We start from the raw sequence: 1141074 nt of genomic DNA on the forward strand, positions 1-1141074 counted from the left end.
TTGTAGACTTTTCGGCGATGGCCATTTTTTTTTGTCTTTTTGCCATTTCTTGGGCCACTCCCGTGGCATATGGAGGTTCCCAGGCTAGGGGTTGAATCGGAGCCGTAGCCACCAGCCTACGCCAGAGCCACAGCAACACGGGATCCTCGCCGCGTCTGCAACCTACACCACAGCTCACGGCAACGCCGGATCGTTAACCCACTGAGCAAGGGCAGGGACCGAACCCGCAACCTCACGGTTCCTAGTCGGATTCGTTAACCACTGCGCCACAACAGGAACTCCGGCGATGGCCATTCTGATCAGAGTGAGGTGATACCTCGTTGTAGTTTTGATTTGCATCCCTCTAATAACCAGAGATGTTGGACATCTTTCCACGTGCTCTTCAGCCGTCCCTAGTTCTCCTTTAGGGGTCTTGGAAAGAACATCAGAAGGAAGCTCTCTTCTCCTGTGGGTTTGTTTCTATCCTGTGTGAGATTTACTGATTTATCAACTTATGGGCTGCTGACCTTCACCGACTTTCACCAACTGAATGTTGGCAGCAGAGAGACGGTGCCCGTTCCAGGTCCAGGCCCTAGGTGGCATCGCATGTCTCTGCTTACCCCTCTTGGGCTAACACGCTGGCCCAAGGTGCCTGAGGGACCCAGAGGGCAGACCTGAACCCAACCTGCAGCTCAGAGCCACGGCCCTCTGAGCCCCACCTAAATCAATGTCCTACAGATGCACGAGCAAGAATGAAATGATCATAGTTTTCGTCCATCGAGTGTTCGGTGTGCTTTTCTATTTGCATCAGCTGGCCGATACAGAGTACAACCTCTCACGGGTCCCTCTTCCTCCATCTCCAGCAGTTCTGCCGGGACCCGGGTGCCCACCTACTCCTCCCAGATGACAGGGATCCCCCTCCATCCCTCCACCTTCTTTCCCCCCCTCCCCGTGAGCCAAGTCTAGAAATAGCGCCCCCGGAGGGCCAGCACCGAGCACACTTCTGTTCCTCTGGGCAGCGTGATGAGATCTATACGGAATATCTCAGCAGAAAAATGTTCTCTGTAGAGAGGAGAATTACAAGAAGATAAACAAAGCAATCCCCCGAGAAATCTTTCCGCTCTGCGGGAACCGACGTATGTGATCTATGCAATTAGCACGTCCTTATCACGCAGCAAAATCACCGCAGGTCCTTCAATCCAAGACAAATCAAGTTTTATTTGACAATAATGTTAAATTCCATTTTGGGTCCTAGGACGACCTTACCACACACACAAAAACGTTGAGGGTATATTGCAAACCCCTCCCTGGGGCCTGGAGTGGCACAGGGTGGGAACTGGCACGGTCCGCGTCTCTCGAGTCCTGAGTACCCTGCGCTGGGCACCACGGGCTGCTAAAGCCCAGACCCTTTGAAGCAGGTGAAGCAAGAGCAGGAGGGGAGGGGCGGGGAGGTCTGTGCGGGATACAACTGTCTGCTTCTCTGGTTACCTCCCCAGCCTCTCCTAGTCCAAATCCCGGCCCCAAGCCCTGCCCTCTCCCTACCACCCTAGTCCGCGTGTGCGGCCGGCTTCTCCGACCACTGCAACCTGGAGTTTTAAATCTTTCGGCGCTCATGTTCCATCACCCATTTTCCCCATCAGACCCCAAGCTCCTCGAGGACAGCTCTGCATCCTCCATCCTCTGCGAGCCGACCCAGGGGCCATGGCACCAGTGAACTGTGGGGCTGGAGGACTGTGCCCGTGATGTGCGCCAGCCCAAGGAGTGAGATGGGAGTGGGAGGCACAGGGGCCAACCTGGGAGAGGAGGAGGGGGCGGCTGGGGGCGCCTGGGCGACCCTCCTCTTACTCTGATCAAGGCACTTCCTCCTTCAAAGGGTAGAACTGCGTGCTCCCTCACCCCCTCAGTCTGGGTCCTGCCTCATCAGTGAATTGGAAGGAGGGAATGACAGCATCACGGGGGCAGGGCATCCTTTTAGCCTCCCGCCACACGGGGGAGTCGGCGCCCAGAGGGTGAGGCCGCACCTGCTACCTACCAGCCGGCCACTGGGCCAGGCACTTTGCAGACGACATCACCCCAACCCTTTAAGGCGGCCTTATTCTCCCCATCTTAGTGCCCAGGTAGGGGAGCCTCGGAGGAGCCAATTCACCTCCTTCTGCTCATTTCGCTAGAAGGTAACTGAGCCACCACCGAACCTAAGCTTGTCCTGTCTCCCAAGGCTCTCGATCCAGGGAGCATCTGTTCCAAGTGCTGACACAGGCAGGTCAAGTGTTAGTGCTGTTTCACGGAAGACCCAGGGAACTTGACAGAGAGAAGGTGTGTGTGTATATGTGTGTGTGTGTGTGTGTGTGTGTGTGTGTGTGTGAGTGAGAGGGTGAGGTGGGGGCGGGGATGGCACCAACGTCAGAAAAGTCGAATCCATATTTCCACTGCTTGAACCCCCAGACACAGAGGATCCCCAAGTCTCTGACAAAGTAACGGGGTGGCCTGGCCCAGGGCTGGGAGGAGAGGCCTACACCACACCCCAGAGCACCAGCGCCTCAGATCTTTCTTCCAGAAAGGATCCTGGACCCCACTGGAGGCCAGGGCCTTGAGGTCAGCTCACCCATCCCTCTCTCCGCTACTGTGAGGAAGCTGAGGGCCATGGGGCCAGGCCCTCTCCCTAATGCCTGCTTCTCGCCCAAACAGAGCCCTGAGGCCCCAGCAGCCCCCGCTCTTGCTGCTGCAGGGCCCACAGTGGGACCCTGACCCAGCACACGGCCCCTCCGTTCTCCACAGGGAGCACGACCCTCTCAGCCGCCAGTCTTCTGGGGAGGGGGCTCCGAGGAGGCTGCCCCCCGGCTCCCTGTCCAGGCTGGTGCAGGGTGGTGGCTAGGGCAGAGCTCCGCTGAAAGTCATGATGGGCAGGCAGAGCAGGGAGCAGAGGTCAGGCGCGGCCGGCGCTGGCGGGTAGGAGGGCCTCTGGGGTGGGGGGCAGAGGCTGCTCTTCTCAGGCTTGTAGCAGGGCGAGACCTCGCACCTGGGGGGCACGGCGGTGTCAGGCCAGGCTGCCCCTCCCTCCAGCTCCTTCCAGGCCCCCCCCCCATCTCTCCAGATCCTTCCGGATCCCTCCAGCTCCTTCCAGGCCCCCCCCCCATCCCTCCAGCTCTCCCAGGCTGGGTCTGGGGGCCCTCCCTTTCCTACCTGATCACACTCTGCAGGATCTTCCTCTCGTCCTGGTCCAGACACACGGCAAAGGGGCAGCTGTTAGAGCCGATAATCTGCACCTTGTCCACTTTGATCTGCGACGTGCTGATCTGGAAGGAAGGCCCAGATCAGCCCTGGAGCCCTGGCCCCAGAGCTGGGCCAGATTTTGGCGGCTTCTTCCCTCAGAACCACCCAGCTGGGTCCAGGGCGTGGGGCTGGCGTGGGGCTGCCAGCGCTCAGGGCCCGCGGGCGCCCAGGGGGCCTCCTCTCTGACCTTTCTTGGGTCTGGAAGGAGCCAGTGTCTCGGGAGGAGAAACCACATCGGGACAGCCCTGGGTTCCCTGACACGGAGCCCGCTGGACCTCGGACTTGGGGCTCCCCTGCGTCCACCACGGACCCTTCCCACAGTTCTAAGGGGGCTCCTCCTCCCCGACCCCCAACAGTGTGCACCCCACCCCACCCTCTCCTGCCTCCCCTCCCACCGGCCAGGCCCAGCACAGCCGCCTGACACCCGCACACACGCACCCCAAGTTTCCCAGCAGGTGGCAAGGAGAGGGACGCCCTTACCTGGTTAAAGCCCTTCTTGGATTTAGGGGTCTGTCTTTTCACCACTTCTGTCAGGTTTAGCGTCAGGGCCTCCGTGCTGGAGTCTGAAGGGCAGGGCAGCTCAGGCCAGGCTCAGGACCCGCAGGCAGGGCGCGCCACCCGCCAAGCCCCGGCCACCGCCCCCCACCCCCCACCCCCGGCAGCCCCGGCCCCGCCGCGCCCTCACCTAGCTCCTCCTGCTGCCGGCAGGCCTTGCTGAGGTTGACAGAGGTGCAGACCTTTTCCATGTTGCTCCAGCGACTCCGGCCGCTGATGGCCCCCTGGAGAGGCAGCAACGCCAGACCCTCTCAGCCACAGGCCCCGGGGCCCGCTGCCTTCCCCGCGAAGTCCCCCGGGCCCTGCAGAGACCTCCCTGGCTCCAGAGAGGGGCGTGGGTCCGGGTGTGGTCCGCGGGTCAACCTTGTGACCAGGGTGAAGGGGGCGATGGCTGGGAGCCCCGCCAGGGGGCGCCGGGAGGCTCTTCGGAGCCCCGACGGGGGAAGAGACAGGCCCCACGGCAGGGGGTCCGGGGCAGAGCCAGGCCACAGCCCCCCTCTCTGGGTCCTTGTCTACAGGTCCCTTTCAGCCGGGGCCTCCACATTGCCAGACCCACACGCATGTCTCAGGCCTCAGCTTACTGGCCTCCAGGAGAATTTCATGCTGTCCACGCCTCCTCTCCAGGGCTCCAGGTTTGCTCAGCGCCAGGCTGGCTCGGGCTCGCTTTGCGCCTCTGCCCTCATCCCAGAAGGCAGGTCTCGGCCCGTCCCCTGGGGCCTCTGCTCTCTCAGGCCCACTTTCTCCCCTGGGGAACCTCCCTCACTCAGGCCCTTCTTCCCTGACCACCCACAGCCCTGTCCTCACACTTGACCTCGGAGCCAGGCCCACGCTCCCCTGCCTGCTCTGACTCCTGCCTCCGGCTCAAGGGCGCCTCGAACCCCGCCTCCGTGTCTCCCTCCCGCTGGGACTGGGCTGCTTCCGAGGAAGGGGTCCTGCCAGGGGCAGACGGCAGGAATCCCCTGGGTTGGGCCTCTCCTTTTCTTTCTTTTTTTCATCAGTTTTACTGACGTATAGCTGATTTACCATGTTGTGTAAATTTCTGCCGCACAGCAAAGGGATTTGGTTAGTGTGTATGTATTCTTTTCCATAGTCTTTCCCGTTATGGTTGAGCACAGGTTAAATTAACGAAGAGTTCCCTGCCCTCTACAGTAGAACCTTGTTGTTTATGGCATATATATAATATAATATATATATAACATATATATAATATGGCATTATACACACACACACAGAGATATATGATAGTATGCCTCTGCTAAGCCCAAATTCCCAATTCTTCCCTTCCCTAAACCCCCTGACAACTACGACTCGGTTCTCTTCCGTATGTGCGTCAGTTTCTGTTTCATAGATAAGTTCACTTGTGTCATGTTTTTGCGAATGACACGAGCAGCAGGGCTTAGGGGTGGGGTTGATCCCTGGCCTCGCTCATACAAGGGATATCATGTTGTGTTTGTCTTTCTCTTTCTGATGTATTTTCTTAGTATGATAATTTCTAGGAGTTCCCTGGTGGCCTACTGGTAAACGATTTGGCATGTCACCGCTATGGCTCAGGTTCAGTCCCTGGCCGGGGAACTTCTACATGCTCTGGACGTGACCAAAAAAAAGGGGAGGGGGTAAGTTCTAGGCCCTTCCCTGTTGCTGCAAATGGCATTATTTCCTTCTTTCTTATGGCTGAGTGATATTATTATCTTTTCAAATTAGAGCTTTATCCAGATAGATGCCCAGGAGAGTGAACGGTGGATCACCCCGTAATTCTGTATTTAGTTTTCTTAGGAATCTCCCTTCCTTTTCCCAAAGTGCTTGTAGCAACTAACATTCCCTCCAACAGGGTAGGAGGGTTTCCTTTTCTCCACACCCTCTCCAGCACTGGTTATTTGTAGACTTTTTCATGATGGGGCCCCTCCTTTTCTTTTTCTTTTCTTTCTTTTTTTTTTTTTTGGTCTATTTAGGGCCGCGCCCGTGACACATGGAGCTTCCCAGTCTAGGGGTCTAATGGGAGCTCCAGCTGCTGGTCTACACCACAGCCACAGCAACGAGGGATCTGAGCCACATCTGTGACCCATACCACAGCTCACAGCAACGCTGGATCCTTAACCCGCTGAGCGAGGCCAGGGATCCAATCCGCGTCCTCATGGATACTAGTCGAGTTCAGCTCTTCCCAAGGAAGGCTTCCAACTTCCCTAACTGCCTCTGAGCAGCAACGGGAACCCCTCCTTTTCTAACCCGCCCCTGAGCCCCGCTGCTCATGTCATTGGCACAGAGCTCCCAGTTCTCTCCACCCGGTGCAGGCTGCCCACGCTTCTCCCCTGGACAAGCCCAGGAGCCTCCAACTTGGCCTTCCTACACCCCCTGGGCACCCCTCCAATATTCTACACATAGCTGCCACAGGGAGTTTCCAGGCCTCAAAGCTGACCATGTCACACATATCCCCAGCCCGACCCCAAACAGAAGCCCCTTTGTAGGAGACCCACTGCTCCCTCCTGGGAGGTAGGTCAGTGGGAACCAGGCCCCAGCACTTCATGGAAAGGCTGAGTACATTCAGGAGCAGGGAGACCCCGGGGCCGTGGGCGGGGGGGTGCTTTGGAGGCAGAGGGGGAGGGAAAGGTCCGCTTCCTCCCCTTCCCCTCCTCTCAGTACCCCCAAGGGCCTGGGGAGCCCAGAGAGCCTTCCAGGCTGGCGGGGGCGGCATGGGGGGCAGCTCTCGAGGGGCTGGGCAGCAGCAGTCTCACCTTGCTGTAAATTATCTGTAGTGTTAGAGGGACGGCCTCCCGGTCACCATCGATGCCCAGCCGCTTGCTGCCAGGACCTGTGTCACACACAGACAGACAGACCCTTTGCTCCTTCTCCCTTGCAGTGTCCTCACAGACCCTGGCTCTGCCTCCCTGCCCCCTTCTTGTCCCTCCTGCCCCACCTCCCCAGGACCCCTCCTCTCCCGGGCCCACCTCCCTCCAGCTCTGCCCCCAGGGGCCCCACCTCCGGGGCGCACCCCCACCCCCAGCCCCGCTGCCGGGGCTCCGACAGCACCCACCCGAAGCCTTGATGGCGCGTGTGGCAGCAGAGTGGCCCAGCTCCAGGGAGTGGATGAAGATCTCCGTCGTCTTCTCCCCGGTGATGAAGGTCAGCTGGAGCGGGCAGGAGCGTGGGCTCAGTGGGGACCTCCCAGAGGGGCCCCCAGGCTCCTCCCGCACAGGCCTGGGGCCCGGCAGCGAGTCCGGGGCAGAGGCGGCGGGGCGGGCCTTACCTCGGTCTGATAGACCTGCAGCAGCACCGGCCGGGCAGCGAAGCGGCAGTAGTAGAGCAGCATGTCCGCCAGGATGGGCAGCTGGGCAGGGGAGCCCTCCAGGGGCCGGGGCTCAGCCTTCAGGGACTGCTGGGGGTGGGGGTGGGGAGCCCAAGGGACAGGCGGGCAGAGAGCGAGACAGAAAGGGTGGATGAGAGGAAGAGCGGCAGAGGTGCAGACACCGAGGAGAGAGATCCAGCGGCAGGCAGGGCCAGGGAAGGGGATGGTGAGACGGGAGCAGGAAAGCCCGTGGTCAGGGAGGGTCCCACGGCCTGCCCTCTAGCTCCGTCACTGGCACACCAGCCTCCTGGGAGGCCCCTGGCCAAGCTGGGAGTTGAGGAAGGGGCTGGAGCCTAAGATGCCCGGACCCTACTGGGGCCCCTCCCAGTAGCGTGGTGATCCAGCCCTGCTCCGCCCCCCGCCCCCGACCCCCCCCCCCCCCCCCCCCCGAGCCCTGGGTTCAGCTCAGCCCTGCTTCCACCCACCCTCTGTGCCCGACTCCATGTGAGCCCTGCTCCTCCAAGGGGGCCTCGAGCAGGACCCCCAAACTAGGGGCTTGGAGGTGAGGCTGGGTGCCTGCAGCCAGGGGGCCTCTCCCTGCACCTACCTGGCACAGGACTTCAGGAGGCAGGTGCATGAGGCCCAGGACGTTTCGCTCGTACCAGGGGTCGAGCATGCCGAGGTAGTGGGAGATGTCATTGGTGCTCTCCTCCCAGGGGGTGGCGCCCAGCTCCTGGGGCAACGGGTGAGAGTCACTCCCTGCCACCTGGGACAACTGCCCCCCTAGCTCCGCAGCCCTGGATGGCACCTGCAGCCCCGCCCTGAGCTTCTCCCTGCCCTTGGAGAGGTCTGACCGCTTTCAGACCATGTCACAGAGCAAAATGCACCCCTCCTCCCCACTGTGCAGGGCAGGGACGGCTCCTCAGAGCTGGACGAGGTGCCCCCTGAACAGGGGTGGCTGCCAGGGGTGACATCTGACCAGCCCCTTCAGGCAACTGCTCTCATCTCCTGGCCTTTGCCACCCACTGCGCCCAGGGCTGGAGACGTACTGCAGGGCCCGGGTGCCTCGGGGCGTCTGTGGGGAGGGGGGGCGTCTGGCTCCGAGGGGCTGGGCTGGTGGGGGTGCCTGTCCCACGGCTCCGCTTGACAGGCACGTAGAAGAACTGTAGCTTGAAGAACCGCGTGAGGAGAGGACGGTTGTTCTCCAGCCGCCTGCTAAGAAGAAGGTGGTGAGAAGGGAGCCCTTGGTCCCCCTGGGACCCCGGTCCTCAAGCCCAGATGCCACCAGCGCCACCAGCCTGGTGCCCAGGGCAGAGGCTCTTACCGCAGGTTGCTGTAAGCCCGGGCCACCTTCCCCGAGATCCGATCCGAGCCGAAGACCACGACACGCAGCGTGGAAGCCTTGGGGTCCTCGTCCCCGCTCAGGAAGGGGCGGCGGCGCTGGTGGCGGGAGGCGGGGGCCAGGAGCCAGCCGGGCAGCTGGGGGCCGAGCTTGGGCTGGGGCAGCGAGCGGGAGCGCTGGGCCCGGGACGGGGGCAGGGTCGGGCTGTCCAGGGGGCTGCAGAGGCTGCCGGCCCGACGCAGGGGCAGGGAGCTGTCCGGGCTGCCCTCCAGGCTGCGCGAGTCCCTCCGCAGCACCATCTGGCTGGTGCTCTTGAAGAGTTTATAGATCCTGTTGAACTTCTGCCCAGGCCGGCGGTGGCCCCGGCGCTCGTGGCCGCCAGGCCTCCGGGGCCGCTCGTAGGCGCTCTCCTCGATGTCCTCCACGTAGCCGCTGTCCATGCCATCCGAGAGGCCAGAGACGAAGGAGGTCAGCAACTGGCGGGAGAGCGTGGGCCCCGAGGCCTGGGACGAGGCCAGGGACAGCGTGGAGGCGTGGGAGGCCGCCGAGCCGGTGGAGAGCACGGAGTCCCTCTCCGCGCAGTGGCCGTCGGCGTCCAAGTCCTCTTCCTCGTCCTCCTCGTCCTCGTCCTCCTCGTCGTCCAGGATCTCTGGCTGGAGCAGCTCCTGCTCCTTGAGCAGGATTTCCTGCAGGATGTCTGCAGCGAAGCAAAGGGAGGCATCTTCTGGGTGTCCGGACACTGGGAACGCCTTCCGGGCACCCTTGGGAGGGGAGACGGGCTCCAGCAGAAGGACCTTGGGGAGAAGAGGGCCGAGGGCCAGCCCGGGACTCGGAGCCCCGCCCCCTGCTCAGCTCTGAGCCTGCGCAGTGGGAGGGCGGGGGGCGGGGCCGAGGTCGAGGGCGGGGTCGGGGGCGGGGCAGGCAGCTGCCCCGGCCTAGAGCCCCGGCCCTTTGGGGTGGCCCCAGCGGGCTGCTTACCGAAGCTGTCCTGGTTCCAGCTGTAGGTGTAGCACCTGGCGACCGGGATGGGGATGGTGCGGAGCTTGCCAGGTTTTGCGGTGTCTGGAGGAACGAGGGAGGGAAAGGCCTTGAGACGGGCCAGCCCAGGCCCCTCGTATTGGAAAGGCCGGAGCTGGGAGAGGACCAGCCCTGGACATGCAGCCGGGTGGGCCGAGGCCGAGTTGGAAGCTGGGCTGCCTGGCTCGCAGCCAGAGGGCTTCCTTCAAGCGCGCCCTGTAGATGCCACGCCCTTTTGTGAGCTGTGTGAATGGGGCCAAGGCAGCCTCTGTGCTCCGGTTCCAACCGGTAAACAATGCGCAGCATCTCATCAGGTTCCCTTCCTCTAGAACAGACTTGCAGAAGGGACCTTTCCTGGACCCGTCCGGCAAGGTGGGCCATGTGACTAAGGTGGCTCCAAGGGGTACCTGCACTTCTGCGTCATCTTCATTGTGAAGGCAAAGCCCCACTCTCTTTTGTCCTCTTCCCACAAGCCTCCCCAGTGGCCATGGGGCAGCCCAACCCTAACCCTGCAGACAGGAACCACGCCCTCGGGGGACGACGGAACAAGGAGCTGCCAAAGACGTGGGTCCCTGTGTGGAGCAGAACCACCAGGCTGACTTACCTGGGGAGCTGGAATGGGGGGTGGGGAGGATGGGGACGGGGATGGGGATGGGGGTGGGCCCCAAGCCCGGAGCCTCACCTAAGACACCAGGGAAGCCGGCCTTCTCTCCCACCGCCTGCAGCTTGGTCCTGAGCCACTGCCGGGCCTCAGCTGCATTCCCGATGCCCGAGGCCAGCTCCTGTGCCTCGGCTGTCTCCGTGAAGATGGCCTCGAGCTCTGCCAGGGTCTTGGACTGAAAGCCCAGGGGGAGGCAGGCTGACTTGCCATCCGACTTCTCCGGCTCCCACGGACCAGTCCCTCCCCGCCCGCCTCCACCCACTGCTGACCAGGGAGCCAGGCCTCCTGCTCAGCCCCTGTGCTCCAGAAATGGTCAGAAAGAAAGGCCCAGAGCTCACCTCTGTGGCCCAGAGGGGAGGGGGCTGCCCAAGGCCATGCAGCTGAACTGTCAGAGCTCAGACTGGACCCCAGGGCTTCCAGCTTGTCTAAAACCTGTTCCTCTACCACCCAGCCCATGGGTCCTCGGAGGCCACTGTCTAGGGTGCCATCCCCCCTGGACTGGGACTTAGCATAACAGGAACCTCCCGTGACTGGCCGGCCATGTCACTCAGGGTGAGGGAGGCCAGTGTACCGGGCTTCAGAGAGGCGCTCTGCCAGAGGGGGGCGATGTTGAGCCCAGGGCCCCAGGCACGTACCTGCAGCCTGCGGTGCAGACCAGAGAGGTCACAGTGGGCCCCAAAGGTGGCCTGGAAGGCATGCAGGAGCAGGGTGATGTAGGCGCTGTGCGGCGAGGGCCCTGGTGTGCTCAGCTTGTCGGCCACGTCAAGGAACTCAGCCTGCACCTCCACGGGGTTCAGCAAGAGCACCGTGCTGGGGACACAGAGGACCAGCTGTGGGCACTGGGGTGGAGGGCAGCCACACTGAGGCTGGGGGAGAGGGGTCAAGGGTCCTAGTTCCAAGGGGAAAGCTTACGATCTGCTTTTGAGTGGCTTTCAGCTGGCGCTTTCAAGGACCTTTTAAAAATTAAACTTAGTTTTCACAAATAAATTCTACCTTAATTTTTGTCTTTTTTTTTAGGGCCAGCCACACCCATAGGACATGGAAGTTCCCAGGCCAGGGGTCGACTAGGAGCTGTAGCCGCCTAGTAGGAGCTGCTACACCACAGCCACAGCAACACCGAATCCAAGCTGCGTCTGCGACCTACACCACAGCTTACGGAAACGCCAGATTCTTAACCCACTGAGCAAACCCAAATCCTCGTGGATACTAGTCAGGTTCTTAACCGAAAGAGCCACAACAGGAACTTGGTACCTTAATTTTTATATGACACATTTTTTTTTCCTATAGGACATCTGATCAGATGAAAGATTATGCAAAAAAGGATTGCATTTTAGGTGAGGTGACTTGAAGCCAGGTGGTCATTTTGGGGAGGGGACAGCAGGGCAGCCATGTGCCTTTGTGCAGTGAGGCCTGGAATTTCAGTGAGGCAGTGTCTGCCTGGAGGCCAAGGAGCCAAGTCAGGGCTGTACCTGATTCCTCTGCTCACAGGGGATGCCCTTTCTAACTTGCCAAAGCTATCATACAAGCTGGTGTCCGGCTGGGGGAGGGCGTGTGCATCCAGCCACCCCCACCTCTTCCCATTGGGCCCTGGGCTCTCTCTTTTCTTTTTCTTTTTTTCTTTTTTGGCCTCCTGCAACATATGGATTTCCTGGGCCCGGGATCAGATCCGAATCCCAGTCGTGACCCAAGCCACACTTGTGGCAACGCCAGATCCCCCAACCTTCTGTGCCAGGCCAGGGATCGAACCTGCATCCCAGTGCTTCCAAGATGCACCTCCCATCCAGTTGCGGCACAGTGGGAACTCCCCTGGGCTCCCTCTTTATGCTAGTGTTTAGGGGTCTTCATTACAGAAAATTTCAGACATGAAATTTGTAAGAGAATCGTGAACCCCGAAGTGTCAATCACTCAGTTAACAGTTTACACCTGGCTGCTCTCTCGTCACCCACGCCAACCTCGTCACTGCATTTTCTCAAAGGCATCGTGGTATCCTGCCTGCGAAGGCTTCAGTACAAACTGCTCACACCTGCTTCCCCTCTCTCTCAAAAATCCGCATTGTGTTTATTTTTTTATTTTTATTTTATTTTATTTTTTGTCTTTTTGCCATTTCTAGGGCCGGTCTCGCGGCATATGGAGGTTCCCAGGCTAGGGGTCTGATCTGAGCTGTAGCCGCCAGCCTACACCAGAGCCACAGCAACGCGGGATCCGAGCCGCGTCTGCGACCTACACCACAGCTCATGGCAACACCGGATCGTTAACCCACTGAGCAAGGCCAGGGATAGAACCGGAAACCTCATGGTTCCTAGTCGGATTCGTCAACCACTGAGCCATGGTGGGAACTCCAACCCGCATTGTGTTTAAAAGCACACAAAGACGCCCCAGGCAGGGGGCCTTCCTGCTGGTCCCTGGGGGGTGGCTGTCCTAATGTTGGCCCTCGGTCCAGGCTCACGGATAGGACCAGGCTCTGTCAGAGCCCCCCGGGTTTGGGGGAAACTCATTTTGGCTTCTCTGTTTGTAAGCAAAGGGGAGTGGGCTTGTGTAAGCGGTCCCTCTCTGAGCCCCCTTCATTCCCTCATGGACACACATTGAGCGCCACTGTGTACAGGGCCAGGCCAGCCACCCCCATGCCCTCACCACCTCCACCTCCTCTGCACGCTTGTTCCCAGCGGACCCGTAACCAGAGTGAGAGCGTCTCTCGGCTCTAAGCTCCTGTGAGTCTCTCTGTGCCTCAGTCCCATCTAAAAAGTACCTTTCTTTCAGGGCTCGCAGGACCGGCTGATGGAGGAATAGTTTCAACGGTGCCCGGGGCTCAGGAAGCGCCACAAAGGTGTTGGCATCACCCTCCATCCACCCGCCTCAGCCCCTAGTGGGGTCCCACTCACCTACTAAAGCAACAGCACGAGACATTTTTTATGCTCTTTTTGTTTCTCTCAAAATCTGCCCCGGGCTCTTTAGCTTGTCTTTACTGAGACGAAACTCCACAAATGTTTGCTCAGTGAATGTGCTGTGAGTTCCTGGGGCTGAGGAAGTGGAGGGGCTGGGGTGACGGGAGCTTCCGAGCTGGTGGAGGCTGTGGTCTCTGGGCCCCCACGTGCTTGGAGGCCTGCAGCAGGGCCTCAGAATGGAGGCTTCCTCTCTAATGCTGTTCCAAACGCAAGCAGGGACCCAGGAATGGGTAACGAAATCAATTCCTGGAGTCACAACCAGAATTGCCTTTTTTTTTTTTTTTTTTTGGCTATGCCCACGTCAGGTGGAAGTTCCAGGGCCAAGGGTCAAACCTATGCCACAGCAGCAGCAAAGCCAGATCCTTAACCCACTGAGTCACTGGGGAACTCCCCAGAACAGCCTTTTAAATGAAATAGACCAGAATAGGTCAGAGCTCATCCTTGGGAGAGGGTGAGTTTCACTTCCTGAAACTTGTCTCAGCTGTGTGTGTGTGTGTGTGCGTGTGTGTATGCCAGGCTTTCCTATAAAATGCATTTTTTAAAAATTTTCCCACTGTACAGCAAGGGGCTCAAGTTATCCTTACATGTATACATTACAATTACATAAAATGCATGTTTTAAATTGTAGGTCCTGGTCAAAACAGTTTGGAAAACAGGCAGAAAGATATTATGGAAAAATCCTGGGCTTTTGAGTAAGACTAAGGTTCAAATCCTGGCTCAGACATTTACTAGCTATGTGACCTTGGGGAAGTTGCTTGGCCTCTCTGATCCTCAGTTGCCTCATCTGAAAAGTTGGGGTTAAGTTAGGTAATGCGTCCTCAATACTTGGTACAATCAAGGCAGGTGGTTTTAACTTTTTTTTTTTTTAAGTCTCAGACTCATTTAGGAATCTGATGGAAGATCCTTAGCCCAGAAAAATGAGCTGATGCCCCAGATATCTCACACACACCCCCATTCCTCCCTCCCCAAGAGCACTCACACGGTGGAGCTGCGGTGACTCCTTGTGGACAGGCCCTGCTCCGCCCTCACCAGTCGCTGGTAGGAGATTCCTGTGGCCACAAAAAGACAAACAAAAAGAAACAGGTTACAGGTGTATCTGCTCCTTCGGCAGCCATGGTCCTGCACCTGGCAGGAGCCCAGCACTGGAGAATCAGGGTGGGGGTTTGGAAAGAGGATCAAAACTAGGGGCAGATCAGAGCTGGGAGTCTGACTCCCAGGCCCCAGCTCGGCTCCACCTGCCCCGCAAAGCTTCACTCTTCAGAGACGGTGGGGCCAGGCACCCTGGGAGGAGGGCAGGGCCTTGAAGCGGTCGTGTCTCCTGCTGTCTAGCTGGTTCTGGTTCCTGTCACCGTGGCCCCTTCCTGGTGTCAGGCACCCCTAAGCCCAGCCCCGGCCCCAGCCAGCCCCCCCCTCCCCTCAGCATCCCGGTCTCGCCTCCCACACACCCTCAGGGGATCTCAGCTGTGCCACCTTGTCCCTCCCTAAGGCTGAGCCCCTGCCCCGCAGACCCCCGCCCAGCCTTCCCCTCTGGCCTCATCCACCTCTCATCTCCTCTGCTGCCAACGTGCTGAGAAGGAACGAACCCAAGTTTTCCCTTTTTTCCTGCACCCAGATATGCAGTTCTGTAGCTGGAAAAGAGACCCTTCGCAGTATGGATTCAGTTCTGTGTCACTGGCGGTGAAGACATCAGACAGCAGTTCCCTCGCCTCGCTGATGGGGCTGGGACTCAGGGGGGCAGGCAGCCTCCCTGGCAGGGCTTGGACATCTTCACGGGGGGCCCTGCTGGCTGTGAACTGGGTGTGGGCTGGGGGCGGGAAGGCCAGCTCCTCAGGGAAGAACAAAGCCCAGCCTGCGGTTACAGACTGCTGCAAACAGAAGGGCCGTGACTTGTAAACGGCTGAAAAGCCCCAGTGGATGCTCTTCCAACTTTGGATCAAATTGCTTTGATGTGGGGCCTTCTATTTGCTGTGTCTTGTAGGTAATGACCACGTGTTTACATGTTAATTGTATGCCGATTTTGACTGGAAAGCCCCGGAAACAGTGGTGACTATTAGGACTCACGACACCACCTGGTGGCCACTCACAGGCATGACAGAGACAAGCCCCCTCGTTGCCCCTTGAACCCGCAACAAAGTGCTGGAGGAGTTGGTACCCCGCCCGCCCAGGCCCCCCAGTCCCCCTGCCCCCAAGTCCCAGACAAATACATAGCAAAGCCTTCTTCTGGCCCGTCCTCACTTTCCTTTTACCATGTAATGCATTTAATTGTAACCTACACCCCGCTGACCCGTCCCTACTCCCACTTCTGCCCCCGTTGACGCAGGCCAGGCCCAGATTCCAGCAGTTCCCAAGTGGATCCTAGAGCCTCAGATGAAACTCTCGACCCCTCCCCCAAAGACACCCATCAACCCCCCTCCCTGGCTTGTCTTCATAATGATCCTGCATTTCTCTGGGAGCAGCGGGACGGGGAGGATGGGCACTTCTCCCTTTGACCTTCACCCCCTGCCCTGGGCACCTCAGCAGGTGGGAACAGCTTTCTGCGACTGGATTTCTTTCTAGATCAAGGCTGCCCCAAGGGGCTGAAGAAACACATGCCTAGGTGATTCGGTGTCAGGTACTAACCTGCAGCAAATCGAAAGGGCCGCCTCATACAGGCAAGGTCACGGCCGGTGGGGGCCGGTGGCAGGTGGCCACATGAAGTTCAAAAGCCACCTGAACCCTTCCCAGTGGAGCCTTGTTTACCCACATGAGCTTCCCTTCTGAATTTTTAGATTTTAGGAGTTCCCGTCGTGGCTCAGTTGTTAACGAATCCAACTAGGAACTGCGAGGTGGCGGGTTCGATCCCTGGCCTCGCTCAATGGGTTAAGGATCCAGTGATGCTGTGAACCGTGGTGTAGGTCGCAGACACAGCTCAGATCCCGCGTTGTTGTGGCTGTGGTGTAGGCCAGCAGCTACAGCTCCAATTCGACCCCTGGCCTGGGAACCTCTATATGCCACAGGAGCGGCCCAAGAAATGGCAAAAAGACCAAAAGAGGAAAAAAAAGAAAAGAAAAGGCAAAAAGATTAAAAAAATAAAAAAACAATAAAATAAAATTTATTTTACCTATTTTATCTTATTTTTTATTTTTTGTCTTTTTCTAATTTTAATTTAATTTAATTTTATTTTATTTTTTAGGGCTGAACCCACGGCATATGGAGGTTCCAGGCTAGGGGTCTAATCAAAGCCAGGGCCACAGCCACCAGATCCGAGCCGCATCTGCAACCTATACCACAGCTCATGGCAATTCTGGATCCTTAAACCACTGAGCAGGGCCAGAGATTGAACCTGCATCCTCAGGGCTACTAGCTGGGTTCATTACCACTGAACCACAACAGGAACTCCCCCAATGATTTTATTTTGATTGAAGCATAGTTGATTTACAATGTGTTAGCTGCAGGTATAAGGCAAAGTGACTCAGTTATATGCACAAATATATATATATATACATATATATATATACATATATATATATACACACACCTCTTCTTTTTCAGATTCTTTTCCATTTGAGGTTATTACAAGATATTGCGGATTGTTCCCTGTGCTATACAGTAGAACCTTGGTGTTTATTTTATATACAAATAGTGTGTATATGCTAACCCCAAACTCCAAATCTATCCCTCACTTTCCCTCTTTTTCAAAGTCATGACCAGAAATGGCCTTTCTGCACAAGACAGCCGACTATGAAGACACAGGATGTGTGACAATCACCACCAGTATCACCGAGCACGGGTACCACCTTAATGACACCCTTGCAGAATGTCACGCTGAGGACACGGCGGAGAGGGGGGGCCTGGGCATCCGTGAGGTGGCAGCAAGAACAGTGTCCCGGTTCGCCTGATGTTTTCCCCTAAGCGCCACGATGCCACAGAGTCCCCGGTGCTAACGCGGCAGGGGAGGGGCAGCCTTAGCTGCATCCCAGTCCCTGCAGGAGAGCACGCCGAGTTCCTCTTCCGGCGTCTGCAGGGACCGGCAACTCCCGTGTGATAGAGCCTGACCCACCTGGTACCCTGATGCCAACACTCCCAGCCGTTGGCTGTCTCTTAGCTTTCCTCCTTTCTGGGGTCCCTGAGCAGCGGCTCCCTGCCCCTGTCTCTGGGGGCCTGGGTTCTAGGAAGTCCGAGGGAACTGGGGTCTCGGGCCATAAGGCCTCCGCAGGCCCTGGGCGGGAAGGGGAGGCACAGCCTTGGGTGGGGGTGGGGTGGGGTGGGGAGGGGGTCAGGCCTGCGCCAGGTCAGGATGGCGAGAAGGAGGAGAGCGGAAGGAGAGCACTGCGCAGAAGGCCACACTGGCACAGGGGTTATGGTTCTGGGAATAAATGGGCCAAGGTGAAAAACAGACATGCTGCTCTGAACAAGTGCAGCGACCTCCAGAGGTGCCTGTGGGTTGGGTGGAGTCTCACTTTGCAGAGCCTCCAGGCCTGGGAGTTAGACACGCCACCCCAGCATCTAGTCACCTCAACAGGGCCAGTCCGGGTCTTCCAGGCCCCTCTCACCATAAGTCATACAGGGCTTACTAGGCACCTGCCTCTTCTTTACCAATGAGACCCTGGGCAATTGCCGAGTCATCTTTTTCAACGTCCCTTGCAGAAAGAGGTGGGTGGGGCCTCTGGAAGACCCCTTTTTAACACCCCCCGCTTCCTCCTTTTTGTTAACTGGAACGGGGACGCGATGGCCAGAGCTCCAGCAGCCATCTTAGGCCACGAAGTGACCTTGAGGACAACGTTTCCTGCTAAGGATGGCGGAGCAGAAAGATGGGAGAAGTCTGGGCCAGAATGTTCACGGGACCATTGTGTCAACCCTGGACTGCCGCCTTCCAGATCTGTTTCGTGTAAGAAGAAGAAACAAACCCCCATGAGTTTAAGCCCCTGTTACTTGGGGTTTTCTGTTATAGGCAGCTGGCTCGGTCCTAACGGATCACTCTGATTTCTGGAAGAGCTGCCTGCCATTCCTTCCCTCAAATCTCCCCCGGGACATTGTGATATGATGAATATATGCATGGTCTTTAGCCCCGTTCCTCCGACGGAGGAGCGTTTCCTGTTATTCACAGCAAAAGCCCCTCTTAACCCAGACCTGCGTTTATGTCCTGAGCTTCTGGTCGGGGGCTGGTTGTGATTAGAGGGTTGGAACTTTTGGCCTGCACCCCCCGCCCCCGCCTCCAGGGAGGGCTGGGGATTGAGTTAAGTTTTGTGGGGTTTTTTTTTTTTTTTTGTCTTTTTAGGGCCGAATCCATGGCATATGGAGGTTCCCAGGCTAGGGGCTGAATCAGAGCTGCAGCCGCCAGGCACAGCCACAGCCACAGCCACAGCCACACCAGATCTGAGCTGCAGCTGTGACCCACACCACAGCTTGAGCAACGCCAGATCTTTAACCCACTGAGCGAGGCCAAGGATGGAACTCTCGTCCTCGTGGCTCTCAGTCAGGTTTGTTACCGCTGAGCCACAATGGGAACTCCCCGAGTTAAGATTTAATCAATCACGCCTACATGATAGAACCTCCATGAAACCTCAACTGTGGGGTTAGGAGAGCTTCCAGGGTGGAGAGTGCACCCACGTGCCATGCGGGTCAGGCACCCCAACACCACAGGGCCAGGAGATCCCACACACGGGACCCTTCCGGACCTGGCCCTCTGTACCCCATCATCTGGCTGTTCATTTGTATCCCTTCTGATAGACTTTATAACAAATCAATACGTCAAGTGTTTCCCCGAGTTCTATGAGCCATTCGAGCAAATTGGAGAACCTGAGGAAGAGGTTAAGGGAACCCCCAGATTTAGAGCTGGACCATCCGAAGTAAAGGAGGCCCGGACTTGGCATCTGAAGTGGGGCAGCCTGTGGGACTGAGCCCTTAGCCCGTGGGGTCTGCCAAACTCCAGGGAATTTGGGTCAGCGCCGACCTGAAGCGCCGGACACCCAGCTGGTGCCAGGCAACCTGGAGAACAGTTTGGTGCGGGGTCGGGGTTGGGGGGCGCAGCATGTTTATTCGGCACAGCCCCCTACCTCCAGCCCATGATGTGTGACTTCCCTCTCGTTCCACAATCACTTTTTGATGAAAAGTGTCAAATGCAGATTCTTTGATCCGTAACGTCCCAGAGAAACGTACGGCCACTGGAGGATATTAGAATTCACCTGCCACCAGTGCAAAGACAGCAGTGACTCATCCAGGTTTGTCCTGCTCTGAAAGCTCCCAGGGTGGGCAGGAGCTCAGGGAAAGGAGAAGGGGCAGGAGGCGCGGTGGCCCGAGGGTGGAGAGCGCTGGCTGCAGGACCCCCCGGGAGGTTTCATCGCGTACACACACACACACAGCCCAGGCCTCTTGGTAGAAACACAGCCTCATGCAAACCTGAGACGGTGGTGTTGAGAGTCTAAGAACATGGTTTGTGGGGTCCAGCAGGCATGGGCTCAGGTGGCAGAGGTCTTGGGAGCCATGTGACCGTTGGCGGCTACCGAACCGTCTGGCCTCCAGTTTCATCACCCGCAAGGTGGGAGTCATGGTAACGAGCCCGGGGCCAGTTCTGAGGAGCAAGATGCTGCCCCTCTGCAGTGCCAAGGGCACCAGCAGCACCAGGGAGGCAACCACCGCCATCCCTGCCGTCACCACCGGCATCCCTGGCAATGCCAGTCCTGCTTCAGCAATTAAAAGGCACTAGAGTCCCCACTGCGGCGCAACAGAAATGAATCCGACTGGGAACCATGAGGCTGCAGGTGTGATCCCTGGCCTCGCTCAGTGGGTTAAGGATCCAGCATAGCTCGAGCTGTGGTGTGTAGGTCACAGACAGGGCTCGGGTTTGGCATTGTTGTGGCTGGGGTGTAGACCAGTGGCTACAGCTCTAATTCGACCCCCACCCCCAGCCTGGGAATCTCCATATGCTGCAGATGCGGCCCTAAAAAGCGGAAAAAAAAATTAAAAAATTAAAATATAGTCGACATGTAATGTTGTGTTCATTTCAGATGTACAGCCAAGTGATTCCCTTATATATATACATATATTCTTCTTCAGATCTTTTCAGATTCTAGGTTATTATAAGATACTGAATACAGGTCCCCGTGCTATACAGTAGGTCCTTGCTGGTTATCTATTTTCTATATAGCAGTGTATGTCTGCTCATCCCAAACTCCTAATTTATCCCGCCCCCTGTCCCCTTTGGTAACTGTAATTTTGTTTTCTATGTCCGTGAGTCTGCTTCTGTTTTGTCAGTAAGTTCATTTGTGTCCTTTTTTAAGATTCCACACACAAGTGATATCATATGATGTTTGTCTTTGGCTTCTTTCACTTCGTATGATAATCTCTAGGGCCGTCCATGTTGCTGCCAAGGCACTATTTCATTCTTTTTTATGGCTCCACCTTCTTTATCCAGTCCTCCACTGATGGACACCTAGGTTGCTTCCTTGTCTTGGCTGTGGTCAAGGGGGCTGCTGTGTACACAGTCCTGCTTTTTTCTTTTTTTTTTTTTTGTCATTTTAGGGCCGCACCTGCAGCATATGGAGGTACCCAGGGTAGGGGTCCAATCGGAGCTACAGCTGCCAGCCTACACCACAGCTCACGGCAACGCAAGATCCTTAATCCACTGAGCGAGGCCAGGGATCGAACCTGAAACCTCATGGTTCCTGGTCGGATTCGTTTCTGCTGCACCGCAACAGGAATGCCTACACAGTCCTGCTTTTGACAAGAAGGCCCAGAGAGCTTCTGTAACCTGCCTAAGGACTTCAGCTAATAAGTGAAAAAGGAGGTCTTTGCCACCGCCAAGCCCACGTTTCTTCTCTCACACTTGACTCTACAGCTTCAGCAAGATCATCGAACTTTCCCGAGTCTTGGCTGTCTCCTGCACAAAATGGGAGAGATGCAGCTGTTCCCCCTTACTCCGTAGCGCTGTGGTCTGGATGAGATGCTGCCACGGAACTTGAGATGCTCTGAAAGCTGCAGAGTGACTGACACACAGGAGGGCCCAGGGCAGCCTCTCAGGATGACAGACCAACTCTCTGCAGGCAAGCCCTGCGGGCTGCACAGCCAACAGGCCGGCCGGGTGCAGAGTAAATACTCAACAAACGTGTGGGCTGAACCCGAGAGGGCTGCGGTGGGTGGGACCTGGTAGCATGAGGTTTCCTGCCACCCCCAGACGGAGGCAGTAGGCGACCCTGTTGGGGGTGGAGTCAGGAAGAAGGGGGAGGCCCGCATGCTTGATAACCTGCCCACTTCCTCTGCCACCCAGCCACATCAAAGTGGGAGAAACTGTTTCACTTATCTCCATGGCAACTGTCTCCCTGAGCCTCCCGGGGTAGAGGGTCCTGCACCCTAGCTCCCTTGCCATGGTTGCTCTGTGGCCTTGCCAGGATCCATCTAGCAAACTAAGACCACCCCAAACTGTACTGCCCCCCAGCAATGGGAAATCAATGGAGGCCAGCATTCATCCTCACAAACCGCTCTGAGAGGGAGACCCGTTCTTAGACGCCCGTTTTACAGATGAGGAAACGGAGGCTCCAATGACGTCAAACGTCTTCCCAAAGGCCCCACAGCCCCAGAATTTGAAACCACGATGGTCTAGTACCAAGTACCAGTAACCACCAAGGGATTCAGCCTCAGCCTCAGCCTCAGCCTCAGCCTCTGCTCGCTGGCCTCCCGTCTAGTCCCTCCCCCTTCCTCCTCTGCCTCCCTCCGCGGGGGTTCCTGGGGGTGGAGCCTCCCAGCAACCAGGCGAGATGAGTACCAGATGCCTTTACAAAATCACCCCAAAGCACTTCCTCACTAGTCCACTTCAGGGTTACGCTGAAGAAGGTACTTTGGTTTAATTGACTACGTGCTATTAATCAAGGCGCAGGTTCTGTGGAATTGGATGTTCATTTGCAGGTGTGAGATGAGTAATTTTTATCCACTACAAGATAACTTTAAAGGTTTTTTTTGTTTCCCCATGTGATGTTAACTCAGATGAACTAATCTAAATGTTAGCTGGGGTTACTGGGGGGTAAATGTTAGATTAGTTAACTAATCTTCATCTAATTCTGCAATCTTATTGTGGTTTATGTGAGAACTTCATTTCAGTTTCTCATACTCTGTTATTCTTATCATTATTTTGGGCTGTACGGTCAGCATGCAGAAGTTCCCGGGCCAGGGATCAAACCTGTGCCACTGCAGTGACAACACGGGATCCTTAACCCACTGCATCACCAGGGAACTCACCTCCCACTCTTCTTGAAACTGGCTCGCCCACCGTGCTGGTTGCCTCAGTAACAAGCAGAAGGCATCTTTTTTTTGGTCTTTTTTTGCCATTTTTTGGGCCGCTCCTGAGGTATGTGGAGGTTCCCAGGCTAGGGGTCCAGTCGGAGCTGTAGCCACCGGCCTACACCACAGCCACAGCAACGCGGGATCTGAGCCGCATCTGCGACCTACACCACAGCTCACGGTAACGCTGGATCCTTAACCCACTGAACAAGGGCAGGGATCGAACCCGCAACCTCATGGTTCCCAGTCAGATTCGTTAACCACTGCGCCACGACGGGAACTCCAGAAGGCATCTTTGACACAGGCTCACCAGACATTTGTATCAGGGCTGTTTTTTTAAGTGTTTAGAAATGACTCTCTCTAAGGGTTTCCTATTTCAGTTCTGCTTTCCCTGGAAGAGGAGGCGTTCCTAGCCCAGGGCGGCCTGGCCTGAGCATTCCACTCCAGGCACCTGCTTTGGTCCCCAGCATACCTGAGGTCCCACATGGTCCCAGGGACAAGGTCCGGGGGGAAGCCTGAGCAGTGACTAGGGTTCCAGAAGTCCTCCCTGCTCTGAGTCCCAGGACCTTCATTCCATCTCCAGTTGCCACTCTGCCTGGCTCTTGCCCCCCCCCCCCAAGCTTAGGACCCACGTCCCAGAGTCTGGGCCTCCCCACAGCCCGCCCCTGGGCTCCACATCTGCTCCCTGGGTTGTTCAGAGCTGGGTTCCTGCTCAGCTGCCCACAAAAAACATCTCAAGGCATAGCGTGCATGCGGCTGAGGAGAGCCAGCTGGTTTCACTTAAATTGGGAAGTGGTCTCCCTGAACGCAGGGGACAGCCCTCCCTCAATCCCGCCTCTCCCTTACCCATTTCAGAGTAAGGTCATTTAGCTCATTGATATAGACTGAAGGTCCTGCCAAAGGCTTTGAATTTTTTTTTTTAATTACTCAGTGAATTGTATTCCATTTATAGTTGTGCAACCAACTTTGTAGCATTTAGGCTTTGAATTTTGAATCCTATCAGTCTCATTAGAGAAAGGAAGAAAAGCTTTGCACTCGTGTTAAAGGAATTGTCTGGTCACTAGCAAGAAGCCCAGAGGTGATCTGGATCTATTTGTTGGGGTGGGGGTGGGGGCAGTAGGGAGGAAGGGAATGAAAGAGATTACATTGGTTTGTTCCTTTAGGGTGCCTTGGAAAGCTAGGTTGGCTGACATGTCTATTCATCATGTGCCTGTGCACCTTCCCGAGTCCAAGCCCTTCTCCCGAGGGCCTTCCTGACTTCTCAGTTCTCTCACCCAAGTCTCTACCAGGTGAGACCCATGCAACGGGTAGACTTTGGTGGATGGCCAACCCTAGCCCCTGTTCAGCTCCATTGTAACAACAGGCAGCTGATTGGTTGGGAGGGGAGAAGACAGATCAGCTGATTGGTCAGGCAAACAGATCAGCTGATTGGTTGGAAGAAGACAGATCAGCTGATTGGTTGGGGGAAAGACAAGAACAGCTGATTGGTAGGAGGAAGACAGATCCACTAACTGGTTGGAGGAAGACAGATCAGCTGATGGGTTGAGGGCAGACAAATCAGATGATCTGTTGGGGCAGGAAGTCATAAACACTTCCAAAGGAATTTTCACACAAAGCTTCAGTCCTGAGCTTTCCAAGGTCTATGAATTATTGGGGGATAAGATTTGGTACTTCTGCCCTACCTGCATTTAATGCACACGATGAGAGTTAGTCACTCTCAGTACTAAAGAGGGCCTGGAGCATATACAGACTTAAAAGAAAAAAATGTACATAGCATTTAGGATTGCAACAGACATATAGAGTTTCCTGGCCAAGGATCAGATCCAAGCCACAGCTGCAACTTATGCCATAGCTGCGGCAATGCTGGATCCTTTAACCTACCGTGCCAGGGATCGCACCTGTGTCGTGGCTCTGTGGAGACTCGCTGATCCCTTTGTGCCACAGTGGGAACTCCTGGTATTTTTGTTCTTTCTTTAGATTTACCAATTTGATGGGGGATTAAAAAAAATCTCTCACTGTTTAATACTACTTGTTCTTTCTTTCCTTCCTTCTTTCTTTGGTCTTTTTAGGGCTGCACCTGTGGCATACGGAGGTTCCCAGGCTAGGGGTCGAATCGGAGCTACAGCTGTCAGCCTTCACCACAGCCACAGCAACGCAGGATTCAAACCACATCTGTGACCTACACCACAGCTCACAGCAATGCCGGATCCTTAACCCACTGAGTGAGGCCAGGAATGGAACCTGAATCCTCATGGATACTAGTCAGGTTCTTAACCCACTGAGCCACGACAGGAACTCCTAGTTCTACATTTTCTTTATTACTAGTGGGTGAATATTTTGAGGGGTGTTGCTCAGTTGTTTATGGTTCTTTTCTGATGTGCCTGAGTCATATCCTTTGTTCCTACTTCCAATGGTGTGTTTGTTCGTTTTTTTCAATTAGCTCAAAAGAAATCTTCCAAGGGTTGAATATATTAATTTTTGCTGCAAATATTTTTCTTAGTTGGTCCTTTACTTTTCACTTATGGTGGGTTTTGCCATAGAGAAGCTTTAATTTCATGCTTCCAAATCTGTCAGCCTTTTATTATTTTTGCCTTGGGTGGACATGTTTGGCATCTGTTCCCAGGCTCCACTCTAGGCTCCTGTAACCTATTTTTATTCTATTACTTTTATGGTTTTGTTTTCCACACTTAAGTAGTTAATCCATCTGAAAGTTATTTTTATGTTTGCACTAGAATTCAAATTTTTTTTTTTGAGAGAATTTTCACCCCTTTTTTTGGGTCTGTCAGTTATGCTGGATATTAAATGACACACTTTTTTTTTCTTTTCTTTTTAGGGCCGCACCTGCGGCATATGGAGGTTCCCAGGCTAGGGGTCTCATCAGAGCTATAGCTGCTGGCCTACACCATAGCCACAGCAACGCCAGATCTGAGCTGCATCTTTGACCTATACCATAGCTCATGGCAACGCCGATCCTTAACCCACTGAACGAGGCCAGGGATCGAACCTGCGTCTTCCTGGTTCCTAGTCGGAGTTGTTTCCACTGCACCATGACAGGAACTCCAATAATGTACTATTTTAATATCTATAGCCATATAGTATTTTTAAAGACTTAATAGGAAAGTATCTCATTCTTACTCTTCTTAAAGAATACATAAATACATACATAATAAATATTACCATAGAACACTTATTCCATGCAATAGACTTAATCTTGTTAAATTTTAGGGGATATTATTGGTATGTTTGGTTGCAGTTACATTAATTTCCATGACACTCGATGTTATTATAATATTGATTCAATTCAGCAACGTGTCTCTGAAATTCTTTATCCTTCAGTAAATTTTGTTTTCTGTACGTAGGTTTTTCACGTTTCTTTCTTTATTTTATAGTTTTTGTTGCTATTGTAAATTGGGTTTTTCTCCCCCCCATTATGTTTTCTTTCTGGTTACTGCTATTCTATGAGAAAGCTCTTAGCTACCTGATTACCAGTCTGACAGTTCTTTGGGTGCGTCTCTTAGTCTTGACAGAAAAGCAATTGTTTGATCTCTACGTCATTAAAATGTCAACTTCTCCGGAAGAGGAAATATTCCTTTTTTTTTTTTGTCTCTTTGCATAGGCAAAATCTCTATAAGGATGAAGAGGAAGGTGACTGACCTAATAATACAAATGCTTCCAGTGGTTCACTGTGGGCTCTTACCTTATTTATTTATTGACTTCATTTTTGGCTGCCCCAAAGCATATGGAGCTCCCAGGCCAGGGCATTTGCTAAACTTCTTCTTTTTTTGGGGGGGAGGGGGCTCTTTCCTTATTAAAGGCCCTTTCAGATATTAATAGTTTCCACGTATTAGAGGGGCTTTGAACATCAGGAATTCTTTATTTCTTTTTTTTAATGTTAAATATTTTTATTTGGGGTGGATGTTGAATTTTATCAAATGTTTCAGAAGCCTCTGCTGGGATGTTTATGTGACTTCATTCCTTTGAGCCACTGATGTGATGAATTACTCCAATGTGGGGCCACCTCCTAGCAAATCACACTTTTTTTTTTTTTGCTCTATAATAGTTTTGTTAGACTTCACTTTCATGTCTGTGACAACACCTGCAGTTTCCCAAGAACTCCTACTTTTCAGAATCCACGTACGAAACGTGGGCAGTACCCGGCCCTTGTCCACACCTGTCACAGGGCCCAGCTACCTCTCCGTTCCCAGCACCAGCCACCTTCCCCGGTCAGGACTGAGTCCAGGCACTCATGCATTCCTCTGCTTGCGCCTGGGGTAAAGAGAACAGGGGTCTCCTGTTTGTACTGCGGGGGCTTCTCTGTCTGACCTGCGCAGACTCGGAGACCCCTTGGCTAACTAGAGCAGAGGCACAGGCGGGGTCTCCTTGCCCTGAACCCTTGCCCAGGTTACCCTAGAATTCCTCCTTGAGTTATCACCTGTGTTCACTGCCCTCAGCCATCTGATGCTGATGAACTGTGGTGCACCCAGCACCGTGAAGAGGGGACTCCGAGGTTGTGAAGCAGGTGGAGGACAGAGGTGAGCTGAGGGATGGGGGGGCAAGAAGGGCCACAGCCAAAGCCTAGTTTCGAAAGAGCTGGAAACCTCCTGACCGTGTGGCCCCTGGCCCACGTGCGGGCTGCCTCCGCACTTACCTGGGGCCTTCAGTTCAGCATCGATGAAGGTGAGCAGTTCCTGGCAGATGCTGCAGTACGGAACCGGCCAGGTCAGGAATCGGTGGTAGGTTCTGGCTGCTTTCAGAAGGAGATCTGAGTCTGGCGGGAAGTGTGGCGTCTGGGGTGGGGAGGGAGCGGCAAGCAGAGAGGGCTGGGTGAGAGAAGGCTCACTGATAATCCAGAACAGATCCTGCTCCTTCCTGGAATGTTCCACGAAGGGCACACACTTCCTGGCGGCAGGATGAGGGTAGGCAGAATTGAAAGCCACCGACAGGAAGTGGGTTACAGATGGGCAAACTGGTGCCCAGGAGGTCTCTACCATAGGGCCTTGTTTTTAGCCAAACCCAAGAGTGTACCAAATACATGAGACCGCCTCTCTGAACAGCTGTCACCTTGAGGTCATCTTAAATGGGATCCTTTGCTGCCCCTCATCTCGGGGAATGGTCTTCGATGCCTAAACTACCTTTATTGAAATATCCTCACAAGAGGCAAAACTTTATTCTTTGAAGTGGATTGACTCTGGGTACATGCGGTCATTTGGTGCCACCAGTCTGGTGAAGGGGGGGGGGGTGACTGCATTGGGCGAAGCTGCCCGCTAGATACCAAAGGAGGCGGGCATCCACTCTCTTAGCAGACTCTCCTTTGTGGCCTGTGAACAGGCTGTGACCAGGTTTCCTCTATGGGCGCCAGACACTCCAGGCACAGTGGCGTCCACATGGGCGCCTCTCAGACGGCTCATCTGAAGCCCTCGGAGGGTTGACACCCACGTCCAGTGTCCCTGGGGACAGTTTCCACCCGTGTATTTACGGGCAGAGCTGTGCAGGCTACGTCCCCTTCACGGGGGCTGTCCTTCCCTCTGGACCCCGCCATCCCCAGCCAGGCCCGCGCTGGAACTTACACAGAGGACAGTAGAATAGAAGAGCAGGGCCAGGGGTGCGAGGAGGTCATAGGTGCCTTTCTCTTGGACCTGCGGCAAGGACAGGAGAGGGGTGAGGCTCACTCACAGCGTGCACAACACAGCAGAGCTTCCTCTCTGTTCCTTTTGGGCCTTTCTCTCCTCCCTCCGTGCATCCCTTGCTCCCCCGCCTTCCTCCCTCCCTCCCTTCCTTCCTTCCTTGGTCACAGCACACAGCAGCTTGATGTGGGATTTCAGTTCCCAGACCAGGGATGGAACCTGGGGCCACAGCGGTGCAAGCACTGCATCCTAACCATCCGACCACCTGGAAACTCCCTTTTCCTTTCCTTTTTTAAGTGAAAAGTAATGTAATCACCGGACAAAAACTGTAGAAAAACAGAAGTTTAAAAAACCCACAATATTCCCCCTTCCAAACGCAGCCACGAGTCCTGTTTTAATGGATATTCCTCCTCACGCCATTTCTCTGTGCATTTTGCTCCGCAAAGTTGTAATCATCGGGTACGTGTGTTCAGGCTTAATGTCTTGTACCTGTCATATTATAAATGGGTTTCCCTTTTGCTACATCATCTCTAAAACCACATCTTCCCCCTTCCTAGCTATACTTTTATCTATTATTTGTGTTGTAAATATGGTTTCCAGTTTTTTGGAGGTTTTTTTTTTTGCTTTTTTTCAGGGCTGCATCCACGGCATATGGAGGTTCCCGGGCGAGGGGTCTAATCGGAGCTACAGCCACCGGCCTTTGCCACAGCCACAGCCACAGCCACAGCAAGGCCAGATCCAAGCCATGTCAGTGACCCACACCACAGCTCACGGCCGCGCTGGATCCTTAACCCACTGAGCGAGGCCAGGGATGGAACCCACCACCTCATGGGTCCTAGTCAGATTCATTTCCGCCACGCCACAATGGGAACTCCTATGTTTTCCAGCTTTGGTGTTGCTGTTTCAATTTTACGGATTTCTGGGTGTACCTGAATGACTAGTGTTAGCTTTTTCCTTTACGGATTTTTGCTTTTGCATGCAAAAATGATGCAAATATTCCTATGTAGTCTCGTCTTTTCTTGGGAGCTTCATTTTCTTAAATTTAAATCTTTAACCCATCTACGCTTTCATCTGCTGAGTAATGTGATTGGGACTCTCCCTATGTTTTGAAATATTTCATCAATTTTCCCTAAACCATTTAATAAATTTTACTGATGCAATTTTTTCAATATCTTAAATTTTGTTTCTACCCTTGGAGAATATCCATCATTTTTTATGAGCTGTATAATGCTCTTTCTGGTAGATCTCCATAAGTTATTAGCTTTATTTTAGACACTTGGGATTATTTTTATTTTAAGTACTTGTGCAGTGAAAACTTTTGGGTACACTCCTTTTTCCACGATGTGGATTATTTATCTAGGATAGAACCCAAGTAGTGGAATTAATGGATCAAAGGCTATAAACATATTTACGGTCCTTGAAACGTACTGCCAAAGTGCTTTTCCAAAAGAATTTCGCCATTTATAATACCTTGTATATGTGAAAGTATCAGTTTCACCACACTCTTGCTTCTACTGGTTATTATAATGTTTTTGCAAATTTGCTAGGCAAACGCTATGTCATCATGGTTTTCATTTGCATTTATTTTATTATGACTGAGGCAATGTTTTCCATAGTGTTTACAAGTTCTATTCTTTTGTGAATCATCTCTTTTTTTTTTTCCTTTCTTTGCTCTTTTTTTTTGGGGGGGGGAGCAGCACGTCCACAGTGTTTGGAAGTTCCCAGGCCAGGGATCAAACCTATGTCACAGCAGTGACCTGAGCCGCGCAGTGACAACGTCAGATCCGTCACCTGCTGGGTTTAGGGAACTCCAAACACACTCTTTTTAAAGAGTCATAACAGCCTACTTACTGAACTGTTAGTTTTCTCCAGCCTGTTTTCTCTCGTGTCTTTGTCCTTATGGGTCTTTTTGAGGAAAGGAATTCAGTCGGGCTTTCTCTACCATTCCAGCCGATACCTTGACTTCCAAGCAACATCTGTCTTAAGAAGCAGCTTCAACTCAGGAGCCTGGCTTACTTATCACAGGTTCTTATTGAAAGGCCCGTATCTCAGAGTTCCCGTTGCGGCTCAGTGGTAATGAACCCGACCAGCATCCATGAGGACAAGGACATGAGTTGGATCCCTGGCCTCGATCAGTGGGTTAAGGATCCGGCATTGCCATGAGCTGTGGTGTAGGTCACAGATGCGGCTTGGACCCTGAGTTGCTGTGGTGTGGGCTGGCAGCTGCAGCTCCAATTCCACCCCTAGATCCGAGCCACAGCTGCGACATGCTGGCTCCTTGGGAACCTCCACATGCCACACTCCATCCACAAGCAGCGCTGAAGCAGAGAACTCACAGGCTTCCAGCGCCTTCACCAAGCCCCTTGGTGGCCCAGGCACCTCAGAAGTGACACTCTGCGGGGATCTGTTTCTTCTTAACTCAGTGAGGCTGATCCCAGCACCACCCTTCGAGCCCTGTCCGGCCCTTACCTCTCGGGTTTTCTGCAGGATCTGCTCAAGGAGGATAAGGAAGTGGCCCGGATCCCTGCTGACCAGCTCCTGCAGGCTCCAACAGTTTAGACACAGCCCAGCTGGAAAGGGAGAAAGAGGCCAGGGGTCATTGGTGTTTGGAGGGCAGTGGGAATTCCTGGGGCTGCATTTGGGCATTCCCTTCGAAAGTAAGAGTCTCAGGAGTTCCCGCTGTGGTGAGACAGGATCGGCAGTGTTTTGGGAGTAGGGGAATGCAGATTTGATCCACGGCCCAGCACAGCGGGTCAAGGATCCAGCATGTCACAATGGTGGCTCAATAAAAAAGAAAATTATGGTGTTCCCGTCATGGCGCAGTGGTTAATGAATCCGACTAGGAACCATGAGGTTGCGGGTTCGATCCCTGCCCTTGCTCAGTGGGTTAACGATCCGGCATTGCCGTGAGCTGTGGTGTAGGTTGCAGACGCGGCTCGGATCCCGCGTTGCTGTGGCTCTGGCGTAGGCCGGTGGCTACAGCTCCGATTGGACCCCTAGCCTGGGAACCTCCATATGCCGCGGGAGCGGCCCAAGAAATAGCAACAACAACAACAACAACAACAACAAAAAGACAAAAGACAAAAAAAAAAAGAAAATTATGCTAAAGTAAGAATCTCAGAAAATTCTGGATCAGTATGCTCAACTCCATCCCACCCCATCAGGACCTAACATCCACAGGCTCTGAAAATGCAGAGAGGGGCTGGGATCCCCCTTCGAGAAACAGCCATGATTCTGCTGCCTGGGGCCTCTAGGGCGGGAATCTCCAAGTGGCAGGGAAAGGGACAGAAGCAGAGGTGGCTGGCAGGATGAAAGGGGCCCCGGGAAACTCCAGCTCAGGACGCGAGGCGGAGTCTGCGACAGCCAGGGATCTCCCAGGACTGCCCGGCCAGGGGTACCTGGGAAGGGGAAGCGCCATTCATTTATATTTTGAAAACTCTGATGAGCACTTTGACACCCTGTAACTTCCCCAGACTTTCTTATTTTGTCAATTTCTGCTTCCCTGCAGTCCGCAAGGGTAAATCCCCCCTTTTAAAGGGGCAGGTCACAGAGGTGTGGGCGTGGGGGTGGGGAGTGATGGCCACGGGGGCAGAAGTGGCCCCTGGATGTGCAGCAGATCCTCCCAAGGTCTTGAAGGTCCCCAACAATGTGTTCCTTCAGTCACAGGTTTTTGTAAAATTTGCAAAAATCAGGTATTTTTGTATGCTTTGACTTAAGAATGGCCTCTCAATTCTAGAAGCTTAGTCTTTTAAAAGCTGGGTAGGAGTTCCCGTTGTGGCGCAGGGGTTAACAAATCCGACTAGGAATCACGAGGTTGCGGTGCGATCCCTGGCCTTGCTCTGTGGGTTAAGGATCCGGCATTGCCGTGAGCTGTGGTGTAGGTTGCAGATGCGGCTCGGATCTCGCGTTGCTGTGGCTGCGGTGTAGGCCGGCGGCTACAGCTCCAATTGGACCCCTGGCCTGGGAACCTCCATATATGCTGCGGGAGCGGCCCAAGAAATGGCAAAAAGACAAAAAAAAAAAAAAAGCTGGGTAGGAGGCCACAAGGAAGAAAGTTGTCACTGACTGACCCCTCTTGTGTGCCTCCATGGTGCCAGGCCTTTCGCAAATTGCCTCCACTGAGTCACTCATTCTCCCCTGGGGGAAGGTGATTCCTGCTGTCATTATTCCCACTTTACAGACAGGGTTGGAACCAGAACCTGCCACTTCCTGGTCTGGTGCTCGATGCTGCCCCTGAGGCTTCCTGGGGTCCCAGCTGCGCCACCCCGGCTCCCTGAGACCTACCTGACCAGGAGGTGGAGCGGCGGCTGAGGCTGAGCCCGTGCAAGCAGCGCTCCAGGGCGTGCTGGATGCGGTCCTCCGTGCACGTCGTGGCCCCTGGCTGCATCCTGAGTCATCGCCTGCAAGGGGGGGAGGAGGGACAGATGCTGGTCAGCCTGGAGACCCCCAGGCCCAAGAAGCCCAGTGCCGCCAGCCGGGCCACAACTTGGCTGCTGTGGCCACAGGACCAGGGGCTGACGGCTGCCTCCAGGGCTGGAGTGGCTCGTGGGCTCCTGGAGGGGCTGCTTGGAGCGGCAGGACAGGGCACTCCTGAGGCCCAACAGCACAGGCCTCGGGAAGCTGGGGCGGGGGGAGCAGAGAGATGTGGGTCCCACCGGCCAGTGGCGAGTGACTCCAAGGGCCCGGGGAGGGGGGCGCTGCCCAGGATGGGGCCAGACCATCGTGCTGCGCGGGAGGACCTCACAGGAAAAATCAGGATCCCTTGGAGGACTTTTCCTGAGTTTCCAGGCTGGAGTCTCCCAGCCCCCCGGGGCTAGACAGGGATGCTGGTCCTGATGACAAGGCCCCAGAGAGTCCCCTCTGTGTGCTGGGTGCTCGGAGGCTGAGTCCGGGTGGGTGGACACTTCATGTGTCCCGGACCCCACCCAGCCACACCGTCAGCGGGGTGCCCAGCCCACAGGCACCCGGTCCTTTTCTGCCTCACCTCCACTTTGGGCATTTTCCTTTGCTTTCTTAGAGGCTTAGCAAAGTCGCCAGTTATCCACAGACCTGGCTTGGCTTGGTCTTCCAAGAACCCCTCCCTTGCCCCACGGAGGGTGCTGTGTGCGGGCTGGAGGCTGAGGTGGGGAACTGTGCCAATGGCCACATTCGGAGAGCCTGCAGCAGGGCCAGCCCAGCTTCACAGCGATGTGTGTGGGCTCCTGGGTCCCTTGGGAAGCTGGGCCAGGAAGTTTAGCACAGTGAATAAGCCTGGCCCTTGGCAGCCACAGACCCGGACCCAAATCTCAACTCTAGTTTTTGCTGGTCATGCAACTGGGCAATTTCTTTGACTCTTCTGAACCTCGGTTTGCTTGTCTGTAAAATGGGGCTGACGACGGTACTCACCCCACAGGGCTGTTGGGAAGATTACATGCCGCAGGGATGCACTGAGCAAGCTTTCAGGACACGGAACTCTCCTGCTATCGTCTCTGCCACAATCCCTGTCTCTCTCAGGAATTTCACTGCATTCACCCCATCCAAGCAGACCCTGAAGCTGGCTGCTCGGGCCAGGTCATAGAGGGAAGCTGAGCAGGCCGTGGTCCAGCTGTGTGGACCTGGAGATGGACCAGGAAACCACAAGCAGAAGTAGAGAGCGCAGAGCTGAGCCATGCAAATGACATGCAAAGAGCTAGGAAGTCCTGCCGTGGACGCTGCTGGCAGCTCACAGAAGCCCCAGTAGGCAAATCCTCCTACTTCCCCAGCCGGGGAGGAACCAGGCACCGAGGGAGACAAGCCCTCTGTGAGCGGCCCAGCGCGCATGCGTTCATCCTTCCGCGGATTTACCAGCCCCCCTACTATGTGCCAGGCACTGAGGATACAGCAGCGAACCCAGTAGCCGTGCCGCGCGGCGGGAGGCAGAGATGGGAACAACTTAGCACAGAAAGATGTCATGGCAGAGGGGGACACACACCAAGAAAAAAGTAATGGCACTGGGAGGCGGCCGAAGGGGGGCCTCTCAGAAGTGAGATTTTAGCTGGATGAGGAGTGCAGGAGAGAAGTGAGAGGAAAGAATGTTCCAGAAAGAGGAGGCAGTATGTGCCAAGGTCTGGACACAGGAACGAGCCTGCCAGGAGCTGAGACCTGGAGCACAGGGCCCAGGACGGACCAGCCCCCCAGGTCACCCATCTTCCCGCAGCTGAGGGGCCGGACCGAGTTCGGAAACACTCTCATCCGTCAGCCAGGACCGCACATCTTGGGTGTGTTTCCACGAGTGCTACCTAGATGTCCAAAGACGACCTTGGGCCCTTCCTGGTCAACTTTTCGCGTCATCTTTGGGCCTTTTGTGTGCTGACTCCTAGGGGAGACCAGGCAGGGAGTCGACTGACCCTGAGCCACACCACGTGCACTAGGGTTTGAGGCCCCTCCTCCCTGGATGCGCGGGCACCCAGCACGGCTGTGTGTCCCCGGAAGGAAACCTTGGCCTGCGCCTCGCTCTTCTGCCTGCGGTGGCCGCCCAAGTACAAGACCCTCTTAAGCGCCGCCCGCTGCGGGCCCAGGGCTGACTGGCGCCCCCTAGAGGAGCCAGAGGGCCAGGCACCTTCGAAAGGATGAGTCTGGCGCATGAATGGCCGCCTCGGTTGGCATCCGCAGGGCTTTGTCCTCACAGGTTGATTTCTCCCCATTAGGCAGGAGCCGGGAGGAGACGCTGAGACCCCGCGAGGAGGAGGGCAGCCTGGGGTGGGGGCGGAGCTGGGGGCATCACGCCGCAATACAAAGACCGGGATCTAACGTAGGGCTTGTGAAACCCCAAACTGCAGCTGAGGCCCAACTCGAAGCACAGAAGGTGCTCAGAGACCTTGCTGCTGAGGCGCCAGGAGTCACAGTGAGCTCCCGGGGAGGGGCAGCAGCTGTGCTGGGGGGGGGCCTGCCGGCAGGGATCCGTCCAGACCTGGCACGGCTGCCCACCTTCCCTCAGCCAATCCAAGAGGGCTGGAAAGAGAGAAGGGTCCTGCCTTCTCCCCGCAAGGCCAAGAGCAGAGGGGCTTAAAGAGAATCCCTTATTCAGACCGGACGCCTGCCAGGAGGGGAGGCTGCCGCTGTGCTCACAGCTCCCTCTCCCTTCAGCCAGCACACTGGCTGCCCTGCTACTTGGGAGCCGCGGGCGGGCTGCGAGGTGGAGCAGAAGGGGCCACGGCCAGGTCCCTGCTGGGGCAGGCAAAGTCATGAGCTCCTTGCGTGTGTATCGGGGGGCGTGGGGGGTGGATACTAGGATGAAAAGCTGACTTTTGCTTTGTTGATTCTTCACTAGAGGGCCCCCAGCAGGGTGAGGGAAACTCAGCAGTGAGAGGCCGATCCCCCGTGGGAGAAGCTGGAGCCAGCGGGATGAAGCGATGGGCGCTCTGTGGCACAGAGATGTTCAACAACTTGCCTAAGGTCACACAGCTAGGAGGTGGCAACCCAGGGAGTCTGGCTCTGGACCACTGCAGTCCGCTGCCCCTCGGCACAGTCAGATGCAGTTATTGGAAGAAAAATAAAACGAATGCACGTTTCCACCCCTGCAAATACCGACTCAGTTACCTGTAACATGATCTTGCTTTAGGCGACCTACCTTCCCTGTGGCTGGGAATCTTGAGCCCACATGTCTGTCTATACCAGCTGCCCACTGCAGCCCAGCCTCCTCCAGAGAGAAGACAAGGGCTCACCGCAGCAACACTCTAGGCTGGACCCGGTGATGGCCCGGGGGGGGCTCGAGGGGCTCAGGTGTTCTTTCGCTCAGAGTGAGGGCTGAACCCCGCGGACTAGGTTTAAAGGTCCCTCCACCGAGTCCCTGCTGCGATAGACATGTTGGCTGTGTCACGAGGCAGGAATGAGTCACCCTGCCCCACTGTGACCCAGTGCAGCGGATGCAAAGGCCAGGTGCAAATGAACATCCTCAGCCGACATCACCTCCGCTGCAGCCCTATCCTTAGAGCAGCGTCCTGGGGTGGCTGCGAGCAGCCTGCACAGGGGCTCGGAATGCCCCCCGGCAGCACCCCCCCCCCCAAGGCCTCAGGGTCCATGCGTCCTCCCTTCTCTGGGCCTTGTCCTCAGGGCACTGGGCAGAGTTCCCGGTGTGCCAGCCTCTCTGACATCCTGAGGCCATCCAGATCTTGCCCCGGCTCTTCAGAGGCAGGACTTGCCCGGAGCCGAGGGATGCGAGCCCGGCCAGCAGAGGAGCCTCAGCTGATTCCACAGGGATTCATGCAGCACACGAGAGTCGCTGCCTGGCCCTCGGGCACCCTCATTTCCCTTTGATGAGTCAGTCGCGAGTGGTTCTAGGTTCTGGTGACTTGTCAGCAGAAGCCCACTGGCTCTGGGCGCGGAGATGACGGGGGGCGGGGGGAGAGGTGGCTGCTCTCCTTCCCCAAGGATGATGCCTTTCGTCAAAGGCTTGGCTGGCAAGGCCTGGCTTCCCCTGGCATCATCCTCCCACCCACCCTGGCACCTCCGTAAGAGCAGCTCGAGTTGTGAAATTCCAGCGGCTGCCCGGAATAGGAATGCTCCCCCCCCTACACACACACCCCCATGCCACTCACAGGAGGTGGTGTTGAAACATTCAACAGCAGGGCCTGCTGTCACCTCCAAGTTCCTCTTTTGAGCCAGTCAGGATGAGTCCTTTAGTACTGAGGACCCTAAACACTGAGGCCTGGAGCCGGAGTGGGGGTGGGGGGCAGCGGGCAGGGGGAGGCGGCCTCTTCACATGTTGACGTGACCTCATGATGCAAGACAGGGGTCATCTCTCCTCTTGACTAGTGACCTCAGGACTAGTCAGAGGGGCAGGGTCTGCCTGGACCCACACCCGGACGCTCTACCCGGGGCAGGGAAGACAGCTTCTTTTCTTGGGAGGGCTCCCCATCGCAGAAGGACAGAATTGGAGGGGCCATACCTTCTAGGGAGAGAAGCAGGGGCCCCAGGCTCTGGCCACACCCCGCACTGCTTCCCTGGGGTTCTGGAATACTCCAGGCCCATGCTTTGAAGACTCAGCCCCACAGATGGACGTAAGAAGCATCAAGGCATGTGGTCCTGCGATGACCCCGCCCACTTCAGTCCTGGCCCCTCCTCCTTCCCTTCCTTCCCAAGGTCCTCCTCGGCTTGACACCCCCCCACCCTGTCACCACGCTCATCCTCGTGACTCCTAGGAAGGCAGAATTTCTTCTGCAAACTAATTTAAAGCTGTGGCCACTCCCATTAGGGCTCAGTAGATTTGGCGTTGCTGTGGCTGTGGTGGAAGCTGCAGATGCGGCTTGGATCCTGCATTGCTGTGGCTGTGGTGTAGGCCAGCAGCTGCAGCTCCCATTCGACCCCTGGCCTGCAAACTTCCATATGCCGCGGGTGCGGCCCTAACATATAAATAAATCAATATAAAACAAAAAATCGTTCATTTCCAATATAGGTACACCGGAAACCAAAGAGAATGGGGGTGAGAGAGGGGCTGAAGGAGGAGGGCGTGAGATGGCAGTTAAGGAGGAGCTACGCTTCTCTGGGGAGACCTCAGACAAGGCTTTGCCTCCTGGACACCACAGCAATACTTTTACATGCCCTCAATCAAAGAAACTTCGGGATATGGGGGGAGGGGACAAAAATGGGACACAAACAATAACAAATCAACCTAACTGTGCTAGAAATGAGTCACATGACCACTCGAAAAGAAACGGGGAACGCAAGAGCTACGTTGAGTAACTTTGGAAAATAGTATTTTGATTGGATACCGTAAGGCTCCAGACCAAAAGAACCGTATACAAATACGATGTTCTAGTTACTAAACCTGTTTCTCATGAGGATGGGGGTTAAACCCCCCCCGAAATTTCTTCCTAGCTATGCCAGGAGTGAACAAATAAGCGAACAAACCTCAGATAATGAGAGCGGGTTTCTTACTGATGGAGAGAGAAGTTACAGATAAGGAAAGGGAGACGGGGAGTTCCCGTCGTGGCTCAGTGGTTAATGAATCAGACTAGGAACCATGAGGTTGCGGGTTCGATCCCTGGCCTTGCTCAGTGGGTTAACGATCCGGCGTTGCCGTGGGCTGTCGTGTAGGTCCCAGACGCGGCTCGGATTCTGAGTTGCTGTGGCTCTGGTGTTAGGCTGGCGGCTACAGCTCCGATTCGACCCCTAGCCTGGGAACCTCCATATGCCCCGGGAGCAGCCAAGAAATGGCAAAAAGAAAAAAAAAACTTTAAAAAGTAAATAAATAAAGGGAGATGTCTAGAATGAACTACCCTGGGGGTTGGAGTGGAATCGGAGAAATCAGTACAAGCTCTTAGGTTTGTTCGCTTTTCTTTTCCACCTGCACCAGTGGCATATGGAAACTCCCAGGCCAGGGATCGAATCCAAGCCAGAGCTGCAACCTCCTCCACCGCTGCAGCATCACCGGATTCTTAACCCACCACACCGGGCTGGGGACAGAACCAGCGCCTCCACAGAAACAAGCTGATCATTAACCCACTGTGCCACAGTGCATCTCCTGAACTCATAGTTTTTAATGTAGGTACAGGTAGATAGATAGAGAAGTGAAAAAAAGATGTGCGTACGCTCGGATTAATGTATACCTCTCAATTTTCTAGCTCCGTCTGCCGAGAGAGCCTAGGAACAATGAGCCCACCTAGTACCCAGACCTTGGTTTCTCAATATTCTCCAATCAAAGGAACCGGGGCTCCTTAGAGAAGTGGCTGAATCTAGGACTGGGCAGGAAATATAGAAGATAAATCTGGAACATTTTGTAGAGCCAGAAAACAAGCCAATCCTTGAAAAAGGATGAGGGGTGTCAAAAGGACATGGAAGCCAGCTTAAAGGAGCCCTCGATGGCCCAAGCCAGGGCCATCTGAACAGCTAAATAGTGAACAGTGTTGGGTTACAATTCATAGGATGAAACAAATGCCCATATGTCTACACTAATGTCAGAAATAATAAAGTTAAAAGGAAAAAATGGAGGAGAAGGGACAAGTCTTCATTACAAAAGAATTCCAACTCATAAACGCGGGAGGAATGAAATACAAAATGACCAGCACACAAACACCATGGTAATAATTATTACAAGGAAGATCCACTAACGGATGCTAAAATCTGCAGGTGAACATCTGAGAGGAAGCAAGATATCTACCCAGTCTCAGAGTATTTCCCCCAAGAAGTGGATCAATTACAAAGAGAAAACAATGACTTCCCAGTGGAGAGATCCAGCCCTGCCTGAACTTCACGACCAAACTGAGCATCGACACCATCCGTCCCCAGATACGGGGTCCTCAGGGGGATGTAGCATCACTTCTTGGGGGATTCTTGCCCAATATTCATAACCACACAGCCTAACCATGAGAGATGATTCCAAACCCAATGGAGAAAAAAATTCTATAAAATAACTCACCAGACCCAAAGTCATAAAGTCCAAGGCAAGACCGAGGAACTGTCAAAGCCTGGAAGAGATGAAGGAGGCAAAAACGACGAAATGCAATGTGGGATCCTGGGCTGGATTTTGGAACTGAAAGGGGATGTTGGAGGAAAGAGGCTAAAATCCAAATAAGGGTTTGGACCAATGCCCTCTTCCTGGTTTGGATGGCTATACCGTGCCATGTAAGTTGCTAACATTAGGGGGAAGCTTGGTGACGGGGATCGGGGACCATGTAACCCTTTCTATAGTTACATGGCCTCACACACCCTCTATCTGTCTTTCCTGGTGGTTTTCAAAAAGCCTCACTGTCCTTCATGAACTTGATTAAACTGCTATTTAAGGAAGAGTCGCAGTTCCTAATTACTGGGAGGTGGACCAGTGCGGAGCTGGCTGCCTCAAAATCCCCTAACCCCACGTTCCTAAACTGGGGTTGAGCCTCTCTGGAGGCTCTTAGAGGCAAATTTTCCTTTCGATGGCAATAGTTAGTCATTCGTATCGTTCATATATTCTGGAATATCTTGATGAGGCCATGACCAAATGCCACCATGAGATGCCGATGCACTTGTGTCTATCATCGAATTGTTGTCCCCTAAAAGGACAGGGCATGCCAGGTGTGTTCTTGGGGTCCGCGAGAGCTCAAGTTTGAGCCTAAGCGTTAAAATACAGAAAATGTTTAGAATAGTGCCTAGCACATAATAAGCATTCCATAAATGCTATTGATTAGCTATTAGGGAGCTTTCTTTCTTTCTTTCTTTGGCTGCCCTATGGCATAAGGGCCAGAGATCAAATAGGAGCCGCAATTGTGGCAACACAAGATCCTTAACCCACTGTGCCGGGCTGAGGATTGAACCTGTGTCCCAGCATTGCAGAGACACCACCAACCTGGTTGTTTCACAGCGGGAGCTTTCTTAGCATACACATTTCTGCTGCCCAACTCCAGGTGGCTTTGAGATAAGGCCAAGAAATAAAACATTCCCTGGAAGACTTTGCTTCACAGTAATGGTTTCCGTTTTACAAATACATACACACCCACCTCCTCACCAAACACACGACTACAAGACTGGGAAGGCACCTTAGAGGCCAGCTAGTATGACTCTCCCATTCTACAGGTAGGAAAATGGAGGCTCTGAGCAATGAAGAGCCTGGCTCAGATGAGAAAGGGGCAAATCTGTAACTAGAATCTGAGTCTAGAACCCCGGACAGTCATGGCATCCTCTGGCTTGGATAGGAATCAGATACTGGTGCCCAGCAGTGAGTGACCTCAGCTCCTCTCCTCACGGTTAATTTTAGAATTCTTTTTCAAATTTCTTCCAGAGTTTCAGGGCATTCAATTACTTCACGTGTCAACTCTGTAAATGTAGGTTTCCTGACAATAACATTCATTCGAGTCAGATTTAAAAATGCATTAGCAATGATCTGGCTCTAGAAGTCCTATATATTTTAAAATACATACATTTCTTTTTTATTGAAGTATAGTTGATTTACAATGTCGTGGCAATTTCTACTGTACAGCAAAGTGACTCAGTTATATATACATACATAAACATTCTTTTTTTTTTTTGCCTTTTTCTAGGGCCACACCCGCAGCATATGGAGGTTCCCAGGCCAGGGGTCTAATTGGAGCTGTAGCCACCGGCCTACACCACAGCCACAGCAACGTGGGATCTGAGCCACGTCTGTGACCTGCACCTTAGCTCATGGCAATGCCGGATCCTTAACTCACTGAGCAAGGCCAGGGATCGAACCTGCAACCTCAGGGTTCCTAGTTGGATTCGTTTACCACCGAGCCATGATGGGAACCCCCTACATTCTTCGTTATATTGTTTTCTATTACGGTTTATCTCAGGATATTGAATACACTTCCCTGTGCTATAGAGCAGGACTTTGTTGTTTATCCATTCCTGTGTAATAGTTCGCATCTGCTAACCCTAAACTCCCAGTCCATCCCCCCCGCCCCCCCGCCGCCCCCGCTTCTCCCCCTTGTCAAGTCTGCTCTCTGTAACTGTGAGTCTGTCTTTGTTTCATAGATAGGTTCATTTGTCTCTCTCTCTCTCTCTCTCTTTTTTTTTTTTTTTTTTTGTGTGTGTGTGGCTGCTCTGTGGCCTGTGGAGTTCCCGGGCTAAGGGATCAGATCTAAGCTGCAATTGCAACACTGAAGCAATGCCAGGTCATTTAATGCACTGTACTGGGGATCAAACCGGCCGCCTGGTGCTGCAGAGATGGTGCCGTTCCCATTGCACCACAGCAGGAACTCCTGTGTCATATTTTAGATCCCACATATAAGGGATATCATTTTGTATTTGGACATACTTCACTTAGTATGATAATCTCTAGTTCTACCCATGTTGTGCTGCAAGTATCATTCTTTTTTTTTTATGGCTGAGTAGTATTCCGTTATATATAGATGTCCTATATACTTTTAAAAATTATTTTTGAATCTGTGATTTTAGCCGCCTCTTAATCGTAGTGTTATAACGTTATGGTTTCTTTTACAATACCCATCCATATTTGCATTAAATATGTTTGCACATCACAATTCCTTAAACGATTATTTTTGAAATTTGTAATACATATAATAACCATAATAGTTTTTTCTCGACAGTAGCTTTAAGTTTGATTTGCTTTGTTTCATACCAGGCCATCCCTACTCATGAGTTCTTTAATCTTAATTCATTTCGTGCTCAGCTGGGGTATTTCGAGTGCCCTCTGTAAGAATGTGTGGGTGAGGTACTTTCTGAGACTCCATGAATGTCATATGTCATTCATGGAGGCTCACTATATAAACTGTAGCTTTGCTGATTATGGAAGTGGCACGAGTTATAATTTTTTCACCCTCCAAATGTTCATAGAAAGCCAACATAATCAACTGAAAGATGGCTCTCACAAGGAAGAGCACTAGGCAAGGTGACTGGGTACAAATTAAAATAGAAATTAATATCATTCAATCAAGCAAATGAAGAACAGAATTGTGCCAGAAAAAAAAGACCCACGTCTATGCAACAAAAAGACTAAAATGACAGAAAATAAACTTCTAAAACACACAGGATTTTGATGAAATAAGACTTCTGAGGGACACAAAAGAAGACAATAAATGGAAATGCACACCCTGTCTAGATAGGAAGATTCAAGGGCATAAAGAATCAATTCAAAATGATTCAGAGACCTAACTGGAAAGAGCCTAAACTACAAAACTCAGAAGAAAACAGGAAGAAAGCTTCAGCACATTAGATCTGTCAATGATTTCTTGGAAAAGACACCAAAGCACAAGCAACAAAAGAAAAAAAAAAGAAAAAAGAGAGATAAACTCGACAACATCAAAATTTAAAACTGTACATCAAAGGAAAAAATTAACAGAGTGAAAGGGCAACTTACAAAAAGGGAGAAAATATCTGCACATCAGATACAAAAAAAATAGTAATAAAAAATGGACAAAGGGCTCAAAAAATATTTCTCCAAAGATATACCATTGGCCAATAAGCACACAAAAGGATGCTCAACATCGCTAATCATTAGGGAAATTCAAATAAAAACCACGATGAGACACCACTGCAAACCCATTGGTATGGTTATTGGGAAAAAACAAAATAAAACAAAACTAAGTGTTAGGAGGATGTGGAGAAACTGGGACTTTTGTGCACTGCCGGTGGGAAGGTAAAGGGGGCAGCCACTATGGAAAACAGCACAGTGATTCCTTGAAACATTAAAAATAGAATCAGCATATGACCCAGCAACTCCACTTCTTGGCATATACCCAAAAGAACTGAAAGCAGAGACCTGAACATATGCGTGTCCCCCTGTGTTCACTGCAGCATTAGTCACAACAGCCGAAATGCAGGATAGCCCATTGTATGTATGAATGGCTACACGGACAGACGAATGGGTAAATAAAAAGGGGTCCATACATACAATGGGCTCTGATCCCCTAAAAAGGAAGGAAGTCCTGTCACAGGCTCCAGCATGGCTGGATCTTGAGGACATGACTGGAGGTGAAATAGACCAACCGCTGAAAAAGACGAATACTGTATGTTTCCACCTCTGTGAGGTCCCTGGAGTAGTGACATTCACAGAGACAGAAAGCTGAATGGTGGTTACCAGGTGCTGGGGGAGAGGGGGAGGAGTTGTTCCACGAGTATAGTTGTAGTTTTACAAGGAGAAAAGAGTCCTGTAGGTTAGCTGCACGTCAATGTGAGGAAACTTAACACAACTGGACGGTACAATTAAAAACAAAGCCATATGCATTTTGCCTCAACTTTTCAAGAGAGGGGAAAAAGAAGAATTAATTGACTTCTTTGTGATGTGACATAGGAAAGCCAAGGCTCTCTGAGTTTCAGCCTAGGGAACAGGCGGGAAGGAGAGAGGGCGGACTGCCTGTTACAGAGCAGCTGTTCCATGTCGGGTACCCGTGCTGGGTGCTTCCACTTGACTGTCCAGCTTAATGATCATAAGCACCCCCCGGACACCCCGCTTCCTACAGTTCAGGGAGGGTGAGTCATGGATTTGGCCCAAGTCCTGTGGCCACAGTTCCTACGGCCTGAGCTGGAAGCACATCCAAAGTGGGCCGGTTCCCAAAGCTCACGTTCTCTCCTACGCCAGCTTCACGCCAGCTTCACCGGAAGTTATCCCCTCTGCGTTCGAGGCGCCCCAAGGGCTGAGGACAGGGTTTTGCATCTGCCTCACAACTGGAGGCTTCCCGGGAAGCCTTCTTGCACATGAATTGCCTCAAACCGCATGGTCTGTGATTCATTCTCCACGGGGGTAGGGGTGGCTCACTTCCTCGGTCCTAGCTTCTTTTTCAAGAGCTAAGATTCCTGAAGGGACATTTAGCTGAGAAACGGGCCTGTGACATGGGGGTGGGGGTGGGGGGGTAGAGGAACGACTCTGGGGCCAGGAGAGGGAGGACATGTGAAAAGGTTGGTGGCGATGGCATCGGAGGGCAGGGCGCGGAGCATGCAGAAGTGTGCAAAAGGGAAGACGCTGCTGAAGAGTGGGTGCGATCCCGGGCCCGGGGACGTCCGCGTGCCCCTGGTGCGGCAAAAATACATAAATAAATAAAGGTCAGGGAGAACAGCTAAAGGAGCCGAGATAAGCCTTTGCCTGCTTCTCACCTTTGCTCAGCCTCCGCTTTACTAAGGAAAGGACAGAGAGATGCTCAGGAAGACAAAGCTAGTTAAGAGCCAGGAGAGACGCGGGGAGGGGGAAAGATGCTACCATGTTAGGCGGGTTAGACCCTGACTCCGCGCCAGGGACGGTGCTTAGGGCTTGAAGCACTGATCTCATTTACTCAGAATGATCCCATGAAACTCTGAACATACCAGGATGGCCAGCCACCAACTCCTGGGGGCTAACAGACCTGCCCAAAGTCATACGACTAGCAAGTAGCAGAGGCAGAATTTGCCCCCCAGTCTATCTGACTCCCTCCTACCCAGGAGATCATCTGGAAGAAGAATGAAGGTGAATGGCTGCATCCTGGTGCCTTTGGGTACAGTTATAATAGTAGCAGCAGGAACACGGATTGAGGGCTTGCCATGTGCCCGCGCACAGCAGTGCTTTCTATGAATTCACCCGTAGACTCTGTAAGAGGCAGACACTCTCATTGCCATTTTCCCATTTTACAGATGGGGACACGAGGCACAGAGCATTCTCTCAGCTGGTAAGTGAGGCGTGTCCTTTCTTGGCATGACCGAGGCAACTGAGCTGTTCTGTGTGCACAAAGGAAGCCGTACCCCAGCCGGGGATGGGCAAACGGAAACTACTGCCAAGATGGGGAACCACAGAAAGACTAGAAGAATTTACCAAGGTATCGACTCCAGGCAGCAACCAAACTCTGTGGGCTCCTGAGCACTGAGACTGTTTAATCCTGCTGCCTTTCACGTTGAGAGCCCGTCTCCTTTGCCAGCCAGCACTCACGGAGCAATAAAGCAGCAAGAGTGCAAATGCAAAAACGCAGAGGGGCCAATTACACATGCACTGGCAGTCTTCTGATTTTTTTTTTTTTTGGATGTGGAAAGATTGTGGTTGTGACAAATTGCATTCATTACAGCTGCTCCCTCTCTGCAGCATCACTTCCAGTTTATAGGAGTTAGTTCGATGTGTGTGAAGATTTCATAGTCTGAGGCAAAGCAGATTTTATGGAGCACTGAGACTTCCAGATGCTTTGCCACTGGGATCCAATTGGGACAGACCGTCTAATTCATTATCTCTTTCCCCTGACCATCTTTTCTGCCCTCCTAGAGTGAAAACCATTTCCCACCCCATCGTCTCTCCATTAATCCACCAGCGGGTAATTGCTCTCGGATGCCAGCTTATCCATCTTCTTTAGTCTCCTGTTCCCTCTCAACGCTGGTCCAATTATATAAGAAAAATCTCTTGCCTTCTCTCTCTATCCCATTCGTGAATATGGTTTATTCGTGTGAGAGAAACTTCTCTAACAAGAAAAGAAATCGTCAAGGGATGTGGACCGAGCTAGCATCAGACATTCCTCCTGATACTTGTTCAGGGTTTTTTGTTTTTTTTTTTCTTTGTCTTTTCTAGGGCCACATCCTCGGCATATGGAGGTTCCCAGGCTAGGGGTTGAATCGGAGCTGTAGCCACCGGCCTACGCCAGAGCCACAGCAACGCGGGATCCGAGCCGCGTCTGCAACCTACACCACAGCTCACGGCAACGCCAGATCGTTAACCCACTGAGCAAGGGCAGGGACCGAACCCGCAACCTCATGGTTCCTAGTCGGATTCGTTAACCACTGCGCCACAACGGGAACTCCCAGGGGTTGTTTGTATACCGTTTTACGAAACTAGTCTACAGTCCCATTCAGTCTAGTCTAGAATTCCCTCGGACTCTTAAAAGGCTATTTACCAAGACATTTAGGACAGCAGGCACCAGTGCTATCCTTCCCAGCTTCCTACCAACGATACCCAGGAAGACACACACAAAAGGAAGACATATGGACACAAAGCAAAAAGAAAACCCATGCTGACAGGCTGGAGTCAGGCACTGACATTCTATCTAAATCAGATGGAAATGGATTAAGGAAACCCAGGTTTCAGCTCAGGCCAGAATCTCTGAGGATGGAAGGTGGTGCTTGCAACACGGCTGATAAAAGCTTAGCCTCCCAAGTGGATGTGCACACTTTTTGTATATTTGATCCCTTTCTGATTGCCCCGTCCATGACATTGGGCGGGGGGGGGGGGTGTCACATTCTCGCTGAGATGGGGAAGTTTGGGAAGAGGACAATTTTGAAGGGGGAAGAGTTTTGTTTTTTCCAAATTATTGCCCATTTTGAACCAATGGAGAGAGAGGGGGCTTGGCTGCAGCTCTCGATGTGGGGGTTCAAAGAGAGTAGGGTGCTCCCTGAGGCCAGAAACTGTACAGCAAGAAAGTGAGGAGCTTAGAATCCTAGCCCTAGCTTTTCAAGTGAAGAGGTGACATGGGAAGAGTCAGCAGAATGACACTGAGAAGGTGAAACTCACAAAGTGAGAGGAGAACATGATGTCGCAGGAATCCAAAACAAGGACATTTCAGGAGTTCCTGTTGTGGTGCAGCAGAAACGAACCCCACTAGTATCCATGAGGATGCAGGTTCGATCCCTGGCCTTGCTCAGTGGGTCAGGGATCTGGCGTTGCTGTGAGCGGTGGTGTAGGTTGCAGACATGGCTCGGATCCTGCGTTGCGGTGGCCGTGGTGTAGGCTGGCAGCTGCAGCTCTGATTCAACCTCTAGTCTGGGAACTTCCACATGCTGCAAGTGCAGCCCTAAAAAGCAAACAGACCAACCAAAAGAGCATTTTAGAGTGGTGCAGTGGGTTAAGGATCCGGAATTGCTTCAGCTGTGGCACAGGTCACAGCTGAAGCTCTGGCCTGGGACCTTCCATGTAGTGTGGGTACAGCCAAAACAAAAAAACAAACCGAGTGTTTCAAGGAGGGATCATGGAGTGTGGCTGAAAATCCGTAAAATGAGGGCAGATCCATAAAGAGAGGGCCTGGTAACAGGACAGTGGTGTGTGACATTGGAAGAGTAAGGAGGGCAAGTCAGCAACTCAAAGATTTGCTGAGAAGTGCTGGGTTTTGTGAGATGCCCCACTATCCTTCTGCTAACTTTCTTCTCTTTCTTTATCTAGCAACATTCATTTGTGACCTAAAGGATCCTAATTATGTTTTTCCAAGATCTGTATATACATCTAAAAAGAACCACCTATATGATTACCTGTCAAAGTGTTAACAGTGGTTCTCGTGAAGGCAATATTAGATATAATTTTTTCCTATAAAATGTTATAGTAATACACATCTTTTGTATTTTTTTCACATAAACAATAACTATTTTAAAAATAGACAGTGGTTCTGGGGAAATGGAGTAGATGCGCTTTTCTCTATTCCTCCCGCTAAGTACAACTATAAAACCTGGGTATTATATAATCAACTGACATAGAGTGTCTGAAAGGGGGAGAGAAGGCAGACTTGGAGACCTTGGGAACAAGAAGCCATATGGTGGTGAGTTCCCTGGGTTTTTTGTTGTTGTTGTTGCTGGGTTTGTTTTTTGTGTTTTTTTGTTTGTTTGTTTGTTTGCTTGCTTAATATATCCCAGACTTGGAGCTGAAGAGCCAGCAACTTGGAAATGCTAATAGGTAGAAACCAAAAAAAAAAAAAAATGGTGGGGAGGTGGGGGGAGAGGGGAAACCTACTTTCTTTACCCAAAGGACCAGGAAAGAGGCAGGTTATAAGTCAGAAAACTTTTAGACAGTAACTGCTCTACTCCAGTCAAAACACCATAGAAAAAAAACACAGAGTCATCTTCACTAGCAAAGGCCACAGACTTCACTCCAGCCAGGCTATAATGGAGTGCCCCAACCCCTCTCCCAACCATAGGTGGTATCTGAGAAAGCCAAGGGAGCCAGGCCTTCCATCCACACTTCCTTCTGCCCCTCAATCTCAGTGGGGACCACTGGGAAGCCTGGATTTCCAGCCCAACCAGACAGTAAAGAGCACCCCTCCCCGTTCTGGGGCATGTCAGAGGAAGCCTAGTGAAGGAGTCAGGACTTTCACTACTGCCCGGCAGGCATGAGGTCATTTCCTCTACCCCACAGTGTCAATGGAGTAATGACGAGGCCCTCCTGTCCCTCCCAGCCAGGGAGATCAGTGGAGGCCTAGTGGGAAGCCAGGATTCCCACTCCACCAGCACTAATGAGCATCTCCCCGGTGTCAATGGAAGCTGAGAACGGAACATGGGTTTTCACCTTCACCTGGCAGTAAAAAGGTGGTTCCCCCCACCCGGCCCCTATTACCCTTTCAGGGACATGTCAGAGAAAGCCAGCAAGGCAGAGGTTAAAATAAGATCCAGAGGCTCATAACTTGTAAGGAAAAATACCCAAAAGGACCAGGTTTCAATCAAAAATAACTAGTCTCTCAAGAATAAGAAAACTCTTAAACTAAATGAAAAAAAAGGCAATCAATAGATGCCAGCATCAAAACGATAGATGTTAAAAATATCTGACAAAAACTTTAAAGCAACCATCATTAAAAATGCTTCAATGAATGATTATAAACATATGAAAACTTGAGAAGTCTCAGCAAAGAGATAAATAAGCACCAAGTGAAAATTTTAGAACTGAAAAATATAATAACTGAAATTAAAAAAAAAAACTCAGTGGATGAGTTCAAGAGCAGAATGGAAGGGACAGAGGAAAGAATCAATGAATTTGAATACAGAATAATAACATGATCCAATCTGAACAACAGAGAGAAAATCAACTGAAGAAAAATGAACACCATCTCAAGGAAATGTAGGCCTATAACAAATAAGTCTTAACATTCATGTCATCTGAGTCCCAGAGTAGAGGACAGAGCTAAAAAGGTACTCAAATAAATAAAAGCTGAAAACTTGTCAAATTTGGCACAATACATAAAACTACATATTCAAGAAGTTGTATGAATACCAAATGAAATAAATCCAAGAAATACACACCAAGATACACCATCGTCAAACTTCTAAAAATTAAAGACAAACGAAATATCTTGAAAGCAGCAAGGAAAAACAATTCAAATGGCAGTGGTTTCTTATCAGAAGTCATGAAAGCCAAAAGGAATGGGACATTTTTCCAAATGCTAAAAGAAAAGAATTGTCAACCTCGAATTCTATATGCAGTGGAAATATCTTCCAGGAGTGAAGGGGAAACCAAAACATTCTCAGATGGAAAAACAAAAAACAAAAAACAAAAACCTAAGAGAATTTGTTGCCAGCACACCTACTCTAAAAGAATGGCTAAAGGAAATTCTCTAAACGGAAAAAAAAAAAAGATGATAAAAGAAAAATAGCTTGGAACATCAGGAATGCAGAAAGAACACAGCAAGCAAAAATATGGGTAAATAATAGACTTCCCTTCTCCTTTTAAGGTTTCTAAATTATGTTTGATGGTTGAATTAAAAATTGTAACACTGTCTGATGTGGTTCTAGATGTATTCAGAGTAAATATTTAAGACAATTATATAGTAATTGGGGAAAAGTAAAGAGGCCTAAAAAATGGTAAGGCTTCTACACTTCATTAGAACTGGTGAAATTATGACATAATTAAATTGTGACAAGTTATGCATATAAAATGTAATATCTAGAGCGACCACTAAAAAAAGCTATATATGAGAGATACATATAAAAACAGTATGGATAAATCAAACTGATTTCTAAAAAAAAGCTTAAGTAATCCATAGGAATCCAGGGCAAAAACCAACAAAAACACAGGGAAAAACCCCAGAAAACAAATAATAAAATAGATTTAAGCCCTAACATAATGATAATTACATTAAGTTTAATTGGGCTAAATATACCAATTAAAAGACAGAGATTGGCCATGGGTTACAAATCATGACCCAACTATTTGCTGTCTATAAGAAACTTACTTCCAACATAATGATAAAGAAAATAAATTGAAAGTAGTACATAGGTAAAGATACAGCATATAAACATTTATCAAAAAGAAAAAGAAGTGGCTATATTAATATCAGATAGACTTCAAAGAAAATTATAGAGAGATATTATATAACAACAAAAAGGCCAATCCACCAAGGAGACATAGCAATCCCAAACATGCTTCCATCAAACGACAGTTATAAAAATATGTGAACTAAAAAAAATAATAAAATGGAAAGGAGCGATAGACAAACCCATGTAGTTACAGATTTCAACATCCCTCTGTAGACAACTGATAGAATAGTCATATAGAAAGTCAATGATATCTATCCAGCAACACCATGGGTACTTCTTTTCAAGTCCCCGTGGAACATGTACCAAGATAGGTCATATCCAGGACCGTAAAACCAACCTCAACACATTTAAGAGAACTGAAATAACACAGCATAGCTTCTGTGACTACAGTAAAATCAAACTCGAAAGCAATAACAGAACCACACCAGGAAAATCACCAAACACTTGGAAACTAAACACACATCTAAATAATTCATGGGTCAGAGAGGAAGTCTCAAGGGAAATCCAACAATTCATTGAAGCGAATGAAAATGGACACAGGGCATATCGAATTTTACAGAACACGGCTAAAGCAGTTCTAAAAGGAAAAATCATAGCAGTAAATACATACATTAGAACCAACATATGGCCTAATAGCTGTACTCCTGGGCATTTATTCTCAGAGAAATGAAAACTTATGTTCACATAAAAACCTGTACATGAATGTTTATAGCAGCTTTGCTCACAATTATCTCCGAACTAGAAACAATCCAGATGTCCTTTAGGGAGTGAGTAAACAAATGATGTACATCTATACCAAGGACTACTATGCAGCAATAAAAAAAGAAACAATTACTGAAACACACAACAACCTGAATGAATTGCCGGAAAGTTACGCTGAATCAAAAAGCCAATCCCAAAAGATTACTTACTTCATGACTCCACTTATATAATATTTAAGAACAGACACTTCACAAAAGATATCCATCCAAATGGTCAATGAACACATGAAAATATGCTCATCATCATTAGTCATCCGGCAGGAAAATGCAGATTTAAAATCACAACCAGATCACACTGCAGTAGAATACCTAAAAGTCAAATGATGACCAATGCCAAACTGGCGAGGCCAGAGGGCAACCATACATTATTGGTGGAACAGCTTTGAAAATCAGCTTGGCGGTTTTATGAAGTGAATGAATAGCCATCATTTGGACCCAATAATTCCACTTTTTACCCCCAAATAAGTGAAAATACATAGCAACCAAAAAACCTTGTGTAAAAATGTTTATGGAAGCTTTACTCATAAGAGCCTCAAACAGAAAACGACCCGATCCATCCATAGGAAAATGGATAAACCTGTTCGGTAAATTCATATAATCTCTTACTAACTTGGTGATGGAATGAATTAAAGAGAGAAAACTACGAATGAGTGTGACAGCAGGAATGAACATCAAAAACATGTGCAAAGCAGCCGGACACACACATGCAAACGAGACACCCTACGGTTTCACTGAAGAGAAGTTCTAGAACAGCTGAAACTAACGAATGGTGAAATAACTCAAAATGGTAGTTGTCTCTGGAAGATACGAGGAGAGATGACCAGGAATGGGCCTGAGAGAACTTTCTAGGATGATAGAAATATTCTGCACCGTGATGGGAGTACAGGTTACACGGGCATACGTACATATTTCCTGTAACACCTCAAACTAAAAGAAAATGTGTGCATTTCACTGTATGTAAGCCATACCCCAATAAAAATGGTTTTTTTAAAAAGACTCACGCATACTTAAGTGTATGAAAAAAAAAAAAATCTAAGTTTTTCCTACCTGCTCTGGACTCTCCCTTTCAAACACACTCTCTGGCTCAGTTTGGCCTGTTAACCCTCCGGATTTTTTAAAGCATTGATATGCCTACTTACCATACCCGTCCCTACGCGTGCATCTTCTTACATAAACAGGAGCATAGCACAGATGCTGGTCTATGCCGAACTGTCTACAGAAAAAGCACACCTGATTGTCTTTCTCTCCCTGCCACTTAGTACCTTTTTTTTTCTTTTGTCTTTTTAGGGCCACACCCTTAGCATATGGAGGTTCCCAGTTAGGGGGTCCAATCAGAGCTGTAGCCACCGGCCTACACCACAGCCATAGCAACGTGGGATCGGAGCCATGTCTGCGACCTACACCACAGCTCCCAGCACTGCTAGATCGTTAACCCATGGAGCGAAGCCAGGGATGGAACCCGAGTCCTCACGGATGCTAGTTGGGTGCGTTAACCCCCACTTAGTGCTTTCTAATGGTTTTCTGTTGCCTTAGGACAAAGTCTCACTCCCTAACCCTGCTTATGAGACCCCCCCAAAGATCTGAGCCCTTCCCCCCTGACCAGGGTCACCCCCTACCTCCCCTAAGGAACTTTATTTTCCCTGTGTTCCCTCCGCCTGGCTCTATTTTCCCCTAGAGATTATTTTTTTAATAGAAGTTTAGTTGATTTATAATGTTCTGTTAGCTTCAGGTGTACAGCAAAGTGACTCAGTTTTATATGTGTGTGGGAGGTGTGTGTGTGTGTGTGTGTGTGTGTGTGTTCTTTTTTGGACTCCTTTCCATCACAAGGAGGCTCTTAATATACATTCTTCTGCCACCCTGACAAGGTTCCTTCTTCAGGGGAGGCCTCCTGACCCCTAGGATGAGCTGGGTATCCAGCCTCCGTCTCTGCTTCCTCTCTGCCTGTGTTGTAACCATTTCCTCCACTGGACTTTTGGCTCTGACGACAGTGGCTTGTCCACCACGCACGTGGTTCTCACCCCAGCGCCTGCGCAAGACCTGGGCCACATCTCCCTGGACAGTTAGGTGAGTATGCAAATGTGCTACAAACCCAAAGCCCCACCCAAATATATCATTGTGATGCTGTGACCCTATGAGCAACAGGGGGGTATTTCTCAGGCCTCGAGGGGAAATCACGTCTCTTGTAACTTCCCAGTGAGTCAGTCCTGGGGGGAGGTGGGGATGCAGTCATTCTGGCCACCCACGGTGTGGGCAGGCCCCTCAGAGACCTGCTTCTTCCTGTATTCCTCTGCCAGAGTCCCAAGGGAGAGATTCAGGTCAGAAGCCAAGCCTTCTAGGAGCTGTTGTTCCTCAGGCCCCAGGGTATCATACAGGACAATTTATGATGCTTTTAATAATTTCTTTCTGGACATTGTTCCTTCCCCAGGCTCTGTCCCCACCCTAATAAGGCAACCACTTTGGGGAGGGTCTGTGGCAGGAACAGTGTGAAACTCTGAGCTCCTGGACAGCTCCTGGCAGGATGGGTGGGGCTCCGAGGTGGAGTTCAGTTGATATAAGGAGATAAAGAAATCATTTTTTAAAAAATCCTTTTTTATCAACTTGGAGCAGTTTTAGGCTTACAGAAAAACTGAACAGAAAGGAGAGAGTTCCCATACACTCCCTCTGCCCCCCTACCTCCCTTCTGCCCTGGGGTAACCCATTAGTGTGGTTATTTGTTGCAATGGATGAACCTATATTGATAAGAGTATTAACTAAAGCCCGCAGTTTACATTAGGGTTCACTCTTTGTGTTGAGCCTTCTATGGATTTTGCCAAACACAAAATGTCATGCATCCCCCATTACAATAGCAGACAGAACCGTTTCATTGCCCTAGAAATCCCCCGTGCTCTCATCTCTTCCCCTCTCTCCAAGCCCTGGCAACCACAGATCATTTACTGTCTCTATGGTTAGTTTTGCCTTTTCCAGAATGTTATACAGTTGGCATCTGACATTACACAGATGTTTCGGGCTGACCTCTTTCACACAGTAATAGGCATTTGAGGTTCCACCAGGTCTTTCTCCTGGCTTCATAGCTCATTTCTCTCTATTGCTAAATGATAGTCTAGTCTATGAATTTACCCTGGTTTGTCTATCCATTCACCTACTGAAGGACCTCTTGGCAGCTTCCAGTTTTGGCAATCAGAATAAAGCCATCAGGAGCATTCATATGCAGGTGTTTGTGTCGACATAATTTCCAACTCATTTGGGTAAACCTCTGGAAGCAAGGTTGCTAGATCACACGGCAAGACTTCCCAATCTGCATGGATTTTATTTCCTTTTTCTTGGGGTGGTCTTATTGCACTAGCTGTGATTTCTAGTACAATGGTGCATAAGAGGAATACGAGGGAACAGCCTTTCCTCATTCCTAATCGTAGGGTGAAAGCATCTAGTTTTTCACCATTAAGTGTAATATGAGCTGTAGGGTTTTTGCTGATATTCTTTACCTCCTTGATGATGTTCCCTCTCTATTCCTAGTTTGCTAACAGATTTTTATCATGAATGGGTGTTAGATTTTGTCAAATACTTTTTCTGTGTTTATTGACGATCATCTAATTTTTCTTCTTTAGCCTCATTGTAATGGGTTATATTAACGGATCTTCATGTGAATCAGCCTGTATACCCGGAATAAATCCCACTTAGTCATTATATATAATTTATATAACATAAAGTGTATCATTTTTAAAGGGCACACTTCAGGAGTTCCTGTCATGGTTCAGGGGAAATGAATCTGACTAGCATCCATGAGGATGCAGGTTTGATCCCTGGCCTTGCTCGGTGGGTTAAGGATCCAGCATTGCCATGAGCCGTGGTGTAGGTTGCAGACATGGCTCAGATCCTGAGTTGCTGTGGCTGTGGCGTAGGCCAGTGGCTACAGCTCTGATTCAACCCCTAGCATGGGAAGCTCCATGTGCTAAAAAGACCAAAAAAAAAAAAAAAAAGAAAAGAAAAAGAAAAAGAAAAGATCTGGCATTACCACAGCTGTGGCTTAGGTTGCAACTGCAGCTTGGATCTGACCTTGGCCCAGGAACTCCATAAGCCACCAGGCGGCCAAAAAATAAAAATAATAAAATAAAATAAAGGGCACACTTCAGTGGTTTTCAGCACAGTCACGAAGTTGTGCCACCGTCAACACGGTCTAAATCAAGAGCATTTCTAACATCTCAAAAAGAAACCTCACACCTATTAGCAGACATTCCCCATTCTCCTTCCCTTTATCGTCTGACAACTGCTAATCTATTCTCTGTTTCTGTGAGTTTCCGTATTCTAGACATTTCATTTAAATGTGATCATACAATATGTAGTCTTTGGCATCTGGCTTTTTTCACTTAGCATGTTCTCTAGGCATAGCCATGTTGCAGCATGTACCAGTACTTAACTCCTTTTTATGGCTGAATACTATTCCATTATAAGGACGTACCACAGGTATTTCTTAAATACTTCCATTTATGGACCAAGATGAATATTGGCTATAGTGGGGGGCTAGCTGCTCCCAGTCCAGAACAAAAGAAAAAGATGAGAAGCATTATCCAGGTGTACAGTTTTCCTTTCTGTATGAGGGAGAGTAAGAAATTAACCTAGCCTGGAGTTTCCTCTGTAATAAAAAAGAATCCTGCTCGCGTCTCTTGAATAAACCACTGCCATTGCCCCCAGCCAGGCAGTGGACGAACAGGCACTTTGCACATGGAACAGTCCTTCAAGGAAGACCTTCCTTTATCTCCATCTACACGGAAGGAAACGACTCTCTGAGAGATAAAGCCATTTGCTCAGGGTCTGCAGCAAGGACCCCAACTCAGTTGTGCCTAACACCAAAGCCCTCCTTAGCTGTCAGGTCCCACCTAGAATTTTCTACCTAAATGCTCTGGTAGTGGGCATTCCTATAGTCGTTATGCCCCAGACCCATTTGGCAATCTGGAAAAGTCTACAGAAAGTCCATCCCCGCCCCTTCAGAATAATGTTTTACACGCATGAAATGAAATACGCAGGACCGCCAAGGAAGTGAATTACACTGAAATATAATTATCAACAGTTTTTAGTCATCAGACTTGTGATACGGTAATGTTTGTTTTTCTCCTTACACATTAAATAACAGTGCGTCTCATCACTATTACCACTTCGAAGTAGTAAAAAAAAAAAGCATAAATGATGTTTGTGGTAGCTATAGCAACTGCAAAAAAGATATGCAAAGATCTGGATTTCTGCTGGTGACCCAGTGACAGGCACTCCTAATGTGACTCTGGTTTGTTGCTTACAGTCATCATGGCAGGAAACCCTCAGCTTCAGTTAGAGGTGGGTGACCAGCAAGAGGTCACATCTTTCCCATCAGAGTTCACAGACCCCTGGCTGAGAGTCTCCGCCCCCCAGAAGCTGCGGGTGGGGGGTGGGGGGAGGAGCTTGGGAAGGTTGGGGGGAGGGGGGAGGGCCCCCCTCCTACTCCCTCCCTCCCCCTCTCAGACCCTGCGTGCTAGGAGGGGGTCGCCTTCCTGCCCACTCTCCCTTCCCAGCCCAGAAGTCCTCAAATCCACTTCTTTTCTGGGAACCTCCCTAAAGAGTGTTTGGGTTTCTCAGGCCGGCTCCCATCTCAGCCTCTGCCTTCCCTTCTTCTCTCCCTGGACAGTTTGGTGCCTTTTTCAACAACAGCCCAGAGAGGGTTGGGGAGTTTCTAATCTCTCATAACAGGCTTCTCATATGACTTCAGAAGGGCAGCCCCTAAGGGCAGTTCCCCCGGGCAGAAGGGGAGGCCCCCTGCTGAAGGTGTGGTACAGAGGCACCGAGAACCCAGCGAGGGGGGCCTTCCTGTGCGGAGGGCCACTGGCCTCGCCTCGTGGGGCTGCCTGGGGAGCAGAGGGCAGTGGCTGAGCCACGTCACCTGTCTGGACCCCATCCACAGAATGGGGGATGGGCCTCTCCATAGGGGCACACTGCAGGGCGGGGAATGGACAGCAAGAAGGTTCCAGGACACCCTGAACCCATCCCCAGACATGCTCAGAGTTCGTCCCCAACAAGATGAGACCCAGGAAACACTCGCCAAGCGACGCCAGGAAGCAGCGGTGCTTTCCGGGGCTTTATTAAAGGTTCCATGCACAAAATGACCACAGCCCCGGTCCCCGCCTTTCTGAGACACAGCCAGGGAGAGAATAATTTGGGGACAGGGCCAGAGCTGGACCGGACCTCCTACCCCTTCCTGTTCCTGCTCTTTAATCAACCTGGGGCCCTTGAAGAGTCTGCCTCCTCTCCTGGCCTCAGTGTCTTCAGAGACAAAGTGACTTCTGAGGCTACCCCCTCCCCACTCTGGTCTGACCCAGCAGGGATGAAGGACTTCCCAGCCCAGCCATCAGCCCCGTTTGTCAGCAGCAAGACAGCTGCTCCAGCTGGGGCAGGTCCCACACTGTTTTCTGCGCACCCACCGTGATACAGGCGGGGGCGGGGCAGGAGCAGAAGGGCAGGTGCAGGGACACCGGACTCCCCAGAAGCACGTGCCCAAGTTCCAGGCATCGCGAAGATGCGGCACCTGCAGCCCCAATTTCCCGGGCCTGCCCCCTCCCTGCAGCAGTGATGGGGGGCGGGGACGGCAGAAGGCAAGACCGAGGGAGAGAGAGGATGCGCAGGGCGGGGAGGCATGTCCAGGAGGAGGTGTGAAGGGCAGAAATACCCTAAAACAGGCCTGACACTGAGACGGATGAAAGAGGTTCGAAAACAAAAACAAAAAAAGGCAGAATGTACACCAGCAGCCCCAATGTTTCCTGTTTTTCTAACAAATCACCAATGATTTCCAAGAAAAGCAAGCTCTGCTGTGCTCGGCCCTAGGCACGGCCGCAGAATTTGCACATCTGGCCTGTGCTTCGAGAGCGGTACCCGGGCACAGGATGTGGCAGCGCCGCCCGAAAAGTTTGAAAGGTCTGCAGATGCGCAGAGGCAGGGAGATCCGCGGGGCGCGAAGGACCCTTTCGGAGGAGGCGCGCGGATGGGCTGGCCCCCTGAATCCCCCCGGCTGAATTCCCGAGAATTTCCTGTCCCGTCAGGGGTCAGGGACATGTGGGGGCTCCAGAGAGCAGAGGGCTCAAGGAGGGCGGGATGCCCTGTGACGTCTCACTAGTGGGTGCAGTCCCCGCCCCACCCCCCACCCCCAACCCCCTCTCAGCGCCTCACTTTCATGCTGCCGTGGGTCCTGGGCTCTTTCTTTCAAAAGCCCTGGAGGAGATCAGTCCGCTCCTGCCAACTCACCTCGGCCCCCTGCTTCTCTCCAGCCCTCCCCAGGAACCAGACCCGCCCCTTGCCTTCCCCGGCCCCCTCCAGGAATACACAGATGCCCCAGAGAGCCCCCCTCTGCTCCCCTCTTCTTCCATCCATAACCAAAGCCTCCTCAGGAATTCCTTGCCCCACTCTTGCTGCCTCCCACATCCTGGGGCCCCAGGCCCTGAGAAAAGATGTCACTTTCCCTGCTGGCCTTTCCAGTGGGGGAGCCAGCGGTCTGTCCGCGCAGAAAATTGACCAACCTCACCTCACCTCGCTGGTTCAGGCTGCGGCCATTCAGACCTGCACAGACCCAGCCTGCAGAGCTCGGGTTGAGCCCCACCAGCCACTTCCCCCAGGGAGGGCTGGGAGGGAGGCTGCAGGTCGCGGCTGTGGATGGAGGAAGGGAGACAGAGATGCCCCAGCCTCCATCTGCTTCAGCCTTATTCCTGCTCGGCTACTACCCCAGGGGGCAGACCCGAGCCTCGGCTGGACACCTTACACACTGCCTTTTGCCCACCCGCTGCAAAGTCAGCTGCAGGCTGCAGACATCAGGGCAAGTCGCTCCTCAATACCGGACTGGACCACATTAAACACAAGCAAGCATCAGCAAGTTCATACGGCTCAATCTAATATATCAGCACGCACCCCGCGAGGACAAGGACACTCTCAACCTGAGACCATGATCACACTGAGCAAAAGAATGACAGTGGCACAGTGTCATCTGCTCTGCCCCGGGGGTGTGTACACTCCTGCAGGGCACCTGCTCTGTGCCGGGCCACCCACCATCCCTGCGCCTCAGAGACTCATCCATACAGGTGCCAAGCAGGGGAGGAGGGGGTGGGCGCTGGTCCTGGCAGCTCTCTAAACACTGGGAGCTTACACTGGATAGGGTATAAAGCAGACATCTGAGCAGCCACCATTGCCCAGGAGTGACACAAAAGGAGACTTCCGCCCCAAGGGAATAGAAGGTACATCACGAGGTTGTCTTTTCCAAAGACACTCATACGTCTCCCGTCCCACGGGCTCCTCTACCCTGCGGCCTCGCCACTTGCCCATCAAGAGGTGGAATCTGATTCCTTTCCTTTAAACTTGAGTGGGCTTGGCGACTGCTTCAACGGATAGATGACAGCAGAGGGGACGCTGTGTGGCTTCCCAAGGTGATACAGCCACGGCCTCATCTGCTCAAAGACTTGCGCTTGGAGCTCTGGGTCATCGCACAGGACATCTGACTCGCCACCTGAAGGACACCATGACACGAGGAAGCCCAAGCCACATGGAGAGGCTCTTTGATTTACAATTCCAATCCCTAGCTGCTCAAATCTTCCCAGACACCAGTGCACGCTGGCCAGCCAGCCCATCGCGCACTGCCAGATTCCCGGCCCCCAGAATCCATGAGTGTTCTAAAATGGTTAGAGCCTGCTGCCACTACGTTTGGGGTAGTTTGTTACACAGCAGTATCATCAGGAACATACATATCCAGTGTGGGTCCTACACCCTGACAGACACCAGGCCACATGGCCAGAAGCCACTGGACCATGTGTTCGGAAGAGCCCAGATGGGACAATGACTCAGACACGGGTGCCACCCATTAGGCAGCTAAGAGAGTCACAGCAATTCAGAGGCGAAAGGACCCTTAGTGGGGTCCAGCCTAAGTTCATTTTCTCAAATTAAAACCTTTTCTTATCCAGTGCCTATGACCACGAGACACCTTGCTGGATGCTGTAGCTGATAAAAAACAAACAAACAAACAAACAACTGATACACTGTCCTTCACTTCAGCTATGGAGCTTGGCTGATGCCAGCATGGAGGCTGCCACATTCTGCGAACGAGAATGGCCACGGCAACACACCAGGCCTGCTCCTGCCGCAGGACTCCCTCTGCCTGGAGTGCTCTGCTCGGCTAACCCCTGCTCTTTGCAGTCTTTAGGGTATGCTCTTAGTGCAGCCTTCTGGTAAACCCCACCTCTGGCCACGTGCTGCTTTATTTTTCCACCTCTCTTATCACCAGCTGACATACTATGCATGTTACATATTAGTGTTTTTGGTTCTTTGCTTTGGAGCAGAGAAAGGCTTATTGCAGGGCCAAGTGAGGGGGAACAGGTGGCTCATGCTCGAAAACCTCAAACTCCCATGTTACTTATTATTTATCACGTTTGTGGTGTGTCTCTCGCCTCCAGCCCCACCGGGATGTCCTCCACGAGGGCCTGGAAGAGGGTCTGGCACATACTTGCTGGATGAACAGATGAATAATGGCTGAAGAAGCGGGCGATAAAGAGGTTTGATAGCAGGAGAGAGGAGAGCGTGGGATCAAACATGTCCAGGCGACTGAGATGGGGAGGCCGCTCTCTTCGTATATGCATCACAGAACTGAGCCTGGGCAAGGCCAGGGAGGGCCACACGCCTTGCCTGGACAGCAGCTGGACATCTCCTTGGGTTAAAACCAGGCCATCGGAGAAAGCCTTGGAATGTCAAGGCAACAAGGAGGAAAACAACTGTTCTATTTTGTGTCTTTAATTCTGACCCTGAATATATAACGGGAGGTTTGTGAAATAGGAGTGAGAAGAAAACAGGAAGAAAAATGACCACATCACCTCAATGGCTGGACCAGTCGTGGAAGAAAATGCTAGACAGTCCGACCCACATCTTAGACGTGAAGGAAGCAGACATCCAAGAAGCCAAGAATCAGAGAGGGTGATTTACAAGGGAAAGAAAACTCTGCCAATTAAATTCTGGAGGCGAGCCCCAGCTTTGTCTCAGGATAGAGAGAAGAAGGGAATGGCAGGCGCCGGCGTGCAATTTCCTGGGACATGAGTAAAAGAAGGAAGTGAGGTCCCCAAGTGAGAATGAATGCAAGAGTGAGAATGAGCACGTCCCAAAAGGAAGGCTTGCGAAGAACACTGACGATATCCAAAAGGGCCCATGGAGTCATTCAGAGCCTAGGAGAGATGAGGTTAGCCACTCGGGACAGATGCTAGAGAGAAGGCAGAACTGCTCCATGGCTCGTTCCCCCACGTCTTTTCTTAAGGAGGATGGTCATTCTACTGGAAGGTATGGATCAAAGACGGTTTATTTAGTCAGCAGCGAACATGTATGGAGCATCTATTATTTGAGGGTCTTACTAGGCCCTGGGGGTTCAGAAATCTCAAGGGGCTCATGGTCAGAGGGACAATGATAGGCTTCTGAAAGTCACCAGGCAATGCAGTAGGACTACCAACAAGGAAAAAAAAAAAAAAAACGGAGTTCCCATTGTGGCGCAGTGGTTAACGAATCCGACTAGGAACCATGAGGTTGCGGGTTCGGTCCTTGCCCTTGCTCAGTGGGTCAAGGATCTGGCATTGCCGAGAGCTGTGATGTAGGTTGCAGACGCGGCTCGGATCCCGCGTTGCTGTGGCCCTGGCGTAGGCCGGAGGCTACACCTCTGATTGGACCCCTAGCCTGGGAACCTCCATATGCCGCGGGAGGGGCCCGAGAAATAGCAAAAAAGACAAAAAAAAAGAAAAGAAAAAAGAAAAAAAAACAAACCAAAACACAAAAAAGACCGATAACCTGGGAGTTCCCACTGTGGTGCAGTGGGTTAAGAACATGACTGCAGCAGTTCGGTTTCCTGTAGAGGTATGGGTTTGATCCCCAGCCTGGTGCAGTGGGTTAAAGGATCCGGCACTGCCACAGCTGCAGTATAGGTTGTAGCTGTGGCTCGGATTCAATCCCTGGCCCAGGAACTTGCATGTGTCATGGGTGCAGCCATTAAAACAAACAAACAAACAAACAAAAAAACAGACAAATAGCCTGATAGAAAAACGGACAAAAAGCTTGAACAGACCATTCACAAAAGAGGATCTCCAAATGGCCAATAAACACGCTAAGATGCACGATGTCATTAGTCACCAGGGAAATGCAAATTCAAACCATGATGCAATAATACCACGAGACACCCACTGCGGTGACTACAATGAGAAAAAGATGGAGAAGCCTGTTTGTGAGCAGGTGAAGCACCCGAACCCTCACGACTGCGGGCGGGAGTGTGAACTGGTCCAGCCACCTGCCAAGTGGAACACCGCTCAGTGTTACCCACCAGAGCGCAGCCTGCGCCTGCCCCGTGACACAGCAGTTCCCTCTCCGGGCACAACCTCGAAAGACAAGCACCAGAAAGTTCAGAGCTGCACCTTTCAAAATAACCTCCAACTCAACCCTCCCCAGTGGGCGAGGCATCCTGATGGGGTTCAGGAGGGACAGGTGCAACGGAGGCGGGACAAGGTCAATGAGCAAAACTTCTCCAAGAAGGTAACCCCTGAGATGGGTTTGCAGGAAGGAGAAGCTGCTCTGGATGCAGGCGTGGTGGTGGGAGTGACACAGCATGGTTCCTGCAGGGAACAGGCAGGCGTTCAGAACTCCTGGAGGATAAAGTCTGACTCGGGCGCACTGGAAGAGGAAGGTGCCCTGGCTGGGAGATGGCGGACTATGAATGGTCTTAGATGCCATGTGAAGTGTGTCAGGGTTTACTCGTGGGCCACATGGAGCTATTGCCAAACTTTCAATGGGCAAATGTCACATCAGCCTGGGGATTCAGAGGACCACAATGGCAAGGGAGTGAGGGGGAGCCTGGGAGAAGGGGCTGACAACCAAGGGCTGACACCAAGGGCTGACAACCAGGGAGCTTGCCGCTTAAGAAGAATTGAGGGTTGCAGATGGGTATAAATACCTCTCAGAGTCATAAAGAAACTTGAGGTTGTGAAAGGGAACTGCCACCGCTCATCTTTGATGGATCAGAGAAAACGAAAGATGCATAAGGGAAAGAAGACAGAGAGTGAGACAGACGGAGAAAGATGGGGAAAGACAGGGACAGTCACTGGAAAAGGTTGCCCCAATTGTGGAGAATGTTAAAAAAAAAAAAAAAAAGGTAGAATCCTGGAAGCTACAGTCTCTAAGCCTGCAAGCGCCACCCCCCCGCCCAGCCACGTTCTCAGCACGATGGGAAGAGGCAGTGTGTGAAGAGTCTTCGGCAAAGGATCCAGGGACCACCAGGGGCTGGAATGGACTCACTACCTAAGCCAGTAATACAAGACAAAGCACGAAAACAGCAGATCAGGAGTCCAGCCATTGGCTCAGGACATCAGAAAAAAATGTGAGCAGAATGGTAACAGATAAGCAGATTCGCCACTGGCTTGAGAACCTCACCCAAGAGCCCTGGGGGCCTTCTTCTGCGGGGTCTTCTCTCCTAAAAGGCCAGAGAACTCAGCTTTGGCTCCTTTAGAGCATGCCATGGGAAAAAAAAATTTGATAAAATAGAAGTAACATCAATTTTACTGTTTTAACCATTTTTAAGGCTACAGCACAGCAGCCTTAAGTACGTTCACAAAATTGTGTGATCATCACACCATCATCTCCAGAACTTTTTCATCTTCCCAAGCGGAAATTCGGGACCCTTTCAACGCTAATTCCCCCTTCCGCTCTTCCCCTGCCTCTGGTAGCCACCCTTCCATTTCTCTAGGAGCTGGATTACTCTTGGGACCTCAGGGACGTGGAATCAGACAATATTCGTCCTTTTGTGATGGGCTTATGTCAGCATAACATCCTCAAGCTTCATCCATATCGTAGCATGTATCAGGATGTCCTTCCTTTTTGAGATATTGTACATAACATCTCATTATAGGTATGTATAGATCACATTTTGTTTACCCACCCATCTGTAGATAGACATTTGGGTGGGTTCCACCTTTTGGTATAGTACGGCCTTTTTGTTTTCTTTTTCTTTCTTTTTTTTTTTTTTAGGGCCACACCTGCAGCATATGGAGGTTCCCAGGCTAGGGGTCTAATCGGAGCTACATGTGGCAGCCTATGCTGCAGCCACAGCCATGCCAGATCCAAGCTGCATCAGTGAGCTACACCACCTCTTGTGGCAATGCTGGATCCTTAATCCACTGAGCGAGGCCAGGGATCAAACCCGCATCCTGAGAGGCTACATCAGCTTCTTAACCTGCTGAGCCACAACAGGAACTGGAGCATGCCATTTTTATGAATGGTTTTCAATAGAGCTTGGAAGGTGGGCTCCAGAACAGTAAAGGGATAAAGAACGTTGACATGACAGTGAAGATTCAGAAAGATCTCAAGCTAATAGAGTTCAAATGGGGGTGAGAGTCATAATTGTCTTTGCATACCCATTCTCCTCCCTTCTATACAGTAACACCGTTTTTTAGAAAATTTAGATTACATTTCCCAGATTCTCTCGTAGCTAAGTGGTCACTGGACTACATTCTTGCCCATGGATTTTAAGCAGACACTGATGAGGGCAATTTCCAAATCACCCTTTTAAAAGGAACAGGCATGCCTTCTTCTCCCTCTTCCCTCCTCTTGCTAGCTGGAATGTAGATGTGATGGCAATCGCAAGAGCAGCCACCATGCACCATGAGATGAAAGCTGCATGGGGAGTAAGACAAAGCAACAGGATAGAAGGAGCATAGGTTCCTGACCTACCAGCCTGTCATATAAAGTCTGGACCACTTTATGCTCAGACATGAAGGAGGAATAAAGCTTTCTCTTGCTTAAGCCACTACCGTTTTGGGTCCCTGCAAAATAACAAACAGACCAATATACTAACTAGTATTTCAGTGACTGCTGATTTATCTGAGAAGCAAAATTATGTTTTTATTTGTCCATGACTGTGTCATTTAGATACAGCTGGCGGGATTTTCCCCAAATGTGTATGTATGGTCTGACCTTAAATAGAGACCACGTGGTGTACCCAAAATTCCCTTGTAAAAGGACACCTCATAAAAGCTGAAGTCATCCTGCAGAGAAGCAGCATGCATTTCCCACCTCTGTGTATCCCACTCTGGGGGAGCAGCAGGGATCGAGCTCTTGGAAGGTCAGACGTTTTTAGGAGCAAGCCGGGTTCACTGGCTGTCACTGAAGCAGTTCCAGTTGAGAGGGTATTATTTTGGCAAGTGAATTAGAGATAATGTCTTCCTACTTGATAAGAAGGTACCATGAGACTAAGGTAGGGGGTATGACAAAACTTTTTCTCCCTAGACAAGATCAAACAGGTTGGCGAAAAATTAGGTCCCCTGAACAAAAGTAACAAAAAGATCTAATATGTCTGGAGGGAGTGGGAGGGGAAAAGATGAACAGATGAGGCACAGAGGACTTTTACGGCACGGATGATACTCTCTGTAGGATATTATAACGGTAGATGTATGTCATTATACATTTATAAAACCCATCGGATGTAAAGCACCAAGAATGAACCCTTAAGGGAAACTACAGACTTTAGGTGATTATGATGAGTCAACGTAGATTCATCCTTGGTTTAAAAAAAAAAAAAAAAATCCCTCATCTAGTGAGTGAGGTTGACAATGCAAGAGGCTCTGCATGTGTAGGGCAGGGGCATGAGGAAAAGCCCCACACCTTCCTCTCAATTTTGTTGTAACCCTAAAATTGCTCTAAAAAATTTGGTCTTTATTTAAAACGTCATGTCCCCACCTCCACCTACTGAGCAGGTCTTAGGAGCCACGCAGTCGATGGGAAATACTCCCATCTTCAAAAGTCAGCTGGTTGGATCGGGGGGCGGTGGAACCAGACTCTCTAAGAGGACTGAGTCTGGACTCAACCACGGCGCCAACCCCGTCCCTTCGACTTTCACCCTACAGGAGCCTTGGCAGGAGTCCGGGAGGGTTGAGGCTTGGCCCAAGAAGAGGCGGTCTCAGCCACCTCCATCTCAGGGAGAAGGCTGGACCAGGATTGCACCTGGGCCAGAGAGGGAGACTAAGGGGAATGGGAAGTTGGTGGCATCGCCTGCATCCCTGGCATCCAGTGCTTGGCCCAGTATGGAAGGCTTGCTTCTACCAATTCCCACACGTCCCCACCATCTTGTTTTTCTAGCAGAATCAGGTGCCTTCTAGAACGACCCCCTCTCCCGACTCCCAAACAGCTCACCTGCCTCGGTCCTGAGCTCCGTGGCCTCACTCGTCCAGAAACGTGTTATCTGGATGCCACACAAGGCTAGCCCTTGCTCAACTCAGCTTCTCACCTCCCTCCTCGACCCCACCCCTCAGGCCAGCCTCTGCCACTTTCAAGTAGGAGGTCTGACGATCAGATGCTTTAAAGGGCCAAGCCCTTAGTTGTCCTTCCTCCACGCTTTAGAGCAAACCTCTCTACACAAACCAGTATTATCACACCGTGACCCGCAGGCTAATGTCTCGGTGGCACAGGGGGGCCCTTGGGCCTCTGCCCTGCAGGAGGGCAGCTCAGGCTCTCTGATGGGTTCAGAGAAAGACTTCACCCCAGGAAACAACGTCAGGTCATCAGAAGCCACGTGATGAGGTGGAGGCCAAAGATGGTCTCCCACTCGCTGGGAAGAAGACATGGATTAGTCCCGTCCCCGGGCCCCAGAGAGCCTGAGGAACCGTCTCAGACCTTCCTGGATGCTTGTGTTGGAGCCCAGAGATAGGCAGGGGCCCCGGACACAGGGCTGGGTTCTTGCGGGTGCTGTGGCGGTGGGCCCAGGCTGGTGGGTGGGCGCCCCCAGGCTGCCACCGCCCTCAGAGGAGGCAGGGAGGCCAGTCTCGGCCCCCTCGGCCCATTTCTCAGGGGGGCATGGAGAGGGGCGTCGCTCTCTGTCTTGGATGAAGCATCTCTCTCCTGGGGAGGCCTTTCCACTCCTCTCCCCACACCCAGAAAGCCTTCACTCCTCCCCAAAGCATAACTCCCCTTCCAAAAAAAAAAAAAGAGAGAAGCAGCAGCTCATCCCTGCTCCGTAGTGAGTGAGGGGAGTCTCTCTTTGCTCTGAAAGCATCCCCACATTAGACCAACGGGGCCACGTTTGCAAACAACGCTTTCGAAGCTGAAATGTACAAGTTCTTTTTTTTTTTTTTTTTTTTGTCTTTTTGCCATATCTTGGGCCGCTCCTGCGGCATATGGAGGTTCCCGGGCTAGGGGTCCAATCGGAGCTGTAGCTGCCAGCTTACGCCAGAGCCACAGCAATGCAGGATCCAAGCCGCGTCTGCAACCTACACCACAGCTCACGGCAACGCCAGAACCTTGACCCACTGAGCAAGGGCAGGGATCGAACCCGCAACCTCATGGTTCCTAGTCGGATTTGTTAACCACTGCGCCACGACGGGAACTCCTGTGCAAGTTCTCAACAACGACCCGTCGTGCTTAAATTTCTCCCAATTTAAAACTTGAATTCCAACAACTCAAATGTCCATCAACAGATGATTGGATTCGGAAGATGTGGTATATATACACAATGGAATACTACTCAGCCATAAAAAAGAATGACATAATGCCATTTGCAGCAACATGGATGGAACTAGAGACTCATACTGAGTGAAATGAGTCAGAAAGACAAAGACAAATACCATATGATATCACTTATAACTGGAATCTAATATCCAGCACAAATGAACATCTCCTCAGAAAAGAAAATCATGGACTTGGAGAAGAGACTTGTGGCTGCCTGATGGGAGGGGGAGGGAGTGGGAGGGATCGGGAGCTTGGGCTTATCAGACACAACTTAGAATAGATTTACAAGGAGATCCTGCTGAATAGCATTGAGAACTATGTCTAGATACTCATATTGCAACAGAACAAAGGGTGGGGGAAAAATGAATACGTGTAAGGATAACTTTATCCCCTTGCTGTACAGTGGGAAAAAAACAAAAAACAAAAAAAACCCTTGAATTCCACATCTCCCTCCAAGGTCAGCCTGGCCAGGCCACCCCAGGGATGGCTGAAGAACCCCCAGAAATCATCCAAGCATTTCTTTGCCCCACTCTCCCTGAAAACAGCCCTGTGGATTGCCCCACAGCCTGCCAGGCAGGCAGCGAGCAGGCGGGCGGGGCAGGAAGCCCCTCTGCCTTGTAAACACCATGTCGCAAACAGACACTTCCCCAGGCTCCTGTCAAGGCGGGGTCACCAGCCTGGGAGTGGTTTGTCTGGGGGCCGTTTCCAGCTTTCAGACCTAACAGAGCGGCTGTCTTAGATCTCAGTCACCTGGCGGGCGGGGTGAAGATGGAGTCGGGTCTTAGCAGCTGGAGTTTGCCAGGGGCTCCGGGATCTGAAGCAGCCCAGAGAAGGACATCGGCTTTGTCCCGCCTGTGCTGGAGTGTCAAGATGCCTGGTTTTTCCCCTTAGATGCCCACAGAATCCCTTAGATGCCTGAACCCCACAAAGATCTCAGATATGGGGGGCAGCCCAATCCGCCAGAGCATCAACCTGCACGGCTGAGCCAGCCTCCTCTGGGCTGCTTCACCCAGGCAGTCATTCACTCCGCACACACCCACCCAGCACCATCACCCCCTGGCCCTGTGCTGCGGGGTGGGTGCCAAACAGGCCGGGCGGGAAGTTTTCCTCACCAGGAGGGGGATAGGAGAGGCCAGAACACCCGTTAGGTCCGGGGGGGCTGAGTCAGGCGGTCTGGCCGGAGGGAGGCTGAGGATTCATGGGGAAGACCTGGTCCTTGACTTGGAAACCCGAGACCGTGGACTCTGGACTTGGCCCCGGAGGCAGGTGGCACCGAAGGCTTGACAAAGGCGTTTTCATGAGAAGAGTCTCCTGGGGAAGCAAGGGAGAGCGTGGGGCCCCAAAGGCCCCCGAGCGGGCATAGGGGACAGTGATGAAAGCAGAGTTTAGTGGCAGGAGGACAATGGGGAAGTAAGAAGAAGCAAGAACCTTCGGGGAAAGGAAGCACCCGCCAGAGGCGGCTGGATGACAGACGCCAGGGACAGGGAGGGAGGACCAAGCCGTGGATGACTGCGTCTCCAGCCCGGGAGTCTGGTTTCACCAGATGCCCCAAATAGGGAAATCTATAGAGGAGGCACGCCGTGCCAGTGAGGAGCTGGCTCTGGACCCAGGTTCCAGTTGAAATGGTGACAATGACCAACATTGGAGAGAAGGGTTTGGGTGACAGAGACAAGCCTGGGCAGAGATGGGGAGTTCCCGCTGTGGCTCAGTGGTAATGAACTCGACTAGGATCCATGAGGACGTGGGTTGGATCCCTGGCCTCGCTCAGTGGGTTACAGATCTGGTGTTGCCATGAGCTCTGGTGTAGGTCACAGATGTGGCTCGGATTCCACGTGACTATGGCTGTGGCATAGGCTGGCAGCTGCAGCTCCAGTTCGACCCCTAGCCTGGGAACTTCCATATGCTGCAGGTGCAACCCTAGAAAGAAAAAAAAAAAAAAAGCGTATCCATGGATGGCAGGAAGAGGCATGTACAGAGGGGTGCCAGGGGGTATATATGGGGAAACAGGCTCTGGGTTGGGCTGCCGGGCATCAAATGCTATAGAGGTTTCAAAGGGAGATGCAGATTGGGAAGAGGCCATTGGAATCTGCCATTACAAAGCCACCAGTGACCCTAGAGGAAGCCACCTGGTAGGGGAGCCTGGCTAGAGAGAGGCACGGTGCCACTGTGATCAGAAGGACGTGCGTCCCTGGGAGTCCTGCCCTAACATGAGGGAAGGAGCAGGTCTCCTCACTGCTCAGCCCACCAGAGCGGCCCCTGCAAGTGCACTCTGGGAGAGCAGCCTTTGAAAACCCTCGGATGTCAGAATATTGAGCCCACTGACCCCAGAGGGAGCAAGCTCAGAGCGATGAGGAGGTTGGTGGGGCCAGCAAGGACCACAGCTTTCATCTGTTCCCATCCTGTCATCTGGACACCACCCCCACAGCCCCCGGTGTTCTCATCAGCACAATAACAGGCCAAGCAGAGCTCTCAGCTTTGGGTTTTCTCAAAATGAAACTCCCAAGATGGCAGTACAGAAGTGAATGCAAAATGCAAACGAAACGCTGGCTCGGAAACCCCAACAAGAGGCCATTCATTCCCAGTGCAACCTGGAGGCTGGGCAGGTGAGCTCTGAGAGCTTACCTGGGACAGCCACTGGGAAGGGGTGCCTGCGCTGGTCCATTTCACCAGGTGTCGGGAGGAGCCAAAAACAAGAGACTCCCCCCCACCCCTGGACGTCCCGTCAATGGCTCAGTGGTAATGAATCCGACTACTGTCCATGAGGATGCGGGTTCGATCCCTGGCCCCACTTGGTGTGTTGGGAATCCAGCATTGCCGTGAGCTCTGGTGTAGGTCACAGATGCAGCTCAGATCCCACGTTGCTGTGGCTGTGGTGTAAGCTGGCAGCAGCTGCGGTTCCAACTTGACCCCTGGCCTGGGAACTTCCATGTGCCTCAGGTGTGAGCCTAAAAAGCAAAAAAAGAAAAAGAAAAGAGAGAGAGACCCCCCACCCCACCCCGCCACCAAACCCCCGAAAGTCCATCCTTCAGCACGGGATGTGGGCAAGCATCCCTGTGTCCAGAGGTGGCTCCAGGGTCTCACCACAGACACCTCGGGCTCTTGAACCACCACTGTGCTCAAGAGGAGGGGAGGGGGCAGGGGGATTTGTGAGGGAACTGCCCAGCTTTGGGATTTGTTTACTCAAGGCCACCGAATTTCCTAAATTCAAATTATGTTCTCAGAACAACCAACTTTTACACTGTCAGTAAGTGGCAGCCACTGAGATTTGGAGAACTAGAGACTCCGGAGTGAAGTGCTCTCGGTGTCCAGCCTCGTGGCTTTCGTTTCTACAAGCGACAGGCATTTTCCCTGAACGCTTCTGCCGACGGGGAACTTACTACCACAAGTTCCACTGGCCATCTGCTCTGAATTTCTCTGACACCTTCCTGGCAGCGAGCTGAGGTCTGTTTCCTTCACTGGCCCTTTGCCTTCTTGGAGAATGAGCTCCCCACGGCAGGTCCTAACCTTTTCCAAAGATGCTGCCCCTTCCAATGCCTGAAGATAAATATTATTTCTCCCCGTGTCCCCTTCTTAGAGGGACAACATCTCTGCTTCTGTGGTCATTGGTACTATGCCATCGCTACCTGGGTTGGCTTCCTCTGGCCATAAGGTGGTGCTTTATCAGCATTCCCACTAAATGCAGCCCCCGCACGGATCGGCTTTCCGAGCCTGGATGGAAGCATCTTAGCGTGAAAATGGGCCTTCGCTCAGGGGAAGGGGAGAGAAAATAAAGACTCAAGGGAATTAGGGGCTGACGGTTGGACGCCCGAGAATCAAAGATGATTCTCAGGTTCCGGTTTGGGAGCGCAGAGGTGACAAGTGTGTACCTGGGAGGACAGGGGCTGGGGGGGGGTGGCGGGGGTGGGGGGATGGAAGGAACCAAGAATCCAGCCGTGGAAGACCTAAAGGCCAGAGCTGCTCTCCCGACTTCCGAGCAACAGATCATTCATTCCCTGCACTACAAGCTGTCCCCTGGGAGCAGAAGGACACGAAATATGCCTCTGAAGTCACTTGGCAAAACCAGCCCCGCACAGCCTGACAACAGCAGCACAGAAAAGGAAAATATAGGCCGACCTGACTCAGAAGCATAGATGCAAAAATCTTAAAGGGAATCACAGCACGTCGGCACTGGATTGAAAGAATTCGACCCCTCGACCCAGTAGTTTATTCCAGAAGCGCAAGGAGGTTGAACAGAAGGAAGTTAATGATCAGACACGTCAGGCAAATCGATCTCGAAAAATACAAGGCTTTCCCCGGCAGGTGCTTCAGGTCGTGACCGACAAACCCAACTTCCATTCATGCTTTTTCAAAGCCTCCGAAATGAGGAATTGAAGAAAACTTCCTTCGCGAGTGGCACTTGACTTTAAGGCCTTGGCACTAAAGAGCTGTGACCACATGAGAGAAACAAAGCCTCAGGCTCGTGCCCGTCCCTGGGGACGCGGGCGGCCGTGAGAACGTTTGCGGCAACAGCCCCGGCCGCCTCTCTGTTCCGGGACCACCTCCATCAGTGCTGACAGCCACCAGCACGCACCGCCTCTGCCTCTCCTTTCTGCCCTTAAATCTAGCTCCCTCTTTGGTGGGGTTGGGTGGGGGTGGGGGGTCAGGGCAGAGGGCTTCTTTTAGGGACACCACTAGCCAAAGGAGCGCTCTGGAATCATCTTGGAAACAGGCCGAAATCACGACTTGATGGCAAACCCAGGAAGCGTGTCCATGGCGACGGCTCGGGAGTGGTCAGGGGCTCAGCCTCGGGCACCGCAGCCCCAGATCTCCCCCGCGAGGCACCAGCGGCCTCCTCCAAGGTCCGCAGGTGTCCATTGCCCATCATCACCCCCACTTTGTCCTGCGTGGAGCTGTGCTGAGGGTCAGTCAAAGAAATCTCTGTAGGGCAACTCCTGTTTTGGGGAAGCATCGCTTCCAATCCTGGGCCCCTTGGTGGACGGCAGAGATCTGAGAAGACGGGAGGCTTTTTTTTTTCTTTTTTTTTTTTTAGGGTTGCACCTGAAGCATGTGGAAGTTCCCAGGCTAGGGGTCGAATGTGAGCAGTAGCCACTGGCCTATGCCCCAGCCAGAGCAAATACCAGATCGCAGCCGCATCTGACACCCACACGGCAGCGGGCACCGAGGTGAGGGTTCGAACTGCATCCTCAGGCACACTAGTCAGGTGCTTCACCTGTTGGGCCACAATGGGAACGCCAAGACCCTGAGGCTTGAGGCAAAACTGTGAAAGCTGTGTGCTTTCGTGCGGGGGTGGGGTGGGGTGGGGTGGGGGCAATGAGAAGTTGATTTAACACCTCAAACCCCTCCGGGAAGAGCTGTAGGGGCAGATGTGATTGAACCCGAAGGTGCACCGAGGAGGTGAAGGGGCCTCAGCCAGGCTGCGTGGAAGTGGCTGTGGGAAGAAGGGGCCGGGGGAAGAAATGCCTGATTAAGAATCAAATTAAGAATCCGTAGAGATCTCGTGCTTCTGGGAAGAAAACGGGATGAAGAAGAAGGATGTGGGGGCTGAACGGGGGACGACGTCTTAGAGAACAGAGAAGATAAGGGTTGCTTAATCCTGCAAGAACAGCAGCTCCGGAGAAGGAGGACGGGGCGATCGCCCAGCAGACAGCGCGGTGGTTTTCTGCGGACCGAGACCCTCCGCTGTGGGTGGTCAACGTGAAGGCACAAATGCCAGAACTCCTTCCAGAAGCCCCGGCAGCAGCAACGAAGCACGCGCTGGGGTGATGACCAGTGCAGAGGAAAAGGGAGGTGCCGCCTAATCGTATTTATAGCTGTTATGTCAAGAAGCCAGACCTTGGTGTATGGGGGAGGGGCAAGGAAGGCGGCAGTGGGGTGCAAGGGGGGAGCCTCCAGCCTGGGCCCGAGTTTTCTCACCTGGTTCTCACAGAAGAGGAGGGCCCCACACCCCACACACATTGGGAAGGAACACCAGAGAGGGGGCAGCCAGAGGGTGCTCACTCTGGTCTGCTCAGTGTTAGGGATTATTTTTATTAGCATTGTTCTTTTCTTTTCTTTTTTCTTTCTTTCTTTTTTTTTTTCTTTTTAGGGCCACACCTGCAGCATATGGAAGTTCCCAGGCTAGGGGCCAAATCCGAGTTGCAGCTGCAGGCCTACACGACGGCCACAGCAACGCCAGACTCTTAACCCACTAAGTGCAGCCAGGAATCGAACCTGCAGCCTCATGGATACTAGGCGGAATCTTAAGCCACTGAGCCACAAGGAGAACTCCCTATTTTCTTCTGTTTTTTCTCAAGTCTCAACCCGCATGTGACTTTTCAGGCAGCCTCTTCTTAACCCCCATACTATCCTCAACAGTCTCCCAGGACCCCACCATTCTCACGATGGTGACTACATGGTATGCGTCTAGGGGCTTATTTCCACCAGGGTGGGACCATTATCTGTCTCCTCCAGGAGCCCCAGATCCTGGCACATGGCTGGCACGTGGAAGGAGCTCGGTGCAGAGGGGCTGCCCCAGTGTATGGAATGTTGGGAGTGAAGAAGGGGCTGCGGAAAGCATCTCATGCACATTTCCAGGGAGATGGGGAACCGGTACCCACACACGTCTGTGGATTCACCCAGGGTCCCCAGGGCTGGGAGTGGAGAGGTCCTGGGGGTGGGGGGGGAACAGTCACACGGCCCCCTGACTCCAAGGGAGGCAGAGGCTTGTGGCTGTCACACCCCAGCCCTGCCCCCCACAAGGAAACCACACAGACCCATTTGCCTAGGTCAACAACAACAGCAGCCAGACTCCAGGACACGAAAATGAAAAGCGCACCACTCCCTCCCAGCCCCACCCTCTGCCCCCCACACCACCCTGCCCTCGGCAGCCTCCACGGTTGCTGTGTGTGGATTTCTCGCCTAGGAGATCCTGGGGGGTTTCATGGGGAGAGCTGAACAGTCGTGCTGGGCAGCAGGAGGCTCTGGGGAGCAAGCCACCAAGTCACTGGTCAGACCCTGCAGGCTGGAGTGGCCGGCTAGCTCTCGTAGGACATGAAAGGCACAGTGAGGATGGAAGGATGGGGTGGCCAGCGCTGTGGGGTGAGGTGGGGGTTGGGAGAGACTGCAGAGATGATGAGGTTGGAGCTGGGCAGCCAAGGATGATTTCACAGTCCACCAGGCAGGTTGAGGAAGGGAAGGGCAATGTGGAGAGAAGGAACAGCATGTGCAAAGGTGCAGGGTTTGCTTGAACCTCAAAAAATGAAGCAGGGAGCTTGGACCAGGGCTGGGGGATGGGAGGCCTTACGAGCCACGCGAAGAGGTACAGACCTTCTCCAGAAGGCAAGGGCAGCTCTGAAAGGTGTGCAGTTGGCAATCCACTCACATCACCATGGCAACAGAAGAGAGGCTGCCCTGGGAACTGGGGAAGGCTGGAGGCTAGATGCTGGAGGCCAGACTCTAAAGCTCAAAGCCTAGGACCCCAGCTGGGAGACCCAGTAGATTCAAAGGTGTTACCCACGTCTTCCCACTCATCAGCCCCCGCCCTCCCGGATCGTGGGCACATCGCTACAGCTTTCTCTCACTTATCCGGAAATCAAGGGGCTGAGAACCCCGCCTATCCAGAACCCCCCAGCCACTAGCCTGGAAGCAAACCGAAAAGACCTAATCGGTGGCCACCACTCAGGCCCCCAAAGCCATGCCCTACAAGCCACGCTCTCCACACCCACGGACACAGGCAGGCGGCCAGTTGGGCTGGGTCTTCTCTGGTCTAGAGCAGACGCCAGAGTCAGCCCAGATCTGGCACCTCCAAGTAGTGCGGTCTCGGCCCTGAGTTTCCTCCTGCATGAAGTGTGGATAATAGTTGAGGCGACCTCAGAGTGTGGCTGTGAGGATGAAAGGAAACAAAGAAGTACTCAGCCTACCGCCCGACACCATGAACTTACAGCTAACGAGGAAAAGGACGAAAAGCAAGACAGGAGAAATTTTGTCCAGAGCGGGTCCAGGGTACAAAACAGCAGGCAGATGTGCTGTGTTTTTAAAGGCCAGAAACCTACTTCCCAAAGATTTCCTTTAAAACTGGATGCAATGAAAAGCTTTGGCATTTAGGAGCTAGAGCTCCTGGAAAAAAAGGTGACGTGTACAAACTTACTGAGGATGACGAGATTCTGTGTGTACCCCCCCCACACACACCGTATTTGTAAAAGACACGTCGTCTTTAACAGAAGCAAATAAGAGGTCATCAATTGTAAGATGCACCATGACTTTGTCACCAAGGAAGAAATACTGCCACCTATTATAATGGTAAGAGGCCACAGACAGAGAGATGCATCTTGATTTCAGAGTCGTTAAAATGTGAAAACAGGTACATCTTCAAATTGGCAGACTATCTATCCTATTATGTATGTATGTTTGCTATGGAAATGTCTCGTTTTCCCTTCGGGCAGAGGTCAGATGGAGTCTTTCCTCCCCCCTCCCCCCAATCTGTGCCAGGGGCTCAAAACTCAAAACTCAACACCTCTCCCTTGAGCTGCTGGTAATCACTCTATCGTGCCCTTCCAAAAGCTTCCTCTCTTAAGAAGCTGATCTAAGCTTGCAGCTCACCCACAGCTGAGCCAAACACATCTTCTTTTGCAGATGGTCCCACAGGGCTGGCCAGCTCCATCCCTTAAGGTGACTCTCTATAAACGGAGACCAACTCAGCAGCACTTGGGTGCTTGGCTGAACCCAAGCTGGAGCCTGGAGGGCTGGGCGTCTGGCTCTCCTTTTCCTACTTCTCAGCCAGCAAATCCATGACCCATGACGAACCTGGGACCATGGAGCAGCCTCCAAGGGCGGGCCTCCTCCGCAGCCTCTACTGTGGGGCCTCCCTGTCCTTACCCTCCAGTAACCCCCAGATGCTTTTCACCCACTTAGCTTCCACTTGCTTCTTCTTGGAAGAGAAAACAAGGGGGGCCTGGGAAGGAGAGGGGGCGAGGAGGCAGAAGCTTCCACGGCAGCTGGTCATCCCTCCCCTGAGAGATTAGCGAGGGGTCTTAACCCCCCCCCCCCGCCCCCCGCAAGGCCCAGCATGCAAAGGCCCCAGCGCCCTCTGAGCTACTCTCCAAAAGGCAGGGGTGGGTATCCTGAAGCGGGCAGAGAGAACTGGGCCATTCAGAACGCTCTTTTCTGTCTTCCTGGACCCACCCTGCGGTGGCCACGCTGAGGAAGCAGGTAAGCCCGAGACGCCCACTCTTCTGTTCTGCAAACGCCCAGGGAGCAGCTAGCTCGCGTGCAGCCGCCCTCCTCCCGCTTCAGTCGGTTCTCCCGCGGCCCGGCAAGGTCGCTTTTAGGACCCATTTCACAGACGGGGAAGCGGGCTCGGAGCAGGGCACTGCCACGCTCACGGTCACGCAGCTGGTCCGGGCTGGAACCCAGGCCTCGTTCCACATCACGCTGGGCTCCCAGGGCCCCACCCCAGCCTGGTCACTTAAAGAGCTTACTCGAATTTGAGAAAAATACAGATTCCAGACCCCACCCTTGGAACGCGGTGCTGTAGGGGGTGTCTGGAGACGGTGCATTTAAACAGGCGCTGGGAACCAGGGCCCCACTGGGTGGTCCCAGGCCTGGAGGAAGGAAGATAGAAGCAGCCACGCAGGGAGGGGAGAGAAGGGGATCCCGAAGGGACCCTGGGAGCAGACCTGGCCTACTTCTGGCGCGCACTTCGCCTAAACCCACCCCTTCTCTGCAGGAGGCTTGTAACTCGCTTGATACCACATCCTGCTGCTTTCATCTCGCCTTCCTTTTCCCTCTGAAAATCTCCTTCCTCCTACCGACCTGAACTGCTCGCTTATTTACCCCCAGGGGTGGGATGGGCCAGCGCGCACGCGCACGCACATGCACACACGCACCCGGAGTCACGCACGGGCACCCGCGGTGTAAACACTGGTCCTCCGACAGCGCCAAGAGCGCGGCGGCGCTCGAGAGGAGCAGCCACTGCGTGGGGGCCCACGCTCGCTAGAGGTCCTCACGGCTAAGGACCCCTGATGCCAACGCTCCCTGAGAGAGCTCCCAGGCCAGAGCTCAGACTCCTTGACCCCACGACACCAGGCAGCCTTGAAAGAGGCAGCAGGAAGCTGTGGCCACACTCGGACCGCACAGAGGCGTCCAGCAGTGGCTACGTCGATGAGGAGGGACGGTCGCCCGGACCCCGTTCCGCCTCTGGGATTCCTGGGCACACGTGTGTGCGGCCCCCGTCCCTGGCGGTGGGCCCCATCCGCGGAGCTGGCAGACAGCAGGGCCTGTCCAGCCCACCCGCTGCAGCCGCGGCTGTCAGGGCGCTCTGCTCCCCGACGGTCGGCGGGCAGCTCTGGCTCTGCCTCGAGCCCCCATGCCTGCCCCTCGCACGCCCGCCACACACCTGCAGTCCCCGCCGGGCGCCGAGCCCCTCTCCAGCGGCGACCCCCTGCGATTCCGGATACGGTCAGGACCACCGCGCCGGAGCTAGAGACGCGCGGAACAAGTCCCAGCATCTATACCGACTCGGCTCCGACCGAGCCGGGCCACCCGGGGCGGGGCCTGCTCGGGGCGGGGCCTGGGCGGGGGCGGGGCCTGGGCGGGGCCGGCCGCCCAGCCTGCCGCTCACGCCACCTGGTGGCCGGGCGGCGGCGGCGAGGCGCGAACCTGGCCCAAGCATCCTCGGAGTCTGGCCCCAGCCCCGCAGCACGTCTGAGAAGACCGTCCAGCTCTGAGCCCGTCTGCCCACGGAAGGAACAGACCCTGGCCGGCGGCGGCCAAGGCCGGAGGGACGCCAGCGCTGGGCACCAGCGGACCCCCCCCCCCCCCCACAGGAGTAAGGTGCGGCCCAGCCAGGGGAGCGGAAGCGCGGCTTTGGCCCAGCGGGAGATGGGTGGGCGGAGCAGGAGGGAGGCCTGGGGTGGGGGCTTCGGGGAAGAAGGAGAAAGGGGAACCTCCCGCGAGCTGCTTCCTTCTCTCACTGCTACCCAGCGCTCCACTTCCTCCTCCTACTTCTATTTTCTTCGGGTGCCCTTAACCTCTAAAATGTCGGCACCCCTGCTGTGCAGACTAGCGCTGGGACCCTCCTCATCCTTCAGCAGAAGCCTTTCTAGAATTACCAAGCCAATCCAGACTTCCAGCCTCTGGCCCGACTTTCTCACCTTCCGGCACCAGTGGCTGCGACGTCAGCCATTTCTCAGCTCCTGAAGCTGGGAGGAGGGGTCGTCTGCAGAGGCCAGGCCCCCTTCTTGCCGCCCCCTTTCTCCCCACAGGCCACGCGGCCGATGTCATTTTACCCACAGCTGAAAGAACTCTTTGAGGAATCCTGCACTTCCCCGTCCCTCCGTTTCCTCATGACAAAGTGGGGATCATTTGCCAGGCAGCCCCGACATTGAGAAAGAGTAACAGTTCATTTCACAGCTCACAAAGAGCGAGGCTGGAATTTCCATTTCCACTTTAGAATGGAGCTTGGTGTCACAATATCTGTCCCAGTGGTTCCGCGCAGCCCACAAGGTCAGCCGTTATTGGTGGTCAGAAGCCACAGCCCTACCTGAGGCTTTGAGACATGTGGAGGCCAGTGAGTTTTTTCTTGGCTCGCTAAATACCAAGAAAAAGCAACTTCCCCCAAGGCACAGAAACAGAAATTACCCTGGAGGAACGCAGAGGACTGGTTCCAGCGCAGAGGCAGAGATGGAAAGGTGCTCAGAACCGTCCAGTGCCTCTGCCCCTCACCCACCTCGCAGGCCCCCGCCCCCACTGTTTTACAGATAAAGAGCCAGAGCCACAAAGGCGGTGAGAGGACAGGCCTGATGACAGGTGCAGGCCCTGCGACTTGAGGACAGAGGGCAAGGACTCTGGTCTCCCAAGTCTCTGCTTTTCCCACGACAAAGCAGAGAAGGGGGACCCTGGAGACAGCCCAGGGCTGGCCAGATAGGGAGGAAGGGGTTGGACGGCCCTAGGAGCCGGAACTGAGGAGCACAAATAACAGGTGCGTGCCCGATGGCCAGGGCGGAATCTGAGAGCGCTTTGAAAGCTGAAGGAAGTGCTGGAGGAGTTGTGAGATCCTTGCCGTCTTCCCTGTTCTTGGTGTTCCTAACACTGAAGGTGGAGGAAAGCGGGAACGTTGCCCGTTAGAGTCCATGACCAAGAAGCTGGGCATCCCATCAAGCCCTCTTGGTCTCCTCCCGCATCCTTTCAAACGTGAGCGAGCTCGTTCTCCATCGCCAGGTGTGACCCCGGTGTTAGTCGTGCCTGGCGTTCACCCGGCCCCCAGCTCCACCTGCGTCTCCCTGTCCAAGAGGGCAGACCGACCAGGAGGTCTGGTCAGCACCTGACACCTAGTGGCCAGACCTAGAACTACAACCTTGTTCCACCCCCTTCAACTCCCACCTCTCCCAAGCTGCTGGTAGGATTCCAGGTGCCTCTGTCACTCACGTGTGTGCTGCTTTCGACACCTCTGTGGTTGCTTCACCGAAAAATGTATGTCTATTCGGATTCTCTCGCCTTTCGTTCACTGCCTAATGGTTTCAAAGAGGAGCCTACCCCTTTCTCCACTTCCTCCTCTGACCTTTACTCCTCGGTGCTCTGAAAAAGGCACCAAGGAAACCCCAAATGACAAATCGAGTTGTCTCATCCCATCAATGTGGATGAAACATTGTATAGGAAGTTCAAGAACCAGCAAACTAATCTGTAGTGATCAGCGTGGGAATGGTACTTAGAGTGGGGGAGGGGAGCAGGGTCAGTGGAAAGAGGACGTGAGTGAACTTCCTGGGGTGAGAGGTATGTTTTCTATCTTTATTTGGGGGGTGGTCGTCGTGTGTACACATGAAAAAGTTATGGAGACGTTGGCTTAAAAATTGCACGTTCCGGAGTTCCCGTTGTGGCTCAGCAGAAACAAATCTGAACTGGTAACCATGAGAATGCAGGTTTGATCCCTGGCCTCGCTCAGTGGGTTAAGGATCTGGTGTTGCCATGAGCTGTGGTGTAGGTGGCAGCTGTGGCTAGATTCTGCGTTGCTGTGGCTGTGGTGTAGGCTGGCGACTACAGCACCAGTTCGACCCCTGGCCTGGGAACCTCCATATGCTGCAGGTGGGGCCCTAAAAAGCAAAAAAAAAAAATTGCATATTCCACTTTTCGTAAATTATATTTCAGTACCTAAAATGTGGGAAAAGAAGGTCGGTGTCAGGCTTTCTGCCTCCGTGGGCCTCTTCTCTCTGCTCTCCGAGGGGAATGCCTCTTTCCGCTTCCTCCCTGACTGATGCCTTGTGTGGGTTTATGACTCCCACTGACAAAGATGAGAAAACAGCAAAATCAAAGGTATGAAACCCACAAGATTCAGGATTCAAAAGGACAGGCTCCTCATGAGAAAACATTAGGTGAACCCCAATTGAGGGACGGTCTGTAAAATCTCCAACAGCAGGAAGGTGAGAGGCCACAAAGAAAAACGGGGGACTGTCAGAGATGGTCGCAGTGAAAGTCAGTGAGGAATCTGGATGGGATCCTGGACCAGGAAAAGGTCTTTGATGGGACACCTGGAAATTTTTGAATAAAGTCTGGAGATTTGATTATAATATAGTATTGATATTAATTTCATGATTTCAGTCATCACACATATGGTGTATGATGCTAATATGTGGAAAGGTTTGTGGAAACTCTAGGTTTACAACTTAAAAAAATTTTATTGAGGTATAGTTGACTTACAGTGTTGTGTTAATTTCTTCTGTACAGCAAAGTGATTCAGATATAAATATACAAAGGAGTTCCCTTCGTGGCTCAGCAGTTAATGAACCCGACTAGGATCCATGAGGATGCAGGTTCCATCCCTGGCCTCGCTCAGTGGGTTAAGGATCCGGCATTGCTGTGAGCTGTGGTGTAGGTCACAGACATGGCTTGGATCCTGCGTGGCTGTGGCTGTGGCTGTGGCCAACAGCTGTAGCTCCGATTCGACCCCTAGCCTGGGAATGTCCATATGCCGCAGGTGTGGCCCTAAAAAGCAAAATAAATAAATATATATATGTGTGTGTCCATATATATTCTTTTTCAATTTTTTTCATTATGGTTAGTTGCAGGATATTGAATATAGTTCCTCGTGCAATACAGTAGGACCCTGTTATTTATCCATCTTTATACAATGGTTTGCCTCTGTTAATCCCAAACTCCCAATCATTCCTTCCCCTACCACCTCGCCTTTGACAACCACAGCTCTGCTCTCTGTATCTTTGAGTCTGTTTTTGTTTTGTAGATATATTGATTTATATCTTTTTTCTTTCTTTCTTTCTTTTTTTTTTGTCTTTCTGTCTTTTCTAGTGCCGCACCCTCGGCATGTGGAGGTTTCCGGTCTAATTGGAGCTGCAGCCACCAGCCTACGTCAGAGCCACAGCAACACCAGATCTGAGCCACGTCTGCAATCTACACCACAGCTCACAGCAACGCCGGATCCTTAACCCACCGAGCAAGGCCAGGGATCGAACCCGCAACCTCGTGGTTTATAGTCAGATTCATTAACCACTGAGCCATGACGGGAACTTTGATTTATATCATGTTTTAAATTTCACATATAAGTGATGCCAAATGATATTTGAACTTCTTTTTCTGTCTCACTTCACTCAGTATGATAATCTCTGGGTCCATCCATGCTGCTGCAAAATGGTGTTATTTCATTCTTTTTCATGGCTGAGTAATATTCCATGGCATTCAAGTATCACATCTTCTTTATCCAGTCCTCTGTTGATGGAAATTTAGGTTGCTTCCAGGTCTTGGATATTGTAAATAGTGCTGCAGTGACCATTGGGGTGCATATATCTTTTCAAATTGCAGTTTTGCCTGGCTGTATGCCCAGGAGTGGGATTGCTGGATCCTATGGCAAGTAAATTTTTAGTTTTTTGAGGAACCTCCATAGTGTTTTCCATAGTGGCTGCACCAATTTATATTCCCACCAGCAGTGTAGGAGGGTTCCCTTTCCTCCACACCCTCTCCAGCATGTGTTATTTGTCGACTTTCTAATGATGGATATTCTGTCTGGTGTGAGGTGGTCCCTCATGGTACTTTTGATTTGCATTTCTTTAATAGTTAGTGATGTTGAGCATCTTTTCATGTGCCTGTTGGCCATCCGTATGTCTTTGGAGAAATGTCTATTTAGGTCTTCTGCCCATTTTTTGATTGGGTTGTTTGGTTTGTTGTGGTCAAGTTATATGAGTTGTTTGTATATTTTGGAGATTACACTCTTGTCAGTTGCATTGTTTGCAGTTATTTTCCGCCATTCTGGAGGTTGTCTTTTTGTTTTGTTTATGGTTTCCTTTGCTGTGCAAAAGCCCATAAGTTTGATTAGGTCTCATGTGTTTGTTTTTGTTTTTATTTCTATTGCATTGGGAGACGGACCTAAGAAAACACTGATATGATTTCTAGGAGTTCCCGTTGTGGCTCAGTGGTTAACGAATCCGACTAGGAGCCATGAGGTTGCGAGTTTGATCCCTGGCCTTGCTCAATGGGTTAAGAATCCGGTGTTGCCGTGAGCTATAGGGTAGGTCGCAGATGCGTCTCGGATCCCGCGTTGCTGTGGCTGTGGTGTAGGCCGGCGGCTACAGCTCCGATTCGACCCCTAGCCTGGGAACCTCCATATGCCATGGGAGCATCCCTAGAAAAAGGCAAAAAGACAAAAAGAAAGAAAGAAAGAAAACACTGGTATGATTTCTATGTTTTGCCTGTGATCTCTTTTAGAAAGTTTATGGTGCCGTATCTTAACGCTTTGCAACTTTAAAAAATATAATTCCAAAACTACTTCAACATACGATCTTTAAAAAGAAAAAAAATACCATAAATCCCACAAACTTTTGAAAAACTTCCCCTTTCATTTTCTCTGTTACTACAACTTATAAAGAAAACTACATACCACACTCTTCTCTATGACATGGATTTAAAAACTTGACATAAGATCAGCACTAATTATACCCAAGCTTGAATTAAGACGGTGATATGCTCTGACAAGGTAGAGTTTATTCAAGGGATTGCAGATCATGGGTGAGCCTAAAGGGACTCAGACCTAGTCAGTGCCTCCAGCTGGACTGGTTGCCCACACGCGTACCTGGTGAAAAGTCAGGGCCCAGAGTTCCCACGGTGGTTCAGTGGGTTAAGAACCTAACTAATGTTCATGCAGACTCAATCCCTGGCCTCCCTCAGTGGGTTAAGGATCTGGCGTGGCTGTGAGCAGTGGTGTAGGTCTCAGAGGTGGCCCGGATCTGGCATGGCTGTGGCTGTGGCTGTGGCGTCGGCCCACAGCGGCAGCTCCAATTCAGCCCCTAGCCTGGGAACTTCCGTATGCCACGGGTGCAGCTCTAACAAAAAGAAAAAGAAAAAAAAAAGGAGAGAAAAAAGTCAGGGGCCTGAGAGAAGGATTCAAGGGTGGGCCTTGGGTTCCAAGATAAGGAATGGCCTTTAATGGAAGCTCCAGAAGGTCAACATAGGAGAGGCCTAGGGTCTGACCGATCCATCACCATTCTAGAATTCCGATTGTATGTTGGGAGAGGAGCTGATGGGCCACCCCCACCCCCACCCTGCCCAAGCCCTTAGTGTCGTTACGGGTGGAGTGTGACCTCTGTCCCCGGTCAGCCTCACAGGTCAGCATCGGGACCTCCTGGACAAAGAGCTTCAGGCAGAAGCCATGAGGGACTGTTCCCGTCAGGACCTTGGAGATCCAGGGCACAGCAGTGAACAAGCAGGTGAGAGGGGCGGGCGGGGTTGGGGTGCACGGGAGCCCCCCTTGAAGGCAGCTTTGCCGGAGGGCTGGAGCAGGAGTCAGGCACTCAGACGTCTCCAGAAGCCGGACAGCTCCGACTCACAGACAGAAGCGGGGAGGCGGTGTTAATTCACTAGATCCCGGCGCTTCATGGTAGCATCGCCAACGCTCTGGGCCTCCTGAAACAAACGCTATTGCAATTTCACTCCTTTTTTTTTTTTTTCCAGTTAAGTAAGGTTTTCTTTCCCTTACACATGTCTTCTGTTGTCTTCCTATGAGTTTCGTGGCTGGCGGCATCTCACATGTATCCTTTCAATAGGCCCACTCTGTGGGTTAAACACATAGGCATAGGAGTTCCGTCGTGGTGCAGCGGAAACCAATCCGACTAGGAACCACGAGGTTGCGAGTTCGATCCCTGACCTTGATCAGTGGGTTAAGGAGCCGGGGTTGCCGAGAGCTGTGGTGTAGGTCGCAGACGTGGCTCGGATCCTGTGTCACTGTGGCTGTGGTGTAGGCCGGCAGCCGTGGCTCCGACCGGACCCCTAGCCTGGGAACCTCCATATGCTGCGGATGTGGCCGTAAAAAGCAAAAAAAAGCAAACAACAATAAAAGCCATGGAGGAATACTCTTCCCTTGCACTGAGAAACATGTGCGCTCCCATTTCCCCCAGAACACATTTCCCTCTTGGCCCCTTTTGTTTTTCCACCTTTGCTGGAGGCATGATTACAGGACGTTTCACTTTAACCTCTTTCCACTGTGAGGCAAACAACCGCACAGATAGAAAAAAAGGGGAACTGACCCTTGACCCTGAGGCCTGGGAACAATGTGGTAGGGAGACAGTAGCGTGGCGAGGATGCAGATGAGGAGCCCTCTAAAGCACCCCCACCCAGGGGCAGCTTCAGCCCACTGTGACCCTGTGGCAACGCAGGACAGATGTGGTCAGATCGGATCACTGGTGAAGAGAAACCAAAAATCAGAACTCTTCATCTGAAATCGCCTGATTTTTTTTTTTTCAGAAGTGCTGGGAATGCATTTGAAACAGTATGTTACCCCCCCCAGCAGGCCACACCAGACGCGACCTCCCGCCGTTCAGTGTGTGACATCTGGTCCATGTTATAGCCGTGGGGGTTGGACCAGTGAGACCTGAGTTATTCCTGTCAATGGGAGCTCATTTGTTCCCACTGGCTCCGGAGACACAGTTTACACAAGGGGCGGGCTTCAGTGTTAAGGGTTTATTAATATAGTTCATCGTAGGAACAGGACACAGGAGAGAGACCCATATAATTATCCTAATAGGATGCGCCCTGGTGAACACTCTGGGTGACAGAGGACAGAAAGACCTTGTCGAGATGATAAATGTCTTGGTCTCAGTCCATCCGACAAAGTGATGCCTGCTGATGACCTGGGATGGCTCATAATAGAGCCACCATGCGGATAATATAGTCCTTCATGACAAAGGCCCTCCTATGACAACAAGGAGCAAACCAAGGGTGGCACACGCGGCAGAGTGTCGACCATATTCTGAAATTCAAGGGGAAACCCTGAGAAGAAAACCCATCGAGACACAAATTGGGGGCGGAAGCGTCAAGCTTATCATTACCTGCCGAACATATGATTGACTGCCTGGGAAACCCTGGCCAATGGGCAGAGGAATTTTTAGGCCTTAGGAGAGAGCGCAGGGAAGTAGCTGGACCAAAAAAGGAAATCTGTGGCTCTGAGTAGCTTCCTCTACACAGCAGGGACCAAAGAGAAAAGAGAGCTCGTTCATCCAACAACAAAAAGGCCTAAGAAAAGGAAAATCAGGAGACCCGAAGTAGCCAAAACTGTCTTGAAAAAGAAGAGCAAAGTTGGAGGACTCGGGAGTGCCCTGATTTCAAAACTTACCACAAAGCTACAGACAGATGCGTGGTGGAGAGGCCAGAAATAAACTCTGACATTTGCAATTGATTGTTGGTGAGGGTGTGCCAAGACAGTTCAAAGGGGCAGAGACTTGTTTTTCAAAAATGATGCTAAGAAAATTGGATACCCTGATCCAAAAACAAAAGGGGGGGGGGAGAAAGAAAAAGAAAAGGAGTCCCTACTTCACCCTATACACAAAAATTAACACAAAAGGAATTGAAGACCTAAATGTAAGAGTTAAAACTATACAAGTCTTAGAAGAAAACATGGGAGTAGGTCTTCATGACCTTGGCCCGTGCAGTGGTTGTTAAGATAAGACCTCAGAAGCACCAACAACCAAAGGGGCAGCGGCGGGGAAACAGATGAGGTGGACGTCATAAGAATTGAAAACTTTTGTGCTTCAAGGACACCATCGAGAAACAATAAGTGGAGTTCCCGTCGTGGTGCAGTGGCAAGGAATCCGACTAGGAACCATGAGGTTTCAGGTTCGATCCCCGGCCTTGCTCAGTGGGTTAAGGATCCGGCGTTGCCGTGAGCTGTGGTGTAGCTCGCAGACACAGCTCGGATCCCACGTTGCTGTGGCTCTGGCGTAGGCCAGTGGTTATGGCTCCAATTCGACCCTTAGCCTGGGAACCTCCATATGCCGTGGGAGCAGCCCCAGAAATGGCAAAAAGACCAAAAAAAAAAAAAAAAAAAACCAAACAAAAAAAAAACTCCTATAGGTCAATAACAAAAAACCAAGCCAACTGAAAAATGGGAAAAGGAGGACTTCCCATAGAAGCTCGGTGGTTAATGAATCTGAGTAGCATCTCTGGTGATGCAGGTTTGATCCCTGGCCTCACTCAGTGGGTTAAGGATCTGGCGTTGCCATGAGTTGTGTTGTAGGTCACAGATGCAGTTCTGATCCCAAGTTGCTTTGGCTGTGGTGTAGGTCAGTGTATCCATGAGGTTGCGGGTTCAATCCATGGCCTTGCTCAGTGGGTTAAGGATCAGGTGTTGCCGTGGGCTGTGGTGTAGGTCACAGACTCGGATCAGATCTGGTGCTGCTCTGGCTGTGGCGTAGGCCAGTGGCTACAGCTCTGATTCGACCTCTAGACTGGGAAGCTCCACATGCTGCAGGTGCAGCCCGAAAAAGACAAAAAGACAAAAACAAAAAACACTGTAGTACTGGTGTAGGCAGTGACGAGATCGTTAGGGCTAAATTGATCTGTCAGAAGCAAGTCCAAGTGGGTGTCCCGTGGTGGGGCAGCGGGTTAAGAATCCACCATTGCCGCAGCTATGGCACAGATGGCAGCTGTGGCTCAGGTTTGATCCCTGACCTAGGAACTCCCATATGCCTCTGGTGAGGCCGAGGAAAAAGCACAAGAAACACAAGTGTCTGGATTAATTTAATGTATGATAAAGAAGATAACATCAATTATCCAATAAATGGCCTAGAACAACTAATTAACCATTAGGAGAAAAGAGACCTGTGGTTTCTGCCTCAAATCTCATAGCTCCCCAAGTCCCAACTAGTTAAAGACCCACACGTAAAAGTGAAAACAAGGCAAGTCCAGAATTCCCTTTTGGTGCAGTGGGTTAAGGATCCGGTGTTGTTACTGCAAGTGGCTCAGGTCACTGCTGTGCCACGGATTTGACCCCTTGCCCAGGAACTCCACATGCTGCAGGCATGACCCAAAAGTAAAACAAGGGGAGTCCAGGAAAAAAAAAAAGGAAATGCGTATGTCATACGGGAATTGGAGCAGTTCGTTTAAAGCATGACACCAAAATCAGAAATAACGAAGGAAAAAAAAGATTGATTTGCATGTAGAAAAGTAAAATAGGAGTTCCTGTTGTGGTTAAGAACCCAACATCGTGTCCATGAGGATGCAGGTTTGATCCCTGGCCTCTCTCAGTGGGTTAAGGATCCAGCGTTGCTGCAGCTGCAGCATAGGTGGCAGATGTGGCTCAGATTTGGCATTGCTGTGGCTCCGGTGTAGGCTAGCAGCTGCAGCTCCCATTCAGCCCCTAGCCTGGGAACTTCCATATGCTGCAGGTGCAGCCCTAAAAAGAAAAAAAAAAGAGTAAAATAACTTCTATACATGGAAAATCACCATAAATATTAAATTAAAAAGCAAATGGGGAGTTCCCATCGTGGCACAGTGGTTAACGAATCCGACTAGGAACCATGAGGTTGCAGGTTCGGTCCCTGCCCTTGCTCAGTGGGTTAACAATCCAGCATTGCCGTGAGCTGTGGGGTAGGTCGCAGATGCGACTCGGGTTCCGAGTTGCTGTGGCTCTGGTGTAGGCCGGTGGCTACAGCTCTGATTCGACCCCTAGCCTGGGAACCTCCATATGCCGAGGGAACGGCCCAAAGAAACAGCAAAAAAAAAAAAAAAAAAAAGCAAATGGTATACTAGGGCAAAGTATCTAAAATGAAAAATAAAGAATACCATCCTTAATGTAAAATGTATTTTTACATGAAAAATATTGCATAACCCCAAGAAAAGTGCTTTGCACTGTTAGGTACACAATTCGCCCAAGATAGACACGTAGTCATGAGTATGTGGGAAAACCTTTAACTTTATAAGGAAAAAATACAAAGTTAAGCAACGAGATATAAACTTTATAAACAAACATAAAAGAAATTTTATTACCCAGAGTTTTCTAACACCTGGAGACTCAAAATTCTCCTAAACTCTCACTGTAAGGATAAATTGGTATGTGTATGGGGACCCACTGCACGGGGGTGGGGGCCGAACCTGCATCCCAGCACTTATAAGATGTCACTGATCCCACTGGGCCACAGTGGGAAACTCCTAAGAAAAACGTGGCGGCACTCGTTGCATTTGGAAAAAATAAAATCTGATTACTTGCCGTTTACATCTCCAATATGAAGACACCAAGGTTGAAAATAAAAGGAGAAGGAAAGAAGTACCAGGCATATACCAACCAAAATAAAAGTGGTCAGTTGTCGTCTCTAAAAATGTTTTATTGGAGTTCCCGTCGTGGCGCAGTGGTTAACGAATCCGACTAGGAACCATGAGGTTGCGGGTTCGGTCCCTGCCCTTGCTCAGTGGGTTAACGATCCGGCGTTGCCATGAGCTGTGGTGTAGGTTGCAGATGGGGCTCGGATCCTGCGTTGCTGTGGCTCCGGCGTAGGCCGGTGGCTACAGCTCCGATTCGACCCCTAGCCTGGGAACCTCCATATGCCGCGGGAGCGGCCCAAGAAATAGCAAAAAGACAAAAAAAAAATGTTTTATTAACGTGTAGTTGACCATGTTGTGCCAATTTCTGCTGTACAGCAGAGTGACTCAGTCAGATGTATACATACATTTTTGGGTATTATTTTCCATCATGGTCTGTCCCAGGAGATTGGATATAGTCCCTTGTGCTGTATGGTAGGACCGTATTGTCTTATCCATTCTACATGGAATGGTTTGCATCTACTAAGCCCAAACTCCCTGTCCATCCTCCTCCGTCCTCCCTCCCCCTTGGCAACCACAAGTCTGTTGTCTATGTCTGTGAGTCAGTTTCTGTTTTGTAAACAGGTTCATTTGTGCCATAATCTAGATTCCACATATAAGTGATATCATTTGGTATTTGTCTTTCTGACTGACGTCACTTAGTATTAGATCTCTAGTTGCACCCATGTTCCTGAGAGTGGCATTGTTTCATTCTTTTTAATGGCTGAGTAGTATTCCATTACATATATGTACCACATCTTCTTAATCTGTTCATCTGTCAGTGGGCATTGAGGTTGTTTCCATATCTTGGCTATTGTGAACATAGGGGTGCATGTATCTTTTTGAATTGTAGCTTTGTCCATATACATGCCCAGGAGTGGGATTGCTGGATCAAATATGGTAATTCTTTGTTTAGTCTTCTGAGGAACCTCCATAATGTTTTCCATAGCAGTTTTACCAGTTTACATTCTAGGTGGTTAGTTGTCTTATTCTCATATTAAAATAGACTTAAGTATTACTAGAGGTGGTTTCATCAAACAACAGATAAAACAGATCTAAACCTGTACAAAACTAATCTTAAAAATCTAAACAGTAGGAATTCCCATCGTGGCTCAGTGGTTAACGAATCTGACTAGGAACCATGAGGTTGCAGGTTCAATCCCTGGCCTTGCTCAGTGGGTTAAGGATCCGGCATTGCCACGAGCTATGGTGTAGGTTGCAGATGCTGCTCGGAACCTGCATTGCTGTGGCTCTGGCATAGGCTGGCATCTACAGCTCCAATTCGACCCCTAGCCTAGGAACCTCCATATGCCACGGGAGCGGCCCAAGAAATGGCAAAAAGACCAAAAAAAAAAAAAAATCTAAACAATAGATAAAGAAATAATTGCTTGAACTGCATGGAGAAATTGAGAAAGGCACCATCATTATGGAAGATTTCAACAAGTCTCTCTAAGTTATTACTACTTCATGAGCTAAAATGAATATAGTAGTAGAAGATCTGATCAAAACCAAATTGGATTTGATGAACACAGAACCCTGCACCCAATAATTTTAAAATCACATTCTTTTAAAAAAATGGAGTTCCCCGGTGGCTCAGCAGGTTAAAGATTCAGTGTTGTCACAGCAATGGCTCAGGTCACCGCTGTGGCATAGGTTTGATCCCTGGCCTGGGAATTTCTGCATGCCCCGGGGTGGCCAAAAAGTAAGAAATAAAATAAAAATCACATTCTTCTCAAGCACACATGCAGTAGTCACCGCAATGATCACATGCAAGACCACAAAGCAAGTCTTCACAAATTTCAAAGAATCGATGTCATGCAGACCACATTCCCAGACCACAGTGTCATTAAGTTGGATGTCAACAACCAAGACAGTTTAAAAATTACCATAAGATTTGACATTTCTGAATGGCCCCTGGGTCAGAAAGAAAATTGCAATGGAAATTTTTTTTTTTTTAAATATTTAGAACTGGAATTCCCATTGTGGCTCAGTGGTTAACGAGCCCAACTAGCATCCATGAGGACGTGGGTTTGACCCCCTGCCTTGCTCCATGGGTTAAGGATCCAGCGTTGCCATGAGCTGTGGTGTAAGTTGCAGACGCAGCCCAGATTCCATGTGACTGTGGCTGTGGCGTAGGCCAGCGGCTCCAGCTCCAATTTGACCCCAGCTTGGGAACCTCCATATGCCACAGTGAGGCCCCCAAAAGACAAAGAAAGATAAATATTTAGAACTGAATGATAATACAAATATCACATATCAAAACTCATGCAATACAGTAAAAGCGGCAAAGAAGATACTTTACAGCTTTTTCAATGCCAGTGTGAATGTGCATAAATACACGTGCCCACACATGCATGTGTTGCTAACTGCACAGAAATGGGTTGGGAAGGAAATAGTATATCAAATCATTAACAGTGGTTATCTCTGCATAAGGAGAGGAGTAATATGGAAAAGGAATACAACAAGAGCAAATGCCGCTTTTCTCCTCTATGTATGTGTAAGTGTTTGCATTTTGATAATGACTGTGTTTTCATTTAGGGAAAAAATTACATTATTACAATAAAACTATTCAAAAAAAAATAAACGCCAGTGTGAAAAGAAGAAAGGCTGAAATTAATTAGCTAAGCTTCTAAGAAGTTAGAAAAAGGAGAGCAGAATAAGTCCTCACCCTGGCCCCCCAAAAGAGGATAATAAAAATAAAAGCCTAAATCAGAGTTCCCTTGTGGTGCAGTAAGTTAAGGATCCAGCATTGTCACTGCAGGGGCCCAGGCCCCTGCTGTGGTATGGGTTCTGTCCCTGGCTTAGGAATTTCTATATGCCATGGATATAGCCAAAAAAAATTTTTTTTGAGTCAAATCAAATAGAAAACAAATACTCAACATAGGAAACCAAATAAAATTAAAAGATGGTCTTTGAAAAGACAAATGCATTTCTGGCCAAATAGATAAGAAATAGAACAAATAAATAATATTAGGGATGAGGAGCTCCCATTGTGGCTTAGCAAGCTAAGAACCCAGCTAGTATCTATGAGGATGCGGGTTCAATTTCTGGCTTTGCTCAGTGGGTTAAGGATCCTGCGTTGCCACAAGCTGTGGGAAGACTGCAGATGCAGCTTGGATCTGGTGTTGCTGTGGCTGTGACGTAGGCCAGCAGCTGCAGCTCCAGTTCGACCCCTAGCCTGGGAACTTCTGTATGCTGCAGGTGTAGCCTTAAAAAAAAAAAAAAAAAAAAAAGGAGTTCCCGTCGTGGCGCAGTGGTTAACGAATCCAACTAGGAACCATGAGGTTGCGGGTTCGGTCCCTGCCCTTGCTCAGTGGGTTAACGATCCGGCGTTGCCGTGAGCTGTGGTGTAGGTTGCAGACGCAGCTCGGACCCCGCGTTGCTGTGGCTCTGGCGTAGGCCAGTGGCTATAGCTCCGATTCGACCCCTAGCCTGGGAACCTCCATATGCCGTGGGAGCAGCCCAAGAAATAGCAAAAAGACAAAAAAAAAAGGAAAGAAAGAAAAGAAAAATAAATAAATTTAAAAAATAATATTAGGGATGAAAAAAGATTAACTGCTGATACAGTGAATGTTATGAAAATGATAATATACGATTCTTCAACAACTTTATGCTAATGCATTAAAAAACTTATATGATATGGGGATTTTTTCCTCTAGAAAAAAATAATAACACCAACTGAAGAAGAAATAGAGGAGTTTACTGCTGTGGCTCAGTGTAACGAACCCAGCTAGTAACCCTGAGGATGTGGATTCGATCCCTGGCCTCGCTCGGTGGGTTAAGGATCCGGCGTTACTGTGAACTGTGGCGTAGGTCACAGACACGGCTCAGATCCTGCGTTGCTGTGACTGTGGTGTAGGCGGGCAGCTATAGCTCTGACTCGACCCCTCGCCTGGGAACTTCCATATGCTACAAGTGTGGCCCTAAATAAAAAAGGAAGAGGAAGAAATAGAATGCCTCCAATTTCATAACTTATTCAAACACTGAAGCAATAACTTAAGATCTTTTCACAAAGATAGCCCCAGACCCAGGCCATTTGACAGGGGGTTCTAGCAAACTTCCAAGGAACAGTTCTTGATTGGAAAGAAACTAACCATTTCAGACAATGGGAAAAGAAGGACTTGTCCCCAAGTCATTTTAAAAGGACCCTGTAACCTTGATATCCAAACTGGATAAAGAGAGTAGACAGGAGGAAAATACAGATCCAGCGTATTCGTGAGTCTAGACGCAGAGCTCTTCGGAGGCTGAAGATGACCAGGTGTTGGGACCACTGGGGTGTATCCCAGGAATGCGGGGCACCTTGGCATGAGGAGACTCTGCAGTGCCGTTCGTCATATTTACAACGTAAGAGGAGAAACCTTGAACTTCTCGGGTTGGATGTCGAGAAAGCATTTGGTAGAGTCCTCACTGTGCGATAGAACAAGGAAACCTCTGAGAAAACCAGGAACAGAATTTCCTTCACCTGCCATAGGACATCTCAGTACCTATAACAAACAAACCGTTTGAATAAGAAAGTATTAGACGCATCCTCTCTAAAATCAGGCACGAGCCATTCTAAGGGAAAGAAGCCATCGACACAGGACCCCAGGTGATGCCTGCGCAGCTCTGAACATACTAAACACCCCTGATTTGTTCTCTTTAAATATGTGGATTTGAAGAGCATGCAAATGATAGTCTCAATAAAGCTGGGGTTGTGGTATGGGTGGTTTATTTATTTATTTATCTGTCTATCTTTTTAGGGGCACACCTGTGACATATGGAAGTTCCCAGGCCAGGGGTCGAATGGGAGCTACAGCTGCCAGCCGACACCACAGCTCACGGACTCGCCAGATTCTTAACCCACTGAGCAAAGCCAGGGATTGAATCTTCATCCTCATGGATACGAATCGGGTTCCTTAACTGCTGAGCCAAGGCGGGAACTCCAATGAAGCTGTTTTTTAAAACACAAACAAACAGAAAACCCCCAAAGACCCCATGGTGTGTGACCCTATTTTATATGAAGTATTCAGAGTAGGCAGACTCAGAGTCAGACAAGAGTGAATTGGTGACCAATAGTAGATGAGGATGGCTGGAAAAACAGGGAGTGACTGCTGATGGGTATGGGGTGTCTTTTTTGGGGGGGATGATGAAAATGTCTAATAATGGTTGTGCCTCTTTGAATATACGAAAAACCATTTAACTGTGTGCTATAAATAGGTGCGTTCTCTAGCACGTGAGCTTTCTCTTAATAATGCTGTTTTTGAAAGAGCAGGTGCTAGGTTGTGGGATGTTGCTAAGAGCAGTGAATTTGGAATAAAAACATCTGGCTTCCCAAAAAGAATCACGTAGCGATAAGCCGCAAGAGTACACAGTTAGATTATACCCAGTTATACCCAGACGCGTTATCTCATTTACATGTTGCAGAGTTTGATTTGCTAATGTTCCGCATCCAGATTCATGACAGAAGTTTTCCTGTCATTTTTCTCTTCTTAAAATGTCTTTGTGGAATTCCCATCATGGCGCAGCGGAGATGAATCCGACTAGGAACCATGAGGTGGCGGGTTCAATCCCTGGCCTCGCTCAGTGGGCTAAGGATCCGGTGTTGCTGTGAGCTGTGGTGTAGGTCACAGATGTGGCTTAGATCTGGCGTTGCTGTGGCTGTGGCGTAGGCCAGCGGCTACAGCTCCAATTAGACCCCTAGCCTGGGAACTTCCATATGCCGCAGGTGCAGACCTAAAAAGCAAAAAAAAAAAAAATCTTTGTCTGGTTTTGCTATCAGTGTATAATGGCCTCATGAAAGGAGTTAGGAAGTATTTCCTCTTCCTCTATACCATGAACGAATTTATGTAAAGTGGCATTAAGTCCTCCTTAAATGTTTGAAATAATTTATCTGGAGTTCCTGCTGCGGCTCAGTGGTAATGAACCCAACTAGTATTTATAAGGACACAGGTTGGATCCCTGGCCATGCTCAGTGGGTCAAGGATCTGCCGTTGCCGTGAGCTTCGGTGTAGGTAGCAGACGCGGCTTGGATCCTGCATTGTTGTGGCTGTGGTGTAGGCTGGCAGCTGTAGCTCCCATTGGACCCCTAGCCTGGGAACTTCCATTTGCCACATGTGTGGCCCTAAAAAGACAAAAATATGTAAATAAATAAACCACCCACAACCCCAGCTTTATTGAGACTATCATTTGCATGCTCTTCAAATTTACATATTTAAAGAGAACAAGTCAGGGGTATTTTGTGTGTTCAGAGCTGCACAGGCATCACCTGGGGTCCTGTGTCAATGGCTTCTTTCCCTTAGAATGGCTTGTGCCTGATTTTAAAGAGCTGTGTATGTAGCTCACAGACGAAGCTCGGATCTGGAGCTGCTGTGGCTGTGATGTAGGCTGGCAGCTGCAGCTTAGTTTCCATCCTTGCCTGGGAACTTCCATATGCCACAAGTCCAGCCCTAAAAAAAAAAAAAAAAGTCAGTAATGCCATTTGGGCCTAGAGTTGTCTTTGTGGGATTAAAAAATTTTTTTTCACAGCTTTGTTGAGGTATGACTGATATACAGTAAAATATACATATGCATGTAAAGAGTACGACTTGAGAAGTTCTATGTATAGATTCACAAAAATACATCACACAATCAGGATACAAGCGTTTCTATCTCTTCCTAAATGTCCTTGTGCCCCGGTTTAGTCCCTTCCTTCCAAGCACTCGCTGCCTCCAGTCCACCACTGAGCTACTTTCTGTCGCTATATAGATTAGCTTTCACTTTTTAGAGTTTTAATAACTAGAATCATACAGTATGTACTCTTTGAAAAAAAAAAATCTAGGAGTTCCCTTCATGGCTTAGCGGTTGACAAATCCAACTAGGATCCATGAAGGTGCAGGTTCGATCCCTGGCCTCGATTGGTGGGTTAAGGATCCGGCATTGCTGTAAGCTGTGGTGTAGGTCACAGATGTGGCTCGGATCCTGTGTTGCTGTGGCTGTAGTGTGGTGTGGGTCGGCAACTGTAGCTCCAATTAGACCCCTAGCCCGGGAACTTCCAAATGCCGCTGGTGTGGCCCTAAAAAGACCAAAAAAAAAAAAAAATCAGAGTGTTTTTTCCAACACCAATAACCCATTCTTGAATTCTCTGGACACCAGATGGGTGTTTGGTAATTCAGTCCAATTCTGACACTAGCTCCCTGGTGTTTCTGCAGAGCACACAGCTCAAGGGCTCAGTCCCACCAGATGGGCCCCCCCACTTCAGATGTCAGTCCCACGTCCCAGGGCTCCGGTTCGTCCAACCAACCAGCTAGAAATTGAGAGTTCCCCCAACTTCCTCCGAAGGTTCAGTAATTTGCTACAGCTCAGAAAGGCCCCTTATGTGTGTTACAAGGATGCAGCTCCGGAATAAACAGAAGAGAGGCACAGGACAGTGTGCGGGGGAGGAGGGCTCAGAGCGCCATGCCTTCTGCAGGTGCACCACCCTGCCAGCATCCATTCACCAGCCCGGAAGCTCAGCAAATCCCATTGCTCATGAGTTTTTCATAGAATTCATTTCTAGCCTCCCTTCTATTCTTTTTTTTTTTTTTTTTTTAGGGCCAAACCTGCGGCATATGGAAGTTCTCAGGCTAGGGGTCCAATCAGAGCTACAGCTGCCAGCCTACACCACAGCCACAGCAACGCTAGATCTGAGCCACGTCTGCAACCTACACCACAGCTCACGGCAACACCGGATCCTTAACCCACTGAGCAAGGCCTGGGATCGAACCTGTAACCTGTGTCCTTGTGGATACTAGTCAGATTCATTTCCGCTGAGCCATGATGGGAACTGCCCCCCTCCTATTGTTGAAGGTTGGAGGGTGCGGCTGAATGTGTCATCTGTCTAATCACGTGGGCTTTCTGGTGACCAGCCCCATCCTGAGACTGTCCAGGGGCCCCACCTCAAATCATCCTATTAACATAAACTCACAGGTGATCACAACGGGCTCCTTGTGAATAACAAAAGTTACTCCTCCCACTCAGGAAGTTCCAAGTGTAGTGGGAGCTCTGTGCCAGGAACCATGACAGAAACAAAATGTATTTCTTATTTGGCAATGGTCTGGATTTTTTTCACTCAGTATAATAATTTTGAGACTCATCCATGCTGCTGGGTATCAAAAGTTTATCCCTTTTTGGAGTTCCTGTTGTGGCACAGTGGTTAACAAATCCAACTAGGAACCATGAGATTGGGGGTTCGATCCCTGCCCTTGCTCAGTGGGTTAAGGATCCAGCATTGCCGTGAGCTGTGGTGTAGGTCGCAGACACGGCTCGGATCCCGCGTTGCTGTGGCTGTGGCGTAGGCCGGCAGCTACAGCTCCGATTAGACCCCTAGCCTGGGAACCTCTATATGCTGCAGGAGCGGCCCTAGAAAAGGCAAAAAGACAAAAAAAAAAAAAAAAAGGTTTATCCTTTTTTATTGCTACATAATATTCCATGGTCTGACTTGCCACAGTTTCTCCATTTACCTTTGATGGACATTTGGGCTTTTTCCAGTTTGGGCCAATTGCAACTAAATCTTCCTTGGACATTCACATGTAAGTCTCTGCATGTACAGATGCTTTCATACCCTTTGGGCAAGGACCTAGGAAGGACTGGCTGACACATATGGTTTCCCCTGGTGCTGCAGCAGGTTAAAGATCCAGCACTGTCCCTGCTGTGGCGCAGGTTCAATCCCTGGCCTAGTAATGTTCACGTGCCAAGGGTGGGCCCCCCCCAAAAAGAAAGAAACTGCCGAAACTGTCTTCCAAATTGGTTGTATTATTTTACACTTCCCGCCCCAGTAGGTACGAATTCTAATTGTTCCACATCCTTCCCAACATTGAATATTGTTTAAAATTTTTAAATCCATTCTAATGTGTGTATAGTAATATCTAAAAAGGATTTATTCTGCATTTCTTCAGTGGCTAATAGTTTTGGACATCTTTTCATGGGCTTATTGTCCATCTGTGTATCTTTTTTTGGAAATTGTTCTAATATTTTTTCATTCTGAGAGTGTGTGTGTGTTTGATTTCTTATCATTGTATTTTGAGGGTTCTATATTAAATATGATTCCTTTTTTTTTTGTCTTTTTGCCATTTCTTGGGTCACCCCTGCGGCATATGGAGGTTCCCAGGCTAGGGGTCCCATCGGAGCTGTAGTTGCCAGCCTATGCCAGAGCCAGAGCAACGCAGGATCCAAGCCGCGTCTGCAACCTACACCACAGCTCACAGCAACGCCGGATCATTAACCCACTGAGCAAAGGCTGGGACCGAACCCGCAACCTCATGGTTCCTAGTTGGATTTGTTAACCACTGCGCCACGACGTGAACTCCTAAATATGATTCCTTTACCAGATATGTGGTGTGCAATATTTTCCCCCAGTCTATAGCTTTTCATTTTCTTATTAGTATCTTTCAAAATACAGAAGTTGTAAATTTTGATGAAGTCCAACTTATTAATTTTTCTTTTTACGGGATTGTGCTTTGGTGCCATACCTAAGAAATCTTTGTTTAACCTGAGCTTTCAAAGATTTTTCTTTCTTTTCTTCTAGAAGTTTTAAAGTTTGAGGCTTTAAGTCTGGGTACTTAGTGCTACATTAGTGTTCCTTTCTGTGATTTTTGTAAGGTATAGATCTAAGTTCTGGGATTTTATTAGGTTTTTTGGGGTTGTTTTGTTTTGCTTTGCTACATGTGGCTATCCAGTTGTTCTAGCGCAATTGCCTCTTAGTCAAAAATCAATTGGCCATTGGAGTTCCCATCGTGGCTCAGTGGTTAACGAATCCAACTAGGAACCATGAGGTTGTGGGTTCGATCCCTCGCCTTGATCAGTGGGTTAACGATCCAGCGTTGCCGTGAGCTGTGGTGTAGGTTGCAGACGCGGCTCGGATCCCGCGTTGCTGTGGCTCTGGTGTAGGCTGGCGGCTACAGCTCAGATCAGACCCCTAGCCTAAGAACCTCCATATGCCGCTGGAGCGGTCCAAGAAATTGCAAAAAGACAAAAAAAAAAATCCATTGGCCATTCATGTGTGGGGCTTTTTCTTCACTCTCTTTTCTGCTTCATTGATCTATTTGTATGTCTTCGTGCCAGTACCACCCCGGCTGGATTACTAGAGTTTTGCAATGTCTTCAACAGGTAATATACGTCCTCCAACTTTAAAGCTGCATGATTTTCAGATAAATTTTAGGATCACTTGGACAATTTATACCAAAAAGGTGTCTACTGGAATTTCGATGGAGATTTCATAGATCAACTTGGACAGAATGGAAAGCTTACAAGTATTGCGTCTTTTGATTGATGAGCATGGTATATTTCTCCACTTATTTAGGTCTTCTCTAATTTCTCTCAGCAATATATTTTATAGCTTTCAGTATACAGATCTGTGATATTATTGTTGGATTTATCTATAGGTATTTTATATTTTTTGCTGCTGCTGTAAAAGGTACTGTTTTTAATGTCAATTTCCAATTGTTGCTAGTCCATAGAAATACAATGGATTTTGGCATGTTGATCTTATATCCTGAGACACTACTAAACTTAGTTGTTGGGAGCTAGTAGCTTTGTGTAGCTTCTTTGGAATTTCTGCATAGATAGTCATGTTGTCTGATAGTCATGTTGTCTTCTTCTTTTCCTTTCTTTTTTTTCCTTCTGTGCTGTAGTTGTCTATTTTCTCTTGAACTGAATTTGAGGTTACCAGTCCTGTGTCCTGCTTTTAAACCCATGCATTCTTCACTTCATGTATCATATGTCTTAGCTCTAGACTGTCCAGGTGATTCATTTTAGATCTAGTTCTCCATGGAGATTCTCCATTTTTTCATCCATTGTATCTTGTTTTCTTCTTCTATTTCATTTATAGTACCTCTAATAGTTTTAAGAAATCCTTGTCTGCTCACTTCAACATCTAGATCACCTGCAAGTCTACTTCTGTTGTTTGTTTTTTCTCTTGATTATTGGTATGTTTTCCTGCCTCCATACATGTCGCTCACATTCATTTTGGTTGTATGTTGGACAATGGTTCTAAAAGAACCATGGAGACCGAAGTCTCCCAGTGAGAGTGTGTCCTTCCCTCTGTTAGGCACGTAGAGTGAGGAGTTGACATCTCAGTCCAGTCAGAAATGAGCTAGTTGTGGGAGGGGTCCAAGCTTTAGTTCCGCTCAGTCCATTTCTGCCCTCAAATCTCCCCATGGCGAGCCCTGCCACGTGTGTGTCATACGCACTGCTCTCCAGCCGGATTTCGGTTTTTGAGCACTGCAAGACTGCAGGAGATTTCATGTACCTTTCTAACCCAGCTCCCCAGCCCACCAGCCACCCCAGCACTCAGCACGTATCCCACGGGGAAAATCAGCTTTCCGTTGGAGGCCCCTCTAGATTCCAGGCCCTCCTGCCAGCCCACGCAGTCTCTAAAAGCACTGCTGTTTTCTCCGGCTGCTATTAGACCCTCTCCCGTGGCAAACCTGATCCTCAGTCTGTGCTCAGGTTCAAGAGATATCCTTTGGAACACAAAGGTTGTTCATCTCGGCCCAACTAAGAAGGGTTCTTCTTTTTCTGAAATTTTAGTTAATCAAATTCTCTTTGCTTCCACAACGCTTTGATGTGTAAAAAAAAAAAAATATATATATATATATATATATATATTTTTTTTTTTGGTTATTTATCCAGTTGTTCTTAGTTTTTGCAACAGAAGCTTATCAGCACTTACTACATTCTTCTTGGATGTAAAAGTTCCCTAAATGGGTCAAACCCTTAAATGTGGAAAACAGACCATTAGGACTCTGGGAAAAAAATGTAGGGGAATATCTTTCTGACCGTGGGTTAAGGAAGAGCTCTTAAACATGATACAAGAGTCTGCATTATAATGGAAGAGTAAAGTATTGACACCATCTTGAAACTAATCCTTTCTGTTCATTGAAAGACTGTAAAGAAAGTGAAAAGACAGACCTCAGACTTGGAGAATATAATTTCCAACACGTAGAACCGACATTTAACATCCAACACAAGCGCGCGCGCACACACACACACACACACACACACACACACACACACACATTCACTCCGATAAACCAATAAGTTAAAGAAAACATCTGTGTAGAAAGTAGGCAAAAAACATAAACTTGCATCTCCTAGAAAAAGAGCATAGCCAATAAACATGGGAGAAGATGCACCGTCTTACTGAGAATCAGCAAATTAAAATCATGAAAGTGGGGAGAGTGGTCACGAGGGAAGAGAGAGGCTCATGATCAGAGAGAAGCTCGTGACAGGCTCCTGGGACGTGGGGACCATATTTTACGTCTTGGCAGTGGTTCACACATTTTATAATTATTTATTAAACTGTGCACGTATGCTGTATGCCCTTTCCTGATCTGTGCTGCGTTCCACAATAAAAAACGTTGTTAACGATCTTTAAAGGCAGACATCTTTGGGAGCTCCCATCGTGGCGCAGTGGTTAACGAATCCCACTAGGAACCATGAGGTGGCAGGTTCGATCCCTGCCCTCGCTCAGTGGGTTAAGGATCTGGCGTTGCCAAGAGCTGTGGTGTAGGTTGCAGACGCGGCTCAGATCCCGAGTTGCTGTGGCTCTGGTGTAGGCCAGTGGCTATAGCTCTGATTCGACCCCTAGCCTGGGAACCTCCATAGGCCACAGAAGCGGCCCAAGAAAATGGCAAAAAGACCAAAAAAAAAAAAAAAAGTAGACGTCTTTTGTCTTTCTATCTCCAAACGTGGCGGTTTATACCCTTCAATCTGGAAGCCTTCTTCTCTCCATAAGGCAAGTCTGCCTAGTTCTGTGAGACTCAACTCTGGCTCCTGGTTTTGTCATGGGTTTGTCTAAGAAGACGACATCATTGTCGGTGTTGGCTGGCACCCCCGCCATGCACTCACATCAGCAGGATTTGGAGAGTCCCCATGTTGACGTCTGGACTCAAGCCGCTGTGTCAGAGGGGCGTCAGTCTAAGGCAGAGCACGGGGGGGGGGTGTACCTCTCGTCCCCACTTCCCACCTCCGACCCCCTCTCTCCTCGATCCTGGCGGTTCTGAATCCTGTCCTTACACCGCGGTCCGCAGCCCCTCCCTCGGCCGCAGGAGAGGATCTGATTAAACCAGCTCCTTCTAAAGCCAGGGTCCTTAACCATTTTTATGGCATGGGCCCCTTTGGCAGTCCAACGAAGCCTATGGACCCTATTTCAGAAGACCGTTTTAACTTCAAAAAATAAAACACATCGGACCCAAAAGAAAACAACGGTTTTGTATTACAGCTTTAACATAAATAAAAATAAATTGGAAAGCTGGTAACATATGTGCTTCTTTGTTAATGTGCTAAATAACATGCTCCCAGGCAGAGCTAATAGCTGGCATAATTTCTAGTCAGTGATAAACGTAACTGATATTTCTATTATCAGCAACAACTATAGTGTGATCTAAAAATGCCTGTTAATGTACTGCTGATAAAGTCACAGGTTCTGTTTGTTGGCACCCCTGTGGTTGGGCACATATGTCTGTGATTAGAAGAAACACTCTGAGTTCCCGCTGTGGTGCAATGGGATCTGCATCTCTGTAGCGGCAGGACGCAGGTTCGGTCCCCTTCCCGGCACAGTGGGTTAAAGGATCCGGCATTGCTGCAGGTGCAGCATAGATCGAACCTTGACTCGGATCTGATCACTGGCCGGGGAACTCCATATGCCATGGGGCAACCAAAAAAGAAGACAAAAAGAAAATAAATGCCCAATTTCCACTGAAAGTGAGTAAAAATGAAGACGTCTATTTTTCTCCTCTAAACGGAACAATCCAGGTGAAGAACTCTGGGATGTGACTGGAGACTTACTCCCACTAGGGGGCGCTGGTATTTTAGAAAGAGGCAAACCGGCCTCTAGTTGAGGGCGGGCGAGCTACCCAGGACGGAATGTCCTGCGCTTTTCTCTGGCAGGGCAGGGATCTCACAGGCTCAGACCATCACCAGCCCGCCTTCCACCCACCCTTCCACCACCTCCGAACCCTCACAGGCACACTCCAATGACAGTGGAGGTAGAACTCTTGGCGTAATTGTCTGCAACCTACACAGAGGTTTCCTGGGCACAAACCACCTGCCAACCAGCACTCAGAAGGGTTTGCCAACCCAGTGGGTGCCATTCAAGGCTGTCCAGGTCCAGGTTCTTGGCTGTAACGAGAGTTCTGACTCCAGGCCAGCAGGGCCGGAAAGAGCCCATAGGAAGATCACAGGCTCTGGTTCCAGTGCCAGCTGCTCTGGCTCTGCCATCCTTCCTTCTGTGGCTGGTGGGAAGCCAGGCCTCACAGGGGCAGCTTCTGATGAAATCTAAGGAGGGCCAGTGGCCTTCCAAGTGCTTTCTGTGTAACATGTCATTTAATCCATGTAATGACCTTGAAAAGTCAGTGCTGTTATTATCTCCATTTTGGGGATGAGGAAATAGAGGCCCAGGGCCGCAATAACTTGCCTAAATTTACATGTTAAGTACGTGGTGGGGCCAGGGTTTCTAAAGCAGGTTGTCTGGGGCCTGCCCCTTCACTACTCACTGCCTCTCAAATGATTTCAAAGCTGATAAAGGCCATATAAAGACGTTCCCCCAAAAAACAAAAACTTGGGGGTTCATCACCCCTAGATCTGCTTTATAAGAAATGCTAAAAAGAATTCTTGGAGTTCCCCTTGTGCCTCAGCGGTAACAAATCCAACTAATATCCATGAGGATGCAGGTTCAATCCCTGGCCCTGCTCCGTGGGTGAAGGATCCGGTGTTGCCGTGAGCTGTGGTGTAGGTCGCAGATGCAGCTGGGATCTGGCGTGGCTGTGGCTGTGGCGTAGGCTGGCGGCTACAGCTCTGATTTGACTCCTGGCCTGGGAACTTCCATATGCCGTGGGTATGACTCTAAAAAGAAAAAAAGAAAAAAAAAAATCGGAATTCTTTAAGATGAAACAAAAGGACACTAATTGGTAACATGAGAAGATGTGAAAATATGTAACACACTGGTAAAAGAAAGTATGTAGTCAGATTTGGGACCCTCTAATACTGTAGTGCAGTGGTGTACTAACCACTTAACTCTAGTATAAGGGCTAAAAGTATTTACAATAGCTATAGTTACCATAATTTGTTGATGAATATGCAATATTGCAAGATTTAAACTATGACAGCAAAAACATAAAAAAGGGGGGAGTAAAAGGTAGACTTTTTGTATGCCCTCGAAGGTAAGTTGTTATCACCTTAAAATAGACTGTTATCTCCGTAAGATGTTTCAAAAAAGCCTCGAGGTAACCACAAGACCAAATCCTATTATAGACACATGCAAGATGAAGAGAAAGGAATCAAAGTGAACTGCCACAGAAAATCCTCTCTTCTAAAGGAAGACTGCAAGAGAGGAAGAAGAGCAAAAGACCTCAAAACAGCCAGAAAGCAATTAATGAGCTGGCAAGTGTGAGTCCTTATATCAATAATTACTCTAAATAGAAATGGATTAAATTCCCTGCTCAAAAAGAGTAGAGTGGCTGAATGGGTTTAAAAGGAAGGAAGGAAGAGAGAGAGAGAGAGAAGAAAGAAAGAAAGAAAGAAAGAAAGAAAGAAAGAAAGAAAGAAAGAAAGAAAGGAAGGAAGGAAGGAAGGAAGGAGGAAGAAGGAGGAAGGAAGGAAGGAGGAAAAGGAAGAAGGAAAAAAAAAGAAAGAAAGAAAGAAAGAAAGAAAGAAAGGAAAGAAAGAAAAGAAGGAAGGAAAAAGAAAGAAGGAAGGAAAGACAGACAGACCCAACTATATGCTGCCTACAGGGGACTCACTTCTGCTCCAAGGACACACATTGGTGAAGGTGAGGGAGTGGGGAAAGGTATTTCATGCAAATGGAAACCAAGAGAGAGCACAGGTAGTCCTATCAGACAACAACGACTTGAAGGCAAAAACTGCAACAGGAGACAAAGAACGTCATTATATAACCATAGAGAAGTCAGTTCAGGAGTTCCCGTCGTGGCGCAGTGGTTAATGAATCCGACTAGGAACCATGAGGTTGCGGGTTCGGTCCCTGCCCTTGCTCCGTGGGTTAAGGATCCGGCGCTGCCGTGAGCTGTGGTGTAGGTTGCAGACTCGGCTCGGATCCCGCGTTGCTGTGGCTCTGGCATAGGCCGGTGGCTGCAGCTCTGATTCAACCCCTAGCCTGGGAACCTCCATATGCCGAGGGAGCGGCCCAAGAAATAGCAACAACAACAACAAAGACAAAAGACAAAAAAAAAAAAAGAAGAAGTCAGTTCATCAAGAGGATTTAACAACTGTAAATACAGGTGCCCTCAACATCAGGGCATCTAAATATGTGAAGTAAAATGTAACAAATCTGGAAGGAGTAATAGGAAACAATACAAGAATACTAGGGGACCTCAGAACCCCACTTTCAACAATGGCTAGATCGTCTAGACAGAAAATCAGTAAGGGACTATTGGGCTTGAGCTCTGCTTTAGGCTGACTAGACCTAAAGTCATATACAGAGCATTCTATCCAACAGAAGCCGAATACAAATTCTTCTCAAGTACATATGGGACATTCTTCAGGATAGATGACATGTTATGTCACAAAACACATCTTAGAAAAATTTAGAAGACTGATATCGTACCAAGGATCTTTTCCGAACAAAATGGTGTGAAACTAAGAAGAAAAACTGGAAAATTCACAAATATGTGGAAATTAAACAACACACTCCTGATCCATGGCGTGTCATGATGAAACCAAAAGAGAGATAAAAAAAAATATCCTGAAATAAATGAAAACGGAAACACAACCTACCAAATCTGATGGGGTGCAGCAAAATCAGTGCTGAGAGGGAAGTTTATAGTAATAAACACCTGCATTTTAAAAAAGTCTCAACTGAACAGTCTAACTGGACAAACTAAGCCCAAAATTAGCTGAAGAAAGGTGACAAGAAAAATCAGAATAGAGATTTTTAAAAAAAAGCAAGAAAACAAAACCGAAAGTTTTCTTTTTTCTTTTTTGGCTGCCCCTTGGCATATGGAGTTCCCTGGCCAGGAACCAGATCTGAGCCATAGCTGTGACCTAAGTTGCAGCTGTGGCAATGCTAGATCTACCCACTGTGTGGGGCCAGGGATCGAACCTGCATCCCAGGGCTGCAAAGACACTGCCAGTCCCATTGCACCACAGCAGTAACTCCTAAAAGTTGTTTTTTTTTTTTTTTAAGAGATAAACAAGACTGCTTAGCTATACTTACCAAGAAAAAAAGCAGACTCAAATAAGTAAAATTAAAATTGAAAGCTGAGACACTACAATGGATACTACAAAAATACAAAGGCTCATAAGAACCTGCTATGAACACCTATAAACTGGACCACCTATAAGACATGAATAAATTTCTACCAAGTCTGAATCATGAAGAACTAGAAAATCTCAACAGACCAATAACTAATAAGGAGAATGAAGCAGTAATTAAAAATCTCCCAACCAAGAAAAGCCTGGGACCAGGCGGCTTCATGGGTGAATTTTACCAAACATTTAAGGAAGAATTAATGCCAATCCCTCTCGAACTCTTTCAAAAAATTGAAGAAGTGGGAACACTCCCAAACTGATTTTACAAGGCCAGCATTACCTTAATGTCAAAGTCAGATAGAGATGCTACAGAAGAGAAAACTATAGGTCAATATCCCCGATGAATATAGGTGCGAGCATTCTTAACAAGATCCTAGCAAACCAAATTCACAGCACAGAAAAACAAAGATCATACACCATGATCAAATGGGCTTAATCCCTGCAATGCAAAGATAGTTCAACCAATGTTAGATCACATTAACAGAATGAAAGACAGAAACCACCTGATCATCTCAATAGATGCAGGAACAGCATTTGCCAAAATTCAACATCGTTTCATGATTTAAAAAAAAAAAAAAAAAACTCTCAACAAATTGGATATAAAAGGAAGATGCTCCAACACCATAAAGGCCTTATAGGACAAACCCACAGTGTAACCTCATACGCATCCGTAAGAGGTCGAAAGCTTTCTCTCTGAGATCAGGAATGAGACCAAGGTGTCCACTCTTATCATTCCTGTTTAACATGATACTAGAAGTCCCAGCCAGAGCATCTATACAGTTAGGAGGCAGTAAAGGACATCTCACTCAGAAAGGAAGAAGTAAAATGGTTTGTTGACGGCATGATGTTGTATATAGAAAATCCTGAAGACTGCCGAAAACCTGTTAGAACTAATAAATGAAGTTAGTAAAGATTCAGAATACAGAATTAATATACAAAAATCAGTTGTGTTCCAGAGTTCCCATCGTGGCACACTGGTTAATAAATCCAACTAGGAACCATGAGGTTGCGGGTTTGATCCCTGGCCTCGCTCAGTGGGTTAAGGATCCAGCATTGCTGTGAGCTGTGGTGTAGGTCGCAGACATGGCTCTGATCCCGCATTGCTGTGGCTCTGGCGTAGGCTGGTGGCTACAGCTCCGATTTGACCTCTAGCTTGGGAACCTCCATGTGCCGTGGGAAAGACCAAAAAAAAAAAACAAAAACAAAACAGTTGTGTTCCTATTGTTAACAAACTCAACCCCATTTACAACAGCACCAAAAGTAATAACTTAGGATACATTTAACCAAGGACGTGAAAGATCTATACACCACAAACTTTAAAATATTGATAACAGATACTGAAGAAAACACAAATAAATGGGAAGCTATCCTATGTCCATGGATCAGAATGCTTAATACTGTTTAAATATCCATGATACCCAAAGCCATCTCTTGAGTCACTGCAATGCTTATCAAAAGTCCAATGGCCCTTTACACAGAAATAGTAAAAACAATAGTTGATGATTGTTGCACAACTATAAATGTAATAAAACTCATTGAGTAATAAAAAAAATACTAAAATCCTTATGGACCCACATAATGCAATTATGAGAAAGAAGAATGAAGCTGGAGGTATCACACTTCCTGTTCTCAAACTGTATTACAAAGCTGTAGTAATCAAAACAGTATGGTCCTGGCATAAAAACAGACACAGGGATGAATGGACAGGCTAGAGGGCCCAGAAATAAACACACACATATATGGTCAACTAATGTTTGACAAGGGAGCCAAGATTAATAAGAAAGGCTAAATAAATAGTGTTGGGGGGTTCCCGTCATGGCGCAAGGGAAACGAATCTGACTAGGAACCTCGAGGTTGCAGGTTCAGTCCCCGGCCTTGCTCAGTGGGTTAAGGATCCGGTGTTGCCGTGAGCTGTGGTGTAGGTCGCAGACATGGCTCAGATTTGGCATTGCTGTGGCTGTGGCGTAGGCCAGCAGCTGTAGTTCTGATAAGACCCCTAGCCTGGGAATCTCCATATGCTGCACTGTGGGTGCAGCCCTAAAAAAAGACCAAAAAAAAAAAGTAGTGCTGGGAAAACTGGATATTCATATGCAAAAGAATGAAACTAGGCGCCTATCTTTACACTAAGCACAAACATTAACTCCAAGTGGATTCAGGCCTTAAACAGAAGACCTGAAACCATACAACTCCTAGAAAAATGCATAAGGGAAGAGCTCCTTGACAACAATTTTGAATTTCTAGAAAGTTTTGAATGATTTTTAATTTTTCAATTTGTATTTATTTATTTTTGGCCACTGCACATGGCATGTGGAAGTACCCAGGCCAGAGATCAAACCCGTGCCACAACAACGACACAAGCCACTGCAGTGACAATGCTGCAATGGTGTGCCACCAGGCAACCCCATGGATAACTTTTTTAGATATGACGTTAAAAGCGCAAACCACAAAAGCCAAAACCAAGTAGGACAACATCAAACTGAAAAGCCCAGCAAAAGAAACAACAACAAAAAATAAAGGGCAACCTACAAAATGGGAAAAAATACTGGCAAACTACCCATCTGAAAAGGGGCTGATGTCCAAAATACATGAGGAACTCATACAACTCAATAGCAAAAACAAGCAATCAGATTTTCTTAAATGGACAGAAGACTCGAATAGACATTTCTCCAAAGAAGACATATAAATGGCCAACAGGTCCATGAAAAGATGCTCAGCATCACTAATCATCAGTGAAACGCAAACTTGCGGCACAGGAGGTGGTCACGGGATGTGTGTGCACTGGATAAGCCGTGTGGGCTTACGGCTGCAGGTGTGTGGATGCCTCGGTGAGGAGCCATCTGGTCTGTTGTCTGCAGAGCAGAAATATCCAGAGTCACAGGCTTCTGACCCATTTGTTTGATGACAGGAAGCCTCCTGGGCCCTTCAGCTGCCCTTTTTTTGGACCAGAGAGTCTGGGAGGGAATTCTTGCGGCATCCAAACCTGTGTCAGAGATGACCAGCTGGCCCTGAGACATCAATTGGCAGGAGCCATGGAATGTGTACCAAAAGATGCAGCTGCCCGGGCTCAGGGGAGCTCCCGCCTTGCTTTGCGAAACCAGCTAAATTCCAGGAATACCAGCAGGGGGGTGGGGGTGGGGGCGGGGGTCGGGTCGTGTCCTACCTGCCTCTCAAGCCAGACGAGCTGAAAGTTGGGGTGGGGAGTCAGGAGGGGGGTGTGCGCGCTGGTGCCATAGCCGCCGAGAGAAAGGAAGGGCCAGATGCGAGGACCGGAAAGAGCCGTGTAGCAGGTGGAGGTGAACGTAATTAATGGAGCCAGCAAGCAAGCCTGAACATGCCAGTGTGTCAGAACCTTGTCCCCAGGAGCCCTGGTCTCGCTGGCCCCATTCCTGAGAACGCAGCGCAAGAATAGCCTGAGATTGACATGCCAAGCGAATGTACAGCAGGAAATTCTCATAAGCCAGGGGTTTGCTCAGAGGCCCTGGCCCCTGTGGCTAAAATCAGGATTATGTCTGTGCTGATTTGCTTCCCAGCTGGGTTTTAGGAAAAGCCTCAAACAGACCACTGGGTTGTGCCCGAGATTGGCAGGCAAGACCAGCCTCCCTCCTGAGGCCTCCCCTTCCCGGACAAAGAGCTAACACCAAGAGAGATGCTTAGAGGCCAAGGCCCCTCCCACAGCCTCCCTCTCTCTGGAACCCCCTTCCAATCCGGGCTCTAGTTCCAGACAAGTGTATTTGTGTAGAGGAGAAAAAAGCCAGTGCCTTTTACAAGTTGAGCCCTAAGCAGACCCAGTGCCAGCTTTGCTAGAAATGCCCCCAAACAGTTTAGACCCTGGTTCTCAGCAGAGCTGCTGTTGTTCTATTGAAAATGTGTGGTGAAGAGGTTTTCGGCTGTCACAGTGATGGGGGTCACACCCCTGCTATTTAGGGGTCAGGAATCAGAGGGGCCAGGCCTCTGCAGGGCACATGGGGACAGTCACAACCCAACTTCCTGTACAACTTTTAAATGTCCCAATAGATGTTCAAAACACATACACACACACACAAAAAAAAAAAAAATCTGCGCCCAGGGTTTTAATTGTATTTTGTCTATGAACACAAAGACTTTGTTTTGTTTTGTCTTGATTCCCAGTTTTCACACACACTAATATTTCCGGGAAGGCACCTTGATCCAGAACTGTGTTGACCCCTTTTGGAAAATCATGGTGCCCGGGGCAGCGCCACTCAAGATGTGTGAAAGCCCCAAAGCAACACACCCTCTCAAAGACCATTTGCTGCTGGCGTCTTCTCGGTAATTCTCCTCAGGTGTGCGAGCATTCAGCTGTTTCTTTGTGCCATCTAATGTCGTCGTGCCCAAGCATTTGCATATTGAAATGCAGTTATTTTACCACCCAGAAGTTTCTTTTTATGTCTTCCTTATATTACTCTCAGGGCACTGTACGGGCATGGGGGAGAAATTATGTGTGTCGGAGAACTACGCCGCCTATAAATTTCATTTCGGGATGGAGACGGGAGGGTGTTACCAATCTTTGTAATAAAAAGGAGGACGCGGTGGGAAAACTCGCCGCTGTGGGTCGGGGGTAATGCATGAGCTGGTAGGGACCAGGCTTTTTTATTAACACAGATGCACTGGTTTCTCTGGATTGCAAAGAACTTTTTTTCCAGTGAGTGGCACTGATTAAAGACGTTTACCGCATAAGAGGTGATATTACTATATACGGTTCACAGGTGGAACCGCAACCGCAGCGCATTTGCATGGTTTCGCCAAGTCCAGGGTTAACTGTTCACGGGACCCAGGGGCCATTTTCGTTGCCCGAAGTGGTGCGATTGCGCCACCTAGTGGCACATGGGAAAATAGCAGGTCTGTGCTTTAATTGGCAGATGCCTAACGATAATAAGGTAATATATCAAGAGCTAACATTTATGGAGTGCCTAACCCTTATGGGGTGCCTACCACGGGCTATCACTTTTCCTAGATTAACCCATTTAATCCTGACATAATCCTTATGAAATAGGCACTGTTGTCCCCATTTTGCATACGGGGAAACCGAGGAACGGAGAGGGTAAGGGACTTGACTTTGTCACAGGGGCAGCTAGTGAGAGGCAGGACTGGGATTTGAAACCTGGAGGCCTGGCTCTACAGTTGCTACTCTTAGCAACTGTGCTATGGCCTTGCTGTCTTGGGAGACCTTATCCCGATAGCCAGACTAGTAAGGCCTGCAGCCCTGTGGAGCATTTCCAAAAGAGAGGAAAAAGAGTAGAAAGTTCATACGTAAGTATTAGGACATGGTAAGATCCGGAAGAGTCTTGCCTTTGTATGCACCGTGGAAACCTTTGTGCCGAAGCGTGAAGAGGGTGCTTGATTCCTTGGGCGATTCAGAGGCCTTGAAATGGCTAATTCCCCAATTATCCTCTAAGCTTCACGAGAGGAGAGACACAGTTGGTATTTTTTCATATAATATCTGTATTGTGATACAATTCACATGCCATACGATCCATCCATTTAAGCTGTACTACGCTTTTGGTAGAGTCACCGAGTTGCGGTGTAATCATGACCGCAATCAATTTCTACCAACCTCAAAAGAAAGCCCACTCGCGTTAGCATTCAGTCCGCATTGCCCCCAACCCCCAGCCCCAGCCCTAGGCCACCACACATCTATTTTCTGCCTCTACAGATTTGCGTTCCCTGGACATTTCATATTAAATGGCACCATGCAATCTGTGACTGTCGGTGACTTTTTCACTGTCTTCTAGGTCCATCCACCTTGGAGCATATGTATTAGTCTTCATTCCTCCTTCTGGCTGAATAATGTGGCTTTATATGGATAGACCCCATTGTAATGGTCTAGCCATCAGTTGATGGACATTCGGGTTGGTTCTACTTTTTGAGACTATTATGAATAACGCTCCTACGAACATTTGCGTGCACGTGTCTGTGTGGGCATATGTTTTCGTTTCTCTCGGGTACCTACCTAGGAGTGGAATTCCTGGATCATAGGTGACTGCACGTGTAACCTTTTGAGCAACGGCCAGACTTTTCCAATTTGTTTCCATTCCCACCAGGCGTGGAGGAAGCCTCCAAGTTCTCCACAGCCTTGCCCACACTTGTTATTATCTGTCTGTTCTATTATATCCGTCCTCGTTGGTATGAAATAGTGTGTTACCGTGGCGGGGGGGGGGTTACTTTTTAGATTCCCAGACTGTTGGAGCCGGATGGGACCACAGCGATCTTGTAGCCCAGCGTGTTCATTTTCCAGGAGAAGCAGAGAAGGGGACAAGAGAAGGGACGAACCCAAGGGCACAATTAGTAGAGGAGGCAACTCCAGCCAGATGGCCCCCAAAAGATGGAAAGGTCTGAATGAGGCTCTTCTCTAAAACCGAGGAGACATTTCTGCAACCATCAAAATCAGAACACGATGAATTAATAACGCCTAGTCACAAAGAGTCACTTCATGGCCCCTCTGAATCATGCATCACAGATCAACGTAAGCTCTTTCTGCCCATTTCCCTGTTTTATGCTAACCACACCCCTGTCTGGCAGAGCCGGAAGGGTTGTGGATTCTCTGTCCTATGGGATCTAATGTCTAACTAGGGTCTGTGTAGGTTAATAGAGAGGCATTCTCGGCCGTACTCAAAAAGTGCCCTCTCTGCCCTTCCCCCAAGCGTTTCAGTTGTGTGAGAAATTAATTAAAATAAGGAACTCGGAATGAGGAAGACGTTTATATCAAAGAAGTCTCAGTGAACACTGAAGACAGAAAAGCTGAGTTAAGCATTCACGCAGTTGGAATTCTCAACAAGCGTCAAAAAATTTTTTTTTGAACCAGAAGACACATGCTGGAAAATTCGAACAATGGCCTGAAGCTAGAACCCTGGTTTACGCTCGCAAACGTGTGCCCTGCGGGGTGGGGAGCTGGGCGGAGGGTCCCCAGGTGCGGGCCGCGCGCCTCAACTCCCCCTCCGCAGCTTGGAGGAGGCGCCCGGCAGCGAGGGTTGCTCTCTGCGCGTCCCCGGCTGACTCCTGCAGCTCAGAAGGGTCCTCCCCTCGGGTCCTCTGAAAGTTTTGTTTCAGGAGGGTGACGGGTACATTTCCCTAGTTTTAAGTGGCGACACTTCTCTCTTTCATCCCTCCAGTCGTTTCAGCGGTGGCCGGGGGAGGCGTGTCACTCGCCATCTTGGATCAAGGGAGAGGGGACCAGTTTCGCGGGGACTTGAAGGCGCGTCCTAGGGTGATGACAGTGGGGGCATAATCGCACGTCCTAGACAAGCCTTCTCAATCCTCGCCTCTTCCCCCTCCCCCACTCCAGCCTCCAGCCCAAGAGAGATTCCTCCATCCACCAAAGCTAGAGGGGTAGGATGGGTGCCTTTCTCGCGAGCATCCGCGGATCCCAAATTATACCCATCCTATCCTCCGGTGCTTCGGGCTCCACTTCGCTGGAGTGGGCGCGGCGGGGCGCCGAGTGGGAGCGAGTGGCTGGGTGCTGCCCCGCCGGGCGGGGAAGCAGGGTGGCCGCGGGGGTGCGGAGCCGCCAGGGCCCGGCCGGCCTGACACCACCTGGCGGAGTCTTGGGGAAGAGTCTTAAAGGCGCGCGCTCCCCGCGCCCGGCGCACTCCAGCGGGAGCCGCCGAGAGCTCGCCTCCCTCTCCCGCCCGGCACCTCGGGAGGTAAGTGCCGTCCGCCGAGCCGCAGTCGGGGCGCGGTGGGGCAGCGCCGGGCGGCCCCGCGCTCGGGAAGCTCGGGTCGGGGCCGCGGTAGCCCGGCGGAGCCCAAGTTATTGGAAGGCCTCGGAGGGCAGCTGGAGCGGCGAGCGCCCGGGCGGGGACGGCGGCGCTGCCGCGGGGCCAGGGCCGTCTGGGGGTGGCCGTCCCCCGCGGGGAAGCCGAGGAGGCACCGGCGCTCGGCGCACGCTCCGGACTCGGCCCCGCGCCCCGCGCCCTTGGCGCGCTCCGGCCGCGCCTCCGGCGAGCCTAGCCCGCGGGAGCCGCCACCCTTGCTCCGCGCATTGCCGCCGGCCGGGGGCCCCCGGCAGCCCGCTTGCCCCGCGGTCGCGTCCGGTCACGCCGGCAGGTCGCGCTCGGCGGCCGGCCAAGCCCGCCCCAGCCGCGCCGCGCCGCGCCCGCGCCCGCGCCCCGGGCCACCCCGCCCGGCCTCTCGGCGCTGCGCCCCTCGCCTTCCCCAGCTCCAGTCGCTCGCTATTTTCACACCTCCCAGTGCCCCGGCCCCGGCGCCTGATTCAGTGCTTAGTAATTAATTTGGCGTTTCAGAATGGTCAGCGGGCTGGATAATGGGCGCATTCATCCCCCGGGCTAATCTGAACAGAGGTGGGAAGAAAGGCTTTCACAGACAGAAAATGCCATTCGCTGAGCGCTCAAAGGGGCTGTCACTCCCAGAATAAATCGCCGCCGCGCCCGCCGGCTCCTCTGGCCATTTCCATACAGCCCGGCCCGCGCCGCGGACCCGCCGGCCTCGGCCGCGGCTCCCGGGAATCACTCACTCGACTGCCTTCGACGGGAAAGTCGGGCGAGAGCGAGACCCAGGCGGGGCCCGAGGGGAAACGGAGAAGCAGGGGGCTCGGGTTAAGGCCACAGGGGACAAAGAGCTTGATTAGAAAAGCAAATGCTAAACTAAGACGGAGGCGCAGCTAATTCCAGGCGCGGACCTTGGAGCTGGGCTGGGGGAACATCCGTCCCACATCCCGCGGTTCGCCAAAGAGGAGGACGCGCGGCCCAGAGCCGTCCGCAGCAGCCCGAGGTCACACAGCAAGCGTCTGGATCTCCAAATTGTAAATGGAATCCAGGGCACAAGCATTGATCCTAGAGGCAAGGCTTGCCTGACCCTCGACCGAAAGTTTAATCCCGGGTTCACTGCGACATCAGCTCTTTGCCCGCGGGGCTGGGAAGGTGACACAGTGCCCTCCGCGGCCTCCAGCTCTTACTCCTGCGTGGACCCTGGGGTCTGCCCCTGGGGTATCATTTGAGTGGGTGACGGCGCTTTATCTTCTCACCTCGGGTCACCCCAAGGGATAGGCACAGGCTCTGAAAGCTGGGGCCTCTCCCTGGTGGCGGCACCTGCCCTCTGGGGAAGGGGGATCGTACGCTGCAGCCGCGGCCCCAACCGCGAGGACCGCGCCCAGACAGCGCCCCCAGCCCGGCTGTGAAGCCGCGGGTTGGGCAGGGCCAGCTTGGCTCTCTCCCGGTGAAGCTCCAGGCCCTTGATTTTTCCTGCCTTGGGGGCTCACCGCGCGTCCACCTGGCCAGGGCGGATTTGGCCCTGGGCCCTTCTGCCCGGTGGGCCCCTCCCCTCGGGGGAAAAAGCAGCAGCTCCGGTCCCAACGTCCACCCGCAGCTGGGCGGAGGGGCTGGAAAGACAAGGGCGGAAGGGACTTCCGGAACGGCCGTCGGTGTCTCAGTGTGTGGGGGATCAAATCCAGCGCCCCTCGCCAGCTTCTGAGGGAAGCCACTCCTGAGTCTCAGTTTCCCTGTCTGCAAAGGAGTGAGGATGGAATGAGGTCTCGTTTGGCTCAAGCATGGGGCTCTGGGTGAAAGAGCCACTGAGCAGCACCCCCCCCACCCCCGCATCTCCCCAAGTCTTCACCCACACCTCTCCTCCCAGTATAAGGATTCTCTCCATTTTTTTTTTTCCTGGCACTGTTTCCACCTGGGCTCTGGTAGCCAGCTCTCCACACATTCTAAGAGCTGGGAGGGGCCTTTTGAAGAGGCTGAAGTCATTTTACCGGCAGTGATACTGAGCCCCAGAGTGGCCTGTGGTGTCATCCAGCCAGTTGGTCAGAGGACTGGAGCTGGAGAGGATTTCATGCAGAGAAGTGAAGCTCAAACCCTGAGTATCAACTCCTCCTGCGCCACCCCCTCCAACCCCCAGGCCTAGGGAGGGACCCAGAAATCTGCATTTTAAACAGGCCGCCCAAGGCCTTTCGGTTTGGGTGGGGTAGAAAGTATATTTAGGGCCACCAAGCTGAGCCGGAGCTGGGCTCTTTCCCCAGCAGCCCCTTCCCTCCCAGGCCACAAGCCCGGCTTGCTTTCGGTGACTCTCATTTGATGGGCAGAACAATCTTTGCCAGCTCCCACCCCAGTGGAGGCCCCTAGTCAGGGGTAGGGGGGAACACTTCTAGGAGATGTGAACACTTAGGCTGAATGTCAGCCTAAGAGGGAGCAGCTGATGGGAGAGCCGAGCACCCCGCCAGATGAGAAGTGGCCTAAGTGCACTCCAGGCTGACTGGATGTTGCACCCCCAAACCTAGGGGCCTCCTCTTACCAACAGGCTTTCACAGCTGGACCTAACTCTGCACTGCAGGCCCCACACAGGCAGTAGAAAGGTGCCCGGCGGCCCCCCTTAGCCCGGCGAACCCTGCCCAGCCAGAGGCAGAGCAGTCTGCCCGAGGGGACCCGTGCCAGCAATAACCCAGGTGCGCCCTGCGGCCCGGAAGGCTGGACACCTGCGCCCTCACTGGGCTGGGGCTCAGAGGAGAGGTGGGGGCGGCACATGGGGAAGGCCTGGAGGAGCAGAGGAAAGCCAAGGCAGGGGGAGCTGTTAGGAACAGAGGGGGGCGAGGGGAGGGGCTGCGTCCCTATTTCTGTAAGCCGTTTGTAGCTGTGGATTGTAAAACTGGGCAGGATTCTCTGGAGTAATTCATAGTGTTTGGACAAGACAAACATTGTTCTGCTTTAAACAAACCTCCAGAAAGGTCAGGCTGGTTCATCCCTTTGCTGCGAGTGGCTGAGACTATCCAGATGATGAGAAAATCAGATCCTCGCTGAGGGGGCCCAGGCAGGAGGCAGCTGCCTCTTGAGTCCTTGGATCCAGGGTGAGGGCACCCAGCCCAGGGAGGGTCCTTGGCTCCTGTCGAAAAGGGCTGGCTCTCACCCTGCAGCCAGGAGACGTGGTGTGTGTGTGTGTGTGTGTGTGTGTGTGTGTGTGTGTGTGTGTGAATGGTGCCAGGATCATCCGAGTTCTCGGGCAAGGCCCGCATGACCTGCAAGGTGTCTTCTTCATGTGGGTGAAGAGTTAATGGGAGTTCTCGCTGTGGCTCAGCGGTAATGAAGGAGGCAGCATCCCTGAGGACGTGGGTTCGATCCCTGGCCTCGCTCAGTGGGTTAAGGATCTGGCGTTGCTGTGGCTGTGGTGTAGGTCCCAGATGTAGCTTGGATCCCGTGTTGCTGTGGCTGTGGTGTAGGCCGGCAGCTGCAGTTCTGATTTGACCCCTAGCCTGGGAACCTCCATACACCACTGGTGTGGCCAAAAAAAACCCAGAAAGATGTTGCCCTCAGACCAGGGCCCCACAGTCTGCCTTACCCTCCCCCTCCCCGTTGGGAAAGAGAAACTTCTCGCAATTTCCCTTCTGGCCTCCTCACCACCACCGTGGCCTCAGCAAGCTCTCTGGCTGAGACTTACCCTCCCAGTTCCCAGGCTGGGCCTGGGAGCGAGTCGGGGGTTCTGTAAGTGTGAGCTGCCACGATGATGGTGCTCGTGGCTGTGGTGGTGACCATGGCCGTGACCGTGATGATGGCCGTGGCCGTGACTATGGCCGTGATTACAGCCGTGGCTGCTATTTTGGGACTTGGGTCTGGAGGGATCGACCTGACCCCAAGCTGAAGTGGATCCTGGTGGGGGTTTTTTGTTTTGGTTTTTGGTATTTTGGGGCTGCCCCGTGGCATATGGAGTCCCTGGGCCAGGGATCAGATCCAAGCCGCAGTTGCGACCTATGCCACAGCTGCAGCCGGGCCGGATCCTTTAACCCACTGTGCTGGGCCAGGGCTTGAACCTTCGTCCTGGCCCTGCAGAGACACTGCCGATCTGTTGCACCACAGCAGGAACTCCTGAAGTGGAAAGTTTGCATTGCTGCTTATTATTCACGCTTCTTGACTTATTATTCATAGCAACTGATAATTAGTAAAGTATGGCGGATGCTCATGAATGCTGGAGTCCAGTCCTTCTGTCGTGCTAGTTGTCACTGTCTGTACAGGAGCTCCTGTGGCCCCGGGGCACTTTCTCCTGCTCTCAAGTGGTTTAGAAGCCATGGTGACGGAGTGGCACTGGGTTAGCTGGTTTCACACGACTTTATACAAATTATATTTGTTTAGGGCTTTTGACACATCAGGGTCTTTTTTATATGTTCGGGTTTACTCAGGACTCCTGATATCTATGGAAGAGAAGGAAGGAAGGAAGGAAGGAAAGGAGGAGAAAGGAGGGAGGGAGACGAATGCTGTCACTATTTTCAGGAGAGGAGGTCGATGCTCAGAGAGGCGAAATGACTTGCCCACTGTCAGGCTGCGAAACGGGACACCACAGACTGGGTGGCCTGAGCCACACGTGTTCAACCCTCACAGCTCTGGAGGCCGGGAAGTCCAAGATCAAGGTGCCGGCCTGTGCAGTTGCCAGCGAGAGCTCTCTTCCTGCTTTGCAGGTGGCTGCCTTCTTGCTGTGTCCTCACATGGTGGAGCGAGGGATTGTTTCTCTCGTGTCTCTTCCTCTCTTACAAAGTTTCATTAGCGGGAGTTCCCATCGTGGCTCAGCGGTGGCGACCCCGACGGGGATTCATGGGGGCGTGGGTTGGACCCCTGGCCTCGCTCAGTGGGTTAAGGACTCGGTGTTGCCGCACGCTGCGGTGTAGGTGGCAGATGTGGCTTAGATCCCGCGTTGCTGGGACTGTGGCGCAGGCCACCAGCTTAGCTCTCATTCGACCCCTAGCCCAGGAACTGCCATATGCTGAATGTGCGGCCCTAAGAAGAACATAAAAATGAAAATTTCGAATGTAGATACATATAATTGACATATAACTTGTTGGTTTCATGTCTCTTTTATAAAGATACCAATGCTAGCATGAGGGCTCTACCTTCATAAGCTAATCACCTCTCAAAGGCCTCACCTCCACATAGGATCGCACTGGGAACCAGGGCTTCAGTGGACTGGGGGAAGGATGCAGTCGTTTGGTCCCTAGCACCCACTGTCAAGGTCAGGAAGTAAAATCCAAGCCTGCTCCTGCCAGACGGGGCTGGGAACCTGGGATCCTGGGAGACCCCACAAGCCAGGTGCGCAGCCAGGGGTGTGGCAGTTGTTCCCCAGGCCAGGGCGCGTCCATCCAGCCTTGGGTTTAGTTTCTGGTGTCCTTCTGGGGGCAGGCATGGGTGGCCTGATTGTGGTATCAGTGAGGGAGCGGTCCCCCATCCCCCCCCCCCACCCCCTGCCCATCCAACTTTCCCTTAATACCTTGTTCGAGCTGAATAACTCACGCGCTTACGCAATCTGTTTGGAATCGATGGCCCATGTCTATTTTCATCCTGTACCACCTCTTGGAATTAGTCCCCTAAGTTTTCTCCCCATGCGACATGCAGACCAGCAATGCCTCATGTTACCGACATTGGGGAAAAATAAGGCGTTCCACGTAATTGATTTTCGCAGTTAGCGGACGCTTACTCCTTTAAGCACAGGAACATTTTAGGTCAGCGTTTACCCCTCCCCCCCAAAAATCATGATTCCCCCCCCCCCACCTAAGTCAGCAGAATCGAGACTGGCCCGTGCTTCCGAGGTGTGGTTGGTTGAGTGGGTGACCAGCAACCCATTCCAGCCGGTCATTCTCAAGCCGTCTTTCCGAACCTCAGCTCCTGGGCGATTCGCTCGGCCTTCCTGCCTCCATTTCCTTCCCCGTAATCAGGCGACCGCCGGATGGACGCTCTCTAAGGGCCGCTCTCAGGCTTTCCGAACTCTGCTGGGCCCTCGGGAAGGTGGGTGGTGGCAAGACCTGCCCTGGTCCCCTGGCGGTGGCCATGGCGGCTTCTCCTTTCCCCTGTCCCTGCTCAGGGTGTCAGGGGTCCCCAGCCACCCACTCCCCAAGGATCCTGATCCATGGTTCTCTGTGACCCTTGGGAAAACAGAAAATGCCTGACCTCATCTTAGAACCCCGGCCTCCCCGCGGACTGAAATCCCCAGAGAGCACGGCGGCGACTCTTAAAGGCCCGGGAGACTAGGAGTTACTTCTGGACTGGGTTCTGAATTGCAAAGGATGCTGCGACCCCAACCTCCAGGAAAAGGGGGTTTATGCTACGTGAATGCAAACAGCAAGCTCTTGGCGGGAGTATGTTGGAGGCGCTGAACTCAGCACTGTGGGAGGCAGAGAGCAAGGAGATATGGTCACCCAGACCCTCAGAAGAAGGAGCCTTTCAAAACCAGAGCGCCCTCTTTTCGTTCCTTTCCTTTACGCCAAGGTCACCACGCTTTGCAGGGTTGCAGGAGACCCTCTGAATCCTAGCATTTCTAGGATCTGGTGGTATGTGAGTTCCCTATGGCCGCTGTACCAGAAGGCTTCACCCTGGTGGCTTAAAGCAACAGAACTCATGGGTCTGGAGGCTAGAAGTTCAAAATCAGTATCGCTGGATTAAAATCAGGGGCTCTGGGAGTTCTCTGGTGGCTCAGCAGGTTAAGCGTCTGCTGTTGTCCCTGCTGTGGCTCTGGCTACATCTGCGCCATGGGTTCGATCCCTGGCCTGGAAACTTCTGCATGCTATGGGCACAGCCAAAAAAAAAAAAAAAAAAAAAAAAAAAAATCAACGGCGGTTCCTCCAGAGTCTCTGGAGGAGAATCAGTTCCTTGGCTCTTTCAGCTTCTTGAAGCTGCCAGTGTTCCTCAGCTTTCAGCCACACCGCTCTGATTTCCGCCTCTGTCTACACCCGGCCAGCTCCTCTTCAGTCTCGTCGGAGCTCCCTCTTCCTCGGTCTCATCAGGACACTGAGCACCCACTCTGATGATCCACCGCCACCTGCCCATCTCAGGATCCTTCGCTTCATTACATCAGCAAAGACCCTTTGTTGCCATCGAAGGTCACACTCAGAGGTTTCAGGAATTAAGATCTGGCTCTCTCGGGGGTGGGGGGGGGAACAGGTGCCAGCCTAGCACAGCTGGTCACATCAGTGGCCCATAATTTCGGGCTTTAACTTTCATGACTTTGTAGAGCACACCCATTCTGCGCCAGGCAGGCTGTTGAACCCTGGGGTTTGAAAGGGAAATGATACAGTTCTTCCCTCAAGAAGCTCATGGATTAGTCAGAGGAACAATATATTAAGAGCAAAGCGGGGAGTTCCCGCTGTGGCACAGTGGGGTCAGCGGCGTCTTTGGAGCCCTGGGATGCGGGTTCAATCCCGGCCCTACACAGCATGTTAGGAGTCTGGTGTTGCTGCAGCTGTGGCTTGGGTCGCAACTGCGGCTCGGGTCTGCTCCTTGGCCTGGGAACTCCACGTGCCTCAGGGTGGCCTCCCCAAAAAAAGTGTGAAGGGAAAAGCAACTCCAAGGCCTTGGAGGTCCCCGGGATGCCTTCTGAAGAGTTCAGGGTCCTTGTCAAAGCATTCAGGCCCTGCGGCCTCTGGCTTGTACCTGCCTCTGACCTCGCCGCCCGCCGCTGCCCCTCCCGCTCCCCAAGCCCCCCACCCAGCTGGCCCTGTTCCCCCACCTCCTGCAGCTCCCTTCCTCTCCTAACTCTGCTCTACTGGATCCTTTGCAGAGAAGCCCCTCCCCAAGGGCCTCGTCTAAAATCCGCTTCCCCTCCAGGCGCTGTTCCCTCTGAGGCTTTATTCATGTCCTAGGACTTAGCAAGTCAAGCTGCCCTTCCCGAGGCCCTCACCGTCTCTACAAGCATTTTTTTGTTTTGCTTTGTTTTGGTTTCGGGGTATTTTGGCCATGCCCATGGCAGGACATTCCCCCAGCCTGGGACTGAACCCTCACCACAGCAGCAACCTGAGCCACAGCAGTGACAACACCTGGTCCTTGACCTGCTGCACCACCAGGGGCCTCTGCTGCAAGCATGTTGAAGTGTGATGACTCTCAGTTCCCAGAAAAGCCTAAACCCAAATGCATCCTGCGTTTTTTGGTGTGTTTTGTTTGTTTTGTTTTGTTTTGTTTCTTTTTCGGCTTTGGCATGCATCGACTTGATACGGGATCTCAGTTCCCAGATCAGGGACGGAACCAAGGCCGCAGTGGTGAAAGCACTGAATCCTAACCACTAGGCCACCAGGAAACTCCCAACGCATCCTGTTTTTATTGCCAGTTCTCTTCCTTTTTTAGCCTTAATAACACATTGAGTGAAATATCAAGAGGATCAGAATGGGGTGGGGTGGGGGGTGGGGCCTTCTAGGGGGAATTTGTGAGGAGTCATTTTTCACTTGTGATGTGTGTGTGTGTGAGAGAGAGAGTGACCTAGTGGCATTTAGTGGACAGGAATCAGGGATGCTCAGTGTCCTGTGGTGGACAGGACTGTCCTGCTCAGTGAGTGAAGAACTGTCTGGCCCCAAATACCAGCAGCACCTCTGGGGAGAAACTAGCTTAAGGAAACAGTTCGTGCTGGACTCCTAAAATAGTCTTTTCCAATGGTAACTGATAGCCTTTCACCCTATAAGAGTATTTCAAGTTATTTCTCCCCTCATCTGCCACCTTCTGCCAAACCCGTGCCCTGTGAACCATTCGGACAACTGCGAGAGAGCCTCCAGTTCAGCCCCTTCCTCTTGAGGTCACGCCAGCGTCACGTCTCCATTCGGTGGTTTCACGAGGGGACGCCCTCCTTCAGATTTGGGGTACGTGCTCGGTGAGCGGAGCCCCAGCTCTGGCTCCGAGGCCCCCGGTCTCCCCGTCCAGGGAACCAGCCTCTGCTCTGCACCCTTTCCCTTTGTTTTCTTCCGCCGAGGCCAGTTTTCCACCCGCGACAAAGCTTCCCCGGATGGGGACCCGTTTTCTTTCTTTTACTAGTGTTCAGAACGGGACCTTGTCAAAAGCTTTTTGCAAATGAAAATAAATTACATCTGCCAGTTCCCCTTATCCACAGGCGTCTTTCACCCCTTCAAAGAGCTCTGGTAGATTAAAGGATTTGGTGGATTTGGGGTTTGTATGGGTTTCTCTGCCCAACTCTGGAATCCCCAGCCAAGACGCTGGCCGTGGGGAAGGGCCTGAGCTGAAGACACACATACACAACAGCAAGGCGACTGGTAAACCTCCAGGAAGCCCCACACCACACACGCCGGCTCCTCCGTGCTCGAAAGCCTTTTCCAGCACAATCGCATCTCCCGACTGACCAGGGGCCTGGGCTCCCCTGAGCAATTTCCACGAGGCTGATCGGGTGAGCTGGAGCCCTAAAGAGGCCCCTCAATTCTTCCAAGGTGAACGATCTGAGGATTACGAGTGGTCCAAAAACCCCCAAACCCCAAGCCCCCTAAACTGTCATACGTCGAGCAGCTCCTCGGCCAGCTTCTCCCTCTCGGGTTCATCGTTTTTAAATCACCCTCACCCGCCTCTCAGGTAAGTGCAAGGACCCCCATTTCTCTGTGAGAAAACTGATAGGTTTTCCTACACGATGGGTGAAGCAACTCGCTCAGGGTGACACAGTGACACTCGGAATGGGGAATCCAGGTTTGTCCAAGTTCTTTCTGTTTGCGAGAGCAGCACGATGACCCTGCCGAGGAGCCCGGGTCCCGGCCTCAGCGTCCTCTGCTGCTGCAATGTCCAGTCTTGTGTTGGGAACCCTTTCATTTAACGTATGTTCTCGGAGTTCCTGCTGTGGCGCAGTGGGATGCGCTGTGCCTCTGCAGCCCCAGGACGCAGGTTCGATCCTCAGCCTGGCACGGTGGGTTAAAGGATCTGGCAATGCAGCAGCTGCAGCTCGGATTCAATCCCTGGCCTGGGAACTTATATATGCGGTGGGTGAGGCCATAAAAAAATTTTTTTTTTTCAAGTGTGTTCTCCTAACTGCACCAGACCTGCTCAGAAGCACAGTCCAGCTGGGTCACAGCTCATGCTCTGGTAACCTGGATCCCCTCTCCTAGAGGTGTGTCAGCTGACATCCCCCAAGCCTGGCAGCCTAAGAGCTCCGAGCACTGGAACCGGGTCACTTTAGTTCACAGCCCCACCCCTCTGTTTGTCAGCGATCTGAGCTGCAGCAGCTTGACTTTCCTGAGCCTCAGTTTCCTCCTCTGGAAAATGGAGCTAGTAGTGTAACTTTCTCATAAGGTTCTCATAAGGACTTTGAGTTCATGACTGCTAAAGCGTTTTGTAGAGGGCTTGGCACTCCGTAAGCCTTGTGTAAATGAATGTTTGATTTCAAAAGGAAAACCCTTAGTCGTGCCCAAGGTGAAGGTCCCTCAGGTCATCTCATTGCTCCGAAGCCCTGACTCTTTTCCTGCTCTGCTTCCTTGCCAACCGTGAGCCTCTGCCACCTGCTGTGCCCCTCGTCATGGGACATTCCCAACCCTGCATCCTCACCCTGTTCACCTGTTCACTGGTTGCGCCCCCTCAAGCCTGGACCCGCACCCACACTCTTTGCGGGGCTGTCCTTCTCCCACGCCACACACACCCAATGCCCAGGCAGGGGGAGCTGTTGTCCTCCTCAACCCCCGCTGTTTTTCCGTTTTGAAAACCGTGGCGATGCCTCCTTCCCCCACCCCCCTGCCATCCCCTCCCCCCGGAAGTCACTCTCCCCCCCCCTTTTTTTGGTCTTTTTACCTTTTCTAGGGCCGATCCCGTGGCCTATGGAGATTCCCAGGCTAGGGGTCTAATCGGAGCTGTAGCCACCGGCCTACACCACAGCCACCGCAACACCACATCGGAGCCACATCTGCAACCTACACCACAGCTCACGGCAACGCCGCATCCTCAACCCACTGAGCAAGGCCAGGAATCAAACCCGCAACCTCATGGTTTCCAGTCGGATTCGTTAACCACTGCGCCACGACGGGAACTCCACTCTTCCCCTTTTTTGAAGACACCAGCACTGGGGCCGGTGAGCCCTGATGCTGGTCCCGGGGACCTTTCATACCCAGGTGTTCAGCCCTTCTGGTCGGCCTCCTTAGCGCTGCTTCTCCCCTGCTCCCCCCAGCAGAGACCCCCTGCCCCTTGCCCGTGATGGGCCCTGTCACCACCCCGTGCTGTCCACCTCTGGATCCCCCCGGGCCGACGTCCACGTTCAGACTGGGGTCCCCTCCGTCATTCCTGTCTCGCCTCCTCGTCTATCCTCCTGAACCTCTAGACCAGCTCTGTCCGATAGAACTTTCTGTGACTTGGGAATGTTCTTTCTTGCCATGACGCAACTTCTTTCTTGCATTCATTCATTTAGCTGGCCACACCCGTGGCATGCAGAAGTTCCTGGGCCAGGGACTAGACTTGTGTCACAGCAGGAGCCAGAGCCACAGCAGTGATAACGCTGGATCCTTCACCACTAGGCCACCGGGGAACTTCCCTGAGCTTTCCCCTGTACTTTTAGCTCATTCAAGCTGCAGCTGAATGAGCAACACGTGGTTCCTGGCTGCTGTCTGGAACAGCCGGGCTCTGGACCCCTGGCCTCTGCTTCCTCTCCCGCCACTGGCCTGTCTTCACGTCCTTCCCCCTTGAGCCTTGTCTCTGTGGTTCATGGCCTCAGCCACCCTCTTCCCCTTGCCTCTCTGTCCCACCTCCTGAAAAACACCTTCACCTCTGGCTTAATCCAATGGTTCTGCTTTCTCAAGGTCTACATGGGGCTGCTGAGCACTGCCAGGGGGCACGACTTTGCCGGGTGGCATTCTTTCTCATAGACAAAGGTGACCAACCTCAACAGGACCTTGACTTCTGCCCCGCAGGCGTTATCTTCTTCCCTGTAAGGACCCAGTCGAGAGACGTCCTGCTTTTCCAAACCAGCCCCCTGCTCTCAGCGGGTGGTGTCACTTCCTATTCCACTGGAACCAGAGTGGCTTTCAGGCCACCTGATGACCCATTGTACAAGGCTGGCTTTATCTGTCTTCGCCTCCTCCTTCTGCTCCTTCCTATCAAGATGTAGGCAGTTCAAACAGCCTTATCTTATAAACAACAATAAAAAATCCCGACCTGCCCTCGGTCCTTTGTCACCTTCCGAGCACCCTATCTCTCTTTCCTGCCACTTGTTTTCTCACTTCTTGAAAGTTGTCTACACTGCTTGTCTCCCCTTTCTCACCTCTCATTCAGTCTACGGCCGTCTGGCTTCTGTCCCCACCACTCCTCTGCCACTGCCAGTCAAGGTCGCCCGTGACTTCCTTGTAGTGTAATCCAAAGGCCTCTTCCAGATCTTATCTTGACCTTGGAGGCAGGTGACACCGCTCTCAGCCCCACCCCCCTTGAAACTTGCCCCTCGGGTTCTAGGACACCTGAGTCCCCTGCTTTTCTTCCTACTGCTCTGGTATTGCTAAGTTTTCTTGAAACTGCCACATTCCCGTCTTCCTAGAGTGATCCTTGGACTTCACAGGTAAGGCGGGGTGCCAGGAACAGGGCCCCACCGCCACCCCCAAGGCTGCATGCCTTGCTGAAACACCTGGCAATGTTCTTTCTCACCCAAGAGCCTCACTGTTGTGTTTTGCCACCAGTTGGTGCTGTGACTCCTGCCGCTCAGAGCCTGACACGCCTTTTTGGGTGTGTATTTATAACCCCCCCTTTGAGAAGCTCTCACAACACTTGGACATCTGTTTTTTTCATTTGTCCCCTCGAAAGTCAGTAAGCTCTAGGGACACTGACAAATTAGAGGGCATGGGGGAGGCTGCAGATTGGTCAGAAGAAAAGCGTCCCGTGAGAACTCACGAAAAGAACTGGGAACATGGGAGTTCCCTGATGGCTCAGTGGGTTAAGGATCCGGCCTTGTCATTGCTGGGGTGCAGGTCCGATCCCTGGTGTGGGAACTTCTGCATGCTGTGGGCGCGGCCAACACACACACACACACACACACACACAAAACTGGTAACATTTTGCCTAGAAGAGATAAACCTAAGGGATGACAGAAGGCTGATTTCAAAAATTCGAAGAGGTCAAGCCTTGTTCTAGGTTGCTCTGCGGAAGTGGAATTGAACCAACTGTGCACGTGACAGGGAGATGGGTTTTCCTACAGTGCTGTGGGCCTCTGGGCTGCAAGGTGACAGGCCTGTCCACCAGGAATACTACAGAAGACAAACTCGGACCTGAGGGATCACAATAAAAATGGAAAATGCCCTCCCCCGCGACACACGTCCTTCCTGAAGACCGCTGGCCGAAGCTCAGCTGGCGAGGGGCACCCCAGGGAATGTGATTTCAAACTTGCTGCCACGCGACATCCATCACAAGCTCTGGGACAGAAACGACACAGCAGGAGGAAGGCTGGAGAGCGCTGGGCGAGCTGGTCTTGCAGATGCCCCCAAGCAGACCAAGTAGGGTGGGCGGTGAGCGGGGTACCCCGAGGTGCCTCTTTCAGACGAATCCTTGGAAGAGCGTCTCCCTGACTTGTGGTTTGGTGCCATGCCATCAGCGAACATTGAGGACATCCCGTCTCCGTGGGGTTTCGGGATGCTGAAGATGTTGGCTCATGACTTCATCCTCTTTTCTCCTTATCAGGCCTCCCAGGAGAAATTCCTGTCTTATTTTAGTACCCAGAATCGTGCGAATGCTCTTGAGTAATAGGTCTGTTTTTATCTCGTGGACACTGGGACTCGTGCAACTGACAAGGTCTCCTTTTCACTTTGGCTGCAGGAAAGCTTAGCGCCGCATCGGTGGCCCACCCCCAGGCGGTGAAAAGGACATCCCAGGGGGCATGCTACCTTTCTTCCTGCGTCTCTACTTTGTCTCCCCTCTTGGTTTTTCTTTCTTCTCGTAGCCCTTCTTATTTCGATATGCACCATCAAGAACAAACAAAAATCAACAAAAACCACCTGTCACCTCACTATCCAGAGACAGCCACTGATCACGTTGTCTTTCTGTGCATATTAAAAACCAAAAAGGAGCGAATACTGTGCCTGGTGTTTTTTTTTGGGGGGGAGGGACACAGTGTTTTGTAACTTGCTTTTTTCATTTCATAATGTCATGAACATCTTACCATGTCATTAAATGTCCTTTAAATCATTTTGAAATTCTACGAGCGATTTTAATACCAACAACTAACCTTCTGCATCCACTTCCTGCGTGCCTGGCCTTACGTCCGTTCACGGAGACCTGACACGGAAGTAGGCTCGTGTCGACGAGCCAAGAATGATATGTATGTTTACATGCGTGAACGCATTTGATGCCCACAATCCTATGAGATAAAGATGCCTGTCTTCCTTTTACAGATGAGGAAACCGAGGCCAGGAAAGACGTAAAACTTGCCAAGGTCACACTCCGGTTCCAAGGCAGGTGCTCCTAACTGCTGTTGCCTTTCCGTACCCCACTGGGACTGCAGAGTCCACATGGTTAAACACACAAAAAAAGGAAATGTCTGGAGTTCCTGTCACGGCTCAGCGGGGTTAAGAACCCGAGATAGTATCCGTGAGGATGAGGGTTCGATTCCTTGCCTTGCTCAGTGGGTTACGGGTCTGGCGTTGCCATGAGCTGTGGTGTAGGTCACAGACAAGGCTTGGGATACAGTGTTGCTGTGGCTGTGGTGGAGGCTGGCAGCTGCGGCTCCAAGCAGACCCCTGGCCTGGGAACTTCCCTGTGCCGAAGGGTGCAGCCCTGAACAGACAAAAAGGGAAAAAAGAAAAAAGAAACAAATGTTTATCTCCTTCCACCTCACTTTCTAATTTATGTTATTTTGCCTTGTTTTAAGTACCCTGTAAGTCACCTGAAATCCCCTCTGCCACAGGGCGAGGCATACATAAACAACAGAAAGTGGTACATGGCACAAGAAGGCAAAGTGAAAATGTTAGCCCTCAGGGGAGAGGCTGAGTCCAGGCTGCCCTGCGATGGAGTGGATTTGTGTCCTTGGGCTGCGGGAAGAGCTGGCTTGGGTGGCCGTCCCTCAGGGAGGCTGGCGAAGGCAGTCCTCCAAAGAGACTGAGCTGGACCAGACTAGCCCTGAGACCCCTTCTTAGATTCGCAGAGTTTATGAAAATACCAATGAGACAAAATGAGGCACTCGATGCAGTTAACGCAGCTAGTCAGCTGTTGGGCCAGACCAGGACCCTGGGCTTTCAAGCCAGGCCTGTTACTAGCTCACTCATCTAAAAGCAGCAACAGCAATTCAGTCCCAAACTCAGCCCAGCCTATTCTTTCCCCAAAGTGCTCTGGCTGTGGCTGCAAGATGGTCAAAGGATGCTGTCACTGTCCTCAGTCCTTTTGTTAGGGTGGCAGAGAAGAAGGCGAGGAGAAGTCGGGGGAGGGGGGGGGGCCTGCGGCCGCCCCGGGGGAGACTAGAATCCAGTGAGATTGTCCCTTTGCCAGATGTGAGGAGAGGAAGAAGCCAGTCTCTGTTCCCAGATGGGATGCTGACTGGCTTGCAGATCTTGGGCAAGCTTTTTCACTTCCTCAGGCCTCAGTTTCCTCATCTGCAAAATGGGGTCTAAAAACTATAAAGCTGCTGAGAGCTCCCACGAGATGGTATGGGCTAGAAAGACTGAGCCCTTAAGTACCTACAGGGCTGCCTCTGCCTCTCCAGAGGGCTAGGCTGCCCCCAGCCCGCGGCCTGGCAGAGCCTTCTGGGGGGAGCTTTGGCCGGGGCCCAGGTGCTGTCCGGCTTTCTCCCGCTTCAGCCTCCAGCCCACCACAGCTCCCGGGCAGGAAAGGGGCCGCCTGATGACAACCGGAGGTGGCAGGGAGTTGGGGAACAGGTCCTACTCCCCAGACCCTCCCCCCTCCAGGGGCCTCGGGCAGAAGGGGTGAGCCTGCAGAGGTTCCTTCCTCCTCCTCTTCCTCACGATGCCCGGCTGTCTGCCCACGGGGCACGGCCCTGTACGCGGTGCCGCCCGGGCCATCAGGCTGGGTGAAACGAAGGCCCGACCTCGGCGCAGCCAAGAAAACAAACACAGATGTGTTTGCCTGGGACCGGGAGGGCGAACGTCGCCCCTTCCCCCCGCCCGCGCGCTCCTCGGGGCGCGGGGCCGGCGGAAACCTGCGGGGCTCTCGGGGCCGCTCGGGGCCGGGGAGCCCGGGAGCGTCCGGGAGCGTCCGCGGCCGGCCCCTCCTCCCCCGGCGGGGTGTGCGCCGGGCCCAGCCCCCTCTCCGGGGTTTCCCCGGGCGCTCTCCGCGCTTTCCCTTTGTCTCCGCTTCTCCTCCTCGGGCGCCCCGGTTCCCACCCTCTCGCGGCTCTCGCGCTCTCCGCGCCCCGGGCCGCCGCTTCCCTTTAACTTTCTTCTTTCCCGGGGTGAAAACTTTGCTCGCGAGCAGGCGGCTGCTCGCCGACGTTATTGGCCGGCGCCCCGCCCGGCGGCCCCGCCCCCCGCCCCCGCGCTCCCCTCCGCCCCCCACTCCCAGCGCGAGCGGCGGCGGCGGCGGCGGCGGCGGAGCCTTCGGGGGCGTGCGTGCGTGTGTGAGTGCGCGCCAGCCAGCGGGAGTGTGTGTGTGTGTGCGCCCCGGGCGCGGGCTGGGCGGCACTCGCACCGCGGCGGGAGCGGCGGGAGCCGGGCGGCCGCGTCGTCACTCAGGCGGGAGAGGCGGCGGCGGCGGCGGCGGCGGCGGCCGGGCCGGGCCGGGGCTGGGGCAGCGGCGGCCGCGCGGGGCATGGAGCTGGCAAGCCCGCGCTGAGGCAGGACGCGCCTGCTAGCAGCCAGCGAGAGGCTCTCGGCCGCCCGGCGCGCGGGCTCCCCGGCCGAGCCGGGCAAACTTTTCTTTCTCTTTTGCCCTCTCCAGAGGTAAAGTCCCGAACGCGGACTCGCCGCCGGTGGTGCGATCTGGGGCAGCTGAGCCGGACCCCAGGCTGCGGGAAGAGGGGGCGCGGGCTGTGCGGGCTCGGGGGGCCCGCGAGCTTTCCCGTGCCCGAGATTTGGGGTGCTGCTGGGCCAGCCGCGGACGGGCAGACAGGCGGGCATGACCCTCGGCGGCGTGGAGGCGGCGGCGGCGGCAGCGGGGAAGCTAAGAGAACTCCCGCGGCCCCGGCTCGCCGCGGGCCGGGAAGTAGAGGCGCGGGCGGTGCGGACTTGGGGGCCCCGGGATTCGCCTGCCCCCGGGACCCGGGGGGGCGAGGCGGGCGTTCGGCCGCGGGCTTGGTGCCGGGGAAGCCGGGCATTCGCCGGCGCCCCCGCTCACCGCCCGGCTGGAGGGTGGAGGGCGCGGGGCGGGCTGGCTGAGCGCGGCTCCCCTCTCTCCGCAGGCGCCTTCTGCGGCGGGCGGACCGACTCCTCGGCGCGGCGGGGCCGGGGCAGGCTGGACGCAGCATGATGCGCGCAGTGTGGGAGGCGCTGGCGGCGCTGGCGGCGGTGTCGTGCCTGGTGGGCGCGGTGCGCGGAGGGCCGGGACTCAGCATGTTCGCCGGCCAGGCGGCGCAGCCCGACCCCTGCTCGGACGAGAACGGCCACCCGCGCCGCTGCATCCCCGACTTTGTCAACGCGGCCTTCGGCAAGGACGTGCGCGTGTCTAGCACCTGCGGCCGGCCCCCGGCGCGCTACTGCGTGGTGAGCGAGCGCGGCGAGGAGCGGCTGCGCTCCTGCCACCTCTGCAACGCGTCGGACCCCAAGAAGGCGCACCCACCCGCTTTCCTCACCGATCTCAACAACCCGCACAACCTGACGTGCTGGCAGTCCGAGAACTACCTGCAGTTCCCGCACAACGTCACACTCACACTGTCACTCGGCAAGAAGTTCGAGGTGACCTACGTGAGCCTGCAGTTCTGCTCGCCACGGCCCGAGTCCATGGCCATCTACAAGTCTATGGACTACGGGCGCACGTGGGTTCCCTTCCAGTTCTACTCCACGCAGTGCCGCAAGATGTACAACCGGCCGCACCGCGCGCCCATCACCAAGCAGAACGAGCAGGAGGCCGTGTGCACCGACTCGCACACCGACATGCGTCCGCTCTCGGGTGGCCTCATCGCCTTCAGCACGCTGGACGGGCGGCCCTCGGCGCACGACTTCGACAACTCGCCCGTGCTGCAGGACTGGGTCACGGCCACCGACATCCGCGTGGCCTTCAGCCGCCTGCACACGTTCGGCGACGAGAACGAGGACGACTCGGAGCTGGCGCGCGACTCGTACTTCTACGCCGTGTCCGACCTGCAGGTGGGCGGCCGCTGCAAGTGCAACGGCCACGCGGCGCGCTGCGTGCGCGACCGCGACGACAGCCTGGTGTGTGACTGCAGGCACAACACCGCCGGCCCGGAGTGCGACCGCTGCAAGCCCTTCCACTACGACCGGCCCTGGCAGCGCGCCACCGCCCGCGAGGCCAACGAATGCGTGGGTGAGTGGGGCGCCGCGGGGACGCGGGAGGCGGGGGGGGGACCTGGGCGGCTGATCCCGGGCCTCGCGACGGTAGGTTCCCGGAGCGCCGGCGGCGGCCACCCTAGAGGATCACCCTCTGCGTGGATGTGATGGGAATGGTGGGAGGCGCGTTCCAGCAAGTCCTGGACCCGGCAGGGCAGAGAGCCGGTCCACTCTCGCGCCTGACGCTGGCGGTGGACGCTCGGGGTTGCGTCCAGTGCGCTGTGCAAAGCCAATTAGAAGCAGGGGAAATGCTGCGGGGAGAGGGCTTTGCAGAAAATTTGCCAATCGCCCCCCCCCCCCCCAGCCCCAGATCCAAAGGCAAACACTTAAATTACCTTCCGCTCGGTTTGGCGGGACCCGGAGATCCATCTCCGCCCCACCCCCCTCTCCGAGGGCTCCAGCTGGGCGCGCAGTTGGGGACCCCGGCCCGGTTCCCAGGCAGTTGCAGCTCTACGACCACAAATCCCTTGGGATGTGGCAAATCCTTCCGTACCTGACAAATGTCACTCCTGCGTCCTCCATTTGTCTTTTACGGTTTGAAAAATATATTTTTCTTTTGGATGGCCTGTTTGTGTTAGCAAAAGAATGATGCGATTTCAATTAGTTGCTATTTATAGATTTCAAAAGAAACTTCACTACTTTTTTTAAACTAATTCAATCCTTGTCCAAAAAAGTCTAGCGGATTTTTTTCTTTTTTTTTTTTTCTTTTGCTCACATCAGGGTTTGGTGAAATTAAACAGTTCCGAATTAACCCAAGGGCCCAGATTTTCGATTCAATGGGGTTTCAGTTCTTGAAAGAGAAACCTGACAAAACCGGCACCGTGGGTAAGAAATGAGGCTTAAAAGAGGGATCCATTCTCTTTCCGAATTCTGCAGCGTTGCTGCGGTAGAAACTCTGAGGCATCAGTTTCTCCCCAGGAGGAAAAAAAGAAAAAAGGGGGGGCGGGAGGTAGCCAGAGGGCATTCTGCTTTTCCAGTATGAGATGTAACTTTCCACATGGCAGATTTTACTTGCGAGGATTATTTCGCTGGCCCGTGGGCCGTCGGGGTGCTCATCTTTTGTGAAGTGTGGATGGGTCCTGCCCCTCCCCCAGCCCCACGCAGCCCGCCTGCGGCTCCTCAGTTGCTTCAGCCTCGGAGGCGCATTGCAAAGTTTGCTGGTCCCCACAAACACACGTTTTGAGGTCTGGTTCTGATTAATTGTGTCATGTTGTTGTCGAATACTTTGTGCCTCATGACTGTGGATGCAGACTCTTGGAATGGAAAACATGTTTGGGACAGGCCGGGCGGGCGGCCCTGAGGCCCAGGCGGGCGGCCTGGTCTGCAGAGGGCTCTGTCTCCACTGCCTGCCGGGGCCTCCGTGCTGCACTCCCCGTGTCCCGCTCCTGCAGACCCAGTTGTTCTTCCCCCTCCTTTAAGGGGTGGAACCAGTTTGAAAAGACGTTTTAGGATTCATTCGGCGGGCGGGATGGTGGTGGTAGCCGGACTTAGGGGTCTTTGAGAATACAGTGCCTTTGATCTGCTCAGTTCCTTCCGAAATGTTGGTTTTTCCCATCTCTTCTCTTTCTTTCTCTCCTTTCCTCTTTTCTTTTCTTCCCTTTGTGCATAAAAACCCTTTCTTGACATTTAAAAGGCCTCCCAGGGTTTTGCTATCAGTTTTAGTTTGTATGTGCATATGAAAGATAACTTCTCATTGTCACCAGCAGGGTCTGATTGGCAGAGCCCCAGCGAAAGCTTTGAGGCAGACACACTGGGTAGGAGGGTAACGTTTTACCGGCGGAAGGTTTGTCTTCGTAGCGCTGGTGTTGTGAGGATACCCCGCACCCTCATCTTTCCTGTCGCTTTGAATGTGGAGACATAACCCGCAACTGCTGTGACAATGGCCGTGCACTTGAAATAATCTCTAGAGTCGAGGATTTTGTCTTTTGACCAAAGCACTAACTCTGTGCTCAAATTGGATTGACTGGTTTTTTTTTTTTTTTTTAAAGCCAAACGGAGCAATCAACATATTAACTAATGTAATTAGTAAGCCTTTTTTTGTTCAAAAAGTTTAATTAGGCCTAATAAGTACGTAATCTGCATGACAAATAATCGGCGAACAATATTTTCTGGGTTTTACTGAAGTTATTTTAATTCTCAGTAGTTAAAGTATCTTTAAATCTTGCCAATTACTCAGTCATCTCATAAAAGCCAAGCCAATTCAACTGATGTTAAAGTTATTTATAGTTTCCTTTTTGAATAGCTGTTCTGATACCTTGTAGATGTAGCCCCGGGAATGTCAGGTTGAAGTTCCCATAAAGTCTTAATTGAAGCCTTAGTGATTTTTCCATCATTCCGCAAAAGAGAAAGCCACAGCAACGACAGTGTAGAAGTAATTTACAGTTAAAGGTGGAGCTTTTTTATGAAAAGGCCCTGAGGTGGAGATATGCGACTGAATTAGTATTTGACAGGTGTTCTGAGACACTCTAGGGCACTGGGCTAGGAAAAAGCATTAATAAATCCTTCAAACCCTAACTTTTGTACTATCAGAGGCTCAGATTTTTTTCCCCAACATAATCCCATCTTGTGAATTTCACACGGTTGCCATATCAAGTCAAGCCACCCAGATTATTTATAACTAACGCAAAGGAAAGAAGTGTAGTTTTTTGGTCTTCTGAACATGAGTCTTGATACAGAGAAATGAAGCACTGTCACTGCTATTTTGTCTTTGCCTTGCTAAAATAATGAGACGATTTGTAATAGACGAAAGTGGCTTCCTTCCCTAGGTTGACTCCCTCCCACCCCCTCCGCCCCCCCCATCCAAAAAACTTAAAGAAAAAAAAAAAAATCAGTGTTATCGCTTGCCTAAACGGTCTTGTGTAGGGCCAAGGTGCTTTCAGATCACGAAGAAATGCCCAAACCCTATAGGTTTTCTTTCGCCCTGCTTTCATTTCAGTGTTGTTTCAAGGTTACGTTGTTTGTGGAATAAATGTGAACTTTTGTTAAGGCCCGATTTTATTTTCAACGCAATTTTGGACTTCTTCCGGAAAGAAAGAAAGAAAGAAAGGAAAAAAACAATACGAAGGACAAGGCTCCGTATAACGTTACAGCTTCGACAGCTCTCCGTGGAATAACGAAATACTTTCTTCCGCCCATATGTATCAGCAATGTTCACATGCTCTCACACACATGTGCATTTATATTCATTGTGTAAAGAAGCATCCATGCACAGTGGGGGGGGGTGCATTCAAGAGAAAGGCATGAACAGTTTTAAACCACCTGGCTTGCTAGGCCCTCCCCGCCTTTCCTTTTTTTTTTTTTTTAAAAAGAGCATCTGAAGACCATATTGTGTTTCATAAATTATTGGCATCAGTTCTCATCCGTGTCCCCCTGACGTCGGAGCTGTGTTAGTATTTAGTGCCTGACGAAGCATGCTGTTTAATCTTACGGCGGGGATGTCAGCCTGAACCCCTGCCTGGTTTGTGACAAGGCGAGCTTAGGAAAACTCGTTTTGCCACTCACTCTATGGCTTTGCATTGCCCACCTGAAACCCAAAACCCGCAACAAAAGACATCTCTGCAAGATGAGCACGGTGCTGGGCTGGCCCCCTCTGGTCACGGGTGCCTGCAGCATAATGCTCGTAATTGTTTAAACATGGCCTTGGGAGGGGGCTGTAAATGGCTCGGGGCGCTTGGGCCCACCAGCAGGAAAGGGAGGTGATAGGGGAGGTGTCGGCCTGAGAAATCGAATGCCCTGCTAAAGACTTGCAAAATCAGAAGGCTAAAAGGATGCTGTTTAGTTCAGGATCTGGTACGTAGCTGTAGGTGAGCGAAGGTTTTTGTAGTCATAGTTGTTATTATAATTATTGTCATTATTATAATTAACCCTTGAGGGCTTGGTGTTTTTGCATTAACACGCGCCTGACTTTGGTCATTGAATCATCGGGACTATGCTGATAACAGGCCCTATTAGTGTGCTTACTTTGCGGATGAGGAAACCATAGCCTAGAGATACCAAAGGGTTTACGCAAAGCCATGAAGCTCGTAGGTGATGGAGCGAGGGCTCCAGTCTGACTTTCGTTTTGTGTTCCTGCATCCCTGGTGCTGCCTTCGCACAGAAGGGCTGGATGGAGGAGTGAGTGGTGGTTACATATCCACGTGCAGGCCAACCTCAGAGAGGTCGTGGGTTCAGGTCCAGATCGTGGCATGTGTTGCAATGAAGCAAGTCCGTTTCCCAGCGCCCATAAAAGTTGTTTACACTGTACTGTAGTCTGTGAGGTGTGCAGTAGCATTATGTCTGAAAAAACAATGTACGCACCTTAATTAAAAAACACTTCATTGCTAAAAAATGCTGACCGTCGTCTCAGCCTTCCGCCAGGCACAGAAGTAACATCAGAAATCACTGATGACATTTTATCTCTGCCGCCTGGGTTCAGTCCCTGGTCTGGAAACTTAGATCCCACACCAAACTGGTGCACGCTTTGGCCAAAAAAAAGGGTCACTGTTGACAGATCACCATAACCCGTGTCGTAGTAACGGAAAAGCTTGAAATATTGCAAAGAAGCACCCAAATGACACAGAAGAGTGACATGAGCAAATGCTGTTGGTACAATGGTGCCAACAGACCCGATCAAGGCAGGGTTGTCACAAACCTTTAATTTGTAGAAAAAGCAGTATCTATGAAGCTCAGTCCAGCAATGTGCCTTAAAACGAGGTCTGCCGTAGAGGAGAAAAGTCAGAACAGCCTGTTAGCTCTTGCTAGCGTTGACCGAGATTCCCTCATTGTGTTCTGTTACGTGACATTGAGTCGCGTGTCACATTTATGATATTCATATGTACTTAAATATGAAATTGTATGTAAAAATCGTATGATTTTAGCCATCAGGCCTGGTGGGAGCTGGGAGTTTTCAGGAATGCGGGTGAAGAGGGTGGACCTGCACCTTCGTGTGGGGTCTCGGCCTGCACAGGTGTTGCTGATGGCCAAGGCTTTGCTTGATTTCAGGGCCTGTGATCTCTCACAGGTGGTGGGACAGAGTTTGTAATCAGAAAATTTTTTTTTTTTTTAAGGGCTGCACCTGTGACACGTGGACGTTCCCAGGCCAGGGGTCCAATCGGAGCTGCAGCTGCCGGCCTACCCCACAGCCACAGCCACACAGGATCCGAGCCGCGTCTGTGACCTACACCTCATCTCCCGGCAACGCCGGATCCTTAACCCACTGAGCGAGGCCAGGGATGGATAACAGTCAGGTTCTTAACTGACTGAGCCACAATGGGAACTCCATAAAATCTTTTTTAGTAAGGCCTCCTTTCTTCTTAATACGCAGCCTCCCCTTGCTTCTCCAGAACATGCTGAAAAAAGTCTGGGGAGGGGTGGAGAAGTCTTGTTAGAGAGGCGAGTTGAGAGCCACATCCTGGTCCCTGGCGTGATGGGGGGCTGGGAGGGGCAGGGCGTGCGCATCAGCGGTGCCCTGCTGTCCTTTACCTCTGTTGGCCCCGTGGCAGCTGGAGTGAGGGTCTCTGCTGGGGTCCCTCATTAGCACATGGTGGGCCAGGAGGCTGCGCCCCACTCAACCCAGAGCGGCGAGACAGAGCTGCGTCACGGGAAAACTTCGGGGGTGGGGTGGGGTGGGGTGGGGGTGCGCCTGTGCCTTTCCTGGCTTTGCCAGTCTCTCCTTTGGCCCTGCCCAGACTCCTCCCTGACCTCCTCCTCCTGGAGAAAAATGAGATCCTCGGAAAAGTATTTGAGACTTTATGTCCAGAGTAAATATTGGAAAGGCAGTGGGTTGAAATTCACATGTTCCCTGGAAGGAATCCCCTCATTTTCTGCTCACAGCTGGTATCGATATTTCCTTCTCGAGATGAGTTGTGCTTTTCATTAAGTAAATTTTTTGTCTTGGGATTAAACCAACATTGTATTCTTAATAGACTTTTATGTTTACACTTCAAAAGTCCATTGGGTTGTTATTCGTGTTATCTCGATGGCTTCCACAGCGTCTACTATGCATGCTGGCCTCACCAAAATAAATGGCCCTCCGGGGAACTGGATTATGAAACGGTCTTATCTGTCGATGCACTGGGACGGGTGTTTGTGAGCCAGAATTTTTTTTTTCTTCTTCCTTTCGGAAGTGATAATCATACCTTGGGTTTCTGTATTGCCTTTCATTAGGGGGAGACTGCAGGTCTCAGAGGGCTTTTGAAATGCTCAGGATTTAAGCCTAATACTTGCAGAGTGGCCCAGAGCATTTTGCCTGTTGTCTGGAAAGACACGCAGCAGCCCTTGTGGTCTCTGCAGCCTCGGAAGGTGTGGCATTGGTTTGGGTGGCCAGGGAGTTTAGGATGCTGGTCCGGGGGGCAGGGGGAGTGGGGGGGGGGGTGTCGGGTTGCATCCTGAAGACAGACCGCAAACCCCTACTAAGTGTCAGGCATTGTCCTGGGCGCTTTACATGTGCGTTGCTTCTGTGGATCAGATCGCCACCGGGACTCCAGGAGCGGAAGCCTTTCGCAACCCCACGTCCCTGCCACCGAAGGGCAGCTGTTACACAAACAAAACTGAGTGTGGACAGGGCATGTCTTGGCTTCTCCAGGGACGCTGTTACACAGGGAGCAGGGGCCATCAGTGACGCTTGTATCGGAGGCTGATCACATAGAAGCCACGTCCTGTTGTAACCAGCCTCCAGGGATGGTTCTGAACAGCGCCTGCAATAAGCCAGCTGCCTGGGACGGTCCTCAGACACCCTGCTGGCCTTCTGCTGGCTTGAGATTTGATTCGGATAACACAACATGGGGAGTTCAGTGTCGCCTTTCTGTCCTTTTTTTTTTTTTTTTTTTTTTTTTTAAAGAGGCGGCTTCCCTGGCACGTGGAGGTTCCCAGGCTAGGGGTCCACTCGGAGCTGTAGCCGCCGGCCCACACCACAGCAACGCCGGATCCAAGCCGCATCTGTGACCTCCACCACAGCTCACGGCAGTGCCAGGTCCTTAACCCGCTGATCGAGGCCAGGGATCCAACCAGCACCTCGTGGATGCTAGTCAGATTCATTTCTCCTGAGCCACGATGGGAACTCTGCCTTTTTGTACTCTGTACTCTTATTCCAAAAATGTAGCCCTCTTATAAACTTGGGGTTAGATTTTAAACTTGATTTAGTTATTGACTTTTTTCAATTGCCCGCGTGGCATGTGGAAGTTCCTGGGCCAGGGCTCAAACTGGCGCCCTGGTGGTGACTTGCTCCATAACTGCGGCAGCGCTGGATCCTCAATCCGCTGCACCCCCCGGGACTTCAACGTGAAGTTAGCATTTAATTTGCCTTTGGGATGTTGTAAAATTTATGTAACTTTTGTGGGTCCCCCCCCCCCCGCCCCCGCTGCCCTGCCCCTGTCAGAAAGCAGAGACCCGTTCCAGTTGTCATTCTTTACCTGTAGAGATAATGCTTTCCTTCCCGTCCCCAGCTCCCGGGAGGCCCTGGCCAGGTGTGTTCATCTCTGACTATATTATTTTGTGCCACATCTGCCCTCTGACGGAAAGGGACTGTGGGCGTGGGATGGGCCAGGAGTGAAATGCCTCTCACCCGAGCCTTTTTCTTCCAAACACTTAAGCGCCCACCCCAAGCCTCCTTTGGGATGGATGCAAAGGAGCATCGGTGGCACCTGCATCTGCTGGCCCTCAGAGACCGAGGGAAGATGTCCTCGAGGGGGACAGCTGCACCCGTGGTTGAGGGGTACTGCCGAGGCGTGGAGTGTGCCCTGTGGGGGTCATTCTTGGAGCTTTCTGCTGTTGGGGTCAGTGTATGAGCTGGAGCTAAGCTGGAATCAGGCCGCAGTGCCTTTATGCACAGAAAGAAGATCCAGAGAAAGATGCTTCTGTACGGGGGGCTTCCGGGTTATTTAAAGGGGAGGAGGTGTTTCAGAAATCCAAGTAAGTTTGTTGGCTGAGAACCGTAAAAGGCCGAAAATAGCACAAAGAGGAACAGAACGTTCACCACATCGGCTAAGAGCCAGTGAATCCTCCCAACTCAGCCTGGAAGGAGGCACGAGAGGTCTGTCTCTGTGGAGGCGTCAGGACTCGTCTAGGCCAGGTCCAGGTTCAGTTGAGGGCTCATTCATGGCCCCTCCCGACTGGTGCTATTGCTAGATTTTCCCCACTTCTTTTCTGCCTACGGAAAAGAGAGATTATTGGTTGTCGTGTCCAGTTTTCCATACATTCCAGAGGCTCCACACCTAAGTTAGACAACCTATAGGACCACAGGAATGAGTCTTCGATAACAAGGAAATGATGTAAATCTCCTTTAGTTTCCCTGGTGTCTGTGTGGTGCGTGTTTGATGGATTATCCCAAAGGGGACGAATGCTTCCTGCTGCCTGAATACGGTTGTCAGGGCTTCTGATTTCATCTGTTCCTTCTTGGAATGGCTGTAGTGAGTATTTATCAAACATGCCACCAACCCCCAATTCTGAAACCAGGGCAGACATGACTAATCCATCACAGCACTCTTTTCTCCTAACTCCAGAACTGGTCTTAAGGTATTAGATTCCTTTTCTTTTTTTAAAAAAAAATTTTTCTTTTTATGGCTGCACCTGCGGCATATGGGAATTTCCAGGCTAGGGGTGGAATCAGAGCTGCAGCTGCCGGCCTACACCACAGCCACAGCAATGCTGGATCTGAGCCACATTGTGGCAAAGCCGGATCCTTAACCCATTGAGCGAGGGTAGGGATTGAACCCACATCCTTACGGACACTATGTCAGGTTTCTTAACCCACTGGGCCACATAGAGAATGTCTCAATATGATGCCATTACTCAGAACCAGTCTAGGGGATAAAAACTCTGTGACACTTCTGGTCCCCAAAGACCTCCCCCTGCTTCCCCAGCCTGCAGACGAAGAAGCCCTTCGGGACGTTCCCGGAGCTGTCAGTGGTCAGGTGGTGCTACCTGGTCTGGGGACTTAAAGAAGCGTGAAGTGACGCCCCCTGCAGGTGGGGTACACTCTCAACGGGGAGGGCCTGCACGTGAGCGGTGACCACCTGTTCTGAGCATAAACTCAGGTGGACTTTGCTCCGTGCTCGGGGCAGGGGAGGTGCTGAGGGTCTTGAGAAGAAGCAGGTTTCGGGTTTGGCTCCGGTGCCGGGGAGGGACTGCAGCGTGGTCCCCTTCACGTTTTCCTCTGGCCTCTGCTCTTAGTGCTTGTTTTCATCAGTATGAGAGACCGCGGGCCCCTGAAAAGAGGGGGCTCTGCAGGAGAGTCCGCGCTGAAGTCCCCGTGCAGGGTCCCTTGGACGGGGAAAGCTCTAGAACTGCCCCCAGCTGGGGCGGAAAGGACACCCCCGCCTGGCTCAGGGCCTGGGGCTCTTCCCACCCCAGAAGTCAGGCCCCGGCCCCCCAAACCACATGGATGTGGCACCGGGAGACCGGATTCGGCACAGGTGCGCACTCTGCTTCCCTTTGGGCCGACGCAGAAGGTGCCAGGCAATCACAGCTCCAACCTCGGCATGAAAAAAGAAACACATTCTGTTTACAGATACAGAATTTGGCCTCGGAACCATGAAAGTACCTTTGGGTCGGGCGCCCCAGGGCAGGGCTGTTGGACAGCGGGCCCCCTGCTCTGAGTCCCGCGGCCAACGCGTTTCCTCTCCCCGCAGCCAGACCTCAGAGGTGGGCAGGTCCATCTCCGCCAGCTCTTTATTCCCAGAGCCAGCCCTGTCTCACTCCTCGGCTCAGACCTGGGAGAACTCGCTGTGAGAATGCACTCGGCCTTCCCAGCTGCCATGAGGGAGGAAATTGCTTCTGCCTCGGATCCACAGAAACTGAGGGGGCCTCAAGCGTATTCGCAGGGAGATGTGCCATCCCCTGTCTTTCTCACCCTGGTGTGTTGTTGGGACCAAGGGAGGGAACTGTGTGCTGGTTTTAATCCAAGATGTCTGCAGAAGACCCACGTGTAAGTGAAAAGCAAGTGCTGATTTTCCTGCTGTGTAGAAATGATTTAGTTCTCAAGTCAAGATCAGAGGAGTTCCCATTGTGGCTCAGCGGGTTAAGAACCTGACTAGTATCCATGAGGATGCAGGTTGGATCCCTGGCCTCACTCAGTGGGTTAAGAATCTGGTGCTGCCGTGAGCTGTGGTGTAGGTCATAGTCAAGGCTTGGACCTGATGTTGCTGTGGCTGTCGTGTAGGCCGGCAGCTGCAGCTCTGATTCGACCTCTAGCCTGGGAACTTCCATATGCTGTGGGGGTGGCCCTAAAAAGACACACACACACATACACACACACACACACACAAAGTCAAGTTCCAAGAGCACAGTGTTCTATTTAATAATGGCTGAGGAGTTCCCTGGTGGTCTAGTGGTTAAGGACTCAGTGTTGTCATTGCAATAGCACAGGTTCTATCCCTGGGAATTTCTGCATTCTGTGGGCTTGGCAAAAAAAAAAAGAAAGAAAGAAAAAAAGTCCGAAACACCAAAATGTGTGTGCTAGGGGTTATCGTTGAGAGAACCCATCTGCAGCTTCAGACTGCCTGGGTTCAAGTCCTGACTCCACCCAGTCCACGGTGTGACCTTGGACTTATTACTTAAGTGCCTTACTACTCTGTGCCTTCAAGGCCTTGATGTCCAGGGGCCTCCACTCAAGACCACCTTGGCGTATGGGGTAGGGTGGGGTGTGAGAGGGGCCCTTGCGTTGTGCCAAGGAGGGGGCTCAGACCAGGGGCATACAAAGGAGACCCCGAGGCAGTGGGCTGCTCCTCCATTGGAAGCTTATTTTCCCTTTTTCTTTAAGAATTTTTTACGGGAGTTCCTGTCGTGGCTCAGTGGAAACGAATCTGACTAGCATACATGAGGACACAAGTTTGATCCCTGGCCTTGCTCAGTGGGTGAAGGATCTGGCGTTGCCGTGAGCTGTGGTGTAGGTTGCAGATGTGGCTTGGATCTCAAGTTGCTGTGGCTGTGGCGTAGGCCAGTGGCTACAGCTCCGATTTGACCCCTAGCCTAGGAACCTCCATATGCTGCCAAAAAAGCAAAAAAAAAAAAAAAAAAAAGAGGCAGAGTTGCTGTGCTGTATTATATGTTACAGGTATGCAGCATAGTGATGCGCAGTTTGTAAAGATTATCCTCCCTTCGTAGTTATAAAATATTGACTATATTCTCTATGTTGTACAATCTATTTTTGTAACTTGTTTTATTTTATTTTTGGCTGTGCCGTCAGCATGCATAAATTCCCTGGACCAGTTATAGAACCCGAGCCACAGCAGTGACAATGCTGAGTCCTTAACTACTAGGCTACCAAGAAACTTCCCCTTGAGGCTTATTTTATACTTAATAATTCGTGCCTCTTAATCCCTTGCTTCTATATTGCCCCTCGCCCCTTTTCTCTCCCCACAGGTGACTGTTAGCCTGTATCCACGAATCTGCTTTGTGGTTGTTGTTATGTTCACTCGTTGGCTATGTTTTTTGGATGCTGCATATAAGTGATATCATATAGCATTTGTCTCTGGGTTACTTCGCGTGATCATCTCAGGGTCCATCCGTGTTGCTGCAAATGGCATCATTTCATTCTTTTCTATGGCTGAGTAATTGTAGACACAAACCGTGTCTTCTTTATCTCTTCAGCTGTGGATGGTTGTCTCCATATCTTGGCCATTGTAAATAATGCTGCTATCTTTCCAAAATCAGTATATCGTAAATAATATATTGTAAAAAATTAGTATGTTAGTAGTATATTATAAATAATACTCATGTCTTTTCAAATTAGTGTTTTTTTTTTTTTTTTCAGATACGTACCCAGATGTGGAATTGCTGGGTCATATGGTAGTTCTGTTTTTAGTTTTTTTGAGAAACCTCCATGCTGCTTTCCTCAGTGGCAGCACCAATTTACATTCCCACCAACGCTGTGTTGAGGGTTCCCTTTTCTCTGCATCCTCGCCAGCATCTGTTGTTTGTGTTCTTTTTGGAAAACATCTGTGCTCACCACTATACCACCAGTGCCGCTATTTGTGGGTTTTTTTTTTTTTTTTGCTTTTTAGGGCCACACTCTTGGCGAATGGAGGTTCCCAGGCCAAGGGTTGAATCAGAGCTACGGCTGCTGGCCTGCAGCCACAGCCACAGCCAATGCCAGATCCAAGCCATGTATGCAACCCACACCACCGCTCGCAGCAACACCAGATCCTTAACCCACTGATCGAGGCCAGCGATCTCAAACCCGCAACCTCATGGATCCTCGTCGAATTTGTTTCCGTTGTGCCACAACGGGAACTCCTATTTGTGTTCTTGTTTGATGATGGCCATTCTGACAGGTGAAGATGCTGTCTCATTGTGGTTTTGACTTGCATTTTCCTGATGCCTAGTGATTCTGAGCATCTGTTCATGTGCCTGTGGACCAGCTGCATTTACTCTTTGGAAAAATTAAAGACGTGGGGGTTTTTATCAGTACACATTTCAGTCACCCTCACTACTGCCTAAACACTTTACAAAGATGACCTTATTTAATCCTCGTAACACCCTGATGAGGTGGGCTGTGCTGATGCTTGTCAGTTTCTTTATTGCAGTGTAACATACATACAGAACAGCATACCAATGCTCGGTGCCCAGCTCAAAGACTTGTCACAGTGGAGATACCCTGGCATAACCAGCACCCCAGAAGCTGTCTCCAGGCACCATGCCCCTTCCCCCCACGCATTGGTTTAGACTGTTTTTGAACTTCATGTAAACGGAATCAGAGTCTGGCTGCTTCTGCTCAGTAGTGCAGTTGCGGTATTTCTCTGCGGGTAGTAGCAGTTTCATTTGTTCTCATTGCTTTGACAACATCTGTTCCCTTTATGGTGGATATTCGGGTTGTTTCCAGATGTTAGGTATTAACAATAATGCGGCCGTGGCCCTGCTTGTCCCTGACTTTCGATGCACGTTCGAATACATTTCTGTGGGGTTGTGTCTAGAAGTGGAATCGAGGCTTCTAGGGTAGGTGTCCACTCAGCTCTAGTGCATCGTGGTGGTTCTGTATTTTGCAGAAAGCGGGTTGGCGACGTTTCCATTTATACACCACGTGACGGGGGATGGACCCGAGCCACGCGGGAGGCACACGCCTTGCCCAGAGCGCCCCCTGCCCGCAGGGGAGGAGCAGGCTTGGGAGCAGGCGCTGTGGCTCTGGAGCCTCGCTCTCCACCGCTGCTCCCGGCCGCCTGTCAGCTTCCATCTGTTCGGACCCCGTCGAGGCAGAGGGTTAAGACTGGGGGCAAAGGTGACTTTGGGCGAGTCCCTTTCCTCTGTGGGCCTCGGCTTTCTCGTCTTCGAAGTGACGGGTTGGGTGGCGAGACCACCACGAGCGCTGGGGGTGTGTGACCCCCTCCTTTTGCTGAGGACTCGGCTCCTCGCCCCTCGCCACCCCTCCCTTCCCATCGCCACCAGAGGCAGCTCTGCGGCGTGAACCGCGTTATTTCCCAGCCCCTCATTTCCGTGGGGGCTCTGATTGGAGGGGCGTTTCGCTGTCTGGCACCCACCGCCTGGGGCGGGGAGACACGGGGCATCGCACCTTCTTTGCCCTCTGCCGTGTCAGCTGCTCAGTCTTCTCTCTTCAGTCCTGCGTGTTCAGCTGGATGAAAGGTCACACAGTCAACTCACCTGTGTCACTAGCTCCGCTCTCAGCTCTTTCGGGAAGGCCTCCTGTGCCTTTCACGTCGCACCCCACTGTGCGGCCACTGTCCTGGCTTCTAACACCATAGCCTGCCTTTTGCTCGTGCGTGAACTTAATATCCATGAAATCAGACTTCGTGTTCTTTTCCATACCTGGCTTCTTTTGCTCTGCAATAGTTCCTTGTAAGTAGTCTCTCTCTTTTTTTTGGCCTTTTTTTTTAGGGCCACACCCACAGCATATGGAGGTTCCCAGGGTAGGGATCGAATCGGAGTTGTAGCCTCTGGCCTACACCACAGCCACAGCCACGCCCAATCCAAGCTTCGTTTGCAACCTACACCACAGCTCACAGCAATGCTGGATCCTTAACCCACGGAGTGAGGCCAGGGATCAAACCCACATTCTCATGGATCCCAGTCAAGTTCGTTAATGGCTGAGCCACAAAGGGAACTCCAGTTCCTTGTAGATAGTGCAGGATTTGGCTACCTGGATTACTGATCCTGTTGGGTCTCCCTGTCTTTATCCTTGTCCCCCAACCTCCCAGTCTGTGCTTCCTGGTAGTTCCCTCTGTCCAGATATGTGAGTGGCTGGCCTCCTCGGCTCCTTCACGCCTTTGAACAGCTGTCAGTTCTCATTGCAGCCTGCCCTGACTGTCCTATTTGATAGCATCTTTTTTTTTTTTTTTTGTCTTTTTAGGGCTGCACCCGCAGCATATGGAGGTTCCCAGGCTAGGGGTTGAATTGGAGCTACAGCTGCTGGCCTACACCGCAGCCACAGTGACTCGGGATCTGAGCTGTGTCTGCAGCCCACCCCACAGCTCATGGCAACGCTGGATCCTTAACCCACTGATCGAGGCCAGGGATCGAACCTGCAACCTCATGGATGCCAGTCAGGTTCGTTAACCACTGGGCCACTGCAGGAACTCCGTATTTGATAGCATCTTGAAACAGCCCCTCATCTGCGTCTGTCTCTTTCTGATAGGCGTACATACTCACACTTTGCTTCTGCTCCACTTTCTCCTTTCCCCCCATAACACTTGGTACCTTCCGACACACTATTTAATTTACTTCTTGACCATCTTCTCATCCTGCCACTTACTCCATTCTAATGCGTGTACATTTTCGTAAAGGCAGGAATCCTTGTCTGTTTTGTTCACAGGGAGTCTGGCATATGGTACGTGCTCATTAACTTTCTAACTCCTGGCCTTGTGAGACCCGGGGTCTCATCTCATGCGCGTGTGCAGGTGCTAAAACCCGCAGCCCTGAGGCCGTCTCCAGTCCGTCTCCCCTCTTTCCTCCCTCCCTTCCCTCCTCACTCACACACCCCGTGGTCTTCGTGGTCTCAGGGTTTCTTAATACTTTGGCTTTCACACTCTTATTTCCTCCAGCACCTGGGAGTTCCCTTTTATTGCTTGTGAGATCTGCTGTGCATTACATATTCTTTTTGTCTTTTTTTTGTCTTTTTGCCTTTTCTAGGGCTGCTCCCGCGGCACATGGAGGTTCCCAAGCTAAGGGGTCTAATCGGCAGCTACAGCTGCCTACGCCACAGCCACAGCCACTCCAGATCCGAGCCATGTCTGTGACCTACACCACAGCTCACGGCGATGCTGGATCCTTAACCCACTGAGCGAGGCCAGGGCTCAAACCTCATGGTTCCTAGTTGGATTCCTTTCAACTCCTCATTGATTCTTTGCGGCTATTCTCATTGCTATTCTTGTGTGCATACATGTGCGTACATAGGCTTCAGATAATTTTCTCAAGGTTTAATGCCAAGGTCATTGGTAATATGATGGTACTGTAGTTAAAATGAAGTCGATGATATTTAACTTGACATTTAAAAAATTCAACTCTAATTAACACAACTGTTGTACTTAATGGTTTCATTATAAATATCCTTTTATAATTTTTTTTTGTCTTTTTGCTATTTCTTGGGCCGCTCCCACGGCATATGGAGGTTCCCAGGCTAGGGGTCTAATCGGAGCCGCAGCCACCGGCCTACGCCAGAGCCACAGCAACACAGGATCCGAGCCTCATCTGCAACCTACACCATAGCTCACGGCAACGCCGGATCGTTAACCCACTGAGCAAGGGCAGGGACCGAACCCGCAACCTCATGGTTCCTAGTCGGATTCGTTAACCACTGCGCCACGACGGGAACTCCCCTTTTATAATTTTTAAGATATGACAAGGGTCGGATGTGAGCCTGAATAAAATCTTAAATTGGCTCTATTTGGTTCTTCCAGATAAAATTTTAAAACAGTTTTATCGAGGTATTAATTAAAATTCAAGGAAGTGCTTTTATTTAAATAATCTAATTTGGAAAGTTTGACATATGTATCTACTTATGAAGCTATATCCATCATGGTGTTCCCTGGTGACCTCGTGGTTAAGGATCCAGGGTTGTCACTGCTGTGGCATGGGTTCCCTCCCTGGCCCCTGGACCTTCTGGGTGTGGTCAAACAAACAAACAAACAAAAAGAGCATATTCATCAGCCTCAAGTATTGCCTAATGCTCTTGGGTAATTCCTTCTGGACGTCCTGCTATTTCCAGCCTTGTGCTTCTTCTTTGATTTTCTATTCATTTGCCTTTTCTAGGGTTTTATATACGTGGACACGTGTGGTGTATATTCTTTTTTGTCTGGTTTTCTTCAGCTTTTGTGATTGTTGAGACTTCTCCAGGGTGTTTTTATGTGCATCAATATTCTGTTCCTTTTTATCAGTAGGGAGTATTCCATTGGATGGATATGCTGAAACCCATCCATCCAGCTTTTAATAGACATGTGGGTTGTTGCCCGTTTTTGGCTGTTACAGACAAAGCAGCTGTGAACATTCTTGCATCCACTTTTGCATGGACATATGCTTTCATCTCTCTTGGGTAAATATCGAGGAATGGAATGCCTGTGTTATATGGTAGGTATATGTTTAGCTTTTCAAGAAACTTCCGAACTGCCTTCCCACATGGTTGTACCGTTTTACGGTCATCGCAGCAGTGAAGGAGCCTTGCCGTTTCTCCAGGGCCAGTTCCTCCCCAGCGTTTGCTGTGTCTTCTTGTTAATTCTGGCTCTTCCAGTGGGTGCCTGGTAGATAACCTTTAGCATCTTCAGCCCTACGATCCAGAAGCCTTGAAAGTTTCCATTTATTCATATCTTCTTTTATGCCTTTCTGTAGCGTATGTGTATTTCTTTATATTAGACTTACACTTTTTTACAGAAAATTTATTTCTATGTATTTATAATGTTGATTACTATTGGGAGATGTTTTTTTCCTTCTCGTTTTATTTTCCAACTGGACCTGGTTGACATATAGAAAATTGTTGATTTTTTTTTCTTTTTACCACTGCACCTGCAGCATATGGAATTTCCTGGGCTAGGGGTCGAATTGGGGCTGCAGCTGCAGAATATGACACCACAGCCACAGCCACACCAGAGCCGAGCCGCGTCTGCAACCTACACCTCAGCTTTGTGGCAACACCAAATTCTTAACCCACTGAGCAAGGCCAGGGGTCCAGCCCGCACCCTTGTGGACTCTGTGTTCTCCTGAGCCCCAACGAGAACTCCTAAAATTGTTGATTTTTATGTATGTGTTTTGCAACTGAAACTTGACTGAACTCTTTTAAAATTAATTTTCATAGTGTTTCAGTTCATTTTTCTTCTCTCAAATTTTTTTCGTATTCAGTTATAATCCAAAAATCGTAAATATTTTAGCTCTTCTTTTCTAATGCTTGGAGTTTTATTTTTCTTGTCCTACTGCATTGGGTAGATCTTCAAAGTAATGGTATATAATAATGGGAAGATACACCCTTGTGTTGATTCTGACTCGCGTGAGAATGTTTCTAGGGTCTTATCATTAAGTATCTTGCTTGTTACTAATTTCAGATAGATATTCTCTATTGTGCTCAAAGGAATGACCTCTATTCTTGGTTTACTAAAAAGTTTGTTCCCTTTTGCTGTACCTGTGGCATATGCAAGTTTTCAGGCTAGGGGTCCAATCACCGCTACAGCTGCCAGCCTATGCTACAGCCACACCAATGCCAGATCCAAGCCCTGTCTGTAAACTACACCATAGCTCATGGCAACACCAGATCCTTAACCCACTGAGTGGGGCCAGATATTGAAGCCGGATCCTTGTGGATACTAGTCGGGTTTGTTATCACTGAGCAACAGTGGGAACTCCCTTGCTGTTTTTTTTTTAAATTTTAATGTTTTTTGTTTTTTTTGGCCACACCTGTGGCATATGGAAGTTCCTGGCCAGGGGTGCTGGATCCTTAACCCACTGTGCCGGGTCAGGGATCAAACTGGTGTCACTGCAGAGACAGTGCTGGATCCTTAACCTCTGGGCTTAAATGAAGAATATGTGGAATGTTGGAGTTTCTGCCGTGGTGCAGTAGGTTAAGAATCTGACTGCAGGGGCTCAGGTTGCTGCAGAGGTGTGGGTTCGATCCCCAGCCTGGTGCAGTGGGTTAAAGGACTTGGTGTTGCCCCAGCTGTGACTCGGATTCAGTCCCTGGCCTGGGAACTTTCATATGCCATGAGTGTGGCCATTAATAAAAAAAAAAATATGTAGAGTGTTAATCTTTTAGGTATCAATCAAAATGATCATACAATACTTCTGCTTTGACTATTAATGCAATTAATTACATTAATTGATTTTATAAAATTTTTAATAGCTGTATTGAAATATAACTCACATACTATGCAATTTTCCCAGTGAAAGCATGCGATTCAGTGGTTTTTAGTATGTTTATAGAGTGATGTAACCATCACCAAAATTCATCTCAGAACATTTTTGTTAGCACCAGAAGAAACCTCGTACCCATGAGCAGTCATTTCTTATTTCCTCCCACCTCTCACTGTCCCAGCCCTAGGCAGCCACTAATCTACTTTCGATCTCTGTGGATCTGTCTAGTCTGTACATTTTATAGGAATAGAATCATACAATATGCGGCCTTTTCTTTCAGCAGAATGTTCTCATGGTTCATCCGTGTTATAGCGTGTGTCCATACTTCATTCCTTTTTTATGGCTGAATAATATTTCATCGCACGGATAGGCCACATTTTATTTATTCGTTCTTTAGTGGGTGGACATGTGGATGATTTCCACTCTCTGGCTCTTAGGAATAATGCTCCTATGAACATAAATGTACAGGCTTCGTCATGGTTTTGTGTTTTCATTCTCTTGGGTGTATGCCTCGGAGTGGAATTGCTGGGTCTTATGGTAACTCTGTATTTATCTTTTTGAGAAACTGCCAGACTGTTTACCAAAGCAGCGGTCCCATTTTTCATTCTTACCTGAAATGTATGAAGATCCCAATTTCTCCACATCCTCATCAGTGTTTATATGCTTTCTTTTCGATTATGGCCATTCTGGTGAATGTGAAGTGGCGTGTCAGTGTGGTTTTGTCATTTCCTCAGTGTGAACTGTTCTAGCATTCTTGGAATAAAGTTTCTTTGGTTATGTATTATTCTCTGCTAATATTTTATTTTTGATTTTTGCATCTATTAAAAAGTGTAATCTGACCTTTTTTTTATTTATATTGCTTTTTGTATCAGGGCTGTTCTCACTTTATAAAATGAAAGTGAGAGTTTTCTGTTCTTTTCTATGCTTTAGAATAATTTAAGCAGCATGAGAAATAACTGTACCTTGAAGACTTGCTAGAATTAGCCCATCTGGGCCCTGTGCCATTTTTGGAAGGAGTTATTTGATAACCATTTCAATTTCTTCCATGCTTATATGTTTATTCAGGAATTTTTCAACTGCTTTCTGAGTCAAATCTGGTACTTTATTTTCCAAGAAAATAATGGTTTACCCAGATTTTCATTTTTAAGCATAGTTGTACATAGTAATCACGAAAAGTGTTTTTAAAAACTTTCGTATGCGGCTCTGCCACCTTTCTAATTTCTAATAATGAATATTTATCCTCACTCCCTCTTTGCCTAGGTTTGTTTGATATTTTTGAAAGTAAGAGTAATATCGCCTTATAATATCTGTTGAAGACGCACTGTGTACCAGGCCCTGTGCTGAGTACTTTGTATGCACTAATTTTTAGAGTCTTTACAGCTCTGTGAATTGAGTAGTAGTACTCCCATTTGCAGATGGTCGAGAAGTTCAGGCATTTCCCTTGCCTGATGTCACACAGCTGCAAAGCCCAGAGTTATAATTCAGACAGGATCTCTCTGCTCTCAGAACCAGAGCTCTGCTCTACTATTTTGCATCTGCCATTTATTTTTGAGTGTTTTAAAATGTTATTCTAGTTTTCTAATTTCTCTTTTCTCTCTCTCTCTTTTTTTTTTCTTTTTTTTCTGTCTTTTTGCCTTTTCTAGGGCCGCTCCTGCAGCATATGGAAGTTCCCAGGCTAGGGGTTGAATCGGAGCTGTAGCCAGCCGGCCTATGCCAGAAGCACAGCAACGCCAGATCCGAGCCGCATCTGCGACCTGCACCACAGCTCATAGCAATGCCGGATCCTTAACCCACTGAGCAAGGCCAGGGATCGAACCCTAACCTCATGATTCCTAGTTGGATTTGTGAACCACTGAGCCATGATGGGTCTCTTTTATCTTTATTGATTTCTTATTTAGGTTTTTGTGGTCCTGCCAATATTATTACTTGCATTCTCAGTTCATCTAATACCATGGTTTTGTTATTCCTGTTCAGCAGTACAACCATTTAAGGCAGTGACTTTTCCTTCGTGGAGTAGCTTTGACCACTTCCCCTTAGTTTTGATTTGCATTGCTCTCACCATTACTGTTTTTCCAATGGTGGTGTCCTTGTGGTTTTGATACTCTTTTTGTTTCTGGAGTCATTTTGGAATTGGATTTTCATTTCCAGAGTGTTAAGTCCCGAAAAACATTTTGTTATTAATATCCAATTTATTATTATCACATCTAGTACAGTTCTTGTTTTGTTTTTAAATAATCTTGTGTGTGTGTGTGTGTGTGTGTATGTGTGTGTGTGTGTGTCTGTGTGTGTAAGGTCATGTCTGTTGCTATTCCATGGGAACTGAAAGAAGACCCTGTTTTTAGGGCACAGAGTTCAATATATTTATCAAAATCAATCATACTGATTATATTCTGCAAATACTCTGTATCTCTTTTTTTTTTTTTTTGCCTACTTGGAGCAAAAAGACTATATTTTTTGATGCACTTAAAAAAATTAAAGTATAGTTGATTTACAATGTTGTGCTGGATAGCAGAGTGATCCAGTCAAACATGTATATTCATTTCTTTTTCTCATATTGTCCCAAGAGATTGGATATAGTTCCCTGGGCCTTATAGCAGGACCCCATTGCTTATCCATTCTAAATGTAATAATTTGCATCTACTAACCCCAAACTCCTAGCCCATCCCACTCCCTCCCCCTTCCACCTTGGTAACCACAAGTCTGTTGTCTGTGGTTGTGAGTCTGTTTCTGTTTCGTAGACAGGTTCATTTGTGCCATATTTTATTTATTTATTATTTTTTTGGGTCTTTTTTGCCATTTCTTGGGCCGCTCCCGTGGCATATGGAGGTTCCCAGGCTAGGGGTCCAATCGGACCTGTAGCCGCCGGCCTACACCAGAACCACAGCAACTCGGGATTGGAGCCTCGTCTGCTACCTACACCACAGCTCACGGCAACACCAGGTCCTTAACCCACTGAGCAAGCCTAGGGATCGAACCCACAACCTCATGGTTCCTAGTCGGATTTGTTAACCACTGCGCCACGACGGGAACTCCAGTGTGCCATATTTTAGATTCCACACATAATTGATATCATATGGTATTTGTATTTCTCTTAACTTCACTTAATATGAAAATCTCTAGTTCCATCCACGTGGCTGCAAATGGCATTATTGCGGTCTTTTTTAGGGCTGAGTGGTATTCCCATTGTGCATAGGCGCCACATTTTCTTAATCCATTAATCTGTCGATGGACATTTAGGTAGTTTCCATGTCTTGGCTACTGTGAATAGTGCTGCTGTGACAAATAGACCGAGTTCATGGGAGTCTCTAACAACATCATTTTCAGTGTTTAACCAATTAAGTGACATTCCTCTAAGCTTTTAAAAAGTAAGAGATGTGATAAACCATATACAGCAAGTGAACACAAAGCCAAAGCAGGGCTTACAGAATGGCATCTGAAATGTAGAGTTCAGCGCAGAACATGATATAGGGCCAAGCCGGTGGTTTGATACTGATGTCAGGAAAAAAATGCACTGTGTCATGAACTTGAACGGAAGCCACCTGAGCCTGGGTATCCTCTGGGGCCAAAAGAGGGAGTTTGCAGATGAGTCCCCGTCCGTTTCGGTACTCCCATTCCACGGGGATGGGTCTGGGGTTCTCCACTCAGGGATGCCAGGAAGGGAATTCACCGAGAGTAGGGCCTAGAAGCAAAGAAAAGGACAGGATGCTTCCTAGTTGAAACGGGAGCAGTTTGAGCTGACAGCTGGGGCCGGGTTTATTGCTTTGGCTCATTCCTATCTTTACGGGAGCATCTGCCTTATTGCCTCTTGGCCTGGCAAAGGAGACGTGCTGAAATAGCACGCAGTCTGCAAGGACAAGATGGTGAGGCCACCAGGATTCCCTGACATGGGGTGCCACCTCCTGGAATGAAATATGACCCCGATGGCTGGGTTTGGCTCTGGAATAAGCCCCCAGGAGCTCTGGGCTCTCCAAAAGAGCATTTCCATAGGCAGCTACCTATGGGAATGGGTGGGTTACCGCTTCCACGCCTGCCTCTGTGTGCTCTCAGTCTTTTGCCAAGGTGTGATTAATCCATCGAAGGAAAAGGCGATGCTGAAGAGAGGCATGTGTTTCACAGGATACCAGAGCCATGAGAAAGGCTGAAAATTAATGAGCTAAGTATCTAATTTAGGAAGTTGGAAAAAAATGAACGGAATACGCCAGAACAAATCGGGCGTCGGGTGGGGGTGGGGGGAGGGAGATCAAAATAAGAACGGAAGTCAGTGAACTAGAAAACAGATATTCAACGGAGATGATCAACCAAAGCCAAAAGTTGGTTGTTTGGGAAGATGGATACAGGAAACAAATATCTGGAAAAATGAGTCGAGGAGAAAACGGAGAAGGCACCAGTAAAGAACATGAGGAATGAGAAAGAGACGTGACTGGAGATCTGGCAGAGAGGATATGGTCGAGAGATGGTGAACAATTTTTTACTAATAAAATTTAAAAGTGTAAAGTAGCATCTTGATCAGCCTATTGGAGTATGTCTGTAGACAGCCTACATCGCAGTTTTCTGTAGAACTAAAGAAAAAACAAATGCAGGGGACTTCATCCAAATTTAAAACTTGTACTTTGAAGGATAAGACCAAGGAAGTGAAAAGATAACCCACAGAACAAGAGAAAACATTTGCAACTCAAGTATCTGCTAAGGGTCCAGACTAGATAAAGAATATAATATATAAAGAAATCTTACAACTCGACAACAAAAAGGCAAAATAAAGTTGAAAGCAGGCAAAGGACCTGAACCTACATTCTCCAAAGATGATAGACATATGGCCAGTAAGCACACAAAACCATGTCAGCATCCTAAGCCATCAGAGAAATGTCATCATATCACAGTGAGATAACACTGCACACCCCCTAGGGTGGCTGGAATCCAGAAGATAATAAGGGGTGAAAAGAATGTGGAGACAGTGGAACTTTCATCCCTCCACTGCTGGTGGGAATGTGAAGTGATGTAGTCACTAGAAAATCATTCCCCGGAGTTCCCATCGTGGCTCAGTGGTTAACGAATCCGACTAGGAACCATGAGGTTGCAGGTTCGATCCCTGACCTTGCTCAGTGGGTTAAGGATCCGGCGTTGCCGTGAGCCTTGGTGTAGGTCGCAGATGCGGCTCGGATCTGGCGTTGCTGTGGCTGTGGTGTAGGCCGGTGGCTACAGCTCCTGTTAGACCCTGGCCTGGGAACCTCCATCTGTGGCAGGTGTGGCCCTAGAAAAGACAAAAAAAAAAAGGTAAAAAATAGAAAATTAGTATCAAAATTTCTCTCCAGAATTTTAAAAGTGGAAACACAGTGCCTTTATAGTGAAGAAGCCGTGTAGGCATCACCTTAACCAAGTTATCAGAACTAAGAGAACCAGTATTGGGCTGTCCTGACATCGTGTGTCACCTGCTGAGTACTGAGGGGTCTGTGGGATCTTGCTGAAAACATGTAACCTAAATTTCATCATAAAGAAACATCAGATAATCCCAGACAAGGAACATTCTACAAAACAACTGGCCAGTACTCTTCCAGAGTATCCAGGACAAATAAAGACTGGGGGGTTGTCACAGCCTAGAGGAGAAAAAAAAGACAAGAGACCTAAATGCAGTGTCAGGTGCTGGATCGGCTCCATCCTGGACCAGAAGAGGACATTAGTGGGACAGTTGGTGACATTTGAATAAGGCTTGTGGTTAGATGCAGTTTCCTGTTTTGATCACCGTGGGATGGGTATGGAAGACATTATCATCTGGGAATGTGGAGGAGTTTCCTGGTGGCTCAGTGGTCCTGCATTGTCACTGCTGTGGCGCAGGTTCAGTCCTTGGCCCAGCAACTTCTGCATATCAAGGGCCCCCACCCACCTCAAAAAAAAATTGGGCAAAGTGGAATAAAGGGGACACAGGAATTCTTTGCATTGTTTTGCAACTTTTTTGTGAGTCTAAAATTATTTGAAACTGAAAAATTCATGTGACGTCGCCACCCTATAGTGTCATGATTCTCCCAACTTGAAAGCTATTGGTGGAGCAGAAACATTGCTGGTTTTGGGATGGGACCGGCCTCTGCTGGACACCTCCAGCCATCGCCTGCCATCCAGATCCGGAGCCTCTCAGCCTCAGCTCATCATCTGAGAAATGGGATTGAGCGGGGCCGTGCCCGCAGATCGTTGGAGGCTAAATTTTCAAAAGGATGAACACAGAGCACTGAGTCCAGCGCCTGCATGTAGCAGCTGCTCAGGAAATGCCAGCCCTCCCCCGCGGCTCAGGGGGGGGCTCTCCCACTCATCAGCCTCAGGTCCCCTCTCCGGCCCTGGGAGCGAGAGAACCGTTCCTCTGGGCTGGGCTGTTTGGCCTGGCAGGGAGCCGGCTCAGCACCCTGGGCGGCAGCTGAGAAAAGGTGCATCTCGGGAGAAGGCGGGGGTTTGACCGAGGCTGAGATGGGGAAAGCGTCTGGCCTGGGGAGCTTTCTCACAGGCTCTCCTTGGCAGGCCGCTTAGAGTTACACCAACTTCAAACAAAAAGGGTTTTCAGACACAAAGGAAGGCTCAACCTGGCCAGGGCCAGGCTGGGCTTGGCATTTGAATTCAGAAATCCAAGTCCTCAGACCGTCCCTGTAGCTCTGCACACCCCCCCCCCCACTCCAGGAATGCCAAGAACCTTCAGGAGAGCTCCCCTCCCAGGCCTGCTCCCGTCATTGACCCTGGGTCCAAATTAATTAGCGTTCAGTAAGAGCCAGCTCCCTCTAGGCGTTTATTCTGCTGACAGCGGAGACCGGGCCACAGGCCCAACGGTGGTGCTCCTTCCACCTGCCGCCCCGCCTCCCCCTCCCCCGTTTGCAGCCCGTGGGCGGATGCGCTGGGTGGTTTCTTAATGGATTATTTTAAAATAAAACAAAGCAGTTAGTGTTTGCTTCCCATCGGGTCAGGCACTTTAGGTGGTTTTCCAGTCCCTGTGTTTACCCAGATCCCTCCGTGTTCTGTCGCTTGGGTTCCCCGTGGGGCCAGAGGGACGCAAGAGGGTGAGCCAGAGCTCAAGGCGTAATCGGGACATTCGAAGCGTTGAGTGTCTTTTAAATGAGTTTTCCCCGTGACCCAGGAGTTCCGCCTCTCGGTGCCCACCCTGGAGAAACGCACAGGTGCCCAGGAAGGTACCAGCAAGTGCTCGTCCCAGATCTCCATCTATTTACCTATCATCTATCTATCTACCTGTCTCCCTGTCTGTCCTGTCTATCTGTCTGTCTGTCTACCTGCCTGCCTGCCTGTCTGTCTATCTGTGTGTCTGTCATCATTTTCATTTTTAGCTCTGGGTGTCTGTTGCGTATGTCCGGTCTTTACATACTGTATCTATATCGCTGTATCTGTAGCTCTACAGCCATGTCTATGTCTACATACACCCAAAGAGAGAGACAGAGAACACAGCCTGAGCGTCTTATCAGTAAGGAGATGGTGAAACAACCTGGTCTGTTCTCGCCTTAGACTCTGGTGCTGCAGGTAAAGCCACAAACGCCGGTGTGCGCCCGTATCCTGCCTCACCCATCACCGAGGTCGGGGTACCTCTTCCTGCCCCTCACCTCCCTCTGGCCCTGCCGTGGCTCTGGCACTTTTGGAGCAGCATCGGTTTCAGGAAATTGGTGACTTCACTGAGTTTGTTGTTAATTATGTGGATTATTAGTTCGATTGGTTCGATTAACGAGAGCCAGGCCCGGAGGTGACCCTCTCTGTCCGGGGCTGAACTGGACAATGGCATTGGCAAACTGCAGCCTGTGGGCCCGCTTCTGCCTGTTGCCTGTTGTGTCCAGAAACCCTCGCTGGAACGCAGCCACGCCTGTCGTTTCGGGGCTGGGCGAGGCTGCTTCGCGCACAGCAGCGGAGCCGAGCAGTTGGAGCCGAGCAGTTGCGGCCAAGAACCTGTGGGCTGCCAAGCCTCCAGGAGTTAGTGTCAGGCCCTTCCACAGAAGGAGTTTGTTGAACCTTCTCCTAAACCTTCTCCCAGACCAGCCCCATTTCTTCCAGTCCCTGGGGGATGGTGACAGGAGTGGGCCCTTCCCACCGCCGCTGCCGGGTAGCTCAGTGAGGTTTGGAAGAGCTGTTTGTAAAAGCCGAGATGGACGACTACTGTACGATGAATTAAGCGTTTCAAAAAAAGTCCCTGTGTCGCCTCACCTCCCCAGCACACACAGCCCTGCAGCAGTGCCCTGTCCAGGGCAGGTCTCGTGTCAGCTCTAGGACCTCTGCGGGCCCTGTTTCCTAAGTAGCCCCCGAAGCAGATGGGAGTCCCCCCAAGGACGGTCCTTTGGCCATTATCTTTGTGTCCTCAGGGCCCAGCAGGACACTGGCACATAGCAGGTGCTTAATAAATACTCCAGTGAGGAGTTCCCATCGTGGCTCAGTGGGTTAAGAGCCTGACCTACTGTCCGTAAGGATGCAGGTTTAATCCCTGGCTTCACTCAGTGGGTCAGGGATCCGGTGGTATGGCAAGCTGAGGTGCAGGTTGCGGATGTGGCTCGAATCCAGCGTTGCCGTGGCTGCAGGCCCCAGCTGCAGCTCTGATTCAACCCGGCCTGAGAACTTCCATATGTCACAGGTGTGGCTGTAAAAAAAAGAAGAAAAGCAAAGTAAATTTAAAAAATACAGCAATGAAAAGTATTTAAAACGAATAGAGGAGCTCCCTGGGGAGAGAGAGAGGTAGGGAGAACCTTGGAAACTGGAGGATGAGAGGACCTGCTGGTATCTGAACCCAGAGGACCAGGGGAGGTGGGGGGGGGGGAGGGGGGGAGTGCCAAGTGGCAGGGGACTCCAGGCCCGGGGGCAGCGCTCACAGCCCCTCCACCAGGACCCACCTCCCCCCGCAGCACAGGCCCTTTGGGCTGTCATGGCCTTTAGGGAAGCCGAACAGAGCGTTTCTGTCCATAGAGAAAACAAGGGGAGAAGAAAGAAACTATAGCTGTGAGGTTTCCTTAAGTCGAGGACAAAGCCATGAAGCTTCAGATGGACAGTGAGAATCTGACTGTGGTACAAAAAAGAAGAACCAAACGCACGTCTCCTTGGCAGCACCTTGGGCAGGTGGATCATGGAGGTCGGACCCCGGTTTGCTGGGTGTCAGCCCCCTGCCGCGGGCCGAGGGCAGGTTGAGCTGAGGGTCACTGGGTGGATCTGAAGCCCTTCTCCCTGCCTCGCTGCACTCCTGCATCCAGGCGCCCAACCATGCCCACCGTCATCCAGCCCATCCATTCACTTCCTCGTTTTCTCAGGCGTTCACGCCTTCATTTGTGCAGCGGGCAGTTAGGCACAGGACCCCACTCTGTCCAGGCCGTTTCGAAGGCTGTAAGCACCACGGCAGACAGGCAGGGTCTCTGCTTCACGAAGTGGATGTTCTGGTTGGGGTGTATGGGGGGGGGGACAGCTGTTCCGGAAGGAAATGATGGGTGATGATTGCAGGGCGTGCATGGAGGGGGCATTAGCCGGGAGCCAGGGGGGCTTCCTGAGCAGGTGCATTGAGCTGAGACCTGAGTGCGAGAAGGAGGCAGTCTTGCAGAGGTCGGAGGTGAGAGCCTGCAAGGTCAAAAGAACAAGATGCGGGAAGGGATTTCCTGGGTTTGAGGGATGGCGAAAAGCGCGGTGGGTGGGAGGGGCGGTGGAGAGGAGGCAGCAGGACAGCCGTCGGGACGGGCTTTGCGGTCAGAAATTGGACTTGATGCTGAGGACCCTGGGGGAGCCCTTGGAGGGTTTCAGGTAGGCTGATGGCCCGTCTGGCTGCTGGTGGAGGATGGGGCAAAGGAGAAGCAGGGAAGGGACCTGGGCTGGACGGTGCCCAGCTTGAGGTGGAGTGTGTGGGTACACACGTATAAGGGAATATTATTCAGTCACCAAAAAAAAGAAGGAAGTCTTTCTGACACCTGCTACAATGTGGATGAACCACAGAAACATTCTGTTAAGTGAAAGAAACCAGATACAGTGTGTCACATATTACATGATTACGTTGGGGTGAAATATCCTTAGACACAGTAAGGAGATTAGTGGTTGCCAGGAGCTGGAGGGAGGGAGGGGGAAATGGGAAGTGACTGCTTAATGGGTAGGGGGTCTCCTTGGGGAGGCTGATGAAAAGGGGTCAGTGTGTGCGTGCATGTTTATATCTCATAATAGCCATTATGATTAGGGTAGGAACAGAGATGTCGTGGTCTGTGCACAAGGGTCAGAAGAAGAAATCCTGGGTGAAAAGAAAGAAGAGTTTATTGAAAATAGAAATGCCGCTGGCTCAGCAGGTGAGCGTGTGGGCCTGTCTGTTTTTATAGCCCAGGGAGAGCAGAGGTCTCGCGATACACCTGCTGATCTGCTGATTGGTTGGGGAAAGAGGGGTCTTAACGATACACTTGCTGGTTGGTTGGGGGCATATAAGGCCTCTAGAGAGGTGGGGTGAGGAGTGGGCCACATACCTTTCCTAGTCGGGGGCAGGAAGGCGTCAGCCAGTTGGCTCAAGGAGGGGGAGGGTATATTACAATCCGATGGGTGGGGCCAGGATAAGGGTCTGGGAATTCTTGTCTTGGCCGGAGGCTTCGAGGTCTGTCTCCTTGAAGAGGCCTTGAAACCCAGCAAGAGACAGACTCCCAGACTTTGAAAACAAACTTATGATTACCAAAGGGGACAGGAGGGTGGGGAGTGGACTGGGGCTTTGGGACTGGCCTCTGTGCACTGAGGTCCATGGAATGAATGGCCAACTGGGACCAGAGAACTCCACCCAATATTCTGTCTATAATCTGTGCCGGAAAAGAATCTGAAAGAGAATGAATGTGGGGACATTATAACTGAATGCCTTTGTTGTATAGAGATGATCGCAACATAGTAAATCAATGAAACTTTAAAGAAAAAAAAATGATTAGAGTTGGACGGATAAGGAAAAACGACATGTTGCGAAAGAAGATGTTGTTGACTAAAAATTAAAAGCACAACCTACTGGTACAGCCACTATGGAGAACAGTTTGGAGATACCTTAGAAATCTATACATAGAACTTCCATATGACCCCGCAATCACACTCTTGGGCATCTATCTGGACAAAACTCTCCTTAAAAGAGACACGTGCACCCGCATGTTCATTGCAGCCCTATTCACTATAGCCAAGACGTGGAAACAACCCAAATGTCCATCGACAGATGAGTGGATTCGGAAGATGTGGTATATATACACAATGGAATACTACTCAGCCATAAAAAAGAATGACATAATGCCATTTGCAGCAACATGGATGGAACTAGAGAATCTCATCCTGAGTGAAATGAGCCAGAAAGACAAAGACAAATACCATATGATATCACTTATAACTGGAATCTAATATCCAGCACAAATGAACATCTCCTCAGAAAAGAAAATCATGGACTTGGAGAAGAGACTTGTGGCTGCCTGATGGGAGGGGGAAGGAGTGGGAGGGATCGGGAGCTTGGGCTTATCAGACACAACTTAGAATAGATTTACAAGGAGATCCTGCTGAATAGCATTGAGAACTTTGTCTAGATACTCCTGTTGCAACAGAAGAAAGGCTGGGGGAAAAATGTAATTGTAATGTATACATGTAAGGATAACCTGACCCCCTTGCTGTACAGTGGGAAAAATAAATAAATAAATAAAAAATAAAAGCACAACCTAAAAGTTGGGAATGGTTTGATTCAGGGGACTTTCTGAGGACTTAAGACCAGGAGACAGCCTCAAAGGTGGCTCTGAGGGACTGTTCCAAAGAGCAAAGGGAGAAGCCAGGATATATAAGAGTTTTTGCAAAAACAAAAAACCAGGTAGACGGAATCGCAGGAGATAACTGCTCGTGAAAGAGAAACCTGACATCTCAAGTTAGTGAATTTCGTGCTTTTCTCTGAATGGGGAGATGCAAGGGTCCCGGCTCACTGAGGTCATTCCAGGGGCGGACAGACACCCTAACTCCCCAGCCGGTGGCTGTTCTCCTGCTGAATCGGCTCCGGGTGCACAGTCGGGGGTAGGGGTGGGGCGGCCGCAGGGGCTGATGTCTCCGTAGCCACAACGTCCTTTGTGTACTGATGTGGTGGCCTTACATGCTTTGCCCGAAGTGTGTTAACTGCCAAGTGAATGGTACCGCAGTGGCTTTGGGGACACGTGAGGTCGACAGCATCAGATGTCACAGCGCTCTTTGCGGAAGACCAGGTTGTTTACAACTGTTTTGTCATTAGCAAGGCAGCCTTCCGGGGGATGGCATGGTGCCGGCAACAAAGGTTTAGGAGATAGCATCAAATTGAGGCTGTTACTTTGCAGCTCCTCTGCTGCAGTTACCTTAATTGAGTCATCTTAGGTGGCTTGCTTCGCACCGAGGAAAGATGCCACGTTCAGTGGCAGTGATGGGACTCGCTGGCCAAGCCAGAGAGCCCCACGGTTCCCAGGGCCGTGGAGCGGGCCTGGCAGAAGCCCTGGGAGGGCTCAGTCGGGGTTACCGGGCTCCCTTTCCTGGAAAACGGAAGCCTGGAGTGGCGGTGGGAGGAAGGGAGGAGGAAGGTGACAGGTTCTAGGCAAGGGAGGACCGTGAATGACGGTGGCCCAAAGGGAGAGGGTGGAGCTGGTCTTCTCAGGGGCCATGCGGTCAGTGACAGCAGTAGGAATGGAGCACAGCAATGGCACGGGCAAGACGGCACGAGACAGTGGCCCGGGTAAGGGGTGCAGGGTTTACCTAGGCAGGTAGTTGTCCCGTGTCAGCAGGCCGCAGAGTCACAGAGGGCCGGGGCCCACCTCCTGGGATCTAGTTGGTCTGGGTGGGGGCCCCAGAAATCGCACTGCTAATAAGCTTCCAGGTGATGCTGATGCTGCTGGTCTGCGACCCCCACTTACAGACCCACCATAAGAGTCGTGGAACCAGGACCTGTCTTTAGAAGGGGACAAGTCTGGGAACGGTGTAACAGGTGGCCACTGGGTGTGGCTGGGAGAGCAGTCACTCATTAAATCAGGCGGCTTTCTCCTCAGTCAGTCTTAAATCTCAGTAGACCTTTGGCCTGGGATGTTTAGCCTACTAACGAAAAAGTCATTGAGGCCATTGTTATATATATGCATATATTTTTTTCTTTTTCTTCTTCTTTTGTCTTTTTAGGGCCGCACCTGGGGCACATGGAGGTTCCCAGGGGCTAGGGGTCCATTGGAGCTGTGGCTGCTGGCCTACACTACAGCCACAGCAGCGTGGGATCTGAGCCACAGCTGCAGCTCATGGCAACGCCAGATCCTTAACCCACTGAGCAAGGCCAGGGATCGCAGCTGCATCCTTATGGATGCTAGTCTGGTTCGTTAACCACGGAGCCACGACGGGAACTCCCATTGTTTTATTTTGAGGACCACAGACTTTCTCGGTATGAAGGTCTCCCCGGCTCCACATTAAAGGCAGTAGACTTTTATGCCCCTTCCAGGGCTAGAGAAGCAATCCGGGAAAACATCATTTCTGTGCCTCAAGTGTTGAGACATTTAGGATGTTTTGATGGGTTAAAGGGCCTTTGGGCAGAATGTTTAAACTCAGATCCTTTCTGGAAATGTCAGGCTGTATGATTATTGAGCCAGAATGTTTCTCCAGCTGCTGGACACATTTTTTGAGTCTCCCCCCCGTCCCCCATCCAGTGTCCACCTACAGAAATCAGGCTTCTCCAGGTGTGCATTTAGCAACTTCCTTCTTAGCAGCCAGCCGAGTCAGTAGTGAAGGGAAAAAGCCCTCCTACCCTTGGTTTCAAAAGGTTTTGAAATGCTAATTCCTAGCCCTGAGATCTTCTGACAGCCTGCAGTGTTATTCGGGCAATCAGGCACCTTGATTTCTTACAGAAGTATGAAAGGTAAATTGCTGCTACCCAAGAAGTCACCCTGCTTTTCATGAGAAAGCTCAGGAGAACAGCATATGAAATTATGCTCAGGCATTACATTGTACCGATCACGTGATGCGGAGTGCTGACACCCGGTGTATCTGCCCGTGTCAACTCAGAGTAGAAATCTGATAGACCTGGCAGCCTTGCCCTTCTGTTACAAAAAAGATACAGGGTTGTGGCAAACATCTTCCGGATTTGTTACATGCCTACCTAAAATCTGAAAGCACATCTTTTGAAATTTCTACTTTTCCATTTCCATGGAAAAATCCTTTTCCAGAGATGACACTATCAATGCCTTTTTTTTTTTTAAAGGAAAGACTCTAATTTTCATACATCCTGTTGTCTTTTAGAGATACCACTAATGACTTTTAAAGCTTTGTGATTTTTTTTAATGATGATTTTTGTTTTTTCCATTATAGCTGGTTTACACTATAAACAGCTTTCTGACGATTTTCTACCGTACAGCAAGGTGACCCAGTCACACTTAGGTGTATACCTTCATTTTTCTCACATTATCAGGCTCCGTCATAAGGGACTCGTGCTTTACAGCAGGATCTCCTTGCTTATCCATTCCAAAGGCAATAGTGTGCATCCATTCACCCCAAATTCCCAGTCCATCCCACTCCCTCCCCCTCCCTCTTGGCCACCACAAGTCTGTTCTCCATGTCCCCGAGTTTCTTTTCTGTGGAAAGGTTCATGTGCGCCATATGTTAGATCCCAGCTAAAAGCAATATCATAGGGTATTTGTCTTTCTCTTTCGAGAGTCTCTGGTTCCAGCCATGTTGCTGCAAAAGCCATGATTTTGTCCTTTTTTATGACTGAGTAGTATTCCATGTGTATATACACCACACCTTCTTACTCCAGTCATCCCGCAATGGACATTTATTTATTTATTTATTTATTTGTCTTTTTGCTATTTCTTTGGGCCGCTCCCGCGGCATATGGAGGTTCCCAGGCTAGGGGTCGAATCGGAGCTGTAGCCACTGGCCTACACCAGAGCCACAGCAACGTGGGATCCAAGCTGCGTCTGCAACCTACACCACAGCTCACGGCAACGCCGGATCGTCAACCCACCGAGCAAGGGCAGGGACCGAACCCGCAACCTTATGGTTTCTAGTTGGATTCGCCAACCACTGCGCCACGATGGGGACTCCTCAATGGACATTTAGATTGTTTCCATGTCTTGACTATTGTGAATAGTGCTGCAGTGAACATACGGGTGCATGTGTCTTTTTCAAGGAAAGCTTTGTTCGGATATATGCCCCAGAGTGGGATTGCTGGGTCAAATGGTAGTTCTATGAATAGTTTTCCAAGGCACCTCCATACTGTTTTCCATAGTGGTTGTACCAGCTTACATTCCCACCAACAGTGCAGGAGGGTTCCCTTTTCTCCACACCTTCTCCAGCATTTGTTACATGTGGACTTATGAGTGATGGCCATTCTGACTGGTGGGAGGTGTTACCTCATAGGAGTTTTGATTTGCATTTCTCTAACAATCAGTGATGTTGAGCATTTTTTTCATGTGCTCGTTGCTGTCTGTATATCTTCTTTGGAGAAATGTCTATTCAGGTCTCTTGCGCATTTTTCCAGTGGGTTGTTGGCTTTTTTGCTGTTGAGTTGTGTAAGTTGTTTGTATATTTTAGAGATTAAGCCCTCGTCAACTGCATTGTTTGAAATTATTTTCTCCCATTCTGTAAGTTGTCTTTTTTTTTTATAATGGTTCTCTTTGCTGTGCAAAAGCTTGTCAGTTTGATGAGCTCCCATTGGTTTACTTTTGCTTTTATTTCTGTCGTAAAGCTTTGTGATTTTTTTATTAATGATTTTTATTTTTTCCCATTATAGTTGGTTTACAGTTCCATCAATTTCCACTGTATAGCGAAGTGACCCAGTCACACATAACGCTTTGTGATTTTTTTTTTTTTGCCACCATAAAAACAAAATGCTGTTTCTCTGTGGTCTGAGTGCAGAGGCAGAATTTAGTCCATAATCCAAAGGTGTCATACCTTTAGCATCCTTCTTTGGGTTTCCAGTCCAGGGATCAGATTCCAGCAGCTGCGACCTGTGCTGGATCCCTCAACCCACTGTGTTGGGCCTGGGATTGAAGCTGTGTCCTGGTGCTGCAGAAACGCTGTTGATCCCGTTGTGTCACAGCGGGATCTCCTACAAGATTCTTTTTTAGCCAAGACTGATGCAAAGCTCGAGGAAGAAGCCGTGGTCATAGCCCAGTGCTTATGGAACTGAGAGAAATGCTTCTGATCCCTTTGCCCAGGGTTTTCCAATATGATTTGCATATTTTTTCAATCATTAATTGGATTACTACAGAGCATCCTAGTTACTAGTCCCTTATTTGGCTATTTCTTATTCAAGATCTGGTGCGTGGGAGTTCCCCTTGTGGCTCAGCGGAAACGAATCCGACTAGTATCCGTGAGGATGCAGGTTTGATCCCTGGCCTCCCTCAGTGGGTCGGGGATCCACTGTCGTGGCCGTGAGCTGTGGAGTAGGCCGGCTGCTGTGGCTCTGATTTGACCCCTAGCCTGGGAACTTCCATATGCTGCAGGCATGGCCCTAAAAAGTAGAAGGAAGGAAAAAAAAAAAAAAAAGATCTAGTGTGTAGTTGAATCTGTTGCTGTCCTCCGAGGAATAGGATAGAGAAGTTATATTGTCTTGTGAGGATGTAGGTTCCAAGTCAGTGGAGAGGAGAATGGGTGTGTTGAGTAAATAGTCCTGTTTACGTTGCTGATTATGTAATTGTTTGCATATAAATCCACACATCCATGCATCCGAGAATCCTAGCTTACCTGCGCTTCCTGCCCAGTCTCCTCTCCGGGGCTGCTTCTCCTCCAACCGACCTTCCCCCGTCTTGGAGCTCACCCCAGAACTCTCTCCTCCCTTGGTGCTGTGCATTCCTTCTTCAGGGGATCTCACCCTTTCTCTTGGCTCTGCAGAAAGCCCTGCAGAGCCGCTCCCTTTGACTTTGCTGTTTGACTCCCCTGGCCTGGCCTCTCTTCTGAGCTCCAACCCCCAGCGGCCCACTTTTTCTCAGGCTGCTCAGACTAAATAGGAGAGTTAGCCTGGATTCCTTTTGCTCTCTCACCTCTCGAGCCCCCAGTCCCTTCATCCCTGAGTCTGATCAGTATGAGCACAAATGTCTCCTCCTCCTTCTTTTTTTCTTTTCTGGCTCCCCTGTGGCATGTGGAGTTCCCAGGCCAGGGGTCAGATCCTGGCTACAGCTGCAACCTACCCTGAAGCTTCGGCAACACTGGGTCCTTTAGCCCACAGTGCAGGGCCGGGGATTGAACCTCCATCCTGGTGCTGCTGAGATGTCGCCGATCCTGTTGCACCACGGTGGGGACTCCATCCACAAATTTGTGATCAGTCTATTTCGCATCATCCCTCCGGCTCCCACCGAAGCCTCTTCTCTGCTCTCCTGCTTTTCTTTTTTCTGCCCTGATTTGATCTGTGTCCAGTGGCAGCAGGGGAAACTCGGAGCCCCTGCTTTCAAGCCTGGGGGCCTTGTGGTGCACTACCATTCAGATGCCTTTCCTGCTGGTGTGATGCCAGCCTGGCCGGTGGGTGCTGTCCCCACACCGTGGCTGCGCCAGGCTCCCATCCTCAGACCCGTTCACCTCCGACCTGCCACTTCTCTCTCTGTCTTTGGCTGGTTTTTTGGGTTTGTTTTTTCCTTACTCCTAGGATTTCAGCTCAAGTGTGTTCCTCAGAGAGGCCTTCCTGACCACTGGGTCTGAAATAGGGACCCCCTCACACCCGTATGGTCAGGGTGTCTTGTGGCCACCCTCTGAAGTGATCGCGTTGTCATATTTGGTCATGTGATGCTCGTCTCCTGGCAGAGACTGTAAGTGCCCTCAGGGTAGCCGTCGAGTCTGCGGAGGTCCCTGTGCCCTCGTCCTGGGACCAAGCCTGGGTGCCGCATGTGAGCTCAGTAAAAAGCTGTTGAAGGAAGGCAGGAAGGTGTGGCCGGCCGCAGACAGGACCCGTGCTGGGGATCTCACCGTGGGCACTGTGGTCTGGAGCAGGGGCAGCGTGTAGGCGTTGAAGCACCTGGCCTTTTACTGACGAGCTCCAAGGAAGGAGGGAAGGTTGATTTTTTAAAATTAATTACTGTCTTTTTTTTTTTTTTATGGCCGTTCCTGTGGCATATAGCAGTTCCCAGGCTAGGAGTCCAGTCGGAGCTGTAGCTGCCAGCCTATACACCACAGCTCACAGCAACGATAACATATTGCTGGCCCAGTGATCAAGGCTGGGGATCGAACCTGTATCCTCAGGGATGCTGGTTCAATCCCTGGCCTTGCTCAGTGGGTTAAGGATCTGGCTTGGCCATGAGCTGTCATATAGGTCACAAACATGGCTTGGATCTGGCTTTACTGTGGCTGTGGTGCGGCCGGCAGCTACAGCTCAGTTTGGACTCCTAGCCTGGGAACCTCCATATGCTGCAGATGCGGCCTTAAAAAGAAAAAAAAAATTAGATAATTTTATTTAGTTTTATTTTATGATGATTTTTATTTTTCCATTATAGCTGGTTTACAGTGCTCTGTACAGCAAGGTGACCCAGTCACACTTAGGTGTATACCTTCATTTTTCTCACATTATCAGGCTCCGTCATAAGGGACTCTTGCTTTACAGAAGGATCTCCTTGCTTATCCATTCCAAAGGCAATAGTGTGCATCCATTCACCCCAAATTCCCAGTCCATCCCACTCCCTCCCCCTCCCTCTTGGCCACCACAAGTCTGTTCTCCATGTCCCCGAGTTTCTTTTCTGTGGAAAGGTTCATGTGCGCCATATGTTAGATTCCAGCTAAAAGCAATATCATAGGGTATTTGTCTTTCTCTTTCGAGAGTCTCTGGTTCCAGCCATGTTGCTGCAAAAGCCATGATTTTGTTCTTTTTTTTATGACTGAGTAGTATTCCATGTGTATATACACCACACCTTCTTACTCCAGTCATCCTGCAATGGGCATTTAGATTGTTTCCATGTCTTGGCTCTTGTGAATAGTGCTGCAGTGAACATGTGAACATGTGCTGCATGTGTCTTTTTCAAGGAAAGCTTTGTTCGGATATATGCCCCAGAGTGGGATTGCTGGGTCAAATGGTAGTTCTATGAATAGTTTTCCAAGGCACCTCCATACTGTTTTCCATAGTGGTTGTACCAGCTTACATTCCCACCAACAGTGCAGGAGGGTTCCCTTTTCTCCACACCTTCTCCAGCATTTGTTACATGTGGACTTATGAGTGATGGCCATTCTGACTGGTGGGAGGTTTTTCAGATTCTTCACCTGGGTTGTTATAGAACCTTGAGTGGAGTTCCCTGTGCTGTACGGCAGGTCCTCATTGCTTGTCTATTTTATATATAGTAGCATGTCTGTGTTAATAGATTATCTCCGTTTAGCCTGAGATTATGTATGTTTGTCTGTGTTTGGAGGAAGCTAGAAAATACCCACCTGGAGGGAAATGCAGTGGAATGGACACGTCCCTGTGGATGTAAGCATGAGCCCTTAAAAACGGGAAAAGTGCCGTAGTGGGTTTTATTGTCTGATAACAAACATCACTCGTTGTCTTAAAGGCATCGTAGGCTTGCGTTGGTGTCGGCTGCCTTCTGCGTGGGTGAAACATGACCTTCGGTTGCAGATATGCAGGTCGGGCGAATGTAACCCATGGATGGTCAGTAAATCGTCTGGAGAGTGGAGTGTGGGTTGTGGATGGATGCATGGACATGGCAGTGACTCTCACGGTCTCCCTCGTAATAAACACGTTCGTCAGTGGCGTAGGGCGCCTTCGACTGGCCCGAGTGCTGCACGCGTGCATTCCCATGCCCCCCAAATGACTTTACTCGGTGATTCTGCTTCTCACGCCCCATCTCTTACAGAATCAAGCCCCAACTCCCGTGCATGGAATTGGAGGCCTTTTCCGTCCGTCCCAAATGCCCATCCCTCTAACGTCTTCAGCTGCCTTCTGGGTCCCTATAGGCTTGTGCTGACCAAGCCCCCTTGGGCCTGGGTCTGCAGTTCTTCCAGGCGGCTCTGCCTGGCGAGGTGGGAGAGGGGCTCCAGGCTTGGGGGTGGGGGGCGAAGGGGGGATGAAGGCAAAGTCCGTGGCTTTTCAGCCTGGACGCTCCTGCGCAGGTGCTGGGTGCTCCAGGGCAAACCCACACGCCTGCTTCTGCAGCTCAGATTGTGTCTCCTGGCGCAAAGCCTTAGCGTCTCATCCGAGACCCGTAATAAAGACATATTGGTTGCGTAGATGGCCACGCTAAAGAGGGACTGATGAGCTCGGAAGTACCTCTTTGGTGTGGATGGAGTCAGATTATGTTCCCTAGTTAAGACCTGCTTTCTTTCTGTATAAGCCCTTTCTCCCTTTAGACCCGTGGGGGGGGGAACGGTGGGTGCATCAGCCTCAAGTTTCCAGCGGGACATCTGCGATGGGGCGGGGGTGGGGGGGTGGAGGTTGGGGGCTGCTTTCGGGCTCAGGGGCAGCGGTACAGACAGACCCCAGCTCCCTTCCTGGCTGGTGTCCTGCCTGCATGTAGCACCTGCATGTGTCCCCACCCCTGCGGGGCTGTAGGAGTGACTCGTGCAGTGACTCGTGCTCCTTTCCGAGTGGGATGCTGACTTTTCCTCGCTCCACACGCAGACTCTGGTTTTCCAGTCTGGCCCCTTCCGCCCCAAGTGAAGACCAAGTGCCAAGGGCCCCCGTTGAGGGATTTCACCGTCTCAGGGGGACCACGGGCTGCTAGATGCTTTTCTCAACTGTTACATTTGAACTTCTCAGACACTAAGATCTCACTTCCTCTCCCGGGAATTTTCCTATTAAGACATTTGAAAGAGGTATTCAGCTCGTTTAGAGTTATGGGAATTTTTTTTTGGAAAAGAAAAAAAGAGTGGAAATTAAGTTTGAGGGACATTTCTTTCTAGTCTTCTTGAAAGATCAGTTTAATTCCCACTTTCCTGGCTCATTGTTATTCCAAAGCAGACGAGTGAACATTCTTTTTCTTTCATATTTCATAATTAAAAAGCCCTCAGCAGACTCTGTGTATAAACTATTTTGGTTTGAGTGTGGATTAATCACTTTCACTTTGCTAAAAACAAAATAATGGAGCCAAGGAGGTCATTTCCTTTTCGAGAAGAGTTTGAGTCTTCTGCGTGGCTTCCTTCCTGAAATTTCCACATTCTCCACGGTGGAGGTCTGGCCTTGCCTTCGTCTCAGGAACCGAGCTTCTTGTCACCAAATGGGACATGGGGCCAGACGGGCCAGGAGGCATCTTGAAGCAAGAATGTCTGTAATGGAAAAGAATCTGAAAAGAATATGTAATATGAATATAACATGTGTATAAATCGCTCTGCTTGGCTCTTGAAACTAACACAGCATTGTAAATTAACTGTACTTCGGTTTAAAAAAATCACAAATTTTTAGGACTTCCCATTGTGTCTCGGTGGGTTAGGAGCCCAGCTAGTATCCATGAGGATGCAGCTTCCATCCGTGACCTTGCTCAGTGGGTTAAGGATCCGTTGTTGCTGCAAGCTGTGGCGCAGTTCTCAGATTTGGTTTGGATCCTGTGTCGCTGTGGCTGTGGTGTAGGTTGGCAGCTGCAGCTCCAATTTCACCCCTAGCCTGGGAGCTTCCATATGCCACAAGTGCAGCCAAAAAAAAAAAAAATTAAAAAAAATTAAAAAGTATGAAATAAAAAAAAATTGTTAAAGTACTATTTTTTCCCCCCACACTCACGACATGCATAAGTTCCCTGGCCAGGGATCAAACTTGTGCCACAGCAGCGACCCAAGCCGCTGCAGTGACAACACCAGATGCTTAACCCTCTCTGCGCCATGAGAGAGCCCTATATGCTTAATTCCTAGCATGAATTCAAACCACCTCCCCTCCAACTATTAAGGATAGTGACAAAAAAAGTCTTATTTAGTAGTGAGGCATGATGTGTTGCTCATAACAGATGGACATTGATCCTTTTTTCTTTTGCGGAATATTGATAAACACATTAACGGAAAACAAAATGAATAAATGCGTGAACTGTGGAAAAGCCAAAATAACTAAGGCGCCTAAGGTGGAACAGTTTGTAAAAATGCCAGTACCTGCAAGAAAAAGGTAAGCCTCAGATAGGAACAAGAGGTTGAATATTTTGGTTTTCTTTACCTACGGTCTTTAAGAAATTACTTAACACGGGAAATAAAAATGTCGAAGAATCCAAGCAGAAGTTTTGCGCGGGACTCCCAGTTACTCCCAAGGAAGAAAGGTTGGCACAGCGGTCACCCACATTAGGAAAGTGTTGGAAGTTTGCCCTCCTATTTGTGGCTCTGGTATGTGCCACTTTTGCCTCCCTGCGTGAATGAACCAAGACCCAGTCATGCCACAGGCTAGATGAGCTACCCATGGAGCCTCCTCCTGGGAGAAGGTTGGTGGGTCACCCAGATACGAGTAGGCAGCCTCTTGGGAGAAAAACTGTGAGCTAGTCTAGCTGTGTTCCCAGCCATAAGGCCGAGAGCTTTTATGGCCAGAGCACGTTGGGAATGTTCGACTTGTGTCTCCTTAAGAGGCTTTGTGGTTTCTCGGGCTTGGAGGTAGGGCTTCTAGAACTGCCTGAATGTCTAGGCTCAGACCTCACTTCTGTCGTGTACTAACTTTGTGATGTGGGGCTGGGGTCTCGGCCTCGTCGGGGCTCAGGTTCTCCTTCCAGCTCTTGGGGGTGGTGGTGATGACTGCTCAGCATTAAGTGAGTGAGTTCAGGCGCCCGGGACAGTATTAGGTTCACAGGGAGTGCTCCACAAATGATAGCCTTCAGCTCTCTGGGCGGATTTTGCTTAAGCTGCTAGTTAGGACACTCAGGAAATTTCTCTTTCCTTCCTCCCTCCCTCCCTGCCTCCCGTCTTTTATTTCTTTTGCTTTTCAGGGCGGAACCTATGTTGCTGCTGGTCTACACCGCAGCCACAGCAATGCTGGATCCTTAACCCACTGAGCGAGGCCAGGGATCGAACCTGCGTCCTTGTGGATACGAGGCGGGTTCTTAACCTGCTGAGCTACAATGGGAACTCCAGAAAATTTCATCTGTGGTTGTTTCCCCTCTTTGAGAAAGGTTTTGTGTGAACGCACTTCAGTATTTAGAGAGGGCATAGAGAGGGGGGTTGACCCGGAGCCGTCCTGGCCCCCGTCGCCTGACCAGCCCTGAGAGGCTTTGGGAAAGTGCAGCGTGGTGAAAACTGGAACGAGACCCTAAAGCTGTTACCTCCTGGTCCAGCGCATCTTCCACCACCACCATCTCCGCTGCCACTGATGTGGAGCTCACGTGAAAGACAAAAGCGCTTTGTGTCTCGCTTGATGGGGGCAGGACCCCCAGCTGAGGCTTCCCAGCGTCGGGGATGCTGCGGCCATGGATGACGGCCACGGTGCTCCCTGCGAGAGCGTCCCATGGTCCCCAGCTCACCCCCCACGCCCTGAAGACCTCAGTGCCTCCAACCTCGTGGAACTTTCCAGATGGAGAGAGTCACCACAAACCACTAAGGCTGTAAGGGCTCAGGGACCCAGTGCTTTTCCACCACCGTCAGCTGCCTTGAAGGAGTCAGCTCTCTCTGGGGACGGACTGACTGAGCACCGATACCCTGGGACAGAGGGATTTTCTTGAGTGTTTCTCAGGCATGCCGTGGGCCGTCTCTGGATCCGCCGCGTTAAGCTCCGAACCTGGTCCTCGGCTTGCTCTAAGCCTGTTTTGATCACTTTTCTAATATAATGATACCTTTTCACATCCTCACTAATTAGACCTTGTAATCCCTCTGTTCTACCCTGTTTGACCTTTATCTTAAATTAAAATTTTTGTTCAGGGGGGGAAAACAAGGTCCCCAAAACGTGCTCACAAAGACAGAAATGTATAGGAGTTCTTGTCTGTGGCTCTGATTAGTATCCATGAGGATGTGGGTTCGATCTCTGGCCTCGCTCAGTGGGTGAAGGATCTGGCGTTGCTGTGAGCTGTGGTGTAGACCGGCAGGTGCTGCTCTGATTCGACCCCTAGCCTGGGAACCTCCTCATGCCACAGGTGAGGCCCTAAAAAGGAAAAAAAAAAAAAAAGACAAAAAGACAAAAATATATTTAAAATGAAGGGTGGTTTCTGCGTCCAGCACTGTCACGCCTCACAGAGGCCGAGGACTTCATTTACACCCTGACCCTGACCCTGACCCTGACGCTGGGGATGCGTCCACCTGCTTGTCCGGGAGGAGGGAGACGCCCCTCCCTCTCTACGGCCACGCCCGCCCTCAGCCAGGAGCCTGGAACGAGGGTCTGGGGGCAACGTGACCGTCACATGGGGGCCGATTTCACTTGTGTTGTTTTCCCTACATTCTTGAAAGGAACTTAAACTGCAAACATATGTCCCTGAAGTCACATCCGGGGCTTGTTTCCCTCCAGAATTCCTAAGACACTGAGTCCCGGCTTCAGACCTGAATGGTTCCTTGGGTCTGACCAGGCGATGGGGTGTGGGAAGTTGCATTGTGAGTCCCTCGGTGTCACAGCCCCCAGAAGACTCTGTCTGCCCTTTGAGCCTCGGGGTGGGGGTGGGGGTGGGGGTCAGGGAAGCCGGGGGGCAGGGGGGGGTGGAGGGGGCTGGCGTCTGAGCAGACAGGCAACCCTGAGAGAGGGGAGGGGACCAGGGCGGACCCCGGAGCTGTCTGCCCTTCACCAAGCCCTCGGCCCCAGGGGCAGCACCCTCCTGCGTCACTTCCTGGGTGTCTGCACCCTCACGCCAGCTTTGCAGCTCCTCCTCGTCGCACTAGCCCTCTCCCGGTGGCCCTGGAGCCTGGGTTATTTGCTGTTTTTTCAAGCTAGCACCACACCCTTGGACTGTCTGCCAAGAAGGACCATTGTTCGTGAGAATTCCTCGCGGGTTCCAGCTAACCCTGAGACGCACTGTTCGGGGGCTGGGCCCTGAATGGGTCCTTGCCTTTTTCTAAGCCCCCCTCTCCCTGACTTACTCTCGCCTTCTGGCAGCCAGGCCGGCTCATCAAGCCTCCTTTTGTTGTCCGCACAGCTTTGAGAGGGGGGCGCGGGGGGTGGGGTGGAGGTGAAGCCCCTCAGGGAAACCTAAGCTGGACCTGGTCTCCGCTGCATGCCAGCCTCAGGGGAGGCAGGGAGGCCCGCGCTCAGGCGCAGAAGGATGTCAGGCCATTGGGGGGGGGGGATGGAGGGAGGGGGTGGGGGGAGGGTGGGAATAGCAGGAAGGCGAAGGAGTGAAAACCAATCTCTCCCCCCCACCCCCCAGAACTGAGCTGATTAACCTGTAGCGATGGAGGCCCTGCCAAGCCCAACTTCCTTGTTTCCAGAAACCTTGGCACCGGGGCCCGTTTCTGGCAGAGCCGGTCCTGGTCAGGGGCCCGGCGGCGGCGCGGGCGCTCCTTCTCCTCTCCTTCCTCGCGGGCCGCTGACTCTCCTCTCCCCCTTCGCCTCCCCACCCTCCCGGAGCAGGGAGTTGGTTCTGGTTAATGTTGAAGATCATAACATGATTACCCCAAAGTCTCATGAAATTAAATCACTTTTCTTCAAAGAGAAAGGGGTGGGGGGACCGTCTGGCTGGTAGGCCAGCGAGGGACGAACGGATATTGAAAGCAGGCTGGCAGCGGCGCTTCGCTCAGGGGGCCGGGCGAGGAGGAGGCCCGCACAGGGCCCGGCCCTGCAAACGGTGGCCCCGGAGAGAGGAGCCGGTCTCCCTCCTGGGCCCCAGGCACCTGCCTCCGGGGGGCGGGAGAAACGGGAGGTGCCTGCAGGGTAGAGCTGAACCCGAGGGTGCATCGTCTGGGAAGAAGTGGACCTCTTACAGCCAGTCCCCGGGAGAGGTCCCCGCACCTCCTGCCCCGTGAGTTCTTAGGTCAGGGCGCCAGGCTGAGGGCAGCTCTCCCACTGGAACAGCCTGGGATGGAAATCCCGATCTTCCCGAGGCAGGCGGTGATGTCGCTGGTAGGCTGGGGCACGTGTGTGTCTTTCCTGGTGTTAGATTGTCACAGATTCGAGACACTTTTGGTTGAGAGGATGCTAGAGGTGATCCAGCGTCTGACTTCGCACTCAGTGCGCGAACCCCCTTTGCATTGAACCCTGACAACGAACGCCTTAATTTTGCCCCCTTCCATGGCGGTATCTGCTCTCTGCCGGGGCCAGTTCTTGGAGAGAGAGATTCTGGGAATTGCACCTGTTGATTCAGGTGTGGGGTGTGCCTTTCGGGAACGCGGGGAAGCCATGGCCCCGCGTGATCAGAGACTGGCAGCAAGGAGGTGCTTGTCCTGAGCGTGACCTTGGCTTTCTCTTCTGTGTGTCAGCCCGATGGGGTTCAGTGTTTTCTTTGGTGCACTGGGTCCGGCTTCCCCACCCTGGGTGTTTTCCTGAACTAGTTCCTCACCATTTTTCTTTCTCTTTCTTGCTTGCTTGCTTACTTGCTTGCTTCTGCTTTTTAGGGCCGCACGTGCGGCATTTGGAGGTTTCCAGACTAGGGGTCCAATCGGAGCTACAGCTGCCAGCCTACCCCACAGCCACAGCAACGCCAGATCCTTAACCCACTGAGCAAGGCCAGGGATCGACTCCATGTCCTCATCGATACGAGTTGGGTTCATAACCCGCTGAGCCACAACGGGAACTCCCCCCACCAATTTTCAATGGTCTTGCAAGGGAAACCGGAAAGGGGACCTGGAAGATGCCTGATTCTTGTTGCCAGGGGCCTGGCACCCTGAGCTCTTTGGGAACAGTGACCAGCCCCAGAGGCCCAGGAATTGGTGGAAATGTTGAGTGAAAACATCAAGGGGTTGCTCTGCTGGCGCCAGGAGCCAGCGGGCAGCGCTTAGGCACCGCAGGGAGCATCAGCGAGAAGGCAGCCGGGCTGGCCGCTGGTGCCATTGAAATTGACCCAGCGCAGGAAGGGAGGAGGCTGGCAAGGGTGGCGGCGTGTAGGGTCGGCCGTTGCATCTTTCAGAGGGATTCGGGCGGGGGCCTGGCCAGCTCCCCGCGGTTGGAGCGCTGGGCTGTGACTCATTCTCATCTAGGGTCATGGAGCGTCTCTCTCTGCACGCGGCCTTGGGCTGACCCCTCACCTGGCCGGCCTTCTCGAAAATGTGTGTCATTCCTTATGAGGCCGAGCTGTGGAGCGGGCGAGCGGGTGTGCACATCCGTGGAAATTCATCTCCAGCGTCGGAAAAACAACTCCAAGTTCATGATGACTCGTTGGTCTCTGAGGTGTGACTGTCCAGCAGAGAGCCGACTTTTTTGTTTTTCACCGAACAGACCCGAGCTGTCAGGTCCAGGGGAGTGTCCTGGCCGCTGGACGCCTCCCCCGCTCCCCCGGGCGGAGGAGATGCACTTCTTCCACTGGCCCTGGAGCCGCTTACCAGCCCCACCGGGCAAAGCCGGTTTTGTTACTTGGGAGTCACAGCGCGTTTTCATCCAACAGCAACATCGCCCAGCCTTGCTGCCTGAGCCTGTTCACCAGCTTTGACCCCCAGAGCTTGGGGCTGGATGTGAAAGTGCCGTCCTGGTCCAGCGGCTGAAGCTGCCGCCACCTGGGACGTTCAGAAGCCCCTAGGGCAGGTCCCTGAGAGTTGGGATAAGTGAGCAGTCCTACACTGCCTTCCCCAATGCACAGGGTGCGGAACCGATGTTCTGGCTTGCCCAGAAGGCCGCTCCACGTTGTGGTCAGACCCAGCTGGTTCGTGTACCGGGACTCTCTTTGAGGAGTTCCCGTTGTGGCTCAGCGGGTTAAGAACCTGACTGGTCTCCACGAGGATGGGAGTTCGATCCCTGGCCTTGCTCATCGGGTGAAGGATCTGCGTTGCTGTGACCGTGACATAGGCTGGCAGCTGCAGCTCCAATTCGACCCCTAAACGTTCATACACTGCAGGTGCGGCCCTAAAAAAGAAAAAAAAAAGTCTCTTGGAGAGGCAGTAGCCCAGCGATTAAGGACTCCAGAGCTGGTCCGCCCGTGTTCAGATCCCAGCCCCGTCGCTTGATGATGATCGTGACCTTGGGCAGGTCACCCCCGCCCTCTGGGCCTCGCGTTGTCCATCATATAAAACGAGGCTCTGTGAGAGTCTTCTCCGGTCGGTATTAGGAGGAATTGCCCTTGGTGGGGACTCACCGTTCCTCGGGTTGAGTGAAGGAGGCCCCACACGCTGGGCCACCCCTCGACCCCAGAGTAGCCGTCACGGTGGGGCCCCTGGAGGTATGTTAGAAGCTGCTGGTCAGAGAGGTGAAACGGTTCCCAGGGTCCCTCTCGGGAGCCGATGGGCGAGCCCAGCCCCGGGGAGGACGCCTGACCTCACCGTGTGCTTCCATCCTCACAACCGCCACCACCTCCCCAAACAGAAGGGGGCCCCGTGTCACAGGGGAGAGGGACCAGCCTAAGGGAGGGGCGTGCAGAGCCCCGCACCCCCACCCCACACGCGCGTGTGCACACACACACACACACACGCACGCACGCACGCACGCCTTGGCCACGGCTGGGATTCCTTCCAGGCAGAACAGTGGGAACGCTCACACGTGTCCCCCCCGTTTCGCCTTCTTCAGCCACACAGAGTCCAAGTGAACACTCAGCACCACGCGTTTTGCACTCACATCGGTGATTCACGGGATTTTTAAGGGTATTTTGACTGTCAGTGATGTTCACCTCCTGTGCGACTGTCTTAACCACCTGTCCCTAAGCTGGGGCTCAGGTGTCTCCTGGCTTCACATTGTTGGAGGTGCTTCCTTGCTGGGGGGAGGCGTCTTTGGAGCGGAGACCCTGGCCGCACTGCTGCCTCCCGCCCTCCCTCTTTCCTGGACGTGCGCCCTGCCCTCCTGTGCCGCAGGTGACAGTTGGGCGAACCTAGCATTGGCCCTGTTATCATTTTCTTTCCTGTTCTGGGCATCTCGGAATTAACAAAGGAAGAGACAAGAGGAAAGAACTGATACCAGCCGGAGATCAAATGTCTCCGAAATGTGGGAAACCAGCCCCACCACGCCCATTGGAAATGGAAAAAATTAAAAAAGAAAAGAGAAGAAAAGAATAGAAGTGGAAGAAATGATGTAGGTTTTGGCCAGGAAGTGGGGCAGAGTTTGGGCTACATGTTGTTTGAGGAGCAGGCCCAGGAGAACAGAAGTTCGCATGCAGTGGAGGTGACAGGGAGGCCGTCCAGAGGCAACAGGATATTGGAGGTGGAGCCCTGGGCGGGGGTCAGAAGACTCGGTTTCTGATGCAGGCCCTTCCATCAGCTCATTTTAGCATTTCGAGCAAGTGCCTTCAGCTTGCTGAGCGATGGTAACGCCTCGCTCCGTCACGGGGGAGAAGGCCAGAGGCGCTAAGGCGAAGATGACATGCTTCATCTCTAAGGTATTATGTGAAGAATAATAGCAATAATAACAATAACAATAATAATAACGATCATACATGCGGCAGAAACACAGTGGGAAAAGGCTGGGAAAGAGGAGCCTCGGCTGCTAGGAAGATACCCCAGAAGATTGGCAGATGGCGGCGGGGTCCCTGGGGAGACTCTAAGGCAGAAGAAGTGATGCCTAAACCGCCCCGTTTGGGAGTTCCCTGGTGGTCTAGTGGTTAGGACTCAGCACTTTCACTGCTGCGGCCGGGGTTCGAGCCCCAGTCTGGGAACTGAGATCCCACGTTAAGCCGCTGCACACAGAGGCCAAAAAAATAAGAATTAAAAAGAAAAAAAGAACCACCCATTTTCCTGATCTTAGCCGAGGCATCGGCAGCCTCGGCCAGCCGGCCGGGAGAGCGGCGTGGCGGGGGCTGCAGCCCGGCCGCGGTGGGTGGGTGGGTGGGTCCTCAGCGTTTTGGAGGCTCTCGGGCTCCGTGTTGGGAGTGGGAAGGTCGCCCGTCCCCGGGAAGATGTTTTGCGCGGCAGGTTTTATTGTCCTTGCTGGGCTCCGCGTCCCCGTTCCCAGCCAGCGGTTAGGCTCTCGTTGTCAGCACTCAGGGTTCTGTTTGTTCTCGGCCTCCCCGCCCGCCCTCCCTTCCTGTTTTCCTGTGAACCCTTCTGGGGGTTCGTAGACACGGCCTGCGGAGGTCTGGGGTACATCCGGCTGCAAGGCAGTCGCATGTCTGGGCGTGCTCCTCACGGCCCCCTGGCGTCCCCCGTGCACCCCCCACCCCGGGCCAGGCCCCGGGAGAGGAGAGAAGCAGCCCCCAGACTCCCTTGTGCAGCAAAGGCCTCCCCGCAGGGCCCTGCACCCTGGGTGGGGGATTGGGGGCAGCGGGGTGGAGGGGGGGAGGAGTGGGGGGGCACTGGTGGCTGTGCTCTGCCCCCAACCCTGGCTGCCTTCTCCGTATCTGAGATGCTTCTTCCAGGGCTTTGGCTTTGTCCCAGCGCCTCTGAGGGGTGTCCTGCAGGCCGGGGAAGCCGGGGAGCGTGGCCTGGCCCCGCCACAGCGGTTCTTTCTCCGTGACCATCATCCCCTTCCCCTGACACCTTCTAGCCGCACAGGGCTGGTTCCCCCAGGCAGCTGTGACTCCTGGTGACCTCGACGCCTAAAGACTAAATGTGGTGGCCCTGCCTGGCCTCTCCCACCCCGTTGAAGCTCTCTGCCCTTGGCACATGACCGCGGTCTCTCCCCGCGCCCCTGCACAGGCCTGTCCCCTTGGCCGCCCTCCTCCTCTGGCCCCCAGACGTGAGGTGAGCCCTCCGTGCTGGTCTCAGAGACTCTCCTTGGAGATAAACACAGTTCCCAACCATCCACCCATCTCTGTCCTCTCTCGAAACAGAAGATCTGGGTACCTCGAACGTAGAACACTGGAGCTCTCCTCCACAAACCCAAGTGTGCTTCTTCTGTGGAATTCCCTGTTCATGCCTACGAGGGTCACCCCAGGAGCCCCCTCTTGGTCTTTGACCCCTCAAACAATCCCCCCATCTTGTTGATGATCTCTTTGTAATATCCCATTTGCTTTTTTGTTTATTTTATTTTATTTTTTTGTTTTTTAGGGCCACGCCCGCGGCATTTGGAGGTTCCCAGGCGGGGGGTCGAATTGGAGCTGTAGCCGCCGGCCTTCACCGGAGCCACAGCAACGACAGATCCTTAACCCCCTGAGCATGGCCAGGGATCGAACCCACAACCTCATGGTTCCTAGTCGGATTCGTTTCCGCTGCGCCACGACGGGATGTCCATGCTTTTTAATTTTTTTAAGGTTTTATTGAATTCTGGTTGATTTCCAAGGAGGTGATTGTTTCTGCTGGACCACGGCGTGATGTCATCACGCATATACACACACCCATTCTCCTTCAGAATCTTCTCCCACATAGATGATCCCGGAATCCTGGGCAGAGCTCTCGGCACTGTGCAGCAGGTCCCCGACGGCCAGTCATTGCACAGGCCTCGGGGTGCCCATGCCAGTCCCTTTGCCCGTTCCTTTCCCCTCGCGCTGCCAACTCCCAAGCTCCGTGCCCCTGAAGCTGTGACCGCGCCCTCCCCCAGCTGGTCTCTTTACCTGCCCCCCCTCCCCCCAAAGCCCACCTGCCCCACGTCCACCCTGGCTGTTAGAAAGCACCTCCCTCCATCAGGACACGTCAGCGAGGAAACAGACCTGCTGGCACAGAGGTCTGGGCTTAGCCCGCCTTTCCCGGCGTCGCTGAGGAGAAGATTGATGCCAGGCCGGCAAAGTTCTGAATGGCAGGAAGCTGGGGCGTGGGGGGTGGGCTGGCCATCGGGGAGGCCCTTTAATGTCCACCCCGCAAGAGGCAGTAGTTGGCTGGAAAATCAATAACACAGATAAACATTCACATATTTGATTTAGACTTAAGACGTGGACATGCATTTGCCAAGCTTTTGATGCCGGGCCAAGACATTTTCTTTGAGTGCGAGTCTGCTGCTTGGGTTCTGGGTTCTTTTTTGTGTAAAGCTTGCCTGCGGTCCCTGATCCCGTTTCATTAGAGTGAAGGGATTCTTCAGAGACGCTTGTGAAGTTATCTGCGTCCAGCATCTGTCTCTCTCGTCTTGTCCAGAGAGCTCCTCCACAGCTCCGTGGGGAGCACTCCGTTTGCAAGGGGAGCGGCTTAGTTCCGTTCAGCCTTTCCAGTTGAGTTTTCATAGAAACAGCCGCCCTTCTCAGGGGCCGGGAACGTGCACCACTGGCCGGTGAGAGCCTCGGAGCCATGAGCCGCCCTTGCTCGCCCAGGACGGAGGTGGTTGGAGCTTTTGCGCAGAGAGGTGCAAAATGTAGGCAGTGCAGTGAGTAGAGGTGGGTCCTGAGAGGTTTCCTGTGTTCCGTGTGGATGACAGTCTCGACCCAGACAGCCTAACCAGGTGGAGAACCTGGGGCCTAAATCTAAAGTCTTTGGCACGGCTCCAAAAAGGAATGGCACCGGGACCCTGGGAGGCCTCCTGGTATGAGGAGGACTTGAGCCGAAGGGAAGGTTTAGATGAGTCGCCCGTGGGCGTGGCTTCCCAGGGAAGCGGCTGTCATCTCCTGTCACTGATCATCCCCCCAAGCTCGGTGCTTCCCTCCTTTTCTCTGTCTGGCCTTTGGCCCTGGGAGATGGTCTGTGATCCATCCCATGCATTCCGGATGACGCGATCCTTCTTGCTACATGATTCATCCATCAACACCCAGCATTTCTTTGCCTACAGGAATTGGCTCAGGAATATGCATGCGGCCCAGTTTGGTCTCAGCAGGTACGAGAGGCCATTGGCCGGAGGCATTTGTAAACCTCCTGTAAAGAAATCGAGGCACTCCTTATTCTCTCATCCTCTTCTGGGAGATTGGGGAAGCCAGCCCTCTTTCTTCCCTGGGATGGTGTGGTGCATGGATGCCTGGAACTGCTGCATCCTTTTTGCCACCACGAGGGAAAGCTACCTGAGGATGATACGGATACCACAGAGGCCAGGAGAACAGACAGAGGGAAACAGTGCTTGACGGCCCCCCTAAGCGAAACCAGCCCTGCCTTCTGCCTTCTCAGTTACCCTGAGCCCATAACATCTTGAGTTGAGCTTTCTGTTACTTGGATGTGGAGGATCTCAGTTGCCGCAGAGGTGAGAGCCATCGCCTCCTCCGGGGGTGGACCCGTGTGTGTGGAATATTGCATTTGCTTCTGGGCCCTGGTCCTTTAGAGGCGCCCGGAGGAGCTGTGGGGTAGCTGATGGAGAAAGAGCTCTGGGTGGGGGAAAGGATATGGAATGCAGGTTTAAAGAGCGTCGCCAGTGGGGGCGACGAGCCACTTTTACGTGTAGATTCCCAGCAGCAGCACCTCTTTAAATGGACAGCTCAGCACACACATTTTTGGAAAGGATGAGGTTTGGTAGCTGCGCGGGGCGGCTCGCTCTTCAGGAGCACGCGTGTCGCATGAGCTCAGCTGTACCTGTGGCCCCCGTGAACACGCTGGGAACAGCAAGAGAAGATTGCCACAAAGGCGCAGGGCAGCCAGAATGACACGAAGCCATCTCGTCCGTCTAGTCATTTTGTGGGAGGGAGACCCAGACCCCAAGCTGTCATCATTCCAGTGTAGAAACAGCCACCGGAGTGTGGCTTTCAAAAGATGCTGCCACAGGCTGGCCCTTGGGGGAGCAGAGAGTGTTCTGGAGATTTCCCTTTGGGGAGCAGCATCCTTTGACCACTGGCTCCTCTTTCCTGCCGTGTTCCTGAGCGTTGGTGGACGGAGACGCCTGAACCGTGTGCAGCTCATTCCCCGGGCTTCCTGTGGGCCTCCGTTTCTTTGCTCTTGGTCTTGCCGCTTTGACGCTTCCTTCTGACACTTGGAGCAGCGTGGCTTCCTGTACCAGGGTGCTGTGGGGACACTCGCGGGCAATGAGCCGTGTGACCCGGGCAGGGACCTCCTGGTCTGCTGGAGGCTTGGTTTCTTCAGCAGAGTCCTCAACGCACCCTGACTCAAGCAGCGTGGGTGTTTATTTCTCTTTCCCTGAATTGCTCGGACATAGGGGCTCTGCCAGGCCAAGCAGACAGCTCTGCTCCACGACGTCATCCAGGACAGGATGCAGCCCTCCTTCTCGGGGCTCCACCTCCCTCTGGGCTGATGCCCTCACCTTCGTGGGGGAAGCTGGTCCCCCAGCACTTGTCTTCGCTCAGGGCCCCCTGAAGAGCAGAGAAAGAGCTGTGGCTTAAGGGCGTGACATACCATTTCCACTCATGTGCCATCTCTTCAGACTTTGTCATGTGGCCACACCCAGAAGAAGGGTCTCTAGCTGGGTGGTCCTGTGTCCCCATGACTAAAAGGAAGGGGCAAACTGGGTCCTGGGGGCAGTGGGCGTCTCTGCTGCATCGGCAGGACCCACGGGATCGTTCACTGTCCCCCTGGCCCTCCCCGCAACCCCTCGGAGCCTCATGGTGGCGGGGCGGGTTGGGGGTGGGACTTCACCCAGCGCCTCCGCAGAGCTGGGCACTCAGAAGGGAGCTGCCATCACGGCTGTTTTCCTCTGGCCCGTCAGCCAGTAGGTCTGGAGTGCCTGCTCTGTGGTCAGGGTGCTGGCGCTTCCGCAGGGAGCAGACCAGACAGAAGCCCAGTCCCGGGGACCTCACATTCTCGTCGGGGGACAGCGGCGCCCACTCGGGGAGGATTGGCAGCTCTTCCGACCGCTCCCCTTCCCGGCTCTCGCTGTTCCCACACCTGGGGAACCGAGGCAGGGCTTCTTGGCAGCGTCTTCCCGGGGGTCTTGGCTGTTAGTGATAGAGCCTAAGTGAGCTGCCTTTCTGCGGATAACTTACTAAAGCCGTTTCATAAAAGCCAGGGAGCAACCCATTTGCATTCATTTAAAACAAAAAAGCACTCTTTTCCTCATTCTTTTTAGGAGGCTCTTTTTGTTTTTTAAGAGCAGCAAGTAAAAGTAGGTGTAGGGAGATGAGCGGTCATGCTGTCTCCATAAATACAAGCAAACGGATGTGAAAATCATTCAGTTGCCATTTCTGAAGCATCCGTCTCACGCTAGGCTCCGCGCTAAGTGGTGGAAAGACGGTGGAGACCAGCAGCCGGCTCCTGCCCCCCAGGCAGTCACCCTCCAGAGGGGCGTGCACACCAGCAGTGACAGTGGAGGGTGGCATGTGTCACAGGAGGGGTTAGGACAGGCGCTGTGGACATGGGGCGAGGAGGCACCTGGGCCAGGTGTGGGGCAGGATCAGGGGAGGCTTCCTGTGGGGAGTGACAGCGTCGTGAGACAGCTCCTCACCCTCATTGTCACCACTGTTATCACCATCCTTGCACTCGTCACTGTCGTCACCACCATCACACTCACCCCTGCCACTGCCATCGTCATCATCGCCATCCCCACCATCCCCCCATCACCACCCCCATGGTCACCGCCCCCGTCCTCCCCGTCCTCACACTCCCTGTCATCCCCACCAGCATCCCCATCACCACTGTCCCCATCACCACTGTCCCCGTCCCCATCCCCACCCTCCCCCTCCCCGTCATCCTCCCCGTCGCCACAGCAGTGAGCATCCCTGGAGCAGCTTCTGTGTGCGTGGCACTGTGCTCTTTGCCTGCCTCGTCTCATTTCCTGTTCACCACGACCCTGGGAAGTTAGTAGTCTCCCTTTAGAGCTGAGGAAAACGAGGCCCGAACAGGTTAAGCAGCTTGACCCAGCTCACACGGTGGGTTTATCAGTGTCAGACTCAGGACTCGAGCCCAGGCTGTTTGTTCCAGAGCCTTATTTTACCCTCCGTGCCAGGAAGGTGAGTGGGAGTTGGCCAGGAGGGTTGGGGTCAGGACCCTTCCAGGGAGAGGGCGTCACAGACACGGGGCGCAGAGGTGACCCATCGCTGGGGACACTTGAGGACCCACAGACGCTGTGTGGCTAGACGTGAGATGAGGCTGGACAAGGGGGCAGGGCCCATTCCGCACGAGTCTGGCATGTGGACTTTATCTGCGGGTGCCAGGAGGAAGGGATTGAAAAATTCTAAACGAGAGGGGTCACGGCTGGATGTGCGCTATGGAAGGACCACCCTGTCCCCACGGTGGACGGGGGGCTGAGGGGGGAGACGGGCAGGGGAGTGTTTGAGGTCAACTCCCTCCCACGTACGAAAGTCCTGGGGGTGAAGGGGGGGGCGCCCCTCTACGTAGGCCGTCACCTTCAGAGTTCTGTCCAGGTGTCCTTCCCTTCGAGGTGGAGGCCGCATCACCATCTCCTCTCTCAGGACAGTGGCCCGTCCCCTTGGGGACGGGGCTCCGGCCTGGGCCCATTTGCATGAGAAGCTTTCCAGTGAATTCAGCATCTGATGCAGAAGGCTAGGGCTCTGCCTTTTCCTTTTTTGCTCATCCTGCAGCACATGGAGCTGCTGGAAGATCAGATCTGAACAACGGTTGCCACCTAAGCAGCAGCTGTGTCAACTCTGGATCCTTATCCCCCTGTGCCCGGGGTGGGGATTGAACCTGTGTCCTGGCGCTCCCAAGATGCCGCTGATCCCCTTGTGCCACAGTGGGAGCTCCCAGAGCTCTGCCTTTTGTAGAACGTCCTGTTCAAAGGCTGAGGAAAGGTTCACGTTAAGCCAAACTTGTGCTTCCTCAAGAGGTGACCGTCTGGAGAACGGGACCTTGTAGAACATGAGGTCAGGGGTTTCGATCCCGGGGCTGCTCTGCTGCTCTCGTGCTCTGGTCCCTTGACCCTCGAACCTGGTCCCAGGTCCAAGGAAGGGGCAGGGCATCTGAGACATTTCTCTCAAGGCTGAGAGCCAGCCTGGAAGGTCAAGGCCTAGGAGTCCCCAAAGTCCCAGGTAGTAACAGAGGCTCCTTGGGCCTCCTGACCCAGGAAGCTCCCCCTCTGCCCGGAAGCAGATGTAGCTACACCCGCTGCACTGGGAGGCTGCAGGAAGCCACTTTGTCCCTTGCTCCCCGCCACTGTCCCCTCCTTCCTGGAGGCTGCAGCACGGCTTTGGCTGACTCTGCCGGAGGACGGGGGCTGCTGCGTCCAGAGCTGAGGGCCGCACAGCCACGCTGGCTCAGTGAGCAGGACCCCAGCCTCACCCAGCTGGCCTGGAGGGTGGGCAGGCAGCCCCAGCGGGAGGCCGGGGGTAGGGGGAACAGCTGAAGGCCATGCTGAGAGGGTCCCGCAGGCACCCAGGTGGGTGTCCTCTAGAGCTGCCTGTTCTGTGACTTGAAATTTCCCATCATCCTGCTCTCGAAGATTTAGAGGGACCCTAGGGAGTTGAGGTCCGGAGGTCTGGGCCCTGGGCCTGGCTGTGTCCCGACTCCCCAGTAACATGGGCCAATCTTCCGCTCTGTGGGCCTCAGCCTCCTTTTTGAAAAACAAGAAGTCCTTTCTGACTCGACGCCTGGCTTCCCAGGGACCTCCCTAGGTGTGTGCCCTGGGCAGATGGGTGAGCGGTCCCCATCGGACCCCTCTACCACTCCCGGGTGGGGGTGCATTAGAGGCCCAAGACCTCAGGGCGGCCCCGGAAGCCTGGACCACGTTCAAACGTCGCAGATGGAGGCTTTTTCTGCTTCAGTGACCCTCTTTGCAGGTTTGGGGTTTTCAGACGGGGCTAGCAGCTTGGCTGAGCCATGGTAACTGTTTCTGAGCTGGCTGGGAGCACGCGTGGAGGACCTCAGGCTTGCAAATCTGTTCTTCTCCTTCCAGAATCAAGAGTTTGAACGATTTCAAATCTGGAGAGACCCCCCACTCTCCGGGTTCTGTGTGGCCAGCCACCACGCAGCCCTCCCTGGCACCTGTTCACCCTGCCAAGCTTGATGTGTCTGAATTATTTGAAACGGTCGGGTTTGCTGATGAATTTTTCTGCAGCCCCATGCCTGGACCTTGGGTGGCTGCCATCGGAACGGTGGTGACGAGGGTGGAGCCAGGGCCTGCAGCCCAGGGATGGGTCGGGGACGACTACAAAAACCACCAAGCTCGAGGAACCTGATTCGCAGTCTTTCGCACTGAATTAATGCGCATATTCTGGTTACCCTCCAATTTCTACTTTTTGATGCCTTCATAAACACATGGCAGCAACCAGCTCTGATGATAATTCCTTGCTGAAAATTTGTAATGAAAAGAATGAACGTTTTGCCTAAGCCTTCCCCAGGCTCCTCCTTCCTGGTCCCTGGTGGGTTGTAGGCTATTGCTCGACTCTACGTGTTAATTGTCCCCTCTGAGAAACCTGCTGTGTCACCCCTGTGCCTGGGTGACCCCAGCCACGCTTGGCCCCTGTCTCTCTGCTCACCCCACCCCAAATGCCTCAAGCTGCTTGCTCTCTCTCTCTTTTTTTTTTTTTTCCCCAGTTGGAGGTTTCATCTCCTTTTTGGAACCTGGCTGCCGCCACCAGCCTCCTGCAGTTTCTGGCGAACACTTGTTAGAGGGCCAAACGGAGTCTTTTTAACACTAACAAAGCTATCTGGACACAGCCACTCACGACAAAGTGAAATGCACCCCGCTCCCTTCTGTGCCGGGAAGTCCTGAAGCCCAGGCGCCCGCCCAGCCTTTTGAGGCTCAGTGGGGAGATGGGCGTTTGAGGACACAGGAGGGACAGGCCGAGGCCACAGAACTGGCCACGGTGACCTGAGCATCGGGTGGTGGTCACATCTGCCTCTCCCATCTTTGGGCGCTGATTCCTCTTCTCTCAGGAACCAGGGGCCGCTGCCCCAGGCTGACTTGGTGTCCCTCCCTTTCCCAAGCAGGGAGGAGCACACTCTGGGATCCTGAGCCAGGAAGTCACTTAATGTCCCGGCCGATGCTGAGCAGGACGACGGGCCTGTCTGTGCGGGTTTCAGAAGCCCGATGGTGTGAGAGGCAGCTGCTCTCGGGAGCCTGCTGGGGCTGGCTTCTTGCTGCCTGCCTTCTCCGGCCATCTCTGCCCGGGGACAGAAACCAGGCCAAGTGCCTGGGGAACATTTAGCTTTTTGTTGTGAGGAGAGGAGAATTAGAAAGTCAAATGCTCCTACGGACTGGGAGCCAAGAGAAGGGGGCAGGGAGGCTGGCAAGGCTGTTGGAGGCTGGGCCACACGGGGGTCGGGGTAGGGGGGTAGAGGGGATTGGGGGGGTGTGCGGGCTTGGCCATCCCGAAGCTGCTGCACCGAGGGACAGGAAGCCCTGCTCCATAGTGGGACCTCAGAGCCCTAGACCGGGGGTGGGGGGTGCTGACGCAAGGGAGATGGGTTGAAAAAATGCCAGCTCGAGCAGGGCACTGGAGGCCAGGCGGAGTCGTCATGGGTGCCAAATGCAAGGTCTCTGACGTGTTGCTTGTGTCTCTCTGTCTATAACAACACCTCCTTTATTTGGCATCGTCAGAGCGGGCGCTCTTCTTCCCAAGTGCCTTTCCGAAAGAACGCAGGCACCTCCCCCAAACTTTGAAAATGGAGCTCTTGGGTGTGTCGACCTGTTTTTAAAAAACCGTGATACAGTCCTCATCACGTCGTATTTCCCGTCCTCACGGGTTTTCGGTCCGCAGTGGAGCGAGGTTCCGTGAGTGCGTGTTGCTCTCCAGCACTTTTCTCGTCTTTGAACCGAAATGCTGCGCCCGTCCCTCCGCCAGCCTCTGGCAGTCACCGCTCTGCCTTCTATCTGTGCATTTGATCGCTTTTAAGTGGGAATCATACAGTGTGTGTCCTTTCGTGACTGGCTTATTTTACTTGGTATAATGTCCTCCAGGTTCGTCTGTGTTGCAGCAGGTGTCAGACGCTCCTTCCTGTTGAAGGCTGAATAATATCCTATTGTGTGTATGGACCGCATTTTGTGTATCCATCCATCCATCCATGGACACTTGGGTCATTTCCACCTTTTGGCTACTGTACTCGTGCTGCTGTGAATGCGGTGTATTCAAGCTTTCTCTTACAAATAACTATTTTTTTTTTTTTTTGCTTTTTAGAGCCACACCTGTGTCATATGGAGGCTCCCAAGCTAGGGGTCATATGGGAGCTGTAGCTGCCTGATGCCACAGCCACAGCCACGCAGGGTCCGAGCTGCATCTGTGACCGACACCACAGCTCACAGGCAATGCCAGATCCTTAACCCACTGAGCGAGGCCAGGGATCGAACCCGTATCCACACCCATCTTAGTCATATTTGTTACCGCTGAGCCACGAAGGGAACGCCCTCTTACAAATAACTTTAGTAAAAACCTTTCTCCTTCTTTCAGAAGTATAATCATTAAAAAAAAAATTTTTTTAAGATAGACATGGTAAAAGAAAAAAAGTCACCCATAACTTCATAATCCAGAGAAACTGTTGGTATATATGTGTGCATTTTGGTGTGCGTACTTCTGTCTCACTTTTTATTTTATTATTATTGTTATTATTCTTTTTTATCTTTTAGGGCCACAGGTGTGCCATATGGAGGTTCCCGGGCTAGGAGTCGAATCGGAGCTGCAGCTGCCGGCGTACACCACAGCCCCAGCAACACGGGATCCAAGCTGTGTCTGCGACCTACACCACAGCTCACGGCGACGCAGGATCCTTAACCCACTGAGCGAGGCCAGGGATTGAACCTGCGTCCTCATGGATGCTAGTCGGATTCATTTCCACTGCGCCACAGCGGCAACTCCTTATAGCACATCTTCTTAATGCGTTCATTCATCTGTCCATAGACATTAAGGTTGTTTCCTGTCCTGGCTATTGTGCATAGTGCGGCAGAGAACCTAGGGGTGCATGTGTCTTTCTGAACTATAGTTTGGTCTGGATACATGCCCAGGAGTGGAACTGCCGGATCGTGTCGTAGTTCTATATTTAGTTTTCTGAGGAACCTCCATACTGTCTTCCAGAGTGGCTGTGTCAGTTTACATTCCCACCAGCAGTGTAAGGGGTTCCCTTTTCTCCACACCCTCTCCAGCATTTGTTATTTGTGGACTTATTAATGGCCATTCTGACCGGCATGAGGTGGTACCTCATTGTATAAAACTTACTGCTATCTTGGAGTTCCCGTCGTGGCTCAGTGGTTAATGAATCCGACTAGGAACCATGAGGTTGCGGGTTCGATCCCTGCCCTTGCTCAGTGGGTTAAGGATCCAGCATTGCCGTGAGCTGTGGTGTAGGTTGCAGACGCCGCTCGGATCCTGTGTTGCTGTGGCTGTGGCGTAGGCTGGTGGCTGCAGCTCCTATTCGACCCCTAGCCTGGGAACTTCCATATGCCGCAGAATCGGCCCTGGAAAAGGCAAAAAGAGACCAAAAAAAAAAAAAAAGGAGTTCCCATCGTGGCACAGTGGTTAACGAATCCGACTAGGAACCACGAGGTTGCGGGTTCGGTCCCTGCCCTTGCTCAGTGGGTTAACGATCCGGCGTTGCCGTGAGCTGTGGTGTAGGTCGCAGACGCGGCTCAGATCCTGCGTTGCTGTGGCTGTGGTGTACGCCGGCAGCTACAGCTCTGATTCGACCCCTAGCCTGGGAACCTCCATATGCCGTGGGAGCGGCCCAAGAAATGGCAAAAAGACAAGAAAAAACCAACTACTGCTATCTTGATTCTGTGGCGACAGCATCATTTTCAGGATTGCTCAGCATTTTGGGGCATGAATGTCCCGCACATTCCAACCAGCTTCCCCCTGCTGCTTTGCCCGTTCTTCCCTGTTACCCACTGCTTGTGAAGTGCATCTTTGAGCTAGACCTTTGTACTCCGGGCGAGTGCTTTCTTTGGTGTAGGTTCTTATAACCACAGTCGGTGGGTTAGAGAGTGTGCACATTTCTCCAGTCTTTGGAGTCTTTCACATGCCAATCACTTGTCAGATGAGTTTGCTTATTTGTATTTTCATCAGCAGCATTGAGGAGTCATGGTTTCCCCATAGGCCCTCCCTGACGCTAAGTGTTGTCATTAAGAAAAAAAAAAAATCAGTTTGAATGGTAAAAAAAACAGACGCTTAGTTGAAAAAGTATGCCTTTCTTTGAACATTTTTTATTTCTGTGTCTGTGAGCCATTTGTGTTCTTTCTTTTGAGCGTTGATTACTCATGGCCTTTGTGTAGTTTTTTTTCCTCCATGGGGAATTCATATTTTCTTATTAATTTATAAGGATCTTTGTATATCCAGCATGTAAACTGTTTGTTATATCAGTTGCAAACAATTTTCCTCCAGTTTGCGCTTTACCCCGCTAAGTTTTGCTTTTAGTGCCTTTTTTTTTTTTTTTTTTTTTTGCTTTTTCAGGCCGCACGGCATATGGAGGTTCCCAGCTGGGGGTCTCATGGGAGCTGTAGCTGCCGGCCTGCACCACAGCCACACCCACGCCAGATCCGAGCTGCGGTCCCGTTAACGAACCCGACTAGCATCCATGAGGACATGGGTTTGATCCCTGGCCTCCATCAGTGGGTCGGGGATCCAGTGTTGCCGTGAGCTGTGGCGTAGGCCTGCAGCTACAGCTCCGATGAGACCCCTAGCCTGGGAACCTCCATATGCCACGGATGTGGCCCAAAAAAGACCAAAAAAAAAAAGCTTTTTATTTTCATGTAAAGACACATCTAAGGGGTTTTCTTTTAACTTCTGTCTTTGGTGTCATTCTGAGCAACCTAAGATATTGCAGATACTCATCTACATTTTAGGTTATCCTAGCCCTTGCATGGCTTAATTTTTCACACTTAAATCTTGAATCCCTTCCGAAAATGATCTGCTGTCTAACATGAGGTAAGAAATCCAGTCTTACATTTTCCTAACACTGTCTTTTTCCTCCTGGTTCCAAAGGCTACCTTGTCGTGTGTTAATTCTCACATATTCTTGGTTCCGTTTCTGGAGTTCTTTCTGGCCAATGATAGGCGTCTATGTTCTTTTGCCAGTTCCATGCTGTTTTAATATTTTAATTATTTCAGGGCCCGACTCGCTTGATTACAAAATTTCTTGGCTGGTCTCTTGCATTTTATTTCCAAGTGAACTTTAGAATGATTTGGTCAACTTGGAAAAAAATTCCTCTGTGATTCTGATTGAAAATGCATTGCATTTATAGGTGAATGCGGAGGGCGTTGGAGTCTTTATCACTTAGGCTCTTCTCATCTGGAACCTCAGTTTGTTCATCAGCTGTTCATATGGTTCTCTCCTGTAGGTTCCTGCCCATTTCTTAAGTTTAGTCTTGAGTATTTTGAACTGTTTGCAGGAAAGGTAAATGGCATCCCTTCCAGTTATTTTCCAATTGTTTGCTGATGGTATATATCAAGGAAATGAATTTTCGCATTTGTATGTCACAGTTGGCCTGTTCGCTGAACTGAGGGTCTCTCTTCCTGGGTTTTTTGGGTAGGTCATCATAGCATCTTGATAGCATCTTTTGTCTTTCTTTCCAGCATTTATGCTGTTTGTTCTTTTTTCTTGTCTTGTTGCATTGGCTGCACCATCCAGAACAGCTTTAAATAGTCAGGCTGATAGCAGCCATCCTTGTCTTAATTCATGACATAAATGGGAATGTCACTGGTGTTTCAGATTGATCTGTCTAAAGAGAGTTAAATGCAACCGGGTCTTATTTTGATGTTTCAGGGGCATTGTTAGCACACAGCTAAAAGTCATCTTTTGACACAGTAATGTCGCTTGGGATCAGGGGCTCTTGCACTCTCCTCGACTGGTAGGCTTCAAACTTCTGTTTTGCTCTCACCTCCATGCTCTTTCCTGTGCTTTCTGGACTGGCTGACACTTTCCTTGCATCTCTTCTCTCGTTCCCAAGCTGTCTGTTCTCAATTATGTCTGCGCTCACCGGGTCTCCTTCCAAGAGTTATCCCTCTTTCCTTCTTTCTTTTTTTAAACCACTGTTTTAATTGAAGTCATAATCCACGAGTGTGGAAAACATTTCAAACCCTACAAAAGTAAAAAGCTAAACCGAAAAATTTAAACACTGCAGTAAAAAGTGTCTCCCACACCAAATGCTTGCTCACTCCAAAAAAGGCAATGTTTTATATCCTTGCAGATATATGTTGTATGTTATATGTCGTATGTTCATTTGATGCACATACCAGGGTGTATATGAATATATATTTTTGTTTTGCTTTTTTGGCCGTGCCCACAGCATGTGGAAATCCCGGGCGAGGGAATGAACCTGCACCACAGCAGTGACAGTGCGGGATCCTTAACCTGCTAGGCCACCAGGGAACCTCATATAGTTTTGCATTTTTTAAAATTGTTGTTTTCTTTAGCTTTGTTTTCCTTTTTTTTTTTTTGGTCTTTTTGAGGGCTGTACTTGTGGCATATGGAGGTGCCCAGGCTAGGGGTCCAATCGGAGCTGTAGCTGCCGGCCTACACCACAGCCACAGCAGCGCAGGATTCTTAACCTACTGAGCAAAGCCAGGAATCAAACCCGCCACCTCATGGTTCCTAGTCGGATTTGTTTCTGCTGCGTCACGACGGAAACTCCAGTTTTGTTTTCCTTTTTCGGCCACATTCACAGCATGTGGAAGTTCCTGGGCAGGGATTGAATCTGAGCCACATCTGATATGTGTGCAGCCTATGCCAGAGCTGCAGCAACGCCAGATCCTTAACCCACTGTACCTGGCTGGGGACCGAACCCTCAGCACCACAGAGACACCCAGATCATTAGCCCGCGGCACCACAGTGGGAACTCCCATTTTTTGCATTTTTAATACAAATAGACACACACTATTTATGTAATCCAGCACCCTTTTCGCCCTTAATATGTTGTGACAGTATTTCTAAATCAGGACATATGGACCCTTTATCCTGCCATTGAATGCAGGTGATATAATTTACATTGCCCTGGTGTTACCTAGGTTTTCCTGGTCTTCTGTTATAACAAAAATGGCAACAGTGAACATCTGTATAAATAGAAGCCTTTTCTCTCCTGATTTTCTGTTCCTAATCAACGTACTCTGACACCCCCCCCCCCAAGAAAAGAAACAGGTGAACAATTCAACACCGAAAGGAAACTGATAGAATAGATAGGTGCTGAGAGTCTGATGATTCTGTTGAGCAAAGTGGACAGATTTTAGTCAAGGACTTTGTGTCGTTTATTGTGACTGCGAAGTGGATGTTTTGTGTTTCTTTGTTGTCACCTGGTGTTACTTACTTCTGAGTTTTTCAGTTAAATGATACCTTCCAGATCTCTCCCACTCTCCTCCGCAAAAGATGAGGTTGATGCCACCTGACCCAACTAGGACGTGACTTGCACCCACCATAGTTGTCATTCATTCTCAGTTTCATCAGCATCGTGTATGGGCAAGGTGAACCTTACCTAGTCATGAAGCATCCCTGACGATGCAGCTGGCTGTCCTGGGAGGCACCTGTGCAGTTTGGAAGGTTGCTTGTCACAATGAGCTGAGCCTCGAGCAGCGGGGGGATGAAGGGGAACCTGAGGAGGGGGTCTTGAAGGATGCGGGAGCGTCACTGCAGAGTATCCCAAGTGATGCAGCAGGTGCAGAGAGACTCTGGTGGAGCCAGAGCATCAGGGAGGAACCTCATCTGCAAGGGCCACATGGCAGAAAGATGTCTTTCTGGGGCCTGGGCTGGAGCAGGTCCTGAGATGATGCTAGGTGTTTCCAGCCACACCTGCATGAGAAGAGAGTAAGCGCTGTCTATCACCAGGTGAGGCCCAGGGAGGTTAGTGAGCTGCTGCTGTGCTAGGTTGTGGGGAAGATGAGGGTTTTCAGATTGATGAGCAATTTTTCTCTCACATTTTCCTCAGGCAGGATAGCTTTTGTTATCTTGGGTTCAGTACCACTGAGCCACAGTGGGAACTCCTAGAGAGCAAATTTAAATTTAAAATATGTTTATTCTTTGACCCAGAAATTTCACCTCTAGGAATTTATTATAAGGAACTTGGGAATTTACACAAATATACATCTAGGACATTCGCTGTAGAAGTTTTTTAACAGGAAGGAAAGGAGAGGGGGAAGAGAGGGAGGAGAGGGGAAAGTGGAAGTTTCTAGCAACAAGGACCTGGTTTTAAATAACTCATCCTTTAATAATTTGTATAAAGTGCGATTGTATGCGACTAGTATCCACGAAGATGCGGGTTCGATCCCAGGCCTCACTCAGTGGGTTAAGGATCTTGTGTTGCTGTGGCTGTGGTAGGCCGGCAGCGACAGCTCCAATTCGACCCCCAGCCTGGGACCTTCCATACGCTGCAGGTGCGGCCCTGGGGGAGAAAAACATTACTCTCCAAAGGGTATGAAAAGCAGTCATGTTTCTACCAGAACCATGTGAGAATGCCTTAAACTCTTGCTCGTCAGAATTGTTACTTAACAAATATCTTGGCCTATGTGTTTGGCAAAATAATGATCGGATATTATAAAAGTGGAATTGCTTTTTTTCTGAATTTAAAATAATCTGTATTACTTTTAGAAAATACACAACGTAGAAGAAATATGAGGAAGAAAAATTTACCGAGTAATCCTTTTTCTACCTGGAAATAATCACCGCTGACATTTTGAGGACAGTGCGTCTCGCCGTGTGTAATTTTGCCTGCGTTTACTCCGCGTCTTTTAGGAACTTGCTTTTTCTGCCCAGCAACAGGTCATGAAAGTCTGAACTGGTCAGAAAGTACTGAAAGCTCTACCTCATCATTTTAGTGGCTTATCATGTGAATTGTCAGAATTCATGTAAATGACTCCCTTGGTTTACCTTCGGATGCAAGATAAACCTTATTTTTTCCTAGTGTAGTATTTGCCTTTTAATTATGTTTGTGGGGTTTTTTTTTAAACAGAGGTTCATTTTTTTTTTTTTTAATGGCTGCGCCTGTGGCATGTGGCAGTTCCCAGGCCAGGCATCAAACCCGAGCCACAGCAGTGACCAGAACCACTGCAGTGACAACGCCAGATCTTTAACCTGCTGAACCACCAGGGAACTCCTACAGAGGTTAATTTTTATGTCCTATCAGTATCTTTTTAACATGAGTTTTGCCTTTGTCATTCTGCTGCCAAACTAAAACTTTAGCCAGCCTCTCTACCTCAAAGTCTTAGTTCTAGTTCATGCTGCCCCCCCCTCCAGAGGACCCTCTTTACCAATTTCCAGCTGTTGGGATACCTGCCTGTGGTGCAGAGTCTGTCCCAAGCTCCTCTTTCTCCATGACGCCTCCTTGATTCTCTATAACCAGACATTTTCTGTCCACTAAATTCTTCATGTCCGGCCTGCATTATGTGCACACCTTACTTAGGGCCTTTATCACATTCTGCCTTAAGTTATGTTCTTGTGCACTGTGGACCCTCTTCCATGTCCCAAGCCTAGCCTCCTTCATCTCGGTGCTTGGCACATGGTTGTGCCTCAATACCTACTTACCAGATTGAATCATATTGAGTTCGGGTGGACCAGCAAAGCAGGTTTGTGGGCATGACTCTTAAGCAAGACCAGACATGGGTTACTTTTGTTCCTTTACTGATTGCAGAATTCTCCATGTTTGTGGTGTGCCTTTCCAAAAGGAACGCACTGTTCTTAAGAATTGCACATGTATACTTGGCCTTTTGCATTCGCCAGCGCCGACCCAGTGACATCTGGCACTTTTGGCAAGAGGCCTGGCCCTTGGGACACTGTCGTGAGCAAACAGGGACTGAGCCATAGGCTGGCCCAGGGTCCATGCCAGCGACCTGGCCAGGTGTGTGGAGAACTTAGCCTCGCCTTACGTGACATAGATGAAGCCTGGATTTCATGGTGTGCCCTGGGTAGACGGGAGGCTTGGAGATGCAGCCATGTAGGTGCTGAGTTCCCCCTGTGTCTTCTCGTAAGAGAGAATAAGAAATATGACAAGGTGCTTAACTTCAGTAGTCATCAGGGAAATGCAGAATGACAGCCACAAGGCACTGCCACTGCCTTCCCACCAGAATGGCTAAAAGGAAGAAGAGAGTCCGACGTACTGGTGACATAACCCTGCTAGCAGAAGTGTACGCTGCTCCAGCCGTTTTGGAAAACTGGCTTTTCCTACTAAAGCTGATAATGGGGACACCCCGTGACTCAGCAATTCCGCTTCTAGGTATAGACCCATCAGAAATGTGTGCATGTGGAGTTCCTGTTGTGGCTCAGAGGGTTTCAAGGACCCAACGCTGTCTCTGTGAGGATGCAGGTTTGATCCCCAGCCTAGCTCAGTGGGTTAAGAATCCAGTGTTGCCGTGAGCTGCAGTGTAGGTTGCAGCTGCAGCTTGGATCTTGCGTGGCTGCGGCTGCGGCTGTGGCTGTGGCTGGGAGCTGCAGCTCCGATTCGACCCCTAGCCTGGGAACTTCCATATGCCACGGGTGTGGCCTTTAAAAGAAGAAAAACAACCAAGCAAAGAACTGTGTCCTTATGCTTCTGAGAGATGGGTGTGAGAATGTATAGCAGCAGTGTCTGTGATAATCCCAAACCGGACACTAGCCATCTAGCCGTAAACCCCCATCACCAAAGGAACAGAAAATCAGTTGTGACATTTCATACAGTGAAATACGGTACGAGAGTGCGTGTGATTAACTCACAGCTACATGCAGCCATAACCCAGACACTGGGCGGAGTGAGGGAAGTCATACCACCCGTGTCAAGTGAAACGAAAACAACGCAGGCAAAACCCATGTATTTTGCCGTTGGAAGTCAGGACACTGGTTGCCCTGCTTGGGAGGGGGAGGTGGCAACATGAGGGGGCTTCTGGGGGGGAGGGGTGGTGTGCCGCTTCCTCACCTGGGTGCTGAGGACACGGCGTTTTCAGTTTGTGACCATTCCACGAGCAGGACGCTTCTCCGAGCAATTTCCTGCCACATGGTGTCTGTCGGGAACGCGTTCAGAAGGAATCGACAGGGTGTGAGGCCCCCAAGCATTCGAAGCAGGGGCTCGGATAGGTATTTGTACCCCTGGGCCCCTAGCAGTGTTATTCGCAGTAGCCAAACCGCAGATGCCAGCCCCGGGCCCGTCCGTGGACGGATGGATGAACAAAATGTGGTCTCGCTCCAGAAGCGGCCGCTGCTCGGGCTTCAAGAAGGACGCGGTGCTGCTACCGCTTGGAGGAACCTTGACGCCGTTACGCTTAGTAGTAAAATGAGTCCGACCCAAGGGGACAGAGGCTGGACTTCTCCGAGGCCCTTGGTGTCATCACATGCATGGAGTCACAAGGTGGCCTGGTGGTTGCCAAGGGCTGGGGAGCGGGGTTTGGGGGTCACCGTTTTGTGCCGGTCGAATTTCAGTTTGGGAAGGCGAAGCGGCTCTGGCAAGAGCCGGCTGGTGATGATTGCGCGGCACGAAGGTATTTCGTGCCGCCGAACGGCGATCAGAGGTGGTCAGGGCGGGAACTGGCTTGCAGGGTGTGTTTTACCGAAGGAAAAAAACAGCCGGACGCAAGCACTGATCGGCAGACCAGAGTCCCTGTGCGGAGAGATGCAAGCAAGGCCTGGGAGGGGACGTCAAGTGTGCAGGGCTCTGGGGACCCCTCCTGGGGTGGGGAGGGCCTGACGTGACCTTGGAGGTGGCCGTGGGGGCAGAGCCGCCCGGCAAACAGGCTGACGTGTCGAAACTGGCACGCTTGGGGGGTGCTCGTGCCAGCCCCAGGGCAGCTGCTCTCTGGCTGGCACCCCAGGGTCCAGCCTTGGCCTCTTCAGCGCCCGGGCCTGGCCGTGTGCTGACCTTGCTGCAGCATTCCCGGCAGGGCCTGGAGACCAGGAGACCTCAGAGCAGGTGACCGGCCCCTGGCAGGGCAGGGTTTCCCACATGGGCCTTATTCTGCGGAGTGGTGAGAAGTTGGAACCGCAGTTCGGACTTGACAGCCAGGGCCTGCTGCCCGCGGGACATTGCAGTCAGAGTCAAGTTCCTGCACCCGAGGGCTGGACCCTGCCAGGTTCAGGCCCCTGGCACAGCCAACGCCTCCAAGTGGGGCAGGGCTGGGTGACCCGCCACTGGGGGAACAGAGGCCCTGCTGACTGTGTGGGCGGCAAGGGATCCAGCCCCCAGGGGCCTGGGGAGGCAGCCTGTGCTCAGGGCCCCCTGGGGGCAGAGCTCCCGCTTCCTGTTTGGGCCAGAACCCTGGGGAGCTGTGGGCAGGTGTTCTGTTTTGAGCGTCTGCTTTGGCATGGGGAGGCGTGGTGATAACTCTTTTACCAGCAGGGACAGACTTCCCAGAAAGGCCGTGTCCTGACACCTAGATTTCTAGGGCCAGCCTGGCCGGTCAGCCCCGGCCATTCTGCTCATCCCAGGTTGGCCGCCTCTTCGGGGCTTTTTCTGGGGCGTCTCTGGAGCCTGAAGCAGGGAAATGGTGGCCTGGGAGACACACAGACATTTCTAGACTAGAAAAGAATGCTCTCAGGAGTTCCTGTTGTGGCTCAGCGGTGACAAATCCGACTAGTATCCATGAGGACGCAGGTTTGATCCCTGGCCTCGCTCACTGGGTTAAGGATCTGACGTTGCTGCAAGCTGCGGCATAGGTCTCAGACACGGCTCAGGTCTGGTGTTGCTGTGGCTGTGGCGTGGGTCACAGGTGCAGCTGCAATTCGACCCCAAGCCTAGGGACTTTCATATGCCGCAGGTGTGGCTGTAAAAAGAAAGAAGGCTCTCAGAGTTCCCCGGTGGCTCAGCGGGTTAAGGACCTGGCCTTGTCACTGCTGTGGTTTGGGGTCACTGCTGTGGCGCAGGTTCCATCCCTGGTCCAGGAACGTCCATATGCTGCAGGTGTGCCCCCCCCCCAAAGGAAAAGAACGCTCTCAGCTGGCAGGTGGATGGATGTAGGAGGCATTAATCCAGGATAATTCTTCCTGCTGAGACAGTTCTGTTATAACTCTCCGGAGACGTGAGCGGTCTGTGTGCTCGTGGTATTACCCCTGGCCTCTGCATGGAGAGCAGGGGGTCGGGGGAGGGCTCCGAGTTAAGGAGGAACCTCAAAGATTTTTTTTTTGGTTCCTTGGGATCTGGTAGCTCTCCTTCTTTGTCTCTCTCTTGCTGTTTGTGCTGTTGATAGAGGACAGATAATCTGTCTCTGGTTTGTTAGCAGCGGTGGGAATCCTCCCCTTGCCCCCAAACCCATGGGTGGGGTAGCAGCCCAAAGATGGAGGGGAGTGGGTTGAAGAGAAGGACAAAGCAAAGGATGAGTGGGGAGCAGGTGGGCCCTTGCGTTCTGATCAGAGCTTTGCTAGTCTGGGGCTGGGGGACCAAGAAATCCTCCGGGCTGTTGTTTCCCAAAGTGTGGGCTCTGGCTGCAAGAGCAGCACCTGGGAACTTGTTTCCAGTGCCAAGGATGGAGCCCCACCTCAGACCCACTGAATCAGAACTTGCTTTTTTTTTTTTTTTTTTTTGTCTTTTTTCACCTTTTCTTGAGCTGCTCCCGCGGCATATGGAGGTTCCCGGCTAGGGGTCCCATCGGAGCTGTAACCACCGGCCTACACCACAGCCACAGCAACACAGGATCCGAGCCACGTCTGTGACCTACACCACAGCTCATGGCAACGCCAGATCCTTAACCCACTGAGCAAGGCCAGGGATCGAACCCGCAACCCCATGGTTCCTAGTCGGATTCGTTAACCACTGTGCCACCACGGGAACTCCAGAACTCGCATTTGAACAAGATTCTCCAGGTGACTCGTGTGCCCCTTGAAGTCTGGGGAGCGCTAAATGGGTCACACTTCCCGGCCCAGAGATGTGCAGTGGCTTGCCTGTGATCCCACAGGTGGTTCGTCCCGGGGTGGGACCTCTTCCTGCTGTGGAGGTGAGGTGGGCGGTACGGTCTGATGTTTGGTACTAGGATTCGTGCCTGGATGCATCCTGTGCATTTTATGTCTTGGGGACAAAAGTTTTGACATTGGAGATCTGCTTCTGAGTGAACACACAGAGCTGACCGCCCTAAGTGCAGCGGGCTTGATTTGTCATCCGGTCCCTGTCACTTCAGAACATACTTTGTTGGGTCACCACCACCCCCCACCACCACCACCATCACCATCACAGCACTGACCCTTTATCAAGCACCTCCTGGGATCCATGCCCCGTGCTTGACACACAGGCTCTCTCACCTGTCACCCCAACCGCATGCTAATCTCATTTCAAAACGGAGGCTCGGAAAGCTAAGCAGGTAATACGCGCACGATCACCCCTCCGGAGAGCAGAGGAGATGGAATTTGTCCTGGGGCCCATGTGACTCCAACATAACACTTATTTACACTGGGGCGGTTAGGTAACACTGCAGTATGTTTTGTATTTGTGACGTACTCCAAATTCTGTGATTCTAGGGCAGAAGTTAGCCTGCGAGTGCCAAATTTGTTTGGTTATTATTACCATACATTTTACAATATAAACACAAATGTCTGTGTCAGTTTAAGTTTCCATATGCATTTTAATTGTATTTTAATTATAGACTGAAATGGAAATTCTGCCTATCTCAGCCAGTTGAGAGAAAAGAATCCCAAATGCTCAAATAAAATGTGATTTATGCTGTTGCAAAAAAATTAAAAAAATCTGAAGGGCCTGTGAGTGCTCTCTCCCTAGTTGCGACTATTTCCAGATCATGCATTTTAAGAGAAAGTCGGGGGTCAAGGGGGCAGGAGTGGAGGAGGCCCTGTGAACACGGAGACGTTAGATTAGATTTACGTACAACTCATTCAGATGGACCGAGAGACCTAGGGCATGGCTGACTTTGCCCAACGTCTGATTGGTTTATTATATTCTTGGCCTGTGGTGAGAGGTGGTTGGCAAACCAAGGCCTGTAGGCTTGATACCAAGAAGCACTGGCGAACTTGCATTGATCAAGGTTCTTGGCTGCAAATAGCAGAATCCACTCCGGAAGCGCCCAGGGATTCTTTAGAGTTTAGATAACTCTTGGTGTCGGTGGCTGAAGAAGGGACTCTAAGTGGACTTCTAGGAACAAAGACCCCAGACCTCTCACCGAACAAGCCACCAGGGTTCGGGTTAACCCTAACCCCAACCTCTGGCATAATCAGAAAGTTGCAGAACCAGGCCGTGGAGCCGCTGCTGCCAGCTCCAGAACCACACCTCCCTGGCACTTCCCACCCCACGGATTCACAAAGAAGCCAAGCTGGTAGAGCCCAGATCACACAGGCTGGCTGCAGGGGCGTCAGGGGAGCCGGATCAGATCACATACAGCCGTCACCTTGGTAGCTTTGCCTTGAAAGATAAAGTGTCCACGTCCACTTTTTATTTTAAAATTTGAGAACGAAAGGCCTTGTTCAGCAAACACAGCGAGTAGCTTGACCCAGAGTGGCCAAGAGAGCAGGCCTCGGGGGGTCGGAAGGGCATTCTCGGACCCATCTCTCAACCCCAACCACGCGTCTGTCAAGGCTCTGTGCCACCTCCTCCGGGAAGCCTTCCTCGCAAAGTGGAGTCCTCTCCCCTCTGCGCCCTGCGAACCCCCTCTGCCCACTGTCCAGGAAGTTAGGGTAGCCTCTTTGGTTTGGCAGTAGTGTGTTTCTCAGTCTGCTCCTCTAGATCTTTCTTTCTGACTTTCTCTTAGAGAAGAGAAGGTTGTCGGTGCCCTGAAGTCCTTTCCGTCTCCATTTAGCTCCGTTCAACTCCCTTCCTCCCAGAGACACAGGACCGTCAGGTCATCTCTCCGTATGGTTTCGGCGTCTGCGACCTGTGGGCACCGATGCGGGGTACAGAGTGTTGGTCTGGGACTCGAGGAGGGTATCGAAACGCCCCAGGTGTATCACTTTATAACGTGCTGTGTTTTTGAGACGGATCCGTGTTGCTTCAGAGGGTTCTGCTTCATTCATTTGGAGGGTTTTGTATGATAGGACATTGTATAAACAAGCCGCAGTTCCTCATTTACTCGTTGCCCACTGATGGCCATTCAGCCTTTCCTCCGGTTTTTTTTTCTTATTACCAATATTGCTGCAAGAGGCAGCTTTGTCTGCCCTCCCCGGGGTCCCGCGTGGGCTTTTTCTAGGATGGACAGAAACCCCATAATTGTGTGGCTCCTTCCAGTCCTCCTCGATGCTGCCTGACGGCTGTCCAAGGCGCATGCATGAGTTTCCGCCGGCTCTTCAGGGGGGATTTCATTGCGCCTTGCCTCACACTCGGCCTTGTCAGACGTGTCTGTTTGTGCCAGTCCAGTGGGCGTATTGTTTTAACGTGCATTTGCATTGTTGTGTGATCTGCACGTGTCTGTCTATCAGTGATGTGTATGTTTATTGGCTGTTCAGATTTCCTTTTCTGTAACTTGCACATTCATAGCTAGTGTGTGTGTGTGTGGGTGTGGGTGTGTGTGTGGGTGTGTGTATGAGATCTATTGGTTTGAGTCTTTTTATTTATTTGTTGAGTTCTTTACATATTCCGGACACCAACCCCTTGCTCTTCGGGCTGCCGTCATTCCCCTCTGTCTGTCGTCGTCCTTTCCTCTTCTGTCCTTTGTATCCTCCCATGTGGTTTCGCCTCCTTCGAAAGCTTGAATGAGAACAGCCGACGGCCCCCCACCGGCTGCTGCCTGACTCAGACCCTCTTCGTCTCTCAGGGAGAAAACGGGGCTGCCCCGCGACGGGAGCAGAAAACCTTTCCCTTGGTCCCGCCGCCTATCTCTTGATCTAGGCGCATTTGTTTTCCGGGGCTGCCCTCACAGATCACCACATCTTGGTGGCTTAAAACAGCCCAAATGTATTTTCTCAGAGTTCAGGAGCCAGACGTCGTGAAATCAAGGTGTTGGTGGGGTTGGTTCCTCCTGGAAGTGCTGAGGGAGAATTCGGTTCAGGACTCTGCTAGTGGCTTCTGGTGGCAGCTGGCAGCCTTAGGGTCCCTGACTGTAGACACATCATGCTGGGCTCTGCCTTCACATGGCTTCCCTTCTGTGTATCTCCGTGTCTTCTTTTCTGTTACTTTTCATTTTCTTTTAGTCTTTTTGCCTTTTCTCGGGCCGCTCCCGTGGCATATGGAGGTTCCCAGGCTAGGGGTCTGATCAGAGCTATAGCCACCGGCCTACGCCAGAGCCACAGCAACGCGGGATCTGAGCCACGTCTGCGACCCACACCACAGCTCACGGCAACGCCGGATCCGTAACCCACTGCGTAAGGCTAGGGATCGAACCCGCAACCTCATGGTTCCTAGTCAGATTCACGAACCACTGCACCACGACGGGAACTCCAACCCACCACATTAATCTCAGAGAACAACTAGGTTAAGACCCAGGTGTGTGTGTGTGTGTGTGTGTGTGTGTGTGTGTAACAGGGGGCAGAGTCAGGAGGACACAGAAGAGGAGCAGCCCTTCTGTTCTGTGAGGAGAGGCTGTCCAGGCCGGACATTGTGCTCTGTCCCATTTTCCATCTGCTCAGGGTCTCAGAGAAGAGGCAATAGGTGTAAAGGAAGATGCCCCCTGGCCGAGCGTCGACCCGACCGCCCGCGGAACTGAGCAGGTGACCGCACCCCTACAGAAGTGCGCCCAGATGGGACAGAGTGTGGGTGACTCCGCCTGTCTGTTGACAGATATTGAACTCGTACAGATCCAGCCCTTTGGAAGATAAGGGAAAGCAAACAGGACCCACAGGAAAAACAGCAGAACCAAGGAAAAAAAATAGTACCGTGGATCAACCCTTCTTGGTGAATTCCCTGGTAGCAAAGTTATATACGCAGGAGGATTTGTTTGTCCCCCCCAGAAACAGCCCTCGTGGCCTCTCACCGTCCCCCCCGGGGTGAGCAGGCGAGTGGGGGGCAATCTGAGTCACCTCAAGTGCACACTCCCACGTGAGGTGGCAGGGCCACGCACAGCCTTTCTGTTTCAGCTCACACTGTAAACAGGTGTCCTTTTTGTGGTCCACTTGGTGTCACATTTTTTGGATTATTGTGCTTTTAATTGATGATTTCACTGTTTAAAGTGGCCCCCAAGGAGTTCCCGCTGTGGCTCAGTGGAAACGAAGCCAACCAGTATCCAAGAAGCTGAAGCCGCGGGTTTGATCCCTGGCCTCGCTCAGTGGGTTAAGGATCCGGCGTTGCCATGAGCTGTGGTGCAGGTCGCAGACACAGCTCGGATCTGGCATGGCTGTGGCTGTGGTGTAGGCTGGCAGCTACGGCTCCAATTCCACCCCTAGCCTGGGAACTTCCATGTGCCAAGGGTGCGGCCCTAAAGAAATAAAGACAAACATAAATAAATCAAATAAAATGGTCCCCGAGTGTAGGGCTGAAGTACCGTCTAGCGAAACTAAATGCAGGGAGACTGTGATGAGCCTCGCAGAGAAAAATCTGTGTTAGATAAGCTTCCTTTAGGCATGCGTTGCGGGGCTGTTGGCCACGAGTTCCAGGCTGACGAGTCAACTGTATATTAAGTAAGGTGCCTTTAAACAGACACACTCATGCACCAAGGTCAAGTATTGCTCTGTCTGCGACCGCACTGCAGCCAGGGGCTCGTAGGAGCGTCACACCGAGTTTCCCTTTGGGGCAGTGGCTGCTCTTTGAGTGTTCCTGAAACCTCAAAGAGTGTGACCGCGCAGAAGAGGGTCAGTTGCATCTGCAAGAGTCTGCCTCTGAAAAGGATCACACGTCAAGATCCAGGAGCACATGTCAGGAAGTTGGCCCCGTCGGTGGGAATACGATCTCCTCCCTGCAGCCGAGCCCAGCCGTCCTGTCGTGGACAGTCCGAGATTCAAAGGCAGCAGGATAAGCTGGATGTAGCGATAGAATGTTGGAATATAAAGAAAGAGTACAAGAAATCTGAAGCAGTCATTGCAGAATCAAAAATCCATTTAGCTGGAGTTCCCTCTGGGGTGCAATGGGATCGGCGATGCCTCTGCAGCGCCAGGACGATGGTTTGATCCTCGGCCCAGCCCAGTGGGTTAAAGGATTCAGTGTTGCTGCAGCTGAGGCATAGGTCACAGCTGTGGCTCAGATCTGATCCCTGGCCTGAGAACCTCCATGTGCTGTGGGGCAACCTAAAAAGAGAAAAAAAACCAAAAAACAAACAAAAAAAAACTGGCTTGCAGTCAGGAGCAAAAGATGGGTCCAACAATAGATTTGTCTAAAAAACCTCTCATGTGGCTACAAAGTGAAATGTGTGTGATTCAGCTCTTAAGGTGTTGTTTCTATAATATGTATAATATACCTATATTACCTTATATCATATTTATTAACAAAAGGAATAAAGGAAAATGTAGTATTTAAAATAATAGGAGCGTAGGATAAGTTTCTAATTTCTTTTTTTTTTAATGGCCACACCCACTGCTCAGGCAATGCTGGATCCTTTACCCCACGGCACCGGGCTGGGGATCGAACTTGCGCCTCTGCAGTGATCTGAGCTGCTGCGGTCAGATTCTTAACCTGTTGCACCATAACGGGAATTCCTTAGTTTGCTTTCTTTTAAGAAATGTGTATGTGCTTACTTAGGAAGGTTTGGTGGATTATATTAAGGTATTTAGGGTGGGATAAAAGTTACTCTGAGTGTATAACATGCATGTGTTTCTATAGTGTTTGATTTTTTTGCAAAAATATTGATGTATTGCTTGGGTTAAAGAATTAAAGTGGGGGGAGTTCCCTGTTGGCACAGTGGGTTAAGGAGCCAGTGTTGTCACTGCTGTGGCATGGGTTCCCTCTCTGGTCCAGGAACTTCCTCGAGCCATGGGCACGGCCAAAACACAATTCAAGTGGGGATAAAGAGGAAAAGGCATCACAGTGTAAAGTGTTGAGAAGCACTGCCTCTGCCTCTCTTTGCTCCTGGCTCCTGGTTCCCACCACTGGCAGCATTTATCCCATGGCACAACCATCTGCATCTGTGCCCATCTCCCGCTTTAGACTGTGAGCCTCCTGAGCGCAGGCTTTGTATTCCTAGAAGCCCACACAGTGGGCGGCTCGTGTGAGATGCTAGGAGAATCTTGGGGAGGGTGTGGCCTGTGTGAGCATATCCTTCTGGTCCCCCGGGCTGCCTCGGCCTCGACAGCCCTCCCCACCTCCTGCCTGAGCTTCTTCCAAGTGGGAGCCCTGGGGAGGGGCTGGTGAAAGTGGGAGCACGAAGAACTAATGCTTTCGAGCTCATTGCTTCTGGTGCCCAGAAGGGGTGTTGAGGCTGATTCAAGGCTTTTGAGCAAACCCTTGGAGGGTGGGATGGAGTGGGGGAGCTGGAGGCAGGTCAGTGAGATTCTTCAAAGGCCTAGGGCAGGCATCAGCTCAGCAGCCTCCCTGGTACCCAGGCATCCGCTCGCTAGCCCCAGAGCTTCCGTGAGGGAGAGAGAGAGAGCCAAGACTGCTGCAAGGAGGCTCTTGTCCACAGAGGCTCCTGGAGCTGGACAGATCCCGCTGCAAACCCGGAGAAGGTTTCGATGAAAGCTATAAACGCTCCCACTCGTGTGTGCTGGAGTTCGTTTCAAGACCAGCTTCACAAACACAATCAGGAGGCCTCCGAGGGGAAGAAGGCAGGCAGAGCGAGGTCTGCGTGCTGACTCATCTTCCCCCGGGGCGGTGACACACGGCTCTGACATTTCCCGCGGCCGCAGCCCCCAGAGACGGGCGGCTCTGAGGTCCGGGACCAGCCTCCCGTAGGGCGATGGAGCCGCGGAGTGGGGGCGAGGTCCCCGCCAGCTCCGAAACCGTGGGGGGACCTCCTCTCCCCCCTCCGCTGGACAACTGGCGAATTTTCCTCTCCTAAACAAAACAAATAGGCTGACAGGCGGAGGCCCCAGGAGCAGGCTGGGTGGCCGTCTTTTCAGCCTCTGCATTTGTTTCTCCAGGGAGCAGATTGGGGAGGCTTCTCGGAGGCCCCATCAGCTTATTTGGTTAACCAAGCGCCATGGCCTCTCGGTGCAGGCGAGGGCCCTGTTGTTCTTGGGGAAGAGGGCGCGGGCCTTTCAGGCCGTTGTCTGCACAGGCAGGCGGCCCTGCCAGGCACAGGGCGAGGGAGCAGGTGCTCCTTGGTGGCGGTGGTGGCCAGGGCAGGCAGCGCGGTGTGGCGGGCAGAGCCCCCCACGGGGTCTGGAAGCAGAGTTGTGACCCGCCCCGCAGCTACCTGTGTGGCCTCTGCGGTCCCCACTTTTCCTCCAGGAGGTCAAACTGGATGATCTCTGCACTGGACGCTCTGCTGGCTCTCTGCAGGGACCTGAGTGGTTGCAGGGACCGCTGTGACGGTGGGGGCTTCCTCCTGAGGTCCCCCCTTCTCTAATCCATCTCTCCGACGTCCCCCTATTTTACTTCTCAAGCTGAAACCCCAGGCTGTTCTGTGGAGGCAAGGAAGACGCTGCTTGCCTCAGCGTGAAAGCCGAGGCCAGAAAACACTCCCATCCATCACCTTCTCATTGTCGCTTTGGAAGGTCCCAGAAGGTCAGCTTCCAATCGCCCTCAGTCCAGTCTTATTTGTATGGCCTGGGGGACTGCCTTTCACAGAACGCGTGGAAAAATACCCCCTGTCGTCCCCAGCAGAGGTGAGAAGAGATGAATTATTTTGAAGCTAGACAGGGAGTGGAAGGTGGGAGAACGTTCCAGTGTGTTGCAGTGTGGGCACTAAGTATTCTAAAGTGTTGAGTGCATCCTGTTTATTTCTTGTTGATCCAGGATATCTTGTCTGCTTTCAGGAAGGATTTGTGGCCGAGGTACAAGGGGTGGCTTTTGATATGAAAATGGGCATTGTGACTCCCTGAATGGGGCGGGGGAGGGGCCGGGTGGCAGAGGAGGGGCCTGGTCCAGCCCAGCCCGGGCGCCGCTGGGGAAGCTGCAGGGCGTGAAAGGGTGCTTTTAGGAAAGTCTGGATCAGACATGATGTTATAGGAAAAAATGCAGCGTCTGAGGAAACAGCGCGTGAATAGAGAGAAAGCGGGGGACAGGGCAGGGAGGCAGAAAGGACACGAAGCAGATTGTCGCCAGAGCCGGGGGGAGGGGCTGCCTGGCGGCAGGGGCCCTGCCGCTGCCTGGAGGGAAAATGGCAAAGGCCGCTCTGCTCCCCGAGGGGAGGCCCGGCGTCGGGTGGAGCAGTTGCGGAGGGGCTGGCGATGCCAGGAGTCAGGCCGCGCATTTCTTAAGCGTGAGGCCGGGCAGAGCCTCAGCCCACTGGCCTTTGGTCTGTGCCCAGAGGAGTGGCTGTGGCCTCAGGAAGCCTCCCTTTGCAGGGCTCGTGCCCGCCCTTGACCCCAAACCTTTGGGGTGGGGGACAGGGTCCGAGGCAGGGGGAGAGGCGCCATGGACCCCCCCACCCCATGCCCTCCACGTTGCAAGTGCAGGGGCAGGTGTCGCGTCGAGGGCTGCAGGCAGCTTCCAGCTGTGCTTGGGAGTGAGAGCCACCGATCACGCCCCTTGGCTCTGTGGTTTGCCAAGTGACTGCGGGTAGGTTAAGCTTCGTGCCTCAGTTTCCCCACCTGTACAAGGGGATTAATATTAGTGCCTATTTCAAAGGGATTTGAGACTTAAGTTCGGTCTTTTTAATTAAAACATAGTAAAAAAATCTTTATTGAGGTTTAGTCGATTTTTACTGTGTGTTCATTTCTGCTGTACAGCAAAGTGATTCAGGTATGCAGATACATAGCTTCTTTTTTAAAATATTCTTTTCCATGATGGTTTGTTATAGGGTATCGAATATGGTTCCCTGTGCTCTACGGTAGAACCTGGTTGTCCATCCGTCCTATACATTATAGTTTGCATCTGCTTCCCAACCTCCTGCTTCCTGCACCCTCAACCCCTCCCCCTTGGCAACCAGACTCTGTTCTCTATGCCAGCGACTCTGTTTCTGTTTCATAGATAGGTTCATTTGTGTCATATTTTAGATCCCGCATGTAAGGGATATCATACGGTATTTTTCCTTCTGACATCACTTAGTATGGGAACCTGTAGTTGCAACCATGTTGCTGCAAAAGGCATTATTTCATTCTTTTTATGGCTGGGTAATATTCCACTGTATATATGTACCACATCTCCTTAATCCATTCGTCTGTCAGTGGATATTTAGGTGGTTTCCACGTCTTGGCTATTGTGAATAGCGCTGCTATAAACATAAGGGGTGCAGATATCTTTTTGAATGACAGTTTTGTCTGGATATACGTCCAGGAGTGGGATTGCTGGATCATACGGTAGGTAATTCTGTGTTTAGCTTTCCTCAGAACCACCATACTTTTGTCCACAGTGGTTGTACCAATGTACATTCCCACCAACAGTGTAGGAGGGTTGGCTTTTCTCCACACCCTCTCCTGCATTTATTTGTGGACTTTCTGATGATGGCCATTCTGACCAGTGCGAGGTGGTACCTCACTGTAGTTTTGCTGTGCATTTCCGGAGTTAATTCTGCTTTAAGAACAGCCTTACTGAGGCGTAACTCACAGACCGTAGAGTGCGCCCATTTGAAGATGTAGTGCAGTGACTTTCAGTATATTCAGAATTGGGCAACCATCACCAAAGTCAACTTTCATCACCCTGCAAAAGAAATACCGTACGTTACCCCGCAGTCACTCCTCTTTTTCTCCCATCCACCCACCCCCTTTCCCAGCCCTAGGCAACCGCTCGTCTCCTTGTCTATAGTTTTGCCTACACTGGACGTTTTGTAAAAATGGAAGTATACACCAAGTGGTCTTTTGTGACCGGCCTCTTTCACTTCCCGTCCTCATTTCCAGGTTCATCCATGTGGTAGCATGTATCAGAACTGCATCTCTTTTTATGATCCGGTAATAGTCCATGGTGTGGATACGCCGTATTTCATTTATCTGTTCAGCGGTCGATGGGCATTCTGGGTTGTTTCCACTTGTTTTGTGAATAATGCTGCCATGGACATGTGCACACAGGCTTTTATGTGGATGTGTGTCTTCACTCTCCCGGGGTATACACCCAGAAGTGGAATTGCTGGGTCACGTGGTAACCCCTTGTTTAACTGTTTTCCAAAGTGGCTGCCTTCCCGCCAGGAGAAGGGCATGAGGTTCCACGTTCTCGTATCCTCGCCAGCGCTTGCTAATTGCCTCTTCCAGGTGGGTATGCAGTGGTTCTCGTTGTGGTTTTGGTTTGCCTTTCCCTGATGGCTTGTAAGGTTAAGCCTCTTTTCCTGTGCTCGTTGTTCATTTATACATTTGCTTTGGCGAAGTGTCTATTGAGATCCTTTGCCCATTTTCACTGGTGAGTTCTTAGATGGCGCTTGGCGGAATGCCTTGTACGAGGGAAGCTTTTGGAAGGTACTTTTAAGGAGAGTCCCCAGGATGTGGCATGCTGGACTTCTCACCTACCTGAGCGCGGGATTGAGGGACGGGGGTGGGGTGGCGCTGCGTAAATGGCCAGACTTGCGGAATTGAGTGGCTTTCCCTCGTCTTCAAATATTCCCACACTCAGGGAGAGGCTGGAACATTTGCAACTCGCCTCGGTCCAAATGCCCACCTGACCCTTGACCGTTTGGTTTTTCCCACATCCCCCTGGCAGGGCACCTGGCTGCCCACAGCTGCTGCCTTGGGCAGTGACTTCGTTGCTGCTCAGGTTTGGGATTTTGTTCATCCACAGGCCCCTAGGAGGCTGCTGGTGGGGGTGTTGGCAGTGATGGGGATGCCATCGAGATGCCCCCAGTCCTGCCCCATCCCCCACCACGGCGTCTCAGCGAAGGTTCAGTGGCCACCTCTTATACCTTGGCCACAAATCCTTCCTGAAGGCACGTCATCCCTGCGCTGTTCTGTACCAGCTGCGGGCTGCACAGGTGACCACTGGGCTCGGTGTAAGCTCTCCTTTTCCTTTAGGTCTGGCTTAAAAATACTCAGGCTTTTCCAGGAGTTAGTGAGTCCTTGGTGATGAGGGAGGTGAGGTTCGGTTTGACCTCAGCACTGTCAAACATGTCTTCCACTGTCCCTGGAGGCCTGTGTGAGGGAGGGCACCTGCGGGGACCTTAAGGATTCAGTCGCAGCTCTGGGTCATCCCAGGAGGTGGGACTTGGAGGGAGGTCGGCCCTGTTTCAGTACAGAGCCACGTGGGGCCAGGAAAAATCGGGACGCAAATGGTCCAGATGGACACATCGGGCAGATAGCTGGATGTCATAATTAAGATTCCCAGGAGAGAACGGGCGTCCCCACAGCCAGCTCGTTAATGACCCCGCTGGTGATAAAACTCCTGTCTGCTCCAAGGGATGCTTCTCTCCTTCTTTGCCTAGGGCCCATTTATATTCAGATTGGGGTTCCCTGTGGCTTTCAGCCCTTTCCCCCTGAACTAGCAACCCCCACCCCCACCAGCCACTCCCTCCCTTCGCTGTGGGGAGGAGGGGGGATCTTTTACTTGGGCGCAGTATAGTATCTGGCAGTTGGGCCTCATCCTGTGTTTGGTTTCCTCCCCGTCTTCTCTGCTCATCCGCGCCCGCCCGCGCGGGCCTCAGTGGACTCCGGGCTCCGTCCAGGCACTCGTTCTTTCCCTGGGATCGCTCGGCATTTTTTCGATTATTGTCACGCGGGCACCAGGCTCATCGCGCCTGCTCCGTGCGCTCCGCGGAGGCTCCGCCGCCCCGCCCCCCGCCCTGCGTGACTCCGCCCCCCGCGCCCCCCGCCGCGCTCTGAGAACGCGGGCCGCCGCGGGGTCCCGCTCCGTCAGCCGTGGGCTTGGCAGCTCCGGCCAGGACGGTGTCCCCAGGACCCCCCCAGAACCGCTGCTGCCTCCCACTGTTCTCAGCGCGGCCTCCCCGCTGCCCCAGTCTTATCTCCCTCAGGCTGTCACAGCTGCTTCCTCCAGCCAGTCCTCCTGCGTGTGACCATTTCCAGACCTCTCATCCTCTCGGTCACCTCCCCTGACACCTTCTAGTGTGTCAGTGCCCCTCTTGATAGGGCAGAGCTGGAATAGGACCCTTGGTCAGGGGCAAGGGCGCGCTGTCTTTCTTGGTCTGTATGCATGTGGGGTTCTAAGGAGTTAAGTTTCGAATTACATTCTTTTAGCAGCAACACTCCCCACACCCCCAAAGTCCTCCCAAATTTGGTTCATAACTATAGTGACTTTGATGGGAGGCTTCGGGTTTGGGGCAGTGGCTTTTATTTCTCAGAGTCCTCCTGGCCAGACTACAAGGAGGCCATGACATTTGATGTAGAGCAGGCGAGGGGGTCTGGGGGAGCCTTCCACACCAAGGTGTAACCCCGGACCCCCCCCCACCCCTTGTGCTGTTGTTTCTGATTAAACTGTCCTATTGTTTGATTAAACTGTCCTATTGTTTAAACTGTCCCTCTTTGGGGGTTGGGGGGAGCACTCCCATGGCATGTGGAGGTTCCCAAGCCAAGGATTGCACTCTTATTGCAACAGTGACAATGCTGAATCCTTAACCTGCCGGGCCACCAGAGAACTCCTTATCACTTTACTTTTCATGAATAAAGGTAATGCTGCTTCATTGTAGAAAACTGGTGGCTCAACGGGGTAAAAACCTAACATAGTATCCGTAAGGATTCGGGTTCGATCCCTGGCCTCGCCCAGTGGGTTAAGGGTCTGGCATTGCTGCAAGCTGCAACATAGGCCACAGATGCAGCTCGGACTCCCGCATTGCTCTGGCTGTGTCATAGGCCTGTACCTGCAGCTGTGATTCAACCCCTAGCCTGGGAACTTCCATGTGCTGCAGGTGCGGCCCTAGAAAGAAAGAAAAAGAAAAAGGAAAACTTGGAAGACAGACTAGGAATAAAAGAAGAAAATGCAAGTACCAGTTAATCCCACGAGCCCAAGGGACTGTGTTAACACCTTACAGTATCTGTCACCTTGTAGATCTTCTTCTGTGTGTGTATGTTTCTGTAACACACACACTGCTTTTTACTTACTGAGTTGTCGCTGTCTTTCTATGTGTTGGAATGGTCTTCTACTCTATGGTTTTGTGGGGCTGCAAAGTATTGTATCTGTGGATGTACCATGACTTATTTAATCAGGCATTGAAGTTGGGCATGTGGGCTTTTGGGCTATTTACAGATTTTTTGCACTCTGAGCTTCACAGTATTGAGTATCCGTCTCAATGGGTCTTTATGCCACTCTGTTTCCTTACGGTAAAGTCCCGGATGTGGAACTGCCGGTCCAAAGAGTAAGCACATGTTGAAAACTCTTAATATGTGTGGGTCACTGCTCTCTCCCCAATCACCCCAGTTTACGGCACGTGGACTGCTTGTCTGTATTTCCTCATGGGTATTGGGCACTAGTTACTCTAAAAAATGTTAACCAACCTGGAAGACGAAAAGTTGTATTTGATTGTTTTAATTTGTACACCTTTGAGAACTTACAATAGAGGTAGAACATTTTTCCTAAGTTTATATTTTGTGGATTATCCATTGGGACATTCATACATTTTTCTAGTAAGAGTTCATCTTTTTTTTGGCTTTTTTTTTTTTTTTTGGTCTTTTTAGGGCCACACCTGCAGCATGTGGAGGTGCCCAGGCCAGGGGTCTAATCGGAGCTGTTGCTGCCGGCCTACACCAGAGCCACAGCAACTCCAGATCCGAGCCACGTCTGCGACCTACACCACAGCTCGTGGCAACGCTGGATCCTTAACCCACTGAGTGAGGCCAGAGATCAAACCCGCAACCTCATGGTTCCTAGTTGGATTTGTTTCCACTGCGCCATGACAGGAACTCTCATCTTTTTTCTTTAATGAACTCTTTATATGAAAGATGTAACTTTTGGTCCCTCTTCTGTCTTAGGGATATTTTTCTCAGGTTGTTATTGCTTTTACTGAAATTTTAAAATTGTGGTACTTTTTGACATATCAAGTTTAAAATTGTCATATAGGAGTTTCCTGGTAGCCTAGCAGTTAAGGACTTGGTGTTGTCACTGCTGTGATCCCTGGCCCAGGAACTTAAGCATACTGTGAGCACAGCCAAGAAGTAAATAAAATAAAATAAGTCATAAGTCAAATACATGTTTTACAGTGTTTGCTTTTGGTGTCATCCTTTTGAAAAGCGATTTTTGACCCCAGGATTATATAACTACTTACCTTTTCTTCCAATAATTTTTGCAGCCTCATTTCTTACATGTAAACTTTTCTTTTTCTTCCTCTCTTTCTTCCTTTTTTTTTGGTGTTTTTAGGACTGCACCTGTGGCATGTGACAGTTCCCAGGTTAGGGTTCAAATTGGAACTGTAGCCAGCGGCCTACACCACAGCCACAGCAACACAGGATCCTGAACCTTGTCTGCTATCTACGCCACAGTTCATGGCAAAGCCAGATCCTTAACCCACTGAGCGAGGCCAGGGCTTGAACCTGAGTCCTCATTGATGCTAGTCAGGTTTGTTACTGCTGAGGCACGATGAAAACTTCCTCACATGTAGACTTTTTTTTTTTTTTTTTTGTCTTTTGGGGGCTGCACTCGAGGCATATGGAGGTTCCCAGGCTTGGGGTCTAATCAGAGATATTGCTGCCAGCCTACACCAGAGCCACAGCAATGCAGGATCCAAGCCGAGTCTGCGACCTACACCACAGCTCATGGCAACCCCAGATCCTTAACCCACTGAGCAAGGCCAGGGATCGAACCCACAACCTCATGGTTCCTAGTTGGATTCGTTTCTGCTGCACCACAGCGGGAACCCCATGCAAACTGTCCGGGATTTCTAGATGGAAGGAGTGGGAGTAGAGTGTAGCTATTGTGCTTCCCGATGGTCAGCCCGTCTCAATACCACTAATCACCTCACCTATCTTTTTTTTTTTTTGCCTCAACTTTCCCCCTATTTTTAGGATATAAACAGGTCTTATTTTGGAATTTCTATCTGATTAGGTGCTGTCTCTATTCTTAGGCCAGTTCATTAGCATTTTGACTCTTGGGGCTCATGATAAGACTTCGGGCGGCTTCACGGTCTGTACCCCAGCAGCAAGTCTTAGAATCTGCTTATAATTGCCGTCCTTCCTGATGAGAGCTAACCATCTGTAGCTCTGGAGAGCTTGTCCCCAGGGACCCTGAGCACAGCGACTTTGTCTTTTGAACCAATGAGAGCTGAGATCTGCGGGCAGCCTGTGGCTTGTCCCCTGCCCCTCAGCCTCGCTCGCATGGCGCCTGATCCCCAGGAGAGGCGAGTCCCTCTGTTCCTACATCTCATCATCACATCCGTTTTTCTTAAAGATCAGCAGCCCCCCTCTGCTGACTCATGTTCTCTGACTCTCGGATGCTTTTCTTCCGTAATTGGGTGTGCCGGGCACCATCCTTGCTTTTTCCTTCCCAAGGTGGGGACCTCAGGGTGGAAAGTGGAGGCGGACACGGAGCTCCAGGGAGCGCGGGTTGCCCCTTCCCCCTCCCCTCCCTGGGCTGTTGCCCTGACAGTGGGTAGGACAGACCATGCTGGGTGCCCTCCCCCGACTCCACTTCCTGAGCTGCAGGGCACTTGCGGGTGGAAGCCTGCTGGGGGGTCTGCCCAGACTCCCGGGAGCCCCACGGCCACAGCTTGTGCAGGACCTAATATGGGCCCCGGCCACACTCAGCCCACGCTCAGCCCTGCCTTCTTTGCCAACCATGATGCCGACCGTGACAGTGACCGTGTTGAGGGCCAGGTGGTCACCGGACGAGGAAAAGGAAGTCCTGCTGAGGCCTCCTGTTCACTCATTGGTCTCATGGCTGGGCATCCACAGTGGGAGATGCTGTGGGGAGTTAAAAGAAGCCGGCTTTACTGTCCCCGGGCCTGTTGGCTCGAGCAAGGGGGGTGAGTCTCCGGCTCCGGGACCTGACTGCCTTGGCTTGAACTCTGATGCTGCCTCTCCTTTGATGCTTGGAAGAATGACTTCACTTTCCTGTGCCTCAGTCTCCTTGTCTGTAAACTGGGAGTGTGGAACAGGGTTCTGTGCGGATGAAACGGCCTGGTCTATGCGGACATTTCCCCGTGCCTGGCACATGCTTCCTGTTTGCAGTCAGTGTGGTCGTTGTTGGGTGTGTATGGCTTTCCTACACGTCCAGCTACGGCAAGCTCTGTGAGAGCCCTCTGTCCTTTTTAATTTTTTTTTTAATTTAATTTTATTTTTGGCCACGCCCAGCGCATGTGGACGATCCTGGGCCAGGGATGGACCCTGCTCCACAGCAGTGACCCGAGCCCCAGCAGTGACAGCACGGGGCTCTTAACCCACCGTGCCACCAGGGAACTCCCCTTTGTTCTCTTTGGTATTTGCCGTCGCACAACCTGCCTGCAGAGTGGACGCTCATTAAATATCTATTAATGATAATATCGATACAATTATGTCACCCCTTATTGTGCTGGGCTGGTGAGCACATGATCTGGTCTAATCTGCACAGAGGGTTTTTTAAAAGCGTTTTTTATTAGAGTTGATTTATAATGTTCTGTCAATTTCTGCTGTAGAGCCACGTGACTCAGTGATACACTTATGTACATTCTTTTTTCACACTGTCCTCCATCATGTTGCATCCCAAGTGATTGGATATAGTTCCCTGTGCTACACAGCAGGATCTCATTGCTTATCCACTCCAAAAGCAATAGTTTGCACTTATTAACCCCCGACTCGCAGTCCGTCCCCCTCCCACTCCATCCTTCTCCCCCTCGGCACCCACAAGTCTGTTCTCCAAGTCCATGAGTTTGTTTCTTTTCTGTAGATAAGTTCATTTGTGCCATATATTAGATTCCAGATATAAGTGATATCATACGATAATTGTCTTTCTCTTTCTGACTTCACTTAGTGTGAAAGACTCTGCTTCCATCCCTGTTGCCTCAAATGGCATTATTTTATTCTTTTTTGGTGGCTGAGTAGTATTCCCTTGTGTTATGTACCACATTTTCTTAATCCGTTCATCTCGATGGACATTTAGGTTGTTTCCATGTCTTGGCTATTGTGAATAGTGCTGCAATGAACATACGGGTGCATGTATCTCTTTTAGTGAAAGTTTTATCTGGATATGTGCCCAGGAATGGATTGCTGGGTCATATGTAGTTCTATATTTAGTTTTCTGAGGTACCTCCGTACTGTTCTCCATAGTGATTGTACATTCCCACCAACCAGGGGGAGGGGGCTGTTCCCTTTTCTCCATACCCTCTCCAGCATTTGTCATTCGTGGACTTGTTCGTGATGGCCATTCTGACTGGTGTGAGGTGGTACCTCACTGTGGTTTTGATTTGCATGTCTCTAATAATTAGTGATGCTGAACATTTTTTTCATATGCCCGTTGGCCACCCGTATGTCTTCTCAGGAGAAATGTGAGTACCACAAAGGGTTGAAATTAGGTGTTACATCTTTTTTACAGATGAGCAGCCTGACGCCCAAAGCTTGGGGTGGGGGGTGTCGGTCTAAGTCATTGGCCAGCGAGTGTCCAGGTGACAAGTGGCGGGGCCAGCAGTCATCTGCCATCAGCCTGGCTCCTGAGCAGAGTCAGACTGAATGGGTAGGTGACCACGGGGTGCGGGGGGCAGGAGGGAAGGCAGAGGGGCACTGAAAGAAGTAGAGAGTGAGGTTCCCTGAAAGAACCCGGTAGGATCTCGTGCAGCGGTGTCATGCGCGGAGGGCTGGCGGGGTGTCAGGAGGGCGGCGGGCGGAAAGGACCAGCTGCGGATGTGGAAGGAGCTGGAGAGTCACTCCGGCCCCGCTTGGGCTCACCTGGCTTGGGGGCCAGGGGCCGTGAGGGATGCGGACGGGGATGGGGGACAGCTCGGATGGCTGGCAGGAGGTCTGTGGCCGGAGGGGAAGGGGGAGCCACAGGAGACAAGCACGCGTCGGGGGCGGGGGGACATGAGGACTCCCGGCCCGTGAGTTCACCCTGCAGAGGGCCACTGCTGCCAGCTAGGGGAGGGGGCTTGTGCTTAGGGTGGGCGGCCAGCGCGTGCGGCCCGGAGGAGCTGCTTTTCCCCTGGGGGGCCGGCGCCGTGTAGCAGGCTGCCGCGTGTCCCGTGTCCCCCCCCCCCCCTTGGCCGAGCTGGAGAAGACAGCGTGGAGCAGCAGGTGGAAGGAGGGGAGGCAGGGAGACAGGTCCGATGGTGGGTGGGGGCCAGGCGGTGGGAGGCCAGAGAAGGCGTCTGGGTTTTATTCCCAGTGCGAAGGCAGCTCCAGGGTGTGTGTTGAGCTGAGATGTGAGAGAATCCTGTTTCCGTTTCAGAAGATCACCTGGCTGCTCTGGAGGGGGCAGCAGGGAAGCCTTGGGGGTTTCTAGGTGAGAGATGGAGGCCTGGGTGCGGAAGGAATGATGGAGAGAAGCGGGCACCTGTGGGGTCTGTGGGGGCGGGCGTGTCACCAGGACTTGGTGGGTGGCTTGTGGGGATGAAAGGGCGGAGAGAGGGACCTGCTCAGCATCTGTCTCCCTGACTCTCCAGGGACTCCGGGGCTTCGGTGCCCGAGTCCTCTATGCTGTCAGCTCCCGCGTGGCGTGTCTGGGTGCTCGCATGCAGCCGGTGACTGTTGAGCCACCACTCTTGCCTGGTGGCTCCAGAGACGCCAAAACATAGAAGAGTGTGAGGGGTGCACAGAAGCCCGGGTCCCGCCTGAGCTCGAGGCCGTGACTTCACTGGACCAGCGATGGTGTCTGTACCCCCTCCAGTGACCCCGGTCCCTGGGCCTTGGTTCTAGAAGCAGGTGCCTTGTTTGTGAGCAGGTTCAGGGGCCGGGGGAAGTCATGTCTTTGTGCCTTAGAGCCATCGGTGGGGGGGGGGGGTTGCAACACCCTTGGTGGGTGCCTGGGGACCCCCAGGTCAGGCTGGGCGATGCTGTCTCTGTTGTTCCCCGACGTAGTCAGGATTTGTCACCTCTGGAAGGCAGGGGATGGGGTGGGAAAGGCAGAGGCTTCAGAGTGGGGCAGACATGGATTTCCTCCCGCCTTGTGTTCCCACGGGTCACCTGTCCATGTGCTTGTCCCCTGGGCTCTAGGACAGAGGTAACCCTGAGCCCTAAGGGAGGTGGCAGGTAGGCGTGCACCTTGCTCACAGGTAATAGCTGGCCACGTGTAGCCTTCCCTTCCTTTCCCAGGCGCCAGGGGAGCCGAGGAAAGCTGAGGCAGGTGGCCCAGTGCTGGTCCTCCAGGAGTTTCTGATCTTGCTTGGAGACCCCGCCCCTGTCCCCCAGAAGCGTAGCTGGAGTGGCCACCTGCGTCCTGGGCAGCCTGCGCACCAGCTGCCCCTCCAACGCAACCACCAGAGCTGAATCCATCTGCGCCCCTCAGCCCTGCCCCAACTCTGGGTTTGTCCCTTTGGTCCCTGACACCTCTTGGACCCTAAAGACCTCAGGGCATCCCAGATGCCTCCCGCTCTTCCTGCGCTGGCGTCCACCCCCAGGTTTGCCTCACCCCCTTCCAGTGGGTGTCCTTCCCCTCATCCCCAACATCCCACCTGCCTCAGGCCCCCAGCCCACAGCCTGCCACCCAAGTTTGCGGGACCCTGTAGCACAGTGGTCGTCTGACCTACTGTGAGTGTGGCCCGATTATCTTAGGGTCTCTCCTCACTCCCATAATCCTTGTATCTAATCCTAAAAGGATCTTTTAAGAAATACTGATTCATCCTACTGTATAGCACAGGGACCTATACCCAGTCTCTTGTGATAGAACCCGATGGAAGATAATGTGGGGAAAACATTACTTATATGACTAGGTCACTTTGCTCTACAGCAGAAATGGACACAGCATTGTAAATGAACTCTAATACAAATTTATTTTTAAAAAGATACTACGTGTCACAAAGCAACCAAAAAGTATATATATATATATATATATATATATATATATATATATATATATATACTGATTCAAAACACTTGAATTTCAGGGAGTTCCTGTTGTGGCTCCAAATAGACTCTGCCATTGTTTCCATGCGGTTATGGGTTCGATCCCTGGCCTCGCTCAGTGGATTAAGTATCTGGCATTGCCGCGAACTGCGGTGTAGGGGGCAGATTTGGCTCTGATTTTGACCCCTAGCCTGGGAACTTCCAGGTGCCACCGAAAATTTGAGTTTCCAGCCATTCCTTTCTGTTCATCTTACTTTCATTTGTTATCTGCGAATTCAAATAAAACTACAGTCCTGTTTCATGAAAAATGTTTTTCAAAGCTTTCTCTCTGGCCTCTGAGTGCGTACATACATAGAAAGATAAAGGGATATGTTCACTTAATGTGATGATTGTTTGGGGTAACGAGATTGGAAATGACTTCTGTCACTTTCTGTTCTGCACTTTTTTGAATTGCTTAAATTCTTTTTTTTTTTTTCAAATGGCCACACTGGCCGTTAAAATTCAGTCCTGGGCCAGGGATTGAATCCGAGCCACAGCTGTGACCTACTCCGCAGCTTCAGCAACGGTGGATGCTTTAACCCACGGCACCAGGCTGGGGAGCGAACCCACACCTCTGAAGCCACCTGAGCTGCTGCAAGTCAGGTTCTTACCCCGCAGTGCTGCAGGGGGAACTCCATTAAATTCTTTTTTTTAATTAAAGTGTCATTGATTCACAGGGTTGTGCCGGCCTCTGCTGCGCAGCACCTTTGCATCTCGAACACTTTATTTTCTCAGTAATATTGAGTCTAGATTCACCTCCACTGGGGAGGCGTTTCCATCGTCTCTCTGCCTGGGGCTGGGCTGAGTTCCTCTCCTGTGTCTCTGCCCTGATCCCCTGTTTGTCTTCCAAGGGTGGCCTTCTTGCCGTCCTGCAAATGTCCAGGCACACTGCTGCCTCAGGGCCTTTTTTTTTTTTTTTCTTCTTAGGGTCGCACCTGCAGCATATGGAGGGTCCCAGGCTAGGGGTCCAATCAGAGCTATGGCTGCTGGCCTACACCACAGCCACAGCAACCCAGATCCTTAACCCACTGAGCGAGGCCAGGGATCGTACCCGCATCCTCATGGATCCTAGTCAGGTTTATTCCCGCTGAGCCCCAGCGGGAGCTCCCTTCAGGGCTTTGGCCCTGGCTGCTGCTTCTCCTGGACTGCGCTTCCCCCGGGCAGCTCTGCAGCTCACACAGCTCTTGTTGTTGTTTCCACGCAGCTGTTAGAAGGTCTGACTTCCCGTGTCACCTGCGGGCAGGGCGAGGCCTCCGGTCCCTCCTCTGTAAAGTCACGGCATCCCTCTCCGACCCCCTGGCCGCCTTTCCTGCTTCTTTTTCCGTCATCAACGCTGCATCCCTTTCCCACGCCCTGCTTCTCCTCATGTGCCCGGGGACCGGGCGTCTCTCCTCCGTCACTGGCAGCTGGGATTTTGTCTGCTCGTGGCTGAATCCCCTGTGCCTGGCGCGGTGCCTGGCACGTGGGCTTTCAATAAATATTTGCTGAAATGAATGAATGACGTGCATTTAGCCCATTTTTAAATGGTCCATTTTGGCCTCTCTACCAGACCCCGGCCTCCTGGAGGGCAGGGCCTTGTTCTGTTTGTTTTGGCCATCGTATCTCCTCGATTCCTTTTTGATGAATGAACGCTCAGCCCGGCCTCCTCCGACTTCTCTCTCTCAATAGAATTCGGCGTGTGTCACTTAGGTCTTTGAAAGGCTAGCTTTTGGGGTGGTTTCTGTGTCCTCATCCAACCCCGTCCCCCAGTCCCTTGTCCCCCAGCCTCGGCTGGGTTCCTGCTCCCCACCCCCCATGCTCACACTGTGGGCTCATCGTGGCCTCACTGTGTCGGCTCAGAAGCCATGTGCTTCCGTTAAACATTTCCAGCTCCAAGCCTTAGCTCCTGCTGTTCCACCTGCTGGGAACGCCCTTCCCCTTGGCCTCCCGGCAAACTTCTATGCATCCCTCACTTGCGTCGAATGCTTCTTTCTAGACCGTCCCTCCCCTCTAGCAGGGGCCGCTCCCGAGAGCACACCGCCCTCCTTTGCTGGAGGATGAACTTGTCAAGCTGGCGACCACACCCGGCACCTCTTTGTGCCCCCCGCCCTGGGCCTGGCGCAGTGCCTGGCACGAGGCTGACCTGCATGTCTCGTGAGTCAGCGTAGAAATGGATGAGGCGGCCACACTGATAACACGAAGCTCCGGGGGACGAGGGCAGCATGGGTGTGGCCAGCCTGACTCCTGGCGTTTTCTGGGTGTCCCTGGTTCGAGGAATCTGGCCGCATCCTTGCACAGATTGTAAACGCTCACAGCCCGAGGGGAGTCCTCCCTCCCCTGAAACTGCTGCCCACACTTCACCCCTAAGAGGGGTGCCAGCTTCTCCCAAGCCCTGGACAACTGTTTAGTCCCCTTCGTGTCTGCCTGCCCTGGGGTCTCTGAGACTGTACCTCTCCAGTGGGAGGTTGGGGTCCAAGGACGCAGCTAATTGCGTCCTCTGGGGGCGTCCGAGAAGGCGAGTGAGGACCCTGAGCTGGCAGCTCAGGTGTCTCTGTGCCGACTCAGCCTCTGGGGAGGTGGCCGGGGTACAGTGCTCCCTGGGCCTGTTGAGTCACGGCCGGAGGTCAGGGCTGCCTGAGGACCTGGCGCAGAAGGCCCCCGGCAGCGCGGCAGGGGCAGAGCTGTCCCTGCTGGCTCCCAGGCCTTTGGCTGTGTCTGGCCCGGGGCCTTAGGTCGGCCCTACAGATTTTCTCTGGACTGGGGGCCTGGCTTCCTAGTGAGTGTTTCAGAGTCCCCCCAGTCCCAGAAAGGGGCATCTCCCTCAAAGACTTTGCCAGGACCTCCTATCAGTCCTCCTATCAATCCTGGGGCTGGGAAGAGCTTTCCTCTGTCCTGCAAATGACTGGTTGCCGGCCAGTCTCTCCCTAGAGATCACGGGAGCCCCCACCCTTCCCGCTTCCTGTGTGTCCTGTGCAGCCAGCTCTCCCTCAGGCCCAGGGTCCCGGGACTGCATTTGAAAAACAAATTGGAAGTTCCCATTGTGGCTCAGCGGTAAAAAACAAACCCAACTAGTATCCATGAGGGTGTGGGTTCGATCCCTGGCCTCACTCCATGGGTTAAGGATCTGGCGTTGCTGAGAGCGTCTGTGTAGGTCACAGATGTGGTTCAGATCTGGTGTTGCTGTGGCTGTGGCTGTGGGGTAGCCTGGCGGGTGTAGCTCTGATTGGACCCCTAGCCTGGAAACTAGAGGTGAGGCCCTAAGAAGACAAAGAAAGAAAGAAAGAGAGAGAAAGGGAGAAAGAAAAGAAAGAAAGGGAGAAAGAAAAGGAAGGAAGGAAGGAAAGAGGAAAAGAGAAACTAAGTGGGGTGGATGCAGACTATTCCGTTGGGAATGGACAAGCAGGGAGGCCCTGCTGTGCAGCGTGGGAAGCTTTGCCCGCTCTCGTGGGACAGGCCCTGAGGAGGGTGCTGTGCGAAAGGGCATGTGTGTGTGTGTGTGTGTGTGTGTGTGTAGGACTGGACCCCCTTGTTGTACCATGAAATGGACACGACATTGTAAATCAGCGATCCTCTAATAAAAACAAAATTTAAAAACTTTTTAAAAGATGGTTAAAATAGATATTATAAACAATTTCATCCATGCATTTTGTAAAAAGAAAAGAAATCAGGTTGGCTGATGGGGTCTCCCTCTTTGTATGTTATAACCACCTGGGACCTTTTTTAAAAACTACCCAGGCCAGGGCCACACTTGGACTAATTCATCAGAGTCTTGCGGGGGGTAGGGGGGACCACCACACTCTGAAAAAAAAAAAAAAACCTTTCCAGGTGAGTCTCCTATGCAGCAGGACTGGAGAACCATCTGGATGGATGATGCCTCCCATCTGAAACCCGGCTCTTCGTTCCGTGCAGCCCGGTGCTGTCAGGGGCCCCGTTCAGCACACGGCGGCTGCTCACGACCCCTGCCCTGCCCGGCCGGTTCCAGTGCAAGGGGAGGGTGCAGACCAGTCTCTGCCTCACGACGCCCCGAGTTGGAGCTGAGGCCTGGGGTCTTTTTCATGGTGTCTGTCTTGCTGGGTGTTTGCAGACCTGAAATGCACCTCGCCGGGACTGATTGATGCTGGGTCACGAGGGGAGAAAACTTGGTCTGAGACGTGACAGTCTCGTGTGGGAGGTTCCAGGCCCAGGGGATGCCGTCTGTGGAATGGGCACCCCACCCCCACCATCCCACCCCCACCTTCCGCCTCCAACCCCAAGCCCCGACCCAAACCCTCTGAGTTCTCTACCTGGCCTCTCTTCCACTATGGGGACCCACTCCTGACTCCCTGGTCTCTCCTCTCCACCCCCATTCCTTTAGCTCAGGTCTTCGTGGCGGCTCACCTTTGCCAGATCTTTTGCGTCTCCACCTTTATCACCCACGTGATCTGCCCCTCCCCCCCCCCGTTATGGTTTATCACAGGATACTGAGTGGAGTTCCCATGCTGCAGAGAAGAACCTTGCTGTTTATCCAGCCTGTTTATAATCATTTGCATCCGCTAACCCCCAGCTCCCACTCCATGCCTTCTCCCTCCCTCCTCCCCCTTGGGAACCACACATCTGTTCTCTATGTCAGTGAGTCTGTTCCTGTTTCGTAGATAAGTTCATTTGTGTTGTATTTTAGATTCCGTACCTGAGTGGTATCACATGGTGTCTGTCTTTCTCTTCCTGACTTACCTCCCTTAGTATCATCTGTAGATCTATCCACGCTGCTGCAAATGGCGTTATTTCATTCATTTTTTACGGCTGAGTAGTATTCCATTGTCTGTCAGTGGACATTTAGGTGGTTTCCAGGTCTTGGCTCTTGTAAATAGTTGTCTGCTTCCTGCCTCTGAGCCTTTGCACATCTGCTCCCACTGCCCCCTTGGAAGACTCAGCCTGTCTCTTGCTCCCAGCAGTGGTTAATTCATTAGCAACTCGGGGACCAACTTCACAGTCCTTCCCGACAACCGTCCAATGCCCTTCTGACCCCTGAAACGGGGAATACTTTGGAGCCCATCAGCTTCCTCCCGAGTGGTAGAGCCCCTGGCACTCTGGGGTTAGATGGGGTTCATGGAGCCCATTCTTTCTGCAGAGACCAGACTGATTTGTTCTGGCGCCATCACTGCATCGAGAAGTCATGGTCCTGCAGCTCCCGGGGGTATTTGTGTGGAGTCCTTGCCCAGAGTTGGCACCCCGGCCATCTGATTGGGCTTCCAGAGTCGACAAGGACGTGTGCATGGCACCCCTCTCCTCTTCGCTCCTCCCGCAGGCTCCGAACCTGTCTCCCCACATTTTCCTGATGCTCTGTCCCCTGTTGCTTGCTGGAATCTTCCTCAAGTCATCCCCTCAACCCCACCCCCGAGGAGAGGTTGTTGCAGACCTGGAAGGGACAGCCCACCGTGCAAGGAGGGGCGGGAAGCTGTGCAGGTCCAGACCCTGGCTTAGGTCAGCGGAAGGACCACTCGCCTCTGTGCTTCAGTCATTACAGAACTAAACCCGCCCAGCTGAAACGTGTTCTATTCTGAAATAGTTAGGGAAAGAGGATACGTGGTCAGTGCCTCTGTGCCCGCCCTCCAGCTTTATCAAATTGCAACATTAATTTTTTTTGCTTTATCTTTTTTTTTATTTTTATTTTTTTAAGAACTTGGTCTTTATGGAGCCCCCAGCTTCATCCTCTACTCCAGTCTCGCCAGCTGGGGGGCATCCTGTGGTGTGAGGGTGAGGACACCCACAACCAACGGGCACACCCTCCCTTCCACTCCCGTCACGCTCTCCTTGATGCAATTTAGGGTTTTCTGAGCTCCCGTTGTGGCTCAGTGGCTTAAGGACCTGATGGCGTCTCTGTGAGGATGCTGGTTTAATCCCTGGCCTCGCTTGGTGGGTTAAGGATCCGGCGTTGCTGTGAGCTGTGGTGTAGGTCACAGATGCGGCTCGGATCTGGCGTTGCTGTGGCTGCGGCGTAGGCTGGCAGCTGCAGCTCTGATTCAACCCCTGGCCTGGGAACTTCCATATGCCACAGGTGTAGCTGTAAAAAACAAGAATTTCGGGTCCTCCTGCCATGGGACCCCTGGCTCCTAACCCTTCCTTCCCAGCTCGTCCCTGCCCCGATCCTCATTTGTGCTCAGAAAGCGAGCAGAGTGAAGGCACGGGGAGACCCTGATCTTTTAGCATCCAAATAGGAGTGTACATGGAAAGCCAGGAGAAAATAAATGACTCCTCACTCTGGCTGATTCTTCAGGGATCAGGAGGGAGGCTGATGGTCCAGGACTCCCCGTGGTGGTTTATGTTTTTCTCGTACTGGTTTCTCTGCCTGGAGAGCTTCCTCCCAGAATTTCCCTCCCCTTCCCCGAACACCCAGCTCCTATCCATGCCGTAAGACCTTGCTCTGAGGACACCTCCTCCAGGAAGACTCCTCCACCGGCCCCCTCAGAAATCATCTCTAAATCCTCCCTGCCTGTTATCGGTGCCTAGAAGTTGAGTTTCATCCGTGCTTTGTCCCCTCCCTGCCAGAATGTAAGCTTCCAGAGGCCAGAGACAGTGTCTCTTGTTCACTTTTTTTTATTATTATTTATGCACCTCATCCCCCCGCCCTGACATTGCCCAGGTCCATTATGACATGAAGCTGGAGTACAGGGGAAGTTTGCTGATTGAATATTTGTTTCCTACCGTGTCCCTAGTACTGAGGGCATACCCTGCACAGGGTGGGCACTGCCTGAAGATTTGTTGAGTGAATGGATGGATGGATGGATGAATGAATATCCAGAGCGCCCTGTCCCTGGGGTGGGCTTGCCTCCACGAGGTCAGAGATGGTAGGTGCTTCGAGTGTCCCGGGCTGGACCGGGAGCTTTCCCCGAGTCTGCTTCTAGAGAGACGTGGGTGTTGTAGGATGCTTGGGCCAGGGGCTGGTCCCTGCAGTGTGCTCACAACAGCCCCCTGAGGTCCTGCTCCACATCCTGGCCTCCCCGGCCTCCCCCACGCCCCTCGGCAAGGCCAGCGGTCCCCTGCTGCCACAGGGCCTGCTGGTTTGCAGGAATCCCGGTGTGTTTTTTCCCAGCGAGTGACTTTCAATCGTCTTTAAAATGATTGCTCAACTCACAAACCCCTGCAGGCGGGTGTCTGGGGTGGTTTGGATCCTGCTCAGCATTTCATTCCTTTCCCCAAATTGCTCATTATTTCATTTGCATAAATTTTAGTGGTGAGATATTGCCCCAGGCCTAGGAAGCTCAAACAGACCTCATAATGGGGCAGCAGACACGGGTGGCAGGGCCTGTCTGGCCCAGGCGCGTGTCTGCGATTTTCTCGGGCTGGTCCCAGGCACCAGCTCCTGCAAAGGCGGCCGTGGCAGGAGGCTCAACGCCGGACTCCAGCCCCGCCTGCCTCTGACCTCAGCCCGCCCCCCTCTCTCTCTGCACGTTGTCACCCAAGGCCCTGCCCAGACGCACCCTCGCTCCCACCTGGGCTCTGGCATCCTCTCCCCATCAGTCAATCCATCGGCACCGCCTTATTGAGAGCGGTCCTACTGACAGCCAGCCGCTGGGGACCGCCTCGGGGAGACGGCGGAGCGAAAGACGCAGGAAGATAAGGCCCTTGTGCAGGGGGCGGTGTGGACAAGACAGGGCAGCCTGTTAGGTTCAAGGCCAGAGCCCGGGCAGTCGGAGCCTCGAGGGGCCTGGGAAGTTGGGGGGAGAACTTGGGACCTGAAGGCTAAGGATGGGGCTTGATGAGGGGGCTCGTTGAAGAGCCAGGAACCCTCTAGGGCTGAGTTCCCCAGCAGGGGTGCCCCAGATGGGCGGGGTTGGAGCCCCCAGCCGGCCCCCGGCGGTGGGCACAAGAGGCCGTGGAACCCTTCATGTACCTGACTGTCCTATTTCTTCCCGAGGCAGGTGGTGGGGGTGGAGGCGGGGGTGGCTGCTCTGGGTCAATTCTGTGGCTGTCACAGAGGAGGGGGTTTAGTCAGAGGGGTCTTGGTCGGGGGGTAGGTGGGTGGGGCTGGAGCCCAGCTTGTAGTGAAGCGGAGGGCGTTGGCGGGGTGACACTGGCACAGGGGTTGGGGGGGGCAAGGAGCTTTGAATGCCGAGCCAAGAAATCTAGCCGTGTCCTTGAGAGTCCGTGGAGCCAGGCAGATTTCTGATCACACAGGGGCCTGATAAAAAAGCCACTTTAGACCTGTTGCCGGGCAGTGGCAGGGGTGCAGGAGGAATGGGGGGCAGGGCCGCGGGCCCCGTGGGTGGGACGTGGGCAGAGTGAGGGCAGCCCTGACTTCTCAGATCTGCCACTTTTCCCACTTTTATCATCCTCCCCTGAAGCAGTGCCTTGAGGAAAACCAGTTTTCACGGAGCCCTGCCTTTAGGTTCTGAAGTGAGGCTGTTGCAAGGACAGATGCGGCCTCACCTGGCAAGGTCCAGGGACAGGGCTTGCTAAGACCAAACGGATTCCAGCTCCAGAGGAAGGGCTCGTGTTCCAACCTCCCGGCGTCGGTTTCCCGGTGATCCCCCTCACTCGCTCCAGAAACAGAGTCCATTCCGGGTCACCCCGTGTTTGCCAGGACCCGCCGGTGAGCCTGGCAGGCTTCCTGTCGGCGAGAAACAGGGAGGAGGGCAGACGCGGGCCTCGTCCTCAAGGACGGAGCACAACCAGGGCGCTGGAATTGAAAAGGAAACATTTTTCAACCGTGACACACAGTAAAAATACATTCACTATATGAATCATGACCCAGTACTTCTATCCATCCGCCCATCCGTCCAGACTAAAACTTTAATAGACCTTCGCTATGAGTGGTCCACCCTGATGTTTTCTGTTCTCTAAGGGTTTTTTTTTTTTCTTCTTTTTTCTCTTTTTGTCTTTTTAGGGCCACACCCATGGCCTGTGGAAGTTCCCAGGCTAGGGGTTCAATCGGAGCTACAGCTGCCAGCCTACACCACAGCCACAGCAACACAGGATCTGAGCCACATCTGCAACCTACACCTACAGCTCATGGCAACTCCGGATCCTTAGCCCACTGAGCGAGGCCAGGGATCAAACCCGCATCCTCATGGTTCCTAGTGGGGTTCATTACCACTGAGCCACAATGGGAACTCCCTGTTTGTTTTGTTTTTTGTTTTTCCCCAACACTAGCCCTCAACCCACTGAGCCCATCTTGCAACCTGCTTAACAGATAGTTGCCTTGGTTTGTTAAGTGCTGGCTGCACTGGGGAGCAAAGCCAACACACTCATTACCGCAAGTTAGCAGGTGGCCAGGAGGGCTGTGTGGCTCTTAAAGGGTTGTGCCTGGTGGTGCGGGCAGTGTGTGCTCTGGGTCAGGAGAGGGCAGGTCCTTGCCGGGTCCTCTGAAGGTTGGTGGCCCCTAATCCAGCAGCCTATCTGCGTTGCATATGGAGGAACGGACGCCTCTGAAGGCAACGGTAACAAGTACAGGACGGAGTGTTTTTTAAAGGAACAGACAGTATGCTTTAAAAAAATAAATAAATAGAGAATATTGTGTGCAAGGAAAAAAAAAAAAAAAGGAACAGACCAAAACACAAACTTAGGAAAAAATGCATCACTAAGTTGGCTAGAGAAAAAGGCATGTACTGAGGCCTGCAGAGTGGAAGTGGAATCATGGGGCTGCCTCTGGACGGGAGGGTACCAACCCTTGTGACCTGGAGCCTGGGCTCATTGGGACCCGGGGCCAGAGGTGCAGGCAGGGAGCCCGACAGGGGATGGGTGTCAAGTTGAGACCCTGCAGGGCGACTCTCTCAGGGTACGGCCCGTGAGCTGTGAGCCTGCTGTGCAGGAGAGAGCCACGAAGACAGCCAGTTTTGACCTCATTGGCTGCAGGGGGAAGAGGATCAGCCCTCAGGTGGGTTTAAAGCCCGAGTTCGTGAGCCCTGGGCAGGTCACGGAGCATGGCAACTGGCACTAAGGGAAGAAGCAGAGGGACCTGGGGGAGATGGGGGAATTCAGAAGTAACCAGGACTTGGTCATGGGTTGAAGAAGCGGAAGTGACAAAGGTGCCTCCTCCGTGTCCCACTTGCCCCTGGGGGTCAATGATGGCGTTGTGCCTTGCGAGACACCTGCCTTTGAGAGGGAGCAGGATGCCTTTGAAGCACCTTTGAGAGATCCAAGATGTGGGGTTGGTGGTCGGATATATACAAGAGTCTGCAGCTCAGAAAGTTCTGGATCAAGAACCGTGGGTCTGGGAGTCTGCTCTCTCCGAGAAGATGATGGATGAGTCGGGTGAGATTATCAAGGGAGACAGAACAGTCAGGTAAGAGGAAGCAGGCTCACTTGCCCGGCCAGAGCTCCAGCTGTGACTCCGGGCAAGCCTGGGAGGCAGGTCGTGGGAGGGAGGCCTGAGCATCAAAGAGGGAGAGGAAGAAGAAAGAGAGGAAGGAGCGAACGCTGTCAGAACTGCTGGGGGCCCACGAGGAGATCTGGCAGCCTCCGTTGACCTGCAGTATCGTGGCTGTGGGTGGCCCTAGCTGGGTGTTCCCAGCGGAAGAAGGCAGAGTGGAGAGTGGGGCGGGGGGGGGCTGGGGAGCTGAGCTGGGAGGGGCAGAGGGAGGGCGGCAGCGGGGAGATGGGGGCTGGAGGGAGGGCTTTCCCAGAGCGGGAGCCAGGAGGATGAGAGGATGTCCCAGTCCCTGCTCCAGACCAGGCACTGTGTTCTAGGCCCTGCAGATACATCAGGGAACAAGAACGAGGACAGTCTGTGCCCTCATGGAGCTTATGTTGTAGACGGGGGAGCACAGTAAGTGGATGAGTGTGTGAAGTAGGTACACGCTGGAAGATAATAAGAAGGATCAGGGAGTTCCCGTCGTGGCCCAGTGGTTAACGAATCCAACTAGGAACCATGAGGTTGCGGGTTCGATCCCTGCCCTTGCTCAGTGGGTTCAGGATCCGGTGTTGCTGTGAGCTGTGGTGTAGGTTGCAGACGCGGCTCGGATCCTGCGTTGCTGTGGCTCTGGCATAGGCCAGTGGCTACAGCTCCGATTGGACCCCTAGCCTGGGAACCTCCATATGCCGCGGAAGCGGCCCAAAGAAATAGCAAAAAGATTAAAAAAAAGAAGAAGAAGAAGGATCATCCTCCGAGGGATGTGACTGTGGGCAGGAGTGTAATTTGGGGCAGCCACTACGGAAAATAGTATGGAGGTTCCTTAAAAGCTAACCATAGTGCTGCCATGGGATCCTGCAGCCCCCCTCGTGGATTGTACAGCTGAGAAGACTTCATTTGAAAAGATACAATGCACCCTGCTGTTCGTAGCAGCGCTATTTACAGTAACCAAGACACAGAAACAACCTGAACATCCAGGGACAGAGAAATGGATACAGAAGCTGTGGCATAGACATACAGTGGAAGGTTACTCGGCCGTTAAAAATAATGACATAATGCTCCTGGCAGCAACATGATGGACCTAGAGATTCAGACTAAGTGACGTAAGTTAGAGAAAGGTAAATACCAGATGGTGTTACTTCTATGTGGAATCGAAAAAAATGATACAAAGGAACTTATTTACAAAACAAACAGACTGAGACATAGAAAACAAATTTGTGATTACCAAAGGGGGGATAAATTAGGAGTTTGGGATGAGCAGATGTAACCCACCATGTGTAAAATAGATAAACGACAAGGTCCCACCGTATCGGACAGGGAACTGTATTCAATGTCCTGTAATGAACTGTCATGGAAAAGAAGATGAGAAATATATTTACGTATATATCTGAATCACGTTGCTGTACACCTGAAACTAACACAACATTATAACCAGGGTGGCGGCCAGAGTGGGTGTCCCTGAGAAGGGCCAGGAGAGCCAAGACCTGAAGGTTGTGACAGAGTGAGACATGGCTGTCTGGGGTGACTGGGGGTCGTGGATTTATGGACGTGTCCACCTCTCCTGTGGGGTGACTTTCTCCAAAAGGGCTGGGCAGGGGGATGAAAGCAGAGGGCAGAGGGAGAAAGTCGTGATGATGAAGGGGCCGTGGACCAAGAGCCTAGGGCCTTATTTCTTCAAGAGGAGGCAGGTGTGACCCCAGGTGGTGATAGGGTGTGGAGAGAAAGCAGAGGTGTGACCAGGTGACCGGGGGGGGGGGGGTGGGTGGGCCTGAGCTCAGACGGGGATCCCCCAGGAGCTCAGGGTCCTTCAGCTGGGATGTGGGGGTGGAGGCATCGGCTCTGAGTGCCACCTGCCCCCTCTGTGGGCATCATCCACTATAATTTCCTGCAGCAGAGACCTGTGAGGGGTGGGGCGCTGCCCCCGTCCTGTTGCCCCCACACTTCACGCTGCCCGGGTTCTCACCTCGCCTGTTCTGTCTTCCAGCCCCTGTGCAGCTGGTCCCCCTTCTTCTTGCTGTGTTAGCATTCTTGTGAATGGAGAGCGAGGAGGAGCTGGACCGGGGGTCTCCTGGGACTACAGAGCATCCGTCTAGTGGAGACGAGTGGTCGCCACCGTTTGGGCTGCTCAGAGATTGCTCGTCCTTTTGTATTGTTCTTGACTCTGTTCTAGATGCTTTGGGGGGGAGTTCCCATCGTGGCTCAGTGGTAACGAACCCGCCTAGGATCCATGAGGATGCAGGTTTGATCCCTGGCCATGTTCGGCGGGTTAAGGATCCGGCATTGCCGTGAGCTGCAGTGTCGGTTGCAGACGTGGCGGCTCCAGCTCTGATTCAACCCTGAGCCTGGCAACTTCCATATGCCACAGGTGCAGCCCTAAAAAGAAAAAACAAAAACAAAAACCCAAAATGCAACATATAGATGGTTTCGGTTCTGGAGAGGAAAGACGGTCATGGTGAGAATCCCTTAAAACCTTTGGGCCTGAACCATGTCAGGCCGCTGCTAGAAGGGTCGCCTGTGAAACCGCGAAGGCCTGTGGAGGAGAGCCGGTCTTGCCTCCCCAGGGTCACAGCCTCCTAGGAGGGGACCCTCTTTGTCATTTTGTTTCTTTCTGCCCCGAGGAACCCATCCAGGGCAACCGAGCGTCACTGAGTCTCGGGTCCCCGCGTCCCGCTCTTCCACGGGTTCCCGGAACTGCATTGTCACATCGATCATGGAAACCGCGGTGCCTGGGCTCCTGGCTGAGCTGCTGCTCACAGGCGGCCACCGTTATTGTCCTCACCCCCAGGTAGGGAACCTGAGACACAGCTTCACAGACACGCCCAAGGTCCGGTACAACGTGTGGGCATGTGACAGAAGGCATTTGACCTCATGCGGCCAAGCTCCCGGCTCACTCCCGTCACTGTGCTTCTGACCTTATCTCATCGGATCAGGCGGGGGCTTGTAATGACTCTGCATCCCAGACGGGCAAAGCTGGCCGGGAGGGAGGCAGGTGCCTGGCCCAGGTGGCCCAGGTGGCAGATTCGAGCAGGCCCTGAATCTCTTCTTCAGTGCCCCCGGCTCCCACCTCCTGCGCGCTGATGAGACAGACGGATGCAACGCAGTCTCGACTCCAGCCTAATGCGTTCTGGCCTGGCAGCTTGTTTGCATTTGTTCAGCTAATTCGTTCTCCAGACAGAACCACAGACCAGTTGTCCCTGCCTCCCTGCCAGTGTGCCCGCCCCGGGGGCCTGAGGGCCACCCCGAGCCCCCAGGCTCGGCCAAGGAAGGACAAGGGCCGCTGGCCAGGACGAGAGGCCTGCGTGAGGACAGCGGCCTCCCCCCCGGGCCGGCAGGGCGCCCGGCTCCCCGGCGGGGGCAGGCGCATGAAATCTGAACTCTGGAGGGAAATTTACTGCACAATAAAGGAAGAATGGCCCGCTTTGGGGACAATTAGAGCCACATTACTGTGGAATTACAGAGGACGCCCAGGGAATTAGCCAGACCTAGAGCAGCCAGAAGCACCAGGGCCAAGAAATGTGGGGCGTTCACATGTGGCACTCCACCCCCACCCCCCCCGCCCCGCCTGTTCAAGGAACCTGTCTGGTTCCCAAAACTCCTAATATTAAGGCAAGAAAAACCATCCAAAGACTTCACCTGAGGGGAACTACTGTCACTAAACCACACTCGCCCAGCTCAGTCCACCTTGTACCTCAAATGGTTCCAGTTACGAAGCCCATCGGGTCACCGGTGGAGATCCGGGGGGCAGGGCTAAACCCCATCATCTGAGCTGGAGCCAAGCAGGGTTCCATCTGTGTCTCCCTCTGCGAGCCTCGGAGGCTTTGCCTGGGGCCTCGACCTCCCGACCTGTAAAATGGGCGTGATCTTTGTGAGCTCTTGGTGGGTGACGTGTGTAAGATGAGAGCCCTCGTCCGCCGCCTTTTTGACTGTACGGCTTCCTTTGCTGAGCTGAAGATGCGTGTTTTAATTGGCCGGGGGCATTTGGGAGAGCAGGTGTGTTTGTGTTAGTGTCCATCCGTGCCCCTGGGCAGAGGAAGCGGGAAAAGGAGGTGGTATCTGAAGTCTCCCATTGGGTAGCTTGGGCTGTCCAGGGTTAAGGACCCTTCTAGAAGTTTCTGTACCTTTGCATGAGCATCCCTCACCTTGACAACATGCCTTGAGGCAGGTGATGCTGCTTCAGGGGTGGAGAAGCCAGGGGATGCAGCCCAGTAAGGTGCCGCAAGGGGCCTGGCGAGCCCTGCCTCGGGCCAGGTTGGGAAGAGGCGTGACGCTTGGTTCTGGCGCTACCGTGGTGCCTAGAGATGGCTCCGGGCAGCTCCCCTGTCACTGTCGTAGTGGCTGAAGTGCGTCTCGAGTGGAAGCCGCTCCATCTTTAAGGACTGCCCTCTGCCCCCCTGTGCCTGCCCGCCTGCCCGCCCCATCCTCCAGGCCGTGGCCTGGCATTTGTCCTCTTGGCGCTCCTGGGGTGGGGTGGGGGGGGCTGTAAGCACCAATGTTCTGCCCACTTGGTGGTGAGGCCTCAAGGAGGGGACAGTCCTGAGGCCAGCAGCAAAGGACAGTGCAGTCCCTCCCTGCCTCCCGTATCCCACTGGTTAGTGGCGCCCGAGACCCCACGGAGCTTTGGGAGACCCTCCAGCAGCCGTGCCCTCTGGGTGCTGAGCCAGAGCAGTGCAGCCCAGTCTCTGGGCACTGCTGGCACTCCACACAGTCTGGAGGAGGAGGGTGAAGAGCTCACTCAGCGCAGGACCCTCTTGTTGCCGGGGGCCATTCTCGCATGTGATTCCTGCCGGAGCTTCAGCAACACAGAGCCGGCAACCCCTGGGATGGCCTGTTCCGGAATGCAGGGGAGATGCGTAAAATGCTCAGCGAGCAGTCCTTCCTGGCACCAGCCATCACAGAGATGCCAGCTGCATGCAGCTGCACGGGTGCATTTCTGCAGGCCTTTAACACCCCGAAAGAGTGGCTGGGTTCCTAGCAGAGCCATCGCTGACCTGCTGTTGCTGCGCTGATCTGAGAGTCTTTGGGAAAATGCTCAGCTGCAGAGTCACCATCTGTCCATGAGGGCGAGGTGGCCGGGGGTCCCCAGGCCATTTTCCCTAGCCGCGGCCGATCACGGGGGATGTCATTCCAGGGGACCATTTAGAGTCTTTTCCTGCAAATAAACCCCCACGTTTGCCCACAGAGAAGTTTTTCTGCTGTTTCCTTCTGACTCGGGGTCATTTATAACCTGGGGAATTTCTCAGGACACCCTTTCCACTAATTCATGTGTCAGGATGTTAACGAGGCCAGTCGGAGGCTCAAACTTGGATCCTCCAGCCTGGAGGTGGAACCGGGTCTCCTCCGAGGCTTGCTGAGTTGGAAGAGACTTAATCTGTCCGGTTCCCCTCCTCCTCAAAGCCAAAATCTCCTGTGCTGTGTCCCTCTCCTTGATTGCCTCCAGAGACGGCACGATCACTCTCCCGGGGGCAGCCCATTCCAGGTCAGCTGGAATCTGCTGTTCCCTGTCACTCCCTCCGCCTCGTGGTAGGCTCCCTACCTCCTCCAGTGACATGGCATTTGACGTCTTTTGGGATTTCCTCCACACTTGACTGCTAGCTAAATAAATTACGCCTACTGGTGTGATGCAAATAACTGGCTTCAGAATTGGCTTTCTGAGTTTCATCAGTTCTGCCACAAAGCCTGTCCTGGTGAAAACCTTGCTTGGGTCAAGAGTTTGGGCCGTTCTGATCACAACTGCCTTCCTCCTCCTGTTTCTCCCCGGACGGTGGTGCGATTCCACGTGGGATCTTGGCCTGTGAAATGGGGGACCCCCGGAGCGCCTGGTGGGGACAGAGCCTGTCTGCTCGGCGCTGGCGGTGGTGTCTACCAAGATGTGGGGGTCACCAGATGGACGGGGTCTTTTCCTTCTCTCGTGTCGCACGGGGTCTCGGGCAGCCGATGTCTGTTCTCACGGAGCTGATGGAGCAAAGGGAGTGTTTCAGGCAGGCTGGGCTGGTGCGGCCACACCAGGAACCTTGGAGTTCTGAAAAGCCCCAGCATTGAGGGGCCCTCTGAACCTTTTCTGGGATTTTTGGGTGCGGCGAAGATCGGCGCTACCTTTAACAGAAGCTATGATGCCAAGTCGCAGGTCTTGGGCAGAGCACAAGTTTGATGGGGAGCCGGAAGGGGACGGTGATGAGACCACCCTGCGATCCTTGGCAGAGACGTTGGTCCAAAAGGGCTTGTGGAAATTCCAAGTGAACTGGGCGTCCTGTGTGTTCATTTGCCGAATCTGGCAGCCCTCCTTGGAGAGTGAACTCGAAGGCACATTGGTGTTGACCTGGAGCGGCCCACGGGGACCCTGGGTTCAGCCTGTCCCCATCCACAAGCAGGAACCTCCATCTCTTGCGCTCATGTGACCCAGCGGGCAGTGCCATGTGCTGGGAGCAAGTGGAGGCCTCAGCCGAGGCTCGTGTCCGGGGCTTCAGTGCGAGGCACAGTTCACTGCAGAGCTGAATTAAAGGACTGGTCCAGCAGAGAAGCCCGGGGCTGGGGCACGGCGGGGAAGGAAGTGGGAGAGGTGTCCGGGGAGTCGCGTGTTTTCCTGCTGGTGTCAGGGGAACAGAATCGGCTGCAAGTCATTAAACTGCCTCCCTGCCAGCCTCTCCCACTGCCGCTGGAGTCTGCAGCCTGGCATATGCCAGCCTCAGTGATGAGACCCATTACAGATGGGAAATGGCTCTGGGGAGCAGGGGCAGATCAGCCCTCCTGTGTCTATGTCATACAGCCCGGGGGGGGGGGGGGATGTACACTGCCTTCGGGGAACACGGGTTGGAAGCCCCCGTGCTGCTGGACAGGCATCTGGGCGGGATGGAGAGGCTGCAAGGAGAGGAGCTCATGGCAAAAGCAGAGCTGTGGGGAGAGTTCTGCCCCAGGCAACCTCTCTGCCTTTGAAAGTTCTCGGCCTTTAGGAATGAATTCCAGCGACCACAGAGTTTATCACGCTACTTTCCGCCACGGCCTCGGCCACCTCCGGCGCTGGAGGTCTCGCAAGAGCTTCCTAACGAGCTCCAGGTCCTTGGCAAGGTCCCCCTGCCTGTCAGGGCCTCGTTTTTCTTGTCGCTTCTGCGACAAGAGGGTACACTAGGAAGCCCCGGAACCCCCACCAGCCTCAGGGTCCCGTCGGCCTGCGAGGATGCCACCCTCTTTCTGTCTTTGGCTGACGGACCTTGGACGTGGCTGGGGGTGGGGCGGGGATGCCCCCGCAAGGACCTGTTACGAGGAAGAAGCAAGACTCCTGATCTCTGCCCCTTTCCTTTGAAACCAGGGCCCTTGAGGGCAGGGATGTTTGCCTGTTATAGTCAGTGGGGCCGCCTTGGAAGGTTCTGGAACAGGGTAGGGACACATGAAGAGGAGGGTTGGGAGAGGGAGTTGGGGCGGGACTTGGGGGGCCGGGAAGGGAGGTTCTGAAGCCCTGGGACAAAGAACTGTCCTCTCTGGCTCACCAGAGCCACGCAGAGCAGCAGAAGGCCTGGGAGACAGTAGGAGGGAGCGTTTCGAAGGCTTCGGGGGAGGCGCCGCAGCCGAAAAAGGGCACCGGGGAGAGAAAAGGCTGCGATGTTTACAGAGAAGAAAAGTCAGTGGAAAAAATGACGCGGAGGTCAAGCCGATGGGGGGGGGATGGCCCCGCAGGGTCCCCTGGGAGGGGCCGATCGCCAGCACAGACCTCCTGGGACAGAGAGAGCCACCGGGCCTCTCACCCCGCAGCCACCCTGCATCCTGCCGCGGGCTCAGCCCGCCCCCCCCCCCCAGTGTCCCCTCCAGTCCCCTGGCCGTCCGCCTGTGTGCCGGGACCCTGTCAATCTGCCGTCTCCCTGCCTGGCTGGAGTTCACATCTCTGCTTGCAGGCCTCAGAGCTGTCCCCCCTCCCGCCCCCGGTCCCCGCTCCAGAAGCCCTGGAGGGTCTGGCCGGGTGGGGGCCCGCGCTCTTCTGTCTGCTCCCCGGACAAAGGGCCCGCCGTTCCCAAGCCCCACAGGTGTGAAGAGCCTGTTACCCTCTGTTTGTTCAGCCCGATTAGTGGCCTGAAGGACTGTTGACAGAGGCCGCTTTGTGTGCGGCCTCGGCGAAAGCTCCCTAAGCCCTCGACAAACACAGGCCACTTCTCTCCTGGGACTTTGTCAGGGACCATCGCGAAGCCCGAGCGGCGGCTGGGAACTCCAGCCTCCTGGACAGACACGGGGAACCGGCCTTGGAGCGCATTTGCCAGTTTTGGTTTGGTTTTTTTCCTTTTTCCTACCACCTTGATCCACTTCTTAGCCTCTCTGTTTCTGAGAGCAGAGATGACGCCCAGATCTGGGGGTCAGAGGGTTTGTTTTCAAGTTGGAGCTTTACCAAAAAATGTTATGGGGAGCTCAGTGGGTTAAGAACCTGATCCATGAGAACATGGGTTCCAACCCTGGCCTCGCTCAGTGGGTTAAGGATCGGGTGTTGCCGTGAGCTGTGGTGTAGGTTGAAGACGTGGCTCGGATCCTGCGTTGCTGTGGCTGTGACATAGATAGGCTGGTGGCTACAGCTCTGATTGGACACCTCGCCTGGGAACCTCCACATGCCGCAGTGTGGCCCTAAAAAGCTAAAAAAAAAAAAAAAAAAACAACAACAACAGCAGCAACAAAAAAAGAACACCTTACACCTTCGTAGGCCCTCCGTCTCCCAAGAGGGGGCACTGTCAGAAGAACTTCCAGAGAGGTCAGTGGACCCCTCCCTGTGAGAACTTGGCTTCAGAAGGCTCTCGGGAGGGAGGTTTCCTAACTGCCCTCCTGGAAAGCCTTTCACCAAGGTCACCCCCACGGACGCCCTCCCCTACCCATGTGCCCCGACGTGGACCACCTCCTCCCTCTGAATGGTTTCCTCCGCCCAGTACCCGGGAGAGTCAGTCCTTCTGAACCAGATGGTCCCCAGTGCTGTCAGCTACTTCCCTGCTGAGTTTGTGGGAGTCTGCAGGATGCCCCACTCAGTCTCACCCCTGAGGCGTGTTTGCAGCTGAAGCACACTCATCCTGAACTCCCAATAGCTTCCCTGCCGGCTGGAATCCACCCCTTACCTCCAGGAGTTTTGGTGTCACGCAGCCACAGACTTCTAGGGCCAGGAAAGAACTCAGATCCTCATGCTCAGTGCCCTCAGTGAGAACCTGGAGGCTCAGAGAGGCCAAGTGAGCTTTCCAGGGGTGCACTGCTGGGTGAGCTGCAAAACCAAGACGAGGGCTCAGGTTCTGGGTCTCCCAAATCAGGTCCAGTTCTCTTGCCCCTCGTCCTGGCAGCCTTGTGATGCTGTATCGGTTGTGTGCCATTTGTGTTCACTTGATCAAAGCTACACTCACATGTGAGCTCCAGGTTCTCGTCTTTAGATGTCTTTTTTCTTCTCTGCACGTTCTGGGCCAGTGGTCCTTGCAGTGTGGCCCTGGACGGGCAGCACCCGCATCTCCTGGGAACTTGTGAGCAGTGCAGCTGCTCAGGCCCCACTTCCAACCTACCGAATCAGAAACCCCTGTTGTGGGGGCCTAGCTCTGTGGAGCAGACCCGGCAGTTGTGCACACCCACATTCCAGAACCATCCATGTTGGGGTCTTGGGAGGGCATTAGTGGTTATGCGAATTGAAAACCAGAACTTGGAGTTCCTTATGGCCAAGCAGTTAAGGGTTCAGCATAGTAGTCACTGCTGTGGTGTGGGTTCAGTTCCTGGCCTCACTCAGTGGGTTAAGGATCTGGCATTGCCGTGAGCTGTGGTGTAGGTTGGATCCCACGTGGCTGTGGCTGTGGTGTAGGCCGGCGGCTGTAGCTCTGATTCGACCTTTAGCCTGGGACCTTCCACATGCTGCAGGTGCGGCCCTAAAAGGCAGAAAAAAGCAAACCAGAACTCCGAGTTCCCTGATGGCCTCGCGGTTAAGGATTCAGGGTAGTAGTCACTGCTCTGGTGTGGGTTTGATTCCTGGCCCCGGAATCTCTGCATACCATGGGTGCGGCCAAAAAAAGGAAGGAAGGAAGGAAACCAGAACTCTAGAGAAGGAAGAGGGGGCAGAGACTTGAACGAGCGAAGTGCATTGGTGTCAGCCCGGTACCAGCTGTGGTCCCTGACTCAGCAGCCGGCACATCGAAAGGGTTCCGTTAATATTTGTTGACTGAGGACCTGAACTTCTGCTTTGCGAGAAGCGTGCAGTGTCCTGGGCGTCGTTGGTGACTCTGTGTCATGTCTTAAGGTGTCGCATCTTCCCCCCTCGTATTCTGTGTTTGTGTCCTCACCTGGACACCGTCACCCCCAGCGTGGACTCTTCCTGACTCTCCTTCCAGACGAGCCTGTGGCCTGGTGTCCTGGCCACGTCCCAGGGGTGCGTGCCAGCCGTGTTTCAGGTTGACGTTGACACCAGGCACCCTGCGGATGACGGCAAGCCTTCGCGCCTCGGCTGGAACCACACGGCTCCTGTGAGCTGCTTCTCCTGTGAGCGGCTGCGCCGTCTCTTTGGTTCACCCCTGCGGGTCACCGCTGCGGTGGCTTGGCCAGTTGACAGGGTCTAAGCCCTGTGTTTAGGGGGAAAGGGTAGTCCTTGGAGTGGGGTGACAGTGACAACTGCATTAAGCAGACATTTTCATACCAGGAGTTTGCAAAGACTCTGAGAGGGCGGGGACTACACCTGCCCGTGGGTCTATCCTGACACCTGGCCTGGAGCTTAGACCGTAGTAGGTGCTCAATACATATCTGCGCACCTATGATGAGTGAATAAATAAACCACGAGCTACCAGTTTTGCCGTTAGTAGAACCAAACCTACAGTCTGGGATTTGATTGTTTATCTACCTGCGCCGTCTTTTCTCTTATGCCCAGCTCACCTGCAGACAAGAAAGCCTGTGGCTCCAGAGATGCTCGGGCCGGGCCTGCCTCAGCCCCTTTTCCCAAAGGAGCCCTTTGAGAGCCCAGCTCAGTGTCCCCAGGGGCTGGCGGGAGCCAGGTATGTGGGGAGCGGTGACTGCTCAGCCTGGTCATCTCAGGAGAAGCCGACACTGGGCTCAGACAGCACCCCTGGGGGCAGAATACTTCACATTTATAATCATGGGGCAAACAATTTCTAAATAAACACCATACCAAGTAGCGCAGCAAAATAATAAATAAAAAGAAATCCAAACTACCCCACACTCTTAAAAATAACTCTCAAATATTTTTGTTATTCTGAGCCAGTCCTTTAAGAAGTGTCTTTTGAAACCAGACCTCTCCCCGCGGCTCCGTCGCAGACACCCCGCCATAAACTGTCCCTGTTACCTTTCCCCGGGCTCTTTGTCTCTGCAGAGTGGTTTCTGTTCCAGCTGATTTCTTTTCATTTTAGTTCCTGTCCACAAACCTTCACTGCTGGTCTGTGGACCAGCAGCAGCAGCAGCAGCAACAGCTCCTGCCCGAAATGCAGGCTCCCAGGCCCCGCCCCAGCCGCTCAGAATCAGAACCTGCCTTTGAACAGCGGTCCCATCTGCACCTTGCAGCAGCCCCTGCGGGAATACACGTGCTCTGACTCTCTTCTCAGGCCCTGCCCTCGGACCCCTGTCCTGGCAGAAAGGCCAACCCCCGCTGTCATCCCTTCCCCACAGGGCACAGTGGGAATTTCCAGGTCTGCTGTGCACTTGCCAGACTTCTGTTCATCTCTCTTCTGAGCCAGAAGCGCCCTGAGGGCAGGTCCCTGTCTTGTCAGCCGCTGTCTCCCCTGCCCACACACCGGGATCGGGTCCTTTTCAAGGCTTCTCATTTGGTGTTTGTTGAAGGAGCAAATGTCAGTCACTTCCTGGACAGTGTCATTTACTCCCAGAGGCCACAGCCAAGGCTGTGACGCTTCACCTACCCGGCGGGTAGGGGATTCGAGAGCTCGCTAACCTAGGGTTTCGAAGACGCGGCACTATTAACATTTCAAGCAGGGTAACAGTGTCATGGGGGCTGTTCTCTGCCTGGTAGGATGTTTAGCAGCTTCGCTGATCTCTGCGACACCCCACAATGTCTGTAGACATTGTCATAAATGCCTGCTGGGGGGCGGGGCGGGGGAGGCGCAGAATCGCTCTAACTCTCCACCTGGGAAGTGATGAAGATTTTGTGTTTGGTTGAGTAGGTCTTGGGATCCTTACCAGCAGTCACAGACAAAATCAGCAAAGGGCAGGGAAGCAGCACCGCCCCCCCCCCCACCCGACCCCCGCTGGTTCCCCAGGCACCCAGGCAGCCCAAGGCTGGGGACTGCTTTCTTGCATACACAGCCCCCAGCCTGCGGAGGAAGCTTACAAAGGCTGTTATTTGGGGCAGTTCAGCTGCCGATACAGAAGCCCGAAGTTCCAGCTGTGCTGCAGAACTCGCCTGGGCAGCCTCAGAAGAATTGGCCTGGAAGGAAGGGGAGACTTGTTAGGAGTGGTCCTGGGGGTGGGGAGGTGGAGGAGGACCCTGCACTGAGCCCAGAACTCCAAGGAGACCCATTGCCGAAGGGCCATCCTGTTCCGCTAGCACCCCGGAGCCAGATGAAGTTGAGGGGGGCCAGGGCCAGGGCCAGAGTTGCTGAGAGGCTGGGCCAGGATACAGCTTAGCAACGTCTGTTCCATCCTTTCTGGGCCTGGGGGAGCCCTAGTGGGGGCGGGAGTTAGCACATCAGACCTTTCAAGAGAGGCCCAATGGCTGTGTCTGATCACCTGATCAAAGCAGCAGATGTGGATTCAGCCCCCATGGTGTGCGAAGCCATGACATCCGGGGGGAGTCCTACGGTGGGTTCTCCTCCTTAAATCAGTGCATTCAGCCTGAGCAGCCAGAAGCTAAGTCGATGAGTTAAAGCAAGCAAGACAAGTTCAAAGTAGTTCAAAGTAACAAGAAATGTCACAAATGCCACAAGGCTGTGCCTAGGTGTCATCCAGGCAGATTGCATAGTCCACCATCTGGCTTACTTTTCTACCTACCTACCTGACCTACCCACCCACCAGCCACCCAGCCATCCATCCACCCACCCACCCATCTATCCATCCACCCACCCACCCATCCATCCATCCACCCACCCACCCATCTATCCATCCACCCACCCACCCATCCATCCATCCACCCACCACCCAGCCATCTGTCCATTCATCCATCCATCCATCCAACCATCCAACCACCCACCCATCCATCCTTCCATCTGTCCACCCCCCCACCCATCCATCCATCCCTCCCTCCATCCATCCACCCACCACCATCCATCCACCTACTTATCATCCACCCCCTCTCTTGCTTGCTTGCTTTTGCTCTCTCAACAGAAACACAGTGAGGGGTGCTCTGGGCTGGAAAGTATAAGGGCAGACACTGCCCCTGTCCTTCAGGAATCAGCACCCCTGAAGGGAACATTTATCCCACTTTATCAAAGAGCTCACGGCCAAGAGCACTGGTTGTGTCCCCCCTGCCGAGCCCCGAGCCCCACGATAGTTGAGAGTTCGTCGTCCCAGCTCCCTCATGGCCTGTGGCACAGGGCCTGGCATGAAGCTGAAGCACCCGAATGTGTGTTGGATTGAACTGCCTGCGGGAAGGGGGTTGGACAGTCCAGGTTGCTGGAAGAGGTTCCAAGAAGTTTAAGGAGTGGGGGTGACATGCATATGTTAAAATAGGATTTAGGGGACCTTTCAGTGGGAGAGGAAAATGGGACCACATTTCTGGTTGTGAGTCCGGGCCGTCCCCCTGCGCTCACCCCACATTATCCCCCTGGGTCTGAAATGCAGCCACGAGTGATGTGTCCTAGGTGGGCCCCACGTGACAGTTGAAGGAGGGCAGAACTTGGGGTCTAGACCAGACCAGCTCCCTCTGCGTAGCCGGGGCACCCCAGCACAGGACGCAGTGCCCCTTGGGGCCCCTGCCCAGCCCACGCACAAGCAGTACTGCCCTCTGCCCTCCCGCCTCTCACAGGCTGACCTCTCCGTTCTCCCAAAGCTGCCCCTTCCTTGCCGCCTTGAAATCGGATAATGAAATGAATACCCCCTATTTTTGCCTCTGAGAGAGGCAGGAGATAAACAGGAAGGCGTGAGGGATTAAGGTGTCTTTCCAAGGACGGGGCAGGGGACAGGCCGGGAGCTGAGCGACACCTCTGTGTGGAGCCAAGGGATCCAGATGTGAGCGGCTTTGCCCAGCGTATGTTTCCATTTGTGCAGAGAAAATAAAACAAAGGGAAAAGAAAACAAGCCGTAAAATACTTTGCAGAAGGCTGAGCGTGGGCAATTGCCACTGATGTCCCCTGACAGCTCCAGGAAGAGGGGGACAGGGCAGGGGGGCAGGGGGAGCCCTGCCTTTTGATGTTTGGCCGCCGCGCCTTCTTTTGTGTGACCCGTTGTTCAGGAAGATGCTTTGTTGGTGCAAGGTGCACGTGGAGGAGAGAGACCAGCCAGAGTCCCCCTTGGGCTGGGGGGGAAGGGGGTCTGAGCCCCGAGGAGCAGATGGGGGGCAGCTGGAGCTGAGAACAGACGTGGACGCAGGCTTAGCATCTGCCTCTGAGAAGGACCAGAAGATTCTGAGGCCTTTCTTGTACACGAGAGGCCTGAGGAGGTGACACCCCCGTGATCCCTCCTGGTCCCTGTCCCTGAGCTGTGCCAGGCCGTGTGACTTGTGTGCTGGTAGGAAGGATCTGGATTCCCAGCTGTCGTCTAGACCCAGCTGCTTCTCCCAGTGATGTGGATTCCCTCCTCTGGGGCTGTGGGCCGGAAGCCAGAAGACCTGGGTTCTAGTCCTGGGCCCGCATTTACTGGCTCGGTTGTGGTCAGTCACTCAAGCCCTCCGAGCAGCCCCCATCACCCTTGTGTGGCTGAGCGCACAGGGACAATGAACTTGAGTATACACGTCCTTCCCTGTGCTGGTGGTTAGGGCTCAGCGGAGGAATTTTCTTCGCATCTGGTTGAACTCAGTCCCAAGGGCTGGAGGGGACGAGGAGATAATTGTAAATCTCTCGGGAGTCGTTCTCTGGCCTAATTTGGCTTCTGGATGCTTCCTCTAGCCCTCAGGCATAAGCTCAGTTCTTTGATACACACAGCACCTCCTCTAAAGGCCTTGTCCCTCTCTGCTTGTAAATGGTGTGTGACTGGGAGGGGGTGACTCTGGGAAGACTATTTAAAGAAGCTTATTAACATCGGAGAGAAAAACTCAAGAGACAGACTTTTTTTTTTAAATCACAAAAGCAATCGGTGAATACGAAAATGGTGCAAAACGTGGGCGGCTCCTGTGTCAAAAAGAAAACAGTTTTTTAATCCATCCTATGTCAGAGCATTAGCCATCAGGAGGGAAAACCCCAGCTTATTTGAAAACTGGGCAAATGGCATGAACAGGCAATGCCTACACACAGAAAAGAAATGGAAATAAGAAAACAAGCCCATGGAGAAATGTCCAGCTTCACTGGTGATCAAAGACATGCAAATTAGAATCGTGTGTGTATGTGCGTTTTCCAGACGAATTGGCAACGGTTAAAAACAGAGAAGACGCCCGTGCAAAACGTGTCGCGTTGTTCTTCTCCGGGGTCTGGGGAAACAGGCGCTCTCACATCCTGCTGGGGGGAGAGTAAACCAGGTCAGCCTTTCTTGAGGGCCATTTGGCAATTGGGATCCCGACTTAAAACCACCAGCATTTCACCTGGCAAATCTGCCTGGGGACATTTACCGTATGACAGTGATCAGAGCAAAGTACACACATGCATGTTCAAAGGTTGTGACCACTTTGTTTATTTCTTTTGGCCTCATCCGTGTGGCATGTAGAAGTTCTCCAGGCCAGGGATCGAACCTGCGCCCCAGCAGCGACCCGAGCCGCTGCAGTGACCACAGTAGGTCCTTAACCTGCTGTGCCACCAGGGAACTCCCCATTGAGTTGTTTGTAATGAGGAACAACTGGAAATAAATTCACCCCCACCCCCGCCCCCCGGAAGGCCCTGCTTTTCACTGTATCCGCTTCTGGCTCCAGGGAGCCCATTTCATGTATCCGTACAGCAGAGGACCCCACGACCTTTCAAAATCAGGAAGGACATTATCTGACAGTAAAAGGTGTCTATCATTACATGCAACAAAGGCTAGAGAGCGAGAGGTATCTGGAGGAAAGAATTAAAGAGCTGCACAGCTGAGCAAATGTTAATTAAAGTTGGAAGCAAAGCCCCGTATTAACAGCAGTTGGTGGAAATTTGAGTGCGGTTTTTTTTTTTTTTTTTTTACACCTTTCTGCTTTTGTTTTTCACGGGTCTGTATGAAACATGCCTTTCTTCAGCAACCACATAAAATGCCACTTAAAACAAGCTCAGCACAAAAGCAAGGGCACATCAGGTTGCAGAATGAGCAAGATTAGGCCAGATTGAAGCTGGAGATATCCTGGTGTTAGAAGCCTAAAGAAGAAGCAGGTGGCCGTAGGAGGAGGAGGGCTGGGGTGGGGGCCGGACTACGTGCCTGGGGAGCCCAGAGCACCTGAGCGGGAGCAGGGCTGGCGGGAGGTGGAGGTGGGCCTGGGAGGGACATGGAAACCAACCCAGGAGATGAGAAGGATGCAGGCAGATGAGAAGGGGGCTTGAGAGCAGAGGGTCCTAGGAGGCAAGGCACAGCAGATGCAAAGCCAGAGGGGACCTCCACGTGGCATGCTCTAGAATCTGAAAAAGTGTGATAGCCATTGAAATGTAAGGGGGGGAGGGGTGATGAGCTGAGCTCCGATGGGAGGGAAGAGCAGGACATTTATTCACAGCCCAGGAAGGCCCTTAAGTGATGCAGGCTTTTTCAGTGGGGAGCTACTGCAAGATTTTAAGTAGGTACCAGACCTCCTCAGCTAGGTGCTCGGAACTCCTGCTGTCTACAGTGTTGGGAGCTTGCAGGGCTCAGCGCAGGTGACAGAGGGCCGGAGGCCTGATGGGTGCAGAGCAGCAAGTGGGTTTGGGGGAAGTGCCCCTGGGTCCCCTCGGAGACCCCAAAGCAGAAGCTGGAAATGCTGCTTTCAGAATGAGGAGCACAGAGGGCGTCAGTGCCATGAGGGGGGAGCAAGGCAGGCCCAAGAGAGCATCCTAGTGGAGGGAGTCCTGAGGGGCGTGTGGGGAACAGGCACGGGGAAGGCAAGGGAGGGGGATGCTGAGGACCTGTCCAGAGGATCCAGCGGCCAGGTGTGTGGGTGGGAGGGAAGACACCGCGGCAGGGCCCTGAGCCCTCTGTGGCAGGAGGCGGCGTGGGAAAAGGAGAGCGTCCATTCCAGCGGCCAGAGCACAAGGAAGTGGGGGGAGTGCGGCGGGGTTGGAGGGGGGCATAGAGGTGAAGCAGTGCGTGTGTCTGCTCCCGCTACTGTGGCAAAATACCACCCACCTCGAGCTTAACCAGCACCCCTTGATTTCTCACGACTGGGGGGCCGGAGTCCAGATCGGGGTGTGGGCAGGCTTGTTTTCTCCGGAGGCCTCTCTCCTCCGCGTGCAGGCGGCCGCCTGCCTGCGTCGTCCTGTGGTCTTTTCTAACCCAGCGTGTGCACCCCTGCCGTCTCTGTGTGTGTCCAGACTTAATCTTTATAAAAAGAGGACACTAGTCAGACTGGACTCGGGCCCATCCTAATGGCCTCACTTAAATGTAATCCTCTCCTCCAAGGCCCCATCTCCAAGCTGGGTCTTCTTTCAAGATGAGTCCAAATACAGGCACCTTTGGAGGTTTTGGGGTTAGGGCTTCGGCACAGGCAAGGGGGGAACACAGCTCATCCCCTAACAAGCAGCACTGGGGCACGCGGAGGATGCCAGTGGCACCTCCCAACTCCGTGGGGGTGGGGGGTGGGGGGTGGCGGTTGCGTTCTTCGAGGGAAAAGAAGGTTCTCTACCTGGGAGGGAAGCAGGCGCCTGGCCATGAAGGTTCAGGTCCTGCCAGGCGGTCAGTACGTTCGGATGGATGCAAACAGGAGGGCCCAGGAAAAGCTCCCGAGCAGAGGCTGCCTCGCGGTGGGGCAGCGGAGGAGGGGAGCCGGGTGGGGGGCGGACGGGGTCTCCCACGCCCCTGCCTGATCGGTGTCCTGCTTCCCGCAGCCTGTAACTGCAACCTGCACGCTCGCCGCTGCCGCTTCAACATGGAGCTTTACAAGCTGTCGGGGCGCAAGAGCGGGGGTGTCTGCCTCAACTGCCGCCACAACACGGCCGGCCGCCACTGCCACTACTGCAAGGAGGGCTACTTCCGCGACCTGGGCAAGCCCATCACCCACCGCAAGGCCTGCAAAGGTAGGCGGGGCGGGGCCGGGCCGGGGGCCGGCCCCCCCCCTTCTCCCTCCCCCCCTCCTCCATCCCCTCCTCCCCCCTCCCCCCTCCTCTCTCCTCTCTCCCTCTCCCCCCCATCCTCCTCCTCCTCGATTTCTTTTTCCCGTCCCCATGGCACGCACGCACGCACGCCTCGCAGGTATTTGGAGGTGCAGGGAGGAACAAAGGGGCGGCGGAGGAGCGGCCCGGGAGAAGAAAGGAGGTGTGAGCCCCGCGAGGGTGCAGCCTGGGCCCCGCCCCCTCCGCGCGCACAGGTGCGCCGCATACCACAGGGCGAGGGTCATGTTCACCCAGCTTACAAAGGACCCTCTTTCACCAAACCCCGCACAGATGCATGTGGGGGGATGTGTGCGCGCCCCCACAGACGCGCACCTTCGAGGCGGCGAGGTCGGCCGCATGGGGAGGGGCGAGGGGGGAGGGGCTCAGAGGAGCGCTTTAATCCACCTGCAAATAGTTTCACGTCTCAGGACAAAAAAAAAAACCTACAGGGAGACGGAGGACTCTATTTTCGCTCACCGAAGCAAGCAGTAATGTTTTAACTTTTCGCCTGTTTGTTTTCTCCCACTGACAAAAATGAAGCAATGGTCAGATGACTCAGAGGAGCTGATGAAGTGCCAGGGGATTTAGTGACCATGGGGGAGGGGAAAGTGCCCGCCCCCTTCCCTCCCCCCAACATTTGCTTTTGGGAATTCCAGGAACCAGGGCTCTCCGGGTCCAAAACTTGGGGCCTGGAGCCAGGGCTTGCTGTGAGCATGGCTTCCGGAGGAGAAAGTGGTCTCCGAGGGCTCCTGGGCCCCAAGCCAGCATGGATGGGGGTCCTCCCAGGGACCCGTAAAGACCCTGACGCGGGGCGGACCCGGGCCAGGCAGACACAGGCCCAGATGATGGGCTGCAGCAGAGAAACCCTTCTGTGGCCACTGCTTAGCCTTGGATGCAGCCAAAGTATCATCTTCTTAACAGGAAATCCACCAGATGTCGGGCACTTGTGTGCTGGACTGATTACATAATTCACAGGCTCCAGTGCAAAATGAAAACCCCTGGGGCTTCGTGTTCAGGAATTGCTAAGAATTTCAAAATGGCCAGTAGAGTTTCGACCAAGCATGTACCCTTCTGAGTGCAGGGCTCCCGAGGCTGGCCCTGCTCTTGCAGAGTGCTTTTCTCCAAAAAGCAGGTTCCTGTCTCTTTGCTCCAGGAGAAACCCTTGGATTCCAAGTGAGCGGGGGATGGATAGGGTGGCTCCCAGCACACAAGTACACTCTACTTCCAGATCTGTGGACTTAAGGCTGCCTCTGGTGGTTGCTGAGAGAAATTTAAGCATAAAGGTAGCTGGGCTATTTCCACATTAAAAACAACAAAGAAACAAAACCCCAAAAAACAAACTGATCCAGGTGAGAATCCCCTGGAAGCTTTGCACTGGAACTGAGAAGATGACCTGGGCAAAGGGATCCAGGAAATGCCTCTGGTGGCAGCAAGGTAGGGGCACCAGGGAAGGAGGGCTTTGGGTTTTCAGAGAATGGAGTTGGAAGGGAGCCAGTGCCTTGTGCCCACGTGTTTATTGTCTTTTTTCTACAGAAGAAATTGGAGTCAGGGTCTTGTAAACAAACTGCTTGCGCATAGATTTCTTGGGGATTTGGCCAAGAAATTTTAGTCAACGAGAGCCACTCAGGTGGGCAGCCCTGTGCTGGTGGGTGCAAAGGTCTGGTCTCTGCCTGAAAGGGCAGTGGTCATTTCCTGTGGTGCCAGTTTCTGCTGTCAGAGCAGGGAAGGCATGTCACCTGGAGAGTCAGGAAGGAGCAGGGCCTTGGTCATCTTGCCATCTGCCTCCCCTCCCTTTCCTCTGCTGCTGTGGGGAGGGATGAAGGCTGTGTGTGGCTTCTCACTGCTGGGAGTGAGGTGTCGGGAGGCCACAGGGTCGTGGGAACCCGCAGATCATTCTCCCAGGCTCTGCCACTCTGGTTAAGGATGCTGGCTTCCTTTGCTGGTTTCCAGGAGGGACAGATGCAGGCAGATGAAGGTGTGATCCTGTCTTAGTTCAAATACTGTGGCCAGCCTGGGTGGCTGTGTCTTTCCTCCCAACCCTTGACAGCAAGTGCTGTGGTGGTAACCTGGGAGAAGAACCCGTCCATGGAAGAGGAGAAACACAAGGATGGACTCTGCTCAGCACAACACCTGCTTATCCTGCTGGGGAAACGTCTCAGGAAAGGGGGGGAGGGGACTCTCAGTGCCTCCTGACTGGTGGAGAAAGCCTTCAAGGATCCTGCCTCCTGATTGGTGAGGAAAAGCATTGCCTTAAGTGCCCTGTTTCGTGATTGGTGAGAAAAGACAACGCCTGAAAGATCTGCTTTCTGATTGGTGAGAAGAATGTGATCGGAAAGGGCCTGCCATTTCATTGGTGGCATGCCTTGAAAGTTCCGGATCTCCCCCCTCAGCTCTTTTCCTGGTGTCACCGCCTGGGGGGCTGTGGGAACGTTGAATCAGCAGTTCCGTCACAGAACACTTCCTACCAAAGAAAGACGCTGGGATCTTGGCATAAACGCTGTGGGAGTTCAGACACCGGCAGGGGATGTGTTCCCCGGAGATCTTCAGACAGGGGTGTCTCCATCACACAGGCACGCGCGCGCGCGCACCGTGGCGTCCACTGTCCTGAGGATGGTTTAAGGAAACGGCTTCCTCGGTTGAACCATTTGGTCCCGGCATTTTGATTTCGGATGGTTTGCTCTCAGAGGCTTCCAGAATCGCGTAGGTGTGGAGTCACCCCCAGCCCTGGCCCTGTGGGAGATCTTGGTGCCAAGGCTGCACTTCTCTGCTCTGTTTCAGATGCATTTTCTGGGGTCCTCTTGACTCCGATTGGCCATTGGCCTGAGGGTGCTTGGGAATAACCCTGCGGGGGGCGGTGGTGGTGGGGCTTTTCCCCCTGACCTCCCAGGGCCTGGGAGGAGCCCTGGGCAGGGGGCTGAGGCCACCCATACACTGCTGGTGATTGGCTGCCTCCCAGCCTTGTTCAGTTGAGAGCAGGGGTGGAACCCAGACAAGAACAGCTTGGAGCAAGGGCACTCCATCCCAAACAGCATTGCGCCGACCCCCATTGGGGAAGTTTCATAGCAACAAATTTGTTGGGTTCTTTCTGCCCTCCCCTAGTTTAGAACCAGACCGGGGCTGGCAGGGCTGGTGCATACAAAGGACTGTAATCAACATGCCCAGGGGACAGGCGGCTGCACTCTCCCCCTATTCAGCGCAATTTCACAGCCCTGGGAAGGGCTCATTATGGCGCAGGCTGTTGTCCTGCACAAAGTCAGGCCAGATGAATCTCTCCCTTTTCTCGCAGAATGCTGTGTGAATGATACTCGTCCTGGAATCTGTCAGAAGATAGGCGGTTTTGTTTACCATTTGTCTTCTTTATGGACTTGCGGGCTCTTTCTCTTTAGAGGCAGCAAAGAAGACTTACCATTTAACCATTTCAGCCATGCCTCCATTTAAACGATATTAATTTATCATCTCCCCAAACCATCTGTGATGGATAAAGACATTCCAGGGGGCTCCCGTGAACCGAATTGTGATGAGAAGGGGACGTTGCCCACCGCATCTAGCATCCCCGCTCAGAGCTGCCTGTTTCTCTTGCCCGTTCAAGTCCAGTCAGCAGGGCTGAGCGCTGCCTGGCCGCTAAGAAGGGGCGGGCGGTGTGAGCAGAAACCCGTACTGGGTCCACACCGTCTTCACCAGGACTTGCTCGCTGCCCCCATCCCCCGCTGTTTCTTCCAGCAGCTGTGCCAAGGGTTGGGGAGGAAGCTGGTGCCTGGGGCCACCCCCTGGGCTCCTTGACCCCTCGGGCGTTGTAGCCAAGGCTGAGAAGCGGGACAGTAAGGAGAATGAGAAATCAGTACGGAGACTTGCTCCTGTGTCGAGCAAGCGACGACTCAGAGGGGGCCTAGGATTTCTTCCTTAGAGGGGAGAGACTTACCATCCATAAGTTTCAGTGTTTTGATGGCGTCTTGATGAAAACTGGGTGGAGGGGGATGTGTCTTTACAATTGTAAAAGTTTGCATCGTACTGGTAAGTCTGGGAGCTTAGTGGTACAGTCTGATGCTCTAGTGTCCAGATGAAAGATGGGATGGAATAATCATCACTGCTACATAGTGTGTGTGTGTGAGAGAGAGAGAAAGTCTAGCTCTGGTCATCTGAGGGTTTAGTGGCAGCACAGCTAGGAACCTGAGACCCCTGTCCCTTCCGGGCTGCAGGGTTATGTCCGTGCAGCCTGTAAAAGCCTAGAAACCAGAGACGCCCTTGCATTTTGTGGGCTCCTTGTCACCGTTCCTCTTCTGTCATCTTGGCGGCTGCAGGGCAAGGGGTTGGTCGTCTTGGGTGGAAGGTACTCAGTGGCTGGAGCGGCTCCCAGCTCAGAGGATAGAGACCACAACCGCAGGGTCCAGTCGAGGCCAGCACCCGTGGGGTGCGAGCCCGTCAGAGGAGAGGCGAGCCCCTGGGGACGAGCTCAGCTCCACCTGTGGCCCGTGCTCCCCGGGGAGCGCAGGGGTCAGAGTCCTGATCTCCAGCTTGGCTCCAGTCTCAAGGCCCGGCGAGCAGCACACGAGTCACGGGCCCTCCCTAGCCCGTGGTCTCCGCATCCGTGACGTCGCATCCAGATGTACCGTCTCTCGTCCCTCGAGGCCCCTCCAGCTTTGATGTTCCACATCCCTCTTTGAAAAACCTTTAATTAAAAAAACTCAAAAGTCTATCATTTAAAAATGATCCAGTAGAACAATGTCTCGTGTCGCTGAAGTTTGTGCCTTGGGGGCTCAGAGAAGCTGACAGAGCCGGGACATCAGGTGCAGGTGGTGGCGTCCCCGTCTTTGCAGATGAAGAGTCGCCCATCTTGTGGCCCGGCCCTCGAGGTCCCCTGCTCTTCTGAAGCAGGATCTTTCAGGCCCAGCCCTCCATCTCATTCTGCTGGGCACCCCTGGCCAGTTTCGTCACCTCCCTGGGTGTCAGTCCCCTTGCCTCTGAAGGCTGCTCTCGTCCTGATTCCATATGGACATTCCTGGAGAGTCCCCAGGGGCCCGGGGCCGGGCAGAAAAGCCCCCGATCCTCACACCCCGCTAGTTAACAGGTGCATTTTACTTGGGAAATCGCATTTGCTGCCAGGGAGCAGCAGGTAGGCCCCAGCCACAGGCTTGGGATGAAGAGCTTTTAAAGGCACGGAGCTTGGATTTATTGAGACCGGGGTTCGAGTTCCACCTCAGGGCGAAGTGGTCACTCTTTGGTGCTCCTGTTTTCTCATCTGAAAATGGGAATAACAGTCCCTTCTAGGGTTTCGATGTAGATTAAATGAGAAGATGCAGAGCCTCTGCGTGCCTGCCCGAGCCAGTGCATGCCCTGCGGCCCACACCCACCCACACCCACACCCTCGGGCACACTCTGGGAACCATCTGTAGGACCTGTGCCTTTCGCCTCAGCTGTAAATCAGGTAGGCGCAGGAAGCCCGGAGTTAACGAGATCACGGAGGGTCCGATAACCAGTTTGGGGTTACAGGGCTCCCCCTTCCACTCCCTGCCGTCTTGCTGCAAAAGCGGTGGGGGAAAGAGAAGCCATGCGACTTGAAACATTTACTCTTTTGTGCCTTCCTAGCCACCACTGGGAGAAAGAAAAGCAGAGCCTCGGAGGAGGTGAGAAGAAGCCGGCGGATTATCTGTGGCTTTAAATTCTCCTCGCTCCCTCATGAGCACGGAGAGTCTAGGAGCGGGCAGTGTGCGTGGGCGAGGTCGCCCGTGGTCTAGGATGTGACAGGAGGAGCTTTCCTGCGGGTCCCTCCTCCTCTCCTCCAGATTCACAGGGGCCACGAAACGGCCTCTTCCCCACAGGGAGGGCGAGGGCAGCAGATTGGCCCCGAGTGTTTGCACTGATCCAACACGTGCTTAGGAGCAGCTGCTCCACGTGGGAGCTGGGGTACAGCGGGGCCCAGGCCAGACACGTTCCCTGGAGCCCGTTGCCTTTCAGCAACCTCTCTCCTCCTCCCTGACCCTCACAACAGCCAGAGCTCAGCCTGGCCCATGTGGCAGGGCCCGCCCGCTCCTGCTTGCTTTGTGGGAGGCGTCCGAGGACACAGAGAGCCTCACTCCTGGCGAGAAGGGGTTTCCACCCTAACCCAGCGCCTCAGGCAGAGGTAGACCTTGGAGTCCCGGGGCCCCCTGCCTGGCTCTAGGCAGCTGCCACCTTCACCGACAGCAGCACCCCGGCTTCAGGGCAGGGTGGTTTCTCTCCCTAACGCTCCCCTCTGGGCCTTGGAGGCCCAGTGGGCCCTGGACGGGGTGTGTCTTCCGGACCTTGGCTGGGCAGGGCTGCCCCCAGTACCTGGGGTTTGGCCCTTTCTTGAAAGACCGGCACAGAAGGCTCCCAGCACAGGGCTGCCCGTGGGCAGGGTCCCCAGAGAAGCAGTTGGTGCAGGCCTTGCCCCCGACCCCGCGCCAGCCTCCTGTTCAGCCTGGACCCCCAGCGCAGTCCCCGCCTGAGGCCCCGTGGGCCACCTCTTGGAAACAGCCCTCAGGTCGATGCATCGGTGAGGACTGCTGTGGGGTACATGCTGGGGGACCCGAGTGGTCACAGAGGCTCTGACGACGACTGCTCCCTCTGCGTGTGTCTGTGTCCTCTTGTCTTAGGAGGACACCAGTCGTGTTGCTTGGGGCCCAGCCTGGTGGCTGCATTTTACCTTCATCCGCTCTTTAAAGAGCCTGCCTCCAGGTGCAGTCGCATCCTGAGACACTGGAGTCAGGATGTCAGCGTTTGAATTCTGGGAACACTAATTCAGAGCTTGAGGCCAGTGCTCCACGCCTGGCGTGGCCACGGGAAGGACGTCTAAAGAGAGGCCCGGTGCCGTGGTGGCGCTCTCTTCTCTCCTGCGTGGGGCTGCTCCCCTCCCCTCCACAAGCACGTGTCCTGGGGTCGCTGCGTGGAGCCAGTCCCCACAGGAGCCCAGGATGGATTTCCACAGCTGTGGCGTGAGCTGCCATGGAGAGAGGGCCAGCCCAGAGGGCGCACCACCCCGACGGAGGCCACAGGCCTCCAGGGCAGCCTTGTCAGAGGGAGCAGGAGGGGCTCGGGACAAGCCTCCGGGATCGGGGCGCCCTTCTCAGAGCTGACAAACCACATCTCAGAGAGGAGGTTCAGCCCAGTGCAGCGGGGGGTGGTGTCGGGCCCCTGGGTGTGGAGGGAAGGCCTGGCCGCAGGAGCGGTTTTCCGGTGCCCTGGGCCAGGACACTGTGCTGGACTGTGGCTGTGCGGGTGATGGCCCCGGGGGGCAGGCCGTGCTGCCTTGGATCCTTGGAGCCGTGTGGAAGCCAAGCCCTCGCCTGTTGAGCCGGAAGCGACTCTAGGGCAAGTATGGACTCTGTCCTTAGTGGGGAGCCGTCAGAGGCTCAGAGAGAGCGAGGCGCTGATCCAGGGTCGCACAGCATTAGTGGCAGGGCAGGGTCAGACCGGAATCTCCTGACGCCCATCTGAAACATCTGTGTGTCCTGAGCTGGCTGTTCCCGGCTGATGACCTGGAGCAAGGACAGTCTGGTTCTCCTCTGAGCTGGGAGGCCCTCCAGCCCGCATGGTTGTGAGAAACTGAACCCTGCTGCCTTCTCAGGCCCCGGGGCTTCCGCCTGCTCTCACCTTCCTCTTTGTGGAAAAACGAGTAGGTTGTGCCCCAAGCCCAGGTGCTGCCTGCTGCGTGCAGAGGGGTGACTTCTCAGGGACCGGCCTGACCTCTGCCCCAAGTGGCTGACTTCCAGGGAAACAGGAGTCACCCAGCAGCTTCCTGTGGCGGAAGATGTTCTGACCCAGGCCTGGTTCTCGGAAGAGTCAGGGCGGCCCTGCGCTCCCCTGCCGGCTGTGGCGCTGTGTGTGCAGGAGCGTCTGTGGCATCTCCACGTGTCTGGGTGTCTCGGGGTGTGGGGCTACAGCAGGATCCCTTTGGCTTTCTCTCCCTAAGGACCAGGGCCGGCGTCTCCTTGGTAACCAGTGGGTGGCTCAGACCTGCTTCCTGTGATGCAGCTGGCCAAGTCCCTTGTCCAAGGCATTCGAGGACCCACTGCAGGCTGTGGTCACCCGGCAGTGCTCCCCACACCTTGAAGCTCACCCTTCTTTGCACAGAGGGTATAACTTAGGCTTTCCTTATTCATGGGCTTTGGGGAAGCGGCCTTCCTTTGGGACCACGTAGCTTGGAATTGAGAAGGAGCACAATGAAAGTCTCTCTTGGGACCGCATTTGGCTGTACGTAACGGAGATTCCACCTGGCCTCGATGTCACTAGGGATGCGTGTATGTCTCCTGGCAGAACAAGAAGCCTGGGGGCAGTTCGGGGGGGGCGAGGGCCCTGGCGATGCACTCAGAAATCAGGCCTTTCCATCTCCCAGCGCTGCTCCCTCTGCCTGCAGTTCTGTTCAGTCCGTGGGCTCCTCTGTACGGTCATGCCAAGTTCATAGCTGGTGGGAGGACCAGAGGGTGATGGAGGAGGGTGTGGATGTGCCCGGGTGTTGCCAGGTGTCTGGGTGGCTGTGCTGCGCTGCAGGAGGGCTCCACCGTTGGGGGTGGTTCCACCCCTTTGTGTCGTGGTCTGTGCACATGGGTCAGAAAGAAGAATTTTCCAGCGTGGCGAGGTGAAAAGAAAGAAGAGTTTGAGATATGAGATGGATGCTGCTAGCGCAGCAGGATGACTTCCTGATGATCTAGGAGAGCTGCTGCCCAACATGTAGTCATGTCTGTTTTTATAGCCCTGGGAGAGCAGCGGTCACATGATGCACCTGCTGACCTGCTGATTGGTTGAGGGCAGAGGGGTCCTACGATACACTTGCTGGTTGGTTGAGGGCATATAAGGCCTCTAGAGAGGTGGGGTGAGGAGTGGGCCACATACCTTTCCTAGTCGGGGGCAGGAAGGCATCTGCCAGGTGGCTCAAGGAGGGGGAGGGTATATTACAATCCGATGGGTGGGGCCAGGATAAGGGTCTGGGAATTCTTGTCTTGGCCAGAGGCTTCGAGGTCTGTCTCCTTGAAGGGGCCTTGAAGCCCACCTCCCTGGAGGTGCCCTAAGCAGCCTCCAGAGCCCCCGCCCTCTGGGACCCGGCCAGCTTCTCTTGGGGAGCAGTAATTTGCATGGCAGCCCAGCCTGCTGTCTCTGGGAATCCAGGCAAAAGGGCCTGGCAGAACCTTGGGAGAAAGATTCGGAAGCCACACAGCAAAGCACCCTCTCTTTTAATCAAAGATGGGCCTAAGGATGTGCCTGCTCCACAAAGTGGCACAGCTGCCCTGCATCAGTGAGGATGGCCCTCAGCTCTGCCCACCCCAGCTGGCAGCACGCCAGCCGTGCCATCGAGGGTCCTCCTGCTTCCTGGAGCCGCGGGTGAGGGCGCTGCACACCCCTTCACACCAGGCTCTGCACTGGGCCAGCTCCAGCCTCGGCAAAGATGACCTGGACCTGGGGGTGAGTGGGCTCTGACCCTCCAGTAACCAGGTAACCTTCGGTGACCTCTCTCTGGCCAAGTCCAAGGCCCCGAAGTTACTGGCACACAGCTGCGTTCCGTCAGCACGGCATGGAGGGCGTCTTGGCATGGCTTTCCGGATTACCAGCAGGCCTGTGAAGCAGCCACGGGAGGTCAGCTGGCAGCAGCCTCGGCAGTCCACGGCCACCCGATGCCCACGCCCACGTCACGGGCTCGGGCGCCCGGTCCCATGCTGGGCCCTCTGCTCTCATGAGGCTTGCTCAGAGATGCTCCTCGGGCTCCATCGCCCTTCCCATCACAGGGACGGATCTGAGAGGCTGGAGGGGAAGGTCAGAGGTCACCTCCCCGCCTCCCATGACCATCCATAGCACGCATCCAGGCTGGGGGGCGGGGGGGGGGGGAGAAGAGGAGGAAGAGGAAGAAAAAACCAAAAGGGAATGAACTTGAATTCGTAGATTTAAGATGAGTTTCTAACACTGCTCTGTACAGGGGAGGGGTGGGACAGTGCCCTGTCCTCCCCAGGTCTGCGTCCCCGGCCCTCCTCTAACCCGACACGGAACCCCCTCTAACCCAACACGGAACCCCCGTGGCCTGGACCCCCACTCCCAGGGCTTCCAGAAGCGCTCTCGTGTCCACAGCTTCACAAACCGTTCCTGACCTTCCTCTGCTTCCTGCCGCCGCCTCCCTCCTCCTTCCTCTGCCTCCTGCTCCTCCGCAGCCACTCCTGGGCCCGAGGCCGAGGCCGGTGGGGGCGGCTGGATCTTCCCCCAGAGCCTCGGGCCTCACGCTGAGCAGCGTCGCTGCGGGGAAGAGCTAATTCGGCTCTTTGGGGAGCTCCGCTCTCACTTATTCCCATGGAGACTTTTTCCATTTGGGGTAGAAACAGAGCAGCTCTGGCACCAAGTGAAATTCCTGCAGGCTGTCTTCCTACAGACAACTCCCTACCCTCTCCAGGATTCCCTGGGGAGGGCGAGGTGGGCCCGGGGGAGGTGGGGACAGGCCAAAGGCTGGCCTCCTTCATCCTGCCTCCCCTTCGCTTCCCGCACTCTGGGTCCACTGCCTGCATCCAGGGAGGCAGGGGACTCTATCTGCAGGTACCGCAGATCTTGCTCAAGCATCACAGAGTTAGGGGGTGTCTTAGTCCACTCGGGCTGTGCTAGCAAAACGACCAGAGGAGTGCCTGTTGTGGTTTAGTGGGTTAAGGTCCCAGCGTTGTCTCTCTGAAGATGCAGGTCCTATCCCCGGCCTTGCTCAGGGGGTTAAGGATCTGGCCTTACTGTGACTGTGGCATAGGCTGCAGCTGCAGCTCCAATTCAACTCCTCCCCCGGGAACTTCCATATGCCGCAGGTACAGTGGTCAAACAAAACCAAACAAAACCAAAAAACCCGCCATGGTCTGGGTGACTTAGACAACAGCTACGTCTCGGTTTTGGAGGCCGGGAATCCAAGAGGAAGGTACCTTCGGACTCAGTGTCTGCTGGAGGCTGCCTCCTGCTCCGCAGACTGTGGCCTCGCCGTGCGCTTGTAGAGAGATCCTTCTTAGTTCCTCCTCCCATAAGGGCGCTAAGCCCACCGCGAGGGTCCCACCTCATGACCTCCGTCAAACTGAATTACCCCCCAAGGGCCTCACCTCCTAATGTGGGGGGTGAGGGCTTCAGCATATGAATTTGCAGAGAGTTCGCTGTAGTGGGGATGTCCCCTCAAACTCCTCTGGCCATTTCATGGCTGGGATCGGGTCCTTGGAACACAGGGAGGGAGCCTCAGGGCACAGTGTGACAAGGGGGGGCAACCCTAGCGCTCTGGCCTGTTCTGAATTGGGAGGAGGGGTGTGGGATGTGCAGCCAAGGACCCGAGAATCAGGGCTTCGTGGCCCCTCGCACCTTGGTCTGCCCCTTTCTGCGAGGCCCTGGAGCCACTCTTTGCATCTGGACATCAGCGATCCCCGTGACGCTTCCTAGTGCTGCACCTGCTGCGTCTCGTGTTCCGAAGCCTGAGTCTCAGAATGCTGGCTGCGCGTCACCGTGGGTGGACAGAGCAGAGTGGGGATGGCAGCCTAGGAGGGGTGTCACACCTCCCTGCTGACTCCCTCTGACCTGGCAATCCTCAGCGCTCCATCAGGCCCCTCCCCCCGGGGGGGGGACGTCCAAAGCCTGGGGGCCAGAAGCTGACTGGGGGCAGAGGAGCCAGAGGGCACGCACCAGCCTGTCCAGGGCAGGGGTACCCCCAGTTCCGCCTCCTGCACACGCTATAACCCCACAGCGTGTGTCGGCCTTCTTCCCAGGGTTCCATAAGGGCCTCTGGACATTCCTGCTGCCCATACACTCCTTTCAAGGCCGTCAGTTCTCATTCTCTTCCCCCGCTTCCAGGTAGGCAGGTGGTCCATCATCAGAGCTTCTGGAACGTGCGGGCTTGCCAGCCCCAGCCTCGCTCTTCCGCTGGGCTGGGGTCCAGGGCACTGTTGGCTGGGGAGGGCCCCCCCAGGGGTGTGTGTGTGTTCTGGCCACTCCTGCCCTCTGACCCCATGTTGTGTGTTCTCTACAGCCTGTGATTGTCACCCGGTGGGCGCCGCTGGCAAGACCTGCAACCAGACCACGGGCCAGTGTCCCTGCAAGGATGGCGTGACCGGCGTCACCTGCAACCGCTGCGCCAAGGGCTACCAGCAGAGCCGCTCCCCCATCGCCCCCTGCATAAGTACGCGGGAGCCGCCTTCTGGAGGCGGGGCTTGGGCGGGGGGCGGGGCTTTCCGGAGGCTGGTCTCCCCGCCCCCATCCAGTGGGGGTAGTGCTGATTCCCGTGGATCTCTGCGCTCAGAGGGGCCCCATGAGACCTCCCCAAGCCCATCTGTGTCTCTCTGTTCTGACAAAGATGAAATTTCCTGCTCCCCCAAGGGAATCAGGCTCCTCCCCTTTCCCCGGGTCCTGCTCCCATATTCCACCTTGAGCCTGGGCCTGCGGGGAGTGGGGGACCTGAACCAGGGGCGGCCACTACTGCTGCTGCGGGCATGCCAGGAGCCCCCACCTCTGGCAGACTCGGAACAGAAAGGACAGAGTCCACAAGGCCTTGGAGAGAAGCCCAGCAGGGCTCCCATGCAGGCCTCCACCCTTAGGAAGGATGGCAGCCTCCCTGAGGTCCTAGAGGCACTGGCAGGCCAGCTGTCAGCCCCTGGGGAGGGGGACGAGCAAGGTGGCAGGGGCCACTCAGGGGCTTTGCGGTAAGAGTTGAAACATCTCACAACTGGTAGGATCACTCAGGTGTTCCAGGTGGAGGGGCTGCCCTGGGTGGAAGTCAGACCTGGCTGGGCACTGGTGGCCTTGACCGCCTCGATTCCTTGTGCAGGGCTGAGCCCAGAAAGGGAAATGAAGGAGGAGCAAATCCAGCCTACTTGGCAGACCCCAGAAATAAGTCTGCCTCTCAGGAGCAGGGGTGTGCACCCCGCCTGGGGATTTGACCCACAGTCTGTTTTTGTGTGGCTTGATGGTTTCTTGCTTTTTGTTTATTTATTTGTTTTTTTAAAAATGCTTTTTAGGAGTTCCCATCGTGGCGCAGTGGTTAACGAATCCGACTAGGAACCATGAGGTTGCGGGTTCGGTCCCTGCCCTTGCTCAGTGGGTTAAGGATCCGGCGTTGCCGTGAGCTGTGGTGTAGGTTGCAGACACGGCTCGGATCCCGCGTTGCTGTGGCTCTGGCGTAGGCCGGTGGCTACAGCTCCGATTAGACCCCTAGCCTGGGAAACTCCATATGCCGCGGGAGCGGCCCAAGAAATAGGAACAACAACAACAACAACAACAACAACAAAAAGACAAAAGACAAAAAAAAAAAAAAGCTTTTTAAAATGAAACAAAAACGCAAAGACTAATAATTGATGACCTGTGAAGATGGTATGAAATGAAGAGTTTTGTGTCCGTAAAGTTTTACGGGACCCAGCCATGCCTCTTTGTTCCTCTGCTGCCCGTGGCTGCTTTGGGGCTGTAAGGGCAGAATCGAGTAGTTGCAGGACACACCCGCCAACCCCGGCTTTAGGTTTTCAGTGCCTGGAGCTCCGGCTGGGTACCAGCTTCTCAGGACAAGTTGGAGGAGCTTGGAACAAAGAGCCTGAGGCAGGAGTTCCTGTCGTGGCTCAGTGGTTATCAAACCAGACTAGCATCCATGAGGACGTGGGTTCGACCCCTGGCCTCACTTCGTGGGTTAAGGATCTTGCGTTGCTGTGGCTGTGGTGTAGGCCGGCAGCTATAGCTCCAACTGGATCCCTAGCCTGGGAACCTCCATATGCCATGCATGTGGCCCTAAAAAGCCAAAACAAACAAACAAACAAACAAACAAAACAGCCTGAGGCAGAAGCAGGAGGCTGGGGGGCCCCCTCAGCCCGGCAGCCTCTTAGGGTCCTCGGAGTGGCCCCCACAGACCTTGCAGGGAATCCCCCCACACCAGGGGGGAGGCTGAGATACGCCTCATCCGTCTGACTTGGGTGTGGCCTCACATCCAGGACACATTGGCTGCATGGTTCCAGCAGCTGTTCTGACCACTTGCACCATCGGGAGGTGTTTCGTGTTGGCAGGGGTCCAGTAATAGCGGATAGCCCGAACCCCAGCCCCAGAAGGTTGAGCTTGTAGCCTCCATCGAGGGCAGAGCAAGTTGAAACGGTTTTCACGTCTAATTGTCAGGGTCTCAAGGCTCACCGGGCTCTTTGCCGTCCAACCAAAAAGCTGCAAAGTGAACGTGATTAGAAAGAAAGCTGGAGAACACCAGCACTGCCGTCTGGGCTTCTGAAAACATGGGGCAAACAGATGAGGTCGCCCTTTAAAGGGAGTCAGGAGCCGTCAAGTGTCCCAGGAAAGGCTGGAACCAGCATTTCTCATCCCCAAGGGGACAAGCCTTGCAATGGAGCTGATGTTTCAGAGTCACAGGCAGAAACCTTGGGAGGCGGGAACTCCCGCTTTCGGACACACTCTGTCCCTCCCCCCTTGCTCTGGGAAAGGCTGGGTTGGTGCTGAGGGCGGGCCTTCCCGCCAGCACCCTACAGACCCTGGCTCCATCCTGAGGCTTCTGTGAGCTCCCCCTGCCAGCACCGGGCCACAGGCACCCTGACAGTGCCTAAGATGCTTGTGTCTGTTTCGCCACAGCCCTGGGAGCCCCGGGGCCAGGTAGCTCATGTGGGCTCAGAGAGGGCCAGGTATGAGGCCTGGCGTCTTAAGGAGCTGCTGACAGCGCACCTGTGGCTCGGTGTTGCTGAGAAAGTCACCCGAGGGCAAGGTTTGACTCCAAAGCCAGGGCTGGTCCTCTGCCTGTCCTTTCTGAAGGTGCAGAGGCCAGCTTGCGTGGGTGGCTCAGGTTGCTCCAGGCCTGAGTAGTCCATCCCGATGCCCCAAGCCTCAGGTGCCAGCCCATCTAGAGACCACGGGTCCGAGGGAGGTCTTCCCCTCACAGTCAGGTGTTTGGTCAGAATCACACTGCAGGGACCGCTGGTCACATGGTCACTCACCAGGTGAGGTGAGTCTTTGCCTCTCAGGGACTGTCTGTGGTTTGGCCTCAGCTGGAGAGCAGCGAGGAGTTCCCGTTGTGGCGGTGTCTTGGGAGCGCCGGGACAAAGGTTCAAGCCCTGGCCCGGCACAGTGGCTTAAGGATCTGGCCTTGCCATGGCTGTGGCTTAGGTGGCAGCCGTAACTCGGATCTGATCCCTGGCCTGGGAACGGCATGTGCCGCAGGGCAGTCGAAAGAGAGCCTTGAAGCCTGGGTCTCTTGCAGAGGCGGGCTGGCCCTCCCGTCCTTTGCCGAGCACAGGCGTTTGTGGGAAGTAGTTGCCATTTTAGGTGGAAAAGGAATGGTGCCGGTAAAACTTTGGTCAGGCCCTTCCATCTTCCATGTGGTCAGCCGGTTCTGCCCACTGAGGAGACACCTTAGCTTGTGAGGTGGGAGCCCGTGGGAGCCTAGCTGGGTGATGCAGGCTTCTCTCCGCACGTGGGAGACCCGTCCCAGCCCCCCACATGCCACCCCGGCCACGGACCCCTTCCCCTCCACCGAGCCCAGGTCAGAGGTGAGCCGGGCCACACAGCTTGGTGGCGATGGTCACAGGGCCTGGGGACCCCACCTTCTGCCCCAGGGGCCGAGGCGAGTCCGTGACACACACAGACAGCAGAGGGGGCAGGGTCCTGCCTTGCCCTCCCTCCCGTGCCCGCCGGGTGGAGGGTCAGCTCAGCGGGAGAACAGGCAGTGTGCCCGGCTCCCCCGGCCGGCCTTCCCCTCCTCCCTGACCATCGGCTCCTGGGAGAGGCCTGGGCCCGGGAGGGAGGGCCCAGCAAGGGGCGGGGGAGCCGGAGCCGGGTTCCCGCTCCTCCTCGAGGCCCACAGCAACGTGTTCTTACCCTCTTTCCTCTTCCGCCCGCCCGGAACCTCACAAAGAGATCCCCGTGGCGCCGCCGACCACCGCCGCCAGCAGTGTGGAGGAGCCCGAAGGTAAGCCTGCCTCCCGCTCGCTTTCGCCCTGGGCTGGGGTGGGGGCCGGGGGCGGGGGTTAGAGGCGGTGCTGGTCCGTGTGAGCGGTACCGGTAGCCCTGGGCGGGACTGAGGAGGATGGAGCCACCGGGCGTTTGTCTGCAACATCCCTCCAAGAGCAAAAGGGAAGAGGGTTTACGGTTGCCCACTAGTCTGTCCCCAAGACCTGGGACCCTCAAAGCCTTGATCCTCAAAGCCAGCAACGACGACACTGCCTCCCCACCCAGCGCCATTCCAGCTGCGGGTCTGCAACTCCTCCTGGGGGCTGCAGAGAAGGAAGGAGACGGGTGGTGGGGCTGCAAAAAGGCACCCAGAGCACCGGGGTCCCCAGACAGAATCCGGGGAGCCCATGAATGGGGACGGGAGGAGGTCAGCCCCCGCTGTTCCCTCCCCTCTACCTGAAGTTCCCTCCATGGCCGAGGCAGGCCACATACCACAGTGGCGTCTAGAGCCCCGGTGATCTGGCCACCATCAGAAATCACAGCCGTTTGCACATCAGGTTAGCGCTGGCGCGGCTCTCGTGAAATACTGCTTGTGCTCGCTCACTGCTTCAGAGTGATGGAAGGTACCAGACCGGCCGCTAGATCCTGATTTATAATCATTAATAAAGAAATACATACATTACCTAACTGTATCATAAATCTGGGGTTTTGAAAATATTTGGGTAAGTGTATTTCAGTATTTATTAATTTCTTACACAGTCCTCTGTGTTCTACTTTTGCATTTGAAAATATGACAGTGAGAAAGGGTCTGTGGACCCCACCAGTCCTCGATACAAAAAGGGTCACCTGGCCCTGGTGTGGGGCACAGAGAGGGCTCGGAGCCTGGCTGGAGGGGGCACCAGGTGGAGAGCAGGTCAGGCTGCACCCAGCACCCTAGGCCTAGGGCCACACAGGGCTTTTGTATACTGGTACTTGGAACAGGAGTGGGAACGGGGCCGGGGGGCGGGGGGGGGGCAGAAATGGTGGCAGTGGGGCCAAGCATGGACAGTGGTGTCTGCTCTGGGGACCCCTCGCTCCTCTCCAGATCAGCTTGTGGGAGAGGCCTGCACACCCATGTGGTTGCCCGAATACTGGAGAATAGACTGGATGTTTTGAGTATTGGCCATGCCCTGGGAACTTGAGAGAAAAGAGATGCGGAACTTGGCTATTGGATGTGCACAGGCACCAGACAGCCCTCCTATAGGAAAAGACAGAAAATTTCAGGGAGCACCAGAGGCCACGCCAGGGGGAACCAAAGGTATTCTGGTCCCGGATTGTTGGGGAGAGTCTCAAGAGCGTCGTCAGTCACCTTTGGCTGAGCCACGGAGCTACTTAGCAGAGGACTCATGCTAGGAAGGGGTTGGAGGGGCCTGGGAGGTGGGATGAGGACGGCCTTTGGTAAAAACACCAATCAGAGGAACGTCCCCCAGGTAGTTCAGCTCTCGGGTAGAGCAGTTTGGAAGCGAGAAGACGCTTCGATTTAATGGAATTTTTTTTTTTTTTTCCTAAGAGCTCAGCGTTTTATTATTGAATGTGTTATATAGAAGGCTAGTCAGGAGACCAAAGCCCCTGTCATCATCAGCCTCCTCAGATTCTTCCTTCTTCGCTTCTACTTTCTTCTCCTCAGCTGGGGCAGCAGTGGGGGCTGGGGCAGGACTTCCTGCTGGTGCAGTGTCAGCTGCTGGGGCAGGGCCACCAGCCCCCACATTGCAGATGAGGCTCCCCATGTGGACACGGGCCAGAGCCTTTGCAAACACGCGTGGCCAGAATGGCTGAACATGCACACCTGCTGCTTTAACGCGGGCCTTGATCTCCTCCTCCGTGACGGTCACCTCATCGTCATGCAGGAGGAGGGCAGAGGAGCTGCAGGCGACCGCCGAGACAGAGGCCATGGTGCGAACGAATGCTCGGTGGGCGCTGCTGGGCGCAGTGCTAGTCGCTGGACGAGGTGAGGGCCTCGCCCCAGTGCTGCCTGAGCTTCCTCGGAAGGTCGGAGCCCCTTCGCGGCCGCTGAGGAAAGTGATTTAATGGAGTCTTGATTCTTGCCTCCTGCATGAGTCCCACGGAGATCAGCTCTTTGGGCTGAGTACATAGCTGATCACAAGGGCAAGGCAGATCATTCTCCCGCTTCCCATCTTTCTGGTCCTCGAAAGCTTGACTTGAGGTTTCTTGCAGTGGTTTTTGGCTTTTTCTTCCAAGTTAGAAATGGGCTGGAGTTCCCTGGTGGCCCAGCATATTGAGGATGCAGTGTTGTCACTGCTGTGGCTCTGGTTGCTGCTGTGGCCCGGGTTCCATCCCTAGCTTGGGAACGTCCGCATGCCATGAGTGCGGCCAAAAAGAAAAGGAAAAAAAAAAGAGAGCAAGAGATGGGCAAATGGAAAAAAAAAAAAATAGAGCAGAAAAAAAGAATTCATGTGATTTCTGTACAAGCCATGAGAAGTTGTAAAGCATGCAGTGACTGTCACTCAACCAACCAAGAAAGGCTTTTAGCATCTTCCTTTGAAAAGTCTGTACCAGCTCTCAGTTAACTTGGGGGACTCCTTTTGAATTTGTCACTGTTTATTTCCATTCTTCCTCTGGACTTTTTTTCCCTTTTGTTTGCGCCCGAGGCACGTGGAAATTCCTGGGCCAGGGATCGGACCTGTGCCACAGCAGTGACCCAAGCCATAGCAGTGACAACACTGCATCCTAAACTGCTAGGCCACCAGGGAACTCCTCCTTCTGGACCTTTAAAAGCATGATTTAAGTGGAAGCAAACAGTCAGTGGACACCGACAGAGCGCTTTCTTCCCGGTGGGGCTGAGTGAGCAGGTGTGCTGCTTGTTGGGGTGCTGTGTCCTTGGCCAGACCTTTTGTAGCCTTACCTGGGTCTCTGGATGCCCAGGATCTCTGATGCTGTCTCTGGAGATCTTGGGCCATGCCCAGACTGCCGGCGCTGGGACTCTGGGGTCTGCCACCCCAGAGAGGCCCCGTTCACCTTGTCTCAGCAGGAGGGACTTTTGGGCAGGAGGCCAAGGGGCCCCCCAGGGAAGCAGGGCCTGGGAGCTAAGTGCTTCCAAGCCCGTCGATTCGCGCAGTGTTTGAATAGGGAAGGTCTTGGCTGCCTGAGAAAAGCTTGTTTACTTTTGCCTGCAGAACGGAGAATTAATAAACGGAGCCGAATTTGTTCTGAAGGCTGATGGGCATAACCTCACCCTGAACCCATCCTCTTGAAGGGCCAGCCTACCCCAGGGAATACTGTCCGCCTGCTCGCTGGGCCGGCCAGTACCCCGTCTTGGGGCAGGGAGGGGAGGAATGCTATGCCCATGGCGCTGGGGGGCGCCGGGAGGCGGGGCGGGGGTGTGGTGGGAGAGGGAAACAGGCTGGGAGGAAGACAGGGGCAGCCCACTCCCAACCCACCTGCTTAGGGCTGTAGAGGCCTCCGTGGTAGCTGCTGATCTGCATGTTTGGTTTGCGGAGGCTCTGAGTTCAGTGGAAGGAGCACTGTCTTGGAGTCTGGAGACCTGGGCTTGACTCCTCTCTGGCCGTGGGGCCTTGGACAGAGCAAAGACCTCTCTTTTCTGCCTCATGAAGGATGCAGAGGTGGTCCTGGGCCCTTTCCGCCCTGCTTTTCCTGGTAGGAATGAACTTCTCTTTTTTTGCTCTTTTTCTTTTTGTCTTTTAGGGCCGCAACGGTGGCATATGGAGGTTCCCAGGCTCGGGGTCTAATCCGAGCTGCAGCTGCCGGCCTACGCCACAGCCACAGAAACTGGGGACCTGAGCCACGTCTGCGACCTCCACCACAGCTCGCAGGCACGCCAGGTCCTTAACCCCACTGAGGGCTCGAACCCGTGTCCTCATGGGTGCTCGTCGGGTTCCTTAACCACTGAGCCACAAGGGGAACTCTACGTAATGAACTTCTGCTAAGCCTTCTTCCGCCCCTCCTCATGATCAGCTTCTTCTGTGCGGGTCTGTAGGCGGAGGCCGCAGGTAAATAGTTACCACCTGGCTGGGGCGGGGCCTGCTTGGCAGCCTTTGCTGCTTTTCCTGGGTGGAAAAGCCTCCGTCCCCCATCCTCCGAGCCCACGTGAGTCTCCACCGGAAGTGGCCTGTCGACGCCGGAAATGGGCTGTGGGCGTGGTCTCGGCCACGCTGGAAGCTGATGGCCCCCGGCTGGCCGCCGGTGTTTGAAGGCGCCTGGCTGTCTTCCCAGCGGAAGCTGGACCCAGAAGGGAGGTGTGACAGCCAACGGCCAACCCCTGGGCTCCCCCCACCTCGCAACCGGGTCCTGGGCGCCCCTCCAGCCCAGGTGCACTCACCTGTCTGCCAGCTGCACAAGCGCCCAGCCTGGGGGTGAGTGCGGAGGCCAAGGCCCCCCCTGGGAGCCCTTCAGGGGAGCCGGCGCTGAACCTGCATGAGCAGCCCCCCGAGGTATGTGTGCGGTGGGGGTGGGGGGGCTTAGAGGTGTCGTATCTGGTGGTCTTGCAGCCCCTCCGTTTTCTCATGGAAGAAAATTGGGTTTTCATAGGCCTGCCGCTGGATACGCTTGGGTTATTCTCACTTTAGACCTTGGTTTTCCAAGGTGGGGAGGAGGTTGGGCGAGTGGGGGAAGGAGCTGGTAGCTTGGACCCAGCGTTGGCCGATTGTAGGGGAGCGGGATGGGGGGGCACGGAGTGGGGAGTTGTGCCGCGTCTTGTTTTCTCGTCTGTGGAGACGGGGGATGAGAACCTTGCCCCGGACGGTTGTTGTGGGGATTAAATGAGATGATCTGGGTAAAGCCTTTGATTCCGTGGCAGGCTTATCATAAGTGGCTGAGGGAAAACAGTGGAACGCCATGGAAGATACCGACAGCCCAGCGTGCGGAGGGGTGGGCTGAGCTCTGGTCTCCCAGCTCCTCCCCAGGAATGTGGGTTTGCAAGAGGCCAGGTGTGGAGAGTCAGCCTGAGGGCAGGCTCTTGAGAGAAACTTGATCCGAGCAGGTGGCGCTGCCCAAGGCAGAGGAAGGACAGCTGAGGGAACTCCCCCCACATTGTAAAATCCTGTTAAAGACTGGGAGTTAATTAAGGGTCAAGGGTTTGCCTTCACAGTAGCCAAAATGGGGAAACAGCCCAGATGTCGACCCGTGGCAGAGTGGACAAACTCCATGCGGCATATCCACATAGGGGAATATCATGCAGCTATGAAAAAGAATAAATACCAACACACGCTACACAGTTGGGATGAACCTTGAAATTATTTCGCTGAGTGCACAAAACCAGACACAAAAGGCCACAGAGTGTATGATTCCATTTATATGAAATGCCAGAATAAGCAAATCTGGAGACAGAAAGATTGGCAGTCACCATGGACCGGGAGGAGGGAGGAACGGGGAGTGACTGATGGGTGCAGGCTTTCCTGTTGAGGTGATGGAAGATTCTGGAACTAGCGAGTGGTGATGGGTAACATTGTGAATATACTTAATGCCACTGAATTTTATGTTTGAACATGGTTAAAATGGTAAATTTTATGTTATGTCTGTTTTGCCACAATTTCAAAAAAAGAGTTGAGTTTTGGAGATCAGAGTTCAAGGGTGCAGTGAATCTGGTTTGTTTGGGGGGGGCTGAGTGAGAGTGGGAACCTTGGGGACAGGGCGCTGGGTCTTGGGCTGCAGTGGGGGACACGCTTGCCTTCCTGAGCCCTGCCTCACTGGGGGACTTTTCAAGGTGTGGGTGGGGGGTCTCTTAGCCCCACTTTGTCGCCAAGCAGAAATAGCTAGGCCGATACAGGGACGTGGCAGACGTCTTCTGTTGTCTTCCAGTGTTGCCCAGCGTCATGGCTGTACAGCCTGCATCCTCTTGCGCTTTTAGAGTCATCTGAGAAGGACATGGTGCCCTGGGTCTTAAGCGAGCCGTTGGTGCTCCTGGTCAGGAGGAAGGGGCCTGTGGGTCCCAGGGTGGAATTCTGCTCAGCGCTGAGGTCACTGACCATGGGTCCATGGGGGGGAATTCTGCTCAGAACTGGGATCACTGACCATGGGTCCATGGGGGGCATTCCGCTCGGAGCTGAGATCACTGACCATGGGTCCATGGGGGGGGATTCTGCTCGGAACTGGGATCACTGACCATGGGTCCATGGGGGGCATTCTGCTGGGAGCTGGGATCTCTGACCATGGGTTTGTGGGAGGAATACTGCTGGGAGCTGGGATCACGGCTCCTGATCACTTGTAAGAAGGAGGTCTGTTAATTGACTGAGGACCTGCTTTTCAAAGGATGGTGTGAAATAGGATCAGCTGTGGGGGGTAAATGGCCATCAGATAAGTATCCGGAGAAGAGACTGGGCCAGACCCCCGAGTGATGGTAGACAGACTCTGGCTGAATGAAGGAGGAGGAGACGACATGTGTCTTGCTTTCTGCCAGAAAAGCTTCTCGGTTCTTAGCCACCTCATCATCTCCACCCAGGTGAGGTCAATACTGTTATGACCCCATTTCACATGGGAGAAACCGAGGCACTGAGGTGACAGTGCGCTGGGCTTCGCATCGAGGCTGCCTGGCTGTGGGTCTGTGATGGGCCTTAACCTGATTCTGCCTCTTAGTCGCTGCTGGTTGGTCGATTTAGAGTAGTAAGGTATATCTACCTGACCGTGTGGTGACATCCTTCCAAGAGAGAAGACAAACTTGGGTCCCCAGGGGACCTGAAACCAAGGTGGAGATGGAGCCAGTTAGAAGCCACCATTTTCCACAGGTGCCAGTGAAAGCGACCCTTGGGAGTGTGGTTGGTTGGGGTGGGGGGGGGGGGTGGAGCTGATGTGGCTGCATATTCTGGGCTTGGGAGAACCAGTCAGCAGGGACGTGTCCCAGCGGTCCCCAGGCAGCTGAGGGAGACAGGGCGTATGAATCAGCTTATACCTAAGAATGGGCGGGAGGTGGCAAACAGGTAGGGTCTCGGTGCCTTCCTTGCAGCCCTTGTGTTCGAAAACGTACCTGTGGGGTCAGATGAAAATGGTTAAAACTGAATTCCCCAGGGAGGCCATTACAGAATTAACATACAGGAGTTCCCTTGTGGCTCTGCAGGTTAGGGATCCGGCCTTATCGCTGCTGTGGCTTGGGTTCGATCCCTGGCCAAGGAACTTTTGCATGCTGTGGGTTTGGCCAAAAAAAAAAAAAAAGAAAGAAAAACCCAGCAACAAAAATAACACACAAAGACACAAAGGTTAGTAATTTTTCTTATATATCTCACTATAAGAGATTACAAAACCTTGTCATCCCGAGTGAAAAGTATTTAATAGGATATCTGGCCTTTAGTAAGTTTTCGAGGAATATACTTTTTTTTTTTTTTTTTTTGATAATGGAAAAAAACTCCCAATTAGGATAGCAACAAAAATATCAAATACATACAAATAAATGTAGCAGTTAAAGTTCAGAAATAGGAGTTCCCCTCATGGCTCAGCAGTTAATGAATCTGACTGGGAACCTGGGGTTGTGGGTTCGATCCCTGGCCTTGCTCAGGGGGTTAGGGAATCTGATGTTGCCGTGAGCTGTGGTGTGGGTCGAGGATACTGCTTGTATCCGGAGTTGCTGTGGCTCTGGTGTAGGCCGGCAGCTACAGTTCTGATTAGATCTCTAGCCTGGGAACCTCCATGTGCCGTGGGTGCGGCCCTAGAAAAGACAAAAGGACAAAAGATTAAAAAAGAAAGAAAAGGCAAAAAGACACAAAAGTTCAGAATTATGTATTTTTATATAAGGATAAAATTTCCCCAAGGTACACTAAAGAAAAACAGTGGAAGGTCTTACCATGTTCTGGGCGGACAAGACTAAAATTGTGAAATGTCAGTTCTGTCTGGAATCTATAAATTGAGCATAATTCTCGTTAAAATCCCAATTGGAAAGAACACAGTTCTTAAGTTCAGCTAGAAAAATAAATGACTGAAAATAAATAGCCGAGAATGTTTTTTGAAAGAAGAGTGATGAAGGGTAGCTTGCCCTACCAGATTTTAAAAATATCGCAAACAGGATATTTTCATTAGTGCGATATTGGCTATTGGCATAGGAATAGAGGAATCACCGAAGCTGAGTAGAAAGTCTAGAAATAGATGTGAATGTAAACATTAGAACTTGTATGTGATAAGGCTGCGATTATAAATCAGGAAAAGGATGAATCAGTAAGTGGTGCTGGGAAAACTGCCTCTTTATTTAAAATAAGAAAATTTCTACTTCGTGCTGCAAGCCCACATAAATCCCAATGGGTTAAATAGACATTTTAAGTGAATTCTTTAAAAAGTTCTAAAATAAAGCATATCAGTGTCAATATGTTCCCATTGTGGCTCAGTAGGTTAAGAGCTCAACTCGTATCCATGCGGACACAAGTTCCATCCCTGGCCTCCCTCCCTGGGTTAAGGATCCAGCATGACCACGAGCAGCGGCTTAGGTCACAGATGCAGCTTGGATCTGGTATTGCTGTGACATAGGCCAGTAGCTGCAGCTCTGAATTGATCCCTAGCCGGGAACTTCTATATGCCACAGGTGCCGGCTGTAAAAAAAAATATGTGTGTGTGTGTGTGTACACACATTGGGGTAGAGAAGACTTTCTAGGATACTAAAGTCAAGTCATAAAGGGAAAGGTTTTAAGTGGATAAAACATCTGTACTTTGAAACTCTTATTATAAGCAATATAAGGCAAACAAAAAGCTGAGAGAGATACATTTTTGACCTGGTTCATCAAAGAGTAGTAGCCTCAGTAAATAACTTTTACAGTTCACTGAAAAAGAGATCCTGATACAAAATCGAGGTGAGAAAAGGAGCTAGAAAGTCAGAGACTTTGTATACATGGCAATAAGCATCTAAAGCATTATGCTTCCTGGTGATAAAGACATAGTAATAGCGAGAATGTCATCGTTAAAAACCTCATTTGGAAAACCAAAAGTAATCCTAGGATTGAAAGGGTTAAGGAAACAGGCCCGACGCGCTCTGGTCATGGGAGGGTAAGGGGCACCACTTTTAGCAGGGTGGTTTGGCGTCATGTCTCAGAAACGTGCCTTCGATCCCATCTCTTCACGTCTAGGAATTTAGCCTAAGGAAGGAGTGGAGTGTGGCAAGACTTAGCTCAGGTTGCTTATTGCAGCAGTGTTTGCAATAACGAAAGAGAGACACAACCCCGTGTCCGTGGTAGTTTTACTCAGTGTGGGAACATCCGTAGAAGGATGTCGTGGGGGAGTATTTAAGGAGGAAGTGGAAAGACATGATGTGTTGCCAGAGCACAATCGCCAGTTACACGCAGAGGGTCAACTTTGGTGAAAAGGCAAGCTCCCAGAGCATTTCAAGTAAGTTCCTTCCTTGGGCTCTTGTATTCCTGTGGTTCTCAGCCTGGGGCCGTTCTGCCCTCAGGGGACCCAGGGCCATTTCTGGAGGGGTCTTGGGTTGGTACAGCTGGGGCGAGAGTGCTCCTGGCATCGAGTGGCATGAGGCCAGGGACGTTGCTCCCCGCCCTGCGTGGCAGAGGACAGCCCCCACCTCAGTGGGGTGAGTGGCAGGCGAGGTTGAGAAGCCCTGGTGCGTTGTTGAGCGTGCCCTCCGCGTGCTCTCTGGGCGTGTGTTAAGGAGGGTTACCCGCTCCTCAGAAGGGCATTGAACGGAGGTGGGTGCAGCTGAGGGATTTGAAAGGAGAGTTTCTAAAGTCAGCAAGTGTTTCCTAAGTGACCAAGGGAAATGCTGTGTTCACATTGCCAAGTATTTGTGTCCTTTTTCCAGGTGAATTTTAGCCCAATTAATAGGAAAATTATCCAGAGTTCTGAGCTTGACTGTTTTATCACCATATTTTTTTTCCCCCATACTCCTGTGACATAAGCACCTTCCGGGGGCCAGGGGTTGAAGCTGCATCACAGTTGTAACCAGAGCCACAGCAGTGACAACACTGGGTCCTTAACCAGCTGAGCCATGAAGGAACTCCCAAAATCACGTTTTTTTCAGCCAGAACCATGACATGTGGAAGTTCCCAGGCCAGGGATGGAACCGGTGCCGCAGTCAGTCTGTGCCACAGCTGCGGCAATGCCGGTTCCTTAAGCCACTGCGCCACACGGGAACTTCCTGTCACTGTATTTTGATTTAATGTAATTCAACTGATTAACATTTTTATGATGAAAAATCTCAGGGGTGAGAACAGCTTGGTTGGCTCCCACCTGCCTGTCCCCTTGATTTCATGTTGTGTCCTGTTTGCTTCAGCAAATTTCTTTTTTTTTGGCTGAAGTATTTTCCAGGAAAAGCTTAGACTTTATGACATTTCAGAATCAATATTTCAGAATCCCTTTTCTGAAAAAGAACATTTCCTGCATCTTCTCAACAGCATTGTCACTCCTAACCAATCCAAACCAACCAAATGTCTTGAATATCATCCGACGCCTGGTCTGTCCTCCAGCTTTCCGCGTTGTCCCCAAACGCTTGTCTTTCACAGCTGGCTTACTCAGTGGTTTAATTATTAACACAGCATGCAACTATGTGCTCCACAAAGCATTATATTTTTATTTCTTTTTTTAAAATTTACTGCCACACCCGTGGCATATGGAAGTTCCCAGGCTAGGGGTCTAATTGGAGCTGTAGCCTCTGGCCTACACCACAGCCATAGCCACGCCCGATCCAAGCCGTGTCTGTGACCTGCACCACAGCTCAAGGCAACGCCAGATTCTCAACCCACTGAGCAAGGTCAGGGATCGAACCCGCATCCTCAAGGACACTGTTTGGGGTTCTCAACCTGCTGAGCCACAACGGGAACTCCAAAGCATGGTGTTGGAAGTGCGTCTGGGTCCTGCTTCTGGGGAGACTGCATGGGAAGTGGCGTGTCCGGTGAGAAGTCGTCACATGTTGTCGTTGTCATCAACTTTGTGCTCTGAAGGAAGAGGCACGGCCCTGTCCGGCCTGAACTTTGGACTTTCCTCGGGGGCACGTCCCCGAGGAAAGGGCACCTCCACAGCAGAGGGGACAAGGGAGCCAGTCACCATCATGAGTGCCTGCCACCTCCCTCTGTGGCGGGATCAGAGGGTGTGGTGACTTCGGTGCCATCATGGGGACAGATCAGCGGGGCTGGAGAGCTCTCTGTGTTTCCAGTGGTGCTGCATCCTTGCCCAGGGGACCAGTTGTGATAGCCAGCTGTGCCCTGGGGGCAAAACAGCCTCTGGGTGAGAATCCGGATTTCCTGACATGAGCTCCATTCCCTGGAAGCCTCCAGGAGGGGAACCAGAGGCTGAGCGGGGATGGGGAGGGGGCGGCAGGCAGATACTTGGGCTCTTCCCTTGAGCGGGACCTGCCCGATCCCCTCCCCCGCCCGGGCTGGAGGCCACACCGATCTGTGTGTGTGAGGTTGGGCCACATGGAATCATCTTTTTTTTTTTTTTTTCCCCTGGTCTTTTCTAGGGCTGCACCCGCGGCATATGGAGGTTCCCAGGCTAGGAGTCTAATTGGAGCTGTAGCTGCCGGCCTATGCCAGAGCCACAGCAACACCAGATCCAAGCTCACGGCAATGCTGGATCCCCAACCCACTGAGTGAGGCCAGGGATCCAACCTGCAATCTCATGGTTCCTAGTCGGATTCGTTAACCACTGAGCCATGACAGGACCTCCTGGAATCATCATTTTATTTGACCATTTGTGACCCTCCCAAAATGGCCCATGGTCCGACCTACCGTTTCCATCGCTTAGGCCAGGAGACCTGCTGTGGGCAGCCTGCCTGAAGCTCTGCTTCCTCTGTGGGTCTGTCTTTCTGATTTTCTAGACTGTCCGTCTCTGCCTCTTTCCCCTGCCTCTCTCCCTGTTCCCCTTCCCCACCTTCCTGATTCCCTCCCCCTCCCCCACCTCCTCCCCCTCCCCTTCCTCTCTCTCCTATTTGGGGCTGTACAAAGGGCCGGGGCAGAGGTCAGGCTGGGGTGAGCAGGGCCGTCCCCACCCCGCCACCAGGGGCCTGGGTCACCCCAGGAGCACAAAGGGAGCCATTTGCATTGGGGGTTTTGGGACCCCCATTGTTCCCCCGAGGCTGGGCTTTGCAGGTGGGGCTGCCACCAGCCTTGGAGGAGGATAAAGGGATGAGCTTGGCGGCCAGAGGGGCAAGTGGGGTGGAATATTTAGCCTCTCTCCCCACTGGGGACTCCAGGGGGATGGTTGGTGCGAATGGGACAAGTGACAGGTGGCAGCGAGAAAGAGGATTGGAATCCCCAGGGCCCGCCCCCATGTCACGCGGCTGTCACAAGGTCCTTGTTGGCAGAGGCTGGGGGTTGGGTGGTGTGCAGGCTGCAGGGTTGGGCTGAGGCAGGGTGGACGCTGCATGGTTAGACTGAGGCAGGGGTCCACCCCCCCCCCCCACCGCCCCCACAGGGCTCTGCTTGGAACCTCCCTGGGGGTTCCTGTCGAGGTCGTGGGGTGGGCGTTGGTGGGAGGGATTGCACAGTAACCTGCTGTGCCAGGTGCCCCCTGAGGCCCTGGGCCATCCGTCAGTCCCCTCCCTGGATTGCCGCCGGGCTCGGCCCCTGCAGAACGTCCTTTCCACTGAAGCTAGTAAAGCCCCCGACCCCAGAGGTGGTTTCTCAAATGCCCTGTCAGATTGAAAATCACTCCCAACTTAAGTCCCAGTAATAGAGGTGGTCTGTTCGGGTGCTCGGGCTGCTCTGATGAAACACTGTGGGCTGTGTGGCTTAACAGAAGCTCTGCAGGCTGGAAGTTCAAGATCAGGGCACGGGCACGTTGGGGTTTGGTGCAGGCCCCTTCCTGGCTTGCCGACTGCCGATTTCTCGGCGTGTTCTCCCCGGCAGAAGGTGTCTCTTTTCAGGGCCCTCGGCCCACTCGCATGGGTGTCACCCCCATGACCTCATCGAACCCTGATGACCCCCCACAATCCCCACCTCTGAATCCCTTCACTTCGAGAGGTGGTGGGACCCTATGCAGTCCTTGGCAAGGGGTGAGGGCAACAGGCTTAAATGCAGTCACTTACTTAACAGCATGGATTGTGACTCTTTTTTTTGGGGGGGGGGCCTATTTGCCATTTCTTGGGCTGCTCCTGCAGCATATGGAGGTTCCCAGGCTAGGGGTCGAATCGGAGCTGTGGTCACCGGCCTACACCAGAGCCACAGCAACGCAGGATCCGAGCCGCGTCTGCGACCTACACCACAGCTCACAGCAACACCGAGTCCTTAACCCACGGAGGGAGGCCAGGGATCGAACCCGCAACCTCATGGTTCCTAGTCGGACCCTTAACCACTGAGCCACGATGGGAACTCCGGATTGTGACATTTTGTGACCCTCTTCCTACCCCACTTCAAAGGCCCCGCCGGCGGTTTTGACAGCTTTGGGCTCAGTTTTTGGTCGAGATGAAGGTGTTAGGCCGAGGGTCTGTGTGGCCCCCTCCCACTCCGTGTTTCTGGTCCCGGCTGGTTGGGAGACTAGTCACGGGGCCTGCTGGTCACAGAGCCCAGGTGGCTGCCTGGGGGCGGTCGTCCAGGGCTGTGTGGAGGCGACCCTGGGGGATCTGGACCAGGGAGGGTGGGAGGGAAGAGGAGGAAGGCCCAGGGACATTGTCTGCCACTAGCCGGGCGCCCTCCATGCTGTGTACGTTGCCCTTCCGTGTCGGAAGGACCATCACGGCCCTGCGGTGGGGGCAGTTCCTGCCGTCCGGTACCCTGCACAGGCTACTGCCCCCCCGCCCCACGTCCCAGTGAGCAGGACTCTCTGCCACCGCGTGTCCCTCTGCTCCTAAAGCCATGTGAGCGGCCTGTGAACCTAGCCCCAGCTCTGCCCATGGGAGAGGTCCGCTTCTCCCCAGGGAAGGCAGTGGCCAGTGTGATTTGCACTGTCTTGTGGGCCCTGCTCAGGAGTAAAGTGTGTTGTAGGATTGAGGTTAGAAACAAAGCGGGGTCTGAAATGAATTTATTTTGCTCAAATAAATAAGTTTTTTTTTTATAGCTCAAAATCGGTGGCGTGCTGGAGCCAGCACCCACCTGCTTGCAGGAACCGACTGTCTCATCTCTTCCCGACTCTGCATTCAGGGCATCAGGCTGGTGATTTGAAACTGGCCGTGGTGGGAATATTTACACCTTTGAAATTGGCACAAGCTGTGAATCAAGGCTTTTTCTCCCTGGAGAGCTGGTGGTCACATGTTTCTCAGCAGTTCTCCTGAAAGGCATTCCAGGAGTGGGATTTTGTCTCTTGATTCCAGTAGGGAACCTGGAGAGGGATGATGCGACCCAGGCTCGCGTTTGGCAGAGGGGAAGGCAGGCCCAGAAGACAGCACGCTCGCTGAGGTGACGCAGTGGGTTGGTGGCAGGACCTAGGTCTCCCAGCTTCCCATTTACCATCACGCCTCAAACCAGCACCCTCTCAGGCGGTTCACGTGGAGGGAATGAGACGTGGGGACTTGGCAGGCTCCTCATGCTGAGGAGAGGTGAGAAATTGCTGCATGGTGGGACAGCAGGTTTAGTGAAAGCCGCTTTCAGATTCCCTTCCAGCCCGGCTGCGCTGGTTACACGGCCGCTTCTTGCCATCATCCCCTCCCCCAGCAGGCGGGACATAAGCCCCTGTTTCCCCGCCAAGCGTTCCTTCTGTCCCATGAGGCCACTCCTTTGGTCCTGGGTTGGGAAGTCATACTTCAGCATCTAAAACCTCCCTGCGCGCTCGGCGTCTTCACCTGCTGGAGGGACCCCTGAGAAGGTGGCGACCCTTTTAGGCCCGATAGTCCAGGGTTGTCCCGGTCCTGGACTTGGTCCCTGTCTTTGTGATGAGTGTGCTGCTGTGGATGGAAGAGGTGCAGGGCCAGCTGTTCACTTGGGTTGACAGGGTCCCCAAGATGGGTTCTCGTGCAGGTGACTTATTGAGGGGATGGCCTCAGAGAGTGAGGGGAGCCCGAGAGGGCAGAGAAGGAAGCTCAGAAACGTGTGGATTCAGGAGAAGTCCAGCCTCAGCTTGTTCCCACTGGAGCTCTGAACGGTGAATTGTCCGAAGTTACCCTACTTAAAAGCAGGAGGGCCGGGGGGTTATACCTGCCCATGAAGCCGGCCTTTGGCTGGGGGCTGCTCACCGGGATGGAGTGTGTGGATGTTTCCAAGCAGAGCCGTTTCCGTCAGCCAAGGGCAAGCCTTCAGAGAAAGTGCAAGTGAGCCGAGCGCTGCCAGCAGCCATGGCAGCCAGAGGTGGGCATGCAGGTCCAGAAGAGGGGCCTGGGCAGGGCACCCACCACGTCTGCCATACTTGATAAGTTATGGGCAGGGAAGGCACATTTTACTGGGGCTTCGGGGACCATCTGTGGACTTTGGTTTTCACTCTCTAACAGGCCTGTTCTGTGGAAAGGCTGGTGGTTATTCCCTTCCCCTGATACCCAGCTGGTCACTCAGTAAAGGCTGTCTTAGGAGCACGCATCTCTCTTCGCTGCCCTGCACACACGGCTGCTTCTGTCCTAATTCAGACTCTCTTCACTTCTTTTTTTTTTTTTTTTTGTCTTTTTGCTATTTCTTGGGCCGCTCCCGTGGCATATGGAGGTTCCCAGGCTAGGGGTCGAATCGGAGCTGTAGCCACCGGCCTACGCCAGAGCCACAGCAACGTGGGATCTGAGCCGCGTCTGCAACCTACACCACAGCTCACAGCAACGCCGGATCCTTAACCCACTGAGCAAGGGCAGGGACCGAACCCACAACCTCATGGTTCCTAGTCGGATTCGTTAACCACTGCGCCACGACGGGAACTCCATTTTTTTTTTTTTCCTTCACTTCTCACCAGTGCTGGATCAGTCAGGGTGGGCTCCATGCTGCATAATAAGCAGCCCCAGCAGTCCCTGGCAGGTGTTTCTAGGCTGCTCCCTTCCAAGCAGTGAGTCGGGGTCCCAGACTCCTTCTGTCATTTGGTTCTACCACCCCCTTGGCCTTGGCATCACTGGTTTGGAAAGAGAGCACCTAGGGGAGCACATGGGAGACTTTTCCAGGCTAGGCCTGAAAGCGGCTGTCTCACTTCTGCGCATGGGTGGACTCAGTCACATGACCACACCTAGCCACAAGGGCGGCTGGGTAATGTAGTCTCTAAGCCCAGGAGGAAACCAGAACAGTGTTTGGAAACTGTGCACAGCCTTTGCCATAAATTTTTCTGTTCACTCTGCTGACTTCAGGGGCATCCGTGGCCACTTGTCATTATGGTACCTCAGTTACTGACTTCAGAAAAGGATAATGAGCTTGGAGGGCCTTTTCTCTGTATAGGAAGCAGTTTAGCCCAGTCTTAGCCGAGGGTGGACATCCCGCCGGCAGCTGCCCAGGGTGGGGTATGGGCCACCCGGGGAACTCGGCAAAGGTGTGGCCTCGTTGGCAGTGGCCTAACCCGCTGGGCACACCAGCCTGCCAGCCAGCGGGGCAGACGCTGCAGGGCCACAAGCTCCCCTCGCTTTCACAACCTTCCCAGGAGCCGGGCTGGGCCTCCCTCCCCTTCAGGGCTGACGACAGCGCCAGGCTGTGTCCACCGCTGGCTCTCGCTGGAGAAGCGAATCCACAGCCAACTGGATCCCCGTCGGGACAGCTTTGTTTCCCCTGCCGAACACAAAATCCCCTGTTCACTCGGAGAGCCGACAAGGAGGCCCCGTGGGGCCGGCCCTGTGGGAGCAGATAGCCGTGAATGCAGCGCCCCGATGGCTCCGGCTTATTAGAGGCGAATACACAGGCTAACCCTGCCCTCCGAGCGGGGACAGAAAGGAGGCACAGAGCTGTTACAGCGGATTAGCGGTCGCAGACTGACGGAGGCAGGTGCAGCCTTTTCTGCAATTTGGAAGGGTTTATGAAATACTGATCCTGCGCTCTATAAATCCTTCCCTTGGCCTCATCCAGGCTATAGCCCAAAATGGGGATTTCTTGTTCAGCCAGGCTTGGGAGTGGCTTTCAGTACCGCCCCCGCCCCCCCCCCACAACTCCCAGCATCCCTCGGGGCTTCCCATCTGAGGATTTGTATCTTGACCATTTGTTAATTTTCTTTTCATTCATTCTTCAGATGCACATTTACTGAGGGCCTGTGTGAGGGGCTGGGGTTACAGAATTGATGGGACATGGAGCCCCAAGTTCAAGGGTCTGAGGTTTGCTCTGAGAAGGAGGCACAAATCGATGCACCTGAGTCAGACTCTTACCTCCTAGAGCAGAGCCCCATGGGTGCATGTCAGCAGATACCCACGTGGCCGTCTCTGGGCCTCCCAGTATCAGGCTTTGCCAGGAGCCAGCTGGCTCTGTTGTTTGTGCTCCTTCACAGCCTCGAGTCCCAGGTGGCTCGTCACCCCTCCAGGTGGGCTGCTGTTTCCTGATGGCATCCATGACAGGTGAGGAGAGCCAGTGGAAAGTTTGGGGTCTTCAAGCAAAGCCTCTGGAAAGCCCACCTTGCATGGCGGAATTTGCATCTTAGAAAAAGCCTAGGTGGCTGTGTTTCTCTGGCTCTGATACCGACTTGGTTTCCACGTCTCTTATGGAGATGGGGACGCTGCCCCCGTCAGCCAGCCCTCCTCCAGCTCGCACAGATCTGTGCTGCTCACCACGGGCAAGCATTTGGCTCCTTGACTCTGACAAAAGATGCTGGAACGTGTTCTGTGGCTCAGGGCATGTTAAGGTGGGGAGGGGAGGGAAGGAGGTGCTCGGGACCTCAGGGCTCCCGCGAAGCCTCACCTCCATCGGCAGAGGCACGTGAAGCCTGAAGGCCCCGAGTTAACTTGTCTCAGCCGCCCAGGCAGTTGTCTCCTGGCTTCCGACAGGAGCTGACGCTTGTGGGCGCCGGGAACAGTCCGATCGGGCCTCCCACACATATGGCCTGGCCACCAGCATTGTCCAGTGGTGGGTCAGGGCAGCTCTTGGGGCATCTATGGGACCCACAGCCATGCCCGGGCCCCTGAGACACGCCATTCTCTGCTTCCCGGTCCCTTTGGTCTGTGGATGGTGGGTGGGAGTGCGCAGCAGGGCTGGGAGGGCGCCGTCTAAAAGGGCCAGACAGGTGTGGCGCTCGGGCTGGGAAGGCCGCATCCGAGGGGCTCCTGCAGACGGAAGAGGGAGGTTAGAAACAGAAGCCGGGTGTAAAAGACGGTCTTGGTTGTCTTGCTGAAGGCAGTGGGGAGGGCAGGGGTGAAGTCCACTGGCTTCTTGGGACCATAGTCTTCTAGACCCTGTGGTGGCTCTTGGGGAGGACAGCTGTGCCCGTGCCGGGAACGCGAAGACTCCAGCACCTTCCACGGGGGGCGCGGGGTCTCTGGTGACCCGGAGTGTATCCAGAATTCTTTCTTGCCCAGAGCACACGGTGCCTTCGTTCTCCCCTTGACCAGGCAGCGGAGTCTGGTCTTAACGGCCGATTTCAGGATCTGCCAGGGTTCTTGCGTTTTTGTGGACTAAGCAGCCCCCACAAATACGGTTTTCACACACCTACAGAATAATTTATTGAAATGTCATGTAATTTTTTGAAACATCTTGGATGGAAGTCTTTCCCAAATGCATCGCCAACTTTCCTGCCATATGAAGCAATGCACATTGAACAGGATTGAACCTTTCAGGACGGCCCAACCATTGCAAAAAGGAATTAGACTGGAGGGAAGCTTTTGCAGCCTTTAGGGCCTTTGGCCTCTATTCAAATGGCCCTTGGATTTTCTACATCTGCTTTTCGTAGTTGGAGAGTTTGCTGCCTCTTGCTCTTTGTTTGCTAGCCATTTCATCTTCCTGCCAAGGGCCACGTCTCTGGAGGGTCACCCTGCCCTTTAAATATGTAGATAAATGCATAGACCCTAACTGCTCTGTTCTGGGAATGGCAGCAATGACATTTATTATCAGTGTTTGTAAATAAAGGATAGTTAAGCCGTGAATGAAGCTCTAACAGGATTCCCTTCACAGCAGGCATTCTGTTCCTTCCATCTCGTCTTTCCTGGTTCTCACCTGTGTCCCAGAGAACTGAGAACAGGTGGCCTCCGGGTAGGTGGAGGCAGTGCCACACTCAACTACTAGATGTCCGTAAAGTAGAGAGCAGGGCTTTTCGGTTCTCCCGTCAGAGAACTGAGGAGCAGAGAGGTTAAGAAGTGGGACTAGCAGAAGTTCCCTTGTGGCACAGTGGGTTAAGGATCCAGCATTGCTGTAGCTGTGTGCAGGTCGCAACTGCAATACAGGTTTGATCCCCAGCGCAGGAACTTGCATGTGCTGTGGGCGCAGCCAAAGAAAAAAGTGGGACTGGCATGATGGGGGTTCTTTTTTTTTTTTTTTTTTGCTTTTGAGGGCCACTCCTGTGGTGTATGGAGGTTCCCAGGCTAGGGGTCGGTCCAATCAGAGCTGTAGCCACTGGCCTACGCCATGGCCACAGCAACGTAGGATCTGAGCCACATCTGCGACCTACACCACAGTTCACAGCAATGCCAGATCCTTAACCCACTGAACGAGGCCAGGGATCGAACCTGCAACCCCATGGTTCCTAGTCAGATCATTTCCGCTGCACCACGACGGGAACTCCATGAAGGGGGTTCTGAAAGCCATGTCCTCAAAGTTTGAAGGAGCCAAGAAGCTTGGGAGGGAGGGGCACTTGCCTGGAAAGTCTTGAGCGCTGGTCTGTGGTGAAGAGGTGGTGGGTGCGCGTGTGCTGGGCTGGGCAGAATTAAGGACGTCTGGGGGAAGCTGCAGAAATAGGTGAGGCTCAGCTGGTGGACCTCCCATCCAAGCCTGGAGTTGGTGGTGAGGCTGATTCAGACAGTGGGATGATAATAGGAGGTGCAGGGATCAACCGACTTAAGATTCCTTTCAGCTCCCAAAAGGATTTCGTGACCTGTGTCCGGTCTGTCAGTTGTTGGCAGATGACAGAATAAACCAGGGATGGCAAGAGTGTGTCAGCGCTCCCACTGAGCAACGAGAAGCACCTTGTTGAGTTCCGGGCCCCTTGGGTGCTGAGGTTGATTAGTTATGTCTGCCATGAGGTTGGTTGGGAAACGGCGTGTGTGTGCTGCCTGTGTGCTTTTCCTGCCTCCACGCTTGTTCCCGATCAGGCCTTTCAAACTAGGACTCCCAAGCGTCAATCCTGCTTTCCTTTTGCTGTCTCCTCTGCCTGAGCTCTCAGGGCCAGGAGCTCATCTGCTCTGCAGGGAGAGAAGTCTCTTCCTGGGGTGCAGCAGCTTCCTGACCATGGGGCACCTGCTCCTGCCTCTCCCTGGCGCTTGTGATCACAGCCACATCTCCGGAGGGCATGGCTGGCGGGAGGAAGGACAGGGGCAGCGTGGTGGAGGCTGACTGTTTGGAAAGGGATGGGAGGGTGGCCGAGGGTGTGGGCAGTTACACAGCAGTTGTCCCTCAGGGTGGGAGCCGAGAAGATGGTCCCTTGAGAAGGGGCGTCCCCTGCACTGGGATGGGCAGAGGTGAAGGGTCGCTGCTCAGTCATCAGGTTCCCTATGGCTCCCGGGACAAAGACCCCCCTGGGTGGCCCTGACCTGATGTGAGGAGCTGTTGGTGATAGGGAGTGTGTGTGTGTGTGTGGAGCTGTTGGTGATAGGGAGTGTGTGTGTGTGTGTGTGTGTGGAGCTGTTGGTGATAGGGAGAGTGTGTGTGTGTGGAGCTGTTGGTGATAGGGAGTGTGTGTGTGTGTGTGTGGAGCTGTTGGTGATAGGGAGTGTGTGTGTGTGTGTGTGTAGCTGTTGGTGATAGGGAGAGTGTGTGTGTGTGGAGCTGTTGGTGATAGGGAGTGTGTGTGTGTGTGGAGCTGTTGGTGATAGGGAGTGTGTGTGTGTGTGTGTGTGGAGCTGTTGGTGATAGGGAGTGTGTGTGTGTGTGTAGCTGTTGGTGATAGGGAGTGTGTGTGTGTGGGGGGGGTGAGTGAAGGACGTGGCAGTCCCAGTGCCCCAACCCGGCCTCCTTAGGGAGTGTGGGAGTGTGGTGCTGCTCAGATAAGGTCGTGGGTGGGAAGCACTTTGACGGGGGCTGCCCAGGTGCAGACTTGTCGCTGTCATGGTCCCAGGTGTTCACGATGAGTTCGGTGGGGGCTCGTGGACTGGACACCGCTGCCCTCTGAGGCGCACCTGCAGGCAGCAAAGAGGGGGACCCCGGGCCTGTGGGGCTGATGGCAGAGGGGGGCCCTGGGACTGTCTCGGCAGTGGCGTTAATCCCTTCAGCATGGCTGGCCCCAGCTGGGAAGGACCGATGATGGGCCAGAGAAGATTCTGGGTGTCCAGGCACTGGTTGAGCCCACCGAGGTCTCCCGCCTCCAGCCAGGAGGGCTTCTGCAGTCCCCAAGGCTCTGGGCAAGAGGCTTTAATCTAATTACATGCTTTATTTGAGCCAATTTGTTTTCCAATCCATCTTGTTCAGGAAGAAGAAAGAGCATGCTGGGGACTCCTGGCCCCCTCTTGCTCCAGGTGGGGAGAGGGGCTGCTCCCCGCCTCATGTGGCCAGTGCAGCCCGCGGCCCAGCCCCCCACTCCCCAAACCAGGCTGCAGGGAGCGGGCCAGGGCGGTCAGCCCCCTGCACCAGCTCTGGGATGGGGAAGATGCCTGCCTGGCTGGTGCCCTCCCGCCAGCCGAGGCCTGAGAGGGGCCTGCTCCTTGTTCCAGGTCACCCAGCCCCTCCTGCGGGGCCGCCCTCCAAATCCCAGGCCCAGCGTGTTCACTTTGCAAATATATTTGCGTAATAAGGCAGCGGATTTCCAATCTCTGTAGATAAAGTCCAAACAAGACACCGAAGCCCTGCGCAGGGCCCGGGAAGGGCAGGGTCGCGCTCCCCAGGCGAGGGCTGCTCTGGCCACGCTGCAGCTTTTGCGGGTCTCTGAGTTTTCCAACGGCGTGTCTTCCTGCTCTTCAGCTTCCTGCTTCAGGCCTCTGCTCTCTTGCTGTTCACACGGATGCCCCCGCCACCCCGCGGCACTCCCTGCAGGCCCGGTGGTGGCTTTGCTCTTGGACTTGGGGGCTGGGTGTGGCAATTCCTGGGGCCCTGGGTCACGTTGCTATGTGGTGGGGGCAGCCAAGTCCTCCTTTCATTTGACAAACATTTATCAAGAGCCTGGAAGTGTCCTGGGCCCCGGGCAGAGCAGGGGACCGGGCCGTGGCCCTGCGTTCATAGAGGGAGACAGACAGTGAACAAAGCAGGCTGAGAAAATGTGAGCTGCGTGGTGGTGACGAGAGCTGGGCAGGAACCGCGTCCCGGAGGTGGGTCTCCTTTCTGAACCAGCCGAGGCGGTCAGTACGTGCAGTAAATACATTGATGGAGAAACTGGAAAAAAAACATTGCTTTACTTGGTGTGCCAGGATATAGTGAGGTTGAATTTCTTGTCATGGCTCCTGAATTATTGTAAGAATAATGAGCTGACATGTTTTAAAACTTGTCACGCTTCCTCAGTAGAATTTCAAAGGACTCGTGCTCTTACCCTGTTTGATAAATGAGGACTCTGAGGTTCAGAGACGGGCGGTCACTAGCCCAAGGACACACAGCTGGCAAGTTGAAAAGCTACCGTTTTGAGCGCCCCCCACCCCCCACCAGCCTACCTGCGGCCCACAGCCCTGGAGCCCACCTGTGCCTGGGATGGTACCCCGGGTCCAGGTGGAGACGGTTTGTCCTACAAACACACCACCCCCGCGAGAGAAGGCTGAGAACCACTGACAAGCTCCAGAGCTCAGGGCGCGGCTTCCTGACCCCTCTGTCTGTCCCAGCACCCCTGACTTCTGTGCCACTCCAGCCTTCTCCTTGTCCTCTGTGTTGTCACAGAGCTTAGCAGATTTAAAAGAGGCCCGAGCGCTCTACCCAGGCTTTCTCATGGGTCACCAGAATAATCGCGAAGGAAGCCGACTGTGTCTTTTGTCTGGGGAGCCCGATTTGTGGGTTTGTCTGTCCGAGCGGTCTTGGCATCTCACAGGGGCAGCCGCATTCACCTTGGTTCACACTGCGTGTGTGGGCACGGGGGGCACCCAGAGTTCACGTTCCAGCGTGTTTGGCGGGCATTCAGGGGTGAGCCACCCGGCGCCAGGTGCTGGGACCAGGTCCGGTTCCCCAGGGGGAGGGGGCACACATAATTCTAGACCATGACGTGGGAGCTGAGCGCGCCCAGCTGGGCTCGGGGGGGCGGGGGGGAGAGCGGAAGGCCACACAGGGAAGTGACCGGGAGTGCGGTCCGAGGAAGCTAGCCGAGGGGGACTAGGACAAGGCCAAGGCGTGGTGGCTGAACCTTGAGAGCCTGTGGCTTCTCCAGCCTCTGTGGGGTTAGGTTCCCCCTTTCCAGATACTCTGTGCATCGGCAGACTTGTCCCCCTCATTCACATAGAGACGACGTGAGGTGGGCAGAGGAAACGTCTCCAGACCGCCAACCTCGGGCGGAAACGAGGGCTCTCCATCTGGTCGGGGGCGGGGGCCACCTTCTCTCGGCCTGCTGCCAGCTCTGGGTCCACAGCGTAGCCCAGGAGTGGGTCTTGGAGGCAGACGTGCTCCTGTTGGGAGACGGAGTCCATCACCCAGATCCGGGCCAGTGTGATAGCCTCTGCCGAGGACCAGAGCCGGGTCACTCCGGCTCGGATCCAAGCTCTCCCCCTCGCCTCGTGGGGCCCAGCCTTTCCCCTACTCTCCGTCCTCTCCCCATCACGCGGCTGGGGGGAGGGGGGCCCTCCGAGGCCGCCTGGAGCCCAGCACCCCTAGTTGGCAGCACCTCCTGATCTTCAGGTTCCAGCTGAAAGGTCTTCTCCTGGGGAGACCCCCCCCCCCGTGTCTGGGCACCCCTTATCTCTCACTGCACGTGGTTGTTTCCAAGTCGTGCCGATGGGTAGGGCAGTTATTATCAATACCGCTAACCCATTTCACTGATGGGGAAACTGATGCTCAGAGTGGTTAAGGGCCCCAGGTCAGGGGGCGGGTGCTGCGATCCCTCGTCACAAGACATAACTGTTTTCCCTGGAGCGCTTCCTAGGCGACTTCCACTTACACCCTTGGGGCCAGAAATGGGGCCAGGACCCTGGTGAGCTGCAGAGGAGTCTGTGAAGAAGGGTATTTGAAGTTGGAGGCTTTGGGGTTTGCTGTCTGGGGAGGAAGGAGAATGGGTATTGGGGAGGCCACAGCACATCTGTCAGAGCCAGGCCTGCTGATGTGGCCGTCAGAGTGGGGCTCTTGAGAAAGTACTGGAGCGTGGGGGGGGGCCTCCTTGCCGCCCTTCAGGAGCCTGTCTCCCAGTGGCGCAGCAAGAGAGCCACATGGGAAGCTGGAAGCTGGAGGGAAGGCGACGCAAGGGAAGGAGCAGGAGGAAGGGGCGGGGCTTCCCCGGGGAGGCCCCGCCCCATCCTGGTGGTGGCTCCGCCCCATCCTGGCAGTGGCTCATTAGTGGAAGGCATGGTACCCAGGCTGCTTCCCAGGGATGCTTGCTTGTCCTGGGGAAAGAATGAGCTGGTGCAGCGGAAGCACAGTCAGGTTTCTCAGGTTGTAGGGACAATACAGAGGTCGTGCTTCAGTGAGGGCTGGGGCCAGGCAGCCCAGAAGACCCAGCCTGATGGTGAGAGCCGAAAGCCTCGGGCAGCTAAGGGCTCCTCAGTCCCCGCAGCCCCAGGCCTGGCTGGAACCCCTGGTGGCCTTGCATTACATTTAAAACAGCATCCAAACCAAACCCAGCCCCACCTGTCCTGTGTGGCTGGTGTGACTTTGCATCTCGGCTCCTCCCCTCAGCTCTGCCAGGCTCGATCCTGCCTTGGGGCCTTTGCACAGGCTCTTCTTCCTGCTGGGAACCCTCTTCCCTTCTTGCTCCTGCCTCCCTCGCACATTTAGGTCTCCGTCTTGTGTTACCTCCTCAGGGAGCTTTCCCAGACCACCCTTGAGAGCAGCAATGTCCCTACTCCCAGACACACACACACCCCCGCTTGCTCTCCCTCCCTCCCTCAGGAAGACGTAGTAGCACTTCCTAGCATTAGAAGCCAGTGGATTTGGAATACAAAAGCCACCTCACTGAGTAGAAATATCACCTAACTACAAGATTCCCCCCATAAGTGGTCCCCGTCCTCATTGGAGAACAGACTTCAGAGTATTTCTGGTGTTTTTCTCCTTTTAGTATGAGAATGGTGTACTCACTATAGTAAAATTAAACACACAGATAAGACAAAGCAAGAGTATAAAAACCAGGGAGTTCTGTTGTTGTGCAGTGGGTTAAGGATCCAGCGTTGGCATTGCAGTGGCTCTGGTTGCTGCTGAGGCAAGGGTTCCATCCCTTGCCCAGGAGCTTCCATGTGCCAAGGGTGTAGCAAAAAAAAAAAAAAAGTATAAAAACCAGCCAGTCCCTCTCCACCCCACATTTCAGTGCACAGTATATTTTTCTGGAATAAAATTCAACCCCCTCCTGTGGTTGATGAGCCCCCAGGGGTCCCCTACGGACCAGGCAGCCGGACCTCTGGCCGTCCCTCCCCCTCCCAGCTCCAGGTCCCCCTTCTGCTGGTTCCTCACACCTGCCTCACCCTTTCCTGCCCTGGCCACCTTGAGAGCTGCCTCCTTGTCCTCTCAATGTCACCTCCTCAGACTGGCCTTCGTACCCAAGAAGGTCTCCACCTGCACCCCCATCCCCGTCCTCACCCTCTGTCAACGCACGCTGGGTGTTGGCTTCTTTTCTGAGTGTCGCTCTTGGATGAGTGGTGCTCACACTCATGATGTTGACATGTCCCTCCGGTTATTAGGCCACCCTGACTGTTCCGTGAGCCCCAGGGTGCACCCAGTGACACCCAGAGCCAGCCACGGGGAAATCTCTTAGTCACACTTTTAAGTGGATGAAGGGATGCTAAGTTCCTAGGAGTGGGGGTGCCGAATCTAAGGGTGCACATTCCCCAGAGTTCTGACCTTCGTGCCATTTGCGCCCAGAAAAGTGGGTAGTGACTTGTGCTCCAGCCACATTGTCTGAGTGTGTGTGTGTGCTTTCCCACTCTGCCCTGCAAAAGCCCCCCTTCCTGTTGATTTCATTTGCATTCATTTGATTGAGATTGAACATTGTTGCATCTCTTTCTCCCCCTTATGAATTGCTTGTTCCTCCACTTTGAATATTAGGTTACTTGTCTTTTTTATTGATTTGGAAGAGCTCTTTATGTATTAAAGACACCCACCCTTTGTTCTCTCTGTTGCAAACACTTTTGGCTTTGCTCCCAAAGGTTTTGGAAGGCCTTTTGCCCATCTCCTCTGCCAGCCCATTGCTTGTGGCTACCTCATTTTGGGGGTCCTTGACCTTTCTGCCCCAGAGCCGAAAGCTCGATGGGCTTGATGCTTGGAGGCGAGTAGGACTGGGAGGTGACAGAGTGGGCAGGTGGGACCAGCACAGGCCTGGAGAGATGCTCGGCTGCTCAGGAGCCACCTCTGGGCCCTGGCTCCCTCCTGGGCAAAGTGCTTGTGGTGGGGGTGCTGAGAAGGTGGCCTCATCAGGGGAGTCGTAAGCCACCTGCAGCCTGGGACCAAGAGCTGAGAGCTGGCTTTGCGGGGGGGTGTCTCCTCCGTCCTCGCCGTGGCCTCATGAAACCCGTGGATGCCCGGATGCATGGAAAGCCCGTCTCCCTGGCCCGAGGAGTTCCAGGTGGCTTTGTGGATCCAGGTCAGGCAGAGCCAAAGCTCCCTGAGCCGACTGGCCTCACCTGTCTTTTGTCACCTGCTGTTGGGCAGAGTGGCCAGGCTGAAAGAGACGGAGCCAGCTGGGTGTCCTTCCTAGCTCTTCACCCCCACAGGGTCGGGGTGGGGGGTTCCGGGAGCCCCTGCCCTGCGGCCAGCCAGTGGCATCTGAAAGTTCCCCAGCTCCAGGTCTCTGCCCTGGGCTGGACCTCGGTGGCCGGGTGTCCCTTGCTCTTTATCCCCACCGTCCACCTTCCCGAGCCGACAGCCCAGGAGCAGAGGCCAGGGTGCTGCTGGGAGCGAGACCCTGGCCAGCTCCCCGCCCTGCTCCCGGGGAGGCACCAGATGCAGCGCCCCTGGCTCCAACCGGCGATGCTGGGCCCCGCCTGCCATATGCTCGGAGCTGAGCCTCGATCCGGTGAGCAGGCCTGCCCAGCAGGACTTTTGGCACCTGGGGCACAGGAGGCAGAGCAGAGGGCGAGCTACCCAAGGTGGAGGAAGAGGAGGGAGGGTCTCGGCCACTGGGATGGGGCCTGCGGGGGTGGGGGGGCTCTCGGCTCTTGGCTGCGGGTCAGTTAGGGGAGCAGGTGGGGGGATAAAGGAAGGGTTGGCGGCTCCCAGGAGGAGTCAGGATGCCAGCCGGCCAGGATGGGCCTGCTGCGAGCTGCAGATGGCGGCCTCGGGCCTCAGCCCTCTCCCCAGGACAGAGCACGTCCGGGTGGCAAGCAGAGTCCGTCCCTGGCAGCTCCTGTCTCGCTGGGGAGGAGGGCGGGGATGGGGGCCTGGTGCAGGGCCCCTGGCGGATCTTCCAGTATCACCTGCACTTAAGGGTCCACCGAGAGAGTGGGGGCCGCCAGCTTCCAGGCTCCCTTACTCCTGTGTGGAGCGGGGCCCTGGGTGCCAGGAGGATGGGGCCCCGTGGGGCATAAAATACTGGACCCGATTAGTCAGTGCAGCCGGCCAACTGTTCTGCAGGGTCTGTGCGTCTAAGCTCACGCCAGTTCTTATTTAGGGTCAAACCGTAGGACATTGCTTTTCTCTCTTAAAGCTGAAGAATGGTCGATTTTAGGCCCTTTCATGTGGTTCGTCCTCCCTTCTTTTTCTGTTTTCTAACTGGATCAAGTAGCACGAAAAGGGTGTGTCCTTTCAGTGTTTACACGGAGTCAGCCTCTGAAAGCATCTGGATCCAGAAATTGCTTCAGGTTCTCTCTCTTCAGATTTGATCTGCCTTCGGTCCCTGGTGTCTCCCTCACAGGCGATGCATTTCATTCGCATGTCCAAGACCTCAGCCTGAAGCTGTAGCCAATAGCCTTGTAATTTATAAAATGCTCTTTAGATTGTGGTTATACCCCTTTCTCATTAACTTCCTAATAGGTCTGTTTCCTCTCTTTTCATCATAATTAGACATGACAGTGTTTTGTCTGTTTTGTGTGTGTATGCGCGCATGCATGCGTGTGTTTCAGTTTGTTGGTTTGGAAGCTTTGCTGAGAATCAGTTCTTGGGTGTATTTATAACTTTTGAGTTTGTTCCGTGTCCTAATTTATTAATTTTTACTCCTGTTGTTAGTTCTTTTCTCTAGCTTTCTTCAGGTTTTATTTCCCTTATTTTCTAACTCCTAGAACTGAATGCACTTCATTTATTTTCATCCTTGTTTGTTTAATAATAAGTAATATTTATTATATTGTGGTCGGGAAATGTGGCCAGTGCAATTTCAGCTCCTTGGAATTAATTTAACCTTCTCTTCCTAGTTATGTGTTTCTGTCTGTTCTTTTTTGTATGTCTCACCATTTTTGCATGCTTCAATACGATGTTACTGGACACAAATTTCTCTGTTACTCTTGAACTTCTTTGTCTCCTAGTGACAAAACTTCTTTAAAAGTTGTAAGCTTTTAAAAAATGTGTTTCATTTAGTTATGTCTCTCTTAAGCAGTCATTTAATATTTTTAGGATCAGTTTTCAGTAGAGTTGATTCCATTTACATTCAGCGTTTTGTTTTTAGAAAGGTGTTCTTCTGTGATCCAAATTGATCATAATTGCCTTTTATAGTTTCCATTCCGTATCTTCGTGGCGTATTACCTATAACCTATTTATTAACTCCTCTGGTGTTTGTGTTTATCTTTGGGTTTTTCAGAAGCACTATTTGATCTAATAGTTCTTACTTACCAAAGTCAAGTATGAAATAGCATCTTTTGCATTCTACTTGAGACAAAAAGTTGTGTTCCCCACCTCATTCTTAAGTTTTTGTTAATCAAAAGTTTCAGCCTAAATTTTTAGTTATTTATACATACGAATACATTTTCTGAGGCTCCCTTTCAAACATTTTAAAATTATTTTGATCTTTACCCTCACTTTTAGAACCCAAGTGAGGACCTCTGTTTGCTGTTCACTGCAAAATACACCAGTGTATTCATTCCAGGACTTTCCTTTCTTAAGCTCTTATTTTGATTTATTTCTTAGTTGGTTGGAAAGCATTCTCAATTATTCCTCTCAAAAAGGAGACATGGTTGGAACCTTGCATACCTGAGAATGTCTTTGGTTCATTGTGGCCTGCATACATAGAAGACAGTCTAGCTAGGTATAAAAGTATCGCATCTCAAACATTTCCCTCCTCACAGCCTTTAGACATTGCTCCATGGTCATCTGGCCAGCTTCGTGTCGATTTTAAATCCACAGACTTTTTTTTCCCTTATCCTGGTATTTATATATATTTAAACACACACGCACACATATATTTATATATTTATATATTTGACTTTTTTTAGGGCTGCACCCATGACATATGGAAGTTTCCAGGCTAGGGGTCAAATCAGAGCTGTAGCCCCTGGCCTACGCCACAGCCATAAAGCAATGCCAGATCCAAGCCGTGTCTGTGACCTATGCCACAGCTCATGGCAATGCTGGATCCTTAACCCACTGAGCCAGGCCAGGGATCAAAACTGTGTCCTCATGGGTGCTAGTTGGGTTCATTACTGCTGGGCCACGATGGCAACTCCCTCATCCTGGTATTTCATGTTTTGCAAATGTGTATGTGGTCGTGTTGGTCTCTTTTCCTTATTTCCAGAAATGCAGTGTGTCTCTCCTTGTGCCTGTGTAGGTCGCCCTTAGCTCAGGAACCCTGCCTTGGGTGCTCCCTGCTGTTGAATTTGGTCTCTGCTGCAGTTTCCTCCCAATCACAGACCCTCTCTCCGCTTTGCCTCTCAGATCCCTGTCATTTGCTCTTGCACAGGTGCTATGTCTTGATCCTTTTCCTCCAAATCTTGGGAGAATCTCTAATTTATCCTCCATGTTTCTGAATCCTTTTTCTACATTTCTATCAACTGCTTCCAAAGTCTGTTTCAGTTGTGCTCCTGGTCTCATGGGTTTTGGTTTCGACAGCTCTTCTTTCTCTCATGCATCCACCCCTTTCTGTGTCATTACAGCCCTTTTCAGCTCAGCCTCGTGTTCCCCAACGGCTTTTTACTCCTATCTCACAGAGGCCCTTTCATTGATTTTCCTCTGATACACACATGCAGTTACATATCATCTACGGCCGTTTTCAGCTGCAACAGTGATATGAATACTGTGGCAGAGACCCTCTGGCCTGGAAAGCCTAAACTGTTCATTGTTTGGCACTTGGCAAAAAAAACCAAAAACAAACCTTGCAGATTCCTGTCCTGGCGTGACAGCTGGATTCCCGTTCCAGCCACGCTGGACGGCAGGGCGCTGCGTCCCGCTCCCTCTCCACGTCCCAGTCCCCACCAGCCTTTTCCTCCATTTGCTTCTGGTCTTGGAGGTGTTGTTCCTCCATCTCCCCTGCCTGACGTTCTCCTTCTCTGACCAGTGATGGAGATGAAACTGCACGTGCACACGCGTGCGCTGCCAACACCATCCTCCCCGTCCCTCCCCTTCCTTAAGCGTCCCCTCGCCGGACGGGGGCACCATCGCCAGGCCCCCACCCACTTCCTGCCCATTTGTTTTCTGGTTGTCATCTCCCCATCATGTTCCCCCTCTGCAGGATTTCTCTGTTCATCAGACAAAGAGCTGTGTCCTGAGGTAAAAGCTGGACAGGTTTTGCCTGTTCCACCACCATCTGCCTTTAATTAATAGCGATTGCTCCCAGATTCCAGCACTGGGTCATCTATCAGTTTAGTTTTTGGCATGAGTGTGAATTTTCATTTTTTTTTTCATTGTCTTTATAGCTATTTTGGAACAAAACAGAGGAGAGGCCACATGGGTAGCTGCCAAGTAGATGCCATTTTGAAGGAGTCCAAGATGCATTTTCAAGCAGTGTTTAGTCCACCTAGAAGCAGTCTCTGTAGCTTTATGTGTTTGGAGAAAAGAAAATGCAGGAACATGTTCCTTGTCCAGGGACCACTTGTCCAGTGACTTCAGTTCTCTGGAGTAGAGCCAGCCAGAGTCCACAGGCAGTCAGGCGCTGCCACGGAGTCCGTGCTCTGGGGTCGTTGGCTTCACCCGCAAGAGAGTGGTTCAGCCTCGCGTTCCAGGCCTCCCGACCCATGCTTGACGCACAATTCCAGCAAGTGGGGTCTTGCTCTTTTCCTAGCTCACAACTCAGTTGGAGTCAGCACATGGGGCAGGACCAGGGGACACTTGACGATAACAAGCACACTGACCCGATGAGAATTTCTGACCAAGAGACATGAGAGCCACACAATAAAACACAACACCGAAAACCAGGTACAGCTACACATCTACACGTGCTGAGGCTGGCACCATCTCCTGCAAGGACACGCGGCTTGGGGTTGCCCTGTGACTCTACTTTGAGGGGACAGCCACCTGTCTGGGCCCTTCCTCTGCCAGCCTGGGTCCTCCGTGCAAGTCTTGGGTGCAGAGACCCTGTTCCCACCTCCCACAGCGACGGCTGGCTCAGTGGTTCCATCCCTGGCTGCTCTTTGGACTCACTGGGCAACTTTAAAAATCTAGACACGCAGGCTGCCTCTTAAGCATTTAAGTCAGGATGTCTGCGAACGTGACCCAGGCATCCGTGCTTTCCTGAAGCTTCTGGATTATTCCACCGTAGAGCCTGGGCTGGGAGCCAGACTGCCTTGTCTGTGTAATGGGCTGCTTGGCAGACTTGAGGGCAGTGCCTCGCTAGTGCCCGGCTGTCGTCACGGAGGGGCAGACCCCTGACGTCTGTGGGGCGACTGTGATTTGTCAGGCGGGTCTGGAGCTGGATCAAGTGGGTGGTGATGGGTGCCCGCATCCGAGGATGCACCTGTCCCAGGTGGCTTCTTAGCTCTGAAGAGAAGAGCTGTAGGTGCTGCTAGAGGGTGATGGCGGGGAGAGTGGGCGGAGGTGCAGGGGCAGGTGGGCCTGGGCACTGCCTCCCCCTCCCCCACCATGCAGGGGTGCTCGGGCCGGCACCCTGCACCCTTGCTGAGCCCTGCTGTCCTGTGCAGACATGGGGATCCCGGTGTCTCCCTCGCAGGGCTGCCTTGAGGCTTGGAGGAGCTGAGGAGCTGATGTCCCATCAGGGGCTGCCTCCAGGGCTGAGATGGGAAGGTGGGGGGAATGGCTCGACCCCACAGGAGGCAGGGCAGGCAGCTGATCAAAACGCAGGTACCAGGGTGGGCCAAAAACATAGCGAGTCAGTGACGAGAGTGGGTTCAGGGCTGTCCCTGCAGTGACGTCATTGGCACCACTGTTGCTCCAGTCCTTTCCCGAGTGGAAAGAGCAGGCAGGGATTCCTGCCAGCTCACTGGGGACACAAGGACCCACACATGGCCTGGGTTCAGCCCCAGCAGTGGCTTTGCCATGAGCATCATCTGCTCCTGAGCTGGCAGAGATGTGACCTGGAGCGGCTGTTCCCAGCAGTGATGGGTGGTGCCATTGGGGGGTGCCAGTGCCACTGACTGTGTGTGGGGCCCACTGTCACCTCTCTCCTGACCTCTTTGGCTGGGCCCCAGTGGAACGCAGCACTCCCTGGATGCCCTGGTCCCTGCCTTCCAAGAGGTCCTGACCCCAGTAACCAGCTAGCCATCCAGCTGGCAGGAGGGGCTGGCGCTGTGGGCTCTGGTGCCCCAGGGCATGGCGTCCTGGCGGGGGTGGGGGTGGGGGGTCCAAGTTGGACCCCTGGGAGCAGGAAGAGGGGCTGTTTTTCTTTTTACCTGAGGCTGGTTCCTAACAGGATGCTCCAGGAAGCTGGCTCAGGGGGCGTCTACGGGCTGCCAGGCAGCAGGACGGAGCTGTTTCAGCTTTAATTAGGACCTCAATGGAGGCAGCCACCTCCTACGGGGCCAGGGGCTGACTCTGGGGTGATCTCTGAGTGTCCTCTGCAGGTCTCAGTGATGGTTTTGGGGGTGGGGGGGGCGGGTGGCCTGGCCTCTGCCCTGGCTTTGTCCTGGGCTCCCGTGCTTGCACACAGGTTACTCCTTACCCCGGCCGGGCTTCGATTTTCCTCTTGGCTGGATGAGGGGGGTGTGTGTCTGTCTGTGTGTCTCCGTCCTCCTGACCAGGATGCAACACCCAGCCTGTTTGCATTGCTGCTCCTGGAACAGGCTGAGCTCTCTGCAGCCCCGGGGCAGGCCTGGCTGCTCCTCGCTGCCAGTGTCTGGGAGTTGCTGGCATGGCCTGCCTGCCCTGAGGGAGAGCCTGTTGGTGTTTACTGAGACTCAGCATGGTGAAACCATGAGTACGGTGATTTTGCCATCTCAGACCCGAGTCAAGGCGCAGCCTTGGAGTTCCCTGGTGGCCTAGTGGACAAGCACATAGTGTTGTCACTGCTGTGGCTCGGGTTTGATCCCTGGCCCAGGAACTATTGCATGCTGCAGATGGGGAGAGGGGGGAGGCTCGGCTTTGCCCCTTGCTAGCTGTCTGAGATACATCGGGCAGGCGGCCTCTGTTTCCTTATCACAGCGTAGGAATAACACCCACAGATCAAGACATGGTGGCGAGAATTCAGCAGGAGCCAGCACAGGGGGCTCTGTGAGTGGTGGCCCAGGGTGTGCTGTAGCCATTGATTGGGCCTCTGCAGCGGGCCGGCCGTCGTGCCAGAAGCTGACGTGTGAACACAGACTTGGCAGAGGCACGGCATCACCTTGTCTGCAGAGCAGAAACAGCTGGCAGGGAGGGGGCACCCGGGGGCTGGTGTTGGAGGCTTGTGTCTGGTGGCCGACACAGGCCACCCCCAGGAGAAGCAGGCTGGGCCACAGGCAGGTCCCGGGGCCCCCACACCTCCTGCCCCGCTCCGGCTCGGCTCTGGGGCGTCCCCAAGGTGATACCCGGCTGTCGCGGGCCCCGCGGCCCTGCCTCTCGGCAGTAGGGCCCATTAGAACTGAGCCCTCCCTCACGGGGCATTTTATTTGCACACTCCAGTAGAGGGGACACCAAAGGGGTTTTCTAATGCTTCATGGGCTGCTAATTTCCTCCGTGACCTCTTTTGTTGGGACCTGACCCCAGCCAGAGGCTGCTCACCATGGAAGCCAGCGCCTGACACAGACCCGGGGCGCGGGGTGACAATGAGGCCTCTATCGGCTTTAATCAGGCTCCAGTTGCGTCTTAAGAACAGGGGAATTTGTGTGGTGCTCAGAAGCCCTGGGTGGCACAATACGGGAGCCCCCAGAGTCCCTCTCGGAGGCCAAGGGGGCCGAGGGGGTGGGTCGAGCAGGGGCCCTTTGTCCCCAGCACCTCTCGAGAAGGCCCGCCCGCGCGCGCGGCCTGGCCCATGGGTATCCCAGGCCTCTGGCTGTGCGGGAGGTGGCCTCCGCCCGGCCCGGGCCTATTCTGCAGCAGCCTAATTAGGTTGTGTCTGTGCTCCCCCCTCTCCTGCAGACTGTGACTCCTACTGCAAGGCCTCCAAGGGGAAGCTGAAGATTAACATGAAGAAATACTGCAAGAAGGACTATGGTGAGTGAACGGCCCCTAGTCTGCCGGGCGGGCTCTCGTGACCACGAGGGGCTTGGGGTTGGGGCGCAGGTGGCCCTGCGTGGGTGCTGGTCACAGAGCCCCTGTGACCAGCCAGGTGTGGCGGCTGGTTCTCCCCTGGCCTTGCAGGGGGTGTCGCGGCTAGTGGGGCCCCAAGGGCCTGGGGCTCCCAGGCTTCACTCTGCCCCCGGGCGGCTCTGTGGGCACCCTTGAGCATTCAGCCTCTGTAGCTCAAAGAGAGGTCCTCCAGGCATCAGAAAAAAACCATCCCCTTTGGTGTTTCAAAGGCCGATTCCAGAAGCGAGGGTTGACTCTGAGGACTGAGCAGGGTTGGGAATCTGCATTGAAGCAGCTTGCCAGTAATTCTGAAGTACCAGAAGATGGGGGGCAGCTTCGGGGGTCTCTGAGGGCCTTGCCAGCTGGGAGCTGGCCTCAGGCTCCCTTCCTGGAAAGAGGGGGTCAGGCCCCCATCTCTCCACGCACCATCCACTCCAGTACTGGGCAGCCCCGTGCCCCTTCTCCGTCGGGCTCTCTGCTGCCTCCGTAAGCTCTGGCTGAGGATCTGCTCACGCCAGTCCTCCCCAGGGGAGGTGGGGAGCCGGCCCCGTGGTTTCTTGTCCCGGGTAGGTCCGAGCTGGCTGGAGGCCTGGGCTGGCCAGACACCATGTGATTTGGGGTCAGGGCCTAACTGCACAGTGGCTGGGAGGCGGTCAGGGAGCCTGCAGGAGGAGGGGAGCCCTTTGTAGCCCAGGGGCAGGTGTGTGCAGATAGCCGAGGGGGCACTTCCGAGCGGGAGACGCAAACAGAAATCCCCAGGAGATGGTCCCACCACAGGCTGGGGAGTGGGGAAGGCCAGGTGTGGAGACCAGGGCGTCCGTCACCCAGCCAGGACACCAGCCCAGGGGCTCTGAACCCAGGCCTGGCTCTCTGCACTCTGGGCCCCTCCTTGTGACCTGCTGGGCTGGGCTGATTCCAGCTGAGGCTGGGGCGCCTTTTCTCAGACCCCAGAAGTCCACGCCGCCTGTCTCCCTCTGCCCACCACCCGACTCCAGCGGGATGTTCCCTGGTCTTGCCCGTCCCTCCTCCATCTGGTCCCTGGAGGTGCGTCCCCGCAAGAGGCCTTGGTGGCCCTGCCGTCTCCAGCACCCCAGCGCCTCTGGGGAGCTGCGTGGTGTGTTTTCTGCACAGCTCTCCTAGCCGGCCTCTCGCGGGCCCTGGGCGAGTCCGATTGCTTCTCTGAGCCGCTGTTTCTGTGGTGTTTGTAACAAAGGGGCGAGGACCCTACTGTGTTAAGCAGAAGCACCCAGCACGGGGCCAGTGCCTCCTGGGTTCCCAGCAAAATGACTTCGGTTGGTCCCCTGGAAGCCAGGTTGAGGGGTGGGGGGAGAAGTGGAGTTGCGGCGGGGGCGGGGGTGTTTCCCCTGTGGTAGGTACAGTGGCTTAAGAATCTGACTGCAGCGGCTCGGGTCGCCCTGGGGGCGTGAGTTCAGTCCTCTGCCCAGCACAGTGGGTTAAGGGATCCAGCTTTGCCGCAGTGTTGGCATAGGTTGCATCTGGGGCTCAGACTCAGTCCCTGGCCTGGGGACTTCCACGTGCTGTGGGTGCAGCCTTAAGCAGAGGCGGGGTGGGATGGGAACTGTGAGTGGCGCCAAGGCCTCATTGTCCAGAACCCGAGTGGCACCCTTACCGGACCACTGGCATGCGGTGGCCCAGCCTGGGGTGCCCGCTGTTGGCACCAAACATAAGGTGCTCTTCTTTAACAAGGACCAGGGTCAGGATCGTTTAGCGTCACGAAGTGAAAGATGAGGCCGACAGAATATCGAGGCACTTCCTCGCTCTACCGTGAGAGTGTGTGCCCATGCCCAGCTGCACGCGGCACCCGCCGCCCACTCGGAAGCCCAGCCACGCTCCCAGTAGAATGAGGCGGGAGGTGCGGTTCTGAAGTGACTGGGCCTCGGGTCCACATCGAATTCTTACAAAGCCCCTTTAAGTGCTTTCATCCTGAGGTGGTGCAGCAGTTGCGACTTTCCAGGAAAACGGACCTGGATTTTGAACACCAGCTTTGAGGTGGCTTAACGGTAAAGCAAGTGCTGTCTCCAGCCCAGAGTGACAGCAGCCACTGGGGGCCACCTGGTGGTTTGGGATGAGGCTTGTGTGGCCCCGGGCGGTCAGCAGCTGCTGGGGACAGCGAGGGGGGACCCCTGTGGGCGGGGCCTCGGGCAGGAGGGCCCAAGTGTTCTGCAGTGTCCCGGGCTTAGGGCGTGAGGGCCGAGCGCTGCCCCAGGCCCAGACAGCCGGGGTCACTCTGCCACACCCGCCTCGCTTCCTCCTAGGACGGGGCGGGGGGCGGGGGGAGCAACGGGTGGCCGCCTGGGGAGGACGCTTTCGCTCGGTCTTGGAGCATCCTTAGCAGACACTGGGAGAGGGCTGGGCGGAGGGGGAGCCGCGCAGACTTGCTGTGAGTGTGGGCCACAGCCGGCGTTCTGTTCTTCCTGTGACAAAGGAAACACCGGGCTTTGGTTTAGAAGTTACCTAAATGGAGTCTGTCTTCCTCTTGGTTCTTTGGTCTCCTTTTCTTCTTTTCTGACTCCTTTTCCTCCAGGGGCTTCTGCCTCCCCGATCCCTGATAACGCAGCCCCCCCCCCCCCCCCCCAGCTCTCCTCCCTCCATCAGCAGGCAGGTCCTTCCCTTGCCGAAGGCACCTGGCTCTCTCTTGTTACAGACCCACGGGGCCCTCCCTGAGCCCTGCCTGCTGGGGCACCCTGGGCAGCAAGAGGGGTGGTCGAATTGGGCCTCTGGGCTCCTCTGCTTCCTGACTCGGCCCTCCCTTCCCTGCACCTGACTGCCTCGAGATTATCCCGGAAAAGCTGGGGCTTCGGTTCCCTCATGTCACAGGTGGGGGCCTTGGCCCGCTGGCTGAGGTGACCTGCCCAGCAGAGGCCCAGCCTTTCCACCCCCCCCCCATCACATTTAGCTCCAGGGCCCCACCTGTTCTCAAACCAAGAGGGGTGAGGTTGCCAGCATGCCTACCTTCCCAGCCGTCATGGCAGCCACCCCGGCTCCCAGCCCCGCACTGCCAGGGGCAGCGCCCAGCAGCCAGTGGTTTGCTGCAGGGCACGAGTGGAGAAGGAGCGGACATGGGAGGGAAGTGGCAGGCTCCGCAGGACACTGACAAGGTCCGGAACAGTTGTGCCGTCAGCTCTAATGTTCCCCCAGCCTGTTGCCCTGAGGCCAGGACTGGCCCTGCCCCTGCGCATCCCCTGAAGACTCTTGGAGGCGGGGGTTCTGGTCCCCAAGACTGTCCATGATACTTTCGGGGTTACCTGAAAGTCGGGGAGCACCCCCACCTCAGCTTTGTAGCCAGATCTGTGTGCAGGACAGAAGTGTCTGGGGTTCTCAAGGTGGGGGCAGGCAGGGAGGGGTGTCAGGGAAGGAGCGAGTGTCACCCATGGCGGCTGGGCAGGGGCCCCTGAGGGCAGCAGGGCATCAGCCCGCAGCAGCTGCGGTCCTTGCTCTGAGGCCAGGGGCCAGGTCCCCACGGGGCTCTGCAGACCTTGTGAGGAATCTTCCCTGCATCCCGCTGGGCCCCTGAACCCCAGCACCCCTGGATGAGGTGTGAGTGGAGGTGTCCCTTCCACACCCGCGCAGAGCTGGACGTGCCCAGGGCAGGTGAGCTGGAAGGAGGAGGGCGGGAAGGGAGCTGGCTGGCCTGGGAGGGGAGGCGGCGAAGCCAGCCAGAGCCTCGGGGAGGGTCGGGTCGGGGAGGGAGGCTTGGAGGGGCTGCGTAATCCCTGCTCTCTGACTGACACCCCGGCAGGGAGCCAATTAGGAAACACATTTTCTTCACTTGGGCACTTGGATGTTCCAGAAGCTGCTAATTAGAACCTCGGGTTGGCCGCCCCTGCCGGGCGAGGAGCAGGCCAGTTCCGGAGGGTCTGGACCCTGTGTGGCTGGAGAGCACGGATTCGGGTCTCTGCCGACCTGGGCGGTGTCCGTGGGAGCATCGAGAGGCGACCCGGGCTGCCCGTGTTCCCAGTGAGAGACGGCCCAGCAGGGGGTGGGGGGCGGCGGGGAGGGAAGGAAGGAGCTGGGCTGGGAAGGCCTCACTCGGGACCTGGAGAGACGCCAGGCCAGGGTGGCCAATCCATTCCCAGCTGGAGGGAGGGGCGCTGTCCCCAGAATCTGGAGGCCGCGTCTGTGTTTGCAGAGTGACTGTGACCGTGGTCCAGGCTGGGCCCCAGTTTCCTCATCTGTCCGGTGGTGGCGTGATCAAGGGAGTGTGACGTCTTTGGCCCTGTGACAAGGATGGCGGCTCCCCTGCGCCCTCTCCAAGGGGCAGGGTCCCCTGGGGCCGCCTCAGCCCTCTGTTGCCCTCTAGGGGGATCCAGCTCCCCTTTCAAAGGCTGAACAGGCGCCCGCGGGAGGCTCAGTGTGGGCCAGGTATGCACGGAAGACGCTTTTTACCAGTTTCAAGTATTTGCACTTGCTGCCGCCGTCTCAGGAAGACCCAGGTGCCCTTCCTTTGTGTAAATGCTCCCACTGAGTGTGTACATGAGTGTATGTGGGTGCATGTGTGTCCGCACATGTGCCTCTGGGAGTGTGCACGTGTGCAAGCGTCCCTGTTGGAGTCGCCGCCTCTGCGGTGCATTGACCTGGGAGCCCAGGCTGCAGGACCTGGACCTGCAGTCAGGCGACGAGCAGACCCAGTGACACTGTCCAGGGCACTTACTGTGGGGATGTTAGGCCGGCCAGGTCAAGGCCTGGCATTGGCTTCAGGCTGAGACACCCCTGGGCTGGTGTGGGAAATGGACCTTCTGGCCTCCTGACTGTGGTGGAAGTGCGGCCTGCCCGCCCCTTCGAGGCCTGTGCGCCTTGAGAGCCGCCGGCATCTGGCCCTCAGCTCCTCGGTTTGCACTGCCTCCCGGCACTGCCCTGTCGCCGACGGCCACTATGCGGGCCCTGCCCCCACATCCCAGGAGTCCTGCTCCCTCACACGCCGTCGCCACCCCAGCCAGTCCCCCTCAGACACTGAGCACCTGCCGCGTACCTTGTCCCGTCCCAGGCACTGGGTGGGCAGATGGAGGAGACATAGGCTCAGTCCTCCAGGAGCTTCGGGTCCCAGCGGGGAGACCGCGCACACATGATAGCATGAGGAGGGGTCTGTGTGGCCGGGGTCCAGCCTGGGTGGGCATGAGCGGGGCGTGGACCATCCTCCGAAGGGGGTGTGGAGGGAGGGCTTCCTGAAGGAGGGAGCCCAAGGAGCCAGTGCTCCCTGGGCAAAGCAGGGCTCCCAGGCAGAGGGCGGAAAGTGTCTCAGCTCAGGGGGAAAAACAGGCTGGGCAAGTGGGCAAAGAGGGCGTGCGGGGCGGAGGCCAGGGGAGAGGCCAGTGGGTCTCCGCAGCCAGGTCCACCTCTGCGTGCAGAAGCCGCTCGGCCGCCACCAAGAGCCGGCCTGGCTTAGCTGGCACAGGGGTGCTGCTGCCCTGGGGTTCGGAAGCCATGGGGGGAGGAGGACAGACAGCTTGAGTTCTGAAAGGTGAAATCATCTCGTTTTTGCCAGTTCTTGGAAAAATGATTCGTTCCCAGAAATGTTTATTAGTCACCCCTTTTGTTGAAAGACATCTTGGCACCACCGGATGGAAAAATCAGAATGCTTTTCCTAAGATGATTGGCCCCGAGCAATCCTCTCGAGAGCCCTCCAGGGTGGTTTCTGAGGATCCAGCTCAGAGCAGGAGCTCTGTGGGCATGTGTGGGGCGAAGCTGGGTTTGTCAGGCTGAGTGTGTGCATGTGTGTGTGCACGCGTGTGCTCTCCTGGGGTCCCTGGCAGAGGTGGGCCTGGGGACTGCAGCGCAGTTGTGCTTTACAGTGGTACCCCCACCAAGTACCTTGTGCTCTCAGGGCAGCAGAACCCCTAGTGCAGAGGCCGTGCCAGGCCCTGGACGGCACCTCCCAGCCTCCGCTCACCCTTAGTGAAGCCCCAGAACCACCGGCGAGGGAGGGCTTTTTCTTCCTGCCGATGGAATGCTGCGACTCCACATGGTCAAGAACATGCCAGAGACCAGGGCCGCCAAAGCCTGAGAGCCCTCCTCCCACCCCACCGCCCATGCCAGGCGCTGAGCCTCTGGCAGCAGAGGGGGCACGGTCTTCCTCAGAAGCCTCAAGGACCAACTCCCCCACAGGACCCTGGGCTCCCAGCTCCTGATAAGCCCCAAGGAGACCTCCTAGGGGAGGAGCAGGGGTGGCCACGTGACTGTCGCGGTGGCGGGGCTGTCCGAGGTGGTGGAGCCAAGATGGTAGATGGGGTGCAGGTGATGCCCCAGAGGCGGGCTGACTGGGAGCAGGGGGAGGCAGGTCACGGAAGGTCCATGATGGAGGGTGGGGAGACCCAGCCGGCAGGGAGGTGGGTGCGGAGGAGGTGGAGCTGGCGCTGGAGCCACTGCAGGTTCCCGTGGAGCTGCTGTAGATTCTCGGGCGCGGCGGTCTGCCGGCTCCCGTCTAGCTGCTCAGGCCGGGATCTGATGCGCTGGGTGGCAGGGAGAGTCTTACAGCTCAGGCCTCGGCAAATGATGGCTTTGCCCGTCTTGACACCCCCTGCCCTTCCTTTTTTCGACCTCGGGGTCAGTAGCTCTTCCGGATCAGGATCAGCCCTTGCCCGTGCGCAGCACAGGGCAGGCTCCTGCGTCTCCAGGAGGTTGTGACTTTAGGCCTTGGGGTGAGTGGGGTGCAGATGTTGGAGGAGCCCCCTGAGGGCTGTCCCCCAAGGGCCAGCTGGCTGGGGAGCCAGGCACTTGGCATGGTCATGGGCTGAGCTGGGAGGCAGCTGGTCATGGTGGCTGCGAGTGGCAACCAGCCAGCGGCACACGGCGTGGTGGTTCAGCGGCTCACTGACCCTTCCCCAGGGGTCACCGGCCCCCTGGGGATCCTCTGATTTCCCCAGCCAGATGTGACCTCCCCCCCTTAGAGTGCCAGCCCCATATGGAAGCCAGATGTGGAGCTGGGGCAGCCTGAGTCAGCCTGAGGTCGCAGAATGCGATGACCACCACGTCGGGCAGGGGGGGCCAGCACGCCTGTGATAGCTCGACAAGAGCCCCTGAGCCCGCAGACCGCTGCACGGACCAGGGCGTCCTGCCACGGGCGGGGGGTGGGCTGTGCTGCAGGGCCTCCCCATGCCCACAGACAGGGGAGCGTGGAGCCCGGATTTCTCCTCTCGAGCGCCCCAGCAGCTGTGGGGTGCTGGGCTCCACAGGGGCCTGCCCTGGGGTCTGGGCAGCTCCAGGCCCCACCTGTCCCCATCCCTGGAGCTTCCTCTCCTCTGACGTCCCGCTTTTAGGAAGGAGGTGTGGGTAGGGAAGGCCATGTGATGAAAGGTGCCTCCTCCCATTTCACAGACGGGGACACTGAGGCTCCGAGTGGGGGTTTGGGGGAAGCAGGGATCTGTCCAGGGTGCCCGGGACCCCAGGCTGTTCCCCTGCGGCCAGGCAGCACTTGGCTTCTCCCCGCTTACCAGCGCCTTGGCTTGGGGATCCCAGAGAGCTTCTCCCAGGCGCTGCGGCTGCCGTCCTTCCCCAGCGGGGTGCATTTCGTCGGTCCTGTCACCTGCTCCCCAGGGGTTAGCACCTTTGGCACAAGGACCCCAGCACCGTCACTCTGCCTGAGGTCTTCCCACAAACACATCTGCCACTCAACCTGCCAGTGGGGGTCTCAGGCGGGGATGGGAGGTGAGGGCAGGCGTGCCCTGAGGTCAGAACGCCTTTCAGAGGCTCCCTGCTGCTGGATTGATTCCTCAGAGGGCATGTGCTGGCGGCCGACTGCGGGGCATCCCTGGGACAGGTGCCTCCCCCGCAGGGATCTGGCCTGGGTTCCTGCTTTGGTCCCTGTTTCAGGGCTCGAGACCCTTTCTCTGGCTGTCCTTGGAGAAGCAGGTTCCATCCGTGGAGGGTGGTTGGACTTTGAGGGGCTGGGCAAGTGTGGTGTGGGTGAGCCTCAGCCATCCTGCAGGGTGACGCTCTGACAACTGGAGACAGGGACATGCCCCATATTAGAGGAGTCGGCCAGGCCGGTTCAGCTCCTGACTGGAGGGAGGCAGCTTGAGGCTTCCTGCCCTCGGCCCCAGGCTCTCGCTCCCTTGGGCCGATTGCCTGGGAGAGCCCAGCCTCCGTGATGCGGGCCTCTGGCTGGGACCTGGGAGGTCCGCCCTCCTGCCTGAGCCTCTCAGGCCTGTTGCCTGAGTTCTTCTCGCCTGCAAGCTGGGGGCGCAGGGGGCCAGGGCAAACCATACCCGTCTCCCAGGGAGCAGGGCTGATCCCCAGTTCTCTTGTCATCCCCTCCTCGAGGGAGCCCCCGGCCCTCAGACCGTCCCAGGCGCCTCACCCCCCTGCTCCCCTCCACCTCCTAAGAACAGAGCCTAAGCACTGGAACCCGGCAGGGGAAACCGAGGCCACTTCCACGCCGCTGCTGGGCTGGGGCGGGGGGCATGCCTCCTTTGGCAGAGGAGGGACGAGGCGGGAGCCTTCACTAGCCCCAGGTTGGGTGTCCCCACTTTATTCAAGGTCTGAGGTGGGGTTTCGGTGGGTGTGGCAGGAGGTGGCAGCCCCAGGGTTCCTGAGGCCTCAGACTCGGAGGGGTCTGACCATGGTGAGCCCCCAGCCCTCCGCCCCCTTGGGTGAAAGCTGGGCGGAGCTGCCAGGACTCCCCACCAGCTGCACAGCCCCAGGTCAGCATCCCCGCGCACGAGGCTCAGCGTCCTGACCTTCACGGGGCCACAAAACATGTGGTCAGAGCCGCGCTTTATGAAAGCAGCTGCAGCTCATGACACGCTTTCCGTCCTGGGAGATTTATGCGCCGCGTGGTTTTAATGGTTTCTGTGGGGTGAGCTCTCTCCCCCATTCATCCCGGCCGCCGTCTCAGAGGCAGCTGGGTGTCGCGCCTTCCCTGGCTGGACTGGCTGACAGGAAGGTAGGGCTGGGCGGGGGCGGCCAGGGCTGACCACCCAAGCCTCCTCGGGAGGGGAGGGGCGGGGTGGGGCGGGGAGCCCCTGGGGACCCTCCCTGAGCAGCCCATAAATCTAAGAGACCTCCCCGAGCCCGGAAGCCTCGATGCCCAGGTGTCCCAAGCTTGTGGGGAGAGGAGGACAGCCCTTCCCGCCCAGGCAGCCAGGCCACCGCCCCTGTGCCCCAGGCCCTGCCCAGCAGGTCACCATGGCAGGCCGGGCTGGCAGACCGAATATGCAGGAACTGCTCCTTGATGACCTAGTAGCTTTCTTAGAATCTGTCCTGAGCCAGGAGTTTTGATCCCAGCAGGACGTCCCCCAACCCCCAAACCTGCGAGCCGGGGATGTGTCAGCCTCCTGCCACTGACCGTCCAGTCCGAGGTGGTGGCAAGGCCAGGTTCTTGAAGGGCCCAGAGCTGACCCTTCTCGGTCTCTTGGGCCAGGGCTGGAGCTGTGGAGGAAGGGGGGCTTTGAATGAGCGGGGGCTCTGGACTGTGATGCCTGTCCCCCCATTCCCCCCTCTGGAGGAATGCAGGCTCAGACGTGTGACTCCCCACTTCTCAGGTTACTTTGCCTTGGACGGTCTGGTACCTCACTGGGGCTGGGACACTGTGGAGGCTGAGGAGCCCTGGGAGGATGGCCGGGGTCTGTGCACATGGAAGGACATGTGGGTGCCTCGTGCCACAGCCAGGAATGCAGCTCAGAGGGCCCTCAGCCTGCCTCCTACCCCTGCCCACAACCAGCCCAGCGTGGGCACAGGCTGTCTCCCTGCCTCTGGCCACCGTGGGGGGCGGGGCTTAGTCCCCTCCTCTCCCCCTGGGGAGTCACAGCCAGGCCTCCAGAGTCAGGTGCAGGCTTCCGCCAAGGGTCAGAAGGTGTGTGCCTCCTTCAGCCTGAGCGGGCAGGGGAAATCACTCTTCGTTGCCCTGCCCTGGTGGCTGATGCAGGTCTTGGCACAGAAGGCCTTCCCACGAGCTCCGGAACTGCTGGGGAGGGGGCGGTGCTGGCATCGCCCTGCTTGCAGCAGGGAAGGATGCTTTCCTGCAGATTCAGGCAGCCCAGGGCCAGGAGACAGTGCCACCTGGGACCCGGGACCTGGACGTTCACCTCCTCTCTGGAGGCTGTGCCCTCCCCAGCCGTTCCCTGGGTGCCTGCTGCATCCTACAGAGGCTTCCCCAGGGCACCCCGGGGGCTCATCCCCGCACCCAGGGTCTGCCCTCTGCACCCGAGCAGAGCCCCGCCTGCAGCGTGGGCCAGCCTGCACCTCATTGTCGGGGTGAGCAGTGCTCAGAGGTGTGGTACGGACCCTGAAGGGGGCACTTCCCCTACATCCAGGCACCAGCGGGGGGGTGGGGGGGGGGTACGCCCTGCTGCCTCTTCCTGCAGACCGGGGGTCTCTGCTCGCCTCTTAGCACCCCGGCTGACCTCGCTGTCTTCCTTTTCACGGGTCATCTCCTTTGCCTTGTTTCTGAATAAGGGGATGGGGGAGCCCCCCCATCCCAGGCCTCCAAGTTCTGGCCCCATTGAGGCTGGTTTAGGGGTCTCAGGCATCCCAAGAGCTGAGGTTCGTTGGCCTGGAGTGAGCGGCACGTGGAGATAAGGGGCGCCTTTCAGGGCCCACGGAGGCCAGAGCTGCCCCCTGGCTGCCACGCCCCTTCCCAGAGGAGCCCAGTCAGGCCGGGCTCCCAGCCAGCAGGGCGTCAGAGGTGGCGGCAGCCCCACTCGCTGCCTAGCCCAGCATGCTCCCCAAGGGTCTGGGGTAGGTCTGCCTGAGGTCAGCGCTGCAGTGTGTGTTTTGAATACTTCGAGCCGTGTGCACTGCGGGGACTTGGCCTGCGCACTGCGTGTGCAGCTCATACTTGGTGGGCTGTGTAATATGCAGAGGCGTTGCCAAGGGCAGCGGAAATGTGGATTTTTTCCAGCATAATCACATGAATCCTACCACCCCCCCCCCCGCCCCTGCCCTGTCCCACCCTGCAGCCAGGGAGCTGCTGGGGTAGAAGGACACGGGCCAGTGCTTTGTCCCGGTTGACCTGTGTCCGCTGCTTTGGTCCCCGGAATCTTGAGGACGGCAAGGTGTGCAGGGCCAGGTCTGCCTCCAGGCTGTGTCCTGGGTGATGGGTGGGTCCCCTTCAGGGGCGGGGGCTGCTCTGAATGCCCTGCCTGGGAGAGGGGGAGCTCCAGGCCTCCTGCTGTGAAGGACCACATTCCCGAAGGGCCCCTGGAGGGCCTGCCCTTGTCCAGCTGGCTCTCTGTGGCCTCTTGTCCACACAGCGGCGGGATATCTCACCAGCTCTGCCTCCCGCCTGTCTCTGAGCTGAGGTCCAGGATCCTGAGTCTCTGCTCCAACTGCCTGAGTTTTCGCCCGCTGCCGGAACAGAGCACCGCAGCCCGAGGGGCTTAAACCGCAGAAACGCCTGGCCTCCCAGTCCTGGAGGCTGGAGGCCGGGATCAAGGTGTGGTCGGCCTCGGCTTCTCCGACTTTCTCCCTGGCTGCGGGCGGCTGTCTTCTCCATCCTTGCGTGTCTGTGTCCTCATCTCGTGGTAGGAGGATGCCAGTCACGGTGGGTCAGGGTCCACCCGGTAACTTCCTCTGAACGTCATTAACGCTTCCAGACTCTCCAAATTGTCGCGTTCTGAGAGAACCGGGGTTGGGACGTCACTGTGTTCATGTGCTGTCAGGATGTGGGGGTGGGGGTGCACAGTTCAGCTCTTCACCCCAGCAGATGGTCAAAGCCGCGTTGTCCGGGGGCCCCAGCCAGAGGTGCCTTGTGCAGCATCCTCAGCACCCCCCCCACTGCTGAGCCAGAGGGCTGAGGTCCCATGCAGGAAGAGAGCCACAGCGTGGGGCATGTTCATTCTGTATTCAGCTCAGCCACCAGGAGGAGAGGAAACCGGGGCTCTCGGGGATGCTGGGGGCGGCTCCCCCTTTGCTTAGCTGAGGGGCACGCAGTTGCCACGGTGACCCCCGTCTGCACAGTCAAACACACACAGCCCAGCCACTTCTCCAGGCTGAAGGACCTCCCCCCCCCCCCAGAGTTCACACTGAGTGTTGAGTCCCTTGGTGACAAAAACATGGAAACGGTTGCCATGGCAGCCTTTCTTTGGAGCCCTCAGACTGGAGTGCAAAGTTCAGGATGCCCAGGAACAGCTGAAGTGAAAATATGGGAAAATCCGCCACTTCCTCACCCCAGAAGGGTGAGTTGGATGGCGTTTGATGGCGCGCCCAGCCATGCCTGCCTCTTCCCATCGTGCTGAGCCAAGCCTGGGCACGGGAGGGGACGGGAGGGGCCCCCAGAGACCTTGAGAGAAGCCAGCCAGCATGGGAGGCCAGGACAAATGGTGGGTGGGCCGAGAGCTAAGCGGGCAGGTGCTGACCACTCAGCCTTCCCTGGGGACGTGTCCTCATGGCTGCTGAAGCCACTGAGTCCACCTGTATCACATCTTCTTCACCTGCAGTCGGGACAGACAAGCTTCTTTCTTGGGAGAGCTCCGGGCCAGGCAGCCGCCGGGGGTGTAGGGTATGGGCCCAAGGAGAAGGTGCTGTGTTCTGACCGTGGGGAGGGAGGAAGGCCACGTTTACCTTGAGTGAAGACTAGTGCAGTAGAGACCTCTGCACTTACTCCCCGAAATGACAGTGTGCCCACTCCCCCCCGCCCCAAAATTCCCCCAGGTAGGTCCCAGGGGCCTCTGCTGATTTGAGATGCACCAGCTAGAGGGTCCTGTAGTGAGTTGTTAGGAAACCAGTCCGCAGGCATGCGCACACACCCACAATTTGTAGATGAAAGGATCGGAAAAGGCCTCCAATAAGGAGACTTCTTGACCGAGTGTTTCACATATTTTAGCAACCCCCCCCCCCTTTTTGTTAAAGCATGTCCTTCTTTTGAAAAAAATACCTCTTAATATCCTGCAGAAATAACATCTGTTAACATTTACTAAGGCAGGGATTCTCGAAGTGTGTTCCCTGGGTGGGAAACGGGGGTGAGGCCTAGCAGTGCGTGTTTGACAAGCCCTCCAGGGGATTCTGATACCTGCTCCAGTTTGGGAGCCCCTGCACTCAGGGGAATAGTAGAATAGAGTGGGGTGGGGGGGGCAGTGACCTGGGGACTTGGAGAGGGTCAGGAGGATAGGGCGAGGCAGCCTGGCAGGTGGGCAGCACAAGGATCCTGGACTCTGGAGGGGATGCTGTGGCCCCCTTGAAGGGCACTGCACCTGGGCAAGGAGACCCCATTCTGGCTTTCTGAGATTGGGTCAAGGGCAAGGGTTGTGTATCTGGAAGTGTCATAAAACTTGATGTTAAGTGACTGGGGGCAGGTGTGCCAGCTGAAGAGGTTCCCCTCAGCTTGTGCCAAGGGGCCAGCACTGTGCTGGTGAAGGGCACCTGCCTGGCAGCTGCAGTCTGCCCAGAGCGCTGGGGGCGTGGTCCCTTCCTCCAGGCTTCTTCTGGCCTTCCCCGACCCTGGGGGAGGTTGTCCCCAAAGGCGATGCTTGGGTGACACCTTCAGCACAGGCAGGCAGGGAGAGTTCTTGGAGCAGTGGCCCTGGCGCCCTCTCAGCAGGCAAGGTTCCAGGGTCGGCTTTGCCACCACGCAGGCATGCCCCGGTGGGGTCTCCCAGCTCCGGGTGGTCTCTTTCTTCTCCGTGCAACAGGCAGTCCCATCCCCGGCCCTCCTGACCGCAGGAGCTGGGGACCCAGGCGGCAGCTGCGGCCCACTCCCCTGTGTGCTTCCTTGCAGCCGTCCAGATCCACATCCTGAAGGCCGACAGGGCGGGGGACTGGTGGAAGTTCACGGTCAACATCATCTCCGTGTACAAGCAGGGCGCCAGCCGCATCCGCCGCGGTGACCAGAACCTGTGGATCCGCTCGCGGGACATCGCCTGCAAGTGCCCCAAAATCAAGCCCCTCAAGAAGTACCTGCTGCTGGGCAACGCGGAGGACTCGCCCGACCAGAGCGGCATCGTGGCGGACAAGAGCAGCCTGGTGATCCAGTGGCGGGACACGTGGGCGCGGCGGCTGCGCAAGTTTCAGCAGCGCGAGAAGAAGGGCAAGTGCAAGAAGGCCTAGCGCGGAGGCAGCGGCGCGCCGGGGCGGGCGGGCAGGCGGGGCCGGGGCGCGGGGAGCGGGAGCGGGCGGCCCGCCACCGCGGCCGGCCCGGCTTGTGTGGACTTGGCCCGCGAGGGCGTTCCCAGCTGGGGGGCGGGGCGGGGCCGCGGCCGGCGCGGGGGCGGGGTCCACGGTGGCCCCGCCCCCGCCCCGCCCCACGGGACCCCTCCCCCGCGGCCAGGCCCCCCGGAGCAAGGAGGGCGAGACTCAGCTACCTCACGGCCTCCCTCCGGAGCCGCGATGTGCTCCCCCGGGGCCGGGAGGGGGGCCCGGGCGGGCGCAGGACCGCGCAGGTGGGCCACAGCGAGGGCTCGAGAAGGGCGGCTGAGGAGAACTGTGAACTCCCAGGCCCGCCGCCAAACCATCACCCCAAACACACAGGACCGAAGAATCCCTTCCCCTTCCTCCCAGCCTTCGTTGGGAATTCCCACAGGGATCTTGGCGGCGACACCTTGGGCGAGGGGCATTTGAGGGAGGCCTAAGTAGTCTGTCCAGCCCGCCCTCCACCTGCCGCCTCTGTCCCCCCGGGTGGGGGTGGTTTACAATCTGTGCAGCCAGGGCAGTGAAGCTCCTGCTGGTCCTGCTCCCCGCCCAGCTGGGAGGTGGATGCTGGACCAGGATTCTGGCCCAGATCGAGGGCAGTGGGCCCAAGGACACCCCCGAGAGGCCCGAGCCGGGTGGTCGTGGTCGGCCACCGCGCCTGCTGGCGCTTTGGGTTGGAGGCGGCCCTGCAAATGCAAACCCTCCGTTTCCTTTTTGGAAAGTTGGAAGCAGCCCCTTTATGACATTTTCCAGGGGAGGGGGAAGGGGCGCTGGCTGGGTTTACGGCAGTGACACTGTTTGTGTAATGACATCAGCTCCCACAAGGCCCCTCAGCGGTGTCAACAGCTGGGGAGGGCCTGGAACATAGGCTAAGGCGCTTGGATGGCTGGGGGAAGTGGGGACTGCCGTGCCTTGAGGTGCCTGAGCACCTGCGCTGTGGGCTGGCAGGGGCAGGACCACTGGGTTTCTGGGTACCAAGGAAGCAGTCGCCACCTCCTGGAGCAGGGCCCGAGGCTGCTAGGCTAAGAAAGCCTGCTACAGCCCCTCCAGGCCGGGCTGCCTCCGCAGCTGTCCTGGTAAGGCCTAGGCTGCACCTGGCCACGCTCCACGGCAGCTGCCTCCTTGGTGGACGCCTCCTCGCCCCCGAGGACAGCCAGGCATCCTTTCTAAAGCTTCCTAGAGATACTGTCCCCAAGCAGGCAGCCCTGGTCCACGGGGTCTGATGTCCTCACACAGGCTTATGCCCCTGCCCAGCCACCTGCCTGAGCCCGCTGCACTGCCCCGGGGCCCCCCAGACCTGCCCGCACACTGAAAGTCAAGGCCTGGCTCTTCTTAGGAAATTGGTTTCATCTTCCCTGCTGGAGTTTGGCAGCCCAAAAGGGTCGTAGCCCAGCAGGAAGCTTGGGCCCTCCTGGTCTGGGTTCCCTCTGCCTCCCTGCTTCGGCCCGTGTCGCAGCTGCCGTGTACTGGGCACCTGCTCTGTGCCAGGCACTTTACTCCTGCGACCTCATGTTATCTTCACACCAACCCTGTGAGACAGGGGTTCTCACCCCCACTGACACGGAGTGAAATGAAGCCCAAGGTCACTGGGCAGGAAAGTGGGAGAACTGGATTCAGACTGGAGCTGGGCTCTCAGACCACAGGCCTCGTTGCACGCAAGCTCTGCGGCCCCTCTCGGGCTGCAGGGGAATACTGCCAGGTGAGTCACCACTGAGGTTGGGCACAGTGTCATCTTCAGAAGTGGCAGCCAGGCTGGTGGGCAAGTCTCTGGAAGCCTGGCCTCAGCTAATCCTGAGGCTGTTTGGCTGCCTGGAGGTGTTTGGGGGCATTTCAGAGACGCCCCCAGAGACAGGGAGAGGACAGAACAGCCCTGGGAAGGCGGACTGGTCTCAGCGGGATCCAGGACCAAGGCTGAGAGCCAAGGCGCTTTTCCAAGCAGGCAGCAGCCCTCCAACGCCCCGTGTGGTGTGCGTGCGTTTTGTCGGCCCGGCCCTTGCGAGGCACTGCCCTGCTCAGACAGTCGTCCTGCTTCCGTTCACACCAGCCCGGCTGCTCTGCTCTGCCTGGAAGGGCTGTGGCAGCCCCGCCCCCTCCGGCCCGGGGCCGGAGTCTCCCCGCCACGTCCCCGAGGGGCTCGCACTGCTGGTGTCCCAGGCGCCCCTGCTCTGGAGCCAGCGGCCTGCCCAGCAGCAGGGCACTGTGCTTCCTGGTCAGCCAGGTCCAGCCTCGCCCTCCTGCTCAGCACCCCAAGGACAAAGGGGCCTGGCCTCTGCGGACGGTCAAGGTGGCAGCTCGGCCAGGTTGGCATTTGTCCACACGGGCTGTCTACCCCGCGTCACAGGCTCAGCCCGAACCCCGGCCACCTCTGAACCCAGCCCCGCAGGCAGCAGTGAGGACCTAGCCTCGGGAAGCGTCTCTCTTCCTCCCCCGCCCCCCACCCCGGGAGATGGAACCAGGAGGTGAGGTGTTGCAGTTTGTACAGTTAGGAAAGGGTGTGCAGTGGCGCTAGCGTTCGAAGAGTGTATTAACCAGACTTGTGATGTGTAGGTGCTTGAAGAAAAACATACCAGGTTAGTGTTTAAAAGAAAAAGATTCCCAGTTGTCCTTGTCCTTACCTGCTGGGTGGCGCGGGGTCCCTGCTTTTCTGCCACACGGTAACGCTGAAGGTTGGGGTGGAGGTGAGGGGACAGATGGGGGGCTGCCCCCTGGACCTGCCTGCAGGCTGAGGCTTCTGTGCCGAGCGAGCGAGCCAGCGGCGCAGGGACAGCATCCTCAGGTCCCACAGCTGCCAGGGAGGGAGGGAGGGAGGGAGGGACCTCTGCGGCCCAAGCGGGGGAGGCCGGGAGCTGCCCACTGGGGCTCTGCCTCTGCAGGAGCCGCAGGAACAGGCACAGACCGCCTTGAGTTGCCCGGGCTGCGCCGCGATAGAAATCACGGAGACCCCGAGGGATCAGGAGCTGGTCCCTTTAGGTAACTGAAAAATGTCAGGGTCTCCGTGTTCAAAGGCAGGCTGGAGAGTGGAGCAACCGCAGTGGGGTTACCGGGCCCAGACCCGGACCACAGCCAGGCCGCACGCTAGGGTATCCAGACCAAGCCAGCCCCCCTCCCCTCCTGCTCCCCAGCGCCTCCCACCCTCCCCGACTCCCTCCTGCCTTTCGGAGTTCTGTTCACTCAGAATTGTAAATGTTTAGTTGTGACCATGACATATTGTTTGGGTCAATGTTCCTTTCCAATGCATACTAATATATTACAGTTATTATATATGAATATATTTAATGACATGAAAAAGTTGTGGATTTTTTTAAGGTTTTTTTTTCTTTTTTTTTTTGGTTAGAATTGTAATGGACCCAGATGGAACTTGTAACTTGGGCCCCACATGATAGAACTAAATTCCGATATCAATTAAATAAACTCTTGTACACTGTTCTCCATCTCCCGGTCTTTATTGGAGGCCTGAGCTGCGGGTGGTCGGTGTGCAGAGGAAAGGATGGCAGTTTTCAGGCCATTTAAGGCGGGTGGCTTCTGGTCTGAGAACGCACCGGTGTGACAGAGCCCAAAGACCCCTGCCAGACAGACAGGAGAGGGCAGCTTTCCTTGGAAGGCCCCAGGGGCTGACTAGCTCCGAATGTGCTTGTGAGCTAAGAGGCCCTCAAATGGGACAGCCCCAAAGAGGCCATCCCTGGGATCCATCCCGGCCGCTTCCTAGGGCTCCGGGTCAGGGGGCCCCAGGGGACAGGGCAGAGCCACCCTTGCAACCTCCCCATCTGACCCCAAACCTGCAAGGAGTGTCCGGGTCTTTCCGCCACCAGTCTTCTGTCTGCAGCCAAGGGGAGATGCGCTAAAAAGACACCAGGGCTGGTGACGTGCAGAGAGGTTCTCCTCGCTAAGGCTTCACGGGGCGCGGGGGCCTGGGCCAGGGTCAGCGCCACGCAGCCCCCAGGGGCTGAGCTCACTGGGTTTCGGGGGAGCGCTGTTTAAACCTCCACTTGGCTGTGATTGCTCTATTAAATAAACAATTCAGTTATTAGGGACATGTTGGGTGGCCATGCCAAGTGGAGCCGATCGTCACCAGGAAGCTGTAATTTCTGCTCCCAGCTGTTTCGAAGACAAGTCTAAGCGACGCAGGTTCATCTGGCCCCGGAAGGCACATCCCTGCTGCGCGGAAAGCTGGCCGAGGCGCCCTTAGCTTCCGCTCGGAAAGGAACAGGGCCAGCCCAACCTGCGCCAGGAGTCTGGCTCTAGGAACCAGGGGTCCACGCCAGGGTGGGGAGACGCAGGGGGAGTCCCGGGTCCACGTCCCAGCTGGAATGGCAGTGCCTGACACCAGGCCGGCAGGGACAGGATGCGGGTCTCGGGCGAGACCTTCCTGCAGCCACAGGCTCCTCCCAGAGCCAGTTCAGACCCCGCTGGACCAGGTGCAGGACTTAAGACATCTGCCGCGTTCAGGGCAGCCAGTCCCCTAAGCGGCTGCTAATTCCTGATGCAAGGGGGTTGGATAGGTCCACTTTAGAGCCCCGAACGCCAAGGCAAGAGCCGGCGGAGGGGTTGCTGAGGGGCCAGCGTGGTCCAGTCCAAAGCCCAGACCCTCCTGGGGGTCAGAGAGCTCCCCAGGGTCTGGCCGGCTCCCGTGGAGGCTCACGCCTTTGTAAAGCCCTCCCCGCTGGCCCAAGACAGCGTCTTGGGGCGGGCACTGCCCGCTCATGGCAGAGACGCACCTAGGTTTCCGATTCTGTTGAGTGGAGCACGCCGTGCTTTTTTAAGACTAAATAAAGACGTAAGAAATATGCCAGGAATAACTCGGCGTGAAAGGCCGAATGGAGCCAGCGCGAGAGGAACGAGTTCATCGGTTCAAGTCCTGTATCAAACTGGAGACACTACAGGACCGCGAGTCGCTGCAGGAAAGAGGGGGTGTGCTTCCTGTTACTGGTGCGTAGTTGGAAGGCAAGCTGGAGCCGTGGGAAGCGATCAGAGGAAGGCTGAGTCTTGGCCGCTTTGTTAAATCAAGGGGTGGGGGACCTACTTACCTTCAGCAGGGCTGGAGAAGCCCCAACTAGATAAAGGACCATCTCTAACTAGTGTAGGCAGAAAGCTCTGCTGTCTGCAAGGCAAAATGCAGCGCCAGGCGGGCTGGCCGTTCCGAGGACGGGTCCAGAGAGAACCTGATGGTTCTCGAAGCAGAGGGGCAGGCAGAAATCCTGCAGCAGCCCCTCGGAAGGAGGGGCCAGGGCCCGGCTGGAGCCTGGGGGGTCTGAGCGAGCAGATGGTCCGGGGGCTAATGAAAACTAAGGTTTAATTACAGTTATTAATAATAAGGACGCTTCAACGGAACAGAAGTACCAGGTGGAACAAGGTATCTGGATTTCTTTATATGGTATCCAGACATAAAATGCTTATAATTAATAATCAGTTAAGTTCAACAGTACTTGGGCTGTTATTTTAATAAAGTTTCCTTTCCTCGGAGACGCAGCCACGGTGATGGGTCTTGCGTCACTTGCCTAGGGTAAGTTCTTCCTGCTCAACCCCTTGATTCAGACCCGGCCAGCCACCGGGACCGTGGTCCCGCCACCTTGGAAAGGGGGGCAACCAGGCCTGGCCAAAGCCAGCTGACTCCAGGGTGGCTCCCGATGAAACAGATCCCCAGACTGGCCCAGCTCGGCCTATTCTGGGTCCCCCTGGGATCAGAGTGGGGTGGGTGTTTCGTAAGAAGCCCTCTTCGAGGAAGCTGAGGAAAGGGGGTGCCTCCCTGCCTGGCACTGCCCCGGGCCTGGAGGGCAGGTCCTCACCATCTAACCTGACCAGCTTCTCATGCCGTCCCCTGCCTGCGGGTCCAGAGAAGTGAAGCCACTGGTCCAGGTTACCCAGCCCGCAGCGCTGGGCCCGGGCCTCGAGCCCACTCAGCCAGGAGAACAGAAGCTGCTGTGTGCAGACGTCGGCTCGGCGTTTGGCTTGGAGAGGCCTCTGTGTGCGGCTGAGCCAGGCCGCCGTGGCTCTGGTTCAGAGATGCCCCGTGCGTTGCCGGGGCTCCGTGCTGAGCAAGTCAAGAGGAGGTGAGAAAGTCAAACAGACCCTCAGGGCCGCCTCCCGTGAGCCCCAAAGTGGGGGGCTCCAAGGAGACGCTATTTATACAGATTTGGGGTTTTGTGCGACAAGCCTGCAAGATGTGCTCCGTGGATTCCTGACCTTCCGTCAGGGGATCCGTTAGCAACCGTCCCACCCCCGCCCACAAGGAACACCCGTCCCGGGGGCCTTGCCGCTGCCCCTCCCCGTCCAGCCCGGCCCCTCGCCTCCAGGAGCACGCCCGTCCTGAACCAGGCCTGCCTCTGTGTCCTCTCCTTTGCTTCCCAATCCCGTTCCCCAACCGCGTGGCTCAAGCTCACGGCTGCCCGGCTCCCTGCTCCACCCGCGAGCCACCGCCCGTGTGAACCGCTCCCAGGGCCTGGCCTTGCTCTGCACGTGCTGGTCCCCGGGGTCCAGACAGACGGAGCTCCTGCTCTGCCGGGGCCCACGTGTCACATCCTCACAAGGGTTTGCTCTGTCGCCCCGGGTCAGAGGCCTGGGTCTCCTGGTGTGGCCCACCAGGCCCACTGGGTGTAGACTTGGGTCAGAGGGAGGATCCTATCATCTGAGCCACAGGGGGTCTCTGCGCTTCCAAGCGCTCACTCACCTAGTCCTGGCGGCAGCCCCAGGCAAAAGGCCGTCTCCTCTCCATTTTCCAGAGGAGGAAACGAAGCACAGAGCAGGTCCCTTGCCTGCGGTTGTCACTGGGGCCTGTCCACCCAGTTCAGGCTCTAGGGCACTTCTGGTCCCCTTGCTGAGCAGGGCAGGTGGCGGTCCCAGCCAGTGAGCTGTGAGCAGAGCGCTGGCTTCACTTCCGGGCCGAGGGTCCCGCTGCTGACGTGAGGGTCTCCAGAGTCCCCCTCCTTCTGCGGGAGCCCACGTGCAGCTGTCCCACCCACCAGGGCCTGGAGCCCGGAGCTGAGCTGCACGGACAGGCGACCAAGGGAGGCGCTGACCCTTGGGACGGTCCTGGGTTTGGGTGGCTGTGAACACAGCCCTGTCCCGGTCGACGTGGATGGAGCCCAAGTGTGACCCCAGGCAGGCCACGTCCAGGGCTAGACTACCTCCCAATGAGGGCCGTGTGCCACCGCCACACATGCCCCAGGAGGAAGCAGACTGCTCGGGTGGCCTGGGAGTGACCGGCCCCCCCAGGGAAGAGCTGCCAGGAAGAGGGTCACCCACACTCTGCAGGGACTCACGACAGGCCAAGTGCGGAGATGTGACTCCCTCTGACGGGGGGGCCGGAGCACTGGACCCTCAGGTCTGGGGTCCCTGGAGTCCACGCTGCGCCCAGCTGTCCGTGGTCCCCTTGTGCTTGTCTTAGTCCTGGGGGTTGGGGATCACGAGGTCAGGTCACGCCCTCTGGAGCGCAGCTGCCTGTAGTCTCTAGAAAATCCATACGAGACCCCCCCAGGACTCCGCTGCCTGCTCTCTCCTCTTCCTCGGGGGAGCCCTGTGCCGGGAGCGCCCCATCACCAGCCCTGACCCTCTCCCCTCGAGCACGGCTGGCGGGGCTGGGGGCACGACACTTGGCCCTCTCCCCTCACCCGCTCTCACCGCCGCTTCCTCGCGCCTGGCGCCCTTCGCGGGCCTGGCCCACCCGTGTGCCCCCGTCATCCACACACGCGTCCACTCACACACCCTCGAGGTTGTCGGCCTGGTTTAGGAGCCAAATAAAGGCACCATAGTCCCGATGCCACCCTCCACCTTTCTTTGAGGCCTGGTCAGTTCCATGCCCGCAGCTGATGCCCTGCACTCACCACGATGCTCGGGGCTGGAAAACAGGCTCCCCACACCCAGCGAAGAAAAAGAACACGCTCCTACAGCTGAAGGGGGCTCCCCAGGTGGAGTCCGGAGATACGTCCCCACTAGGACTGGCGACCACGGTGGGGGACCTGGGCGGGGCGGCGGGTGGCAGTCACACAGAGTCATACGCTGTGTCACAGCCCTCACGTCACTCCTTCTTCGCCACCTGGACGCCCGTGGCCCTGGCTGCTCACTTGTTTCCCACATGGGCACACGACTTCCCCAGAGGCCACCGACTGCCTCTGAACGCAGCACTGTCCCCCAGGAGACCCAGCACACGGAGGGGGGTGGGGGGGGAAGGGGGTCACGAGGGAGCACCCCAAAGACCAAGGCAGGACCCCAAAGGGCCACGCTGCCCGATACCCAGGCAGCTCTCTGGAGCCACCGTGCCGTTTGCCTTTGCTGAAGCAACACACGCCACGAGTTGAGAGCTTTGGGGGCATTTATTGAGAGCAGCTTTCGTGTACCAAGAGGATGCTGAGTTTTCTCCATCACTGACAGGTGTCATGCCGGTGGTCCCCCAACTGCCACTAGTTGGTAGGCCAGACTGCCACGACCACGATAGCCACGAGCAGCAACACGATCACCAGTATCATCCCTGAAAAACAGAAGCACACAAAGGCGTCTTGGAACCACTCACACCAGAGAGCCCTCTTAGCAAGTGTCCCCCGAGAGGACTGGGCATACAGTTCTCGGGGCGGGGGGGGGGGAGGCGCTGTTGCTATCAGCAGCTGCTGACTTTGGACAGGGTCCGGGGACCCCACAGCATTCCCACCTTGCCAACTCGAGAGCTGTGCCCCCAAAGTGCCCGCACTCCTGACGAAGTAGAGCCTCCTGGTGCAGCCCCTCACCCGGCACTGTTTGCGGTTTGCATGGACGAAGCCCCAATAAACCTAAAGGCTCTAGAATTCATGGAGAAGTACTGATTCCAGAACGCATTCTCACCCCGACCCACATGGCTTTGCCCTTTTCTTTCTTCTTTTTTTGGGGGGTGGGGGGACACACGCCTGCAGCATGTGGAAGTTCCCAGACCGTGGATCAAAGCCCCACCACAGCAGCGACCCCAGCTGCTGCAGTAACAATGCTGGATCCTCAACCCGCTGCACCACCAGGGAATTCCCAGCCTGGCCTTTTCTTCTTGAGCCCAAGATACTTAAGACACCCATCTGTACAAAGTCCGAGAGAGGGAATTTTTCTTTAAAAGTTTTGTTTCTGTTTGGGCTTGTGTTTTCACTGTGCCTGCGGCACATGGAAGTTCCCGGGCCAGAGAGTGAACCTGTGCCACAGCTGTGACAACACTGGATCTTTAACCCACGGAGCCACCAGGGAACTCCTTTAAATTTCTTTTATAGTGACATCTTCTAGTTTTAGTTTCTCTTTTTTGTCGACGAAGGAGCACGCCAGCCCCGCCCCAGCCCCAGCTCCCCATCAGCACCTACTCCTGCCCATTCACTCAACACCGATGAAGAGGGAGGCCCAGGACTCAGCCCCTCCGCTCCCCGAGCTTCCCGTCTCCCATCCCAACTCACCCAGCAGGTAATGAGTGCTTCCCAGAGACCGGGCGAGGCCACGACGAAGTGTTCACATGCTAAGCAAAGGCTCCCTGAGCTACTGAGGCCCCCCAGACAGCAGACACAGCAGGTGAAAACACTCCATGGGAGTTGCCGTCATGGCTCTGCAGTAACAAACCCAACCAGCATCCCTGAGGACACAGGTTCCATCCCTGGCCTCGCTCAGTGGGTTAAGGATCCCATGTTGCCATGACTGTGGTGTAGGTCAAAGATGCGGCTCAGATCTGGCATGGCTGTGGCTCTGGCGCAGGCCGGTGGCCCCAGCTCCGATTTGACCCCTAGCCCGGGAACGTCCATATGCCGCGGGTGCGGCCCTAAAAAGCAAAAAAGAAACACACTCTATGAAGTGACAGGTGAGTCGGATCACGTGGTTGTGTGGCCCCAGGACAGCCCACCTCAGACTGGGGAGCTGCTTCGGTGAAGGTCAGGGTCCCAAGAGCGGAGCAACCTCTTCTCTTACAGGGAGTGGCTCACACATCACAGACCTTATTAGCCAGATAACCACTGGCCACATCTGGCTTCAGGAGCTTAAGAGCCCCCTGTGGCCACTGGCTACCATCTTGGACAAAGACAGTAAGGAACTTATCCATCACCCTAGAATGCTCTCCGGGACGGAACGGACAAAGTGGGGCCTTCTGGTTATTTACTGCTGCATCCCCAGCATCTGCAACAGTGCCTGGTGTGGAGACGCAACGCACAAGTGCTGAATCAATGAATGGCTGCTCAACGTGTTTTCAACACTCACTCCACACTTGGAGAGCGTCCCACGCTGGGAATTCTGCTTTCCCTTCTCCTTGACTTGGTTTTGTTAAATTACGGTTTTCTGGGAAATTGCCCATTTTCTCGGAGTTTCCAAAAGCACTGGCATAAAACTGTTCATTATATCCCCCCATAGTTTAAAGACTGCCCCATTTCTGTCCTTCTCTTCATTTCTCACACCACCTGTTCATGCACTTTTTTTTTCCAGCCTTGCCACAAGCTTGCCTTTTTATTAATCTTTTCCAAGAACAAGTTTTTGAGTCTGTTGATCACATCTCATTTATTAATTTCTGCATTTATTTTTCTTAATTCTATTCATACACGTTCTTTGGATACACTTTGTTTTTTCTCTAACTCCTTGGCGTGAAAGTTAACTCCTTTGTTTTCCACGCTCTTCTAAACATTACCCTTCTAAAACCTGCAAGTTTTGATACAAAATACTTTCACTGTTGTTAGTTTCTAAATTCTAAATATTTTAACATCTTCAACAATATCTTCTTTGGCCTGATAATTATTCAGAAGTGTGTTTCAAGATTTCTGGTTATGGAGTTCCCGTCGTGGCTCAGTGGTTAACGAATCCGACTAGGAACCATGAGGTTGCGGGTTTGCTCCCTGGCCTCGCTCAGTGGGTTAAGGATCCGGCGTTGCCGTGAGCTGTGGTGTAGGTTGCAGACACGACTCAGATCCTGCCTTGCTGTGGCTGTCGTGTAGGCCAGCAGCTACAACTCTGATTTGACCCCTAGCCTGGGAATCTCCACATAAGCCGTGGGGAGCGGCCCTAGAAAAGGCAAAAAGACAAAAAATTTAAAAAGATTTCCAGTTATATGGAAACATGCTTATCGAAATAGATATTTGTAAAATTCTGAGATAATCACACATGTACTATATTTTGATGTGAAACTAATTTCTACATGACAAAGTCACAGGCACTATCAGTATTAACGTGTTTTGCTGCCTGCCTTCTTTTTTTAAATATGGTTTTATTTTGTGAGTTCAACACTTTTTTCTTTTTTGGGGGGGAGGGGGTCGTGCCCATAGCACACAGGCGTTCCTGGGCCGGGGACTGAACCTGCACCACAGCAGTGACAACATCGGATCCTTAACCCCTAGGCTACCAGGGAACTCCTCTGCCTCCCTTCTTTTTTTTTTTTTTTTTGTCTTTTGTTGTTGTTGCTATTTCTTGGGCCGCACCCGAGGCATATGGAGGTTCCCAGGCTAGGGGTCGAATCGGAGCTGTAGCCACCGGCCTACACCAGAGCCACAGCAACGAGGGATCCGAGCCGCGTCTGCAACCTACACCACAGCTCACGGCAACGCCGGATCGTTAACCCACTGAGCAAGGGCAGGGACCGAACCCGCAACCTCATGGTTCCTAGTCGGATTCGTTAACCACTGCGCCACGACGGGAACTCCCTCTGCCTCCCTTCTTAACTGAAGGAACTGCTAAGCCTCACTTAGAGGCTGGGAAAAAGAAGAATGCCATTAGCTTTCTCATCTGAGTTCACCGACTCCCTGAGTTCCATCCTCAGGTCCCCAGGATTCAACATAGGTCAGGCCAGGTCAATTTTAAGCCCAACCCATGTAAGCACAGCACATCCATGGTTTTAAACACTGAGAAACCTGTACAAACTACAGGGCAAGCTTCCGCATCATCTCCCCGTGACGGTGTGTGGATTTTTTCTAACACCCCTTCTGTGCCGATGACCCAGTCTTTCGAGCACGCCCCCTCTTGGGGACCTCAGACTTCGCCTGCCTCCATCCACGGGAGCCCCGGCCTCTCCATGGGGCGTCTTCAAACTTCCTATCTGGCGTGTGGTCTGCTTCTGTACAACTCATGAGCTCGGAGTGGTTTTTATACATTCAAAGGGTTGTCGGAAGAGAAAAAGACGACGTGACATGCTGTCTGGGGTCTGCAAAGCCTGCCGCGTCTACCGGCTGCGGACGCTGCCACATGTCGCCGTGACCGACCTCGGCGCTGGGCTCCCACCCTCTCTCCAGCTCTTCCTCGGGGACGTTGCTTTCTTCCTTGTAAAGGCAGCCCTGTGTTCACATTTTAGAGGGTGTTGTAATATTTCATCCAGCATTTCAAGATGCTTACAGTAAGAGAGGTGTGTGGGGGTGTGTGTGTCTCCATCTTCTTGCCAGAACCAAAAGCACACATCTTCTCATTCATTGCTGCCTCCAGAATCACCTTCAGGTTGACCAAAAGCTACACCGGGGCAGGAATCCCGCCGCTACCCGGCTGGGGGGCAGGCTTTATATTGTGCAACAAATTTCCTTCAAAAATACTGGAAATGAGGCACGCGGACAGACCAGGCGAAGCGCCGGAGCAACTGCCGGCGGCCCGGAGCACAGGATCGACCTTAGATCAGCCGTTTCTAAGGAAAGAGGCGCTGACAAGACGAGGGTGGGAGCTGAGGGCACGTGAAGCCGAGAGGCACGGGTTCTGGACCAGGGGCTGCGGCGGCCCCCAGGGGAGGTGGACAAAGGCGACCCTGGATTTTCTCTTCTATTTTTGGTCACTGCCTCAGCATATGGAAGTCCCTGGGCCAGAGCGCAAACCGGGGCCACAGCAGGGACAATGCCGAATCCTCACTGCTATAGGGCACCAGGGAGCTCCCGGCCCCGAATTTTCAACGGAGGGTGATTCGGAGAGACGCAGAGCAAGTGATGAGGACTGAGAAAGAGGAGCAGTAACCGGCCAGGAAGGCGAAACCACACATCTGGTTTGAGTTTCCTCACATGAAGCCCCCGCTCCAAGGCAAGAGGCCTCGAGCGCCAGGGTCACCACCGCCTCCCGCCCGGGCCACTGCGGGGACCAACCTGCCGCTCGCTTTCCCCAACCCTCTTCCTCACAGTCGAGCTGGGATGGAAATGTGATCCGGTTACTTCCTGGCTTCAAACTCCCCCATGGCTTCAAATCCACACTCTTCACGGTGCCTGAAGGCCCTGTGCCATCGGGCCCCCTGCGGCCCCTGCAAGCACAGGCTGTACCTGGGCTGGAGCCGTCCTGCCTCCTGGCCAGTACCCTTGCCGTCCTTCCCGCCCAGGGGGCGCTGGCCCCTCTTGGCTGAGCTAATCCTCACGCATCCTCCCAAACTCAGCATCAGCTCCCCGTCCTCAGGGAACTCCTTCTGGACCTGCAATGGGCCGTGTCCTCTGTCTCTGCTGTGACCCTTCTGAAACCACGATTTAGGTCCTCAGTTAGGTACCACCTGCCTCCGCCCCCGGCGGGGGAGTGTCCACGGCAGGAACTGTGCCCATCGGGTTTGCCCGCACCCGCAGTGCCCGGGGTGGAGCCTGGCACGCCAAAGAGGCACAAGACATTCCTTTTTCTATAAATGAATAAATGCATCGAGCTTCTGGAAGGAACAAGAAGAGCCAGTAAAGAAGACAGAAAGGGACAGAAACCCGGGAGAGGCGAGCTGGGAAGATGCGTCCAGGAGGCCAAGAAAAGAGAAACTTCAAAAAGGGGTCGGTCCCAAGCTCCAAGGCCTGCAGAGACGCCAGGAGGAGAGGGGGCCGGGCCGGGGCCGGGCGGGGAAAGCGCTGGAACTGCTGTTAACACAGCGGTTCCTCCTAAGTCTTCTATCCCCGAAACCCTGAGCTCTACAAATTGTGCCACAGGAAGGGACCACAGGGTCCACAATGCCTGCGACAATCGACACTGCACCTCACCCACTGACACCACGGAGGGCAGCGGGATAGCAGGCGATCAGCCGGCTTCTCTTCCAAAGATGAAGAGGAGCCTTCGGGGCCACGACCAAGATGGCCTGGCCATTTCAAACCCTGCGCCGAGCACACAGGGGGCCTCTGGGTGGGAGGTCCTCGGCAGGCTTAAGTAAACTGGGCTGCAACGGGGTCAGTTAAGGACGTCATTCTAAGGTGGCCAGTGACAAGGATAAGCCCGAGCCAGCTGCGCTTCTTTCGGGTCAGAGGTCAGCATTTACACACCGTCTCACCGCAATCCTCTCCCTCGAGACCTGTGGCTTTTCTGGAATGTGAGCCCAGCTCTGGCACCTGTCTTGAATGGAGTCTCTCGCCTCTGCAGGATCTTTCAGAAAGAGGATCCAAGGACCTTTTCGAAGCCAGGGAGAGCCGGGCCACGGCTCGTGCGCGTGGCCCATGCACACATGCCAGGTTGTACAGAGTGTGATGGAGGAATGGCCTCGCCTGCGGCTCAGCAAGACCGAACGCTCGTCTCGGTCTCTGGCGAGGGAGCTGAGCTTCTGGAAGGTTGACCTTCTCTACCAGCCCCATAGCCGGTAAGAGGAAGAGCTGGAACTGGAATCCAGCCGGGACGGACCCCTCAGCCACTCTCTCACCCCTTCTCTGCACCAGTGGGGCCCATCCAGGGGGGTCCCGACTTCCAACCCAGTGCGGGGGTCTTCCGGGAGGGAGGCCCAGATGTCTTTGGGCTGAAACACTGAGACAGAGGGCCCCTTCTTCGTTGTTTTTTCCTCTTCCCTTTTCTTCCCTCTTCCTTCCTTCCTGTTACTTTATATGTTGGGAAAGTCGAAAGAAACACAAAAGTAGAAGCAGAGTCTAAGGAACCGTGATGAACCCACTGCTCGGCCTGAACAAGGATGGATTCAGGGCTGATCTCATTTCATCTGCACCCTCACCCGCTCCCTGTCCCCAGACAATTGTCTTGAAGCAACTCCCAGGCACGCATCCTCTGCAAATACTTCACGAAGTACCATCGAAAGGCATCATCACAAAACCCACCACCACCACGTGTAACACGGAGAGGCTGCTGTTCTGTTTTTGCTTTTGCTTTTTTTTTAGGGCCACACCTGCGGCATGTGGAGGTTCCCAGGCTAGGGGTTGAATTGGAGCTGCAGCTGCCGGCCTACACCACGGCCACAGCAGATCCGAGCCGCGTCTGCAACCTACACCACAGCCCCAGCAACACTGGATCCTTAACCTACTGGGCGAGGCCAGGGATCAAACCCACGTCCTCATGGATCCTAGTGGGGCTCGTGGGAGCCCTCGTGGATCCATGATGGGAACTCCGAGACAGGCAGAAGAGGGACTCAGCACTTCAGCTGTAAGAAAGTGGTCCCAGCCTGAGGACGCGGGGGACGGAGCCCCCGACGGCCACGGGCAGACGGTGAAAGTACCTGGTCTCATGCAGCAGAGAAGTGCTCTCTCTGGCCTCAGAGGAGGGCTTAAACCCCGGGGCAGGGGCGGGGGGGAGTGAGGCATCCACCCCCCTACACACTAAGAGGGAAGTGTGTGACATTTCAGAACGCGGAAAGACAGTGGAACTTCTGGGAACCTGCCAACTCCGTAAACAAAGAGCCCTCTCTGCCCCCGACAGGGGCACAAGCACACCTGCGAGGCTGTGGACTGGGGCCTTTCCCACGCAGGGCTCTGCGGCCAGGCCCGAGGCACCGGGCAAGGCTGCCTCCCCTTCCGGCCCCCCAGGGCCCCTCTCGGGGGCAGGCCCGGGATGCCAGGGCTCCAGGGGTGGAAAAAGAGCGTCCGTTTCCTTTGGTTAGTTGACCAGAAGCGCCTCCCTCAGCCGCGTATGATATTTACAAGCCTGGCTCCGGGCAATTTACAAAAAGATGCAAGAAAGCAAACTCCTTCGCAAACGGGGGAAAGGATGTGAAACACGGCCTCTCAGGAACAGCGCTGTGTGTTTGCTGAAGATTGTTCACTTAACGGTCCATATTTTTTTCCAGTCAAACACTGGAAACCAGCAAATTAAGGAGCCTGGGCGGCCAACACCTCTGCCACAGCGCGGTTCCTGGTACTTAGTGAGGAGAAGCGGGGGGCGGGAGGGAGTCTGGCTTGGCCTGAGAGAGTGAAGCCGGCATCTGCATGGGCCAGTTCTTAGCAAACTGGTTAAAGTGGGGAGAAGGCTGGTGGGGGAGCGGGGATGGAGGAGCCAGGGAACAGGAGGTGAGAGGACAGGCTGATGTCATCTGCAAGTCTTTTTGTCTGGTTTTACTTATCACAAGGAAAGCCACCCTGGCCGCCTGCTGGGGTCAGTGGCTTCGAACCCCCAAAATCTCCTATTGTCTGCTTTGTCCTTCACACCAGCAAGGTTGGGGCCAAAAACCAGCTCTCAAGCAGCCTCTAAAGAGCCGCAGAAGACGTTTATGAAAGACTGTCGTTGGTTGGTATTCCCCCCACCGCCCCGAGTTGTGCTCACCCATAGGTGACATTTGCCGATGTATTAACCAGGGGGTTGGCATGGATCAAGCAGACTTTTTTTTTTTTTTTTTTTGCAGCAGGCTCCTGAGTTGAGATGGGGACGAAGCAGGAGAAGAGACAAAACTGGAATATTTGTTTTCCAAAGTTCATGTAAATGTTGCCTTTAATCCCACTGCTGGCCAAACAAGCTAAGAAAAAAGAGTAGCCGCCGTGCAGAGAAGGTGAACATACACTTCCATTCTGACTTTCAGATTAAAGGGCAGAAGAATCGCACCTGCCTGCAGATCAGCCCTCGGGCTGGCCACCCCGCTCGGGAGCCCTGTTGGCTTTGCTGGCCGGCCGCGGGCCAGGGGGGCCTGGGTGGTGGGGAGACAGGCTCCAGCATTCATTTCACGTGTGACTCCTCCCCAAAGCGAGCTCTTCACCAAAACACGGTGCCCAAGTCATCTCGGTTTTGCTGCGCTTGGTTTTGTTCTTCCCGGGCATTCACCCCACCCCGCCAGGCTGCCCCTGTCGCTGGGTAAATGTCCTCCAGGAGCTCCGGCGGGCCCCCCCCCATCTCCCCATCAGATCGGCCGTCCGTCCCCCTGCCCCCGCTGCTTGTACCCTCAGCCCCTTCTCGCCCCCGTGACCACAGGGCTGAGGGGCTGACCGCTCAGAGTCCACTTCCTCCGTGAAGTCCTCTCAGGCCATAAAGACCCCGCCTCCCTGGAGTCAGAGAACTCACAGCCAGGCCCCTGCTCCTCAATGCCCAGCCTTTCAGTGTTTTTTTTTTCCCCCCCTATGTGACAGCCCTGTGGCATATGGAGTTCCCTGGCCAGGGAAGGGATCCCAGCTGCAGTTGCGACCCAAGCTGCAGCTGCAACAATGCTGGATCCTTAATCCACTGCACCAGCTGGGTATTGAACCTGCATCCTGGTGCTGCAGAGGTGCCGTGAATCCCACTGTGCCACAGTGGGAACTCCACCACCTGGCCTTTTAATTCTTATCGATTAATGAGTCTCTTCTTGGTTCACAGCAAGTCCACAAGCAGGGACGGTGCTGTCTGGCGTGGTGGAAGGGGCACTGGCCTGGGGAGTTGGGGAGAGCTCACTTCAATGCCCACCTGCCAGGAACACTTGGGAAAGTTCCTTAACTCCAAGTTTGGTTCCACCATCTGTAGAGCAAGCTTAAAAATATTGACTTCATAGGCTTGTTGTGAGGATTCAATAAAATGAAGTATATAAAACTTCTAGGTCATAACTGGCACTCCATAAATGGCAGCTACGAGGACAATAATTATAACTTCTTGCACAACCAGCTGCCCAACAACGGTGCCGTGTGTGCGGCAGAGGAGAGCCGTCCTCCTGTCTTAACAACAGAAACAAAATGCCATTCATTCTGGAGGGGCGGGGTGGGGGGGAGCAGGAACAGAGAGACACCTGGGTGGCATTTAGCTGAGAAACAGAGAGCCTGATTCTAGCTGAGGCCCAGCGGCAATGACGGGTGTCCAGGAAAGGTTGGAAGCTCTGAATGGAATATCTGGCAGCATCCGTGTAGGTTATTAGCCACAGGAAGGGCAGCTGTGCTGGGCAAAACGCCGGCTGAAGTCAGAAGGCAAGCAGAGCACAGCCAGGTGGACATCAGGTGAGAGAGGCCGGGAAAAACTGAAATGTAAAAGGCCTTTGCGGGAGGGAAGGTCAGGGCAGGGGCACGCCAAGGCCAGGGTTGCAGGCAGGAAGGGGGGGACGGTGAAAGCAAACCCAAAAGGGGATCCAGAAGGTGTGTGGGGGCCTGAGGGAGCTCCAAAGGTGTGCCCGGCACTGCAATGTCCATCCACATGGGGTGATGGGCAGAGCTAGACTCAAGGTCGGAGAAGCCGGGCACTCTAGCTTTAACAGCATGAATGACGATAACAATTCGAGAAGCACAAAAGTGAGAGCAAGAATTCTGCCACAAGGTATGTGTGTTCTGAAAGCTTTCAATTCAAAATTTTAAAATACCAATGTTATTCCCACACAACCATATAAATCCTATGGGATGCAGCCAAAGCGGTTCTTAGAGGGAAGTTCATAGCAATACTGGCCTTCCTCAAAAAACAAGAAAATCTCGAATAAACAACCTATCCTACCACCCAATATTATCCTCACCATCAGGTCCTGAGGGAGCAGAGCAATAATCTCCCCCAATTCACGGGGGACAAAGTGAAGGCTCAGGGGTGACCCACCCCACGTGGTCCTTACCTGCAGAGCCTGTGAGGGTGGGAGCAGCCACAGGGGTGGCTGGGATGGAACATCAGGTTGGGAGGAGGCAACCTGGGGCCCGAGGAGGTCCTGCCGGGTGAAGGTGGAAAGCCAGGATTTGTGACCCAGCAGGGACTGTGAAGCTCCTCAAAGAAGTACCCCAGAAAGCAAAGAGGGGGCCTGGGATGTGCCTGTTTTTGTTCTAAGTGAAAACAAAGAAAATCTGAATTCAACAGATAACGTTCCAGTGGCTTTAAGTCCCACTGACTGAATATGTCTATCATTGCATTTATGTCTCTGCCTTTCAACAAGGTCACAGCCTAGGGGCATGGCACATGGGGTGGGACAGGGCTTGTCAACCCTAGCCTGGCCCCTTGCTGGCCTGTGTGAGCTAGTACCTGATGCCCCTGTGTCTGCAGGATGGGTGGTGACACACGTGTCCCAGGCCGCGAGAAGGTTATGTGGTGAGTTCACCGGCTGAGGGCCTGTGTGTGCTGGTGATGACTGAACAGTGGCTCCACCCTGAAGGTGAGAGCTGGCGTCTTCTCTGAAGTGACAAGCTCAGTGCCCCCAAGGGTGTCAGGGCTGGTGATGCCGAGGGGAGAAGAAGGGTCCTCCAGTGCCAGTCCTAAGGCCCAGGCTGACACCCCACTTCAATATGCACAGGAAGTGATGCTCGGTGTAAAGAGAAAAACCCGACAAGAGGCAGCTCTGAAAAGTAGGAAGCACCTTGCAGATGCCATGCAGGGAGAGGCATCTGGGGAGTGGGGGGCAGAGGAGAGCCATGCAGGGAGAGGCATCTGGGGGCGGAGAGAGCGAGCGAGCGCTCTCAGCAGGAAGCAGGGAGGTGACCGAGAGGAGTGGGCGTGGGGCCAGGAAGAAAGGACTGGCCTAGAATCAGGAGATACAAAGGAATTAAGACTACAAGACTATGAGGTACCACCTCATACCAGTCAGAATGGCCATCATTAATAAGTCCACAAATAACAACGCTAGAGAGGGTGTGGAGAAAAGGGAACCCTCCTGCACTGTTGGTACAACCACTATGGAAAACAGTATGGAGGTACCTTAGAAAACTATACATAGAACTACCATATGACCCAGCAATCCCACTCTTGGGCATATATCTGGACAAAAATTTCCCTGAAAAAGACACATGTACCCATATGTTCCCTGCAGCACTATTCACAAGAGCCAAGACACAGAAACAACCTAAATGTCCGTTGACAGATGAATGGATTAAGAAGATATGGTGTATATACACTACGGAATACTACTCAGCCATAAAAAAGAAAAGTCATGCCATCTGCAACAACATGGCTGGAACTAGAGACTCTCAAACTAAGTGAAGTATGTCAGAAAAAGAAAAACAAATACCATATGATATCACTTATATCTGGAATCTAATATATGGCACAAACGAAACTTTCCAAAGAAAACAAACTCATGGACTTGGAGAACAGACCTGTGGTGGCCAAGAGCGGGGGAGTAGGATGGACTTGGGAGTCTGGTGTTAATAGATGCAAACTATTGCCTTTAGAATGGATAAGCCATGGGATCCTGCTATCCAGCACTCGGAACTATATCGAGTCACTTATGATGGAGGATAATGTGAGAAAAAGAACTTGTATATGTGTGTGTGACTGGGTCTCTCCGCTGTACTGTAGAAAATTGACAAAACACTGTAAACCAGCTATAATGGAAAAAATAAAAATCATTTAAAAAATAAATCTATTTCATTACACTTAAAAAAAAAGAAAAGACAAGACAAGACTGCCAGAGGTGGGGCAGAGGAGCTGGACAGAAGCCTGGTGGGAGGCAGACTCCCAGGGTCTGGGCTCTGGGCTCCAGGAACGAGGGTCTTACTGGGCATCAGGTGGCCCTGTGACAGCCACCAGCACGGTGAGGCTGACACTTGGTCCGCGGAGACCTGACGTGGGGATGTGACCACTCATCTCACTGGCCCAGGGCAAACCAGGTCTCCACGAAGGGGTCAGACTTGTGGGTCACGTGCCCTGACCAAGCTCACTGTCCTGGCTGAGATTTGCCAAAGAGAGTTAGAGTTAGCTGTGGCAGAACCAGACTCGACAAAATCGAATGTGTGCCCACTGTGGGCCAAGTCCACTGGGGCCAAGATACACGTTGTCTCTTTACAGCCTCTTCTGGGTCTCTTTACGGGCCTCCCAGTTTCCTGAGGCAGAAAAACAGCATCCCCCCGCCCCCCACCAACCCCACGGGCGATACCGTTCCTTGGAGGGAGTTTGTGAAAACGCAGCCCTTATTGCTGCTTCCTGCACAGAACGTGCTGACGAGGTTGGGGCCCCATCTGTGTTCTGAAGTGTTCTTCATTTCCCTTCCCTGAAATAAGTTCAGCCCGGCCATCACCACAATTCCACAAGGGGATTCAACTGTAAACAGATAATCCCTCATATCAGCAATCAAAAGCAGCTTATTAGGAGCTGTCACGGCAATAATTTAATGCCGATCAGTATCTGCTAAGAAGTAGCCCCTCGCTGCGCTGCGTTACCCCTGGGAACGTGCATCTGGCTGGAGTCTGGCAGAAATTCAAGTGTCTCTGAAAAGGTGGTCAGCATCCCGCTTACGGATGTCTTGTTTTGACAAGTCCCTCCTGACGAAGGGTCAGAAGGTATCTGGAGGGCTCCAGTCCTCTGTGCCGTGTGGACTGGGAGCCATCACCTGGCATCAATGAGGGACGGCGGGCAAGGTGACCGGAAGGCACTGCCACCAGAGTCCTAACTCAGGTGGCAAAGGGCGGCCGTCGGGGAAGGCGTTCTCAACGAGCCAAAGGCTCGCCCATCTGTTTGGCTGGGTTGAAAGCAAACCGCCTGATCAAGATGCAAAAGGCGACTGGCTGGTCGATCTGACCTGCGTCTCTCAAACCTCCAAAGAACGTACCATTGGCAGGGGAGGAGGGAGTGGCCACGTCTGCTCAACCTGATCTGGCCCTTGGAGACACAGCTGGCGGGTCTAGTGGCGGAGCCCAAGCGAGGCCAACCAGACTGGCTTCTCCAGGGACCTTGGACTCAGTCACAGTCAAGGGGACACGCCAGAGGGTTCCCTCACAGACCCAGCTGGGTGCCGACCCTTCCCGACCTGCCTGGCTTGGTCATCCGTTAGATGCTTGCAAGTTAACCCACTGTCATTCAATTAAATTACCTGTTCTTTAACCTAAACAAGATCATCGAAAAACATTTCGAAAAATATCAGAGTCACATGAGCACCATTGGGCTTGACTGGGTTTAGCGCTGGAGGGACCGTTCGAAGGTATGGCTCCTGGGAGCACAGTCTTGGGTTGCACTGAGCACCTGACTCTGAATGGGCCAAGGTCCCACTTGAAAGCTGTCACCATTAAGAGGCCTTTTCAGAGACCACAATTCTTTTTTTTTTACCGTCACATACCCTACTATCTTACAAGTATTCTTTGATTTGCTGGACGCATCCTGAAGAGTCGCCGTGAAGAAAAGATACACTCATGGAATTCCCGTCATGGCGCGGTGGAAACGAATCCAACTACGAAGCATGAGGTTGCAGGTTCGATCCCTGGCCTTGCTCAGTGGGTTAAGGATCCAGCATTGCCACAAGATGCAGTGTAGGTTGCAGACGCGGTGGATCTGGCGTGGCTGTGGCGTAGGCTGGCATCTGCAGCTCCGATTAGACCCTTAGTCTGGGACCCTTCATATGCTGTGGGTGTGGCCCTGAAAAAAAAAAAAGCCAAAAGCCAAAAGCAAAAAAAAAAAAAAAAGAAGAAGAAGAAAAGATATACTCGAGCTCTCAGGCAGGAGGAATATGGAGCAAAGATCCAGGCAGGCCAGTCCCCCTGTAAACAAGGCGAACAGGACCACCTTGGATGGAATGAACCAGGTGTTCGGGGCCTCTCCCCTGGGGTCCCCTCCTCCCCAGAACCCGTCGGGCGTCTGGGTCAAGCAGGTCCCAGGGGAACCCGCACGGTCCCTGCCATCACGGTTCTCCTGACAAAAGCCACACGTGCTGCCAGCGTGGCTGGGCACTTAGGTACTTCATATACATTATATATGTTGCGCTGCTTGATCAACATTTAAGCCACAGATGAAACAGAAGCTCCCCACGGCACGTGGCCAGGAGAGCAGAGACCACACCCACGTGCTCTGGCTTCTTTAGCTCTTCTGGCTTCTGATTTGTTCAACAGACACTGATGGAACCAGGACCAGGTGGCAGGCACCACTCCAGAATTGGGGATACAGCAATGAACAAAACAGGCAGAAACCCCTCCCCTCCCCGAGCCGCTCTGTGCGGGTGTGGGTGTGTGTGTGGGTGTGTGTGTGTGTGTGCGCGCGTGCGCGCGAGCGCGCTGGGTGGGTGCAGCGGGTGAAGACAAAACCACAATCAGCGAGTGAGTTGTGGGCTAGGAGGGGCAAGTGCTATAAAGAGAAACACAGCCTGTCCCTCTGCACTGCGCTCTAGGTAGGAGCTCACCTCCTCTCCTCTCCCTCAGGTGCCCAGAGCACAGGGGGCGGGAGCTCTAATACTTTCCAGAAACCGGCCAGCCCGCACTGGGATCTGGACACAGATTGCGCGTGAGGTTGGGGCGCCTTCCTCCATGGCACTGGGAAACCGCCTTCCTTGAATGTTCATAATATGTAAGCCTAGAAATAACACGTGACGCAAGCTTGCTGGAATGAAGGGTGACGTAATGACAAGTGGAAACAGAAAGGGGACTTATTATGGAGCGGAGGCAAGGTGAGTGGGGGAAGGACTTGCCAATGGATGCTGGCGGGGACCCCGGCCAGCGCACTCTGTCACCGCCTGGTCTGCGGGGACGTGGGGTCCAGGCGACAAGGCAGTGCACCGATTCCTGGACCGCAGCAGGCCCTCGGGTGGCCTGTTTTGAGAGTCCCACACCCCAGTGAAAAGCGTCCTTCGTAAACCAGTGGCTATCGCCTTGAGCAGGGGTGCTTTGCTTTGGGCAGTGCTGGCTGGGAGCTGCAGGGGGCTGGCCTCCAGCTGGTGGCTGATGTTGAGAGGAAGGTGGGGGGTGGCAGCAGGAGTCCGATGACAGTGGGTGCAAGATGTCACCCAAAGCTTGGAAGGATCTGGGTAAATGCTTTGAGGTTGCAGGGGGGACGGTCCCTGTGCTTTGGGTGGAGCGTGACTCTGTCCTCCTGGAGGCCGGCTCAGCCCCCCACCTAACCTCAGCATGCCTTTGGCCTCCGAGGTGACAGGGACCATATATTACCAAAAGCCACAGTGGGGAGGGCAGAAGAAAGATGACTGCTAGGAGCCGTGGGAGAAAAGAAAAATAAAGAGCTGGGGAGACAGCCAGGCGGGGTCCTTCCCCTCGAAGAGCCGAGCCCTTTACCAAATAACCAGAACATATGTCATGGTCGCTCTGTGTGGCTGCGAAGCCTGTCCCCCTCGTCAAGGTGGAAAAACGAGCCTTCCTGGGATCACCTCTGCTTTCAAGCGGTCACGGTGAAGCAATCGAAAGCACCCTGTCCCATTACCTCCCAGCGCCAAGTGTGTCACTCTCCAACCGAGCAGGAAGAGGCTGGAGAAGCGTGTGCCCACGTGCACGCGAACGCACGCCTTCCCTCCACGGGAGGCCGCGGGGCCCAACAAGCCGCCGAAGGCTGGGACGCCAGATGGCCCACGTTCAAATCACAGCTCTGTCGTCCGCGGAAGGAACCCAATCCTGAGCCTAAAATCAGAAGAACGCTAACCCTGAGCTCCCAGTTGCCATGGAGACGAAACGAGGTAACGCTTCGTGCAGAGCACATGACCAGTCACGTGGCATGGTCTCAACAGACACTGGTGGCTACCGTGACCCGCTGGAAACTGCTTCTGCTACCAACGAGGCACTCACGGTCATCAAGCCCTGCGTGCGGACGTTCGGATCTGCCTTCAGCCTCCATCACCTCAAGTCTCCGATGCTGCCCGCACCCCCGGCTGCACGCACAGGACACCAGCGCCACAGGAGAAAGGGGCCTCTGAGGAGCATCTGGCCGGCCCCACCCGGGGTCGTGACCACTCCACGCAACCCAAAGACGGCTGCCACTGTTCTCGAAAGCCTTCTCTACATCTCTCCAAGGACTCCACCAGGAAAAGATTTTGAAATGAAATGTATGCTCATGCAAAATTCTCTAATAGCCCATAGGCACAGAAATAAAAATACCTTTTTTTTTTTTTTGGTCTTTTGTCTTTTTAGGGCTGCACCCGAGGTACATGGAGGTTTCTAGGCTAGGGGTCTAATCACAGCTACAGCTGCCAGCCTACACCACAGCCACGGCAACGCCGGATTCTTAACCCACTGAGCGAGGCCAGGGATTGAACCCGCAACCTCATGATTCCTAGTTGGATTCACTTCCTCTGTGCCATGACGGGAACTCCCAAAATACCCGTATTAACGTATACTATGGTAGGAGCACTCCATCAGAAGGGAGTGCCACTGCTTCTACCCAGAGTGTCCCAGGGCCTCCTTTTCTGGCTTCAGGATGTGAATTTGACAATGTCGCTGTGACGAGATGCTTGGTTACAGGGGTGCAGTGAAAACCAGCCAGCACGCCCATCAGCTGCCAGCTTTCTGTGAGTAGCCGGAAGAGTCGTGAGGCCATGGGCCTCCCCAAGACGGGGCGGGTGAGGACAACGAAGAGGCTGAGAAGCTGCTCTGCGCAGGGTCACGGGCAAGGACCAAAGCAGCATGGGGCTCGCAGTTCAAAACATGCTGGAGCAAGCAGGCTGCAGAGCCGGCTCCTGAGGCGCGGTCCACGCTGTGGGGTGAAGGCGCTTTGCCTGCCATCCTGGGACCTCCGCAAGGACGGTTCTCTCACACGCTTCATCCTTAAAGACATCCTTCTACCAGCTGTCATCCAAGGACCCGTCAGCCTCGAGCTTCACGGGGGAAAGGTGCCACTCCCAGCAGTGCGACGGTCAGGGAGGCAGCGAGCCGTGGGCTCCTGTGTGGACACTTGGGGTGGACACGGCTGCCCTCCGAGCCCTGGGCAGCTCTGACAGGTGCTCTGGGTCCATGCCATCCCCCCTGAGCCGACCGGAAAAAACCAAACAGATAAGATCCCCAAGCCGTACGTTCTAGAACACAGCCTGAAAACTGTTGAGCGAGGATTCCATCAGCAAGAAGCAGGAACAGAAGTATCTGAGGCCCAGGATTCACTGTGGCAGAGCTGGGGGACTAGGAACATGCATCTGAAGAACTGCCTGGAATGCTGGCCAGGACACGTGGCTTGAGGGACTGTCCAGGACAGGGCAACCCAGGAACCCATGTCCAAGGCCCTGTCCTTCCTCTGAAGGTGGTCGGTGTGGAAGGGGCACAGAGAGACCTCAGAAATACAGTCACAGAAACACACTGATGACCGCAGAGTATCACAGGTCACACACTCAATGCAAGCCGCGGCTGAGTGTCTGCCTCTCACACATACTGTACACACACACACACAGGGTATCGGCCTTTCAGGTGTATGGTACGAGGGCAGATGATAAGAGGTGTCTGAGGATAACACTCAAATGACATCATCAAGCGCTTCTCTAGGCTCTGAGAAAAAAACGCAGGAAGAGACAATTTAAACGTCAGATTTGGCTTTGAGATGTTTGTTGGCTCACAAAGAAACATGGTGTGTCAGATATTTCAGAAACCATTTCAAAGCAAAATAAAAAAGTGGAATTATGACGCCTTCCCAAAGAAATGATCCAGTTTTCCCACCCTAGCCTCCTGCTCAACATGCCGCGTGCGCTCACACCTTGGCTCCTTGGCAGGGAATGTTCGCGCTGCATCGGAGCCCTCTGCCTGCGTCTACACCACCAGCGCCGACCCTGGCCTTGGGCCTCAGCTCAGAAATGTCCCCCCCCCCCCCAAAAGGGACACCTTTTTTCCCGGGCCCCAAGGGGATCTCTGGACGGCCCTTCCTGGGCTGCGCTGCAAACTGAACATGTGCGCTAAGAAACTGACTTCATACTCAGGGAAATTAACAAATGATTGGGTTCGTGGTTTACCCCCCCGAGAGTCTGAAAAAATCCTTGGAGAGGACAGACTGTGTTTCCATGTCCGTGTCCCCGGCATGTGATCCATAGGTAACTGGACAGGTGTCACTGAACACGTGCTCTGCAGGTGTGTATTTCTGTTTTGCATGATTGGGTTGCAGCTCCTCATTTAGACTCAAAGATTGCTTGGGACATTAAGAGCCGGCAGTATGGGTGTCAAGTGCGTGTTTACTTAGCAACAGTCAATGTGGATATTTTAGAAGCTAGAACAGTACTTGGCACATAGTAAGATCTCAATAAATATGTGCTGGGGGAAAAAAAAAGGATGAGAGAGTGAATGGATGGAGGAGGAGTATAAACTCAAGAAAATAGGCTATTCTGGAATCGCGGTTCTAAAAAACAATACGCGGGTACAAGGTAAGTACGGCTGGTACTGCCAAACTCACAATCAATAGATTGTCCCTTAGTGGCTGGTGACATGAATATAAAATTCTAGCAGAGCATATATTCTAGATGGATCTTTCCAGTAACGAACAGAGTTACACTGCAGGGAAATGCTGGGATTTTTAACCAGATGCTCAAGAGTGTCTTTCTAACACAGATGACTTAGGCTCAGAATTTTCAGCCAGCAGACCCTTTTTGGATTGAATCAAATAGTCCGGTTTTACATTTTCCCTCATTCCCTGGAACTTGTGTTCAGCGGCACCCACAGATATTCCAGAGAAGGGTCTGACCAGAAATCACGCAGTGCTAGAAATGCTACGTTGCTGGTCACGGCGTGAACTCGGGAGTGTCCCTGGGGGCTGGTTAGACATCCAGCTTCGAGGGCCCTGCCTTGCTCCCACTGCGTCTGGGTCTCCGGGGGCAGGCAGACCAGGAAGCTGGGTGTTAACAAGCCCCGCCCATGAATCTTCTGGGGCTCACGTTTGAGGCCCAGTGGGTTAGAGGTCAGGCCCATTCTCTGCCCCATGAAATCAAACATCATCCTGCCAACAGGACGGAAGAGCTGCACCTTCCTCTGGGTACCACCAAGATGATGGGTAGGGGTCCCCAGCTGGGAGGAGGGCCCCAGCTCCGCTGACGACACACATCCTTGCGTGGAGGGGGAGCAGCCTGGGATGTATTTGATGCTCAGAACTCAACTGCTATCGCAAATCGCCCCCGTCGCAAACCAATATTACCTATTACTTTGGCCACATGGCCAGACTTTTTCAACCAGCATCAGGCTGACCCAGACAGCCTGAGCCAAGCCTGAGCCACTACGGAGCTCCGACCCTTCTTCCTCCTCGCAGGAAAGAAAAGCCTGGTATGATTTCAGCTTCACTTGTGATCAAGGGATGCAAATGGGCCAACGTGACATTTATTTCCCGCGTCGGGGGTCCTGATCTCGGAAAACACGTGTCTTTCTAGTGCACCTGGAGAACAAAGAACGGAGATTCGGAATGCTAAAGCCCAGGGTGCTAAGTCGGGCAGAGGTGGCGCTTTCTCCAGCGCACACGGCTAGCCCTGGCTGCCGCCACCCTAGAGGGTACCCCGAAGAGGGTCGGGGAGCTAGTCATAAAGTGCGGCAGCGGCCGCTCCATCGACAGCCTCCGTGGAGCACCGCGGGTGAGGAAATGAGAGGGGGCCTGTCTAATGATTAGTTCCGTATGGCCCTGGCGTTCCCGAAGTATATTCTCTACACCCGCTGGAACACTTCTGCATTCTTCACAGCCGGGCTGCAATACACAAGCCTTCTTTTCAGAGCACAGTCTTTTATCGACAGCCTCGGAGCAAGATCGGCCCATCGGCCTCCCCTCCCTCCTCATGCCCCTCCTTCCCCACGGCCACACTCTCCACGCCGTTCCCCCGTGCTCTTTCTAAGAATGCAATAAACATTTCAGCACCATCTTTTCAATCCACATTATTTATAATATTCCGAACATCCATCGAGCCTGGCTAGAACGCTAAGTAATAAATCAAAGTTAACAACAACAGAGAAAGGAAGGGGGAGAAGAAACCGCCCTTTGGCTGGGCTGAAGCCTGAGATGTTTCATTCCCTGAAGGGTTTAGTTATGTTAGGAAAAGTGAGATGGGGATGAGACTCCGGGTTTAGAATGACATGGACTCAGGGACTGGGATCTACGGGCAGAATCACAACCGCGGAAAAATCTTAAACAAACTTACTTCTCAGGGGTGTCAGGAGGATAGACGAGATACGTGGGAAGTGCTCAGAGGGCCTCGAATCAAGGCCACTGGAGCGCAGCTCCCCTTTCTGGGTCCAAAAGTTCCCTAGCAGCGCCCCCTCCAGTCCTGAGCTCCAGCCTCCACTCGTTAGCATCCCCCGGCCAGGTTCAAATGTGCTGGGGGGTGAGCTTTGACGCGGGGCCAGGGCAGGCCATGTGATTAGGGCAGCCCAGCCGCTCACGGGATCCCAGCCCCTGCGGCCACCCTCGGGGTGACACCCCCCTGCCAAGGCCAGTGAGGACGGCGCCAGGCCACACACAGCCAGAGGTCTCTCTACAAATGCTGCTGTTCTGCTGGGTGGGGGGCGTGGGACTTGTCCGAGGACCATCCTGCGTGGCGCTGGGCGGGTTTATACAGTCTGACTTGCTCCTCGCAGACAGACCCTGGCTCAAGAGCTCTCGGATGACTTCAACTTTTATCTAAACAAGCGCGGAGGCCAGCAGAGGCTCTTGGCTAATTGCATGATTGGCCTGGGGCCTTTGGGCTTCGACGAGGGGGCCCCCCCACATCTCGCATCCTGTGCTGGACACCTCAGCGGCTCCTCCTCGCCGTGGAGCCCTGGGTTCCCTGGGCCGGGCCTCAAGGTGGCCACCGCCCCGATCTGCTCTAAGTGGTCCCTCTGGGTGGTTTTTCTGGAAACGACGTACCTGAATTCAGGTAACCCACATAAGGCACGAGCAACTGCATCACAGCCCACACGTTCATCATGCCATTTCACGCTGGTTCTGGGGAAATGACCCTAAGGGGTTGCTCCTGAGATGTTTCTCCAAGAAAGTCAGGCCCGAAAGTAACTTTTCTCATTAAGGTTGCCAAGCCTGCCGGGGGGCTCTCGCTTCGCCACACCACCGCTTCGCCTAACTGGGTCCCGTCACAGGTGGTGGAGCTGCCTTCCTGTTCAGACGTGTCACCTGCTTGCTGGATGGGGGTGGGGGTGGCACGACCTTCCTGACCAGGGCTCCAGAAGGGATCTGACACCAGCTTGGCTGTGTCCATCACATCGACCAGCAAGTGTCCAACCAAACCAAACCAAACAGAACAAATTTATGGATGCCATCCACACTTGTTTAAACAGAGGCTTCGAAAGGATGACAATTTATTTAGAACGTCCCTAGGTCAGGAAGCACCCAACTCCCGACGATCACGTGACTATTATGGTCAAGGGTCTGTTTACCACGGCCCCCACTTCAGCGTCTGGTGATCAGGCGTCCTTGCTGCTCGGGCGGATCCGGGCTGAGGGGTCCGGTCGGGCCTCCCGGGTCTCTGCAGAGCCCGCTCTCCCCTTGGCTCTGACCTCCCAGGCCCAACTCTCCCCTGCTCGCTGCTTAGTGGGGGCCTGGCCCCTGATGCGGGGGCTGCCCTGCTCTCTGCTTCTGGGTCGAGCACCCTCTGCCTGACCACCCCGCCTTCCCTGGGTCCGTGCCCCTTCTCCTTGTCATTGCCCACAGCGTCAGTGACGCGTACAGAATGGTTGGGCCCATGGCTCTAGGGCTGCACTGCCTGGGTTCAGGTCCTGGCCACTCCCTTCCCCATCTGTGTGACTATGGGCAAGCTACTTAACCTCTCTGGGCCTCCTGACGTGGAGATAACTGCTGCAGACATAACACCCCGGGGATGACATCTGCTACGTGGAAAGCGTACAATAAACAGGCACTTTTCTTATTCAGGCTTTTTTCTTTTTTTTTTTTGTCTTTTTGCTATTTCTTTGGGCCACTCCCACGGCATACGGAGGTTCCCAGGCTAGGGGTCGAATCGGAGCTGTAGCCACCAGCCTACGCCAGAGCCACAGCAACGCGGGATCCGAGCCGCGTCTGCAACCTACACCACAGCTCACGGCAATGCCGGATTGTTAACCCACTGAGCAAGGGCAGGGACCGAACCCACAACCTCATGGTTCCTAGTCAGATTCATTAACCACCGCGCCACGACGGGAACTCCTTTTCCTTCTTTGTATTTTTCTAGGGCATATGGAGTTTCCCAAGCTAGGGGTCTAATCAGAGCTGTAGATGCCGGCCTACACCACAGCCACAGAAACACAGGATCGGAACTGCATCTGAGACCCACACCACAGCCCACAGCAACGCCGGATCCCAAACCCACTGAGTGAGGTCAGGGATCGAACCCGCAACCTCATGGTGCTTAGTCAGATTCGTTAACCACTGCGCCACAACGGGAACTCCTCTTATTCAGGTTTTACCAGACAAGTGCACTGGCCGATCTGTTTAGACCAACGCCCTTGGGAGTTGGGGCGGGGGGGAGTGAGCTAAGGCATACCCCACGACCTCGCCCGTCTAGCCACGGTGACACGGGGGTACAGAGAGGTCAAGCAACCCCTGGCTGGCCACTAGCCCGTCTGTAGCCAGTGTAGCCCAGACTCAAAGCCGAGGTGGGCGAGCAGCGTCTTTTCTCTGGACTTGAACTAGGACATCGGGAGCAACCCCGGCCTACCTTGCTTCTTAACACGGTACCCCGGGTCCTGATGGCAAACACAACTGGGTTTATCACTGTGAGGACAGGAGTGAGTCTGTGTTCCTCTCCCCAATCCAAAGACCCCCCCGAAGGTCACAGGTTTAATTATCCGTATCTCCTGCACAGGTGGAAACGGAGGACTCAGCCTGAGGGAACACATTTCTAGCTGCAATATTTCATCACCCGCGTGACGGCTGGAAGGCATCCTGCCACTTTTGACATCAGACGTTTTAGGCCAGCAGCGAGAAAACTAAGACAAGAACAAAACTGGCTTTAGTCAGAGTCGCCTTTTAAAACACCCACCCCCGGGAGTTTCTGTCATGGGTCAGTGGAAATGAATCTGACTAGGAACCATGAGGATGCGGGTTCGATCCCTGGCCTTGCTCAGTGGGTCAGGATCCGGCATTGCTGTGAGCTGTGGAGTAGGTTGCAGTCGCAGCTTGGATCTGGCATGGCTGTGGCTGTGGCGTAGGCTGGCATCTACGGCTCCAACTGGACCCCTAGCCTGGGAACTTTCATAGGCTGCAGGCGCAGCCCTAAAATTAAAACACCCACCCCCAGGTCCAGATTTTCAGCATCGGTCGGTCTCATAAGGACAAAAGTCTCCGTGACTTAAGGGGAGTGAAGGGGGAACTCCTTTCTGGGGAACTTCCCTGTCTCTCTGGGGAATGTCCCCGGGCACTGCTTCTCCAATGAGCAATCCTGGAGCTTTCTAGAGCGCAGGGTGAAGGCGGGGCTGGAAATGAGAGCTGGTGGAAGGCCACACGGTTCCCCATGGGGTCCAGGCTGAGCAGAGGGAAGGGCAGCTCTCATCCTCAAGCCATCATTAACCTGCTCCGTGCCAGGTACCATGTCAGATGCTGGGAACACGACAGCGGTCACAGTGGATGGCATATACCTCACCCCACGGAACCGACACGCTGAAGGGGGAGGCAGAGCCAAGTAATCACATGAGACAACGACGGATGGCGGCGATGGGCTAAGGAAACCAACAAGGCACTAGGATCAGGACCCCTTGAAAGAAGCATCTCCTGCCGAGGCGGCGCTAAGTTGGGGCCTAAACGTTACAGCCACAGGCGAAGCTGGGCAAAGCCCATTCCGGCGGCAGGGGAGTGAGCAGAAAGCTTGGGGACCTCATGAGCTGGAAAGAGTGTCCTTGTGGCTGGAATGGCCAGAGAGAAGGAGAGGACCCAAGATGAGTACCCTGCGAGCCAAGGGCTAAGCTCTGCAGGGCCCTGGAGGCCGTGGCCAGGAGCTGGGGTTTAGAGCAAAGCCACCACTGGGTTTAAGCAGGGAGGAGCCTCCTCTTATTTACATTATGCAGTTACTTATGCCACCGTGTGGACACTGGACTGGAGGGCCAGTCTCCGGGGACAAGTAACGCCAACAAGCCCTTACTGAGAGCACGATCACAGCATCCAGGCGAGAGGGTGAGGCGGGACGGGGCGGCGGCGGTGGAGGTGGAAGGACCTGAGATCTATTTTCGCCGAGAATTACCAGGGCTTCCTTCTGGATGAGAGAGAGGAGGCTTTAGTGACAGAAGCAGAGGAAACAGGATTTCTGCTGAGGAATCTGGACCGAGGGATCGAGGGAGCAGTCGGATGCACAGTACGAGCCTGGGCTCAGGAGACGGGTCTCGGCTGGCGAGGTGGCAATGCTTATGGGTTCAGAGGTCAAAGGGGAGCTGAGAGAGGAGAGATCAGGGGAGGTGCAGGGCTGGAGCAGCAGGAGGAGGTTAGGGCTGGGGGGAGAGGGGGGACCTCCAAGTTTAGGGACTCTGGAGACTAGCCCTCCCTCCCCCCCCGCCCAGGGGAGGGGCGGAAGGGAAGTCCTTGGCTCTGCCACTATCTGACAAGGATGGAGCAGCAGCAGAGATGTGAGCACTGGCGGGGGGTGGGGTCCGCTGTGCGCCAGGCCCCATGCTCGCTGTCTTCTGTATGTCACCTGTGAGCCCTGTCACAACCTTGCAAACTGCTGTTATTGTCACCATGACGACAATGACAAAGACAGAACCGGCAGCTCAGCAAAACGAAGCAATTTATCCACGGTTTCAAAGCGCTTCGGTGTTGGTCCTTGGAATGTGAACTGACTCCAAGAGTTCCAATCAAGAGTCTGCAATAATGTTAAGACTGGACCATTTCTCTGTAGATCTAGAACTTTTCAAATATGAAAAGTTTATTGTTTAAAAAAAAAGGCTGGACAGAATTACAAAGAGACCTAAGAAGACCAACAGCACCGCTTCCACCACCTTCTCTGCGTCCACAGCCAGGTGCCCGATTCAAAGGGAACCCGCCAGGGACCTGGAACCTGTCATACTAAGTGCAGTCAGTCACAGTGAAAGACAGACATCATATCACATCACCTATATACAGACTCTTTAAAAAACCCCAAAAGAACACAAATGAACTGACTTGCAGAACAGAAACAGACTCAGGCTTTGAAAAACGTCATGTTACCGAAGGGGACAGGTGGGGGCCGGCGGGAGGGGGGGTGGACTCGGGGTTGGGACTGGCACACACTGAGGTCTATGGAATGAGCCGCCAACAGGGACCCGCTGTACAGCACAGAGCGCTCCCCCCAGTGTTGTGTGATGATCTGTGTGGGAAAAGAATCGGAGAGAAAATGGGCATGCAGATAGATATGTATGACTGGGTCCCTTTGCGGCACAGCAGAAATGATCACACCTTGCAAATTAACCGTACTTCTGCAAAACCTTAAAAAAAAAAAAGGAACCCACTGTGGACTCCTCACTGTCTTCCGCATCCAGACCCACCCAGGGTCAACAGCCGCCCTCTGCTGCCCAGTCAGCCCTCCTCTCAAGTGTGGACTCCAAGCCCAACCATGTGTATTCCTGTTTTCCTGCAAGAACTAAAGGAGACAGACAGAGAGTTCTTACCTGCAGACGATGAGAAAGCCTAACCTGCAAATAACTAAAGAGGTGACAGAAAACCTATCTGAACTAAAGCACAAAGCGCTTGGTTAACAGACAGAGGGACACACCCCCTCTCTTGTGAACGGGTCACCATCCATCACAAAGGACAAGAAAAGAAAAGATTCGTAACTAAGCTCCTACACACAGAACAAGGAAGTAAAAATGGACATAAAGGAATATTCTAATGGAGAGAGAGCCCCCTCCTGATCCTGGAAGGCTGGATTCCTGACCAGGTGCATGGATCAATCAATATCAACATTTAAATCAGCAAAAATAAAGACTGCGATGGATGTTTCAGGGACGATGGAGAGGCCGCCGGGACCACCCTACTTTCGCGGATAAGGAAGCCAGGGCTTAGAGAGGGGAATACAAAGAGCAGGTATGAGCCCAGCCCTGGGAAGGCGCGAGCATCGGCTGACCTTTGCTGCTGCAGAACAGGGGGCGGCCGGGGGACTGGGCAGGAGATGAGACGGCGAGCAGGTCACAGAGGGCCCTGCGCCTTGTCACCAGGAATCTGGGCAGGAGGGGGGGGGGGGGCCTGAAAGGCTTCAGCAGAGAGAAGTGGTGCCCATGGGAGGGGGCTGATAAGAGCGAACGCACCCTGGCTTCCGAGAGGGAGCAGGACTGGAGACAGGACGATGGGCGAGGAGGCAGCGGGACGGATCCGGAAGACGGCAGGCATCTGCGGGAAACCGTGCAAGCGGCTTTTCTGAGGACGCGGAGCCGGGGGACCGACGGGGACGCCGGGCCTCTCGGCGCGAGGCGGGAGCCAGGCATGACTCCCGAGCGCTTGGCTGGGAAACCTGAGTGCTTGGTGGTCTTGCTCATCAAACGAGAAAACGGAGAAAGAAGAGCGGGGCTGGAGAAGATCACGAGCCCAGTTCTGGACGGCCTGGGGATTATTCTGAGCACGTTTTGACAGCATACCATTTGCTTTTCTTCCACTGGGATTAAATAAAATTTGTCTGTGGGCCCAGCAAGCCATTGGGGGAAAGGTTCCTACTTTGGTGGGGGGTTTGGAGGCAGACCTCGTCTACGCGAAGAATCCTAAATACAAAGCAGATACAGGAGTGATTGGAACAGGGGTAGAGGCTCAGGTGCGGGTGGAGCACCCATGGCTGGGAGAGGCCTCCCACCGAGAAGGTCTCCCCATGCCCCCGTCCCATTTTCTCCCTCCACCCCAAGGCTCCCAGACACTCATTCCATGCTTTTGTACTTTGGGGAATGTTCTGATTGGCACATGCTGATACCTTCTTACTGTAACATCCCAGGCTAAGCGCAGCTCTTCATTATACTCCTTCAGACAGAACCTCGGTTGAAAGTGGGGAACAACGTTTGCCACGGGAAGACGTGTTCCGAAGCCACCTCTGAAAATCAGTGAAGCCCACGGTCTGCAGGGGTCGCCTTTCTTAACTTCTAAGGCTCCGCCGCCTCCCCCTGTTCCTTAGACTAAGCTGGTGATCAGCCTGGAAGGAAAGGGCAGCCAAAGGCAAGCTGGCTGTCTTCTCTGTTCCGCGTTCCTCTGGCCAACCTCTCGGGCCAAGGAGAGCAGAGCCGAGGGGTCCCCCGTGCTCACCTGCGGCAGCGTCCCCGACTCAGTGTGTCTCAGAGGAAATATCTGGGCAAGAGCGGAACCTGCCAATCTCCATACGTGAAATGAGAGAGTAGTTGTTTTTTTTTTTTCCTTTTTTGGCCGCCCCGAGGCACATGCAGCTCCCAGACCAGGGATCAGATCCGAGCCACAGTCACAACCAAAGCCACAGCTGCGGTAACACTGGATCCTTTACCCACTGTGCCGGGCCAGGGATCGAACCTGCATCTCGGTGCTCCAGAGAGGCCGCCGATCCCGCTGCGCCCCAGCGGGAACTCAGAGAGAGTCGCTTCAGGGGGATGAACTTGTCTTCCTTTAGCCAAACTGAAGAACCGTGTGTACCTTGGGGAGAATGAAGACGCCAGCCGGCGCAGGAGGAAGCAAGAGCGGGTCAGGGATTTGCTGTAGGACCCGGTTAGGCGCGCAGGGGGTCAGGCCGTCCGGGAAGGCAGACGGGTACCTCGACAGGAAAGAGGGGTTCACAGCCACAGACTCCCAAACAGAATGTGACCTTGGGGGAGGAGCAAATGAGAGGCTGTGCTTTATGAAACTCACAGGACTTGCGTTGTGGTGACGTCAGAACCCTCTGGCGACAAATTCCATCTTTTACTCCGCAATCAAGATGTGGACAAGTTAAGAACACTGTTCTTACATGAAGGTGGTTTTTTCCCTGTTGAGAAACTAGTCACCCCTGGCTGTTTGAAAGAGAATGCTCAGACTTTTCATTTCGTGGGATTAAAGAATACATTTAAGATAAGTCCGCACCACACCGACTTGAAATGAAATGGAGAATTCTTGCCAGAGATGGGAGATGCGATTTTCACTTCCTAAGCTTAAACGGACTCTTTTTTTTTTTTTTTTTGAACAGCCGCGTCTGCAGCATACGGACATTCCTGGGCTAGGGGTCGAATCGGAGAGGCAGCTGCCAGCCTACACCACAGCCACGCCAGGTCTGTGACCTACACCACCGCTCATGGCAGCGCCAGATCCTGAGCCCCCTGAGCAAGGCCAGAAATTCAACCTGCATCCTCATCAGCACTGTGTCCGGTTCCTCACCTGCTGAGCCGCAGCGAGAATTCCTGGACATGTCATTTAACATTAAAAACAACCTTCGTGAGCAACAAAATGTTTCCTACAACTTTGGTCCGCAGGGGTTACAGTTCCTTTTATTTCTGGAATTGTTAATCAAACATAAAATTATCATCATCTATTCAAGAAAATCAGATGGCAACGAACCCGAGTAACGTTCGAGGATTTTTCTTTTGAGGCCGAGAGCCAGCAATGACGGCGCTGGAAAAGGCTATTTCACTCTGGGGCATTTCCTCAGCAGGGGAAATGATTTTTGAGAATACTGAAGCCTTTTTTATTCTAAAGCAGGCTAGCGACACCTGTACACAATCTTTCTAGACGACAATAAGACTTTTCTGAGGTTTCATGTCATGACCATTTAATTTAATAGCTCTGAGAGTTTAAACAGGACACTAATACCTCAGTGAACTGGCACGATTGGTGAATTGGGGATTCCAGTTAACTTAATTTTTCCATCAACTAATAGAAACCCATTTATGCAAGGAAATTTCCTCGGCAGGATACAGGGGATCTGGACATCCCTTTGCAGGTACGGACAATTGTAGGTTTTGTCCCTCGGTTTTACATTTTTTTTTTTTTTAAAAGAAAAGGCTGGCATTTGCCTCTCATAAATCTTCAAATTAATAAGCCAATAACCAACCGCATGTCCCATGTCTCACCCCCAAAATAGGTAAAGTTTAACTGGGAGAGTCTTAGTTAGAGAAAATAACTTCACCGAGGAAAATAAAATATATCCCTCGCATCCATGGAATAGGCTGGGCGCCGATCTGTACCCAAAGGCTACAGAGATAAACGCTGTGTGTTTTTTGTGCCTTAGAAGCTCAGGGTTTACATAGAAATGAAGTTGAAAACTTCAGAAGCTGGGGAGTTCCCGTCGTGGCGCAGTGGTTAACGAATCCGACTAGGAACCATGAGGTTGCGGGTTCGGTCCCTGCCCTCGCTCAGTGGGTTAATGATCCGGCGTTGCCGTGAGCTGTGGTGTAGGTTGCAGACGCGGCTCGGATCCCGCGTTGCTGTGGCTCTGGCGTAGGCCGACGGCTACAGCTCCGATTCAACCCCTAGCCTGGGAACCTCCATGTGCCGCAGGAGCGGCCCAAGAAATAGCAACAACAACAATAATAATAACAACAACAACAACAAAAAAGACAAAAAAAAAAAACCCTTCAGAAGCTGGGAGAAACGACAGGTGTGGAAAAATTTCTTTCTTTAAAAAGCAGAAAACGTGACCCTTGCATTTGAAAAATCAAGCCCAACGAAATGTACTTTTGGAGATAATTACTGAAAAGAAAATACATTCAAAGGTTGCCTCGAACCTTTAAACCAGCAGCATAAGGACAGAGTTTATATCCTGATTTCAACTTAGCAGAATTAGAAAGCTTCCGAAGTTCTTAGAGGGGGACAGGTAGATGAGTGAAAAGCTAGGAAACTTTCTGATGGGACCTGCCTGGGCCCAAAGGCCCTGGGGGCGTCCTCAGCCTTTCGCTGGTTTTTTGTTTCAATTAACAGACGCAAAGTCGTTCAAAGGCACGGCCTGGGCCTTGGTTCCTTCCCTCTGATGGTTTCCAGCAGGCAACCTTGGCCTTGGCATCTGAAGTGTCCTGGAGTGCTAGGTTCCACTACTCCCTGCTCCCCGGGCCTCAGCCCACTGGTGACTCTGAGTCAGTGGTTCCAGGATGGGGCCCCGGAATTTGCATTTTTAGTCAGAACATCATGGAATCCTTGTCACGGAGGACACTGGAAAATTCGGCCCTGGATAATGGGCCTTTGCCGAAGGATGGGGGTGGGGGTGGCGGGAGCTGGGAGGGGGAAGGTACATGCCCAGGCCCTGGGGTCAGCAAATCCTGGGGCTGGCCCCGGAATCTGCATTCTCTTATAAGGCCCCAGGCAACATCTGGTCAGCAGAAACTTGCCTCTGGCTGCCAAGGTGCCATCTCTACTCTGCCAACGCCGGACATGGAGCAGCCAGAATCAAGAGAAGCTCAAGCTGTTGTGATCCCAGGTGGAGCATCCTGGACTTCCTGGTCGGCTCGGGTCCAGGCTGCTACCTGCAGCTCCCGGTCTCCCCTGGATGAGCCGTTTTTCCAAGGCCTGCCTCCAGGAGCCGGGGTTCAGCCCAAAGCCTTCCAGACCACGGGGAGCCCGCCTGGCCCTACTCGGGGCAGATGGAGGCCTCCACTGGTGTGACTCTGAAGCAGTCATCACCTGAGGGCAACAGGAGGAGTGGCAGAAGGGCTCGTGGAAAGGTCACGGCCTGGTTCAATCATGCCTGGAAACTGCCACGGAGACGATGACACGAACCATCGCCTGGCCGTAAACAGACACACTGTTTACCACCAATCCTGCGGAAATAAACCTGTCTGCACACACAGTTGCTACGGTAGGCGCGCTCAGAAAAACAAACAACTTTCAACACAAACAATACCTTCACACATTTTCCCTTCGCAAGAGAGTAATGCACTCTATACCGAGAGGCTGCGACGGACGTCTTCTGGAATTCCCACATTACGGGCATTGTGCTTGCCAAAAACTCTACAGCCCTCCCGAGAAGGCCAAGGGAAATGCCAGACCTGGTGGGGCTGGAAGAAAGGCAAACTGGGGCGCGAGCACGAAGGGATGGAACACTCGCCTCGACTGCTTCCCGCATTTCATCCCCAAGGGTTCAACTCCAAAAGCGGCTCTTGATTTCAAACCTCGGCCCACATGGCTCAAATGTGCAACTTCCATATTCGGTATGAAAACAAAGTTATTTAACTGTTAGCACAGATTCTTCTCCGAGAGAGACAAGGCGAGGCACATGTTCCGGCCCACACACACACACACACACCCACACACACTCACACACACTGATCTTTGACTCTAAATATTGATCTATGACATGCAATTATTTTGGCTTTGGAAGACTAGGCTGTCTGCTGTGTTGGGGTGGGGTGGGCAGTTACCCAAAAAAATTGTCTTGAACACCGCCAGGGCTGAACATTTTTGTGTGTAAGCTGGAGGTTTTTTTTCTTTTTCTTTTTTAAATGCATGTGTAATACAAATAGTTCTTTTTCATTTGGGAAAGAAAAAAGCACTTAAAAAAAAAAAAAAAAAAGGTTTGGTGGGGAGGCTTTGCAGCGGTATTTCACCTCAATACATCTTTCAACTTTGATGGCTCGTAAGCTCACGGCTTGGTTCTCGTCTTCAACCTTCAGACAAACTCTAAGCTGTCCGCAGCAGCTGCAGAGGCCGGGTCTTTAAATGAAATAAAGAAATAATTGCTTCGGGGAACAAAGGGAAGGGGGGAAAAAAAGGCCTGTTAGCTGCACTAGGCGGCCCCTCGGGATCGTGTGTGGTATGTGCGCCTGATGGATGCTGCTCGGTGTGGTCAGAGGGAAGCCTGAGCAATCCCGGAGACTCAGAACAAGCGTGATGCGGGCGAAAGAGCGCAGGTTTCAGGGGCACACCTGGGCTCAAACCTCGGCTCCGCTACCGAGAGCTCCGTGACCTTGGCAGAGGGCCTCTGCCTTGGGGCGGTCTGCCTTCCTCATCTGCAGGATGGGATGACGTGACATCAGAGAGGGGCCCGCATGGGTGCTGCGCTGCTCCCGGCGAACACGGCAAATCGAACACCCACGGTTACCCCCACCCCAAAACGCCACCTCCCGTGGGAGAAACGGTATGAACCCATAACCCAAAGAACACAGCAGAAAGTGACATCCAATCAGACACATCAATACAGTGTTGGGGAGTTCCCTTTGTGTGTGGCTCAGCGGGTTAAGAACCTGACATAGTGTCCATGAGGATGTGGGTTCGATCCCTGGCTTCGCTCTGTGGGTTAAGTATCTGGCGTGGCCAAAAGCTGCAGCATAGGCTGAAGATGCAGCTTGGGTTTGACGTGGCTGTGGCCGTGGCAAAAGCCAGCAGCTGCAGCTCCAATTCAACCCCTGGCCCAGGAACTTCCATATGCCACAGGTGCAGCCCTAAAAAAAAAAAAGTAAAAATACAGTGTTGGAAGACAGACAGCCCATGGACAAGGGATGGATGACTTAGAAGATGAAACAAACAATCGAGTAGGAGTTGGGGGGTGGGGGGTAGGGACCAAAAGAGCAGTTGGCTGTTGACCCCTGGCAAGGCTCAGGGATGGGAGGCACCAGGTACTTCTGAAGGCAGAGCTAACAACAGGGGGCTGGCTGAGGACTACACGAGGACCAAGGACAGCCCAGGTCCCCCCCAGCATCCCCACAAGCAGCCAAGCTGCCTCTGCACCATCCTCTGGGGAAGAGGTTCAGTGGAGGACCTGGAGACAGAGGAGTTCTGATCAATACAGGGCAACAGGTGCAGGAGGAGGAAGGGATAAGGCGAGGGGCTACATGTCGGCACTTCAGCACACGTCTTAATGGGGAATGGTGAGCTCTCGTCCCCTCCCCATTATCAGACTCCCGGATGCTAACAGCTAAGCCTCTATGCATCAGGCAGGAGCTCACAGGGCTCCACTCAGCAGAAAGGCACTCGCCAAAAAGAAAAGACCCACAGACACCAGCATCTGGGGTCCGCAGTGAGACGACTAGGTCCTTCCATGTCTGGTAATCGCTTATGAAACCTACAATTCAACACATCCCACCCAAGCACAGAGTACGTTCTGTGGCTCCTTAGTGCTTCAGTCTTAAACAGTCATGCGTAGCCAAGCATCAGCAGACATTTGAGCAAAGAAAAGAAAGAAAAAAGAACCCAATTATCCCCACTCCCCCCCCAAAAAAAAACAGAAAAAAGAATTCAGTGAAAAGATACAATGCAAAGAATCAAAAGCTACAAAGAGATGATAATGAATACGCTCAGAGAGAGAAAACGTTTTGTATCTATAAAACCACAACAGAGTAACATTTAAAAATTGGAGGAGTTCCCATCGTGGCTCAGTGGTTAACGAATCCGATTAGGAACCATGAGGTTTCGGGTTTGATCCCTGGCCTCGCTCAGGGGGTTAAGGATCCGGTGTTACCGTGAGCTGTGGTGTAGGTTGCAGACGCAGCTTGGATCCCATGTTGCTGTGGCTCTGGCGTGGGCTGGGTGGCTACAGCTCCGATTAGACCCCTAGTCTGGGACCCTCCATGTGCCACAGGAGCGGCCCAAGAAATGGCAAAAAAACAAAAATAAAATAAAATAAAAATAAAAATTGGAAAATTTGTGTGTTTAAAAGGACAGCAACAACAAAGAAATTCCATAGGAGGCTTTGAAGATGTCACTGCATCCCCCAAATGAACACAAAGACAAAGAAAGGAACCACAAGAGAGAAAATAACAAGGAAAGGAGACTAAGCCAGAAAAGCCCCATTTCCCGCCAAAGAACATACCGGCAGGAAAGCAAAGAAAAAACTGAGGGCGTCATTATCAAAGCGGCAATAAATGGGAAAATGCCCGCAACTCAAAGACCTGAATTCCAGGTTGAAGTATCCACCCAGCACCCAACACAAGAGTACAGGGCAAGGGAAGAAGCTCCCAGAGGCCTGCGTGGAATTTAGACTGCTGAGGCTCAAGGCAAGCTCTCCAAAGCCAGACAGGACAGGTGACCCAGTCCAGAAATCAAGACGGCCCTGGAGTCCTCAACAGCAACAAGGAAAAGGCCAGAAGACAACGGAGACGGCCTTCGAAATGCTCGTCCCCTGGGGTTTCCCACCTAAGATTCTCTAGATGCCGTCTCTCACGCCACTGCAAAGTGCAGGAGAAAGGTATCGTTCAACTCCAGGAGGGCTGACCCCCTCCAGGGGAAATATCAAAAAGAGAGATGATCTGACGGGCCAAGCGATTTAGGGCAAGAATTACGATCAGCGAAGGGGGGGGGGGAATGACAAATTTAGGGAGAACAAGTATTGTGTAAGAAAGGAAATCTAATTATAGTAAGCTACATGGCTCAGCCAAAAATACTGAGACTGTCTAAATGAAAAGGCGGAATAATTCCCTAACAATTGCGCGTTAACTGCGTTGGTGGCAGAGCCAGAGACACGGAAGCGCCTCTTCTTCCACTGCAGGAGGGTAGCAGCCAACATCCCCAACCGCAACCACATCAAGTCACATTAGCACAAGCACAGGATTTAGAAAGAAGAAAGTAAGATCCAGAAGAAACAGGGGAAAGGGCCAAAGGACCTTTTTCCTCTGAAGCGTGGGAAGGCAGGTGGAGGCGGGCAATTGTTGCTTTCTGCGTCCTGCTGTGAAACATCCCCCGAACTGTTTGTCTTTGTAAACTACGCTCAGGCAGTCACCAGGCCAGGTGAACCTCTGTGGCTTGGCCTGGGGATCGGCAGCAGGTGTGGCTGGAACAGGAGTGAGTGTCACCTGCGCCAGTACCACATGGAGTAAGCAGGTGCCGGGGGGCAGGGGAGGAGAGAAACTCAGGTCCATGACAGCCTCCCCTTGGCTGCCCAGCTGGCACACGTGGGCCTGTGCACACAAATACACACACACACACACACACAAAATCGCAAGAATCTAACAATTCATGTATCATCATGCGTCGCCCCCATGGGCAACCCGACCTACATTCCCTTCCTTCCCAAAGGGAGAAAAACCTCAAATCACCTCTTGTTACTGTACCCAGAGGAAGGGTCATGAAGCCCTATTCTAGGGCCCCAGGTCTCTGATTGATGGGCATCTTCTCAACCCAGGGCATAGACAGTTCCCCATGTTATTATTATATTAATTATCATTTGCTTTTTAGGGTTAGGGCTGCACCTGCAGCACATGGAGACTCCCAGGCTAGGGGTCGAATCAGAGCTGTAGCTGCCGGCCTGCATCACAGTCACAGCCACACAGGATCCAAGCTGTGTCTTCGACCTACCCCACAGCTCACGGCATCGCCGGATCCTTAACCCACTGAGCGAGGCCAGGGATCGAACCCACATTCTCATGGATACTAGTCGGGTTCATCCCTGTCCTCTGCTGGGGAGCCTGGGCGGCGGGGAGGTGTCCCCCACTTTACCTAACAGCAGCTTTAAGAAAGGGGGAACACAGAAACAAATTCTGGGGAAGACGAGAGAATCTCATCAGACCTAAACATAGGCCTCAAGCCAAACTCACGCCGCTCTCAACCCCATGGAAGGGCGCCTGTGCGTTCTGTACAGTTCCTGGTGAATTATGTGATTCCTTCCTGTTAGACGCTGCCCTTGGATAACACACCCCACAGCCCTTTCTGGCTTGGCTTCCCGGGATTCTATTCTTGGTGCTGACGCTGAGCTTGAACGTGGTGTTAGTTTACTGATGGGATCTCTCCTATTTATGTTCTCGTCTCCATTCAAACATCTTTAATTTATTCTTAGCAGCTTTTACAGCCACGCACCCCCCACTGTAAACCCCTGCACATCTTCTTTGGAACACAAAGCTTACACATGACAAATAAAATCGAGCCTGGGAGAAGCTGGGCCGTCTTTCTTGGAGTTTGCTCGACGAGACTCGTAGATCCCCAGGTGGGGAAGAACCTCAGCCTGGGACTGTCTGGAAGCCTGCCTGGCAGCTCCCACTGCTCACTGTGTCGCTCTTTTACCCTTACGTCTTGGTCTGCAGCCTGGGCTCTGTGAACTTATCCATCTATCTATGCTGTTGTGCAGACTTTGCTGTTGTTTCCAAGGAAAAGTTTTTTCCGATGCTCCAGCCGTGCCTTAGTTGAAGGAAGGGGAAGCAGGATTGTTTTTCTTGCATGTCTATGTGTTCCCGAGTGGCTAGGTAATTGGACCAGAACCGGAATCCAGGAGAGAACCTTAGAGTTGGGGCAGAGACAACGTGAGTCCAGGAGTATTGGGAGCAGGCCAGCAGGGGATGGAGGCTGCCCTTGCCCACTGGCAACTCCTCTAGTGGTCAGAGGAAAACCTAAAATAAATGGACCCTGAACATGAATGTTATAAGCATCAGGGCAAAGGCATCTGGAAAGCTGGTGCCACCCTCTCAAGCTTGATGCCAGGCGGGGGGGGGACTTCAGCATTAGCTGGCTTTGGGACCCACCCCGGCAGGTTAGATGTCACCACCGTGTGGTGGAAGAGAGTAACAGGCACAGGATGGGGTGCGGGGGGTGGGGGTGGGGGGGTCCTGGTCCAGAGATGGAGAGCGCTTATCCAAGCCATGGCTCCGGACGAAAATAGAATCTGTTTATTCAACTTGTCTCTCTCCTAACACAACACAGACTTCAGAAAGATAATCACACCGCAGACAAAATAAAGAGGAAGCACACCCCTTCCCCGAGCTACCTGCACAGAGCTAAGCTCCAGCCGGCTTTCTTCTGAGGCCTACGGGAAGCAGCCTCCCCCCTCCCCCCCAACTAAAAAAGAGATACCCCCCTCCGCCGGCCGCTTCTGCACTTGGCCATGGAACCCCTTCAGAGCACAGCGCTCTCCGCTGGCTCCGGCTGACCAGGCCTTGCAAAATCATCTCGCTTCATTACCCCAAGCTGGTCTGGAAAAAGGCAGAATTCCCTTCTGGGCCAAAGAAGCCTCCCCTCTGGCTCTTTAAGAATTGGCTCTTCAACTCATGGGGAGGGAGTTTGGGGTTAGCAGATGCAAACTACTGCATTTGCAGTGGCCTCGCAATGAGGTCCTGCTGCACAGCACAGGGAACTATATCCAGTCACTTGTGATGGAACAGGATGGAAAATATTATAAGAGAAAGAATGTGTGTATACGGATGGCTGGGTCACTTTGCTGTAGGGCAGAAAGTGAAAGAACACTGTAAATCAACTATAATAATATATATATATATATTTTTTTTGGGGTAAAGAATTTGCTCTTCAGTCCCTGTGCCCCAGTGCTGGCACACTGCTGGGTATTCATCCACATGCCAGGCCCCCAGCCCTCTCTGCCAGCACGTGGCCTTACATCTGTCCAGCAAGCCACGTCTGTGGAGGCTATTTTTTTTTCCTTTTTTTTTTTTTTTGTCTTTTTAGGGCCGCACCCATGGCATATGGAGGTTCCCAGGCTAGGGGTCGAATCAGAGCCACAGCTGCTGGCCTACCCCACAGCCACAACACCAGATCCTTAACCCACTGAGCGAGGCCAGGTATCGAACCTGCATCCTCACGGATCCTAGTCAGATTCGTTTCCGCTGCGCCACAACGGGAACTCCTGTGGAGGCTATTTTCAATTCAGATTAAAGGGATCTGACAGGAAATGGAACCACACATCAAGGTCTGATAGCGTTCCCACCCGGCACAGGTGGGTTAAGCCAGTTTAAATGCAATTCCCCAACAGGATTGGATTGTGTCAAATCCCTCAACAACGCTCGAGGGACGGGAGCCACAGGCCCCGTGCCTGCTGGCAGAAGTGAGGGGGGAGGGACAGCAAGGGACAGTGAGCACCTGCTGTGTGACCGGCCTTGTCCCGAAGGCTCTACGTGTGAAACTCAGGTGCTCCCCAAGGACCTGCCCACAGGACGGCAAGCTCATTAATACCCTCGGTTTCCAGGGAGGGAACGGAAGGCAGGGATATGGCAGGGTCCAGAGCGGGGCTCCAACCTGGGAGGAGACCACACAGCTCTCACCCAAGACCGCCGCGGTGCGTGGCCCCCTGGGGAGGGCACCCCACGACTCCTTACTCAGGGTGGGGAGGCTGCACGGGAGGCCTGGGACTGTCGGGACACTGGGAAAACACAGGCACATGGAGACCTGGGCCCGGGGACAGGGTGGCTCAGGGTTCTGGGGCCGCTTTGGGGCATTCGCAGAGACCTCGGATGCACCTACAGTGAGCCAAGAGTTGTGACAAGGTCCGATGAGCCACCCCCAAAAATGTTCTCGCAAAAGCAAAACACGAGGATTCACTTTGACGTGAATCCTGCCCTGTGCGTGTCGCCTCTATTAGCCTCTAAGCTCTGCGGTCTCTCCAGGACGTCGGCTGTAACTATCTTTTGTCCCAGTCTCTCGTCGCAAGTCTTTTGTCCATCTGGCAGGGGGAGCGGCTGGCGCGGGTCACGTGGCCGAGCTCGGAGGTGGCCCAGGGTTTGGGCTTTTGACACCTGTCCCGGCGCTGCTGGCTGCGGCGGCTCGTGGCCCTGACCCCCGGGGCCAGCGAAGAACTATTCGTGAGGGGCTGGCCCGACCCAAGAAGCAGGAGGCAGGAGCTCCAACAAGAGGGCCTGCGGGGGCCAGGGGAGGAGACGTCACAGGCTTTCGTCCTGTACAAACTCTCTGCTGGGCCCTGGGGCTCAGGACACAGAAGGCCTGAAAGAGGGGGCTTCTGGGTGGAAGGCGCTCCTCTGTCACTATCAGCTCTGGGTAACTGTGGGACATCTGACCCCTCCCCTCATGTTTTATCACTAAGCGTTTGGGCTTTTTGTTTTGTTGCATCTGTGGCAAGCGGAAGTTCCCAGGCCAGGGATCGAACCTGCACCACGGCAGTAACAACGCCCGATCCTTAACCCGCTGAGCCACCAGGAAACTCCTATCAGCAAGAGGTTTGGCAGGTTCATGCTCTGTAGAACAGAGGACCAGGGGCAGACTGGGGGTGCTGAACTGCTACCTAGACTTCTTGGGGCGGGCAGGATGCATAGGAAGGGATGCCTATGAGGCACGGGGAGAGAGATTCTGGGGGACCTCGGTGATAAGACATCGGGGGGAATTAGGGGTCCGGGGAATGCCTGGATATTGGTGTTACGACTGAGTTGTATGCCCCCACCCCTGCAAACTCCTGTTCATACATTGAAACCCTAAGCCCCCATGGGACGGTATTTGGAGACGGGGCCAAACCAAGAAGGTAATTAAAGTCATAAGGCAGGGGGTCCTAATCCGACAGAGCTGATGTCCTCAGCAGAGGACTTGTCTCTGTCCACAGCCTCAGAGGACAGGCCACCTGAGGACACAGTGAGGAGGCAACCGTTGGCCACTCAAGGAGAGAGGTCCCGCCAGAATCCACATCTGCTGGCGCCCTGACCTTGGACTTCCCGTCTCCAGAACCGTAAGACAACACAGTTTCCTTGTCGCCTGGGCCACCCGGTCTGCTTGTTATGGCAGCTGAGTGCACTGATACAGAGGGCCTTGACCTGCCACCCCGGCCCTCAGCAGCGCTGACCACCCTTGAAAACTCAGCCTTACCTCTCCGGGGAGGGCGTTCTCAGCCCTCCTAGACACGTCCTCCTCCTCCTAGATGCTCCCACTCCCTGAAGGTTTCAATGGAGAACCCGTAACACTGGGGGTTTTCTGGCAGCACCTGCGGCATGCAGAAAGTCCCAGGCCAGGAATGGAACCTGCACCACATCAGTGACCCAAGCTACAGCAATGACAATGCCAGATCCTTAACTGCCAGGCCACCAGGGAACTCCCCGATAACACTTTGCCTTTTTTTTTTTTTTAAAAAAACAAAAGTCTGTCTACCCCTACTAGACGAGGAACCTCTTGAAAGAAGAGGCATTTCTTAGTTGACGAGGAAACGATAAAATGAAGGGCCAGCTGTGCACGAGCATGCAAATATCAGTTATTTGTGTCAACGACTCACTATGGGGCATGGCTACAACCTACAGGGAAACGTGAAGGCAGAGGGTTGGAGCTGCGTAGGCTCCAAGGTGAAACAGATGTGGTGGCTGAACCCTGCTAACACCAGCAAGTGACCCTGTCGAAGGGACGTCACTTCTCTGGGCTACAATGGCCTCATTTTTTTTTTAAAAAAAAACATAAATTTTCCCGAGGTATAGCACACATTCAGAAAAGCGCACAAGTTATTAAGGATGCAATGAATCTTCTAGTTGTCCTAGCTCATCAGCACGGATAACAACAGTATCTGCCATGCAAGGTGGGTATGAGGGTTTGGTGACAAAATACTCCTGGGGCACGTAGCTGGTGCCAGGACACTGTGAGCCTCCATGAACGCGGGCTCTCCTTCCGTCACTGCGCCTCACTGAACCGTAGTTCAGAGGTGTTCAAACCTGCACCCTTTCCCATATAGCCTGGAAGTACATACCCGGACCTACGAGGGGAAAGTGAATACTGCTCCCAATACCCTAACAGAGAAATACACCGTGAGACCTGGGCAGCAGGGTCTCACAACGGCCACCTCTCCTGCCCCTCCAGCTTCATGGAGGTATCCTTCACCTTCTTAAAATGCCAAAGCAAGAGGAGCGTTACCCACGGGGCTCCAGAAGGCGATGGGACAGGCTGGGAACGTCTTCCTTGGTTGGTACAGGAAAAGAAAAGGGAAAAAAACTTTTCGATTTCAGCACATGCGACTTCTCAACCAGAGGAAGCAGGGACCCGTTGCCAGGCCACCGCAGGTACTGTCACACGCCTGAGCAGGGACGCCATCAGGCACTTGCTGAAGGCAGGACCATTTGGGACCCCCCCCCCCCACCGTCATATTAAGTGGCATCCCTCTAAACCAAGCCACCTCCACGCCCCTCATAAGGCCAGAACAAAGGGTCACCTGACTGGGGACAACCTGATGGGTCCCAACTTTCTCCTCAGCACAGGTCAGGGTGCCCGAAATGCCATTACTGGGGGGTCCTTGTTTATGTCAAGCTCATTCTCTTACTCTTCTCCCATACGAACCAGAACAATACTTTCCCCAGGAACTGGGCATGCATCAGCTCCGGGGAGTCCTCTGCTCCGGGGCAGCAGATGCTGGACCGCTCGGAGGCTGAAGGGCAGCGTCTGCAGGTGGGCGGCAGAGCTGGTGGAGCAGGGGCTGTGGGGAGAGGCTGGAGGCAGGAGAGGGCCGTCCCGCCTCTGGTCTTGGCCAGCCCTGGAGCCCACGTCCACAGGAGAGGATCTGGCCCTGGTAAGGCTGATGGAGCAAGGAGACCGGCTTTTCCTAAGTGCCCTCCCAACACCTCCTCACCCCCGCTCCTTTTTTTCCTCTCTGTGCCTTTTCTTCTCTGTGAGCAGGCATATTTCTGTTGATCAATTTAAAAAAAAGACAAAAAGCCTCCCAAACCTGAGTGGCACCCATCCCTGCAGACACCCCCTTGCCACCCCTCCAAAGATCCAGGTCCTTCTGAGGAGCAAGGGCAGATGTGGCTTAAAAGAAAGATGCTTGTGGGGAATTTACAGCCTGTGACCAATGAGCCAGATGCGCTCGCCTCGCCACCTGGTTTTTCTCCGTGGCTCTGTGTTTCGTGAGCTCACCCTCACTTTCCTTTGCTCCCCACCAGCCGATGGAGGTCACTTCCCTTTGGCCTGGGGGCTCACTGTCTGAGGCCACCTTGGGTTCCCCTGCGCCCTGGGGCTTCAGGTGGCCTGGCGGCCGGGAAGAGCCTCCTCCAACATCCGAAGTGTTAGCACGGGCACCAGGCACTGTGACCTCTTCTCCTGGATTCAATCTCACTGTGGTTGTCTGCGTTTTCCTGCGCTCCGACTTCAGCTGGGGCTAATGCGGTTACACGATAAATTCCAAACATATGCTCCACAGACATGCAGAATCTCACCGTATCTGCCCTTGCTTTGCAAAGCCAACCGAGGGAGGGGGAGGGAGCCTGCCTGCCTGTTGTCGCCCCTCATTCTTTACACTATTTAACTCCGCTTATATGACTTCTGCTTCTAGGCGGCGGCGGAGCTGGGGTACTTCTCTTTCTGGAAGCCCTCCTTTCAAGCACTTTGTTGACTCCGAATGCAGTGCAAACCCCTTGTAAGTTCAGGTTTGCCTCCATCAATGAACCTGGCCAACACCTGGAGATGAAGCGAACTTGACCTGGTCCCCTAGCTGAGATCTTTGAACTACGCATGGTGTGAACATAAATCACAGAAGATAAACATTTATCTCACTCCCCCTTTTCTTTTCTTTTCTTTTTTTTTACATTTCCAGAGTTGAAAAGTCCCCGACTGTTTCAACAGCCAAGAGAAATGAGACATGACATGTATTTACGAAGGCATTTTCATGCATCACACATCCGCCTTCCTTTTCAATCCCGGGTTTACTTTCCCAAGGAGAGTGCCATTTGCAAACACAAACCGAAATCACAAATGTCAGTTTTGCTGACCAGCATTTATTTCCCAGGCAAACACTTTTTTTTTTTTTTTTTGGTCTTTAGTCTTTTTAGGGCTGCACCCTCGGCATACGGAGGTTCCCAGGCTAGGGGTCCAATCGGAGCTGAAGCTACTGGCCTACACCACAGCCACACGGGATCCAAGCCACATCTGCAACCTACACCACAGCTCAAAGCAATGCCAGATCCTTAACCCACTGAGCGAGGGCAGGGATAGAACCTGAAACCTCACGGTTCCTGGTTGGATTTGTTTCTGCTATGCCACAAGGGGAACTCCTCCCAGGCAAGTGCTTTTTGAACTGACATTTCCTCTCCAGCTTTTTGGCTTGGGTGTTGCTCAAGTCAACTCCACATCTCTGAACATTTGGTGCAATGTCAGGGTTTTACTACTATTCCACAAATTCCACAAATACCCTTATATTTAAAACCTATGTGGTCCACCCCCACCCAAGAGCGTGCAGACGCTAAAGCCCTTTACCAAACAACACCAGAATCCTTTTGCATACTTGGGAGTTTGAATCGGATCTTTGTGCATCTTCTTTCTCCTCCTTTCATTTTGGCAAACTTATTCCCTGAATCATAGGTAAGAATGACAAACCTAAAATGTCTACTACCCATCTCTAGTTGGAAAAGGCTAATGTAAGGGGTGATGGCTGGGAAGCAGGTGTGTCTTCCACTTTTAATGAAACCACACAGCATCTCATACATAGATGAGATATTAGATATTCAAAATAATCTGAAGGATGTCCGATATTAGATCTCTGGATACCTAAATCAGAATTCCCTGGTTTATATAAAATTTGTTAAGGGAGAAAAGCTTTAAAAATTTTGGTGTCAACCCTGGGTCATATTTTAAGGCCAGGATAGATGATAAAATAATGAAAACATACCAGTTAAGGTCATTCCCTTTCCCTGGGCAGAGTTTTCCCAACTATTCCCAGCAGGTATGTCTGTTTTTCCAGATGAACTTTAGAATCATGATGTTACATAGTCCCCAAACTCCCTTTGGAATTCTGAATCAGAGTCTGTGAAATTTACATACTAACATGGGGGGGGGGGAGTACATCTCTGTGATTTAATTTAAGCCAATTGATCTAAGACTATGGCATATTCCTACATTTATTCACATCTGTCTACAGCTATAATTTTCCCTGCCTAGCAGTCATCACCTAACCAACCTTCATACCCTCCTGAGAAAAGAACATGCCTGTGCCCCGGACCATGGGCTAGGCTGAACGCAGTAACGCTTGTGTTGGGGACAGACAGAAGACCCATCAAGAAGAAACCTTCCCCGGGACTCTCTAATTGTTGTCAGGAAGGAACCCTTCCACAGAGGAAGGAGGACTTGAGTGTGGGCTGCGGTGGTCACAGCCTCCACCACGATGAGAAGGGCCATCTGTGGCAGGAACAATGAAGCCAAAGCAGAGACAGCGGCGGGATGGAATGCAGCCTCACCAACAATGGCAGCTCTGTGCACATTAGAAACAAGTGCTCCTTCCTGTGACAACACACCCTAAATCTGCTGTCCTAACGGGATCTACAGTGACTATGCCTGTGAACGGCAAGCCCCGAGGTTCAGACTTGCTCAGTACACGCTCTGAACAACTGAACCATGCAGTCCTAATGGAAAGAGTCCTGGGAGCTTTGAGAACCATGAGCTCCTGCTGTTGCCTAAGGCCTCAGAGCTGCCCTGACTCCTGCAGTCCGTTCCTTTGACATGTGACTTTCCCCATTATAATCATAATAACCCCCCTTTAGCTTAAGCTGGTTAGAATTGGATGGGGTTTTTTGGGAGGGTTGGGTGGGGGGGAGTGCCAGTGGCATGTGGACGTTCCTGAGCCAGGGATTGAACCCACACCACAGGAGTACTGGAGCCACTACCGTGACAATGCCAGATCCTTAACCTGCTGTGCCGCCAGGGAGCTCCAGGAGTTGGGTTTTGAATCTCAGTAAGGTTTTATAGTTTGCTTCAGAGGTCCCGCTTCTTGTTCAGTTTGTGTTGGTATTGCTAATGTGACCTTTCCTCTGTCTTCTGAGACATCTAACTGGTTATGAGCGCTGTAAGAGAAAATAGCTCTTATATTTTTATTTTATAATGGGTCAAGGGCTCAGCTTTCTTTTTAGTGTTCCAGTTCATTCTCTTGTACATTCCCAGTAGAACACTGTAAATATTTATAAACATGGTGATCACTGGGAGTCCCTGTTGTGGCTCAGCAGTAACAAACCTGAGTAGTATCCATGAGGACATGTGTTCAATCCCTGGCCTCACTCAGGGGGTTAAGGATCCAGCACTGCTGGAAGCTGCAATGTGGGTCACAGACACGGCTAGGATCTCGCGTTGCTGTGGCTGTGGTGTAGGCCAGCAGCTCCAATTTGACCCTTAGCCTGGGAACTTCCATGTGCCATGGGTGTGGGCCCCAGAAGACAAAAAACACACACACACCAAAAACCCCCCCAAAAACCCCATGGTGATCATTTTAATTTCTCCTTATTAATTTGCATACTGAGAGGTTAGATCTTCAAAATTAATGATGTGTGTGAGCAGTGAGAGGTGATGTTCTGAGTTTATCTCTGATCTGGTCTTCTGATGTTTTACACTCAAGCAAAAGGACAGCTTTTGACCTGTGATAGTTATTTTTTAGCAGAATAATGAAGTACCCTTTATTTAATCCATAGTTTGAGAAAGTGCTTTTTAAAAAAATCTAAGAACAGACACTGAATTCTATTAAATGCCTTTTTAGCATCTACTAAGGTGACCGCATGGCTTTTTCTCATTTATTAATGTGATGAATCACGTTAATACATTTCTAAACACTAATCTCTCTCCAAATTCTTTGTAGCTGCTAGACTACACCACAGCCACAGCCACATCAGATCCAAGCCACATCTGCGATCTACAACACAGCTCACAGCAATGCTGGATCCTCAACTCACCGAGTGAAGCCAGACATTGAACCTGCGTCCTCACGGATCCTAGTCAGATTCGTTTCTGCTGAGCCACAATGGGAACTCCCCACTCTGCATCCTTGAGATTAATTTCACTTGGGCACAGTGCTTTGCGCTTTTAATAGAGAGCTGGATTCAATTTGCTAGTGGATACATTTATTTATTTAGGATTTTTTTTTTAGGATTTTTTAATTTTTAATTTCTAATTTTTATTTTATTTAGGATTTTTCTTTTCGGGATAATTATATTCACAAGCAAGCCTGACCTTCAGATTCGTGAGTATATGACATCTTTGTTGAGCTTCAATATCAGTTATTCTGAATTCATAAAATCAGTCAGGAAGCTTTCCTTCTTTTCCATACTCTCAAAACAGGTTCTATGACATGGAAATTATTTTTTCCGGGAAATTTGAAAGAATTGGCTCATAAAAGTGCATAGTGTCTTTGGGGAGACTGGCTTTTTCTGTTTTGCAAGGACACTTGACATCTTTTATCTATTGAATTCACCTTTTCAAATAGACAAGTTGGTATTTGTTATTAAATTCACTATTTATGTTTTCTAACGCACTGAATGGTCATCCTTCTTAAAAGCTATCAATTAGCCTTTTCTGATTCAGGATTATTACATTTCTGTTCTCTGTGTTATGTCTCATCTGACCCAATTTTTTTTTTGTCTTTTGTCTTTTGTTGTTGTTGTTGTTGCTATTTCTTGGGCCGCTCCCGCGGCATATGGAGGTTCCCAGGCTAGGGGTCAAATCGGAGCTGTAGCCACCGGCCTACACCAGAGCCACAGCAACGTGGGATCCGAGCCGCGTCTGCAACCTACACCACAGCTCATGGCAACGCCGGATCATTAACCCACTGAGCAAGGGCAGGGACCGAACCCGCAACCTCATGGTTCCTAGTCGGATTCGTTAACCACTGCGCCACGACGGGAACTCCCAATTTTTTTTTTTTTTTCCCTTCTGACCGCCCTGTGGCTGCAACTTATGCTAACCTGCTGTGCTGGGCTGGGGATTGAACCTGCATCCTGGCGCTGCAGAGACGCCACCAATCCAATTGCGCCAGAGCGGAACCTCCTGCCGTATTTTTTTTTTTTTTTTTGGCCACGCCCACAGCATGTGGAAGTTCCTGGGGCCAGGGATCAAACCTGTGCCAGAGCAGTAATGATGCCAGATCCCTAACTTGCTGAGCCACCAGGAACTCCCTCATCTGACCTACTCTAATACGAATGTCTAAGCAAAAAGACTTGGCAAATACCGGATCCTGTCTGCCTTCGCCCATTCCTTCCTGCGTTTATACCACGCTGTCCATAGTCAATATCCCTCTGTCCATAACAACAGTGTGGGCAACGCTGCTTTCTGTGCTATTCATAACATTTCCTTCTATGTCTGATTTCACAGGCCTGCTTTTTAAGGAATTTAGTCACATTCACCCGACTTTATCCTGAAAATTAGGTGGTAGAAGATTACTTAACAGTCTTTTATTAAAATAACTATAATAATACCTCTTTGTATGTTTTAAGATCATGTGCACATAGTTGTAAAAAGAGATAAATGCTTATACATAAGTTGTTACCTTTTAGCAACCTATTGAAAAGAAATGAGCTCATTCGAGAAGTGACCAGTTTCTGAGCAGAGACAGTCTAGAAAACTGGTTGGAAAAGCCAAGTACCACTACACCTCCAACAGCAGATGAGCCTGGGGGTGTCCAGGCCCCTTCTTTCCCATGAAGCCAATGAAAGAGGTCCAGCCCCAGGACGGAGATGAGGTTCTGAAATCGATCATTTCAGGGAACCCCAAAGCAGCTGCCCTGGAAATGGGGAAAACTGTGTGAGTCTAGTTGGAAGTCAGAAAATCAGCCAGAACCATGTACAGAAGGGGAGCTTGGATGCGGTTCCTGGCACCCAGAGCCAGAGTCCCGTAAGTTTTTAAAGAAACCATAATCCTGGGGAGGCGAGGGGAGGGGGAGAGTCAAACAGCTCGTCTTTTGGTTTTGAGGTCACTAGACCCCGGGGAGCCACCTCGGAACTCTTTGGAGAAGACTTTCTGTCACTCGGCAGTCCTGGCCTTTGAGTGGGATGGAGCGGGCTGGGGTTGTCTCCCTTGGGGACGGGGTGTGTTCTCTGTGTGGACAGCAGATGGCTGTGGACATGTGGGTGGCCAGGCGGCAGGGGGACGACCGCCAGATCAACTCGGCAGAAGTCACCGTCCTTCACTTCCGCAGTAACAGAAGACATTTCTTAGCGACGTGGGCATCGGCTAAATTCTCACTCACAGAAACCCAGCAGAAGGGATGCGTGCCATTTCCAGGTCCGAAACCAGCAATGCACATTAATGCTCTTTTCTTTTGTCTTTTTAGGGTGGTATCCTCGGCCTATGGAGGTTCCCAGGCTAGGGGTCTCAAAACTGGAGCTGTAGCCCCCAGCCTACGCCACGCCAGATCTGAGCCAAGCATACACCACAGCTCACAGCAACATGGGATCCTTCACCCACTGAGTGAGGCCAGGGATGGAGCCTGAATCCTCACAGATGCTCATCAGATCCGTTTCCCCTGAGCCACCATGGGAATGCCAGTGGTCTTGCTTTCTCTGGACGTGTAACACGGTGTGCCCGTGATGAGGATCCAAACAGCACGGGGGGAGACAAGACAGTGTACCAAGAATGACCCCACAAAGACAGAATTCAGATCAGGGACTGCCAGGCACCTGGAGTGGGGTGGGAGGCAAATACGTGATATTTTGGATTGTGATGGTGGCTACACAATAATATTATGTTTGTCAAAACTCAGTGAACCGGTCACATAAGAATGTTTAATTTTGTTGCCAATGCCCACGGACGGCATGCACAAGATTCTGGGCCAGGGACGGAACCTGAGTCACAGCAGTGACAACTCTGAATGCTTAACTGCTAGGCCACCAGGGAACTCCAAGGATGTTTAATTTTAATGTAGGTAAGTTAAGACTCGATATACTTGACTTAAAAAAAGAATGACCCAGAGTTCCCGTCGTGGCGCAGTGGTTAACGAATCCGACTAGGAACCATGAGGTTGCGGGTTCAATCCCTGGCGTTGCTCAGTGGGTTAAGGATCCAGCGTTGCCGTGAGCTGTGGTGTAGGTTGCAGACGCAGCTCGGATCCCGCGTTGCTGTGGCTCTGGCGTAGGCCAGAGGCTACAGCTCCAATTCGACCCCTAGCCTGGGAACCTCCATATGCTGCGGGAGCGGCCCAAGAAATGGCAAAAAGACAAAAAATAAATAAAATAAAATAAAATAAGAAAGAATGACCCAATGGACCCCCCCCCCCTTTCTAACTGCTCACTTGGGGCTGTTTCATGAAACATAAATACAGTCCCATGTTGTATAACCCACCATACTGTTTTGAAGTGGTTGTTTTAGCAGATTATTCTTTTTCTTTTTCTTTTTTTGTCTTTTTGCCACATTTCTTGGGCCGCTCCTGCAGCATATGGAGGTTCCCAGGCTAAGGGTCGAATCAGAGCTGTAGCTGCCGGCCTACACCAGAGCCACAATAACACGGGATCTGAGCCGCATCTGCGACCTACACCACAGTTCACAGCAACATTGGATCCTTAACCCACTGAGCAAGGCCAGGGATCGAACCCACAACCTCATGGTTCCTAGTCGGATTCGTTAACCACTGAGCCACGACGGGAACTCCTTAGCAGATTATTCTTTACTTAATATGTGTGTGTGTGTGTGTGTGCGTATGTGTATCTGTGTGTCATACATATAAAAATATGAACATTCATAAATAATGGGGTTATTTCATTTTCTAACTCTGAGGATAAACTCTTAACAAATCAAAAATTTAGGACTTCCCTGTGGCTCAGAGGGTTAAGGATCCGGCATTGCTACCGCTACATCGTGGGTTCAACCCCTGGCCAGGAAACTTTTACATGCCATGGGTACAGCCAAAAAAATTTTTTAATCCAAAAAACAAAACCTTTAAAGTTCTAGGAAAAAATCCAATCTCCTTACGTCCTTGGGGTGAAGATGATCTTACCAAGACTCAAAATCTGAATTTCATTAAAAACATTGGTAATTACAATTACATAAAATGAGAAACTTTTAGTGGCAAAAAAAAAAAATCACAAAGTAGAAAGTGACACATAAATTAGGAAACAAGACATATGAAATGCATTATCATATCATCATAAGAGATTATTCTTCCTAACACATAAAGTGGTCCTTAAAATTGATAATAAAAAGAGCAGTTGAGTTCCCATCATGGCTCAGTGGTTAGCGAATCCAACTAAGAAGCATGAGGTTGTGGGTTTGATCCCTGGTCTCGCTCAGTGAGTTAAGGATCTGGCGTTGCCATGAGCTGTGGTGTAGGTTGCAGACGCGGCTCAGATCCTGCATTGCTGTGGCTGTGGTGTAGGCTGGCAGCTGTAGCTCTGATTAGACCCCTAGCCTGGGAACCTTCATATGCTGCGGGGGAAGCCCTGAAAAGACCCCCCCCCCCCAAAAAAAAAAAAAAAGTTAGGAAGCAAAATTGCAGGTAGGTATTTGAAAAAATGGACTTTTTTTTTTGTCTTTTGTCTTTACAGGGCTGAATCCGTGGCATATGGAGGTTCCCAGGCTAGGGGTCCAATCAGAGCTGTGGCTGCCAGCCTACACCACAGCCACAGCAACACCAGATCCGAGCCGTGTCTGTGACCTACACCACAGCTCACGGCAACGCTGAATCCTTAACCCACTGAGTGAGGCCATGGATCGAACCCTCAACCTCATGGTTCCTAGTCGGATTCGTTAATCACTGTGCCACGACGGGAACTCCCAAAAATGGACCTTTTAAAAACAACTCATTCACTCCGCAAGGACCTGCTGTAGAGCACAGGATCTCTGCTCGACATTCCCTAATAGCCTGGAGGAGAAAAGAAATCTGAGAAAGAATGGATTTGTGGACACGTACAACAGCTTCACTTTGCTGTACACCTGAAACACTGTCAATTAACGACATTCCAATATAAAACAGAAATGAAACACAAAAGCCAAAAAACCCGCCCCCCAAAATCTGCCGCAGGTCCTTAATAACCCACATCGCTGTATTTTTCTAGGTTCTTACAAAGGTCTTTACCAACATGAACAGGAAGTCGGGAGCCGAAATTCCCTCACTGGGCTGGTTACCCTCCCTTGGCCTCTCGGGGACGCCCCCACCCCCCGACTTCTCTGCACGCTGGCCTGGGGCTGCCGACAGACATCGGGGGCAGGGGCGGGGGCTGATCTCCACCACGAGCATCGCCGGGCTCTCCCTCCACCCAGCTTCCTGTGGGGCTTGGCCAACAGAGGCCTTGGCTGCAGCCTAAGTCAGAAGGAGAGGCTGGCCCACTTCTCCCGTTTTCCTCTTGGTTCAGCACTGCGGTTCTGGCAGCGGCTGTACCCCCCAGAAGCACACTTCCCGTCGGCCGCCCTCTTCTCTGGTTCCAGCTTTCACCAAATTTCACGAATGGCCTTTTTTTCCCCTTGCTCCTTTGGGTTGGGAGTGGCCCGTCATTGGTTTCTTAGAAAGACCACGCACAATCCACAATCCGTTTTTTCTCTTTGATCTCCCAAGGCCAGTTATTCATAGAATAGGAGACAGACAGACAGACAGACACACCCACATTTTTGCTCCCAAGCATCTTTACTCTTCAGGGGTTTGTGATTCTTCTCTTCCCCGTAACGAGCTTCTTAAATTCAATTCCTCCTGGACGGTCAGCAGGTAACCCAGGAACTCACCCTGATATCCTTTACTGGACTACTTCTAATGATTGTTCTCACAACAAGCCACTTTTTTTTTTTTTTTAGAGCCGTACCCACAGCATAGGGAGGTTCCCAGGCTAGGGATCAAATCAAAGCTGCAGCTGCCGGCCTACACCCACCACAGGTCACGGCAACGCCGGATCCTTCACCCACTGAGTGAGGCCAGGGATCCAACCTGCATCCTCATGGACACAAGTCAGGTTCATTAACCACTGAGCCACGACGGGAACTCCTCAACAAGCTATCTGTGCAGCAGCTATCTTCTGAGAATTTAGATACTGAGTTTATAACAGTATGTAAAAGGCAGGGTCCTTATGGACTCATGGGAGGTTAAAGAAACAGATAATAATTTGACCACACGAAAAATGGACAATTACAACTGTTGAAATGATATAAAGGAAAGATATGAGTGTATAAAGCTCGCCGGTCTGGGATTAGAAAGGGCTTCCTGGAGGAAGGGATCCTTGAGGAGAGATATGAAGGGTGGGAAGTCGCTGACCAAGCAGAGCAGGTGCACAGAGAGCACCCAACAAGTATTTCTAGTTCTTCCTTCTTCCAGGGCTTACCTTCCAACAGGAACTTCTCCCTACGCTTTCTGGAGTTAGGCAGTTTTAGTAATGTGGAATTTATGCAATGTACATAAAAACACAGCTTATGTAATGTGGAAAAGGCAGTATCTTTGTTCTGGCCCATCTTTGAGCCGGTCTCATCACCCTTCCAGACCTTCGGAAAGATGCCACACAACTTTCTCTGTCTGCTAAGGATAGTGGGGAGAAGCTGAGTCCTTCCTTTCAAAGCAAGCTGTATTGTAACATTTTTCCTAGACAGAAAATCTGTTTTGGGAGTTCCCATTGTGGTGCAGGGGTAACGAATCTGACGAGTATACATGAGGATGTGGGTTCCATCCCTGGCCTTGCTCAGAGGCTTAAGGATCCAGCATTGCGGTGAGCTGTGGTGAAGGTTGCAGACACACCCTGGATCCTGCATTGCTGTGGCTGTGGCGTGGGCCGGCAGCTGCAGCTGCGATTTGACCCCTAGGCTGGGAACTTCCATATGTTGCAGGTGTAGCCCTAAAAAAAAAAAAAAAAAATCCATTTTGTACTTGATGTATTAGTACTAAAAATTTCAAGGATAAATAAACCTTAAAAAGCACAATCAGAATATAGGAAGAAAAAAAGGAAAATAGAAAGCATATTTTATTTTTTTGCCAAGTGATTATTCTTTTAGATGTTTGCTTGCCACAAGTGGCTTATTCTTCAATTCTGATTTAACTAAAAAAAAAAAAGGAGGGGAGGGCACATTAGCGTGATCCCTTGGAAAAACAAAAACAAACCCCTCCCCCTAACCCCTCCAAGTAGCCAACATCCAGAGCTATTTGCCAAACTGCTCGTCCCATCTCTGGACGGGCATTTTTCTCACCCATTTCCTTTGCGAGGGGAACGATCTTCCACGAAGCCTACATTTTTAAAGATTTCAGCTTTTCGCTTTTCGAATGCATGGTACTTGTGAGAAAGGGTGTTTTCAAGCCCTCTTCTTCACTTAACCTGCCAACTCACATGGGAAACCATTAGCTCGGGCTGCTACAATTAACTCAGGGCTGCTTCTTGAAAGGCTCACACAATTCCCAGCTACTTATCATGCAAACAACCTGGGAGACTCATTTTCCTTGCCATGCGGTAGGAGGGGTAAATTACTGAGATAAGTAGATTATTGGGGAAAAAGTCACACTCAGGGGCCTTATGAAATGATTAAACCCTGGGAAATTCTTCCCCCTGAAATCCCTGGCCCCTGACAGTACACATTCATTACTGGGTCCTAGATAATTTGCAATGAGGCACCTTCTGTGGAAGCATTAAATACCCCCACTCCGCTGCATTTTCATTTAACTTTCCAAACAGCGAGTTCTTTAGCTTTGATGGGTGAGGTTTACCATATAATTGACACAAATGAACAGAAAGGGGGAAGGTTATCAGATTTACAAGATTTCTTTTTTTAATTTCTAAAACAGAGGTATAGACACCAAAGCCAATAAAATGACCAGTCTAGGAAAACCTGGTCTCCCTGACCATGACGCATTAACTTCATAAACTCCATTTTGATAAGAAATGATTTTGTATACATCAAGCATCCATGAATAACCAGGTTCAAGTCTATCGTGGCATAAAAATTTCTTCCCTGCTGGAAGTACTCATTGTAGCTCATGCTCATCAATCATCAGGTTGACTATTATTAGGCAAGTTGAGGAAGGGCTGAAAGGACGTTTTGGGAAAAAAAAAAAGTCCAGGGAAGTAAATAAATGTAACCATGAGCTGGAGAGAGAAAATGAACCCTCAAGTTTCTGGCAGGGGGAAAACCAACCAAGAAAGAAGCTGACTGGGACCTCTACTGACCAAAATCTAAATAAAAGAACTTGATGGAGGCTGTTAATATCAGTGTTGATTTTCTGCTTCCAGCAACTGAATTGCGAATAGCCGGTCTAAATAAGCATGACACCCTCCCTTTGAGGAGTACAGCGGCAACCGGAGGAGGTCCAAAAGAGAGCCCGCACTCATGCATCTCGGTCAAAGCACTAGGAACGCCCCACGTCAGGCTTAGAGTGAAATCATTTAATAGAGTGAAATACTTCTGCTGCTTCTCTTATAAATGAATATTCGTTGACTCCCCAAGAACTCAGGCTTCCTCCCACCTGTCTGATAAAAGCAGCGGAACTGCCAAGATCCAGTCTGTACCCAGCTGGGCCAGGAGGGTGGGGACCACGGAGCCAAAGGGAGGTTCGGGGAAAGAGCAATGAATGATCAAGCAGAGCCTCTGGGTTTTTTTTGTTTTTTTTTTTTCTTTTTTTAGGGAAGATCTGCTTCATGGAATACAGTGTAACCTGTTCCTCTGTCTTGATATGAAACCTTCAAGTTCTATATTTTATCACAATTCTTGAAGCTGTCATGTGCATGTGTAATGATTATGTACTTGTTTTGGGGAGGACATTGGCAGTGATGCACTGGAATTAACTGTGTGGCCCAGGGGGAGGGGTTGGGGGGGTGTCCAATGGTGATGGGTTCACGTGACATTCAAAATAACCTTTTTTTTTTTTTTAGTTTTCTTTTTGTGGTTCACATTATTTTATTTGTTCTTTTTCTTATTCTTTCTCATTACAGTTTATCACAGCATACTGAAGAGAGTTCCCTGTGCTATATGGTAGGATCTTGTTCACCCATTCTATATATGTCATCGTTTGCACCTGCTAACCCCAAACTCCCAGTCCATCCCCCTGCCCCGTCCCCCCACCCCCTTGGCAACCACGAGTCTGTTCTCTGTGTCTGTGAGTCTGTTTGTCTGTTGTAGATAAGTTCATTTGTGTTGTATCTGAGATTCCATATTATAAGTGATATCATCCGGTGTCTGTCTTGGTTCACTTAGTGTGATAATTTCTAGGTCTATCCCTGTTGTTGCAAATGGCATTATTTCCTTCTTTTTTTATGGCTGAGTAATATCACATTGTGTGTATGTATGTATGCATACACACCCACACACACCCCCATCTTCATCCAATCATCTGTTGATGGACATTTAGGTTGTTTCCATGTTCCGGCTATTGTGAACAGTGCTGCTATGAACATAGGGGTGGCATGTACCTGTTTGAATGAGCGTGTTCTCTGGACATGTGCCCAGGAGTGGGACTGCTGGATCATACGGCAACTCTGTGTTTAGTTTTTTGAGGAACCTCCATACTGTTTTCCACAGCAGCTACACCAACTTCCGTTCCCACCAACAGTGAAGGAGGGTTCCCTTTTCTCCACACCCTCTCTGGCATTTGTAATCTGATGGCTACCCCCATTTTTACACATGAAATGCTTGGACCTTAGAGGGGTTAAGCGATTGGCCCAAGGTCTCAATGCTTGAGCTGGGATTCCCCACGGTCAGAGAGCCCTCAGCCCCCACTGTCTGATTTTGGAACCCAAAGACTAATCCTACCACACTAGACTTACCCTGGAAGACAGGAGAGGAAAGAGGTACCAACTGATACCCCAAGTTGCTACACTTTATTTATAAAAGAATATGCATTACTGGGTGCAACAGGACGGAAATTCTGAAAGAAGAAGAGTCATATCGAAAATCTATCACCCAAGCGATTCGACAGTTGCCTAAACAAACATTCATCTACAAGAGTAAGCCACTACACTTCTCAACCAAGTTGAGACGCAGAATGTACAGCGAGGAAATGCCATGGGAGAAGAGAAGGAAAATTTTTCATTAAAGAAAACTGGCAGATATATTAATGGAATGCAGCTTGTAGAAACCACAACTTATGATATTAACATTGAGATAGTAATCACATTTACGGCTAAACAGGAAAAAAATGTTTTTAATACCCATGTAAAGATGCACAGATAGCAGAGTTCCCATCGAGGCTCAGTGGAAACAAATCTGACCAGTATCCACGAGGCCTCAGGTTTGATGCCTGGCCTCACTCAGTGGGTTAAAGAGCTGGCGTTGCCGTGAGCTGTGGTGTGGGTCACAGACGCGGTTCAGATCTGGCATTGCTGTGGCTGTGGTGTAGGCCAGTGGCTACAGTTCAGATTCCACCCCTAGCCTGTAGCCTGGCAACCTCCATATGCTGCAGGTGCGGCTCTAAAAGGACCAAAAAAAAAAAAAAAAAAAAAAGATGCACAGATATCTTGGAATCCTTTAAAATAGACTAAAGGAATGCAAATAGAATATGGTTATCAGCAATGCAGACAGTGTGAACCCCGGCTCAACCATTTACTAGCTGTGTGGCCTTCTGCAAAGTACTTAACTCTCCCACGATTCAGTATCTTCATTTGTAAACGTGGACATTCAATGTCCCCATTTCCTTGGACTGTTGTGAGGGTTCAACAAATTAATCCGTTAAAATGCTGGGAACAGTGCCCGGGACCCTCGTAAGCACGTTATAATCATTAACTAATACAACAGTCTTATTATGAAATATACAGTGGAGGGCCTCTGCCAGCATGGTATATATATATATTTTTTTTTGTCTTTTTTTGCCTTTTCTATGGCCGCTTCCACAGCATATGGAGGATCCCAGTCTAGGGGTCGAATCGGAGCTGTAACCACTGGCCTACTTCAGAGCCACAGCAACTCGGGAACCGAGCCGAGTCTGCGACCTACACGACAGCTCACGGCAATGCCGGATCCTTAACCCACTGAGCAAGGCCAGGGATCGAACCCACAACCTCATGGTCCCTAGTCGGATTTGTTAGCCACTGAGCCACGACGGGAACTCCCAGCACGGTGTATTTTAAAGGTATCATCCGACTCAGTAAGTGCACAGGGAGGCCTAAAGGGCGAGGAAACTCAGCGTTGGTAAGAGTGTAGTGGGAATGAATACCCGCTGGGGCAGGACTTACAGGGAAAGGAAGCTGGGCTGATGTGTTAGGAGAGAGAAGGATTATGAGACTGAAGGTCACTCCGAGGTTCAAGAGCAGGTCTGAGTGGGAGAGCGGGATGAGACAAGGCTGGAGTCAGAGAGAGGATCTTTTTTTTTTTTTTTTTTTGTCTTTTTAGGGCTGCACCCATAGCATATGGAAGTTCCCAGGCTAGGGGTCAAATTGAAGCTGCAGCTTCACCACAGCCACAGCAACGCCGGATCTGAGCCATGTCTGTGACCTACATATACAACAGCTCATGCCAGTGCTGGATCCTTAACCCACTGAGGGAGGCCAGGGATTGAACCTGAGTCCTCTTGGTTACTAGTCAGGTTCATTACTGCTAAGCCCCAACAGGAACTCCAGAGGGAACCTCTGAGAGGTGACACAGCTCCAGAGAGACGAACTCCAGGCTGTAGCCATGGAAACAGAAAGGATGAAGGTAGGCTGTTGGACGGATCAGGAGGCAGTCTTTCATCTCCTAGCAGGATGGCAGGAAGCCGAGCGAGAGGTAACTGGGAATCGAGTGTCCAAATCCCCAAGGAACACAGTTGGGTGACTGAAGAGTGAAACACGTCACATCGGCTGGGGCTTTCGTTGTTGATGACAACATCCACTCTGGCTAGTTTAGGCAACAGGGGATTTTTAAGGATCCTGGGAGGTTACCGTATGTTCAGCACAATCGGAACATGGGATCTGGAGGCTATACAACCAGTAGGCCACCCATCATTCAAGAGGACACTGCGTACCACTGCTGCAGGGACTGGCACGTGTCACACGGGACGAAAGGGACCAGGCACTACAATCTTTGCTGGGCTCCCCACAGACAGCTAAATGCTCCCAACCCCCACACCCAGCAAAAAACCTGATCTCCCAGGGCTTCGCAAACACCTCACACGGGTCACCTCTACTCCGAAGTCCCGTCAGGAAGAAGCCAGGCCGCGTGGGGCACCTTGGTGACAAGGACTCTGAGAAAGGTACCCTTTAACTGTGCAACCTCGGTAACTCACGGAGGAAAGTGAGAAAGGGCTCGAGTGGGTGGTGAGGACGCCGATCAAAAGGAGTGACGGCTGGAAAGGAGACGCCGACTTGACATGGTGTGGCCGTCCCTGGGTGGAGTGACAGGAGCATGGGGGCCATGGAGTCATGCTTTATGGCTCTGAGATACGAAGCCCATGGAAGAATAAATGCCTTTCGCTGAACAAGGTATTGCCACAGGAATCTATGCTTCCATTAAGCCAGTGCTAGAAGCAAGGCTCTAGGACAGGGGTATTCCTTCCTGGTGATACAGTATAAGCAGCTCTGAAATTCTGGCTCCAGGGGAGATGAGGTTCTTCTTGTACCCTAGACTCATCTGAGTAACTCCCTCTCTTCCCCTTCATCTCTATTTGTCTAAATTCACTCCTTCAGTGAGCATTTTTCAAAGAGCCTATTTTACTTTCCTTTACTCTCCATGTACATTTGCAGAAAGTAATCTATTTATTTAGGGCCGCACCCATCACATGTGGAAGTTCTGTGGCCAGAGATCAAACCTGTGCCACAGCAGTGACCTGAGCCACAGCAGTGACAACACCAGATCCCTAACCCGCTGAGCCACCAGGGAACTCCTCTCCCTTCAAAGTCCTACAACATTCTAGCTGGATTCCTCTTATACCATCTCTCATTTCACCTTGTATTGAAGTTAGTTAGATACGTGTCTCATCTTCTCTACTGAACTATTTATGTATTTATTTTTTGTCTTTTTGCCATTTCTTGGGCCGCTGCCCTGGCATATGGAGGTTCCCAGACTAGGGGTCTAATCGGAGCCATAGCCACCGGCCTACACCAGAGCCACAGCAATGCAGGATCCGAGCCACATCTGCGACCTACACCACAGCTCATGGCAATGCTGGATCCTTAACCCACTGAGCAAGGCCGGGGATCGAACCTGCAACCTCATGGTTCCTCGTTAACCACCGGGCCACGACGGGAACTCCTCTACTGAACTATTTAGATTCCTGTCTTATCTCTCTTTGAGGCCAGGTGTATGTATGATGAAATTCCGTGTTCTTCTCAGCTTCCCAAGCCCTGGAGGAAGTGGTGTCTTAGAAGACACATGAGGAGGAGCCAGAACTGAAGAGGATGCTAACTTGCTAGGTAAGACTCCTGAGAGACAGCAAGCAAGAGCGTGCAGAATGGACTGAAAACAGGACTCACTGCAGATCTGCATAGGGGCCCTCCCTTATCAATCGACAAAACCATCAGCAGCCCAGTGTTTACAGCTCCATAAACAGGTGAAGTGTTTCCTCTACAGAGACCAAGCAAATTGCCTGTGGGGCACTACAGTTGTTAACATGGGTGTTGCTGTCCTCAAGTGGAATTATCTGCTTTTTGGCATATTATGCGGGGGTGGGGTGTGTCCCCAAGCAACCTGGCTATGAGGCCTCAAAAATCCAGCCAATTACATGGCACTTCCCATCAGCCTTTCTACTTCTAGATTCATATATACAAACTCATCCCTAAGATCATGAAGCACTTGAGCAAAGTCCACAGCATGACACAGAAAGCACAGATAAACAAATAGAAAAACTGACACCCAAGGATACAGAGGTAATTCTGATAAAAGAAGAGAACTTGGAAAAACAAAACATGACATGACAGAAGACTCTAGCTGGTACTCTTGAAAAGATTTGGGGAAAATATTGCACCCATAAAAGCAAGAACAGAATCTAACAAAAAAAGGAACACTCAAGAAATAATAAAGAGCTTGGATTGGAAGAGTCAGTATTATCAAAATGACTCTACTACCCAAGGCAATCTACAGATTCAATGAAATCCCTGTCAAATTACCAACGACATTTTTCACAGAACTGGAACAAAATATTTTAAAGTTTGTTTGGAAGCACAAAAGACCCAGAATGGCCAAAGACATCCTGAAAAAGAAAAATGGAGCTAGAGGAATCAGGTTGCCTGACTTCAGACTAGGCTACAAAGCTGCAGTCATCCAAAATCGTATGGTACTGGCACAAAGACAGAAATATAGATCAGTGGAAAGAAAGCCCAGAAATAAATCCACGCACCTAGAGTCAACTAATTTATGACCAAGGAGGTAAGAACATACAATCAAGAAAAGACAGCCCCTTCAATAAGTGGTTCTGGGAAAACTGGACAGCCACATGGAAAAGAATGAAATTAGAACACTTCCTAACACCATACACAAAAATAAACTCAAAATGGATTAAAGACCTAGATATAAGACCAGATATTATAAAACTCTTAGACGTAAACATAGGCCAAACACGCTCTGACATAAACAACAGCAACATCTTCTCAGATCCACCTCTTAGAGTAATGACAGTAAAAACAAAAATAAACAAATGGGACTTAATGAAACTTAAAAGTTTCTGCACAGCAAAGGAAACCCTAAACAAAATGAAAAGGCAACCCACAGAATGGGAGAAAATCTTTGCAAATGAATCGACGGACAAGGGATTAATCTCCAAAATCTATAAATACCTTCTGCACCTCAATAACAAAAAAAAAACAAAAAACAAAACAATCCCATCAAAAAAACAGGCAGAAGATCTTAAAAGAAATAACAAAAAAAAAAAAAACAAAAAAACAATCCCATCAAAAAAACAGGCAGAAGATCTTAAAAGACAATTCTCCAAAGACATACAGGTGGCCAAAAACACATGAAAAGATGTTAAACATCACTCATTATTAGAGAAATGCAAATCAAAACCACTATGAGATACCTCCTTACACCAGCCAGAATGGCCATCATCCAAAAGTCTACAAACAATAAGCGCTGGAGAGGGTGTGGAGAAAAAGGAACCCTATTACACTGTTGGTGGGAATGTACATTGGTGCAACCACTGTGGAAAACAGTATGGAGATGCCTCAGAAAACTAAAAATAGAATTACCATTTGATCCAGCAATCCCACCCCTGGGCATCTATCCAGAGAAAACCATGACTCGAAAAGACACATGTACTCCAATGTTCATTGCAGCACTCTATATGATATTTAAGACATGGAGGAGTTCCTGTTGTGGCTCAGTGGTTAACAAATCCAACCAGGAACCATGAGGTTGCAGGTTCAATCCCTGGCCTTGCTCAGTGGGTTAAGGATCTGGCATTGCCATGAGCTGTGGTGTAGGTTGCAGATGCAGCTCGGATCCCGTGTTGCTGTGGCTCTGGCATAGGCTGGCAGCTATAGCTCCAATTTGACCCCTAGCTTGGGAATCTCCACATGCCGTGGGAGTGGCCGAAGAAAGGGCAAAAAGACAAAAAAAAAAAAAAAGACATGGAAACAACCTAAATGTCCATTGACAGAGGAGTGGATAAAAAAGATGTACATATACACAATGGAATATTACTCAGCCATTAAAAGGAAAGAAGGAATGGCATTTTTAGCAACATGTATAGACCTAGAAATTACCATGCTAAGTGAACTCAGTCAGACAATGAGACACCAGCATCATATGCTATCACTTACATGTGGAATCTAAAAAAAGGACACAATGAAATTCTTTGCAGAACAGGTACAGACTCACAGACTTTGAAAAACTTACAGTTTCCAAATGAGGTTGTGGGGTGGGGGGGGATGCACTGAGAGTTTGGAATGGAAATGCTATGAAATTTGGTTGTGTTGATTGTTGTACAACTATAAATCTAATAACATTCATTGAGTAAGTAAAAGAAAGAGCTTTTATAGTTAAAAGACCCACAATCAGAGACAGCGTTCTGTTGTTCTGACAGCAACAATAAAAGACAGACCCCCAAAAGCTTCCTGAGGTTAAAAACAAAAAACCCCCAAAACAAAACAAAACAAAAAAAACCACTGTCAATGACAAGATTAAAAAAAAAAAAAAAGGTCACAAACAAAGGAACAAGAATCAGATTGGGGTGGACTTCTCATCAGCAACACTGGATATTACTAGATATTAAGGCAAATTCTGCAGGAAGGTAATTTAGGATTTAGAATGCTACACCCAGACAAGCTACCATGAAAATGGAATAATGTATTTTTACACGTGAGAATTCATAAGGCATACCACTCCTGCGCCTTTTCTTAGAAAGCCGGACATCGTTCAGGAAAAGTTTTTGAGAGACAGCAGAGAAACAAAATAAGCACACGGAATAACAAATAGAAACAATCATGATAATCAACAGGGCAAAAAAGTCCAGGACAAAACCAAAAATAACCTAGTTTAGGAGGAAGCAGAAAGGGGTCTCTAAGAACAACCTCCAGGAAAACCAGCAAACAATAAACAAACCAAAAGAGAAATAAAAACCTTGAGAGGTAATTCAATATGTTTTCCCATGTGGAAATTAGCATTGTGAGACATTTTATTTTTATTTTGAGGGCCACGCTCACAGAATATGTAGGTTCCCAGGCTAGGGGTTGAATCAGAGCTGTAATTGCCAGCCTACACCACAGCCTCAGCAACTTAGGATCCAAGCCACATCTATGAACTACACCACAGCTCACGGCAACGCCGGATCCTTAACCTACTGAGCAAGTCCAGGGGTCGAACCCACATCCTCATGGATACTAGTTGGGTTCATTGCCACTGAGCCATGATGGGAACTCCAGAACTGTGAGGCATGTTAAAGAGATGTTGATACATTGGGAACAATTATCCATCAGTGCATTGAAAACTGAACAAAAAAGGGAATTACCAACCATCTGGAAAATCAAAAAGTTATGCAAAATAGAAAAAAGAACAGTGTCATAGCACATGATTCAGCCGACAACCCTATGTACAGAGGCATAATCCCATCCAGATTGCAAGATGAAGCCTGAGGGCTTGAGAATCTAGGTTTCCAGGGGAAAAAAAAGGAGATTCGGTTTAGAAGAACTTCAAGACAAAATAAAGGAATTTAAAGAAAAAAGAAAGGCAGTCAGAAACTCCAGGGAATACAAAAGACAGGATAAATTTTGGGGTTTAAGAAAGAAGTAATTTAAAATAAGCCAATTAAAACAGTAAATTGGTGAACTTGTGTAAGAATGGAATGGCTTCAAAACATATCAGGAGTCCGGTGAAAAAGACATGTTTCTCCCAAGAAGAAAAAAGAAAAAAAACAAAAACCCCTAAGAACTGTAAAAACAGCAGCAGCAACAACAAAAAAAATCGGAAACAAGTTTTAGCAAACTAAGGTGTGGCATTTTAAACCAATGATGGAATGCAAGAAAAGAGAATAGATGTGAATATTCTCCTGTGACTAACAGAAGGATTATGAGTTAGAAAGCATAGAAGTGGAAATATCATCACCCACAGTACACTTCTTGGTTTATCAGTGCTTAGTGTTCACACAGATATAACAATCTGAAAGCTATTAACTGGCTCTTAACTTATTTTTTGAGCACAACTTTGGCATGTGCAAGTTCCTGAGCCAGGGTTCAAACCCGTGCTGCAGCAACAACCAGAACCTCTGCATTGATAGTGCAAGATCCATAACCCGCTGCACAACAAGAGAAAGCCATGGCTTTGAACTTGGCAATGACCTTCAACCACAGTGGAGAAATCTTAATTGTGGTCAAAATGGATCACAATGTATCCACACCCGACAGAAGTGAAGGGCAGCGAGCTAAGATATTGACAAAAGGCCAGTCAACTTTGCTGTCTATAACCCAGGGAACCAGAGGCAGAGATCAAGCTTACTGCTGAAGGTTACAATAGTAACACACAGAGGAATGAAAACCTTGACATTCAAAACAGAAGAGGTATGCACAGAGTGAGTGAAACCTTACAGATCAGGTCAGGAAATAGGTAAATAACCGTGTGTATCAAAACGTCATTCAGTTACATGAAAAATGGTTCAAAGTGACTGACTTTTGGGGTCCAGACAGAAGATAAGGATGGATGAGGCAGGGTACTGTTGTTTTTAGACTGTGTATATGCAATAGCTTCTTTTTTTGTTTCTTTCTGGTTTTTGTTTGCTTGTTTGTTTTCTTTTTTTTTTTTTTTTTTTTTTGCTGTACCCAAGGCATATGGAAGTTCCTGGCCAAAGGGCTGAACCCGTGCCATAGCAGCAACCTGAGCCACAGCGGTGACAATGCCAGACCCCTCAACGGCAGAGCTACCAGGGAACTCCTAATTCTTTTCAAAAGAATTACCTACTCGAGAAGCTGAATATCTTGGCTCATGGCTGCTAAGAAAATGCCCTTTGACGTGCACTCGGACACACTCAGTTCCACCGGCACAGCTCCTGTGTGGGGATCCAGACACCGGCCAGCAGTACCCAAGTCCTCGGGGGAACAGAACACAGCTGGCATCCCACGGGGCAGGATGTGAAGGAGGTGGGCAGTACCAGCTGTGGGTTGCTGGTCGTCCTCGGGAATTTCGAGTCATTACAAAGAGGAAGATCTTCCCCAGGCTTGCTGCCCGAATAACCCTGGGTCTTACCAGACTTCCAATGCTCCTGCTGGACAGAATAAGTAAAATGTCTGATATTTTCCTTTTGAAAGCACTAGGAACAGCTCGAGGATTTGCAGGGCGGAATGAAAGAGGAGCTGTCACGGAGTTCCTTAGGACTCACAGCTTGAAAGGAAAGAGGAGGCCCACAGGGGGCCTGCAGACCAAGCCCAGCAGGGGAGACAGAGCACTTCCACAGCCCAGGGGGTGGGACCAGAGCCCTTAAAGCCACAGATCTCCTCTGTGGGCACAGAGACCCTCGCAGCAGGAATCCATTCACACCAGTCACCCTTGGAGACTGCTATTTATGCTAAAGAAATGTATCCCACTCCATTGTATGTTTCTTGTCCCGGGTTCTCTTGGATCCCTTGTTTACGGCCTTGGTCCCATATTGTGAGCGGTGGCATGGACAGGGCATTTGAGAGGGCAGGGATGGCTAATGATGGGTCTGTTAGCCCTGCAGTCAGTCTTTCCTTTGTGAGCCAAAACCAATTTGGGTGCATTTGCTTAAAAAAAAAAAAAAAAGCTAAACCCCATTTGAGGGTGAAGAAATGCTAGTTGTGTTCCGTTCCCTTTGACTAGGGGGATAAAAAATCCCTCTGGAAGAAACTCAAAACTTTCTCCTATTTGTTTATAATCCATTCTTTGCATTGAAATACATATCCAATTATCTCAGGTATAGGTGCAAATGCCACAGCTGTGGCATCTTAAGATGGGAAGGAGCTTAAAAAAACAGGGAGCCTTTTCATCACTAGAGAGATGCTAATTTTATCTCGCAGAAAGTAAGGGGAAGCCCCTTCTGAAATGTTTTCTTTTGAGGCAGAACTTAAACGTACGCTCCCGCTTTCATGAATGCTGTGAGCCGAATCCTTATAAATCCTTTGAGTTGACAGATCAATTATTCCTTCTAACAGCTAATGAACTAATAACCCTTGGAAATTTCTCCTTCCCTGGGCTTAAAATGGGGGGGGGGGGCATTAAGGGGGGAAAAAGGAATCAATTAAAGACTACATACCACTAAAAAAGTTAAATTCATAATAGCTTTTTTAAAAAGAGCTGCGTTTTGTTGGAGAGCCGTGATTTTTAAATTACAAACATGTCAAGTCATCTTGTATTTTAAAATATCATAAATATCCTTTAAAAAAAAAAAAAAGCCTTCATTTCAGAGTGTGTCCAGAGAAGGGAACTGAGGAAGTAGAAAAACACAGACGAGGAGAAACAGTGGAGAAAACATACGTGAGAACGATGGAGTCACGAGCCCCTGCTCGGCAGAAGGCACTGAGGTGGGCACGCGGGGAACGGAGACGGGGGGCAGGACATACGGAACAGGAGAGAACGGGAGAGGGCAGAGGAAGGCGGAAGCGACTGTGCCGCGGAGGATGCTCCAGGCCAGGACCAGGGACAAAGGAAGTGGGTACCGAGCCCTGTGCTGATGGAAGGGGTGCTGGGAGGAGCTGGCCGTGAGCACAGGCTGGGCAACCAAGGGGTGAGGCCTAAGGGGAACACGGAGGGCCAGGGCAGGTGGCAGAAGGGGAGCTGGAAGAGCAGGAACGCACACGGGCCCTGGAGCGTGTGCTGGTCCCCAGAATGAGATGTGCCTGCTGGGCCAGCAAGACGGGGAGGCAGCAACCCCACATGGGGAGAGAAGGTCGGGGAGTTTCAGCGAGGAGAAGACCGGAGCCCCGGGAAGCTGAGCGAGTAGCTTGCTCCAGGTCCTATGGTATCTTGCACACGCCAGTGTACCTCTGTGTGACACAAAGTCTGTGTGTGGGGCTTTTGTTTGTTTTTTCCCCCAGGGATGCACCTGCAGCATGTGGAAGTTTCCAGGCTAGGGGTCAAATCAGATCTGCAGCTGCCAGCCTACACCACAGCCACGCCAGACTTGAGCTGCCTCTGCAACCTAGGCCGCAGCATGGGGGAACACCAGATCCTTGACCCTCTGAGCGAGGCCAGGGATCCGACCTGCATCCTCTGGACACCATGTCAGGCTCTTAACCCGCTGAGCCACGATGGGAACTCCCCATGTGTTTTGTTTTGAATTAAGGAACTAGAGCCCAGGGGTGGTCTGGCTAGTGGCTGGGGGAGCACACGCTCCTTCCTTCCTGTAATGTGTTCCTGAAGGTCAAAGCCAACAGCTTATTTTCACATTGAGTCAGCAGTCTTTTTTCCACATCCACGGTTCTGGAGATGCTGCCCTGAGAGCGGGGGTTCCAGGGGAGGCCACACAGCTCTTCTCCTGGAAGCGCCTGGTACAGAGGCAGTGGAACTCAAGAGTCACAAGACCTGACCACACAGCTGCCCTGTTCCCCGGGCCCTACCCTGCTGTCAAACGGGGGATCACGACCCCACCTCCAGTGGTGGGAAGGAAAGGCAATCACACCGACAAATCTGAATCCACTCACAAATCCTCGCACAGGCCCCAGGACGCAACCATGGACCCATGGCCCTGCTCAGGTAAAGACAGGGCTGGCTCCCCAGGCAGGTGACCCGGGCAGTGACACAGGGCTCCATGTTTACAAAGGCCCCCTGTTGTTGCCATCCTGCTATTCCTAGTAATTTCTAAACAAGGGACCCTGCATTTTTGTTGTTCACTGGGCCCCACGCTTTACGTGGCTCCTCTCAGGTCAATCTCGGTGTTTCACCTGGAGGCGTCCGGGGGGAGAGGACGTCGCCGGCAAATAACCCGCAGTGGAGCTGCGGCGAGTCTGCAGCGGACACTAGTTAGTTTCTCAGCTGCTGTGCTTCTGAACACTTTTATTTTTTTTTCCCAAACAAGGGAGGAATCCTTAGCCATCTGAGTCTTGGTAGGCGCCAAGGCCGGAAGGGCCACTGCTGGCCTTCCCTGGCCATCCCGGGAGTCCCAGGCGCTGGGGCCAAGGAGAGGGAGCATGGAGAACGCATTTGGGTAGAGGGGGCAGCAACATCAATGCTCCCGCATGGGAGAGGCAGCCCTCCTGGCTACAGGCCCGGTGGCCAGCGCGGGCGGTGCCCGCTAACGGCAGGCATGGCAAGGAGACCCTCTCCTGCACGGCTCTGTGGTGGGGTTGCGCTGACGGTCCCAGCCCCTGTGGTTTCTCCCCACGAACTGGCCTGCCACTCCAGCCTTCCCCAGGGCTGATTTTTCAAACTACTCAGTGTCCTTTTAATAAATTCCTTTTATACTTCAGTAAACAGAGCTTACAGCTAAGAGCTTTTTCTTTTTCCTTGTTCTTTTTTGGCCACTCTGGGACATATAGAGGTCCCGGGCCAGGGATCAGAGCTGAGCCGAAGCTGCAACCTACACCGCAGCTGCAGCAACGCTGAATCCTTTAAACCCACTGTTCTGAGCCAGGGATCCCACCTTTGTCCTGGCACTGCAGAGATGCTACCCATCCTTAGTACCACAGCAGGAACTCCCAAGAGCTTTTTCCTGATAGAAAGCTGGACTCTGGTGGCAGAGCCTCCTCACCTGCCCGCTTCTCTCACAAGCATCCTATCTGAAGAAATCAATGTCTTACCCCGTCAAAAAAATAAATAAAGCTGGACTCCGTTATGGAGTCTACCCTGAAACTCCCTCAGCTGACAGAGAGCACATGAGTCCTAGGTCAGATGTCGCCAGGACACAAGCCCCCAGGGAGGACAGGAGTCCCCCCCATGGAAGGGACCTGGCAGGTCATGGGGTCCACACTCCTTCTGAAAGCAGGAATCCTTCCAGAATAATTCAAAGTCAAAGAAAGATACAAATACAGATCCTCCTGATACCCAGAGGATATGCAATGCAAAAAGCCATTACCCTGGGTGACAAAGCTCAAGACTGGCCACCTCCCAGTTATACCTTTCCAGGTCACTGGTCATCTCGGGCTTGCAAGGGTATCCTTACCTGTCATCACGCTGTCAGGGATGGAGTTCAGGGAAATTCCTTATCACTCATGGACCAAAGACGAAATGTCACTCAGAGTATATCATTAGGGTGGCCGCTGAGTTCCTACAGGATTTCTAGAGCACGAAGGGGCTCAAGGGCTCTGGTATTCTGAAAACCGAGGACCCGGTTTCCAAAGACTCCACACAAATGTAACGGCCACAGCAAAAACCCAGAAGCGTGGAACACGGAGATGCCGCTCCGGCAGGCGGTCAGGGGTGCCCCAGGTCATTCCTCTCCGCCTTGCCAGGCGTGTTCTATCAATGGCAACAAAACTCGACATTTTGCCAAGGGTTGGGAGAGGAGGTGGAAAGAAAGCTCTGACAAGCTCATTTCCCAACACTTGAACTGAACTCCTGGCTGAAACAGAAATCACTAGATTGTTGGCATTACAGCTCTATTTCGACGGTGCCACTTGGCTGGCTGGGTGATTTTCCAGTCACTGGGTGAGTGACACTGGTTCCATTAGCCTGTAATAGCTGAGAGGCCCAATTATGAGGAGCCGTGCTGCAAAGCCCAAGATGCAGCCCACCCAACTCTAAGGGCAGGCGTGGGAGCAGCGGCAGAGAGGCACGGGGACGACGATGGGGGCGATGCTGAGCTGCTTCCGGGCCCCGCAGGCCCCTCAGGCAGTCACAAAGCGGGGCTTTGGGAAAGACATTTAAGGCCAAAGTAACAACGAGGGTCCCTCCCATCCCGGCCAAGCAAGTGGCAACTGGACAGGGTAGCGAAAGGCTGCCAGATATCACCCATCAGGAGAGGCCAAGGGTGCAGCTAAGGCAGCTGTCATGCATTCGGGAGAGAAGAGACTGGCGGTCCTCCAGCTGAACGGGTGTGGGAGAGCGCGGGGGGCACAGGGCATCCAGGAAACAAGGGCCGGGGCTGGGGCCCCAAGGGAGCCCGCTGCTGGTGAAGGTCCCGCTCACTTGGAGGGGGTTGCAGGGGTGCGGGTACAGGAACCCCGGGAGGTCCTACAGCTTCAAAGGGGGAGGGAGGAGATGGGCAGGAAGAGGGGGACGGCGGGGGGGGGGGGGGGCGGGGGGGCGCCGCTGGCAGGCCGGCTGGGCAGGCTTTCCAGGGCGAGGAAAGGACTCACACCCAGGGCTTTATGTGAATTGATCACCTCTTATTAGTGTCTTTTGAAATGCGAATTAGCTGATTAACCACTGCTCACAGCCTTCCCACTGTTCTTTATCCCCCAGCATTCAGCAACTTTGTTCTAAATAGGCAAGGCCACAGTAGCCCACCAGGGGGAAATTATTCTCAAGGTTACAAGAACAGTGACCAGACAAACCCTCTCCCCGGGCTGGGTGGAAGCGAAGCGGGGGCGAGACGGTGCCCGGAGCCCGGCCCGAGCCCTGGCTCCCAGGGCCGCCCGCCTCGTGGGTCAGCCGTCCAACCCATCCCAGATGCTCTCCTAGCCTCAACCCCCTTTCTGCTTACTAGAGGAACTTGCTAAAAGGTCCATGAGTCCCAGGTCCCCCAGGGATGCCCGTGTACTGCGGTCACTCTGTTTGGGGCCGGGGGCAACAAGGGGTGACCCCTGGCAGAGCCCTGTCCCCACTTGCTCCGGCCTCCAGTTTGGCAACACGGCACAAAGGCGGTGTGGCATGTATACACTTTCCAGGCTGAGCCCCTATTCAGAGGGGGCTGCAGCTTGCGCGTAATGGGCCCCCTACAGACAAAGCCAGCAAGTTTCTTAATTAAGTCCGAGTGAAAGACAGATCCTGCTCACATCTTCAGAGGACCTTCCTACGGGACTTCAAAACCACCCTGCCCTGCCTATCAAACCCGGGGCGCGAAGAACCGGCGGACCATCCCCCCCCCCCTTTTAAATCTAGAAAGCCCCATCTCCGGCGCCCACCCTCCGGCCGCTCTCGCTCTCCCTGCAATTGTACACATGCCTCTGGTTTATAAGATGGGAAACAAAGGGACTTCTTGTGTGCGGGAGAAGCCCTCGGAGGGTCTGCATTTCATTCGGCCTTCCCCAAAGCATGGCTGTCTAAAGAGCCCTTTAACTGGTTTCGTCTCGTTTACATTTCCATGAGCTATCAAAGGGAGGGCTACAAACCCAGCCCGGGAGCACCGAAGGACTGTCCTGGTGTCGCAGGATATGACCAAAAATTCATCATTAGCTAATTGCCTTTGCAATATACGCGATTTTCACAGCCCTCCCCACTCGGCACTTTCTATCCCGGCCCCGTAAACCCTCTCTCAGACAAATCTTTCTGTTTTCTGGGCGTTGACGGGGAGAATGTTCTTTGCAAACAGAAACCAATTACCCTGCAGCAGTAAGTCACCGGGAGTCCGAATTGCTTTAAATTCCGCCCCCCACCCCCACTTTTAGCAGCTGCCCGGGGTGGGTGAGCGAGGTGGCTGCAATAATGAAGCTGCCGTGAATACTTAAAGCAGCACCGAGGCCGGGGGTCCTGCGGGGAAAATGATGCTCAGAAATCAAAGTGGGTTTTTGTTGCGCAAGGCTGAGCCATTTCCCAAACCGCGCGCTCTGCTCCGCCTCGGCCTCGCCGCCCCGGTTCTCCCCCACGAGTCCCCGGCACCTGACTAGCTTGTAAAAGTGTCACCTCGCTGTTAAAAGTGCGAAACACGCCCCGTGTTTCCTCGCCTGTTTTCTTCTCCCTACACCGCGCCCCCGCCCCTTGCCTTTTTCCTTCTGCGATTCTTTGCTTTCTCATTAGAAATGCCCAGCAACGTCTGGCAGACAAAGACACGACCGACAAAGTGTATGGAAAGGGGAAAAAAATTAAAAAGGAAAAAAGTGCGGAGGACTGCCCCATTCACTGATCTCCCGAATACATTAATATCTGAAACTGTTGGCACAGCCTACAATAGTTGGGCGCCTAACAATGCAAGCAATGATTCGAAGTCTGGGATCTTCAAATAAACCCCGGGGCTGTCATGGCCACCAGGAAGGAGAATAATGGCCATGTGAGCTGACCTTCATTTTGCTGTTGCTTCAGACCTGACGGCTGGACCTCTGTGTTTGCTTGTTACTAGGATTTCGTGGCTAAAAAAATGTCAGCATTTCCCAGGCAATACAAGAGCCAGTTTATTAGGTAAATAAACCAGACCTTCAGCCGTCTTTTCTGCTTCATAATGGACACGGGGTGAGTCGGAATGAGGGCTGGGCTGGCGTCGAGGAGAGCGACGGAGAAGCAGCAACCTCCTCGTTTCTCCTTCCTCCAAAGCACCCTGGACAATGAGACCTGGTTGTAAACGTCGTCTGTTCAAGGCGCCGGCTCTGGGGACCTTAAGCAACATCCTCCACGAGCGGAGGCGAAGGCCCCCCAAGTCTAGAACAAAAATCTTCGCTTTCCTCCGCTCCAGATCTAGATCTCCGATGACACGTCATTCATCCCATGGTGATGAGGAACCAGAGAGCAGTTTACTTTATGGTGTATTATTTTTTTTAGGGCCACACCTGCAGCATGTGGAGGTTCCCAGGCTAGGGGTCCCATCGGAGGTGCAGCTGCTGGCAACGCCCGATCCTTAACCCACTGGGCGAGGCCAGTGATGGAACCTGCGTCCTCATGGTTACTAGTCAGATGCATTACCGCTGAGCCATGATGGGAACTCCTGCGGAGGGGTGGGGTTAATAACACATTCAAAGGGAGCTAATGGCATTCGATTTCATTCATCTGTGCTAATTACCTCAACGCGCTGACCCTAACCACTCTCTGGGGACGACTTAGCGATATTATAAAAGAAGTAATGCAGAACCGGGTCCTTTTTCAGAGCATCTCCATCCAGAGGGCCTTCTGCCCAGACCATCACGACCGGTAGTTCTTACAGTTACGTGTTTGTTGACTGTACGCCATCTCTTCCGCCACTCCGCCCCCACCCCCAGCACAGGGGTAACTTCCTCTCTTGTCTCACCCAGTCCAGCACCCAGAACCCCAGACACGCCTGCAGAAAGGGGGTGATGTTATTTTTTGCCTGCCTTTGGGAAAATGCGCAGCTGCCACTCCCCAAAGGCATGAGATGCAGAACTTTGCGAGTGTCGTGTCCCTCCATGAGCATGAAATGTAAGAGTTTCTTGAGGTTCCCAAATTCCCAATGAAAATAGATCTTATAATAAATACCAACCTTATCAATATAACAGATAATAATTTAAATGCTAGAAAGGTTTAGTCTTGCTTAAAGCAGGGGGTGATGTAAAAAGATATTAAAGACACACTTTTTCAAAACATTAAACAGCCGGGTAGCTCTGATTCAACTCCTAGCCTGGGAACTTCCATATGTTGTGTGTGTGGCCCTAAAAAAAGACAATGACAACAGAAAAGTTATACAGCCACTAGTCATTGTCTTGGAAACTACGTAAAGACAGAGACATTTTTCAGATTCTGGGGAGTGAGAAAAGCGAGTTACATGGTATGTAATATATAATCGCAAAGGACCTACCAAAGTCATACATGTAGACATGCAATAGGTAGGCACCCAAAAAAAAGACTGGAAAGATACACCTAAAAGGTTAATAATGATTTTTTTGTATGTAGTAGGTTTTTATTTTGCTTATAGTTCTTTGACCATTTTACTCCAGGAAATCTATTCTATTTAAAGCTTTATTTAAAAAAAAAAAGATACGTAGGAGTTCCTGTTGTGGCTCAGCAGAAACGAATCTGACGCGTATCCATGAGGATGCGGGTTCAATCCCTGGCTTTGTTCAGGGGGTTAAGGATCCGGCGTTGTCATGAGCTGTCACGTAGGTTACAGACAAGGCTGGGATCCCAGGTTGTAGTGGGTGTGGTGAAGGCTGGGAGCTGCAACTCTGATCCAACCCTGAGCCTGGGAACGTCCATATGCCTCAGGTGCAGCCCTAAAAAAACCCCCAAAAAACAGATAACTAAATTGCACAGCAAAAGAAACCATTAAAAAAAAATTTGCAAATGAATTATAAATTAATACAGCAGGGACCCAAGCGGTGTGTCTTACACACACACACACACACTCCCTAGATATACATGCCTAAAGCTGTACAGAAACATGGGAGTGGGGGGATCCTATGGCTATTTATTTATTTATTTTCCAATTTATTGAGACGAAACTGCTTTTAGAGTCTGCAGGAAGTTTCCTCTCTCAGCTTGAAGCAACCTAGTGTCACATTTCTGGGTTTTGAAGGAGATTTTATTCAAGGATGCTCAATTACTCTGAATAGGTGTGACATTCCAGGCTGACGGGTATTCATACCTGTCAACAGCTGTGCATTAGCATTTCAAAACCCTGCGAACTTTCTCAGTGCGAGGATTCCGCGGGTTGCAGAAAAGCCTAGGCTGAGGGCAAACTGGGGTGAAAGCCCTTTCTGTTAGGGAGTGGCAACCCAATGGGGTGTCAAAGACCCAGCTGCCAAATGCGACTTCACAGACCGGTGGGTCCAATACCACCAGGTGACGGAGTAGGAAGAACAGGGCTTTAAAGGCTCAATGGGACACTGAGAGGGGCAGGAACCATACCTGTTACTGCCATCCTGCGAAATGGGATATCTGACCTTACTGGCTCATCTAGGTTTCTCCCTCAGTACCGAGGTTTGTTCCTGTCCACGCCTTCCTACCAGGCCACGCCTAGAAAAGGGAGGTGGGGAGATGAAGTCCAGAACCAGGAAATGCCTGCTGGAAATCAGCGCCCCCCCACCTTTCTTTCCATTTTTCTTGCCCCTCCCTTCTCCTCATTCAATAAACACTTACGCTAACGGCGCACTCCAGGCACTGCGCCCAAAGATGCTTCTCTTTCTGCACTGCTGAGTCTCTGTTTTGTATCTCTGGTACCCTGTTCAGTGTAGAGCTTAGAACAGAGGCACTGTGAGCCCTTCCTGAACCGACTGGATTGGACCAACGCCTCAACCAATGACACGGCCCCTGCTCTGGCAGCTCCGAGTCCAGAGAGGGACATACGGCCAGCAGGTGGGAGACTGGGGACCAAGGTGCTGAGGGGTCCGTCATAACCCAGACCTGGGAGTCAGGCAAGAGGCCCACCGCTTCTCCACTGGAACGTGAGAATCCTCTGGCAAACCTAAAGTCCTAATGTACTATATTCCAGAGCAATTAAATCACCATTTATAGGGAAGGGGAATCCAGGCACTGGGAGTTTTATGCTGGTAGAGGCAGCGATATACGCAAAGCCACTGAAATAAAGGCCTCAAGAGGATGGCAGCTCTGTTGGGAAGGTTCTTCTTAGCTGGGGGCAGGGGTGGGGAGGGAGGGTAGCAGGAGGGGGAGGGGGGAGAGTGAGTGAGTGTGTGTGTGTGTGTGTGTGTGTGTGTGAAGGGGAGGTGTGGGTAAAAGCCTGGGACCAGATCTGTCAGGCTATGGCAGCCATGCTCTGGAGTCTGGACTTGACCCTGGAGGCCCAGGTGCCACTGGACTTTGGAAGCTGGGGAGAGACTTGATGGGGTCCCCTCAGGACCCACTGCTCTCAACCCCCCAGCTGCCCACTGTTCCGCCCATTCTACTCCCTGAGCTTGAAGCTCCTTACTCATTTCAAGCCCTCAGAGCCCCACCCATCTTGCCCGGCCTGCACCCGAATGCCTCCCCGGGCTGGAAACGAGCTCTCCCCGCAGCTCAACGTGCTCAACGTGCATGGCACTTGGGACGGACCACCACCTGGCCCCCACCACAACGGCTCCATTTCCGCAATTCCATTTTGTCTACCGTCTTTTCTGCCGTGTAGCCCAAAGCTTTTCAAAGAACCCTTCTCAAGGATCACCTATTTCAGGACCTCGGGGGTGCTTGCTCGCGAATGACAGGATGTGCTGAACTGGGTGGGCGGAGGGGACACTGCAGGTGAGAACCAAAGCCAGAGAATCAGGGGACAAGATGACAGTCCCCTGGAGAGACGGGCCCTGGTGAAGCCTAACACCTGACGCTGCATGCCCGCGTACAACCTTGGCACGCCGAGAAGCATCTTCACTTCCTCCCTCTGCTCATCCACCACGCACTAACAAATCAAGGTGCTTCAGAGGCAGAACTTGAACTCAGGGGGTCAGTGGAGGAGCATGGGCTGTGATGCATTCTTTGAGATGGCCTTTGATGAACATTTGTGGCTTAAGGGCTCCAGGAAGTAACATCCCCACGGGCCTTGTTTACTATAGGGAGTGAACCTACGCCCAGATGGACAGTAATCCCTAATCCCCTGTGACTCAGTTTACCGGAAGAAAAGGACAAAGAAACTATGAGATTTATGGGACAGTTCCACCCCTAAGGCCCTACTGGACAAGGACTGATATGGGTCACTGAGCAAGGCCAATGGGAGAGAAAAACCACATCTTTCTGAACCCCACGTTGGTAACCGCCCCCCCAGCTTTAAGGAATAAAACCCCCTATAGGACAATAGAGAAAGGGGGATCTTCTCCCCCCTCCCAGCAGCCCTGGGAGCTCTCTGCTTTCCTTTAATAAAGACTGTGCTTGCTTGCTGCCTGGGTGCTCACGGAGTTCATTCTGCAACTGCTGTGAACACGAACCCGGATTTCAGTATCATCTTTCCAGTATCACTTCCATCAACAAACCAAAAAAATTTACAGGAACTTAATTAAATACAGTAGAGGAGTTCCCTTGCGGTGCAGTGGGTTAAGGACCCGGCGTTGTCACTGTTGTGGCCTGAGTCACGGCTGCGGCAAGGGTTTGATCCCTGGCCAGGGAACGTCCACATGCCGCACCATGGTCCGAAAAAAAAAAAAAAAAGAGAGGCCGAGAGAAATTTAAACATAGTAGAAAGATACTTTCTCATTCCTGATTTGTACTGTCTATTGATCAATGCTCAGAAAGGGCTTTTTCCGCAACAGCCAGGAATGCATCTGGTTTCCATCACGGATCTAAGAGAGATGAGCATAGAATCAAAGTTGCCCACAGAGGTGATGTAAGGTGTGGAAGAGATATTATGTATCTTTGAAAGCAGTGTGCAAACGTCTTCCTCTTATTCCTAATTAACCTTTTTTTTTTTTTTTTTTTGGCTGCGTTCACGGCATGCAAAAGTTCCTAGGGCAGGGACTCAACCTGTGCCACAGCATTGACAATGCCAGATCCGGGTCCTTCACCCTCTAAGCCACCAGGGAACTCCACTATTAACTTCTTAAATTGGTCATTTAGGAAATCAGAAACACTCGTCACATTCTCTCTTGTGCTTCTGGGGCTGTGACGTATCTTCCTGTCTCCCACTAGGCTTGAAACAACTCCAAGGCAGGACTACAGCTGAGGCATCTTGGGATCCTCCTTGTAGCTGGGCATCGCTGAAGGGACTCAATTAAAATGGGATGGAGAGATGAAGAGATGGCTGTGCCACAGAAGCCCAAATACAATAAACAATAGTTCATGGGGAACCTGTACCTGTGTGGGAATTTGCCAAACACCTGCCAAGGAGGCAGCTACTCTGGTTTTCTCCATTTATCAGAGGGCAAACTGCTTCATCCCCGCCCTGACCTTCTCTTATTCACATAACCTGGAAAGGGCTGTGATTCTTCCCAACGTGCGGGAAGCACTGAGTGCCAAGGACCAGGTTCAATCCCTGGTCAGGAAACAGATCCCACATCAAGCTGCTGCACGCCAGGAATGCATCTGGCGTGCAAAAAAAAAAAAAAAAAAAGTTATTCTGAAAGGTAACAAAGTCTGTGACCTCCTCTTATTCCCCCACCTCCCACCATATCCAGCCTTTGTACATTAGCTATTTGTTAACTTAAAGCACTGGTCTTAATTTCACAGCCAGGGAATCATGTCCAGTTTGCAGTTACGTTTTGATCTGAACAGCAGTTGTAAAAACTGGCACGTTTTGAATAAAATCAGGTTTCTCTTTTTCTTCAAAAAAAAAAAAAAAAAGGCAGCCAGCCAGTCTGGCAGCCCTGAGACCCTCGTTCCAGGTGGCACCAAGTTCCAGGGGCTGAAAGGCCAGCACGCTGCCTAGATGGGCACACGCGCTCTAGCTCAAGGGGTACCCGTCTTTCCCAACCGTCATGTGTCTGATCTGCAACTCTCATTTTCTTGACCTGACTGCCGTTTGGACTGGGGATGCCAGGCCTACATGGCTCTCTAAAGGATGGCACCACTAAATAAAGGGTTTCATCACACAAGTGGGGAGAAGAAATATTGTGAGGGCTGGGTGTTTCCTAGCCTTCTGCTACAGAGCTAGCCATCTGCAATACCGAAACCAAGCTTCCCTATTTTCCACATTTATAATCGATTCAGGAACTTGAGAAACAAGTGGTGGCTCCGACACTTTCTTAAAAATGTATCTTACTGAAGGAGAGCTGACTGACAATGTTGTGTCAACTTCTGCTGAACAGCAAAGTGATTCAGTTACACAGAATTACATCTTTTCCATGATGGTTTATCCCGGGATATTGAACAGGGCTGGACCTTGCTGTTTCTCCATCCTGTATATGGCAGTTGCATCTGCTACCCCCAAACTCCCCATCCATCCCCCCCACCCTCTAGTGCCTCCACTATGAAGACCAAAAAGGAATCAGAGTCGGGAGGCAGATTCCAAAGGGCAAGGCAGGAGGCGCTGCCTGGGGAGCTTGCTTTCTGCTGTGACGTTCCCTGCCCTCCTCCCTCTCCGTCTGTCCCTCTCATCTCTTCAACTGCCCTTCTGTCACCCGTCCCTCGACCCTGCCCCCTCCCATCTCTCTCTCCTCAGAGGAGCGTGCCTCTGCCTGCCGTCCACCCATCCATCCCCTCAACCTTAACCGCAACCCTCTGGCGCATCATGGCAAGCGAAAACCTAGCGACAGGTGCAACAGAAAGACAAAGTTTCGCAAGTGCTGACCGCAAACCACCAACGCTGGCCACGTTCCATCACTGTTCTTAACAAAACCCAACAACTTCTAGCACACGCGCCACAGGGGGCCTTCGACCACATGCAAGTCTAAGGGTTGACTGCACAGGCATCCAGATGCAGTATTTTAGGAAATAAACTCAGAAAAAGCAAAACCAAGAGGCCAGGAAGTGGACAGGCTCCCTGGAGCCTCTAACTTGCTGACAACAGCGACATCATAGGACCGGCCTCACTGGGTCGGATCCAGCATCCCATCCTCGCTGCTTTTATGACTGAAGAACTTGCTTGGAAAGAATCTCTCTCCTCACAGCAGCTTCAAAAGTTCAATGAGCCTCTGATTAAATAATAACCTATTGTCATTCTATATAAAACCAGGAGACCCCCAGCCTCCCCAGATTGTCTGTGCTGCTTGAAACCAAAGGATCCTAGAGAGAGGACTCCTTATTTTTAACAGTTTTCCTTTTTTAAAAAATGGTGGTAAAAGACACTTCACATAAAGTTGACCACTGTAACCTGTGTATTCAACGGCATTCACAACATTGCACAAGCTCCTACCACCACTGCCGCTGTCTTGTTCCAGGACTTTTCCATTGCCCCATAAGGAAACCTCTCCCCGCTTCTTCCCAAACCCCTAACCCCTGGCAAGCACGAATCTGCTGTGTGTCTCTGGATAACTTGCCTCTTCTAGACTTTACATATAAATGGTCTTTGAGGGCTGCCTTCTTCCTCTTAACCTCAAGTTCACCCACAGTGTAGTATGTATCAGAATTTCATTCCTGTTTCTAGTTGAATAACACCCCACTGCATGGTTTGGGGGGAGCATCTGCAAAAGGGACGGTGGTGGCCAGTTATCATGGGGGTTAAAGGTCAGGAATTGCCCTATGTGACGGATGGCATTTCTTTTGAATATTGGAGGCCATGAGGAGCAAATCCGAGTGACCCCTAGCCATGCCATCCATGATGAAATCAACTTTCTAGACCTACTCAGATTCCATTTTTCCAGACTGACAAGTCCTTAAAAAAAGCTGCAAGATTCAGAAAATTGGAGTTCCCGTCATGGCGCAGTGGTTAATGAACCTGACTAGCATCCATGAGGATGCAGGTTCAATCCCTGGCCTCCCTCAGAGGGTTAAGGATCTGGCATTGCTGTGAGCTGCGGTGTAGGTTGTAGACGTGGCTTGGGTCCCGTGTTGCTGTGGCTGTGATGTAGGCCAGCAGCTGTAGCTCCAGTTAGACCCCTAGCCTGGGAACCTCCATATGCTGAGAGTGCGGCCCTACAAAGACAAAAAAAAAAAAAAGATTCAGAAAATCGTCATCCAAGATACAAACTACTACATAAAAAAGAGATAAAATGATAAGGTCCTACCGTATAGCCCAGGGAACTATATGCAATATCCTGTAATAAAACCTAATGGAAAAGAATATGAGAAAGAATATAGGTACCCCTGAATCACTTTGCCATACACCAGAAACAAACCCAACACTGTAAACCAACTATCCTTCAATCAAAAGAGATTAAAAAGACAGAAAATCCTCACCCACATGACTTCCGCTGCCTTTCAATAAATCCCATTCAAAGTCAATCATTTTGCTAGTTGCTGGGACTCAGAACTGAAAGGGGACAGTCGAAAGACACCAGGAAGCCCAAGGTCTAATGCGAAAATAAACATCCAATTTCACGGCTGTGTGACGACTTGGAGGGATGGCAATCTATGCTGTGATGGGTCAAGTTCACCAAGTGTTCCAGCTGAATCCTGAATCCTTGAGTAGGTAATACGGAAGTTTTTGGTTTTGTTTTTTGTCTTTTTAGGGCCACATCCAAGGCATATGGAAGTTCCCAGGCTAGGGGTCAAATCAGAGCTGCAGCTGCTGGCCTACATCACAGCCACAGCCACACCAGATGCAAGCCTTGTCTGCGACCTACACCGGAGCTCAAGGCCATGCCAGATCCTTAACCTACCAACTGAGACCAAGGATCGAGCCCACATCCTCATGGATACTGGTCGGGTTCATTACTGCTGAGCCACAGTGGGAACTCCCAGTTTTACTTCCTACCTTCTTGATGGCCCCTCTTCAGAGAAAAGCCATGACGAGACCAGTGTGCCTTCCCCGCATGGCTGGAACCACAGGGTCGTATACGTGCAGCACCAGTCACGTCTGCCTAATGCACCATCTCGCTCCCACTAAGGTGCCCTCGTCTTTCCAGATCTTCCTACAGTTTTACACCGGATTGGAAAGAGCTTCCTCAGGGCACAGGAGCCAGACACCAGGTTTTCATTCCCTCCTTAGACGTCGGATTAAAACGTGAGTGAAGTCATAACTCACGGGAGGAAAGTTCACTATTTTTCCTGTTTCCTCCCTCCCCAACTGTTTACTTGGAAAGATTTAACACCTACAGAAAAGTAGGGCAAACACAGCCCTCGTTAGCCCATTCACATCCTTATTGCGGTGTGTGTTCCCATCCAGATTCCCACCAAAAGCACAGCCTGCCTGCAGCGGTCACGTTTCTTCAGCAGCTCTCCCCCCTCTTCTTCCTTCTTCCGTGACACTTTCAAAGGGCCCAGGACGTTGTCTTCGAGACCCGCCATCAGCCTGAGCTGCTCTGTTTCTCTCCGTGAGATCTGGCGGGGACGCCGCGGCACTGGACATTGCAGACTATGCTGCTAGGTTGTCCCTCGTGCTGCTGGTGCTACAGGGACCCCTTTGCTCACATTTCCTTCCTCCTCTGTAGTGAATAATTGGAAATTTTAAGACGTGACTATCCTGCCTCCCATGATCTTCTGCCCAACAGTTTCACACCCGTGGATGATTTGGGAGGGACGATACTGTGGTTGCAAAATGATGGTTTTATAATTTTATCATGCGTCTACACTGACGGGCAAGGCGACCCTGTCCTCAGCCTCGCCACTGCCTTGTTTGACTATCAATGTGGACTTGTGAATGCATTTTTTTAAAATCCAGTATTTATCATCATCGTCATTTGTACTGCTTCAACGGCCCCAAATCTGACCAGTGAGAGTCCCTTTGAACCAGCTCCCATGTTCTTTAGCTGTGTGTGCCCTCACCACTGTGAGTGCACTTCCCTGACTTTTTTTTTTTTTTTCGGGGTTGCACTTCCCTGACCTCTGACACTGGAAGTTCTAGACTTGTTTTCTATTTCCCTGCCCCAGACCTGGAATTTGCTGTTTCTGCAAGAAACCTTGGTTCCTTTTTGTGATGAAGAGTATTTAGCACCTAAAATCTGGGTGCTAACTGTGCTCAAATACTGGAATATCATTGCTTCTGGTTCTTTCAATCATTAAACGTAAGAGATCTATTATTTTCTCAATCATGAGTCTATGATGATACTTTTTTGAAAAGATTTTAATTTTTTTCATCATAGCTTGTTTACAGTGTTCTGTCAATTATCTACTGTACAGCAAGGTGACCCACTCACACATAAATAGACACATTCTTTTTTTAAAATAGGGCCATACCTATGGCATATGGAAGTTCCAGGGCTAGGGGCTGAATCAGAGCTGCAGTTGTGGGTCGACGCTGTAGCTCATGACAATGCCAGATACTCAACCCAGTGAGCAAGGCCATGGATCAAACCCACATCTTCCTGGACACTAGTCAGGTTCTTAACTGCTGAGCCACAATGGGAACTCCTACAATGATACTTCTAATGGAAATCTAAGGCCATAAAGTTTGTTCTCCCTTTTCCCATTTGCTCTATCTCCTTGGTTCCTAAGAATATCAGTACGCTTACTCGCTTACTCCCTCCTCCTAACACATGCAGAAGACTTAGAATTGTTCTACTCGTGTCACTCCTGACCACAAACCTATTTAGTAGAGTTGGAGATTTCTGCCACTCCATCATCGAGGGAATATATCCAATTTAGGGCATACAAAGAACTCCATTTAAAAGTTACTTGAATTCTTTTTATGGAATAAACTTGGTACTATTTTTAATAAATAGATTTTTTTGTGTGTGTTTACTATTTAGAAGCTTATGCCTCAGGTTATAACAGAACCTACACATCTAAAGATCTCAAATTCTTTTGTTTTTTGCATATCCTGGAGGTTCCCAGGCTAGGGGTCTAATCGGAGCTATAGCCGCTGGCCTGCATCACGGCCACAGCAATGCCAGATCTGAGCTGCATCTGCGACCTACACCACCGTTCATGGCAAAACGGGATCCTTTTGTTTTTGCTTTTGTTTTTTGTCTTTTTTAGGGCCATACCCGCGGCATAGGGAGGTTCCCGGGCTAGGAGTCTAACTGGAGCTACAGCTGCTGGCCTACACCACAGCCACAGCAACACCAGATCCGAGCTGTGTCTGCGACCTACACCACAGCTCACAGCAGTGCCAGATCCTTAACCCACTGAGCGAGGCCAGGGATCGAACCCGCAACCTCATGCCTAGTCAGATTCATTAACCACTGAGCCACCATGGGAACTCCTAAAGACCTCAACATTATAGAAAATATTGGATCAAGATGATTCAAGCAGAAATAAAATTTTAAATAATTCTACAAAGATTTATAATAAGGATGATAATAAAAATAAAACTAGCCATCTCTGCCTCCTCCATCATTATCCTCCACACTGTGAAATGACTTGCTTATACTATAATCTCTAAATTCCATCAGTTTGAGATAAATAGTCATTTCCTCTTTCATTATAGGGGGATTTAGCCTTTTTACACCCCATCTGTTCCCGCTCCCCCCCATCTTCCTCACCGTTAAATCACATAGTCTGGTTAATATTAACAACTAACGTCTACATTATCATGGCCATGGACATACTCAGTAATGCATCATAATGATGTTTCCTTTTTGGCATGACTTTTAGTTTTCCTGGAGATAATGGTCGCCTTTTTTTCCTCCATGGCTTAGACGCCCTCCTACTAAATCTCACACACTCCAACAGCCTCTCAGTGCAGTTCTTCATGCAGGCAAGACGACCTTCTGTTTTCTCCCGTAACCTCCAGCTCTATTCTGCACCGGTGCTTCCCTTGCTCTGTTGCACAAGTGACATCCTGGGTCTTCCCATTGCTATCATCCAGGGAATTCTCTTTAGTTCTCTCATTTCGGGCATCACACATCTCTTTTTCTAGAGGTACTTTCCCTCTTTGGCAGTCCCAGAACCAGGACGGCAGCCCTCCTCTGGACTGGTGACGTCGGTATGTGGTCGAAGCACCAGTCCAGGGGACACATCCCCGCTGCCCCGGCAGTCTGAGCCGTCATCCCAGGAGTACAGCAGTGAGTACACGTGGGCTCTGGAACACACTTCCGCCCCTTCCTTCCCTCAGTCCATGGGAGGGAGCTGCTTCACACAGTTACTCATCCCTGCAATACTCCGGCTTCTCCTTTTTATCCTCTGGGTCCTTCCAACAGAATCGTAACAAGTTCTCTGCCCTAGGTCTCTTTTGGGTGAAATACCCAGTACGCTCACTCCTCTTCCTAACTGGCCCCTGGCTGACAGAGCCTCCCTGAAGGATAAAAAAGAAAATGTATAAAGTCTCTAGAAGTCCTAGTTATCAGAAGAGATAAGGGTACAAGGCCTCATCTATGGTTATGATGCAAAAGTATCATCTGGGGAGTTCCCATTGTGGCACAGCAGAAATGAATCCAGCTAGTGTTCACGAGGATGCGGGTTTGATCTCCGGTGTTGCTCAGCAGGTTGGGGATCCAGTGTTGTTGGGAGCTGGGGTATAGGTCGAAGAAACTGCTTGGATTTGGTGTTGCTGTGGCTGTGGTGTATGCCGGCAGCTATAGCTCTGATTTGACCACTAGCCTGGGAACTTCCATATGCTGCAGGTGCAGCCCTAAAAAGAAAAAAATTAAGAAGTGAAAAAAAAGTATCATCTAACTTTTACTGGTAAAATCAGACATCTGTGGAAGATGGCAAAATTATCCTAATGCAAAATCTTAAATTAAAGGATTTAATCTCCAAACTAAGTAGGTGAGTGTAGGCAGACTCATATTCAAAAGTTTGATTCATAATGGTTTGCATCCTGTTAAGGTGACCAAACAACAATGAAAAGCTCTCTTTTTTTAATTTTTTCTGGCTGTCCCTGTAGAATACGGAAATTCCTGGGCCAGGGATCAAGTGCCTGACACAGCAGTGACAACACCCGATCCTTAACCTGCTGAGCCACCAGGGAACTCCCAAAAAATCTTTTAATGAACACATGAAACTGAGCTGGGATACGCCTGCTACAGTCTTCAGTTCTTCAAAACACAGTCATGCTACATCCCTCAGCCACGAGTTCACTCTCTTCAATACCCTTTTTTGCTACACCTGCGGCATATTGAAGCTCCGGGCCAGGGATGGAATCTGAGCCACGGCTGTCACCTACACCACAGCTGTGGCAACACCAGATCCTTAACCCACTGCACCACAGTGGGAGCGCCTCGTCAATACACTTTAAAATGAGTAACTTAAGTGGCAAGAAAATACATACAACAGATTTTTTAAAAAAGTAATTTGCAGAGTATATCACAAAGATATGATACAGCAGCACTAAAAAAAAAAAAAAACGCACTTCTTGGACTATTCCTATTTTCTTTTATATTCTATAACACATTTCCAGATGGTTTCATGCTCTGTGACACATCAGGGAGGGCAAGCAAATGGATGTGGCAGACAGACCCAGAGGGTGGGACGAGGCGGAGGAGTGAGGCTGCTGAAAGGTAGATTCTTGACTGAGATGATGAATAGAGAAGAGCAGTGGGGAGAGGAGGCAGGAACTGAGAAAACAAAGAAAAAAGACGAGAAAGAGAAAAGGGGTGGGGGAGATAAGAGGGAGCGCATAGGGAAGACAGAACCCAGCACCCCAGGGTCGGAGACCCGGCTTCAAGCGGGTGAGTTAAGGCCCCACCTGATTGGCTGCCGTCGGGGTCCAGAGCCTATCAGAGTGAGGCCCTGGCGGAGGTGGGAAGGGCGGGCTGCTGCACTCCCCGGCCTTCTGCTCAGAGAAACCCGCTTAAGATTAGGTACAGCATCCTCGCTCTGGAGCTAGGGAGCTTGATCGTGACTTTGAGCGAGCGTTCATTTGGAGGAGGAGAGGCATTACTGTCTAGAGGAGTTAGCACCCTCCAAATCAACGCATCAGCCCTGGGAGGAAGGGCTGGAGAGGGAGCCTCAAAGCCCTTGAACAGAAATTCCCCAACGGGCTCCTCATTCCTCTTCATCACCTGCAAACTGAACAGTCGGCCAGGTATTCGGCGATAACCACAGACCCCTGAACTGGAGGGGGTGGGGGGCTTCTGTGAAATGAGTGTTATATAAACCAGTCTGCGTGTCACCTGGGCCAGAAAAGCTTGCACAGGACAACTACTGTGTTCATTCTGAGGGTCACTATTGGAAGAGTCAGTAGTCATTTGACAACCCCCCCCCCGCCCCGTCCCCCCCCCAAACACATATACGCCTTTAACAGATGATACGGCTCTAATTTGCAAGGATAAGTTATGTTAAAGTCAGCATGGAAAGGATGAGAAGAAGCAGTCACAGGATACAGGGGAGTTCCTTCCTGTTGCCCACCCCTCCCCCCTCCCCCCTCCCCGCTTCTTTTAGATGAAATTAGATCACAATCATTGTCTCCACTTTGCAAAGTGCCTAGAAACACATGTATTTAGTACTGAGAGCTAACATGGCCTTTTGGTCTGAAAAAAGCTGCTAAAGGTCTGGCAGGCACGTTCTGCCCACTCTCTTGATGGGAGCCGTCGCATGTCATCAAAAATAGATGTGGCGCCTAAAAGGTACTTCTCTGTAAGGAGGAAAACCCCAAGAAGCAGTCCCAGATCACATTTTAAAAAGGAAAAAGAAAGAAAAGCAGGGTTGAAAAAACAGGCGAAAGAGACGTAAATGTGGCTCCCCAAGAGGGTAATCCTTTTTTTGGAAGGACTGGGAGTTCAGCCTTTCTAAGGAAGAGAAAGCATAGAACAAATCCAATGTCACCGGAAGATGTGCCTGTTATCTACCCAAATTGATGAGCATGTCCCCTATAGGGACTCCTACAGGCTTCATTACCTACAAACAAAATGGAAATTGAACGAAAAAAATGGATGCAAAGGGCCCCCTGATTCCATGGTTGTAAAGAATAAGCTAAGAGAGTAGACATTACTGAAGTTACCCAAAAAGTATAGTGTCTCTGCAAATCAAATGCTCCAGGCATGAAACTTTTCCTTCCAGGTTTCAGATACCAATTGCTAATATTTTGGATGTAGGAATGTAGCCATCACCAGTTAACTGTGCTTTAGTAATATGAAAAGAATCAGAAATAGCAACCATAAGGCTATATTTATATTCATTTTCTGAGATGTCCTTTAGTTGTTTTTTTTTTTATCTTTTTCTTTTTAGGGCTGCACCTGCAGCATATGGAAGTTTCCAGGCTAGGGGTCAAATCATAGCTGCAACTGGGGTCTACGCCACAGCAACACCAGATCCAAGCCACATCTGCAACCTATGTCACAGCTTTCGGCAACACCAGATCCTTAACCCACTGAGAGGCCAGGGATCAAACCTGCATCCTCAGACACTACGTTGGGTTCTCAACCTATTGAGCCACAATGGGAACTTCCGTCCGCTAGATTTTGAACCCACTTTTGTTCCTATTTCTATTTTGCTTCAGCAAATCTATAGAAATGTAATTAAGATTCGGTTACCACATCAAATAAAAAATACTTGTATGGAACAGAAGTTTACAAAGATGCCAAGGAATTTTACAAACTGTATTATTCTAACTTTGTCATAATTTCATGGAATGAACCAAGTATTTACACATTTTTTTCTTTTTTTTTTAGGGCCCCACTGAAGGCATATGGACGTTCCCAGGCTAGTTGTCGAATCGGAGTTAACAGCTGCCAGCCTACGGCACAGCCACACGGGCGGGATCCGAGCCATGTCTGCAACCTACACCACAGCTCATGGCGGCATCGGATCCTTAACCCACTGAGTGAGGCCAGGGATCGAACCCACATCCTCATGGATCCTAGTCGGTTTCGTTACCGCTGAGCTACAAAGGGAACTACCTGCACATTTTTAAGTAGAAAAATATTTTTCTTGTGGTAAATACCCATGAAACTTACCACCCTTAACTGGTTTTAGGTCTGCAGTTCAGCGGCATCAAGGAGATTCACACTGTTGTGTTGTTACCACTACCGCATTGATTCATTTTTCAAAATGGCCATTTTCAGTTTTCTCTGTTTTCAGATAAGTTCAATTGAACGCCAACATGATGAGAAATCCCTATTTGTCAAACATTTTTAAAATAAGTCTTTTCATCAGAAATCCAAAAGTCATTTTGAAAGGAATGGCCACTCCGAGGGCCAAGAGAGAGAGAATCAACTTGTGGGGTGGGGGGGAAGCCGGTCAGCAGACACCTGCCCCGGCGAGGCCACCGAGACGCATCCTCCGGCTGCCTTCGGCTCGACGCAGCGGACCTGAGATGCAGGCGCGCCCCGGGTGCTGGGCATGCGCAGAGGCCCGCGTCACGGACCACCGAAGCCCCAGACCCATACAAAGATCATTTTGCGGCTAATGCGGAGAAATCGATCTCAGTGCTCACACTCCCAGGCAGACAAAAGCCAAGGCTGATTTCAAATGAGCTCCAAATCAATTTTTCTTAGGAGTTTAACGCTGGTTCAGTGACTGAAAATTGTCTGCTCGGCCCTGAGACAGAAAGGGCGGGGCAACAACTGCCGCCCGTGGGGTTCTGTGGGAGCGGATGGATCCCCGGGGCTGATAAAAAGTTTCACAAAAGCAACAAGGTCGAGACTTTAGAAAATTAGTGTCCTCCCCCTGGAGTGCAAGCGCAACCCTGCCATGGAGCTGCTTTTGACGTGGTGCCACCGGAAGCACGCGGCCCTGAGAGCAGAGGTAGGGGCTGGGGTGTACCCTAAGCCAGAGCGGCAGGTGGGGCTGCCAGGATGCTTTGTACCCTGAGCAATGATTGCCGCCAGGTATTAATTATTATGGTAATTATTATGAGAGCTCTTTTCATTTGGCTGTTTCCTGTTCACCTTCCTCAGTGGCTCTTAGTTCTAATAAGCATGCGCACTGGACATCACAGCTAATGCTGAAGTAAAATCATCTTTTTCCTTTGAACACACCAGCAACTGGCCAGGGCTAGGAGACCCTTAGGGAAGTTCTCCCGCCAGGGATCAAACCCAAGCCGCGGCAGTGACCCACACCACAGGTGCGGCAACGCTGAATCCTTAACCAACTGCACCAGATTGGGGACTGAACCTGCGCCACCAGTGACAATGCCAGGTCCTTAACCTGCCGGGCCACAGCAGGAATCCTCCTAGGGAGCCTCATAAATAAGGCGGCAGGCACTAGAAAGTCAGGAAGACCATCTGATATTTCCATTTCCTTTTTGATAATACACAGAGAAGGCGATGCACTTGTGAACCCGTGACCTCAATAAACTTAAACCAGCTACTTCAGCCCACTACGACAATTTTTAAGCAGTGAGAGGCAGCAACACCTATACTGAAAACTTAAATTTTAGGGACTGCTTTTAAAAAAAATACAGTTCAGGGAGTTCCTGTTGTGGCACAGCAGATATGAATCCGACTAGGAACCATGAGGTTGCAGGTTCAATCCCTTGCCTCGCTCTGTGGTTTAAGGATCTGGCACTGCTGTGAGCTGTGGTGTAGGTCAAGGATGCAGCCTGGATCTGGCGTTGCTATGGCTGTGGTGTAGGCCAGCAGCTGTAGCTCCAATCAGACCCCCAGCCTGGGAACCTCCATATGCCCCGGGTGTGGCCCAAAAATGACCAAAAAAAAAAAAAAATACAGCTCACTTTTAAAAAATTTTAACTAATTAACTAAAAATATCCCTAAAGCTACTAACACCAGCTTAAGAGAAAAGTGGAAGGCGTCACTACCAACCCCTTCTGAACACAGAACCCAGGGCTTCTGCTCAATAACCCCTTTCTCTATTTTCCTACACAGGTACTAATAACAGCCAAGGCGCTTTCTCTGCATCTCCCATTCAACAGTTTGGCCATCTTTCATCTTCTGTTCTGATGAGAAAAAATATATGTTTGTTAAAAAAAAATTTTTTTTTTCCAGTCCATACAGGAAGACCTAACATTGAAGGTCAAAGGCTCTGTTCAGGTAGATTTAACTCCGCAAGGATCTAACCTGCCACCACCCAGCACATGCGAACTGAGATCAGCCAAGTTCTGGCCTAGAGCGCTGACTCATGTCTGATGTATATGTGTGTGTGTTTAGAGTGGAGCAAAGTGTCTGATTCTCTTCAAAGGGGTACGGAAAGAGAACGACAGTCGGATGGAACCTCAAAGAACACGTAGTCTCCGCCACTGACCTTCTATGTATAAAAGACAACTACCTTCACGCCTAAGCTTACCTGGTGCAGGTTGTTTTGGTCACAGCTAGAATCCAATTCTTCATTTCCCTTCAATTTACAAATATAAAATAAAAATTAGTGTATGAATGAGAAGCACTTGGGCACCATGGTGAACTCTTGAAAATTCGGGCTGGGTGGGCAAAAATACCTGGAGGCGTTGGGGCTTTCTTCCTCCCCTAAGTAGTGGCATAATAGAGGTGAAATCTACTGAGTGTGCAAAACCCGTTCCGACATCCCAGGCCCGCTGACATCCCCCTAAACCCAGCCAGTACCTGCTGGTCCCAGAGAGCTGGTCCAAAGCGGACGGATTCACCGGTGAACACGCATCACCAGAAAACACGCACCAACACGTACGAGGGCGGCGGCGTCAGCCCAGCCCGCGCGGCCTAATTATTACTCCCTCACAGCAGAAGCCGCTCTTGGAAATCACACCTTATCTTTCCAAACCACACTGAGCAAAAACAATCATCAGAAACTGATTCTACTCTGTGATCATTTCTGACCCCTTGATGATAGCAAAGTCACTGCCTCGTAACAGATTAGAGCAGCGGGGGCGGCTGCGGAGGCGGTCATGGTGGTAGTTCTGAGGCTGTCAGCCCTTATCAATCACCTCCCATTAAGTCGAGGTTTTCCAATTTGGCGCTTCTCTCAAAGGCTGCATTTTGCCTGGATTAAGCCGAAGCATCAGCATTGGAACCTACTGCTCTTAGACGGGCTCCCCACATAAATGCTGTCAGCGGCGAGGCCGGCTTTTCCACGGTAGGAACTCAAAACCAAAGCAGGCAACGGGGATGTGGGCACATAGCGAAGACATCTGACCAGGCCCCCACGTCCCCCGCGCACCCTGCAACCTTCACGGGCACCCTGCAACCTTCACAGGCACCCTCGGGTCCGGGGAGGGGAGTACTCAGGCCTGCGAGGACGTTTTAGCTCCTGAAATTACTGAGCAATTCCAATATATTCGCTGGAGCCCGCCAGGCTGCGCTTGGATTTCAGAGGCGGGTCTCCCTCCCAAGAATTTTACGCTCTGCGGCTTCACTACATGGTATCTGTTATCTCCGTGGCGGAGAAAAGTCATTTCTCTGAAATAGCCGATCTGTCTCGAGAGGGAAACAGTGTTCAATCGACTGAGAAGGGGCACGTTTACAAAAGAAGGGACCCCTAAGCAGAGGGCCTCACCTTGTTAACCGTGGCCCTGGTAGCTGGGTGGACGGTTGCTGCGTCCAGACACTGAACCCACCACATGGGGGGCCCACGGCTTCTATCAATATGCTCAAAGTCACCCTCGTGCACGCTTTCCTGTGCCAAGAAACAGACTTCTTTGCTACTATTTTTAAGGGCTACAGAAATGGGACAAGAACCAGCAATGGAGCAGGGAGAACACAAAGTGACGAAGGGAAGAGACAGAGATTTCAGAGTTATTCTCCAACAGGCCCAGGGGTTGACCAGAGAGACAGAGGTCAAAGAGAGGCCTGCACGGGTAGGCCCTTGCCATGTGTTTCATTTGGTCCACGTGGAATTGTTTTAACGGTTCGTTTATTGTCGACACTGAAATATTGGGAGATTTCACTGAAAGATCCAGGTTTCAGGCTTCTCACAAAAATAAACAGAGACGATCTGGCATGGCATTCCCACGTGGGAAAATGCTGTTTACGCTTTCATTTGCCAGTGAAGAGCAGCACGGCAGCCCACTTCCTGGCTGTTCAGATCCAAGCCCCATTCTGAGGGAACACCCATCATGTGAAGCCTAACACGCCCAGACGCTTCCCGGGCCCACCCTGGGCAGCCAGGCACTCCTCCGCTGACCGAGAGAGGCAGGGATGGTCAGAGGCAGTGGCCTCGCTCAGCAGCTCTGGTGCGGCATCCTGACCTCGCTCTCCTGGCCCAGGCTGGCTGCTCTGCTCCCCTGGTCGTTCTTCAGCCCCTCCGTCCCTTTTCTGAGCCTCAACCAACCTGCCAATCAGGGTCCTGCTGATATAAGTAAGGCAGCCAGAGCCTACCTCTGATTTTGACCCTGGAAGCATCCGAATGCTGGTTACCTGCCCGGCAGAAAAAAAAATCCAAAATGCGGAAAAAAGGCTTTCTGGACACAATACTTAGCATAGCGTTACTCATACAGGAAAATGGGGCAGTAAAAAAGCCCCCCAGCAAGAGTACCCAAGTAAATGATGGTACATCTATTTGACAGGATGGTACTAATGGTACTGCAAGAAAACTAGGTTTATAATAAGACATTAACTATTATGGAAAATAATCTAAATATCTATGTGTAACCTGAATCACTTAGCCGCACACCTGAAAAGTCTCTATTCTTCAAATAAACATTTTAAAATATGTAATGAAACATTCAAAAGGGCTAAAAATACAGGACTAACCTAATCTTGTCAAAATACTATTTATGAAAAAAACAAACAAACTAGAAGTACCAAAATATTAGTAGAGGTCTACCTTGCTTAGAATGTTAATTCTTAGATTACCAAAGTAATACAGGCTTAAAAACAAGTTACACAGGCTTATGATAAAAAAAAATTCTAGGAGTTCCCGTCGTGCCGCAGTGGTTAACGAATCCGACTAGGAACCATGAGGTTGTGGGTTCGGTCTCTGCCCTTGCTCAGTGTGTTAACGATCCTGCATTGCCATGAGCTGTGGTGTAGGTTGCAGACGCGGCTCGGATCCCACGTTGCTGTGGCTCTGGCGTAGGCCGGTGGCTACAGCTCCGATTAGATCCCTAGCCTGGAAACCTCCATAAGCCGCGGAAGCGGCCCAAAGAAATAGCAAAAAAAAGACTAAAAAAAAAAAAAAATTCTAAAGCTACAGAAAAAATTCTAAAACTACATGAACACTGAAATGCTCCTGCCACCCAGCCCCAAGCACCCCCCCTGCCCCCCGCCATCTGCAGTAAGGGACACTGACCGCACCTGCCCGACTGCGTGGTCCTCACGCTCTAACCAACGCTGCTACGCGGCACTTAGTGGATTCTTCTGTTTCCCTCTCACCCCCTCTCATTCAAACGGCATCACAGCCTATACAGCCTGCTTAGTTGGGTTCTTCACGTGACCAGACCCAGGCAAAGTATCTCCGCCTTAGTCCTCAGCTTCCGCTCGTGTGTCACGTCCTCCTGGAAGCCTTGGGGTCCCTGGGCGGATGGAGATCCTTTGCTGGCCGACCGCGTTACCGCAGTCCCTGGGGATTTATGCCGTGTGTCCCCATCTTGTGCTCTGAGGTCCCCAAGGGCAGAAACTGGCCCCAGGTACCTTTCGGCTCCACAATGAGCCCAGTGCCCGGTACACACATGATGCCCAGTGACTGTGTGGCATGGAGGAAGAATGAATGAATGAACGAATGGGAAAGGCAGTGATCAGCTTAAGGGCAAGAGGACTTGGAGGTGGACGTGCATTAGCGGAGGACCGGACGTTCCTCCACAGACTAAATGAAAGATGACATGGGTATGGGGACAGGCACTCGTGTATGTCAAGAAATAAGAAAGCTGGGGGAGTTCCCATCGTGGCTCAGTGGTTAACGAATCCAACTAGGAACCATGAGGTTGCGGGTTCGGTCCCTGCCCTTGCTCAGTGGGTTAACGATCCGGCGTTGCCGAGAGCCGTGGTGTAGGTTGCGGACGCGGCTCGGATCCTGCGTTGCTGTGGCTCTGGCGTAGGCCGGTGGCTACAGATCGGATTAGACCCCTAGCCTGGGAACCTCCATATGCCATGGGAGCGGCCCAAGAAATAGCAACAACAACAACAACAACAAAAAGACAAAAAAAAAAAAAGAAATAAGCTGGGGAATTCACCTAGCTTACCTCAACAAGGAAGGGTAGGAGAAAGAAGGACGAACCAAGAGCCCAAGAGTATTCCTTTTTTTTTTTTGGCCATGCCCACAGCACGCAGAAGTTCTCAGGCCAGGGGTCCAACCCAAGTCGGCTCAGTGACAATGCTGGAGCCTTAACCTGAACTCTCTTTTTGCTTCAGATGAATTGCTTGTGCTTGTGGTAGGGTTTTAAAAATGATTCCTGGAGCTCCCATCGTGGTTGTAGCGGAAATGAATCCGACTAGGAACAATGAGGTTGCAGGTTCGATCCCTGGTCTCGCTCAGTGGGTTAAGGATCTGGCATTGTCATGAGCTGTGTAGAGGTCTTAGACATGGCATGGATCCTGTGTTACTGTGGCTCTGGTGTAGCCTGGCAGCTGTAGCTCCAATTCGACCCCTAGCTTGGGAACCTACATATGTAACAGGTACGGCCCTAAAAAAAAAAAAAGATTCCTTGAAAGATTAAACTATCTCTAAGGTCAGTTAAATAAACAAGACCACTCCGAATTCAGTTTCTTACCTATTTTGTGTCATGTTCAAAAGACCTAATGGAGTTCCCACTGTGGCACAGTGGGTTAAGAATCTGACTGCAGTGGCTCAGGTTGCTGTGGAGGCTTGGGTTTGATCTCAGCCCAGTGCACTGGGTTAAGGATCCAGTGATGCCTCAGCTGTGGTGTAGGTTGAAACTGGGGCTCAGATTCCCTCTCTGGCTTAGGAATGTCCATGTGCTGCAGGTGCGGCTGGAAAGAAGAAGAAGAAAAAAAAGAGCTAATTTAAGAAAAAGTCAGTTTCATGCTTGACAGAAAAAGCAGCGCAGCGGCACCACCACCCGCATATGCACTGGCTTTTTACTAACTTCATGACTGGTAACAGCTTTGGCCACAAAATTATAAATTTCAGTTTATTTGATTAAAAAAAAAAAAAAAACTCCATTCTGAGTAAATGATGCTGTAAGCGTTTCAGGCCCACAATATCCCTGCCTCACTTACCGAATCATCACTGTCTCCTTAAAGACCTTTCTACGCTGGCTTCAGAGAGAGGTGAGCCCCCCGAGTCTCCTTTACGAAGGCCCTCTCGACCACCCATTTAAAGCCACATGTCAACACTGCTGGTGTGTACTGAGGAGTCACTCGCACCAGTCAGGGCGCTGCCCAACCTGCTCCCATTTAGTCTGCGAACAACCACGTCCCCCTCATTCTGAGGGACTTGGCTTTCCCGGTCGCCAGGTTGTCAGTGGCAGAGCCAAAACCGTGACCCTGGCCTGCTCGGCGCCACACGCACGCTGCATGGTCCCATCCCAACCACGGGATGCTCTGCATTGCGAGGAAGGGAAGCGAAGCCAGAGGCTCTAGATGGAGATCTTGTGACCGCAAAGCCCCTTGGGCTCCTTTCTAACCACAGCACTGAGCCGCCGCGAAAAAAACCACAATCCACGTGCCTCGGTAACATGACGTCATAGGCTAGATGCTGAGGGGCGACACTGTCTCTCAGCCGCAGTCATTCAGAACTGGGAGTCTGGCCTTTCACAGTTGGCTGTGTCCGGCAGACTCAGACGAGGCTTTATTTTGGATTCTAATGAGGACGAGGCACAATGAATATTTAAACTGCAATTACAAAGATCCCGCTTTTATGTAGCTGTTCTTAACACAAACGACAGATCTCAGGGTACAGACAGATACCAAGGGGAAAGGATCATTCTAATTTGCCTTCAGAAGCTGGACAGAGACAAGACTGTTTTCCCCTCGACGCGATTACTGGGGTGGGGGAAGCAAAGGGAGGAAAAACCAAGCAAAGATCCCAGTAAAAAAGTACAGGCCGGGCTCCCCGAGTGAAAGGTTCACAAAGAGGTACTTGCATCCTTTGTTAACCACAGACCAAACAGATGCATCTGCGGGCCCTTCTGCGCTGCGCGGCCCCCTTGCAGTCAGGTGTGTCCTTATAATGAGAAATGCTCTCATGCCGAAAACATCTATGACGGACGGTGTAGCAGGTCAGCAAGGAAGACAGGCTGACGGTCGGAAAACGAGACGGGGTCACGGTTCACAGCCTATTCCTGTGCCACCTTCGGTACAAGGACCATGCGCGGCTTCGATCCTCAGTTCGCTCAAGTCCCCGAGTCAAAGAGTCGTTTGTGAAGAGGAACCCAGGTGCCCTGAGTGAGCTGATGAATTCTCACCACCCTCCCCAAAGTTAAAACTCACCCTGCCCACAGTTTCCTGTACTGTGTCTATGGGTTTATGTATCGGTGATCAGCCTGGCGGAGCTCCCGCTGTGGTGCAATGGGGGTTAGAGATCCTCGGTGGAGGTGTGGGTTCGAGGCCCAGCCTGGTGCAGGGGGTTAAGGATCTGGTGTTGCTGCAGCTCAGATTCCATCCATGGCCTGGGAACTTCCATATGCCTCAGGTATGGTAAAAAGAAGAAAGGAGAGGGGAGGGGAGGGGAGAGGAGGGGAGAGGAGAGGAAAAAGAAAGGAAAAAGGAAAGGAAAAAGGAAAGGAAAAAGGAAAGGAAAAAGGAAAGGAAAAAGGAAAGGAAAGGAAAGGAAGGGAAAGGAAGGGAAAGGAAAGGAAGAAAGAAAGGAAAAAAGATCAACCTAGCCTTGCATTTGGAAGAACAAGTGATTAACTCTCTGCTCTGTCTTGCAGCTCTTAGGTCAAAAGCCCTTGCCCACCCCCACCCCCGTGCCTTTCTTATGAAGACTGTAATTTAACTTCTATGGCATTTGGACAACCTTTTAGAGAAAGGGCATTTCTTTTCTTTTTTCTTACCCATCCACTGCTTGAGCCTCTCTTTTGCTAGTATCAAATATGCCCACTGAGTCTTGAAATTCAGTTACTTTTTATTTCTAGAAATTCTATTCGCTCTCCTTTCAACTGTTTCACATTAATTTTTATAGCTTCCTATTCTCTGAAGACACTTTCAAACTTATGACCTTCTTTAGATGCAATTGTATGTGATTTTATCATCTCGTCTGATGATTCTAATGCCGCAAGCCTGCACCGATTGCTTTCTGCGGCTGGTCTTTGCTTGTGTTCTGCTGCTCCCATGGTTATCTTTGACTGTGTGCTGGTCATGGCCCTGAAAATCTTATTTCTAGTTGATCCCTGGAGACCAAGGGCAAACACTCCAGAAGCATTTCATGGTTGTTACCAGCCACCGGGAGCTGGAACAGGTGAGTACGACCCAGGGCGCAAAGGCACAGAGGGCCTTTCTGTGACTGTGACTTGTGAGAACCATAGTTCTCCTTTTCTGGTTCTCTTACCTGTTCAGTGTCAAGGCTGCCTTCTGCACAATCCCCAAGGGCAAGTTTAGTTCTATACTCTTTTACCTGAGGGTGTAGCTCTTTGGGGCCCCACTTTAATGGCGGGAGGTCTCCTATTACATTTCCCAATGAGGCGGGGGGGCCAGGACCTCACCTTCCACCCCTCCGGCTGGCCCTGTTGGGCTGTGCAAGTCCCTGAGTCCCGCCTGCAAGTGGGCTTTATCCGATTAAAAAAAGAAACTGCTAGAAAGTACCTAAGAGTTTCAAGGCTGGAAGCAAAATAAAAGGTCGGGTTATTAGGGTGGTTCCTCCAACCCCAAGAATTTCACAGTGCATGGCAATTTGATTCCACTACTCCACGTCCGGTTCGATGCAGACAAAAGCAGGGGCTTGAACTGACACGTGTACACTCGTGTTCCTAGTGGCGTTATTCACAGCGGCCAGAAGGTGGACACAACCCAAGAGTCCACTGGCAGATACATGGATCAACAAGACGTGGTACAGACACACAGTGGGGTATGCGTCACGCCAAAAAAAAGAAGGAATTCCTGACCCACGGTACAACACAGACGAATACTCTAGACCTCATCTAGGGGAAATAAACCAGATACGAAAGGACAAGGAGTATATGGTTCCACTTATCCGAGGGACCTGGAGGAGTCATTTTTGTAGACAGGAAGTAGAATGTTGGCGGACAAGGGCAGCTAGGCCAGGAATGGGGAGTTCGTGTTCCATGGGTACAGCACTTCAGTCTGGGAAGATGGAGAGTTCTGGAAACGGATGGTGGTAATGAGGGCTCTACAACAAGGTGAACGTACTTCATGCCACTGCACTGCATGCTTAAAAGTAGGTACGATGGTCAATGTTATGTTAGGAATATTTTACCAAAACGAAACCACTTTATTTTTATCTTTTGTCTTTTTAGGGCCACACCTGAGGCACTTGGAGGTTTCCAGGCTAGGAGGTTGAATCAGAGCTAGAGCTGCCAGCCTACACCACAGCCACAGGGGATCCGAGCCATCACTACAGCTCGTGGCAACACTGGATCCTTAACCCACTGATCGAGGTCAGGGATCGCACCCTCGTCTTCATGGATCCTAGACAGGTTCATGAACCACTGAGCCACAACGGGAACTCCACTTTTTAAAAGGCTACTTTTGCCCAGGGCTGCTAAGACCGGTAAATTGCACAGTAGACCTCGTGTTCCCAGACTTAATACCGATCAGGGAAAGACCCAGAAGTTCATTGCTGGGGGTCCTAAATACACGTCGAACCTCCCTAGAGCCTTGGAGGCTATAGGCTGAACCTCCAGCAATACGCAAAACGAGCACTGCTCGTCAAGAAACACATACACAATTGCAAAGGTCCCTTGAAAACATATAAATGCGCATTTTCTGTTCAAGTTACCCGGGCCAGTTATTTGGTGTTGATATACTACTGATGGAACACCGTGAAATAAATATTGGGGGAAAATTTGAAGGGATAAAAGAAGGAATTCTCTCTAAAGCTATTTCCATGGAAAAAAATCTGAAGAAATACCTTCTTTCAGCATCGTTTGTTGTACTTCTGTGGCCTCCCCTTCTGAATGCCTGCTGCATGTAATCTATTTCGGATGATACATGTAAGGCAAATACGAATGGGACATGAGATAAATTTATACTTTGCACACTTGAAGATACCAATGCATGTTTGACAAAACAAACAAACAACAAAACAAAACAAATCAGGAGTTCCTGTCGTGGCTCAGTGCTTAGCGAATCTGACTAGGAACCATGAGGTTGTGGGTTTGATCCGTGGCCTCGCTCAGTGGGTTAAGGAGCCCCCGTTGCCATGAGCTGTGGTGTAGATCGCAGACGTGGCTCAGATCCCGAGTTGCTGTGGCTGTGGCGCAGGCCGACGGCTATAGTTCCAATTCGACCCCTATCCTGGGAACCTCCATATGCCACGGGCGGGGCCCTAGAAAGAGGCAAAAAGACAAAACAAAAAACATGCATTTGAGTCATTCTGGGAGTCTCTAAATTTTCAACAACAAAAAAATTAAACAGCTCTGCTCAGAAGATTTTATGAACATTTCTGAGCATAAATACCAATACTAGGGTAAAACCATAGAATAAAAAATCGGCAAGAGCAGAACCACTATTCTTCACTATGACATGACGGGCTTGTGCTGAAGGCCACTATGTTGCAAACAGAAAATCTTCCTGTTTCTTTGTGTTCGTTCCGAATTAGTAAAAACCTGATTGCTTAGCACATGCAAAAGACCTCAGGACGGTTGCCACTTAATTGGGAAGGCTTTCCCAATTAGACATGTAAAGATAATAGCTAATAGTTGCTCACTCCTTACTCTGGGCTGAACACTGGTCCAAGTGTTATATAATATCTCCGCCTCTACCTACCTACCCACGGATCTATCGCGACATCATCCACATCTTTATCTGCATTAACTCATTCATCCCTTACAACAACACTCTCGGGTAGATACCATTACTATTCCCATTTCACAGATGGAAAAATCGAGGCAAAGCGGTGATGTGAGTTCGGGCTCTGGAGTCGACACTTTTTTTTTTTTTTCTTTTTAGGGCTGCTCTGATGGCATGTGGAAATTCCCAGGCTAAGGATGGAATCAGCACTGCAGCTGCCAGCCTTTGCCACTCACTGCCACAGCCACGCCAGGTCTGGGCTGCATCTATAACCTACACCACAGCTCGAGGCAACACTGGATCCTTAACCCACTAGCAAGGCCAGGATCAAATCCGCATCCTCTATGTTGGGTCCTTAACCCTTGAGCCACAACGGAACCCTGCCCCACCCCACCCCCCATTTTTTTGCCCTCACCTGCGGCACGCAGAGGTTTCCAAGCCAGGGATCGAACCCTAGCCACAGCAGTGTCAATGCCGAGTCTTTAACCGCTAGGCCACCAGGGAACTCCCTATGCAATTTCATTTTGATAACCAGGTCATCAACATTTTGCAGCTGAGAAGACTAAGGCTCAGAAAGTTTAAGTTTATGTAAGAATAAAGTGGAGGTGGGAGTGAACCCATTTTTCTGTTGACAAGGTTTCAGGATCTAGTACAAAGAACAAAGTCTCTGTGGTCAGAAGTTTCGAGAAGGCTGGTAAAGCCAAGTCAAGGAGGCTTTGCTCTGGGCAGGAAGCAGAAAGAAACACACGCCTACAGGAGCAGAAGCAGGGAGCGGCTTGGTGTCTGGCGGGTGAGAACTGCCTGGTTGAGGGGGAGCAGACACGTGCTCAAAGGGAAGTAGCTGATGCCCCCAAGCTCCACTTCCTCTGAGATTCCCGAGTCCACAGCTGCCTGGTCTTCCATCAGCCTGTTGTTCTGGATTTCTGTTTAACCACAAACACAGGCAAGGAAGCTACGCAGCCCAGGGGGACCCTCACAGAGAGGTCCTTGTTCCAAGACTGGATGGGTCAGAGGCGTCCATTAGACTTTTCACATTGAAAGAGCTCAAGTCAGGCAAAACATGGGCTCAGATCGATGGTGTTTTTGGTTGGGTTTGGTTTTTTATTTCGTTTTCTTCTAGTGCTCTTGCAAGTCTATTTATAAGAAAGGCATTAGCTTTATAAACGTGGTGCACCTTTGTGAGACGAAGCACAGAGTAACCACCGCTGTGATTACAACCACAGCCCACACCGTTCGTAGGCACTTACCTGTGGGCAAGGCACTGTGCCCGGGCACGACAGCACTGAGCCCCCACAAACACTGGCATCAGAACTTCTGCAGAAGGGCAAGGACCTGCACCAGGACTGCGTGGCAGGCTTGTTAAACAACGAACGCTCTCCAGCGCCAACCTAGTGCCACTCAATCAGAAGCTTGAGGGAGGCCAGGGAATCGCATTTTATGAATCACCCCCAGGGATTCTTATCTTGGCCTGGGAACCTCAATTTACATACACACGGTGTTAGGAAGTAAAGCGACTGCCAAAGATAACATCATTAAACAGAGGATTTGAACTTGGTTGGACTTGACAGTCAGATCTCTTCGCTGCTCTGCGGCTCAAGCTTCCACCATGAAGCTTGGGGCCAAAACAAGGCACAAAATAAGCAAGATCGCTTTTAAAACCCAAGAGTTCTACCACCGCCCATCTGCATCATGTCACACAATTTCCCCAAACTATTATGCTCTGTAAGCAAACAGGAAGGTTTACTTGTTTTAAATAAAAAAAAATAATAATAACAATGTGTAATACTTGCCCTGCACTTGAGAGCATTCATTTCATTTTAACAAGAGTCTTGGATTTTCTGGCCATTTCAGCGCTTCATCAAAAAAAAAACAAAAACCTGCCTGTATTCAGCTGAGCAACCAAATCCCTGTGGTACCATTCGACCATCGTGGGAACCTTAGCTGCCAGCGATGGGAGAGGCAGAACCGGAAGCCGGCCCCCCTCTTACCGCAGGACGTGGACTTCCTGTCCACCAGGGTCACGCGCCTGGTTTCCGTGCGGAGCTTCTCGTTGGTGTTCTCCACCAGGTTGGCAAGGTCATCAATTATCTCTAGAAAGGAAAGCAGAGAGGCGAGGTTAATACCCCCAGAATGCCTTGGCTCACATCCCCGGTGTCATCGCTGTGCTGGCCCATCCCTGTGACAGTTCTCTCGAGCCCAGTGAGTGAGAGGGCTTGAGAGAACTCATGGGGACCCTTTGAAAGCTGCAGTTCTGACCCCCTAAGGGTGGGAGGGGGAGGGAAGGGAGTACAGAAACAACCCAGCTTAACACCATTTCAGGACCCAGAGGAGAGCTGTCAAAAGTTCAGGGGAAAGAAAGCATGACCCAACACATTTATGCCCCGCCAAGGTGTCACGTGAGTATAAAGGTGACCGACAGACAGCATAGAGGACTTCAGGGACCACGCGGGTCCTTCTTAAGAAAACTCAGTGATGACATGTAGCCAACCAAGAGGTGAATAAAACAAACAAACAAACAAACAAAAGACAACCCAACACACAGAACTCTGGGCTGGGGAAGTCAAAGGCCATGGCATAAGAAATGCTGACAGTGAGAATGGATCCCATTGAAATACCGAGCTGAGAACCTACAAAGGTATGGATTACAGAAAAGCAGACAAACGTTATCAACAGGGATGCTGTGATTGGAAGCGAAGCATCGGGAAGCAGCTGGGGGAGGGGAGGAGAAAGGCGAACGAAGTTAAGGTGTCCCTTTCCTCGTCACTCGCAGCAGAGTCCTCTCGAGCTGCGGAAAAGTCAAACTTTACGACTTTATAAAGATCCGAGCTTCCACGAGTCATCTCACTTTTTGGCTACCCTTAGATCTCTCAGCAATTACTGCCTCTCCTAACGAATTCTTTATGGGAAGGCTATCTTTCTTATGCTAATCTTTTAAAAGCGGAAAGCACTTAACATGAAAATGTAATTAGACTATGATCCTAATGAAGTAAGAGCTAGCCCTCTCCCTCCTTTTGTACACACAAATCTATGAGGACTGACTCAGAAGATGTTATCCTGAGGTTAATAATGGGATCCTGGGTGACCTTTCTTTTATTTCCTGCGTTGTTTGAATGTCTTAGCATATCGAGCTAGCTCATCCTATTTTTTTTTTTTTTCAATTTTGGTTCTTTCTCCCTTCCCCCCCCCCCTTTTTTTTAGTGATTACTTCACAGTTACATTTTCCAAACGTTACCTTTTTTCTTAAAGAATGAAATAAAATAAGGAAGTCCAAGAATGTTTTCAGAATGATGTCTGAGCTGAGTTTTGAAGGCCGTGTGGGCGAGGAAGCAGGAAGAGGGCGATTCCTGCCAAAAGCATCGCCTGTGACAGGCACAGGAGAGTTGGGGGGTGGGGGAGTCTTTCTTCTAGTTCATACAGCGCTTCCTACAGCCTCTTTCTACCTAGAGACCCCTATTTGTGTATCCTAATTATCTGCTCATCTTTCTTTTACAGAAAGAGCACAACAAACACTGTTCATTTCGATGGTCTCCCATCCCTAGGAGAGTGCCTATGTGTTTGTTTTTATTTTATTTTGCTGTGTATCAGCAAGATATATACTAGAAAACAATCAATGAATGGGTGTAAAAGATAAAAAGTTCTGAGTAATTTCAAAGTGGTGAATAATTTGCTCCTTCTTAGAAAACTGAATCCAAGCCCAATTTGTCAAATATTATTTACACAACACCTGCCTAGAAAAATGTTTCATGATTATTTAACAATCGATTCCTAACTCTCTACTCTCTTGTATTCAGCCGCATAGTCTCTGCTGGGTTTCCTTTCACCGGATGTATGAGCTTTGTCTAGAGTCTCCTCTTCCTCTTAAATGTTGGTGATACCCAGAGTTTCAGATGTTTTTACTCCATTTTATATATGCATTTTAGTTTACTGATTTTTAAATTTAAAAGCCTGAACATTTTCTGTTCGGCATAGCTCTCTCAAATCCTTCACTCATATAGCCAACGGCTTAACTACGTATCTCTACCTCCTTGACATTCCTACAAACATTTGACTCTTAAGGTCTCTAAAATCTTCATCTTGCCCCAAAGGTGACTCCGCTCCCACGTTCCCTGCCTTAGCACTGTCACGCCCTGGCTTGCCCACGATGGACACCTTTGCAGTCCCACGCCTTCTCCCTTCTTCCCCTGATATCCCATCTGTCAGCAACTCTAGTTGATTCTTCCTCCCCAGCATCTTTCAATCCTACCATTTCTCTTAAACTCTGCTACTAATAACTCACAAAATTTTTCCAGTGTTTCTAAAATAATGTCCTAACTTACCTTCTTGTTTATACTCCTGAATCCCTTCAATCCATTCTCCATACTATTAGCCAGGGACATATTCTTTCATATTTCAATTAATTTAAGCAGCCATACATGACTAGTGACGATTCTACTAAACAACATAGTTCAAAAGCAATCACTTTTTTAAAAAAATAAAATCAAACACACACCCACCACCACCATACAACGACCACCAAGAGAGGTATAGCTTTAAAAAAAAATCATTATAGGAGATAAAACTGAATACTAAATATGCACAATTCACCCAAAAGAAGGCAAGAAAGGAAGCACAGAGAAACAAAGAACAGACTGGACGAAAGACCATAAATACCTAGATGGCAGACTTAAACCCAACCATATCATATTAAATATAAATGGACTAACTCCTCAATTGAAAGACAAAGAATGTCGGCCAAGATTAAAAACATACAACAAAACTACATGCTTTCACAAGAAACTAACTTCAAATAAAAAGCACAGAAGATTTTTGCATGAGAGTTGACATAACGATAGCAGTATCAGACCAGATAGATTTTAAGCCAAAGAGTATGATCAGAGATAAAACGAAAGCTTTCATCATGATGAAAGGACACGTGACAAAAATGGAAAAATCCCCATTATTTGAATATTAAGGAAACCATCCCTAAGTAACCCAGGGAACAAAAACGAAATCCCAAATTGGAAAGCAGTTGTCTATGGGGTGGGGGGTGGGGGTGGTGTGGGGTGGGTACTGACCGGAAAGGGACACAGGAGAATTCCACGATGGGAATTCCCAGGGAAATGCAAATTTAAACCATAATAAGATACTGCTTCACACCCACTATGATGCTAAAATTACAGAGTGAGGATACTAACCATAGGGAAATATTAATTAATACTGAAGGCAACTGCAGAGATATAGACCTGTTTGTCACTTCTATTCTAGTTAACCACAGTTAACCACAGCTACTCTATGACCTACAAATGTCACACCTCGGAATTTACCAAACAGGAATAAAAACATATTTCTCATAAAGACCTGTACAAAAATATACACAGCAGCCTCACTCATTAGAACTCAAACTAGAGGAGTTCCCGTCGTGGCGCAGTGGTTAACAAATCCGACTAGGAACCATGAGGTTGCGGGTTCGGTCCCTGCCCTTGCTCAGTGGGTTAAGGATCCGGCGTTGCCGTGAGCTGTGGTGTAGGTTGCAGACGCGGCTCGGATCCCGCGTTGCTGTGGTTCTGGCGTAGGCCGGTGGCTACAGCTCCGATTAGACCCCTAGCCTGGGAACTTCCATATGCCGCGGGAGCGGCCCAAGAAATAGCAAAAAGACAAAAAAAATATAAAAAAAGAACTCAAACTAGAAACCACCTAATACCCATCCACAGGAGAATGGATAAGCCAAGGGTGGTATGACAATACAGTGGAATACGGTTCAGACAGAAAAGCAAAGAGCATCTTTTAAACACAATGACCATATAAATCTCAAAAGCATTCTGTCGGCAAAATAATAATATGCAGTTCATCCTTCCATTTATATGAAGTATAAAAGGACAAACCTAACCTATTGGACAGATATTGGAAAGCAGTTGCCTCTGGGGTGGGAGTGGGATGGGTACTGATTGGAAACGGACACAGAAGAATTTTCTGGGAGGATGGAAATGTTTCAAATAGTCACAAATACATGCAGCTGTCAAAATGCATAGAAGTGAATGCTAAAGATCTCTGCACTTTGCTGTATGTAAATTATACCTCAATGAACAATGTAAATCGAAACAAGGAGAAGTTCGTGTTGTGGCTCAGGGGGTTAAGGATCTGGTGTTGCCATAAACTGCAAGGTCAAAGATGTGGTTTGGATCCGGTGTTGCTCTGGTTGTGCCATAGGCTGGCAGGTGCAGCTCAGGTTGGATCCCTAGCCTGGGAACTTCCATAGGCTGTAAGTGCAGCCATTAAAAAATAAATAAATTAAAAAAATAACAGAAAGAAAGGGAGGAAGGAAGGGAGAAAGAAAGAATAGGGACCTATTGTATGATATAGGGAACTATATGCAATGTTTTGTAATAACCTAGAATGGAAAAGAATATGTAGGTATATATAACTGAATCACTTTGCTGTATACGGGAAATACAACACTGTAAGTCAACTATACTACCATTAAAAAGTTGTTTGTTTTGAAATGTGTGTGCATGTCAGAAAAAGAAAAAAATTCAAGTTTAAAAGATCATGATGCTTCTTTGATTTTCCAGAAAGGAAGGAAGGACAGGCTGAAAGGGGTTTGGTGGTCAGGGAGACCTACATTTATGTCTGCTGGGAGGACAAAATATATGACTTAGAATAACAAAATTTTGAGCGGCAAGCTCCTTCCCTTCAGAGTGCATCCCCCAGCGGCATCTACAACCTACACCACAGCTCATGGCAATGTCGGATCCTTAACCCACTGAGCGAGGCCAGGAATTGAACCCACAACCTCATGGATGCTAGTCAGATTTGTTTCTGCTGTGCCATGACGGCAACTCCAGGATGGATAGCCTTTTACTCAACACCCACAGGGCTGGGTAACCTGGAAGCTCATGTCCCATGGCTGAGCTGGAGGGCGACCGTGGTCATTATAAGGGTCTGTATTTTGAGCTGAAAATCTGCCTGCTTTTAACATCCACCTTCTATGCTAGAACGACACAATGCCAGCGTTCTTCCTTCCACAAGACAATTCTCCTCACATAACTCCTTTGCCTTGTCTCCACCTGCAGACACCTAGCTTGGACGGTTGACAGAGCCTCGGAGGAGGTGACACCTGGCTCTTGCGACATCGCTGTGTGCTGAACCTGGATCCATCTGCTCAGGTTTGGATTAGTCAACACAAAACACGCTGAGTTTAGATATAGCAGCAGATATAAAAGCAAGTAGTTTGATGTGCCACTCCACATGGCTCTTCAGACTACCCCATGGTGACAGCTAAGCTCCCCAGAGCTGCTCAGTATGTTGTTGTCATGCAAATAATCACACTCGGGATTGCATGATATGTCTTAATGCCACACATGTAATCTAAAATTCAGACTTAATGAGCTTCTAGCACTGTAAGAAAGTGCAAAATATCCCTTGTCGGGTACGAAATAAATATGTCTGCTGTTACCTGTTAACTGGGATTCTAGATGGAGCTCTCATTAAATTTGTAAATATTTATAACTTAGAGGTAAAGAAAAAAATTGAAGCAGATTAGCTAAGCAAAAATCAGTAGTCAACGCTGAAGGGGTTAATATGTTTTGTTTTGTTTTCTTTTTAGGGCTGCACCTGTGGCATATGATAAATTCCTAGGCTAGGGGTTCAATCAGAGCTGCAGCCGCCAGCCTAGGCCACAGCCACAGCCACCCCAGATCCGAGCCACACCTGCGACCTGTGCCACAGCCTTTGGCAAGGCCTCATCCTTAATCCACTGAGTGAGGCCGGGGATTGAACCCAAATCCTCATGGATACTGGCAGGGTTCTTAAGCCGCTGAGCCACAACAGGAATTCAGAAGGGGTTAATGTTTTCATCTCAGCCTAAACACAAAGTTTTTCATCTTGATTGGTAAATCCCATCTGATTACTAGTTTATTTGTTTTGAAGGAAAAAACAAAACTATTTTTAAGTGATAAAAATGATTTAACAGCAGTTTATAAGTGAGAGGGAACAAAAGTCTAAGATTATCCACACACCCCAGGAGTCACATCCATGGACTCCTTTCTAAGATTTTGACATCAACATATATATTTTTTATGTAATTGCAATATATGAGCCTTTTGCCCCCTGTTAACGTATCATTTGTACTCTTTCATGTTGCTACAAAGTCTTTAGAGTTATAATTTCTAATGGTTACAAAATATTCATTGCATTAAATAAACATTCATTAAAAATAGCCCACTGTGGGAAGCTTAGGCTCTTTCCCTATGTCTCCATAATGAGTCAATGAATTCTTTCCTCCATTTCATCTTCCTTCGCATGTATCATTTCCTGAAGTTAACTAAATGTGTTGATGACTGCCCCATGGATGGTGCAAGATGCTGCCACATCGGTTTTTACAAGGTTGTGCTGCCACTGCTGGCTGGCTTGACAGAATTCATGCTGCCACATCGGTTTTTTACAAGGTTTGTGCTGCCACTGCTGGCTGGCTTGACAGAATTCACCCCACTGGGCAGCATGACCCTCACAGGGCAGTTCCCAAGGGTGGGGAGCCTGGGGGAATTCCCACCTTGCAGCCTGGTAGCTTCTAAGGGGGGAATTTCCCCAGCCACTGTCTATTAGGAGCAAATTAAACACAGGTTTCAGACTACAGGGCAAGAAAGCACCACTGACTTGTTCAGATTCCTGACAGTACAGCCTCCAAAGAGCAACTGCTATTTTGCTTCCCGGTAACTATTTGCATCGAGAAAGCTTATGTTTCTATCATACGTTAACTTGAGATACCAAGTGCCAATCCAACACAGAATGGGGAAAATGGACCACGTAACGTGGGACAAGAAACTGAGAGGACCAAAAGAAGAAAGATATATTTTCCAGATCAAAATAATACATCTGAATCTAATTGTGTTTAAGTTTTTCCTCTGTTCAATTACAGCTTTAGGACAGCCTATCTAAGAGCAGAAAGCATGCTGCACATTTTCAGCTAAGTTTGGTGCCTTTTTGCATTCCTAGTGGAAGCTGGCACTCCCAAAGTCATTATGTTATTATGCCTTTCCCTTATATCACTAATGATATGTGAAGACAAACACTGAAAAGACTCAAACACTCTGGAGGTCCCTTGTGGCTCAGTGGGTTAAAGACCCAGTTCTGTCACTTTTGTGGCTCAGGTTGCTGCTGTGGCGTGGGTTCGATCCCTGGCCCAGGAACTTCTGCATGCCTCAGGTGTGGCCATAAATAAATAAATAAATAAATTTAAAAACAAAAACAAGGAATAAAGACCTTTTCTTGAGGGCATTAGTTTAACTCCTGTTATTCCCCACAATGGAAACTAAACATGGAGCAGATGACAATACGCTTCTCTGCACACTAGGGAACCAGGGACAGAAAGAAGGGCAATCTGTGACTCAGCAGAGGAAGAGGAACATCTCAGCCACAGTGCCCTGTGACAGGGCAGCTGGCGGGGGGTCCCTGCACCCCCAGACAGAGCCTCTGGGAAGCACTTGAGCTTTGGAGGCCTAGGCCTACTCGCGTCTTAAGCAGGGACAGGTGGGCCAGGCTGGGCAGAAAGCACAGGCAAATTTCCTTCTTCACCCACCATTAGGCCCGTGGTCCCTCAGTCTTCCATCACTGGGGTGAAACATATAACAGAGGCCAATGTGACGGTTGAACTCTTCTCACCTTCTAACCACAGACTCACTGACCTCTGTGTGTGAAGAGGAGCAACAAGCTAATGGGATTAATAAAGAGCAAGCATTCCAGGGAAAAACCTCACTTCCACCCTAGAAAATACAATTCCTTCTAGAAAAGGAGGCACCTTGAGAAAGTGGTTTCTTTTTAAAAAACAAGATTCAAGAGGTCACAAAATTGGTATAACAGAATAGAGCCACAATGAGGAACCAACTAAGTTTTAAGAAAGAGTACTAAGAAACACTTTGTCAAAAACCACAGTGTAGGGAGCTAAAGACTGGAATCTAAATAAAAGATTTAATTAGAAAACAAACTGGAATAATCTCCTGGAAGTCACAGAAAAAGGTTAAAGAGGACGAAATATGGGAGGGAAAAAAAAAAAAGAAACAGATCTGGATAGAGATCTAGGAAAAGAGAAAAGGCAAGAGTAACCGAAGAGATAATAAATTTTCTTCTTAAACAAGAACCAGAATCTCATAATAATCAAAACTTCCAAGATCCAATCCAAAACTAGGCAGCATAAGAAGCACCAGAAAAGCTCAAGATGCAAGAGAAAAGGACAATCAGCAAATGCCAATGCTAAGATGACACAGTTGCTGGAATTAACTGACAAAGACTGTAAAGCAGCTGTAATAAAAATGCCTCAACAAGCAAAGGTGAACACTCTTGAAACAATAGACAGTTTCAGTAAACCAACCAACCAGAAAATAAAGAACCAAATGTCAATCACAAAACTGAAAAATATAAGAACTAAATTAGACACACCCACTGGATGGGCTCAGTAGCAGTACAGAAATGACAGAGGAAAGAGGCAGTGAACCGGAAGGCAGGTCAGTAGACATGATCAAATCTGAACAATTACGAGAAAAGGCAGGGGATGACCATAGCCTCAGGGATCTACAGGACAATGGCGAAAGGTTAAACATTCATGCACGTCATGAGAGTCCCAGAATGAGAGGAAAAGCGTGTGGGGCAGCAAAAATATTTGAAGAAATATGACTGAAATTTTCTTAAGTTTTGCAAAAAACATAAACCTATACCTTCAGAAGCTCAGAAAACCCCCTGAAAGATAAACACAGAGAAACCCATTCTTGGACACATCAAACCCCAACTGCTGAACACTAAAAACAAAGGAAAAAAAAAAAACAACAAACCTTGAAAATGACCTACCACAATGACATATTCCTTCCAGGGGAATAAAGATTGGAAAAGAATGTGGATTTCACACCAGAAATCATGGAGCCCAGAAGAAAGGGTAACATTTTTTAAATGCTGAAAACTGTCCACACGGAATTTTACATCCAGCAAAAATATCCTTCAGGAACAAAGGTGAAAGATATTCTCACATGAAGAAGTTAGAAGACAATTTGTCGGCAGAAGGGAAATCGCCCCAGCAGAAAATCTGGAATGTCAGAAACGAAGGAAGAGCAGAGAGAGAACTTCATCTTATTAACAAATAGAGAACAGAATCTTCTCCGATTAAGTTCTCTGTTTGAAAGCAAAACTCATGATGTCTGGTTTTCAATGCACAGAAGTATCTTACATACTTATGAGAAGGAAGGGTAAACGGGCTGGAGAGCTAAGGTTTCTATACCTCATCTGACAAGACAAAATACTGATTCTATGTAGACTGCAGAAAGTATAGGTATTGCCACCTCTAGGAACCACAAATACAATCTGTACAAAGATACATAGCAAAAAACACAGCAGAAAAATTAAAACTGGGTTACTCTACAAGTTCCTCTGTATGATCCCATTTATATGAGAGTCTCCAAAAAACAAAACCACGCTGATGGAGAACAGCTCGGCTGGTGGTCACGGAGGGCAAAAGAACAGCACGGGGTAGGTTTCTGGACCAGTGGAGCTGTTCTGTGTCCTGGGTGTGGTAGTGGTTACCCAAATCTACATGTGTGTTCAAATTCACAGCACTACACAAACACGCACACAGTCAAGTGTTCAGGGAAAAAGAACCCTAGAAGGGAATGTGCTGCAGGAAAGAGGGTGGCGCGTACCATGGCTCTGGGTTGGCAGCTGGGCTTCGGGTGCGGGAGAGACGGGAGGAACGGCGCCCTGTGTTTGAGCTGCAGGGCTGACCATGCGCCAGAGCGTGGGGAAGGGAAGGCGGCCAGACCATACCAGTGTGTTACTGAAAGATCATGCTACATAACATGCTACATACCCAAACAACTACTGCTAATATTCACTGAAAACTTGCTACATACTAAAGTTACTGCTTTTTTTGTTTGTTTTTGGCCTCGCCTACAGAAGTTCCTAAGCCAGGGCTCAAACTTGCACCATAGCAGTGACAAGGTGGGATCCTTAACTAATAGGCCACCAGGGAACTCCTAAGTTGGTGTTTTCTAATATTGAGTTGTATACAGTTAGTTATAAGGTTTAAAATATTCTCTATAATGCTCAGTATTAATGTCATTGTATTTAATTAAATATAAACCTCGATGTAGGTATATATTCTTTATGTTGACAGCTCTTTTTCATAGTTCTAAAAGTACATATTCGTATTAAAATAAAAACTAAAATTCTATTTAACAACAGTAATTTCATGCTGACAGGTGAAGCTTGTTTTGTGAAGAGTAAATTGCTACTCGAAGCAGGAATATGATGCAGGCTGATGTACAGGTCCTTTGGGTTTGTCCTGCTTTTCTCTATTCCACCGGGGAGACCTTCCTTCGTACAGTGCAGAGTGACAGCCTTTGGCCTTCTCTTGGAAGCAAATATACCATCACGTATTAAGAACACCTCCTTTTCTCATCGGCCAAGGACTACTGGGACCTAAGACAATTACAAATACAAATGGCTAGAACTGCATGACAAGCCACAATTCAGTGGGCATCCTGATACTCCACAATATTCTTTATTGTTTACATGTTATCAATAGTAAAGAGAAAAAAAATTTCCGAAGTTATTTGAAAAAAAAAAAACCAAAAGAACAAAAAAAACCCCACAGAGCTCAAAGACGACACCATCAATCCTAATTTAAAGACAATGCTGGAATTCCCACTGTGGCTCAGTGGAAGCGAATCTGACTAGTATCATGAGGACACAGGTTCGATCCCTGACCTTGCTCAGGGGGTTAAGGATCCAGCGTGGCCGTGAGCTGTGGTGTAGGTCACAGACGCAGCTTGGATTAAGCATTGCTGTGGCTCAGGTGTGGGCTGCAGCTACAGCTCCGATTCAACCCCTAGTCTGGGAACCTCCATATGCTGCAGGTGCGGCCCTAAAAAGACAAAAATAAAGACAATGCTAAATGCGTTGACATAGATCACCTTAATTTAGGCAATTAACCAACTCTACAATTGCGATAAACCTGCTGACCTCAGCAGTCTTCCTAGTCCTTCAATAAAAAGTTCACTAAAAAAAAAAAATGTAAGCCATATCAGAACGCTTGCTAAATAAGGTAATAATAAAAATACACTTGCCGTTACTTTAGAAAACTGGAATCCTGGTGATTAAGTGCTCAGCTCTGACTGAATGATTTAAAGATAATCAACAGGTTTCTTAGCACCTCTCATGGCGTAAAAAGGCTACATACCGTTTGAGTCCAATTACATGGCTTTATGGAAAAGGCATAATTATAGAGAGGATACAATGACCAGTGTGTGCCAGGAGTCTGGGAGGGAGAAGCGTGGGATGGACAGGTGAAGCGGAGGGGATTTTAGGGTGGTAAAAAAAAATCCTGTGCCACACGGTAATGGTAGATACGTGACATTAAGCATCTGTCAAAACCCGTCGCACGGGACCGCACAGAGAGCGAACCTTAATGAATGTTAATTTTAAAAGAAGTCACTTAGGAGGCTGGGGATTCCAGGAAGGAACACAGACTGGGACACGCACACCCAGCTGTGGTATAAATGTATGACGCAACCTCCCTGCAAAGGGTGGGAAGAAAAGGGGATGAGCGAAACCCTCTGGAAATGCGGGGAGTCTGTAAGACTAAAGGCAAAGGCACCTGCATGTAAGCACTGGACCCCAGGTTGATAAAGGGGTTTTCCAGGGGGTACGAGTTAAAACTCCAACGGTCTGAGTGAAGTAAGTCAAAGAGAAAGACAAATACCATATGATAGCACCTATATCTGGAATCAAATACATGGCACAAAGGAACCTTTCCACAGAAAAGAAACTCATGGACTTGCAGAATAGACATGTGGTTGCCAAGGGGGAGGGGGAGGGAGTGGGGTGGTTGGGGAGCTTGGGGTTCACAGATGCAAACTACTTGCCTTTGGGATGGACTAGCAATGCGATCCTGCTGTGTAGCCCTGGGAACTATGTGTAGTCCCTTATGATGGAGCCTGATAATGTGCAAAAAATAGAATGTGTACATGTATGTGTAACTGGGTCACCATGCTGTACAGCAGAAAAAAAAAACTGTATTGGAGAAATAACTATTAAAAAAATAATAATGAAAAAAAATTCCAACAGTGCTTATGCATGTATATGGAAGTGCATAGTTAAGAAAATGGAGGGTGGATGGTGAGAGCCGAATTCTCACTGTTGGAGTGAAATTTACAGGTAAGCAAGCAGAGGAGGCTGGGACAATCCATGGGGTCATGAAAGAGACCTGGACATGAACTTCCATCTGCCTTGAGACAAAGGCAGACATGAACTTCCATCTGCCCTGTGTGTATACTGTGGATACACGTATACACACAGGGCAGCACATATACATGCATTTCTACGCTTTGTCAGCTGAAAAGGCATGAAAAACAAAATACCCCCAGGAGCAACCAGCACATTCAGTACCCAGATCTTGGTTTTACCCCTGTCCAGTAAAAAGAACAGATGGCTGTTGGATTCAGGCAGGAAATACACAAGCTAAGCTTCAAGTATGTGGTAGGACCAGAGACCAAGGAAGTGCTTTAAAAAACAACCAAGAGCAGTGTGTGTGTGGGGGGGTTCTGTTGTGGCTTAGTGGAAACACATCTAAGATCCATGAGGACACAGGTTCAATCCCTGGCCTTGCTCAGTGGATTAAGGATCCATTGTTGCCATGAGCTGTGGTGTGGGTTGCAGATACGGCTTGGATCTGGCGTTGCTGTGGCTGTGGTGTAGGCCATTGGCTACAGCTCTGATTTGACCCCTAGCCTGGGAACCTCCCTATCTTCGGGTGGGGCCCTAAAAAGCAAAAAAAAAAAAACATCGGTGGTGCTCGGGGGGTGGGGGCATGTCAAAGGAGCATGGGGCCCACCGACAGAGCCCCCACAGCCAAGACTGGAAGCCTCTGAGCCACGAAATAAAGTAGCCAGAAGCTTATCCAAGACACCCAGCCATTTGTTTTATAAAATCATGCGTTCCTATCTGATTTACGCACTGATATAAACACTTGACTGGATGTGTCCATAAATGGGGGAGAAAGACTCCTCCCAGGAGGAATCCCATGGCTTCTGCACACAGTCCGTCTGCAAGGGGGAGGGTGGACCTCTTCCCCCCTCAGTGCAGGCTGCAGGTACCAACTTCTTTCCAAGTCACAGAGTGTGAAATAAAGGGGAGGGAGTGGCCTTACAGGGGAGAAGCCTGGCAGACACCACCCCAGCCAGGTGACCAAGGCTAATATGAAGGGTCACAGGTCATGTGGGTGGTACATCCCCTTGACACAGCAGGATGCACATGGCACTTCACCCCTGTGGGCTTCCTCCTAACAACTCGTGACTCTGGCCTTATCCTGAGGCATGTGTCACAGTCTAGCTGTGTCGTAGCTTACAAAACACCTGCCTAGCATCCCTGAGAACTGTCAACGTTATCAAAAACAAAGGGTCAGAGAAACTGTCCCGGCCAAGAGGAGGCTAAAGAGACGGGACAGTGAGATGGGACAGGGTACCCTGGATAAGACCCTGCAACAGAGAAAGGACATTGGGTAAAAACTAAGGAACTCAGGAGTTTCCTGGTGGCTCAGTGGGTTAAGGAGCTGGTGCTATCATGGCTGTGGATCAGGTCGCTGCTGTGGTGCGGTTCCAATCCCTGGCCAGGGAACTATAGCATGCTGAGGGCTTGGCCAAAAATAAAATAAAATAAAATAAAACCTAAGGAACTCTGAATAAACTAAGGACTTCACTACATAGCGATGCTGGTTCATTAAAAGTAAAACATATGAGCATATTCCACACTAATGCAAGGTGTAGGGAGACCAGGTGCAAGGATCTATGGAACCCTCGTGGATTATCGTCTCATTTTTTCTGTTAATCTTAAAACTGTCCTAGAGAATAAAGTCTTATTAAACAACAACAACAAACAGCTAACGTCATATTTAAAGAGGATACATTAAGGGAGTTCCCGTCATGGCTCAGTGGAAACGAATTCTGACTAGTATCTATGAGGATGCGGGTTCGATCCTTGGCCTTGCTTGGTGGGTTAAGGATCCAGCGATGCCATGAGCTGTGGTGCAGGTCACAGACGTGGCTTGGATCTGGCGTGGCTGTGGCTGGGGTGTAGGCCGGCAGCTGTAGCTCTGATTCGACCCCTAGCCTGGGAACCTCCACATGCCATGAGAGAGGCCCTAAAAAAGGCAAAAAAAAAAAAAAAGTACCCATTAACTGTTTTCCCCTGCAATCAGGAAGAAGGCAAAGATGCCTATTAGGCAAACAAGTCTAATCAATGTTTTCCAGGGGTGTGTGTGTGGGGGGGGAGCCAGAGCTGGAAAAGTCATACAATCTGATTTCACATCGGTTTGTATGGATAAAAGCTCCAGGGAACAGAAAAGAGTCCAGATACGGATTCTTGGCCAAAAATAAAATAAAATAAAAATAAAACCTAAGGAATTGTGAATAAACTAAGGACTTCACTACATAGCGATGCTGGTTCATTAAAAGTAAAACATATGGAGTTCCCGTCGTGGCGCAGTGGTTAACGAATCCGACTAGGAACCATGAGGTTGCGGGTTCGGTCCCTGCCCTTGCTCAGTGGGTTAACGATCCGGCGTTGCTGTGAGCTGTGGTGTAGGTTGCAGACACGGCTCGGATCCCACGTTGCTGTGGCTCTGGCGTAGGCCGGTGGCTACAGCTCTGATTCGACCCCTAGGCCTGGGAACCTCCATATTGCCGCGGGAGCGGCCCAAGAAATAGCAACAACAACAACAACAAGACAAAAAAAAAGTAAAACATATGAGCATATTCCACACTAAGGCAAGACCGCAGGCCCTGTGAGAACGTCAGCAGGCCCATTTTTGGCAAGTCCTCTTAGGATCTCTGCTCATGCACAAGAGTGAGCACGTGTTAAGGGGACACAGGAATTCTCCAAGGGGCTCCTGAGGACAGGCACTAGCCCTGGTGATTCACGGGGCAACCTCCCAAGGCAGGGGCTCCCGCAGGAGAAGCTCCAAGAGGTTAAGGGACACGTCCGACGTTACGCAGCTGCTAAGTGGCAAAGCCCGTCTGAACTGCCACCTGTCTGATTCCAGAGGATTCTTCCCAACATTCAGAAAGGAAAAGGCGGACGTCGGATCAAACGCCGAGACTGCCGCGTTTGTCTCTTTTGCTTTGTTCGAAGACGAGATCATTCAAGTTTTCCTTATAAAGACCTTCTAAACTATTGCTAATGTTTACTATTTAGTATAGTGAAACTATGAGTCCTGAGCCAAAGCCATGATCCGGTTGAGTGCTTCTTTATGCTGTATATGGACATTGCAGTGACTTAGCGCTTTTTGTACCGTCAGTGGATTTAGGTGCTGTGAAACTAAAAATGCAACCTTATTTGTAACTGTTATAAAAATGTAGTTCTTACATGTTGCGATGCTCTATGTTGTTGGTCATAATCATGATCAAATAACGTCATGGGACTTTGGTCAAGGACATAACCTCCAAGTGTGAGTCAAGGTCACTGCCAACATGTCCCCCCCTCACAAGCAACTAGAGAAAGTCCTGCACAATTTTCACACAACTCCATTTTATCACTTAAGCATCTAGACCGTCTCTCAGGAAATGCCGAGATCCAAACTATTACACTTTTGCTTCCTTTGAGAAATTGCCTACATCTCAAACCCAACAGGATCTGCCTAATTACTCTTCCCCTGGGACTCAAAAAAGGCTAACAGGAGCCCAGTCTCACATTTCCGTATCTGCCCCAGCTACTGAAAATTTAGAGCATGTCCCAACTCTTAGAACACCACAGATCACCATACTTTAATAAATTTTTAAAAATGATACAAGTACTCTGGGCAGTGGGGCGGGGTTGTAACAAAAAGAAAACATTAGGTATGGAGAGCATCTTAAACAACGAATTCTGGGTTCTTCCTCTTCGAGCACAAGAGAGACTCGCTTCTGACGAAATCCATAAAATGGCATGATTTCTACGTGAGGGCTTTACAGTCCCTGTTTCAGTCTGATTTCACATAAATAAAGAGTTTTAAAAATACGTACAACGACGGTAATGCAGTTTTAAAGCACTGTAACCACTGATTATCTCATCTGATCCTGACAATCCTGAGAGAGAGATGGGGCAACTATGAAGATGTCAAAACAGCCCCACGCGGATGACGTCCTGTGTTTAAGTCACCGCACACGACGCAGTAGGGCACAAAGACAGGTCACTGGATTTCAATGCAAAAGCTTTGCTTGGTAGCTCCTGTACCTCTTCGGTCTGGAATTTCAGGTCCATGTCGACCCTCCAGACTAAACAGAGTCTGCATTTTTCTCCATTCCATCGGACCATCGCCTAGATCTCTCCCCCACGTCCCTTTCTAGTGGAAGATGTCTGATGAAGCCCAGAGTGTGGGTCGAGACACAGGTTCAGACAGACGTGTGGTTGCGGGGGGGGGGGGGGGGAGGGGGGAGGGAGGGGGATGGACGGGGAGGGAGGGGTGGGGAGATGCAAACTATTCCACTAAGAGAGGATAAGCGAGGAGGTCCTACTGGTTAGCAGAGGGAACTCTAGCCAGTCTCTTGGGAGATCATCTAAGAAAGGGAATGTATGTATGTATGTCTGGATCACTCTGCTGTAGGGCAGAAATGGGGGCAACACTGTACGTCAATTATACCTTAATAAAAACATAAAGGGGATAAAAAGACATAGGTTCGGAGGTCTGGTACCAGGACATCAACCAGTCAGAAAGCTGCAGTCAAGCACGTGCTCCTGTTTTACAAAAATAACGTGAAGAAGAAAACATTCTCCAGCTCAGAACATTCCTCCTCTGCAGAAAAGCGACCTCCCTTTATTCCAACCAGTTTCCAACTCTAGACCTACCTGAGGTGTCCCCATTCTTAAAAGGGCGAGGAAAAGACCAAGGAGGTATCCACAGAGAGGAGAGGTCTCCTGGAGCTACGGTTCAACCCGTGGACCTTCGCTGATTATACACGCATTTTTCTATTACAGTTGATGGACAGTGTTCTGTCAATCTCTGCTGTTCAGCAAAGTGACTCAGTCGTACATCGTATGTATACACACACGCGCACACACGCATTCTTTTTCTCACGCCACCCTCTACCACGTTCCATCTGATTACACATGTACTTTAAAAATCCTGGTGTTTTACTTTCCATGTACTTTTTTGGCTGTGCCCTCAGCATGCGAAAGTCACTGGGCCAGAAGGTAAACCCATGCCACAGGTGTAACCAGCGCCACAGCAGTGACAACACCGGATCCTTAACCCGTTGAGCCACGAGGTAACTCTGCTTTCTATGAATGTGTAAACTCTCCAAGTAGAGAAGAGACATCCAAATGCAAAATACTCTATGAAGCACAGACCGGCGGAGAAATGGGAGAGAGGAGGAGGGAGGTCTCATTAGTTAAAGAACTGCTGAAAATTGAAAATGTCCCTATTTTAGCAAATGTAGCAATAGGCTGATATCCTGGGCTGAACCCTAAGCACCTCTCCTCTGCAGTGACTGTGATGCTAATTTAAGCCAGATCAGTAGAGGGCGCTGGAGGGACAAAGCTAGAGGAAAGGGCCTCTCCAGGTTGGGGTGCTGGGGTTCCTTCTCCCTCCTGTTGCTGCACTGGTCCCAGTGACGATGGATACGGACAACATCCAGGGGTGCTGGGTCCCAGCTGTGAGCTCAGAGCCTGGCCTCCAGATGTGGACACCACACCCCATCTTGCCCAAGAGTCACTCCCAAGGCCTGACCCCCACTGCGTGTCCACAGCAGCCTCCGTCTGCCTTCAGCCTCTAGAAGTCTAACTGCTCACCCAGCCCCATGGTGGCACCTTCCTCCACTGGCCTCAAGAGTAGTGTTTTCCGTGGACCAGCCTGGGCAACCCGTGGGCTCTCTCTGCCACCCAGCAGGCTGTGGAGAAGCCCACACCTTGTCCAGGGAGGTCTGAACCCCATCTGGGCAGCTCTGTGCCGGGGATGCGGGCACTGCTGAGCAAGTGGGTGTGTAGTCAAAAGAGGAGTGGTAGGTGCAAGTGTGAGATCTGAGACCCCGCGCAGCACCCCTCTTCCCTGAATCCCTCCTTAGTCAGCATCCGGAGCTCGGCTGCAAAGAGCACCTAAGAGGAGGCTGGAGGCGCATTTTCCAGAAACGGACTAGCCCAAGAGAAAAGATGGAAATACTCTGATATTTCATGATAATGAAACGGTTGGGTCCTTCTTGCACTGCCTGGAAGTGAGTCTAGCCGGTTACGCTTCAGCCAGCACAGTCTTCCCAACCAACCTTTGGTGCCTCACCTTAAATCTGAGCATTTAGAAGCAAAAGACATCTGAAAAGATTCCAACCTTCTTTTGGAGTAAAGAAACATGCACGCGCCTCCTTAGAGAGATGAGAAAAGACAATGTGTCCACAAAACTATAGTGTAAGACAGGAACCTTCAGAAAACAAGAAAGACTTCTCAGAAATGAGGACAGCAGGAATAGTTCTGATGCTTGGCTGCGGTCATGGCTACGCGAATCTATACGTGTGATACAACCATCTAGAACTAGACACACACTGTTCCAATGTCCAGCTCCTGCTTGTGATACTGTCCAGCCATCACATAGGCTGTAACCGTTGAGAGAAAACTGGGCGAAGGGGACATGTGGCCTCTGTGTTATACCTTTACAACTTCCTGTGCATCTGTAATTACTTCAAAATGAAAAGTTAAATTTTTTTTTTTTTTTTAGGATAAGATAGTGAGAGAGGAAAAGGGAATGAATTAGAAGGAAGGCAAGAGCTGAGAACATCATGGATGAACTCAAGCAAGATCAAGGAATGAAAAATGAAAGTAAAAAATTAAATGGAGGATTATTTCTTGAGGCCCAACACTGACAACAGGAATGAGAAAGAGGAGAGAAATCACGTGGAGGGAATAACACAGTAAGGCAAGACAGTTTCCCAGAATCGAAGGACACGTTTCCAGATGAAAAGTGGTCCCACATGCTCAAAGCAATGATTTGGGGAGGGAGGGGGTCACATGTGTATCGCCATGAAATTTCAGAACACTGCAGAAGATTCTAAAAGCTTTCAGACAGAGAAGAGAGGAAAGAAAACCCAGCTCGCATATAACAGACATCACAGTGGGAGACCCTTCCAAGCAACACCTAAGGCTGGAGGCTAGTGGAGGGATGCCTCCAAAGGGCTGAAAACAGGGAGCTCCCTGGTGGTGCAGCAGGTGAAGGATCTACCATTGTCACTGCAGTGGCTCAAGTTGCAGCTGTGGCTCGGGTTCAATCCCTGGCTGGGAAACTTTGACCAAAAAAATGCTGAGAGGACACCACCAACCCAGGGGCAGTCACTCTTCCAGTCAGACACGAAGGGAGGATGCAGGGCTCTTGAAGTACGAAGTCTTAGATGTTGCTTAACTCCCATGCACTCTTTCTTGGAAGTTTCTGAAGAATGAGCTCCACCAGAAAAGGGGGAAGGGGAAGAAAAAGGAAGACTTGAGATCCAGAAAACAGGGAGCACACATCACATATCAAAGGGAGGCAGAGGGCACTGCGGTCCCAGTGTGGAGGTGCACAGACCCCCCCACCCCCACCCCCCGAAACAGCACCCTGAGTGCAGTCAGCTCAGTGCAGGGCAGGGAGACAAAGGACTCTGATCAGAAGATGAAACGGGCAGGCCCCTGCTCCAAGGGGAAGGGCCGTGTCCCCCTCCGCCCCACACAGTCAAACGCTGAAGTCCTAAGCCCCATGGGGCTGGTACTGGGAGCGGAGACCTTTGGCGATGCTTAAGTCATAGGGCTGGAACCTCCTGATGAGATCAGTGCCGAATGAGAGGGGCCCCACCCAGCTCCCTGGGCCCTTCTGCCACGTGAGGACAGAAAGCCAAGTCTGCGACCCGGGGGAGGGCCTCCCGCCATCCTGATGACACCCCGATCTCAGATGTCCAGCCTCCAGAATGGTGACAAATACATTTCTGGTGCCGATAAGCCTCCCAGTCTGTGCTATTTTGTTACAGCAGCTGGAGCAGACAAAGACAGCTGCCAACAGAGTCTGTCTAGATTGAAAAGAAATTCAGAGTTCTTCCAGACACATGGGGTGGGGGGGGTGGGGTGCTGGTGGGGGTGGGGGGCCTGGAAAAGGATCAACAAAGACAAGAGCAAACTAAAAAACGAGAAAGAGGCAATTAGCGACTTTAGAGGAAAATGGTGTAATGAAATAGATTCTAGTTCCAGTGCCCACTGTGGCTCAGTCATGACCGTGACTTTACAGAGTCATAATTCCATCAGCACGGATTTGACTCAAACGTGTGAGCAACACAGGCCGGAGGTGGTGTGTATGCACAGGACTGCTGTGGGGTAAATTCACATCTTCCTCTGGAGGAAGTCAACAGAGGCTAAGACCAAAAAAACATTACGAAACAGGAGCACATTATTTTGAAATATAGATATTGTACTACAGATGCTGACACATAAACCACCGAAAGAATGAGAAACACCGCTCCTGGGGTCGAGAACTTCGAGAGGAGGCTGCTTCTCCTAAGCTTTCTAATTCTGATTTTGTAATCAACATTTATTATTTTTTTATTTTTTGTTTCCTTCCGGGCCGCACCTGTGGTGTATGGAAGTTCCTAGGTTAGGGGTCGAATCAGAGCGACAGCTGCAGGCCTACACCACAGCCACAGCAAAGAGGGATCTGCAACCTACAGCACAGCTCACGGCAATGACGGATCCTTAACCCACGGAGCAAGGCCAGGGATCGAACCCGCAACCTCAGGGTTCCTAGTCGGATTCGTTCGTGCTGAACCACAACAGGAAGTCCTCGACATTTACTATTTTGATAAAATAAATATAATTTAAAAAATTAAGCCCAAAGAAGAAGTGTACATGAATAACAGAGCAGGTGAACATGACAAACTTCCTTCCTGAAGGTCTTGGAGACGTTGCTTGGGTGATGAAGAGCCACCAAAGGGTTTTAGCAAGCCAGTGAACAGAACTGTATTTTACAAAGAAAATGATCGAGATAGAAAAAAAAAATAAAGGATAGACTGAAAGAGGGAAATTTAAAAAAGAAAAGTGCGACATTTCCAGGGGACCCCACCCTGACTGTGGCAGGAAGATCAGAGGGTCTACGGGGTGGCCACTCCAAGGATGTCTCCATCCTTTTCTATCTGATAGTTCTGACTATAAAGTAGTATGTAAAACAAGGAAGACAAGGAGTTCCCGTGGTGGTGCAGTGGTTCACGGATCTGACTAGGAACCATGAGGCTGCTGGTTCGATCCCCGGCCTCGTTCAGTGGGTTAAGGATCCGGTGTTTGCCGTGAGCTGTGGTGTAGGTCGCAGACACGGCTCGGATCCCACGTTGCTGTGGCTCTGGTGTAGGCCGGTGGCTACAGCTCTGATTTGACCCCTAGCCTGGGAATCTCCATAAGCCGCGGGAGCGGCTCAAGAAAAGGCAAAAAAAAAAAAAAAAAAAAAAAAACAAGGAAGGCAAGAGACGGTCCAGGCGACATAAATATTGTCATCTCTCTCATAGAACCTCCTCTCAATATAAATAAACACCCTGGGTTATGAATCAGGCTTTTAAGAGGTTTCACCTAGGGTGGGTTTTAACCACGTCCCCATCAGACCACCCTTGAAAGCTGACCATCAAAAGCCCTGGACCTCCGATGGAGGGGCCGAACCTTGTAAGGGATGCTGCTTGGTTACAAACCACGAAGCCACACTTACTCACACTCCTTCACTCACCAGGGTTCTGGCCAACACGTCTAGCAACAGACACTAAGGAACACCAGGTTAGCTTTATCCGCCCCCCCCCCATATTGAAATATAGTTGATTTACGACTTTGCGTTAAATTTCTGCTGTACAACAAAGGGATTCAGTTATACATGTACGTATGCGTACAATATTTTAAAAAAGAGTATATGTATAACACACACACTCTTTTGCAAAATATTCTTTTCCATTCTGGTTTATCCTGGGACAACTGAAGAGCGTTCTCGGTGCTACATCATAGGACTTTGTGGATTATCCAGGTTAGCTTTTTTTCCCTTCTTCCTTATAACAAGGCTTCAAAAAGATGGACTAGAGAAAACAGGTAGACAAGGCATCTGGATTTCAGGAGGACTCGGGACAAGAACTGAAGCCCTTCTCCTGCGGTTCATCAATCAGAAAAGGGTCCTATTTCACAAAACAGACCAAGGGGCGGGGCCGGGAAGGGGGCTCCTGGGAAGGGCCAAGAGAATCAGGGATTCGGAGAAGGAAGTAAGGACATGCCCGGAAGAAGAGTCAGAGTCATACCTACCCGGACGCACGCAGGGCCAAGCCACACGTGAGAAATCCCGGTTCCGTCCAGTGTGCCACCCCTGGTACCCTGGTTACTCGAAGCATGGTCACTGGGCCCCTGGGAGCTCGGTAGACATGCGGCATCTCAGGCCCCATCTCAGCACTAATGAATCAAAATCCGCATTTTAACAGGACCCCAGGTGATACCTGTGCCCATTTAAAGTTCGAGAAAGAAGCAGAGAGAAAAAGAGTCCTTCCGGCTCTGTGTTCCCCGTGGTTCCCCAGCGGGTGCTGGACGGGTGGCAATGTGACAACCGCCCTGTGCTAAATCTTCCCTGGGCAGCAAGGGAGGCGTGGGTATGGCGTGAGAGTGGCACAGAGGACCCGGCCACTGTGCCCCCCCCTTCTAGAAACTGCACCAACCCCGGGGAGCTCCATTATTTCTTCCGAGCTGGGTTTTGGGCTCCAGCAAGAGCACGGACCGCAGATCTCCCTTTCGAGCGGCCTCTTTTATTTAAATAAAAAACGCTCAACGTGAATTTCAGTTGCACTTAATTGAATAATTTCTCGGGGGAATGGTTCAGGGAGAGTTTAAAACGGCCTGTTTCCAAAAGCCATTACAAATTGGCATATACCGTAATGTCACCGCGCCAACCCAAACAGTGCACTTCAATGCCCCTGGGGCCGCCTTCGCTCCAGATGTGCTCGGAACTCCGAGGAACAGAGCAAAAGCCATATTTACACGAAGCAGTATCTTGAATATCCTTTTCCAATTATCTGCAATGAGATAATAGATCCCTAACTGGAACCACTGGGTTGGGGGTGGGTGGGAGGTGGGTCGAGGAATCAGGTCTGGGGGTTCTCTCTAGTGAACGCTTTTATTGGTAAAAACAGAGCAAGTCTGTACATGCGGCAAAGGCAGTCTCCTTTGCCGCATTTAATCTGGACATCTACAGACCGGGACACTGTCCCGTGATCCCCCTTTTTTAACGAGCTGAGTTGTAAAAGACTGATCTTGTCGTTTCCTATGAAATGTAAATTGGGGCTGGGGGAGAAAGAGTGAAGAGAAGCCAAAAATTGCTTTGGCCAGAGAACAGACCCAAGCAGTGGGTGTGCAGGTGTTCTTCCCATGGCCACCCCCCACCCCAAACACCTGCAGTTCTGTTCAGGCTCGCATGACTGGCACAGACTCTGAACTTCCCTATTGTTTCTGACCAGTGAGGGTCATACCAGCCCTGCCAGGTAAGCCATCATTGCCTATTACTGATTTGCTAACCCTGTTCCAATTCCAGTCTATGAAGAAGGAGTCATCTTTTTATTCTCCAGTTTAAGCCTGGGTAAACAAAAGTTAAGAACGCCTTGCTAGGACCGCAGTTGCCACCCTTGCGCTGATGCAATAAATGTCACCTTGGAATTCAGGTGTAAGTCAAGGGCGTATTTTTGCACGAACCAGTACACTGTCCAGCCACGGCGGGGCTCTGGCCCCCATACGTCATAAAACACTGTTACGTGCCATGCAATCATGGTAAGCTTCGTTTCCGAAGTTGTCTATTTTTACAGATGTTACAGAGAAGCCATTTGAAAATTATGCATAAATGCAGCTGTTCTTGGCTGTTCGCAAGATACACTTGCAAACCCTGTTCCCTAAAATGTTCAAAATTGGAGAGGGCTTTCTAAATATAAATTAATTACCAAATTCCATGTGTTGACAAGCAAACACGCGAATGTTTATGCTTCGACTTGACAAGGGAAATTTAGGCATGTTACCCAGAAACCTCTAAAGGAAACAAAATCCATGTATGGCATTGACTTCATTACAGAGTTTTTTTCCTACAATGTTTAAAAATATTTTTGTCATGAGATGCAACAGGCAGAGAGAAAAGCAACTGTCTTACTCGCACAGTTGAACCAGCAGTTTCAAAGCAGAAACTGTACCATCTCCACGTGCTTGCCCACCTCGGTATTATGACATGATACCAGCCAACTTTGTACTCATCTCAACTGATCCACTCAACCAGGCAACTGACAAACTATATGCCAGCCACTGTAACGTGCAAACGTCAACACTTGAGCTAGGATGACTTGCTAGCCTATTTCTTTCAGTAACTACTGCGAAGTCCTTAATGGCAACCTAACTGAGTTTCAAAGAAAATAAATACATAACTTTATCACATCGACAAGGACCATTTCCCCCAATAAATCTCCGCCTAAGGCTTCTGCTCTTGGGATGCTTACCATCTATCACTTCTGAAAGGACCACAAGAAAGGGCTTGGTGGGAACACCCAGATGTGAACTTTTCCCTCTGACCTGCACCAGCCATGAAGGATGATGCTCCCTCGTCCTGCGGATTAACCTCTGAAGTTGGGCCCCTTCCTCCAGGACAAAGGCCTCCTCGCTTGGGAGTTACTTAGAACTTGCCCAAGCACCTTGCAAAGAGCCTTATTTTTCATACTGTGTGTGGATCTGAAAAAAGCATTTGTTCCACTATAAAGACCCTGAAACCCCTGCTTCTAAGATGAATATTCTCTTAACCCTAAGACAAGTTGAAGCCAGAGCTTTAAGAGCAAACAGTTCTACCTTATTCACCACAAAGCTCCCAAGGAACCCCAGTTGGTGCAGTTCTCAGAAGCAGTTCATCTGTTTCCCAACTGCACATCAGAAAATTCCAACATTACAGAGTTCCGGATAATCCATGTTAAAACAACACACAGACAATCATCGAGTTCTCGCCGGGTTTCCTTTCTGTCGGGAGAGGAGGAATTTCAGCCAGGACCGTAATTTAGGCTAATAACCTACAAATCAGGGTGCACAAGATGATTCACTAGCATGTAGCAAGGGGAGCTCCCACTGTGGTGCAGCAGGTTAAGGATCCTGAGTTGTCCCTGCTGTGGTGAAGGTTCGATCCCTGGCCTGGCCTTGTGGGTTAAGGACACAGTGTTGCCACAGCTGTGGGGAGGTCGAAGGTGTGGCTCAGATTCAGTTGCTGGTCCCCAGGCATGTAGAAAGGAAAACTAAAACTTCTATTAATGTGGATTTATTTTTTTAATCTCAGCTTTTTCTGATTTCTCATTTTAGCAGCCACATGTTTGGAGAACAGAAGTACAATTTTATAAATGCAGCTATTGAAAAATTCTAGACAGTTGCTCATAATTTTTACTAATGTGTTGCAGGATCTAAAAATGTTAATAGGAGTTCCCTGGTGGCCTAGTGGTTAAAGGATCTGGCACTGGCCCTGCTGTGGAGTGGGTTTGAACCCTTGCCCAGGAACTTCTGCCTGCCACAAGTGCGGCCAAAATAAAAGTTGGTAAAACTTAATACATCTTTGTCTTATTCAAAACAACATTAAACAAGTTCTGGAGTTCCCGTCGTGGCTCAGTGGTTAACAAATCTGACTAGGAACCAAGAGGTTTCGGGTTCCATCCCTGGCCTCACTCAGTGGGTTAGGGATCCGGCATTGCCGTGAGCTGTGGTGTAGGTCGCAGAGGCGGCTTGGATCCGGCGTTGATGTGGCTGCGGTGCAGGCCGGCGGCTACAGCTCCGATTCGACCCCTAGCCTGGGAACCTCCATATGCTGCTAGTGCCACCCTGGAAAAGACAAAAAAAAAGAAAAAAAATTAAACGAGTTCAAACAGTGGTGACTGAGCAGTCACTGAACTTGCGTTAAAAACCATGCAAACGCAGTCTGAGGAATGTTACGTTAGACAAAGCGGAACGAGGACTATAAGGAAACTCTCTGCGTTATGTCTACAATTTTCGGATCAACCGAAAGTCAGTGGAAGACAAAACTACTTAAGATTGGTTTGTAACTCAGCATGGCACCAAAAAACTGCAAATGATTTTAAATAAAGCCGAGCGGACGTCAGCCCCGAAGCGGCCCCCTCTGCTACCTCACCTGCCTCTTCTATGCCACGGTCGCTGGCACTGCTGCATCCTTGACAGGGGCACTTAGGTCCTAGCCTGTGCTCCACCTGCCTGCAGCATCTGCAGAGCTTTTGTCGAAAAGTGTTTGCAGTTTGTTTGCGGGGTGCTCTCTACGCCTAAGCAGGAATGCTCTGGTGTTCTGAGAGACGATGCTGAAAGGGGTCGAGTCCAGACTACGGGGCAGAGGACGAAAAGCCAACAGGGGGCTCCTGCTGTGGCGCAGTGGGTTAAGAATCCAACGGCAGTGGCTCGGGTTCAAGGCCCAGCCCCATCAGTGGGTTTAAGGATCTGGCACTGATGCAGCTGTGGCTCAAATTCAATCCCTGGAACTTCCATGTGCCGTGGGTGCGGCCATACAATTTTTTTAAAAAATGACAAGACAACCAATCGTGCCTGAACAACAAATAGGGGTTGAACACCATCGACATGTCTGACGAGGGCCTGAGGTCTAGGAATACAAGGGGGACGGAGGCAGACACAGCCTGCCCTCAGGAAGCTCGCCGTCTACCCTGGGGGGGCAGCGGGCAGGGAGGAGGCTGAGCAGGGACCCCGGGAAGGAACAGGAGCTGAACCGGCCTGAGATGGGGGAGAGGGGAACAGAGGGGGCTCCACGTGTCACCATGAGAAGAAAGCCTCTGCTCATAGGCAGACTGACGAGGGCAAGGAGACCTTTCCCCAGAGACGTGGGACGGTAGCACAAAGCCCGATACTGTCTGTGCGTCTGCTGGGGAGCACTGTCCGAGGAGCAGCTGGGGGCCGATGAGGTGCGGGGCTGTGACCGAGGGGGCACAGCTGGGGCTGGCCTGGCCTGAGACCTGCTCCCACAGACCTGGAGGTCGCTCCAGTCTGAGCACCCAGGACGGGGTGCCGGAACCTCGGGCTGTGAGTCCACGAGCGGGGCTGAGGGCTTGGAAGGGTAGCCTTGCCTCTCCACTGCTTTCCTGACGGTTCTTATCCATCTCGGCCAGGGCAGCCCTCAAGCCCAACGAGCCTCCGCCCTAGAGGAACCACCACCCACTTGCCAATGTCTCAAACTCCCCAACACATCTGTCTACTCATGGTGTGTCTGTGGGATGAGGCGGTGGATACAAAGCAGCCCCAGGACCAGCACACCTGGGAGGGCGGCTGCGGGCCGCTGTGGGACGGGACTGTCCCTGTGAACAGAGGGCCATGCCTGCCCCCTTCCCTAGAGGGTCAGAGGCCGCGTACCTGCGTTTCCTTCCTTTCCTTCCTCCCATCCATTCATCCTTCCTCCCACCTATCCATCCATCCATGAAAGCAAACACCAACATCCAAGAAGCGGGGAAAATCCGGCACAGCCTCCTAGAGATAAGTGATAGCCACAGAGTTTCCAGAAGAGGGGCTGAGAGCATTAGTCGGACTGGAGGGGAAGGGCTTGAAGTCTACTTTTCAAACTCCCTGTGGTACAGCGTGTTTTGATTTTTTCCTGCTTTTTTTTTTTTTTGGCTGTGCCCGCAACATGCACAAGTTCCCAGGCCAGGGATTGAACCTGAGCCACAACAGCAACCTAAGCCAAAACCGTGACAAGGCGGGCTCCTTAACCCATGAGGCCATCAGGAAACTCCGGATTTTTACATTTTTAAATTTCTGATCTGTCGCAGACCAATGCTTTTACAAAATACAATAAAAATGAACCATGAGGAAAATGACGTTTTTAAAAATCCATAGAACGCGAGCCCGCTCCTGGAGCAGTTGGAGGTCATGGCGATGGAAAAATGCTGTTTAAGAGTCTGAGTTCTTCCCGCACTCGCCTCGTCGTGCCCTGGGCACGAACGGTTCAGGGACAGGCTCTGGTCCCATAACGGAGGCCACTTTTACACAGAAAATACACTATTTGAACTGCAGCTGACCTGGTGGCATCGTGGGGCCAGACAGCTCTAAGCCTGGTCACCTGTGAGAACCGGGGAGGCACAAGTATGTGTCCCCGTCTCTTTCAGACCCTCCCCCGTCACAGGACGCAGCTCTTGACGCTTGTGCTGTCACCTGACTTCTGCACCCGCCCCCTCCCACAGGCTGAGGAAGGACTTGGGGACAAGGCTGGTGACTAGAGCGCCTCCCTTCTTCCCCTTTCCCTGGGCACCCCCATCCTGCTCTGGCCTGAAGACACCCCCTCCTGGGTCCGTCTCCTGTGTCTTCACCTTGGGATAAACAAACCCTCAAGATCTTCCCTTGCATCCTCTCCTGCCCTGGTGGGCACCTTCCTTTCACCAAGAGGTTCCTGGCACCTGGGACACGTGCAGCTTCATACAAGGGACCAAATGCAGCTCCTGCCCCAACACGCTTTAGGGAAAGTGGCCGCTCGTCCACCCCCTGGAGATACAGCTATGACCAGAGCAGTGGCTCCTCTTCTTCCTCAGCTTACCAGCCTCTCCATGGCTCCTCAGTCAGGCTGCCCACCTCTCCTCTACGAAGCCCGTGAAAACCCGCCACCTGTTTACTCTGCCTTAGACGCTAATGTCTATGCTGGCACCATCTCTTCCTTTGGGGTCTCTCCAGGGCTTCTTCCTGGGCCCCTCTTGTCTGCAGTGATAACCTGACAATCACCCCCAAGTGGACAACTCGAGGCAGTCACCTCCCTCAAGCTCTGGCTCCTCCTCCTCACGTCACCGCAGAGCCACATCCATGGGACAGACCGTCGCCACCTGACACATCCTTCCTGGGCTCGGCTGCCCTGGAGAGGCACCTGGGGCTCTCTGAAGGCGAAAGGTCCCTGGGCCTCACAGTCAGAGACTGACTTCATTGGACGGGAGGTGGGGTTAAGGCTTTTCTTTAAGCATTTACAACTGCCGTCCGAGAACCATGCATCTCAAACTTGGCTGCAAGCGCTGGAAGCATCAGGGGGAGCTTTAAAAATAAAGATGCCTGGTTCCTACTCCCATAAATTCTGATTGAATTAGCTGTAGTGTAATAAAAAATACATGTGGTTCTTGTCCCCGGTTTCTGGCCCAAGGTGCCTAAAACCCTTGGGATTTCCTTGGCGATAGGCGTCTCCTTCAGTATTCATACCAGGACGCTTTCGACCACATCTGAGTTTCTGCTAAGGAGGTGGCTCCTGGTGGTCTCTGGGGATCTTCAGGATGGGGGCTGGCGGCCAGAAGGAACCATGTGATTAGCGGCTTAAACTTTCAGTCCCACCCCGGGAAGGAGGAGATGGGGCTGGAGATGGAGCTGAATTACCAATGGCCAATGATTTCATCAATCATGCTTGTGAAATGGAACCTCCATAAAAGCCCCGGAACAGTGGAATGCAGAGAGCTTCCAGACGGGCGAATGCACCCACCTGCCAGGGCAGTGATGCATCCCAACTCCACAGGGACAGAGGCTGGTGCTCTTGGGAGCCTAGGAACCTCTTTCATCTGGCTGCCACCTGTCTCCCTGATGATAACTCTAAGAGTAACTACAGCATTCTCCCGAGCTGAGTTCTCCTAGCAGATGATCACGCCCGAGGGGGAGGGGGTCACGGGAATCCCCGAATTTGAAATCGAGCTGGACAGAAGCGGTCCCCTCGGGACCCGCTACTTGCAATTGGTGGCTCAAGTGAGGACAGCCTTGTGAGACCGATCTCCTAAGCCTGCCGGGTCCGAGGCTAATTAGGGTTGGACTTGAACTGAAGTAGAGGCTACCCAGTTGGTGTCAGGTCAGAGGATCCGAGGACGGACGCTGGGAAAGACGCCACGTGTTTAGCGTCAGAAGGAAAAAAACCCTCTGCTTGGTATTAGGTGCAGCCTGGACACGGAATTTTCACACTCCCCAGGTGATTCTAATAGGCAACAAGAGTTGAGAACCGCTCCCTGGATCAAGTGCTACATCTGAAGATGGGCTAGATTTCCCTCTTAGCCTCAAGGCTATCTTAGCTTCCCAATCACAGTAAACTTTTTAAAAATTTTATGGGCACATCCATGGTATACGGAAGTTGCCAGGTCAGGGACTGAATACAAGCCACAGCAGTGACCTATATGCCACAGCTGCGGCAACGTCAGATCCTTTAACCCACTGCTCTGGGCCAGGGATTGAATCCACGCCATTAGAGCAACCCGAGCCACTACAGTCAGATTCTTAACCTGCTGCGCCACATTGGAAACTCTGCGAACTTTTTTTTTTGGGGGGGGGGGGCGCTTTTTGGGGCATATGGAAGTTCTCAGGCTAGGGGTAGAATCGGAGCTACTACAGCTGCTGGCCTACACCACAGCCACAGCCACGCAGGATCCTTCACCGAGCAAGGCCAGGGATAGAACCTGTATCCTCATGGATACTAGTAGGATTCGTTCCTGCTGCGCCACAAGGGGAACTCCGCGTGACCTTGTTTTTTAAGTTCATGTACCAACACGACTTTGCGCTTTGATCTACAGCCCGGTGGTCTGTGCGGATTGTTTCATGGGTACTAGTCGTCCCTCCTGGGCTGCAACACAAGCCTTCTGAAGATCTGACCTTGCTTTATAATTCTCTCCCAACACCCACACTGTCAACTACCCTGCAAGACATACAGCAGGTACTCAGCACACGCTGCCAAATGCAAATTCCTTTCTGGTAGCAGCTGAATCTAACCCCCAAGTTCCTCACTATGTGAAGGTTTCTGCTGCTGGAAGCAATTGAGTAGAAGCCTTCTTTTTCTGTGACAGCTAGTGTGTTGCTTTGCATCTCTTACGCTAAATCCAGGTTTATTAACTAAGAGGGAGTGCCCAGCATGACTCAGCGGTAACGAACCCGACTTGTAACCATGAGGATGCGGGTTCGATCCCTGGCCTTGCTCCGTGAGTTAGGGACCCAGCATTGCCGTGAGCTGTGGTGTAGGTCACAGACGTGGCTTGGATCCTGTGTTGCTGTGGCTGTGGCGTAGGCCGGTGGCTATAGGTCCGATTAGACCCCTAGTCTGGGAACCTCCATATGCCATGGAAAGTGGCCCTAGAAAAGGCAAAAAGACAAAAATAAAAATAAATAATAAAAAATAAGGAAGTGAATCAATATTACGAACAGAAAGAAAGCACTAAAAAAAAAAAAAAAAGGCCAAATCCCCAGGAGGAGATGGTTTTGGAGTTATACCAGGAAAGACAAATCCAAGAGGATTTATTTCAGAAATTAAACAACGGGTTATTTTCTCTAGGCTTGGCCATTTACCACGCTCTGCCTAGTTTTCTGGAAAACCGAGAAAACATTTTGAGAACTGTCCTGCGTGTTAACAGCGTCTAGCTTGCTTTACAAAAGCCTGTTAAGTCACCTTTCTAACAAGGAGGGGGCACTGTGGGCTCCAGGAAACACGTGGCATCCGCTGGGACCGTTCACAGGAGTGAGGTGGGAGAACACTCAATTCCAGCAGCAACGGGGCCGGCAAACGGGGGACAGATTTTCGGCATCACCCCCCTATCTAGTGCCAAAGCCCTTCCATCACCCCAGCAGGAAACCCCACCCCTGCTGAGCAGCTGCTACCCCTGCTGAGCAGCTGCTTCCCCTGCCTCCTCTCCCCAGCTCCCGGCAACCATCGATCTGAGCTGTCTCCACGTACCTGCCTACAAGAAGCATTTCATACAAAGGGAATCACGCCACGTGTCGTCTCTCACTTGGCCTGACGTTTTGGGGCCCGTTCATGTGACAGCATGTATCCGTACTTCATGCCTTTTTATGGCTGAGTAATACTCCACTGCACACACCACAATCTGTTTATCCAACGAGACATGCTTTTGCGCTGCAAGTGCAGATGTGAGTAGCTGTGAAAGAGACTGTCTAGCCCACTGCAAAGCCGAAAATACCTATGTATTTTTGGGGGGCCACACACTTGGCATGTGGAAGATCCCAGGCTAGACTGCGCATTGGAGCTGCAGGTGCTGGCCTAACGCCACAGCCACATGAGTCCGAGCCACGACTATGACTTACACCACAGCTCATGGCAATGCCGGATCCTTAACCCACTAAGCAAGGCCAGGGCTCGAACCCGCTTCCTCATGGATGTTACTTGGGTTTGTCACCACTGAGCCACGACGGGAACTCCACAGCGCTGAAAGTATTTACTGTCTGGCTCTTGATTGAGAAAAATTTGCCAACCCCTGGACGATACCCGCCCTGACCTGCAGAAGCAAAGATTTTTGTTAATGGTCACGGCAGCACTGTTGGCAGAAAAATACTGCAAACAATGTCTATCATCAGAGGACAGGTGTAATTACGGTAAATCCATCCTATATAATACCATGCACCTTCTCAGAAGAATCAGGTAGATGCTGATATGCTGATAGGGAAAGATCTCTGGGTTTAAGTCAAAAAGCGAAGAATTATAACATGGCTAGCATATATTCCGCTTTTCTTCAAAATAACTCATAAAGGAGTTCCCATCATGGCATAGCGGAAACGAATCTGACTAGGAACCATGAGATTGCAGGTTTGATCCACTGGCCTCGCTCAGTGGATTAAGGATCCAGTGTTGCCATGAGCTGTGGTGTAGGTCGCAGACGCGGCTTGTATCTGGCGTTGCTGTGGCGTAGGCTGGCGGCTTGGGAACCTCCATATGCCACATGTTTGGCCCTAAAAAGAAAAACAACAACAACAACAAAAAAAAAACCCTCATAAGTACACATTAACATATTTGCATAATACCTCCCCAAGATGGAGTTCCTGCTGTTGCTCAGTGGGTTAAGAACTGACTAGTATCCATGAGGATGCAAGTTCTATCCCTGGCCTCGCTCAGTGGGTTAATGATCTGGCATTGCCACAAGCTGTGGTATAGGTCACAGGTGTGGCTTGGATCTGGTGTTGCTGTGGCTGTGGTGTAGGCCAGCAGCTGCAGCTCTGATTCCACCCCTAGCCTGGGAACTTCCATGTGCCGTAGGTGTGGCCCTAAAGGGGGGGGGGGGAAAACCTTCCCCGAAAATCACAAGACACTTTCTCTTAATATATTGTATCTTCCTGGACTGAAATCTCTAACCTTTTATATGCATTTATTATCACAGTTAAAAGATTTAGCTAAATGAGGAAATTATGGTCCATTTCTTTTATTATTATTAATTTTGGCCAGGTCCATTCATGTGGAATTTCCTGGGCCAGGGATCAAACCTGTGCCACAGCAGTGACTATGCTGGATCCTTAAACACCAGGGCACCAAGAAACCCCAAACACATGCTTTTAAAGAGGAAAATTTTTAAAAATCAAAACAAAATGCCAGGTTAAAACTTTATATGAGGGGTTTTTTTTGTTTTTGTTTTTTATGTGATTTCACTTTTTCCCTTTCCCTTGCCGGTCAGTGACCCTGCAAAGAAAAAAGAAAAATCCCCAACCATAGGGCAAGGTTTTATCTGCCAGAAAGCTAAACACTGCACCAGATGATCTTTTCAGATGCTGTCCCTGTCAGTCACGGACTAGATTCCATCCCAGTTTTCCGCCAATTATTATTGAAAAGCATACCGTTAAGTGTCAGGCACAGGATGCCACAAATCTCCCAGCGCCCCAGAGCGCGGCATGGCGGTGCCCTGGGCTGCAGCACACAAGCCAGCCCCGACAGGTGGGTTGGCAGGGTTTATCCATGGATGCTGATGGGCCCGAAACACTTTCCAGATGTGCTGACCTCATAAGACTGCCACCCGCCAAGGCGGTGGAAGCCCTGCCCGGAGTCTGAATCTTTCCCAGCCCTCAACCCCTCTGGGCTCCTGGGCTGGGTAACCCCTGAAGTTCTGAAGCCGGCCGGGCGCCAGTCCTGAGCCTGGATGAGAAGGCAAGCAGCAGAGCAGCTCGGCGGCCGGGCATTTCTGCACCTCCCAGGCCCCTGCTGTTTGTGCCCCCGGGGCTGAGAGCCTGCCTGATCCTTGTCCCCTGGGACGTGAGCTTCTGCTCTGTTTGGGGTCCCCACCAGACAGAGGCTCGGCCTGGTTTCCCAACCAGTCTGCCCCCTTTGGCCAGGTCCCCACAACTTGCTGCTGAAGCTCCCGGTCAACTATCAGCCCATCACAGATGCCCAGAGAGACCAACGCTCCCCAGGCCTCCTGGCAGGCCTGCTTCAAGCAGAGCGGCTGGTCCTCCTGCCACGGCCTGCAGCTGGGACCCCCTTTCTCCCCGCCCCGGGAGACTCTGGCTTGCGGGACCCTGACTCCTCCTCCCTGTGGCTCAGGCCTGGCCTGTTAAGGCTCAAGCCCGCATTACAGCATCCGCTTGCTCGAAGCGGCATTCTGGGCAGGTCACGAGGGCACGACGGATGTTTGGGGTGTGGTTCCCTCAAAGCTACAAACAAGATGAACGGAGGAAGCAGCCCCAGACTGAAAAGACTCTCTTTCTTGAGGTCGCCTGTGTCTGGGGGACTCCGTATTCTCTTCCGAACACGACAGTCCTCTTTCCTGAAGGACCTGGACATCCAGCAGAAGGGGGGAGAGGGGAAGGAATTCAGAAATAACTATAAATAACCCAACACAAAGGCTACTCCCGGTCACAAGAGAAGGACCAAGTGGCACGGAGCGCAGGGCACGACGTGACCAGCCTCGGCGGCTGATACTGATTAGCGCTCAGGGTTTCCACGGGCCGGGACGCAGGGCACAGTTTCTGATGGAGAAACTGTGGGCCACAGACTAGGGCAAAGCCTCTCTTTCAAACCCTGGGTATAAGGAATGAGCAACTCGGGTCACTTGTCATTAGCTTCTTTCTCATCGGCGGGCTTTTTGTCTGAAATGCTCCATCATCCGCGACTGGGCAGAGAAAAAATACTGTCTAAGGCGTCACCACTCAAGCCTCTCCGAAACCTCGGACACTTTAATCGCGTCTCCCCCTGTCTGGGTCTGCTCTTTCCAACAGCCTAATTAACCGTATTTCATCGAGTCACTGTGTTTTTAAATTATGTACACTATTAATATCTGTAAGACAAATGACACAAATCCTCTGTCATTAAAACAAAGACGTGCGCCTGAACCGGGGGTGTGGGTGGGACTGTACATTTTAATAACCACACTTAGTAACGCTAATAAACTACCAGCCATGCGGCACTGCGGGGACTCCCACCCAAAGGTTTTCTCACTGTGAAAAGTAAACCGTCTTTTTTTTTTTTTGGCTTTTTTTGCTATTTCTTTGGGCCACTCCCGTGGCATATGGAGGTTCCCAGGCTAGGGGTCGAATCGGAGCTGCAGCCCCCGGCCTACGCCAGAGCCACAGCAACTCGGGATCCGAGCCGCGTCTGCAGCCTACACCACAGCTCACAGCAACGCCGGATCCTTAACCCACTGAGCAAGGGCAGGGACCGAACCCGCAACCTCATGGTTCCTAGTCGGATTCGTTAACCACTGTGCCACTACGGGAACTCCCGTAAACCATCTTTTTAAACGCCATTACCATCCATTATGACCCAAATGTCAATTTACTGAGCTGTCACCTTCAGCAATACTCGCCAAAGAACGCAGGACAGATTTCATTTTTGCCTCTGGTTAAGTGAGAGGTAGATGGGACAGCTTCCCGAGCTCCACTAGGCCTGGAGGAGTCCCTGAGATGATGTGGACATGTGGGCTCAGCCCCCAGTGTCGCGGGGCCGTGGTGGTCCAGCCCCCGGAGGAAATGCTCTGCACAAACCCCTCTGTACACACGTCCATGGACGAGACAGTCCCAGCCTTTGCCTTTCTTGCGTGCGCGCACACGCACACACACACACACACACACACACACACAGCAGGAATCTGACTTCAAGGTCACAGGCTTTATCCTGTACCACTTGTTCCCGCTCTTCTCAAGTGAGACCAGTCAGCCACTGAAATCCACCCTAAGCAGAAGCCAGACCAGCTGTCACTTGAGTGGATCAAGAGCCCAAGCGTCCCAAATCCTGCATTTTGACATTCTGGAGGATTTCTCCTATGTCAATCAAGAATTGGGCTGGAAAAATCTACTCTCTAAAGATTTTTGGAGGTACTGACCTCAGAAAACCAAAGTAACTCAATGTAAGTTATGTCTCAGTGTATTTATACGCATGTGTGTGTGTATATATATATATATTTAGGGCTGTACCCATGGCATGTGGAAGTTCCCAGGCTAGGGATCGAATCGGAGCTGCAGCTGCCAGCCTACACCACAGCCAGAGCAACACCAGATCCAAGCTGCATCTGCTACACCACAGCTCATGGCATCGCCAGATCCTTAACCCGCTGAGTGAGGCCAGGGATCAAACCTGCATCCTCATGGCTACCAGTCGGATTCTTAACCTGCTGCGCCACAGCAGGAACTTCCTTGCTGTATCTATTCGTTAGGAGATGGGAGGGTATTCTGAAATTCCCGTTTGATCACTAATTACCTTCTAAGTTCTACGACTGTCACGACCCCTTCCAGCTTCCCAAAGTTCCCATGTCCCATTTTCTCCTTACTCAGTGGTTGTTGTCTAAAGGTTTACGGGCATTTGCCAATTTGCAAAGAGAATGAATGCCCAAAGTGCATCAGCAAGTTGGTAGCTTAGAAGTCAGGAAGGCCGGGACACACCTTCCCCTAGAAATAATTCTGTGTGTGTGGGAGACTGGTTCCCAGGGTGCCCACAGACTACCTCCTCCTCATCTTAGGTCATGGCACTAACCCCGCCACACTTGATCACCATGTACAACGGTCTCAGCTTGAGTCTACTGTGAAATGCCAGGCACACGCCCTCCCGGGGTGGCAGGCACCTGGAATCCTGAGACCCGTCTACCAAAGGAGCAGATGAAGTTCATGCGGCTCTTTCTGTGATGATGGGTACATGCTTTCCAGAAAAGCCTCACTTCCTGCAAAATCACATGCTAATAGGGTTGATGGTGGCTAACACCACGATGAGCAGACCCCTTGAAACCCATGTCACCTTGGTTTTCTTTTTTTTAAGGGCCACACCCGCAGCATATGGAGGTTCCCAGGCTAGGGGTCAAATTGGAGCTATGGGCACCAGCCTACGCCATAGCCACTGCAATGCCAGATCTGAGCCACATCTGCGACCTACACGGAGGCTTGTAGCAATGCCGGATCTTCAACCCACTGAGCGAGGCCAAGGATCAAACCTGCATCCTCGGGGATGCTAGTCAGATTCGCTTCCGCTGAGCCACAGCAGGAACTCCCCATGTCACTTTGCAGCCAGAGCAGTCACCAAAGGAAGACTGCCCACCCAGGGAGATGACTCGGGCAGCCCAGGCAAGTAGCTCAGCATGGCCATGGCCACCTCGGGACACACAGCAGGACAACAGAGCGGCAAGGTTGGCTTGAGCACACAGTGAGACTAGAGCCAGGGGGCCACTCGCTGGTAAGGGGGATGTGGTGGGTGGGTACCCCTGTCAGGAGCCCAGAGTCCTATAGGGCTGGGTGTCCTCCCTGGGGAGAGAGCCCTGAGTGCAGGCGCTTGTTCTTTGTCTTCCTAAAATAGAGGTGAGAGGCGCCTGCAACCTGGGAGGGCTCTTTCCCTTCCTGTCGAGGGCTGAGGTTCCACCGCTATTCCTGCTCCTCTTGCCAAACGAAACCTGCCTCTGAACCAATCCAACCTCCAGGGTCTCCTGACATCATTCCTTGACTTTTTTTTTTTTTTTTGGCTTTTTAGAGTCACACCCACGGCACATGGAGGTTCCCTGGCTAGGGGGTGAATCGGAGCTACAGCTGCCAGCCTATGTCACAGCCACAGCAACGCAGAATCTGAGCCGCCATCTGCAACCTACACCACAGCTCACAGCAACGCCAGATCCTCAACCCACTGAGCAAGGCCAGGGATCGAACCTGCAACCTCATGGAGATCAGTCGGATTTGTTTCCGCTGCGGCACAACAGAACTCCCCATTCCTCGACTTGTCAACTGCACGAACCTGTGCTGGAACAGGTCAACTCATGACTGGGGACTCGCTGACCCCCAGGGCACACCTCCTGCTGGAGAAGGACCTTTCCCAGGTCTGCCATTTCCAGAACCTCTGGAGGAGGAGATGCAGAGGCGGCTCTACTTGGGGCGTAAATTCCCTCGACACCCAGGCCAATTTGGGGAATTCTTTTGTGTTCTGCTTATTCATCAGAAGCAATTCTTTATCTCAAAGCATGGGAATCCCAGTGTGGGTAGGTCTGATTTCCAGACCCGCCTGTTCCATCGAAATGTATTAGGAGCCACCCAGGCGATTCAAAAATTGTTGGCAGTCACACTTTAAAAAGTAAGACGGAGTTGCCAGTGGCCTAGCAGTTCAGGACCGGGCCTTGCGACTTGCTGTGGTGTGGGTTTGACCCCTGGCCTGGGAACTTCGGCATGCAGAGGGCTCAGCCAAAAAAAAAAAAAAAAGTAAAGAAAAAAAAACGCAGCAATATATTGAATAGTGTATTTTATACATCCTAATAGATCCAAAATACTATCATTTCAACATGTAGCCAACACAAGAATTATTCACAAGACAGCGCACACTCTTTTCATGGTACCACATTTTCGAAATCCCCTGTCATTTTGCACACATCGCACCTCTCAATTCAGACCAGCCTCGTTCGTGTCAAGTGCTCAGGGGCCACAGGTAGCCCTGGCCGATCTGCTGGACGACACCGATCTAGAACGATGGCTGACAGCAAAGTGGCACATTGCTAAAGTTCATGAAGAGGATATTCTAAAGAAAGAGAAAAAAGGATACTCAACTCACAAAAAATGTTGTGTATGTCTGCTCAAATGCTCCTTAATTATCTAGGACACGCAGGTGGTTCTGTTTGTTTTTTTCAGGGCCGAACCCATCGAGGTTCCCAGGCTAGGGGTCCAATGAGAACTGCAGCCCCAGGTCTACGCCACAGGCACAGCCACGCCAGATCCGAGCCGCATCTGCGACCGACACATCTGCGGCTCACGGCAATGCCGGAGCCTTAACCCACAGAGCAGGGCCAGGGGTCCCACCCGCAACCTTATGGTGACGAGTCAGGTTTGCTTCCACTGAGCCGTGAAGGGAACTCCAAAATCAAACATTTTAAAGCGGTCCTTACTGTCCAGCGTGAAAGGAATCCAACTCCACCCTAATGTTAAGATAAAAACAAAGATTTGAAGAGAGCAAAGTCTAACGCGGATGCTTTTCTGCAACATGTGCTGCCAGGAAGAAAACACTGCTTTACAGATTCTTTCCTTACCAACTTTTTTTTTTTTTTTAAGTTTTCAAGGAAAAAGAGAGAGGTTCCAATTGATTTTTATAAGTTTTATTACGGTAAAGCAAGACGCGGAGAAAACATGTCAAGTACCAAACAGAGGTAATTAATTCCAGTATAACCTCCTCGCAGAAGGCCAGCGCCTGCAAACAGATGTGCTGGCTACATGTGTCAGGTCAATCTCGGCACATTACTGCAAGTAACCTCCCATTCCTCAGAAGAGTCTGGCACGCAGCTTGCAATTGACGGCAAACAGCTTGGACACATGGAAAAGCGGAATCCACCCTCTCCCGATTCCCACTCTGCATTTATTTCCAAGCCTTTGCATCAAAATGGGGAGGGAGGGCGCAGGCCCGCACATCCTCCTTGGCAAGTATGAGCCACTAAAACACAAGACGAGGAAGCAATTTTAAACCCAGTTAACCACAAATGTGTTTGGGGAACTTTCACCTTGTTTCTCATAAACTAAAAAGTGTACCTCGTGTTCCTTTTGATTTCTAATGACCAGTGCATTTTAAACTATTGACATTTCATTTCCAACACGTGTCCCTTTCAGAGCGAGCAGCTGGACTATTTATTTGGCTAGCTGGTGATAGAATTAAATACAGAGTCTTTGAAAAGAGTTACAAGCTTTCCCTCTAACCTTCGGTGTACTTTCCAAATTAGGCTACTTTGATTTTTATTAGCTAAAGGTTTACATACTGCGATAGGAACCCTGTTGCCTTCAGGATAAATTGTTTATAGCTCAGGTGTGGTGTAAAAAACGGTGGAATACTCTTAGAGATGGGGAATGAACATTGAACTGGTTCACTGTGGATCAACCATTTTCCTCTGGGAGTCAAACAATAGTGGGGCCACACAGACATAGATGCAGTCAGGGAAGCCACTTGCTCAAACAGCTCCAGTGCTTTACAAAACCACAGGCACCCTTCTCCAGCTCCTGATGCTTTATAACCTCAGAGGCGACATCCTCGCGGAGGGCTCAGGGCTGTGCTCCTGAGACTTATCCCTTCACAACTGCATTTGGTCGCCGGAAGACATGGTGTGAGCTCGGACCCCAGACCAGCCTGGGTCAGAATCATGACGCCTTTGCTTTTTGGCTACGCAGTCTTAACCAAATTGTTTAACCTGAGTTTTTGTTTCCAGCTCTGCCAAGTGGAAATGCTTTTGCAGAAATTATTCCTGCCTGATCCTTCGCCTCTGAGCTCTCGCACTGAGCAGATGCTCAATTTGCGATTCTAGATGGAGTCAAGGAACCTCCTCCCAAAGCCCTGCCCACAAGCTAACTCATGACATCCTTGTTCCCCGAGTTGCATACACTCCATTGACTCTCCTGGCAAGGAAAAGATAAGTCAATGGAATCGCTTCTCCCGAGGGTCCTGCAGAGTGCCTCGTGGGGGGGGGGGTTGCAGATATTCAAAGGAGGGGGAAATCCATAACAGGGACTTCAGTGGCTGCAGGGACATCTCAGGGGCCCAAAGTTGACAATGGGGGACAGTTTTACGGAGAAGATGACATTTGAACTGTGACTGTGTCCTTTAGCTCAAAAAGGCAGGAAGCGCATCACGGGCAGAGGGAACAATGTGAGCAGAGCAATGTGAGTGTGAAAAGGACTGGAGTCCGCGTGTCTTCCTACAGATGGAGCCGTTCAGGGGCCAAGGGTGGCTTTAAGGTGCCAGCCTCTTAAGGGTGCTGTTTTATCCCCACTGTGATAAGGAAGCACTAGGAATTTTTTAGCATGAAAATAACACGTAGGAGTTCCCTGGTGGCCTATTAGTTAAAGGGTCTGGTGTGGTCACTGCTGCGACTTGGGTCACTGCTGTGGCATGGGTTCGAGCCCTGGTCTGGGAACTTCCATGTGTCAAGGGCAAGGCCAAAAAAGAAAAAAGAAAACACTCAGATGTATTTGTAAGAAGCTAATTCTGGCAGCAGGGGGATGGCAGACTGGGGACAGGGCAACTTGCTGGGCCCCGTCACCATTCTCAAAGGGAGGAGACAGGCCTTCGACGAAGGCAGAGGTGGTTCTGGCGGAACCAAAGATGTAAGAGACTGTTTCAGAGGCAGATGGACTAACTGCAGTGACTGGCTGCAAATGCCTGACCTTGAAGATTAGCTGGATGGTGACACCAACAAGCGAGGCGGAATGTGAGGAATGGAACAGGTTTGTGGGGGATGAAAATAAACTGCGTTTCAGACAAGCTGCTTCAGAGGGACCTCTCTCGGTGAAGATGCTGGGCGAGGCTGGAGATAGAGAGAGATGGACGGGTGCTCAGCACCCAGACAAGACTGAAGCCACAGGCACGGATGCGGGGATGGGATCAGCCAATCGTAACAAGAGACGGCCTGGATAAGGGCATGCAGAGTGGCAGAAACCACAGACAGGGCTCTGAAGAGGCCGCGATTTAAGCCATGCCTACCTGTATGTTGCCTTTTATCCTTATTTATGGGTGTTGGGAAAACATACCGTCTCCCCAAATAGATCCAAAACATAATGCTTTATACCTACTGCTTACACAGCACCGAGAACAGCAATGCATGTAAGAGACACATGTGGAATTGAAGAGAAGAAACTTACATGGAGTAGAGGAAAATTAGGGTTGGGTTAAAGAAGCCCCTGAATACTGATAGTGTCATCTGTCAGATAAGAAAACAAAGCTTTGTGGGTATGGAAGTCATGCAACAAAAACAGTAGCTTTACAAGATTTATGAACGGGTGGTCTGTAGGGTGGAAGGAAAAATAGAGATTCTGCAGCAAAGGGACCCATTAGGCATTAACTGTGGGAATTGAGCCATTGGTCCTAGGGGACACTATAGCCAAAAGGGATATAACCCATATCCAGTTAACTGAACGGAACAACAATGCATGGGGCCCCAGAATGGTTTTCTTAGAACATCCCCTCGTCTCTGACTTGCCAAAAAAGAAGAGAACCGTAAGAAACCCAAGGACTGCATGAAAGGCGAACAAGAACGGGAAGAAGAGGCCAGGACATCTCTCTAGTTGTAAAAGTGGGCAGAGACCTCGTATACAGAGAGAAGAGGAAGAGGTGCTGGGTATCTAAAACGACTATGATTTTGAAACTTAGCAATACACACACATGCGCACACACCTGTCGAGGGTAAGATCGTGAACATGCCTAGGATAGAATCTAGAGTCTTTGTGCTATGCTATATTAATCATCAGCATAACAAGCGTGGTCAGAACGGCCACCTAAAAAAAAAAAAAGCCTAAAACAATAAATGCTGGAGAGGGTGTGAAGAACAGGGAACCCTTCCACACTGTTGGTGGGAATGTGAACTGGTGCAACTGCTACGGAGAACAGTATGGAGGCTCCTTAAAAAATGAAATACGGAATTACCACCTGATCCAGCAATCCCACTCCTGGGCATATATCCAGAAAAACAAAATAATGTGAAAAGATACAGGCACCCCAGTGTTCACTGAAGCACCATTTACAAGAGCCAAGCCATGAAAGCAACCTAAATGTCCATTAAGAGATGAATGGATAAAGAAGATATGGTACATATATACAATGGAATACTACTCAGTCATAAAAAAGAATCAAATGCCAGCAACATGGATGCAACTAGGGATTAGCACAGTAAGTGAACTCAGAAAGATAGACAAATACCATATGATATCACTTATACGTGGACTCTAAAGTATGGCACAGATGAACCTATCTACAAAACAGGAAACAGACTCACAGACAGAGAAAAGCCTCGTGGTTGCCAGCGGGGAGAGGGAGTGCGATGGAGTGAGAGTTTGGGGTTAACAGATGCAAACTATTACATTTAGGACGGATGAGTAATGAGGTCCTACTGTACAGCACAGGGACTTATATCCAATCTTGAGATAGACCAGGATGGAAAATAATATAAGAAAAGGAGTATTTACATGTATGACTGGGCCACAGTGCTGTGCAGCCAAAACGGGCACAACACTGTAAATCAACTATACTTCAATAAAATTTTAAAAACTCATTATGGTGGCGATGAACATCATACGGTGGATGATGAAGAACTGTCTGAAAAGTCTGAGAGCTGAAAGATGCCTGGCCTGCAGCTCCGAGGCTGAGCTCTGGGATTGGGGATACAGGGGATTTGTGCAAGAAAAAAGCAGCATTGTGTGTACGCTGCCTCCGGCCACCTGCTCCTCCCCTAGGTTAGCAGAAGGAAACGCATTCTCTGGGCAAGATATTGATGCACATTTTTCAAGCGCTGACTCCTGGTTTGGATAGAGAGCTGAGGTCAGAACTTGTGTGTCCTTTTCCAGCCAAACCGATTTTAGGACAGGCGAGCGAGCACAGAACGCTCTTCCGTGCAATAAATATACAAAAATACTTCACCTCCCTGGGGCATTAGGAAGCATAAATCATGTCTCTAAAGGCCCGTGACAAGCTGAAATGAAAGCGTTCAAAGTTGAAGAACACAAGGAGGCCGCCAAGACAGCCCTGCATGGAATTTGGGGCAGAGTTGTCCTGTTAACTTAATGAGTTTTGTGGTCTTGAAGGTAGTTGTCGATAGTTAAATATCAAGTTGCTTAAATACTCCGTGGCTCACTCATCGGTCTAAATGTGCTACAGACGCCAACATTTATCGGCTGGCTCAAAATACCTAGTTTCTTCTTCTTCTTCTTCTTTTTTTTTTAAAGTACTTCTTAGAGGAGCCATTAACACAAGGATTCACTCTTCAGGGCCTCAAATGACTTGCAGCTGGGAGAGCCAACTGCAGGCATGGATTCATTCATAAAGTACTAGAGGTTTCAGGGGAGTGACGTGGGGAGACATGGGCCCAAGCAGAGAGTAAGAAAGGCAGGGATTACCTTTTAATTGCTTCCTACGTGTACAAAGAAAACTGTCCCGTGCCTGACAGCATCAGCCTATTCAGGGCACACTGGGGCAGACTGAGTCATACTCAGCACAAATTATAAAAATCACAGCTGAACATCTGCCCTCCATGAGTTTAATGTTAGGCCTTGACAGTTACTCCAGTTACACCAGGAAATGAGCTATTGTGCCACCTAAAGAGATTAATCCCACTAAAGCCACACCTATTCAGACCAGGCCTCGGATCTAGGAGCAGCTCTGTTCTGTCTTCCCAATTCCACATTCTCTGTCTACTTGTTCACTGTCAGTCAAAGCTGGAAGAGATCTCAATCGCCGCTTTCTGACTTGGGCAAAGTCCAGCCACGGGCCCAACCTAGGAATCTTCCCTCTCTCTCTTTTTTTTTTTTTAATGTCCTTATTTTCGGGCTGCACCTGAGGCAAATGGAAGTTCCTGGGCTAGGGGTCAAATTGGACCTGTAGCTGCCGGCCTAAACCACAGCCACAGCCACACCAGATCCAAGCCACATCTGTGACCTCTGCCACAGCTTGTGGCAACGTGCGGTCCTAAACCCACTGAGCGAGGCCAGGGATTCAAACCTGCATCCTTCGTGGACACTGGTTGGGTTCTTAACGCACTGAGCCACATTGGGAACTCCAGGAATCTTATCTCACATTCTCCCATCTTGCTCTTCACTTGCAGCCACTGAGATAACCTTTGCTAATTAGCGCCTCCTAAAGTAAAAGCCAAAGCTGGTACCCACGGGTCCTAGCCTTTAGCCTCTGAAGTCAATTCAACTAAGCCTATTTCTACTTTACAACACACTTTTTCTTCCCCTTTCCTTCAATACCTGGGCCCTTGGCAGATCAAACTGGGATCCAAGGACCAGTCCTTCCGGCATCTTCTGGAAGCTTGTATGAGATGCAGACTCTCAGACCCCACCCCAGACTTCCTGACTCAGAATCTGAATTTTAACAAGGTTCTCGGGCAATTCATGTGCATGTTAAGGTTTGGGAAACACTGCCTCAGCCCAGGAGTTGGTCAGCATATTCTGCACTGGGCCAGATGGTAAATATTTTCGGCTTTGCAGGCCATATGTCTCTGTCGGAACTACTCAACTCCGCTGCTAGAGCGTAAAAGCAACCACAGACCATGTGTCATCAAACAAGGGAGGCTGTATTCAAAAAAACCTTTCAGAGGCACCGAAATTTGAATTTCACGTAATTTTCACCTGTCACAAAATCGTATTCTGCGCTTGGGTCTTCACAACCATTGGAATATGTACAAACCTATATTCCGCACAGAAGTGGGCAGTGGACCGTTTGCGGAGCCCTGCTCTGTGCCCTGGGGCTCCACGCGGACATTATCTGCCAGTGCTGCCGGGCTTGGGCCCCACCTCTAGGTAATGCATTTCGATTCCTTCACGTGGCCACGTGTAGCTGAATCAAATACTACGGAGGACTCCTCCGAGGATCCTACTCTCTAGCCCTGGGCAGTGCGTCCCATCTCTTGGGACAGAACACGATGGGGAATGATGTGAAAATACGTGTATATATACGTGTGACTGGGTCACTCTGCTGTACAGCAGAAATGGCACAACACTGTACATCAACCATAATTTTAATAAAAAAAAAATACAGAGTGGAGCAAGACTGCAATATCTTCTAACATCGTATTACTTTGAACGTAAACCTAAGGCTTGACCCAACACTCACTTTAACGCAGCAGTATCAAACACAGCCGGATGATCAAGGCTTTTTATAATTCTGCAAGATGCACTTTTCGGGTTGTGCCCGTGGCATACACAAATTCCTGGGCCAGGGATCAAACCAGGGCCACAGCAGCGACAAGGCCGGATCCTTAACCTGCTGGGCCATGATGGAACTCCAAACACGGCTCTTCTTTCAGCACAGCAGCACACAACACGGCTGGATGATCAAGGCTCTTAATATTTTGCAAAATGCACCTTTAGCTGTATCTTATTCACACTGTAATAACTAATGGCTACTATCACTACTATACTTTCCTCAGCGTAAATTCTGTAATTTCTATCGGGGAAAGCTCCGTCTTCTTTCTGATGGGCTGAGAGAGTGCTCTGGAGCGGGAATGTACTGCCATAAAACCCCTTACCATTGTGTTGTGATGATCGCTGTACACCTACAAATGTAATAAAACTCATTTTAAAAAATAAAAATAAAAATCCTTACCAAAACGTCCCCACGCATCCATGAAAAAGGAAAAAAGACACATGGCAAAGGACCATCTTGCTATTAAGTTCCACCACACATGGGATTTTTCCAGCCTTGGTCGGGATGGATAGGGGAAAGCTGGAGGCTAAGTGTGGTGATGACAGAAACTAGCCCTGGAGAAATCTCGCGAGGAAAGGGACAGAGAGAGGGACCTCGGCCAGAAAAGAGGGGACAGCTCCTTTCACAGTCTAAAGGCTTCCAACTTGAGTTGCTCTGTTAGATCCTATATGGGCAAACCTTGGATTAGTTGATTGCAAAGGTATTTTCTTTTGAGGGCCACACCCGCAGCATACAGAGTTTCCCAATCGGAGCCGCAGCTGCTGGCCTACACCACAGCCACAGCAACTTGCAGTCCGAGCCGCATCTGTGACCTACACCACAGCTCACGGCAATGCCAGATCCGTAACCCACTGAGCAAGGACGGGGGTCGAACCTGCGTCCTCCTGGATTCTAGCCGGGTTCGTTTCTGCCGAGCCACGATGGGAACTCCAAGATATTTTCTAACTCAGAACCACACAGCCTGGACACTGGTACCGTTGCTGATCTCGCTACCGGGGCTCAGAGGCGGGGGTCGTCTCTCATGCCCCTTCGCCTTCAGACGTCCCTTCGGACCCATCACCAAAGCTTGCAGCGTCCTCCTTCCTCTCTCAAAGGCACCCTTCTCTCCACTCTTACTGCGGCCACCCTGGTTAATGCATCACCCCAAACCTGCTGCACGTGTCTCCCATTGAACACTGGCGTCCGTCATATTTCACGTCGCTGCCCCGTTAAATCCACAACCAGCCTCCTCGCCAAAACTGGTACTGGCTTTGAATCAGTCGTGGGCAGTTTCCGATCCTTAGAGCACCCCACATCCTTGGTGCTCTCCAGTCTTGCCAAGGCCATCAGCCACCCTCCCTCCCGTCACAGAGACCGGCCCCCTCCTGGTCTCCAACACCCGGGGCGGGGTTCCTTCCCGCACGTCACCCCTTCTCATTTGCTTCCCTCGCCTCCGAGCTGGGCTCAACATTCCCTCCATTGGGTCCAAGAGGAAGCGTGACGAAATACTCGGATAATTACCAGTCCTGCTGAGGGAAAGGCCGATGCTAATAGGGGCGAAGAGATTAAAATGAGAGAAGACCATAGGAATGCCATCAAAATGCCATTTGACCTTGATAGGGGCCTTCTGACTTTCCCGACCCCTCTGGCCACTGTTGCACACCATCTTCCAAACGCTAACGGTGACCCCAGAACCCGGCCCACGGCTCTGTGTTCGGTACCATGACTTTGATCACCATCCACACTCTGACCTCCAGACGTCAAGTTTCAAGGTCATACTTTTTCCCTTGAGCTCCGAACTCAAAAGCAGCATATGCTTTCCGATGCCCCCACCTTCCAAGAGGGACTCAAGCACCTTCTTGGAACTCAAGGTCTTCTCATTCCACCCCCATGAAACATCCTCTTCCTGGGTGCCCTGGATCCGAATACATGCTATCGATTTTATGCCACTGCACAAGCCAGAAGCTAGTCAATCATGAAGTCCTACTGATGTGGGGTGGGGTTTTTTTTTGGGGGGGGGGAGAAGATTTGGCTGCACCCATGACATGTGAAAGTTCCAGGGCCAGGGAACAAACCTGTGCCTCAGGAGCAACCAGAGCCACAGCAGTGACAATGCCAGGTCCTTAACCTGCTGAACCACCAGGGAACTCCAGTCCTACTGATTTTATCTCCTCTCACCATCAGTCCACTTCTCTCCACCTCTTCCCCCCAACCCTCATTCCCGCAGGCTGGCCCAACCATCATCTCATGATTAAACGACTGCAAACCATCCCGTGACTGCTTTCCCTTCATTTAATCCTGACCCTCTGAGCCTGTCACCCATGTTACCCCGAAGTCGTCTTTCCTTTGTGCAAATGTAATTGGTCCTCTTGGAACAAGAGAGGGGACAGAAAGTCCTGCCGGGGGAGGGGAGCACTGGCTCCAAGGAGGAAAGGCAGGTGGCGGTGGCGGTGTATCTGCAGCTCAGATTCCTGAGATCTTATGAGAGATCCTCTTGGGATTCACCAAAACATTGAAAGACAGGAGAGAGACTGGGACACTGAAGTCCATAGAGCCTCCGTGGGCATTAACGTCCATGTAAATTCATTTATACTCACAAGCTGGTGAAACTGGGACATGTGCTGGCTACAGCCGGATACTTCTTTAGAAAATTCCATCCGTGAAAGAGCCATGGGGGATATGGAGAGTTGCTTAGACGTTTGCTGAGATACTAACAACCAGGGCAGTTCCTACTGAAAAACAGGCCCCTCTGTAATCCTTGTCCATGACCTTCCAAGGCAGGCTCAGGGGGCTGGGAGGGTCACCTGTCCAATCGCAAGGGCAACACTACTCTCCTTATGAGTTAGAAGAATTCATGTTTGAATAGGAAAGTCAACTACTGAAAGCAGCTGTAGAGTTTTCAGCCTCTTTCTCTTTGCCAGATACTCGAGGCTGATGCAGGCATGGATCAAGCATACACTGGGCACCTGCTATGTGTACACAAGGATGGATCACCCACGGTCTCTACCCCAAAGGAACCTGAAATCCAGCAACGTGGTACAGTCCACTTCAGTTTCCTGTGTCATATGATACTGGAAGGTACCACTAAGCTCATCTAAAACACCTGCTGGAGTTCCCGTCGTGGCGCAGTGGTTAACGAATCCGACTAGGAACCATGAGGTTGCGGGTTCGGTCCCTGCCCTTGCTCAGTGGGTTAACGATCCGGCGTTGCCGTGAGCTGTGGTGTAGGTTGCAGATGCGGCTCGGATCCCGCGTTGCTGTGGCTCTGGCGTAGGCCGGTGGCTACAGCTCCGATTTGACCCCTAGCCTGGGAACCTCCATATGCCGCGGGAGTGACCCAAAGAAATAGCAAAAAAAAAAAAAAAAGAAGACAAAAAATAAATAAATAAAAAAAACACCTGCTACCTAAACCAGAAATCCCTTCCATGGCTCAAGGACAAAGGCTCAGCAGAACAGCAATTGGAGGTCAAAGTCTTTCTAGACTTTCCTTCCTCCTAGTCCCTCCCCTTTTTTGGCCACACCCGCAGCATACGGAAGTTCCCCAGCCAAGGATCAAACCTTCGCCTCAGCAGTAACCTGAGCCACTGCAGAGACAACACTGGATCCTTAACCCACTTCGCCACAGCGGGAACTCCGCATTTACCTTATGCTTACGACCTCCTCCTTGGGTCTGGAGCGTCCTAAGGAGAAATGAGGTACCCCGCCCATCCCGACCACGCTGCCAAGAAAATCCCATTGGTTCTTTACACTTCTCTACTAAATGACAACCGATTCCGTTTATCCGGTGGGCTGACGTGATCAGAGACAAGCAAGAACAATTTGTGTTTCTACAGCTCCCCCAAATGATAGACGGCTTTTCTGACACTTGTTCCAAGTTTTCCACTTTGTGTTCCCAGCCCGGCTCACGTCTTCACTCTCGTTATCATTCACTCCCTCGCAGCTTCCCCAAGGAGACGGCAGCACTCGTACAGCCAGTCGACCCCGCAACATCTTCCCAACACTTGTGCTCCCCACCCACGGGCCCTCCTCACCCCGTTCCTCGCTCCCATCACCTTGTAGGCAACTTCGTTACTCCTTCAGTTCGACCGGCTCAAAGCCCTTCCGCTCTGCCATGGTTTCTGAGCCCCAGAGGCCCCTGTCTGCCCACGTGAACCTCGCCAAAGCACTCCTGACACTTCACACCTACTCATGCACATTGTGTGTTTCCAGGAGCACGCAGGCAGTGGCGCGATTTCCAGCCTAGACCTAGACAGTCCACCTCTATTCATCATAGTAAACCTCAACCCAAAGTTGTGCCGCAGTTTTCCCAGCATCGTCGCGAGGCTGGCCTCACCTGCAACTTGGGGGAGGTACAGTCAACATCTTAAAGCCCAGGATCTCTTTAGACCCAAGTGAGAAATCTCCAGAGGTAATATACCAAATACCATGAGCACATACTTTTGACAAAAGAAAAACAAAGATATTGATTACGTTTGTGTGTGAACACACACATACACACACATGTTCTTTTTTCAGGGCAACTTCCTGACCTCTCCACGCACTTTCCTTAGGATACCGGCTGCGGAGATTTGCATGGATTGGTCCATCGCCGGCTGTGTGAAGAGAGGCAGGCTTTTTGTCTTCACCTCCAAAAAGAATGGAAACAGACTCTTTCTTTCACGAGTTGGCAGAGGTAGGTGGCAGAGGGGTCCAGCTCATTTGTACAGGCAAACATGCTGCCGCCCAACACAGATTGATCACCAGCTGGGAAGCAAGTCCTTCTGCTGCAGGTTCACAAAAAACACTGGCTCTGTGCTGCTCCGCTGACCATCAGCGACAGATTGATGCGGAGCTTTCTGAGCGGAGAGGCCGGCTGCAGAGGACAACGCGGGGAGGCTAGGCAGGTCGCGAGGGTATGATTCATGCACGCCCTGCCTGGAAAAACACAAGGGCCCACCTTTCTGACCTGAGTTTGGAGACCCCTTAGGGACCGAGTTTGCTTTGTGACTGGGAAGGCTGCTTGCGGCTTTCCACGGCAACACCAAAAATGAACATCCATTGGCACTTTCCAACAAAGCGCCAAAACCCACAAAGAGAAAGGACCAAGGGGACTTTTTTTTTTTTTTCCCCTTTTTCCCACAGTGAGTGAGAAAGAGGAGACAGGATATTTCATGTCATGGCTGAAGAGTTGATTTTGCAAAAACAAACGAAGCTTGTTACACCCTTTGTAGCGAGATGGTCCAGGGTCTCGGAAAAAGAACAGCCCGTTGCTGGGATGGCTTTAGGATGCAGAGGGGAGCTCAAGGCCCCAAACGAAGAGCTCTGAAACGCAGATACAAGCAGGCAGGGCACAGGTACTTAAAGAACTTGGTACTCAAGTGACAAACTAGAGAAAGACATCAGCCTGCTGATGTGGTTTAGTTTGTGTGAGTTTGATTCCAATAAAGGACATTTATAACCAAAGACATGAGGAAAGGAAAATGCTATCATTACATGGGTAGGAACTGCCTTGTTCTCCAGGGTCCCTGAAGCCTAGAACACCTGGCGTGTCCTGGATCCTCACTACCTACTTGCCGACTGACTATTCACTGGGCACCAACGTGGCCAGCACTTCTACTCGCTCATCAAAGGATCACTGACAACATGTCATCATTGAGTCCCCCCCAAATACGAGAAACCACTTCAAGGAAGCAACCCCATCAGGACTGTACCATTTCTGGTACCACTTGGTCCGCCATTGAAACTATAAAAATTAAAGCTGATTATAAAGACGACATTGAGCCCTTGGGATTAATTCCTGCAAAGCTAGGGAGGGGGAGGAAGCAAACTACTGTTTTCCTTTTCAGGGGAGTGCTGCGTGGGTTTTACTCTCTGCAAAGATAGAAAGGAATCAAAATGCAGTCGTTAACGGCAGGGAGAAGCAGCAGCTTTTTGGCAGGAGTACAAAGCCAGGAAATTTAGCAGTTTCCAGAGAGTTGCATATGCTTTTCAGCGAAAAGGTTTGTGATAGCACTTCCTAATGAAATGCCAAAATCCACACTGCGAAGGACCGAGTAGCCATTTTTTTTCCCCCTTTTCCCACCGAGAGCGAGATGGAAGATGCAGGATGTTTCATGTTGCCGCCAAAGAGTTTGTTTTGTAACAATATATGAAGGGAGACAGCGTGTTACACCACCTGTGCTATACTATTTGTTAGCGTTTTAATAGGTGATTAATCTTGATTTGATCGGCTTTAAGATTCTTATTTTCTGGCACATATGCTCAAGCTATTATGTTATAAATCTCAGACATTTCAGCAAATGTCATCCTGATTGTTCCCTACTGCATAGAACACGACCAGTGAAATATTCAGGGTCAGGAACTTGGATTCTTTACCCACCGTATTCAGGAAAACCAATTTATTGTTCTGCCTCGTCAAGACGGGCCATTTCTTGGGGGCCTCTATCATGTTGGCAGTCAATCTAGAAAACTTATAATTACTTTTCGGCAATGAGGGTTTTTGTTAAGTGCATCAATCTGTCTCCGTGAATTTAAACACATACCCTGTCGCTATTACTGTGATCAAATTCAGAGGTGAACATTTTATATTACTTTCCAGGAATGAAGTGTGTGCTCGGTATGTCTGAATGGTCCATCAAGCCTTCTGACATAAATCAAGAGGACGCCCTCCGCGATGGGGGTGAAATCTGTGGCAGGTCGTGAGGTGTCCGTAAAACAGCCTTCGGTGCGGAGGGGTCCTGGTTGGGCCGGTTAATTTTCTGAGTGATGCACTGATTAAATTATTAAATAATTATGTTTCGCTCTGCATCAAGTTCCTACGAATCACTATTTAAAGGGAACTCAGTTTAAGCCCTTTCAAAGAGAATAAAAATATAGTGGAATCTGCCCACGTGCTAAAATTTATTGATAACCCCCCAAAACAACACGCGGGGCACATCTCCGGTCAGTCCTGGACAGGCGCAGCTCGAACCATTTGAGGCACCCGACGTGCGTGTCCCCAGCTGAGGTGCAAGGAGACGGTCTCCCGCCTTCTTGTTTCAGCTCTCACCCCGGAGACAAGCATCTGCATCCTGGTCCACCGAGTGACTCGCTTTCCACATTTTCGTGCTTTTGTGTTGGCGACTGTGCTCCTTTGGAATGTCCTCCCCACCCCCTGAGCCTGGGCTTGTAATGCGCCTCATGGAGAAAACGCATGGGTTAGACTAGCTTTGTTCAGGCGAATCGACAAAATATCTTAAATGACATGTCTTCAAACAGAAACACACTGAAGATGAGACTGCATATTGATCAGCTGAGAAAACTGGAGCCCAGAGGCACGGGGGAGCCTTACCTGGTATTTCCCCTGGGGCAATGGTTCTGTATTCATTATTCGGTGAATTCCGTGGTAGCTTTGCCGACCACAGGCACCGTCAATAATGAGAAAAGACTCAATTACTTTTGTTCATGACCTTAATGCAAACTGTTCACTCCTCAGAGAAAGACAGTTCGCTTTTCAAGGTTAAGTGCTCTACATCAGAAAACGTTATTAACAAAACTAACTTTTAGAGAGATAGCAAAAATGGTTAAAATTTTTGTAAAGCGACAGTACCAAGCACTGGCAAGAATGAGGTGCTCCTGAAATTCTCATACACTGCAGGATGGGAACGCAATGTTACGGTCACTTTGGAAGACAGTTTATCAGTTTCTCTGAAAACTAAACATACGCTCATCAAATACACCAGAACGCCTATTCCTAGGTATTTACACAGGAGAAGTGAAACATTTATTCCCACGAAGACCTAAATGCACATGTTTGCAGCGCCTTGACTCTAAGTTGCCAAATCAAGCCAATTCACCCCCTGGTGAATGAAGAAACAAAGTTCACACTCACAGCAGCACTATTTCCAAGAGACGGGACATGGAAGCAACTGAAGTGGCCATTGATAGATGAGTGGATAAAGAAGTTAAGGGGATATACATACAATGGAATATTACTCAGCCATAAAAAAGAACGAAATAGTGCCATTAGCAGCAATGGATGGACCTAGAGATTATATACTAAGTGAAGCCACACAGACAAATGTCACATATTACCTATATGCAGAATCTAAAAAAAAAAAAAAAAAAAGATACAAATGAACCTATTTACAAAACACAGACATAGAAAAACAAGTGTGTGGCTAAAAGAGGAAGGAAGGGATAAATTAGGAGTTTGGGATTAACAGATATACACTACTGTATGTAAAATAGACAACCTGCGAGGACCTATTATATAGCACAGAAAACTGTATCTGATATCTTATAATAACCTGTAATGGAAAAGAATCTAAAAAAGAATATGTATACACTACATACATATACACCCATCTATATGTGTAACAGAATCTCTTTGCTGTATACCTGAAGCTAACACATTGTTGTTAACTATATTTCAATATAAATAAAAATTTGAAAGAAACAAATTGCCATTCAGTGGAACATTCTTTAGGAGTAAAAGGGAGCGAACTACTGACACAAGCAACAGTAGGGATGGAGCCGAAATGCCTTTGTGCTCAGTGCCAGGAGCCAGATAACAGAAGCTACATACCCCACGATTCCACGCTACACTTTATTTTGGAAAAGGCAACACCATAAAAGGCAGAAAACACACCAGTGATGCCCAGAGGCTGGGAGGGAGGGAGGAACTGACTACAAAGGGCACAAGAGAACATTCCGTGGTGATGGACTTGATCCATACCATGACTGCACGAGCCTACCAAAACTTAAGGAACTGTTGCCCCCAAAGGACAAATGTACTACACGTAAATTATTGCTCAATAAACCTAACACGCACAAAAAGGTAACAAAAGACAGTAAAGCTCTAACACTGGCGATTCCTTCCAATCCTCCTCTCATGTGTACCACTGTTCACAGGCATCACATCATTGCATGACTTTTGTTTGTTTGTTTTAAATCAGATGCATTTTGCCACTCCAACCAAAGACCAGCAAAATGGTTTGGCACAGCACGACCCAGTCCTCAGCCTCAAATCAGCATCTTTTTAAGCTCATACGGCAACAGTTCTCATGAAGCCCTTTTCTTTCTTGGTGGTCTTCTCAGGAGTCTGTATTTGCTCCTAACTGCCGAGGGAGGAATTGCAGCCGACATCCTGAAACAAGCCCTCTCCGTGGCCTTCTTGCATAAGAACCTTCCCCCAGCGTCCAACACCCCAGTGAACGTTGCGAAGAAGAGGCTGCGGGCCGGGCCCGGGCTCAGCACGGAGGACACAGCGGGAACCAGACAAGCTGCCTTCCTCACTTCCTCCGTCCTCAAGTCATGCTGACCTTTACCCCGCGACACTTCCAGCCTGTGTTCGATTCTAGAAATCTCGCCTTTGTTTACACCGTCTCTCCCGGCATCCATCCTCTGAATTATTCACTTTGCTGGATCGAATTCTCCCTGTAAGCCCCCTAACTTGTTAAAGTTTCAGAGTAGTCTGGGCGGAGGCAGCTTAAATCCATCTCCTTGTGGAGGAAAAAAAAAAAAAGAAAAGAGTCGCACAAGCCAAGGTCATCTCATCCGTTCATCTCACACTGTCACCAAGTGCGCTTATCTCTGGAGATAGACAGTCCCCGTTTGAGAACTTACATAAGGCATAATGTCAACCATTGATGGACTCTTCCCAACTAAGCACTAATTCCCTTTGGGTACAAGGGGTTTCATAATTTTTCTAAAGAAAACGGTACCTCTGACACAGATCTGGCTCCCACCAGAGTTCACGGTTTTGAGTGGCTTGCAGAGCTTAAAATATTATATACTTTGTGTCAGGTAAAAGGCACAAGAATCCCTATGCCAAGAGTCATCATTTGGTTCCCACAATACTTCTGCCCAAATTACGTTTAGAATTCAATAAACAAACTCATCTCTAAGTTCTCCTTTCCATGAAAAATGAGTATTTAAGGAAGAATGGAAAAACACTGGAGGTGCTGGCTTCTTCCCCCCAACGAGCACTGACTTTTGATTACTTCATAAGAAACAAATGCGTAATAGAAATATACAAATATCTACACGCACTGACACATCCACACATGGTCCCAGGATTCTTAGAAAACGGACCAAAAGTTTCACTGCTTAGAAAATGTGAGTCTGACAGTTTGCTTCCTTGGTTTGATTCAAGCTGTATCTGATGTATGCTTTCTTCTTAACCCAGTTAAGTCGCCTGAATGATCTACCTTGAAAATACAGAAGCATTTACTGCAACTCTGTCTTAACATAAGGGGCATTAATTATTCTACTGGGGTCGAAAGATAAATAAGCAACCAAAAGATATGTCCCGATGGCAATTTCATCCTTACGATGAACCAGGCTGGTATGCGACTCAAATTCTACCCAGCAGTGACTAGAACATAATCTGGTATCTTTGGTGTTTTATTCTAAGGATCTTAATTCATTTTTACCCCAGACACTCCCATACCTGAGAGCTGCCTGGTGGAGCCTTTGTCCGGCCTAGAAATACCTGAAACGATTAGCTCTATTTTCCCTGCTTTCAAACACAAGAGTGCTTGTGGGCAAGAAAACTGATGCTGGAGAAAGGTGGGGGTAAGAGGGGAAAAAAAATTCTCTTCAATCTTGAATGGAATTCAGGTACCAAATACGGAAGAAAAAAAAATTCTTGGCACAACTAGAAGTTAAACATAAATGTTTCTATTTTTCTTTTTTTTGGGGGGGGGGGGGGCGGTGCGTGCAGAGCACATGGAAGTTCCCGGGCCAGGGCTCGAATTGGAGCTGCAGCCCAGCCTAGGTACCACAGCCACGACAGATCCGAGCCGTTGAGGCCGTCCAGGCGAACATCCACTTGGGAACGCTCAGATCCCTACGTTTGCCAGCGGGATGGGCTGGACCTTGTTTCTAGGGCCCAAGGTGGCTAGAAACTGGGGTGAGAGGCCCAAAGGTTCATTTCCGAGGCCCTGAAACACATTGATACTGGCTCATAGCTCATCCAATCCACTGTAAAACTTGGGGACAGCCAAGAAAGCTAACAATTAACCAGCTTGATTGCCACAGCTACAGTCAAAATGTAGAGAAAAAATACGGAGAAAAATACTCTTATTAACAACACTGACGAGGCCGTAACGGTCACACAGACGGTGAAAAACACACACGTTCGGATCTGAATCCAACAGGAAGACAAGCACTGTGCAGAGCCTTCAAACAGCACTTGGTAGCTCCTATTATCCACCTTTCTTATAAAATATCATGACTCCCTGTTCCCAGCGCTGCCTTCGCCACTAGAATATAAATCCCTTGGAGGAGGCTGTGGGAAGAAGGGCAGAGGAACCCGTTCCAGTTTACCTCTGTACGCAGCCCTTAGCCCTGTGCGACCGAGGGTGCTGGAAAAAGGTTTGCTGAGTCAAGAAAGAAAATGTGCCATGCGGCTGCTGCTTTCCTGAAGGTCTTACTGTTAAGACCCTCCTGCCCCAACTAGGAGGGCAACAGGGAAGTGGGAATTGTGCTGAAGAAGAGAGAGGGATCAGCTGGGAGATGCTGCTCTACTGTGGTTTTTGGAGACAAAAACGCTGTTATCAAAGATGCAATGGAGGGAGTTCCCACTGCGGCTCAGCACTTACAAACCCAACTAGTACCCATGAAGGCACAGGTTTGATCCCTGGCCCGGCTCAGTGCGTTAAGGACCTGGCCTTGCTGCAAGGTGCAGCGTAGGTCGCAGCCATGGCTTGGATCTCGCGGGGCTGTGGCTGTGGCGTAGGCCGGCAGCTGTAGCTCCGGTGCGACCCCTAGCCTGGGCACCTCCATATGCCACGGGCGTGGCCCTAAAAAGCCAAAACAAATAAGTAAATCAATAAAGACGCAGTGGAGGAGTCTGAATGAGACGATTTCATAAAATTAATGTGGGAAAGGCTACAGTGCTAGCTGTGTTTCCAAGTTGTTTTAAATATATGTCATTACCCATTTTATAAGGAGACAATTGATTGTTTCAACTATAGCCCTAAAAGAATATATAGTTCAAGGTGGGCAAGAAATTCGGTGGTAGGATGGGGTCTTCTCTTTGGAAATGCAGGAATTATCTATTTTCAGGTATGCATGTTTATAAGCAAGGATAACTAATAGCGAAAGCCCTGGGGGAATGCCAGAGAAGGCGCAGCAAGGGAAATACGTTGGCATGCTGGTACGGAAAAAAGCGCCAACAAAAGAATTGCGATGCAGCAAGTCATCACGACAGCAGGTGAAGGAGAACCAGGATGATTTTGATGGTGGTCTCAGGAGAGGAAGAAAAGGGAAGGAGGAACCCCATACCGACAAGAACACAGACACTGGAGTAACGCTTTCCAGATGGCACATTTCACCGTGTCCACCAAGCGGGCTAACGCTCCACACAGAGTCTTTTACCCAAGACGCTCTTAAAATTATTCACACAACTTTACAGCCTGCAACTCCAAGCGCACGTCTCTGAGCAGTGAGTCTCACTAGGGCTCTGACCATTTCTCACATGAAACACTGGGTCAAGAATCCCCGGCGGTCCACCGCCCCATCCTCCCCTCCGGGACTGGGGGGTACCGTTGACTGTCCCCGGGACACCCTCCCCACCACCCTAACACCACAACTGCAGCTGGATCTGCAGGATCTGGATGCTGGGAAGGACAGGTTCACGGATGTTCCGTATATTAAACACACAACCTTTAGAGGAGGCCTTCGCTACACAGGCAGGGCGGGATGCCACGACACAAGCTGTGTTTTTCCCTGGACGGGAGATTTATCTACCCTGGAAAAAAACGGTTCTCTGGTGGAAGGGGGAGGAGGGGGCAGCGAGACTGAGCATGTTTATCCGGGGGGTGGGGGGTGGAGCGAGTACAGAGGGTCGCGGGTCTCAGGGTTGGTGAGCAGCGATTACAAACACTAATTTGAAACCCAGAAGTGGTGGAGCAAGGGCTTGGCAACCAACCGAAATAGCATTTGATCTTTGGCCTCTCTGATCTTAAACTGGGCTGAGCCTCCAGCTGAGTTCACCGGGGCCATTGAACAGCTGTCCGATGATAACCGCTTTCATAGTTGTCAGCAGCGTTTGGTTCAGGCCAGGACTGGGGCTGTTCCCACTCTGCGGAGATGGAAAAAGAGTCTATGCTTCCCTTCATTTCTACCTCTGCTGGACCGATCCGAAATTAGGAAGTCATCTGGATTTGTAAAAATAATCACGTCTTGGCATGGTCGCTGGGTCTGTTGAAATGTTATTTCGGAAAAGAGAATGCGGATGCCTGGAGGTCACAATAGGAAATGAATCTGGCAATTTGAAAGTGCACCTGCTGAAGTTCCAGGCCGTCTCAGCGTTCAAATAATTTATCCATCCTTCCAAACATCTTTTGCATCTTTTATTTAAAAAAAAAAAAAAAAAGAGCTCTAAGTTATTACACTTAGTATGACTCAGAAAACAGCCCCGCTTCTTTAGATGTGGGTTCTGGGGCTTTTCTCCAACATTTTCTCACAGTTCAACAAATGCTCACTTCGAGTCCATTCTGCAAAGCTTGTATATGTCAAGCTGGACAGCTTAGGCAGCAAGAAGCAGAAAATCAGCCTCGACTGGCTTAAAGAACACAGAAACCTGTCTCCTGTGATGAGAAATTCAAGAGTCAGCTGTCCAGAGTTAGCTGGTTGGAGGTTCAGCAACGTTCTGAAATAACCAGATTCCTTCTACCTCTGTATTAGTTAAGTTTCCCATCTCTGCTGTAACAAATTACTACAGACTCAGTGGCTTCAAGCAACACAAACTTACAGATCTGGAGCTCAGGAGTCAGACCTGGGTCTGACTAGGTTAAAAATCAACATGTCTGAGTTCCCGTCGTGGCTCAGCGGTTAACAAGCCCAACTAGCGTCCATGAGGACACAGGTTCGATCCCTGGCCTCACCCAGTGGGTTAAGGATCGGCGTTGCCGTGAACCGTGGTGTACGTTGCAGACGAAGCTCGGATCCTGCATTGCTGTGGCATAGGCCAGCAGCTATAGCTCCGATCTGATGCCTAGCCCGGGAACCTCCATATGCTGCAGGTGTGGCCCTAAAAACAAAACAAAACAAAAAAATCAATGTGGCAGCAGGGCTGCAATCCTTCCTGGAACTCTAGGGAGGAGCCCATTTGCTGGCCTTGCCAACAGAGGCTGCCTGCATCCGTGGCTTGGGGCCCCTTCCATCCTCGATCCAGCAGCAGCTGGGGGCCCTTCTCACATTACAGCTCCCTGACACAGGCCCGCCTGCCTCCTTCCGCTTTTAAGGACCCCTGGAATTACAATGGGCCCATGCAGATCATCCGAAATGGTCTCATCTCCAAGCCCCCCTTTCTGTGTAAAGAAACAGAGTCATAGGTTTCAGGAGCTAGCAAGTGGATCTTTTTGTCTTTTTGCCTTTGCTAGGGCCACTCCCGCGGCACATGGAGGTTCCCAGGCCAGGAGTCGAATCGGAACCACAGCTGCCGGCCTACGCCAGAGCCACAGCAACACGGGATCCCAGCCACATCTGCAACACACACCATAACTCATGGCAACGCCGGATCCCCAACCCACCGAGCAAGGCCAGGGATCGAACCCACAACCTCATGGTTCCTAGTCGGATTCGTCAACCACTGAGCCACGACGGGAACGCCAGCACATGGATCTTTGAGGCCACCACTCAGCCTGCCACAATCTCAGCCAGGGCTTTGACCTCAAGCTGCTTCCCCTGAGAGTCACACGATGATAATTAAAGTAGTTCCAAGCATCACAACCAGACACACCTTCTAGAGGAAGCAAAAGCCAAGCTGTCTTTCTTGCGCCTCTTTCTTAGAAGGGAGAGAACCTTTGCCAGGGGCCCTAGCCATGCCTCTCCTTCGTGTCTGAGATGCGTCACCTGCCCATTATCAACCCAACTTTGGACAAGGAGAATGGTTCCTGGTCGCTGACACGGACTGTTGACTTGCGGTGGCCGTCAGAGCCAGCCGTCACATTCAGTCCAGCGTGGGAGACGCCGAGAAGGAAGTACTTCTGGACCACTTAACACCTGAAGGTCCAGCTCCTCGCCGGATGAGCGGCATCACATCTTGCTTAATCTCACCTCAACCCTGTAGGGCAGGCGTTAGGTCATCGTCACCAGGAAAACTGAAGCTCAGCTGGAAGTTGACTATTTCTTCCAGTTCAAGCTATTTCTGTTCATACTATTTGATGCCAAGATGTAGATATGGGGTCCATGAAGGACAGGAAAGTTGAGATCTGCTGTTGTCTACCCTAGAGCACCCTTTGCTACCCCTGACAGGGCCATCAGAAGGCATCAGGACTTTGAGCAGCTCCCCCCAGTGGCTTGCTAGAAAACAGACCCCAAGTCCCAACTTCAAGCGTGTCCTCAAGGCAGGCTGTCAACACGCCAGCCTCTCCAAGGCAGAGTGAGCCTGCCTTCGAAGCTGCTTACGGAGCGTCCCTCCCAGAGGAAGACGATGGCACATGATGAAATGAAGCTCAGCCAAGCACCACAAGTCTGAGTTCTACGGCTGTGTCAGTCAGGGTCCAATCAGGAGACAGACACCAACTGGCTATTTTAATAGAGAGAATTTAGTACAGAGAACTGTTAACTAAGCTAGAAAAGTTGTGACCTACGCACTTGAAAGGGTGAAGACACTCTACGATATCATGGAAGTAGTACTGGTAGCAAAAGGAATACGTTAAGATTATTAAAATTAAGAGCCTAGAGGTGGGCTCTACGGAAATGAAACTCGAAGTTCGGAGGAGGAGCTGCCACTCAGTGGGGGCTGAAGTCTGGAGGGCACTTGAAGCGGCTGATTCTGCGGCTGCTGGAAAAGTGCCAACTGCATGGGGCTGCAGAGCATGGCTGGTGGGCTTCAAGCAGGGAGAAAGCAAAGGGGAGGTGCCCGCCCCTTCTTGTGCTCCACCCTTGCAGCATCCTTCCGGCACTCCCTGCTGGCACACCTTAACGAGAAGCCGGCTGGCAGTGCAGGATGTGGCTGGCAGGGTGCCAGCTCCAGCACTGCCATCCGGGGCACAGGAGGGTGTGTTTGGAGCGTAAGAGAAAATGGCTTATGAAGAGCACAAGCAGCAGTGCTCATGTGATGCCAGGGGCAAAACGCCTTCTTCTGTAGTTGAGCAGGAAGTCTCTGGGAAAGACGAGGAGACAAGCAGGTTTCAGAGGACAATGTGATTGATTGGTTGGTTGATTGATTGATTTTTTTAAAGCAGTGTTCAGCAGAGTTCCCGTCGTGCCTCAGTGGTTAATGAATTCGACTAGGAACCATGAAGATGCGGCCTTGAGCCCTGGCCCCCCTCAGTGGGTTGAGGATCCGGTGTTGCCGTGACCTGTGGTGTGGGTCACAGATGGGGCTCGGATCCCGCGCTGCTGTGGCTGTGGTACAGGCCGGTGGCTACAGCTCCGATTCAACTCCTAGCCTGGGAAGCTCCATGTGCCGAGGGTGCAGCCCTAAAAAGACAAAAGACAAAAAAATAATAAACTGCAGTGTTCACGTTTGGGAGCTGCCAATCTACCTTCACGGACTGCAGTCTTTTCCTCCTCTCCGCGCCCATCCCGCCGCTCACCGCTGCACTAATCAGACCCATTATCACTGCCATTCCTTCCGAGGGGTGGGAAGCAGACAAGAAGAGTCATCTTTGTATTACAAGCAGCCCTTTAAAAGAATTACTAAATTCCCGGCGATGTTTTTTGTCATGTAGGGAGGCAGTAAATACACACAGTGGTTAAAAGCATGTTATTTGTCATCGGACAGACGTGGGCTCCAACCCTGGTTTTGACGCTTCATGGCTGTATGACCACTTATTTCAACCGCCTGAGCCTCACTTCCCCCAGCTGTTACGTGGGGATGGTGATGCGACTTACCTCACAAGGTTGTTGTGGCCATTTAATTAATAAGTGACCATCAGAGAACTTGGGAAGTTGGCCATCAACTTTTTTTGTTGTTGCCTCCCGTGAATTTATAACGTAGGAAAGAAAACTGCTGTCCATCCTCACTTTTGAGAAAATTGCTTTGTAGCCTTTCCACAGCGTTCCTACCTCTAGGACAATGCTGATCTCAATGTATTACTTTTACATTTATTTTTTATGGTCTTTTTAGGGCCACACCCACAGCACATGGAGGTTCCGAGGCCAGGGGTCGAATCAGAGCTGCAGCTGCCAGCCTACGTCACAGCCACAGCCACGCCAGATCCGAGCCGCATCTGCAACCTACACCACAACTCACGCCAACAGTGGATCCTTAACCCACCGAGCGAGGCCAGGGCTTGAACCGGCAACCTCATGGATATACTATCTGGTTGTTTACTGCTGAGCCACAGCAGAAACTCCTTTTTATTTTTAAAATAACTAATCCCTCCAACTAAAATCGGAGTTCCTTGAGAGTAAAACTGCCTCTTTTCCACCATGTACACAGCTTCTTAAAAAAAAAAAAAAAAAAAAAAAAGGTTATCTTCCCTGACCGATCTGAACGGTGGACCCATCCAAACGACAAACTACACACAGACTCTCACCCTGGGAAGGGTAGAGACAGGCGGGTCAGGGCGGAGAGGGTGATTTGGGATGGGGAGGGGCTGTGTGTCAGCATCACCCAGAGCTTTTTCTAAGGGCACACCCCCTCTGCCTCCCATCACCCTAGATTCAGGCTCAGCCCCTTAGGAAATCGTTAACACATCGTTCCTTTGGGAGCGGAGAGAGACACAGACGCTAACAGAAAGTAAGGAAGAGAAAGCTCTTCCATCCCAGCCGGACGGACGCGCAACGAGCCACAGCAAAGCCAGGTGTCCGGACCCAAACTCGAGGTGCGAGAGTGACTTTAGACCCTCAGGGTCGTGCTGGTGGGGCCGGACGGGGGTGAGGGCGTCGGGAGGAACAAGGCCACGTGGCCAGCTCCAGCGGAGGAGGGGCACGAAGCCAGCCCAGGGCAGAGGCCTTCGCAGGAGGGGCCCGGAGGGGCTTCGTGAAGGCGACCAGCCCAGCAGCGTCAGTACAGTTTTAAGCAAAACCACAGCAGAGACCAGTGGGGACTCAACAGAGAACAAAACCTTACTCCAACCCCGAGTCCTTTTTCCTTTCAAGGATTTCTACCGGGGGGAAAAAACGAAACAAAACGACCCCTGTGAAAGGATAAAAAGGGACAAGCAAACCCTAAGGAGCCATCGCTGGGGACGCCGCACCTTCCGATACAGTCAGTCTGCACAGGGAGGGACCTTCTTGATTCCTCTGCCCTGGGGCGACAGGAGCAGCGGAGGAGAGTCAGAGGAGGAGCTTAAGAAACGCACCAGCCGAGGGGCCGGTCCCACTCCCCAGGCACCCAGAAGATGGGGACCCGGAACCTAGGCCACAGCCTACCAAGTCCAAGGAAGAAGCAGCCGTTCAACCTGGGCCCTAAAGGTCACGAAGCGAGACCTCCAGGCCTTGTGCGTAGAAGGCACGGCATCGCCGAGAGGAGTCAAGTCAAGGAATCCTCACTGCAGGGCACACCCCTGTGCCTCGCTGGCCTACGGGCATAGAGCCTGAGAGGGCACTGCCATTTACTGCTGCCTTCGATTCCCTCAGGGGTGGTTTTCTCATCTCTGAGATGGGACGAGCATTAAACCCCGTCCTTTACGGAATCCAGGAAGAACGGTGCCTAGAACAGAGCAGGCCCCCAAGTCACAGCAGCAACTCGATGTGTTCTCCCTACTACCGAACTGCCGATAATAAAAGACATCACGAGAACCGCTTTCATTAGGAGACTTCCTGTATTGAGGTCTTTCCTCCAAATCCAAAGAATGCGAACCCTCCCAAGTTCCATATTTGATTTATCAGAGGGCTGAAATAATTTTAGGCGAGAGTTAGCCCACATGCTCTATGGCTTTCTTCCACCTGATTCTTACAAAAATTAGCAGCTGCAAGAGGCAATTATCAGAAAGAGCAGAAAATCTTTTTCTGCAGCAAGGAAGCTGATCCTATAAATAGAACGGTATGCCGAGGGATTTAAATCATGATCCGCAATTATGATCTTGCAATTATGACGTGCAGTTATTTTAGGAACACAAGGCCCATGGTGACCCTGGTGAGTCGGTTGCTCGGCGTAACCCTTAAAGCAATTCTCAGTCGGGCATGCCGGTCGCAGAGCAGGCGGGGTAAGGGACAGCTGAGCAACCTTCCTTTGAGATCGACAGGGCAGCACAACGAGGAAAGCAAAGCACCTACATGTGAAATTCGACCATGATCTCCGGTCTCCTGAGCTTCCCCAGGACGACACCGCGATTCTTGAAAAATCTCAAGGGCATTTCTTAGTGTCACGTGCGCAGAGCGTCAGAAGTGGGTGCACAGTGAAAGCTCAAACGCCGCGAGGGGGCCGGACACAGGGTCCAGGGCTGGAACCTACGTGCCCGCCGATGCCCATCGCGGCCTCTTAAATTACACACACCCGGGCACGCCTCTGGGCGTTACGGGCCATAATGTATTCTCCACCACGAAGCGCTTCAGCATCGGCCTTCTCCCCTAAGTCCTGCAATCTTCTCTCTCCTTTCCCACCAAGACACTTCCTCAGGAACAGGCAGGGGATTATTTCTTCTGGTCGTTTTTGTGTGTGTGCGGTTTTTTTTTTTTTTTTTTTTTGAACTGTAGAAATGTCAGGCGTGTTATTTCCAGAGTGATTTAAACAGCGCTAGTGTTATAACGAAACAGAAAGAACAAAGATGCTAAAAGATTAATCATCCTGCGCGGCTGTCCGCCGGGAGTGGCCGAAAACGGCACCATGCGCCGGCTCCGGGCCGCGTGTCTCCGCGGCCGCCCGCGCGGCTCGCAAACACTCCCTTTTCCGGACCATATGGTGCGATCTCGGGGAGGAATGTGCCTCGGTGAACCCTGACTCGGCCAATCAAAACCAGAAGGCTCCAAGATCAGTGACTAATGCCGGGGCCGCACGGTGCGTGGTGAAAAGGAACATTCTGTGCGCTGGGGAGATTTATACCCTGAGAGCAGCCGTATCACAGGTGTGCGGCATCACCTGCAGAAACGGAACGTTCAAGGAGGCGAGTTCAAACATTTCTTCAGGCAGCACGCCTGTCATCACTGGGATGAAAAACGGAACTGTGCTCGGGGGGCATCGGAGCGCGGCTGGGCCACAGGGCCGCCCTGGACCGGGGACTTCGGCTTGGGGCCGTCGCGGGCCTGAGGCGGGATCCTACTTAGTTGAATCCTCACAGCCCGTCAGGTAGGTGTTACCATCCCGGCTCTGTATATGGGGGGACGGAGCTTGGAAGGATTAGGAAAACTGTTCTTGGTTCCACAGCTGGAAAATGGGGGGGGGGGGGGTCCCCGGGTCCCCTCTCCAATTCCAAAGCCTTTGTTCTTAACCACTGTTCTCTTTAACAGTCCTTCCCCCTTTCTCACGCCCCCAAGGTTGCAATAAAGGCACGGCAGACACCTGGGCAAACAAACCTGGGCCACGTAGTTTGACCTATGCTTTCTTACTCTACAGACCGAACAATTTTCAGATACCTAAAGAAGAAATACTAAACCCCGGATAGGCGGGGGTTTGACTTGATGGTCTCGGAAAATCGCGGGAAGCACCTATTTCCACAGGACGGATGAAACACATTCGTTAGCTTGGGCAGTCAATTAAGTGCTCTCCCCGACAGCAAAGACAGCCTGGCCGCTGAGAGGGGCTGACAGTGACCTTTCAATGGAGAGCGTGGAGAGGAGCATCGCAGAGGCACTTGCTGGCGCTTCCAAATCCTAAGTGAGACAGTGAACACTCGAGAAGGGTGTTACAGATCCCCAGCCAGTCTCAACGTGACAAAGGGTTGGGATTCAACCCCCACACTTGCTTCCAATGACAAAGTGACATCGACCGGTGTCCACCCCGCCCTCATCCCGTCTCCCTCTGCCCGATGGAGTGAGGGGGACAGTGGGGTGGCCCAGTGGCTCCGTGAGAACCTGCAGAATCTCAATTCAACAAACCTTCACTGATCACCTGCAAAGCACGAGGCACCATGCTGACAGGCACGAGGGGCAGCTCTGAGAATGCCGCGCAGTGCGCCTGTCACATGTTTTATCCTGTTTAACCCCCACCAAAACCCTGTTGGGTGGGCACTAGTTTTCCTGCTTTCAAAACAAGCTGACGGACAGAGAAGTTAACTAAATTGCCCGAGTCGCAGACCGAGTCCCTCACCCAGATGACACAGCAGGCTCTACGAAGTGAAACCCAGATGCTACGATCCCGCAAAGATCAAGATACACGTTCTGCTCCCTTCTGCTTCCCTGAAACGCAGGACACCCCTCCCCCTGAGACGGGGAAAAGCTGGGGTGCTCACCCCATCTCTGGGGGGGGGGGCGCTCCGGGCGTGGGAAGGCTCCGGAAGGACCTCCAGGTTGCAGAGCCTGCTCTGACCCTTGCAGCTGTCCCAGCCACGGTCGTTACCACTCCTTGTAATTTTAACCAGAGTGAATTCAGAATGGAGCCTGAGCTGACGTGACAAAGAGAAACACCTCTTGGAAGGAGAGGTTACTTTGTTCTACTGTACAAGGCAGAGAGAGCATACAAGCGAATCCCCCAAGAAAAGCCCCTTATTTCCCACTGAACTCACAGAACGGGGGTGCCTCTACGTGGTCTCCGTCCCCACCGGGAAATCCGCCTGTTTCATTTTCCTCTTAATTATTTAGTTCATAGTGAAAATTACCCATGCAGTGTGAAATTTTTAAAAAAATAAAACTATCAAGTCTGGAACTGCTTTTTTGTTTGTTTTGTTTTTTGTCTTTTTGTCTTTTCTAGGGCTGCACCCGAGGCATATGGAGGTTCCCAGGCCAGGGGTCTAATCAGAGCTGTAGCCGCCGGCCTACACCACAGCCACAGCAACGCAGGATCCGAGCTGCATCTGTGACCCACACCACAGCTCACGGCAATGCCAGATCCTTCACCCACTGAGCGAGGCCAGGGATAGAACCCGCAACCTCATGGTTCCTAGTCGGATTCATTATCCACTGAGCCACGACGGAACTCGAGTTTTCTTTTTTTTAAAATAAAAGAAGGATGATGCTGAAGAGCTGGTTAGTAGGACACTGGTGCACAGAGAACAAGGCAAATAAGTATTTCTACTGGGTTGGGGTTTTTTATTCTGATTTCCCAAGTTCCCGAAGAGAACCCTTTCTACCTGCTGACAGATTCCAGTTAGTTTTGAACAAGCTCTGAGTAACAGCTTTTAAAGACAGAAGGCCCTAAAATACAGACCGCTCCTGTAATGATACACATTTAACTCGAAAAGGTGAAAAGACACGAGGCTCCATAGTTTTATCCTAACTACTAACAAAACTATGCTTAAAAATAGGCTAGAACAACATGCTGGGTTAACTCCAAAGACTTAAGAGCATCTTCTGAAGGCGCTGGGTACGGGTCCATCATTTCCAGAGACCTGCGTTCCAGGTTCCTCGTGTCCCATTTGACCTATGACTTCTTACTCGACACCTAACAATTTTCAGATGTTTAAAACTGATCCAGCGGGGGGTGGGGGGACCCACAGAGATGTACCAGCGAGGCCCTCCTTCAAGGAAAGGCTCGGAGCCCCAGCTGCCGGGAGCGCTTTCGGTAGACGGCCTTGGTCATCAGCAAAGGCATGGAGCTGTCTTTGCCCAAGGTCATGGTCTTCGCAGGGCGTCCCCACCCAGAGGCTCATCACGTTGAGGGTCTCAAGGCCCAGCCGTGTGAATTCAACACAGGTCAAACCTGTCGGGCCATTTTGGCTCCAAAGCTTCCCATGGGGCTTGGCAGACACTGCCTTTGAGCTCAGCTTCTCCCTCTGCCCCTCCTGCTTCCACAGCCTCCTCCCACAGGTGTTGATGCCAGAGGTACAACCTGATAAACAGCCTGCATGCTCGACTCCCTCCGGAGTCTGCTCCCAACCTGAGACTCAGTGCCTCTGCGGAAAAGAAGCAGATACTCAATTTTCAAGCTAAGGGACACAAGTTAAGAGAGGAGGCAAGAAAAAAGCTTTCCTAATTATCATGGGACTTTTCCTCCTCTCCTACAACCTGCACTCCATGGGCCTTTCCAACACAACTTAGGAGGTCCCTGGTGGCTCAGCGGGTTAAGGATCTGGCGTTGTCATTGCTGTGGTGTGGATTTGATCCCCAGCTCAGAAACTTCTGTGGTCGAAAAAAAAATTACAATAATAAAAAAGTGCAACTCAACCGAGAAGAAGACTGAGCAGCTCCTCCTGGGTTGGTCTTTGCATCATTCCAGTCAAACAATTGGAGGACAAGAGAATTCCCACTGAGCCAAGCTGAGGCACCCGTAGGCCCACACACTCCCCCGAGCAGGTGCGCAGAAGTGCCACCCGGGACATGATGGGTTGTGAGCTCCTAGACCGTCAGAGGTGGTCCTAGGCAAATCTGAGTCTAAGCCCACATGTGTCTTTCTCCGTCTCTCTTGTACACACACACACACACATACACTCTCAGGTTATTCCCTCCCTTCACCTGGAAAACTGAGGCCTGACTAGTGGTGTTAGGTTACACGCACATAAGTGACCTAAAACCAATACCGTTGCCTCATTCATTTCCATGCCGACCACGACTTCAAGCCCCATCTCTCCACGAGCCCACCCAAAACATCTCCCCCACAATCCCAGCTACTTCCTACCTCCCAGACGTTCTGCCCGTTTCCGCCAAGAAGTACAAGAGAAAGTACTTCTTTTTTAAAACAAAGCAAAACCAAAGTGGCTACTCGCATGCTCTCTGATTGGATGACGACATCAGACAGTAAACGCACCCTGGCCTCCCCCGACCCCACGCCTGGCCAAGCCTGCAATGAGGTTAGCGGCATAAATCCCACAGGAGCCAAGCGTGAATCCAGAAGCAGAAGGGAGGGTCCCTTCTGCAAGCAGGGCCTCACATGATCCTACTCAAATGTCCCCGAGGGCACAGAAACACCCAGGGGTCTCCAGTTCACTTATTCGTGGGTACACAGCACGTACCACTGAAACACACTCACAGGCTGGTGGTTAATGCTTCAGGACACAATATTAAAAAAATTTTTTTTTTCTTAAAGCTGTGTTTGTGGATTTCAAACGAACAAACTGGTTGACAGAACTACTGGACGACAACCCAGTTTCTAAACTACTGTTTAAAATGGCCACAACAATTGTAATGACAATAAAACCGGGAGAAAAGGTCTTTGCCGCTGCCTTCTCCACGTTTTCTCTGAGAGTCTTCCCTCCTGGGGGGACCGTCCAGGTGGAAAGACAACATCGTGTCCCCCCCCCCCCCCCCCCCCCCCCGCCCCAGACACGGTCCAGCCCCACCACCTCTGTGCTCTGGCTCCTTTAAGGACCCTGAGCCACCTGAGAGCACCGCTCAGCAACTGGGGCTCCCCCCAACCGCCCCGGCCCCACACTTGGTTCTAATCAGACCACTTCCTTCCTGCTGCTTTGGTTTTTATGACCCAAGCGCTTCAATCCTTTTCACCACCCCAGATGCGGAGCAAGTGCCACTTTGAACAGTGCACGTCCTCCGAGCTCCTGCAGGGAGGCCAAGCTCAGCGGAAGGTCGGCGATGACACGCTCCGGGTGAGACGAGGAGCGGAGTGGGGCTGGGTCCTGGTGGCTCCCACCTCCTCCCTGCACCCCTTCCCTTCTGAGGGGCACAGGTCTCCTCGCTGCTGGGACGCAGCATCCTCAGTCGGCCGTAGACTCTCCCATCACAGAGAAGTGGAGCCATAGGATAAACCGGGCTGGAAAGGCCTCCGCGCAGAGAGTCAACCCCCCAGGCCTGGGTGCTTCCATCGTCGGCTGCCGTCGGGGAACTTTTGGGGAAGGTTCCCACCACTCGCTGGTCCTCAACTGCAGGAAAGGTAGGGCTCGTGCGGAAAGCCTGCTTTCCTTCTGGAACCTGGGAATGTGCCAGGCAGAGGGTGCCTTCGTGACCCAGTCCCTCAGAAAAGCGCTGGGCCCTGAGGCTCTCCTGGTTGGCAACACCTCGTAGGTGGTGTCCCAATAGCAGTTGGGGGCTGTAAGCACATCTGGTGTGGCTCCGGCCCCTGGATGCCCCCTGGATGTCTCCCTGCCTTTTCCCTAATTGTGCTTTGGGCTCACTGAAATCACTCCTCATCACCGTGAGTCCAACGAGAGTCGAATCTTCTTATTCATGGTACGTCTGTTCTATAAAGTCACTGTGAACACGGAATTTGCAAATATAGAATCACTGTTTCTAAAAGAAATGCATATGCATATAAATGCACACACACACCATGGATTATATCTTAAATCCGAAACAACTCATCCGGGTATCCTGGAAGCATGTGTCTATTTTTCAAAAGAGAAGAGGCGGTCCAGAAGCGTTCAGGACTTGCCCGAGGCTGTCCTCCCTACCAGGGGCCAGGGTTGGGGTTCAAACCCTGTCCGACAGGCCCCCGCGCTGAAGTCCCCATCCTTTGGCCACCTCTGTGTGTGAATGAACACAGCACGGCAGCCTGTCGCCTGGTTTGACCTTGGCTTGGCAGGTGCTCTTGGCGGACCTCAGAGTGTGCGTCTCTTTACAGGTGAATGACTGCAAAAGCACAGAGAGTCCTGAGGGGTGCACAGAAATGCCCATCAGTGGCCAGGTGGCTGCTGGCTCCTGGGAGTCCTTCTAGCAAAGCACCAAACCTGGGGGTGGCTCTGGAGACCCCCGACATGACCTCCAGGGAGAGCTCCCGACTGCCCCTTCCTGCAAAGGCACCGAGGAAGACAAGCAGCATCACCCCTGGGTCAACGTGGCAGAAGGCAGCGCTCCGGGGTGACGGGCTCCTGCGTCTTCGGCCGCTCCGTCCCTCCCGGGGAGATTCTCGTCGGGCTCTCATGTTGGCTCTTCTGTCCTCCATCCTCCACTCCGGCTGCTGCCGTCGGCCTGACAACCTCCCCTTGGCAGTCGGCTGGGAACTGTGGTGAAGCCAGGGCAAGGAAGCCTGGGGAGCGGGGCCTGCTGCCCAAGGGCCTGAGGATCAATGGCCTTTTCCCTGACAACTGTGTCCACAGCTTTCCCTTTGGAAAACCCCCTCTCTCATCCGATGACCTCCCAGACGAGCCTGGGGGCCAGGGTAAAGATCGAGACACTGGCTTAGAAGAAAGGGGTGAAGGAGCTGCCAGAGCAGAGGGCCAAGGACGTCCTTGGGACCTAAATCGGGCCCGACCCAGTTCACCCACAGGGGTGAAGCCAGTGACGGCAGATGCTTGTGTCCGAGGATCTTTTCGGCAGAGCCGGCACACGCAGAGTCTGGGTTCTTCACGCGGCCCAAGGTTTCACCCACCTCTCCTGTTCTGGCAAAGCCTCGAAGACAACCCTTGAACAACGAGGTTCAGGGAGCCTCTGGACTGGTGCAGACATGGAGACCCCAGGAGGCTGATGTGCCTGCAGAGGGCATGGAAGCTTGCGGCCCCCCCACCCCAAGACGCTGCCCTCTGCACCCCTTCCACTGGCTTTCCCGATCCTGAAGTGGGGGGCGGGGGTGGGGTCATGAGGACACTGCATTTGTAGTTGATGGAGCAGAAGGGCTTCCGGATCCTCAGGACTTCCGGCGGGAATCGGAAGTGAGGGCAGTCCCGGGGTCGGAACCCCAACGCCCTCGGCGGCGTCAACAGTGTACAAGTGGAATTCAATCACTGGACGCCCAGCTGGTGCCGGACAATTGCGGGGACGACATACTTGCTCTCATGCGCTCGCTCGCTCCCTCTCTCCCCCCCCCACTAGCCCCTTCACTATAAACCAGGCCCTGCCTAGAAATGAATAATGAACACTCTGATCAAGGACTGATTTCACATTCACGGAGTATTCAATCCCCTAAGGTCCAGGAAAAGCATCACCTTCTTCCAAACCTCTCTCATTGTCTTACCTTCAGGCAAAGTCATCTGTAAACACATCAGATGTGACCTTGGGGGTATCCCTCAAATTAATGAAGCCCTAGAAAACAACCTTCCTGGACTAGATGAAAAACTTGTTTGACTGAAGCTTCCAGAGCACTGACTGCTTCAGGAAAACGATGTCTATAGATGCTGAGCCCTCGTTAAGAAATATAAAGAGAGACTTTGAGCTCAGGACAGTAGAGCAAGTATACACGGCTGCCCCCTTCCTTCCCGAGAGCTCAATGAAAGGCCAGTAAAATCGTGTTTGAAAGAATAAAACCATGGAGGCCCTGAAACACGAAGGAACACCATCAATGAAACACCATCAATGAGCAAGTCATGCGAAAGGTTTTCTTTATCTAAAAAAAAATTTAAAAAAAGATAGTTGGGACTGTACTGACAAATAAACCAAAACTGAAAAGAAAAAGAAAAACTCCAACTTGAAATACATGAGCAGAGCTACAGATAGGAGCTCTTTCTTCCCGGTGGAACCCTGGAGAAGCTCCAAGCCTGGAGTCAATGGCCCTTGGGAGCCAAAGAATGGCCTGCAGAGAAGAGGCTGGGAGGCAGGAGGCAGGGCATCTGCGCGGAGAGCTGTCTCGAGAGCAGCTGAGCGCCTGGCCCTCGCGCCTGCCCAGCGGGCACTGGGGTCGGCAGCACCGGCTCCCAGCTGGAGGCCCCGGAAGAGCTTCTTCAGAGGAAGGGCGGCCTGGGGAGTGCTTGGCGCAAGTGACTCCAAGAAGAGCCTCTGGGACAGGCCCAGAGGTGAAAAGAAAGAAAGCCTATAAAAAGATGTCACCCCGAGGTTACACTTCTCCTTCCCTTTGTGATTTTGGGGTGAGGCTTGCAGCCAAGGGTCCTGAGTCTGCAGTGTCCTCTTCTACCCCAACCACACACCCTAAGGGGAAAGCTGCCTGCCAGTACACCTGCCCGTCCATACAGACTCCATCCCAGAAAGACAACTTGGGGGTAAACAAACCCACTGACATACCAAGCAAGCCACCTACACTGCTCAACCCGGTCCTTGACTCGTGGACCTGCCTCCAAATACCAAGATCAGGTGGCTTCAGTGACATTTATTTTCTCACAATCCTGGAGGCCAGAAATATGAGATCAAGGTGTCAGCAGAACTGCTTTCTCCGAGGCCCCCTCTCCGTGACCTGCCGACGGCCGGCCTCTTGCTGTGTCCTCACACCGTCTTTCCCTGCATGTGTGTCCACGTCTTCATCCCCTCTTCTTTTTATGCCTCACCCGCAGCATGTGGAGGTTCCCAGGCTTGGGGTCAAATCAGAGCTGCAGTGATGGCCTACCCCACAGCCATGCCAGATCCGAGCCACACTGGCAACCTATGCCTGGTGTAGCTCGCGGCATCGACGGATCCTTAACCCACTGAGCGAGGCCAGGGATGGAACCCGCATCCTCACAGACACTATGTCGGGTTCTCAACCTGCTGAGCCACAACGGAATTCCTCATTTCTTCTTCGAAGGACACCAGTCACGTTGGATTAGGGCTCAACCTACTGACTTCATTTTAACTTCGTCACCTCATTAAAAGCTTATCTCCAAGTCAAGTCACATTCTGAGGTTCTGGGAGACAGGACCTCAAGCTATGAGTTTTGAGGGGACAGAACTCAGCCTTTAAAAGCATGAGAGAGAAAAACTGAGATGAGGAGGTCCCGTCGTGGCGCAGCGAAAATGAATCCAAGTAGGAACCATGAGGTTAAAGGTTCGATCCCTGGCCTCACTCAGTGGGTTAAGGATCCGGTGTTGCTGTGAGCTGTGGTATAGGTCGCAGATGCGGCTCGGATCTGGTGTGGCTGTGGCTGAGGCGTAGGCCAGCAGCAACAGTATCAATTAGACCCCTAACCTAGGGATCTCCAATACGCCACGGGTGCGGCCCTAAAAAGACAAAAATGCAACAACAAAAAAACTGAGATGAATAAACCAAAACCTACCCGGAGCACAGAAACACCGGGAGGAGAAGGAACGTGCCAAGCTGTGACTAGCACCATTCAAAAGTTTGAAAAGTTTTACAATCCTGAAAACGTACATCTGTAGGGGGGTGAAACAACTGTGAGCATGAGAGCTTTTTGGTGTTTAAAAGCCCAGTTCTCAAAACTTAAAAAAAAAAAAAAATCAATTAAAAGAGCTGAGTAATAGAATGGATACAACAATGCAACAGCAATCAGTAAAACTTGCTGGTAAATCTAAATCAAATACTTACTGCAGGGGGAAAAAAAGAGAGGGGGCTTCCGTTTAAAACAACATGAAAGAGGAGGAGTTTGAAAGAAAGTTTAAGAAGTCTAAACTTGATTTATTCAGAGGGATTTATTTGCTTTAGACTTTGTTAGAAAAATGTAAACTTAAGCATACATTTTAAACTTAAGTATACATGTTAAAAATGTAAGAGTGGCTGTGGCCCAAGGTGGGTGGCCTAGCTGAGCAGCTCGTTCTTGGGTTGGGATGGGGGAAACTCGTTTCCCATAAAATTGTCATGTCTCAGCTCCTGGCTTTGTACGGAGAGCCTGCTTTCAGGCCCTCCCAAAATACACAGGGACTACAGCCTCAACTCCCATCTCGGCATGGGTGTTAAAACTCTAGCCCCCAAGGAGTTCCTGTCGTGGCGCAGTGGTTAACGAATCCGACTAAGAACCATGAGGTTGCGGGTTCGATCCCTGGCCTTGCTCAGTGGGTTAAGGATCCCGCATTGCCGTGAGCTGTGGTGTAGGTGGCAGACTCGGCTCAGATCCTGTGTTGCTGTGGCTCTGGCGTAGGCTGGTGGCTATGGCTCTGACTAGACCCCTAGCCTGGGAACCTCCATATGCTGTGGGAGCAGCCCAAGAAATGGCAAAAAAAAAAAGAAAGAAAAAGAAAAAACAGAAACAAAACAAAAACCACTAGCCTCCGATGTACGGAGCTGTTCAGTTCCCTGCAAGGGCCTTGAGGCTTCCATCCCACTCACCGCTGTGGGTTAGAGCCTTCCTTCAACCCTGCCACCTGGGGAGCTCTCTTTCTTGCTTTCAAGCTCAGCTGTGCAGTAGACATCAATTTTTTAAAATGTTTTCGGAGCTCCCTGGTGGCTTAGCGGTTAAGGATCCAATGTTGCTACTGCTGTGGCATGGGTTTGATACCTGGCTCAGGAACTTCTGCATCCCATGGTCAAAAAAAAAAAAAGGGGGGGGTTCATCAAATATTTCTGTGTGTTTGGAAAAGGAACTGAGGGGACTGCCCATCAGCTCAGCAGTCTGTACTGCAAACAGTCAACAAGAGCAGACACTCATAGGTGGCTTACAAAGTATAAGGCAGGATTCTCGAACTTCACACTCAGCCACTCATTTCATCTTCCTAACAACACCACAGGCACTAAAATCCCCACGTTCTAGACGAGAAAAATGGACAGAAAAACACTGAAGTCCCATGACTAGTGAGCATCAGAGGCAGTTTGGCTCCTAAGGGCTGAAAACTGCCCCTGTGACAGTCATCTGTGTCACTCCAGCAGGGGCTTCTATCACACGTTGAAACATGCAGCCATTACAGTGTAAACTCTCTCTCTTCGTTTTTCTTCGAATCACCTTGCCTGCCGGACTGAGGGAGGTCCTGACGCCGGATATTCCACAAAGAGATTCCTTCACCAAAATGCCCTCCCACCTTTTCACCAGGACAAGACTAAATTCTGGATGGACACATGATTGGATTAAGAAGATGTGGTGTATATATACACAATGGAATACTACTCAGCCATAAAAAAGAATAAAACCGTGCCATTTGCAGCAACATGGATGACACTAGAGACTCTGGTACTAAGTGACATAAGTCAGAAAGGGAAAGAAAAAAACCATATGCTATCACTTATATCTGGAATCTAACATATGGCACCAATGAACCTTTCCACAGAAAAGAAAATCATGGACATGGAGAACAGACTTGTGGTTGCCAAGGGGGAAGGGGAGGGAGTGGGGTGGACCGGGAATTTGGGATGATAGATGCAAACTATTGCCTTTGGAATGGATAAGCAATGCGATCCTGCTGTATAGCACTGGGAACTATATCTAGTCACTTATGATGGAGCATGATGGAGGATAATGTGAGAAAAAGAATATATACATTTACGTGTGACTGGGTCATTTTGCCGTACGGTAGAAAATTGACAGAACACTGTAAGGCAGCTATAATGAAAACAAAATCATGATTAATAAAATTAAATCGGTCGATTAAAAAAGGAAAAAAGAAAAAAAAAAACTAAAAATATAAATTGTTCTCAAAGTGCCCCACAGTTTGAGAGGCTTCCAGCAGAGGCTGACGAGGGCACCAGAGCCAACTTCCTACTGCAGAGCCTGCAAAGAAAGCTCAAGAAAAAAGAGCGGCTGCAGACATGCGAAGGATTCAATCAACTCTTTCCAGTTTAGAAGTGGTTAACCTGAATTCACGGACAATTGAGAAAAGGATAATCATTGTCTCTCAGTTTCCTGCGGCTGTTCCAACAAACGATCACAAACTTAAAACCACACGCGCACTCCCTTATAGTTTTGGGATCAAACGTCTGAAACCCAGGCGTCCCTCCAGAGGCTCTAGGGGAGAGAATCCACTCCCCGGCCTTTTCTAGCTTCCAGAGCTGCCTTTCCTGCCCCCCTGGGCCCCTGGCTCTTCCTTCACGTGTGAAGTCAGTTCCAGAGCCTCTTGTTTCGGTCACCGCTGGCTGCCTTCCTGTCACATCTCTCCCAGCCTCCCTTCGATGAGGACACCTGTCTACAACATTTCGGCCCCAAGCACAACACCCAGGATGAGCGCTCCGCCTCACTGTCGTTAAGGGAGTAACACACCTGCAAAGCCCCGTTGGTCGTAGAAGGTGACATTCGGATTCCAGAGATCAGGATGTGGGTACCTCTGGGGGCTATCACACAGCCAGGTCCTTAACCTGCACAGTCGTGGATACTAATCGGGTTCTTAACCCGTTGAGCCACAATGGGAACTCCAATCCCATTCATTTTGTTTTAGTTTTTAAATTTTAGGGAAGTATCGCTGACTTAAAATGTGTGTTAGTTTCAGGTGTACAGCGAAGCCAATTGGTTATACACACACCCATTCTCTTTCACATTATTATTTTTCGGCTGCATTCGTGGCATGTGGAAGTTCCCGGGCCCGGGATGGAACTGGCACAGTTATGATCTGTGCCACAGCTGTGGCAATGCCCAATCCTTGACCAGCTGTGCCACGGGGCAACCTCTCTTTCTCAGATTCTTTTCCCACGTAGGTTATTACAGAGGATCAAGCTGAGCGCCCCGTGCTGTCCAGCAGGCCCTAGTGACTTTCCTACTTTATACACAGCAGCAGCGCACATACGTTGATCCCCAAGTCCTAGCTTATCCCCCCGCACGCTTCCCCTCTGGTAACCTTCAGTTTGATTTTGAAATCTTTGCGTCTGTTTCAAAAGCACGTTCTTTTGGATGACTGAGCAGATTCCACATCTGAGTGCCATCCGATGACATCTGTCTTTCTCCACTTCATATGGAGGGCTCCTTCCAAAAGGCCCATCCCTCTGAAGCATGAACTTTATAGGATTTTTCAGTAAAACGGTCCCTCAGCTTGCCTCTAGGACAGCCGCCTGGTCGGCCCGACAGGAGCCCTTGGAGCCCAGCCATTCCAGTGTGCCACGATCGGTGTGGTCGGGCCCTCCGTCCCCTCTCCCGCCAGCCCCCACCCCCACTAGATATTCGGGTCACCCGTCCTGGGCATTTTCTCTGAGCTGCCAGTCCTCCTCCTCCTGAGGCCTGGTGGCTGGCTTGGGGACAGGGTCATTACCGGGATGGGCCAGGCCCTTTTTAACTCTGAGAGGACTGGAAGCGGAATTCCTCAACTGATGATAATTCGACCCTTCGGCTTTGTGGTTATGTACTCAGTCCTGTGTATTTTGTCAGTATGGTTTCAATGCTTGATTCCAAAATGGCCTGGCTGGCCCTTGAGCTCAGCCTATTGTTTCTCTCGCTTCCTGGAGTCATCCCGTAGGTCGATCAACCAACGAGAGATACTGACATCCAAAGGGGCAACTTCTCCAAGGTCCCCGATGCCTCGGGGGGCACACTCGGGTCACCCGAGAAATCCCGAGGGGCCTGCCGCCCTGTTCTCAACACCTCTGGATAGAACGGCCTTTCTGACTTTGACAAAAGGAATCAAGGCTGATTACAGTCCTCGCAGGGTTATAATTTTTTACCCTCAGAGAGCCTCTCCGAGCCAATGAAAGAAAATGGCTGACTCTGCCCTATTTCTGCGGAGCAAATGCGCACATCCGACAACCACCAGCAGCGCTGCCGGCTCCCTGGGAGGCCTCCGCAGAGAAAACCGAGCTTATTCTGGCAGCTCGTGCAAAAATACATCCTGTTTGTCTACATACACACGGATGCATCCGGGCCTGGAACGGACACAAGGACCAGGGGGCCCAGAGAGAGAGGTCAGAGGGTGGGTGTAGCACATGTAACGCGATGCACGCATCTGCACCGCGAGGGCCACGTGTACGTAGGTAACCACGTGACTGCCGGATCTGTCCCGTGCGCGGCGAAGAGCAGAGCACTCAACAGTCTCAGCACACTTCCCAAGGGCACTGGTGCTCACACTTGGCAGCGCGTTAAAATCGTCCGGGGAGTTTTAAAAACTACTGATGCATGGGGCTCACCCTGGAGGTTCTGATTGTCCGGCATCAAGTACTCCCGCAGCGGAAGTGAGACCCCCCCAGAGCCCTGTCTCCTGGGACCTGGAGACAGGCTGGGTTTCAGGACCAGAGAGCATTTAGGGTGTGGACGGGTTCAGGCTGCTAAGGCAGCTGACCTTAAATAGGAAAAGTGTTCCGGATTATCTGGGTGGGCCCAAGGGAATCACCCCGGCCCTTGAAAGTGGACGAGGGAGGCAGAAGTTGGACGTCAGAGGGATGCAATGTGAGGACTCCATCCACCACTGCTGGCTTTGAGGATGGAGGAGGGGCCCCAAGGCCCGGAGTGCAGGCAGCCTGCAGACCTGGACCAGGTGAGAAATGCCTCCTCCCCTCCCAGAGCCTCCAGGAAGCAACGCAGCCCTGCCGACACTGCTCCTAGCCCAGGGAGACTCGAGTTGGAAGCCTCAACTCCAGAATTTTTTTGCTTTGTCTTTTTTTTTTTTTTTTTAGGGCCACACTTGTAGCATACTGAAGTTCCCAGGCTATGGATTGAATCAGAGCTGCAGCTGCCAGCCTGCACTGCAGCAATGCAGGTTCCAAGCTGTGTCTTCAACCTACACCACAGCTCACAGCAACGCTGGATCCTTAAACCCACTGAGCGAGGCGGTAGATACTGGTCCGGTTTGTTACCATGGAGCCACAATGGGAACTTTTTTTTTTTGGTCTTTTTTGCCTTTTCTAGGGCCACTCCCACGGCATATGGAGATTCCCAGGCTAGGGGTCTAATCTGAGCCATAGCCACTGGCCTACGCCAGAGCCACAGCAACGCACGATCCGAGCTGCGTCTGCAACCTACACCACAGCTCACGGCCACACCGGATTGTTAACCCACTGAGCAAGGGCAGGGACCGAACCCGCAACCTCATGGTTCCTAGTCGGATTCGTTAAGCACTCTGCCACGACGGGAACTCCTGAACTCACTTTTCATAGAGATCAGGAAAAGAGGAGCCTGTACAATCTGACAGGTGCAGCACCCCCTTCAGGGCGAGCAATGCCCACTCCCAGGGCGCCAATGCCCGCTCAAATCAGGATCCCTGTTCTTGAAAGCCACTCCATCGTGAGCCTCCACGATCCTGGGACCAAAAGTTAAAACCTTAGAACCTTTTACTTTTCTCTCCCTATGTTGTCTCCATTCGAGAGGAAGTTGGGTAGCAGCAAAAGCAGCCACAGGAGGATTAGAAAGCCTGCGTTGAAGTTTCAGTCCTGTCCCTTATAGGTGAAGTGATGGGGGGGCGGTCCCTCAGCAACGCTGGGCTTCACCCCTAACCAAGAGCGGTAACAGTGCCTTCACAATGCTGTGCACTGATGAAATGAAAAGACACAGACTCCATTCACTTGCTTCAATGAATGCCGGCCTCACTGAAACTCACCTCTTCCTACGCTCCTTGCCATCCATCACCTAAGCCGACGCGTCTCCCACCTCCCCATCACCTGAGCTGATGCTTCTCCCACCTCCCCGCTTGGTCCTATCTTCTCACCCAGCTCCCGTACCCTATCTCCCACTGTCCACTCGACACTGTGACTTGGCTCTAACGGGACACGTCCAAACTGGACTTAGGCTCTCCACTCACAGACCAGGGACCTCCCCGCAATTTCCCTGACCAGGTCCACGCAGTCAAGGCACCATCAGTCCCCCAACTCCATCCTGTCTTCTCCACGCCTACACCCACATCCTCCGTTCAGGCTCCTGTCCCCGACACCGCACGCCTCAAAGCACAGGAGCCTTTCCGGGAGGCTCAGGACTTAAAGCTCTGTCTCTCCCAAGCCACCCTGCCTGTGGCTTTGCAAATGTGTCTTTCTCCAGCCAGATGTATCACATCAAGCCCTGGATAAAAAAGTTTCGAGTACCCTTTTGCCCTGCAGCTTGGTACAGAAGGGGAGCCCTCTCCCCCGGGTGTGCAAAAGACCTGGTCCCCACAGTCTTGGGGACCCTGTGTCAGCACACGGAGCACGGAGCCGCTTCACCACATGACGGCAGGAGGCGCGCTCACGGGATAAACAGATCATAAGACAAAGTATTTTTAAAAGCAGCTACAGAAAACGGGAAATTCTGCTATCGAATTTCTTTACATAGTGTTTAGTAACTACCATCTCAACGTGCTGCAGTCCTCCCTCGGGTCCATTAAACCCTCGTCATCCACTGATGCCAAACTCCTGCATGCCTTTGGTAACATTAAAATCACTTAACAAATACTCAAGCCGTGAGCGTTATACCAAACGGCAAAGCCGGTCAAACGCAAACGTGTCCTTACCGTTTTGTTCGTCCAGTTCATTCCCAATTTCCTGCCCCATTTGTTTCTGGCGACTTATGATCGAGGAAAGGGCATCCAGGCCTGCATCCTGTTCTAAAAAGAAAAGTAGGACAATTAACGAACTAAAAACCAAAGGAAAATAGACCCGGGCCGGCAACACAATTCAGTATGTGATCCAAGGAACACTTGATCACTCAGGAAAAGACCGACAACCACACCAGAACAAAATAAAGAAAAAAATTAAACACCTACACCTCAGACCATAGGCCATGGGCGTGGCCATTAAATAAAAATAATTTTTTAAAAAGTTCATGATTTGTAAGAAAAAAAATTTATAAAATATAAAACAATGGACAAATACCATTTTTGTTCTTTTTCTAGATTTTGCAAATGTAAAGAGAAAACAACTCAAGTGACTCGAGATCCTTTAACATTTGATTTTTTGGAGATCCTGGGTGGCCTAGCAGTTAAAAACTCAGCATTGTTATTGCTGTGACTCGGGTTTGATCCCTGGCCTGGGACTGTCCACATGCCATAGGCACAGCCCAATTTTTAAAATTCATTTATTTTTTTAACTAGGCAGTTTCCATCTCTTTGCAAGTACGTTTTTCCTTTGCTTTCAGGTGCGTCGGAAAGAACATTCCGAGGCTGGTCTAATGACTTTCTACCAAGCTCTCGGCCAGATGAGGGTAACGCGCTCATGTGGCTTTGCTTGTTGATGGGTTTTTTCCAAGGATCTGTCTCACAGGAAGGCCTATCTAAAGCACAAAGGTCTTCTTACCCAAGATCATATTAACACGTCCTTATTATATTTTTTCCTGGTCTTTTTATGGAATTAAGCCATTACACTTGACTTGTTAATTCATCTGGAATTTATTTAAACCAAGGGCGTGTGGTAAGGACCCCTTAGTGACATTTTTTGACACCACATGCTTTTTTACCTCGTACACATGACCTGCTGTCTCTAGGGATCATTCCAAGGGACCATTTTATGGCAAGATCACTTTATAATGAGGTCCTTTTGGTCTTCATTAACCACCTTTTGGATGGACTCCAAGCAAAATCTATCATCCACTTAGTGCTGCTATAGGATAACCGATGTTACAGTAAAATTCCAGATGCATCCCCCCAGTCATCTACACCTAACACTGAAGGTCAAGTGTCAAGGTGGGTTAAAGGTCAAACAATATAAAAAGAGCCAAGGAGAGTCCTCTATGGTTTCAACTACAGAAAAAAAAAAAAAAAAAAAAACTCACTCGACTCCTCATGTTGCTTTACCTGGCAGAGACACAGACTGCGAATGCAAAATACCTGCCTTCCTCTCTTTTCGCTCAACCTTGACTCATGGTCAGACTTAACTACCTAGAGGTTATCTTGCGAACGGGAAGCAGGGAGAGGGCTCAACATTCTGCTCCACTCGAGTCCTTTCTCCAAGAATTTAGTACCTCTTCTCCATGTTTAAACGCTACCGTAACATCTCATCCAATAACTCAAAACGCGGACGGTCCAGAGGACGGAGATGCCGTGTGGAGAATGACCGTCATGCTGAGGACCTGAGCGTCTACAGGTCGGAGCAGCATTTCCAAGGGGAGGAAGTGATCCAGAGGCACGCGCGATTACTGTGACGTCAGAGCGACAGCTCATCCCCATCGTCTGCCCTCTACCCTGCTGGCTACGCAAGTCCTTAGGACATGAGCACGGATCATGCGCCAGATGCCACGTGCTATCAGTCAGTCTTCAGTTTTGCAATTTTAAAGGTGTTAACCTTTAAAAATGGATGACCACTGTGCTACAGGGAATAATGGCCCCCTCAAGGTGTCTTCATCCTAATCCTGGGATTCTGTGAATATACGACCTTACATGGCCCACCCAACTTTGCAGACGTGATTCAGGTTAAGGAATCCAAGAGGGAGATCATTCTGGATTATCCAGGTAGGCCCAATGTAATCACATGAGTCCTTAAAAACAGATTCTTTCTCAGCTCTGGTCAGAGGGAGATATCAAGAGAGTCTGAGAGAGGCAACCTGCTGGCCCTAAAGAAAGCACCCATGAGCCAAGGGATGTGAGCGGCCTGTAAAAGCTGGAGACGACCAGGGACTCAAATCTCCCCTGGAGCCTCACCTTGATCTTAGCCCAGTAAAACATACATTGAACTCTGACCTCCAGAACTGAAAGATAACATATTCCTTTTTTTTCCCCCCCAGGGCCACGATATACGGTGGTTCCCAGGCTAGGGGTCGAATCAGAGCTACAACTGCTGGCCCATGCCCCAGCTCACAGCAACGCCAGATCCCTGACCCGCTGAGCGAGGGCAGGGATGGAACCCACATCCTCATGGATACTAATCGGATTTGTTTCCGATGTGCCACAAAGCGAACTCTTAAATTCGTGTTTTAAGGCACTAAGTCTGTGCTAACTTATCTTAGCAGCAAGAGCAAACTAATACCACGATTCTGTCTGCAAATCCCTTCAGAACGGTTAGGTGTTTGAATACTTCCCTTCTTAAGACATGCAGAAGAACCATCTTCTAACTCAATATCCTGTGACTGTGGGAGGATGATCTGGTGGCTGTAGATTAAAAATAAAGGGACAGTCATCACAGCGTACGCTTGCCAAAAATAACCAACTTGATGCTGATCAAGCCACCAAATCTAACTACCAGTTTACAGAAAATATGTGGGACAGAGAAATATGTTAATGTGTAGAGACACAAATAGCACGTCTAGCTGGTGGGAGAACACAGGGCCAAGGACCTTGTTTCTTCAGCAAAGAAGCTGCACACATAAGTAAGAGGTGGCAAAGGTACCCATCTATTAAACAAACTTAAGGGACCTAGCAATCAGCTGCAATGTATACACCGCATTCAGATCCTGAACTCAGCAAGCTAAAAAAAAAACCCCTCATGGGACAATCAGGGAAATCCGAACACTGACTGGACATCTCATTCTGTAAAGGAATTACTGTTAACTTATTAAGGGTGATGATGGCATCGTGGTCTTTTTTTTTTTTTGCTTTTTTTTTTTTACGGCTGCACCTGCGGCATATGGAAGTTACCGGCTAGGGGTGGAATCAGAGCTGTAGCTGCCAGCCTACACCGCAGCCACGCCAGATCCAAGCCACATCTACAACCTACGCCACAAGCTTGCTGCAATGGTGGATCCTAACCCACTGAGCGAGGCCAGGGATGGAACCCACATACTTCCTCAGAGAGACTATGCCAGGTTCTTAACCCGCTGAGCGACAATAGGAACGCCCTGCTTTTGTTTTCTAAAAACAGTCTTTATCCCTCACAGACAGACTTTAGAGAGATATTCTGGGATATTCACTAGTGACATGGTCTAATATCTAGGATTTGTTTTAAGAATAATCTAGGAGATGGGTGGGTGGGGAGACATAGATGAAAGCTTGACACTACGGGTTGCCAATCACTGAAACAAATGACGGATACGATGCAGTTATCTTTCTCCACCTTCGCATCTTTGCACCTGCCAACAGCAAGCAGTTACCCACATTTCAACAAGTCAATCAAACCAAGGGAGATTCCTAAGAACTTGACCCCCGAGCCCCAAGGGCTGGGACTATGTCTTCTTCTCCTGTGTTTTCACCCCAGGTCTGAACCTAAATGATGGTACAGAGCAAGAACCTCATAGGTTTAAAGCAAAGCGTGACTCATAAGGCCCTCTAGGTTTGTGGAAGAAAGAAATACAGTCTCTGCTATATGTTTATATGTATATATATGGGCTCCTAGTCCCTAGGAGGCAGCCCTCTGCATTGAGGAAATAGAAAAATGAAGCCAATGCCCAGAGAGAAGCAATGGAAATTCCCCCATGTGACACCCAGGAGCTGCCCCTGGAGCGGGGGCAGGAACGAATGGGCAAAGGCTGAGGTCAAGCTGGGTGAAGTTAATCACCACACTGGAAAGACTCGGCCCAAGTTCTAAGAACAGATGTTTTCAAGATTTGTGGGGGGGAGGAATCCTGGTCGAGGTGGCAGCTCCAAGAAAGGGCATCTTGAAAGAGAAAGGTGAAGTTATGACCTCGAGGGACCAAAGATGCGCTGCCAAGATGTACCAGGGTCCGAGGCAGACTGGCCGGCCACCCTCCCCACTGCTATTTCAATGAAAATATTTAGAGACCTAAGAACACGGAAACCCTGAACTAATCAACAGCTTTCTGCTAGAATCCAGAAAGAATGTCTATAGCCTATGGTAAGAATAGAAGGAGCTAATTAAGATGCCGCAGTCACAGAGACCTCGAGGGAAAAGGCACACGAGGCACGTTCTCCAAGGACAGCATCCACCACCCAGTGCAGAGGCAGGGGACTGTACTGACCCAGAAGGCACCGGCCCTTATTTTCCCTCGGGGGTTTTTGAGGGGATCCAGCTATTGTCGTCATCTCACCCATCTCCTCCCGAAAGGCCATTTGTGCCTCAAATTATGGCCTGAGGAGCAGAGAAGCTGAGGCCGGCCAGCTGGCTACACGGAGGCCGAGCTCCCAGGTCAGCAAAGGAAGACATTCGCTGCCCCAAGTCTAAGCGCAACGAACAGACCCTTACTTGAGGGTGATTTTCCAAGTGTTTTCTAAGGGCCAGTGCTAAGTACAGAAAGGCTAACAGATTCCACAGGCAAAAGGAAGTGAGACATGGCCTTTCATGGGTCTGCATATTTTTTTTTCCTAGTACAGGACCTGGCCATGAAGCAAAGCCAGAGCAACCTTGGCACAGCACCAAGGCTCCCGAGGCGGAGCCAAGATGCATGAGGGTTTCAGGAAAAGATGACTTCCATGTCTGTGCTTATCCTTGAAAACACAGCCTGCTGGGACAGCCAGGGCAGGTGGGGGCTGGGGTGGGGGGTGGGGGGAGCATTTCAAAACACAGAGAGTCAAAAACCATCCTGGCCTCTAAGAGGGGCCGCTACTCGCCTCCGTTCCCTCACTCCCCGCCCCCGCCCCATCCCCCAAAGGCCAGCCGGCTTCCAAAGGTCATGCCTCTCAGGAACGATGCTCTGGATTTTGGAGGCTCCATGAGAACCCTCGCACACGGCAGCCTCTCATGCCTGGCCCACAGCCGCCTCAGATTGAGACACCTTCTGGGGGGCAGGGCTGCTTTTCCTGACTGACAACCACTTTTCTTGGCAAATGCAGCAATGCCAGAAAATTCATCGGCGCTAGCGAGCAAGGTATTCCCGTCAGGAACCGTGAATCCTGGCGGATAAAGCGCTGCAAGCAAATGCCGGGGCCACGTGTGAGGCTGTACTGCTCTGCGCTTCTTCTCTTTGCTTCAGACATGCTCACGCCTGAAAGACGGAGAACTGAAGATCTATGGGGCGTTCCTGCTGTGGCTCAATGGGCTCAGAACCCAACCCTGTCTCTGTGAGGGTGTGGGTTCCATCCCTGGCCACACTCAGTGGGTTAAGAACCCAGGGTGGCCACAAACTGTGGCGTAGGTTGCAGCTGCAGCTCCAATTCGACCCCTAGCCTGGGAACTTCCATGTGCTGCAGGTGTGGCTGTAAAAGGGGAGGGGGAGGGAGAGATGGGAGGCACGGAGTTTTCTAGACTGTTTCACTGTAAGGAGGGAGGTCTGAATAGAGTTAGACCTCTGTGTCTGGCCAGGATGGACTGACAGGGACCAGATTTACTTCTGGCCTTCCCAACAACCGGAAAACAAAACAAAACACAAAACCACAGGCAAAATATACAAAACAACAGTTTCAAGATGTGGACGTCGGGAAAGGAAGGACAGTGATCCCCGAGAGACGGGAAACAAATGACACAAGCTCTCTGCCCCAGATCTTGCCTGGATAGAACTCCCAGGTCATCGTGTGGGGGAGGGGGGTGCCAGGTGGAGCCCAGCCATCTCCCTGACTTGAGAATAGGTCAAGGTGGCTGGGATATGTTGGGCACAGTACCAGAGAGCTGCAGAGAGAGCACACTCTGCAGATTTGCTCAGGGTCCATCTTGAGACTTCAGCTGAGTGTTGATCAGGGCAGGCCTGTGAGGAAAAGAACCCGAGATTGGGGACAGAACCACTCGAAAGGGTTAGAAAAAAATCATCCTCTGAGCTCAAAGAAGAGGGACACAGGTCCTATTCCCACCAAGCACGTCTCCTCGGAATTCCCAGGACATCGGCTAAGAGTCACACAGAATGGCTCTGGCTCAGAGTGAGGGGAATTACCTCTAGACTGGAGTCGGCCAGCATTTTCCATAAAGGGCTAGAGAGCAAATATTTTAGGGTTTTTATGGTCTCTAGTGCAGCTACACAACCCTATTGTTGTCACAGGAAAGCATCCTTAACTAATCCACAAATAAATGAGCAATGGTTGTGTTCCTATAGAACTTTATTTATGCACTAAACTTAGAATGTTAGACAATTTTTACAAGCCATGAAATACTCTTCTTTCAACTATTTTCAACCATTCAAGAATGGAAAAACCATTTTTAGCTTGCAGACCACTACAAAAACAGGTGGTGGGCCAGATGTAGCCCATGGGTCATGGTGTGCTGACCTCTGCTCTAAAGCAAACACTACTCTGGTCTACTTAACAAAGCAAGACTCAAATACTTCTATCCCAGGAAAAAAAAAAAAAAGAATATTTTTAAAGGACAAAAATACCCAGTACCAAGCAAAGAAAAACATCTGTCTTTGAAATGACTATTTCCTCCATAAGATTAGCAACAAGACAGGGTATCCGCTCTCATCATTCCAACATTACACTGGAGGTTGTAGCAAGTGTAATAAGGCAAGAAAGAAAAATAAAAGGCACCCAGATTGAAATGAACTAATACAATTACTCCAAAAGACAGACTCTGAGAGTGGCTCAAAAAACAAGAGTCAACTACATGTTGTCTATAAGAACTTCACTTTACAGACATATATAGATTAAAATTAAATAGATAAAAACATACCATACTAACCATTATCAAAAGACAGCAGGAGTTGCTATATTAATTACAGACAGAGCAGACTTCAAAGCCAAGTAAAGTTATCAAGGATCAATTAGAAGTTAAAATTATAAGGGGGTCAATGCTCCAACAACATAACAATCCTTAACATGTATGCACCTAACAACAGAGGATCAAACTACATGAGGCAAAAAAAAAAAAAAAAAAAAGATAGAACAGGAAGGAGAAATAGATAAATCCACTCTGATAGTCAGAGACATCAATGCTCCTCTGTCAGAAATGAACAGATCCAGCAGACATACCACTAAACTCACACCACTGTTGATCAACTGGACACAATGAACATCTATAGAAAATTTTATCCAACAACAGCAGGATGCATTTTCTCAAGCTCATATGGAACATTTACCAAGACAGACCACATTCTGGGCCATAAAACATACCTTAATAAATTCAAAAGAACAGAAATCATACCCTGTCCGCTCTCAGAATACAATGGAATTGAACTAAAATCGGTACCAGAAAGACAGCTGGAAAATCCCCAAATACCTAGGCACTAAATGACATACTTCTAAATAAGACATAATCAAAGAAGTCTCAAGAGAACTTTAAAAATATTTTGAACTAAACAAAAATGAAAACACAACTTAAAAATGTATGGGATACAGCAAAAGCAGTGCTCTGAGAATTTTCAGCATCGAATGCATATATTAGAAAAGAAGAGCTAACCTAAGATCAATAGTCTTAAGTTTCCACCTCAGCAAACTAGGAGGAGCAAATTAAATCCAAAATAAGCAGAAGAAATAAAAATTAGAGCAGAAATCAATGACACTGGAAACGGGAAATCAACCGAGAAAAATCAATGAAAGCAAAGCTGGTTCTTCAGGAGGAAAAAAAAAAAAAATCAATACAGTTGTTAAGCCTCTAACCAGGCTAACTATATAAAAATAAATAAATAAATAAATAAAAGAGCACACGAATGACCAGTATCAGAAATGAAAAAATGGACATCACTACAGATCTCATGGACATTAAAAAATAAAGGAACTATGATGGACTTTTTGCTAACAAATTTGATAACTTAGATGACCAATGCCGTAAAAGACACATGCTGCAAAAATTCACACAAGAACAAATAGACAGACCACATGGGCCTCTATCAAAGAAATTATTTAAAGTTTCCCAAACAGAAAACACCAGGTCCAGTAGGTTCACGGATGAATTCTACCATTTAAGGAAGAAATTACACCAATTCTTTATAATTTCTCTCAAAGAAGAGAAGCAGAGAAAATATTTGCTAATTCATTCTATGAGGCCAACATGATCCTAATACCAAAACCAGACAAAGATATTACAAGAAAAACTACAGACCAAAATCACTGATGAACACAGATGGGAAAATCCTCAAAGAAAAATTAGCAAACAGAATCCAACAATATATATTAAAAAAATTGTATCCAGTAACAAAAGGAGATTTGTGTAAGGTATGCGAGCCTGGATCAACATTCAATAATTACTTAACATTTAGCCTGTAGAGGTGTGTGATTACAGGAAAAATAGCATGATCACATCACCAGATGCAGGAAACGTATTGAATGTCCACTTATGATAAAAACTAGGTAAACGAGGAATAGAGAGGAAGCTCAACTTGATAAAGAGTATCTACAAAAACTCCACAGCTAACATCATACTTGATGTGAAACTCAAAGCTTTCCCACTAAGGTTAGGTACCAGGCATTCCTTTCCCACCATTCCTTTCCAACACGGTACTGGACGTTCTAGCTAACACAATCCAACCAGAGTAAGAAAAGGCATACAGATTGGGAAGAAAGAAGACTTTGCAGATGACGTGATTATTGATGTAGAAAATCCAAAAGAACTGGCAAAAACAAAAACAAAAACACCTCCTGGAACCAATATGTATAGCCGGGTTTCAGGAAACAAAGGCCATGTACAAAGGTCGATCTCTTCCCCGTTTACCAGAAATGAATGGGTAGAATTTGAAATGAAAAACAATTACCATTTACATTCCCACCTCCCCAAATGAATTCCTTAGGTAAAAATCTAACAAAATATGTACACGATCTAAATGAAAAAAAAAAAAAAAAAACCTACAAAAATGATGACTGGAATCAAAGAAGAACTGAATAAATCAAGAGCTATCCCATGTTCATGGATAAAAAGATTCAGTATTGTCAGGAGATCAGTTCTCACTCATTTGATCGATAGAGTCAATACGATTTTGATCAAAAACTCAGAAAGTTATTTTGCGGATATCAACAAAACAGATTCTAAAATTTATACAGAGGGGCCAAAGGCCCAGGACAGCCCACATAATACTGAAGGAGAACAAAGTGAGAAGACTGACGCAACATTACTCGACTTCAAGGTTTACTACGAAGTCACAGTCATCAAGAGAGTGCGGGTTCAATCCCTGGCCTTGCTCAGCAGGTTAAGGATCTGGCATTGCCCGGAGCGGTGGCACAGGTTGCAGACGCAGCTCAGATCCCACGTTGCTGTGGCTCTGGCGTAGGCCGACAGCTGTAGCTCTGATTAGACCCCCTAGCCTGGGAACCTCCGTATGGCGTGGGAGCGGCCCTAGAAAAGGCCAAAAAGAAAAAAAAAGAAAAAGAAAAAGACACTGTGGTCCTGGTGAAAGAGCAAGCAGATCAGAAGAAAAAAGGTATTAATCCAGATTATGCAAAAACGTTTAATCCAGATACTCCGCCCTTCACAAAAATCAACAAAAGACCTCTCCAGGGCACAAGCAGATACAGCTAAGGGTTACACATAGGGTCCCCCCCACCCCAGCAACTCAACAAAGGGAACAGCGGTGGCTCCTGCTTAGTCTCCGGAGTCAATCAAGAGGCTCAGGTGTACGTGGGGAAAATCCAAAAAGCCAAGTCCATCAGAGGAGGAGGCTGCAGAGCGAGGCGGCGTCCCACCCGCCCAGATGTCAGAGTGAGCTGGGCCTGGCCTCCCCGGAGGCCTGTACACACAGACTGCCCCAATCCTGCTCAGCAGGCAGCCCTCTCCCGGAAGGTGCGCTCCCCGATAGAGAAGTGGACCAGGCTGGTTTCTGAGCTGCTCTCATCACCACCAGGCCCTCAGCATCACTAGCCAGAAAAGGTTTGTGCTGGAGCACGGCAGGTGCGTGTCCCAGCTTGGCAAGGGGCTCGTCGGCTCCTGGGACGCAGAGGGCCAAGTGTCCACACTGGGAGTCTACACTGCCCACAGCACCCAGCTGACATGCCTTACGCGCTAAAGAAATTCAATAAAGGTTCAGTGAACCATATGAATGGATGAATAAATGAATGAATGAATGAGGCCTTTCTGAACAGCTTCCTCAAACAATTCAGAAGCCTGGTTTCTTACTAAACTAAGCATTTTTATCATGTGATCCAGCAATGGCACCCAAAGAGTTGCAAACCTGGTATTTACCCAAAAAATTGGAGACTTGTGTGCACACAAATGTGAACAGCAGCTTTTTCCTAATTGCCAAAACATGCCCACAGGAGTTCCCGTCCTGCTCAGTGGAAACGAATCCGACTAGCATCCATGAGGACACAGGTTCGATCTCTGGCCTTGCTCAGTGGGTTAAGGATCTGGGGTTGCCATGAGCTGTGGTGTAGATCACAGACTTAGAGAGCTCAGATCCCATGTTGCTGTGGCTGTGGTGTAGGCTGGCAGCTGTAGCTCCAATTCCAACCTTAGCCTGGGAGCCTCCATATATGCCTTGAGTGCGGCCCTAAAAAAGCAAAAAAAAAAAAAAAAAGTTTTACAAAGAGAGGTAAAGAAAAAAACTGTTGGAGATGCACAGCAAACAGACTTGTGGTTGCCAGGGGGAGGTGGCGGAGGGGAGGGATGGTGGAGAGTGTGAGGTCAGCAGATGCAAATTCTATGTATAGACCGAAGAAACAAGGTCCTACTGTATAGCACAGGGAACCACTTTCAGTGATATGAAAAAGAATATGTATATAACTGAATCGCTTTGCTCTACAGCAGAAATTAATGCAACACTGTGAATCAATTATATGTCAATCAACTTTTAAAAGAAAAATACTGGGAGCAATGATTGTGTTGATTATTTCGACTGTAGTAATGGTTTCACAGGTGTATACATTGTGTCAAAACGTACTGAAGTTCCCCGTTGTGGCTCAGAAGCTAATCTGACTGATAACCACGAGGATGCAGGTTGAATCCCTGGCCTCGCTCCGTGGGTAAGGATCTGGCATTGCCATGAGCTGCGGTGTGGGTTGCAGATGCGGCTTGGATCTGGTGTGGCTGTGGCACAGGCCGGCTGCTACAGCTCTGATTCGACCCCAGCGTCTGTAGGCCGCACGTGCGGCTCTAAAAAAAAAACCAAAAAAACAAAAAAACACCTTACTGAATCATTTATATATGTGCTATTTATGATATCAACTATGCCTCCAGAAAGTAGTTTAAAATGTAGAATTAGAGTAATATTTTTAAGACTGACATAAATAAGGTCTATGACACACAGCGAGTAAAAAGAAATAGCTGTGCAAAGGCAACTGTCACAAAAGGAAAAGGCAACCATAGAATGGGAGAAAATATTTGCAAATGAAGCAGCCAACAAGGGATTCAAGTCCTAAATATATAAACAACTCATGCAGCTCCGTATGAAAAAAAAGGACCCAATCAACAAACAGAAAGAAGATCTAAATAGACATTTCTCCAAAGAAGACTTATAGATGGCCAAAAAACACATGCAAACATGCTCAGCATCACGAATTAGAAAAATGACAATCAAAACCACAATGAGGTATCTTACCTCATACCAGTCAGCATGGCCATCGTCAAAAAGCCTACAAACAATAAACGCTGCAGAGGGGGTGAAGAAAATGGAACCGCCCTCAAGTGTTGGTGGGACTGTACATTGGTACAACCACGGTGGAGAAGAGCAGGCAAGGTCCTGAAAAAGCTAAAAACAGAACCACCATGCCATCCAGCAATCCCACTCCTGGGCACCTACCTGGAGAAAACCATAATTCAAAAAGATACCTGCACCCCATTGCTCATTGCAGCGCTATTGACAAGAGCCAAGACATGCAGGCAACCTGAATGTCCATTAACAGAGGACTAGATAAAGAAAACGTGGTACATAATATAACTCCCCCCCCCCCCCCGCACACACAATGGAGTGTTATTCAGGCATGAAAAACCAATGAAATAATGCTACTTGCAGCAACATGGATGGACTCAGATTATCATACTAAATCAGAGAAAGACACATCATACGGTATCACTTATATGTGGAATCTAAAAAAAAATGATACCAGACAGACTTCAAAAACAAAATTCTGGGAAGTTCCCGTCGTGGCGCAGTGGTTAACGAATCCAACTAGGAACCATGAGGTTGCGGGTTCGGTCCCTGGCCTCGCTCAGTGGGTTAACGATCCGGCGTTGCCGTGAGCTGTGGTGCAGGTTGCAGACGCGGCTCGGATCCCGCGTTGCTATGGCTCTGGCGTAGGCCGGTGGCTACAGCTCCAATTCAACCCCTAGCCTGGGAATCTCCATATGCCGTGGGAGCGGCCCAAGAAATAGCAAAAAGACCAAAAAAAAAAAAAAAAAAATTCTGGTTACCAAGGGGAGGGGTGAGGGGAACAAGGGCTGGGGGTTTGGGACTGGCACGTGCACACGACTACACATGGAACAGACGGTCAACAGACACCCGCTGCACAGATGGGAAACTCTACCCAGTGTTCGGTGATAACCTGTACGGGCGAAGAATCTGACCCCAAATGGCTCAGTATCGAACTAAATCACTGCGTCATACAGCGGAAATTATGACAACATTGTGAATCAGCCGTACTTCAATAAAACTTTAAAACACTGGAATTACCGACCTCATGATCCCATTTGTGGAAAATATATGTGTGTCTATACTCAATATACAGTACATACGTATATGTATAGGGGAAAAAAAAAGCCTGAGGAAATATATATTGTTATCTGTTTACAGCTTGAGTGGAGAAAACAAGATGGTAACTTGCCATATGTTACATATCCCTATACTGCTGCAACTTTGTGTAACAATCACGCCTTACTTCTGAAATTCACAGAGAGAAGAAATCAACAGGTTTAAAAGCCATGGGCAAGACAAACTCCAAGGCAAAAGCCAAACTGAGGTATTGTAATATGGGAAAACCAGGGAGTCTCTTTTTGCAGAATGATCCCCCATCGTGGGGAAAAGGAAGAGGGCGCATGCCTCTGAGTCACCTGCGCTGGTCCCAGGTGGGTTCTCTACTTCCGGGAACTGCTGGAGGGACGACAGCACAGTACCCTGAGGCACAAAATCACCCGTAACGGCTAAACATCAGCAGTTTCCCTCCCTCTTCGGTGGATGAAGAAACATCCACGGCCGTGGTAAAATCGGACTGGGTTTCTCAGCGCACACTCTTGGGGGTGTTCAGTACCTTGGATGATTTTCTGCTGCTGTTGCCGGATTTCGTCAAAGCCTAAGCCTCTGGTCTCCTCCGGCTCCTCGAAGAGCCAAGGGTTGGGTACTGCCCGCTTGGCCCCTCCTGTCATCAGGCTGGACCTAGGAACAAGATGAAATGCGTTCACATGACTCCAAAACCAGAGCCCCGCTGCAAATCACTCCCACAAAGCGCAGAGGTGGCCAGCCTTGCCTGCTTTGAAAATTTAATTCGACCACAATTTATTGCATCCTTAGTTTATGCCAGCAACCGTGTTCAGGGCTGGAAGAGATACGAGGATGAATAAGACATAGGCCTGGCCCCCCGGGAGAATTATGGCCTGTTAAGGAGACCGCGGCAGCACGTAATACGCTTACTAATCCTCCAACATACATTTGAGTCAATGATCAGAAAGGAGAGTCTTAAATTACGAAAACACAAGGCCAAATGCAAGTGGCCTTTCTGTTAGGACGAAGCTTGTCTCACAGGCTACAGAGCCCTAAAGGCACAGAGATTATTCCTCAAGAAGCCAGAATATTGCAACTACAGGTTATAGTATTTTAAAATGACCGTTTCTTATTAGAGGGTATTTGGTTGCTCATAGAAACACGCGCAGGGGCTCGACACCAATTTTATGAATATAATGCAGCATTTGCAACCGATTTGGAATTATCCACCTTCCTCTTTACTCCCTCTCGTAACCCACACGCCTCTTTTGCACCAGACACAAGGGGGCTCCTTGCTGGCTGTGGAACACGGAACACACACTTCCAGCCTCAGGTCCACGTTCATAGGATCCTTCTCAGCCTGGTGTCTCCTCCCCCCATCTCCACCTGCCCACATTCCGTCCAAGCTGCAAGGACCATCTTGCTGCAAAAACCATCTCCAGACACTTCCTCCCAGACATGAATAGTCACTCACTTCAGAGTATATTTCACAGGATTCATTTTAAAATGATGGTCAAAGTATGGAGGTTCCTTAAAAAAATGAAAAACGGGAGTTCCCATCGTGGCGCAGTGGTTAACGAATTCGACTAGGAACCATGAGGTGGCAGGTTCGATCCCTGGCCTCGCTCAGTGGGTTAAGGATCCAGCGTTGCCGTGAGCTGTGGAGTAGGTCGCAGACATGGCTCAGATCCTGCATGGCTGTGGCTGTAGCATAGGCCAGTAGCTATAGCTCCGATTCGACCCCTCGCCTGGGAACCTCCATGTGCCGTGCGTATGGCTCTAAGAAGACAAAAGACCAAAAAAAAAAAAAAACAAAAAATGTGGTGTAGATACATAATGGAATATTACTCAGCCATAAAAATAATGCCATTTGTAGTAACATCAATGGACTGTAGAGATTATTACACTAAGTCAAGTAAGCTACACGGAGAGAGACAAATATATGATATAGCTTACATGTGGAATCTAAAAAGGAAAAAAAAAAGATACGAATGAATGTATCTCCAAAACAGCAAGAGACACGTAGAAAACAAATTTATGGATACAAAAGGAAAGGGGTGGGGGGTAAATTAGGAGGTTGAGATTAAAAGACACACACTACTATACATAAAATAAATCAACAAGGGCCTCCCGTAGAGCATGGGGAACTATGTTCAGTATTTTGTAATAACCTATAAGGGAAAAGAGTCTGAAAAACACATATATACATACATGTAACTGCATCACTGTGCTGCTACTGTAAATCACCTACAGTTCAAATTAAAAAAATGACAGTGTGACGACGGCGACCTTGCCGTAGCACTTAATCCTGAATAGGCAGCAAGCATCTCCGTGTGCCAGGCAGCTCCGGGCGGTTTATACATATTCACGCGCATCTCCATTTTCAGGTCGTTCTTCTAGCCCTTTCTGTATCTCTATTTTCTTAAAAATTGCCATCCTACTGTTTATCCTTTTACAAAGATGAGCCTCGCGCCTACCGCGTCTACCGAGTAGAAGGCAGGAACCGACATCACCCTGGCCTGGCCTCTGCTCGCCAACGGGAGCGAGCTGCTGTCAACAGGAGCTCAAATCCTGGCTCCTGCACCTGCCAGCAACATATGGATAGTCACTGCTACCTCTGAGGGCTGCTGGGATTAAAGAAAAGAATCATTTGCTCAAAAAACACTGACTTTTGTGTTTTCTTGTGAGCAGGCATTGTTCTCACCGATGAAGATGAGAAAACAACAGAACAGAAAAATCTCTGCCCTCACCAAGTAGGAATTTCTGGTTATGGGGGCTGCTTCCCCTTCTGGTCGGGGGACAGTGTGTGAAATGCCCACTCCGCCCTGTGTGGGAGAAAATAATGAGTGATATAACCATGATCATTTGCCCCGTTGATACAGTGAGTGCCCAGGAAGCACTGGAATATTTAACAAGTCCCCCAAAAGGCTCTACTAATTTCATTTTGAGCGGAGCACCGTAGAACCTTTGGAAGGATATGGTATGGATCAAGAAACAAGCCCAGGAGTCCCCTGGTGGCCAAGTGGTTAAGGATCTGGCATGGCCACTGCTGTGGCTCGGGTTCGACCCTGGGCCAGGAACTTCCGCATGCCAAGGGAGCAGCCAAAAAAAAGAAGAAGGAAAAAACCAACCAACCAACCCACCCACCCTGCCAAAACTGGGAGAAAAATCTTTGATTCCCTAGACTACAATTTTAAGCATCGAGCTGGTCTCTCTACTCGGGTGTGCTAAACAAGGGCCACCTTCTGCCACTTCATTGGCCCCAATCACCTAGGATGTCGAGATTTCAGACTGAGTCCTTACAATAATCACTCAGTGTCACCAAGCACTGAAGACGGGGGAAAGAAAACGATGGAAAAAGGAAACGAAGAAGGCAGTTGATGACCCAAGTCCGCCCCCCAAGCTCTACCCCATCTTCCAGGGCCGGCTCTTGATCCAGGAGGAGCCGTGAGGTGCACCATTACAAAAGTGAGGGCTACACCCTCGTATAGTGGGGCGGAGGTACACACGGTGACCTTGAAAGGGCGTCTATCACCAGCCACGGGCATCCGTTCCCATCAGCACGTTGCACCGGAGCCAAGAGGGACCTCCTCCAAAGTTAATGCCACCATGTCCCATGGGCAGTTCTTGCCACACGTAGAAATCATTTTAAGTTATTCAAGGGAAAAAAACATGGAAGGAAGTTGTTTTAGTTCTAATTGTAAAATTAGGGCTACAGTCTAACAGATATTTTTTAAACAGGTATTAGAGGATAAAAGTACAGCACAGGCACAATTCCACGTACCAACCACCAGACGCACAGGCAAGCTCCCCCAGGACTGAATTCGGCGCTATGGAGATCCTGAAAGGACTCTTCTGATCTCACTCGCTCACAGTTCAATATAAAAGCAATGGTAGGCATTCCCACTGCAGCACAGTGGGAACGGAAACGAATCTGACCAGTATCCACAAGGATGCGGTTCGATCCCCGGCCTCGCTCACTGGGTTAAGGATCTGGCGTTGCCATGAGCTGTGGTGTAGGTCAAAGACGCGGCTTGGATCCCACGTTGCTGTGGCTGTGGTGTAGGCCAGTGGCTACAGCTCCAACTTGACCCCTAGCCTGGGAATCTCCGTATTGCCCTGGGTGTGGCCCTAAAAAACAAAACAAACAAACAAAAAAGGTAAACCACGATGCAGTTTGCCAAAGTAAATGTTATCCTCTGATGCCTTCTTTCTGGGCTGATTTCCAATTTCTGGTTAAGCTCCTCAAGGCTGAAGCATCATCTCCCTCCCCTCCCCTTTTCTCTCCCCTTATCCCCCACCCCCTCTTTGGTGTCTCTACTTTCCTGATGTCTCAGTTCTACTGGGAAATTCAATGATGGATATGCCTTTACTAGTAAGAGCAGCTAAGACCATAGGTGCCAGTGCAGGCAAGACTTTTGTTTTTCTTGCTTTTAAGGGCCACACCTGTGGCACATGGAAGTTCCCAGCCTAGGGGTCAAATCAAAGCTACAGCTGCTGGCCTACACCACAGCAACACAGGATCCAAGCCGCGTCTTCGACCTACACCACCACTCACGGCCACGCTGGATCCTTAACCCCCTGAGCAAGGTCGAGGACCGAACCCGCGTCCTCATGGATGCTAGTCGGGTTAACTGCTGAGGCAAGACGGGGATTCCCGAGAAGGAATTCGTAACTGAAATGAGACAACAGCGACATGGATGGACCCAGACATTATCATACCAAGAAAGTCACACAAAGACAACGCATCTGATACAAATTTCAGGTGGAACCTAATAAAATGATACAAAAGCAGTTATTTCTCAAACAGAAACAAACTCACAGATTTTGAAGTCAAATTGAAGGTTACCATAGGGGTTCAATTAGGAGGAAGGGAGTAACAAATACACACAGCCACATATAAAACAGCTACCTTACAAGGACCCACTGCAGAGCACAGGGAGACCTACTCACTGTTCCGGAATAACCTACACAGGAGAAGAGAACGGACAGATGCACAACCGACTCACTTCACCTGAAACGAACTGGACCCTGTGTGTGCATCACCTCTCCTCCCGTCAATGTTCACAGACATTAAAAAATTAAACAAGAGAGCAGCCGGCTTTGGATTCCCGGGCCATGCCGACAACCTCTTCAGCCCTGGTTTTCTCACCCATCAAACGAGTCAAGCACGTAGGCCAATGGTTCGCAACATTCACTCGGGCCCCGAAATGGAGGGGCACGATGCCCTCGTCAAGGGTGGGGCTGGCAGGGGAGGGCGAGACGTATCTTCATGGGAGAGGCAGGTATTCTGGGCCACCCTGCACAAGCTGATCTTCTCTCACTGAAGTCACTGAATTCGACGATCTTTTCCGATCCTCTGAAGTCCTCCCCCCCCCCGCCGCCGCTTTTTAGGGCTGCACCCCGCGGCATATGGAGGTTCCCAGGCTAGGGGTCGAATCGGAGCTATAGGCGCCGGCCTACACCACAGCCGAAGCAACATGGGATCCGAGCAGCGTCTGCAACCTACACCACAGCTCACGGCAACATCGGACCCCTAACTCACGGAGCGAGGCCAGGGATCGAACCTGAGTCCTCAGGGATCCTAGCTGGGATCGTTAACCACTGAACCACAAAGGGAACTCCCTAAGAACCTCGAAAGTTGTAATGCAAGCTTTTCACATTAAGGACTAAATTCCATCAGTAAGAGAAAAAAAAAAAAAAAAAGGACACACTCCCCACAAAACCCATTCTCCCCTCCCCCAGGCTTCCCAGTTTGAGTTCAAGTCCACCAGTCAGCCATCAGCTCGGGCCCATGCCCTTGGAATCAACCTGGACTTTTTCATGCCCCACAGCATCTGGTCCAGCAGCAAAGCCTTCAAAACACACCTAAGATCTGACCATCTCTGTTCTATTGCTTCCGCCCTGACACTCCTTCCTCCTGCTCTAGCTCTCACCCTCGGCAAGCTACTCCCCAGCGATCATTGTGGAAATGTTTCCTCGGCTCAAACCTTCCAGTGTCCTGCCAACACCCTTAGCATAAAATACTATACTTAAGTATATCTCACAAGCCACACCAGCCTCCTTGCTGTTTCTAGAACACCCTGAGCGCCTTCCTGCCTCAGGACCTTGGCACCTGCCGCCTCCCCCTCATGGCTGAGGGTCTCGACCCCAGACGGGCACTCGGTTCATATGCCATCTCCCCAGAAACGCTGCCCTGATCAGCTGCTCTGTCAAACAGTACCCTTCGGAGTTCCCACTGTGATGCTGTGGGTTAAGGATCTGGCATTGTCACAGCTGTGGCACAGGGTGCAGCTGCGGCTTGGATTCAGTCCCTGGCCTGGGAATTTCCATATGCTGCTGGTACAGCCAAAAAAAAAGGACAGAAAAAGAAAACTGACCCTTCCCTGTAACTTCTGAGCTCTCCTCCTTCATAGCCCGCCTTCTTTTTATCACACTTGAACAACCAGCCATTATGGGTTATACATTCTTTTTTCTGTCTCCCACTCTAGAGCATTAGCTCCACAAGGGTGGGCACTGCCTTATTCATCATTATATCCTCAGCGCCTGGCAGAACAGACACTGGAAAAAAAGTGGAACGAGTTAATTTATTCAGCAAAGCCCACAGCTGAAGGAATGAAATTAGGAAGAAGAGCAGGGAGGAAGCTGCTGTCTGACGCAGGGCTGCTGTGCCGTCGTTTCAAAGGCATTTCACAAACATGACCTCATGCGACTCGTGTAGAAGCCTGCGTCTGAGTCAGAGCAGGTGTGACTGACAGGAGCATCAAGGCGGGCGAGACATCAAGTGACCTTCCCAAGGTCAGGTACGTAGCGGCAGAGCTAAAGGTTCAACCCCGTCTTCTGACCCTTAACCCAACGCCCCTTCTTTCTAGCCTCTCAGAGGGGGCTTCACTCAGGTAGGGAGATTCAGGACCGCCTTGAAGAGCAGGCGAGGTCCAGCTACGCGAGCAAAGATGGAAAGACATCATTCGCAGGGATAAAAACAGGAGCGCTGGAGCGCCCGCTGTGGCTCAGCAGTAACAAACCCAACGAGTATCCCTGAGGACATCGGTTCAATCCCTGGCCCTGCTCAGAGGGTTAAGGATCCGGTGTTGCCCCGAGCTGTGGTGTGGGTCTCAGATGCAGCTCAGATCTGCAGTGTAGGCCTGAGGCGAAGGCTCCGATTTGACCTCTACCCTGGCAACTTCCATGTGCTGCACATGCAGCCCTAAAAAGACAAAAATAAAAAAATAAAAAAAAATTAAAATTTCGAAGCAACGGTTTGCGAATTCTTGGTGTTTCTTAGGATGTTGAATGTTTTGCCGTCATATAATTGACTTACGATGCTATTTGGTTATTCTTGGGGAGACTGTTCTATAAGCAACAATCAGGACAAGCTGCTGGACAGCGATGAACAAAATCTCAGATGCCCCAATTACTCCGTCCGCATTTCCTAGTGGTTGGGAAGAAAGGTGTCCTTAAGTCTTAAACTGATGAGAGTAATTAAACTTACATTGTGGAGTCGATCCATCCGCACAGACTGTGCTCACCAGCTCTAGCCCCCTGGCCCCCCCCGGGCTCCCCCTGCAACTCCTCTCCCCCTCTCCCCACGGTTAGTTTCCTCTCTGGAATTTGCAGGTACCTCTTCCTCCATCTGCCCTTTAAATACGGGCGTCTCTCAGGGATGCTATGTACATCTTTTTCTTCTCATTGCACTGTCTCTCCCGGGCCATTTTTATCTGGTTTCGGACTCAGAACAGATGCTAGCAGGGCGTAGACCCTTTTCACGCCCCATCAAAATCTGAAACAGGCCATGTTCTTGAGTCATCATGGGGGTGGATTTTTTTTTTATTATTATTAAAGTATGGCTGATTTACAGTGTTGTGTCAATTACAGCCCTAGTGACCCAGTCTCTCTCTCACACACATATATATACATTTTTTTCTCATATTCTCTTCCATCATGTTCTGTCCCAAGAGACTGGATAGAGTGCCCTGTGCTGTACAGCCGGACCTCTCCGCTTATCCATCCTAAGTGAAATGGTTTGCATCTACCAACCCCAAATGCATCTGGGGGCCCCCCACCCTAGCAGGGCACTATCAGAATCTGGGGCTGAGATAAATGGCCCACAAGCAGTTAAAAAGAAGTCCTACAAATCAAAATCCAGGCGAGGCCTGTCCTCCCGCCCCCTCATCCTGATTGAAAAACCACTGACTTTCAATTTTATCTCTACCTGCGACATCTGCCTACAGGCTCTTTCTCTGCATGTGTGGGTTTGTTTTTTTGGGGTGTTTTTCTTTTTCTTTTTTTAAACCAATCCCCAGCTGGGAACCCCACTCCAAACTCAACACATCCCAAATCAAATTCGTTACTCCCCCCCCCCCCATAAGCCGTGTCTCCTCCCATCCTGTTCTGGCTCACAGCATCGCCGCATTCCCGAGGCACTCAAACCTGGTCTCCTTTCTCTGCGCCACCCTCACCCCAGCTCAGGAGGGACCGAGGTGACTCTCCCACCCAGGCTCCATGTCCGTCCACCCCAGCCTGGTGGCTGCCTCGGCTCAGAACCTCATCGCCTTCCGTGTAGGAGACGGTCATGGCCTCGGACTGGTCCCCTTGGTCCCCGCCACCCCCCCACCCCCCGCCCCGTCTAACCATCATATATCCTCTGCTGGATAAGAACCATATTTCCAAAAACAGAGACCTCCTGTATTTTAAAGCTCCAGATCCAGTTTAAGCTTTACGACATGGCCCCAGGGCCGGCCGGCCGCAGCATCTCCCCACACCCTACTCTTCCTCGGCCCCAGCGGCTGCTCCCCACTTCTCAGACAAAGGCACCAGCATTCACTCTCTCCTGTTTTCGTAGGTGTCTGGAGGGGCCCCGCCCCCAGCCCACCGTCCATCTGGCAAAATTCTACTCGGCCCCTAAGGCTCCACTCAAATGTCACTTCTGCTGTTTAGTCCTTCCCGAGTCCCAGCCCCACCGGCTTCCCCTGAATCCATCACTCCCGGAGCAGAGCCTCCGGCGGGGCATTCATCAGGCAGGATCCGAGTTCGTTATTTACGCACCCGTCCCTCTTCCTGAGTTACGAGCACTGGAAGCCAAGTGGCCCCGTGACACTCAGGTTTATGCCCCCCCCGTGCCAGAGAAGCGGTTCCTCCGAGTACGCCGCAGAGTAAGCCTGCAGCACGTGTTTATGAACCTGAACTGGGAAAACCAAGGAGCTTTTTAAGCCAAAGAGACAGAACGAGAGGGCCGACGTCTCACTGCCATCAACTGCGACCTCCAAGAGCTGAGCGCCAAAGACGGGCGGCCAAGCCGATGGAAAGACTCGTACTTGAAAGGGATCCGTCGCGGCAACAGCCTGCAGCTCAAGACTGCTGTTGGAAGGACAATGAAGGAGGGCTTCTCCTTTGGGAAAAAAAAATAAGTTAAAGAAAGGAAACGCTCAATTCTATGCTTCTGAGGTTAGGGCAGACTTGCCACCTCTTTAAAAATCCATCCGTCATTTGCACCCATACTCTTTCAAGACGGAACTGAGCTGGGAGTTCGCGGTGCAGCACAATGGAAGCGAATCTGACTAGGATCCAGAAGGATGCGGGTTCGATCCCTGGCTTTGCTCAGTGGGTGAAGGATCTGGCGTGGCGGTGGCTGTGGTGTAGGCTGGCAGCTATAGCTCCGATTTCGACCCCTGGCCTGGGACCCTCCATATGCTGCGGGTGGCGGTGGGGTGGGGTGGGGGGGGGGTGAACCTCAGCTAATGAATGGAACTGACCAAATAAATGCCACAGTACCAAATAGGTGAGATCTCTGTCTTCAAGATTTTACCAAAAAGTTTCAGAGTCCCTTTTGATGCTTTAGAAATATTTCATTTTCATCCCCCAGAGCAAACAAGGCATATTATCAAATTATCCTAATATGGGGGGCAGGGGGCAGAACACCCATGTTTTTGTACAGCTGGCAACTGTACAAAGCTGAAGCCTGTTGGCGTTCACAGGGCGGGTGTTCTTATCAACTGAACAGAGGATTGAAAAAGCAGTGAATTCCAAGAAGTCGCTTTTCTTCGCATTTCAAAAAGATGTCAAAGGGACTATAGAAAATGTTTGTTTTGTCTGAAAAAACCATCCGTGTTGAGTGTTCACAGACCACAGAGAGGCTTGCAGTTAGGACTAGGAGAAATGGTATTTCCAGGGCGTCCGTGAACTGAATCGAGTCTGCACAGCTTTGGAGCCGGACTTGCCTGTGGGTGTGAAGATGCCTGGATGGTGTGAGGAGCACAATTCTCTTCCCTACAATTTCTCAGGTAGCTTCTTCACATGAAGACAGAGACGCACAGAGGCTCCGATTTCTGTCAGAAATAGTTTCTTTGACGTCAGGAGGTGGCCCCGAAGGCCAGTGGCAATCAGGCCGAAGGTGCTGGGGGTCTGGGAAGGGAACTGACAGGCAGGGACAGCCGGGAGGGGACAACTCCCGCTGCAATTCACAGAAAGCCCCGCAGGTAGCTGCTGAGTAGGATGGAAACGGTGGACAAAGATTTCCAGTTGGGTGACTTGGAGACCCGACACGACTCGGTGAAATTTTTACTGCCTTTCAGGAATTTTTCAAATTTCGACATTAATTCCCAGTGCCAACCCCGAGGTAAAATTGCTCTGCCTCGATCACCATCTACGGACCCACAGCTACGTGGAGCCGTATTTGCCAGACGGCTAACTCCCTGCAGTCTGGTACTCTGCCCAACTCTCTCCGCTTCCCATGCACCTACTCGCCCGTCCCCTTGCTTCCGACACACATGGAGGTCTCCTCTATGTGCCAGCATGAATCCAGGGACTTGCAAGAGAACAAGCGACAGACACCTGACCTCCGGGAGCTGGTACTCCAGGGACAATCAATGCCGAACACCACGCCTCTCGCAAAGGAAATACTCAGTTAAATTTAAAACTTGAAACCGTTCACAGAAGAACACCAACAGCCTGAGTTTGAGAAACCTCTATGAGCTGTCCAAGCCATCCAAGCAATCTAAAAGCAAGCAAGTAAGACCCAAGGCAACAATTTTTTTTTTTTTTTTTTGGTCTTTTTAGGGCCGCACCCGTGGCATATGGAGGTTCCCAAGCTAGGGGTCGAATCTGAGCTACGGCTGCTGGCCTACACCGCAGCCACAGCAACGTGGGATCTGAACTGCATCTGCGACCTACACCACAGCTCACAGCAACACCATATCCTTAACCCACTGAGCAAGGACAGGGACGGAAGCCGCCACCTCATGGTTCCTAGTCAGATTCATTTCCACTGTGCCACGACAGGAACTCCCAAAGGGAACAGTTCTTTTAAGTGTGACTGTCATGGTATCTGAAAAACAGAGGGACAAAAGGGGTGATGCAGAAAAATTTGAGAATTCTGAGATCAATTAGCTGCTGGGCCAAATTTATGGTGACTGAGCGCCACCTGCTGGTGAGCAATTGAAGTTCAACTACAAAATGTTCAAGGTATTAATTTCCACTTAGAAGCAGTTCCTTCAGTACAACCTTGAAAACACATTTCGAAACAGAAAGCGTGGACGTCAACAATACGCTTCCATATTATGAGGGAGTTTCTGCTGTGCCTTTTGGACACAATTTTCAGCAACAACTGCTCTACATCTTCCACTTTAATCTTCGAGACCAAACACAGTTAAAAGGACAAAAGCGGCGAGAGCTCAAATGAGACTGACGATGCGCATTTAGGCCCGAGGCATGCCCAGTGATTTCCATCTGTCTCAACCTCACTATTTCTGCCCCCCCCCCACCTTTTTTGGCAGCGCCACTGGCATGCAAAAGTTCCCAGGCCAGGGATCAACCCTGCACCACGGCAGTGACAATGCCAGATCCTTAACCTGCGGAGCCACCGGCAAACTCCCATATCCCCCTTATTATATATTTGATTCCGTTCTCATTCATTATAAAATAAAGATAAAATGCACTAAAACAACTGTGCAAATTAACAGTTCTCTGGACAAAGATACAAGTCCAGTAAAATGAAATCGTGGCAGGGAGTAAAATTCAACACGACAAAGCTTAAGCTCTACAGTGTGAAGAAGTCTACGGTAGAGGAATGTTTGTCAGCTGCAGCACCAAAATCCCAATCTGGCATTCCAAGACTGGTGAAGGCATCACCGAATCATGTATTCGCACAAAAGATGCACACGAGCCAAGGACCGCCTGTACCAACGTCATTTCCACCTCTGCCACCTCGCTTCCGTACCAGTTACTCTAATTCGTAACTGAAAACTCAGATTCATGACACGGGCACCCAAGCTCTTAACTACGGCACTTGCTCCCTCAGGGGGCAGGGCTCAGGAAGCTGCAGCCTCCCTCAGGTGATCTGCTGCAACCAAGGAGGCACCAATACGCCGATGGGCTTGGAAAGGACAGGTCTGGGAAGAGTTAGGGTTACAGAAAGAGGGGCACCGTGAGGACAAATCTTATTCGCTCCATAAGGGCCATCTCAAGTCTCTTTCCTTCCAGGGAATTCTCACCTCCCCCCTGATGCTGCCCACCCCACCGCCCCCAACAGAGCTCGCTCTTTTCTTTCCAGCTCTCAGACCATTTACAGCCCATGTCCCACAGCTCAGTACTTACTTATAAACCACCATGTCCTGTGCCTGTCTTGGGCAGGACAGGAACACATGCCACCTCTGAATCCCCCCTCGGCTAAGAGCAGTGACACCAAGTCACACAGCACCTCACAGAGCCATAAATACACACCCTCACATACCCGAGTCTCATCGGAACCTCCCGACGTTGGGGAGTCATAACTACCGTCATCTTACAGAAAGTGAAATGGAGTCAAGATTCGGAGTGCCTGGGGCTCAGTGGTTAATGAACCCGACTAGCATCCACGAGGACGCAGGTTCGATCCCTGGCCTCGCTCAGTGGGGGTAAGGATCTGGCGCTGCCCTGAGCTGTGGCGTAGGTCGCAGGTGTGGCTTGGAGCCCACGTTGCTGTGGTGTAGGCCGGCAGCTGTAGCTCTGATTTGACCCCTAGCCTGGGAACCTCCATATGCCGCGAGTGCAGTCCTAAAAAGAAAAAAAAAAAAAAGAAAAAAAAATTCATACCCAGGTTTTCTAACCCTAAACCCTTTGTTCCTTCCATTGATTTACAGTCCTGGGCGGGCATCTACAAAGCGGAGAGCCCAGTACTCAGAGCTGGCAGGAGGGCACAGATGCGGGTCCCTGCAAGGGACCCAGGGCAGAACATCACAACTCAGGGCAAGGCCGGGAAAAAGCCCACAGCAAAGGACGAGAAAGATGAGCTCCCGTCTCCTCCTGCCGTTAATCCACCTCGGGCACCAAGACAATCTCATCTGTGAACCAAAAAAGGCATCCTTTCTCTGCTGACCTTGAAGAGCATGATGAAGGTCAAATAAAATAACATCAAAGTGCTTGGTAAACAGAAGAGAGGGAGGGAGAAAGAGAACACTTTTCTCTTTCATCAGCAAGGAAATCCTTTTTCAGTTTCTTTACAATTTTCACTTCTAAAACACACACGTTGCAAAGTATTATAGAAGCTTAAAAAAAAAAATCAACTAACTTAACAACAGTGGTGTACAGGTTTCTCCTTCCTTCTCTTTCTCCTTCCTTCTTCACAGCCTGGACTTTTCTTCCTTTTTCAATTCCCAAATGATTTAAAATTCCAATTGAAAATTAGTGCACGCAGAGGTAGGAAATCTTTTTATTTCCCACATCAAAAGTCACAACGATACCACCAGTTAAGGACTGCAGGTCAGGACAAGGTACCGTTTTTCACCATGTGTGAAAACCCAACCAGTGTGTGCAGGGAAGTAGGCTCTTCCATGTACTATCAGAAGCAGCGCAAAGCACCACAACGTTTAAAAAACAGACATGGCAGTACCTATGCCTGCTGGCCATTCATGCTTTTTGTCCCTGTAACTCCACTTAGGGCCGCTATCCTATTGAAGTAAAAATCTTTTTTTTTTTTTTGGATGGCTACACCCGCAGCATATGAAAATTCCCTGGCCAGGGACTGAACCTGAGCCCCAACTGTGGCAACATCAGATGCTTTAACCCACCGTACCAAGCCGGGGATCGAACTCACGTCTCCGCAGTGACCTGAGCCACTGAAATCAACTTCTTAACCCACTGCGCCACAGCAGGAACTCTAGAAGCCACATTCTTGATGGGTATTTACTGCAGTATTGTTTGCAATGGCAAAAAACTAAACCATCCATTATCTATCCATGGCAGGGGCGGGTTGATTGGAAAAACATTGCCGGTTTCTACTGGGGAAAAATGCAGTTATTGAAAAGAATTTTGTGAGATCTACTGATTTGGAGGAACGCCCAAATTTAAATGAAAAAGGAGTAAATTATAGAGTATTATGTATAGCAAATTTTTTTCATAAAAAAGCAGGAACACTCCTATTTCACATAACTATATTTGTAAACACTTGTCCCAGCACAGATAAATGTGGGGAGCTAAGCAAAGGGCACGTCAGGAGAATGTCACGGGGCATGGGGGGAAGGGGCGGGGGAGGGTATTAACTTTGGCTCAGACCTCAGTGTGGTTTCACTTGCCATACTCAACATGTCTCATTTTGATTATCTGTTTTAAATCTAATTAAATATCAGTCATTTCCCCATAGGGAGAGGGAATGGGGGCAGGGGCAGATGAGGCAGCAAAGACCCACAAAAGTAAAGACACCTGAAGTGGAGACTCTTGGACATATTTTAAGCATTACTCTTCTTTCAAAGTGAACAATGGGAAGCAAAACTAAAATCAAGAAATGCTCAGAAGACTAAAAAGAGAATTAGCATATATCCAGACAAAACTGTAATTTAAAAAGAGAACGCACCCCTATGCTCATAGCAGCACTATTCACAATAGCCAAGACAAGGAAACTACCTAAATGTCCATCAGCAGAAGAACAGACAAAAAAGATTTGGTACATTCATACAACGGAATACTACTTTGCCATGAAAAAGGAAAGGCCATTTGAGACAACATGGATAGACTTAGAGATTATACTAAGTGAAGCCAGAAAAAGACCGACAAATATCTTATCACTGATATGTGGAATCTAAAATCCGGCATAAATGAATCTATCTACAAAACAGAAACAGACTCACAGACCAGAGAACAGACTTGTGGTTGCCAAGGGGGAGGGAGTGAAGAAAGACTGGAAGTTGAGGGTTAGTAGACGCCAACTATTCCATTTAGAATGGATAAGTGAGGAGGTCCTATTGTTCAGCACAGAGAACTCTATCCAGTTTCTTGGGATAGACCATGATGAATAATATAAGGGAATGCATATACCTGTATGGCTGGGTCCCTTTGCTGTGCAGCAGAAATCGGTACTACTTGGTAAATCAACCATGCTTCAATAAAGAAAAAAAAAAAAAGTAAATTATTAAAAAAAGAGCTGAGGAGTTCCTGTCGTGGCTCAGTGAATCCGACTAGGAACCATGAGGTTGCGGGTTCGGTCCCTGGCCTTGCTCAGTGGGTTAAGGATCTGGCGTTGCCGTGAGCTGAGGTGTAGGTGGCAGATGCGGCTCGGATCCTGCGTTGCGGTGGCTCTGGCGTAGGCCGGTGGCTACAGCTCTGATTGGACCCCTAGCCTGGGAACCTCCATATGCCACGGGAGCGGCCCAGGAAATGGCAAAAAGACAAAAAAGAGCTGAGACCAGACATCTTTTTCCAGGGGGAAAAGTAATGGAAGAGAAAGATGTGACAGGCAAAAGCAAGGCAGGACGACGAAAGATGGGCAAAGAAACAAGAAATAGACAGCTCATGGCGGGATGGGGCAGAAGCCGACGGAGAGGCATGGAGGAGGAGCTGAAACGCGACCATCGGGTTTGCAGCGACACAGAGGAACAGGAGAGGATCAGAGAGAAAGAAAAGCCTGCAATTCCTCATCCAGGGGGGCAGTCCTCACCGTCTCAACCCTCCCTCCTCACTTTCTGGGGGCGGGGGGACCCTAACTTCCCCAAATCTAGAAACTGGGAAGGTCCACGCAGTCTCCCCTTTCGGTGGTCTGTTCAGGACACAGTTGCGTGTGTGCGCGCGTGTGCATCCACACACACCTATGTACCTACGCGTGGATGGCTATGTGTCTAGGTGTACACATGTGTGCATACTTATATATAAAAGCATACATGCTTATATACACACCGTTACAGATTACACAGAGAAAGCAGACCGAAGTATACAGCTGTGGTCTGAGCCACAGATGCAGCTCAGATTCGATCCCTTGCCTGGGAACTTCCATATGCCACAGGTACAGCTGAAAAAGGGGAAAAAAAAAAAGGATCCATGTATGTATGACACACATACGCATAGTCTATGTGCATAGCACACATATACACATTTATAAATACATGTGTGCATATGTAAGTGTATCCCTGTATACAAGTGGATAACATACGTGTGTGTATACATGTGTACTTAGGTATTCGAAAATTCGAGAAGAACATATAAACGACACCAACAACAAAAAAAAAAAGTGCAGAGCTCAAAGATAACTCACAAAGTGAACACCGCCAGGGCAGGAACCCGGGACCCTCCCCACGCCCCGTCCTAGTCCCTTCTTCCTCCAAAGGGAGCCACCTGTGTGACTCCCTAACACCATACGCAAGGCCTGCCTTTACAGGGGGGGATCACCCAGGACACCCCCTTCTGTCTGGTTTGGGTCCCCCCGTGTTCTGAGCGATGCGCCCTGGGTGTGGGGAGGCTGGAGGGCGCTCCCTCATTAGCTGCGTAGCATCCCCGTACGGACGCACCATCGTGGACTCACCCCTACGGGGTGGACATTCCATGGGAAGTTTCCGGTCGGACTATTTAGAAGGATGCTGTAAGCATGGCCGTGCCTCTAGGACAGCTTGGCTTGAGGAGACGGTTTTTCAGAGCCGTGTGCTGACAGCCTGGCCTGCAGGATGTGAGACCTCCAGCGGCTCCAGCCCTAGCAGCAGGGACGTGTCATTTTCATGTCAGCCAGTCTGGCGGGTGTGAGGGTGTGACAGCATGATTTGAGTCCGCAATTTCCTGATGGTGAGGAAGCCGAGCACCTTTTCAGACGTCCATCGGCCACGGGACATCCTCTCCGAAGTACAATGTCAACTCTGCCGCCTTTTTTTCTCTAAGGAGCTGTCTGCCTTCTTGATTTATAGAAATCTTTATAAACTCCGGATACAACTTTCGTGTCAGCAAGACTCACGGCAGATCTAGACTCGCCTTCTGTGGCTTGGCATGCTCTCTCTGTGCTATCTTTCAATACCCAGAATTTCTTATTTTCATAAAACCCAACTTGCCACGTGGTCCGTGTTCCGTCTTTGTGTGTCCTGTTTAAGAAGGCTTTTTCCATTCCCAAGGGCATAAAGACATCTTCCCACGTTTTCTTTTAGAAGCTTTCTTACTGTACCTTTCACATGTAAGTCTAGAATCCTTTTGAGGTTGCTTTTCATGGAGGGCGGACAGCAGAGGCTTAGGTTTGGGGTTTTTTTTTTCCATTGGGGCTTTCAGCTGACCCAACACTATTTGCTGAACACATCACCTGTGCTCCACTGCACCGCAGTGACGCCTCTGTCGCAAATCAAGTGGCAATACGTGTGTGGGACAGTTACTGGGCTCTCTAGCGTGACCCTCTGGTTTCTCTGCCTGTCCTTGTACCAACACCACACTGTGGCTTTAGCTACGTGTTGAGAATGGCTCATGAGAACGCCCACCTCTGCTCTTCAAAATTCTGCTCTTCAGGAGTTCCCGTCGTGGCGCAGTGGTTAACGAATCCGACTAGGAACCATGAGGTTGCGGGTTCGGTCCCTGCCCTTGCTCAGTGGGTTAATGATCCGGCGTTGCCGTGAGCTGCGGTGTAGGTTGCAGACGCGGCTCGGATCCCGCGTTGCTGTGGCTCTGGCTGAGGCCGGTGGCTACAGCTCCGATTGGACCCCTAGCCTGGGAACCTCCATATGCCGCGGGAGCGGCCCAAGAAATAGCAGCAACAACAACAAAAAAAGACAAAAAAAAAAAAAAAATTCTGCTCTTCAAATTGCCGCATCACACTTTCTTTTTCCGTTTCTTCAGGCTGCACCTGAGGCATATGGAAGTGCCCCAGCTAGGGGTTGAGTCAGAGCTGCAGCTGCTAGCCTACGCCACAGCCACACGGGACCTGAGCCACATCTGCAACCTACACCAAAGCTTGTGGCAACACCAGATCCCTGAGCCAGGCCAGGGGTTGAACCCACGTCCCTGAGGACATTCTTGGGTTCTTAACCTGCTGAGCCACAACAGGAACCCCATTTCAGATTTATATTTAAGATCCCCCCCCCCGCAAAGCAAGTTTCCCACTCACTCCCATTAACCACTGGAAGATCCCTCAGCGTCACCACTTGGGCCTAACGCCATCAACTCAACTCTTTCAGAAAAGAAGTCATAAGAAATCCTTTGCCACATGACATACCGATTTTTCTCCCCAAGAAAACATGATTCCCACATACTCTGCATGGCCAGCATTAGACCGGTAAGGAATACGGGCCAAAAAAATGGACTAAGGCAACACATATTCCAGATTTTTCACACTGGTCCGTCTTCCAAATACTCCCTCTTGTCATGCTAAGTTTCAGCCCATGCAGCACATTGACCGATGACATCTCCCCAGAACATGGAGACCAAGTCAGAAGCTATTCTCTCCCCCAAATGCACTGGCGAGGAACACAAGATGCGCAGGATGACCTGTCTGCAGAGGACAAGCCAGTCGAGGAAGCTGATCGACGTGTGGTTCTTACGCCTGGGGCGTGCTTTGAAAAGCACTCCTGAGCCCCTCCAGGAAGGCAGCCAAGGGTCAACAGCCCAGCGTCTTCAAAAAGTGAACGGGAGGCTTAAAGCAATTCTCTAAGTTCCACTTGGACCTAAATAAAACCACCCAGAAGGCCAGTGAGCTCCCACGTCCCCAGGATTTCAAGAACAGAGGACAGAGCAGTGAGGAACCTTGAGTCTCTGGTGTCAGAAGAGAAGCCCAGGTGAAGAGTCACTGTCGCCAAGGCGATGCGGTGAAGAGTTGATCCACTGTCCCACCCCACACTGTCACGTCCCTTCTCCCTTGTCAGCACAACTTGATTTTGGTTCAAGGTCCCGCTGCTCAGGGAACATAAGCCTGTCCTCAGTCTCTGTTCAGGGAGGTGTCTTACCCTGAATAAGCCAGCACTGACGGTCAGGGCAACTCCAGCCCCTCGTGGGTTTTGGTACACCATGGCATGCGATAACAATCCAAGCCTACTTCTATTTTGAGCCAAAATTTACCATGAAAGGTTCCAGGAGGGGTTTCTTTCCCTCTTAGGAAACAAGTAACTCAAAAACACAGAAAAACTGGAGTTCCCGTCATGACTCAGTGGTTAATGAATCCGACTGGGAACCATGAGGTTGCAGGTTCAATCCCTGGCCTCTCTCAGTGGGTTAAGGGTCAGGTGTTGCCATGAGCTGTGGTGTAGGTCACAGATGCAGCTCGGATCTGGTGTGGCTGTGGCTGTGGTGTAGGCCAGCAGCTGTAGCTCCGATTGGCCCCCTAGCCTGAGAACCTCCATATGCTGCAGGTGCAGCCCTAAAAAGACAAAAAAAAAAAACAGAAAAACTACTAAGGACAATCAGAGAATTCAGAAAGTGTTTACGTATAATGATGGCAGACATGAGATGTCTACAGTTCTCATGTAAATAATCAAAAAGCATGATGAAATGAAAAACCGAATTTAAAACCACCACCAGTTCTCGTCGGGGCGCAGTGGAAACAAATCCGACTAGGAACCATGAGGTTGCGGGTTCTATCCCTGGCCTCGCTCAGTGGGTTAAGGATCCGACGTTGCCATGAGCTGTGGTGTAGGTCCCAGATGCGGCTGGGATCTGGCGTTGCTGTGGCTGTGGTGTAGGCCGGCAGCTACAGCTCGGGACCTGACCCCTAGCCTGGGAACCTCCATATGCCACGGGTGGGGCCCTCAAAAAGACAAAAGACAATAATAATAATAAAAATGTAGTCAGTCACGAAAAGAGTCAAGCAGGGGGGAAGTGGGAGCCATACTCCTCACCAAACTAAATGCCCAGTCAATCAAATATTTAACAAACATTAAACAAATTTAACAAGAATTGAGCAAATACTATAACTGCCTTCACAGAGGAGACTGGAATAGGATCCGCAAGTTCAATAACACGCTCTTAATAACTCTATAGAAACAGACACTCGCTTCAACTGCCAGCACCAGTCCAAACCGCTTTCATGAAAACTAGTAAATGCCCATAGCCTTTGACCCAGCCATCCTTCTAAGAATTTACCTAGGGGTGGACTTTTACACATAGGAAACCCCTTACATGTGAGGTTCTTCACCGCTATGTTCTCCTAATAGAGAAAGATACATGTATTAAATATGGACACAGATGCAACGTAACAGAGTGGAAAACAATACACCAAGTAACACGGTAGCGGTAGCACACACAATGAAACATGCTAAGGCTCTAGAAACTCAAGACAAAACCTCACGTGGTTTGGGAAGATCTCCAACACGTTCAGATGACAAAAGCAGGTTGTGGCATGATGTGTGTCACACGCTACCATGTGCATTAAAGAGGGAGGGAAATAAGAAAACACGTGCCTACTTGCTAGCATAAACCTAAGAGAACCCTGGAGGGAGGGACCCAGCGGGAGGAAAGCTCGTCACTGAACACTGTTCAGCGCTTTTAACGTGCCGCAGCCACGTGGTGAAGACATTACCTCTGCGACCGTATTATTATTTATCACCTCCTGCTGTTTGGAGGGTGTTTGGGAACTGTCTGCGGGTATTCTCAATCACGAGGCACAGGGGAAACTTGTGACATCACTGGCTGAAGAATTAACCATCCCTCTCAGTTCTCGACTTGGAGCTTCTTATGTGGAGGTACCTTTCCTCATGCCAGCGGCTTACCTGTTCCCTGCAGCTCAGGGTGTCCTAACCGCTGTACAGGTGGGTCAGCTAAACCAGGCACCCCCTTGGTTAAGAATAAACTCTGTCTTCCTCTAGACCTGTGAGGGGCTTTACTGGGTCATCCTCCTCTGACGGCTGCAGACACAACCTCCTTGCTCGTCTGCATTGTACACACCTAACTGCACTCTCTCTTGTGTTGACATTTCTCTTGCCTGACTGGACTCTAAGAATGAGCATCCCAGAAGGAGAACAAACCCCACCAGGATCACCCCTCAGCCCATCTCACGTGCCTCTATTAACTTCAGATTCTAATGTCTGCTAAGCAAGGTAGGCCGACTATGGACCAAAGTTACTTCCCTTTCCATCGAACTACCCAAGATAATCAGTGAGGCAGAGACAAAGCTGTGTGTTGCACAAAGTCCCATTTCATTTTTCTCTTCCTGAGCACAAAGACTACATTTCCCAGTCTCCCCTGCAGTTAGGTTGGAGCCATGTGACTGGCTGCAGCCAATGGGCTGTTATCTATGAAATGCCAGGTGACAGCATATAAGAGAGGTGCCAGACCTCCACACTCCCTCTCTTCTCTGACCATGGAAACCTTGTGTCGAGACTGCACAGCCATAAGATGAGAAAACCTGAGTCATTATTTGACGGGAACTGTCCCAGAGAACCACCAGACTTTCTACGAGGCAGGCAAAAAAGAATTTAAGTGGTAAACCCCTAAGGGTCCCAGGTTTGTTTAGTTATCAGGACCTGATCACATCCTGACTCAGTCAACCTTTGAATCAATCAAAATCTGCTGAGTGCTTCCTATATACCAAATTCTCCTAGGTGTTAAAAGATAGAAGGGGAAAAAAATTTTTTTTTTCATTCAGTGAACAGTATCTATTAAGCATTGTGCCAGGTTTTGGTCCCTATCCTCAAGGTACTTAAAATTTAGATGGAGAGACAACACTTTCAGAACAAATATTAAACCACGTGGCCTCCCTAGCTCCATCAGCTCCCTACGACTATTCTCTCAGAGCACCACAGGTTTTTCTTATCTGGATGAATCTTTAATTCATGTCTGTCTCTCTCTCTGAACGATAAAGAGCTCAAATGGAAAAACTAGATTTTTTTGTTGTTGGTTGTTGTTTTTTGTCACCATACTCCCGTTACCAGTGCTTGGCACATAGAATCTGTCAAAAGACAGACAGATTCCATTTGCTACATTTTTTGGATTAATGGTATTTCATTACCAGAAATTTAACATTCTTGACTACATTCAGTACCACCTTGGTTCCACTATCTTTGGGCTCAATGAGAGAGAGAAAAAAGCTCCCTTTACTGATTTCAGAGCATCCTTTGCCCATGAGGTGACCCAGAGCGTGAGTGTAGTTCTGGGAACAGAAGTAAAAAAGTAATGGCTGAGTGCACGTCTATGCTCCTCAGGCACCTTCTACTTGGGCAAGAGTCGCTTTATCAATTCAAGCAACATCAAGTATAAACTAATTTTTCTTAGGAAATCCCAGGACCAGCAGATAAAAAAATCACCCTTCGTAGACATCATCCTTCTTACAAACCAAGCTGTAAACTGAAAACAAGCATTGGAGGAACTGAAATGGTGGCACAGGGGCAATACTTTTTTTAATGCACTCCTCAGTGTAAATTTTTCCTCTGCCTTGTTTGGCTGCCAACAATGAGCTGCAAGACATCAATTCCAGGTATCACATTTTATTTTTGAGCAGCTCATAGAAAACATATCTCAAGTTAAATGGAAAAAGCACATCCTCTAAGAAAATGGGACCATCGCCTTTTGATCTGAGCCGTTGTTCTGCTTGGAAATACAGCCTTGCTCACACACAACCACCACCTCGGCCTCTCAATCACTTCCTATGTCCTACAATCCTCAGTATATGGGTGGTGTGAAGATTAAAGCTTAGCCAATTAGCCACCCACGACAGCCAAGTTAATCACATAATCTTTGAGACGGTCACAGAGCAGTGAGGATGCAATGACTTTTTTTTCTTTTTCCTCTTTACGAAGATTTAACTAATTGTGAGACTTAGCAACGCTCTCAAATCGCAAGAGCAGTAGGGCTTGAAATCAGAAGCTGTGTCACTGCTTTTCTAAGTTACCGCTTATCTTCTAAGAGACATTGTTCCCCAGATTTCTCTAACGAGTTTCCAAATGCCCTCAATTAGTCAACCATGGCTCATTCAGACCCAGGTCTGCCAGCAAGGCTTGCTGCTTTGGAAGAATCATCCGTAATCCCTGAGGTGCCACTCCCGTGTCCTCACATGACAGCTCCACATTCAATGATGGGAGAGCCACGCTCAGGTCTGCTTAAAGGAACCGCTAATCCAAACTGAGGTCTGACAATACTTTCCTCTCCTTAATAAGGCCGCATACGAGGGGGAAGCAACAACAGGAGGACGGGGAGGGGCGGCAGGATGCGAGGGAAGGAGGGATGGGCAAGAGAGACAGAGACAGAGCAAAATCCGGGGCAGGGAAAAGAGGTGGAGGAGGACACGGAGCAAACGGGAATGGAGGACAGAGGTGCCACAGGGCGTGCTGGTGGGTCAATGGGTCTTGCGGTGCTGCTGCCAGTTATCACTGGGCTTCGAACTGCTGAGCCACAGATCAAGCCCAGTCCTCCCGCAGTGAGGGAGGTGTTTCTGTGGGTGGTGACCTAAGGGAAAGACTGTGCCCCCCCCAGCCCTGTCCCCTCCCCAGTGACAAGGTAACCCACGTTGGTATCAAGAATGACAGAAGCCGACAAAAGTGCTGGAGGAATCCAGAGATGAGAGAGGCCAACAAGTGCCAGAGGAGCCCAGGACAAGCAACTGACCAACGGAGGACAGGAGAAGTCGCAGGCTACGAGCTACCAGCGGGAGGGGAGGGAAGGAGGCTTCTCCAGAGACAGACCTGGATGGTCCCTCATGGGGGTCTCAGAAATGACGGAGCAGCCTGGCATCAGGAGGGCGACAGCTCACCGTGGACCCCAGCTGGTCATGCGTCTACGACTGAATGCAGGTCCTCAGGAGGCCAGGCCAAGCCCGAAATTTACCAGGGGATGGGAAGCAGGAGATGGAAGGGGGGGGGACCTCCAGGGCGGGGTTCGTGAGAACAAAGGCAAAAGGGATGGGACGTGGGCAGGCGAGTGAAACCCAAGCCAGGAAACTGACCTCAGCTCTTAGCCCGTCTCGTCTGGCCAACTGCCCGACCTCACCTGTGTTCATGCTTGCCGCCCACCTCCCTGCAGGGCTGGGGTCGGGCCATGCCACCTGTGTGTTCAGTTCACGGCCCTTGAGATTTCCCAGGGATTCTTCCGCATATTTTAGAATGGTTGTCCCTAGTATACACTTCATATATATGTTTTGTTTGTTTTAGCTGCCCTCAGGCATATGGAGTTCCTGGGGCCAGGGATCGGCTCAGAGCCACACTTGTAACCTATGCTGCAGCTGCGGCAACTCCAGATCCTTGACCCACGCCGCTGGGCTGGGGATCGAACCTGCGTCCCAGGGCTGCAGAGACGCCACCGATCCCGACGCACCACAGCGGGAACGCCTGCTTTTCCTTAATGATCAGATTCTCCTGGAATGTCTCGGGGACTTGCACTTTTTTTGGACAGTTATGGATTGAACTGTGTCCCCACAAAAACTCGTTTGGCAAAATCTTAACCCCCAAGTAATTCAGAATGAAAGGGGATTTGGAGAAGGATTCTTTAGAGAGGCAGTTAAACCAAGGTCAGGAGCGTGGCCCTAGTTCAATGACGTCTTTCTATGAAAATGAAGCGCGGACACAGACGAACGACGGAGGAGAGACAGGGAGGAGACGGCTGTGGACATGCCAAGGCCGAGAGGCCTGGAACAGCTCCTTCTGCCCTGGATCCTGTTGTCCTCAGAAGGGACCAACTCCGATGCCAACCCCTCAATCCCGGCCCTCCAGCCTCCCGAACTGGAAGAACACACATTTCTGTTGTCCAAGCCACCCCGTCTGTGGGACTGTGACAGTAGCTCTAGCGCACTGATCCAGAAGGTACACACAGACACGGGTCCAGGGAGGTCCGAGCCATCCCGGCCACCGAGGAATCACCAGGGATCCACCTTCCAGGCCGCCTACCGTTCCCTTTCTTCTGTTCGTCCACGACTGACCGGCCGTCTTCACAGGGAGCAGCATCTCTCGGCCACACTGGTTTCTCGCCCTTGGCTAGACACCTGCTGCCTGGAACGGGCTGTCACGGCCTGTGCTCTCCATATTAGTTCTTCCAATCACTCCTTGGGAGTCATGTCTCTATAGTGCTTATGTACTTGTAAGGACAACTCCCTGGAAGAATATTCTGGACTACCTTAGACTTCTGTGCCTGAATGAAAATGATCGAGCCATATATATGGTCCCTGCGCAGTTTCACCTCGAGAGCATGTGTGAATAACCCCGGCTGATTAGCAGCATGATTTCAAACCCTCAGGACTCCGTTATCTCTGCTTCACAGCCTCCCCCATCACCAATAAGGAACACCCGCAGGCCCACCATGCAGATCAGCCTTCAATTAAACCCAGGAGGAGCAGGGGGCGTCCCCGGGATAGGACCTTCAGAGGAAACACCTGTGCGGCTAACCGGCCACATTCCCGAAAGTTCTCCCACCACTTAATTTTTTTTTTTTTTTTAATTGAAGGAGGCTTCAGGGAAGTCGCTGCCAGCCATGGATTCCATTGCTAGAATACACGTGCAGCTGTCTGCCATCAGGAAAACAAGCAGCAAGCTGGCACGGAGGAAAGGCACACAGGACGAGGGCTGAGCGGCGAGAGCCAGAAGGTAGAGGGTCAGGGAAGCCAGGTCCCCCTCGAGCACTCAGGGGGAGGGGTGGGGGGGGGGTCCCCAGCAAACAAAGGGGGCAACAGGAGTTCCCTCCCAGCCTGAAGGACACCTTGCCTCAGGAAAGTCTTTCGAGTTTACCCAGCCCCTCGGGTAACCATCAGCTCAAAGGGTTCAAACAATGAACAAGAGGCCAAAGACAGGCCCCCATTTGAAGGTCCATGGGTTTTGAAGCCCAGAGGGCAGACTAGGAAGCAACAGAGCCGTGTTCTTCTAACTGCTGGTTCTGCTCTTCTTACAGCTCAATAGTTAGGAGGGCACATCTCACAATAAATATAATCAACAGCCATTTAAAAAAAGTTCACAACTATGGACACACAGCTGCAGAGAAATCCCAACGCGGAGATGGACCAGCCTCACCATCCTGGGCGAGCTCCTGGACCCTCGGAGCCGCAGGTTCTCTTGTGTAAAAGGTGAGGTGATGAAGCTTTCCAGAGCCCCGGAAAACCCGAGCCAAGAGAGCCGGGCACGTAGAAAACACGCAACAGATGGAAGCTATGAGCTCTCATCACTCGGACCCCGTGACGGAAAGCAGTGGTTCTAACCTCACCACCTGTCAGAACCACCCAAGGAGGGGTCCCTGCCCCGTGCTGCCCATGTCAGGGCTACCCGAGAGCCTCTTGGGTGCTTCTGATGCAGACCGCCACAGTGAAGTGATGCAAGACAGAATTTCGCAAGCTGTAAGGATCCTGTTAGAAGGCAGATTTGATTCACGTGGGCTGGGGTCTAAGACCCCATTTTTTTAAAAAGGTTTTGTTGAAGGACAGTTGATTTACTGCATTGTGTTCATTTCTGCTGCACAGCAAAATGATTCCGTTATACAAATATCTTCATATTCTTTTCCATTATAGTTTATCACAGGATACCGAATAAAGTTCCCTGTGCTCTATTACATAGCAGGACCTTGTTTAGCCAGCCTACACATCAGAGTTTGCATCCGCTCAGCCCGGACTCCTACCCAGCCCTCCCCCACCTGCGCTCCAACCTTGGCAGCCACCAGTCTGTCGACAACTCCTTTCTAGCCTGTTCCCAAGGTGCCACTGACCCTGCTCGGGAACGAGCTGTGCTTTAAACAGCAAAGAAACAGATTCTCATAGGAGAGAGGGGTGACCAGAAGAACTGGGGTGACAAGTGAGAGGATACCCAAAAGCCACAACCCCCCCGCCAAGTCCTAATGCCCAGGTTGGCCCCTTCAACGTCATGAAACAACGAGGAGGAGCAGCAGAGCCGGACACACAAGAGGCTCTGCAACATCACTGTCCCTCCTGGTCAGAACGGCCACCTCCACGACAACGTGGGAGGATGTCCAGGCTTCCCCCCCTGCCACAGGCACCTGTGTGGCCCCCCTCCCCACCCCCAACTATACCTTTGCTCCATTTCTGGATTTCAAAGCAAAGGCTCTCCCCAACAGATCGTACCCTCTCCTCCCCCTGGGTCCCCCTGTTCTTTTTCACCAGCCCTGCACCTCCGCCTTCATCCTCCGCCTCGACTCCCGCCTCGGCCGGGCCTGCATCCACCAGAGGAGCGCTGGGCACCACCACGGCTCAGCCGTCTGGAGGCCCCGGCGTCCTTACCAATCCCGCCCGGATACAACCAGCCCCTCCGTGCCGGACTCCTCGCTTTTACTCTCTCCACAGAAACAACTCAGGATTCCACCCGGCTTCCTGAAGGCCATCAGCTCCTCCTACACACCTTGGATCACACGCTCCTGAGAAGACCGGAACCCACAGGAAGCTGCTCCCATCAGCTCGCCCTGGCGCAGTGGTTTTCAAGCCTGCGCATCCCAGGATCACGGCGACCCCCTCTAGGGCCACGCCCCCCTCCACGCCCCTGGGTTTAATTGCCTCGGGCAGAGCCTGGGTGAAAAACACCGCGGCCCTTGGGAAACCCTATTATTCCTAAGCGGCCCTTGGGAAACCCTATTATTCCTAAGCTTCCAGCAAGCCGGAAGGAGCTGCCGCCCATAATGAAGGCAGCATCTCTTGTGGGGAAGGCGGGGCGGGGCGGGGCGGGGCGGGGCGGGGCGGGGCGGGGGGGGGGGACACAGGTTTCCCTCATCTCTTTCGGGATGGCTCCCACCATGAGTTAACAGAGTTCTAGAAGCAGCAGAGAGGTCAAGCCTAAAGATGTCACCCTGTATCATTCCCTAACCTCACCTTGGGAAGCCAACGCCCTGCTCCTCTAATTCCGTGAGCCAGGGGCTACGGACTTCAGGATGCGTTTGGATAACAAGCCAATTTGTTAAAAAATCATTTTCCAACACAGATAAGGACAGGACTTCTGGAGTTTAAAAGGCAGCTAACACAGCAGAAAGCTCAACCAAAGGGTGAAAGGCCGGCTTCTGAGTGGAAGGGGGGAGGGGGTGGGATCGCCGGGGAGTCTGGGGTTCGCAGATGCAAACTATTCCATTTGGAAGGAGCAGACAACGAGGCCCCGCTGTATAGCAAAGGGCACCACAGCCAATGTCCTGGGAGAGAACATGATGGAAAATAATACATGCTTTTCTGCAAAGTAAAAAAAAACAACAAATTTTTAAAAAGAGACACTTAGTGACTTCATCTGTATTCTACCTAAACAGTCTTCCTCCAAGATGGAATGCAGCTGAACACACCTGGTTTACTGAGAAATTTAACAAAAAATGAACTTGAATAGAAAATGAGAGTCAAACCGTAGAAATGAACAGACGGTATTTTGCTGTTTAAAGAAATCAAGCCATTCAGGAAGCAGCGGCAATCGCCGCCCACGCATCTGCCCCGCCGCGTGATCCCTGCAAAGAAAAGCATCGCATCGTACCTGATGGGTTCCGGCTCTGCGCCCTCCTTCTTAAAGGAGGCCAGAAGGAGTCTCTCTCGAGTTACAAGATCGTCCAATAGGTTCTGTCTTCGGTCTCCTTCGAGCTGCGTTCTGCGGGCATCTCGTTAAGGTCCAACAGGGGGTGAACGACGTCCTTGACCTCTGATGTCATTAATTGAGCTCCCCCAGCCACAGGCTAATCCGGCCCACCCAGGAGAGGCCCCGGCCAGCCTCCTCCTCCTCCTGCTCCTGCTCTCATCTCGGACTTGACAAATCCTTCCAGAAAAGGACCCTGCCGGAACCTTGAGGGGCCTCGAGCCCGGACACAGATCCGCCCCACGAGGTCCCTCACTGAGACATGCAGATGCAGATTCCATGTCCCTCCCGGGGACCGACCCTGGGATGGTGTTCCTTTGGCTCAGGGAGTCGTTAGGTTTGACGCTGGAGGCCCCAGGGGTCAAGGGTGTTTTGCTAGATGTGAATACCCTAGGCTACTCTGTTAGAAAAGGAAAAGGGAGAGGGAACCATTTTCTCTGCTGCCCTCCTTTGCCATGGGAATACCTAGGAGCCCACCTGGAATCGATTTCGTAAAGAGCTGCTCTAGAAGTTGCTACCATCGGCTCATTAAATGCACTGCATGATCTTTAAACAAAATTACACAGAAAGAATCATATGTTCCTGCCTTCATCTACTAAACGTGCTGGATTAGGCGTCCAAAGGCCCACTGGTCCTGCGCTGACCACTATTTATGACCCGGAACCAGGTACCTGACGGGCTGTTTCCTTGTGTGTGACCCTACATAAGCTTTCACAGCTTTTCCAGCACCATCCATGGCCACACTGTTCCCGGTTCAACAAAAGGCTCAAACCACTGCTTTAGATTTCGAGATACTTTCCCGTCTAAGAGGGAACATCAAACAGGGCATTGGAGCCCCAACAGATGCTGAGAAACTGGCAGCAGCAGGTCGTTTCCTTGGTTGGGAAAACCATGGCCCAGTGAATCTACTTGTGTTGATGATTTTGAGGAAGAAAGAGCTGGCCAGCTAGCAAAAACAGCAAATAACCCCAGAAAAAATTTTCCCTAGTAACAGAGATTAGTGAGAAAAATCATAACTCCTTCCCCCCACCCACCCACACCAATGTAACCAAGCGTTAGTGACTTTGGGTACGTAACAAAAACGGAAAGGTTCAGTTTTCCCAACATTCCAGAAGGCCACACTTTCCAGAGAAAACTGACGACTCTTGCTTTTCCGTTTCCTGCCTGACTCCAGCCGCTAAGAACCCATCTTGGAAACCCTGAAGAAGGAGCTGTAACTAAGAAACAGTGAGCCCGAATCCTTCCTCTCTCTTTTTTTTTTTTTTTTTGTCTTTTTGCCATTTTCTAGGGCCGCTCCCGCAGCATATGGAGGTTCCCAGGCTAGGGGTCTAATCGGAGCTGTAGCCACCAGCCTACGCCAGAGCCATAGCAACGTGGGATCTGAGCCGCTTCTGCAACCTACACCACAGCTCACGGCAACGCCGGATCCTTAACCCACTGAGCAAGGGCAGGGACCGAACCGGCAACCTCATGGTTCCTAGTCGGATTCATTAACCACTGCGCCACGATGGGAACTCCCCCTTCCTCTTTTAAAGAGGCCAAATATTAGCCTTTTCATCAAGGCAGCATCCAGTTTACATATCCAGGAGTTCCTGTCATGGCTCAGCAGTTAATGAACTACTATCCACGAGGACACAGGTTTGCTCCCTGGCCTCGCTCAGTGGGCTAAGGATCCGGTGTTGCCATGAGCTGTGGTCGAGGCCTGCGGCTACAGCTCTGATCAGACCCCTAGCCTGGGAACCTCCATATGCCGCAGGTGCAGCCTTTTATCTTTTAAAGCCAAAAAAAAAAAGAATAAATATCAATCAAAGTGTTTCAAATCACTGATAAACTGTCAATAAAGCAGAAGGCTCTTCTTTTATCTAAAAGAAACTCCTGGGGAGGCGGGAGACAGAAGTTGTGACGTGAATAATTCAGGACAAAATAGGACTTTTTTTTTCTCTTTTTGGCCACGCCTGCAGCTAGCAGCAGTTCCCGGGCCAGGGATCAAACCGGGGCCACCAAAAGATGGAGCCGCAGTCATGCCAAGGCCGGGTCCTTAACCCACTGAGCCACAGAGGAACTCCCCAAACAGGAATGTTAAATTCTGGAAACTATTACTTATATCACAGTGCTGACTGGCCATGTCTTCTGCTCTGTGTTTAGCCTACTCTAGCAGCCTGTGGTTTGTTGGGCTCTTAGTACCCAGCCACCCGAGCAAGCACAAGCAATGATAATCCAATTTCACAATTAAGCACAGGTCTGACTGGCTCAGGGATTTAAACATAAGAAGTCAAATTACAAACCTATCAGTAGAAGATGACTCCGGAGAACTTTCTAATAATCTTAGAGTAAAAAAAAATACCTTTCTGGTCAAGAATGAAAACCCAGAGGCTATGAAGGAAACAGTAAATCCGACAGTATAAAAATAGTCCACAGCTGCAAAAGAAAATTACAAGTGACAAATTGTGGCAAATTTTAAGACAGGCAAAGGATATAATGGCACAGATAAAAGAAATACTGACGACACGAGTCAAATGAAAAAAACAACGTGCAGTTTCACATCAGTAAAGGAAACGCACAGTGGAAACCTCGTGCCACTTCCACCCACCAGATAACAACCCCTGACAGGGCAGGTCTGGAAGGAGCCAAGAAATCAAGCATGCCCCAGACATCCTTAGTGAGAAACGGGGCCAACTAACGGCCATATTGCCTTCCATACACTTACCAAACTGTTTTTTGTTTGTCTTTTTAGGGCCGCACATTCAGCATATGGAAGTTCCCAGGCTAGGGTTTGAACAGGAGCTGCAGCTGCCGGCCTGCAGCACAGCCACAGCCACGCCAGATCTGAGCCACGTCTGCGACCTGCACCAGGGCTCAAGGCAACACTGGATCCTTAACACGCTGAGCGAGGTCAAGGCTCGAACCCGCAACCTCCTGGATTCTAGGCCGGTGGTTCGTTATGGCTGAGCCACAGTGGGACGTCCTTACACCCACCCAACTTTAAAAGGCACGTTCTCTCACTGGGAATTTCTCCTCCGGATATGTTCACGCAGAGGGAGACACAAAGATGTTACTGCAGCCTTATTTATACTGGCCCCATACTCCCTTATCGGTCGAAGGCCCAATAAGGAAGGAGGGCATCTCTGCAAGGGCATGCAGCTACCACCCCCCAAACAAACAGAGGGAACAGGAAGTCCCTCAGGTACTGGTGACAACAATAAGTAACATTTCCGAGCGCACACTCAGCGCTACATAAAACATTTCATGAGGAATAATCTCCGAAGCACCGTGAAATACAAAACAAAAAGCAGCAGTAAAGAGCCAAACAGTGAAGAGTATGCTCCCACTGCATGCATTTTTTTTTTTTTTAAATCAGAGAGACATATGTGTTTGTTTGTATATACACAGAAAATTTCTGGAAGGACACACAACTGCCTCTAAGGAAAGAGGACTGGGGATTCCGGGTGTGAGGAAGCCTTGCCTTCCAAAAAATATTGTTTTAGACTGTTTGATGCTATATCATATGACGCTATCATATGCTAATAAAAAGTTTCAGAAACACGGGTATAGCATGATCCCTATTTCCTCAAAAGCATTTCGTATTTACGTGTATGTTTATTTCTTTATGTCTGAGAAAGTCTGTGAGGACAGGTACCAACCACCCCCAACACTATGAACTAGGAAGCATGAGCTGCAAAAGGATGGGGCTGAAGAAGAGAGAGAATCCCTGGTAAAAAAGAGTAAAAAGTATACAGGTAGGAAGTACTTTTCTAATAAAAACGAAAGGCAAGTTTGAAAAATTAGCAGACACTAGATCTGAACTAGTTGAGAATAAACTAACAGGTAAAGAGCATCCATTTGATGGAGTTCCCACTGTGCTGCAGTGGGTGAAAAATCCAGCCACAGCCGTGTAGGTCACAGGGGTGGCTCGGATTCAATGCTTGAATGGAAGGATTAGGCCTGGGAACTTCCATATGCCACCGGTGCGAAAGAAAGAAAGGGAAGGAAGGAAGGAGAAAAATCAATTTTAAGAGCAGTAGAAGTTGGTGATTATGTTTTGAAGACGAGTAACGGAAGAAGAGAATCACCGACGGCTGACGCTAGAAGGGGCCTCGGGCATCCCAAATCTGCTTCTCTTCTTCTCCCCACTCAGGACACCAGGGCCCCACGTGGCTGGCAGTGGCCGTAATGGACGAGAGCTCAGCCCTTTCTGAACTAGGTCAGGGCTTTCCCGCCAGCTCCGGGGGCTTCTCCACCCTGAGGCCCCCAGGACGGCGGGCTTACCTCTGCCACTTCTTAGCATCCTGCTAGAAACCATCTACTGAGAGAGCACAGCACAAAGAGAAGGAGGGGAGGGGGCACCAAAGAGAAGAAACAGACGCACAGCCCTTCACGCTGGCCACGCAGAGGCTGTTCACGAGACGTCAAGGAACCATCCGGATCTTTGGATCCAAGGATCGCACTGCAGGGATGCGGACTTGCAAGGACAAGGGGGGGTAAGGACAGGGGAAGAGAGGACGGGAAAACCGGGCACACAGCCGGTGGCCTCCTCTTCCACCAACCTGGTGCGAGACCAAGGAGGAAGGTCAGAGAACAAATAAAAGGAACATCAAAGTGCCACAGAAATTTGTCATCGGCGAGGCTAATTTTACACGTAACTATAACCGATTCATGGCTGGTGCAACTGGATCCTGATGTGTCTTACCTATCACCAGGGTGCTTCAGCCCAGCGCCTCTGCTCTGACCTGGGAAGCAGTTTCAGCCTGCGATGGAGTGGGGTGAGGGTGGTGCTGGGTGCGGGAGATGGCCCACCCCCATGCCAGCTCTCGGAGCTTCTCCTTGTTTAGGCAAGTCTAGAGTTCCCTGGTGGCTCGGCCGGTTAAGGAGCCGGCACGGTCCCTGCAGTGGCTGCGGTCACCACTATGGCAGGGGTTCAATCCCTGGCCCAGGCCCTTCTGCATATCGCAGGCAAGGCCAAAAAAAAAAAAATAATAATAATAATTAAAAATTTTTTGAAAAAGAATGTAGGCAAGTCTTACGTGCAAATTAACTGCTCTGGAGAAGGATCCTTCCTTCCCAGGGCCGCATGAAGAACTGTTTAAGGTCCTAGAAGCCAGAAGGTTTTTCTTGCTCACGGGACGCTTTACATCTTTTATCTTCTGTTAACAAACTCTACGGAACACCTATAACGTACCAAGCCAGGTGTTTATCTTAAAGCTCGGATGACATTCGGCAAGTAGTGGCTTTTGTTTTTGTTTGTTTGTCTTTTCTAGGGCCGCTCCCACAGCATATGGAGGTTCCCAGGCTAGGGGTCCAATCGGAGCTGTAGCCGCCGGCCTACGCCAGAGCCACAGCAACGTAGGATCTGAGCCGCGTCTGCAACCTACACCACAGCTCACAGCAATGACAGATCCTCGACCCACTGAGCAAGGCCAGGGATCGAACCTGCAACCTCATGGTTCCTAGTCGGGTTCGTTAACCACCGAGCCATGACGGGAACTCCCAGCAAGTAGTGTTTTAATACTACCAATATCTGTGTATTTTGATATGGCCCCCTTACGTGGTAATAAACTCCATAGAAGGACCACCTATAAATTCTCCAGGACGGCTGCTGTGCTCGCAATGATAAAAGAGTTCGTAGCAGCCAATCCCCGGGGAGGACCGACTCCATGCCAAGCCCCTTCTATGCCTCTAATGTAACCCCATCAGCCAGGGGTACTTTATGATTCCTGTTTCGCAAATGAGGAAACGAGGCACGAAGTAGTGAAGTAACCTGCCCACCCAGGGTTGATAACGATTCAACACCCACGCCTGTGGGGGGCTGGTCCTGTGAGATACTTTAAAGGTATTTTCTTGAATGTTCGAGATCACCTGCAAAGCAAGTAGGATTATTCCTGCGCTAGAGGCAATGAAACTAACATCGAGAGAGGCGAAACGGCTCTCTGGCAATTATTATTTTTCTCACCAGAGCAACACAGCAGTCACAACAGTCATAGCCAGGTCGTGTGTGAGAGTCCCTTTACTCCACTGGAGACGCCAGGGGCTAACTCTAAAATCTCTCCAGTTGGCCTCTCCACACCTACCTGCAGCCAGGTCTGTTATCTACCCAGCCACCTGCCCGTCTGTCTACCCATCTTTTTTTTCCCCAAAATCCAAAGTGGAGCAGAGTTATTTACAGACTTTAAAAAATTATCTCTGGAGCTCCCGCTGTGGCTCAGCAGGTTAAGAACCCGATTAGTATCCGTGAGGGTGGGGGTTCCATCCCTGGCCTCGCCCAGGGGGTTAAGCATCTGGCATTGCCCACAAGCTGCGGTGTGGGGCCCAGAGGTGGCTTGGATCTGGCGTTGCGGTGGCTGTGCTGTAGGCCAGTGGCTGCAGCTCCGACTGAACCCCTTGCCTGGGAACTTCCCTGTCACAGGTGTGGCCATGAAAAGAAAAACAAGTATATCTACAGGTCCTCTTCCAAGAGACCAAAACACTTTCGATACGGAACCCCTTTGTAAAGAGGTCCTTTCATGCCCTTTAAAGGACTAAAAGTGCTGCCTTTGAAAAACCACCAACAAAAAGACCAGCTTCCTGTAAAGCTGATTCTAAGCATAATTTCGGTGCCACCTGAAATGCCTGCGCGGCCTCCTGCAATCCACATCTTTTCTCAGCTGGGGAGGCTGTTATAATCCTGGTCTCCAAGAAGCACTGAGAATAGAAGTTCATAGGCTTTTTCTTTTTCTTTTTTCTTCTTCTTCAGCAATTTTCAACTCTCTGGCTGCAGGACTTTGGATTCTGCACTGCAAGCTAACGGATTCAAAAGCATGCCACTTTCATTTTCATTTCGCATTTATTCTTGTCACAGAAAAATACTTTTTCAGGCAAGAGCAATGACATCTCATGCCTAACCTCCTGGAATTTAATTGTATAGAAGGCATTTTCATAGGACTTATCTTCCTGGCAACTCCTAGTGTTCTTTGGAAAAGCTTCACGAATGCAGAAAGGCGTAAATTTATCAAGTGAAGTACCATAAACTCTCAACTACCCGACACAGTGAGGAAACGTGGCATTCAAATAGTCCCATTAAAAAAGTCACCCAACATGAATTACGCCTCAAACAAGGATGAAAAAGTCATTCTACTGGTGATTTATGGACAAAAACTTTTCTAAGAATTACAACATCATAAAGTCTACCTAATAAACCACAGTGAACACTGTTTAATCTTTCTTTCTTACTTTTTTTTTCTTTGCCTTTTCTAGGGCCGCACCCTTGGCATATGGAGGTTCCCAGGCTAGGGGTCGAATCGGAGCTGTAGTCACTGGCCTACACCAGAGCCACAGCAACTTGGGAAACGAGCCTCATCTGCAACCTACACCATAGCTCACGGCAACGCCGGATCCTTAACCCATTGAGTGAGGCCAGGGAAGGAACCCACAACCTCATGGTTTCTAGTCGGATTTGTTAACCACTGAGCCATGCGGGGAACTCCAGCACTGTTTAATCTTTCTGATGATTAAGAACGGTCTGGAGGATTTGCACTATAAACAGGATTTGTCTTGGCATTGCAGCAGCACGCCAGGTAACAGGGAATTCTAGCCGAAGATGCGCCAGATGACAGTGGACCGTTTTCTGATAAAGTAGAATTCGGCTTCTCAACAACTGGCTTAGGGTTCAGACAGCCCCGCATCAGAATCCTGGTTTTCCACTTAGCTGTGAGGTCCGAGGGCACGTTACATAAGCTCTTGAAGGTTCTTCTCCTCGGTGTAAAAAATATTCCTCTGCTGGAATGTTCTACTCTCTTTCCAACTCCATCGGTGACTTGAGGTGCAAGTTCGACTTGGCCTCAATACTTTTTTTGTAAAGAAGGAAAAAGCCACCAAAACCGTTTAATAATAGGTTTCTAGGCCTGACAAAGTGCTATCAAATACATCTTAAATCTGGAGGATAACTGCCAAAGGATTATTTTAAATGTTTGCAAAGTGGGAGCTCAGGGAAAGGGAAGATGTGAGGAAGAAGAGGAGATTTGAATGGAGGCCTTTGTAGTGCAGATGCAACCTCCTTCCCCTTCTATCAAAAGAAAGGGTCTCCCTGACGATGCAGAGGTTTGTGAGCGCCCCCATGTGGTGGATTATCTGAATTTCATCCCTAAGACTGGCTGTAGTTCGGGTAGAAACAGACCCGATTATTTGGGGGGAGAAAAACAAAACAAAACAGAATTTTAAAGAAAGCTGTCATTTTCTAGTCAAGTTTTTGATTTCTCCTAGAAAATTCTAAAGTATTCACATGAAGGTCCTTAAATATCGTCATACTGTATTTAATAACTGCCTGGTGTTTTTAAATGCCGAGTGCTTAATCAGCAAACCCTGAGATCACCACCAAACGAGAGTCTACGTACAAGATTTCAAAATATGGTCAGACTGCAAGCATTAAGAAGCACAAAGTCAATTATTACTGCAGCGTCCTCGGGAGGCCCTATAATTAATAACTAGCAGAGATTATTAATAGAAAAAAGTAAAAGTTATTCCTTTACATCTTCTTAGCCCTATAGGTTAAGATGAATCATAATGCTATCTTTCGCAAATACAGTTATTAATAATATATCATGAAACAATATTTAGCTACGTTTCTAATACAGGTGATTTAGGTAACATTAAAATGAGTTTGCATAGCTTGACCCCAATATGCAGACTTCCTAGTACTTGAATGGAGAAAAAGCTCTGCCAACTGAAACCACTTGAGGTCTATATAGTAAGACTGGCGGCTCCTGATAAAATAAAATTAAAAAACTTTTTTTTTTTTTTTTGGTCTTTTTGCCTTTTCTAGGGCCGCTCCCGTGGTATATGGAGGTTCCCAGGCTAGGGGTCTAATCGGAGCTGTAGCCACAGGCCTACACCACAGCCACAGCAACGCGGGATCTGAGCTGCGTCTGCAACCTATACAACAGCTCACAGCAACACCGGATCCTTAACCCACTGAGCAAGGCCAGGGATCGAACCCGCAACTTCATGGTTCCTAGTCGGATTTGTTAATCCCTGAGCCACGACGGGAACTCCTAAAAACTTATATAACAGACCAACTGTGCAGTAACAAATGATGCCAGACAGAGAGGGTAAAGTTACAAATTACACGTATCAAAATATTCCAACTCTGTTACAAATAAGGCCCTCATTGTTTACCGAAATTAAAGTTTGTTTGAAACCTGAGTGGGTTGATAACTGACTATCAGAAATCAGGCAACTAATCTAAACCAACCTCCCTGGTGACATAAAGAGGTGATACTTGGAGAAAACTGTTTTTTTAAAAAACCATCTCACATTGTTTTATCTAAACACCTACACTCCTACATTTTCCCACATTTAAGATCAGGCATGGAGTTCCCTGGTGACCTCCCGGTTAAGGACTGGGCAATTGTCACTGCTGTGGTTCAGGTTCGATCCCTGGCCCAGGAACTTCCACAGTGCCGTGGGCCCGGCCAAAATAACATAATATCGGGCAGCAGAAAACACTTCCTGAGATACCAAAGTTCAGATCTTTGGTATGAACAATGGCCAATGGAAAGGGAGGGTAAGAGAGGACCGGTTTGGGGTCAGTTTTAAGCTCAGATGTAAAGGATCAGCTTACGTACGCGGTCACCAGTGTTTTCCTAAATTGATCAGATTAGGAATGTCTTATTAATTCTCGACATTGTGGTGAGGGGCTTGAGGGTGAGGTCCCAGTCTGCTTCAGGCCAGTGCCTCCCACACCCCCCAAAAATCCCCTCAAAGCCGGAGGAGTGTCTGCACCTCTAGAAAAGTAAGGCCAAAGAAGTCGGATCTCAATAATCGACTTGATTGGGGTGGGGGATGTATTCTTTCGCCTGCAACTGGCCCCTCGGAAAACAAAATGAATCGTTCTGCAGACGCAGAATCCCAGCTCTGGAATATCTGGGAAGTTTTCCGGCTGGAGCAGAGGCTAAGCACCTTCCAGGCCGTCTAGACAGGGAGCACGGCGGGGCTCCGTGGAAATACAGCACTGACACAAAGCATGAGCTTCCTGCACTGTCACGGGTGACACCCAACTAAGTGAATTCCTGCAGCGTGTCTTGCCTCGCCAGCATATTCGCTGCAAAACATGGAACGGACACTTAAAATAGAAATCGAGATGACAGGCAATATTTTGGAAACCAGGTCTTCCGCAAGCTGTGGAAAAATCTGGGTGGCCCAGATTCCTTCCTCTCTTAAAATAAGACTGCTTTTCCTCCCACCCTAGAAAGAGGTGGAAATGTTTACATGGATACATCTGATGTGTTGACACAGCTCTTAGCAATAAGTCCTTCAAAAGGGCGATCTTTTCCTTCAGTTTCTGCAACAAAGCTCTGATTGTCACCGTAAGCTGAAAAGAAAAGAACACAGCCTCAGTATGCCAGTCTGGAGGTGGCGGGGCCCCTGAATATATCATGTAACCTCTGCTTTACAAACTGTGCTCCAATCAGGGCCAGGCTGGCAGAGGCGCTGAGAGCCTCAGGGTCTCCCGGGCCGGCCACCCACCTGACGCTTGTACCCAACTCTGCAACCTGACCAGGTGGTGAGCCGGTCCTTTCCGAACCCTGACATCGACCGGACGCGGTCACTTTGCTGTCATCATCAGCTGAACTCTCTCCCCTGAGTACCCACCCTCTGCTCCAGTCTGTCTCCCTCGGAGCCCGGCAGGAAACTGGGTGTCCCCAGGTTAAGATCACCGGCGAAAATCTCATGGTTCCCTCAACCGCACTTCAAAGGACAAGGCATCAAGTCCCACTGCCATCCCGGCCAGTCTTCCCTAAACACACTGGTATACTCACAAGCCAGTAAAAGCGTTACTGCAGTGAGTCCTTTGCCGAGGAGGGTGGGAACTCTCTGCAATTCACAAGCCCAGAGGACATGTTTTGTTTCTGACTCTTAAGTGCTGCCTTCAAGGACTGCCCAGGAGGGCTGGGGAGAAAGCCCCTCAGGAACTTGAAAATATGGAAAATGAACTAGCCAACCATGGAGAGAGTCAGAGATGGGTTTAAAGAGACAGACTATCGCAGATTTCACGTGCTACCTCGTTAAAAGGGGGGCTCACACAACTGCGGCGGGAGCAGCAGCTCTCTCCCCGGAGCAGGGTCACACTAAGGAACACAGGGCTGAACACCAGAGGCTGGCCAAGGGCTACACACATCCAGCGACCCTCCAGGGTGGCAGCAGCCAAGACACGTCTGCCCTTAACTATTCTAATACCCCTGGGGACCACAGGAAAACCACCCACAATGTTTATGGGGCAACGCCAAGGAAAGCAGATCCCCCTTCACTCAAAAAGCAGAAAGCCAAACAAATAAAGAACAAAACACACACTCACACACACACACACATCCCCCAGGTCTCAGAAGACTCTACAAAATTAAATGTCAAGAGCATTCAATGGATCAAAGAGTATGTAGCTATTAAAAAGTAGGACTGAAATCTCAACTTGTTAACACAGAAAGCTATCCATAAATATGTATTAAAAGATATCAAGTTGTAAAATGAAATGTCACCCACAGAGAGGAAAAAAGCAACCCGGGAACTAAAGACAGCAAAACATCAAGCGGGGTTATCTTTAAGTAGTGGGATTTCTTAATATTTTATTAGAAAATGACTACATTCATAACCAGGAAAAATTTCCGTTATGATCATTTAACAGAAGCGTTCCAAAGCTTAGAAAAGGATGGAAAGGCAAAGCCATATTTTAAGCTAACACAGCCCTGGCAACAAGCACTGACAGAAAGATTAGAAAAAAATAAATCATTTGCCAATCCCCCCCCCCAAGGATTGTAAATGCAAAAGTCTTTTTTAAAATATTAGCAAAGCAAATTCAGAATGACATTAAAAAGGACACTACACCACCACCAGGTAGAACTTATCCGAGTAATTTAAGAATAGTTTGGTGTTAGGAAATCTGATAATAAAGCTCAGAGTGTGACTCACTAGAAAGAGACTAAAACATAGGATGAACACAGCATGGAAGAAGTTAATTAAAAATAAAACGGAGGAAGAAAATTAAGAATGGATCAGTACGGCCTTAACTGCAGTATCATTTAACTCTGGTCCAGAAGTTCTAACCAATGCAATATGAGAAGTTAACGAAAGACACAAGAGCTAAAAAGCAGGAAATGAAATTATCATCTGCAGGTTGATAACAGTCTACTTGGTAAAGTTAAGAGGACCAATCGAGGAGTTCCCATCGTGGCTCAATGGTTAATGAACCTGACTAGCATCCATGAGGATGTGGCTTCGATCCCTGGCCTCACGCAGGGATGCAGCGATTTTAAGGATCCAGCGCTGCCGTGAGCTGTGGTGCAGGTCTCGACACCGCGTGGATCCCGAGCTGCTGTGGCTGTGGTGTAGGCCAGCAGCTACAGCTCCGATTGGACCCCTCATCTGGGAACCTCCATAAGACACAGGTGTGGCTCTAAAAAGACAAAAAGGTCAAAAAAAAAAAGAGGACCAATTGAAAGATGACTAGAAACAGGATAAGAATTCAGGATGCTGAATTTTTTTCAGAAAATGAAGACATTTCAGGGCATTCCTAGATTCAAGTAATAGCTAGGGAGAATTTTTTTATTATTATTATTTTAAAACATTAACAATACCAACAAAATATCTAGCACAGTGCCTGGCATATTAGTAACGGCAGAAAATACTGCTGAGTAAAAGAAAACACTCAATACTGCAAGAATGTAAATGCTACCCAAATGAATCTACAGATAGACTACACGCCTATTCAAAATCCCATTTGAAGTCCTTTTATTGGAGAAGAGGTGGTAATTGAGGCACAGCACAATTTTTTTTTCTTTTTGGCTTTTTAGGGCCACAGGTGTGGCTTATGCAAGTTCCCAGGCTAGGGGTCAAATGGGAGCTACAGCTGAGCTGCCAGCCTGTGCCACATCCACGGCAATGCAGGATCCATGCCACATCTTCCACCTACACCACAGCTCATGGCAACGCTGGATCCTTAACCCACTGAATGGGGCCAGGGATCGAACCCCAGTCCTCATGGATACTAGTTGGGTTCATTGACCACTGCGCCAAGACGGGAACACCACAAAATTCTTTTTAATAAAGCTAAGCAGAATTACCCTACATGGAGAATAAGCAAAGGGAAATATAGAACGATCACAGATATGAGTAGCAAAGGAAGCCTTCAACAATCAGATGTTAATTAAATCTTTACAAAAAGCTACAGGAGTATGACGCTGGCAGTTGCCAATGGCTTCATTAGTGCAACAGAACAGAAGGTCCAGAAACAGGGCAACTGTATACAACTTCGGGGCATGAAATATGGAAGGCATCCTACCTTGGTGGGGAAAGGGAATTAATAATTTAGCAAATGGGGAAAAAAATTAGATGTCTACAAACACAAAATAAATTTCAGATTTATAAAAATGTGTGTTAAAAAATGAAAAATGAAAAAAGCTTAAAGAAAATGTAGATAATTAGGCAAAATATTTCTATAATCTCTGCCTGTGAAAGGCCTTTCTAGGCATTATCTCCTGTAAGAGAAAGTCATAAATAAAGATAATGATAATTTCAAATAAAATTTTAGAACAAATTTATGTTTTATTTTTTAATTTTTATGGGTTTTTTTTTGTCTTTTTAGGACAGCACCTGTAGCATATGAAAGTTCCCAGGCTAGGGGTCAAATCAGAGCTGCAGCCGCCAGCCTATACCACAACCACTGCCTCACGGGATCTGAGCCATGTCTGTGACCTACACCACGGCTCACAGCAATGCCAGATCTTTAACCTACTGAGCGAGGCCAGGGATTGAACCTGCGTCCTCATGCACACTAGTCAAGGTCATTAACCACTGAGCCACAACAGGAACCCCAAATTTAAAATGTTTTTAAAATGTCATTTACAAAATCAAAATCCAAATTAATAGAAAAATATATGTGCCAAATATGCCAGATCAACACTTAACATATATATATACATATATATAGAGAGAAAACACTTTGAAACTAATAAATTAGGTTAAGGACATATATATAACAGGCAATTCCAAAAGGAAGAAATAAAAACATCCAGCAGTTCCTGCTGCTGCACAGCAGAAGTGACAGCATCTCTGCAGCACAGGAATTCAGGTTCCATCCCCCGCCCAGCACAGTGGGTTGAGGATCCAGAATTGCCACACCTGTGGCATAGGTTGCACCTGTGGCTCAGATCGGATCCCTAGCCTGGGGACTTAATACGCAAAAAAAGAAAAAAGAAATACAAACATCCAATTAATATATGAAAAGATGTTTCATGGCATAAGTGATTTTTAAAAATGCATTTTAAACTATTGTATACTTTCACCTAAGAGAGTGAGATTTTTAAAGATAATCAGAATTGGTGTAGAAATGTAATTCTGAGCCGTTTTTAGGATGCTTAAAATTTTAAACAGCCTACATCCAGAAGGCCTACACTGAGGACTTTAATCTGGGCAATAATTAAGTCACACTCAAAACTCACTTACAGTTAAAAATAATCTAATGGTCCAGGAAGCCGGTACTGCCTAAATGCATCAGGATCTAAACTTAAAAAATGAAACCATGCATTTGCTAGAAGAAAACAGGAATAAATTCCTTTATAACCTACAAATAGCACATAAGTGAAAATACAGCAGCAACTATAAAATTGGGTGGTGATGATCACTGGGCAACTGTAAATGTAATAAAATTCATTGGGCTAAAAAAAGGAAAAGAGGGAGTTCCCGTCGTGGCGCAGTGGTTAACGACTCCCACTAGGAACCATGAGGTTGCGGGTTCGGTCCCTGGCCTTGCTCAGTGGGTTAAGGATCCGGTGTTGCCATGAGCTGTAGTGTAGGTCACAGATGCGGCTCGGATCCCGAGTTGCTGTGGCTCTGGTGTAGGCCGGTGGCTACAGCTCCGATTCGACCCCTAGCCTGGGAACCTCCATATGCCGCGGGAGCGGCCCAAGAAATAGCAACAACAACAACAATAAAAGACAAAAAAAGACAAAAAGAAAAGGAAAAGAAAATACATCAGCAATTAAAAGCTGATAGTCAACTTCATTAAAACAAAAACAAAAACAAAAAAACAGCAAACGTTCTCGGGGCAGAAGATACCATGAGCAAAGGCAAACAATAAAAGATAAAGGCGAGGAGATAATGACAACATATCACAAAGAGCTAATCTTCCCAATACACAGGGAGCTCTTAAACATTAGAAAGACCAACAAGCTGCGAGGAAGCAGGTGGTGCAGCAGGCTGAAGATCCAGTGTTGTAACTGCTGTGGTGAGGGTTCCACCCCCGCCTGGGGAGTCCCCCGTGCCCTGGTGCAGCCAAACAGAAGGGAGTTCCCGTTGTGGCTCAGTGGTTATAAACCCGACCAGTATCCAGGAGGACTCAGTTCGATCCCTGGCCCTGCTCAGTGGGTTAAGGATGACGCGTTGCTTCGAGCCTCAGTGCAGATTGCGGATGAGGCTCAGATCTGGCATTGCTGTGGCTGTGGTGTAGGCCGGCAGCTGCAGCTCCGATTCAACCCCTACCCTGGGAACTTTCATATGCTGGAGGAGCAGCCAAAAAAAAAAAAAAAAAGCAAGAAAATAAATTTAAAAAAGACCAACGATCCAATAGAAAAATGGGTCAAAGACAAAATTTAGTTCATAGAATATGTATATATATATACACATATAGACATATTTGTATTTGCATAGTGCTAATGCATGTGAAAACTTCACTTGATTCATAACACGAAAAATGCAAAATTAAAACTTCACTGGAAGGTGAGGGAGCTTAAGAGGTACAAATTTATAAAGTAAATAAATTAAAGGGATGCAAGGTACAGCATAGGAAACATAATAACATGAGATAACTTTATACGGTGACAGATGGGAACGAGGCTTATCTGGTGATCATTCTGTAATGTGCAAAAATACCCAATCACTATGTTGTATGTCTGAAGCTAATATAATACTTCAAGTCAATTATACTTCAATTAAAACATAAAATACAACTACACTAAAATGTTTTATCTCAATTACCAGGTTGGCAAAAATTCAGAAGACCGACGACAACACCCTGTGCCGCCCAGGCTGTGAAGCCAACCCTCTGGAGGGGAACTTGGCAACAGGCAAAAAAAAAAAACCCCAAAAAACCCCACATATGCCTTGTTCTGAGAATTCACCTTTAAGAGACCCTCCATACAAATACAACATTTTCAGGCAAAGATACTCCAATAAATTTTTTTAAAAAAATAATAAAAGAACCTCTATAAATTAAAAAAATTGCAAAGCTATTTATTGCAGACTGATTTATAACAGCAGAAGACCAGAAACAATTTAAATGCTCATTCTTAGGAGACAGGTTAACAAACTATAGGACAAACAATGGAGTACTATACAGCCCTAAAGAAAAATCAAGAAAATCTCAGTGAATTAACATGGAGGGATTTCTATAATATATTATTGAGTGAAAAAAGCAAGATACAGAAGAGTAATTTTTGTGTTAAAAGAAGAGAAATGAGAATACACACACATACACACACACAGATGCTTATTTCTGCAAAAAGAAACACAGGAAGAATAAGTGAGAAATTAATTTAAAAAATTAATTTAAAAGGTTACTAAGAAGTAGGTGAAGAAGGAATGGAAAAGAGTGAGATGGGAACAAAATGTTGAATATACCTTCGTATATAATGGTGCGTTTTGAACTATGTAAACATTTAACATATTTACAATTAAATCAGCAGGGTTAGGGAAAAAAGCAAAACTTAAAAATGAATATAAACAGATACAAAGGAGAGCATAAGACCAAAAAAAAAAAAAAAGAATCAGTTCTAATAAATTTAGAATAGAATAACCTCAGTATCTTCAGGGGGAGATTCTAAATTAAAAAAAGAAAAAAAGACACAAACTCAAACTTTACTTAGTCTTGTATAATAATTCTAAAACTATTTTCTAGAAACTCTAACAGAGACTGACTAAATGAGCAAAAACATATCCATACTTTTGGAAACCTGGGTTCTCACTGCAGGAGAAGGAAAATACTAATTTGGAATGGGGAAGCTACAAGGAAACCTGTGATGCTGGATTAGAATCAAAGGTACTGGCATGGACTCATGCTTTTCTTAAAAACATATTTCCTCGCCCAATCCCACCACTGATCTTTTTACAGCCCGCAAGCTATGGACGATTTTTACACTCTGAACTGTCCCATGTAAAAAAGACTGTTATCCTTTTGTCAAGGTGAGAACTTGGCCTCTGGTCCTGCAAAGCCTCAAAGATTTACCACCTGGGGAAAGGGTACCAACCCTTGAACTGGATTATAAAAGCGTTAGAAACTTTTCAGGAAAGCTCGGAGAAATGAAATAGATGTCACATTTCATTTAGTCTCGGTGATTAAATTAGCCATTAACAGACGGATTGCAACACCAATTCGACGTGTGTAAACATATAGGTCACTACACACACACACACACACACACACACACACACACTCAGAAAGGGAGGGCCTTCAGACCTCAGCGCTCAAATAAATCATCGGAAGAACCGATCCTCCCTGGGTCTTACCTTGGTTGTATTTTCACCATTTCTTTCATACTGATTCCGTTGTTGAATTTTCTCAGCAATCTCTTGTGCAATTTGGCAGGTAGAATCGTACGTGGAGAACCTGTGTCAAGGTCATAAAGGGAGAAAAAATGCTGAAGGTGCTTTCCGGGAAACTTTTGCACCATCTAGTTTCAGGGTTTCTTTGTTTGTTTGTTTGTTTGTTTTTGTCTTTTCACCATTTCTAGGGCCGCTCCCGCAGCATATGGAGGTTCCCAGGCTAGGGGGCGAATCGGAGCTGTAGCCGCCAGCCTACACCACAGCCACAGCATCGCGGGATCCAATCCACGTCTGCAACATACACCATAGCTCACGGCAACGCGGATCCTTAACCCACGGAGCAAGGCCAGGGATCGAACCCGCAACCTCATGGTTCCTAGTCGGATTTGTTAACCACTGAGCCATGACGGGAACTCCTAGGTTTCAGTTTTTAATTCCAGTTGCAAATTCAAACAGGAAGGAAGGATGAGAACTGCAGCAGTAATGAATGGCAACGCAGGTTGAAAGGTACTTAACAAGAGCCAGGCTCCATCTGAGCGCTTCATGTGTACTAACTCACTTATCCACCCAAGAACGCTGGGAGGGGGGTTACCATCCTCATGGAACACTCGAGAATATAAGGCACAGAGATAGAGCGACTGGCCCTGGTGATACCACCAGCTGCAAACCAAGGCTGCCTGGCTCAGCCTGCGCTGCTCACCACTGTGCGATCCTGCCTCTGATCAGCCTCTGTATTTGTCCATTCGCAAGACATCCCACAAACACGTCTGGAGGGCTGCCTCTGTGCTGAGCACGGCTCCAGGCACCGGAGGATCCAGCAGTGAACAAAATGGACAAAGTCCCTGCTTTCAAGGATTCAGTGAAGGGCAAACGGCATAAAACAAACCACAACATAGGATGTCAGGTGTTGCTATGTGCAGAGAAGTGAGGCAGGATAAAAGGATGGAGAGTGACAGGTGAGGGAGCTAGCCAGGCAGCTGCTTGGAAGAGCTACAGAGGACAGGCAGGTAACACAATGCTCTGGGGACAAAGGACACACACCCACCTGCCATCTAAACTGACGAGAATTTTCTCAAAGCATGTCCTGAGCTTCTGTTATCCAACAGCGTGGGAGCTTTGAAGGATTCACAATGAAGCCCCAATCGTGCCTATTTTTTTCCCTTTGCTTACAGCCTTTTGACTTATTATCTGTTTTACAGAAAATACTTAGGTATTTTCTTTAAATGCGTACTGAAAATACCCATTTCATCTCTCCTAAAGTGCGGGGATTATGCATAGACAATAAATGTATTTTCCAGGAAGGTCCCAATAAAATATACTAAAATCTGCTGTTTGACCTAATGTTCCAATTTTTGCTTAAAAAAATACACAACTCATTTCTGAAACTCTCTGAACTCCCAAATCTCTGAACACTGAGGGAACTTGGCAAATGCCTCTTTGAGTGAAGGAAAAAAAACAATCTCCAATCAGTTCCCTTAGGAATCTTACTACAGTAATTATAGCTGCGGCGAGTAACTGAGCACCTGATCTGGGCCAGGTGCTGGGAGGCTTTACATGTTTTAAAGATGTATTTATTTATTTTATTAAAGCATAGTCGATTTACAAAGTTGTGCCAATTTCTGCTGTAAGAGCTTTACATTTTTAAATTTAATAAGGATCCAATGGGGTAGTATAACCAAGTAAGACCCTATGAGACCTTCCTGGAAAAGACTCCCCCCCACCTGCCCGGCCATGTCCTCCGCTTGTCTCTTGTCTGTAGAAAAGCTTTAGGCTCCTAGGCCCTCCCAGAGCTCCAAAGAGTCAATTTAGTTGGAGTCACAGTGAGAAAATGCAGAAAGGAAGGAAAACGGTGGAGCAAAAAGACAAAATAAGAGTTAGCCATTCAACACAGTCAAAGACCTTTAGGGAGGGATGGACTGGGGCGCTGGGATTGGCATGTGGAAGATGCCACGGGGGTGCATGGAATAGTTGGCCAAGGGGGGGGGGGTCCTGCTGTACAGCACAGGGAACTCTACCCAACATTCCGTGATGCTCTACATGGGAAAAGAATCCGAAAAAGAACTGATGTGGGTACATGCTGGTTCACATACAACCGAATCGCTCTGCTGTACAGCAGAAATTATCACAACCCTGTAAATCAACTCTACTTCCATGAGACTTTAAAAAATGAAAAAAAAAAAAAAAAAAAAAAGGCAAAGACCTGTAGTTCCTCCCTCCAGGGCTAGAGATAACATCCTGAGCCACATCCTTGGAGCTGTTTTGCAGCTACTGAAGCCCCCACCACGGGGAAGAGGCTAACTGCGTGCTGCCCACAAGCACGCAGACCCCAGAGCCGCTGAAACCAGAAGGGTGATGATGTCGAGTCCCAATGACCTCATCGCCAACCAATCAGAAGAATGTCTACAAGCTGATCCCGCAGCCCACAAGCCCCTCCACCCCCCACCCCCCACCCCCGTCTTTAAAAACCCTTCCCTGGGGTTGGCCACTGGGGAGTCCAGGCCTTTTGAACACTAGCTGCCTGGACTCCTTGCTTGGTGATCTGTAATAAAGGCTGCATTTTCCTGCACCACAACCCAGCGTCAGTAGACTGGCTTTAGTGGGCGCAGGTGAGAGGACCCAGATCCTTAGCAACTCACCACTATAAAGCAGCATCATTCGAATATGCGTGATTTAGGCATACCATACAGGAACATACAACATTCATGATTCGTGAATATGCACCTATCTGTTCACGCACACTCACGACAGCAGGTGATACAGACCACACATGATAAAGAACAGACGAGGGAGGCTGGGTAGGAAAAGTGGGTCCTGGGCCCAGCTTTGCCACATTCCTCCTTTTTCCCTCCATATCATCATCACCTATGGAAGAAGGTTTAGGTCTGGCTCTGTGCTTCCAGACCACACACATGAAAATCACTAAGAAGGTACAACGTGGAGGGGAAACGGCAAGTGCCCACGTCCCGCGTGAAATCGCTATTGGCTGAGACACTTAGACCTGATGAGGCTGGGCCGAGAGCTTACACCTTGCCCTGAACCACAAGGGCAAAGCAGGCCTCTTACTCCGACACGAAGAAGGAGGAGCATCTTCTAGGAGGTGAAAGGCCCCGGGGACAGGCAAAGATTAAAGGCAGGATATGAGCCCGGTGTGGACGGCCGAGGGACCCTCTGGGCAGCAGGGTCAAGTACAAAATGACAGACATGCGTCAAAGCTTTTCCTGCAGAGCCCTGAAGAGCAGAATAACAAGGTTCGACTTTGAGAAGTGAATCTGGGAGCTGGAGGGGGTACTTTTACCCAGCGAGTGAGGACTGGCAGAGGTTATATGAAATGCCGACAGTCAGAAGCCCAGATGTCTTGCGCCCAGTCCTCATGTTCTCGCTTCAGCTCTAAAAACCAGTTCTGGGAGTTCCCGTTGTGGCTCAGTGGGTTAAGAACCCAACACAGCATGTCCGGGTTCGACCTGGACATGAGGAGCTGTAAAGCCCCCCAGGACATTCCAATCTGCAGCAAAGCTTGAGAACCATTGGCCTAGGGGTATTAGGCAACCTCTTCATGGAATCAGGCACCCAGGTGCCTAAAGCACTAGTTTAAGGAAAGTAACCTGAACTCCCCAAGCATAAATAATCGGGCATGAGACGAGAGTGAAAAGAGACCTCTCTAGCTATTCAACTCCGTAACCAGTCACCACTAGTTATTCTGTAAGGCATGAGGCTATAAAGGATTGGACTATGGCAAAAAGAAAAAAACAATGGAGATTAATGATTAGGCCTGAAAGAAAGTTGACAAAATTTTTAGGCCAACGTGATTAAGAAGATGGTGATGGCATGACAGAGGCAGAGGAACTAGAAAGGAGAGAATAAAAGAAAAGTTTCCAGACTAATAACTGGGCTTCTTTTCCATCACAGACACACTGCATATACAGTTAAATTGATATAAGATTTATTTACGATACACTCGGGGGGAGAAAAAAAGGTGTGGAGAGCGGAGATGAAACAAGAATGCCAGAATGCTGATAACGACAGAAACTGGGTGAGGAGTATAAAGGGGCTCATTATACTACTCCACTTTGCATATTTTCCACCTCCCATAATAACATGTTTAAAGTAAAGAGATCTCCCCCAAAAAAGCCTAACCCAAATGCACAACTATTAAGGGTTAAGCATCATTTTTCAAGAAACGATATAGCATCCGTACATAAGTGGTCCTAGTGCTAAAGCTGCTTAACTTCAGCAAAGTTCAGAGACAGCAACTACTTCCTATTTCTATTACACAGTGAGCTCACCACTTGCTCTGACATGCCATTAAAACAGTAACGGCATGGAGTTCCCGTCATGGCGCAGTGGAAACAAATCCCACTAGGAACCATGAGGTTGTGGGTTCGATCCCTGGCCTTGCTCCGTGGGTTAAGGATCCGGCGTTGCCATGAGCTGTGGTGCAGGTTGCAGCCGAGGATCGGATCTGGTGTTGCTGTGGCTGTGGCGTAGTCCAGTGGCTACAGCTCCAATTAGACCCCTAGCCTGGGAACCTCCATATGCCAAGGGAGTGGCCCTAGAAAATAAAATTAATAAAACCAGTAACAGCTATATTCCATTTCTAAACATTAGACCACTACTCAGGAGGAAAGCATCTCTAGTGTACAATTTTTCAACAGAACAAGGGCAAAGCTGTGGTCAAGTCTGTTTCTAAGGATTTTCAAAGTCCGATTCCATACTCCTTTCTGCTCTCCTGATCAGCAACCAGCAGAGCGCCCCGCTGTTTCACTTGCAATAGAAAGAGAGCTAAGTCAAACCACTTGAGAGTAACAGGGAAAATTACAAATGCTTTTTCACTATTAAGAGGCTTGCTTCCACTGACTTAAATGCATAGCCTGGGGCCTCTCCCTTCTTTCTGAGCTTTATTCTACCTTCTGGGTGACATGAGGGAGTTAGTGTCCAGGGGGTGGAAGGCAACTTAGCCGTGTGCACCAAGGGCCTTAAAGATGTTCATACCCTTGGACCCAGTAGGTCCACTTCTAGGGAGTCAGCCAAGGAAATAAGAGATGGAACAAACGGGGTCTTTGCAATTTTAAAAACCAAAAACCAAAAAGCCATAATATTTATTTATTTATTTATTTGCCTTTTCTAGGGCCGCTCCTGGGGCATATGGAGGTTCCCAGGCTAGAGGTCCAATCCGAGCTGTTGCTGCCAGCCTAGGCCAGAGCCACAGCAACGCGGGATCTGAGCCGAGTCTGCGACCTACACCACAGCTCATGGCAATGCCAGATCCTTAACCCCCTGAGTGAGGTCAGGGCCAGGGATTGAACCCGCAACCTCATGGTTCCTAGTTGGATTTGTTAACCACCGCACCACGACGGGAACTCCTTTTTTATTTTTTATTTTTTTTCAAAAAACCATGATATTAAAAAAAGGTACAGGAGTTCCCATCATGGCGCAGCAGAAACGCATCTTATTAGTATCCGTGAGGATGTGGGTTCGATACCCGGCCTCCCTCCGTGGGATAAGGCTCCAGCATTGTTGTGAGCTATGCTGTAGGTCGAAGACATGATTCAGATCCCACATAGCTGTGGCTGTGGCATAGGCCGGCAGCTGTAGCTCTGATTCGACCCCTAGCTGGGAACCTCCATATGGGGCAGGTGCGTCCCTAAAAAGCAAATAAATAAATAATTAATTAACTAAAAAGGTACAAAGAAGGGAAAGATTAAATCCTTAGTGCCTCATGGTAATTCATACGCTGCACCATCAAGCTGTATAAAAGCTGTTTTCAGGAGTTCCCGTCGTGGCGCAGTGGTTAACGAATCCGACTAGGAACCATGAGGTTGCGGGTTCGGTCCCTGCCCTTGCTCAGTGGGTTAACGATCCGGCGTTGCCGTGAGCTGTGATGTAGGTTGCAGACGCGGCTCGGATCCCGAGTTGCTGTGGCTCTGGCGTAGGCCGGTGGCTACAGCTCTGATTTGACCCCTAGCCTGGGAACCTCCATATGCCGCAGGAGCAGCCCAAAGAAATAGCAAAAAAAAAAAGACCAAAAAAAAAAAACCTGTTTTCAGTGAATATTCAGTGATACAGAGAAATGTTCCTTGTTTTGTGAAATATGTAAGGTGTACAGCCTGTGTGCACATACATACACATACATGATACAAAGCAATACATTCATTTTAAAAACAGCAGACGTGAGAGTTCCCGTCGTGGCGCAGTGGTTAATGAATCCGACTAGGAACCATGAGGTTGTGGGTTTGATCCCTGGCCTTTGGGTTAAGGATCCGGCGTTGCCATGAGCTGTGGTGTAGGTTGCAGACGCGGCTCGGATCCCGCGTTGCTGTGGCTCTGGCATAGGCCGGTGGCTACAGCTCTGATTGGACCCCTAGCCTGGGAACCTCCATAGGCCCCAGAAGCAGCTCTAGAAAAGGCAAAAAGACAAAAAAAAAAAAAAAAAACAGCAGTAGCCATTATTCCAAATAACAGATGGTTTTTTTTTTTTTTCTCTACAAATATTCAGTATTTTCTAAATTTTCTATCAAGGTGTTAAAATTGGGTGGGAAAAAAATTAATGCTGAATCAATTAAGCCATTGGCCCAGATAATGTAGATCCCAGGCAGTGGAAACTTTGATCTTGAAAAGTTAATCTCTTAATAACTAGACTGTCTGCAAGGTAAACAATTATAAACTGTGTTAGAAGTAGCATGAGATATGTTCTCTAACAAGAGCTCTGTAAAGCTATAGTGCTTTTAATTAGTAAACAAAAAACTCAAGTTCAAAATCCTATAGCAATATATTCCTTGAGTTCTTGTGTCTTTCATTCAGTCCTTGGGACCTAATTGCTGAATCAAGATCTTTGTTTTACTGCAGAAGTTGCTGCCGTAGAAAGTCTCCAGGACATGAACACAGATAAAGGTGATCTCATCGACCTTATCAGCAAACGCACAATTTTCCTCCCAGATTCCTTTAAGTTTTTTGAAAGGCCCACAAGACCGAGATCCTAGCGCCAACCGGTTACTGACTAGCTAGTGACCATGGATTCTGAACCTCGGTCTCTCTACCTGGGAAATACGGAGGTTCACCAGACGGACTGGCATTCTACACAAAGGTTACTTCGACTTCACTTCTGCAGGAGTCCAGGGGCCTCTGCATCTGCCAGCTCCACAAACAGGATAGGCGGGAAACCCTGGAGATGCAGCCAAGAAGGGCTAAAGGAATGCTCAGAGATTCGGACTGGAACTTAGCTCCCCGACGGGTCTCCCGCCTCGGCCACCCCTGCCGGATCCGAGGGTGGAGGGATGCGACAGAGCCCATCCTCTCAACTACCCCCGCCCCTGACAGCAGGGGCCGGATGGGTCCTCGCTCCCCTACCCCTCATCCCGAAAGCCCTCGGGCCCCAATGCCTAGCGATCGCCCGCTCCCCGGAAGCCCGGCCTCCCCCGGGACCGTCCGCGCGCGGCCGCCCTCACCCGGGGCTCACCAGGGGTCCGGGGCCATGGTGCAATCTCCGCCTGCTTCTCGGACACTTCCTGCTCGCAGCAGCTGACTACGGCGGCCCGCGCGGCTCACACCCCGCGGCTCGACCCGTGCGCGACCGGAACCTGCAGTTTGCAAAGTGCATATAAGCCAGGGCCTCAAAATTAGGATGAGGAAAGAAAAGCGCTCCCCCGGGGAACTGTAGGTTGGAGCCATCTGTTCCCATTAAGTAAGGGACGCGAACTGCTGGGCGCAATTAAAGTGAAATTCATTTTTAAATAAAATCTAAGCATTTCCCCAGGAACGTGGGAGCCCCTCAAGACCTCTAGCAGTTACTTAACATCGTATCCCTGCTGAAAACAAAAATAAACAAAAAACTGGATTATGGCGATAATTGCACAACCGTATAAATTTACTAAAACTCACTTTAAGCATATCTTATACGTAAATTATACTTCAATATAACTTAAAAAAATTATTTTTATCCTATTTCAATCAAGGGACCCAAAGAAATATCATTTATATATTACAGCAGCCCTCCCATCGGAGGCAGTCCTTTATGTTTAATTTTTAGATGTCATTAGGTGCTTGATTATAATGTCACAGATTCTTTACACGGGGGAGGAGGGAATTAGTTCTGTATATTTACTGCCCCTTCAATTTCCAGAGAAGTACCTCAGAGCAAAAAGAAGCCTTCTCTCCATTTGCAAAAGGGCAAAAGAAGAGGAAACCCCGCAGGCTGGGGGGAGGGGGGGGGTCTGCGCATCGTGGATCTGCGCATGCGCAGTCCGTTACCATAACAACCGGAAAGACGCCGCACCTCCGGAGGCCGACTGTGAGCGTAGTCTCTGGGTGATGGAGAACCAAATTCAGCCCAAGGCCGAGGTGGCCGAGCTGGAACTTGAGGCCGTGATCGGATTCAACGGTGAGCCCTCAAGCATGTCTGGGCTGGGTGGTTTAGGAACCCCGGGGACGTGTAGTGAAAACAGGGAGAGTGAGACACCCGCGGGCTGACAGGCAGCTTGGGGCAGGAGTAGGAGCCTCGGTCAGGGCCAAGCACTGAGGGACCAGATAGCCCCTCCTGCCCAAAGGCCTTAGAGAGTCACATACTCGCTCCAAGCCTCAAAGAACGGGATGGGTCTTGCCGGCACCTAAAAGGAACCAAATCCCTCCTCACCGGACCGAAAGGGTAAGTAAGTGTAGTTTGAAACCGGCTCCCACTGTCAGCTTGTCCCCGGATCTAAGCCCCAGGCAGCCGGCAAAGCTGCCCGCCGCTCAGTAACCACCGGCCTAGAGAATCCGTGCAGGCCCCTGGGACCAATTAACTTGGAAAATCCCAGCGGATGTACTAATGAGAAGGGGGGGGGTGTTTGTGCAACTACTTTAGGGGAATGATGATTGGTTCTCTAACCAGAAGGAAGGATTCCTACAGTGAGGATTTCAGACCACAATAAAAGGCGAAGAGGCCGCCAGGGGGGGCTGGAAGGGCGAGACTCTCAGGTTGGAACATGCTGGGTTGTTTTGCTCAAGTCTGACTTAGGACCGCCTGCTGTTTGGAACATTAAGGGGTGGGGGATGCTGTCGAGTTTTTGAAGGACAAAAACAAGCAATGGGTACATTTTAGAAAAAGCAAACTTTTAAAAATTGGGTTGTGACGCCTGAAAGCTTTCAAACTGGTGATGTAGATGCAGACCAAGCAATGACTAAAGTTTTAGCACATTCTAGAACTTGACTCCTGAGTCTTCTCGTCCTTTAATAGACTCTGATAGAAAGTGGGCAGTTAGGAGTTCCCGTCATGGCCATCGGTAAACGAATCTGATTAGTATCCATGAGGAAGCAGGTTTGATCCCCGGCCTCACTCAGTAGGTTAAGGATCTGGTGTTGCCTTAAGCTGTGGTGTAGGTCGTAGATGCAGCTCCGATCCCACGTTGCTGTGACTGTGGTGTAGGCTGTCAGCTGTAGCTCCCATTTGACCCCTAGCCTGGGAACCTCCATATGCCTTGGATGGGGCCCTAAAAACAACAACAACAACAAAATTGTCTGTGATAGAAAGTGGGCAGTTAGTTCATGTGAGATATTGGCCATGTTTAGAGCTGGTTACCAGATTATTGGTAAAGGAAGTGACTGACATGCTATGAGAGCAAAGGGCCACACTGGTGACCAGAGCAGAGCCCTGCTAAAGAGTTCATGCCTGTTTGTAGAACTCAAACAGTAAATATAGGGTCAGTTATACCCCAGTGTTTCCCACAGCAAGTATCTTGGCCTTTTAAAACTGAATAAAATTAACTGAATTGTTTTTAACCTTGTTGGTTTTGTGACAATGCATATTCTTTCATCTAGTCAAATATGCATTTCTCTAGAACTGCTACATGCCAAACAGGATGCTATGCACTGAGAATACAGGGATAACTCCAGAGCCATATTTAAGGACGGGAGTTGAGAAAACTGGAAAAGCAGTGAAACGAAAAGAAAAATCAGCCATCATTACATTTCCCAAAGATAAGACTGTTCTATTCTAGGTTTGAGCAGAGTCAAGGAAGGGCTCATTCAAGTAGTCCTTAAAATTAGGCAGGGAGTTCCTGCTGTGGCACAGTGAGTTAAGGATCCGGTATTGCTACAGCTGTGGCATCGTTTGCAGCTGCAGCTCAGATTTGATCCTGGCCTGGGAACTTCTGCATGCCATGGGAGGCCAAAAATTTTAAAAAGCTTTTAAAATCAAAAGTCAGATAAAATTAGGCAGAAGTAAGTGAGTCACGATTGAGGGGTAGAAGTGAATTCATGTTCTCCCTGTGCTTCTCAGGATTACAAAAACTGGACCTGGGTCCAAAGTGAGGTTCCTGGACCAGCATCAGCATCACTTGGGAGCTTGTCAGAAATGTAGAATCTTGGCCCTACCACAGACCTCAAATCAGAATCTGCATTTGAGGGAGTTCCCGTTGTGGCTCAGTGGGTTACAAACCTGACTAGTATCCATGAGGATGCGAGTTCAATCCCTGGCCTCACACAGTGGGTTAGAGGATCTAGCGTTGCCGGGAGCTGTGATCTACATTGCAGATGTGGCTCAGATCTGGTGTTGCTGTGGCTGTGACAAAGGCCAGCAGCTGCAGCTCCGATTTGACCCCTAGCCTGGGAATGTCCATATGCTGCAAGCGTGGCCCAAAAAAAAAAAAAAAAATGGAATCTGCATTTTAACTAGAGCCCCTGGGGGTTTTTATGAACATTAAAGTTTGAGGAGCTTCTATATTAGACCTGCTACCCCCACCCCCTTCCACACACACTTATTTCATTGAACTAAAAGCATTCTCTTTTATGCTCAGTTTAAAAAAAAAAAAAAATCACCAGCCACGTCTGCACCTGACTATGACAATTTTTAATCTTTCCTTCAGGACATGTGCCCACTGGTCTAAAATGCCATCCTGACCAGGAACATCTGATTTACCCTCTGGGTTGCACCGTCCTCATTCAGGCAATAAAAACTCAGGAACAGAATTTCCTACATGGGCACAGCAACAACATCTCCTGTGTGACCATCTCCAAAAGCGGCGTTTACATTGCCTCCGGACAAGTCACATTCATGGGCTTCAAGGTGAATAAACCAAAAAAAAAAAAAATCATTCACTGCGAATTGATTTAGAGGTGCCTCCAAGAAAAACTGCCCCGCTTCTGAATAGCTCTGCGCTGCCCTGTTTATATCCTTCCTCTTCTTCTTTTGTCATCTCTTGAGACTCACTTGCATTCCATCAGGCTGCACCTGAAGGAACCTGGTGGGTTTATACCCGATGTTGCAGCTTGCGACGGGTAATATGCTCAGAAACAAAAGTCCCTTCTCATAACTGTTTCCATTTTGCTGCTGTTCTGTTGGTGAGAGGTACTCTAATTTCTAAAAAAGTGAGGAGTGATTATTTTTCACGCAGAAGGGTAGCTATCTCCTCCGATTCTTTTGTTTTGTTTTGTTTTTGTCTTTCTAGGGGGGCACCCATGGCACATGGAAGTTCCCAGGCTAGGGGTCTAGTCGGAGCTACAGCTGCTGGCCTACACCAGAGCCACGGCCATGCCAGATCTGAGCCGCATCTGTGACCTACACCACAGCTCATGGCAACGCCGGATCCCCAACCCACTGAGCGAGGCCAGGGATTGAACCCGCAACCTCATGGTTCCTAGACGAATTCGTTTCCTGCTATGCCACGACCCGGAACTCCTCCTCTGATTCTCTGAAAGCCTGTCAAGGACCTGACTGTGTATTCTTGCCCCCAGGCAGATATCATTTTGTGGGACTATAAGAAAAGGGAGCTGATGGCTCGGCTGTCGCTTCACAAAGGCAAAATTGAAGCTCTGGCCTTTTCACCAAATGATTTGTACTTGGTATCGCTAGGAGGCCCAGATGATGGAAGGTAATGAATTAAGCATATTTGCTTGTTTTTCCACCAGGCATATTTCCAGTGTTAAGTAGCCTCTCCTTTCTAACAGTCTCTGTTGGCCTGCTTGTATTTGAGGAAAGCAGTTCTCAAGCCCGCCCCTGCACTGGCATCAACTGGGAACTTCAGAAAATTCTAATGGTTGGCTCCACCTTTGGAGAGTTTGATCAGTTGGCTTTGGCTTCAGAAGTTAGAAAGAGGAGTTCCTGTCATGGCACAGCAGAAATGAATCTGACTAGCATCCGTGGGTATGCAGGTTCGATCCCTGGCCTCGCTCAGTGGGTTAAAGATCCAGCGTTACCATGAGCTGTGGCATAGGTCACAGACACGGCTCGGATCCCGCATTGCCATGGCTCTGGTGTAGGCTGGTGGCTACAGCTCCGATTGGACCCCTAGCCTGAGAACCTCCATATGCCACGGGTGTGGCCCTAAAAAGACCAAAAAAAAAAAAAAGTTAGAAAGACCTCCCAGGGGATTCTAAGGGGCAGCTAAAACAAGAACCATTGCTGTAAAAGATGACATCATCCTTGTCATCCTCATAGTCCCCAACAGCTTTTTTTTTTTTTTTCCTTTGACCACTTCCTGTGGGACATGTGTGTGCTGGGCATTTTAACTATCCTTTAAGCCTCATGACAACTCTATGGGGTGGGAGTTCTTGGGGCCACATGACAGATGACAATCTAAGGTTACCAGCAGCTAAGTTGCAGAGCTGGGGGGCTAACCCTGGCAGTGTGACTCCAGAGGTGGCATTTTTTTTGGGGGGGGGGGACTGCCTGTGGCATGCGGAAGTTCCCAGGCCAGGGATCAAATCCACGCCACAGCTGTGACCCAAGTCAGGAGCAGTGATAATGCTAGGTCCTTAACTCCCTGGGCCACCAGGGAACTCCCAGAAGTGGCATTTTTAACTTGCCTTGCCAAGACATGATCTTTGCCCTCAAGAAGCTCACAATCAAGTGTAGTAGGCAGAGGATACATACAAATGAGATTGGGGGGGGGGAGGATTTAAAAGTGTTCTGCTAGGAAGAACATCAGTGCAGTGCGTATCCCTATATAAATGCTAAAGGAAGGTGGATACCCCTATATAAACGCTAGAGAAGAAAAATAATAACAACTGGGGTTTGTGTAGGATTTATTTGTTTGTTTATTTATTTTTGTCTTTGTGCCTTTTCTTAAGCCACTCCCGCGGCATATGGAGGTTCCCAGGCTAGAGGTCGAATCGGAGCTGTAGCCACCAGCCTACGCCAGAGCCACAGCAACGTGGGATCTGAGCCACGTCTGCGACCTACACCACAGCTCACGGCAATGCCGGATCATTAACCCACTGAGCAAGGGCAGGGACCGAACCCGCAACCTCATGGTTCCTAGTCGGATTCGCCAACCACTGCGCCACGACGGGAACTCCCCCCCGCCCCCCGCCCTTTATTTTTTTAGGATTTAATACTTAGGTGCACATCTACAGGTATTTTCTCGTTTGAGCTCCACAAGTTAAATACAATGAAAATATGGGGAATATAGGTCGGCATGTTTTTACATCAACAAGGTTTGTATTATCTGCATGTAATAGGTATATTATTGAGAAATCTCTTTATAGCAAATCCACAAAATCGTCATGAGATTTCCTCCTTTCATAGTCATTCTCTGGCCATGGAAATAGTCCCACTTCCCTGGCCCATCCCCATTTGACAGGTTTTTGTTGTTGTTGTTGTTGTTGTTTTCATAAGAAAGGCATCCAAGAGTTTCCTGGTAGCACAAAAAGTTAAGGATCTGGCGGTGTCACTGCTGCAGGGCGGGTCTGATCCCTGGCCCAGGCACTTCTTTATGCCGCAGGCATGGCCGACAAGAAAGAAATGCATCCACAAATCATCCATTAACAGTCTTAGCTCAACTGAGGGCGGCTGTTCTCAATCCTGGGTGCACCCTGGAATCAGCCGAGGAAATAAGACCACGGATGCCGGGCGCCCGGCCCCAGAGATCCTTCAAGCTCAGCAGTTGGCACCCCCATCCCTACCCCTTGCCAAAAAGTTGCCAAGGCTAGGCCTTGGGGGAGGAAAAATGGCCCCTTAACCAAGATTAATCTGCAACGTCATTCATTTCCTCTGTAATTTTAAGCTTGATTTTTGGCTATCTAAAATTTGTTTGCAGAAAATCAGGGAATGTTGAGACAAACATTCTAAAAGAAAAACAAACTTTGCTCTGCTAGGAAAATGCAATATGCCCATCCCTGAACAGCCACGGTCTGAGGACCACGGGGTCCTGGGGACAGGTTTCGGACAGTCACGGGTCAACCCTGCCGTGTGGAGGGGCCATTCTCCCCAAAGCCCCTGGGGTCTCCACAAAGGGGGAGAAGCAGAAGGGATGCTGGGAACTCGAGTGGACATTCTAAATTTGCATATGCAGGAGTTCCCATCATGGCTCAGTGGTTAACGAACCTGACTGGCATCCATGAGGACGAAGGTTCGATCCCTGGCCTCGCTCAGTAATCCAGCATTGCTGTGAGCTGCTGTGTAGGTAGCAGACACGGCTCGGCTCCCGAGTTGCTACAGCTGTGAGGCTACAGCTCCAATTGGACCCCTTGCCTGGGAACCTCCTTATGCCACGGATGTGGCCCTAAAAAGACCAAAAAAAAAAAAAATGTGCATATGAGTACATATAAAATATTTTGTAACCTATCTATGAATTTTTTGCATGAATGTTGTACTGACAATGTTGTAATACAACCTACTTTGGCTAATTTTATATTAAGAACATCATCTGTATTATTATCTACCTATATGTCTATATATAAAAATATAAAGTACACATATATACACGTATATATCCCTCTCTGCAATGACTGTATGCTATTCAACTGTACGGATATGCTGGGATTTATTTGGCCAAGTATCTATGTTGGTTTCTTGTATTTATTTTTAGATCTTGAACTTATTTTTGAAAAATCAAAGCTATAGCTGCTCACAGTTTATTAAGAAAGTGCGTTGTCCTACTAACACACTAAATGAAGTAACATAAAATAAAATGTGCATATGCTAAATCTTTAAGCAGAAAGATTTAAAATTCATATCCCCTCCACCATACAGAGTTCTACTCTCTGGAGGCACCAGGATTCTTTTTTTTTTTTTTTTTTTTTACAGGCTTATTGAGAGTCACTTCACATACCATAAAATCCATCCATTCAGGATGTACCATAGAGTGGTTTTTAGTGGAGGGTTCGTTGAGTGCGGGTGTGTGTGTGTGTGTGTGTTTTGGCCAGAATACTTCCCCAAGGACATTTTCACAGTTGTATAACTGTCACCACAATCACTTCTGGAACACTTTCCACACCTCAAAGTGAAACCCCGTAGCCATTGGCAGTCACTCCCCATTCCCGCTCCACGGCTGTCCCCCGGCCCCAGGCAACCTTCCGTCTCTATAGACCTGCCTGCTCTGGATGCTTCGCATACGTGGAATCATGCGCTGTGCGGCTTTTGGTGCCTGTTTTCTCATTATATGGATCCGCCGCATTTTTCCTGTCCATGACTTTTAGGTCGCCTCCACTTTTAGGCTAGTATGACAATGCTGTCGTGAACATTCCCGTACTAGATTTGGCCTGGAGGTCCATCTTTATTTCTCTTGGGCATGATGTTTTAATGGTCTTTTTTATTTTGGCTCATCCAGGTTTTACCCCTTTCAAGAGATATGCCTCTCGAATGTTCCACATTAGATGGTATCTATCAACTTCCTACTGAGAAAAATGCCTTTACAGCTCTTGTACTACCCCCTCCCTCCCGGTTCCTGGCGATCTTGGTTATACCTTGATTGCAGACTGCCTGCGATAATACATTCTACTGGTAGAAAATGTGAGAAATGTAGGTGGGCAATTTGTTTGTTTGTTTGTTTATGGGTGGTTTTTTTTTTTTGCTTTGTTTTGTTTTTGTCTTTTTAGGGCTGCACCCGTGGCATGTGGAAGTTCCCAGGCTAGGGGTCGAATCGGAGCTGCAGGTGCTGGCCTACACCATAGCCGCAGCCATGCCAGACCTGAGCTGTGTCTGTGACCTACACCACAGCTCACGGCAACGCTGGATCCTTAACCCACTGAGCGAGGCCAGGGATCGAACCTGCATCCTCACCGATACTAGTCAGATTCCTTACCGCTGAGCCACGACAGGAACTCCGGTCGGCATGTTTTTCCATCCACGAGGTTTGTACCATCCTCATTCTTTTCTCTTGAATACTTTGATTCCAGTGTCTAATGTAACACCCCCCCCCACATACCTTTGCTATATTATTCACCAAACGCTACTCAGTTTAGGGCTAAATTGTTTGAACTCAGAAAGATAGAAATATCTCCCAAAACAGTGCTTCTCAAAGTATGGTCCCCAAATCAGCAGTATCAGCATCACCTGAGACATTTTAGAAAAACTGTTTCTCAGGCTCCACCCCAGACCTACTGAATCTGAAAGTCTGGGAATAGGTCCTAGAACTTTCTGGGCTCGCAAGCCCTCCAGGTGAAGCAGATACATGTTCAAGTTTGAAAACACGCCTTTCTTTCGTCCTTTTCTTGCTTTTAATTAATGAAGTAATTTCTTCTTTTGCCGGAGTACATCCCCAGGGGAAATTTTTTATCAGAGGGCAATGAGGGGGGAGTTCCCGTCGTGGCGCAGTGGTTAACGAATCCGACTAGGAACCATGAGGTTGCGGGTTCGGTCCCTGCCCTTGCTCAGTGGGTTAACGATCCGGCGTTGCTGTGAGCTGTGGTGTAGGTCGCAGACGCGGCTCGGATCCCGCGTTGCTGTGGCTGTGGTGTAGGCCGGTGGCTACAGCTCCGATTCGACCCCTAGCCTGGGAACCTCCATATGCCGCGGGAGCGGCCCAAGAAATAGCAACAACAACAACAACAAAAGACAAAAAAGACCAAAAAAAAAAAAAAAGAAAGAAAGAAAGAGGGCAATGAGGGGTAAAGGTTTATGCCCTGCAGGTCTGAAAAGTCTTTCTTTTAGCCTCAGACTTGATTGATAGGCTCATGGATTTCCAGCCTCATAATTCTTCTCCTTCCAAACTTTTTCAAGGTCTCCCATTTGTCTTTTAACACCCAGGGTGATTGAGGAGACATCTGGAGGGGGGCTGTGTGGTGAGAGTAATTCTTTTGTTCTTTTGTAAGTAACTGCTTTTATTTTTTCCTTCTAGAACCACTAAAAGAGCCGATTCTTATTTTGAAAGCCCGTTTCTGACTCTCTTTGTCCTTTGGTCTGGGCAGTGTGGTGGTGTGGAGCATAGCCAAGACAGAGGCCTTCTGTGGCAGCCCAGCGGCCGGCCTCAACGTGGGCAACGCCACCTCGGTCATCTTCTCCCAATGCCATGATGAGATGTTTGTCACCGCCGGAAAGTAAGCATCTGCAGTCAGGGTTTTCGGAACTCATGAATCACTTGACTGGTCATCCCACTGCAGGGAGACGTGGGTTTTTTCCTGGAAGAAGACCCCCCATCATGATTTTCATGATTTGGGAGTCATTAAAAATTCTTCTGGAGTTCCCATCATGGCTCAGTGGTTCACGAATCTGACTAGCATCCATGAGGACGCAGGTTTGATCCCTGGCCTCGCTTAGGGGGTAAAGGATCTGGCGTTGCCATGAGCTGTGGTGTAGGTCGCAACATGGCTTGGATCCTGTGTTGCTATGGCTGTGGTGTAGGCTGGTGGCTACAGCTCTGATTGGACCCCTAGCCTGGGAACCCCATATACCTTGGGAGCGGCCCTAAAAAGACAAAAAAAAAAAATTCTTTTAGGGAGCTCCCGCCGTGGCGCGTCAGGATCGATGGCATCTTGGAAGTGCTGCGACACAGGTTTGATGCCCCACCCTGACACAGTGGGTTAAGGATCCAGCATTGCTGCGGCTTCAGTTGCAACTGGGGCTAGGATCTGACCCCTGGCCTGGGAACTCCATATAGCACGAGGCAGCCAAAACAAGGAAATAAAAAAAATCCTTTGAGGCGAAAGTCTTTTTAAATACGGTTATTTGAACACATTCCGTGCTTCCTACTGAAAAGGTTCTGCTGATCTGCTAAACCCACTGCAGACTCTGGTCTGTCTGTTACTGATGACACATTGCCCGCCATCCCCGCTCACAGGGTAATTTGCCCGGTTGCACCGATTCGCTTCCTGGTGGATCTTCCCACCTGCTCTTCATTTAGGTCTCACACAATGAGAGTTTGCAAAGGAAGCACTCCAGGAAGTTTCAAGTGTTTGACCGTCAGCCATGCGAGATCCTTTCTGGTAGGGTCGGCTCCAAGCCACAGAGAAGGGGGGCACCAAGCTGAAGGTCTGAACAGAGGCCAGCATCTGACCACCGGAAGAAATCAATTTACAGATCTACCCATCAGAGCCCTGTTGGGAGCGTGACGTGAAAGTTAAACCTGTGTCAAAGCATTTTGTGTCACGTATCAGTTCAAAGGTCAGAGATCCGTGAATGCACAGCCGACGCCTCTGCTGGGTGGCACTCTCCTTTTCAACCCGCCGGTGGTCTCCCGTGAAAGTCGCACATTGTTAGTTACTTTTCCAGCCAGAGGAAAGAATTCCTGCTCCTCCCATCTCTGCTGTTTCCTGTCCCACTACCTGTGACACCAGGAATGCAACCGTTCCATGGCTAATTACGAAGCAGGATTTATTCAGAGACCCTAAAACTAACTGGCTGGCATGAAAACCTACTTGAATTTATGTTTAAAAAAAAAGTGTTTAGGACAATCTTTATTCTCGGTCTGCTTTAATTTCATGTGACACTGGTAATGGAGAAAAAGCTGACAGCTGACATCCTTTTTTTTTTTTTTTTAAGGTCACACCCACGACATATGGAGGTTCCCAGGCTAGGGGTTGAATGGGAGCTATAGCCGCCAGCCTACACCACAGGATCCAAGCTGCATCTGTGACCTACACCACAGCTCGTGGCAACGCCGGATCCTTAACCCACTGAGCGAGGCCAGGGATCGAACCAACAACCTCATGGTTCCTAGTCAGATTCGTTTCTGCTGTGCCACAACGGTAACTCCAAAGCTGGCATTCTTAAGTATGGTACCCATGTACCCTGGGTTCTCCACAATGGCTTCAGTTTCTCGTGTTCCATTGTATTGTCCCCCATCAGACGTGCTGCAGACTCCAGTGTTTCAGCATACAAATGACATCTACCCAAGAGGCCAAGGAAAAGCTGATTGTCTTTAGTTTGGAAAGTACATTCACAATACTGTGGAGCACTATGTGCCTAACGCTGGGGCTTCGAAAAAAAGGAAAATGAAATTGATGAACGTATTTTTATTTTTGAATGTATTTTTAGATTAATTTTTTCTATTTAAGACATTAGCTGAAGTCTTGGTGATGTTTGCCTCGATATTTTTATACAACTATTAATTCAGCGTATAATGATGAAATAGCAACTATGGGCCAAGTCCCAGGTTAGGGGCTGATTTTGTTTAACTCTTAGTTGTTTAGTCTCATTTCTCCTTAAGACCGGACATTCCATAATGATGCCTTCCCTTTAAAAAACTTCCTCATGGAGTTCCCATCGTGGCTCAGCAGGTTAAGGGCCTGACCTTGTCTCTGTGAGGATGCAGGTTCCATCCCCAGCCTCCCTCAGTGGGTTAAGAATCAATGCGGCCCAAGTCAAGCGTGGGGGGGCAGGAGCCGCAGGAATCTGGCGTTGCTGTGGCTGTGGTGTAGACCGCAGTTGCAGGTCCAATTCTGCCCCTAGCCTAGGAACTTCCATATGCAGTGGGTGTGGCCATAAAACAAACAGCACCCCCCCAAACTGCCTCACGACCCCGTACTTTGAATGAAACACACTTGATGAATTCCGGTTTGCTTTGCTTATCTGTTTGTACGTTTGTTTTTGCTCGGGGATGGAGTATTCGCTTCAAAGTGAGACAGCTGGATGTGAATCCTTGCTCCTCTGTGTGGAGGTTCTGCATTTTCTCATTTGGAGCGTGGGCGGTTGTGAGTTTCGAATGGAGTACAATTGGACCTCCGTTTCCCTGGTTCCTCTTCCGCAGATTCAACCAACCATGGGTCATGTACGGGCATTTAGGATCCGCAGGTAGTAGAATCTGCGAGTGCAGAATCGCAGATGCAGAACCAGCGAACACGGAGGAGGACCCCCCCCCACCAGGGCCCCTGAGCATGCGTGGATGCTGGTGTCCGAGGTGGGGCCTGGGACCCATCTCCCTGGACGCTAAGGGACGACTTTATCTTAGGTAGATCACCAGTACACAACAAATCCTCAAACATAGCCAGTTCTCGTCCTTTCAGCTTCTCCTTCAAGGGACTAGAGAAAACAGAGAAGAGGTGGAGTGTGTATCAAATGGGCATCCATTTGATGATGAGTTTCTCTTCCGTAGTGGGACAATTCGAGTGTGGGAACTGGATCTCCCAAACCGAAAGATCTGGCCAACCGAGTGCCAGACAGGACAGATGAAAAGAATAGTCATGAGCATCTCAGTAAGTATTGCTCTAAGTCTTATTTTAGGTAACTGTTAGTACAAGTTCCTCTTAACAGTACTGCCCAAGATAGGTGTGTGTGTGTTTGTGTGTGTGTGTGTGTTATACATGTGTGTACTTACATGCCCCTTGAGTTGGGGGTCGGGAGGTGAGGTCTGGACATAAGGGCCGTTGATGGAGGAGTCACAGGTGAGCAAGTCTCAGTTCAGGAGCTCCTGTGGGAAGCTGTCTAGCCAGCTGGGAAGTGACCTGTGTCTGCCGTCAGACCGCAGAAACCTGCCTGCCCTGGAGGAAGCAGTGTAGCCAGAAGATGCTCAGAGCCCGCAGCACATCCCCGTGGAAATTTTACGCTATTTCTGCACCGCAAAGGAAGTTCCTAACAAGTTTCTCCTTGCTGAAATGCAGTCACCTCCATAAAGAGGAATTATGCATATGGTTTTTGTTTTGTTGTTTGTTTGCTTGCTGGCTTGGTAGGGCCACACCCATGGCATATGAAAGTTCCCATGCTAGGAGTCGAATTGGAGCTATAGCTGCCAGCCTGCACCACAGCCATGGCGACGTGGGATCCAAGCCTCGGCTGCAGCCCATACCACAGCTCACCGCAGCACCAGATACCAACCCACTGAGCAAGGCCAGGGATCAAACCTGCACCCTCCTGGATACTAGTCAGAGTCATTTCCTCTGTGCCACAACAGGCACTCCCTATTCATATGTTTTTAATGTGGATTCAAATATTCAGACATATAGCCCCGTTCTCCATTGACTTGTTCCTCTTGTTTAATGTGGGCTCATTTTTTGCATGTAGACTCTGGGAAGCAGGAGATAAAGCAAATGCACATTCTCTCTGGAGGAGCACTCCTTCATCCTAGGAGCCATTCGAGGGTGACTCATGATGTGTCCGCTAACTGCAGGCGCAGGCTGACCTCCGGTGAAATGCACCGACTGACTGAGTCTAGCATTTCCTCCAGTTCTGAGTATGGCCCTGACTCTGCTCCCCCCTAAAGCTGTTCTTACCCATCTTTGGGTCTCCGGAAACGGAAGTCACCATGGATGCCTTGGCAGGTCTTTGTGGAGTTCAGAGAAAGCTCATCCCATATCTTGTCAGTGGCTCATGGCATCGCTGGGGACAACTAGGTTCTCAGGGTTCCTTTTCTCTCTGATCCCCAGATGGCCGGTGACGATAGCTTTTTCTACCTTGGCACCACAACTGGAGATATTCTAAAGATGAACCCTAGGACCAAGCTGCTGGCAGACACTGGGCCCGCTAAGGGCAAATTCAGCCTGGTGAGTAGCGACCGTGGAAATCTGGTCTGCTCTGCTGTTTTCTAGTGATTTCTTCCCTCCACGAGCAGCACAGGCTTCTGGCAAGAGTCCGGAAAGAAAATGACAAGTCTGGAGTTCCTGTCATGGCTCCGTGGTTAACTAATCTGACTAGGAGCCATGAGGTTGCGGGTTCTTCTATCCCTGGCCTTGCTCTGTGGGTTAAGGATCTGGCATTGCCGTGAACTGTGGTGTAGGTCGCAGATGCGGCTTGGATCCCGAGTTGCTGTGGCTCTGGCGTAGGCCGGCGGCTACAGCTCTGATTCACCCCCTAGCCTGGGAATCTCCGTATGCCACGGGAGCAGCCCTTAGAAAAGGCAAGACAAAAAAGGAAAGAAAGAAAAAGAAAATGACAAGTCTAAAAGGTAACCATTCGTACAAGTTCCTGTTATATTAACAAAGCTGCACCTGAATTTGCAAGGTGTGTCGGCTCGCTCTTTCAAGCCCTCATCGCTTGTTTATCTTTAGGACAGAGGTATTCCTTGGAATTCTCAACTAGGAATTAGTTTTCACATCTTCAAAGCTTAGGGTCTGTGGATTTGTGATTTGCAACAGAAATGGTTCCAGCATTTGGGCAGCCCCATTGCCGTGTGTAAGAGACACAGGTTCTTTGATTTATAAGACTATGTATCATTTTTTTCTAATCTAACAACCAGATCTTAGATTTTTGGCCTCCGCTGACATTTTGAGTCATCAGCAAGACCTTGAAATTGTTTGTTGTTTATATTTGCAGAATCCCTAGCAATTCTGGTTAAAAGTTCAGTGAGAGGCTTTGATATTTAAACCAAATGAAAAGCCTGCCATCAAAGGGTAATTGGACAGAATAAGTCCTGCTATTTCCAGGGCCCCAGAAAGTTCTAAGTGCTGTTTCCACAAAACTTTTGACTCTGAAAGCCTCTACCAGACTCTGCACCTGCCTATCTCCTGTCTGATAACAGAGCAGATGGTTCTGGGAGTTCCTTGGTGATCTAGTGGTTAGGATTCAGCACTTTCACTTCTGCGGGCCCGGCGTTCAGTCTCTGGCCTGGGAACTGAGATCCCACATCAAGCTGCCGCACACAGTTTGAACAGATGGTTCTAATGAAGGTTAGATACTTGTCATAGTCCCAAGCAGCTTTGAAATATTGTACCAGGTTCCTGGGATGATGTCAGAGTTTTCTCGATCATAGTAGCTTTTTTTTTTTTTTTTTTTTTGGTCTTTCTGCCTTTTCTAGGGCCGCTCCCGCAGCATATGGAGGTTCCCAGTCTAATCGGAGCTGTAGCCGCTGGCCTACGCCAGAGCCACAGCAATGTGGGATCCAAGCCGCGTCTGCGACCTATGCCACAGCTCACAGCAACACCGGATCCTTAACCCACTGAGCAACGCCAGGGATCGAACCCGCAACCTCATGGTTCCTAGTCAGATTCGTTAACCATTGCGGCCACAACGGGAACTCCTCGATCATATTAGCATTTAATAGTCAATCTTTTAAGGAAATGCATGAGGATGGGAGAAAGCTATAGCACAGGTAGAGAAGAGTTTAGGAATAACCCCACGGGAGAGCCAGGTGCCCTCCAAATCGGTGTTTTCCAAATTATTTTTTAGGGGAGGGATTCCAATATGTTAAATAGACAAAAGCAAAGCAGGTCAGGTTAAAGAAGGACGAGGCTCAGAGCCCTGCCAGTTCCGACTCCTGGGACACCTCCAAAGGGCCCCATAAAACACAATATGAAAATTCTGATCTGGATATTTTTGCCTCCGTAGCACTTGGAACATAAGTGCCTCTCCAGAAAAGATGCTGAGTCTTCTTAGGGTTCCTCAAACCTTGGACGCTTCAGCTTCCTGGGGATGCTTTAATACCTAATTTGAGTTCGATGGTAAATCCCCTCAGGCAGTGTTTCCGAGATGCCTTTGACACAAGTGGAAAGAAAGTCATTCTTTGGGCATAAAGGGATGGGCAGTATCACCGAAGCCTTTTGGTTTTGAACATCAAGGAACCTCGGGCAGTTACCCGTTTTGAATCGCTCCTGAAATGTTGGCTCTAGTTGTTGTAGGTCAATTATACTTCAATAAAAAAAATAAACAACCCCCCCCCAAACTTAAAACGAACAAAAACGTTTGCTCTGTGGTTAGAAAGATAAAGAACTGGAATGGTTTCAAATGCACCTGTTAGGCATTGAGCCCTGAAACAAAGACGACGACGGCGACGATCGGGAGTCCCCTCCGTGGCTCAGCGGTTCACAAATCTGACTCGCATCCATGAGGACGCAGGCTCGATCCCTGGCCTCGCTCAGTGGGTTAAGGATCCGGCGTTGCCGTGAGCTGTGGTGTCGGCCGCAGACGCGGTTCGGATCCCGCGTTGCTGTGGCTGTGGTGTAGGCCGGGAGCTGCAGCTCACATTCGACCCCTAGCCCAGGGAGTCTCCGTATGCTGCAGGTTCGGCCCAAAAAAGCAAAAAAAAAAAAAAAAAAAGAAGAAAAAAGACCATGATCATCATAATTTTAAAACCATTACCTGCTCAGTAAGTGTCGATGGGGTCAGACATGGAGCGTCGCTCCCTCCGTGAACGATCTCCTTGGATCCTCACCATAATCTGATGAGACCTAAGGACCATTTCATCCTGCTTTACAGATGAGGAAACTGAGGACTGTACCTTTCACATCTCTTGGCCGGCAAGTAGGAGAACTGGTGTTGGGTCCCAGGCAGACTGTGAACTTGAACAATACCTGTAGTTTCAAAAACATTTATTTAAAAATTACATGTATGAGGAGTTCCCGTCATGGCTCAGTGGTTAACGAATCCGACTAGGAACCATGAGGTTGCAGGTTCGATCCCTGGCCTCACTCAGTGGGTTAAGGATCCGGCTTTGCCGTGAGCTGTGGTGTCGGCCGCAGACGCGGCTCAGATCTGGCATTGCTGTGGCTCTGGCGTAGGCCAGTGGCTGCAGCTCTGATTTGACGCCTAGCCTGGGAACCTCCATATGCCAAGGGAGTGGCCCAAGAAATGGCAAAAAAAAAAAAAAAAAAAAGACAAAAAAAAATTACATGTATGAAAACTTTAAAGCTCTGTGGAATTCTTTATCCCCTGCTTCCCCGAGCCCCGAACAGATGCTAAAAATATCTGGTCTTCAGGCTTGTTTCCTTATGGGCCAGACATTCACCCCATGGTCCTGCAGCCGTGCTTTTGGAGTGGGGGTGGGGTGGGGTGCAGGAGAGGGCAGCGTGCGGTGCTGGTTCTGGCTTTCATAGTCTCCAGCTTTGGGTTTCTTTTCTCAAACATCATAGGGTGCCTTTTGAGCCAGAAGAGGTGACATTCAATGTAAAGTAATTTGAGGGGACATTATATTTGTTTTATGATAGTCAAGCTTCATTAAGATACAAACCGATAAAGTCACTAGCTATATTCCTATTGATTGTTTTAAAATAAGATATTGGTCATGCACATTTTAAAATAAAGACTTCCTAGCGGGTGCTATGCAATGGCCATCATTCATCCCCAAACGTTGAAGATGGCCTTACATTGGAATAGGTTTCCTTTTATTGGCAAGTTGATTGCTGCATTTAGTTCAGAAAATATGGTCTCTTTGCAAGATAAGGATGGAGTTCTGATGAAGATACTGGCAATGGAGAAACTGATGTCGCTGTGGCTGGGCTTCTACCTTTTGCTCTAACTGCATGAGTGCGTATAAAGTGTTGATTTTTAATGTATTCAGCATTCACAGGTGGTTTTAAAGGCTCGAGGTTTGGTGAAGCATGTTCGCTTCCTGCAAGACCAGGAGGGCTACTTCCTGGCCCAGGAGCTCAAGGTTGGCACCGACGTCTCTTCGCCAGCCCAGGGGTCCTCACAGGCAGTAGCTTCCTTAGCGTCATCCAAACAACAGGGCCCTGGCCATGCCCTCTGTGTCAGATCAGGCATAGATTCCTAATGATGAAACCATTTGGGCCATTTTCTTTTTTTTTAATTTTTTCTTTTTTGTCTTTTTGCCTTTTCTAGGGCCACTCCTGCGGCACATGGAGGTTCCCAGGCTAGGGGTCTAATCAGAGCCATAGCCACTGGCCTATGCCAGAGCCCCAGCAATGCAGGATCCGAGCTGCGTCTGTGACCTACACCGCAGCTCATGGCAACGCCAGATCCTTAACCCACTGAGCAAGGGCAGGAATTGAACCCGCAACCTCATGGTTCCTAGTTGGATTCGTTAACCACTGAGCCACAGCAGGAACTCCAGTTGGGCCATTTCTTAATGCTCTTTTGTCCCCTAGGGAGTATCGGCAATCAAGTGCCTGAAGACGGGGGGTTTATTGGTGGGCTCTGGAGCCGGATTGCTGGTCTTCTGTAGAAGCCCCAACTACAAACCCATCAAGTAAGTTCCAGACCCCACAGGGTTTGGATTTGGAGAAACCCTCTAGAGGGAAGTTTGCTTAAAGCCAGCAACCAAGTGATATTGGCTAAGTGCTATTTGGTTAATGAAGCTCATTCTGCTATTAAAATGAGTGGTGGGGGAGTTCCCGTCGTGGCACAGTGGTTAAGGAATCCGACTAGGAACCATGAGGTTGCGGGTTCGGTCCCTGCCCTTGCTCAGTGGGTTAATGATCCGGCGTTGCCGTGAGCTGTGGTGTAGGTCGCAGACACGGCTCAGATCCTGCGTTGCTGTGGCTCTGGCGTAGGCCGGCGGCTACAGCTCCGATTAGACCCCCAGCCTGGGAACCTCCATATGCCGCAGGAGTGGCCCAAGAAATAGCAAAAAAAAAAAAAAAAAAAAGACAAAAATAAATAAATAAATAAAATGAGTGGTGGGCATCACAATAGATGGCGGATTTTGGCAATGAAAAGACAGCGGCTTATGTTGAATCAAGTCAGAGCAATGCAGTGTTACCCAGGGGGATACTGCCCTTCTAATAAACACGTAAATTATTATTTAGCCAGTATGCTAGTCAGACAAGAGGAAACTTACCCAACCAATAACCTCAAATTTCAACCTTTCAAAATTGGTTTATTCAAGGACATTTATTATGCAAGTTAATTTTTTTTTCTTTCTTTTTAGGGCTGCACCCGGGGCACATGGAAGTTCCCAGGCTAGGGGTCAAATCAGAGCCGTAGCTGCCAGCCTACACCACAGCCACAGCAACACCAGATTCTTAAGCCACTGAGCAAGGCCCGGCATGGAACCTGCATCCTCAAGGATTCTAGTCAGATTCGTTACCACTGAGCCGTGGCAGGAACTCCTGTTTTTTTTTAATTAATGAAGACATCATAAATACTTCCAGTATCACTACATAATCTTTTTAAAATTATGGTGGTAAAGCATATATACTCCATAACCTTTTAAATATGGCTAGGCACATTCTTTTTGAAGCTGCTTCTCCATAGAGCATTTAAGCATTCCATCACAATTGGGTATTTAGGTTGTTTCCAACTTTTTACTCTTTTAAATAAGGTTATAATAAAACCCTTTGACATAAAGGCTTTTTCCCTCTGATTTTAGGATCATTTCCCAGAAATGGAGTTAATAAAGTGTTGGGGTTTTTTGGATTTTTTTTTTTTTTTGGCTTTTTTGGTTGGGGGAGGCTGCACCTATAGCATATGGAAGCTTCCAGGCTAGGGGTCACATCATAGCTACAGCTGCTGGCCTACACCACAGCCACGGCAACTCAGGATCCGAGCCTCACTTGTGACCTGTACCACATCTCACAACAACACCAGATCCTTTAACCCACTGAGCAGGGCCAGGGATCGAACCCAGGTCCTCATGGATCCTAGTCGAGTTCGTTTCCACTGAGCCACAGTGGGAACCCCTAATAAAGTGTTCAATTGCCAAAGTCGTTTGTGCCCATTTGCTTGCCTGGAATGTTCCCTCTCTCTAAATCGCATGTTATATGACCCATTTCAGACTGACAAGCTCTCCTGACGATTGTAAGCCATGCTGGCCTCTCCCTTTGCTGACCACGGGCACTTGATATTGTAATTCCTGTCTTTCCAGTGTGTCACCTCCTTGAAGGAAGGTCCCAGGTCATATGCCTCATTGTCTTCTCTCTAATGCTTAGTGGTTAATGAATCTTCATTGATTGAGTAAATCTTCTTCCCCTTTTGCTTCTCCTTAAAGGAAAATCCAGTTACAAGGTGGCATCACTTCCATCACACTTCGAGGGGAAGGACACCAGTTCTTCGTAGGAACAGAAGAATCGCACATTTATCGTGTCAGCTTCACAGATTTCAAGGAGACTCTTGTTACAACGTGTCACTTTGAAGCTGTTGAGGACGTTGTCTTTCCTTTGTGAGTAGAAGGGAGTACAAATGGTAAGAATGTGGACATTCTATGTCGTACGCAAGGAAATTTAATTTTATTAATGCATTTTTCACTGCCTATTAACCTAGTCAATCATGATAAACCATAATAGATTATTATTTTTCTCCCCTTAAATTTTCCTCTTGTAGTGAACTGTTTCACTAGATTTTCTATTGGCTTTGCCAAGCAGCTACATTGGTTTTATGATTCAAATTTGGGCCTCTTTAGAATGCTGTCTTTGCTAGGGTGAAAAGACTGGGAACACTTTTTTTCTGTTTTCCCAATGCTGTCTGGAGAAAGGCTTAGTGAGGACTTTTTAAAAATGTCTTTCAAGTCATTCGTTTGCACGTCTTGGGTCTTCCAGAGTTGGCATGCTCGACGGCAGTGGGCATAAGATTGAGTTCTTTTGGATCTAGTTGCTCTCTATCTTGGTAAATCCCTCACTAAACCAGTGGAACAGAAAAACTATCAACCGTTTTAATGTTAAAATGAGCAGTAGTCACGGTTTACCAGTATCTGATTTTGAAACTTGTTTTGTCTTTGGTGAGATTTGTTCTGTGAGGTTGGTCACCGTTCTTGTTCCGAACTTCCTCAGTATTCGGCTTAATTTGCAAAACTTAAAATCAGTGTCATAAAGGTAGCAAGACTCACTTTGAGAACTTGGAGAACTTGGTCTTTAAGATTACAAAATATAGTTTGGGTTCCCTAAGTCTTTGTGATTAGGTTCTTCCAAATATTTCTAACAGTTAAAATGCCTGGTGCCTTTTTATCAGGTGAATCTTTATTTGAAAATTGGGTATTTCCTTTCTCTATCACTTTTCCTCTCTTTTTCTAAGAAGCTTGGTAAACTCAGTGTATAAAATCATTTGGTCCTGGTGCCTTACATAAGGGTAAGTTTTTAACTACCTTTTCAATTTCTTACATAGTTATTAATCTATTCAAGATTTATACCTCTTTTTTTCTTGAAAATAGCTCTATTGATATATAATTTACATATCATGAAGTTCACCCATTAGAGTATACAATTCAATGGTTTTCTTAGTGGCATATTTACAGAGTTACACAACCATCGCCAAAATCTAATTTTAGGATATTTTATATCCCCAAAAGAAACATATCAGCAGTCACCACCCATTCCCTCTTTGGTCCCCCTCTCTGCCCTCTGCTGAGTTGTGGAGGCAGTTGAACTCAGAGGAAAAACATGGAGAGAATGAGTATCATGTACAGGACTTCATGCTTCCTTTTCTTTGCTAATTTAGTCATGATCATGCATTTTGTTTTCAGCTGCTATTACTTGGTATACCAACACATTAATATAGGGAGAAATATGTATGAAACCAATGCAGCTTCTCCAATATTCTGTCATCATTTTCCTGTTTACTGATTACACATGAGCTAATATACATTCTGGAAGTATGCATTTTAGCAAAAGAATCTGTATGCCTTTTTCCAACTCTTTATTTTTAGCCCATTAATAATGCTTAGTCTTTGATAAGTCTTGGTGTTTTCATAAAATTTAACCCATTCATACTTATTACGTTAAAAAAATTTTTTTTTTTTTAGGAAGTTTCTACCGTGGCTCAGCAGTTAACAAAGCCGACTAGCATCCATGAGGACATGGGTTCAATCCCTGGCCTTGCTCGGTGGGTTAAGGACCTGGTGTTGCCATGAGCTGTGGTTGTAGGTGGCAGACATGTCTCAGATCCCACGTTACTGCTACAGCAGCTATAGCTCTGATTCGACCCCTAGCCTGAGAACCTCCATATGCTGCGTGTGAGGCCCTAAAGAGACAAAAAGACAAAAAATTAAAAAAATAAAATTTTTTTTTGCTTGCCTCTTGGCATATGGAGTCTAGGCCAGGGATCTTATCCAAGCCACAGTTGTGACCTATGCCACAGCTGTGGCACTGCTGGATCTTTAACCCACTACACTGGGCTGGGGATCTAACCTGCCTCCCAGTGTCCCAGAGATGCTGTCAGTTCTGTTGTGCCACAATGGGAACTCCGTGCTTGCTACATTTTTAAAGCTTCGCTTTCACAGAATAGTTGTTTCGCTGCTTGTGGAATTCCTGGCTGATGTTTTCTATTCATTCATTAGTTTGAACACATCATTCCTATGCCTTCTGGTTTCCCTTGTTTCTAGTGAGAAGTCAGTCTATAGTCTTATCATTGTTTCCTTCTTTTGTAATGTGCCATTTTTCTCTATTTCTAAGATTTTCACTTTGGTTTTCATCAGTTTGACTATGACACGTCTTGACATGGTTTTGTTTGTGTTTATCCTGCATAGAAATTTTTTAGGATTTTTGGATCTGCAAACTCATGTTTTCCACCAAACTGGAAAATTTTCAGCCATTATTTCTTCAAAAATGTCTCTCTCCTCCTGAGAGTCAAATTACATATGTGTTGAATAATATGAGAGAATAATCTCTGCTAGGGCTTTTGGGCTGTGTTTTTCTCTAATTTTGTTTCCCCACAAATCTGATCCGGCTGATTTCTCTCTCTCTCTTTTTAAATTTTTTAATTATTTATTTATTTATTTCGTCTTTTTGCCATTTCTGGGACCGCTCCCGTGGCATATGGAGGTTCCCAGGCTAGGGGTCGAATCGGAGCTGCAGCCGCCGGTCTACACCACAGCCACAGCCATGCAGGATCCGAGCCATGTGTGTGACCTATACCACAGCTCACGGCAACGCCAGATCCTTAACCCACTGAGCAAGGCCAGGGATCAAACCCGCAACCTCATGGTTCCTAGTCGGATTCGTTAATCACTGAGCCACAACGGGAACTCCGGGCTGGCTGATTTCTCTTTATCCTAAATGTTTCTGGCCTTTTTGATCATATTTCCTGCTTTAACGTATTGTTAAGGAAACAACATGTGTATCTGTATCCACCTCTAGCTTACTCATTCTCTGTCTTTCTCTCTCCACCTCTGTCATCCCTATCTCTATCTTTTTTCACAGGATTTGATTTTATTTTTAACAATGCATGTGATAGGTTTTTAAAATTTATTATTTATTTACTTATTTAAGTCTAATTAATTTAATCCCATGGCATATGGAGGTTCCTGGGCTAGGGGTCTAATTAATTTACTGTTGTGTTAGTTTCAGGAGTACAGCAAAGTGATTCAGTTATACACATATATTTTTGGATTCTTTTCCATTATAAGTTATTTCAGGATGTTGAGTATAATTTCCTGAGCTGTACAGTAGGTCTTTATTGTTTGTCTGTTTTATATATGGTAGTGTGAAGTATAAACTTACTTCACTTAATGTGATAATCTCTAGGTCCATCCATGTCACTGCCAATGACATTATTCATTCCTTTTTACGGCTGAGTAATATTCCATTGTGTATATATAACACATCTTTATCCATTCATCTGTTGATGGACACTTAGGTTGTTTCCGTGTCTTGGCTATTGTGAATATTGCCGTGATGAACACTGGAGTGCAGATATCTTTTCGAATTATGGTTTTCCCTCAATAGATGCCCAGGAGTTAGATTTTAGGTGGGAGGGGATGGCATATACTTAGTGTGCCATCTCAATCCAAGCAACTTGGAACTTAATCTCTCAGATCTTAACCTAAGGACACTTATGGACTAGGCTTAACTCCTGAGGAAGTGGATTGTCCATCAGGGGTAGGGAAAATTTAGAAAGTTTTCTAGGTACCTTTATTCCATAACATTTGATTTTCATGGAAGTCTGTATATGTCCTTAAGAGCTCGTCTTCCCCCAAGGAGGCTCTCATTCACCGAAGGCAGTGTCTGATATAAAACATGTCTTATTTCAAATAAATATTAACACTTTCATGTTGGCTTGATTTGATCTCTCTTGATCAGGACTGTCTGGCAAGAGGCTCCTGCTGTCTTGTTCTAGCACTTGCTGATTGTGAGTGACGGATCCAGCATCATAATTTCATCTCAGCCCGAAAGCTGTATATGTGGAAAAGATCCACTTATTTTTCCATTCATTCCAACATGAGTAGATCTTAAAACAAAGAGAGCGGGATTCTCTTTTTATGAATGTACTTATGCTGATAGATAGGAATTTCTTTTTTCTTCGCTTTGCTTTTTAGAGCCATACCCACGGCACATGGAGGTTTCTGGGCTAGGGGTCTGATTGGAGCTACAGCTGCCAGCCTACACCACAGCCACAGCAATGCAGGATCCTTAACCCACTGAGCGAGGCCAGGGATGGAACCCACATCTTCATGGTGACTAGTTGGGTTTGTTACCACTGAGCCACAATGGGAACTCCTAGATAGGAATTAGAGAAGTTTTGAGGGGGGGTTGTTTGTTTTTCATGGGGTTTTTTTGGTTGTTGTTGTTTTTGCTTTTTAGGGCAACACCCGCAGCACATGGAGGTTTCCAGGCTAGGGGTCTAGTTGGAATTACAGCTGCTGGCCTACACCACAGCCACAGCCATGCCAGATCCAAGCCAAGTCTATGACCTCTAGCACAACCCACAGCAACGCCGGATCCTTAACCCACTGAGCAAGGCCAGGGTTCGAACCCGAAACCTCATGGTTCCTAGTCGGATTTGTTTCCACTGCGCCACGACAGGAACTCCTCGAGAAGTTATTATATCTAAAAAGTATAGTCCCACAGAGACAGTAGTTAGGAATATCTATGTAGAGCAGGTGGTCTTTATTATGCCCTTGAATGACTCTATTTTCTCATCCAAATTGGAATCATCTTTATTTTTGTTTTGACACATTGACATTTTTCATTTTATTTACAATTTGTCCCTTGTTTTTTTCTTGGCCGTGACGTGCAGTGGCTTGATATGAGATCTCCGTTCTTAGACCAGGGATTGAACCCAAGCTACAGCGGTGACAGTACTGAGAGTCCTAACCTCTAGGCCACCAGGGAACTCCCCTATAAGTTGTCCTTTTTTTAAAAAAAAAAAACAACAGACCAGCTACTCTGGGCTTCTCTTCCTCGTCCACAATCTCACATGTTTTCGTAACTAAGCAGAGAAGTGTTTGGGGTTATCTGCAAACGTGAATTCTGGTACCCTTGTCATTTTTTTTTTTTTTTGTCCTTTGTTGTTGTTGTTGTTGTTGTTGCTATTTCTTGGGCCGCTCCCGCGGCATATGGAGGTTCCCAGGCTAGGGGTCTAATCGGAGCTGTAGCCACCGGCCTACACCACAGCCACAGCAACGCGGGATCCGAGCCGTGTCTGCAACCTACACCACAGCTCACGGCAACGCCGGATCCTTAACCCACTGAGCAAGGGCAGGGACCGAACCCACAACCTCATGGTTCCTAGTCGGATTCGTTAACCACTGCGCCACGACGGGAACTCCTCATTTTCTTTTTTGAAACTTTATCGAGGTGGTCTCCTTTACAGGAAAAGGCTTGTTTAGTCTCTTTTAATGTAAATATTCCACAGATGCATGTCATCTCACATGTTACTTGCCATCCTCCAGTCAACCAGACATTGAAAGGTTTGTAAATTGACATTTTCCATTTGAGCAACTGTGTCCCAACCCTTCCTAGGAGAAAAGACTGTGAAAGATTGTCCACAGGTGGTTTGAGGGCATTCGATGGCCTCTTACACAAGAAAGCTGTAAGGCCACTGTGCCGGAGATAATAGGTGTCTAAGAGGCATCCTCCTGGAGTTCCCGTCATGGCTCAGCGTTGACGAACCCAACTGGTATCCCTGAGGATGCAGGTTCAATCCCTGGCCTCGCTCAGTGGGCTAAGGATCCGGCATTGCCGTGGTATAGATCACAGATGCGGCTCGGATCTGGCGTGGCTGTGGCTGTGGTGTAGGCTGGCGGCTACAGCTCCAATTCAGCCCCTGGCCTGGGAACCTCCATATGCCACAAGTGCGGCCCTAAAAAGACAATAAATACGTAAATAAATACAAGGCATCCTTCCCTCCATCCTCGTGAAACCCATTTCAGTGTCAAACATGCATCTCAGAATTGCTGTGTGTCCCTTACGGCTGCCCCTCTCATCCCCTTGGTGGCTTCTTTGCAGCGGCACCGCTGAGCTGTTTGCCACCTGTGCCAAGAAGGACATCCGGGTGTGGCACACGCTCTCCAACAGGGAGCTGCTTCGGATCACGGTGCCCAACATGACCTGCCACGGCATCGACTTCATGCGGGACGGCAAGAGCCTCGTTTCCGGTAACGCCGGCGGCGGTCCAGGGTTTGGCTTCAGGCTCCGGCTGGGGCTTTGGTTCTTATCACTCCCATCCTTCCGGTCTCGACATGGGGATGACCTGGAACAGCCTCCCGGGGTCCACCTGTTTCTCAACGAGTCCTCTTTGGAATTCCCTTCCGGGTGGGATACTGTCGGAGCCAGGAATTCCCGAATGGCAATGCTTCTTCCTCCAGATTGTTGCCTGTAGTATGTTGCTCTCTCGAGAGGAAGGAACTGGAGTGATTCCTTTACAAGATGGATCTGAGGCCTTAGTGAGTACAGGGCACTTATTCGAGAACCCCTTTTGTTGTTTAAGAGATTAAAAACCTGGAGTTCTCGTCGTGGCGCAGCGGAAACGAATCTGATTAGGAGCCATGAGGTGGCAGGTTCGATCCCTGGCCTCACTCAGTGGGTTACGGATCCGGTGTTGCTGTGAGCTGTGGTGTAGGTCACAGACGTGGCTGAGATCTGGCATTGCGTCGGCCGGCAGTTGCAGCTTTGACTGGACCCCTAGCCTGGGAACCTCCATATGCCGAGGGTGCAGCCCTAAAAAGACAAAAAAAACAAAAAAGATTAAAAACCTGACTTGAGGTTGTGTCTCCCAAGGGAATTCACCTTTAATTCAGTTGGTTATATTCCACCAAAACGTTTTAACATAAATTGCAGACGCCATGATCTTCTCCCTCTAAACACTTCAGTACACATTGCTGAAAAGACTTGCCTATGAAATAGCAATTTCCCGGTATTGCCTGAGTTCAAATCCGTATTATGAATTTTCCCAGGGGCCAAAAGCAGACACACTGGTTCACACCCACGGAAGGTCAGGCGGGGCTCGGGGGCAGCTGTTAGGGTGGTGACATCAGGAGCCCACCGCGTCTTCCTCTTTCCCCGGCTCTGTCTTCTGCGTTGGCGTCACCCGCGGGGCCTGTTGTCGCCACAGACTGGCCTCCAGGAGCTCTTGGCTTACGTGACCCTTAGAGCTGACAAACCTGGGCTCGAAAACCTTGGCATCACCGCCGCCTCTTTTCCTCTCCCGTCCCCCCTCCATCTGCCCCAAGGGCCCCCCTTCAGGATCCCGTCTCGAGGCGTCATCTTCTCCCTCATCTCAGCTACCACATCTCTCTCCTAGATGGTTCTAGTAGCTTCCTGCCAGGACTCCATGCCTCTGCCCTTGCCTGTGACCCTGCTCCCCTGATTTGTCCTCAATACAGAAGCCAGAAAATGCTGTAAAGTGTGAGTCAGGTGGTGCCATTTCTAGGGCTCAAAGTTCTTGTCCTTTCTTTTCTTTTCTTTTCTTTTTTTTTTGTCTTTTTTGGGCATATGGAGGTTCCCAGGCGAGGGGTCGAATTGGAGCTGCAGCTCCCGGCCTACACCACAGCCACAGCGATGCCAGATCCGAGCCGCATCTGCGACCCACACCACAGCTCATGGCAATGCCGGATCCTTAACCCACTGAGCAAGGCCAGGGATCGAACCCACATCCTCATGGATCCTTCATTAACCACTGCGGCACGAAGGGAACTCCAGACAGTCTCCGAAATTGCCCACAAGGTCCCAGGTGATCTCCCTCCTCCCCACCCCCACCCTCTTACCTCTGACTCTGCCTCTTGCTGCTCAGCCCCTGGAGCCATACTTGCTTCTTTGCTGTTCCTAAGCCAGCCTTAGGACCTTTGCTCTAGCTGTTCGGTCTGCCTGGAATGTACTTTCCCCGACAGCCCCATGACTCACTTCCTCACCACCTCACATCCTCGGGTCTTTGCCCACATGGGATCTACCTGGAGCATCCTGTTTGAAATTGCTAAGGTCAGGAGGTGAGACTAGAGGTGATGGGAAGCCAGGCAGGCGAAGACCTGGGTGAAGAGCCTAAGAGGACGAGGGAACAGCGAGTGCAAAGGCCCTGAGGTGGGAAATCACTCAGTGTGTTTGAGGGACGGAAAGAGGGCCAGCGTGTCCGAAGCTTAGAGGGTCAGGTTGGGGTCAGGGTCAGGGTCAGGGTTCAAGGAGAACGGTATTAGAGGAAGTTGAAGAGGTCAGGTAGGGAGCAGGGACTGGTTACTGTGGAGAATAAAGGAGATGGATTTTCATTGTAAGAGCAGTGGGAGGGCTTTTTGAAAATTCTTGAAAGAATTAAACTTGAAGCGTCTTGATCAAGGGAGTGCCATGATTTTAAGACGTTCGCCTTGGCCTCTGCATGAAAATTGATTGTAGGAGAGCAAGCATCTGAGCTGAGGGAGGAAGCTAGGCTCATATTCTGGGAGAGAGATGCCGGTGGCCTGGACCAGGGTGGCCCCCGGGGAGGGGTTGAGCCGTAGCCAGGCTCATTATGTTTTTAGCTGATGGGGCTTGTGATGGATTGCAGGTTGGGGTGGGTTGGGCGGCTGCAATGGAGAGGAATCTAGGATGACTCTGAGGTTCCTGGCTTGGGCAGTGCGATGGATGGTGGCAGCTTTTATTGTGTTGGGGAAGAGGGCGCGAGTGGGGGAAGGAGCATCAGGTTTAAAGTGGGGTGAGGGGTGGGAAGCCAGCATGCACTGGGAGATGTTAAGTTCTGCAGCCCAGATGCCATGTCAGCTAATTAGCTGAACGTGCAAGTTTTGAGGCTCATGGAGAGGTGGGAGCTCCAGCTCCCCAACTTATCTCTCCTGGAGTGGGGTGCACCTGGAGGTGGCTCCAGCCAAGGCAAGCCTCTCATGTCCCTCTGCCAGATGTGGCCAGTTTGGAGAACCAGGGAAAAAGGGGACATGATTCCAGGCAGTTGTTGGGGGACCTGCCTCTGCCTCCCGTAACCACCACTGTCCCCCAGTCCTGCCTCTTACTTACGATTTCGGGGTGCCCCCATCGGCAGACAGTGTGAGCACTGATCCCGCACACCTTTTGTCTCCCCTTTATGCCAGCGTGGGATGACGGTAAAATCCGAGCCTTCGCCCCGGAGACCGGCCGGCTGATGTATGTCATTAGCAACGCCCACAGGATCGGAGTGACAGCCATCGCCACCACCAGTGACTGCACCCGGGTCATTAGCGGCGGTGGGGAAGGGGAGGTAATGCTCTCGAAGGCAGAATCTTTTTTTTTTTTTTTGTCTTTTTTCTAGGGCCGTACCCGTGGCACATGGAAGTTCCCAGGCTAGGGGTCTAGGCCAGGGATGGAACCCGCAACTTCTTGGTTCCTAGTTGGATTCGTTAACCACTGAGCCACCACAGAAACTCCCCAGAATCTTTTCTAAATAGCCCTTGAGGTAGAGCAGCTGCCTCCATCAGGCACTAATTCGATTTTTTTCCGACTGTACAAGGAGCCATGCAGGACCAAATTAAGATTTTGATGAAATGTTCCCATTGTGGCTCAGCAGTAACAAACCTGATCCAACAAGGATCCATGAGGTTGTGGGTTTGATCCCTGGCCTCATTCAGTGGGTTCAGGATCCAGCGTTGCCGTAAGCTGTGGAGTAGGTTGCAGACTCCACTCGGATCCAGTGTTGCTGTGGCCGTGGCTGTGGCTGGCAGCTGCAGCTCCAGTCCGACCCCTAGTCTGGGAACTTCCATATGCCATGGGTGTGGCCCTAAAAAGCCAAAAAAAAGAAAAAGAAAAGATTTTGATGAAACTCTGAAGTACATCAGAAAACAGAGTTCTAATAACATACACGCATAAATATATTTGTTCACAGAAAGGACATTACAGATCTGAAAGCGTTCCAAATGGAATTGAGCTAGGAATCCACGTTGGTGTTTGACCAGACTTCGTTTTTTTCAAAAACCATAGTTTTAGGGAGTTCCCCAGTGGCATCACACATTAAGGATCTGGCATTGTCCCTGCGGTGGCTCGGGTCACTGCTGTGGCAAGGGTTTGATCCCTGGCTCCGGAACTTCTGCATGCCGCAGGGGCCGTCAAAAAACCTGAAACAAAACAAACAACAAAAAAGAAGCTGTAAGCATCTGGCTGCATTATTGGGTTTTCTGGTAGAGTTGTGACAAAGCGTTTATCCGGTGTAGGACCTGCTCTAATAACCAAATACCTTTCCTTTTACTGATTCCTTTTCTGACAGTTAGGGCGTCCTGCTGACAGTGTGGAAATTGTGTGTTGACGTGGTTCTATCACCTATGCATCTCATTTCAAGGTAGCAAAGGACCGTTGGTACTTTTAATGAAAGTGTATATTGGCTTCGATGGGCTTGAGAACCACTGATTGTATTTTTTATTTTGTTAATATTATTATTATTATTATTTTGCTTTTTAGGGCCGCACCCATGTCATATGGAGGTTCCCAGGCTAGGGGTCGAATGGGAGCTGCAGCCTCTGGCCTACACCACAGCCACAGCAACACCAGATCCGAGCCGCGTCTGCAACCTACACCACAGCTCCCGGCAACGCCGGATCCTTAATCCACTGAGCAAGGCCAGGGATCAAACCCACAACCTTATGGATCCTTGTTGGATTCATTTCTGCTGCACCACAATGGAACTACTTTTTAAAAAAATTTTTAATTTTTAAATTTATTATTTTTTATTTACATTTTATTTATATATTTATTTATTTTGCTTTTTAGTGCCACACCCGTGGCATATGGAAGTTCCCAGGCTAGGGGTCAAATCAGAGCTACAGCCGCTAGCCTACACCAGAGCCACAGCAACAAAGGATCCGAGCTGCATCTGTGACCTACACCACAGCTCACTGCAACGCCAGATCCTTAACCCACTGAGCGAGGCCAGAGATCGAACCTGCATCCTCATGGATACTAGTTGGATTCGTTTCCGTTGAGACACGACGGGAACTCCTTTTTTTTTTTTTTTTAAACCCTTTTTAAAAGTCCCAAGTTGGAATCGAGAGCCTGTGCTTTGTGGCTTCCAGGTGAGAGTGTGGCAGATAGGCCACCAGACCCAGAAGCTGGAGGAGGCGCTGAAGGAGCACAAGTCCTCCGTGTCCTGCATCAGGGTCAAGAAGAACAACGAGGAGTGCGTCACGGCCAGCACGGACGGGACCTGCATCATCTGGGACCTCGTGTGGGTACCAGCGGTGGGAGGACGGAGCTGCCCGGATCTCAGCAGTTCTAGCATTTGACTGAGCTTGCGGGACCACTCAAAGGGAGGAAACCTTATTTCAGGCAACAGTAAAGGGCTGTTCCTCTGAAGCCTTTCGTCTCCAGGACCGTTCAGGGCTTGCAGATACGGGTAGGAAGGGTAGAGGTCCAGGAAGAGCTGGATGTTAGGAATTTCTGGGCAGGTACGGAAGTGGCTTTCTGCATACACAGGGTGAGGCCAGTTTGATTTGCACGAATGCAACTCTAAGAATTCCCCCCAGAGGGGAGAAAGGCATGATGTAAGGGGTGCAGGCAGTTCCTCTGGTCACCCCTGCAGTCCAGTCAGGCCCGGAATGAGCCCGGCCCTAGGGGTGGGAGTGGGGCAGTGGCGCCCACGGGCCATGTGCTTGGGGACCAGTTATACTGTGAGTGCTGTTACCCTGTAGGGTGCTTGACCCTAAGCTAACTGGACCAAAGCAGGTGAATTTGACTGTTGGAGTAATTCATAGGATTTTCAAGGATGCTTTTTTTTTCTGGCTATAAGCGTGTTTGTTCTGTGTGTTTTGTTTAGAATTTTATGCTATTCTTCTAACCCCTGTCCTGGGCAAGCACCCCTCTACCACTAAGATGCCTCACTTCCATATATAACTGCATCAGAAAGACTTGAATAAGTACAGAGATGGGGGAAAAAAGAGAGAGTTGTGTAGATAGATAGCTAGGCAGACAGATGGATAGGTTTGCCATAAAGAGATACTGCAGAAAGAATATGAAATTTTCTTCTTCTTCTTCTTCTTTTTTTTTTTTTTGGTCTTTTTTAGGGCTGCACTTACGGCACGTGGAGGCTCTCAGGCTAGGGGTCCAATTGGAGCTGCAACTGCCAGCCTACAGCTACAGCAATGCCAGATCCTTAACCCACTGAGTGAGGCCAGCGACCAAACCTGCATCCTCATGGATACTAGTCAGATTCATTTCTGCTCAACCATAACGGGAACTTTTTTTTTTTTGTCTTTTGTCTTTTTAGGGCCGAACCCGCGGCTTGTGGAGGTTCCCAGGCTAGGGGTCTAATTGGAGCTGTAGCCGCTGGCCTACACCAGAGCCATCGAAACGTGGGATCTGAGCCGCGTCTGCAACCTACACCACACCTCACAGCAACGCCAGATCCTTAACCCGCTGATCAAGGCCAGGGATCGAACCTGCCACCTCACGGTTCCTAGTCGGATTCATTTCCGCTACGCCACGATAGGTACTCCTGAAATGTTCTTGACTGTAGAGAAGAGAGTGGAATTAAAGACAGAGGCAGGACACTTGTTATTTAATACATTAAAAAAAACCAGGAGTTCGCTTGTGGCACAGTGGGTTAAGGATCCGGCATTGCCACAGCTGTGGCAATTGCAGTGTGGATTCAGTCCTTGGCCTGGGAACTTCCACATGCTGTGGGTGCAGCAAAAAAAAAAAAAAAAGAAAAAGAAAGAAAAGAAACAACCAAAGCAAAAGCAAATCCCTGTCTCCGGGCTCTGTGTGTCTCTAACTTTGCCATGCACGCCGGTCAGCTGGGGATCTAACTAATATGTCGATCTTGATTGAGTAGGTCTAGTGCTGTGCCTGAGATTCCGCATTTCTGACAAGTGGCCCTGGTGCTGGTCCCAGGACCACCCTTGCAGCAGGTGTTCAACCTGCACCCGAACTTCCCACGGGGAAACTCCATCGCTAGAAGGATAGGTCAGAACTTGCTTCTGTGGATGGTTCGGGACCGACTCAAAGCCTTAAATCCTCCCCGTTGTGCAGCAGGAATATTTGGTTAATGTCTGCATTTCAAAATCTTCTAAAAATGCTTAGCTCAGGCACCCTATTTGAAAACTTCCGCAATAAGAAGAAACTGTTCAGAAGGTGGTTTTTGTTTTTGTATTTTTTGAAAAGTCCAGTGCACTATGCATGGCACTGGGAAGCCCTCCTGTGTGTTTTGTTTTTGTTTTTGTCTTATTTTGTTTTTAGCCAGTAGAGCCTGACCTGTGAAATGGCCACCCAGCCACATGGTCTATAGAAAGAAAAGTGATATTTACTTATTTTTCAGTATCGTATCCAAAGCAGTGGTTTTCAACGTACTGTGCCCGGGACAATCAATGGGATGCTGATGAAAATGCAGAACTATTGGCCCGATCCCTTCCTACTGAGTCCAGATCCCTAGAGAAAAGGCCCAACCATACCCATTTTTAAAAATCCTTCCCCTGCAACTTCCTCTCTGCTCATAGGGCCCTTCACTCCAGAGTGGTGGCCTCGGGAAGAAAGTCCCATGTGTGGAAGACGGCAGGTTGGCCCTGAGTTGAGGCTCTGCTGCTTCCGTCTCACCGGACCTTGAGGCGTCCTGTTGGGTTCTGCGCTTTGTCTTTAGAAAAGGGCCTGATGCTGAGTGGGGTGGGCGGAGTAACAGGAAGTCTATCTGGGATAAATCACCCAACCCAAATCTAAGCTTTACCAAGTTGCGTTTCAGAGCTTTGGGATCTATTTTTCAGTCGTCTTAGGAGGAATCAGATGATCCTGGCCAACACCTTATTCCAGTGTGTCTGTTACCACCCGGAAGAGTTCCAGGTCATCACCAGCGGGACAGACAGAAAGGTAAGAGTCAAGATCTTGCTGGTACAAGAGAAAAGCAGAGACGCATCGTGGCTCTGGAGTCAAGCCGCACCAGTTCAAAGGACAGGTTAGCTGGTGACTCGCCGTGTGACCCACCGGGTCACTTTGGAAAAGCGATGTAAGTTTTTGGGGCACCCTTGCTGCCTTATCTGCAGAATGGAGGGGATGATACCGCTGACCTCACGGAGACGCTGGGAGGATTAACGTCAGGCTGACTGTACAGCAGGGACCTGGCGCACAGCGGGTACGCCGTGAGTGTTGGTTTTGCTTATGAGGAAACATCTAAGGCTGGAAGGGACTCACTGAACCCAAACCAGTTGTCACTTTGATCAAATTCAAACTGAATGACAGTAGAGCCCTTCATCGCTCATCACCCTATCATCTCATCTCTTGGGGTTCCCTGGTGGCTCCGCAGGTTAAGGATCGGGCATTGTCACTGCTGTGGTTCAGGTCATGGCTGTGGCACAGGTTTGATCCCTGGCCCAGGAACCTCGGCATGCCGAGGTGCAGCCTCTTTAACTGGGCTGGCCGTGTCCTTGGTGAAAGCTGGCCGTTCTTTTGGGGGGAATGTTCCCCTTAGAGCGAGTGAGAGGCCTCAGGAGAGAGGCCTGTGGAGGGGCAGAGAGGCGGGGGTGTCTCCCACCTGCCAGCTGTGTAGATCAGCCAGATCTCAGCCTAATTACCTGCACATCCAATTACTGAGTCTGAATTCCCCTAATTTAGACTTTGAGATGACTTTGAGATAACGGAGGAGGAAGGAGGTTGCGCATGTGCCTTTTTGCCAGCTACGGGCTAAGTTGATGGAGTTAAAATTATAAAAATGTTGTGGGAAAAATACTAGAAGTGCCTTGCTCCCCCCCGCAACCCCCCAAACTAGCATCTAGGAGCGGGATGGGACTTCTTCCTGTTTAAGCTTCCCGGGGGGGCTGGGAATTCCTGCCGAAAGACACTCTGTCATAAAAATCCAAGGAATGCTGCCTGGTCCAACCAGGATTTGCCTGATGCAGACAGAATGTTCTGGGAGGGTGTAGAAGGCTGCCTCCCCTAGAGTCTCTGTACCTTGTTAGTGTCTTTGCGTCTCATCCGCCTGAATGAGCCTACCCCCAACCATGTTTGTGGTCTAAATGGGCTTCCTCTTGGAACTGGGGTGGGAGGGGTATCAGGGAGTTCGCCACACATCACAATAGATGCTTTGACATGCAGCTTACAGCATTTCTAAATCAGCCTGTGACATCTGTCATATTCTAGGTGTCAGCCAATGGGACTTGCAGCAGACTGTTCCCCTCTTATTTGAATTTTGACCATAAATCGGTCAGCCTGCTCTGAGTGCTGGGCCATGACGGTGTCCCTGCTGTCATGGAGCTCACTTTATGCATTAATTGTGGGGGGCGGGTGTGGAACTGGACAGTATGCATGTAAGTGAACCCATAAATACACAAGATAGTACTAGACAGTGAAAGGTTCTAAAATATACAGAGCAAGTTACAGAGTAATGGCCGGGAGAAGGAAGTGGCTTTAGACAGGATGCTCGGCAGGTCTCCTTAAAGAGGTGACATTTGAGCCCCAGGAGGGCCTCTCCATGCTTTGATCTTGGAGAAGCCCATCCCTGGCAGAGGGCCCTTGGAAAAGCCCAGGAGAGGCTCACTTTGGCTTCTTTGGCCAAGAACGCTGGTAGCCAAGCACCATGACCTCTATGGATGCAACTCCTGAGGAGCTAGGATTCTGCCCTGCTTTTAGACTCCTCTGTGCTTTTACTATGAAAACAGAACATTGTGTTAATGTGTCCAGTAGCAGTAGAAATTATAAAGAAAAAATAATTAAAGAAAAACTTAAATAGCGTGCAGTCTCTAGCTAAATTCAGAGGAATACAGACTCTTGGCGTTGTGACTGGGACCCAGCAAAGCTTCCATCAACATGACATAGGAGTTCCCGTCCGTGGCTCAGCGGAAACGAATCTGACTTGCATCCATGAGGACGCAGCTCCGATCCCTGGCCTTGCTCCATGGGTTAAGGATCCAGCGTTACCATGAGCTGTGGTGTAGGTCACAGACGTGGCTCAGATCTGGCATTGCTGTGGCTCTGGTGTAGGCTGGCAGTTGCAGCTTCGACTGGACCCCTAGCCTGGGAACCTCCATATGCTGAGGGTGCAGCCCTAAAAAGACAAAAAAAAAAAACCAACAAAGAGAAAGTTCTGGGTGACATGATACCCAAGTTGTCACTCCCCATTCCTGGTCAAGTGCTCTTTGTGTAGAAAGAAGTTGTCTTTTTGAATCGGTTGTACATTTATGAGGTTCAGTGTTCAAAACGTAGACAGGCAGTCTATGCAGAGGAAAATCTTCCTTAAGCCCCGTCTCCTTTCCACTCCTCACCTAGTTCCCTGGCCGGGGAGAAGGGGTGGGGGGGGGGGTGGCGATATTATCAGTTTCTGTTTCAGCCTGGCCCTGAGGACTGTCCCTTTGCTCTGAGGCAGACGAGAAGGTTGGGACGAGGGGAGGGATGAGGACGACAGAGGGCCAGCCACAGGGAGAAGGGACCTGCTAAGGCTCGGCCCCCGGAGCTCTCAGCGCTGCTCATCCCCCAAGCCCAAGGAAGGGACAGCTTTCCCCTCCCACCAGGCCTGCAGGGAGCCTCACCCTCCTCCTTTCCGTCCCTGGGTGGGAAAGTAGGTGCAGGGCTGTTGGCGTCTTTCCTTTCAGCTTTGCCTCAGGCTCAGGCTGCTTGGTGGAACCCAATGCACTTTCTGTCGCCATCCGGTTCACCAGCATATCAGCAGCTCCTGAAATAGAATGCAAATGTAAAAACCACTACTAAAAATATTAAAATGATTTCTCCAGCCCCTGCTTTAGTCTATTTATAATTTCCGCCCGCTCTATCATCCCGGGATGTATTCTGCTGCCTGCTATATAAAGGAGAACCCTCTTTTGTTAGCATGTGTGTGGATGATTCCACTGAGCTGAACCCTGTCTCCATGCATCTTCCCCGAATTCCAGATTGCTTACTGGGAAGTATTTGATGGGTCAGGAATCAGAGAGTTGGATGGTTCCCTGTCCGGCTCGATCAATGGCATGGATATCACGCTGGAAGGAGTGCACTTTGTCACAGGTGAGTCCTGGGGGAAGAAAAGAAAGCCAAGCCCGGCTTATTTAAATGGGGCCATGGACCCTGCAGGCGGGAGGCTGCTGGAAATAAGCACAGCAGGGTCTAAAGGCCATGTGGTTAGATTCCACCTGGACGCTGCAGCAGAAGTAGCTGGGAAAGAAAGAGGCACAAGTCACATTTCATTGAGAGGGAACTTTGCACCCATGAGCCTTGGAGTCACAAATAAAAGCTAAGCTTCCACTGCTTTTTTTTTTTTTTTTTTTGTGGTGGGCAGCAGTGATAGAAAAGGGCCTTTAGGAGTTCCCGTCGTGGCTCAGTGGAAACGAATCTGACGGGCATCCATGAGGACATAGGTTCGATCCCTGGCCTTGCTCAGGGGGTTAATGATCTGGCGTTGCTGTGGCTGTGGTGTAGACCAGCAGCTACAGCTCCGATTCGACCCCTAGCTTGGGAACCTCCAAACGCCTCAGGTATGGCCCTAAAAATACAAAAAAAGAAACAAAACAAAACAAAAAAACAACAAAAAGAAAGAAAGAAAAAAAAATGAGCCTTTAAATAGGCCAGGCTCAGGAGCTCTCTTGTGTCACAGTAGGTTAAGGGTCTGACATTGTCACTGCAGCAGCTTGGGTCGCTGCTGTGGTGCAGGTTCAGTCCCTGGCCCAGGAACTTCATATGCTGCGGGTGCAGCCAAAAAAAAAATTTTTTTTTTTTTGGTCTTTTTGCTATTTCTTGGGCCTCTCCCGCGGCATATGGAGGTTCCAAGGCTAGGGGTCGAATCAGAGCTGCAGCCACCGGCCTACGCCAGAGCCACAGCAACGCGGGATCCGAGCTGCGTCTGCAACCTACACCACAGCTTACGGCGATACCGGATCGTTAACCCACTGAGCAAAGGCAGGGACCGAACCCGCAACCTCATGGTTCCTAGTCGGATTCGTTAACCACTGCGCCACGACGGGAACTCCAAAAAAAATTTTTAATAGATAGGCAGATAGATAGGTAGATAGATAGGCTGGGCTGTCCAGCCTCCCTTGCTCTGCTGTCTTCTACCAGGAGCCTTAAATGCCAAGCTCTTCAATCAGCCTCTCCGGGGCACTTCCCACACAGCGTGTCTACTGGAAGCGCATCAGTCTCATTTCTTGTCAGCCTCTTGGACCCTTTAGGACATGAACAAGTTTATGTTCCAGCCAGTTAAAGGTTCACAAATACATGACTTCAAGCGTGGTATAACATCAGAGACAGGCTCCTCTCCCTCACGCATGCAGACGCATCGTCTGTGTAACTTACAGTGAAAAGACCCAAAGGAACTACACCAAGATGTTACTACTGGTGACCTCGGGAGGTCAACTCTTTATATTGTCTCCAACACTTACTGCAACAGACCTAGATGTTTTTGAGGATTAACGAAAAGAAGTCTTATACAGATAGGTGTTTCTTTAAAAGTGGCATATGGGAAATGTATTGAAAACGATCCAGTTATTTAAAATCGGGACTGTTGGGCTTTTCTCTCTTGCAGCAGTGCCACACAACTGATGGTCTTTTGCAGGGGGGAACGACCATCTGGTCAAAGTATGGGATTACAATGAGGGCGAAGTGACCCACGTTGGGGTGGGACACAGCGGCAACATCACCCGTGTCCGGATAAGTCCAGGAAATCAGTACATCGTTAGCGTGAGTGCCGACGGGGCCATTTTGAGGTGGAAGTACCCGTTTCCCTCGTGAAGCAGCAGCGACCTCCTGGCTTTGCAGCATCGCGTGTGGCCCTGCTGAAGACTGAGCTTAAAGAACTCCAAAACTAGTCTTGGTTTCTCACGTCTGTGTTTTTGTCCTTTGGTCAAAATGTTCTATCTATGAATCTCTCCTTCCCTTTACAGCATGCATTTTACGTTCTTAAATTGTACATTAAACTTGAAATGTGTTCAAGAATAATTAGTCCAGACTGTAATTCAAAGTTTGTTTTGTTTTGTTTTTTGTTTTTTGTTTTTCAGGGCTGCACCTGCGGCACATGGAGATTCCCAGGCCAGGGGTCTAATCAGAGCTGTAGCTGCCAGCCTGTGCCAGAGCCACAACAACGTGGGACCCGAGCCGCGTCTGCGACCTACACCACAGCTCACGGCAATGCTGGATCCTCAACCCACTGAGTGAGGCCAGGGATCGAACCCGCAACCTCACGGTTCCTAGTCGTATTCATTTCCGCTGCGCCATGATGGGAACTTGCAAAGGTTTTTTTTTAGTGATAAGTCCCCCTGTCTTTGGTTCCCTGTCATAATCGCTATTCTCTGACTCTGCAAACCCCTCAGCCCTTCCTCAGAATTTGTCCACAGATAAGCATTGCTGCTACTCTAAAAATAAGGAAGGCGAATTTACCTTCTTAATCAGCATTTCATTGGTCAAGCTGCCTGGGGCAAGACTGTGGGTTTGAAACCAGATCTTGGGTGGATTTCGTTTTGTTTTAATTTTCTAATACTCCGCTTTTTCCTTTGTAAAGCAGGAATACCTGCTCTGAAAGTTAATGTGAGAATTAAGTGAAATAATCTATTAAAGGATCAGCAGAATTCATGACACAGAGTAAAAGTGAAATATGAATTATGGTGCTTTTTAAAAGAAAATGTGTAGGAGTTCCCGTCGTGGCTCAGTGGTTAAGGAATCTGACTAGGAACCATGAGGTTGCGGGTTCGATCCCTGGCCGTGCTCAATGGGTTAAGGATCCGGTGTTGCCGTGAGCTGTGGTGTAGGTCGCAGATGCGGCACGGATTCCACATTGCTGTGGCTCTGGCATAGGCCTGGCAGCTACAGCTCCAAATTAGACCCCTAGCCTGGGAACCTCCATGGGAGGGCCATGGGAGCGGCCCTAGAAAAGACAAAAAGACAAAAAAAAAAAAAAAAGAAAAGAAAATGTGTATTGGGGGTGCTTATCAAAGATAAAATTTCACAGATGCTTTTCCGGAGTTGGCCATTAGATCTTTCTCCTTGGCTTACCTTTCGAAGGGCAAGGGAGTGGACCTTTTGGGTATTGACCATCCAACCAGGTACCCTTTTCCAGGGAGAGTAAATCATGGCATTTTCCAGAAACACTTCAAGTCGCAATTCACAGTACCGTCTTTTGTTCTGGGTATATTCTTTAACTAATGCTGCTAGCTATTTATTTACTTATTTATTTATTTATTGCATCAAGTAACCACCCTGCTCTATATGACACAGCAAGGTGGATATTTAATAAATGACGACTGCTTATCAAATAATAAGTCACATTTCAGGGCGATAATAATGCATCCTGCTGATCTCTTGCTGAACTAGAAATTGATGAGAAATTCACTTTTCAGGACTTTTCCTGTTTAATTATAAACCTGACCTTTACAGGATAAAGTGAGCGGAGGCCCCCGGGATTACCAGGGAGTCAAGGGCGGGGCGATGCCACGCCAATTCTTATTGGGCAACATTTCAGCCCGGATTTTGCGTTCAGGAGTGAAATCAAGACTGCGTAGGGGGCGCGCCCGGGAGAAGGCAAACTTCCTGCTAAGCAAATACTGAGGTTGGAAAGAGCCGAGCTGCGAGCTGCGGGGTTGGCAGGCCGCACGCAGATTCGGGCTGAGTTCCGGTTTCTCTGCTTAAGGGTCTGTGGCCTCAGCCCGCTGCGTTGACCTCTCTGAGCCCGTTTCTCCAACCAAAGCGGGAATAATCAAGTCTCGCTGGCAAGTCCTTGTGAACTCTACCCTAGTCTGTAATGTAAGCAAGCAAACCACAACCGTTTCGGATGTTTCTTCAGGGGGCCCTACGGAGATTGCCAGTTCTGGTTCCCGGCAAAGGCTCCGTCTCACCCGCCGGCCAGACGGGCTGGGAGGAGGTGGCGCCACCTGTCCGCCCGCACCTGAGTCTGGCGAGCAACCGGCGCTGCAGAAGCCGTCCCCACCCCCTGCACCGCTCCCTGCGCCCGAGGCTGCGCTTTGGGGATTCTTCCTTGCCCTTCCCTTCGCGTTCGCCTGGGCGAAATTACAAGAAACTTGGAAAGAGCCAAGGTTTTGCAATTTACGAGGGCGTTCATATTTACCATGCCTTTATTATTTTCACAGCCGGAAGGCTGGGAGGGGAACAGGAGCAGAGGTTAAATTCAGGTCGGTAGGTTTGCCCGAGGTGAGGAAGGGGGAGAGAGAACCTGAGCTCGGCGCCCCCGGGCTTTTATTCCGGCTCGGCGCGGCGGGGGCGGGACCCGGCGGGGTGCGGCGGGGCGCTGCCGGGGGCCGGGCCTGCGGCCGGATTCCCGCGTGGGGCGGGGCCGGCCCCGCCCTTGGCTCCGCCTCCGCCCCCGCCCCGCCCGGTCCGGTACACCTGGCCCGCAGGTAGCCGGCGCCCTGGTGCCTCTCGGAGCCTGGAAGGGCCTGGTGACCGCTCCTCCGCCCGCGGCTCAGGGACTGGCCACTCCGCTCCGGGAGGGGCGCCAGAGGGAGCCATGGACCCGGGCGCGGGGGCCGCGGCCGCGGAGGGGCCGCCCGCGCCCCGGCCCAGACGCCGCCGCTCCCTGCGCCGCCTCTTCAGCCGCTTCCTGCTGGCGCTGGGCAGCCGCTCCCGCCCCGGGGACTCACCGTCCCGGCCCCGGTCCCAGCCTCCTCCGGGACACGACGATGGCGACGGGGAAGGGGGCTTCGCGAGCGCCCCAGGAGCGGATCCAGCCGCGCACGGAAGCCCCGGGGAGGAGCGCCCGCCGCGACCCCAGCCCCAGCTTCCCGCCGGCGATGGGGCGCGGCCCCGGGAGCGCAGGGCTTGAAGAACCACGGCAACACCTGTTTCATGAACGCCGTGGTGCAGTGTCTCAGCAATACCGACCTGCTGGCCGAGTTCCTGGCGCTGGGGCGCTACCGGGCGGCGCCGGGCCGCGCCGAGGTCACCGAGCAGCTGGCGGCGCTGGTGCGCGCGCTCTGGACGCGCGAATACACGCCCCAACTTTCAGCCGAGTTCAAGGTAGGCAGCGCCCAGCGGCCTCCAGCTTTCGCCGCCCGGCGGCAGCCGCGTTCCGGCCCTTCTGGTTTCCCTTCTGAAACATGTGTGCTCCATCAGGAAAGGTTCTCGGGGACTTCTTTCGATGTCATTTACCCGTTTAGCCTCAGGTGATCGCTTTTGTTTGGGGTCGATTAGTGTGTTACCGCTTGAGAGGGGTAAGTGCAAAGAGCTAGTAGATTTGAGTGTGTTCAGCGTTTTTGCGTTCAACACACATTAGCTGAAGCAGGGATGTAGTCGTAACGCCAGGGATGGAGTTTCCAGTCTAGAGGGGTGCAATGCGAGGGGTTGGACATCGAAAGCTAAGCCGTGGGAGGAAGGAGGTGAATGATGAGAAGGACGCAGCCAGGTCAGGATGGAGGAATGACCTGGGGAGATGAAGCAGTTAGGTACAAGGGCCAGAGGGCTGAAGGAGCTGAGAATTGGAGGCTGGAAAGAACGAGGGTGGCTGTTGCCCAGAGGAGTGGAATGGGGTGTAGATGAGGATGGCCAGACCGTATAAGGTTTTGGAGACAGCGGTGAGGGGGTTGGATTTTATTCTAAGCCCTGTGGAAGCTGAGAACCTGTGTGCCAGGTCCTGCACTGAGTGCCGCAGGGGAGAGGTAACGGGTGTGCCCTGTCAGAGATGGCATCCTTTTATTTAGTGTGAATTAAATCCCCTAAGTTTGTATCCTTGGATCACAATCTACTTACTGGGGATGCTGCAGGGTCATGAGGCTTTGGAAGTTGGGAGTATCACTTCACCCAGGATTAAAGCCAGGTGTTTGTTTGGGGTCTCAGCTGGATCAAAGCGTCCTGATAATTGACGTGCGTGGCTGGCTTCCTGCTAAAAAACCACAGTTCTGTGCCAAGAGCTGAAGCTCCCCGGAGACTAGGGATTGTTGTTCTCGGGGGGAGGGCGAACTTGTCAGTGTTCATTCCACAAGCATCACCGCTCTTGGGTTTCAGCCTGAGAAAGCAGTCCTTGCCACGTGACCCACCAGGGTGCCAACCCTCACCCTCCTCTCTCCTGCTTCCACTAGGGAAGTGCTGTTCTGCAAGAGTCAGCGGGTCACATGGATGTCAGTGGGTCAGATCTTTTGGCATCATTCACTTTTTAAATGTGAGAGACAGTATCCTCTAGCGGTTAAGGGCAAGGTCTTTGTGACCTTGAGCAAATTACTAAAATCAGCTGTGCCTCAACTTTCCTCGTCTGTTCCCATGGGGCTCCAGTGGTACCTACCTTCTGATGGGGTTGCTGAGAGCATAAGATATGTTAATTATACCTCCTCACCTGCTGGGCGCCTTTTCTTACTGGATACACTCTCAAATTAGTAGTCACCCTCCCCGACTCACCTGGATTTCCTGTCCCTCTCCTGCCCTCACATCTCTAGGGCCAAGAAGCTCCCTGCGAGCCTTGGGAATTGAAAAACAATCCAATTATTAATATGTTAATGAAGGTGATGTGGTCCAGGGGTACCTGGGATGTTGCAGGAAGGCAGCCTTGGAGAGAGTCCAGAAGGATGGCGGAATCTGGGCTTTTAAACCCTGTGGGTTGAAATCCACCTGGGCTCCTCTTCTTTTACAGATGAGAAAACATTCATTCAACACATGTTGAGTGTCCAGACACTGCACAGGAGCATGGAATACCTGTGGGGTGATGAGTATAAAACCTGTTCCTGGGACTCCTCTCCAGCAGCTTATAGGCCAGCGGGGAGAAATGGATGTTAGTGAAATAATGCCACAGGCACATGATAAGAACTGGTGACAGGTGCTTCGAAATAAAGATGCTAGACAGAATGGCAGTTCTGGTAGGAAGATGTGATTGTTTGGGGGAGGTGGGGTGAGGGGGGGGGCAGGCAGGCTCCCCAGGAGAGGTGACCATCGAGTTGAGTTTTGAAGGATGAAGGGGGGAACTCAGGACATGGGAGGGTGGCCATGCCAATTACTGAGGGGCCTTCCAGGCTGGGCAGAATAAATGAATGATAAAATGAATTAATGAATGGATGTAACACAGAGATCGTTGTTACTAAGTGAAGTAAGTCAGAAAGAGAAAGTCAAATACCGTATGAGATCACTCATATGTGGAATGTAAAATATGGCACAGATGTACCTATCTACAAAACGGAAACCGACTCACAGACCTGGAGAGCAGACGGGTGGTTGTTGCCAAGGGGGAGAGGGAGGGAGTGGGATGGCCGGGGAGTTTGGGGTTAGTAGGTGCCAACTGTTACATTTAGGATGGATAAGCAATGAGGTCCTGCTGCACAGCACAGGGAACTATGTCCAGTCACTCGTGATGGAACATGACGGAGGATAATGTGAGAAAAAGAAGGAATATATATGTACGGCTAGGTCACTTTGCTGTGTAGCAGAGATTGACAGATCGTGGTAAATCAACTGTACTTTAATAAAACATGTTTAAAATGAATTAATGAAAGCCTGTGTGGCTGGGGGTAGGACTGGAGGATTGGTTGGGGACAAACCTCAGAAGGTAGTGGAGACGAGTTTGGTCTTTTTTTGTCTTTTGTCTTTTGTCTTTTTAGGCTGCACCTGCGGCATATGGAGGTTCCCAAGCTAGGGGTCGAATGGGAGCTGTAGCTGCTGGCCTACGCCAGAGCCACAGCAATACCAGATCCAAGCCGCATCTGCGATCTACAGCACAGCTCATGGCAACGCCAGATCCTTAACCCACTGAGCGAGGCCGGGGATGGAACCTGTAATCTCATGGTTCCTAGTCGGATTCGTTCCTGCAGGGAACGCTGAGTTTGGTCTTTAAGAGGGATGGTTAGCTTCAGAGCGAGGAAGGGAGTGAGTTGAGAGGGCGCTGGCATGCTGGAGTGAGTTACCCAGCCCAGCCACGCAAATCGGGGGGTGGGGGGATGGGGTTGTGGTGCTGCCCCTTCCTGAGCCCTGAGTCACCCAGCCTCCCACAGACAGCGGGGACCACTCTTTGTTTTAACAGCCAACGAATAAATACATTTTAAAAAATCCCACCCATGGTATCATTCATAATACTTTGCTTTTCAAATGATTTAATTAGATATGTATAAATGTAAAAAATTGAAAAGTGCTAAAATGTAAAGAAAAAAAAAGAAGATCTTTGGAGTTCCTGTCGTGGCTCAGTGGTTAACAAATCCGACTAGGAACCATGAGGTTGCGGGTTCGATCCCTGTCCTCGCTCAGCAGATTAAGGATCTGGCGTTGCTGTGAGCTGCGGTGTAGGTCGAAGACATGGCTCGGATCCCATGTCGCTACAGCCTCTGATTAGACCCCTAACCTGGGAACCTCCATGTGCCGCAGGAGCGGCCCCAGAAAAGACAAAAAAAAAAAAAGAAAGAAAGAAAAATTAAAAAAAATAATAATAATAAGACCTGGAAAGCCCCCCCTCTCAAAGCAACCCTCATAAACATGTTTGATGTGCTTTAAATCCTATATGAATAGTTGGAAATCCTAGTTTTGTATTCTGCTTTTTCCATGTACGTATTATCATCAGACTGTCTCCTGGTCATTAAAATATTCTATAAAACTGGTGATGATTGGATAATGTTTCATGAAGTGAACCAATCCCTAGGGAGCCAGTTAGAGACGGACGGTACACCTTTCCAGCTCTCACACTGCAGTGGAAACTCTTGTATCCGTATCAGAGTCCTCAGCTCTGGTCCTTTCCTTATGCTTAATTCCTGGCAGTGAAATTACATGATCCAAGCAAAGACGACTCTTTTGTTCTTTTTAATGTTTCTTGCTTTCCATTTGTTTTTGTTGTTGTTATTTCTGTTTCTTTTAAAATCAACTCTTTTTTTGAGGTATACATTATGGACTGCGAAATGCACCCATGTAAAAAAATCGAGTTATATTTGCGATACAACATGGTGGATGGTACACAACATATCAGTGTGGTGGATTTGTGTCTGCAATATGATTGATAGTCATCCGTAGCATCAGTGAACACCTCTATCTCATCACGGAATTAGCGTCTCTTCCAGTGTGGGAGACAATTACGATCTAGTCTCTAGGCAGGCTTAATAGCATAAGACAGTTCTGTCGTCTGCATCCACTCGACAGGTGCACCTCCTTTTACTGCCCTCTCTTTACCAACTGCAGGTCTGTGGCAAGCCCGAGATGGGCCAGCCTGTGTGTGCCAATTTTCCCCACAGCGTTTGCTCACTTTGTGTCTCTGTGTCACCTTTTCAGACTCTGTCATGGTTGGCATATTTGTTATAGTGATCTGTGACATTACCATGGTCATTGTTTGGGGGCTCTGTGAACTGCGCCCCTGGAAGGCGGTGAACTTAATAAATGCTGAGTGTTCTGACAGCTCCACCGACTGGCCACGTCCCCGTCTCTCGCCTTCTCCTTCTCCTGGGGCTTCGCGCTTCCAACACGCACAGTATTGAAACTAGACCAGTTAATAACCCTACAGTGCCCTCTGAGGGTCCCAGGGAAAGAAAGTCGGGCGATGTGGCACATGTCATTACTTTAAGAAATGGACAACCTCCTGCAGCCACCCCCCTGATCAGTCAGCAGCCGTCGACATTGAGGCTAGACCCAGCACCAGCAAAAGATTGGACTCCCTGAAAGCCCAGCTGATGGTTAGCATTTTTTAGCAGTACATTATTTTTCATAGTTTTTTTTAAAGACATAATGCTGTTGCGTACTTAAAAGAGTACAGTATAGTGTAAGTGTAACTTTTTTTTTTGTCTTTTTAGGGCTGCACCTGCAGCACATGGAAGTTTTCAGGCTACAGGTCGAGTCAGAGCTACAGCTGCCGGCTTACACCACAGCCACAGCAACACCAGGTCCAAGCCACGTCTTCAAGCTGCACCCCAGTTCACGGCAACACCGGATCCCCAACCCACAGAGCAAGGCCAGGGATCGAACCCGCATCCTCATGGATACTAGTCAGATTCATTTCCACTGCGCCACAATGGGAACTCCCTAAATGTAGCTTTTATGTGCACTGCAACCCCCCAAAATTTGTGAGACTTGCTTTGTGGCGATGTTTGCTTTATCCCGTGGTCCGGAACCAAACCCACAATACCTCTGGGTTCTGCCTGTGCTGTGTATTAGTCTCCAGGACTTATTTATCCGCTGGTCGCAGGGATACCCCCTGCGACAACATCTCTCCCATTTCCCCACCCTCGGCTCCTGATACCCACTCTTTTACTTTCTGCTTTTCCGATTTCGCTTTTTTCAGATTCGTCCGCTCTTTGTAGTCCTCTGTCTATTGCACGTAGCATAATGTTCTCATGGTCCAGCTCATGTTGTTGCAAATGCAGCATTTCTTTTCTCAGGGCTAAGAAAAAAATGTAAGTGTACAACCTGAAGAGTTTCGACATGTGGCTGTGTCATCACCATGCCAATTTTAAGTATTTATTGTTTTTTAGTTTTTAGATCAACGTTATTGGGCTTCTTTTTTGACTGTGACTGCAACATACAGAAAGTCTCGGGCCAGGGATCGAACCCATGCCACAGCAGCAACCTGAGCCACAGCAGTGACACCACCAGATTTTTAACTTGCTGCAAGGCCAGAGAATTCGTTGGCTTTCATTCTTTTTAATACCCACACTGACAAATTTCTTTCCAAATAATTATATTGTATCAAGTTTTAGATACACCAGCAACCATATTTTCCTAAGTATAGGAGAGTCGCTCTTATTAGTTTATTAAACCAAAAGAAGTAGCATCTGGGTCCTTTGGTGTGTGGCTTTGATAAGGAGGGAGGTGTTGGATCATTCCATGCTTTCGTACTTGTTGTAAGACTGCTCTTGGCATTGTCGCTTCTTGTGCTTTGTCTGTCCATTCTGCCTTGTCTTACTGTTCTTTTTTTCTTGTTTCTAGAAGTTCCTCCACCCTCGGCATATTTGCTGCCACTGTTTTCTCCCAACTCTCTCCTTCTCCCTACTGAAAGTTTTAGATTTGTTTATTTCATGCCTGTTGATAAACATTCTATGTCCTTCTAGTTTTTCTGTGGCTATATTAAGGATTTCAGCCATCTGGAATTTATCTTAGCTCATGTGCTTGAAGATCCGTTTTAGACCAGGAATTTTTTTTTTTTTTTTTGTCTTTTTGCCATTTTTTCCGGCCACTCCTGTGGCATATGGAGGTTTCCAGGCTAGGGGTCGAATTGGAGCTGTAGCTGCCAACCTATACCACAGCCACAGCAACGTGGGATCCGAGTTGCATCTGCAACCTACACCATAGCTCACGGCATCTCGGATCCTTAACTCACGGAGCAAGGCCAAGGATCAAACCTGCAACCTCATGGTTCCTAGTCGGATTCGTTAACCACTGCGCCACAATGGGAACTCCTAGACCAGGAATTTTAGACACACATGATGCCTGAGTGATACACTGGAGGTGCTGCTTTTTTAAAAACAAGGGCATCTTCATTACGTATATGTTTTGGAAGTTCTGGACAAAACAGTAAGATCCAAAATGGAAATGAAGTAAAAAATATTGAACAGAAGGAAAATTATGAAACGGTTTTAGAAATCCACATTTTAGAATTACAGCTGTTGCTAATGGAGTCAGGTACAAGGTAGAAAAAGTCAAAACCTGACCCATATAGAAACATATACAAATGAGATTTCATTCCTAAGAATAAGCAGATATGTGAAATAATTAGGAATACTTCTTAAAACAAATATGTTATAAATTGTCAGTGGTGAGAGGAAGACACACAAGCACGCACACATACACATAGATAGAGCCATATCATATTGCAGAGTAGAAATACCAAATATTGCCATTCATCCTTCCCAAGTTAGGCTTTAGCTTTTTTTTTTTTTTCCTTGTCTTTTTGCTTTTTCTGGGGCTGCCCCCGCGGCATGTGGATCCCTGGCCCCACTCAGTGGGTTAAGGACCTGGCGTTGCTGTGGCTGTGATGTAGGCTGGCAGCTGTAGCTCCGATTCATCCCCTAGCCTGGGAACTTCCATATGCCGTGGGTGTGGCCCTAAAAAGACAAAAGATAAAATAAAATAAAATAAAATAGGAATGAAGGACTGGCTCAAACATTTGGTGGTCTGAGCACTGAAAGAGAGGTCTCTGTTTCCCAAATTTCATTCATGTTAGGAAGAGGAACTGAAGGAATGATGTTTATGGCATTTAAGGAAGGGATCAGATCCGAACTGCAGTTGCAACCCAATGCCAGATCCTTTAACCCACTCTGCTGGGCTGGGGATCGAACCTGCATCCCCGCGCTCCAGAGATGCCGCTGATACTGTTGCATCACAGTGGGAGCTCCGACCCTGTGGGTGTTCCAATGACAGGATATATATTGCCAGTTGTTCTGGAACAAATGATACCTCCTCCTATACAGAGAACCTTCAGCTTTGGGGGACATTCCCCCCCCCACCCCCCGCCCCCGCACAAAGGACAGACTGCAGCAGGAAGGAGCAAATCTCAACCCACCTTGTTTCTGAGTTGCCATCCCGCCGGTTGGGGCTGGATCCCCACCTTGTGTGGGCTGGGTGCTTCTAGGCCCTTACTTGGATGCTTAAAAGGCCAAAGTGGCTTTCTTGTTCCTTTCAGAATGCTGTCTCCAAGTACGGCTCTCAGTTCCAAGGCAACTCTCAGCACGACGCCCTGGAGTTCCTGCTCTGGCTGCTGGACCGTGTGCACGAGGACTTGGAGGGCTCGGCCCGGGGCCCGGCCAACGACAAGGTCAGTCACCCTCCAGACCCTGCACTGTGTTTGATTTCCGTTTTTTTTTCCCTGGACGACGCACTCGAGTCTCAAAACGCAGTCTTGGAATTCAGATTTGCGTGTTCTGGTTCTGGCACACGAACTACTGTTCCCTGCTCCCCCTCTTAGTCCCGTTTGTTTTAGAGAAGCGTTTCCTCCCCCTACAGTCACGCAGCCTCTTTAGTCCCAGTGATGGAGCGAGCAGGCTTTCTGTTCAGTTTAAAGTTTGAAAAATATATCCTTTTTGTCACTATTCTGTGCCTTAGTCTCATCATCTGAGGCCCCGAGGGCGTGGCTTACTATTTTCAGGTGTTACCATTTTAATTCCACCCTTATCTTCACACTTATCCTACAGATCAAGCGATCCCCAATCTTTTTTTTTTTTTTTCCAGGCACAGATCCCCAATCTTTTACATGTGTGCACTCAGCATTCCTAGATTTGGAGTTCCCCTTGCAGCTCAGCCAGTTAAGAACACCTCGACTAGTGTCCGTGAGGATGCAGGTTCAATCTCTGGCTTTGCTCAGTGGGTTAAGGACCCAGCGGTGCCGTGTGCCGTGAGCTGTGGTGTAGGTCAGCAGCTCCAGCTCTGATTTAACCCCTAGCCTGGGAACTTCCATAAGCCACGGGTGTGGTCCTCAAAAGCAAAAAAGTTAAAAAAGCATTCCCAGATTTGGATGAAACCTCAGATCTTTGGAAGTAAGAAAACCCTTCCTATCCCTTCGGAAGTAATAGCCCCAATTGATTGATACATCAGCTGTGTTCTCTACGGCTTTGCTAAATATCGCTCAAGGGTGGGCTCTGCTCTCAGGCTGTCCTTTCAGCTCCCACTTGAGAAAGCACAAGTGAGTGACGTTATTATGCCATGAGCAACGTTACTATGACATCATCCATGAAGGATCTGCCGTAATTTAAAAAACGTTTCACAAGCTTTGGTAATTGATCAGATGCACGTTGCTTCGGCTGTGTCTTGAAACTGATCCAGATGCAGCTGTAAGAACTGCTTTCCTTGTCTTTTTGTTTATGTGTTTGAAATCTGGACATTTTATTCCCATTCCTCTTGTGAATCAATTAAAAAGCCCCTTGGAAGTGTCTTTCCACCGTCACCTTCCCACCCTTACCTTATCTGCTCAGAGATCATTATTCTAGAGTACTCAAGATGGAATGGCAAAATACGGCACAAATGAACATATCTATGAAACAGAAACAGACAGGCATAGACAACAGACTTGTGGTTGCCTTGGGCGGGGGTGGGGAAGGGATGGGTTGGGAGTTAGGGCTTAGCAGATGCAAGGTGGTGTTTATAGGACGGATAAACAGCAAGGGGTCCTGCTGAACAGTGCAGGGAGCTATATGCAATATCCCATGATAAACCGTAGTGGGAAAGGATATTAAAAAAAAGAGTATATTTATATGCCGAATCACTTTGCTGGACCCCGGAAAGTAAAACACACAGCACTGTAGATCAACTATACATCAATAAAATAGTTTTTAAAAAATAAAATACAAAAATAAATAGGGGCGATCGAATGGCAGTCCGAGTTCTGTAGGATGAATGACTCTAGATACCTAGAGATTATAGTTAATAACCCTGTATTTCGTGCTGGAAATCTGCTAGGAGAGCAGGTGTTAGGTGCTGTCACCACACACAAAAAAGGCGAACGATGTGTGGAGATGGCTGTGTTGATTGGCTGGACTAAAGCCACCATTTCACTGCGTAGCTGTACGTCACATCATCATCTTGCACCCCTTAACTATTTTGCAATTCCGTTTTTATTTTTATTTTTGCTCTTTAGGACCACACCTGCAACATATGGAGGTTCCCAGCCTATGCCACAGCCACATCAGATCCAAGCCCTGTCTGGGACCTGCACCACCGCTCATGGCCACACAGGGTCCTGAACCCCCTGAGCGAGACCAGGCCTCGAACTCAAAAACCTCATGGTTCCTAGTCAGATTTGTTTCCGCTCTACCTCGATGGGAACTTCTGCAATTCTTATTTAAAATGAAATGGCTCGGGAAGCTGAGTCATTTTTTTCCCCCTTAACTTGTCCAGGTAGCCAACTGTTACCTTTTTTTTCTTTCTCTTTTAAAATGATGAGTTGCCACTTTAAGAAAGGGAGCACAAAAAAAAAAAAAAAAAAGAAAGGGAGCACATAGCCATTTATGTCTTGAGTAAGAATAGACCTATTTTAAACAGCAATATAATGTGGACGCTAAGAGCTTGACAGAGTTGCAAAATCAGCTCTGGGGTCTGAGACAGCAGATTGCCAGTGCATGGAACAGGGAAAATGCTGTGTGTCCTCAGAGCACATCTTATAGGGTTCCATGCAGTATGAGGAGCTGCTGTCATTTGTGGGGTGTTGCCAGAGTTATGGTCCCCATTTTATATATGAGTAAACCAAGAAGCAGAGGGGGGGTCACCTTCCCAAAGCAGCACAGCTTAAGAAGAATCAGGGTCAAAATTCAAGTTCAGGGGGTCTGGCTTGCAAGACTGTTTTCTTATTTTATTTTATTTTATTTTATTTATTTTGTCTTTTTGGCATTTCTTGGGCCCCTCCCACGGCATATGGAGGTTCCCAGGCTAGGGGTTGAATCGGAGCTGTAGCCGCTGGCCTACACCAGAGCTACAGCAATACGGGATCCGAGCCCTGCCTGCAACCTACACCGTAGCTAACGGCAACGCCAGATCCTTAACCCACTGAGCAAGGCCAGGGATCGAACCCGAAACCTCATGGTTCCTAGTCAGATTCGTTAACCACTGTGTCACGACGGGAACTCCTGCTTTCTTATTTTAAAAAAACCACCCCATTCACCCCCGAAACACACAGATGAAACAAAGCAAAAACATCACCAGGCAGAACCTGGGAAGACTCAGCATTCCGAGGTTAAGGTGGTTTCTCTGGGTCGTGGGATTAAGAGTGATTTTCCTTATGTGTGCAGTGATTTTTCTGTTTCTCTAATTCAGACCCTGTTAGTTGTAGGTGACAGAAATTAAACTGGGTCCAACTTTAGGAGAGGGCATTTATTGGCTTTTAGAACTTAGAAGTCTGAGGGTAGATCCGGCTTCAGCTAAGACTGGCTCCAAGGACTCAAATGATGTCACTAGGTCTTAGGCCCTCTCCTTTATCTCTTGTCTCTCTCTTCATTTTCAGATTGGCTCTACCCATATAGTGCTATGCTCATATAGTCTTTTTTACTTGGGATTCCAGAAAAAGCCCAGGAAGGAATCTGTCTTATTTAGCTTGGCTCACATGTCCGTTCCTGGGCAGGTATCCAGTAGGATGGACTATTCTGATTGGGCACTTGGGGTCCCACGCCTGTGGGATGAACTCCCCCAAATCACAGGGCCAAGGAAGGATTCTATAGAATTGGAACAGGTTGCTTCTCCCGAGAAAAGCCAAACAGATAAACATGTTATGATCTTAGCATGAACGCATTTTGAAATCAGAATGATGTCTTAGAAAAGAGAGAGACTGTTTTTTGAAATTCGGTATGTGCGGGGTGTCTCACGTGATGCTTTTCCTGGCTTATTTCACTACTGACACGTAGGAGACCCTTCATAAGCGCTTGAATGGTTGAATAAATTAAGTAGCTCTCATGCTTTAAGATGAAGAGATAACACGGGTTACAGTTAATGGAAATTTTGGTGAAGTTGTCCAAGGTCCCTCGATTTCTACCTTGGAAAGAGAATCGACCCCAAGTCTGTCTATTTCAAAGCCAGTGTGCTGGATCCTTTTCCTTCTCATGATTCCCCCACCAGGGGAAAGAGGAGACCCGGGTGCCTTGTCCTTCTGGCTGCGTCTAGAAACGGCTCCTTGACCTGTTTTCCCCTCCTCCCCACTCCCTGACTGCCAGGCAGCTCATTCTACCTGGAAAGTAGGAGGGATAAACAGCCTTCTCAGTTCCTTTCAGTCTTCCTCTCTTGTCCCTTTGTGGCAGGAAAAAGGCATTGGGCTTATGGGTGGGGAAGAGCACAGAGAGGTGACGTAACTTGCCCCAGGTCACACAGCAAGTAAGAGGGTGAGCCAGGATCCAGATCTAGAAAATGCGAATCTAGTCCAGGGCTTCTTAGCCTCAACCCTTTTGTCACTGGGGCCCAGGTAATTCTCTGTTGGGGGTGGGGGGCGTCCTGTGCACTGCAGCATGGGTGGCCTCCCTCTACTTAATGAGATCCCGGTGGCACCCCAATTGTGCTTGACAACCAAAAATGTCTCCAGATGTGGCCAGATGTGCCCTGGGGGGCCAAAGCGTTCCCCAGTTGAGAACTTCTGCTCGGGGGCGGGGGGGCCCTTTGCTCCCCTCCACAGCACAGCACCCCCAAACCTTTCTTTAAGATGATGTTGAGCTTATTTAAGCCAATAATTCTTCGCAACTTCAAGACCCATGTAAAAGCAGCTCTAATTGGGCTTCCACTTTCCAGGGGGCCCTCTGCTACATGTGCTTCACGCCACGGCCACAGGGGTCTTTTCAGAAAAGAAATAAGATCTGGGTCACTCTCCCACTGAAATTCTCTCTCCCCCTAACCCGCGGCTTCCTATTGCACTTACAGCAGAATCCGGACTCCTATGCAGCCGACGGGGCCCTACCTGACTTGGCCCACCACACACTCTGCCTGGTCTCAGGTCCCTCTGCCCCTTGCTCATTGTCCTTGGTCACACTGGCTGCTCTCTGTTCCTTCAGTGGCCGAGTGCATCAGGAGGGCTCCAAGACCCAGCAAGAACCCGGGTAGAAAGAGGCGCTTGCCCGGCTCTTCATTTGACCCAATTGAAACCAGAGAAGATCTTTCCCTGTGTCTGGGGTCAAAGCCTCTCCTGAAATTGGCTCTTAGAAAACTGGGCTGCCTGTGGCGCCCTGGCTGTGAACCCTTGATGGCAAACGAGCAGAGCTGTTGGGCTCTTTGGCACAAAGTTCATTTTCTGTGTCCAAGACAGAAAGGGACTGTCCTCTGGGTGACTCTGAAGCATTTTTCTTTCTGAGGTTATTTCTGTTTCAAAACATATAAAAGTCATGTAGCTGGATTTATGTGAAACTAGAATAGAAAACCTAAGGTCCACTTTCTTCTCTGTTAATGTAATGATAAATGTTTTCATCTGGTGAAAAGGCCGTCTCTTTACTCTCCTAAAGACACCATGACACCAGCAATCTTTCTGGTAGTTTATCCTACAGAAAATGCCACTCTCGCAGAATTAAGAAAGGGATGAGGCTGGGGAAAGGACCCGGAAGCCAACATTTATTAAGCACCTACTGTGTACCCCAGCAAGATAGCCACATCTTTTATGATTTAAATGATGGCTCCGTGGGAGCTCCCGTCGTGGCTCAGCAGTTAACGAACCCGACCTGAAGACACAGATTCAATCCCTGGCCTTGCTCAGTGGGTTAAGGATCCGGCGTTGCCATGAGCTGTGGTGTAGGTCGCAGACATGGCTTGGATCTGGCGTTTCTGTGGCTGTGGTGTAGGCCGGCAGCTACAGCTCCGATTCGACCCCTAGCCTAGGAACTTCCATATGCTGCACGTGTGGCCCTAAAAAGACAAAATAATAATAATAATAATAGTGGCTCCATGAGGTGGATTTGAAACTCCTATTGCTTTCATTTTTATTTTATTTATTATTTTTTTCTTTTTAGGGCCATACCTGGGGCATATGGAAGTCCCCAGGCTAGAGGCTGAATCAGAGTTGCAGCTGCCAGCCTACACCACAGCCCCAGCAATGCTGGATCTGAGCTGCACCCACAACCTATAATGCAGGTTGCAGCAATGCCAGATCCTTAAGCCACTGAGCGAGGCCAGGGATCGAAGCCCCATCCTCCCAAAGACTGTGTCGGATTCTTAACCCACTCATCCACAGTGGGAACTCCTCCTCTTGCTGTTAGACAAGGCTCCGGGAGATCTCGGGGTCACTCGGCAGCCTGGTCTGACCTCACAGACCATGCTTGGTGAGTGCCCTTCTGCTGCCGCTCACCCCAGCCTGGTCCGGATTTTCTCTTCCCCTCCCCATCCTCGGATGGTCCCGTCCACACCCTCTGCCAGCGCGTGCTGTCTTATGACCCCGATGAGAAGCAGCCTGTGTCATCGTGAGGTCTTTGGTTAGGAGGAATAGCGGCCAATTCAGGTGACACCAACAAGAAGGGCGTTAGTTAGAAAAGCAAGGGGGCGCATGCGGAAGTGAAGGGAAGGCTGAGGACCAGGCTGTCCAGAACCAGACAGCTCTGGGCATGGGCGTCCCAGAGGCAGGAAGGGCTCGATCCTCCGGCCCAGACACTCCTGCTTGAGTCCCTGTTTGCAGCCCTTGGTCCCTCTGCCCGTGATGAATGCTCAGGACAGGGACATGTCATCTGCCTAGCTTGGGTCATGACCCAACCCTCTGGGGAAGGGATGAAAGAGCTGTCCCCCCCCCCCCATGGACTGGAGTCAGTGTCCCCAAAGTGGGGGCCCTTCCAAAGGAGAGGAGTCAACCCTGGAGTCCCCTCATGCCGGGCTCCACTCTGCATCCAAGGGCTGTCTCCCCTGAGCCCTTTCTCTGCTCGCCGTTAGGTTTTCTGCTTGGGTGTGGGTCACCCCCAAACTCGGGGTCCCAGACCCGCCCTGACTCCTGTCTCCTTTTGCCTTTCCATCTTCTGTTAATGCCACATGGGTTCTTCAGGCACCAGACTGGAAGCTTGGAGCTTCCTGCCTCTGTCCCCGCCTCGTCCCCACGGGTGCTTGCTTACGAGCTCTGCATTCAGGGTGTCCTGATTGGGTCCTTCCTTCCTTTTTATTTTAGTTTGTTTTCATTATGTCATTTCACTTCACTTTATTTCATTTTAAAATTTCATTTCAGTTCACTTCCTTTCATTTATTAATTTTTTTTTTTTTATTTTAAAGAAAGAGAGAGAGAAAGAAAGAAAGAAACGGAAAGAGAGAAAGACACAAGAAATGGAATTTACTCTCCTTTCAGTTTTGGTATTAGATCCAGTCTGGCATCAAAGAATGAGTTGGAAACCATTCCCCCTGCTAATATTCTGAAACAGACTTCTCCAAACGGGTGCATTGTTTTCCTAATGTATTTCGTAGAATTCACCAGTGACATCTAGGCCTGGTGCTTTTTGTTTTAGAAAATTATGAGTTAATGATTCAGTTTTTTAAATTTGTTATTATAGTTGATTTACAGTGTTCTGTCCGTTTCTGCTGTACAGCAGAGTGACCAGTCATACATAGATATTCACGTTCTTTTTCTCGCATGATTCTCCGTCATGTTCCGTCACAAGTGATTAGGTATAGTTCCCTGTGCTATACAGCAGGATCTCCTCAGTTCCTTTTGTTTTATTCCACTTCATTTTAATTCATTTCATTTCATCTCTCGCTTCGCTTCATTTTGCTTCCCTTTGTTTTCATCCCTTCTGCTCTAGGTCACCCCGTTGTGAGCTGGGCCCTCGAGCCTCCTAATCTGTGTCCTAACTCCAGCCTCCCCCTCCTTCATCCTGTGCCCTCCTGTCAAGTTACAGCGGGTCTCCACCCCTGGAGCCACCACTTGGGCTCAAAGCCTCTCGGATACTCCCCATCCTGTAACCACCCCCACAACAAACACGTACGCGGTGCGTGCTGTGTGCCAGGCACTGAGTGAGTGTTTTATGCATATTAACTCTTTTCATCTCAAAATATCCCTTTCGGGTGGGAATTGGTTCCTATCATCCATTCCGCCTTTATTCCAGGTGGGAAACCGTGGAACAAAGAAATTAAGTCATTTATCTAGCTGGATCAGAGGTGGAGTATCTGTCCCAGCTAAGCGCTGCTGCGGGGATCTGAACCCCAGCAGCCTGACTCCAGGGTCTAATCCTTCACTCTGGTGCTACGCTGTTTATTGAACCGGAGGTCCTCCTTGGGATGTTGATGGCTCCACCCCACATGGTACCAGGCTCACTAGCCCTTTGGCACATCCTGTGTTCTGGCCACACTGGGCTTAATGAATTAGGGTAAGGCAGCGTGGAAGGTCCTGGTGCTGCAGGTCTAGGCCCAGAGAGGGATGCTGTAGGCCCCGGAGGAGGCCGAAGACTTCCTGGTCTGGAAGCCGTGCAGTGATGGAAGATGCAGCTAACCTCGCTTCCTCTCTTTGCAGCTTCTCCCCGAAGCCAGGAAGACCTCTGAGAACCCCCCGTCGCCATCAGCTCAGCTCTCGCTAGGCCAAAGCTTTGTCCAAAGCCACTTCCAAGCACAATATAGGTAAGGCTGGGGTGCGTTTAGAATGGGTCAGTTCAGGGCGCAGCAAACTGGTGGCCAGCCTCCCGTGGCCAGGTTTATCCTGAGATTACAAAACAGCAGAAAAACCATAAACACCCTTCTCTTCCGCCTTGACAAATTTCAGTCAACCACTGGCTCCTATTGTCTCTGAGCCTCGCCATTTCTTTTCCTTCTTGCTGGCTCCTGGGCTTTCCATCCCCCCTTGGAGGAGGGGGGATGCGAGGTGGTCCTACAGACTATGAATGTGGAAGCCAGGGTCTCCCCAGCAGCCACATCGCTGAGACGGGGATGCTCTTTCTTATTTGTTCTGTATTGCCAGAGAGCTGAGTTTAACACACTGAGTTCAAGATTTCCCAGCATTATGGAGGATCTAAAACGTACATGATTCCGGATTTCCTACTGTAGCACAGTGGGTTAAGGATCCAGGGGTGTTACAGGTGCGGCTTGAATTTGATTCCTGGCCTGGGAACTTCCATATGCCATGGGTGCAGCCATTTATTAAAAATATATGCATATTTATAAGAGCTTAGGGAAGGATCACCATAATTGCCTCTAGGTACCGCTTCGTGGTGTCCTTGTGTAATAAATCCACTTTCTTCTCTCTACTCGTTTCCCGTCTTGTCCATGACCCCCGCTTCCTTTCCTTCTTTGACACACTTGAGTGTCTGATATCATGCTTGGTCCAGTGGCCACGAGGAGGAGGGTAACTCCTTGCCCACAGGAGACAATTGCTAACCAAATAGATGCACGTATTCTCTGGGTTTTGAATTCCTGCCTGCTACGTGCCAGGTTCTCTTCTGGGTGCTGGAGTTGAGCTGTGAACAAAACCCAGCCCCTGTTCTCAAGGAGCTCGCGTTCTCTTGGGGGGAGGTGTTAGACTCTACACACGCCACAGTTTGTGATAACCCTGGGTGAGATGAAGGCCTGGGAGGGGGGGAGGCAGCCAGCCTTAGATAAGGTGGTCAGGCCAGGTTTCTTTTCAGAGGGGACATTTGAGCTGAGAGCGGAGTGACAAGGAGCCAGCCATGCACATACTTGGGGACAGGGTATGCCAGGCAGGAAGAAGAGCAGAGGGCCTGGGGCGGGAATGACCAAGGCAAGTTCAAGGAACAGAGAGCTGCCAAGCAGTGAGGGTGCGGGGTAGGGTGGGGAAGCTGGAGTCATGGTCAGGCACCTGGTAGTGTGGGGGCTGTAGCCCAAGTGGCACGGGAAGTCCCTGCAGACTTGAAAGCGGGGTGTGGGCAGTTATGCTTTTAAGAGACTGGCTCAATGTTTTGGTGATGGAGGCAGGCAGGTGTCGAAGTGGGAGTGGCAGCTGATGTGCTGGCTTCCCAGTGGGAGAGCGATGGTGGCTGGACCCCGAAGTGGTGGTGGAGATGGAGAGAGGCGGGTGGGTGGGGAACAAGTTTGGGATGTGGAGTTGACTGGACTTGGCGGCAGATTTAAGGGAATACGGCAGGGGGACTGGAGAAGAGTGAGCATCTAGAGTGACTCCCGGGTTTTTCTCTTTTTCTTTTTTGGCCACACCCACAACACGCCAAAGTTCCTTGGGCCAGGGATCGAATCCACGCCACAGCAGTGACAACGCCAGGTCCTTAACTGCTAGGCCGCCAGGGAACTCCCAGGGTTTTTCAGTAGTGGTGTGACTGGTGAGTGCTTTGAAGGCAAAATTGAGGGAGCATGGATGTGCCTGTTACAAGCGTGAAAGAGGAAGAAAACTCTGGTTTCCCCCTGCATTACTCCTGACCACTGCTGCACTCACAGCACTTCTGGCCCCCCATGTGTGGGTGTTTTGCCCGCACCAGGTGCTCCTGCAGTTCTCCCTGGACGCCAACTGAGTGTCACACAGTTTAACTCCGTTCTGTCTACTTAAGACAGAACCGCAGGTTAAGGGCTCAGTCCCACAAGACCACCCCCTCCCCCAACACCCATCACAAGTCCCAGGTCCTCGCCTGTGCCCTGACCCACTGGCTATAACTTGGAGCTTTCCATCAGTGCCTCCTCAAGTTCACTGATGTGCTGGACCAGCTCATAGACCTGAAGAAAGCAGCATACTTACCTGATGACCCGGTTTATTTGAGAAGGATGTGGCTCAGGAATAGCATGATGGGAGATGCCTAGAGCGAGGTATGTGGGAAGGGGCGCAGAGCTTCCACACCCCTTTCGGGGTGCACCACCCTCCCAGGACCTCCACACACAGGGTCACCAACCTGGACGCTTCCCCAACCCCTTCTGCTTGGGTTTTACGGAGGTGCCATGATGTGGGCATGACGGATGCACTTATTGGCCATAGGTGATTGACTCAACCTCTGGCCCCCTTCTTTTTCCAAGAGGTGCGGATGGAGCTGCGAGTTCCAGCCCCCTCATCCCTCGGTTGGTGCCTCTGGCAACCAGCCCCCATCCTGTGGTTTTGTCTGGGGGCTTTCCAGATACCACTTCGTTATCATACACTCGGCTGTGGCTGTGTGGGGTTTGTCGTGAATAGCACAGGATGCTCCTTTGATCTTTATTCTTGCTCGGATCACTCAGGAAATTCCAAGGGTTGGGGGAGCTGTGCCAGGAGCAGGTGTTGGAGGCCAAATGTATATTTCTCATCATAAATCACAATAGCACAAGGTGTGCGAGTTGAGTCAGGCGAGGAGGATTCCTGAAGACATGACCTTTGAGCTGAGCAGATACTAAGGGCCGCGAGTACCCTTTGGTAGGCTGATGGATAAGGAGCAAGATATTCGTGCTACGCAAGAAATGACTGGTGACAGCTAAAAAGAGCTGCTTTGTGCCTGCGAGCCCATAGTAAAGAAAAAATATGGTTAGGGGTGTCCGTCTAGGCTGGGGCTCTTGAGGGCTGCGAGGTGATTTTCTGCAGCAGTCAGTGGGGGCCAGCTCCACCCTGAGGGTGGTATTTGCTGCTGGGACTCTTTTCCTGGGGGAGGCTTGTCTGGGATGGAGGGTCGCCCTCGTATCAGCCTTCCTTTTGCAACTGAAAGCTGGAAGTGTTACGGGTTATTTCAGAGGCCCCTGTTCACTCAGGTTCTCTCTTCTGACTGTCCTTGTCCCCCTTTTTGGGGGCTGAGCTTTTGCCTTTGGCTGGAGGAGAGAAGGAAGAAGAGTATATACAATTACATAGTATAAGTATATTGTATTACATTTGCATACAATTGTATATATTGTGTATATAATGTATATGCAGATAATGTATACAGTTGTATACATGGTTGTATTATATCATGTATAATATAGTATAGTATATATTTATATATTCTACAGTCTATGCTAGTTATTATAGTGTAAGTTATAATATATACTGTTATATAATATATAACTTCTATAGGTTATAGACTAGAGACAAATAATTTGTGATTCTGTATGATTATAACCACAGCCTGAAAACATTTGCAAGTTTAATAGCCAAGGGTTGTTGCTCTGTTGGAGTTTTGGGATTGTGTGTGTGTGTGTGTGTGTGTGTGTGTGTTCATCCGTTCGTGGCTTTCGTAGCTTTTGTCCCCAGAAAGCCTAATCTGGTCCCCGTGATGGGCAGCATTCCCTTTTGGGTGGAGTGTGTTTGCGAAGGCCTCCTCAGACCAGATCCTGGAGTGGTGACTTCTTACGTTATCGTAATTACCGTGGCCGGCGTGGCCGTCTGTCTCCCCGGCCAGCGAGCAGGTGTAGCTGGCCAGGTTCAAGGTGGACGACGTGTATGCAGCAGCAGAGAGAGGCCAGCAGTGTCATCGTGGGACCTTTGTCACCAGTGGAGAGCAAAGGGCGGCAGGTGGGAGGCTGGCTTTGGAGCAGAAGGGGAACTGCGCTAGGGAGGGGGGCCAGGGAACACCGAAGGGGGCCAGGTGCCTTTCTGTCACTTTCCCCGGGAGCGCCTGGGGGACAGTAAGTCAGCACTGTGAGTGCTCTGGAGGGATGGTGAGGACGCAAGGACAGCCAGGCCACATTTGAGGTGTAGATGGAGCCTGGGAATGCCTGGAGCTTTCTGGAAAGTGACACTGTTCTTTCTCCCAACCCCCAGATCTGTTGGTCCCACTCTCTGTCCTCATTTCTCAGCCTTTGAGGAACAGGGCACTTCACGTCCTCTCTGTAGTTTGTCAGGAAAACAATACGTTTTCTTTCTTTTTTTTTGCCTTTTCTAGGGCTGCTCCTGTGGCATATGGAGGTTCCCAGGCTAGGGGTCAAATCGGAGCTATAGCCACTGGCCTACACCAGAGCCACAGTAACTCGGGATCTGAGCTGCGTCTGCAACCTACCCCACAGCTCATGGCAACGCCGGATCCTTAACCCACTGAGCGAGGCCAGGGATCGAACCCGAAACCTCTGGTTCCTAGTCGGATTCCTTAACCACTGCGCCACGACGGGAACTCCTGGAAAACAATACGTTTTCTTCCTCCTCCTCCTCTTCCTTTTTCTTTCTTCTTTTTTTTTTCTCTCTCTCTCTTTCATTTTTGGCTGCCCCACAGCATATGGAGCTCCCAGGCTAGGAATCAGATCCGAGCCGCAGTCATGACTTAAGCTGTGTGTCCCCAAGCAAGTGACCTAACCTCTCTGTGCTTTAGTTTTTTCCTTCTGTAAAGTGAGATTAATCCGAGCGGTTATGGGCAACACAGGGCTTAATAGGTGCCCAATGCCTGGTTCTTAGTAAATTCTCTTTCATTGTTAGCTCTTAGCTGCTATTTTGGTCGAGGGGGCACACCCCTGGCATGTGGAAGTTCCTGGGCCAGGGATCAGTCCTGCTCCACAGCAGCAACCTGAGCCACTGCGGGACAATGCTGGATCCTTAACCTGCTGAGCTACCAGGGAACTCCTGTTAGCAGCTCTCTTCTGAGCTTTGTTTTCTTTAGCCGTAGGCAATAAGGCGGGTGGATGGCATCAGTGGTTCTTCTGATCCAGGAGTGTTTGGGTGCTGTGGGTGCAGCGAAAAAAAACCAAAAAGGAATTAAGGAGTTCCTGCTGTCATACAGTGGGGTAGGCAGCATCTCTGGATGCAGGGGGTTTTGGTGTTTTTTTGTTTTCTTTTCTTTTTTAGGGCCACACCTGCGGCATATGGAAGTTCCCAGGCTAGGGGTGGAATTGGAGCTACAACTGCCAGCCTACACCACAGCCACAGCAATACAGGATCCAAGCTGCATCTGCGACCTACACCACAGCTCATGGCAACGCCAGATCATTAACCCACTGAGCAAGGCCAGGGATTGAACCTGAGTCCTCATGGATCCTAGGTGGGCTCTTTACCCGCTGAGCCACGACGGGAACTCCTGGATGCAGGTTTGATTCCCCGGCCCAGGGAGGTGGGTTAAGGATCCCGTGTTGCCTCAGGTGCAAATAGGTTACAATTGCGGCTCACATCTGATCCCTGGCCTGTGAACTCCATCTGCCTCGGAGCAGCCTAAAAAGAAAAAAAAAAAAAGAACTGAGGTGTAAGTCACATAAAATTAACCTTTTTTTTCTCAGGCTAGGGATCAAGCCTGAGCCATAGCAGAGACAACACCAGATCCTTAACCCACTGAGCCACTAGGGAACTCCCTAAAATTAACCATTTTAAAGCATGCAATTCAGTGGCATGAACATCCACCATGTTGTGCAAGCCCCCCTTGTTTCTGGTTCCTAAGCATTTTCATCGCCCCCCCCCCCAAAAAAAAGAAAACTTGGTCCCCATTAAACAATCGCTCAGCCCCTGGAAACCACCAATCTGCTTTCTGTCTCTGTGGTTTTACCCACTCTGGCTCTTCCATAGAAATGGAGTCATAAAATATGTGGCCTTTCGTGTCTGGCTTCTTGTAGTTTCGTGATGTTTTTGAGGTTCGTTCTTGTAGCAAGCATCCCGACTTCGTAGCTGCACAATAATCCATTGCGTGTCTGTGCTGTGTCTCGTTGACCCATTTGTCCACTAAGGGACACTTGGGATGTGTCTGTCCTCCCATTGGCTCTTGTGGGTAGCGGTGCCGTGAACTTCTGGGTACAAGGATTTGCACCTGTTTTCAATTCTTTGGGGTCTAGGTTTTCAATTCTCTTTGGCTTTTTTTTTTTTTTTTTCCCATTCCGGGTGTGATTGCAGTGCGGATTCTAGTTCTTGAGAAACAGCCAAACTGTTCCAGTGTGATGCAGCTTCCGTGTGTATCTTCTGCCCTCACAGATCTTCCTTGACCTGCCCCCACTGCCTGAAACAGAGCAACACCTTCGACCCTTTCCTGTGTGTGTCGCTGCCGATCCCCTTGCGCCAGACGAGGTACGTGAGCATCATGCCTGTGAATTGATTTCTGTCCCGTGAACTTGGCTTCCGTCCTGTGAACTTGGCTTCCGTCCTGTGAACGTGGCTTCCGTCCTTGGTTCCCTGGGAACCTTTTGTTCTCAGCCTTGTTTTTTGGTCCAGAAACCAGCCCTGTAGCTGAGGGACACGTAGTTGTGAAACGGGACCATTAACGTGAAAGGTTACAGTGTCCCTTCTGTAGCTGAAGAAGGAATTATAAACATGCTTTTATTTATCAGCCCCGTGGCCAAGCTTCCGTCCTTGGCCCATTCAGACGCCGGCCTGGGCCAGTTGGTACCACTCGGTCGGACAGGGTCGAAGCGGAGAAAATCTCTCACCATCTGCTTTCCCCTGCTTTATGGCCAAATCCTTTCTCCTCTTGGTGAAGGTATAGAAAAAGGTTTATTTAAGGAGCAAAGAAAAAGGAAAAGGGTTGTTAGGAGATATGAGAAAAAAGACAGGAGGAGGCAGGCTTCGGGAGGAGGCGTGGTGAGGCTGGGCTCTATCAAAGGAGGAGGCACACAGCACAGGCGTCCCTGGAGCCCTGGTCTAGCAGTGACTGTTAGGGTGACGGGCCAGTGTCCACCTCGTGGAAGTTTAGTGAGCTCTTATATGGGCACCTTTACTGGCATTGAAGGTGGCCGTTCTTCCCCGGTTTGGTTTGTAAAAACCATTTCCCTGGCCCTCTGTCTGCTGACCCCTTCCATCTTTAGGGCGCAGTGGAGACCTACCATTTTCGTGAAGCCTTTCCTGGCAACTCAGTCGTCCCTCTGCTCTGAGTTCCTACCTGTGGGTTTTCTGTGCCACCGTACAGCCCTGGCTTGTGCTCCCATCAGATGATGTCTCCTGAGATGTGAGCTGTGCTGCCTGGCCTGATGCAGCACAGCGTGGTGGTTAGGGCCGCTGACTCTGGGGCGGATGGCCTGGGTTCAAGTCCCAGCTCTGCTAACTAGCTGCGTGATACAGGATAATTAATCGCGTGGAGAGCAGGGGAAACAGGAGCTGACGGGGTGAGCCCTGGTGTGCTGCTGGGGTTGGGAGGAAGTGGGACCAGAGACAGTGTCCAGAGAGGATGGGGGCTAGGAGGGCTGTGTCCTGTGACCAAGGGGGGGACCTCCATAGGGAAAGGAGAGCCTCATCCCTGGTTTGGAGCTATACTGGAAGATGAAGCTTGACTGCTCTGTTTCTCAAATTTCAATGTTCCTTTGGGGGCTTAAGATCATCTGTGTGGCAAATAGAACCTTGAGGCCATGGATCTCTACAGATGGTCCCTGACTCACAGTGGTTCGATTTACAGTTTTTTTGATTTTATGATAGTGCAAAAGTGGTGCACGTTCAGTAGAAGCTGTGCTTTGCATTTTGACGTTAGATCTTTTCTCAGCCTAGTGATGTGGGTACAATCCTCTCGTGCTGGGCAGGGCAGTGCCACACCTCCCAGTCAGCCTGGCACCCACGAGGGACCACAACTGATACCCTTACAATCACTCTGTTTTTCACTTTCAGTGTAGTATTCCATAAATTACATGAGTGATTACCTCATCTTAGTATCACATAGGCTTTGTGTTAGGTGATTTTGCCCAACTGCAGGGTAATCTAAGTGTTCTGAGCGTATTTAAGGTAGGTGAGGCATAGAAGCGACGTTTGGGAGTTTCGGTGTATTAAATGCGTTTTCACCTTGCAATGAATGGGTTTATGGAGACTTAATCCCATCATAAATTGAAGAAGATCTGTATTGTGTTTTTTAATTATGTATCTTTTTAATTTGCTGGCAAAATACACTCAGCAGAGACCCTTGGAGATTTGGCTCCCCACTGCCACCTGGTGACAGTGTGCCTGAAGTACAATAGTCTGACTGGGCAGGAGAGATTTGCCTGCGTGCTGCCCTTGATCCAGTGCCAGTGATGTTGGCGACAGTTCCCGTCAGTCCTTTGAGGATGTGGTCTCCTTCCTATTTTCCAGATTCTTGAGCGTCACCTTGGTCTTCCTCTCTCAGAGCCAGCGGTTCCTGCGGGTTGGCCTGGCTGTGCCCATCCTCAGCACGGTGGCAGCCCTGAGGAAGATGGTCGCAGAGGAAGGCGGCATTCCTGCGGCTGAGGTGTGATGGAATTGCACGGGAGGCCACGGGATGATGGATGCGAACTGGGCCAGCTGTCTAGACTGGGATGTGGGCATGAGAGAGGCGATTTGGGGGAGAGGAGGATGGGTGTTCTCTATTCTCCATCTTGGTAAAAAGTTTGGATTCACTGTGACTTTGGAGGACCCCCTTGAAAGGACAGGGTAGAGGTGATGGTGGTGAAAAGCAATGCAGTATGAGGGCAGGGGCCCGGGATGGGGTTCTAACTGTGACTCAGTCACTCTCTAGTTTTTTGACCTTGGACAAAGTAATTGGTCCTCTGTTTCTTTAACTGTAAAAGGGGAGTTTTACACTTCCCTGGTGACTTTATGGATTATTTTTCTAGTTAAAGAGTATTTTTAGGAGTCCCCTGGTGGCTCAATAGGCTAAAGACCTAGTGTTGTCATTGCTGTGGTTTGGGTTGCTCCTGTGGCATGGGTTTGATCCCAGGCCTGGGAACGTCAGCATGCTGCACATGTGGGCAAAAATAGTAACAATAATAATACAATACAGTAAATAAGCACTCTTTTGAAAGGAGAATATTTTTAACTTCTTTATTAAGGAGTAACATAGACACAATAAAGGGTCCACGCCTTCTTTTTTTAAGGCTGCACCTGTGCCATATGGAAGTTCCCAGGCTAGGGGTAGATTTGGAACTGCAGTTGCCAGCCTATCCCATAGCCACAGCCACGCCAAATCCAAGCCACATCTGTGACTTACACCACAGCTCATGGCAACTCTGGATCATTAATCCCCTGAGTGAGGCCGGTATCCATTCTCACGGATACTAGTCAGGTTGGTAACCTGTGGAGCTACAATGAAACTCCTTGCTTAAACCTTTTTGATTTAGATATTATTACAGATGGGCATCATTATCCAGTATTTGCATCTCTCCTCCCCTTTCTCACAGGTTGTGTTAGTAGGAATAGTTGTTATATTACAGGTTTATATAGTCAATGTGTATTTACACCTACCTGTGTTTTCATCGTCTCACCTTACAATTCAACGTTTCCTTCTGAGTTCAGTTTGTTTGTTTTAATCCTGAAAGGTATCTTTTGCAAGAGAATTTCTCAGCCAGAGTGCCTTGAATGAGTTATCTGTGCTGAGTTGTTGATTCCTTCTGCCTTGAGAGGACAGCCAGGGCCCTCAAGGCATTCACCTCTCTCCTCCACTACAAAACCAGCTTCTTCTGCTTGCCTCAGTGTTCCATAAAAATGTTTTCCACTTATGATATAATGTGAAAAAAAAGTTGGCACTACTATTTAGAAGTTCTTTAAGTGGAGCTCTGTTAGTGATAAACACTCTCATGGTTTGTTTGTCCAAAGTCTTCATTGTGGGCTCAGTCTCGTGTGGTAGTCCAGCTGGGTATAAAAGTTTAGCTTTCTCAATTTTCTTCTCCTCACTCTTCCGTCAGCACTTTGATATTCTGTAGTTGTGGTTGGGAGAGCCTGTGGTCCATCTATTTGTTGCACTTACTGTGTTTTATTATGGAAAATAAGTAACGACTTAGAAAGACAGAAAGAGTGAAAGAGAGGTTTCAGACTGTCAGTCACTTTTAGACTTCTTAAGTTCCCTTTAAAAAACAAGAGGAAAAATGATCCTTCTCATTTCAGGTGATCTTGGTTGAACTGTATCCCAATGGGCTGCAGCGGTCTTTCTTTGATGAAGAGGACCTGAATACTATTGCAGAAGGAGATAATGTGTATGCCTTCCAAGCCCCTCCATCACCTGGCCAGGAGATGCTCTCAGGTACAAGAGTGCTTTGAATAAGTTTATTTGGATATTATGAGTTACAGGTTTGAGAGGTATTCATTGGGATCTAAGGCATAAGACATTTAATTTTAGTACTTGGAAATATCAGGCTTATTTTCTCGGATAGTTGTACAGAGGGTTGATTATTAAAAATTAATCAGCTAATACATGGATTCTTAAAGCCTTAGTATCAGAGTCACATGGAGGGTTTGTTGAAGCAGATTTCTGAGCCTTTCCCACAGAGTTTCTGGCTCAGTAGACCAGGGGTGCAGGCCTGAGAAACTGCATATCCAGCAAGTTCCCAGGTGAGGCTGATGTGGCCAGTCCAAGGACCACATTTTGAGAACCACTCTTCAGAAAAGGTGTTGGGGTGATCTGTGTCTTTAGGGCTCTTATGGTTCAAGGCCAGTGCGTTGACGTAAAATTTACAGAGCGGAGCAGTAAATGGTCGAAGAGGTTATGAAATGACTTTTTGGTAACAGTCCCGTGTCTCTGTGCTTGCTTCTCCTAATCTTTGGACTGGCAAAGATGGTCAGTTTCTGACCTACTCTTGTAGGTCAAGCACACACGCTGGTCCAATTAGCTAGTCCAGAAGGCCCGTATTTAGAGGACCTTATGCCAGTGTGACCCTTACCCCAGATGAATCCTGTGCCCCAGCCCGTATCCTTGGCCAGTCTGGGTGGCAGGTAGGCTGTGGGAACCAGGTGTCTGCAGCTGCCCTGAGTCAACAGAGAGAATCTGGGCTCGGAATCTAGAACAGGACATCGAGTGGCCCTGAGAGTGTTATAACTCAGTAAAATAAGCCCCCCCATTTCAATCTCAGTCACAGGTGACACATCTGTGCCTTACAAGTAACATTTCTGAAGTGCTCGGCAATGGAGGATGGTTCCCCCTACTTCCTTAACGATGACGATTTTTACCTTCTCTCTGTGCTGCCTTCGTTCGCTTTCCTGGGGGGAAGCTACTCTGCCGCTCTCTGGTCAAAGCACACAAGCAACCAGAATCACCTCGGAGTCTTTTTCAGATTGACTTTGGAGAGCGTTCGTTAAAACCCCTGCTACACACACGGCAAATTCATTACCACGTGTATCATCTTCTTAATGCCAGGGGCCCAACCGCATGGGTTCCATGAACCTAATATCACTTTCCCTGAAGCCCTCCGGTGTCTCCCAAGGGTGACTGATAGATGCTCAAAGAGAAGAGGAGCTAGACGCCCGGGTTCTGACCCAGTGCAGTAACTGCTTTAAGAACCCGAATGTCATTCTCTCTTCAGCTTGTCCACCTGGCCTGCCCGTCTCCCCGCGCTTGGCTGCCCGCGAGGGTCAGAGACTATCTCGGCCCGTCCTCGGCGAGAACAAGGTGCTAATCCTTTTCTGTAACTTGGTGGGCTCAGGGCAGCAGGCCAGCAGGTATGTTTAACCTCTTCCTTCTTTTCCATGATATCTGGGCTGTGTGGACATGTCCTTGGAATTTGGCCTAGAATAATTCTAATTTGCAAAAAATTAAATATCCATTCTCACGCTTGGTTGATCAATGAAGAATCGGCGTTGGTACCTCCTGATCAAGAGGATCAAAAATCATTGCTTAGGAGTTCCCGTCGTGGCTCCGTGGTTAACAAATCCGACTAGGAACCATGAGATTGCAGGTTCAATCCCTGGGCTCGCTCAGTGGGTTGAGGATCCAGCATCCAGTGGGTGTAGGTCGCAGACGTGGCTCGGATCCCGCGTTGCTGTGGCTCTGGCGTAGGTCGGCGGCTACAGCTCTGATTCGACCCTTAGCCTGAGAACCTCCATATGCCACGGGAGTGGCCCAAGAAATGGTGATAAGACGAAAAAAAAAAAAAAAAAGAGTCACTGCTTAAAAGTGGTTGGTTAACACGATCCTTAACAATTAAGCATCTGAAGTTTTCTTCTTGGGTTGGGTTTTTTTTTTTTTTGTCCTTCTTCTTTTTAAAATTTTTTTGGCCACGCCCACAGCATGTGGAAGTTCCCAGGCTGGGGATCAAACCCGAGCCACAGCAGTGACCATGCCGGATCCTTAACCCACTGTGCCATCAGGGAACTCCTTTTTTTTTAAATTGAAGAATAGGTAATTCACAATGGCTGTGTTAGTTCCAAGTATGGTTTTCCGACTGGTTCTAGGAAAGGTTGTTACTGCTGTCACCGCTGTTATTTTACACATTGTAAAACCCACGCAGTGCAGTAAGACAGGGGAAAAAGAAACTGCTCATAGGAACAAGGAGCTAAAGTTACCATTATTTGCAGATTATATTATTGTCTGCCTAGAAAACCAAGAACTCAGGAGTCATTAGCGCAAATGCAAGAGTTCAGGAAAGTGACTGGTCCCATCACAAATATACAAAACCAGAGTGTTTTCTTATAGAATGCAGATGAAATGTTTAAAAGGTATCACTCCAATGAAAAATGTTTAGAATGATGAAATGTTTGTAAAATTTATCTGGAAGAACAGATTTATAAGAAAAAATCCAGAAAATATTGGGGGAGGGAGAAAGAAGGAAGAGGGAATGTTCTCTTAAAATAAGGTTTTAATTATTAAAATATTGTGATATAGGCAGAAGAATGTACATTTAAGTCAATGACACAGAACAGGCCACATATATATTTAAGAATTTCTTAGTAGGGATAAAAACAGCATCTTTCGTATTAATAAGGAGTGAATGAATTATTCAATATACAATGCTGGGCTAATTGATTTCTTTTTCTCTTTATTTTAAATAATCAATGTTTTACTCCCACCGTAAATTCACATGTATGAATTGATTGGAGAGGTAATTACAGAAAAAGGAACCATATAATCACTTGAAGGGAATGCAGAAGAATATTTATGTCTTTGGGTTGGGGGCAATTTTAACACCTGAGGTAGGAGGCTATTCTGGAAAAGCCTAGTTCATGTTTTAAATACATTTAAATGGGAGTTCCCGTTGTGGCTCAGTGGTTAACAAACCCGACTAGGATCCATGAGGACGTGGGTTTGATCCCTGGCCTCGATCCCTGGCCTCGCTCAGTGGGTTAAGGATCCAGCGTTGCTATGAGCTGTGGTATAGATTGCAGACTCGGCTTGGATCCAGCATTGCTGTGGCTGTGGTGTAGGCCAGTGGCTGTGGTGTAGGCTGGCAGCTGCAGCTCCAATTTGACCCCTAGCCTGGGAACTTCCATATGCCGCGGGTGTGGCCCTAAAAAGGCAAAAAAAAAAAAAAAAAGAAAAAAATTAAATGTGTTAATGTTTCAAACACACTTTTAAACACATTCTGTTAAATACATTTGCAATTTTAAGCTAAAGGCAAATTTGAAAGGCAATGCACAAATGAAAAATATTTATGTGGCAGCCAAAAGATGCAAACGCATCATATAAAACCTAGTTGTCAGATTATTGAGAGAAATACTCTTGTAAAAAGAGCCACAGAGATTAACGTTAATTTACGGAAGAAATACAAGCACAGGTTAAATACTCAGCTTTGTTAGTAGTAGAAGAAATTCTGATGGCAGTAACAAGATGCTATACCAACCTTTCAAATTATTAAAGAAGCTTAAAAAATTGATAACGCTCATCTTTGGCAAATGTCAGGGGAAAGGGGCAAGTTCCTCCCTGGTAAATTGGTGCGGATTTTCTGGAGGGCATCTTAGGAATACGTAGCTTTGGTTTCCCATTTCCACTTCTGGAACTTTATCCCGAGGAAGCAATTGGTCATGTGCACCAGGAGGCATATGCAAAAAAAAAAAAAAAAAAAAAAGAAAGAAAAAAGTGTATAGCTCCTGCCAAAGCAAGCATTGCTTCAATAAGAAATTGGAGGAGTTCCCTTGTGGCTCAGTTGGCTAAGGATCCAGCATCATCACTGCTGTGGCTCTGGTTACAGCTGTGGCACAGGTTGGGTCCCTGGCCTGGGAACTTATGCGTGCCCCCCACCTCCCAAAGGAAACAACCTGAATGCCTAGTAATAGAAGTTAAGGTTAATCAACCCATCTGTCCATATAGCAACTGACACCCAGTGCATTTGCCTGTCCAGACACACTAGTTCCTAGTTGAGCCGTATTTTACTGAAGCTAATTCAACAGCAGCACATTCTCACCCCATTGGATCTCCAGGCAACCTGACCCGGCGAGGGCAGGGAACAGGCAGTGGTCAGCGATTTGCCCAGAGGCTCCAGGGCAGAGCTGGGGCTGACAGGGACCCTTTGGGCATGACAAGCTCATGGCTGTGTGTTCATCAGACTGGGAGAGGAAAACATTCCCACTTCTTTTTTTTTTTTATCATTTATATGTATATATATTTTTCTCTACTGTACAGCATGGTGACCCAGTTACACTTACATGTATATGTTCTTTTTTCTCACATTACGAGCTCCGTCATAAGCGACTAGACAGAGTTCCCAGGGCTACACAGCAGGATCCCGCTGCTAATCCATCCCGAAGGCAACATTCTGCATCTGTTTACCCCAAGCCTCCAGTCCCTTCCACTCCCTCCCCTTCCCCCTTGGCAACCACAACTCTGTTCTCCAGGTCCGTGATTTTCTTTTCTGTGGAAAGGTTCCTTTGTGCCGTATATTAGATTCCAGATATAAGTGATAGCATATGGTATTTGCCTTTCTCTTTCTTTTTTCACTCAGGGTGAGAGTCTCTAGTTTCATCCATGTTGCTGCAAATGGCATGATTTTATTCTTTTTTATGGCCGAGTAGTATTCCGTTGTGTATATATACACCTCATCTTCCTAATGCAATCATCTATCAGTGAACATTTGGGTTGATTCCACGTCTCGGCTACATTCCCAGTTCTGAGGACTTTCCTGGTACCCTGAGACATCACGGTGTCCTCTGGATGGCTCTGCCTGACTTCCCTCTGGGTCCCTGTTCCCTCCGTCTACTCTTTCTCTGGGGAGGAGGGTTTCCCAGCCGGCCGACCATTGGGAGCCATCTGTTTACACCACAGTGTCTCTCTTTGGTTTTGCAGCTCTGGCCTCTGTTATTCTGCAATGGTTCCATTTGTAGGGAGGGTCTCTGGTGGGCAATTTTGTATTGTATTTGGTGCTCTCATCCAGTGGAGAGAAGCCAACGCGTGGAGCAAACGCTCTTGACTCTGAGGTACGGTTGGTTTTTCTTGTGCTGAAATAACCTCATTTCCTTGGATGTCCAGATTTGGGCCACCTTTCCTGATAAGAGAGGACAGGGCCATCTCGTGGGCCCAGCTCCAGCAGTCCATTCTCAACAAGGTCCGGTATCTCATGAAGGGCGAGGCGCCCGTACAGGTCAGTGTGCGTGTGCGTGTGCGTGTGCGTGTGCATGTGTGTTGTGGGGGATGGGGGGGTAGGAATCTACAGGTAGCTCAGGAGAGATAAGAATTTGCTGCCAATGAGAATGTTCACATTGTCATATAAAACAATTTTGATTGTTAGGCGAGAAAATAACCATTCTCCTGGCCATGCTGTTTTTCTCTTTGTGGTATTACAAAATATCTTTCATGGACAGAGCTTTTGCTCATTAAATTTTTCTTTTTTTCTTTTTTTTTTGGACTGCACCTGCGGCCTATGGACGTTTCCCGCCTAGGGGTTGAATCTGAATCTGAACCTCAGCTTTGACCTCTGCCGCAGCTGCGGCAACACTGGCTCCTTAACCTGCTGTGCCACAGCAGGAACTCCTTGTTAAATCTTTCAAAACACCACTGGAATAAAGAGTAGGATTTATGGAGTTCCCGTCGTGGCGCAGTGGTTAACGAATCTGACTAGGAACCATGAGGTTGCAGGTTCGATCCCTGGCCTTGCTCAGTGGGTTAACGATCCGGCGTGGCTGTGGTGTAGGCCAGCAGCTGTAGCTCTGATTGGACCCCTAGCCTGAGAACCCCCATATGCCTCGGTGCGGCCCTAAAAAGACAAAAGAAAAAAAAAAGCAGGATTTACATCATTCCTTTCAATTTTGTATATTTATGGCTTCCATAGTTCTTCCTGGAGGGGAGCTTATTGTAATAAACTGTACCTTATACATTTGGATCAAAAATATCAAGGGATTTGAAGTAGAACATCTGTGAAGAATTAAAATTAAAATCGATGTTTATGAAAAAAAATCGATGTTTATGTCCAAAGATAAAAACCTAGGTATTAAAATAATTTTGTCCAGTTTTTGAAGAACAGATAAAAACTCAAGGGGAACACGTTTTTGCCTTTTTCATTTATTTATTCCAAATAGAAATGATACGTACTAGAACTATTCCTTTTAGTCCCTGTGGTATCAGAACCTGTTCTGATGGCTGCTTGGCACAGAAGACAGTGCCTTTTTTTTGATTTTTGTCTTTTTAGGGCCACACCTGCAGCACATGGAGGTTCCCAGACTAGGGGTCAAATCAGAGCTCCATCTGCCGGCCTACACCACAGCCACAGCCACGCGGGATCTGAGCCACGTCTGCGACCTACACCACAGCTCATGGCAATGCTGGATCCTTAACCCACGGAGTAAGGCCAGGGATCAAACTTGCGTCCTCATGGATACTAATGACAGTGACATTTTTAGGGACGGGTCAGATGCTTCAGAGTTTTGTTTTTTCCCCAGCCTTTCAACTGGGGGACACATCAGCCGTCTCAGAGGGAATCCTTCATAATTCATATTCCTTCCTCCTCCGGGAAAACTGTACATTTGATTCAAGAATTACACCGAATATCACTTTTCTACTTTCATACCATATCTGTGTCTCCAAAGGATTTTGCTCCATGAACTGCCCAGCCGATCTGCCCGTGGCGCCCAAATTAGAAGCTCTAACTTCTCTCTAAGTAGGTCAGGATATCTCGGAATAGCTTTGACCTTCCCCAAACCCTGAGCTCCTGACAGTGAAAGTGGATGAAACCCCTTTTCATGCGAATGTTGAGCTCAGCTGTCCTTAGCGCCCCTCCACCGTCCCCCGCTCACCCACGTCCGTTTGCCTCTATACCTCTGCAGGCATGTTGATTTTAGAAACCCATCAAGCAGCCAGTGTGGCCAGCAAAATTCTGATACAGGCAACCTCCAACTCAGCTCTGGACACTTTCCCATGGATGCGTTGGTGGATGCGTGGATGGGCATGATTTTCTGTAGGAAGAGTATGTTTTTTGTTTTTTATTTTTATTTTTATTTTTGTCTTTTTAGGGCCGCACTCGTGGCATATGGAGGTTCCCAGGCTAGAGGTGAAATTGGAGCTGTAGCTGCTGGCCTCCACCCCAGCCACAGCAATGCCAGTTCGGGGTCGCATCTGTGACCTATAGCACAGCTCATGGCAACACTGGATCCTTAACCCACTGAGTGAGGCCAGGGATCGAACCTCCATCCTCATGGATACTAGTCAGATTTGTTTCCACTGAGTCACGACGCGAACTCTGTAGGAAGATTGTTTAAAAAAATTTGGAGGGGGCCACACCTGCAGCATGTGGAAATTCCTGGGCCAGGGATTGAACCCACACCTCACAGCAACCCAAGCCACCAGAGAGACAATGCCAGATGCTTAAACTGCTGAGCTCAGGTGGGAATTCCAGGAATATTGTGTTTTAAATGGTTTCGAGGCTCCCCGGCTAGCCTACCCCTCCCAGGCTAGCCTTAGTACCCATGAGGCTTTTTGTACAGTATTTTGAAGACTTTGAGGAGAACTAGAAAAGAATTGATAATTGGTGATAATTTGAAAAGAATTCTTTCCACCTTCTCACCATGAACGGAAGTGATTAAAAGTAGTGAATGGATATTGAAGGTTCCAAAATGAATTTCCCTGGCCCAGAACAGAGGGCAGGAAAATGTTTCTTATGAAGAAAAGAAGCAGTTTGCTGGTTGGGATTCATTTGCATGCATTATTGAAAAGGCATTTCATCATTGCCAAGACATGTTTCTGGGCACTTCATGAATTTTCTTTGTGCACAGGCAGGGTGAGCTGCCTCCATAACAGTGTCGGCACCTTGGTTATGTTATCATTCAACCTGCAAGGCTCAATGAGGGGTGCCAGGAAGGAGAGTTCCCCCCCCCCAGATTTAACTAACTTCTCCTTGGGAAGTCACCTCTCACACGGCGTTCCCTGAACCCAAGACCCCAAAGTCAGCTTGCTTCCGGCCATCAGTTTTGTGTTTGCTGAAGCTGCGGGCCAACTAGAGTGTGCGTTGAGTCCAGCTAGGTGTACACACTCCCCAGATGTCACAGTCATGGCCCCCTGCACACGGCAGGGGCCGCAGCCCAGGAGGTAACAGCTCTCTGAGTTTTGGGTCACACAGTCTTTCCGCAGCCTGTTCCTCTTTTTTTTTTTTTCGTAGCCATGCCTTTGGCGTGTGGAAGTTCCTGGGCCAGAGTTCACACCCAAGCCACAGCCGTGACGATGCTGGATCCTTAACTGCTAGACCATCTGAGAACTCCAGCCCTGGTCTTTCTTTGCACTGCAATGTTTTCTCTCTCTTCTCTTGTCCATTCAACCTGTATTTCACCAGTGTTTGTAGCAGAGATTTTGGCCTCGTGTATCTGCCAGAGTTTGTAGGAACATTTTTATTTTTTTTCTAGTTGTGGCCAAGGTCACCAGGGACCATTTTAAGAACTAAATTTCCATGGCTTAATGAGTCCATTGATTTTTTTTTTTTAATTGTGGTAGAATGTACCTAACATTTACTTTAACCATTCACAAGTGTACATTCATTTTATTCACAGGGCTGTGTAACCATCGCCACTATACCCACCCCCCCAATTTTCATCATTCCCGCAAAAACTATACCCATTAAATAAACCTCCCCATTCCCCTAACCCCTAGCTCACAGGAACGTCCATTCTACTTTCTGTCTTTATAAATTTGACCACTCTAGGTACCTCATATAAACAGAATCATACAATATTTGCTGTTCCATGTCTGGCTTATTTCACAAAGCAAAATATTTTCAAGGTCCACTCATGTTGTAGCATGCATCAGAATTTTCTTCTTTTTAAAGGCTGAGTAATATTCCATTGCATATGTACACCACGTGTTGTTTATCCACCCATCTGTTGATGGGTACTTGGGTCCTTCCACCTGGTGACTATTGTGAATAAGTCTGTTTAAGGCTCACTTCAATTTTAGAAAAGTTGGAACATGGAAAAAAAGTACATCTTAGAATAAAGACATAGGCAGTGTTTCTTTTATGTGGGTTGTTTTGATTGTATAAATACTTAGCATTTGATATATAAGATATACACTAACTTGCTTTTAGTTAATTGCCTCATTTTGGTAATTTGGTGATAATAATCTTAATAAAGGAAATTAAATTGCCTATTAATAATTAATGCACACCAGAGAAAACCATGACTCGAAAAGATATATGTACTCCAGTGTTCATTGCAGCACTCTATACAATAGCCAAGACATGAAAACAACCTAAACGCCCATTGAAAGAGGAGTGGATCAAGAAGATGTGGTGCATATACACAATGGAATATTACTCAGCCATTAAAAGGAAGGAAATAATGGCATTTGCAGCAACATGGATGGACCTAGAAATTATCATGCTAAGTGAGGTCAGTCAGGTAGTGAGGTACCAACATCAAAGGCTATCACTTACATGTGGAATCTAAAAAAAGAACACAGGGAGTTCCCATCGTGGCTCAGTGGTTAACGAATCCGACTAGGAACCATGAGGTTGTGGGTTCGACCCCTGGCCTTGCTCAGTGGGTTAAGGATCTGGCGTTGCCGTGAGCCGTGGTGAAGGTCGCAGACGCGGCTTGGATTCCATGTTGCTGTGGCTCTGGAGTAGGCTGGCAGCTACAGCTCCGATAAGACCCCTAGCCTGGGAACCTCCAGATGCTGCGGGAGCAGCCCAAGAAAACACACACACAAAAAAGTAAAAAATAAATAAATAAATAAATAAAAAAGAACACAATGAACTCTTTTGCAGAACAGATACTGAGGCACAGACTTTGAAAAAACTTAATGGTTTCCAGATGAGACAGGCTGAGGGTGGGGGGATGCACTGGGGGTTTGGGATGGAAATGCTGTAAAATTGGGTTGTGATGATTGTTGTACAACTATAAATGTAATAAAATTCATTGAGTAAGAAAAAAGAAAGGAAAGAGGAAGAGAAAAAAGAAAGGAAAAAAAAAATTAATGCACTGAATGGGCTCCGTTTCCTCTGAACTGTGCCCATAGTTGCTCTAATTAAACATGGGTTATTTAATTTTATTTATTTATTTTTTTAAAAACATGGGTTATTTTAAATCATTGTGTTTATTGTTTTGGAAAATTTAACGTGTCATATGGTGTTCACTCACTCTGAAAAGGAGTAGTCTTAAAAAAGCAGAGCGTTTATGTGTCTAGGTCAGGAATACTCATTATTAAGGGCGTATTCAAAATACGCCATAAGCAGAAGGTTGCATTTTGGGAGGCGCTTCTTTGCACTTAACCGTTGATTTCCAGCAACGTGCGTGATGATCTGCTGCTTCCGGTTCTTGGTTTGGCAGAACCCGGGGTCGCTGTTCTCCATCCGGGTTGTGGGGCTCTCCCTGGCCTGCAGCTACTTGTCCCCACAGGACAGTCGGCCCCTCTGCCACTGGGCAGTTGACAGGTAAGGGGACATGCCCGATGTGGTCAGAGAATGAAGGCATTCTTATGTGACCAGACTCCCCCGAGCCTGTGTATCCATCACGTTGGTTACAGCTTAGCTGCCCTTGGTCTCCGGCACCAGCAACTGGCTCGGGTCCTTATCCACACCCTGGGCTTTCAACCCTATGTCTAGAGCGGGACCAGTGGCTGCTTCAGAGAAGAGGAGACACGGAGGTCCCCAGAGATTAACTTGCTCAGGCTCCCATGGCATTTGTGAAGTTGAACCCGGGTTCTTCGGGCTGAAAAACATCCCAAATCCTTCAGTTAGGTTCTGTTACCAAACTCAACCCGAATGGTGGCTCTAGGGGAGGGGAGAGCCCCCACTGGGATCATTGGCCCAAACTGTAGAGGCTTGTGGATCGGGGCTGGGGTCCAACAGAAAGAGAGGAGTTCCCGTCGTGGCGCAGTGGTTAACGAATCCGACTAGGAACCATGAGGTTGCAGGTTCGGTCCCTGCCCTTGCTCAGTGGGTTAAGGATCCGGCGTTGCCGTGAGCTGTGGTGTAGGTTGCAGATGTGGCTCGGATCCCGCGTTGCTGTGGCTCTGGCGTAGGCCGGCGGCTACAGCTCCGATTGGACCCCTAGCCTGGGAACCTCCATATGCCACACGGGAGTGGCCCTAGAAATAGCAAAAAGACAAAAAAAAAAAAAAACAAACAGAAAGAGGGAGCATGAGGTGGGGGCCTTTGAGAAGGGAAAAGAGCCGTGCCCTCACGGGAGCTCCAGTTTGGTGGTGCCAGCCTATACGCTGAGTGTCCCCTGTCCTGACAAGAACTTGGGAGGAAGTACTGAGAGACGTCAAAGCACTATGACAGAGGAATATGAAGTATACCGAGTATCACAAAGGTTTAACGATTGAACTTACACTCTGTCTGTCTCCTCTCATTACTCTTTGTTTTTTGGTTTTGTTTTCGTCTTTGTTTTTTTGGCTTTTTAGGGTCACACCTGTGGCATATGGAAGTTCCCAGGCTAGGGGTCGAATGGGAGCTGCAGCTGCCGGTCTACACCACAGCCACAGCAATGTGGGAACCTACACCACAGCTCATGGCAACACTGGATGCTTAACCCACTGAGCGAGGTCAGGAATCGAACCCGTGTCCTCATGGATATTACTCGGTTTCATTGCCGCCGAGCCAGGACGGGAACTCCAACCCGCACATCTCTTCGTTTTTCAAAACTAGCACTTGATACCCGTGACCACTCTGGGGACTGCACACAAGCGGTCTCCTGCAGTGTTCGTTCTTCTGTGGTTTGCTTACCGTTGGGAACAGCGGTCGGGGTGGGGGTGGAGGAGAGCAGGGGGAGGAGGTCCTTGCTTGAAGCTCCCAGTTCTGTCCTCAGGGCTCTGCACCTCAGGAGGCCGGGAGGCCCCTCGCACGTCAAACTGGCCGTGGAGTGGGACAGCGGCACCCAGGAGCGGTGAGTCCAGCAGAGTCCGACCCCTGGCAGACGAGGCCCGGCCTGTGTGTGCAAACAGGCCTTCCTGGGCCTGTTCCCCTGATGTGACTGTGGGGTGTCTGAGGCCTCCTGGACGCCGTTGACCCCTTCCTCCGGAAGCCCCAGTGACAATTGTTTGTATATAAACAACAGTGACAGGATTAGTGGTCACGATGGTAGTGGGTGGTGCCAGTGGCGCTAATGGTCATACTTGTCAACGGTTAGGGGACACCCACTGTCCCCGTGCCAGTCACTGCTCCCAGCGCTTTACACTCACGCAGTTGATTTCATGCATCACAGTGTTCAGGGGGCCGAACCCTAATCCACACGGTCAGATGTGGAAACCCCGGCACAGGGAGGCCCCAGGCTTTGCGTCGGAGCTCTGAATTACTCAGCCCATGGCCATGGCTCTCACACCCAGGGCACCTGCCCGACTTTGGGGAAGGACATTTATTAATCACCTGCAGCACGCCAGGCCCTGCGTCACGGCATGAGACAAGGATGAGTGATCCCAGGGCGCAGTCCCTCTCGGAGCTGGCGAGGGAGACTGAGAATTCTAGGAAAGGAGAGTGGGCGATCCCCGGGAGCTGGAGGAAGGGGCCTCGGCCTCCCCGGCAGGTGCCGGGCACGCTGTTAGCTGGGAGTGGGGACTGGGGAAAACCCGCCGAGGGGGATGAGCCACACGGCCTGTCGGCTCTCGCGCAGCCTGTTCGGGAGCGTCCAGGAGGAGCGGGTCCAAGACGCGGACAGCGTGTGGCAGCAGCAGCAGGCGCACCAGCAGCACAGCTGCACCCTGGACGAGTGTTTCCAGTTCTACACGAAGGAGGAGCAGGTCCCGCCCCGCGGGGGGCGGGGCAGGGCGGGGCCTCTCGCTGGGCGGGCGGGGCCCTTGGGTGGGTGGAGTCTCACGGTCCCGTGGCTTCCTTTGCAGCTGGCCCAGGATGACGCGTGGAGGTGCCCGCACTGCCAGGCCCTCCAGCAGGGCGTGGTGAAGCTGAGCTTGTGGACGCTGCCCGACATCCTCATCATCCACCTCAAAAGGTTCTGTCAGGTGGGCGAGAGGAGAAACAAGCTCTCCACGCTGGTGAAGTTCCCGCTCTCCGGGCTCGACATGGCTCCCCACGTGGCCCAGAGAAGCACCGGCCCCAAGGGCGCGCCGGGCCCCTGGCCCTCCTGGAAGCAGCCGGCCTGCCTGCCCACCAGCTACCCGCCGGACTTCCTGTACGACCTGTACGCCGTCTGCAACCACCAGGGCAGTTTGCAAGGTGGGCATTACACAGGTGAGACTGCTTCTCGGCCCGTGGCTGCTGCGGCCACGCCTGTGGCTGTGGCCTTGGCCTCCACATGCCCCGGGGACAGCCACCCCTGGGATGCTGAGCTCACTCGGGCCCTCTGCCCCAGCTGTCCCCTCACCCGCTGCACACCAGGCACCTGCCAGAGGGCAGACATAGGGTGGAGTCAGGTTGGCGGTGGGAATGGAAAGCCAGTTACGCCCGAGTTCTCGACCCATATCAGATATCGGAGGGTGATCGTTGGGATCTGGGGAGAACGTCCATCCTCATCTGTGATGCAACCCAAGGCCTTCTCCTTATCAGATCTGGTCTTTTTTCATTCTCCCGGGGACCTGCGGTGGGGACTGACAGTTAAACTTGGAGGAACTTGGAGAGAGTGAAGGACGGAAGAGCAGAAACAAAGACCAGGGGCGACCCATCCCATCGTTCAAAAGCATATACTTTGGTCTGTTCTAGACTAATATAAATTAGGTCATTTTTGAAAAAAAATGCTTGAAAATCTTTTGACCTTTGAAAACTGCGCTATTCCTATGTGCTAATGAACCTGCAGTTTGGAAAACACAGGGCTGTATAAAAATCCAGGATTGTCACTCCTTCATTCATGGAACGAATATTTATGAAGTCCCCGTTCTATGTGCAGACCCTGGGCTTGGTGCTGGAGCCTTGGTGACCAACACACAGACAAGAGTCTTGCCCTCATGGGGCTGATTTCGGACACAGAGGCTGCCTGTCCCTTCAGCACTTTCACTGTGGGCTACCGTGAGAAGGTGATTGGTTGATGTGTCTGAGATACAGATAAGGCCTCTCTGAGGATGTCACCTTTAGGCTGAGAGCTGCAGGCTGAGGTGGCCCTAGCTTTGTGAATCATAAGAGGAAAAAACTGTGGGCAGAGCTGCTAGCGTATGCAAAGGCCTTGAGGCAGAAAGAGTTGGCTGTGTTTAGGGACCGGTAGAAGGCCGCGGTGGCTGATGTGATGCAGGATAGAGTCACACAAGACGGGGCTGGATCAGAAGGCCCTGTAGACCACGGGTGAGAGTTGGCCTTTTTCCAAAGGGTGATGGGAAGCCATCGAAAGGCTTTTAGGCAAAGGAGTAAAGGCATAGTCTAGATCACAAATTGAGGTCATTGCTCTATGGAGTAGTGGGTGCAAGGGAGCAAGAGTGGACGTTGGAGTCCCAGTGAGGAGGGTGTTTGTTGGGCCCGAGTGAGAGATGGTGTTGGCTGGGACTCGGGTGGTGACAGGGTAGTCAAGACTCACTGTGGAAACAGAATCAGTGAGGCTGGCTTTTGGATCCAGCGTCGGGTGGAAGGGAAAGGGAAGAGCAAAGATGAACTCTCCATGCCGGCACAGTGGGCTCTTGGGCTAAATCCAGTCTGGCACCTGTTACAAGTAGTTTTTACATTTTATTTTATTTTATTTTAACCTTATATTATCTTATTTTATTTTATTGTCTTTTTAGGGCCATACCAGCAGCATATGGAGGTTCCCAGGCTAGGAGCTGAATTGGAGCTAGAGCTGTTGGCCTACACCACAGCCACAGCAACTGGGGATTCAAGCAACATCTTCGACCTATAACCCCAGCTCACGGCAACGCGGGATCCTTAACCCACTGAGTGAGGCCAGGGCTCAAATCTTTGTCCTTGTGGATACTAGTCGGGTTTGTTACCGCCGAGCCATGAAGGGAACTCTGGTTTTTACACCTTAAAAAGTAGTAAAAGGAGTTCCTCCCGTGGCGCAAGGGGATCAGTTGTGTCTCGGGGGAGCTGGGGCCCAGGTGTGATCCCTGGCCTGGCACAGTGGGTTACACATCTATCATTGCCGCAGCCACAGCCTAGGTCACAACTGCAGCTTGCATCTGATCCCTGGCCTGGGATCTCCGTATGCCTCAGGGCAGCCAGAAAAGAAAGAAAAAAAAGTGGTTAAAAAAACAAAACCAGCAAGAATACCTGGCAGAGAACGTCTGTGGCCATAGGCGACCTGCAGAGCCTAAAACGTTGGCTATTTTTATTTTTTATTTTTTGGCCATCCCTGGAGCATGTGGACATTCCCAGACCAGCGACTGACCCTGCGCCACAGCAGTGACCTGTGCCGTGGTGGTGACCACACCAGATCCTTAACCCACTGAGCCACCAAGGAACTCCAAAACGTTGGCTCTTTGGCCTATTACTGAACATAAGTTGGCTGACTCCCAGGTTAATATGTTATGGTGCATTTACTGAGATGTGCACGGAAAGGAATATTTCTTACACTTGTTCGGAAGAGGATCTTTTAGGTCACAAAGAAGCATCCCAGGAGTTCCCGAAGCAGTCTTGGTGAGGATTTGGGTTCGATCCCCGGCCTTGCTCCGTGGGTTAAGGATCCAGTGTTGCCGTGAGCTGTGGGAGGCATACATGGCAGATGTGGCTCAGATCCACTGTTGGCTGGAGTTGTGGCATAGGTCTCAGCTGCAGCTCCAATTCAGCCCTTAGCCTGGGAACCTTCCTATGCTGCAGGTGCAGCTGTAAAAAGAAAAAAGAAAAAGAAAGGCAGCGCACCATTGCCCCAACTGCCGGTATTCATTGCCTCCTGAATCAGACACCCGCACTTGGGAGCGTCTCAGAAGAACCGGGGTGGACGTTGGCATTGTTACCCGGAACTCCCAGAGATAACTTGGGAATCCCTTTTGTTGGAGTTTTTGCCCGAGCAAGCGCCACAAGATAAGGATTCGGCTTGTGTTGTAACAGCCCACTTTTCCAGGGAGCCTCTGGGAGTGTAACTGATGGATCTTTTCTGATTCCACCAAAGTCGTTTCTGGCTAAAAATGGACTGATGTTTCTCGTTCCATTACAAACCTCTATTTTTTCAGCCACGCCAGCAGGAAATGTCTTCCTGCTTTGGGGGTCTCCAATAACAGGGACTTGGGGTTTGGACTTTGCAGCCTACTGCCGGAACTCTCTGGACGGCCAGTGGTACAGTTACGATGACAGCACAGTGGAACCGCTTCTAGAAGATGAGGTCAATACGCGAGGGGCTTATATCCTGTTTTATCAGAAGAGAAACAGCATTCCTCCCTGGTCAGCCAGCAGCTCCATGAGAGGTGGGTGCTTTTCCTCTTACAGGACAGGTGAGGGTTGAGAACAAGAAAGATGCCCAGTCGAGCGATATGGACTAGGAGGCGTCGGCAGGATCTACACGCAGAAGCCCTGCCTGGTCCTATGGAGCGTGTAGATCTCTGTGGACTAGTGTCCCATTCGTAAGCATGTGGGATGGACCCGCTGAAATCCAAGAAAGGGAAAAAGAATAATATTTTGCATCTGTGGCAGGTGGCTCTTGGGAGCATGGGATCCCATATTCCCAGTCTCACTCATAACTGAGCCAGATTTTATTTTATTTTACTTGATGTTTTTGCCAAGCCTGCGGCATGCAGAAGTTCCCAGGGCAGGAATCGAACCTGTGCCACAGCATTGACGTAAGCTACAGCAGTGACAATGTGGGATCCTTAACCCACTAGGCCACCCGGAAAGTCCTTGAGTCAGATTTTAATTAAGCTCGTGCGGTATTACCTTGCGTTAGTCCCATTACAAGGGAGAGGCAATTATAATGGATGGGGGTCTTATAGGAAGTAACTACTTAACCAACCCCAGAGATGCATTTATTAGACAACCTCAAACTTGCTTGGCAGTTGGGGGGAAAACGGGGTCAAAAAGGACCTTTTTGGGTGCCTCAGTTCACTCTGCAAACTGGCCATCTTTATCCTTGAGGCGAAAGAGCATTTTGTAAAAAATTACTTGAATTTTCTCCCCTCTCCCATGCCTCAATTGTTGGAAAATGGCCAAATAAACCCAGACGCCCCAGCAGGTCTAAATCCACCCTTTTACAAAATCCACCTCCTTTTCACAGAAGGTAGACCTGGAAAGAATGAGGAAACATGCCTAGTTTGGAGTTGGCGACTGTTAATTTCATGAGAAGGATTTTAGCACACATCGTCACACGGCCCTTTCTGGGCCCAGATCCCCCAGATCTGTTGGCATTTCCGGGATTCTGCTCTGGTTCTGTAGTTCCGGGCTCTGGGGGTGGGAATCTGGCATCCTGGGGACCCGGAGGGAGGGAGCCAGGTCCAGCCTGACCTCTTCGTGCTCCTCTGCAGGTTCCACCAGCTCCTCCTTGTCTGACCACTGGCTCCTCCGGCTTGGGAGCAATGATGGCAGCACGAGGGGCAGCCTGTTGTCCTGGAGCTCTGCCCCCGGCCCCGCCCTGCCCCGCGGACCTGAGCCCGCCTTCGCCACCAGCAGCCTGCCCCGGCAGGAAAAGGGTACGTACGTCTGATTGTGTTGGTTAAATTGGCTCATCTTGTTTTCCTTTTCTGGGATGGCCGCTGCTCCTCAGCTTCATCAAGGTGCTGGCACCTCATGGCCTGGAGTGGGTATAGAGCCCCTTGTAACGACTGGTTTAGTCACCTCTCAAATCAGATCTCCTGGACCCAGCCCAGCCCCGGTCCACTGCCCTCCAGCGAGGTGCCTTCTTTCTCTGCTCCCTGGAGCCCACCATTTAAAGGGGGAGATGACCCATCAATGAGTGAATGAATATTCTGATGTGATAGAAAGCAGGAATGCGGGCAGAGAGATAAACCATCAGAGGGAGAAGGTGTCTCGGCTGGAGGGTGGGAAGAGGGATGCAGAGGGCGGGTGGGGGAGGCCTTCCAGGAGGGGCGTTTGGAGCAGTTATCTGAGTGCCGGTGAGTCATGTCAGGTCTGGGCACGTGCTCCAGACAAGGAGCTATGAAGGCAAAGCCTGGTGGGTGGGACTGAGCCTGATGGCGAAGAAGATGGTGGACCTACATCCCAAAGAACCAAGGCAGAATTCAGGCTTCTCTTATAATAAAAAAGGAGGGGGGTTGGCTGGTTGTTGCAGACTTCTTGGTGTCAGAATCCTTTGTTCTTGCAGCTCTCCGCCAACTTTCTTTTACAAAGGTACAGAGTTGGCATGACTAAGCTCTGGCAACAGAGCCCAGGGGTTAGAGCCAAAGGACTAGATTCAACATGGAATCAGATTTGTTCTTCTCTGTTAGAAGTTCTCTGCACAGAAGTTTAACTGTGCATATGAGAGAGAGGGAGAGAGATTGTTGTCTGGTAATGTTGACCATCATTGTCAGTAAAAAAGCAAAAGCAAGGATTTTGAAAAGAAATCTTGATGAGTGGGATTCATGGATGGGCTGGAATCAATCTTAGAGACTGACCTGGAGAAGTTTGGCTTGATCACCAGGGGAAGCACCTTGGGTGAGAATAGATGTGTGGATTCTTGAGTTATTTATGAATTCTCCAGAAATCCACATTTTTGCAGTTGGATATGATGGACGTGATGGGTTGTCTTTGGGAAATGCCTGCTGGTGTCTGCCCATGGCATCTGGGTCCGGGTGGGTTGCTCCTCTTGCCTCATCAAAACCTCCCGCATTATAGAAAGAGATTATATTTTGTTTATGTCTTCTGTTGTGGTTGGATATTGGGCTTGTTTCCATTTGGGGCTTTTACCAGTAGTATGGCTGTGACCATTTTTATTCGCGCCTTTTTGCTGTACATACCTATGTCTGCATTTCTGTCGGGTATGTTCCTAAGAGCGGAATTGCTGGGATGTTTGTGTGTTTATTCATCCGCTGCCTATTTCTTTATACTTTCTGTTGCTATTGTATAAAAGTAGCCACCATCATTCCTGGTGTGTCCCAGGCTCTTGTTACTTATTTGCAAGGGAATAAATGTGATGATAGAATCTTAAAACTGTAGATGCCTTTAGATCACCAGGATTCCAGCCCTCCGGTTATTATGGTTTATGTAGCAAAGTTTGGTTGATTATTCCCCCATGTTCAGCATTTTGGCTCCAGTATTTCACTATTGGACAGAATACCCATGGGCCCACCTCCACCTGCAGGTCACACTGGTCTGATTTCCTCAGAATCCAATCTGTATAGGAGGGCAATTTAATGCATTATATTCTGACTCACCCTGTCTGGGCAGTTCTTTTCCCTTCATGTTTTTAGGAATGCACATTTCGAGTGAACAAAAAAGGCATTCTATCCCAAGCTGGTCCACTCCCCCATCAGCATGAGCCTCTGACAAGCTCATAAATTCATCTCAGTCCTGTCCGGAGGTGTGGAACCTCGGGCCATTTTGCAGTTCTCCCCAGAAGAACTGTGTTTTACACCTCTTAAGGAAGCACCTTCAGAAGGTGGCCGATTTTTCAACATTGGTCCTCAGACAGGGGTCAGGCACAGCTCCCCAAAACTCCCCAGAGAGACAGAGAGAGCTGGGGTGGGAGAAGTAATCACAGGAGAACTGCCCTTTAGACTCTTGTGGGCATTTTGCTCACCTGCTCATCCAGATCTCTGGCAGAGAGGAAATGAGGGTCCTTTCACAAAGGAGAAAGCCGAGCCTGGGAAGCAGCTCAGCTGCTAATAGACCCACTCCCTGGGCTCCCTCTGGCCACCAGAGTCCTGGCTCTGTGGCTCTTAGGTGTAAATTCCAAATTCAAGTTTATTCTCTTTGGACACTGCAAGAGCCTTGCTTCCAAAGGGAGCGTTCCCTCTTGGAGTTTGAATATGGTGATGATGGATTTGAAACCTACTCGGGAAGCTCCGAGATGGTTGAAAATCCAGTCTCTTTTTCCTGTCAGTACTAAGCCAGGGCAAGATCAAAATACATCACATAGGTTTTTAACCTCCTCTCCCCATGGGTATATGGGAGAATTTTTTTTACTGTCAAAATGAGGAGAGGGGACGACTGGCACTAGTCCCCAGGGGGCGAGGATGATAAACGTCTTGCAATGTGCGGGGATGGTAACATGTCGTATAGACTTGTCCCTCCCAAATACCAATGGTCCCTTGTAGGCAAATACCGATAACTTGGCAGCTTCATCCTTCTATTAGCTCTGGTTATGGGACCTCATAATAAAGAAGACATTTGAGGAGTTCTCATCATGGCTCAGTGATTAACAAATCTGACGAGGGACCACGAGGTTGCCGGTTCGATCCCTGGCCTTGCTCAGTGGGTTAAGGATCCGGTGTTGCCGTGAGCTGTGCTGTAGGTTGCAGATGCGGCTCGGATCTGGCTGTGGCGTAGGCTAGTGGCTACAGCTCTGATTAGACCCCTAGCCTGGGAACCTCCATATGCCTCAGGTGCGGCCCTAGAAAAGACAAAAAAAATAAATAAATAAATACAAACAGAAATAAATAAGGCATTTGAAACAAAAATGAACAGATCCAAGTTTTGTGAGATCTGCAACTTACACAACTGGGGACAGGTATTGGGAGAGGCTCTATTTAAAAAGGGACATAGAAACACCTTACTTTTGCAATTGTTATGAAAATATGACCACGAGGGGGAAAAAAAAAAGCTAAGTTCCTTTGCTGAAGAGGGGCCCTGGGACTGCAGTGTTTCAGTGTTGGTGGCTCCTGATGGTAAATTTCCTCTCTGGCTTTTATTGAGCCTCAAAGGTTTCATTCTCTCTTTTCCAGTGCTTTCCAAATAGGATGTTATTTCAGTTTGGATTTCTCCTTTGATCTCAAGGTTCTCTGGATGTTCCAAGTATTTAAGAGGTTTTGGCCACCCTTTTATTCTTTGTGTCTAATTTTACGGCTTATGATCCAAGGATGTGGTTTTCGAAAATTATCCCCGTTTTGTGATCAAGTACATACGTGATGGTTATTTTATCAGTGTCTGTTTACACACAAAATACTGTACATTGTCTGTTTGAGGGATGTGCACTTTACACCTTAACTGTTAAATTAGGTGAGTTTATTGTTGTATTCAATTTCCCCATCTCCCTTTTTAAATTGAAGTATAGTTGATTTATCATGTTGTGTTAGCTTCTTGTGTACAAAAAAGTAACTCAGTTTTATATATATATATATATAATATAATACATGTATATTTTAAGAATATATATATTCTTTTCCATTATTTGTTATTGAGATATTGAAAATAATTCAATTCCCTTTGCTATACAGTAGGACTTTATTGTTTAGGGGTTTTATATATAGTAGTTTGTATCTTCTAATCCCAAACTCCTAATTTATCCCCCATCCCTTTCCCCTTCAGTAACCTTAAATTTGTTTTCGACGTCTGTAAGTCTATTTCTGTTTTGTAAATAAGTTCACTGGTATCATATTTTAGATTCCATGGGTATCATATTTTAGACTCCACATTTAAGTGATATCATATGATATTTCTCTTTCTCTGACTTATTTCGCCTAGGATGATAATCTCTAGGTCAATCCATGTTGCTGCAAATGGCGTTAGTTCCTTTTTAATGGCTTGGTAATATTCCATTGTTTTTATATACCACATCTTCTTTATCCATTCATCTTTCAATGGACATTTAGGTTGCTTCCATGTCTTGGCTGTTGTAAATAGTGCTGCAGTGACCATTGGGGTACATGTATCTTTTCTAATTAGAGTTTTCATCTTTTCCGGATATATGTCCAGGAGTGGAATTGCTGGATGATGTGGTAGTTCTGTTTTTATTTATTTTATTTTATTTTTTACTTTATTTTGGTCTTTTTGTCTTTTTAGGGCTGCACCCGTGCCATATGGAGGTTCCCAGGCCAGGAGTCTAATTGGAGCTACTGCTGCTGGCCTACACCACAGCCACAGCAACGCCAGATCCGAGCTGCATATGCGGCCTACACCACAGCTCACTGGATCCTTAACCTACTGAGAGAGGCCAGGGATCAAACCCACAACCTCAAGTTTCCTAGTCAGATTTGTTTCTGCTGCGCCAAAATGGGAACTAAGGTAGTACTGTTTTGAGTTTTTAAAGGCATCTCCATACGGTTTTCCATAGCGGCTGCACCAATTTACATTCCCACCAACAGTGCAGGAGGGTTCCTTTTTCTCCACACCCTCTCCAGTGTTTATTATCTGTAGACTTTTTTTTTTCTTTTTTGATTGCAACCTGCAGCATATGGAAGTTCCCCGGCCCGGGATCATATCTGAACCACAGCTGCAACAACACTGGATCCTTAACCCACTGAGCCACAGCAGAGGCAATACTGGATCCTTAATCCTCTGAGCCACAGTGGGAACGCCTAGACTTTTTAATGACGGCTATTCTGCCTGGTAGGAGGTGATACCTCTGTAGTTTTGATTTTCATTTCTCTGATAATTAATGACATTGAGCATCTTTTCATGTGCACACTGGACATCTGTGGTCCCCATGACCTTCAATTGACCTTACTTAGGGCTGACTGGCTAGGAAAGAAGTCTATGGAGGCATATGCTATGTATGCCTGTATTTTTATTATTTTATTTTCATTTCATTTATATTTATTTTTGGCTGCACCCGTGGCCTGTGGAAGTGTCTGGGCCAGGGATCGAACCCAAGCCATAGCAGTGACAATGCCGGATCCTTAACCCGCCGAGCCACAAGAGAACTCCCTGTATGCCTGCAGTTTTAATTAAGTACTCCCAGAAATGTAATAATTTTTGCTTTGGATTGTCAGCTGCTTCATTAATAGGTGTCCATAAGCTGATGACCATTAGGTCGTCTTTACGAATGGTCTTTGTCATTACAACGTGGCTCTGTGGCCTGTTCGTGCTTTGTTATCCTCAATTCTGCCTTGTTTGCGATGCAGAATTCCCCTCCTTCCTCCTTTATTGTGCTTGCATTTGCCTGGCGTCCTTTCCTTTCTCTTTTGTTTCCTAAACCTTTCTCTTTGAGTGGCTGTACGTAGTGTCTGAAAAATAGCATGTTGCTGGTTGGTTTGTTTTTTGTAACGTAAACAATTCAGAGCCTGTCTTACAAAGGGAAAGTGCAGTCTGTTCATACTTGATGTAACAACTACAAAACTTGATTTTTTTTTTTTTTCTTGGCACATGGAGTTCGGATAGAGATCTTTTTTTAAAAAATGGAAGTGTAGTTGATTGAGCATATAGTATTTCACGTAGACAGCAGTGATACAGCTATACATGCTCTTCTTTTTCAGATTCTTTTCCCCTATAAGTTATTACGAAACATCAATATAGTTCTCCGTGCTGTACAACAGGTCCTTGTCGCTTATCTATTTGACGTATAGCCGTGTGTATGCGTTCATTTCCTTTAAATGTGTTTCTGTGACTGCTCTTCTTTCTTATTTTTACCGATGTGCTCTGTGTTCCCTCTTCTCCCACTTGTTCACTGGGCAGCTCGGCTCTTTTCCTGTTACTGTCTGCTTCCCATTGTTTATATTCAAATGCACTGTCCCGTTAGTATGTGGCTATGAGAAGCCTGCTCTTTCCTGCCAGTCCTTCTGTTTCCTCCCCACCTCCCCCACCCCCAACTCCGGTGAGACCTATACGCTGCTTCCAGGTCATTCCCCCGAGCTGAGAGCCTGGAGCTGATGTCTCCCATGCCCGGTGGTCTGTTTCGGGAACTCCCCGTGCCAACCCGCAGCTCCTGGATTCTGCTGAGATGGTTTCCTGCTCTGTTCCAGACTGGAGTCAGAGTTCCTCTTGCGGGTCCTTTTCTGTCCCAAACACGCTAACTTAACCTTCTGCAGCGCATCCCCAGACCACGTGTCACGCAGGGGGTGGGAGGTCCATGATCGCAGGTCCATTGGGCACCACCGTCTGTCGTCTTTTCATCACCCTCTCTCTTGGGGTCTGGGTGCTGACTTTCAGTGTTTGTGGAGAGTTCTCTCAGGAAGGCATGATGCCCTCTCTCACTCGCGGCCCAGGTATTTCTTTTCCCCGGAGAGCGGAGGGCAGCTCAGCTGGGGAGGGGCTCTTAGGTTGCAACCCCTTCCCTCAGGCATCTGGGGACATTTTCCCACGGTCTGCCGATCTCAGGGTTGCAGGTGAGAAATTCTTCTTTTTCATGTGAGAGTCACTTGTTCTTTCTGGCTGACAGCTTTGAAGATGCTGTCTTTGACCTTAAGAGGCTAGAAATTCTGCCAGAATCTGCCTGGGCCTGTATTCATTCCTCAACCCTGCCTGCAACCTGACGAGGCCTCTCCCTCTGCAGAAGCAGAGCTTTCTTTAGGGAAATGCTCTTTTTGGCAAATTATCGTCCTGCCTGCTTTTCAAATGCCGGTTATTTGCCTGTCACGCCTCTTGCTCTGTCGTCCAAGTCTCCCAGTGTTTCTCTGCGATTGCTGTCTTTGTCATTTTGCTCCGTGACGGGGCACGCTGCTCTCACAATGAGAAAAATTTGTGAAATTTACCAAATGTCATACATTTCCAGACCATCTCCAGGCACTTATTTGAGGCTTAGCAGTGACCCTGCATGCCTTCAATTCATGGACTGAATTTTTAAACCCGAGAGGCTCACATTTTCAGTCCCTGTTGTTCTATATTTGAGCCAAAGAGCTTTTCCTTTGTTTTCTCTGATGGCCTGGACGGGCCTTGTTCTGTTGGTTCTGTTTATTTTCATTCTCTGACTCCTTAGGTGGGCTGGCATTCTGTTTCTGCCCATCGGGGCTTCCCTCCACCCTCTCCCGGGCGGGGGTGGTTCTTGGAGTGAGGAACGGGGCGGTGGCCTTGGCCACCCCTGAGGTCGCCGTTCCCCTTTTCAGCCTGGTCCCGCAGGCTCAGTCTCAGAGGTGGACAAGCTCAGCCGCTCTGTGCAGCATCTCCTTACCTTCTGTGGGACCAGAGGAAAGATCAGGAGTCAAGCTTGCCCCAGGTTGCACCGCACAACCAGAGACAGAAGTGTCTCCATATGCAGACTGGGGCTTAGAAGATGGAGACCCCTAGTGGGGGCTCTCTTCTCCCTTGGTTACAGCCACGGAGGTCCTTTTGCTGCTTCCCTGACCCTCCCAGCTTGCCTGTGCCTCAGGGCCTTTGCCCCTGCTCCTCCCCCTGCCTGGCACCCGATAACCCCGGGTCTCCATGTGGCTTCCTCCCTTCACTCAGGTCTCTGCTCACTCCGCACTCACTCACCGATGCCCTGCTAGTCCCCCTGCCTCATCCTCCATCAGAGCTCTCATCACCACATCCAGCGAGATCTAGTTTGGCTTTTTGTCGGACCCTGTCAGGAACAGGCACTCTGTGCTCCTTTCACTGCCGTATCCCCAGCACTGAAAATGGTCCTCGGCACCCAGGAGGCTCTCATTAAATATTTGCTGAACACAGAAGTCGAGGCCGCCCTTGGAGAGACCGAAAGCACGGGACAGGGGAAAGTCGTCCTGTCGCAGGTGGGCTGGGGGCTGGCGAGAAGAGGCCCTGCCCCCTGGTGCCCTGCACTCGTCCCTGAGGCCTGATTTCATTAGCCGAGGAGAACGTCACAGAGGAACAGATGTGGCCTTTCCCATCGTAGCATCCGCCGGCTCCAGGGCCACTGTGTGTGGTGGGGGCCACACCCTTGGGCTGACGCAGGCGCCATCTGTGTGACGGGCTCTTGGGGACCTGGCAAGCTCGTTCTGTGTGCTCTGGGGCTTCTCTGGCCTTCAGGAGGCACTTAACCATTCAGGTCCTCGACGTAGCTTCAGACCGTAGACCCTTCCTGCTTCTCAAGCCAGCCTGGGCGTGAGCAAGGCCACAAGCGCCAGGGTGAGAAGGAAGCATCACGCGGGGGTCTCCGAGGTGCACCTCTGCCTCTGGCTCCCAGCATCCAGGGGAGGAGCAGGGGACTTACCCTCCCCACCTTCCTCCTTTTGCCCCTCCCCGCTTCTCGCCGCGGCAAAGTACTTGCTGCATCCACGAGGGCGTGTTCCCAGTCATTTTTCCATTTAGCTAAAGCCCTGGCTCCCTCTCAGATCCAGTAAACAATGAAATAAAATAAGGACAGTGATGGTCCTTTCTCTCTCCATCTTGAGAAAGAGGAGCCGGGCCCCCTGTGGCCCCCTGAGGTTCCAGAGACATGAAATGAGCCGCCCCCCGCAAGCTGGGGTGCCATCTGCCACCTGCCGGGCTGCAGGCTGGGCCTCTCATTTGGAAAGGTTGAAAGTCACCGCTGTGTGACTCCTCGTACAGAGCTTCTCTTTCCACCCTTTCCCACGGCTGCAGACAGGCAACAGACCCTTCCCACACAGCTCAGCCCCCAGAACAGTCTTTTTTTTTTTTCCTTCCGAGGTGTGGGAGTTGAATGATGGAGCAACAGCAGTCAATCAGGACTGAAATTTCAAAGTATTAGGGGTGAGACTGTCTGTTGCTGGCTAATCTAAAGAAGGGCTTTGAAAGGCCAAAGATTATCTGTGAAAAACCTGAAAGGCAGGATCCACAGAACCTCTGAGAAGCTGCCAGATGCCTGACAGGTGATGGGCTCTCTGCTCCCTGATGTCTAGGTGCTGTCCCTGCCTGAGGCACGGCTACCCCTGGTACCAGCTTCTTGGACCTCCTGAGCCCCTGTCTGTGCCTCTGAGGACCCCTGGTCCCTCTCCATACAGCGCGGAGGTTATCTTTGGTGGGTGTAGTCCCGGCTCACTTGGGGAGCTGACTTCCACTCCAGGATGAGCAGTGGACGGCTGTGGGCGAGATGCGGGTGCGCTTGACCCAGGATCTTTCTGTCGTCGCATGACTGGCCTTGTGCCACGTGTGCTTCAGTTGAGGATTTCTTTCTCAGTGGTTGCAGGCATCTTGTAAATCAAGGCATCTTAGTGGTGCAAGGACTGATGACTTTGAAACTTTTTTTTTATTGTGTTGAAATACACATAACACACGTTACCATCTCAAGTGTACAGTCAGTGGTATTAAGCACATTCATGGTTGTTGTGTGGCCGCCACCACCATCCATCCCTATAACGCTTCTCTTGTAAATCTGAAACTCCATACCTGGTAAACACCAACTCCCTGCCCGCCACCCTCACCCCCAGCCCCTGGCAACCACCTTCGTAGTTTCTGTCTCTCTGATTTTGGCTGCTCAGAGTACCTCATAGGGTGGAATCGTACAGTCTGTGTCTTTTTGATGATTGGCTATTTGGGTCCTTTGAGATTTCCTATGAATTTTAGGATGAGTTTTTCTCTTTCAAAACCACTGGGATGGCATGGAATCCGTGGATCGCTTTGGGTGGTATTGACATTTAAACACTATTAAATCTTCCTAACCATGATCATGAGATGTGTTTCCATTTATTTCTGTCGTCTTTAGTTTCTTTGGCAACATTTTCTAGTTTTCAGTGTACAAGTCACCTCCTTGGTTAAGTCAATGCCTAAGTGGTTGATTCGCTTTGATGCTATCATAAGTGGAATATTTCCGTAACCGGTCGGCTGTTTCCTAAGACAAACTACACACCTTGTGTCTATGTATGTTCCCTTTAGAAATGCTGAGATTTAGGAAAGACTTGAGAAGAAAATCAGTCAGTCTTACACAGCACCCTCTCGGTTCCCTCCACACCATGTCACTCTAGTATTTATTTCTCCATACTTCTTTGTATGAGTTCACATGAACAAATCCTAAACACACACATACACACACACACACACACAGTGTATATATTTTTTCAGGTTGGATGCCTGTGTTTTTCTAAACTCTTTCTCGCTTAACAGTATATATCAAAAACATCTTTCTAATATATGCAGGTGCAGCAAAACACACAATGGAGGCATATCTGGCAATCTGATAAAATTAAGCGCATGATTCTTTTCCTTTTTCTCTTCCTTTCTTCCTTTTCCTTCCTCCCTCCCTCCCTCTTTCTCTTTCTTTCTCCCAAGGTAGACTATCTGACATTCATGCATTTGAAAGGGACAAGCACCTACTTAGACCTGGAAAAGCAAGATTTCATGGTCATATTTTTTTTATATATGTAAGTTTTTTTTTTCCGTTATAGCTGGTTTTCAGTGTTCTGTCAATTTTCTACTGTACAGCATGGTGACCCAGTTACACATGCATGTATACATTCTTTTTTCTCACATTATCAGGCTCCATCATAAGTGACTAGACATAGTTCCCAGTGCTACACAGCAGGATCTCATTGCTCATCCATTCCAAAGGCAATAGTCTGCATCTATGAACCCCAAGCTCCCCATCCATCCCACTGCCTCCCCCTCCCGCTTGGCAACCACAGGTCTATTCTCCGAGTCCATGATTTTCTTTTCTGTGGAAAGGTTCATTTATGCATGACCATATTTAAAGAGGAATGAAAATAGCTTTCTCTTGTGGCTCAGCAGGTTAAGGATCCAGCGCTGTCACTGCTGTGTCACGACTTTCCATCTCTGGCCTGGGAACTTCCACATGCCACAGGTGCAGCCAAAAATAAATAAGTAAATAGTTAAAATTAAAAAAAAAAAAGAGGCATGAAAATGCTGTTAAACTTTAGGCGAGCTGCCTCGGACACTGAGCTTTCTTAGGAGTCCGCACTGCCTGATGTAGCTGCCTTCGGGAGTTGGCACTGGCTTCAGATGCATAAGTGGATGCTGTGGAATAGTGAGTGAAACCACTGATGCCACCGAGGGCAGGAACCACAGTGCCTTGTTCCGCGCTGTGTCCCCGATGCGGGGACTGGCCGGGACCATCAGAGGTGCTGAGCCAGTGCTCCTTAGAGTCCGCCCTTGCTGCTGCGTCTGCCGCGGAAGGCTACTCGGGCACTGATGCTCTCGGTGTCTCTTTCAGGAGGCTCGGAGTCCAGGCCTCTGGCCCGGGGTGTGCAAGGCCGAAGCATCAGCATGAAGGGCCGTGCCCCTCCCCGAGCCAAGCAGGGGGCCTTCAAGACCATGCCCCTTCGGTGGTCTTTTGGGACCCGGGAGAAACCCCTGGGTGCATCTGTCGAGCTGGTGGAATACTTAGAGTCCAGAAGGAGACCTCGATCCACGAGCCAGTCCATCGTGCCGCTGCTGACCGCGGCGGCCGGCGGGGACGAGAAGTCCAATGCCACCCTTTCCGCCGCGAGTGTCGATGGAGGGCCCACCGGTGACAGAGTGCTGGCTGGAGCGCCCTGCCCCTCGGGACACCCCAGCCACTGTGCCGTCCCGGTCAACTCGGATGGGCCAGATGCAGCCAGGAAACTCAAGGAAAATGCAAGTCAGGATATCAGGCTGCCCAGGCAGTTTGACCTGCCCCTCCCGGTGATGTCCTCAGCGGAGAACGGGAGACGAGCCCGGCCGGGGGACAGCAGCCAAGCACCGTCCCCCAAGGATGCTCCGAGCACTGCGGCGCTATCTAGAAACAGTGCCGGTGGTGGCAGAAATACTTTGGACAAGATGAGGGCGGGTGCGGAGAGAAAGGACTCCGAGGCAGACAGGTTCCCGCAGGGGACCCTCACCCTCCTGAGGTCCGTGTTCTGGAAGAAGGAGAACAGGAAGAGCGACAGGGAGGAGGCGGCCCCCCCGGCGGCCCCCGGCTCCCTAGGGAACGGCAGGCTGAGCCCCGCTGTGGGTGAGCAGGCCCGAGGCTCCCCTCCATCTCTCAGGATCCGAGAGAGCCTGGCCAGGGGTCCAGCAGGCCCCCTGGAAAGGGATGTCCGGTCAGCCCCCAGCTCTCTGCACCTCCCTCGCAAGGCTGGCAGGCCCCCGCGGGCCAGTGCCCTGGGCACATCACAGAGGATTGCTCCCGGAGAACAGACTTCTTTGGGCGCCTTGCCAAAGGTGAAGTACCACACGCTCTCCTTACGTCGGAAGAAAACGTTGCCCGAGTCCAGCCTCTGATGGTGGGTGTGTCCCGGTGATGTGTGGACCTGGCCTATTCTCTCGACTCTGCACTGAGCACCTACCTGTGTTGGTAATGAGACTTGGGGGAGCCAGTTGTCTTGTGACCTCTGAAAATAGTAAGAATTAAAAAAAAAAAATTCTTTGGTTTCTGCATCTAGATTTCCACCACCGAACTTCCAAAAATACCTACCTGTATTGTTGGCTGCTTTTATACTTCAAGACCACCAGAGGGCACTGGTGGGTCAGCATAATCATTTCAGGGCAAGAAATGCTGTTTTGTTCAAACAGTTCCCGGGTCTAAGTATTTGTACTAAGGGTGAATGGATGGGGGCAAAACATAGAGCGTAACTCTGTGAAGAAGGCTAATGAATAAGAATCTTCAGTATCAAATAAAATACTGTCATTGGCTTCCCCTATTTAGTTATTATTTTTTTCAATAGTGGACTTAAAGGGAAAATCTTCTTTTCCTCTTCATATTTCTCTGGGACAAAGCATGAAGGATGCAAAGAAAGGTGGTAGTGACAGTAAAGCAGGATTCTAAAAGAACTGAGATAGCAAGAGAAATGACAGATTTTAGGAGAGTATTTAATATGTAACACAGGGAGTTCCCGTCGTGGCGCAGTGATTAACGAATCCGACTAGGAACCATGAGGTTGCGGGTTCGGTCCCTGCCCTTGCTCAGTGGGTTAACGATCCGGCGTTGCCGTGAGCTGTGGTGTAGGTTGCAGACGCGGCTCGGATCCCGCGTTGCTGTGGCTCTGGCGTGGGCGGTGGCTATAGCTCCCATTGGACCCCTAGCCTGGGAACCTCCATATGCCGAGGGAGCGGCCCAAGAAATAGCAAAAAGACAAAAAAAAATGTAACACAATAATTGTATTAAACTTTTCCAAGGTATTTAAAGAAGATAACTATTTTGATACTAAGGAAAAAGGGAAGTTTTTTTTTTTTTTAAATGTAATTATGAGATCTATGTACAATTTTAATAAAAGCTCACTGGTGAAATGTACAAATGGCTCTCTGAATTATTCAAGTTAGACAAATTATTTTGTTTCTGCTGCATAAACTTAGCTCCCTGCATGTTTTAAATATGTGTTCTTTTTTGGCTTCTTTTCCCTTCTAGGTTATTAAAAAAGACTGAGTGCTGTGATATACGGTAGGTTCTTGTTGATTATCTAAGCTCCTTGCTGTTGATCTCAGAAAAGCCATGGATTGAGTTGGTTCTGAAAATTTCAAGTGCTTTTAATTAAAATGACTCGCTGTTCTCTGAGGAAATGGAAGTCTCCCCAGTTTCTCTCTGGCGGGCATGTGCTTTCAAGGACCAGCATCTGAGCCTGTCTTAATGGACCATCACTTTGTCACCGGCCAGAGTCCTTAGACTCTTTATCCAGTAGAAATCGATGAGAGGCCAGATGAGGAAACCAGACAAGGGACTTTATTGGGCCTCATGGTACAGCAGGCGGAAGTGAAAATGAAAATGGTTACCAGGTGCCCTTGCCTGCTCATGGGGGTGGGGCGACCTAGTCCGTTAAATGGGGAGGGGGGCGCGGATGGGTGGGTCTGGCGGGATCTGCCCACCTCCTTGGCGGTGCCGTGGGCAGGGATCATGCCCAGGACCCTGCTTTTGCTCCCAGGACCTCAGAAGTGGCAGCTGGGCTTTGACCTCTTTGTATCGTGTTCATAATTGGCCCCTGCTGGGCACGTGCGCCGTTATTCTTGGTCCCCTATGGTTTCTCAGTACCTGCTGCTGGAGGAGATGTTTGTCCAGGGGCAAGCTCCTGGGTAAAGGGTCCCAGGTCCCAGGTGGCAGCCTGCCTCCGGTTGACTATCCTGTGTCTCCGAGAGCTTTGCCCACTGCTCAGTGGCTGTTCTAACACCTGTCCCCCCCGCTCCTTACTGGGGAGCGGCTAAGCCTGATCCCAGGTCGGGGGCTTGTTATTTGAAGTTACTGGCGAGTCTGTGAGTCCACTTTAACCATCCGTTTTCTAGAAATACTTCCTTTCTGCTGGGCACCGTTTGTGAAAGACCCCTGACTCCAAAAATTACGTTTTTCCTCATACGCATGGCCTGACTCACGGGTGAGTCTCTGCTGCCACTTTTTTCTCTTAAGGAAGAAGGAGATTCTTTTTACTCCCCGCCCCCCAGGGAAAGACACTGTCCTTTCGCGCCACGGTTCCAAGACAGAGAGAACCGAGATCATAGAAGGAGAAAGCAGGGGACCGGCCACCTGACCCAGAGGGACTGCGGTTCCGGTCCCGAGACCTGTGGGTTTACGTTTCCAAAGAGGTCTCTGCGCTCCTCAAGTCCTGACCCCTCCCGCGGCGAGGGAGGCGGGGCCGCCCGTGCCCCCGCCCCTCCCGGTGACCGGATCTAGGTGTCCCTCCGCTCGCTCTAGTTCTTTCCCCTCTGCTGACCTTCGGTTGTCATTTCTCGATCCCTTGACCTTCCCAAGCCTGGTCTCAATGGCTTTGGCCTTCAAAGGATGGGGCCGTGACTCGGGCCTGCACCCCCAGGCGTCTCCCTAAAAACCCTTGCGTATCCTGAACAAGTCCCCGTTGTTAGCAGTTTCCTCTGTGACACCCCGTAAATTGGGGCATTTGCCTTAGGCTCTGACGTTGGGACAGAAAGAGGCAATTACACCTGGTCCCTGGTTGTTCTGGCTGCCACCCCGGGTCTTCAGCGAGGAAGCTTGAGGCCCCTTGGTCTCTGTTCCCCTGAGGTTGCTTCTCCTTCCAGAGGCACCCGGTCGGGAAGGCGGGGAGGACAGAGCATGGGAAAGGATTCCGCCCAAACTGGAGGCACTGTCCCACCCCTGACCGTGCATCTGAGCGTGCACAGCTGGCGTCTGGTCAAGGGCGTTTAAGGAGGACGCGCGGCAGAAGTACCGGGTTGCTTTTTTCAAATCACAAAGCTGCCCCCTCGAGATGGGAGTGCGAGGCGGGTTGAAAGCCGTGGAGCCAGATGCAAAGCGGCCTGTGACTGAGCTCGCTCGGCGTGCCGTCAAGGGCCTCCCACCCTCCTCTGCGAGCCTGGGTACCCCGCCTGGACCCACCCCTGCTCCTGAGGCGGGGACATGGGTCTGGTGGTGACAACGCCCTCCTGGCTCCCAGCGTGTCCTCCAGGCTTGCCACTGCTTTGCTTTATCCGTCCAGTCCTGGAGGGAAGGGTTCGCAGGTCAGAACCTCGGGCCAGGAGGCCATCCTGGTGGTGGTAGATGCTCCAAGGGTTCACAGGGTCAGAGGAGAACGAACAACTCGAGGAGATGGTAAACTACAAGAGTGAGAGAATTTGGAGTTCCCTGGTGGTGCGGCAGGTTAAGGAGCCAGCGTTGTCACTGCCCTGGCTCGGGAACTTCCACATACTGCGGACATTTCTAGAGAGAGAGAGAGAGGGAGCAAGAATTGCAGATCTGGGAACAAATGGAGAGGTACATGCTGGTTCCCCCCTGCTTTCCAGGTGCGCTCAGCAGGCTGCCTCTCCCTGGTGGGGCTCGGGCACAGGGATGGCGAGTGAACCAGGTTCGCTGACTTGATTACGTCTTGAAACTGCAAAGCTCACATTGACTGGCATCAGCTGACACTCCTGTGGCCCTTCCTGTGTGTGCACCTCGTCCGATGGGCTTCAGATCTGCCCTCCAGAGGCTGAGAGCTTGGGTCCTTGGCCACCAACTCCTGTCCCCCACTGGTCAAACATCATACCCCGGGGACACGAACTCTTCTGCAGTTCTGGACTCCCGCGCAAGGGTTGAAGGAACCCTCCGGCTTTAGAGGAAACCCGAGGCAGAGAAGTGGAGAGGTGAGGTGGAACGCTGTCGGCAGGTGAGGGAGCCTTCCACCATCCTGGAGGGGACATGTCACAGGGCGCCAGAAGCACCTGCTAATTCCTCCGGATTCCTCTATCGCATATCTACCCGGACATGTCCCCTTTCTGGCACCGTCTAGTCCAGACCAAACTTCCCCGCTGCAGCTCAGCCTTCGTAATGGAAACTCCTTGATGGACTTTGCAACCCCAAGTCCCCCCCGTGCGCCCCCCCCCAGTACCACGGTTACTCCAGGAAGGTGGGGGTGATCTGGCTCTCCGTTTGGAAACCTCGCCCAGCTCTAACACGGAAAGGACTGACTTCTTGGTCCTCCTCAGCTGCAAGGCCTCCAGCCATCTCCACCCACAAGCCCCAGCTCCGCTATCGACCAGCTGCAGGATTTGGGCTTCAAGATGGACCCAGCCTCCCGAGGCTGTTTTCCGCACCAGTGGAACTGGAACCCCTAATGGTGGTGGAATCGGAGGCTTGCTGGGAGCACTGCATGAGGTGCTGTGTGAAAGTTCCTCATAAGGTACCAGGTAGGTGGTGAATGCTCAGAAGTTCCTCCATCTTCCCCACAGATAAGCGTTTACCAAGAAAGGCTTGTTATGCCTGTAAGTGTGTCCTCTCTTTCTTCTTGTGAGAGGTTCTTCGTTTTCTCTTGGGAAACCACTGCCTCCCCATTCTGTGCATCTGGCGGAGCTGCCCCACCTCTCCTGCTCTGGAACCGGTACGTGGCCCGGGCTTGAGCAATCAGATGACATGGTGGTCTCGAGATGGCTACATGATCAGAGGGGTTTGGAACTAGGGGGAAAGAGGAATCGTTGTTTCATGGCTTCTATGCAGATAGGATGTTGGAATCCATTTGTCGTGAAGATGAGGAGAGCCTGCTGAGGTTGAAGCCCACCCAGCAGAATATGTGGTTGGGAGATGAAGAAAAAAAAAATAAGACTGAATCCTGGGGCCGTCCCTTGGACCCCTGGATCTAACTATACCTGAATGAGGACTTTCTAGTTACCTGGGTGAATCAATGTTTTGGTCCACTCTGTGGTCTGGGATGGTCACTGGCCTCTAAGGTCCAGTCCTTCTATGTTTTGAGGGCTGCCTTCAGGCTGCCCTGGTTCTGGTTCTGCCATGGTATCCCGGAAAACATGATCAGCCTCAGTTTTCTCACTGATGAAATGGATTTGTCAGCTGTTCTAATAACTCAGGGTTGATAGGAAAACCAAAAGGGGTCTTGGAGGGGAATGCTTGTTGGAGATGGTGAACTGCCTGCAATTTTGTGGGCTTGTTACTGCTCTGCTGGATTTCCGGGTCAGAGAGGGCAGCTATAAAATAGATTTGAAGCCACAGTGACACCTGGTGGACATTCCTCTTATTGCATGATGCTCCCCACGCCACAGCTTAAAAATAACATTTCCCCTAGGTTTCAGTCTAAAGAGGGTGGGTTTTCACTTGCTAGGCTGGTGAGATACCCATCCTGAGGGGCACCAGAGCCTGAGCGGACACAGGGACATCCGGAAGGCAACCCAGTCAGAAGGAAGCCAAAGTCCATGGACAGGAGATTGAACTTTAGGGAGCCTCAGGGGCTGGCCAGTCAGTCCAGCTAGGGCGGGGTCCACCTGCAGGCTTCCGTCCCCATTTGGCTGCCGGGCACCCTCTGCTGACAAGAAGGTCCTTCCTCCTGCTCCATTTGCTCCCTGTGGCTTCTTTTGGGGAATCCCAGGGGTCTGGGGTCTTCCTCCACCTTGAAGTGTTCAGTTTCTGTTCTCCCTGAATGTGGCTCAGGGCCGTGTGGATGCTTCCCCGATGCCCGTCCGCCCCTCCCCACCCCCCCACCCCCAAAGGATGGTCCCCTCAGGCCCGCTCCAGCCAGCTCATCTGAGAGGAGGCAGGCAGAGCGCTCAAGGGCGCAGGTCAGGACCCCAGGCCTGGGTCTGGGTGCTGGCCAAGCTCGGCCTGGAGCCCAGCACTGGTGTGACCCCGGGATTTGCTGCCTGCAGCCCCAGCTCCAAACCTTCTTGTTCTGAAGCCTCCATCTCTGTCTTTGGCCATTAATCACGTTTCAGTCATTTTCCTGCCGCTGTCGTCCATCCGCCACCCCCAGCCCCCTACCTGCCCTCCATCGTTCTGGCCTGAGCACCACCCCCCCAGCCCCCCAACAACAGTCTTGCCAGCTCCCGGCCTGCCCTGCCTTAGCTGACCCTCCTGATTGCCGGCAACACGCCTGACCATCAGCCTTATCCTGGGGTGGCCCCAGGTCCCTGGTGATCACGTGATCCCAAACAGTGTGCTGCTTAAATTTAGGGATCTATGTGGGTATGTGGGTATGTGTACCACGTGTGTGTTAATTTGGTAAATGGTTTGGGCTCAGGGAAGAAATCAGAGCCCTTTTTCATCTGTAAAGATTCAAAACGTTGGAATCAGTAGTTACAATATGAGTGCAAAAACTATACCCTACACTTTCCAAGATCTCAAGAATCATTCATTCTCTTTTGAAGAAAAAGTAAACTAAGTGAAACAGCTGCAAAAAACAAGGATGGCAATTTTAAAGGCATTTTGCTTTGAGAAGGTATGAAAAGGCTGCGAGGAGCTGAATGCCCCAGCGCAGAAGTTCTCAAGCTTTGCTGCATCTTAGAATCAACTGAAAACACATTTCAACGAGCTGTGCCTGGGCTCCTCTTTGGACCAATTAAATCCAGGGAAAGGGCTGATTCTGCTGTGCTCCCAGGACCGCATATTACAGCTCTGCCCTGCCACCAGCCTGGGAGCCGCTAGTCCCAGGCAGCTATTTAAATTCAAGTTAATTCAAATTAAATGCAATTTAAAATTCCATGTCTCAGTTGCACAGGCCACATTTCAAGTATTCGACAGCCAGTGGCTGGTGGCTGCCATACTGGACACTGCAGACTATGGAATAGTTCTATCATTCCAGAAAGTTCTATCTGGCTTGGAGCTGTTATGGTTCCTGTTTTTCTGCTGGGCTGTCACCCTACAGAGTTGAGAATTTTCTCTAAGTGTGTCCTGGGGATGTCGCACGGGAGACACCCGGAGGTCCCGTGAGAGGGGGCCACCCTCACTGGGATGGTGGACAGCCCCCACAGACGGGGCGTGGCTTGGGGGACCGGGGCCGCCAGTGCTGAGAGGACCGAGGAACCGGCACCTTCCAGGAAAGCCTTTATTCCCTGGGTGGGGGGAACCGTCTGGCCCCTGCCGTTAACCCTCCTCTGGGACGTTGAGCTTCTCCTTCACCCCACAGGCCACCACGGCGAAAAAGAACTCGGGGAAGAAGGTGCGGACGTACATGGCGGCCCTGGGGATGGGGTTGGCCAGGAAGACCTCCTGCTTCTTCCGTCTCACGGTGCGCATCACCTCCTCGGCCACGTCTACCGGGTGCGCCCCGTAGGTCAGCTTCCTGAAAAAGACTGAAGCGCCCCCAGGAGGGGGCGGGGTCATGGGAGCCTCAGGCGGGGGCGGAGCCTCGGGCGGGGGCGGAGCATCCGCTGGCCGAGCATCCCTGGGGAGGGCGCTTAACCCCTTGCGCCTCAGCTTCCTCATCTGTAAAGTGGGCGCAGTTTGCTACCTTATGAACATCCCAGGGCGGTGATGAGCCGCAGCGAGGATGAAAAGCTAGGAAGGTACCAGGAGGTGCTAGATGTATTAAAGGGCTGATCTGATCATTGCTGCCAATCTGGGCTTGTGGGGAGCCTCCCGGAACAGCTGGCCCACATCTTGGCTCATCTTGATTCCCTAATAGAGCCTCCGGCAGAGAGTGGCTTCTCTGTTTAGAACATTCTAGAATGATGACAATAGGGGCATTTACCGAGCACTCACTGTGTGCTGGCTGCTGTTCCAAACCCTCTGTGAGCCAGAACTTTCCTCCCTAAGATTCCACAAGGGAAGTGTCCGTGTTGAAATGTTTGCTGTGAGCCAGAGGTGAGCTTCAAATGCAGCCTGTCTGGCACCCCGCTCTCGGCTTCTCCGGGCTGCCTCCTCGGGCAGGGGGAGCAGGAGGTTCTCAAAGACCACATCCTGGCTGTTCCACGTGGGAACCTGAGGCCCAAAGACAGGCACTCTCTGGCCAAGGTCACAGAGCCTGTGAGTGATGGAGTCCAGCCCGGCCTTGGTCTGCTGGTTGCAGGTTAGTCCTGCTGCCTCAGGACGAAAGTTTGGGGGGCCCTGCCTGCTGTTATCGGGGCCCAGGGCCCCACTGCCCAGGGTTTCATGTGTCTGGAACACCCCTCGGGTGCCCCGGGAGCCCTCCCCAGCCCCCAGCCCTCTGGTTCCCTCTGAAAGCTCACATTTCCAGACGGAGGCCTCCCAGTTCCCTTGGCCGGGATCAACGTGGTAGGAGCGGATAAAAGTGGGGCTCACGGTGCTGACAACCACGTCAAACTCCTCCACCTCCGCCCTCAGGCAGTCGAAGAAGCCCAGCGCCGCGTGCTTGGAGGCAGCGTCTGCGAGAGAAAAGCAGCCGGAGGTGGGTGCGTTTAGACAACGCATGTATGGCCCTTGGGCTCGCGTGGCCTCTGCACCTGTGTTCCATTCTCCCAAACGGAATGTACTGGATGAAGATGGACTGAGTTGCTGTTACCCCTCCTTTGTGCATGAGGAAGAATGAAAAGTTATGTAAGTGGGTACCAGTCTGCAGAGCCTCGACGGGGACCCAGGCCTCCTGTCTCCTGTCTCATCAGGACACCTCTCGTGGCTCACAGTGGCCCCAACCTTGTCTGCAGGAAAAGAGTTATCATTGCCATCAGGGCAGCGCAAAGCAAAACCCACCAGGAGACGCCACGTCACACCACTAGGGTGGCTAAAGTCAAAAAGACAGAACAGCAAGTGTTGGCCGCGAGTGGAGAGGCTGGTACACCTGTGCCTCGCAGGTGGGTGTGTGAGACAGCAAAGCTGCTTTGGAAAACCGGCCACTGGTCTTCAACCATCTAAACATAGAGTCACCGGGGGACCCACTTTTGGGTTTATGCCCAAGAGGAATAACAACGTTCATCCACATAAAAGCTACGACAGGAATGTGCACGGTAGTCTTATTTATCATGGCCAAAACACAGGAACACGGGAGTTCCCTGGTAGCGAAGCGCTTAAGGATCTAGCATTGTCACTGCTGTGATGTGGGTTGGATCTCAGGAATTTACGCATGCCGCGGGGAGGAGGGCATCCCCCCAACAAAGGATTATCAACGTGTTATTTATTTACTAACCAACCTGTGGATTTCTTCAATCATTCAATAGTGAAGCTCCCGCTCTAGGCTGCGTCCTGGGTAGGGCACTGGAGGCAGAGGTGGGCTGCGGCGGTAGTGATCCATGAGGTGTGACTGGTGCCGAGAGGCCCCTGGGCCAAGACAGGACGGGCACCTCCACGCCTACCTGTCTCGCCTGAGCCCCTGGAGCCTGGGTGTTGCTGTGGCAACCAGGGATGCTGTGGTTCTTTTGGGTGGAAAAGGAAACTTGCTGGGCAGTCATATGACCTCGGTCGCTGCCAGGCCAGCCCCTGGTGCCTGGCAGAAGCCAGACCAGGAGGAAGAGAGGGCCTGGGGTGGGCCCAGGTGGCCTCTGCTGTTCTGACATTAAGTGGGACACCCTGCACCCCTCAATCCCTCAGTTGCGGAGAAGCCAGACCTCTCCCAGGTCGGGATGGAGAGAGCCTGCCTGGGTTATTCTCTGCCCTCCAGATGTGTCTCAGAAGTGCTCCGAGGAAACCAGTGCATCGGGGTCCCTGTTGGTTGGTGGCCAAAGGGCCCACTGGGTTGGGTTGCCCGTGCCACAGTGTATCACATCACTGCTGTCTGTGTCCCTAGAACCTGGCTCTAGGCATTTGCTGTCTGGTGAATGAATGAAGGCAGGGAGTAAGTGGAGTGTAATCCAGCTGCTGAAAATGACATGTGTGGAGAGTTTGTGAGTAGAAGGTAACGTGGTGACGACCACAGATGGGCTGGGGCAGAGAAGGAACAAGGGATGTGGCAAAGACGGCCCTGTGCAGACCCAGCTCCGTTCTCCTTCTCCTGGACCCATGGGTGGGCTGTGACTCCCAGCATCCCTTGCAGTGAGATGTAAGCCTGTGACTGGGTTCCCACCAAAAGGCTGTGAGCAGTGCGGTATGTCAGCGCCTGGCCCAGGAGTTTTGACATTGGGCACATCTCCCCGATGCTCTGTGCCCTCTTCTTGCCAGCCAGAACCCACACGGGGTGGGAACCAGCTTTGACTGCATGGAAAATGCCACCATGATCCCGGGCCCCTAAGTGACCATGAGGAATGGTGTCAGTGGCATTAGTTCTTCCTAATGCCTTTCAAAGAAAGAAAGTACCCTCTGAAATGAATGTTTGAAGCAAAACCTCCTGGGAGTTCCCTGGTGTCTCAACGGGTTAAGGATCTGGTATTGTTACTGCTGTGGTGCAGGGTTGATCCCTGGCCTGGGAACTTCTGAATGCCATGAGTGCCACAGGAAAAAAAAAAAAAAAAAAAAAAAAAAGAGGAGCTGAAGGGATGAAGAAAAGCCAACAGATGCTTTCAGCTCTGGACCTCCTCCCCCCGTGTAACCACATGCCTAGTCCAAGACATAACATCCTCTGTCTAATAAGACATAAACCATAAGACGCAACGTGTTTGTCTGAGCAACTTACAGGCTGTGCGGAACGGGATCCCCAGCCTCCCTTGGATGTTATTCACTAGCACGATTTGGCCGGTCCTCCTGGAGATCATGTTGGGAAGCAGGGCTAGAAAGCACAGAGTCACGGTTACAGAGCTGAGATGGAGTCAGGTGGCCGCAGGCAGACCCCGCCTCCAGACCCTCTCCTCACCCTGGGCTCGTCTTCCTCCCCGCTCGTTAGATTACAGCGGGATGCAGATGGAACGGGACCTGCATTTTCTAGGAGTGGGCTGGGCTCACCTAGGGCACGGCTGGGTGCTGTGCAGTGACCCATGCGTGTGCGGGACGTGGGACTGATGTCAGAAGTGAGAAAGGCGATCCCTTTCCTCCTCTCCTAGTGCTTCACTGCCTACAGGTCTCACCTTGGCTCCGGTGGGTCTCGAACGCCCCTCTCGCATGTGCTCATCTTTTGACCAAGAGGGAAAGCCCTCAGCTCTGGGTCTTGGGAGAACTTGCTACTTTGTCTCGATTTCAGGCTTTCTTCCATTTATGGAGAGGGAAAGGGGTTCTTAATGTATGGTAAAGATCTCCTCCTAAATTGAATTCATTGACAAATGAGGCAATGCAGAGAAAGACACGGAGTGAAGGAGCTCCCTGGTGGCTCAGCAGGTTAAGGATCTGGCATTATCTCTGCTGTAGCTCAGGTCGCTGCTGTGACGCGACTGTGATCCTGGCCCAGGAACTTCCATATGTCAGGGGTGCAGCCAAAAAAATTTTAAAAGTTTGGAGTGTGTACAGTACAGGTGGAATAAGGAGATGCCCAGAGACCCAGTCTCGCATTCCTCACTTTGATGCCAGCGAACCCTGAGCTCTCAGAGGCTGAGTGAATGATACACTTTGGCTGGCCTGTCTGCTGTGTCCACAGCGACTGGGCTGGAGGAAACTGATCTCTGGGGCATTTTAAAAAATTTTATTAAAGTATAGTTGATTTACAATATTATGCCAACTTCTGCTTTACAGCAGAGTGACCCAGTCCTCCATCTGTCTGTCTGTCTGTCTGTGTCTACGTCTATGTATATACACATTCCCTTTCTCATACTCTCTTCCATCAGGGTCTATCCCAAGAGACTGGATAGAGTTCCCTGTGCTGTGCAGCAGGACCTCATTGCTTATCCATTCTGAATGGAGTCGTTTGCATCCATCAACCCCAAACTCCCAGGCCATCCCACTCCGTCCCCTCTGGGACATTGTGGAGCCTCTGGGAAGTTCTCTTTCTGTTCCAAATGCCTCTTTCCCATCATCCATCACAGTTCTCAGCATCCCATTATCGTGGAGATTCTGGCCAGAGGGAAGCAGCTCTAAGTTGACCTTTCTCAGCCTTTGCCAGGGCCCCCTACTCCCTAAGTGTAGCCCTTCTCCGTGCTTATATTCTCCCTTTTGTGGTTCTGCTTGGATAAACTTTATCGGTGGGGGTGGGGGAACGCGTCAGCTCCTGGCTCTATTCCACGTCATCTCTAGCCACCCGACTGCCTCCACTTCAGACCTGCATTTGAACTTGGCTGCTAGAAGTGTCCACACAGGAACCACCGGATTACCCTTAAAAGAAAGACATCCTCCTGCCTTCCCATTTCTGCAAAGAGATTGACAGTATTCTGGGTCTCTTGTACTTTGGGATAAAGTCTTTCTCTTTCATGACTGAGGACAGAGTGTCTGCCTTTGGACCAACCATCACGGTTAGGGGCAGATCAAGCCCAAGGTCAGTATATTCAAAGATGTGCGGGGGATGAAGACAGTGGTCCAGAGACGTGGAATGGCATTGGAGGGGAGCCGCGGATATGAGTAAGAAAAGAGGAATGCAGGGCAGGGCTTGGGGTGGGAGCTTCAGAGAGAGAGAGGGTGGAATACACTAGCAGGACAATTTCACGTTCCCTTTCTTTCATTGGCGTTTATAGTCAGATGCTGAAAGCTTTCACCAAATAAGCAGGGGTTTTAGTGAGGGGGGCTGGAGGCTCAGAAGTGGATGTCTGGCTGGATGACAGAACCCTCTCTTGAGCAGCCCATGGCCCAGAAATCCACGGGAAGGTCAAACTCACAAGACCTTTGGTCAATGTGATGGGTCCAAAGTAATTGGCGTCCATGATCTTTTTGTCGAGCTCCAGAGAAATCTTATGGGCAGGTCCTTTCACCTTCATGCTGGCGTTGCTGATGAGGATGTCCACGCAGCCGTAGCAATCCAGGACCTCTTTGGCCACATCCTGGACGCAGCTGATGTCTGAGAGGTCCAAGAGGACCAGCTTTGGGGTGAATGTCTGCTGGACCAATGAGAAAGTCAAGGCACGTGTGGATACATTCCCCAAGACTTTGGGGCTCTTCAACCTAAGAGCCACCCCTTTTGAAATTCAGACCTCATGGAATGGTGACAGTCAGATGAGGAGAAAGGGGCAGAGCTGACTCTGGAAGGAAGGAAATTGACGGGAAAGATGCGTTCTTGGGGACCAGAATAACAACAGCATTCCAGACATGCAAACATGCAGTCCTAAGCCTGACCTTCTGGTCATGGGGCCAGACCCGAGGAATCCACATGGAGACTATGCACCGATGCCCGGGTGAGGTCACTATGCATAACATTTCTGAGCTCCTTTTTGGAAACTGCCTTCAAAGTGGCTTCTAAGCCACCGGAGAATCTGTCCAGTACTTGGTAGCCACGCTTTGGTTTTGACCAAAACCATACACACAACACAGTTTTTTTAGAGTGCCATCTGTGTGCCCGCCCTTGTGTTCAGCCCTAAGCACTTGTTGTCATCAAGGTTCTCATGACTTAGGAGGGGCACGGATGGAAAAGTTGGACATCCCATGTTGTAAATACCATCCCAGTGTTTGACAAACACTCGTCCTGAGCTGTGCCGTGAGAAAGGGGGTTCCCAGGTCAAATTTGTTTGGGAAATGCAGGTTAGTATATGTCCTTCTCAGAGATACTCAATGTACATTGGTGTATCAAAGGCTCTGAAAAGTCCTGCAGTAACGCAATTAGTCAGACCGACTTGGCCAAACTCAGTATTTCCTGTACCTTGAACTCTAGATCCTATTACCTTACACTCAATACCTAATAAGATCCCAAGACATCTCCCTTGGAGGGCGCCGTGTTGTCCTGTCTGCTCCATCTCTTCAAATGTCAGACGTGGTTCTGGATTATTTTTGGCTATTTCCCAAACCAAGCTCAACATCAAGGATGAAGATTAAAAAAAAAAAAAATCCCAAAGAGATCTCTGAAAGCCATCTCTTAAATGGTGCTCCAGAAATGCTTTGAAAACCTCGGCTGCATTGAAATGGGTCCACTTCCTCTATAATTTCATAGAAGGGGATGTCATTTCCCTGATTCTTGGATGGAAATACTATGTGAGGCATTATTATTATTATTATTATTTAAATTGTACTGGAGTGGAGTCGACTTACGATGATGTGTTCGTTTCAGGTGAACAGCAAAGGGAATCAGGTCTACATAGAAATATATCTCTTCTTTTCCGGGTTCTATTCCCACAGAGGCCACCATAGTGTATTGAGTAGATTTCCCTGTGCTCCGCGGTGGGTGCTTGGTAGTTGTCACTTTTATGTATAATAGAGCGCATATTCCAATCCCAACCTTCCAGTTTTTTCCCTCCCCCTGCAACGTTTCCTCTTTGGTAACCATAAGTTTGATGTTGAAATCTTTGAATTGGTTTCTATTTTGTGAATAAGCTCTTTTGTATCATTTTTTATTAGATTCCACATGTTAATGATCTCATGTTTGAAGTATTATTTTTTTAAAAAAATCAGCCACGCGTGTGGATACCCAGAGTCCATAACTGTGACATGTCCTGCCTTTGGGGTCCTCTTTGAACCTGACGTCAATAGAATGGGGGGGGGGGTGGTGTTGGCTCAGTGGCTAGAGAGCTGACATGGTAAATGGTCAAAATGAGTCAATCCCCAAATGGGCAGAGTCAAGGTGAATGAGACCTTTGCCTTATCTTGGCCCAAAGCAATCACCAAACTTCACCCAAAGGGCTGCCCTCCAACAATCAACCAAGGTGAAGCAAGCCCAGGCGTTGCCCGCGCTGGCTGCCAGAAGGCCTTACCTTGCTGGGGTCAGCCACGCTGATGAGGGCATCGTACAGGGTCTGAAGCCTCTCCCAGTTCTTTCCGCACAGCACCAGCCTGGCCCCGCCGGTGTGGAACACCCGCGCACACTCTGTGGGGAAGAAGGAAAGAGGACAGAAATGCACTGTGTGGATGAAACCACTGGCAGGGAGCCCCTCTCTCTCGCAAAGTCAGGCGTTCAAGGAACTTAAAAGTCTGGAGCCATGAGTTCCTTTAGAGGTCACCGCATTCAACTGTTTCTGGAATTTCTTCTTGTTTCCAGCCTTGGCAGGGTTGCCCTCCTGCGAAGGGCAGCTGGGGATGGTGTGAAATCGCCCCTCCCCCAGTGGCTGGTTCTGGTCGCCAGGACATTCTTTCTTAACCTGGACACAAAGATGATGCTGTCCAACGAGACCCCCAGAACCACAGCTGTAAATATGTCTCAATCTAAAGATATCGGAGAGTTCCCTGGTGGCCTAGTGCATCCTTAACCTCTAGGCCATGAGGGAACTCCTCCAATATCTTTATCACCAGGGAACCCTAGTGTGGGTTCCATCCCTAGCCTGGAAACTTCCGTATGCTCTTTGGACCCCCCCAAAGATATTGGAGGCAGCTACCAAGCTTTTTCAGACCAATGTCACTAGTTTCCTCCACATTTTCTCTGTGGGCGGTTATTCCAGCCAGGGTTCTTTTTTTTTTTTTTTTTTTTAATTAAAAAAGTAAACCTGCCTTCTGTTGAGCTAGTCTTACTCTGGATGTATTTCTGACTCACCCACTGTTCTCATCTGGGCAATGGCTGGTTGATACGAGTATTCTTTTTCTTTCTTTCTTTTTTTTTTTGCTTTTTAGGGCCATACCCGCAGCATATGGAGGTTCCCAGGCTAGGGGTCTAATTGGAGCTACAGCTGCCGGCCCACACCACAGCCACAGCAACACCAAATCTGAACCACATCTGCGACCTACACCATAGCTCATGGCAATACCAGATCCTCAACCCACTGAGCGAGACCAGGGATCGAACCCGCAACCTCATGGTTTCTAGTTGGATTCGTTTCCACTGTGCCACAACGGGAGCTCCAATAGAAGTATTCTTATGTGGCCATAACATTGATATTTTAAAACATGAAGAGCTAACAGATTTTGACAGTTTGCTTGCTTTAGTGGCTATCAAAAGAGACTTGCATACATGAGCTCATTTAATTCTCACGGTAACCTTATGCAGTTGTTGTTTTGGTTGAGTTCCCTAGAAGCAGAGCCTAAGACAGGAATTCAGGTGCCCTGGATTATTCGAGGGGAGTGGTCTTCAGGCACAGGTACAGGGCAAGGATGTGGTCTCAGGTCAAGTCTAGCCTTGGCTGGATCTAAGGAAGGCTCTGGAGTGTACACTCAACTGCAAAGCTGTCCCACCTGGGTGCAGGAGGGCCAGTCTGATGATGCGATGCTTTCCTCTGTGGGTGGGTACCAAGGGTGTCCACTGGCAGAGGGCGAGGCTCTGAGCCATGGCTGCCAACCCTCATGGCACCTGGGGCAAGGATGAACTGACCAGGTACAGGGATCTGGGAAGGGCACCACCAATACTTCCTACTGGGAGTACCCATTACTGTCTCATTTTACACCAAGCAGGGGTGGACCCGGACTGACCACAGATGCCAAAGGGTAGTTGGGAGGCACTGGGTGCCCACTAGAGGCTGGACATCCTGGGTGTGATGTCTGCAAGTGATCTTGGGGTTGTGTGACTTTCTCCCGCCAGTCTCAGCAGCTGGGGCAGGGGGAGAAGAGGGGACCAGCTGGATGGGACAGTTGGCTGGTGTTGGATAAGTAGGCACTGTGGGCAGGGAGTTGTGGTATTGGAAAGAGCTTAACGGAGGTGCTGGACCATTCAGCCTAAGCCGGAGAGGAGCAGGAGTGAAGGCAGGAGGGGCTGATAGAGAAGAAAAGGAGAGGCTCTAGGGAGGAAAGGTCTCAGAAGGGCACCTTGAATTGTTAGGACCACAGAGAATGGGCGAGTTCTCTAACTGGAGGTGTCTTGGTGAGAAAAGGGCTGCCCATGATGCTCCTGGATGGCAAGATGCAGCAGAGACGTCCCTCTAATTCCAAGTGACTCTGAGGCAGTCAGTCAAGATCCCAGCATGTCTTGGAAAGTGTCAGGAAGAGCCTAATCTTTACTTGGAATACTTTACAAATTTTATTTGGAAATATAAATATGCAAAAAAGCAAAGAACATTTTGATAAACAATCGGGGGGGGGGTAGATTAACTCCCAGTTATTAAAATACATTATACAGTGACAGAGAGGACAGCACTATTAGAGGTTTGAGTATAGATAGAAATACTGATTAAAAATAGAGCCGAGTATTCATAAAAATTTAATACATGACAAAGTTAGCACATGGAGTCAGTGGGGAAAGAACCTACTACTTTAAAGTGGTATTTGGGAGTTCCCTGGTGGCTCAGTGGGTTAAGGATCTGGCATTGTCCCTTAGCGTGACTCAGGTCGCTGCCATGCTGCAGTTTGATCCCTGGCCCTAGAATTTATGCGTGCCACAGGTGCGACCAAAAAGAAAAAAAAAATCCCGTTGGGTCCCTTGTTCAGGAGCAGGTTGGGGCTGTCCCTCCCTCCAGGGGTGATGGGCACCTTTACAAGCTGGGCACTGGGGCAGCCGTGGGTCTGTGGCCAGGAGTCAGACCAAGCCTCTGGCCTTGACCTCCTTAGGAGAGGCAGCCATGGGAGTTCATTACCATCAGCCATTCTCCCTCTTCTCCGCTGACACCCTTTCCCAGGTGGACCTGGAAGCCGGGAGCCCAGTGGTGCATCACTGCTTTGGTGCAGCCCAAAGACGCATTCCCAAAGGGGCCATTTCTGTCCAGGTATTAGTTATCATACCCACGTGTTTTAATTTTATTCATTTTTGTTGCCACACCTGCGGTGTGCAGAGGTTCCCCGGGGCCAGGGATTGAACCTGCATCTCAGGAGTAACCAGAGCTACAGCAGTGACAATGCTGGATCCCCAGCCCACTCAGTTACCAGGGAGCGCCTCTTATTTGATTCCTTATCAGCTCAGCACAGCCTGTATCTTGTGTTGAGCCCGTGGGTACCAGGCTTTTTCTTTTCATGCAGCAACCATCCACGGAGCCCTTACTTTCATAGTTTCTCAAATTGAAGATGCCATCAGCCTGTAAGGGGCTTTCTGACTTGAGAGACACACAAATGCAAAAGGATAGCCTGTGACTCTCCCTCGATGGAGAGACAATTAGCCGACTTTCAGAAATGTCGAAAGTTGAAAATCTTGCCTTAGAGGCGTGAGACCCAGGCAGGGGCTGTGCCCCCTGAAGCAGTTCAAGTACAGGGGTGAAGTGTTTTGAGAATCACTCTGGCTGCAGACACAGTGGGTACAAGGTGTCCTGATGGCTGATGTGGCTGAATTGTGTGGGTTTGGGGCGAGGGTTAGAAGTCCTGGACTCTGTCTGCCTGGGTCCCCTAGGAAACAGCTTGGCACTGGGCTCCTGGCTGCCAGCCGCTGCTACCCATTGGCTTGGGTCAGGTTCCACGGCCCAGGCGCGTGTCACAGGCTGCACAGAGCCTGCGTCATCAGCTTGGTGCCCCTGGCTTTTTTCTTGCCTTGGACCTGGGAAACAGAGCACTTTGAACCTGGCATCACCTTGGTCAGTTCCATAGTCTGGCTAAGCATTTATTTAAGGTCACACACGCCCAGCTTCTCGAGTTACTTCTAAATACTCGGACTTAATTTTTTCCTGCTTTGCGTTTCTTCCGACGGCGAGTCCGTGAGACACAGTAAGAAAGAGCAATGACATTCGTCACGGCGAAACGAGACCACTCCTCTGAAAATGCCTTTTCCTGCATTCCTGGTGTGTATAATGTTTGATGATGATAGGAGGAGATTTTGAAAAATGAAGAAACAGGACTCCTATATCAAATACCCCTCTCAGTAATAGAGGTCGTATCTGGTAAGATGGAAAATCAGAACGGCTGGAGAACCGAACAGCCTTCTCGACCACCAGGGTCTCATCCACACCTGCAGTTGACTTCATCCCACACGCCTTTCAGACACCCCTGGGTCATTGACCAGGAGGGTCCATCTCCTGGGACAACTGAGAAACACCCAGAAACACCATGAATAATAGTGTATTTTGGGGAGGAGCCACGGAGCCCAGGAGCCAGCTCCTCAGGGACCCTCCGAGAGGGAGGAGCAGCCAAGGTGGCGGGGGATGCAGGTGATGGAGGGGTCTTGTGTTGGCAGCTGGCCGGACATGAGGTGGGGGTGTCCTGTGTTAAAGAGCATCTTGCCCCAGAGATGAACGCTGAGTGTCTCTGGGTGGGCGTTCCTGCTCTGTTTCCCCAGCGCCCCCGCCGCTACTCCGTGTTGTCTTGTGTCTGGTCTGCTAGGCACACGTGTGTGTCCCTGGAGAGAGGGAGTCTGTCCTCCCTCCCCCTGCGCCATCCCCTTGGAGTACTGAATTGAATGAGGCAGGATATCCTCCTGGGAAACTGCTTCCAGACCCGGCCATAGGGGCTATGCAGGACGCTAGTCTGGCTGCCTTCCTCTTCGGTGTTTATCCCGTGGGCAACCCAAGCTGATCACCCATGGACACTGAACCCACTCTGGATGTGTGCGTACGCGCTGCTGTTGGGATGCCCAAGAGAAGAAGGCTCTGAGGCAGCTGCCAGATGGGAAGTTACAAACGTTCTTGTGACGGTGGCACCACGCAGTGGATTCCCAGCCCACCAGCGGCCCCTTCTCAGTAGCCAGGATGCTCATTGAGTGACCTCATGCGTGGTTGGCTAGTGTGTTCTACATTTGATGAAAAATAACAAAAAAAAAAAAAAAACCAGCAGATTATCCCCACACTATATTATATAACACATGGGGCTGCACTGCCATTGCTAGGAATGAGCAAGACGCACATACCCAAGGATACATACTATCTCTTGTGTCACAGACGCCACCTGTGGAGGGGCTATCTATCTGAGGCCATCTGATGCAGAAGCTGCAGATTTAAATGCCTTCAAGGCCAGGAGGTGAGATGCTTGAGAGAACCAGGCCACATGTGACACAATAGGGATGAGTGGGGTGTGTGGCACGCTGTCATTTGCATGTTCTGTCTAAATCTGCTCATCATTCTCCCCATTGCTAACTCTTGAGAGGTGCCCACTACCGCTCCAGGCACTGTTCTAAGCTCTTTCCATCTCTCAGTTCATTTATTCATCACAAGAGCACAATGAAGCACAGCATTCCAGTTTCCCTGCTTCCAGATGGACAATCTAAGGCCAGGAAGTGCAGTCACCAGCTAGTAAGTGGTGAAGCCAAGAATTGCACCCAGTCCCCAAGTCTGGCCTGGTGACCAGTTCACTGCCCCGGCTGAGGGCTTGGCATGTCACAATTTCTGGAAACCCCCCATGGAGGCAAAACAAAACACATCTATAGACCGACCGTGGCCCACAGGCTGCGTTTACAGCCCCAAGCCTTCCCATGCCCTCATTTCTCAGGCGAGGAAGCCACAGCCGCCAAGAAAGAAGACACTCGCTGGTTAAGAACACTTGCCAGGGGAGAACCCAGCCTCAACCCCCTCCCCGTCTGCCTGGCAGGCTCACCCCCGCACCACCCCATCGCCTCTCATCCTGCCGGGTGGGCGTGGGCCCCCGTGGGGGGCCAGGCTCGCTTACCCTTGCCCAGTCCTGAGATGGCATCAGTAATGACCACCACTTTGTTCTGCACGGCGGACTTGGACCACAACCTGGACACCTCCTGGTAGATGAAGAGGAGGCCGCTGATCCCCAAGAGCAGCAAGGGCAGCACGAGCACGGCTGTGACACCCATCTTGGCCTGGGGGATGATGGGCAAAGGCATTGGCTTGGTGGAGAGACCCCGGTGGGGACCCAGGGCAGGGGGAGCCCCAAGGCTGCAGGGCGCCCCTCCAGGGAGCTGGCTCCGTGCAACCTCCCCAAGGGCTGCTCCCCAGCCGACCTCCTGGCCGGCCTGCTAATCCCCAAATGGTCAATGAAGAGGAAATTACTCACAGCGTCTCCGAAAGCAGACGGAATCCAGGGGCCTGCCCTCCCAAAGGTTAAGGACAAATTTAATTAAAATGGGTCTGCATTTTTGGAAGGAAATCCATGTGTTAAGGCCACTTGCTCTGGCCCTAATGGCTATTTATAGCTCTCAGTGCACTAAAGGGCTTTCGGGGTAAATATAGTGTCTATTCTGATATTCAGGAACACATGCTGGCCGGGTCTGGTTTCAGAGTTCCTGCCAAGCCTCTTAAAGCTCTCCCGGTGCCTCACTCATAGAGGGTTCCTCTGCCCTTTGGGGCTGGGCCTTAGGGATCGGGACCTGGGGTTTCAGCACAAATATCCCCACCACCGCCACCCCCCCCCAGCCCCTGCTCCCCCGTTCCTGTGTTTCCAGGTGGTTCAGCAGCGAGCCATCTGGCCTTTCCTCTCTGGTTGGGGGTGAAAAGCCCAGGAAATCTGTTAAACAGAATGGAGCCTGTTGCAGAGTGAACCACTAAGAGGTGTGACGTGAGCGATTGGAAGCGGCAGGTTGCGGGTGATGCTCTTTAGTCAAGCTCTGCCACCTCTCTGAGCCTTAGCCTTCTCATCTGTAAAATGGGCATAACGCTCATCTTGCAGGACTGTTGGGAGAACAAAATAAGATGCTGCACATCCACAGCAGACTCTGGCCCATGAGACGAAAACTATGGTTGTCTTTAGCGATCAGCAATCCTAAGACTACACTCACGATGGAGCACGAGGGACGATCCTGTGAGGAAAAGAATGTAGACATGTATGTGTGGCTGGGTCATTTTGCTGTACAGGAGAAAAGTGACAGAACACTGTAAACCAGCTATAATGGAAACAATAAAAATCATTAAAAAAAAAAAAAGAATATTAAGACTAGGAGTTCCTGCTGTGGCTCAGCAGAAACAAACCCAACTAGTATCTGTGAGGATTCAGGTTCGATCCCTGGCCTCCCTCAGTGGGTTAAGGATCCAGTGTTGCTGTGAGCGGGGATGTAGGCTGCACACTTGACTCAGATCTGGCGTTGCAGTGGCTGTGATGTAGGCTGGCAGCCACAGCTCTGATTCAACCCCTAGCCTGGGAACTTCCCTATGCTGCAGGTGCAGCCCTAAAAAAAAGAAAAAAAAAAGAAGAAGAAGAAGAAGAAGAAAATATAAAATAAAATAGATGGGATTATTCCCTCACATTTACAAATGAGAAAACTGAGGCTTAGAGACAAGTGACTTGCCCAAGGTCAAAGTGAGGAGCTGAGATTTACATTCAGGCCGTTTGGCTCCAGAGTCCACACTCTTAATCACAGCTATATTCCTTCCCACAAAATGCTAAAAAAAAAAGAAAGAAAAAAAAATCTAGTTCCTGCTGCGGTGCAACAGGATCAAAGGCATCTCTAGAGCCCTGGGACACAGGTTCAATCCCCAACCTGGCACAGTAAATTAAGGATCCAGCTTTGTCACAACTGTGTCTTGGAGCTGATCTGTGGCCAGGGAACTCCATATGCCATGAGGCAGCCTAAGAACAAACAAATAAACTCACAAATAAAACCTCCTATTTGGAGTTCCCATTGTGGCTCAGGGGGTAAAGGACCTGATGTTGTCTCTGTGAGGATACAGGTTCTATCCCTGGCCTCACTCAGTGGGCTGAGGAGGTGGTGTTGCCATAAGCTGTGGTGTAGATCACAAATGTGGCTTGGATCCAGCATTGCCATGGCTGTGGCATAAGCCACAACTGCGGCTCCAGTTTGACCTCTAGCCTGGGAACTTCCAAATGCCACGGGTGTGGCCATTAAAAAAAGTCTGTTTGCCAGAGTCCATATGCTCCTTCTATAGATAGATGCTCCATGTACACACACACACACATACATATGTACATATGTTTGTGTATATGTATGGGTGGGTTCTATTGCTGACCATTGTTCTAGATGCTGGGGGTTGCAGAGAACAGTTCTTGACATGGGGAAATAATTTATAATCCATAAGAGGGTCACAGAACCATTGACAGATTTTTTTTTCCTTTATCGGCTGCCCCCATGCCATATGGAAGTTCCCATGCCAGGGATCAAGTCCAAGCCCAGCTACAGCAACACTAGATCCTGAGGACTGAGCTTGTGCCTCCACAGGACAAGCCGGATCATTAACCCACTGCGCCACAATAGGAACTCCTAAACAGATTATTTCAATATACTGGGGAATTAAAATCCACGTGGGCCTGTCTTACAGCAAAGGAAGGTGGATATGAGATCTTGGTTCTCTTTCTTGATCTGGGGGTGGTTCCACGGCTCTGTTCATTGAAAATTCATTAAGCGGTACATGTAGGGTTGGTATATTTCCTGTATGTGTGTTGTATTTGAATAAAATTGACACTCGAAACATTTAAAAGGGAGCAAAGGGCCTTGGACACTCAAAGCATGGAGCAAAGTTGGTTTTGACTTGAGTCTCAGGGACTGATCACCTCCCACCCTGCCTGGGTGTCTCATCAACCACTGGCTCCTTTCCCCAGACGCCACCCGTGCTGTCTGGTGATGTCAGCTTCTCTCAGGTGACTCCAGAAATTCATTTCTTCCTTGGCACCTTCAGGAAGAAAGTGCCTGAAGATAAAATATATACATATATATTTTCCTGAGAGAGCAAAGTCTGCAAAGTTGAGTTGGAGAGAGGGAAGTTCTCTTTGCGAACATTTGAGTGGATTTCCTTTCCTTCTCTCAGGATCAGTCTCTGACTTGATATTGTGACAGTGACACAGATACACGGGGTGACTGATCATTTAAGAGAATGAGGCAGGGGCCATTGGGTACAAACCCTTCTGCTCCAGAGAACCTCAGCATGCCTTCCCTGTGTTGGACTCGTTCCGGTAAAAATCCATTTCACCCCATTTCAGGCATGCTTGGTTCAACAAAACACAAACTTCCATGGGACCGTCATTCGCTGGGCGGGTACTCAGCAGAGCCCCAAACATGAAGAAGTTAACTGGATTATTGTCCTTATTCCATGACAGTACAAATACCACAATTCGGCATAAGCAGACAGAGCGATTTTATTGAAACATCCAGGGCTTTTTTTTTTTTTTTTTCCCCATAAATGATGTGTTCACTGACCACCTAAATACATATTTTTAGACGAATCTAAGCTAGGATGCATTTAGGGTCATTAGAATTTGGCAGTCCCTTTTCGTTTCAGAAACCCAAATTATGTCTCTAACAACCTGTGGTCTCAATAACATGTTAATTTAAAATATAAGATACATTTATATAATATCATAACTATACACATTAGGAAACATGCAGCCTGCCACTGCTTCAAACAAGACTTTCATGTTTTGCAATGTTTATTTTTAGAAGCAGAAGTGCCTGGCAATTTAATTTAAGCACAACAATTCAAACATTTGTTCCACTTAACTGTGATAAGATGTCATTCAATTTGACCGTTTTCTCATTTTGCCACTTGATTATCCCTTCAAACTGATTTTCCTATAGGTAGAAATTAGGAAATTTAGAAGAAAATATGTTTTAAAAATAACACAAAACAAAATTTTAAATTCATTTCTTCTGGGTTAAAATAAAAATGAAAATATGGGATAGTCACACATACTATCAATTTGTGTGTGTCACTAAAGAAAAAAAGTTTCTGGATTCTTGCATCAACAAAGGTGTGTGGGCAACAAATTTACATTCTTTGTAGTCAAAGCCTTGTTTTCTTCTTTCTTCAGCTTCTCGTACTCTTACTCAATATGCTTCCTCTTTTTTTGGTCATCCTTAAGCTTGAGATGCTCATTTATACTAGCGTGTCAATGGTTGATATAGTTGTAACCTTTATCTCACTTAAAGATACAGGCATTATAACAGGCATCAGAAGCTGAAGCCAAAGGTATATAGTGAAGGGTGAGACAGCAGGTGGAAGGTTTACTTGGACCACAGCCTTGAAAAACCCACCCCAGAGATATTCACTGTGACAGATCTGGCAGCCATGAGCCCTAGCTAGCACATGGACACCTTGCCCAGGGCATCTGAGGGCAGGTGCTCAGAAACACTGACAAGGGCACGCCCAGCAAGGCCGGGAGCAGCATCTGTTTCCCAAACACCTTCTGGAGCCTTGGGCTCCTGGAAGTCATGTTGAGAGTGCTGACTGCCTTTTTGCACACTTTTCTTCTCTGCGAATTCCAGGCGGGCTGCCGTGTATCTGCTCGTGGCCATGACTGACACAACCATACATAGGGCAAAAGAGCCCCACGCGAGGCTGTCAACAAAAGGCAGAGTTAGGAAAGGGTGTGGGGCTGATTCAGGTCTTCCTGCTGGGTGTCAGTCTGGTGAAAAACCAGCTCTGGGTTCTACCCAGTTTGGACCCGGACTTTCGCATCACAAATTTGAGAGAGTGGCCAATGTGTTGTTGTAGCCAAAGTGTTGATGGTTATGAGGATGGGTCCCGGTGTCATTGCCCTGAGCTCGTGCTGGGGGGTTGCACCCATCTCTTAGTAACTGTGCCACCTCAGGCTGGTGACCTCACCTTTTTGTATCAGTTTCCTCATCTGCAAAAGTGGAATAATAGCAATGCTGCACCCAACATGGTTGTGAGGAATTCAATGAATTAATGGGTGGGAAGTCCTCAGCATAGTAGCTACTAACATATGTTACTTTTTGTTCTTGCTGGCTGGAAGCCAGGACACTGGCCTTGGGCATTGTTATTTTTATACCCTTCTGTTCTGGAAGCCTGCTGCATTCTGAGTTGATGGTCTATTCTTTTCATCTTTCCCAGAACCTAGCAGAAGGGTTGCTGAGAAAGAACCTCTACAAGGGGGCATTTGTGTATGTTTCCCAGGTTAAATAGATGGCTCCATAGCCAATCATCTACCAAAATACCTACCAGCAGGTACGTTCCAACCCACTCCAGGGTTTCCAATCATCCTTAAACATGACTTGACAAGCCAGCATACCAAGATCAAGGAGAAAGGCCCAACAATAACCAGAAAAAAAAAAAAAGACTCTAAAGGAGAAAGATAACTCAAGGAACAGAAGAACACAGCAATAGAAAGAAAACATACACACAGGAGTTCCCGTTGTGTCTCAGTGGTTAACGAATCTGACTAGGAATCATGAAGTTGCAGGTTCGATCCCTGGCCTTGCTCAGTGGGTTAAGGATCCAGCGTTACTATGAGCTGTGGTGCAGGTTGCAGACACAGCTCGGATCCTGCGTTGCTGTGGCTATGGTGTAGGCTGGTGGCTGCAGCTCTGATTGGACCCCTAGCCTGGGAACTTCCATATGCCATGGGAGCGGCCCTGGAAAAGGCAAAAAGACCAAAAAAAGAAAAAAAGAAAAAGAAAGAAAGAAAACACGCATACACACACTCTCTCTCTCTTTTTCTTTGCTTTTTAGGGCTGCACCTGTGGCATATGGAGGTTCCCAGGTTCCCAGGCTAGGGGTTGCATCGGAGCTGCAGCTGCTGGCCTACACCACAGCTACAGCAACTAGGGATCTGACCCGCTTATGTGACCTACACCATAGCTCATGGCAACGCCAGATCCTTAACCCACTGAGCAAGGCCAGAGATCAAACCCACATCCTTACGGATACTAGTTGGAAAAAGAACACACTGTGATTAATATCTTGAGGGGTATATGAGAAGATATTGCATCAATAAACAAGTTAAGGATACATGAAAAAGGGACAACTAGAAAACAGAGAAAATCATTTGGAAATTCAAATAAAATCCAAAATAAGAATTCATTAGAAAGGTTAGAGGGCAATTAGAAAGTTTTTCGGAAATTCCAAAAAAGAGAAAGAGATAGAAGACATAAGGGAAGCAGTAACATCTTGATAATTATTCTAAAGGGCCCAAAAATCTAAGTAATGGGAGTTCTCTAAAAGATAACAGAAGACTTAGGAATATAAACAATCAAGGAAATAATACAAGGCAAATTCTCAGAATTCGAGGCCATGAGTGTTCAGATCGAAGGCCTCACCAAGCACATGAGAGAACGAAGGAGAATGAAAGAAGATCCTTTTCAAGGGACTTTATCCTGGCATTTCAGAACATCAGCAATAGAGCAGAAGACAATAGATTACCTATTGTAGGACCTGAATCAGAATAGTATGGGACTCTCAATGGAAAAAAATATATTCTAGAAGGAAATGACAACACGCCTTCAGAATCCTAAAGGAAGATGATTTTCAGCAGAAAATTTTATATTCCACCACACTCTCGAACAAGATGGAACACTGAATAAATACATTTCCAGACCTTCAAGGACTAAAATGATGTATCGCTCATTGAACCTTTTCTTTGGAAGCTCCTATGGGATGTGCGCCCACGAAACATGGATGCAAACCAAGTAAGATGATGATACAGGAATTAGGACACGAGGAAACAAGGGACTAGTGAACAAGGGACTCTGCTCCATTCCAGAGCGGAGCAGGAGGATGGAGGGCTCTGATGCGTTGGAAGAGCGGAGCAGGAAGAGGTAGGACTGAGAGGCTGTTGAGTACCACTTTCTTTTTCAAAACTTCTTGCATATACCTCTTTTATGAAAAATTAAGACATTCAAAGCAATAGGAAACAAAGGCAAAATGAAATGATATTGGTAGGAAACCGACCATTCTTCAGACTCCTGTGATGTTTGGCATTTGCTTTCATCCGCAGCAATCGGACCTTAATATAAATGGGCCTTGGTTCCTGACCCACCCAACATCCTTCGGAGCGGTTGTCTCAACTGTGTGCAGTGCTGGTGACAGCACCTCAGAAGCAATGGCATCTGCTCAGAGGGAAGCGGCTGAAGGGATGCACAGGTGGAGGGAATGGTGTAAAGAAAAACGTTTAGAGCAATGAACTTCTTCAGATTGGGAAGATGAAAAAGAGTTCAAAATCTGATGCACCCTGAAGCTTATGAACAGCTGTAGCACAGGCGTAGTCACCCTGGGCTAGGAGGAGGAGGAAAGTAACACAAAGGGGAAAGTAACACAAGAGGTTAGGATGAAAACGTAAGCACATGTATGTATATTTTTAAGATGGAGCCGTGCTTCAGTGGCCCACAGCAAAGAGAACCACTGGTCTTTATGACATGGCTGAGTCTTTCTCTTAAAGAGAGAACTGCTCTATCATGGCCCATCTGTCCATTAGAATCACAGGGGCTGGGTCTCATCTCAGTCAGGTATTGAGTAGGCATTCTAACAGGACTTTCCCCCTGAAGCTGTGTTTAAGAAGATCATAGCAACTCTATCTCCATTTCTTGAGCACTTTGCGCCATGCCAAGAATATCATAATCTCTTTATATTCCCATAAAAGCACTTGAGGCAGGGAGCATCATTTTACAGATGAGGAAATGGGTCTACAGAAAGATTCAGAAGTTAACCCAGAGTCACAGGAGTAGCAGGTGGCAGAGTTAGCATCTAGGTCAGCGAACCCACAAAACGTCTGTGCATCCCTGTTGGCCTTAGGGACTTGAGCACCACGGCCAGCCACTCACCAGTAGGACCAGCCGTAGTCCCACGTCTGAGGCTTCCAGTCTTCAGGTCCGAGGTTCACCGTGATTTGGAAAATGGTTGTATACATCATGTGGGCCACCATGGCGAGGAGCCCTGCACCAGGAAAGCTTGTGAGCCACGGCCAAGACTGCAGTTTCTCTACGGTGCAGGAGGTGGCTTTCAGGAGCCCACTAGCAGCCTCCTGGAGGCCCCCCGAGTAGCCCAAGTTCTACCTGTACAGTAATTTCTCAGGGCCACCAATCCACACAGCGGCATATGTTCCTTTGCCAAGTCATCCCGCCCATGGCCACCTCTTTCTGTTGCATCATGTCTCGGGGTTCCGATGCACAGCCCTCTTTCCCAGCACAGACGAGAGGTCCTTGGGCTGCATTCAGCCTGGAGCCATACGTTCCTCTGTGCTGTCATGTTATTCTTTTCTTTGTCTTTTTAGAGCCGCATCTGCAGCACACGGAGGTTCCCAGGCTAGGGGTCCAATCGGAGCTACCGCTGCTGGCCTACACCACAGTCCCAGCCATGCCATATCTGAGCCACACTTGCAACCTACCCCACAGCTCCCGGCAACGCTGGATCCTGAACCCCTTGAGCGAGGCCAGGGATTGAACCTGCATCCTCATGGATACTAGTCAGGTACGTTAACCACTGAGCCACAGTGGGAACTCCACGTTATTCTTTTTAATGAGAATTGTTTGCTAACACTTCAAAACTTTGCATAAAATTCTGAATACGTTCTGGCCAGACTAGACTCGCTGGCAATAAGTAGTGGGAACTGAGGTCAGCTGCCAATGTGATTTTCTGTCGTTTGGAAGTGAATTGACTTTTTTGCCTGGAGACCAGAGGAAAAATTTTTCTTTAATAGTTTTAGTGGGATAGGCCTAGGGATTGAAGGTACTGTGTCAATTTTTGCAGGTATTTGCAAGGAGCTTGCTTTCTTTTTTTCTTTCTTTTTTCTTCTCTTTACAGCCGCACCTGCAGCACATGGAGGTTTCTGGGCCAGGGGTTGAATTGGAGCTGCAGCTGAGGCCTACACCATAGCCATGGCAACACTGAATCCAAACCATAACTGTGATCTACCCCAAAGTTTGTGGCAATGCCAGAGTCTTAGCCCACTGAATGAGGCCACAGATCAAACCTGCATCCTCACAGAGACAACCTCAGATCCTTAACCTGCTGAGCCACAGTGGGAACTCCTGAAGGAAGTTTTCTATATATAGATGTTGGTCTCTTGTTCAAGAAAGTTCCCTTGAATTTTACTTTTAAATATTAGCTATTTTATTGTTTCATCTTTCTTTTTCAGGGACTCCCATTAAACCTAGGTTTTAATCTAATAATTGTCTGGCAAGCAGTGAGCAACTAGGGATTGGCTTCAGTAGTTCAAATAGAAATTAGCTTTTAGTGGAGAGGCCATTATTTGCATATGAAGGGGCATGTTTAAAGTTCTTATGATGTATCTGCACTTATAAGTCCTTAAACAGGAGTTCCCACTGTGGCTCAGCGGGTTAAGAACATGACCCAGTGTCTGTGAGGATGCAGGTTTGATCCCTGGCCTTGGTCAGTGGATTAGGATTAAGGATCCAGCACTGCCACAAGCTGTGGTGATGAGGCTTGGATCTGGTGTTGCTGTGGCTGTGGTGTAGGCTGGCAGCTACAGCTCCAATTGGACCCCTAGCGTGGGAACCTCCATATGCTGCGGGTACAGCCCTAGAAAGACAATAAATAAATAAATAAATAGGAGTTCCCGTCGTGGCGCAGTGGTTAACGAATCCGACTAGGAACCATGAGGTGGCGGGTTCGGTCCCTGCCCTTGCTCAGTGGGTTAAGGATCCGGCGTTGCCGTGAGCTGTGGTGTGGGTCGCAGATGCGGCTCGGATCCTGCGTTGCTGTGGCTCTGGCGTAGGCCGGTGGCTGCAGCTCCGATTCGACCCCTGGCCTGGGAACCTCCATATGCCGTGGGAGTGGCCCAAGAAATAGCAAAAAAAAAAGACAAAAAAATAAATAAAGAAATAAGATAAATAAATAAATCCTTAAACAATTCCACCTGAAGTCACATTCAGAGATATCCAGAAAGAGGCCTACTCATGATGAGAGAGGAGGGGATGTTGGGGAGACATGGGGAGGAATCTTCTGGACTCTTTGCTATAAAGACCCAGAACTGGGATTTTATCATCTTATTCACTGATGATAAGACGTGGGAAAAAACATTTTTTAAAATAATTTTTTAGAAAAGGAGTTCCCTGGTGGCCTAATGGTTAAGGACCCAGCATTATCACTGCTGTGGCTCAGGTCACTGCTGTGGCACAGGTTCCATCCCTGGCCTAGGAAATTCAAGGGCACAGCCAAAAACAAACTAACAAACAAACAAAACACCTTGGGGTGGATGCATCACTCCCATCAAGCACAGAAGTGACTGGGTTGATCCACTACGAACTTGGTGTATCCAGCCAGAGAAATGAAGGAGGTTGTACGTTCAGGGTTTTTTCCTTGGTGGAAAGGCCCACCCGGGAGACCAAATAAAGTTGTTCTGAAAGTGACTTGGAGAGCCCACAAGTAAAATAAAAAAGAGATTCTTTACTCATGAGGGATATTTACCCCAAACTTGGATAATAATTTTTAACAAGTCACCATTTTTTGCGTACTTGCTATATCCTTCTTATTTAGTCATCACCAGAGCCTTTGAGATAGCTAGTTTAGAGAAGTTAAGTCACCTGCCCAGGGTCACGCAGCCCTTAGGTGGGAGAGATCTGAACCCAGGCAAGATTTGTGCACAAATGCGTGCCTGCCCACTCTTCTAAGTCGGGCGATCTCTATTCTCAGAGCCAGTGGACGCCGCCCTGCCACCTTCCCAGGGTTGTGATAAAGACGCGCGGAACTATTTTATTCTCCATTTGCGCCTATCCCTTTTTTTCTCATCCATCAGCCATTGCTTCCACCCATGGGATTAATGTAGTAGCTTTTCCAGTGGACCGTTGTCCTGCCGAACTGGCCAATGACAGGAAGAGCCAACCTGGAGCTCTGCCTCTCTGCCTTTGGGGCAGCCTGTGGGGAATTTGCCTGTTCTGCGGATGCTCTGGGAGAGTACCTGCAAGCACCATGAGGATGGCTACAGAGGCATCCACCTTGAGCCAGTGGAAACCAGAGCTGTGATAACTCACTCTGGAGCCCAGGAGGATGGCGCTTGTCAACGTCAGAAGGATATTCAGGACCTCTGCCCCAATGGACAGCCACAAAACACCTGCAAAATGTAGGGAAGACTGAGACGGTGGGAACCTAGAATTCAGAAGGAGCAGGACGTTCAATCCTCTGATGTAGTTCATTTCCAAACCAAACCAACCAAACAACCAACCAACCAACAAAAAGCATCACGGGAGGGTGGGGAAACTGCAGATACTCCTGCTGAGTCTTGGAAAGGTGACAGTGAAAGGGGGCTCCTGGGACTTGAAAGTAAAAATTGTCATTGCCTAGAAGGAAAAAAAAAAACAACTAAGCAAAACTCTGATGCGAAAACTTGAGAGATACTAGGCGTCTCCATTCCTTGGTTCAAAAGTTAATGAGTTGTTTTGATTCCACCAGAAGACACTGTCCTTTAAAGGAGATGATGAATTTACTCAAGGTGGGGCAGAGGAGTCTGAGAGTTTAAGAGATTCGAGGTGCCAAAACCTCGCTTGTTTCTTTGTGAGCCTAGGATTTACCCTCTGGATGGACCCCATCTGTAGCTTCAAGGAATGGTGTTGGATGTGGAGGGGAATGACAAGGGGACAGGGAGAGAAATGAACATTTGCAAAGGGCTCCTCTAAGGGACACGACAATGAGTGAAACAGATGCAGTCCAGGCCATCATAAAAGGTGTATTCCTCCTGGGAAAAGAGATACTAAGAAATTGAGTACTAATTCGATGAGTGTTATAATAGAGAAGAAAACATGCTGTAGGCAGTGACGAGCTAGTCTCATATTTTTCCTACTCTGTGTTCACTTTTCATCATGGTCCGAATATTTACACCATCGAAAGTGGCAAACACACCAATCAGGGCTTCCCCTCCCCCCCTGCCAAGTTGGTCATGGAACATGTTCTAGCATTATTTACTATAGGGCACGTGAAAAGAGCCCGTAGCTCTGGCTTTGGGGTTCAACTTCATGGAAAAACCACAAATAACTCTTTCATCTCTTTCCCCCGACTCTAACCAAAACCATAGAGATTGTTCAAATTGCGAGGAGGGCTGGTAGACAGAATCTGAGGCAAGTATTTACCTTGTTCTTCGGCTGGCACTACACTCTGGAAACTCCTACACCTTTCATCTAGAAGGAAAAGAGAAGAGAATCCCAAGTAGTGTGACCTTGACACACTGTGCTCTAGTCCCTGACGTGTATTTGGGTTATTCTGGACAAGGCTTGGGGCGTGTGGCTTTATTGTTCCTGGACAGGGGGCTGCCCCTCCCTACGGGAGCTTGCTATAGTCCTTCCCCAGTGAATCGGGGGGGGGGGGGGGGGGCACGTGCCTTTCTTTGGCCAGTGGATTGGGATGGGCCATGAGGTGGGCCACTTCCCGTTGGAAGCTTTAGAAGCCAGTTTTTCTCTAAAGGTTTTCATTCTCTTGCCTCTGTGATCACAGAAGCATATGTCCAGATGGAGTCTGTCTGTCTACATTCCGAGTGGCTCCAGCGGGGGGATGCCCCTTGCCCTCCTGAAAAGTACAAACAGAGCTAGAAATGAATTTGTTGGTTTAGACCTCTGGGATTTGGGAGTTATAGGCTATTACAGCACAACCTAGCCCATCTGGTCTGACGCTGCAAGCCTTAGATCAGGGATACTCCACTTCACACACCGCGCCCGTTAGGATGTGAGTCTCAAATCATTTGTTTCTGGCTAGAGGGAAAGTAACAACGTTTGCAATAATTTTAAAAAATAAATTAGGAGTTTCCGTCGTGGCTCAGTGGTTAATGAATCCGACAAGGAACCATGGGGTCGAGGGTTCAATCCCTGGCCTCGCTCACTGGGTTAAAGATCCGGTGTTGCCAGGAGCTGTGGTGTAGGTTGCAGATGTGGCTCAGATCCCAAGTTGCTGTGGCTCTGGTGTAGGCTGGCGGCTACAGCTCTGGTTAGAACCCTAGCCTGGGAAACTCCATGTGCCACAAGAGCGGCCCAAGAAAAGGAAAAAAAAAAAAATTAGAACAGATTCAGAACTCTCTCTGCTACTTGGTGAACCAGTGACTTGCATGCCGCCCTGCTTTCTGGAGGGGAACAAGAAGGGGAGGGGTTATTGCGTGTGTACTGGGTGCTGGGCAGAAACCCCCCGCAGACCGTTCTGTGCTCCTGGGAATGCGCTTGGCCTGTATCATCTGTCCTGTCGCACATACTGGCTAGGAAGTCTTGCTGCCCAAATACGTAGTCCCTTTGAAGAGATCACATCCTTAAGTGGCTGCTTAGTGTGGGGGTGTAACCAAATTCTGGTTTGGGGGTGAGTGACAGATGGAGGGTCGGGACCATGGCAGAGTGCAGGTTTGGCCTTAAAAAGAAAAGAAAAAAAAAAAAAAAGACTGACTTCTATGTCTGTTCCGTCACAATCAGGAATCACAGGAAATTTCTTGACCTCTCTGAGTCTTGCTTTCTCCAGCAGCGATACGGGTATCGTCACAGTCCTCCAATGAGAAAGTTGCGCAAGTGTGTTGTGAACTGCTTTACCCTTTTGATGTGTTTTGTTATTGACCAAGGCAAGGACAGACCTCCATCACTGACAGGTTTGGAGGCCAGGTTCAAACCAGGTGGTGGAGTCCGGAATTGAAAGTGGGTTTTCTCACCGGAGACCCTGAACCTTTTCCCACATCACCACCTGCTGTCTTTCTACTTAGCACGGAGGACAGAGGGTCTATCCTGTCCTTACTGCCACACAGGGCTGCCTTGTCGCAACAGAAAGGGGAGGAGGCCAGGTACAGAGCCAGGGGCAGAGCAAAGCGAGAACGGAGGCCAGCCGAGGGGATTAAGAGAATTCACAATGGCTTAGAAGGGCGAGTTTAGCCTGGGCGAACAGTCAGACGCCTTGCTTAATATGAATCCTCAGAAATGATGTTCCTTTTGGATAAGGCCAGCAGGATTAAAAAGAAAAATCTTTATAAATCCCATGAAGCCAGAAAGGCGGGTGTTAACACAGCTCCACAGAGGTTCACCAGCCAAGCGGTGCAGCCGGCCAGCCCGGGAAACGGGGTCAGTCCTGGGGACCGACTCTGTCACCCGTCTGCTTGGCCTCCCCCTTCCCACACCCCCCAGCTATGGGGTGTCCAGGACCCTCTGTCCTTGAACTTTCTGAGTTTAGCAGAACCGCAGAGAATTGGAAATTAACACATTTTGTGGTCTAATTCGTTCGTCCAAGGAAAAACATTTAGTCAAAGCACTGCCACAACTGGGAGTCTCCCTTCCCTCCCCCCTTCCTTCCTCCCTTCCCTCCCCACTTCCTGCCTTCCTTATCCATTGCATGCAGAAGTTTCCAGGCCAGGGATCAAACCCGAGCCACAGCATCGACAATGCCAGATCCTTCACCGACTGAGCCACCAGGAATTCCCAGGAATTTTTGTTTCAAACATTCACTTCTTTCAAAAGCATTAGGAACAACTAATGCCATTTACAGCAACATGGATGGACCTAGAGGTTATCAAGCTAAGTGAAGTCAGAGAACGACAATGACCATATGATATCGCTTATATGTGGGATCTAATTTTAAAATGACAAAAGAACTTATTTACAAAACAGAAACCGACTCACAGATTTCAAAACCAAACTTATGGTTACCAAAGGGGAAACGTGGAGGAGGAGATCTGACTAGTAGCTTTGAGGATGCAAGTTCCATCCCTGGCCTCTCGCAGTGAGTTAAGGATCCGGCGTTGCCCTGGGCTGTGGTGTAAGTCACAGATGAGGCTCGGATCCTGCATTTCTGTGACCGTGGCTGTGGCTGTGGCCAGCGGCTGCAGCTCCGATTGGACCCCTACCCTGGGAACCTCCATATGCTGCAGGTGTGGCCCTTTAAAAAAAAAAAAAAAAAAAGGAATGCAGATTTCTAGACCCCATCCCAGATCTGTGGAATCAGAATCTCCAGGGCTGGGTATTTGGATTTTTACAAATTCCTGGCTGGTTGAGATGCACACCATTTTTTTTTTGTCTTTTTGTCTTTTTCTTTTGTTGTTGTTGTTGTTGCCATTTCTTGGGCCGCTCTGCGGCATATGGAGGTTCCCAGGCCAGGGGTTGAATCGGAGCTGTAGCCACCGGCCTACGCCAGAGCCACAGCAACACGGGATCCGAGCCGCGTCTGCAACCTACACCACAGCTCACGGCAAAGCCGGATTGTTAACCCACTGAGCAAGGGCAGGGATCGAACCCGCAACCTCATGGTTCCTAGTCAGATTCGTTAACCACTGCACCACGACGGGAACTCCTAGATGCGCACCATCTGATAACGGGTGTGAGGCTTGTAGACAGACACCTGCGGAAATAGAAGCAGATGGGGACATGCAAAGGGAGTGGAGGTTCTCAGGCCCTTTGCCTGTGGGTGTGGTGAGCGTATTTTCCAAACCAAAAGCCTGAGAGCATCTCGGGGACCCTTCTGGACGCAGGTTCACAAGCCTTCTGTGTCTATGAGGGGACAGAGAGTGGACTTCTAGAAAGATGATGCGTGTCCCAGAAGTGTGGGGTGGGGGAGGCCCTTCCTGTAGCCTTGGCTCCAGGCCCCCCTGCAGTTTCCTCACCACACTTAAAGCAAAGCCCATGGGCACGGGCCCAGACACATGGCTGGGTAAGCCTTGGCACTGCCCCTCTGCCTCTCAGGGGGTTCCTACTTGTTGCCTTTTAGTTAGCCCTCAGGAATAAACAACTAATGCTCTGCGTATGGAAAAAGAAAGGCAATTAGAAACTCTAGGAAAATAAAAAAATCAACAAGAATGTAATAAGCCTGAGGTCAGGACAGGGATGGTTGGGGGGTCCATCTCCTCTCCATCCTGAAGGCTGTGTTTTCCCAGCAGGAAGGGAAGTGCATCCTTACCCCAAGCACGGGGTTGAGGTCCGAGCCAGGCTGCCTCACACTGGGGAGCCCAGTTCCTCCCTTGTGAATTCCTCCCAGGGTATATACACCCTTTTCTGAAATAAGTTCTTCAAATTCTAACTTCCCCTTGCCTCTCCTCTTCCCTCACCATCACCCAGTCCAGCCCACAGAAGCTCCAAAGATGCCCAGCTGGGGCTGAGTAACACAGTGGGGGGAGAAAATGGGCTTGTTGCTGTGTGACCTGAAATTCTCAGGTCTCAGCTTCCTCATTTGTGAGTTGAGGAAATGCTGTTTATGTTACTGGGTTGTTCCAAGCCTTGCCTGAGATAAAGGTCTGACTTATAAATGATTTTCCTTCTGGTAGATGCTCCATAAAGGGGGTTCCCTTCCCACCCATGCAGGGATGCCGATGAGCGTTGAGTGGGGACCCTTGAGAGTCTCCAGGGGTGGCGTGACAAAAACAAAGGGTAGATGCTCATGGGTAATAAACACTCGCCGTGTATCCGGCGCTGTTGCCAGAGTTTTATGTGAATCCAGTTGTCTCATCTTTACGGTAATAGATGGGTACGACCATTGTTCCCATTCTATAGATGAGAAAACCGAGGCTCAGAGGGGAGGAGGGCCCCGCTTGAGGAGGCACGGGTGGTCCTCGGCAGAGCTGGGGTTCAAACTCGACAGCCTGGTGCCGGAGCTCCTGCTCGTGGCCGCAGTCCCGCGCCCATCACCCCAGGACCCGAGGGCCGTGCTCACCTGCGCTGCCGAGGCTCTCCTCACACGACTGCCAGAGCCCCACGTGGAACCTGCGCTGGATGAACTTGTCGTCCCCCATCTCCCAAATGTACTGGACGGCCTGGCTCCCGTTATCGCTGCTGCCACTGCTGTAGTGGATGCAGTGCGACCCCCCCGGGTGGCCCTGGCACAGAGGCTTTGCCACCCGCCGGGTCCCCTCACACCAGTAGCTGCTGCCCACGGCCGTGAGGGAGAAGGTGAGGGCGAGGCAGACGGGGAGGAGGGCCAGCGCCTGCTGCCACCTGGCCCGGTCCATGGCTGAGTGCGGCGTGGCGGCAGGATGAGCAGCGGGGCCCCCTTCCCACCTCGTCCTGGTACCCGCCCCTCCCCGCCCACCATCTGGCATCCTTGCATCTTCCCTCACATCCCCTGGGGAACCAGCGCATGCCAGCATGTGGCGTCCCGAGGAGCGGGCACAGAGCTGGGACGTGCTCCCGTCCATACTGTGGGCCGCCAGTCCTCCCTCCCCAGAGCGTGGAGGTGCTGCGGAGGGTGCTGGTGTTCTGTTTTTATTCTCTTGTGGCGAAACACTCGTAATATAGAATTTACCATCTCAACCATTTCTGTTTTGGCCACGTCCACCACCTGTGGAAGTTCCCAGGCCAGGAAATGAACCCGCGTCATAGGAGCGACCCAAACTGCTGCAGTGACGCCAGGTCCTTAACCCACTCGCCACAAATGAACTCCCATCATCTTAACCATTTTTAATTTGTGTGTGTGTGTGTGTCTTTTTGTCTCTTCCAGAGCTGGACCCGCGGCATATGGAGGTTCCTAGGCTAGGGGTCTAGTGGGAGCTGTAGCCGCTGGCCTACGCCACAGCTCACGGCAACACCAGATCCTTAACCCGCTGATCGAGGCCAGGGATCGAACCCTCGACCTCATGGTTCCTAGTCAGATTTGTTAACCACTGTGCCACAACGGGAACTCCTGGAGCACGCAGGTTGTTGATCCTGTGTTAGGCACCTCCGAAGACCCCCCCGCCCAGCTAAATGGAGAATCTGCCAGCCTGGGCAGGTGGGAGGGAAACCCAGCATCGTTTGGGTCAGTACCACGCTGTCTGTACTCCTTTGCTGGCAAAGACCAGGGCTGTGTTATGTGCTGTGCGCAGCCTGTGAGCCGCGTCTCCTGCTTGCCGCCCGGTCCTGTGGGAAGAGGCGTTCCCTCGTTTTATCACTAGATGGCAACCTTCCAACGGGTGGGGAGGTCCTGGGTAGCCCCCAACCCTTGTCCCTTCAGAAAAAGGAGGTTTTTGAGCAAAAGTTCAGAGAGGTTAGAGTATTCTTACCCAGAGGCACTGTCCTTGCCAGCGGGCAACTTGGGAGACAGTCTGCAGCCTGCCGTGGAGGCTAACTTCCCGCCTGCATCAGAGGATCAGGGCCGTCGTCACGCGGGCAGTTTTTCCCTCTCGGCCACTCCATCCCGCTCTCTGCTGTCCCAAAGAGGTGACCGCATCGATTGCAGGTCGCATCATGGTGTGAGTCCATTTGGGGGGTCTGGGCTCATTATGAGTGTTTTACTGTTAAGGTTTAAAATCTTGCCACATGGGATTTTTTTGGTTTTGTTGTTTTTTTAGATTTCCAAGATTTTTTATTAAATGTTGCTCCCTTGTTTTCCCCCCACTGTTCAGAATTCTCTCACTTGGGTAAGTTAACCAAGAGGAGCTACTCTGGTTCAATTTACAGAAACAAAAACACAATGAACCTAAATGGAAACGTGGTCTTCCTGTTTGCTGACCTGCCTTTCATCCAATCAGGACATCCCCTGCCTGGGCCTCCAGTTCAGGAGGCTGGGAAGAGCTGGAAGGGGATGCTGGGAGTGGGGAGCAGGACACGGGACCGTGGGTAAGAAGGGCCAAGCAGAGTTTTCAGAGGCACGGTACGGAGCCTTCTAGAGACAAGCAACTCAGCTAGAGGGTTACAGTCAAATATGGCCCCTTACCAAGTAGCTGTGGTCAGGTGACTGGTCAGAAGACCCGAGCATCCCAGCTCTGCAGTGTACTTGCTGTGTGGCCTTGGGCGAGCCACCTAACCTCTCTGATTCCCAGTGTCTCAGCTCTCCATGGAGAAATGATCAAACCCTTGCAGAGTTATCCTGAGGGTTATCAATGTAGGGCAAAAAGATTTTGAAAATGTGAGTTGTGGTGAGGAAGTACCCACACATTTTGTCATACAGCAGAAATGATCAGAATGCTGTAAATAAAACTTGAAAAAATGCGGGGAAAAAAAGACAGTACACACGCATGAGTTAGCAGTGATGGATCATGGGTTCTGTCAAAGGCCCTGCCAGGTGGGCTGGGCGACCTTTGTGGACAAAGAGTGACATCCAGCAGCATGCACACTTTTTGACTTTTCAACACATGGTCTTGCTGTTGTGTAGATGGAACTCGAGTTGCTGAGTGGGGTTTTGCTTCAGGCCCTGGGTGGGGAGCCGGTCTCTCTGGGGCTGGGCGACTGTCCTCCATCTACATGTCCGCAGAAAACAGGGCCCAGAGGAGGCCCTGCCTTTGTGGCTACGCTCAGCCTGGCCTGGACAAGCTCAAAGCCTTAGTAAGAAATGTCCCCCCCACCTTATGAAGATGCCCATCTCAGACGTGGCCGGGGGGCCCATCCCCGGCCACCAGTCCTCAGCGGCTGGATCCCAGGCCTGTCCAACCCTGATCCTGTGCAGAGAGCAGGACTTTGGGGGTGGAACCCACAGACTGCCTTGCCTTCCTCCCGGAGCAGCCTCTGCGGAGGAAGTCCCAGGAGCACAGCTGACTTGGGGGAGGTCTGGGAAAAATCTCCCTGCCCCTGGGCGGAGGGGGGGTGGGGGTGGGGTGATCCGCCACCCATGAGACACTTGCGAGATGCAGTAGATGCCTCTCGACTGGGGCAGCCGCTCTGGGCGCGGCGGCGTGCAGGGGGTTTGTGCAAACATTTTCTGGCTGTAGAGACAGGAATGCAAGAGGGGGCAGCCTGGGGTACTTCTTGGGCTGTTGGCGCGATGTGCCGGCACTTGTGACCGCGGCGACGGGAAGATGAAGATGAGGCCGGAACGGAGCCGGGCGGGGCCCGGGAGGAGGCGAGCGGGGCTCTTGCCTGAAGCCCACGGGCTGCCCACGGGCATCCCTGCCGCCTGGGGGGCCAGGCCTCTCCCCTCCCGGAGGAAGCGCGCTCTCCGGACTCCTGTGAGGCCCTTCATGGCCCTGCTGTTTCTGGTTTCCATCAAGCAAGTAAGAGCCGTTTATATTGTTACTGTTATTGTTATCGGTTGTCTGTATTTTCTGATTCTAGAAGCACTTCAGGCCTCTTGTAGGCAATCTGGAAAATATACAACAGTATTAAGATAAGAATGATCACCCCTAACCCAACCATTCAGAGGTAATCACTGTTAATATTTTGGCATATTTTCTTCATATACTTTTTCTATGCATTTTTTTTTAACACAGCTGGAATTAGGATGCAGAACACATTTTGGATCCTGGTCTCCTGTTTACATCATATTATACGCATCTTTCCATGTTAGCTTGAACTCTGCAAATAGCATTTAAAATTCCTGCATATCTCCTCCTGTCCGTTTCATCATTCTTTCAGGTTTGCGTGTTTAGGTTGAACGGGTGGATCCTTTTATTTCCTTCCTTCCTCCCTTTTTTTCTTCTTTCCTGTTAAAAAATACAGAATGCTCATTGTTTTAAAAAATAAGCTTATAAAATCTGGAGTTCCCGTCATGGCCCAGCGGAAATGATTCCGACTAGGAACCATGAGGTTGGGGGTTCTATCCCTGCCCTCACTCCGTGGGTTAAGGATCCAGCGTTGCCATAAGCTGTGGTGTAGGTCGCAGATGCGGCTCAGATCCCAAGTTGCTGTGGCTGTGGTGTAGGCCGGCAGCTGTAGCCCCAATTGGACACCTAGCCTGGGAACCTCCATATGCCGCAGGTGTGGCCCTAAAAAGTTAAAAAAAAAAAAAGAAACTTATAAACCCCAAAGAGGTATAAAGGTAAACTACAAATCACTGTACTCTCTCCACCCAGAGCTCACCCTTACTCACATTTTTTTTTACCTTATACTTACAGACGTTTTTGTACCATTTATTTACATAAAGCTTGAAAAAAAAATCACCTCATGCTATAACATGCTATACATATTTTCTTGCTTTTTTCCTAGCAAAATACATGAATAACACAAGCTAACATTTTTATTGAGCCCTTACTATGCACCAGGTCTGGTGCCCTCCTATTATCTCACTTCATGCTCTAGCAACCCTGGGAGGGAGGGTCTCCTGTGAGTCCCATTTTACAGGAGGTTGAACTCTTTCTGCGTCTCTAACTGGCGCTGTCCGGCATGATGTTTAAGGGCTTCAGGAATGTAGCAAAACGCGTGTAACCATTCCCTTTGGGGGGCATGCTGACAGTTTGTTCTAGTCTTATCCAAGGAGACAAGACCTTTGCCCCTTTTCGAGGATCTGTTTTTATTCTGGGCCATGATGCAAAGGAGCTTCAGTCCCCTTCCTCTGAAGCAGGAAAGGTCTTGAGAAATGCTTCTCTTCTCCTTTGGTCCGTGCGCAGAGTGCATCTTGGTTTGCAGCCGCCAAATTCTGCATCCCTTTTGCCTCCACTGTCTCTGAGGTCAAATTGTCTATTAGATGCAAGCAAGCACTGCAGCACTTGGCATCTAGCATAAACCATCTTGCCCAAACCTCATGAGGAGCCTCGGAGAAAGGTATTGTTACTGAACCCATTTAACAGACAGGGAACTTAAGATGCACAGGAGCCAGGTGATCGCCGTGCAGCTTGGGAGCAGTGGGGCCGGCGTGCCTACCCCCAGGGTATTTGAAGTCCTGTGTTCTTTCTTCCCTAGCGTTCCTCTTCCTCGGAAGCTGCTGACACCTGAACATTTCTGTTACAACAGCAGGCTCTGCCGTGCCTCGGGCCGGCTTATAATGCTGACAAAGCCACACCCTGGTATTTCCATCGTCGGTAATGTGCCTGTGAGCAGTGTCCCCTCCCCGCCTCTGCCACCCCGTCTGTCTCCAGAACCTCCCCCTCTGTGCTGTGGTGCGTGTCTCCTGTCCCGATGCCCCTTCCTCTTGGTGATCCGTCTTAAACACTGTCTTCTTTCTCCAGATGTTTATGGGACGAGGCGTTCGGTAGATTTCCATGATGAGTTGTGCTCATAGATGCCGGCCCTGCCTGGATACGAGGGACCGTGGCGTGTTTCTTGGCAGGAAGTCTTCATAAAATTCACTTAATGAGGAATTCTCACGGATAATTTAGTTTCTAAATTCCAGCTGGGGAAACGGTGCCATCTTTTCACTCCCCCTCCCCCAACTCATTTACGTTAATTAGTAATTGCTCCGGCATCAAAAAACATCAACTCTCCAAGGCTCTTTGAGAAGCAAAATGTGTGGCTCTTTCATATATGGCTGATGGGAATGTAAAAAGGTGCACATTTTTAAATTAAAACAAAAAAAAATTTTTTTGGGTTCGGATAGTTTGGCAGTACATTGCCTATGACCCAGAAATTCCAATTCGAAGAATTTCTCCTAAGAAAATAAAGATGCGCTCAAATGTTTAGCTGTGACAGTTTTCATTAGGGCATCATTTATATTCGCAAACATCTAAAACAATGTAGATGTTATGTACTAGAGTTAAAAGATCATATCACATTCGTCCATGGAAAATTAAATGGACACTCTTAAAATGGTGTTTTAAAAGTGTCATTCTTGAAACGGAAATATATTCCCATTGTATCGTCCAGTGAAACAGAAGATTTAACCTCTTGGGTTACAATTCAAAAGAGAAGAAAGAAAAAGGATGGATGTGAGGGCAGAGAGAAGCATCTGGAAGGAGATGGTTGTGTCTGAGTAAAAAGATTAAGATCCCATTGTCTCCCCTTTTTCCTTGTCTGGACCTTTTAATTTTATTTACAGTGGAGTCTAATCCTTCAGTTACGAAGAATAATAGATGTTTCATTTAACACAAGTCAACCACGGCTTCCCCCCCTTCTTTTCCTTAATCCCTTCTTAGCCAATTTAGTCCCCGAGGCTGGTGGCTCATTCAAGGACAAGGGGAATCAAGATCAAGCTGGACTTTTCCAGGTGGAAACCACCCACTCACGCACCTCCTTTCTGCGTGACTTTGTTTGGATTTGACTGTGATTGAACTTGGCTTTGCCTCTTCGGCTTTTGGTGTCATTAGGACAGTACCTGGGAAGGTAATCCGTGTTTGTCCAGCTCCCTAGACAGACCAGATTCAGTGCTTCTTAGGTTCTCTTTTTTTTTCCTGCTTTTGACCACGGGCATTCGCCATGTCAAAGAGCAGGGGGGCATCGGGGAAAGTTAGTCCAGCGCCAGCTCACACACACCATTGATTTTCTGATCGCTTCTCCTGCCAGGTCTGGGTAAAGTCCCTGAGGAGAAAAACAGCACTTGATCTAAGAAAGTGTCTTACTTGGGTGACATGGAGGATTCTGGAAGCTGCTGATTTGGTTCTGCCCTGAATTTGTGAAAACAATACAGTCAATTATGGTCCCATTAAGATGTGTATTTCTTTCTTTCTTTCTTTCTTTCTTTCTTTCTTTCTTTCTTTCTTTCTTTCTTTCTTTCTTTCTTTCTTTCTTTCTTTCTTTCTTCTCTCTCTCTCTCTCTCTCTTTCTTTCTTCTTTCTTTCTTTCTTTTTTTTCTTGTCTTTTCAGGGCTGCACCCATAGCATATGGAGGTCCCCAGGCTAGGAGTAAATTGGAGCTACAGATGCCAGCCTACGCCAGAGCCACAGCAATGCCAGATCTGAGCTGCGTCTGTGACCTACACCACAGCTCACGGCAACGCCGGATCCTTAACCCCCTGAGCAAAGCCGGAGATCGAACCGGCCACCTCATGGTTCACAGGCAGATTCATTTCCGCTGCGCCATTATGGGAACTCCTGGATGTGTATTTCTTTAAACAGGGTGTTGCTAATGCTCCATTTGCCTCTGGGCCGTAACAGAGAGAGATTATTAATAGAGATTTAAAGCTCACTGTGAACCGAAATCAAGGGATAAATGCCAGTTATTTCATCATCACAATCATCGCAATGACTATTCCTTGTCTAATCCCATGGTTTCCAAATTGTGTGCTAAGGTACCCCAGGGCATCACTGGTAGATGTCTTAAATTTTTTTGAGAGAAGCAGCAGTACAAAATGTTTTTACACTGTGCCACTGACTAACTCGAGGGAGTTCAGGTTTCAACATTGTATCATGGTTCATTCCTTTTGATGATGTTGCATCTTTGCAAAGCTGGGCTTTTTTTTTGCAGTTCCTGTGATAAAAGGCAAACACCCCACAAGAGGTCTGTGTAGAGCAGGGACACAGGTGAGGGGGGGCGGCTTTCTGATTCTTAGGTTTGAGGCTTGTCACCTCCCAGCAGGCACTACGTTGTTAGGACTTAGGGACTTATTTCAGTTGTTTGGACCTACTGACTTAATTAGTGGAAATTTATTATTTTTTAATTAAAGTTGATTTATGATATTGTGTTAATTTCTTCTGTACCACAAAGTGACTCGATCATACATATATGTACATTCTTTTTTTTTTTTTGTCTTTTTGCTATTTCTTGGGCCGCCCCTGCGGCATATGGAGGTTCCCAGGCTAGGGGTCGAATCAGAGCCATAGCCACCGGCCTACGCCAGAACCACAGCAACGCGGGATCCGAGCCGCGTCTGCAACTTACACCGCAGCTCACCACAACGCCGGATCGTTAACCCACTGAGCAAGGGCAGGGACCGAACCCGCAACCTCATGGTTCCTAGTCGGATTCGTTAACCACTGCGCCACGACGGGAACTCCTGTACATTCTTTTTTTTTATATTCTTTTTCATCATCGTCTGTCCCAGGAGACTGGATGTCCTTCCCTGTGCTCTTCAGTAGGACCTCGTTGTCTATTCATTCTCAATGTTGTAGTTTGCATCTCTACCAACCCCAAACTCCCAGTCCGTCCCACTCTGCCCCCCTCCCCCTGGGCAACCACAACTCTGTTCTCTATGTCTGTCAGGCTGTTTCTCTTCTGTAGATAGGTTCGTTTGTGCTGTGTTTTATTTATTTATTTATTTATTTATTTATTTCATTTTGGCCATGCTGTGGCATATGGTGTTCCTGGGCCAGGGATCAGGTGCCATATTTTAGATTCCATGTGGAAGTGATATCGTATGGTATTTGTCCTTCTCTTTCTGACTTACTTCACTTAGTATGATGGTCTCCGGTTGCATGCATATCACTGCAAATGGCATTATTTTTTTCTTTTTCACGGCTGAGTAGTATTCTGTTGTGTCTGTGTACCACATCTTCTTAATCCATTCCTCTGGCGATGGACAGTTAGCTGGTTTCCATGTTTTGGTTATTGTGAATAGGGCTGCTGTGAACCTAGGGGTGTGTGTATCTTTTGAATTATGGTTTTGTTCAAATAATTAGTGGAACTTGAGGTCTTTCTTTTGGCCTGGAGGGTCTTGTGGAAAAATTATCAAGACGTGAAAGACGCTAAGAATTGAGAAAGTTTGGGAACGATGACCATGCTAGCTCCTCTTTGGAAAGTTGGCTGTGTGATTCTTGGGAAACATTGCAAAGGAGCTACTCACAGGCCCCACCATGAATGCCCTGGGCCTGGGGGAGGGGTGCACACTGGGCGGAGGAGGGGGTAGATTCGACCATTATTTAGGAAGTGTGGGCTCATAGGTGGCTTTTGTTTCATTGTGTGTATTCTCGCTCGCTCTCCGTTTGAATACCTTTTGGTGGAACATCTTCCCAGTTTATGGTGGCCTCTGCCACACTGGTCCTACCTCATTCTTTCAGATTATCTACCCGGCCCAGGAAAGCATTCGGTGTGTTACTGCTTGTGAGAGGAGACCAAGCTGGAAAGCCGAGGGACTAGCTGGGGGATCTTCGCCCAGACCTCATGTTTAACCCCTCCCGTGTTCATCCCGCCCCTTCTGCCTCACAACTGTGCCTCTGTTTCTTTACCTGGAAGATGGGGAAGAAAGAGAACATAGCTCCTGTGCTAGTGGCTGGTGTTCAGAGATGAAAGCCTACCTCCAGAGTTCCCGTCGTGGCGCAGCAGAAACGAATCCAACTAGGAACCATTAGGTTGTGGTTTCGGTCCGTGACCTCACTCAGTGGGTTAAGGATCTGGTGTTGCACGTGGTGTAGGTCACAGACGTGGCTCAGATCTGCCGTGGCTGTGGCTGTGGTGTAGGCCTGCAGCTGTAGCTCTAATTGGACTGCTAGCCTGGGAACCTCCATATGCCTTGGGTATATCCCCAAAAAGACCAAAAAAAAAAAAAAAAAAAGAAAAGAAAAGAAAAAAAGAAAGAGAAAAAGAAAGAAAGCCTATCTCAGCCCCAAGGAACGTGCGGGGTTGTGAGTGCGAGGAACAAGTGGGACCTGTCGGTGACAATATAATATGATGGCTGTGCATGGGGCCACAGGGACTGAGGAGGGTTCGCAGCTCCAGACTTCGGCGAGAGAGGCGGCCAAGGGGGACCAGAGGTCGTGAGCTTGCTGAACGTTGAGAGATGAGTTGGGGTTGCCGAGGGAAGATGAGAGTGGGAGGGAGGTGCCAGTGGGAAGAGCACAGACCCCCCCCTGGGGTTTAGAGACGTGGGGCAGGGGTGGCTGGGAAGCTAAACCCTGAGTCAGCAGGTCCCAAGGGGAAGCCTTTAGGCAGGAGAGCCCCATGCGCAGGTCTGCCGTGTGAACCAGTCCCTTGGACCAGGGGGGAGGTGGGGCAGAGGCACCAGGCTGCAGGTGGAGGAAATGGGAGGCAGGCTTGGACAGGAGAGATTTGTGGGAGGACAGACTCTGGTGCGGGCGGTGGGGGTGGACGTGGGGGTGCAGGCGAGGGGGGGGTGGGGGACAACTCCTGGCTCTGGTTTGTGACTAAGAGAACAGTGGTGCCCAAATTGAGCCCCCGGGGGACGAGCCTCTTCAGAAGCAGAGGATGGCAGGGTAAGACTGTCCCTCGACCTAGTAGGCCAACCGATTACATAACCGCCGTATCTTTGGCAGATGCTAAGTCCCTCAGGACACAGACTGTCCTGCCCCTCTTTGTAAGGCCCTCAGTCCCTTCCTGATGCAAAGCCTGGCACACAGGAAGTGCTCAGTGAAAATGAGGACATTGAAGAAGGGACAGCCCCTTTCAAAACCAACACGAATGGCCCAGCCACACAATGACAAGTCGTTAGGCAACCCAATGATCTGAGAAGCCCCAAAAGGAATGTGCCGAACATCCAAGGGTTTATGGAATGTTGGAAAGAAAAAAAATCCCAACGTCTGGGTCCAGTAGCCGAGCATCTGTGGACCCCGTGTCTGCACCGCTGGACCCGCAAGCACCTGGGTGGCAGAGCTCGGCCCCTGCGACAGTTGTGGCCCTTCTCTGACACATCCTTGAGCGCTTACTGTTCTCCTCTACATAGTCTTAGAAACATGCAACTGTTGGTCTGGTCGGTTGTGAAACTTCAGGATGGACACGCCTCTTGAAATGTCAGCCTCATTGAAGGTTTTGGGAAAAAAAAGTCTTTCTTGTTTGTATCAAACCCAATGTGATCAGACTATGGAGCAAATGTAAAATGTGTATGTACCTTTAAGAGAAAGCATAAGATGCCGAAGAAATTGTTTTGTGGTGCAGACCATTATGGGCTCTTCAATGGGAAGGTTTAAGAATCAAGGCTGGGGTTCCTGTCATGGCGCGGCGGAAACGAATCCGATTAGGAACCATGAGGTTGCGGTTCGATCCTTGGCCTCGCTCAGGGGGTTAAGGATCTGGCGTTGCTGTGGCTGTGGTGTAGGCCGGCAGTGATAGCTCCAATTAGACCCCTAGCCTGGGAACCTCCATACACCGTGGGTGGGGCCCTAAAAAGACAGGAGATGAAAAAGATAAAAAAATTTTAAAAAAGGAAAAAAAAAGAATCAAGTCTGCCTCTGTGCTTGCCACTAGCTGGGGGTCACCAGAGTCTTTTCTGCTCAGGTTACAGGCTCTCTCCTTGAGGAGACAACACGGAAGTGGGCTCAGTACAAAGAGAAGTGTCTGAAAGACTTACTCAAGGAAACTTCCGGTAAGCACATGTATTAGTTGTCTATGGGTGTGTAACAAATAGCCCCAAAGCTTAGTGGCTTAAAACATGATAATGATTAACTCTCACAGGTTCTGTGGGTCAGGAATTCAGACAGAATACATGGAGGGTGGCTTGTGTCTGCCCTACAAGGTCTGGAGTTCAGCTGGAAGACTCAAAGTCAGGAACTAGAAGCATCTGAAGTCTGGGTCATGCCTGTGTCTGGTTGATGCTGAGAGTCAAGCCAGGGCTATTAGCCAGAACTTTCACCTGGCCTCTTCATACGGCCTGGGCTTCCTTGCAGCATGGTGGCTGTGTCCCCAGGAGCTTGGAATCCATCGGAAGCCCTTCATTGGCTTCTGGGGGCCCAGAAGGCTGGGACTTAGGTTTAGAGCATCTCATCACCGAGCACCAGGGTGTACCTCATCCCCTGAGCTTGAGCTGCCCACATATTTCATAATGATCATTGGATTAGTCTTCCAGCAGGAGAGTCTGACCAGGCAGTGCTTGTATTGGGAACACGTGACCCTGAACCTCAGTTCTGCAGGTGCCCTTATAGCCACTGGTCTTGTGGCACATTTCATAGCAAGGGTGTTCCAGGATCTAACTGGTGAAGGTTTGACAATTATTTAGTTAATGATGGGACAGAAGGCACTGGCGGAACATCCAGGCATCCTCCTGACCCCAGAGGAGGTTTACTTTTTGGCTCACGTAAAGTAAACCATCATCAGCGTAACGTGCACGTTGACCTACCGCCTGGACCACTGCCAGGGGTCAAGTTGGGGAGACAGAGCCACAGCGTGGCGGGCTGCATGAAGCTTTCCTGCCCTCCCCATGTGGTTCCTTATCCTTGACCCGTCTGGAGGCCCGGGCGCCCGTGCTGGTCCCCATTCCTCTTACAACAGGGATGCCAGGAAGGCGGGCTCTGGGTTCCTGGTAGCTCTGCCTCCATCAGTTTATTTTGTCTCCTTCTCTCTGCAGACACAGTGTGTAACGGGACCTTCGATCGGTATATATGCTGGCCTCATTCCTCTGCCGGAAACGTCTCTGTTCCCTGCCCCTCATACTTACCTTGGTGGCGTGAAGGTAAGGTCTTATTTTACCAATTTCTGACAGTTGCCTTAATGGCTGGTCCCTCCTGGGTAGACCAGCCAGGGGATGGTTAGGAGAGGGCTCCAACCAGGTGCTTTTCTCAAGCCCTCTTCTCCCACGAGCGGTCTCCTTCGAAGCATCAGCAACACATCTCCTTTTCTTCTCTGCCTCTCTCTTGCCTTCCTACAAGTCTTCTGTGCCTGAATGTCCTGTTTCTAGAATATCCCTCTTTTCTTTGAAGGTTGGAGGGTCCAGGTCTCACTGCCCCCGACTTTGTGGCAGGGAGAGTCAGAATGATCGCTGTTGTGGCGAGGAGAAAGATGGGGAGAAAGATTGGGGTGCTCACGGCCCCACAGCCTTTGGCTCCTCTGATGGAGAAGAAGGATGTCAAAACTACCCTTGCAATAGCGTTGGGAGGAGGTGCGGTGGAATTGGTGCTTTTAAGCCCCATGGGACTCGGATGGGGGATTTAACCCTTAGCTTGTCCCACCCATTCCTGAAGATCCACCTCCACCTGCCCCAGCCGCCCAGCCTCTGCTGGGCTGGAAGGGGAGAGAGACACCATTCACATCTCAGACCAGGCAACTATTCTCGAGAAACATCAGCAGTTACAAAGTTCCAGGCAAGACAAAGTGAGGATGGGTTTCTGAGAAGGCAAGATGGTGATATTTTGTATCTAATTTCAACCCAAGAGGTTACCACATCAGTTAAAATTGGGTTTCAATATGCTGATGCCTCCAGTGCAAAGAGAGAGAATTTTGAAGGAAGATGCGGTTCTGGGTGGGAGCAGTAGTGACACATTCTGTGGAATGTTCTCTGGGGAAATCCAGTGGGAATGAGCCCAGGAGCATGAGGATGTGTGTTTGAAGGAAGATGCTAGAGAGTTGATGACTAGAGGGGTCGGCTTGGTGGGGAGGAAAAAACACTGGACATGGACCCTGTCCCTCTATTCAACACGCCAAGACTTGTGGCAAGTTTCCAGAGCCTCTGAGCTGTGGTTTCTTTGTAAAGGGAAGTGAATATTGGCCAATTCTCAAGGTCATGTTGAGGAAGGAGTGACAAGGCACACACTGAGTCAGCCACACAGCAGGTGCTTTGTAAATGGGAGCCGAGGCCGAGCCTCACCAAACTCAGACCCTTGGATACCTTCAGGGCTTTAAGGACCTGAATGCCTGTGATACCTCAAGGGCACGTGGAACAGATCACCTCTGCCCACCTCCGCTGTCTACCTGTTCCTTCCCAAGAGCTAAAAACACAGATCCATTCCATTGTAAGAGGAAAAAGTGATCAGGGAGTTCCCTGGTGGCACAGTGGCTAAAGGATCTGGTGTTGTCACTCCAGTGACTTGGGTCACTCACTGCTGCGCTTGGGTTCGACCTCTGGCCTGAGAACCTCCACCTGCCACAGGTGCGGGGAAGGAAAAAAGAGAGAAAGAGAGAGAGAAAGTGATCAAATTTACCAAAAAGTTGAATTAAAGTCTTTCTTAAAGAAAAAAAAAATTGGATCCTGGGTTTCTGAAATGTACTCAAGGGAGTGTGAGTCCCAAAAGGTAGAAAGGTGCTCTTCCAACCTGACATTTTGTGTGTTAAGTCTTTCAAGTCTAAACAGGTGCCTGTGGTCCAAGGAGAAGGTGGGACCAGTGCAGGGGTCCGGGGAGGAAAGGATGGAGCAGCATCCTTGTGAGATGAGATTAGAGGCAGGAGTGTTAGGACATGAGAAGGAAGAGGATGCCCAGCACGGCAGATGGACCACAAGCTGGGGCCTGATGGCCAAGGAAACCATGCTTTACCCCAGGGGTGTTAAAGTTCCCTCTGTAGGGAAGGACTTTGTGGGTCCCCGGAAGGTGTGGAAGCATGAGAGAGGCATCATGGGATTCGTGGTTTGGGGAGATGAGGTTGCTGGCCTACGGTTTGCGGGATGAAGGGGGTTGGGGAGGTGAGTCTGGGAGCTTCTGCAGGGGTCCAGAAGAAGAGAGGATGAGGATTCAGACGGAGGCAAGAGGTTGGAAGGAAGAGGAAAGAGGAGAGAAAAAGACTGGAGGTAGGACAGTCAAGACCTGTCATCGGCAGTGGGAAGTGAGGGACAGAGAGGACTGAGGCCCCGCCCAAGGCCACAGAGCTGTAGGTGGCAGAGCAGGCTTGCTCCGGGGCCCCCTCTCCCCGCTGGCACGGCCTCCCTCTGCACCCGAAGCGCCAGGAAGCCCCAGGCCTGTGTCTCACAGCTGGACTGCACCTTGGAGGGCTGTCACACCTCTGCGTCACCAGGGACTGTTCTAGCTCCAGAAACTTTGGTAAACACTGCAGATGTTAAAGGGGCAGAGGCTTCCGTGATTTTCTCTCCATCCCAAGTAAACAGCAGGGATGCTAACCAGCCCCCAGAAGGGGAAGCGAAAATTCCTCTTCCCTGGGATTTTCCACAGCCCGGCTGGACCGGCGGCGGCGGCCTTCCCACGTGCTGGGGGAGCAGGCTGCGTGTTCCGACCTTTCCCCCAGAGCTCTGTTTACTTTCAGAGAACTCTGGAAGGGCCTACCGATACTGCCTGCCTCGGGGCTCCTGGCAGACGCTGCAGAACTCCACGGATGTTTGGCAGGACAACTCCCAGTGCTCCGAGGACCACAGCTTCAAACAAAATGTGAGTCGGCTGGGCTCTGAGAGGTCGCACCCTGGGGCCCAGACCATCCTCCGCCGAGACCCCCACCACGGGGGCCCCTCAAGAGCCTGCCCCTAGCGCGTCTGCCCCAGACTCACCCCGGAAGGTCCCCAGTCCCACCAAAGAGAACCCCTGCGGCAGCCGCCAAGTGTCTCCTGTTGCTGGGACCAGACGGGATCCCAGCCGTCTGTGCCCGCTGGGCTTCTGCCTGGAGCACCTTCCTTCTGCCTGTCACCCATGTTTCAGCTCAGTGTCGCTTTCCAAGTGAAACCTTCCAAGGCCACCTCTGTGGTCACTTTCTACCTTCTCCCCCCCAGCCCCCCAAGTCCTTTACAGCACCGTCCCCTCTAGATGGTTTTCTCCCACCCCCATTAAACTGTTGATTCCTGAGGGGGACGCACACCTAGCACTGGAGTCACCAGCTCAAGGCCAAGGGCTCAGGCAGCTGGACGTCACGTCCAGAGGCTTTGCTTCCTGCCCTTCACGCCCCACCCTCCATCACTCTGTGCTTCTTCCTCCCCATCCAGCTCCTGGGGAGCATGTGACCGCTGTGAGGGCTTAGAGAGTTGATAGGCATACGGGTCTCCAGGGAGAATCTGACTCCTCGTCTGCATGACGTAAATAAGAGTGCCAGCCCCCTGCCACCAGCATCCAGCCTGGCCTCTGGGCAGTAAGCCATCCGGGATGCTGCTCATCTCCTTCCAAGTACACGTCAGCCTGTCCTTGGGTCTCTTCAGTCTGCCCCACCTTCCCATCAGGCATGAAGAGCCTTCCACCACATCCTCTCTATCCGCAGGGAATTTTTTTCTAAACCTATTTTCTCCCTCTCGATGTGCCTTTGGCAAGTGGAAGTTCCCCAGAGCAGGGATCAAACCCACGTCACAGCATCAACCCGAGTTGCTGCAGTGACAACACCAGATCCTTAACTCGCTGCGCCACAAGGGAAATAATCTAAATCTTTTTTAACTTTATGACTTGATTTAACACAGTTCCATGTTCCCTAGAAAATCTGACTGTGGGACAGGTCCCCCCTCTTAGAGCTATCAAAATCACATCTGTGGGCAGATTGGATTCAGTCTCTCAAGAATGTGACTTTTGTCAAAACACCAAAGCTGTACTCATCGCTTGCCCCAAGTTGGATGCATTGTGTCTATTTCTCATCTTCCCTCCTGGATGAAGCTCCTTGAGAATGATGACAAAGTCATAGTTAAATCTGATACCTGCCACCCCCTTGGCCTAGTGCTGGGCAGCACACAAGCCTTTGCAGACATAGAGTGGGCACTCATGAAATATTAAATGACCAGTTTCACACATTCTGAGTCAATGGGGGTGTAGTGAGGTCTAGGTCTCCATACTGGTAGAAAAGTTCCCCAAGTGACTCTGAAGAGACTGGACAGAGGTGATAAGGATGAATCCACCAGCAGGTGTGAGATGCCTGCTGCTTGCTCTGGGCTGAGGTCAGCGGATAGAGACAGCAGAACAAGATTTGAAAACTGATCATCCCTCAGTCCATCCATGTTGCTGCCGATGGCATTATTTCCTTCTTTTTCATGACTGAGTAGTATTCCATCGCATATATGTACCACATCGTCTTTATCCGTTCCTCTGTTGATGGACATTTCCACATCTTGGCCAAACAAACTCACAGGTTTCAAAACCTGTGAGTTAGGGTAATCTTAGGGTTACCCTAGTGAAAATGTTGGGGGTGGGGAAGAATTGAGAAGGTGGGAGTAACACATACACACTATTATATAAAATAGATGATTAACGAGAACCTACTGTGTAGCACAGGAAAACCTACTCCATAGTTTGTAATAACCTATATGGGAAAAAATTGGATGTATTTATACATGGGACTGATTTATTTTGCTGTTCACCTGAAAAGAGCATAGTAAATCAACCATATGCCAATAAAATTAAATTAAAAAATAAAAATAAATATATTTTTAAAAAATAGAAAAAGAAAGAAAACTGCACTTTCTAAGGGAGGAAGTAAAGGTTTCTCTCTTTAGAGCAGTGAGGACAAATGGCTCTCTGTAAACGGATGTACTTCCAAGAAATCAAATACTTAAAAAAAAAAAATCTGGCCATGTTTACCTGTGTTTCTAATAGAGGGTTGAAATTTTGCCCAAAAAAGGCTAAGTGTTAGTAAATCCTTGCCCTCTGGAGTTTTGGCAAATGAGATGTGTTATGTTTTTCCAACTGACAACACACTGGGGGTCCTTATGCATGTTGATTAGTACTTTTTAAGGATCAAGGGGGAGAGAGAGAGAGTGTGTGTGTGTGTGTGTTTGTGTGTGCACGCATGTGCATGCTTGCACACAAGCACTTGTGTGTGTCTCTCTCTTTCCAAATACCTTTTTTTTTTCATTTTTAAAAGTTTTATTGAGGGAAGTTCCCATTGTGGAACAGCAGAAACAAACCTGACTAGGAACCATGAGGTTGCAAGTTCAATCCCTGGCCTCGCTCAGTGGGTTAAGGATCTGGCGTTGCCATGAGCTGTGGTGTAGGTCAGAGACGCAGCTTGGATCCTGCATTGCTGCGGCTGTGACATAGGCTGGCAGCTGCAGCTCTGATTCGACCCCTAGCCTGGGAACCTCCATATGCCACAAGTGCAGCCTTAAAAAGCCAAAAGGAAAAAAAGTTTTACTGAAGCGTAGCTGATTTACAGCGTTGTGATGATTTCTGCTGTGTAACAAAGTGATTCAGTTATTCTTTCGAAATAGCTTATTGTACACGCTTAATGCTTTTTCCATCCCTACCACGCGCCTATCACGTACCGTGGCTGTAACTTTTACCCTTTGAGGTATGACAGCCAGGGTTGCACGAGTCTCTAAAATTCCCCAGATGGAAGATGGGTTCTCACTGTTGATTTTAGCAACTCAGCATATGATTTTTTTTTTTCTTTCCTTATTAAGTTGAGAACTTTCATCTCTTCACTTAAAAGAAGTGGCGCCTCTGAATTGTCAGCATCGCTGGTCTTTGGGGCCATGATTCAGTAACATAAGGGTTGGGGGTTCCCTGGTGGCTCAGCAGGTTAAAGATCTGGCATTGTCCCTGCTGTGGCTCAGGTCACTGCTGTGGAACAGGTTCGATCCCTGGCCTGGGAACTTCTGCATGCCATGGGCATGACCCAAAAGGAAAAAAAGTAAAATCGGGGTCACTTGAACACACATACTGCAAAACCGAGACAGTCCGTCTACGCACTGAAAGGGCCACTAAGGGACGAACAAGTAGGATGTGTGGACAGAGGGACGATTCACGTCCCGGGAAGGACAGAGTGGGGGCCCGTGTGAGATTTCATCACACGGCTCCAAATGGCACACAATGTATAATGTGTGAGTTGGTTATTTCTGGAATTTTCCATTTAATATTTTTAGACCAAGGTTGACAGCAGGTAACTGAAACCACACAGAGCCAAACTGCAAATGAAGGGGGGCCAATGATAAAAGACAAAGTTGGTATCAGAATTATTCATAATTATTTTAATGTATCAAAATTAAAAGCTTATTCTCTTCTAAAGACACTGGTAAAAGAAAAAAGAAAAAGGCAGGAATTCCTGTCGTGGCTCAGTGGTTAATGAATCTGCCTAGGAACCATGAGGTGGCGGGTTCGATCCCTGGCCTTGCTCAGTGGGTTGAGGATCCGGCATTGCCATGAGCTGTGGTGTAGGTCGCAGATGCGGCTTGAATCCTGCATTGCTGTGGCTGTGGTGTAGTCCTGCGGCTATGCTCCAATTAGACCCCTAGCCTGGGAACCTCCATGTGCTGCGGTGTGGCCCTAAAAGGACAAAAGACGAAAAAAGGAAAAAAAAAAAAAGAAAAAAGAAAAAGGCAAGCCACGGCATGGGAGAGAATACTTGAAATACACCTAACTGGCAGATTTCTATCTGGGACATATAAGGAAGATTTACAACTCAAAATGGGGACAAACAATCCAATTTAAAAGACGGCCACATATTTGAACAGATATACTTTTCCAAATAAAATATACAGATGGCACATTGGTACATGAAGTGATTCTCAACATCAGTAATCATTAGAGAAGTGCAAATTAAAGCCCCAGTGAGAGTGCTACACTCCCATCAGAATGGCTAAAATTTAAAAGACAGATGGTATGAAGTGTTACTAGAATCTCTCGCAGCTGGCTCTCCCATACGCTGCTAGTGGGAATGCAAATTGATACCACTTATTTAGAAAACAGTTCGGCAGTTTAAGAAGTTGAAAAGCATACACCATACTGCCCCATTATTCTCTTCTAGAATAGAGGAAGGAAAGCCTATTTCTTTCCTATGTCAGAGTGCCTGTCGTGGCTCAGTGGGTTAAGAACCCAACTAGTATCCCTGAGGATGCAGGCTCGATGCCTGGCCTCGGTCAGTGGGTTGAGAATCTGGCATTGCCATGAGCTGTGGTGTAGGTCGCAGATGTGGCTCAGATCGGGCATTGCTGTGGCTGTGGCGTAGGCCGGCAGCTGCAGTTCCAATTCAGCCCCTAGCCTGGGGACCTCCGTATGCTGTGAGTACAGCCCTAAAAAGAAAAAAAACAGGAAGCCTGTTCTACTTAAAAACTGGCACAGAGGAGTTCCCACTGTGGCACAGTGGGTTAAGGACCCAGCATTGCTGCAGCTGTGACCTAGGTTGCTGCTGCAGCTCAGATACCATCCCTGGGCTGGGAATTCTCACATGCTGTGGGTGTGGCTGAAAAGGGGGGAAAAAAGTGGGCAGACAGTTTCAGAGCAACTTTATTTGTGAAAGTCAAGCTCTGCAAACAATCCCAAAGTCCGTGCGTGGGTGGACGTGTGCGTCCATTGTGGTATGTTCACAACGGACGACCACTCACAGTAGAAAAGGCATGAACTGCTGCAGTTGTTTAAGCTGGGCGTTTATTTTGTATTGAAGTAATGTTGGTTTATAGCATTAGACAAGCTCCACGCGTACGACGTTCTTTTTCGGCTTCTGTACCGGCTCCAGCGTGCTCGCCACCCAGTCGTTAGTTCTCATCCGTCCCCACCCAGTTCACCCGCTTCACCCTCCCCGCTGCCCCTTCCCCTCTGGGGACCACGACTCTGTTCTCTGTGTGTACAGGTTTGTTTTTGTTTGATTTGATCATTTCCAAAAATATTTCTTTCTTTCTTTCTTTCTTTTCTTTCTTTCTTTCTTTCTTTCTTTCTTTCTTTCTTTCTTTCTTTCTTTCTTTCTTTCTTTCTTTCTTCTTTTCTTTCTTTCTTTTTCTTTCTCTCTTTTTCTTTCTCTCTTTCTCTCTTTCTCTAGGCTGCACCCACAGCATATGGAAATTCCCAGGCCAGGTATTGAATCCAAGCCACATCTCTGTTGTGCTCTCTCTCTCTTTTTTTTTTTTTTTGTCTTTTCTAGGACCGCTCCCGCGGCATATGGAGGTTCCCAGGCTAGGGGTCTAATTGGAGCTGCAGCCGCCGGCCGACACCAGAGCCACGGCAACACTGGATCCAAGCTGTGTCTGCAACCTACACCACAGCACACGGCAACACCGGATCCTTAACCCATGGAACGAGGCCAGGGATCGAACCCGCAACCTCATGGTTCCTAGTTGGATTCGTGAGCCACGACGGGAACTCCTGTTGTGCTCTCTTGTCCCAGCATAATTCCCCTATGATGCTGTGAATCTTGGTGCATCAGTGCTGGGCTGTGGGACCAGCCACGGAGGTGAGACCCACCGTGGGCTCTTCACTCATAAAGGCTCCTTGGTCTCTGAGATGTATCAGAGGGCCATGGTGTGGACAGGTGTACTAGGGTTGGTTGTCAACAGGTGTACTAGACCCTCGGTGGCCCTGGGTGTGGAGCTGGGGGTTGGACAGCACGGCTGGCTGGCTGGTGGTCACGTCTGCTCTTCCTCTGCTCTCAGGTGGAGCACCACCACGCCTTGCTGTCGACCCTGCAGCTGCTGTACACGGTGGGCTACTCCCTCTCCACCGCCTCCCTCTTCCTGGCTCTGACCCTCCTCTTGTGTCTTCGGTGAGTGGATCGTCGGCCGGCACGTGTTCAGATGTATCCCAGGGAATGTGCTCCCTGGCAACCTTCAGAAGGCGGGAGAAGCCCGGGCGGGGGGATTCCGTGGTTCACCAGAGGTGGAAGGGATCCAAGAGGGTCTCCGACCATCCCTCCCATTTTGCAGGTGAAGAAAAGAGATCTCAGAGGCCCAGGGTGAGGCACAGAATCACCCCGGGTCCCAAAGCACAGCCAGGACTGGATTCTGGGACTCCTGACTCTGCTTTGACCCTTTAGAATGAGCTGCCCTCTGCCCCGCCCTGTTCTAAATTCCTTGTCACATCACTGCTACCATTCTCATCGCTTCACCAGATGCATTATTTTATGGACGAGATTAAGAAATGTCCTCAAAGCAAGCTAGTGGGTGGGGTTTTTAATCCAGGGCCCTGGGACTCCAATCAGCCGTCCGTCATTTGGGTGCTTCCTTGGTGCCAGGCACTGTTGTAAGCATGTACATGCATTAAGTCATTTAAATCTCTTCCTAATCAGAGTTGAGTCATGCTAATCCTAGGAGGTGAGCATTTTATCACCTCCACTTTACAAGGGAGTTCACTGAAATAGGGAGAGATCAAGCCACTGGTCCACGACCACCCAGTGGGTGAGTGATGGAGCCAGGACCACAACCAGGCTGTCTAGAGCCTGAGCATTTTCACTCCCTTGTACTGTCTTCCAGAATCCAAAACCTGTGTGCCTTTTAGTAAATCGTGTTTCTAGAACCCACCCAGTGAGATATTAATAGACCCCCTCCAAGACTCCCTCCTGGTCATGGTCCATTCGGAAACATAACCAAGTAACACACGGCAGAGTGAGCATTCGACACGGATGCCAGTTCCAGAGCTGCTCCCCACCTGGGCTCTGCAGGCACAGGTCTGGCCCCACCTGACCCCTCCATCCCGTGATGTCCTTTAGCTCCTGGAGCAGAAAGCGGAGTCATGACCACCTACCCCACTGGGAGAGCAATTACTGAACGATGGGGGAGAACCCCACAGCCTGTGCCCACTGCTCTCTCCTCCACGCACCTCCCCAATGTCCCAGAACCAAGCCGGGAGAAGACACCTGCCCAGCCCCAGAGGAAGTAACCTTAGCAGAGCCTGGCTCTGCCGCCTGTCCATTTCGCCTCTGGCTCTGGGAAGAGCCAGACCCGGTCCCTGTCCTTGAATCACCCCTGTTCTAGGGAGAAGGATGCACAAATCGTAAAACCCAAAGACTGCTCCAATCTTTTTGGAGACTAAAAAAGTAATAACAGCTCTAAAGCAAAGCAGAACCAGATAATCACAGCAGAGGAGCACAAGCTGGGCTCTGAGAGCGCTGTGATGGAAAAGGGTCCTTCGGCCAGAGAGGCCAAGGGCGCCTGGCTTCACATCCGCCGGCCCCGGAGGCTCCGGGTGGGCGCTTATTATGTGCCAGGTACTGTGCAAGCCCTTTATAACCATTGAATCCACCTGCAGCCCTCTGTGGTGAGTGCTCTTGTTCTTTTTTTTTTTCTTTTTGGGGCCACCCTTGCGGCATATGGAACTTCCCAGGCTAGAGGTCGAACCGGAAGCTGCAGCTGCCGCCCTATGCCACAGTCACAGCAATGGGGGATCCGAGCCACATCTGTGACCTCTGCCACCTCAGGGCAATGTCAGATCCTTAACCCACCGAGTGAGGCCAAGGATCAAAGCCGCATCCTCATGGATACTAGTCGGGTTCATTTCTGCTGAGCCGCAGCAGGAACTCCAGTGTCCCCTTGGTCTTACAGGAAGTCAAGTCTCTGAGAGTCCTATATTGATCTCAGAGTTTCTGGGTGTAAATCTCAGCCCCGCCACTTACTGTTGTGGAACTCTGGACAGGTCGCTTAAGGCTTCTGCCTCAATGTCCCCATTTGTGAAGTCAGGATAATGATGCTACCCCCACCCCCACCCCGGCCCCTGTGGTGATGAGGAGTAAGGATGCCCATAAAGACATCCACAAATAGCTTGGAACAGAGCCTGGCACGTTGGACACCTTATGGGTGAGAGGTGTTATTTTCTCCATCTTACAGATGAGGGAAGTGAGACACAGAGAGGTAAGATCCTTTAGCCCAGGCATCCAGCTCTAGAGCCTGGCCTCTGCCCCCGTGCCCTGCCGGGATGGGTGCACAGGTTCCGGCACACTCGTGTAGGTCTGAGCCATTCTTTTCTGAGGGAAGGTACTCGGTTCTCTCCTTGCACAGAAAACTCCACTGCACACGCAACTACATCCACATGAACCTGTTTGCCTCTTTCATCCTGAAAGCCGTGGCCGTGCTGGCGAAGGACGTCATCTTTGACAGCTCTTACTCCAAGAGGCCCGACAGTGAGAAAGAGTGGCTGTCCTACGTGTCGGAGGTGTGTCCTTCCCAACCCACGCTCCCACCGGGTGGATCCGTCCTGGGAGTCAGGGGGCGGAAGGTGGGGCTGGGGAGGGAAGAAAGAGAGAAAGGGTGTCACGTTTTTTTCTTGCACAGGATGCATTGGAGCTAGTGTGGTTTGGTTCCAGACCCCTCTAATTAAGAGCATGTCCCAATAAAGCAACTCCCACGAAGCGCTTGGTTTCCCGGTACATGTAACAGTGTGTGCGCAGGAAACCATTGTCTATTAAGAGTGCGTTAGCATGGTGTCAAAAACACAATCTATGGGAGTTCCCGTCGTGGCTCAGTGGTTAACGAATCTGACTAGGAACCATGAGGTTGCGGGTTCGATCCCTGGCCTTGCTCAGTGGGTGAAGGATCCAGCATTGCCCTGAGCTGTGGTGTAGGTTGCAGATGTGGCTCAGATCTGACGTGGCTGTGGCCGTGGTGTAGGCTGGCGGCTACAGCTCTGATTAGACCCCTAGCCTGGGACCTCCATATGCTGAGGGAGCTGCCCAAGAAATGGCAAATGGGCCAAAAAAAAAAAAAAAAACCCAAAACACAATCTATGTATCTTAATTTTAAAATATTTTTATTGTTAAGAAGTACCAATCATCCTCTGACAAAGTCGCCACAAATCTTCAATTAAAAAAAAAAAGTACACAGTATCTGAGACGCTTCATAAAGGCAGAACACTGTGGAGAAGATATGCTTGTGCTGCTTTTATCAGGTTTGGGGATAAAATTTGTGCTGATCTCTCAAAATACATCATCTCTTTCTCACTTCTCTGGAAGAATTTTTTTTTTTTTTTTTTTTTTAGGGCCACACCCTCAGCATATGAAAGTTCCTGGGCTAGGGGATGAATCAGAGCTGCTGCTGCCAGCCACAGCCACAGCCACAGCCACACTGGGTCGGAGCCACATCTGCGACCTACACCACAGCTTACAGCAATGCTGCATCCTTAACCCACTGAGCGAGGCCAGGGATGGAACCTGAATCCTCATGGATACGAGTTAAGTTCTTAACCCAATGAGCCACAATGGGAACTCCTGGAAGAATTATTTATTTATTTATTTATTATTTTTTTATTTTTGTCTTTTGTCTTTTAAGGGCCACACCAACGGCATGTGGAGGTTCCCAGGCTAGGGGTTGAATCGGAGCTATAGCTGCCGGTCTATGCCACAGCCACAGCAACGTGGGATCTAAGCCGAGTCTGAGACCTACACCACAGCTCATGGCAACACCGGATCCTTAACCCACTGAACGAGGCCAGGGATTGAACCCAAATCCTCATGGATACTAGTTGGGCTCATTACCTCCTGAGCCACGATGGGAGCTCCCTGGAAGAATTTTTTAAAATGTGTATTATTTCTTTCTTAAATATTTGATAGATTACCCCAGTGAAGCCATTTGGACCTAGAGTTTTCTTTATTGGAAGGCTTTTAACTGTGGATTAATTATGAATCTTATAGTCAGATTTTCTATTTCTGGAGTTCCCGTTTGGCTCAGCGGGATAAGAACCCACTGTAGCGTCTGTGAGGATGCGGGTTCAAGTCCTGCCTCTCTCAGTGGGTTAAGGATCTGGCATTGCCGCAAACTATAGCATAGGTCACAGATGTGGCTCAGATCGGGTGTTGCTGTGGCTGTGGTGAAGGCCAGCACCTGCAGCTCTGATTTGACCCCCAGCCCAGAAGCTTCCATATGCCTCAGAAGCAGCTATAAAAACAAAACACATGAGTTCCCAACTAGGAGCCATGAGGTGGCGGGTTCGATCCCTGGCCTTGCTCAGTGGGTTAAGGATCCGGCGTTGCCCTGAGCTGTGGTGTAGGTTGCAGATGCAGCTCGGATCCCGCGTTGCTGTGGCTCTGGCGTAGGCCGGTGGCTACAGCTCCGATTCGACCCCTAGCCTGGGAACCTCCATATGCCGCAGGAGCAGCCCTAGAAAAGGCAAAAAGACCAGAAAAATAAAAAAATAAAAATAAATAAAAACAAAGTACATGCATAACTAACTAACTAACTAAATAAATAAATAAAATAAACTATCTGCTGAGCCTGGGAGTCCCCTACCAGTTAAGGACTTGGCAGGGGAAAAAAAAAGATTTTCTATTTATTCTGGTATCAGCTTTAGTTGTGTGTTTTTCTAGGAATTTTCCTACTTTATCTAGCTTTTCAACTTTATTGGCATAATGTTTCTATTTCCTAAGTTTTTTAAGGTCTGATACATCTACAGAGGTGTTCCTTTTTCATTCCTGGTATTAATTGTACCCTCACTCTCTTTTCTTCCCCCCTTGATCATTTCTTGCTCAAATTTCTCAATCTTATTGGACTTTTCAAAGAACAAACTTTTGGCATTGTTGATTCTCTTCATTTTCTATCCTCTATTTCATTAATTTCTGGCATTATCTTTATTATTTCCTCCCACGGACTCTCCTTGGGTTTCATTTGCTCTTCCTTTCCTAACATTTTTGACATATTTAAGATAACTGATCTTCCGTCTCTTGCTTTCTTAATAAATGCATTTCTGTTTGCAAATTTCATCCTGGGTGTGGTACTAGCTGCATGCCTCAAGTTTTGGTATGCGATATCCCGCCTACCTTCCGTTCAGAAATAATTTCTCTTTTCTGATATCATCTCGTCTTTGATTCATGCGTTATTTCAAAGTCTACTTCCTCATTTCTAATCATTTCCAGATTTTTTAAATCATTGATTTCTCGCTTCATTGAACTGAGAGCAGAGAACCTGCCTTTCCATGCTTTCTCTATGGAAGCTGCTGCTGCTGGATTCCGGTTTTGTCTAAAAATGTCTAGGATGTCCGGGAGGAGACGGGACTTGAAAACCTCCATGAAGCTCCCCTTCACAGTTTGCGGCTGTGGGCCAGCCTCTCTGAGAGGGTCGGGGAGGGTTTGGGGGAGAGGGGAGTTCTGGGGAGGGGCTGTGCATGGGAAGGCCCTTCTCCACTCCGTTGCGGTCCAGATGCTGAGGGATCCTGGACTCACCCCGGTGCTCTGTCCTCTGCAGATGTCCCCCTCCTGCCGCACGGCCCAGGTTCTCCTGCACTACTTCGTGGGCGCCAATTACTCGTGGCTGCTGGTAGAGGGCCTTTACCTCCACACGCTGCTGGAGCCCATCGCGCTCTCTGAAAAGCGCCTGTGGCCCAGATACCTGCTGGTGGGTTGGGGTGAGTGACCTGAATCCCCAGCCTCTTCTCCTGGGGACCTACTAGTATGGGGGAGCCCAGCAAAGCTTTTGGCTGAGTTAGAGACTCAGCTGGAGAGAGGTTTCTGGGACAGATGATTCCTCTGGGACAAAATACTCTGAAGAGAGGAGTGTGTGTGTGTGTGTGTGTGCACACGCGCGCGCGCGTGTGCATGCGTGTGCACATGAACTCACGTGCATGCATGCGTACATAAGTGCTCTAGACCCACCACACACATACACAAATCGGGAAGGTTTTTGGTAGAATCAGATGGCATTCCTCCTACCCTGTCCCCAGCTGTACTGGTCAATACTGCAGACTGTGTGGCTTAAAACACAGTTTTTTTTTGTTTTGTTTTGTTTTTTTTCTTTTTTGGCCACCCTGCAGCATATGGAGTTCCTGGGCCAAGGATAAGATCTGAGCCGCAGTTGTGACCTAAGCCGAAGCTGTGGCAACGCTGGATCCTTAACCCCCTGTGCTGGGCCAGGGATAGAACCTGTGTCCCAGGACTCTCAAGACGCCACTGATCCTGTTGCGTCACAGCGGGAACTCCAAAACACAGCTGTTTTTTTCCCTCACCATTCCAGAGGCTGGGAAGTGTGAAATCAGGGTGCCAGGATGGTTGACTTATGGTTGAGTTCTGATGAAGGTCCTTTTCCTGGCTTGCAGTCAGCTGCCTTCTTGCTGCTGTAGCCTCATTGTGTGTATGGGGGGGGGGGCGGCTCTGTTCTCTGTCTCCTTTTTTTTTTTTGTCTTTTGTCTTTTTTGTTGTTGTTGTTGCTATTTCTTGGGCCGCTCCCGCGGCATATGGAGGTTCCCAGGCTAGGGGTCTAATTGGAGCTGTAGCCACCGGCCTACGCCAGAGCCACAGCAACTCGGGATCCGAGCCGAATCTGCAACCTACACCACAGCTCACGGCAATGCCGGATCGTTAACCCACTGAGCAAGGGCAGAGACCGAACCCGCCACCTCATGGTTCCTAGTCGGATTCGTTAACCACTGCGCCACGACGGGAACTCCTCTGTTTCTTTTTTTAAGGTCACACACATGGCATATGGAGGTCCCAGGCTAGGGGTCAAATTGGAGCTACAGCTGCTGGCCTACACCGCAGCCACACCAACACCAGATCCAAGTCACATCTTGCAGCCATGCAAAGCCAGATCCTTAACCCACTGAGTGAGGCCAGGGATCAAACTGGCATCCTCATGGATACTAGCTGTGTTCTTAACCTACTGAGCCACCACGGGAACTCCATCTGTTCTCTTCTTAAAGGGCACTAATCCCATTACAATACCCACCCCTACCCAGACCTCACCTAAACCTAGCTCCCTCCAAGGGTCCCGTCTCCAAATGCCATCACACGGGGGTCAGGGCTTCAACATACGATTTGACGGACACAAACCTTCAGTCCTTGTGCCAACTACGTCTCCGAGGTGGGGTCTGGAACCCTTGTGGCCCCAAACTCTTGTGGAAGTCGAGGCTGTAGCCTCAGAGGAACTTGGGCTTATGATTCAGGTGGTTTGGATTAGTGGCTCTGGATTAACTCTCAGCTGCTTTGTGACATGTGGCGTCTGCTGTCCTCTCTGCTTCCTGGTTCTCTGATGGGAGAACAGTGGATGGCTCTGTGCCTCTGTCCCTCAGCCTCTCCAGCTCTCCCAGTCCACTCTTCTGTGATGTGTGGGTTTGCATAAGTTCCCACCAGTGGTACGTGGCCCAGCAGGGTGGGTGGGCAGGAGGCAGGTTTGGCCAACCAGCTCGTGACTACACTTCTGTGTTTTCTCCCAGCCTTCCCGGTGCTCTTTGTTGTCCCCTGGAGCGTGGCCCGTGCAAAGCTGGAGAACACAGGGTAGGTAATTCACCTGTTTTTACGCATCCATGAGCTAGTCTCTCCCAGATAGGCCCTGATATAAGGAAATCTACTGTTTTCCCAAAGAGAATATGCACTCCCTTCCCTTTTAACCATCTAGAATATACTTAAGAATGTAGATAAAATAGAGACCTTTCGGAGTTCCCGTCGTGGCGCAGTGGTTAACGAATCGGACTACGAACCATGAGGTTGCGGGTTCGGTCCCTGCCCTTGCTCAGTGGGTTAAGGGTCCGGCGTTGCCGTGAGCTGTGGTGTAGGTTGAAGACGCGGCTTGGATCTCGCGTTGCTGTTGCTCTGGCGTAGGCCAGCGGCTACAGCTTGTAGCTCCGATTCAACCCCTAGCCTGGGAACCTCCATATGCCACAGAAGCAGCCCAAAGAAATAGCAAAAAAAAAAAAAAAAAAAAAAATAGAGACCTTTCTTGCCGTAATTAGTCTGTTAATTAGCTACACATGCAAATTAGCACAACATAGCTTGAAAATTGGCTGCTAACGTGAGCAACGACCCTGGCTATGGACAGATATAGGTACAAGAATGGTTGTTCCAATGGTCATTCACAATGGGGTGGGGGAGAGGGGAGCAAAATCAACCCCCTGAAGACCCCCATCCATTGCTTAATGGGGATCCTCAAATTGCGGCCTAACCTATAGGGTGGACTCTTCTAAAACTATGGAAAAAGCAACCCAGGTCTGCATCTTTTGGCTTTTAGGGACTAAACCTCGACAATGCATTATTAAGGTTGGTAAGCCTGTTGCTGAATAATGCATATCCTGTGATCCCACTTTTTTCCCCTCCAAAGAGTCAGCACCAAAAAATTTCCTACACAGTAAGCATACCTTGGCAATATTGTGGGTTCTGTTCTAGACAGCCACAACACAGCGAATATCGCCATGAATCCAGCCACGTGAACTTTTTGGTTTCCCAGTGCATGTGAAAGTCATGTTTATTGCTACGCTGTAATCTATTAAGTGTGCAGTAGCATTACGTCACTAGCATTAAGTGACATAGCATTATGTCAAAAAAGCAGTGTCGATACCTTGATTAAAAATACTTCATTGTTGAAAAAAACGCTAGCCATCGTCAGAGACCACTTCCTTTGTTCATCCGTAAGAAGCCACTCCTCATCTGTTTAGTTTTTATGATGAGAGGGCAGCAAGTAAGTCACATCTTCGAGATCCACTTCTAATTCTAGCTCTCTTGCTATTTCCACCGTATCTGTAGTTACTTCCTCTGCTGAAGTTTCGAACCCCTCAAATCATCCATCGTAGTTGGAGTCAACTTCTTTCAAAGTCTGATTCATGTTTCTTTTTGACCTCTTCCCATGAAGCATGAATGTTCTTAATGACACCTAGAATGTTTTCAATGTACTTCGCCCAGATCCATCAGGAGAATCACTGTCTTTGACAGCCATAGCTTTACAAAATATATGTCTTAAATAGTCAGACTTGAAAGTAGAGATTAGTCCCCGATCCAGGGGCTGCAGAGTGCATGTTGTGTCAGCGGACATGCAAATAACATTACTGTCATCTCCCTCAGAGCTCTTGGGTGAATGAGCAGATTATCATGTCTAACATTTGATTTAAAGCGAGAGATTTAAAGTGTGACTCTTCCTTTCCCTTAAACACTTAGAGGTGATTGTAGGATTACTAATTGGCCTAATTTCAGTATTTCTGTGACTTGGGGAAGAGGGAGGCCCGAGGAGAGGGAGAGAGATGAGGGAATGGCTGGTTGGTGGAGTAGTCGGAACACACATCTATGGATGAAGTCTGCCAGCTAATATGGGTGCAGTTTGTGGCACCCCAAAACAGTGACAATAGGAACATCAAAGATCACTGATCACAGGTCACCATAACAAACAGAACAACCGTGAAAGAGTTTGAAATATTGTGAGAATTACCAAAATGTGACACAGAGACACCAAGTGAGCAAGTGCTGCTGGAAAAATGGCACCCATAGACTTGATAGACTTGCCCCCTGCAAGGTGGCCACAAACCTCCAATCTGTAAGAAACGCAGTATTTGTGAAATGCAGTCAAGTGAAGCACAATAAAATGAGGTGCGCCTGTGCCGTTAAGAATTGATGTTCTTTTGATGACGGAGAAAAAGGCGGAAGGATACACACCAAGCTGTTAGCATGAAGAGCCCTCTCCTGGTAAGAAAAGTCAATGTATCAACCCAATAGGAAGGATTTGAGTCCTCCCCTCCCCCTCCCAAGCGAGTCTTGAGTGCCAGCATCCTTCTTCCCCTGAGTCCTACATATTCAACCTTGTCTCGACTAAAGTCTTGTCTCGAAGTCTTCTACTGCCTGCTCTTTGCCGTAGGTGCTGGGGAACCAACCGGAATAAAAATATCTGGTGGATCATCCGAGGACCCATGATGCTTTGCGTAATGGTGAGAACCACCCCATCCAAACTTTTTCCGCCTTGAGCTCAGCTTCTGTGGAAGACCCCACCCCCTTCTCTGCCACGCACCGTATTTTCTGGGTCAGAATGAGCCTGGGCAAGAGCCCTTGAGATGGAGATGGTGAGCTGTGAGTAGGATCTGTTGAATAAGAAGCAAGTAAGAAACTACTCCTTGGTGTTTATCATGGCAGAAATAAGTGTGCTATATAGCACCTGCCTCAAAAAAAAAAAAAAAAAAAAAAAGAGACCTCCTTGCTCTGGTTCAGTTACCTAAACCCAGGTTTACAACATAAGCCTCCTTCTCTCTGTGTTTCTAAACTATATTAAGAAACCGGTAATCAGCTCAGCGACCTCTTATTGACCGCCTGGGGTGTGTACAAGGCTCTGGGGGTGCAGGTGTCTTCAGCCGTGGATGAGCCTGGGAAAAGGAGAGCTGCTAGTTTGGATTTTAACACCACGAGGAGGGAGGAGACTAGGGAAGCTTCTTTTAGAGAAGGAAACCATCCAGTCGGTATTAATCCAAAGCTGTGATGGGGCTCAGGCTCGGGAGATGATGCTACTCCGAGACCTTAAGGAGGAAGGGCCTTTATTCCTTAAGGCTCAGAATTTGGGGGATGAAGAGTCCGAAAGCGCCTTTAGCTGACAGCACGAGAAAGCCGTCTGCCAAAGAAGCCGGCGGAGCGGGTGGGGAATTAGCAGACAGATGAAGAATGAGCAAGGTCCCAGAGGGAGGCGCAAAGCCTTCCCCCTGACAGAGGGCCAGCATCCCTGGGTGCCCACAGCCCCTCTCCCCCACTGTCTTCTCCAAGGGGTTGCTGGGCCTTCAGTTTTCGCCGTTTTATGCAAGTAATCTGGCATTTGCGGTTTCACAAAAGAAAAAAGCTTGTTTTTATAGAAGAGTGTCAATGTTTGTTAAGAATAGAAGCAACTCTTGCCCAGACCTAAGTGTGTCTAGGAGGAGAAAATAGTCATAGAAACGGTGGGAAAACAAGGAGCAAGGAGATGTTCTGAGCAGTAGCCTGTGCGCCGGCTGGAAATCTCCCCACTCCGGTCCTTCCGGGCCTTCCGCATGCAGCGGAGAGCGCATGCGAATGCTCTATATGACGTCACAGCACGCACGACATCAGGTCACGCATGACGTCAGGTCACGCACAACGTCGGCGTACGCACACCCTGCGCGTCTACCCATTCTGGCCTCCCACCGGCGCTGCCCTGCTCCTCGCCGGCCACCTCCGCTGCGGCTGAGTGTTTATTGAGTGACTCCTCGGTACCAGCACCCTTTTAAGTGCTTTGCGCGTGTTAACTCATTTCATCTTCCAAACAAACCCGGGAGGTAGGCACTGTTCTTGTGTTTCTTTTATTGGAGAGGATGCTGAACAGATGCAAAGGTGCTTGTCTGAAGTCACAGAGTCAGTAAGTGGGGGGTGCTGGATCTCAGTTTGACCAAGTGACACCAGCCCTTGTAATGACAACACCGTGCGGCTGCCCCGAAAGATGTATTGCCTGCAGGCCACAGGCCTGCAGTGCTCTGGGCTTTTCACGCGTTTCCTCCCGCTCCCTCCGCCATCTTATCCACTTGGCCACTGTAGCTGAACACCCTCCCCCCAAAAAATAGAAGTGGGCACACCCTGTCCTGTGTCCTTCCGAGATCCCGCGCCAACTTCTGCTATAACCTGAGCAAAACTTTATTCCAAGGTTTTTTTTTTTTGGTTTTTGGTTTTTTTTTTTTTTTTTGTCTTTTTAGGGCTGCACCCTCAGCATATGGAGATTCCCAGGCTAGGGGTCGAATCAGAGCTGTAGCCGCCAGACTACGCCACAGGCACAGCAACACTGGATCCGAGCCCCGTCTGCGCCCTACACCACAGCTTAGGGCAATGCCAGGTCCTTTACCCCACTGAGCGAGGCCAGGGATCAAAGCTGCATGCATCCTCATGGATGCTAGTCGGGTTGGTTAACCGCTGAGCCACGGCGGGAACTTCTATTGCAAGTACTTGTCTAAAACCTGTTTGCTGTCGCTCTAAGCCCCGTGTTCTGTTGCACCTTGGCAGCCAGTGCGAGCATATGGCGGGCTTTGCATAAACTTAGTCAGTGAACGCTTGTGACCCACACTCCTGGATACTGGAGGTTTTCACTAACTAGGCAGAATAAAGCAGGAGGACCTTCCCTAGGAAGTAGTTTAGGGTCGCTCCAGCTGGATCCTTGGCATTTACCCTGTGGTCTAATGGAAGCTACATCAGTGGTTCTCAATCTTTGTTGCTCTTGGAATCACCTGGATATCTTGAAATGTTCCTTTTGTGTGAGATTTGTGTTGCATTGACCTCAGGTGTGGCTTAGGGATTATAATGAAAAGCTCAGGTGTGGTCCCCTGAGTGCTCGTAAAGAATTCAGGCCCCACCCCAGACCTGCGGAATGGGGATATCTGCATTGTAACAGGATTCCGAGGCTCTGGGTGCCCAATGAAGTTTGTGAAGCTCTATGCCCCTGCACCAGTGGGCCTCAAAACTGGCTGTGCATTAAACATCACGATGGCACGTACCCCAGAGGATTTCATCAGAAGTTCTGGAAGGGGCCCCGGGGTAGTTGCGGTTTTAAAAGCTCCCAGGTGGAGTTCCCATCGTGGCTCAGTGATTAACCAATCTGACTAGGAACCGTGAGGTTGCGGGTTTGATCCCTGGCCTCACTCGGTGGGTTAAGGATCCGGCATTGCCGTGAGCTGTGGTGTAGGTTATAGACGTGGCTCAGATCCTGCATTGCTGTGGCTCTGGTGTAGTCTGGCGGCTACAGCTCTGATTCGACCCCTAGCCTGGGGACCTGCATATGCTGCAGGAGCAGCCCTAGAAAAGACAAAAACAAAAACAAAAAACTCCCAAGTGATTCTAATCCATGGTCAGGGCTGCGGTGGTTTCTCTGCATTGCTGCTTGGCTGGCCACAGCTGGCTGCCCTGTGTGCTGGTTTCTTTCGGTGCTTCCTGGTTCTTCTCTCAGGATCGGAGAATGCGCTCTGTCTTCTTGTGGATGAAATGACCTTCGCGCGCTGTTACCTCTGCAACTCCAGTCGTGGGCAGCTCCACTGAAGTGGCCACAGTCACCTTGGCTCGCAGTGGCTCCTCTCTCACTGACCCACAGCCTCTCCTCCTCCTGTTCACCCCACCCAGAGAACGACAGTGTCACCCACCTACCAGCCACCCAAGCCAGAAACTTCGCTTCTCCCTACCTCCTCCCTGAAACATCCACTCAGACTGCAAGTCCTGTCCTTTCTCTCTCTGACCTTCTCTCCAAGCTGTCTCCTTTTCCTCAATCTACTGTTCTTCAGCCTCTTGGGTTTCTTGCGCAGAGCTTTACAAATGCCTCCTGTTTTCTCCTTCCTTTTCCCTGCCCCTGGCAATCCATCCTCTGTATTGCGACCAGAGTAGTCTTTCCTGAGTGAAATTTGAGTATGTTTTCTATGTGTGTCTTTTCAATGGCTTGTTAGTGCCCTTAGGCTTGGTTCCAGACTCCTTAATGTGATAAGTACCGTCACTGCCATCCAACCACAAGCACCCCATGCTCTGTTTATATGGGGGAACTCATAGTTCCCCCGACCCGTCCTGATGTTTGCTCCCTCCATGCCTTTGCACACGCCGACCTTCTGCCTAGAATGCCAGTCTGATGGCCCCACATCTGCCTGGCAAGCTCTTCCTCCTTGTGGACTGAACCCTTTGTTAATTTCTCTGTCCCTCAAATTAAGGAAAGTCAACAGAGGTACCTGGAAGGGACAGTTTCACAGTCATCTTCAGGTCTCTGAAGGTCTTACCGAGGATATTACTAAATTATTGTCTGTGTCAAGGCGGCCTTGGACAAGAGGAAATGGGCTTGAATGGAGATGGGAACATGCCCCTTGGTCACGAGGGATATCTGACTGTGAACCGGTGAAGTACTGCCATGGGCCACAGAGAAGGGCTTTGTGTTGTCCACCTCCATCAATTTGTCTTTCCAATCCCCTGGGGAAGCGCTAGAGCCTCTGATTCTGCACACTGGTTTCAGGCCTCCCAGGAGAGTGGCATTTCCATGCCCTATCAGACATGGACGAGAAAAGCAAGGCTACCCAGTGAAATGCAGGGAGCCCATCCAGGAGTCTGGAGCTTGGGCATCGTGACTAACTTGTGATAGGGCCTTTAGCCAAGTGAGTTTCCTCATCTATAAATTCAGACCTTGACTGGACCACTAGTTCTCAACGGAGGCTGCTTCTGCCTCTGGGAACATATGGCGGCATCTGGAGACATGTCTAATTGTCACACTGGGGTAGGGGTGCTACTGGCATCCAGTGGGTGGATGCCCGGGGTGCTGCTAAACGTTCTACAGTGCACGGAACAGCCCCCACACCAAAGAATTATCCCGCCCCAAATGTCGATGGTACTGAGGTTGTGGAACCCTAGATTAGACGGCGTCTGCACATTAGAACAACTTGGGACTTTTGGAAAATGCCCAGCCTGAATTTCCCCCCACATGGATGGAATCAGAATTTCTGCCGGGCCAGGCTTCCTCGGCACTGGAATTGCATTCATTCATTCTCTTGCACCTTCATGGAACATTGGCTGAGCACCTTCTCTGTGCTTGACTCAGTGCTGAGTTCTTTGAGGGGAAGAAAGATGGATATCCCTATAGGTTCTGCCCCCAGGGAATTCAGAGTCTAATAGTTACTGTTCTGAGGTCCATCAGACCATGACGGAGCCAACAGCTGCCTTCATGTTTGGTCATGTGACCACAGGTTGCTGTTTTCCATTGAGCTGAGTAGGCATAACCCAGACTCCAAAATAGAATTCCTTGAACCACAGCATGGAAGGGACCTGGGTCTCGGAATGACTGCGTGGAGCAGAGCAAGCCCCAGCTGTGCAGGGTGAGCAGAGCAGTGGGACAAGGAGGGTTTCCCATCCCAGACTCAGGCTCCCTAGTGAGGATCCCCACTTACCATAGCTGGGTTTCTCCCACCGTCTCTCGGGCAGGGTCTGCATTTGCTGATGGGTCGATTACATCATACTGGATTTCTAGCCATATCAGCTGACTTTGTTGCCCTCTTGAGTCCCTATTTTTAAGAATGACCACCCTAAGAATTCGGATGATATTTGGGTCTTTGACCAGACATGGAAATTGTAGAACTCCCATCTCCTTCAGGGTGTAAGACTTGACTGCTTAAAGCAACCTGCTACCCTTGCGTGTGGAACATGGTCTTTCTTATATCCTAGACTGTGCTGCTCCCAGTAGTAAACCCGTAGAAGCTTGGTTTGTCCAGCCCTTCACGACAGCCTTACAGACTCAGTAAACGGCACGTTTGTCCCCCTCACTTCCCTGATCCCGAAGGTAACAGATCGGCTGTATTGAATAGCCAGTGAATGGCATTTTTGAGCCAATGAATTGAACACATCATGTATCAGTTTTATGAAGCTGTAAAGTCAAATGCCTTCGCTTTGTCTCACCAGATGTTTTCTCTGACAGCCTCAGACACTGGCGAAGCTAAGAAATTAGTAAAATTCGTTTTTACTGGCCTTGTGTGTCTCCAGGTTTCCTAAGACTTCTCCCCTCCCACGCTCCCCTCCTTGATAGAGTTACTCCCCATACCCTGGATTTTCCACCCCATCAAAACTTACCTTTGCTTAAAAAACAAATGAGCAAGTCAACAACAAAACACTCTAGAGTTCTCTTTTGATGCAGCGAGGTAAGAATCCTGCATTGTCACTGGCTTGGGTCACTGCTGTGGCTTGCGGCGAGGAGTGTGTTGATTCACTGTTGTGTCTCCCAGAGACCAGGCAAGAGAAAACGGGCCTCAACCACAGGGCCAAAGGAGGAAGCACTTCTCCACTGCCATGGCATGAAAGTCCAGCCAGTCCCTGGCCCCAGAACTTCCACATGCCATGGGCATGGCCAAACAAACCAAAACAAAACTTAGCTTTGGAGGGAGTTCCCATCCTGGCTCAGTGGTTAACGAATCCGACTAGGAACCATGACGTCACGGGTTCAGTCCCTGACCTTGCTCGGTAGGTTAAGGATGCGGCGTTGCCATGAGCTGTAGTGTAGGTTGCAGATACAGCTTGGGTCTGGCGTGGCTGTGGCTGTGGCATGGGAAGGTGGCTACAGCTCCGATTAGACCCCTAGCCTGGGAACCTCCATCCATCGTGGGAGGGGCCTTAGAAAAGGCAAAAACAAAAAACTGACCTTTGATGCATCCTATCCTCTGCTTTCCATGGTAAAAGTAAGTCGGATCATAGGCGTTTATTGAATTCATTGCTGAAAAAATGAAACGAATGAATGAGAGAGAAAGCCCTTCTCCCCCAGCCATCCCTGGACTTCTCTGTGGCGTGTGCACTTCAGCAGGGCTCTAGGGAATAGAAGGTTTCAACCCAGAGGAGTGGCCCTAATGGTAGGCATTTTAGTTGGGGTGCCAGAGAAATGTCACTGAGAATGGGACATCTGATCGCATGCATTCTCTACCATCCAGGACCTGAAAGGCAGCCTTAGATGTTTGGACTCCTAAGTGCCCTACAGCTGGTCATAGGGTCCAGGGTGGCTGCTTTCTTCGCCACTTTCCTCCTCAGCCCCTTTCCTGCTCCTGCGCAAGTGACAAAAGTCCCATCCAGATGTGGTGGCCGGCCCCTGTCTTTGGGACGGCTGCGTGACTGAGGTTCTGTGGTCCACTGGGCTGGACTTTCATGCCATGGCAGTGGAGAAGTGCTTCCTCCTTTGGCCCTGTGGTTGAGGCCCGTTTTCTCTTGCCTGGTCTCTGGGAGACACAACAGTGAATCAGCACACTCCTCGCCGCAAGCCTTCACTTCTTAGGAGATAGTTCTGATTGAAATAACTTTGCTGAAATATGTGCCTTTCCCCAGTTAGGCTCGCTTTGTAAGAAAAATGCCTGAGTTCAACAAATCACTGAGCCAGGGACACAGCGTATTCTCTTTGTGATGAAGAACAGATACCCATTAAAAGGGATAAATTACTTGGTTACACTGAGTTTGTGTTTAAGTGTTCTGTTACTAAATATTCTTTGGCTGGGAGTCTCCATCATCCTGGTTGGCTTGTGGACGGGATAAATAGCCTCTTAGCTTTGAGTCTTGGTTCTCCCAAGGGCAGTAAGGCCAGTCACGATAGGGGCCTGTTGGATTCTGCAGCCTGTGTTCAGTCTGGGGTTTAAGACAGGGGGCATCAGTCTTGTGCTAGCTCAGTGTCTGTGGAGACTTTCCTTCAAAAATTGTCACCTGACCACCATCTCTGTGGGCTTCTTCTGCTTTGCACAGAGGCATTTTTGAGTCTTTTCTATTTAAAAAATGATGGTACCCCCAAAACCTCTGCTAGCCCCACACAGAAGTGGAGACCTCATCTCTGTTCTGAAACTTTGCCAACTACTGTTGTATCAAGCCGCCTCCTTTTGCAGCCAAGCCTCCTCAGTGTGGGTGACACTCGCTGTCTCCCGTCTTCATGCTTCGTTCACAAAACAAAGCCTTGTGATCTGGCTTGTGCTCCTGCCTATAAACTGCAGCTACCCTCAGGGAGCTCCTTGTTGCCAAGCGCAGTCTTATTTTGCTTCAGTTCCACGCAGCATTTAAACCTTCTTAAAATCCTTCCCATTGTGAGCGTCCAGGAAGCCCCTGTTCACGCCAGTGGCCCTGGCGGTTGTTTCTCAGTCTCCTTTGCTGTCTCCACCTCCTCCACCTTTCCCTTCACGGCCAAGTGGTTCTCTTAGCCCTCTTTTCTCCCAGTCTACACAGCCTCCCTGGATAAGCTCACCCACTCCAGTGGCGCCACACGCTGGCTGGGACCTCCCTGCTGCGGTCCAGACCTAAGTATCTCACTGCCTCGGGACAGGTCTTGTGTCCAAAATACTAGATCCCCCTCCCCGCCACCGAATGCGTCTCCTCCTCTGAGTGGGCCTTCTCTCGGTGAAGGGCACTGCCACGCATTGAGAGCCGCGTGCTGCTTCGGGGTCCTCTTTGGTCTCACGTCCAGCCGGTAACGGAGATCATCTGATTGACACTCTCAGCGATGCCTCACCCGTCTCCGTTCCGTCCCTGAGGCACCAGGCCGCTGCTTGACTTCATCTCTCGTCACCCTCCCCGGGAACTCCGAGGCTGCCTCCCTCCAGCCTGGCCGTCATTTAACCTGGTCTCCGCGCCTGCGGCTGAAGTGCAGACGGGCACATCTGACGAGGTCACTTGCAGCTGGAAATCCAGCACCGCAGTTTTCGGAAGAAAACCTCGCCGCCTCCGTGTGCTAACGCAGGGCTCTTGCGGGAAGCGGACCCTCCCTCCTTGTCCAGCCTGGCGTCTCACACACGCTCTTCGCGCTCTCCACCCCTGCCTGCACCTGGCCCCTTGCTCGGCTGCCTTTCCGGGAGGCTCGTGATTCTGCTGTCAAGAGGTTGGCCAGGGCTGCAGCCTTTCGGAGGCCTGACTGGGGCTGGAGGGTCAGCTTCCCGGGGGGCCGACACGCACGGCTGGCAGCGGGGCTGCTCTTTGGTAGGAGCACTGGATCCCCCCCCCGGGGGTCTCTCCACAGGCTGCTTGAGTGTCCTCCCAACGTGGCGGCTGCCTCTCCCCTGAGAGGGAGAAGGAACTGGGTGGACGCCACCCCTTTGAGGACCTAGCCTCGGAAGGCAGCGTCCCCACACCTCGCCTCCGAGGTCAGCGTTGGTAGAAGCCAGTAGCTGAACCTCGCTCACCTTCCAGAGAGGAAAGAGAAATTAGGCTCGGCCTTTGAAGGGAGAGGTGTCAAGAATTTGCAGACATGTTTAAACGTGTCTCCCGAGGCTGAGAGGGACGGGCTGATTTCCACGACAGTTGTGGAAAGTCGTCTAGGGAGTAGGACCTCAAGTTCGATACCCACAGGCCTGGCGTTCTTTACGGTGGGAGGCAGCGTGGGATTCTGTTTAAGTGAAGGGAGGGTGGTGATCAGATGAATGTGGATTTAATTACTGGCTCCGTTACTCCCTGGCTGGGCAGCCCTGGGAGTGGGACCTGTCTCCTCTGTGCCTCTGTTTTCTCACTGCGTCATGGCACACAAACAGCATGGCTTCCTCAGAGGCTTGTTGCGAGGATGAAATGAAATCATGTGTGGAAGGTTGGCCCAGTGCCTGCCGTGGTGAGTACGCAATACATGTTAACTACAAATAGTGATGTAGGCGTCCCCTGGTGGCTCGATGGGTCAAGGATCTGGCATTGTTGCACCTGGGGCTCAGGTCACCGCGGTGGCATGTGTTTGATCTTTGGCCCAGAAAACTCCCGCATGCCATCGGTGTGACCAAAAAAGTGTAAGTGTCCTTCTCTCTTTCGCAGATGGCTCTTGTGGTGGGGTTTCTAGAGGCAGAAGACTAAACTAAGGGGTCTTTCAGGATCTTTTCCAGACTCAGTTGAGGTGGCCTCGGGGAGAGGGGGGATTACCGTGAGGACCACCTGACCGCCTGACTGCCGGATTGACCTTGGTTTCCACGGACAAGGATCTGTCTGTCGGCCAGGTCCAGGGTGACCTTGATATTCATAGCCACGTGGAGCCCATCACTTACTCCTTTCTCCTTTTTTTTTTTCCCCCCAAGGTCAACTTCTTCATCTTCCTGAAAATTCTCAAGCTTCTCATTTCAAAGCTCAAAGCTCATCAGATGTGCTTCAGAGATTATAAATACAGGTGAGTGGCCTGCGGCCTGTCCCCAGTAGTCCAAGGTTACTTTGGCCCCTTCTGGCTGTTCTGGCTAATGTCCCAGGAAGGGGGCCCATTGCATTAGTACATTTATCTCCTAAGACACGCGTCAGCAAGAGCCCCTCTGAACAAGGTGTCGTGGGATCATGTAGGGCTTTTGCCGAAGGTGAGGACCTTCTGGTCCCGTGAAAATGAAATCAGTGGCGCATAGTCAAGGGCACAGACATTCCTCAGCAGGAAACTGTCAAAACGCCCTTGAGGATGGGTGGGTTGCAGGGACAGGAAAGGGTCACACGAAGGGGAATTTGACTGTTGCCATCCTTCCAGGAGAAGTTGAGGTAATGTAATAAAAGATAGAGCATAACCCAGAAGAGAGTTATTTGGGTTTTTTTTTTTTTTAAGACCTTGAGCAGTAAGACCACAAACCTCTGGAGCCCAAGAAAATATATTGCTCACATAGTCACCCTTCCTTGTGACTTGTCTTTGCTGCGTCTGGTCTTCTGCTTTCCACGTGATAACACGTCCCATCTCACAGTAAGTCAGATCATGGTATTTTTTGGGCTCTGCACTGCTGTCAATGCAAATGAGCCAAAGGAGGAATTCTCATCGTGGCTCAGTGGGTTAGGACCCCGGCTAGTATCCGTGAGGATGTGGGTTTGATGCCTGGCCTCACTCAGTGGATCAAGGATCTAGCGTTGCTATGGCTGTGGTGTTGGCCGGCAACTGCAGCTCCGATTCAGCCCCTAGCCTGGGAACCTCCATATGCCACAGGTGCAGCCCAAGAGAGGAAGGAAGGAAAGAAGGAAGGGAGAAAGCAAAAAACAAAACAAATGAACCAAAGGATGAGAGAGAAAGGGCTCGCTCCCACCTTTTCTGGCTACTTTTTATAGGATGTGTGCTCTTCTTGGGGACAGAGTGTTTTCACCCAAAGTTTAAGCCCAAAGGTGAAGACTTTAGTCCGGGCCAGAGGCAGAGGGCTGAGTCAGGCGGGCTGTGGCTTGGCTTCTCCGACTCTAAGGCCAGAATGGGCCCTGAGCTGGGCGTGCTGGGAAGGTAGTTTCTCCTTTTATCCAATAAATGTTTGATGAAAGCCCATGATGTGCTGGGCACTGTGCCGCCAATGAAAAGCGACTGGGCTGGGGACGCCCCCGTGAGGAGCACACCCTCCAACTCCGAAAGATCGGGATGTCGCCGTGGAATGTTGTGGGTTGCTGTGGTCCGGAGAGCTGATGCCGGCCGTGACCCTGGACTGACCTTGGGCACGTTGCCCGGTCTCGCTGGGTCTGTGCCCTGATGTGTATCATGCGAGTGTCACACCAGACGTGCCCTCTGCTTGTTACGAGGACTAAAGGGCGTCAGAGTTCCACGTGTCCCAAGCTAAGCAGAAGAGGTGCGTTATTGCCCGGGACCCAGACCCCAGATCCTCTCAGCCTAAAACTCTGCCCGCAAGAGCTCCAGAAGGATAAACTCCCAGAGATCAGGGTCAGGCAAACGTATATGGTAGTTGGCTCAAGTATTGTGCAAAACCCCTTAGTCCTGGGGCCCTTGGGCTGGCCTGGGCCGCACAGAGCTACCCCCGCCTTTCTCGGAGCCTCTGGGTGAGGCTCCAAGTGCTGGCAGGCTCCTTGGCCCTCTTCCCAAGGCTCAGCCTCTCACCACTGTGGAGCGTGGAGGTCCAAGGCCAGGAGCAGGGCTTTCCTCATCCACCCTGCGTGGGGCCATTCAGGGAGGGCAGCCCTCTGGCTAAGCAGGCAGAGGGGAAGCCCAGGCACCATGGAAACCCGAGAGAGGCCAGGGCTCCCAGGAGACAGAAACTGGGGGCAGATGAATGCCAAGGTGCCACCTGCCACACAGACCGAGAGTCTAACCCCTGCCGATGGGTGCCCCCAAAGCCCACTGTGTACCACTGGGGCCATCCCTGAGCTCCGGAGCCACAGCAGCCCCTACAGTAGCTTTTCGTCCTGGCTGCTTTAAGCATCACCGACAGCTGGCCAAAGCCCGCAACTCAGGAGCCCTTCCACGGGGCATTCAACTCAGTAAGTGCGCTGAAGCCCCTCCGTGAGCCCCTCTTACAGCAGAGTCTCCAGGAGATTCTGATAAGAAGCCAGAGTGGTTTTTTACAGAAGCTCTGATAAAATAATGTGTGAAAGTTTCTGATCGGGCCGTGGCAAATGCATTTCTAAGCAGCCTGGACATCCTCTTTTCCAGGCTTTTCTGTAGACTTATCCAAGACAGTGGCTCCCATACGTCTCTGATCATCAGTCTCTGTCAGTAAAGAGTGTCACTCATCGTACGTACACGTGGTCTCCTGAGCTGTTCCATACATTATGAGATGCACCAAAGTAGAGAAAATGACAAAAGATGCATAAAAATTTAACATACACAGAGCTTCCATTGTCTTCTCTTGGTGTGTATTCTTCCAGTACCTAATGGAGTTCCTTGCACAGCCCTGAAGTGTGCACCCCGGATTCAGAGGCAGTTATCTTGGGAGGGATAAATCAAGATCCTGGGGAGACCTTCATGACTGAGCAGTGATTCAGGATGCTGTTTTGGGGAGAGAAAGAGTGATCCCACCTGACCTATACAATCCATCTGGAAACTTTTTTCCTTTCCCTCAAACTTATTCAAGGAAAAAGCTTGAAAAGGAGTTCCCATCCTGGCTCAGCAGAAGTGAATCTGTCTAGCATCCATGAGGACGCAGGTTCAATCCCTGGCCTCACTCAGTGGGTTAAGGATCCGTCATTGTCATGAGCTGTGGTGCAGGTGGTAGATGTGGCTCGCATGTGGCATTGCTGTGGTTGTGGTGTAGGCCAGTGGCTACAGCTCCACCTTGACCCCTAGCTGGGGAACCTCCATATGTTGCAGGTGTGGCCCTAAAAAGACAAAAAAAATAAAAAATAAAACAACAACAACAACAAAAACGTGAAAAGAGGAACCTGTGTCCTGCCTGCTTGAAGGCTTCTTAGCGTGAGACACCTCACCTTGGCGAGTCTGCCATCAGGTGGGGACTGTCCTGGGGATCTGTCAGTGTTCCCAAGTGGCTGAGACTTTGAAGGGCTGACTAATGCTGACCAAACCCACAGACTGATGTATAAACCAGATGGTACAGTTGCTCATTTTTAAGAGTCTGTGAAAGGTAAGCATAGGGTCGGGGAGGGTTCCTGCTAGTGCCTGCCCTTCTCGTGACGCTGATACCAGAAGATCCAGGAATGCAGAGCAGTCACCTGAATGTTGTTTGGTGATCACCACCTAAGTGAAGTGGTTGGTGTTCAAGGATCACTGCCCATGGCCCAAGAAGCCACCACTGCCCTGTGGTGCCCCCTGCCTGGGGAGAGGGAGGTTCCTTCTGCAGAGTCTCCCCTCATAGGGCTGGATGAGTACTGAGAACGTCCTGCTGCTTTGTGGTGTTTCCCACCATCTGATTTCTGGCTCTATTCTTTCTGCATGCAGAGTGCAACACAGGTGATTAGCTTGTGCGTGTTAATTAGCCAAGTCAGGGCTCTATCTCTTAGGACACACCCAGGCCACCTAATTTTACTCCCTGGGCCGGGGCATCCTGCAGCGTTGAGAAGTGCATTCGCCCATCTTTCTGTCCAATCAGTGCCAAGTCCCTCACTTCCAAGCCCTCGGAGGGCTGCGTGCCATCATCCCCAGCTCACAGTGGCCTTTGGCACACGGGGAGCTTCTCCGCCCCGCCCCCCCCCCCATCAGGGCCCTGGCTAGGGTGAGGAGGAACGGGCAGTGGGGGTCTGGTGCATTCTGGGGGAGCTTCGTGCATTCGGTAGGAGCAGCCTGGCCTCCACCTCTCCCAGATTTTGAGAACTTTCAGAATGCAGTTCTCAAGATCTGGCCTCCCCTCCGGGTGTATATCTTAGGACTGTTTTAAACACACGGAGGCCTCGCCAAAGGGGCACGTTGCTAGGACTGGAGAACCTTCTGTAGTCCTAGCCCTCATCCCCTGGCTTCTACCAGTCAAGCAGAAGAGCAACCAGCCCTGCTGTCTGGTCTGGAGGGGGAGCAATGCCCTTGGACTGTGAACAGACAGCAGCAGACCCTGAGCTTGGCCGGACTTCTCCGTTCTTTGTGGTTCCCAGCACGGCAGTGGCTCTAGATAAACGATCCTAACTTTCCATGTGATACACGGGGCAGAGCCCTTAGCAGACTTAGAAGGGAGCATTGTTTCTTCCCATGCTAAACCCCAGGCCCCTTTCTGAAAAGACTTTCAGGAAACGGTCACACATGGAAGAAAACTGATCCAAGTCATTGAGGTTGTGAACACTTGAGGGCATCAGGGACGGCTTCTTTAAAAATAGTGGTTGTAAGTGGCCCTTGGGGTTCAGTGGTTTAAGAATGCACTGGATATCCATGAGGATGTGGGTTTGATCCCTGGCCTCGCTCAGTAGGTTAAGCATCCGGCGTTGCCATGAGCTGTGGCAGAGTTCATAGATGGGGCTCAGGTTTGGCATTGCTGTGGCTGTGGTGTAGGCTGCAGCTCCAGTTCGACCCCCAGCCTGTGAACATCCATATGTCACAGGTGCAGCCCTAATAAGAAAACAAAAACAAAACAAAAATAGTGATATCTAGGAATTCCCTGGTGTCCTAGTGGTTAAGGACTCAGTGCTGCCACCACTGAGTCTCAGGTTCAGTCCCTGGCCTGGGGATTTCCACGTGCCACAGGTGTGGCCAGAAGAAAACAGCGATAACTAAATTTATTGACCAGGCATCAGGTAACATTCATTCTGAGGGTTGGCCACATGTTATTTAATTCTTACAGGCGTTCCCATGGTGGCGCAGCGGAAATGAACCCAACTAGGAACCATTAGGTTGCAGGCTCGATCCCTGGCCTCACTCAGTGGGTTAAGGATCTGGCATTGCCGTGAGCTGTGGTGTAGGTCGCAGTTGTGGCTCGGATCCCGCGTGGCTGTGGCTGTGCTGTAGGCCAGCAGCTGTAGCTCTGATTCGACCCCTAGCTTGGGAATCTCCATATGCCATGGGTGCAGCCCTAAAAAAGCAAAAAAAAAACAAAAAAACAAAAAAAAAAATCCTATAATGGCCCTGTCAGGAATTCTTTTTTTTTTTTTTTTCTGAAGCATGCAGCAACTCGATGTTGGAGCTCATTTCCCAAACCAGGAATTGAACCCAGGCTGCAGCGGTAAAAGAGCTGAATCCTAACCACTAGACTATCAGGGAACTCCCAGGAATTCTTATTAATAGTATTATTATTTTAAAATTTCATATTATATCATTAGTAGTACAGTCCTCATTTTTACAGGTAGAGAGGTTAAATAATTTGCCCAAGGCCACATGGCTAGTAAGTGGCAGCCCTGGGATTTGAAGCCAGGCCCCAGGCCCTGTCCCCATGTCCCACTGTCTTTGACCCCAGCTCTTCCTCTCTCACTGTGTTCCTTCTTGTGTCCAGAGCAGATGCCCAATAAATATTTGTTGAAGAGCTAAATGACTGCAATAAACTGAACCATTTAAATAAACAGATGACTCTAGATGAAAAACAGGCATAAACACAGTTCATGAGAGGGAAGTGCTCTAGATGGTTATGGATTTTCATCTGAACAAATAGTCCCTCGTCTCCAGAGAACTTAGAATCAGGTGAGGAGTGGGAACTCCCTTCTGACATCCACCCAGAGAGGTGGCAGTGACTAAAATGGCCCAAAACTCCATAAAAAATAGTCATCCTTTAAAAGTCATCCTGTACTAAATGTGGAATCTTGGAGTGGATTCTGGAGCGGAACGCAGGGTCGTCAGTGAAACAAGAAAACCTCACCTTGTGCCCTAAAAGGACCTAAAGCCAGCGGGAGCTGAACAGGAGCCACCAAGGAGAGGACACCCCTGGCTCCGAGGACGTGGGCTGAGTGTCCCAGGACCTTGCTGGTCAGGGGAGGCCAAGGAGTGGGGAGCCTGAGGCCCAGGGCCTGGCTGCGTGGCTCTCCTGTGCCAAGCTCATGCCTTCTTGCACGCCCACGGCCGCCTGCGCCCAGTCACTTAGCTGAGCAAACGTGCTCCCAAGGAGAGACTGTTTTAAGAGTTTGGGGGTTGTTTGTTTAATTTCCAGGAGTGTTTTTTTTTTTTTTTTTTTAATTTTTTTGGCCAAGTCTGAGGGATATGGACGTTGCCAGGCCATGGATTGAACCCACACCACAACAATGACTCAAGACACAACAGTGGCAACACCAGATCCTTAACCCACTGAGCCACCAGGGGAGCTCCTCCAGGAGTTGAGGGTGTCTATGAGTGGTTTCTTTCTCTCTCTCTCTCTCTTTTTTTTTTTTCAGGGCTGCACCTGTGGCATGTGGAAGTTTCCCAGGCTAGGGGTCTAATGGAAGCTACAGCTGCCAGCCTACACCACCAGAGCAAGGTCAGATCCAAGCTTTAACCCACTGGAGCAGGGGCCAGGGATCGAACCTGTGTCCTCATGGATGCTAGTTGGGTTCATTACCACTGAGCCATAGCAGGAACTCCCGCGAAGGAGGAACACTTTCTCTTGCTTACAGTACAACCTTCCTGAAGATGCTGCCTGTGGGGGCTGCTGACCCTCTCCGTTTCTACATCTTTAATTCCCTGGTTTTTTTTTTTTTGTTTTTTTTTTTTGTTTTTTCAATGAGGAAACATCTTCTCCCAGTCTGGCCCTTTAAGACCAGTGACTTAAGCTAAAAGAATCATTTCATTAAGCTCTCCTTCCCAACGTGTATCAGACAGTAGCTTTGTTTATGCTCTGAGAGTGAGTCACCTTTGCTAACATAGGACGTGTTAAATGGAGAAGCAGCTTCATGGTCAAGAGCAGTTACTCCCTGATGGGGCTGCCGATCAGTAGCCTGTGGGGAGGTCCGGGAAATTCTCATTCCCAGGACCCAGCCTCCGGGAGGGTTGGATTCAGGGCGTCAGCACTGGGCTCAGGAGGCACTCTGTTTCTCCCTCTCTGTCTGTCTGTCTCTGTGTGTATATATCCACACACCTACATGGTCAATCAATAAAAATATATGTCTGTTTATAAATATAAATATTAAATATGTAATATAAAGTGCATGTAATATATAACATATACATAGCTAAACAATAAAAATTATTTTTGTAAACGCTTCGTAAGCAGTTTCTGATAGTCGGCCCATTTGGGGCCCACCAGTGTGCAAGTACAGCAAGTTCGGGCCCCAGCTGTGCACTTTGCACGTGGGTGGTACAGAGGAATGTTTGTCTTTTCTGTGTGGAGTGTATACAGCCTCGAGCTTCCACACAGCGCTTTTTATGAGGAGGATCAGTTTCTCATTTCCTGCTGCCCTTGCTGTTGCCAGGGTTGAGGACAGCCCCGGGGGACGGCGAGGACGTCCTGCTCAGAGGGTGCAAGGCCTGAGTGTGAGGTCGGAAGCCCCGCCTCCAGGCTGGGAGGTGCCATGGAGTGGCTGTGCCACCCTGGCCATGGCATTTTCTTTCTCTTCCCAGGCTCCGTAAAGCACTGACATGGGAAGTCTTGAATCGAGAAAGAGAGAGAGACACCTGCTAGCCAGGTCATAGGAAACTTGTCGAACCTGGGAGGGGGCGTAGTGTCCCACAGGGACAGCCGTGTGCATGGAAGTCTCTCCATCAAACAAAACATCAAGATCTGCAGGTGTATCATAGTCCCCCTGGGGAACTCCTTCCTTCCTTCCTTTATCCAGTTCATGTTTTCGGAGCATCACCCGTGAGTCAGGTACAAGGATGCTTCAGTGAACAAGACCGCCCTGGTCCTTAAGGCATTCAGTGAGTAGCCAAGGAGACACATGGGAAAATCAGCCGTTCATCAGTGCAGTGGAGGATGCACAGGGGAGCAGGAAAGGTGGCCTCTTCCCAGGGTGGCCCTCGTGACAGTCGTTTGGTTGTCCTCTGCAGGCTGGCAAAGTCCACGCTGGTCCTCATCTCTTTACTGGGTGTTCACGAGATTGTCTTCTCTTTCGTCACGGACGATCAAGTTGAAGGATTTGCGAAACTTGTACGACTCTTCATTCAGTTGACTCTGAGCTCCTTCCATGTAAGTAGACATTCGAACAAGGACACCTTGGCTCTGGAGAAGACAAGATGCCCTTGATCCAAACAGACGCGGAGTGGAGAGCCATCCCACAGGTGGAAAGAGCGTTCTCGTGTCAGCAGGATTTATCGCGCGGGCCTTTGGCATTCGAAGTGTGTAGCTGGAAATGCTGCCTTCATCCTGTCAGCAGGACTCTGTGACGAAGAAGGGAAAGTGGGTTGTTTCCTGTGCTAGAATAATTGGCATGACTCACAGTCATGTTCACGGCGAGTGTCAACAGGAAGCCTTTTATTAAGTGCCTGGTTTTCGCCGGGTTCTCTGCAAAGCTTGTGCAGAGTGAACACTGGCTCCACTTCACATCCTCAGAAGGCAGCACAGCGTGGTGGGGACCAGTGAGTAGAGACGGGGAGGCTCTTGAACCTTTTCAGATGCTGACACTAGAAACAGGAAGCAGTTGTGGTTAAGGTACCTAGTTTGCCTTTGGTCCAGTTGTTACCCATTACTTAGCGGATGGAAATGACAATACATGTTATTCTTTCTCATGATTCTGGGGGTCGGGAATCCAGGTGGGACATCAGAAGGGTGTCTTGCTGGGGCTGAACCTTCTAGATGACTTATCCACTCTCGTGTCTGGGGCCTACGCTGCAAAGGCACGGACGGCTGAGGCTAGCTGGAGTGGCTTTATTTGGGCCAAAATCAATTTCATTGAATCCTCACATTATCACTGTAATGGAGATATTATTCTATCATTTTAAAAGTGAAAGATCAGAGTTCCTGTCGTGGCTTAGTGGTTAACGAATCCGATTAGGAACCATGAGGTTGCGGGTTTGATCCCTGGCCTCGCTCAGTGGGCTAAGGATCTGGCATTGCTGTGAGCTGTGGTGTAGGCTGGCAGCTATAGCTCCGATTCAGCCCCTAGCCTGGGAACCTCCATGTGCTCACAAAAAAAGTGAAAGACCATGGGAGTTCCCTGGTGGCTTAGCAGGTGAAGGACCTAGCATTGTTACTGCTGTGGCTCTGGTTACTGCTGTGGTGCAGGTTCAGTCCCCAGCTCAGGGATTTCTGTGTGCTGCAGGCTGGGCCAAAAAAAACAGTGACGGACTTGAGGCTCTCAGGAGAATTTGCATGTGCTAATAAGTTGTCCGAGATGAGATTTGCATTCAGAAATTAAGCGTTTGTGTCGTGGAGTCAGGGCCTCCTGCTTACAAAGTCAGTACTCACAACTGTTGATGGGATTGGAAGGTGCCTTTCTTCAGAAGGCCAGCCATCTGGGACATGGTGGACTCAGCGTCCCCAAAAACCACCTCTGAAGATTCTGCACAGGGGGAAGGAGGGGAGAAATCTCAGTTGGTCATTGAGATATGGGGGTCACAGAGGTTACGCCCACTGCGGGCAGGCTTGCGTGCAGCTCATCAGTTCCGCGTGGTCTTCCTTTCGATGCCGTCTTGCTCCCAGTTTGTTGATGGTGCTACCGAAGGGGATGCCGGGGAAGAGACCTGGCCCTCTGTTCATGATGCATTCTTCACATGTGTTGCTTCGATCTGCGGAAGGGACCGACAAGTCAGGCCAGATGTCGTGTCATCAACAGATCTGAAAGGTGCCATAGGGTGGGAGATGAGTAGAGCGTGGGGACACCGGTTTCAGGTTAGTGACGAGACAAAAGGGTGCTTCCTGCGGAGAGCTCTTTCCTGCAAAGGGCCCTTTCCTGCCAAAAGCTGCTTGCACCGGCCTGTAGCCACTATGCCATAGTGCCTCCTCGGTGCCCTGCAAGGAGATGCCAAGTGTAGGGCACACCTGTGGCATGTGGAAGTTCCTAGGCCAGGGGTCGAATCAGAGCTGCAGCTATATAGCCTACACCACAGCCACAGCAACGCAGGATCCGAGCCATGTCTGTGCCCTACACTGCAGCTCACAGCTACAACCGGATCCTTAACCCACTGAGCAAGGCCAGGGATTGAAACTGCATCCTCAGGCGTCGCTCTGCGGGACAGATTTCTGAGAAGGAATCCAGCCTGTCAGACCCGCTGGCAAGGGCGCATGTTCGGGTCATCCATTGCTGTGCAAGAGACTGCCCCCAGACCTCATGGTTTGAAGCTGTAACCATGTTATTATCTCCCTTTTTTAAAATGTTTATCTTTTATTTTTAGTTGTAAATGTCACAAACTCTAAGAACATTCCTGTGAAGTGGGGGAGGATGCTTTTCTAAGACAGCCCCAAATTTAAGAGTTCACTCACACGCAATTAGTGGAGTGTTAAAAAAATTTTTTTATTAAAGTATAGTTGATTTACAGTGTTATACCAATTGCTGCCGTACAGCAAAGGGACCCAGGCATACATGTATATACATTCCCTTTCTTATATTCTCTTCCGTCCTGGTCTATCCCAAGAGACTGGATAGAGTTCCCTGTGCTGTGCAGCAGGACCTCATTGCTTATCCATCCTAAATGTAACAGTTTGCATCTACTGACCCCAAACTCCCCGGCCATCCCACTCCCTCGGCAAACACAGGTCTGTGTTTGTGAGTCTGTTTCTGTTTCGCAGGTAGATTCATTTGTGCCGTATTTAGAGTCCACATAGAAGTGATGGCATATGGTGTTGGTCTTTCTCTTTCTGACTGAGTGAGGTGATTTCTAGCTGTACCCATGCTGCTGCCGATGGCATTAGCCATGCTGTTATCTTGAATGATTCTGTGAGCGGATCCTTCTGGACTCAGCAGGGTGATCCTTTTGATGCCCCTTTGAATGGGGCTGCAGACACCTGAAGGCTTGATTGGGCCAGAATATCCAAGGCCGCTCATTCCCACGGCTGGATGTTGACGTGGGCTGTTGGCTGGGAACTCTGCTGGGGCTGGATTGGGGTGCCTCAGTTCTCCTGCATGTGGCCTCTCCGTGTATCTTGAGCATCTCAGAACGTGGCAGCTGGGCTCTCAGAGCATCCCAGGAGCAAGTGTTCCAAGAGGGGGAAGCAGGCACTTCCAACCCTCTTAAGGCAGAAGCTTGGAAGTCCCGGAGTGTCACCTCTACCACGTTGTGCCAGAAGAAGGAGTCATCCCAGATTCAGGGGGAGGGAGAATAAGATCCCCCTCTTGATGTGAGGAGCAGCACATGCCAACAGGGAGGGAGAGATCCTGGGGCCATCTCGGGAGACCCGCTGCCACCCTGGATCCTTTGGTCCTGCGGCAGCCTGAGCTGCTTCTGCAGATGGAGCCAGAGGCACACTTAGAGGCTCGTGTGTGGGTGGAGGCCTCCCCCCTTCTGCCCGCCTCCAGCCCCTGGGGGCGTGGAGGACATGCTTGTGATGTGGAACCTTACTTTAGCCCACTCATGCGAGAGAGTTCTGGTGCCTCGAAAGCTCCGCCTTCTAATGTCCTGTTCCCAGGGGCCAATGACCCCTGCCCAGCCAACGGTGAGGGCAGCCGTGACCCTCCAAGGAGGCTGGCGTGTGACAGTGGCACACTGGTGCCACCAAGCCCTCATTTAGGAGCCGTAGCTATGGAATAAAGAGAAGGAGAAGTCCCCAGGCGCCAGCAGTGCAAGCGTGTGCCCGTGTCACGTGGGCCAGCGTGGAGATCCCGGGCTTCCGAGATGAGGAGCGTGAGCGTCTCCCCCCAGAGCCGCCCTTGACGATTCCTTTCCAATGCCAGCTCCTGTCCCGGCACCAGACCGCCCTTGTTCGCAGCGGGGGGGCGAGAGAAGGGGGTCCGCCTGCGTTGGGACCTTCGTGCTCTGTTTGGAAAGGTGTCCTTTCCTTGTGAGTCCTGGCACTTTCAGAGCTTCTTGCCAGAAACACCCAAGACCTTGGGTCCTGCACACAGTTTAAAAAAATTTTTTTTTGTTGTAGTTGATTGACAGTGTTCCATCAATTTCTGTGGTACAGCAAAGTGACCCAGTTATACAGGCATATATATATATATTCTTGTATTATCTTTTTTCATATTCTATCACAAGTGATTGGAGATAGTTCCCTGTTGTATGCAGCCGGGTCCTGCACACATATTTAGCTCTGATAGACCGGAGACACAGCCCGAGTCCCTCAGACTCTCGCATCACAGGGAAATCTGTGACACAGAGGTTACCACGAGGGGCTCTTTAACAAATCAGGATGCATAGGTGTCTGGGGAAATGATGGAAACAAACATGAACTAGGCCCCTTTGATTCCAGACCCCTGGCAGGTAAGCAGCGCATCCAGAAAATGCTCCCAAGTTGAAGACATTATCCCTTTTTGGAAGCTTCCCCAACGTGGACGCTTTGTGAACGGAAATGCCGTAGAAAGATGGCCCGTTGTTTTCATTGCAGTCCTGGTGCCCACAATTCTGAATAACTAGGAAGAGATCAGAAGGGAAGCTCTCTTGTCATATCTTAGAAATGGTCTGACCTTGTAGGAGGCAAGACTCTTTTCCTTGTGTCAGAAACCCAGCTCATTCCTTCTCTCACTCACTCACTCACTCATTCAGCAAATACTGTTGAGCTCCCATCATGTGCCAGCATTTCAGGTGCTGCGGATCTGGCATTGAAAAGACCACATGAAGATGCTAGTCTGGGAGTTCCCTGGTAGACAAGCTATTAAGGACCTGGCTTTGTCACTGCTGGCCTGGGAACTTCCACCTGCCGCAGATGTGGCCAACCCCCCCCCCCCAAAAAACACGAGTCTGGTTGGGGAAAGGGGGTGGGGAGGCACAGATTTATGTTGTTGACAAATAAAGTACAATTCTGGTTTTCAGAAGAATATAGAATAGAGGACTGTGACCGCGCCTGGAGTGGCTGCCAAGAATGGAGTGGTTGGCCAAGACTTCTCCTGTAGGAGATGCGAGAGCTAAGGCCTGAATTTTGAGAAGCAAGTTAAGCAGAGATTGGAGGAAAGAATGGTCCAGAGAACAGAAAGGGACCCCAGGAAGATGTAAGCTGATATCTGGGGGCCCATAAGGCCCTCTAATCATCTTCACCTCCGGGTTTGCACAGCCTTGAGCAGTTCCCTCTCACACAGAATAGGGCCGGCCTGTGCGGCCATTAGGGGGTCGTGGACACGGCAGGGTGTGGCGTGGAAGGCGAGGATGTGCGAGGGGTTTGCCGTTTCCACCTTGGGTCATCCCCTCTGGGGCAGCCAGCTGCCATGTCATGCGGACACTCAAGAAGCTCGATGGAGGGAGACGGATGCCTCCTCCCAACAGCCAGCACCAACTCGCCAGGCCTCTGCGTCATCTGGGAAGCAGGTCAAGGCTTCAGATGCCCAACGTTCCTGCCAACATCTTGCCTGCAACCAGAAGAATGGCCCTGAGCCAGAATGCCCCAGCTCAGCCTCTGCCAGATTCTTGGCCTAGAGGAAATATGTGAGATAATAAATCTTTATTGTTTTGATCCACTTAGTTATACAGCAGCTGAGCATGTTGGCTGGCGAGGCTGGAGGCAGCCAGAAGGCCCGTGCGGCTGGGCTGTAGTGGCCAGGAGGTGGGGCAGCGTGGCACAGGATGGAGTCAGTGACACAGACACAAGCTCATATCACCGCAGCTTCTGTCGTTAGGATATTGGGTTTTCTTTCTTTCTTTTTTTTTTTTAATTTTTTTTTCCCATTATAGCTGGTTTACAGTGTTCTGTCAATTTTATACTGTATTGCAAGGTGACCCAGTCACACATGTATATATACGTTCTTTTGTCTCACATTATTTTTTTATTTTTTTGCCATTTCTTGGGCCGCTCCCATGGCATATTGAGGTTCCCAGGCTAGGGGTTGAGTTGGAGCCACAGCTGCCGGCCTACACCACAGCCACAGCAACACGGGATCCTTAACCCACTGAGCAAGGCCAGGGATGGAACCCACAACCTCATGGTTCCTAGTCAGATTCATTAACCACTGAGCCACAATGGGAACTCCTTGTCTCATATTATTATGCTCCATCAAAGGTAACTAGATATAGTTCCCAGTGCTATACAGCAGGATCTCATTGCTTATCCATTCCAAAAGCAATAGTTTGCATCCATTAACCCCAGATTCCCAGTCCGTCCCACTCCTTCCCCCTTGGCAACCACAAGTCTGTTCTTCATGATTTTCTTTTCTGTGGAAAGGTTCATTTGTGCCGTATATTAGATTCCAGATACAAGTGATAGCATATGGTATTTGTCTTTCTCTTTCTGACTTATGTCACTTAGTATGAGAGTCTCTAGTTCCATCCATGTTGCTGCAAATGGCATTGTTTTGTTCTTTTTTATGGCTGAGTAGTATTCCATTGTGTATATATACCACATTCTCTTAATCCATTCATCTGTCGATGGACGTTGAGGTTGTTTCTGTGTCTTGACTATTGTGAATAGTGCTGAAGTGAGCATATGGGTACATTTGTGTTTTTCAAGGAAAGTTTTGTTTGGATATATGCCCAAGAGTGGGATTGCTGGGTCATATGGTAGTTCTATGTATACCTTTCTAAGGTACCTCCATACTGTTCTCCATAGTGGTTGTACCAGTTTACGTTCCCACCAACAGTGTAGGAGGGTTCCCTTTTCTCCACACCCTCTCCAGCATTTGTTATTTGTGGACTTATTAATGATGGCCATTCTGACTGGTGTGAGGTGGTGCCTCCTAGGAGTTTTGATGTGCATTTTTCTAATAATCAGTAATGTTGAGCACTTTTTCATGTGTCCGTTGGCCATCTGTATATCTTCTTTGGAGAAATGTCTATTCAGGTCTTTTGCCCATTTTTCACTTGGGTTGTTGGCTCTTTTGCTGTTGAGTTGTATAAGTTGTTTGTATATTTTAGAGATTAAGCCCTTGTCAGTTGCAAGGATATTGGGTTTTCATGTAAGTGCGATGGGAAATCACTGGCATGAGGTGATCTTTTTAAAAAAAAATTTTGGGGGTTGTTCAGGAGCCAGCATTGTCACTGCCATGGCACGTAGAAGTTCCTGGGCCAGGAATCGAACCTGAGCCACAGCAGTGACAAGGCTGGATCTTTAACCCACTGAGGCACCAGGGAACTCTGAAATGATCTATCTTTTCGAAAGAAATATCCTGATAAGAGAAAGGGGTATTTATCATCTCAGGTAAAAGAAAGTGTCAGCATCAGGCATAGCTGGATCCAGGCATTCAAACAGTATCATCAGACATCTTTTTCTAACCATCTCCAGCCTCTGCTTGTCTCTAAGCTGGCTTTATCCTCAGATAGCCTCTCTCCATGTAGCTGGGAAGATGCCCCTCCCTCAGTGTCTCCAGACTAATTTGACTGTGAAGCTGGCAAACGCAGGGAAGAGGGTGCAACTTTCTCTTTCCTGGTGGAGGGAACTCAGATTGGCCCTGCTTTGGGGCTGTTTGTTGTGGCGACGTCATTCTGGGACATGTTTGACAGCCCTGCCAGAAGCCCAGGGAGTAGGGGAGGGTCAGTTTCCAAAAGGAAAGGATGCAAGTCAGGAAAAAAAAATATTATCCGTTGCCCCCCATGGACAAGTAGACATGGGACAGAGCCTTGTACGGTATCGATGTAATTGGGTGAATGATGGAGAGCCTTTCGCGTTGAAGCATCATTGACTTATGAGCACCTAAGCAAAGCCTTGGCTGACATGGGTGGCGGGTGTCAAAGTAAAAAGAGACCCCGTGGAAACCTGAGTGAGCATCGTCAGTAGGACTATAACTCTAGTCAGTGTAAGCAAGTAGCTGCCTGCCTTGTAGGGGCTTCGAGGACTGAGGGCAGCCTTTGGACTTGAGGCAACCCTCAGACACATCTGCTGCTGCGCCAGGCTTCATGTCACCTCTTCCTTTCGTTGCAGGGACTGCTCGTGGCCTTGCAGTATTGCTTTGCCAATGGAGAGGTACGTTTTCACACTGCCACCCTAGCTTCCTGCAAGGCTGGGGCTGGCATCCTACTGCCCCCACCACCCCGAGAGTTCCATTTACGTGCTGGTGCCACGGTGGGGGGCGTACAGTGACCATTGGGACAAATGGGTACCATGGGCATCCAGTAGAGAGAGCAGGAGGCGGCTTAGACCAGTGGGGAAAGGTATTGAGATGAAGGTGACAGAACCCAGCCGCAGCCCCGCTGGAGCGGCGTTTGGAGTATCAGAGTGTGAGAGAGGAACCAGCTGGAACGCTGGAGTCCAAAACCCTGGGTTTAAGCCGTGACTCACTCACTCAGGAACTCTGAGTTAGTCAGGCTCTTGGAGCCTCAGTTTCCTTGTCTGTAAAATGGGAATACTAACCACCCCTGCCCTGCAGCATGCTGGTAACAGTGCTTATTTTCATTTTTAATATTGCAGTGCCACACCCAGCTCTCTGCTCCCCTCCACCCCCGCCAGAGAGGCTTGAAGCGGGGCGGGGGGTGGGGGGGTGGGATGGGGGACAGAGGCTGCAGCAGGTTTCTCCAGACTTTAGGAGGCGGTAGAACGTCTTGTTCCCTTGCATCTTCCCCTGCCCCCGTCCCAGGGTGAAAGGCTGATTTCTGTCTCCTCGCCCTAGCATGTAAGCTTCTTGACAACAACCTCTTCCATCTGCCTCACCGCCGCCTTTTCTGTGTCTTCACGCAGGGACAGGGACCGCATATCCATCAGGCACGTCTCAAGTGTCACCTCGACACAGTCCTTTTCTGAGCCCCATCTCAGATTTTTGTCTCCTCACCCCCTTGTCCTGCTTATTGGCCTCACGCGTCACTCCCAGCTGCTCTGCTCTTGTGTTTGCTTTTCTTTGTTCGTCCCCCAGCAGGAAGGTAGGTCTCCCGAGCGTGGTCCAGCATAGCCCCTCCATCCCTGTCTGCTGCGTGGACTGCGAGACAGTAACCCCGCCCCTTCTCACCTGGCAGGTGAAGGCAGAGCTGCGGGAGCAGTGGGCCCGCTTCTTGCTAGCCCACTACTCGGGCTGCAGAGCCTGGGTCCTGGAGAAGAACTTCCGATTCCTGGGGAAATGTCCCAAGAAGGTCCCGGAGGGGACTGGCGCCGGGACGCTGCAGAAGGCGCTGCCCTCGTCTGGCCGGGGCCAGTCGCTGCACTTGACCGCAGATGGGCTGGGGCAGGCAGAAGCCCTGCCCCGCCATGGCCACCCAGCCTGGCCCCGGGGCAGCAGCCTGTCGGAGAGCAGCGAGGGCGACTTCACCCTGGTCCACACCATGGAGGAGATTCTCGAGGAGAGTGAGATCTAGACGGGGGCCACCGCGCCGACTCTGCTCTCTGGGGACTCCGGAGCCGGCCCAGGCCTGTGATACTGGGGGGCCAAGGCAGCACCCCTCCCATGCCCCCTCCCACTCCAACCAGACATCTGTTTCTTGGAGGCTTTTCCTGCTCTGTTTGACAGTGGCTTCATAAACACTCATCGCTTCCGCCGCCCTTGTCCTCCTCATCTCCCCTACAGGTGTGTTTTCCAGGACACCCACCCCCCCAGCCTCTAGGGCTGGCCCTAAATTCACGTGGATGGGGCCCTGTGATACAGAGGAATGCCTGCTATGAAATAGAGGCCAAACGCTATCCTTCCTTTACCCTTCATGGTGGAAGGTGTGGGTCTGAAGTCAGGATCGGGTGGCAGTGGACCACCTGCCAAGTATTTTAAAACGCAGAGTCTGACTCTTGGCAGAGACTCTACAAGGGTGTGTCTGGGATGCTGCCCAGCGGGAATTGTGGGTAACAAGCATCCTGTTCGTTCTGCTGCAAGCCCGTGCTTGGAAAACCCTGGACAGGGGATGCAGGAGCTAGAAGCCCCTCTGAGCTGGCTCATGGCCAGAGGCGGCGGCAGGGTTCTGAATGCAGGCGTTCCGCTGTGACACATCTGTCCTTCTCTGGCTGCATGGACTCCATGCCACCTCCCCCCGCCAGCCCACTCTTGCCCTCTCTTGTCAAGGCTTTCTTCCCTCTCTCCATCTTCATTCCCACCGTGGGCATGGGGAGTCTTGTTTGACCTGTGACGAGCCCGTCCTTCCTCTGAGGGTCGGCTCCAGCTCCCAGGGTCCCTCTGGAAGTTTCCATCCATCGTGTTCTCAGCTTTTCCGGCTCCACCTACCTTTCTGAGCTTGGCTTCTTCAAGCCTGACTTGCCTCTCCTTCTCTGCCATTTTTGGCTTCCCAAGCATACTTGGGTGGCCGTACCTCCTGCCCTGGGAGGTGCGCCTACTTCTCTCTGAGGCCGAGCCCCACTGATAAGCATCCCACTCCTTGCATGGAAAGGGATGCTGAGAGCCGCAGGGGGCCTGGCCGCACTGAGAGGACTGTGGCTGATCCGACCCGTGCGCCGAGAGGGCGGGGCTTGGGGATCTGAGTTGTGTTCCCGACTCAGTTGAGTGGAGGATGCTCCTGGTGGCTGAGGAGGGCCAGGCCGTCAGCGTCAGGCTCAGTGTCGGACCCTGAAGGCAGGAGGCTGAGGAAGGTCAAGGGAGGACTGTGCTGCGGAAGCAGGCTGTCTGTGCTCAGCAGTGTCGACTTTATTGTGTGTAAGATGTATGTGTACGAGGGTAGGTGGGGCGTGTTGCTGTGGGAGCAGATCCTGCCTTATATTAGGGGGAGGGGCGATAGGATACTCAGCAAGTAGGGTTGCCAGATTTAGCAGTTAAAAATACACAGGAGCTCCCTTGTGGCTCAGTGGGTTAAGGGTCTAGTATGGTTATGGCAGCGGCTCAGCTCGCTGCTGTGGCATGGGTTTAATCCCTGGCCCAAGAGCTTCCACAGGCTGTGGGTACTGCAAAAAAAAAAAAAAAAAAAAAAAAAAACCCTTGGAGTTCCCGTCGTGGCACAGCAGAAACGAATCTGACTAGGAACCATGAGGTTGCGGGTTCGATCCCTGGCCTTGCTCACTGGGTTAAGGATCTGGCATTGCTATGGCTGTGGTGTAGGCTCGCAGGTACAGCTCTGATTAGACCCCTAGCCTGGGACCTCCATATGCCGTAGGCCCTAGAAAGACAAAAAACAAAAACAACCAACAAAAAAGGCACAATTCCATTTTAATATGAGATAAATGAATACTACCATTGTTTCAGAAGATCCCACGGGACATGCCTTATATGAAATTCAAATCTAATTGCACAGTCTGCAGTTTATCTGGCAAGTCCATTGTAAAGGACACTTTGCAGCAGGGCAGGGACCAGGATGAGGCAAGTGAGGCACTCAGTTTGGGTGCAACATTTAAGAGAGGACTAAAATCTCTCCACTGCTAAGTCATATTTTAATGCACTGTCTTAAAAAAGCAAATCCACAAACTACAGCCCTTGGGCCATTTGTAGAAATAACTGTTACTGAAACCAGGGCCCAAATGGTGGGGGGGGGCGGAAACAAGTGAGGCCATGAGATGCAAACACAGGGTCTGGTCCTGATTATTTAAAATTTTGAGGAATTCCCATTGTGGCTCAGTGGGTTAAGAATCTGACTAGTATCCATGAAGATGCAGGTTTGATCCCTGGCCTCAAAGGGTTAAGGACCTGGCGTTGCCAAGAACTGCGGCATAGGTCGCAGACGCAGCTTGGATCTGGCGTTGCTGCGGCTGCAGTGTAGGTCAGCGGCTGCAGCTCCATTTCTACCCCTAGCCTGGGAACTTCCATGTGCTGCAGGTGTGGCTATAAAAAGCCAAAAGAAAATTGATATTTTGCTCATCATGGATACTTTAATTTTTATTTTTGAACAACTGCATCTTAATTACTGAGGCTTTTACTCTCCCACCTTAAATTTTGTACCCGAGGCTGGTGCTCATCTTGTCCTCCCCCCAGTCCCAGCTCAGCTTTGCACCAGGAGGAAACAAAGCAATGACATTAGGTGAGTACATAATTAAGCATAGGTTTGTTTTTTGGCATCCAGAATATCCATAGTTCAATCATTAAAATGTATGTCCTAGTCTTTCCTTCCTGCAAAAGCCCCTGTCACTTCTCAGCAGCCTCTTAGTACCTAGAAGGCTGGGTCGTGCCCTATTTCAGCCTGTACCCAGCACAGCCGGTCCGGGCAGGTGCTCAGAACACGTTCAGTCAAAGGAGACAAGACAGAAACCTCTCAGAAGCGTCCGATGCTCTTAGGGTCAGTTATCTAGGACTCGGCCGCTATGGAAGGAAGTTTTTTTAGAGCGTCTGTAAACATGCCCTCCTCCCTCACGCCGTAGGTAGGGTGGCGCACGCACGCTGCTTGCACTTGTCCTGCTGACAATTAAAATAACAAGTTTCTTTGATTTGATTTGTATTTTGTTGATTCTTTTATTTTGGTTTCTCCCTGGAGCTGAAGGTCTCCACCCCTGGAGAATCTGGTGCACTGTTCCGGCCAGAAGTGGGAAAAAGAGCTGCAGTGTTAAGCCTGGGACTTGGGTGGTCCAGTATCTCAGAGACGGAGAGGAATGGGCCGAGGGGGAGGGGAGAGGAGCAGAGGTCAGAGGTCACAAGTGGGGGCGGCAAGGGTCTCCCTTCTTCTAGACCATTTCCTAGATTGTTCCCTTTGCCATTGCCTTGAAGAGCCAGCCTTGGGGAGTTCCCTGGTGGTCTAGTGGTTAGGATTTGGCACTTCCACTGCTGCGGCCCCGATTCAACCCCTGGTCTGGGAACTGAGATGCTACATCAAGCCACTGTGTGCTGTAACCTGGGAAACTGCCTAGAAGCATTGATGGCTGCTGACCCCAGAAGGCACACCAGCTGCCCAGCACACACCTTGGGCATGTCAGGAGCATGGTTGCCTGGGCTGCGGTGAGAATGTGCTGCCTGGTGGCAGCAGTGACACCTGGCACTGAGGGCCCTGTTGGTCAGTCTGTCTGGGGTGCCGCCTAGGGCTGCTAAGAAATGCTCAAGGGCCACGGCACAAGCAGCCAGGACCCTGTGAGAATAGTGTGCGCGGCTCTTCTTCATGAGGCCATTTCTGCCCTTGAGTTTCCTTGTGCAGGAGGAAGCAGACATTCAGCGATGCGAAGTGATCTCCCCAGAATCTCTGTAGCGGATGTCTGTTTTTACAATCCCCACCCTCTTCTACTGACCACACCAAAATTTTCCTCTTGGAAACCATGCGTCTTCCGCTCCGAGTCTATGAAGTGTGAATCATCCTGACTCCATCCTCAGCCCCAAGGATGGGCATGAAAATCCTCTTGGCCACCCTGAGCAGGACATCCTTCTGGCACCAGGTATTGGGTTAGGGATGGGCATGTAACCCGTCAGAACCAGGGGGACTTTGACCGGGACTCTCAACAACAACAAAAAAACCTGTTTTCTTTTTTGCTGAGATTGGAACTGTGAAGGAGTTCCTGTTGTGGCTCAGTGGGTTAAGAACCCAAATAGTATCCATGAGGGGATGGGTTCAATCCCTGGCCTCGCTCAGGGGGTAAGGATCCCGAGTTGCCGCTAGCTTCAGTGTAGGTCGCAGACGCAGCTTGGATCTGGTGTTGCTGTGGCTGTGGTGCAGGCCGGCAGCTGTGGCTCTCATTGGACCCCTAGCCTGGGAACCTCCGTGTGCTGTGGGTGCGGCCCTAAAAAGACAAAAGAAGGGAAAGAAGGAAGAGAGGGAGGAGGAAAGAAATTGGAACTGTGAAGACTAAGTCTGGACCAGCTGGGGGCCCTCTTGGGGGGAACAGCCTGGCTAGGGATAGAGACTTCACAGCAGAAATCAGAACCAAGAGATGGAGAAAGAGCCCCGAGACCTTGTTGGAACCCCTAGATTAAGCCTGACCTAAAGCTGGTGCTACTCCTGGAGTTTCAGTTACATGAGTTACTAATACTTGTGCCACAGCAGCTGGGGATGGGTCTGCTTCTCTTTGATCTGGAAGAGTCTTGTTGGCATAGCTCATCAGCACGTCTGTCGCCTCCTCGTCTCTTCTGTCAGGTTGGACTTTGCCTCCGAGTTCTCTTAGCATCTTCCCCACAGCGTGCCCTAGAGCTGTACAGGACCGCAGCCCATGTGGCCCTGTCACCCCAGGCCAACAGAAGACTGGGATGACTCCTGGGGCCTCCGATGGCCACAGGGGCTGTTAGATCTTCTGTTGGCCAGTGGAGGACCCAGGAGTCATCGTCTCATTAGCACATCTTCTGTTAGCCTGGAGTGACAGGGCCACTTGGGCTGGGGTCCTCTGTAACCCGTCCCATGGATTCTGCCTCCTAAACATCTCCAGGGCAGCTCCTGTTCTCTCCGTCCCACTGCTGTGCCCCTTGCCCGGGCCACCTGGGCGACTCGAAGCGTGTGATCTTCCGGCCCCCGTCTTGCCCCTGTGATTTATTTCTACCTGCCAGAGGCTCTCTTAACAGACATAAATCCCTCCTACTTCAAACCCTGCAGTGGAACCCACCACCCACAGGGTTTAAAGGCCACAGGAGGGCCTTGCGTGGTCGGCCCCTGCCTGCCTTGGAGGCTTAACTCACAACTTATCCTCCTCCCGGCTGCTCTCCGGCTCCACTGGCCGCCTCACAGGCCTGGGACTGGAAATGCTGCTCCTGCCTCCGGGTCTGAGACACACTGCTTCCCCTGCCCGGTCCCCTGGGTCCGCCCTGGAGTGTCTCTTCCCGAGGCCCCTTAGACCTTCCCACAGTGCTTTGCGTGTCTCCACGGTAACCTCGCCACCGGTACCGGCTTCTTCAAGGTCTTTGGTCCCCTCCGAGCGGTGCGAGAGAAGGGCCGTGTCTCTCTCTCCACCACCACTGTCCCCGCACCCCGGCCTGTGACCGCAGCAAGTAACGCATCCCGGGCTCTGAGGCCGAGCTGACAGAACCCGTTTCCTTTTCAACAACGACCAGTCAGCTGTGTGCCCAGCTCCTCGTGCATTTATTGGAACCTGCTTACCCAGCAGTCCGCAAAGGAGCTTACATGGGCCGGGGAGGGGAGGGGGCGATATCTGGGACTCTTGTGACCTAATCCTGGGATTATTTCTGAGGCCTGGGCTGGCGGGGGGTGGGGGGGGGCAGGCAGGTGTAGTGGGCAGGACTAGAGGAAGGACAAGCTGACTTGCTAAAGACACTTCCGCTTGGCGGGGAGCTGTGCTGCAGGTTAATGTGCCGTGGGGGGGGGGGGCGGTCTTCCAGCCCCGGGGGGCGGGGTGGGCGCCTGTGGGCACACGTGTGTGTGTGTGTGTGTGTGTGTGTGTGTGTGTGAGGGGACGGGGGAGACCCGAGTAGCTGACATCAGGGTTTCTTTTCCTTCAGCTTCTCCTTCACTTTTTGAGGCTCAAATTGGATCAGTCGCAGAATCTCCTTATTGGCCATGGTCCCCTCGATGAACTCTTTCTCTGTAAGTTTATCTGTGTGTGGGGGAAAAACGCCACAGTCAGGATAGGCTGTTTCCAGCTGCAGTGAGGCTGGCGTCAGTTAGCCTACCCAGGACAGAAAAATACTGTCAAGAGGGAGTTCCCGTCATGGCTCAGTGGTTAACGAATCCGACTAGGAACGATGAGGTTGCGGGTTCCATCCCTGGCCTCGCTCAGCGGGTTAAGGATCTGGTGTTGCCATGAGCTGTGGTGTAGGCCGCAGATGCGGCTTGAATCCTGCATTGCTGTGGCTGTGGTGTAGTCCTGCGGCTATGCTCCATTTAGACCCCTAGCCTGGGAACCTCCATATGCTGCGGTGTGACCCTAAAAAGACAAAAGACAAAAATAAAAAAAAATACTGTTAGGAAACACTGCGTCTCCATGCCCCAGAGGGTACCCCACCCCGACTCCTTCCTAGGACCCCTGGACCCCCGTGAACCAGCCGCAAGAGGGTCAATGACAGACACTGTGGGGCCTCCAGGAGGCAGTCGTCTGCTCTGTCTTTTCTGATTGGTTGGTGCTTCTGGCCTTGCTCGATTCTGAAGTCATTTGAATATCACCCCAGGTCTCAAGCCTCAGGTTCTGGGGGAACTCCTGGGGCAGGGCAGAGTAACAGGGAACAGCTTCCACCCAGGGAGTAGGGAGTGAAGGGGGAGGGGCCCAGTATGTCCCAAGGAGAGGTTGGCTTAGGGAGGGGTCTCTCCGCCCCCCTCCCAGCTCATGGGCAGCTCCCTGATTCTCAGCTGATGACCCCTCCCCAATCCTTTTCTAGGCATCTCTGCATCCCCAATCTCCATCCCCATTTGGGATGAGAGCCTTACCCCCCCCACACTTTTTTTTTTTTTTATTTTGGCCACCCTGCAGCGTATAGAGTTCCTGGGCCAGGGGTCAGATCTGAGCCACAGCTGAGACGCATACCACAAGCCGCGGCAACATGGATCCCCAACCCACTGTGCCGGGCCAGGGATTGAACCTGCGTCCCAGCTCTCCCAGGACACTGCTGATCCGTTGTGCCACAGCGGGAACTCCCCCAACTATTGAATTCAGTTCTCTCCTCTTAAATACATGCACTAAGCCCTTCCTCTGTGCCAGAGCCACTGTGCTTGGGGCTAATGTCATTGCAGGGGTCAGACGCAGGGTGTGGCCCTGGAAACTGCTGGTCTGATGGGGACTCACCTGTAGAAATGACTCTAGAAGGAAGCAGGTGTTCTTTGCTGCTTAGGTCTATGTTCATAGTCCTACACATAGGGGATCCTCAGCAAAGCTTGGATGAACTGAATTGGGTTTCCGTGGGCCTGTGATCCAGGCCTGTTAGGCAGCCTTAATCCTTTTGCCAGATTAGGATTCAGGCTGGTTCCCTGTGCAGGTCAGGGTGGTGAAATTGGGGTTTTATTTTTTTAGGGCCACAGCTGCGGCATATGGAAGTTCCCAGGCTCGGGGTTGAATCGGAGGTGCAGCTGCCGACCTACCCCACAGCCACAGCAGCGCCAGATATGAGCTGCACAGCTCATGGCAATGCCGGATCCTTAACCCACTGAGTGGGGCCAGGAATCAAACCCGCATCCTCAGGGATGCTAGTCGGGTTCGTTTCCACTGAGCCACAACAGGAACTCTTGAAATTTGGGTTTTAAAGTCCCAGCTTGAAACTCCTACCCGCAGAACCTGACTCCGGAGTGAGGAGTGAGGCGTTGTCTGCAGATGGGCCATGTGAAAACACAGGTCGCCTGGCAGGCGTGCCAGGCCCGCCTCCTCTAGCACCGCCTCCTACAATGTCCACCTGGGTCAGTTTGCAGGTTTGCAGGTAGCAGAACAAGGGACTCAGCCTGTGGCAGACACAGAGGGTTGTCAAGAGGTGGGTTAAAGAGCCCCTGAGGTGAGGTGCCACTGGGACACACGCCTTAAGCAGCCAGGAGACTGTGCTCACAGGGGAGGGGCCGCCCTGCAGATTTTAAGGAGGCTCTCACTCTCGGGCAGGTGAGCACAGGGCTGGCGCCTGCGAGGGCATGCCTCCTTAAATGTTGTGCTGGGCCCCTCCCTTGCTGCACCCTAGTTCTGGCCCCTCTCCACCCGCTTTCCCGGACTGTAGAGCTGTAGGGCTCTTGTTGAACATCCTGCTCAGGCCTGTGCCTCGAACCCCGGTAAGAGACTGCCCCCGAGATCACAGAGGGGCCAGTACTGGCTCCTCAGGTATGTTGGGGCCATGCAGTGTTTCATTACTTGAGGCACTTTGGTTTTCAAAAAGCTCAGCTGCTGGAGTTCCCAGGGTGGCTCAGTGGTTAACGAACCCGACTAGCGTCCATGAGGCTTCGGGTTTGATCCCTGGCCTCGCTCAGTGGGTTAAGGATCTGGCGTTGCCATGAGCTGGGGTGTAAGCTGCAGATGCAGCTCGGATCCCGTGTTGCTGTGGCTGTGGTGTAGGCTGGCGGCTACAGCTCCGATTAAATCCCTAGCCTGGGAACCTCCACATGCTGCAAGTGCAGGCTAAAAAGACCCAAAAACAAAAAACCCTTAATTGCTGCCTTCTCATCTACCAAATCAGATTATGAGGGACCAGCGGGTCTGTATTCCCACGTGGTCCAGACCCCAGGCCCCACTGTCTCCCAGGCCCTATCACTGAACAGGCTCACTGTCCATTTCTCTCACGTTCATCATCCAGGCACCTTGGCCATTGAAGTTCAAAGCCCCTGTCTGACGCCCCCTCCTTTCCTGTGTCCTTCTGGAGTTGGACATGGGCATCATGCACCTGCAGCCTCTGAGGCCCAGTCCTGGGATCAGTCACCTCTTTGAGTCGCCAACCGGGGCCAGAAAGTCAAGTCAGGCCCGCTCCTGGAAGAAGGGGCTTGAGGACACCCCCCTCAGCTTTGCCAGACTCTCTCAGCCCAGCACTAGAGTCTAAGACTTCTCTTCTCCAACCCGCCTTCATGCCAGCCGCCTCCAGATCTCCCCCCCCCGCCCCGTCTTCCCCACCCCATCAATCTCTCGCAATCTAATTTCAATCTAATCCCACCTGGCGCTGCTTCTTGAGGGGCCCAAACTAATTTCCTAAAGAAAAACCCTATAAATTTAGATCCCATTTAGTGGAACATGATGCTAATTCAGCTGCTGACTGACCTGAGCTTTGTCCTATCCCAACTGTGCACAAGGCATTTTGATAAACCAGTAATGTGCACTCATTTAAAAGAAAATGGTTTGCTTGCGAAACCGCTGAACTTAGCATTTTCATGCACACCGCTAAAGAGCGGCTGCCTTGACTTTTTTACTATTCCCACAATGTGGGTTAACTCTCCTAACAAAAGAGGTTCCTTCTTCAAAGGCACGCCCTCATTTAGAGCCTACCTTCTCCCCGAGATTGGCAGAGATGGAGTTTTTGTTTTGGCTTTTTGGCCACGTCTGTGGTATGCGGAAGTCCCCAGGCCGGGCATGGAACCCGAGCCACAGCAGTGGCGACTTAACCTCTATGACACCAGGGGGCTCCAGCGATGGAGTTTTATCAACCGTGGGACATGGGGCCGTTTCCCATTAGCCGGAGGAGGGTCACACAACTGCCTGCTGGCCGTTCCGTGCACTGCCCCCACTCCCAGATGGCCTAGACATCCCTGCAGTGGGAGGTGTCCCCTGTCCTGCCTGGACTTTGAACTTGGAAGGATAAATCTTGGAGCCTCTAGGAAACGGCCAGTGGCTGTAAAATCAAAGGCGAGGAAGGAGACGTAACTCACCATCGTCCTTCTTCCCAAAGAAGCCCCAGATCTTCTCAGCTCGCTTCTCCGGGGTGTTTTCATCATCGGGGAGCTGCTTCGTGTCCTCAGGACTGGTCATTTTGAAAATCGCCTGCGCCGAATCAAGGAGAAGAACTGGTCAGCAGGGCTCCCACGGCGCTGACAGGGACCCCCTGTGGCAGAGGTTGAAGTGCAGACGCCCAGGCCCCAGCTGCCCTGCTGAGCCCTCGTTCCTGGGAGGGGGCAGTGGGCATCTGCACTTTGTCTTTTTAGGGCCACGCCCACAGCACATGGAGGTTCCCAGGCTATGGGTCAAATGGGAGCTGGAGCTGCCGGCCTGTGCCACAGCCATAGCGACGCAGGATGCCAGCCACGTCTACGACCTGCACCACAGCTCGAGGCAACGCTAGATCCTTAACCCACTGAGCAGGTCCAGGGATTGAACCCGCATCCTCATGGATCCTAGTCAGATTCGTTACTGCCGAGCCACAACGGGAACTCCCAGGGCATCTGTACTTTTGAGCTGCCCAGAAGGGGTGGGAAATGTGGGGGTGGGGTGAAGAAGGCTTTCAGTTATTTTGTCACTGTTTGAACTTCCTCACCACAGAGACCTATTACTTTCATTTTATTAAAGCAGAAAAATACGACATAAAGAGCTGCCCCAGGGAACTGCTACCTCAAACCCCACAGCCTAGAAAGTCTAGCACATCAAATGGCTCCTTCCCAGTCCAGGTCGGACTTGGTTGCCCAGCCAGGTTGACTTAAGGTAATAAGGTCTACGAGGGTAATAGGGATGATGAGGGCTAAGCTTTGTTAAGCGTGCCTCTTTCTTAAGCATCCTTACATATAAACTCCTGCCAACTTCATGAGGGGTTATCGGCCCCATTTCACAGATGAAGAAACTGAGTCAACCAACCTGCTGGAAGTCACCCAGCTAGGAGCAGGAGAGTAGAGATTCTAACCTGGGCAAGTTTGGTTCTAGAACCTCTGTACTTGCCTCATGTGGAAGGCCTTAGAGAACATTCTAGAGGCTGGGGAAGGTCACCCAGGGCACAGGAAGCCCCTTATTTGTTTTTCTGCTCAGGGAGGGATCCAGAGAAAGGTTGAGCTTTAAGCTTCTCACCCCCTCTACTCTTGCTAATAAAGGAGCCGGATGGACAATGTCCTGTTGGCAAAGTACGAAGTACCTCCTGACCTGTGCCGAGGGAAAGGGACAAGGTGGCATCGGTGTGCCCTCCCAGGGCCAGGTTATGAGAATTCTACCGGCTCGGTGACTCCAGGGCTGGCCAGACCCAGCTCCATTCAAGGTTGTGGCTCTGAGCCTATCCCAGCTTGTGACGCAAGTGCTGGGACCAGGATGCTGGGGAACCAGGCAGGGGCACAGTGCCTGTGATTTAGCCTGGAGGGAAGATGGGTAGCTTCGGGAGCCCCCTTTCAGCAGCCCCGTGCTCAGCGCTGTAGCCAGAGGAGCAAGGAGTCAGACCCAGCTGCAGCAGCCTGGCAGACAGCGCTCAGAGCCCAGCCCCGAGGTGCAGCCACTCCCTGAACTCTATCTGTCCGGAGCCCAGGAACCACGTGCAGGCCCAAGGGCTAGGGGCTGGGAGTGGCTGGCTGCCTGCCCACCCTGCTTCTGACACCGAGGACCAACTGTTAGGGCCTTGGTGAACGGGCTGAGAAGGAACCAATGTATCCTCACCCTGGGCACTGGGAGGCTGTATGGTTTTCTGCAGCCAAGAAGCTTGATGGTGGTCCAGCCGGACGAGAACCCACAACTGCTGATTCCCAGGCCGGTGACCTTGGACCTGGTGAATAGCAGAGGCCTGGCATCATCCTGCACGGCCTCAGCCATGGACGCGCCCTTCTCCCCTCCTCCCCCCTTCGCCTCCTCCCCTTCACTCCTCCCTCTCCTCCTCCCCTCCCCAAAGGAGCATCCCCTCCTTCCTAGGCCTCTGCTGGGCCTGGCATCCTTCGGGTGGTTCTGAGGGAGTGGACCCCACCCCAGGCCACCTGCCAATCCATGGTCGTGTGCTCTGCAGGCCGTACCCAGAGGCCAGGGAGGTTCCCGCATACGCCTGCCCCCAACTTGGGAGGCCCACTGACCACGTGCTTAGCTCTTTTATTTATGATTTTTCCTAATAAAAGTGAAGGAATTGAGCAGAATTATGAAAGCAGGGTTATAAATGCATCAAAAATTATATAAAATAGGGAGTTCCCGTTGTGGCGCAGTGGTTGACGAGTCTGACTAGGAACCATGAGGTTGCGGGTTTGGTCCCTGCCCTTGCTCAGTGGGTTAAGGATCCGGCGTTGCCGTGAGCTGTGGTGTAGGTTGCAGACGCGGCTCGGATCCCGCGTTGCTGTGGCTCTGGCGTAGGCCAGCGGCTACAGCTCCGATTCGACCCCCTAGCCTGGGAACCTCCATATGCCGCAGGAGCGGCCCAAAGAAATAGCAAAAAGACAAAAAAAAATTATATAAAATAGGAAAAATATTTTCTCTCTTAATGGAATGGAATTAGAGAAATAAAGCAAGGGACCTGGGCTTGGGGGCACGGGGAGAAAAAAGATCAATTAAAATGATACGAAATGAAGGGAAACATGATATATTAGGGAAAACACAGGAACATCATACTGGTCCAGAAATATAGGAAATGTTAATTTTGGGGAATTCTAAGCAGCTATTAAAAATCGTTTGATAGTGAAAATTTTTGCAATAAAACAGTGGCTGGAAAGAGTATGATAATATATGACTGTCATAGTTCCAAAATTATTTTTAAATATGTAGATAAAAGACCGGAAAGGTACATGCCCATATGTTGACAGTAGTTTTCTCAGGATGCTGAAATTCAAGGCAATTTTAAGCTTCTTTTGTATGGGTTTATAAATTGCATGAATTACATATTAAATAAAAAGGACTTTCAGACACCCCACATCTTCACAGATGATCTGATCCTGGGCCAATGTATTTGAAACACGTTGTGTCCTTAAAATGGCTTGTGAAGGTTTGGAAGGATAGTGTAATGAAGAAAGGAGGAAAGGTGGGAGGGCAAGAAGAATAATAAGAAATATCTAGATTCTTCTTTAGGAGGAGAATGAAGGTGTGGGAACTTGCACAGCCCTCTATTGGTATCGGTCTATAAGAGACCCCTCCTTTTTTATTTTCTTTTTTTTTTTTTTTCAAATTTCTGGCTGTGCCTGGGCCAGGATTTGAAACTGCCGCCACAGCAGTGACCCAAGCCACAGTCGTGACACTGCCAGGTCCTTAACGCCTAGGCCACCAGGGAGCTCCTAGAGGCCCCTCCTGACCGCACACTCAGAGCCACTGCGTCACAAAGCCCAGGACCCCCCTCCCCCTCCTGCCGCGCCCCCTGTGGAAGCGACAGAAGCAGGGGGTCCCGATTCCCGTGCCCACCCGCGTGCCCCCCTGCGCCCCCCCCCCCAGCCACAGCCGGAGAGCGGAGGCCGACACTGACCGTGATGATCTCGAGCACTTCGTTCTTGCTGATGGTCCCGTTGCCGTCCACATCGTAGAGGGAGAAAGCCCACTCCAGCTTCTGGCTGGACTTGCCCGCGCTGGTCATGTGCAGGGCGATGACGTACTCCTTGAAGTCCAGGGTGCCGTCGCTGTTGGCATCGAAGCTGCGGAACACGTGCTGGGCGTAGGCCTTGGGGTCGGCCTCGGGGAAGAACTTGGCATAGATGGTCTGGAACTCCTGGCGGGTGATGCGGCCGCTGGGGCACTCCTTCAGGAAGGACTGGTACCAGGCACTCAGCTCCTCCTCCGTGAATTTGGTGTTGAGCTGCAGCTCCTCCAGGATCTCCTTGGACAGGGACCCGCTCTTGCTGTTCCCCATGGGTGAGGCGGCGTGGGCCCGGGTGGGCAGTCGCGGCTGGGTGGGTGGGAGCGATGGGGCCTCCCCGCTGCCAGGCTGGGTGCCACCCGAGATGGTCGGACCCTGAGATGCTGGCAGATTAGGAGGATTTGTGGCTGCTTCACCCCAGTGCTTGCAAGGAGGAGGGGCCTGGAGCTTGAAGGTGGAGGCAAGCTCCCAGAAGCCTCCTGAGATTAAAGAGCTGCCAGCAGGGGGTCAGTCCATCCTGGCCTCCTGGGAGGACAGGACAGGACAGGAGATCAGAATCTTCAGGGCAGAAGCCTTAGGCTGTGGCCTTTCCCGCCGCCCCGTCCATCCGTGGCACAACCCACCCCCAGCTCTTGCCCACTAATGGCAGCTGTGTTCCCTGCCTGTCTAATGCCCTCCCTCTGAGGGTCTGGGCCGCAGGGATGGCCTGTAATTCAGGGCTTAAGAACCAGGCTCTGGAACCAGCCCAGGTTCAGATCCCAGCTTTGCAGTTTACTAGCTGTGCAACCTCAGGCACGTTTCTCAACCTCTCTCTGCCCCGTTTGCTCCTCTCACCTTTCACCGCCTTCACGGCTTTCCTTAAGCATCACCTTCCCAGCAAGGCCGACACTGACGCTCTTCACACTAGCACCCCCGAGGCCAACCAGCAGCGCCCCAAACTCTTCCTCCTGCTCAGTGTTCTCCCTCGTACGGGCACCTTCTGACCTGTTTACTTACTCTGCCTGCTGTCAGCTGTCTCACCGGCATGGAAGCTCCATCAAGACAGGGATTCTGTCTTGCTCCCCGCTGCATCTCCATTGCCAGGAGGGTACCTGGCAGGTTTGGGCCCTCAGTGCCTATGCCTTGAGTGAATGGGCATGATGGTAGGGTCTCCCGCACTGTTACTGTGGGGCTGAGATGAGTTCGTTTGTGCAACACGCTGCGAGTACAGCCTGGCACATGCGGAGAGCTGAACACAAGGTGGTGGTGCCATTCTTCCTCCACAGCGGGGATCCAAAGCTACACGCCTACAGGGCCAGCAAGGGGGACTGTGAGGGCAGAGGGTGGATTAGGAAGGCGGCGGGGAGCGGTGAGGCCTGCGTCACACACAGCAGGGGCTGCCCATGTTCGACTCCAAGTGCACGCAGTCAGGCGGGATTGTGGCCCAGTGTGACTAGCTTTTTTGGGTAATCTAAGAGAAATCCAGAAGTCAGATTTCTAGATGCAATTTTCAAACTTTTTAACTTTGCGAGTGAGTGATGGAAAAGCTTTCAGAAACATGGTGTGGGTCAGATACAGCCTCTCTGTGGCCTGATTTCGGCCTGCAGGTCCTCAGTTGGCAACCAAGCCTGGTGCCGGGACCTGCAACCAGTAAATGCCTGCTGGGTGAGTGAATGGACCGGTAGGAGGCCGGGGCTCAGCCAGGGAGGGCTCCCATCCCTGGGGTCAGCTCAGTCGCCAGGGCAGGTGCCAGGGAAGAACCCCAGTGAGTGGGTTGGTACCTGAATTCTCATCACTCAGAGGAGAGGTCGGCAGTGCCTTGGCTCGGCTGCACGTGTGGCCTGGAACCCCAGAATGGCCATCTTGGATGGGAGAGCCGTCTCCTCTTTGTCCAGGGGTGGTAACTACAAAGAATAAAGCCCACGGCGTCAAGGCATGTGAGTTGGGATCTGCTATTTCATAGCACACTGAGGGCAGGGAAAGTAGGGTCCCATTGCTGGGACAAAGCCACCTGCCAGCCTTGCCTGATGTTGCTCAGGAAGAATCCAGAAGTTCAGGCATCAAAGGCATGTTGACCCATCCCTCCAGCCCACCTCACCCGCTGTGGGTTTAATGCTGGGGGTGGGGGTGCAACTTACTGTTTCTCCCCATCTGCTTGTGAGAGCGTGTTATTTCTTAAAAGAAGCGCTTTCTCTTTTTCTCGACATTTACAATCCTGCAGCAAAAGGCATTTGTTCTCAAGAGCAGTTAGAAATAGGATAGTCATGAACTCAACAACCAACCAACCAACCAACCCACCCACCAACCCACCCACCCCAGGCTGTGAAAGTGAGGCCAGACGTTGCCACCCTTGTGTCCAGACCTGGCATGGGAGGTAACTGGAAGTGCCTTCTGCATGTCCACTCCCAGCCTGCAGGTGAGGCGAGGCCCGTGTCACAGGGAGAAACCAGGCTCCAAAATGACCTCACCCATCTGCCTGCTAAATGGCAGAGCCAGGAGGAAGCCAGGGCCCTTACAGCCGTTGCCTTTCTCAGAGCGAGCAAGAAGCTGTGTGTCCGGAGGAGGCGCTGGGTTGCTGTGACAATGGGAGAGGCAGCAAGGAGAGGGGCTCCCAGGGTTCACGCAGAAGGCAGCCGGCCCCTTCCCAAGGGCAAGGAGGGCGGAGCCAGCCCAGGTACCATCCACCTTCCTCAGGCTGCTGTGCCCAGGAGGGGCCCGGCCGTGGGAGGGGACACAGGCAGCTGTGTTGGTGCTGCTGAGAGAGGGGTCATGACCTGGAGGTTTGTTTGAAAACCTGCATAAACATCTTCGATCAGAGAGAGAGTTTATGCTCCGTAGCCAAACAAGTCGCTGGAGATGATGTATTGTGAACGGATTTGTTAAGTCTGAGCTGGGGCCATAAACTGTCCTCAAACCCCCAAGACCACTGGGGGGAAGGTCCCATCTCTGGCTGGCCTGTGAGTCTGTCTGTGTCTCTCCCTCCCAGCCTGGCCTTGACAGAAGGAGCAAACTCTTCTCAGAGGCTGGCCTGTCGCATTCCAAGTTGGAAGCCCCCCAGCCCCCAGCCCATTCCTCTCCCTCCCCCTGCTGTGAGCTGGGAGACAGGAGGACCCTCCCCCCCCACCTCCCCCAGCCTGGAAGTGGAGGTCGGGGGTGGGGGAGGCAGAGAAGACATAGCCGTTCCCATTGCAGTGAACAGCAATCCATCTTTTTGGTTGCTTGGACCCAAATCCTCAGAGGCATCCCCGGCGCCTCTCTTTCTGTCACACCCCACTCCGGTCTGGCTCAAAACGGCGTTGGCTCCACCCGCAAAGCACATCCAGAAACTGACCACCCCACCGCACCCCACCCTGCAGGCACCGTCCCCTCACCCTGTGTTCTGGCTGCCCTTGTTCCCTGTCCTACAGGAAGCCCCGACAGCAAGGAAGTCAGATGGCACTGTCCTGGCTTGGACCCCCTAGAGTAGAAGTCACGGGCCTTCCAAGGCCTGAGCAGCTCTGCAGACCAACCCCCGATCTGCCACACCAGCTTTAAACAAGCAAGCACCTCTGCCCTTTAACTGGGCCACCTTCTCTGTCCGCAGCATTCCCCGCGGTTACCTGCCAGGCTCCCTCCCAGGTCTCCCTGACGTTGGTCAGATGCCGCCTTCTCAGTGAGGCCACCCCCACCGCCGTGTTTCAGCTGGCAGCAAACCCATCCTCACCCTGAAGGTACCACCCCCCTCACTCTGCTGTTCGTCTTTCCCCAGAACTCCTGGTATCTCCTCCACCCATGCCGCACGCTTCCCTCCGTCTGTCTCTTTCTGCTGGAAAGGACATTCCATGAGGTCAAGGTTCTCGGTCTGTTTCCACCACCGATGTGTTCCCAGTACCTAGAGCAGTGTCTGGCACACAGTGGTGCTTAATAATTGCACGGATGGATGGATGAGAAAAGAGGCAATAGCCAGGAGCCTTCTGTCCATGGGTACAAAAGTCTCCAAGGGAGCGGACAGGGGCCAGAGCCGGGGGCTATGGGTGTGGCAGCATGATGCCTGAGGGTCAGTGCCTGGGTGCCATGTGTCCCCCTGCTACATCGTCAGGGATAAAAGCATCCCTAAGCCTGGGAGTCCGGGAGGAAGGCTGAGCCCACGTGCACGGAGGAGAACAGGGCGCCCCTCCAGGAAGGAGGCCTGCCCAGTGGGACGACTCAGTGTCTCTGCTCGGTTTATTTTACATGGGATGAATCTAAGCATCTCAAGTGTACACACAGAGCTGGAGGGAAAAAAAATGAGAGCATTTAACTTCCTGAAAACGCTTTATAATAATGCAGAGCAATTATATATAGCAAACGCCTTCAAAACTTGAACCCCTTCAAACATTTAATTTTTTTTCAGCATTAATACACACCAGTGCTATGATGGGGGTGGGGTGGGAGCAGAGTGGGCAGGGCGGGTCACAGCCTCCGTCGGGGTCACAACAGTGTTACTTAAAAATTATAGTACAACGATTTTATTTACGGATCTCGGCAGCCAGGGGATGTAAGGGTATACAGTGTGGCGTCAACACACGCATACCGGGATGAGGGGTGCTGGAGGAGACAGTTTTGTAACATTAAAAATGTATAAAGTATTTAGCAAAAGTTACAGAAAACAGAGCAAACAAGCAAGTTTATTTTGTTAGAAAATTCCACGTTCATGGGGTTTGCTGATGTGCTCGTGTCTGTGAAAGGGCTGCTCCCCCTTCATCTCCTTCCCGAGGGGAGGGCACAGAGGCAAATGTGGGGCCCCTGTCACCAAGGATGGCTGGTGTCCCTCTGAACAACTTTTCCTGGGTCCACCGGGCTGCCTGGAGGTCAGTGGCCCGAGAGCCAGTCCGCTACTGCGGGTGGCCCTGGACAGGGCGCGTCTGCACTTGACAGAAAGCACATCCCTCCCAGGAGGGGATGTGACTGACCTTCCGGTTACAGGACAGATGCGACAGCAGAGCGGAGCCAGTCCAGTGCTCTTGCTCTGTTACCACACGCTTTCCTTCTTCGTCCCCATGAGAGCCCCCGTGCGGCGGAGCCCCTGCATTCCCCCACCACAGTCCCACTGGCAATACCCCCCAACACAAAGGGTCAGCTCCCCCGAACAGCGGAGAGACCCCAGCCCATCACAACTCTCCCACAAAGGCTCCTCCCCTACGGCCGCGCCCCAGCGCCTGGGGGGTGGGGGTGGGGAGGGAACGTTCCCTCGGTTTTGGGCACCTGGCTTATTCTCATTCACACCAGGAAGGAGTCGGGTCCCTCACCTTCGGGAAAGGCCTGTCAGAAAGAACACTCCAGCGGGGGGATGTGGAGAGCCCCTCCCCCAGCAAAATGCAACCCAGGAGCATCCTGGCAGCCCGGGATCCTGTGACTCGGGCTCCGAGACCTGCACCTTCGCCTGGCTGGGACCCCAAAATGTCTCCCATGTGCTGGCAGAGAGGCCTGGTGCCTTCTGGGGCTCCCCTTTCACTGAGCAGGGTCCACTCAAGAAAGACATGGCTTAGCGGGGTTGTCACCTTCGGGGTCACGCCCAGAGCCTGGCCAGCTTCAGTGGGGTGTGGTCCTCTCTCTGCCACCACCTGACGCCACCCAGAAGGCGGAGGCTCGGGCCAGGTAAGCAAGGGCGCGACAAGAACGGGAATGGTGCGCTCTGTCTTCGTGCCTGGTTTTGCTCCTTGGACGTGACCTTGAGGACACGTTATCAAAGACTGTGGATGAGGCTCCAAGGGCAGTGACTTCGGCTTTCTTTAGGGGTCTGGGGAGGAACTACCTCATTCTCAACAGCTCAGGAAATGCTGAAATTTTTGCATCTGAACAGAGAAGCACCGGGTATCTCTCATGAGGCTTTTAGGCAACGCCACGCACAGCCGCGCCAACGGGACCCAGATCGGACTCGACATGGGCACAGGGTACAAGACGGAAAGTGAGGAGGAGGAGACAGACGGCAGTAGCTGAAGATGGCAGGAGCCTGGAGACCACCTGGAGCCAACACTTTCCGCCTGTAGATGGAGGAACAGAGGCCCAGGAAAGGGTGGTGACGGGCCCAGGGGGTCTGCCTCCCCATCGCCGCTCCCTCCATCCACCTTCCAGGCCCCGACACTCAACTAACAGTCAGGACTGGAGGAGCTGAAGCGAGGGTCCCCCAGGACCAGCAGATCTGCCAGCTGGGATGCAAACTTCAGGGTATAGCGGAAGAGGAAGGCACCGGAGACCCTGCCTGCCGCTCCCTGCAATCCTGAGCCGCCTTCTGCATTACCGAAAACCAAGAACGAACCCAAAAAGCAAGTGTGAACCCCAAGAACTACCTGTGGGCGCAGCTGGCTGGAAGGAGCCGTGCAAACAAGCAGAAGACCCTGGCCCCGGAACTCTAGGGCCAAACAAGCCCTTTGAAAAGGAAGGACGTGCAACGGACACTACGCGGGGGTGCGGCGGGACAGACTGCGGGGGCCACAGCAGTGCGACTCCACTTCCGTGACATTCTAGAAAAGGCACATCTGCAGAAGATCCATCAGCGGTTGCCAGACACCGGGGTGGGAGCAGGGGGTTGACAGCTGAAGAGCTTGAGGGGATTTCTTTGGAGGGATGGAAATATTTTGTTGGTTTGGGTGGTGGTTTCGAGACTACATCAGTTTGTCAAAACCTACTGAGCCATGCACTTCAACAGGGTGAATCTTACTGTTATGGCAAGAACCGTGTGTCCACCATCTCAGTAAAGCCGGGAAAAGGAAAGGCAGTAGGTGTCACAGGGGTGCGAAGCGTGATGGGGGCAAAGACGGAATGCTGGCTAGACGCGCGCGGCTCAGCTGTGCCTCACTTAACCCCTGCCCCGTGTCTTCCCTGCCTACCTGGTCACCAGCAGGGCTGCAGAAAGAACCCTGTGGAAACACTCAAGGGTTATGCAGCATTGACCCTGTCAAGGCCGCTCACAGCTGGCAGTAGAACCACTTAAAATAGCCCAAGTCTTTGACACCCTTTGAATTTTACGGCTTGTGTTTCCAAGAAGGGACTTTGGCTCCACCAAGCTTTCTGCACACCCGTCTGCGCCTCTAGTAATTGACTGGTTTCCACAAAGGGAAGAGAAACAGACCCCTGGTTCCTGAACGCGTATACGGGTTTCTCTCTTTGCTTCCACCGTTAATCATCCCCAGGCAGGACAGAAGCCGCTCCTACCGCAAAAATCCTCCCCCTCCGTGTCCCCATCCCCACCCCGGCCGACAGATTGCGGGGGCGGCCTCAAGGGGGTCCCCTGGGCAGAACCTCCCTGGGGCAGCTGTCTTTACGATGCTGCTCAAAAGCAGCAGAACCCGTGGGGAGGAACAGGGAGCTCTCCCTGGACGTTGTTGTGGCAGCTCACTTTTGTCATCGAGATTTTTTTTTTTTTTAAACTCAGATTTTCACAGACAAAACGCAGCATGCCCACCTGCATCTCCCGGGTAGAGGCAGGTAGAACAGGGCTCACCTGTTCTCAGAAAGGAAGCAATGGATGTCCTGAAGAATAATCTGGAGCGACTGGGCACAGAGCCAGGCATGTCCTCCTGTAACCTTAACACCAAAACGAAACCACAACCAAACCAACCACGAGAACAGAGCGCTGGTCTGAAGCACGCATTCAGGCATTCCAGGCTTTCTCTGGACCTTGGCCTCACCTGCAGCCGGAGCCCCGCTAACCTAGGAACAGGGGCCTGGCCTTCAGCCCCAGCCCTGCTGCTCCTTTCACGGATCTCACCAGCCACCCCTAGGCTTCATCCTTGCTCTTTGTAAAGTGGAGAGAGTGATTTAAAACAAAAGAAACCTCTGAAATTAAAGCTGGATGCAGGACCAGACGGTGGGTGTCTGGCGACCATGTTATTAAACTTGTTGCTGCCCAGCTTTTCCATCCTTGGGTAGCGGCCACATGATGGCAGCTTGCGATGACCACAGGCGCCCACAGTCCTTCCTCCAGAAGGACCCGAACACCCTCCTGTCCACACGGAGCACAGAGAGGGGGTGTGGGACAGGGGTGGGGGGTGCCTGTCCACAGCTACATTCCCAGACCCGCGCAATGCCTGGCTTGCCTCAGGTGTCTGCTGGATAAAAGAATGAATGAGGGGAGGGAGGGCTCTCAGCACAACAGATCGTGTCTTTGCAAACCTCAGTTCCGCAGAAGAGAACCTGTATGTGAACGCCCAGGTCACGGACCTGAAGACCCCTGGAGAAAAGACACGTCTGTGCAAAGGAAGAGACCGGGGGCTTCCGTGATGCGGGGGCCAGGTGGCAGCACGCTGCCCAGGCTGGGCTTAAATGCTTGATGAGCCAATAAAGGCGGGAGTAAAAGCGTGCGGAGGGGCTTGTGAGACCTCAGGTGGGGGAAAGAACGACTTCAGAAAAAACACTGGCCCCCGCCTCCGCCTCTGGGCCAGCTGGGGCGACTCTGGAAGAGCCTCGGGGAAGAACAGAAGACGCTGGCAGCCTCAGATGGAGATGAGGAAACAAAAGCAATGAGCCACATCACGCTCAAAATATCCGTGTTAAACAACAAGGCTGTCGGCTTCGAATGTTAGAAAATCATCCACAAATCAGTTGACGAAGCCACGAAGCAAGTACTGCTAGCACCTTTTATATATATATATATATATATATAAAGAAACCAAGAAACGATATCCCCAAACTGGTGGCTGGTGTCACGGCCCCACCCCAGACTGGAAGGAGGGGTCTCTGTACCTGATACAGAGCTGTCCCGCTGGCCTTCATGCTGGGGACGTCTTTGCACTGACCTTTTCGGTTGGGAGGTTTCAGTAAGGGGAAAAAAAAAGCTTGGTTTGCTTTAGGATATGGGGCATCTTTCTCCTATAACCACGAGGGTGCCTTTCTGACCTCAATGAAAGAGGGGCCGAAAGATTCCAGATCAACGAGTCACCGGTGACCAGCATGCACGTCAGAAAGAAAAACCTACTGAGTTGTGCTCTTAGACTTCGGCCCTTAGGAGAGACCTGTGGGTCCTGTAAACTGCAGATAATCAGTGGGAAAGATGACCAAGAAAGATGGGACCTCAGGGCCTGGGTTCCAGGCTGGGATCTGCGCCTTGCGAGCCGCGTGGCCTCCTTCAGCCGCCTCCTCTTCCGGGGCCCCTCGAGCTGATTCTCAACATGTCACGTTGAAGGGGGGACGTGATAAGGGAGGACCCAGTGGCAGTGCTGAGAGCTTCCCAGGTCACACTCAGCCCAGGCTCTCCCCCGGGAGATGGGAAAGGGCAGCGTGGTACCAGCACCAAGCACGGGCTCCGTGCAGGGCTCTGGACCGTGCAGAGGAAGCTGAGGGGCCGAGGGGGCGGGCTGCCTGGATGGTGACACATACTATGGCCACGAGGGTCTGCAACGCCTGTACCGTGCCTGCCTGTGAAAGCCATACGAGGGACAGTGGTCCCAACTCACGGTGCACAAGCGGGTGAAGCCATCTGGGGGGCAGGGGGGTTGGGTGGACAGGCCTGCCCCGACCCATCTCCCTTGTGGGACTGACCCAGGCCCTGGGGATGCGCGAGGGCGGGAGGAGTGAGTTGCCAGAGGGGACACTTGACAGAGAAGGCCTGATCTAACAGGAGACACGATTCCGTGCTCCGACTCGGGGCTAATCTGCTGAATGAGGTAGTTCCATCCTGACCTCTCCAGGCAGGGTCCGTCTGGGCAAACAGGAGCTCGGCCTTCTCCCCAAGACTCCTGGTGATAAACAGGAGCAGAGAAGAGCCAGAATGTGGGGGCCCAGGATGCAATGGGAAAGAAACTAAAGAGGGAGGGCCGCAAAGGATTCTGGGCGCAGGCTGCTAAGCTGAAGGGTACCTTCTATCCACGATGCTGATCCTGATGCTTGGCTTGGAGACAGAGACCCCCCTCCCTGCCCCTCCAAAGCCCTGGAGACAGGGGACCAGTTGGAGGAAGGGCCTTGGGGCTTCCAGGGGTGTGCGACCCAGCTGGCTCTGGGTGGGGAGGGGCCTCTGGGGCTCAGCAGGGGCCACAGAGTTCCAGCCTCAGTCTGTTCTCAGAGTGGCAAGCATGGCGTAGAACTGGGGGGGCAGTGAGGGGCTTCTGCCTCAGGGACAAGGGCAGGGCTGTGGGTCCGCCTTCTTGGCCCGGGACACTGGGGAGCTCCTCACAGGCCGTCGGGGCCGCCCTCCTGGCGGCCCCATCCCCTCTCCTTGAGGGACCAGGGGAGTGGGTGGGAGGGCAGCTCCGCGCGGCAGCAGCCCCCCCGCCCCTGGCGGGACTGCCACCTCCTCTCCGTGGGACCCGCAGCCCCTCCTCAGCAGGACCCCGGCCACGCGGCTAGATCTCCATGTCCACAGGGCGAATGTTGCCCGTCTTGTGCTCTCTGACCCACAGCTCCCTGTCCTTGGCGGGGTCCACCTTTCGGAGCAGTTGGTCCACAGGCTCGACTGTCTGCAAGGGATAGAGAACAGGGGAGGCTGTCAGAGGCGGCGGCCGTGCCAGGGACACGTCCTCTGAGGCACGCTGCTCACACCCTGGTGTCCCCCGCAGGGGTGGCGCCCCAGGGAAACCCCGGGCGAGGGACAGATGGGGGCGCTGGGAGAACGGGGGCCTGGAGCTCCCTCCCCTGCTCTGCGGCACTCGGGCACGTGACCCTCCAGACCCCAGGGGCGGACGAACAGGCAGGGGGCCTCAAGGGCTCTGGGTCTGTGACGGCTTCCTCCCTCCCTCCCACATCTGCCACCTGAGAACAGGCCCAAGGGAACCGGAGCGTTAGCTATTTTTGGACATTTCTAGAATGGTATGGAATCCACCAGGGAGGCAATGGCGTCCTCAGCTATCTTCACTATCGGGAGTGTCTCCGTCTTCAGGAGAAGAGCTCGTGGGGGCAGCAGCGACATCACGCGCTCGGCGTGGATTTACACGGCCGTCCAGGGTCACCGGCACGGCCGTCCCAAGAGGTCGCCCGCGGGCCCGAGCCCCTGCCCACCTTGGGGACACCCTCGCCGGTGGCAGCTCCTCAGCCTGCCTCCGCGGGGCAGGCCTCCCCCGGGGCCCCCTCCCCGGGCCGGGGACTCACGCTCTGGTTGAACATGTCCGTCTCGTGCCGCAGCTGCGTGTACTGGCACAGATGCTGCCGGATCATCTCCACCCTCTCCACCTCCAGCCGCTCCAGCTCCTGCACAGGAGGAAACCACCAGAAGCCCCTGTCCCTCCGGCCCTGGGGCCCTTCTCAGCCCTCGGCCCGGACCACTCCGCACACAACACCCAGACGCCACCTGCTCACACCTGCTCCCGGCTGAGCCACTGGGGTCTGCCGGGGACCCGCCCCAGCTCTGGGGAGAAGCTGCAGCTGCTGGTGCAGGGGCTGCTGTTTGCTGAACCCTGTTCCGCAGGCACGGTGGGCGCTCCGACCTTGCACCTTAACTGTCCCCATCATCGCCTTGAGAGAGAGGTGGTGTCTCACCACACGCGGGGATTAACACCTAGAGGGGTAACGTCGCTTGCCCAACGTGAGAGAATGATGCGAGGAATGGGGTTTGCACCAGCGTCCGCTCTATTTTTACTTTACTTATTTTTTAGGTTATGGCTAATTTATCGTGTTGCGTCAATTTCTGCTGTACAGCGTACAGACTCAGTGACCATATGCAGACACTCTCTTCCTCATGCTGTCTTCCGTCGTGTTCTAGCCCAAGAAACTAGACGGAGTCCCCGTGCTGTACAGCAGGACCTCTAAATCTAGGAGGTTGCAGCTACTGACCCCCAACGCCCTGTCCATCCCATGATTCTGTGCAGCCCCAGCGAGACCCGACAGGGTGGACAAACTGAACACGTGCAGGAGCTCCTGCGCCTCAAACTCTAGGAGCTTTGTCCCTGGCCTCTGCTGAGTGGCCTCGCCTCCTCTGTTTACCCCGAGGGCTGAGGGCCAGGCGCGGGGTGGCCACGGTCACAGCAAGAGCGGAGAGGGCACACCCTTTGGCTCCTGCATCTTTGGAATTTAGGGGATCGGGTTGTTACTCTGTGCACAACTAGGTCACTGCCCAGGTGATTAACCAGGGAGCTGGGCAGTAAAGCCGGCAGCTTAATTAGGAGATAACCAGGAGGAAAACCAGGTCATGGGCCCTGGGTGAGGCCTCTAATCTGCTCTGGGCGCTGGCAGCTGGGGAAGGCAGAGGGTTAGCCCCACACTGGATGGACAGATGGACGGGGGTGGCTTGGGGCAGAGGGATGGCATAAGCACCTGGCATGATGTCCCCTCTCTCATCTGGCCAAAGGTTCCAAGTGCCCATCCCACGTCCCGGTCCCACTCAGTGGGCGCTGATGTCACAGCAAATAGGAGCAAAAAGGTCTGTGCCTGTCCCCCAGCCCTTGGTCAGAGGCACCCCCCCCCCCGCCCCCCGGGCTCCTACTCTGCTGCCCCAGCCGAGCTAGTCCTCGCACCTCGCAAGGCTCTCCTATCTCGGACCCATGACCCTCTGGTGGTGGGAAGGCTCGTGCTTCCTACCACTTGGGTTATATTCTTCTAAAGGGACCCCCATCTACTCGGTTGACCCTGATTCCCTAGGGCCAGTCGTTGCCTGTGTTCACACAGCCGGGAACTGCCAGAACAAGGCTCTGGTCCGCAGCCGGGGTCCTGGTCCCAACATCAGAGCAGATCTAATGAGCAGCTCTGCGGACACCTCCGCTACGTGGCCCACATGTCCACCAGCACCCACCCAGGGCTTCCCGCGCGGCCGCCCCTGCATGGACAGGCTCCCGCGTCTCTGGTCACTCACCAGCGTGGTGGTCACCATCTCTTCAAACCACTTGGACTGGGCCTGGTTGTAGAGATCCACGCAGCGCATGAGATCATCTCCTGGAAAGGGCCAATGCCACCGTCACGCTGCGTCCTGCCCCCACTGTGGCCGCCCGCTCCCACCTGCACCCCGCGACCAGAGCCCCTCCTCTCCCTGGGGCAGTGGAAGCCACTGGAAAGTTGGAGTGGGGGGAGGAGACACAGCGTGAAAGACGGGGGCAAAAAAGCGCCGAGAGAGACTGGCTTCGGTGTCCACCCGAGCTTGACTCCAGACGCCAACAACTTGGGAAGGGGGTTTCTCAGCAAGAGTGTACGTATGGTGGGGGGGGGGGGTGGCGGCGTAGTCCCAGGACCCCCAGCTCTATCACCAGCCTGCGAAATGCTGCCTCCTCTAAAGACGGTCGTTTCATTTCACACTGCTTGCTTGAAACATGTGTCTCAAGCAACTTGGTGCTGGTTAAAGAAGAGATGTTTGCAAAGCACTTCCGTGTGTGTGTGTGTGTGTGTGTGGTTAAAGAAGCGATGTTTGCAAAGCACTTCCGTGTGTGTGTGTGTGTGTGTGTGTGTGTAGATGCAGCAGGATGCCATTCGGAAACACAGAACAATGTGTCTGATGCTTCATGGCTCATTGACGTGTAGCAATGGTATAAAAACAGGCACCGGAGCTTGACGTGCCGATACCAGGCTAGTGGTTACCCCGGGAGACGGAGAAAGGTGGGTGGGAAGGAGTGAGCTCTTTCTGCAGCATTTTATTTCATGAGCGAGAGATCTGAAACAAACGTCACTATGCAATCTTGATACCCCTGGCAGTCTTCTCTCTCAGAGTACGTATGTTAGAAACATTTTGTAAGGAGGAAAAAAACAGACTGTACGGTAACTGCAATCACGACTGCGCCCCAGCGGCGCAGGGCCCTGGCTCCAGAGAGCACAGCTCCGGGACGAGCAGCATCACTGCGCCCTGGGAGCCTGCTAGAAACGCCCTCTCAGGATGCTCCTGAGACCTAGTGGATCCGAAGTCACTTTCACAAGAGTCTCAGGAGATTCACGTGCGTGTCACGACTGGAGAAGCACAGCCTGGTCAGCACGTAGCTTCCTGATCACCACGGGGTCCCAGAGGGAAGGAGGCATCACCCGTCTTTGCTCAAAACTCCCGAGCGAACCCTAACCCAGAGATAACGGATTAACTCTTCCGAGGGATCCCTGTGGTGTGGGTCAGATACGCAAGTGGAGGAAAGAGGGGGGAGTTACGCCCGCACGCGCCAGGGCCTGGCTCAGCGTCCCCCGCCCAGGAAACCTCCCCATTAGCTGGGACATAAGCCTTGACTATCACAGAACCCAAATCAAGGGCTCGGTTTATTGCGCCCTTGGTCCAAGGCCAGCGACTGGGCCCTTGATCCCGAGAAGGACTGAACCGGCGGGAAGACAGTTCGCTCCTCACTGCAGACGCGCTCCCACCAAGAGCCTGGGCCTGACCGCGGGGGGCCGTCGCCCTCTAAACCCAACACGGAACTCCCAGAGTGTTGATCCTGATTCTGAGAACGTGTTTCAGCAACTTCGGGCAACAGTGTAGGTGAAGAAGGCAGCTGTGTCTCCTCTCCCGACACGCCAAGGGTTTGAACTCAGACCCCTCTCAACAGGATGGATTCTGGAACCAGAACATCTGGGCGGTCCACAGCTCCACTGGTTACTAGCTGTGTGATCCTGGACAAGTCAGTGAAGCTTTCTGTGCCTCCGTTTCCTCATCTGTAAGATGGGACTCACGGTACCTTCAGAGCCACGGTGAAGACTAAAGAAATCAATGCATGTCAAGGGCTTCAAACAGACACGGACACAGAGTCGGCACCGTGAGTGTGAACTGTGGGGACAGTGATCCACGTGACCAAGTGGCGTCAAGCCCCCTACGGATCCCGATGCCCTCGCTGCCTGGAAAAGATGAGGCGGGGAGGGAAAGGGGGCGGGAGGAAAGAAAAGCTGGTATTTTCTGGGTAAGAAGCCATCCAGCAAAACAGTGACAAGTGAAGGCTTTGGAGGAAGAGGAGTGAGAAAAGATGGAATTCTGGGCCAACACACCTTTTAAAAATTTTCTTTTTTAGGGCCGCACCGGTGGCGTATGGAAGTTCCCAGGCTAGGGGTCGAATCGGAGCTTCAGCCACTGGCCTACACCACAGCCACAGCAACGCCCGATCCGAGCCACATCTGCAACCTACACTGTAGCTTGTGGCAACGCCAGATCCTTAAGCCACTGGGCAAGGCCAGGGATCAAGCCTGCCTCCTCACGAACACTATTTCAAGTTCTTAACCCCCTGAGCCACAATGGGAACTCCACACTTTTTTTTTTTTTTTTTTGCGATGTCCACAGGATGTGAAAGATCTGGGGCCAGGGAGCAAACCTGAGCCACAGCAGTGACAACTCTGGATCCTTAACCTGCAGAGCCACCAGGGAACTCCCCACACTTAAGGGCCTTGAGAAAGTTTCTTATCCTGTTTGTCAGTAGTTTTCTCACTCATAAAAGGGTAGCTTTATAGCTACTTCCCTACAGCAGGACTGTGAGTTTAAGAGAAGGTTCCATGGCATGGGCCTGGTGCCTGGCACATAGAAAGGGCTCCGAAGGGCAGAATGTTTTAGAGTTAGGTCTAAGGACTAGTCCGAGTAGTACAGAAGAATGCCAACGTGTAGGAACAGGAGATTACATTACCTGATGACTCGAAGCAAACAACAAGACTAGGCAATAAGAGGACAAGAGCCCTAACTCCTGGAAATGTAAAGATTTTCTTTTTTGGCTCAAAGGTGAAATTAAAACACAAACAGCAAACTACCTAGGATATGAGGAAAATGAAAACACGGCACAACCAGAACTCATAGGAGGATGCAGTGAAAGCAGTGGCCTAAGGAAGAGTAAATGTCTGGTGGATCAAATGTTGTCATAGTTAAAAAGAACTTCTGAAGCCAAAACAAAGTCAGAAGAAAAAGTGATGAAAAAATAATCGCGGAGTTCCAGTTGCAGCTCGATGGTTTAAGAACCCAACATAGTTTCCATGAGGACACGGGTTCGATCCCTGGCCTCGCTCAGTGGGTTAAGGATCCGGCGTTGCCGTGAGCTGTGGTGTAGGCTGCAGACGCGGCTCAGATCCCGTGTTGCTGTGGCTGTGGTGTCGGCCAGCAGCTTCAGCTCTGACTCAAGCCCTAGCCTGGGAACGTCCATATGCCACAGCTAGGCCAAAAATATATATATATTGGTCTCTAGGTCTATCCAGAGAAATACCATATGATTTCCCTTACATGTGCAATCTTAAAAAAAAAAAATCAAGCTCATACAAGCAAAGACTGCTGGTTGCCAAGAGGCAGGGGTGGGAGCTGAGACAAATGAACTTTTTCTCTAGTATAAATCAATTAAGAGATAAAAAATTTTTTTTTAATTTTGAAAAAGGGGAACTCTAAGTCATCAAATCTGGAACTCCTATGAGAAAAGACCATTAAACAAAAACGGACAACAACAACGAAAACACTAAGAAAAGCCCCCAAAGAAGAAATGAAATACAAAGAACAAAAGCAAAAAATAACCTAGGGAAAAATATCTGCCATTCACATGTCACAAGGCTCACTTTCCTAACATAAAGCATCCTCGTCCATCAATCAGTAAGACAAGGAGCAGCCATGTGACAAGAAAATGAGGTGACTCAGTTCCCAGCAAAATAAGCCAAGCTGACGGATAAGCCTATTTTAAGACCACTCACCTTCACTCAAAAAGCAGTGTCAATTAAGGAGGAAACAAAACACTATTTTTCACCAGAGATGACGATGTCAAAATCTGATGATGGCACGAGCGCTGACAAGACGTAAGGGAAGAGGCATCCAGAGATCGGGGGGGGGGGGGGGGGGCACGCCCCCCCGGAAGGCAGCATGGAAGCCCCACCCCCACGAAGACAAGCTCCTGACCCCACGTCTGTCCTGTCTAGATGCGGAGTCAGCCCCAGACACGCAGAGATGCGTTCACGGTAACAGCATCGCCGAGGCCGGCAGACACTCTGAAACCATCCGAGAGCCCCACGAAACCCAGCGAGAGGAAGGGTGACCCACATCCGGATTCAACCAGACCCTTGCACACCCATCAACCACCTACGGCGTCCGATGAGCGTGCAGGGATGGCTAAATAAATTCACGGCTCTGAGATGGTTAAAAATCTGCGTTCAGAACAGAGAGTGGATATGATTGGATATACATCAATTAAAACACTTAGAAACATCACAAAAACATTAAAACACTAGGAGCTGCAGATGGTGATTATGTAAGATCTTCTATTCTTATGGGCTGATTTAAATTTTTTTTTTTTTTTTGGCCAGGCAGCAATACAGTTTTTGTAATATCGTTTTATTTTTTTTAGAGTTTAATAAATGAATTTAAATGCATCTCTCCCCGTCCTTGGGTTCCCTTCCTACTGCCAACAAGTGCAGTGTGCCTTCTGTTTCTGGATCCAACCAACTTTATCAGATCTTTATATGAAATGCTCTATTGATATGACATTGCTTTGTTATGACATTTTTAGACCACGTGATTTCCACATGTCCAGAAGGTGGCTGCTTCATCCTATAATGAACTAATTGTACCTGGGTCACCGGAAGGTGGCGAGAGAGGGGTTTAGAGATCCTCTAATCCACACCCTGATCCCACAGTGCACGTCATATTTTAACCCCAGAAAGCAAAATGCACTGTCCTTGCACGTAGTGGAATGGTTTTTTTTTTTTTAAGAAATATTTAACAATTTTCTTTTTTTTATCTGTGCCTGACTTTTCTCCCCCGCCCTTGTGCATTAGCTAATTTTTACCTCTAGGTGGAAGCAGAAACTGACTCACTGGGGGAATCTTGCAGCAAGAATCTAAACGTAGTTATTTCGTTAAAAAAAAAAAAAAATGACAGCCTCTGTCCTGGGGCAGAAGCCCATCACCCTGGGAGAACCTCTGGAGTGTGGCTCCCCAGGGAGGTGGGATCGCTTGGGGTGGAGGGTGGGGTTTGCACTTCTCCTCGGAGCTCCATGCAGGGCTGGGACCTCAGGTCCAGGTGCCTGGCAGACTGTCCACCTCCTGGGCCAGAGATGAGGGCTTGGCCAGAAGGACCCTCTATGGGGGTGTGTGGACACAGCCTGGTCTGTTCCTCGCTCCACAGCCTCATCCTGTGGGATGCGCCCTCCTGGGCACCCTCCCTCTAGCCTCTCCCCTCGTGCTCCTGTGACCAGGCAAAGCTGGCGAGGGGCAGTGGGCATGGCGTCGCACTCACCCGCCTGCGTGGACTTCCTCCGTGCCTTCTTGATGTCCTCCTCCGTCTTGTTGCTCAGCTTGATCTCCAGCTGCTGGGTCTTCATCTCCAGGTCTCTCTGCCGCTCCGTGAGTGCCTTCCGGGCCTGGGGTCCAAGGACATGGAGCTGTTCACGGGCTCAGAGCCGGGAGGGCCCCATGGGGCCCGGGGCCTGGCTCCCCCCTTTCCAGGGAAGAGTCCTTTCTTTTCCCTGCTTTTGTGGATGAGGTCCCAGTGGCTCTGACAGGCTAAGCAGCTAGACCAGCATCACCCAGGCAGCTAGGGACCACGCAGAGGCTGCAAAGCATCCTCTCATCTCTGTCTCTTGGTCCAGAGCAGGCTCAGAGCATGTTTTCATTGGCATGTGTACAGGCGGTCCTAAAATTACAGCTTTCCTGGGAAAGAATGGGCCTTGTGGTGATTGTGGCCGGCAGAGTCTGGGGTGCCCGTAGCAGTGTGGACCCCCATCTCCTGCATCCCCGATCTCCTGACCCCAGAGTCAGCCTCTGGGGAGACCTCTCCCTGCTCCATGACTGGCATCCGCAGCTCCCAAGGTCAGACCACCTCCGCATCTGGGAAGGGGGTGACTCAGTCAGAAGGGAATCTGCCAGGTGAGACCCAAAGGGGCCACGTGTGGGCTGGCAGTGCCTCCGGGCTCTGAGACCAAAAAGCAGGATGCACTTCGTCTCAATTGTGGGATGGAGTCTCACCCACCACGGCAGGTGCAGCCCTGCCCGTTCCTACTGGGGATCTGAGCACCAAGGGGAAGTGGCCAACCTGCCCTAAGGCTGGGGTTCTCATACGGACCTTCACCAGATCCTGCCCGGCGGGGTGGTGGGGACAAAGGCCCCTGCCTTGGCACAGGGATCCCCTTCTGGCTCCCCGCCCCCTCCCTCCAGCAGGACCCCTCCCACCCGGCCGGGCATCTGGGACCCTCACCTTCTCCACCGCGGCGTAGCGGCTGGTCAGCTGCTTGCGGAGGTCTGCGATGTGGTGGTCGCACTTCTTCATGTCTTTCTTGAAGTTCTCTCGGAAGTTCATCAGCGGCTTTTCCACCTCACTGTGAAGCTGTTGATGGGGGAGACACACTCAGGACCCTGGGGTATCAGCTGCAAGTGGAGGGAGGGGGCTCCCCCCACCCCACGGGGGAGGATGGGGAAGGTTAGAGACAAGTGGCTGCTTATCACGTCGCGGTCGAGGAAGTCGCCTCAGCTGGCCAGGCCCCAGCGTTCGTCCCGATGGATGGGTTAGCATCTGGAGCCCTCCGAGTCCCTGTGGGCACCCCCTACCTGCTCTAAGCTCCCCAAGCTCCCTCCAGGGCTTTGCTCACATCTCAGACTCCCTTACTTTCCAGACTGGGAGCTTCTTGCGTACGGAAACCAAGCCACCATCTCTGTGTCCCTAAGCATGTAGCATAGCGACTGTTGCATGGATGACATTTAATTGGGTGATCTCAGGTTAGTTCTACTTATTAAACATCTACTATGTGCCAGGTGCTGAGACCACAGATGATCTGGATGAGGTCCGGAGCTCGAGGCAGTGGTGCTGGGAGCTCCCGGGGCCCCTCTCCTGAGCTGCGCCGGCTGGTCCACATGGAGGCTGGTGAACCCCTGTCCCATCTGAGCAGACCAGCCTCGCACCCGAGGGCCAGGGGAGGGAGTTTATACTCTGAGAGGCGCTGGGTGGCATTGGGGTTTTAAGCTTTTTCCTTCTCTTTTATTCCTTCCCTCTTTTCCACTCTGCTCTCTTTGGAAGGAGAACATTTACTTAAAAATTGGGGGGGGGGGGGGGGCGGTGTGAACATGAGATGCAGCTGACAAGAGAACAGATACACGTGGATCTGCTGTGGTCAGAGTCACAGCCAGGAGGCCCCAGCCTCAGCCTCTCAGAGCCCCACCTACCCAGACCTGGCCTCCCATGACCTCCCGACATAGCCTCCCAGCCCCTCCCCGCACTGGCCTCCTACGGCCCCCTGACTCGGCCTTCTAGGGTCCCTCGGCCTCCACCTGTCCCCCTGGTAGCAGAGCTGAACTTCCATGGATGGGTGACATCCCAGCTCTGGGAGGCTGTGATTTCTCTCCTCTCCCTCCCCAGGCTCTTTCTTGCTACATTATCTTTTCCCTGGGCCTGGAGGAGAGAGGAGTTCCTCGTCCTAAACCACCGATCACACATGACCGTGGGCTCGAAGGAGGCAAGGCCACCGCTGTGTCCACAGTGACTGGCCAGAGCTGGTGTGCCATGCGTGTCCCCGTGCTACTCGGAGCAATGACAGATCATCAGGACCCAATGCCTGGGGTGACAAGATGATACTTTGCTGCTGGTCGACCTTCAGAGACTAACGGAGAGCAGGCCACACAAGCGCCACCTCGTCCTCACGTTGGTTATAATGTCTGCTGTCGTCCCTCGGACATGTCCTAGTGCAGGAAAACACCCCCATCTGGTGGGCAGTCTGTAAGATGCCACAAACTTGGGAGCTGCTGGCAATAAGAAAGCCCCTCCCCGACCCAGCTTAGGCACTGGCTGAGGAGGAGGGGCTGTCTCACTGGCTGCCAGGGGAACTTGCTCCTGGTGGGGTCTATGTGGGTTAACGCCGCCTGCTCACCCGCCAACTCTGGGGTCTCTGCCCGAGAGCCGGGAAAGAGCGATTTGCAGACTTCAACGTGCCCAACACCTGGAGGGGCTTTTCAACACTCAGGATTCCTGGGCCTCGGCCCAGGTCCTGTGGTCTGGAGAAGGGCCCAGGATCCTGCCAATACATCCAAGGGCTCTCCCCAAGTTCCCAATGACTTCCTGGAGACACCGACTACCAGCTGTCAGAGGTGGTTCAACCCTCTAGGTTGAAGACTCAGGGATTCTCCCCCTATATTTTAAGTTCTTTTAAAAGGCCAACCTTGGAGTTCCCATCGTGGCTCAGTGGTTAACGAATCTGACTAGGAACCATGAGGTTGCGGGTTCGATCCCTGGCCTCGCTCAGTGGGTTAAGGATCTGGCATTGCCATGAGCTGAGGTGGAGGTCGCAGATGCAGCTTGGATCTGGCGTTGCTGTGGCTGTGGTGTAGGCCAGCGACTACAGCTCCAATTTGACCCCTAGCCTGGGAACCTCCATGTGCCACAGGTGCAGCCCTAGAAAAGACAAAAAAAAAAAAAAGCCAACCTTTTCTTTATGGAATCTGGCTGAGTATCTTTCTATACTTGTTTGTAACGTTTAAGCATCTCTGGCTGAGATAGAAGCCTGTCCCTGTGAACTTGAGCTGGCCTGTCTCGGATGGAACAGACTATTAAAGCCATTCAGTTTGCCTTCCAGAACTCCTGCTTCCTCCTTCCATGTCACTCATCAGAAGAGAGTAAGAGGAATCTCAAGTTGGAAGGAATTTCACAGACCACAGGGAGACCTCCAGGATACTGTGGGTCCAGATCCAAACCACCAATAAAGTGAGTATGGCAATAAAGCGAGGCACATGGACTTTTTGTTTCCCAGTGCATGTAGAAGTTGTGTTTACACTGTGCTAGTCTATTAAGTGTGCAATAGCGTTATGCCTTAAAAATGCACATACCTTAATTTTTAAAATATTTATTATTTTTACTCTTATTGCCAAAAATGCTAACCATCAAGTTCCCACTGTGGCGCAGTGGGTTAAGAATCCAACTGCAGCAGCTCAGGTTGCTGCTGGGGCATGGGTGTGATCCCCAGCTCAGCTCAGTGGGTTAAGGATCTAGCGTTGCCATAAGCTATAGTGTAAGCTAGGAGCTACAGCTCCAATTTGACCCCTAGCCTGGGAACCTAGGCCCTAAAAAGACACACACACACACACACACACACACACACACAAGAACAGAGTTCTGGGTTTTAAATGTCACTGGTCTGCCTGCAGCAAAGGTCTCCAATTGGCTCAGTCCTCTCCTTTGCTTCCTTAGTAACTGAGCCCACTTGGCTGTGTGACCATGGGCTGTGATTTAACCTCTCTGTTCCTTCTCATTTGTCAACGGTCTTCATCCTCAGCTCCTGGCCAGAGCCCTGCGATTTCCTAAACACCAAAGGTGCTGGGAGCAGCGTCTGGTCCACTATTGGTTCTCCCCACCCCTCTGCCCCCAGTTCCCAAGGCCAAGCTCCTTCCCTTGCAATTTCTCGTGTGTTAGGAGCCTCCTTGGTTCTAAGGAGGTGACTCCGGGTGGGCTCCAGGATGGGGGCCAGTCAGCAGAAAGCCCACGGCATGATCAGAAGCTTGGAGCTTTCAGCCCACTCCCCAAGCCCTGGGCCGAGGAGAGGGGCCAGAGACGGAGTTAATAGTTGATTGTGCCTATGTGATGACACCTCTGTAAAGCACGGGCCCCAGAGGGCTTCTGGGCTGGGGACACACCCACATGCTGGCAGCCCAGTGCCGCGGGGACAGGAACTCCTGCATTCAGGACCCTTCCTCGCCCTAACCTGCCCGTCTCCTCTTCATCTGTAGCCTTCGTCATCTCCTTTTGCATAAAATAAACTGATAATCCTAATAAGTGTTTCCCTGCATTTTATGAGCTGTCCTAGCACATTATCAAACCTGAGGAGGGGTCATGGGGACCCATGATTTGTGGCCAAGGTGGACTGAAGTCATGGGTCACCCGGGACCCACTGCTTAGAACCGCCGTCCGAAGCGAGGGCAGTGCGGTGGGACTGAGTCCCTAGCCTTTGGGACCTGAGGCTGACCCCAGGCGGTCAGTGTCAGAACTGAAATAAAATGCAGGACACCCCAGCAGGGCTCAGGGAAAACTCACACACGGGGTGACCAGAAGCACGGATGTGAGATGCAGTAGTAAAAGGAGAGATTAGAGGAAAATAGTGCTTCGCCGTCCGTAGGGGACTTTATAAACCATCGAGAATCAGAGGTCCTGCTGATACAGAGGAAATGCCACCAGGATTCCTGGGGATCGGGCGAGCGACCATTCAGAAGCTCGCAGCCCCGGCTCCCAGCCCCACCGCGCACAAGGGCGCCCTCCCCATTCATCTCACTGTCAATGGGGGTTCCTACCACCAGGGAAGACGGAGCAGCTGGGGGCTAGGGGAGCAGAAAAGAAACCCAGAGGGGACACGACCGTGATCTACCATTTGAAAACAACTCTCTGCTTTGCATGCAAGGCTGCAAAGAGGCTCATCCAAGGGCCTCCCTTCTCTCCCAGTGCTCGAGCAGTAGGCTCCTCAGCGCTTGGTGCTGAGGTTAGTGTGCCCTTGTTAGCCCAGGAATTGTCATGTCTGGGTGTCAACTCCATCCTGGGGCACCCGCATCCTTCACAAGCGGGGAGCTGGCGGTAGGCACTGTTTTTCCTCCCACCCCCGCTCTGTATAAAGCTCCTGTAAGTGCCTCAGCCACATGAGTCATTCATTCTGCAGAGAACCATTAGGGGGTGGGTTGGGGAGACCGGGTACAAAGCCAGCTCCCTGTCCCCCAACAGCACACAAAGCCCAGAACTGCCATTGCGCTGGGGGAAGCGCCGGGAAAGGGACAGAAGCAGGGGATGCTGAGCGAGGAAGGCCCGGGAAGGGGCAGCCATCTTGGAGGGGAGGCCACTTTTGAGTTGTAAGGGAGGGCGTGCACCCCCCTCCCAGGCTCAGAGGGTTTAAGCTCTTTGTTTTAGGGTCCTTTGGGGCTGCCATGTCTGAACGGTGACTGTGGGAGGGCAGAGCAAAGAGTGTAGACCCAGCAGACAAAGGTCAGCAGGCTTGGCGCTACCTTCCAGGGTCTCTCCAGGCAAGCATCCTAGCGGGCAGTCCCATTAGTCATGCACACTTTAGTGTGAATTTCCCCTTAGACTCTTGGTGTATTTTCTACCTGAAAAGCAGCTGAGAGCCTAGGAAGGAATTTGGAGGCGGGAGCTAGGGACTGGGGGAGAGAGAGTCATTTGGAAACAGAGGCATTTTGGCAGAAAGACAGCCTGAAAAGACTAGGGGCTGAGCAGAGGCCCATGCACTCCTAACTTCAGAAAATATATATTGTGCATCTACTAGGTACCAGGCACTGCCCTGAGAACTGAGGGCAGAGTGAGCAGGACAGAAACAGTGCTGTCCTTAAGGGCATGATGCTGGAGTCTTTTGAACCAAATGAAAAATGGGCCCGCTGCCTAGTCTGAAAGTCTGTAACAAACAAAACAAAACATGTCTCCCTGTGAAACTGGCTCGTCTTTCCCGACACCAAGAGGAGGCAGACATGCCAGTGCCTTCCTCTGAAAGCCCAGCTACACAGAAGTGGGGTTTCATCACTCGGGCTCATCTGGGCAATTGAGGGCCATCCACTGTCAGCTGGAGGAATTTTGCGAGCTAGTTGTTAAAGACAGCCAGTATTAAAAATTAAATGATTTAGGAGTTCCCATCGTGGCTCAGTGGTTAACAAATCCGACTAGGAACCATGAGGTTGCAGGTTCGATCCCTGGCCTTGCTCAGTGGGTTAAGGATCCAGCACTGCCCTGAGCTGTGGTGTAGGTTGCAGATGTGGCTCAGATCCCGTGTTGCTATGGCGTAAGCCCTCGGCTACAGCTCTGACTCCACCCCTAGCCTGGGAACCTCCATATGCCACGGGAGCGGCCCTAGAAATGGCAAAAAGACAAAAAAAAAAAGAATTCATTAAAAAATTTAAATGATTTAAGCTTGAAAGTAACAATCTATATTAAAAAAAAGGGGGTAATACATACCCTCAACCCTTGTTAACTAAAACTGACCATCAGCCACGCCCTCGACGGATGTGTGCGGTTACTGATGCTACCACATCAGCCCCGTGGGAGCATCGTCTAACGGTGTATTTTATCCAGCTCGTCCCAACTCTTGAAATTTATACCACGGATATTGGGCAACATGACACCGAGGAGAGACAGCTGTTAAACGTTTCGCAGCTCATCGGTGTGTCAGACCAACCCAGCGAGGCCACGGGAGGGGTTACCTTGGCGGAGAACTTGAGGTGAACTTCCGCCTCATCTGCAAGGCTCTTCTTCACCTGCGCCCACGCTTCTCCCAGGGAGCTGCAACAGCGAGGAGAGGGGGAGGCTCAGGGAGGGCCGCCAACCTCAAGTCAGAGGTCACGGCCCTCCCTGAGGCCGCATGGTGGGTCTCGACCCTGAGTCCTGGGGGAACACATGGCATCAGAGACCATGGACTTGGATGGGGCAGAGGCTGGGCACCGAACAAACCAGGCTCCAACCAATAGGACCAGGCGAGCCATCCCAAACCGAGCCGAGGGTCCTGGAGCTGAAAGAACAGACTGCGGCAGACAGCCGAGTGCCTGGGGGAACTCTCCAGAAGCCCAGGGGACTGGGGGTGGGGGTGGGGGGGGATGGGAAACACAGGCACAGTACAGTGCCAGGAGGGCCCTGACACCTGGCCCGTTCCTGTCCCCGGCCTTCCTGTCATCCCTCCTTGGTTTACCGTGGAGGTGCAGGGGTACCTGCTTGCAAACCAAGGAAGGAGAACAGATGCCTTTTTAGGGAGAAGCCCTTTTCAAAGAGAAGGTAGCACACCACCCAGTTTGCAGATAAACCTCCAGGGGCCTGACTTCCAAGGGGAGCAAAGACAGATCTCGGAAGGACCACGCAGGGACACCCACGCAGCACAGGAGGCCCGCCGCCCCCATCCTCAGGAGCGTGGCGCCCACCTGCCAGTGCTGATTCTGGATGTGAGCCCCGGCGCTGCCCACCGCCTCCCGGAACATCCTCGGAGTTAAATCCCTCTTCCACTCCGAGATGTTCCACGTGGGAGCCATCTCCTGAAGTCCCCAGGACTTTCCAGCCCGGGGCCCGAGGCTCCAGCGCCCCCCTCACTGGGAACCCTTGAACCTGGCTGGCCACCCAAACAGTTCCCCTGCATCCTTGCTCAAGACCTCTCTGCCCGGCCGCGAAGCCCAGGCTGGACGTTCTATTGGCTTAATTTCCTCAAAAAGCCACTTCCCCCAGAGAATTCATTAAACTTGAGTGGCAAAAGCTGATTAAAAGGCAGCATGCTGAGAGGCTTCTGGGTTTCGGGGCCGAGCAGCCGGCAGCTGCGAATTACCCCACAGAGAGGACCCTTTGATCACAGCCCAGGCCTATCTGGTTGTGGTGCTGGCTCAGGCCCGGGTGGGTGTTTATGGGAAATGACTGACCGACTTTATCTAGGAGTCTGGCAGCAAGGAACGGTCCCCCTGGGTGATCCTGGCTGGGGGGGGTGGGGGGGGGCAGGAGAAGAGATGGAGCAAGAGATGGGGTGATCCAGGCTGCTGACGTTTGTCTTGGCCCGAAGGGCCTGTGCTCCTGGGAGCCGGGCCACGGCAACGGCAACGCTGGGTGGCCTGGCGTCTCACCTGCTTGGGCAGATGGGTAGGGGGTCCTGGGTGGGGGAAGGAGGGAGCGGAAACAGTTGTGCTGGTCATGCAGATACAGACACAGCTCCACCAGATGAGGGCGACACCGCGTGTGCAACAAAGCTGCCAAGCCTCTCGACGGGGATGGACAGTCTTTTTTTTTCTTTTTGGCCTTGCCTACAGCATGCAGGATCAAATGGGATTGAACCCTTGCCACAGCAGTGACAATGCCAGGTCCTTAACCCTCTGTGCCACCAGGGAACTCCAACAGTCTTTTCACAAGTGGTGCGGAAACAACTGTACATCCAAAAAAGGAATCCGGGCGCTGACCCCGAGCCATACACCCAGACGATCGTCTTAAGACGGATCTCACATCCAAAGCGAAAGGCAACAGGAGCAGTCCCAGGCGAGGGGAACCCGGTTACGGGGGAGGGGAGGGGTTTGTCCCTGCAGCTCTGCTACATGTGAGCCTGCGGGAGGTACCAAGGGCCCTGAAGCCCTGGGTGCTGGGAAGGGTCTGTAGGCCTGCTCTCAGCAGAGCACGTGGCGGGAAACTGGGCAGGGACAGCGGCCGTGGCCAGGGACTGTCCTCTGAGGGCAATGGGGGGGGGGGAAGACGCAAGGCTTTACTGCTCTTGGCCACACCGCCCGGCTGGGCCCTCACAGGTGGGAGGAGGACATCACTGGTGCAGCTGAGCCTGTAAGAGCCGATGCGTCCCCACAGGCCACCCCCCAGTGTCGCAGCACCGCCTGGAGCCAACTCAGGAGCTACAAAAAAAGCCTTTTAGAAATTCTCATGTTGAAGCGAGATTTTTTTTCTTTAGGGCCACACCTGCGGCATGTGGAAGATCTCAGGCTAGGGGTCCAATCCAAGCTGCAGCTGCCGGCCTACACCACAGCCACGCTGGATCCCTAACCCACTGTGCGGGGCCAGGGACTGAACCCGCATCCTCATGGATACTAGTTTAGGTTCATTACTGCCGAGCCACTACGGGAACCCCTGGAGATTTTTTCTTTTTATCTGACAAGACTGATGGGGAAAAAAAAGAAAACAAAAAAAACCCCCAGAGATCTGATTGCTGTTCCACCATACGGTCTGGGGCCTGCCACACCCAAACGCATGATGCTGTCACAATTACCAACCCAAATCCCATTTGCTTTCCACACGGGAGAGTAAAACTGAAGGGGGGAAAAAGCCCCTGGCTCTGTGCACACGCCCTGTGCAATCTCACGGGGACACAGCGTGACTTGTGTCTCCCCATCAGCGTCTTCCTGGTCTGCCCTGCATCTCCAGGTGCCAGCATTGCGCTCTCAGTTTCAGGCAGAAGGGCCGACGACCCAACCAGTGGGTTTGGAATGCAAAGCAGGGGCGCTGTCCGCTGTGAGCAGGGGAGGAAGGAGGGTGCGTGCACCGGATCCCTGTTCACAGCTGTGTTGTCCGTGAGCAGTGCCAGCAGGTGAACGTGAGCGGGCGGCGGGTCCCGCGTGTTTGTAGCCTCGAGTGTGCACAGCGTGGTGGTACAGGCCTGACTCGGGAGCTGGGAGCACATGCTGTGCGTGCTGGCAGGATGGAGTGTTCCTGGCAGCAGCCCAGGCTGAGGAGGTGGAAGCTGGAAGGTTCTGGAGCAGCACCGCACGGCGAGGCATGGGGATGCTTAGGAAAGCCCCTTCCCAGGCCAGAGGGGCACCTCTCTCCAGCAACCCCTTCCTGCCACAGTCTCACACCCAGGGCACCAAGCAGGAGGCGGGAGGCCACCTCGTGCATGTCCCTGTTATAGAGACGCGGGCTGGGCAGGGCCACCCTGGGTCAGTGCAAACTATGCGGAGATGGCCTCTCGGCTGCACAGTGAGCTCCCGCTGAGGCCCATCAAAGCCACGTGTGGTTGGTAAAGCCCCCTTCCCTGAAGGATTCGAGCCAGGCTGGCAGAGGGGGCTTGTTCAACATCGCGGCTTCTGATGGCCACAGCCACAGCACGACAGGCTGTCCCCTGTCCCCAGGGGCTCGCGTCCCCCGTAGGAGGGATTCCAACAGAGCCTGTGCCAGAAGAAGGTCAGACCAGATGGGGGACCTTGGCAGACCTTTCAACTCTAACCTCCTGAGACGCTGACTCTGTGTGATTATTGAGGTGAAATTCACATAACATAAAATGAACCACTTTAAAGAGAACACGCACGTGGTACATTCACCACCTCCATCTAGTTCCAAAACAGCTGTATCTCCCCGGCATGGACTGAGTTGGTGTTCCCCACACTCGCAGGCTGAAGCTCTAACCCACAGTGGGGCTGATATGTGGGGAAGGGGCCTTGAAGGAAGTAATCGGCTTCAATGAGGTCCTAAGAGTGAGGCCCCGATCACACAGGATTTGTGACCTTAAAAAAGAGATCCCAAGAGCTCTTTCTCACTCCTCCCTGAGAAAAAGCCACCTGCCACGCAAGGAGCGCGCTTTCACTGGGCACTTTCCCTGGGCACCAACCAAGTCCCTGATCTTGGACTTCCAGCCTCCGTAACTGCGACGGATGGCATTTCTGTGGCTCAAGCCCCCAGTTTATGGGATTCTGTTACAGCAGCTGGAGCAGAAGAACACGCACCCCCAAAGGAAACCTCAGACCCATTCCACGGTGAATCCCAGCCCTCCTTCTCCCCAGCCCCTGGCACCTACCAAGCTTCATTCGGTCTCTATGGATTTGTCTCTTCTGGACATTTCACACAAAAGGAATCATACAACAGGCAACCTCTGTGTCTCGCTTTGTTCACTGAGCATAGTGCTTTTGAGGGCCATCCACAGAGTCGCCTGGATCAGGGGTTCATTTCTTTTTATGGCTGAAGAACATGACACCGTAGTCACACATTCCGTGTGGACCGACCGCATTCACTCTTTGATGGACATTTGGGTTGTTCCGCCTTCTTGCTATAGCGAATCATGCTGTTGTGAACACGCACGTATGTATATTTGAATATCTGCTTTCAGTTCTTTTGCATATAAATCTAGGAGTGAAACTACTGGGTCACACAGTAATTCTATGTTTAGTGTGTTGAGGCAACGCCAAACTGGTTTCCACAGTGGTTGCGCCACTTGGCATTCCCGCCAGCCGCTGAAACTCTCTGTTAACAGACGGAGCAGAGAAGCTGCAATCTCTCCCCAACTATGGATCCTTCTGTGGCTGGGAAAGTGGGGCTGAGCCCCCCGGCCCAGGTCCCACTCAAGGCGGTCTGGATTGTCACAACTGGAGGGGAAGGCAGCTGGGATCTCAGGACCACAGAGAGGATTCTACACACAGGGCGGGAGGTGGAATCCAGCCTGCCCTGGGAGGAAGCAGGGTCGGGCGTCGGGAGGCAGGAGTCCTAGGGGACAGGGCAGGGGGGTCCTGACATACTCCAGCACCTTCCAGGAGGATCTCGGCCACCAGAGCGCAGATAATGTGCAAGTGCCAACCTTGAGGGGGGATGCCCACTGGAGTCATGGCTGCCCAGCTGGAGCCGTGAATGCTGACCTTGACCAGGGGCACCCACCTTCAGCCAGGTCTGTGGAGACCTCCCCATCCAAGGGGTTCACAGCCATGCTCAGTGATGGGTGGAACGGGATCCCCCGTCCTGAGTCCCCTCCCTGCCCCCATCACTGACCCCGCTACTCACCCCTCCTCCTGTGCAGCCAAAGAGTTCTGCGAGAGCTTAGCCAAGTTCTTGGCATATTCTTCTTCGATCTTTATCCTGCCGAGGGAGAAAACCCCACATGTCAGCTCCTCTGTGCTCGACTGCGAGTCGAACTTGCAGCCCTGCCGCTTATCAACCCACCAGCCCACGAGCGCTGCAAGTACGTGGCTCTTGTCTGTCTGACACACAGCAGGGGCTTCGTCAATATGAGTTGAATGAATGAATGAACGACACCCTCTGAACCTCTGTCTCCCCCTCTGCAAAGCGGGACATTCCCCCCTGTGTCCTCAGCATCGCGCATGAGGAGCTGTCACTCGTACAGCTCCTGGCCCAGGGCAGGACACAGGACACACTGTCAATGAACAGATGGAATCGTGATGGGCCACTGCTGTCCCCCTCTCCCTTCCAGCCCCAGTGCTCGGGGCGGAGACCCTGCGAGGTGGTGTCGCCCCACAGGAGCAGGGAGAGAACCCTTCTCTGCGGCCACCCAGCCCCCAGTGCCTCCAACGCGCAAGCCTACAGGGCTACAAGCATTGCCATGGAAACCGTGGCGCCCAGCGGACCCCACTTCTCCGAGAGGGAAGCTACCTTGGATTTCGCTTCCAGCAGGCAGGCCCTTGACACACTTTCAAGGCAGCTCTCCGGGGAGGGCTCTCTAGCATCTGGCCCCTCCATGTAAAACACGCTGTCAAGGTATTTGTCACCGCCTAAGCGGTCCCCCAAGGAGCTGTGCTGTGACGGCCAGGGCCGGCCAGGGCGCTGCAGCCTCAGGAAGGCTCGGCAAACGGAAAGGCCCCCAAAGCAGCTTCCTGCTGCTCCGGAGCTGGTGCACCAAGTGTGAGCACACAGAGCTGGCGCCCTGAGTCCCAGGCAGCACTTTGAGTCGTGATCATTTCCCGATTCATGACCGAGAGACCCACCGTCTCGTTCCTCCTCTCGCGGCTCTGTGTTCACCGCCTCCTCCGCCATCTCCACGTCCTCTCGAGCCGACCTCCTGCCTCCATGGCCTCCCCTCCCCGGGAGGACCTGGACGGCGGGCCTGCCGCCTCCAGCCCAAGGCCAGGAGAGCTCTCGAGAAAGCAGATCTAGGAGTTCCTGTTGTGGCTCAGTGGTTAACAAATCTGACTAGGAACCATGAGGTTGCGGGTTCGATCCTTGCCCTTGCTCAGTGGGTTAAGGATCTGGCATTGTCATGAGCTGCCGTATAGGTCACAGATGTGGTTCGGATCCCATGTTGCAGTGGCTGTGGTGTAGGCCGGCGGCTACAGCTCCGATTGGACCCCTGGCCTGGGAACCTCCATATGCCGTGGGTGCAGTCCTATAAAAGACCAAAAAAAAAAAAAAAAAACCAAACCAAAACAAAACAAAAAAGTAGATCTAACCATGTCACACCCTTAGCCTCACACCTCCAAGGCCCATCCTCGTGAATGCCAAGTGCATGCACGGGCGCGAGGCCCATCCCCTCCAGACCTGGCGCCAGCACCGCTCCCCTAACCTGAGGTCACGTGGCTCCCCGGACGTCCAACCCCCTGTCCCGCCCACCCGCCCAGCACGCTCTCTCTGCACCTCAGCCCCCAGCCCTGCCCGCTCGGAGAGGTCCTCCCTGCGACATCCCAGGTGGGCTGAGTAACGTCCCAGGCTCCACCTCCCCCAGGGAAAGACCCGCGTTCTCACACCGAAGAGTGCACTTCTTTGTTAACACCGCATCGTCAGGAAAGTTTGAGCCCTCCGGGGGCTCAAGCCCTGCTTCGACAGCCCTTTCCCTCTTGGCCTGTTTTAGCCTATTGTCTACTCACACCTGAGCTAGGTAACCTCAATCTCCTAGCAGTTTCATGGGTCATAAAATAAAGATTTGATTTTTACCGAGAGAACACACGGTGCTTTTCCTCCAGAGGAAAACAGGTGCTTTCAAATGCCATAGGATTGTTACTGGATTATTGTTGCTGATTCTAAAAAGGCATTTAAAAAACCCTATGGCCATTGACTGTAAATATTTCCAGTGTGCCCTAGGAATTCCTGATGGAGGTGAGGCTGTGTGTGTGTGTGTGTGTGTGTGTGTGTGTGGTGTGCATGCACACCTGCTGGGGTATGTGCATGCATGTGGGTGTGTGTGTGTAGCTTAATGGTCTCAGAACCTGAAGGGGCTGAGGACGGGGAGCTGGAGAAGGAACTTCTCTCGGTGGCTCTCCCCACTTCCAAAGGCTGAAGTCACTGCCTCCTCACCTGTACTCAGGCAAACCAGCATTATAATTCGTGCCCTCATCATAAAGACCTTACGTGACTCTCCCTCCATGAAGGCAGGGATGGGAAGGGCCGGGGTGGGGCGGGGGAGGAGTGGTGTCTGTAGGTCCAGGACTGGGATACAGTTTTGGCTCAACGATGAACAGAAAGGCAACAGTCTCTTCTTTTGTTCCGAGAAGAAACAGAGCTTCGCATGGGGGCCGGGGCATAGGTAAGCAAAGGAGCCAAGCAACCTGTGTGGGGAGACACTAGGGAGCGGTGGGGACTGTGGCAAACTGGAAACACAGGCTCCCTGCACGAGGGCACCTGCTCCTGAGCTCCACCCAGGTGTCGCATGAGGGATGCCGAGCTAGATATGCAGATTTTAATGTCAAAGCCACCATTTTGTTTACTGTTGGTGCAAATCTTTAAAAACACTCAAGGGCCCGTCCCGAGGGCTGCCGGTCTGTGACTCTCGTCTTGTGCTCCCATTAGCGCTGGTCGGCAGGGCCCCCCGCAGCTCACTTCCCCCGCGGGCGCTGCCGCTGCCAGAGCTGGGCAGCCCAGGCCTCACCTTTCCCGGACGAATTCCGACATTTCCTTCTGCATCTGTTTGCCCTTCAGCTGCTTCTGCAGCAGCAGCTCGAACCCGGCCACGGTGCCGTTGCCTTGGGGGTCCTTCTTATCAGCCTGGGAAGAGAAGCATGAGCGTTGAGGTCACGCCAACGTCTGAAGCCGGGAGAATGGAGTGCAAGGAAGACAGATGCCAGCAGAGACCTCAATGTGCCAACCTCAGCCTGAGAGCAAGGACAGGGGGTGGAAGTGTCGGCCGCCCCCGCCTCATGCCTCTCCTGGTGGCCCCACTTCCACGTGCTCCCTGATGTGTAAGGCCTGGCCGCTGCAGCCGCCCCGTGTCCATGCCTCTCAACCCCCCGACCTGGGAAAGAAGAGAAGGACAGCCGGTGGCCAAATGCACAGGCGGCGGCTGAGGCTGGGCCCCTAGGGAGTCTTGGCACCTGGAATGAGCTGGGACAGGGCGTAGCCGTGGGGACAGGTGGCCCCAGCCCCGAGCCAGCCCATCTTCTCTTGCACTGGCTGGGCAGGGACCTCCTCCAGTCATATCATGAGAAACCTTAGCAACTTCTGGGGAGAAAGCAGATTGAAAGGCAGCCAGGGCAGAAAAGGGGCAGAGGCTTCCAGGGCTGGCATCCCAGTTGGGAACCCCAGGCAAGTCCCCTCATTCCCAACCTGAGCTGCCTGCCTTTCTATGAAACCAGGCAAATAATGGCACCACCTCGCATGGTCCCCTCAAGATAAATGACTCGGAAAGGGCCCAGCTGTGGTCAGCAAACACCTCAATAGATCGTACCTAACATTAGCTACTTTTTTTTTTTTGACTGTGCCTCCGGCATGTGGAAGTTCCCGGGCCAGGGATTGAACCCATGCCACTGCAGCGACAATGCTGGATCCTTAACTGCTAGGCCACCAGGGAATTCCAAAACTTTGGTTACTTTTAAAGAAACCTCAGGACTCAGGGAAGAGGACCAGGTCAATGAGATGGGAAGTTGTTACTCAATTCATTTTACAAGCAACTACTTGTAACATTTCGAAGTTAGCTGCTTTCTGTTTTGTTTCGCCTGCCCCTTCTCAAGGACACTTGGATACCTCTTCTCCTGCTCTCCACTGGCCCCACCGTCCGCCTGGTAGCCCAGCATGGCCTGCCCTGCACATATTTCCAGCATCCGCCCCCAGAGCCGAGGCGGCAGGAGATGGCCCCTCGGAGCCCTCCCTGACCCTGCTGGCGGGCACTGCCCCTGCGGCTGTCCCCCTCCATGGCAGCCTTCCCCACCAGGAATCCATAGGAGGAGTTAAAAATTGGTCCTTTGGGGAGTTCCCGTTGTGGCTCAGCAGATTAAGAACCTGACTAGTATCCATGAGGATGCAGGTTCCATCCCTGGCCTTGCTCAGTGGGTTAAGGATCCGGCACTGCCGCAAGCTGTGCCACAGCTCGGATGTGGTGTTGCCACGGTCGTGGTGTAGGCTGGCAGCTACAGCTCCAATTTGACCTCTAGCCCGGGAACTTCCATATGCCACAGGTGTGGCCTTAAAAAAACAGTCCTTTGCCATCGCAGAAAGCAGCAGCAGTGGGAACCCTGTCCCAGGATCCAGGAAGACCCAGGTTCTCTCTCAGCCACTGGGGGACGCCGTCGGGTCCTTCCAATCCTAGGCTGTTTCCCCTACCCCCCCTCCTCATCTAAGAATGGGCCGCACGTCTAGGATGCAGTTCACAGCAGTTATTGTAGGAGAGGGGAAAAGAAACAGGTCTGTGATGCCCGGAGAACCCCACTTACCTCCCTGCTCCCTCCCACAGGATCCCTCCCACGGGCCCTCTGAGCCCCCCACTGGAATACCTCTCCTGACGGGGAGGTCACCACCACGTGGGCCCCCGTCACACTGGGGCTGCCCTGGCCATGGAGAAGTTACTGCAAGGACACTGAAGAGGCGTGCACTCCGCTGTAGGAATGCTACAGCTTGAAGAAAAGGCCAAAGAAAAAGGATCCAAAACCCCAAGCCCCAAACTGCCTCCCCGAGGACGGATGCGGCAAGTGGTGTGTCCACCCTGGGAAAACCAGCCCAAAGCGGTGGGCTTGAAGGCCTGGGTGGGCAGAGAAATTTCTAGAAGAAAAGGCCTTGATGGTCAGGGAGATAACACCCTGGAGGACCAGAGCCCAGGGAGCGCGGGTCACGGTGGGAGCTGGATGGCGCCAACCAGCAGCAGAGTCACCCACTCCGCCGGCCCCCCCCCAGTGTCCCCCACGACACCCCACATGCTGACCTCTGTCTGGCTCCAGGGTGCCCAGGCCTGGGGCTTGAGCTGGTCTCCCCCACACGCTATCCCCTGCGCCCCTCTCTATGGAGGAGGCCTCCAAACCCTCCCTCTCTCCACCCCGCGCAGCCGCCGCCACCATCTTCCCCGGGCCCCCACCCGCCTGCTCACGGGCCCTCCTGCTGACACAGCCCTGCACGATGCACTCCTAACGACCACATCCCATTTCTGCTTAGAAGCCCCCAACCCCTCCCTGCCGCAGACAGGATAAAACCCAGCACACGTAGCGGGCCTCTGAAGCCCCGTGCACTCTGACCCCTGCTCACCCCCGCCCCCAGCTGGGTCTTTCTATGTCCAAAGCCAGCCCTTTCTATGACTGCGGCCTCTGCACAGACCTCGGAAGGTCTGGACCCAATACAGGTGGGGCAGTAGGAATCTTCGGCTACTTTCTAAAGCTCGAGCCATGTGATGGGAAGAAAAAGGGACTTCTGTGTAATATGTGGTGAGCGAATATAAAACAGGGTAGCTAATCCATTCTGCACAGGGGTTAAAAAAGGAAGCTTTTATTTTGTTTATTTCTGGCTCCTTAGGGCCTTTGCAAAAGTGGGTTTTTTGCTGTTGTTGTTTTGTGTTTTTCTGTTTGTTTTTTAGGTCACTATCTGATTGCAGAATGGGGTGATTTCATTTTAAAAGTTACTATCAGCTTTAAAACACACATGTCCAGGGCTATTTTCAGAGTTTCCTAGGAAAAGGACTCCACGCTTGTCAAAAGACATTTCTTAAATTTTGGAAAAATACACATAAAAATTGCCACTTTAACCTTCCCCCCGCCCCCGTGGCTACACCTGCAGCACAAGGAAGTTCCCAAGCTAGGGGTCAAATTGGAGCTGCAGCTACAGCTGCAGGCCTACGCCACAGCCACACCCGTTCTGAGCCACATCGGTGACCTAGGCCGCAGTTCATGGCAATGCTGGACCCTTAACTTACTGAGCAAGGTCAGGGATCGAACCCACATCCTCATGGATACTGGTCAGATTCCTAACCCGCCAAGCCACAACAGGAGCTGCCACCTTAACCATTTTTAAGTGCTCAGTTCAGTGGCACTAAGTCCATTCACACTGCTGAGCAACCATCACCACCCCATCCCTCTCCAGAAGCTTCTCATCTTGCAAAACTGAAACTCTGTACCCACGACACAATATGCAAAAGCTCTGGACCCGCAGAGTTATTAGAGCTGGGCTCCCTCCAGACCCCTGTGCCCGAGCTCCTCGTGACGTTGATGGAAACAGTGAGGCCGTCCAGGAGGAGAAGCACTTGTCCAAGGTCACCGTCAAGAGCAACAGAGCTGGTCTGATGCCCAGGTTCTCTTAATGGAGCTGATTCTGGTCCCCTGCCACCACCGAGCAAGGTGACCCTCCAGCTTCCCTGCACCCTGGCTGGAGTTTCCACATTGCCAGGAATCAAAGCCCTGAGGACGCTCTGAGATTGAGGGAATGATCTAGACTCCAAGCGGGTCTTTAGTTTCCGCCTCAGGTGCTTAATCGACGGCCAGCCTGTTAGGTCTCGCCCGAGAGGTCGCTCTGCTTTGAGCTCAAAGCCCCTTCCCCCGCTCCTGCGTGTCCACTCCTGGTCCCTGCGGCCACAGCACAGGGGAAACCGAGGCAGCACTTACCCAGAAGTAGTCACAGTAGCTCCACTCGGTTGGTTTCAGCAGCTGCTGCTCGGGCATCGTGTCTGGGTGAGGGAACGTCACGCAGTTTATCTGGAGAGCACAGAAAAGGAGAGAACACGGCTTGGCTGGAGGGCTGGGAGAAGCCGGGCCAGCTTTGGTCCCAGGACTTGGCACTGAAGAGGCCTCCTGGCGTTCCGGCTGTGGCGCGACGGGATCGGCGGCATCTTGGGAGCGCTGGGATACAGGTTCGATTCCCAGCCCGGCACAGTCTGGTGTTGCCAGAGCTGCAGCTTAGATTGCGACTGTGGCTCCGTTCTGACACCTGGCCTGGGAACTCCATATGCCGTGGGGTGACCGAAAGTGAAAAACAAACAAACAGGCCTCCCTACAGGGCCAGCTTGATGAGGCATACACACGGGGTCATGGGGTACTCCACGAGCTGGCATGTCCAAAAAGAGGTGACCAGCACTCACCCCCTCCCCAGAGAGCAGTGCAGCAGGAGCCAGCAACACCGCCAATGTCCAGAACCTTCCATCCAGCAGCTGCACTGGTAGGATTCTACCCTGTAGCCAGCTGCACAAGGGGACAGTGACCTACCTAGAGGGCTTTTCAGCACTGTTTGCAAAAAGGCTAAAACTCAACCCCACTGCCCATCAGCAGGGGGAAGGGTTCCACAGTATGAGAGAGCCATCTATGGGAAACATATGTGTGGAGAAAGATGCTGCAGGACCGTTCTTCCGTAAGGACGGTGTGGCGGGGTACAGTGGGTAGAGAGGAGGCAAGGCGCAGAAGAATATCTGCTGTTTCCCACCTCGGTGTAAAAAAAAAACAAAAGAAAAAAAAGGAGGAAGGCATAGATACCCGTTTGGAACTTTCTGGAAACTGATGACATCATCGGCTACCAGGAAAAGGAATTAAAGTCCAGGGTGAGAGGTTAACCTGCGAATTTTATCTCCTGATAGTCTATGAACAGAGAGAGTTAGTTTATTTTCTTGTTTTATTCCCATGGAATGGTTGTGTCAATTTCGGCCGCGTGGCAAAGGCACTCAGTTCAGCATCGACAGACGTTCTTTTTCATATTCTTTTCCATTATGGTTTCTCACAGGATACTGAAGAGAGTGCCCTGGGCTGCACAGTGGCTTCTTGTTGTTTAGCCATCCTGTGTATAATAATTTGCATCCGACAACCCCAAGTGTAAATTATAACCCAGGGTGAGTGCCTGGGGCTGGCCCAGGCCCAGGCATGGGCAGTGCAGATTCCTGCGCTCCGTCTGACTTTCCTGCTGGTGCCCTGTATGTGGTGCCTGGGCTTGCCCCGCTCAGCAGAGGTGGCTTTGCCTCTGACCCCACTGATGCTGCTTCCGGCCCCAGATCACTCCCGAGGAGCTGGATGATTGGTTTTGGGAGCCACGAGGCCTCGGGAAGCCAAGGCCTGAGCCCTGGGAGTCTTCAAGCCTCATCACAGCCCCAGCCCAAGTAGGAGCCATCAGATGCTCAAGGCAAGAACACTGCAGACAAACCCCGAGGCTTTAAATAAAAGCCACGGACTCCAAGGCCAGGCAGCCGTGCACACAGGTGAGACGCCGCAGGCGGTGGAAACAATGGCTTGGGGACAGGGTGACCAGTGTCTGCCCCGCGGTCTGTGAAGACCTGTCTGGGGGCAGGTGCCTCTCGGCTCCCCCACCAGGGGCCGTCAGGCCCAGAGGAGGAGTCCAGGGTTGTGGGTTTAACGGGATGACTCGAGAGCAGCGGAGGATCAGGATTTGGATGTGAAGTATCTCAATGCTTAAATGCTGGCAATTAATTCAGTGTTAATAGCATCAACACTGTGTGGGCCAAACCAACCCCTCTGCCAGCTGAGTCAGGGCCCCCCAGCATGGCCTCTGGTTCAGGGGCTCGGGGGCGGTGGGAAGTAAATCTAGGCCCCTTCCCCAGCTCTCTGGGCACTGGCCCCACTTGCAGTCCTCTCCTCTCAGCCAAGGAAAGAGCCCCTCCTCCCAGAGAGGGACGTCTGAGCCCCACTCTGTGGGGAAGCATGACGCGGGAGGAAGGAGCAGGGGCGGGAAGGACCCGCGGTGAGGGTCCCCCCAGATCCTGTACCTACAGCCACCTGGGGTGTCACTGGCCTGCAGGAGCCAGCCTCTCAGTGCCCAGCTCAGGCAACCTCCCTCTGGGCTGAGGCCCCAGTGCGTATCCAGAGGCGAGTCTCCTCCAGGAACTCAGGGCTGGGTTCCAAGGTTTCACATATTCCTTATTTCGCATCCCAGCTATTTGTGCTGCAGCAGATAACGACGATGGCAGCCCCTCTTCATTTTGCTTACAACGGAGTCTATGAAAATTTCAAGCAAATTTAATGAATTTAATAAACTGTGACACTATCCTGGGCATGAAGTCATGGATATAGGAGGCTGAAGGCACTCAAAAGCAGGTATGAAGGTCTTCTAGAGAACCCTGTCCGGGGTCTAGGAGCTGGCGGGTGAGGGTGGCAGAGGGGGCCCACAAATGGCCCTTGACCCACCACTGAAGGAGAGCTAGCCGGTCTGGGGGAGTGGTGCCGGGGGAGGGTAAGTTCCCAACCCTCTTGTGGTTTCCGCCATTGTCTGAGGAGGGACAGACAGTCCTCAGACCGACTGGCCAGTGACCCCAGCAGGCCTGACCTGGGTCAACTCTGGTTTTGAGATTTCTCAGGCCCAGCGACCCCACAGCAATGTCCCTGAGACCTCGCAGAGCCCTACGCCCCCTGGTGGGCATCTCGAGAACTGCACCTCACCGGCCCCATGGTGGGAGGCCCTCGGAAAACTCACGGGATTCCTAGATTTCCTGCAAGAGCCTGGCGTGCCTCCTTACTGTGCATTTTCGCCTCATTCTCCCAGCAACCCCACAGGCTGGGTCCCACTGGCCTCGTTTGAGCCGCTTAGGATCAGAGAAGTATTTGCACCCAGACAGGGTGGACGGCAGCGCTCAAGCCCTCACCCGCCCCACGATGCCGTTCAGTGGAACACTTGACGGTCCACGGTCCACGCAAGTGTTTGTTGACTGGCTACTTGGTACTGCGCCCTAGGCTAGACCTTTCCGGCACTTTGCACACGCACGTTTCTATTTCTCAGGGCTGCTCATTCAGCATCTCCCTTTGCCAGTCAGTCTGTCCCAGGAGGGGAAGAAGCCCACCTCCTCCTCACTGCTTCCCTAGTACCCGGCCCCGCACAGCCACGCAGTGGGCGCTATAAATGCTTCTGGAGACCAGGAATGGAGGCTGCAGATAGATGGTGTCGTCACTGCCTACGACGGTTTTACAGCCTGACGAGGAAGGCAAACAAGTAAATAACTCATTGCACCCCTTTGGGGTAAAATCTACCTCTTGGGTGAGCAGGAGGTGTCGGGGGGTGACAGGAAGGGCCAGCGATTCGGGGGAGGAATCTTGGAGGAAGTGATATTTAGCCAGGGAGGTAGAATCCAGGCAGGTGGGGGTGGGAGGTGAAAAGAGCACCGCTGGCAGGAAAAGCACCGCTGGGGGCCAGGGGCCGAGGGCACACCCATGGCTGGGCTCGGTCAGGGCGGCCCCGCGGGCTGGGATGCTCGGGGGGGGGGTGAACGCCCCCCTCTGGAGCCTTGAAGGCCACTGGAGGGAGTCAGGCCCAGGACCGGGAGCCGTGCTGGTGGCTCAGAGCAGCCTAGAAGGCCCCGCAGAGCAGCGTTCCATGACGTTACCTAACTGCCGAGTGGGTGTGATGTTGCTCCCTAACCCCGCCCCCTCGCTGGGGACATTTGGTCACGTGGAGGCATCTGGGGTGGTCCTAACTAGGGCTTAGGCTGCTGGCGTCTGCGGGGAGAGGCCAGGGAAGCTGTAACCATGCTCCGACCCGCGGGACCAGCCCTCGGAACGGGGACATCCCACCTGACACGGTTCCTTCTCCGGGGAGCTCAGAGTTGACTGGCCTGGGCCGTCAGGAGGGTTTACACCCGCGGAGATGGGAAACAGCCGATTCCGGGAGAGGGGGGCTGAGGCAGTGGAGCAGGGCAGTGGGAGCAGTGGGGTTTGCCAGCGGCCCAGGCCATCAAGAGCTGAAATGTTTACGTGCAGGGGCCTGGTCCAAGCTCATGTGTGGGTGAGGAGCCTGAGCCCCTGAGAGGTTAAGTTCTTGGCACACTATCAGTGCAGCTACAAAGTGGCAGTGCGGGGTCCAGAGGTGGTTCCCCAATTGCTGGGCCACCACTCTTAGCACTGCTCTGTGCTTCTGTGACCACAGCCCACAGTCAAGGCTCATGGGCCCCTGGATCAGAAGGGCTGGAAGCAGAGACACAGCCCAGGCTGACCATGGGCTCCAAGGGCCAGAGAAGAAAGTGGGAGAGGCCTTTCCCCACGGAAACAGCCATGTGGGGCTTCCCGGCCTGTGACAGACACTTCCCGGGCGGTTAACGTCACCTCTGCCCGTCTGGGCCTCAGGAGGCCCCACAGGCATCGCAAGAGCCCCGATTCCATCTCCACCCAGAAAACACAGGGCACATCCTAAGGAACCACATGCCACTCTCTTAAGGGCTAATGATGTCCCCAAGCGCTTTACACGTATCGCCTCACGACAGCCTAGGACAAGGGTGACTGTCATCCCATTTTACAGATAAGGCAACCGAGGCACAGAGAGGTTAAGTAACTTATGCAAGATCACACAGCTTGTGGGTATTGTGGGTCAGAAGCCAGGCAACCCAGCCCTTAACCTACATCACACTACCGTCTAACACGCTTAGGTGGAAATCTGCCACGTCCCCACCCAAGGCAGGGGCTCAAGTAAGGAGGGGTGATGCCTCCCACGCTGAACTATTCGGGGGGAGTTCCAGGGGCCCCTCCCACTCCTGCCCCCTGAGATCACCATCCCCCACCAGCAGGGTCTGCACTCTGGCTCCAACTCTGCTCTCTCCAGCCCCCAGGAAACGGAGTAACAACCCCTCTGCCCCTCACTGAGCGGCTGAGACTCTGCCAAGACCAGCCTGCACAGAGGCAGCCAGACCATGAGCTGCCCCCGGAAACTCTTTTGGGGGGCCTCAGGGGGGCTCCAGTCACCATTAAGTCACCTGGCCATGGCCCAAGAGCCACTGAACACAAGTGCAACCCACCCAAGGGGCTTGCCTCCAGGTGGCCCTGAGCAAGCCCTGGCCCAGCCCGGAGGCCTCCCTGGAGGCAGAGACTGCAGCTACGTGCCTTCCTCTCTGACAGCCGCCTGCAGCACAGAAGAGAAGGTGCTTTCACAGCCAAGCGGGCCCTGACTTTCCCCCTGGGGGGGAGCTAAGCTGGGAGGCAGAGGTTAAAGCCCAAGCTGGGACCTGTGGAAGCAGAATAGAAATGCCCCCCAAGCACGCACATTCAGCCCCCAAGCTCCCACCCGGGCCCCGCACATCCCCAGACTCCTCTTTCTAGGACAGGAGTGTGGCTGAGTGGCTTGCCTGTCATCTTTTCCGAATGCTCTAGATTCTGACACATCCTGTTTGTGCCGAGGGCTGTGAACTGCCATTAGCGCCCGTCACTCCCAATCAAGCAGCCCACTCACTGCCAGCCCTGCCCGAGGCTCTGCTGCTGTCAAGTAGCCCACGTGCCTGCCTTTTCAGAGCTTGTTCCAGGCCTGGGTAGGGGAGCTGAGCAGCAGAATCAGGCCCAGTCCTTGCTTCTGTGAGCTGGACCTGGATGCCTGGATGCACCAGCCATTGCTACCCAGGCCGGCAAAGTTCTGTTCGCTGGGTCAGATGGCATGAGCATTTGCCTGCTGCATCCCCACAGGCCAGGGAGAGGGGCATCTGGGCCCCAGCCTTGCCCACCCCCTGCCCCCTGCCCCCATGCATCGTCTCCTCCTGGGAAAACCACGAGCCCTAGAGGACCAGGACTCAGGGGAAGGGGCTGCACGGGGAGAGCGAGTGCTCCATGGAAGGGAAAGAGCAGCAGTCCAGCAGTGTTCAGCCCCACCGGCTGGCAAGGAGGCCCATTTCCAGGGCGGAGATGGGGGGGGGGGGGCACCTGGGCTGGCAGCAGCAGACTCAGGTTCAGACCCAGGTTTAAGTTCAGGGCTCTGATCATACTCACTCTGCGCCCTTTGGCCAGTCCTCCCCTCCTCAGATTCCCCAGCAAAAAAGCCCCCAGGTCTTGAGGGTTTATTTAAAACCTCTGGGAGGCTGTTGGTGACAGTGCAAAGTCTCCCACTGGCCCCAGAAAGACCAACTGTAGGTCCAGGATTCCACCGAGGAACGTGAATTTTAACCAAGTGCCCCAAGACTTCAGATGCCCACTCAAGGCTGCAGGTTCCCAGGTGAGAAGCATGGCGTTAGGGCAGCAGGAAGGAGGCAGAAGTCAGGGAGGCAGGGATGGACCAGCTGTGTTGCCAGGAGACCCAGGGCCACGTCCACGCCCAGCCCACGCTGGGGCTGAAAGGCAGCCCAGAGCAGGTGACTCGGCCACAGCTGGCGAGCTGGGCCCATCACTAAAGGGAGGTGTAGCCCTCTGCTTCTCCTTGTCGTTTCTCTTCCTTTTCCTCTACAAGGCTAGCTTGCTCCCTCTCACACTTGCTTTTCCCTCTCTCTCCCTACTTCAGGGAACTCTAGGAGCTCGGGCTGTGCCCTGGCTGAGGTTCATTGTGGAGGCAGAACCCTTAGGAGCTCTGCTCCAGGGCCTGCCCACACCCTGCCCACCAGCTTCAGTAACCAGGAAGCCGCCACTGGTCCAGGTGTCCCACCCTCAGGCCCATGCCACCACTTCCACGGGGGCACAGCTGGCAGTTAGGAGCACAGGCCTCAAATCCCGAAGCTTAGAGCCAGGTGACCTTGGGCGAGGTCCTGCGGGCCTCAGTTTCTGCATCTGTAAACAGGGTGACCAGAGTGTGAACTGAGTGCTTACTCTGTGCCAGGCTGTTCTGTGATTTCCACGCGTGGACTCGCTTAGCCCTCACACCGTTCCTAAGGCACACCCACCCACCGCCTCCCCGCTGCACAGACGTGGACACAGAGACACAGACAAGCGCAGAAACGTGCCCAGGAGCACTGCCCTTCAGGGAGGGGCTGTGCCCGACACCCTGGCTTCAGAGGCAGTGCAGTCACCACAGCACCTCGGTCCTATCGCCTGCCCCTGATGCAGTGAGCGGAGAATGAAACGGGCACTGAGAACCCTCCTGTGGGAGGTCCCCTTGTGGCTCAGCAGTAGCAAACCCAACTGGGATCCCTGAGGTTGCCGGTTCGATCCCTGGCCTCGATCAGTGGGTTAAGGATCTGGTGTTGCTGTGAGCTGCAGTGTAGGTCACAGACACGGCTTGGATCTGGCATTGCTGTGGCTGTGGTGCCGGCCGGCAGCTGCAGCTCCGATTCAACCCCTAGCCTGGGAGCCTCCATACACCGTGGGTATGGCCAAAAAAAAAAAAAAAAAGGCCCTACTGTGCATAATAAATGCACATACAGTGGCCACAAGGATGATTGTTGTTGTCATTGTTTGCCTATCACCTTTTTTTTTCCCCCCTCCAAAGCAGGATGTGCAGCCTGCATGAGCCCGGGAAAGGCACTCTCTCCTGCTTTCATCTATGGGGGTGGTGGGCAGCACATTGTGGGACCTCGATTCCCAGACTGGGGATTGAGCTTGAGCCAGAGATGAAAGCACCAAATCCTAACCATTAGACCACCAGGGAACTCCCTCAGCAGGCTTTCTGGAAGAGCCTTGGGAGGCTGCCTGGCCCCTCTAGGTAGAGGCTGCCTGCTTCCCCATCTGGAACTCCCAGGAACTCTATTCTTAGGGCGCTTCCTCTTGCTTTTAACTTCGATGTCTTCTAGAAGTTACCCCGCACAAAAGCCACCCTGCCACGGCTGTAATTTACACGTCACGTCACTTGCTCAGCGCACGGTCCACCCCCTCCAACCCACTCCTTCACGCGAACCTTCCCCTGCCTGCCCTGCAAAAATGGCTTCTGTGGCTTTCCAAGCCCAGCCTTCGGCTCACCTGCCCGGAGAGAAAAATGAGATAAGAAAACAACAGAAGAAGGACAGTGGGGAAAAAACTTGGGCTACATCCACGCTTTGGAACTTCCCAGATTCCAGGCTGGGCATCGCTTCCCCTCCACGGTCCGCATTGCCATGGCAACAGCCCCGCCGCCGTGGACCAGAGCCCCTGCCTGGCGCCCGACCCGCGCGCGCTCCCCCGGAGCCGCTTACCGTGATGGTGTTTTCCTTGTTCTGCCTCTTGCCGGGTGACGAGGATCCCAGGTTCTGGGGAGAGAGGCGAGAAACATCGTCAAAGCTGTTCTCCATGTTAGACATCCTCTTTTATTTGGGTTCCCCGAAGGAGGAGGGGCTGGTTAGAAGCTCCGCGGAGACGGTGAAGTTCAGGGATGCTCCTTAACCCCTCAGTCACCATATTCTGGGACTGGCCGGGCAGCGGCCGCCTGTGTCCAGGCTCGAAGGCGAATTAGAGAAGAAACGGCTCCAAACCGGGGCTGCCGCTTCTCCCCGCCGGGGGTGGGGGCGTTAACCCCTCAGCTGCCCTCTGCTGGTGAGCGGTTCTGCGGGCTGCTTGCTGCCTTAACCTGCAGCATCTACCCGGGAGCAGAGAGTTAAGGCAGATGGCAGGCCACCACCTCCTGACACCGAGGATTCAGAACATGACATCTTATTCCGAATCCCCCAGGTCTCACGCATCACGTCCTAGACACGTGAGGTGTGGACTGGGCGTGCTCAGCCACCTGCATGAGTTGTCACCCTCCCGACCCCAAGAGCGGGGAGGGTGTTTTGGCGTCCAATCACACTCTGGGTTGCCTTTTTATGTCTTCCCTTTGCCCACAAGAAAACATCCTCCCAAGGACCACCAAGCCCAGAGGGTCTCAGCAGCTCACCCCAGCCCTAGGATGGTGCTGGTCCGGAAAACTAGGAGTTGCCAGCTGAAAGTATCACCTTGGTCCCAAGAGCCCACAACCCTAAAGAGGAGGGTCAATTCTGGGTCTTTGTTGTCCCACGATCAGAAGTTCCACTAGGGACTCAACAGGGTCCCTGAGCAGGATGGATGCCCATGCCTGTGCTGAGCTAGACGTCAAGCTCCTTGGAGAAACGGCAGTTCCAAATGCCAGGTGGACCTGGGACCTCTGGAGGTAAGAAAGCACTCCACAAACGATGTCACATGAGGAAGGGACACAGACGCCAGCTCAAAGGCACTCCCGCCAGCCAAACCTGGGACCATTACTCAGAGCAGGACTGCAAATAATGACCTCAAAGGTTTCACTCCAGAAGATGGAGGGGGAGAGCCATGCTTCTTTACAGAAGAAGGCCAATAAAACATGTATAGATGCAAACTACTTTATTTAGAAGGGAGAAAACAAGGTCCTACTGTATAGCACAGGCAACTATGTCCAGTCTCCTGGGATACAGACCATGAGAGAAAATAATGTCTTTTTTCCTTTAATGGCTGCCCCTGCAGCATATGGAGGTTCTCAGGCTAGAGGTCAAATCGGAGCTGCAGCTGCTGGCCTACGCCGCAGCCACAGCAATGCAGGACCTGAGTTGCAGCTTTCAGCAAAGCCGGATCCTTAACCCACTGAGCGAGGCCGGGGATGGAACCTGCATCCCCATGGAGACTACATCGGGTTCTTAACCCACTATGCCACAGTGGGAACTCCAGAAAATAATATTTTAAAACAAGAATGTATGTATATAAAATAAGTCAAATTAAAAAAAAAAAAAGAAATTCGAAAGTCACCACTGGCAAACCCCCATGTCAAAGGCGACTCAAGGCCACCATTATCAGGCACACCCAAAGCTTTGAGTGACAACGTTGTCAGGAAACAGGACTGCACTTGGGGCTCGATCGCCCCATGGCTTACAGACACATGAAAATGGGAAAACGGACCCTGCCAAGGAGAACTCTGTGGTCACCAGATTCACTAAAAGCTCAAACCTGACATCAGAAGCAGTGACGAACGGGGAGCGTGTCCCCTGATGGCCACCAGGAAGAGTACTCAACAGGCCCCCAGCGGCACAACCTGAGCCCAAGCAAAAGGGAACAGCCGCGCCAGGAACACAGGTCCCTGGACCACACACCTGACCTGGGCCCTTCCCCCAGAGCGTCAACGCAAGCACAGACACAAAGGCAAACGTGCAGGGAACACAATCAAGATGAAAAGTGACTAAAGCCGCCATTGAGATGAAATAGTACATCCCTGCGATGGAACATGGTTTGGCCAGAAAGACAGTGACGTGTGGAGACGGGGACATGAACGGGCCCTGAACAGTATTCTAAGCCAGACACACACAAAGGTCACTGCGGTAGGACCCACGTACGTGAAAGGTCCAGAAGAGGCAGACCTAGAGACGGCAAGCAGGTTAGTGGCAGCCTGAGGCTTACGGGGATTCTTGTAGGGGTGATGAAACTGTTCTGAAACTGATTTCGATGGTGGATGACTGCACTAAAAACTACTAGGCTGGAGTTCCCTGGTGGCTCAGTGGGTTAAGGACCTGGTGGTGTCATTGCTGTGGCTTGGGTTCCATCCTTGGCCGGGGAACTTCCGCATGACCCAGGTATGGCCAAATAAATAAATATATTTTTTTAAAAAACACTGCACTGTATGTTTTTAAATAGGTGAATTCTACATTATGTGAATTACATCTTCATAAAACTGTTTAAAAGAGGGAGGGGAAAAAAAAAAAAAACTAAAGAGGAGAAATTGATGTATCCGTGTGTGAAACATGACTGGTACCTGAATCAGGGAGAAAAGCAGCTACAAAAGACACTCTGGGGACAAGTGAAGAGTTTCGACATGGATTTCATATATATATATTAACATATATATTAATGAATTAATGTTGGGTTTTTTTTGGCCACGCCTATGACATGTGAAAGTTCCCAGGCCGGGACTGAACTCACACCACTGTAGTGACCTGAGCGGCTACAGTGACAACGCCAGATCCTTAACCCACTGTGCCACAAGGGAACTCCTTAATGTTTTCTTAAGTGTGCTAATGGTATTGTGGTTACATCTTCATCCTTGGACATACATTCTGAAATAGTTACAGCTAAAATAATATGTGGGGAATGTGCTTTAAATGAATCCAGTGGGGAGTTAGGGAGAGGAGAACAGGAGTACAAATAAAACAGATTGGCTGAATAACTGAGCTTAAATGAGTGGTTCGTGGTCCTATGTTATAATATAAGCTCTTCTGCTTTTATAAATGTTTGCAAATGTCCATAGCACAAGACTGTTTTTAAAAATGTCCTTTTCCTACGATTCTAGAGGGGTTTTCTCCTCTTTTTAAAAATCCTGGTTGCCGTGGGTCATTCCCAGCTGATTCAGCAAGCCCCTGCTCTGCGTGTCTTCTCAGCCCTGCCTTTTAAGAATCTGGGCCCCACACCTTCAGCAGGTAGGATCCACGATGAAACCTCTCAGAGGCTCCCAGCACTGTTGGGATAAAACCCAAGTTCCTCACAAAAAGCATCAAGGACTCCTCCAGCCTCCTCCTCTGCCCCCCTTACACCTGCTAGTCTAGCAACCACAGCCTCCCTCAGCCTCGATGGCGTCTTTGAAATCACTGTTCTCCTTCCTGCCTCTGGGCATCCACATATGCTATTCCCTCCACCTGAATACTGTTCCCCTACTCCCACCTCTTTACCAAGCTAAACCTCTGCTCATCCTTCCAGTCTTAGCTCTTCTTAAAGGAGCCACCCGACATTTCCACCACCAGCTGGGCAGGTCCTCACAGCACACACTCCCTCCAGCCCCATCACTGCCGAAATGAAATAATCATTTAGCTCACGTCTCTCTCCAGCCCCAGCTATTCACCTCCATCAAGACAAGGGCTACCTTGGTCTATGCCTCAGCACCTGGCAAAGCAGTAAATGCTCCATAGGACATGTGCTATTTACTGGGGGGGGGGGGGGGCGTTAAGTAAGTGAGCTCTCAGAATCTCGCCTCTTTCTATATTTCAAACTACCTTTTCCAACAGGTGCCTTAAGTTTCCAAGCTCTTGGTCCCATTCCCTTTTCTCTCTCCTGAGTCTAAAGACAGCCTTCCTGGGACAGGGGGGTGGTGGCTCACGGACGTTAAAACAGTGGAAAGGGACAAAAAGGACCTGGGCTCAGGTTCCTTGCCCTCCTGGTAGCTGCACAGGGATCGGAGGGGGTTCACGCCACCATAAGCCCCAGGCAGGCAGGCAGGGGACAGGCTAGGACATGCTTCTGCCAAGGCCACCAAGACTACCCTCGGCATTTGATCCCCCAGCACCCATCAAATGGGTCCCAAGTCTCCGGCACCCAGGCAGCTGCCCCAGGGCTGCAGGCCTGCAAATCTCCACTGGGTGGCGCCAGATCACCACCACCACCTGTGCCCAGCCCTCCAGGTCTCCCAGAGCTGGGGCAGAGGAGAGGCAGGCGCCCCCCCCCCTCCTCCTGCTGCTCCCCCAAACCCCCCGCCCCGGGTTGCTGGGCACCCAGCCATCAGTCGCGTCCATAACAGCACAGACACACTCCCGGTCTCCATGAACATTCTAACCTTCCTGATGAGTTGGCTCAAGGAAGGGCAGGTAGCAGAAAAAGAACACAACGGGGGTTTGACCAACCCGCTTTACCCACGCCAACCCTGCATCTCAAATGGCCACGCCTTCACACATTCCTTCACTCCCTCATTCTTTCTTTCGTTCAATGTTAGCTGATCACTGTCATTAATCAGAGCTGACAGCCTGGAACAAGGGGAGTAAGGACTATACATGCTGAAGTTTGCTGGATATACGCTGGGGCCAGGCGCGCTCTCTGCACACACCAACCCCTCTTAACCTGCGGTGGATGGTCTGTGGCGCCTCTGCGGGCAGCCAGCTCCGCGACATCACAAACCTTTCACAGCCTCCAGGGCTACCACGGAACCTTACGGGTCTGGGAACGAGTGGCAACTGGGAACCTGCTCTCTCCACGTCTGGCACTGCCTACTCTTGTTACTCTGACGACACGAGATGCACTCAATAATCACCCCGCAAAGACCCTGGGTTCCACCCGTCCTGACGTGCTGCCCGGCCAGGGTCCCCGGGGCCGACGGCCCCTGCATCCTCAGGCAGGTACCCTGCCTCTAATGCCTTCTTTTATAAGGCTCACTGCACCTGCCGTCCACAAAAGTAAAATGGGCTCATTTAAGGCAATTTTTTAAATCCTTAAAAGTACAAAGAAAGTAAAAGTCGGAGTTCCCGTCGTGGCGCAGTGGTTAACGAATCCGACTAGGAACCATGAGGTTGCATGTTCGATCCCCGGCCTTGCTCAGTGGGTTAAGGATGCGGCGTTGCCGTGAGCTGTGGTGTAGGTTGCAGACGAGGCTCGGATCCTGTGTTGCTGTGGCTCTGGTGTAGGCCAGTGGCTACAGCTCCGATTGGACCCCGAGCCTGGGAATCTCCATATGCCGCGGGAGCGGCTCTAGAAAAGGCAAAAAGACCAAAAAAAAAAAAAGAAAAGAAAAGTCACCTTAGACAAATGTTTCTCCACCTCAGCACCAATCATCTTTTCTTTCCTTTTGTTTTGTTTTTGTTTGTTGGTGGGTTTTGTGGGGGGAGGCTGTGCCTGCAGCATATGCAAGTTCCCAGGCCAGGGGTCACACCCGTGCCACAGCAGCAATCTGAGCCACGGCAGTGACAATGCCAGCTTCTGAACCCACTGAGCCACTAGGGAACTCGCAGTCATCTTTTCAGATGGGATAATTCCTTGCTGTGGGGGCCGTCCTGGGCCTTGTGGGATGTGTAACAGCCCAGCCCCTGACAGACTAGATGCCAGTAGCACCCCCACTCCCCTTACCTGGGACAACCGAGATGTCTCCTTCCCAACACTGCTCAACGCCCCCTGACTGAGAACCATGGTCCTAGATGCAGACAGAAGCACCACTGCCATTCTGGTCTACTTTCCTTCCAGTCACCTTTCTTCACGTGTGGAGAGACTGCCTCTTGCCACATAAGACTGGCTGGATATATCGTTTCATTCTGCTTTTCACTCTCACCGTCCTGAATCATCCAACCTTCTTCAGAAGGCATCTTCATGGCTGCCTTCTGGTTATGGATACTCAATGCCACAATCCATCGGACCCATCCTCTCTTGTTAGACAATTAGGTTGGGTCCAACGTTGCAGGGGGTGAAAATAACACTTAAGTGAACAGCCTCACACACAGGTCAGAACCCCTGAATGGACCCCAAGAAGAGATGCGGGAAGGGAAATCCTTAGGTCAAAGGCTTATGGCACACCCTGTCCAAGGGGCTTCTGAGAAGGTTTGGTTTTATTTTTTAAAAATTATTACTATTATTATTGTCTTTTGAGAGCTGCACCTGCAGCATATGGAGGTTCCCAGGCTAGGGGTCGAATCGGAGCTACAGCTGCCAGCCTACACCACAGCCACAGACACGCCAGATCCGAGCCACGTCTGCAACCTACACCACAGCTCATGGCAACACTAGATCCTTAACCCACTGAGCGAGGCCAGGGATTGAACCTGAGTCTTCATAGATCCTAGTCAGATTCGTTTCTGCTGAGCCACGACAGGAACTCTGAGAAGGTTTTGTTTTAAATGGTTAAGTAGCAACTTCCTAGTGCTTCAGGGTTGGGGAGCCACGTTCTCTCAGGGAAGGAAGGCTGTTATGAGGGAGTCAGGAAGGGGGAGTTGTTTCCAATATCATTCCAGACGGCGCCCGGCGGGGACTAGCTTGTCTAGTTATTGGGAAACCACAGCGGAACTGAGGCTGACATCTTAAGCAAACACTCTGCGCGGAGGCGGCAGATGAGCCCCGTTTCCAGCGGCCTGGCAGGGGCTGTGCTGAGAAGGCCGTGTGGGGCTGTGCCGGGTGCCGGGAGCAGGGGCTGAAGGGACACACATGTGCACCAGCTGCGCCTGCAGCCTTGACTGCCAAGGCTCAGTCCCCGCAGCAGCAAGCTTCAGTGTCACCTGTTAAAACCGAGAACCTCCGGGCCCTCCTGAGTCAGACCCCGCCTTCTACCAGGAGGCCAGGACATTCCCAAGTCCAGCAGGAGCTAAGAGGCCTGGGTCTACACAGACGCCCCAACTCCCCTCCGGAGTTTAACTCAGCCTCGCAAGACAACATCGTAAGTGGTTTTTGAGAATTAACCCTCTTGCCGGCATTAGAGCCAGAGGTCACATGGGGGCCGACGGTCGTCACAGGCCACAAGGTCTTTCTCTCAGGGACTGGGTCAGAGTCCCCACCGCGGCTGCCCACACGACGCTATCATTGCCAATGTCATCACCACCTCCATGGGGGCCTGGCTCTGAGCTCCTGGAAAGGGCAGGTTAGGACCATTCACGGATGGGCCACACGAGGCCAGGCCTCAGTTCCTCGAACGCAGCTTAATGCCACCGCGAGAACTTGGCCTCAAGTCCAGTCTGGCTACCTGGTAATCGTGTCACCCTGGGCGAGTCACTTAACTGGTCTGAGACTCCGTGACGTCCTCTGTAACAGGGGTCATCCTGCCACCTCCCTCAGGCGTGCCAAGTGTCACTGAGAGGACCAGCGAGGAAGTGCTTTGGGGGATCTTTTTTTTTTTTCCTGTCTTTTTGCTATTTCTTTGGGCCGCTCCCACGGCATATGGAGGTTCCCAGGTTAGGGGTCCAATCGGAGCTGTAGCCGCCAGCCTACACCAGAGACACAGCAACGTGGGATCCGAGCCGCATCTGCAACCTACACCATAGCTCATGGCAACGCCGGATCGTTAACCCACTGAGCAGGGCAGGGACCGAACCCGCAACCTCGTGGTTCCTAGTCGGATTCGTTAACCACTGCGCCACGATGGGAACTCCGCTTTGAGGGATCTTAAAGCAACCGTCCCCTGTCCTTCTACCGCACAGCTGGCCCTCTGCTAGGTTATTAAATGCGATACGGTGTTTTTCCTCAATTCCATCCTGGGCAAATCAGGAGCGGGAAAGGGGTGCAGAACAGAACACCGCCTGGCTCGTCCCTCGTCCTAAAGCCATGGGAAATCTGGATGCAGTATTAGGAATCCCAACAGCAGGATGGAACCCTTGGCCCCAACGGCGTTAGGATCCCGTCACCTCAGCCAAACCACCCTCCACGTCTAACGAAAACCAACAAAGCACACTCGCCTACGCGCCCCCCGGTCACAGTTCACTGGAAGGACCCAGATACCAGCCAGACACCAAGGACCCAGATACCAACCACTTTCTCCTGGGGCGGGGGCGGTGGGCAGAACTGGGCTGTAGCCACTGGGACCCCTGTGGCGCCCCCATCCTAAAGACACCTCCCTGGGCTGCACAAACGGCGGCCCCTGCCTCCCGGAAGCGGGGAAGAGACCCCTTACCTGGGAATCGCCGGTGGATTTTCGGACACTCATGTGGGCAGTCTCGGGAGGGTGCGCCGGGGCCCCTGATGTGTGGTATCCATTCACTGCGGGGACAGAAACACCGCTCAGATGGGCACCTCCGGCCGCGTGTGGCTGCCGCCCCATCTCCCACCTCCTTGCCTGCTTCGGAGGGGTCTTGCGGGGCCAGGACCACCTCTCAGGATCTCACCCATCTCTGCAGGGCCGGACACGGGTGGAGAGCACCTCGCCAACCCCCAGCACCCGACCAGCGACTTCCCCGGGGGACCGAGTTTCATTTTGAATCAGAGAAGAAAAAGATGAGGCTCAGGAGAAGGTGAGGTGGTAACAGCCCAACAGCCATCACCGAAAATGTCACATGGGCGGGGGTCACTGATGCTGCTCCAGGGTCCAATCTCTACACCGTCGGGTGCTCCCCCGCCACTTCCTGCCAACCCCCGCCCCCACAAACTTCTCCTTAAGGACCTTCTCACACTCACCCAGTATAATGCGGATAAAACAGAAAGAGGAGTGCCTCTACTGGTTTCCATGAAAGTTGGCTTTGCCAATTAATAGCAAGGGGATCATATGATGTCCTTCCTTGGTCACAGGTTGTCCTTTCATTAACAAAAATTCAAGGCTCTAAAATTCTATCACTGTGACAATCACGCAGGCTCCCAGCATGAGCTGATGCCCCTGCCCTTCAAGGGGGGGACGGAGGCAGGGTCCTGACATCGCAGGTGCAGCCTGCAGCCCACACATCCCCAGTTCCCAGGGCGGCGGCCCCCTCTCCTGGACAGAGTCACGTGAGCCTCAGCTTCTGCATCTGCGCAGTGGGGACAGGTCTACCTAGTCTCCAAACCCACTCAGCTGGCATGAAAATCCAACAAGCCCCCACTGCAAAGGGGATCTGTGCGTTATAAAGCCCTTCACGAAAAGGGCGGGGGGGAACGAAGAGACGAAAGCCCACTGCTTCCTTCTGTTCCTCGATCAGGTGGCCCCGAACCTCAAGCTTGCATGACTGCTGGACACCAGGAAAGCACGCCTTCCTCATGCTCCAGGGTTGCAGCATTTGCTACAACACAGACACTGCAAGTCGGCCTAGAAAAACACGCACAAGCCAACGTCCGGCTTACGTTCTTGCTGAGAGCGCCCTGCAGTGATGGAGGGGCCACCACCTCCCCAATCGCGGGGCAAGCGGAAAGGTGTGAAGGCCCCACGGAGAGCCTTTCTCATGCTGGGGGGTGCCCTCCATTCTCCACCAACGGCGCAGAAAGAATCCCGGGCCACCTGGAAGCAGAGGTGCGCTTAGCAGATTCCTGTGGCTGCTGGGTTTCTCCCCATCCGCCTGTTGGCCTGATACCCCCGAAAGAAGGACTGGCACAGACACACCAGGACAGCAGAAAACTGGCCACAGAGCTGGCCCCCGCAGCAATGGCTTAAAGAAGCAATGAGAAATGACATATTAACCCTGCATGGCCAGGCGCACTCCCGGCCCACACTCAGGGCCCTCGGGAGGCTGGTCAACCGTTGACACCCCCCAGGAGTCTGCCAGGTAAGGGGTGGGGGTGGAGGAGTGGGATTCCAAGGGCATCGGAGGGGCTGAGGCCAAGGAAAATCTACTCAGGCTGGCACCGGCTATGCCAGGAAAAGCACTAGACCAGTGATGAATGGAGCCCACAAGGAAGGCATAAACCCTTGGTGAATTTTACTTGGCAAAGACCATTGCGCTGAAACGGGTAACAGACCAACGTCGGAGGATCTCCAGACAGCAAGAGGAAACCTCACTACACGGCTCTCAGTGCAGGACTGACTCACGGACCAAAGTCAGGATGCGGAACATCTCAGCAATTTCATTTAAAAGGCTGATGGAACGCCACGTATCAAACCTCATCCCCTATAAGCAGAGATGATATCTTTTGCCAAGAAGCCGTGGAACATTTAAAAAAAAAAAAAAAAAAGTTGGGTCTATTTAAGCCACAAATAAAGTCCCAATGCACTGCAAAAGGTACAAAGAACACAAGCCACGTCTTTGGAGCAGAAAGCAATAAAAGCAGATACAAATAATGAAAAAAACCAGTATACCAGGTCCCTCTTCCTCTGCCCTCCCCCGCCACTCCCAAACACTTGGAAATTTAAGGAAACACCCTCTTAAATAATCTCAGGTCAAAGAGGAATTTAAAATGATCACTACATGATATTTTGAAAAGAAGGAGGAAGAACACATCAAAAAAACACATGGGGGTAGGGCTTGAGTCCTATCTGGAGGAAAATCCATAGCCTTAATTATGTCATTACCAAAGCCAAGGGAATAAAAATAAATGGACTAAACATCCAACTTAAGAATTTAGGAAAAAAAAAGTTTTAAGCCAATAAAATAAATCAGAGGAAAACAGGAAAATAGGATATAAACATGGCAAGAGAAGCTAATGACTCAGGAGACAGGCTAACATTAGCAACGCTGGCTGGTTCTGTGGGGGTGGGGGCGGGGGTGGGGTGGAAAGTGATGGCAAATAAACAGGCAGATCACCCTAACGTGAGGTGAGAGAAAAATGCAAATGCTTAGATTGGGAATTAGAAAGCAAGCAGAAGCATGGCAAACATAGGAGAGATTTTGTTTTGTTTTGCTTGTGTGGGTTTTTTTTTTTTTTTTTTTTTGCTTTTTGGGACCACACCTGCTGCATATGGAGATTCCCAGGCTAGGGGTTGAATCAGAGCTGTAGCCACCAGCCTACACCACAGCCACAGCCACGCCAGATCCAAGCCGTGTCTGCAACCCACACCACAGGTCATGGCAACGCTGGATCCTGAACCCACTGAGCGAGGCCAGGGATTGAACCCGCATCCTCATAGATCCTAGTCGGGTTCGTTAACCACTGAGCCACAAAGGGAACTCCAAGATTTTTTTTTTTTTTCATGCGAGAGCATATGATTTATAATTCTATGCTAATAAATACAAAATCATCCATAAGATGCAAAGGATCAAAATGGTTTCAAAGGATCCATTTTACCAAAAGGAGTAAAATCTTTGAAAAATGACCTCCCTCTAAAAGGCACCAGACCCAGAGGGTTGTATGGGTGACGGGGTCCCAGCTCTCCGCAAAGAAACACACGGGCCCTGACGGCACCATAGAGAAACACCTGGCCAACTTCCCAGGTTATTACAAAGCCAGCATCGCCTGGACCTAAAATCTACAAAGACATAGACCCACCGAGCAGCTGATCATGAAAATGAAAGAAAGCTCTTACCTGGGCAGGCCTTAGTTTAGAGCCAGCCAGTAGTTTTGATGGCCTTGGGCCCCTGTCCCCCAAGGTTGTTCCCACCTTCTTGAGCGCAGAGGCTGCCCTCGTGACCCCCGCCTTCTCCCTCCAGGGCATCTCAAAAGTGTGCCCTCAAGGCACCATCCTCCTGCCTGCAGCCTCCCCCGGGCTGGTGGCCCCCACGCTCACGGCAGCGAGGAACCGTGTAACGCGGTGGCATTTGCCCCTAATCCATCCTCTTGTTCTCACTTCAGTTCTGGTCTGTCAGCTCTTGGCTAATTACCGCTCATGTCAAAACAATCACCAGGAGAGAAAAAATAATTTCCCATTCAACCCTCTTCTCCTCATACAGCCGGTCCCTCCGACAGCCTGTCCAAGTGCATTTCACGCCGACAGCCCTGGCCCCTCCGGAAACGTCGTCAGTGGGGCTCTGAACGGTGACAGCTCACCCGTGATGGTCCTGACGGGCACGTCCACGCTTCTGGGCCCCCAGCTTGCTGAGGGTGAGACCCCCCCCCAACAAACGAGACCAGCCTCCGGGGGGAAAAAATACCATAAAATGGGGTCAAAGACTACTCAGAGCCACAAGGACCAGAATTCAGCTGGGGATACAAGAAAAAAAAGCAAAACAAACCAAAAACACCTGAAATGCCAAATTCAGCTGTTTTTAAAAAAAGGGAGAAGAGAACTCTATCTAGTAATTTTGGTAACTTCAAAAACGGATATAAAAACACACCTGCACACAGGTCATTTCCTCCTTGCAGGCAGGCAAACAGACAAAGGGAGGGCTGGGGAGACACACAGGGAGAGGAAGGGCCTAGAAAGGATGGAGGAGGAGCTCCCCGTGGGGCAGGGGGACAAGAACAGAAAAGCAGCAGCATAAAGAGCACGGTCCAGAGACGGAGACGTCAGCATCGTCCACAGCCCAGCATTCCCCATCCCTACAGGTCCACGCCGCCCCAGCTCCGACCCGCCGCCCAAGACAATCCATCCCCCAAACCCCCGTATCCAGGTTCTACTCCCAAAAGGCCAGACCTTCAAAGGTAAGACTTGCTCTTCCAAACAAGAGAGTCAGTCCCAGACAGGGGACACCTTCCTTCTGCCTCCTGCGGTGCTGGCCTCGTGGCCCTTCTCTCTCTGGAATCAACAAGTAGCTTCCTTTCTCAAGGCCGAGAAGCCTGGGAGCCCCGGGGCCCGTGTTCTGGAAAGCCTTCTTCCCACCGACATGTGACATGTGATGGGGCCGCGTGGAATCACCTCCATGACACGAGAGGCAAGTTTCACTTCTGCAGGGTGTTCACCATTGAGTGTTACACACCACAGGGTGGAGGACACATGTCCCCTCACTCAGATTTAACTTGCTTTGTTTGCAGGCAGCCTTTAAAAACACACCAATGTGCTCCGGGAATCTCAAACAGCGAGGTAGCACAGAACTCATTTGGGGCTGGAGGGGTGCCCTGGAACTCACTTTGGGAAACACGGCTGGGACGATGGGAAGGCAGCTCTGAGGTTGGGCTGCAGAGGCAAACACTGCCGGAGCCAGATCTGGGCTCCGCATCCCTGGAGGCAGGGTGGGATGCTTCGTTGCCCCACCAGTCCCACCCCCTAGGAGGCCTTGCGAGCAGGCTCTTCATCCTGCACTTCTCCCCAGCTGTGTGCGGTACCTGCCTGGCTCCACTCAGGGGAGTGGTTTTACGTCTATAGCCTCTGGTCCAGAAATCCTTCTGGCCTCCAAATTTCCCTCTGCCCCCTGCGCCCAAGTCCCCACTGCCTCCCTGTCTGAGATGTAGAACCGTCCTCCCCGCAAAGAGAAACCATCACAGAGGCGTCTGTGGGTGGGAAGGGCAGGAAACCTGTCTATTCTTCAGGGCATCAAAGGTTAAACAGGCCTTTGTCCCCTGGGGCTTCAGCCCAAAGGAACACGGCTTCTAAAGGAACACACAGCCCTCATGGCCCTCCCTGGGGTACCCTGGCGAACTCAGCAAGGACCACGGAGGCCACCTGGGCCCGGCAGCTTGCTAATCCTGCACTGAGCGAGGGCCCCTCTCTGCTTCCCTCCACAGGAGGGGACAGCCGCTCAGGGCTCCCTGATCTGAAGGAGCAAGTGCATTGTGGGTGAGGCCCTGGGGCCGCTCCCCCGGGGGCCTCCACTCCGGGCAAGTGCCGCCGTCTGTCTGCGCAGACTCCAGACTCCAAGGCAGATCCACCCTGACCAACGACAGGACTCGCTCACCCTCCTGTGATCTGGCTTCCGTGGGGCTGCTGGAGGCAGCGGCTTATCCACGCGTGATCCCTCCGTGGAGTCGAGTTCCCGGCCGGACAGAGCCAGGCTCTGAATCCAGGTGTCCTCTCCTGGGGCAACTCAGGAAGAGACAATTTCCTCCATCCCGAAGGGAGACACAAACGCAAGGGCAACGCACATCCCAGGCCCAGAAGCTCAGAAGGCATTCCCTCCAAAGGAGCTCTGCCTGGTCAGATGGGCCAGCCGTCAGCCACCGACGGCTACTCAAACTCTTAACAAGTAGAGAGTAACCGTTGTGGCTCAGCGGGTTACAAACCTGACTAGTATCCATGAGGATGAGGGTTCAATCCCTGGCCTTGCTCAGTGGGTTAAGGAACTGGCGTGGCTGTGGCTGTGGTGTAGGCCGGCAGCCGTAGCTCCGATTTGACCCCTAGCCTGGGAACTTCCATATGCCACTGGTGCAGCCCTAAAATACAAAACAAACAAACAAACAAAACCTAACAAGTAAAATCTCAATAAAATCTAAATGCAGGTTAATACCCAGGATTGGACCCTAGACCAGAAGGACAATACCAGGAAAATGGGTGAAACTAAATGAAATCTAATTGAGCGAATAATACATTCGTCATTAATTTCTTAGTTTTAACAAATGTACCGTCATGATGTAAGAGGCGAACAATGGGAGAAATGGAGAAAAGGGTGGACAAGAGCTCCTTGCACTGTTGCTACTTTTTTTTTTTTTTTTTTTGGTAAACCTGAAGTTATTCCAAAATTTGAAAAGTATGACGCTCCACAGGTTTAAAACTTCATTCTTCAGGCACATTAGACGCATTGCAAGGACCCAGGCACCACACGTGGCCAGTGGCTACCCCGCTGGATGATGCAGATACAGCATGGTTCTGTTAGCACAGAAAGTTCTAAGGGACAGCCCTGGCCTGTCCGAGACGTGACCCCACCCCACCTCGTAACTCAAACGCGAAACTCCCGAAGCTCGTTTTTCATTCATCGTTTCTTTCCACCGGCCTGCGACCATCCTCTCTACACAGACCGCTCCTGCTAGACTGCCTGCTAAACCGGCCCAAAGGCCGGATTGTGCCTACATGCAGCAGCTACAGAACAGACTGTTCTGTCTGGGTTTCAACTGTACTTACGGGGACCACACTCAGAAAGCCTGGCACGAAATGCCTCCAATACGGTTACCGAACCAACACAGCTCCCACTGTGCTATTAAAGGAAGCCATGGAGGGAGAGCCCCGGGCCCGGCGCTGACTCAAAGCCGCCCCTAATATTCAAAGCACGGAATCCAGGGGGCGGGGGCGGGGGGGGCCAGGGTGTGTTTGCAGGTCTCTCACCGCGGCTGGTAACCTGGCCCACATGTTGCCTGTTTTTCTGCGATCTCCAGGAACGACTACATGGGGTGCTTTTGGTCCATAACTGCAGTTCTATGTTCCTCCATGATCTTCTTGCCCCCCAGCCCCAGCCCACGTTGCAGGCACCTACCCCCAGCCCCACTGCTAACCCAGAGCCGCCTGGCTGCTTCAAGAAAGGCATCTTTGCTGTCAGCCAAGACATTGCCGCTGCATTTCCCTCTTACCCCCTCCCAACCGCCACCCTCGGAATGGAATCCCAACACCACCTTCCTCTGGTCCCTGCCGACCCTCCTTCCCTCAGTGCCCACCACCCCCACCCCCTACCCCGGCCACACTGGTCTGCATTCTGCCCTCAACCATGCCAAGGTCACTCCTGCCCCAGGACCTTTGCACTCGCTGCTCCCAGGCTGAGAACACTCCACCACCACCTCACACACATACCGTCTTCTCGCTGTCTTTAAAGCTTGACCTACACGGCACTTCCTCACTGAGGCCGCAGCCACACACTCTGCCCTGCTGTCCAAGCACAGAACACGTGACGTACTCCTGTCTGCTTGTCTGCCCAACGCTCCTGCTAGAATTAGCGTCCCTGGAGCAGGGACCACGCAGGTCTGGCTTGTCTGTGGCTGCATCCCCTGTACCGAGGACAACACGGCCTACTTTGGGAATGAAAAGGCTTGCAACTCCATCACGGTTGCTCTGCAGAAGCAGGGGCAGAACAAAAGGGGCTGAGATCCAGGGCCCTGAGGGTCTCTAAGCGAGGCGCCCACCACCCTAGGAGTGTGAGGATGGGCACGGTCAGCTTCTGAAGCAACCTTGCATCTTCAAGTTGATTTCTCTCCCCACAACAAAATGCAATCTCCTGAAAGCTGCTTATAAAACCGAAGGAAGGAACGGCGGGAAAAATCCCAGTGTCCCCCTCTAAGGAGAAATACCAGCAAGGCTATTCTACTCTCTAGACAGAAGGCTCAGTTCAAAAACCAGGAAAGAGGAGTTCCTGTTGTGGATCAGCGGAAACAAATCTGACTAGTATCCATGCGGACGCAGGTTTGATCCCTGGCCTCGCTCAATGGGTTAAGGATCCAGTGTTGCTGTGAGCTGCAGTGTAGGTGGCAGATGTGGCTCGGATCTGGCGTGGCAGTGGCAGTGGCGTAGGCCAGTGACTGCAGCTCCAATTCAACTCTAAGCCTGGGAACCTCCATATGCCAAGAGCGTGGCCCTAAAAAGACGAGGGGGGAAAAAAAAAAAACCAAAGGAGTTCCTGTCGTGGCACAGTTTTAACAAATCTGACTAGGAACCATGAGGGTGCGGGTTCAATCCCTGGCCTTGCTCAGTGGGTTAAGGATCCAGTGTTGCCGTGAGCTGTGGTGTAGGTCACAGACGCGGCTCGGATCCCACATTGCTGTGGCTGTGGCGTAGGCCGGTGGCTACAGCTCTGATTAGATCCCCTAGCCTGGGAACCTCTATGTGCTGCAGGAAGTGGCCCTAGAAAAGGCAAAAAGACAAAAACAAAACAAAACAAAAACAGTAAAGAAGACGTCAGAATATCATGGATCCTGCTCCAGCCTCATGGGCGGCTTCTCTCCGCTTCCATCCCGGAGGGTGGATGGAGGGCTGACGTGCGTGTTTGTGCCTGGGGTAGAGGGCTCCACACAGCACAGATCGCAGAGGGCTGGACGGGACCCCAGCCTGGGGCTTCCTCCAGGCCCCAGTTTACACACGGGCAAAGTGAGGCAAGGCGGAGGGCTGTGCCCCAGGGCCCGGTCTGACGAGTTGTGGTTTCACAAATCTAAGGTGTTACTGATTGTTAGAGGCGCCCTGTTTGAAGTCCTGCTGAGAAAGAGAAAACGATGCTTCCAACGAGACCAGGAAACACCTCCTTTCAAGACGACAATGACGGCTCAGGGCCACACGTGCAGCACACGGAGGCTCCCAGGCGAGGGTCCAACTGGAGCTGCAGCCGCTGACCTGCACCACAGCCACAGCCGTGCCAGATCCCAGCCACATCTGCCACCTACACCGCAGCTCACAGCAACACCAGATCTTCAACCCACTGAGCAGGGCCAGGGATTGAACCTGCATCCTCATAGATACCAGTCGGGTTCATTACTGCCGAGCCACAACGGGAACTCGGGTTTCATTCAAGATATTAACATGGGGAGTTCCTGCTGTGGTGCAGTGGAAATGAAGCCAGGTAGGGACCATGAGGTTGCAGGTTCCATCCCTGGCCTCACCCAGTGGGTTAAGGATCTGGCGGCGCCGTGAGCTGTGGTGTAGGTCACAAACGGGGCTCGGATCCTGCGTGGCTGTGGTGTAGGCCAGCAGCTGCAGCTTCAATTTGACCCCTAGCCTGGGAACCTCCATATGCCACAGGTGCGGCCCTATAAAAAAATAAAAAAAAAATCAAAACAAAACAAAGATATCAATATGGGTCTTGGAATCAAGGAGCTGGGGTCCTGCATAACTTGCTGCTGCTTCTCCTTGCCGTGGTCTGTGGTCCATCAGCCAGGCCCTGAATAGTGCTGAGCTAGGGTCCCAGGTCCCCCTAGAACAGAGCGCCTAAACCCTGGCACTGCTGACACTTGGGTTGCATAGCTCCACGCGGTGGGGCTGTGCTGTCCTGAGCCCTGTAGGATATTTACAGCATCCTTGGCCTCTACCTACCAGATTCCTGTGGCACCTCCCCCACCACAGTCATAGCCAAAAACATCCCCAGGTGGGCAAAATCACCCCTGAGCTGAGAAGCACCATGCCAGGGCCAGGGAAGCTGACAAGGATGTGCACAGGATGCGAACACACACACACACAAGGATGGACGCATGAGTGGCCCTGGCCCCTTGTGCTGGTCGAGAAGGCGGGCATCTGTCCCCGTGGCCTGAGCCAGCTCCTCCCAGTCCTTCTCCTGGGGGTGGCTCCCAAAAGCAGAGGGGGGAGGGGCTGCCGCTGGGGATGGTGCCAGGGACAGCAGGCTTTGGAGAGGGGACCCCACTGACACAGAGGGCCAGTTCCCCGAGCAGCCCCGTATAGCAGGCCATATAGGGCGGCAGGCTGGGCAGTTCCCGCCCGTCACCTCACGTGCCCAAGCCTCCCCCTGACCGTGTCACAGCTGGTCCTGCTCCGTGGGCCCCTCTGGCCGGAAAAGACAGCTGGGTTTTCTGTCTAGTGCCTGGGTGGCCTGGAGCCAGCCAGGATAGAGGGCCACACCTCTCGTCATTCACACGAGCATTTCCATTGTTCAAAAAGCACAAGAACAGCAACAAAAGACAAGGCAGCGTGCCCAGAAATGTGGCCTCTCCCATGACAGCTCGGAAGGCTGAGCGGCCCCATTTCTGGGGATCTGGTCCGAGAATGGAGCACTCACTGCCCCATAGGAAATCAGGAGGAAATGCCTCATTTCCCTGCTCCCCAGGGGGCCTTTTTTATGTTAAAAAAATGTGTATAACACACACAAGTGCGTTCGCGCACACACAAATCCTAGAAGAACTCTCCCCCGGGAACTACCCACCAGTCCAAACACCTGTCTGTGCTTAAGTTGATTCTCCGGGTCTATTTTGCCATCACTCCGGTTTTGGGTGCTTCTGTTGGCAACCTCCATACCCCTAGGTAATGTACTTTGATCCCACTTTGATTTCTCAATGGTGGATAATATCTCAAGGTCCCCCACTAGGAAAGGGGGGGCCTGCACAGCCCTTCCCCGATCCAGGGTTTACGAGTCTCGCTGTCCCAGCTCTGCCTCCGGCTCCCTGTGACGCTTGAAGTTACTTGTGTTCCAAGAAGGGTGCGAGGCTCTTGTGTCCCCTCCCTTCCAGGTGAGTGGAGGACGTCACTGTGGCTTCTCCCGCCACCCCCTAGAGCCCCAGGCTACAATCTCTGCCACACTGTCAAAGCCATTCCATGTTGAAATTCCATGCTGCAACCACAACCAGGACCACAAGGGCTCTGGAGACATTTGTGAATTTACCCAATGCTGCTGAGGCCAGGCTCTGCTTGGCGACAGAGGATTCCACAAAAGAAAAAGTGAGACAGAGTCCCCACCTCAGGGGGCTTATGATCTGGGTGGGAGAGTGACAGCCAACAGGGAGGGAGGACGACTCTGGGGACAATGAAACCGCAGGAGGAAGGGATCCAGAGTGATGGGTAAGGACTCTAAATGGAGGGGTCAGGGAAGGCTTCTCGGAGGAGGTGACATTTAAAATAATGCCTAAACCACAGGAAATCAGAAGCTGTTCTCCCCATGGGAGTGTCCTGCAACCTGCCTCCTGGGGCCCTGGAGTGACATGTCTCCTAAGGAAAAACCACCTGTTATAGGAATGTCTCCCTCGGCCACCTCTGCTTGATTACCTAGACAGACAGAGAACTCATCTCCTTGCAAGGAATCCATTTGCTTTCTAGACATTCTGTTTGAAAGGTGCCCTCTAAACAAGTGCCTCCTTTAACTTCTGCTCCTTGATGACTTTGGGAGCCTGACCCCGGTTTGGCAGACAGGTAAGAGTTCTAACGCCTCACCCCCTCCCCCAGCTGCACTTCCCCCTCCCCCCCGCCCCAGCATCTGAGAAAGACTGAGATAGACCACAGCTGCTGCTGGCACGGCCAGGGCCATGCCATCCCACAGGGCCACAGGCTGTGGGGCCTACAAGCCCTCTAGACCCCTCCCCGGGTCTGGCCCATTAGCTTTCCGGGCTGGGTTCAGAGCCGGAATCCAGAGTCTCGGCCTCTCCCATGAAGGTATGTGTGCCCCCCTCCCCTGACGCCTGAGGTGGTGCGTGGACAGTACCTGTTGGAGGCAGAGAGCTCCTGTGAGGGCCAGGGCTGGCTGGAAGCCCAGGAGAACTGCTGGGACGCTCCCAGGTGGTCTCTGGTCAAAGAAAGAAAAAAACACAACCGTTTTAAGAATTTCATAGAGCGTCACGGAGCAGAAGTGGCTGGTGGCCCCCTCCCCTGGGTGGCGGTGGCAGGAGTCTGCCTTCTGCTCTCACATCCACCTCCCCTCCTGAAGACAGAGCTTCCCTCTGCGGGGACCCCTCTCCATGCAGCTGGGACCAGAGCAGGGGACCTTCTGGCTGGGTCCCTTTCTTATCCCTGGAGGCCAGCCCCTCGCACACCCCTACTTCGGTCCCAGTCCCAGAAAGCCAGCTGCCAGCCAGGCATCATTCCCCAAATGCCCACAGTCACTCGAAACCCCAAAGCGCAGAGGGAAGACCCCCCCCACCCCCACCAGCTGGGGGTCTGTCCAGAGACACGGGTCCTCGACCACGTGGGGGTGACCTCCTTTCTAGTTCCACAATTCCACGCGTTGGGTGAGTTACAGCCGCTGCATCTGGTTGGTCGCTTCTCCGATGTCCAGCCGGAAATGAAGCCAGCGTTGTGGCTATACGATCACTCCCCCAAATTCTCCTTTACCCTCCTCACGGCTGGGAGCAGAGACTTCCCATTCAATTATCAAAGAATAGAAATAATACTTTCTCACTATTTACAAAGCGATGGCATAGAAAAGCACAAAGAAGAAAAAGCAGCGCCCATGATCCAGCTTGGAGGTTGTCACGAAAGGCCTGGGTCCTTTTATGTTGATTTCTTTTCTAGGCGTGCGTACATCTTCAGAACACAAAACCACAATGTCCATTCTTTTCACCGACAGACTTTGGTGGGTATCTTTCCAAAAACACTGAAGGGGCCACAGGGCACAGTGCTTGGGGTTTATTAACAGTGCTGAGTCTGGGGCCAGGGCCTGGGTTTGAATCCCAGCTCTGCCTCTTGGCACCCGTGTAACCTGGACCGAGCTACTTGTCCTCTCGGGACCTCGGTTTCCTCCTCTGTCACAGAAGATCGATCCTGGCCCCCACCCACGGCAGCCACTGTGTTCATGTCAAATGCCCTCTTACATGCTTGCAGCCTGAAGTTATGTTTAAAGTTAGTCCGATAGATAGAAATAATGTCACTTAGTCAAAAATTCTATTCCTGAAAATTCAACTGTCTCAAACATTAAAAATGAAAACGAGCACAAACTTCCAATGACCTCTCTCAAGTAAGAGAGAGGGCTCTTACAGGGCTGGCCCCATGTCCACAGCACCCAGCTCAGGCTCCCCTCTCCAGCCCGGCCCCCTGGGGCTCCTGGGACCAACCTCCATGGCTTTACCAGCAACTCGCCAGGTCCCACCACCCCCGACCAATCAGTTTCCATGGCCTGGCAGTGCCCCTCCATCACACACACCCCCTTCTTGCCATCTCGCTCCTACCGTGTCTCCCCACTTGGGATCACAGGGAGCACACTGCTCCCCTGGAGAAGCCCTTGCCGACTCCTTTCCAACACGGCCCAGAGAATAAAGTCCAAGCTTTGTACGCCCCTCCCCGCCCCGCCCCACCTCTTGGCCAGCAAGGCTCCAGCAGGGCCAGATTGTCCAGATTGACGCCAGCCGACCTCGCTCCAGGCCAGGTAACTCCCTTGCTGGTCTTAGAACACGCCTTTGCTAGAGCTGCTCCCGCACCCCGGCCGGCTCCTGCCCCCGCCACCCCTGGTTGGCAGAATCGTGTTCATTTGTCAAGTCCGAACTAAAATGCCTCTTCCACTGTGCAGCCTTCCCAGGGTCTGGGGGAGGAGGTTCTGAAATCACAGGGAGATGCTGCCGGCAGTCAGAATCCCCTGCTAGATGCTGGGTCCCAAGTAGGAGGTCCCTTGCCCTGCCCTCACTGGCCTGGGTCACTCACAGGCCCCCAGAGCTGGAGTCCCTTCTCCCCAGAAGTACTGCATCTCTCTCTCTCTTTCTTTTTAGGGCCACACCTGCAGCATATGGAGATTCCCAGGCTAGGGGTCAAATCAGAGCTGCAGCGGCCGGCCTACACCATAGCCACAGCAGTGCTGGATCCTTAACCCACTGAGTGAGGCCAGGGATTGAACCCATATCCTCACAGAGACAATGTCAGGTCCTTAATCCACTGAGCCACAACAGGAACTCCAGTAGCGTACTTCTTTATCCAACCTCCACCTGGGCTCTATCAGGGACAACAAAGACAGCGGGGTGGGGGGGGGAATTCTGCCCAGTCTGCCCCCTGGTCTTAGCCAGCTGGGACCAACCCAAAACATAAAGCCACTGGGAGCCTGGGGCAGGAGCGGGGCTAGGCCAGGCTGACATCTAGAGGGAACACCCCCACCCCCACCCCCACCCGGGGGCTCTGGCTGACTGACCTTAGCAGCAGCAGGAAAAACCGGCCCAGACGACCACGCCGCCCACAGGAGCAAGCCATTTCCACATCTTTTCCAATAAAAGACTCCCTAATCTATTTACAGCTCCCCAGGCTCCTTGACGGAGCCCAAGCGAAACTCAAGCTGCAGTGTGGAGCCCAAGTCACCCTGCATTGGGGCCCCCTTGCTTCCTCTGGGCTTCCATCCTGGGGTTCAAGGTCACTCCAGGGGACCACCCAGACTCCTAACAGTCACTGTCATGTGGGCCCCCAAGGCCCTAGGAGGAACAGTGAGGTCAGAGTAGGAGGAGTGAGATCCACACTTAAAACCTCTGATCAAACTGGATTCATGAGAAACATGTTTTTTCCCAAAAGCAACTCTAACTCAACTGGAACCTCTTCCACTGAAACCAGGGCAGCCAGCCACACACAAATGAGCTGCCCATGGATCAAATCGGCCCAAAGGACTCTGCTGGTCTAGCCAGCCATCCACCTGAGAAGCTAGAAGTTTCCGTTTTCCCATCAGTGGATTACAAGGGCTGCCCCATGTAGAACAAAACTATTTTTATTTTTGGTCTTTTATCTTTCCTAGGGCTACAACCACAGCATATGGGGTTCCCAGGCTAGGGGTCTAATTGGAGCTGTAGCCGATGGCCTACACCACAGCCACAGCAACACCAGATCCCAGCCATGTCTGTGACCTACACCACAGCTCACAGCAACGCCAGATCCTTAACCCACTGAGCAAGGCCAGGTATTGAACCTGCAACGTCATGGTTCCTAGTCGGATTCATTAACCACTGAGCCGCGACGTGAACTCCTAGAATAAAGCTTTTAAAGAGAGAAAGTACAGTTGAAAGGTGGAGAGTGATGCAAATCTGGTTTCAGAGCACCGATGTCATCTCCTTAAAATAATAATGTTATTAATTTAAAAAAACAGTAAGCAAGGGAGGAGTTACTAACTTTAAAGTCACGTCTAGGAGTTCCCATCGTGGTGCAGGGGAAACAAATCCGACTAGGAACCATAAGGTTGCGGGTTCGAAGCCTGGCCTCGATCAGTAGGTTAAGGATCTGGCGTTGCTGGGAGCTGTGGTGTAGGTCACAGCCGCCGCTCGGATCTGGTGTTGCTTTGGCTCTGGCATAGGCCGGTAGCTACAGCTCTGATTAGACCCCTAGCCTGGGAACCTCCATATGCCGCGGGTGCAGCCCTAAAAAGACAAAAAAAAAAAAAAAAAAAGCACATCTAGACTTCTTGTCCCCTTGTTAGGACTACATCCTACATGCATTACAAGGATTTGATTCCAGAGGGAAAGTCACTGAGCCCCTGGACCTAGGCTGCTGGTCATGGTGATGTGCCTTGGGCAAATCTGGAAGCCTTGCGGTCCCACCTCCCCTCTCCCCTCCCCTCCCGCCTCGCCCCCTCCCCCATCCCACACTCCGCCCCACCCACCTGTGGACTCCTGGCTCACAACTGGTCAATCTTTTTGGTTGTGGTAATAGCTCTCTGCTGCCCCCACTGGCTATCAGGTGAACTATAACTCCAGGTACCAACCCAGGAGGAACTGGGTTCTTGGATCATCTTTACACACAGCTCCGATGCCCTTGGCAGGGATGACAGGGCATGTGGAATCAGAAAGCTGCTCGGAAACACCCTCTCACAGGCCCCTGCCAACTGAAGAACTGCTCTGCAGAATCATCTAGGTCTGACACCAGCAAGGGGACTTTTTTTTGGCTGTCCCAAGGCATATGGAGTTCCTGGGACAGGGATCAGATCCGAGCCGCAGCTGTGACATACACTGGAGTGCGGCAATGCCAGATCCTTAACCCACTGTGCTGGGCCTCGGATGGAACCTGCATCCCAGTGCTCCAGAGACATCCTGATCCCACTGCGCCACAGCAGGGATCTTTGCAAGAGGGCTTCAGAGCCTGGGCCAGAACCTAGAGTTTCAGAAAAGACTGCACCACAGACACTGGGCCCCAGGATCTATTTCCTGATCTTCAGCAAACAGACCCCACACCCAGGGACCCGAGGTCTTCAGTGAGAAATGCTGGTGGGAGTCAAACCTGAGTTGGAGGTTGCTGGAGCGGGGGGTGGGCGAGGCGGCAGTTTACTGCCCCCCAACTCCCAGCGTTCAGGCGGCACACTCGGCTCCAGGGTGCTTCCCTGAGCAGTGAGGAAGAGGAGGGCTGGGGACACCAGGACTCTGCTGCCACAAGAAAGGAAAGAAACGGGATGGAACCTGGCCTAGGTATTTAAAACACCCCTCAAATACCTGGAAGGAGCCTGGAGTTGTTCCTAAGAGCTCAGGCAACACAGACAGAGGTTCTCAGCCCAGGTGCATCCCTTGTAACCGGGTGCTGGGCCTCAGGGTCCTCGCAGCAAAGCGGGGATAATGCAGCTGTGGCCCCGTGGCACTGGGATGGGCAGTCAGTGGCACAGGTCCTGGCACAGTCTCTGAGACCAAGCACATCCCCAAACACATGAAACAACAGTAAGAACACGAATAAAGCAGACCCCTCTCCATCCCTTCACCCTGCCTCCAACTTCCACCAGCCACGGCCGGCCCTGCCCCAACCTCCTCTTCACACCTTCACAAAACACACCTCCCCAAACCGGGGTGGGGGTGGGGGTTCCCTCTACGGTGCTGTGGGCAAGAAGAGCTAGAGGATCTTCACTAGCATGTCTGAGCTGCAGAGGGGGCCTCGCTTAACCAGAGGAACTGCCTGCCGCACAGCAGCCCACAGGATCCTTGAGCAGCCCTGTGGCCCAGGTGGGGCAGGGGCCCTGACGCCCACATCACAGATGATACAGAGGCTGGTGAGGTGGGTGAAGCAGAAGCCCCTTTAGTGCCTTGGCCCTTCAGATACTGGCCTGAACCAACCTCTGGACTGGCTCCGGCTGGCACAGAAGGGCCTAGCAGAGCAAGGCCGGGATCTGCTGGAAAAATTCAACGGGAGAGAAGTGGCCTGCCTGGGACTCCCTGAGCCCGTCCTTCAGTCCCTTTAGGATGGATCCCTGATGTACCACCCTCCTCAGAGAGTGTGGACTTCGGTGAACACACAGGGAAATCCCTGAACTTGGGCCGGGGGGTGATGAGGGCTGATGCAACATAGGAAAAAGGGTGTCTTGCCATGGAGCCAACAAGTGTGGGCAGCTGGCTGCCAGCTCACTGATGGTATGACCCCTTCTGTATGGCTGAGAAAAATGCAGGTAGGTTTCGAGAAGGAAAGCTCATCAAATCAAAGCCTGGATTGCTCAGGATTCAGAGCCTAAGAGCAGCTCTCTGGCAAAGCTCCGGTCCTATTTCCCAAACGTGGTCTCTCATCAGGGCCACCCACTGAAATGACAGATTCCCAGACCTCGTGCCCAAAGATTCTGGTTTGGCAGATCTTGGGTGGAACCCGGAAGTCGGCGTTTTAACAAGCAGTCTCAGGGATTAGCCTGATGGGGGAAAAACGGGTAGAGGCCACAGTAAAACATGACAGGAACCAGCCGCAGACTGGGAGGTACCCGGATGACACAAAAATCCCAGGGAGGGGTCAGATACAGGATCAGGCACAGCACCAAGCGAGATGTGAGACAGCAACAAAGGGTGACTTAAGGAACTCCCAAGTGCCCCCTCCACCCCAACCCCCCAAAATGCCAGGTTCAGAACACATGTCTCTGAGAGCCGTCATTACAGGGGTCATCACACACCCTTTAGCACGACCGAGTCCCTAGGGTTTTCCCTGGAATCGGAGCTGCTTGGGGAGACAGGCGAAGGCACTGCAGGGAAGGGAGCCGAGAGGGAAAAGATCTGGGAGAAGGTGCTAGTGCGTGGGCAGCCTGGAGGTGGCGGCACTCCAGCGCTGCCTGGCCTGGTCCACAAAGCCTTATCTTAAGCCCCTGAGGACAAAGCCCTGCATCAGGACAGGAAAGATGAGTTTTATGCAATCCTGCTCCCAGGTGCTTGGCGAGGACAGAGCTGACAGGTCGGGGACCCGCAGGATAGTCCCAGCCTGGCTGGGACGCTCCAGGTCCTGTGTGCTCTCTGCCAACCTCCTGCAGACCTTCTGAGCACTAACCCTCACCAGGCAGCAGGTTGGGGCGGGGGAGGGGGCCGGGGGCTCACGGTAGCGGCGCTGCCCCCAGGAAGCCGACCTGGGGCAGGTGAGCTCTTCCTGTCTCAGCTATAACACGTGCTTTCAAATCCAGTCCTTCCCCAGAAGTGTTCTGAGGGCAGGGACTGCGTCAAACAAACGCATCCCTGACTCCCTGGCACCTGCTACAGCCATGAAGAAAGATGAAGCTGAAAAAAAAAAGCACAGTTAGAGGTCAGTCCAATCACGCGGTCAGTGGCTGACTTTAAAAATGAGTGAGTGCACATGAAAAAATGCTCAACATCACTGATTATAAGAGAAATGGAAATCAAAACTACCACGAGATACCACCTAACACCCGTCAGAATGGCCATCATTAATAAGTCCACAAATAACAAGTGCTGGAGGGGCTGTGGAGAAAAGGAAACCCTCCTGCACTGTTGGTGGGAATGTAAACTGGTACAGCCACTATGGAGAACAGTTTGGACATACCTTAGAAATCTATACATAGAACTTCCATATGACCCCGCAATCCCACTCTTGGGCATCTATTCGGACAAAACTCTACTTAAAGGAGACACGTGCACCCGCATGTTCATTGCAGTACTATTCACAATAGCCAGGACATGGAAACAACCCAAATGTCCATCAACAGATGATTGGGTTAGGAAGATGCAGTATATATACACAATGGAATACTACTCAGCCATAAAAAAGAATGACATAATGCCATTTGCAGCAACATGGATGGAACTAGAGACTCTCATACTGAAATGAGTCAGAAAGACAAAGACAAACACCATATGATATCACTTATAACTGGAATCTAATATCCAGCACAAATGGACATCTCCACAGAAAAGAAAATAATGGACTTGGAGAATAGACTTGTGGCTGCCCAACAGGAGAGGGAGGGAGTGGGAGGGATCAGGAGCTTGAGGTTATCAGACACAACTTGGAATGGATTTACAAGGAGATCCTGCTGAGTAGCATGGAGAACTATGTCTAGATACTCATATTGCAACAGAACAAAGGGTGGGGAAAACAAATGTATACATGTAAGGATAACTTGATCCCCTTGCTGTACAGTGCGGGGAAAAAAAATGAGTGAGTGGTGTTCCCTGGTGGTTCAGTGGGTTAAGGGTCCAGCATTGTCACTGCTATGGCCCAGGTCATAGCTGTGGCATAGGTTTGATCCCTGGCTCGGGAAATTCTGCATGCAGAAGGTGCCACCAAAAAATAGTATAATAAAAAAAATTAAGGAAAATGAGTGTGTGTGTGTTAAAAGAAGATAAACAGACAATGGAAAGACAAAGAAGGGCCAGGGGAGAACAGACGGGAACACCAATCCCCTCACACAGTATGAATTACACATCAAGCTAGCTGCCCAATCCAAAAGAGCCAAGAACAGGAGCTCCCATTGTGGCTCAGCAGGTTAAGAACCCAACTAATGGCCATGGAGAGTCAGGTTTGATCCCTGGCTGTGCTTGGTGGGTTAAGGAGCCAGCATTACCACAAGCTGCAGCGTAGGTCACAGATGTGGCTCGGATCTGGCGTTGCTGTGGCTGTGGTGCAGGCCGCCAGCTGCAGCTCTGACATGACCCCTAGCCTGGGAACTTCCATACGCTGCCGCTGGAGCGGTCCTCAAAAGAAAAAGCAAAAAGAGACAAGAACATACACAAGTGGTTCGCAGAAATGACCACCGCAGAAGAAAAGGTGCTCATCCTCACGCAGAGCTGGACGAGGACGCATTAGGATGGTGAGAGCTTGTTTTTTAACCCCTTGGGTCATTTTTCTGCCAAGGGGCTGCTCAAGGAAAGAGGCAAGAGGAGAAAGAGAACTACGTATGAGACAAACCCCAAGAAAGAACCGGGCATAAGACATCACAAGGGTCCCAGAAACCGAGGAAAACTGTGCAGCTGATTTTCCAGTCCTGAAGGAGAGGCTTCATGAGATGCCCAGATCCTTCCAATAAAGGTCCCTTTTCATACACAAGTTTGGGGAGGCTTCTGTTCCTATAAAAAAGGTGGTCCCTGCCCATGGACGTTCCCCAAACCGCACTGCTCTGCAAAAGGCCAATGCCAGCCCCAAAGCCATTACATCCTCATCTGGAATCTTCTGTGACCACACCGAATTGTGACGTCCAGCACATGCCCCCAAGGAGGCTTCCACAACCTCTCCAGGGGGGGAAAAATCACACCGGTCAATGGCTCAGAAGCTTGTCCATCTACAAAGGGGTATTTTCCACCCACATGCCATCTTTTTGTTTTGTTTTCTGAGAAACTCGGCATTTTTGAACTTCAGTCTCTCCGCATTGCTAATCCAGATTTAGAAGACTTTCCAGTAAAAGGTGTGACTTTGCGTTTATAAATACTGCTCAGAATCACGGAGAGTGTTGCTTTTCACAAGCCGGAGGAACCTGGCAGAAAGAGCTAAGGTTATTTTGGGAAAGAGAAATAAGCAGTAATCTCTCTGAGCTGCAGCCACAAAGGCACTTCCAAGGCCGCCGCATTCCTGGGGAAGGCCGCCGGCCAGCATCACAGAGGCCCCTGCCCGCTCCTGTAAGTGCTTGGAACTCCTTATTGTGAGCCAGCCCTGCAAAACGGGTATAGACATCTGGGGGAAACGAGCTCAAACATCAAGAAAGGGCATTCAGGGAGTTTCCACTGTGGCAAAGTGGAAATGAAACCGACTAGTATCTGTGAGGACGTGGGTTCGATTCCCAGCCTTGCTTAGTGGGTCAGGGATCTGGTGTTGCTGTGAGCTGTGCTGTAGGTCAGAGATGCAGCTCGGATCCCACATTTCTGTGGCTGTGGCTGTGGCCAGCAGCTGCAGCTTTGATTCGACCCCTAGCCTGGGAACTTCCATGGGCCACGGGTGTGGGAATAAAAAAAAAAGAAAAAGAAAGGGCATCTGGAGTAGAAAAGACCACACAACATAGGGAAGGAATAGGCAGCGTTTTAGAGTTGAATGAAACAAGATTCCCTTGGGAAATTGCAGGAGCAGGTTAAAAAACAAAACCTGCCCTGCAAAGAAGCTTGAAAGCCTCAGCCAATTAGGGAAAAGTTAAAATGCTGGGGGACAGGGGCCCCTCTGCCTTTGGAGCATAATGGCTTCCCCTGGTGAGCTGGTTAAGCCACAGGTCACAGGGCCCTCCCCTAGAGGGTCTGATTCAGGAGGTCTAGGGTGGGGCCTGAAAAGCTGCATTTCTAACAAATCCCCAAGTGATGCGGCTGCTGCTGCTCCGGGGACCCCACTTTGCGAACCACAGACCTAGAGAAAGATAGAGAAGAACGGGGTTCTCTACAACACTTCACCCTGTCTCCAGAGGCTGGAGGCAGGGCCATTAAAAAGATTTTGTTTTGAAAGGTGCAACAATCAAAGCAACCCCTAAATTACTTCTGATTCGAAAGCATCCGCTGCTCACCCCTTTCCTCTGCACGGAGATGCTGCCAAAGACTGTGTCAGACAGTCAAGCTGGCCCGAGAAATGCAGAAAAGTGAACCCCACTGGGCAGATGCTCTGGGAGCAAAGGAGAAATCCGCCGGGACATGAGCGTTCGGGTTGCCATGGAAGCCTCTTGAGGATTTCCTCTCTCCATCTCCAAAGGCCGCCAGCTAAGAAGGCTTTGCATCTGCACACCTGGTAATAGGACTTCACCCCTTGTGCACACGAATTGAGCCAGCTGGGCAGGGATGTGGTGCCCAAAAGCTCTGTGTGCTCCCTGGCCCCTTCCACCCTGCTTCCCAAGGCTGTGTCCCTGCACTGTGCTCACTGCAACCTTTTTCTGCAGTGGCTCCCCCATCGGCACATATAAACGTTATAGACGAGCAGCAGAGAGCAAGTGAAGTCTTTATCTGTGCCAGAGAGGAAAAGGGGAGGAAGGGTGGAGGTCTCCCAGCCCAGCACACGCCTCCTTCGCAGCATGGGTCACGTGGCCTGACATCTTTGGATGCTCCTCGCACCATATAAAAAAGACCAGGGCACTTTCAGGCTCCAGGTGTGGCCTCTCTGCCCTGGAAGGATCCCAGAACACAAGACCACTCTCCACAGGAACACAGGAGGGCGGGATGTCATGCTGGGGAAGGGAAGAGAGAGCCCTGGGGCTCGGCTCCAGTCTGCTCCTCTATTTCAGAGAAAATATTTTTACCCCTACTTATAAGAGTAATACAGGTCCCGGGAGAAAACACTGGAAAACAGAAAAGTCAAAGAGAAAATAAAAATCCTCCCTAATCCCGTTGCTCAGAAAGAACCACTGTAAGCAAGTATCCCCTTCCACATCTAAATGCGATGGTGGGAGTTCCCGTTGCTGTTCCGTGGGGTATGGACCTGATGTTGTCTCCACGAGGATGTGGGTTTACTCCCTGGCCTTGCTCAGTGGGTTAAGGATCATGCATTGCTGTGGCTGTGGTGTAGACTGGCAGCTGCAGCTCCAATTCGACCCCAGTCCAGGAATTTCCATATGCTGCAGGTGCAGCCCCAAAAAGAAAAAAGAAAAAAAATTCAATGGTACATCATGGGAGCAGAGGGCACCCCAGGCAGCAGGAATCAGGGACAGAGGGAGGTGGTGGCCAGGAGCTGGGTCCTGTCTGCATGGCCAAGAGGGTCTGTCCCCAGGAAATACAGGGCTCGAAAGGACTTTCAAAAGCAGCCCAGCTGTCATTTTAGAGATGGGGGCTCAGGAACCAGATGCAGAGGTGCATGTAGAAACTGGCTAAGCCAGGCCAGGGCGGAGCTGGAGCCATGACCTCCAGCCAGGTTCTCCCCACTATTTTCAAGAGAAGCATCAACGTACCAGGAAATCAATTGCTTTGTAAGTGTATTTTTCGGTACTATTAAAGCGCTGCTGCACCCGCTTCTCTCTTACCAGAGTTCTGGTACCCAGGCTTCTAAGACTGGCAGGCTGGCAAGGCAACCGAAAAGGAGACCACCCTTCCTAGTGCTGGTGCTGCCTGACCCTTACGCCAGGTGTCTGAGACTCAGACGACAAGCTGCTCCTCTCCTGGGCACTCAGGGGGACAAAACATCACCTCCTTGGCTTCCTGGTGCCCAAACAGACCGTGAGGGGTATGGTATGCTGGGGCATGAATATGTCCTGGTTTCCTGGGGCTGCTTTCATCAAACACCACAAACCAGGCAGCTTCAGCAACAGAAATGTATGGCGGCGCAGTGCTGGAGGCTGGAACTCTGAGCTCAAGGTGTCAGCAAGGTTGGTCCCTTCCCAGAGCCACGAGGGAGAGTCTGTTCCAGGTCCCTCTCCTGCCTCCTGGGGCGTCTCCATGGCCCCCAGGCTCGGAAACGGGCTCTCACTGTGTCTCCACATGGTCTTCCCTCTTGTGTGTGTGTCTCTGGGTCCCAAACTCTCCTTTCTGTAAGGATCCGACATCCTGGGTGAAGGTGCACCGAGCTCCAGGACTGTAACCCAATCGTCGGCAAAGACCCCCGTGTTCAAGGTCACATGCGCAGGTCCTGGGGGTTATGATTTAAACTTCTTTGGGGGAGGGGGACACGATGCAGTTCAACCCCTATCAGGATGCAAAGGCCGGAGCTCCTGGGAACCGTGGCAGGCCTGGAGGGAGGGTGAGCTCACCCGTGGAGTAGATCTGGGGCAAGAAAGTCTGGACAACCAGGGAACAGAGGCGTCCGGGTGCTCAGCAGATGAAGGTCCAAGTCCGTGGCAGAGCTCACAGGGGCAGCCAGGAGCCTGACCCGAGGAACCAGAAGCCACATCCCAGCAGGTGTCCAGGCAGAGCACGAGGGGCAGACAGACTGGTTGTTCAATAGCGCATCAGGTGGAAAGTTGCTTCTGCTCCAATCACCCCCTGCAAGTACGTCCCATCACCAGGAACCCCCCATTAGGTCCCCACAAGGGCCAGGGGAGGTGGGACCCCAGCACGTTCCTCCCTGTGCCAGACAGCTCAGTAGCTTCCTCCACTCTTACTCGTTACAGGCCCTATTTCGTCTCAGGCTGAGGGTGTCCCTCGGCACACAGGAGGCGCTTAGCACAGCAGCAAGAGGGCAGAGCTTCCTTCAGCAGGAATGCCCAGGCAGCCCTCTAGGTGCCAGACCCAGGCTGTGATCTGTCCAAGGACAGAAGACTCTTCAAGGGAAGAAGCTCTCAACACCCAGGCCCAGCCCAGCTCCCTGCTCTTGGGGAGCAGCACGCAGTCAACACGCATCTCACAGAACTAACTTCTCACCCCCTTCTCCTCCCACGCCTCCTGGAAGAGCACTCTGGAATCCAACTCAAACTGAAATAACAAAAAAAGCTGTTCCCCGATGCCACGATCTTCCTCCAGTCATGAGGATGCCATCGCCAGGAAGCCACACAGAGGCGCGTTTCTGAAGGTGATGGTGTCAGGGCGACTCGCAGGGTTGGCCAGAAGGCATCTTCCGAGGTCTATTCCGGGAGGAAAGGCCCCTTTAACAATCTCATCTCGGAGTTCCTGTCTCGGCGCAGTGGTTAACGAATCCGACTAAGAACCATGAGGTTGCGGGTTCACTTCCTGGCCTTGCTCAGTGGGTGAAGGATCCGGCGTGGCCGTGAGCTGCAGTGTGGGCACAGACGCGGCTCGGATCCTGCCTTGCTGTGGCTGTGGTGTAGGCCGGCAGCTATAGCTCCGATTTGAACCCTAGCCTGGGAACCTCCATGTGCCGTGGGAAGCGGCCCTAGAAATGGCAAAAACAAAACAAAAAAAGACAAAAACAAAACAATCTTGTCTCCACCAGGAAGCACTCATGAAGCCAGCTGCTTTGTGTTCGCCCACACCGCCTCTGCAAGGAGCCATCCAGGTAGATAATGAGATGCGCACGGACAAAGCCTTGAGCCAACACTTGTTGCTTGGTAATCAGTTCACATGGTCCCTGCCCACTCACTTCTCCAGGTAGAACCGACGGATCATTTCCACTTGCCAGGCGTTGCACTCACTCCATGGCACCCGGCCCTTCACACAGCTGCGACGGCTGCCTCTGCCCCGTCTGCCCTTCCCTGGGGACCCCAACCTCCTGCTGCAGCTGTGTGCTCCCGCTGCCCCCTCCCCCACACACGGGCCTCACAGAAGCCCCCGAAAGGCAGGGTTTCCTGCACTAGTCAGCTGGGGGAGCATAAAAGCTCCAGGAATGAGGCGGACCGGGCGATGAGCCTGAAGGTCCCTGTTCAGGTCCTTGAAGTAGACCGGTCAGTCTCTCCTTTCCTCCCAGATGCTTTCATTTTTGCCTGCTCCCCTTTCATAATCTCCAACTTCCTAGCGCATTTGTAAAATAGCTTTCTGGAGGTCCTGTTGTGGCTCAATGGGTTAAGAACCTGATAGAGGGCAGGTTCAATCCCTGGCCTTGCTCACTTGGTTAAGGCTCTGGCGTAGGCCAGCAGCTGCAGCTCCAAATCAACCCCTAGCCTGGGCTCCTCTATATGCCACAGGTGCAGCTGTAGAAAATATTAAAAATAAAATAGTTTCCTGACTTTATGTCTAATGTCAATTCTCTCCTGCAACATTTGCTGTAAAACCGTGAGGCTATGTCCACACACAGGCCAAAGCTCAAGCCCCCACGAGAACTGACACGTAAGATGCTGCATGCCGCAGATGCTGGGCAATAAGAGAGATCGGGAGTGGACCTTCTCAGATCCAGGTGTGTTGAGGCAGGAAGGTGGGTCATGGGTGGCCATACTTCATGGTCTTTCTAAACCAGACAAGTGTCTGGGTGTTTATGAAAAACCTCAATTTTTATATTTTTATTTCTTTTTATTTTTTTGTCTTTTTAGGGCTGCACCCATGGCATATGCAGGTTCCCAGGCTAGGGGTCCAATTGGAGCTGAAGCCACCAGCCTACGCCAGAGCCACAGCAACACAGGATCCAAGGTGCATCTGTGACCTATACCACAGCTCATGGCAACGCCGGATCCCAACCCACTGAGCAAGGCCAGGGATGGAACCCGCACCCTCACGGACCCTAGTTGGATTTGTTAACCACTGAGCCACAATGCGAGCTCTAAAAATCTCTTAATTTTTCAGTGCTGGCAACCCAAGTGAACGTCTTTAAGGACTGGGCACAGAAATGCTTCTGTGGACAGCTCTGACCTGCAGACAATCCAACCTGTGACAGCCATTCCACCTGACTCCTGCCAGGACAAGGTTCTAGAGGTCCTGATGCCACCTCGCTTCCCGCTGTCACCTGCAGAGGCACTACCATGTCACCACCCTAGAAATGCAGTCCCCACAGACTAGCACTTTTTTAAAAAGAGTTCAAACCAAGCAAACGTCACTCCTTAGGGGTACACCAGCTTATCGTCCAGCTGTGTTTTTCTTGGCCTTTAACAAATGCCTATGGGTGGCTCCAATGACTGGCAGAGATCGCTGCCACTTAATGTGGATGGATCAGTGTGACACGGCTGGATTCATCATTCAGTGCAACCCCATCCAGACTCACCAGACCACTGGGCTCTGACACATGATGATGGCATAGTGACCCTATGCTGGCGCCCACTTCCTAACCAAAGCAGAGGCAAGCTAGGAAACCCCCGGCTAAACATCTCCAGAGAGGAGAAATATAAAGGAAGAAATGTCACAGACATAGCGAACAAGCCTGTGGCTGCTGGGGGCCGGGGGGGCGGGGGGGTGGATGGGGAGTTTGGGTGGGGTTGGTAGTGGCAAACTACTGATTTATTTATTTTTTTTATCCAGAGAGCATCACTTTTAATAATTTAGGGCATTGCTTTAGAATCTTTTTTGCTAAGCAGGCTTTAAAAAAAATTTTTTTAGTATAATTGATTTACAATTTCTGTCAACTTCTGATGAACAGCAAAGTGACCCAGTGACACACACACACACACACACACACACATTCTTTTTTCTCACATTATCCTCCATCATGTTTATTTAGAATGGATGAGCAATGAGGTCCTACAGTGTAGCACAGAGAACTCCATCCAGTCTCTTGGGACACACCATGGTGGAGGATGACAGAAGAAAGGGACTGAATATACTGGGTCGCTTTGCTGGGCAGCAGAAATTGGCACGACATTGCAAATCAACTGTAATACAGAGCGAGGGAGGGAGGAAGGTTGCAACTTCCTTACCTCTCCATGGCTTGAACTGTTTCCGTAAACACCAAGTTTCTTGAAGACAAGGATGCTGTTTATCCTGTCTCCATGTCGGAGTGCTATGCAGAATGGGGAAATCACACAAGCCCCAAATTCTTTAACGTAGCTGTTACTAGAAACACAATTGAAACCAGAGTCTATAGATTTTTTTTTTTTTAATGGAAAAACACTGAGATTTCAAAAAAAATTTTTTTGAGCTATTGACACAAAAGTGTTGGAATCATGAGACCTGCCACTACATCCTGTTATGAGGATGAGAGTGAAGGCTAGAGATATCCACAAGTCTGCTACCCTGCCATCCCTTAAGAGTATAAACACAAGACAGGTGAAGAGCCCCTCCTGGCAGGTGTACACTTGGTCTGCGTCTTGTCAGTGTAAAAGTGAGTCATCTGCTTTCAAGTAACTCTTCCACAAACTACAAAAGTTCATGGTTACATAACCTTTAACCTTGGGACTACGATGCATATTTACTTGTTGGAAGCAAACTGTATTTTCTCATGGAATTTCTGTAAGAGAAAATTGGATTTAAATTGACTCTTCGCTTCAGAAGATCTGATCCACTGACCATGCTGTTATCCATCTGGTTGTGTCCTTACACGCAAGAAAAAGGCGGCGACCACGCAAAACCTCTTCAAAATCTAAACCAGAAATGTTTACTCCTTCCAAAGAGTAGATTCCAATTCAGTAGGTCTGCAACGGGACCTGTGTACGGATATATACTTTTTTTTTTTTTTTTTAACAAACTCCAGATGTGCTGCTTCTATTTTTGAATGGAGGTGGTGGGGTGGTGAGTCACACCTGCGGCATATGGAAGTTCCCAGGCCAGGGATCAAACCTGTGTCACAGCAACGACAGTGCCGGATCCTTAACAACTAGGCTGCCAGGAAACTCCCCAGCATGCTTCTCTCTAATGCCCACCCAAGTTGGGGAATGGGGCAGAAGGGATGTCCTGCAGAAGCATCTGAGGAACTGTGTCAGAAGAACATCAGGAAAATGACCAACTTGTCCACCCCCCTAGCAGGCCTGTTTTTATTGTGATGTCACTTACATACCATGAAACGCTCTCTCTAAAAGCATATACTACATGAGTTCCCGTTGTGGTGCGGCGGAAACGAATCCAACTAGGAACCATGAGGTTGCGGGTTCAATCCCTGGCCTCGCTCAGTGGGTTAAGGATCCGGCGTTGCCCTGAGCTGTGGTGTAGGTCGCAGACGCGGCTCAGATCTGGTGTTACCGTGGCTGTGGCATAGGCCGGCAGCTACAGCTCCAATTAGACCCCTAACCTGGGAACCTCCAGATGCCGCAGGTGCACCCCTAAAAAAGGACAAAAGACAAAAAAAAAATTTTTTTTTAAATAAATAAAAGCATACACTCCGGGGGCTTTCTGTATTTTCACAGAGATGTGCAGCCATCACCACCAGCTCACTTTAGAACATTTTCATCACCTCAGAAGGACACACCTTACCCATGACAAGTCAGCATTCCCCCCACCCCCGGTCCCTGGAACCCATGAAGCTACTTTCTGTGTCAAAGGATTTGCCTGTTCTAAGCATCTCATATAAATGGAGTCATAAATATATGACGTTTTGCATCTGGCTTCTTTCACTTTGCACGGCATTTTCCAGGTCCACCCACGTGGTGGCATGTACCCATCAGTCCTTCGTCCCTGTTCATGGATGACTAATGTCCCACTGGAGGGACGTAGCACATGGTGTTTATCCACCCACCCGCTGGGGAGCGTCTGGGTGTTTCCGGCCATTACGAACAATACTGCCGTGAACATGCATGTGTGTGTTTTTGTGTGCACATGTTTCCAGTGCTCTTGGGTATCTATCTAGGAGCGGAATGGCTGGGTCATATTCCACACATCGCTTTCTGTTTCACCTCTGAACCATTTGCTGCTCATCAGTGACCCCACTTAAGAGCCAATGAGGAAAGTTAACCATAAACTTCGAGAACAGACTTGTGGTTGCCAAGGGGGAGGGGGAGGGAATGGGATGGATGGGGAATCTGGGGTTAATAGACGCGAACGCTTGCATCTGGAGTGGATAAGCAAGGAGAGCCTGCTGTGTAGCACAGGGAACTATATCCAGTCACTTGTGATGGAACAGGATGGAGGCTGATGGGAGAAAAAGAATGCGTGTGTATGTGTGACTAGGTCACTATGCTGTACGGTAGAAATGGACGGAACACTGCAAACCAACTATAACGGAAAAAATAAAAATCATTTAAAAATTAAAAAAATAAACAACTACAAAAATTACATACTCCAAAAAAAAAAGGGTTATGTACTCTGAGAAAAGAAAAAGTTGACCATAAGAAGTCTTCTTCAAAGTGACACCATCAAACAATACAATTCTGCCTGTCCCCTCTGTCTTCTGATTTTATGGGTCTTCAATTCACCGTCAGTGATCATGAGTCTCTAACCCACTTAGCATATGTCAAAATTCCAAGCGATTACCAATTGTAAAAACGCCTGAGAAATGAGGGCTGTGTTACATACTATCGCGTTACGTTAACATTTTAAATTAAAACGAATTATCTGGGAGAAAAAAATACAACCCACACAGAAACAGATTAATAGTAAGATTTAAGGTCTAACAGCCTCCCACCAAGAGTCCATTAAAGAAAAACAATAAAGCCAAACTAAGAAACGTGTCCGCGAGCACGCACGTGCACGCACACACGTGCACAAGCACACACAGCTAACTCAATCAACTGGATGTGCCAGATAAAAATGTCTCTTTAGTCTCACATTTGTTCAACACAGATGGACAGAAGAAAATAACATGGATGTTTTTAGTGGAAGAGTTTCTCAGGGTGACTTTTACGAACAGGAAATGATCAGGACAATGCTATCTGGGTAGTTAGAAAAGTATCCAATTATTTGTTGCAGAGAAAAGCTCAAAGAATGCTTTTAAAAGCATTCTATCAGAAAACTTCTCCGGAAACTCACATTAGCTTTGTGGGTAATAAAGTTAAATGGGAATCTACTCATTTCAAGAAAAATTAAAACAAGAAATCAAGTAAAGTGCCGACTATGTGGCAAATGAATCCAAAAGCTCAAATCTTGGTTTAATGCACCAAGCTTCCCTCACAAACAAAATAACACATTTACACATGTGAATTCTTTGTCAAAAGAGTTGAGAAACAATTCCCAGCTCTCCTGGGTTTCAGCGGACACACTAAGAAAACGGTTGTGTTTCCCCTGAAAACAAAAGTTATTTCGGATTATTTTTCCTACTAATCATGAACTCAGTTATCCTTATTGCAAATTAAATCACCCCCCATACCCCATGCCCATCCTCCTGGATACTGAGGCCAAAAAAGGAAAAGGTAGAAGACGGGGGAACCTGGCAAAGCTTGGCCTCTGAATGGCCAGGTAACCTTGGCAGAATCTCTTTACCACGTAAGGGACTCCCTTCCCCCTGTGTAAAATGAATGAGTTCTATTTGTTAGACTGGGGATCATCAAGCTTTCCCTCCCTCCCCCCCGCCCTTTATGATAATTCCTAGGCTAGGGTTCGAATGGGAGCTGCACCTGCCAGCCTGGGCCACAGCCACCGAAACAGTGGTCTGAGCTGCTTCTTTGATCTACGCCGCAGCTTGCGGCAACGCCAGATCCTTAACCCACTGAGTAAGGCCAGGGATCAATCCTGCATCCTCAGAGAGACGTCAGACCCTTAAGCCGCTGAGCCACATAGGAACTCCAAATTTTCCTTTTAAAGGCCAAAGAATAAATATTTGGGGTTTTGTGAGAGATTTGGACTCTACTCAACTTGGCCATCTTGGGCAACAGGAAAACAAAAGAGCACAAAAGCTGTGAACCACTAAAACTTTATTTATAAAAATAGGCTGCAAGCTGAATTTGGCCCAAGGGCTGTAGTTTGCCAACCTCTGTGTTTAATGATTTGGAAGACTCCCCCCGACCCCACACCACCCCCGGCTGAGGATGGATGACTATGGAGTAAAAGTCACTGGCCACTGAAACCCTATAAATAATTAAGTCATCAAGGGTCGCCGGCAGACAGGGATGTACAGCACAGCACGTAGCCTACAGTGCTGGGCCAGGCACTGGGCTCTTCCTCACGTCCCCACCTCCTTCTATTTTGGTTGGTACCCCACCCATTTCTCCAATGACCATCCACCTTGGGGCTTGGATGAAGCATTGTTCTGGGGAGGTGGAGTCACGCTCCCCAAGAGGCTGCTGGGGGTCCGATGAAACAGCTCTCCCACGAGGAGCCACGTGGCCAATCAGAAACAGGAGGTGAGAGGGAGGGGAGCTCATAAAACTCCGCAAAGGCCTGGCTCCTCTCTGCAAAGCTTGAACACACCTGCTGAGGGACCTGCTGGATCTCTCTGCAGTTCAGTGGCCCTGCCACCCAGCATCACCTCTTCTTTACCCCCTTGGCCCTCTCACCCACTCTCACTGCTCTGGGCTTACGCCTCCTAAACAAGATGTGAACACTGAATCCTTGCCTCAGGCTCTGCCTTCGAGAGAAACAGGGCTACAGAGCTCCCTCTTAAATCACCTTCAGTTTAGAAATAAAAGACACGGGTAAATGAAACTGTCCAATTTAAAGTAGACAGACATGAATATATACACAAGAGGTCAAATACAGACTCATAACGAAGCAAAACTGATCTTGGCCTTAATTCCTGGCTTCACATAGCCCTGCAAGGTCCAAATGGGAAACTCTACTCTAGACAATAGCTAAAAAAGATGTGAATACCTCTACCCATATCTCCGTTAAGTGATAAGATGTGGCCTTCCTATTACAAAGGGAATAGCTTTCTGCTATGTTTCCTGAAATGCAATGATCTTATACAAATGCGAGGTTATACACATAATCTTACACAAATAAGACCTTACACAAATAAGTAAATAAGATCTGATACAAATAAATAAAGATCTTATACAAATAAGAGGTTTCCTCCTTGACACTAGTTCAGGTCCCTGAACAGGCTGGCTATTGATAATAGCTCAACATCCAAAAACTAAACACAACCCCCATTTTTTGGCAACAGAGTCAACTTTGGGTGGAACGGAGCATTTTTTTGGAACCGTGTAGCACAAGCGATTTCCTGATACCAGAACCTCCAGGGTTCCCGGGGCCTGAGCTCAGGACCACCCTGCCTGACGAAATGCCCTGGGGAGCCATAGACTGTGAGGAGATACGGGGAGATGGGGGCCTCCTGTCTGCTCTGATGGTCCTGCTGAGTTGATACGAAAGCAACAGCATCACTGCATTAACTTACCCACCGAAATTTCCTGCGAGCCATCTGGCCCAACACGATTTATTAGATCATCTACACTTTCCCCCAAGGGTTTAAAATATCCCCTACCATAAATCTCATCTGGATTTCGGTCCGTCTTGACAACCTTTTCTCCTTTGCCTTTCATGACACTGCCAGCTGCACGGTGACAACTCTTTCTGAGCCCCACCCCTGAAGCCTGGTCCTGTAGCGCTCTGCTCTCTCCTGGAGGCTTGCCCTGGGGGGTCTCCAGCATTCTCTGACTTCCTCTCCCTCCGCTGATGAAATGCACGGTCTGGGCCACCACTGGCAGGTTGGTCAGTCCCTATCCAGTGGGGTCAGACCAAGGGGCCAATGGGGGTGAAAACCCATCCTGCTCTCCACCTGCCATGCCATGCGCCCGCACGGCCCCCCGAGTCTCATCTCTAGCCCAGATCACCCCGAGTCACAGACCCATCCATCCCACACACGCTGGCTGCCCCTCCCTGAAGGTCCCCCAAGGAACCCTACATTCAATGTGGATTCATCTGCTTTCTTCCAAACCCATTCCTCCCTCGAGTCTCCTGTTCTCCCGGCTGGGATCCAGAATGCAAGGCAGAAAACGCAGAGGCATCTGAGCATTCTTCCCTCTGGGACCTGCCACGTCCCACCTGACAGATCCTATCCTCCTCTGGGGCCACAGCTGCAGATGCCCGGCTACCTCATCACTTCTCACCCCGTCGGCCTGGTCCCCGCTCACCATCCTCAGAGCCTTTGCTCTGCGGCTCCAGCAATCCTGCCACAACATGCTGAGGATGTCAAGCCACCGCTCTGAATCCTTCCGAGGCTTCCATGCCCCCAGGGCAAAGCCCCAACACCTCAAAGTGCCCCCACAGGGTCTTTAGGGGATTAGATCCCAACTCCCTCTCTCTGTTCTCACTTGCACAGGACACATGAGCCTTCCCCTTGCTGCCTGGCCTCTGCTCATGCTGCCCCCGCAGTGAGCTCCCCCCGCCCCACCTAAGATTCGTCTGATGCCCTGATAAAGCTGGGGAGCCCCTTCCTTGAGCCCCCAGATTTTCACGCCAACACCTGCAACACTGATTGGTCTCTGTGTTTCTCTGACTCCCTCAGAACTGCAGTCTTGGAAGGCAGGATGGCCTTTGGCTTGATTTTGAATCCCCATAGCCCAGCCCTGTGACAATCCCCAGGCAGAAAATCCTAAATGGATTTGAAAATAAGCAGATTAGCCTGAAACAGCAGAGGTAATACAAATGTAAATTGGGCTTTGAATGCCTTATATTTGTGCACGGTGTAAAAATGGGGACAGAACACCTATTGTGCCCCAGCGCCCTCTGCCAAAGGAGTGATTAGGGATTAAGGGAGAGCAGAAGAGCTTGGAAGAAAGGTAGACAGATGGGAAGAAGAAGAAGAGAGAAATGGCCCGTGGCAGCTGAGAGCAGGGGCTCAGCTTCCTGCGCAGCGGTGCCCGGCTCTGGCCTGAGTTACACAGCAGGAGAGATTCAAGAGTTGGGGCAGAAAGGTGGGTGCGGCTTTCCTCCAAATGCCTCCAGACATCAGGGGGTCAGATAGATGCAGGTGTGAGAAGGGCGAGCGGCTGTTCTGGTAAGTACCTTTCTGTGGAAGGGCGGTCAAGTTCAAAAATTTACAAAGCAGCCCAGCAGCCAGACAAAACGGGTCTGAGAAAAGATTCCGGAGGAGAATCAGAAAGACAGCTGGGCTTCCTGGTTCCTTAAAACTAAGGAGCAGAATCTTTCACGTGATGGTCAGGGTTCGTACCATCCCCCTACACGTGCCTGATGTTGTTGTCAGCCTTCCCATCTCAGCCGAAGGGCGCCTCCTCCTCCAGGAAGCCTCCCCCGACCTCCCAGGTCTCTCTGGAACATGCTGGCAGAAGGCTTTGGATGCCTCCTTCACAGCCCTGCTCCAGTGTAATCAAATATCAAATATGGATTCACTTAAAATCTGCTTCCACTCAAAGAAGATACGCCCATTGAGAGCCCAGCCTACTTCTTTGTTCTTATTATATCCCCAGCACCCAATACTCTGCCTGGAACATATCTGAGGCCCGATACATGCTTGTTGAATGAATGCGTCAATTGATCAATGAGATAAGGAATGAAACAGTGAATGACCAGAACTGACACATGTCTAGTACACTGCAGGATGTGGATAAGCATCCCTGGCCTCTACTCCCTGGATGGCAAGACATTCCCCCACTTGGAACAATCGAAATTCTTTGCAGACTTGCCCCGTTGGGAGCAAAATTTGTCCCTATGGAGAAGTACTGTTTTACTGGATTTTTTATTAGGTTCAGTAAAATTATTTGTGGGTAATTTAGCAATAATTTGACATTTTACGTGTACATAATACATGTAATTGTTTGATTATTGAGTTAAAAAAAAATGAAACTGGCATGTGTCTAGAATGCAAGACCAAGGAGCCAGGATTCTGAAAGGCAGATGGGGTGGGGGGAGGTGAACAGGGCTAGTTGGACTGGGGACAATGGAGTCCCAAGAGGGCTGGGCAGCCAATATGGCCTGTGGGCCAACTTCCATATGCCATCTCACGGCATGGGAACTCCTTAACTAAGGTCGACTTTTTTTCTTTTCCTTTTTAGGGCCGCATCTGTGGCATATATAGGTTCCCAGGCTAGGGGTTGAATCTGAGCTACAGCTGCCAGCCTAAGCCACAGCCACAGTGACACGGGATCTGAGCTGCATCTGCGACCTACACCACAGCTCACAGCAACCCGGATTCTTAACCCACTGGGCAAGGCCAGGGATTGAACCCGAGTCCTCATGGATACTAGTCTGGCTCTTAACCGGAGAAGCCACAAATGGGAACTCCAAGGTCAGCTTTTTTTTAATGGTTGAAAAAAGAAGCCTAGTTCCGGACATGCAAGTTATTGGAAATTCACATTGCAGTGTCCATAAATAAAGTTTTCTTAGAACACCGCTGCGCCGTTGGTCTACCATCATCTATGGCTGCTTTCATGTGAAAACGGTAGAGTCGCATAGCTGTAACGAAGACCTCCTGCGCCTCCAAGGCTAAAACATCTACTACCTGGACCTCTAGAGAAAAAGCCTGCTGACCCCTGGCCTGGAGTCTCTTGGGATCACTATATAACCCAGGGCCAAAAAGAAAGGCTTGACCTATGGCATTTACTAACGTCTGGGCCTCAGAAAACAGGCTGCCTGACACTGTCTGGCCATCTAAAATGGGTCTTAACTACTCACTTAATTAACAGGGGGCTAGTCAAATGAACGAGGCCACTGTCAATGGACTGTTTGTTCCAGAGCTATTTTTGTAAAAAGCGTTAGATTTTAGAAAGCCACTTTTAGCCCCCTGCCTCTCCACAATTGAAGAATGGAGCCAAATCTTTTTTTTTTTTTTGATAGGCAAGAAATAGATTTATTAAGATAGGACGCTTATGGGAGATACAAGTGGGCAGGAGGAGGCTCTCGAGCCAAATTCTTGATGATCTCAGGGTCATATCGTCCAATTTCTGCATTTTACAGATGAGGCGTTGCACATAAACACGTGCTCTCCTAAAACTTCAAAGTCTGATAACAGTACAAAGCTGCTCATGTGTTTATTTTGAGGAAGTTTAAGATTAGAATAGTCAGAAATAGCCTTACTTCCCTTTTCCTAGAAACTCCGGTTACTTCTTCAACTGGAACCCCCCCTTGAGCCCACAGAAGGCCAGGTTGCCAAGGGATACAAACAAACCAGCCGCCCCGAGTGGCAGCTGTCAGCTGCTTTCTCTGTTGCTCCTTCTAGATAGCAGCTGGCTCTCCTGTCACCAGGTCCCCCCCAAGGGCAGGTGCATAAACATAAGCCACATCAACGGTCCCGTCAGGTGAGAAGAGGTGGCTGTGAGTGAGGTGGGCGCAGATGAGAGAAGCGAGGTGTCAACAGGTAGATTTGAGTAGGAGGTCACCTTCTGCCTCAGCACACACATCTGTGATTCCCACCAAATGTCACTTTCGGTGTTTCCATTCTCACCATTCTCTTGCGGCAATTTCCCTGGGGAGTCACGGAGGTCAGAGACAGAGCTGTTGGCTGGCTCTGTTCTGCCCGGCCCAAGACCACAGTCTATACAGCGTGCCACCCACTCTGTTATAGATCCTGCCACTCCTCCTTCTATAACCCTTCTCCTGCCTTCTTGCAGGTCACTCTACAGCCTACATGCTGGGATCCTGGAGTCACTGTGAAGCAACGCCCACAACAATGTCTCAACTCAGACATGCACAGGGAACCCCGGTTAATCCATACGTAGCCCCAGCATTTCCCAAAGGACAGTCTAAGAAACACCAGCCAGTGAGAAACTTCAGGGAAGAGAGAGCGATGCTGAGAAATTAGGAAAACCCCACTCTCAATCAATCAGTAGATCCCATCAATTCAATTGGTGCATTCCAAGTTCCAAGAAATGAGGCAGTAGCTGAACCCGTTTAACTTGATCTAAACCAGCTGTGGACCGTAAACGCTCTTGACAGCTCCAGACCACGAGGCTGAGTTCCACGAAGATGCCCGGTGGTTGTGGGGTTCCGAGGATGACCCCAACCTTGAAGGGAAGCCTTCCACCCACAGGCTCGGTCCACTGCCACCCAGCCCTGCAGGGAAGGCAGGATTCCCCTGCGGCCTCTGAGATGATGTCCAGAGGAAAAGTCTAAAACCCAGGAGGTGGAGGAAGGAGGAGAGTATCCCCCGCCCCAGAGAGATGGGACCCCCGCCCCCCCAGGACTGGCACAGGATGCTACCCAGAGCTGGACTCACCATTGGTGGCCGTGTTGACATAGTAGCGCCGGCCCTGAGGGGATAAGTAGCTTTGCCAGCCAGGTGGAAGGACGACAGTCTGGCTTTCCTCTCCCGGCGGAGGGGGGACCATACCAGGCTTCTGTGGAGGAGGAGAGAAAAGGTCACACACATGTGGCACTTTTGCACCTGTCTTTCAACCAGGAAGTCGGAGGCAGATGAAGTGTCCCTGGGATGGCTCGACATTGTAGGGGGATGGGGGGCTCACACGTGGCCCGTAGGCCTCCCGGCGGGAGGTCCCACGCTGCAGGTGTGATGTCTGGGGTTGCCTGAGCCTCAGGTGGGAGGAGCACCTGGATTTTCAGAACCACCGCAGAAGGGACAGCTCCCCCCAGAGGCCAGGAAGATGTCAGCCAGTTAACAGAGCTGGGCTTTCTCCTCCAGAGCCCCTAGAAAACCACTCACGGGGTTCCACACCTACGAGTGTGTGTGTGTTTGGGGGGGGGGGGTCACTCCCCAGCCCCCGCTATGGAATTTGAAAATCCCCAGGACCTCTGAATACAGCGGCAGACAAGGCCAGGACCTGCGGTGGGAACCTACTTAGGAGGAATTAATGCAAGTCTCAACAAAACGAGATGTAAAAGCTGCCATGATGACGCTGGGAATCAATGAAGAGCTAATGGTGGTTTCTCGTCAAGTGTCCAAATCACCCTGGGAAAGACAACTGGGGATCTGAGTCAAAACAGACGTCCTTCCCGTCGTACACACTGGTGTGCAGTTTAGTTCTTTTACTATGCTCGGTAGTACTTTTCTCAAAAAAAAAAAAAAAAAAATCCAAGAAAAAAAATGTAACAGAAGAAAGAGGCAGATACAAAGGCTAAATCAGGCAATTTCTGGTGGTGGGATTATGGGGAATTTTTACTCTTTTCTTTTTGCTTCTCTCTCCCATTTAAATTTTCTTCAATCAACACAAAAACAAAAGTTGATAGCTATATAACTTTTTTTTTTTTTTTTTGGCAGCGCCTGCAGCATGTGGAAGTTTCCAGGCCAGGGACTGAACCTGTGCCATAGCGGTCACCAGAGCCATAGCAGTGACAATGCTGGCTCCTTAACCCACTGAGCCACCAGGGAACTCCCAAGAACATTTAAAAATAAGGAAAGAAGGTCCAAATAAGCCCATCATACAATTGCTGTTCCTTGCGAAGAAAGCAAATTGACTAAAATCAGAATTTCAGCCACACAAGGAGAAGTGCTGTGAATTTCTCAACAAAGCTGGACCCTGTTCAGAAATATTAAAATTCATCAGCTCCTAAGTGTCCTCAAGCATCCCCCCACTATGGCACAGAAGCAGTTTCTGGTCACTGATGACCACGGCTTAGGAAAACAGAGGCTGAGAGCAGGCAGCAGAGACACACAGCTTCCGGACTGCTGTCAGCTTTTCTGAAGCTGCAAAACCACGTGCTTCTGCTTCCTATGGTGCCGCGCAGGCCCTCGGGGGGATGGGATCCATCCTAACAGCTCTTGGGACTTTGAGTAAACACAGCCTCCCAGTGGCCCAGGGCGGAGGGGAGGTGTATATTTCATTATGAATCTTCACGATTTAATTAAAAGCCTTCCCCTATGCCCTGATCACGTCTGTCTTCTGCACCTGCTAACTCACAGCGCCTCTCCGACCGGCTTCTAGAACTACCGGGCAGTGGTGGTGGTGGTGGGGGGAACACCAGACAGCTGCCAGGAGGCCTGCTCACCTGCAGAGCACACCCATTGAGCCCAAGCACACACCTGAGCACGTTTACCTGTGCGTCCAGACACTGCTCTGGCCTCTTCCAGATTGGAAGGGGGTCAAAATTACTTGCAAGCCCTATGATGAGGGCCATGTTTGCGTGTGAACAAAAAAAACCACGTGCAGGAGATGGACTTCTGGCTGAATGGAACTGGGAACAAAGGAGGAACAGGGAGGGCAGGGGGCTTGACTGAGAGAAACATTCTAGAACCAGGTTGCTTCTGCTTGAGTTCAGCTAACTTACAGCATCCAAGAATGGAAAGACCAGATTGGCGCTGGTCTAAATACCTTGGTAAGAAATGAGACATTGTTAGGATGTGTTCAGCAAGGCTCAGAGATGGACTGGCCAGAAACAGATGGCAGAGGAGCAAGAGACCCAGACACAGAGCGAAAACCAGCCCTCTGGCCCCAGGTTCAATCCTGACTCAGCCACTTATCTGTTATGTGACCGGGGGAAATGACTCAAGCAGCTGTGTCTACTGCCACCTCTGTGAAATGGGGGGTGATATTAGCCTGCTTGTATAAGATGCCCTGGAGAATGATAACAGAGTGGCCATCCAGGGTCATGCCTGTCACCAGATGCCCCCAGCATGGGGTGGGGGGGCAATGTCGAGCAAGCGCAGGCTTCACACAGCCTGTGCCTCTTGCAATGTGAAGTTCAAGGGGCACACACCCAGCCTCCCCCCAGCCATCACTGCAGCTAAAACGCCACCTTTAACAGTCACTTCTCGGAGGTTTCTGTTTCCAGGACTCCTCAACTGAAAAGGCAAAGCGACCTGCAGGGGAGGCTGACAGGTTAGGATGCTGGCTCATGTGCTCTGGTGAGAAGACCCCTGGGCTGGTGGAAGGAGTGGACGGAACCTGTGTCCCTCCAAGGCCCACCTATGAAATAGCATCAAGGACATCTGTCCTGTCTCCATAGCTACATGACTTTTCTATTTAGCATGACCAGGTAATTGACCCCACACTGTCGGGTCAGAAGCGGTCCAGGTTTCTGAGGACACTGATGCCCACGGAGGGGCCGTGACTGAGGTCTCCTCCATCAAGGAGATGCAGGACCCTTTAGAACGTCCTCAGGGGGTCGGGGGGAGGCATCCTGGATGCTGAGCCCAGAAGGGCCAAGATGTGCTGAAAGAGGGGACAGGGCACCCGGGCCAACTCAGCCAACTTTCTGGTTTGGTCACCGTGGCAAAGACAGTCTCCACCCCCACCTCCAAGCATGGCCCCGGGGCCCCGCTCTGCCCACCATCCAAGGGCAGCCACGGTCCCCTGTGCCTTCTCCCTTCTTCCATAAAGTTTCTCCTCTTGGCTGACCTGAAGTAAGTCAGGAGTCAAAGAGGTGGGGACAACTGCGTGCACCCCGAAAGAACCGAGAACAGCGCTCAAACACACCCTGGACACCCGTGTTCACAGCAGCATTACCCACAATCGCCAACAGGCAGAAACAACGCAAGCATCCATCAAGGGACGAACAAGAGGCTAACAAAATGTGGCTCCCAAAAAAATATTTAGCCACCCAAAGGAATGAGCCGTAATAATATATGCCAACCCAGATGAACCTGGAAATCGTGCTGAGTGGAAGAAGCTAGAGACAAAACGCCACATATTGTGTGATCCCATTTACATGAAATGCCCAGAAGAGAAAAATCCAGAGAGGGAATGCAGATTAGTGGTTTCCAGGGGCTGGGGGGAGGGGAAAATGGGTGCAGGGGTTCCTTTGGGGGGCGATGGTGATGACTGCACACAGCTGTGCGTGGATAAATGTCGCAGTGTCGCTGCTGGTAAATTTCTGTTAGGTGTATTTTACAAAAAAAAAAAAAAAAAAAGTTGGCCTCCCCACCTGCAGGCTCTCATCGAAGAGGCCCAGTCTGTCAACAGGACCTCACTCCCCGTGGCAGTGGAAGGGCAGGCCCCCTGCTGCCCCACAGCCATCAAGAGCATTCAGTGTGTAACTACCCAGTAATTAAGGTCTCTGCCAAACCTATTCTTCTAGTTAGTTTCCTTCCAACTTAAATCCTTCCCTTCCCATCCCTAGTCCTGTGGCTTCTCCCCTTCCATTCCGGCTGCTCTTTCCCATGGGAACAGGACCTAGAAGCCGGGGTGAGGCTGGCCCAGAGCTTGGGGAGCCCCCACCTACAATGAACAAGATCAGAAGGAGTGGGAATGAGGGCAGGTGAAGCCAGTTTCCTCCGCTCAGAAATTCTAAACCTAACGCACAGGATGGCTTTGTGGGAATCAGAAAACGCTGCCTCTTTCTCCAGATGGGCCAGCCCTCTGAATGCAAGGCTGGGTTTCAGCCTCCCTGATCCCTCCCTGCAATCTGTGCCCCCTTGTTCAGTAAACAGCCTGCTCAACTGTATACGAGAGCCCATCCTCTGAGAATCTGAAGAAAACTATGGGTCTTCTGGCCTCTGAAATGGAGGCATGTACGCACCATCCACTCACCCCATTTCCCATGGAATACAGAGTTTCGAGACCGCTGCAGAACTCCAGTCCAGGAGGTACTCAAGAAACAGCTGAGCTCAGATCCCATGTGTACCAACTGATCAGGTCTTTCTGCTCAGCAAATGCTTGCAGTGCACCAAGGACTGGGTCAGGTGCTTCGCACACTTTCCTCTCTTCCGCAAGCTGCCACAGAGATGCCATTTTTTCCCCATTTTTAAAAGGCGAAATCTGAGATTCAGAGAGTTTAATATCTCACCCAACGTTGCACAGCTTAAATGTTAAGACCAAGCTTTAAAGTAGTCGCTTTGTTCTAGAGATTTCTGCCCAGTTACCCAAATCCCGGTTACCCTCGGCCCATCTCTCCCCGGCTGTCCCTGATCAGCTCTGTATCTGCACCTGGACCACTTGACAGCCCAGCTCCCACCCAAGGAAGGTGACAACTTGGGCCTGATTCTCCTGCCTGTCTCACCGTCTCCAAATGAGCATATGCCTTCCCAGGAGACGTGCAGAAATATCACCACCCACGTCCAAGCCGTCACGTTCCCCGGCTGTGGGCTGACTTCCTTGTCTCCTTTACTTAAAACAACACAGCCAAAGACCTCTTAATGATGGCTACTGATCCGGCGGGGGTGGGGGTGAAGCAGGCAACAAAGAGCAGTCATCCAGAGACTAACAACGAATCCCCCTAGGGAGTTTCCAGGTGGCACAGTGGGTTAAGGGTTAAGGATCCAGTGTCGTCACTGCTGTGGTGCAGGCTCCATCCCTAGCCCCAGAACTTCTGCATGCTTCGGGCAAGGCCAAAACAAAACAAACAAACCCAAGTCCCCCTGCTGCAGCGTCTCTCAAAGTGTGGTGCCTGGGACTCCCTCTCTCGTCACCCAGGATGCGAGATCAAGTACAGATTCCGGGGGCCCTGCCTTGAACACCAAGTCAGCCTTGAGCCTGGGAAGCTGTCTTTTAACATGTATCCTAGGTGAGTCTTATGCTCAAGGAACTCAGAAGACACTGGCTTGCAGCTTTATTTAGAAGGAGCGATGGAGACATCACTCCTAAAATCAAAACTGGGCACAGAAAATTAGTAATTTATTCCAAAGACCACGTTTGCATGGCTACGTGTAGAAGGCAAGGCTCCGAGCCTCTAGCCCCGACCCTTCACATAGACTATTTTAAGAGCGACTCCCTCCTGTCTGCAGCCTCCAGGCAGTAGGAACCCCCTTCCTCAGCTCCCCACGGCCTCCCTGACTCTTCAAGTTCAACCCGGGACTCCTCTCCCTTCAGGAGACTTCCAGGAGCACCTGAGTCTTACCTTCCGCAGATGCGAGCAAACGCTGCTCGCCGGTGGTAACGGGTGGTCTTTAGGCACTTGATTTCACAGCCGGATCAAACCGTTTTAAGGGCCCCCCGAATCCGCGTCTTCTCACACCCCAAACCCAGAAGCAAGAGAAGCGCTAAAGAAAGGCATATCCACGGGGCCCCACACCCCCACTCCCCCCACCCACATCTATATATATAACAGTGCTGAAGTTGTCAGCCTAACGAGCCACTTTCTGGCAGACCCGTTGCCATGGCAATGACTGCTAATGAGCCGGGTGCCGTGATTGGCACTGCTTGACGGTTTCTCCACAAAGAACTCTCCAGCAACTTCTCCCTTCCCCAACCACACAGCCAGCTGGGACACCCCGGAGCGGGGAGGACACGGCCAGGGGGGCCTGGGAGGCATCAGTCCCCAGAACCTGGTGTGTTACTAGCTCGCCCTGGGCAGTCTTGGATCTGGTGGCTAGGAGTGGCCTCCACGGTCACTCAACATGGGTCAGCCAATTAGGGACAGAACGGCAAGGGAGCCACCAAGAAGACCACGACCCGGCTGGGCCAAAGCGTGGAGAGTCACGGCCACACCATGCCTTTGGGCTGGACACCTGCTTAGCGTGGAGAGTTTCCTCCACAAAGCTGGGAACGGCTTCCGAAAGCAAGACAAGCCTTGGCTACGGGTTAAGACACAAGGCATCAGGCAGGGCCCCACCTCCCTTATCAACATCGCCAGCCTCGGGTCAGTGTCTACAAGAATCCTGGGCGCCTTTCCTCTGTCTCCCAGGTGTAAGTATTGTTCTCTCTGGCTCTGGCAGCCTTTGCATCCATGGAGAGCAACTCAGAAGATAGCTGGGGAGGAAGAAGGGGACGAAGGACACAACAGCGTGCATTCTGGGAACTGTAGTCCTCACGGGTAGTCCTACAGGCTGGTGGGGAGAAGACGGGCGGTAGTAGCATCTTCATGTTCTGCCAGGGCTGAGAGATTTGGAGACCCAGACAGAGGGGTGGAGGAGGACAGGCCATGTAAGAGAGAAATAGACGTTGAGACTCAGGAAGGCAAGGCCATATTCATCATCTTGTTCCTAGCTTAGGTCTCAGCCCAGTACCCAGAATCCTGGATGGATGCATGGATGGATGGATGCATAGAAGGAAGGAAACTGGGAATTGTAGAAACTGGGCTTCAAACAAATTTGAGAGGCTATTTCACCAAAGAAGTAGAGAATGGCAGTCCAGGCAATGTGTGTGCCCTGCTGTGACAAATCCCAGCTCTCCATGGGTCTGGCTGGACTGCTCAGCTCTGAGCACAGGAGGTGTGGGAGACAAGATAATACAGGGTTTCTTGAAGTGCAGAAAAATAAATCAAGAAACAGTATCCAGAAGCCTCAGGGGCAGCACAAATTTCTCCTGAGCTCATCTGGTCTCCAGAAGGAAAATGCCAGGAAATCATTTAGCAGCCTCCAAAGAGGGAGGAAGATACGGCATCTATGATACCAAAGCAAGAGGTCATGAAGAGAGAACAGACTCATGGGGGGAAGAAAAGGCAAGTTGATTTTTTTTTCAATGATATCAAGGAGTTCCCATCGTGGCGCAGTGGTTAACGAATCCGACTAGGAACCATGAGGTTGCGGGTTCGATCCCTGGCCTCGCTCAGTGGGTTAAGGATCCAGTGTTGCCATGAGCTGTGGTGTAGGTCACAGATGTGGCTCAGATCCCGCGTGGCTGTGGCTGTGGCGTACAGCTCCGATTCGACCCCTAGCCTGGGAACCTCCATATGCCACGGGTGTGGCCGTAGAAAAGACAGAAAGACAGAAATAAATAAATAGATATCAAAAAGGGACAAGATGTGCTCAAAACTGTAGGGAAATGGAAAAGGTAGGAACAGAAGGAACATCCGCAGTGGTTGCAACAGAACACAGAGAGAGTATTGCAAAAAGAAGAAAAGATCTTTGTTTTGTTTTAGGTACAAAACAAAGAGAAGAGTTTTGTCCCCGGAACGCAAAGGAAATGGGGAGACACGAAAGCACAAGCAACCGAAGAGGAGACCAAGACATGGATGCTTGGTGTCCCTGAAAAGGAGACTAGCGCAAAAGCCGTAACAGAAGAGAAACTACAAACCAAGGCTGATGGGGCAAAAGAAAACTTCCCCCAGCTCCAAGGAGACAGGCCCGAAGGTCCTGCCCTGTTCCAGGCCAAACAAGAGGGCACCTTCCAGCAGTACAGCTACACAGCCAAGAGGATAAAGTCCCACCACCGTTCACGCAGGAGGAGGGTGTCTCCTTAAAAGCGCACAGGGGCTCCTCTGTGGCCACACTTCCACCCCTGGACTGTCCTGCAGAAAACGCTGAGCCCGTCTTCCGCGGCCACGATCTTTCACGACTGCAAGCGATCACAATGCACTGCTCTCCAGACAAGGGTTCAGGCTATTCACCAAGTAGGTGCCTTAAAGATGCACTCTGGGTGCGTAAAAGATGAAAACAATCCCAGGATGGAGTTCCCTGGTGGCCTAGCGGTTAAGGATTCGGCATTGTCACTGTCGTGCCACGGGTTCAGTCCCTGGCCAGGGAACTTCCACGTGCCTCGGGTGCGGCCAAAAGCCAAAACACAGGAAAAAACAATGACAGGTGAAGAATGAAGGCCTCGAGGTAAAGAGGACCACGGCTGAACACTGAAAGGAGCTTAAAAAACGTGTAAATAATCACATAAGCCCAGTTATAGAACATGTGTATGTGTCACCCTTCCCAATATAGAGTGTGGGGAAAAAAAAGGAAATGACCTGCACCCCAACCTCCAGATAATCCTAAAACAGATCAGGAGGGACGAGAGAAAGCAGCAAGGACACCGCGAGAAAGGAAAGCAGAGCCCGCTCTTCCTTCCCAACCCCATAAAGCGACGACCTCTTCTTCCTCTCCTGCGCAGCTGGCCAGGTACCTGCCCAATTCAGATCCCCTCCCATCCGCTGGCAACTGTTTCCCTCTCTTTCCTGGAGAAGGGCAGGTTGCAGCCAGAGGGAACAGAGCCAAAGGAAGGGGTTCTGGAAGCCCATACACGTGCCTCCACGAGGAATCCTGAGCCCCAATGTCCAGGAAGGTGGACAGGGTGGGTCCAAACCGCTTTGATGGATGAGGGCACGTTCAGGAGCCCAGGGCTTTCGGAAGACCTCACCTGTAGCCCGTTTGCTCCCAGAAGCCCTCAGAGCCAAAGCTGGGCTCAGCGCTCAGACAAGACTGCAGCTATTGCTCAGCCTGCATCTGAGCTGCTCTGCTTCCCCTGATCCCTTGTGAATGGGGATCAAACCTCAAGGCTCACCTCCAGCCCCTACCCGCCAGAAGCCACAGAGCCACGGGGACGCCTCTCTCTCTTCCACTCCTCTCTGTGCACAACTTCTCAGCAGACGTGACCGCCTCGTGGGAGGTTGTGGCCAGCCCTCCACGGGTATCCTCACACTCCCATTAGAAATCACTCGCTTGGCAGGGCTGCCTCTTTGAGTCCGTTTTATTTCATTTTTGTGCCACATTTATTCTTTTTAAATTTATTTTTAAAATTGATTTAAAATGTTGTGCCTTTGTGTCCAAAATGTCTTTGAGTCCATTTTTTTTTTGGGGGGGGGGGCGCCCTGTAGCATATGGAGTTCCTGGGCCAGGGATCGGATCCATGCCGCAGTTACAACCTAGGCCGTGGGTACGTCAGCACCAGATCCTTAACCCAGGGTGTCGGGCTGGGGACTGAACCCGAGTCCTGGCTCTGCAGAGATGCTGCCCCTCCTGTAGCACCACAGTGGGAACTCCTCCTCGAGTCCATTTCAAAGGACATTTCCAAACCAGCCTCCAATCCCTTAAGTGGACATGTCCCCGGGATTCTGCTAAACCTGGTACCCAAGTGTCCTCGGGCCTCATTGCTTGGGGTGGCTGGATGAACCGGGTCCCTTTCACAGCAAAGATCCACATCCCTCTGGCTTGACTTCCCAACTTGCTCATGCTGCACCTGCGCCCCACAAGAAGCCTCCTAGAGCGATGTCTACCAGAGCCCAGAGGGTGATGCACTTGGGCTTCCCAGCCCCTGGCCCCATCCCCGTGAGTGACTGCCTCGCTCTTCCTTGCCTGCATCAGCTACTCGATTCCACAATCCCCCCGCTCAACACAGTCCTCCATCCACAAGGCAGCCAGAGGCAGCCTCACACTGTGGCTGCCACTGGTGGACAAGAGGCAGACGTCACTGCCATGAGGTTTTTCTCCTGGACCCCACAAAGCTGCCAGCTCTGGGCCTGGAGGCTGAACCTCTCTGAGCACTGCAGACGCGTCTGGCTCCTGGAGACTCTGCGAGGGTCCTGCCCACTCTGAATATCCATCAGCAAGCCCCTTGGTGCCTCCTGGGGGCGGCGGCGGGGGCGGGGGGATCAACTCACTGGGACCGAACCGGGAAAGGACACAGAACAATAAACTCTGTATTTTCTGACCCTAAAAAGGAAGGGAGTGATCTGGGTAACCAGGAATTTTGATGAACACAATTACAATGTGGTCCATGCAAGGATACAGGAAGTCAACCCTCGCGGGAAAACTCGCCCAACTGGAAACCAAGGGGTCTCCGGCAGGGCAAGGATGGATGAAAAGCTTTGCAAGCAGTAACTCGAATGACAAGAACGAGCTGGATGAATGAACTCTCCTGGTGCAGAGGCCCTTTCACAGCCATGAAGTATCTGGGGGCCGAACAGCAGAGGGTAGGAAGGAATCGATCCTGTAGGAAGTGGGCCCAGCACACATTCCTGCATGAACCCCATGTCACTGACTGGGAAGAAAAGACCTATCAGTACCCCCGCACCTGCCATACACATATAAGACAAAAGGGCCAATTAACAGGATTCTGGAGGAGACGGTGCAAGAAATTCGAGACTCTGCGTGGCCAGTCCTTTTCCTGGTGACGCCAGCCAGCATGACAGGGATCTGTGACATGCCCACTCCCAGCATCTCCTGGGAGAATCTCCACATTGACTGAACGGTATAATCATGCCACCGAACACTGAGGCCTCTCTTGGTGCTTACGAGGTGTGGAGCAGGTGTCCAGAGGCGTCATGGCCATGGTGAAGGCCACAGGGGGAAGGGGGTGCCCCTGAAACACAGAGAACGGCTCCAGGAGTAAAAGGGGGAACCACAGCTGCCTCCCCTTCTTGGAGTCTCCAGGAGCTTGGGGGACCCCAGAGAAAGCCCCTCACTTCTGTCCCGTTTCTCAGGTCTGTCTGATCCTGAGGCTCCAGAGCTTTCCGGGGCAAGGCAGCGAGCTCCCCGCAGCCTGGTCCAGCTCTGGCTTCTGAGCAGGAAAAAGCCAAGTGATTCTGCTCACCACCTTGTGATTAACAGAGACATTTTATTCCAACTCAGCTTCCTGACCAGCTGTTGACAAGTTGGCTTCCTCCGACCCCTCCCCCGGCAGATAAAAATAGCTGGGGCTGTCCTGACATCCCACCCCCACCTCAGCACTGGAGATGCATGGGCAGAGAGCACAGGGGTCTAGGCATCAAGAGGCCACGACCCCAGACAGCGAGCTATATTGTCTACGCTGTGCCCTCCGCCTCTCTGGACATGTGCCCCTTCCTCTGTAAAACCAGCGGCAGCCAGCCCTCCAGCACTGGGGTTCCACCCCTGCTGAATGAACATCCCTCGTAACAGAGCCCAGAACCACCGCAAAGGAAGTTTCGAGGCATTTAAATGACTGGCGCAAACCTGCAAAAGCCACTGCCACATAAATAAAAGAGGTGCCAGAGACCTCCTGACAAGGAACATAAACGGTCATGAAACATTGCTTTTTTTTTTTTTTTCCCCCTTGCACCAAATTCTTTTGGGTTCCAAAGAGGAAGAGGTCTGAGACTCTCTCAGTCTAGAGAGAACCGCTTCATTCACTCCAGACTCAGAAAAGACCCCAGAAAAATGCAGTGACGAATAAAAGTTGCAAACCATTACATTGACGCCCAACCCCAGGACACTAAACGGGGAACATTATACCTGACACTTCTGTGGGGAGGCTCAACCCTTCATTCTCCTCCTTATGCCACAGGTCCTGGCTTCTTGAGGACCGAAATTTCCCTGCTTAGCACAGGAAGAAAGTGGAGCAGCGTCTAGCATGTCTCATCGTTGCAAGGGTTCTCCAATCCATCCTAAAGCAGGAATATATATACCGACGACTGGGTCCCTTTGCGATACAGGAAACTGGCGCAACACTGTAAATCAACTATACTTTAATAAAAAAAAAAAAAAAACTTTTAAAATCAACCCACCCCCCACATCTTAGATTTTCTATACTAGTTTATATCTATGCTGCTATCAATTATCCTGTCCTAGAAGCAGCTTCTGAAGGATATTTTGAGGCTTGTTCACCAGCACCACACTCTCCCTCGGGGGCTCCTGGTGGGGTAAAGACCCCTCTAGATGATTCCAGATCCGATTCCCCTCACAGAGAGTAAAACCCAGGAATGAGAGGTTTGCCAGCCTTTGGTATTGGGAGGGGGGAGGGGATGAGAAAGAGAAATACAGCCTTTCTTTAGTGTTAAGGTGCAAAACCCCCAAATGCCTTATGCTGTTGTTTCTGGCACTTTAAGCTATTACGACTCTGAAGAAAACCCCATAACCAAATTTCCCAAGCATTCCGCTCTGTCTGAAATGGATGTAAGACCCTCAGAAGTGAGGGAGAGAGGTGAACGCCGCTGGCCTGGGCAGCCAGACGCTCGGTACCTCGCAGAAAGCAGCCTGCCTGCCAGAAAGGAACTTCAAGGACAGGTGACGCGGCTGCTGCCACAGATGCTCTGGGGGCAAAAGCAGGCTTCCTCAGGGGAGCTGGTGCCGTTTTAAAGGCAGGCAGACTGCAGCTCATTAGGGCACAACGGTGGGTGTCTCAGATGGCCTGCCCACAGCCACCATCCAGTGGGTCCGGCTTTGTGGATGCCACGTACAGGCCCCCAGGCACCAAGGGAAACCTGGGGCGGCCGTTCTTCTCTCCTTGGAAATGCACTCCAGCGACTGCAGTGCCAATGGCCCGTGCTCCCAGCGATGCCCGTCAAAGACTTCTGACCCTGGGAGCTGGTTCCCAGCCAGTCCTAACCGGCTCTGAACCATGAGCACCAGAGGGAGGTTAAGGCAGACAGGGCCAGGACGCCTTTCTAGGAGTCAGAAGGGGTGCGATTCCAAGCAACCCACATCAGCTGCCATTTTGGAAGCCTTGGCTCCTCGTGCGGATTCAACCAGACAAAGGGGACAGCCAAGGTCATGACTGTCACGGTCTGGGATCGACCACCGCTTGGGAGCCCCACGCCAAGGACAGGGAGGCCAGAGCGCCAGGCCGGGAGCGGCCGCTGCCTCGCTGTGACATCTTGAGCAACGGGCTTCGTCTCTGCCACTGTGGAATTTCCTCATCTCAAGAATACGGAAGTTGGACAGATGGCCTCCAGGGTGGCTTTGTGTTTCGAATATATGGGATAATACTCGATGATTCTGGATGTTTGCCTGTCTGTTTTACGGAAGTGCCATTTTTATAGGAGGGAAAAAGTCACATTCAAGTGTAGACTCGTGATGCAGAGGCATCGGACGGTCCTGGAACGCTGCCCAGGCCCCAGACACCTGGGCTTCTGCCTCAACCCCTCGGAGCTCCGTGCCTCCGCCTCTCAGCATGGGGAGTTCTGGTGAGTGCCTCTGTCCTGATGGCCTGTGTCTGCCCCTCCCCGGTCACCCCCAGAGCCACACATGGTCACACTCTATCTTGCCTAGAACCAGACATTCACCTGGCATCCTGAGATTCCCTGTGTCTGAAGTTAGAATTCGCCCTGCACCGAAGGCAGGCTCCAGCAGGATTGTTCTGGACCTGCTGGCAGAACAATCAGCGCCACTGCTCACTGCACACACTGCACCCCAAACAGAGCCCGCCGCAGCTTGGGTACATCTGGCCAATGGCCAACGACCCCCACACCTCAATCCTGCCAAGAGCTTCACCGGGCTGCACCCTGCTCCCCGAATGCCCCTCAGTGTCCATCTTTTTGCTAATCCCGTCTTCCCACAAACCTTCCTGCCACCACCCACAGCCAGGGCCAGGCCCACGGGACCCCCAGTGCTCTGCAGCTGGCTCCTGGGCAGCTCTAAGGGTCAGAACTGGATTGGTTGGTCTGGGTTTCTCTATAACAGTCATTCTCCAAGTGTGGTCATTGCACCAGCAACGCCGGTGTCCTCTGGGAGCTGGTTAGAAACACAGAGCCCCAAGCCTTACCCGCGAGCCAGGCTCTACATTATAACGGCCCCTGGCAATTCAGATGCACCTGAAGCTCTGAGCAGCCCAGCTTTCCTAGGTCCCCTGGCGCGCCAGAGCTTGCTCCAGGACGATGAGCCCATTTCTCCTCCCGGTAGGGTTCAGGCCTCCACTGGCAGCCATGCCCAAACCAGAGATGCTGCTTTTGACTCAGCCAGTGGGACAGAGAAGGGTTTGGTGAAGAGACAGAAGAGCTTCTCCATAGACCCTGGGCCTTCCCCAGTTGTCCAGAACCTCAAGAGAGTGGTTCACAAAAATCCTGGCTGCTCAGAGGTCCCTCTTTCCAAAGAAGCAGGGAGTCTGACTTTGAGGGGCAGAGAGGTTGGCAAAATAAGTCTCTTCCCTCCCTAAGTCTCAGGAGCGACTCCATCACCTGGATGGCGGCCACTGCTGCCACCACCAAACTGGACAGAAGCATCCAGCCCAGCCTGGAACCACGGGGCAGATACTGGATCCACTGGGCAGATGCCTTCAGGGGAGCTGTGTCCCCCAGTGGGCTTTCACCCAACAGTGTCCCGGCCGGAACTGGGCCACGGCGCAGAAGGTGGGGTGGGCAGAAGCCAAGGTCCGGGCTGGGGACAAAGGGAGAGGCAGGGTCCGGACCACAGTCTGCACAACAGAAAACTCCGTGTCACCGCTCCGTTTCCCGGTCCCTCCACAAACGTCCCCTCTGCCACCTTATCCCCGCCCCCCCTTCCTGCTTTCTCCAACACCGCTCACATCGTCTCTTCTCCCTTTCCCCCCGGCCCCCTGAAAGATGCCCCCGACACACCAGGCCTCGCAGGCTCAGCTGGAGCCCCCCTCTCGGTGAAGCCACTTTAGAAGCCTGCAGGGGAGAAGCGAGCAGAACAGACCTGGGCCGGCGAGCAGGTGCTTACCCCCGGAGAAGAGCTCATCTTCTGAGAGGGCTGCGAACTCAAGAGAGCCGGGGATTCCGCCTCAAGTCCCCGGGGTTGCTGGCCAGGCCCCTGCCAGCTTCCTCTCCATGCCCCCTTGCGGGAAATGAGGCCCAGGCGAGCTGCCACCCCGGGGTCAGGGCCCCAGGCACCCCGGAGGATGTTCTGTGGCTTTTCACGTCGCTGTTCTTTCACAAAGAACCCACTACATTGCACAGTTCCTTCCAAATCTGCTTCGGCGCTTGGGAGGAAACTGACAATGCATTCTGGACTTTCCAGATGCAGAGGATCCGGAGGCTGGCTTGCTTGCTGGCTGGCTTGCTTCTTTCTTTCTTTTTTTTCCCTTCTTTTTTTCGTTTTTGCACTCTCTCTTTTTCCCCTTTCTCAGCTAAAATCAGTTGGCTGAGGTCAGGACATACAATGGCCAAGCCTGTGTCACTGACCAGATCGCCTCCCACCCCCAGGCCTGTGGACAAGAGCGCCTTTGTCCGCGGTATTTTAGGCGGGACTCCCTGGGTCTGCCCCAGCCCTGCTGGGGAATGTTCCGCCAACTTCTTCCCAACCCGAAGTCACGGCTCTGGCCCCGGCTCCAGCCCCAGCTGCGCGAACCCAAGGCCAGATAAAAACCCACATACAAAGGATGGAGAACGCTCTCCCAAAGAACCATTGTGTTAGACCCAACCAGAGCCAGAAAGCTGCCGGGCCCATCTTCACTCCGCCCTCATCACCTCCAAACCTGGACAGAAGGCGGGTAAAGGGAGGTGACACCGGGCACCTACGATGAGAGCCACCTGTGTGATCACAAAGCTGTTCGTTTCAAGTGAAAAGAGCATTGGACGCTGGGAGCAACACTGCCTCCACCAACGAGTGTGGACAGGGTCTTGGATTCTTGGTCAATATTATCATGTCCCACCACTTAGAAGGCTTTTTTGGAGCAGCCGAAGGTTTAGCATGTAAAAGGCCATGCATTTCTGGGTTTGCTTTCAGACGCAAACCTTTGGGATTTTAGGAACTGATTCTTTACGTCGAAGTAAAATAGGGTTTTCCGGAGGAACTGAGGCCCTAAGGACTGGTGGTTTCCTATCAACTCTCACTTCTTCTCTCAAACACATGGATGAAGCGTCTACTTAGGAAGAGGTTGTCAATGCCAGCTCCTCGGGTGACGGCTGGGCCATCAGTACCATCGTGGAGGGAGAGAGTCAGATCAGGGTCATGCCCTTGCGGGGTCCCCGTTTACTTGCTGTGACACATAGGGCGAGGCCTCTAAGCTTCAGTGTAAAGTGGAGATGATCACAGTTATCTTTCCCAAAATGCTGTTGTGAGGATTAAACGGGGGAAAAAAATCCGTGTAAACACTTGGCATAGCACAAGAGTGATGCAAGGTGCTGGTGCTGTTGTTGTTACCACCAGCAGGGGCTGAAAGAGTAGGAGCTGCAGTTTCCCTGGACACAAAAAAGGTGAGACTCCACAACAAAAAGCAAACATCCTGATTTTAAAACGGGCCAAGGAGGAGTTCCTGCTATGGCACAGTGGGGTAAAGAATCTGATGGCAGCAGCTCGGGTCACAGCTGCAGCTTGGATTTAGTCCCTGGCTTGGGAACGCCCATGTGCCGTGGGTGCAGCCACAAAAATAAATAAATAAAATACAGGGCAAAGGATATTTCTCCAAAGAAGGTACACAAATGGCCTAAAAGCACTTGAAAAGATACATCTCTAGTTACTGGGGAAATACAAATTCAAACCACCATGAGATAACACCTCACACCTCTTAGGATGGCTCCTATCGAAACCCAGAAAAGAACAGGTATTGACCAGGATGCGGAGAAACCCGAACCCTTCTGCACTGCTGATGGAACTGTGAGATGCTCTGAAAAACAGGAAGGCAATCCTTCAAAGAACTAAGCATAGAATTATCGTATGATCCAGCTTGTCCACTTCTGGGGATATGCCCACGAGACTCAAAGGCAAGGACTCAGATAGATATTTGTACACCCCTGGTCCCAGCAGCATTATTCACATTAACCAAAAGATGGAAATAACTCACCTGTCTATTGACGGATGAATGGATAAACAAAGTGTAGTCTATTTACAAGCCTAAATCTGCATCTGTAAAATGGTCCCAGGCCAGCCCCTAAGCAAAGAGAAGGCGAGGAGGCTGGGGGGTAATCGTCTCTCTGTAGTGGGGGAGGAGAGGCCGGATGCAAACCCACACCCTGAGCCGTGGGACCAGCCAAGCCCTGGAACACACAGACAGGAGCAAGGTCCTTCTCTGCTCCTGGAAATGGGATCCCGCCCCAGAGAAGACTGAAGCAAAACTTCCTTTGCACCTAGACAGGCAAGACCCTCACCTTCGGGCCCCCTGGTTCTGTGGAATCAAAAAGGCTATGGAGGAGTTCCCGTCGTGGCTCAGTGGTTAACGAATCCGACTAGGAACCATGAGGTTGCGGGTTCGATCCCTGGCCTTGCTCAGTGCGTTAACAATCCGGTGTTGCCATGAGCTGTGGTGTAGGTTGCAGACGCAGCTCAGATCCTGAGTTGCTGGGGCTGTGGCGTAGGCTGGTGGCTACGGCTCCGATTAGACCCCTAGCCTGGGAACCTCCATATGCCGTGGGAGCGGCCCAAGAAATGGCAAAAAAAAAAGACAAAAAAAAAGGTGATGGAAGTTTTCACAGCCCATGACTTATTGTTTTTATAACAGCAAAGAAGGGACGGTTTCAAGGCTGTTCAGCCTTGACACCCCTCTGACACCGCATCACACACATAAGCAGATACAACCACAGACAAGGCCCCGCTGAAGGCAACACAGAAAGCCCATCACGGCAGTTCTCTGCAAGGCCTCTGGCCAATAGCAAGGGGCCTTTCTGGGTCGCTACAATCCAGGAGGCCGACCATTGTTCTGACCAGAACTAGACAGAACAAACCAGTCCTGCAGAGGCTTTGTTCTTTAGGAGTCACCCACGTTAACGTTTCTGGCTGTATTAGACGCGCACACACTTTCCAACGGGTTTACCGACTGGGGGCATCCGAGCATCCCAACCCAGAAGTCATGTTCATGTTGCTTCACTGCTCTAGCCCTCTACCATTCAAACTGGCTGGGAAAAGCACCAATTGCTCACCTCCTCTTGGCCTCTGCAAATAGGTATGTTTGTACTTGGCGGGGCGGGGGGGGGGTGTACAGGGACAAACAAAAGGCAGCAGAAAACCCGTGATCCAACAGCACAAAGAGTTGAGTGGCGTCACATGCAACCAACCCTCCTGCGATTATTCTCAGTTTCGGCTGAGGTGAAAACTGTCCGTCAAAAGAGGCCACCACATCTGCTGTGGGCCCTTTGTCCTCTGTGGGACGCGTCATGTTGTCTTACAATCATAATTAACTAAAAACATCTGGGGATGATGACTCACTTTTTCTAAATATGCTTCATAGTCATGAAGGGAAAAATTATTCACCAGCCCGTGTGGTCTCCAGGATACGGGGTCTCAAAGACACCCCTGCCCCCTGGATAGGCAGCCCCTCTGGCTACATGGTCAATCAATCAACTAATAATTAATCAAGTTAATAATCAGTCGAGCCACTAACGACCCTTTCCTGAATGCTGTGGATAATGTGGGACTTGACTTTGAAAGTGTGGAAGAAAAGGCACAAACACAAGTGAAGAAAAGGAATGCCCGTACACAGGAGTCTGTGATGAGCGCCCATAAAGTCAGGGGACAATAAGAACTTTCAGGGAGTCCCTGTTGTGACTCAGCAGTAACAAACCTCACCAGTATCCATGAGGATGCAGGTTCGATTCCTGGCCTCGCTCAGTGGGTTAAGGATTCAGTGTGGCCGTGAGAACTTCCATATGCCGCAGGTACAGTTCTAAAAAGAAAAAAAAAGGGAAAGAAGAAAAAAGAACTTTCAGAGGGCAGAACGCTTTCAGCTGGGATGAGCAGGGGCAACTCCTCAGAAGACAGAGAAGCAGCCTGACAGCAAGGGTGAAAAGGAAGGGCCTGACTGGAGCAGATGGACATTCGTAAGAAGTAGGATAAGCCATGGTGAAGGTAAGCCTTGGTGACTGCTAAGACATGGGGGACAGGACAAAGTAAAAGTCGACTCCAGAGGGAACAAGAGAAGTCAGAACCAGTCCCCCTGAGATCCAGCCACGCGGTGGGAGATGTTTTAGAAGGACGTGGTGGAGTTTGTTGTCTACACATCCAAGTTCAAAGGGATCCCTGGGCAAGTGGGGGGAGCCTGGCCCTTGGCAAGTGGAGCTGAAGCATCTGCATGGAGATGGCGGTGAGAACTCACAGGGGGGCTGGCAGTTCGTGCAGGAAGGATGCACAGTGGAACCCGGGGGGGGGGGTGCATGATTCTGGGAGCAAGAGAATGAATTCTCCCTGATATCTGGGCTCGACCCACCCCAGCCCTGTGTCCTCCCTTAGCGCACACAGCACCCCCTGGCCCCTCTCCATACTCTTAAACACTAAAAATTGGGTCTTAATCCTTTTCCCTCAGCCCAACCCAGGGCCTCACACTCAGGGGCTATACGATGGGGAATGGACAGGGGTGAGTTCTGAGAATCAGATCACAGAGAGGGGCTCTTAACAAGAAGTAGGTAGTGAAGTGTGCACGGAAGAAATGAAGAAAATGCTTAGGGAGGACGAGAGGATGTCCCTCCCCCCACCCCCTTCCCGGCTAACTCAGAAAGGGGAATATGGAAATGACGTGGGTGTGGAAATGTGCACACAGGCACACAAGGAGCTAGGGACCATGAGGACACACCAGGAAGGGAGGCAGGACACTCAGAGAGATGCCCATTCAGAACAAAGCAAGAAAGAGGACAGGGCTGCATGTAGGCAGCGGCTTGCCCTGGCCCACCAGGCTCCCAGGAAGTGACTGGCAGCCAGTTTCTTGCACTCAATTTGGTTGGGACCGAGGCCCCTCATAAGGTTTCTGTGTCCCACACTGCAAGAGTCCTAAGATCAAGTGGACATATGGCATCTGGTTTCAGAGGTCCTGTTCTAGATGCACGGGATTCCCCAGCTCGGGGTCTCCAAACCTCCATCACTCACGTCCTGCTGTCACAACTTTCTCATCATCCTGCGTCAGCTGCACTGTGATTTACTTAAGTGATTTTTTTTTTTTGGTCTTTTTTTTCCTGGCCAGCACTCGTGGCATACGGCAGTTCCCAGGCTAGGGGTCGAATCAGAGCTGCAGTCACCAGCCTATGCCACAGCCACAGCCACACCAGATCCAAGCCACATCTGCAAACTACACCACAGCTCACACCAACGCCGCATCTTTAACCCACTGAGCGAGGCCAGGGATCGAACCTGCGTCCTCATGGATGCTAGTCAGAGTCGTTCCTGCTGAGCCACCACAGAAACTCCAGCTTAGGTGATTTTTAACTGACTTCCATGGAACTTGAATTCAGCCTGGCCCTAGGCCATAATTTCTATGAAACTAGGTTGTTCTTCTACTACACGCTAAAATAAATGGAACTTAAAAACTATCATCTCCACGTGACCTAAGGTGATGTCGCCTCTCCTTAGTTGTAAACTCAGCCCACTCTGAGAAACAGTTTCAGCCTCTGTGTAAAATGATCATGCAGTGTCCTTGCAATGGTCTTTTTTGAATCCCAGAAAACCAAACTTGAATTTTTTTTTATGGCCACACCCACAGCATAGCGGAGGACTGAACCCATGCCTCTGCAGCTACGCGAGCTGCTGCAGTTGGATCAGCTGGATTCTTCACCCTCCGCATCACCGTGGAAACACCCAAGCTTGAATTCTTTACTGACCACATACACCCAGCTGCAGGAATGCGGCCCCAGGGGGGGCCGGAATCACCACGGGGAGGGCCAAGAGGACGGTGAAGGGACACAGAGGACACCCCATGGAAAGGGACACTGGACAGGCGCCCGGAGGACACCTCTGTCAACTTCAGATTAAAGTGGGCATCAGAGAAAAAGAGAAAACTCACCCAGGCTTTGAAAAAACCAATAGGAGTAGCCCATCAAAATCAGGTAAAAACCCTCCAGAACCACGAAGGCCAGCGGAGGACACGGAGAATGTCTTACAAGACAGAGACTACCTGTGAAAGGGGAAACGGCACTTCACACCTTCACTGCTCTGGTGTCTAATCTGAGAGGCACTTGCTCCTTCGCCCTTCTTGGCCCCTGACGTGCGATGCAGGATCTGCACCCACCCAAGCGCTGATCAGCTGGCCCCTGCGGCTCAGAGCAGCCTGAGAGCTGCTCCTCCCAGAAAACAAGACAGCAGGCAGGGCAGGAGGGGCCGAGGCTGCGGGGGGGGCGGGGGGGGGGTATCATTCAGAGAGATATGGATTCCCCCGGGTCAGGTTGGAGAGTGCCCTGGCAGCGGGGTGTGGGGACGGGGGCCAGGGGAGCCGTGATTTCTCATGCATGCCACCCGCTTGGGATATCAGAGAGCGGGTGGCGAAAGAGCAGTGTGGTAGGTGACAGCCAATGTGAAAACAAGAGCTGGGCTGGGAGATGTGTGCATCACTGAACCTCCAGGTGAGTAACTGTGAAGGGGATGCAACTGTCTCCAAGAGCCCAGGGGGCCAAAGCCAGGGACAGATGGTCTCTACTCTGTTGGTATAAAGCAGGGTCTACAGAGATCCTGCTTTGCTAAAAATGAGTAAAATGAAGTTCCCTGGTGGCTCAGCGGGTTAAGGACATGGTGTGGTCACTGCTGTGGTGGGGGTTCCATCCCTGGCCACGGAACCGCCTCGTGTCCTGGGCATGGCTAAAAAAAAAAAAAAAAAAAAAAAAAAAACCAAGAATGAGTAAAGAAAGAGGGGAAACACACGTGAAATGAGTAAGGAAACACCATCCTGAAGACTCAAAGAGCAATTTCAGAGAGCAACTCAGAAAGTAGCTCAAAAATGTCAGGAAGCTGCTAGGACACAAGATGCAGGACCTCTTGGCAAGAGGAACAGAAAAACACTAATGGAAAAAACCAGCCAAAACAGAAAGAATGACATAAAGAAGAAAACAGATGAGGTAAGGGTTATCTGAAAATTACCCATTTAAATCCACATTAGCAGTTGTGGATAAATAAAAAATATTCAAAGTTAAATCAGTACAGTGTGGAGTAAACTGAAGAGAATCTCCCAAAAGTGCAAAAACAAAACAAAACAAAAGGCAAGGAAATAATGAATCAATGTAAGGTTAAAAAAGGATTCCATTCGAAAAGACCAACTGCAGTGGCTCGAGTCACTGTGGAGGTTCTATCCCCAGCCTGGCACAGGGGGTTAAAGGATCTGGTATTACCATTTGTTCAGATTCAATCTTTGGCCCAGGAACTACCACATGTTGCAAGCACAGTTGTTAAGAAAAAAAAAAAAGACCAGAACAATACATTAAAATCAATAATCAATGGCAAAAGATGTAAGATAATTAAAAACGTCGTGCACACTGACCGGCAAAGAGAAAAGTTATCTAGGAAACCCATTCTTCCTCAGACTTCTCCTCTACTCCTACGAACAGCTAGAGAATACTTCCCACCAGAGGAGGGGACTCTGTTTTGCTTTCGGCTTCTCCGGACCCGGCCTTGCCCATCCGAAAGTGCTAGAAAGTACAGGGAGACAAATCCCACTGAGGTTTCAGCCTCACGGGCCCGGCCATCATGCTGCTCATCCCTGTAGGGACCCAGTAAACATTTGTTGCCAGTGCGGCAAATGTGAGTTCCTGCCCCAAATCTGAGATCCAAAAGGTACCTATCCAGCCACACTGTGTGACCCTATGACATGAAAGCTACAGGAAGGGCTCTCATAAGCGTGCAAGTAAGGACACCACGCCCTCACTCTCCAGGCATTGAGAGAGAAATTGGGAAGACGACCGTATACATGCATTTCTTTGCGCACGCCCCCAACTCAGAAATCGATCGACCTGTGCCATCTGGTGCATTTTCCAGCTCGGGGGTGAGGTCTGGCACGGAGTGTTTTCCCCAGCTCTCCTCTCCTCTCCTGCTTCCCTCCCAGCCTGGAGCCAGGATGCACGGTTCTCTTGCAACATCCTTCAAGACCGGTCCCGACGAAGCCTCCAGCCACGTGTGGGGCACCCTCGTAACCAATGCCGCATTTTCTGTCCAAGCACGTGTCCACAGTGGGGGGTTACTGAAGCGTTGTGGATGCTGTGCTGGGAGGACCTCCAAACAGGTCCTCTTTGTTTTCTGCATCCACCCAAGCAGGGCTGTACCGCGCAAAGCACCAGAGTGGCCGCTTTCTTTGCCAAAGAACTTGAGTGATGATTTTCTGCCTATTTACAACTCATATTGAATGAACCAAGTCTTCCCCCGCAAAAAAAACAGGAAAGACTAATAAACCACCCAGTGGCCAATGCCTCCTTGCCATCAAAACCCTTTTTTAGAGCATCTTCTAAGAGCACTTCCTGTGTTAGAAATCAAAATATGCAGCATGATCTCAGCTATGGAAAACATAACGCGCTCCCTGCCCAAGCAAAGCACGAAGGAAACACACACGGAAATGGTAACAAAGGTTATCTTTGTATTATGAGAGTTACCGGCTGTTGCAGCTGTATTCGTGTCATCACGTTTCAAATTTTGAGTTAAGGTTAAAATTTAAAAATGTAATCTTTCGTTGTTTGAAAAATGTGTCTAATTACGTTTACGAGCGGAAAACACTGCCCCCCCATCTGTATCTACCATTCTAGATATACCATGTGATCCCAATTACGTAGACATATACGCACAGTGGGGAAAAAAAGGAGAACTCCTCTATTTTTTCTTATTTATGCTCTTCTGTATTTTCCAGATTTTCCATGATAAGCCTATTCATCTGAGGGCATTTTTTAAAAAATGTGTATTCCATGATGAACTAAGCCATGAACACAGCCTCATTTAAAATATTTAGATAATATGTGCTAATAAAATCCCCCTTGACAGACCCCATCTCACTTGCCATCCTCTAAAACGAACACTGTTTATCAAATGCGGGTTCATGGTATTATCTTTCAAATGGCAGGGAGACTTGGGGTGGGGGTGGGGCTTTATTTTTTAAGAAACCAGATGAAGACGAAATGAGCAACAGTGAAGAACTTCCTCCACCAACACAGAGCTAACACAGAAACCGCAGAGATCCCTTGATCCCATGTTGCCCCTTTACAGATGGGGAAACTGAGGCTCAGCGCAGAGCAGATGCCAAAGGCTCTCGGTCCCCAGAGTCTCCTCCTCCTTGCTCTTTGGCCGCCTTAAACCTTGGTGCTTCAGTCACGGTTGGGGCACTAGCTCAGGCCGGAGGGCATGGCAGAAACCAAACCCCACGTAGGACCTCTCCCTGGGCTGCCCGCCCCCGCCCCCCCGCCCCCGCCCCCGCAGTCCTGGGCACGGCGACCTCTGCCAGTGCGTCTGGCTCTCTGCTCCAGCGCGGGTCCCTTCCCATCTGTTTGCGGCCCGGGAGCCCCCGGGAAGGGGGTGGGGTGGGGGGCCCAGGGAGGAAACATCTGTGCACACAAAGAGGAGACAGAGACGCACTTCATTTTCCCTTTTGGCAACTCCTCTGGCTTATTTTTTTCCTCTCATTGAAATGCAACGCGCCACTCCAACAAGGAGGCTTGGAAGATTCCAGAGGCTTCGAGGAACCACAGCTTCCACTCTGGGACAGGGCCTCCCAAAACAAGCTGGGCACGATGCATCAGGCCGTGGGCATGGATACGAAACAGAAGGTGCAACCCCACAAACCGCTCGAATGCCCAGAGACCTTCCTTTGCTGGTCCCCAAACGCAGCGTCTAATCGTCCGCTGGGCAGAGGAAGTTCAAGCACAGGTTCCGCCGCTCAGCCCCCGTATAACCTCAAGCAAGTCACTTCACTTCTTTGAACGGGCCTCTTGTTTTCTTTTCCACATAAAAACGGAAATACCACCACCGACGGCACAAAATTCTTGCAAAGACTACATAAGAAGGTCGAAGGGATGGAAGAAACTCTGCAAATATCAGTTGTGCCCCGTGCTGTCCCATCCGCAGTAAATCTCGGAGCGACCTTTCAGAAAACTCATCAGCGGTCCCCGGCGCTGAGTCACTCCTGTGGCATGGCCTGCGGGCTAACCTCTCAGAATGACACCTTCTGACCTTCCTGACACAGAATGGCACGTGTGAGATTCCACTGCGTGGCATCACCAAGCATGGGGAGGGCAAGACTGGGATTTGGGGGAACATCGGAAGAGACCAGAAAACACCCATGTCCACCAGGGTGACCAGAAAGACGGTGACCAGGAATCAGATGTGGCACCAGACAAGAGCTGTGAGCCCCCATCCGGGGCCTGGCAACCTTCCCAAGCAGCCTGTGTCCACCTTCATTTGAACTGTTGCCATCACTAAGGACACTTTGAGAGAACACTCCCTACCCCAAATTCATGCTCCTACAACGGAGACAGGCTGGATAATAAGAAGGACAAAGGATCAGGGGTCTCTCTCCCACCGAAGTCCATCCCACGGCCTGAACCTCACACCTTTAGTTCCTGTCTTTTCCCACGGTGCTTCCTTGCTGGCGTGCTTTCTGTCTATTCTGGGCCAGGAACTTGTAGCTACTGTAGCTTATTTGACCTTCAGAAGAATCCTGGAAGAGAAGTATTTTTATTTTCATTTTGTAATCGAATAAACCAAAGTCTTACCGCTAACAAGACACAGAACTGGTTTGGACCTGATGTCCTGTCTCAGGAAGGCTAATGCATTTCCTCCCGACTCCAGGCCGTCCTCCAATCCTCCATGAATCAAGGCTCAGCATGGGTTCATCACTCCAGCCCGGATGGGGACCCACCCCGCTCTGTCTGGTGGGCCAGACGCCTCACTCCTTGCTGTCTCCTGGGAGACACAGCCCCCTCCCCACCAATCCCATCTTCCCTCCCCCTGGGCTGGCCCACTCCCCACCTCCCCGGCTGTTCTTGCTCAGGGGTCAATGATGAGCTGTCCTCACCCCTGCGCTCCCGCACCACACAAACATGTCCTTCTTAAATCTGTCCCCAGACATAGAAAACGCACTGAACGGTTATGGGTTGAATCAGCGGCGTTCCTCCTGCCTCTGATTACATTGTCAGCCCACTAAGAAAACGGGTTTCTTAGAGTTCCTATTGTGACTCAGTGGGTTAAGAACCTGACTAGCATCCATGAGGATGTGGGCTCCAGCCCAGGCCCCGCTCAGTGGGTTACAGGGTCCGGCGTTCCTTTGGGCTGTGGTGTCGTCACCCACGTGGCTCAGATCGGGCATTGCTATGCCTGTGGTGCAGGCCAGCAGCTCCAGCTCCATGTTGAGCCCTAGCCCGGGAACTTCCATATGCCACAGGCGCAGGAGTGAAAAGAAAAGAAAAAAAAGAAAGCATGTTTTTACTTTCCCAGGGTCATGGGGCATCAAGGTAGGGGGAAAGGAGAGCAGGAAGAGAGAGGCAGAAGTACTGCCCGTATGTTTATTTTACACCGGGAGGGGTCTTACACACTGAAATGCCATCAGGGCCCCCAAATCACCACTGAACGAAATGGGTCAGGAGGCAAGTCCTCATTGGCCTGGTTGGCGTCTCGGAAACAAGCCTCTCACGGGCCTAGGGCCGGCCAAGAAAATCCACAGGGAAGAAACGTACTCTCTCCTGGCTCACGTAGACTGTCCACTGAAGCCATTAAAGCCTTTAGCCAGAAAGAAAGTGGACCAAAGCCAAGGGATCATCTGTGATTACAGCTGCCCGAGTTACCAAGGGCGGCTCTAAAATGTCCCTGTGGGACTGGCTCTTCCCTCTAAGTGTTTAAAGAACAGGGATATTCTTCTCACTTAAGGACCTGGGCATTTCTGACGTAAGCCTGAGCAGCCCATCCGCTCCCTCTGGATGTGATTCACTGCCTGGCCTTGTTTGCTGGGGTCCCCTCTGCTGCTCCCAAGGGAAAAGAGCCCAGTGACCATCTAACGCCCCAGCAGTCGAGGGCACCAGCACTCCTCACCCCTGTGGCCCCACAGGGACCCAAAGATAGAATTGCTGGACAAAAGGGAGGCGGGGTTTGCTGAGATCCCGAAAGCAGAAGGGCTCCTCCAGGCCTCAAAGCACACGCAGAACTCGGCCTGGAGTGGTGTCCAGGTGAAGCCTTCTCTTTGGCTGGAGATCCCGGCCCTTCCTCCCCTCAGAGTCTTAAGAGGATGGAAAGCAACAGAAGCAGGTGCTGGCACCCTGAGTTCTGAGTCTCCGGGCAGTGGTGCTCAGCCTTCAGCTACATCAGAACACAGACCGCGGGGCCCCACCCGCCACAGTTCTGAATCAGTAGGTCTGGCTAACACCCAAGAGTCTGCATTTCTTTCTTTCTTTTTTTTTTTGTCTTTTTGCCATTTCTAGGGCCACTCCCGTGGCATATGGAGGTTCCCAGGCTAGGGGTTGAATCGGAGCTGTAGCCACTGGCATACACCAGAGCCACAGCAACACAGGATCCGAGCTGCGTCTGCAACCTACACCACAGCTCACGGCAACGCCGGATCGTTAACCCACTGAGCAAGGGCAGGGACCGAACCCGCAACCTCATGGTTCCTAGTCGGATTCGTTAACCACTGCGCCACGACGGGAACTCCAGAGTCTGCATTTCTAACAAGACCCCAAGTGATGTCGCTGCTGATTGAGGCATCCCACTTTGAGAACCACTGATTTTGAGGGGGCCGGGGGGTGGGGAGAGCACTTGTTCTAAATCTATCTCTGTTCCTTAAAAATTAATCGTTAGGGGGCCAGTAAATTCACTTTCAGAAAGAGACTCTGTAGGATCTTCTTGAAAACTGTGTGTGGCCCTCTCGCTTTCCCTCTTTTCATAGACATGGGTGCAGGGTCTATTTTGTATTTCCTAACGGTGAGAAAAACATCACACATCACGTGAATATTGGCAACTGTTCCATTATTGCTCTTGGTGCTGACGACCAGCAGGGATGGGTGGGGACTGTGGCAAACTGGAAAGCCCACCGTTCACCATCATCGGCATATGGCTGCCATGTAGGACGGCGGACTCTGTGTTGACAAACTACTCATTTTTGCAAGAGAACCCTGAGGGATCTGAATTTTTAATGTGAAATCTGCTGAGTTACAGATGCTGGCAACCAACTCAGAACATTTTAAATGAAACCACAGGCAAAAACGAAAACACAACCACCACCAACCCCGCTGCCGTTGTGCACCTGACTTTTCCCATTGGCCACCAGTGGGCAACTCCTGGTTTTAATTGTTGGGTATCGATATAAGCAGTCATTTGTAGAGAGAGCGCCCTTGTTTTAAAGAATTGAACACCACCATCCTGGACTAAGAGGATAATTAGCACTTTTACCCTATATTAACCACCCTCTGGCTGAGACCTCTTACTCCCAGCATCTCTTGGTGGGTGAGTTAAGTGGCAGCTCCCGGGGTATCAGGACACACCTCCCAAAGGCTACAGATTTGTGGCCAACTCCATCTCACCCAGAGCTGAGCGCCCAGCCCAGGTCCGGCTTTTCTTGGAAGGGAAGCCTAAGACAAGGTTCGGGGCCAGAAGGAATGCTGGAGAGTCTGTCCCACTCCGTCTATGGAAAAGTGCTACCCCGGCAGCTGCTGAGAAGGTTTGGAAGGGAAGGGGGCGGCGAGGAAGCCGACACAGCGTAAGGAGTGAGGCACGCACCACCGGCTGCATAGGCAGGCAGAGAAGGCGTTTGGAGGGAACCGAGAAAGTGAGTCACGCACAGCAGCATCAGGGAGGGCAGAGCTGCATCCTTGGGGAGGAAAGTGAGGTGACACAGACACCACGGTGAGCAGAGATTCCATGTACTGGAGATGGCACATGCTGAACAGCCAGGAGCCGGTACCCTTAGGGCAGGGTCCTGGCGGGAGGGCAGCCAGGTCTGTCCCCTGTGAAAGCAGTGGGGGCTCCAAACCCACAGGGCTCTGGGCCAGGGCAAGAGCAGCAGGAGCGGGCAGGCGCTGAAGGAATCCCAGACATTCCTCTCAATCTGCCCACAGCGACCTCGGATCTCAGGCCCTGGGAGAAAAATTGCCACCTCTGGCCCCCAGACCTCATGCTTCCCAACCAGCCTGCCGGTCCCTGTCTGAGCTGCACACTGCATCACGCCAGCTTCTCAAAACGCCGCTGGCATAGGGTCGGTCCCCCACCCCATCCCTACCCCAAGAGCCCTGCCTTCCTCCTCCCAGCTTTTCCCGGGAGAGGAAATCCCCAGCCATCCACAGGCGACTTCAACCTTGTTGGGTCACCACTCAAGGCCGGGTCACCACTCAAGGCCAGCAGTTGTCATTTTTTGGGAAAGTCTGACCCACAGTGAAAAGCACGTTTTCCTCACAACCCAATACACATGCAAAGCAAAAGTTCACGTAGCACTGCTTGCTTTTCTGCATGCAACGCACTCCGCTGCCTGCCCGTTCTATTTTCCATGCTGGTTAATACAGATCACATGCACGGTGTGGCTCAGGACTCCTGCTTCAAGAAACATGACCTGGTCCCGATTCTCTTTTGCAAAATCCCCCTCCTTGTGCATCCTAAATTCCTACAAAAGCTCCCCTTTTCTTGGCTCACCCCGGTAGAGCCAAGGGTTCCCAATGTCCAAGCTCCCAGTCCCACAGACTGTTCGGCACTCAGGGTTATAACTACAGAAACTTTTTCTTTCCAAGAACAGAGTCCGAATCTTTGGATCCAGTGCACTTCAACTATTTGTCGAATGTCTGATATTACAGAGGAGGGAGCCGGAATGAGACTTTCTCAAGGACAATAAAATTGTACTGTGTTTCAAGGCACTGCCGAAACCCAGTCTCCACAAGAAGCCCTTGGGCTGGTGACAGCCTCTCTCTGCCCGGTTGGAGAGGGAGGGGGGCAGGAAGTGCCTAATGGCTTCCAAAGCACTCCGACCTCAGCTGTGTCACCCCCCCATGGGGCCCAAATGCTGCCTTCTGCGGGTTCACATCAGCTCTGACCCTGGCCCCCTAACCAGGTTGCTGGGCAAAAGATCAGTGGGGAAACTGAGCCTCCGAAAAGTGGACACAGTTGTCACATGGGAAGTGGTGAATCCACATGAATCCCAGGTTCCCAGATTCCAGCTTTGGAGCTCTTTCCAGAAACCTCAGTGGCTTCTAATCTTGTTATATAAGTCTGTGTTCCTTACATGCCCCCCAACTTGTGACCCGATAAAGGAGCACCCCCCACTGGGCCACCCTCTCTGCATCCCCTGCTAAGTCTGGTGTGTACACCCGCTGCCATCCTGACCCCCCCGATGACGGAAGTGCCCGCACAAGGCAGAGGTGCCTGAGATCCCTGGGGACCTGGTCCTGTCCTGCTCTCTTCCTGGCTAGCTGTGTGACATTTTGCAGGGCACAGACCTCTCTGGGCTGCTCCCTCATCTAGAGCTGAGGGATCTGAACCTGCTGACTCCCGAGGTACTCTGGGCTTCTCCGAGGTATTCCACTACTACCAGGATCAGCCGTCTGGCCCCAACAGGGAGCCACACCTGGGAAGGAAGAATAGGTAAAACAGAGGCGGCGAAGATCCAGCCCCAAGCACTGAGGTCAAAGGAAGCAATGAAAACTCACTTTGCACACACAGCTCACTGCAGCACCACCCTGGCTCCTCTTTCCGAGGCCTCAGGTCCCCATGTCGCCCAGATGCGCTGAAGGAAGGAGGTGGGAGATCCGTGGGGAAACAGAAGAATCACCCCACTCAGCTTGAGGCCATCCAGGAAGGGCTTCCCTCCCTCCCGCAGGTGTGGCAGGTGTGGCCACTGCCTCGCTCTCCCCCTGCTCCAATGAGCTCCCAGCACCTGCCCCGAAGATAACCAGCACCGCCCAGGGTGCCCACTCACCTCAGCCCCACAGTCCCTCCTCTTGCAAAGCTGACCCGCTAGTCATTTTCTGCCACTGTCCCCACATCCGCTGCTTCCCCCGTGGCATCAGCTAATTCACTGTGCAAAGCAGCATTTATATATAGAAAGTTGCAGCCACGCAGGTTAGCGTTAAAATAGACTTGACGTTGCCGTGGCAACCCAACAAATGATATTCAGAAGAAGTATTCTGCAATGGGGAAAGCATGTCCACAGCCTTCCAGGGCAGCTGGGCCGCGTCCCCCGCGAGGGTGGGTGGGACGGCTTCCAGAGAAGGGCCTGGTCCTCCGTCAACCTCCTCCCCATGAAGTCACTCGCTCTGGTTTCCCCTGTGGCCGTGGCCCCCTGCACAAGCTCCGTCTTGAAGCCAACTCCCATCCAGAGCAGGCCTGAGGCCAAGACACTGAGGGAGTACAATGTCCTTGACCAGGTATGCCGTGTCGCACAATCTTTACTCCTCAAGCACCGAGGGGAAGCAGCCGGTGGCCCGGGTGTTCCTCCCAAGGAAGCTTCTGGAAACAAAGGTGGCTTCTGCCAACTGTGGGCCACAGGCAAAGAGTTGAGAGGCACCAGTGAGCTGAGTGATGCTTGGCAGGCTGCTTCCCCTCTCTGGGCCCCAATTTAAAAATAAGGGGGCACAAAGGCAGGGAGAAGGAGCCTTGTGCCTCCCACTTCTGGTTTTCTAGGATATGCTTTTTTATTTTTTTTTCTTTTCTCACTTCCTTTTTTGACTTTGTTTCCTGAGTCCTTGGGCATATGCCTTAACCCTGCTACACAGTGCTGGAGCCTCTAGTCGCACACGGAAGCTAGTGGTTCCCAGTCTGGCTCGTGGAATAACCCTCTGCCAGTCCTGTTCAGCACAGCCATCTGAACATCTCATGATGTTCAGAGCCTTCATGTCAAAAGGTCTGGATTCTAGTTATTCAAGGAGCCACCAAGAGGCCAGGTGCCTTAGACAGGGGAGGCTTTCTGCAACTCATTTACACATTCAAAAATCAGACATGATCCAGAATGACTAAAACATCATCATCATCATTATTTTTGTTAAAGTGTACTGATTTACAGTGTTATGCTAATTTCTGCAGTATGGCAAAGTGACTTAGTTATACCTACATATACACTGTTTTTTAATTACTTTCCATATAGAGATTGGCTATGGTGCCCTGTGCTACACAGTAGGATCTGCTTGTCTTTCCATAGAACGCCGAAAATTTAAATGACTGACATGGAGTTCCCGTTGTGACGCAGCAGAAACGAATCCAACTAGGAACCATGAGGTTGCGGGTTTGATCCCTGGCCTCGCTCAGTGGGTTAAAGATCTGGCATTGCTGTGAGCTGTGTGCTGTAGGTTGAAGACAGGGCTTGGATTCTGCATTGCTGTAGCTGTGGTGTATACCGGCAGCTGTGGCTCCAATTCCCTTGCCTGGGAACCTCCATATGCTGCAGGTGCAGCCCTAAAAAGACAAAAACAAGCAAATGAATAAGATTTAAATGACTGACAACACCAAGTGCTGACAAGGATACGGAGCAACTGGAAATCTCATCCACTGCTGGGGGGGATGCAAAATGGTACAGCCATTCTGTAGAGCAATTTGGCAGTCTCCTATAAACATACACTTACCATATGACCCAGCAATCCCACTCCTAGGTATGTACCCAAGAGAAATGAAAATATTGTCCACACCAAGTCTTACACATGAATGTTCATAGCAGCTTTATTCCTAAAAACCCCCAACTAAGGAATAATGTATGGTACATCCATGCAATGGAATACCACTTACCAACACAAAGGAATGCACAACTGATATATGCCACAGCCTGATCCACCTCATAGATGTTAAGAAGCCAGTCTCAGAGTTCCTGTCATGGCGCAGTGGAAACGAATTCGACTAGGAACCATGGGGTTGTGGGTTTGATCCCTGGCCTGGCTCAGTAGGTAAAGGATCCGGTGTTGCCATGAGCTGTAGTGTAGGTCACAGACGCAGCTCGAATCCTGCATTGCTGTGGCTGTGGTATAGGCCGGCAGCTAGAGCTCTGATTAGACCCCTGGCCTGGAACCTCCATATGCAACGGGAGGGGCCCTAAAAAAACACAAGAAAAAAAAAAAAAAGCCAGTCTCAAAAGGTTACCCTCTGTAGGATTCCCTTTATATGACATTCTCAAAAAGACAAAACCAGAGGGATGGATGGCCCGTGAGGAGTCAGGCAGGGAGGGCGTGAATGCAAAAGGAAGGGCAGGAAGGAGGATCTGGGGGTGATGAAACTTCCATAACCCAGTTGAGGTGGTGACTACATAAATCTATAATATGTGTTAAAATTCAAAGAACTGTACACCAAACAAGGTCAATTTCCGTATATGACAAAAATTAAAATAAATGCTACTTTCACCTTGAAAAATTAAAAAAAAAAAATCACAAATGACGATGCTGTTTCCTCACATCCAGACCAAAAGCGGGGTCCTGACCTGGGAGTTCCCTGGTGACTTAGGGGGTTAAGGATCTGGCATTGTCACTGCTGTGGCACAGGTGCGATCCCTGACCCAGGAACTTCCGCATGCCATGGGCATGGCCAAAAAAGGTGGGGTCCTCACGAGCCACAAGGATACGGCACGGGGAAATACAGCTATTATTTCATGTCAACTTTCAATGGAGTATAAGCTACAAAAACACTGAATCACTATGTTGTACACCTGCAACTAGTATTGTCAATTAACTGTATTTCAATTTTTAAAAGTGGGGTCCTCACCACGAAAGTGTAAAGCTCTGAGAACCACTCGTTACTCGGACCCCTTTCAGTTACAAAGACCCTCTTCTCATTCTAGACCAATGGTTCTCAACCTGGCACCAGCAGCATCACCTGGGAGTGTGTTCCAGAGTACGGATTGTAGGTCTCACGCTAGCCCTCCTGAATCAGAAACTCTGGGTGAGTGGTTCTGACGCATGCTGAAACCTGGGAGCCAACGGCCTCCACACACCAAGTAGATCCAGCTAAGGCCAGCCCATCACAGAATGGTTTGGGGCTCTGTATCAAAGCCACGGATGCAAGTGATGTCTCCACACGACTTGTTCACTGGCCTCCCCTTTTCTTTTCTTCTCGCCCTGCCTCTGCCTGTACTCTGCCCCCAAGTACGGCCGGCTGTCGGCCCTCAAGGAGGCGCCAAGAGCCACACCTCCATCTGACGACCCGAGGCCACAACCGACATGGGACCAGGTGGTGTTTCACAGGAGGTCTGGGTGAAGAGTCCTTGCCACCAAGTCTGATGGGCAGGGAGAGGCCCTGGGCTGCACAAATTTGCCCCAGAGGCTCTGCCCCTGCTGACTTGGCCCCGTTCCCGCCAGCCCACCTCCCACCCTCAACTCCTGGAGCGCGGCTCGAAGCAAACAGGACCCGTGTGGTTGCCCCCGGGAACCCTGGAAAAGCCCCACGTCCTCAAACAACAACTTCAAAGCCGCTTCGCGTGGATTCTGACTCTGAAGCCACACGGAGATAGCGGATCATAAAGAAATCAGAACCACATGGATTTCATAGTGGGCAAAACAAACGGAATTACAGCATCAGGGTTGGGGTGGTGTGTTTGGCCCAGAGCCTTGGCTTGGTGGCTCCCAGCGCAGGCTGGGCTCCCTGGCCTCTCCCCACCGCCCACGGTGCCCACAGTGAGTGCCAGGGGTGACCGGCGTGCTGTCCCTGCCTGCCAAGGACCCTGGGAACAATGCTGCTTTGGCTGACATTTATTGAGTTTTTATATTCTCTTTTATGCTGCAGCTTCTTTTGTACTTTCATACGGATATGCACACTGCCATTGTTGGCAGTGTGACAGCTCCAGGAGACTCAGGGAGGGCAGTTGTGCCCCCACCCCTGCCCTCTTTTACACCCTGGTTCCTCCCTCCCAGAGAGAACCACGCGGGGCACAGAGCCAACCACGCTGGGTGCACCCACTCCTGGCCTCATTCTCATCACAGAGGAGAGAAACTCCTTCCTCTCCCAGTTTCTGAGCACGGCGGTCCCCACAGCCAGTGTTTCTGATCCGGAGGCGATTCTGCCCCACAGGGGGCATTTGGCGACGTCTGGAGACATTTACGGGTTGTCACATGAGGGTGGGAGAGATGCGAGTGTATCAGTTCCCTACTGCCGCTGTAACAAATGACCACAAACTTCAGACCAATTCCTTAGAGCTCTGTAGTTCAGAAATGGGTCTCGCCAGACTAAAATGAAGGTGTTCACAGGACCACGTTCCTTGTGGAGGTTCCTGCAGAGACTCTGTTTCCTTCTCTTAATTTTCAGCTTCCAGAAGCCACCTGCACCCCTTGGGTCCCGGCCCCTTCCCCCATCTTCAAAGCCAGCAGTGGTGGGTCGCGTCTTCTTCATTCTGTCGTCTCTCTGGTTGTCTCTCCCGTCTCCCTCGTCTACCAGAAGGACGCTGGTGATCATACTGAGCCCACTTGGATCATCTAAGCTATTCCTCACCTCCAGGTCAGTGGATTTGCAATCTTAATTTTACCGCCATCTCAATTCCCCCTCAGCATGTGACCTAAGGATCCAGGAACAAGGAGCTGAACACCCTGCAGGGTGGTGGTGGGGGAATCCTGATTTTGGCTACCACTGGCATCTGCTAAACAGGACCCCCTGCCCGCAACAAAGAACCATTCATCCGCAAACGCAAACGGTGCCAGGGCTGAGAAACCCTGGTCCAGCCTGACACTGACCAGGACTTAGTTGGTTCCCAGTGACCCTGGCTCAAGTCCATTTCCACAGAGAGACCCACCACAGGACCTCTGGAGGTCACACAGAAGCCCGGACTCACAATCGAGAAGGCATATTTACCACTCTGGTCAATATTTTTTAAGTGGATTCTGTAACTATTCCAGAACCAGAACCATCAATGACTCTGGAAGCATCCAGAACCAACCGACTAATCCACAACCTCAAATAATTCTTCTTTGATAACACGGAAAAGAGACGCAGACTTTAAAAACAAGTAAAATGCATCTTGCCCACTGAAGACACATGAACGCAGTGAACATACATCATTTACATCTCCTTAGGTAAATCACTTCAGATGACGTGGCTAATTCTGCTTTGCCGTCAGGGTGCTGTTTGGCCTCAGAAATCCCTGAATTAGCAAGCTCAGATGCCCATTCCCCCTGGCCCTCTGCCGCTGCCGCCACCGGGAGGGCTGAGCAGCTGATGAGGACTCCTGATGACCCTGCACATCTTGGTCCCCACATCAAATGCCCTCCAGCCCCCGGGCTCCTCTGGGTACCCAGGTGCCACCTAGAAAGGATGCTCTCCAACAACGGCAACCTCCACCCCGCCCCGTGGGCCCCTTGCTGGCTGGGTTCCCCAGAGTGGGTCAAGAAGAGGAAGCAAGAGTTCCTGTTGTGGTTCAGCAGGTTAAGAACCTGACTGGTATCCGTGAGGATGCAGGTTCAATCCCTGGCCTTGCTCAGTGGGTTAAGGATCTGGCATTGCCATGATCTGCATGCAGTGTAGGCTGGCAACTGCAGCTCTGATTCGACCCCTAGCCTGGGAACTTCCTTAAGCCACAGGTGCAGCCCTAAAATGGGGGGAAAAAAAAAAAAAGGGAGGCAACAGAAGGAGTTCTCTTGTGGCACAGCAGGTTAAGGATCCACGTTGTCACTGCAGCAGTTCAGGTCGCTGCTGTGGCGCAGGATTGGAGAGTGACTCGGTGGTGGTTTCTGGTGAACCGTCCCCTGGCAGGCACAGGCAGGCAGGACCTGCTAACACCACCTTTTTGTCTTTTTGACAAAAGAAGTTCCTGCTCCCTCCCACGTCCATCCCAAGGATGACCAGAGGCACAGGGGCACCCAGAGTGTATCCATGTCCCACACCCAGGGGTCCCTGTCCCCTACAGCCCAGACAAGCCTGGCTTTCTGGTCTCTGCTCCGCACAACCAAGTGCTGATTGAACACCTCTGTGGCAAGTATCCCGCCTTCTCTGCCAAAGCCACCATCTCTGCCTCAAAGCATGGAAGCGGTGGCTCTAGTGAAACTGACATGACTTGTGAGATACGCGGGGCCCGGGGACCCCCTGCACGAGATGTCAGCTACACAGCACACACTGTGTCCACGGGTCTGTCCTGCAAACGCTTGCCACGCATCTTGTATGCTCTAAACAGCCTTCTGGACCCGGAAACCACAACGGCCCAGAAAGAAGGACCTTGTCCATGGGGAGCTCAAGTCCAACGAGGGGAGAGGATGAGGACCAGCTCTAGACACTGGCCACATCATCTAACACCCACACCAACTTTGGGGACAGGTGACGCATCACCTTCCCTTTCAGATCATTACAAGCACAGCGGTAAACACCTCACAGGACACAACGTGCCTGAATCTTCTCATCAGTTAACACATGTGCATTCGTTCACTCTCCACCGCAGCCCTGGAGGGAGGTCCTAGGGGGACAGATGGGCCCCAACTTAGGTTGGCTCTGCTCAGGATTTTTCAACTTTACAATGGTCAGAAAGCGTGAGGCATTCAGTAGGAACCAGACCTTGTATCTTGAACTTGGATCTTTTTTCGGCCTCGCACAGGGGAGCCACGGCTCCTGGTCAGCCCCACGGTCACAATCAGAAAGGTAAACGTACAGCCACACTGGACCCAGGCGACCACTCTGGTTTTCACTTGCGGTATAGCATCCAATCCGTGACATGAGGTAGTCAACAATTTATGAAAGAGACTCTGTGTTCCATGATTTTGCCCAACTCTAAGATAACACAAACGTTCAGAGCATGTTTAAGGTGGGCTGGACTATAGCATGCGGACCTGTACGTTTACGTGTATTGAATGCTTTTTCACCTTTGCGATACTTCCAACGGAAATGCTGTAAGGCGAGGGAGATGTGTATACCCATTTCACAGGGGAGGAAACTGAGGTGCACAGAGTTAGCAGCCTGCCCAGGCATGTGCATGCATTGAGGGCTCATAAGCGGCGGTGCTGGGTGGGACTGGACGCCAGGTGGCCCTGAGGCTCTGTCAGGGTGACAAGCCCAAAATCACTCAGTTAACAAGACAAGACACTGAGGGGGGCTGAACTTGCACCTCTGGCTCGGGAACTCTTAGCGCGTCACCTCTCCTTTAACCTGCTCCCTGTGACAGTTTCCTGACCACCACCTAGCACAGCTCAACTGCCGGGCATCTTCCCTGGCGAAATGCCTCTTTCAAGACCTGGGGCCCAGGGCTCCCCACCTCCAAGGGGCGGAGAAAGGGTGGGGGGGGGTGTGCTTTGTTCCTGTGGCCACAGCAGTTCCTCTGTTGCTCAGTCATCACCATGAGTCACCTCCCTCCAGAGACGGTTGCTAAAGAGAGAGCCCCACTGTGGCGGGAGCACCCAGCACCGCTTCCCTTTCCCATTTCCCAAGCACGGTTTTCACTAGAGCCAACATTAGTCATGCAAATGCCAACCAAAGTGCAAAGATGCCTTGATAATGGGATTTTCTAATACAAACAGTAACCGCCACTGGGCACAGAGCTTCTCGGCTCTCACCTGACCCCCCTCTTTTGGGACCTCTGGGTTCCGCTTCTCTATCTCCCGTGACCACGTGTGGGGCTGCACGTCTGGTTTTCATACTTGGATTTCACACTTGGATTCTTGTGGCAGAGGGAAAGCCTCAGTGGCATGAGCTGACATCTCCAAACACACTGTGGGTGATCTGGGGCCTGGAAACCAACCCGGGCTCCAAGGGCATCTTACCAACCTCAGGAACCACCAGACTGGAAGCAACTTGTGACAGTTACCTGATCTGCATGCCTGCCCCACAGTCACACACACCCCTGCTTCTGGTGAGAACACCCTGATTTTTCTTTGAGGATACACCTTTCCCCAGCTGTGTCATCCCAGTTTGTGGGGACAAGCAGCCCTCACTTCTCCCAGGAGCACAGTCTATCCCCCTGGCCACAATGACTAGTTCTGGAATGGGCAGGTGGCCCAAAGATTCAATCCATGGACTTTGGTTGGAATTACTGGGGAGCGGAAACAGTATTATATAGAATCCAAGCCTGAAGCTGCTGATGGTCATTTGACACCCTACAGGATAAACCTCTCTGAGAACAGAGGACATTCAGAAGAAAAGGGGCTAATGGGGAACAGAGGGAAAGGACTGGGGGTTGGAGGCAAAGAGAGACATCAGACTGCTGACACTGTATAAGCCCCTTGATCAAATCGTGCCTGAAGCTGATAACCTGTGACTATTTCAGTTACACCAACCTATAAATTTCTTTTTTAATCTGAAGCCAATTTGAGTGGCATTTCTGTAACATGCAATAGAAAGAGTTGTGCCTAATATTCCCTCAGCACAGGCCAGGGCATAATATCAATGGCAACAAAGCTTAAAGAACATAAAGCAGAGAGTATTAGAAATTTGGCCCCTTTCATAGACCTGCCTTTGTGGTAAAGTCTTCTCCCAAAGATATCTGCATTTCCAAATAACCTCTATATTAGCTTCCTATGGCCACTGTAAAAAGTTATCACAGACTTGGTAGCATAAAACAGTGGATGCACATTCTATATTCTGGAGGCCAGAGGTACAAAATCCATATCACTGAACTGAAATTATGGTTTTGGCGGGACCACATTCCCTCAGGAAGTTCTAGAGGAGAATCCATTCCCTGTCTCCTCCAGCTACCAGGGGCTGCCAGCCTCCCTTGACTTGAGGCTGCGTCACTCTAGCCTCTGCCTCCTTCTTCTAAGAACAACAGGGATTGCATTTAGGGCCGTCAGGACAATCCATGATAATCTCATCTCATCTTAAAATGCCTGATGTAAGCACATTTACAAAAGCTCTTGTTTTCCAAATCGGATGACTGTCCCAGGTTCTGGGGATCAGGATGCGGGCACATCTTTGGGAGCTGTCGCCCCTGCAGGGTGGCCGAGTCAGACCATCATGTGAATGGGGATGAGACGTCACTGTTCCCGCCTCCAAAGCCTCAAAGTCTTCAGAGAACCACAGGGAACTGCTGGGCAGGCCGAGCGACACGAGGAGAAGAAACAACTGGCGCTTTGGAAAAACAGGGTCAGAGTAGAAGACACACAAAGGCGCAGAGGCCCACGCAAGGCGGAGCCGGGCCAGCACCCTGGACAGGTCTGATCAGGGACATTTAGGGGTGCGAGAGTCAGGGGCCTGTCTGCTTGGGGATAAAAATGCAACCTGACCTCAGAGCAAGACGAGAATAATTAGAATATACCCCACATGCACCGCTTCCCTTTCCCATTTCCCAAGCACGGTTTTCACTAGAGCCAACATTAGTCATGCAAATGCCAACCAAAGTGCAAAGATGCCTTGATAATGCAGGAGGGCTGGGGGTGGGGTAGCAGGGAGAGGCCTCCTTGGGTACCAGAAGGAGGAGGGATGAAGCCAGAAGGAGAGACTATGACGGGAACCCCCATCCAGCTGGGCTGTTCCTTACAACTTAGGTGATTCTGGCTGGAACCTGTTGTCAAGGGGGTCCTGACACCAGAACAAAGGAAAGGCAAGACCACCAGCTGGAGAAGCAGGTGCTCGCCAGCACCGCGAGGGTGGGGCCGCGCCTCTGGGGTGGTCCCCCGCCCTCCTCAAGGTACTGCTCGGGACTACAAGGGTGTCTGAGCGACCAGGACCTAAGCCACGTGTCTGCTGCTGCCAGCCCCCAGGGGCACCCGGGCAGCTGGGGAAGGTTCCCCCCCACCCCCCTCTGACCACAGCCGGAAGCCGCCCCCGCAAACCCCCCCCTGGGGGTGCTGAGTCGGACACGCCCACAACGCACAGAGGAAAGAGCTTTCAGGAAACACCAAGATCAGAATCAGACTTTTGAGCTTCCGTTGTGGTCGGAAGACCCTACTCATCAGGCTAAGTGGGGTTCCCCAAAGGGTAGGCATTCCGGTAACACTGGCACCACCCAAGGTGCTCCCGTTGGTGGTGCCAAGACCAGCCCTTGGTCTCAGAGGCTGGTTTCTAAAGCGCTCCATTCTCATGTTAAGGCCTATTAGGAGAAACCATTTAAAGCCAGCACATGAAGAGTACGTGGTCTCTGTCATTCTTCATACCCCCGTGATCCTCTTTGGCTCCCCCGAGGTCACCGGAAAGCCTCCCATCCACTCCTCCAGGCACAGGAAGGCTCTCTTCTCTGAGCTCCCCTCAGGCGGAAAACCTCCCTGGAGACTCGCCCAGAACCACCAGGCCACCCCCACCAGCCTCAAGCCGGGCTATCAGGCTTTGTTACCCTCCCATCAAGATGATTCTTTGAGAATACAGCTTGGACACCACCCACCGTGGCCTGCCCTGGCTTGGGGTGGCCTTGACTGGTGACAAAACATCCCTGGGAAGTCTTTAGAGAGACCTCAATTGGAAGACACTGATTCTATAACTGGAGGAAGTTGACAGCAACCTCCCTCAATCTTGACCTTGACCTGGAGGTGCAGTCACCTCGCATTTTGTAAAGAGTGGGGGTGTGGTGTCTCTGACACTAGCGGTACCCAACAATGGTCTTGACCTTGGTCACTTCTGCAAGAACAAGTCTGGGCCTGTGACCTGTCCTTCAGAATGTAACACGCCCCACACCTGAGACTGAGGCTCACATGAAACCCCCCACCATTCCTCCCAAACCTCTTAAGCTGCTCCGTGAGGGCGCAGGAAGATCGCATCAGAGGGCAGCCTCCAACACACTCTTGATGGGCCTGCTCTTTCCGGGAGCAGCACCAGCAGCCTCACTCCCTGTGCATCAAAGGGCCGATGAAGCCCTGGTTCTCCTCTGTCTGGAAGGCAGAGCCCAGCTAGGGAGACTTCCCAGAACCACTAGGAGGACTTGCAGGACGCATATGTAGCCATGATTTATCACAGCAAAAGGACGCGAGAAAAATCAGCCAAGGGAAAAGGTGCCCGGGGCCAAGCCCCGAGGAAACTGGGCACAAGCTTCCAGGAGCGCCCTCCCAGTGCAGCCACAAGACATGCAAAGAGTCACTCCAGCAATGAGCTGGAACAGAGGTACCTGTGCCTACCAGGGACAGCCAGAAACTCAGAGCCCAGGGGCTTCATGGGGGCTGGTCCTGTAGGCACCATCTGCCTGAAAAAACTCCAGGCCCCAGAAGGAAAGCGGGTCGTCTTCATAAACCACCATGTTTGTAAGAAGTTTCCAGGAGAGCCATCCTTATCACCTGGGAACTGGTGGGAACCCTTCCTAAATTCAAGGTCCCTGACGCCGGCCCAAGACCAACACTGCAAGCGGTCTCGGGCAGACTCAGTTAACCGATTCTGCACACTGGGTATAGAAGGCTCCTTAGAAGGGGCCTCCCATGCTATCCAACCCATTCAGTGGCAGATTCCTGCAACCACCTCCTAGACAGATGACAAGCCTCAGAAACACTTGCACTGGCAGAGACCTCACGCCTTCACAAAGCATGCTGGTCCACGGTTGGCTCATGCAGACAGTCCTCGAGTGCCATAATTGATAAATACTTCATACCATAACCCCCACCATTTATTATGACTGTGTCAGGCACTGGGCCTAGCACGTGACACACATCAACAACATAATATTCACTTTTTTTTTTTTTTGGTCTTTTTGCCTTTTTCTAGGGCCGCTCCTATGGCATATGGAGATTCCCAGCCTAGAGGTCTAATCAGAGCTGTAGCTGCCAAGCCTACGCCAGAGCCACAGCAATGCAGGATCCAAGCCGCATCTGCAACCTACACCACAGCTCACGGCAACGCCGGATCCTTAACCCACTGAGCGAGGCCAGGGATTGAACCCGCAACCTCATGGTTCCTAGTCGGATTTGTTAACCACTGAGCCACGACGGGAACTCCAGTATTCCCATTTTATAATGGTGTCACAACTACGGCTTAGAGGCATGAAATGACTTGCCCATGGTCCCTTTCCTTTTTTTTTTTTTTTTTTTCCCTTTACAGCAGCACCTGTCACATATGGAAGTTCCTGGGCTAGGGGTCGAACTGGAGCTGGAGCTGCAGGCCACAGCCACACCAGATCCAAGCCACCCCTGCAAACAACACCTCAGCTTGCAGCAATGCTGGATTCTTAACCCACTGAGCGAGGCCAGGGATCGAACCTGTATCTTCAAGGACACTGTTATCAGGTTCTTCACCCATTGAGCCACAACAGGAATTCTGACCAATGTCCCGTTTTAACGGGTGTAAAGTCTAGTCTATTTGACCCTACAGCTGACCTTGAACCCTGATACCCAGCTTCCCTGGGGGGAGCCTGTCTTCCACTAACCACATTAGCATTTTCAACATAACATCATCCCACTTTTTCTCTTGTTTACTTAATATTTTCAGTTGACTCACTTTTTTACTTTAAAAAATTATTTCTCAGAAAATGTTATGGTATTCTCTGAATGGAAAACTAGTAACATCTGCCAGAAATCCACAGCACAAAAATAAATGCAACACAAAAACAAGCAATGCTGGAGTTCCCATCATGGCTCAGTGGATAACGAACCCAACTAGTAACCATGAGGTTGTGGGTTCCATCCCTGGCCTCGCTCAGTGGGTTAAGGATCCGGCATTGCCGTGAGTTGCTGTGTAGGTTGCAGACATGGCTCGGAGCTGGTGTTGCTGTGGCTGTGGTGTAGGCTGGCAGCTGTAGCTCTGATGCGGCCCTAAAAAGACAAAAAACAAAAACAAAGAACAAAAACAAACAAGCAATGTTATTCCATTCTAGCTGGAAAGGAATATTCCATCCTGCCTGTTCTCACCCAGCTCCACCTGAAACCTCCTCCTTAAGGGAACTGGGAGCAGCGCAAGCTGCAAAGAGAAAACTCTTCTCCTTTTGTGGTTCAGTGGGACCGAAAGCCTTGCCCATAGACCGAGATGCCCTCTTGCCCGGCCTTTTGGGAAATGATACACTTTACCATGTGCACCATGGGAACCTGCCCTGCTGGCTCCGTCAGGCAGCAGGGAAGCAGAGGCTCCTGGCTTCTTGTGTGCCCCAGGCCCCACCCCGTATCCCTTCCTCTCCCACTGGCTCATTTGTTCTCCAGCCTCTGCATCCATGAGCCACGTGCCATCAGCACCCACCTGGACCAGCTGTGCCCTTCTGCGCCCAGCCTGGCCCCCTGTTCTCCCCCATTCCTAGTTTCTGCCTCCAGCGGCTCCACTCAGCAGACCTGGTGACTGGCCTGACCTCGGGGAGAGAAAATGCCAGCAAAGATGCTGTCCCTCCAGCCCATTTCCAAAATCCAGAGGGGCTGAGAGAGAGGGACAGAGGCTCTCTCGTGGGCAAGGTGTAATCTGGGATGTGGGGGTGGATGCGGGATGTGAGAAGAGCGTTCAGAGGTTGGAAATGGTGGAGTTCCCACTGTGGCTCAGAGGGTTAAGGATCCAACTAGTATCCATGAGGATACAGGTTTGATCCCTGGCCTCGCTCAGTGGGTTACCAGTCCAGCATTGTCACAAGCGGCGGCACAGGTCACAGACGCAGCTCAGATCTGACATTGCTGTGGTTGTGGCGTAGGCTGACAGCTGCAACTCTGATGGGTTGAATCCTAGCCTGGGAAATTCCATACGGGGCAGGTGCAGCCCTAAGAAGAAAAATAAGAAGAAGCTGGAAAGGTGCCCTCTCTCTACACCAGGACTACATTCAGGATTCTCACTTCCCCGGAACCTCTGGTCCAGCCCAACAACAACCTCTGCAGAGTCACTCAATCAGAGTCAAGGGTCAGAAGCCACCCTGTGGGGTATTCCCAGGCAGCAGGCCAGCAGGCCCCCTCAAAGCCCGGAAAGGCAGCGCGATGACTGAGAGTTCAGGCTTATGGGGCACACACATGGGTCTGAGTCCGGGCTCCATCATCCCCTTATCCAAGCGGCTTTCCACATCTGAAACATGGGGTCAAAATGATACATATCCCATAGAGTAGGCCGGCAGGAACTGCCCAGGGTCTGAGCTCAGTAATGTTATTTTTATGAAGATGGGCTCTGAGTCTGAGGCCAAAAACAAGACTGGGAAGCGGCCAAAGGCAGGGTGTGTGAAGGGGCTCGTAGTCACACGTGTGCAGAGAATGGCTGGCTGGATGCAGCTCAGCCCAAACAATGTTTGTGTTAAAGAGGTGAGGGTTTAGCCTGTAGATCCGGGGCCTACATAGAAAAACCAGGAAATTGCCCAGGAAAAAATAAAGATTGCAATCACCTGGTGAAAACGCAGCAAGGCCACAGTGAAGCTGTTCTAACAGAATGAAGATAAGTGTTGCCATCTTCCCTGCCATCCTCTGATGCAGTGGTTTTCAGCCCGGCTGCCCGTGAAAATCACCTGGGAGCTTTAAAGACACCTGGATGCCCAGAAATCCCCCAGCCTGGGAAACAGGATGTCTAGGGAGAGAGATGGAGCTGGCTGCCTCGAAAGCTCACAGGCGATTCTACCAGGTGGCCAACAGGGCTGCTCCGATGTCTCTGTGGCCTCCACCTGCCTCATGGAGCCGGTACCAGACACGAACCAGCCCACAGCCTGTTCAAGGTTAATACTAAGGCCAGGCTGGGGATACAAAGCCAGCACGCAGACCCCACAGGCAGCCCCTGCTTTGACTATCGCCCATTCCACCGCAGCTGTGCCGGCTGGCATCAGGCCCCCACGCCTCCTCTCAGGGCTGCATCACCTCTGCCCATCCTGGGAAAAGGATAAAGGATGAAGCATGCTGAGGTCCAGATGTGCACGGCAGAAGCACATAGGAAGGCTTTCCTTGCACAAGGTCTGGGGACAGCCCCAAAGTTATTCAAGTTTCGATTTTCCTGCTGGGTAAGAGGTTCTTCTAGCTTAAAATACACTTTCTGTACAACCCTGGAGCCAGATCATGCCGAGAGAAATGTCAGGTTCCATCACTTACTGAGAGAATGATCTTTCTGTCCACAAACCTCCCGGATCCACAGGCATCGATCATGAATGGAAGGAAAAGAACAGACTGCTTGCCAGCACTGGAGCGAGCTGGGGACCAAGGCTCAGGGACAGACTGGCGCCTGTGTGGTCTGTCTGGCCCCAGGATTGGTGCACTGCCAGCTTACCTGCAACCTGGGGCACTGCCCACTGATTTTGTGCCCTTTCTTTAAGAACAAGGGGCTAAAAAGAAAGAAGAAAGCCAGTGTCAGGATGTCACAGGTCTCCAGCCTGTGTTCTGATTCCAGGTGTCCAGGGAGAGGCCTCTCCTCGGCCAGGGCAGGGAGCACGACGGAGATGTGAGAGGTGGCCCTCCTGCCCCAGGTCCTGAGTGACAGCAAGGCGAAGGCTCACAGGAATAAGGCAAGGTGATGGGATTTTGATCACACAGATAAAGGGTGTCAGGGCTGGAGAAGAGTGACAAGTGACATGTGAATCACAAAAATGAGGGCTTCCCAGGAGGCGACGTGTCCAGACAGGCCAAGTGGCTCGGCCTGAGAAGCAGGAAAATGGGAAAGCATGTGATCACGCTGCTGGGAGCTTGGAGAATTCATTCTGCGTTCAGGGCTGGAGGCGTGAAACACAGCTGGAAACCAACGCTACTCCTCTGGGGGCCGGCGGGGGCTGGGATCTTTCATGGTCGCCGGTCAGAATGGTTTTCATCTGAGCGTCTTCTCTAAGTCTGGGGTCACTCTGTTGTCCCTGAGGCCCTGGGGAAAGCCATGCCTTCTGCTAAGCACCCCGGGTGAACTGGGCTCAGGTTCGTGTTTGCACCACAGGCTATTTTACTGCTGTACAAGAGTACACTCTTCTGCTCAAGTGGGTAACAGCCACACAGCACGCTGAGGGCGTCACAGGCCCGCCTCCCCCATCAAACCCAAGGCTGAAGCGACTGCCTGGGTTCCCGATGCACAGATCAACCGAGCCATCACTGATTAAAATGCCTTCCACAGCTGCTGAACTGGATCGAGCCACCTGTCCAGAATTATGTACGTGTTTGCCACGCTCATTCAAACACGTAGTGGGCATCTGTGATACGTCAGGTGCTGAGACGCCGCAGGTAAATGACCCAGCCCAGCCCCGGGAAGGTGGCCTCTTGGAAGAGAGGAAGGTGGCAGACAGGCAGGCACAGGGCAGAGTGATGGATGTGCAGAGGACGAAGGGGAAAAAACACAGGGTCCAAAAAGGCCATCCGAAGGGCATGCTTTCTCTTCACCAGGCGTTTCTCTTTGCCTTCTCTGCTCCCTCCTTAGATGAGTCTTGCATTCTACTGGATTGACTGCATTTTCTGTATTCTCCCTGCAGCCACACAAACTTGGTATTTGTAGACTCTATTTATACTACTTAGGTGGTTACATGGACATTTTTAACAGGTACACTTGACTTCAAGAATAAAGGTAACCGATAGCTCTTTCCTCCTTCTGAATAATACAAAACCCTGCAATGGGGGCTTTCGCCTTCATCTTCTCCTACCTGCCTTCTACGTGTCTGCCCTTCCTGGCGGTGGAAGCTGTTTTTCCCCGCGTTTCAGGACTGCCTGGTCATTTGCTCTCTCCTGCCATGGATCATTTCTCAGAAAAGCTAAAAATTCCAAGCTGACGCAAGAAGAAATAGGAAGCCTGAACAGATCTGTAATCTTCAAAGGGAATTGATTCTGTGGCCTAAGATCTACCTTTAAAATAAATAAATAAATAAATAAATAAATAAATAAATAAATAAATAATGAGCTTATGTAGTTTTACAAAGTTTCCTCCAACTTTTAAGGCAAAGGCAACACTTATAAATCTATCCCAGAAGCCGAGAGAACCACCATCAGTTCCTTTCATAATACCTCATATCCACCTTCAAAGAAAAACAATGTAAGAATTGAAGGCCTACCTCCTAACTTCACAGGGTATAGGTATAAAAATCCTAAACACACACTAGCAAATCCTGAGAATGGAGAGATATTAAAACAGCAGAAAGCTCATTAACTAAACTCGCCACATTACAAGACTATAAGGAAAAAAAACAACAGCAGAATAACCTAGATGCACAAAAAGTATCAGGGAATTAAAACGCCTCGCAAACTGGAGTTCTGGAAGGAAATTTTCTTGGTTTGACAAATTGTGACATCAAAAATGAAAATAAACTTCATATTTAATGGAAAATACTGGAAGCTGGTCCCTTAAAAATCAGGAATAAATAAGACACCACTACTGCTTCTGCTTTAACCCTGTATTATAGTGTTAACACAGTAAGGCAAGAAAATGAAAATTTTAAACACTGAATGATTGCAAAAGAAACTGCTGACACCTTCATCTAATTGTCTATCCAAACGATCCAAGAAATTCTACAGACCATCAGAACCTGGAGGACAGTCCAGGATCTATTTATAAAAATGAACGGTACTCCTAAATATAAGTAACAATCATAACATGTAATACTTATGGCTCAAACAGCTGACTAAAATCAGATTATCTCCATACTTTCCAAATCCCATTAGAAATGACTGAAAAGGCGTTCCCGTTGTGGCTCAGTGGAAATGAACCCCACCAGAATCCATTTAGGTGTGGGTTCGATCCCTAGGCCTGCTCAGATAAGGATGTGGCATTGCCGAGAGCCGCGGTGTGGATCTCAGACACGGCACAGATCCACATGGCTGTGGCTGTGGTGCAGGCCAGGAGCAATAGCTCTGATTTGACTCTTAGCGTGAGAATTTCCACGGGTCATAGGTGCGGCCTTAAAAGCAAAAACAAACAAACAAAAAAACTGAAGAAAGAAAGAAATGCATGTAAAGCCATAAAGCGAAAAAGGAAATGAAATAAGAGTTGACAATGAAGTAAACACATCCACAAAACTTTGGACAAGGAAGAACAAATAGATAAATGGTAATGACTTAGTACAGAGACGAAAACAGAAATCTTTATACCTTGGGAGGGAGGGAGATAACAACAAGAAACAAGCCAATTTAAAATGCAGAATCGCCGAGAGCTGTGCTAAAGATTGCAGACTCAGCTCGGATCTGGCATTGCTGTGGCTGTGGTGTAGGCTGGCGGCTACAGCTCCGATTAGATCCATAGCCTGGGAACCTCCATATGCCATGGCTGCGGCCCTAAAAAGACAAAATAGGGAGTTCCCGTTGTGACTCAGTGGTTAACGAATCCGACTAGGAACCATGAGGTTGCGGGTTCCATCCCTGGCCTTGCTCAGTGGGTTAAGGATCCGGCGTTGCCGTGAGCTGTGCTGTAGGTTGCAGATTGCGGCTCGGATCCCGCGTTGCTGTGGCTGTGGTGTAGGCCGGCGGCTACAGCTCCGATTGGACCCCTAGCCTGGGAACCTCCATATGCCGAGGATGTGGCCCTAGAAAAGACAAAAAAAAAAAAAAGACTAAATAAATAAATAAAATAAAATGCAGAATCTCAAAAACACCCGCAAGACACACAGACACAAGGTGTCCACCAGGCGGACGTCTGAAAAGGAGGCAGGGCATTTACAACAGCATGGGTAGACCAGAAGGACGCTATGCTTAGTGTCTGAAATAAGCCAGAGAGACAATGACAAATACTCCGTGTTATCACTTAGATGTGGAATCTCCAATGAATACAGCAAAACAGAAACAGACTCAGATACAGAGAACAAACTACTGGTTTCCAGCGGGGAGAGGGGTGGGGGAGGGGCAAAAACAAGCGTAGAGGAAAAAGAGAGAGAAACTAATGAATCAGATTCAAAGATTACATTGTACAGCACAGAAAATAACAACTTTAAACGGAGTACAAGCTCTGCGTTGTACACCTGCAACTAATATCATATTGCAAATCAACTATACTTTCATTAAAAATATGTAAACTACACATTCATTAAATTTCTTTAGGGCCACACCCGCGACACGTGGAAGTTCCCACAGCCACAGCAACGTGAGATCCAAGCCACATCTGCGACCTTACACCACAGCTCACGACAATGCTGGACCCTTAAGCAACTCCGTGATGCCGAGGATCAAACCCACGTCCTTACGGATACGAGTCGGGTTCATTACCACTGAGCCACAATGGGAACTCCAACGAATCATTCTGTTAAGGCAGGAAAGAGCTTCCTAGATCCCTCCCTCACCTTGGCCGCTGAGTGACTGTACCTGTACCCCACAGGTCAGGAAGCAGCAGGCCAGTTCTCCAGAGAAACAAGTTCCAAGCTCCTGGACTTGGGGACACCTAAAGGACAGGGTGTGACAAGTCTTGGTGAAAACAGGCCCATCAGACCCATCAGACACACGATTACATCCTGCAGGTTTACCCTCAGACCCACTTCCTTTCCAGCAAGCTACTGGACCACGTGCTCCGATGACACTGGGGAGAACACCCACAAAGACGGACACGGGAGACCCCAGAAATGACCAAAAGCAGAAGAGACGCAAAGGAAAGCACGGGGATGAGGGGGAAGAAGCCCCCCAGGTGACAATGACCATGACCTCAAGAGCAACAGACCAAACCAGAGCAAAGAGAAACAGACCCCAGGGGGGCTTCAGGGGCTGACAGTATTCGGAGAATTTTACAGGCCTGCTGAAGAGGCTGGGGGAGGAATTGGTCTAAGAGACAGAAGACACCAAGGAAAGAGAAAAAACAAACAAAACTTGTTTTTCCTTTTATTTACTTGTATTTTTTTTAAGGAACCAGGGGAAATTTTTTCAATGTCCCATCAAAGAAGCACCAGTCACTCAGCTCTATTAACTTACACAAGCATCCTAATGTAAACATCAGGCTCTGACAAAACCAAACACTGTGGCATCACTATTTGGAGGGCTGGGAAAAGGGGTCACACGTACTTATGGTGGGGAAGGGGTGACGTCGTGGAGCCACGTCTAATATTCCCCCAAAAGTTGCTCGATGGACAATGTGTGATATTGAAAGATAAAGAAGTAACAGTGTAAATATGTTACTTTTAAAAATGGAAATAAAGCCCTCAAGTTAAAAGTGGTGGCCTCTGAGGAGGAGGATTTGGAGATGGCAGGGACAGGAGAATTTCGTACTTTTTAAAATTCTATTGCTTTGATAAAAACGAGCACCACCTTTAAAAAGGAAAAAAAATTGAAATGTGCCATTGACCACAGCAACAAAACTGTAAGCTAGCTGTGGGTCAGTGCAAGTGAAGAGTACAGGACTTGTATAAAGAAAATTATAAGACTGGAGTTCCTGTCATGGCTCAGTGGTTAACAAATCAGACTAGGAACCATGAAGTTGCGGGTTCGATCCCTGGCCTCGCTCAGTGGGTTAAGGATCCGGCGATGCCGTGAGCTGTGGTGTGGTCGCAGACGTGGCTCGGATCCAGAGTTGCTGTGGCTCTGGCGTAGGCCAGCGGCTATAGCTCTGATTAGACCCCTAGCTTGGGAACCTCCATATGCTGTGGATGTGGCCCTAGAAAAGACAAAAAGACAAAAAAAAAAAATTTAGGAGACTGTATTAAAGACCTAACCAACTGGGCTCATAGAATTTATTTCGAGATGGGAGGCTCATCACTCCAAACTGATCTCAGAAGGCAGTACGGAGTTCCCTTGTGGCTCAGAGGAAATGAATCTGACTAGCATCCATGAGGACACAGGTTCAATCCCTGGCCTCGTTCAGGGGGTTACGGATCTGGCATTGCCGTGAGCTTTGGTGTAGGTTGCAGACGAGGTTCGGATCTGGTATATAGTGGTGGCTGTGGCGAGGGCCAGCAGCTACAGCTCTGATTCAACCCCTAGCCATGGGAACCTCCATATGCCATGAGAGCAGTCAAAAAGAAGAAGGCGGCAGTGCTATTTCAACAAAATCCTAACAGGTTTGTTCACAGAACTCAAAGGGTAAGGATTTTTTTTTTTTTTTTTTTTTGAGAGTAAGCCTTCTTATTAAAGTTGTGAGCAGGTACATGGAGAAATAGACAACAAAACAGAGGAAGAGCCCCCAGGAAATCATACATGTATGCCAATGTAAGGCAAATGTGGCCACTGGATCAGTGAGGGTAGTTTTGTTTTGTTTTAAAGCTAAGAGGGTGAGGCTCAACTCAATGAGAAAGAGTAGAATTGGGCCCCAACCTTACAGCAAACAGGAGGAGGAAATGACAGATGGTTCGAAGATCTGAATGTCAAACACAAAACTTTAAAACTTGTAGAAAGTAGTTTTGACCTTCTTATGCCCTCAACAACAACAAAAAAGGTTCTCCTAAATAAGACATAAAATGCACAGTCCAGGAGTTCCCTGGTGGTGCACTGGGTTGGGGATCCAGCATTGTCACTACTGTGGCTCGGGTTCAATTCCTGCCCAGGACTTTCCACATGCCGTGGGTGTGACCAAAAAAAATTCAATTAAAAAAAAAGCACAGTCCATGCAGTAATAAATACATTTGACTCGACTACAATTTTAAAATCCCACATGACAAAATACACCATTAAGAAAAAGGAAAAGAGACAGCCATGCTTACAAGAGATGGTGATGGAAAAGTGAGCAGAGTACCGTTAGGAAAATCACAGGAGAGGAAATCAAGCAAATACACATGTGAAAAGACATAGGACCTCACAAGCAATGCAGGAAACGAAATGCAAACCCCAGTTCAATCTGAGGTGTAATATTTCACACGTTCAGATAGCAAAAATAAGTGTGACATGCTGGCAAGGGGAGTGGATATTCTAATGCTCTGTGGGTAGCAACACATGCATATTTGCAAAACCTCTCTGAAAAACATAACCATAAAGCCCAGCGGTACCTACTCAGACCCAGATATTCTCCTTCCAGGTCTCTGCCCTACAGGAAACACTCACGCAAGGGCACAAGGAGATGAGCAATGGTTCCTGATAACCTAAAACGTCCACCCACAGGGATAAATTCTGAGCTCTGCGTTGCTAGAAAACGAGAGAGCGGTTAAAATTAACTCGGTCTGCATATATCAACGTGGGTAAACGTCAAAAACCCACGTAAACCAAGCCCCAAAAGATAAATATATTTCATGTAAGTTTCCTAACCCACAAAACATTACTGAGTGCTATGTCAGAGGCATACATGCTCATGAAAATATTAAACACGGTCATGGGAAAGATGCACCAACCACAGAATCGCCGTTACCTCTGGGGAGAAAAGGGAATCGCACTGGAGCAACATGCAGGGATGTTTTTCTTTTTAATACCAAGTCACGTGTTACTTTTGACTGACATTTGGCAAGTGTTAAGACTTGTCAGGGAGTTCACGTCTCAGCGCAGCAGAAACGAATCCAACTAGGAACCATGAGGTTGCGGGTCCAATCCCTGGCCTTGCTCAGTGGGTTAAGGATCTGGCATGGCCATGAGCTGTGGCATAGATGGCAGACACGGCTTGGATCTGGTGTTGCTGTGGCTGTGGTGGAGGTCAGCAGCTGTAGCTCCCATTAGACCCCTAGCCTTGGAACCTCCATAAGCTGCGGCGGGTGAGGTACTACAAAGACAAAAGACAAAAGACAAAAAAAAAAAAAAAGACTTGTCGGATCCAGAGATGGTGATAAGCAGATGAAAAATGTTCATCATTAATCCCAGGGAAAAACAAGTGGAAAGCACCATGAGAAACTACTTCATACTCACTAGAACAGCAAAAAAATATGTATATATTGGCAGGAAGCTAGGAGAATTGAAAGCTCATACATTGCTGTGAGTGATGAGTGAAATGGAGAAAATAGTTTTGCCATTTCTTATGAAGTTAAACATACCCTGACCACATGACCCAGCAATTTCTCTCCTAGGTACTTACGCCAGAGAAATGGAAACACGTCCAAAAGACTTATATACAAATGTCCACAGAATTACTCATAATAGCTAAAAACTGGAAATAACCCAAATGTCCATCAGTGGACAAAGGGATAAGCAAATTCTAGCACGCTCAACTAACAGAATTCTATTCAGCCATAAAAAAGGAATGATGGATTGCTACAACAATATGGATAAATCTCAGACCTTATCCTGCGCAAGAGAAGCTAGATTCGAGGGTATACTCAGCATGATCCATGTCTATGAAATCCCAGAATAAGTAAAATTAAGCTAGAGGTAGACATCAGAGGTGACCTGAGGAGATAAGTAGGAGAAGGGAAAACGCAAATAGACAAGAAGGAAACTTTGCAGAAAGATGTCCTAGACTCCAATCAGCGTGGCAGGTACACAGGTGTATCTATTCATCAAGTTACTGACCTGTACACTGAGAATGGGTGCATTTTATTCTATGGTAAATAACAGCTGATGGTGGATTTTATGTATTTATGGTAAATTACGACACATTTATGGTAAATTATATAAATTATAGTTGATTTTTAAAATAAGGAGAGCCGATACATTTGCTATGATCTCATGTTTTGCAGATGAATTTTATTAAACATGAAGTGTATTTTTAAAAATGTTGGCCATCAATTACACAGACAGTGGGGCAAGAGGTTTCACAGGGAGAAGGAAAAACTGAAGAGACATGGGTGCGAACTCCTGTCTCTTCCCAGTGGCAGTGCCATCTATGTCATCATGGCAGCAGTCCTTCTAGACACCCAAGGGTCCTTGAGGCCATCTAGCTCAAATCCCTCATTTCCAGAAAAGCCCAAAGCGAGGTCTGTCCAAGGTCACTGCCACAGACATTTGTTCTTTCCACTGCCCAGTGTCTTTAAGCTATACCTTAACAGCCCCACTCCTTTTCCAGGGAATTCTCCCTCTCCCACTGGGTACTTCCTGTGCGTCTCTTAAGTCAGGTGCCAGCCCTCCCCCTGCAAAGGCTGAGGGGTCCTGGGTTGGGAGCGGGGGCGGATTCTTCCTCTTTCACAGGGCAGAGCTGTGTGCGCCTCCAGATGCTCTCTGCTCACACTTCTAGAGAGGAATCGGAACCAAGAACACCTGCTCTCCACCGCAACCCAGCACACCTGATCCCCTCTGCAACCCAGCACGCCCGACCACTCGCTGTTTGCTCTAAGATTGTTCCTATTAGTCCTCCCTCCTGGCCCCACAGAGCCAAGCATCTTGGTTTCTATTGGCTTTCAGGAGATTTCTCCAGCCTCCTGCCCATTCTGGAAGCTTCCAGTATCTTTGCAAGAAATTCCGCTTTGCCTGCATCAGGCAGAATCGGTTTCTGAAGTTTGCAACCAAAGAACCCACTGTGGCACATCACCCAACGGGCACCGGTAGGCGGGGCCCACGGCCCAGAGTTCAGAACTCTCAAGGACGTCTCTGGGAGTGGCGGCCACCAAGCTAGCTTCTCGGATCTTCGCTGTCAGCGCCTCAATCCCCCCAGGCTGCTGGGACACAGAATGAGAAAGACGATCATGTATTGAAGGATACGGGAAGCAGGCTGACCTGCTTTAATTGTGTCCTTCCCACAGCCTGGTAAGGTGGGGATGACCCCACTTTATCTACAAGGACGCTAAAGAGGAAGAAAAATATTTTTTCAAGGTTACAGCGCTCATAAATGACAGCGCCAGAACTTGAGCCAAATCTGTTCAACTTTAAAGCCTGGCTCCTGTCCCCTCGTCACGCTGCCTCACCCCAAGGAAACACTGAAGTCTTTGGCTTCTCCTGCTTTACAATTAGGTCACCAGGACTTCAAATTAAGCGTCAGAGGCACAATAGGATGTTGGCTGCACCCACAGCATGGAAGGGTGGGGTGAGGGGGAACCAGTGCATACGCTCAAGCAAACACTGACCCAGGAGAGCAGGACAGGGATGAGATGGTGGTGGTGGGGTGCGGGGGTGAAGAGGACACTGCAGCCGTAGGCAGGGCAGACTGCCCCCGGAACAGTGTGGGAAACAGCCACATCCCTGACGAGTGGAAGTGAATTCTCTCTGCTTGGAGAGGAATAGATGGCTACGTTCCCATGGCAACGGAGCATGCTCACTGTTGTCCATACCTGTTAGGGAGTGACTCGGGGCTGTGGCATTGCACTAGCCCAGTCCTAAATCATGAGCTCATCAGCTGAGAATGCATACACTCTGGGGGGGGCGGGGGGCAGGGGGTAGGGAGCAAATAGGGTCTCTGAGTGCCTCTGAGGCTCAGAGAGCGGGGATCACGTCTCCTTGGCTTTGGCACAGCATTTACAACACCTGATACCGTCCCAGCTCCTAAGGAACCTGAGTTTGTTCTGGGCTCCCTAGCAGAGTTTCAGCTAAAACCAAAGGGAGGAAATTAAACGTGACATGAAAAGTCAATCAACTCGGGTTGCCCAAGCTGTTGAAATCGGGAAGGACGGCTGGGAGGTGGAGAATTCCGACTTCAGACCTAAACTTGTGACTCAATCCTAAAGGGTGGCACAGGAAGAAATCCCGAGAGATCCCGCTGGGAGTTGAGCATGATCTCAGCATGACTTGAGTTTGGTCATTTCCAGGGAGGAAGAAAAGGAGTCTTAGAAGATACTCTGTAGCTCCTAGCTCCAGGGAAAGCACCACAGCTGACTGAACTGTAAGCGAGATGGGGGGGTGCCGGGGAGCACGGTAAGAGCCATAGCCTGGATTCCCAAGAGACTCCAGTGCCAGAGACCTCCGCAGGAACCTGGAAGCTTACAGGAATCCCCTCGGACCAACCAGGAAAACCTTTAGTGGTTCCCAAGGAACTCAAATGATTCTATCAGTTTAACAAAAGACCTCTCCAGGGCACCAGCAGATACAGCCAAAGGTTACACAAAAGGGTTTTTTTTTTTTTTCCCTCCCTGCTCAACAAAGGGAACAGCGGTGGCTCCTGCTTAGTCTCCGGAGTCAATCAAGAGGCTCAGGAGTACGTGGGGAAAATCCAAAAAGCCAAGTCCATCAGAGGAGGAGACTGCAGAGCGAGGCGGCGTCCCACCCGCCCAGATGTCAGAGTGAGCTGGGCCTGGCCTCCCCGGAGGCCTGTACACACAGACTGCCCCAATCCTGCTCAGCAGGCAGCCCTCTCCCGGAAGGTGCGCTCCCCGATAGAGAAGTGGACCAGGCTGGTTTCTGAGCCGCTCTCATCACCACCAGGCCCTCGGCATCACTAGCCAGAAAAGGTTTATGCTGGAGCACGGCAGGTGCGTGTCCCAGCTTGGCAAGGGGCTCGTCGGCTCCTGGGACACAGAGGGCCAAGTGTTCCCACTGGGTGTCTACACTGCCCACAGCACCCAGCTGACATGCCTTACACACTGAAGAAATTCAATATAGGTTTGCTGAACCATGATGAATGCATGAATGAATGAATGAACAAATGAAGCCTTTCTGAATAGTTCCCTCAAACAGTTAATTCCATCATTGTTAAGAGAACTAAACCTTAAGATCTCAGAAGGCAGCCAGCCTGGCACCTCTGAGCTCAGAAATAAGGGATTTTTTTTTTTCCCCCAATGGCTACACCCACAGCATATGGAGGTTCCTGGACTAGGGACTGAATCTGAGCCGCAGCTGTGCCCTGCACCTCAGTTGCAGCAACACCAGATCCTTTAACCCATCATGCTAAGCCAGCAATCAAACCAGAGCCTCCGCAGTGACCAAGCCAATGCAGTCAGGTTCTTAACCCAATGTGCCACAGAGGGAACTCTGAGGGCCTCTTTATCGCACAAAAATGGAAGCAGGACCGAATTCCGAGGCCCTCTCAGTTCTGAAATCTACAGGTCTCTAGGAATCCTTTATGGAGAAAGGAACTGAAAATAAAGCAATGCATCCGCCTATTAGGGGGTATGCTGCACAGGAGAGAGGGAATAAAATCCCAGTGGGCTGTATCAGGAGCAGACAAGTCTGCTCGGCAGGAGGGCTGCTGGGGGCTTCAACCAGAACAGACCCCTCCACCTCACTGTCAAGTGCAACCCCACCAGGAACAAGTTCAGTATATGAAAGAGGGGAAAGGTCTACACTGCTTTAAAAAGGGTGGGGGGTGGGGGGCTAAATCACTGAGCCAGCATAGCTGCCGCTCTGCTAGGAGTACCAGGGAAGGAGGATGAAGGGGTGGGTATCAGACCCCCAGGCGGCCCGGCTGCTGGCAATCTTTCTGCCTCTGACAGTCTGGTTACTCTGATCCCCTAAGCCGAGGCGATGAGGGTTCAGGAAAAGGGGAGCCAAACGTGCCAACATGAGGCTCCCTGGCCTCTGGCCGACTCTCGTTAAAGCCTGTATAGGCCCCGGCCGAAGGCGGCTCCGCTCGGCTCTAATTGCTGAGCATCTTTTTACAAGGCTCAGCCCGGAGCACTGAAGGGACTCGAGGTAAATCCTCACACAGCCCGGTGTCTCTAACAGAGGAATAAATCACCCTTAAAGACACGGGGCAGGCTGCCACGCGTCCTATTTCTGGAGTGGCTGCTTCCCATTCTGGGAGGAGGGGGGAGGGCGGAGCACGGTGTGGGCACGAACCCCAGGAAAGGGGGGTCAAGTTCAGCAGGTCTGATTTCAGAGCGCGGAGGGGCTGGGAGGACGGAGGGAAGAGAATTAAAGTCCCCACGCCGCGTCTTTCCCGATCCAAAGAAAAGACCCAGAGAAAAGAGGGGCACACACCAGATGAGGTCTGGCTGGGGTCAAGAACCCCTCCGGTTCCACCTCCCGGCACGAGAGGGGGCCCCAAATCTGGCACGGAGCTTTGCAGCCAGAGCACAGAGCAAGGGAAATGTGCTGGGTAAAGGGTCCCCCGTGTCCTTAAGATTAAATAAGCCACCTGCTCAGGGGCAGCCCCTTTCTTGCCCTAACACCTAAAGCGATTCTTCCCACGGGTTCACAGAAAGACAACAGTTTTAAAAAGTAAAGAAAAGAAAAAGAAAAGTATTTAAAGACCATGAGTTTCAGAGGGCTGTTCAATTCCACCCTTGGTTTGAACCAGGTCCTTCCAAAGCCCGGGTATCAGTTCCCAGCGGCAGCTCCCGCCCCCGCCACGTCATGAAGGTCTCGCTGATACGATAAAAGTACAAAAACTGCCACATCTGGGGAGAAAGGTCGGCATGGCAGAAACAGCCCCTCACCTTCCGTAACAGGAAACCAAGAGATAGTGTTAACTTTAGCAAACCACGAAACAACATCTAAGCATTTTCTCGAAAACTGTGGAAGCAAGTGTCAGGAGAACTAAACATACGATGCGGCTGGAGAGGGGAGTGGAAAGCCGTGCGCGTGCTGCTTCATACTCTCAACCTTCAGGACGGCATGATTTTGTTTTCAACCACGTGTGTGCTATTCCTTCCAGTAAGACAGAGGCTCTTAGGGGTGCAGCACAGACACCGAGGAGAGACCACCTCCCGGACTGCGAGGCGAGGGGGCGTGTGCTGTGATCAGGAGAACCTTGAGGTTGCTCTGACCGACACGCACTAGTCAATCTTCTGGAAACACCAGAATCATTAAGGACAGATCCCTGCACCTCCCCAAACACCCGGCGGAGACACGATAGCATCACACGACCCGTGGCAAAGGAGGGCGGCTCCTCCAAGCGGTCCCGTACAATTCTGATGCCAGGCTTCCGACGCAGGGCTCTTGCAAGTCAGCCAACTTTACGGAAGTTCCAACTGCCTAAGAACCTCAGTCCTCTTTCCCACTCCATCGTGCCGGCCCTACCTGTCCTGAGCTGTCAGAGCCACTGGGGTGGGCTGACATCCAAGGTGCTGACACAAGGGCACCTGCCTTCCCCAGATGCAGGAGCATTTTCACAGATAATGGTGATGTATCCTTGGGCATGATGTCACTGAGCTGTGGAATCTGGAAGCCAGTTAATGTCCTCGGTTTGGAGAGGAGGATGCCCGGAAGTGAAGTGAGACAGGCTGGAAGTCTCAAAACCAGGAGGTGGCAACCTCAGAACCCTCTTCCTCCGAGTTCCAAGCCAGGACCCTCTCCACTATACCATGAATTCTCTGAGCTTCGATGTGTTGAATGACCACCAGAAAAGGGGATTCTGCTGTCAAGTGCGGATTAAACCAGCTCTTCTCAGAGGCCTTAAGTGACAATGCCACATCCTGAATCCAAACCTACTCACCATCTTTCTCCACTACCTTGACCTCTGGCCGTGGCTCAGGCCAACCACCTCTTACCCAACTGCTTCCCTGATTTTTACGGTGGCCACTACCTCCCGTGCATTCTCTAGCCAGCAGTCACAGTGATCCTTCTTAAAATGCCCATCAAAAATCATGGCACAATAGGAGTTCCCTTGTGGTTGCAGCAGGTTAAGGATCCGGGGTTGTCAATGCAGCAGCTCGGGTCACTGCTGTGGTATGGGTTTGATTCCTGGCTTGGGAACTTCTATATGCCCTGGGCACAGCTTAAAAAAAAAAAAAAATCATTGGAGTTCCCGTTGTGGCTCAGTGGTTAATGAATCCTACTAAGTACCATGAGGTTGTGGGTTCAATCCCTGGCCTCGCTCAGTAGGGTTAAGGATCCGACATTGCCGTGAGCTGTGGTGTAGGTTGCAGATGCAGCTCAGATCCTGCATTGCTGTGACTGTGGCATAGGCCGGTGGCTACAGCTCCGATTAGACCCCTGGCCTGGGAACCTCTATATGCCGAGGGTGTGGCCCTAAAAAGGACAAGACGGAAAAAAAAAAAAAAAAAATCATGTCACACAGATAATCCAGAGACTGAGAGCAGATAGATGACCGCTACTGGCTGGGGGAGGGAGGGCTGAGGGTATGGGTGGTGACTGCTTAATGGGCATGAGTCCCCTTCAAGAGTGAAGAAAATGTTTTGGAAATAAATAGAGGTGGTGGTGGCACAATATTGCAAATGCATCAAAATGTCAGTGAATCGTACAGTTTAAAATGGTTAATTTTACAGAAGTTAGCACACTGTAAATCAACTTTTCCTTTTTCTTCCTCCTTTCCTCTCTCCCTTCCTTTTTTTTCTTACAGCCATACCTGCAGCATATGAAAGTTCCCAGGCCAGGGACTGCATCTAAGCTGCAGCTGCGACCTAAGGCATAGCTGCAGCAACAGTGGCTCCTATAACCCACTGCACCAGGCCAGGGAGCCAGCCTGCACTTCTGCAGTGACCCGAGGTGCTCCAGTTGGATTCTTAACCAACTGTGTCACAGCAGGAACTCCCAAGCAACTATACTTAAAAATAATAAAAATAAAATTAAATGGTGAATCTTACGTTAGGTGAATTTTACCTCAATCTTTAAAAAAAAAAATCACATCATGCCTCCAATCAAATCTCTCCCAAGGTGGCCCACCTTCCTCAGATGTCCATGGGGGCCTGAGCGGCCTCCCCTCCCTCCCTCCCTCCATCCATCCCAGACCAATGGAAAGACCGAGAACGCATCCGCCTCTTGGCCCATGTTAATTCCCTCCCCTGGGACACACTGTCCTCAGACACCCACGAGCTTATTCCCTTGCTGCATTCTGGTCTCTGTGCAAATGTCAGCAACCAGAGACCCTTCCTGTCCACCCCATTTAAAACAGCAACTCCTCTGATCCAGCAATCCACTCCTGGGCAGCTATCCAGAGAAAACCATGACTCGAAAAGACACATGTACTCCAGGGTTCACTGCAACACTCTATACAATGGCCAAGACATGGAAACAACCTAAATGTCCATCAACAGAGGAGTGGATAAAGAAGATGTGGTCCATATACACAATGGAATATTACTCAGCTGTTAAAAGCAAAGAAATAACGGCATTTGTAGCAACATGGATGGACTTAGAAACTATCATACTAAGTGAAGTCAGTCAGACACTGAGACACCAACATCATATGCTATCACTTACATGTGGAATCTAAAAAAAGAACACAATGAATTTTGTAGAACAGATATACTGACTCACAGACTTTGAAAAACTTATGGTTTCCAAATGAGACAGGTTGGGGGGGGGTAGGGGGATGCACTGAGGGTTTGGGATGGAAATGCTATAAAATTTGGTTGTGATGATCGTGGTACATTAATAAGTGTAATAAAATTCATTGAGTAATTAAACAAATAAAATAGCAACTCCTGGAGTTCCTGTCGTGGCTCAGCAGTAACGAAGCCAACTAGTATCCATGAGGATGCAGGTTTGATACCTGGCCTCACTCGGTGGGTTAAGGATCCAGCATTGCCATGAGCTACGGTGTAGGTTGCAGACGCAGCTCGATCTGTCATTGCGTGACTGTGGTGTTTGCTGGCAGCTCCAGCTCTGATTCGACCCCTAGCCTGGGAAGTTCCATTATACTGCAGGTGTGGCCCTAAAAAGCAAAGAAACAAAACAAAACAAAGTAAAATAGAAATCCCTGTCACCCTCTGCTCTGCAAGGAAAACAGTACCTCATTATCACACAGCAATTTGTCTTCTACTGCCTGCTTTCCCTGGGAGAATCTAAGTGGCACTGGCAGGGACGGTGTTAAAAATGCCACCACCTAGAACAGGGCCTAATGGGCAATAGCGGCTCGCCAAAGACGTGTGCTGAATGCGTGAAATGAACGTGCATTTGTTCAAGGTTCAAAATGCTTTCACCAGGGATCACTTTCTTCCTCCCAAGGGGCATCCCAACAGGCTGACTTTGACAGATGTGTGCTGTCTCTCGCAGCTGCTGCCACTTGGCAGTTAAACCAACTCCCCTGTTTTTCTCTTCTAATTCTGGAGGCCAGAGGTCTGAAAGCAGCAGCACTGAGTCAAAATCAAGGTGTCAGCAGGACCTCCCTCGCTCTGCAGGTGCTAAGAGGCTTTGCTCCCGGCCTCTTCTGCATCCCCTGGTGGCTGCAGGCAGCCCTTGGCTTGTGGCCACATCATTCCAGTTTGCACGTCTGCAGAGGTGGGGACACATCCGTCACCCATGGACTAAGTCATGGGCATGTGGACTCATCAATCCAGCGTGCAGATGCAGCTGACTCTGGGCTGGCTCTGCCCTCCCAGCATAGAGAAGGCGGCCTGAAATAGCAGCCCTGAAACCAAGGAGAACGTGCATGGCCCATGGGCCACAGGCTGCTCATCATCCAACCAAAGGCAATGACCCAACCAAGATCAGCCTCCCGCAGCCCCTTCTCTGCATCTGTATGGACCATTCCCAGATTCTCATTCAACTTCTGACACACATGATAAGCCACATTCCGCTTCAGAGACAACATGTCCAAAATCAATTCCATTCCCCAACCCATCCCAGCCAGATGTATATATTATCCAAAACAAAAAAAAACCCAAAAAGGTTATGTGTGGAGCAAAGTGTGGCCCCAGGCGTGAAGGGGAGCGATGGGTCCCACGTCCACTGCCCCACTTCCTGCTCCAGGACCTCCCCTGAGCCCCATTTCTGAAATCACACTTGTGAAATAAGCCTGTTGGATCTGATGAGCCATCTCTGAGGCCCCTTCCAGCATTGCAGCCTGTGAGTCATCGGAAAAAGCAGAGGGAGCCGGGGACCCGCCCATCCAGCCCTCCCTCTACCGCGCCCCTGTTCACCAAACAACACCTACAAAACACCACCAGCCCCTGTAAAGTCAGGATGCCTTTCTACAGAGCTCCCTGGGAAAGGCTTTCCACCACACCTGCTCAAGTGAGCAGCCTGAGCAGGCGGGGACTCTGTAAATCTCTCTGGGCAGTGACAAGTTTAAACCGGGTCGTGGTGCCAAGGGACCTGAGAGGGGCGTCTTTCCAGGGCCCTGGCTGGGATGGAGCTGGCAGAGGCAGTCAGTCTCTCTCCGCGCAGGTGTTGGAAGTGAAGAACGAACAGCATTTCTCACGTCTCCTCCCCTTATCCCTACCCCCCAGTGTCCTCACTTAGGAGGCCAAGTCGGATGGTCAGGCTCAAGGCGAGTTCCACAACCCCCTGCACGCCCGCGCTGTGAGATGCGCCGGAGATGGAGGAAAGAGAACAGGCAGTTAGAACAGCATCTTCGCGCCTGCTGCACACACAACATCTGGTCTGGAAAAGAGAGCTGCATCTCCATGCCTCTGGCAAGGTTAGCTGCCCTGGGCACACACCTAGCTATGCCAGTCCGTGCGGTGGCCACTGCCAAGTTGCCCCCAGAGACCTTCTCTGGCATCGCTCAAACTGGACAGCATGATCAGCTAACTCGCGATCGGTCCCCATCTCATCCCGAAAGGCAGATGACGGGGGACAGGGAAGGGCCAGGCTCCGCTCTTCTGCTCTCCTCCCGGCCTGGAGGAATATTCTTAGCTTATGACTAGTCCAGCTCCTCAGCATCTACACAGGAGACCAGGAAAGGAAAGAGAGAAGAAAAGAAGAGGCTGGGATCCAATGATGCCCCTCCTTGCCAGGAGCTCTGAAGGCTCAGGAGGAGGAAATGGAACCACGAGGTTAAAAGACGACTCGGAATCTTCAGGCTTAACAGATGATGACACGAGTGATGTATACGGTTCCTGGTGGCCTTGCCTTTTTGGAGATGAATGTCTTTGTATTTCTAGATGTGCAACCTGCAACCTCATCTCCTATTAGCATGGATGAGCAAAATCTCGCCGCCAGACGACCCAAGAATGGTCTCTAGCTGCCTGCCTGGCACCTCACCAGCGTGCTCCTTGGACACGGCACACGAAATCTCTCCCACAGTATAAAACAGGCCTCACCACTTCCCACGGGCCTTTTCTCAGCCTTCACTTCTCCCCAAGATCCTTGCAGCTGTTGCCTTTACGCCCTGAGACTTTTCCCTTGATGGTCCATGACACTAAGCATTCAGTGCCCTCTCCGCCTGGGAGCTGGAGCAGAATGATTCCATTCCCCTGCCTCTGGAATCAACTGATCTTGACTTTCCCCTGGGTACCACTCTTGTTCCTTCCTCAGGCCACACAGTTAGGACGATCCACTTCCCAACTATGCCATCCTAGGCTCTACTGCACAAGTGCCTAGTGATAATCCTTTTTTGATGGAAGTACTGAGAGTTTTAGAATCTTTCCAAAGAGGTGACTAAGCTAGAAAATGACGTCGACACAGAGGAAAGTAGAGCCAAGAGATGGAGAGTTCTAATGACACTGGCTTTGCCTCTTCTTCTCCTTTTATTCACTGCTGAGTAACAAATTAGCCCGAAACTCAGTGGCTTCGAACAACTAAAGTGTCATCTCGGTTTCTGCAGGTCAGAGTTCTGGGTCCAGTTAACCCAGACTTGGAGCCTGACCCAGGGTTGCTCACAAAGCTGCAGCGCAGGGCTGTAGTCTCCTCAAATCCCCTCCAGCAAATCCCCTTCCAAGTTCATTCACGTGGCTGTGTGCCGACCTCAGATCCTTGCTGGCTGTCGAGGCGTGAGCTACTTGCCAAGAGATGCTTGAGTTCCTGGCTTTCGTGATGATTCCTCTTCTGAGTTCTGGCAGCTGGGGGGAGAGGACCCATCTTCGAAGGTGGGCTCTCAGTTTCTCAACTGTTTCCTTCCTCTTCCCTTGTTCAGGACCAAGCTGCGTGGCCCAAGGCACCCCACCCTTTCAGGACCTTCTTTGAAATTGTCTAAGGAGCCTGAATCAGCAGGGATTGGGAGAACCTATGAGCAGCACCCTCCATATACCCAAATGGGTCAGTCCCTCCACCCATGAAGCCCGTATTTAAGGTAGACCAGATGCCCCTAGGAGCCCCAGACTGGGTACCGATAGGGTCATCCCAGGACCCTGTAAAGGTTCCAGAGCAGCCTGGTGAGCAGACACACCTGCTAACCAACATGGCATTTCTTTGGTGGGACTGTGTAAGACGGGGCAACTAGATGGCCTTGGCGTGCTGAGTTAGGGTGGCCCAAGTTGTTTATATAGACATGGGCCCACACATGGCCTACTTCAGCCACCTACTCTCACGGGCATGCCCTTGACCTGGTCATCCCCTTGACCTGGTATTTTAAATCAGTGCTTCTCAAGCCTGGATGAACATGAAACTCACCAGGGGAACATTGAAAAAGCAGCGTGCCTGGGATCTAGCCCATACAGATTAATCAGAATCTCAATCAAAATCAAAATACCCAGGCTCGGGGTGTGTGTGTGTGTGTGTGTGTGTGTGTGTGTGTGTGTGTGTGTGTGTGTGTGTGTGTGTGTGTGTGTGTGTGTGTGTGTGTGTGTGTGTGTGTGTGTGTGTGTGTGTGTGTGTGTGTGTGTGTGTGTGTGTGTGTGTGTGTGTGTGTGTGTGTGTGTGTGTGTGTGTGTGTGTGTGTGTGTGTGTGTGTGTGTGTGTGTGTGTGTGTGTGTGGTTTTGTTTTGGTTTGTTTTTTAGGATCTCCAGATAATCAAAATACCCAGGCTCGGGGTTGTGTGTGTGTGGAGAAAAATGTGAGAAAAAGAATATATAAATGTGGAGTTCCTGTCGTGGCACAGTGGTTAACAAATCCGACTAGGAACCATGAGGTTGCGGGTTCCATCCCTGGCCTCGCTCCGTGGGTTAAGGATCCGGCGTTGCCGTGAGCTGTGGTGTAGGTTGCAGACGTGGCTCAGATCCCGTGTTGCTGTGGCTCTGGTGTAGGCCGGTGGCTACAGCTCCGATTCGACCCCTAGCCTGGGAAGCTCCATATGCCGTGGGAGCGGCTCAAGAAAAGGCAAAAAGACAAAAAAAAAAGAATAGATACATATATGACTGGGTCACTTTGTTGTACAGTAGAAACTGAGAGAACACTATACATTGACTATAATGGAAAAAACAAAAATTATTAAAAAAAAAAAAAGCAAATTCAACGGGCAAATAATTTAGACTTCTCTGGGACCCATTGGAAATCACGCGTCTTCCTAAGTTCCCCAGTGCAGAAGTGCTAGAGTCTTGCCTCCAAGTGGGATCCAAAAAAGGGCAGAATCTGCATGTTAACACATCCCCAGGTGACTCATTTGCACGTTCACGTTGAAGAAGCAGAGTTCAAGGCATCTGGCCACCTAGCATGGTTCCCCAATGATTTGTCTTCTGTTTTCACAACAACCACTCCATCCTTTTTCTCAGATAATGGCCTGGCCTCGCACGTCACTCAGAAAGACGAGAGCCGTCTGACAGCAAGTGCTCGTCCACCCGCTGCCCAAACTCCATCCCACCCGTCGGTGCCCATGTTCCCAGCTCCCCTCCCATCACAGTGACGAAAGGCCCTGTCTAAGGCAACCGACCTGTCTTCCACCTGTCAGCACGTAACGCCTGGCTTAAAAACGTAAGAGAGGATGAACAAAGTCCTAGTACAAAGCATAGGGAACTCTGCGCGATAGCCTGTGATAATGGAAATATGAAAAAGAATATATACACCTGGGTGTGTGTGCAAATGAATCACTTTGCTGTACAGCAGAAATTAACACAACATGGTAAATCGACTGGATGTCAATAAACTTTAAAATACATAAATCGGGAGTTCCCGTCGTGGCGCAGTGGTTAACAAATCCAACTAGGAACCATGAGGTTGCGGGTTCAGTCCCTGCCCTTGCTCGATGGGTTAAGGATCTGGCGTTGCCGTGATCTGTGGTGTAGGTCGCAGACACAGCTGGGATCCCGCGTTGCTGTGGCTCTGGCATAGCCCGGTGGCTACAGCTCCGATTAGACCCCTAGCCTGGGAACCTCCATTTGCCAGGGGAGCGGCCCTAGAAAAGGCAAAAAGACAAAAAAATAAAAATAAAAATAAATAAAATACATAAACCAAAATTTTTTAAAAAGAAAGCTAAATCTATCCTTTGACCCCTCCCCCGCTCCCTGCTCCCTGCCCCTGCGTGTTCCTTCGCGTCTCATTACAGTGACTCTTTTCACCAAAAGACCTCCTGACAGTCGGGACCCCTGCTTCCTGACCTCCAATGCTCGCGCACCCGCTCCACTGAGCCTGACGTCCAAGGTCAACCAAGGCCTCCAAGCTGGTACCAAAGCAAGGGCACCCGGGACTCTCCTTGACGATCCTCAGCCAGACGGCAACCTTCAACATTCCCTCCTTCTGGAAACCACGACTTCTGGTGGCTTCTGTGGCCTCTCACGTTTTCCCAAGTCGTCTCCAACTAGATCTCCGCCCAGGCGCAACTGTAAATGCTACAGCAAGCTCCTGCCCCTCGCTTTCGTTCCTCTCTTTTTTGAATTTTTTATTTTTATTTTTTGGCCACGTCCACGGCATGTGGAAGGTCCCGAGCCAGGGATCGAACCCAAACCACTGCAGGGACGATGCCAGATCCTTAACCCACGGAACCACACGGGAACTCGCCTTCTTTCCTCTCTGCTTCTACCCTCTCCTTATAGGCCTGACCCTGCCCGTCCCAGGGCTTTCTACACCCTCTATTTATGGATGCCCCTCAATCCACTTCTCCAGCCCTGACCTCTCCCCCACATCCACCTGGCTACTTGTCAGCACTACACAGATGCTCTGGAGGAATCTCTAACAACCCCCCACACCTTCCCGGCTTCCACAAACAAAGCAAAACCAAACCTGCTCTCCAGGCCTCATTTTAGCAAAGGGCACCACGATCCATCATGGTGCTAATGCGCCAAATCTAGGATCCCCAAGTTCAAGTTCTCACCTTACCAATCCAGCCCCTCGCAACTCCCGTCAATCCACCTCCAAAACTCAGCCGGAACCCACCCATGTGTTTCCGTTTCCAATGCTGCCACCGTGGTTGCCAAGGTGCCATCAGCACTCGCTACCATCCCAGTGACCTTCTGACTGGTCTCCGAGTTCCACTCTTCATCCCCTACAAGCCATTCTCAACACGGCAGCCAGAGCAAACGCATAAAACAGGAACCTATGGCAGCCTTCTAACTAAAATCATCCAAAGGCTTTGCGCTCCTCCTTGAAAGAATAAATCCACACTCTTTAGTCTAACAAAACAATAAAATCTGCTTTCTATTATTCTGCACCCCACCCCCTTCAGCCACACCAAACTTTCTCACTCAATGCCATGCAATGCAGTGGATACCAGTTGTAGTTTGACTTTTTTGGGTTAAGTATTTTTTTTCTTTTTTGGCCGCCCTGCAGCATATGGAGAACCTGGGCCAGGGATCAAATCTGAGCCGCAGTTGAGACCTACGCTGCAGCGACAGCAACGCTGGATCCTTAACCCGCTGTGCCGGGCTGGTGATCAAACCTGCGTCCCAGCGCGCTCCGGAGACGCCACAGATCCTGTTGCGCCATGGGGGGAGCTCCTCAAGTTAAATTGCAATTAATGAAAATGAAAAGAAAACGTGAAATGTGCTCCTAAGTCTTCCGAGGCAGTGTCCCGGGTGCTGAGCTGTCAAACAGGGCTGGGGGGCAGCGCTGTTCTAGGTTTCCCTGGATGGCTTCTGCACTGTCACCTCTGCTGCAGTGCCCACTCCCCAATCCCTGCCACCCCCACCCCCGCTCTTCCTATGGCTGGATTCTGCCATCAGCTTAAGTGGGAGTTTCCCCCAGAAAAACCCAATCTACAGGAGCCTCCGTCTGGTTACTGCCAATGGTATGAACCAATTTCTTCTCCACCATTTCCCACTAACACTCTCCCTGTTGGCTTGGGTGTGTCTGTTTACTGCCCCACACATAAACCTCCTCACCGCAAAGCAGACCTGGCAATCAAGGGCCTCATCAGCCTTGCTCTTGACATTCCGGCACCTGATACACCTGCTCAGGTAGTGTCACTCCCATTTCCTCCTCTATTTCTCCATCTTCCCCACCACCACCCAGCCTGGGCCCTCATCCATGGCACGCGGCAGACAGCTCCACAAGCTGGATCCTGCCTCAGCCCTGCCTTGACCTTGGCAACCCTAGCAGGTGAATTGCATTAGCACTCCCCTTGTCAAATCAACTCCCTGTCCCTGTCCTTCTGACCTTGAATGGCCTCCGTGTCCCCAGATGTGCATGCTTGTCCTACCTCCACACAGCAGTCAAGTCTCTCCCTCTGCCCGGTGCACTCTCCTGGCTTCTTGGTGTGGCCACACCTTCTCCTGCCTCCCAGGTGTGGCTCAGGTGGCAGTTCCTCTGCAGACACCGGCCCCTCCTCTGGTCTCCTCCAGCACTTCCTGTCCTCAGACCAGCTCGGGCGCTTACTCACCAAGGCCCGCCTTCCACCTCCCGGGTGCATACTCACACACAGCATCTCTGAGAAGAGCAGGGCTTCTCACACTTTACTGGGGAGAAAAGTCACCTGGAGAGTTCCTAAGGAGTGCACAGTCAAGGCTTCATGAAGTGGGATCTGATCTAGGCCTCTGTTCTTGTCCCACACTCCCTAGGTGACGTGGAGACCTGCCAAATGGGAGCTGTACTGATTTTTTTTTCTGCTTAAAATTTTTATGTATTTATTTTTAAATTACTCAATGAATTTTATCACATTTATACTTGTAAAATGATCATCACAACCCAATTCTACAGCATTCCTATTCCAAACCCCGAGCACATCCCCCCACACCCCAACATGTCTCATTTGGAAACCATAAGTTTTTCAAAGTCTGTGTGAGTCAGTATCTGTTCTGCAAACAAGTTCATTGTGTCCTTTTTTTAGATTCCACATGTAAGTGATAGCATATGATGTTGGTGTCTCACTGACTGACTTCACTTAGCACGATAATTTCTACGTCCATCCATTTTAACGGCTGAGTAATATTCCATTGTGTATATGTACATCTTCTTTATCCACTCCTCTGTCAATGGGCATCATGTGTGGTATCATATGATATATGTCCTTGTCTGACTTACTCCATTTCGTATGATAATCTCTAGGTCCATCCATGTTGCTGCCAATGGCGTTATTTCATTCTTTTTTATGGCTGAGTAATATTCCATCATATACACGTGCCACATCTTCTTTTTCCATTCCTCTGTTGATGAACATCTAGGCTGCTTCCATGTCTTCGCCATTGTGAACAGCAAGCTGCACTGTTTTAGAACATCAGAACTTCAACAGGAGTTGTCCAAGTTCTGCCCATTTCCACCAACTGAGAACACCTGGGAAGGACCCCACTTGGTTAACAACCTCCTCTCACACAAGCGTGTTCTCCTTTGAGTATTGAAAGCTACCCTCCGACTGAAAAAGGGTCCCCCGAGTGGATCCACATCTTCATCCCTGGAACTTGCAGGTGTTACCTAATATGGCAAAAGGGACTTGGCAGGTGCAGTTAAGCTAAGAGTGTGGCAATGAGAAGGTTCTGCTGGGTTACCTGGGTGAGCCCTAAATACAATACGAGGGTCCTTATAAGAAGGAGACAGGAGGAGTTCCCTGGTGGTTTGGTGGCTAGGATGTGGTGCTTTGGCCACTGCGGCCCAGCATGCGTGGTCGAAAAAAAAGGAGACAAGGTCAAAGAGGGAAGAAGCCAACAGGAGGGCAGAAATGGGGAGAACACAATAGAATGTGCAGCCATGGGCCACAAAAAAAGCTTCGAGAAGAAGGAAAAGGAGAGCAATGGATTCCCCCCAGAGCCTCCAGAAGGAGCCAGACCTGGGATGTTGATTTTAACCTTGCGACGCATTTCAGACTTCAGACCTTCAGATCTATAGGAGAGGATGTGTTCTTTAAAGCTGCTGCGTTGGTGGCAATAGGAAACGAATACACTTCCTTTTCTGTGATACCGTGAGGTCGGCTTCTAAGTGTCCAAGGATGCTGACATTCTCCAGAGCTCATTATTGAAGGATAAGCATGAGAAGCTCCACGCGGACAGGGCTAGCTCGCTTGGTTCATGCCTGTGTCCACAGGGCTTTGCTCGGGGTCAGCCGCAGACGTGTGCGGATGGCCAAACTCCTCAAGGAAGGCCCGTATTCCAAGGCGGAATTGGGCCCCTCCCCAGTGTGTTCCACACTAAGGGAAACACATGAAGGTCCAGCAACAGCTGACCGCGCTTGAACACCTCGGGGAGAACTGCAGCTGTATTCCGACGTGAGGAAACCCAGGTCAGATACACTGTGTCTCATCCTGAAATGTATGGCTAAGAGCTGTGCCACCCAATATGGTACCACCAGGCGCATATAACAATGTAAAGATAAGTTAATTACGGAGTTCCTGGTGCCATGCCGTGGAAACAAATTCAACTAGGATCCATGAGGATGCAGGTTTGATCCCTGGCCTCGTTCAGTGGGTCGGGGATCTGGCATTGCCGAGCGCTGTGGCAGACACAGCTCGGATCCAGCGGTGCTGTGGCTGTGGTGATTCGACCTGTGGTCTGGGAACTTCCATATGCCGCAGGTAAGGCGCTAAAAAAAGCACTGAATAAATGAATGAATGAATGAATGAATGAATAAAAGTTAATTACAAAGAAAATGGAAGACCCAGCCCCTGGGCCACACTAGCCACATCTCAAGGACTCACCAGCCACATGTGAGTGGCCGCTGAACCGGATCGCACAACTAGAGAGCCTTTTCATCATCACAGATCTACTGAACTGGGCTGACTACGAGCATCTCCCCGAATGCACTTGGCTCCCCAACTAGAAAACCTTAGGGGGAGAGAAACACGCCACCCGACCCCAACCTACTCTGGAATCCGTTCTTGAGCATGAGTCCTAAGACACACAGCTTGGAGTCCAGAGATTCTGGCCCACATTGGCCTGACTTTTCATTAAAAAGACTCTATCTCTGGACAGTGAGAAGCCAGAAGAGCAGGTAGGGAAACTGCAAATAAGAGGCAGGACTTACGCGGGGAAGGGGGGAGGAGTTTAGAGAGGGAAGAAGCAGGGAAGGGTAGGGGGGCAGCACTGAGGAAATGGACTCTGGCAATGTTATCATGAGCAGAAAATTCAAATGCCAAAAAGAAGGCCTCCCGTGAGTTCAAAAAGAACGTCAAACAATCACCAACCTACAGAGGGGCTGCACCACTGCTCAGAAATCAACTGAAAGCAAAGACACAAAACTTTTCCATGTAGAGAATTTAGGAGTTCCCATCAGCAGAAACAAATCTGACGACGAACCACGAGGTTGCAGGTTCGATCCCTGGCCTTGCTCAGTGGGTTAAGGATCCGGCGTTGCCGTAAGCTGTGGTCTAGGTCACAGACACAGCTCGGATCTGGCGTTGCTATGGCTGTGGAGTAGGCTGACAGCTATAACTCCAATTTGACCCCTAGCCTGGACTCTCCATATGCCATGAATGCAGCCCTAAAAAGCGGGAAAAAAAAAAAAAAAAAAAAAGAAGAAGAAGAAGAAGAAAAAAGAAAAAGAAAAGTAAATTTAAAAATTTAAAAATGCACAGTGCTGGTGAGGCTGTGGGTAAATGGACACTCGCAGACCTAGCTGGTGGAAGGGTAACAGAGCCGCCTCATCGGAGACAACCTGGCACTTTCTAACAAAATTACAAACATACTCTTTGCTCCAGCTTTTCAACTTCAAGGACTGATCCTTCCCTGACATTCCCCCGTGTGCAGAATGAAGGGGGCACAGGGTACAAACAGCAGGTTAAGGTAACAAGAAAAGATGACAAGCAACCTATATGCCGAACGGTGAAATGAGTCAAGAAGGCATTTAAAATATGAGGACCCTTTTTTTTGGGGGGGGAGGGGGGCATGCCCCCGGCATGTGGAAGTTTCCAGGCCAGGGATCAACCCTCCACTACAGGAGCGACTTGAGCCGTGGCAGTGATGCCAGGCCTTTAACCCACTGTGTCACCAGAGAACTCCCCCGAAAATATCTTTCCATTGACTAAGCTGCAAGATACATTTTACAGGTTTAAAAAGACTGCAGCAAGAAAGAGAAAAAGGGATCTACCACAGGTATGAAGGAAGTAAAGGCACAGGAATATCTGTTAATATCTGCACTATTTCTTCTACATTCACAAGAAACTGGTAACCTGCTCACCTCTGAGGAAGGGGATTGAGAGGCAGAGGATGGGGGTGGGAGGGAGGAAACTACTTGTATTTTTCAGTGCCTATCAAATGTCAGAATTGATCGATATTTTACCTATTCAATATGAATAAAATTAACCAATAAAGATACACTCTGGGGATGTACACTCAACGGAATTTGAAACCTACCCCATGCACACCCTTCTGCATGAATGCTGCAACAGCAAGGAGAAGACTGATACCTACCTGCCCAGCCTCCATGAGCCCCCAGGTGCCACGGAAGCCTCTGTCCCCTCCCCCCCACAGCAGGTGTCCCCTCCCTGCTGGCCTCCAAGGAGCAGTTCCCAAAGCTCTGGCCCTCAGCAACCCTGGGCTGTGATCCAGCCTTGGAAATGACCGGGGGTGGTGCTGCCTCTGCACAAATCCCAGCTTCCGGGTCCCATTTCCAAGAGGGGGTGCCACCCCGTTCCAGGGCGCCCGTTGTCATGGCCAATGATGCCCTGACAGCCTCTCACACTAGGGGAGACGATGCAAGCGAGTCCCACGGCTGCGTCCGATAATCACTATGGACACCAGCCACCAGCCTGTATCAGGTCTGTGTCCAATTAGCCACCCCCACAACAACACCATGGCAACGAAGGTAATATTATTGTTCCCCAAAGAAAAAGAGAAACACTCACACACAACGTGCAGCATGCAGCTTTCGGCTTTCAAAGCCACAGAGATAAAAGGCTTCTCCACGCCCTGCGACGTGTGCCTCTCACTTCCCAAAACAGCTTCTTCGATGAGAAGCCACAGGCTCGGGCAGTTACCTCTGCACACCCCTCCAAGCTGTGTCCCCTTCACAGCAAGCAGGCGAGCTGGGAGCGGGGGCTGCACGCTTCTCTGTGCCTCCCTCCTGGAGGCAGGGAGGCCGGCTGGAGGCCAGACAGCCTCCAGGTGATGTTCTAAGCCGCCCTCTGGCTTGTCTGGCTGGCTGGCTGGCCGGCTGACTGGCTTCTCTGTGCCAGACCCAGGCTGGGCACTGGGGTTTTGGTGGTTGCAGCAATGAGCCACACACTAATTTTCAGACCCCAATGTGGAAAGCATTAACCCAAATGGAAAGACATAAATCAGGAAGGGAGCTCATGGCACGGAGGAAACCAGCTCGTCTTGGAGCGCCTGGGCTGTTGCACAAGAGTGAGTCACCCGCCAGCAGAGGGAGGACCGGGGGGGGGGGCGGCGGGGGGGCAGTGGGGGGAGCCCCAGGGGACAGGCGGGTGCACAGGCTGGGGGTGGGGGGAGCAGCGCAAAAACACAGCTGTAAGCTCATCACTAACTGCACTTCATCAGCAGCCTGGGGAGAGGGGGCAAAATGTCAAGTCCCCTCCCCAGCTCAGGAAGTGTTTCAAAATGTGTCCACCCCTCCGGAGAAGGGGGCAGGAAGGAGTCTTCCTAATAGCCAACTGGTCACCCTTTACAGCCTGCAGCTGCGTCCTGGGAAGCAAACCTCAGACCCTCCTGAAAGAAGGGCTCCCTTATCCTTCTTTGCTCCTCCTTGGCCAGGCACCCCGCCGTTTGGGGGAGCTCAAGCCTGCGGTGCCCAGGGTGGGCACACGACTCCTGCCCCACCGGCTCGCCCATCACTGATGTTTTCTTTATTTTTTTTTGTCTTTTTAGGGCCGCACCCATGGCATATGGAGATTCCCAGGACAGGCATCAAATCGGAGCTACAGCTGCCGGCCTACTCCACAGCCACAGCAACGTGGGACCTGAGCCACGTCTGCAACCTACACCACAGCTCATGGCAATGCCGGATCCTTAACCCACTGGGCGAGGCCAGGGATCGAACTCACGTCTTCAGGCATCCTAGTCGGGTTCTTAACCCACTGAGCCACAATGGGAACTTTCTTAGTCTCCCTTTCCGTCTTCCAAACACCCCATCCTCCACGCACGCACGCTTCCCATCCTCCTCCCCGGGGAGAACCTCCTGGTTTCCTTTAAGATCTTGCCTCAGCCACCCATTCCTCTGCCAGGAGTGATTCCCAGCCTTCACGTTCTAAGCACCCGCCCCGAGCGAGGTCCTGCTGCCCCCGGGGGTGGGGTGGGAGGAGGAGCCCCAAAGAGTTGCCGGAGAGGAAAGCACCAGCAGGTCTGAGCCCTGGGGGCTCTAGAAATTACCACATCACGTCTGTCGTACCTTGGAGCAAGACCCCTCTCCCCCAAGGTCACCTTCACCTTGCTGAAAAGAACAGCCTGGGCTTAGAGAACAGCAGGGTCCCTTAGACTCTGACAAAGCTTCGAAAGAAACGCACAGACACTAAACTCACCTGACACACGGGGTAATAGCCCGGTTTTGTGGGAAGGTGATGAGTGATGCAGGAAAAGACAGGGCAGGATAAAGGGATGGGCAATTAAGAGTGAGCAAGACACTCCAAGGAGAGGAAGGAGTGGGTTGGTTTTTGGTGGTGGCTGAACCAAATTATCACCAGCTAAGAGCCTTAAAGTTACATCACAAAGGTACTATCTCACAGCTCTGGAGTCAGAAGTCTAAAAGGGGTCTCATGGGGTGACCGTCACGGTGCTGGCAGGCCCGGCTCCTTACAGAGGTCCTAGGAGGGAATCCACTTCTCCGCCTCTTTCGCTTCCAGAAGCTGCCCGCCCCCCTCGGCTCGGGGCCCCTGCCCCCGCTCTCGACCTCTTGCTTGTGTTGCCACATCTACTCCTGAGCCTGACGCTCCCGCCTCCCCCTTATAAAGACACTTGTCCTTACACTGGACCCACCTGAATAAGCCCAAATCATCGCAAGAGCCTTCCTGGAATCACCCCTGCGACATCCTGCCTGCCTAGTAAGGTTAACGCCCACGGGCTCTGGGGATTAGGACAGGGACCTCTTTGCTCAATCCACCTAGGAGGAAGCGTGGCTGGAACATCTGAAGGATGCCACAGAGGCCAGGCTGCAGGTTAGAGATGAGCGAGGTGCGAGGGAGGAACGGCCATGAGGTCAAGGGCAGTCACAGGCCCGGGGGCACAGAGCCTTGTCAGCAAGATGAGGGAAGAGTCCTCAGCTCCTCCTCTGCCATCAAGGGGATGTTCTGAGAAGCAGTGTGACCTGACTGGACTTATTATTCGAGAAGAACAGCCTGGGGTCAGGAGGTGACTCCACTGGTCCAAGGACACAATGGGGGCTGCAGCTTGGGGCAAGATGACACAGCAGAGGTGGTGAGAAGTGGGTGGATTTTAAAAAATCTATTTGGAAGGAGGAGCCCACGTGCTAACTGATAAACTGAACACGGGACACGGGAGAAAAGAGGGTCACGGTTGTTGGGCCGGAGTGGCTGGAGGGACAGACTGAACACGACTGGCTGCGGGGGGTATGACATCTGAACAGGTTGAATGGCGACGCCAAGAGGGCACCTGGATATGGGTCAGGTCATATCCAGGTCATGGGCAAAAGGGAGCCAAGACTGGAAATGGACTTGCTGAGCACAGCTAAGGATCTCGTGGCAGGGGCCGGGGGTGGGGAGCTGCTGACAGAGGTCTAGGCTGGGCCCAAGCACCAGGCTGAGAGGTGGGGTCTGGACTTGACCCTGAGTAATGGGACACGCCTGGCTCCAGGTGTGGAGCTGGCCAGGACAACCTGGATTAATTCTGTGGGTCGGGCACCAGCTACTAGACAAGAAGAGAGAGGCTGAGTAAACAGGGATCTCATCTCGGCCCCAGTTGCTCAATCCAGCATTTTTCTACCTCTCAAGCCCAGAGGGTGGGGTCCAAGCTGTGGGGACAGGAGGGGGAGGGGAGAGGTTCAGGAATGCGGTCAGACCACAGGCTTCAGAATCCTTAGCTGCAGGCAGCTCTACTCACTACCTGGTCGTTCTCCCAGGGTCCTCACTGTCCTGCCCAAAGTTCTAGAAAGCCTTCCTGTATCTGAGCAATGGGCACTACCAGCATCGCCCTTCCTCTGGGGTCAAGGGCAGGTGGCCAGACTGGGCGTCCTCAGACATCTATTGCGCGTGGATCCTCAAAGACAGACAAGCCAAGCTCTTCCTGGGTGCTTTCGTCCATTCATTCACTTGACAGATACTCAGTGAGCACCCACCCAATGTCAGGTGCTGTTTCCAGACATTTGGAGCATGTCAGCAATGAGACAGGAGGGGAAAAACCTTGCCTCCATGGAGCACTGGTTCCAGCACGGGGGGAAAGAGACAATAAAAGCAGTAAATGTGTAAACTATGAAGAATAATAGAAGGTGCTGGAGCAAAAACACTAGACCAAGGTAAGAGAAATCACACGTTCAGGGTAGACTTGGAGAGCAGGTAGCAATTTTAAAGAGTTCAAAATGTTACAACTGCAGAGTTCTTGATGGCCTCGCAGTTAAAGATCCAGTGTTGCCACTGCTTGTGACGCGGGTTTGATCCTTGGCCTGGGAACTTCTGCATACCATGGGCACAGCCAAAAAAAAAAAAAGCAAAGTTATAACACTTCTTTTTTTTTTCTTTTGCCTTTTGTCTTTTTAGGGCCGAACCCACCGCATATGGAGGTTCCCAGGCTAGGGGTCAAATCGCAGCTGTTGCCACCAGCCTACACCACAGCCACAGCAACACCAGATCCGAGCTGCGTCTGTGACCTACATCACAGCTCACGGCAACGCCGGATCCTTAACCCACTAAGCGAGGCCAGAGGTCGAACCCGCAACCTCATGGTTCCTAGTCAGATTCATTTCCACTGCGCCACAACCAGAACTCCAGTTATAAGCACTTCTAGGTCACCGCGGAATATCTTTCTAACTCTTCTGCCCCCTAACCTTCCTCCCTTCCTCTCTCCCTCCAACAGTTACTTGAGTTCTCACCCTAGGCCAGCCCCAGGTGCTCCCCACCCTCCTGAAAACATTTTACTTCACATTTTATTACCCATTTTATTCAGAGAGGCAGAAATTGAGGCGCCTGCTAATAATTCAGTGGGTGATGAGTGGGATTCCTGCAAAGCGCTGAGCACAATGGCAGACACTCCCAAGAGGGTCTGATTCACGGTCAAGTCCCCGTCTACTCGTCCACTTCCTTCCTCCTCCCTCACACCCTGTCCTCACCATCACCCCAGGAGCTAGACTCCTATCGACTGGCTTGGGGGCCTCTGAACTAACTGTCCATTCCATGCGTGGGACCCCACATCTCCAGAAGCACCAGCCCCCGTCCTGGGGGCCCCTCCTGGCCCTCGTTTCCTCGGCTCTGCCCATCTCTGTCCTCTTGCTGAGCCTGGTCACTCCCCAGGCCACTGTGGCCTGGGGGCAGAGGAAGACAGGGGAGGATGTCACACTTTGGCTGTCTGGGGACCAAATGCGGCTGGGCAGCGCACGTCTCTGACCACGACTTGGAACTCTCTTATCAGAGGCACTAACCCACCGGCGAACTGCGAGTGAGCTAAGCACGAAGGCCGGCTTTTCCTGTCTGGAGGAAAGTCAAGGCTGGCCTTGGATGCACATCCCCGGCCGTCTTTTGGCCTCTGGACCCTCCATCTCCTCCCACTCTGCATCCAGCTGTGAGCCAGCTGGACCAGGGCTGGCCCCAGGCCCTGGTAGATGACACAGCCACGGACGGGAAGGAGCAGCCCACAGGAGCTGGCCCAGCCGCCCTCTCGTTCCTTCTGCTTTGCCGTGGACCCTCGGGTCTCATTTCTCCCCAAAGTTGAGGCACCTACACTCTTCCTTCCTGTCCTAAATCTCCCCTAAGGGGTCCAGCTAGACCAGGGTTCAATCCCCAAGACGCGAGGATGACTCTCACGGAATTGTTCTGAGCCCATCACACCTCAACAGCCATACAGGTGGGCAACCGGGGTCAGGGGTGGGGTGGGGAGGGGAGGCATGTGGGTGACACAGCTGCAGGAGCTCCACCCCCCCGCCATGTGTGGAACCCCAGTAACCAGTGGTTCAGATCACCAGCTCTGGAGACGGATGGCCTGGGCACAAACCCTGCCACGGACTTGCTAACCCTGAAAAAATGATCCCGCTTCCCTGTGACTCAGTTTCCCCATAAGCAAAATGGGCCCAACAGCACCCATAGGATTGTTGTAAGGATTACGTGAGTGAATAAATAAAGGTACAGGAGTTCCTGATGTGGCTCAATGGCATCGGCTGCATCTCTGCAGCAGTGGGACACAGGTTCAATCCCCCACCCAGCACAGTGGGTTAAAGATCTGGTGACGCCCAAGCGGCCGGAACTCCACATGCCCGCAGGGCAGCCAAAAATAAATAAAGTACAGTATCTAGAATGTGCCTTAAAAAACAGCAGGTGAGATGAAAATGCACCTATTATTAAAAATTTTTAAATCGAGAGATCTGTTTTGAAACAGTCTATCCAGAGTTCCCAGGTTAAGGATCCGGAGTTGCTGTGGTGTAGATGGCAGCTGAGGCTCAAAATGGATCCCTAGCCCGGAAACTTCCATATGCCACGGGAGCAGCCAAAAAAGATAAATACATACATACATAAAGGAGTGCATAAACCTGTGTGGCCACAGGCCCATTTATTAGTTGAGAAAACAGAGCAGATGTGGCTATGGAGGGGGAGGGAGGATTCGACCACGGACCACGGAGAGCACCTGCTTCTTCCTCGTCTGCTCCCGGGGACTCTTGGGTGCCCCTAGCACTCTGTCTAGAACCCTGCAACCCTCCCAGCCAGGGCACAGCACCAGACCTCGGCATTCCCTGAGACCCATTCCCCCAGGGGAAGACTTGGGAGGCAGTGAGCCCCTGACGCAAAGTCCCCAAAGCCCAAGGCGACAACCTGACCTCTCGCTACCGGCCATACAACTTCCACGCTTCAAGAGCACCATCAAAGCCCCAGCTCCAAACACCGTCAGTGCCGCAGCCCTTGTGGGAGACAAGACGGAGGGCAGAGAACATCAGAGGACACCGCTTGCTGATGAGCTGAGCGACCCCAACCCCCTGAGTGTGTTTCCCCATCTGTGAACCGCGGCGGTCTGGCTCCCCCAGCCCCACCCAGGAAACAGAGCTTCGCAAACTCTAAAAGCCTCAGAAACGGTCGGCCACTCTGCTTGCCTGCAACCTGCCCTCCCACTGAAGACCTGTCCAACAGTGCTTTCTCCTTGGAAAAGCCAGCATCTCTCAGGCCCCCTGGCATCCTTCACTGTCCCAAACACATGGGCTCGTGTGTGTGGCTCTATGTGAAAACAACTCATTTTCTCAAGCCAGACAAGGAGTCACCTGGGGCCTGGCCCCCTGGGACAAGCCACTGCCCCTGTGGCTGACAGCGGGTTGGGTTAACAGCCGCTGGAGGGAGGGTGACAAGCCCCCAGCTCAAAGTGGAAAACCCTGGCTCCCAACCTCATCCCCACTGCACACGCCAGTTACTCACTGACGGCCAGGAGTTTGGTTTTCTTCACCCATGAACCCTGACGTGCAGAATTAACCAAAATACGGGTAAAGGGGCAGGCTGAGATCATTGTCTTTTTTAAGGCCAAAAGGGGGACTCCACAGTCAAACATGTTTTAATAGCTCTTTATCTGAATGCTTTTGGATGCGGCTACGTTCTCGAGTTGCCATGGCCTTGACGCTCAAGAGTCACCTGTTGGCCCCTGGAAAGCACTGAAAGCCGTTTTCAAACACCCTCCTTAGAGCAGGGGTCCTGGAGCTCCCCCTGCAACAGAATTCCCTGGAGAGCAAGTTCTGCGTGGACTTCGGGCCCCACTCCTGCTTTCTGATTGAGCAGGTCTAAGGGGTGATTGCTGGTCCAGGGACCGCAGTCTGACAAGCCCGGCCTTAGAATCTGAAGGCTGGAAAGTACACAAGGAATCACACAACATGATGCCAAGAAAAGCCAGGGGACACTCTATACCCTGTGCCTAGTTAATGGCTCCTGGTCCGGTCCTGCTGTTGAACTGAGGCAAGGCTGTTCCAGCTCCCACTTCAGACACAGGCGGGGCCCAGATGGAGGCCCCAGGACCCATGCATCACCCACAAGCTGTGGGACCTGCTGGTCCCTGCTGCCTGTTCCTCGGGGTGGCAGAAGGAGACCACTGGGTCCTGGGGCTTCAATACCCAGGCCTCTGGGTGGCCTCTCCTTTGTCTGCGCCCCTAGCCAGGACTCTACCCTTCCAGGTGCAGGCAGGCACCGTTGTTTGGGGGAAGGCTCAAGGCTGGGAGGGTGGAGTCCGAGGCCCCCGCGAAGGGAAGGGGCATCAGGGGGCCCTGGGTAGCTGATTCCAGGCCAAGCCCCTCCATCCTAAGCAGAGCCTGGGGACAGTGGGCTCTGGGGGCGGGGGGCCGGGCAGGCACGCACACTGCTCCTAGTGTCCCTGCCACACAATGCACAAGGGGCCAGCGGGGCAGGCTGCCAGGGCCCACTCATGCCAGTACCATGTGGGAGCCCTTGCCAGGCTTCAGAGGGCCGGCTGAAGAAGCTGGACTCTGTCCTGGGGCACAGTCAGGCTCTATTCTTCTCTCAAGGGGGAATGCGTGACTCTCCTTGCCGTGAATGGGGGCCCCCCCCCATGAGGTGGAGGAAGAAACAGGGGCTTCACTGTGCCCGAGAGGGCGCCCCACGTGGCTCCCGGCTCCGACAGGCCCCTGGTGCCAGGGCCTTGCCCGAGCCTGCGACAAGGCCAGGCCGGGCTAAAGGTGGACAAGGAAGAGTGAAGGCCAGGGCAGCCTGGCCCTCAACCCCTGGAGACCTGATGCAAACGCAGAGTCGCAAGTAAGACCCAATAGGACAGGTCCTAGAGGGAAACGGCCTCCAGGACAGAGTTAGTTCCCAGACCCCAAAGGAAGGTCCCAGACCCGCCATGCACCCCACGCACACGCCCAAGCCCCTGCTGGCAGATACGGCCCCCTCTCACCTGGCCCATAGTGCCATTTGCATGCGGCAACAGACCTCATCAAGACCTCCCTTTAGGAGTTCCTGTTGTGGCTCAGAACCTGACACAGCCTCGGTGAGCATGCGAGTGTGACCCCCGGCCTCGCTCTGTGGGTTAAGGATCCGGAGTTGGCCGTGAGCTGTGCTATAGGTCGCAGTCGTGGCTTGAATCCGGCATGTCTCTGGCTGTGGTGTAGGCTGGCAGCTGCAGCTCTGATTTGACCTCTAGCCTGGGAACCTCCATATGCCACAGGGGCAGCCCTAAAAGAGACCAAAAAAAAAAGTCCTCCCTTTAGTTTGACAGAAAGAGCTACAAGGGATCCTGACACACGTCCATCCACCTGTTTAGGTGTCCAAGGGCCGAGGAATAGCCCACTTAAGAGCTTGGGTTACCGGCATGCACTCAAAGATTCGACTCACTCATATCTTAAGTCTGCAAGCAGAAAGCTGTCCCGTGGTGGAGGAAGTGACAGATGAGAATTACAGAGATGTGCCAGGGCCCAGGGGAGTGGAGGAGAAGTTACGTGCGCTGGAATAACTGAGGAAGGCCCGAAAATAAAGACAAGAATGTCTGCTCATCACCCACTCTGTGCCGAGTATATAATTGAGCAGCCACTTCTGAGTTCAAACCCGGGTCCTGCCCCTTCCTAAACTGGGTGATCTTCGTTAGCTGGGTCGGGTCTTAGACAGTTGGCCAGACTCAGCACCAGAGCCCAGGCGTCTGGACCCAAGTGAGGGCAGGCTGCTGACAGGCCTGGCAGCCTTGGGCACGTCACCCCGCCCCCCTAGAAACGAATGTCCTGGCAGGAGAGGGCTGCAGCCAGGCAGAGGCTGGTAAGTCCTGGCTGGCTTAGAGTGCTGCTGGCTGTTGTTTTGAGTCTGAATCAATCACCAACGTTACAAAACAGGGCGACTTCGCATTTCCAGCTGGGCACACGTTCCCCACCCTTGGCTGAGGCTGCCTGTCTCCAACGGGGCATATTTCCTTGCAGCTTAGTGACCTACCTGGCGCCTGACATCTGAATCTGTCACCCCCCCCACTTGAGATGATGCAACATTCCAGGACTGTGGGTAACTCTCTGGTCTGAATGCTGGGCTTAAGTAACAGGCAGAGACTCGGGGAGCCCCAGGAAGAACCGCACAAGCCCCTCCTTGGACCCGGCTCTGGCTCATATCAGGGGACTCCTGGTTTCCGGGGGGCACCACATGGACTTCTTTCTTCTGCACAGTCTGCACTCGGGGGCCGCTGGGGGCTGGCAGGGGGGCTTTGACTACTGGCTTCATTGTCTGGAGGAGATTGGGTCCCAAGAGCTACGTGAATGTTCACTTTTTCACTATTCCAGAACCTCGGTCACCATCAGCTCCACCCAGCTCCCCAAAAGCATTTCAACTTCCGCTCAGCGAGGGGCAGCCTCGGGGCTGGACTATTCGAGAACTTTGAACCTGGGAAATGCAGGACCTGGGCAAGGAGTCCCCGAAGCCCAGAGCTCTGACCCCATTCCCCTCAAAGCTGTGATCCCACCTCCATCACCCAAAGCCCCCGAGACTGAGCAAGCTCCCACCAGGCTGAGCAGACCAGCGCAGAAAGCGCTGAGCAAATCCTGGAATGCCAAGTCTCTCCCAAGAAACAGGGATAACACACAAGAGTCACAGAAAGATCTGAGCGATTCCAGGACCACCTCTGGGGCCACATACGCCCTGGACAGAGCACACATAAACACTGAGTCAGGACTCCAGACATCTGGACGGAGCTAATCCTCGCTCTGGGGCGTTCAGTTTGGGTGGACTCCCGGGAACAGTGGAGCCGGAGGAGGATCCGCGTCCAGTTTCCAGGGAATTGGGCCAGGCCTGGGAGCCCAGCACCCGGCCTTGCCCCAGCCGGCCGGTCCCACAGGAGGCCCTGGATGCATCCTCCTTGGCCACACCCGCCGTACCGGGGAGGCGCCACCGCCCAGCCCACACGTGGGAGGCAGAGGCCTCAGCGCTCCAGGATTCCATTCTGTGGTGGAGGCTTCTAGAGGAAATAATTCCCTAATCCCCTTCCGAAATCAAGGCCAAGAAACAACTTGCAGAGTCCCCCAGCCGACTGCTCCCTCTGCCCGGCTGTCCCTGCATTGACCTCCCAGAGCTAAGAAGCCATGGGCGGAGGATGGAGAGGCCGAGGGGGTAGGACGTGGGGCTCCTCATGCTCCCAGACCCACCCTTGATGCAGGCAGCTCCGGATTTCAGTCCACGGACCACGGAATTGCAGAGTAAGCTGAGATCAAGCGTCTCCCCCGCTCGCCCTGAACTGGGCTGGAAAAGAAAACTAGATGTTTCATGGCTTATATTTATTCAATAGCATCATTTGTTGCCTATTTTCACTTTCAGTGGAAGGTGTCTTCGATGTCTTGTTTAAAATTCCAACAAAGGCACCTTTTAATGTAAATGATCCTTGAGGGATGGGATCTTCCCCCGGTGGATCTCCAGACAGGAGATGTTTCCCTACCCGACGATTAAAATACGTAGCACACGGTTAAAAGCGCCCAGGCCTTGAAATCAGAGGAGGGGACAGTCTTTTCAACAAACAGAGCTGGCACAAGTCAGCCAGGCACAAAAGAAAGATGCTGACGCCTTTCTCTTACCCTTCCCCAAAATGAACACAAAACAGATCTGAGCTCTACATGTAAGAGCTACGAAGATAAAACTCTTAGAAGAAAACATAGGGTAAATCTTCCTGACTTCAGATTAAATAGTTTCTTCAACAAGGACAGCATGAGGGACACAGGGGAAAACAACAGACATCATCAAGATTAAAAACCTCTGGAGTTCTCTCGTGGCTCAGCGGGTTGCAAATCCGGCAATGTCACTGTTACAGCTGTGTCGAGGGTGCGATCCCTGGCCTGAGAACTGCCACATGCTGCGGAAGTTTACAAAACTTTAAAACTTTTGTGTTTCGGGGTTCCCGTCGTGGCGCAGTGGTTAACGAATCCGACTAGGAACCATGAGGTTGCAGGTTCCATCCCTGGCCTTGCTCAGTGGGTTAAGGATCCGGCGTTGCTGTGAGCTGTGGTGTGGGTCGCAGACACGGCTCAGATCCTGCGTTGCTGTGGCTGTGGTGTAGGCCGGCGGCTACAGCGCCGATTAGACCCCTAGCCTGGGAACCTCCATATGCCCCAGGAGCAGCCCTAGAAAAGGCAAAAAACAAACAAACAAACAAAAACTTTTGTGTTTCAAAGGACACTCTCAAGACAGGAAAAAAACAACCCATAGAAAGGAAGGAAATTTATGCAAATTGTCTATTTGATAAAGGACTTTTATCTGGAGTATCTGAACACTTAAAACTCAATCATAAAGACATTTGTTACTTAAGATGACAAAAACGGGCGAAGACTCCAACAAGACCTTTCTCCAAAAAGGATATGTGAACAGCCAATAAACACCTGAAAAGATGTTCAACATCCTTAGCCTTCAGGGAGATGCAAATCAAAACCACAATGAAATGCCACTTCACAACCACTGGAAGGACTGTCATCAGAGAGAGTGACAGTGTCAAGGACGGAATGACTCTCCTACAGATAGGAATGCCAACTGCTTTAGGAAATACTCCGGCAGTTCCTCAGAAATTTAAGTAGACTTACCATCGACTCCAGCTCTCCCGAATTCCCAATCTTCAACCCCAGCCACCCTGCATATCCGCATCGCCACATGCGTCTGGTGCACGCAGAGAGCATTAACACGCATCAGCAGAGTCTGTCTGCACAGCCGTGACTTGGCCTCCCCAGGGTACCACTCTCCAAGAATCATCACTCAGGCAACCAAAAATTGTTTTTCTGTGTGTTTTCTTTTTCCATTTCTTTTTCTTTTTCTTTTTTTTTTTTACAGCTGCACCTGTGGCATATGGAAGTCCCTGGGCTAGGAGTCCAATTAGAGCTGCAGCTGCAGGTCAACACCACAGCCATGGCAACTCCAGATCCTTAACCCTGAGCACGGCCAGGGATCAAAACCATATCTGCACAGAGACAGTGTCAGGTCCTCAAACTGCTGAGCCACAACAGGAACTCTTCCCAAAACCGCTTTTTTAAAAAAATTTATTATAGTTGACTTACAATGTTCTGTCAATTTCTGCTATACAACAAAGTGACCCAACTATATGTACACACACACATTCTTTTTCTCACATTATCCTCCATCATATTCCATCACAAGTGGCTAGGTATAGTTCCCTGTGCTATACAGGAGACTCTCATTGCTTATCCACTCCAAATGCAACAATTTGCATCTACTAAGCCCCCATTCCCAGTCCATCCCATTCCCTCTCCCTCCCCCTTGGCGACCACAAGTTTGTTCTTCATGTCCATGAGTTTGTTTCTTTTCTGTAGATAGGTTCAGATATAAGTGATATCATATGGTACTCGCCTTTCTTTTTCTGACTTACTTCACTTAGTATGAGAGTCTCTAGTTCCATCCATGTTGCTTGCTTTTTTATGGCTGAGTAGTATTCCATTGTGTATATATACCACATCTTAATCCAGTCATCTCTGGATGGACATTTAGGTTGTTACCATGTCTTGACTATTGTGAACAGAGCTGCCATGAACATAGGGGTGCATGTATCTTTTTCAATGAAAGTTTTGTCCGGATATATGCCCAGAAGTGGGATTGCTGGGTCATATGGTCGTTCTATATTGAGTTTTCTGAGGTACATTCACACTGTTTTCCATAGCGGTTGTACCACCAAAACTGTTTTAAAAGCAACTGGCAAGTGTCTGCTGTGATGCAGCGGAAACGAACCCAACTAGGAACCATGAGGTTGTGGGTTCGATCCCTGGTCTCGCTCAGTGGGTTAAGGATCCAGCATTGACGTAAGCAGTGGTGTAGGTTGCAGATGAGGCTCAGATCTGGTGTTGCTGTAGCTGTGGTGTAGGCCAGCAGCTATAGCTCAGATTAAATCCCTAGCCTGGGAACCTCCATATGCTGCAGGTGCGCCCTAAAAAGAAAAAAAAAAAAAAGCAACCAGATCTTCACTAAAATATCTTTTTTTTGGGGGGGGGGGTCTTTTTAGGACCACACTCGTGGCATACGTAAGTTGCCAAGCGAGGGGTCGAAATGGAGCTGCAGAAGTTGGCCTCCGCCACAGCCACACCAGATCTGAGCCGCATCTGCGACCTACGCCACAGCTCACAGCAACGCCAGATCCTTAACCCACTGAGCAAGGCCAGGGTTCAAACCTGTGTCCTTATGGATGCTAGTCAGATTCACTTCTGCTGGGCCATGATGGGAACTCCACTAAAATACCTTTTAAAAGGAGGAAGAGCACTTCATTCATAACACACAGCAAACTTAACTCTCCCTTTCAATCTGACTCACAGCAGCAGCCAAAGCCCAAGTCTCCTTCCTCCAGTCTCCAGAGGACTCTAAATTCCTCTACGCCCCGCGGGCTGGGTCTCTCGGCCCTGCAGACATCCTTCTCCAAAAGACGGACAGACCCACAGTCACTCACACACACATCCTCAGGACCAGCCTTTCTCCTTCCTAAAATTAGCCCTCCAGCCCACTCCAAGCTCGCGCCCTCTGCCCATTGCTCAGAGTGCTTCTCCACAGTGAAGGCCAGGGATCAAGCTCGCCAGAGAGATTCCTCCTACACCAATGAAGGCAAGGGAGCAGCTATGCACACGCCAGGGAACTCTGGTTTCTTTTTTTCGTTTCCTTTCTGTCCCTTTTTAGGGCCACACCCACAGCATATGGAGAGTCCCAAGCTAGGGGCTGAATCGGAGCCACGCTGCCAGCCTACACCACATCCACAGCAACGCAGGATTCGAGCCTCATCTGTGACCTATACTATGGCTCACAGCAACGCTGGATCCTTAATCCACTGAGCAAGGCCAGGGATTGAACCCACATCCTCATGGATACTAGTCAGATTTGTCACTGCTGAGCCACAACAGGGATGCCTGAACTCTGTTCCTGACTTCGTCTGCTAATATTATCATTAACATGTGCTCTCCTATCTCCACATACAGGGAATAAGCCCAGGAGTGCAGGCAGGATGGCTTTCTCTTTCCTGTCCACCTTCTGAGCCCTGTGCCTGGTTAGCACAGAAGATGCAGCCTCAGAACTGGGGGTAGGAAGGGGGGCGCCCATCAGCTTCAGGGACGGAGGTGCCTGTGCACTGCTCCAAGCTGGACGCCTCAGCTCTGGGAGGGAAATAAATTTCCAGCAGCAGATCAAAGCAAGGAACACTAGCAGAAAACCAGGGGGGAAGACTTGAAGCTGTAACATTTTAGTAGAGATGAAACTTTTCTCCGGTTCAGAGTGGGGGGAGGGGAGAGCGTTTAAAGGGCAAGGACATAAATTAGCAACTTGGCCCCAGACGAGGGCGGGGTGTGCAGCCAGCAGGCACAAAGGGCTGTCTGCCTGCCGGAGGCCCCGAATTAAAGCAAATGCCTCCCAAACGTGGGCTGTCTTTTATTTGTTAATCACGGTATCACCCGTGGCGAAGCATCCTGTGACTAACGCCAAACTGGAACCCAGGGCGTGGGGCCAACTCGCTCATCTTGCTTCCAAACCAGCCTCCCATGACCACGGAGGCTGGGGCGTCCTCCGTGGATCCCGTCTGATCTGTGGGTCCGTGAATCTGTCTGTTTCTGGGCCTGGCCTCAGAACGGTCTCCCCAGGGAACATCCAAACCCCTTGGTTATTTTCATCTCCCGGTCCAGCCAGAGGCCTGGGGAGTGGCTGGAGTCCTCGGAGTTTCTCCCGACGCAGCACAGAGGTGCTGCGGAAAAGAGGCCAGATTTCCCCAGACTGGAGCAGGCAGGCTTGACACAGTCCCCTCTCCCGGGAACAGCCAAGGAGCCACCTCTAAGATGGGCCTCTTGGAGCTCCTGTGGTGGCTCAGCGGTAACAAACGTGACTTGTATCCCAAGGGACTTGGTTCAACACCTGGCCTCGCTCGGTGGGTTAAGGATCCGGCATGGCCGTGAGCTGTGGTGCAGGTCGCAGATGCAGCTCTGATCCCGTGTAGCTGTGGCTCTGGCATAGGCCAGCAGCTGCAGCTCCGATTGGATCCCTAGCCTGGGAACCTCCGTATGCCGCAGGGGCAGCCCTAAAAAGGACCAAAATAATAATGATAATGACACTATGGGGCTTGTGATCCATCCGCTAGTCCGTCGGTGCCTCCTTCCCACACTTCTCACCACTTTCCGCTGTCCCATCCCAGGTGGGGCCACCATTCCCTCAAGTCTGCAGGTCTCGACTCACAAGCAGCTTCAACCTGTCCTCCATGGGCAGCCTTTGGGATGGAAAGCCTGGCCGTGTCACTCCCAACTCACAGTTCCCAAGGCTGCCTTCATACTTCAAACAGTATTAAAGCACCTGTGATGGTCCCCCAAGGTCCTGCATCGCCTGACCCTCCTGGACGGCTCAACTCCTCTCCCCCTCCTGCTGCTGCCAGCTCTCCCAACTCGGCCTCCGGGGGCACCGCCGCCCTTCCTCAGGCCCTTCTCGCATCCCTCCCCCAAGATCCGCACATGGCTCGCTCCTCGTCTTCATTTCATTCTCTGCTCAAATGTCACCTCAGCGGTCTTCCCTGACCACCCCACTTAAAGGAAGCCTCCCCCATCCGCCTCATTCTCCACCTGCTCCCCCTGCTTATAAGCCTTCATCTGATGTAGCACTTAGCTGACGTCTGCATGGTCTACCTGGGCTGGGATCCCAGGGTCTGGAACAATTCCTAGAACACTGCGGAAGCTCCCTCAGTATGTGCTGGAGGAATAGTGAGTGAACACGTGAACTCCTGGTTGATGACGGTCCACTCGGGGAGACAGGGATGCACCCTCATTTGACACTTTTTTTTTAATGTGTTCAGGGTTCAGATGAGAAAGCAATGAAGCAGATGTAGAGGAAAGATCCATTGTTACCCTCCTGACTCACTAGTAAGAAAGGGAGGGAAACCAGATGCTGCCCATTGGGGGTAAGGAATCGTGGGGACCAGGGGCATCGTTAAAGGAAAGAAGGAAACGCATGGGCGGGTCTGAGGTCAAGTCTGTAACCAAGAGCCAAACTAGAACTAGAATCCGGCAGACCCTCTGTCCTGTGCTCTTTCTACCGAGTTGCCTCTGATTTCAACACTGTTCTGCTAGAAAATCTATTAATACCACGAACCATATTTCAGAGAAGTTTAAATATATGATATCTTGAAAGATGCTGACAAGATACCATTTGGGAAAACTCCACATCTATTTTTGGCTTCAAAAATACCTCTTCTTGGTATTAGGACCAGCTTAATTTTTTTTTTTTGGCCGTACCCTTGGCATGCGGAAGTGCCCAGGTCAGGGATGGAACCCACACCACAGCAATGACAATGCCGGATCCTTAACTTCCTGTGCCACAAGGGAACTTCAGGACCAGCTTAATCTTATACTCTCCATGAGGACACAGAAAAACACACATAAAAAGGGTGTGAAAATGCTAAAGAGAACATATACATGCTATCTAAAACCCACAGCCAGGATCAGAGTTACGAGGAAACCCCAGAGGAATTCCCATTAAAGACAGAGCATGATTATTTATTAACAGCCTTCTGGGACCATATATCATCAATAACCAATTTAGAAACATAATTAAATTTCATTCACAGTAACAAGAAGAAACATCAGCTTCCTAGGGCTGAACTTAATGCAGGGAGTACGCAAGCCCTGGGTGAAGGAGGCATTTATGGAGCAGACAGAGTGAAACCTCATTATGTGGTGATATTACGGTCCTGGATAGTGTTAAGAACTGAGAAAGGCCTGAGATTTCTTGCCCTGGGCCCAGGAGCAAAGTGACAGGCTTGGCATCCCTGATTCAATGTAATCCTCGCAATCAGTAACCCCCTGCAGAGCGGGCATTTGCGTTATGACTCCTTCTTCATGCAAGAGGCACAGATGAGACCATTTCCTTAAATTCAGATCGTTCTGACTCCCCAAACCTGCTGTCTTGCCATCAGTTCTCCCAACTCTCCGGTGGTGGGGGTGGGTGTCTGATGTGTCACCTTGCTGAGGCTGGCCCTTGGTTTCCAGAAGTTATATTCTTGGGTGTTCTGGTGAGGATGAATCATAGGAAGAGTGGTGGAAGGCAGGAGGGTAAGAGAGAAGTGGTGGCCACCTCGTACTCCTTGCACCTCACTGCCAGCGTGACACAGTGTCCTGCCACGGCTGCTCCCCGCCCCCACATCCTCCTTCAGCTGCAACCGCCCCCTTCACCTCCTCTGACCCCCGGACCAGGTGAGCGTATAAAGCACTCTGGGATATAGGGCCCCAGCTTCCACAGGATGCCCACACCACCAAGGTCAAGGACAACTCCAGTCCATCCTCTTGGGCTTCCAGCTCACCATCTTCCCTCCCTGACCCTGCCTGCCCTGTGGGCTTCAAGCTCCAGAATCAGATGCACAGATGACAGCATAACAGAGGCTGTTTAACCAGCCCCGTGATGCAGAAGACAAATGCCCTGCAAAAACCCTTCAAAACACGTATCTATTTGTGCATGTGTGTGTACGCTGTGTGTGCCTACATGTGTGTCTATGTATATGTGTGTCTGTGTGCATTACATGTCTGTGAATGTCTGTCTACACACATATCTGCGTATCCATGTGCGTGTGTGCCTGTGTGTGCGTGGACATCTATCACCGTCTGCATACGTATCTCTTGCTTGATCTGGCTGAAGCCTGGCTAATCCAGGAGCTCAGCTGCTTCTCATCACAAGTTCTCCAGGGGCCAGGTGGTGTGGGAGGGGGGGGAGTGTCACTAGAGAGGCTGGGGATGGGACGCTGAAGTTTAAGGTCAGGGCAGTGGAAGGCAGTACAGAGTCAAGTCGGTCCGTCCTCCTACCTCACTGAAGTGAAAAGAAATTTGAGTCCCTTCTATGTCCCTGGCACTGCTGACACAAGCAACTGAGCTGAAGGTCTGCCTCACTAGGTCCCCTAAGGGGGACACACACACACACACACACACACACACATCCCTAGCCTGTCAGTACCGCCCCACCCTGCACCCAGCTGGACCCCACTGAGAGTTACGGAAAGGATGCTTCAGAGACCCTGGGAGGTGGCCCCAGAGCCCTGGCCCTGACTCACTTCTGGAATTCCCTGCCCTGGGAGGCAGCTCACAGGCCAGATGGAGGGGACATTAGAGCCACTGTTTGAATAAGTATCTGGCAGCCCTGCCCAGCCCAGCGGGTACCCCAGGGTAGGGCCAAGCCCTAGAGATCTGCAGCTCTGAACTCTCACTCCCCTCCAGAGATCCCAGCTCCACAGAAATAAAAGGGAGGTAGAGGGGCAGTGGAAGCAGTTACCCCAATGGGCAGGCCTAACAAGTCAGGAGTCACTCAAACTCCAGGTCAAACGCCAGCTCTGCCAGATACTAATAACTCCAGTGGCTTGGGCAACCTCTCTCTGAATTCCTCACCTTTCAAACATGTATAAGAGACGTCTTACAAGGCAGAGTTGTGGAGGGGGTTCAAACAACTTCTCTGGGCCATGGCCACAGCATGCAGAAGTTCCTGGGCTGGAGACCAAATCCGTGCCATAGCAATAAAAGAGCCCACAACAATGACAAAACTGGGTCCTTATTAGCATGCTGAGCCACCAGGGAACCCCAAAATTCTTATTAAGAAAAATTAAGTGTAATATGGATTCATTATTTTTGTTAAGACACCACTCTCAAGAATAATGTTGTGGAGTTCCCTGGTGGCTCAGTGGGTTAAGAATCCAGCATCGTCACTGTAGTGGCTCGAGTCACTGCCATGGCTCGGGTTTGATCCCTGGCCCAGGAACTTCAGCATGCCACAGGTGTGGCCAAAAAAATTCTCCGATGTCCCCAATTGATTCCAAACTTACACAAATCTTATTCTTTTTTAACACCCCACCCACCCTTGATCAGGCCGTACGGTTCAGTAACAGGCACAGACAGAACTCATGGGGATTCAGACAGGAATAAGAGTGCATAATATGAGCTGAATTGTCGCCCCCGCCCCAAATCCATATGTTAACGCCCTAACCCCCAGTACTTCAGGATGTGGCCGTCCAGGCAGGCTCTTTGAAAGGGTGACTCAAGTAAAAGGAAGTCACTAGGCTGGGCCCTAATCCAACATGACTGGTGTCCTCATAAGAAGAGTTCAGGACACAGACACATGCAGAAGGAAAGCCACCTGAGGACACAGGGAGAAGACGGCTGTTTGCAAGAGGAGGAGAGAGGCCTTCGCACAAACCGGCCCTGCCGGCACCCTGATCTTGAACATCCAGCCTCCAGAACCACGAAAAAATAAATGGCTATTATTTCAGTGCCCAGCCTGTGGAACTTTATTCTGGCAGTCTGAGCAAACCCACACAGCATGTGCGCTGGGCTCCCCAGGCAAAGCAAGTGTGGCAGCTCGAGCTGCTGAGTATGGGGAGTCAGGGGCGGGGGGGGGGGGAGCCTATTGGAGGCGGCCTACCCCACACTTCCAGGGCTGAGGGACCCTGGTCAGGTGGTAGACCCCACCCCCAGCAGAAGTAGAGGGATGCCCAGAGAGGTCGGCCAGCGGCCCACCGAGATGTGATCACAGGAGACCCTGGCAGCTCCAAGGACTCCAAAGCCCCCGGCAAAGGCTGGCGATTGGTTGCATCTGGGCTCCTACGGGAAGCTGAGGACTCTGCTGCTGAGCCCACTACACTCCTCATTTGCCCCTAAAACAGGGCCAGGAGTGTGCCCTGACCACAGCTGCCAAAGGGCTCGCCAAAAGGAAGACACCCACCCATCCATCTCCTAGGGACCTCTGCCTCCTATGGATAGTGCTGGGCCCAGGGAAACCCTCCCCAAGGGAACACGAATGACTCTAATCAGAGCAGCACAGACCTCAGGATGCTTGCAGGGGGGTGGGGTCTCTCAGACGGGAGCGAATTCCACGCAAAGCTGGGAACTCAGCCGTTAAGTCACCAATCTCTGCAGGACCCCTGCTATCGGGTAAGAGAGGTGTGGAAAATGACTTCGTAAATCAGTATCTATGGACACTGAGTTTTCAAGAAAAAGTATCATCTTTAAGCTAGAAGAAAATTATATGGCAGATACAATTGGCCAGATCAGTAGCTCCTGCCTGTCTCCTGACCAGAATCCTCTGGAAACCAAACCCCTAATCAGAAACAGGCGCTGGGGGAGGAAGGACAGAAAGCAAATGACAGAAGCCACCTGGTCCCGAAGACCAGCGGTGTTTTCTGGAGACGCACAGCCAGGTCTCGAAAGGGACTTCTCAGCTAGGGCTGGGCCGTTCCACCAAAGTGGCACGAGGAAAGCTGGGGGGCCCGGGCAGATGGTGTCAACAGAAAAGCCACAGCCTGTCAGTGGCACAGAACCTCAGCTCAAGGCTGTAAACACCCTGGAAAGGACGACGGAGCTCCCAGGTTCCTCGGGAGCAGCTGTGCCCAGGTTCATCGAAGGAAACGGAGCCTGGAAGCTCAGGCAGCACGTAAGACCAGAAGGACCCCCAACCCCAAGGTTAGAAAAGTTAGTTAAGGGAGGAGGCAGCAGAGGCTTGGAAGAAAGCTTCAAGGCCAAAGAACCAGATGCTGAAGCCCTGCCCTGTCCTTGGTGGTTCATCATATACATGGCGTGGCGGTTAAGCAGAGTCCAGGGCCCCCAGGACCAAGTCCCGAGTTCCCACGGGGGCAACAGCCCCATCAGTGGCCTGACCCTGGCATCGGGAAGAGAGGCATCGTGGATACTCTCTTCCTGCCAGGGACACCAGTGCACCTGCTGCTGGGCAGACTGGCTGGGTCAGAACCAGCAGCCAGGGAGTCAGTGCCTGGCCGGGGCTCAGGAAGGAGGGTGTGACAACAACGCCCCCTGAGACCCCCGGAAACGAAGACCACCTCCCAGCCCTCAAAGGGGCGTAATTCTGAACCCTGAGGCTCAGGGAGGTGGAGAGACACACTATTTTGTCTCTGTGGGGGTTAGAGCGACAACCTCCGTGATACAACTTGTCCCTGCTGGTCCAAAGCCAGGACTAGGAAAGGACAGAGTGTGACCCCCAGGCCCTTTGTGTCCAAAACTAGTAGCAAATAGAAAAATATGGATAAGAAATGGAAAATGTATATACATTCATGACTGGGTCACTCTGCTGTACAGCAGAACTCGACAGAACACTGTAAATCAACTATAATTTATTTAAAAAAAAAAACAACTCAAAAATAAAAATAAAAAGAAATGGAATGGTTCCCGCACCCCAGCCCACCTCTCGGGTCAACCAGAGAAAAGACGCCCCAGGAATGGGTCCTGGCCAAGTCTTCCGCTGATGTCACACTTTTCGTTACCAAGCCAAATCCTCTCAAGAGACAGTGAATGCTCCAGAGCCCTGCTACTCGAAGCAGTTGGGGTGGGGAGGCACATGCCAGCATCACTAGGAACGTTCCAGAAAGGCAGATTCCGAGGCCCTCTGGGAGACGCCACGGTCCTGGCTCCACTGTTGTGCACCGAGGCTCGAAGCTGACCACCTCGGTATGCAACAGGCTACATCACAGGCAAGGGGCTTCAAAGAGCCTTCCTTTTCCTGCAGGAGACGGTAAAAATTCCTCACTTTAGGGCCTGCCATTCCAGAATCCGTGCTCCCCTGGGGAAGCTAAAGTGAGATTTACCTATTAAGTCAAGCATTTCGACAAGCAAGGAGGAAACCAAAAAGCCTTCTACACACGGTGAGTCACCCCGTTTACATTTTTCGTTAATGTGTTAATGGCCAAAGAGTTATTCGTACCGACCCAATTCGCGTTAAAACACTTCAGTGTCTCGTTCCTCATACTTGTGCAAGATCCACTATGTGCCTGGGTTTTGGCTCATGACTAAACAGCTGTTTTCACGCTTCCAGGCAAAGCCACAGCAGTGGGGACGGGGGTTTTGAGCGGACCGGGAGTGGGGAGACGTGTGTGCCCCTGTGTTTAATCACAGTGAGATATAAATATACAGCTGTGTCTCTGACACTCGCAAAAAACTCTTAGACACCCTCAATTAGGTTGATTTTTGAAATACTCAGACAAAAGGAAACATCCCGAACGTTTCTGTAAACGGTGTTTGATCCTGGCTGAACCTATCTACCAGTTTGGAATTTACCAGCTATTTAAAATCACAAGAACACGCTTCTCTTTCCTCTTAGAGCTCCAAGTGGGACTCTAAGACCAGCCAAGCAGAGGAAGAAACCTCACACATAAACACAGAGAATAAACTTATAAAAACACACTGGGAAACTGTGTTTGTACACAGAGGGTGGGCTGGGGGGGGCCTCCCCCTCCCTCATGCCAAACATCCCACCGCAATTTTCTCAAAGCTTCCCCCCAACCAAGCTGCGACTCTCCAATGAACACGATTCCTTCAAAAAAAAAAAAAAAAAAAATCAGAGTACCTTTATCTAGATTTTAAAACGAGTGTAAACACTGCCAAGAGCTAGCAATAAACCAGCACAGAACTCTGAGTCAAAAGGTCTGAATGCTATGTCTGTCCTGGGCTAACGGCCACTTCCTCACCTGGAGCGAATCACAAATTCTGAGCCTCCTGCTATAAAATCCGGAGGATGGGAGGGGTCACTGGTCGCTCAAGTTCAGGGTCCTGCTGAGCACCAGCCATGTGTGACAGGTGAGAACACGGAGGCCTTAGAGCTCATGTAAACCTTGCTCATTGCCAAGAACAAGCATTTTTGACTGAGTAGCTTGGGAAAGACAGAGTCAGGGTCATTTGTTTTAGGGTGTTTTGGTTTAGGATGTTTTGTTTTGTTTTAAGGATTTGTTTGTTTGTTTGTTTCTTTTCTTGTTTGGCTGCATCTGCAGCATACAAAAGTTCCCAGGCCAGGGATGGGATCCAAGCTGCAGCTGTGACCTATGCCACAGCTGCAGCAAAACCAGATCTTTAACCCACAGCCCAGGCCAGGGATCAAACCTGCACCTCAGCAGCGACCCGAGCCACCTCGGAGACAATGGTGGATCCTTAACCTACTGGGCTGCAGGGGGACCTCCTATTCTAGGTTTTTTGTTTTTGCTTTTGCTTTTTAGGGCCGCACCCTTAGTATATGGAGGTTCCCAGGCTAGGGGTCAAATTGGAGCCACAACTGCCAGCCTATGCCACAGCAGCTCAGGATCCGAGCCTTGTCTGTGACCTACAACCACAGCTCATGGCAATGCTGGATCCTTAACCCACTGAGCAAGGCCAGGGATTGAACCGACAACCTCATGGATCCTAGTCAGGCTCATCCTAACTTTGCTGAGCCACAAAGGCAACTCTTGTTTTAGGTTTTTTTAATGTCTTAATTGCATCTTGGTGTTGGGGAATCACTTCCATGGGATAGGGAGGGGCTTTGCTGGTTTGGGTTAACCTGGGCTCTTCTCTACCCCATCCTCTGATGACCCTTTACTTCTGGTCATGAATCACCACGGGGTGGGGCGGGGCGGGGCGTCCTCCCTCAGGAGGCTGCATCCCTCAGGTGACCTGGAGGAACCCGTGAGCCAGGCTCTCACTGCAGAAAGCTGCACATCAGCTTCAACAGAAGAGGGGCCATTTTCCTGGGCATACTCCAACCCATCTCATAGACTTTAGGATGCTGCATCCAAAGAATGAAGCAGCAAGTTAAATTCTGACAACCTTCCATAAATGACATTTAAGGATTAGAAGTTGAAGGCTAGGAACAGGCTGGCAATGTCTCAAAAAATTAAGCATACATAGAGTCATCCTGTGTCCCCACAATTCTACTCCTGATTATACACCCAAGAGAAATAAAAACCAGCCACACAAAAACCTGTACACAAATGTTCATCGCAGGGTTATTTATCATGGCCAAAAGCCAAAACCACCCAGATATCCATCAACGGATGAATGGATAAATAAAGACGTGTTCTCTCCACACAATGGAATATTATTCAGCCATGAAAAAGGAGGAGTCCTAACACACGTTACAACATGGATGAACCTTGAAGATGGCTAGCCACCTGAAAGGCCCAGCACCCAAAAGGCCACACAGTCTATAGTTTCAATTTTATGAAATGCCCAAAACAGGGCAGATCCAGACAGACAGACAGCAGATTAGAGGTTGTCAGCAGTGATGCAAGGAGGAAGATGGGGGTGACCACTAGTGAGTACAGGGTTTCTTTTGAGGGTGACAGACAAGTTCTAGAATTAACTAGTGGATATACACCAAAGTGCCGACTTTAAAGAGGTGAGTTTACGTGCTGTCAATTCTAACTCCATTTTTTAAATGTCTTATAAAAATAAAGAGCTATGAAGAGTGGCTAGCCAACTCGAGACACGAAAGGGCAGCTCTAAGAGGAGTGACTCCCTGCCATCCAAGAGGAAGTCAGCTGTGCCATACACAGTTGACGTCATCTCACCCTCCACCTCCCAACCCCACGCCTTCTCGGGCGTCTCTTTTCTTTCCTTTCTCCCTCCCACACCCTCCCTCCTGCATCTGACTTTTCTTCCCTTTCTCTGTTTTGCTTCTGTTTCTTTCCCTGAACTGCTTCCATCCTTAAGGGGGGACAGTGAATGACTAAATGCAGTTTAGGAGGTAGCAACCTTTTGAAAAAAATAACTTCTTGGAGTGCCCTGGTGGCTCAGCGGGCTAAGGATCTGACGTTGTCACTGCCGTGGCACAGGCTCAAGCCCTGGGCAGGCAGGGAAATTCCGCATGCCGTGGGTGTGGCTTAAATAAATAAATAAAAATAACTTCTCTCCTTTCAGGTAATAGTCGTTTAATAAATGCCTGTGAGAGGCAGCATCCTGGGTGTCGTTTGGAACATGATTTGGGGGAGTGGCTGTCAAGCTTCAATCCAGGTGCCACTGTGTGACTGTGGCCAAGTCACTTTGCTCCTGGGCCTCAGTTTCCTCACCTATGAAACGGGGGACGGTGGTAGAGACTACTTCATGAAGTCGCTGTCAGGATTAGAGCGAGAACCACGCCTGCCACGTAGCAAATCCTCTATGGGTGTTTGAAGAAAGTGAAAGAAACCCGTCAGCGGGGCTGGCGCTGAGGTTTCCCAAACCTGACTTCCAAGCCCTCTTCCTGATGTAAAACTTCTTGTGAAGATTGTTTTCTAATTATAAAACTAACACATGTTCGCTGTGCCTTGGTGACATTTTATCAAATATTCTTTTACATCATCCTACAGCAGCAGAGCCTTTGATTATAGGAAGATATATATGCATTTTAAATAACCTTCCAGTTTTAATTTTATTTATGTATTTATGCATATATGTATTTATTTATTTTTGTCTTTTTGCCTTTTCTTGAGCCGTTCTCATGGCATATGGAGCTTCCCAGGCTAGGGGTCTAATTGGAGCTGTAGCCACTGGCTCACACCAGAGCCACAGCAACTCGGGATCCGAGCCGCATGTGCGACCTACACTACAGCGCACGGCAAGCCAGATCCGTAACCCACCGAGCGAGGGCAGGGATCGAACCCCCAGCCTCATGGTTCCTAGTGGGACTCGTTAACCACTGAGCCACGAGGATGGGAACTCCCAGTTTTGATTTTCTTACCTGCCACGCCCTTTCTCTTTCCCTTTTGCTAATGGAACAGAAGAGATTATCAGATCATCCCCACCTTCCAGGTTGGAAGGAGGAGCCCGGCTTTCAGAAATCCACAAGTGTAAACCAAAAAGGATGGGGAGTGTGTGGGGCGGGGTGGATTTATAAGCTCCTATTACTGGGTGACGTTCAGGAATGACTGGTTCCAGGGGCTCAGACAAAACAGGGCACCACCTCTCACCTCTGACGGGCTGTCCTCTGCCGGTGGAATCTCTTCAATTTAGAGGGCAATGGGTAACTTCCTCCCAGCTTAGCAACCTACCTTGGCTGACAAGCCCCACCAGGACTACAGGGTCCGGGGAGGAGGGGTGATTCTCCCCAAAAGATAAGAGAGAGGACATCACGACAGGCAGATCAAAACCAAAGCTACAGCAACTCCCTTTGGAAGGCAATTAACTGCCAGGAGGATTTTATTGGGAAACTATAACACGCTCAGCACTGACTAAGGCACGCTACTGAAATACAGGAGGACGGATAAGAGTCTGCAATTGCACTTCGCAGAGAAGAGGTGGTTTCACAGACATCTCTTAACCCTTGCAGCTCTCAGCAGTGTTAGCTTCATTTTATCCCTGACAAAATAAGGCCCCCCTAGACCGAGCGACTCAGTCAAGGTCACGCAGCCGAGATGCGAACCCCACCACAAATGCCTCAAGTCTCGGTGCATCATCCATCACTGCCCAGGCACAAAAGACCGCGTCAAAAATCACAGAAGAGATATATGTGGTCCTTGTCTTCAAGGATCTATCTTATGCTTTGAAACTGCCGATTCAGCTAAAATGCGGCACAAATGAACCTGTCCACAAAACAGAGACAGACTCACAGACACAGAGAACAGACTTATGGATGCCAAGGGGAGGAGGGAGGGCGTAGGAGGGACTGGGAGTTTGGGGTGAGAGGGTGCAAAACTAATACACTTAGAGTGGATCAGCAAGGAGGTCCCGCTGGTACAGCACGGGGAACTATATCCAGTCTCCTGGGATGGGTCACTTTGCTGTACAGCAGAAAATTGACACATTATAAATCAACTATACTTCGATTTAAAAAAAAATGCTGATTCAGGGCAGCATAGGTCAAGGCAGGAAGACTCCAGAGCTGGGTGATCAGCAGGACTTGCAGAATGCAGAGACAGGGTGGGAGGGCCAGCTGGGCCAAGCCAGGGTCCGAGAGAGGGCATCTGCCAGACACCTTCAGGTGGCCTCCAAAGAAGTCAGCGGGGGTGGGAGATCACGACAAGAGAAAACCCATCGACTTCTAAATGACCTCCATCTATTAACTCCTTTATCTAATTCTCCCAACAACCCTGCGACCTGAGGCCCAGATTATGATGCTCATTTGACAGACGAGGAAATGCACGCAGTGAGAGGTGTGAGCCGCTCGCCACAGGCCAGAGGGACCTAGCAGGGACTCAAACCCAGTGTGAGCCCCTTGGGTTCCCTATCCCTGTGCCTTTAACGACTGGATGATGCTGCCAATCATGACGCTCCAAGCCACCCAGAAAACTCTTCCTTACAGCTGACTGCCCTGTGCTCTGGGAAACCTACCCTGGAGAAATGTTTCATAAAAGTGGACCCCCCCGCCACCAACCCCTACACACACGCACACACACGCACGCCCCTAAACCCATCCCCACAAAGCTTCAGAGGATCTCTTACCCTAAATCCTACTGACTCTTCAAGATCAGAAACAAAACATTCCAGGAAAATGGATTCCTCTCCCTCCACCTCCCTGCCTCCCACCCTCTTCCTTTTGACAGCCACACCCTCACAGGCCCCCCACTGGGCCCTATTCAGAACCAGAAGGTCCTAGTACTGATTCATACTAAGGTGTAAATGACTAGTGAGCTTCAAACTTCACCTCTGTGGCAAATGACCAGCCTCCAAATAGAAGCAAACACAGGCCGGTTTCCTGGGCTTACTCCCCACCACTATCTAAAGGGTCAAAGTGGATCCCGGCTTCCTCCCACTTTCTCTTCCCCGGTGGGACTGCTCTGCCCTGCCTCCCACATCCCAAAACTGCTCCATTCGGTCCTTTACAGTTCGGAGGCAGGCTTGGGGACAACGTCAGAGAATCTGAAGGTTAAACCATAGAGCAGGGGTGCATGGCTTCTAGCTCCTCACTAGAAGCACCAGGAGAGCTTTAAAAGTATGCCAATGCCCAGGCCCAACCTCCTGCGGAGGCTGGTTTAATGCATGGGCCCCAAGCAATGATATTTTTTTAATGACAATCATATTAACAGATAACCCTAACTGCCTGATTACATTAGGCATTATTTTATTTATTTATTTATTTATTTATTTTTGTCTTTTTGCCTTTTCGAGGGCCACTCCTGCGGCACATGGAGGTTCCCAGGCGAGGGGTCTAATCGGAGCTGTAGCCACCAGCCTATGGCACAGCCACAGCAACGCCAGATCTGAGCCGTGTCTGCGACCTACACCATAGCTCACAGCCATGCCAGATCCTTAACCCACTGAGCAAGGCCAGGGATCGAACCCGCAACCTCATGGTTCCTAGTCGGATTTGTTAACCACTGAGCCACAACGGGAACTCCACATTAGGCCTTATTTTAGACATTAGGATGTCCATTACTTGCTGGAGCTTCTGTACAACCCTATGTGACTGGTATTATAATGGTCTCATTCCCAGATGAGAAATCTGAGACCAGAGTTCCCTTTGTGGCTCAGCGGTTAATGAATCCGACTAGGATCCATGAGGATGCAGGTTCGATCCCTGGCCTCACTCAGTGGGTTAAGGATCTGGTGTTGCCATGAACTGTGGTGTAGATCACAAACACGGCTCAGATCCCATGTTGCTGTGGCTCTGGTGTAGTCCAGCAGCCACAGCTCCCATTCAACCTCTAGCTTAGGAACCTCCATATGCTCTAAGTGCAGCCTTAAAAAAAGCAAAAAAAAAAAAAAAAGAAAAGAAAAGAAAAGAAATCTGAGACCCGGAAAGGTTAAGCAATCTGCCCACGGTCCACAGCTACTGCGTGGCAGAAGACCCCAGCACTCCGGCTCTAGGGGTTACACGCTGGACCGTTATCCTCCACAGCCGTGGACAACTATCAGCAGGAGTCAAGATCCCTGGGAATAAGCCCTCCTTCCTTCATCAGCTGGCTTAAGCTCAGCTCATTCCACAGCCTGCTGCGCTGGGCCCTCTGGTCTCCCTTCTTGTTCCATAAACCAGCCTAGAGACAGGGTTCTCTACCACGCACCTGGCTGCTTCTCCAGCTCTGACTGACTTTTCCTCCTTGTTAGGCAGCATCTCAGCTCTGCCACGGCCTCCCTTTCTTTGTGGGAGTTCCTGGGCCAGGGATCCAACCTGCACCACAGCAGTGACGACACCAGATCCTTAACCCGCTGAGCCACCAGGGTACGCCTTCATCTCTTCTGGATGGTTCCTGAGTAAGTGGACTTCCCAGGTACCCACCCCAGGGAGCTCACAGAGGCTCCCCTGGCCTCCTAGACTCAAAATTCCTCCAGGGTGCCCTGTCCCTTCAGCCCAGGGTGCCACGGCCCACGAGTGCCCCCTCCCACTGCTCCCTGACTTAAAGGCAAGCAGAGGAAGGATCGCTATGTTTCTGACCCACAGCCTCTGTGTGTTTTTGATCTCACACCAGTTCCTAGGCCAGAGCCCCGCTCCAAATCCTCCAAGAGGGTTTCAAAATATCTCCCTCCAAAAGCAGACACAGTGACACCCAAACACGGGACAAAGGTCTGGAAGCACCTGGGGCTGGTGACTCTCCTGGCCTTTCTCCTGCTTGCCCCGTGCACCAGGAGGCGGGCCTGCACGGACTGCATGTGAGGACTCCCTCGTGTGCTGCTTCACAGGTGCTTCAGCAAGGGGGGGAGACAGGTAGGAGGAGGAAAGCGAGGTCCAGACATGCCCACCTGCCCCCTCCGCGGGCTGTGGGCTGGCTGTACCACCTGGCCACCAGTCCGCCCCTCGCCCTAACTCCCTGTCACTGCTCCCTCCCCCGGCCTCCCTGGCCTGCTTCTGCTCCCCTAACCCCATCAGCACCTCTGGAAAAGGCTCTTCTTTCAATCCCACCACATCTCCAGACCCTGATGAATACGCCCTCCAAAGATGCCACTGCCACCTCTGACTGCCACCGAGGACAGGCTCTCTGGGACATTTGGTGACCACCTCCTGCTAACCAACAGCTCCTTTGCAAAATGAAACCTGCTAAGAAATAAAAAGGCTGAACAAGGATGTGGGTGGCCTCACTTCTTCCCCTCCAGCCCACTCTTTCTGACAAGGCCACCAGCCCAGCTGCAGGACGAGACAGACGGGCCAGGGAGGAGGAAACACCCAGCACTCACAAACCTGCGGCAAACCCAGAGTTCTCCCTGACAAAGGGTGGCACAAAGCCTGAACCCCCGAAATACAAGATTGAAATACAAGATTAGCCAACGCTGGAGCGGACCAGGGAAACCTTTTGTTTTGTTTTATTTTGGTGGTGGGGGGGGTGTCTTTCTTTTTTCTTTTCTGGCCACCTGACCGCATATGGAGCTCCTGGGCCAGGGATCAGATCCAAGCCACAGTTGTGACCTACAGCTGCAACAAGGCCACTGTGCCTGGCCCAGGATGGAACCTGCGTCCCAGCCCTCCAGAGATGCCACCCATCCTGTTGCACCACAGCAGGAACTGAAATCTTTTTTTTTTTTTCCTTAAAAAAAGATTCATTTCTGCCACCTGCCCTGAGAACCTCTGGCCTTGGGCCAGCCAGCAGCCTCACTTTTCAATACAAGGACGAGTCTGACACCAACGTGGGGAGCTCAGAGTCCCATTTCCTGTGGCAGCAGCTGGTCAAGTCTCTTCATAAACCTGATAATGACTTTGAGTTCTGCTAGACTCATACTCACCGGGAGGAAAGTCACATAACTGGAAATGATTAGAAGATAAGGCTTCGAGCACCATTCTACCCAATTTGGGGATGAGTTCTTAACGCCTCAGCATTTCCTCCCTGGGAAGCCTTACAGGGCATGAAAGCCCACCTTCAAATAACGGCAGACACCTTCAAAGCAAATTGTTATGGGAACATAGTGCTGGTCCCCTCCCAGCAACTGGACCCTGGCCCTCATGTGGCCCAACCAAAAAAAAAGGAAGTCATCCTTACACAGGGTCCAAGACAGGAAACCCAAATGCCCGTAAGCATATTCAAAGGTGCTCAGCCCCTTTAGTCAGCAGGAAGATGCAAATGAAAACCACAGTGAGAGCCCAGAGCAGACAAAAAAAAATCAGAGCCAAGGTCGCTTCTGGTGGGTGGGGGCAGGGACTAACAGGGGAAGGGGCTCGAGAGCTAGGGCCACACTCTGTAACTTGATGGGTTTGGGGCCACGCAGGTAGGTGTAGGTAGCTGCCAAGACTCACCAAAGGACTTACGTAAACACACTGGACGATATGTCAATTAAACCCCAAAGGAATAAAATAAGTGCCAGCCCTGTGCTGTGGTTAGTGCTCTGTATGCTGAAGCTTTTAGGGGGAGGGGTAGGCACAGATGTTCTCAGCTTACCTGGAAATGCTTCCCCCCAAAATACAATGGATGGATGGAGAGAAGAACAAATATGTTAAAGCAAGCAAAATAAAGTGCTAATAACAGGGAACTACAGCCGGTCTCCAGGGATAAAGCAAGATCACAGAAGAAGAGGAGGAGGGAGTTCCCGTTGTGACTCGGTGGGTGAAGAACCTGACAGTGTCCGCGAGGTGTGACTCCTAGCCTTGCTCAGTGGGTTAAGGGTCCGGCATTGTCATAGGCTGCAGCACAGGTCACAGAGGTGGTTCACATCCCCCGTTGCTGTGGCCGGGCTGTAGGTGGGTGGCTGCGGCTCCAATTCGACCCCTGGCCTGGGAACTTCCTCATGCCTCAGGTGCGTGTCCCCCCCAACCCCCCACCAAAAAAAAGAAGAGAAAGAGAATGTGTGTGTGTGTGTGTGTGTGTGTGTGTATACACACAAATATGACTGGGTCACTCTGCTGTACAGAAGAAACTGGCAGAACATTGTAAATCAACTATACTTTAATTAAAAAATAAATGAGTAAGGTGCTAACAGCAGATTCTAGGTGAGGGCGCAGGAGTGGGGACTACGAAATTCTCACAAGTTTTCTGTACATTTATAATTTTTCATAATAAAACACTGAAGTTGTTTAGATGGAAAAGGGAAAGATAAAACATGCAATGTGAGACTAATACACACACGTCCAAATGTCTGAAATTCCAAAGGCCACGCATGGCAAGCGCGGGCCAGGATGTGGTGCAACCAGAACTGAGACAATGCTGGCCGAAAAACAGCAAAAGGTCCCAGAGAAAGAGGACTCTCACGTGCCCACTCCTGGGTCACTATGGCCAGAGGGAGTCAGGTCAAGCCTGGATCACAGGGCCCCCTTCAGGGTTCAAGGGTATCACCAGCTCCAACAAAAGCATTCCTTTTCTCTGCATCCCCCACACCTGTGGTTCTCCAAAGAAAAAGGGAGACGCTAGTACCAGAATAAGGAGAGTGAGAGACAGTAAAGAAGAGCTACCCACACAGTCGGTGGCATCTGTGCCCCCTAACTCAAGCATCCGAGCAGATTTCTACCATGGCCCCTGGAGGAAGGTCATGGTCTTTGAACTTGAACTTCCTCAGGCCTCACACATTTCAGCTGTCAATCCACTTGGTGGTTATGTGGATCAAATATGCCCTCTACTTAGGCAGCAACATCCAATGACAGATGAGGAAGCCAAATAGAGGCAGACAACGTGCCCATCAGCCTCCCACTCCACAGGTGCACACTGGCCCCTCTGAAGATGCACAGATGCTGCGCCTTGGCCATGAACCAGCCCTTCTCTGGCCAACGGGCTGAGGGAGCAGGAACTGCTCCATATGAGAATCACACAACCTGTTTTCAGAGGGCTGGACACACTTGTTTCAGGAGGGGGTAAAAAAAAATCCCATGAATCCTCTCTCTCCAGGAGGGGCCTACATGTTTTATGAATGGTGTGAACCATGCCTAGCTGTCATTTCCTAAATTTCTTTAAAGGACTCAATTTATCCTTCAAGTTTCTCAGGATCCCCCCTTTCAAGGCACTCCTGGCAAAGACCTGGGGGGGAGCTCATATCTTCTGATGGTTTTTTGTTTTTGTTTTTGTTTTTTGTCTTTTCGCCTTTTCTAGGGCCACTCCCGCAACACATGGAGGTTTCCAGGCTAGGGATCTAATCGGAGTTGTAGCTGCTGGCCGACACCACAGCTCATGGCAACGTCAGATCCTTAACCCACTGAGCGAGGCCAGGGATCGAACCCACAACCTCATGGTTCCTAGTCAGATTCATTAACCACTGAGCCACAACAGGAACTCCCTATCTTCTGACGTTTTTAAAAAAGAAGGGAGTTCCTGTTATGGCTCAGAAGTAATGAACCCAACTACTATCCATGGGGATGTGGGTTCGATCTCTGGCTTTGCTCAGTGGGTTAAGGATCTGGTGTTGCCAAGCGCTGCAGTGTAGGTTGCAGACACGGCTCAGATCTGGCGTCAATTATGGCTGTGGTGTAGGCTGGCAGCTGTAGCTCTGATTAGACCCCTAACCTGGGAACCTCCATATGCCACAGGTAAGGCCCTAAAAAGACATTACAAAGGGGGGGACCCTCAAAAAATTTCAAAGATCCAAGTTTGCTCCGTGGTCATTTTCTAAAAGTTCAATCTTTTCACGTTGCTGACCATTTGTCACATTGCTTTTCCAGACTGGTATAAAGCATAAAGAAAGAAAGCAAAAACAAAAAAAAACAGAGTCATACCTGATCAATCTGTATTTTTCTATGAATCCACAAGCGGGTACAAGAGAACAGCAGGAAAGATGTTAAAAAGAAAAAGAAGCAAGAAGCCCAAAATGGAGTCACCTGTGCTAAGCCTCGTAGCAACAAACTAAAGCATGATACCTAACCTAAGGGCAGTTCTAGCCTCTCCCAGGAGTAGAATTTTAAACCAATCAGTCTGGAATTTACTGATCAACATTAGGGAGGTCATCTGCAAGGCTGACCCCAGCCCTCCCCCGAAAAGGAAGAGGACCTAGCCCTAAATAAGCCTTTTCATTCCTTGAAGGCTTCCTTCTCTACCTATGAAAACCTTCCTTCTGGTACAGCTCTTCAGGGTGCTTTTCTACTTGCTACCTATTGGGGTGCACCCCAATTCATTTAATAAATCCAACTGGGAGTTCTCTTCTGCAGCAGTAGGTTAAAGACCTGGCATTGTCACTGCATAGGCTTGGATCCCTGCTGTGCACAGGTTCAATCCCTAGTCCAGGAACTTCCACTTGCTGCAGGGCCAAAAGACAGACAGACAGAGAGAGAATAGATAGAGATAAAAACAGAATGTGTCCCAAAAAACCCTTTAAATTCAAGTAGACATTCAAATTTACTCAGCTGAATTTTGCTTTTTCACAATTATTTGCCTATTCAAAATGTTTTTAGAGTTCCCTGGTGGCTGAGTGGGTTAAGGATCAGGCACTATCACTGCAGTGGCTCAGGTTGTTGTTGTGACATGGGTTCAATCCCTGGCCCAGGGACTTCCACATGACAAACACTCTGATTACCCTTATATGAGGTACCTAGAGCCACCAAATTCATAGAAAGAGAAGAAAGTAGAATGGTGGTGGTGGCGGCTGCCAGGGGCCAGGGCCGGGGGTGTAACGGAGAGTTACTGTTTAACGGGTACAGAGTTTTAGCTGTGCAAGAGATGGAGGAGGAGGATGGCAGCACAACCAAGTGAATGTACTAAATGCCACCGAACTGCTTCCAAAGGTGAAAATGGTTAATTTCATGTTATGTATATATTACCAATTTTTAAACCAAAAATGGGCAAGGAAAAATGCTTTACATAGGAAACCATATATGAGAACAAGGTGTAAAGCAATACTAATACCCAGGTTTACAAAATGTGTCAGAAAGGAAAACACGCGGCTCTCACTCAGGTGGAAAGCTCTCACAGCACCAATGTGATACCCTCATGGATCTCCACAGCCTCTTCGTTACTTAGCAACACCTTCTGCCATCAAATTCTACAGCCTGCCCACCATGTTGGCAGGCTTGGTCCACCAGCTGGGTTTTTGCCAAGAGTGTCTTTAGAAAGTCAAACCTTCTTCTTCCCTCGGGACATCTTCAAAGACAACTGCACCCCCAAAGTAAATACAACCAAAAGGTCTATTGCCTGCATCCTTATACTGCACTTCCCCCCGAGACAGAGCCCCAACTCCAGCTCCTCCCCCTGCAGCCCTCCTGGATTCAGGCCTGGAAACGAGATGCCCAGGTGGGCTTGGTCAGACATCCTTTCACCCCATGCTGTCTCAGGGATTCCAGACACCTTGCAATCACACAGAAAGGCCATTTCGTCCCCACCCTGGGCAGCCCCCTCAAAGCTCTCAGAGCAACAAGCACCAGGGGACCCAGGACAACAGCTCCTTTCCAGGGTCTAAGATCCTGAGGAAGCCCCTTCATCTCACTCCCCTCCCCGTGAGAATTTAAATGGAACAAATGGGTACCAGAGTTGGCACCACACCAAGTCAGGGAACGAGCTCTTTGCTTTCTCTGGGTTCCTTCCTTTTCATTTTTTTTTCAAATGTATTGAGATAACATTGACATAGGGCTCCAGTTAAGTTTAAAGTGCTCTGCATAATGATTTGACCCACATACATTATGAAATGACCATCACCTAAGTTTAGTGAATATCCATCGTTTCATATACATATAAAATTAAAGAAATGGAAAATTTTTTTTCCTTGTGATGAGAACTCAGAATGTACTAACAAGGTTCATTTCCTATCATGTCACAGGGTCAACCACAGTCACCATCTTTACGCGACCTCCTGGGTACTTATCCCTTTTAAAAATTTCATTGAAGCAACGTTATTTATCTTATAGCTAGAAGTTTGTACCCATTGACAACTTTCACCCAATTCCTCCTCCCCCAACCCCTGCCTCCGAGCATCACAAATCTGATTTTTTCTATGAGTTTAGGTTTTTGGGTTTGTTTTGTTTTGTCTGAGATTCTACTTTTAAGTGAGAAAGGAGATCATACAATAATTGGGGTTTTTTTTTTTCTAATTTCACTTAGCATAGTGCCCCTCAGATTCATCCACATTGTCCCATAGGGCAGGATTTCCTTCTCATGGCAGCTGAATAATATTCACGCGTGTGTGCGTGTGTGTGTACCTCACAACTCTTATCTAGTCATCCACTGATGGATCCTGAGGTTGTTTCCATGCCTTGGTGATTGTAAATAATGCTGCAACGAACATGGGGGTAGAAGATACTTCTTCAATAAAGCTGACGCTTGCTTGTTTTAGGGCTGCACCCAGGCTAGGGGATGAATTGGAGCTGCAGCGGCCAGCCTACACCACAGCCACAGCAACGCCAGATCCGAGCCACATCTGTGACCTACACCACAGCTCACGGCAACGCCACATCCTTAACCCACTGAGCAAGGCCAGGGATAGAACCCACATCCTCATGGATACTAGCTGGGTTCATTACCACTGAGCCACAATAGGAACTTCCTGACTTTTGCTTTTTAATGAAATATTGGCATTTCCCTTTTATAAATGTTCTGTTTCTCCGATTATAATATTCATACATGTTATTTAAGAGGCTAATTGGAGAAAGCCCCCAAAAGCAACTATACACTCCCATAAACCCTTCACCCAGCCAGGACTCTCATTAGCATTTTGAGGAATCTTCTTTCAGACTTTGTTATACATACACACACAATCTTTTTTTATACAACTTTGGGATTTTATTGTACATAATTTATAGCCTTTTATATATGGTGAACTAATTTTTTAATAGAAAAATGTGGCCTATTCTGCTTGGAGAGTGAATGCACAGGATCATAAAAACAACTTCAAGGGCTGTAATATTTGAAAAATACAGGGAGTTCCTGCTGCGGCTCAGTGGAAACGAATCTGACTAGTATCCATGAGGACACGGGTTCGATCCCTGGCCTCACTCAGTGGGTTAAGGATCCAGCGTTGCTGTGAGCTATGGTGTAGGTCGCAGACTTGGCTCAGATCCTGCGTTTCTGTGGCTGTGGTGTAGGCTGGCACCTGCAGTTCTGATTAGACCCCTAGCCTGGGAATCTCCCTAGGTTGCTGGTACAGCCCTAAAAAGACAACAACAACAACAAAAAATACAGAACCCTTGATGGAAGGAAAAAGACTAGCATCTTGATAAAGCCAGGACCCAGCCTCCCACAGCCTGGGCAGCCCCCAGGGAGTCAATCACAGACCTGAAGGACCCCAGAGTCATCCTTACCTGCCAGCCCATCGCAATGGACAGGGTCTCAGCCCCAGGCCTTCCCTCTTCCACTACCTGCTGTGTGACCTTAGACCGTTATTCCATTTTTCTAAACTTCAGATTTCTCATAGCTAGAATAGGACATGAAAAAAAAAAAAAAAGACCTATCTTCTGGGGTTGTCATAGAGATTTAAGGAGACAGCATGTTGCAGGGACCTGCTATGGAGCCTGACGCCTTCTCTTCCTCCACCCCTCAGTCCTAAGACTCTGTCCTGCTGCCTAGGAAGTCATCTTCTTCTACGACCCTCAACAGGCATCGAGCATGGGCACGTGTGCAAAAAATGAGCACTATGATGGTATTTTTAATACCAAAAAAAAAAAAGAAGAAGAAAAGAAGAAAAGGTGGGAGAGGAGAGAAAAACTTAGAAACGCCCTAGATATTCATCAATGACAAAATGTTAAATGAACTATACCACACCTATCCTATAGGATATCATACAGCTTTAATAAATAACCATCAATGTACATGTGCTAACAAGTAAATACCTCCAAGATGTATCATTGAGTGGAAACGAAATGAAATTAAGAAATAACACACTTCTTTTTTTTTTTTTTTTTTCCTTTTTAGGCCTGCACCAGCAGCATGTGGAGGTTCCCAGGTTAGGGGTCTAATTGGAGCTACAGCTGCTGGCCTACACCACAGCTACAGCAACGTGGGATCTGAGCCGTGTCTGCGACCTACACCACGGCTCACGGTAATGCCAGATCCTTAACCCACTGAGCAAGGCCAGGGATCGAACCTGTGTCCTCATGGATGCTAGTCAGATTCGTTTCCGCTGAGCCATGACAGGAACTCCAAGAAATAACACTCTTATTACTTATTTAAAATAAGACCTAGGATGTTCCTGCCATCCAAGAACCAACTCCCCCTTCCCCACTGTAGATGTAGAGTTTAATCTACACATTACTGGTGTGATTAAAAACTCATAATTAAAAGCTTCTTCTGGGAGTTCCCATTGTGGCACAGCAGAAATCAATCTGACTAGTAACCACGAGGACACAGGTTTGATCCCTGGCCTTGCTCAGTGGGTTAAGGATCCAGTGTTGCCACAGACGCGGCTCATATCTGGCACTGCTGTGGCTGTGGTGTAGGCCGGCAGCTGCAGCTCTGATTAGACCCCTAGCCCGGGAACCTCCACATGCCACCGGTGCAGCCCTCAAAAGCAAATCAATCAATCAATAAAAGCTCCTTCCCCAAACTAAATGGACATGGAGCTGCCAGTGAGGCCCGAGGAAGGGAGAGGGTTTATAGGAAATGCAAATAGAACTTCAGCCTTCTAAGAGGCCTGTGTCTGTTCCAAAAGGATGCAAAAACCAGAAGAAAATTCTTTTTAATTTTTCCATCAGCATATAACTGATTTATAATGTGTAGAAGAAAATTCCAATCATCCTATAAACCGCAAGCCTTATCTCAGATGTTGTTTGGGGGTATGCTTAGTGCCCCTAAATTTTGTCTAGTCCTCGAGAGCCCCAAGGTCCCAATGGCTCTGCGGTGCCATCTCAGAGCCCCGGGAGGCTGCTCCCGTCTCCTGGTCTTCCTCCAACCCACCCTGTGGCTGAACTTTCTCCTTACGGGCTGGTCTCCTCTGTGCCCCCTTTGCGGTGCCTGCGGGCCCCATCCCTGGCCCCCTTCTCTAGCCCCCCTGCTCCCTGGGGGATCCCATTCGGTACCGCAGCTTGAAGACCATCTACACCAGAATGACTTCACAGTCGTGACCGCAGCCAACTTGTCCCCTGGCCTCCAGCATCATCTTTCCAAATGCCTTGTCAATGTCGTTACTTGAACATATTTAGGTGTCTGATCCTGAAGACACCAAAGCAAACTCCTGACCATCCCCCAAAACCCACGTCTTCCAATCCTCACCTTCTCATTCAATTCCAGCTCCCTCCTTCCAGCGGCTTAAGCCAACAACCTTGGAGCAATCTTCACGCTCTCTCTCAGACCTTGCACGTCCGAATCATCACCCGATCCTATCGGTTCTCTATTCACAGGAGAGCCCAGATCCAACCGTTTCAACCACACCAACACCCACGACCCCGCTGAAAGCCACCGTCACCTCCCACCTGTGTTCCTGTGATCACCTCCGTCCTCATCGCCTTCCTTTCATCCTGACCCCGACTCCACCTGCATCTCTCACATCTGTTCTTAACAAAGTAACCCAGGTAAACAATAAACTGGGTCACATCAATCCTCTCCTCCATGGCCCCCCGGCCACACGAAGTAAAATCAGGTCCTCCTGAGGGTCTCCAAGCTCCTCCTCCCTCGCCCCCCCCCACCACTCCAGTGACCTCCCTGCATCCTCCAGGTCTCTGTGCAGCCTCACTTGGCCCAGACACACTGACTTCACTGGGCCTCAATTCCAGCTGTGCTCAGGCCACAGGGCCTTTGCACTGGCTCTTCCCTCTGCTTTCTGGCTAGAATGCTCTCCTCCCAGAAATCCACACCTCTTACCCCCTCTTCCAGGGGCCTTTGCGCAAATGCCCTCTCCCAACAAGACTTTCCTCGTCCATCCTGTTTAAAAGACAAATCTTCTCAATCACCACACCATTTAGTTTTGTTCACAGTCTGTTGCCCTCAGCTAGAATATAAACTCTTCTCTCCTGTTCTTCACCGCATCTCCAGCTGCAGGGGGGAGGGGGGGTGACATGCACGCTGTAGGCGCTAATTAGCTTTCACACAATGAAGGAACCCCTTATCTTGTTAAAATGCTAAAGGATTCCAATGGGAAGGAAGTGTCCTTTTATTATACCCAGCAGTTCTGTCACCTCAGGAAAGGTCGCTAAGCTTAAAAATACCACCTTAAAAACACACGACAGGTCCTGGAACAACTCGAAGGCAAGCAGGCACTTTCTGTGGCTGACTGGGCAGACACCACTGGGTCACATGTTTACTTTTCCTTTTTTTCTTTTTCCCTTTTAGGGCCATACCTGCGGCATATGGAAGGTCCCAGGCTAGGGGTCAAATAGGAGCTGCAGCTGCTGGCCTACACCAGTCACAGCAGTGCCAGATCCTTAACCCACTGAGCAAGGCCAGGGATCAAACCTGCATCCTCATGGATACTACTCAGGTTCTTAACCCACTGAGCCATAACGAGAACTCCCAGTCCATGTTTTTGAAGTTCAGCAATTTGCTGAGGGCCCAGCCAAGCCCAGAGCCCATCCTAACTGCCAAGCACTTTTTCTTGCCATCGCTCCACCTGAACCACCAAGAACCTAGATTCCACCGGGTCTGAGCTCCATTCAGGGAAAACCCTAACCCTGTCTTTGTCCCTTAAGTCAGTATCTCTTCCTTTTCTGATTTGGAAGAAAACCAGAGGTGTTAAAACGGAACATCTTGACCCAATTTCCTCCCAGCACGTGTTCCCTGGGCTCACTCACACCAGTCTCTCCCGCAAGCCCCAGTCGGAGCCAGACTGCTCAGCAACATCTTCCAACCCAGAGCTCCGACACTGAACCCAGAATTCAGTTTCAAGTGGCAGCTTCATCCAGAGCTGGCTCCACGCCTGTCACCAAAAATGACAAGAGTTCCTTAAATCAGACCCACCGGTAGCAAATGAGGAACACACCAAGACAGCAGGAAATCAGCTTTCCTCAAGGCTTCTCTGAAGCTTGTGGAAAAAAGAGGAATCTGTACCTATCGAGTAAGAGGCAAGGCCACCTGCAACAGAACTTCTTCTGGACCTGCACATTCCAAGATACCAAAAACAAACAAAAAAAACCTCCAAGATAAAGGGGGTTCCAGCTACACAAGGATTCATTTTCTACCTCTCTAAATAAGTGCTGCCACATGGTTCTTATCTGCTAAAAACCCTGTGAGGGAGGAGGAAGCAGTGGGGAGAGCTGGTGCCGAGCTGGTGCCCCTCTGGCTGGTTGTGTGTCCTGAGTAAGCGTCTTAACCTCTCTGAGCCTTAGGTTTGTTTACTGGAGAATGGAATCCACCTTGCTGGGCTATTGAGAAGACAAACCAGAACTCCTATGAGGAGGTCCCCAGCTACCATTATAGACTAAACAAACGAAGCTCTTATCATAAACATTCAACACCACTTACATTCAGAATCTATGACAGACTCCACGAGCAAGCACAAGGCAGAGAAATAAAAGAGAGCCATCGCCCTTGCCTGTAAGAAGCGTAAACTTCAGCTGGGAAGACAACACACAGGGGGCTGCATGCAAAGACGGAACATCTGCAAAGCAATACACGGAGCAAAGCATACACCTCCATCTGCCACCTTCCTCCACGTGTCTCTTGGGTCTGATTATTTGGATCCTAATATCTGCCTAAATATCCATCAATCTGCATCCTTCCTGGACTGCAAAAGGCCTCCAGACTGCATGTCCACGAAGTCTCTAAAGCAAAGCCCAAGGGCATGGCAGGGCCAATTCTTCCCACATTCTCCCACTCAGGTCCAGCTGTGGCTGACTCCACCGCCTGCCTCTGCCACCCATCCCACCCAGGGATGCCCACGTGACACCCACCATCTGTCCCTCTGAAGGCACCGGACAGGAGGCTGCCTCCTACATCCCTGGGGCCAGCCGAAAAAAGAGGAAAGGAGACGACTGGAAAGGGGAATCCAAGCGCAGTCATTAGCAAAAGGAGAAAAGAGGAAGTGGAGGGAAAAACAGAAATCAAGAAAATCAGAAGAAAAAAAATGAGGAACATCCACGAACTCACATTTGCCATCTGATTTGCCAGCTTAGGAAGGGCTTAAACTCACACGTTAATGATGTGTGCTTCACAGAACATCTGGCTGGCTGAGTAAGGAAGGCAGAGAGGTTTTTTTTGTTTGTTTTGTCTTTTTGCCATTTCTTGGGCTGCTCCTGTAGCATATGGAGGTTCCCAGGCTAGGGGTCTAATCGGAGCTGTAGCCGCCAGCCTACACCACAGCCACAGCAGCGCAGGATCCGAGCCATGTCTGTGACCTACACCACAGTTCATGGCAACACCGGATCCCTAACCCACTGAGCAAGGCCAGAGATTGAACCCACAAGCTCATGGCTCCTCGTCGGATTCGTTAACCACTGAGCCACGATGGGAACTCTTTTTTTTTTTTTTGTCTTTTTTGCCATTTCTTGGGCCCCTCCCGTGGCATACGGAGGTTCCCAGGCTATGGGTTGAATTGGAGCTGTACCTGCCAGCCTACGCCACAGCCACAGCAACATGGGATTCGAGCCGCGTCTGCAACCTATACCACAGCTCACGGCAACGCCGGATCCTTAACCCACTGAGCAAGGCCAGGGATCGAACCCGCAACCTCATGGTTCCTAGTTGGATTCGTGAACCACTGAGCCACGATGGGAACTCCGGAAGGCAGAGAATTTTATACCCTTTTGGAAATGAGCAAACGGGCTTGACACAATCTCAGAGATGGAGCGGGAGCTAGGACTGTGAACATGCCTTCTCATTTTACAAGTGCCTTAGCCACCGGCAGTAACCCAGGCAGCCTGAACATAAAACTAAAGAGCATTTAGAGGCAGAACCGGATGCAGAGAAAGAAGCGAATGGCATTAGTCACGGCGGCCAAAATGTGGAAACAGCCCACATGCCCATCAACCTTTGACCGGATAAGCAAGTGTGGTGAATCCATACTGTGGAATATTATTCAGCCATGAAAAGGAATGAAGTCCCAACACGTGCTACAACATGGATGAACCATCCTGCTAAGTGAAAGAAACCAGACTCAAGAGGTCACATGTTGTTTGCTTCCACTGACATGAAATGCCTAGAAGAGAGAAATCCATAGACAGAAAACAGATGGGTGGTTGGCTGAGGCTCAAGGAGTGGAGAAGGGGTGGGGAATGACGGCTTAATGGGTATGGGACTTCTTTTCGGGGGGGGGGGGTGATGAAAATGTTCTGGAACGGGACAGCCGCAATGGTTACACAATACTGCCAATATATTAAATGTCACTGAACTGTACACTTTTAAACTGTTAAATTTTGGATGCAGTATATTTTACCACAATTTTTTTTTTAAAGGCGGGGTAGGGGGGATGAACAGCAAAGTGAGAAAACTGGATGCGGAGTCCGAGGAATAGGAAGCAAACTAAAATTCCTGGGCACGTCATGAGTTTCTCAAAATCAGGGGCCCTCTCAGCATGTCACACCCCGAGGGAGGTCTGCCATAGAAAAGGAGACCCCTCCTCTTACAGGGAGGAGGTAACAGGATGCTTTCATCAGGGGGCTGCAGACAAAGAAGCACCAGCAGCGGCCTGGGAAGGAAAACAGGGCCGTGAGCAGAGAGGAAAAGGGCTCGGGGTGGGGCTGGCCTCCCAGCAGAAAGACCAAGCTGATCCCACTGGCAAAGGCTCAGCATGCGTTATCTGCCCTTTCTATTGATGGAATTGTTCAGTCCCCAAAGATGAGCAAGTCCCCACCTCTGGGTCACGGCCACTGTCATCAGTGTCAGCAACGCTGCAGTCGTCAAATCCCTGGCTTCCCTGAGCTAAGCCTCTGGAGGGTGACAGCGCTCCGACTCATTGGCTGGTACGGCCCCATTTAATATAACCTGGGGCTCAGCCCACCAAGTGTAAAGACAAACTAATACATGAACCTTCCTTCTCTGATTTTTTAATACATTTTAATCACATGCCGTGGCTGGGTAGAGATTAGAGAGATAAGGAACACAGAGTCTGTACAAAGAGCAAGAAGCCAGCTCACAGGGTGAGCCCCCAGCAGAGACCCAGTGGTGGAAAACCAGCTATTTTAATTAAAAATCCTGGATGTGGGCCCAGAGCAAGGAATTTGACTTTGGGCCATTGTTTCAGACAGAATGCATCCATGAGACATATTCCAGGGCCTGGACCGGCCCTCACCTGTGCCAGGTCCTGGGGATGCTGCAGTGAACAAACCAGAAGCACAGCTCTGCCCTCATGGGGCTCATGTTTCTTTTTATTTTTTTCTTTTTACGTCCACCCTTGCAGCACATGGAGGTTCCCAGGCTAGGGGTCCAATTGGAGCTGCAGCCACCAGCCTACGCCACAGCCACGCCAGATCTGAGCCGTGTTTGCAACCTACACCACAGCTCATGACAAGCCGGATCCTTAACCCACTGAGTGAGGCCAGGGATCGGACCCACATCCTCATGGATACTAGTTGGGTTCTTAACCGGCTGAGTCGCGACAGGAACTCTGGGGCTCACGTTCTAATGAAGGACATGGAACACATCACGTGCTCGCAAGGGACACGTGTTAAGGAGACAAACACAGTGTCTAAGGCTTCAATCCCACACACAACTACGCAAATAAGTCTCCCACCCAGATTCACATCAAGGGCCCTGTAGGTGTCCAGCCGGGGCGGCCAGAACAAAGCACCACGGGCCCAGGGCTTCAAACACCAGAAACCCATTGTCTCCCAGTTCTGGAGGCTGGACGTCTAAGATCAAGGCGTCCACCCCGAGGGCTGGTTTCTCCTGAGGCCTCTCCCCTCGACTTGCAGACGCCGCCTTCTCCCGTGTGTCTGTGTCCTAACCCCCTCTCCTTATAAAGACGCCCTAACGACCTCACTTCACGTCAGGACCTCTTAAAGGACCCTGCTCCAAATACAGTCACCTTCTGAGGGACCGCGGGTTAGGAATTCAGCATATGGACCTGGGGTGAGGGCAGGGGACACGATGCAGCCCACGACAGGTGCCAAGGGCTCCCATCGCCCTGGACGGCCTCCCAGAGCCCCTCACAGCGCTGGGCATATCTCCCTGGCCACTCGCCTGGAATCCTCTGGGACCTCAGAGTCGTGTCCAGTCAGTCTCATTCTCTGCAGCATCTCCAAGCACCTAGAACACACATAGCCAGTCCTCGGTGGCGGGAGCAGGGGGCGGGGGGGGGGGGGTCCCAATTAAAGGCCATGGAAGGACACAGGGGGTGATGAGACTGACGGAGCTCTTCCGTCAAATGCTTAAAGCTTGTCTGAAACAAGAATATTCACAGTGTTTTCATCACTCAAGTGGGGACCGAGGAGGGGGCTTCCAAAGCAAGTTCAAAGGATCCAGTGCAGAAAGGACCAGAGCAGAGGGCTGCATGGTTGGGACAAGGCCGCCAGGTAGAGCCAGGACAGGGGATGCAGGGGCACCAGACCTACCCCCACCCCCACCCCAGCTTCACGCACAGCCTGTGAGAACAGACCTTGCCCTCCTCCTTGGCCCACCCCTGAGGTTTAAAGCATGTTCACACCCACCGTCACCTTGAAAATCCCTCCAGCCTCAGAGGCAGCAGGACAGGGATCGCTTCCATTTTGCATCAATAAGGAAACTGTTCAAAATCTCCGAAGTGAATCTTGCCAGGCCAAAGCGCCCAGAAGTGTAGGGGGTTCCACAATTAGAACCCAAGGTGCCCCACCGCTGTCCACAGAGCCCTCGGCTCCACCCAATGGGCCCCTGTGGCAGCCCATCAAGAAGCAGACGGGGGAGTTCCCATCGTGGCACAGTGGTTGATGAATCCAACTAGGAACCATGAGGTTGCGGGTTCGATCCCTGCCCTTGCTCAGTGGGTTGAGGATCCTATGTTGCCGTGAGCTGCGGTGTAGGTCGCGGACGCAGCTCGGATCCCGCGTTGCTCTGGCTCTGGCATAGGCTGGCAGCTGTAGCTCCAATTCGACCCCTAGCCTGGGAACCTCCATATGCCGTAGGTACAGCCCTAGAAAGGAAAAAAAGAAGAGAAGCAGGACAGGGAGAGAGGACCAGTTCACATGACACCTGCTCTCTGGGGTGTCCTGTCCTGTGGCCCAAAGAGCCTGGCTCTCCAGGACCCAGGGGCCTTACTTTGAGATTCAGCACTGACCTGTCCACCTGGGCCTTCCACAACCCCAACCCATACTCCGTGACAAGGCCATTCACGCCTTCTAGAAGAAAAACTGCTTAATCCAGGAGCCCACATCCCAGCAAGGTGGGCCTGATTCCCCAGGGCAAGCTCTCATCTCTTTATCCTCTTCAGTTCAGCCAGCCATCCAACCAGCCATCCAAGAGTTACCCAGCCAGGCCTCATGGAAGCCGAGGGCCGGGCAGGGCCATCACAGAGATTTCCTGCCCTGGAGGGGCTCAGGGTGCAGGGGGAGAGGGTCACACATGAGTCACCACTGGCCAGGGCTATCGCGGGGGACAGCCCTGTGCAAGCCAGGGGAGAAGGAGCAACCGGCCTGGGGAGCGACCGAAGGGCACAGGTGGGCTGGGTCTGGGGGAGGACTGACATCCCCCGGGCAGGCAAGAGGGGGAGGGACCCCAGAGAGAGGGGCGGGTGTGCAGAGGCACGGGGTGCAGAGGTGTGTGTACCCGGAGAGGACAACTGAGGAGGCTGGGGCGGGTGGGGAAGGTGGTCTGTGAAGGCCCCTGTCCCCCAGCAAGGAGCAGCCCGACTCTCGGGACAGTGGGGAGCCAATGGAGATGGCTCCATGGGACTCAGGTTGTAGGAGGACACCGTGGAGGGCCACGCGAGGCTAGGAAGTGTGGGACTCCAGCCCCAAGCCTGGGGTCCCTGGCTCAGCTGGAACACAGGGATATTGACTAGGAAGCCGGTTAACAGGAAACTTGCCACTCCCTGGGAGATGTCAGCCACTTTCCAACCACCTCCCTCCAGCCTTCCCCCTTGGGGTCCAGCCCTCCAGAAACAACAGACAGTCCTCCTCCCCCCTCCCCCACAAACCAGGAGAAGGCCAAGGGCACGGGACTCTGCGAGGATGGATCACGCCAGCGGCAGGTCTGCGCCGGATCCCTCTCCACCCTGCCCGCCTCTCACGCCGGCCCTCATTTGCAGGAGACGTGCCGCTGTAGCTGAGTGTATATATCGTCTGGATGATTTGCCGTGGAGCATCATTTACACCTTCTGCTGCTCCTCCGAGAAAATCATTTCTCCAAGACTAATAATAAAACAGACCAACCACCTAGAGTAACAAAGCACTGCAACCAGCCCCTGGCACGCAATTCAGAAACACACCAGAACAGCTGCACGTGGCATGCCCCAGAGCAAAGAGGAGCGCCAGTGTGTAGCGGAATGGGATTCTGGACTTTGCAAACAGTGTCACCCAGAGCACCAGGGCTTCCTGGAGGAGTCCCCAGAGAGGGTATGCAGCCAGAAGAGCAGCGCGTACCCCAAGGAGCGCCCGTGAAGCCAGGTCTGGGAGCCCTGGAGACTTGAGGCTGGATCTGGTTCCCCCACCTGCATTTGCACATCAGCACAGCTGCCTTCATGGACTGGGGACACAGGGGCAAAGGGCTCAGGCCTGCCTGCCTCCACAAACCCCCTGGAGTGCCCAGTCAAGCTCTGGCCAAGCCATTCCCCCCACATCTCCCTCACTGGCAGGGCCTCCAACCTGCTCAGAATGACTCTACAGTGGACTCTGCACAGCTGAGGAAGAGGCCTGGCTACCTTCTCCCAGGTGAGACAGAGGACACCCGTCTGAAATTCTCAACATCACCAGCATCACTGCAGCCACACAGCCCCACAGGGCTCCTTAAGGGCACCTACAGATCAGGTCTTATACCCACAGACGGCTCGTTGTCGCTCTGACCCCAAATTCCCAATCAGCAGGCATAGGTCATCTGGTCTGAGAGGCGAGCAGAACCCTTTAAAAGATCCACCAGAAAATGGATGTTTTCTTCCTGAAGACCAGACAGTCTTCTCTTTGCAAAACAGGGAGTCAGGAGTTCCCGTCGTGGCACAGCAGAAACAAAGCCAACTAGGAACCATGAGGTTGATCCCTGGCCTCACTCAGTGGGTTAAGGATCCAGCGTTGCCATGAGTTGTGGTGTAGGTCGCAGACAAGGCTCAGATCCTGAGCTGCTATGGCTGTGGCCTAGGCCAGCAGCTGTAGCTCGCTCCAATTGGACCTCTAGCCTGGGAACCTCCATATGTTGTGGGTGCGGCCCTAAAAGTGGAAAAAAACAAAACAAAAAAAACCCAAAAACCAAAAAAACAGGGCGGCAGCAGCAGCAGACCTTCCCCACCCTCTCCTCTGGGTGGGCTGTCATGAACCCAGAGAGACTTTTCTTCTGAGCCCTGGTTAATGGGGGCACAGGGGCAGGGCCAAGAATGAGCAGAGAGCCGTACAGGTACCACTGCGAATAATCAGATTATACCACTGTGACTCAGCAGTAACAAACCCGACTAGTATCCATGAGGACGAGAGTTTGATCCCTGGCCCTGCTCAGTGGGTTGAATATCCAGCGTTGCTGTGAGCTGTGGCAGCAGATTATAGAGCTGAGGCAGTGTTTCCCACTATTGTGCCCCCCTCCTATCCGCAAAGAACCAACAGCCATGCTCAGAAATTCAGCAGCCAGGTGGCTGAAAGAAGGAACCAAGGGCCCCTCGGCCACATCACAAACACATCAACTTGAAAACATTGACAGAAAAAAAAAAAAAAAAAAAAGGAGTTCCCATCGTGGCTCAGTGGTTAACGAATCCGACTAGGAACCATGAGGTTGTGGGTTCAACCCCCGGCCTTGCTCAGTGGGTTAAGGATCTGGCGTTGCCATGAGCTGTGGTGTAGGCTGGCGGCTACAGCTCTGATTAGACTCCTAGCCTGGGAACCTCCATATGCTGTGGGTGCGGCCCTAGAAAAGACCAAAAAAAGAAAGAAAGAAAAGAAAATACCCACAGGTCCTGTGACCCCTCACTCAGCAGGACCCTACCCACAGGTCTCTGTAGGCGTTTACAGGCAGGTTTATCTGCCACAAGCTCTAAGATAAAATTCCCCGAAATTACTGACCTGTAGTTAAGATTCTTATCTTGGTCACACCCACAGGTCTATCACATTCAGGACGGGTCCAGATGGGAGCAGATTCAGACAACAGTGACATTTCAGACATTTCTGGCTTAAGTTTGTGGTCTAAAGACACCACGACACAGCTGAGGGTCCTTCTGCAGAAGGGCCGTGACTTCCTCGGGCAAAACACATCTTCAGGAATGATAGGAAACCTGGAGGAAAGGGACTTACTTTGGAAGAACCAAGATGGAAACTGAAGAGCCAGAAAGACAAAGTTGCCACCAAAAATGGTGACCAAGAGGTGCAACTACCACTCGGGGAAGTAGGTTTCTTTACTAAGAAAATAATGGCCAGAACTGGCCACCAGCACCTCCGGAGCCCTGACACCACGCTCCACGCAGAGCATTTACATCAAAGGAGCCGATTCTTACTTCCACAAGGATCCTCTGATACGGACCTTATCATCCCCATTTTAAAGATATGGAAACCGAGGTCCAAGGTCAGGTACGCAATGGCCACAGAGCCAGCACCCAAAGCCAGGTCAGTTCAGCTCTAAACACCAGACTGTCCACAAAAGGGATTTTGGGGGGATTGTTACTGGAAAATGGGGCAAAAGAGGACGGTCACACCCCAGTCACATCCCAGGTCTCAAGCAAGTTCCTGGGACGCGCTGCCAAGAGAGGGTCCTTGGCTTCCAGCAGCAAAGAATTCAAGAGCAGAGTGAAATCAGTATAATTCAGGGAGAGGCACACTCCCCAAGCAGAACATAGGCGGTTTCAAAAGGCCGAAAGGCCCCAGAGCATGGTCAGCTTTTATGGGCTGGGTGATTTCATAGGCGAAGGAGTGGGAGGAATATTCTAACACATTAAAAAGGGGGCGGAGATTTCCCACCACTGGGGGACCGCCCACTTTTCGCCTTTTATGGCCAGCCCGGAACCTTCATGGCACCGGTGGGCGTCATTAACATGCTAATGTATTACAATGAGCGCATAATGAGGCGCGAGGTCCGCTGGAAGCGGGCTCCTCCGCCATCTTGGCCCTAAGGGGTGCGCCCTGGCTCCTTGCTCGAGTTTCTCAGGATGAACCCGTCAGGAGACGGCCCCCAGGAAGGTCGAGTTCCCGAACGCCTGCCTGTTTTTCCCTCCAGCAGGAAATAAGAGCTGTTTGCTGCGCCTTATATACAAAATGACAATCCTACTTGGCTGCGTTATGCAAACGGAGAAGTGGCTAAAAACGTGGCTAGGGAGGGAGGCAGAGGCCGGGTCATGAGGGGCTTCGTAAGCAAAGTCGTAGTATATCCTAAAGACAACCAAAAGCCCAAGCAAAGTCTTAAACAGGAGCATTCCACGGTCCACCTGGCTAGAAGAAAATCACGGGGACATCGCTGTGGAGAATGGACATCCCCAAGGGAGGAAAGGGACAGCCACTGCTAGTAGGGGCCATGGCCGTAATCCAGGCAAGAGAAGTGGCAAGAGCCAGGCGCAGAGCAGGGCAGACCCGAGGGCTCCACCCAGGGCTGCGGGAGATGCCGGCTTTGTGGCACTAACCACCGGTGCAGGTGTCCTCAGCCCCACAGCCACCCTTGCAGGAGAGAATTTCCATCCAGGCCTAGAAACAAACCTTTCCTTTGCTCCAGGACCAGCAGAAATGAAACGAAATACCTAAATCCTTGAGCAACCTCCAAAACATGTGTCACTTCTCCGAGAAAACAGCCTTTTTCTCATTATAAGAGCCTCTTCAGGGAGTGTCCGGGCAGCCAGAGGCCCATCAGACCCAGGTAAGAAGCAATTAAGACTAATTAGCCCAGCCTGAGCAGCAGCAACCATCACACAGCCGACTCAAATAAACCAGAACCGGCTGGCAGCAGCAGCTTCACTTGCTTTTAACTAACAGGACCTGTTTCCCAAAACCCCCTCAATGTGCTCTCCAGTCGTGCTGCTCCAAGAGTGGGCCCAAGACCGGCAGCATCTCCTTGTTAGAGCTTGTAAGAAACGTGTGCCCATGGGCTGCAAGGCCTTGACCTCAGTGCTGCAGCCAGATGGTCTTATATTTGATCTCAGAGTGGCCCATAGAAAAAAGGTTTCTCCCACCCCAGCAGCCCCCTCACTGGAAGCCCCAGTTAACTGGTATATTTCAGCATCCAACGTGGCTGGATCCCTGGAACGTGCGGGATGTAAAGGTTCCAGCTACCCTCCCAGGAGCCCTAGGAAGCTTATGAAGATCCTGCTGCTTACCCAGGGTCTCAGAGGCAGCAAGGGCTGAGCCAGGATTTGAACCCAGAGCCACCACACTTGCCCTGCCCTCTGCAGCCCACACAGAGGGAGGTCCTCGCTCCCTCCTTGAACACAGAGCAGTCCACACCAATGCGTAGCTGTAGGGCTCACGTTCCAGCCCACAAACCAAACCACACAAAGCATCCAGCATCCCCCTGGAATTGGTAAGCTGCCTTGAGAGGTGAGGGCCACGTCCCCCTGCGTGTTTCTCCCAGCACTGTCAGTATCTGGCAAGACACCCCTGGGCTCGCTCTCTGCCATCTTGTTCACACCACAGGCAAGACCCAGGGCCTGCCACGCCCATGTCACTCACCACGCTGCCCCAGCCGGCTCTAAATCCGGCCCCACCTCCACCTCGTGATGCGATGCGGACTCTTCAAGGTAATGGGAACACCATTCACCACCCTCCCCCTTTCTACCTTTTTACCGGCTCCATTCCTCTGGCCTCAGATTAAACAGACACAAAGTGAGGTCTAATTCCAAAACCTGTGTTCTTTCCATGACCCCATGTAGCCTCATGTAATCCATAAACAAAAAAGAAAAAAAAAAAAACTAAACTAAATCCAATCTAATTCCAGGATTGAATCATGACTTGCAAACTTAAAAACCCCTTAGGTTTCTCAAATGCTTTCCTACTCAAATTGCAGCTCCTAAGCCGGCAGCATCAGCATCACCTGGGAGCTAGTTAGAGAATGCAGAGTCTCAGGCCCCACCCAAGACCCCCTAAATCCAAGTCTGCATTTTAACAAGAGCCCCAAGTGATTTGCACGCACATTAATATTTGAGAAGTGGTCATAACACACTAATGTTATAAGGTAGATTCTTTGTGCCCACACCAAGAGAAGCACCAGATACCCAGAACCTTTTCTATAAATGAAAATATTAGACAGAATAGCAGAACAGTAGACGTTGTATGAAGTATGTCCTTGATCATCCAAAACTCAACAGTTTTATTTTTCACTCCAAGCACAACAAAGGCTTGTAGCTATTTATCAATAAAACACTTGCTGAATGAGAACTCCAGCTTCCTATTTCTACAGTATATTATGAATCAAAAACAAATGCCTCACTGACACTCTTCCATGAGCCACTGCTAAAATAAGAATCCCTGTCGTGATTAAATTAGGACAAGGACTCATTTCTGAAGAAGTTTTTAAATATCACTTCTAAAGAGTTTTTACAACTTAGTTTTTCTGTTGACTTATCTGGGAATTCTGTGCATTTGACAAAGGAGAAGGGGGGAGGAATTAAGGCATCTGAGAAATAACAAGGGATGCTCAAATGTCTGGAAGGGCTTACATTCCAACAGAACAAGTATGAAACTGAAGTCTTTTAGAGAAGTCGCCCTTCAGTCACCTGGAGGGACCAGCTCATCCTGGAGGGCTCCCAGGGGAAGCTCCAAGTCTTGACCGTACCCACTGAGCCTTGCGGAGAGAGCCTGACACACACAGTAGGTGCTCAAATATAAATATTTGTTTTTGTTGAACCAAAAGTTGACAGATGTATTTACCCCAAAGAAAGAAAAAAAAAAAATCACAGGCAGTCTGGGATCAGGCCAAGTATCGCTGGTGTACATACGCAGCAGGCTAGATGCCAGGAGAGCTTGGGGGAGGGGGAGCTGATTTAAAAGAACAAGATGAGCTCATCCAGGTCTCAGAAGCTAAGGACACCTGCTGAGGCCAAGGGAGCTGTCAGACAGGCAGAGCCCCCAGGCCTCGCCCCAGACCTACTAAGGTAGCCCCTGCATCCAACAAGATCCAGAAGCCTTGCTCTAGAGGCAGCAGAATGAGCTTGAGAAGCACTGCCTAAGTATGGCCAAAAATAGTGAAACCAGACTAGACCAGAAACGGGGCATCCCCCTGAGTGAGGACACACGTGGTGGTCACCAGAGCGGTCCACTTATATTCAGCTTGCTCCTTCTCTCTTTCTGGGCTCATGGGAGGACAGCATTTCCCCACCCACGTGAAATGTGGTGTGGCTGGGCTTTAGTCAATGAGACCTGAGCACTGAGTTCATGTGTCACTTCTGGGAAGAAGCTTTAAGAACCACGAGCTGTTGGAGTTCCCCGAGTGGCTCAGCAGGTTAAGGACCTGACAGTGTCTCTGTGAGGGTGTGGGTTCAACCCCTATCCTGGCTCAGTGGGTTAAGGATCTGTGTAGGCCAGCTCCCATTGGACCCCTGGCCTGGGAACTTCCATATGCTACAGGTGTGGTTGTAAAAAGAAAAAAAGCAAAAGAACCTTGTGCTGCTGAACAAGGTCACCAGCAAGACTACAGACAGTGGTTGCTTCTCATGCTGGGCCCTGGATGGTCTTGCAGCCCCAAACCAACTTCCAACAGACTTGCAGCGAGAGGGAGAAGCAAGCCTACGTTGTTTTTGTTTGTTTGTTTTGTTTTTGTCTTTTGTCTTTTGTTGTTGTTGTTGTTGTTGCTATTTCTTGGGCCGCTCCCGCGGCATATGGAGGTTCCCAGGCTAGGGGTCCAATCAGAGCTGTAGCCACCGGCCTACGCCAGAGCCACAGCAACTCGGGATCTGAGCCGCGTCTGCAACCTACACCACAGCTCACGGCAACGCTGGATCCTTAACCCACTGAGCAAGGGCAGGGACCGAACCCGCAACCTCATGGTTCCTAGTCAGATTCGTTAACCACTGCGCCACGACGGGAACTCCCCTACGTTGTTTTTAAGCACTGAGACTTGGGTGGTGTTTGTCATGGCAGGGATTTCCTAACCCGTCTAACACAGCACCCAAGCGCCCAATGTCACCATCTTCAGAACATCTGCTACCTCCCACTGAGAACTGCTCAAAAGCATCACGACTTGAAGGTAGGACCTCTTTTTAAACCCTGAGCGGCATCACTCAATCAACGTCTACACTCCAGACCTCACTCCAACAGTCGTCTCATTTCCTCCTTTCCCCAGACTTCCCCACATATTTATGCTTTCATCTTATTGAACCGTATGCTTTTTGCCAAGCTGCCTTTACATCCCTTTTTCGACAAGGTGACAGACAGTCACATGTACAGACACACCAGACGTGGCTCCAAATGAATTTTGGCTGTTTCCAAAAAAATCAGATTCACCCTTTGAAAGATTTGCTGTAACTGAGGATATTTCAAAGAATGTGGCCCTGAGCCAGCCAAGTATTCCTTCAACCTGTTCTTTGTATAAAAAGATACGTACAGAGACATGAGACACAGTCTCTGCTTTTAAAGAGCAATTCATTCTTAGAAACACCATCTCTTTTTGCTTGGTCATATGGCAAAAATCTGAACCATGCTAACGCCATGAAAATATTTAGCATCACTGACAAAAATATTTTTAAAACTCAGCTGAGTCCCTTCTGCATGTCCGGCCTTGTGCAAAGCACAGGTGAAGCTTATTTTCACCAGTTCCTCCTGGTAGGACATGGCAGGTAGGATGTGGCCTATTGCTCTATATTAGAAACAGGCTGCAGTGGGTGTTCTGAGGCTTACAGCTTGCTTACCAGATGCTTCCTGAGTCCAAATTTCTAGATGTGGAATTGCTGGATCAGAGGTCGTTTCTGTTGTTAAGCTTTTAACGTACATTGCCAAATTACCCTCCAGAAAGCATGTGACAAGTTTCCAACACTCTTGTCAATACTCTTTCTGTTTTGTTTTGACAGTTTTCATTAATGCTAATTTTTTTTATAAATGTGCAATTCTTGGATTACTAGTGAGACTGGATATGCTGATGACGCTGCATCTTCTATTATAAAGTGTCTGTCCAAGTCACGGCCCCACTCTTACACTGATGTGTTTGTTTTTGGTTTATTTATTTATTACTTTTTATTTTTTTTGTCTCTTTGCCTTTTTTAGGGCCGCTCCTGCGGCATGTGGAGGTTCCCAGGCTAGGGGTCTAATCGGAGCTGTGGCCGCCGGCCTACACCACAGCCACAGCAACGCGGGATCCGAGCTTCGTCTGCAACCTACACCCCAGCTCACGGCCACGCCGGATCCTTAACCCACGGAGCAAGGCCAGGGATTGAACCTGATTCCTCATGGTTCCTAGTTGGATTCGTTAACCACTGAGCCATGACGGGAACTCCTGTTTTTCGGTTTTTTTAAATAATTTATAAAGGCACTTTCTGCTCTAAGGATATCAGCTTTTCCCCAATTTTTATTTGCCTTTTATCTCATTTTTTAAGGAAGGGGTCTCTGGTGGCGGCAGAATGTCCGATTCACAGATGAGGAAACGACAACAGAGAGAGTGCATCACAAGGGACCCGCAGAGGTGAGGCCCACCGCCTTCCGCAGTCGGCCCACCAGCAGATCCTTCCGACTCAACGTGTGAAACACATTCCAAATCCATCCACTTCTCTCTCAGCCTCTCCACTCCCACCACCCTGCTCCAAGCTTCCTAGCTCGTCTGCCTGCATCCTTCCCGGCCCTCTTCAGATCCATCCTCCACATAGAGCCTAGGTGAGCTTTCCAAAACAAACCAGAGCACCCATCCCCTTCAGTCAAACCAAAGCGTTTCTGCTGCATTCAGACAGCTACGGACAACCACTAAGAAGAAAGAATCATTAGGTAATGTGATGAGAGGCTCACTCTCGCTACCACGACAATATATAAACGTAGCGTATTAACACTGTATACGTTAACCTGCCGCAAGATGACATGTCCAATACATTCAATTAAAAGAAGCCACTTGGTAGCTTGAAATCAGCTATGGCAGGAGTGTTTACACCCCAGAAATTGGCACACGCTCCATGTCAGAATTTCCCTCTTGCTACCCTCCCACTCTCCATCCCCCAAAGCTGGCTGCTGAACATTTACCAGCACACCAGTAGAGGCAGAAGCATCGTCAGAGAACGATACTCCTAAAAGCTGCTGGGGAGGGGAGGAAGCTCCAGATGGAGGGACCTGTTAGACAGGAGATGTCTTTAGCAAAAGTATGGATAGACAGAGACCCACACGGGGAAGCACAGCTCAGCAGATGCTCAAAGGACATCGAGGAGCAGCTGGGCCCTTGGAACGATGTTTTCAGTTACATCCCCCAGAACATAAATGCACACCTGGGGAAAGGCAAGAAAGCTCAAATTATCTAACAGGACATTTCTTCTGCAGAACAGAGGCTCAAAAAAGAAATTCCTAGAGAAAAGTTGGGGGGGGGGGAAAGACAACTATCCAACTTACCTGCCTCCACCTCTGTCACTTCCCAACCTCTCCTGTCCTTGCCCCCTGCTTTCTAACCATTCTGGAATATTCTGGTTCTCTCAAATCTATCAAGCATACTCCTTTCACCAGGGTGATCTGCATTCGTAGTGCAAATACTCACATATCCCACCCCCACCCCCCACCCCACCCCTGTCTCACACAGCTGGCCTTTCTGCATCATTCAAGTCTTTGGTCAAATACCCCTCCTTGGGGAAGCCTTCCCCTGCAGTCTTCTGGAACCCCTCTTCCTGCACCCCACACTTCTACTCTATAGAGCAGCCTGTTTGGGGGTTTTTGTTTGTTTTTTGGTGGGTTTTCGGTATTTTGTTTTGTTTTTTAGGTGCTTCCATGTGCACCTGTGACATATGGAGGTTCCCAGGCCAGGGGCAGAATCAGAGCTGCAGCTGCCAGCCTACACCACAGCCACAGCAATGACAGATCCAAGCCACAACTGCAACCTAAACCACAGTTTTCAGCAACACTGGATCCTTAACCCACCAAGCAAGGCCAGGGATTGAACCCACATCCTCATGGATCCTAGTTGGGTTCTTAACCCACTGAGCCACAATAGGAACTCCGGCACCTTGTTTTATTGGCCCCGTACAGCTTTGAAATTATCTTTTTTTTTTTTTTGTTAGCTTACCATCTCCCCAACCAAAAACCCTTGTGGTGTAGAAGCTAAAGGATCTGGGGTTGTTACTGCAGCGGCTTGGGTCACTGCTGTGGCATGGGTTCAATCTCTGGCCTGGTAATTTCCACATGCCATGGGTGTAGACAAAAAATTTTTTTAATTTTTTTTTTGTCTTTTTGCCTTTTCTAAGGCCACTCCTGCGGCATATGGAGGTTCTTAGGCTAGGGGTCTAATCGGAGCTGTAGCTGCCAGCCTACACCACAGCCACAGCCACAGCAACGTGGGATCCGAGCCTCATCTGCAACCTACACCACAGCTCATGGCAACGCTGGATCCTTAACCCACTGAGCGAGGCCAGGGATCGAACTCGCAACCTCATGGTTCCTAGTCGGATTCGTTAACCACTGAGCCACGACGGAAACTCCAGCTGTAGTTAAATTTTTTCTTTTTTTTAAAGGTATGCTTTTCTATGCCTTTCACTGCTTCACCTCCAGCACCTACAAGAGTGCTCCCAGCCCACCGCAGGCACTAGATTAGGGATTGCTGAACAAATAATCAACTTTTGAACAGACATTGGCAAACTACACACAGCCCATGAGCTAAGAATGGCCTATCCATCTTTAAATGGTTGAAAACAAAGGGAAAGAAGAATACCGCATGGCACAGATTCAAATCTCAGTGTCCCTAAATAAAGTTGGATTGGAACGCAACCATGCCCGACGGTTTGGGGATCCTCTCTAACCGTTTTGTGCTCCACGGGCAGAGCTGAGTCGCTGTGACAGAGACCATATGGGCGCTCTCACGGCTTCTCACAGCACATCACAGTGATGCAGCTCTAACTCAGTTTTGCCTCTTGGCCCACGAAGCCTAAAATGTTTCCTGGCCCTTTACAGAAGAAGTTTGCCAACGCGAGTGAAGAAGGAGAAGGCTTTTGAGAAATATTTCTGAGAGAGAACAGACCAGACCTGTCAACTGAATGAACAGGAGAAGAAAGGTAACCGGAGGGGGGGGGGGTATTGCCAGGTGACATTCTCCAGGTTGGAAGGGTGGGCACAGAAGGCAGTGAAGGGAGGAGAGAGATGAGATGAAGTTTAGTTCGGATACATGATGTGTGAGTCCCTGGGGACTGAGTCTGGACATCAGCTCTAGACGTGAAAGAAGGGAGTTCCCTGGCGATCTGGTGGTCAGGACTCCACGCTTTCACCACTCTGGCCAGGGTTCAGTCCCTGCTCTGGGAGCTGAGATCCCATGTCAAGCTGCTGCACGCAGCAGCCAAAAACAAAACAAAGCAGTGTGTGTGTGCCTGCGTCGCAAATACAGTGAACTGGGACGTTAACAGAACCAGTCTTTAGTGGATGGTAGACGGGAGAGACACTAAATGTGAGAGGAGGAGGCGGGTGAATCCTCTTAGGAATCCACACAAGCCTCACGCAGTTCACACACCTGTTGTAACTGGACCTCCACAATGTCACCCCATGCTCTGGTCCTCCAAAGGACAAGCCAGACTGACCTGCCAGCCACCGCTGCTACTTCCCTCCATGGCAACAAGCATCACCCAGAAGCCTCGCCATTGCAGGGAGAACGGGATATACTCATTTCACAATTAAGTACCAGGGAGAGCAATGCTGACATTCTGTTAGAAAGCTTGTCATGTGCCACCTTGCTGCTAGGAGTAACAAGGGGACATGCTGGGAGAATGCCATCCCTTGGAATGGCCCGGCAAAAATCCTAACGCATGTATCCAAGCCTCCCTGGTTTACCAAACATCGTCTTTGACCAGCCACACGGGGACCAGCTTCTGTGCTTGTAGATGAGGTCGACCCGGCTGGCAGATAAAAGCTGGGCCTTTTCAGGCTCAGAAGAGTACAAGCAGGTCAGCATCTCATTCATGTTTCTAGCTGGTAATGGACCGCAGGGATTCACGTGGTGGCTAACAGATGTCAGGGATTCCTGCCGACTTGTTGCTAAGGGAACTTTTGTGATGATGTCCTGAATCCAGAGAATCCGCAAGCCCTGCCCAGTGCTTTGAAGTCCAGTGGGGTGGCCACTTGACCAGAGCAGCGCACGGCCGTGAAGAGGGGGGTTCCTCGGAGCAGAGGCAGACAGAGCGGGGGGCCAAAGTACAGTTTCAAACAGCAGGAGCCACAAACGCCAGCCTCAGCCCCCAAATCAAAGGGCAGGATGACTTGGTGAAGATGGCAGACAGCGCCTTGATCTTCTCGGTCAGAGTTACATGCTCCACGAACCCCCCCGCCCCAGTCATACCTTTTGTGAACAGAGTGGATGACCTCTGTAAGAAAGACGGGCGTGAGGGCCAAGGTCGCACCCATTTTAGAGAATTTCCACGTTCCAGAAAGAAAAGCCCTGTATTAAAGTCAACTTGTGTAACACATCAAGCACTTACTAGACATCGGGCAGCTCAGATCCACCCTGTCCACTAACAACCAGCACCAAATGGCCAGGACCTGGAAAAGCTGGGCTGGTTTGTCAGTGGGCCAGGAAACAGACTCAGGCGTCAGGGACCAGGAAAATCTGGTTTGAAATTCAGCTGCCCCATATATCGTGTGGCCTTTATAAAGAAATCCTTGGTGCCTTAAAAAAAAAAAACCTTCCAAGAATGACAATGGAGAATTTCCTAGCAGAATAGCCAAGACGCTCCATTTTTCCTCCCAGAGGCTCGCTAATCAGCCAGACCTGGCGCTGCTTCCTCTCTAATGGATCCTTTGTCCCAGTGTGTTAGTGCTACCCTTTTGAGGGAGCTGGTCTGCAAAACAGCCCTCAATGAACCTTGCCTCACTGTATTCACACCTGAAACCCATACCTGTGTGCACCTCCCTGCCACGCTGAACCCAGATTGGTCCTGTGATGCACGTGACCCATGGAATAGGGCAGAAATGATGTGCCAGTTCTGAGCCTGAGCCTTAGGAAGGCTTGGCAGTTTGTGCTTTTGCAATCTAGGAAGCCAGCACGTAAAAACTCCAACTGCCCTGCTCAAGAGAAAGGCCGTGCAGAAAGGCACCACAGAAATCAGAGGATCAGGCACTATGCAGACAGAAAGGCCACATGGAAGGCACCAGTCATGTGAGTGTAGATGCCATTTCAGAGATTCCAGCCCAGCTGAGCCTCCAGGACCCCAGCTGTAGCCACTATCTGACTGCAAATTCCTGAGAGACACCAAGATAGACCAGCAGAAGAACTGCCCAGCTGAGCTCCATCAACTCCCAGAAATGTGTGAGATAATAATAAACTGTTATTTTGTGATGCTAAGTTTTCGGGCGGTTTGTTACAAAGCAATGGATAAAACATTACCCCTAAGTATTCACAGCACAGCCCACCTCCCCAGCCTTGAACCTCTCTCCCCTGGCCACACCTCCCATCAATCACATGAATCCAAAATGCAGCAGACCAGTTCAGCTGGTAAACAGTCTCATATTCTGTCAGTACCTCTGAGGTCCAGACCTTGCAACCAGAGCGTGGATTCTAAGAATGACACCTCAGACAAGGAAAGCTCTGCTGTGTGTACCTTCCAATCTTATTACCCCCCAGAATGACCTCCCAAAAGTTCTGGCGGTTTTCACAGATGCTTTCCAGTATTGTCCAGACCCCTAATTTCTTCTCTTTGAGGAAAGAGCATCACTTCAGCTCCTCCTTGACCACGTCTCTCAAATACTAGAACAGTCTCAGCTCCTCTCCCTCTTCATGGCTGGGCAGAACCTCAAGATGTCTCTGGCTGCTTTTATCTAAGGGCCTTGATAATGCTTGGGCAGCTGGGGGACTTATCTGTCCAGCCTCCTCCCTTCTGGGGGAGGAACTGGCTCCTTCCTCCCAGCACCCTCTGAAAGGCTGCCCCACCCACTGAAGCAGGATCCTTGTGGCCAGTCCTTGCCCACCAGGCCTCCCCTCACCCCCCTTTCTGCTTGGCTGAGCTTTGGAGGCACCCTCTGCAAGCCAAGTACATTCTGCCTCGTCCCACCGTTTCCTTGGGGTCTTGACTAAAGGGGTTTCCCAGTAACCAGGGCCAGAACCACCACCACACCGGCCTCTCCCCTGGGGCTGGCTGGCCACCGGCGTGACCCTTTCAGTTAGCTCTCAACTCCCCTCTGCGGGGTAGGCCTCCTGCAAGCCAGGGCCTCTCAGTTCCCTTTTTTTCATAGGAGCGAGGAGGAAATCTCTGGGGCGTGTCCATTTTGCACCCGCTGCTCTTAATCTTTAGCACACTTTTGCCAAGATGAGCTTTCCTGACCTCAGTCCTTCCAGAGAGCAAAAGATGCACCAGGGTCGGGGGTATGCTGGCGGTGCCTTTCTCAGCTGTGCACCCACCAGGCCACGCTTCCCGCAGGAGGCTGGTGTCGCCCATTCTGACTGTATCCGCAACAGCTCCCCCGCAAGCTCAGGGCCAGGCGCCCCCCCTGCCCCCAGCAGAGGTTTACCACCTCTGGCCTCCTGCTTCTGTACCAACACCTGGCTGGCACTCCTCCAGACTCATGAGTCCATACACTGGCCAGTCCACCACCAGCGACACTCTGGGGAGCTCTACATTCTCCACTAACCCAGCCTGTCTTTGGGGAGTCATCCCCCATCCCAAGGGACTCCGCCTGCATAGCCTCCATCCCCACCCAGCCTTGAGGTCCAGCCTGCTTATGGATGACATTCCCAGATACAGAGGGCATGAGCTACAATCCTGTTGAAACTGCATCTGCTTTGGCCCCGAGAAGTCCCAGGGCTCAGACCCACTTCTGCCTCCACCTTCAGGAAAACCAGCTGGCTCTGAGTAAAATCAAACTTCAGGGTCCGCAGGAGACAAAACCCAAGTGAGAAGGTGCCCTCATTGTACCCCAGCCTCTCAGCCTCCCCTTATGTATGTCACTGACCATTCTGACCTCATGCTGCCCGCTGGACCCACAAGGATCCAGGCCCTTCCTGCACCTGCCTTCTGATACAGTTGGGCCCAGGATACTGAGTTTAAGAGAGACATAGGCAGAGGGTAATATTCAGCCAGCTGAGATGCTAACCAATTATGCAAGCACGACTCCTTGACAACTGCCTTCACCTGTCTCCCATCCAGTCTGCCAGCCTGTAAAATGGGCCCAGTGCCTCCCTCTCCCTAGGGCTGTCAGGGGAACTGGTAACAACAATTACCAAGCCTGGTGCCTAGCAGGTGCTTAGAAATGGAAGCCCCTTAGGCTAGAGATTTCCTACAGACTCTTACGCCCCGGGAACTGTGACTGACACACCCACAACTGTCCCAGCTAATTATTCCACTTGTCCCCAGAGGTCTGATTCACCCTCCCTTTCCTCCCAGGAAGAAAAGGCAGAGCCACCTCACTCTTGCTAACACAGCCACCAAATCCACCTGCCTCACCCCCACCCAACACACAGCTGGCGGAGTCCAGGCAGGGATGCTCCTCGCCGGACACCCAAGAGCCCAATTTCCACATCGGTGTTTCCTGGAAAAGCGTGGCCACCAGAGGACTCGACAATAGGAGTTTCTCCCAGGGCTTTTGGGCTAGAAGCAAGGAGGCTCCGGGTCTTCCTAAGAAACAATTCACTTTCTTTCACACCTAAATCTCAACAAGGAGAACAGGCAAGCTGAGGAACACCTGAGCCTCTCCTCCCCAGACAGGTTCTCAAATTACAGAACCAAGAAGGTTCCCAAACACACTCAGCTGACAGCCCTGGAAAGCTCCTTCCAGCCTCAACTTTGCTCAAACGCTACTACTAATCCACTTAGGAGGGATTCTGTTGTTCTCCGAGCCTGAAAGAAACATCACGTACCTCAGTGAGGCCAGGCTTGATGATAAGCTTTCCACAAAATATTTCTCAGGCACACTCACCCATAACCATTTCGATCCTATCTTTCTGTCTCTTTTGAGCTGCACAGAGCATTTTTCAGTCAAAATGTGCTACTTTGTTCTTTGTGAAGTAGGTCGAGGGTTAAATTATTAATCAGTTCAATCTCTATGATTTGGACAGTGTTTTGCCAGAATATTTGCATGCTCACAGTTAGTCTTTACAACAGTCCTGGGGTCAGCAGCCTTTCACTAAAGGGGGCGTCCTGTACTATCGCCTCCCCGCCCCCATCAAAGGACTTGAGAAACTTCGGATCCCAGTCAAACTGTGACCATAAGCTCAGCGATTAGAGGACAGCAAGGCCTCCCAACTGTCACCCAGACAATAAACAGCCAGGCGACTTGGCTCAGCAGGTCCCGTGAAGCTCTGGGGCCAGGCCAGAACCCCAGGACAAGCCACTTTTCGGGTTCTGAACCTTGGCCTGGTGGGGGGCGGGGGGAGCTGGACTAGGGGAGGGGGCGCTGGCGGGGGGCTGCGTCACCTCTGGATCAAGCCTGCTGACGGGGCTTGGGCTGGTGGCCAGCCAGGCTCAGCTGACCCGTATGTGGGCGGCCCCGTGGCGACCAGGCAGCCTGACCCGCCGCGGCACAACCGTCCACGGGTCGGCAGGCTCGGGGCTCTGGGGCCCAAGCGGTGCCACTTTTCCGATCCCGATCCTCCATGCGTCTTCCTAGACTACGGGACTCGGCAGCCCTCCGGCGGCCCGGCCACCGCCGGAACGCTCCGGCCAGCCCGCCGGCTCCAGAACTCCCACTGGCAACAAGTTCTTGCTTCCTCGGGGCGGTCGCGATGTGCTCCGGGGGCCCGGCACCGGGGGCGCTCGGAGGTCGAGCCCCGCGCCGCCCACGCACCGAGGGGCGCCCGCCGCCTCTGCCGCCCCCAGGAGCGCGCGGCTCAGGGTCTGGCGCGGAGCGGCAGCCCCCGGGGCGTCCTTCAGGCGAGGGCGGCTCCCGCCTCCCCGGTGCGGGCAACAGGTATACGCGCGCGCCGGTCTCCCAACCCGGGCCCTCGCCCCTTACCTCCAGCAACTGCACGTAGCTCGCCGGGAACCAGCCACGGAGCCCGTCCTCCTTCTCGCCTTCCCACCAGCCGCCGTCCGGGACCTGCAGCAGCGTGATGAGCTCGCCGGCGGCGAAGCGCAGCCCCTGGCCGTGCCGCTCCCCGGAGAAGGGGTACAGGGTCCGGCAGCGGGCGCCGGACATGGCCTTAGCGCCCGGGCTCACAGCGCAGCCAGCATCCCTGACGAGCCCTGCGGGCTGGGCAGCGGCCCCGCGGGGTCCCAGGCGCCCGGCGCTCCGGGCTCCCGCGCTCTGGGCGCGCGCCGTCTCGGGGGTGCTCAGGGGTCCCCGGCCAGGCGGGGGACGCGAGCCCCGCGCAGGGAAGCGGAGACTCGCTGGCTTCAGAGAGCGAGCGGCGACGCCCCCGGGCCGGGCGGCTCGCGGCTCGCGGCTCGCAGCTCCCAGCTCGGGGCGGGGGGCGGGGCTCAGGGGGAGGAGACCCAGGCGCCGCGGGCTCCGGAGACAACTTCCCGGGGACGCGGAACGCGGGCGGCCGCCGCGAGGGCCGGCCGGAGCCGGGGCCACCCTGGCGCGCGGAAATGCGCAGCTCCCCGAGGAGGTGGGACCCGGAGCATCCCCCTCGGCCCGGCTTCGCGGCGAGGGAGTGGCGGCGGACGTGGAGAAGGGGCTGGCGGCCGGGCGGCCAGGCGGGGGCTGTCTCGGCGCGGGGGGGGGCGGGGCGGGGCGGGGGCTGGGCCAGGGCGGCCACGCCCGCTGAGGGCCGGGCGCTCTCTCGCTGAGCGTGCCGGCCGCTGGGGAGGGGTCTCCCTGCTCACACCCCCACCCCCGAAAGCCGCGGGGATAGAAACGCCCCTCTCTGGCGGTTTCGTAGGCCAGGCGGCGGGAGGTGGGCGGGCGTCTCCTCCCAGGTGCCTGTAGAGGAATGTTTGTGGCCGACACTGTAAGGGTTGAACCTGGGGTTGAACTTGACTCACCGGAAACTGGACAATGAATGGATGAAAGACTGGTTTGAAGCCGGGCGCCTTAGCCGGGAAGCCGGGTGGCAGCGCGTTACACGGGAGGGCCGGAGAGGGGAGGCGACTGAGTCGAAATCCGAGTTGGCAGAATTGGAAACAAGTCGTTAGAGATAAAAGAAGGGGGGGAGTTCCCGTGTGGCTCATTGGGTTAAGAATCTTGTGTTGTCAATGAAGTGGCTCTGGTCGCTACTGTGGCGCGGGTTCAATCCCTGGCCCCGGAAATTCCGCTTTGTTTTGCATGCAAAGGGGAGGCTGGCCCAGGGTGCTAGCTCTCCTGAAATCGAGATGGGCCAGACTGAGGAGTCTACACTCATTTACTCAGTCAACAAACATTAGTGGGAGGCTACCACGGTTCACTCAACGTGCCAGGTATCTACAAAATTCATTTGGACAAGCTCCTGCTCTTCTGGGACCAGTGGACCTAGGTGCTGAAAGAAGCTGACCTTGAACTGAGGGTACAGAAGTAAAGGAAAGCTTTGTTCACCTGCTCTATAGGAAAACTTAAATTCTATTTCCTAAACTGTAAAGAGCTAGACCCTTTAATCTCTGTACACTTCTAACTGCCTACCCTTACATCCTGCTCAGTAACCTTTCAAGGCTCCCTATTGCCTTTTATGTTAAGTATCGACTTCTCTCTCAGCCTGTGCATTTCCAGCCCTCCACAACACCTCCCCCAGCCTCATCTCTCTGTACTTGTCTACTCGCGCTTCAAGAACCAGTCTGGCTGTGCCACGAAGAGCCCTAAGGTCTGGCACATCTTTACATGTTTGAATCAGAGGTTCTGATTAGAATCACCTGAGTAACTCTAAATGCTCATGCCCAGACCCACCATGGCTTTGAGAATCACTGTTGAGCCAAATGCTACATCAAAGCCATCTCTCTTGAGCAGCCTCAGCCTAGCCTCTGGCCATGGGCAAATTGACGAGTGTAGATTGTTTATTATATTCCATCGATTGCAAATTCACAAACCTTTGCTCGTCCACAATCCTGGGGAAACAAACTCTTGACCACAGTCACCACTAAGAGTCCCTTAAAGCAAAATCTGTTAAAGAAAACAGTCACTAAAAAAGTAACTGACCTAGTCAAGTCTTAAAAGGGACTAAAACACCCTGTATCATGGCCATATGTGACTGTTTGTAGACTGACCTCAGGTTTCATATCTGATTTGTGGCCCAGTTCAGGTTAGGACAGCTGGTCCAGAGCCTTCTTACAACCCAGAATCCTCTGATCCAGTTTGGACTTGAGAAATCTCAGCCTTCACAGCATCCCATTGACTTCAGCTCCAAATGACCCTCCCAAACCGTTCTGCAGCACCCAAATTGACAATGGCTCTCAACTCCTTTAGTTTTTCCACTTCATTCTGTATTCCCATGAGCTGGTGTGGTCACTGCCCCCAGTTTACAAGTAGAAACTCTAGATGGTATGACTCGCCCACCATCATATGGCCATCCACAGCGAAGGTCAGGTCTGGCTTCTTGTGCATGGAACACTCCTTCCTCCAGTCCACCCTGCAAGAGTCTGGGAATCTGTGTATGGTTGTAGCTTATCCACATATAGCATCTTAAGAAAGCGTTCTCTGGTGATACCCAACATCAGTCTTTTGTTTGGTTGGTTGGTTGGTTTTGGGGTTTTTTTTTTTGCATTTTAGGGCTGCACATGTGACATACGGAAGTTCCCAGGCTGGGGGTCCAATCGGAGCTGCGCCTGCTGGCCTGCGCCACAGCCACGGCACACAACCACAGCACCACAAGATCCAAACCTCGTCTGCGACCACAGTTCATGGCAGCACCGGATCCTTAACCCACTGATCAATGCCAGGTATCGAACCCACATCGTCATTCTTCATAGATACTAGTCAGGTTCCTTACTGCTGAGCCACAGCAGGAACTCCCCCGACGCCAGTCTTGATAGAAGTCTCTGTCCCTGATTTCTTATCAGTCAAGTAGCCTCAGACAGATCCGCTGACACCTGTGGGTCGATTTCACTGTTATTGGAGACTGAATCCTATAGCTGGGTTAGGAGACTTGAGGTGCTTAAATGTATAAACTCTGGAGTTCCTGTATCCAAACCTGAGTTCTGCCATTTGCTAGCTGTGTGCCCTTTGGCAACTTACTTATCCTCTCTGAGTCTCATTTTCCTCAGCATTAGAAGATGACAGTAGTATTTTATCACAGGGTTATTAAGAGGATTAAATGAGTAAAAATGTAAACTGTTTAGAGCAATATCTAGCACATTAAGGACTCATGTTAGCAGTCATTATCTAGTCCCACAGTCCTGTTTATTTACTATCCAACACTTCTTTTTGAACGAATATTTCAGGGCAATAGAAGTGGAAACCCTTCTATCTTTGGAATAGCAAAAATTTTAAAGAAACACACTCTGGGTTTCTGTTTTCTCACAAGATCTTGAAAGAAAAATGGGCTTCGGAGTTCCTGTCGTGGCTCAGCGGTTAATGAACTCAGCTAGCATCCATGAGGATGCAGGCTTGGTTCCTGGCCTTGCTGAGTGGGTTAAGGATCTGGTGTTGCCTTTGACCTATGGTGGAGGTCGCAGCCCATGTTGCTGTGGCTGTGGCGTAGGCCCCAGCTACGTCTCTGATTCCACCCCTAGCCTGGGAACCTCCATACTCCGTGGGTGTGACCCTAAAAAGACGGAAAAAAAAAAAAAAAAGACACGCTTATCCCTTATCTATTTTCCTCCCTGCCTTCCGCCCCCAACCCCGTCCCTCCCCATCTTCTATTATTATCTCGAACTTGTCTTTAAATCTTTAATTATTTAACTTCTTTGATAACTAAGTCTGGTTTTACCAATGAGATGCTTAGTAACTCAGGGGAGGAATAACATGTTTGTTTTAAATTTGTATCTAAGCCTCTTAAGGCCTAACATGGCAAAAAGCAGGCATTCAGTACTTCCTGAATTCGTTTTGCACGGATTGTTCGGACTTTTGTTCATACTCAGATTTTCCATATTGCCAAGTTGCTCTATAAACACATGTGTTAGAACATCTGGATTCGACTGTAAACTCCTGAGAGCAGGCTTTAGTCTCCCTTTCTTAGCTTTCCCTCGGCACTGCGCATGTGATGACTCTGCCGGCAGATATTTCCTTCCTACTCAGGACAGCCTCATGTGCCTTTCCATCATCGGCCTATGGATGGCAGAGAAATATAAGGGTTTCAAGTTCTTAAAAAGTTAAACATAAGTTCGCCACATAACCCAGCAATACTTCCACGTATCTACCTAAGAGAAATGAAGACAAACGGCCACACAGAATCTTGCAGGGGAATATGCATAGCAGCACTGTTTCCTCTCTTTTCTTTGCTCAGCCATGGCGTTTGTCCACTTGTTGTGGGATCTCTGTTCCCAGGCCAGGGATTGACTCCCAGGCCGCACCAGTGAAAGCACCGAGTCCTAACCACTATACCACCAGGGAACTCCCAGTAGCACTATTTCTAATAGCCAAAAAGTGGAAATAATCCAAATGCCCATTAACAGATGAACAGAGAAGACGTGGTAAACAGCGGCCAACTCCCTCAGCCCCAGAGAAGACTGGAGTTGACACGTGCTACAGCACGGCTGCACCTCAAAGGTACCACGTGAGCGAAAGAAGCCAGACACAAAAGGCCACGTATTTTATGATACATTTACATAAAGTGTCCAGAAAGGACAAATCTATAGAGACAGGAAATAGATGGCAGTTGCCCGGGGCCAGAAGTGGGAATGGGGGAGTAAGCAAAAGGGCAGGGGGTTTCTTTTTAGGGTTACGACAATGTCCTAAAATGGGACTGTGGAAGTTCCTATTGTGGCCCAGCAGGTTAGGAACCCAACTACTATCCATGAGGATGTGGGTTTGATCCCGGGTTCGATCCCGGCCTTAAGGATCCAGCATTGCCGCAAGCTGCAGCCTAAGTTGCAGATGTGGTTTGGACCTGGCTGTGGTGTAGGCTGGCAGCTGTAGCTCAGTTTCAACCCCTAGCCTGGGAACTTCCATATGCCAAGGATGTGGCCCTAAAAAAGGGGAAAACAAGACAAAACAAAACAAAATCAAAAGGAAATAACAATATACATTCATCGAGTGGTAAATATAAAAACAAAAGAGAAAAATACCAGGTATTGGAAGGCCCTGGGGCACCTAGAGCCCTCACAGGCTGCTAAGCAGAGCCTATTGGAAAAGCAACACTTAGCAAAGCTGCTCAGCCTCACCCTGCCCCTCCTAGGTACAGAGCCACGGAGATGTGTTCACGTGTCCACCAAGAGACAGATACAGTGTGCATTAGCTATTCATAATAGCCCCAAACTGAAAACTGCCACAATGGAGTGGATAAATGATGATATATTTATACACTGGAAACCTTTACACTCTGAGAATGAACAAACATTGCTGCATGTAAGTGAATCTCACTGACGTATAGTTGAGCAAAAATGCACTAAAGAGGAGTTCCCCTGTGGCTCCAGTGTTGTCACTGCTGTGGCTCAGGTTACTGCTGCAACGAGGGTTCAATTCCTGGCCCGAGACTTTCCACATGCTGGCACTGTCCAAAAAAAAAAAAAGAAAGAAAAAAGAAAAGAAAAAGGAAAACCACTTAAGAGTACATATAGCATGATTCCATTTATATAAAATTCCTAGAAGTCGGGAGTGTTGCTGTTTGACGGAGGGCAGGCGGGTGTGGAGGGGGTCTGGGATGCTGGTAATAACCCACTTTCTGATCTGGGTCCTACTCCCACAGGGCTCCTCTCCAGGCTCTGTACTTCCTTGTGCACCTTCTGTATGGATGCTGTGCTTCAGTACATGTTAAAGAAAAAAATATAGACCCTGACCTCAAAGAATGTATAGTATCTTGATTATAGAGTGATAGTCTCCAAACTTTATTGACTGTATGCCTCTATCCGTAAAACTCCCAAATATATGTATATCTATTATTTATAAAGTAAATACATGGACCCCTAATAAGTATCTTATAATGCACGAGATTAAAATTTTAAAAGGGTTATATTAAAATATATATTACACACAATTAGAGGTGCTAACATTGTCTTCCCTGCATGGTAGTGGATGTTTTGTGCATTTTGTAGGAATTGGCAATCTCGAGAGTCAGCTTAAGAAGACAGTGAGGAGGAGTTCCCGTCGTGGCTCAGTGGAAAAGAGCCTGACTAGTATCCATGAGGACACGGGTTCGATCCCTGGCCTCCCTCAGTGGGTTAAGGATCTGGCATGGCTGTCAGCTGTGGTGTAGGCTGGCAGCTTTCGCTCTGATTGGACCCCTAGCCTGGGTATGGCCTTAAAAAGACAAGACAAAAAAAAAAAAAAGACGGTGGGATGGAAAAGGACATTGGTATGCTGAAAATAAGCATTTTGAAATCATGACTTTGGAAGAAATACATGGGTCCCCTTCTATTCCTGGAGTCTGGGAAACACCTGGCGTTGGGCCTACAAGGAGGAGAAAACATTGAGAGCTCCATCCTCCCCTCCCTGGCTCTCCCATCTGGAGTCTGAGCCACAGGTCCAGCCAAACATCAGTGTGTATAAGAACCACCCGAGCAATATGTAAAAAATGATGCCTTTTCCTGATTTAGCAGATCTACGATAGGACCCAGGGATCCATGTTTTTAATAAAACGCCCAGGTTTTCCTACTGGAGTTCTTATGGGATACTTAGAGAAGCATCATCCTTAACACCAAAGTTGCCAGACATTTTCGGGCCTCTTGGTACCATCAGAGAACATTGCCATTTATAAGCAGGAAGGATTTGTATTTGCATCCTATTTGGCCAGGCGCACGAACACTTAAAAAAGTGTCCAGGGAGGAGGAAGCAGAGCCAGAGGCAGGCAGAAAAAGTGGGAGGTGGAGGTGTAATAGATGAGTCAGGAGAGGACGACATTGTGAGGAGTGGGAGACACAGGGACTAGAGAGTAAGAGAAAAGGGGTAGAATAGAAGCAAGACAAGAAAGGGGTGGGAGAAGAGAGAGGGAGGAGGGAAGAGACAGCCCATCTTTCTCCCCCTCCACACCCACCGGGCTCTGAAGCCAGAGGAGATTCCAGCCAGACCCCACTTCCCCAGTGAAATTCATGCAAAAGAAGCATGAAGAGACATTCCCATTGTGGTGCAGGGGAAACGGATCCAACTAGGAACCATGAGGTTTCGGGTTCGATCCCTGGCCTTGCCCAGTGGGTCAAAGTTCTGGCGTTGCTGTGAGCTGTGGTGTAGGTCGCAGACTTGGCTAGCATTCCAAGTTGCTGTGGCTGTAGAATGTACCTCCAATTCCACCCCCAGCCCGGGAACCTCCATGTGCGGAGGGTGCAGCCCTAAAAAGACCAAAAAAAAAGCAGTTGGTCTCCAGGGTCAAGAACCATCTCCAATGTGACGGCAGCTATTAACATGCAAGGCCTGGACAAATCCACTCAACTTGGGCTTAAAAGAGAAGTTTAAGAGTTTTATGAGACTTGCTGCCCCTCTTGGTCTCTGCTGTCTTTGAAACACACACACACACACACACACACACACACACACACACACACACACACACACACACACACACGATGGGCTTTTGATTACCATCCTAGCCTGCTTCTCTTACCCCCAAAGACAAGCCAGACCTTAATTCCTTTCCCCAACAGCATGGCCGAGCCAAGGTTTTCACTGGGAAACCTGCTCCTTTTATCAAGGTGTGAAAATGCTTCTCCAAGGTAGCTCAGGTGGACGCAGATCTCTGCAGAATCTTGAGTTTTGGAAAAATGCACCTGGACGACCTTGCTGCTGGTTATTGGCTTCCTCGTGGGAAAGGGGGATGGCCCAGGAAAACTCAGAAATAGCACGTTTCGGGCTCAGAACAAAACCCTACTGCGAGTCCCCGTTCTTTTGAAGACTAAAAATAAATTCGGAATTAATCACAACAGAAAAGGAACAGTCTCTTCGACGACTATAATTAGCTCTCCGTTTATTAATGAAGACTCAAATTATTAGGCTCATCTGAGTCCCAACGTCTTTGCTTACTAATTGCACGCCTGACAAGTAAGTGGTTTCACCTCTCGGAAACTCCTTTTCCTCATCTGTAGAGGAGCTGGGGTGGGGTGGGGGGGAATGCCTGTTTCAGGAGACAGCGGGAAGGATGTGCTCACAGGAGGCCGTCCGGGGACTGTTCTTGGTCCAGAGTCCAGCTCTAGCAAATGCGAATGGGGCTGGGTTCAGATAGGAAGAAACTTTACCCAAATCTGGGATTTGTGAAGCCAGAGTGGTGTGTGGAAACTTCCAGGCCTGGTGTCACAAGTCAGTGGAATTCATGCTTATTTACTCTCTAGACCAATAAAAATTCCTTCTAGAGCCTTCCAGAACAACCTTGATGAGGAGATAGAACACAGGTTTACATTCTTCCTAACTAATGTCCCTAGCAGGATCTCCTGGTCCAGGCCAGTGCTTGTCTGTGGTCCCCCGAAGGTCAGAACTACTCTGTGTGGACCCTGAGGGCAGCCTGGAGATAGATGGGGCAGACACATGCTTCCTGAGAACCTTCTAGCAAACTGCCCTTCAAACTGTCCATGCCAGCACCTTGAGTGACCCCTAAGAAATGAAAGAGCGGCTGACAGGGGGCCTCTCTGGGTATTCAAAGTTGATGATAACGGTACAGGAATATCCAGATGCCTGAGGAATCCAGAATTCAATGAAAATTGAGCAAAAAGGGATTTTGAACAAACAAGGCAACGTATACCACGCTTTTATTATTGAAGCTGGGCTACTTCAGTGGGAGCGGGGGCTCATTATTCTATTCTCTCTCCTTTTTTTATATGTTTGATAGTTTTCAGAACGAAAAAAAAGGAGGTATATGTCCTCGAGCCTCTTAGGAAAGTCCTTCAAAATCTCAGTGAGAGTCTCTTCACTCAGTTTTGAGACAATTCTATTAAACTTATTTTTCTTACCTAATTTTTCAGTCCACAGTATATGAGACAAGGTATCTTGACAGCCAGCCAGAGGGAGTGCCAGCTGACAGTTGATGCTGGTGGGGAGAAGGATCTGGGAGAATCACTAAAAAAGAAGCAAGGAAAGAAAAAGTGTCTCAGCCCAGAGGCGTTTCTCAGATGTGGTGACGGACCTGCATGGACACACCCAGCAGCACCGTGGAGGTGGGGCTGAGTAAGCAGACCCTGAGCTAAGCTTGAAGAGCAGACCATGGGGAGCCAGCCCTGGACCCTGCCCTTCCCACCCACATCTGTGCAACAGGGACAAAGGTGTCTGCGCTTCTCATCCCACAGGCCCGCTGGAATAACCAAAGTCGGCAGAGCATTGAAAGGCAGCTCGTGAACTGTGAAACGTTCTCAAACACAAAGTCACGTAAGAGTGACAATGGCCCTGAGCCCTCCCATTGTAGAAGTCAGGGCACCATGTAATAACCTTTGGGAATGATCTTTATTCATTAGTCCGTTTGTCTTAAGTCCATTAGAACCTGCTATACCGGGGGGCTTATAAACAGAAATTTATTTCTCACACTTCTGGAGGCTAAGGTTCAAGATCAAGGCGTCCGCAAACCCAGTGTCTGGCGAGGACAAGCTTCTTTGTTCACGGAGGACTGTTTTCTCACTGTGTCCTCACAGCAGGAGGGACAAACCAGCTCTGTGTGTAAGAGCACGAATCCCGTTCACGGGGTTCTATCCTCATGACCCACGCACCTCCCAAAGGTCCCGTCTCCTAGTTCCATCACACTGGGGGCTGGGTTTCAACATGAGTTTGGGGTGGGGACCCAATCTGTGGCTACCTTCATCCACAGTGCTTAAACTACCTCAAGTTATTCCATGTGCGTGCAAGTAAAAGGGACACTATTTGGGGGGGGGGTTAAATTAAGGTATAGTGGATTTACAATATCGTGTTAGTTTCAGGTACACAACAGAGTGATTCAGATATATATCTATATCTATATCTATCTCTCTCTCTCTATATATATATATCTTCTGAAATACTGGTTGGTTGGGGAAGGATGTATATATATCTGATTCTTTTCCATTATACGTTATTATAAGATATTGAATATAGTTCCCTGTGCTATACAGTAAATATTTGTTCTTTATCTTATATATAATAGTATGTGTTGTGGTCTCTGCATGCGGGTGGAAAAAGAATTTTCTGGAAAGACCGTTTTATGGAGGCAAGAGACACTGTAACCCAGTGGGCTGACTCCCTGATAATCAGGGAGAGCCAACTGTAGGTGCATGGTTGTGTCTGTTTTTATAGCCCAAAGACAAAGGAGTGTGAGGAATGGTCTTGCCTTACACCTGCTGACCTGCTGATTGCTGGGAAGAATGGGGTCTTCTGAAATACTTACTGGTTGGTTGGGGAGGATGGGGTCTTTGGATACCCATCCTTGCTGGTTGGTCGGGGGCATATGTTGCCCCTCTAGGGGCAGGGTAAGGAGTGGGCTACATACCTTTTCTAGTGGGGGCTGGAAGGAGTAGGCCGGGTTGATCTAGGGGAAGAGGGGAGGAGTGAGCCACATACCTTCACTAGGAGGGGGCAGGACTGAGCAGGCCAAGTTGCTGGGGTGGAGAGGTCCTTAGGACCATTGTAACAATTATAGTGAGACAGGTGGGATGATAAAGGGTCTGGCAGTTCTTATCTTGGCTGGAGGCTTTTTGAGTTTTTTTCCTTGGAGAAGCCTTGAAGTCCTACAGTATGTATCTGTTAATCCCATATTCCCGATGTATCCCTCCCCCCACCTTTCCCCCCTGGTAACCATAAGTTCTTTTTCTATGTCTGAGTCCATTTCTGTTTTGTATATAAGTTGATCTGTATTATCTTTTTAGATTCGGCATGTAAGTGATATCACATAATATTTGACTTTATCTGACTTATTTCACATAGTATGATAATCTATAGGTTCATCCATGTAGCTGCAAAATGGCATTATTTCATTCTTTTTCATATATATGTGTGTATATATATATATAATGCCATGTCTTCTTTATCTATTCATTTGTTGCTGGATACTTAGGTTGCTTCTATATCTTGGCTATTGTAAATATTGCTGCAATGAACATTGGGGTGCATGAGTGTTTTTGAATTAAAGTTTTCATCTTTTCTAGATGTATGCACAGGAATGCGATAACTCTATTTTTATCTTAGGTTTTTTGCTTGCACCACAGCATGCGGAAGTTCCTGGGCCAGGGATCGAACCCACACCACAACAATGACAACACTGGATCCTTAAACCACTGAGCCACAAGGGAATTCCTATTTTTAGCTTTTTAAGGAACCTCCACATTGTTTTCCATAGTGGCTGCACCAATTTACATGCCCACCAAGAGTGTAGGCAGGTTCGCAAAAAGGGACAAGTCCATTTATGTGGAACAATTCACTTTGTAATAAAAGTTAAATGAGGAGGCTATTAGCATTGGTCACTTGAGGGAAAAGGCAGTGGGACTGGAGGGGAGGGTGGGAGGAGGGGACCCTTTCTTCGTAGATCTTGGGATCATTTCATTAGTTACAATAAGCACGTATGGAGTTCCCGTCGTGGCGCAGTGGAAACGAATCCGACTAGGGACCGTGAGGTTGGGTTAAGGATCTGGCATAGCCCTGAGCTGTGGTGTAGGCCACAGATGTGGCTTGGATCTGGCGTTGCCGTGCGCTGTGGTGTAGGCCGGTGGCTACAGCTCCGATTAGACCCCTAGCCTGGGGCCCTCCATATGCCGTGGGTGCAGCCCTGAAAAGACAAAAAGCAAAAAAAAAAAAAAAAAAACCCCAAAAAACAATAAGCACATATGACTTATAACCTAAAGCTAAAAAAGAGTAATAAAGAAAATTAAGGAGTTCCCTTCGTGGGTTAAGGACCTGGCATTGTCATTGCTGTGGCATGGGTTTGATCCCTGGCCTGGAAATTTTAGCAGGCTGTGGGCATGGCCAAAACAAAAAACAACAACAACCAAAAAAAAAAAAAAAAAAACCATAATTAACTAATCCTAATAAGCAAGGTAATAATGAACAGAGATTCTGTGCCTTTGACCCTTCACCAGGTTAGGTAGGGGATCTGGACACTTTAGGCCATGGCGAGTTCCACCTTCTAGCAACAAACTCCTCACAGAGGCTGAACCTGTTGGACTCCTGAGCAAGGTGTCAAGCCTTGAAGCTTGAGCAAAAGGCTGCTGAAATGGGGAGTTCACGTCTGTGCAGGTCACAGGATGGGATCAGAAATTAACACTGGGATGATAACTCCAGCAGGTGCTATAACACATGCAGCTAACCCTGTGGGGTCACTTGGAACCTTGAACTCCGACCCTCCCCCCGAACCCCCACCACCCCTGCCTTCTTACAGAAGCCTATTGAAACAGTTTTCTCCTAGTGAGTTGGTATTAGATTGAAACATACAAAAATAACAATGCCAGATCATTTTTGGTCTAAACAAATAACAATTTTAACATTTTTGTCTATATGGATAACAGTTTCCCTGCAATATCCCCCATCCAGACCTACCCCCAAGAGGTAATGCGAGGCCCACAGATGCCTGTAATCCATCCCGTTCCTCCCCCAGTCCTTGCTGACCATCCACTCAACAAAGCTTTGCTGATTCATGATAGAAACACTCACAGTTCACCGAAATCCCTGGGAGCTTGTGACAAACTCTGACACCCGGGGTCACCTATGGAGGCTTTGGTTGGAGGGACCTGGCCGGGGTATGCATTCTTGAGTTCCCGCTGGTTCTTACGTCTAGACTTGGCTGAGACGCTGGCTTAGTGCAAGGCTCTCCACCTTTGCTGTATATTAGAATCACCTGGAGATTTAACAGGTCCTAATGACCTGGTGGTATTCCATACCCAGTAAATGAATATCTGGGAGTGAAAACCAGGCAGCAGCATTTTGCCAAGCTCTCCACAGCTGCCAATGAACAGCTAGCTGATTTGGGGACCCACTGACACAGTGAATGACGGACTTTGGTGATTTTTACTTCCAGAGGCAGGAGTCACCTGCAACCCAGAACTGATCATATCATCAGGGAGAAAACATAGTGCAGGGGGGCAGAGACCTGCCCACTGGGGCTCTGGTTAGGCCCTGGGTCAAGCTTACCTCTTCTTCTAGTGCTGGACTCACTGACTTTGCCACCTGGCAGCCTGCCTCTTGAGACAGGACACCTGCTAAGCCTCACTGTCTCAGCCCTTCTGTTTTCCGGACAGCTCGCCTTCTGATGCCCATAGTGAGAGACACACTTGGGAGCTGCTTCCCATGCCTGGGAGTGCAGCCCAGGACCCACCAGGGAGCATGTTGCCATGACGACTCTGGCGTACTGCTCCCCAGCCCCCTTCTGCCACTGTAAAAGCCCTGTGAAAAATCAGAATTCACAGAGCCTTTCACACTGCCTGGACTTCTCCACAGGAAGGGGATGTGGGAGCTTTTCCCCTTCTGTGCTTTGAGAAGGTGGGGCAAAGGAGGCAACAGCAGTCTCCAAACAAAACCCGAGATTTCCCGGTCTATTGAGATACATGAAGAAATCGACTTTTTTTTTTTTTTAATGGCCAGAATCGTCAACCACAGTTGCTGTCATGATGTTTATCAAGAGGAAAATGAGTGGGGATGTAGGAAGGAGAAAGAGCTATTTCTTCAGGTGGAGGAGGAAGGCAGGAACAGAGGGATTGGAGGGGAAGCCTGGGGGCTGCACTGAAGGGTGAACCTTAGAAAGAAAACCACAGCTGAAGACAGAGGATGAGACTAAAGGGCTGCATGGGGCAGGGGTGGGTATCTTGGTAAAGAAATCAGGGAAGTTAGCCAGAAGGAAGCGATGGATCAGGATGGAGACAGATGAAGTGTGCACTAGTTACCTGTCGTTACAGAACGATTCCTGCAAAAACATAGTGGCTGAAGAGATAGTAAATATTTATTATCTTGCAGTTTCTGTGGATCAGGAATTTGGGAGCAGCTGAACTGGGTGTTTCTGGCTTGGGATCTCTTATGAGGTTGCAGTCAAGAGACAAGCAGGAGCTGCATCATCTGAAGGCTCAGCTGGGGCTGGAGGACTTGCTTCCAAGACGACTCACTCATGTGGTTGATGAGCTGGTGGTGGCAGCTGGCAGGAGGCCTCAGTTCTCAACCCATGGATCCTTTCCATAGGTTTGCTTGAGTGTCCTTGTGACATGACAGCTGGCTTCCCCCAGAGAGAGGGGTCCAGGAGCCAGTAAAACAGAGTTGCAATAATTCTCATGACCTTAGCTTCAGAAGTTATTCATCTTATTTCTACAGTATTTTATCAGTTACAGCGTTAGCCCCACATGGGGCTGAGAAGGATTACACAAGAGCATGAACACTAGGAGGTGAGGCTCGTCAGAGGCCATCTTGGAGGGTGGCTACCACAAAGAGAAAATCCTTTCTGAGTCATGGGACTATCAAGTGTGGTTGTGCAGGTTAATCCCTGCGCAAGGAAACCCACAACATGAAGTAGGGATTGCAATCCGGGCTGAACTCTGATAACCTGGCCATGCCCCAGTCAGAGCAGGCAGGTACACTTTTTTGCAATATGCTTCTCTAGAAGAGGTATGTGCACAGATACTAGTTGGTTAAGAATCCGACTAGTATCCGCGAGGATGTGGGTTCAATCCCTGGCCTCGCTCGGTAGTTAAGGATCCAGCATTGCTGCAGGCTGTGGCATAGGTACAGATATAGCTTGGATCCAGCATTGCTGTGGCTGTGGTGTAGGCTGGCAGCTACAGCTCCAAATCAACCCCTAGCTTGCGAACTTCCATATACCACAGGTGTGGTCCTAAAAAGGAAAAAAAAAAAAAAAAGAAGAAGAAGAAGAAGAAGAAGAAGAAAGCGAAAAGAAGAATGTATTATAGCATATAGATTCCTATAAATGAAGGATGCAGGGCTGTGGAGCTTCAGGCATAGCCGGATCCAGGGTCTCAAACAATGTCCTGACCTCTCTATGTAGTAACTCTGCTTTCTTTTGATTTGCTATAACTCTGTCAACTTTGTCCTTTACAGCTGGCTCATTATCATGGCAGTCAACATCTCCAGTCTTCCTGATTCTCAGATTCAGCCCAGGTATGGAGATTCTTTCATCTAGCATTTGAAATAAACTTCTGACCCTGACTCCCTTTGACCCTTCCCTTAAACATTCTCTGGAGCTAAGGAGACATGATATGCTAATTGGCTGAATCTGCACTATATAGCTACCCCTAGAAACAAAGTTTGGGACCTGGCTCAAGCTCCATCCAGCAGTTTTTTTAAAAATTATTTTTATTATTTTTTTTTAGGGCCACACCAGCAGCATATGGAAGTTCCCAGACTAGGGGTCCAGTTGGAGCTACAGCTGCTCGCCAATGCCACAGCCACAGCAATGCCAGATCCGAGCTGCATCTTCGACCTACACCACAGCTCATAGCAACCCTGGATCCTTAACCCACTGAGAAAGGCCAGGGACCGAAACTGTATCCTCTTGGATACTAGTCGGGTTTGTTTCCACAATGGGAACTCCATCCATCCAGCCATTTCAAAGAAGTCTTCCCACGGGGAGGTCCTGGATGCTGGTGCCAGAAAAAGGAGGGATTTGATGGCATTTGAACGGAGGCAGCTCCTCCTAGAGCCTTGGGGGCGATGCTGATGATCAGAAGATGGGCCAGGTCCCTGCTGAGATACAGAGGTGCTGGAGACCTTGGTTTCCTCCAGGCCTGGCTGGTGGAGCCTCGAATGATAGGCTTATGATCTAAGCTACAGACCTATTAGAATCAAAAAGTAGAGGAGTTCCCATCATGGCTCAGCGGTAACAAACCCGGCTAGGATCCATGAGGACATGGGTTTAATCCCTGGCCTCGCTTGGTGGGTTAAGGATCTGGTGTTGCTGTGAGCTGTCTTAGGTCATAGACTTGGCTTGGATCTGGGCATTGCTACAGCTCCAGTTAGACCCCTAGCCTGGGAACATTCATAAGCTGAACATGCAGCCCCAGAAGAGCAGGAAAAAAAAAAAAAAAGTAATGTATAAACTAAAAGAGAGACTCTATTCACTTATCAGTTTTCCCAACAACGTGTTTGAAGTATTTCCTCAGGGAAATGGGGTGCAAATCTAGGACTGGCCCCTCCACTGCTTCTCCATGTCTACTCCCAACCATATGCTGGAGGAGCTGGAGACCTCCCCAGATGTGCCCACTGGGGCAGTCCCAGCCTTGGGATGAAAGTTTCCTGCCTTGCCCGTTGCCCTGCTTCAGTCATGGGGAACTTTTCCATCATGGGCACATTCTTCTCCAGTTGGGGACCTTATCGATTCTACCACTTCACCGTCCCTTGGCATTGAGAACCCTTGTCCCTTCCCTGGCACAGTCATTCCTGCTTTACCTACGTACCCCTCCGACCTGAAGCCGAGAAGAGAAACACGTGGAGACCTGCAGTTCCCATAGGAGCTGGGGAAACAAGATTCCAGGTAGCTAGATGCTGCCACCAGGTCCCCCTCCCTCGCTAGCACACTCTATGGCTCCCTCCTTCCCCTTTAAGGGGTCCTTATCTATATGTTAGAAACTCTACCAAGAATGATTTAAGATTCTGCTAAGTTCTGCATTTTAAAACCTGATTCTGTGAAAATCTGCTGGAGAAATGGCTTCTATTTTTAAAGGGGCTGAATCTTTCTTTTTTCTGATTATTTCCAAGTGAAACTTGAACTTAATGGAGCAGTTTAGAAAGCCCAGCTGCACCACGGATCCCTCCTAAGCTGTGCAGAGCTGGGTCAGTGTTTCATGAAGTGAGGGCCCTTCCACGGAAGGTCTGGTGATTCATCAGACAGTTATAGGGGGCACAGGGATGAGCATTTAGGATGATGTCAAGCTGACTATTTTTATGGGTATCAAACAGGATTTCATGGAATTTTTGCTAGCACAGGGTGAGCATAGAACGCTGTGTTAGCTCAGGATTGATTTGAAGACAGATGTTAGTAAACAATCGCACGACTGGCGTGCAGAGTTGGCAAAAGTCACACAGGTGGCTCTCTGAATTTCCCATGGCTGCTGTGATGCATTACAACGACCGTGGTGGCTTACCAGAACATGCATGGATCCGCTCACTCTTGTGGAGGCCAGAAATCTGAAACCATTCTCACCGGCCCGGCCCTGTCGCCTCCAAAGGCTGGAGGGGAGCATCTGTCCTTGGCCTCCTCTGGCTTCTCTGGTGGCTGTGGCTACTCCCCAGCTTGTGGCCACAGCACTCCAGCCCCTGCCTCCAGTCACACTGCTTCTCCCTCTTCTGTGTGTAGTAGAATCTCCCTCTGCCTCCCTTTTATAAGGATTCATGTGGTGGCGTTTAGGGCCCACCTGGATCATCCAGGAAAATTGCCCCATCTCAAGATCCTGGGTTGGGGATCAATGACAAGGCCCCGCTGTAGCACACAGGGAACTATATCCACTGTCCTGTAATAAAATGTAATGGAAAAGAATATGAAAAAAAATCTATATGAATAAATGAATCACTTTTCTGTACACCAGAAAGGAACACATTGTAAATCAACTATACTTCAATAATAAAAGAAAGAGATCCTGAATTTAATCACGTCTACAAAGTTCCCGCCTCCCCTCAGGCGAGGCAGCATATTCACAAGCACCAGGAATTGGGATACGGATATTTTTAAGGGGCTAGGGGACTATTATTCAGCCTATCACAGTGGCACAGGAAGTTTGGAACAGAGCAAGTTAAGAAAACTTTTGGTACAGTGGGAATTGGCGGAACACTGTAAATCAACTATAATGGAAAAAAATCAAAATTATAAAAAAAAAAAGAAATAAGATTTTTGAGAGTTCCCTACTGGCTTAGTTGTTAGGACTCCACGCTTTCATCACTGTGGCTGGGGTCCAATCCCTGGTCTGGGAACTGAGATCCCACATCAAGTTGCTGCATGCCACAGCCAAAAAGAAAAAAAGAAAAAGAAATAAGATACTGTGTTTCCAGAATGCATACACCCACCTGAGAGCCATTGCCCGCTGCTCTGGAATCAGGTTGCCCTCTGGTCCCATCTCTCTCTCTCACTAAAGACCCTGGAGGAGTAGGATCGACAGAGCGCAGGACAGCCACCTCCAGGCTCCTGTTGTCCTTGGAGAGGGAACACTCCTGGCCGCTACCCTGGACCCATTCATTCCCCACAGCCTGAGATCCTTGGAGAGGTTCACTTTCTACGCCACCTTGAAAACCATGACTTTTATTTATTTACTTTTAATTTATTATAGTTGATTTACAATGTTCTGTCAATTTCTGCAGCACAACAAAATGACCTAGTTATACACATACGGTACATTCTTTTTTTCACATTATCCTCCTTCAGGTTCCATCACGAGTGATTAGATAGAGTTCCCCGCGCTATACAGCAAGAATTGCCCGGGTTCCGATGAGTATTGTACTACTCCATACAGATCGCTACCTTGGGGCTCCCTCTCAGATTTGCACTGTATGTATTTAATTTGTTTTTGAAATGTTAATCACCGAAAGTTAATAAGCATAGTAATTAGTCTTGATTTTCCTGATGGGTTCCATTTATTAACAGGGACTGATATTATTTATGCTTTCACAAGCAAGCAGGAGCTCTAGAATAGACTAAGGTGCTTTTCGTATGAAGTTAACGAAGACATCTTCTTATTGCATAGTCAGTAAACTGGAAACGGGACGAGATCGATCGCACTTCAGGCAAAGGCGCCGGACAACTTCTCGCGGGATCTGATCAGGGCGTTCACCGTGCGGCTTGCTCTTGGGAGCCTTTCTGGAAGGAGGGTTTATCCGCTGAACCCAGGTAATAAAGCAAGGTGCGTGTCAGTGCGCAGGCAAGGCCAGTGGACAGGACGGACTCTACCTCCACCAGCTTTGATCCCACCCGGCCTGCTCGCCACCCCGACGCCCACCGCCCTCCGCGCCTGTGCATCTGCGCGGACCTGCAATAGCTCTGGCTCCAGTGGCACCGGCAAGTGCTGTCGCCTTTGGCCAAGCAGATAAGAGCAGACCGGGGGAGCCAGAGAGCTCCAGGAGAGGCCGGATCCGCCACTGGCGAGAAGGAAGCCCGATCAGCATCTGCCCTTTCTCAGACCAGGGCGGAGAACCTTGGCCGGGAAGCTTGTTCCAAACTCCCGAAAGGTGAGGCTTGACCTCCTTTCTCTGACTGGGATCTTGGAGCTCATGGGGTGAGTGAGAGATGCTGGTTGTGGACGTCCCCCACCCCCATTTTTTGCTCAGCTCCTGCCTCGCACTGATCCTGATTCAAATCCCAGTGTAGGGTCTTTCCCTACATTGGGTCCTTCTAAAGAGAAGCTGTGTTGTGCCTGGAGTTCGCTGTGGCTCAGGTCACTGCTGTGGCCTTGTTCCATGGCGGGTCTGGGCACTTCCGCATGCCTCGGGCACGGCCAAAAAAGATGTGTCGTTCTGGAAGATAGGAGGCCTTCCTTCCTGGTCAAACACACAACGGACCTTCTCAGGGAAAGAGGATGAAGTCCTACAGAGGCTGGGGTCCTCCCTTCCAGGGAGACAAAGTTCCAATCAGAGCTGGTCGGAGACACACCAGGAAGGATGTCTGGCTGGATTTATGCACAGGACCTTTCACTGGTGACCAATAGCTACAAGCAATAAAGGTAGGCCTCAAAAAATATAATTAAAAAAAAAGATGAACTTTATATACAGTTACATAGGATAAATGGGGATTGAGCTCACTGTAAATTATGTAGGAAGCATATAGAATTTACCTCAGTTTTTTCTGATAAATGTTCCCTAAACCGTCATATTTATAACAAGCAGCATTTAAAAAACTTTTTATTGACATATAGTTGATTTAAATGTTGGGTTTATTTCTACCGTATAGCAAAGTGATTCAGTTATACGTATATATATAATCTTTTTCGCATCCTTTTCCACTATGGTTTATCAGAGGATATTGACTCTAGTTCCCTGTGCTGTGCAGTAGGACCTTGTTGTTTCTCCATCCTACATATAATAGTTTGCATCTGCTAACCACAAACTCCCAAACCTTCCCTCCCCTGACACCTCTTGGCAACCATAAGTCTGTTCTTTATGTCTGTGAGTTTGTTTCTGCTTTGTAGTTAGGTTCATTTGTGTCATGTTTTAGATTCCACATGTAAGCAATAACATATGATATTTGCCTTTCTTATACTTTGCTTAGTATGAGAATCTCTAGGTCCATCCATGTTGCTGCAGATGGCATTATTTCATTCTTTTCTATGACTAAGATTCCAGTATATATATACATGCTGCGTCTTCTTTGTCCATTCATCTGTTGAGGGATACGTGGGTTGCTTCCATGTCTTGGCTGTTGTAAATAGCACTGCTGTGAACACTGGGGTGCAGGTATCTTCTCAAATTATGGTTTTGGCTGGATATATGTCCGGGAGTGGGAGTGCCACATCCTATGGCAACTGTATTTTTAGTTTTTTGAGGAACCTCCGTACTCTCTTCCATAGCGGCTGCACTAATTTGCATCACCGCTAACAGTGAAAGAGGATACCCTTTTTCCGCACCTTCTCCAGAATTTATCATTTGTTGGCATCTTAATGATTGCCATTCTGACTGATGTGAGGTGGTATTTCATTGTAGTTTTGATTTGCATTTCTCTAAAAAATTAGCGATGATGAGCATCTTTTCATGTGCCTGTTGACCATCTGTGTATTTTTTTTGAAGAAATATCTATTTAGATTTTCTGCCAATTTTTTGACTGGGTGGGTTTTTTTTTAATGAGTTGTATGAGGTGTTTGTATATTTTGGAAATTAAGCCCTTGTCCATAGCAGCATTTGCAAATATTTTCTCCCATTCTGTAGATCGTTTTTTCGTTTTGTTTGTGATTTCCTTTGCTATGCAAAATCTTATAAATGTGATTAGGTCCCATTTGTTTATTTTACTTTTATTTCTATTGCTTTGGGAGACTGACCTAAAAAACAACAACAATAGTGGTGTGATTTATGCCAGAGAGTGGTTTACCTATGTTCTCCTCTAGTTTTATGGTGTCGTGTCCTATATTTAAGTCTTTAAGCCATTTTGAGTTTATTTTTGTGGATGGTGTGAGCATATATTCTAACTTCAAATGATTTGCGTGTGGCTGGCCAACTTTTCCAACATCATTTGCTGAAGAGACTCTCTTTTCCCCATTGTATATTTTTTCCTCCTTTGTCGAAGATTAATTGACCATAGATGTGTGGGTTTACTTTGGGGCTCTCTTTTCTGTTCCATTGATCCATTGATCTGTTTTTGTGCCAATACCATGCTGTTTTGATTACTGTAACTTTGCAATATTGCCTGAAGTCTGGGAGGGTTATGCCTCCAGCTTTGTTCTTTTTCCTCAGAATTGCTTTGGCAATTCTGACTCTTCTGGCTCCATATAAATTTTAGGATTATTCTAGTTCTGTGAAAAATGTCATGGGAAATTTGATTGGGATCACATTAAATCTGTAGATTGCTTTGGGTAGTATGGCCATTTTAACAATATTAGTTCTTCCAGTCCAAGAGCATAGCAAACAACATTTAAATTAAAAAAAAAAAAAAAAAAAGCCCCAAGCCCAGTAGGCAATGGACTCAGGGACTTTAGATGTCCTTCCAGTCTTAGGAATCTGATTCTTTTATGATTCACTTATGCTGTCCTCTGGGGCAGATCTGTAGGGATGGAAAGAACCTGGGCTCCGGATTGCAACAGCCCCTGGGTTTTAATCAAATCCCAACACTCACAGCTGTGAGGCTTGGGGTTTGTCACTTCTCTGGTCACTTTTCCTTGTCCACAAAAATGGAGACATCACATCCCTCGTGAGGTTGTTGGTAATTGCAAGACCGAAGGACACTGGACCAGGTTCCAAAGTCCAGCTGTTCTTGACAATCGGCCTGTCCCCTGATGTTTGTTCATGAAGCAGCTGTTCAGTCCCCCTGGGGTGTTCATTGAAGCTCAGTCCCATCCCAGCTTGGGTTTCCTGTCCCTCCCTATTCTGGCCTCACCTTGCCCCTCCCTGGCTTTGCAGGTAGACATCACCCAGGCTCATCTAGGCACCTAGGGTTTGAGAGGTGGGAATCCAACTGGAGGAGCCAGAAACATTCCAATACAGGGAGGGTCCAAGAGAAATCCCAAGAGAAGACTGAAGAGACCTGGCCATGTTGACCCCAGAGCCGTGGACCACTTTGCTCATCATACCAGATGCACCTCCTTTTGGGGACCTCTGGCCAGTGCTTTCTGGTTTGGGTTCTTTCAAAGATTTCCTCCCCCACCCTCCGGGGGGTGGGGTGGGGGCAGAGTGGAGATAGTCTAGGTGTGGTTTGAGGGGAGGTAGTAGGGAGTGCCCCCTAGTGGCCACCACCAAGCATGTCAACAAGGGGTCTCCCCACCAGCCCCCACTCCACCCCACCTTTTCCTTCCTGAGCCAGCTCTCCACACCTGGCCATTGCCTTTTTACACAAGCACCAGACCATAAATTAGAAATCCATGGCTCTAATTTACTTGGCCAGCACAATATTGTTGAACAATTTTATTACATGCCAATACTTCAACATCAGATTTGACATAAAAATCCAGATATGTAATTTCTCTTGAAAAATCAGAAGCTCTGGCAACACTGAGCTTCCTCTTCTGCCTGACAACAACTGGTCAGAGCAGTTCACAAAACAAGTAAAAATACCTGCCCTTGGGGAGCTTACGGTCTGGTGGGGGAGGGGAGAGAGAGAAACAGCCCTTAATAAAGCCAATTATGTGGAGTTCCCTGGTGGCTCACTGGGTTCAGGACCTGGTGTTGTCAGTGCAGTGGCTCAGGTTGCTGCTGTGGCACAGGTTTGATTCCTGGCCTGAGAACTTCCATATGCTGTGGGCAAGGCCAAAATAAAAAATAAACAAACAAAAAAACTCAATATGCTAAAAAAAATAAAGCTGATAATGATGCCTATGGAGATTGGGGAGGGGAAAGGAGATCAGACCAAGCAAGACTTAAAGGACCAAGGCGTTCACTCTAGTAGATAGGGTGCCATGGCAGGTTTGAGGAAGCTTATTTTATTTTTTTAAATTAAATTTAAAAAAAATTTTTTAGGGCTATACCCATGGCATATGGAGGTTCCCAGGCTAGGGGTCTAATTGGAGCTACAGCTACCAGCTTACACCACAGCCACCGAAACGCCAGATGCGAGCTGCGTCTGTGACCTACACCACAGCTCATGGCAATGCCGGATCCTTAACTCACTGAGCGAGGCCAGGGATCGGACCCGCAACCTCATGGTTCCTAGTCGGATTTGTTCCTGCTGCTCCATGACGGGAACTCCTGAGGAAGCTTATTTTATTGGATGTAGTCTTTTTACTCTTTCACTAGGTTATTCTGGCTGCTGTATAGACAGTAGGGTGCAGGGGCAGAAGCAGAAGGTCCCATTAGGGGCTTGCTGTCATCAGTCTGGTGGGAGGTGACTAGGAGGGTGTTCGTGGAGGAGACTGGAGGTGGTTGGTACTGGAGAGAATTAAAGTCTCCCAGGTATGTACAAAAGCATCTTCCAGCCCCCATCTCTCCTGGCTCCTGCTCCCACCCAGGCAGAGGGTCCCTGGTTGCAGCCCCATCAGCTACGCCCAGAGCCTCTATCTACTGGACTGACAGGTTACCCTCCCCCAAGTCTTCACAGGTAACCCATGTTTCTGTAATCCCAGGGGTCACTCACCAGGACCCAGAAGAATATCAGCTTTGGCTTCTCGTGCTGATAGCACTCTCACAAACATGGTGAATGTTCCTAAAACCTGCCGGACTTTCTGTTAGAAGTGTGGCAAAGGCCAGTGCCACAAAGTGACATGGTACAAGAAGCACAAGGATTCTCTGTGTGCCCAGGGAAAGCGGTGCTATGACAGGAAGCGGAGCGGCTGTGGTGGGCAGACCAAGCTGGTTTTCCGGAAAAGGGCCAAAACTGCAAAGAAGATGGGCCGAGGCTTGACCGCCTTGAGCCCAATTGCTGATCTAAGAGAATGCTGGCTGTTAAGAGATGCAAATGTTCTGAGCTGGGCGGAGATGAGAGAAAGGGCCACGTGATCCCGTTCTGAGCTTCTATTATGAAGACAATAAAATTTTGAAATTGTTAAAAAAAAGAAGAACAATGTCAGCTTTAGTACCCATAAGCTTTAGAAGCCACAGGCAATGCCAAGTCCCAGTGTGATCAGCAGAGCATTAGTTTTGTTAACGTGACTTCTCTCATTGAGTCTTGCTAATGAGCCACTCCCTCTCAGGTCTCGGGATTTTCTAGAGGATGGTAGAAAGGTCATAACAAAGAAGACAACCAGAGTTCCCGTAGCAGCTCAGTGGTTAATGAATCCGACTAGGAACCATGAGGTTTTGGGTTTGATCCCTGGCCTTGCTCAGTGGGTTAACGATCCGCTGTTGCCATGAGCTGGCGTGTGGGTTGCAGACGCAGCTCGGATCCCGCATTGCTGTGGCTCTGGCATAGGCCTGCGGCTACAGCTCCGATTAGACTCCTAGCCTGGGAACCTCCATATGCCACAGGAGCAGCCCAAGAAATGACAAAAAGACAAAAAGACAAAAAAAAAACTCCTGTATGGAAAACTCACTTCTGAAGTTTTCAGCTACCCGAGGCTGCCATGCTGCGAGGAAGGCCGAAGTCCCATAGATGGAGTGGCCCTGAGACCACTTAAGGATGCCCAGCCAGCCCACAGTGGCTCTGTCCACTGTCTGATTGTAATTCCATGAGATCAAGGCCAGAACCACCCAGCTGAGAATTTTCTGAATTCCTGACTCATAGAATCTATGAGATAACGAAATGACTTTTTTTTTCTTTTTTTTTTCTCTTTTTTTTTAGGGCCGCTCCCGCTGCATATGGAGGTTCCTAGGCTAGGGGTCTCATCGAAGCCACAACTGCCAGCCTACGCCAGATCCAAGTTGCATCTTTGACCTGCACCACAGCTCACAGCAACGCCAGATCCTTAACCCACTGAACAAGATCAGGGATGGAACCCACAACCTCACATTTCCTAGTCAGATTCGTTTCCGCTGTGCCACGACAGGAACTCTGAAATGACTATTTTTATTTTAAGCCACTGAATACTGGAGTGATTTGTTACATAGCAAGAGATCACTAGAATAGCTCTTGACTTCAAGGAACTTAAAATCAAGTTGGAAAGCCAAGAAGTTAGTGAACTTAGCCAAGTTTATGAGGCAGTGCCAGCAGTCTCTGGGTGACTGTAAAGTCCTATCTATGGAAATATATGGTGTTTACATAGATACAAACTGTAAAGTCCTATCTATGTAAATATATAGTAAATATACCCACCGATGCATCCCACCTTTTATCTGCCTACACCCAGCCCCTTTCCTTTGCTCCTAATCTTTTTTTTTTTTGCCTGCCCTGAGACATATGGTCCAGGAATCAGATCTGGAGGTGCAATTTCACCCTATGCTACAACTGCAGCAGTGCTGGATCCTTAACCCACTGTGCTGGGCTGGGGATGGAACCTGCATTGCAGTGTTGCAGAGACGGCTCTGATCCTGTGGTACCACAGCAGGAACTCCTTTGCTCTTAATCTTGATTGACCTTCCTAATCTTTGATTCTCATCCTAAGTCTGCAACTCCCTGCAGGGCTGACATTGTCGCATACTCTCCAGCTGCTAGAGCCCTAAATTGACGAGCTACCTGGCCTCCCCAGCTTCACTTTGGATATACTGCCGAGCATGGAATCAAGGATGTTTCGACCACAAATCCATGGTTTTGGCTCCTGGTTCTTGGCAACAGTCATCACATAAATTTTCCAACAAGAGACACATCCGCATAATTAGACCAACGATATCGCAGACTCAGACACAGGCAAAGAGGGCAGGGCAGAGAGAAGTGTCCTATTCATCAAAGCCTCATCATAAATTCAAGTTGAAGGATTGAAGAAGAAACAAAACATGGACACTTCCCAAACCCAGCATCTGGACCTCTCACTGAAATCCTGAAATCGCTGCCGTTCAACTCAACATCTGGGAGAGAATAAAAAATAATAAAGATTTAAAAAGAACAGACGCTGGGCAATTACCAATTGAAGTACGGATCAGGAATATAAATTCTCTGAGAGCCTAAAGACAGAAATATACATTGGCACATGGGTCTTGGGACCGTGAATTTCATCCAGCTGTCACCGCCATTCTTTTTTATTATGGCTAATATTTAGTTAGCGAATGCACTTTCTAAGCAATGAACATAATTATGTTCAGGTTGACCTGACCTGAATTAGGGTTACTGAATTTTGACTTAATCAGCGTTGGCAGTGGAATACAATGTCCAAAAAGATTTTGGTCCTGAGTGATAGCATCAAAGAACATTGGAAAGAGCGTTGTATTCATATTTGAGAGACCTGGGGTTCAGTCCTGGCTCTTCAATTTATTAAGTGTGTGAAATTGGCATTATTTAACCTTCTGACCTTCTGAAGGTATCTGTACACAGAGATAAGACTTGCCTCACAGAGTTTTTAGGAGGATTAAGTTAGGTAATTTTTTTTGTCTTTCTTTTTGTTTGTTTGTTTGGTTTTTTTTTTAGGGCTGCACCCACAGCTTATGAAAGTTCCCAGGCTAAGGGTCAGATGGGAGCTATAGCTGCTGACCTACGGAGCTGTAGCTGTTGGCCTACACCACAGCCACAGCCATGTGGGATCCAAGCCACATCTGTGACCTACACCACAGCTCACTGCAACGCGGGATCCTTAACCCACTGAGCGAGGCCAGGGATCAAACCCGAGTCCTGCTGGATACTAGTCGGGTTCGTTACTGTTGAGCTATGACGGGAACTCCCTAAGTTAGGTAGTTTATCTTCAAAACTTCTGCCACTGTTGCTTTTTAGCTTCTTCACCTGGGAAATAGGAACAACACTTCTGTCACAGGGTTAAGTTATGTTGTAAGGATTCCTTAGCTTATGATATTACTTAAGCCACTTTTAAAGACATGGAAGATACTTTCCGTTGCAAATAATAGGAAACAGAGTTGTGGCTGTTTGTGGCTCAGTGGTAATGAACCCAACAGGTATCCATGAAGATTCTGTGGTGTAGGCCAGCAGTGGCAGCTCCGATTTGACCTCTAGCCTGGGAACTTCCAGAGCCGTGGGTGCAGGAAAAAAACAACCAAAAACAGAAAGCAAGACTTAACAGCCGCTTTAAAATGGAAGGTTTTTGGGTTGTTTCAGTTAAAGGGAAGGCAGAAGTTCATGGTTCTAGGGTAGATCAGTGCTGTGAAGCATTCAGTCCAAGGCTCTGCTCTCCATGTGACGCTCCCTGGTGACAAGATGGAGCCACAGGCAAGGACCAGGAAGGTGACACAGAATTAGGATATCTGCAGAGGTCAGAATTCCAAGCAAGGTGTCGGGTCCAGCTGGGAAGGGTGCCCTGGACTCTGAGCCTTGCCTGGCCGAGCACCCTGGGCATCAGGAAATGTCTAAAACTCAGTGATGGCTGAGCCAGGAAGCCTCTTCCACAGCATCTCCCTAATAGAGACGACCCCAGACCTTGGTGGGTCCAGGGCTTGAAGGTGAGAGCAGTGATGCTTTTTAAGAAGGAGAGGGATGGGGGCATCTAGAAGCAGAGCTCAGAGTAGATGGGGGAGCAGCACAGAGAAGGCTCTGGAACCAGGCAGGCGGGCCTAGCATCCCAGCCCAGCTGTTGGCTTGTTGTGGGACCTTGGGGACCTCAACCTGAGTTTTCTCTTCTCTAGGAAAATACTTAATTCGCAATGAGGCTGAGAAGATGAAATGAGATACTGAAAACCCTTAGTACAGAATCCGCTGCAGAGCAAACACTCCATAAATGTTCATTACTGCTGTTATCATTGTTGTGGAAAAGTAATACTTAGGAACAAAAAGAGCCACATCTTTTATGGTTGAGAAGATGCCAATTCAAGATCTAATACGTGGAGTTCCCATTGTGGCACAGTGGAAACAAGCCTGACTGATACCCATGAGGATGCGGGTTCGATCCCTGGCACAGTGAGTTAGGGATCCGGCGTCGCCATGAGCCGTGGTGTAGGTCCCAGACGCAGCTTGCGTGGCTGTGGCGCAGGCCAGCAGCTGTAGCTCTGATTAGACCCTTAGCCAGGGAACCTCCATATGCAGTGGGTGCGGCTCTTTAAGAAAAAGGGATCTGCTTTAAAATAATATTGGAGGGAAGAACGGCATGTGGGGGTATAGATGAAAAGAAATTGGCCTCAAGTTAGTAACTGTTGAAGCTGGAGCAGGTAAATGAGAGTTCTTTTTCCGAGTCTTTTTTTTTTTTTTTTGGTGTGCTGTCAGCATGTGGAAGCTCCTGGGCCAGGTAAGTGGTATCTTACCGTGGTTTGGATTTGCATGCCACAGCTTCTGCCTGCACCACAGCTGCAGCAATGCCCCATCCTTAACCCTTGCACCACAAGACAACTCCTCTACTAGTCTATTTTTTAAAAGCAGATTTATTGAGATATAATGTACATACCATAAAATTCACCTATTTTAAGTGTACAGTTTAATGATTTTTAGTATATTTACGGAATTGAGTAGTGATCACTACAATTGAAATTTAGGACATTCTTATCACCCCCCCTCCAATAAATCCCATGCCATTAACCGTCACTCCTCTTCCCAGCTGCTCATCTCCATTCTGTCCCATAGATTTGCCCGTTATGGACATTTCACATAAATGGAATCATACAATATGTATTCTTTCGTGATTGGGCTCTTTCACCTAACAGAGCGTTTCTTTAGAGTCACCCATTTGTGGCAGGTATCTGTACCACAGCCACAGCAACGGTGGGATCCAAGCCGCATCTGTGACCTGCACTACAGATGTAGGTCACAGCAACGCCGGGTCCTTAAGCCACTGAGTGAGGCCAGGGATCAATCCCACATCCTCATGGATTCTGGTTGGATTCGTTTCTGCTGCGCCACGAAGGGAACTCCAGTACCTCCTTCTTTTTTTATTGCTGAATAATATCCCATTGTATGTCCCTATCACACTTTGTTTATCCGTCTATGGATGGGCCCTTGGGTTGTTTTCACCATTTGGCTGTTGCGAATAATGCTGCTTTGAGTGTTGGTATAAAAATGTCTAAGTCCTTGCTCTCAGTTCTTTTGGATATATACCTAGGAGTGGAATTGCTGGATCGTATGGTAATTCTATGTTTAACTTTGTGAGGAACTGCCAAACGATTTCCACAGCAGCTGCCCCATTTTACATTCCCGCCAGCAATGCACAAGGGGTCCAATTTTTCCACATCCTTGCCAGTACTTATTACTTTTGGTTCTAGCCATCCTAGTGGGTGTGAAGTGGTATCTTACCGTGGTTTGGATTTGCATTTCCCTGATGGCTAATGATGTTGCGTATCTTTTCATATGCTTATTGGCCATTTGTATATCTACTTTGGGGAAATGTCTATTTAAATCCTTGCACATTTTAAAATTGTGTTTTAAAAAAAGTTTTTTAATTGAGTTGTAATATTTCTTCATATATTTGGGTGCAAAGTCCCTTATCAGGAAAAGGATTTGCAAATATTTTCCCCTATGCTGTGGGTTGTCTTTTCACTTTCTTGAGGGTGTTGTTTGAAGCACAAAAGGTTTTGATTTTTGATGAAGTCCAATTTATTTTTTCTTCTATTGCTTATGCTTTTTGTGATATCTAAGAAACCATATTCGGAGCCAACTTCGTGAAGTTTTCCTTTTATGTTTTCTCCTAAGAGTTTTATAGTTTAAGCCCTAAAATATAGGTGTATGGTCTATCTTGAGTTAATTTTTGGATATGCTATGAAGTAGGGGGTCCCAATTAATTCTTTTGCGTGTGGATAGTAGTCTGTCTATGTTGGTATATACTGAGAGTTTTCCACAATAAAACTTAATTTTAAAAAGGGCAATGACAGGAGTTCCCTGATGGCCTAGTGATTAGGGATTTGACATGTCACTGCTAGGACTCAGGTTCAGTCCCTGGCCCTGGAACTTCTGCATTCTGTGGGCACAGCCAAAAAAAGAGAAAAAAAAAAAGGCAATGGCAAACACATCATATACCATGTGGGAACTGCCTTTAGTTGCTAATAACAGCTAGTTAAAAAGTGAGAGTGCTTGGAGCTCCCGTCGTGGTGCAATGGAAATGAATCCAACTAGGAACCATGAGGTTCTGTCTTGCTCAGTGGTTTAAGGATCTGGCGTTGCTGTGAGCTCTTCTGTAGGTCACAGACACAGCTTGGATCCCATGTTGCTGTGGCTGGGGTGTAGGCTAGCAGCTACAGCTCTGATTCCACCTCTAGCCTGGGAATGTCCGTATGCTGAGGATATGGCCCTAAAAAGCAAAAATAAATAAATAAATAAATAAATAAATAGGGCGCTTTAGCAAGATTTTTTTTTTTTTTTTACTTATTTATTTTGGGTAAAAGAAGTTCAGATATAGGTCCAGCTGGTAGTTCTATAATCACTGTTATACCAAGATCCTGCTGTATGTTTGTTTCAACATTCCTACAGGTGGCCTCCAGCCTCAGGATTGCCTCATGGTCACAAGGTAGTTGCTGGAACACCAGCCAACACCTCTGCGTTCTGAGTAGGAAGGAAAAAAAAAAAAAAAAGAAAGAAAAAGGAAGTCATTCCTCCTTAAATAACTGAAACCAATGAAAAAACTTAGGTTTACATCTCCTTGGCTACTGCTACAGTAGGGAGGCTGGGTACATTTACATACTCGCCAGGATAAGGTAACTTACTTGTCTCTGCCTGGAAGTCAAATAGCCAAAGCAGCAGGCTGTGGTGGAGAGTGGCAGTTACCTGCCCACCCAGTATCTGTTCTTCAGTATCCTTAGTAGCAAGTAGGATTGAGGGATCACGAGCTCAGTATTGCCAGAACTTCCACGTTTTAGAGGCTTGGATTCCTCATTTTGTACGAACCCTCCAGATTTTGCAGTGTTGGCCGTCAACCAAAAAAATATTTAACCTGGCCTGGGCCAAACAATACATCTGTGGTCCACATCCCATCCCTCTGCTGCTTGTTGGCAAGCGCTGCTTTCAGGTGAACATCACGGCCCATTAAACACCTGAAGGGCATGGGAGCCGTGTTTCACTTCCTCCGTGTGGCTCCAAGCCAGTGTGTGGAAGTTACAAGGAGGGAGGTTTTGGCTCAGCTGTAGGAAGAGCTCTATCCTCAGAGCTGTCAAAAACAGAAGGAGCCGCTGGGGAGGTAGGAAGTTCCCTGTCGCTGGAGGTGTTTGAGCAGATGCTGGAGAGCTACTTGGCAGTGACTTCTAAGGTCTCCCCAAACCCAGGAGTCTCTGAGGCTCTAAGAAAATTACCATGATGACTACTGCTGCCGCCATGGCTTGGGACGGGAGATGAGAAGAAGGCAAGAGCCTCTGCATCTGGACTGTTAGGGAGCTGGTAGCCCACCGCTGCGGTGTCCCTACCCTCTAAGTGACAGGGAATATGCCCTCACCATCGACATGACAGCTGTCCACTTTAGCCGGTAGGGACAGCAAAAATTGACTCCCCAGATATTCACAAGCATGATTTGATTCATCTCCACTCATTTCATAAGAGAGCACAATAGATGTGTGGCTTTTCTTATGGAGCTTGATTCAGGCTATTCGATTGAATTCATTTATTCTTCATATTTTCGGGGCTATGTGCCCTAGGCGGTGCACAGGGACCTGCACTAAGGAGGACCCCATGTTTGGTTTGATGCTATATTTAAAAAAAATTTTGCGGGGGGACTTCCTGTTGTGGCTCAGTGGTTAACGAACCCGACCAGCATCCATGAGAATGTGGGTTTGATCCCTGGCCTCGCTCAGGGGTTAAGGATCTGGCATTGCTGTGAGCTGTGGTGTAGGTCACAGACATGGCTTGGATCCCACGTTGCTGTGGCTGTGGTGCGGGCCAACAGCTGTGGCTCCGATTGGACCCCTACCCTGGGAACCTCCATGTGCTGCGGATTCGGCCCTAAAAAGACCAAAAAAAAAAAATTTTTTTTTAGCCCACGCCCAAAGCATGTGAAAGTTCCATGGCCAGGGATTGAACCCGTTTCACATCAGTGATCTGAGCCACAGCAGGGATAACACCAGATCCTTAACCACTAAGCCACCAGGGAACTCCTGTTCTTAAAATTCTTAATCCTTTTGGAACAAGGGGCCCCATGTTTTCATTTTGTACTGCAAATTAAGTAGCCAGTCTTTGGCACTTTCACTCAAAATGTCTAGCCAGGGGCAGGGCCTGAGGATACAGAGCCACACTCTACGAGTTCTTCCAGGTGGGGACAAGCTGGGAAGCACACTGTTAGCAAGGCAGAGGTCTCACCGAGGCAGAGCTCAGGGGCCAGAGAAGGCTCTTCAGAGGAAGCAAGGTCTGAACTACAATTATTTGTTTTTTGTTTTTGTTTTTGGGGGGCCGTGTTTTTTTAATGTTCAAAAGGTTTTATTGAAGTAGAGTTGATGTACTATGTTGTGATCATTTCTGCTGCCCAGCACAGTGATTCAGTTATGCGTATACACACCTACTCTCTTTCAGATTCTTTTCCCATATAGATTATCGTAGAATATTGGGTAGAGTTCCCTGTGCTATACAGCAGGTCCCCGGTGGCCGGTCATTCCATATACCATAGTGTGCATATGCCAGTCCCAGAGCCCCAGTCCATCCCTTCCCTGCACTTCGATTATCTGTTGAAACTCATTCTTCCATTATAAGAGAACAGGCAGGCCCGTGGCTGCTTAGCGAAGGACTACATTTCCCAGCATCCCCAGTAGTTAGCTGTGATCATGTGACTAAGTTATCACCAACAGCACGAATGGAAATAACGTGGACCACTTCTGGGTCTGCATTTCAAAGCGTCCAGGCCTGGCTTCTCCAACCCTTCTTCCTCCTTCCTGCAGATGGAATCCACATGTAGTAGTTATCAGCACGAGGCTGTGTGCCCGATGCACAGTGAGGCCAAACAAACTGAAATGTTGGCGTTTGGATCAGAGAACGGTTTATTGCAGGACCATGAAGGGAGACGGGTGGCTCATGCCCCCCAAATATCCCCAACTCCCCAAACCAATATTGCAAAGCATTTTTCAAGGCAAGGAGAGGTAGGGGCATGGTTGGTTGTTGCAAACTTCTTGGATTCAGAAATCCTTTGTTGTCGTAGCTGTCCACAAAGGTCAGGTTGCAGTGTTCCTGTAAGCCTCCAACAAGACACATGTTATCCTTCAGAAAGGAGCTAAAGCGGAGGATAGGGGGGAACGGCCTGCCCTGAGGAGGCCCCATGAGGTCCTGCTCAGTTGAGTGGTGACCCAGCTCTGTCATGCAGATGACCTTGAGGGCCTGGAGGCTGGCAGAGCAGCAGCTGGAAGGAATCTGAGTTTCTGAGTGACCGCAAGGAACAGAGCTTCCCATTCACCTGGACGGCTCATCTCAAAACTGCTACATGGACAAAAGGAAACGTACACTCTCCAGGCTGCTGCACTCTGGGGTCTTTGTTAGCCTGTTCTACCAGATACAGTGAGTACGTAGGAGCCGGCCATGTGAAAAAGGAGAGGAGACAGACAAGGGGAACATTGCCATGTTCAAATGACCGAAGGGACGGCTGGGAAAGGGAGGGTGGTGCCTGAGTCTGCCCCGTCTGCTGGAATAAGATACTTTAGACTGGATAGCTTACTCAACAGACACTTCCTCCTCCCGGTTCTAGAGGCTGGGAGTCTAAGATCAAGGTACCTGTCAATCCAGTTCCTGGTGAGAGCTCTCTTCCTGGCTTGTAGGAATCGCAACTTTTGGGGGGTGGCCTTTTTTTGTCTTTTTAGGGCCACCCTCGCGGCATATGGAGGCTCCCAGGCTAGGGGCCTAATTGGAGCTGTAGCCACCGGCCCACACCACAGCCACAGCAACACGGGATCTGAGCCACGTCTGCAACCTACACCACAACTCACAGCAATGCTGATCCCCAACCCACTGAGCGAGGCCAGGGATTGAACCCGCAACCTCATGGTTCCTAGTTGGATTCGTTGACCACTGAGCCATGACGGGAACTCCTGGAAGTTTTAAAGTTCTGAGGAAGACTTTGAAGGATTTGAGGATACAGGTGGTCTTCTCTCTTTTCATCCAGCTGAGGGCTGTGACTTTGGAAGAGAAAGGAGAGGGTACGGGGGGCGAACAGCTGGTGAAGTTGATGGTGTTGACGAGGGTTTCATTTCCTTGGAAAGAGCCCAAGACGCTGGAACAGGAGGCCACTGGCAAAGGCTGGAGCGCGTCACAAAGACAGGGAAGAATGTGTTTGGCAGGAGATTTCCCGATGGCATCAAAGGGCATTTGAAAAGGTTGTTCCGGGATGCGGAGGGGACAGCTGCTGTTGTCATCTGCCCAGCATCCATTTGCCAACTTAACAGCCTCTTTATCTCTGAAGGGAAACTGTCTGCCTGCTATGCGTAGTCCCTGTGGCTAAAAGGGAGTTGGTCCCATCCTTTGGCTCTAGAAGAAGTCAATCAAAACCTCAAAGACTGCCTCAGAGCTCGGCTACGTGACCAGATCGGGATCAACAAGAGTTACTGCCAGGACTTTGCTCGATTGATTGGGAATGAGGTGCACCTTCTTTCTCAAGTAGAGTGGCTGAGATGGTAGATGATAAACTTGGAGCTGCTGGATGCCTCCGTTCCTGAATGAGACAGAGAAGGGAGTCAACATAGCAGAAAGCTGTGCCTAATGTCAGAGAGAAATTCCGGAAAACGTTAGAGCACCTGGATTTAACCATGTTTGCAGCGAACCCTGCTCCTTGAACGTCTTAGCTATGTGAACCAGTATTCTACCCCCCCGCCCAATGCCCCCGCCGATCTCTCTCCCCCTCTCTGGTTTAATGTAGTTTCTGTGGACTTGCTACCACTGATAGGAGAAAATGGAAAATAGCCCCTGTGATATAGACAGGAACAGGGAAACAGAGACAGCTGGGCCAGAACGTTATTTATGGTCTTGCGTGTCTATTTCTTAATGCAAAGGGCACAGGGAATGCATAAGGCAAGATTTTCCTGTTACTGAAAGAAGAAAAATACAGCTTCATAAACATCACTGTCACTTGGAGGGGATTCCTAACTAGAAAGTGACAATGGAAGGATATCCGTTGCTTGAAAAAATGCATGTTCTAATAGAAAGGGAAATTCTGCAGCATCATCTGTCCATCAGTGTGGAGAGCTTTGAGTCAGGAATGAGAACCACAGAAACCAGTCGCTACTCCCTCCTCCTTCATCCCCCATGAGATGAAGCCTCCCGAGGATGCTTTCCTAAAACATGTCACACAGACCACAAAATACGGTTCTTACGGAGAATTCCACGTATCCAGACATAGACTGGAATTCTCCTTTTGCTGAAGTTTAGAACATCTGATAAATTATTAACTTACTTTGCTAATAGTTTCTCAGAACACAGTAGTAGTCATAGAAGAAGCTGGTTTTTAAAATAATTTTTTTAAAATTTCCCCTCTGAAAATATAAGACATCCGTTTTATGAAAATTAGATAATAGAGTGGTGCAACAACAACCACGTATAAATCTATTTCTAGATGTAAGCGATAGGACTTGTACTGCAAGCCAGATGCTGGCTAAGCATTTCATAAATAGGCTCGTCTAGTCTCCAGAGCAGTTTTTTAAGAGATATATTCTAGTATGATCCTCATTTTGTAGATGAGGAGACTGAGGTTTAACAAAACTTAAAAAAAAAAATTCCCTAAGCTGCATAGATTTCACAGACAGAATTTGAACCCAGACATCTGTTCCCAACCTCTATGCTATCCTGTGTATTTCCTTCCATTTGTATAAATTCCTTATTTTATTGTATATTTATCATTTTGTAGCTCACTTTTTTCCTTCTACTTGATATTACGATGTGAGCACTTTCTCATTTTGTTAAAAACTCTTAAAGTCAGAGTTCCTCTTGTGGCTCAGCAGTAATGAACCTGACTAGTGTCCATGAAGATGCGGGTTCCATCCCTGGCTTCTCTCAGGGGTTAAGGATCCAGCGTTGCCATGAGTTGTGGCCGTGGTGTAGGCTGGCAGCTGCAGCTCCAATTAGACCCCTAGCGTGGGAACTTCCATATTCCTAAAAAGGAAAAAAAAAAGAAAAGAAAAGAAAAAACTCCTAAAGTTAAAAAAAAAAGTAGACAGGAGTTTCCGTCGTGGTACAGCAGAAACGAATCTGACTAGGAGTCATGAGGTTTCGGGTTCGATCCCTGGCCTTGCTCAGTGGGTTAAGGATCCGGCGTTGCCATGAGCTGTGGTGTAGGTTGCAGACGTGGACTGGATCTGCTGTGGCTGTGGTGTAGGCCGGCAGCTGTAGCTCCTATTCAACCCCTAGCCTGGGAATGTCCATATGCCTCGGGTCTCGCCCTAAAAAAGCCCCCCCCCAAAAAAAATGTAGACAGAATAATCGAAAGGATGCCCATGAATTCATCACACAGCTACAATTATCAACCCATCTTGTTTCCTCCATCCACTCCCATCCATTATCTACAACGCAAACCACAGTTACCATGTCATTTTAACTGTAAATATTTCAGTATTAAATTTTAGAAATTCTTAATTGAGGTATAGTTGATTTACAATGTTGTGTTAGTTTCAGGTGTACAGCAAAGGGATTCCATTTTATACACACACATATTCATTATCAGGTTCTTTTCCCATATAGGTTATTACAAAATACTGAGTAGAGTTCTCTGTGCTAGACAGTAGGTCCTCGTTGGTTATCTATTTTGTAATGTAGTAGTATGTATATATGAATCCCAAACTCCTCATGTATCCCTTCTTGCGAGCTTTCCCCTTTGCGAACCCTAATTTTGTTTTCTATGTCTGTAAGTCTATTTCTCTTTTGCAAATAATTTTGTTTGTATCACTTTCTTAGATTCCAGTCATTCTTTCATATTATCAGATATCCAGTCTGTGCTCAAAAATTTCCACTAGTGAACGTTATCGCCAACGTTATTCTAACTTTGATTCTGAGAAGACAGAAGGGAGAATTAGTGGGTGGTGTGGAAGTGTCAGAAACCCTGAACCAAAGTGATACTGTTGTCTTGGAGTTTGCAATAGCAAATAAACAGCGAATTTACCCCCCCCCCCCAATTTAGGAAACCAGATGTCTAAAATCTCAATAGAAAGAATTAGGTACAACTTCATCTCGAAAACGGCGTTGGCAGTGCAGGAGTATTCACCACATGTGGCTATTTACATTTACATTAATTAGGATTAAATAAAATGTGTAAGGCTGTCCCTCAGTCGCACTGGCCATCTTTCAAGAGCTTAGTAGCTACGTGTGGTTAGTGGCTATCTTATGGGACAGTGTGGGCAGAGGATATTTCCATCATCACAGAAAGTTCCTTTGGGTAGCTGGTCTAGAATCTAAGAAGGAATACTCTTGACAAAGGCAGGAGATTCTAAACAATTTGAAAGTATCTGCATTGATAATTGTGGAAGGTCTTGAAACTGTGCCGTGTGTCTGCATGAGGGACTCAGCCAGCTTAACACTCAAGAGGAAGGAGCATACAGACCTCAGATCCCATTGTTCATTTACCTAACAGCTCCGATCGAAGCGTCGCCACTCAGCCATGCACCAGCGAGGTTTGCTTTATTTTTATAGCTCACTTCTTTGTTTCTAAAAAAAAACCTATTCACGCTCAGCAGTGGAAAAACTGAAGTTAGCCCCAATCTTATAAATATCAGCTCGGCCCAGCCACTTCCAGTTTAAAATAGTTTCATTTCGAGGAAATGTTCCATCCCGTTGAGATGTTATTTTCTGCACATTTTGGTTGAGAGCCCCTTCACTGGGTTTGGGGAGCAGAAGATGGCTTTGTTTATTACTGCCCCTTCTCTTCCTCCTCCCAGCCCCTTATGCTGGCTCCACAGGTCTCCTTGGGGGAAGTGGGGAAGGAGAAGTCTCCTTTCCCTGCCAGACCGTGCTTCTCTGGTTGTCCAGACCCTTAGTGTCCATTGGTTGGCTGTGCATTTGGCCAGATCCACTTAGGCAGGGTCCCAGGTAGGTCTCTGTGCAGGTCATGGCCCTGCAGTGTGTCTCTGTCCATGGTCCTCTATCCCCTCTGTCTTCCCACCCTTCTCCTTACTTCCTGGTGGGAAAAGCGACTAACTCAGTTTAAAATCCTGCATTACTTATCCATTGCCGCAGATTACCCCAAAATGTAGCAGCTTAAAACAACAAACTCTCATTATGTCACATAGTTTCTGAGGGTCTGGAGACCAGGTGGTTTCAGTCTGGCTCTCAGCTGGAGCTGCATCACCTGAAGGCTTGACTGGGGCTGGGGGCGCCACTTCTAAGATGACGCACACACAAGGCTGTCACCAAGAGGTTTCTCTCACTCGGGCCTCTCACGAGTCTGCTCACGACCTGGCCACTGGCTTCCCCCAGAGCAATTGATCCCCAAAAGAGAGGAAGTGTCTTTTATGACCTAATCTCAGAAGTGAGGTACCATCTCTTCTGTCACATGCTGCTGGTTCTCACAGACCAGCCCTCATACGCTGTGGGGAGGGAGCTGCCCAAGCCTGAGAGGACCAGGGGTGGGGATGCTGGGGGTGGAAGGAGGCCAGCTACACGAGGCGGGCCAGTGAGTGGGAGGATTTGGCGGGGAACCAAGTTCTCTTTTAACTGAGTCTTTTATTTTTACTTTATTAATTTTTTTTTTTCTTTTTAGAGCTGCACCTGTGGCATATGGAGGTTCCCAGGCTAGGGGTCAAATCGGGGCTACAGCTACTGGCTGATACACAGCCACAGCAACACCAGATCTGAGGCACATCTGTGACCTACACTGTAGCTTGTGGCATCGCCAGATCCCTAACCCACTAGATCGAACCTGCATCTTCACAGACACTGTACCGTGTCTGGTTCTTAGCCCACTGAGTCACAATGGGAACTCCTAACTTGTACTTTTAGAATTAAGCGAGTTGTTTTCACCATGCGTGAATTTTTCCAGAAAAGACCCAGGAAGGGATCTTGCTGCAATCATCCTGGATATACCTACTTATAAAACTACATTTTGTTTTCATTATATAAGTGACATGTATTAATCATGGAGAAGGAAAAAAACCCCACAGACAAGTGAAAAAGCAGGCAAAAGCCATCTTTTAGTCCATCATTCGGAGTCCTCTTATGGTGCATGCGGTTGAGGACCCGGTGTTGTCACTGCAGTGTCTCAGATCGCTGCTGTGGCGTGGGCTTGATCCCTGGCCTGGGAATTTTTATGTGCCCCAGGCATAGCCAGCAAAAAAAAAAGCAAACTCTGACATTATGGTTTTACAAAATTTTCTTCTGTATGAATGTTCCTTTTAAGAATCTTCTCTGCTCATTCATGCTTTAACAACTATTTTTTGAAAATCTATTATGTGTCAGTAATTCTACTTCCAAGAATTTACTGAAGGGAACATTCAAGGCCACGGGCAGAGTTAGACACAACGAACTTAATCCAACACATTTTTTACCCAATTATCTTACTGCTGTTTCACATTAGTTTGTATTTCAGACTTAGAAATCTTTTTCTTCATGGTTTCTGGTTCTGGGCGTTCTTATCCTCATCTAAGTTTACATAAATTCATTTTTAAGTGGTAAGATTTTAAAAACTGTTTTTACTTTCTTTGGATTATAATAAAAAAGGTATAATTATGGCCATTTAGAGGTCACGGTAAATACACATTTCTTTCATCATTTTTTTTTGTTTCTTTGTTCTTTTTCTCTGAAACATTTTTTCAAGTTGCTCCCTACACATGAATAGTCCCCTTTTTAATTTCAGAATTCTCTAAAAAAATATTTAACTAAATAATTAAAGCAGACAAATAATATTCACAGCATGCATATACGACTTAAGCTACCATGATCAGTTTAAGAAATCAAATACCGGGAGTTCCGGTCGTGGCTCCTTGGAAATGAATCTGACTAGCATCCGTGAGGACGCAGGTTCGATCCCTGGCCTTGCTCAGTGGGTTAAGGATCCGGCGTTGCTGTGAGCTGTGTAGGTTTCAGATGAGGCTCAGATCCTGTGTTGCTGTGACTGTGGTGTAGGCAGCGGCTACAGCTCTGATTCGACCCCTAGCCTGGGAACCTCCACATACTGTGTGTGAGGCCCTAGAAAGACCAAAAAAAAAAAAAAAAAAATCAAATACCGGTCTCTGGGATGCTCCTTGCTTCTCCCTGGTACCCACTGTCCTGAAGCTTGTGGTTGTCATCCCCTTGCATTCCTTTACAGTCTTACAACAGACGAGTGTGTCTTTATACAATACATTGTCTAATTAATGCATTTTTCTTATGCAAATGCAATCAAGTTGTATATGCTCTTCTGTGAATTGCTGCCCCCCCCAACACTGTGAGGTTTATCCCTGTGGATGGATATTGCTGCAATTAATTTTGACTGTGCTGTGGTCTTTCATTGTGTGAGTGCACCACATGGTGTCGATTCTGCCCATGGACACTGGGAAATTTCTGGATTCCTGGAATAACAAACAATGCCGTGGCGAACATACTAGTGGATGTCACCCAGGGCACACACAGGGGGATTTCTGTAGAGTCGTCATTCCCAAACTTGTGAGTCCCACACTGGGACCACGTGAGAATTAGAAAAAAAAAAAAAAAAAAAGACCTATGGATGTGTGGCTTGCACCCCCAAGACATTCTGGATTTAGTTGATACAGGGTCTGACTTGAGCATCTGACCTGAGTATTTCTTTTCTAAAAGAAAGCAGGTTTGGAATCATGACCCCAGTGTATCTGCAGGGAGTGGAATTACCAGGTTTTCGGCTATGTGCACCTTCTGTTCTACTGGGTTTGGTCAAGTTGTTTCTCTTGAGGAATGTGCAAGAATTCCAGTTGCTTCAGGTCATCAGCAGTATATGGTATTGTCTGGTTCAGAATTTTTGTGGTAACATCAATTCCACCATTTGCGAAGGGAATGATGTGCGTTTTAATCTGCTTTTACTTTTACTATCCTTGCATTTCTCCCTTATTACCCTTTTAATGTTACTTTTATATATCTTGGTCTGTTGCCTTTTGACCTCAGTCTGTTTCTCCTTGTGATCCTGTGTTTCAGAAGGGACCTTCCTGTATCCTCTGGTGGATGCAAAACAGTTTCCTGACATCTTATGGATCCAACAATGGATGGTTATTTATTTATTTATTTTTTGTCTTTTTGTCTTTTCTGGGGCTGCTCCCACGGCATATGGAGGTTCCCAGGCTAGGGGTCGAATCAGAGCTGTAGCCACCAGCCCACGCCAGAGCCACAGCAACGCGGGATCTGAGCCGCGTCTGCGACCCACACCACAGCTCACGGCAATACCAGATCCTTAACCCACTGAGCAGGGCCAGGGATCGAACCTGCAACCTTATGGTTCCTAGTCAGATTCGTTAACCACTGTGCCACGCCGGGAACTCCAATGGATGGTTATTAGTGGCTTGTTCTTCCTCTGGGTCTTCTAATGATGCATCTGCTTCCCACCCCACTTCCCTATTTTTTCATGGACCCCAGGCTGTTTTTTTCCTCCTGATTTGCTCTTGAACAGCACATGATCTGATGCTTGTCAACAGGTAGAAGACAAATCACCTGTGGTCTCATAGGGGCAGTGGTCCCATTTCCTTCCCAGTCTGCAGTTGAAATGAGGCTTGATCATACAGATCCTGATCCCCTTCCTTGATTCAAACAGGCTCTTTCTTGGGGTTCCACAGCTCTGTGTGGTGGTGTCTTCCTCTTGCTCTGATCGTAGGCTTTGTGGAGGGGTCAGATTTATGTGATTCAATCAATACTACGTCTTCCTGCATTAAGGGTAGGGCAGCAGTAAGTTAAAATGCCTGTAGACTTTTCTGAAAAATGGAGATGATAATAGCGTCTGCGGATTAATTGCACAGAAAGAGCTTAGCACAATGTTTGACAGATGGCAAACGTTTAATAAGTGGCAGCTGCCATCATTATTTTATTGTTGGTATATTATTGGTATATTGCGTATTTGTGTGTATATTATTGACATATAGTATTATTACTGTGCATCCTACTGGAATGAACGCTACAACGAAGGTAAGAATTTTTCTCTATTTTGTTCATTTCTTTATTCCCAGCAACTAGAACGATGCATGACACATGGTACACACTCAAGAAATACTTGTTGGATGAATGAAATTTTGGGAATTTGGAATCACTCTAGTAGGAATTGCTCACCATGTGCTTTTTGGAATCAAAAGTTGGCAGTGTCGTTTGTATTAACGAACAATTCGAATCAACCTTCGTGTTGAATAGCGAGGGTTATTTGAATAAATTACAGGACATCTCACGCTGGAATGCTGTGTCTCTATTGTGGATTATATTGTGCAATACTTTTTGATGGGGGAAATGTTTACTTATACTGTTGGAATGGAAAAAAGAGAGTTAGAGAACAGTGCGTACAGTATAGTTTCAAATACATAAAAAGTACGTGTATATAGAAAAATCCTGAAAGTAATACAGCAAAGCACTCATAATGGTTGTCTCTGGTGGTTGGGATTAAAGATAATTGTGAATGTGCTTCTTTGAGCTTCTTGGTCTTTTCCAAATGTGTTTATAATAAGCATACAATATTCTGGAAACGAGGAAAAAAATCATAATTTTTAACAGACATGTACCAACGAGGAATTAAGTGGCATAAATCCCGGGAATGTAATACACCTGTGCGGATCTGGAAGAGTAATGTCATGAAAGCTGAAGCTGAGAATGGTTTAGGGCTCAAAAGAAGTTTCAACAGACAACAAAAATGGATACTAGATCCGATAGGATTCTTAGTGGCAAGCAACAGAAACTAAACTCTGATTTAAGCGGCAAGGCAGTCTATTTAAAGGAGGCCAGGGATCGAACCCACCTCCTCACGTACACTATGTTGGGTTCTTAACCCACTGAGCCACAATGGAAACTCAAGAAATATTCTAATTGTCCTTCAGCAGGTGTATTTTTTCCATGGGAGATTATAAAGCAGTTAAAACGAATGATTTAGATCTCTGTGTACACTTCAAAAACACAATTTTGAGGAATATTAGGAAAATACATGTAATGCTACTTATGCAAAATTTTCAAATGGGAAAAAACTCATTAATGTGCATTGCTTGTGGCTACATATCAAGTGTACTAAAAGCACAAAATGGAAAGGGAATTACATACTGCTTCTTTTGGAGCAGAGAAGGGATGGGAATGGGGCTTTAGCTGTGTTCGAGACACCTCATTTTTTAGAAGAAAAAGGTATCTGAGTTCCCACTGTAGTGCAGTGGGTTAAGAACACCACAGCTCTGGCCCCGGTCTTTGCAGAGGCGTGGATTTGATCCCTGGATTCAGTCCCTGGCCTAGGAGTTCCCATCGTAACTTAGCGGCTTACAGACCTGACCTGTATCCATGAGGATGTGGGTTCAATCCCTGGCCTCGCTCAGTGGGTTAGGGATTAAGTGTTGCCCCGAGCTGCAGTGTAGATTGAAGATGTGGCTTGGATCCTGTGTTGCATTGACTGGCATAGGCTGGCAGCTGCAGCTTTGATTCAACCCCTAGCCTGGGCACTTCCATATGCTGCAGGTATGGCCACTATTATCTGAGACAGATATGGTAAACTGCTAACATCTGTTTCATCTTGGTAGTGGGTGCATGGATGCAAAAGTGATATTAATAATATTTAACCACTGACACACCCTGAGCATGAGCAGAACAGACACTAACTGTGGGGTTGGAGCCCAATCCTGCCGTGCCATCCATCACCTCGTTACTGCTGGATTTTGTGTAGGTGCTTGAGATGTAAGCTGCCCCCAGAGCCTTTAGAAAGGTTTGTAGATGATTATCTCTCAGGCTGGAGACACACTAGCAGATCACAATGGGGCCCAGGTCTTGGCTCTATTCTCTTCAACAGTGTTATGTGTAATTCAGATGAAAACATAGCGGGGACATTAGTCAGATTTGCAGGTGATGCAACACCGGGATTCATGAGAGATCCCACCCCTGATTCAATCTCAAGACTCTTGATCTCATACTTGTCACTCAAGAGTCAAGACTGAATCACTAATGTAATCATCTCAACAGGTGGGAATGAGAAACTAGAGTCAATAAAATAAAATTAAAGAAGTATAAATACAGCATTTCATTTAGCTTAAAATCGATGACTACTTATAGACACCTGGTTTGGCAGGCGCTCATGTGAAAATTCCGGGAGTCTTAAAGCTTTTTATAATCTGCCAGTGGGAGCGTAAATTGGTTCTGGAGGGTGATTTGGTGATAGAAAATTAAAAGCCTCATAAGAAAACACATGTCTTTTGACCCAGAAATTCAGCCTCTAGGAATTATTAAGAAACCATCAGATATGGTAAATGGCATAAGTCAGAGAAAGGCACTACCATATGATCTCCCTCACATGTGGCATTTAGAACACCAAACTCAGAGAGTCAGAGTAGAGTTGTGGTTCCCAGGGCTGGGGGGTGTTGGGAACAGGGAAATATTGATTAAAGGGTACAAACTTCCAGTTAAAAGATTAGCAAGCTCTGGGGATCTTAGGTTCAGCATGGTGATTATAGACAATGATACTGAATTACAAACTTGAAAGTTGCTAAGAGAGTAGATGGGAAGCGTTCCCCCCGCAAGAAAGAAGTGGTAAACATGTGGCTGGATGGAGGTGTTAGCTAAGGCTACAGGGGCCGTAAGTGTATCAAGTCAACTCTGTTGTACACAAACTCACACCATGCTGTGTGTCAGTTACATCTCAGTAAACCTGGAAACAAAGAAAATGGCCAGAGAAATACACAAGGATGGATGTTTATCAGGAGTTCCCTGGTGGCCTAGGGGGTTCAGGATCCAGCCTTGTCAATGCTGGGGTGTGGGTTTGATTCCTGGCTGGGGAACTTCTGCAGGTGGCAGGCGTGCCCCCGCCCCCACCAAAAAAAAGAATGTTTGTCAAAGTATGGTTTATGGTAGCAAAACTGAACAGAACGCATCCAGAGGGTACTAGTTAAATATATACCATACTTGGAATATTGTACAACCAATAGAAAATATAATAAGCAGATAAAATAGTCTGGAAGCTTTTACAAGAATATGTTTATAGTGATTATCACTGGGCGGTAGGTTGTGGGAGTTTTTAAAATGTATCTTTTGGAGTTCCCGTCGTGGTTCAGTGGTTAACGAATCCGACTAAGAACCATGAGGTTGCGGGTTCAATCCCTGGCCTTGCTCAGCGGGTTAAGGATCCAGCGTTGCCCTGAGCTGTGGTGTAGGTCACAGGCACGGCTTGGATCCTGCGTTGCTGTGGCTCTGGTGTAGGCCGGCGGCTACAGCTCTGATTCGATCCCTAGCCTGGGAACCTCCACATGCCGTGGGTGCGGCCCTAGAAAAGGCAAATAAATAAATAAATAAATAAAATGTATCTTTTATTTTACCATTTTCAAAGATCATGTGTTGCTTATATGATGAAGCAGGAGTTTTAAACATTACCTTTAATTGAATGTATATACATATTTTCATGTAACCCAACAATGTACTGTTGCTGCTAAAAAGACAATGTGGCTGTTTACGTAATTAGGGAAGAGAATGGGAGAAATAATGATCCTATCATACCTTTCATGGTCCCCTGATGGGGGACCCCATTTTAAGGGTTCAGAGAAGTGGCACCAGGATGTTAGCGGATATTTTGTTCCATCAGTAACTGTTGGGAAGTCAGGGCGATTTATCCCAGGAAATAGATGACTAAGGCAAAGTATATTGTCTTCAGATGTTTGAACGTCCATCCTATGGAGAATCATATCATCTCAAAATTTCTCCAGAAAACAGGAAACAGTTGCTTTAGAAAACAAATGACTGCAGAAGACAGGAATGAGGTAGAAGTTACTTGGAAGGAGATCGTGTTTGCAGTAGGAAGAGCTTTCTAACAACTGGGGATGTTCCTCTTGCCTAATGAGTTAACTCCATTTAGGGCCCTTTGGCCGTGAGCAGTAGAAACAAACTCCAGTTAACACACATGCAGGAAAAAAAATACTGGAGATTGAGACGTCGCATAGAGATAAGCCTGGAGAAACAGGCTTAGAAAAATGGAAGAAGGGAAAATGTCTGTGATTCTGGATAGAAGGAGCAACTCCACAGGTTGCTACTGTTGGAGGCCGCCACCCTGCCCTCTCAAAGTTTTGGCATCACTGCTTTCTAGACCTAGCGTTTGTGGATTCAGAGTCAGATGAGCCTGACTGGCCAAGAAAAGGCAGGGTACCTTCCTTCTCAGTCCCCCTAAGATCTCGTATAATAGACAAGAGATCATTTCAGAGGTGGAGAGAGAAGGGGGAGTGGTTTCTCTAAGAAGGGAGAATGAATCCTGGGGCTGAAAACACCCAGTACCAATACATCATTTTACTGGGCTAACCATTCGCTTCATCACTGAATGACTAAGCAGTGGCTGCAGTGGCTGAATGGCCAATGACTGGTAACTGTCTGCGAGGAAGAGGGTGCTCTGGGCTGAATGAGTTCTGTAGTCCCTCGGTAACCCAGTCAGCCCAGTGTTCTATCTCTGGGTGTTTGCAGAAACCAGCAGCAGTTTTCATCTGAGAACATTAAGGATGTCCTTCTTAAAACTTCCCAGTGTCCCCTTTCCATCCGATATGGTTCCATTACCCATGAGTTAAACAAACCTTTTGAGAACCCAAATATTTTGTCATCCTCTCCCTCTTTTGGGTATTTAATTAGGCCCAAAAGATCATTACCGTATAAATGAGTACTTCTGTTTCTCGGTCCCCAATTCTGCTTCTGGGCATTCACAGATGTCCCCTATTATCATGTTTTGGGGTTTAGCGAGCATGTTTCTGTTTGCCAGCTGAATTCCTTTCATCTTAAAAATGGAGGGCAATTTTAGAAATTTCCCTGCGGCTTACCCCCTCCACCCCAGATTTATTCGCCGGTGGAATGACCTTTCGTGGGATCTAGCAGAGCAAATGATTACGGATGGAGTGACTCCATGTTTTCTTTACATGGGAGAGGTTTCCTCCCACTGATCAGAGCATCATGTAGTTAGAACAAAACTTGAGTGGAAGGAAAGGAGCTGAGATTAAGGAACCCAAAGGCAAAAAGGGGCGACATGAAATTCGCCTTCCATGCCGACACCACACTCGGCAGTGGTGTAGTCAGGATTCCTAGTAAGAAGCGCAGAAAATTACTGAAGCAGATTAAAGCAGGAAGAAAGTTGTTTTGAGGCTATTGGGTAGTTCACAGAATTCTCAGAAAGATCAGATAACCAGAGGAAGCACATAGGCAGGAAGAAAGCAGGGCTTTACAATCAGAAAACAGCAGAACTGGTTCAGTAAAAATAAAACAAAAACTGGCTGCCAGCACCTCTAAATTCCAGAGATTGGAGCGTCTACTGCTGAACCCTCTGGCCTGGACACTGGACACTGAGGCTGGTACCGTTGCCACTTATGCATTACTGTCCCCCTTCAGCTCACCTCATTCCTCTTTCCTAGTTTCAATTCCCCTCAAAGCCTAGGGGCATGTGCATTTGATTGACAGAGTCTAGGTCACCAGTGATGCCTGAGCTTCATGGGAGGCTGGGAGAGGAGGATCCAGAATTTCCTACTTCTCTAGTTACTGCAGGATTTTGCCTCTCATTTGGCAGCCAAAAACCACCCAAGTTCCACATTAGGACTTGGTTATTTTTCTAATCATTTTTTTGGGCAGTCCCAGGATTAGGTTATTTTCCCCATCTCATGGATAAGTAAATTGAGGTTCGGGGAGGACTGAGGTCCTGGTTAGGTCAGTGACCTAACCAGGGCGAGGACCCTGCTCTCACTTAACTGTTATACCGTGGTGTCTTTTATATGCCAGGACTGTATTTAGCCCTTGGCACAGCAGCCCTACGAGCTAGGTATTATTATAATATTCATTCACAGATGAGGAATAAAAGTTGACTTGAGGTTCTCAGCTCATAGGTGATGGAAAGCAGATGGCATGACATCAGAGTCAGTCCTTCAGTCGCTGCAGGACACTGATTCTTGGGGAAGGAAAGACATATGGGTGAGTCTTCTCTCTTTCTCATCCTTTCAGTCTTTGTCCCCCCCCCCCTTGGTGTGGCGGACATGTCAGGTCACCACCCAGACACCCATCTCAGGCAACAGGACACCAAGCCCACTGTTACCTGAGATCGGAAGCTTGGAGCACGCTCAACTCCTGATTTCTCACTCCACATACAACGACCTGCCAAGTTCTTTTTCATGTGCAAGATGTGTCTTCAGTTTCTCCTTCTCCTTCCCGCCCAGAGCCACATTCCACTCCAGGTCTGATGACTTGCTGCCAGTGATCTTGCGCTGTCCCCTCGATGGGTCTCCCTGTCTCCGTCCCCCCCCCCCCCCCCCCCCCCCCCGTGGAGCCCATCAGCAGGCTGGCAGCCGGCGTCCTCATGGTGAATGTCATGGTGGCTGCTGCAGATCATTCCAGCTCAGACGACTGGTCCAAGCCAGCCAGGGTAAGTGCCTCTCTCCTCTGACAGGACCACGTGACCCAATGAGACCTGGGAGGGCCCTCTCCTGGGAGGATGCTTTAGGATTGGGTGGTGCCTGAATGTGTTCCTGGAGTGGCCATTTTGCAGCCACCCCCAGAATAAGGCAATAACTAGTGTATGCAGAGTGGAGACATGGAAAGACCATGGAGCTTCGGGGGTCCGAGTGTACCCTGCGTGCAACCTACCTCTGAATTTCCAGTTAGGTGAGATGAAAAAATGTCCTTCTTGTTTAAGTTAGTTTTCACTGAGCTTCGGTTATTTGCAGCAGAAAGCAGTGTCACAGGTGGTCATTTAGCTGAAATACAAATCGAATCATTTCCCCCTCTGGTTTTGCCCTTTTGAATCAAGCCCACGCTCCTTAACACTGTTCGCAAAGCCCTTCGGTTGTGATCAGATAATCCTGCTTCCTCTTCTCCAAACACTCGCTGCACTTCTACTGTTACTTCCCTAGAACGTTCGTTTCCTCTTTCTCCATCAACTGGATTTCTGCCCACCTCCCAGGGTCAGCTCAAGTGACAGCTCTTCTTTGAAGTTGTTCCTAATGCCCCAGGCAGAATTAAGGAATTTTTTTCCGCCCCATGGCAGTTTCTGGCCAGGGATCAGATCCCAGCCACAGCTGCAACCTATGCACCAGCTGCAGCAATGCCCGATCCTTAACCCACTGTGCCAGGCTGGGGTCGAACCTGCATCCCAGTGCTTCAGAGATGTCGCCAATCCTGTTGTGCCACAGCTGGGACTCAGTGAGTTAAGGAGACTTTTAGTCTCTGATCACTTTGTGTCTGTACTATAGAGCTTTCTGCAGCCTCACACACAAGCATAGGCACTAATGTTTCTGCTCCTTTGCTAAAATAAGAACTCCTAGGAATTTCTGGTGGCACAATAGGTTAAGGATCCAGTATTGTCGCTACTGTGACATGGGTTTGATCACTGGCCCAGAAACTTCAGCATGTCTTGTGCATGGCCAAAAAGAGCGAGAGAGAAAAGAGAGTTCCTTGAAGGCTGGGACTGTGTTTCATTCACCTCGTAGCTCTGGTACCTTGCGAAGGACCTGATGATTCTGTAAGTACTCATGAAATGTTGATTGAGTATATTCTCATTCATTTAAATTGTAGATAACCTAGCATATGGCTATTCACTTATTATTTTTATTAAAAATAAGGCAATATTATCATCAGTAATAATGTCTTTAGGACTTTGCAGAAAGATGATCTTTAACATACACTGTCTCAATTAATCCTCACAGACTTCCTATAATGCCAGTATCATCCCCACTCGACAGATGAAACTGCACACCCAATCAGGGTGTATTTGTTGAGTGCCTACAATTTGCATAATGTTATGCAAAAGGCCAGCTGTGGAGGGAGGTGGCAAAAAAGTAAAAACCATAGCCTCTCTCCTCACAGAGTTTACAATTTACTTGAGATAAAAAATAATACAGAATGTTTCAATCACAAGAGACAAGAGCAAGGCAGTATAACAGTGCAGAGACGCTGAAGGCAGTAATAATATTACATAGCACAAGGAAGACAAAACACAAACACCGTCGGAGTTAGGATGGGAGGTAACACTGTGGGCTTGCAGTGGAGGACCACGGAGCATCTTCCAAAAGAGAACTGCGCCTGGATTTAAGGGTCAGTGGGATTTCACTAAAAGGGGTGAGAGCAGGGGCATTCCTTGTGAAAAGTGGGGGCCAACAGGGAGAAAGCGCGTCTCTGCAAGACAGGAGGACGGGAGGATCAGGAGAGCCCCACAGAAATGAACTCGAGTGTGTTGAATGGATGGTGTGTGGGTGGGTGGACACGTGGGTCCATGCATTGGAAAGACAGGCGGACGGGTGGCTGGGCGGATGGATGAAGACATGACTAGATGGATAAATCTGCAGGATGCAGAGGCTGGTGCTCCCTCAACTGAAAATGCCTCCAGACTCAGCAGCATGAGGATGGATTCTCTTCTCTTCACAGAGCAACTTGGTTTAGTTTGTCCAGATGAGAGGACAGACATTGTGGAGATTCAAAATCACTTGCTGGATTGAAACATTTTGAATGTAGTCAGAGCTGCAAGGATGGGCTTAGGGTGTAATCCGGCCAGGGTGGCCTTTTAACATTATGTGTGGGTGTGTTTCCTCACAAACACTTGTGCAGAGACACACACAAAAGTTTGTTTGGGGTTTTTCTTTTCCTTTTGCCTGGACCATGCCAAACTTCTGTTTTGACTGAATTGTCACTTTCCAACTTCCCATGTGTGGGAGCCCAAAGCCCCATGAGTCAGCATAAGAGACGTTTGGACCATAATAATGGTGGTAGAAAGTGTTTACATAACTTGGGTACAGGATACAGTTCAGCTGATCAGGGGGAAGGGTATTCTTTTTTTTCTTTGCCTTTTTTTCTTTTTTTAGGGCCACACTCGCGGCATATGGAAGTTCTCAGGCTAGGGGTCAAATCAGAGCTGCAGCCACAGCCACAGCAATGCAGGATCCTTAACGCACTGAGTGAGGCCAGGGATCATGGATCTTAGGCAGGTTCATTAACCACTGAGCCACAAGAAGGGAACTCCCCAGGGGAAAGGATATTCTTTTTTTTTTTTTAATTTTTAAGGTGATTTTAATTTTTTCCATTATAGCTGGTTTACAGTGTTCTGTCAGTTTTCTACTGTCCAGCAAACTGATCCAGTCACACATACACACACAGATTCTTTTTCTTACATTATCCTCCATCATGCTCCATCGTAAGTGACTCAATATGGTTCCTGGTGCTCTGCAGCAGGATCTCATTGCTTATCCATTCTAAAGGCAATACTTTCCATCTATTAACCCCAGATCCCCAGTCCATCCCCCTCCCATCTCCTCCCCCTTGGGAACCACAAATCTATTCTCCAGGTCCATGAGTTTCTTTTCTGTGGAAATGTTCATTTGTGCTGTTCATTTGTGCTATAAATTTCAGATATAAGTGATATCATATGGTATTTTTCTTTCTGACTTACTTCACCTAGTATGAGAGTCTCTAGTTCCATCAAGGTTGCTGCAAATGGCATTGTTTTGTTGTCTTTTTATGGCTTTGTAGTATTCCATTGTGTATATACACCACATCTTCTTACTCCAATTATCTGTCGATGGACATTTAGGTTGTTTCCATGTCTTGGCTCCTGTGAATGGTGCTGTAATGAACACAGGGGTGCATGTGTCTTTTTTTCAAGGAAAGTTTGTCCAGATATATGCCCAAGAGAGGGATTGCTGGGTCATATGGTAGTTCCGTATTTAGTTTTCTGAAGTACCTCTGTACTGTTTTCCATAGCAGTTGTACAGAAAGGATATTCTTGATGGGAACGTGAACTTGGCTCCTCATCCCATCCTTACTCCTGACACAACCATGTCTAAAGTCGATGGGCTTATGTGATCAGCAGGAGTTGGGAATGGCCCCCTCCCCTAGCTTTTGATCCCTAGCTGCTGGTGAAGCCACATGATTAGCATAATATTGTCCGTCTCTGCCTGCTCCACAGTATAACCCATCATCTGGGCTCGTTCTTGGTACAGAAATCCTGGCTGCGTCCCGGAACCGGGAGCCATGTGTCTGAGCCCAGGGGCTTTTCCTCCAGCAGCGGGGCTTTCCAGCCTAGGGTTTTTCCTAAGATGAGCCTACCTCTGGTCTAAGTCAGAATGTTTGAACTCAGTCTGAAATATGCCTTTTTTCTCAGTCTTTAAAAGTTTCCCGTCCTGAAATGGCTTTGAGCAACCTTCAGTGTGATGTCCTGTGGTTTCTCTGCAAGGGCTTTTCTGGCAGACACTGTCGTTTGCCTCAACAGGACACTCCTGGCTCTCTATTTGCGTTTCCCTCCTCTAATTATGGAAGCTGAAAATCCAAGTTCAGAATTTCCCAGCCTCCCTCGAGCCAGATGTGGCCATGTGACCGGGTTTGGGCCAATGAGAAGAGGAAGAAATCTACTTGGGGCTTCGGGGGAATTTTTCTTTCTTATATAAGAGACTAGTTGAGGGCTCACTGATGGCACCTTTCCTTCCTTTTCCCCATCTTTTTTCTTTCCTTTTTGTTCTTTTTTTTTGGCTGCCCTTTGACCTATGGAGCTCCTAGGCCAGGGATCAGACCCCAGCCACACCTGGGACCTATGCTCCAGCTGTGGCAGCACCGTATCCTTTAACCCGTTCTGCTGAGCTGTGAGGCAAACCTGTGTCCCGGTGCTGCAGAGATCCTGATCCTGTTGCACCATAGTGGGAGCTCCTCCCCATCTTAAAAAAATTTTTTTTTAATTTTTAAATTTTTGGTCAAGCCCACAACATGTGGAAGTTCCTGGGCCAGGGATCGAACCCAAGCCACAGCAGTGACAATGCCAAATCCTTAACCGCTAAGCCACCAGGAAACTCCCCCTTTGCCCACCTTGAATGCAGAAGCGATGTCTAGAGCTGGGGCAGCTATCTCAGGATGTAAGGCTGCAAGTATGTGGGAAAAAAAGTCGACACATTAAGAACGGAAGAATAGGAGTTCCTTTTATGGCTCAGCGGGTTAAGAATCCGACTAGTATCCATGAGGATGTGGGTTCCATCCGTAGCCTCGCTCAGTGGGTTAAAGATCTGGCATTGCTGCAAGCTTCGGCATAGGTCACAGATGTGGCTCGGATCCCAGGTTGCTGTGGCCGTGGTATAGGCCAGCAGCTGCACCTCTGATTCGACCCCTAGCCTGGGAACTTTCATATGCTGCAGGTGCCGCTTTAAAAAAGAAAGGAAGAAAAAAAAAAAAGGAAGAATAACAAGATCGAAAGAGCCAGGATAATATAGTTGAGCTACCAGACAAACAGTAGGACGTCTTCCAATAACTGTCCACGTTGTTTCAAACTTCGCTGTTGCGTCCTCTGGTACCTGCAGCTAAACCCATCAAACACATTTCCAAACGGTACATGGTCTGCCAGCATTTGGCTAAAGACGGTGGTGAGGAAGAAGGGAGGTACATGGATCTTAGAGACTGACCTTGGGAAAAACGAAGAAGTGGGAAGCCAGAAGCCTGGGGATGGGTTGATGAAAGGACTCCTCCGGCCGTCTTCCTACTTGAGTTTTCTCAATTTCTCCCACTCCGCATACTTCGCGACTCGAGTTTCAAGCTTTTATAGGAAATCCAAGATATTGTTGTTGCCAACCTCATAACCATCCACGTCAGTAGCAAGTTAAAAGTGATCTTCTTCTAGGATCAAGCTCCACAAGGATAGGGATTTCTGGCTCTTCCGTTCAGTGCTTTATTCCCAAGGTCCAGAGCAGGGCCTAGCTCATGGTAGGTACTCATTAAAAAAATATGTATGTATATATATTTTTTGCTATTTTAGGGCTGCACCCGTAGCACATGGAGGTTTCCAGGCTAGGGGTCGAATCAGAACTACAGCTGTTGGCCTGCACCACAGTCACAGCAATGCAGGATCCAAGCCGCATCTGCAACTTACACCACAGCTCACGGCAATGCCAGATCCTTAAGCCACTGAGAAAGGCCAGGAATCGAACCCACATCCTCATGGATCCTAGTCAGGTTCGTTAACCGCTGAGCCATGAAGGAAACTCCTAAATATTTGTTACATGAGTGAATTATTGAGCACCCGAAGAGGCTGTTGTTAGTTTGAAAAAGGTTTGGCAAATTAAAAACTGCTCATCATCAGATCATACAGTTTTTATTCTGCTTACTCTAAGATCTTTTTATAATTGTCTTAAACTCTGGCAAGTCAATATATTCCTTAAATATAGTTGAAAAGGCACCAGTTTTGGAGAACCGGCTTGGAAAAACTGACTATTCCCTTGTGTGCTTCCAGCTATTATTATTATTATTATTATTATTATTTTTTTGGCTGCCTCATGGTATATGGAGTTCCCAAGCCAGGGATCAGGTCTGAGCTGCAGTTGCAACCTACGCCACAGCTTCAGCAACACCAGATCCTTAACCCATTGTGCTGGCCTGGGATCTAACCTGTGTCCTGGTGCTGCAGAAACACTGCGGATCCAGTTTCACCACAGCGAGGACCTGTCCAGCCATTATCCTTATTATTCTTTTTGGCCATGCCGGAGGCATGTGGAAGTTCCTGGACTAGGGATTGAACTTGCGCCACAGGGGTGACAATCCTTAACCCACTGCACCACAAAGGAACTCCCAGCCATGCTTTTCTTTTTTTTTTTTTTTGTCTTTTCGCTATTTCTTTGGGCCGCTCCCGTGGCATATGGAGGTTCCCAGGCTAGGGGTTGAATTGGAGCTGCAGCCACAGGCCTACGCCAGAGCCACAGCAACGCAGGATCCGAGCCGCATCTGTGACCTACACCACAGCTCACGGCAACGCCGGATCGTTAACCCACTGAGCAAGGGCAGGGACCGAACCCGCAAGCTCATGGTTCCTAGTCGGATTCGTTAACCACTGCGCCACGACGGGAACTCCCAGCCATGCTTTTAAAAAGAGGATATTCTATGGGACCTTCAGATGAGCCCAGGAAAGGGAGGGCCTAGTTTAGAGAGATTTTCAGGACAGAGTTCTGAATACCCCATGTAGCTAGTTTCCATTTTGTTTTAATTTTACACTAAACATAATAGACTAGTCATTAGGGCTCTGGTCTGAAACTCTCCTTCCAGCCTTAGCTCCGCCTCCCTTCCTGCACCTCAGTTACATGCCCGAAAGGCACTTTCCCTCTCCCACCCGACCATCTCCTACTCAACCGTCAAGACCCAGTGTGGCCTTTCCCAGTCCCTCCAAGGAGGAACAATCGCTCTGATTCCAGGGATCCTGTGGCCTCTCATTCCCTCTGCCAGCAGCTTGTCTGGCTGCCTCATGTGCCAGGATGATGTCCTTGCATCGTTTTGCTCTGAGCACACCCTGGGGTTGTGGAGCGAATAGTGACGGTGGCAGCTAGTGTTTATTGCATGCTTGCTTCACGCCAGACACAGTTCTAGGCGCTCTCCGTGTATTGGCTCCTCCACTCTTCCCAGTTAGCCCTGAAGGTGGTACTTCTGATAACCCCACTTGACAGCTGAGGGGGGCTGAGGGTTTTGCTTGACGTCATCCCGCTAGTGGGCGGCAGAGCCCGCACTCACGTCCCGTTCTCTTGACCGCTCCTGATACTTTCTCCTGCAAATGCCTGGTTGTTGCCATCGGGCTTGACTAGTTAGAGATGTTGGATTGGTGAGTTTCGATTCCGTGGGTATTTTCTGAGCCACCACTGTGCGCTTGGCGTTAACCCAGGTACCGGGGATAGTCTGGAACAGGATCCGTGCCTGTCTTCACAGAGTTGACAGTCTTGTCCCAAGGAGGGTAAAGTCGACAAAGAAGGAAACAAATCGATGGACCAATGTTGACAAAAATTGGTGCACCAGAAAAGGACTTTCCAGGTCTGAGGGGAGAAGGGGGCTCCTATTAAAACACCGCAGACAAGGCAGGCTGAGGATGAAAGAATCGTAGCAGGAAGCTTCACGACAGCTCCTGGGCAGAGATCAATCTTAGCCATGAAAGGGAGGACGCCAGAGGGGAGAGGTGGTGGGAGAAAGGCCTTAAAACACTGTTGGGACAGAAAGAGGAGTCGGTGGTCATGAAAGGGATTCTCAACAGGGCCTGGAAATAGGCTGGTGATGATTGTACAGGCTCAGGCTTGAAAGGGCTTTGTTCTTCTGCGGGACAAGGAAAGCCATTGTGGACTACAGGAAATCAGGAGCTCTGGGGCGCGCGCGCACGCGTGTGTGTGTGTGTGTGTGTGTGTGTGTGTGTGTGTGTGTGTGAGAGAGAGAGAGAGAGAGAGAGAGAGAGAGGGAGAGAGGGATGCAGGGGGCGGTGGGGGTCAGTCTCTAACCCCTAATGCAGAATGGTTGTCACTGTCTATTCTGTACCTTGTATCTGCCAAGTGGACAGCTGGAACTGTCCCCGTAGGGACACAATGGAGTCCGGTCCCGGAGTAGAAATACGGGGACGTTGCCATGTGCTCATGACGTGTGCACATGACTTGCTGTGAACCAGCGCAACCCTGCTGGATTGACAGGGCATCGAGCCCCTGCTTTGGGGCCTCAGAGCCTACCAGGTGGTGGGGTGGATGCAACAGAGAGAAGCAGAGTCTGACTGCAGCCCCCACCACCTGCCCCAAGGGACTCTGGGTAAGAAGAGAACCAGTGAACATGGACTGAGGGACCACAGGCGCTCTGGGGCCTCACGGGTCCCACGATCTGGCTCAAGGCAAGTCTGGAGAGTCACCTAAGAGCTGCAGGGAACTCCAGGCTGGGATTTTCTGCCTGCCTTCTGCTACAGCAGCCCGGTACTGAGGTGTGGAAGAGTGTGGGCTCCAGGGTAACCGCCAAGGTCAGAGCCAGGCTCCAGGGGGACTCTGAGCAAACTTTAACCTCTTTCTGCGTCTACAAAATGGGCACAGTGGTACCTCCCTCATGGGGCTCAAGGGGGAGTGAAAGCTGGAAAGGTGTGTAGGACAGAGTAAGCACTCAAGACATATGAATAATAGTTATTATTATCATCACCCTTGGGAGTTGCTTGGCAAGGGAGGGCACGTGCTGTTCGGAATATACCATTTCTCTTAGTTTCAAGGGCAACCAACGTTTTTCAGAGCAGGATGACATCTGAAGACAAATTTTGTGTATTTCTCGGCCATGCCTGCGTGGTCACGTGGAAGTTCCTGGGCTAAGTATCGAACCCTCATCACAGAAGCAACACAAGCCTTAGCAGTGACAGCACTGGATCCTGAACCACTAGGCCACCGGGAAACTCCTACAGACAAACTTTAAACCAAAGTCCTAGACCTCTTAGCTGCTACTTCTCTCCTCTGCCCCGGGGAAGTAGTAATGGTGAGGAAGCCTCCCAGGCTGGTGGAACCCTGGCTTAAAAACTAGCCAGAAGTCAGCCTGGAAACACCAGCCCAGGTCATCACTTCTCCCCAGTTCTTTTTCTTTCCTTCTTTTTTCTTTGTTGTCTTTTTAGGGCCGCACGGCATGGGGAGGTTCCCAGGCTAGGGGTCTAATCAGAGCTGTAGCCGCCAGCCTCCACCGCAGCCACCGCAATGCTTCGCCCTGCACCTGCGACCTACACCACAGTTCTCGGCAATGCTGGATTCTTAACCCACTGAGCGAGGCCAGGGATCGAACCTGCGTCCTTATGGATGCTAGTCGTTGCCTCTGAGCCATGGTGGGAATTCCTTCCCAGAAGATCTAATAGCTGATGACCTGAGTTGGGTGATCTGGACACCAGCTCTCCTCCCCTACCCAGGTTGTACTTTTTTTTTCTTCCAATTTTTAGGGTCGTGCCCAAAGCATATGAAATTCTCATATGCCGTGGTCGAATCGGAGCTACAGCTGCCAACCTGCACCACAGCCACAGCAACTCAGGATCCGAACCGCGTCTGTGACCTACACCACAGCTCATGGCAACACCGGATCCTTAACCTACTGAATGAGGCCAGGGATCGAACGTGTGTCCTCATGGACCCTAGTCAGGGTTGTTGCCGCTGAGCCAGGACGGGACGAAGGCTGTACTTTATCAGGAGGAGGCCTTGGAATAGTTCCCTGACCCCCGCCCCCACCACACCGCCTGCTAGACTCTGGCCCAGCAGGGCAGCCCTCACCCTTCCTCTTCCCTCAGCTCAGTTTCTTCTTGGCCTTCGGGAGGGGGGTGGGGGGTGATTTGCATAATGTTTGAAGACCGAATTGTGGACACTTTTGTTAGATGCCAGGGGTCTTGAGAAGGGCACAGAAGCTAAAGAGGAAAAAACAAAAGGAAATATTCTGGGGATTCCCATTTGTTCTTGGCACTGGTAGGAATCCTAATTCCCTAGGAAGTTTTTCTCTGCAATCCAGTACCCCCCCCCCGCCCCACTTTCCCGAGCTTTGTGGGTGAATTACCAGGGCTGCTTGGAGTCTGAAACAAGCCCTTAGAGCCCCCCACCCCCACCCCATGCGCTCCCATCCCTGGGCCCATCCCTGGGTCCATCCCTGGGTCCATCCCTGGATATAATGTGGGTACAGCAGGTACACAGATGAGGGGCTCAGGGTGTGTCCGAATCTCTCTGGAGTGTGTTGGTGGCCAGAGCCCTTTGGGGACCTGGGATTCCGCTGTGGGTCTTGACCTTGTACTCATCGGTGTTCCTAATGATGGTAGGTGGGTTAAGAGCAGCAGCTACCTTTTAAAAAAATTGTGGGGATCAGAGTTCCCGTCGTGGCGCAGTGGTTAACAAGTCTGACTAGAAACCATGAGGTTGCGGGTTCGATCCCTGGCCTTGCTCTGTGGGTTAACGCTCCGGCATTGCCGTGAGCTGTGCAGACACAGCTCGGATCCCGATTTGCTGTGGCTCTGGCGTAGGCCGGCGGCTACAGCTCCGATTCGACCCCTAGCCTGGGAAGCTCCATATGCTGCGGGAGTGGCCCTTAGAAAAGACAAAAAAAAAAAAATTTTTTTTGCGGGGATCGAATGAACAAAAAAGATACAGAACAGCTCCAGGCACCTTGGAGCACTCAAATCCTAGCTACTTTCTTTCCGTAGCATACTATTTGTTAAAAGTAAGTTGCCTTTTTTTCTTTTTTTTTGTTTTAAATCCTTTCTTTCCTATGCCCTACGGGTCCCTTTTGGTGGAAAAGCAAATCCTTCCACTTGGTTTTTCTTCTTCAGGATTCTTGATCTTTTGCATTTCCTTATCAAATGTGGGGTTAACTGGTTATCATCTGCCAAAAGAGAGGGGGGAGGTTGTGAGAGAGGAAGAGGAGATTATAGAAACGTTTAATTTGGATGGTACTGAATTTACAGATCGATTGGGGAGGGAATGATGTCTTTATAGATCTTCTAATCAATGAACATGCTCTACTTTGTTTTAGGCTTTTTTAAAATAGCTCTTAATGATTTAACATTTATTAGTTCTGTCATTTTTTTCCTGTAGAGGTCTTGTCTGTGCTTTGTTTTATTTGCTGCTAGGAAATTGATTTTTAAAAATTCAATTATGGATAGTGTAATTAAAAAATCATTTTCTACCCATCTGGCAGTGGAATAGACAAGTATAATTTACTTTTGCACTTTGATTTAAAATTTTTTAAAATTTATTTAATTTTTTTTGTCTTTTTTTTTTGTCTTTTTTGTTGTTGTCGTTGTTGTTGTTGTTGTTGTTGCTATTTCTTGGGCCGCTCCCGCGGCATATGGAGGTTCCCAGGCTAGGGGTCGAATCGGAGCTGCAGCCACCGGCCTACGCCAGAGCCACAGCAAATCGGGATCCGAGCCGCGTCTGCAACCTACACCACAGCTCACAGCAACGCCGGATCGTTAACCCACTGAGCAAGGGCAGGGACCGAACCCGCAACCTCATGGTTCCTAGTCGGATTCGTTAACCACTGCGCCACGACGGGAACTCCTAATTTATTTAATTTTTCTTTTTTGGCTGCCCCTAAGGCATATGGAGTTCTTAGGCCAGGGATCAAATCTGAGCCTCAGTTTTGACCTACGCCACAGCTTCAGCCTGTGCCGCAGGTGTGGCAATACAGGATCCTTTAACCCACTGTGCTGGGGTGGGGATTGAGCCTTCGTCCTGGCACTGAAGAGATGCCACTGCCGATCCCAATGCACCACAGTGGGAACTCCCGATTTTTTAACTTTTAAAAGTGAACTTTTTATTTTGGGTTAATTTTAGATTTACAGAAGAGCAAAGATGGTACAGCTCCTACATACCCCTCACCCAGTTTTCTCTAATTTTAACATCTGACATAACCATGGCACACCCATCAAAGCTAAGAAGACAGTACTAGAACATTACTAATTAAACTCCAAACTTTATTTGGATTTCATCAGTTTTTCCAATAGTGTCCTTTTTTTTTTTTTTTGGTTCCAGGATCCAATCCAGGATACCTCATTGCATTTAGTACATTTTTTATTTTTGAAAACAGCTATCTCGTTAAACCTTTATTAATAATAATTCACTAGTGTGTAGCACAGGGAATTATATTCAGTGTCTTGTAATAAACTGTAATGAAAAAGAATATGCAGGGAACTGTGTCCAGTCTCTTGGGATAGACCATGATGGAAGATAATGTGAGAAAACGAATGTCTATATACGTACGACTGGGTCACTTTGCTGTACAGCAGAAATGGACACAACACTGTAAGTCAACTATATGCTTCGATCTAAAAAAAAGAAACAAATAATTCATTAGAATTGTATTACTTCTAACATCTGTATATTGATTTCCTAGAAAATTTCATGTGTGTAATCAACAAATGATGACGATTTGGTTTCCTTTTTCCCAATTCTTGTATTTTTAATTTCTTTCTTTTGCTGTAATAGGTCAGGCAGGACTTCTCTGATGAAAATAAATAATGATGGTGGGTATCCATTGTCTTATTCCTGATCTCAAAGGAGACGCTTTCAACATTTTACCGTTAAGTCTGATTTTTTTTTTTTTTACAGGCTTTTTAAATAAACACTCCTTGCGTAATCATGGAAGTTCCCTTTTATTCCTAGGTGATGCATTCCGAGGAAGCATTTTTTAAAGCGGTACATGGAGGGACACTAGTAATTGCACGTGCTTTATTCGACTTTTTCTTTCCCCTTTCCTTCCGTCCTTCCTCCCTTTCCTTTTTTTTTTTCTTTTTAGGTCTGTACCTGTGTCTGGGGGTTGAATCAGAGCTGCAGCTGCTGGCCTATGCCACCCCCCCAGCATTGCCGGATCCTTTAACTCACTCACTGAGCAAGGCAGGGATCAAACCCGAATCCTCATGGATGGATTCTAGTCGGGTTTGTCACCCACTAGGCCACAACTCCCAATGTTTTTTTTCTGACCCATTGAAATTATCCTGTGATTTTCCTCCTTTAGTCTGTGCATGTAGAGTGTCAGGACTCGCCGATTTTATAGTGGTCCCTCAAATTTACAGTCCTGGAGTAAACCCAGTCTTACCCCAGGATATATTACCTCTCTTATATATTGCTGGATTCAGTTTGCTAATATATTTTTAGAATTTTTTTGCATCTGTGTTCATGTTCATAATTTTTGTTTGAATATCAAAGTTTATACACTGGCTTCAGAAAATGTGCTGGGGTGTGTGTGTGTGCGTGTGTGTGTGTGTCTGTGTGTGTGTGTGTTTTCCTGTGGAAGAGTTTGGGTGAGTTTGGAATTATTTCTTCTTTAAATATTTCACTCCCATGAGCGTCTATAGCCAAGAAATACAGGATCCTGACTTGAGTGTCTCAAACCAGCTTTACTGCTTGTTTCTCTGCAGCGCCCTGGAACACCCCTCGTGGGTTCCACTAACCATTTACAGTCCAGAGGAGAGCACCTATGTGTCTCGTCCTCTCTGGGGGCTACAATGCTGGAGGCTATGGGCGGATTGCAGAGCTTTTTATTTTTTATTTTTATTGTGTGTTTTTAGGGCTGCACCCAAGGCATGTGGAAGTTCCCAGGCTAGCAGTCAAATCAGAGCGGCACCTGCCAGCCACAGCCAGGGCAACACCAGGCCTGAGCCCTGTCTGCGGACCTGCACCACAGCTCGCTGCCACGCTGGATCCTCAACCCACTGAGCGAGGCCGGGGATTGACCTCGTGTCCTCATGGACACTCACTCATCGGGTTCATTACTGCCGAGCTCCAAGGGGAACTCCAGATTGCAGATCTTTTCCACCAGGCGTTCCCCAGGCCGAAGATGACGTGATGCTGGGGGAGGGGGCCCTGGGTTTGTCTTTTTAGAGTGGGGAGGAGATGGGGGTTACAGAAAGCCAGAGCGTAGAGCCCCAGGCACCCAGAGCAACAGGTAAATTCACACTGACTCCAAAGCTATTCATTGGTGCCTTGGCCAGAATCCAAGCATCACACTTGAGTCTGATGTAGTAGCAGAAGCAGCAGTGGAAGTGCTTTTGTGTTCTTCCCGTCACAAAATATTTTCAGTGTGTTCAGGGGTGATGGTCTTATGAATCCTCTCTTTTGATTCCCGTGGAATTGACTTTATTATTTTCATTTCGCAGATGGGGAGCCAGGACTGCTCTGCCCAAGACCGTGCAGCTGGTGAGTTGGGGGGCTGTGAACGCTCTCTCTTTGTGTCCCCTAACAGCCTGTGGGAGAAGAAAGGCAGCCTGTTGGTCATGGGAGCCGTCGAAATGGAATGTGATCACAACAGGGGCTCAGTTGATGGCAGGGGCTTAAGGTGATGGGGTGGGACCCCGGAGATGAGATACTTCCTGAGTGTAACCTTGCTTTTTTTTTTTTTTTTTTTTGGTTTTTAGGTCTGCACCTGCAGCATATGGAGGTTCCCAGGCTAGGGGTCGAATTGGAGCTGTAGCTGCTGGCCTACACCACAGCCACAGCAACGTCAGAGCCAAGCCACATCTGCGACGTATACCACAGCTCACGGCCACGCCGGATCCTTCACCCACTAAGCGGGGCCAGGGATCAAACCCGCAACCTCATGGTTCCTAGTCAGATTTGCTTCCCCTGAGCCATGACGGCACCTCCGAGTAGCTTTGCTTTGAGCAGGGACATCATCCTTTATGCCCCTCTGCCTGGTCATCAGATGCAGGCTGTCCTGGGTGAGGGGGCTTTCTTGGGTTGAGGGAGGGACTAAGCTGAGAGGTGTCAGCCACCGATACTCCCAGCAGAGGTAGTCCTGGTGCCTGAGTGTCTGAAGCGGGATTTGGAAGCGCACCACAGCGCCCCCTATAGGGACTGAGCCGCAAGGTAGTTGAGCCCGTTGGTCCCGAGCCTGACTCCCACTGGAAGGAAGGAGAGCGTCACCCCTGGGGAAGAGAGGTAACTGGGAGGATAAACCTGCCTGAGCTCCAGAGAAGCCAGCAGGCTGGAACTGGGGAAAAACGCAGCTCCAGCTTCTTTTCTTTTTTTTTTTCTTTGTTTTGTTTTAAAATGGCTACACTAGCGGCCTGTGGCAGATGGAAGTTCCCAGGGCCAGGGATTAAATCTGAGCCATAGCTGCTGATCTAGGCTGCAGCTGCAGCGATGCTGGATCCTTTAACCCACTGGACAAGGCCAGGGAGCAAACCCACGCCTCCGCAGCATCCTGAGCCCCTGCAGTCCCATTCTTAACCCACTGTGCGAAGCGGGAACTCCGCAAGGGTCCAATTTCTTTAAGGTAGGAGGGGTCTTAAAACTGTCAGACCCAGCCTCCCATGCAGACTCCATCGGAACCACCAGGTGTGTGGACCTGTTCTGCCATTTGACCTTGGACAGGTCCAATTGACAGGTCTATTTCTAAAATAGAAATGGTGATATAACAGCTTGCCCCACGGGGCTTTGTAAAGTCTAGGGGCTAAGCGATTTTTAAAAAAATTTATCATATTTAAGAATGGTGTGTTAATTTCTGCTTGATTCAATTATACGTATATATACACACACACATATATAAATATATATATATATATTCTTTTTCATGTTCTTTTCCACTGTGGTTTATCACAGGATATTGGCTGTAGTTCCCCATGCTGTCCTGTAGGATCTTATTGTTCGTCCATTCTGTGTATAATAGTTTGCCTCTGCTAATCCTAAATGGTAAGCTCACCTGGCTCTGTGCTCATTAGCACATTCTTCTTTCTATTAAGCAAGAATCTGAGTCCTGTAACTTTTTTTTTTTTTTGATTACACCCATGGTATTCAGAATTTCTGGACCAGGGATTGAACTTGAGCCACAGCAGTGAGCCGAGCCACAGCCCTGACAATGCCACCTTCTTTTTTTTTTGTCTTTTTGCTATTTCTTTGGGCCGCTCCATGGCATATGGAGGTTCCCAGGCTAGGGGTCAAATCGGAGCTGTAGCCACCGGCCTACGCCAGAGCCACAGCAACGCAGGATCTGAGCCGCGTCTGCAACCTACACCACAGCTCACGGCAACGCCGGATCGTTAACCCACTGAGCAAGGGCAGGGACCGAACCCGCAACCTCATGGTTCCTAGTCGGATTCGTTAACCACTGCGCCACGACGGGAACTCCGATGCCAGCTTCTTAAACACTAGGCCACCAGGGAACGCTTGGGTCCTGTAAGTCTTGCCCACTGGTCAGGACCTGTTTTCTCACCATGTGATCCCAGGACCAGGAGCATCTGTGACATTAAAATGCATATTCTCAGGTTCTGCCCCAGAACTAATGAATCAGAAACACGGGATGGGGCTCAGGTGACCACTCTTGCCCCCACTGGTGACTCGAGACCTACTGGGCCTGGTGAGTTCTCCGCTTCCACCAGGTACAGCTCATCCCACCCGTGCTACAGCACTAAGGACGGTCAGTGTGTGCTCCACGGACTGGGGCCTTGGAAGTCGCTGGGGTTGTCAAATGGCTTTAAAAGCTTTTGCCAGCACTCAGTTTCTGTCCTTATCCTGTGGGAGACCATTAACAGACAGTCCAGAGATGGGCCCTGGCCGCAGGCCCCCCCTGTGAGGAGAGTAACTCAGACCTGTGCTTCTCAGACGGAATGCGCTCACACATCAGCAAGAGATCCCGTCAAGGCTGGGAGTCACTGTGCCTGGGAGGGGCCTGGGATTGCGCAGGTCTAAGCGCCTCCCCGGGGGAGGCTGCTGCTGCTGGACCACACTTAGAATAGCAAGGCCTAGACTGGACACCTTCTCTTTTCTCCTAAGCATCTGCTTCAGTATTTGAAGCTGGCCGTGCTGCTCCCATCCCTAGCGTCTTCTCTGGGCTAAATATGACCAGTTCTCCCCATGGCTCTTCAGGCTCCAGTTGCCACTCCCTTCCCCTCCCCTCTCCCATCCGGGTCAGGTCCGGGCTACACCTGTGATGTCATCCACTCCCCCTCCCCCCAGCCCACGCCGCCCCTTTTCTCTCTCCCCTCTTTCCCCTCCTCCTGGCATTCTGAGCTATTTCCTTCAGTATTTCCTGGGCTGGCTCCAGCCCTGGGGGGATTTCAGATCATTCCTGCTTCTGGGAAGCTCTTCAGGCTGGAGGAAGGAAGTCACGCCAAAGCTGGCCGGGGCAGTGTCCATCTGCTTGACCCGGTCTCACACCCCGGGGAGCCTCCTGCCCCACGGCCCTCTCCTGTCTACCCCGTCCACAGTCTCTGCACTTCCGCGCTAGTAGCCTGGGTTTGCCTGTCTCCATCGCCCCTTAGAGCACCCGGGCCCTTGAGGGGCTGGGAGGCGGCACGGAGCAGAGAGGGGTCCTTGCTTTGCTGGGGAAGCAAGGCGGTGGGGGGTGCCTCTCTGACCAGACAAAGACACGGCAGCTTTTGTGACTGAGTTGACACTGTTGTGACACTCTTCACGAGGGTCCTCCATCCGCACTGCCCTGACCCCCCCTCCTCCATCTCTCAGTACTGCCCAGGGCCAGCCTTCAGCTTGGTTTCAGACGATCCTTGTAAAATCTGTCTGCTGGCAAGGAGCAGACATCTTCGCAAAGCTCAAATTAGCCTGGACCAGGTTGCCCAGCCCGAAGGGCATCAAATGCACAGGGAGATAACTTTAAAAAGTTATGCATAGCTTTACGAAGACATGAAACCTCAAGGAGATGAGAAACTGTTTCCTCACCTTGATGGTGGGCGTGTCTGACATATCCGTATGTTTTCATGGGGCTACGAACAGCATGCACATATTAACTTTAGCTTTTCATTTAACTTCTTCTAGTAAATACATTAATATATATGTCTGGATGTGGTCAAATGTCGTTTGTGTGGTTGCCTTTTAAAGGATACATAACCCCCAGGTAACCCTAGACTAGCCTGGTGATTGCAAGCTCAGGCCCTACTACTTACTAGCTGTGTGACATTAAGCAAATTCTTAACCTCTCTGAGCCACACCTGTAAAATGAGTATCAAATAGGAGCCTCCAACAGAGAAGTTTTGTGAGTATTAAATGAAATGATGCATGCGAAGTTAAGACAGCAGCTGACACTTAATGAGTGCTCAATTAATGTCAGCTGCAATTATAGCTATAGCCATAAAGTATTCTAGTAGCCCTTGATTACTAAGCATTTTAGGTTAGTTGCAATCATTTTATTATTATGAAAATGCTGTTATGGGAGTTCCCGTGGTGGCGCAGTGGTTAACGAATCCGACCAGGAACCATGAGGTTGCGGGTTCGATCCCGGGCCTTGCTCAGTGGGTTAAGGATCCTGTGTTGTTGTGGTTGTGGTGTAGGCTGGTGGCTACAGTGCTGATTAGACCCCTAGCCTGGGAACCTCCATATGCCGTGGGAGTAGCCCTAGAAAAAAGCAAAAAAAAAAAAAAAAGAAAATGCTGTTATGAACATTTATCCTTTCTGTCAATCTCTATGGTTCACCTCATCCACGCTGGAGGATTCTGAGTGCTTGTGTCCCTCGGTGGAGATGGTGGTTTAATGATGGAGAGAAATCCGGAAATGAATGAGTACAATAATCCGAGGGCCCAGAGAGGAGTGGGGGGGGTGAGCGAGGCCGGTGAGAGTCAGGAACCCCTGGGGGAGCAGCTGAGGTTGGAGATGAAATACCTTTGAGAGGAAGGCACCTCTAAGGCTTGTTATTTATTTTCCCCCTCTGTACCTAGAGCTTAGAACAGCTCCTGACATGTCATACCACCCCACCCCCTGCATCCCCGCCCTTATCAATTCATGGATGCATGGTCTGCTTGCTCTCCAAAAGGAGCAGTGTCCTGGCAGTGCCATTAGCCTGCTGTGTGGTCGGCCCTGGGTTCAGATCCCAGCCACGTCCTAATTGGGATCCAGATGTTTTGTCTGGCCCTACCCGGACTTCTCCCTCCTGACTCATGGGCCAGGAAGCTCCTGGCTTCAGGGCAGTGCCTCTGAGCTCCTGTCAGCAGTGAGAGGCCCTGCATGGAATTCAGGTCACTGGCGGGGGAGGAAGTGATGGTGTGTTATGAGAAGTCGCACTCTTAGCAGGAGTGCTGAAGGACAAGAGGGGTCTGCGGGGTCTGCGTGCCAGCTGGTCCCACCCTGGGCGGAGGGAGATCCTAGGCACCTCCTCTGTCTCAGGGTCTTGTGTTAGCAGGGGTGCCTCTTTTGTGGGAGACACGTGAGGATAAGTTAGGAAGAAAAGAAAATGCCAGCTGGCATTCTAGATAAACCCTCTTTGTGCCAGGGGTTTACAGCCATGGTCTGGATTTGTCCACACAATGACCCTGCGGGAAGGCAGCCCAATTCCAGAAGCAAGAAGCAGACTCAGCAAGGCCATGGCCCTGTGCTCATGAGCCTCATCGCGAGCAGTTGCTGTTTTTTTCCCCCACATGCTGCTTCTGGAACAGGAACCTGACCTAATAGGAAGAACAGGAAACATCTCTCCTGACTCTGGGTTCCTAGGGTTGGGGTACAGCTGGTCCCCCGTGACTCAGAACTGACCAATCAAAGCCCCACATTCTCCTTCCACCTCCTGGCTAGGGGCCCAAGCACCCTGGCAATTACAGCCAAGAAGAACCAGCCCTTTGGCTTTTGCTTCTGAGAAAGAGAAGCCCTTTCCTTTAGGAAAAGCTTAAAGTGTTAAGATTAAGGAGATACGCCTGGCTCTTTTGTAATCCCAGAGGGGCAGAATTCCTGGGAAGAAAGTTCATTGAGAGGAAAGCAGAACAGAGAGATGGAAAGAAAGCAAGATGAGAAATCATCTGAAAAACCTAGATCCAAGGACATATCTGTGCGCCCCAGTCAGCCCGAAGGTTGACTACCCTTGAAATTTCCGTTTAGGTGAACCAGTAAATCTTCATTTTGCCTAGACATTGAACCTGACTTTCTGTCACAGCTGAGTGCGTTCCCACGCCCAGGGGAGAGCGGAGGAACTGGGACTCGGATGGCATGGCCCACATGGCCTTCTTGTCCTCCCCCCCTTCCTCATCCTTTGCAGGATATGATCCGTAGGCCTGAGAAATCCTCTCACGGCGCTGCCTTGAATCAGCTGGCCTTGTAGGACTGGCAGGAGCAGAAGGCCCTGCATACTCCAATATCTCCATATATAGAATTGCAGACCTGTTTTTATGTGGGTTTCCTTGGTTCCCCATAGTGGTGTGCTGGTAAACATTTAGCAAGCAAACAAGGAGAAAGCCCTGCATCGAAGTGTATGCCAGTTTCTGTGGTGTAAATATTTCCACCATGGCCAAGTTCAGGATCCCCAAGTGACGTCACTGAATGGAGAGATAGGAGGTGTAGGTAGCACACCATTAGAGAGTGTTTCCACCGATAGATTTAAAAGTCGTACATCATAGATCGTGATAAGATGTAGTAAATGGTTAGGAAGTTGTACATTGGGTTTTTAAAATTTTTTTTATTTTTTTCATTTTTTTTATTGCTCAAATGCATTTATCACATCTGTAGTTGTATAATGATCATCACAATCCAGTTTCACAGGATTTCCATCCCACAACCCAAGCACATCCCCCCACCCCGCAAACTGTCTCCTCCGGAGACCATACGTTTTTCAGTGTCTGTGAGTCAGCATCTGTTCTGCAAAGAAGTTCAGTCTGTCCTTTTTTCAGATTCCACACGTCAGTGAAAGCATTTGATGTTGGTGTCTCATTGTATGGCTGACTTCACTTAGCATGATAATTTCTAGGTCCATCCATGTTGCTAAAAATGCTGTTATTTCGTTCCTTTTAATGGCTGAGTCATATTCCATTGTGTTTATGCACCACACCTTCTTGACCCACTCCTCTGTCGATGGACATTTAGGTTGTTTCCATGTCTTGGCTGTTGTAAATAGTGCTGCAATGAACGTTGGAGTACATGTGTCTTTGCGAGTCGTGGTTTTCTCTGGATAGATGCCCAGGAGTGGGATTGCTGGATCAAATGGTAGTTCTATGTTTAGTTTTCTGAGGAATCTCCATACTGTTTTCCATACGTTGGGTTTTTTATTACCCTCGTTTTTCATGTACAGACAGTCCCTAGCTTTCAATGGATCGACTCACAATTTTTCACCTTTGTGAAAGCAATACGCATTTTTTAGAATCTGTGCTTTGAAATTTTTTTTTTTTTTAATTTTTGCTCTTTTAGGGCTACACCCATGGCATATGGAAGTTCCCAGGCTAGGGGTCAAATCTGAGCTACAGCTGCCAGCCTACACCACAGCCACAGCAACACCAGGTCTGAGCCCCGTCTGCAGCTCATGGCAACGCCGGATCCTTAACCTACTGAGGGACCAGTGATTGAACCCACGTCCTTATGGATGCTAGTCGGGTTCATAACCCTCTGAGCCACAGTTGGAACTCCCTATGCTTTGAATTTTGAATTTGGATCTTTTCCCCGGCCTAGCGGTCTGCAGTCTGATCCTCTCGTGCTGCTTCTGGGCAGGGCAGTGGGCCACAGCTCTGGGCCAGCCCCACCATCACAGGCTGGGGTGGGGTGGGGTAGGGGGTGGATGGGAGAAGCCACTGATAACGCTTACAGCCATTTTGCATCCATTCTGTCCACAGTCATTCTGTTTTTTATTTTCAGTACCATATTCAATACATCACATGAGATATTCAATACTTTACCATCAAATAGGCTTTGTGTTAGATGATTTTGCCCAACTGTAGGCTAATGGAAGTGTTCTCAGCACATTCAAGGTCGGCGAGGCTGAGCTATGACGTTTGGTGTATTTAATGCATTTTTCCTTTCTCTCTCTCTCTCTTTCTTTCTTTCTTGTTAAAATGAGGGTTTGAACCTTATTTTTTCAGTTAATTGAAGAATAGTTGATTTATAAATGCATTTTCAACTTATGATATTTTCAATTTACAATGAGGGTTTTTTTTTTTTTTTCCTCTTTTGTGCTGCACCTGCGGCATATGGAGGTTCCCAGGCTAGGAGTCTAATGAGAGCTACAGCTGCTGGCCTATGCCACAGCCACAGCAATGCGGGATCCGAGCTACACCACAACTCATGGCAACACCAGATCCCCAGGGATCGAACCCGCAACCTCATGGTCCCTAGTCAGATTCGTTTCTGCTGCGCCACGATGGGAGCTCCATGAGGAGTTTTTTGAGACATAACCCCGTTGTAAATTGAAGAAGATCTGCAATTCATCTCCTGGTAAATTTATAAAATTTAATTTTAATAACGTCTGTGTAGAACTGGCTCACAGAATTCCTCAGCATTTAACTGGCTCTTGTGAGCCGGGACGAGCTGGTTCCGGGACACTATGTACGCCTCTTAGATCCCAGAGGAAATAACTGCTTCTTCCTGGGCTCAAGAGCCATGAGTGTGAGCTCTGGTTTACATTAAAAGAGGGTCCTGGATGCGATCCTAAAAGCTCGATTTGGGGGGAGGCCTGTGCCAAGTTGAAGCGTGCAATGAAAGCGAATGGGTCATTAAGCCGTCCGAAGCGGATTTATAACCTGGAGATGCATGCTCGCCGCCGCAGCGAGGTGGCGCTTACTCTGCCCGCTCGGCTGGCCCTGCTCCAGAGGAGGGAGACAGATGTGCAGGGCGGGGTCTGGCACAACGTGCGGAGTGTTTGAGGGAGGGCCTCACGGAGGTGTGGGCAGGTTTGGGGAGGCCAGAGGGACCGGGCAGAGCTCCAGGGGCCAGCGGGGTGAGGGCACCAGTGACTCGAGAAGGAGCCAGGAAGCACTGGGGAGTGGGCTCTGAAGGAAGTGAGGCCTCCGCCGCCGCCGACAGGGAGGGATGCGGGAGAAACGCCCTCTCGCCTCTTTCCCTCTGCTTCTCTATCTCGGCTTCCCAGGGGCTGGACCCACCCAAAGGCCAGAGGGCCAGGAAGCCCATTGTTTCAACCTCTGGGGACTGGAGGAAGCGGGGAGGGGTCTGGAGGGTCAGAGGGCAGAGGTCTCGCCCCAGGTGTCTTGCTGTGGATGGACACCTGGTCTTTTGTCTTGGGTCTAGGAAATGGGCCAAGGAGACGCACTTTTGGAACTGCCACGGTCCACCTTCATCCTAGAGGCGCCCAGGGTCTGGTCACCCACCCCCATTAGGGGAGGGGGGCTGTTTGTGGAGGTCCTCAGGTTTCCACTCTGGGGCCAACTCTTCCAGCCTGGCAGAGGCTCCTGGGGCAAGGAGGGTGAGGTCTGGGAGCAGACCCTCGCCCATGGCTCCACCCTCTGCTGCCAGGGCCATCTCCAGGGCCCACTCCCTGCCCAGCTGGTCCTGAGCCTCCAGCTCAGATTCTGCAGGTTCTCCTCTGTGGACCCGTCGTTGGGGGAGCTCTGGTTGGGGAGCCTCGAAACCCAGGCATGGGGCTCAGACACTGCATCCTGAGGGTGTCCCAGATCCCATTGCTAATCTGAATGTTCTCATCTGTAAAACCAGGGCCTGGAGAGGATGACCTTGGTCCCCAAGGACACCTCTGACTCAGTGTCTCCTGTCAAGACTTGAGGGGTGTACGCTCTAGGTTATTTGCATAATGAAGAGCATGTCTTTCCACAGCCAGGAGGTGGCAGCAAAGCTCTGTTTTGAAGAGGCCTGAAGGTCAGAGTAGGCGTAGGCGCTGCTCTCCAAGGCCCCGGGACTGGACGCCCAGGTTTGGTGGGTGGGTTCCACAGCTGGATGATGATCATGATGGCATTATTATTATTATCATCACTATTGTGGGCAAAACATCTGCAGTCTGGGCAGTACTGCGTTGCTGGGGAGGGCTCTTGCACAGCCTCATGTAGGAATCATCAACACTCCATCCCGGGGTAGGAAGTGCCAGCACTTCCAGCCCCTGGTGGAGGTGCCGAGACATTCCCTGACTTGCTCCAGGCCTCTGCAAAGTGTGATGTGCCAGATCTAGGGGCCCAGGGTGGGCAGGTAGGGGATCCAGGAAGTGCAGAGATACTCATGGGGGGGGGGGGCGTCTTCCTAGGACATGCCAGGTGGAGGGGGGTGTGTTTCAGCATATGGAATTCAGGTCTGCTTTGGCTGCCGTGTCAGAAAGGAGTGAATCCACAGGAAACTTTTTGATGATCCCCAATTGCATGATGTGTCAGCTCCTCCAACCAGAGGAAGCCCCTAGTGAGGCAGCAGAAGCCCCAGGCTTTGTCCATCTGGACCCCTGTCTTATACTCCACCCATACCCTGAGGCCAGGTGTCGCCCCTGTCCACCACGATGACAGGTTACCAGGGTGCTAACTCTAGGCCACGGGTGTTTCTTGCATATTCTTCACTTCTCAGAATAACCGCATCCTGTCCTTATTCGTCCCACTGCATTCCTGCCCCTTCAGGGTTGGCAAGCCAACACAGTCAGTTGGTGGCATCCGGGAGTGAGCCCAAAGACTAGCTGTGCCCTTTGCCCTTGTCTCATGGGGGGGGGATGCTGCGCCAGGAGGGGAGGGATCCTGCCAGGAGGAGGGGCAGGGCTTGCAGGAGCGGCCAGCCCCTGGCCAGCCTTTCTGGAAACATCTGTCCTTTCAGGGGTGAATGAGAGTTTGGAAGTACCTCCTAAGGGCTCAGAGGTCTGGGAGCTGTGGGTGGTCTGGGGGCGGGGGGCGGGGGGCGGACAGGATGGAAAAGCAGAGCTGCCTAGTGGAAAGCGCCCTGCCTGGGGGGACTGGGCTCTCAGGGGCCCTGTCTCCCCTGCCCTAGACAACGACAGTCAGAGGGCTCAATTTACCTGGGCCCAGTTTCCTTGTCTCTAAATTTAGGGGAAATCTGTGGAACTGAGTTGGAAAGAGTCAACGAGTTTCTAGGCGGAAAATGCGCCGTAGTTACCGGCAAGGGTCTTTACTTGTAAATGCTGGGGAGCTGGTGCTGCGTCTCGCAAGGGGTCCACTTTCACACCCCTGGCTTTCTTCCCAGTGAACAGCAGACCCGGCAGGGGGCTGAGAGCCTCCCCACGGAGGAGGAATGGACCGCAGCAATAAACGCAGCAGAGCCGGGTGTGTGCCGGCAGGGCAATTTATTGCTCCCCACACCTCCCTCTGCTCGCCTGGGTGTCCCATGACCACGGCATCTGGAGGGGCTCATTCTTCCATCTTCTGTGGGAGAAAAAAGAATCATGCACAAGGCGTGAGTCAGCCCTCAGGAGCGGCTGGGCATGGTCTTCAGGTGGGGAGGCTGGAGATGCAGGAGAGGCTGGGCCTCGGAACACTGTTAAGGCCTGACTTTGTCTCCCTTTGCACATTGTCAAAACGGACCATCAGGCCCCTGGAGAAGAAGGGCTGAGTCCTCCCAAAGCCAGGGCTTCTTGCAACGGGGGGGACAGGGACAATAGGGTCTCTGTCCCCCCCACCCTCACCCCGTGAGCCTGGAACCACAGGGCGCAGGCTAAAGCAGTGGCATCTGTGACTGTGTGGCCAGCAGCAGAGAGGGGACACCAACAGGCACCCACCCAGCTCTGCCTGGTGCCGCTTGGTCCTGGGTCTCGGGGGAAGCCTGCTCTCACCTGGGCCCCCACATCTCGGCTCTTGGCCCGTAGCTTGTTGACTTGGGACTCGGCGATGTCCGCCCGTTCCTCGGCCTCCTCCAGCTCATGCTGGACCCTCCGGCACCTGGACAGCTGCGTGTTGGCCTGCTCCTCCTGCACAGAAGGCGGAGGGGGCAGGAGGCTGAGGAAGCCCCTTCCTCTGGCCCTGAGGCCCCCGGTTCTAGGAGAACCAGGGCCCCCAATTCCCTGACAGCAGAGGAGGGAAAGCTGAGCCCTCAGCCCCCGCAGGCAGTGAGGAAGATGCCCGCAGCTCCTGACCGAATATACTGCCTCATTGCTGGGCAGGGCTGCTGCCTCCAGGACCCCCCCCCCCCCGCCCCTCCCCCCCGCCCTCCTCCCTGCTATCTCCCCAACTGGAGCACTTTAGAGGAGCCCCAAGTCCCAAGACACCTAGAGGGGTCTGAGACCTGTGGTCCAGCCCCTTGCCCGGGGTCCACTCCCAGCATGGTCTGCCTGCGGCCAGGCCATCGCATGGGCCTGTTTGAAGGCCAGCCAAGGCTTTCTGATGAAGGGGGCCTCCGGGGCCCCCGCCACTCTGGCCAGTCCTGTTGCAACTTCCTATTTAACCCGTTCAGATCTGCTTCCCCAAGATCAGGGCGGAAGCACCAGCCTCGTGGGCAGGGAGGAGAAAGGACGGGGAGAGAGGCTGTACCCCAAGTCATCTATCCAGGCACGGCCCCCAGATTTTGTTCCTCAGGACACTAGCCCTATGGGACGCTCTGCATGCGATCAAAAGGGGCTGAGGTCCGTCAAGGGTGGAAATGCTCCTGCCCAGAACGCCTCTTCCCCATGCAAAGGGTCCATTCCACATCACCTGCCAAACCCAGAAACCCATCCAACTCTGTGTCACCCAGAGTTTCCCAAACAATTTCTTTGCTATAAAAGACCGCCCCCCCCAACCACGCTGGCATCCTGCTATTAACATCCTTCAGACCCAGTGTCCCCAGGAGATATTTGGGAAATGCTGATTTTAGCCCAAACAGTTTCCTTCCAGTTGATTTCACATATTTGCTCAAGGGAAGATAGAAAAAGTCAAACGGAGGGTGGGAGTTAGGGAGCTCGGGGAAGCATGGAGGTGGCGGGGTCCCCGGGCAGAGGGGGGATGGGTGAGATGTTTGAGGTCAGGTCCCAGGTGCCAGGGGCCAGGGCGCTGGGTGAGGAGTCAAGGGCAGGTGGAGTGAGTCGGGCTGGGTGGGAGAACCCAGGCTGAGGCAGAGTGAAGGGATGGAGTAGCTGGGCCAGGTCTGGGGAGCCAGAGGCCTGGAGGAGCTGGAGGCGGGGCAGGGTTGCTTCCTGTAGACCGGGAGGGAGGGGCAGGCCTCCTAAGCGCGTGATTACAGCCTGCGGGTGAAAACGAAGGCCCTAGGAAACAGGGACGGGCTCCTGCTCGGGGCCAGGGCGCCCAGGGCCCCGCACTCACGGCCTCCTCTGCCTGCCTCTTGTAAGCCTTCACTTTGGCCTGCAGCTTGTCCACCAGGTCCTGGAGCCTGAGGATGTTCTTGCGGTCCTCCTCGGCCTGCAAACAGAGCGACCGTGCCAGGGCCCGCTGCTTCTGCCAGCTGTGATCCAGGAGGCATCTGCGGGGATTCCGGTGAGTCATTGCCTACCTGGTAGGTCATCTCCTTGACCTTGCGTTCGTATCTGTGGGCGCCCTTCAGAGCCTCAGCTCCCCTCTTCTGCTCAGCGTCAAGCTCACTTTCCAGCTCCCGAACCTGTGTGCGGAAGAGAACAGAGGTCAGGCCACGTGTCCCAGGCTTTTCTCACCCACTCACGTGCCGGTTGTCTTAGGGTGAACTGAAGACCTTCTAGTTATGTTTTGTTTCCTCCTAGGGCTCAGGAACACATTTTATTTTATTCCCTAGGCCACCGTTAGTCCATGCCATGCTTTGTTCAAATGACAAGACGCCATCTTTGGGCAGAAGCATTTCCAGATGCACACAGCTTGGCTACTGGGCTTTGCAAGAGTGCCGTTTCATCTGGGGCCATGCAGCTTGGTGAGGGCCGTCCTGGGGGCCTGATCCTGATCAGCAGGGGTCATGGAGAGAACCTGGGCCAGGGAGAGTCAAAGGTGTGTTTAAGCTCCAGGTCCAGCTAATGGATCCCAAGCAAGTCACTTACTGGAATCCCCGCTGTGGCACAATGGTTTAAAAATCTGACTGCAGGAGTTCCCATCGTGGCTCAACGGAAGCGAATCTGACTGGCATACATGAGGACGCAGGTTCCATCCCTGGCCTTGCTTAGTGGGTTAAGGATCTGGCATTACCATGAGCTGTGGTGTAGGTCACAGATGTGGCTTGTTGTTGTGGCTGTGGCGTAGGCTGGCACCTACAGCTCCAATTCGATCCCTAGCCTGGGAACTTCCATATGCCGTGGGTGTGGCCCTAAAAAGACAAAAGACCAAAAAAAAAAAAATCTGACTGCAGTAGCTCAGGTTGCTATAGGGGTTCGGGTTCGATCCCCAGCCAAGCACAGTGGGTTAAAGGATCTGGTGTTGCCACAACTGCAGCATAGGTCACAGCTGTGGCTTGGATTCAATCCCTGGCCCAAGAACTTCCACATGCCGCCCCCCACCCCTGCCTCCAAACCCAGAAAACCAAGCAAGTCACTTTCCATCACTGAGTAAAAGTTTGTCTGTTTAGAATGGAGATGATAATTCCTGCCCAACCTACCTTGAATGTGGGGTTCAAATTAGACCAACTCGGTGAAAGTATTTTTTAAATGATGAAGCACTGCACAGACATCCTGATTTCATAGCTGTGTTTGCCTTTCCTGAAGTCTCAAGGGGACATGCCACCAAGAATTCTGTGGCCCCACTGTGGTCCAGAGAGAGCCCAGCGGCGGGGGTGGTGGCCAGTCACTGAGAATCCTGGTGGCCACGGAGAGGGCAGCTCTGGGCCCGCAGACTCACTGGATGAACCTTGAAATCTACCAGCGGAACAGGCAACTCTGGGCACTGTTCCCAAAAAGATTCTGCCCATGAGCCCTGGGAAGCTGTCTTCCTTCAGGTTCTAGAAAACATTTGTGTCCCTGGGAGTTCTCTCCTGGCCTCTGTAAGGTTTATGAAGCTAAGGTAATGGGGTAGCCAGTGACTGGAGGACAGTCAAGGGGTCTGAGGGCTCCTTGCCAGCTCAGGAATCAGAGAGTCACAGAGGGTGGCGTGGGATCTGATTCCTCCCTCCAGGGAGGGATCCATGCAAAGGAGATGCCCAAGTTCATTTTCATAGGAGAGAACTGGGAATTATTAAAAATAAGCATTTAAAGAATTTGGGGTAGGGGGAGCGCCAACTTGCCTGGAGTTTACTTTTGTCACTCATGTGTCTACAGCCTTGTAGTTTTTAGCCAAAAAAGTCTTTCACATTTAAGGTGTGCAAGTGCTGGTACCTAATCATTGGGAGGCTGACGTAAGGATTGTGTTTGGAGGAGTTCCCTGGTGGCTCAGCGGGTTAAGGATCCTGCATTGTCGCTGCTGTGGCTCTGGTTACTGCTGTGGTGGGGAAGCAGGCGTTTGGGTCTGTCACGCTGGGAGATGTTTCCTCCTCTTCCCCCTCGTCCTTCTCTTCCCCTCCCCCTCTTTCATGTCCCTTCTCTCAGGGACAACAGAGATGTGTAAAACATCTGCCTCCAAAGAGCCCTTCTCCAGACTGTCAGCTGGTAGTGCAGCTTGTTTTAAAAGACAAAAAGAAACCATCCTGGGTCTAAAGGGAAAAGCAAGGAAATGCAGGGAGCCATCAGCAAAGAAACTAAAAGCTGCAAAAGATACTCCTGGATAGAGAAAAGGCACGACCCCCCAGTGGGGATCGCATTTTGTCAAAGAGGAGGTGCCAGCGGCCCTGCATCTAGGACAGAGTGAGCAAGACAGTAGAACTGCAGGTTGCAGTTGCATGGGCAAATCTGGGGCGGGGGGAGGTGCATGAGACCGGGCAGTGGGCAGCAGAGGGAGACTGCAGGTTCTGTGTAGGATGGGCCCTTGCTCCTCAGAGCAGAGCTGGCTCCAAAATGTAACTGCGCCGAAATGTGTAATCTTATGATTGCAAAGTATGTTCTCCCCCCATTTTTGTCGATCTGAATCTATATAAAACCAGAATGTGAACATGAGAAGTGTCGTTATGCTGCAGGTGTCAGGGGATATGCATTCTAACGTGGTGTGTGTGTGTGGGGGGGGCAGGGACCAGCGAGGGAGAAAGAGATGAGGCGTTTGGCTCAAGGGCCTTTCACAAGTGGTCCTCAGACTGGACCTGAAGTTGCCTCAGTGCCCACTTTCCTGCCACCTAAGTTTCCAGACTGCGGTTCTGCCACAGAGGTGGCTCAACCGGTCTCTCTTTGGGAGGGAGAGTCCTCTCCGGCCACCCTACCCGGTTCTCCAGCTTCTGGATCTGCTTCTTCCCGCCCTTCAGGGCCAGCTGCTCCGCCTCGTCCAGGCGGTGCTGCAGGTCCTTCACCGTCTGCTCCAGGTTCTTCTTCATCCGCTCCAGGTGGGCGCAGGTGTCCTGCTCCTTCTTCAGCTCCTCGGCCATCATGGCCGCCTGGTTGGGTTCACAGGAGGCGTCAGCCCACCACCCCTCCCTGGCTGACCCCAGGGGTCAGGAGGGGAAACCTCCTAGCCACACCCTGGCTTAGAAGCCCCTTTCTTATCTCCAAACGGCATCTTTGATAAGAAAGAACGGAGCTCACATCTGTGATGGCCTTCTTGGCCTTTTCCTCCGCGTTTTTGGACTCCTGGATGGAGTTCTCCACTTCCGCCTGGCACTGGGCTATGTCAGCTTCCAGTTTCTTCTTGGTATTTATCAGGCTCGTGTTCTGCGAGAAAAATGATATACCAGAGGTTCAGGTTCCATTTCAACACTTGGAACGACTGGAAGGGAGACAGCTGGGTAGGGAGGAAGTCAATCGTGAGAACATTCCATGTCTGATTTTTCACATGGGTGAAAAAAATAAAAAAGATACTGTTTCGCTATTGATCGGCCAGAAGGTCCTAAGACAGACCCAAGAATTGTACATAACAGAATTGAGGAGTTCCTGCTGTGGCTCAGCAATAACAAACCTGGCTAGTATCCAGGAGGATGTGGGTTTGATCCTTGGCCTCTCTCTCAGTGGATTAAGTACCTGGCGTTGCCAGGAGCTGTGGTGTAGGTCACAGACACGGCTCGGAGCTGGTGTGGCTGTGGCTGTGGTGGAGGCCGGCAGCTGTAGCTCTGATTCAGTCCCCAGCCTGGGAACTTCCATATGCCACACATGCAGCCCGAAGGAAAAAAAAAAAAATCACACACGCACACACAAAAGAATTGAGTAAGTGACATTCAAATATTTAAGGAAGGATAGATTATGTAGTTAAAGGTGTCAGAACAAGAAAACAGCTGAGATAACATATGAAGTGGAAAATAATTCTCATGATCAAAACATGTCATACATGGAATTGTAAGGCTGATGACAAATGAGAAAACATTTGCAATGTGTGTATTGCTGAAAAAATATTCCCTTCCTTAATATGTAAATAAGACAAATCACGAAGAAAAAAGGCAAAAGTGGAGTTCCCCTTGTGGCGCAGTGGTTAACGAATCCGATTAGGAACCCTGAGGTTGCGGGTTCCATCCTTGGCCTTGCTCAGTGGGTTAAGGATCCGGCGTTGCCGTGAGCTCTGGTGTAGGTCGCATATGCGGCTCAGATCCCGCATTGCTGTGGCTGTGGTGTAGGCCAGCGGCTACAGCTCCGATTCAACCCCTAGCCTGGGAACCTCCATATGCCTCCGGAAACCGCCCTAGAAAAGGCAAAAAGACAAGAAAAAAAAGAAAAGAAAAGAAAAAAGGTAGAAGGCAGAAGTACAAAGAGCTGAGACATACCAGGAGAAATACAAACAGCCCACACATATGATGACATGTTCCACCTCACTAGTAATCAAAGAAACAAGAATCTTTTGTTTTTATTTTATTTTCTCTAAATTACTCAATGAATTTTATTACATTTACCACAATCATCACAACCCAATTTTATAGAAGAAGCTTTTATTTTTATTTTTAAATTTATTTTTATTTATTTATTTATTTTTGTCTTTTTGCTATTTCTTGGGCCGCTCCTGCGGCATATGGAGTTTCCCAGGCTAGGGGTCGAATCGGAGCCGTAGCTGCCAGCCTATGCCAGAGCCACAGCAACTCGGGATCCCAGCCGCGTCTGCAACCTACACCACAGCTCATGGCAACGCCGGATCGTTAACCCACTGAGCAAGGGCGGGGATCGAACCTGCAACCTCATGGTTCCTAGTTGGATTCGTTAACCACTGCGCCACGACGGGAACTCCAGAAGAAGCTTTTAAATGAGGTATTTTTCAACACAGAATTGGTGAAGTTTAAAAAAAAAATAATAGGGTTTTTGAGAATTTATAGAAAGGCGCTCTCATGTATTTTCCCAATGGGAATAAAAATTGGGACCACTTTGGGGTTCCCATTGTGGGGCTCAGTGGTAACAAGCCCCACTAGGATCCATGGATACACGGGTTCGATCCCTGGCCTTGCTCAGTGGCTTAAGGATCCAGTATTGCCATGAGCTGTGGTGTAGGTCCCAGAGGCAGCTGGGATCTGGGTTGCTGTGGCTGTGGTGTAGACCGGTGGCTACAGCTCCTCTTTGACCCCTAGCCTGGGAAGCTCCATATGCCACACATGCAGCCCTAAAAAGACAAAAAAAAAAAAAAAATTGGGTCAGCTTTGTTAAAGAGCAATTTACAACCTATTATAAATGTCTTTAGTGTGTCAACCATGAAATCGTACTTCCAGAAATTTGTTTACTTTCGGGAATATTAAGAAAGTAATAATCACGGATATGTGTGAAATTGTAGTTCCGACGAAGTTTGTCACAGCAATCTTTCTAAAAGTCAAAATGTTTATTGAGAACAATTAAAAAGTATCCAATCATAGATGATTAAAGTACCATCATACAGAAATAAAATGGACTACTTTCCTGTCACAAAAACTACATCATAGGAATTCCCGTTGTGGCGCAGCAGAAAAGGATCCGACTAGGAACCATGAGGTTGCGGGTTCGATCCTTGGCCTCGCTCCATGGGTTAAGGATCTAGCGTTCCCATGAGCTGTGGTGTAGGTCACAGATGTGGCTTGGATCTGGCGTTGCTGTGACTGTGGTGTAGGCCGGCGGCTACAGCTCCGATAGGACCCCTAGCCTGGGAACCTCTGTATGCCGAGGGTGAAGCCCTAAAAAGCAAAAAAAACCCCAAAAAACAAAAAACAATATAAAACCAATAAAAACCCCAAAAAACAAAACCAAAAACTACATCATAGAAAACTCCTTTTTTTGGAAAACTGCTTTAAAATATAGAGATTCATGACACACTGTTAAATAATAATAATAAAAAAAAAGGCTGCAAAAAGATTGATCACATCTACCAAAAATAGTATATTTTTTTGATGGCAAAAATTATTTTTGAGACTAGATCTCAAAATGCTAACAGTGTGGTTGGTATTTTTCTTCTATTTTTTTGTACCCTTTATTTTCTAAGACAAGGAATTTTTTTAAACTTTCCAAAAAAATAATGACTTCAAAAGACAACCCTAACTTTCTAAGCTTCCGGCTTAAATATTAACTGCCTCTGGGAAGCTTTCTCCAGCCCCTTTATGCTTCTCCTTCCTCTTTCTAATTTCCTGACAATGTGCCCAACCCTTTATCCTCAGATAAAAGAAAGCTCAGGAATCTTTCCATCTATAGACAAAGTGATTTCAAGAACTAAACCTGGTAAAAGTTGGTCTTGACTGCTGTTCTGAGAAGAGTGGTGAGGGCTTCTTTCCACCCAGATGGGGTCCCGCCTGCCCCCTGGGTGGACCCCAAGTGGAGCAGGGGTGGACACACCTGGGAGTGTAGGAGCTGCACGCGGTCACTGGCGTCCAGCAGCTCCTGCTCCGACAGCTTGCGGGTCCGCTCTGTCTGCTCCAGGGCCGCCTTCATCTCCTCCAGCTCCTCCAGCAAGAGGCCGTTCCTGCGTTCCACGATGGCCAGCTGCTCCTTGAGGCCCTCATTGCTCCTCTGGGCATCGTCCAGGTGCAGCTGGGAGTCCTTCTCGGGACACCAGGGCTGAGGTCAGCAGCCAGGCCAGGCTGAGGTCCCGCCACGCCCCCGGGGGCCCCACACGCACCTTGAGCTGGCCCTGCACTGCGCGCAGGTGTTTCTGGGTCTCTGCCGCCTGGCGGTTGGAGTGGCCCAGCTGAATCTCCATCTCATTGAGGTCTCCCTCCATCTTCTTCTTCAGCCGCAGAGCATCATTCCGGCTCCGGATCTCAGCATCCAGCACGCTCTGTGTGGCCTCTGCTGCCCGCTGGCTGTTTTTCTTCAGCTGCTCAATTTCTTCATCCTTCTCGGCGATCTTGCGGTCCAGCTCGGACTTTACCTGGTTCAGCTCTAGCTGGACACGCAAGATCTTGCTCTCTTCATGCTCCAAGGAACCCTGGTAAAAGCAAAGGAGCAATTAGGAGTGCCAGGGACAGCCATCTTTTTATTTATTTATTTTTTTCCCTTTCCTTTTTTTTGGCTGCCCCCGTGGCCTGTGGAAGTTCCCGAGCCAGGGAAGGAGTCTGAGCTACAGCTGTGACCTATGCCACGGCTGCAGCAATTCTGGACCCTTAACCCATTGCGTCCGGGCTGGAATTGAACCTGTGCCATCACAGAGACAATGCTGGAGTCTTAACCAGCTGAGCCACAGTGGGAACTCCACCCTCTTGAATGGGGTTTTTCATCCCCATTGTGATAAAAATGAGTATTATTAGGCTCGTTTTACACATGAATACTCAGAGAGGTCGGTGTGCTCCTGAATGTCCCTGCTGTTCCTGAAACCAGAGCTGAAACCTTGTTATTAACGATCTTTGCGTCCTGAGGAGGACAGAAAATTGTTTCGAATTAGTGAAAAATCGATTACCATGTCTTTTTAAATAGTGACCACGATCAGGAGCCAATCCCTTCCCTCTCTCTCTCTCTCTCTCTCTCTCTCTCTCGTTCACATTACAGTAAGTTTTTTTTTTTGTTGCTTGTTTTTTGTTTTTTGTCTTTTGCCATTTCTTTTGCCGCTCCCACGGCATATGGAGGTTCCCAGGCTAGGGGTCCAATCGGAGCTGCAGCCCCTGGCCTACGCCAGAGCCACAGCAACGCAGGATCCGAGCGGCGTCTGCAACCTACCCCACAGCTCACGGCAACGCCAGATCCTTAACCCACTGAGCAAGGCCAGGGACCGAACCCGCAACCTCATGGTTCCTAGTCGGATTCGTTAACCACTGAGCCACAATGGGAACTCCATACAGTAAGTTTTTAACCCCTTCTCTTAAACAAACAAACAAGAAAAACCAGAAATTGCTCCCCTGTTATCCTGCAATGCGCCAGTTTCCCTAGACTCTTAACCCTCCCCGGCCCTGGGCGTTAATAGGATTATTACATCAGGACACTGCCCTCTCTGGACCATCTGGAATTCGCCACAGGCAAAGCTGAGTGTGTATAACTCTGTGAAAAGTGAGGGATTCTGAGGCAGCTCTTTGGGGATGTTTGGTGACTGAGTCCTTGCTTTCTGAGAGCATGACTTCATGGACATCATGAACGCGTGTATTTATTCGAATGGAGAAACAGGATGGACTGGAGGAGGGAGCAGCAGGAAACAGCTGGTGCCTCCAGAGCGTGGCTGCGTGTGCTTCCCCCAAGCCCCCTGACTGGTGGCGGGAAGGGCCCCAGGGGTTGTCACGTCCCCGCTCCCAGCGCCCTGCCCTCCGTGTCACATCCCAGACACTTGCCTCCATCTCTTCTAGGGCAGCCTGGAGGTCCGACTTTTCTTGCTCCACTTGCTTCTTGGTCTTTTCCACTTCCTGAAGATTCTTGCTCGTTTCCGCAATCTGCGTGGTTAGGTCGGAGATCTCTTCTGTAAAGGACAGGCTTGACTGAGGCTCTTTCAACGCGCCCAGTTTGACGGCCCAGGCATGTGCCAGGGGACTCAGTGGTGGGCGACTCAGCTATGGCATTTATGTAGGAGAGAACAGACATGGACAAGCCCTTCGGGGGCTGGGGGGGGCGGTGTTGGCCAGAACAGGTGTGTGGTCTCCCCTGAACGTGGCGGAGAGAGAAGCAACAGGACAGTCTGCGACCTCAAACCTTCACACAGTCTACCAAACGGTCACGGAGAGGACCAGGGGAGAAATGGCGGAGAGCATGCACAGAATCGTGGTCTCGGAGAGCAGGGGCTTTGGGGGGCATTTGGTCTGATCAAATTTTGTAGGTCAGGAGTCTGGGATCCCAAGGGATTTAGTGCCAGGCTCAAGGACACAAAGCCCTGTAGAGATAGGATCCATGGAAGATCTGTTCTTTGCAGAGCTGTGAGCTCGGCAGCCCGGCGAGCCCTCTGTTCTCGAGGATGGAGCTTGGCTGCTACTTTGCTTTTACACTGGCTGGGAAGTCTGGGCCTCAGGGTAATCCGAGTAGATGCCAGGTTTTTGAGGGGCAGTGGGAAGGCGGAGGATGTGGCCAAGTGGGGAAGGGGCGGCCAGAAGAGAAGGGGGACCATTACACATCTGTGGGAAGAAGGGAACGGGGGGCTATCACGCACCTGTGATGGGGAGAGCTTGCCTTTTCTTTTCAGGGCCTCAGCAGCAGCATGTGGAAGTTCCAGGCTAAGGGTCAAATTGGAGCTGCAGCTGCCAGCCTATGCCACAGGCACAGTAACGAGGGATCCAAGCCGAGCCTGTGACCTACACCACAGCTCACAGCAACACTGGATCTTTTAACCCACTGAGCGAGGCCAGGGATGCAACCCACGTCCTCATGGATTCTAGTCGGGTTCATTACTTCTGAGCCACCACGGGTACTGCTCACCTTGCAGATTTTTGTTCTCCCGTCTGAGTGTCTCTAACTGATCCACCACCTCCTCGTAGGCATTACGCATCTTGAAGATTTCGGTACTGAGGGACCTGGACTCTTTCTGAGCCGCTTCCAACTCGGCTTGACTCTCGTCCAGCTTTTGTTTCCACTCTGCGAGGACCTAGGAGAGGTTAGAGGGACACGTAACAGGCAGAACGGGCCAGGGGCTGGGAAGAGCCACGTAAACAGGGGCCGTCAGCAATGCCAAGGTTGGCCTCCTCCCTCCGAGGGACCAAAGGAACAGAGTGAGCCCCAGACTCGGGGGTTCCAAGCTCTGCTGTCTCTACAGAGATCTGCTGTATTCAGAGAGAGATTTTGGCCTCAAAATTAACTTGAATTAGCTTTAAAAAAAAAAGAAAATTCCTAGAATTCCCACCATGGCACAGTGGGCTAAGAATCTGACTGCAGCGGCTCTGGTGGCTGTGGAGGCATAGGTTCGATTCCCGGCCCAGCGCAGTGGGTTAGAGGATTCGGTGTTGCTGCAGCAGCAGCTATGGCTCGGATTCAGTCCCTTGCCCGGGAACTTCCATATGACGCAGGTGCAGCTGTTAAAAAAATTAATAAATAAATAAAAACGAAAGAAATTCTTTTTGGAGGGACTTTGACAAGCAAATCCCCCAACCCCCTACGCGGACGCGCCGAGAGCCTCCCGCAGGTGCGTGCATCTCACACACGGCTCTCATGGAGCGGTGGGCAAGGACCTTATCGAAGTTCCTCTGCTTCTTGTCCAGGCTGGCGCAGGCGGTGTTGGCCCGCTCCAGGTCCAGCATCAGGTCGTCCACCTCGCCCTGGAGCCTTTGCTTGGTTTTCTCCAAGGAAGCACACTTGGCACTCACAGCCTCCGTATTTTCCTCCGCTTCCTGGAGCCTCTGGGCCAGTTTTTTCCTAAGAGAGCCAGATTTGTTGTTGTTGTGGGCTAAGGTGGACCACCTCCGCAGTCACGGGCAGATCCGAGGGAGAGGAGCTGTCTCTAAAGGACTAGGACTTGACAAGAACCAAGAGTGATGACTGGACAGGAGCAAAGTACCATCTGAAGACTCCCCAAACGTTTGGTGGCAAAGCTGTCACCCAGGAGGCGCCAAGGGGGCCACATGGAATGGATAGCGCCCCAGGGGAAGGGTGGGGGGGTCCCATGCTTAAGGAAACTCAGAGACCTGGGGAGGAAGAGGGGGGGTCTGTCCTCTGTCCCTCCACGTGTGTCTTAGGGTCCTTTCTGTGACCGTAATGGGAGCCTTACTTGGCCTCCTCCAGCTCCTCCGTACGCTGGATGGCATCCGTCTCGTACTTGGTCCTCCACTGGGCAACCTCGCTGTTGGCCTTGGACAGCGCCCTCTGCAGCTCGGCCTTGGCTTCCTGCTCCTCCTCATACTGTTCCCGCAGCAGGTCGCAGTCGTGGCGGGAGGACTGCAGAGCGTGCGCCAGGGCGTTCTTGGCCTGTGGAGTCACAGCGGTGACAGGTTGCAAAGGCATTTGGCTATTTTCCAAGTTCAGGTATTTTCTTTCTTTTTTAGAAGATTTTTTTTAATTAGAGTTGATTTACAATGTTCTGTCAATTTCTGCCGTCCATCCATATATCTCTACACACACTCTTTTTCTCATATTCTCTTCCATCACGGTCTGTCCCAGGAGATTGGATATAGTTCCCTGTACTATATGGTAGGACCTCATTGCTTATCCATTCTACATGTAATAGTTTGCATCTACCAACCCCAAACTGCCAGTCCATCCCACTCCTTCCTCCTCCCCCTTGGGAACCACAAGTCTGTTCTCCATGTCTGTGAGTTTGTTTCTGTTCTACAGACAGGTTCATCTGTGCCATATTTTAGATTCCATATATAAGTGATCTCATGTGATATTTGTCTTTCTCTTTCTGACCTACTTCAGTTAGTATGAGAATCTCTAGTTCTATCCATGTTGCTGCAAATGCAAGTTCAGTATTTTCAGTGGGAACCAGTGTCTCCCAGCTTGAGTCATTGCCTTGCTGCCCTCACAGACTTGGCAGCGTATCTCCCATTTTATTTACTTCATTTAAAATAAGCTGACCCCTTTATTATATCATATTTACCTTAATACTTGCCATAAACTGAAGGTCACCATAAGGATACTTGCAATGGAGATAAGGCAGTTTTGCCTAAGGACTTTTGCCACTGTGTCCGAGGTCTATTATGTCTTTATGGGGAAGATACATGAGTGCTAGAGAGATGCTACCCAGACTGAGACCTTTTCCCTCTTTAATCAGAAGAATTGAAGCAAAATTAGAAAGGGAATACTTTTTTCACCACCTAATGCAGTGTTTTGGAATACTTGACCATGGAAACATGGTCAAGTATTGACCAAAGCATCTTCTGGTGTCACCAGTGGGATGTGTCATGAGCTGTGTGGTTTCTGTGGCTCCACCCCCTCTTCCTGAGCTGGGGGCAGGGGGAACATGACTGGAAGCCTCCATCACTCCCTCCCACCTGATCAGGAGGACGGTGTAGCTCTCATCATAACGGTCACAAAACTGTCAGAGTGACCAAGTGCAGTAACTGATGCATGTTCTTCCCTTTAAAGATACACCTAAACAGCGGAGCTTTGCCCAGGAGGGAGAACATAGCTGCTTCTGTATCCTGGCCAGTGGACAGCCTTGTTTCTGGAATGGACCTTCTCAGGCTCTGGTCCTCTCCACTCACCCTGCCCCGCCAGTCCACCAAAGACCCTTACTTTATAACTGGAAGATGGGAGACAAATGTAGTACTTCTTTTTTAGGGGAGGCAGATGGAGCTTGGGGAATGCTAAAAGATTGCCCTGTAAGTTTTAGCCAACACACGGTAACCTCCGAATTACATTTATGCAGTTCTCTGGCCTCCTGGCTTCCTATTCTAGTGCTTGAACACATAGTGACAACATTTACCAAGCACCTACTGTGTGCACTGTTCTACTGTGCGTGATACCTGCTGTTTACCACTATAGTGGGGGAAAATTATTCTTGCTCTCTAGCAGTTTATAGTTTACTTATCATTATTATTATTATTATTTATTGCCTGCAGAGTGCTGTAGCTTGATGTGGGATCTTAGCTCCCAGACCAGGGATCGAACTTTGGCCACAGCGGTGGAAGCGCTGACTCCTAACCACTAGGCCAGCAGAGAACTCCCTAAACATAAATATCTTGATAGTGACGTCAAGAACATGATGATAGGAGTTCCCACTGTGGCTCAGTGGTAACAAATCCAACTAGGATCCATAAGGATCCCTGACCTCACAAAGTGGCTTAAGGATCCATCCTTGCTGTGAACTGTGGTGTAGGTTGCAGATGTGGCTTGGATCCCATGCTGCTGTGGCTGTGGTGTAGGCTGGCCACTGTAGCTCTGATTCGATCCCTAGCCTGGGAACATACATATGCCACAGCTGCGGCCCTCAAAAGCAAAAAAAAAAAAAAAAAAGATGATGGTGTTTTGAGTTTATGCAGATGTCCCAAGGGTGCCTCTAAAACCACATGGTCTTTCTGGAGGAGGGGGACCTAAATGTGGGTGTTATAGCTGGTGACACACAAAAGGTGATGAGGGAGAAACAGGAGGGCATTTCAAGGGACTAGGATGAATTGCTGGGCAGAGGTGGGGCCGAGGTGTCCAAGCTGGCACAGGGATGGGGGTGGGGCGGGGGGAAACGCCCCTAGCTGGGGAGTGGAGTTCATCAGTCCACCCTGTGGGGGTCGGGGAGCTCTGAGGGTGGAGCATCCTGGGAGAGTTCCCTAGCTTTGAAGGAGAGCCAAAGCCAAGGTCCCATAACCTCCAAGACAGGTCCCTACCCCACTCCAGGAAGCGGGGGCGGGGGGTGACGCTGACATGATGATGCAGCCCTGCCTCCAACCAGCTTCCTGACTTCCCTGGTTCTCCCCACTCCGCCGTCCCAGAGGCACTGTCCTTACCTTGGTTTCTTCTTCCAGCTGCCTCTTAAGCTCCTCCAGCTGCTGGGTGAGAGCTTGCTTGTTCTTGGTTAGCTGTGAGATCAGCACCTCCTTCTCTTCCACTTGGTGGCTCAGCTCCCCTGGCAAACACATGTGGCTCCCGTCAGCATGCCCGTCGCCCTCTCCTGCCTCCTCCAGGGATCCCAGGGCCCTGCCCGTCCTCACCATTTTGGGTCTGCAGTCTTGCTTTCTGCATGTTCAGGTCATGGATCAACTGTGTCTGTTGGTCATCCTTGGCTTTGATTTCATTGAATTGGTCTTCCACAGTCCGGCATACTCTTTCCACGTTACTCTTTATTTAAAGTAAAAGAAAGAAAGAGCCCGGAGTTCCCTGGTGGCCTAGAGGGTTAAGGATCCAACACCCTGACCTTCTGGGCAACCCTTTGCGGGAGGCCTACAGCCTCACATCTGGGGTCATGGCTTTTTCCAGCCCAGCCGAGCAGCCCAAGTGAAGCTCTGAGCATCCAGGAACGCGGGCGACTCTCTAATCCAGGATTGCACTTTCTCTCTCAGGAAGCCTTTTCTTGGAAGTTGCATGCAGAAGCGGGTTTACCACGAAGCTGGTGAAGTTTAGCTTCAGGGGCCTCTTTTGCGTGGGCCCTAGATCATGCAGGGAGCTGTGGAAGATTCTAGATGGGGAGGGGAAGCTGGTGGCAAGCAAGAATGTATTTCTAGGTAGGTGTTTACAGCAAATAGCTGGAAGAGTTCTCAGAAGACAGTGACCGAGTCTCCAAAGCACCAGTCATTTGTCACTTATTTTTCTCATTCTAAGTAAACACTTACTTTTGTATTCGAAATTTTGTGTATATTTTTCTTAAAGAGCCCCTCCTCCTGAATTTTTTGTGCTTCAAGCAGCACAAAACCTGGATCCCCTCCTGCTGTCATGGTAACATCGCACTGGCTGTTCTGCCCAGGGGTTAATATTATGGGCTAAGAAAGTGGGATGGAGGAAACCATACCCAGCAGGGCTCTTGGTGCCACCCATCCATGAGGTCGTTTCCGGAAAATGCCCGGTGGATTGGAAGCTTCCGGGAAAGGCTGGGTGGGTGGTGAGACTTGCATTGAAGCAGGTCTTTGGATCAGGGCTTGGCTGACTCGAATGAAGTTGGGACACCGGGAGCAGGCGGCAGTGGGGAGAAGGTTTCTGTCTAGAACATGCAGTGAGCTGAGGCATTCACTATGCATGCCCCCCGGGCAGGTGGAAGCTGCCGCGCCTTTGCAGAGGCGGCGGGTACCTTTGACTTGGAGACGGTCTCCATGTTGCTGACCATGTCCTCAATCTCCATCTTCAGCTCGCTCTTCTCCTTCTCCAGCTTCTGCTTGACCCTCTGCAGGTTGTCGATCTGCTCCCCCAGCTCGGCCACGCTGTCCGCGTGCTTCTTCCTCAGCGCGGCCACTGTGGCCTCGTGCTGCAGGGTGGCCTCCTCCAGGTCCCGGCGCAGCTTCAGGAACTCGGCCTCGCGCTTCTTGTTCAGCTCGATCTGGGCTGACGTCGCCCCGCTGGCTTCTTCCAGCCGCTCGCTGATCTCCTCCAGTTCCCGGGCCAGGTCCGCGCGCTGCTTCTCGATCTTGCCTCTGAGCGTGTGTTCCGCTTCCACCTCCTCCTCCAGCTCTTCTGTGCGGGCCTGAGGGGGTCACTGGGTCAGGAAAGCCACGCAGCAGCGGGAGGGCAGCAGCCCCCTTTGTGAGGGCCCGGTGGGGAGGAACGGGGGTGGGTGTTACGAAGTCAAGAATACATTATAACACTAAATCCATGGGGGGAAAAAAAAAACCCCAACTTCTCGACAATCTAAATGTCCATCAGTAGGGGAATGGTCAGATCAACCGTGATGGAGCCACAGTCTAGGAGACCATGAAGCAGAAATATGTCCACGCCCGTCTACCGTGGACAACTCCACAGGACACACCGCTGCATGAAGAGAGCCAAGTTGCAGAATGATAGTTTCTATATGATAGGTTTGTTTTGTTTTTTTAGGGCCAGACCCACGGCATATGGAGGTTTCCAGGCTAGGGGGTCATCTAATCAGAGCTGCAGCTGCCAGCCTACACCACGGCCACAGCAATGTGGGATCCGAGCCGCATCTGTGACCTACACCAGAGCTCTCGGCAATGCTGGATCCTTAACCCTGTGCGATGCCAGAGATCAAACCTGAATCCTCATGGATACTAGTCGGCTTGTTAACCAGTGAGCCACGACGGAAGCTCCCACATGATAGTATTTTTAATGTATATTTTTCAGTATAGATCATATACATACATATGCATATATTTTATGTAGAAGTTTATATATACATATATTGGATATTCTTGTTCCTTCATTTTTTTGTGTGTATATATATATCTCCTATATATTTTTTCCTTTTTTAATTTTTACGGCTGCACTTGCAGCATATATAAGTTCCTGGGCTGGGGTTGAAGTGGAGCTGCAGCTGCAGGCCTACACCACAGCCACGGCAATGCTGCAGCTTGCGACAACACTGGATCCTGAACTCACTAAGTGAGGCCAGGGATTGAACCTGCATCCTTGTGAACACTGAGCCGCAACAGGAACTCCTATATATATATTTTTTTCTTCAAGTCTTGAATAGTACATAAATCCATAACCAAAGGTCCAGGAGGATGCACAGAACCTCCGAGAAGATGGAAGGGCGCTGGGCTTAGGGGTGGTGGTCAGGACACACTTATCAATCATATTTAGCCTTGCTGGTGCTATTTTAATTATTTTAAAGAAAGATCTATGTGATCATGAGAAAATTGGAATGTTAATTTCCAAAAAAAGAAAAAAAAAAAAGAAAGAAAATCAGGAGAAGGACAAGACATTCTCTCCAGCTTCCAGAAACGGGAGAGAAGCAGCAGCGAAGGGCACGCGGGGGCAGGATCAGGAGGCGCTGGCACAGGGATTTCCAGGGTTCCCCCGGTGTTGACCCTTTACCTGCAGTTCTTTAATCTTCTTCTGTAGCTGCAGACTGTGAACTTGTTCGTCGTCAATCTTGGTCTGCAACTGACTGATTTCAAACTCCTTCCTGCAGAGAGACACGTATGGGTGTTTAAAACCACGGGCCGCGGGAAACACGAGCCTCTTAAAGCACTCAAACCCCGAGGTGAAACCCAAAGTGCTACTTCTTCAGTCTCTCCTCCGCTTGCTGCTTGTCGTTTTCCAGATCCACGAGGGATTCCTGGCACATCTTCAGGTCTCCTTCCAGCTTCCTCTTGGCTCGCTCCAGGTCAGCCCGCAGTTTCTTCTCCTGCTCCAAGCAGCCCTCAAGCTGGGGAGACAAGGGCACAGGATGGGGATGCTGCTGGGAGATGGGTTCGCCTCCCAGCCAGGGCAGCGTCGCTCCCTCCCACAGGCGGGACTGCCCAGCTCTGGCGCCCCCCACGCCCCCACGCTTCCCTCCTCCAGCAAAGGCTGGATCCCTCAAAGGCCTCCAGCTGCTGCATGCTGCCAAAGCCCCCCTGGCCTGTCCCCGGCCGTGTTCCCAGTGGGAACATGGTGCCTGGAGGTGCCCGCGCTTGTCCAGGCCAGACCCAGAGGGGCTTCTGCGGATGAGCGCCGCCCCAGCTGTGTGCGTGAAGGTCTAGATCACGCCGCATCACTCCTCTCCCCCGCTCAGCACACACAACCATGGGGAGACCGGCAAAGAACGAGTGTGTGCGTGTGTGTGTGTGTGTGCACGAGCACAGGTGTGGGTGTGGGAAGAGGAAGTGTCGGGGAGGAGCACACCTGCTCTGGCCTCAGGACCCTCACAGGGGTCTGGAAATGTTGTAGCCATGATGGGAGCGAAACCTGAACCCTTCAAGCCTGGCTCTCACGTCCAGAACAAAAATGTAACGTGCCAGGGGGAAATGGTAATTTTTGTGGCCACTGATGGAGCTCACTTTTAACAAAGGTAGAACAGGATTGAAGCTTTTAGAAGCAGAAGGACCTACACCTGGATGCTAGTGGTGATGGTGGTGGTTGTAGTGACATTAGCATCTTGCATTTTACTGGACCCTTTGTGCCTGCTGAGCTTTCCGTGCAAACCCTCTGAGGGAGGGCTAATCGTATCTGGTTTCGCAAGGTGGAAGCTGAGGCCTCCCGAGTTTACGTGGTTCACTCAACATTCCAGGCGCTTTTGGAATGGGCTGAGATCTGAGCTCGGGATTCTGACTCCAGAGTCGGCCCCCTCCACCCCTGCGTCCTGTGTAGATCCTGCCTCGCCTGCACTTCCGCAAGCAGTCAATCAGCGTGTAGTGTGAAATATCCTCACGTCATCTGCTTGCTGCTCCAACTTGACGTTTATTTTGATCAGACCGTTGACTTTGTCTTCTTCCACCTGAAGATCATCCAGTGTTTGCTGATGGGCTTCCTGCAGAGATTTCTTCTCTTTGGTCAATTTGGAAAGGTTTCCTTCCAGCGCTGTCATTTCTTCAGAAAGATTCTTTACCTAAGAGAACACCAACACCGATTGACTGTTTCAACAGTCATACCAGACGCTTCCAGAAAAGGCTCTTGATTCTTTTTTTTTTTTTTTCCTTTTCCTTTTTTGGCTACAGCTTCTTTGCCTCCCCAGCAGGTACTCAACTGTGTTGGCTGCATCACCCTGAAATTAGAAGCCTCTGGGTGTTTTAAATTCCACTGGCCTATCACAGAGCCTCAAAGACTCCTATTAGGATGCTTCCTTTAAGGCACACTGATAAATGCAAAAATGCTACCTCTAAAAGACAACACATCCGTGGGGATTTATTTATTAGCTGACTGGGGTTTGGAATGAGGCAGGAAAGAGAAGAGGAGGCCCGGGTGCTATGCGAGAAAACCCAGAACGGGGTCCTGGGTGCTGGGAAGCAGGACAAGGGCACCCACTCTGGAGCTTTAAGGCATCCTAGTGAAATTTTTTCCATGGACAACACTCTTCCAGATCCGAGGTGGTTCATTCCTGACCTGCAGGCTGAATCTGGCCACAGACACGTTTTCTTTAGTCCACATAATAGTTTGCAACTTTTGAACAAGCTACAAACATTGAAAAAAGTGAGATTTCACATAATATCTGGATGTCTGGTTTCTCAAGGAAAATTGGAAGCTCTGGCCGTGCTGGGTTTACATCCTCGCCTGGCGACAGTTGGCTGGCATGGAGTCCCGTGCCACCTGTGGACAGGGCAAGTGCTCTCCAGTTTGCCACAGTCCTCACCCCTCCCCGCTGTCTCCCCCTCCCCTCCTGGTTGTCTATCTGACACTGACTCGAGCTCTTTCACACCTCGTCAGTCTCGTCTCTGGGTCTGCCTCATTGGAAAGCATCTCGATGTGAATCATAGATTGCTTTTCTCACCTACGTTTGTGAATTGGATGCTCTTTTGTGTGCATGTAATTTTAGTCTACAGAAACGGCCTCCTGCTCTGTTTCCTTTCCTTCCTTTGTTCCCACACTCAGCACTGGGTCTTTTACATCCACCTTGTTGCCCCGACGGCTGCCCCAACCCTGCTGTGCAGCCTCTGCATTCACCTCTCCTTCCCCGACGGGTGGACCCTGATCCTGCCTTCAGCGCCCCGTCTCCCCCAACCACAGGCAATGCTGACGTGGACGCCTCATGCACGGCCCCTCGGGACCTGGCAGGAGAATTCCCTGGGCCACACTCACGACAGAATCATCGCGTTGAAGGATATGTGGATTCCTAGTTGAACGGAGAAGTTCCGGATGGTTTCCCCCAGGGCTGCACCAGTCTACACTCTCCCAGTGAAGAACAAGGGTCCCTCTCCCTGACTCCCTGCCAATTCCAGGGCTGGTGCAGCTTTCCGCCGCCTTCGCCGCCTGCCTGCCCCATCATCTGCCGGCCCCGCAGGCATGTTTGTTGGCTCCCCTGTGCCAGGTGCTTCCCCTGGAGGGTCTCTTGCTTTGTGGAGGAGGGGTGGGCTGGGGGTGTGTGGGGCAGCCAGGCAGGCAGCAGGGGCACAGAGAAGAGCCCACGTGGTGGAGACCAGGGCAGGGGCCGAGTCACTCCCCCTCACTTCCGGGCAATGGGGGCAACCAGGCCCTCTCCCCGCCTCCGCCTCGCCGGCCGGGCGGGCCCACCTTGTTCTCCGTGGCGTGCTTCTCCTTCTCCACCTTGGCCAGCGTCAGCTCCAGGTCATCGATGTCCCTTTTGAGGGAGGAGCACTTATCCTCCAGGTTCCTTTTCTTGGCAACCAGCTCAGAGTTCACCTCCTCCTCCTCTTCCAGCCTCTCGTTCAGCTCCTTCACTTTGGCCTCCAGTTGAATCTTGCTTTTGATGAGCCCCTCACACCGCTCCTCGGCGTCCATCAGATTTTCTGTCTCCTAAAAGAGCCAGATTGTTATATGTTTTTTTTAAAAAAAATTTTACTGAAAAAAAAAAACAAACCAAAAAAAAAAACCAAACAAACAAACAAAAAAATGGAGTTCCCGTTGTGGCGCAGTGGTTAACGAATCCAACTAGGAACCATGAGATTGCGGGTTCGGTCCCTGCCCTTGCTCAGTGGGTTAACCATCCGGCGTTGCCGTGAGCTGTGGTGCAGGTTGCAGATGCGGCTTGGATCCCGCGTTGCTGTGGCTCTGGCGTAGGCCGGTGGCTACAGCTCCGATTGGACCCCTCGCCTGGGAACCTCCATATGCCACGGGAGCGGCCCAAGAAATAGCAAAAAGACAAAAAACAAACAAACAAACAAAATTTTACTGGTGTATAGTCGGCTTACAATGTTGTGTAAGTTTCAGGTGTGCAGCAGCGTGATTCGGTTATATGTATAGTTAAATAGTTTTATATATATATAGATATATATACTTGTTTCAGATTCTTTTCCGTTGCAGGTTATTCAAAGATAGTTCCCTGTGAGTAGAGTTCCCTGTGCTTACAGTAGGTCCTTGTCGGTTGTCTCCTTTAGGTATTGCAGTGTGTATATATTAATCCCAGCCTCCTAAGTTATCCCTTCCCCAGTGCTTCCCCTTTGGTAACCATGAGTTTGGTTTTCAAATCTTTGAGTCTGTTTCTGCCTTGTGAATAAGTTCTTCTGTATCACTTTTATTAGATTCCACATAGCAGTGCAGATCGGTTTTGTTTTTGTTGCTTTTTAGGGCTACACTCGCGGCATATGGAGGCTCCCAGGCTAGGGGTCCAATCAGAGCTGTAACTGCCAGCCTACACCACAGCCACAACAACACTGAGCAAGGCCTGGGATCGAACCCGCCACCTCATGGTTCCTAGCTGGATTTGTTTCCGCTGCGTCACAACGGGAACTCGTGTAGATCATTCTGTTTTGATCAGCCCCTTGACCAACCCTAGGAGGGAGGGGCTCTGCTCTCTAGGAGCCCATCATCTGGACCCAAGCCAAGGAATGAGACACACACAGACACAGACACACACACACACACACACACACACACACGTGTGCATGTGCATACTTATAGATCATCCACTTTTTAAAAAACCACTAAGGACATTGTCCACTTAATAGAAGTTCACCTGAAATAATCTCAAGCAGAGGCGTTCATGGCATTCACAAAGCCTCTGCAGATTTGCCATATTTGGATGCCCAGCCATTTCCCTCCTCCTCCTACCGCGAGTCGGAAAAACAACACGTCTACACAGTGTGATCAGGGGGTAACTAGTATTTCCACTAAATGACAACCTTTCAAAACTCTCAACAGGGAAGTGTTTCCTGTGTCTCCTTAGCCCTGCCTCCTTGAGCCGCAGAACAGAAAACTCAAAGTAGAAATAAGTGGCTAGAAAATTGACAGAACACTGTAAACCAGCTATGATGGAAAAAAAATAAAAGTCATTAGAAAAAAAAAGAAAAGATATAAGTGGCTACATACATACCTGTCCCGGAAGACTCTGTAACGAGTCCCTTGGACAGGCTGAGATCAGCTAGCGATGGCCTTAAATGTGGCCAGGCCATATCTTCTCCTGCCAGAGCCTTCTAAGAGCCGGACACACAGCTCAGGGTAATCAGCAAAAAGAGTCCAGCAAGAAGAGCCTCTGTGTTTATTTTATTTTATTTTTTTTAGGGCTGCACCCACGGCACATAGAAGTTCCCAGGCTAGGGGTTGAACTGGAGCTGCAGCCGCTGGCCTACACCACAGCCACAGCAACATGGGTCTGTGACCTACACCACAGCTCACCGCAATGCCTGATCCTTAACCCACTGAGCAAGGCCAGGGATACAACCCGCATCGTCATGGATACTAGCTGGGTTTGTTAACTGCTGAGCCACGACGGGAACTCCAGCCTCTGTGTTTATTGAACTTTGCTGTGTCCTGGCATTTTACATGCATGAACTCACCCAGTCCTCCTAACAACTCTATTAGGTGGGTACTCCTACTGTGCCCATTTAATGGATGAGAAAACTGAGGCACAGAGAGGATACATCACCTGCCCCAGGGCACACAGCCACCAGGTGGAGGTTCTGGGATGCAAACCCAGAGATCTGGTTCCGAACTTGTTCTTGTGCCCACTGGGCATGGGAAAGGGTTCATAATTGCCGCCCATACTGATCAGGAACGTGAAAAGGGGAGAGGAGATGCTGTAAAGGAAGCGTTGGGGCTTATTTGAAAGTGGCAAAGGAGCATCGTCCTGACTCAGCAAAATGAGATGGTTACTGGGAGTTCCCGTTGTGGCGCAGCAAAAACAAATCCCACTAGGTACCGTGAGGTTGCGGGTTCAATCCCTGGCCTTGCTCAGTGGGTTAAGGATCCAGTATTGCCATGGGCTGTGGTGTAGGTTACAGACATGGCCTGGGTCTGGCATTGCTGTGGTGTAGGCGGGTTGCTACAGCTCTGATTCGACTCCTAGCCTGGGAACCTCTATATGCCTTGGGTGTGGCCCTAAAAAAAAGCCCCCTCCCACCCCAATGAGACCATTACTCTGCCAGAGTGTTACATACTGGATATATGATATCATTTTCCCTGTATCGTTGATTAAAAAAAAAATGCATCTTTTTTCGTTTTGTCTTGTTTTTACGGTTATGCCTGAGGCATGTGGAAGTTCTGGGGCCAGGGATCGAACCTACACCACAGCAATGACCCTAGCTACAGCGGTGACAATGCCAGATCCTTAACCCACTGCACTTCCAGGGAACTCCAAAAATGCATATCTTTAAAGCATTTTTAGAGTATAGTCATTTTCTCCAAAATCACATATAGAAAACTACTCTACTTTGAATAGCATGATTTAATTTTAGTGATTTACTTTTCTTTTTTTATAAGATTTTGAAAAAAACCTGGTGCATTCCTGACAGCTTTTTATTATGATGACAGACACATCCCCCTCATGCCCCCAGCAAAATCTGTCTCTAGCCATGAAGCCAGGGCCAGCCTCCTTGTAGCGGTGGGGTAGTGATGCAATACCCTGTAATCCCACTGGGTGGCACCACTGTCTCTTAAATGGACACCGATGGGGCCTCTTGGTCTCAGGAAGACACTTACAGACTGGACCTGCAACTGGAGGTCATTCTTTTCCTGGAGCAGGGTTACCATTTTCTCCTCCAGCTCCTTCCGGCGAGCCTCAGATCTGGCCAGTTCTTCCTTGGTTCTCTCAAAGTCCTCCTTCATGGTGGCCATCTCTTTCTCCGCCTCCGCGCTCTTGAGCAGGGGCTTAATTTTGAAGAACAGGTTCATCCAGGGCCAGTGCTTGACGTTCATGAAGGCTCGGATGTTGTACTGGATGCAGAAGATGGAGTCCCTGTGCGTCGTTAGGACTGGGGTTAGTGGAGCACAGCAAGGCCCAGTCTCCACCAGCCCCCTGGGCCCCCGGGGTCCAAGACCTTCCCCCTTCCAGCAGGTGGGAACAAGATACAGCCAAGCTGAGCAGATCCCGAGGACGCCAGAGCCTCCCCTGCAGGTGAGGAGCAGAGGAAACAGCACGTGCAAAGACTGGGAGGTGAGAGACAGCAGGGAGCTGCGGAGGGTCTCCCCTCCACTTGGCCTCCACCCTCCCCACCCTATTGAAAATGCTCAGCCTAAGCCTGTCAGGGGCCTCTAATTACATGGCAACGAGCATCTTTCATCCCTGTTTTATCAGGTCTTTCTCCCACATTTGAATGGTTAACTCTTGACTTTTCGAAACGCCTTCTGCCTTTGAAACAGTTTTCCTGTTTCACTGTATTTTGTCGTATGGGTTCCTGCATCCTGCTTAAGGGCTTTTCGTTAATTGATTTTATTCGCGTATGGTTGGTTGACAAGGTTGTGTTAACTTCTGCTGTCCAGCAGGGGGTTCCGTTATACAGATATGTTCTCTTTTATCTCGTTTCCCCTCGTGGTTTATGACAGGATATTGAATGGAGTTCCCCGTATTCCACGGCAGGGCCTTCCTGTCTGTCCGTTCTATACATAGTAGTTTGCACCTGCTAAGCCCAAACTCCCAGTCCAGCCTGCCCCGTGCTTCTGTGTCGATGTCCACCCAGGACCCATCTCCAGCCCGCTCGGGCCACCCCCAGACTCTGGCCTTCCTAGGATTTGTCTTTTTCCCCAATTTAGATTGTAGCCTCTGTCCCAGAGACACCAACACCGCCTCCGACTCTTTGTCCTCCGCCGCTTCATATCACAGCTCACATGAACCTGAAAACCTGCTTCTCTTTCCCCTAAACTGGCCCCTCCTCTGAGATTTTTTTCCATTTCCGTGCTGGCTTCCTCTCCCTTCACCGAGCTAGATGCCTGGGAGGCACTCTTGCCTAATACGTGCAGGTGGCCCCTTGTGGCAAGGACGATGCCGGGGAATCTAGGAGAATGGGCCTCCAACAGATGCTCACCTTGAAATGCCCACACAACCACCACCTGCCATTCCTTCCACTGAATTATTGAAGGAATGAGACCCTTAAAGTTGCCTCCCATCCCTCCCGTCCTCCCTCCCTCCCCATTTATTTCTGAATTCAGGTCCGTGTCACCTTTTATTTGGGCTTCTGCTACAACCTGGCCTTGGCTCCTCTTGTGCCCTCAGGCCTGCTCTCCTTGTAGGAGCCAGGGTTACCTCTCTGAGCATCAAAGCCCCCTCTTGTCACCTCCATGGCTCCCCATCGACCAGAAGATTTAACCTGGGCTCTTTAACGTGGCATGTGGGGACCTCCGCTATCTGCCTGGCCCTCCTTGCTCCAAACGCAGGGACCTGCTCATCGGTCTCCCTCTTAGGCCGCCTCTTCTCAGGCCATGCAGAGCCTCCTTCAGAAAGTTCTTTCTTTTTGGAACTCCTGTTGTGGCTCAGTGGTTGAGGAACCCAACTAATACCCATGAGGATGTGGGTCCCTGGCCTTGCTCAGTGGGTTAAGGATCCAGCTGTGCCACAAGCTGCAGTGTAGGTCGCAGATGTGGCTGGGATCTGGTGTTGCCATGGCTGTGGCTGTGGACTGTGGCCGCCGGCTATGGCTCCGATTCTACCCCTAGCTTGGGAATTTCCATATGACACCTGTACGGCTCTAAAAAGACCAAAACAAACACACACACAAAAAAGCAAACTAGCCAAGCGTGTGTCTGCTTCCTGTTTCTCCGAGGGCTCCCCAGCTCATTTCTGTATCCCCAGCACCAAGCTTAGGCTCAGGAAATGCAAGTTAAAGGGACGACCGAGGACATTCATATCCCAGGACTGAAAGCAGAAAGTGGTAACCAGCTCCAAGACTGGGGGGGGGGGTCTGCATCACCTCCGCTCCAGCATCTTCTTGAACTCCATCCGCATCAGGTACCCCCGGCACACGGCCTGCGTGCGTGTCATCAGGGTCACCAGCTTCTCGTCCCTCATCTCCTCCAAGAGTCCCAGGAGCCCAGCTTTGAAAAACACCTGCGTTAAAGGAGCGATGAGCCCTGCTTCATCCTTAGCGGGTGTTCGTCCCCGGCCCCTAGAGACTGTTTCTGCCTAATTCCAACCTCAGACCTCAGAGCTCTGGGCTGCCAGCAACAGCCACCTGGCTCTTGGGACATGGTTTTTGGAGGCTCTGGTCTCCTCAGCAGCCCTTCCTCTGTCCGGTCCCAAAGTATGTTCCAGGCCCCACCAGCCCACGGGGACCAGTTCTGATGGAGTTCAAGTGCAGGAAGCATGGATGGTGGGGCAGGAAAGTAACCCCAGGTGTAATTGGGCCACGATTAGGAGAGACCCACAGACATCCCCCCTCCTGCCCCCCCATCTCAGGAGGCTGGTCCCACCCTCGGGGCCCCTCCCCCACCGCCCACACCAGCAGAGTGTGTCCCCGCCCCGGGATATTCCCAGGAAATAGGGCCAGGGCAGCAGGCTCCTCCCTGGTGGGGATCACGCTCCCCTGGCCTTTTCCAGGATGCGGAGCTTTGGAGTCAGGGCGAGATGTACCCTTGTCCTTTGTCACCGCTGTCCACGTGACCTCGAGCAAGTTTCTTGCCCTCTAGGAACCTCTGTTTCCTCCGCCTCCTTGGCCCCGTTGGGTTGTTGGGAGGGTTCAGTGAAATGGGTAGAGAAGGCGAGTCCCAGGGCTGCGCAGAGCGCGTGTGCTCGGTAAACGGTGATTATTTTGGCTGGTTCTGGTCCTCAAGTCCTCCCTGCGCCCGGAGCCCTGTCTGTGTTTTCCCACCTCCCCGTTCTTCCTCAGGCGCTTTCTCTCTGCTCCCATCCTTTCTTCTATCCCTGGTGGGGCTGGGCTTCCCATGAAGCCTCTGGACCCTTAAAACCAGCGCGGAGGCAGAGCGTCCTCTGCCTGGACATGGAGTTCCCTTTGTCTGGGCGAGTGGGCGAGGGATGGTCAGGCTGCCCGGAAGGGGCAAGAAGCCCCTTCCCCTCATGGCTCGGGAGCAGCAGGGCTGGGGGTTACTCGCAGTGGGCGTGGCCCCAGCCCCACCTTTGCCCTCACCTTGGTGTGGCCGAACCTGTACTGCTCCCGGTCCACGTCGATGGAGTTGAGAAGCTTCTCGGAAGCGTTTTTGCTGTCGATGAACTGGCCCTCTGGGATGGCGCTGGCGTTGAGGATTCGGTACCTGAGGAGGGAGGTAGGGGGTGTGCTGCTGTTGGTAGAAGGGCCTCTGGCCACTCAGCTCTGGGCAGAGCCTGGAGGGTGCTCAGCCCTGCTGTTTCTTTCCTTCCTTTTTTTACATTGAGGTTTTGTTGATTTACAATGTTGTGTTAATTTCTGCCGCAAAGTGACTCAGTTATACATACATATGCATACGCTCTTTTTAAAATACTCTTTTCCTCTGTGGTTTGTCATGAGACGTTGACTGTGTCTCTGTGCTGTACAGTAGGAGCTTGTGGATTATCTGCTCCATGTATTAGAGTTTGCATCTGCTCACCCCGACGTCCCATCCACCCCTCCCCCAAGCCCCTCCCTCCTGGCAACCACAAGGCTCTTCTCTAGTCTGTGAGTCTGTGAGTCTGTGAGTCTGATGGGCCATGCTCTTTCTGGGGGAGGGTGGAGGTTTCGGCTGAGCGACACAATTTCTCAGATGGATTCAGCTGCTAAGAAAGCCTCCATACCCGAGACCAGGCCTTCTGGAACCTTCTCTGCACCAGCCTTAGGAGGAAGTGGAATACCACACAGCGACTAGTCTGACGGAGGGGAATCCGGGGGCCGATTTTAGGCAAGTGGGCTGTGGCAGGAGGGAGACATGATGAAGGGGGCAGGGGACATGCCCCAGCTGGGTGCCTGGCTGGACTGTGCTTGCAGAGGAAAGGGCTCTTCTCTGACGTCAGCTGGCACCTGCAGGCGGATGGTCATTCCAGAAGGCCTGCTCCTCGTCTCTCCCCTGGGCAGGGTCTGGGCTCGTGGGCCCAGATGGCAGCTGACAGGAGAGGGTTGGGCTAGAGCACGGGGTCCCAGCTGGGGGCACTTTGCCCCCTAGGGGACATCGGGCAACATCCGGGATTGAGAGGGTGTGGCTTTTACTGGCCACTGTGGAGAGGGCACAGGGATGCTGCTAAAATCGTCCAGCACACAGGACAGCCCGCACCGTCAAGGATTATCTAGCCCCAAGTGCCCACTTTGGGGACCGAGAAACCTTGGTCTGGAGTGACAGGCTGGAGTGGCCTGGCTCTGACCTCGGTACCACCTTGGGGGCTGTCACTCTCACAGGAACACCCCCCTCCCCCACTGCAGAGAAAGATGAATCCTCTGGAAACCCTGGGAGGCCTGTTGGCTCACAGACACCCAGCCACAGGCGTACTTTTGGGGAATGCAGACTGTCTCCTCAGAAGGAGAGAGGCAAAGGCAGCCCACCTACCGCTGCTTGAAGTCAGCATAGAGTATCCGGCTGGGGAACCCTTTCCTGCAAATCCGGATGCCCTCCAGGACCCCGTTACAGCGCAGCTGGTGCATGACCAGGTGGTGGTCCATGACGCCTGCGGAGAGAAGGCCCCAGGGCGTGTTGGGGGCTCTGTCATGGTTTCCTGGGATGGACTGCACCATGAGACACCCCAGTACACCCTGGCTTGAGTGGGAAGGGCTGGCTCCAGGTCCTTTCCAGATGGATGGGGATGGAGGGGTGGGGGGAGACTGGAGCCTGTCTGCATCCGACAGCCTCACCGTGGAAACCGTTTCAACCTCCTGGGGAGGGGGGTGACTCTAGCACCCCATAAGCATGGGACCAAATGCTGAATTATTCATCATTACCTTATGCATGGCCCTTGAGGACAGACATGGGACCAAATGCTGAATTATTCATCTTTACCTTATTCATGGCCCTTGACTCAGGTGAGGACAGACTGGTTGTCTCGATCTAGAAACGTTACTCTTAATTATCATGATTATAGTTATTATTACTGTAATCGACAGTTACCATTTACTGAGTGTTCGGAATGTGTTTGGCCCTGTTTTATTTCATTTTATTTTCTTTTTTGCCTTGGTGGCCTAATACACAATCAGCTGATGTAGAAGTTTCATGGGCGTGCCCGATGACGTCTCCTCTACCCTTAGAATGTTGTGCTTGAGGGTTATTAATTAGAGCGGCCGTGTAATTTAGCGTATTACCTGCCCTCTTACATCTCATCAGTCATGAACTGACAGAGTTTACTTAAATTCACCACAACTATCGTTGTAGTGCTAGGTACTAGCATTGTAAAAAAATTGAGGTGTAACTGACATGTAACATTGTATTAGTTTCAAGTGTACAGCCTGTTGAGTTGATATTTGTATAGTTTGTGAAATGATCACCATGCTAAATCCAGTGAACCTCCGCCAGCACGCATAGGTAACAATTTTTTTAGGCTGTTTTAAATGCTTCACGGGTATTTGCTTATTTAATTCTCACAATGACCCTCTAACTGGGTTAAATGAATTAATATTTACAAAACGAGTAAGCACTTTATAAGGGCTCCCTCAATAAATAAATGAACTAATAACTATGCGAATGAATAAATAAAGTGCTATTTTAATCCTCCTCCTCTTATGGATCCGAAAGCTGAGGGACTCCGCCGAGGTCCCGTGGTTGGGATTAGATGGAGCTGGGATCTGTTCTTCGACCAGCTAATTCCTCTGCTCTCCTGTAACGCTGCCGAGGCGGGACCTTGAAGCCCAGCATTTGGGATGGACCAGCTTGGCTGGTGAGGGAACCACCGGATCGTTAACCCACTGAGCGCGGTCAGGGACCGAACCCGCAACCTCATGGTTCCCAGGCAGATTCCTTAACCACTGCGCCACGACGGGAACTCCTGGGGGAAAGGTTTTGAAGAACCTTATGAAAGTTATCGATTTCACCTGGCTTTCTGTGTACATAATATTTTGAATATAATCTCGGAGTAGGGATGATGTGAGATAAAAATACGGGATGCCCGGTTGAAATTGAATTTCAGAGAAATGATAAATAATTTTTTTTTAGGATAAGTATATCCCAGATATCGCGTGGGTCACCTTTATACTGAGAAATTTTTCATTAGGATTTCCCCTTGTGGCTCAGTGGTGATGAACCCAACTAGTATCCATGAGGATGCAGGTTTGATCCCTGGCCTCGCTCAGTGGGTTGGGGATCCAGCACTTCGGTGAGTTGTGGTGTAGGTCTCAGATGCGGCTGGGATCCTCCATCGATGTGGCTGTGGCTGTGGTGTACAGCTTCCATTCGACCCCTAGCCTGGGAACTTCCATATGCTGCAGGTGCGGCCCTAAAAAGACAAAAAAAAAAATTTTTTTTTGTTTCCATTAAATTTGAATTTAACAGGGTACCTTGTGCTTTTAATTTGGCAAATCTGGCAGCGCTATGTCATAGACTACTCTGAGAAGTGATAAAAGCTGTAATGACCCGGTCGTCAGAGAAACATGCATATGTGTGAGGCACAGAATTTTGCGTACGTTTCCGGAGTCCTGGTCTGAGGGTTTCTTACTCACCCGGAGTCTTGGTCTCGTTGGGAATCAGACATCGTACAAAGTGAGGGTGAGTGCTCCTTAAATTGGTCATCAGTTTGTTTAGATTTTCCTGGGACAAACCAGAAGAAGCACATTTACCTTTGCAAACACCGTCTCCCTGGGTCAAAAAAAAAAAAAACCAACCGAGTGTGGAAGCTGCTACAAAACAAACCCTGAACACAGCAGACACGGTCTGGAAGGAGGATCCCTTCTTCTTCCCGCCCTTCTTGCTTCCCCCGGAGTCGCCTGGAGACAGACACAGAGGGTGGGAGCTGTGAGTCCTGAGGACACACAGGTGGCTTTTCCTCCCCACCCACCCCTCCCCCAGTTTTCCTAAGTGACGTTGAGTAAGTTTAAGATATGTAACAAAAATGGTTTGATACGTGCATATATTGCAAAATGATCACTGCGTTAAGTCTGGTTAACATCTGTCGCCTCACATTGTTACAATATTTTTTCTTTTAAAATCTACTCTCCTAGCAACTTTCACACATACAATACAGCATTATTAGCTATAGCGACTGAGCTGCACCTTGCAGCCACGGAATCTATGGCATAACGGGAAGTCTGCATCTTTTAACCGCCTGCATTCAGTTCCCCGACCTCTCACCCCCCCACCCGACACCTCTGGCAACCACAAATCTGATCTCTATGGCTGTGAGTCTGTTTTTTTAAGATTCCGCATATAAGTGAGATTATTCAGGATTTGTCTATGTCTTCTTTCACATAGCATAAAGCCCTCATGGACCAGTTCTGTTGTTGCCAATGGCAAGATTTCATTCCTTTTTATAGTTGAATAATATGTGTGTGCGTGTGTATAATACATATGTCACCCCCCCTTTTTTTTTTTTAAATCGGTTTATCCATTTATCCATCAATGGCCTTTTAGGTTGTTTCCGTGTCTTGGCTATTGTAAACAATGCTGCAGTGAACGTGGGGGTACACCCACTTTGGGATAATTGCATTTCCTTTGGGTACATGCTTAGAAGCGGAATTGCTGGGTCATATGGGAGCTCTTTTTTTAATTTTTAAAGGAATCCCCATACTGTGTTCCACAGTGGCTGTGCAAAGTTACATCCCCACTAACAGTGCCCCTTTCTGTCAGCACTGGTCTTTCTAAACTACTTCCTTCAAGCCCTGAAATGAGAGTTTGGTTTTCTTTTGACATAGGAGAGCCAAGGGTTTTTTGGTTTGTTTGCTTGCCCACTTCTGTTTTTCTGTTTCTTAAAATGCCTCCAAACTACTCAGATTTGGGAACACTGAGTTTTATCACTGTGGGAACGGGTGGGTTGGAATATGGGTGGCATTTGACTGGAAGCATAATTTAGACTCTGTATCCAAGGAGAATCTTTTCCTTTATAAATCAGACTTGAAATCCCACTGAACAGTTGGCGAGATTGAAATGGTCCTCTCAGTTTGAGTGTGGTTTCTTTCATGAGTTTACCTTTTAAAAATTCTGGAGACCCGGGAGTTCCCGTTGTAGCTCAGTGGTTAATGAACCCAACTAGTACCCATGAGGACTCGGGTTCGATCCCTGGCCTCGCTCGGTGGGTTAAGGATCTGGCATTGCCGTGAGCTGTGGTGTAGGTCACAGACATGGCCTGGATCTGGCGTTCCTGTGGCTGTGGCGTAGGCCGGCAGTTGTAGCTCCCATTTCAACCTCTAGCCTGAGAACCTCCATGTGCCATGGGTTCGGCCCCCCAAAGACAAAATAAACAAAATAAAATTCTTGAGTCCCTGTTTATCTCTTAATGGGAAAGTGACAGAAAACCTTTTAACTGGAATGTCTCAGGATATCCTACAAATCCATTTTTCCCCTTGTCTAAAAGGAATAGCCCAGCTTCATTTGACATCGTGATATACTGGGTCTACTTTTTCAGAATAGCTTGATTTAGCCTGGACATGTCATCAAGATTCAGTCCTGGGGGAAATGCGGGGTCTCATCCCCTCCCCATCCTCCTCTCACTTCCCCCTCATGGCCCCCAGGGTCGAGCGTGAACTCGTGTTTGGAGGAGTGGGGAGAGGCATGAAAGCCACTTCCCCAGGTTCACGCCTGCCCCAGGGCTTATGCTTGCATCTTGGCGTCAGTCGCCGAGTGAGGTTGTGCAAGGCGGTTACAGAGACACCCTAATGAAACTCCAGGAAGATGGTGCTCATCATTCAGGTTTAAAGTTATGCGCATTTTTATATTCTACTGCCCCAAACATTAGACATTGATTTTGTAAAATTATCTAATTACTCTAATGAGTGATTCTATTGTGTAAATTAAAAGCACGGATTTGCTAAATAGGTGCATGTAAGTTAGTCCATGATTTCTAAACCCAATTTTGGCAAATACTTAAAAATATACGTATAGATAATCTAAACAAGTATACGGGTTTGTGCAGCCGCTTTGGAACACGATCTGGAAGGTCCTCAAAAAGTTAGAGTCACCATATGACCCCGTAGTTCCACTCCTTGGTAGATACGCTGAAGAACTGGCCGCAATCCACAAAGAAAGCCATGTATAACATGTTCAGAGCAGCATTAGTCACAGTCCCCCAGACGGAGACAATGCGAGGCTCCTCAGCTGGGTGGACAGACAAAGCGGGTAATATCCGTGCAGAGGAGTATGACTCATCGGTCGAAAGAAGTGCATTGCTGACAGTTGCTGGAACACGGACCAACCTTACAGACAGTCAGCTAAGCAAAGGGGCCATGATTCCACTTACATGAAATGCCCAGAATAGGCAAAACCCAGGGACAGAAATGTAGTTGCCAGGAGCTGGCAGTGGAAAGTGACTGCCAGAGGGTGACAGGGGTGATGAAAGCATTCTCAAATTACATAGTTGCACAATCCACAAATATACTAAAAAAAACCCTGAATTTTTTTTCCTTTTTGTCTTTTTAGGGCCGCACCTGCGGCATATGGAGGTTCCCAGGCTAGGGGTGGAATCGGAGCTGTAGCCGCCGGCCTACGCCAGAGCCACAGCAACTCAGGATCCAAGCCCCGTCTGTGACCTACACCACAGCTCACGGCAACGCTGGATCCTTAACCCACTGAGCGAGGCCAAGGAACAAACCTGCATCCTCATGGATGCTAGTCAGGTTCGTTAACCACTGAGCCACGACAGGAACTCGCCCCAAACCCTGAGTTTTTAAAGGGTGAATTTTATGCTATATGAAAATATCTCAGTAAAAATAACTATTAAAGAGTGTGGTATTGGCTCGTCCATCCACTGAAAGTGCTGTTAATCTCTGTAGAACTCAATCTCTCAAAGAATTTTTTTTTTTTACTTAAAAAAAAATTATTTGTTATTGAATGCAAATTCATTTAAATTTTATAATGCTTTATAATTTTAATACGCTTTACTCACATGATTTCATATAATCCCATAATAACCCTTCCCCTACTCCTGTACTGCTCCTCCCCCTCTAAAGTGGTAAAACCACGAGTTTGTTCTGTCTGTGAGTTGGCTTCTCTTTTGTTTTATTCACTAGTTTGTTGTATTTTTTAGATTCCTCCTGTGAATGCTATCCTACAGCATTTGTCTTTCTCCGTCTGGGTTATTCACTGAGCATAATGCCCTCCACGTCCATCCAAGTGGCTATACTCTTTTCAGAGTTCCTGTTGTCCTTCCGTGGTGAATGAACCTGATTAGTATCCATGAGGACGCGGGTTCGATCCCCTGCCTCCCTAAGGGGGTTAAGGATCCGGCATTGCCATGAGCTGTGGTGTAGGTCGCAGTCATGGCTCGGATCCCACGTTGCTGTGGCTGTGGCTGTGGTGTAGGCTGGCAGCTACAGCTCCAATTTGACCCCTAGCCTGGGAACCTCCACGTGCCATGGGTGTGGCCCTGAAAAGACAAAAGAAGAAAAAAAAATTCACTCTTTTCTATGGCTGAGTGGTATTCCATTGAGTGTATGTACCACATCCTCTTTATCCATTTGTCTGGTGATTAGACACTTCAGTCGTTCTGTTTCTTGGCAACTGTAAATAATGCTGCTCTCGAGCAATACTGGGGTGCATGTATCTTTTTGAATTAGTGCTTTTGGGTTTTTTTTTTTTTTAGATATATAAATATATACCCAGGAGTGAAATAGCTGGATCATATGATTAGAAGTCCGTCTCTTAGGAAGCGAAAGAATAGAAGGGAGAGAAAGAACAGCGGAGAGCAGAGACAGACACACCCATCAAGCTCAACCTGAAGCTCATGTGCCACGACTGGTTCTTCACGAGTGACGAGTGATTACACAGGGATTCCTGCGGGGTGGGGTGGGGGTGGGAGGGAAGATTTTCACCTGCTTCTGCACCAGCATAGTTGGAAAAAAGGAAGGACAGCAGCTTCAGCGAAGACTTCTGGTACAGGCCGACCACGGTCTCGTTCAGGGGGTCCTTGTTCTTGTCCAGCCAGCCGGCGATGTTGTAGTCCACGGTGCCCGCGTAGTGCACCAGGGAGAAGTGGGCCTCGGCCTTGCCTTTGGCAGGCTTGGGCTTCTGGAAGTTGTTGGACTTGCCCAGGTGCTGGTCATAGAGCTTGTTCTTGAAGGAGGTGTCTGTGGCCTTGGGGAACATGCACTCCTCCTCCAGGATGGAGAAGATGCCCATGGGCTGGAAGGGGGACAACAGACTGTCCTGAGCATTTCCTAGTACATCCCAGGGCCTCCATCCCCTGTAGGAGCCAAGGACAAGGCCTTTGGTGCTGTCCCTGTGTTTCTAGGAACAGTGGGATGTAAGTGCCGTGTGTTTGGCGTGATGACAGAATATACTAGACATAGAGTAGATGCTTATTTAATGTTTGTTGAGCAAAAGAACATGGAATGGCATTGTGTCATATACATGTAGCTCACTGTGAGATAATAGAAAAAAAGTATATATATAAGTCTCTGTACCCTGGTTCAGAGCTTCTAAAGCCCTAGTAATTTCCTTTGCGGTAAGAGTGCTAGGATTGTCTTTTCTCCTATGGAGATGGCTCTGCGTGGGCTCTTGGAGGGGGGCTGGGCACCAGGAAGACCAAGGCATGATGAAAAGCTTGGGATTTTCAGGCCCCTGTCCCCCATCCTCCAGGGAGGGGAGAGGAGCTGGAGACGGAGTCAATCCTTGATCACGCCTAGGTGAGGAAGCCTCCGTGAAATCCCGTTTGTCAGAGGTTCTGGGAGCTTCCATGTGGAGAATACACCCACCCTGGGAGAGCGACACACCCCAGCCGTACAGGGGCAGAAGCTCTGGCGCTTGGGACCCTCCCAGCCCTCACCCCCCCCCCCCCGCCCCCCGGTATCTCTTCAGCTGCCTGTTCACCTGGGTCCTTTATCACATCCTTTAACCAACTGGTAAATGTAAGCGAGTGTTTTCCTGAGTTCTGTGAGCCCCTCTAGCAAATTAATTAAACCTGAGGAGGGGGTCGTGGGAACCTTCGCTTTGTAGCCAAGTAGGGCAGAGGGCGTAGGGCCCCTGGGGACTTACCGCTTGCCCTTGTCATCTCTGGGTAGATGGGGCCAGAATTGAATTAAATCGTAGGACACCCAGCTGGTGTCACAGAGAATTGCTTGCTGCTGTGAGGAAAAACCTTCACGCATTTGGTGACCAGAAGCATCAAAAATGAAGTGTTATTATGTAAAAAGTGAAGGAAAAGCGCAGGAATGAAACAGTAGGGAAGAACGGTGTCTCTCCCTACATAGGAAGGAGAAAAGCTGAGTTTTTCCCCAATTGACTTACTTTTAGCAAGAGATTTTCAAAGTTGCACACGCAGATGTAAAATCACATGAAAAGAAATAGCTTCTGGGTTTCCCAGTGGCCACCTTAGAAAGTTACATCTCCACCAGGGCCAGTGATGGCAGGAGTTCCCTTGCGGTGCAAGGGGTTAAGGATCTGGTGTTGTCACTGATGTGGCACAGGTTCGATCCCTGGCCTGGGAACTTCTGCATGCCACAGATGCAACCAGAAAAAAATGTGATGGTAATTACTTTAAAAAAAGTTAATGTTGGAGTTCCCGTCGTGGCGCAGTGGTTAACGAATCCGACTAGGAACCATGAGGTTGCGGGTTCGGTCCCTGCCCTTGCTCAGTGGGTTAACGATCCGGCATTGCCGTGAGCTGTGGTGTAGGTTGCAGACGCGGCTCGGATCCCGCGTTGCTGTGGCTCTGGCGTAGGCCGGTGGCTACAGCTCTGATTCGACCCCTAGCCTGGGAACCCCCATATGCCGAGGGAGCGGCCCAATAAATAGCAAAAAGACAAAAAAAAAAAAGTTAATGTCATCTGCTGTTTTCATAGTAACAGTCCTCCAGAAAGCCCCCTGCTCCATGGTCCCTCCTCCTTGGGTCTTTGGACATGTGTGAAATGCCCAGTCAGCCCCTGGGTTTCATTCATATTTTCTTTCTTGGCCATGCTAATGGCAGGTGAAAGTTCCCGGGCCAAGGATCAAACCTGTGCCACAGCAGTGACCCAAGGCATAGCAGTGATAATGCCAAATCCTTAACCTACTGAGCCACAGGAGAACTTCTCCATTCACATTCTTGCAGATAACTAAGCCCTTGGATCTTAACCACCCCATACACCCCTTCTCAGTGTCTGAATAGATTCTGAGTGCTTTCTAAATACTTAAGCCTGTATGTATAAGGGGATTCAGCTATCACGGCTCACAGTTTGGGAGCGTGGGGTTAGGGACACCAGTCTATTAGCAGGGAAGAGTTAGAGCAAAGACCTGATGGTCCCACCGAGGAGGAGCTGTCCTCGGGGGGGGGTGGAGGGGGCAGCATCTCTCTACCTTCTCGATGAGCTCGATGCAGGCGGCCAGGTCCATCCCGAAGTCGATGAACGTCCACTCGATGCCTTCCTTCTTGTACTCCTCCTGCTCCAGCACGAACATGTGGTGGTTGAAAAACTGCTGCAGTTTCTCGTTGGTGAAGTTGATGCACAGCTGCTCCAGGCTGTTGAACTGGGTGTTTCAAATACCAAAGAATTTGAATGAGTGTGGAAAAATCTAGTGGCAATGCAGCCAAGCAGCCCCAAAGGGGAAGGGCCCTTCGAGGCCATTTATCCAAACCACTCACATCAAAGATCTCAAAGCCGGCGATGTCCAAGACGCCGATGAAGTACTGCCTGGGCTGCTTGGTGTCCAGCTGCTGGTTGATGCGGGTGACCATCCACAGGAACATCTTCTCGTAGACGGCTTTGGCCAGAGCACCCACTGCATTGGTCACCTTGAAAAGGCACCGTCCACTCAATCCTCAAATTACTCTTTTTACGATTGTATTAAAACACATGAAGTTGAAACATATGATGTTGACGTCTTGACGGTCAAAAGCAGCTGGAGGTTGGCAAGTGCATAGAATTCAACCTCGTGTTAAATCTGTCTTGAGGCATCTGCCCAGTGCATGAAGTCTATCCCATTTACAAAGATTGTTTTCTAACAACCGTGGTTGGAACACATGCCTCGAGCTCCGACCACACTTGATTGAACCAGAGGTGGACATTTGGTCCAAGTTGGGTTAAATAGAGTGTCTCTCCTGAGAATTTGGAATTGGGATCAAAAGATGCTGGTCTCAGTCTCAGGGTGAGACCACAGAGATGTAAACCTGGGAGCCTAGAGCGGCCACGGGCAGGAGAGGCGGAGAAAGCTTAGTGTCTGTCTAGGGAGAACACAACCGAGCAGGAGAGAGAAGACAGTCCACGGAGCCCCAGAGAAGGAGCTAGAGAGAGACTGCCTGTCTTTGGAGGGCTCTTCACTTCCTGGCTCTAGACCCTCATGGCGCCCAAGGCACTCCTTGAGTCCTTGAGTTTACCCCTGAGGTCTAAGAATGAATTCCTCTTTCATGCTGAAGCCAGTTTCATGTATTTTTTCTTTCTTTTTATGGCCACACCTGCAGCACAGAGTGGTTCCCAGGCTAGGAGTCGAATGGCAGCTGCAGCTGGAGCCTACACCCCAGCCACAGCAACGCTATCTCTGAGCTGCATCTGCTACCTACGCTGCAGCTTGTGGCAATGCCAGATCCTTAACCCAGTGAGGGAGGCCAGGGATCAAACTCACATCCTCATGGATACTAGTCAGATTTTAAATGCACTGAGCCACAATGAGAACTCCAGTTTCACATGTTTTTCTATACCTGCAACTGAGGGAACTTTAGGATGATGGTTAAAATAGCAAAATACCTGCGTCGACTGGATTCAGAGCACCCCCCTTACCTGCTGGACATTTTGTCCCTTAGTGACGTATTCGTTCCCAACCTTCACCCTTGGACAGCACAGGCCTTTCAGCATTTCTGCAGAATTCAGACCCATCAGGTACCCAGCTTTGTCAGCCACTGAAGGAAGAGGAGAAATGGTGTCACACGAGTCAGCAGCTGCTAAAATATCCAATCAGGCCCTGGGTCCTCCCAGAAATACTTTCTGTAATCCTTTTTGATGTTTTCATGTTGTCCTACCTGCCCCAGGGCTGGACGCCTCTGATGTAGTCTCAGCCCCATAATCCCCGGTCCTGGGCTTTTGAGAACTTTCAATTTGCCTTCTAGATGCAATCTTTAATAATAGGTTGAGGAGTTCCCTTGTGGCACAGTAGGTTAAGGATGTGGCGATATCACTGCTGTGTCTTAAGCTGCTGCTGCGGTGTGGGTTTGATCCCTGGCCCTGGGATGTCCACATGGCCCAGAACCCCGCGAAAAAAAAATAGGTCGATCTTGACCTACTGATGATTACATTTCATTAAAAAGCATAGAGTCTGATAATACAACGAAATGGTGTGTGAGTAAAGGAGGTACCGTTTGGACAGTTACCGATCTAGGTTAAGCACCTTCCCAATGTATGCAAGGTGCCATTCTAAGAGCCGAGAGAGACGTGCAAACCTTGACCCTGCCGCAGGTGTTTGGTGACGGTCCAGGGCAGTTGCATAATGGCTATTTCCTACAGTTCCCTAGGAGTCCAGTTGACCTTGAGATAGACCTGGCTGCCTGAGCTGAGCTCATCGAAAGGGGTGAGAAATGCTGCTTCCCAGGGACCGCCTCTCTTTGATTGGACATCACCTCATTGCTGGTTGGGAAGATAAGTTAATAAAAATTCAGGGCTGTGTTTAAGGACTTCATAAGAGGCCAAAATAGCTTGCATCTCCATTGTTTGCTTTTTCTTTTTCTTTTTTGGTCGCCCCATGGTATATGGAGTTCCTGGGCCAGGGATCAGATCTGAGCGATGGTGGCAACCTCCGCTGTCACTGTGGCAACACTGGATCATTAACCCACTGTACTGGGCCAGGGGTTGAACCTGCGTCCTGGTGCTGCAGGGATGCTGCTGATCCTGTTGCGCCTGCGCCACGGTGGGAAACTCCTCCACTGTTTCTAATAGTTGTGGCACAGTAACCTGGTAAGGAGCCTGCATTCACATTTGGGCTTTGCTTCTTTACGCCTCGGTCTTGTCACGCGTCGACTGGGGGACAGGGACGGTACCCATGTTCCTGGGTGGTTGTGAAGCAGGCTTGGTGCACAGCAAGCACTCAGTAAACGCTGGCCTGTGTTGGCAGCATCATCAGAGGTGCGCAGGCCCCGGGTATGGCCACACATTTCCCTTTGCCAGGCTCTTTCTGCTTCTAAACACTGAACACACGGCTGCCAGGGCTGGAAAAGGGCCTGGGACCTCCCTGCGATGTACGTCTGTGGGGTCCATCCGTGCCGAGGAGGCCGACGTGGTTTTCCCTACATTCCACACTCTTGGCCGGCCTGACTGCTGACAGAGTAATCCCAGGTTGTCACCCGTACTCTGCTGCTCCTTGGGGGCCTCCATGGCTTCTGGGGCCTGTCACATGCACTCTAAACCATTTATCCTGGCACTCCTGGCCTTTCCAAACTGATGCCAAAATAGCCGCTTTCCAGTTCCCATCTGTTATTAATCCGCCACACACATCCTCTTCTATAGCCGAAGGGGGCCACAACCTGTGCTCCTCTGTCCCCGTCACAGTCCTTCCTTTGAGCCCCTTGCTCCGTGTGTTTCTTCTGCCTGGGCTTTCTACTCCCCTGCACCTTTCCGAATCCTACCCACCTTTCAGAGTCCAAGTCAGTGGCCCCACCTCCCCCAGGAAGCCTTCCGTGATTGCCCCGATCCGAAGTGCTTCCTGCTCTAAGCACTTGGAATTTCTCCCCTGTTAGTCCCACGTACCACCAGGAGGCTGTCCTGCCAGTGCACATTTCCTGTATAATCCCCTCCACTCGAGTGTGTCTTGTGGTGGGGGGGGGGGTTTTTGCTGTGAAGACGATGGGCTATCATCCCTATGATAAGGTTCCTAATTGGGTGGCTTTGAGTTTCTAACAAGAGAGATTATCCTGGGCCACCCTCACCTCCTCAGGAGAGCCTTTATGGGCAGTGATAAAATCATGAGTCTATTTTCCTGGCCTTGAATCTATGGCTGTTGTTTCTTTTTATCATTTGAGGTGCAAGACACATGCTTTACACAGTGTGGGGATGTCATCACGGATGTTATTCGGGAGAAACCAGCTCTTTCCTCAGGGAGCTTGGGAGAGACGGGAGGCCTGAGAAGGAAGGCGTGTGGCCATGGGTCCTGCCCTTGACTCCATTTCCAGGCCTCCTGAGATGAGGCAGAGGCAGGTGGCGAGATCGTCCAGGTGGGAGTCACGGGGGCGGGGGGAAGACTGGTTCACCAGTCCTTGGCTCAGGGTCAAGTTCAATAGATGTTGGGGTGGGGGAAGAGAGAGCAATGGGAGGGAGAGACCTAACTGCTGCCTTAGCCAACTTCTCATTTTAGGCCCCGTGATGAGGACAGTAATCTGGGTATGATATGCACAGAAAGTAAGTAAAGTTCCCTTTCACCAGATCTTTTCATAAATGTCCACTCTAAAATAACAGGTAAACTGATGGTGAGAGAGCGTGGACAGGGGCTACTCATTTAAGAGAAAGATGCTCTTGGTTTCCCCAGGAATCTCCACTCAAGGATTCCTTGACCGAGTGAATGGACTGCCCCAGGGCATGTCCAGAGGCTTCGGACAACCCCAGTTCAGTCTGTACAGTTTTCAAAGGGCAGCCCTCAAGCGGAGCACAAAGTTCTCATGTACCCAGGCCACCCACAGACCCAGGTGTAGAGTCACACCTTGGCCCACCTCCCAGATGTGGTACCTTCCGTGCCGTCGGGCTCTGCCTGCTCCTCCCGCTGCTTCTGCTTGAATTTCATGTTCCCATAATGCATCACGGCACCAGTCAGCTTGTAGATCCCAACTTTCTCCTCGGAGCTGAAACCCAGGATGTCAATGGCATTCTGGGAATTAGAAAAAGGCCAGCTGTCACAGCAGGACCCCGGGATCCAGGTGCAGCTTTTCCCTGGCATGTCACATAGCACGCAAGACAGTGAACCCCGATAAGTGGATGACAGGTGGGATGTGGTCAGTGAGGGGCTAAAGACCACTTCTTCAATTGTATGTACTTGTGTGGGTGGATGGAGACTATGGGCAGAAACTGTCAACAGTCTGTTTTCTTCCTTCCAGTGAGCACAGATTTAATCCTTCCCACTGCATGGATTAGCCCTGGCTTCTGCACAAGTCCCCTGGGGACCCTTGTGTGAGGTTGGGAGGGGGTGGTCTCCTGGGCGCGATCCAACAGCCTGAGAGTTTGGCATGCAATCCAAGAATTCCAGTGTCTTCCCCCAGGGAGATAATATGGCACTGGAGAAGATTAGAACCGGGAGGGAAGATACCATTTTTCAAACGAGGAAGGAGCTGGGCTGGGGGTTCAGCACCATCTGCCTCTTGTCTCATTAAGTTCGTATGCAAACCTTATAGGTGCACAGATTTTTCCAAATTTCCAGATGAAAAACTGAGGTTTAGCCTATTGTGGCTCAGCAGATTAAGAACCTAGCTAGCTCATTGTCATGAGCTGTAGTGTAGGTCACAGATGTGCCTTGGATCTGGTGTGGCTGTGGCTGTGGCTGTGGCATAGGCTGGCGGCTGTAGCTCTGATCGACCCTAGGCTGGGAACTTCCATATGCCACAAGTGTGGCCCTAAAAAAGAAAAAATAAAAATAAAAAAGAACTGAGGTTCTAAGGGGGTGAGTAACTCTGCCCCAAGTCCTGCAGGCAGGATGTGATAAGGAGGGGACGTGATAGGGCGGGGGTCAGAGCTGGCGCTGGGTCACTTCAGAGCTTACAGCTGGTGCCAATTTGGTTTTATAACCCCTTGTTCTACTGCAAAGGTTTAAACTGGAAAAAAAAATTTTTTTTTCTGTCCTTTGTTTTTTTAGGGCTATACCTGCGGCACATGGAAATTCCTAGGCTAAGGGTCAAATCGGAGCTGTAGCCGCCAGCCTACACCACAGTCACAGCAACGCAGGATCTGAGCTGCGTCTTTGACCACCGCTCACGTCAGCACTGGGTCCTTAACCCACTGATTGAGGCCAGGGATCAAACCCACATCCTCATGGATGCTCTTCGGGTTCATTAACCACTGAGGCTTGACAGGAAATCTTAAACTGGAAAATCTTTCTCCAGGGCATACATATGATTACATAGCAAGGTTTGCAGCCCGAGCCTCAGCAATGCCCACGGGTGGGGTGGAAATGTGTGGACATGTCTGGTGAGTGGGTGGGACAGACTCTTTAGGTCAATGTCAGCGGGATGGTATTGGAGGAAGGCATTTTGGAGTGGCGCCCCTTTCTGTGGGAGGGAGAGTCCATGCCTTGAGCAGACCCAGGGGAGGAGAGATTCTGAAGCCCTTGAATCCGTATCCCACCCCAGCAGACAGATGCACATTTGTGTTCTAGGAAGGGGTGACTGCAGGCAAGGAGAGAAAACTTCCGTAAACGCTGAAAGCAAGCAGGTGAAAGTGTGACTGCTTGGCGACCCTCCAAGGGTGACTGCCTGGCGACCCTCCTGGAGAATGCAGTTACTCAGGGGGACCAACCCGCCTCTATCCGACCACTAACCATCACTCTGGAGAAGCTTCTTAGCCCTCCTAAGAAACAGCACCCCCAGATGGCATCGCTCTTTGGCGAGGACCTCAAATGCCTTTGGGACTTTTAGAATTGCTTATGAGGGCATTTCCAGGGGCTGGAGATCTTGCATCAGTCACAAATCCTCCCTCTCTGTACTCATCAACTGATAAAGGCTGGGGAAACCTGGCCGAACACATAATGGCCAGACTTACGTAAACTGAAGTTCATTTGATCATGAACGTTTTCGCTTTGCCTTAAAACAGGTAGCATCACCTGGTAATGTCACAAAATGCAGGCCAGGAAGCCGGGCAGTGCCCCTGGCCTGTTGGATCAAAACCTTTTACAGCTTCCATGAGGGTGGAGCCAGCAGGGGTGAAGATTAATTGCTGGGAGATGGCTTTTTTTTGGGAGGGTTTTTGTTTTTGTTTTATGGCTGCACCCACGGCACATGAAAGTTCCCGGACCAGGAATTGAATCCAAGCTGTAGCCACAAGCTATAATGTGACAATGCTGGATCTTTTAACCCACAGCATTGGGGGTCACACCCGTGCCCCCACAGCAGCCTGAGCCTCTGCAGTAGTATTCTTAGCCAGTTATGCCACGGCAGGAACTCTGAGATGGCATATTTTAATTAAAAATTCACGTTCTGGAGTTGGGCAGATCTGGATTCAGACTGTCATTTACAAACTACCTGCAAACATAGTGTGTATTTCTTTCTAAGACTCAGCTTCATGTGAAAAGGGGCAGTGGCAGTGTCCATCGCAGAGGTTTTGTTGAGGCTTAAATGAGATAATGCAGGCAAAGCTCTTTTCTCAGTTCCTAGCACATGTACGTGCTCAATGCATTTAGCTAAAACCACAGTTATTGACCCTGAAGACACTCCCCAAAGCTAAATGCCAGAGGCCTGACAGGTGTGCTGAGAAGGTGGGTGCTTACCTGAGCCCAAGGTGGCAGGTGGCTGGAAGAAAGGAGCTATTGCCTCAGCGTGGGGCTAAATTTTCCTGCTTTAGTCTTTTGTGACTTAGATTTTCTTAAGGAACCATGTAGATGGTTTTAAACCCTGAAAACTTCCAACTAAACCTCTTTATCCATGCAAACATTTACTCTAAAATGCTTGAGAGTGGAACTGAAGGCCTGTTTTGGAGAACCTTTCTATCTTCTCCTTTCTGGAACCTTCTGAAATGGAGCTGAATGGAGGAGGGATGTGATCTGCACTCATCTCTGAGATCTTGGCCCCAATCACTGAGCATCTCTGCATCCCAGCTTCCTCATGAGATCCTGGGTACCCCTCGGTTTATAAATTCAACGGTCTATGCTGGGAATTCCCGTTGTGGCTTAGTGGTAACGAACCCAACTAGCATCCAGGAGGATGTGGGTTCAATCCCTGGGCTCGCTCAGTGGGTTAAGGATCCAGCATTGCCTGTGAGCTGTGGTGTAGGTCGCCAATGAGGCTCAAATCCCACGTTGCTGTGGCTGTTGGCTGTGGTGTAGGCCAGCAGCTACAGCTCCTATTCAACCCCTATTCTGGGAACTTCCATATGCTGCAGGTGTGGCCCTAAAAATTAAAAAAAAAAAAGTCTATGCTTAAATAAATAAATATACAAAATGCTTACATCAGTCGCCAGCAGCTCCTCACTGTCGTCAATGCTTGCCACGGTGACCTCTCCTTGGCTCACGAAGGGGAAGTCGAAGGGATTGGTTGAGATGAGAAGCAGGTCTGTAAAGCAGAAAGATGCCTTCGGCATCTTACACACACCTGCCTCTGTCTGTTTCGTTCCCCCCATGTGACTGATTTGGAAGATGAGAACCGTCACCAAGGAACTTACCGATGAGTTCCGGCTTCTTGTTTGACATGATTTGATAAAAAATATGATAGCTTCTCTCACTGGATAACTGAAATGTCACCCTGGATTTTTCTAAGAGATCTAAGGTAATGAAAAAAAAAAAAAACAGTTTGATTTTAGGTTCGCAGGTGATGCTTCTGTGGCCAGATCTGAAGGTGCCAGATAGAGTGGTTAGACTCACAGGTTTCGATGTCCGCAGACGCCAGCTTTCCTGTGGCTCCAAAGTGAATCCGAATGAACTTCCCCTGCCCAGGGGCGAATTGACAAACACTGTTATTTTACATACATGGCACCGTAGCCGGCCTTTGTTAGGTGCTGCCATGGATGGGGGCAGTGTAGGGTCAGGGAGGAGGTGAGGCCCGAAAGCATGAGGACTTCCTTCTTCTGTCTGTTTGGCATCCAGTTCCCAGGCCTGCTCAGCCATGACGCAGGTAGCAGCTGTGCCCCAAGCACCTGCCCTGCCCTGCAGCTCTGGGGGTGCCCAGAGCCTCCCTCTCCCTTCTCTGCCTGCGGCCACCTCTCACCTGACCATCTCCTTGGTTTTTATCTGGCTCAAACTCTTCATGACACCCTTGAATTGATAAATTGGTTGGACTGTCTATCTGACTTCTTTTTGCCTCTGGCTGTGGTTCTGAGATTTCTTGCCTCAGTTTCCCTTACCACTCAGGACAGGTGAACCTACCTCCCCAGAGACCCACTCAGCCTGTGGGTTCCCTCCACTCTGGGGAGTGAGAGGTGGATTATATAGAGTATATGTATGGGTGTGTGTGTGTGTGTGTGTGTGTGTGTGTGTGTGTGTGTGTGTGTATACACCACCTTCTCATGTAATCTCCTTCATTGGTCTCTACCACTCTGTGAGCAGGTCTGAGGGCAAAAATGTTGTCTTGCTTGTTCACCCACAGATTCTGGAATGTAGTCGGCAGTCAGTAATATCCTTGGTTTTTTTCTGAATGAAGCCTAAGAACAGTTAGTGAAGGCCCAGTGGAGGTTTGTGTAAATTGTAAGTGTTGGGTCTTCAGGACTTTTAGCTGCTTAATGAACGGAAGTACGTCTGGGCACTTGCTCTGCTGGCCAGTGAAGTTAGGTAGAGCCCTGAAAGTTTATTCGCCAGTGTCGGAAGCAAATGCCGCTTTGGTTGAGCGAATATCAAGCAAAATGTTGAGATGGAACCTGTCCTTTGATGTCTTCACTCGTAGCCTTTCCCCCATTTGTGAGCGCTGCGCTGGCACCGGGTTTTCCTACTCCCAGCACCTCCTGACTTGCAGGAGGCCAAACCCACTAACTACATTCACACGAAAGTTTTCATGGCTAATAAGTCAGTGGCTATTGCTCAGTGGACTTTTGCATCTTAAAATGTTTCCGCCTAAAGAGAGGAATTTTAGCATAAAGACATTGCTTTGTTGTGTTTGTGGAATCTGAGTCGCTGTGACTTCAGGATGTTGGTTAGTTAGCTGAATCCTCCCTCTGTCGGGAAGAAGCCAACACACTCTTCAAAGACTATTAGACTACCGGTAGGGCAGCTTGACCCGAATGGCTTGGGGGTAGGTAAGCCTGGATGCCATCTAGTGTATGTGGCAGTTTCTCATGTCCAGCGTTGGAGGAGGGGGGTTGGTTTCTGGGGGGGGGCTGGAAATTGGACTGAGTCTTACGAATCTCGAGGAGTTGTCATTCCTCACGGTCTTGGCGTTTCCAAAGGCCTCCAGCAAGGGGTTGGCCTGGATGATCTGATCTTCCAGCGTTCCCTAATAATAGTGAGAAGAGAAAAGAGAGGACTGTTTTCTGAAGTAGCTTCCTGGTGACTCTCAAGTGTGAATCCTCTGGGACGGGCCCTCGGAGAGATGCTGACCAAGCCAGGCTGGTGGCCAGTGCAGAGGTACCCACTGGCCCATCCCCATCCCTCCAAGGAGTCCTCAAGGCCACATCCTAGACGGTGTCTTAGCACAGCATCCAGGTGACTTTTGGCCATACCAGATTCCAGATTCCAATCCGTCTCGATTTCCCAGACTGCCTTTCTTCTCTGAGAACATTTCACTATCAGTCACAGATTTTTAGACTATTTACCTCTGTTACTACATGCACCAGGACCCATTTATATAGATATTTGGGGTTAGAAGTAGAAATAGAATGTGAGCAATGAAAGTGACCCCATAGGATATAAACAGCGGTTCTCCAAAAAAATTTTTTTTAAGTTGCATAAAATATTTCATGAGAACTATTACTTAGAAGTCCGCTTATAGAAAATAGAGTTTTCACCACCACACTGCCTTCCATGACTGCATATCTGTCTGGCTCCAGAGCAGTTTGGAAACTACTGTCCAGCCCCATGGTTCTCAAAGTGTGACCTCTGGACCAGCAGCACAAACAGCGGGAGGACGATAGAAATGCAACATGCCAGGGTTGTGAATGGGAGATAGGCATTTCTTTTTCTCTTTCTCTCTCTCTCTTTCTTTCTCTCTCTCTCTCTCTCTCTCTCTCTCTCTTTCTTTCTTTCTTTCTTTCTTTCTTTCTTTCTTTCTTTCTTTCTTTCCTTTCTTCCTCTTTCTTTCTTTCTTTCCTTTCTTCCTCTTTCTTCCTTTCTTTCTTTCTCTCTCTCTTTCTTTCTTCCTTCCTTTTTTTTTGCTTTTTAGGGATGCACCTGTGGCGTATGGCAGTTCCCAAGTTAGGGGTCCAATTGGAGCTGTAGCCGATGGCCTCCACCACAGCCACAGCAACACCAGATCGGAGCCGCATCTTTGACCTACACCACAGCTCACAGCAATGCCGGATCCTTAACCCACGGAGCAAGGCCAGGGATCGAACTTGCATCCTCATGGATACTAGTTGGATTCATTTCCTCTGAGCCACCACAGGAACTCAGAGATAGGCATTTCAATGAGAAATTCTACGCCTAGGGCCAGCAGTCCAAGCCCTCCCAGTGGTTCTGATGTTCCCTCCAGTTTAGAACCACTGGCCTGAACCATTCCTTCTGCAGAGGACTCTGTGGACCTGCTCAAGGTCACTGGGCTGTTGCTGAGGGAGGGGATGCTAGAGCCTGATTCTGTGAGGTGGACCCGCTTCCTGCCTGGACCTAGAAACATCCCTGGGGTGAGACCTCATGCCACGTCTCCGCTGAGCACTCAGCCCTTTGAGCACCTGGCACCTACCCTGGATTTAAGGCGTACGCATCCCAGCAAGCCTCCAGGTGCCGGGAGCTGCTCACCTGCATTTTGCCTGGCTGCTGCTCCTTCTTCTTGTCCCCAGTGACTGCAATTGTTGCAAAGTACTGGATGACACGCTTGGTGTTCACCGTCTTCCCAGCCCCGGATTCCCCGCTGCCGATGGAAAAGTGAGTGAGATAAAGGAGCGCAGGCAGGATGGATGGATGGAGGGCTCCAGGTCACCGAGGCGCACACCCTGGTTACTCACGTGATGAGGATGGACTGGTTGTCCCGATCTGGAAGGGCAGAGGGCAGCAGAAGGAAATCAGTCAGCAACAAACAGGCACATCTGGCAACACGGGGATGGGCAGAGCCTGTGGGTTCTGGATCTGGCTCTGCCGGAGCCAGCAGTGTGGTGACCTGGACGTGTCGAATCTTCTTTGAGACAATTTGTGCGGATTTCCCAAAGGTGGGGTGTGTAACATGGGCAGCATGCGAAGTGAACAGCGAATCCCACCGGGTGAGGATTATTTGTCTTCACAGATCCTTAACTTTCTTATCTCCCTTTTAAATGCGGAAAGCAAGTCTCAGACCCAGAACCTGTCAGAAGCCACACCTTCTAATGAGAATGTCTGAACGCTGACTTGCTGTCCCTGCATTTTCCTTTTACCTTTACCTTCTACTCATGGAAAGTGACAGTGGCTTTCCGTTTACAACAATGTTATAGGTTGAATGGTGTGTCCCTCGCACTCGTATGCGGAGCACCCAATCCCCAGTGTCTCAGAATACACTGTATTTGAAAATAGGACTGCTGCCGGTGTAACTAGTTAAGATGAGGTCATACTGGCATAGGGGGGCCTCTAACCCCACATGACTGGGGTCCTTATAAAAAGAGGAATTTGGAGGGTGATGAGGACACAATATGCAGATGAATGTAGAGATCTGGTGCTTCCTCTTTTTGCTTGTTTTTTGTCTTTTTAGGGCTGCACCTGCGACTTATGGAAGTTCCCAGACTAAGCATCAAATTGGAGCTGCAGCTGCTGGCCTATACCACAGCCACAGGAATGCGGAATCTGAGCTGTGTCTGCGACCTACACCACAGCTCACGGCAGTGCTGGACCCTTAACCCACTGAACGATGCTGAGAATCAAACCTGAATCCTCATGGATACTAGTCGGGTTTGTTACTGCTCAGCCACCCTAGGAACTCTGATCAGGTGCTGCTTCTACAAGCCAAGAAATGCCAGAGACGGCCAGCAAACCACCAGAAGCTGGGAGAGAGGCCCAGGACAGATTTCCCCTCACAGCCCTTAGAAGAAACCAACCCTGCCCTTGACCTCCAGGCTGCAGAACTATGGGACAATGCACTTCTGTGGTTTAGGCCACCCAGGTTGTTATACTTTGTTACGGCAGCCCGAAGAAACAGATACTGAGAGGCATATTATCCTTCCTTTTGAAACTGATATAACTTCGGTCATTGAAGGATCTTAAATATGCAGCATTGGCCAGGAGGGTGCATGTGAGATGGGAACGCCTGAAGGTTGGGCAGCGTTGTGCTGGGTGCCTTTGCAGCCTCTTTGGAGCTCACGTGTTTGCTTCTCCTTCTCTCTGCCCCAAGTCGGGTGAAAGTGGAGCAGAAGAGGTGGTGTGAGGTATGAGAGCCTGACAGTGTTAGCACACCTCTATCTCTTCTGCAAATTTAGGGAGGAGAAAAAGGAGCCCGAGAAGGCAGGAGAAGGCACGTCGCTGGGCCCATGTCTCTGACGTTGTATTGCTAAGTGGCTGCTAATACAGCCTCTTCTCCCAGCGTGCCCGTGTTGGGGGTTCTTTGCAGGTGGGGGCAGGGCATCTCCTTGTGTTCCACATTCCCCCCAAATAAGCACGTGCTTCGTGTGGCTTCAGTCACAAGCACTGGCTTTGGCACCGGGACTGGTAATGGAAGATACCGCGCCCCTGGCTTTCCATCCTGAAATCCTCTGCCTCTCCTAAGGTCACTTTGGTCATGGCACCGTTTGGATGACCAAGGCCTGTGAGGTGCTCGAGTAGTTAACTAAGAGTTGGTCCAGTTAAGGGACTTGAATAATTACCTAAAACGTGTTTTTACAAATATGGGAGTTCCCTGGTGGCTCAGCAGTTTAAGGACCTGGTGTTGCCACCGCTGTGGCTCAGGTCACTGCCATGGCATGGGTTTGATCCCTGGCCTGGGAACTTCCACATGCTGCAGGCTTGCCCCCCAAAATGTGGATTAAAGATATCACTCACCAGTCAGCATGAACTGATAGGCGTTGTCGGAGATGGAGAAGATGTGGGGCGGGGCCTCCTGGCGCTTTTTGCCTCTGTAGGCCGTCACCACCTCTGCGTTGTACACCGGCAGCCACTTGTAGGGGTTGACGGTGACACAGAAGAGGCCCGAGTAGGTCTGTACCATAAAGAAACAAAAGGGCATAGAATTATTTGCTGGGGATCTCAGTAACGTTCTGTTTTTCCAAACATGAACGACCCGCATGAGCGGAAGGCCACGGGGATGAACTCACGTAGATCATCCAGGCTGAGTAACGCTCTTTGAGGTTGTACAGCACAGCGGGCTCGTGCAGGTGGGTCATCATGGCCATGTCCTCGATCTTGTCAAATTTGGGAGGGTTCATGGGGAAGACTTGGTCGCTGTTCAGAGTTAGCGTCTGGATGTGGTGGAGACGGAAAACACGGGGTGGGTGGGGGACCTGATGATCAGGACTCCCACGCTACTGGCGTGGTGAAAGTGCGAGCTATTGTGGCGCATCCAATTCTGGTCAAATTGCATAACCAATTCTGCTCTGGTGCCCCCAGGTCAGCATGGCTTTTTGTTTTGTTTTTGTTTTTGTTTTTGCTTTTTGGGGCCTCTCCTGCAGTATATGGAAGTTCCCAGGCTAAGGGTCTAATCAGAGCTGTAGCTACCGGCCTACACCACAGCCACAGCAACGTGGGATTCAAGCTGCGTTTTCGACCTACACCGCAGCTCATGACAACGCCATATCCCCAACCCACTGAGCGAGGCCAGGGATCGAACCCACATCCTCATGGATCCTAGTTGGGTTCATTAACCACTGAGCCACGACGGGAACTCCCTGCACGTCATTCTGTGTGCCAGGCGTGGGTCACAGGTGTGCAAAGCTCTAGAGCCCTTCAGCCTCAGGCTGGCCAGGTAGGACTCGGAACAGCCACGCCCAGAGCAGCTTACCCCTGTTTACCCCATTTTCTGTGTGTGCTGCAGAGAGACTGAGCTGGGATGTTGGAAAGAACTGTGCTAGTGTATTTCATGCATCTCCACCTCCCTACCTCTGCTCACATGGGTTGCTTTGCTGGAATGTCTACACTGAAATTGTCTTGGGACCTTTAAAGCTCTTCTTGGAGTTCCTGCGGTGGCTCAGCAGTAATGAACCTGACTAGTATCCATGAGGACGTGGGTTTGATCCCTGGCCTCACTCAGTGGGTTAAGGGATCTCACATGTCCTTGAGCTGTGGTGTAGGTTGAAGACCCGGCTCGGCCCCCACGTTGCTGTGCTGTAGGCCTGCAGCGGCAGCTCCAACTGGACCCCTGGCCTGGGAACCTCCACATGCCGTGGTTGTGGCCCTGAAAAGAGACAAAAAAAAAAAAAAGCGCTCCTCTTGGGTGATCCCACTTCCGCTCGCTCCTGTCTTTTCCAGGCTTCCAGAAGTCTTTGCACCTCTGCTCTAATAGTTAAAACATTTGGACTTGGATCCGAACAACATTTTGAGACTGTTAGCTCCTTTCCCCCTCTCTGTCTTCCCCTCCATCCAAACTGGCTCTCCATTACTCTGGAGAGGAAGGAAATAGGGCGGAAAAGGGAAGGAGCCTGTAAGCCTTTCTCGCCTCTGTTTTCCAGAAGTCTAAGTCCTTAGAGGAGCTTCGAGGGTTTTACCAAAACGATAAAAGGGAGGGGATTTCTTAGAGACCAATTCTCTTGAGGAAATGCCACCCTCCCGCCCCAGGGCCCTACCCGCAGAGAGAGAGACACCTGAAGTAGCACATGGGGGACGGAAGAGTCTGTGTGTCCTAAAGCCTCAGGAACTGGGACTTATTTCTTAGCAGATCGTTCAGGGGGTCTGTGTGGTATTACTGAAAATGTAGCACAACTCTGGGGAGGGGACCTCAATAATAACCCAGGAAAAATGTCTTTCCGACCCTATGAAAAGAGTCTGAAATCAGAGCTTAAGTTCAATAATAATAACAACAGTAGTAACAATAATAATAGGGAGTTCTTGGAGTTCCCGTCGTGGCGCAGTGGTTAACGAATCCGACTAGGAACCATGAGGATGTGGGTTCGATCCCTGGCCTCGCTCAGTGGTTAAGGATCCGGCGTTGCCGTGAGCTGTGGTGTAGGTTGCAGAGGCGGCTCGGATCCCGCGTTGCTGTGGCTCTGGCGTAGGCCGGTGGCTACAGCTCCGATTCAACCCCTAGCCTGGGAACCTCCATATGCCACGGGAGCGGCCCAAGAAATAGCAACGACAACAACAACAACTACAAAAAAGACAAAAAAAAATAATAATAATAGGGAGTTCCCTGGTGGTTAGGACTCGGCGCTTTCACCACTGTGACCTGGGTTCAGTCCCTGGTCTGGGAACTGAAAGGCCACATCAAGCTGTTGCACGCCACAGCAAAAAGAAAAAAAAAAAAAAAAGAAAAAAGAAAGAAAAAGAAAAATCGGTAGAGAGATGAGTCAGCAATTAGTAAAAATATTAAAAAATCTATCTTGTATGCTTGAGTTTGTGAACTGCGATTCATATCTGCCATGCACTCTATTTTTTTTCTTTTTTGTCTTTCTAGGGCTGCACTTGCGGCATATGGAGGTTCCCAGGCTAAGGTTGAATCGGAACTGTAGCCGCCAGCCTGCACCTGAGCCACAGCAACGCAGGATCCGAGCTGCATCTATGACCTACACCACAGCTCACGGCAACACTGGATCCTTAACTCACTTAGCGAGGCCGGGGATCGAACCTGAATCCTCACTGATGCTAGTTGGGTTCGTTAACCGCTGAGCCACGGCCGTATACTCTTTATTTATATGCTGGATGGTAAACTTTGGGGAAATAGGCACTGAGATTTGCTCCTATTTGCAAAGTGATGGACACTGTCCTGGACGTGGTGGGTGTCCAGGAAGCACTGAACTGAATGGTAATTGCTCTGTAATTCTGGGCATCACACTAGCCATTGCCTCTGGAGCGTCCTCTGTAAGTCAGTCTGCGGCCCGGCAAGTTCTATTTGGTATATTCACCCATCTAGCAGGAATCAGCGTCCGTCTCTCTCCTTAGGGGAGAGGTAGTTCAACCCCTTCCACCACCACCTTCCCCTTTCTCTAAAGCAAACATCACAAAAACAAAGCCCAAGCCCTCGGAGAAGGAGACGGGAACAGGGGTGTGGACCACGGCAGCTTTCACCCCGCTGCGTCACTACAGAGCAGAGCAAAGAGTCTTGTTCTGCCTTCAGGTTCCCACGGAGCAGCATCCGCTTTCTAACACTCCAAAGGAAAGTGGGGATGCCCAAGCTGGCAGGGGCATCTGAGCTCAACACTTACCCGGTCATCGAGGGTCTTGACTGTGACCTTGTCGTTCTCCCTGCTCTGGATCATACCCTTCACGTACAGTTCCTTATCGTCCACCGCAAAGCAGGCTTTCTTGGAATCGAATGGGCGGTTCTGAGCCTCGATTCTCTCCTTCTCTGATTTCCGCAGGTAGGGAGCTGCCTCTCCAAAGACGGCCATCTCTGCGTCAGAGCTCATGGCTGCAGGGGCTGGGGAGACGGGGGGCTGCTCAGTCTGAAGCCTGGGGAGCGCTCCCGAATCTGGTGGGCCCTGCTCTCTTACTTACATTCGGACAAGGGGGCGCTGGATTCAGAAGCTCCTGGGATTAACCTAGGTCTTGAGGACTCTAGGACCAGTTCTAGGGGTCTGGCGTGGGCAAGCGGGGATGAGCTAAAGGGAAAATTTTACTCTAAGAAAAACATTTGAGGGGTCTCTTGAGTGTTGACTTGGAAACATCTTAGTCCAGCTCCAGGCACGGAAGCCGGAAGCGATGAGAGGAAAGCCAAGCTGAGCCCAATAAAGGAGGCCTCGGAAAAGACTTCCTTGATTACATGTCATGTTTGAGCCCCATGGTCTGTGTCACTCCCAAATCTTAAATGTGTCTTGGGAGTTCCCGTCGTGGCTCAGTGGTTGACAAATCCGACTAGGAACCATGAGGTTATGGGTTCGATCCCTGGCCTCGCTCCGTGGGTTAAGGTTCCGGTGTTGCTGTGAGCTGCGGTGTAGGTTGCAGATGTGGCTCGGATCCCACATTGCTGTGGCTCTGGCGTAGGCTGGTGGCTACAGCTCCAATGAGACCCCTAGCCTCGGACCCTCCATATATGCCGCAGGTGCAGCCCCAGAACAGACAAAAAGACAGAAAAACAAACAAACAAAAAATCTTAAAGCTGTCTGAAAAGAAGTATTGGAATGTTGATAATTCTTAGGAGAAACTTCAGGCAGTCCAGTGAAAAGTGATGACTTGAGTTACAGGTAGCAAGGTGATGGGAGGCGTGATGGTTTAGGGCAGTGGTTCCAAACTTGAACATGCCCCAGAATGAACTGCCGATATTGTCAAAACACACATGTCTGGGCCCTAACTGCAGCGTTTCTGAATCCGTCGGTGTGGGATGGAGCGTGAGAATATACATTTCTAGCATGTTCCTGGAGATGCTGATGGGCTGGTCCAGGGACCACACCCTGAGAACGGCTGGGTGTAGGGCCTGCCTGCTCCAAGTGCGGTCCTTGAACAGGTTGCATCAGGAGCTTGTTAGACATTCAGAATCTCAGACCCACCCAGATTACAACAGCAGCATCTGTATTGTAACAAGCTCTCCAGGTGATTTCTGGGCATGTGATAAAATTGACAAGTACTGGGCTGAACGCAGAGGTCTCTGAACTTCAGTTACTGGCAGCATCACGGGGTGACAAAGAGTGTCTAATTAGATTAACGCCTGCCTAAGAACTCGCTGCCAAATGTGTCTATTGGATGTGGTGTTTATGTGTCTGTCTGCCTCTCTTTCTCTCTCCCACTCCCTTCTAAACACTCCCCTTTTGTTGATTCTGCTTTTTTAAAATGTTTTTTCCTGCTTAGAAGCTAGACAGTCTGGCTTCAGTCCCAGTACTGAACTTGGTCAAACCACTGACTCCCCCGAAAATGAAGAGGCCAGCCTAGCGCATGTCCAGGGCCCCTGCCGGCAGGTGTGTGGCTTTCTGGTTCCTTTTCCTCATCTGCATGTGTTCCTTCTGCTCCCTCTGGACCCCCCCACCCCCCACCTGACCCTCTACTTCTTCTCCTCACATCTGCTCACTTCTCTCCCCCTTTTCCTTTCTCTCCTTTTTCTTTTCCATTTACTCTCCTGTAACCGCCCATAAAAATGGGGTTTAGTTATAACACGTACCCCTCTATCTCCCTTAAGAAATAGTTCATTTTTTGGTATAAAGCCTTTTACGTTTCCTATTAAAAGTGGGAAAATTGAACATTTTACCATTGTCTCTTGGAAGATCTCCCACCTCCCCCTTCTTTTTGTCTTATTTATTTATTTAAAAAAAATTTTTTTTAGGGCTGCACCCGTGGCATATGGAGGTTCCCAGGCTAGGGATACACTTGGAGATGTAGCCGCTGGCCTACACCACAGCCACAGCAATGCATGTTCTGAGCCCCATCTGCGACCTATGCCACAGCTCATGGCAACGCCAAATCCCTAACCCACTGATCAAGGGCAGGAATCAAACCCGCAACCTCATGATTCCTAGTCAGATTTGTTTCCGCTGCGCCACGACAGGACCTCCCCACCTCCCCCTTCTTATACTTTATGAAAACCTCACTGGTCACTAACTGTTGTTTCCATTTCCCTCCTTGTGATTCTGAGGGTATCTAGTTCTACGGAAAGAGGAGCCTCTGCTTCCCTCTGGACCTTATTCAGATCAACTTGCATTTGGATTTTACGTTGGCTCTGCTCTGTAGCCATCTGTGTGCTTGTGGTTAACTTTTCATAGTAAGAGACTAGAACTTAGTTTAGCACCCACAGAGAAGGCCCCTGGCCTATGGCCATCAGGCTGGTTTAAATTTTCTCAGTTACTGCCTGGTGGAGCGGAAGAATTCACCCATCTTGCTCTCCTCTTCTCGCAAGAGAGTCCCTCCTGTTGTGGCTTAAGTGGGCTTGACTGCAGCAGTGGTTCTCAAACTCTGTTCTCTCAGAACCCCTTCACCTTCTCAAAAATGATCGAGAACCCAATGAGTTTGGTTTACGTAGGTTGTATCTACCAATATTTACAATCTTGGAAGTCAAAGTTGAGAAAATTTAATTCATTTCAAATTACTACCAAATCCATGGCGTGTTAACATAACATATTGTTATAAAAATGACCGTATTTTCCAAAACAAAACAAAACAAAACAAAATCCTGTGATGTCATTGTTTTTCATTTTTGCAGCTCACTTTAATGTCTGCTGAATAGAAAACAGCTGGATTTTCATGCCTGCTTCTGTATTCAGTATATATATATATATATATACACAGAATATATATGTAGTCGTTGTTAAAGTAGAAAAAATCTTGTGCAGTTATGAAATTTGGAAGAGGAAAGAATATTTATTGCAATTTCCTTTTCAAATAATTGTGGATATTACTTTTAGAAACTATAACACAACTTGACATGTAACTTCTGCGGTAGTTTCTTAAAGGCTAGTTGCAGTGTGGAATCTGAAACCACATCAGCGAATATTTCGTACCTGTTACATTATAACCTGTTGGTCCCTCTGGAACTTTGAATGAAACTTTTACCCATGTATGAACATCATTAATCTATCATTTGGAAAATATTGTTCACTGGATTACACAGAACCTGCAAATATTGACGTTTCATTATGCTGTATAACTCTCATCATGGCTCAGCAGTTAACAAACCCGACTAGTATCCATGACGATGCAGGTTCGATCCCTGGCCTCACTCAGGGGGTTAAAGATCTGGCATTGCCGTGAGCTGTAGTGTAGGCTGCAGACACCACTCAGATCCTGAGTTGCTGTGGCTGTGGCGTAGGCCAGCGGCTACAGCTCCAATTCGACCCCTAGCCTGGGAACTTCCACATGCCGAGGGTGAGGCCCTAAAAAGACAAAAACAAAACAAAACAAAAAAAAACCCCACGGTCATTAATATCAGCGCCAATCTCATTAGAAAATTCAAGTATTATAAGTTGTCAAGCTAATGGTGGCAGATGAAAGTCTTCCAAAATTTAAATTTTTGCTTGAAAGTTCAACTATAGTATTTGTAACAAACACTGTTCGTTGTTTTCCTTGAAATAAGGACACTTAATTGCCTTTCTTTTTTTTTTTGCTTTTTAGGGTGGCACCTGTGGCATATAGAAGTTCCCAGGCTAGGGGTTGAATCAGAGCTACAGCTGCCGGCCTACGCCACAGCCTCTGCAACATCAGATCTGAGCCACGTCTGTGACCTACACCACAGCTTATGGCAAGGCCAGATCCTTAACCCATTGAGCAAGGCTAGGGATTGAACCTGCAATCTCATGGTTCCTAGTCGGGTTCATGTCTACTCTGCCACATCAGGAACTCAGCATTTTCGACTTACACCACAGCTTGGGGCAATGCCAGATCGTGTTATAACCCACTGATCAAGGCCAGGGATCAAACCTGCATCCCCATGGACGCAATGTCAAGTTCTTAACTCTCTGAGCCACAATGATAACTCCCTTTATTTTCTCTTTCTTTTCTTTTCTTTTTTTTCTTTTTATGGCCACACCTGCAGCATATGAAAGTTCCTGGGCTAGGAGTTGAATTGGAACTGCATCTGCAACCTACACCACAGCCACAGCAACACTGGATCCTTAACCCACTGAGAGAGGCCAGGGATCGAACCCGAATCCACATGGACAACATGTCGAGTTCTTGACCCACCGAACCACATGGGAACTCCTGAAGCTAGCTTTTTAAATTAAAAAAAAAATGTTTTCATTGTCAGTATATGGCAATGAAAAATACTATGACCACAAGCATAGCTTGGTGCCATGCCTTGACTTGTAATAAAGCACCAGAAGTTTTATCCATCCTTGCTTTTGCATCATAAGGTCAACAGAGTGAAAAAGGTATTATTCAGAATTGTTTGACCTCATGAACCTCCTGAAAAGTTCTTGAGGATCTCCAAGGAACAATCGGCCACATTTTGAGGGGCACCCATTTCAGAATGGTGGCACTGTAGCATGAGAGGATCTTGTCGGGCTACAGGTTTAAGACCTTACATTATTTAGCTTGACTTAGTGGTAAGCATGGTACCCAAAGCACCATCAAAATCAAATGTAATAGAATCTCTGTGGTTGGGACTGAGGATTCTGAATTTAAGGATCTGAATTGTGGGAAACTTAATGCATGAACACTATTTTGCTTTTCTAAAGCCAGTCTCTCCAAAACCATGGCATGGCTACTGCTTCTACACAAAATGATTTTAGGCAAATATTTCTTAGTTTTAATTAATAGATGCTTATTTTAAAGTCTGTTGCCTTATTTTATAACAATCTAAGATGCCATAAATCATCAAATAAATTATTTTGTAAATAGCTAATTATAATACTCCTCTTATTGATTATAAGATGCCTCCCAAGTTTAGAGATACTATTTTGTGGAAAATGTGAAGAAAATTAGGAGTTCCCGTTGTGGCGCAGTGGTTAACGAATCCGACTAGGAACCATGAGGTTGCGGGTTCAGTTCCTGCCCTTGCTCAGTGGGTTAATGATCCGGCGTTGCCGTGGGCTGTGGTGTAGGTTGCAGATGCGGCTCGGATCCCACGTTGCTGTGGCTCTGGCGTAGGCCAGCGGCTACAGCTCCGATTCGACCCCTAGCCTGGGAACCTCCATATGCCACAGAAGCGGCCCAAAGAAATAGCAAAAAGAGAAAAAAAAAAAAGTGAAGAAAATTAGAACTGATAAAATAGGGTAAAATGTGCTATGCATTTAGAGACTGTGAAATATCTGTTTATTTTAGTGATAGAAAGCAGTATTTCCCAAATATGGTGTGCATAGGAATCCAATTGGGAGTCTTGTTGAAATGCATATATATGTTTTTAAATTTTGTTGGAGTGTAATTGACTTACAATGCTGTATCAGTTTCGGAGTCAGCAGATCTGGAGTGGAATTTGAGGTTTTGAATATCTAAATGTCTCAGCTGACGCTGACGTAGATGACCCTACTATCATAACCAGCAGACAGGGTAACTTTGAAAAACAAATCTAAGAAAAAAAGTGAATCGAGGTAAATAAAAATAGTAAGTGAATTAATAGAACTGGTGTTCAATGGACATCACAAAACTTGTGGTGGTAGTAAACAAATGAAGCCTGGAACTGGGCAAAGACCACAGTAGCTCATGGTCAAGCTATATCTTTAGGCCTCTTAAAAGGCAAGACTGGGAGTTCCGTCGTGGCGCAGTGGTTAACGAATCCGTCTAGGAACCATGAGGTTGCAGGTTCGGTCCTTGCCCTTGCTCAGTGGGTTAACGATCTGGCGTTGCCGTGAGCTGTGGTGTAGGTTGCAGACGCGGCTTAGATCCTGCGTTGCTGTGGCTCTGGCGTAGGCCGGTGGCTACAGCTCCGATTCGACCCCTAGCCTGCGAACCTCCATATGCCGAGGGAGCGGCCCAAAGAAATAGCAAAAAGACAAAAAAAAAAAAAAAAAAGGCAAGACTGTCCACCTGAGATTCAAGTCACTACCAGTTTTGAAGGAGAGATTTTTCTCCTTTCACGCACAACTCTAACCAGGACTCAGAACCCAGTCAAATTAGTCGTCTCAGAAATACTCTTGCACAAGTGTTGTTCGGCCTCCTCGAATGCTTTAAGGGATGGCATGTTTCCATTTTGGGGAATTTTGGGAAACCATTGGCAGGTTTTGCAGGCCAAGGATTCTTCTCGCTTTAAGCCAACATCTGGCTTTCTGTGACTTCAGGATCCTCACTCTGGCTCTTGGTAACAACCGAAGGAGTTCAAACCTTCTTCCCACAAGACAGCTCTTCCCTCATTTGATGGCTACCCTGAGTTCTCCTTAGCTTTGTCTCTTCCAGGCTAGGTAGCCCCGGTGCCATCTTCCTCTGCCTCTTCCGCGACATGCATCTGAATCTCCTTTACCATTGCGAAGAACTCACTCCTGTTAATCTCCTAAAGTGTGACATCCAAGCCACATGTTGTCCTCTCTCAGCTTGTGCCCTCACCTCTCTTGGCCTAGGTGTCAGGCCTGAGGTGGTGACTGCCTTCTGGCAGCCCTGTCACACCGCTGACTCACCACTCACTGTCAAGCAAAGCCCCTCGATCCCCTGCGTGCGTGCGGTTGCTAAGCCAGATCTTGTCCCCATGTTTATGCAGCCGTGCTCTGGGACCCAGGTGAAAACCATTTATTCTTGGCTGATAAACCTTGCCTGGTTAGGTCTGATCCAACTCTCTAGGCATGACTCAGGCTGTCCCTAGGGAATCTGTCGCCAGAAAGTCTCGTAATTAGCCTCTTCTCTGTTTTCGGAGCTTGACCTGTTTCCAACCCTCCACAGCTGTGTCCCTTCCACCACCAGCTCTTTTCCAGTCTTTAGGGGTCAGGCAGTGGAGACAGCCACCTCAGTCAACCTAACGGCTGTCACCACCTTCTGAGAGCTCCCTGCCCCCTCTTTCTGCTGTCACTGCACCATGACGTTGCTCTCAACTTTCGTTCCTCTCCGGGGAATTTCTCAGCTCCTGGATCTTGTCAGCAATGGTGTGGTCCTGACTTAATTATACTTTGGTTTCCTTGGCCCTAATTCATCTTGAATTACCTCCCATAAACACAGGTTTTGAGGGGGAGTGTTTTTATGACTCCACTGGACATAGTTTGGCATGGTCTCTTTCTCGGTAATACTTGTGAGAAAAGGCAGAGATGAGTGGGTTCAAGGGTGCAGACTCTGCTCCAAGAACAGCAGGGTTAACCCTTGTGAAGCCTGAATCTTGATCCTATGAGCATCATGTTCTGGGCTAACTACGTGTCTTGACCTGGAGCTTGCATGTCAAAGTTCTGCAGTGTATTTTATACCTATTAGTGTGGCGAGCAAGTTTGGGAAACCATCCTTCCTAAGGTAAAACCTGCATATTTGGTAATCTGCCGTTAGAAAAACTTAAGTAACGGACTTTAATTTCATCAATTTGAGCTTCTTATCAGGGTGGCAGGAATAAGAATGGATAAAACAACGTTTGCTAATTTCACTTATTATGTCCGCAATCAAGATGAAAGTGACTCTTACCTTCTTGGTTCCCAAAGTGACTGTTAGTGTCCTTCAGGAATGAAGCGTCTTCTCAGCAGTAATTCCAGAGATCAAAAATCAAACAAAAACAAAGAGCAAATGAACCACAGAGAGTTTCAATAAGTCTAGAAATTGTGACAACCTGCGTTCAGCTACATTTAAATAGGGACACAGTGGATGGTGTGGGATGGAAATAGATTTTCTTTTTTCCCCTTTGGTTAAATATTATTCTTTAAATAATTGGTTAATTACAAAATTTGAGTATCTTCTGGTCT

At 51.0% G+C, this 1141074-nt stretch overlaps 14 protein-coding genes, 2 long non-coding RNA genes, 1 other non-coding gene and 1 pseudogene across 42 annotated transcripts; 8 read left to right on the forward strand and 10 right to left on the reverse strand.

Annotated features, from left to right (window-relative positions):
• Positions 1-1177: 1177 nt before the first annotated feature.
• On the reverse strand, positions 1178-78073 carry PIK3R5 (phosphoinositide-3-kinase regulatory subunit 5). 5 transcript variants are annotated; one of them, XM_047759360.1, is made up of 19 exons: positions 77933-78073; positions 32207-32322; positions 30392-30492; positions 27866-27934; positions 26947-27085; positions 14026-14095; positions 10740-10914; positions 10126-10279; positions 9405-9488; positions 8409-9123; positions 8134-8296; positions 7692-7817; positions 7046-7171; positions 6833-6926; positions 6534-6610; positions 3935-4028; positions 3730-3812; positions 3160-3272; positions 1178-2995 (listed from the first exon to the last, which is right to left on the reverse strand). In XM_047759360.1, the coding sequence occupies exons 2-19, from the start codon at positions 32307-32309 to the stop codon at positions 2848-2850; spliced, it is 2634 nt and encodes an 877-aa protein (XP_047615316.1). In that variant the 5' UTR covers positions 32310-32322; positions 77933-78073; the 3' UTR covers positions 1178-2847. The 5 variants fall into 5 exon arrangements, with proteins under 5 accessions (XP_047615316.1, XP_047615315.1, XP_047615312.1 ...); XM_047759359.1 differs by having other exon boundaries at positions 8134-8299; XM_047759356.1 differs by having other exon boundaries at positions 7046-7174; positions 8134-8299.
• On the forward strand, positions 77423-84242 carry LOC125115305 (translation initiation factor IF-2-like). Its single transcript, XM_047759362.1, has 2 exons — positions 77423-78369; positions 84133-84242. The coding sequence occupies exons 1-2, from the start codon at positions 77698-77700 to the stop codon at positions 84232-84234; spliced, it is 774 nt and encodes a 257-aa protein (XP_047615318.1). The 5' UTR covers positions 77423-77697; the 3' UTR covers positions 84235-84242.
• A 29682-nt stretch (positions 84243-113924) lies between these two features.
• NTN1 (netrin 1) lies at positions 113925-318266 on the forward strand. Of its 2 annotated transcripts, none has more exons than XM_047759288.1 (7): positions 113925-114020; positions 131371-132452; positions 250189-250377; positions 262427-262576; positions 266282-266335; positions 300612-300686; positions 314431-318266. In XM_047759288.1, exons 2-7 carry the CDS (start codon positions 131435-131437, stop codon positions 314757-314759), a joined length of 1815 nt encoding a protein of 604 aa, XP_047615244.1. In that variant the 5' UTR covers positions 113925-114020; positions 131371-131434; the 3' UTR covers positions 314760-318266. The 2 variants fall into 2 exon arrangements, with proteins under 2 accessions (XP_047615244.1, XP_047615243.1); XM_047759287.1 differs by lacking the exon at positions 113925-114020 and adding an exon at positions 130759-130912.
• Positions 180145-180216, forward strand: TRNAE-UUC (transfer RNA glutamic acid (anticodon UUC)). Its single transcript has one exon. It is a non-coding gene; the product is annotated as a tRNA-Glu (tRNA).
• Positions 267402-268247, reverse strand: LOC125114957 (60S acidic ribosomal protein P1-like). The gene is made up of 2 exons (XM_047758640.1): positions 267917-268247; positions 267402-267553 (listed from the first exon to the last, which is right to left on the reverse strand). The coding sequence occupies exons 1-2, from the start codon at positions 268245-268247 to the stop codon at positions 267402-267404; spliced, it is 483 nt and encodes a 160-aa protein (XP_047614596.1).
• Positions 306280-314436, reverse strand: LOC125115274 (uncharacterized). Of its 4 annotated transcripts, none has more exons than XM_047759295.1 (4): positions 311728-314436; positions 310063-310145; positions 308210-308322; positions 306280-307228 (listed from the first exon to the last, which is right to left on the reverse strand). In XM_047759295.1, the coding sequence occupies exons 1-4, from the start codon at positions 311900-311902 to the stop codon at positions 307201-307203; spliced, it is 399 nt and encodes a 132-aa protein (XP_047615251.1). In that variant the 5' UTR covers positions 311903-314436; the 3' UTR covers positions 306280-307200. The 4 variants fall into 4 exon arrangements, 3 of the variants coding, with proteins under 3 accessions (XP_047615251.1, XP_047615249.1, XP_047615250.1); XM_047759293.1 differs by having other exon boundaries at positions 306280-307411; XR_007132022.1 differs by having other exon boundaries at positions 306280-308719.
• Position 318267: 1 nt separating the features above from the next.
• On the reverse strand, positions 318268-571834 carry STX8 (syntaxin 8). Of its 7 annotated transcripts, none has more exons than XR_007132019.1 (12): positions 571714-571834; positions 564225-564324; positions 556949-557043; positions 546609-546719; positions 518603-518727; positions 505262-505354; positions 423658-423759; positions 420789-420852; positions 323171-323301; positions 322658-322792; positions 322097-322223; positions 318268-321685 (listed from the first exon to the last, which is right to left on the reverse strand). XR_007132019.1 is itself a non-coding variant. In XM_047759291.1 (10 exons), the coding sequence occupies exons 1-9, from the start codon at positions 571728-571730 to the stop codon at positions 323208-323210; spliced, it is 801 nt and encodes a 266-aa protein (XP_047615247.1). In that variant the 5' UTR covers positions 571731-571834; the 3' UTR covers positions 318268-322223; positions 323171-323207. The 7 variants fall into 7 exon arrangements, 3 of the variants coding, with proteins under 3 accessions (XP_047615247.1, XP_047615246.1, XP_047615248.1); XR_007132020.1 differs by having other exon boundaries at positions 318268-320868; positions 321505-322223; XR_007132021.1 differs by having other exon boundaries at positions 318268-318403; positions 318617-322223.
• Positions 571835-572522: 688 nt separating this feature from the next.
• Positions 572523-610979, forward strand: CFAP52 (cilia and flagella associated protein 52). Of its 4 annotated transcripts, none has more exons than XM_047757453.1 (14): positions 572523-572634; positions 575096-575295; positions 575964-576100; positions 581358-581486; positions 584480-584579; positions 585747-585863; positions 590139-590239; positions 591980-592150; positions 598149-598297; positions 601208-601353; positions 603155-603306; positions 605834-605936; positions 608945-609056; positions 610597-610979. In XM_047757453.1, the coding sequence occupies exons 1-14, from the start codon at positions 572565-572567 to the stop codon at positions 610770-610772; spliced, it is 1863 nt and encodes a 620-aa protein (XP_047613409.1). In that variant the 5' UTR covers positions 572523-572564; the 3' UTR covers positions 610773-610979. The 4 variants fall into 4 exon arrangements, with proteins under 4 accessions (XP_047613409.1, XP_047613410.1, XP_047613411.1 ...); XM_047757454.1 differs by having other exon boundaries at positions 610567-610627; XM_047757455.1 differs by lacking the exon at positions 572523-572634 and adding an exon at positions 572677-572898.
• On the reverse strand, positions 608236-613931 carry LOC125114263 (uncharacterized). The gene is made up of 3 exons (XR_007131746.1): positions 613872-613931; positions 608954-609063; positions 608236-608730 (listed from the first exon to the last, which is right to left on the reverse strand). It is a non-coding gene; the product is annotated as an uncharacterized LOC125114263 (long non-coding RNA).
• Positions 613356-670504, forward strand: USP43 (ubiquitin specific peptidase 43). The gene is given in 16 exon segments (XM_047757452.1): positions 613356-613789; positions 613792-614006; positions 621556-621687; positions 629803-629906; positions 636061-636153; positions 638134-638269; positions 639901-640036; positions 641313-641448; positions 645188-645299; positions 650467-650570; positions 651949-652026; positions 652750-652876; positions 652976-653324; positions 656255-656413; positions 657464-657628; positions 668830-670504. Coding segments are annotated over 16 exon segments (3369 nt in total). The 5' UTR covers positions 613356-613497; the 3' UTR covers positions 669861-670504.
• A 6319-nt stretch (positions 670505-676823) lies between these two features.
• Positions 676824-690554, reverse strand: DHRS7C (dehydrogenase/reductase 7C). 2 transcript variants are annotated; one of them, XM_047758521.1, is made up of 7 exons: positions 690409-690554; positions 690055-690214; positions 684372-684484; positions 682358-682568; positions 680294-680386; positions 677961-678116; positions 676824-677084 (listed from the first exon to the last, which is right to left on the reverse strand). In XM_047758521.1, the coding sequence occupies exons 2-7, from the start codon at positions 690206-690208 to the stop codon at positions 676876-676878; spliced, it is 936 nt and encodes a 311-aa protein (XP_047614477.1). In that variant the 5' UTR covers positions 690209-690214; positions 690409-690554; the 3' UTR covers positions 676824-676875. The 2 variants fall into 2 exon arrangements, with proteins under 2 accessions (XP_047614477.1, XP_047614476.1); XM_047758520.1 differs by having other exon boundaries at positions 682358-682571.
• Positions 690555-694378: 3824 nt separating this feature from the next.
• GSG1L2 (GSG1 like 2) lies at positions 694379-706938 on the reverse strand. Its single transcript, XM_047757782.1, has 5 exons — positions 706644-706938; positions 702119-702166; positions 700954-701106; positions 697859-697970; positions 694379-694637 (listed from the first exon to the last, which is right to left on the reverse strand). Exons 1-5 carry the CDS (start codon positions 706936-706938, stop codon positions 694379-694381), a joined length of 867 nt encoding a protein of 288 aa, XP_047613738.1.
• A 2570-nt stretch (positions 706939-709508) lies between these two features.
• On the forward strand, positions 709509-764277 carry GLP2R (glucagon like peptide 2 receptor). Its single transcript, XM_047757248.1, has 13 exons — positions 709509-709893; positions 717653-717740; positions 718719-718823; positions 721340-721461; positions 727359-727468; positions 729696-729849; positions 732870-733029; positions 734833-734893; positions 737235-737304; positions 746875-746963; positions 754851-754989; positions 762739-762780; positions 763764-764277. The coding sequence occupies exons 1-13, from the start codon at positions 709699-709701 to the stop codon at positions 764097-764099; spliced, it is 1671 nt and encodes a 556-aa protein (XP_047613204.1). The 5' UTR covers positions 709509-709698; the 3' UTR covers positions 764100-764277.
• Positions 764278-766463: 2186 nt separating this feature from the next.
• On the forward strand, positions 766464-774130 carry LOC125114144 (uncharacterized). The gene is made up of 3 exons (XR_007131711.1): positions 766464-768024; positions 770030-770114; positions 772787-774130. It is a non-coding gene; the product is annotated as an uncharacterized LOC125114144 (long non-coding RNA).
• On the reverse strand, positions 769632-781749 carry RCVRN (recoverin). 4 transcript variants are annotated; one of them, XR_007131709.1, is made up of 6 exons: positions 779539-781749; positions 777314-779304; positions 775543-775648; positions 773847-773958; positions 771784-771953; positions 770062-770124 (listed from the first exon to the last, which is right to left on the reverse strand). XR_007131709.1 is itself a non-coding variant. In XM_047757254.1 (4 exons), exons 2-4 carry the CDS (start codon positions 777692-777694, stop codon positions 770009-770011), a joined length of 609 nt encoding a protein of 202 aa, XP_047613210.1. In that variant the 5' UTR covers positions 777695-779304; positions 779539-781749; the 3' UTR covers positions 769632-770008. The 4 variants fall into 4 exon arrangements, 1 of the variants encoding a protein (XP_047613210.1); XR_007131708.1 differs by lacking the exon at positions 771784-771953 and having other exon boundaries at positions 770023-770124; XR_007131710.1 differs by lacking the exon at positions 775543-775648.
• A 4256-nt stretch (positions 781750-786005) lies between these two features.
• GAS7 (growth arrest specific 7) lies at positions 786006-1005534 on the reverse strand. Of its 5 annotated transcripts, none has more exons than XM_047757250.1 (14): positions 1004881-1005534; positions 867669-867789; positions 842056-842136; positions 830409-830494; positions 822289-822342; positions 814118-814207; positions 810193-810308; positions 807381-807455; positions 802355-802433; positions 796386-796514; positions 795429-795552; positions 790137-790216; positions 788441-788539; positions 786006-787812 (listed from the first exon to the last, which is right to left on the reverse strand). In XM_047757250.1, the coding sequence occupies exons 1-14, from the start codon at positions 1005061-1005063 to the stop codon at positions 787699-787701; spliced, it is 1431 nt and encodes a 476-aa protein (XP_047613206.1). In that variant the 5' UTR covers positions 1005064-1005534; the 3' UTR covers positions 786006-787698. The 5 variants fall into 5 exon arrangements, with proteins under 5 accessions (XP_047613206.1, XP_047613205.1, XP_047613209.1 ...); XM_047757249.1 differs by lacking the exon at positions 1004881-1005534 and adding an exon at positions 936640-936859; XM_047757253.1 differs by lacking the exon at positions 1004881-1005534 and adding an exon at positions 898168-898189.
• Positions 1005535-1028550: 23016 nt separating this feature from the next.
• LOC125115258 (60S ribosomal protein L36a-like) lies at positions 1028551-1028867 on the forward strand (annotated as a pseudogene).
• A 49179-nt stretch (positions 1028868-1078046) lies between these two features.
• Positions 1078047-1140855, reverse strand: MYH13 (myosin heavy chain 13). The gene is made up of 40 exons (XM_047756828.1): positions 1140800-1140855; positions 1133056-1133270; positions 1130017-1130160; positions 1129745-1129901; positions 1127752-1127779; positions 1127546-1127657; positions 1125996-1126088; positions 1124528-1124591; positions 1124329-1124427; positions 1124116-1124219; positions 1120696-1120834; positions 1117768-1117886; positions 1116636-1116785; positions 1116350-1116520; positions 1113889-1114198; positions 1109780-1109853; positions 1109590-1109677; positions 1107494-1107611; positions 1106131-1106254; positions 1104958-1105094; positions 1102754-1103009; positions 1099391-1099633; positions 1097595-1097771; positions 1096465-1096610; positions 1096277-1096367; positions 1094580-1094969; positions 1093510-1093636; positions 1093306-1093424; positions 1090635-1090831; positions 1090099-1090282; positions 1089353-1089518; positions 1088281-1088405; positions 1086645-1086953; positions 1086362-1086565; positions 1083182-1083307; positions 1082863-1083033; positions 1080118-1080222; positions 1079931-1080026; positions 1078469-1078603; positions 1078047-1078061 (listed from the first exon to the last, which is right to left on the reverse strand). Exons 2-40 carry the CDS (start codon positions 1133257-1133259, stop codon positions 1078047-1078049), a joined length of 5817 nt encoding a protein of 1938 aa, XP_047612784.1. The 5' UTR covers positions 1133260-1133270; positions 1140800-1140855.
• Between the last annotated feature and the right edge of the window lie 219 nt (positions 1140856-1141074).

This window comes from Phacochoerus africanus, chromosome 14 (genome assembly GCF_016906955.1).
Source record: "Phacochoerus africanus isolate WHEZ1 chromosome 14, ROS_Pafr_v1, whole genome shotgun sequence".
In the NCBI taxonomy this organism is placed as follows: Eukaryota; Metazoa; Chordata; class Mammalia; order Artiodactyla; family Suidae; genus Phacochoerus; species Phacochoerus africanus.

What these genes read in the sequence shown, in the direction of transcription:
- LOC125115305 (XM_047759362.1), top strand. Translation starts at nt 77,698, where the DNA reads ATGAGGAGGGACGGTCGCCCGGACCCCGTTCCGCCTCTGGGATTCCTG. An exon ending in CCCCCCCCCACAGGAGTAAG is followed by an intron (nt 78,370 to 84,132) that starts GTGCGGCCCAGC and finishes GTCCCCGGTCAG; the next exon opens with CCTCACAGGTCAGCATCGGG.
- NTN1 (XM_047759288.1), top strand. Translation starts at nt 131,435, where the DNA reads ATGATGCGCGCAGTGTGGGAGGCGCTGGCGGCGCTGGCGGCGGTGTCG. An exon ending in CCCCATCGCCCCCTGCATAA is followed by an intron (nt 262,577 to 266,281) that starts GTACGCGGGAGC and finishes AACCTCACAAAG; the next exon opens with AGATCCCCGTGGCGCCGCCG. An exon ending in ATACTGCAAGAAGGACTATG is followed by an intron (nt 300,687 to 314,430) that starts GTGAGTGAACGG and finishes GCTTCCTTGCAG; the next exon opens with CCGTCCAGATCCACATCCTG.
- LOC125114957 (XM_047758640.1), bottom strand. Translation starts at nt 268,247, where the DNA reads ATGGCCTCTGTCTCGGCGGTCGCCTGCAGCTCCTCTGCCCTCCTCCTG. An exon ending in TGATGATGACAGGGGCTTTG is followed by an intron (nt 267,554 to 267,916) that starts GTCTCCTGACTA and finishes CTTTTCCTATAG; the next exon opens with GAGGGCTGTCTGGTGCCTGT.
- GLP2R (XM_047757248.1), top strand. Translation starts at nt 709,699, where the DNA reads ATGAAGATGAGGCCGGAACGGAGCCGGGCGGGGCCCGGGAGGAGGCGA. An exon ending in TTCTGGTTTCCATCAAGCAA is followed by an intron (nt 709,894 to 717,652) that starts GTAAGAGCCGTT and finishes TTTTCTGCTCAG; the next exon opens with GTTACAGGCTCTCTCCTTGA. An exon ending in GCAAAGCTGGAGAACACAGG is followed by an intron (nt 734,894 to 737,234) that starts GTAGGTAATTCA and finishes TCTTTGCCGTAG; the next exon opens with GTGCTGGGGAACCAACCGGA.
- GAS7 (XM_047757249.1), bottom strand. Translation starts at nt 936,849, where the DNA reads ATGCACCCGGGAGGTGGAAGGCGGGCCTTGGTGAGTAAGCGCCCGAGC. An exon ending in GCTACGCCGCGGTGGAGAAG is followed by an intron (nt 795,553 to 796,385) that starts GTGAGGGTCCCA and finishes CTTGGACCCCAG; the next exon opens with GCCCGGAAGGCACTCACGGA. An exon ending in AGATGGTGACCACCACGCTG is followed by an intron (nt 788,540 to 790,136) that starts GTGAGTGACCAG and finishes CCTCCTGTGCAG; the next exon opens with GAGCTGGAGCGGCTGGAGGT.
- STX8 (XM_047759291.1), bottom strand. An exon ending in GCAGCAGAAAATCATCCAAG is followed by an intron (nt 505,355 to 518,602) that starts GTACTGAACACC and finishes TTTTCTTTTTAG; the next exon opens with AACAGGATGCAGGCCTGGAT. An exon ending in ACAAACGATGCTGAAAGAAG is followed by an intron (nt 323,302 to 420,788) that starts GTATTTCTTCAG and finishes TCTGTTTTTCAG; the next exon opens with GGATGATACTGGTGATCGTG.
- GSG1L2 (XM_047757782.1), bottom strand. Translation starts at nt 706,938, where the DNA reads ATGGACCGGGCCAGGTGGCAGCAGGCGCTGGCCCTCCTCCCCGTCTGC. An exon ending in CATCCTCATGGTGCTTGCAG is followed by an intron (nt 697,971 to 700,953) that starts GTACTCTCCCAG and finishes TTCCTGGTGCAG; the next exon opens with GGCTCCTCGCCATGGTGGCC. An exon ending in GACTACGGCTGGTCCTACTG is followed by an intron (nt 694,638 to 697,858) that starts GTGAGTGGCTGG and finishes TTTTGTTGACAG; the next exon opens with CCTCGCGTGGGGCTCTTTTG.
- CFAP52 (XM_047757453.1), top strand. Translation starts at nt 572,565, where the DNA reads ATGGAGAACCAAATTCAGCCCAAGGCCGAGGTGGCCGAGCTGGAACTT. An exon ending in GAATAGTCATGAGCATCTCA is followed by an intron (nt 584,580 to 585,746) that starts GTAAGTATTGCT and finishes TCTGATCCCCAG; the next exon opens with ATGGCCGGTGACGATAGCTT. An exon ending in CCCAACTACAAACCCATCAA is followed by an intron (nt 590,240 to 591,979) that starts GTAAGTTCCAGA and finishes TTCTCCTTAAAG; the next exon opens with GAAAATCCAGTTACAAGGTG.
- MYH13 (XM_047756828.1), bottom strand. Translation starts at nt 1,133,259, where the DNA reads ATGAGCTCTGACGCAGAGATGGCCGTCTTTGGAGAGGCAGCTCCCTAC. An exon ending in AGGGACAAAATGTCCAGCAG is followed by an intron (nt 1,116,786 to 1,117,767) that starts GTAAGGGGGGTG and finishes TGCCTTTTCAAG; the next exon opens with GTGACCAATGCAGTGGGTGC. An exon ending in AAGAAGATGCTGGAGCGGAG is followed by an intron (nt 1,103,010 to 1,104,957) that starts GTGATGCAGACC and finishes AACGACGCACAG; the next exon opens with GGACTCCATCTTCTGCATCC.
- DHRS7C (XM_047758520.1), bottom strand. Translation starts at nt 690,208, where the DNA reads ATGGGTGTCACAGCCGTGCTCGTGCTGCCCTTGCTGCTCTTGGGGATC. An exon ending in CATCTCAGGACTGGGCAAGG is followed by an intron (nt 684,485 to 690,054) that starts GTAAGCGAGCCT and finishes TCTTCCCCACAG; the next exon opens with AGTGTGCGCGGGTGTTCCAC. An exon ending in GCGTGGCTGACCCCAGCAAG is followed by an intron (nt 682,572 to 684,371) that starts GTAAGGCCTTCT and finishes TCATTGGTCCAG; the next exon opens with CAGACATTCACCCCAAAGCT.
- LOC125115274 (XM_047759293.1), bottom strand. Translation starts at nt 311,902, where the DNA reads ATGTGGTCCTTCACAGCAGGAGGCCTGGAGCTCCCCCTCTCCCAGGCA. An exon ending in CCACCACCTCGGACTGGACG is followed by an intron (nt 308,323 to 310,062) that starts GTCAGTGGCAGG and finishes CTTGTGCCAAAG; the next exon opens with GTGCTAACCCCTGGGGAGCA. An exon ending in ATCCCCAAGCCAAGGCGCTG is followed by an intron (nt 307,412 to 308,209) that starts GTAAGCGGGGAG and finishes ACTCACCCCAAG; the next exon opens with GCCTAAAGTCACAACCTCCT.
- RCVRN (XM_047757254.1), bottom strand. Translation starts at nt 777,694, where the DNA reads ATGGGGAACAGCAAGAGCGGGTCCCTGTCCAAGGAGATCCTGGAGGAG. An exon ending in AAGTGCTCGAGATCATCACG is followed by an intron (nt 773,959 to 777,313) that starts GTCAGTGTCGGC and finishes GATTCGGCGCAG; the next exon opens with GCGATTTTCAAAATGACCAG. An exon ending in CTTTGGGAAGAAGGACGATG is followed by an intron (nt 770,125 to 773,846) that starts GTGAGTTACGTC and finishes CCCCACACACAG; the next exon opens with ATAAACTTACAGAGAAAGAG.
- PIK3R5 (XM_047759356.1), bottom strand. Translation starts at nt 32,309, where the DNA reads ATGCAGCCAGGGGCCACGACGTGCACGGAGGACCGCATCCAGCACGCC. An exon ending in CCGCTCCACCTCCTGGTCAG is followed by an intron (nt 30,493 to 32,206) that starts GTAGGTCTCAGG and finishes CTCCCTTTCCAG; the next exon opens with CTGGGCTGTGTCTAAACTGT. An exon ending in TCTATTCTACTGTCCTCTGT is followed by an intron (nt 27,086 to 27,865) that starts GTAAGTTCCAGC and finishes TCCCCACCCCAG; the next exon opens with ACGCCACACTTCCCGCCAGA.